The 946623-nt window shown below is 46.0% G+C and overlaps 1 protein-coding gene across 1 annotated transcript; it reads right to left on the bottom strand.

The window, feature by feature from the left end:
- Positions 1 to 72063: 72063 nt before the first annotated feature.
- Positions 72064 to 699400, bottom strand: USP8 (ubiquitin specific peptidase 8). Its single transcript, XM_078684757.1, has 19 exons — positions 698996 to 699400; positions 670798 to 670942; positions 626474 to 626547; positions 591878 to 592031; positions 557385 to 557433; positions 516695 to 516857; positions 490054 to 490216; positions 486021 to 486165; positions 440204 to 440421; positions 402170 to 402718; positions 359167 to 359244; positions 316655 to 316726; positions 315880 to 316142; positions 276630 to 276842; positions 212713 to 212923; positions 168923 to 169159; positions 98315 to 98457; positions 74627 to 74756; positions 72064 to 73292 (listed from the first exon to the last, which is right to left on the bottom strand). Exons 1-19 carry the CDS (start codon positions 699097 to 699099, stop codon positions 73107 to 73109), a joined length of 3297 nt encoding a protein of 1098 aa, XP_078540883.1. The 5' UTR covers positions 699100 to 699400; the 3' UTR covers positions 72064 to 73106.
- Positions 699401 to 946623: the final 247223 nt, after the last annotated feature.

Here is a 946623-nt window from a genome sequence, read left to right as displayed (position 1 = left end):
GCTGCCCCAGGTGGCTTGGAATATGATGCATGGCCGGTTGAAGGCTGAAGCAAGGATGGGTGGAAGGAGAAAGGGAAGAGGACTGCCTGGGTGGGTGAAACAGAAACTGTATGTGTGCGCAATATATCCTTTGGTTCAAATTCAAATGCAAGTCAAGCACGGATGCATGGCTGGCGGTTTCCAAAATAAAATAAAAAGGTTTTTCCGTGAGAAAAACTAAGGTTTGTCCAGTTGAGACATTAAGAAGAATGATTGACATTTACTTTGAATGGATGGATGCCTGGATCATGGTACTATCTTAGTCATAGATAGCATAGGTGTATGTAGACAGAGTAGACGATCACTGGATGAAGTAAGCGTTACTTTGAAGAGCATTTAAAACCGCACCCGCACATCCGTTCCAGTGTAGCAAAGTCGAGGAAAAGAAGATGTAATTTTTCAGAATACTACCATGACTAGTAACAGTAGTTTGCAAGCACAGGATATATCCTGCCATTACAGGGGCCACTCACTACCTCTGTTAATAATTTTATTACAACTCTGTCATTCATGTGTTTATTACAACTCTGTCATACATCTGTCATTCATGTATCAGTGTTCACTCAATAAAAAACAAAGCATCCCATATGTAAGCAAATATCCTGTGAAGGGATAGATAATCATTATTTATCTTCTTCATTTTACTTTTCTAGTAGTCCTTGGCACTGCAGGGTGAAAGTTAAATTAATTAAGCAGTAGCCTTTGTAACTGAGTATGGCCAGTGCCACCCGTAATAGAAAAGTAAGAGCTTCACCACCTGCATGTACTAGAGTGTTACTGTAACGCAAGTCTGTGTCATCATGGCTTGCGTCTGTTTTTCTCGGGTGCAAGTTGACTGCGCTGGCATTATGCCGGCTTCCAGAAGTTTACGTACCAGTTTCACTAAACAAGAGAGGAGAAGAAGAAGAAGAAGACTGGTGTACTGTCTGAGTCTAATGTAGTGAGTCCATATAGTGCTAGTAGAATTGATTCCTGAAACTCCCAGTAATGTTAGAGCAGAGGCTGACGAAGTGGGAGGTTAGATAGATACAGGCCACAAATGTTATGTACTGTGCTTGCTAGTGCTACTGTGACACAACTTTCTGCTGCCTCCAGCGGTACTCCCACAAATCTAGAACACCCCCAAACAGCCCCCCAAAAACATACAATACTGCTAAAAAACACCCATTTTCCACCATGGATTTTCTTCAAACCACTTGCAATCAAAATTAGACCTTCCCAGCAGTGCTTCCAGACCCCTCAACCCACTCCCAAAAATCTAGAACACCCCCAAACAGCCCCCCAAAAACATGCAATACTGCTATCCCCACAGAGGCCTGAGTTAAAACCGTGACAAAATCACTCTGAAAGTAGGCCCAAAACCCCCCTTTTCCACCATGGATTTTCTTCAAACCACTTGCAATCAAAATTAGACCTTCCCAGCAGTGCTTCTCAGACCCCTCAACCAACCCCAAAAATCTAGAACACCCCCAAACATCCCCCCAAAAACATGTAATACTGCTATCCCCAAAGAGGTCTAAGTTAAAATCGTGCCAAAAAGCACTTTGAAAGTAGGCCCAAAACACCCCTTTTCCACCATGGATTTTCTTCAAACCACTTGCAATCAAAATTAGACCTTCCCAGGAGTGCTCCCAGACCCCTCAACCCACTCCCAAAAATCTAGAACACCCCCAAACAGCCTCCCAAAAATATGCAATACTGCTAAAAATCACCCCTTTTCCACCATGGATTTTCTTCAAACCACTTGGAATCAAAATTAGACCTTCCCAGCAGTGCTCCCAGGCCCCTCAACCCACCCCCAAAAATCTAGAACACCCCCAAACAGCCCCCCAAAAACATGCAATACTGCTATCCCCAAAGAGGCCTAAGTTAAAATCGTGCCAAAACGCTCTCTGCAACTAGGCACAAACCCCCCTTTTCCACCATGGATTTTCTTCAAACCACTTGCAATCAGAATTAGACCTTCCCAGCAGTGCTCCCAGACCCCTCAACCCACTCCCACGAATCTAGAAAATACCCAAACAGCGCCCCAAAAACATGCAAGACTGCTATCCCCAAAGAGGCCTAAGTTAAAATCGTGCAAAAACGCTCTCTGTAACTAGGCCCAAACCCTCCTTTTCCACCATGGATTTTCTTCAAACCACTTGCAATCAAAATTAGGCCTTCCCAGCCGTGCTCCCAGACCCCTCAACCCACTCCCAAAAATCTACAACACCCCCAAACAGCTCCCCAAAAACATGTAATACTGCTATCCCCAAAGAGGCCTAAGTTAAAATCGTGCCAAAACGCACTCTGAATGTAGGCCCAAAACACCCCTTTTCCACCATGGATTTTCTTCAAACCACTTGCAATCAAAATTAGACCTTCCCAGCAGTGCTCCCAGACCCTCAACCCACTCCCAGAAATCTACAACACCCCCAAACAGCCCCCCAAAAACATGTAATACTGCTATCCCCAAAGAGGCCTAAGTAAAAATTGTGCCAAAACACACTCTGAAAGTAGGCCCAAAACACCCCTTTTCCACCATGGATTTTCTTCAAACCACTTGCAATCAAAATTAGACCTTCCCAGCAGTGCTCCCAGACCACTCAACCCACTCCTACAAATCTAGAACAGCCCACATTACCCTCCCAAAAACATGCAATACTGCTATCCCCAAACAGGCCTAAGTTAAAATCGTGCCAAAACGCTCTCTGCAACTAGGCCCAAACCCCCTTTTCCACCATGGATTTTCTTCAAACCACTTGCAATCAAAATTAGACCTTCCCAGCAGTGCTCCCTGACTCCTCAACCCACTCCCACATATCTAGAACACCCCACATTACCATCCCAAAAACATGCAATACTGCTATCCCCAAACAGGCCTAAGTTAAAATCGTGCCAAAACGCACTCTGAAAGTAGGCCCAAAACACCCCTTTTCCACCATGGATTTTCTTCAAACCACTTGCAATCAAAATTAGACCTTCCCAGCAGTGCTCCCATATCCCTCAACCCACTCCCACAAATCTAGAACACCCCCAAACAGCGCCCCAAAAACATGCAATACTGCTATCCCCAAAGATGCCTAAGTTAAAATCGTGCCAAAACGCTCTCTGCAACTAGGCCCAAACCCCCCTTTTCCACCATGGATTTTCTTCAAACCACTTGCAATCAAAATTAGGCCTTCCCAGCCGTGCTCCCAGACCCCTCAACCCACTCCCAAAAATCTACAACACCCCCAAACAGCCCCCCAAAAACATGTAATACTGCTATCCCCAAACAGGCCTAAGTTAAAATCGTGCCAAAACGCACTCTGAAAGTAGGCCCAAAACACCCCTTTTCCACCATGGATTTTCTTCAAACCACTTGCAATCAAAATTAGACCTTCCCAGCAGTGCTCCCAGACCCCTCAACCCACTCCCACAAATCTAGAACACCCCCAAACAGCGCCCCAAAAACATGCAATACTGCTATCCCCAAAGAGGCCTTAGTTAAATTCGTGCCAAAACGCTCTCTGCAACTAGGCCCAAACCCCCCTTTTCCACCATGAATTTTCTTCAAACCACTTGCAAGCAAAATTAGACTTTCCCAGCAGTGCTCCCAGAACCATCAACCCACTCCCAAAAATCTAGAACACCCCCAAACAGCCCCCCAAAAACATGCAATACTGCTAAAAAACACCCCTTTTCCACCATGGCTTTTCTTCAAACCACTTGCAATCCAAATTAGACCTTCCCAGCAGTGCTCCCTGACTCCTCAACCCACTCCCACATATCTAGAACACCCCACATTACCATCCCAAAAACATGCAATACTGCTATCCCCAAACAGGCCTAAGTTAAAATCGTGCCAAAACGCACTCTGAAAGTAGGCCCAAAACACCCCTTTTCCACCATGGATTTTCTTCAAACCACTTGCAATCAAAATTAGACCTTCCCAGCAGTGCTCCCATATCCCTCAACCCACTCCCACAAATCTAGAACACCCCCAAACAGCGCCCCAAAAACATGCAATACTGCTATCCCCAAAGATGCCTAAGTTAAAATCGTGCCAAAACGCTCTCTGCAACTAGGCCCAAACCCCCCTTTTCCACCATGGATTTTCTTCAAACCACTTGCAATCAAAATTAGGCCTTCCCAGCCGTGCTCCCAGACCCCTCAACCCACTCCCAAAAATCTACAACACCCCCAAACAGCCCCCCAAAAACATGTAATACTGCTATCCCCAAACAGGCCTAAGTTAAAATCGTGCCAAAACGCACTCTGAAAGTAGGCCCAAAACACCCCTTTTCCACCATGGATTTTCTTCAAACCACTTGCAATCAAAATTAGACCTTCCCAGCAGTGCTCCCAGACCCCTCAACCCACTCCCACAAATCTAGAACACCCCCAAACAGCGCCCCAAAAACATGCAATACTGCTATCCCCAAAGAGGCCTTAGTTAAATTCGTGCCAAAACGCTCTCTGCAACTAGGCCCAAACCCCCCTTTTCCACCATGAATTTTCTTCAAACCACTTGCAAGCAAAATTAGACTTTCCCAGCAGTGCTCCCAGAACCATCAACCCACTCCCAAAAATCTAGAACACCCCCAAACAGCCCCCCAAAAACATGCAATACTGCTAAAAAACACCCCTTTTCCACCATGGCTTTTCTTCAAACCACTTGCAATCCAAATTAGACCTTCCCAGTAGTGCTCCCAGACCCCTCAACCCACTCCCAAAAACCTACAACACCCCCAAACAGCCCCCTAAAAACATGTAATACTGCTATCCCCAAAGAGGCCTAAGTTAAAATCGTGCCAAAGCGCACTCTGAAACTAGGCCCAACCCCCTCTTTTCCACCATGGATTTTCTTCAAACCCCTTGCCATCAAAACTAGACCTTCCCAACTCTCACAATCCACTGGAAGGTGTACGACTTTTCACCCAAACACACGCGCCCGGCAAAACACCAAAAAAGGCCAAAATTCGAACAATTCGGGACCAAAAAACACCAAACACCCCCATAAACCTTGCCAAAATCATTATGAACGAGCCTGCATCGGGCCCCGAGCCCTCGACTCCGGGAACCCTACCAAATTAAACCCAAAAACCCTAGTAAACCGCACTGAACCCCCAAAACAGCCCTAAACCCTAGATATGCCTTGTCTGTCTGTGTCAAAGAGCCTAGGTATGCTACATCAGGTTGCTTCACTCAGTGGTGCCTGCCTTGACCGTCTGCATGGCCCTGCCGCAAGCATGGGCCAAAAATCTGTTACGCTCAAGAATTTGCGAATTTTCGGCAATTTTGCGAGAATCGCGGATTGCGAATTTGCTGCAGAAAATCCACAAATTTTGTGAGCGGAACGGATTTTTGGCCCATGCTTGCGGCAGGGCCATGCAGACGGTCAAGGCAGGCACCTCTGAGTGAAGCTACCTGATGTAGCATACCTAGGCTCTTTGTCACAGACAGACAAAGCATATCTAATTGTATGCAGCAAGCCACATAGCCCCAATTTTACATGCACTGCTGTCTGGACTCTGCCTGGCATAACAACACTACACTGCCTCGACCACTCCATACCATGACTAGACAGACATGTAGTTCTGCTGTAGTAGTTGTTGTAGACTGGTTTACCTGTTTGCCACTCACAAATTGGCCATAGTTCTTCCGTAAACCGACGCTGATGATCCATCCATCCCAGTGAGTGACTGTAAAGAAAAAAGATATATTATTTAATCAATCATCATGGTATATTGGCAAACAGTAAATCCAAGGACATTTTGCATATTGGAAAATGCAACGTAGTGGCCCTTGCAATTGAAGTACAATTTGAATTAAACAAGGTAAAAAAAACGGCAGAGTAGACTTGAATTACATTTAGTGTGTAAAAGATTAAATAATAACAGAAGACATATGATTCATTTCATGCACAACAAACAAACAGCAATTGCTTTCATCAGAGCCAGACAGCCATTGCTGTCCACTGCATGCCATCTTCTTCTCATTATTTATTACCTGTTCCACTTTTTGTCCACATCTTCTTCTGAAAGTGAGGGCCCACAGGGCAGCCTCTCCTGTCAATTTCAGAAGTAATTGTCAGCAATCAGCAAGCATGTAGTCAGTAATTCCAGTCCCACTTGAGGGGACTCGTCTATGAAGACAAAGTTTCTTTATTCTGTGTAATCCAGCCATCTGCCTTGAGGGAAATGGATAGGGGGAGTCTGGAGGAGGAGGATAGAGGAGCATGATTGAGTTGTGAACCTCAGGAATGCAGACTGCGGCACCTTCAAATCAATAAGGAAATAAGATGAAGACAGTGCTGCTGATGGACTTGTTGTGATTAGAGTTTTGCTGTGGTAAAAGTTGCAAAACAAAGAAAGACACACAGGAATAAAAGTGAATAAGGACGAGAAAAAAGGAAGTCATTTTCAGGCCTCGGTGTCAGGGAAGTAGAGCTCGTCCTCAAACTCTATGAATTGAGACGGGAGTAGGTCAGCTAACAGAGAAGAACTTCCGTCACCTAAGTCGGTGTCCTCTTCTTCCTGCGTGCATTCACATATTTTGTAATCTGGTGGTATGAAGCGCTGATTCATCTTGATCAGTGTTAACCTCTCCACATTTTTGGGCGAGAGGCGGGTCCTTTTTGAAGTTACAATGGCACCAGCAGCACTGAAAACATGTTCAGAAGACACGCTTGCGAGTGGGCAAGACAAATAATTTAGAGCCAGGTTGGTGATCAGTCGCCATAGAGGCCTTTTCCCATACCAATACAGCAATGGGTTCTGATTAACAAAGACCTCTGTTGGGTCATCCAGATAGGCATGCACCATCGACTCAAGGTTCTCCAGGGTTGCTCCACTTTGCGTACCATCTGTGGCCTTTGCATCACTGGAACGAGCAAACCCTTGATGAGTTAGCCAATCCGCTTCCGACAATATTATGGCTGGGCCTGGTGAAGGTGAGGATGATGATACGGTTGCTGGTGTCGTTAACGCCTGCGAGGGAAAGTGACTCCCTTCGGCCACAGCTTCAGAAGTGGAACTTGACGCCGGATGGCCTGCTGATTCAGTAGTACTTCTGCCGGCTCCTTCAATTTTCTGCAGCTCTTTTTCGAACCGAGTGGCTGACAGAGCTAGCCAATGTTTGTACTTTGAAACATCTGCTTCATTAAAAGGAATGAATGCTTTGTTGGCCACAGCCTTTTTGTACCGTGGATCCAGAATAGTGGCACAAATGTAATGTTGTTCTGTATGTATTTTTTTAAGCCTTTCATTGTCAACTAGGCGGCTTAATAACCTCTCCGCCAACTGATATGTGTCTTGCTTTTCAGCATCATCTCGGAACGTTGAAGACACCGCCTTCAGTTGGTGCTCTAGCATGCGCAACAATGGGATAGCTTTGCCCAAAGAACAGTCCTCCCTGCTGACTTCACGCGTGAAGACCTCAAAAGGACGAAGCATGTTTGTCAGGTTTGCAACTAGCTTCCATTCCTCCAACTCGAGCCTCATGTCTTTCATAGTAGAACCCAGTGCAAAGACATACTCATTGATTACCCCCCACTGCTTAGACAGACGCTCAAGCATGTAGAAGTTGAGTTCCAACGTGTTGCCACCTCCTGGAGGAGTCCTTTGACTGGCGGTCTACGTTCATGTTGCATGCTCCTCAGCTTCTTCCGGGCCTTAAAAGAATGGCTGAAATGTGTGCAGATTCTTCGGCAGGTGGTCAGTAACTTGCTGACTGATTTCTTTTTTCAAGAAATCTTGCACAACAATGTTAATACTGTGCGCCAAACTCGGCATTCTGAAATAGCCACCTTGCTGCATGGCCTTAACTATATTACTGCCATTATCTGTGGAAACATAACCAATCATGCGATTTCTTGGATGCAGCGATTCATAGACCTTCCTCTCAAACTCCTCCAAAAAGTTAGGTGCAGTATGAGATTTCTCCATGGCAAACATGGCTACAATTGCATGTTTCCGAGTAGCTTGAAAACTGTGTCCGTGTCAACACCGTCTTTTAACTTGTCTTTAACCCCTGCAAAAGAGACCCAGTGTGCAGTGATGCACATGTAATCAAGGGCTTGGCAACTGGTCCACATGTCTGTTGTCAGGTGGATAGTGTGAACAGCACTCTTCTGAATAGCTGCGCCAATCACCTCCAGCACATCTTGATGTAGTGCTGGAACAGCAACTCTGGTAAAATAGGACGGGCTAGGAACCTTCTATTTAGGGCAGACTGTTGCCACAAATTCTAGAAAACCCACCGCTTCCACGAAAGAAAAAGGGAGAAGGTCCAGCGCTTGCATTTTAGCCAGCTTTGCGTTATACAGACGTGCAGTTGGGTGGTTGCGTTCAAATGGCGCCTCGTTCCAAAACATGCTTCTAATGGTGGTCTGGACCGTTTTACGTGATGATGATGCAGACTTCTTCAAACCAGTTAGGCTCATTGATGTACTTTTTCGCATTGGTGTCTCTCCCAGACTCTTAGTGTGCCTCATACATGTTGCAGGGGTAGATGGTGTCGGTGCTACCACTGCAGTGCTGCTGCCAGTGGTACTGGGTGTACCAGAACAAATGTCGGTCGGTTCTTGACTTCCCCCCTGCACGATCAGCCCCTCGTCATCATCAGATGCAATGTGAATGGATACATTTGGATCAGTTCTACTTTTGGCTTCCCAGATCTTCCTTAGGTGCGCCTCCCACTGGATAGTGTGTTTTTTTTGGAGATTACCTCTCTGGCCTCCGGTAGCTTAGTTGGTACCATGCTTACCCCGACTAACTACTATTTTACAAATCGAACAAACAACCATGTTTTCCACTTTTTTGCTAACACTAAAGAAGTCCCAAACTGGGGAGTTGAGATTTCTAGTGGTGGTGGTGGAGGTGCTACTTTCAATGCCAGATGAAGTGGAGGATGGCCGTGGCCGAGTTTGACTCTGTTGTGCACCACTACTTGAGGTAACGGAGGTCGAGCTGGATGGAGGTCCCTGCCAGTCCTTCTGACGAGAAAATATGGAAGCTGTAGGTCATGTTGGTGTAGTAGTTAACTGCGTTGGTGGTGGTACCAGTGCCACGCCGCCCACATCCCGCTCAGCAGCATTTCGGAATAGGGTCAAAATGTCTTGCTGCATGCCCGCTGGGGCTTGAGTGACGACTGTGATGACTGGGTCGTCCTCAGACTGTTCATCAGCAGCAGAATACACCACTTCTTGTTCGTCGTCATCATCACCCATAATTGAAAGCCTTGCGGGAACCTTCCTTTTAGGCTTAGCTACCTTTGTCGGCTCATGGTGTGCCTCCCTCTCAGACTGCATTGGTGGGTTCCAATCAACATCAAGATCATCAGAAGGAAAGGGGCTTGAAGAAGAACTTGTAGTAGCCCTCCTTGACCTTTTTCTTGCTGGGGATCTGGAAGAAAATGGATCACCATCAGGAGGAGTGGCTTCCTCAGATGATACCTCCGCTTCAATCTCGATTTCCTGATGTGCCCCTACTTCTGGAGGAACAAGCATTGTCGGCAGTTGTGCCGCTCCATGGCCTCTCCATGCACCTCTCGATGCACCTCTCCATGCGCCTCTCCATGCGCCTCTCCTTGCACCTCTCCTTGCGCCTCTATTTGCGCCTCTACTTGCACCTCTCCTTGCCCATGTACTTGCGCTTGTACTAGTTGCACCTGTGGTTGTCGTTGCGGCTGTGGTTGTTGAACACTCGTCAGCTGAGTTACACCCGGCGTTGATTGGATGCTACTCTCTTGCGATGAGCCAACATCACTGGTCGATGGTGATTGAACAATGAAAGTGGCTGCCTCTGCAACACTCATGGGCTTGGACCTAACTCGGCGTGGTGGCACTGAGCCCAATGAAGCGGAGGTGCTGCTCCCAGCTTGGTCCCCGGTGGACACCGCTGCTGCTGGAGGCGTAGTTTTTCCCCCCAAAAAGGTGTCTGTGGGCACACCAGGCTCCTTGGTAGGTGGTGCCACTTGCTTCTTCTGCTCCTTCTTACTGGCAGTGGCACTGGCAACTTTTTTCGTAGAGGCGCTACGGCCACCTTTCTTTGGGCCCATCTTCTTCAGATGTCAGAACAGCAGGCCGCAGTTGCACGAGTTGCAGAGTTGTCTGTGGCCACACATGACGTCACGTGACGTTGTGCTGCACACACCGCTGCAGGACTTCTTCCTGGCAGTGGTGTTTCTCTTGTGCACCTAAAAGCAAAGGAAGCCAGAGGAACATCAGTTAAACACCCCAAAAAGTCGAAAAACACACAAAAATCACCACAATCCAATGCCATACATGCCCTCAATGATGTTTAAATTCAAGACACCCTACAGAAAGACTTGGTCCATGCACCACTCACTACCCCTGGGCATAATGGATGAAAGCAGGGCAGACTGGGTGCAGGCCTATGGCACAAAGCACACTGCCTGGCTTCAAAATGGCCCCTTGACCCCCACCCACATGGCCAGGCCCTGCCTGGACCAGGCCTCAAAATGGCCCCCACCCACATGGCCAGGCCCCAACACCACCCCAAAAAGTCGAAAAACACATAAATCACCACAATCCAATGCCACCCATGCCCTCAATGATGTTTAAATTCAAGACACCCCACAGAAAGACTTAGTCCATGCACCACGCACTACCACTGGGCATAATGGATGAAAGCAAGTCAAACTGGGTGCAGGCCTGAGCACACTGCCTGGCTTCAAAATGGCCCCTTGCCCCCACCACATGGCCAGGCCCTGCCTGGACCAGGCCTCAAAATGGCCCCCACCCACATGGTCAGGCCCCAACAGCACCCACAAAGTCGAAAAACACACACAAATCACCACAATCCAATGTTATCCATGCCCTTGATGTTTAAATTCAAGACGCCCCACAGAAAGACTTGGTCCATGGACCACTGAGTACCCCTGGGCATAATAGGTGAAAGCAAGGCAAACTGGGTGCAGGCCTGAGCACACTGCTTGGCTTCAAAATGGCCCCTTGACCCCCACCACATGGCCAGGCCCTGCCTGGACCAGGCCTCAAAATGGCCCCCACCCACCTGGCCAGGCCCCAACAACACCCCAAAAAGTCAAAAAACACACAAAAATCACCACAATCCAATGCCATCCATGCCCTCAATGATGTTTAAATTCAAGACACCCCACAGAAAGACTTGGTACATGCACCACTCACTACCCCTGGGCCTACTGGCTAGTGAGGCTTTACAGGCACCCCAAAATTTAAAAAACAAATCCACATATAACAGTGAGCTACGATTCCATGACATAAATGAGATTTAAGTTAAAAAAACCTCACAGAAACAGTTGTATCATGCACCCATGACTAACCCTGGGCCTACTGGATACTGTGGCTACACACAATATATTTATTTTAAAGTTGTGAAAAAGTTTAAAAATTGTAGTTGCAGCAACTGCAATGCCCCAAACAAACAACACCAACTTACTTGTAAAATCTCAAATCCAAAAGTGATCCAAACTCCAAAGTCCAAAATGTCCTCAAATACAAATATCCAGCAACAGCCACAAAAAGTCATTCTTCCAGCTCCAGATCCAAATCAAAAGTGACCAGGACATGGACAAAGCACTGGGAGGAGCCTGCTGGACAGGAACAGGACGTTGGAGACTCTGGGGCACTTCCTTCCTCCCCCCCCCAAAATGTACTCCTTGCACAAAAAAGTGCAGCCAAATGTTATTCTGATCAAAATCATCATTTTCAGAAGGTTTATGCTGCCTGTGGTGGATTTCTTGTACAGAATTGCAATTTTTGCAAGTTCGGGAAAGCGAGCTGTTCAAATCTCCCACCGGAAGTCAGCTGCGCGCCGCATCTACGTGTTCACAATTGTTTACTCTCGCGATGCGTGGTCGCGGGCCCTTAGGACGTACTCGCGTTGTCAAACTCTCGCTTTGCAAGATGGCGTGCCGCGATGACATAATCGCGGTCGAAAAACTCTTGCACGATCACGCAGCAAGATCCAAAATGGCGCAGCACACGCAAACCGGGAGAAAAAAAACTCGGCGAACACAGAATCACGGTAAGTCAACGCTACGCGCGCGATATTGTATTTTTCAAGCGCGACCAAGCAAAAAAATACGCCAGCTTGCGAATTTTTGGGCAAATTTGCCAAAAATCCGCAAATTCCGCGAACGGAACGGATTTTGCACCCACGGTTAGTGCAAGGATGTGGTTTTCACAGCAGGTGGCAATGATATTGACTCCATGCAGGAGTATGCAATACAATGGCACAATGAAGCATGAGATCTCTACGCTCAGATGTCACCAATTTCTAAGGGGAGCTCTGTCTGCATCCTCCTTCACTTCAGGTTCTCAGTCTCCGCACTTCAGTCAAAGAAATGCAGTCTGGAGTCTACTGTCTGTGGAAGCTGTACCCACCATCCATATTGAGCCATGTTAAGTCAGGGGTCATCCAAAATGAACCCCAATGGTCCCAGTACTCAGAAGCCCACTATAAGCAGAGTCCTACTACAATACATGTCACACACTCACAACATGTGCACAATACACAGCCAGACACACACACGCTTTTGATGCTTAAAATGCAATGGGATAAAAATATGTACTGGCTAGAGAACTGAAATATAGAAAATATTTCACGGTTCCCAGTGAAATATTGGTTTCATCATCATAATGACAACCCTCAAACCACTCTGCATAGCTTGACCGCTCTCAGGGCTACTAGACATGTGTCATAGAGGACCAAATTATGCAGCAAGGTGAAATAAAGTACAATGCAAAAAGGCAAATTAAACCAGAAGCTTCTCTGCCAGTATTATTTCCAGACATTTCAGCTAGCAATTATTTTTGTGAAATCTGCAAATTATGCAAATCATATGGTAAGAGCGATAACCCCATAGTAACGTAGTAAACACTGTAATCACAGACTCGTATAAAGCTGTTGCCCATCACCTTTGCCCATTGCTATATCAACCTTGTATTTATGAAACCTAAACAAAGCCGTAGCATTCAAATTCCCATCAGTGAACATTTTGAGCTACATTCTGAAGAAAACATTCAAGCTAAACACCGAAAAACCACATGTAATATAAAAATACATAATGGGTAATATGTAACATGGTCTTATATTGCCATCTCCAAGTTCTGGGGAGATTTGCAACTCATGGACTTTGCATCATGGTTTATGATGGCACCAGAACTCCTAAATGCAATCTTGGATCTTAATACAAAGTTACCCGTTATCGCTCTTTCTCTCTCAGTAAATGCAGAAATGCAAAGAGTAATGAACAAGTTACTCACCTTTGGTAGCGATATATCCGTAAGAGACATATATTAGTTATAGATTCCTTACCTTAGAATCACCCCCAGGTGTCCGACTAGATCCAGAGAAATATTTTCATAGCAGTACCCTTGCAAGTCGGTAGGTGGCGTCGGTCGACTCTGCGTTAGTCGTTAGCATCGTGATCGCCGGGATGACGTTGCGGTATCTACTTAGACGCCGCCCCTGCACGCTGACGTCAGTTCTTTTCACAACATTCTACGCCAGAAGTGCAGAGCCCTGCAAGACACTGACCACTGGTGCACAAAACTAGGGTCCTGAAAGGGAGTCCATTACACTAAAAGTCAGTTTGCAGAACGGGGAGGATGGGCGGGGCGGTAAGGAATCTATAACTAATATAGGTCTCTTACAGATATACTGTTACCGAAAGTAAGTAACTTTTTCATCTGAAAGAGACTATTAGTTATAGATTCCTTACCCTAGAATAGATACCCCAGCAATGCCAACCCCGGAGGTTGGTCAGCGAGCCAAGTTCACACCAGAAAGTCCTGGAGAACTGAACAGCCAAAGAAGCAGTCTCTCCGGACTTGGCTGTCTAGGCAGTAGTGTTTTGTGAATGTGTGCACGGATTCCCACGTGGCTGCCTGGCAGATGTCACTGAGGGTACTCCACATCCCAAAGCAGTAGTGGCTGCCATCACCCTGGTGGAGTGGGCGTGTAGTCCTACTGGAGGCTCCTTTCTTGCCAAGGAATAACATATTGTGATGCAATGGACAACTATGAATTGCTGATGTGCTTTGACTGAGTGTGCCCTGGGCTCCTGCCAACCAGGTGCCCAGGACCTCTATTCCTTCCCTAAAACTGCGTTGAAACAAAACTCAATAGGCCTCTCTGGACACCTGTCAGCCCCTAGTAAATGGTATTCTAGGTACCCAGGGCATGGTGGCCAGAAAAGACCCCTAAGGGCTTTAGCACTTATTGTGCCACCCTTGGGGCCCGGTACCCCGACACCCACACACTGCCTTTGCAGGTTGAGTGTCCAAGTAAGGAACTAAACACAGAGTCGACATGGCACACATCCCTGTGTGCCATGCTCACCAGCTAACTGCCCTGGCATCCATCAGTCACCCCACTAGCTGGGTGCCCTATGCCAGTGGTGTGGGCACGGGGGCATGAGCCCTGTGCCCCTACAGTACCCAGGGCCCTTCCTGGGCACTGTAAGTGCAGTGCTGCCATTAAGAGTATATGGTGCTGGGAGGTTGTCATTAAGAACTCCACAGCACCATAACGGCTTCACTGAAGACTGTGAAGTTTGGTATCAAACTTCTCAGCACATTAAACCTGCACTGATGCCAGTGTGGGATTTAATGTTAAATTCATGACAGAGGGCATCTTAGAGATGCCCCCTGAAACCTAACCAACTCCCAGTGTCCTGACTGTGTGGCTACTGAGGCTGCCACCACCAGACATGTTTCTGGACCCCTGGGTTGAGAGCCTGCCGCTCTCGGGGGCCTGGAATAATCGTCATCCTGGGACGAGGTGCCAAGCCTCCTCCCCCAGGATGGGCAGGGGAAGCTTCAAAGGCATACCGCCTTTGTGAGCTTCTCAAAGCCAAATGCTGTACTCAGCATCAGGCCCCCACCGGTTCTGACCCCCACTCTGGCGGGAAGAACGGCGGGAAACCCTAAGTGAGGAAAGGGGGTGTGCCAGCCTATGCGAACCCCACCCTCAGGTGGGAGAGGCGAGGTAAAGCACGACTCCAGGCTCCTGCCATCTTGAAGATGGGGAGCCCTGCCCAATCACAGCTAGGCTCCTGCCCCCCTCCCACAGGTGAGGAGCAGGCTAGGGATTGTACCCACCCCAGGACAGGGACTCATTGGTCCCTGCCCTTGCCCTAACTGTAACCTTCCTTCCTCACATCCAGATTGCAACAAGAAGAAGAACAAGAAACTAGAAGACCTGCCGTGTAGCTGCTAACAAAAGGATGACGCCCACTGACTTGGCCCCAGAACCCTACACGCCTGTTGATCCTTGAACCTGCTCCTGCGAAACTCCGGCGTCTCCAGAGGACAGCATCCTCGAAAACCCCGGAGGACTTGCCTGCCTTGAACCTTCCAAAAGACTGGGACTCCCACGAGCAGTGGTTCCGCTGAAACAGCAATACCCCTGGTGCCAGCCAGGAACTGCGAATCCAGCCCACTCTGCAATCGCCGAGCCCGGCCTGTGCCTGAGTGAACCAAGACCACGAGGACCTCTCCCCGGCGACTGGGACCCGAAGTCCAGTGCCCAAAGACCCTCCTTGACGAACCAGACGGCGCCTGCAGCCTTAGAACCAGGGACCCCTCAAACCGCAACCAGCTGAGGATAAGATTTCCCGACGCCAAAAGACACCCCTGCACCCGGTGCCCCACTGTGCCTTCCTTTGGGGTACCTACCTCTTCTCCAAGATCCCAACTTACCTCTCGAAGTGGTAGTCACACCTGAAGAAACTCAGTCACCGAGCCTGCAGCCTTTGTTCACTTATTAACTTTCCCATTGGATAACATTGAGCGCCCTACAGCTCAAAAGCACCCTGCACCCAGCCGCCGAGTGCCGCTGGAACTGCAACTACTACCCTACTCTACTTCCCCACTTGCCCTATGTAAGTGACCAGGGGCTCAGTTCCCACAGCCGCGTGGCCTGTTGCTTGCAGCCACCAACCAAAGGCCCCTTAACCTCCATTGGATTGCATTGGGCCTACTCTCTCTGCACCCGGCTGCCCCTGTGCAGCTGAGGGTGTAACTACTGTACCTTTCCGACCCTGGGAGACCCCGTAGTCTATGCCCAGAACCTTAACTCCACCAGTCGAGTACTTACCTAAAAGCAGATAACTCATTTTCGTTCCGAAGGTTAACATTGACTGGTTTCACTTGAAATTTCTTCTAAGTGTGGAGTTTTGAAACTTGAAAATATTCATCTAAAATCAGCCGAATAACGAATTCCGAATTACTCACCTGTGATCAGGAGAGAAGCCAGTAATGTACCTTTTAGCCCAGTACTGAACCGAAAAAGTAATCATAACCGTACTTACCAGTAAAATGAATTTTCTTCCATAGGAAACCTGTGAAATTCGATTTTTGCAAACTACAAATATTCTTTAAAAATCGCACCAACTACCAAAACGTAATTACTTACCAGTCTTAGGTAGAGGTCCCAGCACTGAACCTAGGAGTCCAGTACTGGATTACCAAAGTAACGGGAACCTACTTTACCTGTAACTTGAATTTCCTTCCATAGGATAACATTGCTTGGTTTTCACTGAAAAGTTTCTGTGTCAACTTTGAAAATACATTTATATTCGTTAAAAATCACAACTGTAATCAAAACGCTTTTACTTAACTGTTTACATCTTATGTCCCGGGACTGAATCCAGGATCCAGTCCTGTGGTTAGAAAAGTAATCTATAAAGTAATCTATTGCTTTATGTAAAAAAAACATTGAGCGCAATGTTAAATTGTGTTTGAAATTGTGTTGCCTATTGCACCCACTGTAGCTATTGTACTTACAAAGTCTATTATCTTTTTACAAAGTAATAACCTAAAGTCACTCATATTGAGAAAAGTATATTTTAATACCTGTTGGTTCTAAAAATAAAAAAACTATATCTTTGGATATAAAACAATTGGCCTAGAGTTCAGTTTTTAAGCGTTTGAGACCATTTGCTGACTGTGTACAACAAATGCTTTACACTGTCCTCTGATACTGCCTTACTGCTCGACCAAGCTACCACTTTAGAGAGTAAGGTTATATCTAACTTTAACCTCTGCCATACCTCTGGGGACTGGGTACTCTATACACACTATACCTTACTTTGGTCCAGTATATAGAGAGCCACGTTCTTACAACGACCCACCAAGAGATGATCTGTTTTTGCACGGCCCGACCTTTCTTGGCACCCACATAGCCAACAAAGAGTTGATCATCCACCCCGAATTGTTTTGTGCGATCCAGATAAAAAGATAGCGCACGTTTTGGATCCAGATGGAGGAGTCTCTCTTCCTCCTTGGACTGGAGCGGGGGCAGAAAGAAAATGGGGAAAGTCATGGTCTGTCCTATGTGGAAAGAGGTAACCACTTTGGGAAGTAAAGAAGGTCGAGTTCAAAGGACAACCTTGTCCAGATGAACAGCAAGGAAAGGAAGTTTAGAAAAAAGAGCCTGAAACTCACTCACCCTGCGAGCAGAGGTGATGGCAACCAGAAAATCAGTCTTGAAAGTCAAGAGTCTGAGAGGACAATTAAGTAATTGCTCGAAAGGAGCACACATAAGGTATGTTAGAACCAGATTCAAGTCCCACTGGGGTTTTACGAAGGGAATAGGAAGAAAGAGGTGAGTATAATGTCCTTAAGAAATCTATTTACAATAGGGCACTTGAAAAGAAAAGGCTGATCAGGAAGCCGAAGAAAGGTCGAAATGGCCGAAAGATAGCCTTTGAGGGTGCCCAGAGCAGAGCCCTGCTGGGCCAAAGAAAGAATCAAGAGGAGAACCTCTGATAGAGGAGCAGAGAGGGAATTCACTATGCTGTGCACCATGCCACAGATTTGTTCCATCTACAAGCATATACCGTTTTAGTGGAGGGACGCCTGGCTGCCAAAATTACATTACAGAGTTCGGGAGGAAGGTCGAAAGCTGACAACTGTCGCCGCTCAATCTCCAAACAAGGAAGTGGCAGCTGGACAGGTTCGGGTGGAGGACCGTCCCCTGCTGCTGCGACAGACGATCCTCCCGAAGAGGATATCAGACTCTTCGTGCCCAATCTGGAGCCACAATAATGACTTGGACCTGGTCTCATTTGTCCTTCTTCAGCACTCTGGGCAGAAGTGGTATAGGCGGAAAGGCATATAGAAGACCGCAACTCCACTCGCAACGAAAAGCTTCACCAAGTGAGTGCCGCCTTGGAAATTCCAATGTGCAGAACTGCTGACATTGCGCATTCTCTTCGGTAGTGAACAGATCTAACCAAGGCTCTCCCCACTGCTGCAAGAGATCTTACACCACCTCTGAGTGAAGACGCCATTTGTGATCCATCATGCAACTGCGGCTGAGTTTGTCCGCCCAGGCGTTCAGGGAACCTGCCAGGTATTGAACCATCAGGGACATGCCCTGATGTTCCAGCCATGTCCAAAGGCGGAGAGCCTCTTGACATAGGGTCCACGACACCACCCCGCCCGGTTGGTTGGAGTACCACATGGCGGTGGTGTAGTCCGTGAACACCTGCACTACTCTTCCCCGAACAGAAGCAAGGAATGTCTTCAGTGCAAGAAGAATCGCCCAGAGCTCCAGAAGGTTGATGTGGAGCCCAGACTCCGCCGGAGACCAGAGGCATCTGATCTCCGTCTCCCCCATGTGGCTGCCCCACCCCAGAATCGATGCAGCTGTCACGACTCTGAACTCTGGTTGGGAAAGGGAGAGGGATCTGCTGTTGAAGCAATCCTGGTTCGTTAGCCACCACTGCAATTGGTGTGTAGTGCCCCCAAGATCGGGACGCAATCGGAAAGATTCCCATGATGCTGTGCCCACTGTAATTTCAGGACTCACCGTAGAGTCCGCATTTGCCACCTGGCATGGTCTGCCAATAGGATGCAGGAGGCCATGAGGCCAAGCAGCCTCATGGTCATTCTGATTGAAACCCGGGATAGAGGCCGAAAGATCGGAATCATAGCATGAATATCCAGGACTAGCTGTTCGGGAGGATAAGCCCGAAACGGCGATGTATCCAGAACCGCCCTGATGAAAAGGAGCTTCTGAAAGAGTATCAGTTGTGACTTCGGCACGTTGATAATGAACCCCAGTGAATGCAGGAGATCTGCCGTAGTCTGGAGGTAGGAGACGACAGCCTGGGGCGAACCCGCCTTCAACAGCCAGTTGTCAAGATAGGGGAAGACTGGAACCCCTGATCTGCGCAGATGAGCTGCGACCACCGCCATCACTTTTGTGAACACCCGCGCTGGTAAGGCCAAAGGGGAGCATGGTAAACGGAAAATTCTTGTGGCCTACCGTGAAAATGCCGCTGGGCAGGCAGGACGGGGATGTGAAAATAGGCGTCCTGCTAGCCCAATGCTACCATCCAGTCTCCAGGGTCGAGGGCAGACAAGTCCTGAGCAAATGTCAACGTTTTGAACTTCTCCTTCCGGTGGAAGCGGTTGACGTCCCTGAGATCCAAGATAGGACGCAGGCCTTTGTCCTTCTTGGGTACCAGGAAGTAGTTGGAATAACAACCATGACCTACTTCTGGCACAGGGACTCACTTGATAGCTCCCCTGGCCAAGAGAGCCATAACGTCCTGACCGAGAAGGGCCACATGATCCTCCGACATGCAATGGCGTGTGGGTGGCATGGAGGGAGGGGTAGTCCAGAAGGGAAGGCAGTAGCCCCTTTGGACTATCTGCAAAACCCACCTGTCCGATGTGATGTTGTGCGAGTGGGGGCGGTGATCGGAAATCCTGCTGCCCACTGGCAACTGTTGGCCCTGAAAAGTCATACTAGTAAGGTTTGGAGGCTGTTGCAGAGGGAGCGCTGGTGGACTGGCGTGCCCGCTGGCCCCCAAACTCACGATGCTGGGTCCCACGTCCCCGGCCGTGCAGAGGCTGGGCAGCTTGCGTAGGCCTGTGGCTCTGGGTGAAACATGGTGGGGCACCCCTTCTGTAGCCAAGAAAGAGGCGAAAAGCAGACTGTGCGGGTGAAAGATGGTAGCGAGGCCCAAGGATCTGGCCGTAGCCCTAGAATCCCTAAAGCGCTCAAGCGCGTTATCTGCTTTGTCAGCAAACCAGCAACGGCCATCAAAGGGCATGTTCAAAAGAGTCGAATGGACATTGCCCGAAAAGCCAGTGAACCTCAGCCAGGCGTAGCATCTCAGGACTACTGAGGTTGAAATCATCCTGCCAAGCAAGTCGGCAGAATCCAGCCCACATCGTATGGCAAACTTCGCTGCATTTCTACTCTCAGCAACTGCACAGGAGAGAGCGGCCCGGGCCACCTCCAGACACTGTGGCAGCACCTCCACGACCGTGTCCCACACAGAAAGGGTGTAACAGCCCAAGAGACATGCGGTGTTTACCCACCGCAGTCCTAAGATGGCGGAAGAAAACATCTTCTTCCCGAGATGATCCAGCTTCTTGGATTTGCTGCCTGGGGTAGCAGTAGGAAACGCGCCTTTGGAAGTCGAGGCTTGGACCACCAAATTCTAAGGGGTAGGGTGTTGGGAGAGGAAAATGGGGTCACCCAAGGCCGGGCAGTGGCGTCGGGCAATCATCCTATCCCTGTGCTGGGCTTGGGTCAAGTGCCCAGAAGGATGTCCTTGAGGGCCTTATTGAACGGCAGCAGGGGCCCTGAAGAGGCTGCTGCAGGTTGAAGCACCTCAGTCAGGAGGCAGGTCCTGACTGTCACCGTTGGAAGCTCGAGGCCCAAGGCCTCAGCCACTCTACGCAACACTACAGCCTAGGAGGCTCCATCCTCTGTAGCCACGGTAGGGGGAGAAAGCATGCCAAGTTCTGGGGAGGTGTTCAGTCCAATGGCCTCACACAACTCCTCTCTCCAGTCCGGTTCATCCAACTGGTCTGCCAAGTGGGTCAACAGACCCCTCCCAGTCCTCCTCACCCTCCTCTGGTTGCCACTCAGGGCGATAAGGAACACCAGGGTAAAACCTTGGTACAAAAGTACTGTCGGTCGACACCAGTCCGGCTCCGGGTCCAAGTCGAGGAGGAGACATAACCGGCAGAGGGGGTGGAGGTGTCGTAAGGTCGACCGGTGCCGATACCTATCCAGGCCTGGATCCCGCGGGTGCTGCGGCGCTGAGTCCGGGGGGCATGAATACGCGCCGGCGGAGTCGGGCTGCCCAAAGATGGAGTGGAGGGCTTCGTAAAAACTACGAAGTTGGGCAGCGGTTGCTCCGGCTACCGGGATGGGGGGGAAGCTAGAAGCTAACCCAGTAGGCTCCGCAGACGGAGCTGAAGTACGACGACCTTACACATCCCGTGTTGCGTCGGCCAACGTACGGGTAGAACGCGAAGAGTGACAGTGCTTCTCCGCCTTCTTTTTGTGCTTCGACTTACCCGAAGCCTTCGAAGAAGACTGTTGGTGGTGACTCTGCGACTGGTCCCGCGACCTCAATCTCGACCAGGACCTTGAGTGGTGTGGAGATGACTGCCGAGATTCCAGAAGCTTTCGGGACCGCTCCCGCAAAGACTTCGGATTCATGGCTCGACAGACGGAGCACAAGTTCGGGTAGTAGTCGCGCTCCAGGCACCACAGGCACACAAGGTGCAGGTCCGTAACCGACATCCACAAGATGAGTCACAAGGTTTGAAGCCGGTCCGCCAATGTGACATCCCTGTGCACCTGGAGTCAAACGACTCAAAAAAGATGTTGACAAAAAGTCGAAAAATACTGGTCAAAAAGTGACTAAGGCACCCATCTCTCCGGATCTGCGCTGGCTGGCGTGGAAAAAGAAAGAATTGATGTCAGCGCCCAGGGGCGGCGTCCAAGTAGATACCACAACATCATCCCGGCGATGAAGACACCGCCGACGAACGCGGAGTCGAGCAACGCCACCTACCGATGTGCAAGTGTACTGCTACAAAAAAAATTCTCCGGATCCAGCCTCACGCCTGGGGGTAATTCTAATTAATAGTCTCTTTCAGATATGCTATTTACTACCAGTATTGAGTATTGTGAGGAGCAGTAATTCATGGGCATCCAACCTTGAGTGGGTCACGATGCGCTGCCCCACCTCAATAGGTTATACAATATTACCACTGGTGAGTGTGGTGACGGGGAAATGTATTCTGTCTACTTGGAAATGTATCTGAAGCTTTTTCTCAAACCTGACAAATTTGAGTACAGTGCTAGGGATGTCGCTTCTATAAAAGTCAGCATCCAAGCCCTGTTGGGACTGGAATGGTGATATGTAGATTTAGGACCATCATGAAATGTCCCTATGATGCCTGGGATTACGCATTACTCGAGATCATGTGACAAGTGTGGCTTCATGCACCCCAGGACCATAAAAGAGCACAAGCCATAATCTTTAAGAGACCGTGCCTGCGACAAGTGCAGATCGCAGCGCAGCTCGCACTCTAGGTCTAAGCCTGCTACCAAGTTTTCTCCTGTGTCAAAATCTTAAAAAGAAAAAGAAAGAAAGTGCAAAAAGAAGCAGAGGCATAGGGATTCCTCACCTAAGTGGTGTTCCTGATCTAAAGGCTACTTATCTTTACACACTCTGCCCTGTAGAATCGTCCTGGGAGCCAGTACTGGTGGAGATAATTCCTCCTGAGGAGTACCTTCCAGCGGAGCAGCTGGTGCCAGGGCTCATATTAGCCCCACAACTTTCAGCACCTTTCCCAATGTCGCCTCAGACCAATTCAGACTTCAAAGTGCTGGTAGCCAATCCAACATTCTTTATGCACTCCATGTTTGGGATATTTAAGCATGCAGCTGTCCGCTATGGGATGCCTATGGGGCCTATGGAACTTTTTGGGACTCCGCTTGGATTTCTGCCAGCAGGTCTTCCGTCTGCACCACTTGACCCCTCTATTACATACAGAACATCCTCAACATCATTATGAAGTTTCTGGGCAAAGATACCTTCACCCGTTAACCTTTCCTAGGCACTGATGCAGATGCCGCGGATGCAGACACAAAAGTCTGCTATCGAGCCCCTGTCAAAAACATCTACAAAAATCTAGGAAGCAGGCCCAATGAATTGTGGAAGAGGTAACATAGAGGGAGGAACAGCAGGACAAATCTTGCTACCATTACTGGCAAACAATATATGTTACAATGGGGTCTGATTCCAAACAAATTTAAATGCCTTATCCACCACAACATGATACGTATGCTATAAGCCGAAATAGCCAAAGTGGTTGCACCACATCGTGACACGGCAAACTACTGGAACTTACAACAGATTACATTGCTTTCTTGTCTATCAACCCATCTCTGGAAAGCTTGGTAGGGCAAGTGTCACAATGTACAAAACAAAACCTGGGCTCCTTCCATGTAGCCCTTCCCTGGACAGAGTCGAAGAATCTGGCGGTGCTTGGTAAGAGACCCTTCAGTCTGGCACACCTCATGCTCTCCTAATGTGGCTTGTTTATTTGGGAAGTATATGCACCCCTTTTGGGATACGGCGCAGATGATGGTACCAAACTTATCTGACCACTTAAAAGACCACCATGTTGACGTGAGTTGTTAGGAGCAAGATGCCTCCAGGCTGGGCTGATTATTAGAGCTGGCTGGGATATGACTGATTCTGTAGCCTAGGCAATGGGCTCTTCCGTGGCCCTAAGGACGCATGATTGATCAACCAGCTTTTCCCAGGAAAGCCCAAGCACCTTGAGGGTCATGCTCTTTAATGAGATAGGCTTTTTGGGGATAAGGCAAATATTGTGCTTGAGAGGTCAAAGGCAGGCACAATGATGACCCAATCTTTGGGCCTTCAATTCCTGGAAAAAGACGACTGTCAGGCTCAAATATTTCAGGGGGTCTTTAGAGGCTTTTACTTGCATTAGCTCTGTCAGTTCGCCAGCAACAAACCAGCTTTTCATGCGATACAGGGGCAGAGCTACGGGCATGGGCTGTCAGATCAAGCAAACCTCCTCCTCTCAGACGCCACTAGGGAAGCCGCTTTAGCTTTCTGTTGAAAGAGTATGCGCAACCCATGGCAGGAGTGGTATCCCCCTTTATACATGCCACGTCTTCAAACCAATGCACCCTTGAGATTGTAGAAAAGGGGTATATGCCTTACCCTTCTAACAGACCACTCCTATTATGCTACCCCACCTTCCACCCACAGTTCCTTCAGTCATGAGAACAATGAAAACAATTTTCCAATACTGCAGCATGAGGTTGCAGTAATGCTGCTGAAAGAAGCAGTGGAATGGGTGCTAGAGACAGAAACTAGACAGGAGTGTTATACTCTGTACCTCCTGGTTCCTAAGAAGGACTGCAGTCTTTGTCCAATCCTAGAACTCGGACTCTTGAATTTTTACCAATTCAAGATGCTATCCGTGTCTCAGGTTCCTCTGGCACTGGGAATGGAATACTGGATGGCGGCCCTCGACTTGCAAGATGCTATTTCCAAATACGGATCCTACAGTTGCAAAGGCGGTATTTGTGTTTTTTTGGAAGGGTCCACTTGTTTGGACTAACATTGGCGCCTTGAGTCTTCACAAAAATGATGGTGGTAGTTATAGCAAATCTCAGGAAACCAAGGATTTTGACATCTACCTGGACAACTGGCTATTCCAAACCAGTTCACTGCAGATGGTGTCACATCACTTGCTGGCAAAATTACCCCTGCTTTTCAACTTAAGATTTTCATCAATGTGCCCAAGTCACCTAGACCTCTCTCAGGCACTTCTAATAGGGGCAGTACTGGACAGAACATCGCTTAGAGTCTTACCTCCTTTGCAAAAGATCTGAGATATTCAGGATATGATTCCAGTGTTTCGGGAGGGAGGTCTGATTTCTATCCTGATGAATCTCTACCTGCTGGAAATGTGCTGTCTTATTGCATCCTCCTGATCACAAACACTGGCATACGAGGGCTCTTCTGTGGGTGGCTATGCAGGTTACAGCCTCGGAGAAATCTGTGGAGCATCACTGTGATCTTCTGGGATACTACAACAAACTTGATTTGGTGGTTGGAGGAGGAACACCTATCTCAGAGGATGACCTTGAACTCCCCGCCAGCTATCGCAATAGAGGTGACTGACTTGTCCTTGTATGTACAAACAAGGTGCCCCCTAAAAAGCACTTTGTAAGGTCTGGGACAAGGGGAAAAAAACAACAAGAATTACAATGTACTGTCCCACCCGACTTGCATTGTTTCCTATAGGGCCCTAATTAGCTCCCAAACTTGTCATATTGTGAACCGATCTATAAGATTAGGCCATTATTTCCTTGCACAAATTTCAATGTGATTTCTTTTATGATTGTTGTCGATTTCTCTTATTTTAATTTCTTTATATATTATACTTTGCTCAATAGAAGAAATGAAAAGTGAATAATAACAATATATACAGTGCTGTACAGTTCTACTTACAATGCTATACAATGTAGTACAATAGATCTATCAATTAATTTCATATAGAAATACCTTCTCAATCTTTGAGACACAAGAAACCATTTCCATATATACACATTTTTTCTTTGAAAAAAACTCCTTTCTGACAATATTACACCCCCACACTAACTGAACCACTCATTCTTTATACTCACACTCATTCATTCCTTCATTTCTACCATTCATGCTTGTTCTAACTCCTATTAACAATCACTGTCTAGGAACAACGGGAAAGTGACTATTTTCTCAGCAGCTGCTGTGTTATAAGTCAGAATCTTGTATAGTTCGGTTTACGATCGTTTTGGTGGACAATATGTAAAGACTCCACCTTCTTCAGGACCACCTGAGATAGTACCACGTGAAATCACGGATAAACAAAAGGGTGTCTTATAGAGCCTTGTCTAGTCTTTTATGAGCTGAAGCTCTCGATATGTCAAACCAGAATCTGATTTTGGTCCACATTCAGAAGACTACAACTCTGCTTTTATTATTTTATGTGCTTTGTGCACATTTAGCATATCCTGTGCAGGGCATGTTCTTTCTGTGTAGAAAACAAATTTAGACAACTTAGTTCCTAAACTCATCATCTTATTTAAGGATGGCATCCGTTCCTTACACAGCAAAGGTCTGGCTCTCCAAAGATTCAGTCTGTCGGATGGACCCTTATCCGAACAAAAAGGTGACTGATATATCCATCTTCATGTGGGGGTGTTCATCTCAAAGAGCTTGAGAGCAGAGTCCTTTGGTCTTCAGAAGAGCAGGTTCTGCACATGAAGCTGCTCAAACTAAGGGCAATTCAGCTGGAATTGAATACCTTCCTTCCTTTCATTTGCAATCAGTCTTTCAAAATCTTGACTAACATGACCACAATAGTGTATGTAAACAGTAAGGAAACAGGCGGTGCTAGAGAGCCCAGCAGCAAGTGGCCGCCTTCTGGTGAGGCTCTGCTGGCAGGGCAGAAAAAACATAATTTATCCGCCATTCAGCATCATCACCTGCAAGTATATCTGGGGAACCCCGCTGAGTCCGACTGCTCGATTGATGCCTGGTTCGAGGTCGGCATAGCCCCAACGACGTACCGCTACCTTGCTGGACGGCGGTGCGGCCTAGTTATGATGCATGGCGAAATGGTGCTCTTTCTCTGGGAGGAAGCGCCGCCCTGTATCCGTGCTGAGCACGGCCCTGTGGGCGAGCCTTACCTGCAGTGGCAACCCGCACCGTGAGGACAGCTGCCGGGCCACGAAAACGAAGAGCCACCCTGCTGGAGGTGTGAGAGTCAAGGAGGCAACTGCGGCCACAGCTGTGAGCAGTGGGAAGACCCCCCTGAAGGAGGTAGGCATGTGCTGGACGCTACTGCAGCGGGAGAGCGGAGAGCAACAGGTGGCCGCGCTCAGGCTCTGATCCACCCATCTACCTGGGCAAACTGCCTGTTGCAGCGACACCGATTTCATGACGCCTCTGGTGCGACGGGGGGACCAGCCTGTGGGATCGTACATTCCAGCCCGATGCAGGCCTTGGAAGCCATCTGTGTATGGGGCAGGGACCCCGTAGAACTGCGCCATCGGTTGCCTAGACCGAGGCTGCCCCTCTACCCCCATCCGGCCTTACAGAGGCGCAGTGGCTTCCTTCCACGGGAACATTGGGAGCCACCCTTGAACTGTCCTTGAGCAAACTGAGGGTAGAACTGGGAAGCAGCTCTCAGTATACTGTGGCCAGTGTACTAACACGCATATGACCAATAAGCAGAGAAGCAATTCCCTGGAGATAAGAGTCACATACGCTCAAGCCCTTTTTTCACATATTCAAATGGCTCTGTCCCATCCCTTTCAAGATACCCACTATTACTCATCCATAATCCCCTGTTAAGTGGCATAAAAATTAAACCCCAGGGATGCTCGGGGAAAAACTCCTCAGAATGGAGAAGGTACTAGAGGTCACAAAGAATAAAAGCAAAGATACCGCTGCAATAATCTGCGTATCGTAGGAGTCCACTGCAATGACATGAGTGGAGGATTATGTGGAGGAAAGGCTGCGTGCTCATTTTGGTGAATCACTCTTGCCGGTATGCATCGTGAAAAGAGCGCATAGATCGTTGGTCCCCCGGCCCACCCCAGGTGCGTCATCCAGGCCAATCATAGCGCGCCTTTTGAACTACCGGGACACGAACACGGGGCTACGACTGGCGAGAAACCAACAGAACGTTGTGTACCAGGGGACTCCATTGTCCTTCCACCAGGACTTCACCTTACCAGTACAGGCGGCCAGAAGAGAATTTCACTCGGTGAAATGCTCCCTGCAAAAACTGGACGGTAGATACTCCTTGTTGTACCCCGCAAAATTGCGAGTGTTCCACGCCGTAAAGACTACATTCTTTACTGATCAGAAAAGTGCAGCCAGGTTCGTGAAGGATCATTGTACCCTATCCAATCATTCGCCGGTGATACTCACGCTGGACATCCCTGAGTACTCTACCCGAGCATTCAGTTTGAGGCTACCTCCTGGGGCGTTACAGAATCAGGCGTTCCGGGAAACCATTAGACAGGCCATATATAAATACTTCGCACCCAACGTGCGATCTGTACGTTCCCCCCTCAACTCTATAAGAGGCATTTAAAACTCTCATACGCGGTGAATGCATCGCAGGGGTGCTCCGATCGGTGAGAGGGGACCATAAGGGCTTGGAAAAAGAGATACAAGCCCTAGAACATGAGTTTGCCAGTAAAAACAGTACCCTGTTGGGCTAGATTAGAGATAAATTGGACGATTTATATGAGGCCACCAAGCGCAAATCTCAACTCCTCAAAAAGGAGGTAAGAGCCGGTCAATATGGGGAGGGCGATTGCACCGGACGGACACTAACGGGACTCCTCAGGAAACCGTGGGCTAGTGAATACATTCCCGAGCTACGCACAGATGATGATAAATTGGTAGTGGGTCAATCAGCTGTTGAGTCCGGAATGATCTTTTACTCATCCCTCTATACAGCCCATCAGAGTAACCCCCCCCTGAGTTGCAATTGCTGTGGCTGGGGAGGGGAATAGAGCCTACCTTGACAAACCATTCACTGAGGAGGAGGTAATCAAAACTATACGATCTCTACCCGGGGATAAGACCCCCGGTATTGACGGCCTAACTGCAGATTTTTATAAAGAATATGCTACATTGTTGACCCCACACCTCATTGATATGCATGAGGACTCCCTGGAGTGTGCGGTGCTTCCCCCATCATTAGGAGAAGCCCTCATGATAACAATTCTTAAACCTGACAAAGATCACTTGAATTATGAATCATATCGGCTGCAGTCCATGATCAACATGGACAACAAGATACTCGCTAAGGTTATAGCAGCGCGACTCTTACACTTGCTGCCTCTGATGCTGCGGCCGGACCAATTCAGATTTGTTCCGCGCAGAGCTACGGCCCATAACCTGTGAACGCTCTTTGCCACAATGCAGGAAGTCGACCCACAGCTGCAGGCAGCTGCGATTTTCTTGGATGCCATAAAGGCAATCGAATCACTTGAGTGGCCATACTTGTTCGCCCTCCTTGCCCCTATTGGGCTCACCCCTAAGATTCTTAAGCTCATCGCCCTCTTATACACCCTCCCTACTGCACGGATCAGAGTTAACAGTGTGAAATTGTTGTATAGCATTTTAGGATACGAACAAAATTTACTGATTCATACCATTATATAGGTACAATTCACATTGCCTTAAATAGGCATAGAAATCATAACCATATTTAGACATAACCAATGCAGTCCAAATACAGGCATGGCTATTTCCACTCGTTCCAAAAAGCCACAACGATTTCTTGGAAAACTCGGCTTCAGCAGTCAGGGACATCCCCTTGCTTGAATATTGATTTTTCCAAGAATTCATGGAGTTTTCAAAGAACTACCATTGCCTTGGGGTTTTTAGATGACATTATTATGTCCGACTTTACGTCAAACTAGGCACCTTCCAGGTATAAATATGCCTACACTTGCCCTAGCAAACACACGGTGGTTCGAAGCAGTTCGACTATCTACTTGCCAGACGCAGCTCGCTACAGCAAGTGCCGAAGGAAGCCGACCCTCCAGCTGACGCACTGATCGAGGAGCTGTCCTTTCTCTCGCTGAGAATCCAGCTCCAGTGTTTCCAAGCTCCCCTTGCGGGGTGTTGGGAAATAGAGTCCCGAGACAGAGATACCAGCTCTCCTCCATTTTAAAACCAAGGTACGGAGCTAATTAGACCCTAAGAGAAATATTTGTTAGATTCTTGGCAAAGAAAAACTAAACCTATGCTACACCTCACTTACTTCTTCCCACGTACTAGACTTAGGTTAGGTAGATTGGGGTAGGCGTATTTTAGAAGCACCAGTTGAGTATTTTTAGCCTTTGTTATTTATGTTTGTATTTATCTATGGTTTAGAAACCATACAATGCTTTTACAGTATAATTTTATAATACTCTTCTTACTGTACGCATTATACTTTGCAACCAGTATTAAGATTGTAGCAGTTCACTTTACTTGCAAGAGAAAGATGACTGTTCAATAAATCCTTTTATTGAAAACGCCTGTCTCTCTATTTTCTCTGCACCTGTGATGAAACGAAGCATGCACGATTGACTGAGTAAAATATCTATCTATTGTTTCCACGACTCTAAAGATACGTTTATTTTTGGGGAAACAAAGTTGTCATGTTTATGCTGTTGGCAGAAACTAATCCCTTCTTGTGTATTCGAGAAAGTTTCTAGTGCCCTCTGAGCTAGCTGGCACTCACAATTAAGTCTAATATATTCGATAGAGATAGAGACCTAGTAGACATAAGTCCTACGTCAAATCTATAGGATATATTATTCCAATGCGCAGTGCCTATTGGGAATATAGGAACTACACTACATGGCACTAATTTAACGCTACATACTAGTCTGACTCAGTCGTGCTTTTCACAGAGACCCCTTTATCCCATAAAATACTCCAATAGACGTCTGCAGTGGGTAAAAGGATAAAATAACAACCATAACTGAGTAGGACGAAAATCCTATGTATTAGTTTTTGGTTTGTTCAACGTTGAAGTATACAGTGTTCCAAAATATTGTGCACCTTATCTCTGTTACCTTGAAACTTGCTCTGCAAAACTTTCAGCCAACAAAATGACTGAAAACGAGACCTGTGGAGCTGCAGGAACTGCAACTCATCCGGGTTTGGACGTTACAGGTTTCCAACAAAATGACCCGGATGCTATAATCACGGAATATTTAAGGAAAGCCATCACTATAAAGCTTATAACAAATGGCCTATCGCCAAGAGGTGGTAGGGTAGTTTTTGTCATACAGGCACACTAATATCGGCAGACAGAGGTATTCTATTCATGGATAATCTTCCCTGAAGCAAATGCAGTATTGCATGTGTTTCACTTCTACAAAGTAGAGGATAATCCAACGGAATACGTTCCTTTTGAGGACATTGAAATTCCACTAACTTACCAAGAGCATTAGCTCTGGTTTAAAGGCGCCCTACAACATCAAAATCACATTAACAGGCTCGGTCCACTAGGTAGACCAGGAGCAACATGGCCGGTACTAGCCAGCTATACACCACATCCTGACATTGAAGAAATGTCAAGTGAAGAATTATTAGTTCAACTAAAACAATTAATAAAAATACATAGACAATTGGTTCAATATGTCATGCGGACTCTAACAGTCCAACCTCCTATAAGGATTCCACAACAAACCCCTCACCAGGGGAACACAAATAAAATTACACCACAGACTATACAATCAGTCATTGGTAAATTACCCGCAAAAAGGGAACAAATTCCATTCTGGATAGCTCCAAAAATTACTCAAATAGAGGCAGTATTTCCTGACAGTACACCTCATGAGAAACACAGAATTTTTAAAATCTGTTTGCCAACGGGGATCGCACCACACCTGGAGGACTGCGACACTTTGGGTACAGTCTTTGCTGCAATCTACACAAAAACACATGGTGTTCCGTCTATGGCTGTGATACCAGACGTCCTGAAACAGATTCAAAATGAATACGGGGCAGAGCCTGCTTTGAATCTGGGTATGAAATTACTGAAAGATTTCAAACAGGTCTCAGCTATAATATTAGCTAATATTAAAGATGAAGCAGCATCCATGGCGATCCGCCAAAAAATAAGAGAAATAGACATTACTGAGCAACCATATGAACTGGCCAGAATAATTGAAAAATCCTATGAAGAATTAGGTAGAGATAGTTTGGGTGGGAAACCAGTCAAGCCCCAACTAACAGAAAGTCCTGAAAAGGTCTTTATTAAAAACACTCTCACTACTCCTAAAAAGAAGTGGGAAAATACTAAACAAACTTCTAATGAGAAGCGTTCTCAGTCCCGAGGAATGTCTCCTCAAAAGGAGCCCTCTGAAAGGAGGTATAACCTCAGGAATAGGGATAATTTGAGAAAACCTGATAGATATCAAGATACTGATACACGTTCCTCTCGTACCTTTCAGACTTCCTCACAGAAATCGGAAAGAAGAGGACGGTCAGAACACAAGGAAGAACGCGTGAAATCCAAAGACGATAAACACGTTCCAAAAAATAAGAAACCCAACTCACCAAAAAGAAGGTAGCAGGTCTAAAAATCAGACATGCCTAGGATCTTGAGGACACAACTCAAGAACGCGGAGTGGGCCTAGACAATGTTGGACAGCGCAGCAGAAGTCACCATAGCTCGCAAGATCTTGAAGGATCATCTGGAGACAGTGGACTTGAATGAGAACATTCAAGTTGAAACAGCTGATACCAGGGTTAGTGTACCCCATAAGTTATATAAAGTAACGCTCCGGATGGAGGGGGACATAACTAGGAAAATAAGAGCACTCTTTTGGGAGAAGCTCTCTAAGGGTTATGACATTCTTCTAGCTGAAAAAGACTGACCACTAAAATTGACATATCACTCCGTGTGTGGAATAAAAAAAATTTTGGAAATCAGTTGAACATAAAAGTTTACCATATGGATTACAAGGAAAATATTGAAAACATTGGAATAAACACATTGCGAAGAAGGCGCCTATAGCTGTGCGTTTTGTTGGGGTGATATTACGCCCCAGATCAGATATGTTATATAATTGATTATGACATCTATGGTCCTGCAGAGCTGTTGAAAATTCCATATCAATTTAAGGTTTCCTTGAGTGACTTTGTTTCACCCAGCACATTTTCTGATGATTGGGACTTTGAGACTGTTAATAACATGATGTCAGACTTAGATATGTCTGCAAAATGTACAAAACATGAATACTTAGAAGGTTCATCAGATTATGAACAAATGTACTATTATAATCACTTTGGTCATCATTATTTGCACAAATCTGCAAACCCTAAAAAAGTTTATACTTTTAATCAATGGGAACATTGTTCAACGCCACCAAAGGGTAGCTCAAAAACATTCTATGAAAAATGTCCATACTTCTCAGGTTTTAATGTCTCAAATGCAGAAACATTTTACTTTAAAATGTTAATAAGACAGGAATGAAAAGTATGTTGACTAACACAAAGCAAATTTATTCTGCAGCCTTTTATGCCCAGCTGTCCTCATTAGGTTTCGACTTTTGGCGTGACAACAAAGAAACGAAAACTGCCTGGGACTCAAAAAACTGGCAGGTGCAGGGAATAGAAGCTTTATTTCGAGCCTGCATAATCCCTGAACAAATAATGTTTTTGAAGGACACTATGCAACAGACATCCTGCCTTGGCCTAGCCAAGATAAAAGATTTAAACAAACCTACACCTGATAGTAAAAACACTTCAGAGGGAGGGGTCGACGTAAAAACAATTTTACTTAAAAACAGAACTGATCCTTGTTAGACCTGGCACCATTGGCGTGGGTCTCCCTTCCATTTTTGTTGTTGCCTCATGTATTTTTGCTGGTGTTAGATGCTTTGGGCACTATGCCACTGCTATTCAGTGCCACAGTGCAAGTGCTACCTATTGTAAATTGATGTACTAATCAGTGGTTCCATGTTTGGCTATTTGGTTTACTTGTCAGACCCTAGTCTAGTGCACTGAGTGTGCCAGGGCGTGTAATCCAAATACTGCTGGTGGGCGTGCAGCACTGGTTGTGCCACCCACAGAAGCAGCCTTGTAAAATGTCTAAGGTCTGCCATTGCAGAGCCTGCGTGCAGTCTGGTACTGTCACGCTGACTGGTCAAGTGCACCCACTTCTCAGTCCCTAAACCTTCCCTTTTCTTCATATCAGTAACCCTATGGTAGACCCAAGGGCAGGGTGCATTGTAAGTATAAGGTAGGACAAGCCCTGATATGTGTGGCATGTCCTAATAGTGAATTACAGCCATTTTCGTTTTTCACTATTGCAAGGCAACCTGTTCTCCATAGGCCAGAATGGGCTTTTAGAGTTATTACATTTTATAATCCCAACTGTCTCAGAGAACATGGTAGAAATTAGAGTTTAGTATGCCTGAACTCAGAATAATAAAATACATCTTTTAGTAACGTTAATTTTAATATTCTGTGTTTGCAAATACCACTTTTAGAAAGTAGGTATTTGCTTGTCTAACCATTCAAACCTGCCTCTGCTAGTTTGTGTATTCCTATGTCTGGTTTTGGGAGTGACAGGGCTGGGGAATTCCAGGAGACAGGCTGAGTCACCCAGTGGTGAATAGAGAGATCTGCATCTAGATGGGAGGGAGGAGTCGCACCTGAACCTTGAATAGGGCTGTGCCTGCCTTCCACAATGCTGGCTCCACCCACTGGGGAGCGGCTGATGTCTCAAACCTGCACACTGAAAGAAGAGGAGGAGTCCTTTAAACAAAGTGCTCCAGGACTGTACTCGCCTTCCACAATGCTGGCTCCACCTCCTGTGGGGCGTCTGATGTTTCTGCCCAGCACTGTGAAAGGAAAGGAGAAGTCTGGAAAACAGAGTGCTTCAGAACTGGTTTGGATTGGGCAAAGTCCCCTCTCCCCTCAGAGTACGAAGGATTTCTGGGTATAAATATTGGAAACCTGCTCCCATGAAATTAGATCACTTTGGACTACAAGAAGAAACCATTTACAGAGGGGAGGAACCTGAAGAAACTGAGTAGAGACTATTCCCAAGCTGAAGTGCTGCTTGGAGAAAGGAACTTTGTGTACTTTGCTTTCAACTTGTGTAGGATCTCCAAGGGCTTGGAAAAGAGCTTGCCTCCTGCTGAAGTCTCAGGGACAACAGACTTCACCCCCCCAGCTCCCCAGAGTTCTTGTGGAAGTGCCTGCTGCTGTTTTTGGCCTTCTGAGGAACTGCGTGTCACAAGGAGCTGGAAGCGAGACTCAACGAGAAGAAGCGTGTTGCTGTCGCTGTGTCTGCCACCGCAACTCCGAAGGAGGGTGTCGCCGCGGGAACTGTCGCACTGCACCGCATCGGAGAGAAGCGTGCCGCAACACAGAGGAAGCGTGTCGCCGTCGCTGCTGCTGCCATCGCAACTCCGAAGAAGGAGGGTCTCGCCGCTGGAGCTTTCGCACTGCACCGCATCAGGAGAAGAATCTTACAACGAGATCGGAGCGTGTCGCCGTCCCTGTGCTGCCGTCACAACTCCGAAGCCGGAGGGTGTGGCCACTGGAACTGTCGCATTGCACCGCATCGACCAAGAGCACCTCGCATCCCCGAGAAGCGAGCCACCGTCGAAGCTGCTGCCGTCGCATCTTGGATGTCGCCGCTGTAGTTGTCGCATCGAGCGGAAGCTTCACGCATCGTGGAGAAGAGCGTCGCCGCTGGAGCTGTTGCCGTCGCATCGTAAGGGTGTCGCCGCTGCAGTCCACGCATCGAACCGAGAGTTGCTCGTATCCCCAAGAAGCGCGCCGCATCTGGAATATCTTCACGTCTTTATTTCTTTGCACCTGACTTTGCCGCATTTCCCATCGCTGCGACATTGCTTGTCGTGGAAGCGCAACGCAACTTAAGGTACATTGATGCAGTGTCGCATCTAAGAACTGAACTGAACTAAGCTTAAATCTACCATCTTAAAGTAATCATAGTGTGTATTTTTGTCGTTTATGGTCTTGTGGTAATTCTATATAAAGTCTACTTATTTTTTATATAAAACATGTGTGGTGTCCATTTGTAGTGTTGTCACTGGGTTACTGTATGTGGTCACAACTGCTTAACTTACAACGCCTCTGAAATAAGCCTTGACTGCTCGCACCACGCAACCTAGAGGGTGAGCAGGGGTTATTTTAGGTGTGTAATCCCCTTGACCGGACTAGAGGAGAGGGTCCCTATTAGTCACAAGTACCTACCTGTGCCAACTAGAGACCCCCAAATCTAACAATCCTGATTGGAAAAAATGGCCCAAATTTGGCCCAAAGACACGAATAACTGTCAAGATAGATTCCTGAACAAGACACAAGGGTTTATATTTACTAGGCCAAATCCAAGATATGTCCAGAGACAACATCCAGGGATAGTAACAACATACAGTGTCGGAAAACTATGCCTTGAGTGGCTACAAAAATCCACACTTACAGAGGTTAAACAACACTTATCTTTACTTAAAGATGGCGTTGATTTAAGGGACTTCTGACAAGGTCCTGCGAAACGGCGTCATAAATGTTTTATATACGCTGGTATATATGCCATTTATAAAGAAGCTTGGAAAGCGACACAGGCAGAGACTGCAGAACGAATACGAGAAATTTATCGTAATAATTTAGAGAAAACTCTCTCTGTAGTTGACAATGGGTTAACAACTCTGTCATCCAGAATGTATTCTTTGGACAGCAAAGTATCCCCTGCCATAGACATAATGGAACAGGACTTGCTCATGCTACAGCATGGCCAGTCACAATTGCGTTATATAATGCTTTTAGGCTGGACGTTGCAAAATCTTCGTTCTGGATATGTGCCATGGCGTCTAATCAACACCACGTCAGTGTTTTCTGTATTTAACCTTACAGATAAACAAATCACTCTGACACAAAGAGGAGAAGACTATACGGTGCTGAGCATTTAAAAACTGGAAAGAATACCATTAACAGTTTCAGAAAAACCTGCAACAGAATGGCAACAGGATAATCACTCTGCTTGTCACAATTTTCAATACTGTTCGAAACATATACCAGCTGGTGTGTACGAAAGGTTGGGTAAAGAATACATTAAGTCAACCTGGGAATTACCATATACACACAGAAGTTGGAGTGGGGGAAAAGAAGTATTTCTTAGTGGTACAAACTGCAAAAGCACACTAAGCGGTTCATTTTTATGTCAGGGTATTAACTTACATGGAGCCTGTGACGGTTCTTCGACCAACTTATCCTGCCACCTGCAAGGTTCTCCAGCTGCAGTGATAGATCCAATTTTTAGGCATCTTTCTAACGGAAGCTATATTATGTTGAATAATCACAGCTGCTGTGGAATGTTGCCAGGAATATCATATCTCATAACTGTGTCAGCCAGGGTCACTTGTTGTATTCAAGTATTGTTTCCTAAAGCTAAGACAGACGGGGAGTCGCCATTATGGCCTTCACTGAACATCTCTTCTATTCGAATTGATACTTTAAGCAGAATGAAAGCCATTCTTTTACATAAAACTGTGCCACTGACCTCGTCCAAAGAGACGTATGAACTACAAGTTCTGTCCTCTGCAGAGATACATGCCCTATTATCGACAAACTGCCCTGTACATTTCGTAGAAATGTTAGGTCGTATCTTAAACATGTCTGATACCAGTGGTATTGTACATAAGACAGTTTTTTCAGGACTGTTAGCACCATTTGAAGCAGTCCTCTGCATTTTTCCAATCTTCGTGCACTCTGTGTTCGGCGGCCTGCCTCCCATTTTGGGACTCGTAGCAGGAATACTATTTTTGTTCCTTCTGCTCCGATATGGCAAGTCCGGTCAACAGCGACACCCAGATTACCATAGAGAACACTTTCCTGGCAATGAAGTGTCATGAGAGCATGATACAGATTCTGGTCCTGTCTCGTTTAAGAGACCTGAATACCACATGGTTTCCATCATTCCGACTAATCTGGCAAGATTGCATCTTACCTGTTCTACGATGCCTGCTATGTGGAGAAGAATGCGTGTTGGACATCTAACACTTCCATCAGCACTGCCAACGGATGTTGATACTTCACTTGGTTCAGTAACGGCCCATGCATTGTGTTGTCCCCAGTGGCTACCAATCCTGATGACGGCATTCGTTGAGGTCTCACAGACACAATCTGCTGACGGTGAGATACGTGGATCCACAGGCACACAGGTACCATCTCAATCGAACATTGCTAATGCGGCTAACGCTGACGGCGATGCTTCACATTTTTGTGCAATCGGTTTACTTAATGAAGTGGTCCAACTTTCACCTACTGTGGTAGACAAATTCTTTACCAGCTTAGAAGATTTGATGTTTTCTCCAAACAACAAGAATTACATTTGAAGTTACTGCACAGCGTTCTATGGGACTCTGTATTCGACCTTCACTTTTCAAAACAAAACTTCCAACTTTAAAACTCTATTTTTCTGCGATTTGACTTTTTCCAAAATTGAACTTTTTTTGGCACAAAGTAATCTGCTTAAAGTAGAACTATTCTTAGAGAACAAGAATTACTTGAAACACTTCCAAGAGACACTATTTGATCTTGTCCACAACCTAAACAGTTTATATATTCTGTCATGGAATGGTCTCGACCTTTCTTCTGTATTCAAGAGCCATTTCATACATGTTATTTCATGCCTCATTCTGAAAAGCATTTTTTCCAATATCACACTACATGCTTTGAATGAAAATATTGCTTTTTAAAATGCGTACAGCATAAAGGCTCATCTTTCGTGTACAGCCATTTCGAATGCATTTTATGTATTTTGGGAGGGATTTGTTACAGATCATGCTTTAGATATGTTTGAAATGCTTAGAATTTAGTAATATCGAACATAATAAAGTGGAGTGGGTGTTGTATAGCGTTTTAGAATCCGAGCTAAATTTACCGATTCATGCCCTTACATAGGTACAATTCACATTGCCCTTAAATAGGCACAGAAATCATAACCATATTTAGACATAACCTATGCAGTCCAAATACAGGCATGGCTACTTCCACTCGTTCCAAAAAGCCACAACGATTTCTTGGAAAACTCAGCTTCAGCAGTCAGGGACATCCTCTTGCTTGAATATTGATTTGTCCAAGAATTCATGGAGTTTTCAAAGAACTACCATTCCCTTGGGGTTCTTTGATGACGTTATTATGTCTGACTTTACGTCAAACTAGGCACCTTCCAGGTATAAATATGCCTACACTTGCCCTCGCAAACACACGGTGGTTCGGAGCAGCTCGACTATCTACTTGCCCGACGCAGCTTGCTACAGCAAGTGCCGAAGGAAGTCGACCCTCCTGCTGACGCACTGATCGAGAAGCTGTCCTTTCTCTCGCTGAGAATCCAGCTCCAGTGTTTCCAAGCTCCCCTCATGGGGTGTTGGGAAATCGAGTCCCGAGACAGAGATACCAGACCTCCTCCATTCTAAAATCAAGGTACGGAGCTGATTAGACCCGAAGAGAAATCTTGGTTAGATTCTTTGCAAAGAAAAAATAAAGCTATGCTACACCTCACTTACTTCTTCCCACGTACTAGACTTAGGTTAGGTACATTGGGGTAGGCGTATTTTAGTAGCACCAGTTGAGTATTTTTAGCCTTTGTTATTTATGTATGTATTTATCTATGGTTTAGAAACCATACAATGCTTTTACAGTATTATTTATAATACTCTTCTTAGTGTATGCCTTATACTTTGCAACCAGTATTACGATTGTAGCAGTTCACTTTACTTGCAAGAGAAAGATGACTGTTCAATAAATCCTGCACGATTGACTGAGTAAAATATCTATTATGTCCACGACTCTAAAGATACGTTTATTCTTGGGGAAAAAAGTTGTCATGCTTATGCGGTTGTCAGAAACGAATCCCTTCTTGTGTATTCGAGAAAGTTTCTAGTGATCTCTGAGCTAGCTGGCACTCACAATTAAGTCTAATATATTCGATAGAGACCTAGTAGACATAAGACCTACGTCAAATCTATAGGATATATTATTCCAATTCGCAGAGCCTATTGGGAATATAGGAACTACAATACAATATCATCTCCGTTCCCAGTCTCACGAGGCACCCTTACCTTTTGCAGTGGCCATGGAGCCTCTTGCGGCTTGACTAAGACAACATCACGCCCATAGAGAGTTAGCGTTCACCCCCCGGTGATCCTTGTCTCTATGTACGCTGGTGATGTTGCGCTATATGTGAAACATCCTGAAAACAACTTTGATCCCTTGATCAGAGAGTTTCTTAGGTTTGGTGGGTTCTCAGGGATATTCATAAACTGGGTTAAATCAATGATTTTTCCGCTGACAGAAGCCACAAACCAAATACGTTCCAAATTCCCGCTACAATGGTCCTGCGACCTGGTGAAGTACCTGGGCATTTGCATCAGCCGCAACCCTGAAGAGCTGCGGCGATCAAATTATGGATGCCTTATGAACTGGCTTGAGCAGCGCATAAAGAGCTGGACTGCCCTGCCTTTGTCCATGACCGGACGGTTAGCCAGCGCAAAAATGGTGGTTCTGCCCATATTCTTTCATCTTTTTACAAACCTCCCACTCCCTCTCACCACACACTTCAGGAGAAGACTGCGCTCTAAAATGATCACTCTGACATGGGCGGAGAAGCAACCCTGAATGTGGAGGAGTGTGGCTCTATGGTTAGAGCGGCAGACCCTGATGCAGAGTTCTGGCCAGGGACCAGGGTTCGATTCCCGCCTCGGCGGGGTCTCGGGCTCAATTTCCTCGGACCTGTTAATTCTCGCCTCGGTGCCTATTCTAATCCCGGGCCCCACGGTGCAACTCTGGGCAATAGCTTGCTTAGCCCCCACACCGGCCCCAACATCGCCAAGGATGCTTGGCTTCACCCTGGGGGTGCCCAGGAGTGGACACTTCACAGGGAAAGCCAGGAGGGGTTCCACAGCGGTATGAGTATCAGCGCCAGGAAGCCGAATAGGCGACACTGCAAGGTGACCGTCTGGTGACAGTGCGCTCTATAAGTACCATGACATTTACATTTACATTTGAATCTCCTGCAAAACCCTCACCCTTCCTTTCGAACAGGGCAGACTTGGGGCACCGGACTTCGATTTAGATTACTACTGAGGCCAAGCGCAGGTCAGCTTTCATTGGTATGTCCTACGCAATTCATGCCACACACTGCACCTGAATATGATCAAGTGGCCTGCTCCCTTTGCCTCTAGCTATGTACAGGACTCAGACTCGCCCTCGTGCTGGGGTGAACACGGTGGGCTGCACGGTGTGGGTGTGGCACGAGCTGCGTCACAGAGAGCGACTGGAAGTAATGCATGTTCCTTAAGTCACCCTAGTTAGACACCCCACGCTATCTTCACTGGCAGATGAGGGCCCCTGTGCTCGCTTAAGAAAACTCCAGCTCACCAAAATGGGTATGTGTTCCTGGAGGGTAACTTTATTGAGCCACGACAGGGGCGGGAGGGGGAGGATCTGACCATACTAGAACAGATGACTTACTACCAACTGCGAGCTTCCATGCACGCTTATCTCCCCACCTTCCCTGCCACGCCACCCACGTTCCAGACAGTAAAGCGCTTCTTGGTGAATCCTCCACCGTGGATGCGTTTATATACAGATATGCAGCGCACAGCACCTATAAGTACCCCCCGAGCCAGACAGGAGTGGGAGGCCGCAAGTTAAAATTAAAAGTGTTTTTTGAGAAACAACCACCATCAGAACCAACCCAACAGACCAACGAAACAGGACTGAGATTGAAGTCCTCCTTTCTCCCACCACCATCATGCATCCCAGTGGAGATCACCACCTTTGAACACGCAGTCTTATGCTAAATTGAGGAACTTAATCCACCCTAGCCCTTCAATACCTTGCCACGAAAGAAAGAGAAGCAATACGGAACCTTCAAGACAACCCCCATATCGTCATCAAACCAGCTGACAAAGGGGGGGGAAATAGTCATCCAGAACAGGACAGACTACACCACAGAATGCAGAAGACTATTGAGTGACAACCGGTACTAAAAACGCTTGAAAGAGGATCCTACCAACACTCTCCGGGCCACCATAGTCTCCCTGGTAGAAACCACCAACCAGATCTCCAAGCAAGAAGCAGACTACCTCTGCACCAAGAAGGCTAGGATACCGTATTTCTACACTGTCCTGAAAACCCACAAAGAGACCTGACCTCCACCCAGACGCCCCATAGTGTCGGGGATCAACTCCCTCCTTGATCCCTTTTCACGATTTTGTGACTTCTTTCTTAATCCCATGGTACAGGAGTCTTTGACCTATATAAAGGACACAAAGCACCAGTTGAACTTCATCAAGGATATAGAATTCAACCCCACCTCTCAACTCCTAGTGGGATTGGATATCGAGAGCTTGTACACAAGACTCCCACAGGACGACACCTTGCTGGTCCTCAGAAACATGCTCTCTGACACCACCTGGGAACACAACACCCCTAGGGAATTCATATTACAGTGCGCCACCTTAGCACTAAAACAAAACTACCTTGAATTAGAGGGTGAGTTCTATTTGCAGACAAACGGAATGTCTATGGGCAGCGTTTTTGCACCTTTTGTGGCTGGCCTCTATGTTTATCACTTCGAGAAGGAACACATCCTGCCTACCACCAACCCTTTCACAAACAACATCCAGTTTTGGCGTCATTACAGTGAGGCCATCCTGATGATATGGACAGGGTTGAGTGACTCCCTGAACACCTTTCTGGCATGGCTGAACCAACGGGATCCCTCACTACGTTTCACCAGCAACGCAAGTGCCTCCAAGATTGCATTTCTGGACCTCAACATTGAGGCCACGGAAGGGAAACTACAGACAATCACATACTACAAGCCTACATCCAGAAACTCCCTACTACAATTTGGAAGTTTCCACCCGAGACCACTCTGAGAGAACCTCCCTTACGGCCAATTTCTGCGTATACGCCGCAACTGCAGCCTAACAAAGGATTACAAACAACAGTCCTTTGATCTCGTCATCAAACTGAGAGAGCGTGGGTATCCAGAGAAAATAATCAGAACCACCAAGAAGCAGGTGCACAACCAACCAAGAAAAGCCCTCCTCGAAGACACCAGACGGGAAAACATGACGACACCATTGACATGTGTCACCACATACCTCCAACCATGTGACACAAAAAAAGAAAGTAAAAAAAGAACTGGACTTAATAGTGGTTTCCCTCAAATGGGAACAACCACTTTTTGCCCACAAAAAAGCAGGCAGCCTACGAGACAGACCAAACCAAGGACACCAACACGGTACTTAAACGCGTGGGGCCTCCCTGGCATCATGGGCCATTACCCTTGCAGAGACTGCAGCATCTGCCACCTCACCAAGGCCACCAAAACCCTAGATTTGAAAACAGGCAAAACATGGTGACAGCTCAAACATACTAACTGCAACTCCACCAACGTCATTTACCTAATCATGTGCACGTGCAGCCTACGATACGTGGGCATGACCAGCCGCAAATTAAGAACCTGCATTGTGGAACACCATAGCACAATACGCTTCAAAAAGAATATATGCAAGTTGACTGACCACATCATCCAAGCAGGTCATACGAGCATCAAACGATTTAAACTGGACGGTGATAGAACAAATTGACTGTTATAACACAACAAACAACAGGATCCTATTGCAAAAGGAACAACGCTGGATATATTGTCTTTCCACGAACATAACAGGACTGAACGATAATATCCCTTGGAATAGCCTGAACCAACCATGAGTATCCCCACCATGCCTAGCATGACATAACTCTGATGTCCCTGCCCACCAAAAATGGTCACCGACCCTGGCCCAAACCACATTAAAGAGCAACCTCTGTGCATATTCAATGAGCTCTCATCCCCCATGAGAGGCCCTACATGCTCTATGCTAATCCAGCATTGTCACAAGAACTCTACACACACGTGCCTATACATCATCACAGACATGCCCAGTCTGGTTTTGCACATTACCATGTGGCACTCTCAGGGTCTATGACATTAAAATATTTTTATGAGAGCTTCCACACACTCCCAGCATTCTTTAGCACTAACGCTGTTCTGAGAACCTAATACACTTGTCTCACTCTGCACATAAAACCATGACATGCCGCATACCACGAGTCTTCTCACGGAAGATTTTTTATTTTTATTCATTACCAAGCCTTGTCAAGAGACAATGGCAACCTGAATATATTTAGACAAACTCGATGCTGCAGGTAATCACAAGAGCTTCCACGCTCCCGCTCTGGGAACGTATAGTCTTTAGTCTTACTTCTTTCACCTGCGATATGTTTCTCCACACTTCAGCCCTCCCGCCAACCTTGTAAAACCACAGAGACAATTTGTTTTATTAATATCTTTTAATAAATCCCTTCCAAGACAAATTTGTCAACATAACTTTATATATAATAACCGTCCAGCATAGAGACACACGCGGGGGCGCTTTCCTTTCTGTTTACTTTTACAGACGCTACTGGCAGAGCGAAGCACGACTGCACCAGGAACCAATTTAGCATCAGCCGTGGCTCTCACTTAACGAGCCAGACCGCACTTGAATCCTCTGCAGGGTATTTAAACCCAACTCCGGCACCTGGCTCACAATGACGGAGCTCCATGACGGCCGCAGTAGGTACAAAGGTGGGTCCTCGACTTTGAAAAAGTTAGTGGGTGTATTATTGGGGGCAGGCTGAATCGCTGAAACGTTGACACGCTGGTAATAATTTCCACGTCACGCGAGTCCTATATGATTTCTTCCTACTTCATACAGTGTGGGAATACAGGTCGGACCCCCACATGAAACTCAGGGGGCATTTTCCAGATAATAGCGGAGTAAGAAACCATGTTTTTGTTTTAAAAAATCCTTTTGCAATTCTGGGCACCTCGCATACCATGCATTGACTACCACCTGGTAACTAGGCGTTTGTTTAAACCACTCACTGAACGCCACGCTCCATCCTCACTACGCCATTGCCCGCATAGAGCACGGACACCACGCTCCTTTAATCACCTGCCAGAATGTGCTATGTTAACATTTTTACATGGCTCTTTGTTTGCATGTTTGTTTGTCGTTTCTTTCCATACAGGAATGCACCACTAGAGGAAAACATCCTCTATCACATAACGCACCTTAGCGCGTGCGGCACATAGATGGTCTTTTTATACACAACTTGTTTAGACCACCACTTAACTTGCACACACTTAAGGTCCTGATGAAAGCCATCCCACTAATGAGAGTATGGCTGAAACATGTTGACTGATCAGGATATCGGAGTTACTTAAGACCTCCACGGATATCCGCCTCTCATTTTTAATCACTGCCAAGGGCCCACATATTAAAATAGTCCTTCTTTGTTTCTTGGGACCCGTTGGACAGTTTTTAACACTCACTCACTTTCACCGCACACTCACAGTGCAATAACCCGCTCCGCTGTATCCAGGCGTTGAAGCACACACAAGGCGCATTCGGTGTCTTGGGTGGGACCCGGTGATGAAGCATTTCACCAGCTAGGTTGGTGAGTGAGGGCCTTCTATAAAACACAAATGTGTTTTGGTCAGTTCAAACATACATTAGGAGCACCCATCTCATAGCCAGTTCTCTTTGATACATAGAGGCCTCACTGGGCGTCACAATCACTATAGAGCAATGGACCTTCTGCTGCGCGCAGTCACGGACACTCTCCCCGAACTATCGGCTTTGTCTCATTCACTTCAAATTTCTCAATAGACTATATAGGACCCCAATATGGCTTCATAAAGTGGGACAGATTGATGAGGCGAACTGCCAGAGATGCCGCTCTCCCGCGGCAACCTTCTTACACTTAGCCTGGGAATGCCCCAAAATCCAGTACTATTGGACGAGTATCTTTAATGCTATAGAGATGCTTGACACAAAACTTGAGAGATTCCCCCTCCTCGCGCTGTTTGGTTAGGTGAAAGACCTGCCATCGAATGGCAAAAAACTTGCGGCAATGCTAGTCTTGCTTGCAAAGCGGCGTATTGTGATGAACTGGGGAGATCGTGTTCCACATAGAGGAATGGCTCTGAGACGCAGGGTTCTGTCAGGAGCAACTGGCAGCCTACTGGAACCTCCTCTCCCCACAAATCAGACTCGGAGACATATGGGGACCGTTGCAGGTTTATATGCGGTTTGAAGCTGAGACTGATGCCCTCCTGGGCAAGCAGCACGGGGAACATTAACTGAATGACCCCATATTTGCTGTCTCACCCTGACCTATTATGAATTTCTTTTCCACTTCCTCTATAGCTCAACAGTCCTGTGGAGGTGATTGCTCCCCGCTCTGGCATTTGTCACCCCCAAAGCGATACCTTGGATTTGGTGAGTTTGCTGTTCCCGGCCCATAGTGGTGGACTATATGTAAGAAATTTTTCACGATTGTCCTTGCTATTGTCTTACATACAATGATCTATTGCTGTGCAGGATTTTCCCGAAATGTACTAACATTATGACATTGCTCTGCCTGGGAGGTGGGTGTGGGGTTGTAGGGTCTGTATGATCACATCACTCTGTACCAATTTGTATTACTTACTGTTTTTATCTCTTTGAAATCGATAAATAATTTTTTTTTTTTTAAACTGAATGACCCCATGAGACCTGTCTGCATCTAACAAGCATAAGATTAAGGATGGTCGCCCCTCTCCTCTTTCTATCTCTGCTCCTTTTTCTCTTTCCCTCCATAGTCTATTTTGACACACAATTGGTTTGGTTGTTTCTCATAATGTTACACTGCACCTTACTCTGATGATCTGTGTACTGCAATGGCGATGCACGCCCTTTGGACTTTGGCCCACGAGGAACTAAGTATGCATGATACATGGCAAGTCAGCAGACTTAATCTACAGGGACCAGATACGTTAGTTTCAGTCATAGTGCACTGCAAGGTGCTTGTATACCTTTACTCTTGAAAATGCATAATAATAAAAAAATACAGTAAGGAAATAGTAAGGATTGGGGTCTAACCTTTCCTGTAGAGAACCACAAGTTTCAGGAAATGGGAGCTATCGAATGGGAAACTTACTGGTTGCCAAACATCTGGACGGCTCTTTGACCATCATAGCCGATAGACTGAGCCAGCATTATCTTGCTAAATATGAGTGTCTTCTCTATCCGATGTCTGCACAGTACATCTTTTCCCAGTGGGGAATCCCTCAGCTGGACTTCGTTGTCACTCACAACAGTGCCCACTGCCATCAGTTCTGTGCCCTCTAGCACTGGGTGCCGGGAGCCCCTGGCAGATGCATTTAGATTAAGGTGGAACTTTCCACTTCCTTACATGCTTCCTCCCATACCCTTGGTTCTACAGGTGTTGAAGAAGATTCACGAGGGCCAAGCCATAGTCATTCTCATTATTCTGAACTGCCCAAGAAGGGTGTGGAGCACAGACCTTCTTCACCATTCCCTGTGCCCCACGCTCTCTTCCCATCAGTGCAAATTTCCGCTCACAGTCAGAGGTGCAGGTTCTGCACCCCAACCTCCAGAGTCTCCACATTCATGCCTAGAAATTGAGCAGGGGACACTTGTGAACCTTCTGAGTGCCACCAGAGACAGCTGGACTTGATCTGTTTTGATAGTCATTCCTCCACTAAATTGGTCTATTCATGGAAGGAAGAACCGATTTGTCGTATGAGGTGCAGAGCATGAGGTGGATGCCTTCAGGGCTTAAGTATCTGAGGCCTTCTAATTCACACTTGCGCTGGCTCACCACGGCTGTGCAGTTGGCACCTTTAAAGGTTACATTGCAGCTCTCCTGTTTTTCTCTGCCTTCCAGACCAGCCTTCCCTGTTCAAATTCCCAATAATGATGTGATTTTTTAAGGAATTGCCAAATCAGTTTACACCCGTTGCATCGGTCCCTTTTTAAATCCCCAGTAATTCTGAGGTTTTTGAAGGGGCTGACAAATTTGTATCCACCCACTCATCATGTTATTCCCCAATAGAACGTGAGCCTTATTTTGACTTTTCAGAGGAGTGCTCCTTTTGAGCACCCTCACACGTGTCATTCGAGGTAATGCACATTTAAAACCGAGTTGCTTGTGAATATTACTTTAGTGAGGCATGTCAGTGAACTGGAAGCACTGAGCGTCCACCGCTTAATACATATTCTACTTTCAGGGCAAACTGATCCTTTGAACTAAAGCGCCTTTCCTACCCAAGATACTGTTTCCTTTCTATCTGGGGCAATCCATTACCATCCCCACTTTATGCCATCCCACAGAGACTACATTGACTTGACCCAAGAAAAGGGGTCAGTTTTTACATCAACTGCACTTAAGATATCAGGTCTGACTGGTAGCTCTTTTGGGGAGTGCAAAAGCAGCAAGAAACTGTAAAACTGTCCAAAAGAGGACATTGTCTATAAAATCGATAATCTGAAGCATCAAGATGTGCTATACCCTTTCTAACCAGGAACTGCCAGAGGGAATCTAAGCCTATTCCACTAAGGCGAAAGCATCCCTTTCAGCACTGGCCAGGAGCATTCTAGTGCCTGCGATACATCAGGCACTGACATGAGCTTCCCTTCACACCTTCACCAAACCTTATAGCCAGGATTTTGGAGGTGAGGTGGGCTGACCATTTTGTACAGTTGGTACTTCAGGATTTCCTAGTTGGACCACTCCCTCAGGCCCTCCACCTAGTGAGGTAAAGCTTTGGAATCTTTTTATGGTTTAAATCTCTTCAAAAACACACAACGTTGCCCATGTAGGCATAGCTAGTAAACCACTCTTACTGTGTAGCATACACGTTAACCGATTAGGTTAGGGGTGCAAACAGAACAGTGGGCGCATCTCATAGCAGAAGCCGTACATAAAGGGAAAAATAACAAAGTTAAAGGAACAGTAAAAATCCCCCTCCCTCAACCCTACCCCCCCCACCCCCTGTGTTCCATGTCCACTACCAAGTTATCTAAAACTATACACGACTACAATCAGCATCCCGTCTACTGTATATCGGCGAGGCGCAGTAAGCGAAGATATCGGGGACAAGTGACCTCTCGGAATTCGGAGGCCAAGAGCAACAGGAAAGGTTGTCACAAATCCACATACCTGGACCCCTCCCCAGCCATTGTTAGTGTCAGCTTCTCCATTCCAAGGACATGCCACAGGCAATATAAACAACCTGTGAATGTGGGAATAGTGGAAGTGTGCCAATGTGTGAGTACACTTTGTATCGCGGACCCCAGCACAATTGCCATTTGCCAGCCTCTACGAGATCTCAATGGGTAAGTCAGAGGGTTTGGGAGACCCAGTAGGACATATGCTGGGAAGCGTGGAATTTCTGTGTTAAAATGTTTGTCCACTTCATCCAAAACCTGAGTCCAATAAGGCTGAACATGTTCGCACTCCCATAGCAAGTGTGTCAAGGTACCCACTTGTCTGCAACCCCGCCAGCATGTCGCTACCTGGGTATGGTCCATGGCATGAAGACGTGCCGGTGTATAGTACCAGTATGTTACTACCTTTGTGAGGGTTTCCGTAAGTCCCATGGGATACGCTGAATGCCGGGCCCTATAATATATCCCCTCCCATTCTTTGTGGCTGAGTGTTCTGCTCAGTTGGTCCTCCCATCTTGTCCTACCGGAATTATAAGTGTGAGCATGTCTGGTCTGCAGCATCTTGTACAAATCGGTGATCAACTTTTTATCTGATGTGCGTGTAATAAGCCACCGTTCATAAGTGGAAAGGCGTCTATCAGCTTTGGAACGGATCTGGTCCTGGAGCACCCAATGCCTAGCTTGAAGATATCGAAGTCTTTCCGTTTCGGGTAGCCCGTATTTCTGCTTAAAAGGATAGAACGGAATGACCCCTTCTGCGTCGTACATATGGCATAGAAATCGGCACCCAGCAGGTTTCCACCTCGCAAAGGCCACCGTGTCCGTACCTGGGGTGAAATCGGGGTTATCAATCAAGGGAGTGAGCGGGGACGGGTAGGTGGTGAGTTCATGCTTAATATTTGTGGCGTCCCATACTTGAAGTGGAACCCGTGTATATAGGAAGCTTATAAGTTGGGTGGCCTATGTCGCTTAAGTAGAAAGGGTATTTCATGCAATGGTCTCCCTGCTACAGTCTGGTCTTGAAACAACCAGTGATTCTCTGATTCCCAATGACTCCACTCCACTAGATGCCTCAACTGAGCCGCCTGGAAGGTGAGCCGGAGATCAGGGATTCCAAGTTTCCGCCCCCCCCTCCCCGGGAGGGAGCGTAGCCACTGCCCACCTCAGCAGTGGCTTCCGTCCCCTCCAGATGAACTGCGCAATATCTGATTGCAGCTGCTGTATCCAGCCTGAAGGGGGGTGGAGAGAGCTGGTGCGGAAGAGGTAGAGAATCTGGGGCAAAATGGTCATTTTGACCGCCGCTATTTTGCCAAGCTGCGGGAGAGGGTAATGCTTCGACTGACCAAGTTCCTGGCGGATCTTCTGCCGCAACTGTGCTTAATTGGTGGCCACTATGTGTAGGAAGGTGGATACCGGACTATGGTTACCCCAGATTTTTTGCCTTGTGTTTAGCTGGTTTTCGACTTAGTTGGCCTGGGATCCTGCTAATCAGGGCCCCAGGCTATCTGCTCTCTCTGTAAAATGGACTCCATGTACCTTAGGTACATAACTAATTGGATATTGGGTCACCTTGTGAGCCCCTGTATAGTGTCCTATAGGTACCCCGGGCATAGGTGCATCCAAGGTCTACCAGGGGCTGCAGCATATCTGGCTGGCCATCCAAACTGACACAACTGGCTGATCACTCAGCTGGGGCAAGGTCGTGTAATTACCCCTTGCTTAGATATAGTATTCCTATGTCTAACCTTATATCTGGACACATATGCACCTATAAGTCACTCCTATGGCAGGCCTTAACAATCCGGAAGGCAGAGTGCTTTTTTTATGTGAGATGGTGCTCTAGCATGAGCTGAGCCTGTCTGCAGCTTTCGGAACCATGTCCTTATAGCTGTTCTAGGATACTGCCATACCATATACTCTTAAGTGCATTATGTACCTCGCGGTCAGATGCTAACTTTGGTTTGGCTTTATCAAAACATGTTGTGTAAGGTGTCATACGCTTTGGAATACTACCCCCTCGCCAGTACTGGCGATGGGGGTAGCATTCCACCCTTCTAGAGGGAGAAGACATGTTACTTCCATTAATCCCGGTTAAAGTTAACCAGAGCCTCAGCATCACAAAATGGATGCTGCTGCCACAGACACAAGTCTGACCTCCTGCTGCTGGCAGTCCTTCCAGCGAGGGAGGCTTGGACAATAGGTTTCCTGTCACAGGGAGGTGCTAGCACCACCCCAGACAGGAGATAGTGGATTGGGGCAGGGAGGGCTGAATGAAACTAGACACTGCCTGGGGCACACAAGGTGTCCCATGCATAGGCCAGTTCAAACCGGTGCTGGGGCACTCCAGCCCCAGCTCTGGCGTGAAACTGGACAAAGGGAAAGGGGTGTAACCACCCCCTTCCTGGGTCCCACCCATAGGAGGGACCTAGCAGGTAATCCAGCCCCTAGATTTGGTATATAGGTAGGAGCTGAGTCCCAAGACTTTAGATAATCCTGACTGAAACTCTGATACGAAACTCTGGACCCTTCGACATCCTACTCGACGTAGAAGACTGAAGAATCTCCCTTGTGGTCAAGGAGTGACCACCCTGTGCAAGCAGGCACCATCAAGCGCTCAACTGTGTGCTTTGTCGTTGCTCCCGCTGGAGCTCGAACACAGAGCCTGACAAGAACCGGCCTTCCAGACATCCAACAGCCCGATCCACAGCCACAGCAAAGCTGAGACCTGTGGACGCGACGAGAGACGTGGGACCGGCCATCTTGGAAAGCCAGCGAATTGCTTTCCGTGCAACCTCTGAGGCACCCTCGAAGTTGTGCATTGGGGATTGAGAAGCCCCATCCCCCGAGCACCAACTGCACCGAAGATCACCTCTCCACACTCACCGAGTGCTGCGTGGGGCCCTTTTGCATTTTCCTGCTCGACGCGTCTGTCCGGTCACTTGCCCGTTGGCTAGTGGCCTCTATGACGACGAAACTTTGCATTTCCAACGCTGGTCTGGTTGCTCCAGACTGGCCCTTGCTCCCCTGAAAAGGAGCAGCCCATCAGACCTTGCTGGTCTGATCCAGAAGCCATCTTCGATTCCTGCGTGGGTTGCATTTGCCAAGGCCTGTTGACTCCGAATCGAGAACCAACACCGCTGACAGCGAGAGCCTTCGTGGGACAGTCCATATCCAGCTCCTGGTCGTCGTCGACACCTCCTGGTCCACGTGGCTGCAGAGACAAGCTTCGCGACATCACCTGATTGCTCCCCGACATCGCCTGGTTCCTTCCTGGTTCTATCCTGGTCACTGGCTAGTGACCCAGACTCGGTCCCCTCTGCTTTCAGGTACTCTTCATCATCGATCCACCCTTGGATCCAACCGGACTCTTCTCTCCTGGTCGCCTGCAGCATCTTTTCTCCAAGGCTCCATAGAACTCCACAACGAAACCCGACACACTTTGACACCTAAGCAACCGCTTCCTGTGGGTGAGGTAACGCGAGTACTACGGTGCTCCTGTAGAGGTTTACACTCCTGGGTGTCCTAGTTTCAAGTGGTTAGTTTCTAGTCCAGTCGGAAGACTCCTAAAACTTTAACTTTCTAACTTTACGCACCCATTGACTTCTATGTGTGCACACGTGTGCATTTAGACACTGCACCCGCATCCCGTGGGCCTCCTGCTCCATAACTACTGTTAGTCCAGTGTAGCCCCAGCGATTCCCAAGGCCCTAGGCCTTACCATTGTTCGTGACGTGGTTCTTATACCACTATTTTAGTATATGGTTTAGCAGGCCACCAGAGCTTATCCATATTTGTGCAACTTTTGTATGTTATATTAAGTTACTTGTTATGCGCTTGTGCTCCTGTGCTCATAAAGAGTTAAGGGGATTGATTTAGAAATAAATACATATATATTTTGAATATATAACCTGTGTGGTGTCCTTTCATTTGGTATTAAAAGGTTTGCATATGGTAAAACAGCTGGCTTCACATGCCCTCCTGAGTTTAGCCTAAGACTGCTTTTGTCCATGCTACCACTAGGATAGCTGGTCTATAAGGTTGACTTTACAACCATCACCATAAGGGTTGTTTGGACTGGTGAAAGGTGCTCACTAGAATAGTGAACATCATATACCAGGCCACCTTCTCACGCTATGGTCGGAAGAGAAGAGGCCAGCTGAAACCCCAAATACCGGATTGTGTCCGCCGCCCATTGAATGGGAAGTGTTAGGTTCCTTACCTTAGAATAGATACCCCAGCAATACCAACCCCGGTGGTGGGTCTGCGAACCAATATCACACCAGAAAGTCCTGGAGAACGGAACGGCCGAAAAAGCCATCTCTCTGGACTTGGCTGTCCAGTAGTGCCTAGCAAACGTGTGCAGCGAGGCCCACGTAGCTGCCTGATAGATGTCCTGCAAGGGGACTCCCCGACCCAGGGAAGTAGTAGCCGCCGTGGCCCAAGTGGAATTGGCATGTAGCTTCGCCAAGGAGTAGCAAACCTTGATGCACAAAACGACCCACCGAGATATGGTCCGCTTGTGCTCCGCCCGTCCCTTCTTAGCACCCACGTAACCAACAAAGAGCTGGTCGTCCACCCGGAACTGGCGTGTGCGGTCTAGATAAAAGGAGAGCGCACGATTTGGGTCCAGACGGTGGAGCCTCTCTTTCTCTTTTGAGGGATGCAGAGGCGGAAAGAAAGTGGGCAAGGTGATGGACTGCCTGATATTAAAGGCTGTAAACACCTTGGGCAGGAAAGAAGGACGAGTCCTCAGAACAACCTTATCCGGATGGACAGAGAGGAAAGGAGGTTTAGAAGATAGAGCCTGGAGCTTACTCACTCTCCTGGCAGAGGTGATGGCAACCTGGAATACAGTTTTAAGAGTCAGAAGACGTAGAGGACAGTTATGAAGTGGCTCAAAGGGAGCGCACATCAGATAAGTCAGTACAAGGTTCAAGTCCCACTGAGGCATCACGAAAGGAACAGGAGGAAACATGTGTGATGCCTTTCAAGAATCTATTTACAACAGGGGACTTGAAAAGAGAAGGCTGATCAGGAAGCCTCAAGAAGGCTGAAATGGCCGAGAGGTAGCCCTTGATAGTGCCCAGAGGAGAGCCCTGCTGGGCAAGAGAAAGAAGAAAGAAAACATCTGAAAGGGGGGCAGAGAGTGGATCCACAGCCTTTGCTGTGCACCATGCCACAAATTTGCTCCACCTGCAGGCGTATACCGATTTTGTGGAGGGACGCCTGGCTGCCAGAATCACATCATTGACTTCAGGAGGCAAGTCAAATGGCTTCAACTGTCGCCGCTCAATCTCCACGCATGTAGGTGGAGACTGGACAGGTTTGGGTGGTGGACCGTCCCCTGCTGCTGCGACAGAAGGTCCTCCTGAAGAGGCAGACAAATCTGGGGATCGACTGACATGCTGAGTAGCTCGGGATACGAGTATCTTCGTGCCCAGTCCGGAGCCACAAGGATGACTTGGGCCCGGTCTCGCCTGATGTTCTTCAGCACTCTGGGCAGAAGTGGTATAGGCGGAAAGGCGTACAACATACCGCAGCTCCACTCGCGACAAAAAGCGTCTCCGAGCGAGTGCCGCCTTGGAAATTCCAACGCGCAGAACTGATGACATTGCGCGTTCTCTTCGGTGGCGAATAGATCTAACCAAGGCTCTCTCCACTGCTGAAAGAGACCTTGCACCACTTCTGAGTTTAGATGCCATTCGTGATCCATCATGCACCGGCGGCTGAGTTCGTCCGCCCTGGCTTTCAGGGGACCGGCCGGGTGTTGAACCACCAGGGTGACGCCCTGGTGTTCCAGCCATGTCCAGAGGTGCAGAGCCTCCTGACAAAGGGTCCACGACCCCACCCGCCTTGTTTGTTGCAGTACCACTTAGCGGTGGTGTTGTCAGTGAACACCTGCACTACAATTCCCCGAACAGAAGGAAGGAATGCCTTCAGTGCCAGTCGGATCGCCCGGAGCTCCAGAAGGTTGATATGGAGCCGGGACTCCGCCGGAGACCAGAGGCCTCTGATCTCCGTCTCTCCCATGTGGCCCCCCATCCCGGGAGGGACGCATCCGTCACTACCACGTGCTCCGGTTGGGGTAGGGAGAGGGATCTGCAACTGACCCAAATGCGGTTCGTGAGCCACCACTGCAACTGACTCGCAGTGCCCTCCGAGATCAGGACATGGTCGACAGTTTGCCCTGATGCTGTGCCCACTGAAACTTCAGGTCCCACTGCAGAGCCCGCATCCGCAACCTGGCGTGATGCACCAGAAGGATGCAGGAGGCCATCAGCCCCAGGAGCCGCAGCGTCAACCTGACAGAAACTCTGGATAAAGGCCGAAAGATCAGAATCAGAGCCTGAATCTCCTGAACCCGCTGTTCGGGGGATAAACCCGAAACTGCGCAGAGTTCAGAACCGCTCCGAAGAAAAGGAGCTTCTGAGAGGGGGAAAGGTGTGACTTCGGCACGTTGATGGAGAACCCCAGCGAGTGCAGGAGGTCGGCCGTAGTCTGGAGGTGGGAAACGACTGTTTGGGGTAAGCCCGCCTTCAACAACCAGTCATCGAGATAGGGGAAGACTGGAACCCCTGATCTGCGCAGATGAGCTGCGACCACCGCCATCACCTTCCTGAACACCCGAGGGGCTCTGGCAAGGCCGAAGGGGAGCACGGTAAACTGAAAGTGTTCGTGGCCTACCGTGAACCGCAGGTGGTGCAGTAGAGCCGGCAGGACGGGGATGTGGAAATATGCGTCCTGCAAGTCCAATGCTACCATCCAGGCTCCAGGGTCTAGGGCAGCTAGGACCTGAGCTAAAGTCAGTATCTTGAACTTCTCCTTCCGGAGGAAGCCGTTGACGCTCCGGAGGTACAAGACAGGGTGTAGGCCTCCTTTGCCCTTCTTGGGTGCCCGAAAGTAGTGGAAGTAGCAACCATGTCCTACTTCTGGCCCAGGAACGCGCTCGATGGCCGCGTGGGCGTCGTCGAAGTACTTCAACGACGTCATCCCGGCGATCACGACGCCGACGACGGACGCGGAGCCGCAGATGATGCCTACCGACACGCAGGGGTACTGGTGACGAAAACTTTCCGGCTCCAACCTGATGTCTGGGGATATTCTAAGGTAAGGAATCTAACACTAACCTGTTTCTTTCAGATAGCGAGAGGTCGAGTGCTAGTAATTTATCTGTATTCACCTTGAACCCTGCGGCCTGTGCAAAGCCGTATAGGTCTGCGAGGCATGCCGGCAGCGCAGTCCCAGGGTTAGATAGTGATATTAAAACATTATCGGCGTATAAGCTAATCGTATGGACATAGCTGCCAAATTTAATCCCGGTGATCGATGGATTCTGTCGCATCCTCTGGGCCAGCGGTTCCATATAAACGGCAAAATGAAGGGGCGACATGGGGCACCCCTGTCTTGTGCCTCTCTCAATGGGAAATCGGGAGGACGTGTGTCCACTCATGAGGATTGAAGCCGGCAGGAATTTATAGCAGTTCAAAATGTAAGTGCGAAATTTCCCTCCTATCACCATGCGCTCTAAAACCTGCTCTAAATAGGGCCATGATGCTGGCTATTGACGCCTTTTCGGCGTCAATAGCCAGCATCATGTACTCTTCCTGCGAACGTGTGGCCTTCTCAATGAGATGGAGGGCGCGCTTCGTGTTATCAGATGTTTGGCATTCGGGTATAAAACCTGCCTGGTCCGGGTCAATAAGCCCAGGCATATGGGGTGCGAGGCGAGCGGCTAGAATCCCTGTATACAACTTCAGATCTATATTAAGCAGAGAAATGGGGTGATCCGCTCCACATTTCGTCTTGTCCTTGATTGGCTTGGGAATCACCACTATGGAAGCCTCTAGGAGCTTGTTGGGAATCGCACCGGGTTCGGCAAAGGAATTAAAAAGCTGGGTCAAGAGAGGGGCGCGCAAGGCGCAAAACATTTTATAAAAAATGGCAGAAAGGCCGTCCGGACCGGGGGCCTTTGCCGGTTTGAGGCGGGCAATGGCCGCTATGACCTCTTCCGTTTGGATGTTTCTATCAAGGTATTCAGCCTGGGCTTTAGTCAGGGCAGGCAGGGTGACGGAGTCAAGAAAGGCAGCCCCGTTAGAGCTCTTCAATGGTGAGCTAGTGAAGAGGTTAGCATAGAAATTGCGGAAGGCCTCGGCTATGTCCCCGTCTTCCGAGACGCGTCCACCATCCACAACAGATCTCTTGGACCCCTTGCCTGTGTCGAATCTCCCGCAACTCGTGGGCAAGGAGGCGCCCACATCTGTCACCCCCAGTATATTATGCATGTTTCAATCTCAAGGCTGCAAATTCAGCCCTATCCTGGTCGAGCGCTGCAAGTTGTTGGCGCACTGCCTTAAGCTGACGCCACACTCGGGGGGGGGGGGGGCTCCCGTCCTCTGGTGCATCTTCTCCAGTTCCTTGGTTTGTTGAGTGAGTTTGTCCCGTTTACGCCTGCGCTCCACATTATCCGCAGCAGAAGTGGCTATGAATTCTCCCCGGCAGACTGCCTTTAGCGCAGCCCACTGTGTCGCAAGTGTAGTGTCGGTCTTGGCGTTATGTGAGAGGAAGTCAGTGATGGAACGCTCTATACGCTTAACTACCGCCTCGCGATGTAGATGAGTGTCTCTGAGCCGCAAAACCCTGGAGAGCCGTGACATGGGGGGGAGGGCAAGAATGGCGAGCACTGGTGCATGGTCAGAGAGAGAGGCAGCACCTATCTCAGCCTCCGTCGCGAGCGCGCGCACTGGTGTGGATACGACAAAATTATTCAGCCTAGCGTATGTCTTATGAGCGTTGGAGTAATAAGAATATTCCTTGCTATGGGGGTGTAAGCATCCCCACAAGTCACATAACCCCAGACCGTGCAAATGGGTTGCCCCTTCCGCGGAGAGTGTGCCAGCTTGGTGGGTGCGTTGACACGACCTATCCTTAGTGTTATTCAAAATTAAATTCAAGTCCCCCCCAGAATGATGTTGCGGCCTGTTGTGGCTGTGGCTTCGGTGAGGGCGGAGTGTAGGAACTGTTCTTGGCCTTCGTTCGGGGCATATATGGAGCCAATAGTGAATATTAAACTACAGAGGGCAAATCTATAGACCAACAGTCTACCTCTAATTTCGGCCACCTTATATAGGACCTCCCCTCGAAACTGTTGGGCCACTAAAATCCCTACTCCAGCTGTTTTGGTAAGACCTGAAGAAAAGCATTGGGAGGGGAATTTCTGAGATCGGAGACAATGGAGTCCCTGGCCAAAAGGTGAGTTTCTTGGAGAAGGCATAAATCTGCATGGGGGTTTTCTAGGCATGACAGAAAAGCTGTGCGATTCACAGGGTTTTTAAGACCCCGCACATTTAGGGTAAGTATCTTAAGCGTGTTGTCAGGCATGTCTGGATTCTAAGAGGACCAAAGGTGCAGGTAAAGTGCCATATCTGGGGCTATTGAGGCGTGGAATGGGCCGACGACCCAAGGCATTACGACAGTGCAAAGCTGCCCGGTCCCCAGCCAGGGGAGTGGACATGGAACACCGACCCCCCCCCCCTTCAAAATCCTCAAATAAAGACAATGCTGTTCTACCTAGGCAGAAGGTGGACATGGAACACATGACCTCCCACAAAACCCCCCAAAAAGAGAACATAGGAATAAAGACAACAACATATTGTCCTTCGTCCGCTGATGAATGGAGATAAGACCGCTCGAGGCAGTCTACCAGGAATCGAAGCGTCCCCTGAAAAAAAGGTGGTAATACACTATCTATCATCAGTCGGTAAATGGAGATAAGGCAATCTGGGGTAGACTGCAAAGGTTCAAGATGCCCCACTCCCGCCAACGACCCAAGCGGGAAACAAATCAGTTGGTCGGCCCATTGCAACTGCAGTGTTGAGCCCGACTGGGATTTGGACAGCTCCGCAGAAACAGTCTCAAGCGCCGACTGCTGACCCTTCGTTATTTCTGCGGGAGGTGGTTTCCTGAGGCGGCCTCGCTGTCCCTGCATTTGCCATTTGGGTTTAGTCGTCAGTGTCCACCTTAGGGGCCTCGTCGCAGCTCTCCTCCGTTAGGGTCTCCACTCCCAGCAGCCGGAACGCCTCCGACAGAGAGCGTAGCTGGTACAGTTTATTGTCCATGCGAAAAACTAGGCAAAATGGATGACCCCCAGCTATAAGGAATGTTTCGTTGCTGCAGATGTGCTGTGACTGGCTTGAAGGTTCTGCATTTGACAAGTCTTGATATAAGACCGGCGCCTGGTCGCGAAACTTCAAGGGATGTATCTGGCGCGCCCTTTGGAGGATATCTTCCTTGGTGCGGTAATCTTGGACGCAGACCAGAATGTCCGACGGAGGGGTAGACGCGATTCGAGGGGGGCCCACTCTGTGCGCCCAGTCTAGGCGAAGTTCCGTCTCGGGCGGCCTGTCCAGTATGTGATTGAAAAGCTCCCTCGTGTATTTGAACAGATCCTTCGTGTCTTCCGACAGCTTCACTCTTTGGATCCGGATATTGTAGTGATGGGAGCGATTTTCTAGTTCCTCGAGGTGAGGCTGAAAATCCACCTGTTAGTCATGAACTCTGAGGACCTCCTGCTGCAGCGCAGCGAATTCCGTGTCTCTTGTTCTCTAATTCGGCGACCCTCTCACCAATGCCATCCATGTCTCTACGGACTTCCTTAATCTCCGCGGTGAACTCTCGCTTGAGTGTGTGGATGTCCTCCCTTAGTGCGACGAACATAGATTCTCGGAACGCCTTAATGATCGGCTCTGAACCCTCGCCCCTTTCCGCTGCTGGGCCATCCGCCGCCGCCATGTCGGTAGCCTGCTGGTGGGCTTGTGCTTTAGCAAATAGATCCTTTAGGGTCTTATCTTTGCGCCCTCTAGGACATGTGTCCAGACGTGTCCAGATGTGACCCCGAGACGACTGGGGTGTATCTCCTCCTTCTTCTAAAAAGGCCTCTGTGAAGAGCGGAGTAGCTGCTTGACTCTCCCCCCCCCCTCCCCCGAGGCTGGACTCCCGGGGGGAGGACAGGGTCCTCACCAAAACACTGCGTCCAGGGTCAATGAGGGCGCCTAGTCTGTGCCAACCAGGCCCCCTCCGGCCCCCGATAACACCGGGCCTCGCAGTGGAGAGTCCAGCAGGTCAGGCCGTCCCCGCAGCAGAACGGTCAACAGCGGGAACCTGCCCTCTCCCCCAGTAGCTCACATCAGCTCAGGTCTGCCCCTCTGCTCCGTGCCATTCATGCTCCCTGGCCCCCGGGCAACCCATTGCCGGCTCTGATGGTTCCCCTCGCCGTCTCCTCCCTTCTGGCAGTTACAAGTGTGAATGAAAGGCGAAAAAAAAAGGGGAAGGGGAGGAGAATACTTGCCTTAGGTAAGTCCACTGTCCGGGTGGGCCTCAAAGCTGTCTGCAAGCCTGGGACGTCAACTACCACCAGGCCCCACTGCCCACAGCCAGCACGTCCGAGGCCCTCCGACGCTGCAATTCCGGAGGGTGCAATGGCGTCGTAGGGGGAGGCTGCTCTCAGCCCGCAATTAGGGGGACCCCAGCGCATAGCTTGAACAAGTCCACAGGGCTCCCACCCTGCGCTGCTTCAAAGTCGTCCAAGTAGCGGTCGCGCTCCCAGGGACAGTGTGCCTAACAGATTAAGCCCAGACTAGGACCACTCTCGCCTCCAGGGCTGTCCGGCCTATTGGCTGCTCTAAATCCTCCTCTTCAGGCCGCAGCCGACATCGCCAGATCTTCTCCCCGTCGTATCACAGCAGGAGGTGCCACTCACACCGCCGGACCCTCGAGTCTCGCTCCACTGCAGCTGAGGCACCCCTCCTGCTTCCCTGCCAGCAATCCCAAAGTCATGCGCCGCACCAGACTCACCGGAGCAGTCCCGCCTCTGTGCACCCGCAGGGACTCATCCGCCCCGGACGGTTGGCCAGGCCTCAGTCTTCCCAAAGGGCCGCCACCTTGCTCAGGAGTCCGCAAAATGGCGGCCACGACTCCGGCTCAGCAAACGGGCCTCTGGCGGTCCCTCGAGACTCCAGCAACCCCGCTATTGCCACCGGCAGCCCTCCAGCCATAGCTCCGCCAGCGTTGCAGCGGGAGAGCCCTGGTACCACCACTGGGCCCTCGACCGCCTCTGTGCCTCGTAGTGTCTGTCCAAATTCCACAAAATGGCAGGCGGGCACAGTCCTCCTACGCGCACCTCCGCTGCTGAGTGCTGGTCACGTACCACTGAGGCTCGGCCGTCTGCCGTCTCCTCCACGGCAGCACAGGGTCATCTATGCCAGTCGGCGCTCTCGCCACAACTTTCGGGCCCCCTCCATCTGGGCACCCCTCTGAGCTGCCAATTGTCGTGGGACCCACCTCGCTGTCCCCCGGTGAGCAGTGTCACACTCTCAAGCTCAGGCTCTCTCGAACCTACTCAACCCTCCGAAAAGGCACCCCCAAAGGTCCGCGGCCAGGGCAGCCCAGATGCCGATCCCGGTTATTGCTAAAAAGGACGAAAAGCCAGTGCTATGGCGGGCCGTCAGCGGCAGCTCAGGAGCAACATGTCCACTCACGCCGCCATCTTGCCACGCCCCCGGAATCTTTTTAAAAGGGGTGGAATCTGCAGAAGTGTCCATCATAAGAAAAACTTACTAACCTTCAGTAACAACATTTCTGGTGGGACCTCTATCTACCTACTAATTTCACACTGATCCAACCCAACTCCCCTGCTCTCAAGGATAGTAATAGGCTGCAGTAAAAAAGATTACATTTTAGATTTATGCACTGAGCTCAACCCTTCAATATAATTCCTCACCTCAGGCTCTAATGATACAGAAAAAGCAGATGGGGAATGGACGTTGGTGCACTGGAGTGGGTCCCGTATGCCTCACCCCCCCCTCATCCTGGTGTCGCTTCCAGCACCATGCACCCACATCTGGCGTAGGAAATCTATGAAAGAGTCTGGATCCAGTCTGATGCCTGCAGATATTCACAGGGTGAGGAATCTGCAGGTAGGCAAAGAAACCAGAAGAAAGATTGTTAACTTCATCTTTTAGGCTGTCTTTGTTCCCCTTCTCTTCCTCCGTTATGCTAAAATCATTAGTCCAAGATAGCACTCCAAAGAACTATATTAGGCATTGCAGCTTTTTTTCCCTCCATCTCATCTTGCCTCCAAGTAATCTCACTTTGCGGCCACTTTGCTTCCCTGACATATTTAGAAACTATTGCAACAACTGATTATAACAACAATAACAATGATACGAATAATAATGATAATAATGCTTTTGTGGATTGCTTCTCGATCTGTAGAATTGATTTCATATACTATTCCTTTTTGGACAGTACTCTGATGAATTTTCTGACATTGTGCTTTCAAACACTAAAATAGATTAAACACATACAAACAATGCAATCTTCCTTTGAATTCTCGCTTCCAAGTAATGTTTTCCTCTTTCACAACGCGATGTGGATGTTGTTTATGTGAATCATCAGGAATACCTCCATTCATTAAATCCCTCATTTTAATGGCAGCAACCATTTGATGCACTCCATTTATCTTTGCAAGACTAGGATACACTTTTCTGACTAACAGAATTGCTCAAACATATCATTTTGATGAGAGGCAAATAACGAACAAGTTACTTACGTTAGGTAATGCATTATCTGATAGAAACAAGATCTAGCCGCAGATTCCTTACCTTTGAATTTCCCACGAGTCAGACTGGATCCATAGGATTTTGTGGGAGCAGTACCCCTGTGTGCTGGTAGGTTGTATAGGTCGGCTCCATACGCCGTCCATGCCGGAAGTGACGTCTGCATCACCTATAAAGGTGCCACCCCGGCACGCGGAGGTCAGTTATTTTTCACGACTTTCCATGTCAAGAGCGCACAGCCATGTAGTGCACTGACACTGGTGGGTCCTAACTAGGGCCCTGAAAAGGATCAGCCTGACCCTAGAAAGCTGTTCACAGAGCAGGGAGGATGATTGGGTCGGTAAGGGATCTGCGGCTAGATCTTTTCTCTGCCAGATAATGCATTACCGAAGGTAGGTAACTTGTTGATCTGATGAAGACATATAGCCACAGATCTCCTACCTTTGAATAGATACCCAAGCAATACCATCCATGGTGGTGGGCTGTGGTCAAATAATAAACTAAAAAGTCCTTCAGGACCGCACGGGTGAAGTGTCCATCCTTACGGATCTGACTGTCCAGGGAGTAGTGTTTGGTAAATGTGTGCAGGGACACCCATGTTGCCGCCTGGCAGATGCCCAGGACTGTGACTCCACATGCTAATGCAGTAGTAGTATCTTTATCCCTGGTGGAAGGAGCCATTTAGTCCTCAGGGGGCCGCATCTTGGCCACTGCATAGCAGATTTTTATACACAGAACAAACTAGCTCAAAGTGGTTTGTTTCTGTACCGCCCAATCCTTCCTTGCACCAACATACACCACAAAGAGTTGGTCATCCACCCGGTACTCTTGAGTGAGGTCAAGGTAAAACAACAACACTCTTTTTGGCTCTAGATGGTGGAGCTGTTACTCTTCTTTTGATGGATGCGGAGGAGCGTAGAAAGTGGTCAAGGTAACAGATTGGCCCACATGAAATGGTGTTTACCACTTTCAACCAGAAAGAGGCCCTAGTGTGAAGCAATAGTTTGTCTGGAAACACAGACAGGAATGGAGGCTTGGAAGATAAAGCCTGCAGCTCACTTACCCTCTAGGCAGATGTTATTGCCCCTAGCAAAGCAGTCTTGATGGTGAGCAGCCGGAGGGGACAATTATGAAGAGGCTCGAACGGAGCACTCATTAGAAATATGAGAACCAGATTAAGGCCCCGCTGAGGCATAATGAAGGGAGAGGAAGGGCAAATTTACGAGACCTTTAAGAAACCTATTCACAATAGGGGATGTAAATAAAGAGGGTTGTTCAGGTAGCCATAAAAAAGCAGACCGACCAGAAAAGTAACCCTTTAGAGTGCCCAAAGCAGAGCCCTGCTGGGCAAGAGTAAGAATAAAAAGGACACCAGAAAGAGGGTCAATAGTCTTTTCTGTACAATATAATACAACATTTGTTCCATCAGCAGGCGTACACCATCTTGGTGGAGGAACGCCTGACTGCCAGAATAAAATTGCAGACTTCGGGAGGAATGTCCAAATCTGTCAACTGCCGCCACTCAATCTCCAAGCACGGAGGCGTTGAGTTGACAGGTTCGGGAGGAGGACCCTCCCCTGCTGCTGTGACAGAAGATCCTCAGGAAGTGGCAGCCTGATCAGAGGATCGATAAAAATGCTGAGAAGCTTCGGATACCATACTCTACATGCTCAGTCTGGAGCCACAAGCATGGAGTTCACCCACTTGCCAGTCCCTAAACCTTCCTTTTTCTTCATATCAGACACCCATAAGGTAGGCCCAAGGGCAGGGTGAATTGTAAGTATAAGGCAGGACAAGCCCTGATGTGTGTAGCATGTCTTAACAGTGAATTACAGCCATTTTCGTTTTTCACTATTGTAAGGTTATCTGTTCCCCATAGGCCAGAATGGGCAGTTTGATTGTTACATCTTATAATCCTAACTGACTCAGGGAACTAGGTAGGAATTCGAGTTTAGTATGCCCGAACTCAGAATGATAAAATACATCTTTAGTGAAGTTGGTTTTAACATTCTGTGTTTGAAAATACCACTTTTAGAAAGTAGATATTTTCTTGTTTAACCATCCAAGCCTGCCTCTGCTAGGTTGTGTAGTCCTTGTCTGGAGTCAGGGAGACAGGGGCTGAGGGATTCCAGAAGACAGGGCGAGTCAGCACAGGGTTGAATAGAGAGATTTACATGCAGATGGGTGGGAGGAGTTGCACCTGGGACCTGAATAGGGCTGTACCTTCCCTCCACAATGCTGGTTCCACCTCCTGTGGTGTGTCTGATGTCCCTGCCCTGCACTGTGAAAGGAAAGGAGGAGTCATGCAAACAGAGTGCTCCAGGAATGACCAGAACTGGTTTGGACTAGGCAAAGGCCTCTCTGCCTTCAGAGAACAAAGAGAACCTGTGTATAAAAGAGGGGACCCATACCCCAGGATTTTAGATCACTACAGGGAAACAAGAAGAAACCTTTGCTGAGGAGAGGAACCAGAGAGACTGAGAAGAGACTATCCCTAAGCTGAAGTGCTGCTTGGGGGATTGGCCTGCAGTGGTTGCCTGACTGCCAAAGAGAGGAGAGAGGAACTTTGTGAGTACTTTCATCAACTTGTGAAGGACCTCCAAGGGCTTGAGAAAGAGCTTGCCTCTTGCTGAAGTCTCAGGGACAACAGACTTCAACCACCATCTGCCTAAGAGTTCTTTGGAAGTGCCTGTAGTTGTGTTGGACTTTCTGAAGGTCTGCGTGTCGCAAGGAGCTGGAAGCACGACTCACGAGGAAGAAGCGTGTCGCCGCCGCAGCATCAATGAACAAGGGTGTCGCCGCTGTAGCTGTTGCATCGCATCGCAGAAGCTTCTCGCATCACCGGAGAAGAGTGTCGCTGCCGCAGACGCTGCATCACTGAACAAGGATGATGCTGCTGTAGCTGTTGCATTGCATCGCAGAAGCGTCTCGCATCACCGGAGAAGAGTGCCACTGCCGCAGCCGCTGTCGTCGCATCACTGAACATGGGTGTCACCGCTGCAGTTTTCGCATCGCATCGCCTCAGCGTCCCGCATCACCGGAGAAGCGTGTTGCAGGGATTGTCGCGGGTTAGAAGAATCGTTGAGTCGCCGCACAGCCGTGCATGCATCGTATAGCATCAAGGAGAAGACGCCATCTTTGTGTTCATCGCACCGAATCTTCACGGCGTTGCGAGCCGCATCGCCACGGAAGAGCAGTAAGAAACTGACGCATCACCGTCACTGCGTGTAAGGTACCGACGCATCACCTTTTCTGCAACACTTTCGTTGTATAGGGTTACGCATCCAAAGGTACATTGAACTCAAAGTGTTGCATTTTCACATATAAAGAGAACTAAGCTAATTCTACCCTTTTAAGTACAGTATTTTGGATTTTTTTTTTTAAACGCAAGATTTTATTGACATTTTCGATAAATACAATAGCATGCCTACAACCCTGGGGCCAGCTACAACCAACACTTTTCTGCAAGGCAAGGATTACACAGCTATTCAGCCGACAACCATCGGTCTGGCAGCACAACTTCTAATATATATGACAATTGTATGCATTACTTATATATCCAAAATAAGTGTCATCTTGCTTTTGTATTTTCTAATAACATAACTCAACTTTTGACTCAATAGCCAGGCGAATGATCTCATCTGCTCTCCACCGTCTTTCTTGCCTTGTGGCAGTCACAGTTTCCTTCTTAGTTATCCCACACACCCCCCTCCCCGACCCGCTTCCGCGCTAATAATCTGGTCTACGACCCGGCATTCCCCCCCCCCTAACATCTTCATTAATCCGTACCCCCAAACACTTAATTGTCTTCCATCTCGTCCCCCGAACTATCAATATCCTCCTCCTCTAAAGGTTCACAGAGATCGCCCCTGTGGGTGTTCCAAGGCATCCATACTTAGTATTGTGGATTTTTGTTGTTTGTGGTATTGTGAAAAAGAATAAAGAATACTTATTTTTGATATAAAACTTGTGTGGTGTCCATCTGTAGTGTTGTCACTGGGTTACTGTATGTGTTCACAAATGCTTTACACACTGCCTCTGAGATTATTAGCCTGTCTGCCCGTGCCAAGCTACCAAGGGGTTAAACAGGGGTTATCGTAGGAGTGTACCCCCTTTCCCTGACTAGACGCAAGGGTCCCTATTTGTCACAGGCACCTACCATTGCCAACTAGAGACCCCCAAATCTAACATTGGTGAACACTCGAGAGGCGCTGGTAAGGTAAAAGGTGAGCACGATGAATTGAAAGTGCTCGTGACCTACCATAAACCACAGATGAGCCGGCAGGGCGGGAATATGAAAATAGATGTCATACCAGTCCAACGCTACCATCCAGACTCCTGGGTGCAGGAAAGACAATACCTGAGGCAAAGTGAGCACCTTGAACTTGTCCTTCGTGAGGAAGAAGCTGAGGGTTTTCAGATATAAAATAGGGTGAGGCCCCTTATTCTTTTTGGGAACCATAAAGTAGCAGAGTAGTTAAGTAGGATCTGCCTTCATGGTCACCACTACTTTTTGCCTGGTGTCATTACTTTTTGACTTAGTCTGCTGAGTTGCCGATAATCATGACCCCAGCATCTGTGCTTTCTCCCATGAATTGGCTTTGGTAAGAACTTTGGTGCATCCACACTTGGCTACTGGTGTATCTTTATAAGTTACTAGTATATGGTACTGAGGTACCCAGGGCAGAGGTACACCAGTGGTCTCCCATGGGCTGCAGCATGTATTGTGCCACCCATTGGAGTCCACTTGAACTGTGACTACAGGCCTGCCATTTCAGCCTATGTGAGTTGGTGCTTGCACCTCTCACAACAGATATATGTTTCCTTATATCTAAGGTCACTGCACTTAAAACCTGTAAGGCACCCCTATGGCAGGCTCTTCAGTCAAAACTGCAGGGTGTTTGACATAAGCAGGACACCCCTACAAACCCCGGAGTTGATTCTCCAGACTTGTGCGGTCAGCCATTTTAAGATATATAGTGGACATCAGTCATAACGAGCTGTTTAACTGTATAATGGCTGCACCTAACCTGGTCCGGTTTGGTAACAAACATGTTGTAATCATACCCCAACACCGATTCCTGTGCTGGACGTATAATCCCATCTACTGGGGGGCTCCTCCTTACTGGACCCCACCCCCCTGTACTCCCGGTAATAGCCTTTCAGTGTCTGCCAGCAAGTTAGTGGTTCCGCCGACCTTAGACAGTGCCCTGCTGCTGCTGAGCTGAGCTTAAGCAGGGGAAGGTAGGACAATAGGTTTCCTGTCACAGGGAGGTGTGACCACCTCCCAGACAGGACTTAGTGTATTGGGCTGGGGTGGGGATCTTTCCAGCACAACCAGACTGCTGTGAAGGGCACATTTGGTGCCCTCCTTGCATACTCCGGTTTGAGCCAATTCAGGAAACCTTGGTTTCTGTTCTGGTGCGAAACTGGACAAAGAACAGGAGACCTCTCCCCCCCCCATCCTCCCCCCTCCAAGTCATTCCAACCCCTTACCTATGGTACTTAAGGGCTCCTCTATGGGTGGGTACTTTTATTCAGCCTCAAACAAGACTCACCTCTGAAACCAAGACCCTCTCGACCATCTGGACACTGGACTTCGTTGGACGTCAACTGGAAAGGAGACTGCATCAAGGAAGACTCCTGCTGCTCCTGGTCTCACTGTTCTTCAACTCTTCTGCATTGTTTGTGTCTGTGCTTCTCTCCAGAATACCAGTGGGAATCAAGGGCATCAAAAGTAATCTCCCTTGGAGTGAAGGAGTCCCTCCCCTGCATCGGTAGGCACTGCAACGATGCTGGCCATGTTGCTGCTCCTGCTGTCCCAATGACTTCCAAGGCCCAGCAAAACAGGTGGTGAATCTGTAGCTCCCTTCTGGCCTGACTTGCCTTCTCATCCATTTTGAAGACAGTATCGCTCATCGGATCGCTGGGACCAAAACACTGTGCACAGCAGCACTTGCTGTTGCCAAGGCTTGTTGGCTCTGCACTCCAGAGATCTTCAGGCTACGAGAAGCTCCAGCACCTCATCTTCCAGGGATCAGAGTCCTCACTGCATCCTCTGCACCGTGGGCCTCCATCTTTGATGAGCTTCGTCCTCTTGCGAATCCTGTGCCTTCGGACTGTGGGTCCTCCTGAGGGTCTTCTCCTGCTTAAGGGGTCTCCCATGCTTTCTCAGGTTCTGCTCTGATGCACCGGAACTTGGTGAGTCTCTTGGACCTTGCTGGTGCCAACAACAGCATCTCTTCGCTGAACATGCCAGTTGCAGCTACCAAGGTTTGTGATGTTCCCGGCGGTCACCGACCACCTGGACACCTACAGCCGACGTGAAACAGCTCGTGCACGGCTCCTGGTCTTCCTCAGCGTCACCTAGTACTCACAGCTGCAGCGACAAGGTCAGCCTTTGTCTCTTCTGAACCTCTCAACATCTGTGGGCATTATGCTTCCGTGCCTCCTGGTCAACTCAAAGTGGCATAGACTCTGGCCCCTCTGCTTGCAGGTCCTCCACTTCCAGAATTCACCCTTGGATTCCACTGGACTCCTTTACAGTCTTCTCCAGAGGCATCTTCTTCGAAGTCTCCCATTGTCGTCTACGCAAGTTCCGATGTCACTTCACCCCTATGCACCCGACTTCCCTGGTGCAGGTAACCTGGGGCATCCACAAGTGGGGTGGTTCTCCAACCTTTTGTGTTCCAAAGGGTTTCTTCGGGGTCCTCCTGGAAGGGTCCTCCTTCTTTAAAACTGCAACCATGACTTCTCCATTGACATCCATTGGGAATGCAGCTGTGTTTCCACTCAGCACACAGCCTCCGTGGGGTGTCTGGGTGCTTATCTTTTGTGGGCCCTTATGTCCCCAGCTCCTCTGAGTCTTCTGTTCCAAGTCTCATCCTCCTTTGCCGATCGCATTCCACTTTCTTAGCTGAAGGCTGCTCTCCACAGCTACCACTTTGAGAGCTTTCTTTGGTAGTCAAAGACTGCTAAAATCACCATAAGTGTTGTCTGGATTAGTGCAAGGTGCACCACTTAAATAAGTGTGGACCAAATACGGAGCCAGCCTCCTACAAGCGGGAATAGCAACCACTGTCTACTTCTGACACCAGAGCTCTCTCTATGGCTCCCTTGGCCATGAGAGCCGTGACTTCCTCGGGGAGCAAGGACAAATGATCCGCCGTCAGCCGATCGTGAGATGGAGGCAGAGGGGGTAGGGGAGGATTCAAAAGGAAGTGAGTAGCCCGTTTGAATAATCTGTAAAACCCACCTATCTGATGTTATGGACTGCCAGTGGAGGAGATGATGGCTGATTCTCCCACCAACTAGTTGTCCATGATCTTGTAGGACAAGATTAGGAGGGCTTAGAGGCTGCGGCTGCAGGGGGATTAGTGATTGTGGTAGACCTCTAGTTACCTGACCCACGAGATCGGTATGAACCTCATCCTCGCCCCAGCATGAACAGGGAAGCTTGCATAGGGCGGTGGCTAGAGTAGGGCTGACGCGGTCGAAAATCCCCTCCTTAGCCACAAAAGGGGTGATAGGCAGGCTGGGGTTGACATGGGCAACTGAGAGGCCCAAGGACCAGGCCGTAGCCCGAGAGTGTCACAGCGCTCCAGAGTCTGCCTTATCTAGGAAGAGAGGATTGTCATCAAAGGGAATGTCCATCAGGGAAGCCTGGTCATTCCCTAATGAGCCAGATGTTATCAGCCAGGCATGGCGTCTAAGCGCCAACGTTGTCGAAACTGTTCTGCCCATCGAGTTGGACGTATCCAAACCATACCTAATGGTAAACTTTGCGGCATCCCTCACATCCTTGACCACTTGGGAGAACACAGCCCGGGCCTCCTCTGGGACCTGTGGCACCACTTGCGCAATTGTGTCCCACAAAGTGTGGCAGTAGCGGCCCAATAATCATGAAGTATTTACCGACTGCAATGCAAGGCTGGATGTAAAAAACATCTTCTTCCCCAAGCAGTCCAGTCTTTTGGATTCCCTGTCCAGGGGTGGGGCAGGGAAAGCGCCATGGGACTTAGAGGCTTGGGCTACCCAGCTCTCAAGAAGCTTGGGTCACTAGGTGTGGGGTGGCAGCGGCGGGCAATTGTCCTGTTCACAGGAGCCATTGTGCTGGGTTTGGAACAGGTTCCCAGTAGGACATCCGTAAGTGCTTTAGTAAGAGGGAGCAAGGGTTCTGAAGAGGAAGAACCCAGCTGTAGCACTTCTGTCAAGATGTTTGACTGCCACCGAGGGCAACACGAGATCCAGGGCCTCAGCAGTGCTCTTCACCACCACTGAATATGATGCTCCCTCCCCCGTAGCCACGGAAGGGGGAGAAAGCATATCAGTATCTGGGGATGTGTCCATATCACTGGCATGCCATAGTTCCTCACAGTAGTCCATTTCATGGCCTTTTAATTGGTATTCTAAGGGGTCCAGTGACTTTTCTCATTCCTCCCCGAAGTCTATTCTTTTAGAAAAGGCTCTGGCATCAACCTGGGACTCATGGGTCCTGCCGACATTGATTGACGGCATTCCGGTTCTGTGTCCAATTTGTTGATGTAAATGGGGCTGGCGCTGCCGAAGGGTACTAACACCCTAGGAAGCATCAGCGTTGGGCCGCTGTCGGGGGAGGTCGCTGTGGCATGACCAGTGCCAGTCTGAGATTGCATCAACAGGGGCCTGCAGAGGCCTGAGCCGTCGGCGCAGAACCCGATGGGACCCCCTCCAGCCGCCACGGGGCCGGAAGGCGTCCCGGCCCGCTCAAATATGTGGTGCACGGCCTTGTAAAATTCCATTATCTGAGCGGGGGTTGCTCTGGCTCCTGGAAAAGGACAAGGAGAAGGCGAAGCAATCTTCGACTTCTTGTGCTTCTTCCCCGAATGTCCGGATGACCTGGATTGGGAGGAAGAAACCCTGAGGCTCCTGGAGCAATTCTGCGGGTGCCCTCTCGACCGAGAGCTCCACTGCGTCACCTGCCAGGCCACAAGCAGCTTCAGGGACCGCTCCCTCAAAGCCTTCGGTGCCATGGCCCAGCAGTCAGAGCACGACTTGGAGTCGTAGTCGTGCTCGAGACACCACACACTAGATGTGGGTCTGTAACCGACATTGGGGGATGACAGGCGTCACATGATTTAAAACCCGTCTTCCTCGAAGACATCACCTTGACACCAGGAGGAAATATTCCTCAAAACAGAAATCGACAAAATGTAAAATAAAAAGTCTGTTAAAAAGCGACAGAGGGGTAAGCTCTTCTTCTGGATCGGCGCTAAAAGGTGTAGAAAGAAAAGGACTGACATCAGCGCACCGAGGTGGCACCGATATAGGAGATGCAAACATCACTTTCAGCACGGACAATGACGCGCACGGCCGACCGACACCACCTACTGGCACAAAGGGGTAATGCTCACGCAAAAATCTTTTGGATCCAGTCTGACAACAGGATAATTGAAAGGTAAGGAATCTGTGGCTGGATGTCTCTATCAGATATTGTATCTATGAATGAAAGAAATGAAACAAAATAAACCAACTTTCAGGACTTTTTTTGGGCCTTGGCTGTACAAGGCGGCTACAGATCCCAATTGCGGTCATTAGTTACAGTTGTAAGACGCCAGGACTAAAAGGTCTTTAAACAGTGGCTACAGATCCCAATTGCAGTCATTAGTTTCAGTGACAGTTGTAAGAACACCAGGACTAAAAGGTCAGTAAAATTAAACACATCCTACCATCACTGCTGTTCTTGAATTACGTGGCCATCCATTGTTCACAAAGGCTATATTCAGTTATGGTTCCTGCTTCCGAATGGAATAAGTTAATATGTAAGAAGTTACAGTGTGAGGAACTACAGAAGTGTTGCCTATGCCACCGCAAGAAATAACTTTACCTTATTGTGTTACTTTAATGAAATATCGCTGTATTATCTCTTGTAATGGCAGAAAATATCACACACACAACAATTTAAAAAGAGCCAAAGGCATATATGATTTGATATTCTGTTTACTGATAAATATTAAGGCAGCATAACCGACAGGCTGAGATGCCATATGAATGAGTTGTTATCTTCGAGAAGAAAGCAACATAAAAGGTGCGCTGCCCAGTTCTCAGATTCCTTAATATGACAAATGAAGATAACTGTATCACAAATTCAATCTGAAGAAAAGAAAGTGCATAAATAATAGCAGACAGAAAAATACAGCTTCTGGGGTGTTCTACAATTAGAAGTCAAACAGGTCTAAGCACATTAAAAATTCCATGGCATTTCTGAATCAGATGCATCCACAGAAAATGAGGTAACAGTGCAAACGGGGTTAAGAGTTTCAGATTATCCGAAGCAATGACATAAAGTGACATACAACGGGTAGACCGGTTTAGTCTTGTTGGCTTCTTTGCATATGTTATCAATACATGGACATTAAGTTGCTTTCACTCTCCTCTCTCAAAAAGGACTTAAATGGGTTCGCTGTTTCAAATAGGATAGTATTTTACAAAAAGAAAACACTTTTCTGATTATATACAGTTTTTAAGTGCAATATGCAATCAATATGTACTCATACATTCCAACACGTTTACATCATTCTAGCGTATTCACAGTAGACACAAGCATTAAGGTTATTAGCGTAAAAAGGCCTCGTATGTGGAAGGAATGTGTAAGTCAAATTACATTATGGTTTTAAGTTGAGAAGCTCAACATTCTAGAAATGAAATAGTTTAAATGGCCTACTCAATGAAATATTTGCCTTAGGGAGAATGGGTGTCTTACAACAAGAAGTGATAAATATTAGCTCTTTCACCTTAAACTGAAATATGGTACTGGATTACCATGACACCCATTTGACAGCATCAGTGTCACCTACTTGAAATAAAGAGGGGCAGCTAAGCTACGGCATCTGTTTGGCATCCATTCTAATAACAACAGTTTCTCCAGTATGGCCCATACACCTGAAACCATGTATAGTAAAGTTAAGTTCTTTTGTATTCCTCCACTGGTATGAATGAAATGGCTAGGTATTGGCCGTCAGTTTCTTTATGTGGCCAGTTCAGCAGGCTGTAGCTTTACAGACGAGTAAAAGAGAATATAAGCGGCAGAAGACTTCACAGATGATGTTGAAATTTCAGACACTTCATGGTCATCAAACTTGAACCAGTGATGCCTACTGGCGTTCTTGCTGTACGCGGTGTAGTGTCCACCATCCAACCCTCCATAATGATTCTGTATGAAACAAAAGATATCATCAATAAACACCTGACGCGCCTTCATACTTCTCCAGACACAACCTTACTATCCTGGCATTGACCACCTTTGGCAGAAGATGACTGAAGGTGAACATTAACATCTCACTAGTATTTAATGCCTTTTCAGCTTGCACAGAACTAGTCCAATGCCGTTGAACGCGGGTTAGAGACATGGGCAGACATTTCCAAAATCTAGTGGGATACTATAGACCACACTGACGGGGGACTGAATTTAATCAGAATACAGAGCGTGGTCAACTCAAATTCAGCTTCATCAGGAAGCAAGTCCTTTATCACTGTTGACTCAAGTGAAACATTTTAACATAGTCGTCTCAAATGTCAATGTTTTAGCACAGGTAGCTCGAGTTATGTTTTCTAAAGGAACAGGTGATTTAGCACAATTGGATCAAATGCAAATATGTCAGCAGAGCTGGGTCAAATAAAATGTCTACCTTCTACATGTTCCAACTGACACCTTTCTGTAAACGTGAAACATCAAAGCTTTTTAGCAATTTAAAGAAGATACTGCCACATTCATTAATTAGATGTCTTAACAGGAGAACACTTGCCACATCGAACACTATTTGTTTCTTTTCCTTTAAATCCTGAAGACTAACATGTTTGACAAAGGTTCCCTACATGTACTGTGCAGCTTTACAAATAATGGAATATTTCTCTGCATCAGAAAAGTCCTATACTTCAACGATTCTTGATGTACTTCATGAAGCCTATTAAAGTGGATGGAAACTCAAAGCAACTGACGCTACTCTCGCGATCTCACTTTTGTGAGTCAGTGCAGACCGTTGGACGTCAGACCATGGATTTTTCAAGAAAGCGCAGAATATTCTACATTTTCACCCTGAAGCAACCAAGTAGAACTGCTTTAGGTTCACAAGACTGCAACATTTATTCAATGTTGGAGAACAATTTTTCTATTTCTCTTCTCCCTTTAAGTGAGGGCGGTAGTTAAGACTTGAGCAATGCTTATTATCTGCGATCTTGTAGTTTGGCCAAAAGTGTTGAAATGCATAGCGCGTCTAGTCATGTTATCAAGAATTTGGATCATTCGTGACTGGAAACATGAATACACATAAGACATATGGATCAGCTGGGAATTCTAATGCAATCAAAGCTACGGCAGAGCTGGTCACATTCTGGTAGTGTGCTGAAGGCAATCATTGATAGGTTACTACTACTTCCTCATTTCTTACTGCAGCGCGCTTAAAGCAGAATGTGGCATGCGGATGATTTTGAATATTTTGTTGAAGCAATGCCTACTGAATTAGGAATTGTTTCGTAAATATTACTTACCGACACTGCAAATAAGTTGTATTTGAGGTTATTCTTTGGGCCAATTACATACTGTGATAGGTCAAGACATTCAAGTGGGAAATCAACAAAGGTTTGAAGCTTTTGTTTCCATCTTCCTTCATAAGAAAATCTAAAAAAAATGAGGCACACGTTTATATTTTCCAATTCCAATAGCAATCTAAAACAAAGACGGTCTATGGGCGAATTTAAAAAAGTTGCAATGCATACACACATCTCGGGTGTGGGGAGCTCTGTAAATATAATAATGCAAGGATGCATCTAGTCACCAGACCACTCCTTAGTAAGAATTAAAAAGCTTTTGGTATAAATATGATACAGTTTACACACCAATACAAAATATGCCATGGTTTGCAAGGAATGTTCATCGCAGATGCAAATAAAAATGAATTTTGGGTCAAAGTGGTCCAAAGGAAAGGAGAGCTGACATATAATTAAACCAAACCGAAATCTGTCCAGGAGTACCTTGTCCCAGGTAATAGGCACAATGTTGAGATACTGCTCCAGCTCTGGAAGGGTTTGGGTCAATAAGGACTCTTTGTTAGCAGGTTTCCTAATTCAACCCGCTCTTTCCCCTTCCCTGGCTTCATAAAGCTTATTAACCCAGTGTTTGTCCGTAATGGATAAGTTGTCAGGATTTGGAAACACTGAGGTTCTTTCTAACTTATTACAGACCTACTTACTATATCTTACTTATGAGATATAATGGCCCCTACCTCATGAGAGGCAGTCCATTATGATCTCTTTAATAAAAGTAGCCTCCGGGTTACACCAGATGGAACACCACAACATTAAACGGGCCACGTTAATACAATCCTCGACATAGGGTACCCACAGTTCTTAATGGACTACATACTTGGAGACCTAGGTGGAACACCAAGGAAATGCTTGAATTTTCTATTTAGCAGCCTTATAGCACCAAATCTTGAGCCATAGGTTAAAATAGGTTGGTACTTTCTTTTATACATTTCTACGAGGGGGGCAATAGGTTTATTCCACATTTTAAAACCAGGCTAAAAACATCAGTCTTCTCTGAGCCAGGCAGGGCACCCAGGATCCCAGAGAGTCAATCGTGACTCTCCAAAATAGGGAAATTCATGCACTCTTACAATAAGGGTACGCCGAAGCGCAATGCATCGTGACTTAAGATTCTTTGGACCACACACCATAACAAAGGTTTTAGTTAAATTAGTGGCCAGGCTCAAACCATCTATAAAAACAAACAAAGGCATCTAAAAGTGTTGGGAGCCCACTGGATGTTTTAGACATTAAAATGTCATCATGTGCATATGGGTTGGACTTTACAATTGATATATCCCTGCCCCTAATGCTTAAGGTTTAGTCTAGCCCTTTAATATATGATAAAAATAAGATACATCCCTGCCGGACTCCTCATCTCAAACCAAAATACTCTGTGATTTCGCTGCTAGGCCCGAATATCACAGGGCTTTAAGATTTAAGTGGAAGGTTCGTAAAAAAGCCACCAAACTGCTTTCAACCCCCAATAACTCTAACATTATTTGGATCTGACCCACACTGTCAAAGGCACGAGAGGTCCTTAAAGGGTAAATAAACAGGCCAGCTTTTGGCTATTGTGCACTTATTAAACGATGCAAATGAAGGCACTGCTCCAGCGTGTCCAGTCCAGCTCTAAATCCACACAGCACAACATAAATTATACGTTTATCAGTAACCCACAATGACTTTCACAGAGGAATCCAGGAGGGAGCTCGGCCTATAATAACTAGGGGATGTGCGATTTCCTTTATTTTTTAAAACAGAGATGATGATGGCTGTGAGCCAGGACGCAGGTATGCCATTCTTGCAGGACAAATTGGCATAGTTAGTGATGAAGGGTGTCTATAGATCCACCTCCAACTTGTATAGATTTATTGGCAACCATCAGGGCAGGCTTAAGTAGCTTCAGCTACTCGTCGAGAGAAAACTCAATAACAAGGGAAAGGGTTGGCACCACTAGTTCCATACCATCATTGACTAAGACAGCAGATTTTAGTAAAAAAAAAATAGGAGGATAGGACGTTCCCTCATGGATGTCACCACAAAGGACTACCTCTAAAATAGATTGCCTTTGATATTTAGAAGTCGCAGCGGTATATTTGTGGATATAAAAAACTTGGAAGAGAGATAGATCCTATTGGTATAGGGACACTGAATATATGTGTGCTATGCTACACTGTAATGGTTTATATTTTGTATTGTGAATAGATATGTGATTTGTTATATGTATTACACTGTTTTATGTACTCCTGCTAAGCTGTTTGGGGACTCGCTGTGTTAAAAGGAAAATAAATAATATTTTGTAAGTCTAGACCAGAGACATTTTTTTTTTGTTTGCAGAGTTTTATACTTGACCCGAGTCAGGTATCAGAGCGCTTTACATAGCACCAGTTACGTTACACTAGGACACATTCATTTTTAGGTCGAGCTGGAAAAAGCATGGGGTCCAAGCTCGACAACTAATGTTACTGACTTCTGGGAATGTGAGACACGACTAGGCCACGCGCTTTTTCTGCCTCGGATTTGTCCTTGTGAGCGCGCTTTGGCTGCTGTCTGCTTGCTGTGTGGGCGCACTTTCGCTTTCGGTTAGGCCACAATTCCCTTGCAATGCGCGCTTCATCGTGATCCTCCCGGGCCATGGTCGACCAGGGCAACAGCATGTACGGAGCCCCCCCCCCCCCCCAGCCCCCTTTTAAATTTACCGGGCCAATCTCGGGGGGCTCCACTCTCAGCACGCGGCAGGGACAGGCCCGGGGATGTGCCTCGTGCCCCCTCCGCAGAGTTCACGCTGCGGCTCTTGCCAGCTCCTTTCCCAGGGCTCCCTCTTGGTCAAGGGAGCCCCGCAACACTTGCGCAGACTCCTGCTGGCAGCCCCGGGGCTCTCCACCGCTCACAGGAGCCCCGGGCCGCGAAACGCATTCACTCTGCCTGCCTCCTTTTCCGGTCCGGACGCGGCCCGCCCCCGTCACAGGCGACCTTGCCTGACTTCCGGGGCAGCCGCGGCGGGATTCCGGGGGCATTTTCTGCCACACAAACCTTGTTTTGCAATTTCTTATTTCAGAGTAAAGGCACTTCTCAACAGAGCCTCGCCCGTTACGACCAGCGCCTCATCAGCCGGTGGATTTCAGGATCCTGATGAGAAATGCTGAGCTTTGACAGCTAGTGATGGGAGGACAGGTCTGCACCCACACGGCGAGGCACTGAGTGCGGCCGCCTTAGGGCTTGGAAAGATGTCTCACAGGTTAGAGACCATGGAAAGTGAGAGTGTCTTCCTCGGAGGCTGGGGGGGATCATCGCCAGTGAGGCCGAACGAGCTGTCAGTCTCCAGTGGCCTTCGAGGGCCGTAAAACACATGCAGGAATTTAGGAACTACAAGTTGTGTTTGCACATGAGTGGATTAGAATGAGTGCATGGATTGGAGTCTTTATTCATATAATTGCGCTGGATTCTGTATTGCCGTTTCTAAGCGCTGTAACTGGTACTAATATTAGCAACCTTAATAGTCCTCAGTATTAGAGCCTCGGAACGATAACAGGCTAAGCGCCCTTGCTGAGATTTCATCTAGTAATCTGAAAATTTAAATGAGAAGCGTTCATCTCGCTGAGCCATCCAGCCAGCCTCTGTGTTTGAATTGCCTATGTGTGTACCAGGGGACAAGTCCTAAAACAAGCATTTGCAATGCAATAGGTATCGCATTTACGCGAGTTTGACCTATTGGCATTGTAAATGACAATGTTTTAAAAACCAAAACATAAATAAAAGTCAATGTCATTTACAAGACCAATAGCTCAAATCCACGTTAATGCAAGACCTATTGCATTGCAAATGCTTGTTTTGGTTAGGCAAAGGGAGATTAAGTGATTTGCCCAGAATCACAGGATGTATAGCATCATTGTACAGACTCAAACCCAGTTCCCCAGATTTGAGGTCGACCTCCCTAGCAGTTAGGCCAACTCCTCTCCCCACTTATTAAGTCACTAGTATAGTTAGGCTTCTATCTATTCCCACAGGTGGCCAACTTCTCTGTTGAATAGATTCCTTGCCCAAGTTCTAGTGGGATTACAGTGCCAACCCCTATTGATACATATACATTTGAAAAAGTTAGTCAGCAAGTCCAGATGATGCACACAAAACTTGAGCTGAATTTCTCTCAAATTGTCTTCCTCCATGCTACGGCCATTGACCCCCGAATGAGCACGAGTACCCCCTACACCAATAGCCCGGGATTTAGACTTCCCCAGTAATGGTGGGTTATGATCACTATAAATACTAGGGCATACAGTCCCATCCACATTGTGATTTTAAACAATCCCTGGAGGAAAATATATAATCAATTGTTGATGTATGCGCTCCCCGGTAAAAATATCCATCAAGAGGCATCTAAGCACAACCAGTTTGAAAACATTACAGAGGTCAAACTTGAGCAGGTAGAGATATAACATCTTTCCTCTGCAGTCAGTAGGACAAACAGAACCATCTACGGGATGTACCTTAAATATTTGTCCTCTACTGATACGTCCCAGGTACCATGTTTTGCATTGAACGCATCCCACACCCTCCCCCAAGAATAATGTTCATGTCAATATCCTATTATTAGGGCTATGCTCTAATTCACCAATACATTCAGAAAGGGATACAAAATTAGGATGATCATTGGTAAAAAAGTTATCATTAAGAAAACACTGAAGGCTTTAGACCAAGTTAAATGAAATGCTGGGTGTAGCCAGCCCATTATTTATAGGGACAGGCAATACTGTACAGTCAAGAGTAGTTTTAAACCAGACAGTTAATCCTGTGTGAGCCCTCTTAGCCTCAGAAGGCATAGAAGGGCTTAAAAGCAAGTAAAGACATCACAGAATATGTCGCTTATAGTCCATGTCTTCTGAAGCATAAAAATATCAGAAGAGCTAATAAATCCCAACCAATTCTTCAATCGACGTATAGCAGCAAGCCCTGCAATATTCCAACTCAGCTACTTAACATCTTTGGTAGGGTAGTAGGTTGCAGATTAGCTAAGGGGCAACAACACATCCTGCCAACCACATCCGAGTCAAAAGGCCTCAAATTCACCTTATGAGTGGTGGAAACACAAATGGAGAATTCAGAATGGTAAGTGGAGTTGCTGCACTCCCGAGCCAGAACGGAAAAGCGATTTTTGGCAAGCACAGGAAAGGGCACAACATGGGACAGCACAGGAATGGACAGCTCTGTTAAGAATCCGGCCCTCTTAAATAACCTAATGGAGGTAACTTAACTCCACTTTGTCTGTGAAGGCTCGAGTAGGATGACTGAATCAGTTCCCCTGCAGTGAAATGGGTTAGCAAAATTGACAATAATAAGGTCCCCCACATATTACTTTTTCATGGTTCCCACTCAACCCACTTGCCGAACAAACAATATATCTGAAAGCAGTTGGACTTTACAATGGATATTAGGGTGTAGCCAATGCAAGACCTTGTTTGTTAATTGTTCAGTACTCTCGGTCACCCGAGGTGGCAGTCTAGGGACTGTTGTCCCAAAAAACAACAAAAGGGCATGCAGCTGGTGGTAGACTGCTTGTCGAAATTTCACCCTGAAGCCCTTAAGTCTGCCCAGGGCTGACATGCTGGAGTATATCAGCATGCATGTTGCTTGGGAGGGCTGGGATCACAGTGAGGCTCGGGTTACTGAGTTGGGTTGTGATTGGCAAAGATCCGTAGGGTAGTGTCTTTAGAAATTGAAGGGAGAGTCTATGTTGAGGTGGTAGTGGTGATTATATTAGGAACATCCTTGCAAAATGCCGCTGGCATATGCCCCTAACAACTCTTTCAATCTGCTTTTGATGGCCTCCAATTACTGGAATAACAGGCAGAAGCAGTCACACAAAATAGATTTAAATGCGTTACACATCGAGATAAGATTTTTGTTAGCATCGTTGTCCGTCAGGAGAGGATCAAGGGGTTGTATCGCAAATTTATCCGTAACAATGTCCACCCATTTTGACTGTTTCACAAATTTTTTATATTTTGCATGAGGTGATCTAGCAGCAGGGTAGGTACCATTGGTAGAAACAGTTTGGAGAATTTATGCTATTAGTAAGGGTAGGTTCTGAGCAACAACTTTAAACCTCTCCTGCTAGAGCAAGCAGATCAATAGGGCCAGAGAAAAAGGGCTATCCACAGCTGTCTAATATAAGGGAGAGAGCCCTTTCTTCTAGCCGTGTGCTTTTGTCTATGGCTCCCAATCCCACTCAATAAAACCAGCCAGGGTAGAGTTCTTAGCTTTATTTGGGTTGGAAAGGTCCAACGTTAGCTTACCCATGTTTGTAGTACCATGAGAGCTGGCAATTAAAAAAAAAACAATCATTTCAAGTCTCAATTAAAAATACCTCCTCAATAGCTGCAAAAAATACTATGTCTCAGGGGCACATACAAAACAATTACGGCCAAGCCTTACTGTATCAGAGTTGAGCCTGGAGGGTTGACCTGGCAGTGTACATGTAGGACATTGCTCCCTTCAGTGCAGATTGATGCCAAGCGGACAATCCTAATCCCATGAGCTACCGCATACAGAATTTTAATCGGCCCAACGGTTCATTCAACGCTGTCCGGAACAGCTCCAAGCCGGTAGAAGACGCACTCGCCCAATTCAGGCGGGTTGTTGCACAATCCCTCCCACCCCTTTTTACATGGGGGCACAGCCCAGGAGACAGGGCGGTTGTATCAAAATTGTGCCAGGCAGGCAAATGTTATTGTCAGTCCTGATGATGGTCCCACTAATATAGAGCATAAGGGATCGAAACGTCGACTTGTTACAGTGTTTTCACAACCCTACTATTATTTGTAATCTTGTTGTGTTTAGCACTTTTTTGGCAATACTTTAATTTGACACTGATTTAAAAGTGGCCAACAATGCTCGTGTTTTGCCTGTAACTCCCCTTTATGTTTTGTTTTTTCCCTCCAGTATGGTACAGGACTGTGCCTTACAATCACTTTGTTCTATCTTGTTTACATTGATTGAAAAATAAAAACCCTGTCCGGCTGGACAGTGGTCAAATATAGTTACCTACTATGGCCTATATTTCATTCTCTTCCTGATCTTACATAAGCTAAGGACCTTTGTTTCTGTATAATAGCTTTGATACCCACGGTCCTCAGCAAACTGTTTGGTTTCCCTTGTTTTATAAAGAAAACTGTTTAAACACGAAAGCACAGGTGCACCACAGCATATGGTTCAATAAAGACAAGTATAAAGTCCAAATCCAATAAGTAAAGAGGGAAGAGGTTCCTCAGTTAGATCTCTTTACTTCATCAGATAGACAAAGCACAGTACAGCCGACGCGTTTCGTCCCAGTGTGGGACTTTTTCAGGGCGCTAAAAAGAAACTTTAAAGTAACCCAAGGGTAAACGATGGTTTGAGAATATTACTGCGCACGAGGAAAATAATTGTCTGACTGGATAGGTCAAGGATAATATAGGGGCCTTCCCAATGCCAATCACGAATAGTTTCAAAGGGCGAAGACACCGGCCCACAGGTATGAGGTCAAAGCATGATTCCGTCTGAAGGCTACACAAAGTCAGATTTCAATAAGTCCACTAAGAGTCGGGCCGTCCAGGTGCTCAGGAACGGCGAATCCCAGAAAGTATAGCACTCGACCCGCAGATCCACTTGCTACGCTTCAATTTCCATTGCCACGGCGAGTCTGGATGTTTTGTCGCCGATTGTGATTATCAGACTGCGATCTTGGCACCATAGCTGTAACAGGCTTGGTCCGAGTAACTGCGTGCTGATGAAATGTACCCACTAATTGAATAGCTCGCAAAGAGGTTTCAAGTTTCCTGGTGCCCAGAACTCTGTTACTTGCTGCAGGAGCAGCTCATTTCCATACCTGCCGCTTTCCAGGACATTCCACCGACGCTAGGAGCAGCGCGAGAGTGAGGCCGCAGAGGAGGTGAGAGGTGCGGCCCCGGGACTGCGAGGACCAGCAAGCAACATCAACAGCTGGTCCTCTTCCCGAGGGAGCCGCGCCCTCTCCCAGTGCCACGCCCCCTGCATCGTCCATAACCTCTCGCGGCCCCCGCTTCGCGGGAGCCGCTCGCAAAGAGGTTTCAAGTTTCCTGGTGCCCAGAACTCTGTTACTTGCTGCAGGAGCAGCTTATTTCCATACCTGCCGCTTTCCAGGACATTCCACCGACGCTAGGAGCAGCGCGAGAGTGAGGCCGCAGAGGAGGTGAGAGGTGCGGCCCGGGACTGCGAGGACCAGCAAGCAACATCAACAGCTGGTCCTCTTCCCGAGGGAGCCGCGCCCCCTCCCAGTGCCACGCCCCCTGCATCGTCCATAACCTCTCGCGGCCCCCGCTTCGCGGGAGCCGCTCGCAAAGAGGTTTCAAGTTTCCTGGTGCCCAGAACTCTGTTACTTGCTGCAGGAGCAGCTCATTTCCATACCTGCCGCTTTCCAGGACATTCCACCGACGCTAGGAGCAGCGCGAGAGTGAGGCCGCAGAGGAGGTGAGAGGTGCGGCCCCGGGACTGCGAGGACCAGCAAGCAACATCAACAGCTGGTCCTCTTCCCGAGGGAGCCGCGCCCCCTCCCAGTGCCACGCCCCCTGCATCGTCCATAACCTCTCGCGGCCCCCGCTTCGCGGGAGCCGCTCGCAAAGAGGTTTCAAGTTTCCTGGTGCCCAGAACTCTGTTACTTGCTGCAGGAGCAGCTCATTTCCATACCTGCCGCTTTCCAGGACATTCCACCGACGCTAGGAGCAGCGCGAGAGTGAGGCCGCAGAGGAGGTGAGAGGTGCGGCCCCGGGACTGCGAGGACCAGCAAGCAACATCAACAGCTGGTCCTCTTCCCGAGGGAGCCGCGCCCCCTCCCAGTGCCACGCCCCCTGCATCGTCCATAACCTCTCGCGGCCCCCGCTTCGCGGGAGCCGCTCGCAAAGAGGTTTCAAGTTTCCTGGTGCCCAGAACTCTGTTACTTGCTGCAGGAGCAGCTCATTTCCATACCTGCCGCTTTCCAGGACATTCCACCGACGCTAGGAGCAGCGCGAGAGTGAGGCCGCAGAGGAGGTGAGAGGTGCGGCCCCGGGACTGCGAGGACCAGCAAGCAACATCAACAGCTGGTCCTCTTCCCGAGGGAGCCTCGCCCCCTCCCAGTGCCACGCCCCCTGCATCGTCCATAACCTCTCGCGGCCCCCGCTTCGCGGGAGCCGCTCGCAAAGAGGTTTCAAGTTTCCTGGTGCCCAGAACTCTGTTACTTGCTGCAGGAGCAGCTCATTTCCATACCTGCCGCTTTCCAGGACATTCCACCGACGCTAGGAGCAGCGCGAGAGTGAGGCCGCAGAGGAGGTGAGAGGTGCGGCCCCGGGACTGCGAGGACCAGCAAGCAACATCAACAGCTGGTCCTCTTCCCGAGGGAGCCGCGCCCCCTCCCAGTGCCACGCCCCCCTCAACCTCACAGCTATAAAAGAAAGATCGCCTTACGCAACGCGGGACGCGCGCGGGTCGCAGCCCGGGCGAAGCCCGGGCCAAGGGCGGGCCCGTTGTTGCCCGTTAGTGCCCGATAGAGACCGGACCGGGCTATCTCTTTTCCATCATTGAACCCGAAACCAGGTAACATCATGCCACCAAAAACAAGGAGCACCACTAAGCCAAAATCCAAACACGCACAGGAGGTAGCACAAGTAACAGGTCCAATCGACCTATTCATTTCGCGGGTCCATGAGACAATAAACCAGAGTATAGCCCTAATGGAAAAGAGAGTATCACTAGATCTCATGAGCGCTAATGCGAAGCGTTCCTCTCTGGGTGCTATAGCAAACGCTACTTCTCCCATTCATCTCAGCACACAGAACTGTTCTCTTCCAATGACTTTATTAGCACCAGATTCAAACACAGTACCGTCGGTAGTAAATCTCTCCGTCACACAGTCTGAGTCAGATCTCTCCATAACATTTGACGACCTGGAAACCACTCCTGACCTAGCCGGTTGCCATACTCAGGGGGCCGCCCAGCTAAATGAAAACTCGCTCCAACAAGATGAAAGGGAAGGAGCAATCCCAAATACACATCCACAAATCACTGAAGAATTAGGAACTAATATCTCGAGCTCAGAACACCTGATAACTCATTCAAATCTCACTACGTCACATAGCATACTACTTCTCCCAGTAACCGATCAACCACACAAGGCAATTTCAACCGACCATCTCGAAAACCAATGCAAAACTTGCAGAATTACCTTGCAAGTCCTTACCACAACGAAAGATCTATTATACCAATACCTAAAGCCTATCCAACTCAGCATTAGGAATCTTGAAGCTCAGTTATCCATAATCTCGGCGACCCTTCTAGATACAAACACCCGTATAGAAACAAAGGGTCAGCGGAATGCCCTAGAGCCACCTAAAAAACAACATCAAGAACACTTACAGAAAATAGTGAAACATGTAAACCCAACGCCCCTAGCACAGAAAAATCACAAACAAAGCACTTCACTCCCAAAGGCGGCAGTCAAAGCGCCCCAACTCCAGAGAGAGAAACCTTCTCCTATATCCATCCAGCAAACAGTAAATGTAGACCCAGACATGATAGATACCCCAGGTCCGTCGACAAATACAGGCACCAGTAGAGCCTGCCCAGAAAATAGGGCTGAAACGTTTCCTTCGAAACCACTGCCCTCTCAACCGACTCCTAAAGATACATCCAAAAAATCGGTAGCAGCTAGACGCCCTGCCCACTTGCCACCGGAAGCCACCCCATACACAATAGTTCTCACAGGTGTACCCGAGCTAACAGATGATACACCTGAAACGGCATGGTCACTTAAAAACAAGGCCATGCAGTGGTTAAGCATCAATAGACCTCTCGAATCCCACCTATCCGGAGGGGTCACTACAGCCCGCAGGGTAGCCTGGATAGGCAAAACTACAAAAACAATCCGCGGAGACTGCATCATTGTAACATGTAGAGATCCCTCAACAGTGGACTACATCTGTGCCTGGCCTCAGCTTGAAAAAAAAGGGGGGATTGACGCTTGTCATCTCTCCTTCTTCTATCCCCCAGCTAAACAACAACGCAACCCCCCACCTTGGTCATGGCACCAGTTCCCTAAAGAACCTTGGAACCAAGAGCCATGGTATCAAGTGCCATGGAAACAGAGGGAATACCCATATGATTATGAAGGTAGGGGTGGACCGAGAAATAGGCCTAGAGAACACCAGAGGCCCTACTGGCAAGAAAGACCCTATCAAACCTACGAAGGTTGGCAGGGCCTCCCAACCCGAAACCGTTTTGATTGTCTCGAAATGGTCGATTGACCATTCAGGGACAAAACGTGCCATCAGCAAGTCACAGCCATTGAAGTTACATCCGAATATTCCTGTGTTAAAACACGACAAACACCAGGCAGCACGACTACTAACAACCCGATAAGACCAGCACACACCATGACGGAACTCTCAACTTTGAGATTTGCCATCGCTTACTGGAATGTTGCAGGTCTAAACACAAAAATAACTTCTTCCTCATGGCTGGATACAGCAAAGAGTCACCAAATTCTGTGCCTACAAGAGACCTGGTGTACAACACCACTCCATTTAGCTGGCTACAAAACTTTCTTCACTCAAGCACTATCAGGTACCATGGGCAGACCCAAAGGTGGTCTCACGACCTACATTTCCAATACCCTTCCCCTTACTGTGAAACTGTTAGAGGAAACACCCATTTTTCAAATCATACAAATCACACAGTCAACAGCATTGAAAGGAAACCTTTATCTCCTTATAAACTACTACAATAACTCATGCCCTCTGGAATGTTGCTTACATCTAGACGAAATAGTCACATACTTATCTTCATTCCAAAAAATCAACAATAATCGCACAATCTACTTCATCTGGGGTGGAGACTTTAATCTCGCACTGTGCCCAAACCACAAAAATGGGAACTGCGGGCTTTACAACGAACTTGGAAATCCCATTGCACACTTTGTGCACACCCTAGGTGGTAACAAATTAAACGAAACTCTCTTTACTCTAGATCTTGACTTTGTAAACGAACTAGTGAACCCGGAACAGGCTTTTCTACCCACCTTTCATGGGCGAGGATGTTTGTCTACCATTGACTACATTTTAGCCTCAAACTCATATAAAGGGCAACTAAGCAACTACAAGATTGGGTCTAATCCAATCAGCGACCACTACCCACTTAGTGTGGAAATACATATGAAACAAGTCGAGATACTCCCCACAAAAGCTAGTTCCCTCGATCAACAGTCGCTGGCGTTGAAGAAGCTGAACGGGTATGCAATTAAATGGACCAAGATCGACCCGAAAGAGATGACTCAAAGGATTCTCGAAAAAACACACATCTGGCTAACCAATTGTTTGTCCCCCGAGACACCCCCAGAACTAATTGTCACCTCTTTTCAAAACATCCAGGTTGTAATAAGGGACGAGCTATTCATTAATCCAAAAAATAAGCCCAGACTTCACACCACGAGATGGTTTGATACCGCCTGTCGGAAGGCCCTTACATTTCTCAAAGAAGCCTCACACCAGCAACCGAGAGATCCTCAAAAAATTTCCCAATTGAGGAAAAAGTACAACACTGCTCGAAAAAACTGTAAAAAACAGATTAAGCAAGACCTATGGCTTCGATTACATGAGACTGCACTAAGGAAAGACAGTACTGCCTTCTGGCAGACCATAAGATCACCATTCTTGGCCAACATCAGCGATCTTGATCATCTCGACGTGGCAATAACCGAGAACGACTGGGTCTCCCATTTTTCAAAAATCTTTGAAATAGCATCAGATGTCGTACCAACAACCCATATGCATGAACCCGATCCGGTTAAGAGAAACATCTATCCAATCAACCTACGTTTTAGTCTAAATGAGGTTAGGAAGGCAATTAAGGCTTCAAAAACAGGCAAGGCCCCTGGTCCAGATGGGGTCCCCATGGACCTGTCTCTATATGACGTCGACTATTGGTCGAAAATAATTACACGGGTCATGGCTGCAGTAGTTTCAATCGGTCTCTTCCCCTCATGGTCAACATCAACACTACTGCCTATTTTCAAGAAAGGGGACCGAAATGACCCCGCGTGCTACAGGCCGATCTCCCTTCTGGACTCCACTGGCAAGATTGCAGGCCGAATACTCCTGGACCGACTACAATCTTGGGCCCGGGAGAATAACATCATCACCGACCTGCAATATGGTTTCCAGAAGGGGCTCGGAACGGTTGAGCAGGCCCTAAATCTAGTCCTCCTGGCTGGAAAGTACACGCGCGCTAAAGGAGGCAACATCTTCCTGGTCTATGTAGACTTAAGCGCGGCGTTCGACTGCGTACAACACGCTAAGCTCTGGCAGATCCTAGCACACCTCGGAGTGGACCCACCTCTATTAGCCTTCCTAAGAGAACTATACACCAATGCAGAAGGTCGAGTTCGATTTGGCACCGGCGGTGAACTTTCACGACCCTTCAAAATCTCGAGAGGAGTAAGGCAAGGATGTGTACTGGCTCCCTTCCTGTTCAACCTATATACAAATGGGCTCGAGCAGGCTATGCTGGAAGGGAGCCAGGACCTCCCGCAGATAGACCACCGCCCGATACCTATTCTCCTGTATGCCGACGATTCTGTAATTCTGGCACGGACTTCTAACCAACTCCAGCTGCAGCTTAATAAGTATGTGAGTTTCATGGATTCACTTGGCCTTAAAGTTAATATTAAAAAGACTTTTACAATGAACATTGGCCCAAGGCCAAGAGTCTCCAAGCCCATACTTATAAACAACACCAGATTAGAAAAAGCACCTGTGTACCCATACTTGGGCATCCTAGTGGACGACACAATGACCTGGCGCAAGGCAGTGGAAGCTAGAAATCTTAATTTTCGCCGCGCTACCTCAGCACTAACCGCTTTTTCAAGAAAACTAGGCAAACCAGCCCCAGCAGAATTGCTAACTATATACTATGCAAAATGCCACAGTGTGGCCACCTATGGAGCAGGTATCTGGGGCTATGGATGTATCGATCAATTCCAGGTCACCGAAAACGACTTTATTAAATACATCCTATCTCTCCCCCAAAGTTCCCCGATTTTAGCCTCGCATCGGGAGCTTGGGATGGAATATATAGTCGACACCATAAGAAGCCAGCCCATCTTATTGTGGCAGCGAATATGGTGTAATCCTGAAAGTCACATTACCCGTTCCCTTATTTCCGACTGTCTTGGCCTGGCGCACTGGCGGAAAATTCCGTGGCTGAACTATATCTATAAATTCTTTGTAGATCTTGACTGTGAGCATTACTTCCTTGAACCACCCTCAATTGAAGACATCTCGAAGAAGCAGTTGAAACAAATATGTATGGGCCATCTAAGGGAACTTCGCAACCAAGCAGGGATCACTAAAATACAAAACGAAAAAATCTGTAAACTACAGACAGGGAAACTCATTCAGCCCTATTTGACATATCTCTTATCGAACTATGAAAAGCTCCTAATCACAAGGCTCCGGTTTGACCTTTTTTACCGACTGGTCTCATTTCCGGAAACGAAGAACTGGTTCCGTAATCTGATGAGCTGTCCCTGCGATGGAGTTTCTGCACAATCCACGATCCATGTAGTCCTTTTTTGTAAATATTACAGATCAGCAAGAAAAACATGGATCATTCCTATTCTCCGATCCAATGGACTTAGACAATCGTATCCAGCACTTTCCCATTTACAATCCCCGAAATCCCCACAAGAAGCGAAACTGATAGCGACCTTTCTTAAAGTAGTTATATTAACACGTCGCAAAGTTTCTCACTAAACTTGTATTATTTTCAATTTAGAGAGACTATATTACCATCCCGAAACTCCATCTTTGTGATCTTATCTGCATACTGTTTTTATTCTCTGATTTAAGTTAAAAAAAAAAAATGTTCTCCTTTTCTTTAAAAAAAAAATGTACTTTTCTATAATCGAATAAAAGTTTATGAAACGAAACGAATAGCTGTTAGATTGGAATTAAATACATGCGTAGCAAGTGGTACAGTAGCGCTTTTGGACCTTATATCTGCGGGTCAAGTGCTATACTTTCTGGGATTCGCCGTTACTGAGCACCTGGACGCCCCGACTCTTAGTGGACTTATTGAAATCTGACTTCGTGTAGCTTTCAGATGGAATCATGATTTGACCTCATACCTGTGGGCCGATGTTTTCACCTTTTGAAACTATTCGTGATTGGCATTGGGACGGCCCCTATATTATCCTTGACCTATCCGGTCGGACGATTCTTTTCCTCGTGCGCGGTAATATTCTCAAACCATAGTTTACCCTTGGGGGTACTTTAAAGTTTCTTTTTAGTGCCCTGAGAAGTCCCACACTGGGACGAAACGCGTCGGATATACTGTGCTTTGTCTATCTGATGAAATAAAGAGATCTAACTGAGGAACCTACCCTCGTTACTTATTGGATTTGGACTTTCTAATTGTCTTTATTGCACCATATGCTGTGGTGCACCTGTGCTTTCCTGTTTAAATTGTTGAGTTCCTGAGGGAACGGTGGGTGCTGGTCGGTGTGCACACGGACCCCTGTGAAAATAGAAGGGGCAATATTTATTATTTGGAGCTATTTCAGGTTAGGTGCTGACTTTGAGAAGGTCCCACTGTTAGGTCGAGTTTTAAAGACATGCTTGTTTGTCTGCGACTAAGAGAGGACACATCCCAAAGTTCGGACTGGATTCTCTCTTTTGAGGCAGGGTCAAGAAAGTTTTCCCTATGATTGGTCCTGTGTGTAAAGCAACACTGAGGTTAAACAATGGAATGCGCCCCATCGCAATTAACAGGGTTAAAATTATTTCAAGCACGCTTACCACTAACTGAGTCGCCATAAATAACATGAGTTTGCCCAAATGTGGGGCCCTTGATTGTTATGCCGTAAGGTTTCAAGAACATATGTGAAACTGTATGGCTTGAATACTATATTATGTACCAAATATTAGATCGAGTTATATGAATATTGTTCTTACATTTAAAAACTACAATGGTAAGAATTTGTGGTAAAAGCAAAATTAGATTGTCTTAATGAGATTGCTGATTACTGTATACACATAAAAGTTTTAAAATTATTGCTACAGAAGTGTACCAGGCAGCCATGGTTTAACCCAAGTGCCCTCAACACGCTGTTTCTCCACATTCGTGCCCACGTGGCACCTTATGTGTGTATATACGTACGTGAGTGTGTATATACTTGATTTGAAGATATCATGTTTCCCACTCTTTCTGAAGCACAAGTTACTTACCTTCGGTAACGATATATCTGTGAGAAACAGTAGTTAGTGTTAGATTACTTACCTTAGAATATCCCCAGGCGTCAGACTGGATCCGGAAAGTTTTGCGTAGCAGTACCCCTGCGCGTCGGTAGGCGCCGTCTGTGGCTCCGCGCCCGTCATCGGCATCGGGATGACGTTGTCGGAGTACTTAGACGCCGCACTCGCGCGCTGACGTCAGTTCTTGTACGAAGTTTTCCGCGCCAGGACGCAGAGCCATGCCAGAGACCGACACTGGTGCCATAAAACTAGGGTCCTCAAAGGGAATACCTTAACCCTAGATGTCGGTTCGTAGAACGGGGAGGATGGGTGGTGCGGTAAGGAATCTAACACTAACTACTGTTTCTTACAGATATATCGTTACCAAAGGTAAGTAACTTGTGCATCTGAAAGAAACAGGTTAGTATTAGATTCCTTACCTTAGAATAGATACCCCAGCAATACCAACTCCGGTGGTGGGTCTGCGAACCAAGATCACACCAGAAAGTCCTGGAGAACGGAACGGTCGAAAAAGCCATCTCTCCGGACTTGGCTGTCCAGGCAGCAGTGTCTAGCAAACGTGTGCAGCGAGGCCCACGTAGCTGCCTGACAGATGTCCTGCAAGGGGACTCCCCGACCCAGGGCAGTAGTAGCCGCTGTGGCTCGAGTGGAATGGGCCATCAGCCCAACAGGGGCTCCTTTTTAGCCAAGGAGTAACAGACTTTGATGCACAACACGACCCACCGAGAGATGGTTCGTTTGTGCACCGCCCGTCCCTTCTTCGCGCCCATGTAACCAACAAAGAGCTGGTCATCCACCCGGAACTGGCGTGTGCGACCACGGTGGAAGGAGAGCGCACGTTTTGGGTCCAGACGGTGGAGCCTCTCTTCCTCTTTCGAGGGATGCAGAGGCGGAAAGATGGTGGGCAAGGTGATGGACTGCCCGATGTGAAAGGCTGTAACCACCTTGGGCAGGAAAGAAGGACGCGTTCTTAAAACAACTTTGTCCGGATGGACAAAAAGGAAAGGAGGCTTAGTAGATAGAGCCTGGAGCTCACTCACCCTCCTGGCAGAGGTGATGGCAACCAGGAATGCAGTCTTAAGAGTTAGAAGACGAAGAGGGCAATTGTGAAGTGGCTCGAAAGGAGCGCACATCAGATAGGTTAGAACAAGGTTCAAGTCCCACTGAGGCATCACGAAAGGAACAGGAGGAAACATGTGCGTGATGCCCTTCAAGAATCTATTTACAACAGGGGACTTGAAAAGAGAAGGCTGATCAGGAAGTCTCAAGAAGGCAGAAATGGCAGAGAGGTAGCCCTTAGGAGTGCTCAGAGCAGAGCCCTGCTGGGCAAGAGAAAGAAGGAAGAGGAGAACCTCTGAAAGGAGGGCAGAGAGAGGATCCACAGCCTTTGCTGTGCACCATGCCACAAATTTGTTCCGCCTGCAGGCGTATACCGATTTTGTGGAGGGATGCCTGGCTGCTAGAATCACATCACAGACTTCAGGAGGCAAGTGAAATGGCCTCAACTGCCGGCGCTCAATCTCCACGCATGGAGGTGGAGGCTGGACAGGTTCGGGTGGAGGACTGTTCCCTGCTGCTGCGACAGAAGGTCCTCCTGAAGAGGCAGATGAATCGGGGGATCGATTGACATGCTGAGTAGCTCGGGATACCAGTACCTTCGTGCCCAGTCCAGAGCCACAGGGATAACTTGGGCCCGGTCGCACCTGATCTTCTTCAGCTCTCTGGGCAGAAGTGGTATAGGCGGAAAGGCGTACAACAGACCGCAGCTCCACTCGCGACAAAAAGCGTCTCCGAGCGAGTGCCGCCTTGGAAATTCCAACGCGCAGAACTGATGACATTGCGCGTTCTCTTCGGTGGCGAATAGATCTAACCAAGTCTCTCCCCACTGCTGAAAGAGACCATGCGCCGCGTCCGAGTTCAGACGCCATTCGTGATCCATCATGCACCTGCGGCTGAGTTCGTCTGCCCTGTTGTTCAGAGAACTTGCCAGGTGTTGAACCACCAGAGTGACGTCCTGGCGTACCAGCCATTGCCAGAGGCGCAGAGCCTCCTGACAGAGTCCACGACCCCACCCCGCCCTGTTTGTTGGAGTACCACATGGCGTTGGTGTTGTCCATGAACACTTGCACTACACTCCCCCGGACAGAGCAAAGGAAGACTTCTGTGCAAGTCGGATCGTCCGTAGCTCCAAAAGGTTGCTATAGAGCCGGGACTCTACCGCAGACCAGAGGCCTCTGATTCCCCCTCTCTCCCAAGTGGCCACCCCATCCCAGGAGGGACGCATCCGTCAACACTGTGTGCTCCGGTTGGGGAAGGGAGAGGCATGTGCCTCTGACCCAATCTCGATTCGGGTGCCACCACTGCAATTGTTGAGCAGTGCCCTCCGAGATCTGGACATGATCGGACAGGATGCCCTGATGCTGCGCCCACTGGAACTTCAGGTTCCACTGCAGAGCCCGCCACCAGCAGTAGGGTCATCCTGACTGAAACCCAGGATAGAGGCTGAAAGATCGGAATCATAGCCTGAATATCCCGGTCTTGCTGCTCGGGAGGATAAACCCAAAACAGCATTGAATCCAGAACCGCTCCGATGAAGGGGAGCTTCTGAGAGGGACTCAGGTGCGACTTCGGCACATTGATGGAGAACCCAAGCAACTGCAGGAGGTGGGCTGTAGTCTGAAGGTGGTTGACGACTGCTTGGGGCGAGCCCGCCTTCAACAACCAATCTTCGAGGAAGGGGGAAGAATGATACCCCCGAATAAGCGTCCTGCAAGTCCAACGCTACCACCCAGTCTCCAGTGTCGAGGGCAGCCAGGACCAGAGTCAGCATTTTGAATTTTTCCTTCCGGAGGAGGCGATTGACGTCCCGGAGGTCCATGATGGCGCGCAGGCCCCCCTTGTCCTTCGTGAGGACCAGAAAGTAGTGGGAATAACAACCGCTCCCTTTTTCCTGGCCAGGAACAAATTCGATGGCCCCCTTGGCCAAGAGGGCCGTGACTTCCTGTTGGATTATGGCCAAATGATTCCCCCAACATGCGGTGGAACCGAGGTGACATGGCTGGAGGGGAGGACTGAAAGGGAAGGGAATAACCCTTGCAGATTATCTGCAGCACCCACTTGTCCGATGTAATTTTGCGCCAGTGGTGGCGGCCCCTGCCACCCACCGGCGTAGGGTGCTCCCTGAAGCTCGGATTAGGAAGGCTTGGAGGTGGAAACAGTGGGGTGGAGGTGGACTGACCCGCACGCTGGTTCCCAGACTCGCCCCTGCGGAAGCCACGGCCGCGGCCATGCTGAGGCTGGTTCTGCACAGGCTTGTTGGAGGAGCGTGCCTGGGTGTCTCTGCCCTGGCCACAAAAGGAACAAAACCCAGGAGTGTCAGGATGCTTCGCAGAAAGGACTTGACCGTAGCCAGTGAGTCTTTAAAACGCTTCAGTGCACTTTCTTCCTTATCGCCAAAGAGGCGTGAGCCATCAAAGGGCATGTCCATGAACGAGCCCTGGACATCGGGCGAGAACCCAGTCGAACGCAACCAGGCCTGGCGCCGCAACGCCACAGTCGTGGAAATTGCCCTACCCAACGAATCAGAGGTGTTCAAACCACACCTGATGGCAAACTTAGCCGCATCCTTACCCTCGGCAATAGCTTGGGAAAAGATAGCCTGAACCTCCTCAGAACACTGAGGCAAGACCTGAGCAACGGAATCCCACACTGTGTGGAAGTAACGACCCAACAAGCAGGCGGTGTTAACCGACTGCAGCCCCAAGCTGGCCGAGGAGAACAACATCCTACCAAATTGTTCCAGCCTTTTAGAGTCCTCAACTGGCGGAGCCGTGGGAAAGGCACTCTGCGACGTCGAGGTCTGAATGACCAGGCTCTCGGCCATAGGATGAGTGGTCAGGAAAGCGGGATCAGCAGGCGCCGGGCTGCGACGCCTGGCGACGTTTTTATCCACCGGCGCTCCCGTGGCCGGCCGCAACCAAGTGCCCAAGAGGACTTCGGTAAGGGCTCATTGAAAAGAAGCAGCGGCTCCGATGATGTAGTAATGAGGTTGAGATTGAAAGCCTCCGTAGCACAAAGGAGCACCATGGTGTAGGCAGCACCCCTCCTCCATAGTAGGCGGAGGAGAAGCAAACCCCGGGTCAGAAGAGACATCGAGTTCGCCTGCGTCTTCCAGGTCGTCCACCCAATCTTGCTCGCAATCACATTGCCGGGCAAGAGGGTCCTCTGACCCGTCCTAGTCGTCGTCTGCCTCTGGTGTAGAGGGAGCCGGTTGCGGCGGCAGAGCTGGTGCCGAGAACAGGCGCAGGCCGGGGCCGGGCTGGAGCCGCTTCGCAATGCGGATCCCAGGCCGGAACAAAACGGTCCTGGAACCAGGGCAGAGGTGGAATAAACGGCACCCAGGAAGGTGCCGAGGGCGGTGCCGGGACCGGAGCCAGAAGCGCTGCACCTTGTGGAGCCGGAGCCAATGGCGCAGGATCCTGTGGCGCCCGGGCTGGCGCCGGTGGCGGAGCCGCCTGGCCAACAGGATCTGGACACAGGACCGCGGAGCCCGAAGGCTCGCAGGCGGGAGCCCGAGGCCTGAAAAGGCAGTCCATGGCAGCAAGAAACTCTTGCACCTGTTAGGGAGTCGCGTACGAATCCAGGTATGGCGGGTAGGCCGCGGGACTCCCAGGCTTCAGAGGATCCACAGGGGCAGAACCCCTGTCCCCCTCGTCGCCTCCGAGGAGCGACGGGGGGACGTCGGAGAGCAAACATACTTCTTTGCCTTCTTTTTATGGCGTCGCTTACCGGAATCCGAAGGCGAAGACTTGGAGCCCGAGGAGCGACGGCTCCGGTCCCACGAACGACCCCTGGACCCAGAGCGGCGGTGTGACGAATGCCGAACTTCCAGCAATTTACGACGCCACTCCTGCAAGGCTTTCAGAGCCATGGCTCGACAGTCCCGGCAGGCCCGGGAGTCGTGGTCCATCTCCAGGCAGTAGAAGCACACATCGTGGGGGTCCGCCACCGACATACTACGGCGGCAGGCCACACAGGACTTAAAGCTGGGCATCCTACGTGCACCAGGAGAAAAAAGGGGAGACAAAAGTCTCAAAAGAGTAGTCAAAAAGTGACTAAGGTATGTGCTCACTCCGGATCTGCGCTTTCTGGCACGGAAAAAGAAAGGAATGACGTCAGTGTGCATGGATGGCACCTAAGTACTCTCCGTGACGTCATCTCGTCGCTTACGACGCCAGTGACGGACGCCGAGCCGCAGGACGCCACCTACTGACGCGCAGGGGTACTGCTAAGCAAAACTTTCCGGATCCAGTCTGACGCCTGGGGATATTCTAAGGTAAGGAATCTATCACTAAAGTGTCTCTTTCAGATACAGATTGTTGGAGCTTTAGATCCCATGGCTCTACTTTAGCCCACTTTTGACAATCCAGCCTAGGACATACCGATAGTAAACAAAAAAAAGAATAACTTCGCCATAAAACAGCTGATGCATTAACTTTAACAACTTGCACTACACTCCTTTAAGTGAGTGCTTTATCTATTTACATCATCTCAACACAAATTTAAATTTAAAATGTCTCCATAACCTGGTGGCTGGATTATTGTAACTTCATCTATTTAGGAGAGATCCACTTTCCAAGCCATTCCCTTCCCAGGTCTCGCTTTAAACTGTACTATCCTACCTTTACTACAAGGTCAGCTTTTCAGATGAACTTTGTAATCCCCAAATTTACATGCAAAACATTGGGTGGTAGGACCTGCTCGGTTACAGCTGCTCAAAAGTGGAATATGTTTTCAGACACACTCAAAAACATTACTCTAATCTTTAGAAGTTCATGAGGAGTCTTAAGATCTGGCTTTTTCCTCATATTTATTCTGGACAATTGATAGCAGCACTCCAAATGGGTTTAGATCTGTTATAGCTCCATGGAAACCTAATGGGGTGATCGATGAGCTTTATAAATCAAATGAACAAACATAAACAGGCTATAAGCCATACATCTTTAACAACTTACACTTAACAGTCAGATCCAGCCAGAGACTGCAGGGAATACGTTTTGTTTCTGGTGGGTTGCTAGTTTTCTTTCTCCCCAAAATATATGCACACACAAGAAAACCACAATGTTATTTTCAAAGGCTTTATTTCTCTTTTTAGTCCACAATATATGTAAACTCGTAATTGCAGGTATACCCATTTTGGGGATTACTATGAAGGCATAACAGGTATACAATATGTAGCGCCGGGACACGCCGGGATGGCGTCGCCATGCGCTCTATAAACTCCTTTAATAATAATAATAAATAATGAAACTGACAGCATAATAAAAATTAAGGCTTTCCAGATGGAACTGCAGAAGCACACATCCTCATCATTCATTTTTTTGAGTCTGTGGCATGAAAGTTTGAAAGGCAATGGTGGCTGCCTTGGGATGAGACTGGTGGTACTGGTGGTGGAACGTATCTTCTGCTTTTTCGCCGCTGCCGCACATCTCGACTATCTTTTTCTCTGCCGCACCAGAAGCACCCAGGCTCCCGGACATCCGTTTGGCCACTCAAGCAGTACCTGGGAGGCTGGGTATGTTCTCTACTGGGCTGTGCAACACAGTCCTGTGTAGAACATGCCAAATGCGCATGCCTGTTTGGCCGGACCCAGAGGGCCAGCAAAGCCATCATGTGCATTTAAGGAGGTAGTGCAAATCACTCCTGCTCCCTCTGATGGCGGGGAGCCCAACCTGGCCTGACCTGGCTGGAGTCGCAAAGAAAATAAAAATAATACTAACTTTGTTATTGTAAGTTAATTTTATTTTCCAGTGCTCAACGTGCAGTGGGGCAATGCTCCTCCACCTTAGCGGAGGAGCCACCACTGTTCAAAGGCAAAGACTGTTTGTTGCGTTTATGCAATCACCTGAGCAAGAACGAGCTAGTATGTGTGAGAAGAGACTATAGACTGTTTGTTGCAGATGCTCTTTCTTGAATGTATGAAACTTCTCTCTCGTGGAAAGATTTGTGAACACATTTTATATAATATCTTCAACTTTACTTTGGGAAAAACTAACCCTGTTATTCGCATGTATGAAGGGAATAATAATGTGTGAATTATTTTCCACCTTCGTTAAAATTCCCTATGCTTTTCCATAACTGTCAAATTTAATTAACATACAACATATTACCTAGAAATGCATGATAAAATATTGGTATATGTACTAAAGGACTTATACTGAAAATACATACAAATTAAATAGCAGTCATACATGATAAGATATATGTGAAGCGCCAGGCAACAATGGGTCAAACAAAAATGTTGCGAGAGGGGCTCAAATGCAGATAAAAGGCAAAGACTACAACACTTTCTTACCGTTTAAAATGCACCAAAAGAATAGGCGGCAGTTTCCAGATTTCTATTTTTTTAAGCGAATCCCTTCGAGTTTTGCAATGGCTGCAGTCAAATCTATTGTTGTCAGTAAGTTTTTCCTCTTTGGAGAATGATCTAAGGCAGTCCTACAAAAAGAGCATAGTTAAAATTAAACAGATTGTACCAATTAAAGGCATCTTAGAGAAGATTGATGCAATCGAAAAACAGTTGCCATATATGTAAATGTTTTAGATGAGAAAACGTTTTAGGATGTAAAGAGTATTTCATGTATTTTATTTTATATTTGTTCATAATATGATCAGGAACTGGTGAAGATAAACTTTACCAAATTGCAATTTAAGGACAAAATCAGACCTGGGGAAATTAGGCATACATATGAAAGTCAGTCCATGTGAAGGAAGATCACGAAACCCCAACAAAATACGAGGCATCAGATGCCGATTGACCCCCATAAAGTACCCTCTCCTCAAAAACACCTAACAACACATTGCCTCATTGGTTATCGGCCCACAGATATGACACTTCCTCCATGAACTGGCAGTAACTACTGACAAAAATAAACACACTGATACAAAGGAAAGGCAACTATTCTCGAACATAAGGTCTCGGCATCATACACATGCTAAGTGGTCAACCAAAGAGGAAGAGGCGCTGCTGGCGTCAGCCCACACATGGCTCAGCACCGAAGCTATGCCTTCAATAACACCGATCAAGCACCGCAAAAGCACATCCATATATACTACCTAAAACAATGATAAAACGGATACAAGTTTGATAAAAGTGTTAATGTGGGCTCCACTTTTCTACCAATGTTGCTCTGTACAATAAAAACAAGTTAAGGAAACGGCTCAACCTCATCTAACAACATTCAGTAATAACTTAACATTAATGACCATCGAGGCGTCCCCCGTGCGTTTCCAGTGGTCATGAGACCCCCCCAAAAAATCTACGATGACCCAGACTAATACTATGGACAACTACACTGTGGCGGCGGGTGGTGGAGCTGAGGCGCAGGCCGGCGCCCTGACGGGCACACGAGAGCCGTCCCTAACCTCAATCATGCAGGCCATTCAGACACTGGGCGCCACGCTAGAATCAAAGATCGATAAGGTCTCCATAGAAATGACCTTGTTACGAGCAGACTTGAATAAAACCTCAGAGAAAGCCACCTAGAATGCTGCGGACATTGCGGAACTCCAAAGTACAACAAAACAATTGCAGCAGCAAGTCCAGCGACTCACACACCAGCAGAAGGTTGCGGTGGCCAGGTTGGAGGATCAGGAAGGGAGGGCCCGCCGCAACAATATACGCGTGGTGGGGGTACCGGAGAAGTTGGAGGGGCCGGGCGTGGATTTATTCCTGGAAGATCTTGTCCTCAAGCACCTGCAGCCCGGGCGCCTGTCGAAGTTTTTTGCTGTTGAGCGGGCTCATAGGGCTCCGGTCCCCCCGCCGCGCCCAGGGGCCCCACCACGAACGATAATCGCGAGGATCCTCAATTATAGAGACCGCGACGCCATCTTGCAGGCGGGCCCGCCAGCGGGGAGATCTCCATCTGGATAATGCAGTCATCAGATTCTTCCCAGACTTCACGCTGAAGGTGCAGCAGGAGCGACGGTCATTCGACGGGGTGAAGAAAGTGCTTCGAGAAAAAGGCATCAAATACATGATGTTTTTCCCGGCAAAACTCAAGATCCTAGTCGATGGAAAATCCATGTTCTTCACCTCACCAGAAGAGGCACACTCCTGGTTGGAGGAGCGTGGGGGCGCAGCGGGCTCAGGACTGAGGGACAACTGGAGGAATACGGCGCCGCAGTCCCCAGCGTCGTCGGCTGGCTCTTCGGGGAGTGGACTTCTGCGCCAGGGGCATTCCTTGCACCCCCAGCAAGACTTGGGGCCGGAGTCTGTCGGCCTCGCCAGACATGGGGTGACGTGGCCAGGACTGTGGTGCAGTATGGAAGACGTCCTACGTGAACGTGATGTATTCTGACATTTTATGTTTTTGTCTTGGGCTGTCACTGGAGGTGGTCATGGAGAATGCCCTGGGGAACGGGATGCATCAGTGGAGGGGGAGAATGAAACGAACAACTGCCAAAAGTGGCCCGCTGAGGGGGGCAGTCCTGTATGATGGGAGTTGCCATGTATATTCATTTCACTTTGTCCTCATAGGTTGGGAGGCGGCCCGGGGGGAGGTGGGAGGCCTGGCATGGTCCTTTCCACAATTGTATTGTTCTGGGCTTTACTGGGCAGGCTGAGGCCAGTTACGAATTGTGCTGTGGGGCCGGCGGCAGTCCTCAAGTTGCAGGTTTGGGTAACAGCTCTCACACCCCCCTTGATTTTCGTGTTAAGGGCTACAGGCGCTCTGCTTGTTGAGGGATGCCTGACCACATTGGCGGGCATAGCAGGGTTGCAGGGAGGGTTCTGGGAGATGGGGGAAGTCGGATGAGGGACTGTTTATTTTGCTTTGTCCTGTTTATAATGTATTTGGTGTGGCTCCTTTGGCACAGGTAGTGGACAGGCGGGAGGAGGGGGGAGGGCTGAGCGGGCACCTGCCTTTACGGCTGATCGTGGTATCTACCCAGGATGCACACACCACACGCTAGGCACATTGGCATTCTATCGTGGAACGTTAATGGCCTACAAAATAAGATCATACGCACCATGGTACTTCAGTATCTACATAGATATGCGCCAGATATCATCCTCCTCCAGGAGACGCACCTTCTGGGGAACCACTGCAAGGCCCTCAATAAAGTAAAAAGTAAAGTCCACATTTATAAAGCGCACAATCACCCGTAAGGGTCTCTAGGCGCTGGGGGCCGTCGGGAAGATTAAGCGAGCTATTGCCCAGAGTCACATGGTGCTGGGCTAACCTGCCGCCGGAGCCGATAGATTCGGGTATACGATGCGGGCACATGCTGGCTTCACTACAGGCTCGAGAGGGGTGGGAATCCTCATTAGGAACACTCTACCTTTGGTGATCGGAAAACAATGGCTGGATCCCCTTGGGAGGTACGCGGCGCTCGCTGCTCAATGGGAGGGGAGGACTATTAATATTTGCTCCTTGTATATCCCGCCTAGGTTACACAGCGCTACTCTCCCCAACATCGGGAAGTTGTTGTCGGACATGCCACCAGGGATACTGGTCCTGGGGGGCGATATGAATGCCGTCATGGAGAGGGAGCTTGATAGGTCACAGACACTCCCTGTCGGGGGGAGACTTGCCACTTTCGAGATTTTGTAAGAGCCATGGGGTTGGTAGATTTATGGCGGGCACATAATCCCACGACTCGACAATATACCCACATTTCGGCTGCTCATGGATCAGGGTCCAGGATCGACCACATTTTCAAGCAGGTTGGAAGCATGGATCTGTTCCAGAGTGGGTGTCACAGAGCTAGGGGGATATCAGACCACTCCCCTGTCGAGGTGCACTTGCGCGGTCCGGGCCGGGCCGAGCCGGTCCTCCCCGGTTAGTTGCCTTCTTATTCAAGGACCAGGAGTTTCAGGATGTCTTTAGGGAACGAGCCGACCACTATTTTGTGGAGAATGTGGGATCTGTCAGTTCTCCTGGGGTTGTGTGGGAGGCCTATAAGACGGTGGCTAGGGACTTTGTACAGGCGGAGGTCGGGAAACGCCGTAAGGAGAGAACCGCAAAGATTGACCAACTGGAACGGGACCTTCGGGCCCTTGAGATTGCGACTAACGAATCCCCTGAGCAGGTTCGAGATAGGCTGCATCGGCAGCAGCTCCTCGAAAAGGAGATTAGAGATTTGCTTACTTATCAGGCAAAGTCCCATGCCCTAGCAATCCAGAGACGAGTATATGATCTGGGGGGCAAGGCCAGCAAGATGATAGCCTGGCTAGAGAGGCGGGACAGAGATCGTAACTGGATCCCGGGGATCCAACGGGCTGATGGATCTATGCGAGTCACGGGCGGGGAGATTGCGGCGGAATTCGCACGGTATTATGAGGCGGTTTATCAGGCTCACGCTGAGCGTCAGGACTGGGAATAGAGACTTTTTGGCCCCCCTGCAGCTCCCTACCCTGGAACAGGCAGATAAGGATATCCTAGATTCACCCATTACGGTCTAGGAGGTAGAGAGCGCCATGGGTGACCTGCAGGTGTGAAAGGCACCGGGACCCAACGGTTTCCCGGCGGAGGCGTTTGGCTGTGTGTCGAGCCGCCTAGCACCTCACATGCTAAGTATGTTTAATGAAGCCAAGCAGGTGGGGGTACTCCCCAGAGACTTGCGGTCAGCAACGATCGTCCTAATTCACAAACCCGGTAAACCGCAGGAGCTGTGCAGCTCCTACAGACCCATCTCCTTACTTAACTTTGAGACCAAGGTCCTCGGTAAAATTCTGGCCACAAGATTGGGGGCGGTCATACAGTCCCTCGTACACCCGGATCAGTCTGGCTTTATGCCCCACAGAAGCACCCGTCTCAATCTACGGCGCCTGTTTGGGGTCTTGCAAATGGTTTCCGCGAAGCCAGGGGTGCCGGCAGCCCTGCTATCTCTAGACGCCCATATGGCGTTTGATAGTATCGAGTGGCAGTACCTCTACGCAGTTCTGGAAAAATTGGGCTTCGGAGAACACTTCCGAGCATGGGTGCGGCTGTTATACACTGCACCACTGGCAAGAGTCCGGGCGAATGGAGTGCTATCAGGTGAGTTTTGCCTCGGACGGGGCACGCGTCAGGGCTGCCCCCTCTCGCCCACCCTGTTCGCACTAGCGTTGGAACCTCTGGCGCACTGGATCCGGACGGACCACTTGGTGTGGGGTATCGATCTGGGTGGGGGATGGGAGGAGCGTATCTCCCTGTACGCGGACGACATTCTCCTGTATGTCCAGAGACCGGCGGCCTCCATTCAGAGGCTGATGGAAATTATAGGAGAGTTCGGCACCTACTCTGGATATCGCATAAACTGGGGTAAGTCCCTGGGGCATGTATTAACGGGGCCGCAGCCCCGACTACCGGCAGAATGCGTAGACATCCCCTGGAGGGATGTTTTTAAGTATTTAGGGATCTGGATTACGCATTCTAAATCAGACTTCCTGCGTTTGAATGTCACGGCGCAGTTAGATCGGCTGCGCGGTGATGTGGAGCATTGGAGAACGCTCCCACTTTCTCTGATGGGGCGAGCCGTCCTATTTAAAATGATGGCCCTCCCGCGCTTGCTGTACGTTTTGCAATGTGCTCCCTTTCTGGTCCCGGACCGGATCTTTAGGACGATTGAGTCTGAACAGCGATCCTTGTTGTGGAGCAGTGGGTGTCCTAGGATAGCCCTCAGCAAACTGCAAAGGGGCCCCTATGAGGGTGGGCTTGCTGTACCAGATATCCGTCTCTATTATTGGGCGACACAACTAGTCAACGTGAATGGATGGGTGTTCTCGCCTCTGGAAGAACCAGCCTATAGGGTGGACAGACTAGCCTTTGGCAGCGACACATATCTAGCAGCTCTATATGCCAGAGGCAGGCGCGGCCTTCCTCTCCCTCCACAAATGGCGGCGGTGGCCGCGGTCTGGAGAAAAGCGACGAAGTTGCTCGGATGGGAGGCAAAACTTACGGAGCGGACTCCTTGTGGGCTGGATCCTTTTTACCAGCCGTGACGAAATTGAAAGACCTACGCCGATGGGGCCTGATAGGTATTGAGGTACTGGGGGCCATTTGGAAACAAGGAGAAATGGTGACCTTTGCAGGTCTACAGGCTGAATATCAGATGGCGGACGGAGAATTCCTCCACTACCACCAGCTTAAGTCTGCCTTGCGCAGGCATCTGGCCCCAGGGACGAAGCTGCCTGAGTATGCCCCGTTGGAGGACAGGTTGTTCTTAGACCCCATGATCGATAAAGCAATCTCGCTCACGTATAAAAAACTGACCTGGGGCTGCTGGAAGACGACTGGGGGGGAGGCCCTGCAGTGCCCAAGAGAGGTGGCGATTCGTGCAAGGTTCCGGCTGGTCCAACTTCGCATCCTGCACCGCTCATACACTCCACGTACAACACAGTACCGAATAGGGTATGCGACTTCCCGCTTCTACCTCCGGGGGTGCGGGGAGGAGGCACCTTCTTCCATATTCTATGGGACTGTGCAAAGATCAGGGCATTTTGGTCCAGGGCGACGGACCTCATGGCCGAAGTGGTGGGAGCGGAGGTGCCGCTCGAGGCTAGGTGGCATGTGTTGGGAGTAACCAGTGATATCGCCTGGCCTAAGTGGGACAAGGTATGGTTAGCCCTGGCGAGCATGGTAGCAAAAAGAAACGTAGCACGGTTGTGGGGCAGTGATCTAACACCGACGGTGGAAGAGTGGGAGCGAGACTTAGATTGGTGCCAGAGGGCAGAGAAGGTCATTTACAAAAGCCGAGGCTGCCCTAAGAAATGGGACAGGATATGGGCAGCGTGGAGGCGCTACAGAGGGGAGTGGTTGGATTCGCAGCCGAATGGAGAACCGATGTGAGAAGGGCGTAGGCTGGAGCCGATGGTTGATGGATGTGCAGTGCCTCCACTGTAGGCGTGTGACGCTACTCGCGCCCAGGTCCCCCGCAGTAGTGGTTGTCCTATGGGGTTATGGTGGTGCACTCAGGGTAGGGAGTAATGTGACGGGGGGAGGGGGGTTTTGTCCTTGAATCTGAGCTGGAGGGGTCCATGGGGGCGGTATAGTTGTAGGGTTCAAGTCCGGTAGGTGGGACATGATGGGTTGGATGATTCTACAGCCATGATTATGCTTGCTTTTATCAATATTTGTCAATGATTTGCTGCTGCTCACTGCTGTGCAATGTTATGGAGCTGGTTGAGAATTTTTCTTTCAATAAAAAGATTTTTAAAAAAACATTAATGACCATCTCAATCTCAGTAGCTGGAGTGAGACCGACTAAAACTGGCAATTGAAGAATAATTCCTTACAAAGTGACCGTGTTCGTATTTTGTGAAAGTCTGACATGGAGGACACAATATCTTATTGTGCTGTTTTGGCTATGAGATTTTATATGTTATACATTTTGTATACCATTGTATGATATTAATTTGGGTATTAAATACTTGTGTACTACATTTTACCTCTTATAAATGTTAGACCCGATCAATGCAAGATGGGTCTCCTTTCCCAAAATAAAATGGTACCCACATCTTTGTGACTTTCCAGGAATTCAAGTTTGCCTGCTTCAAAATGGATTTTAAAACTTTTTTTTGCAAATGTGATTTACAGAACAAGGTTTAAACTTGCAAAGTCAATCGACAGGATACACATAAAAATTAAATCTTCAACATACATCTAACACCTTTTTTCAAACTCAAATCTCAAAAGCTATAGTGAGGATTTACAGCAAGCCACAAAAAACATGCTTTCGGAGTAAAGATCTATTTTCGTGTCACATGTACAAATATTCACAGGTTTATACTGAAGCGGCAACCGAAATTTCCTGCGAGAGCTAAAATCCAAAACATTTCTGACCACTCCTTTCTCAACCATGTCACCTTTGAATGAATCTGCATTAACACGTGCATACCAAAACTTAGCTGGATGCACCAGTGTAGAACCAGAGGGCCATCCAGGAACTTTAACTAACATGTCTGACCAACTATGGAATGCCGATCTAAGATCCATAGTTGCCGCTGCTCTAGAATTATGCCATTAAAAAATCCAGCCTACTACAAACCCATATGAGATAACATATCTATATGAGATAACATATCCAAGACATTTCTGCACAGAATCAACACAAATGAACTGTCACACTTTGAAAGCAACTGGCTCTAGATGAGATCTCCAATGAAGAAGAGGCCCGCACCCAGCATGCCTATCAAACTGTATCACAACACCTCCACCGTACTCAGTTTGCACAGGCTGCACGTGCTAGTCCCATATAAAAGATAGTCTTCACCTTAGTATGTTACACACTACTGGATCTACCTTGCAAATGGGAATAAGAAGCCAGTGATTCAGCTATCTATTCTTTTAGGACGTTGACGGATGCCGCTATCTGGGTATTCACATTTGCCACCAAAACAAGAATATCCTTTGCATCAACTATGCAGGTCCTTCTATGGTGCTTTGCCGGAACAGTACCAATTTGAAAAAGGTTCCCTCTTTCCTTGATAGGCCATGTCTGACTAGTCAAAATGGTTATTCTCCTGCACCTCCTCCACATGTCTTAGAATGACTCAAGTCCTCGTTTGTGGCCTTGTGGTACATGATTATAGACCTGCTTTATGCAGGTTAGACCATTACATTATTTTTTATTTTATTTTCAAATGTTTTATATAGCGCTGGCTAGACCCGGAGGTATCAGAGCGCTTTACATGTGCATCAGATCATAGTTACAGGTTACATCATAACGAAGGTTACATAGTTCTTAGAGCATGGCCACATAGTTACTGGTAAGGCCAAGATAAACAATAAGCACAAATACGTAAGGGGAGAAGCAGGCAAGGTGAGCGATTCAGGGGAGGGGGGGTTGGAGCAGGGGAAGTAGACAGATAATGAAGGCGGGAAAGAGGAGGTTAGGGTGAGAGACACAGCATAGGAAGAGGAGGGGAAGGGTGACTGGTACACAAACCGGTAGACGAGTCAAGGCAAACGTCCAAAGTCCAGTAAGCTGTGATCCCAGGGGAAGTGGTATCACTTCCCTATCTCTGTTGCGAGAGGCTCCCTTTGCGCAGTGGACTCTCGCAGAGAGGTCTCTGAGACTCCAAGACCTACATACTGGATCCTTCCCCAGAAAGGGGACAGGGAGTGCTTTGGCAAGGGGTGCCATACCATACCTCAAGTGTGAGTGGCTCCCTTGGCGCAGTGGACTCACTCAGCGGGTTTGCTGAGACTCCAGAGTATAAATATTGGATCTTTCCCCAACAAGGGGAGAAGGAGTGCTTAGTCAAAGGGCACAAAGGACAGGGGGTAGGCAGAGTAGCAGGCAAGGGGAGAGAATTCGGGGGAGAGGGGATAGGAGCTAGGGACGAGACAATGAGGAGAGACGAAAAGAAGTCTGTCTAAAGACCGACTGGGTAGGTGACGACCAAGGAGGGAATCCACGGCCCATCTCCCCTATAGCTAAACTAAGTAGCTCCATCGGGCGTCAGACAAAATAGTTCAGTCTCAATACATTCAGAGAGGAGGGAAGGAGAGACATAAATGGAGGGCGGATGCGGTAGGAGACTGCAGGAGAGACGAAAGGAAGTGCAACAATGTGGTTCAACAATATATAGGAAAGATCAAAGAAGAAAACATTATATCAAACAGTCAGCAATACGTTAGGGGAGGAGAGAGAGGAGCGAGAAAGTAGTGGGGGGAGGGGGAAATGGGGAGAGGTAGTGGACAGGACGGGCCACACAGGCGCACACGGGTAGATGGAGGATCGCCATAAATCAGGAGGAAGAAGAGGGCAGGTCAGATGAACAGGGCTAAGGGAGGGGGAGGAGGGAAAGTGAGGTTGGCTAGACCCAAAGGTATCAGAGCACTATACATGAGGATCAACAATGTATCAGACAAGATCAACAATTACACAATACATCAAAAATAATAGGCAATACATTAGGAGAGGAGAGAAAGGAGAGAGAAAAGCATTGGAGGGGGCGGGGAGGTGGGAAAGGGAGGAAAGAGAGAAAAGACAACAAGGAGAGACAAGAGGAAGTCTGTCTAAAGACCGACTGGGTAGGTGACGACCAAGGAGGGAATCCACGGTCCATCTCCCCTATAGCTAAGCCATGTAGCTCCATCGGGCATCAGACAAAATAGTTCAGTCTCAATACTTAGAGAGAGGGGGGAAGGAGAGACATAAATGGAGGGAGGGTGTGGGAAGAGACGACAGGAAAGATGCAAGGAAGTCTGGCTAAAAACCGACTGGGTAGGTGACGTCCAAGGAGGGAAATCCCCGACCTGTCTCCCCTATAGCTAAACTAGGTAGCTCCATCGGGCATTAGAACAAAATAGCTAGATCTCAATTGACGAGGGAAAATTCGTAGATAAACAGGGTGGGGGCTAGGACAGGTGAGGGCAGAGGTCATTAGCAGGAAAGTGGAGAAGAGTAGAGCGGGTGGGGTAGCGGACAGGACGGGCCACACAGGCGCACACGGGTAGATGGAGGATCGCCATAAATCAGGAGGAAGAAGAGGGCAGGTCAGATGAACAGGGCTAAGGGAGGGGAGGAGGGAAAGTGAAGTTGGCTGGACCCAAAGGTATCAGAGCACTATACATGAGGATTAACACTGCTACTCCGGTCATTTGAAGAGGGACTTATGGTAACCTGGCAAATTGGGTCAAACTAGTTTTCTGCTGCACCTTTCCTATCAGTTCAGAATTAATAGAAAATCTACCACAAACGTGAAATAAGCCCATGGCATTGCCCTGTCTTCCACCTTAAGGTCCATCCCTATTGGTGAACTTGTCATGAGTACTCGTTTGAGTTGATGATCATGTGTACCGCTATCCTGCCTCACACCGAGTAGCAGCTTATCATCACTTGCAATCAGATTTCACAGCTATCCATTCTTTTAACTTTTTCCTTTTGCAGTCATTAATAGTGAGGTCACCAGCTTATATTTCAGATACTGTCATAAGGACCGATTACAATACAAACTATCCACCCAGCAGACATCAATATGTACTATTGCTAATTTTGCCCTCTAGCACTATATTTTTAAGTGAACACTTCGAGTGGGATCTTTCTCCTATACTATATTTTTATACTCTGGTATTCATTTCTGTTTCTCATAATAGTGAGGTGGTTAAAAGTCTTGTTCTATCAACTCCAATTCTTTCTCAAATTAAACTCTAACCCCCACTGTGGTCCCATGAGCACCACAACTGGAGACACCAACATAAAATAATGGCCTGCTACAAGCCCACTCCTTCCTTAGCACTCTCCGTCACCTGTATGACACTAAAGGTATAACAAGGTAAACAATATATTTTTCTTATTCAACCAGACTCACTTGTACCTTTTAGCGCTTCGTATGGTATGTGTCTCTTACAGCCTTGAAAAAGTCATAGTGGCAAAACACTTCTCAGCTTTATTGGTTGTTCTTCAGAAAGCTACAGTGACCTCACCTCAACTTATTACATCACTTAGTATGAGTAGCAACTCCTTCGTAGCACATCTATGGTATTTGTGCACACTTTGTAACAAATATATTATAAACTAGCAGCCCGTCCCGACCTTATCCGGGAGCAATCAGGCTTCAGGGCCCCTGCCCGCCCCGACATTGTCCGTGGGTCCCCGGGAGTAGCAGCCCGTCCCGACCTTGGCTTCAGGGCCCCCGCCCACCCCGACATTGTCCGTGGGTCCCCCGGAGCCTTACCTCATCCGCCGCACCTCCCTGCGCTCCTGAGTTCACCGGTCCGCCGCTTCTCCCCGCCTGTCCGCCGCTCCTCTCCGCTCCTCCCAGCCTGTCCGCAGCTCCTCACCGCTCCTCTGCGCCTGTCCGCCGCTCCTCCCCGCGCTCATGTCTGCTGCTCCTCCTCGCGCTCCTGGACGCCGCTCCTCCCCGTGCTCCTGATGTCAGCACGCACGTCGCGGCCGGCGCTACTTCCATAGGACTACTTTTTTTTCTCGTAAATTTTTTACATAACTTATATATTTTTAATTTATATAGCCTATGTCCATCTGCACACCCTGACAATTACAACGATGTATCGGGTGTGTGGATTGGCGCTTTGGTTCCCGAGTTTACCCGCCTCAAAGGTTCAAAGTTCTTCCTTTATAGTAGTGGTATAGATTAACTGTTTATTGCCATCAGGAGATAGACTGTAACAAATATATCTATTGCAATTATACAGAATAAATCACTATCCTTTGTTTAAACAAACAGGAAGTCAAATCATATTACTTCATAGACTGGACAGAGGCTAACCATGTTCTAGACACTCATTGTTTTGTTATATGGGGGGTGCTCTTGCAGTCATCGTTATTACGCGTTCTGCTATCAAACATGTCTGTTGAAGCAATAGCATAACTTGCTCTTCTTTCTTTTTTAGATACTTAACACTATTTAAATATTAGCCACTAACTAATAGGGAGGTATACTTAACTGAAACCACTGCTACCATTGCAATGACCTTATTGTTTGGGATTGAAACTCTTTGGGTCTTCCCAATGGATGTGGTTTCACCAAAATGCCAGTGGTAGTGGAAGTGACATCACACTCTCAGTGACCTTAATGGCATCCTAGGACCATAGGCTCTGTGCCTTCCCAGGAAGTGAGGTGATATGACTTTAACCTTGTTAACATCACAATAATTACCATCGCTGAAATTCCATTATAACTACATGGTTAACATAACACGAAAAATGGCTATTTAAGACATCATTTATATTAGGGTGCCAAGATGATATTCCAAGGTTAGCTTTACCTGAATTGTAGTGAGTAGTAAATTGTAGTGACCTCATCTAGGGAGAGATAAGTGAGAGGGGTGTCACCCCTGAAAACACTGTGTCTAGTAGTGCCTTTTAAGGGACAATTTCACATAAATTAGCTAAATAAAAACAGCCATAGGTTCAGAAAAATAACTCCTTAAATATTAAGGTCCTTTCATGGTGTGTCAAGCCAATGAAACTCGATGGTACCCATTAGTTGTCCACATTTTTAAAACAAATGTCCTATGTGTACCTCCATATGTCAAAAAGTACCTCCAGTATCTGGTTATGGGAGCCGATTTATTACAAACATTAAACACAACATGCCAGTGCCGGACTTTTGCCATTACTGCTGCCCATATACTATGGGTGACCCCTATGCCAACAGTTACCTCCACGTAGGAAGGTGGAGTAGCGTGCGACCTACGGACCTTTTACCTCCACGTATGTCACATTCAGCATTTTGCCTGGATGCCCCCCACCCATGTGCCGCCAGTATGTTTCTACAGGTGCCACAAGAAAAACTTGACCTCTAGGCGGCTTAGGGGCTCTGGATTTTAAACTATCCCCATACAGCGCACAGGCGCAATACCTTTATTTCTGGCAACATCCAACCCCATACTAGCCTCACGTGGCAATAGAAATAGATAGGGTGGCTCCAATCCTGATCAACACAGCGGTGTATCAGCCTTATAAGAGACCAAATTCGGAAATAGACACAGTGGAAACTACATGTTGGGCTTGGAGAGGGATTGCAAAGAGGGCTAAACAAGAAGAACTATAGGCTCCCTCAATGCCACTGGGAGGAAACCAGCTATTGACTCCGTTAAAGGACAAAGCGGCCACATTGCGAGCTAAGGCGCATGCACTGAAAAAAGGTGGAGATTTATACCCAGAAGGGACATTTTTGATGCTACAGCAGATGTGCAATTCACAGCAGCCTACAGCGTCAGACATGCTCTTGTATTACCAGATCAGATCTGCATGCGTGCTAGATATGAGAGCTTCCCCAGGAGCCTCCGACACTGCCAGCATTAGAAAATGTACTGTTCAACCCTTCTCCTCGTAAATTAATAACTTGCATTTATAGTATAACACAAAGGGATTCCCCAATTATCTCTCCTACATCTAAAGTGGAATGGGAGAAAGACATTGATATAGACATCACGGACAAACAGTGGCAGTTCTACTGCTTGCAACTAGAACAACTCTCACCAAACTATAGATTGCAGCTTATCCACTTCAACTTTTTACACAGAATATATCGCAGACCATGTCAATTGCACCGCATGGGTATTCATCCAGATACGAACTGTCGGAGGCGTGGAATACAGGGCGCCACGTTTGCACACTTGGCATGGGAGTGCGGCCAGATAGCAGGGTTTTGGGCGGATGTATTTAGACTGATTAGACAAATCACTAATCATCAGCCACCGGTAACTCCATTGATAGCATTGTTAGGTTTTGTTTTAGAAGTTCCGAAAAGCTCCCGCAGGCTCACGGCCACGTTGCTATTATTGGCTAAACGTCAAGTGGCGGTACATTGGAAGAAGCGAAAACCCCCTGTGATACCTGCATGGCTAAATACTGAAGTATACTGTAAGGACCAACTGTCCAACTACTGGGATCTAATGCCTAGTAGCTCAAGACCAATCGATATTTGGGGACCATTTGTGACTTGGTTGCAATCGGGTGGATCTGACCTTCGAGATGACACTAATATGGCATAACACGTAACAATACTCACTGGATGTTTTAACTTGCATAACTTGATACACGATCACATATACCTGTTTGCAGGAGATGACTAGTAACTAGTGGAGGGGGTATGGCAGCATGTTGGTTGACCGTAACATACAATGGCCTGTTGACTACACGACATGTCAAACAAGAAGAATCAGAGACTAAGTTCAGAAAACTCTTAAAAACTCACCTGTACAGTTAAATCTTTAAACACTCTGCTGGGCGGAGGAGCCTACCACAACCACTGTACTTATTTTATCTCCATAGCGCGGGGACACGCCGAGATGGCGTCGCCAGGCGCTTTATAAATTTCTTTATTATTATTATTATTATTATAAAGACAATTGTTGGTAAAATAGGTAGGCAGGAGGGGTGGGAGGGACGGTATTTGTTTCTGTAGTTGTGGTTAATATAAGGTAAACAATATAGCATCAGACCCAATCTGGAAAATGGCTGGACTCTAACACTGCGCGGCACAAGAAGTACGCATCGCTGCCGGCCCGTTGGATTGTAGGCGTAAGAGCGGTGTAAGATCTGAAAATTATACATATGATTACTGCTGCCGGCCTCAGGGTTGTAGACAAACAGATGTGTAAACTGTAGCCCACGCACTAAAAACTTTAAAAAAATAAAATGAAAAAAAAGCTTTGCCTCTAGTATGGCAATGCTAGTATTTTGCTCTGGGTATCCTATATATACGATTGCTTCCAGTATGCCGTATCAGCATTTTGCTATGAGTGCCTCTATACACCAAAACTTTCCTTGAGTCTGCAAGGCCCAACAGCATACTTGCAAGCATAAAAACACATGCTCACTTACATTCATTCTCGCTCATTTGTACTCATTGATTTTCAGTCACTCTTGCACTCACACTCTTATTTGCTAATTTACACTCACTCTAACGCACAAGTTACTTACCTTCGGTAACGATATATCTGTAAGAAACAGTAGTTAGTGTTAGATTCCTTACCTTAGAATATCCCCAGGCGTCAGACTGGATCCGGAAAGATTTGCATAGCAGTAACCCTGCGCGTCTGTAGGCGTCGTCTGGGGCTCCGCATCCGGCGTCGACGGGATTAAGTCGGAGTACTTAGACGCCGTCCTCATGCGCTAACGTCAGTTCTTGTACATAGCTTTCCGCACAAGGAACGCAGAGCCATGACAGAGACAGACACTGGTGCCATGAAACTAGGGCCCTGAAAGGGATGTCCTTAACCCTAGATATCGGTTCGCAGAATGGGGAGGATGGGTGGGGCGGTAAGGAATCTAACACTAACTACTGTTTCTTACAGATGGAAAATGCTACTTACCAGTATGCATCTGTTCTTGGCATGTAGAGCTGAAGAGTTGTACACTTAGCATTAGATCGCCACCTGGTGTTGGACTCGGATGATTGCATGTTGTTGTCGTCTTGGAAGAAGTCTTTATAGTCACGAGATAGGTGACTCCTACCTTGGACGATAGTGCGCATGGGCATCGGTTCCATCCTTAGATTGTTTTTCGCCATGATGGGAAATGAAGGAGGTAGTAGAAAGATAGAAAAAGGATGTCCATGTGTGTATATCTAATTAAGATAAAAACTGGAACAGATACAGGTCCCAGGGAGGCAGGAGGGCGTGTACAACTCTGCAGCTCTACATGCCAAGAACAGATGTATACTGGTAAGTAGCATTTTCCGTTCGAGGCATATGAGCTGCAGATTGTACACTTAGCATCGATTGTGCAGCAGTGTCTTCCCTAGCGGTGGTCACCTGTATCAGTTGCAGTAGTTTGAAACAGAATTTTGTGGACAGCTTGGCCTACTGCAGCTTGCTGTTTAGCTTGCACATCAACACAATAGTGTTTAGTGAAGGTGTGTGTTGTAGACCTTGTCCCTGCTTTGTAGATGTCTTCTATGGAAATGTTCCCTAAGAAAGCCATGATGGCTCCTAGTTTGCGTGTATAGTGTGCTCTAGGAGGAACTGTTAAAGTGCGTCTAGCTTTTTGGTAGCATATTTGTATACATTTAACAATCCACCTTGCAATTCCTGATTTGGAAATGGGGTTACCTTTATGTGGTGGAGAGAAAGCTACAAATAGTTGTTTTGTCTTTCGAAATGATTTTGTTCTATCAATGTAATATAGAAGGGCTCTTTTGACATCTAGTGTGTGTAGAGCTCTCTCTGCTACCAATCGGGATTCTGAAAAAACACAGGTAATTCTACCGATTTGTTTATATGAAAAGGAGTAATTACTTTAGGAAGGAATTTAAGATTAGTTCTTAGAACCACTTTGTTATGGTGTAATTGCAAGAATGGTTCTTGTATAGTAAAAGCTTGATTTTCACTAACTCTTCTAAGAGAGGTAATAGCAATGAGGAAGGCTGTTTTCCATGTGAGAAATTGTAATTCACATCTGTGTAAAGGCTCAAATGGGGGTCCCATGAGCCTAGTAAGAACAATGTTTAGGTTCCACACTGGAGACGGTGGTAACCTAGGAGGAATCATTCTTTTTAATCCTTCCATGAAAGCTTTAATAGCTGGTACCCTGAACAATGACATATGTTGTCTGTTTTGTAGGTATGCTGCAATGGCTGCAAGGTGTAATCGTATAGATGAATAAGCCAGATTACACCTTTGTAAATGAAGCAGGTAACAGATAATATTTTGGATGGAAGCATCCAATGGATCAATTGGATTATTATTACAGTAAATGGCAAATCTCTTCCATTTAGCTGCATAGCAAGCTCTAGTTGTAGGTCTTTTGGCTTCTTTAATAATATGCATACAGTCTGGTGGTAGATTAAGATATCCAAACTCTAAGACTTCAGGAGCCAGATCGCCAGATTCAGTTGGTTTGAATCTGGATGTCGGATGTCTCCATGGTTCTGCGTTAGCATCGATGGTGTTAGAGACAGCTTTTCGTGTGGAACTAGAGAAAGTTCCAACAGGGTGGTGAACCACGGTTGACGTGCCCACGTGGGAGCTACTAGTATTATCTTGAGAGACTGTTGTCTGAGCTTGCGTACTACTAGTGGTATTAGTGGGATTGGCGGAAAAGCGTACGCAAATCTGCCTGACCAATTCAACCATATCCCATTGCCCTTGGACAACGTGCGTGGAATCCTGGCGGCGAAGGCTGGGCATTTTACGTTTTCGTTTGTGGCAAACAGGTCTATGTCTGGATGACCCCATTTGTGAAAGAATGGTTGAAGAACTTGTGGATGTAGTTCCCATTCGTAAATTTGTTGTGTCTGTCGACTTAACAGATCTGCTATCTGATTGTGAACTCCTGGAAGGTGTTGTGCGTGCAGATGTATGTTTTGTGAAATGGCCCACCCCCAAATATTTTGTGTAAGTTGAGACAGTTGCAGGGAATGTGTGACTCCTTGTTTTTGTAAGTAGCACATGGCTGTCATGTTGTCCGTCCGGATTAAGACAGCTTTGTTTTGTATGTGTCCTTGAAAGGACTTTAGTGCTAGGAAAATTGCTAACAATTCTAGGTGACTGATGTGAAGCACCTTTTGTTGAGTAGTCCACCTTCCCTGAGTTGTGTGGTGGAGAAGATGTGCTCCCCATCCTGTTAGTGCGTCTGTTGTCAGTACTATCTGTGGAACTGGCTCTAGGAACGGCCGCCCCTTTGGATAGATTTTTGGTGTTCCACCATTGCAGAGAGCGATGTGTGCGGCTGTCCACCAACACCAGGTCTGTTAATTGTCCCTGAGCCTGGTTCCACTGTTGTGCTAGACATTCTTGTAGTGGACGCATCTGCAGTCTTGCATATGGCACAATAAAAATGCAAGATGCCATCATGCCTATTACTCTCATGGACACTTTGGCTGCGAGTGTGTTGGTGTTGAAATGTTGTAACTAAGTTTTGAATGCTCTGTATCCTTGCTGGACTGGGATACGCTAGAGCTGTAGACATGTTTATTGTAGCCCCTAGGTACTGATGTACATGAGAGGGCTGTAGATGCGACTTGGTGTATTTGATTGTGAATCCCAAGTCGTGCAGTGTTTGAATGGTCTGCGTCGTGTGTTGGACACACTGATTGAATGACCTGGCTTTTATGAGCCAATCGTCTAGATATGGGAAGACATGGATGTGTTGTCTTCTGAGATGTGCCGCTACTACTGATAGGCACTTTGTGAACACTCTTGGTGCAGTTGAGACACCGAATGAAAGGACTTTGAACTGATAGTGTTGTCCTTCCAGTACAAACCTGAGATACTTCCTGTGAGAAGGATGTATAGGAATGTGGAAGTAGGCATCCTTTAGATCTAGTGTTGTAAGGAAATCGGTATTTTTGCAGCAATGGGAGCACTTGTTGCAAAGTGATCATATGAAAATGATCTGAGTATATATATTGATTGAGGGGCCTGAGGTCGAGAATTGGTCTTAGTGTCCCGTCCTTTTTGGGTATTCGAAAGTACAGCGAGTAAACCCCTGTTCCTTGATGTTGTAAAGAGACTATTTCTATTGCGTTCTTTTGAAGAAGTGATAGTACTTCTTGTTTGAGCAGCGCGAGATATTCTGTGGACATTGGACGCTGTCTGGGTGGTATGTGTGGAGGGGTAAGTTCGAGGCAATAACCATTCTGGATAATTTGTCTTACCCACTTGTCTGTTGTTATAGCGTTCCAGACAGGTAGGAACTGTGTTAGTCTGCCCCCCACAGGAGTGGAATGCTGTTGGGGGAGCAGAGGCAAGTCACTTGTTTGTGGTGGAAGAGGTTTGACTGTGGTTATTCCCTCGACCTCTTCCCTTATTACTGTTGCCTCTATAGCCTCCTCTATAATAACCTTTACTAGAGGATGTTTGGGTGTTGGCTTTGAAGGAAGCTTAATTGTCTGCTCCAGCTTGTTTGGAGCCTCCTCTATAAAAGGAGCAAAGAAAGGAGCCTCTAGCTTGGGTGGATTGTAAAGCTCCCACAGACTTGGCTGTATCTGTGTCTTTTTTCATTTTTTCCAGTGCTGTGTCTTCCTCTGGACCAAACAATTGCTGTTGGTTGAATGGGGCATTTAAGATGGTAGTTTGCACTTCCCGCTTAAATCCTGAGATGTGTAGCCACGCATGACGTCTAAGTAGGACTCTAGTGTTTATAGCTCTAGATGCAGTGTCTGCTACATCAAGAGCACACTTAATTGAGGCATTAGAAATTTAATTTGCCTTCTTGTAAGAGGTCATTTACCTGCGCTCTGTATTGATCAGGAAGATGTTGTAGCAATGTTTCTTACTGATCATAATGAGCTCTATCATATCTTGCAAGGGGGGCTTGTGTATTAGCTATACGCCAGGTATTGCTAGCCTTGGCAGCTATCCTCTTGCCTGAAGCATCTATGACCTTAGACTCTTTATCAGGGGGTGGTGCCTCACCTGATGGCTGCGAGTTAGCTCTTTTCCTAGCATTTGACACTACTAGGGAATCTAAAGGTAGCTGTCCTTTAATATAGGCAGGATCTGCAGGAGGGGGTATGTATTTTTTCTCTATTCTAGGGTTTAAAATCCTAGCATGTACGGGATCTTTAAATACCTCAGGGGCATATTTAATAACACCTTTGATCATAGGTAGGATCTGAACAGATCTTTGGGTTTGTTCAAAGGTATCTAATAAGAAATCCTCTTCTGCCTCATCTGAATGCATTGTGACTTTATGATATGTGGCTGCCCTGTTTAATAGGTGCCCAAAACCAATATTGTCCTCTGGTGGAGAAGGTTTGGATGGGTATGTATGTGGGTCAGGAATATCTGGCACATCTTGTGGGTTTGGGTACTCCCAGTGTGGATCATCACTAGGGTAGGGGAAAGGCTCGTCTGGGTCTACCCCACCTCCTATGCTGTATTCATCATATTTTGAGGTGTATGTGAAGAATGATGAGGAGAATTATCTGGAGAATTTATAGGTGAGATATTGAGAGATGAAGGAGATGAAGGAGAGGGAAGTATAGGAGAAGAAGGGTGCATAGGGGATGTGGCACTATCCTTCTTGACAGGCACTGCAGGTGTAGGTGCTGTGTCTGACTTCCTCTTCCTTGTGGTGTAGTAGATACATTGTATATAGATAGGTTGCACACCGTAATTGCTCCGAATATATCTGTTAATCTTCACTGAATCAAGCGTGCTCAATGGTGACGTGCCCAGCCCCTATGGCACGTAAAAGCAATGGATCACAACATTGGGGCACAGGATAGTGCCCCAGACCATGGCACTGTAGCTGCTGCTGTTAGCAGAAATCATTATTTCACTTCATTAATCCTTGTTATATCTTTTTTTCATTTTTTCAAATGTCATCATTTTTCCATTTTCTTGTCATTTTTCCTCCACATGCAAGGAAATGCCAATTTCCTGTGTTTCTCATACTCCCAATGGGCCATCCGTACCTCTTCAATCAAGAATACGTACTGAAGCAAATTTCATCAGAAGCAGTTTATTTAAAACCCAATGCATTTCGGGCCGTCAGGGGTAACTGCTACACTGGCTCTGACTTTCTCCCCTCGTTCCAACAGAGAAATCTTTCCGTTCCCTGTTTAATAGGTGCCCAAAACCAATATTGTCCTCTGGTGGAGAAGGTTTGGATGGGTATGTATGTGGGTCAGGAATATCTGGCACATCTTGTGGGTTTGGGTACTCCCAGTGTAGATCATCACTAGGGTAGGGGAAAGGCTCGTCTAGGTCTACCCCACCTCCTATGCTGTATTCATCATAATTTTGAGGTGTATGTGAAGAATGATGAGAATTATCTGGAGAATTTATAGGTGAGATATTGAGAGGAATAGGAGATGAAGGAGATGAAGGAGAGGGAAGTATAGGAGAAGAAGGGTGCATAGGGGATGTGGCACTATCCTTCTTCTTGACAGGCACTGCAGGTGTGGGTGCTGTGTCTGACTTCCTCTTCCTTGTGGTGTAGTAGATACATGACCAGTCTTTGGAACAATGTAAATTTTCTTTTGTAGAGGATCAGGTTGGAAAAGCTCCTCTTCCTGTGGAACCGTTGCCGCCGCCGATTTATTCGGTTCCGGGCGTGATTTTTCCTTGTCTTTAGCCTTAGGAGCTGTAATAGGGTCCTTTGGCTTCGGTTTCGGCATCGAAGGTATTGTTTTCGGGGCTGAAGGCTGTTTCGAGGGCTTGATGGCGTCGGAAACAGGCTTTGTCGGTTTCGATACCGAAGGTATTGGCTTCGGAGTCGAAGCTGTTTTGGTCGGCTTCGAAGCTTCCGAAACGGGCTTCATGTTTTTGTCTTTTCAAGTCGATGGGGCGTCTTTCTGTCTTGGTGTCGAGGGGGCGGGTGGGATCGGCACGTGCTGTTTGCTCGGTAAGGAGCTACCGGAAGGCTTAATTATTTTCTTCGGGGCCAGGCTCGATGGCGGGGCTTTCGAAGTGTCTTTTCGGTCGCAACCGTGCCCCATGGGAGGAGCGTTGACCCTTGCCTTCGATTTTCATGGGGATGGGTCAGGGGCAGTAGTACTCACGCGTTGACCCGAAGGTATGGAGTCATCGGAGTCATCTGCCTCGGACACGATTTGTAGATCGTCAGAGTCTTCCTCTGGAACGAGCGGAACCTCTTTCACATCGAAGATATCCACCGGTTCCGGCGCTGATCTTTGCATGTCGTGTCAACGGGCTGTTCGATCTCGGATAGACTTCTTGGATCGAAAAGATGCACAGGCTGTGCAGCTTGACTCGTGTTCTGGTGATAAGCGCAGGTTACAGACCTTGTGGTGGTCACTGTGTGGATCTTTGCTCCACACTAGGGGCATTTTTTGAATGGCGTCCTTTCCATGAGGTGTAGGCCTCACGGCGTAGATAGGCCCAATGGCCCGCATCGACGACTGGAATCCAGTAGATGAGTCGAGTCGATGTTGTTGTTGATCTCGAAGTCGTTCATAAAGTTTTTTCGCATCGAACTACCGTTCAAGGTAGATTTTGAACCGGAGCGGAAAAATTACATCCAAACCCAGTGGCGGAAAAAAACAATCTAAGGATGGAGCCGATGCCCATGCACACTATCATCCAAGGGAGGAGTCACCTATCTCGTGACTACAAAGACTTCTTCCAAAATGACAACAACATGCAATCATCCGAGCCCAACACCAGTTGGTGATCTAATTCTAAGTGTAAAATCTGCAGCTCATATGCCTCGAACATATCGTTACCGAAGGTAAGTAACTTGTGCATCTGAAAGAAACAGGTTAGTGTTAGATTTCTTACCTTAGAATAAATACCCCAGGAATACCAACCCCAGTGGTGGGTCTGCGAAACAAGATCACACCAGAAAGTCCTGGAGAACGGAACGGCCGAAAAAGACATCTCTCCGGACTTGGCTGTCCAGGCAGTAGTGTCTAGCAAACGTGTGCAGCGAGGCTCACGTAGCTGCCTGACAGATGTCCTGCAAGGAGACTCCCCGACCCAGGGCAGTAGTAGCCGCCGTGACCCGAGTGGAATGGGTCCTCAGCCCAACAGGGGGCTCCTTTCTAGCCAAGGAGTAACAGACCTTGATGCACAACACGACCCACCTAGAGATGGTCCGTTTGTGCATCACCCGTCCCTTCTTCGCGCCCACGTAACCAACAAAGAGCTGGTCGTCCACCCGGAACTGGCGTGTGCGATCAAGGTAGAAGAAGAGCGCACGTTTTGGGTCCAGTCGGTGGAGCCTCTCTTCCTCTTTTGAAGGATGCGGTGGCGGAAAGAAAGTGAGCAAGGTGATGGACTGCCCGATGTGAAAGGCCGTAACCACCTTGGGGTGAAAAGAAGGACGCGATCTTAAAACAACTTTGTCCGGATGGACAGAAAGGAAAGGAGGCTTAGAAGATAGAGCCTGGAGCTCACTCACTCTCCTGGCAGAAGTGATGGCAACCAGGAATGCAGTCTTAAGAGTCAGAAGACGAAGAGGGCAATTGTGAAGTGGCTCGAAGGGAGCGTACAACAGATAGGTTAGAACAAGGTTCAAGTCCCACTGAGGCATCACGAAAGGAACAGGAGGAAACATGTGCGTGATGCCCTTCAAGAATCTATTTACAACAGGGGACATGAAAAGAGAAGGCTGATCAGGAAGCCTCAAGAAGGCAGAAATGGCAGAGAGGTAGCCCTTAAGAGTGCCCAGAGCAGAGCCATGATGGGCAAGAGAGAGAAGGAAGAGGAGAACCTCTGAAAGGGGGGCAGAAAGAGGATCCACAGCCTTTGCTGTGCACCATGCCACAAATGTATTCCACCTGCAGGCGTATACCATTTTTGTGGAGGGACGCCTGGCTGCCAGAATCACATCACAGACTTCAGGAGGCAAGTCAAATGGTCTCAACTTCCGCCGCTCAATCTCCACGCATGGAGGTGGAGGCTGGACAGGTTCGGGTTGAAGACCGTCCCCTGCTGCTGCGACAAAAGGTCCTCCTGAAGAGGCAGACGAATTGGGGGATCGATTGACATGCTGAGTAGCTCGGGATACCAGTATCTCCGTGCCCAGTCCGGAGCCACAAGGATGACTTGGGCCCGGTCGCGCTTGATCTTCTTCAGCACTCTGGGCAGAAGTGGCATAGGCGGAAAGGCGTACAATAGACTGCAGCTCCACTCGCGACGAAAAGCGTCTCCGAGCGAGTGCCACCTTGGAAATTCCAACGCGCAGAACTGAGGACATTGCGCGTTCTCTTCGGTGGCAAATAGATCTAACCAAGGCTCTCCCCACTGCTGAAAAAAGCCTTGAGCCACGTCCGAGTTCAGACGCCAGTCGTGATCCATCATGCACCGGTTGCTGAGTTCGTCCGCCAGGGGCGTTCAGGGATCCTGCCAGGTGTTTAACCACCAGGGTGACGCCCTTGTGTTCCAGCCATATCCAGAGGCGCAGAGCCTCCTGACAAAGGATCCACGACCCCACCCCGCCTTGTTTGTTGCAGTACCACATGGCGGTGTTGTTGTCCGTGAACACCTGCACTACACTTCCCCGGACAGAGGGAAGGAATGCCTTCAGCGCAAGCCGGATCGCCCGCAGCTCCAGAAGGTTGATGTGGAGCCAGGATTCCGCCGGAGACCAGAGGCCTCTGATCTCCCTCTCTCCCATGTGGCCCTCTCATCCCAGGAGGGACGCATCGTCATCACTACGTGCTCCGGTTGGAGTAGGGAGAGAGATCTGCCGCTGACCCAATCGTGGTTCGTGAGCCACCACTGCCCTCCGAGATCTGGAAGTGGTCGGACAGATTGCCCTGATGCTGTGCCCACTGAAACTTCAGGTCCCACTGCAGAGCCCGCATCCGCCACCTGGCGTGATGCACCAGAACGATGCAGGAGCCCAACAGCCCCAGGAGCCGCAGCGTCAATCTGTCAGAGACTCGGGATAAAGGCTGAAAGATCGGAATGAGAGCCTGAATATCCCGAACCCGCTGTTTAGGGGGAGTCCAGAACCGCTCCGATGAAAAGGAGCTTCTGAGAGGGGCACAGGTGTGACTTCGGCACGTTGATGGAGAACCCCAGCAAGTGCAGGAGGTCGGCCGTACTTTGAAGGTGGGAGATGACTGTCTGGGGCGAGCCCGCCTTCAACAACCAATTGTCGAGATAGGGGAAGACTGAAAGCTCTAATCTGCACAGATGAGCTGCGACCACCGCCATCACTTTTGTGAACACCCGTGGGGCGCTGGTAAGGCCGAAGGGGAGCACGGTAAACTGAAAGTGCTCGTGGCCTACCGTGAACCGCAGGTAACGCCGGTGGGCCGGCAGAACCGGGAAGTGGAAATACGCGTCCTGCAAGTCCAACGCTACCATTCAGTCTTCCGGGTCCAGGACAGCTAGGACCCGAGCCATAGTCGGCATCTTGAACTTCTCCTTGGACTGAACTTGCCGGTGACCCACGGCACCGCCACGGCGGTTACCATGTCCGCGACCGCGTTGAGGTTGGTTCTGCGGCCTGTGGCTAGCTGGACGTGAGGGGTGCCCCTTCCTTGGCCATGAAAGGGACGAAAGGCGGAAGGTTGCTGGCGATGGCCGAGGCCCAAGGACTTGGCCGTAGCCCTGGAGTCCTTGAAACGCTCCAGCCCACTGTCCGCCTTGTCGCCAAAGAGGCGACGGCCATCAAAGGGCATGTCCATATGGGAAGCTTGGACATCGCCCGAAAAGTTGGCGGACCTCAGCCAGGCGTGGCAGCGAACCTCCACAGTCGTTGCAATCGCCCTGCCCAGCGAGTCCGTGGTATCCAGTCCACATCGAATGAAATAGCGTGCTGCATCCCTTCCTCTCTGCAAGGGCTTGGGTAAGCTTTGCCTGGACCTCGGCCGGGCATTACGGCAGCACTTCCGCAACCATATCCCACAGAGAGTGGCAGTAACGGCCAAAAAGGCAGGCGGTGTTGACAGACCGCAGCCCCAAACTCAATGAGGAGAACAGTTTCTTGCCAAAGTGGCCATACGTTTTGAATTCTCGATCCGGAGGGGCGGTCGGGAATGTGGTCTGGGAGGTTGAGGCCTAGATCACCAGGCTCTCCGGGGTGGGGTGAACGGACAGGAAACTGGGGTCGCCCGTAGCCGGGCGGTGGTGTTCTGATCTACAGGGAGGCTTGTATCGGGCGTGGACCAGGTGCCCAACAGGACGTCAGAGAGGGCTTCGTTGAACGGCAGGAGAGGCTTTGAGGAGCTTGCCTGTGGTTTGAGCACCTCAGTGAGGAGGTTAGTCCTCACGGCCACGACTGGGATCTCAAGAGCCAAGGCCTTGGCCGCCTCAGTCAACACCATGCTGTAAGCAGCCCCCTCCTCCGTAGCCAATGTAGGAGGGGAGACAAATCCAGTGTCGGGCAAAGTGTCTAAACCACTGGCCTCCCCCAGTTCGTCTGCCCAGGCCTGGCTTAACTGGCACTGCAGTGCCAGAGGGTCCTCAGACCCTCCCAATACCCCTCGTCATCCATCTCCTGAAAGTCAGGAATAAATGATGGAGCCAGACCGTCGGTGAAGGGTTCACCAATCGGCGTCAAAGACGGCGCCAGTCCAACTCCGGATCCGGACCAGGGTGTGGAATCGGGGACGGCGTCGGGTGCGACACCCTTGGTGACGGCGCCGGCGGAGGGGTCGTAAGCTCGACCCGCATCGTCACGGATCCAGGCCTGGATCCTGAGGGGCCCTGCGGTGTCAGGACCAGAGTCGGCGGCGCCACCAGGGCCGGAGCCGCCGGCCAGCTTGGGCCCCCAGAGGGACCCGCGGGGCCCGAAGGCGCCTCGGCGGGACCTGACGGATGGAAGCGCGACTTCATGGCCGTGAGGAAGGCGCTGATCTCCTCCGGTGTCGCATTCAGCCCAGGGACCGGCGGGTATGGAGCTGAACGCGGCGCTTGCGGCTACGGCGGAGCCGCGTGGGTGGTGTCGCCCGAACCCTGGGCGGTGTCGCCCAACCCCAGGCCGCGTTGCGCGAGCGTCGGGGGGCAGGGGGGGTCAGAAGAGCGATGTCGCTTCTTTGACTTCTTGTGCCTCCACTTACCTAAGGACTTGGAGACCGACGAGTGGTGTCGACTCGCCGAGCTGTGATGACTGTGGCCCCGCGACGTGTCCCTCGACCTCCTCCTGGACCGGGACCTAGAGCGGAGCGGGGCCGACTGAGGGAGCTCGAGGCGCTTACAGGACCACTCCCGCCTAGCCTTCGACGTGAAGGCCTGGCAGTCGGGGCACGACTCGTCATCGTGGTCGGCCCGAGGCAGTAAAGGCTCGTCGCAGGGTTTGCACCCAGGCATCCCTATCGGCACCGGAGTCGAGGATCGACTCGAGAAGATCCAAAAGAGATCGAAAAGTTAGTCAAAAATTGACTAGGAGTACTGCTCTTCCCGGATCTGCGCTTGCTGGCGCGGAAAAAAGAAGAACTGACGTCAGCGCGCGAGGGCGGCGTCTAAGTACTCTGACGGCGTCATCCCGGCGACCACGACGACGGACGCAGAGCCGCAGACGACGCCTACCGAAGCGCTGGGGTACTGCAACACAAAACTTTCCGGATCCAGTCTGACGCCTGGGGATATTCTAAGGTAAGGAATTTAACACTAACCTGTTTTATTTCAGATAAACAAGTTACTTTCCTTCGGTAATGCTCTTTCTGGTGAATACTTTATCTAACTGCCTATTTCTCCCCTTGTAAATTCCCATAGCGCACCAGAAAGGATCACGAGATTTTTCACGAGTTGATAGGAGTTGTTGTGCGGCTCTGTGTTGAATCCGTACAGCCCTGGAAGTGATGTTGGTTGCAGGGCTCATAGTATTCTGATTGTGCAGGTTTTTTGATTGAAAACGTTTTAGTTCATTCCACAGAACAGGGAGGAGGTGATCCACCAGAAAGAGCATTGCCAAAGGTAAGCAGCTTGTTTTTCTGATGGATATGTTTAGCTGCATATTTCTCTCCTCGTCAAAAAATACCTAAGCAAAAGCTCCGAAGGTGGTTGATCTGTGGAATGGCTCATACCAGGAAATACTGCAGGGCTGAACGGGCAAAGTGCCTTTCCTATTGGACCTGGCTATCCAGGTAGTAGTCCTTCAGGAATGTGTGAACTGAAGTCCAATGTTGAAAGGCGTTGCAAGATCTGGGAGGGATGCGGCCTTAGTCCTTAGCACTAATTTGTCTGGGAAAATGGAAGTGTATGGTTGCTAGACAGAAAGTGCTTGTATTTCACTCACATGAATTCACAGCCATGAATCTGGTAGTGCCATCTCACAACCCCTTTCCTGAGGGAGCAGGAGCTTAATGCTCTGTACTGTTCGGAGCTGGAACTTGCTTCCCTTGGAAATAAAATCTGCTTCCTCAATCCTGAGCATTCGTAAGATTCTAAAAACCTGGCTGTTCACTAAATGCTAATGTGGTCTGATTGATCTCGGTTTCAGTGTATTTGTTTGCACTTTATAAAATGCAAATCGAACATGATAAGCAGATTTGATCACAATGAGGTACACATGTTAACACACGCAACCTTAGAGAAAAACGGTGCATTGTCCTGGAATGTGGTGCACATCAAGAATGTGAGCACCAGATTGAGGGCCCACTAGGGCATCAGAAATGGTTTTGATGGGAACGTTTAGGTCTACTCTTTCAAAAAACACATCACAACAGGTGATTTAAAAAGAGAAGGGATCAGGCAAACGGACAAAAGCTAAAACGGCTGAAAAATAACCTTTACCTGTTGTAAGAGCAAGACCTTGCAGAGCTAGAGACAGGGAGTAAAGTAGAAAATTCAACAATTGGGAAAAACACCTAGCAATAAAACTCCCAGCATCCCGCAGAGATGGACTTACCAGAGGAACCCCAACTGACGTTTTTTGAGGGGGGAGACTGGAAGCAATTAACTGTCGCCACTCAATCTCCAAGAATGGAGGTGCCACTTGTGCAGTTGTGGGTGCAAGACCCTGTTCTGCTGTTGGGACAGTCGGTCCTATCGAGAAGGAAGCCCAATAAGAGGACAGATGTTCATGGCCCAAGGTTCTGGGTAACATAATCCCCTGCCACTGTCTGGAGTCACTTGAATGACTTAGGTCTGGTCACTCCTATTCTTCATCAGAACTTTGAGTAGGAGAGGCAGGAAGGTGTACAGGTGTCCCGAATCTCAATCCAACCGAATTGCATCTTGGGAGAAATTATTTTGTACGATAGTGAAGTGTGTCGCTGCACACTAAGTCCTTCCACAAATATGAGTGCTCTACATACCTGGGTTATTTGCATTTGGCAGGCTGATAAAGGCCAGCTTAGAGAATCTGCAAACATTGTGCTCTTATTCGAGGAAGCAACATGGTGTGATGCAATGAGCAGCGTCTTGCCAGGGTGTTTATCTCCATGACCCACTAAAATGTTGGCTTTGTGGCTCTGCATGCCACTAACCTAAAAGGTGCATGAAAGTATGTTAAGTCCTGTATTAGGCTTCTTTTCAAAATTGAGGTTCCAGATCCAAAGTATACAAATATAGCAGCAATTAGAATGGAGTTGTGGATAATTAGCCTTCAATATCAAGCATAGAATATGAAAGTTCTCTTTTTGAGTAAGATATTGCAAGAGAACGATATATTGACTGGAAAACCTTTGAAGGAGAAATCGACAAGTGAAGTTGTCTTTCCACATGTCATCATATTTCCTTGATGCTATGACGGTCTAGAGTATCCCTGTGTCCGTCTTGTTTTTTGTGGTCTCCCCTGATCCCCGTGACCTAAAGTAACCTCTTCCTTTAGGGACACATGCTGTTGGATATTATAATCAAAAGCTATTAATGGACCAACCTTTAATGAAATCCTGGCACTAGATGTCTGAAAATGAGACAGGGAAATTTGTATTTGAGAAATGACATTCCTCATGTATGAGTACATGAGAACTGTTGGGTTTGATGTGTTTCATGTGGCCCTCAAGAAGTCCTTTCTGTTCATTGGGACGAAACACATTGGCTGTATCTTTCATCCTGTTACGAAATAAAATTAAAGATATTTTTAGAAACATATTGAGTGTTCTGGACTCCTGGACCTTTAGATATATGTTGCTGAATTTTTTGAATGGACTTTATTATTCTGTTATTAATTATGTGGTGTGACCTTTCCATTATTTTTCTTCGGAGAAATACCTTGGGAACTCAATGTGCAAAAGTCTGGACACTGTGCATTCCCGGCAGTGACAAAAAGATCGATACAGGGTTCTTATGAATGCTTAAAGTTGCCCTGTGCCACTTCTGTGTGTAGCAGCCATTCGTCATCCTCTAGGCAAGCCAGTTTAGTTTTTCAGCACTGGTGTTTAAAGATCCTGCCTGTTAACTGTTCCTAGCCTGAATGCGCTGATGACTTACACAGCTCCAGAGGCGATGAGAAGCTTGGCATAGGACCCACGACCCCAATCTGCTCTGCTTTTTGCAGAAGCACATGGCAGGGGCGTTGTCTGTAAGGATCTACACTTGTTCCCCGTGATGGACAGTAGGAAGGACTTTAGTGCCAAATAAATCACCTGCAACCTTGACAGGTTAATGCGGAAGAGGTATTCGGCTGGAGACCAGAGTTCTCTGATCCCCACCTCTCCCAGATAGTCTCCACAACACATCAATGATGCTTCCATCATGACTGTGAGTTCTCGGTGGGGTTAGGAGAAGGTTCTGCCACTGGTCCAATTGCAGTCCAGCAACCACCACTGCAGATCTTTTGTAGTCTCCTCTGAAACCTCAATGGAATTTGAGAGGTTCTCTTGGTGCTGAGCCCACTGAGTATCAGATCTCACTGCAGGGCCCTCATGTGTCACCTGGTGTGGTCTACTATCAGAATGCAGGAGGCCAAGAAGCTTTACAGCCCTTCTAAATGTGTCCAAGGCCAACTGTTAAAACATCAGGATCACAGCCTGAATGTCATGGACTTGTTGAGGCGGAAGAAAGGCTTGAAACAGCATCGTGTCCATAAGGGCTCCAATGAAAGGGAGCCTCTGCAAATGAGTTAGGTGTGACTTTGAAGCATTGATGGAGAATCCCAGCGATGTGAAGAGGTTAGCTGTTGTCTGGAGGTGGTCCATGACCGACTGTTTAAGGGGAGCTCCCCTTCAGCAACCAGTCTTCAAGGTAGAGGAAGACTGGTATGCCCAACCTTCAAAGATGGGAAATGACCACCATCATCATTGCTTTCATGAACACCAGAGCTGGTAAGGCCAAATGGGGCCACGAAGAACTGATAAAGTCATGGCCTACTTGGCACCGCAAGTAGTTTCTGTGGGACGACAGAACTGGAACTTGTAAATAGGCGCACCTTCAGATCCAATGCCACCATCCAGTTGCCTGGATCCAGGGCAGAAAGACCAAGAGCCAGAATGAGCATACTGAACTTATCCTTCTTTACAAAGATGTTCGGGTGGAGTTCTAAAACAGGATGAAGGCCTTTGTCCTTCTTTGGCATCAGAAAGTACAGGAGTAGCAACCACATTGACTTCTGATGCCGCAACCCTGTCTGTAGCTCCCTTTTCCATGAGAGATTGAACTTCTTGTTGGAGAAAGGACAAGTTGCACTCCAGAATCCATTGTGGTATACGTGATATATTTGGAGGGGAGAAAAGGAAGGGTAGGATGTAACCATGCTGTACAAGTGGAAGCACCCATCTGCCTGACATGTTGCACTGCCATTCGTGGAAGTAATAACTCATCAGATCTACAATGCGCTAGTGAGGGTAAACTAAAGGAATTTTTAAGTGATGTGTAGGAGAGTAGGGTCTGCTTCCTATGGTCACCCCCACTTTTTGCTTTTGCTTTACTGGTTTTCGACTTAGATGTGGCTGTGGGCCTACTAATCAGACCCACAGCCCAGATGCACTCTCTCTAAATTCACACCATGTACTCTAGGTACATCCACAATTGGGAATTGGTTCACCTTATCAGCCCCTGTCGAAGTGTACCCTAGGTACTCAGGGCACAGGCGTAACCAAGGCCTACCAGGGGCTGAAGCATGTATTAAGCCACCCCTGGCTGGCCACTCAAACTGACACAACTGGCTGATCACTCAGCTGGGGCAAGGTCGTGTAATCACCCCTTGCTTAGGTATAGTATTCCTAAATCTACACTTATATATAGACACATAGTAACCTATAAGTCACTCCTATGGCAGGCCTTGACAATCCTGGAGGCAGAGTGCTTGGTTATGTGTGAGATGGTGCTCTAGCATGAGCGGAGCCTGTCTACAGCTTTCGGAACCATGTCCTTATAGCTGTTCTCTGATATCGCCATACCATATACTCCTAAGTGCATTATAATCCTCGCGGTTGAATGCTAACTTTGGTTTGGTTTTATCTAAACATGTCGTGTAAGGTGTCATACGCTTTGGAATACTACCCCCTCGCCAATTCTGGCGACGGGGGTAGTATTCCACCCTTCTAGAGGGAGAAGACATGTTGTTGCTGACTATCCCGGGTAAAGTTAACCAGAGCCCCAGCATCGCAAAATGGACGCTGCTGCCACAGACACAAGTTTGACCTCCTGCTGCTGGGAGTCCTTCCAGTCACGGAGGTTTGGACAATAGGTTTCCTGCCTGGAGAGGTGCGAGCACCACCCCAGACAGGACTTTGTGTATTGGGACAGGGAGGGCTGAATAGATGGAGACACTGCCTGAGGCACACTAGGTGCTTCATGCATACCCCAGTTCAAACCGGTTGCTGGGGCACTCCAGCCCCAGCTCTGGCGCGAAACTGGACAAAGGAAAGGGGGTGTAACCACCCCCCTTCCTGGTCCCACCTATAGGAGGGACCTAGGAACTAATCCAGTCCCTTTTAGCTGTATAAAGGTAGGAGCTGTGTCCTTGGGATTTAGATTTGATCCTGAACTGAAACTTGAAACGAAACTCTGGACCTTCAACATTCTGCTGAAGCTGAAGACTGAAGAATCTCCCTTGTGGCCAAGGAGTGACCACTCTGGGCAACCAGGCACCATCCAGCAAATCAACGGCTTGCTTTGTCGACGCTCCCGCCGGGACCCGAGCACAGAGCCTGACAAGACCAAGACTTCCAGACCTCTCTGACCCTCTCTTCACGTCTGCAGCGTAGCTGAGATCCCTGGAGGCGACGAGACACGTGGGACCGGCCATCTTGAAAACTCCACGACTTGCTAACTGTACAGCTCCTGAGGTATCCTCGCAGCTGTGCACTGGGGATTGAGAAGCCCCGAATCCGAGCTCCACCTGCACCGAAGATCAGCCCTCCACACTCCACGAGTTCTGCGTGGGGCCCTTCTGCTTGTGTTCTGCTCGACGCGTTGTCCGGTTGCTGGCCCGTTGGCTAGAAGCCTCTGTGACGACAATCCTTTTGAATCAATTTGCTGGTCTGGTTGCTCCAGACTGGCCCTTGCCTCCCTGCAAAGATGAGGCACCCCAGACCTTGCTGGTCTGCATCAGAAGCCTTCTTTGAATCCTGCATGGGTTGCCTTTGCCAAGGCTTGTTGACTACAATCCGGCAGTCGACCCCTCCATCTGCGAGAACCTTCGTGGGACAGCTCCTCTCCAGCATCTGGTCGTCCTCGACGCCTCCTGGTCCGCGTGGCTGAAGAGACAAGCTTCACGACAGCACCTGATTGCTCCACGACGTCGTCTGGTTCCTTCCCGGTTCCACCCGGTCACTGACTAGTGACCCAGACTCTGTCCCCTCTGCTTTCAGGTCCTCTTCATCCTCGATCCACCCTTGGATCCACCCGGACATCTTCCTCCTGGTCGCCCGCAGCATCTTTCCTCCAGGTCTCCATAGGCTTCACCGGCGAAACCCGACACATCTTCACACCTATGCACCCGCTTCCTGTGGGTGAGGTAACGCGAGTACTTCGGTGCTCCCAAGGGTATTGACTATCCAAGTGTCTAGGTTTTTAGTTGTTTCCTCCTAGCTAGACCGGAAGTGTCCTGAATCCTTCTTTTTCTAAACTCTAAGTTCCCATTGACTTAACATTGACTCACACGTGTGTGTAAAGACACTGCACGCGCCGCCAGTGGGCCTCCTACTCCTAACCTAAGGTTCAGATAGTGTAGCCCCAGCGATTCTCTAGGCCCTAGGCCTTTCATTTTCTCGTGACGTGGTACTTATACCGCTTACTTAGTATATGGTTTGCTTCGCCCCTAGGGCCTAACCGTAAATTGTGCAACTTAACGTATACTGACTAAGTAACTTGTGATGTGCTTTAGCCTCTGTTCTCATAAAGAGTTCAGATGTGTGTTAGTAAATAAATACATATATATTTTATATATATCCTGTGTGGTGTCCTTTCATTTGATATTCAAGGGGTTACATATGGTAAAACAGCTGGCTTTACACGCCCTCAAGAGTCTTTTAGCCTAAGACTGTTCTGTCCACGCTACCACTAGGATAGCTGGTCTATAAGGTTGACTTACAACCATCACCATAAGGGTTGTTTGGACTGGTGTAAGGTGATCACTAGAATAGTGAACATCATATACCAGGCCAACTTCTCACATGGTGGCACCAGGAGTTTGGGTAGGTCATTTCCCCTGCGGGTCTGGTCGCTAACGGCCTGATCCCCAACCCCTGCTTCGAAAGTGTGGGAGGTGCTAGACTGAAGGAACAAGCGGTTGTTTTGCTCTCTTTGAAGTACTCCAATTCGGAGTCTGCTTTGTCTCCGAAGAGACAGGTGCTGTCAAGGGGCATGTCAATGTGTGATTTTTGGACATCACTCGAGAGTCCTGTAGAAGGTATCCAGACATGGTGCCAAAGCACGACACTGCTACCAACAGCCCTACCTAGACAGTTGGTAGTTGACCAGACCAGGCCTAATTATGCATTTTGCTGCACCTTCGCCATCTGGAATGATTGATTAAAATTTGGCATGAAAACCATCTGGGACCGCTGGCAAACTATCAGCCACCATGTACAAGAACGCGTGCAAATAGAACCCTAGAAGTCAGCTTAAAATGACGTATCGGAGTGCAATGCTGGTAGATGAGAAATGCATTTTGACTCTCAGACTGGCAGAGTGGTAGGGAACGCTATGTTCAGCCTACCGGTTGAGGCATGAACTTTGAGACTCTCTGGTGTTGGGTGCTGCAGGAGGAAAGATGGGTCTCATGGAGTTGGGCGGTGTCTCCTTGCTATTTTGCCTTGGTGCTCCTGAAAGTGTCCATAAAGGCCTCATTGAAGGCTGGGAGTGATAGGAACGTTGGTTTTCACCTCTACTTATGGCAACTGTAATTCAAAGACTTCTGCTGCCCTCCTGATGACCATGGCAAAAGAAGCAGATTCCTTCTAAGATGGGCTGGTCAGAGAGTTGAGGCCAATGTCAGGGCATTTGTCCAGGCCACTGGCATCCTACAAGTCCAAAAACAGGTCTTCGTTATCATAAAGCAGGGATTCATCACCCCCGTCATTGTTGAGATCAGGATTAAAAAACTTTCTGGTAAGGGAAGCGTTCTATCTGAATCTGTTCGAGGGGGGTGGAAGAGGGGGTGACTTCAGCCATGAGAATTCAGATAGAATGATTTGTTCCTCCTCCGCTGTTGGAGGCATCAGTGCTGGCATCGACACACAGTGAACTGGTGCGGTCTTCGCGCTGTGTGAGTAGTCCGGTATAGGCGTCAGCCCTGTAGTCGGGCACGGTCAGGAGGAACAGTTGGCATCAGGCACTGATCCGCTGGTTGAAATCCTAATGGAGGCCTTCTCGGATCAGTGAGTCCAGAGGTATACCAGACAGAGCTAGTACGGTACTAAAAATGCACAGCATGGCTTCTTGAAATGTCTAGATCAGCTGCTGCTATGCAGATGAGCCCGGAGATTCAAGCTGCTTTGGGACCACCTCAGGAACCGGGTCCATGGGGGGAGGGATCAGGACAGAGACCATGGAGTACACTAACGTCCGGGAAGAGGGGTAGTTACTTTTTTTTTGGTTAAAGACTTTTATTGAGCAATAAAATAAGAATTACAGAGATGGGCCCACAACCACACGGGCTGGCCGCTAATAGCAACGCACAACATAAGAAGCAAACGATCACTTCCGTGGCCAGGCACAAAGCATATACCAATTATTGCTCAAAGCATAGGACAGGACATAACAATTTTCTGTATTAGTCATAAAAACAACAAACTCTAAACAAGGCGAATGCACATTAATCAAGTCAGCCCAGAAGGCGGAGGGGAAAGCCACTAATCAGGAAGACAAAAGCAAATCAATGGGACTCGGCAAGGCCGGGGGGGGGGGGCCAGCGGGGAGGGCAGGAAAATCCTAAAACAACATGAAAAATTTTCGGGAACGTCGGCCTAGGGAGATAGGGTAACATCGGGAGTGTCAACCAAGGGAGGGGTACAAATATCTCCACGATATGCATTCCACTGACCCCAAATCTTCGTCCACGCCCTGGGTCTGCCCCTAGCCACATAAACGGTCTTCTCTCGGAACATGGACCAGTCCATGTTATCCTCCCACACCGAGACTTCGGGAGGTCTGGATGCGCCCCAGAGTTGCGCAATGTCCCGCTTCGCGACTATGTATCCCAAGGTCGCCCATCTGGTCTGGGACACAGAATAGTCGGTGGGTTCCCACACGTTCAACAGGCATCATCGGGCCTCAGGCCGCAGGGTAATACCAGTCACAACAGTCATCACCGCAAGCACATCAATCCAGTAGGCTGCTACCACCGGGCACTCCCAAAGAATATGCAAAAATGTAGCACTCATCCCACAACCACGCTTGCATAAGCCATCTGGGGAAAAACCCATCACAACCAGACGCGGACCAGTTACATACACCCGGTGGAGGATCTTAAGTTGAACCAAACGGAGACGGGCGGGGATGGCGACCTCTTTCGGAGAAGAGAGTGCCGACTGCCAAGCCTCGTCATCCAAGTCCAATCCGTCACCGACCCAAACCTCCCTAAGTCGGACCAATAAGTCAGCGCGATTATTAATCAGTTTCTTGTAAATAAGGGAGATAGTGCTATCGGGCAGGTGTCCATCCAGTATACGATCCTCAAGGGGGGAGGACTCGGGCAGGGTCACATCAGGAGTCAGAACTGAGGCCAGGGCATGCCGGACCTGCAAATACCGAAAAAAACTCTCTATCACTCAAGTCATATTCTGCCTTAAGGGCCTGGAAAGACTTCACTCTACCCTTCACACAGACATCACCCACTTTACATATCCCAATCATATCCCAGCGGTCAAAGCCCTTAGTAGACCAGAGACACCCCAAACGTTCAGAAGCATAAAGCGGAGTCGCCATTGTCAGTCAATTCTCCCATCCCAAACTCACATTCGCGGGGCGCCACACATTGACTGCGATCCTGGACGGGCCCGCAAGATGGCGCCCGGCCGATCTGGAATAAAGCGCTCTATTAAAATCCCCACCCGGCAGCTGGAGTCTATCCATCTCAAAGGCCGGATCTCGACCCGGGGAATACATTGCGTGGTTAATGGCAGACAGCTGGGCAGCCCAATAATATCTCTTGATATCGGGGAGCGCCATGCCCCCGTCATACCAAGGGATGGTAAGTTTCGCAAGGGCGATACGTGGACGCCCGTCCCAGATCAGTTGCCTTTGAAGACTCTCGATCTCCCGGAAATAGATAGCGGGAATGTCGTCATAAGAATTTTGAAGCGCGTATAGGAATCGCGGCAAAGACATCATTTTAAAAAGGGCCGCCCTGCCCAGAGGAGACAGGGGTAGCTTACGCCAACGGGCCACATCCAGTCGCAGTCTATGAAGCGGGGGGAGGAGGTTACTCTCGAACCGGAGTGAGGAGTCCAGCGTAATAAAGATCCCCAAATACTTGAAGCCAGATTGGACAACCTGGATAGGAAACCTGTCCGGTAATGGGGGCAAAACACCCGAGAGAACATACACACAGGACTTAGCCCAATTAATAACCAGACCCGAGTTAGCACCAAACGAAGTAAGAACGTCAAATAAGACATTTAAAGATTTACGCGGGGAAGTAAGATACAGAAGAATGTCATCCGCGTAAAGCGAGACGCGGTCTTCAAAATCCGGTGACCAACGGATCCCTTTGAGTGAAGGTTCCCATCGAAGCCACGCAGCCAACGGTTCCAGAGCAAGCGCGAAGAGCAACGGAGACAGGGGGCACCCCTGACGGGTCCCCCTACCAAGACAGAAGGGGACAGAAACCCGACCGTTTACCACTACCTGTGCCAAGGGTTCGGCGTATAACAACTTCACCCAACCAATAAACTCAGGTCCAAAACCAAATTTCTCAAGAGCTGCCCAAAGATAGGGCCACTCTACCGTGTCAAAGGCCATCGAGGCGTCTAGCGAAGCCAAAATGGCCGGCTCCGTCAGAAGCCCCGCCCTCGCAACAGCTCCGTGGAGACGACGTAGGTTAAGAGCCGTGTTGCGATGCGGGATAAATCCGGATTGATCCGGATGAACCAAGCCACTAATGACCGTCAAGAGGCGGGTAGCCAGGAGCTTAGCCAGGACCTTGGGTTCAACATTCAACAGGGAAATGGGCCTGTAAGACGAACAAAGGTCCCGAGGTTTACCTTCTTTGGGAATAACAACTATCGTAGCCAGACGCTGATCATATGGGAGAATACCCCGTTCGCGGGATTCCAAAAACATGGTACGAAGATAGGGCGCCACCCTGTCAGGACGTAGCTTGTACAATTCAATTGGCAATCCATTCGGGCCCAAAGCTTTGCCCGAACGGAGTGAGCGAATGGCCGTCGCTATCTCGTCCGTAGTAAAAGGGGACTCCAAAGAGACTCGGTCTAAATCGGAAACACTGGGCAGAGCTATATCACGCAACAAAAGGCGAAAGTCATCAACACCCCGTTCAGACACAGGGGTATAAACCACACGAAAATAATCCGCAAAACACTCAACTATTCCAACCGGGTCTGTCACTCCCACACCACTCGAAGTCTGAATCACAGGCACCACACGATTCGCCCTCTCCTTCTTATCCAACCATGCCAGTAATTTACCCGCTTTGTCCCCCACATCATACAAACGACCCTGTCGCTCCCGAAACATCAGTTTAGCCGCATCTGTGACCAAAGACTTATAAGCAAATTGTTTCAGACCCAGGGCGTGGAGTTTATCAGATGTAACATCCGATTCTAGGTCAGCCTCTATCTCAGCAATCTCCCTCTCAAGGTCCACCACCTCCCAATTCCTCGCCTTTTTGGATTCAGCAATAAGGGAAAGGGCCTGCCCGCGAATCACTGTCTTAAAGGCCTCCCACAGGGATACCGCAGAGGAGACGGAACCCTCGTTGTTTAAAAAATAATTGTCCAAAGACTTAATCAGGAGATTGCGGGTCTCGGGGGAGGTGAGGCACCATGGGTTGATAGGAGCCACCCGGCCCGCCGCCTCCACCCCCACCTCAAAACAAAGCCAGAGCGGAGAATGATCAGAGATGCCCCGGGGGAGGTGTCTAATCTCACGAACCGCCGGCGACTGCGCCGCAGGCATCAGGAAATAATCCAGTCTAGACAGACTCCCATGGGCCCCAGAGTGGAAAGTGTATTGAAGCTGAGTAGGATGCATAAGTCTCCAGCAATCCACCAAGCCGAACGTATCCAGAAACCCACCCAGCCACTGTTGGGCCAAAGGGGTGTCCCTAGGGGGGTGACGATCATGTAGACCGGAGAACACGGAATTAAAGTCACCTACTATGAAGAGAGTACTATCAGGGAGGTTCAACAACACACGGCCCAAATCGGAAAAGGTAGAGGTCTGTAGACCGGGGGGCACATAAACGGCAAACAAGGAAAGGGTCCGACCCTCATAGCGACCCACGAGGACGGCATAACGCCCCCGATCATCAAGAATCACATCATCAATAGCTAGGGGGAGGGAAGCCCAAACAAGGATACCCACCCCCCTGGAACCCGTGGTAAACCCCGAATGTGCGGCGAGGCGATAGCCCCACCTATTCATTGCACGACAGGTATTGCCCACCAAATGAGTCTCCTGTAGAAAAACAATATCTGGAGACAAACGTCGTATACATCGCAACACCACACCCCGCTTAATACGATCCCCCAGACCATTAACATTCCACGAAATAAACCTCAACCCGCTACCCCCCATCCCACACAGCAACGCCGCAACCCCCCTCCAATGAGCATGACATCAAAAACATCATTAGCAAGATAGAATCGCCTTGAGAACACAACACACAAACATCAAACTTCCCATCCACCCACCCCCCAACAATCAAGGAAACACCCCCCACCCTGCACCCCTGCAAGAAGCTAAAAAGCCACCCCAACATGCAGTGTGCCTGTCGCCCAAGAACCCCCATTCTACAAAAAGACCCCGGAGGAGGAAAGGCTCTGGCCCACCCGCCACCCCAACAAGACAAATAACAAGGAAAACAAACAGACAGTAGAGGCACTTAGGCATAGAATCCCAGAAGAAGTTACTTTACACGAGGACCCGGGCATAGACAATTAGTTCAGCTCTCTACACCACCCTCAGCACCACCCGGGTGGGTGGCGGACTCAGCCGCAGGAGGTCGGTCCGGCAGAGAGTCCAGCCAGTCATTCACAGAATCAGGCCGATCAAAGAAAAAGGTTCGGTCATTGTACTCAACTCGCAGCCTGGTCGGAAAAAGCATAGCGTAGTGCAATCCCATGTCCCGGAGACGCTTCTTGACTCCACGGAAGCCCATACGCTGTTTCTGCACCTGTTGAGAAAAGTCCGGATAAAAGTTCACCGTGGCATTCTCAAAGGCCACCGGGCCCTTCACACGTGATGCCTGCAGGATAGCGTCCCGATCCCTATAGTGGAAGAGTTTCGCAACAATAGGCCTCGGCGGGGCGCCAGGCTTACCCTGGCCTCCCGGAACACGATGGGCACGCTCCACTGCGAAGAATTTACTCAGCCCAGACGGAGAGAGGTAGTTCTGGATCAGGTCCTCGACCAGGAGATCAACAGAGTGCGGTTCTGGATTCTCCGGAACGCCAACCACACGCACATTACAGCGACGTGCCCTGTTCTCAAAGTCCTCCAAGCGCCGGGTCATGAAATCGTTCACCCTACGGAGATTGACAATCTCCGTCTGTATCTCCGAGACGTCTGCCGTGAGGCTGGATGACTTGAGATCCAATGACTTCACCTTCTCATTGGTTTTAGATAGGTCGGCCCGAATCAAGTTCACATCAATGGCCACGGTGTCGATTTTGTGGGCCAAAGCTTCATATTGTTGGCCTATCGTTTCCTTCATGCCAGAAATGGCGCCCATGATGTCCTGCAAGGACGGTTCCGTTGACGCGTCCACAATGTGGTCAACCGCACTTAGGCCAGGCAGGGCGGCTCCGGGGGACCCCTTCGCATGGGTGTAACGGTCCATAACGTTAGACTGGACCGGGCCCCCACGCAGGGGCGTCTTGGTCTTTCGTGTCTCTCGGTCCCCTCTGCCCGCCATGTCGGAAACCGCGTCACCAGGAGACTCACTCGACCCGATGGAAATGGCCACAGGAAAGTAGGGCGTCGGGACCAAAAGGCCGCTGCAAGGGTACCACTAGAAGAGGACCAGCCTGAAAGGAGAATAAGCCAGCCAAAGGCCCGACAGCCGTCCCGTGCGCCGGACCCAGCCCAGGCCAGACTCCCCTGCCAGATGTCTCAGTCTGAGGCAGAATCGAAACCGAAACTTAAGAGGGGGACCCACAAGTCCAATCCCCCTGCCGCTGTTGTTCAACTCCGAGACGGCCAGAGAGCCTCATCCAGTCCCGGGCGCACCTCAAGGGCGGACCCCGAAAGTTCGAATCGCCGTATCTTCGGCGCCCCGGGTCCGAATCAAATTCCAAAAATCCCAGGAAGATCAGCCCAGCGTCCTCTACATAAATCCTCGTGCAGAATCAGGATATGTTCAGGATATCATGCCGGGAGTGGCGGGGGTCCGGAGAGCGCTGTGCTCACGCGGCCATCACGGATGCCCGCCAAGCTCCTCCCCCCGGGTAGTTACTTTTTGACTTCTTGTGTTTCTTTTAGGATTTGGACTTACCTCATGTGGGATGACGACCTCTCTCATGATTGGCCTCGGTCGGAGCATGCAACTGTATCCTCAAATTCGACTAGGACTTCTGTCCTTTTCTATGATTCTCCATGACGCAGATTTTGGGGTCGAGGTCCTGGATGGCCTTTGGATTCATCTGAAAGCAGGCGTTGTATGACGTAGTCATGTGCAGAGCCCAGACACTAGAATCTGACCTTGTAGGGGGAGGTCAGCCACTGATGTCTGTTTACAGCAATCCCTGCAGGGTTTAAACCCTGTAGTCCTAGAAGAGGGGGCCGAGGGGAGGGGGGGGGGGGGAGGATGACGGGACGTACTGTAAACATTTTGGATAAAAGTTTTCTGTCAAGTGACAGAAGGCTGGGCGCGAGCTCTGGATCTGCGTCGGATGGTGCAGAGGGAAAGGAACTGATGTTAATGCTTGGAGATGGTTATATTGTTAGCTGAGGTCACATCCGGGGCGGGATGGATCTTCCAGCACCTGCATGACGCTACCTACCGGCGAGGGAATTTCTAAGAAAAATCTCATCCAGCCTGACAAATGGGAATATTCGCATGTGAGGACTCTGTGGTTACACAAGTATGCATCAGATTCACTCTTACTCTGATTCACTCACACTTACTTGCACTCACTCTTGGTCTCACTCATTCTCATTCACTCCGACTCTCTTTCTCACTCAGTTATACCGACACTTCCTCACACTCCTTAACACTGCCTTTCACTCATTATTATTCATGCTCGTTGGAATTGGATCATTTTTGGGGTGGGTGACTACCCACCTCAATGTATAGTCACAAACCTTGTCAGGGTAAACCCTCAAAGTCACTACATAAACCTCATCTCTACTCCCGGTAGCCGACACAGAGGAGACAGGCTAAACCTAGAGTAAAGTGTAAAGTATTTATGCAGTACTAAAACAGTAATAAAATCAAAATGCAAGACAATCATCCCAAACCGAATAAGAAATATAAAGCAACATTTAAGAAACAAACGGACACCAATATGACAAAAAAAATCAATAAAAAGGTCGAGAGAGATACATTTTCTAAATTAGAAGTAGAAAAAGCACGAAGCGTCAATAATAGACAAAGAGGGAGAGGTAAACCATGCATAGGTGAAATTTGAGGCTGACCGCAATGGAGCTCGGGCCAAATACACCAACCAGCAGTGCTTAATTTGTAAAATATCAAGTGCCAGGGCTCACCACCCATCGCCCTTGTCATCGCTGCCAAAACAACTGCTAACTAAACTCTCTCGCATGTCTGTTGCATGTAAATGCCCCGGTTACTTACCGGTAATCTTCATTACTCCGAGTATAGTCTTCCTTGCCACATGACTTTACAAAGTGAGCTTCAGCTCCACACCAGAACCCTCCAAAGCTAAAAGTCAGCCTCCCATCCCTTCCCAAGATGGCCGACCCATTACCGCCTGACCTCTATAAGAGGCAGGCCGGCCCAACCCATCAGCCTGAAACTACCAAGCACAAACATGAAGCCGATAGCCAGACAGGGAGGGAGGGATGGGAACTCATGTGGCGAGGAAGACTATACTCGGAGTAATGAAGATTACCGGTAAGTAACCGGGGCATTACCTCCTCGTTAGTCTTCCTCGCCACATGACTTTACAAAGTGAGCAAATACCAAAGCCAAGCGGCTTCATGGAAACTCACAAGAAACCAACGGACCAGGATGGGACACCCACGGAAGAGGGCAAAAACCAACAGGTCAGCGAGTGGAATAACCACCCCAGAGAGAGGCAAGCACGAGCAGGAAGACCAGCTCGGGACAGAAAAACAACATGAGGGTCGAAAAACCAGACCCCAAAAGACACGAAGCGCCCACAGAAAACGTGCCCCAACCAAAGAACAAAGGCGGCATGGTACCAGCCCACACGGAGCCAAAAAGCAACCGCAAACGGGGCCCACGAACAGAAAGCAGCCAGCAGGACCAAACACGCCAAGACCGCCCAAAGGACAGCCGAAAGCGAGAGGGGAGCAAAAACCCAAACAGACCATGAGCCACCGGGGCACCACAGGAACAAAAGAACAGAGGGCAACCCCACCACAGAGACCCAACGAAAAGGCCACAGCAGCAAGAGACACAGGGCGACCGAAGCCCACATCCCCACGGACGGTGGACCACCAAAAGCGAGAGAGCCGAACCACCCCCAAACCAAAAACCGGAGGGGAGGAGGAAACAAAACCACCAGATCATGCAGCAAACTGGGGCAGAAGCATAAGGAACCAGAGGGAACCCAGACCAGCAGGAGCCGCAAGAACGGACGGAGGAGCAGAAACCAGCACCCCACCCGAACAACAACAAAAAGAAGGGCACCCAAGCCCCACCAGCAGGGAGAGGCAGGGGGGACACGGAACACAGCTGCCCAAAGTATCCCAGGACGGGAGCCAGACCGAAATGAGAGAGCCCAGGCAGGTGCAAGCAAAACAGACCACGGAATCCGCAGGAAACCACAACAAAGCGAACCCGACAGCAAGGGCACTGTAGAGGACCAGGACCAAGGCCAAGCCCCCAACAGGAAAGCGAACACCCACTAGGGGACCCATGCACAAGAAAGCATAACAAAACCGGAAGGAAGGGGAATACAGAATGAACGAGCGAGACAGCCCAGCGCAGGGGACAAGTAACACTGCCCCGCAACATTCCACATGCAACAAAGGAGCCGCCGAGGCGAGCACCCAGGAGGCAAAAACCAACAAACCACGGGACACGACCCCATGACCGTAGGCGGAAGAGCCAGCCAACAGAAACACCAGGTCACAGTGGCACAAACCCACACCCAGGACCTACCAAGCCGAAAAACGGAGATCCGACAGGAACCGGAGGGAACACAGGGACAAGGCCACAGGCAGCAACCCACCAAAGGTGAGAAAGACAGCACAGCCGGGCAGAACGGTCCCCAGAAAGCCAACATCCCCAGGGAGAAAACCCGAGCCGGAAGGACCCAGCACCCCCACCAAAGGAAAAAGAAGAACAGGACCCAAACCGCACAAGGAGCGCCGGGCCCGACTGGGAAAACCAGCATCCCTGGACAATCACAAGCACAGCGTGAACCAAATGCCCCAAGGAGAAATAAAAAACCGGGGCTCGGATGCCAGCCCCACTGGGCTGACAGCGCAGGCCGCACAAAGGCCGGGGCGCACATGGGGGCGAGGCCGCAGAATCGGCCGCTCAACGCAGACCCACCACCTCAACAGGGCAGGAGTACACGTGCCCGGCACTCAAAGGCAAAAGCAGATACAGGGACAAGGGACGCGGCTGCGAGAATGGAGGCGCGCCGACGCCAGCATGCAAGGCAAAACACCCCAGGAGATGCCCGGGCTGCAAGCGAGCGTCTCGCCACAGGAGGGGCAAAAAGCCGCCGCAGACAGAGACGGGCCAAGGGACTGGAAAACCTGAAATGTAGAGAAGAGTCAGAGGCCAGATCCACAAGGCCTCAGAGACAACAAACGCCCAGCCAGAGAAGAAGCTGGCCATAAAAGGAAGCCTGCAGCCACACGGGACATGAAAGCACACCCCACCAGAGCCCGCCAGCCGTCCCACCCGGTGACCGCAGGGCCCAAACAAGAAAGCCCGCTAGAGCAGGGCAGAAAGCAGAAAAAGGAGGGGGCGCAGGGTAGAACGCCCAAGAGCCCGCACGCACCAGGAGCCTGCAAGAGCAGAGCCGTGAACCCAAAGGGACAGTGCGAGGGCCAGAAGGCAGGGGGAACCAGAGAGTGAGCCCGCTGGAGCAGGGTCTCCCCCCAGGGCACAGGGACCCGCTGGACACCACCAGGGTGGACAACCCAGACAAGAATAGCCAGAGGGCCACACAAAACCAGACGAGAGGGGACAGCCACCCAAGGCAGGAGATCAATCACAAGAAGGGAGGAGACCAAAGGAAGGACTCCAGCACGCCCATGCGACCAGCCAAGACCATGGCGACCAAGAAAAACCACCTCGAAGGTGAGGAACCATGGGTCCACCTACCGAAGAGGCCCAAAAGGGAGGACCCAGCAGAGCCCGCAGGACAGAGGGAAGAACCCAGTGAGGAGCCAGGCACACAGCCAGAGGCCCCCGCAGAGAACAGCTCCGCAGCAAGGAACCAGACCCAATAAGCCAGGAACGCCGCAAACCAGTGACAAAGGAGCGCATAGAAGATGGACAGAAAGCAGAACAACATCATGCAATAACCCCAGCACAAGAGAACTGCGCCCAAGCCACGGCACAAAAATGCCCACCATGCCAATCCAGCGAGGAACAGCAAAAAACACCACCAGGGAATACCAGCCAAAACACGCGCAGGGGAGCGTGTGGGGATTACCACATCGCACACCACTGGCAAACTGGCAACGCCAGAGCCCTCAGGAGGCAGCAGAAGCGAACACGCTGAGAACGTGAACCACACAGGAGGAAGAGGGCGCCAACAGCAGGGAGCAAGGGACGCCCGTCGAGCAACAGAGCAGGAGGAGGAGGAGAAACCACCGCCAAGGCCCATGGAAGAAAAACCAGACAGCAACAACAGGAGCCGAAGCCAAAATCCAACCCGGAGACCACAGAAGCAGCCCAAGAAGGAAGAACAGGAGCAAAAAACGAGGACCGCCCCAACAGACAAGCAGGCGCCTACAGCCCCCGGAAACCCCTAAGGCCACACCAACCAACAGCGCCCCCCAAACAGGAAAGCAAGCAACCACGGGAAACCAGGAAAGCACACGTGGGAGACGAGGGAGGACCACAGGGACCCACTGGCAGGGGCAACTTGGACGGAGGAACAGGAACAGCGAACAGCATGGACCGTCGGACAGACCCCAGCAAAAAAAGGGGGGGAGGGGGGAAAGAGGAGGATGCCCCCAACAACAGTGAAGCAGAGAGGAGCAGGGACCCAACAGGAACCCAGCACCAGCTCCGAGAAAAGAGAAGAAGACCCCCAGGAGCATAAACACCACAAATAGAGAAAGTGTGATAGAAAAAAAAACACAGCTCTACCAGGTGCATCCCGAACCCACAACCCCTGCAAGGCACAGCCGCAGCAAGGAATGCAAGCGCCGCAGTAAAGTACCGTGAGCCCGTAACAAAAAGGGCACAATTGCCAGAGACACAACGTGAAGCATACCAGAAAAACAGAGGATCGTGGAACAGACACAGGAACCAGGAATCCCAGTCCCATAGCCAGCCCATCAATCAAGAAGCCTGAAGACGGTAATAAAAGACAAAGAACCATGCCGCGATGGACCAAGACAAAAAGTGTAAAAAAAAAAAAAGGAAAAACACAGCTCACAGATCACAGGAAGACAGACCTCAAGAACCGCAGGAGCGAGGGGGAGACAGACAGACACTGACAGCGTGACCGGCTGCGGTAAAAAACTTCAAAAGTCACCAGACCCTACCTCCTAGACAGTTCAGAGAACCCTCAGAGCCGTGTAGCTGGACAAATCCACAGACACGTAACCATGGTGGATCAGTCAGTCCTGCAGGTCAGCTGTGGCCACGCCCCACCCCACGGAGGCGGAGACAGAGAAAACGCGAAGACAAGCGGCACCCCGTCCCCAAGAAGCCCGGACAGCCCAGCGAGAAGAAAATCCGCAGGAGAAAAGCAGCGTTGGGGAAAGCACCCGCCCAGGTAAGCGCCCCTAGAGCCACGGGGGCGAGGCAGCTCAGCAAAGCCCGGGACCAGCAGTGAAACATACAAAAGACAAAAAAGGGGCGCAGCCACGGAACGGATAACAGACCGTTAGGCCCCCATGTCCAACATTCACGCAAAAAATGCTAAGGAACGTCACAGCACATTACGCGCTCTAAAAACCACCTCCACCCCAGGGTATCGCAAAGTAGAGCTGGCAACCCCTTGCGGGGGAAAGAGGCAGAGGCGCGCCCGGGGAAAGCCCAAGGGACCGCCGGGCGCCCCACCCCCAACACACATACAAGCCCCAAGCTGCCCCAAGCAGAGGAAGACCGGGGACTGCAGAGCGCCACCAACAGAAGGAGCACACCCAGGGGGAGGAGCCGGGGGGAGAGAGGGGCAGGCAAGAGCGCAGAAAAATGCGCCCACGCGGACAAGGGGAGAGAAACAACAAGGCCCCTAGGAAGAGCCCCAGAACTCCCCGTCCTGCCTCCTGTATACCCTGGGCTCGCTAAAGCAGAGCCTAACCGGCCCATGACCAGACACCGGGGGAAGGAAGGAGGAAGGTCCCAGAGCCCTAGGGCTCGCTAGAGCAGAGCCACCAACCAGGGACCCCAGTTCCAGCTACAGCAGGAACAAACTTACCTGAAAGAAGCTCTGGAGAGAACTGCAGCGCAGAACGAAAAAAACAGGCTGATGGGTTGGGCCGGCCCGCCTCTTATAGAGGTCAGGTGGTAATGGGTCGGCCATCTTGGGAAGGGATGGGAGGCATGGGAGGCTGACTTTTTGCTTTGGAGGGTTCTGGTGTGGAGCTGAAGCTCACTTTGTAAAGTCATGTGGCGAGGAAGACTAACGAGGAGGTAATGCGACATTTCAGATTATTCCAGGTCTCCAAAGCTAAAGGAATGGCTGGGGCGGCAGGTATTACCCATTTTAGTGTGTATTGTATTCTTAAATAACCATTGTTCTGCTAATCTCTAAATTAGATGAGCAGCGCCACCATGTGGTAGACTGTTCTAAGTATGCTGTTGACAATTAGGTGCTGGTGCCGAGCACCGGAAGCCAATTAAGTGCCGGTGCTGGGCACCGGAAAGCAATGGCTCAAATTAAGTACTGCCAACCAGGCTCATCCAAGTGAAAGAGTTTACCTTTTGACTTACTCATTTAAGTTCAAAATCTCAATGGGAGCTAAGAGGGAAAAATGGGCTGGGTCGCCCTCCACTCAACTATAGACCAACAAAAAAGACCCAGTTCATCAGTGGCAGCATATAGTGCAGCCCTGATGAAACTGCCAAAATTGATGTGGCAGTGAAACATGTCGGCATTGGCAATAGGTAATGGTATGCATAAATAGCTACCAGCCTTTTTATATGTACAGCATACATTAATTTCCCTATGAATAAAGTTGGACAAGGGAACTGGATGGTGTGTTTTATACACTTATTTGTGTTGTGTGTTTGTCACTAGCAGATGCCTCTGCTTTCCACTGTTTGTTACACGTTTTTTGGTTGTTTGTTTTGGACACTCAATTTCTATTTTCTTTGAGAATCAGGTGACTACCGATGATGAGACAGGGGCTTGTCTGGAAATTACATACCAGTTACCCCGTTGGTGGTGTTTCCGTGAGGTGTCACTTGTTTCTCGCACATTTTTTCTAATTAGATATTTTGGCTCACACATTATTGAGATCCCTGGTATTGAGCTCGTTGGGTCAGACAATCTGTTGTTGTTCTGTATCTCTGTCAAGGAAGTAGGGCCAGTTTTAACGTAAACTTGGACGCAGTGCAGTGAATTGCCCCCTCATAAATTGTAGGGGCGTGGAATGGGTATCAGTACACATAGACTGTTCTATTCTCTCTAGTAACTGACATATGTTGACGTTCGTTGGACTGGGTCTTTTTTGTTGGTCTTACTCATTTAAGTCCCAATCCACCACAGAAGTACATTCCTAAAGCCTCCTAGACCTTAGGGTAGGAATGACTTCTGGCCATGCCCTAACCAATATAGTAAAAGTTCCTGCGTCAACCCTACCCATTTTGGGCATTTTGAAGATTGCAAAAGACTTCAGTCACACTAAACTTGAGCTCTGAGGGAGTGTACTACGGCAATCCTAGTATCCAACCATATGTAACACTAAAATTCAGTTTGAAGCATCCACTGCATCCAAAAACAAGCATTGGCATAGCCAATAGGTCTCGCTTTTGGGACCTTATAAATATTTAGTTATGCATCAGAATATCCTTGGTGCAACAACACCAACTGTTGCATGGCTAAACACTTATAAGGTCCAAAAGGCGATACCAATTGGCTATGCCAATGCTTGTTTACTTCTCTTCTGGCAACTGCACCTGATGCACAGAGGTGATTACTGCAGGTAATCTCGCATCAGGTGCCCACCAAAGTCATCTTGTCTCATGCAGTCACTATTGGACGAGAAGCTCGGGTGATTTTCATTGAACGGCTGTAGCTCCCGTTACAGAAAGGGTTGGAAACCCCACGTCTATGTAATGATCAAATAGTCGTTTACCAGGCAATAGCAGTCACATGTTCGAACGCATACCCTGCATGCAATGCAATGCTACAGCATGCCCTGCTCATAAAAGGGAATGGTTATTGGGGTAAAGTTTCATATGGCACAGACAGCATTCCCTGCTGTTCACTCGCTATTGTCCTTAGATGAAGCAAGTTAGACCTCTGTACGTGGAATTCACAATTTTAAAGCCAACGTGGTAATGCTACCTGAGCAGAATTAAAATGCAGGGATTTACGCAAGTCCACTGTGCAGATACTTTCCTTTAAGTAGGCCATGTAAATGGCAGACAGACAGACGCTTCAGTAAGAGCACAGTGGACAGGTGCGTGCCAGCTGAGAGGGAGGAGTAGTGATAAAGAGCACGTTTAGGGGACCGCTCGCACGACAACTATAGATTTACAGCAAAGAAAATGCTTTGGCTTGGCAGTCAGCTCCATATACTGTGCTTTGCACAACAGCAGCACCCGGACAAATACTCATACCTCAACCAGACACCCACCCGAAAAGGGCACACCATCATAGAAACAGAGACAGGCACGCAAACATAAAGATACAGGCAAAAACACATTCAAAACTTATTTAAAAAAGTTACCCAAATGGTGCCAGTCTCGAGCAGACACTTGGCATCTCAAGATACGAGGCTATTGAGATGCCAGCTTTTAGTAGGCAGCTCACTCAGTAGTTACCCAGTATACCAGGTCATGATTTACATGAAAACATTACCTTGGGGTTCTTGTAAATGAGAAAAGGATGTAGCATAATGCACAATGGGCTTAACTATAGCTGAAAGCAAAGTTATTTCACCTCGCCGAGGACGGCGTCTTTCCTTTCCTTTACCATCAGTTAAAAGTAGCCCCCCTCCCCCCCCACGTTAACATTTTAACCGAAAGGCAGAAATACATGCAGCATCCTGTGTTTCATGCGCCTACACAGTGAGCATTTTTTAATGTGCTGCGATAAAGGAAGGTGCGACTAAAAGATGCTGCGGTATGGAAAGCGTGCCCATGATTGGTTTTATGGTATGGAAGTGGTTTGATGGTAGTCTGGTACCACTAAGCATATATTCTAATCAAGACTGATCAAAGTACGCGATGCTCAGCAAATCCCTGTTTCGGCGTACTCTCAAACGGCTGAAATAGGATTAATTACAAACAAAAACCAGACATAAGCAAATAAAAACTTGTTTAACCTTCCGTCTCCCATCTTGTTCCTATTGCCCCTGCTGTTTCTCCCTCCTAATATTCATCTTCATCCAAAAAAAGCACACTGCATTCGGCACGGCACTTTAAATGCATTTCTGCTCCTCGCTATCGACCAACCATATTTTGCAAACAAAAAAGCAGTAGACCCGGAGTACTCCCCCCTCCCCTACCACCTTCTTTTGTGTAACCTGGAGAAGAAAGAATTGTTCTTTTGGCGCTACAAAGGTAACTTCACCATTGAATTGTTTATATTGTGAGACTGGTGGGAACGTTGGGTGGTAAGACATTTCTAAACAACCACAGGTTCTAGAACTGTCCCTCACAGAAATGTGTGATTTTAGTAAAGTTTGCAAGAGCTTGTAATATCCATACAAGTAAAACATTTGGAGATTGCGAAAGGGAGTTGAAGTGAGCCAGGGGTACAGATATCAATGGCACTGCTTAAATGGTGCAAACTGGAACAGTTGCACCAGGGCCTAGTCAGTGAGTTGAAAGTGTGAGCATTTGTAAGTGTGTTTGTAAGTGAAATTGATAAGCAGTGAGAATGTATATGTTGGTGTGTAACAGTGACAGTAAGTATGAGCGAGAATGATCGAATGATCGAGTGAGAGGTACAGTGAGTAAGAGGCAGGAGAGTGTATGTGAGAGAGAGTGCGAGATTGTGAGAGAGTTAGTAAGAATGTGCTTACTTTTGTGTTTTAGGACTGAGACTCTGCAGCTGGCCATGGCATATTCTATATAATTCTGGGCTTATGGCACACAAGGTTACATGTGGGCTCTGGCATATTGGAGATACTTCTTAGTAAAAGTAACAGCACCCATGGCAGAATGCAGGCCGCGACATACTACAAATAATTATTTGCATTATGAAAAAATAGTGATGCTTGCATATTGTAGGAAATTCTTGGTGAGGGGGCACCCATGACAAAATCATGGTGCTGGCATATTGGAGATAATTCTTGGCATAAGAAAGGGCATTCAAAGCAAAATATTAAAAGTAATACTTGATATAAGGCGACAGTGGTGAAATGCTGGTGTTGGCATACTTCCTAATTTTTTACCTCAAAGAGGGCAGCCATGGTGTATTGGGGAGTTGGGGTGGGTTGAAAGACGCAAACAATGATCGAATGCTGGCTCTCAAATACTGGAGATATTTCAAACATACAGGCCACCCACGGTACATGGTATTAGGACAGTTTCAATGGCAGAATTCTGCTATTAGAATATTGTATGTGATTCTTGGCAAAGGGGTATTAATAACAAAATGCTGACATGGACACAATGAAGATCATTCTTAATATATGGGGAACTCTCAAGTTATATTTTGGAGACAATGGGGTGCACTCATGGCAAGTATAATTCCCAACCACTTTCAAATGTCACCAGCCACCAATGAATAAAAATGCCAATAAGAATGGTTTATATTTTTTAAAAAAAGACGCAAAAAAAAAGTATAACACAAAATAACATTGGTTTGCTGATTCATAATATAGGCTCAAGCAATTCTAAATTACACAGTTGTCTCTCACAGACTCCAAGTGTAGTTGAAGCGCATGTCACCTGGTCTTTATTACTGTCAGTAGTCAGGGTTTTTGTAGGCCTTGCCATACATTTCAGATTTTTTCTAACCATTTTTGAAAAATGTACCATATTAAAAAACAATTTTCCTTTACGTAGGTTAGTGCCATTTTGTAATTTGAGAACCTGACAATATTTAGATTTACCAACCCTTTATAGGTTGAATGGGTAAAGCTGTCTCTAGACATACAGGAGTAGAAAGTCACTATTCATCCCATTATTTCATTCCTATTTTTCCCAGCTCGACTTTGAGAAGTTTTCCATTGCAGTCTTATTTTCTCCATATATCTTCAGCTTTCCAATTAACCAAGTTCAGTTCTGTTTAGTTCCTTTTCCTGCGGTTCCTGGACATTCACTCTCAGTGAGATCTACTGTTATCTCACCAGCCCAGTTACAGTAAGCAGTCTGGGCCTCCTTGTTCACAACCACTGGCAAGCTGAGCAGCCTTCAGCTGTATCTGTCCAGTGCCCCTGACAGGGTAGTTAGTTGAATGGGGATTAGAGAACTCTAGAATCTTCACTGAGACCTTCTTGTATGTAGGGCCTTTTTTGGTGGGCAACCCTTTTGCTTCCCTGTACAGAACAGTTGCAGTAATTTCTCGTACTTAATTGGCATCACAATCTGCATTTGTCTGGTCACTTAGGTGATAGGGAAAGGATTAACAAAGCACAGAAATAGAATGTATATTTACCTTTGCTAAACACAACAGAAGCTTGCATGGCTGTAGGATGTTAACATTATTTATGATCAGTCAGTTTGTCAAGAATGATCAAGCGTGCAGTGTGTGGAAAGCAAAAATTCACTTACTGCTTAAGCTATAAGGCCAATGATTGTGTCACAAGGTGGAATGGTGTATACATTTCTCAAAGCAAAGGATCATCTAGTAATTACAATGTTGTAATGTTGCTTTTAGAAAGCAAACAATACTGTTGCCAGCAAATAGATTTACCCACATCTTTCACAGCCTACACCACCCAACAGACATGAGGTCATTCTGCTTTTGCTGGCACTATCTAGTGGTTTCCAGAGATATTATCCATCGATGAGAACAAAAGTGGAGGGAATCTGCATTTTCCGTGTGGTACCCTGGATTTTTTGCCCTTTTGCTAGACCCTATATTTTTGCAGGATTTTCTACTTTGTGCACTTTACCCTGGCTAACCAGTGGTAAGGTGCTTGCGCCCCCCCCCCTTTAAACATGGTCGAATTGGCATACTAATTGGTAAAAAAAAAAAAAGAGTTACTTACCTGTAACTACTGTTCTCCAGTATTGGTATCTTTCATAGATTTACATGCCTGAATCACCCCCGTTGTCGCAGTGGGAGTCCCACAGTATACTTATAAAAGCAGTAGATAACACTACCATAGGCTAAAATGCAACGAACAGTCACAGCAACAGCTGATCTATTTTCTTTTGTAAAAAAAAAAAAAAAACTTAAGTAGCAGCCAATCTGGCGACAGCACCTTGTAGCACACCCCCACTTCCTCAAAAATTCCAAGCACAAGTGTGAAACTTTATACCATGAGGAAATAAGGAAGTCTCTCAGGGGAGAGAATGTGAATGTGAATGTGAAACTAGGAAAGATATCATTACTGAAGAACCGTAGTTACAGGTAAGTAACTCATTTTCTTTTCCAGGATTGGATCTTTCATAGATTCACATGCTTGAATCAGAGTAGCTAGCATTTGCATAGACAAATGTGTATTGAAACAATCCAATATATACATATCTATCCAGAGGATGGTGGGTAATAATATACATGCATATACTGAAACATATATTTTTCCTCCCCCCAATTAATTGACAGTTCACATAAGAATCTAACAAAAGGGGCCTTGTATGATTCTTATCGTAAAGAGAGAGAAAGGGGTGATTCTGTAAAACCATCTACAATAAGATATACTTCACTCATGGAGCCATGTGATAAGCCGCACGCCCTGCCCCAGAGTTATCTCCGCCTAAATTTAGGCAGGTGGAACAGGAGCTTGCTATTTCGGTATAAACCTACTCTGCTTCCCATTAGGCTATAACAAACATTTGGAAAATTTAAGCTGTCCCTGTAATCTTGGTGGAAAACAAAGCTTGCTCCATTTTACCTTTTTCTGTGGTTTTTATGCAACGCACACTAAGCACTTTTTAATACCATACTGCAGGAAAAATGCTTTGATGGATTTTAAATGAGCTTTTAATGACTTAATGAAGCTAAAAACGGACGAAGCAACTTTTAGAGTGAGTTGCTTTCTTAAAGGTGTTGTCCGGGGCCGCGCTTCCCTGTCTATTGAGTAAGGAAATTCGCACCATGCACTTTTTGCACATTTGCACATTGTATATTTGTACTACGCGGTTGCCTCCCGTTAGACATGAACAAGTTATTCGTTGCTATGAATTTGTAATTCTAAAGGTTGCGATTTGTATATTTTTGCTGTGCTATTAACTCTTTTACTGATTAACTTGCATTGCGTTATTTGCATATTTTGCACTAGCGGTCGCTCTTTTGCACATGATAAAGCCATGCTATTGTTATGAATTTTAAACTGTTTTGGAGTTAAATGTTTATACTTTATTTTGTACAATCATGCTTTGTCGTTGTGTTTGAATTGTACTTTTATGGATGTTCTACAATCCGAATAAAGATCTTTTGACTTGACTTGAAACATATATCAAATATAATGTAGCTATTTACCATCAGTATATCAATCAATCAATAAATCAGTGCATTTGTATAGCGCGCTACTCACCCGGAAGGGTCGCAAGGCGCTGGGGGGGAGTGGTCCGCTACTGCTCGAAGAGCCAGGTCTTGAGGAGCTTCCTGAAGGAGAGATGATCCTGGGTCAGCCAGAGGTGGATCGGGAGGGAGTTCCAAGTCTTGGCTGCTAGGTAGGAGAAGGATCTTCCCCCGGCGGTGGCCTTGCGGATGCGTGGTACGTCGGCGAGGGCGAGGCTGGTCGATAGTAGCTGGCGGGTGGGTGCATAGAAGGTCAGGCGGTTGTTGAGGTACTTGGGGCCCAGGTCGTGGAGTGCCTTGTGTGCGTGGGTGAGGAGCCTGAACGTGATCCTCTTGCTGACGGGGAGCCAGTGCAGGTCTCTCAGATGGCCGGAGATGTGGCTGTGTCGGGGGATGTCCAGGACGAGTCGTGCGGAAGCGTTCTGCATGCGCTGGAGTCTTTTCTGAAGTTTGGCTGTGGTTCCGGCGTAGAGTGTGTTTCCGTAGTCCAGTCGGCTGGTGACGAGTGCCTGGGTGACCGTCTTCCTGGTTTCGGTGGGGATCCATCGGAAGATTTTGCGGAGCATGCGCAGGGTGTTGAAGCATGATGACGAGACGGCGTTGACTTGTCTGGTCATCGAGAGGGAGTAGTCCAGGATGAAGCCCAGGTTGCGTGCATGGTCCATTGGTTTGGGGGTGGTGCCCAGGGCAGGGGGCCACCAGGAGTCGTCCCAGGCGGAGGGCGAGGATCCCAGTATGAGGACTTCCGTCTTGTCTGAGTTCAGTTTCAGGCGGCTGTTCATCATCCATTCGGCGACGTCTTTCATCCCTTCGTGTAGGCTGGTTCTGGCGGTGGCGGGGTCGTTGGTAAGGGAGAGGATCAGCTGGGTGTCGTCGGCGTAGGAGATGATGTTGAGGTTGTGTTTGCATGCGATGGCTGCGAGAGGGCTCATGTAGACGTTGAAGAGGGTTGGGCTGAGTGATGACCCTTGTGGTACGCCGCAGATGACTTCGGTGGCCTCGGATCTGAACGGGGGGAGGCGGACTCTCTGGGTTCTTCCGGCGAGGAACGAGATGATCCACTCCAGTGCCTTCTCTCGGATTCTGATGTTGCTGAGGCGCTGTACTAAGGTGCGGTGGCAGACAGTACCGAACGCTGCGGAGAGGTCCAGGAGGATGAGGGCCGCTGTTTCCCCGTTGTCGATCAGGGATCTGATGTCATCAGTGGCTGCGATGAGGGCGTTCTCGGTGCTGTGGTTGGCTTGGAAGCCGGACTGCGAGGGGTCGAGGGATCGAGGAAGGCGGCAAGCTGTCTGTTGACGGTCTTTTCGATGACTTTGGCATCTAAACCAAGTAACATGAAAAAAACAAAATAGCATACCATCATTTTAAACTGATAGTGCATAATGCCGAAGAAAAAAACACCTCTGAAAGTAGAGGCTTACCTTATTGAAACAGATGACATAGAACAGCCTGTCCTACTGCTGCTTCGCTGTAAGTTGCCATATTCAGACAATAATGCCATGTGAAAGTATGTGCACTCTTCCATGTAGTGGCACAGCAAATCTTGTCCAACGGGATTCCAGCAAAAAGAGCAGCAGAAGAGGAAACTGCTCTTGTAGAATGTGCCTTGGCCTTGATTGTAAGTGGTTTACCCACCTTATTATGACAGAGATGAATAGTAGCAGCAATCTTTGTGACAGCAGAACACTAATGGCCAATAAGAGACCAGCAGTTGATCTGTTTTGCGTAGCGGCCTAGTCCTTTGCAAATAGAATTTAAGGCACCGTTTAACATCCGAGGAGTGGAGAGATTTCTCCGTTGGATTAGAAGGAACTTTCGGGATGAATTTAGGATTTGTTCTTAGTAAAATGTAGTCCTCTGTAAATCGTAAATAGGGTTCTCTTATGGTGACAGCTTGAATTTCACTTACTCTCCTTGCGGAAGTAAGCGCGAGAAGCAATGCAACTTTCCAAGTGAGAAACTTGAGCTCAATTTTGTGAATTGGTTCAAACTGTGGTTTCATTAGTTGAGACAGGATCACATTGAGGCGCCATTCTGGCGGAGAAGGCCAAATGGATGTGAGAGGCACAAAGGGAAGAAGCGTCGGAAGTGCGTCTGTATCGGAAGATGGCTGTGAGGTGGACCCTCACTGACGCATACGCCTGTCCTGATTTTGCCAAAGAGAGCAGATAAAGCAAGATTTGTTCTGGAGATGACAGAAGACGGTGAATGTCGTTTCTAAGGCACCAAAAGAAAAAAACGTTTCCATTTTAGTTTGTACATCTTAGTGGTTGACTGAGTTCTACCCTTGGACAATATATCCCTACAGTCCTGGGAAATGACTACGTTTTTTAACTCATTGAATTCAGGTGCCAAGCATGCAACTGAAGAGAAGCTCTGTGCGGGTGCAGGATTTGTCCTTTGCTCATGGTCAGTAGAGTAGTTGTTACTGGCAGGCAATAAGACTTGAATTGCGATAGCAGGAGTAGCTCCGTGAACCAATGCTGGCCGGGCCAACGTAGAGCAATGAGGATTAGCTGGCACGGTTCCCTTTTCATTTTCAGTTGAACTCTGGAGATGAGAGGGTATGGGGGGAAAGCGTATGCAAAGATTCCTGACCAACTCAACGAAAATGCATTCCCCCATGACCCTTTCTGAGGTTCCCTGCTGGCGAAGAACCAGAATTTCTGGTTCTCTTGATGCAAATAGGTCTAAGTTGGGTGTTCCCCATTTCTGGAAGATGGAGTTGAGAATTAGCTGATCAAGTTCCCACTTGTGATTTGTTTGACCTAGTCTGCTCTAAGTGTCTGCCAGGTTGTTCCTTACACCTGGGAGATGTTCCACCTTGATTGTTATGTGATGCTGTGGTGCCCTTTCACAGATCGTTGGAGCTTCCAAAAATAGAACTGGAGACGTCGGTCCTCCATGCTTGTTGAGATGAACAAGTTCGGTAAAGCCTTTTCTGGTATATACAGTATTTGCCTCCGGATTCCTCACCTTTTGAATTACCCTTACGCCAGCATTCCACAGAAACTTTTCCTTAGATCTGCCACGTCGACCAGGACGTCACAATAGCACAACTCTGCTGGTGACTCCGTATGACCTCATCGGAGCCATAAGAAGACCTCATTGGCGTGCTGACGTCAGTTCTTCCCAGTTTTGCCTTGCCTTCGAGACGAAAGGGTGAACCGACAACATTCCGCAAATATACACAGTAAATAATATAAGCACCAATATACATAATATATCTTTGAAGTAAGAAAAGAGACTGAAAATGCTAGACATTTTATAGCTAGAAGCTACATAGGATTTCAAAAGACAAAGAAATACTAGTCATGATGTACTCAAAATTCTGTTCGGTATAGGAAGGCAGACAACAGGGAGGCGGGTGGGTTAGTGAGGAATCCACAGGCATCTACTCTATCCACCAGAAAAAGTGTTACAGAAGGTAAGTGACTTGTTCTTCTGATGCATACATCTGCTTGTGGATTCTTCCCCTTTTGAATTGAATCTCAAAACAGTCCCGCTCACGGAGGAGGGTGTCCACCTATCTATACCAAAAAATCTTGCAGCACAGAACAAGTAAAATTACCGTCCCTCCTCACCTCTGAATCGAAGCAATAATGCTTTGCGAAAGTGCGGTGGGAGGCCCTAGTTGCTGTCTTACAGATGTCTAACACAGGGACACCTCTAGCCAAAGCGGTAGAAGAAGACTTAGCTCTAGTAGAATGAGCTCTAATACCTTTAGGCGGCTCCTTCTTGGCTCAGACGTTACAGATCTTGATACACAAGATGATCCACCTGAAAGTGTTAGCTTGTGGACACCCTTGCCCTTCATTCTTCCCACATAAAACTGGATGATCAGCTCTTCGCTGGTTAATTCCTTGATTCTGTACAGGTAGAAGCTGACCGCCCTTTCAGGGTCAAAGAGGTGAAGTCTCTCCTCCTCCTTGGAAGGGTGAGGGGAGGATAGAAAGTAGGTACGTTGATTGACTGCCCTAAATGGAAAGGAGAAACCACCTCGGGCAGGAAAGCAGCTCTGGCCCCGAGAATCATCTTATCCGCATGAATGGTTATAAAAGGAGGTTGACAAGTAAGAGCCTGAAGCTCACTTACCCTCCTGTCAGAGGAAATAGCAACCAGAAAAGCCATCTTGAAAGTATGCGGTATCAAAGGACAACTATGAAGAGGCTCAAAAGGAGACCCCATCAGCAAAGTAAGAACCAAATTTAAATCCCACTGAGGCATAATAAAGGGAGTGGGAGCGAAAATACAAGTAAGGCCCTAATGAACCTCATGACTATGGGAGACCTAAATAATGAAGGTTGATCTGGCAAACAGAGGAAGGCTGATAAAGCCGACAACTAGCCCTTAACAGTCGCCACATCAAAACCTTGCTAGGTCAAAGAAAGGGAAAAACTAAGTACATCAGACAAATGGTCCTTCAAAGGATCAATTGAACTCCCTACACACCACTTAACAAATCTGGCCCATCAACAGGAATAGATAGATTTGGTGGAGTGTTTACTGGCTGATAATATAACATGGACCACATCCGGCGGGAGAGAGAAAAAGCTTAGGTTGCCTAGTTCAATCTCCGGGCATGAAGGTGCAGGCTCTGAAGGTGTAGGTGTAGAACCAGCCCCAGCGACTTCGAGAGGAGATCTGCCCTGATCCGGAGACGAAGCGGAGGATGCAGTAAGTCAGTGTACCACACCCTTCTTGGCCATTCCTGGGCGATCAATATAACTTGGGCCCGGTCTTGGCAAATCTTCCTCAGAACCTGAGGAATCATGGGTATGGGGGAAACATGTAAAGGAGCTCTGAGCCCCAATCCAACTGAAACGCGTCCCCCACCACTCCCTGCATCGGATACTGGAGATTGCAGAACAGCAGGCAGTGTGAGTTCTCATGAGTGGCAAATACTTCCAACAGAGGAAACCCGCAGAAGATGCGAACGACCTCCTCTGGATGAAGCAGCCACTCATGATCGGCCGAGAATTGCTGACTGAGACTATCTGCACGCACATTGAACACTTCCGCCACATGATTTGCAACCTTACAAATCTGATGGTCCAGGACCCGGGATGCAGAGGCTCTCTGCAGAGACAATACATCCCTACGCTTCCCTGCTTGTTTATGTACCACATCACAGTGGTGTCATCTGTAAGGACTGACCTTGTTGTTTCCGTCTGGGCTGTCTGGAGTAAGCAGCCTGAGGTGGTGCACAATAAGTTTGTTGTTGCTAGTAGGAAGGATGAAATGAGATGTAAGCCTAAGGTTGATATTTCTGGTAACCTCCTCGAAATGAATAAGCTATTCTACTAAGTGCTTCACTAAAGGGGGTCCTCCTGTATTGGAGCGTGCCCAAAGCTAGAGCGGTTTCGGTATCTACCTAAACGGTCTGCAAGGCATCATCTATGCGTTTGCCAAAAAGAGCATCGCCATCAAAAGGCATATCCAGTATTATGATTTGCACCTCAGGGCAAAATGTCGCTGCCTTCAGCCACCCTTGACGCCTAAGGACAGCAGCTTCAGCGAGCTTACGAAAGGCTAGAGAAGCCACATCCATAGAAGCATGTATTATCTCATATGCAGATTTCTCTCCTTGAAGAACAATTTTTCTTGCCTCAAGTTTTTGGTCCTCTGGGAGAAGGTCCACATACGGAGAGATTTCGGACCACATTTGGCTGTCATATCTTCCTAATATCGCTAGTGCGTAAGTCGCGCAAACAGTAGTGCCTGAGGTGGTGGTAAACCTAATGCCAATATTATCAAGGAGCCTTCCCTCTCGGTTAGGTGGTGCAGTGATAGGCACTGAAGGATTTCTTGATCTTCGTTGGGCAGCTTGTGAAATAACAGAATCCGGTTTCGGATGCCCTACCAGACAAGCTGGCGCATCATCAGGAGCTTAGTATTTTTTGCCAATCCTGGGCAAGACTGCAATAACAGTAGCGGGTGTTTTCATGCCTTTTTCACCTTCCTCCCTAATATAATCTAAAATGGGTACCGCTCTCACAGTCTTTCTAGATAAATCTTTAAAATCATAAAGAAAACAGTCTGACTGCTTGACAGTCATTGACAATTGAAAGTGAGAAGCTGCTCTTTTAGTGAGTAGAAGCCGTCAATGTCCTCCGGCGGAGAATCCGCTATCTGAGGAGATGGAGAAGCAGGTGTTGAAATAACAGTCTTCCCACACATTACAGGTTTGCGTTTTACCTTGAGGTTCACCCTCCTCAATGCCCCCATCATCAGAGGTAAGATGTTTTTGAAATTTTATTTAAAATTTTTATATAGTGCGAACTAGACCCGAGACATCGGGTATCACAGCACTTTACGTGAGCACCAGTTTCGTTACACAAGAACACATTCATTTTTTTTGTTAGGCACGGGGAGATTAAGTGATTTGCCCAGAATCACAGGATGTTGAGCGTCGCTGCAGAGACTTGAACCCGGTTCCCCAGCTTCGAGGTCGACCGCTCTAGCTGTAATGCTACATCATCTTTGTGATGGTAAAACAGTATCCGCCACAGGAGAAGGCTCAGACCTACATGGAGGAGATGCCAGTTCTGTAAGCATAGATGGTGGAGGAGGAGGAGCACTAGATAAAGGGAAACAAGTATGGTAGTCATGCAGCATGCCTTGCAGTTCTTGTACTAATACTACAGAAAGGGGGACCATGAGCTCACCAAGAGGCTCCATGTATCGTATTTTTGCATGTGGAGTATGAAAGTCCTGCTGACTGTAACTTTCATAGTCGTCCTCATCATCGTCCTGATATTTGATGCGAAGCTGAAAGGGACTATGAGCAGGATCAAACATTCCATCATCATCCGATTCCTCCAAAAATGTTAAAGGTGACAAAGGTGAAATCACTGAAGGATTCTGGAAAAAATGCCTCATTGACAGTGTCGTCGACGGGTGTAAAGGCGTTAGTTGCAACGTCGACGGTCGTTTACAGCCAGGTTTAGGATCCAGCATTGTCAGCTCCATCAATGGCAGCAGGGTCTGCGTCGTCGACGAGGACATGATAGGAGCACAAGGTGAAATCCTCGTCATTATTGTCGACAAAGTAGGAACGGTAGTCGTCGATGCGGACGTAGATGACGCAAAGGTTGTCGTTGTCCAAGTCTTCAACGACGAAGAAGTCGTTGGCAGAGATGGTATCTTGGTCGTCGCTGGAAGCGTCGGCGGCGGGGCTGCCATTGACCGCACAGTTGTATCAGTCGTCGGCGATGTAACTTTTGACGATGAGATTTTCGACGACGATGCAGGAGAAACATGTTTCGGTGGTGATTTATGTGTCAACGGGGACCCAGAGGATAGTGCTGTCAACGATGAACAAGTTACTTACCTTCGGTAACGATGTATCTGGTAGAGACATAGTCTAGCCGCAGGTTCCTTAACTTAGAATATCCTCAGGCGTCAGGCTGGATCCAGAAAATTTCGCGCAGCAGCACCTCTGTGCGCCGGGGGCGTCGCCGTACGGCTCCGTCCTGACGTCGTCCATGGACGTGACGTCAGCCGAGCCATATATGCCCGCCCCGGTGCGCTGACATCAGTTTTCGTCAGAAGACTTTTCCGCGTCAGAATGCAAAGCCACCACCAAAAACTGAAAATATGGGAACAATGTGCAGAAAAAGAAAAAAAACAAGGTACGGTGAAAAACATCACCATAGAAGGACAGTGCCAGGCACCGTATATTGTAAACTGAGGGTGGGAAAAGAACAGAGCACCACTGTGGGAGGGACCCCTGAAATTGTTAAGTCCAAAACCTCCCCCGGAGGCAGAAGAAGATGCAGAGCATAGGCAGGATTCGAACCCATAGCCTATGTGAGCCTGTGCCACCATTCAGGCATAGCTCCTTGGTGAACCATCACAGCAGCCGGCAGAAAGGCTGCAACCACAATATATTACAGTGAAAGACAACCAGTCCAGAACCCAGGAGTAAGGACAAACTACCATAAGGCGTCACCCAAAAGGAGATGCCAAATCCGAATAAGGGACCTTCCGGATGTAGCATTGTCAGAGGCTGCAACTGCTAGAGTGCAGGGAAGGCAAGAGACCTCAAGCGGTTGAAGAAGATAGAAGGGAAGGATGGGGGGGGGGGGGGGTAGAAGAAGTAGACCCACATCGGACAACCCAGGGTAAGGGTTGGAAAGGACACATGGCATATAAGCATACCGTCTAATCACAAGAATGGGTGGAGCAGAGCCACGAAACAGAATGTAGCCTCGTGAGTTGGAGCGAAGAGAAGACGTCACCCAGCATAGGAATAAAGCCACCTAAAGGGAGGCGAAGGCAAGAAGCCCAACCTGAAAAGGTTGTCGCAGGACGGGGAGGACGGGCGGTCATTAAGGAATTTTGGGCTAGACTATGTCTCTACCAGAGTGTGTGAGTAAACACCCTAGGCAGTCAATAACAGTGGCAAAACAAGTAGTATCAAATGACAGTAAAAACTAAGGAAATCATAAGAAATTTAAAAATAATCAATGCTTTAATATGGACAGTTAAAAATCATATAAATACATGACATAATCATAACCATAAGATGTAAACATAGGACTGAAACACATACATTTCATTAATACTTATACATTAAAAAAATACACTTAAATTATAAAAATCACACTGTGGCAAGTGCAACTCGACGCGCGTTTCGGCGTAAAGACGCCTTCTTCAGGAGCCACCAAAACGTGTTGATATTGTTGTCAGCAATTTATCCAAAACCATGTACACTAAGGAAGCGATCAGTTAATTGGATAGTCAACAGATGCACAGGTCACCAAAACGAAAATGTTCCTGTCGAATATGTCTTCTAAGGGCTACAGGACGCTTTAAAAATAGAGATGCCCGCAGTAATGGTAGGTATATGGATCGATAAAATCTTGGGTTAAAGCAATCTTGCCAAAGGATATTGAGGGTCGCAGAAGAGTGAGGATATCTCTTCAGGTGAACCGTCTGTCGATCGGCAACTTAGAAAGTCAAATGAAGTTGTTAAATAGCGCGGAAGGATGAAGATATCCCTTCAGGCGAGCCGTCTATCGATCGGCAACTTAAAAAATGGAATAAGAGCAGGGTAATGCCCTTAAAAGATACATTGTTACCGAAGGTAAGTAACTTGTTCATCTGATAGAGATGTCTAGCCGCAGATTCCTTAACTTAAAATAGATACCAAAGCCTTACCCATAGAGGAGGCGGGACTGCGACGGAACCCCACTAAGGTCCAGAGAGAACCTAGTTGTCAATTACATGACCAAAAGAGTGTTGTCAACCAAAGGACGAAACACAGTGGGGATAGAAATGACAGCGCAGCCAACCACCAGACCCTTATGCCCTGAAGAGAGGGGAAATCAAGGGGATGCTAGGGCACCACAGCCCATCCAGAATAGCACGAAAAACCCCATAAGTAGAGGGGATGAGAGAAGGAAAACACCAAGCCAGAACGTTTGTGCCCGATTGAAAAATGCCAAACTTTGAAAGAAGACGAGCATAGAGGCATGAAGGATCCATAGGATCCAGGGTGTAGACAAGAAGCCAGATCTAGCCCCAGCTAAACAACCCAAACAGCGTAAAACACTGTTGAACCTGCACCTGTAAAGATCCGAAGGCAGCAGCATACTGACCCCTGGTATGGGCCGACATGGAACAAAAACACACCAAGTAAATAATCTGGCGTGAAAAGGGAGTTCAGCACCTCGCAGGAAGTAGAACTGAACCTATGGCGTGAAAGAACCGCAGGATGCTGCAGTCGACAAAGCCAACCCAAAAGACTGGTAAGTGTTATGGTGGAGAGAACGCGGACCGCCCCCAGATGTACCACAGAGGAAGAGTACTGCTGAGACCCTCACCAGCCAGACATGTGTGAGAGCATTGAAAGAATGCCCATACACAGCCAGAAGGACGCTCATACGCTGCCAGAAGGAACACCAGGAAGCAAGACAGCAGGAACAGCTGACATGCACACAATAGCAGGAAGGCAACGGGCCACAAACACCAGAGAAAATCTGATGACGTAAGAGGACAGGGCCAATACCAAGGCAGTAAAGCCCGCACAAGCCATTAGGAAGAACATGGCGCAGAAACAGCCTCAAGAGGATGCCGAAACCCATCCAAACCTAGGGACTAGGGTACACTCAAAAGTACCCGCATTTATACAGAAAGTAATCCAGGCTATAAGCAGCGGCTGCCTCCGGTCCGGAAGAGAGAACAGTACCCTCACAGGACAATTAGAAGAAAAGACAAGCCTAACAAGGGAGCACTCAGGACCAACTCACGGGTCCTAGACGCCAGGAAGAGCGGAGTTCAAGGAGAACCGGCTCCACGAGTCCGCCACATTAAGAATGCCAGCATAACGTCGAAATTCCTGCGCGGGAGCGAGTGGAAATGTGGAGAAACCTGCTGGGGAATAAGCCATAACAATGTACAACAGAGAGGCCACAGCAACTCCCTACTGGCGAGAACAACCCAGAAGGGGCTGGTACCAAAAGACGGACCATATGACAAAAAGAAAGATGCCAGGCCATGCGAGGTAGATACCACACAGCATAGCCCTGGACCAGGAGTCGAAGCACCACAGACAATAGAGCGATGCAACCCTGCGCAACGCAGTAAAGGGGGGGCACATGAGTCCCAGGGGGATACCCACAATTCAAACTCCACAGGCACGTACGAAGGCAAATGCAGACACCTGCCACCAGCCAATACCCCATATAGGGCAAGGGTCAACCCCTGGCAAGAAGGGGGTCCTCTTGGCAAAACAGACAGTCAAATGACCGAAAACAAAAATAACCCGGCCATATGGCTATACAGACAATACAGAGACACCAACCTGCCTCAGATAAAAACTGGGCCGTAAAGGAAGACCCGCAACCAGGAAGAAAAGTCAGTCAGTGGCACGGCAGAATTACGGTAGCCCTGATAGAAGCCTGGATATCGCAGAGTCCGCATGGGACCCAAAAAGTGCTATTCCGTTAAATGGCATGTCCTGGAGGCTCTCCCGAATATTATCAGGGAAGCGACTGTCACGCATCCAGGCATGGTGGCGCAAAGCCACTGACCATGCAAGAGCACGGCCCACAGAGTCTGTGGTATCCAGGGAGGAGCGTATTGAAAAATGTGCCATCTCCTAGCCGAGAAGGCCAAGACGGAGAAACTCCGGGAGCAATTCCTCCGGAAGGGAAGGAAGAAGGTTAGCCACTTCTTAGCCACGGAGTCCCAGAGTGCAGAGGACGCACGTGCAAACATGCATGTAGTGTTTAAAGCACGGATGGCCTCACTAGAAGAAGCAAAAAGCTGTCTTCCACATGCATCCAGACACCGGGATTCCCGGGTGGGAGGAAACAAAGGCAAAGTGGAGGAGTCTTGTAACCCAAAAGCCGCCTGAATTACCAGGCCCTGAGCAGTAGGGTGGAGGGACAGGCAAATTGGAACCCCCGGGGCAGGACGGTGCCTAACAGCAATGGCCCGATCAACCAGGGCTCCGGAATAGGGGCGTGCCCATGTGTCACCCAGGACTTCTAATAAAGCACCCCCAAGGGGTAGCAAGGCCCCACGGTAATGGGCTCGAGATGAGGCAGATCCATTAAGGGATCGGGAATGAGGGGTACCACAGGAGGCTGAAAGCCTAGGATAGCAGCTGCCCTGTTGATAGTCCGCGCATAGGCGGCCCCTAGCTCAGTAGTCACCCTAGGAGGGGACAAGAGGCCGTCTGTAGGAGACTGTTGGAGACTAATCCTCCCAGTTGCCATAAAGAGTGGGCCTGGGGAACGACCCGAAGGCCATGCCACACTAGGGACCTGCACCAGTGGCCCCCGACCAGGGGAAGCAGCAGCTTCTATAAGGGCTGCAGCGTATACCGGTGTCGCCTGACACCGCAGAGGAGTCAGACGCGAGGAATCCGGAGGGAGGTCAACCTCAGGCATGGACGCCGGTGTCGATGAACGTATGGACACCGGCGGCGTTGGGGGGCGTCGTGTCTGAGTCGACTGGACGTCGACGGCCTCCACTGGGGATGCTACCTCAACCAGCGTTGGATCATGCGGTGCCCCAGACGTGGGATCACGCTTAGAGCCGGGTGTGGGTTTGGACGTCGAGCCCGGCTTCGTGTCCGACGCGGAGCTCGGCTGCGAGCCTGGCGTCGAGAACGCCACTTCCACCGCCCGTGCAGGAAGCCACACAGGGCTATGCGTTGACTGGCGGTGTGTGCTAGAGCGACCAGGACGGTCTGGGCCACGGCCCAACGTCGTCGCCTAGGCTCCGGAGTTGGTGCACATAGCCCTGGTCGGGAAAGGATCCGTCGACGAGGGCCAGGCCTGAGTACCCTCCGCCTCTGTGGGGCCCGAAGGCACGCCAGGGAGAGAGGGGGACTCGAAGTAGGTCTGAAGAGCCTGGGGGTAGGCCTCCATTTGGGTGCGCGTCGCTCCAACTCCTGGAAAACGAGGGTATGGAGGAGGTGACCTCCGGGCACCCTTAGCTGACCCCTTACGAGAGGAATGGGCGCCAGCGGCACGCCTACGGGAGGTGGACCTCAGTGGACGCTTGTGGCTCCGCTTACCTTTTTTAGGTGCCGGTCGCGGGAGCGGCATCGGGAACGAGCCCACTCTGGAGAGGGAGAGCGGCGACAAGAAGAGGCTGGGCCAAACACCCGTGCAGCCAACAGTTTCATATGGTATTCCCGTAGGGACTTCGGCTTCATCTGTTGACAGTCGCCGCATTCTTTGGAATCGTGGTGCACACCAAGGCACCACATGCAAATAAGGTGTGGGTCAGTGCCAGACTTCTGACGCGCACAGGCCTCACAGGCTTTGAACATGGAGGGCATTACACATTGTTCCGGTACGACACCAAAGGTGCAGAGAAGGCCCAAAACTAGGCCAGGAACTGTTGGTTTCCAGGATCCGCGTCGGGATGCGGAAAAGATGAAAATTGATGGCGCGCCGGGGCGGGGCATATATGGCTCCGCTGACGTCACGTCCATGGATGGTACAAAATGAATCCAGAGTCTAAAAATGAAATGCCACTAGTGGAATGCAGCATATATTGTAGCAAAGAATACACGGTAACAGTGCAAATATGCTTCAGCTTTACCACCGTAGCATGACCATAGCAGCATATAAACTGCAATTGAATCTGTAAAAAAAAAAAGCTTCTTGTCAGGTCAAAATCTCCCTTTTATATATTAATAAGTCACCCACAAGGTAGGGTGCTTTGTATTTAAAATGATGACATGTAGAAATGTAAAGTTAACGTCCATACACTGACTAGCACCAAAAAGGTATTTTCTCTGCAGGAAAGCTGGCTGGCCCACAGAGAAAACCAGAGGACAGATTAAAATACTAATGCTGTATCTGAAGAATGAGATTAGCTAGAAAGCTAATTAAACGACTATTGTTAATAGTCATTAAAATTCAATTCAATGGTAAAGTCTCATTTTTTACATAAAACTAAGAAAACATAACTTTTAGAAAAATTCCTGAAGGCTGATTTGCATTTGCTCTCTATTTTCTCCCAGCCAGTGATTAGCATTTGAATAGGTATGAAAAGGGTGTGAAAATTCTTCCAGGAGCAAACAATAAGTTGATCTGAATGGGCAGAGATGACATTGCTGAACCGCACAGAATATATAGATACAGGCCTGTGGGCCTTCTTTTGACAGTACAGAGTCAAATCCTGCTTGAGTCTGCTGAGGTACATATAGCACTTGCGGAACACTTGAAAAGAAGGGCACAGAATGCCAAGACAAATCTTCTGTATCCACCGCCTGATTGCTGATTAATCCTGCTTTACCATACCAAATGTTTGCTTCTGGGTTTGTAGTAGGTACAGTGGATGCCTTATACTGGATTTTAATGTTAGATGTGGGAGGACAATAGGATTACCGTGGTGCACTCCTCACACACACTGCCAGCCCCAAGAGCCCAAGTTTATAGTGGTTGAAGACTTTTGGCATCTTGAAAATGTCCAAAGTGGGTAGGGTTGATCCCCGAAGCTTATAATCTATTGGTTCGGATGTGTGTGCCCATGAGTCATTTCCACTCACTAGCTAATGCCAGCCATAGATGAGGCATCCCCAGGCAGCCACTTCAAAAGACTCTAAGACCTTAGGAAGAACAGACTTGGGCGACGTTCTGCCCTCTAAGAGGCCTGCTCCCTCTTGTACCCAAGGAATATAAATGGCCTCCAAGGGTCATAAGGTCGACACTCTGGTCAATCTACAGAGATACAAAAAGCTAGAAGATGCCTTTCCTGCAACAGCCCAGCTGACCAGTAGCAACTAGACCAAGACTGGACCTTGCTGTTGGCCTTTGCCGGACACCCTATGAGTTTTGAATTGCCTCCCTTGAAGTCTTAAGAGGCTTTAGAAGTGTACTCCTGTGATGGATTGGCACCTAAAAGATGGCCTCCAAGGGTCATAAGGCCGACACTCTGGTCAATCTACAGAGATAAAAAAACCTAGAAGATGCCTTTCCTGCAACAGCCCAGCTGACCAGTAGCAACTAGAACAAGACTGGACCTTGCTGTTGGGCTTTGCCTGACACCCTATGAGTCTTGAATTGCCTCCCTTGAAGTCTTAAGAGGCTTTAGAAGTGTACTCCTGTGATGGATTGGCACCTAAAAGACTACGGTCAGAAGGTAAAATCTTAGACCAGGATGAACCTGGTTGGTGTATCCAAACCATGCTCCATCGCAGTCAGTGTCAAATTGTGCCTAGGTCCCAGTTTAATGCGACCTTTGACCATCAATTACCTTTTGCGCCTCTTGGCACTATTCAGAACAAAACAATTAATCTAACTGGTTCCCCTTATTGGATTTCTTTTGTCATTTTTGGTGTCATTTTGTTTATTAAATTTTACTCTATTTTTATAATTTGGTTTGGGATTTTTATTATTGTACATTTTGACTTTATAATGTTATGGTATTGCATAAATAATTTAACCATTGCCCTAAGTTAAGCCTGTTTGCACTGTGCTTCAGCTACGAATGGGGCTGAGCGCAGGTTAATTTAGTGACTTTGAGCGCTCAATCTGACTAGGGTTGTGATTATTCCTTGAGGCTAGTAGTCACTGAGCACAAGTAATAATTACATTTCTTACAAGAAGAAACATAAGAATCCAGTATTTTGAGGAAGAGGCAGTTAGGCAAGCTTATCAGTCCAATGGGACAGTTTGCCCAACTTCAAAGGCTCCTTTCCTTAAACCAGTTTTCTCTGCAGCACAGGATGCCCCTACATGAAACGCAACACCACACTGTAACAATCAAGTTAATTTTGCTCAGCCGGGGGTAGTTCTGTATGGTTTAAATTCAGTGTCAGTTAGTATTACCTAAAAAATGTCAGGACCAACAAATTTCATCTTTTTTGACCGGATAACACAGACTATTAATGTCAACACTGCAAATGGTTCAACAGGCAATAAACAAGTAATCAACATTATGAACAAGATCATGCCATGTTATTGTTTTAAAATAGCATTGAAAAAGTACCTGCAGTGAGCATTTGTTTGTAGATGGAAGAGGTAAGGACAAATACATAAATGCCTCAAAAGTTCGAGACTTTTTACGACAAGAAAGACACTCTACTGTAGACTTGAACTGGCCTTGGAAAAGCTTCACTATAATGGACTCATTGAGCAGCATGTGCTTCATCCAGGCTAACTCTGCTGCTTTGGAATCATCAAGATGATCAATGTTTTCTTCTTTATATCTCTTTCTGTTGTTTGCCTAGAAATAAGCAAAACCATACTTGAATCTCTCAGACCATTAGATATACAGCTTATTTTATCGCTTAACAACACAAACATAAAGTGGTACACATTATATTAAATATTATTTTCCATCACTGATCTTCATAAATAAGTGCCTCAGTTCTAGCATAGATGTGCACAGTTATAAAACTCAGATACACACAGAACCTTACATTTCTAATGGCAAGGTGAGGCGAAGGTGGACCAATAGAGAGACTGATTTCATGAGCCCAACACTGACAATCTAGATAGAACCCACAGGGCAACAATAAATGTTTCATTATGAAAGACATTAATTGTTCCAGTTAAGGTCTACGAGTGGTCACGGTATAATTTTTACGCCTTGAAAAGGCCGACTTATTATTCAGGGGGCATACCTCTTCCAAGGCCTGCAGTATTCACTCTCCAATACCATAGGGATTTCTGCTGCATAACAGACTTTCTCAATGAAAGGCATATAAAATACCAAAAATAAAATACCAACCCCACTAGTCTCCCTAGATGTGAGAAGGCATTTGATTTGGCCTTTCTCGAAGCAGTACTAGCAAACCTACAGCACCCCTTCAGTCCAATAAAATAGTGAGTTCTCCTCACTCTTGCAGAAGCAAGGTCATTACTGGATATTTTCCCCATGATAAGGAACTCTACACCAACCTGAGGAATACCACCAAACACAGCTAAGTCGATGCCCGAAATCAGCAGATTTGCGAGCATGCAGCACTAAAAGACGGAGCCGATCCAAGGAAAGATCTCCAGCAGAAGCAAAAGCGGATATTATTTCACACCTACTTAAAATGAAGCAGGAAACTTCAGTGGCATCTGCCAGTGCAACTGTTAATGCGTTGGGTAGGAGCTAAACTCCCAACCTCACCAATCACAAACTCCTGTAACAATCTCCACCGGGGCTAGAACAAGTGACCTGAGAACTGGACACTACCACAATCTCTGGAACCTCTGTTCTACACACCTCCTTCTACTGAGATGTTGATAGCAAAACACCCCCTTCGGTAAGACTGTTCCATCTATCTCAGCCACACCTGAGGGCCACATCTCTAATGGGGAATGACCCTCACACCCACATCATCGATGGCTCTGGAATATTGGACTGGTCCAATAGGCCTAGTAATTGTGTTGGTGTTAAGTAATTCCTCTACCCTCTCTTCCTACCCCGCCGAAAACTGATCCACTTGGCCACATGGCAAAACTCATAGGCAGACAAAGATACACCATACCATCTGCGCATGCACAGTCCTCACCGCAGATTCTTTACATGGTACGCCCTCTGACATGAATCCACACAACCAAACTCCTTTCTCTCAACATTAGAGGCCTCAACTCGCCCAACAAAAGACAACAGATCTGACGATATCTCATTATCTCCTACAACAAGACACAGATACTATATTCCTGAAAGAGACCCACCTCCGTAGAGAGGACGAATAATCATTGTGCCACTTGTGCTATCCCAATCAATATTGTGCCTCTCCCTCCACGAAAACAGCAGCTGTAGTGATCCTATGCAAGCTCAACCTTGGACAGAAACTCTCCCATGTCATTTCGGACCCCCAAAACCGCAATCTCAAACAAGTGCTCCCTAAAGGGTGAACTTCGCTTACACTATTGAATCTCTATACCCCTAATGCAGGACAAGACACATTGATGCGACACACTCAATCCACCCAGCTTCAGGAATCCTGTAGACACATTGTAGTACGGGACAACTTCAATTTAGCTTGTGACCCAGACCACGATAGGAAAGCCAACATATACCAAGGTACAGGGGCAATGTTAACCCTCCTCAAAAAGGAGGTAGCGGAATTGGGCCTGGCGTCACTTACACCCAGACGACAATCACTACTACTATTTCTCCCTTGTTCACTCCTCATACTCTCGCATAGACTAAGTCCAGATCCCTACTGTCCACTTCAGAATTGGCCACAATATTGGGCATATCGATATCAGACCATGTTCAACTCGCTCTCATACAGTGACGCCCAGCCCTCCGGCAAAGGCCCCCCATGCTTGTGCCTTAATCCTTCAATATTGCAAGACCCAGTAAATAGACAAACCATAGCCCCAGCTATCTACGACTACTTCAGGCACAACACAGAGCACGCAACACCTAAAGATATACTATGGGACACCTTCAAGGCAACCATACAAGACACTATCATCACAATTGAGATAGACACAGCAAGGAAGGTGCGACTTGAGGAACAAAGACTTATGGCAGAGATAAAAGCTTTGGAACACAATAACTTCCAAATTCCCGACAAAGCCAGGCAGCCTAAAAACTGGCCATAGTAAAAGGCCAAGTGAAAGTGCACAGGACCAATCAGAAAAAAAGATCCCTTTTGGAGAAGGGTCAACAATTCTAAGACAATGGAGCCGAAGTGGGCTCGCTCAAAGCACACAAAATCAGGCTTCATAAAACCACAGCAGTGCAAGGCCAGATGTTAATGGACCAAAGCGGAACTAGATAAACAGGCCAATGGTACTTGACTCTGATACGATTTCACAACATTTTCCCTGCCATCTAAAACCTATGCTGTTGTTGTGGCAAGGAGGAGGGAACCTTCCTGCATGTACGGTGAACACAAGTTTATTCAGACTTTTTAGAAAGATGTCCTAGGTCACAATAAGGGGACAATGGGATATCCCGTCCCAGGTGACCTGCGTATAGTGCTCTTGGGCATGACATCATCAACTATGAGAGCCATGCCAGGCTCTGACAAAATTCTTAGAGCCTTATTATGACTTTGGTGGTGCAGCAGTGGGCTGCCATGCCAGCACCTCGCTGCCACACCAGCAAAGCTATATTGCGGCCGCTCGTCGGATCCCGACAGGAATCCGGGTCAGGCGGTCCTGTGGCAGCTGGCCCATGATGGTGCAGTGCTAAGGCTCATACGAAATGTGAACGTCATTGCACATTCCTGCAGGGCATGGACTTCGCAGTCCATGCCCTGCAGGAATTGGGGGTGCATGCATCCCCTGGTGCAGAGGCACCGGGCCCCCTTTGTTTCCTCGCCGCAACCATGAAAACTGTGGCGGTGAGGAAATTCATAATATGCTTGGCAGTGCCCCAGGGCAACCACCTGCATAGTAGGGGCATCAGACCGCTGCAAGACCGCCAGGGATCACAGATCCCTGGCAGCAGCAGTGGCGGTCCCATGGCAGTTCGACCGCCCAACTTGTTATAGGGCAGCAGCACCACCACCATGCCAAAGTCAAGATAAGGCCCTTATTCACCACATTATGGGAGGCAGCCCAATAACTAATATCTGAACTGGAAAAACAAGGAGGTTCCACACACAATACTTTGGTTTCAAAAGTTGTGTAAAGTACTGGCCATGGAACAGATTACACGCACCCTAACAAACGCAGACCATAAATTCTCCCACACTCAGAAACCTTTGATAGAATACATGTTAGGGCTAGCATACCAATACTTTACACCACAGAGCCTTCGATCACTGCACCTCTACAATTATCCTGCCGGACATAAGGGACACACTCAATGGTCGCATCCATCCTGGCATGATCTCTACATACATCAATGGGAAGCTCTATTTACATGGATGGGCCCACAAGCTTTTTCAGACCAGGGGAATATGCTTTTCAGACCTCGACAATCATTACTCTGCCAGAACAGCTGTTGCTGCATGCCGCCACCTGCCACTCAATATATACTTCAACACCCAAACTAGAGAGGCAGCATCAGCGGCCTGGATGGTTGGAGGCAGCCACTTCTGGCGCAGGGGGGCCGTGCCGGACTGGCAGACTTGCTCTAGTGCACAAAGGTCAGGAATTTCAGACACTAAGGGGACAATGGATGAAGGGTCTGAACCCACATAAACTTGAGAGATTATTGAAAGAGAGAGAGCTGCAGCCTGGACAATGAGGAGACTTAGTGTGCTTAGAAGTTATTTCTTGACATTGTACGCCAGAACTCAGGCCGCTATACAGCCTTTAAAAACAACAAATTGAGACTAGACCAGAACAACCTGTCTTCAGAACTATTCTGCAGGCATCAGATGACACTGAAGCACTACTGGACTAAACTCTGAGAGTTTACTCAGCTTTTCAGAAACAGAGGAATCTACGCCCAGACGTCCCAACACAAATCCACTTTTTCCGGCTTAAAGAGGAAATCTTTACAACACAGATAATCGGAAACAATACAGTTTGAAGGGGACAATAGTTCAATTTTTGCAAGATGTTTCCATCTACCCACTGAACTGACAATGTGACTTTAAAGAGGTCACCAACCCACCTCAGGAATGACAAAACCCTTATTGGTGGGTATTTCCCTTCAGACTATCTTTTCCCTGTAAAGGGTAACAACATTCAATTCCCACAAAACAGGAATCCTTTGAAATTCATGGCTTTTTAACCTCGGAAGGAGGACCAATTAGCATCACAACAGAGTGAAGGGACTCAGCAATGCACGAATAAGGACAAAAGCAAAGCCAGATATTTACGGAGGCTGCAATCTAAGGTAACACGAGAGGCATCTGCAGAAGATGACATATAATGCTGGTCACATCCCGATAATTGCTATGTGTACTCAAATACAAAACCATGATTAATCTATTGTTAGCTCTCAGTCTTCAAAGTTCCAGGGCGGAACTATCTGATTATTACAATAAACCTATGTCATTTTTACAATGAAACTACCACAAGCCTATAGATCATAATCAAGGTACAAAACTTGCCAGCTGGGCCATGCCTAACTACCTGGCTGCTGATTATTCTTGCTGGTTAGATACTGGCAATTGTGTTCTCTCCATGCCTTTTACCAAGCCAATTTATTGTTGGTTTGTTGACCAAATAGTTTTTTTTTGTATCATTTAAATGGATATGTTAGATCTGGGGTCTCTAGTTGGCAATGGTATTCACCTTTGTCCAAATAGGGCCCCTTACTTCTAAGTCAGGATAAGGGGATTACACTCATAAATAACCCCTGCTCACCCCCTTGGTAGCTTGGCGCGAGCAGACAGGCTTATCTCAGAGGCAGTGTGTTAAGCATTTGTGAATATACACAGTAATACAGTGAAAACACTACAGCTGGACAAAACACAGATTTTATAAAAGGAAAATGCTACTTACCAGTATGCATCTGTTCTTGGCATGTAGAGCTGCAGGTTTCTACACTATGCATTAGATCGCCAACTGGTGTTGGGCTCGGATGAATGCATAAGAAAACAACAATGCCCCTGCGCTATACAATATAGATATGTAATTTTTTTAGTGTTAAGAGTATCAGTACTATTGGTAGAAAAACATTAGAGCACCACCAAAATCAGTTGGACATTTAAACAGTTGGCGAACAGGCTTGACAAAATAGAAGTATCAATCAGTTCCGTTGTTGGTGTGATAGTTCTGTTTATTGTTCCTATATATGGGCCAACACGTGTTTCATCGCAGGGAAACAGACTGCGAATCGTCAGGGCTGAATAGAAACATAGAGAGTACATTCATGATCATGTTTGTAATGCAAGTGTATCAAAAGGTGACTTGATAGTGTCACCCATTGTGGAAAAAGCATGCCATTATGTGACTTCGTGGCAAAGTGCATCGAGATCATTAATTCGGTGACATTCGTGAACTTGAATGCTATCTTACTAATCAATATGATCTGTAGACAAAAGAACATTGGCCGCAGGAAGTTATAGTGATGAAGTGAAAAGAGTGTGGAGTGTGTAAAAAGATTTCGAAATCCCAAGTGACTGATACAGTGTATTTACGCAATTCTGATAACATCCTAAGGAAACCTTTAAGGAAACATTTGTAGGGTCTATATCTGTTCAAAATTATTTCTTCATTTGTTTTATTTGAATTTACTTATCTTGCCGGGGGTGTAGAAAGACAGTGATTAAGCTACTCTTTTCGATGCTTGTTCTATATTTGTTTGTTTCAAAATTAAATTCTCTATTTACACCATAATTTAATGTGGACTCAAGACGAGGGCTAGATTTATTATTCTCGGGTGTTTCCGATTTATTGTAGAGTACCAATCTCTGGATCGACTCTTTATTTTGTCTACAGTATAACAAGTACCCAATAAAAGAATATACAACCTACAAGGGGGAAAAAATTGCTACTAACAAGAGAGGTCCATGTTAATGATTGCTCCAAGGAAAGGGCAGCGTCGATATGTAAAACACACGCTCTGGGCATAGCAAAATAGCAAAAAGAAAAACAAAAAACAAACTCACCCTCATGGGTGAAGGGCGAAACCACATCGGTTTAGTGCGTAATGTGGAATCCTGTATCCGGAGTTTCCAAGAAATATGTGAACAAAAAGTTCCGCGAGACCTGATGAGTCTAAAAGGAGTGTAATGGTGTTTGTGCATAATTAATTGGCTGTTTGTCTGATAGTCTACACATAGAAAAAGGTACCCGAAAAAACTAGATTGACCTACCTCAATAGTTTCACATTAATATATGAACCGGGAGGAGAGAATAAACAGGTTCCTTTAAAATGGCAACGCGGTTTGTTACGAGAAAAGGCGGGTGCACCTGTAACGACAAGTAACAGGGAGAGAAACGGAAGGATGTGTTGGAGATAATCTGTTTGAATGCAGCGAACAGCGTCTGGTGTTAATCACCCAAAATGCGGAGGGCAAAGCTCGCTTACCTCTTCATTATTGTTCTCCCTCTTGTGTTTCCCGGTGCCGTTTTCCAAAGACGGTCATGTGACCGGAAGTCAGGCCGGAATATGTACCGGTGAGGCGCTTCCTAAGCAGAAAACGACTAGACCGTCAACTGATTTTGAGTCTGTTGATTTATTGGCCATTTAAAGAAAAAATACTATGTAGAAACACCCGCGTGCCGAGTGTTGGTAGACTATCATGTATTCTGTGACCTTATGTCGTTTGCCAATGATAATTTCTGGAATTCCCATCTTTAAAGTCGGAAAATTCAAATAGAACATATAGTAGATTATTCGGCTTCTCTGACATATATTATAAGGAATTTAGTTAGTAAAGTTCATATATATGATCGAGCATGTGCGAGAATGTGCTCGTAAGTGCCGTATATGTTTGGTTTGGAACATATACATGTATAATATTTTCTTTAAGATAAGAGACACCCGGATAAAATCAAAATATCTGGGGTCATGGATGTTAAGGTGGATTCGTGTGATTCCACCTTTTAGGATTTATGCCTCATAATACTATGTTTTATATCTCTGGGGAGTTACTGACATTAATCCGCGAGTATACTATTAAGCATAGAACACAAATGAATATACAATCTGTATATTAAAGATTCAAGACATAGTTTGAGAAGGAAACTTACAGTGATTTGATATATTTCGCTATACTCAAATATCTTTTCTGATCAAAGTTAAAAGTCGGATCTGGCTAACTGCAACAATGGGCCAAGAGAACACATTGGAAGATAGATCATAAAGCCACATGATTTAGAAAATTCTTAGTTCCCTAGAAAGAATTGCATCTCTGGGTCATAATTTAATCCGTGTTCGATACTTTGAAGACGCATAATCCAAGTCGCTTCTTTGCGTCTGAGTGCCAACTCTCTGTTGCCACCTCTTACATGCATAGGCACAGTCTCAATTCCAAAGAAAGATACTGAGAAATCTTCTGTGTCTGCCTGACATGTGGCCACATGTAGGGCCACTGGATATTTCGGATCTTGTTTTTGTATGGCCCTCATGTGCTCGGATATTCTCTCTTTCAATGCTCTGATAGTACTTCCGACGTATAGTTTGCCGCATCGGCATTCTATTATGTATACCACATATTTTGTGATACAGTTAATGTTTACTCTTATGTCATATGTCTCTTTGTTTGGTCCATTGAAGTGTTTAGTTTTGTGCTTCGCCCATTTGCACATGGTGCAAAAGCCACATTTGAAAAATCCGTTGCTGCGTTGCGTTAACCAGTTAGGGGTCATATCACTTTGTGGGACTGTAGGACTTAGTCTATTCCTCAAAGTTCTCCCTTTGCGGAAAGTGATTTGAGGAGTTATGGGTATTATTCCTTTCAGTGTTGAATCTTCTCTGAGCAGACCCCAGTGTTTGGTCATACTGTGTCTGAGTGATTGATGCAGTTCATTGTATTCAGTGATCATTCTCACTGTTGAGTCTTTCGCCAAAAGAGAGTCTCTGGGTTTCAGCGTGTCAGTTCTCTTTATTTTGGAGAGTTTCTTTTTCGCTTGAGAAAGGATGGCTTTTGGGTACCCCCGTTTCTCAAACCTCGTTTCCATGTCTTGTATAGTAGTTTCAAGATTCTTATCATCACTACAATTACGCCTGGCACGGAGGAATTCTCCAAAAGGTATTGACCTGATTTGGTGGAAGGGATGAAAGCTATCAGCTCTCAAAATGGCATTGCACGAGGTCGGCTTCCTGTACAGTTTGCTTTGTAATTTGTTATCCTTCACATAAAATTCAAGGTCTAGGAATTCTATGTGTGTTTTGCTTGATTTCATGGTGAAGTTTAATTCCCAGTCATTATGATTGAGATGATCAAAAAAGCTTTGTAGTAGTTCCTCTGTGCCTGTCCAAAGTAAAATGCAGTCGTCTATATAACGACCCCAAAATAAAATGGAGTCAGTATACATACTGCCTTGGTTGCCCCAAATATGGTCATCTTCGAAAGCACCCATAAAAAGATTGGCGAAAGAGGGGGAAAATTTTGAACCCATGGCTACGCAACGTTTTTGTTGGTACCATTGTTTGTGGAAGATGAAAAAATTGTTGGTTAAGATTAGGTTCATCATTGAGATTAGCATTTGTGTGTGTGCCCAGACAGACGCTGGTCGATTTGACAGAATACGAGTTATCGCTTTCACACCTAAAATTGGATTGATGCTAGTGTATAGTGCGACAACGTCCATAGTGACCAGGGTAGTGTTAGGTTGCCATTCTAAGTCGCCCAATACGCTGAGTATATGCTTCGAATCTTGTATGTAAGAGGGCAGGTTTTTTACAAGTGGGTTTAGGAACATATCCACATATTCTGCAAGTCTCTCGGTGGGACCTCCAATTCCAGAGACAATAGGCCTGCCTGGAGGAAAGGGGAGATCCTTATGAATTTTCGGAAGGGTGTAAAGCCATGGGTATGTGGGTTTGAGTACTTTGAGATACAAGTACTCGTCATCATTCAGGAGACCATCTTCTTTCCATTTGCGTAGATGGTCATTGATGGTGATTGTCAAAGCGCCCATTGGGTTGTTTGTGATAAGTTCATAACAAGAATGGTCTGCTAACTGATTCAGTATTTCATTGTTGTAATCATCTGTGTTCATAACCACAATATTGCCTCCTTTGTCTGCCTCACGAATAATGATGGTGGGAGTTTGGGTGAGTATGCTGAGGGCGTGACGCTCTCCTTTGGTCAGACTGTCTTTGAATGTAAAGGTTTCATTGTGTTTTTTTGTGTTGATTTTGTTAAGGTCTTCAAGAACCTGTCTATAAAAGGTATCGATGCTGTTACCACCCGGTAATGTTGGTGTCCATGTAGATTTATTTTTTAAACCACTTACAACATCTAAGTCTGTATCAATATTCATTTCTTCCAGAAGTTGCCCCATTTCCATAGGACTATCTTCCCGTTCAGTGATAGACAACAGTAAATGAATTGCTTGAACATCTTTTATTGTTAGTTCATCATTAATCAAGACATCAGGAATATTCTTTACATTTTTGTCACTAGGAGTTTTTCCTGCAAAGTACTTTTTAAGTTTAAGACTGCGGACAAATTTAAAGAAATCTATTTTGATTTGACAGATGTCTCCTGTAGAGTAAGGATTGAAGTTAAGGCCTTTAGAGAGAAGATTGGTCATATCGGGAGTTAATGGAAAAGAGGAAAGGTTTATTACTAGGACCTCTTTATTTTCATTTATTGTTTCTTTGTTGTTCCTGATCTTAGTTTTTTGCGATAATCCTCGTTGGCCACCCCTGCTGCCTCTGTGAGTCTTAGATTTTGTGTTCCTCTTTGGGGTTGAGCCCTGTATCCTTTTCGAATCCGCTCCATTTCTACTAAAAAAGGAATGCTATTGGCATCTAGGGTGTCACCCGTTTCTAGTTCTGGTTCACTTGTACCAGCAGTGTTAAGGGATGCATTGCTGGACGAGACAGAGCTGGGGGCAGATGCGTTATCGCCGGATCTTTTGGGGTTGGTTGGTCGAATCATTGCATCGTATTTGCGATCATAAGTGAAAATTCTACCATTGCGGTAGTCTCCATCGTCTCTCTTTATTTGTCTGGCTTTTCTTTCTTTTATTTCATCCTGATGTTTAGATAAGACCTCATCTAAGATGGTGTCGTTTTTCACCGTGGGTTCTGGTAAATTGAGGTCTTTTATTTCTTTTTCAAGGATCGCAATTTCTCCTAGTAATTTAATGGATTTGCGATCAGCGCTCTCTATTAAAATGTCCATGAGAGCAAAAGAATTGTTAGTTACAGAGTCTTCCCATTTTTTTAGGAGATCAACATCCAGATTGTCGTAGGTGGGAAAGATTTGAGAGCGTAAGCCTCTGGGTATCTGTTTTAGTCGCATGTACTGCTTGAGCGTGGTGGCATCCCACCATCGTGAGCTCTCTTGTTTTTTCAGTCTTTCCAATTTTTTAAATTTGTCTTTTAGACCCTCAATACGAGGGGGACCAGAAATGGCCGTGGCAGTATGCGTCGGCATGCCCTGGGCTAGATTTTCAAAGAGATCAGCAGCTATTTTGTCTCTGTTCATGATGAGGAAAATACAGTTGGAATGGTGTGCTCAAAGGTATGAATGCAGATAGGAATCAAGAGACTAGACGGGGGGCAGCCCTCTCTGGAAACAGTAAGTACAATATACAGCTAGGAGGTTTTTTTTGGTATTCCAGAATTTCAAGGCGCACAACCAGAGTATCCGCAAGGTAATGGTAAGAGTTATTGAATAGTTAGTATAGGCAATGAGGCGAACGGTAAATCCTCACAACCGTTCAGGGATGGACCAAGATTGATCCATACGAAACATAAGAAAACAACAATGCCCCTGCGCTATACAATATAGATATGTAATTTTTTAGTGTTAAGAGTATCAGTACTATTGGTAGAAAAACATTAGAGCACCACAAAAATCAGTTGGACATTTAAACAGTTGGCGAACAGGCTTGACAAAATAGAAGTATCAATCAGTTCCGTTGTTGGTGTGATAGTTCTGTTTATTGGTCCTATATATGGGCCAACACGTGTTTCATCGCAGGGAAACAGACTGCGAATCTTCAGGGCTGAATAGAAACATAGAGAGTACATTCATGATCATGTTTGTAATGCAAGTGTATCAAAAGGTGACTTGATAGTGTCACCCATTGTGGAAAAAGCATGCCATTATGTGACTTCGTGGCAAAGTGCATCGAGATCATTAATTCGGTGACATTCGTGAACTTGAATGGCACGCTTTTTCCACAATGGGTGACACTATCAAGTCACCTTTTGATACACTTGCATTACATGATCATGAATGTACTCTCTATGTTTCTATTCAGCCCTGAAGATTCGCAGTCTGTTTCCCTGCGATGAAACACGTGTTGGCCCATATATAGGAACAATAAACAGAACTATCACACCAACAACGGAACTGATTGATACTTCTATTTTGTCAAGCCTGTTCGCCAACTGTTTAAATGTCCAACTGATTTTGGTGGTGCTCTAATGTTTTTCTACCAATAGTACTGATACTCTTAACACTAAACAAGCATTGGAAATGCAATAGGTCTCGCAATAGAATAGTTAGACATTTTTCTTTTTGCAAATGGAAGAGTGGCGTTGCGTGGATGAGTGGCGTTGCGTGGATGAGTGGCGTTGCGTGGATGAGTGGCGTGTGTGAGTGGCGTTGCGTGTGTGAGTGGCGTTGCGTGTGTGAGTGGCGTTGCGTATGTGAGTGGCGTAGCGTGTGTGAGTGGCGTTGCGTGTGTGAGTGGCGTTGCGTGTGTGAGTGGCGTTGCGTGTGTGAAGGATTGGTAGTGCGGGCACTGCTGCTTGGGGTATCTGCGAGATTTGTGTAAGTAAATGGAGAGGGGGGAGAGAGTTGTAAGAGAGAGTGAAAGAGGCAGAATCGTTGAGAGGAAAAGAAAGTGCGAATCTGTAAGCTGAGAGATGTGGCATAACAGAAGGATTGGTAGTGCGGGCACTGCTGCTTGGGGTATCTGCGAGATTTGTGTAAGTAAATGGAGAGGGGGGAGAGAGTTGGAAGAGAGAGTGAAAGAGGCAGAAACGTGGAGAGTAAAAGAAAGAGCGAAGGAATATGTAAGCTGAGAGATGTGGCATAACAGAAGGATTGGTAGTGCGGGCACTGCTGCTTGGGGTATCTGCGAGATTTGTGTAAGTAAATGGAGAGGGGGGAGAGAGTTGGAAGAGAGTGAAAGAGGCAGAAACGTGGAGAGTAAAAGAAAGAGCGAAGGAATCTGTAAGCTGAGAGATGTGGCATAACAGAAGGATTGGTAGTGCGGGCACTGCTGCTTGGGGTATCTGCGAGATTTGTGTAAGTAAATGGAGAGGGGGGAGAGAGTTGGAAGAGAGAGTGAAAGAGGCAGAAACGTGGAGAGTAAAAGAAAGAGCGAAGGAATATGTAAGCTGAGAGATGTGGCATAACAGAAGGATTGGTAGTGCGGGCACTGCTGCTTAGGGTTTCTGCGAGATTTGTGTAAGTAAATGGAGAGGGGGGAGAGAGTTGGAAGAGAGAGTGAAAGAGGCAGAAACGTGGAGAGTAAAAGAAAGAGCGAAGGAATATGTAAGCTGAGAGATGTGGCATAACAGAAGGATTGGTAGTGCGGGCACTGCTGCTTGGGGTATCTGCGAGATTTGTGTAAGTAAATGGAGAGGGGGGAGAGAGTTGGAAGAGAGAGTGAAAGAGGCAGAAACGTGGAGAGTAAAAGAAAGAGCGAAGGAATATGTAAGCTGAGAGATGTGGCATAACAGAAGGATTGGTAGTGCGGGCACTGCTGCTTAGGGTTTCTGCGAGATTTGTGTAAGTAAATGGAGAGGGGGGAGAGAGTTGGAAGAGAGAGTGAAAGAGGCAGAAACGTGGAGAGTAAAAGAAATAGCGAAGGAATATGTAAGCTGAGAGATGTGGCATAACAGAAGGATTGGTAGTGCGGGCACTGCTGCTTGGGGTATCTGCGAGATTTGTGTAAGTAAATGGAGAGGGGGAGAGATTTGGAAGAGAGAGTGAAAGAGGCAGAAACGTGGAGAGTAAAAGAAAGAGCGAAGGAATCTGTAAGCTAAGAGATGTGGCATAACAGAAGGATTGGTAGTGCGGGCACTGCTGCTTGGGGTATCTGCGAGATTTGTGTAAGTAAATGGAGAGGGGGGAGAGAGTTGGAAGAGAGAGTGAAAGAGGCAGAAACGTGGAGAGTAAAAGAAAGAGCGAAGGAATCTGTATGCTGAGAGATGTGGCATAACAGAAGGATTGGTAGTGCGGGCACTGCTGCTTGGGGTATCTGCGAGATTTGTGTAAGTAAATGGAGAGGGGGGAGAGAGTTGGAAGAGAGAGTGAAAGAGGCAGAAACGTGGAGAGTAAAAGAAAGAGCGAAGGAATATGTAAGCTGAGAGATGTGGCATAACAGAAGGATTGGTAGTGCGGGCACTGCTGCTTAGGGTTTCTGCGAGATTTGTGTAAGTAAATGGAGAGGGGGGAGAGAGTTGGAAGAGAGAGTGAAAGAGGCTGGGACTGGCTGTATGTGGTATATAGGGGAATTGTGGTGTGTAAGGGAATTGTGTTGTGGAGTGCAATGATCTGGTCACTTGTGGTCAATGCGATAATAACTGTATAAAAGACAGCTGCAGCGTGGGAGAAAGGCAGCATTTCACAGATGCCTGTGTGTATTATATACATCTGGGCAACAGGGAAAAACAAGGCTGAATCACCACTCAATCAATAATGCAATAGCTCTGCCGCTGCATTGTCCCCTTCAGACTCCTGAGGAAATCCTGGGGCAGGTTGAATCCCCGGTAGGGCTCTGGGCATCAGCCACATCACGCAGCCTAGTGTGGATTTCCCCCACAGGATTCTGGTATTGGGGCTGGGGGACTGCAAAACTGGTTGTCCATCTGCTGAGAGAACTACAATGTCCAAGGACAGACGGCACAGTCAGGGAAGGAATGCAAAGAATTCACAGGAAGAGGAACAAGGAAAGGCGGTGGGAGAGAGAAAAGGAAGATGGGGGGGAGGAAGAGGACAAGAGAGAAAGGAGCAGAAGAGGCGAAGAGGAGAAGCATTAGGGAGAGGAAGGTGGGCAAGAGGAGGAAGAGGAAAGGAGAGAAAGGAAGAGAAGAGGGGAGCAGCGAAAGTGAAATGGGGGAAGGAAGAATTAGAGCAGGAATGGGGAGAGGGGGTGAGTGAGTGCTGGAGCATAGACAGAATGAGAACAGAAGTAGATATTACTAGAGTGGGGGGTGAAAGGCGGTGGAGAGCAAGAGATCACGGTAGTAACGAATGAGTAAAGAAAGGACGGGCGGAGAGAGCTGCAATAAATGCAAGCAAGAAAGAAAGTGGGGCAGATGCAGGGTACGGATCTGGGACAGGCAGGAGACTGCAAAGTCTGAGAAGAAAAGAGAAGTGTGGAGAGAAAAAAATTGTACACGCCAACGTGATGTGTAATTGTAAAGCACATGTCCCCCCTTTGTGGTATCTTGGTGCTTAAAATATAGGTGTTCAATGAAACATAAGGTTGATTAAAAAAAAGGAACATTGAGGTATAAGAATTAAAGAGTCAGCGATCTGACTAAGACGTGAATCTGTGGCACTGGGAAAAACATTCCTGAGTTTGAAAATTAGGCCACTGAGCCATCAGACATCGGGAAAGATATACACAGAAGCGAGACAGGAAGAAGAGACCATCAAACGCATGTCACTGAGAGACTACCATCACAAAACTCCTCAAGCAAGGACACATGAGGTCACTTACGAGCGCCGAGATGGACTGCGGAGACTGGCACTCAGTGAAAATTGTCCTGCTTTCTGCTGCATGACCACTAGTCACAATCTCACACCGTGTAGACTCCACAGCAACGAAAACAAGCCAGAAACTAGAAAGATATTTGTAAAGACAATGTGTGCATTGCAAACATGTAATTTGCATAAAGCACACCCCACAGTAGTTTTTTTTCTGAGCACTGTGTACTGCAGACCCCTTGAAGAAAGCCCCGGCATTGAAGAACGCACAGGGCAAATGTGCCCTGTCAAGCGCAAGCCTTTAACTCTGCCCTGGCTAAGCAGAGTCGGGTAGGTACCGCAGAGAGGGAGCACCGTCAATGAATGGCGAGTGTCGCCCTGCTCGGATGCCACCAGCAGTGAACCGGGTGCAAGCAGCGGTAAACCGGTAGCTTACAGTGGCTTACTTATCTTATCTTCGTCTATGCTGGGGTGAGACCTTAAAAGCAGAGGTAATTAAAGAGCGAAAGATGGGTAGCTGCAAGCAGGAACGGCGTGAAGAGAAGTTGTGTGATGATGCAACATGCACAAGGCGCGCAGGGGAGGGGGTGGGTAGCTGCAAGCAGGAACGGCGTGAAGAGAAGTTGTGTGATGATGCAACATGCACAAGGCGGGCAGGGGAGGGGGCGGAGCGGGGAGAGCGGCATGTGGGTGTTAAGAAGTTAACTAAGCTAAGCTTCACTTCAAAAGGTGTCGGAGGAATGCGGCTGAGGGAACAGACGGCGATTGCGGCTGTGCACGCGCTTTTAAGCTCAATGCACATGCGCATTGAGCTTAAAAGTCACGGGCACTGCAAGGAATCGCCACGATTCCTTGCTTCTTAGTTAAAGGTTGTTTAAGCCGCAATAGGCTCGCAAGCTCGATGCGCATGCGCATCGACAGGCGAGACCTAAAAATTACATATCTATATTGTATAGCGCAGGGGCATTGTTGTTTTCTTATGTTTCGTATGGATCAATCTTGGTCCATCTCTGAACGGTTGTGAGGATTTACCGTTCGCCTCATTGCCTATACTAACTATTCAATAACTCTTACCATTACCTTGCGGATACTCTGGTTGTGCGCCTTGAAATTCTGGAATACCAAAAAAAACCTCCTAGCTGTATATTAAACTCGGATGAATGCATGTTGTTGTCGTCTTGGAAGAAGTCTTTGTAGTCACGAGATAGGGGACTCCTCCCTTGGACGATAGTGCGCATGGGCATCGGCTCCATCCTTAGATTGTTTTGTGCCATGATGGGAAATGATGGAGTTAGTGGAAAGAAAGAAAAGTTGTCCATGCGTGTATATCTAATTAAGATAAAACTGGAACAGATAGAGGTCCCGGGGAGGCAGGTGGGCGTGTAGAAATCTGCAGCTCTACATGCCAAGAACAGATGCATACTGGTAAGTAGCATTTTCGGTACGAGGCATATGAGCTGCAGATTGTACACTTTGCATCGATTGTGCAGCAGTGTCTCCCCTAGCAGTGGTCACCTGTATCTGTTGCAGTAGTTTGAAAGAGAGTTTTGAGGACAGCTTGGCCTACTGCAGCTTGCTGCTTGGCTTGCAACTCAACACAATAGTGTTTAGTGAAGGTGTGTGTTGTAGACCATGTTGCTGCCTTGCAGATGTCTTCTAGGGGAATGTTTCCTAAGAAAGCCATGGAGGCTTCTACTTTGCGTGTGGAGTGCGCTCTAGGAGGAACTTTTAATGTGAGTTTTGCCTTGTGATAGCATATTTGTATACATTTAACAATCCACCTTGCAATTCCTGATTTAGAAATGTGGTTGTCCTTATATAGTGGAGAGAAAGCAACAAATAGTTGCTTTGTTTTGCGAAAGGATTTAGTCCTATCGATGTAATAGAGAAGAGCTCTTTTGACATCTAGTATGTGTAGAGCTCTCTCTGCTACCGAGTCTGGGTTTTGAAAAAACACTGGTAACTCTACAGATTGGTTTAGCTGAGAAGAAGTAATTACTTTAGGAAGGAATTTAGGATTAGTCCTTAGAACCACTTTGTTACGGTGTAATTGTAAGAATGGTTCTTGTATAGTGAACGCTTGAATCTCACTAACTCTTCTAAGAGAGGTAATAGCAATGAGGAAAGCTGTTTTCCATGTGAGAAATTGTAGTTCACATTTGTGTAAAGGTTCAAAAAGGGGTTCCATGAGCCTGGTAAGAACAATGTTTAGGTTCCACATTGGAGAGGGTGGTAACCTAGGAGGAATAATTCTATTTAGTCCTTTCTTAAAAGCTTTTTATTGCTGGTACTCTAAACAACGACATATGTTGTCTGTTTTGTAGATATGCCGCAATGGCTGCAAGATGTAAGCGTATAGATGAGCATGCTAGATTACATCTCTGTAAATGGAGAAGGTAACGGATAATATTTTGGATGGAAGCATCCAAAGGATCAATTTGATGATTAGTGCAGTAAATGGCAAATCTTTTCCATTTAGCAGCATAGCAAGCTCTAGTTGTAGGTCTTCTGGCTTCTTTAATGATATTCATACAGTCTGGTGGTAGGTTAGGGTAACCAAACTCTAAGACTTCAGGAGCCAGAATGCCAGATTCAGTTGACTTGGATCTGGATGCCTGATGTCTCCATGGTTCTGCGTCAGCATGGATGGTGTTAGAGACAGTTTTTGGTGTGGAACTACAGAGAGTTCTCGCAGTGTGGTGAACCACGGTTGGCGTGCCCATGTGGGAGCTACCAGGATCAGTTTGAGAGACTGTTGTCTGAGCTTGCGTACTACTAGTGGTATTAGTTGGATTGGCGGAAAAGCGTACGCAAATCTGCCTGACCAGTTCATCCATATCGCATTGTCCTTGGACAACGGGTGTGGAAACCTGGCGGCGAAGGTTGGGCATTTTGCGTTTTCGTGCGTGGCAAACAGGTCTATGTCTGGATGACCCCATTTGTGAAAGAATGGTTGAAGAACTTGCAGATGTAGTTCCCATTCGTGTATCTGTTGTGTATGTCGACGTAATCAATCAATCAATCAAAGCATTTGTATAGCGCGCTACTCACCCGGAGGGTCTCAAGGCGCTTGGGGAGGGGGGGGTCGGCTACTGCTCGAACAGCCAGGTCGTGAGCTGCTTCCTGAAGGCGAGGTGGTCCTGGGTCAGGCGGAGGTGGGTCGGGAGGGAGTTCCAGGTCTTGGAGGCGAGGTAGGAGAAGGACCTTCCCCCTGTGGTGGCTCTTCGGATGCGGGGGACGGCGGCGAGGGCGTGGCCGGTTGACCGAAGCTGTCGATTGGGAGCGTAGAAATTGAGGCGGCTGTTGAGGTATCCTGGGCCTTGGTTGTGCAAGGCTTTGTGTGCGTGGGTGAGGAGACGGAAGGTGATTCTCTTGTTGACCGGGAGCCAGTGCAGGTCTCTCAGGTGTCCAGAGATGTGGTTGCGACGGGGGATGTCCAGGATGAGTCTTGCTGAGGCGTTCTGGATCCGCTGGAGTCTCTTCTGGAGTTTGGCGGTGGTTTCGGCGTCGAGGGAGTTGCCGTAGTCCAGTCGGCTGGTGACGAGGGCCTGGGTGACCGTCTTCCTGGTCTCGGTGGGGATCCATCGGAAGATCTTGCATAGCATGCGTAGGATGTTGAAGCACGACGAGGAGACGGCGTTGACTTGTCTGGTCATGGAGAGGGAGGAGTCCAGGATGAAGCCCAGGTTGCGTGCGTGGTCTGTTGGTTTGGGTGCGCTGCCCAGGGCAGGGGGCCACCAGGAGTCGTCCCAGGTGGAGGGTGAGGATCCCAGGATGAGGACTTCCGTCTTGTCCGAGTTCAGTTTCAGGCGGCTGTTCTTCATCCATTCGGCTACCTCTTTCATCCCTTCGTGTAGGTTGGCTCTGGCTGTGGCGGGGTCGTTGGTGAGGGAGAGGATCAGCTGAGTGTCGTCGGCGTAGGAGATGATGTTGAGGTTGTGCTGGCGTGCGATGGCTGCGAGGGGACTCATGTAGACGTTGAAGAGGGTTGGGCTGAGCGAGGAGCCTTGAGGAACGCCGCAGATGACTTCAGTGGCTTCTGATCTGAACGGGGGGAGGCGGACTCTCTCTGTCCTTCCGGCGAGGAAGGAGGTGATCCACTCCAGTGCTTTCTCCTGGATTCCGACGTTGCTGAGGCGCTGTACTAGGGTACGGTGGCAGACAGTGTCGAAAGCCGCGGAGAGATCTAGGAGGATGAGGGCCGCTGTTTCTCCGTTGTCGAGCAGAGCTCGGATGTCATCGGTGGCTGCGATCAGAGCGGTCTCGGTGCTGTGGTTGGCCCGGAAGCCAGACTGCGAGAGGTCGAGGGATCCGTTCGTCTCGAGGAAAGCGGCCAGCTGCTTGTTGACGGTCTTCTCGATGACTTTAGCGGGGAACGGGAGCAGCGAGATGGGTCGGTAGTTTTTGAGTTCGGTGGGGTCCGCTGATGGCTTCTTCAGTAGGGCGCTGAGTTCGGCGTGCTTCCAGCTCTCCGGGAAGGTGGCGGTGTTGAAGGAGGTGTTGATGATGTCCCGCAGGTGGGGTGCGATGACAGCGTCGGCCTTGTTGAAGACGTGGTGAGGGCAAGGGTCGGTCGGAGATCCGGAGTGGATGGAGTTCATCGTGCGGACAATGTCTTCGGTGCTGATCGGGGTCCAGGCGCGGAGGGTGGGGGTGGGGGGCGGTGGTTCGGTCGTGGCGTGCGTCGGTTGAGTGCTGAAGCTGTTGTGGATGTGGACGTAACAGATCGGCTATCTGATTGTGAACTCCTGGAAGGTGTTCTGCGAGCAGATATATGTTTTGTAGAATGGCCTATCTCCAAATGTTTTGTGCGAGGTAGGACAGCTGCAGGGAATGTGTGCCTCCTTGTTTTTGTATGTAGTACATGGCTGTCATGTTGTCCGCCCGGATTAAGAGAGCTTTGTTCTGTATGTGCATTTGGAAGGACTTCAGTGCTAGGAAATTTGCCAGCAACTCTAGGTGATTGATGTGAAGCACCTTTTGTTGAGCGGTCCATCTTCCCTGAGTTGTGTGGTGGAGCAGACGTGCTCCCCATCCTATCAGGGATGTGTCTGTTGTCAGTACTATCTGTGGAACTGGCTGTAGGAACGGCCGCCCTTTGGCCTTTGGACACGTTTTTGGTGTTCCACCACTGCAGAGAACGATGTGTGCGGCTGTCCACCAACACCAGGTCTGTTAGTTGTCCTTGTGCCTGATTCCACTGATATGCTAGACATTCCTGCAATGGGCGCATTTGCAGTCTTGCTAGTATGGCACAATAAAAATGTAAGATGCCATCATGCCTATTAGTTACATGAACGCTCTGGCTGGGAGAGAGTGTTGGTTTTGAAACCTTGTAACTAAGGCTTGAATGCTCTGTATCCTGGCTGGACTGGGATACGCTAGAGCTGTATTGGTGTTTATGGTAGCCCCTAGGTATTGATGTACATGAGAGGGCTGGAGATGTGACTTGGTGTAGTTGATTGTAAACCCCAAGTCGTGCAGTGTTTGAATTGTTTGAGATGTGTGTTGGACACACTGATTGAATGACTTGGCGTTTATGAGCCAATCGTCTAAGTATGGGAAGACGTGGATATGTTGTCTTCTGAGATGTGCTGCTACTACTGCTAGGCACTTTGTAAACACATCGTGGTGCAGTTGTGACCCCGAATGGAAGGATTTTGAACTCATAGTGTTAACCTTCTAGTACAAATCTGAGATACTTCCTGTGAGAAGGATGTATGGGAATGTGGAAGTAGGCGTCCTTGAGGTCTTGTGTGGCTAGGAAATCGCCTTGTTGCAACAATGGGAGCACTTGTTGTAAAGTGATCATGTGAAAATGATCTGATTGTATATACAGATTGAGAGGCCTTAGGTCTAGAATTGGTCTTAGTGTTCCATCCTTTTTGGGTATTGGGAAATAGAGTGAGTAAACCCCTGTTCCTTGATGTTTTAACGCAACTAGCTCTATTGCATCTTTTTGCAGCAATGAGAGAACCTCTTGTTGGAGCAGCGTTAGATGTTCTGTGGACATTGGACGCTGTCTGGGTGGTATATGTGGAGGGGTAGCTGTAAACTCTAGGCAGTAACCATACTGGATAATTTGTCTTACCCACTTGTCTGTTGTGATGGAATTCCAGACAGGTAGGAACTGTGTTAATCTCCCCCTACAGGAGTGGTATGCTGTTGGGGGAGCTGAAGGAAGTCACTGTTTAGTGGTGGAAGAGGATCGATTGTTGTTATTACTTCGACCTCTTCCCTTATTATTATTACCTCTGTAACCTCCTTAAAAATACCCTCTATTGGAGGATGTTTGCGTATTGTTTTTAAAGGAAGTTAAATTGTCTGCTCCAGTTTGTTTGGAGCCTCCTCTGTAAAAGGAGCGACGAAAGGAGCCTCTTGGTTGAGTGGACTGCAGAGCTCCCATTGATTTAGCAGTATCAGTGTCTTTTTTCATTTTTTCAAGTGCTACGTCTACCTCTGGACCAAACAATTGTCGTTGGTTGAATGGTAGATTTAAGATGGTTGTTTGCACTTCTTGCTTAAACCCTGAAATGCGCTAGTGTTTATTGCTCTGGATGCAGTGTCTGCTACATCAAGAGCGCACTTGATTGAGGCATTTGAAATAAGCTTACCCTCTTGTATAAGGTCATTTGCCTGTGCCTTATATTGGTCAGGTAGATGTTGTAAAAGGGTTTCTAACTGGTCATAATGAGCCCTGTCGTATCTTGCGAGGGGGGCTTGTGTGTTAGCTATACACAATGTATTGTTAGCCTGTGCAGCTATCCTTTTGCCTGAAGCATCTATTATTTTTGATTCCTTATCAGGAGGTGGTGCCTCACCTGATGTCTGTGAATTTTCTCTTTTTCTAGCGTTTGAAACGACTAGGGAATATAAGGGTAGCTGTCCTTTAATGTAAGCAGGATCCCCAGAAGCGGACCTGTACTTTTTTTCTATTCTTGGATTTATGATCCTAGCTTGTACAGGATCTTTAAACACTTCTGTGGCATGCTTAATGACCCCTTTAATCATGGGTAATATTTTAACAGTTTTTTGTGAGTGTTCAAAAGTGTCCAACAAAAAATCTTCCTCTGCTTCATCTGAGTGCATTTCTACATTATGATAGATGGCAGCCCTATTAAGTAGATGTCCAAACACAATATTATCTTCAGGTGGAGATGGTTTGGATGGATATGTATGTGGGTCAGTGATATCTGGTACATCATGTGGGTTTGGAATATTCCCAGTCTGGTACATCACTAGGGTATGGAAAGGGCTCATCTGGGTCTCCCCATCCCTATGTTACACTCATCTTCATTCTGAGGAGATGTCTGTGGAGGTGAAGATTGAGGTGGAGAATTTTGTGGTGAATGAGCAGGTGAACTTTGAGCTGAAATGTTAAAAGGAATAGAAGGTGAAAGAGGAAGTACAGGAGAAGAAAGGTGCATAGGTGATGTGGCAGAATCCTTCTTGACAGGCACTGGAGTTGAATGTGCTGCATCCATTTTCCTCTTTCTATGTGGCATAGTGGAAACATGTCCTGTTTCTGGATCTATGTATATCCTTTTTTGCAAAGGATCAGGTAGAAAAAGCTCTTCTTCTTGAGAAATCGCTTTCGGCGCTGATTTTTTCGGCTCCTGGCCTGGTTTATGCTCGTCTTTAGCCTTAGCAGTTGTTGTATAGTACTTTGGCGTAGTTTTCGGCACCGAAGGAATTGTTTTCGGAGTCGAGGGCTTGGAGGCATCGGAAGCAGGCTTTGTAGGTTTCGGCACAGAAGATTTTGGGGTGGAAGCTGTTTTGGTCGGCTTGGAAGCGTCGGAAACAGGCTTCATTGGTTTCGGTGCTGTCTTGTCTTTAGGAGTCGACAGTTTGAGTGCTTTTCGGAACCGGTTTTGGTGCCGAGGAAGCTGGTAGTATCGGCACGTGCGGTATGGAGGTACCGGAAGGCTTTCATATTTTTTTCGGAGCCAGGCTCGATGGCAGGGCTTTCGAAGCAATGTCTCGGTCTCGACTGGGTCCCGAAGGCGGAGTTTTGACCTTAGCCTTTGGTTTAGGTGTTGGGGCTGGGGCTGGGGTAGGGGCAGTCGTACTCAACTGACCTGATGGTATGGAGTCATCAGAGTCGTCTGCCTCATCGGAATCTTCCTTGGGGACACATGGACCTTCGTCGAAGATATCCACCGGTTCCAGAGCTGATCTCTGCATGTCGCGTCGATGGGCCCTCCGATCTCAAATGGCCTTCTTGGATCGAAAGGACGCACAAGCTGTTCAGCTCGACTTGTCGTGTTCAGGTGATAAACACAGGTTACACACCTCATGATGGTTGCTGCGTGGAAATTTTGCTCCACACACAGGGCATTTTTTGAATGGTGTCCTTTCCATGAGTTGTAGGCCTCACCATGTGGGTAGGCCTAACGGCCCGCGTTAACGTCCGGAATCGTTGGAAAATAGATTTCGAACCGGAGCGGAAAAGTTGCATCCAAACTCAGTGGCGGAAAAAAACAATCTAAGGATGGAGCCGATGCCCATGCGCACTATTGTCCCAGGGAGGAGTCACCTATCTCGTGACTACAAAGACTTCTTCCAAGAAGGCAACAACATGCAATCATCCGAGCCCAACACCAGGTGGCGATCTAATGCAAAGTGTAGAATCTGAAGCTCATATGCCTCGAACATTTGTTTTTCTAAGAGATCCTTAAAATATGCATATTAAACATCTTACTAAAGGTTTGTGTCAATGGTGAAGTCCATAAACTAAAGAAGTATAGCACTATCTTAAACCAGAAAGTTCTGAAGAACTGGCCACACAAAATAACAATTTTCTCCTGCAGCTGTATCTAGGCACCAATACAGAGTCATGATATGGGATAAGCTAGTGATTTGGAGAGCAGCAGTTGTAGAAACAGATACGGAGATCGTTGGGAGCCTCTTTACAGTTAACTGACAAACCCAACTTGATACACGTCACAATCCACAATGGTAAAGTCTTTTTGGAGCCCTCTTTGGACCCAAACAATGGTATTGGCTACTGCATCTGCATTAGACAAATATGGTGGAGTTAAAAGCACTAGTAGCTATCCTAGAAAGTATTACTGTTCAACCATCCTTAGTACTCACAGTTATGTTTTGTTTGGTAAAAGCTTGAAAAATTACAAAGATACTGCTTATTCCCTAGAAAAGAAAATATGATCACTAGGAAATGATTAAATTGACAGTCAAAATCCATAAAGAAGCGGCTGAACATGGCGGCTGCCTAGAGGACCAGCTCCGATCACGAAGCGGCCTCTCCGACCATCCGCACAATGATCCGTAACTAAACCCGACCTCAGGCGGAGGTATCAAAGGCCCGGGGCCGGGCGCTACAGGCGGCAGCAAACCGGAGGACAATCGGGTGCTGGGGAGCCGAGTTTCGATCGAGTGGCGGTGAGCCCGGAGCACAGGCTGGAACCCCGGGACCCCAGTGGACAACGCAGCCGACCGGAAGTGGGTTCGGCCCGGCGGCAGTAGACCGGAAGTGACCGGGGCTGGAGGAGACCTCCGTGGCGGACCCGACGAACCACACTGTCGGCGCCGGCTGTGTAGGCGCGCCGCGCCGAGGACTCTGTGCTACTAAGGAGGCTGGGGTGGCGGACGGACAACAGGGGGCTGAGGCGCCTTACAGTGCCGCCTGGCAAGGATCACTGCGGAATCCTCCGAATCAGCCGCCGGGGAGAACGAGACCAGCGGGGGCTGCTGAACACCTGCGGAACTTGCCCCCCCTCCCCTCCCCGCCTATCACACTCAGTGCGCTACGGAGCGGCGCTGGTCGCCCGGTTTGCGTCGCTTGGGCGCGAACATTGGAACTTTGCCTGGCCACCCCCTTGGTGTGTCGGGGGCCCGCTGCGGAACCTAGGGCCCGAGGATTGGAGACGCTGACGTTTGATGGTGGAACCCTGGTCTATGCACGGCGGAGACCCTGTGACACACACATGGTGCGCGGCGGTCAGTAGGGGCACCGCACCTGCCAGAACCAGTATACTGCGGCCGAGTCGCCGCTGCTGACCGGGACGTGGTCCCCGCCCACATTAGGCTGAGTGCCCCGTCTGCAGTGGGGACGGACTAGTGCCCGGGGTTGCCTCTTCCTATCGGACTCATCCATCCGGCTGGCTTGTAGTGCTGTGCGGCGGACGCTATGGCAGGCAAAGGCGTCAAGGGCGGCACGACCCAGACTCGCATAGAAAGTTACACCAGTGACAAGCAGGCCTCCCCTTTGGCGGACGGGCGACATCCTTCCACGAGGTCGTTGGACAATGCGGGGCCAAAAAAGGCGACCCTGGATGACGTGATGCGAGCGCTCACGCAGGTACAGACTACGGTGGGTTCCATCTCCACTGAAATCACCCTCATTCGGGCGGACCTCCACAAAATGGCCGAGAAAGTGGGGTCTCTGGAACTGGTTACAAAATCCCTGGTGGAGGATGTCTCGGAGCTACAGACGGCGATGGAGGCGGTCACGGCTGAGAATAAAAGGCTGAAGGAGAAGTTGGATGACCAGGAAGGGTGCTCCAGGCGGAACAACGTTCGAATTCTTGGGGTTCCAGAGTCGGAAGGAGTTAGAGCGACGGACCTCTTTGTAGAGGAGCTCATCAAAACGCAGCTCAAACCAAAGGGACTATCGACGTTTTTCTCGATCGAAAGGGCGCACAGAGTGCCTGGTGGCCAGCCTAAGCCGGGGGCCTCCCCTAGACCGATCTTGGCGAGGCTCTTCAACTTCCGAGATAGGGACGCCATCTTACAAGCGGCGCGGGTGTCTCCACCCGTTAAGATTCAGAACTCCACCGTGGCATTCTTCCCGGACTATACAGCGGAGGTGGCGAGGCGGAGGAAGACGTTTGTGGATATCAAAAAAGAGCTCAGAAGAAGGGAGATCCAATACTCCATGATATTCCCGACGAGACTGCGTGTGGCAGCAGAAAACAGGACGTGGTTCTTTGATAATCCAGAGGTTGCCCGGGACTGGTTGGACGGCTGGCGCCCAGCCTCCCAGCCCCGACGTCGGGGACGGGGTGCCAAGGACAAACATCTGGTGGATCATGGCGATGTTCGTGACGACGACCTGGAGACCGGTCGAGGCTCCCCACTCAGAGACATTACTGATGCTGAACTGGAGGTCGATTCTTAGCGACCCGGCAGATTCGAGACTCACCTTACACTAAGGCTGCTGCCTGGGCTGCCATGGCCCCTGGGCTGAGGGCCTCTGCGGAGGGTAAGAGGGGTCGCTGACTTTGGAGTATTCCTCACCCCCAACGAGCAAGTAACTTTATACCTTTTCATGGGTGGGTTTAAGCACTCTGCTAAATTGGGGCGGCGGGCAGTTCTAAGTCCGTGTGGCAGGGAAGCAGGGAGGGGGGGAGTTATGGGTAGGGGAGGTTTATTCCGAATTGTTGGTTTATATTGTTTGACTCTGCTGATTATATTGACATCCATTTTAGTCGTACTGTGCCTGGCTGCGCGCACCGGCCGGCCTGGTACTGCCTCGCTGCCACTGGGCCAGCCACTGATTACACATGCGAGACATCCTGGGGTTGGGTACACTCCGGTTGCGACGCTGTCGAGCCCTACGGGTCAGCGATTCCCATCTACAACTACACGATGGCAGGACTGTCACACTCCAATGACGTGATCGATGGTCCCGGAGCGGGACCTGTGCCACCGCTGCAGATCATGTCATGGAATGTCAGGGGTCTGGGGGATAAGGTGAAGAGGGGGCTGGTTCTTCAACACATTCGACAGCTCCGCTGTGACCTGATCCTCCTCCAAGAGACACATTTGGTGGGTGACGCGAACAAGGCTCTGGATAGACGGGGATACCGTATGGTCGCACACTCGGACTTCACTACGGGGTCTCGTGGGAATGGCATTTTACTTAATAAAACATCTCGATTTATTCTGCAGACTACTAAGATTGATAGTTATGGTCGCTTTGCAGCAGCCAGTGGACAGTGGGAGGGAGTCTCCGTCAATGTGGTATCAGTGTATGTTCCGCCGGCGTTGCATGCGGCGGCGCTTCCGGATCTGGGAAAATTCCTCCTGGAACTCCCCGACGGAGACTTAGTGGTGGGGGGTGATTTCAACGCGCTGGCCCATGGTTCACATGATAGATTCCCGACACGGACACAGGCACCTGGCCTGTCCAGGTTTAGTGAGTTTGTTGAGGCACAGGGACTGGTGGACATATGGCGACACTTACACCCCGAAGACCGGCAATACTCTTATTACTCTGCCACACACGACTGTCTGTCCCGTATCGACTACTTCCTTACACTGGCAGGCGGCCGACTTACGGTACAGGATGTGCGGATACGACCCCGGGGTATATCAGACCACTCCCCCTTGACTATGTCCATGTCCTGTGCAGCGATATCCCGTAGGAGAGTGTACCCAGTCTACCCCGGCTATCTCAAGATTCCCCACGTCCGCAGAGACCTGAAGAAAGCCACCAAGCTCTATTTCGCGGAAAACTCGGGCTCAGTGCCCTCCCCCACGACCTTATGGGAAGCATATAAAACAGTATTTCGGGGTCAAGCAATTGCAGCGATAACGCGACACAAACGCGAGCAAAAATCCGAACTGCTAGCTCTGGAGCTTCAACTGGAGCGAGCTAACGAGGCCCATATGGCGCACCCGTCGGACGATACACGTCACTCACTCCACCTCAGCCAACAACTACATGACGATCTCCTCAGGGGACGGACAGTAGAAAACATTACATCGACCGCGCAAAGAATCTATGATGTGGGAGACAAAGCCAACAAGCTGCTGGCTTGGCTTGATAAAAAAAGTGTGGGTAGCAGACATATTCTACAATTGCAGGATCCGGAGGGGTCGTACCATACCCGCCCCTCCGAAATTGTTGAGATCCTGGCCGACCACTATCAGTCGGTCTACACCCCACTCGCAGTGGTTACCACTGAGGCGGCGACGGCAGCGCTGCGGACCGTGCCGGTCACCACTTTAACGCCAGAGGCGGTGGCTGAACTAGAGGCAGACCTGTCCGAGGATGAGCTCGGAACGGCGATTAATGCATTATGCACGGGTAAGGCACTTGGCCCTAATGGCATTCCAGCTGAGTGGTTCCAAGCGGCATCGAGCACCTTATGCTCACCGCTGCTGGCCATGTTTGAGGAGTGCCGGGAAGCGGGGATTCTGCCCCGGGATCAGCGGATAGCGACCATAGTAACTATCCCGAAACCGGGTAAATCGCCCACGGACTGCGCGTCCTATCGCCCAATCTCACTGCTCAATGTGGAAGCCAAAATACTGGATCAGACTGCTGTACACAGAGCCGGTGGCGCACGTGGCGGCCAACGGCCACATCTCGCGAGAGATCCCATTGGCCAGAGGGACGCATCAGGGGTGCCCGTTGTCCCCCTTACTATTCGCCCTGGTGTTGGAGCCGTTGGCTACAGTCATTAGGACTACTCCACTACTGAAAGGGCTGACGTGGGGTGGCGCTTGGGAGGACAGGATATCCCTGTATGCCGACGATATGCTGGTTTATCTGTCACAACCAGAGATGGGCATTCCTCATTTACTGGCAATTTGTGACGCGCACGGCCTGCACTCCGGATACCTGATCAACTGGACGAAGTCAGTGGTTTATATACTGAAAGGCCCAGCACCGCTCCTCCCTAGTAGCTGCCCGCTGGTTGTAGCCCACACCTCCTTTAAGTACTTGGGCATCCAGGTCACTGGTGACGCTAATGCGTTCCACGACCTAAACTTAACACCACCCCTTACCCGTCTAAGGGCGGATGTACGACACTGAAAGACCTTGCCCCTCACACTGCTGGGGCACGCGGCGCTGTTCAAAATGATGGCGCTGCCGCGCTTCCTGTATGTAATGGAAAACACCCCAGTCCTGATCCCGCCATCATATTTCCGGAAAGTGACAGCTTTGGTGACCGAATTGCTATGGGGCGAACGTCCGCCCAGAATAGCACACGTCAAACTCAACCGTGGGTGGTACGATGGGGGTATTGCCTTACCGAATGTGGAGCTCTACTACTGGGCCTCACAGCTCAAAGTTATTAATTCTTGGATACATGCCCCTCAGAATGACCCGGCGTACTTCTCAGACAGAACACAACTGGGAACACACAGCTTACTGGCCCCGCTTTACACACCTAGCCTCATGAAGACACTACTTGGTCCGACTAAGCACAAAGTCGTCATATGGCACAGGGCGCTGGCACGGCTTAAATGGAAGGGCGTCATAACCAAACTCACTCCACTGTGGGACACTAAACAACTTGGTTGCCTCAGGTCAAGTAAGGGCTTTACCCAATGGGACACTATTGGCATCTCGACGGTGGGAGACCTTTGGACTTCTACTGGCATGATCCCTTTTCAACACCTGCAACAACAGTATGCACTGAGCCCTACTGAAACTTACAGATATATACAAATACGTCACGCACTTATGGCGGTCATTGAGCCGGGATCTATAGTCCCGGAGTCCTCGCCTCTGGAGGACAGACTTCTCACAGACTACATGCTAACACGCGCAACATCACTCACATACCGTAAGTTATTGAACAATTTACCCGATCCCCTGCAGCGACTGAAGGAGAGGTGGGAATCTGAATTAGGCTCCCTGGATGAGACTGACTGGAATACCGCCTTAGCGTCGCCACGAGAGGCGGGTGTATCAGCCCGGTTCAGGTTGATACAGCTTAAAGTACTGCATAGGGTCTACTACACCAGGACCGCACTGCACAAAATGCACAGGGCGGAGACCCCGTTTTGCCTTAGAGGGTGTGGGGAGGAAGGTACCTTGCTACACACTCTCTGGGACTGTCCAAATATCTCGCCCTACTGGCAGCAGGTCATGCGCACCATTTCCCAGGCCCTTGACACATCACTAACCCCAGACCCTCGTTTGTGTCTTCTGCACATATGGGAGGGGACGGATCTGACACGTCGGAAACAGCAGTGGGTCACGATCGGAACTATGGTGGCCAAGCGCGACATCGCGCAAAGGTGGGGAGTAGCCGAATCACCTACGTTGGCTTTGTGGTGTAGGACTATGGACAGGCTGATGATGCTTGAACGTGCTGTGTACAAAATGAGGGCTAACCCACGCAAATGGAATGTACTTTGGATGGCGTGGAATAAATATAGAGGGGACCTGTGCGAACCACTATCAGAGGATGAGGGCGACAGCTCGGACGATGACGAAGAGCTGGAGGGTTAGGCTTGTGGGAGGAGGGCGGTTGGCCAGTGGGACTGAGGGGCTTTTGTGTCTTGGTTCCGTTAGAGCATTCCTGGGGCGGGGGTGGGTTTGCATCGTGGGTAACTGGGCATAGGATACGACATTGGGGATGTTTAATCTGACAATCTATATCTATCCTTCTCAGCAGGAGTCTAATGTTTGAGTTGTGTTTTTTTTTATGGTGTAAGAAAAAAAAAATATATAAGACAATGTGCTACTTGCTGATGTATTTTGACTGCCTGATGTCACACTCCAAACGTTTGCTGCCGGACCGGAAGGTTGTCGGCTGAATAGCTGTGTTATATTACGTCACTGTGACTGCTTATAAGTTCATTCTTTTTGTAATGCTTTCAGAATGTTGTGGATCTGGCAACTGTCAATAAAGTCTTACCCAAAAAAAAAAAAATCCATAAAGAAAAAGTTACCAGCTGTACTAAAGAACATGTTGAAAGTAAGCGAATCCCACTGATTGGGCTTTCAATGCTGGCACAGAGGCCTGCAAGGGACAGCATACCTCCACCACCCCTGCATTCACAGAATGCCTATTTTCGTTTTCAATAATCCAGGAGCTGTTGCTTAAGGAGATAAGGGGCTGCTGTAAAAAATTAATAAAACAGGCATTCTGCTTTAAATGCAGGCACAGGGGCCTGCAAGGGACTGCACCACCTCCATTCCTGACTTTGCTGAATGCCTAATTATTTTTATTAATCCTGCCCCTTTACATTAAGGAGACAAGGGTTGCAGTCATCATCATCATTATCATCATTATCACCACAAAAGCTTTATTCAATTAGTATATATGACAATCATAAAAGCAACCCAAGTATTACACAAACGGGAACAAAAATTAAAAAAACAATCAGACAGATTTAATTTTCTGCTTAAAAACAACACAATGCTAAAACAGACCTGGATATTAGGCAAGGATCGTAGAAAGAACAAGGCTGACTTGAATTGCCTTAGACTATACATACTTAAAATCAGTTTTTGAAAACGATTGGGTGAATGGGGCTTATTATTTACAAAAGAAAAAGTGCTCAAGCGATTGGACTGCAGATTCATTACATGGGCAGTCTAAAACAGAGCTAGTATCATAATGGCCTAAGGAGAAGCAGAGTAAAGATCTTTTAGTCCTTAGTCAGAATCTGGTCAAAAGTGCTAGCTCCCAAAGACTTAGGACCCAGCACAGATAAGGCTCAAGACTTGGTGTACTCTGGATGACCGCATTCTCTTGCAGGCAAGGTTTGCTAAGCTCTTCCCTTCCCAAAGAAGCCCGTACAAAGCTAAACAAGCATTTGCAATGCAATAGGTCTCGCATTAATTAAGTTTGAGCTATTGGCATTGCTAAATTTTGCAACACCAATTGCAACAAAAGTCTATAAATTGTAGGCCAAAAAAAGTGTATTTATTTTTGTAGCAATGGTGGCATGCTGCGCTTTAGATGAATATGTTTAAAAGTAATAGTGCCTCATACTGCGATTGCTACAATAGTTATTGTGGATGCGTTAACAATTGATGTGTGCACTGATGGCTGGTGGTGTATGTGCCTGTAGAAATTGTGGCCTGATGGCTGGTAGTGTGTGCGCCTGGTGGAAGTGTGCACTGACGGCTGATGCTGTGTGTGTGCCTGGTGAAAGCGTGCACTGACTGCGGACGCTGTGTGTGTGCCTGGTGAAAGCGTGCACTGACGGCTGAAGGTGTGTGTGTGCCTGGTGAAAGCATGCACTGACTGCTAGTGGTGTGTGTGTGTGCCTGGCAAAAGCGTGCACGGATGGCTGGTGGTGTGTGTGTGTTGCGGTGGAATGCATGCACTGATGGCTGGTGGTGTTTGTGCCCGGTGGAAGCGTGCACTGACGGTGGTGGTGTTTGTGGCAGGTGAAAGTGTACACTAACTGTGGGGTTGTGTGTGGGGTTGTGTGTAGTTGTGTGTGAGTGTGGTTGTGTGTGTAGATGTGGTTGTGTATGTAGTTGTGTGTGTTTGTGGTTGTGTGTTTGTGTGTTTGGTTGTGTGTGTGGATGTGTGTGGTTGTGTGTGTGATTGTGTGTGTGATTGTGTCTGTGGTTGTGTGTGTGGTTCTGTGTGTGGTTGTGTGTGTGGTTGTGTGTGTGGTTGTGTGTGTGGTTGTGTGTGTGGTTGCGTGTGTGGTTGGGTGTGTGGCTGGGTGTGTGGTTGTGTGTGTGTGGTTGTGTGTGTGTGGTTGTATATGTGTGGTTGGGTGTGTGGTTGTGTGTGTGTGTGTGGTTGTGTGTGTGGTTGCTCATATGACAGCGGAGTTACATAATATAGCCACCTATGAAAAATGTAATAAATGCGCAGGCCCATTGTCCCCTGTTGCAGTACTTGCTTGGACCCGGCCCACTTAAAGCAGTAAGTAGAGTGTAATGCTAACAACAATTAAGCATATAGAAAGCATACGCAAATAATAGTAGCTGTTTCCACATAAATAATTAACAGCAAAATAAAGCGTTACTAAAATTAATAATAACGGGCTACTGATTAGGGGCACATTTCTAGCATAGGGCAAACGTTTCCGACTTTAAAGTTTACAGAAAGCTAGTTCTAGTCACAGCGCTACAAGTAAGCTCGAAATCAGTCTTTAGCATAGTGTACCGTTCAGAGCCACCGTGATCAAAAGAAAGCAATAATTACGCAGTAAAAAGTCCTCCGCGACAGTGTTGTAATCCCCCAAAAATGCCGGGGCACACATTACATTTCAGAGCCAGCGTGCTCAAAACACCAATGCCAAGGTAATTTAAAAATACAGAAAGCCTTTCAGTGGCTCTGCGTCGCTGCAGCTCATATGACAGCCGAGTCACGTAATATGGCCAACCAATGACAAAGGTAATAAATGCGCAGGCCCATTTGCCCCTTTTGAGGTACCTGCTTGGACCCGGCCCACTTAAAGCTGTAGAAAAGTGTAATGTTAACAACAATTAAGCATATAGAAAGCCTTCGTACATAATAGTAGCTGATACAAATAGGGGTGAAATAATTAAACATTTACTCTACAAATTGTCAAAACGGTTTCGTTCTTAAGGCCAAATATGTAGCATAAAAAAAAAATGAACCCAGATTTGAAGTTTGCGAGAAGCAGGCTCGAGTCAGAGCATGAGCTCATGATCACTTATTGGTGTACAATGTTGTAATCACTGTGGCTACCAAAACAAGCTCTTGGCATTGCTGAGGGGGGGAGGGGAGGAGAAATGCGGGACACGGCCTGGCGGCCGTGAAGTGTGAAGCAGTGGGCGGGGGAGCGCAACGCTTTGAAGTGGGAGGCAGGCGGCTCGGGAAGCTCTTGGAATAAAAGCAAATAATAGTAGCTGTTTCCACATAAATAATTAACAGCAAAATAAATCGTTACTAAAATTAATAATAATAAAGGGCTACTGATTAGGGGCACATTTCTAGCATAGGGCAAACGTTTCTGACTTTAAAGTTTACAGAAAGCTAGTTCTAGTCACACCGCTACACGTAAGCTCGAAATCAGTCTTTAGCATAGTGTACCGTTCAGAGCCACCGTGATCAAAAGAAAGCAATAATAACGCAGTAAAAAGTCCTCCGCGACAGTGTTGTAATCCCCCAAAAATGCCGGGGCACACATTACATTTCAGTGCAGCGTGCTCAAAACAACCAATGCCAAGGTAATTTAAAAATACAGAAAGCCTTTCGGCGGCTCTGCATCGCTGCAGCTCATATGACAGCCGAGTCACGTAATATGGCCACCAATGACAAGGGTAATAAATGCGCAGGGCCATTGGCCCCTTTTGAGGTACCTGCTTGGACCCGGCCCACTTAAAGCTGTAGAAAAGTGTAATGTTAACAACAATTAAGCATATAGAAAGCCTACGTACATAATAGTAGCTGTTCTCACATAAATATTTCACTGCAAAATAAAGCGTTACTGTGTTACTACTGAAAACGGTCTAGTCGTTATGGGCAAATTGGTAGGATTAGGCGAACGTTTCCAGATTTAAAGTTTGCAGAAGCTCGTTTTAGTCACAGCGCTACACGTAAACTCAAAATCGAACGTGGTTTTGGGTGGCCAAAAGCAGACTGAAAGTCTGCGATAATGTGCTGTTTAGGAGTGAACATCTACACTTTAGAAAGGAAACACGGGCAGGCTAATGAAGCGCTCACAAGCAGAGGAAGACAGATTGAAATCTATTCGTAGGCAGCATCTGTGGGATGCAAATCAAGCACAGCAAGCTGCTAAAGTTGTGTTCACACCGAGGCACGCCAACAACTATTTTAAATAAACTCATTTGATGTACAGCTCGCAAATGCTATTAATCACAATAACTCTTTAGCCAAATTTAGTTATACATTTCATCCTAACTTACTGGGTAAATATTTTTAATTAAAAAAAAACTGTATCTCTTTAGCACAAATTAAGCAGCACAATATCATTCAATGATTAAAATCACCACCGCCCCCAGCATCACCAGCTTGTGATGAAGTAGACTGTTAAATATACATAGCGAGCCTTATTGCCAGATATCTTGCTAGCAACAGCCCCTGTATGCACCAAAATAAAGCACTACGGTTTAAACATGTCGGAGGCATATGGCATAAAAAAACAACACTAATTACAACGCTTACGCTAAAATGCAATGTTCACTATAGTATACCACCTACCTAGCATTTTGCTACTTCTATTAGTGCACAGAAGCAGATTTAAGTCATAGCCTGGCTTTTATAAAAAAAAGTTCACGTTTACTTAGTATAATGTAACGAGTGGATGTGTAAAACAGTGCAAACGTGTAGGGCTAAGTTAACGCTAGATACTATGGGCCAAATAGAAATAACAAGCTGCCTGTGGGAGGGAGGCTGATGATGTGATGACGGGCAGAAATGAGAAGCGGCCGTGAAGCATGGGGCGGGGCAGCGGAACCCTTTGATGTAGCTCACGGCCTGGCGGCCGTGAAAGTGCAAGCAATTAGGGGGGAGGAGAAGTGAGGCCAGCGCGCACTGCTTACGCTGGGGAAGCCTGTGGGAGGGAGGCTGATGGCTTTGATGAGGGGAAATGCGCGTGCTTGTGTTCACGTGATTTCACGTGTACTGTTTGAAATCCGCCCAATGGTTTGAGAACTTATTTTGCCCACTAAAATTCTCCCCTATCCATTCCTGCGGAATGTGATAGGCTTGACCTACAAAGAGTTACTTGGTTTTAGAGATGTCAGACTTGGCAAGGGAGGAGGGGGATGAGAACATGCCTTCCCACTCAATGCCCTTGGACAAAGACTTCACATAACTCAACTACGGAAATTGGACACATTTGTCTCACCCCAGGCAGTCAAGTATTATCATCCTATTCAGGCAAGTAGATCTGTTCACCCAAACAGAAACCCAAAGGGCGACCAGGCTACCCTGATCAAATCTGAGACATAAGTTAAGGCCCAGATCCTCATGGAGAAAAAAGTGTGGGGTCAATAGCGGAAGGCAGAGGAGCTGGTGACAAAAACAGTTCTCTTCAGCATGAATGGAAGCAACCTCTCTGTATCCCCACACCCCTGCACCATACATTAGAGTGAGAAGGCATCTACGTTGAACAATCTCCAAGAGTGGCTGAACAGGTTTGTTGCCCAACTCTCTGAGCAAAAGTAGACAGGACTCTCACTGCTCGATTAAACTGGAGCCACCAGTTTGCAACACAAGGCTGCCAAGAGGATTTCTGATCGAATACAATCCCTAAGAAGGGGAAATCTGAGACCCTTTCAATATACCTACCCTTAACCGGGAAAGATCCCTCCTTACTAGGCCTAGAGATACAGGCCATGTACTTAATTTTAGCAATGTTAATGTCCAGGTCTAACTCGTCCATAGAAGTGACAAAACTATTATCTAATAAGTTCGTCAGTCCATTGGGATTACGGGGCTGCAATCAACAATGTAACTGGAATCCTGCATATGGCACTAAATAGAGCAGTCGGCTCCCCCCATGGCCAACAGCAACATTAACAAGTGGAAGTCGAAACGTGCTAAGACTTTTCAGATTCCTGATATGCCATTAGATATGAAAAACATTAACTGTGTTGTAGCATCCTCTGGAAAGTAAAAAGGAAATCCAAGTAACCTTTATTACTATTCACATTAAGGTGAAAACAACACAGAGGCAGTCAAAATTCCAGAAAAGCTTTCAGGCATGACAACCAACATGTGAATCATTTCACCAGGTTAAGTAAACAAGTTTGCGGACATCCTCCATGAAGATCCACTCCAGATGCCTCAGCCTCTCAGAAGCTACATATGAAGGTTAAGGCTATCCAGGCTCTGGCAGAACTTAATTTTACAAATATTTTATTATTTTTTTAAATTTGAATTTTATATTAAAAATGCATGTTTACATTTTTTCTTTTAAAGATTGGTTTTATCTAATGTTTCATTTTATGATTCTTAATTTTGGATTATGATTTTTTTATTTCATGGTTTAAAATTTAGGAACGGTAGCAAATGTTTTTAAAATTATATTATTAACAGTAATATACATTTTTTAAATGTTGATGTTTAATTTTGAAAATATGTGTTTGTATTTTTGGTTGGTGTGTTTTTGCTCACATTTTTGTTTATTGGTATCTAACCTCCGGTAGGAGTGTTTTCTTAAAAAGGGTATTCCACTCCCATCTGAGTATCTAATCACTCGGACAGGAGTGCCTTAAACTATTTAAGTTTATTGTAGCACTTAATGCAGGGAGGTGCCTGCCTCCCTTCTATTCTGTTTCAATTTTGCTTTACTTGTAGCACCTCAGTGCAGGAGTTGCCAGACTACGCTTTTCTGACCTCTTTTAAATTTAACTGCTGCTGTTTTGCACATTACTTCAATGCGAATGATCTTGCCTGCTGAACCACCGACTGCAGGGTGTGGTGAGTGTACCAACTCTCCACCCTACTGCCTCTGGTTTGGCTGAAACTGGCCACGCCCCTGGAGGCGGACTGTTTCAGGATGGACGCCTCCGCCCGTCCGGGGCCAGGACCCCTGCCAACCTATAAAACTGTCAACCTATAAAATACTCTGCTGACCAACTCAGAGACTTAGTTCCTAAGATATCTGATGCATGCTGACACAATTGTAGATTCCTTTTCACTTACTGCCCTCAATGTAACTATTACCCGGAACCAAAAAAGCAGACGCCCAATAGAAAGCGCAAATTGCAGTCGTTGCTAATTAACTGCAGGTCATTGATTAAACACAGAAGCAAAATCTTTAAAATTCTCAGGGAGAAACAGCCTGATGCCTTGTTTCTGACAGAAACCTGGCTTAATGAGTCCTCACTGTAACCTGAATAGCGTGAGCAGCATCTAAATAAATGGGTGCAGCCATCATTAAAGTGCTCTCGCATTTGTGAGATTTTTAGCTCAAAAATAACAATGCCTTTTATATGTGTGTTTGGTTTAAAACACATAAATAAAAGTCTTTGTCATTTACAATGCCAATCGATCAAACACTCGCAAATGCGAGACCTATTGCATTGAAAATGCTTGTTTAGACTGCAGAGGGTTAAGAAATGAAGCAGGAGAAGGGACAGAAACAGAAACCCAGTGCAAATACTTACCCAATTGGGTGCTCTGGGTCATAGTAGCCTCCCATGTTTTCGCTCACTGGGGTGACAGTTTAGCGAACTGGAGGAATTGTCCCCACCACTGCAAATGTCTCTCATGCCTCCTCAACGGTAAGGAATGATTCCCCTGGGTAAAGATCACCCAGCGTTTCACACCCTCCCTCCCTTCATCCATCTCGCTACTGACATGTCTTCCCCAATATGTCTAAAATGGAGCAGAGTCCATATAACTAGTTCCCTAGTGAAGGTTGGTCTTTTGAACACCCTTGTGACCACTTGTTCCCACACTTCTGCCACTTGTCTAACCAGATAAGGGGTATCAGTCTGCATATGTGATCCTCGCATGAGAAGGTCCATCAAGCAGTATGCGCCATAGGTACAGCGCAGTAGCCTTGTCTCCCAGTTGTCATCCCCAGACATCCATTGAACAGCAAGTTCCAGCTTGAATGCATTAAAAATAAAGTTCTAGATCTTGAAGGCCTATTCCCACCTCAACATGTGATGTTTGAGCTGCAGTAGTGCAAACCGGTTTTTCTTCCCAGCCCACACAAGGGGGAAAATCAAGCTGTCCAGCTTCTTGAACAAAATGCACGGTACATTATAAAGAGCATTCTGGATTATGTATAAGCTGGGGAGGAACACCATTTAAGTCACGAGACCCTCTCTATCGTGGAAAGCGGCAACGCATTTCAGAAGCCAACAGACTTTTTTAGTGTGCCCACTAGTGGTTCAGTACAGTACTGTCGCTGGTTCTTTATTGTGTGTCCCACCTAGATACCAACGTACCTGAAGGACGTATTCTCCCAGCACAGCCCCAATGAGGCCAGATCTATCTCAAGAACCCCCTTCAGGGCCCCCTGGGGAAACAGCAGCTACTTACACCCTATTAATGCGCAGACCTGCCACCACCCAAAACTTTCCCAAGTGTGTCAGAAGCTGCAGTACCATCTCCTTAGGGTGCTGTAGATAAACCAATAGATCAACTGCATATAGAGAAATCAGATGTATAACATCCCCCACCACTATACCAGCATCTCCCATGTCTTTACGGAACTTTGCCGCCAATGGTTCCATTACTAAGGCGAAGAGGAGTTGTGAGAGTGGGCAGCCCTGTTGTGAGCTTCTCAGCACAACCCACTCATCAGACATCATTTCCCCACTGCGTACCCTAGCACTGGGTGCCATGTATAATATGGTCACCCACTTACAGAAGCAGGGTCCAAGTCTAATCTTTTGGACCGCAAGCTGCAGATATTGCCACTCCACTGTGTCGAATGCCTTAGTTATATCCACTGACATCAGTCCAAACTCTCTGCTGCTTCCCTGCACATCATGTAGCATGTATGCAAGCCTTCTCAGATTAAGGGCCGTGGTGCGCCCGACATAATATCACAGTGGTCTCATGTACCTGTGTTTCTACTACGCCAGTCAACCTGTCCGCCGGGACCTTACATAGTACCCTTGTGCCTACATTGAGCATTTTGAGGTGCCTATAGGAAGACGGGTCAGTCGCATCAACCCTCGGTTTGGGCACCATACATATTCCTCTCTCCCTGAGAATGAGGGGCAGCGTACCACTCTCTCGTGCCTCACAGAATACCTCCAGTTGCATACCCAACTGCGCCTGCGCCGCACAAGCCTTGTAGAACTCCACCACAAAAGCCCCTGTGACTTCCCTCTAATCATGTTGCCCATAGCTTCCTTGACCTGACCCTGATCATCTGTCCATCTCACATTAAGAGTGGCAACGCAGGCCGGTCCATGCCTCCGAGATATCCTGACACTATTAGGGCATCAGCCAACACCCCCACCACCTCCATATAGGTCCGGCAAGGGATCCCCCATGGTGTCATTAATAAGACATTGGGTGTTGGCCATGGACCCATCCCGTTGGCGAAGCATGTCTGTGGGAGTTCTTTCCATTTCCCACTTAAGCAGCCAAGCCAGCAACCTACTAGGCTTCTAAGCCTCCCAGTGCAACCGTTGACTATATTCTCAGCATGTGATCCTGTCCCGCCTATACCATATACATCTCTTAATAACCAGCACTGATCCACCCTCGTCTCGTTCTCCAGCATCCCCTCTTTGGGCCTGTGCTAACTCATTCTCCAAGTCCCCGAACTCATTCTGCAACTGCCGGCGTAGACCACGCATCTTACCCAGACATTCCCCTGGATGTCTGCTTTTAACGCCTCCCACTCAGTATCACTACTATTTCTTGAGTCCCAATTACCCTTCAGGTATTCAGTCAGCTTTTCACCTAGGGCCTGCATGAACGGTGCATCCAGTAGGGAATCCATCTGCATTCGCCAATACCTCCTGCCATCCTAAACCTATTCTCTGCACCATTACAGCAATAGAGGGGAATGATCGCAAGAATCTACCCAGCTAGGCAACTAACAGAATGTCCGCTCTAACGTTAGCTGTTTCTACAGCCCTGCCCAGCTGTCAATTTGTACTGCGAGCGGCCGAATAACAGGAGTACTCCTTTCCCCTGGTATCTTTCCCACCACAGGTCTATGTGCCCAGACTATGCATGGCTTCAGTCAGCAGGTCTCCCTTTCTAGGTTTAGTTGTACCCTGGGGTGGGGGTGGGTCCCAGCACATGTCAGTTGGCTACATCAACCAGTCTGTGATTTGGCAGTTCCTGGAGGAGTCAGGATTGCACCCTCCTCCCAACTACTGTGAGTGTTAGTTAGGCCTCCACAGTCCATCTGCACCTTTGCAAACAAGCCACCCTCATGCACTTCAACCTGAGATCCGGTATCTCCTATTGGCGCAGACTGGCCCTGTGATATGCTCCATGGGCAGCCCCCCTCAAATCAGTCTATCCCAACTAGATCTCAAAGTACTTCGCTCTGCATGCTGCACTTTGTCCCATTGTTCAAGCTAGGCCCAAATATCCTCAGCGTGATCAAAGACGTTGGTTTTGCCCTGTGTGATCACGAGAAACCTAGCGGAGAGCAGCAACATGTATGACAGCCTCCACCCTTCCAAGTTTCTGCTTGACTTCAACAAACAACTTTTTCTTGGACTGAACTTTACGAGTATGGTCTGGGAAGATAAAAGTATTGTGATTCTCGAACCTTAGTGTGCCCGCTTCTCGGGCCGCTTCCCTGTTGCAGTAGTTGAAGATCATTGCAATCAGGGCTCTCAGTGGGGCCCTCCCGTTGAGGGCACACTGCTCTATGTGCTCTCTCCACCACAAACATGTGGCAGAGGCCCTCTGGCTTGAGGTTGTTATGGATCCAGTTCTCTTGGAAGGAATCCGCTGAGTTCCCCTCCGCTCTTTCCGGAAATCCCTCTAGCCATAGGTTGTTACGACCGGATCGGCCTTCGGCATCCTCTTTGCAATTTTTTCTTAAGTGTGGCAACATTCTGGACCATGTTGCCCATCGTGTAGGCACCGTAGGGACTCCACACCTCCACTCTTCCTGAACAACACATCAGTTTCCCAATGATTATTGTGCTCGGGTTTGATGTATGATCCTAGATCCCCCAGCAGGATGCTGTGTTAGTGCCGTTATGGGCCCAGAGCAAGCCCAATCTGCTCAAGGCCAAGTAGTAGGATGACTTCAGTTGTATCCCCTCAGCTCACCGTTCATGCCAGAGTGTCATCCTCCAGCCACCAGGCCCCCGGTCAACACAAGTGACCCACCAACCCACATGCAGCCTGGCCTCACAGCAGGCTCTCCCTGACCTCAGGATCCTCCACTACTTCATCGAGGACCCACTATACCACCAGCAGGCCCCTCCATGACGCCATCCGCACTCCTCCCTTTGAGGGTGTCCGGCCTTATTTCTAGCAGCGGTGATGCCAGGCCTGCAAGACGCCACAGGAGCCTCGCTTACCTCGTTTAAGGACCCCGCTATGATATGCAACAGTCACGGAGCACCAAGCAGCCACCCCCATGGATATGGCCGAGCGATCTGTTAGGGAGAAAACAGCAACATTAGATGTTCAAACCCTTATCTAGAGGTATCAGGACATTCCACAGGTTCATGAATGTGTGCGATTCAGATGGGGTATATTTTGTCGTTCCTACGGGGAGGATGCTGTAGGATAATTCACTGGGGTGACAGCACTCCGGATCAGAGCGGCAATCTTGCCAGGTCACGCAACGCACAGTGGAAGAGTTAAGTGACTTAGAGGCACATGCATCAAAGATAGGAATTGCTAGTCCTTAATAGCGAATAGAACATTGGAATGTTGGGAGCTCCATTGCAGACAATGGAGTGCTCCCTGCTTCTACGGGCCGGTAAAGGCCCGCAGAGCAACATTCCGATGTTCTACAAAGGCTTCTCGAAGTTCGAGGGGATTTATATCCCCTCGAGCTTCGAGACACCTTTGTTTAATTTGTTAGAACATTCTGCCCTCTAGTGGCAGAATGTTCCAATAGCCTTATAGCCCTTCGTAGCAGGGCTATACTGGCTATTAAAGTCCCGCTGTTTTGTTAAAGTCCCTCGCCTTCGGCTCAGGCCTTTAACGATTCAGTGGGCCTTTAATAGCCGGTATAGCCCGCTACGGCAGGCTATAAGGCTATATTATTAAGGAATCGCTATTAAGGAGTCGCAATTAAATATGCATGTAAGTTTCGCAAAATGAATTGCAATTCCTACATATTCCTTAATAGCAAATCACAACTTGCGATTCGCTATTAAGGAATGGATTCCCATTCATTCCTGTGGGCCTAAACTGTGCCTACAATTTCAAGGGTGCAAGGGGGCCAATAAGCCACCCTGATGGACCCCCCAAAAAATGTGGGTATATAGCAAACATAGTGTGATATAAGACTATCTTTTTCATATGCTAACAGTCTAACATAACTGATGTACTGGTTAGCGATAGTCAAAGCATTATTACATGCAAGTCCATTATAACAAAGAACAAACTAAGAAAACAAGTTAACAGAGTGGTGGTTCAGCATTATTAGTGGTGATGTGTCGAAATATATATCCGAGTTGACAGTGTCAACAAGTGTGAAAATGACAGAATAATGATGTAATACAATCACTAAATGTGCCACATTACGCTGCATAATTTTCTTTTTTCTACTGCATAATTTAGTCCACCCTGCCGCATAATTTTGCCTCCTCCCCTACAGCATAATTCTGGTGCCCTGGGCACTATGCTTCAAATTAGTCCTAAGCCTGTTGGAGTGCACAGGCTCTCTTGAGATGTCCTGTAAATGTGCCCTGGAACTTCTGTTCTGTTATTACATTACAGCAACAATTCATTTACTCTGTAAACAGAGACTGTAAACAAAGGCAGAAATACATGACATTCATGGTGCTATAAACTGTCTGCTTTTTTGCCTTAGTTTGTCATGGTCACCTCGCCAACTCATAAGGTTCTAAACCTAATAATTAAAATAAAAGACATTCAGACAACACAATCCCAAAAATTCCAAAGACTTACCTCACGTGGGTGGACTGAAAGTTCTATCCATCTTTAACAAGCATTGGCAAAGCTATGCAGATTTTGTTTGCCCTGCTGTACAGCAGTATGGCTGCTGTGCTGTGCAGCATTACTTTGCGTGCCTAACACAAACATATACAAAATAACATCTACACACCAATGGTAAAAACAATAAAATATGCTAACAGCGGACTTACAATTTCCAAGGTAGACTGGATATTTCAAGTCAGTGACATGTTCACACTCTCAGACTACTGCTAGGGAACATTTGCTTTTCATAACTAACATTTTGATAACCTTTGCCTTGTGTACATGCCTTTTAGATATCTCTCCCCAAGCCTGCAGAGAACAATGTAAAAAACAATGCAATTTTAGATTAGATATTGTGGTGAACTTTTTTGCCATAATGTGCTCACCTTATTAAGATCTTCATGAAGCCCATCCATTAAAAACAAGAGCAATTCTTGGGAATCCTGTTGACTATTTCCAGCAAACTGATCATTGATCCTCCCAATTGTGAATTTAAAATCTCTTGGACTAATATATCTGTATTGTCCTGTCCATAGAGCTTTCATTATTACGGCAAATTCCTCAGCCACATCACCTTTATGTCCCAACACATTAGACCTAAAATATAAAATGTGTTATATACTTGAAAATTAATTAAAATGTTACAATGGCAACACCTATCTCTCGATTGCTAGATAATGCAATAGCCATTCTAGTTAATACACATCCTACCAAAGATAGAAAACTCCAAAGTAGAAACAAAGTAAATAAGAAAATGTTACCTACGTCTTTTTTTAAAGGTTAATTCCTTAAAACATTGAAACACAAAACAGAGACATTAAATTGTAACACTTTAAATCTGTCAGTACTAATTGCCTCCCTTCTGAGCAGTGCTTCCATATCTGAACACTGTAGTTCCAATGTGAGAGGGTCTAAAATGGTAGCAAGTTGTTTGAACTCCTTGCTCATTACTCTTGCCTGCCAGTGGCGCCCCACCCCGGGAGTCGGACGTACACATTACAAACCTGGATGATGAAGGAGTCTGCCAAGGTTAACCACACTTCATACAAGGCTGTATGGCTGACCCATACCTACTACTGGTAGGGGAGAGACCTATAAATCATGATAAGTAACCCAAGTGCTGCAATGTCAGAAGCATGAAGCCGACAGGATGCCTGGGAAGGGTGAACATGGCTTTTCTGTGACGGGCATACAAAGAAGGAATTTGGAAATGTGTCAAGGGAGTACAAGCTTACTAGGGCAATCTTCATTTCACAAAATGGCGGCACAATAGGGGATGGGAAATGAAGGAACCACATCAACATACCTGAGGAACAAAATCAACAGATACTTACCCACAAGGACCGTCCATTCTAATAACATCAAACCTTCAATTGTCCAAAACAGAAGGCTCGTAAACTAATGGCAGTGAAGGCCAGCTTAATGCCATTTTGTCTAATAAAGCAGAATTGTATTTTACAGTATTGTAAAAGGGGAAATAGGCCTGATAAACTGTTCACCTTCAAACCAAATAACGGAATTATGCATTGAATGACTCATAAAACTGAAAGTAACTCAGGAGATTAGTTGTTCAAAGAAAAGGACACGGTTAAGGCCTTTCATCAATTCTGTAGAAAATCGTACAGTTCAGAGAAAGTAAATGGGATAAATAAAGCCCTATCTTGATGATGCTACTTTACCAAAGATGTTCATATGCTGCAGGGAGCATATTGAAAAGTAAATAAGCACTTGCAATACAATTTGGTCTCACATTTGTGAGCGTTAGAGGTATTGGGGCTGTAAATGATAACGTATTTTACCTACCAATGGATTAAAAGAGGAAAGAGGAAAGATAATGGAAACAGAAAGGATGCTAGAAAAAGGAGGAAAATGAAACGGAGATGGAACTGAAGAACTTGGAGGAAGTCTACATGACGAAGGCAAATGAAACAAAAGTTGGACCAGTTTGCCTAATGGCTGCTTTCTGTAACGATCAAAGTCAAACTTGGTGGCCATTACAGAATGGTAACTTCCTTGTTAACCTTAAAACTCCTGAGCAAGTTACACAAGCAGAGAGTCTAGTATATTTTTTTTATTTCTTTTTATTTATTTTTCTCAAAACTTGTACAACAATTACTTTAATTGCAGTGTAATACGTATCATTGAGTCCACTGTTCCGTGCAAAATACAGTACTTTGCCCATAATCCGAGCACGCCGCCACATCATTCGGATCAAAAAGCAAAGGAAAAAGAGATAGAGAAAAAAGAAGCAAATTCCCAATTCAACTACATTAATTAGTACTGTACATCTATACGCATTTCAAAAACAACTTCTTCATCACCATATTGGGGGATCTCCTTGTCATCTACATACATTACATTTTGCTACTTCACGGATCATACGCAGCCACGGAGTTAAGCCAATTTACAAAGGGATTCCTTATATCTCTTGGACGTGACCTGCTTGGTAAAAGCTCCCAATAATGTGTTCAATTGTGCCCTACAGTGTGCTACATTATTAATCCACTCTTGCCTCATTGGAGGTTGGATTGCTCCCCGGTGTACGGGCAACTGTCTTTTAGCCATTAAAAGTAGCATTTCAGGTAATTTACGGATTTTGGTGGCACTGTCTCTATTATTCCCAACAGGGATACTAATGGTGTGCACGGCAGGTCCAGACCAGTAATCGCTTTTATGTGACTCATTACGCCAATCCAGAAGTTTGCTACTGGTCTGCAATGCCATGCTAAATGTAAAAAGATCGCCCGAGGGGCACCGCAGTACCAACAGCCGTCATCCGCTCGTAGCCCCATCTTAAGTAGCTGTATAATAGTTCGATATAGGCGATGGAGACGGTAATTGGGCGACAGCCTCTCTAACTGCCTACAGCTGAGGTCCCATTGCGTATCTGTTATGGCTTACCCCAACTTCTCCTCCCAGGCCCTACGAGAGATTGGAACAATTATGGGAAATTCCTTTTGAGTGATGTTGTAAAAAAGTGAAATAAGTTTACGCCCCGATTCCACCACTAATAGGTTTTCAAGTGCCGGCAGCGTTGGAGGCGGGTCCAGGAATGTTGGGAATTGTCTCTTGCAGGATGTCCGGAGCTGATAGTATAATAGCAGGTCGAGCGCTGAGGGTGGTGTGGGCTCTAACAATTGCTGCAGTGTGAGGAAGGTGTCCTTTGGATAGAGATCGCCACCTGTCAGTATTATGCATGGATATGCGCTCTCGTGTCTTGGGTTCCTTGAGCAGGGGGCTCAAGGGATTGCCTGAGAGTGGCATGGACGGGGCGTATAGTACATTGGAGTGTGCCCTTTTACGAAGGCCCTCCCATGCCCACCTGGTGACTTGTACTATGTCTATTTCATTGCAGGAACGCTTATATGGGTGAAAGAGCGCTGTTGACAATGGTAGTGATGCTTCCCTATCTATTTCAATAGCAACATGTGGCTGAAAAGTGTGGGGTGTACCCAGAAATGTAAGAATTGTGCCTGTGCACTGTAGGCGTAGAGGACAAAGTCCGGGGCTGCCATTCCACCATGTGCTTGTGGTAGCGTAAAAACTTCCCAGGATATCCTAGGCTGTCCCCGGCCGACACCAGCTCGATCATAAGCAATCTGAGGCGGTTATAAAAATGCACCGTGAGTGGCAAAGGGATGTTGACAAAGAGATATAGTAGCTTGGGCAGAATGAGCATCTTGGTCACAGCTATGCGGCCGGCCAAGGAGAGGGGGAGAATCTGCCATCTTTTAACTCGGTCTTCAATCCAGGCCACGGTTTTACCATAGTCGGCCGTCCACAGTTCCTGCAGTTCATTACTGAACCGTACGCCCAGGTAGCAAAACGGTCCAGATGCCCAGACCAATGGGTAGTCAGTCACGACAGCCTTAGTTCCAGATGTGAGCGGGAGGATGACAGATTTGCTCCAATTGATGAACCAGAGAGTCCCCCATATCGCACAACCTCCCATGTCATAGGTGACAAATTTTCCTCAGGGTTCACCATGTACAGAGTTATATTGTCCGCATACATCGACACGGTTAAGGCGCTCGTGGTGAAACCAATCCCTCTGTTGGTGTGGTGCTGTGGCAGGCGAGCCGCCAGGGGTTCTGTCGCAATTGCTAACAATAACGGCGACAGTGGGCAGCCCCGCCTGGTTCCCCATCGTGATAGCTATTGGTTCCGAGATCAATCCATTGACCCTTAACCTCACAGTGGGTCGTGTATAAAGAAGCTGGACTTGCTGAATAAATAGAAGACTTATTCCTAGTCTTCTGAGAAGCGGGAAAAAAAATCCTCACTCCATCTAATCGAACGCCTTAGTGGCGTCTAGGAGCACCGCGGAGACATGTGGGGCAAGATAGTGGAACAGCCCAAATAGCGTTGGCAGATTATGTAAGGTGAGCGACCCGGCACAAAGTCGGATTGGTCCGGCCAGACTATTAATGGTAACAATGGCTGAAGCCTTGTGGATAATAATTTTGCGTATATCATGGCATCTAGATTGATTAGTGAGAGTGGGCGATATGAGTTACTCTGTTGGGGGTCTTTGTCTGGTTTTAAAAGGGCAATCATAATAGCCTCCCGCATCGATCCAGAAAGGATCCCCTCCTGCAAGGCCTCCTGGTATGCAACTCCAAATCGAGCCTACCCAAACTGCCATGTATGTCTCGGAGTACCCTGTTCTGTGCCGATATGCAGTGCCCCCTGATAACCACCTTAAAGGCCTCCCATAGCACTCCTGCAGACTCTACGGAACCCACGATATGTTCAAAGTAGCTTGTGATTTGCTCGTGAATCTCTTCCCTAAAAGCCGCATCCAGCAGAGCGTTTTGTGGTAGGCGGCATGTGAAAGGTTGTATGTAGGGTGTGGGTATCTGAAGAGTCAGTGTGACTGGTGAGTGATCCAATAGGGTGCCGGCATAAAGGGCCACCTCCGAGACCCAGGAAAGTAGGTTTTTTGACCCCGGATCAGCAGTTGGGTCCCGGATATTTGTCAGATGTCTAGCTTGGCCGGCAAAGCCACACTAGCGAGCGGCCATCTTGCAGCTCAGCCACGCCCCGACAGGGGGAAGAAACATACCACAACAGAACTCGATGCAACATGATAAGGGCCATGGGGGGGAAATGCATATTGACGAATGCCAGCGCTCACTATGTCATGTGACACAGAGGACACCCAAGGGAGTGCGAGTATGTTCCGTGATGTGAGGTGCCTCGCACAAAAGTAACCGAGGGACGACCAGCATAAACAATGAGTGAATACGCCATGGGAGAACACCAAGCACACCAAGGCGGGAGAATTCTTACCAATACTGTACAAAGCAATCCTACTGATTGTAATGAAAAGATCCTCGGGAGAAAATGTAACAGCCACTTCCTAAACCAGAAAACAATGCCTCTGTTAAAAAGCAGAAACACAAAACTGCTCCCAACTGTGCGGCTGTTAATGTACATGGCAGTTATGCTTATTATAATTAAAAGGTCCTCGGGGTAAAAAAAAAAAGAGTAAAAAGCAACGGTCTGTAAGATAGCATGATTACATTCAGTGAAGTTTCTACAACGAAAGGTGCTTTTATGTTCTAGCATACGAAGCCTCACCTTTCGGGTTGTCATACACACATACGGGTACCCACAAAGACATTTAATCAGGTAGACAAGATTCTCACTATTACATTTTGTAAAACTGATTTGTCTCCATGGTCTCAGTGTGCCAATGTCCACAGTTTTGGACTGTTGGGTTTGTGGTCAAACAGCGCAGGCTTGCACTGAATGAAATCATGCTCTAGACACTTTCCTTTGGACAGTGCTAGAAAAACCATTTATACCACCTCATGTGGCAAAATTAAATTAAATTAAAGCAAAATTATTTTTCAACAAATAACAAAAATGGGTGTTTAGATTAAGAAGTGATACCAAAGGGCTGAATGACACGATACCGTGGACCTTATTGTGATATTGGTTCAACAAGCCTCAATCATTGATAACCCTTTATCAGCAATTTTGTATATCATATCTATGTGGGCTGACACTGTATAGAGAGGGAGCAGACTGAACAATAGATAGTACATTGGAAGGTCCCTCACTGAATGAAGGGCCGCCACACAAGATATGCCTCACACAGACAACAGGAAAGATGGTGGTCTATCTCCAGGAGTTGTCTGAAAAGATAGAAGCAGGTATCGTTATGTCTTTATTCACCTTTGACATCCAGTCGGGTTTTGCTTAGATTCAAGGTCGACAACTATTACCTTTCCTTTCCTTTATTATAAAGTCTTTCGCAATCTGGCAATCAAATGCTTCATACTCCTTAAACATCGAGGGGTTTGGGCATATATTCTGATATCTTTTTTTCACCATGACAATATAATTTTATTGTTTGAAGTAGTGGGATGTTCATTACTGGTTGTGGGTATCTGTTGATACACTGGCAGGTTATTTGCAATTCTGCCACGGAGGTTTGTGTGATTTACCCGCTTACTGGTATCATATTACCCCCTTTTTTCCTTGTGTTCAACAAATCTTTATTAATCACAGTGAAGGATGACAAGAGTCAATCAAATGCGCACTAATTTTACAAAGTGTGGTTGATGTAATTAATTTCATCTGATGCATTAGGCCACACTGGGCCGAATAAGAATTCCCAATAATATAATGGAAACTGAATCATTTTGGTTTGAAATGAACACAATGCAAGATAACATAATACATGAATACAGAAGAACTACAGGGTCGCCGTTAGTGACGTTATCTTGTAGTCCTAAGACGCTACGCGATGTGCTCACACGAATACAGAAGAACTACAGGGTCGCCGTCAGTGACGTCATCTTTTAGTCCTAAGACGCGACGCAACGTGCTCACAGCGTCTGTCTAGCTAAAATGGAGCATGGACGGTGCTTCTGCACCTCCCACGAACTTGGGTCAAGCCCGGGACACCGACGGAGAGGTGAGGTAGCCTGGTGCATTCAGTATGTTTGAACGCTTAAGTCATTAGAACTATGCGCGAGTTTGCAAGGTGAGTACGCTAAATACAACTGCGGTTTTGGCAAGATAGTAACGAAATGTAGTGTGGGTTACAAGCGCGCATCATACCGGATAGCACAATCAAGTACCAACTCCTGGGAATGAGTGTAGTTGGGTCACACTCGATATAAACAGAGCAAGCGATGGAGACTTTTTTTTGTTGTTACTGAATGGGTTAAGAGTGCGACTGAGTATCAGCCCCTGGCGTTAAATTCATTTTGGTTACACTCGATAAGAATAGAACATGCTAAGGAGACATTGTTATGTAGTTATTGAGAAGGCGGAGAGACGCACTATCATTTCTTTTAAAAAAATTAAAAAACTACTGATGATGGCAGATGCGAAATTCTTATGTGTTTTATAAAGAGTATACCAAATATGGAAACATCGCGCGATGAGGACAATACTGATTGTTTAAGGTGGGGCAGTTTCAATAAAATGTTTGGTTATCAGAGATGTGATTTCTGTACAAGCTAAGCAATTTCCTAATAAAGGTCTTTTATAACAGTATTACAAAATGAGCATATAACAAATGAATAACAGATGCCCTGTATCATTGAGCTAATGACAGAGTTAAGCAGAATAGAGAGAGTCGGAGTGGCTGATGTGTCCTTCTTTCCAATGATTTTGATTTTAACCCCTTGGCCGCGGCGGTAATTCCGCCACGGCGCTGGGGGGCAGGGAGGGCCGCGCAGCGCCACCATGCTCGTGATGGAACCACTCCGTCACGAGCTACGGGCGCGCTGTGCTTGTGACGGAGTGGTTTTGTCACAGCCCTGCCCGCTCAATAGAACGCTCCGCGCAGGCGCGAAATCACTGCAGCGCAGGCGCGGCGGCCGGGCCATGACGGAACCACTCCGTCAACAGCACAGCGCGTCCGTGGCTGTTGACGGAGTGGTTCTGTCTCCAGCATGGATGTGGTTAATGGTGCACTGTTTCTTAGACAACAGTCCACCTGCGAATGGTTCCCTATGAATGCCCCCTTCTAAAAAACTTGTTCACAACAATTGTTTACAGGGCGGGGTCTCATCGCCCTGAGTGGTTACCGGGTGAGGTGAGGTTTCGCAGGGTTCCTGTTGTCACACAGAACTGTGCACAGAGGAGTGGAACCTCGGCGAATTAGGGTGACCCAAAACTCACCTTAGTACCCAACTCACCCCTTACCGAGCTAGCTACAGTGTCTCATTGGACATATCAAACTCCCAATGTTTAGACAAACCAGAACATGAACTTACTGTACCTCAGGGTACGTGGAACTCATGAACACTCTTTCGTTATATTATCATTACAAACCAGAACATGGAGTAAAGAAGACACATGTGCATTTGAAATGTTTATTTACTAATGCCGTCTTCTCAGGCGCAGTATCTTAGATAATACAAGTATACTTATTATCAGTAGCAAAATTACCAGCATAGTTACTAAGACATAAAAAGCGAATGGTGACAGCATGTTAACATACTGTAATGAATAAGAGTTAACAACACTTATATCTCACCCTCCCTAACACATATATTATATTATTAGCTAAGAAGGTCTCTTTGGGTTGTTTTAGGGCGGGCCCATACCTTAGTGTCCTAGCATGAAGGAATCACATCAGCATACACCAGCTCTCTCTGCATGTGCACCGCATCAAGTGTGTTCTATGTGCCTCATGCAAAGCAATATCAATCCCGCCTGAAGCCAGAGTTGGCAAAGGCTGCACTTGTGTTATGACTATGAAGGCGTGGAGATCAGACCTCATAACAATTCCATATCGTGTTGTTCCTGAAACTTCAGCACTCTTCGTGCAGACATAGTTTATTAAGCAAAGCTGATATCAGAGCAATACCATATTATTCTCACATAAACCACGGCAAACTACTAGGTTGAAAGCTAAGTCAACAATTAAGTGTCGTGTGCAGAAGTTGCAAGAATTGAAAATGGCGTTTAAACCTCAAATGTACCTATGCTAACTTAACACGATATAAGGATATTCAGGAGCTACATGACACCCCCCCTTGATCCGAGAACGGACTAAATATGATAACAGAAGTGCCATCTCATGAGAGCAGAACTCAACATTAAACGAGCATGATCTGAAACTAAACATTAAAAATTAATGCTAAAAAACAGCCCAAAAATATAACGTGGCTCAAGCCAATAGGCAAGGAAATAATAAAAAATTTGACAAATAAGTCAATAAAATCAATGAAATGCTATTGATCAGCATGTCAATCCGAGGCAGTGTCTATGACAAAACTGTATATGCAAAGTAAGTAGCAACAGCCTCCAATAGGAAATCACTGTCCTCATCCGAAAACAGTTCAGCCATCCAATTTAAAAGATGAAAAGAACATACGTGTTCTCCCAGCACCGGATTCTCTATAACCATCAGAGGACAGCTCGGTGGGTTTTCAAGAAAACTTAGTTCCAAGAAATTCTGTGCTGCCGACAATATATCCCAGGGACCAATTAGTCCATGCGCCACTGCTAAGGCCATAATCCTCTCGTCAGAACAAACCAACTCGTGAGCAATGATAGGACTCATCAGCTGATTAAAATCGACGTCAGGAGAAACCGGTCCGCAGAGACACAAATCAATGGCCCAATGGAAATCACAGGTCAGGCAGTGAAATACAGGCTGGACACAGGTGAAATAGGAGAATCGAAAAGATAATCCATATGCCGCGCTCAATGTCGCCAACGGCAGTGTGCCATAATATTCAAGCATGCGGTTGCGAAACTGCGTCAGTAGCTGTTGCGCGGGGTCTTGCACAGGAAGGACATCTATATTTAAAAAGACAGAAAACCACTAGAGCGCCAGCTGCTAATGCAAGTAAAAATGGGAATCCTCCAAACAAGGCTGAAAAAATAGAATGGAAGAAAGCAGGGATGACTCCAAAAATCTTTTCAAAGGAAGTCACAAGACCACTGCTAACAACTTTAAAAAAATGCGCTAGGCCTTTTGTGGAGGATGCGTTAAAGATAGTACGAACCATCGCTCCGAAATGCAAAGGCAAATCAGTATTCAAAAGAGCCTGAACCTCTGTACGGGTGTTTGCAATGTGAAGCACGAAAGTTTCACGGGCCGAGCTCAAGGCCACCTCTTTCTGGGACAAAAGAGCCCTTATTCTTGCCATGCCGCTGAATTCTGCTCCCAAGGTTGGTATCTGTGGCCAGATGGAAGACTCCCTATGTTCATGTGTGGGAGGATAAAGCACATTTCTGCAGCAAATAACCCGCTCACTTACTGTTACGAAGAAAGCTATACCTTTAATTAACCCACAACAGTCTTCATTATTGAGCATTAAATAACTACCATTTTCTAATAATTTAAACGTGGGGATGATAGCAGGAACTGGCGTGCCTTGTAAAACGCAAGCCATATTCGGTCGGTCCTTGTTGCATGAACCGTGTAACTGTATGTGTCTACACATTAAAGAATGATCTGGCGTCTCAGTACACTCCTCCCCAGTCAGATAAACTTCTTGGTCATCCTTAAAACATCTGTATGTGTATGGAAGCGACCAGACTTCATGAAGGAAACCGCTACCTAAAGGTTCATAACGACCTATGGGTACATATTTCATACAATTTGAAAACTTATATAAAGCAAAAGGCAGCGTTATCAAACCGTGGATAAGCCACGTTGCAGCAGTGGCTTCTGCCACGGAAAAAGGTAAAGATTCCAACCTTTCAATATGTAACATAGAAAAAGAAGCATCGCGCATTGAAAGCAAGCGTTGTTTGTCAGTCAAATTAAACGGTGCAAATAAAGAAGAAACGTTCATGTACCCCCAGGGAACTTTACCATTCTTCAGAGTTTGAAGGGTCCATGCAAACTGCATGATTGATCGTAATTGATTCTGACTATGGTATAATACTGACACTTCATCATGCACAATATCGACAACTGACGACACAATATTATCCAATGTGTAAATTCTAGAGGAAAGCACGTTAATACTATTGTCAACAACTGCAAGCACTTTCTCAAGATTCGCCTGATCAATAGCCCTAAGGCGTGTAGCAGCCTCAATCTGCGATAGTTTCCAAATTTCATTGTAAACCCCATATAACCACCTTTTTGACCTGCCACTAGCCGGGCCTTTAATGAAATCATTCAAATCCACGTCTGCATTCAGTTTAGATAGGTGACTCTTAACCGCAGGTAAAGTTGAGTGTTTCAGCCAATTTTGACACAATTTGCCTACAGAATAAGAGGTGACAGTATGAACCAAGTCAAACCGGGGATCAGATCTAACAGTTTTAAAACCGTCAGTTAAATTCAAAAATCTATTTTGGCAAGAATCAGCACTACGGTGCCAAAGCAGCCAACCCTTAGGATTCATACTGGAAATGTTAAAGGAGGAATTAAGGAGTAGAGCCTGTAATTCTCTAATGGACAACTGAGTAAAATTACTCCAACCATCATATTCCTCCAACTCCGGGAAAGAAGGAGTGTTTAACTTTTTAGAAGTAGCCAATCCAAAGCATGTAGTCTGGGAAATTGTTTCATTTAAAAACAACATATGATTCGGGATGAGACATGCACGGTGCAAAGCCTCAGTGCCTTGTACCTGCCAGGCCCTTGAACCCCAAACTGATTTAAGGTCTATTGTTTCCTTCCATAGCTCATAGCCTCCAGTAACTAATTGATCTAGGAAGGCCTTTGAATACAACAATTTAGTATCGGTAAGTCTAACCTTGGACATTGGCTTATTATGAAATTTAAAATAAAAGGACTCGGGATTGGACTGGTTAAAGTCAGTGAAATAAGTATACTTTTTCAGAAACGTTTCTGAACTCCCTTGTTTAGGTGCTGGGCAATGTTCCCACTGAGTAAAATTAACAGTATCCCTTCGGGATGATGTTTTGTGTAAGAAGTGATTGCCATAATGTTGGTAGCAGAATAATTCACCATAATTAGCAGATTCTAAATATAAATCCTCAGCATCAAAGGCAGCATAGTATTGTAAATCAGAAAACAAACTTTCTACAGCATTAACATCCCAGTCATCAGAACGAATGTTCTGTTTCACCACATCCCCCATATTCACTCTAAGAACATTAGGAACATTAACGACTTCCGTTGGGCCATGAATCTGAAACCGAACTGCATCCCACACGATTCCATCAAGGACAGGCCATGCTGTGATGTTAACCAAAGTCAAGTCTCTTTTAAATCTGTGTGTAGAATGTGAAGAGGAAAGTGGGGCCAAAGTTCCATTTAAATGAGTAATGCATGTTCTTTCCTCGACATAGTGTCCATTCATGATTCGAAAAAAATAAAACACAAAACCAATTGACATAAAAAGGTAAACTGAAAAAAGGACCAGCCAAATGTATGTCCAAGGGGAAATCAAAAAATGTTTTTTAAACAGGCTAGCATAAACTGCTAAACGAGAGGGTTTCTTTGAGGCAAGGGAAACAGAGTCAAATGAAAATCTGGATTCCGTAGCTAAACGTGCTTGCAGGTCAGGTATGGACAAATCAGTGGGGTAGGCATAGTCTATCTCATCAATGTTAGTTCCGGGTAAATTATTTAATAAAGGACAGGAAAGAGCAGGTAAGTCGATGGCCACCTCAGGTTCAACATTAGAAGTAGTGGGCATAACTGAATTTCTCACAATGGAAGGACAGGAAACCGCCGGTGTCATGCTAAGAAGAATCGGCCACTCTGTGTATCTTGACATTGTCAATTGAAATAAACCTGTTTTCCTTACGACCAGGAAGCGGAGGTAAAATGACTGTTCTTGTGCCCTTCACTCCAAGGACTGGAACCGGAGCTCGATAGGAAGGACCAAATTCTTTCTTGTTATCAATCTTCTCTCGAACCAGTTCGCCAACTTGGGGTAGCCAGCCAACTACCGGGATCTGCAACGCATCATCCGATGTGGAGGGCAAATGTTCCTTTGCAAGACTGTCTCTGGTCTTTTGTAGATTCTGTAAAACATTGCAATGTTCATCTGCGTCAAAGGAAGTGGCGCGAACCACACAGTCTAGACCGTCAAGATCAGGGACGTACATCTTGATGCCAAAGAGCATTTCGTATGGGGTCCGCCCACCCAGAGACCTTCTAGGGAGATTATTAAGAGCACGCTGCACGCCATAGAGGTGAGCAAGCCAGTTTCTGCCAGTGCCTATAACTCGGGCTGTCAAAGATTGCTTTAAATCACGGTTCATTCGCTCAACTACACTGTTACCCTCAGGTCTGTAGGGAGACGAAAACTTGACTTGGACCCCCATCGAAGTCATGGCATCCTTATACGCCTTAGAGGCGAAAGCCGGACCCTGATCCGAATGGAAGGTACCACAGGCAAAAATCCCTATAAAGACACGCAAATCTCTAATGACAGTCCGTGAATCAGCGCTGCGATGTGGCCATACCCACACAAAGCGTGTGCATGAGTCAACTGCTACTAAGATGTACTTTTACGCAGTATCAGATGAAAAAGGACCGCAGTGATCTAAATAAACACAACCTAGCGGTTTATTAGAAATATACAACTGAGTCTGTGGCGGACGCGTAGCAGTCGAAGGTTTAATCTGCTGGCATATGTCACAAAGAAGGACATAATCACGCGTCTGTTTGTACAGTCCCCGCCACCAGAAACGTTGTTGTAATTGACTTACAGTGGCCGAGACGCCCGCATGCGCAGACGCCACACCTTCATGAGCCGCTGTAATCAGGTCTGCTCTGCGATCCGAGTTGGGAATCAGCCGTTCCCCAACATCAGGAATTGTCACAAAAGGAACCTTTTCGGGACTTAAGTGGTATTTGTACTTCGAAGGGAATCCCGCAGGATGCTTACTTCCCTTCTCAGAGGCAGCAACCGCTGCCAAGATGTCGCTATCAATCTTGGTTTTTGACCTAGTAACCGCTGCAACTAAGTATGTAGATACTGCTGATTTCGCTGCCTCATCAGCAAGCGAGTTGCCAACAGCGTGAACTCCTACGCGCTGATGACCGAGAGTATGAATTACATAAACAAGCGGCAACAAAGCTTTAAGCTCTGCCACTCGAACCCAGATCATTTTATGTTTTATTGTGCTACCCTTGGAATCATGAAAATCATTTGGAATCCAAAAGAACAAGTTTTCGTTGTAAGACTGGACACAGTAGTAAGAATCACTTACAATCAGAGTAGAAACACTCGGATCCGCGTACTCCAACGCTAGTAAGAGAGCACGAAGCTCTGCTAATTGTGCGGTGCAATCGCCCAGGGGCAAAGTGTGCACTTCCCTGGAAATGAACTCATCATTCAACATAGCACCGACCACAATGGCGCATGCGGAAACGTAGGCATGTTTAGAGCCATGAGCAACCTGAGCCGACCCATCAGTGTAAATGATGCAATGGAAGTCCTCCAAAGGTCGCATAGCCAGAGGAGCAGGATGAACGAATTCATACTGCAAGTACTCTTGCGAACGTAAGGAGGCGTCAAAAATAAACGTGACATCCGTGGATGACAATGACGCAGCCCACTGAATCCACCGAGGGTGCAAAGCTTTAGAATTAGGTACACTCGCTTTCGTGACTGCCTCCAAATGAGGACAAGGTGTTACCACTAACATGCGTTTCCCCTGCGACAGTGCTCGTTCCTTAAGAATCGCCATCTGTACAGCAGTTAAAACCTTTTCAACAGTGGGAAACCGCAATTCAGCCGAAGTGTACAAGTGTGACTTGTATGCAATAGGGACCGTGTCTCCCTCATTAAAAGTGAGGTACGTGAAACCCACCGTCCCAGGAATTATTCTTATCACCAGGTTGGTGTGGTTATCACGAGTCAGTAAATATTTAGAAGCGAGCAGATCAGCCTGCAAGGATTGCAAGATGGCTGAATGCTCAGGCAGCCAGCATGATTTTGAGAAAGTTGGTTGTATCAAAACATACAAAGGCTTGATACGCTGGGCATATTCCGGAATGTAAGTCCTGCCGAAATTCAAGAAGCCCAGCAAAGACTGTAATTTTTTCAGTGTTGTTGGAGCGCGCAACTGTGCGCATTTCTCGAAGAAGTGAGGAGCCAAACCTCTACCTTCGTTGTTCAGCTCATAGCCGAGGAACAACACTGTGTGTTCTGCCATGTGCGACTTTGCAAAATTAAATTTATAACCCATATCTGCAAAGACGCAAATGATGGAATTCACTCGACACAGATGCATCCAAATTTCGTCGTCTGTGAGATAAATGTCATCCACATAATAACATGCATCTGGATCGATACTCTCCAATAGAGTGACTATTCTGGAGGTGAAGACCCCAGGACTATTTTTATAGCCCATCGGGAGCCGCCGGAAGCGTTTTTGCACTCCAGCGGACGTAAAACTTGTCCATTGGGAGCTAAAGCTATCCAGTCTGTGGGCATAAAAACCGTTGGAAATGTCAAGCGTTGTCTTGAAACGCTTACGCACTAGACTATCCACTAGGGCAGAGCCGTGAGTATTCTGTACTGCACAGTTACGGCAATGCGAGTTCAAATGCCGGTAATCCAATACCAAACGATATGATCCGTCAGGCTTGGTCACAGTAAAAAGGGGATTATTCATTGGTGACACACACGTTTCAATAACTCCCTTGTCGTGTATTCCTATAGGTTCTGAATCGATCCCCCTATTCCTGACCCTATTCTGGTTAAACTAACTATCAAGTTAACTAGCAGTCAGCCCATGAGGCAAGAACAGCCCCCATGATGCAGATACCGTTATCTGACGCAGTCACACTACGGCACAGGAACGTGTTATCTGATTAGGTCATAACGCTTGAGATCTAATTAGACAAGCGACATTCCTCCAGCCCCTGATAAGGCATACAACGTTCTCATAACAAATCAAACCTATGACAACCTGGAAAATCCGTGCGGCCATTGTTTTGATTTCACAGAGAACTTTAGTAAAGAATGTGCTAACGAGCAAGTCGTATGACATCTTTATTGACGTATCTATGTCCATCCTTACGTCAATCTCGGCACCTTTAAGGTATAAATATTGCCGATCTTGCCCTATGCAAACACACGCGTGGTGACAAGACGGAGCAGCCATACTTGCCGAAGCCGAGAGCAGAAGCAGACCCCGCTGGCAGCAGCCCCGCCTTCCTGACGCGCTGAGAGACGCGCTGCTATCTCAAGCCGAGAGACCCAGCACCGGCGCTTCTGGGCAGCCCTCGCAGGCAGCCTGGAATATCGAGAGCAGAGAAAGAGATACCATTCCTCATTCATCCTAACTTCCAGGTACAGAACTGAATAACTCCTCACAGAGAATTCTTTAGTTATTCACTTGGCAAAAACAAACTTAACTTAAACTGTAACTTTCTATTCCCGCCCACGCATTAGACTTAGGTCAGGTACACGGGGTAGGCGTATTTAGAAACACCAGTTGAGTACGTTTAGTCAAATGTATATGTGTATGTAAATATATTTTAATCATTTGAAACATCATATGGCTCAGAAACCATATCAATGTTTTTACAGTATTATTTTATACTATTGCTTTTAATGTATGCACTTTACTTAACTATAAGTATTGCAATAATATCGATCCATTTCTCATGTATGAGAAAAGAGACTGATCAATAAATAACACCTTTTTATTGAACACGCCCGTCTCTTCCTTTTCTCTACATTCTGATGAGACTAAGAATGCACGTACTGACTGAGTAAAATAATTGCCTTGTGCTCACACGACTCTGGAGATTGACTCTTGATTAGGGGAGAGCAAAGTTGTCATGTTCTATGGTTGTCAGAAACTAAATCCCTTCTTGTCTAATCAGGGAAGGTAATTCTCTCCTGAACATTCGAGAAAGTTTCTAGCGAACTCTGAGCTTAGCTGGCAAACCCAAAAATTAAGTCTAGTATCGACAGTAGTAGACCTAGTTAACGTCTGGTCTAGGCCTTTACTGCTGTAGGTATTATTCCAATGCGCAGAGCCTATTGGGAAGATAGGAGCTACACTACATGGCGCCCAACGTGTTTGGAAAGGGCGATAAAACGAACGTAAGACATTTAGAGTAACTCAGTCGTGCTTTCTCACTCAGACCCCTTTTCCCATTTTACTCCAAAGACGTCTGGAGTGGGTGAAAGGTAATATCCTCCAAAACCTCGCAGGAGGGAACTCCTATGTATGGTTCTTGGTCTAGTCAACGTTGAAGGATAAACAGTTCCAAAATATTGTGCATCTAATCTCTGTTTCCAAAAGAAACCTGATCTGCAAACAACAAAATAAACATAATACCATCCTGTCGGTAAAATGGGAGACAGTGATGAAGAAAGAGAAGCAGTTAGATTAGCAGCTGATAATACAGCACTCGATGCAGACCCGGATATAATACTCATCCCGGTCGCCAAAAGGAGATCTATAACTCTAAAACTTATAGAAAATGGACTGACACCTAGAGGTGGAACAGTCATATTCGTAATTGAGGCACACGAATATCGGCAGACAGAGGTATACTATACATGGATACATTTTCCAGCAGCAAATGCTGTAACAAAGTACTTCCACTATTACAAAATAGAGGTTCCACCAGAAATGTACACTCCTTTCGAGGAGGTGGAAGTACCACTCAAATTCCAAGAGCATTTGCTCTTATTTGATGGCGCCCTAAAACATAATAATCACATAACCAGGCTCGGTCCTTTAGGTAGACCAGGAGCAACGTGGCCGGTCCTAGCCGGATACACACCACATCCAGACATCGACGAGATGCCTGCACCACAGCTGTTAATACAGCTAAAACAATTACTAAAAATTCACAGACAATTAGTACAGTATGTGATGCGGACTTCTACAATTCAGCCAGCGATTAAACTACCACAGCTTACCCCTCACCAGGGGAACACAAACAAAATTACACCACAGAACATCCAATCCTGCCTAGGGAAAGTTCCGGCTAAACGGGAACAAATACCATTCTGGTTGGCACAGAAAATCACCCAAATAGAGGCGGTGTTTCCTGACACCACCCCGCTAGAAAAACACAGGATTCTGACTATATGTCTCCCAATGGGAATCGCACCACACATTGAGGACTGTGACACTTGGGGTACAGTCTTTGCTTCCATCTACACAAAAACGCACGGTGTTCCATCCATTTCGGTAATACCAGATGTGCTAAAACAAATTCAAGATGAATACGGTCCAGAACCTGCTTTAACTCTTGGTATGAAATTACTAAAAGACTTCAAGCAGGTCTCGGCTATATTATTAGCCAACATAAAAGGTGAAGCAGCAAACGTGGCGATCCGCCAAAGGTTAAAAGAGACAGATATCGCAGACCAACCAGCTGAAAAAGCCAGAATCATAGAAAAATCCTATGAGGAACTAGGCAGAGATAGTTTAGGTGGAATACCAGTAAAACCGCAACTGACTGAAAGTCCAGAAAAAATATTTTTTAATAATAATTCACCAAAAAAGAACTGGGATGGAAACAAACAATCCAATCCTAAAGAAAAGAAATTCCAGTCCAGAGGAAGGTCTCCTAGGCGAAGAGAAAAATCTCCAAACAGAAGACAGAGGTCACCGCAGAGTGACCCCTCTGGGAATAGATATAACCTTAGAAATAGGGATAATATTAAAAAACCTGATAGATATCAAGACATTGATACACGTCCCTCTCAATCTTTTCAGACTTCCTCGCAGAAATCGGAAAGAAGAGGACGATCAGAACAAAGAGAAGAGCACGCCAAGTCCAAAGACAAGGAACCTGCTCAACAAAAAAAGAAATTACAATTTCCAAAAAAGAAGGTAGCCAGTATCAAGGTAGTTAACAATGCCGAGAATACTGAGGACACAACTGAAAAACGGAGAGTGGGCTCAGACAATGCTAGACAGCGCAGCAGAGGTGAGCATAGCTCGCAAAGTCCTTATGAATCATCTGGAGACAGTGGACACGAATGAATATCTTCAAGTGGAAACTGCAGATACCAGAGTTAGCAAGCCCCACAAGATATACGAGATAACATTACGTATAGAGGGAGATAAAACTAGGAAAATAAGGGGACTATTTTGGGATAACCTCTCCAAGGGCTATGACATCCTTCTAGCTGAAAAAGACTGGCCACCAGAGTTTGTCAGGGAGTGCCCTCATGGCGAAGAAGTAATTATGCCTGCCTTCTCGAATCAAATCCCGATTCATAAAAAATACACACTTGCTAGAAAGTGGGCAGTGGCCTTAGCACCTGCTTTATATAAAAATCATGTAGGATGGGATGAGGATTCTCCTCCTCACAAAATCCAGTTAAAATCACAACCAACTGCACAAAGGCAGTACCCAATTAAGCAAGAAGCTAAAAAACAGGTAAATGAAATACTAGATCAGCTAGAATACCAGGGGGTGATTGAAACTTGCACCTCACAAATGAACAATCCTTTGTTTCCGGTCTCCAAACCACACAATTCATATCGTCTAGTTTTGGATTACCGACACCTTAACACATGTTGCAAAACTTTTGCAGTGCAAAACTCACACAGTGCTGCACTAATGAATAACATAGTGCGCAAAAAATACAAAACAACCTTGGACATCTCCAATGGATTCTTTTGTCAAAACATAGCACCAGAGAGCAGATATTTAACTGCATTCTCAGTAAATGGCACTCAAAAACAATTCTGTCGGTTAGCCCAGGGGTACAAGAACAGCCCGGGGGTATTCTCAGCGAGAGTAACAGAATTACTACAACTATATGATGATGAAGCACTATCTTATGTCGATGACATTTACTTAACAGATGATGACTTGGAGACTCACTTGAAAAGGGTGAACACCATAATACTTGGGTTCGCTGCAGAGGGTTACAAATTCAACTTCAAAAAATCCAGAATTGCCCATCTGACGGTCCTATTCTTAGGATATGAGTTATCAAGTGAAGGCAAAAGCCTGGCAGACAATTTCCTAGAGAAATGTGCCGTAATCCAAGCTCCTAAAACACTAAAAAACCTACAGTCAATTCTAGGCTTCCTAAATTTCGGAAGAACATACATTGCAAATTATGCAGAAAGGGTCAAACCCCTTTATGATCTAATCAAACCAGACTTTAAAAGATCCAGTTGGACTCAAACCCACACACAGAAATTTTGAGATCCTTACAAACAGACATGCTAATTAAAACAAAATTAGAAACACGTGATAACACACGCAATCTTGTGATTCGAGTCATCCCAGGGTTATGCGGATTCACATACCTGACCTCTAATGAGGGAGAAAAGGTACCAATTGCATTCAAATCACACTTGTATACAGAAGCTGAACAGAAATTCAGTAATACAGAAAAAATCATTCGTGCAGTTCAAACCGCAATAGCTAGAGAAAAAGACATAGCTGACGGTAGACATATCACAGTCAGAACAGCAGAATCAGCCTTTGAGGCACTAACAACACCGTGTAATTTACCAACAACAACATTGAATCCGGAATGGATACAATGGGTGAATTCAATCACAACCAACAAAGTATACTACTACTTTGATCCAGAACTAGAAGAATTAAAAAATCTGAAATATGAAAAGACGTATCCTCTGCCAATCGACATTCTGCCTCTACGACATTACGCCTGTGTAATCTACACAGACGGACATGCTCAACCGTCCGTTTGGGGAGAACAAGCATACAACCCCACATGTGAGATTACAAAAGAAGTGTGGCGCGGAGGTATATTAAAACCTCTATTAACAAAATCACACTCAGTAGAAACTAATTCAGTAATTCAAATTGAAATAATAGCATTGAAAATGGCGCTAGATAATGCGGATCGCGAATTCCCGACACTTATAGTGTCAGATTCATATTACTGCGTCAAATCATATAACAGCGATTTGCAGACATGGATCCAGAACGGTTACAAAGATGACACAGATGCAACAATAAAGCAGAAACTGCTCTGGGAACAAATAGCTCTTTTACAAAAAGAACTACCAAAGACTCACGTGACTCACTCACTGAGTCATCAACGTGATGGCGTTCACGTTGTAGGGAATTCATTGGCTGAAACAGCCGCAGCGGCAGCCACTAAATCGGCTCCCGTAGTTCGAAAAAAGCGTACATTAAAATATATTGACGGTGAAACATTGCTGGCGGTGAAAACGTCATCAAAAGGCGACTGCTCAGCGTTACCGATCAACTATCCACTCAATTACACATACATCATAGATGCAAACTCCGTTCCTTTTGCTCGAATCCCTGGAGTGGGGGATAGAGTGATTCCAAACATGGACAGGAGAAGCTTGTTAATCGCAGACGCACATATGGGTGAGGGTCTTGGACACCTCAAACTAAAAGATTCTCTGGAAGATTTACAATCACGGTACTGGTGGCCAGGCATGAGCTTGCATCATACCATGTTTGTAAAACGATGCCCAAACTGCAATAGAGATCGCAGTGGGGAGAGAAAGAGTTTGATACCTCGTCGTATTACGGCAGATAATATCAGCAGTAAAAATCAGGGCTTGCGATTAACATATACAGGCTAGTTACCACTTATAATGTAGATCACCAGCGCTCGGCTGACGTCCGGACTGTTATACAAGATTTGCGAGTCTAAATGGCATATACGCTAAGAGCATGCTACGTTTGACCATGGTTTTCACTCTAGCCCTCCGGCGGGGGGGGAACATGGCCAAATGAGCACAGCCCAGCGGGAATCTTCTCACTTCCTTCCTGAGGGTATGGGATGGTGTAAAGAAAAAACCAAGGCAGAAAGCAATCTATAATGGAAAGGATATTAGGTTCGGGAGCTGGGTGGGTCAAACATCTAATAAGTGTCCAACGTAGTCTAAATAACTTGCCAAGAAATTCTCTGAAGGGATTCAGTCCGTACGAATTATTATTTGGAACTAGAATGATTATCTCTGACCTTGATAGTCAGACTTCAGTGGTGAAAGAAAAAAGCTTTGATGTCAAAGACCGTTTGGCTATTTTGCAGGACTTAAACAAAACAAGAAAAGACCTGAGCAACATATAGTTGAAACAACAGCCAACAACCACTGAAGAATCACCACCTGTCCCAGCAAGACCTGTCTGGATTCCAAAAGTCGGGGATCTAGTCAGGGAGAAGATCGCGGTAAAGAAGGAATTTGGGCCTTCTTACAGAAAAGCAGTTCCTGTCTTGTCTGTCAACGGGACAAGATCAGTTGTACTACCGCCACTTGCTGGAAAAAAGGAGAACCGAGTTGTATCCATCGACCTGGTAAAACCACAACATGTGGCCGATAACAAACAGTAGGCCAAGTGGACTCCCAATAAGTAGCAGAACACCAAGGTTTGCTACCAGTACAGAGGTCCTAACAAAGAGGCTCATCACATTCGAAACGCCTACAGAAGAACAGCAAGGACTATGCAACAATGCAATAGAACTCAGACCTCTGAAAACCCAAATAAAAACATTTAGCAGAGACACACCAATCTATACTGAAGTACCAAGTGACAATGCAAGAAACAAAAATCCTGAACCAATTGGAACAATTGACAGAACTGCATCCGGTTACTTCATCAACTTCAATGATTCCTCTGAAGGCTTCAGTGAACCAAAGACACAGCCATCATCAAAATCCTTTAAAGACAAAGCGAAGGAACTTTTGAAAGAACTGAAAGAAACATATCTGATTTCACCATGGATTGAATTTTGGGTGGGTTTTGGTGCATTTATCCTCATACTTTGGCTCATCATGGTATTAACTTTGGGACGCTTCATTGAGGGAAAATATGCTAAAATGGACACAGCAAGTCAGAACATCAACTTGGTCCTCAAACCACACACATCTTCACACGTCGAGAAAAGAGAACTTTCTCCAGAACTTTCTTCAGCCAACTTCACAGCCAATCCGATACCTGGTGGGGTAGCCTGGGACAACACTGACTATGAAATTTATGGTCCGGTCGAGATCCTGAAATATCCACACCAAATCAAGATCTCCTTGAGTGACTTTGCAAAACCAAACTCATTTACTGATGATTGGGACTTCGAAAGCATTAATAACATGATGTCTGACTTAGTAATGTCTGCTAAATTTACAAAACATGATTATTTGCAAGGTTCAACAAATTATGATAGTATGTACTGCTATAACCATTATGGTAACCATTTTTTACATAAATCTGCACAACCTAGAAATGTTTTAAATTATAATCAATGGGAACATTGTGCTACACCTCCAAAAGGGAGCTCAAGAACCGTTTATGACAAATATTCATATTTTTCAGGTTTTAACACAAGTAATGCTGAAACATTTTATTTTAAATTGTCAAACAAGACAGGGATGAAAACCATGATAACCAACACAAAATTAATTTATTCTGACTCGTTCTTGGAAAACATGAATACTTTTGGATTTGATTATTGGGACAAAAATGTTGATTTGAAAAGTGTTTGGGGTACAAAAGAATGGCAAGTACAGGGTTTAGAAGCTTTGTTTAGAGCCTGCATGATCCCAGAACAAATGATATTTTTAAATGACTCTGTTCAACAAACCACCTGTCTTGGCTTAGCCAAAATCAAAGATTTAAATAAACCGTCTATTCCAAAGCCAACAATGTTTAGCAATAGCTCTGATACAGATGAGGAGATAGACGTAAACCATATATTAAACCAAAACAGAACACATCCTGATTGGAAACAGTGGTTGATCTGGCCAACAGATACTAATAACTGTCAAGACAGATTCCTGAATAAAACACAGGGGTTCAAAATGACCAGGCCAGACCCTAGATATCCCCAAAGACATCACCCAGGGATAATAACCACCTACAGTGTGGGTAAATTATGCCTTCAATGGCTACAAACTTCCACACTGCCTGAAATTAAGCAACACCTAACTTTACTTACTGATGGTGCTGACTTGCGTGATTTCATTCTGGGACCACGCAAACAGCGTCAAAAGCGTTTCATAGCAGCCTCTGTATATGCAGCATACAATGAGGCCTGGAAGGTTACTCAAATTGAAACAGCAGAGAGAATACGGGAAATTGACCGTATTAATTTGGAAAAATCACTTTCTGTAGTGGACAATGGGTTAATGACTCTGTCCTCCAGAATTTTTTCATTGGACAGCATTGTGTCTTCAGCAATCGATATATTATCGCAAGACTTACTGTTATTACAACATGGTCAGTCACAATTGCGTTCTATTGTACAGCTTGGCTGGACGTTACAAAATCTGCGTTCAGGCTATGTGCCTTGGCGTTTAATCAACACAACGTCACTATTCCAAATCTTTAACCTTACTGATAGACAAATCGGTATGGCGCAAAAGGGTGCTGATTATACAATCTTGAGCATTGAAAAACTAGAAAGATTACCAATGACAATGTCAGAACGACCGGTCAGTGAATGGATAATCCACGGAATCATAAATATTCCAATCTCAACCTTCAGGTTTCAATATTGCCAAAAATATATACAGGCTGGCATGTACGAGAAATTGGGAAAGGGGTACCTTAAAACAACATGGAACCTGCCCTATTCACATGCATGTGTCAGTAATAAAGGACAGAAAGTGTTTCTTAGTGGCAACAATTGTGCTATGTCACTAAGCGGCACGCTTCTGTGTAACGGTATTAGTTTGCACGGAGCCTGTGAAGGGAATTCATACAACCTTTCATGTCACCAGCAAGGCGCACCTGCAACTGAAATAGAACCATTCTTTCAAAGACTCTATAATGGGAGTTACATTCTTATTGTAGACCGCAGATGTTGTAGTCTTATGCCCGGGACTCCTTATCTAGTCACTACGACGGCGAAGGTCAAGTGCTGTGGACGTTCTTTGTTCCCCAGCTCCTTTCCAGACAGGGAGGCAAGGGCATGGCCCAATTTGAAAATTACTTCTATTCGAATAGATACTTTAAGCAGAATGAAAACAGTGCTTCTTCAGACGCCTACAAGGCTCACGTCATCAAAAGAAACGTATGATCTACAAGTCGCAAGGACGACTGCAGAGATACATACATTATTATCAACTAATTCCCCCGTACATTTTGCGGAAATCCTGAGCGAAATCTTAAATATTTCTGATACCAATGGGATCTCAGGGGTATTTAAGACAGTATTTTCGATGGCATTAACACCATTCAAAGCCATACTGGGTATTTTTCCAGATTTCGTCCATTCGATTTTTGGCGGACTTCCCTTGATCCTGGGACTAATTGCAGGAATCCTATTCCTAGTCCTTATTTTTCGTTATGGCAACCCATGTCACAGATCAAACTCTCGCGACAATGGAAGATACGATCCTAGCCATTGGATACCGGGACCGGATATCAAAAATCCTGGGACTCTCCCGGCTTAGAGACCTGAACATGACTTGGTTTCTATCATTTCGACCAATGTGGCAAAGGTGTGTTTTACCTGTACTAAGGTGTCTGCTATGCGGAGAAGAATGCGTGTTAGACACCTGTCTGACGCTACAATCGGATGCGCCAGTGGATGCAGATACACTGTTGGTTCCTACCAAGGTTCACGCATTGTGCTGCCCTCAAAGGCTGCCAATCCTGATGACGGCATTCCTGGAATCTTCACCACTACGATTGAAGAGTAGTGAAGTTCAAGATGAAAGCAGCATCGAACAGGTACGACCTTCTGTCAGTGATGCAAATCAGAATGTCAATGGAGACAATCATGCGCATGAATGCATGGTTACACCTATTTCCGACCTAGTGGAACTTTCCCATGAAGCTGTTGACAGTTTTTTCGAAAGCCTGAATGTTATGATGTTCTCTCCAGAACAGAAATAGAGACTTTTGAGTAAACTCGCACACGGCGTTCCCTGAATTCGGCCTTCAACTTTAAAAATAAAGTCACATGAACAATTACAATCCAGTTCACGGACAGCAATTGTTTCAGCAAGCCCCTAAAATATTTTTCTTCCTATATTTTTCCCGGGACACTGATCTTCTGCTTAAAGTAAGAAACTATTCCTAGAGAACTAAGATTTCTATTTTTAGATACTTTATATAGACTTTAGCTGCCCGCTGGTATGTTCACAAATATTTTATTATGTGATGAAATGGTCTCGACCTTCCTTTCTGTATAGCCATATTAAGAGCCATTTCATGTGTATTTCTCATATACCAATAAGCAATAATGCATAAAAATGCGTGTTTACTTTTGCATTTAATTCATAGCTTAAGTGCATACAATATATATGACTGCAATTTTTCAGTATATTTGAAAATCTCGAAATGCATTTATGTATTTTGGGGTGGTAAGGTATACACTATACTCTATAGTATGTTGTACTATGTTATACTATGCATAGATTAGTAGATTATGACCATAGTTAGGGTGGAGTGGGTGTCGTGTATTCCTATAGGTTCTGAATCGATCCCCCTATTCCTGACCCTATTCTGGTTAAACTAACTATCAAGTTAACTAGCAGTCAGCCCATGAGGCAAGAACAGCCCCCATGATGCAGATACCGTTATCTGACGCAGTCACACTACGGCACAGGAACGTGTTATCTGATTAGGTCATAACGCTTGAGATCTAATTAGACAAGCGACATTCCTCCAGCCCCTGATAAGGCATACGACGTTCTCATAACAAATCAAACCTATGACAACCTGGAAAATCCGTGCGGCCATTGTTTTGATTTCACAGAGAACTTTAGTAAAGAATGTGCTAACGAGCAAGTCGTATGACATCTTTATTGACGTATCTATGTCCATCCTTACGTCAATCTCGGCACCTTTAAGGTATAAATATTGCCGATCTTGCCCTATGCAAACACACGCGTGGTGACAAGACGGAGCAGCCATACTTGCCGAAGCCGAGAGCAGAAGCAGACCCCGCTGGCAGCAGCCCCGCCTTCCTGACGCGCTGAGAGACGCGCTGCTATATCAAGCCGAGAGACCCAGCACCCGCGCTTCTGGGCAGCCCTCGCAGTCAGCCTGGAATATCGAGAGCAGAGAAAGAGATACCATTCCTCATTCATCCTAACTTCCAGGTACAGAACTGAATAACCCCTCACAGAGAATTCTTTAGTTATTCACTTGGCAAAAACAAACTTAACTTAAACTGTAACTTTGTATTCCCGCCCACGCATTAGACTTAGGTCAGGTACACGGGGTAGGCGTATTTAGAAACACCAGTTGAGTACGTTTAGTCAAATGTATATGTGTATGTAAATATATTTTAATCATTTGAAACATCATATGGCTCAGAAACCATATCAATGTTTTTACAGTATTATTTTATACTATTGCTTTTAATGTATGCACTTTACTTAACTATAAGTATTGCAATAATATCGATCCATTTCTCATGTATGAGAAAAGAGACTGATCAATAAATAACACCTTTTTATTGAACACGCCCGTCTCTTCCTTTTCTCTACATTCTGATGAGACTAAGAATGCACGTACTGACTGAGTAAAATAATTGCCTTGTGCTCACACGACTCTGGAGATTGACTCTTGATTAGGGGAGAGCAAAGTTGTCATGTTCTATGGTTGTCAGAAACTAAATCCCTTCTTGTCTAATCAGGGAAGGTAATTCTCTCCTGAACATTCGAGAAAGTTTCTAGCGAACTCTGAGCTTAGCTGGCAAACCCAAAAATTAAGTCTAGTATCGACAGTAGTAGACCTAGTTAACGTCTGGTCTAGGCCTTTACTGCTGTAGGTATTATTCCAATGCGCAGAGCCTATTGGGAAGATAGGAGCTACACTACACTGATATTCCAATTGTTCAAGGATTTCTGCGACGGCAGCTTTAGCTTCCCGCCGTATGGGATATTGAGGCTGAGGCTGCGGCTCAGACCGCAAAGGAATTTCGTGGCAAGGGGACAATTTGTCCCAACCACATTGGTTGCGGTACAGAGCCGGCGCAAGAGCCCGAGCCCACTCTTCTGCAAAATGCTGCGCATGCTCAGTTGAGACAGTGTGCGCGAAACTGGGAAGGATCACCTCCTCCCCTCGCGGCGCCGCGAGCACAAAAGGTGGGGGCCAGTCAGCCTCGGAAAGTAAAATGTCGTACGTAGACGATAGGTTCTCCCAAAATACCCCTCTTACAGTACGCTGTATGTCACCTTCAATTAACAGGACAATTTCAAAAAGTCTTTCAGGGGGAGCTAGTCTCGTATCGGCTGTTTCAATTACAACGAACACTTCAGTCGCTGTCACCCTCAGTAGTGGACGGAGCGCCTCTCTGACTATGGTAATCTCCGCCGCGCTGTCCAGCAAGGTCAGAGCCCACGTCAGATTCCGAAGCCGCGTTCTCACTATCTGTGGCATATCTATGCGCTGTCAAGGCTGCGACCTTCTTTTTCGCAAACTGCGGTCGCTTAGGCGTAGAATCCTCCTGCTTCACTGCGCCGTCCGTCTGGCGGGACTGACCACGTCCTTGTTGGCCACCACGTCCACGTCCACCCCCTCCTCCACCGGTCTTCGGGGCCGATGTTTCCTGAAAGGAACGAGGAGAGCGTTGATCAGAACCCTGAAATCGATCAGTTGATTTAATCATCGCGCGATCGCGCAAATCATAAACTTTTTCTGCCGGCGCAGGAGCTTGTATTGCAGGAAAAGAATCCAGAGTCTGTTTATTCTGCTTCCCCTGTGTCTGTTTTTTAGGCCAATTTTGTTTTTTGGACTTGGGCTGGACATCTGTCACTGCAGATTGTCCCTGAGGTTGTTTTTTCTCCTTTACTGAAAAATATTTCAGACTTCTACTTGTGCGGCCAATTGTCTTATAAGCGGCCACAACTATCTTTGCTAACTGACGGGGTTTATCGGCATCGGGCAGAGCAGCCAAAGCATTAGACACTTGAAAGTTCACCGCATCTCCTTTAACATTGGAGAGTATGAGATCACTTACAATCTCAAAAGAACCACACAAGCGCATACCCAATTCAACCGCTGCCTCAGGACCGTGATCATTCTGAACACGCTTAATGATGTCAGGCAGGGCATTCATAGACGGGGTGCCGAAGCACCTCGTATAAACTGCCGCAAATGTTTTCCCCCAGCTTTCACAGTCAACAAGTTCAGGAGTTAAATCCTTCGGTAAAGTAATCGTCAACATTCAATGCTTATCAGCAGGAGTAGAATTCGGAAAAACCGCCTCCAGTTGATCAAACTTCTCTGCTAGCCAGAACGGGAAGTCATCGTTGTCAACTGGACGTGCACCAAAAACCGAATTTACCATCACGGGATTGAGACGCATACCGCCTCGATCCATGGGAACGGCTGCACCCCCCTGGGGACCACCAGGAAGATGTCCACCGATGTATTGCACTAAGGCTCGAATCACGGAAATAGATACAACATGTAGCCTGCGAATTTCCTGAAGGGTACAAGCGCCGTGATTCGGGTGCGGGGTAAAACCACCCAACGCAGGCCAGTTTGCACCTGGAATTGAGAGTGGACCTAACCTCGCAGCGGACAAAGAGTGGGGGAGGGCGCCATCAAACCAAACTCTATGCTGCCAATGATCAATAGGAATTTCCAGTGCCCTGTACGGTGTATATTCAGCTGGGACAGCTGAGGCGGTGTAGGAGTGGAACAAACCAGAAGTAGCGTCCACAGCCGGAAACGTAACCCAAGAGTAAAATAACTCGAAAGGGAAAGCCGGATCTGCACCCACCACCAAAATTACAGCCATCCCATCCACCGGTACTTGGTACGTCTGGAGATGCGTGCGCACCGCTACGCGACTATGCTGCGCAATGGCCACCGCCGCCATGACAACACTGGAAACTAGATTAGACAAAGAATACTTTGTAGCACAACTGGGTAGTAAATCAAAGAAACCGTTTAAGAAAGAATCAAGCTTGAAAAAGACCTATTCCAAAAAATAGGTAGGTTTCACCGACACCTCGTTATCCGGAAACGGAGGTGAAGGGGTTAAGGTATGAACGATATACTACTCGAGTGTCATGATATAAGACCACCGAAACCGTTGGGCGCCATGTCGCAGGGTTTCTGTTGTCACACAGAACTGTGCACAGAGGAGTGGAACCTCGGCGAATTAGGGTGACCCAAAACTCACCTTAGTACCCAACTCACCCCTTACCGAGCTAGCTACAGTGTCTCATTGGACATATCAAACTCCCAATGTTTAGACAAACCAGAACATGAACTTACTGTACCTCAGGGTACGTGGAACTCATGAACACTCTTTCGTTATATTATCATTATAAACCAGAACATGGAGTAAAGAAGACACATGTGCATTTGAAATGTTTATTTACTAATGCCGTCTTCTCAGGCGCAGTATCTTAGATAATACAAGTATACTTATTATCAGTAGCAAAATTACCAGCATAGTTACTAAGACATAAAAAGCGAATGGTGACAGCATGTTAACATACTGTAATGAATAAGAGTTAACAACACTTATATCTCACCCTCCCTAACACATATATTATATTATTAGCTAAGAAGGTCTCTTTGGGTTGTTTTAGGGCGGGCCCATACCTTAGTGTCCTAGCATGAAGGAATCACATCAGCATACACCAGCTCTCTCTGCATGTGCACCGCATCAAGTGTGTTCTATGTGCCTCATGCAAAGCAATATCAATCCCGCCTGAAGCCAGAGTTGGCAAAGGCTGCACTTGTGTTATGACTGTGAAGGCGTGGAGATCAGACCTCATAACAATTCCATATCGTGTTGTTCCTGAAACTTCAGCACTCTTCGTGCAGACATAGTTTATTAAGCAAAGCTGATATCAGAGCAATAACATATTATTCTCACATAAACCACGGCAAACTACTAGGTTGAAAGCTAAGTCAACAATTAAGTGTCGTGTGCAGAAGTTGCAAGAATGGAAAATGGCGTTTAAACCTCAAATGTACCTATGCTAACTTAACACGATATAAGGATATTCAGGAGCTACATGACAATACCTTGTACAGGACAGGTGAGTCGCTTTGTTTTTGTTACATGGTTGATGCCACTGAGATGGGCACAGATAGACAAGATAATGACGTGTTTACTGGTATATGTCCTTTCAACAACTGTTTTGTGTTCTTTTTGTCATTATTTCCTTCAGGTATAAAAATCACTCTGCCTGTGTTGAGGTAATATGATTGTATACAAATGTATGTCTTCCACGAATACAGTAGCTCTTAAAGCATAGGTCCTGAAGAAAGCCTGGGCAAGTAGCCCGATTGGCTGAAACTAGTCGACCATTTTGTGATCAGCAGTATATTTGGTACACGCCGCTTCTGTACTCTTTTTATTAGGTTTGGGAGGAATATCATAATTAAAAAAATGTTTCTTCCATATTCTTTTTATATTCTCACTCACTTGCACTGCACTTATCTTTTTCCATCACTATGGATTTCTATTGCTAACGTCATGTAAATACTGTCTGAAAGAGTCAACTTTTCTATGGTGGTTACAGTGACTACTACGAAACCAGAACCACATGATCTTTCTCTGTGTTTAAGAGATCAAGTGGAAGCAAGTGATATCGAAATGATGACACTGGCCGTTCTTGGCCCTTGATGGAAATCTGACTGTTTCGTAAGAGTTTCGTAAGAGTCTTTGTCTTAGATATGAGCTTTACCTAATTGGTTTACTTTATTCTGGGATGCAACACAGTGGGAAAGGGGCATTTTGCCAGTCATTGGGGTTTGTCTTTTCTTTCTTTCTCTTTTTTGACCGCCAGATTGTTTTTGTATTTTATGCTTTTTCTGGCACAGACTATGTGTAACTGCAGATCCCTCGCCTTAGAATATTTCCAAGGTAGGTGTCAGACTGGTTCTAAAAAATCTTGAGTAGTATCTCTGCGCGCAGGTGGGTGGCATGGTGGTAGCTATATAGGCTCTAACCTGGTGCACGGACATCAGTTTCTTTCGTGAAAAACACAGGGCCACGTCAGACTGACTTGACCAATGTGCAGAGTCTAATGGAACTGTTTGGGTGAAAACCCCATTTCACTGAACGAGGAAAATGGGAGGATCAGTAAGGATCTTTGGTTAGATGGAGTCTCTATCAGAAAAGATGCTACCGAAGGTAAGTAACTTGTTCTTCTGATACAGACTTCTTACTGCAGATTCCTCACCTTAGAATAGACACCAAAGCAATACCTCCCGGGAGGGTGGTCTGTAAACTGGCTTAAACCAAAAGTCCTAGACGAATTTGACAATCCAGGCAGTAATGTTTCGTGAATGTGTAGAGTGAAGGCCATGTAGCAGCCTAACATGCCCAGGACAGGCACTCCGGGAGCTAACACAGTAGGAGAAGCCTTATCTCTGATGTAATGAGTTTGCAATCCCTCAGGAGGCTGCTTCTGTGCTTGTACATAGCAGGTTTTGATACATAGTACAATCCATTGAGAGATGGTACGTTTCTGCACCACCTTCCCTCTTTTCGCTTCAGCAATCCCAATGAAGATTTGATCATCCACCCAGTGTTTTGTGGTGCGATCGATGTAAAAGGAGAGGGCTCTTTTTGGGTCCAAATGAAGAAGTCGCTCCTCTTCTTTGGAAGGTTGAGGTGGCGTGAAAAATGGCGGCAGCGTGATGCTTAGGCCCACAGGTAAGGGGACAGCACCTTCGGCAGAAAGGACGCATGAGTCAAAGAACCAGTTTATCTGGGAAGAATCTGCTGTACAGTGGTTAATAGAGAGACCATGAAGCTCACTCACTCTCTTGGCTGATGTAATTGCCACTAAAAAGACTGTCTTGAGTGTCAGAAGTCTCAGAGTCAGCTATACATGGGTTTGAATGGAGAACATACAAGCTGTTAAGATCCAATTAAAGTCCCACTGGGGCATTAGAAAAGGGGAAGATGGTAACAGATGTTGTAAACCCTTAAGAAAATGTGTCACAACCGATGGCTTAAACAGAGAGGGGTGTTCTGGCAACCACAGAAAAGCTGAAATGTCAGAAAAATAACCTTTAACAGTGTCCAGGGCAAGGCTCTGCTGGGCTAAAGACAACACAAACAATGTCACCTCGGACAGAGAGGCAGAAAGTGGATCAACTTGTCATGAGGAGCACCAAGCCACAAACCTGTCCCAATGGCAGGCGCATAGTCTTCACTGAGGGACGCTTGGCTGCCAGAGTAACATTGCAGATATCATAAGGAAGACTGAAAACACCCAGCAGTCGCGGCTCAATCTCTAAGCATAAGGTTGGAGAGTGTGCAGGTTCGGGTGCAAGACCCTGCCCTGCTGCTGCATCAGGAAGAGGACGACAACATATGCTCATGCCCAAGATTTCTGAGTGCCACAAAATACGGGCCCAGTCCAAAGCCACTAGGATGACTCTGGCATGGTCAGGTGTGTCCTTTTTGAGAACACGGGAAAGGAGAATATATTGGCGGAAAGGCGTACAGGAGTCTATAGTTCTATTCTAACTGAAATACATTTCCAAGTGAGAGCCATTTTGTAAGCTCCAACGAGCAGATGTGCTGATATTGCGCGTTCTCTGCAGTGGCAAATAGTTCAAGCCAAGTTTCTCCCCACTGTCGTAAGAGTCCGCCTGGCATTGAGAGTTGTTTTACAACCAGGCAAATGTCCTAGTGTTCCAGCCATGTCCAGAGTCACAGGTCACCCTGGCAAAGGATCCTATACAGAGTTGGGAGAGATACAGTCGTAGTGACGGGCTCACCTTGATGAATGTGTGACTACAAGGAGCCGTCCATGCTCCCTTGCCTTTTCGAGCATGAACTACAGTGAAACTCGATTTTAAATTTTAATCAGAGTCTGATTACACGACCTACGTATTCATACAGGCCCAAACTTTGATCTACATATTAAGGTATGATAGAAGGGTATAAATACTGGGATCCAGTAGTCCTTATGAAAGCCTGGGAAGACACTAGGTCCAGCTGAAACATGTCGACAATTTTGCAGAGTGGAGGGGTAAATGGTTCATAACTCACCAGTTTACCATCAACCACATGTTTAGCAAAACCTTTTTTAACCCTTGCCTGGGAATGCGCAAATAAAATAGGCATTTGGAATTCCTTGAGTTAGTTTTAACTTTGTTTGTCTGCACCTAATTCTTACTTGATCCCTACTCTTCTATGTGTTTGTATTATCTCCCCCTCCCTATTTCTCCACCTCGAGCGTTGGCTTGCACAGAGGTGTGTTTAGCAGCCCTATGATGTAGGATGCCACAAACTTTTGTGGGTGAGGGCAGTTTTTCTAACATTTCATTTTTGTCTATCAACCTCTACAAATAGCGACCTTTCACCCTCCTACTTCTCTTTGTGTGTTGTGTCTACTATAAGGCAGGTTGAAGTAGGAGTTCCCCTCCTTCCCCTTAGTTTTGTGTGTGGCACAGGGTCCATAATCCCACTTCACCCTGCTTGTAGCAGCACTCTCCCATTTTCACCATGTAGGTTGCATGCAGCCTGCATGGAGAAAATGGCCTCCCTATAGACGCCTGTGTGGTTGGCAACCCCGCCAATTACAACGCTGCCATTACAGCGTTGTGATTGGCTTAGGGGAAGAGAGGGAGGCGGTCTGTTTTGTTTTGAGGAGCAGAGAGAGGAGATGCGACGTGAGACCGGAGGCAAAAGTACGTTCATATGTTCTTTTTTTTCTTTAACCCCCTCCTCGCGCGACCCTGCCCCTACCCGCGTGTCATGCTGCCCGCAACTGAATTCGGGAGGATTTGCGTAGTCTGACGGTGGCCTTTAGGAGCCAGTCGTTGAGATAGGGCAAAACAGGAACCTCTGACCTCCAAAGATAAACTGCAACCACCATCATCACTTTCATGACCATCTCAGGGGCACTTGTAATGCCACAGGGGAACACAGCAAACTGAAAATGCTCGTGGCCTACCATAAACCGCAAACAAAGCCTTATGGGAATGTGTTAATACGTGAACTTGGGATCCAACCCTACCATCCAGTGTTCAGGATCCAGGTTAGACAAGACCTGGGCAAGGGTGAACATTTTGAAATACGCCTTTCTCAGAAAGGCATTGAGAGAGCAAAGATCTAGGATAAGGCGGAAGCCTCAGTCCTTTTTGGTACCAAAAAGTCGTGGGAATAGCAACCATGTGCTACTTCCGGTGCTGGTGCCCTGTTGATGGCTCCTTTGGCCAAAAGGGCCTGCACCTCCTGGCGTAGCAAGGAGAGGTTGTCATCCGTCAGCAGATCTGAGGATGGTGGCAACGGTGGCGGGATTTCCAGAAACGTCAGGGAGTAACCCCATTGAACAATATGAAGCACCCACTTTTCTTATGTTATAGTTTGCCATTGGGGCAGGTGGTGCCTGATACAACCGGCACGTTAAATAGGCTTGGAGGCTGCGGCAGCCAGAGCGGTGAGGGATTGGAAGTACGCTGGCTCTGAATTCACAATCCTCTGTGGGAACTGCATCCACAGACACAAAAAGGATGGGAAGTCTGGTGGCCTTGAGGCTACGCTTGGAATTGCGGACGCAGCTAGGATTCCGCTACTGCAGTCACGTGGCGGACGAAAGGAGTACAGTGGTTGGCAAGGAACCAGGGAGGTTCCAATGACCTTGCAGTGACCGGACTTTCCTCAAAGACCTGAATCAGCCTTGTCGCCGAACAGGTGGGAGCCATTGAAGAGTGGCCTGGGCCTCCTCTGGGACCACTCTATATAAATAGTATGCAAAATGTGATCAAGGGAATGCTTGAATTAATCTCAGCACTGGTTATCACACGGGCAGCATCTCAGTCCATTGTTATTTTGCACACCGTGCCACCTCAGTTTGTACTAGGCTATATACAAATCAGTCTTGATCCTGCTCCAATGGGAACAGTCTAGTCCGAACTGTCAAGCCAGATCCTCCCTGAACCAGACCACAACCAACCCAGGACCGGTTTTGCCCTAGTTAGGGCTAATCAGCAAGCTATAGCTTGGTTCCAGTGACACAGTGTGCACGGGACCCTCGTCTGGGCCTGCCCATTCCACTTAGGCTGGCACAATAAAGTAAACAAGAAGTGGTGAATGGACTGCTTTTCTTTTCCTCAGCCAATGACCTTGCAGTGACCCGGGTCAACCTAACTATACCTGGCTGATGAGCCTCAAGTAGGGCAAAATCGGTGATACTGGGTTGCTTCTGTTCAGGTTCATTGAGAACCTGGCTGTGCAATATGAGAGTTGTCTTGCTCTAAATTACTATGTTAATAAGTGGACTCTCCATGTCTAGAAGGGCTTCATAGAGTATTCCTACAAAGTGTTGCCTTAATGACTGCAAATTATCTAAGAGTTAATTATACTGCTATATGTTTGGAGTTTTATGTATAAAGGATGACATGTTCAGCAAATCAAAAGAACGTTACTGAGGGGAGGAGGAGGAGTAAAGGTTTTTTTGAGTGAGTACTGCTAGTTTTTGGTGCTTATAATGTCTGTGAAACACAATTGTATGCAGGACACAATCCACCTCGAGATGGACTGTTTAGAGGTAGCAAGACCCGTCCTGACTGAACCATAATTGATAAACAATTGGTCTGACCTACGAATATCTTTGGTTTTATCCAGATAAAATTTCAACACCCTCCGAACATCCAGGGAATGTAAAGACCTTTCCGCTGGAGATGAAGGATTCTGTAAAAACGTAGGCACAGTTATAGTCTGGTTGACATGAAAATCAGAAATAACCTTGGGAAGAAATTTAGGGTGAGTACGCATAACAACCTTAGCAGCATGAAATACAGTATAAGGTTCTTGGCAACACAACGCCTGAATTTCACTCACCCTGCGGGCCGATGTAATGGCCACGAGGAACGCCGCCTTCCAGGACAGGTGCTGCAACGAAGCCTTATGAATAGGTTCAAAAGGCTCCTTCATCAATCTGGACAGCACCACATTCAATTCCCATGAAGGCGAAGGAAGACTGACAGGAGGGAATACTTTCTTTAAGCCTTCCAAAAAATCTTTGATCACAGGGATCTGGAAGAAGGAAGTCTGTGAAGGGCATTTCCTGTAGGCAGTCAATGCAGCCAGATGAACCTTAATGGAATGGACATTAAGGCCAGACTGCGTCAGATGTAGCAGATATGGAAGGATGACATCTTCCTTGCATGTCGTAGGGTCATAGTTCTTGGACTTGCACCAGATGCAAAACCTCTTCCACTTGTAAGCATAAGACGTTCTAGTGGAAGGTCGCTTAGCCTCCTTCAGTATGTCCATGCAATCTTCAGGGAGATTCAGATGGCCATATTGCACTATCTCAGGAGCCATGCCGCCAAACTCAAAGACGAGAGGTTGGGGTGCAACATCCGCCCCCCGAACTTCGTGAGAAGGTCCGGCCTGCACGGCAGCCGTATGTGAGGAAGGAGAGACCGGTGAAGCAGGTCCGTGAACCACCACTGTCTGGGCCATTCCGGGGAAATCAGTATCATCCGCGCCCTGGACCGGGACAGCTTGATGAGAACCGTCGGAATCAGGGGAATGGGTGGAAAAGCGTACAGAAAGCTGGTCGACCAGTTGATCCATAACGCATTCCCCAGCGTCCCTGGCTGGTAGTACCTGGAGGCGAAGTCTCGGCATTTGCTGTTTTCTGCGGTGGCGAACAGATCTACGTCTGGAGTTCCCCACCTTGCGAAGACTTCTCCTAGTACTTCGTCGTTTATGACCCATTCGTGGTTTTCCTGAATCAGCCTGCTCAGTGCGTCTGCCTGAACATTCTGCACACCTGGCAGATGGGTGGCCGTTATCGTCAGTCCTCGGGCCAGAAGCCAGTGCCAGATCGCTGCGCCTCCTGCGACAGGGTGCGTGATCTCGAGCCCCCCTGCTTGTTGAGGTAATACATCGTGGTCGTATTGTCCGTCTGTATAAGCAGAGAGTTGGTCTGGAAGGACGGGTGAAAAGCCTTCAGTGCCAAGTGAACAGCCCTGAGTTCCAGGAAATTGATGTGGTACGTGGACTCCGTTGGGGACCACGTCCCTTGAATCTGTAAGTCTCCGGAGTGCGCTCCCCATCCCTGGAGAGAAGCATCCGTCACGATAGTCTGAGTGGGAATGTCCTTGTGGAAGGGAACCCCTCCGAGGAGATTCTCCGCTGAACACCACCACTTCAGAGACTGAAGAGCATGCAGAGACAGTCGTATCTTGTCGTCCCAAGATCCTCTCCTCTGGTCCCATTGATCCTCCAAGCACTCCTGCAGCGGTCTCATGTGCAGCCGCGCATGGGGCGTCAGGAAGATACAAGAGGCCATCAATCCCAGTAGAGAAGACACCGTCCTCACTGTCGTAGATGGAGTGGTCATAAGAGCCTGAGCCTTCCGAAGGAGTGATAATCGTCGCTCCTCCGAAGGAGACACGCTTGCTGACATCGTATCGATGGTGGCTCCCAAGTACTGAATGCACTGGACCGGAGTCGGGACAGACTTGGACATGTTGATGTGCAACTCCAGCTTGTTCAATAGAACGCACGTCTTCTGGAAGTGCATTTGAGCTTCCAAGAAGGAGGAGGCCTTGATCAACCAATCGTCCAGGTACGGGTAGACAAACACCTTGTTCTTCCTCAGGTGTGCCGCTACCACAGCCATGCACTTCGAGAAAGTCCTGGGCGCAGACTTCAGCCCGAATGGAAGTACCGTGTACTGATAGTGATTGGTGCCGACTTGAAATCGCAGGAACTTCCTGTGTTTGTGTGCAATGGGCACATGGAAGTACGCATCCTGTAGGTCTATTGCACATAGCCAGTCTCCCTGTTGCAACTGAGGATAAATCTGATGCAACGACAGCATACGAAACTTTTCTCTGCGAATCCACTTGTTTGCCTGTCGCAAGTCCAGAATGGGCCTGAACTCCTTCTTGTCCTTCTTGCGGACCAGAAAGAACCGTTAGTACAGACCTCTTCCTCTTTGAGACAGAGGTACGCCTTCTATCGCCCTTTTCCTTAACAGGATATCGGCCTCCGCCTGGAGCTCGCGCAGCTGATACTGCGAGCTGACCGGAGGAATCGATGGAGGAGGGCTGGTGAACCGAAGACTGTATCCATTGCAAACAATATTCAGCACCCACTTGTCCCGAGTAATTTTTCTCCACTCTGCCAGAAAAAATTGAACGCTTCCCCCCCACCGGAGCGGGTAACGGATGAAGGGGAAGTAACCGCTCAGGGTCGAGACCAGGCCGGGCCTTTGTTCACAGTAGAGGACTGTTGTCCACCTCTACCCCTCTGGCGCTTCTGGAAGGGCCTCCGAAACTGCTGCTGTTGTTGTTGCTGCTGCTGTCCCGAAGACTGCCCTCGTCCTTTTCCCTGTGCACCGAACCGTCTCTGGAACGGGCGGTAGGACTTCTTTTCTTTGGGCTTTTCCAAGCCCACAGCTGTCAGGGTTTCCGCCTCCGCCTTCATGCGGGCCATCTCATCATCGGCATGTTTTCCGAACAGTGTTTCTCCGGAAAAGGGCAGATTGGCCACCCGCTGCTGGGCCTCCGGCTTGAGTGACGTGAGCCTGAGCCAAGCATGGCGGCGCTGGTTGATCCAGTGACAGTAACCATGGGCCGCCAACAGCGAGATATCCGCAGCCGCGCTGATGACCTGGTTTGAAACCAGCATCCCTTCCTTAAGTATTTCTAGGAAGTCCTCCCTCTTGTCTCGTGGCACAAGGTCCGTGAACTGTTCTAGGGAGTCCCACAGGGCACGGCCGTACCACCCCAGCAATGCCGAATCGCTGGAGGCTTTCATGGTCGTGGAAGAAGTTCCACAAGCCTTACTTCCAGCCGAATCAATCCATCGGCTTTCTTTATCAGGCGGCACGGTGGAGGACGGGGAGGTAGAGTGTAACTTCCTGGCCGCCGTCACTATCACGGAGTCGGGTACTGGGTCCATCCGCAGGAAGGCCGGGTCCGAGTCCGGTGCCCTGTACTTCTTCAGAAGTTGGGAGGGAGCGGCCTTCACCACCGCAGGCGTAAGGAACAGCTCCTCCGCAGGTTCGACCAGTCCTGGCACCAATGGCAGCAGAGGGCGAGACAGATGCTTCTTGTGAAGTGTCTCGAATATCACGGACGTCGTAGGTGTAGGAGCCGTCACCGTGATGCCCAATTTCGTAGCCCCCCTCAGGAGAACCTCCTGAAATGTGCTGATGTCATCCACCGGAGACACCCGTGTCTCCGGAGAGTCCGATAAGGTCGGCGAATAGGAGCGAGTCCTAGAAGAGTCCGTACGGGACCTGGATCCTCGCCTCCTATGGCGATGCTTAGATCTAGTAGAGGACCTGTGCCGACTCCTCGATCTTCCTCTCCGTCCGGAGCGTGACCGCGATTTCCTAGGTCTGGGACGCTCTGCCGGTTTGCCCGGGGCGGGCGTCCTGGGTTTGGACGGGACCTGCGGCTTAGGAGTCCCTTTGGGAGGGGTCGGAAGCCTGGGCAACGAGACCGACCTCGGAGGAACCGGGGGCGGCCTATCTGGCACCTGAGGCCGAGGCACCGGTGGAGGCGGTGGAGGCAGAGGAGGCAACCGAGGAGGGGTCGGAGCCCTCGGAGGGAGACCCCTCGGCAACGGAGGCGGAGGCGTAACATGCTTCTGCGATGGAGTATACACCTCGGAGTACACCGATCCCGGTGATCCACCTTCCTTTCCAGATCTGGACTGTGGAGAGCCTCCCACAGCATCAGGCTTCTCACCACGCTTCCTCGACGTCGAAGAACGGTGACCAGACGGCGAGCGCAGGCCCCTCGACGTCGAGCGCCCCTTCCTCGGCGTTGACAGTCTTCCATGCCTCTACGACGACCTCTTGTGCCTCGACGGCGACCTCTTGTGCCTCGACGGCGACCTCTTCCGCCTCTACGACGACCTCTTGTGCCTCGACGGCGACCTCTTGTGCCTCGACGGCGACCTCTTCCGCCTCGACGGCGACCTCTTCCGCCTCGGCGGGGACCTCGACAACGAGGATCCCCTCGACGACGATCGTTTCCTCTTCGCCGACGGCGAACGGCGGTGTCGCTTCGACGGCGAGCGCCGACGCCGGGCCCTTCGACGTCGATCGCTCGACGTCGACGCCGACGATGATGACGACGAAATCATCAAAGGAGACTTCGACGGCGGCCTGTGTATTTCCCTCGACGTCGACCGTCGACGTCGCTTCGACCCAGAGCCCTGGGGAGACAGGGAACAGACCGTAGTCATCCCTCTCGACGTCGTAGGCAGTGCAACCGACCCAGACGGAGAATGGGAACGTTTGCTGGACTTCCTGCCCCTGGGGAGCCCCCCAGAGGCCTCAGCATGGGCAGAATAAGCCCCTCCAGACCCACCTTGCGCCTTCCACCTTCTTTCCTCGAGGCCCTGAAGCCTGATCTTCTGTCTTTCCTTCAGGGTCCTGCCAGAGAAGCCTTGACAAATCTCACACTCCTCTGGGATGTGGGAAGAGGGAAGGCAGAGGATACACATCTCATGGGAATCTGATTTTGCCTTCTTCCTGGAGCACTCCGGGCATTTGTCAAATAATGCAGGCATATTTGACATCAAAAAGGAGCAAAAACCAAGAACAGCACTAAAGTACTTTAGAAGCACTCAAAATCGAAATAATAGTGAAAAATCCCCAATAAACCCTTGAAAAGGAAGAGCTCAATGCTCCAGGGTCCTGCATGCAGGAGCCGGAAAAAAGAACTGAAACTAAATGGGACCTGCAGTGCATTCTGGGATACTGTGAAGTTCTGGAAGGTTCTCTTAAAGGCACAGTATCCTGTTCTGAGCCACATAATGGCAGCCTATGGGGCTTGTCTGTCCAGGTTCTCCTCTCTATCGTTCCAGAGGGTGTTTGCTGTTAAAGCAAGGGAAAATCTGTACAGGCTTTGCTGTTTTGTGGATTTTGTGGTGGAATTTCTAGTTGAAGTACTGGACAGTGTAGCCTTTTATAGGCTGCATTATCTGTCTTTAAATTCTCTCTTAAGTGTCTGTGCAGTTCTGCATTGTTTCGACACTTTAAGAGATTATTTTTGATTGCTCCGGGGTCCACGCACATGGGCGGGACTATTCACTAGATTATGACTATACACAGAGATCCCCTACTACAGAAGGGAAGATCCTAAAAACCTTACTGTCTTTACCAAGCTCTGCTATGATCCAGGCTGTAAGAATGGACACAGGAACAACAGCCTGGAACATGCAGATCCAAATGTCACTGTTAAGATTTTGGAAACGCCAGGACCCCGGGGGTGTGAAGAAGGTCTCACAATGGTGTAGGGAGGAGATCCGAAGTAATAGCTTAAAGTGGGCAAGAGAGGTAAAAAAAGAAGATCTTAACCACAGCGAAGACATAAAATGTGAGTTTAAATCCACACACTCTGGAGATAGAATTTACCAAGGCCTCACTTAGATCCCAAGGTCAGGAACAGTCTATGAAAAATTACTTGGTATACCTGAGCACGAAAAAATCTGTGAAAGGGAGAAGACATTCTTGGGTAAAAGAATCATGGTATCCGTACCTGGACACCTTGCCAAACTATGCGCTTAGGTGTGAACTACTAAGAGTACGAATCGGAATTAACCTGCGGCTATTGGAGGAAAAAGCTAAGGCTGAAATGTCATATGCTGATGGAATTTGTAAATGTGACCTAGGAACTAAAAATTATATTCTGCATATATTGGTTGATTGCCTTGCGGTTTTAGCATTGAGGAAACATTTTTTACGTCAGATAAGCTCAAGAGCCCAAGCTATAGATATACTATCAGAAATGACAAATCTTGATATAGCCATTGCTTTGGGGAACTATATGAAAAGCATAAAAACTTTCCTGAGGGGCAGTTCGAAGGGGGTTTAATACATTCTATCCCTCCTCCTCTTTTAGTTTTCCCCATACAGCTTCGGCAAAACATTTTAGACAATGATATATTTCATTGAACGGAGTGAAATGTAATAATTGCTGCTATTGGGGTATGAATTTGGTTTTTGTACCTTTTTTATGAGTTTTATTGCAATGAATTTTTAATGCATTGATGTTTTTATTGTGTTTCTTGCAGTGTTTATAGACCATGGTCTAAATAAACAAAGTGTTTCAGTTTCAGTTTAATGCATTTCCCTTTATATCATATTATATGATGCAAAATGAGGTTAAAGATGTGCTTGCATTTGCAAAACGAAACACTGTGTTTCACACATCCTTTAAAATGGCAAATTCAGGGCCATATAGAGGTAATCTACATTTACCGATTCTAAAATACCGAATTTTACAGATTCGGTATTTTAGAATCGGTAAATGGTATGTAGGAAAAAAATCTGTCAATTTTACCGAATCGGTAAGATTCAGTATATAAGTATCGGTATTTACCGATTCTGTAATTCCCATTCATTCCTATGGGCCTGGAGGCCCATAGGAATGAATGGGAAGCCATTCACTATTACCGATTCAGTAAATACCTAATCGGTAAAAGGGGCACATATCCAAGGGTGGCAGGGTGTCACATTGACACCCTGTTGCACCCCTGAATCGTGCATGTGTGCACATGTGGCACACATACATGCCCTAATGCCACATGGCACTGTTACAAAAGCACAAAATTGCTTTTGTATATGTTTTCGATATTTACCACCAACTTGTAGTTGGTGATAAATAACGAATCCTTAAAGCACATAAGCACTCTTAAATGTGCTTCCTACATACCATTTACCGATTCGGTAAATACCGAATCGGTAAATAATGATTTGGTAAATACAGAATCGGTAAATACCGATTCTGTATTTACCGAATATTCACCTACATCGAAAATGGCTCAATACCGGTCGGTAAGCCTGAAATTTACGAATTTCGGGTTTGCCGACCGGTAATTAGCCACCTACATCGGGCCCTCAATTCTTGAGCAGCTCAAAGGATAACATATCACCTGAGAGTGATATTCCGAGAAGAGGTAGTGTGAGTTATTGGTAGAAAAGTAGGTATGGTGAGGGAGGTAAGCAGTGCACACAACCTACAATGCTTCATCATCCACCATTTGCGCCTTACCTTGCATAATGTAACCCTTCATCAATCTTTTGCTCTTTTTCTGTGCAGGAAGGTGGAATATGGGACTTTCCCTTACTGTTTGGAATGAAAGCATGACGTGACTGTTTTGCATATGCTTCCAAAATCCTCCTCAATAATAAAACATGTGTTCCCTTTTGTCTGGTAAACAATTATCTCGGAAGCATCAGATGTTGTAAATGGAATCAGATGTATAAAAATGCATTTCTTGTTGCTATCACTGGAAACCATCATCACAGACACTCCTTAGCCCCCAACCTCTTAGGAGACAGGCACCTTGGTACAATCCAATGTAGTGAGGTGGCTCCATTGGATTTCTGTACAACTGAGTTAAATGGCAGAGGTTTTCTTTGACAGGAAGGCTGGCAAGGCAATTCACGGGGGTCTGTCAAAGATGATCTGATAGTCAGCAAGGACTATGGTGACGCACACAGCACCACTCTTAACTACAAACACCAAAAGGTTTAATTAATTTGGCTAGTGTTAATGTGTGTTGTGTTTTGTGAATATTAAATATTTCTTTGCATGAACGATAGGCCTTATTAAAATGGCTCTTTAAAAACTCTACAAAGGCAAGTGCAAGATGATCTTTGTTATCTTAGGTAGGGTCTGGAAGTGTGGTTTCTGGAATAGAGAGCTTTACCTCAGTAAATATTCTCCAAATGTTGAGAGAAAAAATAGTGCTATTAATATTATACTGGAGTTAAAAGGTGCCTTTTAGCTCAATAAGGATTATGTTACTTACCCTGTAAGCATCTGTTCATGGGATTTAGTGCTGTAGATTCACATGCGCTGCATATTCCTGCCGTCTAGTGTTGGGTTCGGAGTTGTGCAAGTTGTTTTTCTTCAAAGCAGTCTTTCGAGGCCCAACATCAAGTGACTCCTCCTCTCTGTGATATTTCGCAAGGGCATTCATCGATTACTTTGTTAGATTGTTTTCCACCAGGCGGATGAGAAAGGAGTGTAAAATCTGTGTTAAAAAGCGATGTCCAGGCTAAATGTAAGTATATCACATCAATATATAATGTAACAACAACGACAACAGGCACCCGGAGAGGAGGGAGGGCTGTATGTGTATCTACTTGTAAAAAACTACAGGAGTATAACCCTTAAACCACGTTGAGATTAGGGTAGGTACATGAGAACCAAAAAACAATATCTCAACCGGTATTATTCGGAAAGGCAATTAAATGCTTGATGCATACATGTTCAATTGCCTTTCCGAATAATACCGGTTGAGATATTGTTTGTTGATTCTCATTTGTATGTGTATCTACAGCACTACATGCCATGAACAGAAACATACAGGGTAAGTAACATAATCCATTCAATGGCATGTGTGGCTGTAGATACACATGTTCCGCATAGACTGTAAAGCAGTCCCTCCTATGAAGAAGTGGCTAGCCTGTGGGAGTTCAAGTAGTTTGAAAAAGGGTATGTAGCACTGCCTGACCTACACTGGCTTGTTGGCGTGCTAAAACAACCAAGCAGTAGTGTTTTCGGTTGGTTTATAGTAAGGCCTAATTTGCGGAACAGATCTATGCAATCTCTTGTAGCTGCAGCAGCTAGACGAGCTGTTGGAGCTTTCAGGAGCCAATCTTCCAAATATAGAAATACTTGGTGACCGTGGTTCCGCAAGGCGGCTGCCACTGGGGCCTGAAAATTGGTGAAAATCCACACAGCAGATTTGAGGCCGAAAGGTAGGACTCGGAATTGATAAGGGGTACCAGCCACTGTAAATCGGAGGGAGTTTCTGTGTTTGGGGTGTATAGGAACATGGAAATAAGCATCATCTAAATCCAGCAATGTCATGTAGTCTCTGCTGTTGAGGCGCTGAAGGATGTCTGAGAGTGTAACCGTTCTGAAAGTCTGATTCTTGAGAAATTTGTTTAGTTGTCTGAGGTCCAAAATAGGAAGCCACTCTCCCAATTTCTTGCGTATCAGGAAGAAACAGGAGTAAAAACCTTTTCTTCTTTGTGCTACTTGAACTCTCTCTATTGCCCCTTTCAATAGCATACTGTTCGATTCCTGTATGAGTAAGTGAAGACGAGGGGTGTGCAATCCCATGGGTGGTGTTTGGTGGGCTCTGAGTAACTTCTAGAATATGACCATAAGATATCAAGTCCAAGACCCAGCTGTCTGTAGTAATATTGCACCATTGATGGATATGACTGGAAACGTTCGCACCGGTTGGAGGGAGAAAAGTAGTAGCTGGTACCCTGATGTGGTCACTGCTTGCAACCTGAGTCGTGTGCCTGCGATGTTGGTTTCCTGCGTAAGCCTTGCCTGGAGAAACCAGCTGTTGTTGGCTGTCGATAGGTTTGCTGTTGGTAACCCTGATGATATTGCGGTTGAAAGAACTGATCATTTTGAGAGCGCTGGAAAGTACCTTTATAGCCTGAAAGTCCACGTACTCGTGCATCCCAAAAGGGCACCTTATGATACTGAAGAGTACCCAATGCTTTGGCTGTATCTGTATCAGTTTTGATGGCTAGTAGAGCTTCATCTATATGATTTCCAAATAAACGGTCTCCATCGTATGCCATGTCCAGGATCTTTGATTGCACTTCGGGGATAAAAGATGATGCCTTAAGCCTTCCCTTGTGTCTTAAAACAGCTGCATTAGCTAGATGTCGAAAACCTGTTGTGGCTATGTCCATGACGCAGTTTATAATTTCGCCCGCTGTGCACTCTCCCTCAGCCAGGACTTTACAAAACTCATGTTACTCTCATCAGGTATAAACTCCAGCATGGCCACGATATCGGACCACATTTGCTGATCATAACCGCCCAGAATGGCTAGAGCATTAGCAGCCCTGACAGAGATTGTAGGCATGGATGAGAATCTCTTCCCAATGGAATCCAAAATGGCGACCTTCCTTGTCCAGTTGAGACGTGATGGAAGTGGAAGGTTTTTTTGATCTCTGAGCCGCTTGGGAAATCACTGAGTCTGGTCTGGGATGACCAGTAAGGCATGCGGGAGAATCCTCAGGAGCCCTGTATTTTTTGTCTGATCTTGGCAGTACCCGCACTACAGTGGCAGGTGATTTCATTACGTTTTGGCCTTCTTCTCAGATATGGTCTGTAATGGGTATAGATCTTACAGACTTTCTTGAATGCTCTTTAAAGTCATAAAGGAAATAATCTGATTGCTTGACTATTGTGGGTAGATTAAATTTGGACGTAGCCCTGTCCATCAGATTATGAAAAACCCCAACGTCCTCTGAAGGTGAGTCAGAAGAACGACAAGGAGGAGGGGATGGTGTGGGTATGATATAGTTATTCCATTCATAAGTGGGTGAAGGAGGATTGTGAATGTATCCCTCTTCAGCCTCTTCTTCAGAAGAGGATGGATCTTCCCCGGGAGGAACAGGGATGATGGGTTGTGGTGTCATCCTAGACGTAGAAGGAGGAGGCAGTATTGGTGTAAGTGGCATCACAGGGGATGCTGGTGAAGGCGGAAGCACAATAATTTGTTCCTCTTGGGGCGGGAATCGTTTTCTGTAGTCCGTGAGCATGGCCAGTAAATCTTGTATTAAGGAGGAAGGTAATTGAGCAGGTTGCTGCCTTGGTGGATCAACATAATATCTGGATTGTAGATATTTATTTATTAAAGTTTTGTATAGCGCTAGCTGGACCCGAGGGTATCGGAGCGCTTCACAACAAGTACAGAGGCATCAGACAGACATTGAGGACGGAAAACATGGCAAGGGGCACATGGGCGAGTACAGTCTGTACAATAGCAGCCAGAGCGCAAAACAGGGCGGAAAGTCATAAGCAAGTCAACCAGCTCTGGGGTCGCATAGATAACGGAACTTCAAAGTCAAAAGTGGAGTTCTAGTATGCTCCAGAACGCTCGAGGAAGAGGACTTTGAGTAACATCTTGAATTTCGGGAAGGATACGGTCATTCTGATGTGTGGGGGGATGGAGTTCCAAATCTTGGGAGCATTACCCGCAAAGGATTTGCTAGATGTTTTGGGTTTCTGGGATTTCAGAGGAATGAGTAGGAGCGTGTTGGAGCTTCTGAGGTTTCTAGACTGACCGGCCCTTTTGAGCTTGTTGGTCAGGTATTCAGGTTTGTCTGTATGCAGGGCTTTGTGTGTGAGGCAGGCTGTACGGAAGCTGGCTCGTTGGTCAATAGGGAGCCACTTCAGATCCTTAAGAGCTGGGGAGATGTGCTCATATTTCTTTGTTCCCGTGACCATTCTTGCTGCGGCGTTTAGGGTAGAGGTAGAGGTCCCAGGTGCGATTTGCTGTTCCAGTCAGAGTAGCAATGCCGTAGTCAATTCTGGAGAGTACCAGAGCCTGCGTGGCCTGTTTCAGGTCTTTCGTGGGGAGGAATGGTTTTAATTTGTAGAGAAGTTTCAGGTTCAGGAAAGCACTTTTGGCAGTTTTTGAGATGTATTCTTTCATGTCCAGCTTGGGGTCAAAGGTGATCCCTAGGGATTTTATGGAGTTCGATGGAACAAGAGGAACATTCAGGCCGTTTAAGGCTTTGAGCCATTCTAGAATTTGGGGGTTTTCATCTTTGTTTGAGATGAGGAGCACTTCTGTTTTTTCTTCATTGAGTTTGAGGTGGTTGGATGAGAGCCAGAGTTGAACTTCAGTAAGTGTGCGGTTCAGTCTGTGGATGTCTGTGATCGACGTGGTTTCCAGATAGAGTTGTGTGTCGTACGCATAGAGGTGGAAGGGGATGTTGGCTTTCCTTAGAATTGAGGTGAGGGGCTCCATGTAGATGTTGAAGAGTTGTGGAGAGAGTACTGACCCTTGTGGGACTCCTCTACTGATGGGAAGGATGTCCGATTCGCAGCTTTTAATTTTTATTCTTTGTGTGCGGTTGTTGAGAAAGGAGGAGAACCATTTTAGGACAGTCTTTTCCAGACCCGCTCTCTCTTGGAGGACATTGAGTAGCAGGGCATGATCAACTGTGTCAAATGCAGCCGATAGGTCTAAGAGGTTGAGAAGGCTGCATTGGTTGGAGTCGAGCGACATGTGTAGATCGTCCAGGACATTAAGGATTGCAGTTTCTGTACTGCAGCCTTTTCTGAACCCTGATTGGTGTGGGTTGAGAAGATTTGTGTTCTCTAAGTGCTGGGATAGCTGAGACAGCACACATCTTTCCAGAATTTTAGATAAGAGTGAAAGGTTCGAAACTGGTCTGAAGTTGTTCATATCCTGGAGGTCAAGGCCCGTTTTTTTTAGTAGTGGCGTGACTTGACCTACTTTAAGGCAGTCAGGGATGGAGCCCTCGCTCAGAGAGCTGTTGATGATCTTGGCCCAGATAGGGGCTAGAGTGAGCTTCAGGTCTTTGGTCAATCTCGGGGGAAGCTGATCGAGGGAGTGGGATGAGGGTTTGGCGGTGGCTATGAGATTGCTTATCAGTTCAACCTGGATAGGTTGGAAGGAGGACCAGCGAGTGGTTGTGGTTGCTGGTCTGAAGTGGGAAGTTGCAGAGGGGTGGGAGGAGGGCATAGCGCAGAATGATCGATCAATTTTGGCAATTTTTTCGTTGAAGCTGGCGAAAGTCGTTACATTGGGATTTGGACGCCACCATGTTGTCTGTCACAGGAATGGAGATTTGGTTCCTGATGATGTTAAAGAGTTCTTTGGGGCGGTTTTTAGCATTGTCTAGAGCCGAACAGAAGAAGGACGACTTTTTGTTCTTGATATGGTTATAGTAGATTGTGCGGGCTGCCTTGAGTTGGTCCCGTTTGGGGGAGGAGGGGTTGGACCTCCAGGTTCTTTCCAGGGATCTTAGGTGTCTTCTTTCTTCGTTAATGTCAGTGGAGAGCCAAGATCTGGAGGGGATGCTTCTTTGTTTTTTTTGTTTCCGCGGTGCAAGCTGATCTAGGACGAGCTCCAGGTTAGAGTGGTAAAGCGAGGTGAGTTCCGTGGTTGAGAGGAGTTCCGTCGAGTTCGGAAGGAGTGAGCTAAGACCCTTTTCTAGCTTGTCAGGGGGGACTCTCGATAAGTTTCTGATCCACTTGGGGGAGGTTTGAGTGGGAGGGAGGGAAAGCGCCGAATGATTGATATGAAAGAGAATGGCGTGATGGTCTGACCAGTCCACTGGGATGATGTGGTCAATTGAAATTGTCTTTCTATCCGCGATGATTGCATCCAGGATTGCTCCTCTGTGGTGGGTTTCCGCTGTGCAGTGCTGGGTCATGTCATGGTCTTGTAGAAGGGTGGTGAGAGATTGGATGAGCGGGTTTTTTGTTGCATTCCATCTAAGGTTGAGGTCGCCCAGAATTATTCTGAAGTCGCTATTGAGAGGGGTTTGAGTGATCAGATCCGTCAGCTGAGCGCCAAATTCTGAGGAGTTGCCCGGATGATGGTAGAGGAGAAGGCATTGAAGTGGAGGGTGGTGAGGTAAATTGAGGTTGACCGAAAGGCATTCAAAGGAGTTGTATATGACGGAGGGAGATTCAGTGATGGATAATAGCTATTACGCCACCTTTGTGTACGGGCCTGTCTTTGTGTATAATTGAGAAACCGGGCGGCACCAGCGTGTCCATGATGGGGATGGATAGAGTGTTTAGCCATGTTTCAGTGATGAAGTCTACATCCAGGTCGTGGGAGAGAATGGTTTCGGCTATTTCTGTTGCATGTTTGACGGCGGATCGGCAATTGATGAGCATACAATTGATTGGGGGGTCAGCATTCGAGATAGGGTTGACAGAAGTAGCTCTGGGTAAGGAGGAGAGATAGGATGGTGGTCTGGCAGCTTTTCGGAGGGGCGGGTCCCTCCCCACTCCAGTGATGACTTGAATTGAGGAGAAGGGTGAGTGGTAAGGGGGAATTGCTTGGGCTTGCTGATTAGGAGGGGTTTCATAGGAGGCGATGCGGGAGCTCACTTCCTGGGGCGAAAGGTAGGGAACAATTCTACTAGGACTGTCAACTCGTGACTCAGTCCTGGGTTTGGTGAGAAGAGGCCGGGAGCCTGTGGGGGGCATGTACCCAATGTGAGGAAGAGAGTCAATCCTAGTGGGAGGTGGCTGGAGGTGGAACGTGAGGGGAGGGAAGCTGGAGTTTCTCTAGGGAGGATAGGGTTTCCTTCAGGCCAAAAATCAGAGTAGCGATCTGGGCTTCTAGAAAGTCCAGGCGTTGCGTCAATTTAAGTGCTGGGGAGGAGGGGGGCGGGTGGGTGAAGTTGGGCTTGGCGTGGGAGGGGTAATGGGGCAGGACATTGGATGGGGGGGGGGGGTAGGGGACGGGGGGGCCCGGGTCCAAGTTAGAGTTCGATTGTGGGAGGACTAGAGAGGGAGAGGGGGTTTGGGGCGAGTTACTGTTGAGTGGTATAACAGGGGAGGGAGGCACGGAATTGGCTTTCGGGTACCCCTGAGCGAGGGCAAGGTGGGGGGAGGGGCTTCGGGACGAGTTACAATTAGGGGGATAGTCGGGGTGGGAGGATCTGATTTGAGTGTCGAGTTCGGATGGGCGAGGGATAGGGAGGGAAGGGGGTTGCGGTCCCTTTGGAGGAGGTGGTTGTCTTCACTAAGGGGGACGGTGTGAGCAGGAGGAGTGAGGGTTCGCGCAGGGGGCTGTGACTCGTGGACGAAGGGTGGACTGGGATCTCTATGGGAAGGAGACTGAGAACCTGTAGTGTTGTGGGAGACGTGGGGAGGAGGGAAGGAAGTCGGAAGGGTAGGGGGGTGGGGGAATTCTGGAAGTTTGGGAGAAGGGGGAGGAGGCCTGGGGATGTAGGAGAGAGGGGCGTGGGGCTGGGTGAGACGGATGACTGGAGACGTGATTAAGCGAGAGGGGAAGGGATTGTTGAGGTGAATGAAGCATGCTCTGCGGGTTAGAAGTTTGGCAAGAGCCATTGGGGGTGGCGGGGCGCGGCTGTTGAGGGTAGTGAGCCGTGGCCGTCTTAAGAGTGTGGAAGAGGGAGTCGAAGAACTCTAGGTTGTCGTCTTTCGCCTGGATTAGAATGGTGCCATTCACGAAGATGGTGATGGAGATGTCTCCGGTCAGGGACTGTTGGTTCAGGGGGGAGATAGTTAGTTTCCGGTTGTGTTCTGAGAAGGTGGTTCTGGAGACAGGGAGGAGTGAATTAAAGGTGGTGACCCAAACGTCTGGTCTGGTGGTGTGGAAAATGAAGTCCATTTTTCTCAGCCCTCTCGTTGATCAGTGGTAGGTGTCCACGATTAGAGTTTCTGGGTGTTGCCTAATTAAATTCTGTTTGAAGCGTTTTTTGGCTTTGAAGGAGAGGCTGTGTGGGAAGGTAATGGCGTAGGTGTTCTGTCCAAGAGGAGATAAGTGGTTAAGTGACGGGCCGGGGTGCATGTCTAAACGCAAGGACGGAGGCATTGTGGTGAAACTATGGGGAGTGGGGCCGCTAGGTGACTGAGGAGAGCGGCGTTAACAGTGGTGGGAGGATTTTGTTGTAGAATCGGAAGAGAGGGAGTTCAGCCTGGGGCCATCATTACACCTTCCTTTGGGGAGACTCGTTGAGATTGGTCAAAGAAGTTTGTTTAAACAAGATTGTGAGATGTTCGAGGTGGCGGCCGTGTTGAGGCCAGGCAGCCCTTGGCAGGGGCGGAGAGAACTGGAGCTTGCGTGAGGGGCAGAGTCAGGTGCTCCTGTAGATCGGCGTATGTCTCCTCTGGTCGCGGCGTCGGGCTAGCACACTGGGGACCCAGGTGGGGTAATTAGGTTGGGAAACTCCTTATTTGCACAGTACAAGAATATGAGATGTCTGAGGTGGAGGCCATGATGGGGCCAGGCAGCCCTAGGCAGGGGCGGGAGAGCTGGAGCTAGCGTGGGGGGCAGGGGATGGTGCCCCTGAAGATCTGCATTTCTCTCCTCAGGTTGTGGCGTCGTGCTAGCACAACGGGGTCCCAAATGGAGTAATTGGAGAAAGGAAACTCCTTATTCGCCTTTGCAGGTTTAAGAGAAGTCCGAGGTGGCGGCCATATTGGGGCCAGGCAGCCCTAGGTAGGGGTGGACAGAACTGGAGCTTAAGTGGGGGGCAGAGTAGGGTGTCCCTGTAGATCGGCAATGGTCTCTTCTGGTCAGGTCGACAGGCTCGCGCAGCGGGGTCCCAGCTGGAGTAGTTAGGTGGGGAATCTCCTTGTTCGTCTTCTGTAGATTTGTGGGGTGTCCGAGGGGGCGGCCATATTGGGGCCAGGCAGCCCTGGGCAGAGAAGGAAAGATCTTTAGCAGGCGGTGGGGGGGCAGAGTATGGTGCCCTAGAAGATTGGCGCATGTATTGATTGTAGCACGGCGCGGCGGAGGCCTAAATGGAGCAGTAGAATTCGGGGATCACCTTTTTTGTCTTTAGTTTTGAAGGCGGGCCGCTATCTTGGAAGCAGGCAGCCCGGGTTGGACGTCGCGTCTCTTAGGACCGGGGCGGCGGCCACGACCTCACCGATACGGGCCTTTCTCGCGTCTCTGATGCACGGAGCAGAGTCACTGCAGCAGTTCCTGGCACCTTGCTCCTCTCGGCGTGGTACCTCGCTGCTTCTTCGGAGCCGTGAACCTGGCCTCGCCGCAACCGGTAAGTGCGGACAGATTACCAGAGGGTAATGTAGGGTAAAGCTGCGGGTGAGGGGTGGGGCGCGAGCGACGGCGCTGGCCCGGGAAGGGCGGGGGTAGCGGTCGCGTACCTCCTCTCGTGGCAGTCTCCTCACTCCGTGTTCATCCCGTGGACGATTTCAGGGGCACAGGGCGGCAGCCGGTTCTGAGGTGGATTGCCGGGAGCGTTGTTATGCAGTCCTTCCAGTGAGGGGGGATTCGGTAGGGTCGCTCCGGTCGGGATTAGCATTAAAAGTGATCCCTTGACCGGAGCTCATCCCAGTTACTCCCTCCTTGCGGCCATCTTGCCTTCAAGACATTGCCTTCAAGATATTGTTTTGGAGGAGCTGGATAGTAGTGTTGTTAGTACTACTCCTTGTCATAATAGTCCTCATCCTCTTCCTGACACTTAACATTGAGTTCAGAAGGACTATGAGCTGCCCCAAAGGGACCATCATCATTTGCTTCCTCTGTATCAAGAAGGTGGCTCGGGAGTAAAGGCGAAATCCTGCCTGGCAATTGTAAATCAGGCCACAGAGATGTTTTGGACAATCTGGATGGAGTAGACTGTATTTGCGGTGGGACCGTCGGTGACCCTGATTTTCTCATCGACTGCAAAATCGTCGTTGATACCCTCAACGGTGTGCTGGTCGACGGTGGAGCCGCCGTCGTCGTCGACGACGATGATGGGGTTGTCGTCCCTGCAGGCGTCAACAGTGGCAACCTCGTCACTGAAGTCTTCCCAGACTGTAAAGATAGTGTAGACGGTATTGGGGCGTAGATGGCCGCTGTCGATATCATAGGTGCCGTCGACAGTCTCGACGACGAGAGCAGTCGCCGTCGGGAAGAATCAGGCTTCGTCGGGGAAACTGATGCTGAGCAGGATCTGTGACTGGATTTATGCCTCGAAGGACCTAAACAGGTGGCAGACTCCAATTTAGCTTTAGAAGTCCCAGAATGATGTGGCAAGACTAGCTCTGAGGAGACTTCAGGTTCTTTCTCCTTTTTTGAAGCTTCTTTGGTCTGATGAGACATTTTAAGGTGTTTCTTGACCTCTTCGGACTGACCCTCAGGCGACCTGGGACTCTTTTGGGATTTAGAGTAGGTGTCGGTCTCCTCGTCAGAAGACGCTACCTGTGTCTTCTTCAGCCACAACAAAAGTCTGATCTCTCTATCTCGAAGAATCTTAGAAGAAAAAGTGTGACAGATTTTGAATTGTTTTGCCTCATGATGAGGATAGAGGCAATAGATACAATCCTTGCGGGCATCATTAATATGAACCCTCTTCTTCCCACAAGATTTACAAGGGCAAAACAGTCCTTTCCTGTCAGACATTATAATATCCAGAAGAAAATGAGACTTAGCTGAGAAAAATCTTGAAGAACTGAGGAGAGCTCAGGGAGACTCTTTTCAAACATGGCCTTCGGTGAAATTTTGAGGGATTCAGCCTCTCTTGGGAAGGTTCTAGAGGGTGCTGGTTACTGATTGGTTGTATTTAAGTATGGTCCTTTTTTAGAAACGGAGGAAGATAGGCTATTAAAGGCATGGTTGCCTCCATTATCGCCTATGGACACTTTATTTACAGCTTTATTTATGATATTGTGGGACTCCCACTTCGACGACGGGGAATGATTCAAGCATGTGAATATATGAAAGATATCCCAATACTGTATAAATTGTACTGTCAAGTCTTGAAGATTGGCACCCGATCCCGTGTTTGATGTGTCTGTGGTGAGAGTGATGTGAACAGGGTTCAGAAAAGGCCACCCCTTTAACAGACTGTTGGTGTACCGCCATTACAGATGAAAGTGAATTTGCCTGTCTATCAACAGTAGATTTTCGAGATGACCCTGTGATTCAGACAACTGGTGACAAGACATTACTCTAGAGAGTGCATGTGTAACCTTGGATGGCGAACTATGGCAATGCAAGAAGCAATCATTCCTAGCAGACGCATGACAGTCCTTACTGTGAGTGTTTTGCATGGTTGGAACTGGGGTAGAGTTACCTGAAAGTTCTGAATTTGAGTGGGATTGGAGTAGGCTAATCCTAACTGTGAGTTTAGGATTGCTCCCAAGTAAGACTGAACTTGTAGATGTTGAATGTGAGACTTGGGGATATTGATAGAAACCCCTAGGTTGTGAAGTAGATTCACTGTCAACTGAGTGTGCTGTTGGCATGTTTTGTGAGAGATGACCTCGATGAGCCAAATATCCAGGAATGAAAATACATGGATAATTTGTTTTCACAGATGTGCTGCGAACACTAGCAAGCATATGGTGAAAACCTGAGGTTCGGTAGTCACTTTGAACGGATGGACTTTGAATTGGTAGTGCTTGACTACTATAGCAAATCTGAGGTATTTGCAGTGAGCAGGGTGTCTTGGCATTTGAAAGTAGGTGTCCTTTAGGTCCAGAGTAGCCATAAAGTCAACCTGTTGAATAACACCTTATAGAGAGACCATATGGAAGTATTTCGATAGGATGTAGTGGTTTAGACGTCCGAGACCTAAGATTGGTCTTAGCGATCAGTCTTTATTTGGGGATCAGAAAGTATAGAGAATATACCCTGGAGGTTTTTGAAGAGGGACAGGTTCTATGGGTCCCTTGAGAAGAAGGGCTTGGACCTCTTGTTTGAGAAGTGTTGGATGTTTGTGTGATAACCAGTGAGAAAGAGGTGGAATGTTGGGTGGTGTCGTAATGAGCTCCAGACAATAGACATGTTGGATGGTGGCTAGTACCTACTTTCCTGTGGTAATGGAATCCCAGACTAGATAGATGAACTGTAGCCTGCCCCTGACAGGTGTTGTACGGTTGGTGGGAGGATTAGGTAGTCACTGCTTTGCAGTGGGTGTTGCTCTGCGTGCGGTGGCAACCCTGGCCCTTCCCTTGTTGTTCTCTTCTCTAAAGGAACCTTTGAAATAACCCTTACTGTAGGTGGACTGGGTTTGTTTTTGTTAGAAAGTGAAAGCGTCTGCGGAGGAGGATTCATATGCACCGTGTAGCTTGAGCAACAAAAAAAGCCTATAGGAGTGGCAGTTTGTAACACCCCCATGGCCTTAGCTGTGTCAGCGTTCTTTTTCATTTAGTCAAGGGTAGGATCTTCCTGTGGTCCAAAAAGATACTCTTTATCACAGGGGATGTTTAAGACTGCCTCCTGGACCTCTGGTTTAAATCCAAAATATCTAAGCCATGCATGTCTTCTAAGAATGCTGGCATTAATACCTGTAGCCACTGTATGTGCAGCGTCTAGGGTGCAGCGGGTGGAATTGTTGATAATTGCCTGCCCTTCTGTGACAATCTGTTGGCCTGTTTTGCGGTATCCCTCAAGGAGGTACTGCAATAGTTCTTCCATTTCATACCAATGGGCTCCAACATAGCGGGCTAGAAGGGTTCGTGAATTGGCAATATACCAATGATTGGCTACTTGTGCTTCTACCCATTTGCCAGCCGCATCTAGGCGCTTGCTTCCTTTCTCAGGAGTGTTCCCAGTAGCCTGTTTCCCCTTATATGAGCAGTAGTTGCAACAATAGAGTTCGGTGGAATATGAGTCTGGATAAAGAGGGGCTCAGAGGGAGCAGCTTTGTATTTTTTGTTCATCCTTTGGGTGAAGACCCAGGCATGGACTGGCTCTTTGGAAATGTTCCCAGCATGTCTCATCATGCCAGGAATCATGGGCAAATACTGGGTGTCCTTGTGAATGTTAGAGGGGGGTTGCAAATAAAAAAATCCTGCTCTAATGGTTCTAGAAGAAGAGGATGGTGGGAAGGACTGGTGGCTTTACCCGTTGTCCCCTTTTTAGGAGTAACAGGAATGTCTAGAGCTTTCTCAAATGTTAATTTCCTCTTTAGTGGCGGAGAGGCAAGAATCCGACCAGTTCCTTCTTGAATTTGAATCTTTCTCTGAGGAATGTCCATCGTTTCCAGAATGGGTTCAACAGGAGAGATGGAAGCCAATGAAGGTTTGAAGTCTTTTGGCTCAGAAGGTTTCAGTACTGATGGTTTTGACTTGAACTGTGTTGCTTACCCGGCACCGAGGTTGATGGGTTCACTTACTGGGTCGGTCCGAAGGATGGGTCGATATTGAAGCATGACCCCGGTCCGAAGAGGTTGATGCAAAAGGTTTAACCCGGAAATCAAATTTTGGTGCCAGGCTCAAGGGCAGGCCATACGAAACAGATTTTCAAATCGACCATGACCCGAAGGCAGTGGTAGTCCGGCCACCTCTGATAGCACGAGAGGGGAATATTTTGTGGCCGACTTGGATGGAGGAGCACAGGCTGGGGTCACAGTACTCACTTGTTGGCAGGATGGGAGTTCGTGCATCTCACGATCTAGCTTTACATCGGAACCGGATCTTTCATCAATAGAGACAGGCCTCCTCTTCTTCTGTGGTTGGCTCTTCCTGTGCGTGTTCTTCGCCAAAAAGGTCGGGGGTGTCATCGCTGCTCCTTCAAGACATTTCCAACTGACAGGCCTTTCGAACCCAAAGGGTTTTCTTGGACCAAAACGATTTATATGCGTCGCAGTTGTAGAGGCGGAAGGACCACCTAAGAAGAAGTGGAGGCATCGTGCAGGTAAAGTATTTATTAAGTTAAGGAGTCAGAGCGCCGGGAGCCGCGTCCGCTATATTCGCGGGCTCCGCGCTAACAAACGAAATGGCAGTCACTCTCTGAGTCGTTACGTTACAGCGTAACGACTACAGCGCAACACTACATATCTCCCTCCTTTAACAACGGAACACAAAGAGGAAAGGTAATGTCCCAAGGCCTATCTGCTACCCAGCGCGTTCACCTCTCCCATCTCAAAGTCTCTGTACCTTGCTGGTCTCACCACTGTTCTGCCTGCGCGGGCACATCTCACTGGGGTGCTGAAAGCATTCCTTGTATCTTCTCTGGGAGTCCTCAGCCCTGGTGCATCTACACCAATCATTCTCCCCTTCGGTGTCGCGTCTCTTGGGCCTTCTAGGCTTCCCTGTGTGTCTGGCTCATCCTCTTCCACCGACTCCTTCTCTCCCAGGGCGTCTCCTGAGGTAGCCCTCTCTTCCCTCGAAGTGAGGAGCCAGATGAATTTTCTTTGAGGTGTTCCGACTGTGACCTCTCTGCCTTCGTCCACTGCAGTATCTTCTTGCACTTGGACATACGATCCTGGGACCAAATCCTACCGTCACTCAGCAAGGCCGCTCTGTTGTAAACCTCTTTCACTTGCATGGATGCACTAAACTTGCTGTCCCCTTTTCTTCTCATCTGAGCCAATTTGACTGGGACCCACTCTCCTCTCTCTAACGTCGTCTCCTCCACATTGCGTCGCTTGTTGAAGTGTTCCATGTATACTCTTTGTGCTCTCTCCAGATTGTGATGGACCACTGCTGGTGACCACTTGCTCACGATGGTACGTTCCTTCCATGCCACATTGTCCTTGGTAAAGGGGTCCTGTCCTCTGAGGATTTTGAAAAGGCCTGTATCTCGTGCTGGTTGGGGTGATCCGGTATGCCCACAGGGTGCTCCTCAACTCCATTTCCCAGTTCTTTCCTGCTCAGATTGCCGATTGTACCGACCCCATGATGACTCTTTTAAATCTTTCAGCTAAGCCATTTCCGGACGGATGGTATAACAACGTGTGCTTGATCTTGATCCCGGTCCTTCCCTTGTAGGCTTTCCACTTCTCGGACGTGAACTGGGGTCCATTGTCACTTAGGATGGAACGAGGGATAACTTCCCTTAGGAAGGTGGCTGTGAGAAACTTCAACACCTTCTCCGTGTCCTTGTCCTCTTGTATGTCAATCTCGGGCCATTTGGAATATCTGTCCATGAGCACCACTACATATTTCTGAACTCCTTGTGCGTCTTGCACCGGACCTAGGATATCTATCGACAACTCCTCCCTCGGGTTCGCTGGATTGTTGAAACTACCTATGGACGGTCGCATCAAGCTTTGGGATTTGTCGGCATTTGGCATTGCGTGCATTCTCTGACGTGTCTTTCCACCTGGCTGTTCATCGCTGGCACCAGTACGTTTGTTTCGCCCGAAGTTTTATCTTCACTATACCTAAGTGTCCTTCATGCAGGATGGAGAGCAGGTGCGGCACCAAGGAAGTGGGAGGAACTACTTTATCTCCCCTTAGCAGGAAGGTGCCTTGGTCCCCAATGGATAATTCTTCTCACACTTCAAAGAACTTCCAGTGCTCCGCACTCAAGCGTTTTTCTGGCCACCCTTGTAGGATGAAGTGCCTAACTGCCTTGATGTCTCCGTCACTCTCCAAGGCCTCTTTCCATTCCTGCGCGCTAATCACTTTTTCGTGGTCCTCCATGAATGCCACGTGGACGTCCTCTCCCTCTGCACAGTGAGGAGCTTCTTCCATAGCTGATGCTCTGCTGATATAATCAACAACCTTGTTTTTCTGACCTGGTGTATACTCGACGTCATACCGGTAGTCCAGCAATTTTAGCGTCATCTTTGCTATGCGAGGAGTTGCGTTCGCATGGCTGCTTGACGTGAGCACCTTCACCAGTGGCTTGTGATCCGTCCTGAGCCGGAATCTAGAGCCCCATATGAACTGGTGGAACTTCTCCATGGCCCAACTGCCGCCAGCATCTCCTTTTCCACTACACTGAATTTCTGCTCCGTGGGCGACAGGGACCTGGACGCAAAGCTGATGGTGGTTACTTCACCTTCTTTTGTTTCTTGCATCAGGACAGCTCCCAGTCCCCTCTCACTTGCATCCGTGGTTAGTTTGGACATCCCTTGTTGGTCGAACCCATGAAGGGGAACGGCCGTGCTGATGTCAGCTTTGATGCTTTGAAATTCTTCTTGCGTCTCCTCCGTCCACACGAAGGATGTTTTGTCTTTGAGGAGTTGGAGCAAGTGGTGCGTCTTTGGGGCTAAGTGTGGCACGAATTTACTAGAGAACTCGGCCATGCCCAAAAAGGAGCGAACATCTTCCATGTTTTTCGGTGGGGGCGCATCGCGTATGGCTTTAGCATTGGCTTGTTTGGGCGTAATCCCTTGGCCACTGATCTCGTGGCCTAGGTAGGTAACAGATGACATTCCAAAACAACATTTCTCCCATTCGGCAGTGAGTCCATTTCATGCCAGAATGTGCAGCACAGTGGACAGTTTCGCATCATGGTCTGTCCGGTCCTTACCCATTATCTGGATGTCATCTTGAAAGTACTGTACCCCTTCTGTGTCCTTGAACAGCCTATGCATTAGCTTTTGAAAGACGGCAGCCGCCGATGCTAGTCCAAATGGCATCCTACGAAATTGGTAGCACCCGAAGGCGATTAGAATTGAGGTCAGCTTGCATGATGTAAGGCTATTTGATGGTACGCCGAGGTAAGGTCGATGGTGGAAAACCATTTCACATCCTTGGTCTTGGCAAGCGTCTTTGTCTTGGTAGCGGGAACTTTTCAACTACTATGTTTTTATTCAGTTCTCTCAAGTCCACGCGTAGGCGTACCTTGCCATTGGGCTTCCTGGCCATTAACAGAGGTGCCAACCATTCTGCGCTGTTTATCGGCTCGATGATGCCGTTGTCTTCCAGCCGCTGCAACTCCAGCTGTACTGTCTCTCTTATTGCCAACGGGATGTTCCTCGCTTTGTGGCACACCTGCTTGGCGTCTGCTTTAAGGTCTATTTTGTGCGTGAATTTTGTCAATTTTCCTAATTTTTCTCCAAACACTGTGGGAAACTCCTTCCATTTGGTGGCATCAGGCTGTCGCTCCGGGTTGGTCATCAGCACCTGTGTGATGCCTCCTGGGTTCAGTTGTATGCCCAACTCGCCCTGGTCAACCCATCCTAAGACTGAGGGCCCTTTTTCGGCTAAGTACAGCTTGCAGTTCGCTCTCCGTTCCTTTAACTCAAATTGCAGGATTCGGTACTCCACCATGCGGATGGGCTCGCCTGTAAACGTGACTGGTCGTATGTCCGGAGGTTCCAGGTGTGGCCCTAGGTGTTGCTTGAAGTGGTCGTCCCACACCTTGCGTTGTATTATGGTGTATTTTTGTTTGTACACCCCCCTATTGACAGTTCACATTGCGGTTTCTCGGAGCGAGTGCAGTGGATGCCCAGTATGTTTTCTACTATGCACAATACATTGTCATCTTCCTCGTCCCCGTCTCCTTCATTGTCTGACTCTGATGCGACGTACTTGACCGCTGGTCTTCTTTGTTTACAGCGACACACTTTCTCAACGTGCCCCATGATTCCACAGAACATACATTTGGTGCGGAACGCTGGGCAACGTTTGTCAAGGGCTGCATGGGCATGGCTCCCACACCTGTAGCACGTGTTCCTGTCTTCACTAGTGGATTTCTTTACTGGTGATGGTCTGGGGACATGTCTATTCTGGGGACATGTCTGGTCTGCGTCCTTGTGTTTCCTGTATCTCCCTTATCCCTGTCTGGTGGGCCAGCTTCTGTAACTTTGTTGACCATGGTCCTCTTGGTGTTCTCTCCTTTTGCAGCCTCAGCACATCTTTTAGCTACTTCTGCTTTTTTCACCAATGCGATGACTTCCTTCAGGGACGCATCTCTGTTGACCCATAGTTTTTCTTGGATCGAAGTTTTCGTGGTGTGTATGACTATTTGGTCCTTAATGAACTCGTTGTGTAGAGTGCCAAACTTACATGTGACTGCCAGTTTCTTTAGTGCTGCTCCATTTTCATCTATGGACTCTCCTGCTTCCTGTTTTCTCTGCTGGAAGTTGCATCTGTCCATGGACGTGCACACCACCGGTCTATAGAGGTTGTCAAGGTCTTCGATCGCGTGTTGGAACACATCGTCGTCATCAGCTAGTCGCGTTTTAGGCACTAGATTTCGGAAAACTCTGATGCCTTCGGGACCCAGATTGTGGAGCAGTATCCTCTTCTTTCTTTTGCTGGGGAACGCCCCTCCGCTTTCATCTTCTAGCGCTTCCAAATAGTTCATGAAGTATTCCCTCCAGTCTTCCCACTTCATTGAGGGTTCCCCTGGTCTGGGCAGGAAGGGGACCAGCGTGGTGAGTGAGGAGGCTTGGGCGCTCATCTCTGCTTGTCTCCTCGGGAGTTCCTCTTCCCCTCTGGGACTCCCTGGTGCACTATGCCTGTGCTGGCGCGGTGGGCTCTCTTGAGGCGCAGGTTCGCTACCCGTGCTGTGCCTTGCTTGCTCCGCAAGGGCCTCGGGCTGAGTTGCCAGCTGCCGAGAGCATGGTGCCTGGTACTGTTGTGCCAATATGAGTGTCTTGCTGCTACGCTTTACTATCCTCCTCTCGGGCTGCTGAACTCACTTTGGACGCTGGTACCGCTGCACAGGTCCGCCCGTGTTTGGCGCATCTCCGTGGCTGGTATTCATGCACGCCTTCACGTGTACCTCTGGTCGCGCTGACCCACCCTCTGGTCACGGGGCGGTCCTTGCGTGCGGTGGGCCGGGGTGGTGGCTGCGGCCGGTCTCCTCTGCTGCGCTCTATATACTACGCTGTACCTGCTGTGTACCTCCTTTGCTGCCTCAAGGTCGTGGCTCTCTTCGGTTCTCTCTCGGGACGCGATGGTCCCCGGCAGCCTCCGGATCCCGTCCTTGTTGCCAAGTTGTAGAAGCGGAAGGACCACCTACGAAGAAGCGGAGGCGTTGTGCAGGTAAAGTATTTATTAAGTTAAGGGGTCAAAGAGCGCCGGGAGCCGCGTCCGCTATATTCGCGGGCTCCGCGCTAAATACCGTAATGGCGGTCACGCTCTGCGTCGTTACATCACGGCGTAAAGACTAGAGCGCGACACTACATCAGTCAGCTTCTTTATGGTCGGGCAAAATGCACAGGTTGCACACGAGTTGGTGATTGGTGAAAGGGTATTTTGCGTGGCAACTCGGGCAAAATCTTAACGGTGTACTTTCCACTAGAAACCCATTTTTGATGGAGGCGGTGACACGCGGAAGATAGGCCCAAGACAGGCGGTTGGTCGATGTTCGAACTGAAAAAATTTGAGTGCAGAGGTAAAAAAAAAAACACGATCGAAAACAATACAGCCGGAGACAGAAAAGAAACCGAAGAATCATACTGAAGAGTTGAAACAAAGATCAGAGGTACACATGACCGAACCAGACGGCAGAGACAAAATAATCTAACAAAAGAGCCGATTTCCATGCGCAATATCACCGAGAGAAGTAGTCACTCGTTCCCATGACTTGAAAGACTTCTTGGAAGAAAAACAACTTGCACAACTCCAGACCCAACACTAGATGGCAGGAGTATGCAGTGCATGTTCATCTACAGCCACACATGCCATCGAGCATATTGCTTCTAAATGATAAATCCCCAAATATTTTAAAGTAATGATCCTCTGGTCACATGAGTTGCAGTTTCAAAATCTGTGCTTGCATGATGAAACAAAAGCTGCAAGCACAGACGGAAAATTACAGTGAGTTCAGCTGCTAAAAAAACGAAACCACCTATAACAGTGACTGAATTTGGGAAAATGGATTTACGGAGAACACAATTATTTTCTCAAACATCTGTTTTAAAACTCAAGCAACTGCTTCTGAAACAAGATGATAAAATGTGTGCAAGAAAGGGTGTAAAGGTTCCTTACAAATCCAGCGCCTACTTCACAAACGGTACAAGGGAGTGATACATTGCTAATCTGAAAATAGGAATTTGAAGTTATTGAGGATTATCAATAAAATCTATGCCAAAAAATCTGAATGTTCAACAATCTACTGTACACTGAGTTAATTTATCTGACTCTACTGAGATGTACACGAGGACATGAAAAAAAGGTTACTTTACACATGAGGGTTTGTGTCTCTAACTTTGTGGCAATCAAACAGAAGTAATGTAAAAAATATCAAGTAGCCAGGACAACATTTGTTCCTCTAAAGGCACACTGTGTTTTATAGAGCACTATTATCGCTGAATATTGATATTCTATTACCTTCACATAGCAAATCTACGCTCATTTTTACAAAAATATTTAAAGAGATACGCTACAGTGGGCTCCATGAGACTTAGTTCATACCTGTTAATATCACTCTGATAACAGTTATTCTGAAAATATTCATTAAGAAATGGTGTGTTACATAGACACTGTAATATAGAATTCATATAGCATGTGTTTCCCAAGTTACGTAGTCCGGTCAGTGCTGGCCCTACACCGCCAAACACAGGGTTCAAATTGTGAATCCGATTTGCAGAAAGCCTGGAGATTTCAGTTTTATGTTGAATTGCAGGCCTGAAAGAAAAATGATATGGCAGTTGAGTTTTTACTGTCAACAAGATTTCTCATTTGCAAATCTGTTCAGTGATTTGATGGCAGACTGATGAATATTGTATTAAGGCACTAGAAGACTGGATAATTACAGCTGGGAAAGTAACGTTGGAAACCACAGCAGACAAATAAAACATTTTCAGAGTCAGTGCTACGGTGGCAAACTATGGCTATCCAAGAGAATGCAAATTTACAAAGGAAAAGTTGCCCATGTGTTGTTTACCTTTTTTAAGTACTGATCCAGTTTGATCTATTTTCCGTTGCAGCTACCTGAAGAACTTAAATATCTCCATTTGTCAGGTTGGATCTGTGAAAACATATTCCAAAAGCAGCAGGAAGCATTGTCCTACAATGAGATGGGCCACCTTCCTTATGTGACTACACGCACAATACATCTAATGATGTTAAACTCAGAATGTCAATTCTTCAGCTGCTTACCTCGGCAAAATACGAGGACATTTTTGAGGAAAAGACAGGGAAGACAGAGACTAATAATAATTTGCTGCAGCGTTTTTCGAACATGATGAAACAGAAAAATATGTTCTACTCTCAGATGTGCTAGACCAAAGATTCTAAAAACGGGCATTTTATCCACTGTCCAATCTAAATATAAGTGCTTAAGCCTCTCCTGGCCAGAGATGAGGCTGCATCATGCTCTGCTCATACAATCCAAGCTTTGAAATAACTGTCATATATCTCCCCTGTTCCAGGGTCTTTACCGACTCCCACTTACACCACCTAGACAATTTACCTCACACATATCTTTCTATACGAACCACTCTCTGGGACAACAAATGAATGACCAACGTAATTGAAAGGGTTTAAAGCAAATGACTTTATTTTTTCCAACACAACAGTTCTCAAATAACTGGACTATTCCTAAGTTGTAAGATAACATTCATTTTGGAATTTTAGAGCTTTGTTACACAGAAGGAAAATGAAAATCGGATATTCATTCAAGTAACCTCCAATGTTTACTTAAGCCACCATATAAGCCTGCCTTTACCCAAGATTAATCTTCATTATCAAAATGTATACATGAGGAGTGTTTTTATCCGAAGTAGAACTCTTGTTTAAAACAGTTTCGGTAGAAGTGTCTGTAGCACTAGCATCTTGAACACAGTGTACTGTATTCACAACAATCTTCCATTCAGAAGACAGTATGTCTTTATATTATATGGCCCAATTTACCTGATAGCATATCTCCCATTTCCATAAGTCATAAGGCATCTAATCATCTGATGATTAACCATACGTATGTAGGCCATACCTGTAATCTCCTTTGACATTAGAGCTCAGAACATGGTTGTAGTGAAGACGTCTCTAACAGACTCTGCTTCCTATCTGACAGACAATGAGTTGCAGCTAAAGGCTTTGGTAATTACAAATAGCTAGTGGCTCCCAGTTCCTACGGTCTCCCTCTATTTTGGAACATTTTTTTCACTCTGCTCAGAAGTCCAAGAAAGAAGAGGTCACCCTAAGTTTGTAGGGATCAATGCGACTACACAAAATAATATTTTTTGTCTTTACATTTATAAATAGGTTAATAGAAGGCCTCTTTTGTTAAATCAACGGGGCGAGATGGATTACTTTGCTTACGTTGCTAGAGAAGTTAACATCAAGTGTGATGTGGTTTCAATGGTTACTAAACTGAACGGGTATTTGTATCAAACCACACTGGACACAAAACATTTTATTAACGTAAACGGGCATATGTTTTGGTGGACCTATTTACAGGGAGAACAATGTATTGTTAAAGTGGGATTTGGGCATGCTTGCCCAACGTGTGGCAAAATAATCGTCCGTAGGGACTTAGGAATTTAGGCTTAATGTTCGCAGATAACATGCTTTTAACTTTGACTGCTGTAAAAAAGAAACTTAACTGAACGTTAACGGGAGGCATCAAGTTAATCTTTATACCAGGGCAAAAAGAATGTCCTAAAAAGTTATATTTTAAGGAGAAGCCTGGATTTTCTCCCAAATGTTTGAACGTCAGGGAAAAATACTGGTTTGGTACAACTTGGAATGTAATGTTACAGGGTATCTGTTTTGCCAAAAGACATTATTTCACCTCTTTGAATAGAGTAACGATTCCGTTTAAAGCTAGTGCACAGGGAGAGGCAAGTAATTAAAGGCCTCTGATTCATCATTTCTCTTTAGTGGTTTAAGTCTTGGACTCCTGGTGCACGAGGGATGTCCCATCGACGGAGCAGCTTCAAGACTTGTGAGGCCGGTCACAAGCTGATGTTTGTAATGGACATGCACCTCGTGTGCCTCTGGTGTCTGGATCCCGACCATGACCCGAAGTCGCGCTCCGACCTTCGGGCCATGAATTGCAAGTCTTTGCGGGAGTGGTCCCGAACACTTTTGGTGGTCCAGCAGTTGGCTTCGCCTCGTTCCCGGTCTCGCTCGAGAGGTAGGTCCCGAGACCGGTCGCAGAGACCCCACACCTCGTTGCACTCGAAGTCATCTAGGTCGTTGGGTAGTCCGAGCACAAGAAGGCAGCAAGGAAGCACAGTTTTCCTCACCCAACACCCTTGCCCAGAGAGTTTGGTGGTTCAAACCTCTTCATCTAAGGGCGCATTTCCTTCTGCTCCCCCAGATATGTAAACAAGAGGCTTGATCATCTTGCGTAGCATATTGTTCTCTTCCTCCAGCCTAGCACTGCAGTCCGTGAATACTGCATGCCTCTAGGGCCGATACTCCCATACCTTCTGGGATTCGGTTGTGCTGTGCTGCCACAGTGCCCGGAGTAGGCCCGGGCTGTTCTCTCCCAAGCAGTGGCAGACAGGAGAGACGCAGCCAAATTCACAATTTGCTGTGGCCACCTCCAAACCTTCCTAGTCCGACCTTCCAGGGCCATCAGAAGCCACTGGGCGGCAGGATTCACCATCACCTCTCCCACTGGCAGACAATCACGTCGGACAGGTGGGTTTTGCATTTAGTCCAAAGTCACTAGCCCTCCCTCCATGCCACAGTCTGTCGATCGCATGTCGGAGGATCATTTGGCACTTCTCCGGCAGGAAGTTTTGGCTCTCTTGGCCAAGAGAGCCTTCAAGAGGGTTCCTACGCCAGAAGTAGGTTGTGGTTGTTATTCCCGCTACTTTCTGGTGCCCAAGAAGGACAAAGGCTGGTGTCCTATTCTAGACCTCAGGGCCCTCAACCGTTTCCCCCGGAGGAAGTTCAAAATGCTAACCATGGCTCAGGCCCTGTCTGCCCTCGACCCTGGAAACTGGATGGTGGCGTTGAACTTGCAGGCCGCTTATTTTCACATCTCCTTTCTGCCAGACCACAGACCCACCTGAAACCATTCTGAAAAATACTGAAAGGCCATGCGGAGGAGGCAAAAGGTGCATCAAGAAGGAATCTATGGCTCTTTCCTATTTTCTGCAGGCATAGAAGAAACCGGTATAGAATCTTTTTTTTGACCGCTGACAAAAATGGATTATACCACAGTGGAGCGGATCTCTTGGTGATTGGTCCTCTCAAAAGCCATTACCTGGATCCCTGCATCAAACCCCTGAATGCATGCATTTTGAACTACAAAAATAGAGATGAGATCCTCAAAGTGATACAAGGTCTAGAGTTGATCCAATATAAAATTCCACCGCATTACGGTAAGACCAGACTACACAAAACTGGTACAACAATCACAGAAGTCATTCAAATGGGTCAAGCGGTAGCTACAGGCCATGGGCATTCATTTTATGCTACTACACCTGCTGGACTGAAAGTCATCTTGCAGTCAAAAACCTTCTTTGATACATCTGAAGCGTAGGGGGAGTGGAAAGAGTAAAGACCAGACAAAAGCCACGCAACTAAAGACACAAATCAATTCCCCTCATGAACCAGTGACACAGGGACTCACTCTAGAGAGGTCAGCAAGACACCACAGAAGAGAAACCCTTCACTCCAGAGAAGACCCTCAGAACATCATTACGTACTCCAATTGTGAATCAGCTCTGCATTAAGGGTCAGGACCGATCACCTAAAAGCAATGGCCAGTGCACCAACTCAGCACTAAATTTCATTCGGGTAGCAATTTGATACACAAGGGACCCAAGAAGAATTATCAAGAAATATGCAATCAAACAATTAATGCCTTCATTCACCTTTTCCATAGACATCATGATGGACCACCAACCAACTGCCTGAATCATTAACAGTATTGAGGGTGTACATCAGCAGAAGTATGAAATATGCAACACAAGCATGTTATCCTTTTGCAAAAATATCATGTGAGCATAGTATGCATGATAAAAGCAACAAGGGGAGCATGCTCTCCAACGCAATATTAGATTTTATTGTTGAATTGTTTGATAGAGAAGGTTTGGGTCCCCGCAGAGAAAATGGAATGAGCTATTCTGTAGGCTAGGAGATGGTTTTGCCACCTACAGTTTTCCAACAGATGCTTAAGAGAATTATAGGATGGAAGTAGGCATAGTAGGAAAATTGCTAAAATATTGTTGTACTTCACATATGACAAGTGGTACATTCTGCACAGTGTTTCCCAGCATCTACATAACATGAATGGCAGAGGTGTTACAGGAGTTTAACCATTAACACTCTTTAAACGTCAACTGCCTCTTACATAAAATAGAAAGAGGTGCTGTGATTAAATTGACCAAACAGTATAGCACAGATATACTGAAGTTGGAACTTGGCCCAGAAGACTTAGAAGAGCTGGGGACACAAGGAACCACCTGAGGAAAGTACCCAGGAACCCCAGAGTGGCTGTGTGCAGAGTGGAAAAACAGCCACGTACTCAATGCAAGCCAATGGGAAAGTCGCGGTTGCAGTTTTCAAGAAGGACCCTTCCCAGCAGACACCTAAGAAACCCCGTAGAAGACAGAAGGTTCGAGAGTCACCCCACCCATGGATACCCCAGGAACCAGGATACATACACCAGGGAAGCCAGGTGCGAAGTGAAGATGGAAACTGCCATAGACCACAGTCTAGAACCAGGGAGTTGGTGTCCGGAGGGAGCACCAACAAGCCTTGACAGCAGCAACAGATGCGGTAAACGAAAAAGGTGAAACTTTGGGAGCAGCAAGCATGGGAGCCCACTGAGGCCAAAGAGAGCGGTCAAGGGGACCCACAGGCCAAAGGCACAGGAGTCGCAAGAGGACCTTGAGAAGCTCACCAAAGATACAGGCCCATGGTGCAGGCCACCACCTGTGTTGCTGAGTCTTTCGGAGTCTGTAGGACGTCAGGAGCAGCAGCCCGGTCAGTTTTGTTGCGGTGCCTGCAGATGCAGGCGAGTGGCTCCTTCACTCCAAGGGAGATTTCTTCGGGTTTCTTTAATGCCCACAGGCCTGAAGAGGAACCTGGATGAAGCACAGGCAGATGACAGAGAAGACTTGCAGAACAGTGAGACCAGGAGCAGCAGGAGTCTTCCTTGATGCAGTCTCAGTTCCAGGCAAAGTCCAAGGTGCCCAGACGGTCGAAGTTGAAGTGGTTTCTGGTTTAAATCTTGTCCCACGACGAATCTCCAGAGCCACCCACAGGTAAGCACTTTAGTACTAGGGAAAAGGTTGGGACGATTCAAGGATCCTCGACTCCACCCTCTCCATGACTAAGCAGGTCAACGCTGTCTCTTCCTCCTGCTTCAACACCCTCCGCAGGATCTACAAGTGGATCCCCACCGAAACTAGAAGTACGATCACCCAGGCCCTTGTCAGCAGCAGGTTGGACTACGGAAACGCCCTCTACGCAGGAGCCTCGGCCAAACTCCTGAAACTGCTTTGCACATCCAGAACGCCTCTGCATGCCTGGTCCTCCACATCCCTCGCCGCAGCCACATCACACCCCACCTGAGAGACCTGCACAGGCTCCCCGTCAACAAGAGGATAACCTTCAAGCTCCTCACCCACGCACACAAGGCACTCCACAACACCGGACCAGAGTACCTCAACAACAGTCTTAGCTTCTACACCCCCACCCGCCAGCTTCGCTCCGCCGACCTCGCCCTCGTCACAGTCCCCCGTATCCAAAGAGGGACCTCCGGTGACAAATCATTCTCCCACCTCGCCGCCAAGACCTGGAACACCCTCCCCATCCACCTACGGCAGACCCAAGACCTGCTGACCTTCAGAAGACTCCTCAAGACCTGGCTTTTCAAGCAGTAGCAGCATTCCCCACCCCCCAGCGCCTTGAGACCCTCACGGGTAAGTAGTGCGCTTTACAAATGCTTTGATTGATTGATTGATTGAAGGGGCCCTCCTAGAGGAGGGGCTGGACATAGGGGAGGATACTCCCATGTCCTTTGCCAGTGTCGCGCCAGAGCAGGAGCCAAATGCTCCCTGAACTGACTCAAACTGGAGTATGCGGGGAGGGCACCAAGTGGGTGCTTCAAAGAAGTCTGATGGTGATGGCAAGTGCCCCCACCCCAGCCCAATATACGAAGTCCTGTCTGGGAGGGGGTTACACCTCCCTGCAACAGGAAGGAAAGTGCTACTTACCAGTATGCATCTGTTCCTGGCATGTAGAGCTGTAGAGTTGTATACTTTAGCACAGATCGCCATCTGGTGTTGGGCTTGGATGTTTGCAGTTTATTTTTGCCAAAGAAGTCTTTGTTAGTCACGAGATAGGTGACTCCTGGGGACAGTGTGCATGGGCATCGACTCCATCCCCCAATTGATTTTTGCCATGAAGGGTAATGATGGAGTTAGTAGGAAAATAGGAAAGGATGTCCATGTGTAATGTATCTAAGTAAGATAATACTGCAACAGATAAAGGTATCCGGGGAGGTGGGTGGGCGTATACAACTCTACAGCTCTACATGCCAAGAACAGATGCATACTGGTAAGTAGCATTTTAAGTTGGAGGCATATGAGCTGTAGATTGTATACTTTAGCCTAGACTATTTAGCAGTTTTCCTCCTTAGCGGTGGCAACCTGTATCCGTTGCAGTGGTCTGAAAAATTGTTCTCCATACAGCCTGGCCCGCACTCGCTTGTTGCTTTGCTTGCACATCTACGCAATAGTGTTTAGTGAAAGTGTGTGGTGTAGACTAAGTTGCTGCTTTGCAGATGTCATCTATGGGGAACTTTCCCTGAGAAAGACATAGAAGCCCCTAGTTTGCGTGTGGAATGAGCTCCAGGGGGAATGGTTAGCATGCGTTTAGCTTTGAGAGATCATATTTGGATGCACTTAACAATCCATCTTGCAATTCCTGTTTCTGAAATGGGATTGCCCTTGTGAGGTGGGGAGAAAGGTACAAAGAGTTGTTTAGTCTTTCTAAAAGGTTTAGTTCTTTCTATGTAGCATTGTTATGCCCTTTGATAGGGCTGGCTCTAAAACCAACACACCAGAGCACCCATCCTCTTCCTACAAAAGCGTCTAGTGTGTGAAGAGCACGTTCTGCCACCGAGTCTGGTTGAGGGAAAAACACTGGGAGTTCAACAGACTGATTAAGGTGGAAGGTAGAAACTACCTTCGGTAGAAATTTTGGGTTAGGTCTAAGACCCACTTTACTATGATGCATTTGCAAAAATGGTTCTTGTATGGTTAATGCCTGGATTTCACTAACTCTTCTAAAGGGATGTGCTAGCTACCAGGAAGGCTACCTTCCAAGTGAGGAACTGTAACTCACATTTGTGTAGATGTTCAAATGGGGGACCCAAGAGCCTTGTAAGGACAATATCGAGGTTCCAGGCTGGGGAAGTTGGAACGCTAGGTGGAATTATTCTTTTAAGTAAGTCCTTCCATAAACGCTTTGATAGCAGGAACTCGAAATGAAGAAAAGTGTTGTCTGTTTTGGAGGTAGGTAGATAAATAAAATAAACAGTATCCCAACAGGTAATAGTATAAGACAAATAAGCATGTATGCAGCAAGCATTACAATAACAGAAATAAGGAGGCCACTATTCAATTGATTTTAAGATTGTTAATCATCTTATATTTCTTCAGAAAGGATTTTTCATGGTCGGGCATATACAGTTATAGCAGCACTGTATAGAACAAATTGTGTGACAACCATAATGCACTTGGTGCTCAAAAACGTGTAAGTGAAGAACGTGGCGACGCAAGTGATAAGGTGAACAGCGTGGCCGGCGCACAGTGAACAGTAGTGAAAATAATATACAGTGGGTGGCTCAAGTATGGTGACAAAATGACATCACTGTATTAGGTAATTTGCAATTTATATTGAGCCACAATGGAAGGTGCGCCTAGTATTGCGCTGCAGAGTCGACGGCGCTTCGATCCTCTTGATTTGGGATCATCATCAGGACATGGTTGTTTTGCTTGTGAAGTGCTGGATTGCGAGCGGATATAAGGGGGTTCTCCGTCTTCAGCAAAGGGCAATGTGTCTGCAAGGAGGCAGGGTTTCCGATGTGCAAGAGGCCGTCTTAGTCTCGGCCATGCCGCTGACAACCACAAGCACCCGGATTTATTCCACCGCAGGATCCCTGATTGACACAGGACCTGTGCCCCTCGCATTGCCGAGACTAAGACATTACACTAATACATTGCTGTCATGTTTTCTGCAAGGTATTAGGACAGCTTTACCTAGTAGCAAAAGTTAGAAAGACTTCAGTGCTAAAAAGATTGCTAGTAACTCCAGGTGATTTATGTGGAGTTGTTTCTGTTGAGGAGGGCCATAAGCCCTGAACAGTTTGACATTGTAGATGAGCTCCCCAGCCTGTGAGCGATGCGTTTTTATTGTTAGTACTATCTGTGGAACCGGGTCGAGGAACGGCCGCCCTTTGGAAAGGTTTTGTGCATTCCAACACTGCAGAGAGCGGTGTGTGCAGCAGTCCACCAACACCGATCTATGAGCTGACCTTGAACCTGGTTCCACTGATGTGCTAAGCATTCCTGCAAGGGACGCATTTGGAGTCTTGCATAAGGGACGATGAGGATGCAAGAAGCCATCGTCCCTATTAACTGCATAAACAATTGAGCTGGCAACGAGTTTTGAGGTCGAAATTGTAATATTAGAGCCTGCATGGAAGGAATCCTGCCCAGATTGGGGTATGCTAGAGCTTTGGAGGTGTCTAGAGTAGCCCCTAGATACTGCTGTATGTTGGATGGTTGAAGGTGAGAGTTGTCGAGGTTTAATGTGAAACCTAAGTCGTAAAGTAGATGGATAGTTTTTTTGTTTGTTTTTAAAAATATTTTTGTATTGCTTTTTCATTTTTTAATATACAGCACAGCATATATCAATTACTTACAATTACAAAGGGATAAATAATCACGATACATTTTACAAAACAACAATACATTGAAGATATTTGTCAGATGGTGAAACCTAATGGAAGAAACCTTCTAGGATAAAAGGATGTAAACCTAAAATAGAAAAAAAGGGTGATACTCATATGTCAGCCAACTATATCGTGGCTTACATTCTTTGTGCAGAATTTTTTTATTTATAATCTAGAGTCCATTTTGAACCAACGATTCCTTCCAACTATACATAGGAGCCCATATCCGTTTACCTAAGATTTTCCCTCTCTCACCCTGTCTTTCATATATACCCCTTTCCAAATTAAATATAGAAAAAAGCAGAGCTAACCATAATTGAAATGTTGGTGTGGCTTGATCTAGCCAGACAAAGGCAACAGTTATTCGTAAAACAGCCATAGCAAGAAAAAGAAAATAATCCAACGACGATTGCCCCTGGTTGTTTTCCATCCCAAGAAGCATTAAGGCTGGGGTTAACTTAACTTTAGAACCCAGCGTGGATTCAAAATATACCGTAATGGATGATTTAATCCTATCAAGGCGTGGACAAGTGGAAAACATATGAGCTAAATCCGCGTTAGATAAATTACACTGTGGACATGTAATACCCTCTTGTCCCCCAATTGTACAATCTTAGCCGGTGTGTAGTATAAAGAAAACACTGTTTTGTAGTGCTGGGCCTGAAGCCCAGCAGAACTTAGTACTGTCCGTGCTAACTCTAAGGACTGAATAAAATTGTGCCCAACCGGTCTTCCAATTTCTTGCCATGTTGTACAAGATCATCCAATTTTGTTGCAGTTAATTCATTATGGATTCTTTTAATGGTGCAACCCTCACTACTTTTTATTGCCTCGATAGTTTCAACCTTGCCAAATCCATTAAACCCACCCGCCTTTTTGCTAAGAAAGCTTTTAAGTTGGAGATATTTAAAAAAATTGTTGCATCAGTTCCAAATTTATCCTGAATGTCCTGGAATTGATAAAAAAATCTGAACCCATTAAATCCGCAACTTTCATGAGGCCATGCTCTGCCCACACCGCCATAATTTGATCCGAAAAAAATTGTGGGAGCGTAGGGTTACCAAACAATTGAGTATAAAAGTTCATTCTCCCTAAGCCCAACATTTTCTTTAGGGCGGCACAGATTTTAAAAGCTGCTTGCAAAGTTTTCAATTTAGTTCTCTAAAAATAACTGGGCTCGCTGAATTTCAAAAAGCAGTTTACTGCATCTGCCCCTACCAATAACCTATATACATCTGGTATTTTATCAACATCTGAGTGTTTTTTATTTCCACCGCTAATGATCCCACACATGTACATTAGTGCAGCGGCCCAATAATGAAGCTTAAAATCTGGGACTGCCCAACCTCCTCTATCCAAAGGCAAAGTCATATATCGAAGAGCCCTTCTTGTTTTGCCATGGGTCCATATAAACCAATTAATCATATTGTGTAATGTGGTGAATGGAAAATACAACTTACCAGTATGCATCTGTTCTTGGCATGTAGAGCTGCAGATTTCTACACTTTGCATTAGATCGCCACCCGGTGTTGGGCTCCGTTGATTGCATGTTGTTGTCATCTTGGAAGACGTCTTTTGTAGTCACGAGGTAGGTGACTCCTCCTTTGGACGATAGTGCGCATGGGCATCGGCTCCATCCTTAGATTGTTTTTCGCCATGATGGGAAATGATGGAGTTAGTAGAAATAAAGAAGGGATGTCCATGTGTATATCTAATTAAGATGAAACTGGAATGGATACAGGTCCCGGGGAGGCAGGAGGGCGTGTAGAAATCTGCAGCTCTACATGCCAAGAACAGATGCATACTGATAAGTAGCATTTTCCGTTTGAGGCATATGAGCTGCAGATTCTACACTTTGCATCGATTGTGCAGCAGTGTCTCCCCTAGCAGTGGTCACCTGTATACGTTACAGTAGTTTGAAAGAGAGTTTTAGGACAGCTTGGCCTACTGCAGCTCGCTGCTTGGCTTGCACATCAACACAGTAGAGTTTAGTGAAGGTGTGTGTTGTACATTATGTTGCTGCCTTGCAGATGTCTTCTAGGGGAATGTTCCCTAAGAAAGCCACGGAGGCTCCTAGTTTGCGTGTGGAGTGCGCTCTAGGAGGAACTGTTAATGAACGTTTTGCTTTTTGATAGCATATTTGTATACATTTTACAATCCACCTTGCAATTCCAGCTTTAGAGATGGGGTTGCCCTTATGTGGTGGAGAGAAAGTTACAAGCAGTTGCTTTGTTTTGCGAAAGGATTTGGTCCTATCTATATAATATAGAAGAGCTCTTTTAACATCTAGGGTGTGTAGAGCTCTTTCTGCTACAGAGTCTGGGTTTTGGAAAAACATTGGTAACTCTACAGATTGGTTTAAATGAAAAGGAGTAATGACTTTTGGAAGGAAGTTAGGATTTGTTCTGAGAACCACTTTATTACGGTGTAATTGTAAAAATGATTCTTGTATAGTGAAAGCTTGAATCTCACTAACTCTCTTAAGAGAGGTAATAGCTACTAGAAAAGATGTTTTCCATGTGAGGAATTGCAGTTCACATTTGTGTAGAGGTTCAAAAGGTGGTCCCATGAGCCTTGTAAGAACAATGTTTAGGTTCCACACTGGAGAGGGTGGTAACCTGGGAGGAATGATTCTTTCTAATCCTTCCATAAATGCTTTAATAGCAGGCACTTTAAATAATTACCGATGTTGTCTATTTTGTAAATATGCTGCAATTGCTGCTAGATGTAGGCGTATAGATGAATATGCCAAGTTACATCTTTGTAAATGTAGAAGGTAGCAAATGATAGTTTGGATGGAAGCATCTAGGGGATCAATTTGGTTATTGTTGCAGTAAATGGCAAATCTTTTCCATTTAGCAGCATAGCAAGCTATAGTAGTAGGTCTCCTGGCTTCTTTATTGATGTTTATACAGTCTGGTGGTAGGTTAAGATAACCAAACTCTAAGACCTCAGGAGCCAGATCACCAGATTCAGTTGGCTTGGGTCTGGATGTCTGATGTCTCCATGGTTCTGCATTAGCAGGGATGGTATCAGACGTAGTTTTGGTGTGGAACTAGGGAGGGATAGTTCTAGCAGTGTTGTATACCACGGTTGGCGTGCCCATGTGGGAGCTTTTAAAATCAGTTTGAGCGACTATTGTCGTAGCTTGCGCACTATTAGTGGTATTAGTGGTAGTGGCGGAAAAGCGTACGCAAATCTGCCTGACCAGTTCATCCATATCGCATTGCCCTTGGACAGCGGGTGTGGAAACCTGGCGGCGAAGGTTGGGCATTATGCGTTTTTGTGTGTGGCGAACAGATCTATGTCTGGATGACCCCACTGGTGAAAGAATTGTAGAAGATGTAGTTCCCATTCGTGAATTTGTTGTGTCTGTTGACTTAACAGATATGCGATCTGATTGTGAACTCCTGGAAAGTGTTCTACTAACAGATATATGTTATCTGGGATGGCCCATCTCCAAATGTTCTGTGCAAGCTGGGACAGCTGTAGAGAGTGTGACCCCCCCAGTTTTTGTATATAGTACATGGCTGTCATGTTGTTCGTCTGGATTAAGACAGCTTTGTTTTGTACTTGGAAAGTTTTGAGCGCTAAGAATTTTGCTAGCCGCTCTAGGTGGCTGATATGGAACGATCTTTGCTGAATGGTCCATTGCCCTTGAGTTGTATGATGAAGGAGATGGGCTCCCCATCCTGTGAGAGATGCGTCTGCTATAAGTACTATTTGTGGAACAGGTTTGAGGAACGGCCACCCTTTTGTCAAGTTTTTGGTGTTCCACCACTGCAAACAGCGATGTGTGCGGCTGTCCACCAACACCAGGTCGGTTAGTTGTCCTTGAGCCTGATTCCACTGTTGTGCTAGACATTCCTGTAACGGACGAATTTGCAGTCTTGCATATGGTACAATAAAGATGCAAGATGCCATCATGCTTATTAGTCTCATGAACACTCTGGCTGGGAGAGAGTGTTGATGTTGAAACCTTGGGACTAAGGCTTGAATGCGCTGTATCCTTGCTGGACTGGGATACACTAGAGCTGTAGATGTGTTTATTGCCCCTAAATATTGATGTACATGAGAGTGCTGTAGGTGCAACTTGGTGAACCCTCAGTCGTGCAATGTTTGAATTGTCTGAGATGTGTGTTGGACACACCGATTGAATGACTTGGCTTTTATGAGCACTTTTGTGAACACTCTTGGTGCAGTTGTTACCCCGAATGGAAGGACTTTTAATTGATAATGCTGTCCTTCCAGTACAAACCTCAGATACTTCCTGTGAGAAGGATGTATAGGAATGTGGAAGTAGGCGTCCTTTAGATCTAGTGTTGTAAGCAAGTGGCCTTGTTGCAGCAACGGGAACACTTGTTGTAAAGTGATCATATGAAAATGATCAGAGTGTATATAGTGATTGAGGGGCCTGAGGTCGAGAATGGGTCTTAGTGTCCTGTCCTTTTTGGGTATTAGAAAATACAGCGAGTAAACCCCTGTTCCTTGATGTTGTAAAGGAACTATTTATATTGCGTCCTTTTGAAGAAGTGATAGTACTTCTTGTTTAAGCAGTGTAAAATGTTCTGCAGACATTGGACGCTGCCTGGGTGGTATGTGTGGAGGGGTAGCTGTAAGTTCGAGGCAGTAGCCATACTGGATAATTTGTCTTACCCACCTGTCTGTTGTGATGGAATTCCAGACAGGTAGGAACTACGTTAGTCTGCCCACCACAGGAGTGGAGTGCTGTTGGGGGAGCAGAGGGAAGTCACTGTTTTGTGGTGGAAGAGGTTCGATTATTATTGTTACCGCGACCTCTTCCTTTATTGTTGTTGCCTCTATAGCCTCCTCTAAAATATCCTTTACTGAAGGATGTCTGTGTATTGGACTTGAAGGAAGCTGTATTGTCTGCTCCAGTCTGTTTGGAGCCTCCTCTATAGAAGGAGCGACGAAAGGAGCCTCTAGCTTGTGTGGATTGCAAAGCTCCCATAGATTTGGCTGTATCGGTGTCTTTCTTCATTTTCTCAAGTGCTGTGTCTACCTCTGGTCCAAACAATTGATGTTGGTTAAATGGCTGATTTAAGATGGTAGTTTGCACTTCCTGCTTAAATCCTGAAATGCGTAGCCACGCATGACGTCTAAGTAGGAAACTAGTGTTTACAGCTCTAGATGCAGTGTCTGCTACATCAAGTGCGCACTTGATTGAAGCATTTGAAATTAACTTGCCTTCTTGTATAAGGTCGTTTGCCTGCGCCTTATATTGGTCAGGTAGATGTTGTAGTAGTGTCTCTAACTGATCATAGTGAGCCCTGTCATATCTTGCAAGGAGGGCTTGTGTGTTAGCTATACACCATGTATTGCTAGCTTGTTCAGCTATCCTTTTGCCTGAAGCATCTATCACCTTAGATTCTTTATCAGGGGGTGGTGCTTCAACTGATGAGTTTGCTCTTTTTCTAGCATTTGACACGACTAGGGAATCTAAGGGTAGCTGTCCTTTAATGTAGGCAGGATCCCCAGGAGCAGGCCTGTACTTTTTCTCAATTCTAGGGTTTAGAATCCTAGCACGTACAGGTTCTTTAAATACATCTGGAGCATGTTTGATGACCCCTTTAATCATAGGCAGAATTTGTACAGACTTTTGTGATTGTTCAAACGTATCTAATAAAAAGTCTTCCTCTGCCTCATCTGAATGCATGGTGACCCCATGATAGATTGCAGCCCTATTCAGTAGGTGCCCAAAACCAATATTGTCTTCTGGGGAAGAAGGTTTTGATGGATATGAATGTGGGTCAGGAATATGTGGCACATCTTGTGGGTTTGGGTACTCCCAATCTGGATCATCAATAGGGTAGGGAAAAGGCTCATCTGGGTCGACCCCTCCCCCTATGCTATACTCATCATCATTTGGAGGTGTATGTGGTGAAGAATGAGGAGGAGAGTTTTCAGGAGAGTTTTGAGGTGAAATGTTAAGAGGAACAGGAGATGAAGGAGAAGGAAGTTTAGGAGAAGAATGGTGGAGAGGAGATGTGGCAGAGTCCTTCTTGACAGGCACTGCAGATGTAGGTGCTGTGTCTGACTTCCTCTTCCTATGTGGTGTAGTGGATACATGAACAATGAAATAAGTCCCTCTAACAACTTTAGTGAATCACTAATACATTACTCTTACCTGCCACAGTTGAACTGTGGGAGGTGAAGAGCTACCTTAGTTCAAGACACAATGTTCTGTTAGGAACAAATAATACAACAATCCACTTTAAATCAAAAAGATAACAATATAAAGCACAAGATGCTTTATATTGTTATCTTTTTGATTTAAAGTGGATTGTTGTATTATTTGTTCCTAACAGAACATTGTGTCTTGAACTAAGGTAGCTCTTCACCTCCCACAGTTCAACTGTGGCAGGTAAGAGTAATGTATTAGTGATTCACTAAAGTTGTTAGAGGGACTTATTTCATTTTTCATTAACTACACACCCTGTCCCTTATCGGATTTGAGGGTACCTCCCTTTTGAGTTTAAGAGTAGTGGATACTTGACCTGTCTTTGGGTCAATGTAGATCTTCTTTTGTAGAGGATCAGGTTGGAAAAGATCTTCTCCTTGTGGAACTTTTGCAGGCGCCGATTTTTTTGGTTTCGGGCGTAGTTGCTGCTTGTCTTCAGCCTTAGGAGTTGTTACTGTGTCCTTTGGTGTAGATTTCGGCACCGAAGGTCTTGTTTTCGGAGTCGTAGGCTGTTTTGAGGGCTTGAGCGCATTGGAATCAGGCCTTGTAGGTTTCGGTGCCGAAGATATTGGCTTCGGAGTAGAAGCTGGTCTTGTCGGCCTCGAGGCATCAGACGCTGGCTTCATAGTTTTGTCTTTAGAAGTTGGCGGTTTCGGAGCCGGGACTTCTTTCGGTTTCGGTGCCGAGGGAGCTGGTGGGATCGACAAGTGCGGCTTGCTTGGTAAGGAGCTACCAGAAGGCTTGAGTATTTTCTACGGAGCCGGGCTCGATGGCGGGGTTTCAAAGTATTTTTTCGGGTCGCGACTGGGCCCTGGAGGCGGAGTGTTGACCTTTGCCTTCGATTTGGGTGCTGGGTATGGGGCAGGGGTAGTAGTACTCACGCGCTGACCCGATGGTATGGAGTCACCGGAGTCGTCTGCCCCGGATACGATTTGGAGATCGTCTGAGTCTTCTTTGGAGACGAGCGGAACTTCTTCGTCGAAGATATCCACTGGTTCCAGAGCCTATCTCTGCATGTCGTGTCAACGGGCCCTCCGATCTCGAATGGTCTTCTTGGATCGAAAGGATGCACAGGCTGCACAGCTGGATTCGTCGTGTTCTGGCGATAAGCACAGGTTACAGACCTAGTGATGGTCACTGTGTGGAAACTTTACTCCACACTCTAGCATCTTTTGAATGGCGTCCTTTCCATGAGGTGTAGCCCTCACGGCATGGATAGGCCCACCGGCCCGCGTCGATGACCGGAATCGAGTTGACGGAGCGGAAAAGGTTCATCCGAACCCAGTGGCGGAAAAAACCAATCTAAGGATGGAGCCGATGCCCATGCGCACTATCGTCCAAGGCAGAAGTCACCTATCTCGTGACTACAAAAAGCTTCTTCTAAGACGACAATAACATGCAATCATTCGAGCCCAACACCAGGTGGCGTTCTAATGCAAAGTGTAGAATCTGCAGCTCATATGCCTCGAACCATTTTTTCTCAAATACCAAGGGGATTGCCCTAAACAAATATAAATTTTTGGGCAGAAAAATCATTTTGATCACGTTACAACGGCCAACCAGTGACTGATGCAGGTTGTGAAATTTGACAAAATCTGTATTGGCCTTTCGTATTATCGGATCAATTTTTACAGGCACTAATTTATTCAGATCTGAGGTTATGGTAATCCCAAGATACACCGCTGAGTCTATCATTCGTGGATCAGAACGGACAATCTCCTAATTCACTACAATTTGGGTATTTTGTTTCTTTTGGGCATATCCCGAGATCTCTCCAAAAGCTAAGGCTATGTCCTCAACTGCCTTTATTGCTGCTAAGGGATTGGGGGTTACCAGGGCAACGACTTCCGCGTATGCGAGGACCTTTGTAGGTATCTCATGGTATATAATGTGCTTGATTTCCCGACTAGATTCAAGTTGCCGTAATATGGGGTCTACATAAATTGCAAATAAAAGGAGTAAGCAGGGGCCTAGCTCCCCTTTTATCCTAAGAGGTGCAGTATATTTCCCACTGATTCTGAGGCGGGCTGGTGGTGCTTTCTATAAGTTGCAAATGGCCTTGATGAACCCCTGTCCTAGACATAACCATCTCATTGCCTCCCATAAGTAATCCCAGGAGACCCTATTGAAGGCTTTCTCTGCGTCTAAAAGCAGCATAGCCATAGGGTCCCGTGAGACTTCTGCTGCATCGAATAAGGTTATTTCCCGCCGAATGTGTTGGGTGGTCCCCCTACCTGGAATAAACCCAAGCTGGTATGGGTATATTACCTTCCCGATAATGAGATTTAGCCTAGTAGCGAGAGCTTTAGATAATATCTTTACATCGCTATTTATTAAAGTAATTGGCCAATATGACCCGGGTTCCTGGGGTGGTTTCCCTTTTTTAAAATTATTATAATATCCGCCCCTGACCACGAGTCAGGGATTGAACCCCAAAATTTGCCAAGCATATTATTTCGACCAGATCGGGTCCTACTTCTGCCCAACAAGTTTTATAAAACTCCAGGGGGATCTGGTCAGGTCCAACGGCCTTCACAGAAGGGAGATTCTTTAAGGCACAAAAGATCTCATCTTGTGTTAGGGCAGCCTCGAGTTTCAAACTATCCTCGCTTTCAATGCTCTGCAGTGGTATATTATTAAGAGTGCCCTCGATTAAACTCTGCTGTATCGGGGGTTGTGCATCATATAGATGTTGGTAGAATTGCCGCAACACTTCTTAAATCCCCGGTGGGTCCGTAATTAAGCTTCCATGTTCATCTATAATTTCATTTATTTCACATCCAACGCTCCTTTGCCTAATTCTGACTGCCAGCGTGTGGCCCACCCGTTCGCTAAACTCATGACAGTGTTCTCTTTTAGCTAAGAAGAGCTCTGCTGCCTTTGAGGCAGCGCGGTCTCCGATTTCTGCCTTGGCCCAGGCAAGCCTGAGTATAATATCTTCTAGAGCTAAACCGGCCTTCACTGCGGTTGCCAGTTCCTCCTCGATTTTGGCTAGGTTTTTATACAGCAATGCCTCCCGTTGCTTCTCCCTTTTCTGTCACAAAAGACTATAACTAAATGTCTCCCCTCTGATCCCGGCTTTAAAAGGCGCCCCACACAACCCCGGCATGGGCACTATATCTATTTATTTACCAGTATCTCTTAATCCATTTCTTCATATGGGTAACGTATTCGGGGTCTAACAAGAGCCTTCTTTCGAACGTCCAGGTCTGTTCTCCCTGTACTGCATTAGTGAACGCCAGTATAAGGACAAGCGGGTTGTGATCAGATAATATCCTAGGGTGCTCCTCAATTTTAACCCAGTGCGCTAAAGAATGAGAAACAAAGACATAGTCCAGCCTAAAAACTGACTCATGCGGGGCGGAGAAAAAAGTACTGCTATGGTCTTAGCTGTTTAAATGGTGCCATGAGTCTATTAGACCATGATGATTAACTATGTTTTTGAGAGCCTTAAAAACTCTCTTTTTAGGTCCAGAATAAGTGTCTCCATTACTGCCCTAAAACCCACCAAGACCATCAATATTAAAATTACCACATATTAGTAGTGAGAATAGGCCAGTTTGCTAGCTCAGCATCTAGATACTCCAGTGCCTCAGGATCGTTGGCCGTGGAGCAATACAACGATCACAAAGTAAATGGCTCCCCAGCAAATACACAGTTCAATACAACCCACCGACCCCACCTGTCGGAAAGTTTCTTCTTAACAACTATGTCTTTCCTTCGAGTCAAAATCACAACCCCTCTTGTCTTAGTACCATGTTTAGTAGCCATAAGTAAACGAAACCCCAATTGTTTGAGGATTCCTCCTCAGCTACCCTCTATATGGGTCTCTTGGAGAAAGAAAATATCAGCTTGCATAGATTTTCGAATAGCAGCCCTCTGTCGCTTGCTTGATCATTAAGCCCACAGATATTGATCGTAACAACTCTAAGATTAACTGGATTCATAATTTTGATTTTGGTGCCTTTCCTTAAACCTAATGTCATTGGTCTTCCTCTCTCTTAATGCAGCCCTGCGCTCAATAACTTCTCTCAACCATATTTCCGCTATATGCTTCCTATACCTTTTACGAGTATTCCACATTTGAAAAACTATGCTGTGCTGTGTCCTACCCCTCCCCCCCCCGAATCCCAAACCTCACCCCTGGAGAGTATCTCCCCCCTAACCTCACTCCCAAAATAGGCAAATAGGTCAATCAGACCTATGTGTGGCAGTCTGAATCCCCGACTCAAGTTGCCGCAAGCCCTCCACCCCACACCCACATGCTCCGCCACCTTACAAGCATTTCATAAAAACCCTCTCCGTATCTTACTTCAAACATTATTAAACCAATAATTAAATATTACCTATTGGAATACCCCTTGAACTGCCCACCTTATCTTTGTAGTAAGCAATTGGATAATTAGGGGGGTAGCAAGAACGGACATCGTCAACATCAGCATCAACATCATACAGCTCCCCCCCTTCCTTTGGGAGCTTTTAATTCTACCATAAATTCCCGAGCTATGATCCTAAGGTGGGCAGGATAAAGGAGATAGGCTTCACAGCCCAACCCCTGAAAACCAGAGATCATTTGTCGAAGCCTCCACCTACGCTCTACTGTGGCGTGGCAGAAATCAGGTTGTGTAAAAAATGTATGAGATATTTTTGGAGCATTAATACCTTCAATTGGAGTTATTCTGAAGTCACACAAAATTAGGATTTTGTTCACAGTGGTTGTTCGTTTATCAACAGTCACTGCTGGTGGGTTATTAATGATTGATACTGAGATGGTTGTGATTAGATCTATGGTTTTACAAAATTGACTTGCCCTGGATGTGTTATTGGCTAAAGAGGGTGGAGTCTGTAATATGTTAAAAATACAACAATGTTGCACTTATATCCCTGATAAGAGTAAGAGCCTTGAGGGGTATATTAAGAATATTACAAATCTTCATCAGGATTTGGCTGAATTGAAGCTTAACTGTGTTTGGGAGAAACTTGGTAAGGGTTTTTCCTCTGTGGGTAATGGTTTTCTACCTTTGGAAATAATGTATTAGGGAGAACACTAACACCTATCATTGCAGTGGTTATAGTGATACTAATGATTTATCTGTTCTACACGTGTAGATGCAAGAGAGATTCGTCTGATAATAAAAGAAGGGCAAAAAAAGAGAGAGATGAGATAGAATTGGAGAATATGAAAGGAAATCATTATTAGGAAATTATTAATAAGTCATGAAAGACTAAGAGAACAACTGCTTTTTAAAGTGATCATTTGTATTGATGGGTATTTTGATGAATGGCTCAAAACACCATCAAAAGGGGGATTGATGGAGCAGGGTTTTTGTGAAATAAAACCTGCTCAAATTGAACCCTCAGTAACATTTATTGAAAGTGTGCAGTGAAAAATAAAGCAGTAAAGGGGACTAATGAGAGGGAAAATGCTATTGCGCAAGCGCGTACTAAAGCACTGGACTAGGCTGCAAATGCTTTTTGACAAAACGAAAATAAAAAGACTAATGCTGCTTTTGTGCATGTTATTAACGTTTGCTAGGAAACTAATATTTAAAATGGGTTGCGCATGGATAGATGCAGTATTGGGTTGGTGCGTAGTGAAAAAGCATTACAAGTGAATAATAATGCCAGTGTTTATTTTCCAGAGAAGCATGGTTTTATCTCTGCGCGGAGTTATGAGGTTAATGGAATAAAAGAATAAGTGCTTGAAAAATTTAAATTCGAAAGCGATGGGGAAGGTGGACAATGATTGTCCTTCAAGAATCCTGCGAGCCTGCCAAGAAGTTTGCATGAAAAGATGATTTGATTAATCAAGCAATGGAAATGCTTCCTCTGGAAAGGTACGAGAGGCACATATGATATACAAAGTTTGCTACATAACCGGGGTAGAAGCTGAAGTGATGAATAAATGAAACAGTGGAACATTTAGTGAGATGGGCATGCAGAGAGTGGTGTGACAATACACCCCCTTCCTTAACCAATCAAATGTAGAATAACACTTTGTTTAGACACAAGTGTGTGTTGGAGATTTGAGTTGTTTTAGGGTATAATTGAGGTGCCTGGTGGGAGGAGTTTGGTGAGACTCGTTGGAGTGTTCAGACTGTTGGGTAGACTGTTTGGGAGATCGTTGCTGTCGTCGGTTTGCTGTCTTGTTTCCTGTCTGCTGATCCTGACTTAATCTTTGACGCTTCAAATTCTTCTTGAGGGGCCTTGCTGCTCTTGTGGCCAGAGAGTAGATTTCCTATGTCTATTTGGGTTTGTATAGACTGAAATCTGAATTTACATAATCATTTGCAAATGTATTTTGTCTCTTAAACTTTTGCCTCTTCACCTTTCCACTCCTTCATGTATTGTCATTGATATGAATTTGACATTTTCTTTTCTAATGTTGTTTGCCTTGTAACAATCAATTTGTGCTGTATGTTTGGTACTGATGCACATTATTTCACATTATTTTGACAAACGTTATAAATATACAAATGAGTCCGTCTATTATTAGAGGTGTTTATTTAGTTCATGAGTATTTTCGAAACAAAAATTAGTTTGCCAAACACTGTCAACTATAAAAAGATTTCATCGCCATATGTGGCATACTAGAATGAAAATTACAAATTGGAAATTGGTAAATTTGGTATCGTTTTGGAAAGTCACTAACCTAGTGTGAAGGACTTCGTGGGTAATGAAATTGGGCCTTGTGTGTAGAAATGTATTAGTCCTAGATCGCTGGATCAAAGACAGTGAAACTGTGGTGTCTGTAGAAGCCAATGTTTACTGTATTGGGATGGTGTTGTAGCCGCCAATGTTTATTAGTGTTCAACAAATTGTAGTGACCAATGCTTATTCTAACCTAATTGTGGTGACCAATGCTTCTTTGTAATCCTGCACGATGTATGTAGTACACGTGGCATTGTTGCTGTGTTTCTATGACAACCACACGTTGTGGGAAACTCCTGAGTCATGTGCAGCTGTCACTGGCTTCGTATCATTCCCTTTGCAGGTTCCTGGGTCACGTGTATAGCGACACATTCTGCAACGGCTTTTCGGTTGGCTTATGAAAAGCATGTCCCCCTGCACTCTCCGCTTGCCTTTTTCTTCAGGATTCGGCGCAATGTCATCGTTGCTGATTGGCCTTCCTACAAGCCAGCTCCAACACTTCCTCTTCGAAACAATGACAAGGCATCAGATTCAACTGATAACCTCAGCTAAGTGCTCCCATTATCGGGACTTTCACTTTTCTCTGTGACTGACTATTTGTTTTATGTAACTTTTTGCTGAGAACTTTTCTTCGTTTGCTTCCATATTCGTGCATGGCTGACTAAGTGTAACCGCAAGCAAAGGGCACAGTTAAAAGCACATAAAAAACACAGTTTATATTTGTTTAACCCCTTCGGTCCTCATGACGAGCTCAGCTCGTCATGAGGTACACCTTTTGTGTGCTAATGACGAGCTGAACTCGTCATGACCACACCCATTTCTATTATGACCCAGCACAGCAGAGGAACATCTCAAGCAGCCAAGGTGTTAAAGAACGCTGATGTTATTGTTGTCAATTAAAGTGAGACATGTCTGTGTATTGTGCAAGTAGCACAATCATCTGAAGACAATACAATTGAGCATCTTGGATGTGTTGCTAGTGAGAGAACCAGTTCCATGATTACTGGCAGATACTCGTTGCCTGCAGAACCACATGTGTGATCCTTATTTATCAATGGTGACAGTTTTAAAGCTTGCATTTGGTGTATGTTTCTTGTGTGACTGTTTTATCAGGAGAGTATCTCTGTGATACGACCTTTCTTCCATCATACTAAAGGTTTGCAGAACAGGCGAAGCTGTCCTGCTGTCTGAAGAATTGGAAACCGGGCTGGACCAAGTGCAGGGGCAGCTGTGTTTCTTTTCTCATCCAATTCCCCTCTCACCTGAAGTGCTCCCATAAACTTTATGCACATTTTAATGGTCCAGTAGTTGATTGCTACTTAACTTGGATAAGAGATCCGCAGCACAGATTTTATCTAACAAGGTTAAGACTAAATTTGATTGATCATTTAGTTGCCTTTCCTTTGGCCGGCTCTAGGGTCGCCTTGGGCACGAAATGTCCATGCGATGCGGTCTCCACTCAGTCCACTGCATACTTTATGCTGTTTTGCACATTGTACGGCCCGATAAGAACTCGATTTTTTCCGTCCAGCGCTTTTGCACAGTCACTTACCTCATATAAAGACTGTTTATGGTTTTTACTATCCCTTGCCTCCTCAGAAATTTGCTAGGCAACACATAGCTTTATAATTGCTGCTATAAAACTCAGGAAATTCTATCCCATGTAAACCAGTCTGTTTTAATTGTGATATCCATGTTGTTGTGATTTTAGGGTTTCAACAATTGAATTTGGTATAATTTGAATATGAACTTTGTATTTATTCTGTGGCTTTTATGACCAGTTGATGGTCGAATGGAGATCTTTTGACTGACTCATCCAATTCCCCATCCCTTTTGGGACACCTGCTGGGACTTCTGTTCTCGTTAGTAGTGACAAGAGGTTCTCTAGGAGATTAGAGGACCTATTCCTTCGCCCCTGCAGACAGCCTTATCTTCAGGTGAAACAGGACACTGAACAAAACTGAAGCAAGCCAGAAGCCCCAAGTGAACCCAAATCGAGATCTGATACACACACTTAAATGGGATAAAAGGGTGCAAATCTGCAAAGCCAGAGAATGCCCGCCACCCCAAATATGGGGGAGTTCAATGCAGTACAAAGGTCTCATAGAGAAAGGATGGATCTACACAGAATACTAGCGCTTGAAAGACACAGGCAGAATTTATCTCTTTGATATCTTTGTATGCCTCGCAATAAATGCTGGATTAACCACTATCCGTGGCCTCCAGGGTAGTTTGCTGCCAAGACAAATAGCTTCAACGCCTCTACAGCGGTAGTAAGAGATATATAAATGCAATTAAAATTACAACTGATGAGCAAATACAGAAGTGGAGCTAGTTATTAGCTTGTTTGTACTGACTGACAGTTTATTTTTATAAAATATTTTATTAGCATTTATAATAAACTGCCTGCAGGGATTGCAAATAGGAATTATATCTACCAGGGCAAAGGGAGATGCCCCCTACAAATGATGGCCTAGATGCCTAGGGTTATTTACACTTTTAGTTGATGATCACCCCACAGCACCAGTCAACAAATAATGACAAATCAAAGTGGATGCCCAAACCCCGAGGGTCATCTGGCAGAAAAACAAGTATTTGCAATGCAATAGGTCTCACATTTCGAAAATTTTAGCTATTGCCATTATAAATGAGAAGGTCTTTTATTTATGTGTTTGGAAAACCTGCCAGCGGTGCCTAAACACGCACTTTGTGCTTATAGTCCTTGCTTATGAACAGCAAGCCAGGCAGTAAAAGAGGCACAGTTACTGCCTGTCTTGCTTCTCATAAGCAACGACTATAAGTACAAAGTAAAAATACAATTAGTCGCTTTGAAATGTGACAAAATAATTATTATATTAATTCCAGATTAGGTTGTACTCTATGTGGAGCTGATGAAGGTAAATTTACAGAAGGTATAATTTAAATGAGATGTGGTAGGTGCAGTACAGCAAGCTGCGCCTAGATATCCCTAGTGAGAAAGGCACCAGCACTGCTTGTCTAGGTGCAGTAACACAAGCTGTGCCTAGAGGTCCCTAGTGAGCATCATAAACTTTGAAGATCTGGGAAATCTACCCTACCCATAATGCATTGCATGCAAGACAGTACCACAAGTACATTCAAATAGCTATGTCCATGTATACAATTACTACCTTTGAAATGTGACAAAATAATTATTATAATAAATCCAGATTAGGTTGTACTCTATGTGGAGCTGATGAATGGAAATTTATAGAATGGCTAATATAAATGTGAGATGGGCTAGTGAGTAAAGTAATCACTGCCAATCTAGTGTAGGACTAAGTGAGTGTCCTGTCTCAGAGGCCTTTAAGAAGGTAGTGCCTCGAGGCTGTAAGTAAAACCTAGGGCGTAACAACACATGTAACATGGGGTGTCCTCATGGGAGGTTACAAGAAGGGACAAGGCGGTACTAAGGAGAGACTACAAAGCCTAAAGACTAATGAAAAGCCACCATTTACAAAGAACAGGGACAGGAGCCATTTAAAAAGAAGGGTGGAAAGTAAGTGGAGCTTTATCCACATATCCTGAATACAGCATGTCTCGAAGAGACAGCGCAAGCGCTGCCTAGGAAAGACCTAAAAACCTCAATAGTTCATCATAATAAACACACCAAAGCGAGACACTCCAAAATATAAAGTAGTCCAAAGTTCTTTAATCATTCAGAAGTAATATTGTCGTCCGAGATTCAGAAGAGGTATTATCTTTTCCAATGTCTGTGGTGTTATAATGGCTACACAATTTTAGGTCTGGCCTACGCAGTGCGCATGCACTGCATAGGAGACCTTTAGCCGCCGTTCAGCTCTTTTCCAAAGCACACACTCGAGCTTGTGGCGGAATACAGCTTGCGGGAGTGCGCAGCGGCGCGCCACAAGTGCGAGTGTGTGCTTTTAAAAAGAGCCATCCCAGCGCGGGCGCACCACTCGCGGGTGCACCCCTCCACCTCTCTCACTCCCGCTGCAGCCTGCGCATTTCAAACAGCCCTGCTCTCCGCTCGTTTATTGACTCTGAGAGGGACTGAAGTGTTTTTGCGCAGAGAGACTGGCAGCTCTCTGCCTTTAATTTGCTAACCAAGCTGAATGCCCCCTCTCTCTCTTTAGCACTTGGGAGTCTTGGATCCGTGGAACTGATGTTTTCAGTCAGCACAAACAAATACTTTGGTTTTGCAGAACTCAGGGACCGTATCCCTGATGTTTTAAATCCGAAACCTAACATCAGATACCTAACAGCCCATCAATCAGCCGAGCACATTCTTTCACAGGCTTGTGTATTCGAAAACGTAGTGCAACATTCTGGCGATGTTTCTCCTTATTAGTTTCGCCTTCTCCATCAAGGTTTAAAAAAGTTGCAACATTCCTCAGCAGCAGATTGTTTCACGGCTATTTTCCTCTCTAGCCTGCCTGTACATATTTTTTTAAAAAGTGTGTTCTATTTTCAAATAAGCTATGCCTAATGGCTGCGCCATTGTGGCAACCTCATGTTCTCGTAAGCAGGTTGTGCCAGCCCCTTTCACAAACACCCCCCCACCCACATGGCACCCGAATGAAAGTAAGAGAGGTGGTCAGATGCACTCCAACCAGCATAAGAGTAGGTGCCGACTGCAGAACATGTTTGTCGAAATGTGTAGACTTTTAATAAGGATATTTTCAATTGCTCACTGAAGTACTTCATGCGGAGTCAAAACATATGCCACTTAGGAGCGCTTTGTTCTTCACATACGGACTAAGACTTTTTTTTTAATTGTATTTATTGGCATTTATGCAATGAACCATAGCAAGGTAAGTAATCACAGAAGAGAACACGCGCTGGCATAGCAAATAGGTCTCGTCTTTGGGACCTTATAAGTGTTATGTTGTTGCACCAAGGATATTGTGCTGCATAACTAAACACGTATAAGGTCCCAAAGGTGAGACCTATTGGCTATGCCAATGCTTATCTTTGAATCCATCAAGTAGCCTTCAACACAGTTGGTTAGGAAAGATAAAATCTGTGTTTATTCTCAAATTTCCTCAACAAGAAACACACCATGTCAGCGCAGCCAACCCGTTTCGTCCCCACAGTGGACTTCCTCAGGGAATGTTTCTGGATGAAGAATAATAAAGTTTATCCCCAGCATTAAATCTTCACAGTATTCCATTTCAGGTAACCAGTTATGCAAGAAGCTCGTAAAATCCATCCATTCACTATTCCAAATGGAAGCATTGCCATCCAGAAACTTTCCCTAGCACGACTTCAGAATCTTAGAAGAGAATATTACTTCTTAATGATAACAGAACGTTGGACTACTTAAAATTTTGGAGTGCCTCCTCTTTTTGTGTTTATTTTAGTTGAGGATATCTACACTTATTAACAAAAAACAAACAATACTGGGAAAGTGAGCCTGAATGCATGCATCATAAGAGGTTACTAACCTAATTGTCAAGTTTAAAGAACTAAGTATTTCTGCTGCTTCTGTATATAAAGGTGATGAGGATTTGGTTGTTGGATGATGAGAAATGCTGGAGCTTTAACATATACCAAGCTGGACCGCTCCTGAAGTATATCATAATCTTGGATTGATGATGGGAAGAGGACAACAAAGGAGACACTTGGTATAGTTCTGATATGTCATCAATCAATACATTTATGCACCCGAACTGGTGGAAGGAAAAAGGATAAGAAATTAGTTACTTACCCGTAACTCCAGTTCACATGCCTGAATCAATATACATCATTTGCATAAGAATTCCCAGTACTTCTAAAATCTCAATACCAATAAACAGTGGTCCACAGTGGTCCAACAACAGTGTTTGAATAGTAGCATATCTACATTGTTTGAAACAACCCAAACTTCAGCCAAATGAGGAAGTAGTGCTGAACTCTCTATTCCCATTAGTGGTCACCACAGCTCAAATTTCGTAGCACGCGTGAAATGGATACTCACTATAGTTAATGAGCCTCTAACCACGGAGGAAGGAAGGTCCCATGTGAATTTATGAAAGATAGCATTGGAGAACTGGAGTTCCAGATTAAGTAGCACATTTGTTCTCCAGCATTAAATGTTTCATAGGTTCATTTGCTTGAATCAGAATAGCTAGTCGTATTTAAAGAAAGCAGGAATTAGGATCACCTTAACAAACAGCTTGCGTCAAACTGGTTGGCCAATGAAGAGTTGACGGCTGCATTAACATCCAGGCAACAAGGCTTGGTGAAAGTGTGTCTGCTTTTCCACACAACTGCAGCACAGATATCCAAGTAAGGTACTCCTCCACAAAGCTCAGCTGTCACTGCCATAATATTCAAGAAAATAACTATCCCACTACTCTGAAGCGGATGCTTAGCTTTACTGTGGCAAAAAAGTGATGAAGGTTGTCAGCCTGAAGTAACATCCTGTTTGGATAGGCAATGGCTGGTCTGAAGTGCACATTTTTTTTTAGTTCTGACTGTATAAAACCCGATGCACTCACTTACATCCAACAAATGTAAGGAACTGTCAGACAACATAGTTCTGGAAAAAGGAATGGAGAATCACAATTTTAAATTGTTTAAACGAGTACAATCAAAAAAGGGGGATGGGGGCACTGGTAAGTTTCACCCTCCAATGCAAATGCAGTTCACAAAAAATCTGTAAATGTCAGATTCTAAAAACCTAACCCACGGAATGGGGATTCCACTGTATGCGCGAAAAAACAAGACCCCTGCCTAAAGAAAAGAAAAAAATGTTCTTGAGTCCCTTCACTCACCCAGGTTTGCGCCTAGGTGACATGCTTCATCATTGGGGCCAACCCAAACAGCTGCTGCTTGGAGCGTGCTGCGACTTGCGGAACTACTTAGGAGCACTTTTCTGTGAAGAAATGTGTAGTGCAGTGTTCCTGGAGTGGTGACAGTGATGTTAAAAATACCTAGCTAGTGAGCTAATATTTTATTCTCGCTCCTAGTTGGCAAGGATAAAAAGGGGTTAAATAGTAGGTAAAAGATATAACTTATGTGTATACAGTCCCTAATATTCGGTCGACATGTTACGAGGTATCCCCTAAACCTCTTATTCAGGACCACATGAGCTTTAAACCTTTCTCTCAAAAATTATCCAGAATAGGGATGGATTTCAACATCTTTCTGGCTTGTGCTTTTAAGTTGCACAAAAAACACTAAAACACACCCTCGAGATCCTGGCTCAATAAAGACCTCAACACTAAAAGACGACAGCTTAGTGCAACAGAGACTCTGGTGAACTAATCCATCCACAGCCCACCTAGATCAGCTCAGCTTAGGAAGGAATGTAGAAATTACAAAAAACACATTACGAAAGAAAAAGGCATTTTCTTCCCAAGCGCTCTAGATAAAACCAAAAAAGAATCACCCTAAAGAGCTTTTCAATTTCATCAAACAACAAACATCCAAGACATCCCGAAAAGACCCTCAGATCCCTAAAGAATGACGTGACAACTTTGCCCATTTCTTCCATGAGAAAATCAGAAAAATAGAGCTCTCCCTTGAAGATCCCAATTCCCCCCATCCATCAATCATAAGCTTTATTCAATTTGGCAAACAAATCCTAAAAGTACATAATTGACAATACATTCAATATAAAATGTGTCATGAAGTAAAAAGAATCCAGCTTGAACCCTCCTCCCAAGAAGGTACATATTAACCCACCTTCTCGCTCCACGTCCAACTTATCAATGATCACTACACAGGAAAACAATGGATGCGATCGAATCAGCTGGAAGGTATTCAATCTGTTCTGTGGGCAAAGTTCAAACCCGCCTCCAGCCTTGCAGATCCCCTCCCATTATCCCTGGCAAAAAAATTTAACCAAACCCTAACCCTCCCCCCGGACTAAGATTATAAACAGCTCCCTGATGACTGGAGTGATGACAGTCTGTCTGATACTCTGTCAAGTCACACCACTGCAAAAAAAAAAAAAAGAACGGGAGTAGACCCAAATGACCTCATAAACTTCAGACCTGCCCAAAACCTTAGAAAGAGGTGTTCTCTCACAACTATCTCAAACATATCGACAAATACAATCTCCTGGACCCTCATCAATTAGGCTTTAGAAAAGGCTGCAGTACATAAAAAGGAGTTTCTGTACATAATACATGACCTTCACAAATCCCTGGATACAGACTGATGCTACCAGCTAACACTCTTAGATCTATCGGCGGCCTTCGAAACAGTCGACCACAACCTTCTTTTGGATTCACTCCAAAAGAGGATCAGCGTGGAAGGGGTGGTCCTACGCTGGTTCACATCGTTTCTACAAAAACGTTCTGAACAACAAAAAAAAGTAAGCAATCTGACTTCTGACAAAATGACAATTACTTGGGGTGTCCCCCTAGGCGCTGCCGTCTTGCCTACACTATTTAATATCTACCTGGAGCCCCTCACCTTCATTCTCAACCAAACAAACATCCACTTCCCGCTATACGCAGATGACACCCAGCTCTACTTGGAAATCTCCTCACCAGAGGATGTGCACCAACTAAACAACACCCTCAAAGTGGCTATCTAAAACTACCTACAACTCAACCAAGATAATTCTGCTAATGTCATACACAGAGCAGTCCCCCCCAGATGCAATAATGGCGAAACTCCATAGACGCTCTTATCTCACCCTACCAGACTCCGCTACATCTCTAGGATTCATACTGAACTCTAAATTGAGCATGAAAGACCATATAACGAACAGTGCCTTCTACAACCTGAAACTTCTTAACAAAAACAAACTCTACCTACAGCCGAACAACCCCAACTCTACCACTCAAGCGCTGGTGTTGTCTAGATTAGACTACGGGTCCCACCTTGTACAGACTTTTCTGCCACACTTCGGTGCCTCAATTTCTCACCTCACGTCTTGGTCCCTACCCACACCCACGGTCATATCCTGGACCAAATCTGGTCCTTACGCTGTAACCTTTCGGCCACCTCCATCCTCCCCTGTGTCTGGTCGGATCACTCCATGATCTCCTTCTCTATTCACTTGGGCCAAGCCGAGAAAGCCTCCCTGCCAAAAAACATCTTGGCCCGGAGTTGGAACAAGACTGATCTCAACGATCTTTCTTCCCTATTGTCCTCATCGGCTCCTATCCTGACTGATCTGTCTGTGGAAAGTCAGGCGGATGCCATTAACATCTGGTTCTCTTCCGCTTGTGACCAGGTCGCCCCACTTAAAAAGATCAAGTCAGCTCGCCTACACGACGCCCACAAGTGGTTTTCTAGCGACCTCAAATCCCTGAAATTAGAACTCAGGCGCTCGGAGCGCCGTTGGCGCCGCAACTATTGCCCTACCCTCCGCCTTAAATATAAAGCCCTCCTCAACAACTATAAAAAAGCCATCTTAGCGGCTAAATCTAAATATTTTACTGAGCGAGTGGCCCTTTCGGCCAACAAATCTCGCGAGATCTTCTCACTGGTCCATAGCCTTGCCACCTCTGACCGCGCATGCCTTTCCCCTGCCCCTTCTCAATCTCTCTGTCACTATTTGAAAGATTATTTCATCAACAAAATTATTACCATTAAGGCCAATATTCCTATCGTGCCTCAACCTGATCTGCCTGATCACTTTCACCCGTCCCCCTCTGCTTTGGATCATTTCGAACCAATTACACCTGATCTCTTCCTTGACCTGCTTGTCAAGGTCAAGTCTGGTTCCCCTGCGGACTGTGCTCCTGCACGGATCCTCAGAACTCTCTACACCAGTTCTCCCATCCCTCCTCTTACTTTTCTCAACTCTTCCCTGGCTCTGGGCTGTGTCCCCTCCTCCTTTAAATCTGCTATTGTTTTTCCTATCCTGAAGAAAGCTGGTCTGGACCCCTCTCTCCCATCGAACTTCAGGCCGATCTCCCTTCTTCCCTACCTAGGGAAGATTCTCGAAAGCTACGTGACATCCTGCCTTTCCACCTACATTGAGGAGAACAATCTCCTGGCCTCCCATCAGGCGGGTTTTCGTCCCGGCCACTCCACTGAGGGGGTGGTCCTCGCGGTCCTGGATGAACTTAAGGGGAAGGCCGACAGCAACCTCCCCCAGGCCTTGGTCCTTTTGGATCTGTCCGCTGCGTTTGATACGGTCGACCATGCCATCCTTCTCGACCGGGTCAGCGCAGCGGGCATCCAAGACACTGCCTTCTCCTGGATCGCGTCCTTTCTTCAAGGAAGATCACAGGCAGTTCACCTTTCTGATTTTTCTGCCCCTTCCCTTCCTGTCACCTGTGGGGTCCCTCAAGGCTCTTCCCTTTCCCCCCTTCTCTTTAACCTTTATATCCGCCCCCTCATCTCCTCCCTTCTCGAGCTGGGGGTCTCTGTGTATAACTACGCAGATGACCTCCAGCTCGTCTTTGACCTCTCCTCCCCTACTGACTCCCTCCCCAAGTTTTGCACCACTCTTGTTTTCATTTCCCAGTGGATGAGCTTCAATCATTTGAAGCTCAATCCTGACAAGACAGAGCTTGTCCTCACTGGTGGTCCCTCTAATCCTTGGTCCTCAGCTCACTGGCCCCTTTCTTTTGGCCCTCCCCCCTCCCCAGTTTCCTCTGTCCGGACTTTGGGGATCAAGATCAGTAATGATCTATCTATGCATGCCCAAATTAGTTCCGTTGTGTCCTCCTGTTTTCTTTCCCTCCGTCTTATTCGCAAAATCTCCCGGTTCTTTTCTGTTGACGCTCTCAAAATCATTATCACGGCCCTCATTACATCCCGCCTGGATTATGGAAACGGCTTGTACGAAGGCATTCCTGCCTACGAAACTCGCCGTCTCCTGGCCAACCAGAACCAGGCGGCCCGTCTTATCCTCCGTCTTCCCAAATCCTCCCACATCACCCCGGCCCTCAAAACCCTTCACTGGCTTCCTGTTCACTTTAGGTCCCAGTTCAAACTAGCCTTTTTGGCTTTCCGGGCGCACGCTCGCTCTGCCCCGCTTTTCATTAACTCTTTAATCTCTTCTCATGCCCCCACTCGTTCTCTCCGTTCTTCCTCTCTTTCTCTCCTTCACGTCCCCCGCTTCGCACCGGGGGCACCCGTTTCTCTGTACGGGCCCCCCAGATTTGGAATAATCTCCCTCTTTCCATTCGCTCTATCCCCATCTTCTCCCACTTTCGTAAAGCCCTCAAAATTTTTCTTTTTCTTCAGGCTTTCCCCGGTTAATCTCCTAGGGACCCTTTGCAGATACTGATGTGCTCCTCAGCGCCAGGAAGCCGCTTGGCCACAGTGCGCTTTAGAAATTTCTTTTTCATTTCATTCATTTCATTTCATTTCATTTCATTTCATTGTACCCCTTACAATCTCTTATAACTCATCTCAACGCAGCAGCCAGGATGGTCACTGTAATTAAAAACTATGACCACATCGCCCTTGCCATGAAAGAACTGAAATGGCTCCCAATTGAAGCTTGCTGCAGCTTCAGAATTGTGCATCCCACTCATAAAGCCCTTCATACTGAGAAACCAGTTTACCTTGCCTCAAAGTTCAAAAATACAGGACAGTCAATAAACCCAAGAAGCTCAAATACCCTACTCCTCATTCTACCTACAGCCCACAAACAAAAAACCCTGGCACACTCCTTTTCGGGCAGTGACCCTAAAATCTGGAACTCCATCCCAACATATATCAGGACAAACCCTCCTTCTTGACTTGCAAGAGACAGCTAAGGATTTCCTCCTCAACCACCATCTCAGCTAAACAGAAGATCAAGTGTCCGTCAAGACATACATGTAACCTTTAGTTCTCCCTGTATCCCCCCTCCATTTCCTCCCTCATGCACAACCATAGACTTATTTTGATCTTATCTCAGGTGTGTGATTATACTCACAATTTGAAAAATGCAATGCTGTAAAGCACTCTGAAACCCTCGGGTCCTGCCAGTTGTATATAAAACTCCTCAATAAATAAGTAATAATACATACTTATGCTCCACAGAAGACATTGGAAGATTGAACCTCTCGGCCGTTCGTTATAACACAGCAAGAAACATGGCTGCGTTGTGCGATGGAGAGTCTAGATGAGGGGGATTTTTGTCTCTTTTAGGTAGAATGAAACCCTCCACGCTTCCTTGTCCTTGCAGTCACCAAAATCCTTCTGCTCCATTGCCACAATATCCTCTTTCTCCTGATCATGGTCTGTGTCTAATATCAGGAGTGTCTTCATCTCCCAGGCACTGTGAGAACTGGCCAAGAGGGCATCGGTGGACTTGACGGAGTTAGAAGCTGTGGTAATGGTGGATTATGTTGCAGCAGTGGTTCTGTTGGAGGATTCTATGGGGGCATAATGATGTTGTGGTTGAGGAACCATTCTTTCCTCATGCTGTAGAGTGGTCATGAAAGACATTGGCACCAGCTTCACAGAGTGGTCAACTATAAGGATATCTGGCCACAAACAAATCGAAAATACCCACAGACAAATGTACTTCCGCTAATGAGGTAGCCAGTGGTATTATCAATGGCACCATTCTAAATGCTGTATAAGCAGGCATAGTTCCAGGGAATGTGGTTGTCATCAAAGTGGTTAGTAAGAGTAATGCTGCAGGACTAATCGTTGACATAGATGCTGTTAATGAAGTTCATGGGGTCATAGTCAATAGGATTTTCTTCGGTACCAAAGCGATGTACTACACCAACCAGGTAGTCGTCAACAGAAAGGTCATCAACTATGGCTGCTTCTTGGGCTTTGGTTGCAATAGAGCCTTCGTCATTGGTTTATAAAGGAATGCTAACAGGGCCACTACAGACCTGGATTTTCAGGCTATTTTCTGCGCAGGCTGGTCCTCTGGCTTATCTGATTAAGGTTTGGGTTTGCCTTTTATGGAGGTAAATTCCAGGATGAGGAAGAACAACATGCTTCCTTTTTTGTGCTGCCTTCAAGGAAGTGGAAGTCACTGGAGGAACACTTTTGTTAGAATCAACCCCAGACAAGGGAACATCCCCACTAAAGGGGTATATCACCTCTCAAGAAGATAAAAACACCAGTCTCCTTTCCCTGTCCTTAATTGTTTTTGAGGATGAGGTTTTGCAAATGTCACAGCAAGGTCTGAGAAATACGATAAATGCACTGGATGCGTGCATCAACTGCACAAATCTTTCCCTGTCTGCAATCTGAGTAGGAGTGATAGGGAGTATGGAGGGGCCCTTGGGCCAGAAGGTCTAAGATAAAAAAAAAACTAGAAAAAAGGAGGGAGGAGCTACGCCAGCTGCCAAGATGGCCGCATAAGCTCCCGGCTCCGCCGACCTCCGCCTGCAGCTCGTGTATCCTGTTCTTAATCCTGCATTCGCACCAGACTCCCGGGTTCATGAAGTATTGCTGCTTCTAAAGGTGTAATCCCGAGGTTTTTATCTCATCGGACTCCGAAGATACGCCGTGTTTCCATTCTCGGCCTAACATCGTGTGGAAGCCGGGGCCTCGATTTCTAGACTATCCGGGTTGGAGTTGATCAACAATGGCCGCTGGACCTGGACGGAGCCCGGTCCCCCCAAGTGTCTCGTAACCTGTTGGTTTTCAGATGGTGGCATTGTGACCGGTCTACACCGTGAACACAAAAGCGGATCGCGCCGGCTGCCGTGTCTGGGGGTCCGACGCCCGGAGACCCTGCTGACCTCCCGGGGTTGATGGGCTGGGCCCTCGCTATCGGCGACGGTGTCGATTTTACAAGACGGGGAGCGCCCACTGTGATCACTGGATTTGCGTGGCCTGTTGCCCCGGAGAAGCCGGCCTCCGGGGTACGAATCCAGCTCTGCCTCTTCGCGAGAGGAGATGGGGCGGACGGAAGGTACGCCATCGCTACAGGCCGTCATGGCCGCCATTGAGGCGCTCCATTCACAGTTCACGGTCGTATTCCGGACACTGAGCGTGCAAGTTGACGGTATCCTGGGACCGGTCTCTGACTCTCCATTAAGCTCTCACCCACCTGCGATACCAGCGATGCAATGTACATCTGAGTTCGAGGTCCCCGGACATAACCTGGATTTACTGTGCTTTTCCGATTCTCAATTCACAGTCGGCGAACCCGTGTTTGTCGCTAGCGTTCCCTGCTCGATCCTGCTGCCGCTTCATTCAGCTATGGACGATCTTCTGTGCTGTTACAAATCCCTCAGTGACTGTTGGACAGATGTGACATCTCTGGACACTTTCCTTCGCTCGTTTTGTGGAACTCGTGACTTTCTCTCCATTTGCCGATCCTGCAACACCGCAGTGAACTTTGACGATCGTCCTGCATTTTCGATTGAGATGGTGGTTCCACTGGAAAAGACTTTTATGAAGTACCGTACTGGCCAGGGATGATCTTGAGGGCTTGGGTTCGGTGAAATAGCTTGACTTAATGTCGGGATTGTACCTATAACGTGAATGGAGTTGGGTGGTGCCTTGCTATACCCCCCTGATTGGTTTGTAAATTTGCTTTATGTCGGTTTGATTCTATCTCGGGGTGATGGCTTCTGGCGGGGGGGGGGGGTACGGGAGACCGGGGGTGTATTTGCTTTTTACGATTCTTCTCCTCCTCCATCTTTTCCCTTCCCTGGGGTTAGTTTAGAGGGCGACAGGCACGCTGCTAGTGGGGTTAGGTCGTAGCCATCCGCAGGGGTGCAGGGTGGGGGGTTGAGGGGGGGGGGTTATTTTTCCTTTATTTTGTTCTATGACCTTTCTGTTTCCCTTTTCCCTTCTTCACAAGAAATGTGGCACGTTCTCCTGATCATTTCATCCTCATATCTGGGTGTCTAGGGTTGAAGTCTCATATTCAGTATTCTGGACGGACAGGATCCGATTATGTTTGCCCAAGGCTATCTGTACCGTGTTGCTTTATCTCAGCTCCAATTTGTATCGATGTTTTTCAGATGCCTATAACTGTTGTGTATCCTCAGACTGTTCTTCCCGTTCAATGTTATGATATGTTCCGCCAAATGATGCCTGATATCTGTATTTCTATTCTTGTGTTGTAATTAATAAAAATATATATAAAAAAAAAAACTAGAAAAAACTCAGTTTGCCAAAGCTGAATCTGTTGCTGACTAAAGACTAGCTAAGACCAAGTTGAAGGCAACGTCTTGTAATTGTACGTTTTGACGTGATGTGTGGTAGAAATCCGATCTCTATGGCATCTAAGGGAAGTGGGAACTCAGCACTGCCACCTCAGTCGCTGATGTTTTGGTTGTTTCAAATGAGGTGGCAGTGTTGCTATACAAACACTGTTGTTGGGCCCATGACCATTTAACACGATTTAGTACTATTTTAAAAGTACTGGGGATTCCCAGCCTGACAATGGGTAATGATTCAAGTGTGTGAACCTTTGAAAGAACTAATGCTGGAGAATAAAGGATACTTTGATATGGGACTCAATTTCACCAACCAATTTACTTATGTTTAAAGATCTCAAGAACTTGTTGATTTAAAAACTGGCAACATCTGACAACAAGGGATGTTGTTGGTCAAGAACATCTTTCTGAAGTACCCACAGTTGACATATGGATAATGGGCACAAATACAAAAGATCCTCAAAATGTCTTTATCTGAATAAAATGTAAACACTGGTGACTTAACATCTAGCAACTTCCTCATTCGGTATTAAATCCTCCATCATGCCCTTTGTTTTTTAAGTGCCATGACTTTTATTTTGTAAGTACCATTTAAGGTTATCTAGTTTTGCTTTATTTACACTGTATGTTCAAAAGGAGTTAGTTCTTACAGAAGTCAGATTAACAAATATTTAAAACCATTCTCACATTATTATTAAACTAGTATCTGCAAATTACTGTGAACACAATCTATGTACACTTGTCACTACTTACAATCATACTGTGCTGTAGTGTTATGTAACATATATAATTTTTCTACACTTAATAAAATGTTTAATCGTCAAAAAATTTGTTTTAACATGAAGAGGATTTTAAATAAGGCAATCTTGTTTGGGTAAACACTGCAGATTGAGAACATTTTCATGCGGTAATGACGTCAGAGAGCTCAATCAAATATTCACTGACCAGGTAGCTGTGCTGTGATTGTAGAGAACAAATTTAATGTCATCAAATGTCTATGGTCCCTTATTGAAACCTAGATACACATCCCTAGCTCATGTGTACACATCTGAAAATCCCACAGGCTTTGGTCCATTAATAACATAACATGTGTATTTGTAAAGCGCACGTTCATCCGGAGGTATCTTGGCGCTGAATAACAGATGTTACCCAACTCAATGGTACTCATTTTATCGACCTCAGATGGATGAGAGGCTGACTGGACCCACCGGGATTTGAACCTGTGACCATGAGGTCTAACACAGGCCCCTGCAGTGGAAGCATTAGTCCACTGAGCCACCAGACCCGGCAGTAGAAATTGGGGAAATCATTAATTTAATTTTTTTCCTTGTATTTGATGATCAGCACACTCGAGCTCATATCTTCACTTGCATTTCCAGATCTATCTGTAATAAAGAACTCGGAAGGAGATCCTGCCCTTGCATTAAGTCAATTTGCTCACATTGAAAAAGTCTCATACTGCTCTAAAGACAGGATATATCTGTTAAACGAGGTGAACTATACTCAAAGGCTTATGGTCTTGGATGTCATACTTCACCAAGCATTGCAAATGTAAACAATTGTGTTACGTTCTTATACACCATGTGGTGATTCAAAACCGAATTGAAGCTTGCACTTTGAGTGTGTTTGCTAAATAACATTTCAAATTAGCTTTAGTATATAACTCACATATCTGGTTCTGGAGACCTGTAGCCACTAACATGTAGAAGCAATTTAAAAAGGGGTAGGTTAGCACCAAATACAGTCTCTTGTGCTGAGACGTCCAATAGCACCATATACTGTGTGCAGGACAGACTGTAAAATGTGTGTTATTACCCAGCACCAAAGAAACATGAAAAATATCTACATAAGAAAATCTGCACAGGAAATGGTACTCATTAGAAAGTTTCACTGTGAAATATTAAAACAATCAAAAAAAATGCATAAGGTACTTACTTATTTTCACGATTAATAGTAGGTGTTGGCAGTATTTTTTTCCTTTCTTCCTCTTTTAAAGCTTGAGTTATATCGGGGGATGAGTAGGAGCGCTTCAATTTGGAAACATCTCTGTCCATATCAGTAGCAGCCGGTGGCTTTACTTTATGAGTCGGGGGTGTAGAGGGAGGTGTGGTTGTAGAGGTCACCTCAGGAATATACATATGGACGGTGTGGGTTGGCGAGTGGTAGTACCGATATGTGCCAGTTACTGGATCAAGGAACTAAATAGAAATAGAAAAACATTTCTTAAAAAACGTAACTATACTGCAGTGCACTATTATACAAAAATACACTTCTATGCAGGACTTGTTATTTTAGTTCGAATGTCATGAGTTCACAAAGGAAAGCACAGGAAAAAGCAGAATACTGTTCTGAACTTAACTAAAATTACTATGAAGGCACATCTGGTTGAAATATCGTTATGCAACAAAGCTTTTGCCACTGTTTAGAAAATGATTTTTAAACATGGAACCTGGCACTCACTGAAGCTCCTGTTTCATGAATACGCAATAAAGTATTCTAAATGCACAAGACCTCAGTCTTGCAATGTATGATGTTATATATATATTTAATATCACATTGCCTTCCACATCACCAACAATATTGCTTTTTCCCATTTATTTTGACATCTGTCTACAATTAAAAAAGTGAATACTGTTTAACTATATAGTTTCTAGGAAATACCACCAAACCTTCCAACAGTAATTTTAAATTCATAAAGACAGTAGCTTACCTTAACCCAACCAGGCATTCCTGGCACCATCCTTCCAGTTTCCTCACTTCGTGCTCTCATCAAAGTCTCTCTCTGGAGGAGAACAAGCAATCATCAAAAACGTTTTATGTTATTGTTTTAACTCTGAACTTTGTTAGCATGACACTTTTACATACAAAAGGCATTAGAACTGGTGTCATCAACACTTCTCTTTATGCAGCGCACCACATAAGCATGGCCCTTAACCTAGAGTCAATCAAGTATACTTTATTTTGTGTGCTAAGCTAATGATAGCCCAACTGCTGTACTTTGTGATCTCTGTAAGCGATTGTACAGGCAGTTACAATAATTCAGTCTTGAATTGATAATGGTATCGCTTACTAAAAAAAAGAAAAACCAAAGGTGATGATGGACGGAGCGTTGACAATACAAACACTCACCCCCAGTCAACTGATCTGGGTTTAATCCATCACCGTTCTTTCGCTCCCTCCGCCACCCCAGTTCAGACATGGCCATATGCAAATCAGCCTGACCCTGTGCCTCATGGGAACAGTCCAGCCCGAACTGTCAAACCATGTCTTCCCTGAACCGGAATCAAGCTTCCCAGGACCGGTTTCTGGCATTACAGCCGTCTTCAGCCGGGCTTGCTTGACTCCAGTGGCAAAGTGAGCAAGGGACTCACGTCTGAGCATACCCTGCCAACTTAGGGCGAACAAAGAAAAACCAAAGGTGGTGATGGACGGAGCGTTGACAATACAAACACTCCCCCCCAGTCAACTGATCTGGGTTTAATCCATCACCGTTCTTTAGCTCACTCCGCCACCCCAGTTCAGACATGGCCATATGCAAATCAGTCTGACCCTGTGCCTCATGGGAACAGTCCAGCCCGAACTGCCAAGCCATGTCTTCCCTGGACCGGAATCAAGCTTCCCAGGACCGGTTTCTGTCATTACAGCCGTCTTCAGCCGGGCTTGCTTGACTCCAGTGGCAAAGTGAGCAAGGGACTCACGTCTGAGCATACCCTGCCAACTTAGGGCGAACAAAGAAAAACCAAAGGTGATGATGGACGGAGCGTTGACAATACAAACACTCACCCCCAGTCAACTGATCTGGGTTTAATCCATCACCGTTCTTTAGCTCACTTCGTCACCCCAGTTCAGACATGGCCATATGCAAATCATTCTGACCCTGTGCCTCATGGGATCACTCACCCCCAGATCAGTTGACTGGGGGTGAGTGTTTGTATTGTCAACGCTCCGCCCATCATCACCTTTGGTTTTTCTTTGATCGCTTACTATAGACATGTGGGTACTGGAAAAAAGTGGGGCCAGTGGCCTCACATTGACCAATTGAAGAAATAACGGCTTAATACCGATTTCACCTGGTAAGCTAGCATTTATCCAAGTCTTAACATTACCCACGGTTTGTTAAAGAGGTTCAACAAGTGATGAATTCCACAGAATCTTTTAAAAACAAAGGAAACCTCGAAGTAAGATCAGAGGGCTATATAAATGTGAAAACCAGTAGGTGAATGAGAAAGCCCTTCCGGATGCTACAAGATGAGGAGACCTCTTAGGATAGAAGGTTCTCGGGAGAAGGGTACAGGGGGGTGGGGGTTCCTACTTTTGATATAGAATTGTTGTTAGTAGTAAACACACGAGTTTCTTCATTTTTCCCTTATTTCTATCATATTTGATTGTTTGCCTATGTAATTGATACGAATATTTTACAATTTCCCTATTCGCTTTTCTTAATCCATAGACATTATAATATCTGAGACTTATGTATATGTGCACTTATCTGGCCACCAATTATTTGGTGGAAAGTTACTCTAATAGGACTGTTACCTTATTTGTTCATGTCGCATTAATGGCATACGCAGTGTCATATGTATAACTATGTTCAAAAACCTCAATAGAATTGTGTTAAAAAAAAAAAGGAAAAAAGGATAGAGGTGCTCAGAGACCTTTTGGCTGCACTGAGAAAGAAATGAAATGAATAACTGAATGGCATTTTGGTCTGCATTTGTGACCTTTGAAAGTCTGTTTAGCAAGGTAAAATAAGTAACTAACTATGGGACTAACTCTTATGTGCCTTACCGAAAGAAACTGCACAGCGAGGTACGTATTATAAAGGTCTCTAGTATTCATTCCACAGTTCCAGCATTAAAAGAAGACATAGAACCCAGTCATCATTAATCAAATGTCATTGTCCCAAAAACCCAAGAGACGGCTTCTGGTGCCATGTTTCAATCGGAAAGCAGACTACAGGAGATGACAGGAAACCATTATTCTAATAGGAGTGGAGTTGCTTAACCACAATTATCATCAGGTTCTTAGGTAACGAGGGCAGGTTGGAATCCGACCTAAAATTGGAGAGCACGGTGGAGTCAACATTAATTTTATAAAGAAAGGCATGACAAGGGTTTTGTAAGCTATCAGCTGTGGTACTCGTGCTAAGAGAGGTGATAATAAGCAACAAACTAGGGGAGAAAATAGAGGCTTGTTCTTGGAGGAGCCACGCTGGAACTGAATTAAAGGTGTTATTGAGTAGATTACAAAATATCAAAAAGGACAGACTGCATGAGGGGTAACCTATGTAACCACCTGGCCTACATTTATGAAAGAAACACACTGGAATAATCTAAATGGTGACATCCTTGATCATCAGTGCAAAGTGTTGATGTGTAGAGCAAAAGACATTTCACATGCAACTTTTAGCATCAGCCGCAGAATGGATACAAAAGAGTCATCTTTTTGTCATTGCTCAGTTTTGAGGCGCCTTAACTCCATCACTTAGCACTGTCCAGATATAAACGAAGAGAAGACAAGTGTTGTGCAATACTTGCTCAGCCAAGAAAGAGTGCTGGTACTGTAAAGAACAAGTTACTTACGTTCGGTAATGCGCTTTCTGGTAGAGACTCTAGCCACAGATTCCTCACCTTCTGAATATTCCCCAGGCTGCCAACTGAATTTGGAAACTTTTCAGCAGCTCCTCTGTGCGCAGGCAGGTGGCACCTTTCAGCATCGCACTGACGCCGTTCCACTCTGAAAATTATATGTGGAGCCTATATAGGCGCCACCACTGTGCGACGTCGTCAGTAGCTTTTGAGAGCACCGGTGCCTCCGGACACAGAGTCCCAAAAGTAAATTAGTGTGGCCAGTGTGCAGATCCCCAGACGTAGGCCCTTATTAACATGTAGAGTACAATCACACAGCACAGAGGATGATAGGGCCAGTGGGGAATCTGCAACTAGATGGAGTCTCTACAATAAACAGCGTTAGCTAAGCAACTTTTACTTCTAATAGAGACTTTTAGCTGCAGATTCCTCACCTTTTGCCAGAGCAGTACCCATTTGGAGGTGGAAATGTCAATGTACTCGCACCATAAAATCCTGCAGGACCGAGCGGGAAAATGTCCTTCTCAGCAAACCGGTCTAGACAATAGTGCTTCATGTACTTGTGGAGGGACGCCCTTGTAGCTGCCTAGGACAGAGACAAATGAGCACGCAGTCCTTCCGGAAGATTCTTTTTGGCCAGTGCCTAGCAGATCCTAATGCTGAGCACAATCCAGCACTTCTGCAAAGACTTGCCTTTTTCTGCTCCAGCGAATTCTACAAAGAGTTGAACATCCACCCGGTGTTCATTGGTACGATTTATGTATAATCGGGTCCAATTAATACAGCCTCCTTCTTAGAGGGGTGAGGCGGAGCATAAATAGCATGTAGGGTGATGGTTTGACCGGTGTGGACCAGTGTCACAACCTTTGGCAGAAAGACTGCCCAACTCTGCAGAACTCTGCAGAACTAGCTAGTTTGGAAAGGTGGTGGTGTATGATGGGTTGACACAGAGCCTGAAGCTCTCTCACATACTGCGTCAATGTTATGACAATGAGGAAGACCGTCTTAAGTGTGGGAAGCAATAATGGACATCTGTGAGGCAGGTCAAATGAAGAGCACATCAGAAAGGTGAGGATTGAGTTAAGGTCCCACTGTGGCATGATCAAGGGAGTGGGAATGCTGTAGCCATTCTAATATCACATCATAACTGGTGACTTTAACAAGGAGGGCTGATCAGGCAACTGTAAGACGGCTGAAAGGGCTGAAAGATAACCCTTAATCATGTCCAAGGCAAGACATTGCAGGGCAAGAGACAAAACAGACAGTCAGATAATGTGGCTTGGAGGTGGTCATTCTGGGGACTGCCACACCCAGATCTATACAATTTTCGTTGTGGGACACCTGACTGCCAAGATGACTCAACCATCTCCAGGGGAAGACCAAAGGTGTGTAGCTGTCGCTGCTCTATCTTCAAGCATGAAGGTGGAGATTGCGAAGGCCCAGGTGCAAAACACTGCCCTGTTGCTTCGACAGCAGATTCTCCCAGAGAGGCAGGCTTATTGGATGAAAAATGCTCACGCCCAGGAGTTCTGGTGCCCAATGTGGAGTCACCAGGATGACTTGAGCCCTGTCGGTCCTGATATTGTTGAGAATTCGAGGAAAGAGTGGTATTGGCGTTAAGGCATACAAGAGTCCAGAGTTTCACCTGAGGCAGAATGTATCTGTGAGCAAGAGTTACATTGAAAATGCCAACTCACAGAAATGCTGACACAGAGCATTCTCTGCAGTGGCAAATAGATCGAGCCAAGGTTGCCCCCACTCGCAGAAAAAACTTGTGCCACTGCTGAATGTAACTGCCACTTGTGGTCCACTAAACATCGACAAGCCTGTCCACCCTTGTATTCAGTGAGCCTGCCAGGTGTGTCACCACTAGGAAGATTCCTTGGTGGTCCAGGCATTTTCAGAGATAGAGTGCTTCTTGGCAAAAAGTCCATGACCCCATCCGCCTTTTTTGTTGCAGTACCACACAGTGGTGCTGTCCGTGACCACCTGTACCAGCCTCCCCTTGATGGACAGTAGAAAGGCCCTCAGCTCCGGAAGGTTGTTATGGGGCCGGGACTCTGGCAGAGACTAGAAGCCTTTGAACTCCACCTCTACCAGAAGGCCACCCCAACACAGAAGTGATGCAGCAGTCACCACTGTCAGCTTTGAGTGAGGTAGGGAGAGACCCAATAGTGCTTCAGTAGCCAACAGTATAGATCTTTTGTAGATCTTTTGTAGTCTCCTCTGAAATCTGAACATAGTTGGAAAGGTCCATTGATGTCGGCCTCTGAGCCTGCATTGCCACATGGCGAGCTCGACCGGCAGGATGCAGGAGGACATCAGTCCCAGCAGCATCATAGCGGACCTTACTGAAATCCAGGAACAAGGCTGATAGATAAGGATTATAACATGAAGATCCTGGACTCTCTTTTCCGGGAAAAAAGCACAAAACTGATCCGTGTCCAGATGGCTCCGATGAAGTGGAGCATATGAGAAGGAGTCAGGTGTGACTTCAGCACGTTGATAGTGAACCCCAAATGTAACGAGCTTGTCATAGTCTGGAGGGAGTTGACGACTGCCTGGGGTGAACCCTCCTTCAACAAACAGTCAGTCGCCGAGATAGCAGAATTCTGGCACCTCTGAAAGTGTGCTCCCACCACCGCCACCACTTTTGTGAACACCTGAGGGCCACTGGTGAGATTAAAAGGGAGCAGAGTGACCTGAATACGCTCCTGTTCCACCATGGCCTGCAGATAGCGATAAGGTGTCGGTGGGACATGTATATGGAAATAGGTGTCCTGCACATCCAATGCCACCATCCAGTCTCCAGAGTCAAAGGCAGACAAGACCTGGGCTAGGGTGAGCATTTTACATTTCTCATTCCAAAGGAAGGCATTGAGAGGACACAGACCTAAAACTGTAATGGTTACAACTACAACCTACCTCTGGCATAGGTTGGCATGTGAGGATGTACATTTAAGGGTGAACTAAGTGGACCCTATGAACTAGGCAGCAGAGGGATTGGGTGCCATATCCTGAGCCGCAAAACTGCTGGGTTCCCTGTGGGGCTGGATAGGCTGGGGGCACAGTGTGCCTCTGTCAAAAAGGGGAGACGTCAATTGATTCTGTTGGCGAGGCAGGCAGACAAGCCCAGAGAGTGAGCTATTGACCTGCTCTCTCTGAAGAGCTCCAGAACAGGGGTGTCCCGTTGAATGGCATGTTCATTAGTGACGACTGGACATTGCTGGAGAACCCATGCATGGCGGTGAGCGGCAATAGTGGTGCAGATGGCCTGCTAAATTAAATCAGACATGTCCAAGTTACAACGAATTGTGAACTTGGCCCCATCACAGCCATCTTGTATTGCCTAAGCAAGAACAGGGCGAAAATTGCTAGGTACACCAGGTAGAACTTGTACCACAGAGTCCTAAACGGCGTGTGAATAGCCTCCCAACAAGCAGCTGGCATTAACAGATTGGAGTGCCATAATGGTGGAAGAAAAGAGTCACTTCTCAAATGTGTCCATCCGCTTAGATTCTCTATCCAGGGGAGTGGTTAGCCTGATTTGTGAAGGCTTGTACCACTGTACTTTTAGAAGAAGGGTGCTGTGCCAATATGTCACGATTGCCCAGAGAAGAGCGATGGCGCCTAGCAATTTGTCAATTGACCAGGGGCCAGAACAAGGTTTGGCTCATGCCGCCAATAAGGTATCCGTCAGTGCCTCATTAAATGAAGGAGGAGCTCCGAAGATGCCTGCCCCAGCCACAGGACCTCTTTTACCTTCAGGGTGGGAAACCGGAGATCAAGCACTTCGGAAACCCTATGCATGACCATGGGAATGGGATAGAAAGCGGATTCTTCTGTGACTGGTGTATGTGGTGAGAGGAGACCTGTTTATGAGGCCGTATCAAGACCACTAGCATCCTTCATACTAATTATCATCCTGGTAGGGGTGTGCAATGTCATTATCCAAGTCAAAGTAATGATCAGAGTAAGTTCTGAAAAGGTAATGCAAAGTTAACTGCTTTCCCTGAGAAGGTAGCAACGGAGGTGTAGTAAGTGTAGTAAGTGGCACCTCATTGGCATCGGGCATCAAAGTTTAAGTTTTCAAAGTTCAAAGTTTATTTATTTATGTTTTGGCTCTCATAGAGGGCCACATAAAAGATAAAAGAAAGCACTTATAACATAATTAGAAATAAAATATAAAAGAAGCACATGCAACATGTTCAAGGGTAACTACAAATTCAAACAGAATATTCCACAAACATATGATATAGAAGTCCATGATTCATCCATTAGCAAGAGTACCACCAAAAGGCCGATAAGATTTTTATAACATATTAATAAATATCTAAAAATCCTTTAAAAAATTTAAAAATGTAGAAGCAGAACATTTCATTTATAGGTGAGTACAAAAATTGTAGGAAGATATTTACATTGGAAATACCCAAGCGAATGCAAATTGGTTTTAGCCATTTAAGGCGCAAAGTACGAAGTGCCGGGCAAATTAATAGAACATGCATACGATCCTGTATACTTAGGTTACAAAAATTACACATTTTCGATGTTCCATACCATTTGGACAAGAGGATATTCAAAGGCAATAAATCATGACGAATAAGGAACCACAACCTTCTAATGCCATGAGGTATATTCCATAATACGTAGGCTTGGGCTTTCTTGGCAACATATGAGTTAATAAGGAGATCACAACCACCTTTTCTTTGTATCTCGTTCTTGTCTAGTTGAAAGCCTAGTTCCCAAGATGCATGTTTTAGCAAAATTTTTAGTTGTGCTCGAGAGTGGAGGAACAGAGTACTTTCATCCAGTTTCAAGAGAGTCACCGCTTTTCTGAAGTTCTTTATAAGTTGTGAAAACTCTTTAAAGTTGCCTAATAATTCACTTTTAAGTAGAGCTCTCATCGTCCCCGGTTCTGCTCTGGCAAGTGAGGCCACCCAACGTACCAGGGCACATAATCCCTGCACCCAACTGCTCCTTAGGCCGAACTCAAGTCTGCACGCTGCCAAGGAGCAGTTGGTATTTAGTGAAGTCAAGGATCTTAGTAGTTTCCCTTCAGTTTTATGGCAGAAATCCCAGAGTTTTAACTCAACGAGTTCAATACCATAAATAAGGGTAGCGGGGATCTTAGCTCTGTAAACCTCAAGCATACAAGAGAAATGTCTTTTCCCAGTTGCTACGTATAGTGATTTTATGCCTTTACCATGCGCAAGGGCTTTTCGAGAACAGTGATCAATATGAGGCCTCTCGCTCAGGTTGGCAGCAATAATCTTTCCCAAGAAGGTATAAGTTTTAACTACCTCCAACTTCTGACCACCAATCGACCACCCAAAATTTTCTGAGCGGCACAATTTTTTCCCCCTTATGCACATGATTTTGCTTTTAGATATATTAATCCTCATAGAGTGGGCAACTGCAAAGGCATGAAGTGCTTGCAACCTATTTGCTAACCCTTTGGGTGTTAGATCCAAAACGAGAATATCGTCAGCATACATCAAGCAGGAGATGGGGGCCCCCCCTAGCACTGGAGCAATGCCCTCACAAACAGATACGGCTGCAGGTAAATCCTGGGTATATAAAGAAAATAACAGAGGCGCCAAAAGGCAACCCTGTTTCAAGCCGTTTAGAGAGGGTATACGATCAGAGAGACCCCTTTCACCCCCCTGCAACACCCTACACCAAGTTTCCGTATGTAATGTACGAACAAGTTCCAGCAAGTATGGGGGTACTCCAATAGTTGCTAATTTTCTCCACAGCGTTCTGCGATCCACTCTATCGAACGCCGTGGAGAAATCGATAAAAGCTGCGTACACAACTCCCCCTCTCACCTGCGTATACTTGTCCGATATCACATGAAGGGCGGTCAGATTGTCTAGAGTGCCGTGCTCCCTACGAAATCCTGTTTGTTCACGTGGTAAAATATTGTTCGCATCGACCCAGTCCGAAAGTAAATTTAAAAGACACTTCGCAAAGATCTTACCGACTGCGTCGAGGAGAGCAATTAAACGGTAATTGCTGGGGGTATCCCTCGAGCCCTTCTTAAAGATAGGGACCAGGATACTACCCCTCCAAGATGCTGGAACCTTCTTAGAATCAAAACAGGATTTAAATAAGGGATAGAGTGTTTTACTCCAGAGGGAGGGTTCCTGCTTCAGGACCGTCATAGGTAATTCGTCCGGCCCCATTGCACCGGACGAGCGCATGTTCTTTATGGCCATAGCAATTATTTCCTCTGATGGAAACATAATTTCTCCATCAGTGAATACATCGGGGGGGCTAGAATCTGCTAAGGTACCATACCCCCCGTAAAGATCCCTGATATAGGCAGACCAAACCTCTTCGGTAATAGGGATTGGGCAGGGGGTTAATCTATTGCCGCATCCCATCCCGATTATGGACCAAAATTTGCGGATCTTACCATGCGCTACTGCTTCCCTTAGATTTATCCAAACCAGATCTTCCTTTTCCTTTTGTAATTTCACTTTTAGTCTAACTCTCTTTCTTTTTAACCTCAAAAGTTCTTTTCCCCGTTCCCCAGATCTACTTACAAATTGGGCACGGACTAATTTATTTATTTCTTTATTCAGTATGTACAGGGCATTGGGCACATATGCCCGCTTCGGGGGCCGTCTAGCCTTTTTCACATCAGAAGTGATGTTCAACATAAGGTTCTCAAAACTAGCAATTTCCGAACCGTACCAAGCATTCAGATCTGCTATGGTTTTACGTAAAATAACATGCACCCCGGAAATTAAAGATGGATTCCAAAAGCATCTACCGGAGGATGCATGGAAGGCTGTGTCTTTGCTGTTAATCGCCCATGAAGCCGTACTAGGAGGTTTTGAAGAGATAGTCAAGAGTATTACATTATGGTCACTCAATATCGTGGGGACTATCATCAGATCCAAGATACAAGGAAATATATTAAAGTCCGAAATCGCATAATCAATTATAGAAGATTTACTGTGCGATTTATGCGTAAATTTTGCAGGTACGTCCGAGGGGAATCTTCCATTTAGGATAAGACCCTCGACTGCCGAAAGTTCCTCCAACAGTATCTTCCCTCTTTTATTGGTTGTTATTTTATCGGGAAAAAGGGATTGGGGAATGAAATGCGCCTCTTCTTTGGCTTTATTTCTAAAGAGGTTCATACTGGAGTTAGATATTTTACAATTTAAATCACCCACAAGGATCACTTCTGAAAGGGGTGATATTTTTTTAACCTGGTCAATATATTGGAAGATCTGCTTCAACACAACGTTAAAACCCTTTTCCGGAGGGATATAAGCGTTAATAATTATAAGAGACGCCGTCTTAGAGAGGGTGGGGAGATTGGCTAAAGTTATGGCTTGGAAGAGGTTACTTGGGTCAATATACTGAGAGAATTTCCAATTCCATTCATTTGATAGCAAGCACGCAATACCCCCCTTAGCATGCCCTTTCCTAGAAGCAACCGCCGGGACCTCCAACACAAAATAATCCTTTATAACATCCATTCTATTAATACACCATGTTTCTTGAATGCAAATCACATTTGCACCCAAGGAAAAAAGAAACTCAAATTTCTCCGGACTACTGTGTATCCCGGCAGCGTTCCATGAAATAATTTTCAATTGATTGTTAAAGGTGCTGAAACAGTTTAGGGTTGTCGGTGGGTTTAGAAGACAAAGCGTTGTGCAACCAATTCCACTGATTAGAATCCTCTAATTGCGAGGGTTTTTGAATCAGTGGTGGAGGTTTCACCTGGGAAACCACACGTTTTCCTTTTGAAACCCAGATCTTTATATCTTTAGGTAATAAGGTAGCCCCACTTTGACTATCATCCTTTTGGGACAACCCATGGGAAACGTCTTTGTAATCAAAATTCACAATAGGTAAAACATCGATGCCTGTGCGTTGGAAACTCTCTGCTTGTTGCAAAACCAAATTTACAATTATTTTAGAGTAGAATTTGACCCTTATACTAGTAACATTATTTCCCCCTAGCAAAGAGACTAACTCAATATCGCTTGTTTGAATACGATGTAACTTATCCATTTCACTAAAGCGTTTGAGTAGCCATGATCTATTTAATAATAAGTCAACCTCAAATAGTGGAAGAAAGTCCAACACATGAGTGTCCACATAAGGTATAACCTCTTTTTGTTCCACAGTGGGACGAAGCGATTCCCCTGTCCCACCTGTGAAAGGGAAAGGAGCAGCCAAGGGATTAAGTAGCTCAGAAATAGCTGGATTGGGACTCTTTAAATTTGATTCAAAGGAAGAGTTAGAGCCCAAGCCATCCTCTTGTATTAGAGCCTCCCTGATCCTAAGTGGAGAATTTCCAAAGATCTCTGGAACACAATAGGAAGGATTGGGTTCCGGAGTCACCGTAACGGTGGATCGAATAACTTCAGTGGCTTTATCTTCCTGATCAGTTAGAATTATAGAGTCAAGAAACCTTATCCGCCTCTGTCTTTTCTTCTTATGTTTACGCACCAGTTTCCTTTTGTTGCCTTTATGTTTTATACATTTTCCATTTTTTCCCCCTCCTTCTTGATTAACCTCGGAAGTGACTTTTTTATTTTCCGAACAGAAGATCGGAAAAAGTTCTTGTGGTACTTGACAGTCAGGGGTAGGCATGATTTCTTCCGTTATCCCCAAATCCGCCTTCAAGATACAGTTCGGTGCAGCAGATACACATGAACCTTTAACAATGCTGCAATAAGGTTCTGCTGACACTGGTTCGGGGACCTTTATCTTGGAGTTTTCTATATGCTGCTCGGCTTCCCCCTTATTTAATTTCGTACCCTGTGGAAAAAGGGGGGTATTCTTCATTGCCGGTGCTTTTTGCAGTAAATTTTCCAAGATTTGAGTAACCGAATCCAGAATACAGTCCGAGCTGCCTACAAATTTTCCCAGTAGGAACAGAATAGAGGCTAACAGATGTTCCAGTGCAATCAAGGATTCTGATAAAGGTTTATCACCAGCCCCGACTGTAGGACAATTGCCGGATAGATTGAAAAATGGATTCCTGGAATCATTTAATGCATCAGATAAACATTGACTGTTCACAGACGGGGTACTACTAAAAAGTAGCAACCCAGACGGAGTCGCCCCTCCTATAAGATTGTCCGTTTCTGGAGCAGCCGGACTGATCGGCTTCACATACCGGCCACAGAGTTCCAGATCAATAGAGAGAGGTGGTGAGGCTTGAGCCTCCAAGCTGTTCAAGGAAGACTCCAGGGGAGGCATGGAATTATTCACTAGCGAATCATTCAGTGAGAGGGCAGGAAGAATATTAACCTTGCCCTCCTCCGAATGCACAATGCAGGAGGTGTCCATACATGACACCATTGGTGTCTCAAGAGGCACAGAAGAGGCATTAGCATCTGCAATGTGGTTATCATTCACTTGAATGCCAGAAACAGTGTTACCTTTTAGAGCGACCATTGGGGAATTTTCCACCGGTTTTTCCCACAGTTCAAAGAGCTGACACTGGCCTTTTAACAGCTGTTGATTCACGACCATATTTCTCAAGGGATTTGATTTAGTTTTGGCACAGGTTCTTCCACCTACCATTCTCCCCGAGCGAAGTTTTTTTGTCATCTTTTACTATAAACTTCGCCCACTCCGGCTTAGCGAGATGGTGGTATATAAAAAATAATACGTAAAGGTGAGTAATCGCGATTTAAAATAATAAGTTAAGTCAATGCGGTCAGTGGTCAGGTACTCTGGATAATGGAATAGTGCAGTCCCTCTCAACTCGAGACCTTACATCATCCGGACCAAACAACATAAGAATAGAACAACAAAAAATAAAGAGACGGGGCCCAGCCCGGCCACTGAGGGCCACAGAGGGCCCGCCCTTTGCCCGGGCTTAGCTCCGGGCGTCCCGCTCGCGTCCCGCGAGACGGGGGTGTCGCCGTATTTCTGCGCCTCCTGGCGCGAAAGTGACGCGGCAAATGCTGCTAGGGCCGCTGGGATTTGTAGTTCTTTGCCCCTGCTCCGCTCTCAGCGCTCCGCTCGGTCTTGCACACAGGACAGGTCAGGAGAGCAGGAGGCGGGCGGGCAGGCAAATGCGCTGGTTCAATATCCCCTGCAGCAGCGTTATAAAGTAAAGGCGACTCTGCGGATGTTTTCCTCAAGTGGCACTATATTAAGTACCCTTATACTAATGCCACTGGCCAAAGTATGTTAGATATTTAAATTGTAGCGGTGCCAGATAGCAGTCAATCGCAATATCAGTCAGATTCACAGTAACGGCAAATTTCTTAAGGCTTTCTTGCAAACTGTTTACTGCTATTCAGAAATGTCCTGAACAATCATGCCTTCAATGAAAAAAATGGGATCAAGCCTGCTCGGCTAAAGCGAAAGCCTGGATGTTTGCAACAATATATCCACTCACGGCCTTTCGTCTCGTATCTGCCGGGATGAAGACTTTCCACGACCCCGCTACAGCCTTGCAGCCTTACAGCTCTCCGAGCCAAACGCCGACAGTCCAACGTCTTCCGCCCTCTGCACGCCTCAGCTCTCCCCGCCCTCCGCCTTCCGCCTTCCGCCACGGACCGAGGCTCCGCACAACTTTCACCAACTCTCCGCAGCTCTGGACGCAGGTGAATTGACCAGGGAGAGCACACCGTCCCTGAAGCACGGCACCAAACGGAACCAAACGGCCCGGAACGAAATGTCACAGGAACAAGGCGGCAATGAAACGAGAAGATTCCCACTCGGAAAGGGGCACCAAAAGACAGCAACGTCAAGCAGCATCGGGCATCATTTTGGCTGAGGTTGATCCAGCGCCGCCTTGGTGTTGGCGAGGACTAATGGGGCCTTATCCTCCAGATTCGATGGGTTCAGCATAGACATTGTAGAGCCCGGGCCTGGCATCAGTGGTGACACCAAATGAACAGCTGTGTAGTGGCGCCAGAGGTGAAAGTGGGTTGGAGGGTCCAACTGGCGCACATGGCTAAATTTCCAGCAGAATCCCAGATGGAGGGACTCTTGGCTCGTTAGGGCCCGAAGGCTCACTAGAGTGAATCAGAAGGGAGCATAGTTGCGCGGAGTGGAGTAGATGGGAGTAGAATGTAGTAGAATGTCATAAAGTGTGGTAGACTTTTTTAGAGTGGCGTTATACAGAGTGGAGTAGTGGAGCGTGGAGTGGCGTACACTGTAGTGGCACAGAAAGAATTACTGTAAAGTGGAGTAAGGTACGGTGGATTAGCATAGAGTAGGGTGGTGGACATTGGAGTAGAGTTGAGGAACCTGTTACAAATCGCAGTGGCGTCTCATACAGTAGAGTGGAGTGCTGCGTCATACAGCGTAGAAACTGTCAGAGTGGAGTAGAGTTTGTGCAATAGAGTGTACGGGCATAAAGATGAGTGCAAATTAGTACAGGGAAGTGTACGGAGATGACAGTAGTACAGTCTAGTAGAGTGGCATAAAGTGTAGTAGAGTGGAGCTATATAGAATGGCAGAGAGTACACTTGAGTGGAGTAGAGTGAAGCAGAGTACAGTGGAGTTGTACAAAGTGGAATAGTGGTGAGTGGAGTCGCATACAGTGGAACGGCATACAGTGGAACGGCATACAGTGGAGTAGTGTACAGTGGAGTAGTTTACATTGAATTAGAGTACAGTGGGGTGGATTGTAGTACAGTGGAGATGCATAGACTAGAGTAGCATACAGCGTAGTGGCGTATAGTGTAATAGCATATAGTGTAGTAGATATGTGGTGTAGATAGGAGGGGTGGATTGTGAGGTGGGGTAGAGTGTAACAGCAAACAAAGGAGTGGAGTACAGTTGAGTGGGTTAGAGTGGAATACCATACAGTAAAGTGGCAAATATTAAAGCTGTGTGTAAAGTAATAGTGTAGAGTGGAGTGGCGTACAGTGGAATAGAGTGGAGTATATTGGAGTGGCATAGAATAGCGTAGAGTGCAACAGCGAAAAGTGGAATAGCATAATGTGGAGTGGCATAGAGTAGAGTGGCATTCAACAGAGTGGCGTAGAGTGGAATAGAGTACTGTGCAGTAGCATACAACGCAGTGGCGTACAGTAAAGTGGTGTATATTGGAGTAGCATACACTGGAATGGGGTAGAGTGTCATTGCACAGTGGAGTGGATTCCAAAGGAATAGCGTAGAATGGAGGGGCATAGAATGGAGCTGCATACACTGGAGTGGCATAGGGTGGTGGAGGATACAGTGTAGTGGCATACAGTGAAATAGCATACAGTGGTGTTGTACAGTGGAGTGGCGTACACTGAAGTGGCAATAGAGTGTAGAGTATAATAGCGTAGAGTGGACTGGCATAGAGTGGTGTTGTGCACAGTGTAATAGCGTGGAGTGGTGAAAAGAGGAGTGTTGTACAGTGGAGTGGCATAAAGTGTAATAGTGTATGGTGGAGTAGCATACTGTGGAGTGGTGTAGATTGGAGTGACATACAGTAGAGTAGGGTAGAGTGTAATAGCATACAGTAGTGTAGCGTACATGGGAGTGGCGTCCAATGAAATAGCGTAGAATGGAGTGGCGTAGAATGGCATAGTTTACAGTAGAGTGGCATACAATGGACTAATGTGCAGTGCAGTGTTGTGGAGTGGCATACAGCGAAAGAGAGTCGAATAAAGACAAACAGTGGGATGGTGCACAGTGAAATAGCGTATAGAGGAGTAGAGTCCAGTGGTGCGGCGAACAGTGGAGTGATGTAGACTGGAATGGCATAGAGAGGAGGTATGTACTGTGTAAAAGCGTACAGTGTAGTGGCGTACAGTGGAGTAGGCAACAATGTAATTGCGTAGACTGAAGTGGTGTAGAGGGGAGTCTTTTACAATGGAGAGATGCAGAGTGGAGTGGCGTACAGTGGCATGGTGTATGAATGTATGTGAAATTTAAGAGCAATGTAGATTATGGTGTGCAGAGTAACTCAACACAGCATATTGAGCTGCCTTGCGTTTCTTCAGATTTACCAATCAATGCAGGGAAACGCATGGTAGCCTTGTGTTGCTTTGAAAATCTGACTTAAGTATCGTGTTGCCCATTCGACACCATGTGTGATACAAGGGTACCACACAATTCAATAATACAGCTAGGCCTTAGTTACATCTTGGGCTGCGGTATACCGCTGTAACCTTGCAGTATACCGTGGTATATGGTGATGACAAACCAGTATATAATTGGGTAATGGCTGTTTTTAGAGACTGAAAAGGCAGCCATATTGTTTTTAATAAACGTTGGCTGTGTTATGGCCTCAGATACAGGTAAATAGTAGGTCCCTAAAGTGGTAATAGGTAGGGATATGTATTTATATTTGTTTTTTACATATCTTTAAATACGTTTACGGCCACGTACAGCGAAACGTACCGCAGTGACAGAAACACAGAGTATAAATGCCTTTGAACTTAAAAGATACTTAACCTACTTAACTGCAGTACCCAAAAAGCATCATCTGTGGACCATAATATATAATCCGGCCAAATTTCATGTAAACCCATTCAGTCATTCTCATGCTACGTCTATTACAATATTCTATGGAAAAACGCATTTTGGGACCCCCTTTTATATTTGCACCCCCTTACCGGTTTCTCCATAAACGTTTACATCCTCTCAAAATGTAGAAAATTCCATAGGTATGGAAAGTCTTGTGGTGTTTCGTCAAACAGGTGGAAAGATATTATGAAACTGATTGGAGGAATTTCAATCTCTGGAAATCTTAACTATACACACAGAGCGGCCAATACATTAATGACATTTCTTTCTTTTTATCTATTGCATTTGTTATGTATTTGTTTAGAAGTTTACACCTTCATGTGAACATACATGTCTTTTAGTTGTTCATGTAATAATTCTGAAACTTTACTTATGAGGTCTAGTTTATTTTTTGGGCTTCCTTGCTACAATTAGTAGGATTGTTCTACATATGAAGCCCGAAGTGAATGAGTGGGCGATTATCATGATCTCCAAATAGTAGCTTATGTAGCTCACGTATTGATTTTTTTGCACTGGGGTGCATCAGGAAGATCGTTCTTATGTCAATTAATCAATTAGAGTTTTGTAGAGCGCACTACTCACCCGTGAGGGTCTCAAGGCGCTGTTAAGCACAGTTTTATTTTGAGAGCCAGAGAATATGCTAAGAAAACCTATTTAGATTAAGATGTATTCGATTCGTTCTACATTTGTTTATAGGATTCCATTAGCCTATGGCCATAAATGGGTCTTTCAGTTGTTCATGTAGTAAATCTGAAACTTTACATAAGCAGTCTAGTTTAGTTTTTGGAGCTTCTGTGTTACTTTCAGTAGTATTGTGCTACACAAATATCACTAAGTTGTTGGCCCTTATATCTTCATAACCACTTCATAAATCCATTTGCAATAGCATAAAGAATCATCTATGTAGTCTAATGTACATTGCAGTGAAATGTCATTACAATCCGTTCCACTGTTTTGTCGCTATGTGAAATATAAAAGTCTAGGTAAATGCATTTAAGTGCAAGTGTGTTTTGGGAACTATTTTTTCTTTGCAACCTAATTGACCAAACGCCTTCAAACTTTCAATGCTTCACCAATGTAATGGGTGCGATAGGTTGGCAGAGCTTTGCGAAAATTCGTCAAACGGGTACAAGTTAAGAGAAAAAAATCTGAGGAATTCTTATTTCTGGCAACCCTAGCTACAGAGTGGCTACTGCCACGCGGCAATATATATACACACACATATTTATTTCCGTCACTTGTATTGCACAAACAAGATCATGATATATATACTAGTTGCTGAGACAGAGATCTATTGAAGCTAAACACACTTCAATGACCCAATGCATATCTGTCAACCTAGACCACGAGATAGATATATATATATATATATATTAGCTCTCAAGTGGTAGCTGTAAATCCCATTTGATCAGAAGAGGAAGCTCAAGAGTGGGATATTTCAAGGATCACCTTTGAGTCATAGATCTATATATGTATATATCTCTATACATATATAAATAATGTATAGAGATATCTAGATATATCACTCAAAGCTGATCCTTAAGGGAACTAACTCTTGAGCTTCCTCTCCTTTGATCAAAAGGGCTTTACAGGTACCACTTGAGAGCTATCTGCCAGGTACATATAACATTTTTAGTGCCTGATCACAGACTACTATCTCTGCCAGTCTATCAAATTTCTTAAAAGCTTTGGTCATCTTTGTCATGTACATTTTGTAGGGGCTTATGGTAAAAGAAACAGCTGGTCGTATGACTATTGGCCTGTTTCAACCTACCAAACAGTGTGCAGGAATTATGAATTATACCCAAGTCTAACACGTGTGATTGACCTATCTCTTTTCCGTAATTAGTGTGTGACTTCAAAGGACACCACACCCTCCTTGACCAGATAACTGGTATCCCCTAAAACATAGGGTAAGGAGTAGTTGCTTAGCATTCATTTGTGATAACTTAATGAGTTGATATGAAAGATGACAACAGTAATACTGCTTACTTAACGTTGCATGTGATTTCAAGAGGCATAACTAGCCTTTCACCAATCACGCATGACATTTGGTAGTGTTTTACAGTGACATTCACCTGCTTGCTCACACATGGATTCTTAATTATCCACATTAGGCTAGTGTTCCAAAGCTGTCTGTCCAGTTTTTTAAAAAAAAATACGTTGCTTCTCTTGAAAAAATAAATCTGTACATTCATTTGGAATGTGTCCAATATTATGCTGTTTGTTATGATCTTTCCCGAATAGGTTCACCTACTAAGACAGTTCGAGACTCAGGCAGAATCACATGAGTGTTTGAAAAATCTGGTGTGGTGCCACATAAGGCGAATTGAGCCGGTATTCTATATGTAGGGATCCTAGAGCCCTGATTAATGTCCCAGAGCAGATAGGCTAGTTATTGTGTGCAGAAACAAGTTGGCTAGTATAGGAAGGGTTTGAGCCATTGTTCTCTGTTTACCCGCCCGGTATGGTGTTTTTAACCCCTTGCGTGCTGCCGTCGGCCAGCAGAGCCCCACCCACTCTTCAGAACGCCTGCACTGCGGCGGAAAATCCGCCACGGTTAAGGAGTTAAATATACCTAGAGTCCTCACTAATAGAGGTGACAACTGAGGAACTTTAAGATATTCTGTATCCCGCTTTTGTCCAGTAGTTTTATTCAAGAACTCCCACCTACTGCTAAGTCTTCAAAGAGGTTGAGTCTGCCCTGAATGGCATTATCCTACCAGGGTGGGGAGCGGATCCAGATGATGAAGCATGACACTATTAGGTTGTGTGAGGCATCCTCTTCCATAAAGGATGTCTTTCCGACTCAGCTTGACAGAAGTCCTGTTATGTCTGTTTGGTACAAGTGCAGAACACTTTCCTGAAATTTAGCAAGTTGTGTTCCTTGTGACCTTCTACTTTCTTGTACCTTGGTGAATCCCGTGCCTTTTTGTGATGTGCTGAATTTCCAGCATGCTTCACATGCTAAATGCCGCTTACTCACTTTTATACACGGTTCTTAACAGATATATCATGAGTGGCATGTACTGATCGCTATCTTATAATGCTTTAGATTTAAGCTCTGTTTAAGCACCAGCTTATCAGAAAACCTGCAGCTGATCCTGTTTGGGCATTGTTCAAAACCAATGTATCAGAAACATCAAAATCATGAAGTGATCTAACGAGAGAAGGCACTGTTAAATCTGCTCATCTGAGAAGTCAAAACGTCTAACACATTTGGTTGTCAGAAGCATTTAAAAAAAAACTTTAGAGTAGCTTGAAAGGAGGTAGCATAGAACCTATACTGGTGAAGATGAAAATCTGTACAAGAAACAGTTGTGCTCTTATAAGACTAAACTTACCACACACACATATTAAGGCAGCAGATAATACTTCCCATCAAATCTCCCGGATCATAAATATTTTAGAATTCCAAACATGAAAGCACGAAAGTGGAACATTCAAAACATTTTTCTGATTACCCTGCACTGTTTTTCATGTAAAAAATCCTAGATTCATATCAAGGTATAGGAAGCACACAAACATTCATTAGCCTAACTCCTATGACTTCCTTCTCCAAAGGCTCTTGGAAGTAATTATTATCTCAGCTATCTGCTGACAAGTTCTCAAGTGTCTTTAAAGAACTAAGTCAGGCTCTCCAAATTACACATACTTTATCACGTTTGAAAGCTCTAGCACAAAGTAATCATCAAAAGAACTGAAATTGTCAATCTCTTCACTATCCACCAGATGGAGTTCATCTTATTGGAAAGTTCAAGTTATCTCTCACCCACCCTTAAGTAAGATAATTTGAGCAGCACAATAGGTGATAAGTACCACCCCATTAGTTTTGGTATTGGGGACAATCTTAAAATAGCAGCCTAATCACTGCTCTTTTACCTGAAGTATGAAGGGATACTAGCAGTAGGGTTTTTCCCCAAGCAGAGGCACTGAGAGGGCTTTAATAATCGCTGTGGTTAAAATGACAATGAGAATTAATGCCGGAACATTAAAGGCCTGATTTACTTAGATCGTTCTGTTGGGGCTCGAAACTGTGAGCCATACTACTTTAATAAGGACACTTGGCAAGGCAGGTTTCTCGGAAATTATGGCAAATTGGCTATCAGCCTCTTTGTCAAATTGAAGACAATCTTTATTTATGTAATATCGTTCCCAGAGTTTTGACGTGCCGTGTGGGCTGCCCACAAGAGTGTTCACTTTGAGTATTACTGTTCAATGTTTAAGTGAGGTCTTGCTGCAGCTGATCAAATGTTAAGAATGCATTTCATTAATATTTGCAGACGCCCAGCTCTTTATTCAGTTAAATAAAGATGATTCAAAATTGGGATGTCATCTCAGTAATTTCCTTATGGACTTCCACAGTGGTCTATCGGCCAACCTCTTGAAACTTAACAGAAGCAAAATCAAACTGTTACTAGTGGGGTGGAAAAACACCATTGTCTGGAATCCATCTGGCTCTCTCTCCTTGTGTAGTCTACCTAACTGAGCCTCCATAGTCAATTCATGTGAAGTTTTGATTGAAGAAAAACTGGCCCAGGAATATCAAAGTAATGTGGTGGCCTTGTTCTTTTCTATTAGTATTGGCAGTTTGGTACACTTCTGCCTTTTACCACTAACGCCTATCGTCCCAGATGATGGATGTCAGCCATAGGGATAAACATATCCAAGAGTTATCTCTCTCGACGCCCTATCGCAGATTGATTATTGTAATGGTCTCTGCCGTGGGAAACCTGACTGAGCAAGTGCCAAACTTAAAGACAGTTGTTACACGCACACATTCTCAGGTCCAGCCATACTGAAGCAGTTGCAATGTTTTCACTTAAACCACATGAGTGGGCATTCTCTGCGACACACTGGTCAAATCAGCACAACCATCTTTCCTTTAGAAACACTTTTACATTTTCTGTTTCTGCAGAATCTTCTAGCTTGAGTGACTAAGACCTTTACAAGCACTAAATAAAATAAATAGAAAAATTATCTGGGAAATGGCCAATTTTCAGAGTACCACGAGTACTAGGGAAAACACCATCACTTCAAAAGGTTTATGTGGATGAATGCCTCAGATCTGCCCCATAAAGCACTTCTTGATGATCCCCCACATTGGTATCCAACTGTACCCGGATGAGTTTGTTATGACTAAGATCTGTGGGCATGTTAGGCAGAAAGGACATTGCGTCAACAGACATGGGCTAGGGCACATAACCTCAGAGATAGCACAAGAGTTGACTGCACCAACAAGGCATGGGCTAGCTCAATAATAAATAACCGATTCCAGTGCTCAGCAAAGTGAAGTTGCAGGTGGCGCTTCTGCCGAAGCCTCTGGAATTACCAGGTTGGCAAGACACTCCACTCTGGGAATAAGACCACTGTTTCTTTGACATATGTGACATTTTTTATAGGAGACAATTGTCAGAACTCAGATAGAGGCCATGGGGCAAGTGGGAGTTACTTTGCCCAACCGTGGATTTTGAGACCTTTAGCTCCTGAAGTTCCATGGCCCAACCTACTATGGATACTGAGCAACTAGGCTACAGAGCAAACAAAACACCAGTAATCTTCATGGCGGCCCAACCTGGTATATATGGGGTCGCCGACTTCCCTTTGCACACAGGCTACAACCAGATTGGATCTCTAAAGCAAGGTGTCAGGAAAAGTTTTTTGCACAATCGCCAGTATCTCCCACTGGACCTTGCTCTCTCCACCGCCCTCCTCTTACTCACGTGGTACACCAGTCCTGGCAAATTAGCAGGCAATGGTGGTTCTGGGTGGTCTTGGGTTTCCTGGGTGATGTTCAGGCAATGGTGGTTCTGGGTGGTCTTGGGTTCCCTGGGTGATGTTCTATCCGCCATATGGGATACTGGCAGGCATTAGCTTCCAGTTCTGGTCACACGCAGAAGTCTTGAAAAGCTTCTTCTCCTTCTACAGCTCGACTGGGTGCTTCACGTCGGACCATTTTGGGGACCTCGAGCTCCCCTTCTAATAATCCATTTCCAGACACCAAATGTGATTTAGGGACTGAGTCTTTGAAGTTCATGTTGGGGGGTCTACCTCCTTTTGAAGTGCCCCCTCCTCTGTCCTACCCTTCTTTCAGAAAGCATTCTGCAACAGTAGGAGTGACTCTGATAGCCCACAACACAGGCCATGGGAGTGGCTAGAGGTTCACACCCGGATGTGAGCCACAGTGATATGTGTATCAAAAGGTTAGCTCGGGCCTCAAACCAACTGTTTATGATTCTCTTATCAGCTCTATTTCCTTCCTCAGATGTGCATAGTTCCCTTTTCAGTGGCCTCTCTCTGAATAAAGAGCACCCTTTGAAGTCCCACTGAGCTAACAGGAATGCAGCAATCAACAAATCTTTCTAGGGGGTTCATCTACCTACTCATACTACTCCAATCAGCCCTTGGTCTCCAGAAAATGGAACCCAGAATCATCGATGTGTTGTATCATTCATAGGGCGCACACACACATTACCAATACATAGTGCACAGCACTACATATTCCAAATATTGTACCACTGACAGGTATACATACACCCAGCACATGCATTTAACACACATGCACTGTACAGCACTACATAATAACCTGATGTAGGCACAGGGTGAATTAAGCACACAGCAGCAGAACTTTACATTAGTGAGCCTGTAGGCCTCACTTCAGTGACATAGGTAAAAAGGCACGTTCACTTGAATGGATCGCACTGCTTAACTCCTGGCAAAGGCAGTAGCCTTTCATCCCTATGAGGGTAGAGCTTTGGGTGCCCCTCCCAGTCCAAAAAGACCAAAATCCAGGAGGCAGGCTCATGTCATGGCACACATGCATGATCCATCTTCACACATGACCACAAAAAACAGCACCGGGTTCCCAAATGATATTGCAGTTCAGGCACTCAGGGTGTGATGTATTTCCTATGGGAACTGTATCGATATTCCTGCTTCTGACCCTTGTCCGGTTAATAAATCAATAGTGGCCATACAACGGCACAGAAACCCGCTTTCTGATTAGGTCATAGCGCATGCTATCACATTAGGCAAGCACTATTCCCCCAGCCCCCATAGAAAGCATACCGAGTTCTCAAAACAAATCAAACCTCCAGCAACCTGGGAAATCCCCCGCAGCTATTGTTTTGATTTAGCCAAGAACTCCAGTAAAGAATGTAAGAACGACCAGTTCTTATGACATCCTTATTGACGTATTTATGTCCATCCTTACGTCAATCTCGGCACCTTTCAGGTATAAATATTACCGACATTGCCCTAAGCAACACACGGTGGTGACGAGATTGGAGCAGCGCGACTTGCCGAGGAGCCCAGCTGATCGAGAAAGCCCAGGGACGCTGCCCCTCCCTTTTGACGCGCTGAGAGAGAGACGCTGCCTTTTCTCCTGCCGAGAAATCCAGCCTCCGGCGTTTCCAGCCGCCCTCGCAGGCAGCTGGGATATCAAGTCCTGAGATAGAGATACCAGCCCTCCAGCCTTCTAAATCCCAGGTACGGAACTGAATAACCCCTTACAGAGAATTCTTGAGTCAGACCCTTGGCAAAGCAAACTTAACTTAAACTGCTACTTATCTACTCCCGCCCACGTATTAGGCTTAGGTCAGGTACACCGGGGTAGGCGTAGTTAGAAGCACCAGTTGAGTACGATTAGTCAATGTATATATGTATGTATCTATTTTATCCATTTTAAAGTATCATATGGCTAAGAAACCATATCAATGCTTTTACAGTATTATTTTATAATTCTGCTTTTACTGTATGCACTGTACTTAACTATAAGTATTGCAATAATAGCGATTCATTTCTCTTGTACGAGAAAAGAGACTGATCAATAAATAACACCTTTTTATTGAACACGCCCGTCTCTTCCTTTCTCTACAATCTGGTGAAACTAAGAATGCACGTACTGACTGAGTAAAATAAGTTGTCTTTTGTTTTCACACGACTCTAGAGATATACTCTTGATTAGGGGAGAGCAAAGTTGTCATGTTCTATGGTTGTCAGAAACTAAATCCCTTCTTGTCTATCCAGGGAGGTTAAACTCCTCCTTGCCTATTCGAGAAAGTTTCTAGTGAACTCTGAGCTAGCTGGCACACATAAACTTTAAGTCTAATATCGTCAGTAGAAGACCTAGTTAACCACAGTCCTACGTCTATACTATTGAAGATATTATTCCAATGCGCAGAGCCTATTGGGAAAATAGGAACTACACTACATGGCGCCCAACTGTTTGGATAGGCGATAAATCTAACGCAAGGCATTAGAGTAACTCAGTCGTGCTTTTTCACTCAGACCCTTTTTTCCCATAATACTCCAAAGACATCTGGAGTGGGTGAAAGGTTAAATCCGCCAAACTTAGTAGGAGGAGACTCCTATGTATGGTTCTTGGTTTATTCAACGTTGAAGGATACACTGTTCCAAAATATTGTGCATCTAATCTTTGTTTCCGTAGAAACCTGACCTGCAAATAAACAAAATAACCTTCCTGTCAGTAAAATGTCAGACAGTGAAGTAGAAAGGGAGACAGCTAGAGTAGCAGCTCAACTCCTAGCAGATGACAATAGTCTCCTACAGCAAGACCCGGACGCAATACTCATCCCGGTCAACATAAGGAAAACTATAACTTTAAAACTTATAGAAAATGGGCTTACACCGAGAGGTGGTACAGTAATATTCGTAATTGAGGCACACGAATATCGGCAGACAGAGGTATTCTATTCATGGATAAACTTTCCAGCAGCAAACGCTGTAACAAAGGACTTCCACTATTACAAAATAGAGGAACCTCCGAATGAGTATACTCCTTTCGAGGAGGTGGAAATACCACTCAAATACCAAGAGCACCTGCTCTTGTTTAATGGCGCCCTAAAACATAATAATCACATCACCAGGCTCGGTCCACTAGGTAGACCAGGAGCAACGTGGCCGGTCCTAGCCGGATACACACCACATCCAGACATTGAAGAAATGTCTGCACCAGCTCTTTTAGCACAGCTAAAACAACTAATTAAAATACATAGACAATTAGTCCAATATGTAATGCGGACTTCAACAGTCCAACCAGCTATTAAAATTCCACAGCTGACCCCTACTCAGGGGAACACAAATAAAATTACACCACAGAACATACAGTCCTGTCTAGGAAAAGTACCCGCAAAACGGGAACAAATTCCATTCTGGTTAGCACAAAAAATCACTCAAATAGAGGCGGTATTTCCGGATACCACCCCTGTTGAGAAACACAGGATTCTGACTATCTGTCTCCCAATGGGAATCGCACCACATGTGGAGGACTGTGACACTTGGGGTACAGTCTTTGCTTCCATTTACACAAAAACACATGGTGTTCCATCCATGTCAGTAATACCAGATGTGCTAAAACAAATTCAAGATGAATACGGTCCAGAACCGGCCCTAACTCTGGGTATGAAATTACTAAAAGACTTCAAACAGGTCTCGGCAATATTACTAGCCAATATAAAGGGAGAAGCAGCAAATGTGGCGATCCGCCAGAGGTTGAAAGAGACAAATATAGCAGACCAACCATTTGAAATTGCCAGAATCATAGAAAAATCCTATGAAGAACTAGGAAGAGATAGTTTAGGTGGGAAACCAGTGAAACCCCAACTAATTGAAAATCCTGAAAAGGTATTTATTAAAAATAATCTAAACACTCAAAAAAAGAGCTGGGATGGAAATAAACAATCCACTCCGAAGGAAAAAAGATTCCAAACCAGAGGAAGGTCTCCTCGGCGGAGAGAAAGATCTCCGGACCAAGGACGCAAGTCTCCCCAAAGGGAGCCCTCTGTGAAAAAATTCAACCTTAGAAATAGGGATAATATAAAAAAAACCTGACAGATATCAAGATATTGATACACGTCCCTCTCAATCTTTTCAGACTTCCTCGCAGAAATCGGAAAGAAGAGGACGATCAGAACACAGGGAAGAGCACGTCAAGTCCAAAGACAAGGAACCTGCTCATCAAAATAAAAAGTTACAATTTCCGAAGAAGAAGGTAGCCAGTATTAAAGTAATCAAACATGCCGAGGATACTGAGGACACAGCTGAAAAACGGAGAATGGGCTCAGACAATGCTAGACAGCGCAGCAGAAGTGAGCATAGCTCGCAAGATCCTGATGAATCATCTGGAGACAGTGGACACGAATGAATACATTCAGGTGGAAACTGCAGATACCAGAGTTAGCAAACCTCATAAAATATATGAAATAACATTACGTATAGAAGGGGATAAGACTAGGAAAATAAGGGGTCTATTTTGGGATAATCTCTCCAAGGGCTATGACATCCTTCTAGCTGAAAAAGACTGGCCACCAGAGTTTGTCAGGGAGTGCCCTCATGGCGAAGAAATAATTATGCCTGCCTTCTCAAATCATATTCCAATACATAAAAAATATACACTTGCAAGAAAGTGGGCAGTAGCCCAAGCTCCTGCATTATATAAAAACCATGTGGGATGGGATGAGGACTCTCCTCCTCACAAAATCCAGTTAAAATCACAACCTACTGCACAGAGGCAGTACCCAATTAAGCAAGAAGCTAAAAAACAGGTAAAAGAGATCTTAGATCAACTTGAATACCAGGGGGTGATTGAAACTTGCACCTCACAAATGAACAATCCTTTGTTTCCTGTCTCCAAACCAGATAATTCATATTGTCTTGTTTTGGACTACAGACACTTGAACTCATGTTGCAAAACTTTTGCAGTGCAAAACTCACACAGTGCAGCACTAATGAATAACATAGTGCGCAAAAAATACAAAACAACATTAGACATCTCTAATGGATTTTTTTGTCAAAATATAGCACCAGAAAGCAGATATTTGACCGCGTTTTCAATAAATGGCGCACAAAAAAAATTCTGTCGTTTACCACAGGGGTTCAAGAATAACCCAGGATTATTCTCAGCGAGAGTAACAGAGCTAATACAAATATATGATGATGAGGCATTATCTTATGTCGATGACATCTATCTAACAGATGATGACTTGGATACTCACTTGAAAAGAGTGAACACCATAATACTTGGGTTCGCAGCAGAGGGTTACTAATTCAACTTTAAAAAGTCAAGAATTGCCCATCTAACTGTCCTGTTTTTAGGATATGAATTATCAAGTGAAGGCAAAAGCCTGGCTGACAATTTCCTAGAGAAATGTGCTGTGATCCAAGCACCCAGAACATTAAAAAACCTACAATCAATTCTAGGTTTCCTAAATTTCGGAAGAACTTACATTATAAATTATGCAGAGAGGGTCAAACCCCTCTATGATCTAATAAAACCAGATTTTAAAAGAATCAACTGGACTCAAAAACACACAGAAATTTTGAGATCTTTACAAACAGACATGTTAGTTAAAACAAAACTACAAACACGTGACAACACACGCAATCTTGTGATTCGAGTCATCCCAGGAAGATGCGGATTCACATACCTGACCTCTAATGAGGGAGAAAAGGTACCAATTGCATGCAAATCACACTTGTACACAGAAGCTGGAAAAACATTCAGCATTAAGGAAAACATTGTTCATGCGGTTCAAACGGCTGTAGCAAGAGAAAAATACCAAGCTGACGGTAGACGTATTACAGTCAGAACAGCAGAATCAGCTTTTGAGGCATTAACAACCCCATGTAATTTACCGACAACGGCATTGAATCCAGAATGGATACAATGGGTAAATTCTATTGCTACAGACAAAGTAAAATACTATTTTGATCCGGAATTGAAGGAATTAAAATATCTAGAATATGAAAGAGAATACCCTCTGCCAATCGACATTCTGCCCTTACAACAATACGCCTGTGTAATCTATACAGCCGGATATGCTCAACCCTCAGTTTGGGGAGAGCAAGCATACAACGCCACATGCGAGATTTTAAAAGACGTGTGGCGCGGAGGTAAACTGAGACCTCTATTTACGAAAACACACTCAGTGGAAAATAATTCAGAACAACAAACTGAAATAATAGCGTTAAAAATGGCGCTAGATAATGCCGATCGTAAATTCCCGACACTTATAGTGTGCGATTCGTATTACTGCGTCAAATCATACAATAACGATTTACAGAAATGGATTCAAAACGGTTACAAAGATGACACAGGTGCCACAATAAAGCAGAAAGCGCTTTGGGAACAAGTAGTTCTTTTACAGAAAGAACTACCAAAGACTCACGTGATACACTCACTGAGTGATCAGCGTGATGGCGTTCACGTTCCAGGGAATTCCTTGGCTGAGACAGCCACAGCGGTAGCAACTAAATCGGCTTCCGTAGCTAGAAAAAAGCGTTCAGTAAAATACATTGACGGTGAAACTGTGCTGGCGGTGAAAACGTCATCAAAAGGCGACTGCTCAGCGCTACCGATCAACTATCCACTCAATTATACATACTTAATCGATGCAAACTCCGTTCCTTTTGCTCGAATCCCTGGAGTGGGGGATAGAGTAATTCCAAACATGAACAGGAGAGACTTGTAGCAGACGCACATATGGGTGAGGGTCTTAGACACCTTAAGCTTAAAGATTCTCTGGAAGAATTACAATCAGTGTACTGGTGGCCAGGCATGAGCCTGCATCATCACACCTTTGTAAAAAACTGCCCAGACTGCAACAGAGATCGCAGTGGCGACCGAGACGGTGTATTACCATGGCGTTTCGCTCTAGATTGGATCAACAATAAAAAATAAAACCCAGTATGAATAATGCGTCAAATTAACATGTAAAGGCTATTTTCACTTAAAATGTAGACCACCAACTCTCGGCTGACGTCTGAACTATTATACAAAGATGTGCGAGTCTATAATGGCATATACGCTAGAAGCATGCTACGTTCTGACCAAAATCTTTCCTTTAGCTCTCGAGCTTAGGGGGGGTGCCTGGCCAGAATGAGCATTGCATTGCAGGACTCTTCTCACTTCCTTCCTGAGGGAAACGGGATGGTGTAAAGAAAAAACCAAGGCATAGAGCAATCTGTAATGGAGAAGGTATTAGGTTCGGGAGCTGGGTGGGTCAAACATTTAATAAGTGTCCAACGTAGTCTTAATAATCTGCCAAGAAATTCTCTGAGAGGTCTCAGTCCGTACAAACTATTGTTTGGGACTAGAATGTTAGTCCAGGACCTTGATAGTCAGACTTCAGTGGTTAAAGAAAAATGCTTTGATATCAAAGATCGCTTGGCTATTTTACAGGACTTAAATGAAACAAGAAAAGACCTGAGCAACATAAAGTTGAAACAACAGCCAACAACCACTGAAGAGAAACCACCTGTCCCAGCAAGGCCTGTCTGGATTCCAAAGATCGGGGATCTGGTCAGAGAGAAGATCGCGGTAAAGAAGGAATTTGGGCCTTCTTACAGAAAAGCAGTTCCTGTCTTGTCTGTCAACGGGACAAGATCAGTAGTACTACCGCCCCTTGCTGGTAAAAAGGAGAACCGAGTTGTATCCATCGACCTGGTTAAACCACAATCATGTGGCCGATAACAAGTAGTAGGCCAAGTAGGCTCCCAAGAAGTAGCAGAATACCAAAGTTTGCTACATCCACAGAGGTTCAAACTGAAAGACTAATCACATTTGAAAAATCTACAGTGAATCAACAAGGACTATGCAACAAAGCAATAGAACTTGAACCTCTTAAAACCCAAATCAAAACTTTTCATCAAGAAACACCAACCTACAATGAAGTAACAAATGACTATGCAGATGAAACAAAACAAATTCCAAAAGCAAAAAGAAATCCAGAAGCAATTAGAACAATTGACAGAACGGCATCAGGCTACTTCATCAACTTCGATGATTTTTCTGAAGATCCAAGTGAACCAGAAGTACAACCGACAACCAAAACTTTTAAAGACAAAGCAAAGGAACTTTTTCATCAACTACAAGAAACCTATCTGATTTCTCCATGGGTTGAAATTTGGGTGGCATTTGGTGCATTTATCCTCATACTTTGGCTCATCATGGTACTGTGCTTGGGACATTTCATTGAGGGAAAATATGCTACAATGGACACAGCAAGCCAGAATATCAACTTGGTCCTTAAACCACACACATCTTCACACGTCGAGAAAAGAGAACTTTCTTCAGTAAACTTCACAGCCAATCCTATACCCGGCGGGGTAGCATGGGACAAAACTGAATACGAAATATATGGCCCGGTTGAACTCCTGAAGTATCCACACCAATTTAAGATTTCATTGAGTGACTTTGTAAAACCCAGCACATTTGCTGATGATTGGGACTTTGAAAGTATTAATGATATGATGTCTGATCTTGTGATGTCTGCTAAATTTACAGAACATGATTATTTGCAAGGTTCTTCTAATTATGATCAAATGTTTTGCTACAACCACTATGGTAACCATTATCTGCATAAATCTACTCAGCCTAGAAATGTTTTAAATTTTAACCAATGGGAACATTGTGCAACTCCACCAAAAGGCAGTTCAAAAACGTTTTATGATAAATATTCATACTTTTCAGGGTTTAACACAAGTAATACAGAAACATTCTATTTCAAATTGTTAAATAAGACAGGAGTGAAAACCACCATGCTTACAAACACAAAATTGATATACTCACTCATTTTTTGAAAAAATGAATACGTTTGGTTTTGATTTCTGGAACAATAACATTGAAACGAAAACGATCTGGGGCACAAAAGATTGGCAAGTGCAGGGTATAGAATCATTGTTTAGAGCCTGCATGATCCCAGAACAAATTATATTCTTGAATGACACAATTCAACAGACTACCTGTCTTGGCCTAGCCAAAATCAAAGACTTAAACAAACCGTCTATTCCAAAGCCAACAACGGACAGTAATAGCACTACGGATGATGAGATAGACGTAACCCATATTTTAAACCAAAACAGAACGCATCCTGATTGGAAACAATGGTTGATCTGGCCCACAGACACAAATAACTGTCAAGACAGATTCCTGAACAAAATACAGGGGTTCACATTGTCCAGGCCAGACCCTAGATACTCCCAAAGACAACATCCAGGGATTGTAACTACTTACAGTGTGGGAAAACTCTGCCTTCAATGGCTACATACATCCACACTGGCAGAAATTAAGCAACACTTAACTTTACTTAAAGAAGGTGCTGACTTGCGTGATTTCATTACGGGACCACGCAAACAGCGTCAAAAACGTTTCATAGCGGCCTCTATATATGCAGCTTATAACGAAGCTTGGAAAGAAACTCAAATTGAGACAGCAGAAAAAATACGGGAAATTGACCGTGTTAATTTGGAAAAATCACTTTCTGTTGTGGACAATGGGTTAATGACTGTCTTCCAGAATATATTCACTGGACAGTATTGTGTCTTCAGCATTCGATATATTAGAGCAAGACTTACTGATATTACAACACGGTCAGTCTCAATTACGTTCTATTGTACAGCTTGGCTGGACGTTACAAAATCTGCGTTCAGGCTATGTGCCTTGGCGTTTAATCAACACAACGTCATTATTTAATATCTTTAACCTTACTGATAAACAAATCAGTTTGGCACAGAAGGGTGCTGACTATACAATTATGAGCATTGAAAAACTTGAGAGATTACCATTGACAATGTCAGAACGACCTGTCATTGAACGGATAATACATGGGATAATAAATATTCCGATAACGACTTTCCAGTTTCAATACTGGCAAAAATATATACAGGCAGGCCAGTATGAAAGGTTGGGTAAAGGATACATTAAGTCAACATGGAACTTGCCCTATACACACACACGTGTCAGTAATAAAGGACAGAGTGTATTTCTTAGTGGCAATAATTGTGCAAAATCACTAAGCGGTATACTTCTGTGTCAGGGTATAAATTTGCATGGGGCCTGTGAAGGGACTTCAAATAACCTTTCATGTCACCAGCTAGGCGCACCTGCAACACAAATAGAACCATTCTTTATGAGACTCTCGAACGGGAGTTACATTCTAATTGTAGATCACAAGTATTGTGGCTTAATGCCCGGAAAACCTTATCTCGTAAGCGTGACTACCAGGGTCATGTGCTGTGAAAGAGTATTGTTCCCGAATGATACTCCAGACAGGGAGGCAAGGTTATGGCCCAGTTTTAATTTCTCTTTTATTCGAATTGATACTTTAAGCAGAATGAAGACTGTGCTCCTACAGACGCCGACCCAGTTGACGTCATCAAAAGAAACGTATGATCTCCAAGTTGCAAGGACAACGGCAGAGATTCATTCAATGTTATCAACAAATAGCCCCCTACACTTCGCAGAAATACTAAACGAAATCTTAAATATTTCTGATACAAATGGTATCGCAAGTGTATTTAAGACAGTTTTTTCGGGAGCTTTGACCCCATTCAAAGCCATCCTGGGTATTTTTCCTAACTTCGTCCATTCCATCTTTGGCGGACTTCCTCTCCTGTTGGGACTAGTAGCAGGCGTCCTATTTTTGCTACTTTTGCTTCGCTATGGCAAACCATGTCACAGACATGACTCCAGCAACAATTGAAGAAACGATCCTAGCTATCCGCTACCGGGACCGCATAACTAAAGTCCTTGGACTAGCACGGCTACGAGATTTAAATATGACTTGGTTTCTTTCATTCAGACCCTTGTGGCAGTCTTGTGTTATGCCTGTTTTAAGGTGCTTGCTATGCGGCGAGAAATGCGTGTTGGACACCTGTCTCACACTACAATCAGAAGTGCCATTGGATGTAGAGACTTTGTTGAGTCCAGTTAAGGCTCATGCATTGTGCTGTCCCCAGCGGCTACCAATCCTGATGACGGCATTCGTGGAGACTTCACCACTGCGATTGAAGGGTAGTGAAGTACAAGATGAAAGCAGCATCGATCAGGTACGACCATCTGTCAGCAATGCTGGTCAAACCATCACTGAAAGCAATCATGCTCATGACTGCATGGTAGCGTCATTTTCCAACCTAGTCGAACTATCACCAGAAGCTGTTGACAGTTTTTTCGAACATCTAAATGATATGATGTTTTCACCAGAACAGAATGAATGACTTTGAGCAAACATGCACACAGCGTTCCCTGAACTCTGAATTTGGCCTTCAATTTTAAAAAACAAAGCCACTGAGAATTTTTTCGAGTCTGCTCCCGCAAACAGCAACTTTTTCTCCAACATCCAAAATATTTACCTTTCAGGCACTTATCTTCTGCTTAAAGTAAACTATTCTTGGAGAACAGAAACTTCTATTTTTAGGTACCTCTAGAAGACATTACCTCGACCTCTAGGTTGTTTTCAAGTAGAATTACATTTCTATGTGATGAAATGGTCTCGCACTTTTTCTTCTGTATTAAGAGCCATTTCATGTGTTATTTTCGCAAATCATTCGTGCTGATATAAAAATGCATCCTCTTTTGAATGATTACACTGCTTGAATGCATACAGTAACTATATTCAAATTTTTCATGTGTTACGTTAATCCAATTAATGCAAATTAATGTATTTTGGGGCGGTTTAAATACACATTCATTATTAGTTATGTTTAATATGCTTAGGTTAGTAAATATGGACATAGATTCCGTGGAGTGGGTGTGATGTATTTCCTATGGGAACTGTATCGATATTCCTGCTTCTGACCCTTGTCCGGTTAATAAATCAATAGTGGCCATACAACGGCACAGAAGAACAAGTTACTTACCTTCGGTAACGATATATCTGTAGGAAACAGTAGTTAGTATTAGATTCCTTACCTTAGAATATCCCCAGGCGTCAGTCTGGATCCGGAAACTTTTGCGTAGCAGTACCCCTGCGCGCCGGTAGGCGTCGTCTGCAGGCGTCCCCTGCGGCTCCGCGTCCGTCGTCGGCGTAGTGCGCCGTGATGACGTCGCTGGAGTATATAGACGCCGCCTCCGCGCGCTGACGTCAGTTCTTTGCACACAGCTTTTCCGCGCCAGAACACGCAGAGCCATGTGAGAACTAACACTGGTGCCATTTGAAACTAGGGCCCTGAAAGGGATGTCCTTAACCCTAGGTATCAGTTCGCAGAACGGGGAGGACGGGTGGGGCGGTAAGGAATCTAATACTAACTACTGTTTCTTACAGATATATCGTTACCGAAGGTAAGTAACTTGTTCATCTGAAAGAAACAGGTTAGTATTAGATTCCTTACCTTAGAATAGATACCCCAGCAATACCAACCCCGGTGGTGGGTCTGCGAACCAATACAACCTACACCAGAAAGTCCTGGACGACCGAACGGCCAAAGAAGCCATCCCTCCGGACTTGACTGTCCAGGCAGTAGTGCCTCGCAAAGGTGTGCAGCGAGGCCCACGTAGCCGCCTGGCAAATGTCCTGCAAAGGGACTCCCCGGCCCAGGGCAGTAGTAGCCGCCGTGGCCCGAGTGGAATGGGCCCTCAGCCCAACAGGAGGCTCCTTCCGAGCCAAAGAGTAGCATGCTTTGATGCACAGGACGACCCACCGAGAGATGGTCCGTTTCTGTACCGCCCTTCCCTTCTTCTCACCCACATAGCCAACAAACAGTTGGTCATCCACCCGGAACTGGCGTGTGCGATCCATATAAAATGAAAGCGCACGTTTTGGGTCCAGACGATGGAGCCGCTCTTCATCTTTTGAAGGATGCGGAGGCGGGAAGAAGGAGGGTAAGGTGATGGACTGCCCGATGTGAAAAGCAGAAACTACTTTGGGCAGGAAAGAAGGCCTAGTCCTAAGAACCACCTTGTCAGGATGGACGGACATGAAAGGAGGTTTGACAGAAAGAGCCTGGAGCTCACTCACTCTCCTGGCAGAGGTGATGGCAACCAGGAAGGCCGTCTTAAGAGTGAGAAGACGGAGAGGACAGGAATGAAGCGGCTCAAAGGGAGCACACATCAAGAATGTCAGAACCAGATTCAAGTCCCACTGAGGCATCACGAACGGAACAGGTGGATACATGTGCGTGATGCCTTTCAAGAACCTCAGTACAATAGGGGACTTGAATAAAGATGGCTGATCAGGTAGCCTTAAGAAGGCGGAAAGGGCAGAAAGGTAGCCCTTGATAGTGCCCAGAGCAGAGCCCTGCTGGGCAAGAGAAAGAAGGAAGAGGAGAACCTCGGAAAGAGGGGCAGAAAGGGGATCCACAGCCTTTGCTGTGCACCATGCCACAAATCTGTTCCACCGGCAGGCGTATACCGACTTTGTGGAGGGACGCCTGGCTGCCAGAATCACATCACAGACTTCAGGAGGCAAGTCGAATGGCCTCAACTGTCGCCGCTCAATCTCCACGCATGGAGGTGGAGGCTGGACAGGTTCGGGTGGAGGACCGTCCCCTGCTGCTGCGACAGAAGGTCCTCCTGAAGGGGCAGGCGGATCGAGGGACCGACTGACATGCTGAGTAGCTCGGGATACCAATATCTTCGAGCCCAGTCCGGAGCCACAAGGATAACTTGGGCCCGGTCGCGCCTGATCTTCTTCAGCACTCTGGGCAGAAGTGGTATTGGCGGAAAGGCGTACAACAGACCGCAACTCCACTCGCGCCGAAAGGCGTCGCCGAGCGAGTGCCGTCTTGGAAACTCCAACGCGCAGAACTGATGACATTGCGCGTTCTCTTCTGTGGCGAATAGATCTAACCAAGGCTCTCCCCATTGCTGAAAGAGGCCGTTCGCCACGTCCGAGTTCAGACGCCATTCGTGATCCACCGAGCACCGACGGCTGAGTTCGTCCGCCCTGGCGTTCAGAGAACCTGCCAGGTGTTGAACCGTCAGAGTCACGCCCTGACGTTCCAGCCATTGCCAGAGGCGCAGAGCCTCCTGGCAAAGGGTCCACGACCCCACACCGCCCTGTTTGTTGCAGTACCACATGGCGGTGGTGTTGTCCGTGAACACCTGCACTACACTCCCGTTGACAAAGGCGAGGAATGCCTTCAGTGCTAGGCGAATCGCCCGCAGCTCCAACAGGTTGATATGGAGCCGGGACTCCGCCGGAGACCAGATGCCTCTGATCTCCGCCTCTCCCAAGTGGCCACCCCAGCCCTGGAGGGACGCGTCCGTCACAACCACGTGCTCCGGTTGGGGAAGGGAGAGGGATCTGCCTCTGACCCAATCGCGGTCCGTAAGCCACCACTGCAACTGTCTCGCAGTGCCCTCCGAGATCAGGACATGGTCGGATAGGTTGCCTTGATGCTGGGCCCACTGAAACTTCAGGTCCCACTGCAGAGCCCGCATCCGCCACCTGGCGTGATGCACCAGTAGGATGCAGGAGGCCATCAGCCCCAGAAGCCGCAGCGTCAACCTGACCGAAACCCGGGATAACGGCTGAAAGATGGGAATCAGAGCCTGAATATCCCGGACCCGCCGTTCCGGAGGATAAACCCGAAACTGCGCCGAGTCGAGAACCGCTCCGATGAAAAGGAGCTTTTGAGAGGGACACAGGTGTGATTTCGGCACATTGATGGAAAACCCCAGCTCGTGCAGGAGTTCTGCCGTCATCTGAAGGTGGTGGAGGACTGTTTGGGGCGAGCCCGCCTTCAACAACCAGTCGTCGAGGTAGGGGAAGACTGAAACCCCTAACCGGCGCAGATGAGCTGCGACCACCGCCATCACTTTCGTGAACACCCGTGGGGCGCTGGTAAGGCCGAATGGGAGCACGATAAACTGAAAGTGCTCCTGGCCTACCGTGAACCGCAGGTAACGCCGGTGGGCCGGCAGGACGGGGATGTGAAAATACGCATCCTGCAAGTCCAACGCTACCATCCAGTCTTGTGGGTCTAGAGCAGCCAAGACCTGAGCCAAAGTCAACATCTTGAACTTCTCCTTCCGGAGGAAGCCGTTGACGTTCCTTAGGTCCAAGACAGGACGGAGGCCTCCTTTGTCCTTCTTGGGCACCAGAAAGTAGTGGGAGTAGCAACCACACCCTACTTCTGGCCCAGGAACGCGCTCGATGGCCCCCTTGGCCAAGAGGGCCGTAACTTCCTCCTGCAGAAGTGTCAAGTGGTCCCCCGACACACGGTGGGTCTGCGGTGGCATGGCTGGAGGAGTGGACTCGAAGGGGAGGGAGTAGCCCCTTCGGACGAGCTGCAGCACCCACCTGTCCGATGTAATCGCGCGCCAGCGGGAGTGGTGATGGCGAACCCTGCCACCCACTGGCGTCACGTGAGCCCGAAAGCTCGGACTAGGAAGATTTGGAAGCTGCACCGGGGGGAGGTGTGGACTGACCTCGCCGCTGCCCTCTACCGCCACCACGGCGGAATCCACGGCCGCCACCGCGCTGGGGAGCGTTCTGCGGCGCGTGGCTGGCAGCACGTGTGGGACCGCCCCTTCCTTGGCCACGAAAGGGGCGAAACGAACCCGTCTGCTGGCGCTGGGTCGAAAGACCCAAGGACTTGGCCGTGACCCTGGAGTCCTTGAAGCGCTCCAGCGCGTTGTCCGCCTTGTCACCGAACAGGCGACTGCCATCAAATGGCATGTCCATGAGGGCATTCTGGACGTCTGGCGAGAAGTTGGCAGATTTCAGCCAAGCATGGCGACGAATCGCCACCGTCGTGGACATAGCCCGTCCCAGCGAGTCGGTAGTGTCAAGACCACACCTGATCGAGTACCTCGCCGCGTCCCGGCCTTCAACCAAGGCCTGGTTGAGCTTGTCCCGCACTTCCTGCGGGCATTGCGGCAAACACTCCGCGACCGTATCCCACAGGGAGTGGGTGTAGCGGCCCAAGAGGCACGCGGTATTACAAGACCGCAGTCCAGCGCTCAAAGAGGAAAAGACCTTTTTGCCAAATTGGTCATACCGCTTCGATTCCCGATCGGGCGGGGCCGACGGGAATGCGGACTGTGAAGTGGAGGCCTGGATCACCAGACTCTCCGGGGAGGGATGGGTGGAGAGGAAGGCAGGGTCGTCCGAGCACGGACGGTGACGCCTGGCAACGTTCCGGTCAACCGGTGCACCGGAAGCAGGCCCGGACCAGGTGCCCAAAAGGACATCCGTCAGGGCCTCATTAAACGGCAGCAGAGGCTCCTGAGGGCATGACTGCGGTTTAAACACTTCTGTCAGAATGTTAGGTTTGACCTTAGCGACGGGGAGCTCAAGGCGCAAGGCCTTGGCAGCCCTCATCAGGACCACCGAATAGGCAGCCCCCGCCTCTGACGCCACAGGGGAAGGCGAGACAAACCCAGGGTTGGGCGACTCGTCCAGACCACTGGCATCACCCAAGTCACCTATCCAGTCCACGTCATACTGGCAGGCACGGGATAAAGGGTCTTCAGACCCCTCCCAACCCTCTCCATACTCGTCCTCATCGCCGTAGTCTGGGTCGACGACATAGACTGGCTCCTCGGAGCCAACGGGCTCCAACGGCGCCGGACTCGGCGTCGGACGATGCCGGTCCGACTCCGCGTCAGGAGTCAGAGAGGGAATGGGGGTGGCGCCGCCCAGCGCCGGGGACCCGACGCCGGGCGGAGCCGACGGCGGAGCCACGGCGTCGCGCGGAGGCGGCACCACGGGTTGGCCCAATGGAATCGGCGCCGGAGAGGCCGGTAGACCAGCCGGCGACGAACCTGAGGGACCCAGCGGCGCCGGGGCCGGAGCCGCCGGCGGCGTCGGGGCAGGAGCACCCGAACCGCTCGGGCCCCCAGACGGGACCGACGGGCCCGCAGGCGCCGTAGGCCCCGCCGGAGGAGACCTCGCCCTCGCAGCCATGAGGAACGCCTCAATCTCCTCGCGCGACGCGCCTTCCCCAGGGACCGACGGGTATGGGGCAGACGGCGTCGGCGACCCACGCGGGGCCGCGGGGGTGGGGCCACCCGAACCCCCGGCCGCATCACGCGGGCGTCGGGGGGAGTCGGGGGTACGATGACGACGCCCCGACTTCTTGCGCTTACCTGATGAACCGGAGGAATGGTGGCGACTCCCGGAGCGCTCATGGCGGCTCCGCGATCGCTCCCTCGACCGCTCCCTCGACCTCCGACCGGACCGGGACCGCTCTCGACGCGGGGCCGACACTCGGAGCTCGAGCAGCTTGCGGGACCGCTCCCGTCTAGCTTTACTAGTCAAGGCCCGGCAGTCGACGCAGGACTCCACGTCGTGGTCCGCGCCCAGACACCGGAGGCAGAGTCGATGGTGGTCGGTGACCGACATCAGGCGGTCGCACCCGTCGCAACTCTTGAAACCGGGCATCCTACCGGCACCGTAGAAGAATTAGGAATTATCAAAAACTTGGTCAAAAGACCGGAGTACTGCTCTTCGGATCTGCGCTAACTGGCGCGGAAAAAAGAAGAACTGACGTCAGCGCGCGGAGGCGGCGTCTATATACTCCAGCGACGTCATCACGGCGCACGACGCCGACGACGGACGCGGAGCCGCAGGGGACGCCTGCAGACGACGCCTACCGGCGCGCAGGGGTACTGCTACGCAAAAGTTTCCGGATCCAGACTGACGCCTGGGGATATTCTAAGGTAAGGAATCTAATACTAACCTGTTTCTTTCAGATACCCGCTTTCTGATTAGGTCATAGCGCATGCTATCACATTAGGCAAGCACTATTCCCCCAGCCCCCATAGAAAGCATACGAGTTCTCAAAACAAATCAAACCTCCAGCAACCTGGGAAATCCCCCGCAGCTATTGTTTTGATTTAGCCAAGAACTCCAGTAAAGAATGTAAGAACGACCAGTTCTTATGACATCCTTATTGACGTATTTATGTCCATCCTTACGTCAATCTCGGCACCTTTCAGGTATAAATATTACCGACATTGCCCTAAGCAACACACGGTGGTGACGAGATTGGAGCAGCGCGACTTGCCGAGGAGCCCAGCTGATCGAGAAAGCCCACGGACGCTGCCCCTCCCTTTTGACGCGCTGAGAGAGAGACGCTGCCTTTTCTCCTGCTGAGAAATCCAGCCTCCGGCGTTTCCAGCCGCCCTCGCAGGCAGCTGGGATATCAAGTCCAGAGATAGAGATACCAGCCCTCCAGCCTTCTAAATCCCAGGTACGGAACTGAATAACCCCTTACAGAGAATTCTTGAGTCAGACCCTTGGCAAAGCAAACTTAACTTAAACTGCTACTTATCTACTCCCGCCCACGTATTAGGCTTAGGTCAGGTACACCGGGGTAGGCGTAGTTAGAAGCACCAGTTGAGTACGATTAGTCAATGTATATGTGTATGTATCTATTTTATCCATTTTAAAGTATCATATGGCTAAGAAACCATATCAATGCTTTTACAGTATTATTTTATAATTCTGCTTTTACTGTATGCACTGTACTTAACTATAAGTATTGCAATAATAGCGATTCATTTCTCTTGTACGAGAAAAGAGACTGATCAATAAATAACACCTTTTTATTGAACACGCCCGTCTCTTCCTTTTCTCTACAATCTGGTGAAACTAAGAATGCACGTACTGACTGAGTAAAATAAGTTGTCTTTTGTTTTCACACGACTCTAGAGATATACTCTTGATTAGGGGAGAGCAAAGTTGTCATGTTCTATGGTTGTCAGAAACTAAATCCCTTCTTGTCTATCCAGGGAGGTTAAACTCCTCCTTGCCTATTCGAGAAAGTTTCTAGTGAACTCTGAGCTAGCTGGCACACATAAACTTTAAGTCTAATATCGTCAGTAGAAGACCTAGTTAACCACAGTCTTACGTCTATACTATTGAAGATATTATTCCAATGCGCAGAGCCTATTGGGAAAATAGGAACTACACTACAAGGGAAAGGGTACAAGTCCATAACCATGCAAGGAACTTTTTCGTCCCAAAAGTAATAGTCTCACTAGTTGAAATCCACATTACAATTTATTAACTTAATCTTTCTTGTTCGAATTGGAGAAGATTTTGGGAAGTTTATTTAGTACCTTTTATGTTAAAGGGTCTATTAGCCTACAGCCAGACTTGACGCAGCAAATGTTTTAGAGAATGCAATTACTGTGCACTCATCCTGGCAGAGGTAGCAACGATATTTTGCATTAGCAGAAATGCTCATATTGGACTCACAGTACAGCATTGATGCCGAATGCTATACCTTGAACTAATAATGCCAGTCTGAGCAAATGGTACATAAAAGTAGGTACCTCCAGAGCATAACCAGTCATTGTGCTGAACCACGTGCAGAACAGAAGCTCAGATAAGCATCTTGAACATCTGTAGAATGAGAGAGAACCTACATTACATCACGTAAAATCAGTACGGAGTGGAGCGAAACTCTCAAGTACTGGGAGTGTTAGCCCTACCACTTCGTGAAGAGTGGGACAGACTCTACAAACACAAACAGCGGCTCACAAGTTTACCCACATATGTTTGACTGAGCCAAAGTGAATTTAAAGGGGGCAAAGGGAAACTGCTGCTTATTTTCTTTATTAAACAGACAGGAGCCATTTGCGAATCTAGGTCCAGATAAATGAGAAGGGAAAGTCTATTCACTGTAGGGCCATACATTCCCACTGGAGAAACCCACATCCCTACAGTTGTGGGGAGAGAACCAGGGGAAAGTTAACTGATCATATTTACAATAGGGTCCTTGAAAATCAGCTTCTTCTGATCACTGGCCTCCTTTCCAAGGTGAGTACAGACTTCTTTTTATCCTGACAATGTATGGGGAAAAGGGCAACAGAGTGGGCAATCTGGAGCAAGAGATGTAAACAGCAGCTCACTTTAGAGGAAGTGGTGTTAGCATATCTAAGGTAGAGATAACCAGAATGGTACATTTTCTACCATAGTCTGAAAAATGTCTCTTAGTTAATGTAGGAAGCCTTTCTCATCAGTGAGGCAACCAGGAACACCAGCGTCTCATATGGGAAATTACCCATAACAAAGGGGATGTTAGTGACGAGATTTTGAGATGCAAGCCTTGGAAGTTTGAGCTAGGTCTGCTCAAGAACCAGGGACTCAAAAGCAAGAAAAGGCTTTGACAGGAGAGCAGAGGCAGACAGGAGAGCAGAGGCAGTCACAACAGCACAGACACTCTCTTTATGCAATAGAGATACCGGTGTTTCAATGGACAGAACTCATGATTTTTTTTTTAAACTGTTATCATTGATCAAAATAGTGATCATTTTAAAATAAAGTATATTCTCTGTTAACTCCTTATAACAGTGACAAGAAGGCTCTCAACTTCACACTTCGTCTGGATTTTCCTATCAGGAATACATTTTGCAGAAGTTTACAGTTACGCCTGAGACGACCAGACACTAGATTGGAACTCAAATAAAGTGCAACTTTACTTTGGGTCGTTCAGTATCATCTTCCTTGATGTCCATCTTTCCAGTCTTATTTTCTTGAAATCCTTTAGCTCCAATACCCTGCAAAACCAATAATTGCACATATTATCTGGGAAACAGAAAACTATGCAATATATTAAACCATTCAACCTTTGGCCACATGGGTAATTATTTCACCAGACCTACTAATTGTCAATACTGGACCATATTACACAGTAATTGAACAAAATACAGTGATAAACAAGCCCATATTTCACAGAGAACAGTCAAATATTGGAAATATTTCCCAGTTCATTGTGTGATATGGATTTGAACTTTATAATGACAGTCCCCAAACCACTCTGCAGAGCAATTAGTATTATGTAACCTGGAGGGCCAGATTATGTAGAAATATGGCAATTATGTAGCATTTGAAGAAAACAGCTTTTTTAAGCGAAGTACCCTAAAATAAACATGCAATATAAAAATACATAATGGGTAACCTATAATATGCTCATATATTACCTTCTTGGGGTTCTGGTGACACTTAAAAACCACTTGACCTTCAGCCTGATGGTTTATGAGGTCCCCGAAATCCCTTGATTGCAATATTGGATCATACACACACACACATTTATTACACTTATGCATCATAGCAGAGAAAATAAATGTGATTCAGTACAATACATTATTTAATGTAACTCTAAAATAGATTACTAGTGTGCAATATTACCACAGTACAGTGAAACTGACAAGAACAAGTTACTTACATAACTGCAGATTCCTCAACTTTTGAATATCCACAGATCAGATTGGATCTGGAAATTTCCATAGCAATTTTCCTCCAGCATTGGCAGGTGGCGCCGTGCAACGGGTTGCTACCTTGTGCCACTCCATTTCATATGGAGATCAGTTCATGACCAATATATATACATGTCACCTGCTCGTGATGGCATCACTTTTTTTCTGGACTCTGTTCCTGCCAATAGACTTGAAGGCCACAGAAACCAATACCAGAACGGGAAGGAATGAAGGCAGGTGAGGGATCTGCGGTTAGACAGAGTCTCTACCAGAAAAGGTGTTATTGAAGGTAAGTAACTTCTGATAAACCCTTCTAACCGGAGATTCCTTACTGTTTGCCTAGCCGCCGAGGGTGAGAGGGAGCAACCACCATCACCTGTGCTCATCCCCTGCAGCCTTCATTACCGCTCGCGGCCCCCGCTTTGCGGGGGCCACTTGCAGCGGTTCTTGTGTGCCTCATCGGGACCCTTACTGTTTGCCTGGCTGCCAAGGGTGAGAGGGAGCAACCACCATCACTTGTGCTCCTCCCATCTTTGGCCACGCTTTGCCGCAACGCGGGAAGCGCGCCGGGCGAAGCCCGGGCCAAGGGAGGGTCCATTTGAGCCCGTTCTAGGCCAGAGCAGGCTGGGCTGGGCCCATTCTCCAACGTTTGGTTCCGGACACTGCCGCTTAATATTGTTTGGTAAGATCTGCAGCACTGGCCCAAGTCTGTTAATTGGGGGGCTAAAACTGCATGAGCTGCCCATCGACTTGTGATGGCGTCAGGTGCCATCAAGGAAAAGACGGGCCTGAAAGATGGGGGTATGATGGGAACACTGGATTATTTCATCACGAGAGCTTCAAACGTGCTCGCACAAGAGATAGTAGTAACAGAACGACGGCTATCACTTGATGCGCTCCCAAACATTTGCCAGCCCGTGGGAGGGCATACGTCGGTTCACTCTCCTGTACAGGACGTGTCTATTGGCAACACCCATAAATGTTCCGATAGACTCTCTAACAGAGAAAAGGGCACCAGATCAGCCACCCTGCCCTACAACAAGGTCAATGACTGCCCCTCTCACGAAAAGAAAGGAACACCCAAGAGAGATGCAAGGAGCCATCAAAAAGAAACGGGATATGGGCCATACCAAGAAAAAATGTACTAGTAAATCAAAGCCAAAAAGATTGGGAGAGGACGAGCGGAAATCCTTGGAACTTTATGAAGAGACGGAGCTAGCGACATCTTTACCAGAACCTACGCCTCCCGATACACTAATGGTCCAAGTGCCCATGGAGAACAATGCCTTTTGGGACAAAGTGGGGCCCTATTTGCTGACTATCTATTACCCCCTCACTCATAGATTGGCTGCTATTGAAGCTAATCTACTAACTCTTTCCAATGCTTCCAACCGGATCTCAGGGGCTTTAGCTAAACTAACCAATGCCGATGATAAGCACCCACCCCCAATTACATCTGATTTAAATACTGTGGGTGTAGCTATGCCAGTTGTACCAGATTTAACTGTGCAGGGGGCTGGGAGCACGGAAATGGACATAATAGGGCGAATAGCGGATGTCGCTAACTGTGGCCGGGATCTGAATTCCCAAAACAAATTTACATCACCACATGACCCTAATGTGTCCGCAAAGCGACAGCGCTTCAGGAATCCACGGCCCTTAAAAATTGACCTACCACCCGAATCTAGCCCATATGTGGTGGTTTTAGCCGGGGTACCCGAGCTGAAGGACGCTGGCGAGGAATCCTATATGTCACTTAAGAACAAAGTCACAGACTGGCTAAATAAAAACAGACCACTCCCGCCATCTGTAACTAGTGAAATCCTGCTTGTTCGCAGGGTGCCATGGGTGGGCCAAAGTGTAAAGGACTTAATGGGAGATTGTGTCTTGATACATTTTAGAGACACACGGATGGTGCCTCACATATGTGATTGGAGCCAGCCTTCTTCTGTGTCAGCCATTCACTCGCTTCCCCTGTCGTACTTTTATCCCCTGGCCCACTACGTATCACCCCAGGTCCTGAACAACCCTGGAACTTGGTAGGAGTGTCCAATAGTGGGTGGAAACAGTCAGGGTAGGTTTAGAGAATCTCCAGTTTCCATGGCTGTCTGTCTACAAAACAGATATAGTGGACTGGACATGGTGGATCGACTGTGGCCCACTCCGGGGGGGGGGGGGTATAAATGGGGCAGTCACTGATATAGATGGGGTAGATTGGGAAGAGGGTGGGAGAAAAAAAGATAGGAAAACTGAAAGCTCTATAGGGGCTAGGATTGTGGAAAGAAACAGGGAGAACACACGGGCTGCAGCCATGCTGAGCAATAGCCTACTCCCTACAGGTAAAAGCAAAGAGCTTCGAGCCACTACTACTGTGGTTTACTGGCCGCTTATCATGCACAGTGATCCTGACCGAAGTGGGAAGCGTGGAGCTATCTAAGATTAAGGACTTGGGCCTAGGCCAGATTCATTTAAAATATTGTCTTGGAATCTGGCAGCGTTGCCTAACAAATTGACCTGTCCTGAATAGGGTTCCTTCGTGGACGAAAGTGACGTGTGCCTCTTTCAAGAGACGTGGGCGCGAACGGAGCAACATCGGTTAGGTTTTGCTTCATTCTATGTCGCCGCAGTCTGGGGAGGGAGAGGCCGCCTGTCAGGGGGTCTCACTATCTGGGTCGGCTCCCACCTGGGTTGCACTGCCAAGACATTAAATACCCATTCTAAAGACATTCAATGTGTAGTCCTTACCTTGCCCAATGCTTTCAAACTCGTGTTGATTAAGGTCTATTCTCGTCCTGTAAGTATAGCTAGCGAGTCCAGCACCATTGAGGACCTTTCCCTCTTTATTTTAACAATCTCGAGTGACACTCATTTTCTGGTGGGGGGTGACCTGAACTGCCATTTTGAACCTCTAGAGGGCCTAAATGACGAAGTCCAAATGGCAGAGGATGAACATTGGTCCATCCCTTTGACCCAGGCTCCATCTCCTAGGGCATGGTCGCCGTTAGCTATACAGATTATGGCACTCACCCTAAACCACTCCTTACGAGCTTGCAATGGCCGCACCCCTTCCGACACCTCAGCCAAATATACTTACAACAAACCAGGACAAATTTTACATTTTGGCTGAGACAAGGCTATGGCCAAAGGTCATTGATTTTAATGCAGCCGTTAGAGAGGACAGCGATCATAATGCTCTAATTTTAGAACTGGGCCAACCTTATAACAGTAGGAATGGTGCCTCAGTTCTTGGCGTTAACGATGGTAATCTTACCTTCCCGAACGACAGGTGCAGAATAAGTTGGCACAAAGTAGTGGAACACCCGGAACAACTAGGAAAAATATATAGTTCGGTAATCCCTTTGTTTACAGAGGTTGCAGAGTTAATTAATCAACCACCACCCCCTGACTATCTAACCAAGCTGGAGGCTCTTCATGAGGGCTTGTTATCCAACCTGGCAGAGCTACTTAATCCTCGGGTCTCTAAAAGGGTAAAAAGGGCACCCCAATGCTCATGGTTTAATCCAGCGTGTAGGAAGGCCAAAACTGAGCTATTGCAGGCTATAAAAGATAATGACAGGTCTGCAATCAAAGTAAGAAGAGCACACTATAAATGGGTGACCAAGTGTGCTAAGGAAGAGTGGGACCACGACAAGTGGACTAGCTTATCTCAGGCGCTTGCCACCAAAGACTCACGCAAATTTCGGTCTATAATCAACAATGGCAGCAGTGAGCTGAAATCAGCCATTTAATCCAACATAGCACCAGAAGCCTGGGAAGGCCATTACCCGGCCTTGTATTCCATTGAGGGACTTTCTGATGACCCCGAGGACTTAGCCACCCAGTCTGCACTTATTTTGCACCCAGAGGTGATTGAGTTTACGGTACCAGAGGTCTGTAATGCTATCTCCAAACTTGCCACAGGTAAAGCACCTGGTTTGGACAAACTTCCGGGGGATCTTTTTAAGCAGGAGCTGAAAATCTGGGGCCCATATTTTCAGATTCTGTTTAACGCGGTCCTGAGAGGCATGATGGTTCCCTGTACTTGGTTGGGGGCAGAGATAGTCCCTATATTTAAAAAGGGCTCTCCTCTGCTCCCATCCAACTACAGACCCATTAGCCTCATTGATGTCCCCCAGAAGATCTTTGCGAGACTCATCTTGGACCGGTTGCAGGACTGGATAGAGGAGTCTGCAATCCTCAGCCCCTACCAGGCGGGGTTTAGGAAGAATACCTCCACCGTGGACCAAATTTTTAGTTTACAACTCTTGTATTGGAAAACAGTGAGACTAGATGGTGGCAGCCTCTATATGGTATTCGTTGACCTTCGCGGTCATTATCTTGATTCCCCGGTGGCAGGGGGGTAAGGCTGGGCTGTGTGCTTGCACCGACCCTGTTTTGCCTCTATGTCAACGGGGTAATCGCGCACCTTAATGGAGTAAAGAACAACGACGCTCCAAAGTTGGCCGGCAACAGGGTCCCTGCAATTATGTTCGCCAACTATACCCTTTTGCTTTCCAAATCTCCAATGGGTATACAGTGTATACTGGATGGTTTTCAGGAATTCTGTACAGCTCGGGGATTGGAGATCAATTCTCTTAAAACAAAATTCATGATCTTCAACCCCCCCGAAATCCACACGACCAAATCCAAGTCTAGGGACAATGAGACTTGAAAGGGTAACTACCTTTGACTATCTGGGGGTCACCATTAATGAGAACTTGACGTGGGGCCCCCAGCAGATCAAGAAGCAACTAAAACTGGCCCAACTTTCGGGCGGAATTCTTAAACTATCCAACAAGTCCACTATGAAACCTGTTGGACCACCGTTGGAGGTTTACAAATCACAAGCCAGGGGTGCCATTATGTATGGGGGTGAACTCTGGGGCCACTGTAACAGGACCGAAATCATTAGGTCTGAAAATAAATGTTTAAGACAGCTGTTAGCATAACCGTCTAGTACCCCACTCCTTCCCTTAAGGTTTGATCTGGGAATCAGACCAATTGACGAAGAGCTAGAGCTAAAACCGCTCAGATTCTGGCGCCGGCTATGGGTAACACCGGAGCTGATAAATTACAGACAGGAACTCAAGGAAATATTGACATTTCCGGGTGCAGGGAATATTCCCTGACTTATCTATATAAAAAAAGAATTTACAAGGTTAGAAGTTCCTGCCTTATGGTCTGACCCAGAGAGGGGTTGTAAAATGTTTTCACGCACCCGGCTTACGAATACAATTCGTGTTGATAGAGTCAATGCCGCACTATGCAACCATCAAATTGGCTCCATAACTGTCTCTTTCCTGCTGGTCAAAGATTGTTATTTATTTGAACGATTTCTTGATGACATATATCCTCTTTTAGCAGAAAAACTCTATGTCCAGTGGAGGCATGGCGTTCTACCTCTGCGAGCCTTCACTAGCATGTGGTCATCCTCTGCCCCGAAAAATTGCCCAGCATGCAAATGTCATACTGGAACTGAGCTTCACGTTTTATTTTTTTGTCCGAAGTATCGCAAGGCTAGGAAGTACTGGCTTGTTTCTTCATGTAACAATTTGGGCTTCCGACAATGCATGCAGGCATTCAGACTATTAAAATCAGACACAACTTATCCTATCGTATTTGCCGTTTCGCAATTTTTGGCAGCCATGTGGCACAAACGTAGGTTCTTAATTGCTCGAACTTAAGCCTGCATTGGCAGCCCATGGCTACACATTGTGTTTTTTATACATTTTTAAACTATTTTTAGAAAATTATTTATTAAAAAAAAACCCTGTGTTTTTATACCTATGAACTTTGACCAAATGTGCCTTTTTGAAAAGTGAGCTTGAAATTATTTTGCTATAAGTAATTATTATTGTCATCTATCTGCCCTGTTTTTTTATATGCTATTGATTCTTTTATGGTAAATTGCCGAAATAAAGATTTCTTGAAATGAAAGGAAAAGTTGCCAAAGCAGTAAGTCCCCGGGTGGTGAGTCTGTGGAATGACTCAGACCAAAAAATCATGACAGATAGGGTGAAGTGTCCATCCCACCGGACCTGGCTGCCGAGGCAGCTGTGGTTCGTGAACATGTGGGGGGACACTCACATAGAAGCTTGGCAAATGTCCAAAACTGGTACACTGCATGCTAGTTCAGCGATAGCAGCCTTTGATCTGGTAGTGTGAGCAGGTAAACCCTCTTTGGAAGGCTTTTTGGCCAGCCCTTAGCAGATCTAAATACATAAGATAGTTGATCTAGAGATGATTCTTTTGTGTAGCAGAAAACCTTTTGTGTACTTTTGTTCCAGAAGACCAGACAAACAGTTGGTCATCCTTTCAAAATTCCTTGGTCCTATCGATGTAAAAACGAAGGGCCCTTAGGATCAAGACAGTGTAGTTGTTCCTCTTCCTTTGAAGGATGAGGTGTTGCATAAAATGTGTACACCTTAATCGATTACCCCACATGAAAGGAGGTGACTATGCTGCCTTTGTTGGAAGGACTACTTTGTCCAGAAAAAACGAATAAATGGAGGAAGAGATGACAAGGTCTGATATTCACTCATGTGCCTGGTAGATGTAGCGATGAATAACACTGGTTTGAGAACAAGTGAGCATAAATGACAATTGTGCATAGGCTCAAAGGGTAAGCACCTTAGGTAGGTCAAGATCAGATTTAGATCCTACTGCAGCATTATAAAAGGAGTAGGCGGGAAAATATGACTCAGCCCCCTCACAAAATGCATCACAACGGGTGACCTAAAGGGGGATGGCTTAAGCAGTAAATGTAAAAAGGCCAAAACGGCCAATAAGAAGCCTGTAGGGTTTCAATGTGGCAAGAAGAAGACCCAACAACAAACTTGTTCCAGCATCCAACATAAATAGTTTTTTGGGGGGGAGGACGCCCGCTGCCAGAATAACATCTAATACTTCGTGAGAAAGATCAAATGCCATCAACTATCATCGCTCAATTTCCAAGCACGGAGGTGTACGTTGTGCATGCTTAGGTATAGGACTCTGCCCTGTTGCTGCTACAGGAAATCCTCCCAAAGAGATAGCCAGATTGGAGGACAGATGCTCATGGCCATAAATTTTGTGTACCACATTCTACTCGCCCAGTCCGGAGTTATAAGCATTACTTGGGCTCCAGGCTTTCTTGATCTTTTTGAGCACACTGTGTAGGAGAGGTAGGGGTGAAAAAGGCTTACAAGAGTCTTATGACCTCGTGCAGGGTCATCTCCTAAGGAAGACTGTCTTGGGAACTCCAATGTGCAAAAGTTGTGCGACTGCGCATTCTCTGCGGTGGCAAATAGATTGAACTAGGGTTCTCTCCATTCCTGGAAGATTTCCTGCGCCACCTATAAGTAATTGCCATTTATGATCCACTAGGGCATATCTGCCCAATTTGTATGCCCTGGCTTTTAAAGATTTGCTGGGTGATCATAGATATGCTCAGAACATTCAGCCACTTCGAGAGACGAAGAGCCTCCTGGCACAGGGCCCCGAAGCCCATTTCACCCTGCTTGCTAAAATACCACTTGACGGTCTGTGAGAATCTGCACCAGTTCCCCTATGATAGTTTGGTGGAATGGCCTTAGTGCCAAGCGAATCACTCATAATTCTAGTAGCTTGATGTGAAGGCAAGCTTTTGCCGGAGACCAGAGTTTTCTTATCTCCACCTCTACCAGATGACTTCCCCAACACAGTAATGATGCATCAGTCATGATTTTTTAACTCTGGGTGGGGTAGGAAGAGGGGTTTCCCCACAGTCAAATGCAGTCGAGCAACCACCACAGCTGATCTTTCGCAGTCTCCTGCTACACCCGAATAGAACCTGACAGATTTCCTTGGTGCTGAGCCCACTGAAACTTCAGATCCTACTGTAGAGCCCGCATGTGCCACCTGGAGTGGTTCATAAGCAGGATGCAGGTGGCAAAGAGGCCCAGAAGCCTCAGAGTTGCCCTCATGGAAACCTAGATCAAAGGTTGAAAAATCTGGATCATAGCTCGGAAGAGCACCGTATCTAGGATGGTTCCAATGAAGGTGGCCACTCTGAAAGAGTCAGGACATTGATGGAGAAACCCAACAGTGTCAACAGGTTGTCTGGAGATGGTTTGTGAAAATTTCAGGTGAGCCCACCTTCACTGGCTAGTTGTCAAGAAATAGGAAGTATGGTATTTCCAAACTCCAAAGCTGTGCGGCGATCACAGTCATCACCTTTGTGAACAACCGAGGTGCACTGGTCATGCCATAGGGGAGCACGATGAACTGAAAGTGCTCCTTGCTCACCTGAAACCGCAGGTAGTGCCTGAGGACTGAAGAATGGGAATGTAGAAGTATGCATCCTGCAAGTGCAATGTTATTATCCAATATCCCGGATCCAGTGCAGAGAGAACTTGGGCCAGGGTGAGCATCTTGAACTTGTGCTTACTTAATAAGAAATTCAGAGTTTGAGGATCTAGAATGAGGCGAAGGCCTCCATCCTTTTTCAGTATCAGAAAGTAACAACCAGTCCCAATTTCAGAAACCAGCACCCTCTCTATTACTGTCTTGGCTAAGTGAGCTATAACTTCACCTTGGAGTATAGACAAGTGATCATCCGGCGAAAGTTGTGGTGTATGTAGGTGGTATGCCGGAAGTATAAGTGATAAAGGGTAAGTGAGGAAGGGTAGAACGTAATCTTGTTCCACAATCTGGAGCACCTATTGAATTGAGGTAATAATCCTACAACTGGAGAGGTAAAGGCAATTTGAGCTCCAGCCAGGTGATCGTGGGATGCCAATGTCGAACAAAATGGGATTTGATGTGGTTGGAGAAGGGGAGCTTGGCAGATTGTTACCTTTGAGTATCTGAACGCTGCCTTCCTGCTCCCCAACCAAGGCCTCTAAAGGACTGGGTGGTCTGCTTCAATTGAGATGAACACTGCCTCTGTCTCAGAAGGTGGCCCTTCCAAAGCCATAAAAAGGCTTTTGACGAGCTGATGGAAGGCTGAATCCGCTTTTGCCTGGAATAGCCTAGTACCGTTAAAGGGCAGATTCATAAGTGACACCTGAGGAAAAGCCTGTAGAGCGAAATCAAGCGTGGTGCCTAAACACCACGCTGGTACCAATTAGTCTTCCTAGACAGTCAGTTGTGTCCAGCTCCGTATAATGGAAATTTTAGCTGCATCCTGGCAATCAACCACTAACCATTGTAAGATAAGGCAAGCCTCATCCGGAACAGCAGGTAACATCAGTAGGCCACCTGGTTTTAGGTTTAAACCTATAATAACGGTTAAAACCCCACCGAGAGGAATATAGCCATCACGGGTATAAACATATAAACACTGAAAAAACACCTTTGCAACCACAATCTAAGTGCCATTCATAGAAATGAAAAGATGAGTGAAAGAGAAATGTTTATGTCATCCTGAAGGGGCCAATGCAATTTTACGTTGTTATGCAAGGTAGCATCAAGAAAGACTGGGCTAACATTACTCTGCTTGAGTTTTGTTGTCTATGGATATCACTAAAACGTGGTCTCTTCTTCCTTCTGCTTTTTTCAGTTTTGTGGTCTTCGGTCTAAAGATGCAGTGTTTACATGCATGTTTTAGGTCTTATTTAGTTATTTTACAGGGACACTCTAGAAAAAACAATCTAGGGTTCGTGGGGTTCCAGAAGGGGCAGTATAAAGAAAATTGTCTGGAGGACTGGATCACTTCAGTCCTACTGCCCAAGAGACTCTCAAAGTTTGTGGATTGGGCACACAGAGCCATGGCCCCTCCTCCAAGGCTTGACCCCCTGCAGAGTAATTATTACCCATTTGTTTAACTTCAGCCACCAAGAACTCATCCTTCAAAGCACTCGCACACTAGGTCTGCTGTTATGCAAATGGAATCTTATCTCAGAGTGCAGGACCAGGGGAAAATCTTTCTTTCGGTTAAGAAGATGCTCTGGGATGTCATTCTGAAGTGCAGTTTGAAGTTCCAGGCAAAATAGAGGTTAGCATGAGGGAAAGGTCTTGTTCTTCTTCACTCCGGTAGACACTAGCGACTGGGTAGACACACTGGCTTGCTCATCTGGCCAGGACTCCAGTCGACAGAATGAAGCTGGACCTGACACACAATGACAATCGGCACGTCTCCGTCAACAGGGGGCCACTGGAAGAGCTTGGTAGATGACTGCAAGATAGAGTGGATCGTAGTCTGCCCAGACGTCCCTCTACAAACTGTGGAGGTGATCCCAGACTAGAGGGAAGACTTACTGGGGCTGAGAATAGATCATGGCTCGACAACTTAACCTGCAACTGAACCACAGGAAGCCTGTGACTCATTGAGCAGGTGGAAGAACCCGTGTGACTAGTTGCCCCTGTGGAGGTGGTCACTTCTGTTCTAGAGCCCTGGGCATGATTGGGGCGCCTTGCCACATGGGTGGGGTGCTTCTTGGAGATTGACAGAGAAGAAGAAGGAAAATGCTACTTACCAGTATCCATCTCTTCTTGGCATGTAGAGCTGCAGAGTTGCACACTGTGCATAGATCGCCACCTAGTGTTGGGCCCGGATGTTTGCAGTTTGTTGTTGTCCTTAAAAGTTCTTTGGAAGTCACGAGATAGGTGACTCCTCCTTTGGACCACATTGCGCATGGGCATTGGCTCCATCCCCAGATTGTTTTTCGCCATTAGGGAAATGATGGAGCTTTGCAAGAAAAGGAAGGAGGCCCATGTAATTTGCATCTAATTAAGATAATACTGGAACGGACAAGGGGAGGCGGGTGGGCGTGTGCAACTCTGCAGCTCTACATGCCAAGAACAGATGCATACTGGTAAGTAGCATTTTCCGTTCGAGGCATATGAGCTGCAGATTGCACACTGTGCATAGATTGTATAGCAGTGCCCATCCCTAGTGGTGACCACCCCTATCGGTTGCAGTAGTTTGGAATAATGTTTTGAGAACAGCCTGGCCCACATTAGCTTGTTGCTTGGTTTGCACATCTACACAATAGTGTTTTGTGAATGTGTGCGGTGTAGACCATGTAGCTGCTCTGCAGATGTCATCTAGGGGAATGTTCCCTACAAATGCCATTGAAGCCCCTATTTTTCTTGTAGAGTGGGCTTTAGGAGGAACAGATAACTGACGTTTAGCTTTATGGTAACACGTCTGTATGCATTTGACAATCCATCTAGCTATCCCAGATTTTGAAATGGGATTACCTTTGTGTGGTGGTGAGAAAGACACAAAAAGTTGTTTTGTCTTTCGAAAGGGTTGTGTCCTCTTTATGTAGTATAGCAATGCTCTTTTGACATCTAATGTGTGAAGAGCTCTTTCTGGTACTGTCTGTGGGTGCGAGAAGAAAACGGGCAGTTCCACAGATTGATTGAGATGGAAGGGAGAAATGACTTTGGGTAAGAATTTTGGATTGGTACGCAGAACTAACTTATTGTGATGCATTTGCAAAAAGTGTTCTTGAATGGTTAGTGCTTGTAGTTCACTAACTCTCCGCAGAGAGGTAATAGCTACTAGGAACGCAACTTTCCACGTTAAAAATTGTAGTTCACATTTGTGTAAGGGTTCAAAGGGAGGCCTCATTAACCGTGTGAGAACAACGTTTAAATTCCACACAGGTGAAGGTGGTACTCTGGGAGGAATTATTCTTTTAAGGCCTTCCATAAAGGCTTTAATGGCAGGCACTATGAATAGAGATAGATGGTGTCTGTTTTGCAGATATGCTGCTATTGCAGCAAGATGTAGTCTAATAGACGTATAGGCTAAGTTCCATCTTTGGAGATGCAGTAAGTATTCTATGATGTGTGGAATAGACACATCTAGAGGATTAATATTGTTGTTGTGACAATATATTACAAATCGTTTCCACTTGGCTGCATAACATGCCCTAGTGGTTGGACGTCTAGCTTCTTTTATGACATTCATGCAGTCTGGAGGAAGGTTCAAATATCCAAATTCTAGGATTTCAGGAGGCATATTGCAAGGTTTAGCTGAGCTGCGTCCGGGTGTCTGATCTCTCCACGGTTCTGCGTTAAGAGGTGTGGAGACAGGTCTAATTTTTGGTGCGGTACTACCGACAGTTGTAGCAATGTGGTGTACCACGGCTGTCTGGCCCACGTTGGAGCAACTAGGATGAGGGTCAGAGAATGCTGCTGTAGTTTGCGTACTACTAGTGGCATGAGTGGTAGAGGTGAAAAAGCGTACGCAAATCTGTTTGACCAGTTCATCCATATCGCATTGCCTTTGGACAGTGGGTGTGGATATCTGGCGGCGAAGCTTGGGCATTTGGTGTTTTCGTGGGTGGCAAATAGGTCTATCTGAGGTTGTCCCCACATCTGAAAGAATGGCTGAAGAACTTGCATATGAAGTTCCCACTCGTGGGTTGTATTTGTCGACTTAACAGATCCGCTATGGTATTTTGTACTCCTGGAACATGCTGGGCTAGAAGGAATATGTTTTGAGGTATAGCCCACCGCCATATGTCCTGTGCTAGTTGAGATAGTTGCAGGGAGTGTGTGCCTCCCTGCTTCTGTATGTAATACATGGCTGTCATGTTGTCTGTGCAGACTAACACAGCTTTGTTTGATACCTGCTTTTGAAAAGCTTTTAGTGCTAGGAATATTGCTAGTAACTCCAGATGATTGATGTGGAGTAACTTTTGTTGTGGTGTCCACCTGCCTTGCATGGTGTGATGCAGTAGGTGGGCTCCCCAGCCAGAGAGCGATGCGTCCGCAGTTAAGATTATGTGAGGAACTGGCTCTAGGATCGGTCGTCCCTTGGAAAGGTTTTTGGTGTTCCACCACTGCAGAGAGCGATGAGTCCGACCGTCTACCAACACTAGGTCTGTCAATTGACCTGGAGCCTGGTTCCACTGACGTGATAAGCATTCTTGTAGCGGGCGCATTTGAAGTCTTGCATGGGGCACTATGAAAATGCAAGAGACCATCATCCCTATGAGTTGCATGAACACTCTTGCTGGGAGGGAGTGTTGTAGCTGAAACCTTGTTAGAAGAGTTTGTATGCTGGATATCCTTGCTGGAGTGGGATAGGCAAGCGCTTTTGAGGTGTTTATTGTGGCACTGAGGTACTGTTGTACCTTGGATGGTTGTAGATGGGACTTGTCGTGGTTTATTGTGAACCCCAAGTCGTGAAGCAGTTGTATTGTGGCATGAGTGTGTTCCACGCATTGGTTGTATGAGCTGGCTTTTATGAGCCAGTCGTCGAAGTACGGGAAGACATGGATGTGTTGTCTTCGTAAATGCGCTGCCACCAATGCTAAGCACTTGGTGAATACTCTTGGTGCTGTTGTGACTCCGAATGGGAATACTTTGAATTGATAGTGCTGTCCGTCTATTACAAATCTGAGATATTTCCTGTGAGCCTTGTAAATGGGAATGTGGAAGTATGCGTCCTTAAGATCTAAAGTAGCAAGGAAGCCGTTTTGCGACAGAAGCGGAAGGACTTGTTGCAGTGTGACCATGTGAAAATGGTCTGACTATGTATATGTTTAGCGGTCTGAGGTCTAGAATAGGGCTTAGAGAGCAGTCCTTTTTTGGAATCAGAAAATATAGAGAGTAAACCCCTTTGTTTTGTTGGTGCAGAGGAACTGGTTCTATTGAACTTATTTGTATCAGGGATTGTACTTCTTGCTTTAACAGTGCTAGATGTTCTTGTGACATTGGACTCTGTTTGAGTGGTATGTATGGGGGGATGTTAGTTCTAGACAGTAACCTGATTGAATAATTTGTCGCACTAACCGGTCTGATGTGATGTTGGTACAGGCAGGAAGGAATTGTTGCAGTCTTGCGCCCACAGGAGTGGAATGTTGGGGGGGAAGGGGAGGAAAGTCATTGGGTAGGGGTAGAGGCAGAGCGGGAGTTGTTGGTTTTGCCTCTGCCTTTGTTGTTGTTACCCCTGTAACTTCCTCTTTGGTAGCCTTTAGTAAATGTGGATTTGCTAGGGGTTTTGTAAGAGGTGGAGGGACATTCGGAGGAGTAGCCTCTAGTGTTGCCTCTGTATGATGAGCAACAAAAAGAACGTCTGGGAGCTTGCTGTTGCAAGGCTCCCATAGATTTTGCTGTATCGGTGTCTTTTTTAATCTTTTCTAAAGACACGTCAACATTTGGGCCGAATAAATGTGTCTCATCAAATGGCCGATTAAGGAGTTATGTACCTCAGGTTTAAAATCTGAGATACTTAGCCAAGCATGTCTACGTAGGAGGGTGCTGGTATTAATTGCTCTTGAGGCGGTATCTGCCACATCTAGGGAACAGCGAATGGAAGTGTTGGTAATATTTGTACCTTCCTGTATCAGTTCATTGGCCCTATTTTTGTATTTGTCAGGTAGATGCTGCATTATGGACTCTAGTTCATCATAATGAGCTCTGTCATATCTGGCCAGCAACGCTTGGGTGTTGGCGATGCCCCAGATATTAGCTGCTTGAGACGCTGTTCTTTTGGCGTCAAGTAGCTTGGATTCCTTGTCTGGTGGTGAGGCCTCACCTGATGTCTGAGAATTAGCACGTTTACGTGCATTAGACACTACTAAAGAGTCTAATGGTGCTGGACCTTTAATATAGGCTGGATCTGTAGGTGCAGCTTTATTTATTTTCTCAATTCGAGGATTGAGGACCCTAGCCCTGACGGGGTCTTGAAAAACCTCTGTTGCATGTTTGATTACACCCTTAAGCATTGGTAAAATGGCAGTAGACCTCTGTGTGTTATCCAAAGTGTCTAGTAGGAAATCTTCCTCCACTGCATCTGTGCGCAAGTCCACCCCATAATATTGGGCAGCTCTTTGGACTAGTAGGTTAAAACCTATAGTGTCCTCTGGTGGGGATAGTCTAGAAGGGTATATGTCGTCTTGTGGGACATAAGGCACATCAGGGGTGTTGTAATCATCCCATGGATTAGGTGACTGAGGGGGACTATTGGTCCCTGCTGGGTCATGTGTACCTCCATCTGTGTCATCAGAGTCTGTGTCTACATCATCTTGTGGATCAGGGGATGGTGTAGGTGAATGGTGAGGTGGAGTAGGTGTAGGATGGGGAAAAGTATGCGGAGGTGGAGGAGAAGGCACCCTTAATGGAGTGGTTGCAATGTCTCTCTTCTTTGGAGGAGGAGGAGGTGCTGGCGCATCAAATGGTCTCTTTTTGGAACTCCGAGTCAATTGACCAGTCTAAGGATCCTTGACAAGAGTTTTTTTGGTTAGGAACAGGTGTGAAAAGTTCCTCTGAACAGGTCAGATCCTTCGGTGTCGAGGTTTTCGGCTCCGTAGGTTTTTTCGGCACCGAGTCGGTAGCTGATTTCGGTTTAGAAGTGTGCCCTTTTGAAGTGTCCTTTACCGGAACCGGTTTCTTCGGTTTCGGGTGTTTTTTCGGTTCCGAAGCGTGTGAATGTGGAGCTTTCGGCGATTTTTTAGTTGGCTCCGAATGCGGTTTCGGCATCTATGAGCCACTGCTAGTCTTCGGTGCTGTGTGCTTCGGTGTCGGAGCAACAGTCGGCATGGTTGACGAAGATGGCTTTTTCGTCAGTGTAGGATCGGCACCTTGGATAGGCTGGCTCGAGCCCGTGCTGCCTGAAGGCTTAATGGGCTTCTTTGCCTGGCCCAAAGGCGGGCGTGGGAAGCAGTCTCTCAGTGTGCACCCGGGCCCGAAGGTGAGGGTGTGCCGAAGCCTTTTTAGAGGGTGTCGAGGTAGGGTTGGGGTCGACGATCTTACTTATGACCCGTTGAGCTGTGACTTCTTTGACGTCGGAGTCTTCGGTGCTGAGGAGCTGGTACTCTCGTCGGCATGCTGGTGTTCTGGCACATCGACGCCCTCTTCGAAGATGGCGTCGGGGATTGAAGCTGACGAGCGGGCCATTGTTCTTCGAGCTTGTCGGTCCCAGATTGTCTTCTTGGATCGGAAGGAGGCACAAGCGGAACAGTCTTTAGCCTCGTGCTCCGGTGAGAGGCAAAGGTTGCATACCTCATGTAGGTCTGTGTGGGGAAACTTCAACCCACATCGAGGACACTTCTTGAATGGCGTCCTTTCCATGAGCCAGAAGTAAGGCCTAGGTAAGCCCGAAGGCCTTTGTCGACGACCGGAATCGAAGACTTAGAAGGTGAAGAATCGCGTAGATGTGGAGCGCGATCAAAACAATACCGTCGAACTGGGTGAGGATTGCGCGCCGAAGGAAATTTAGTTCCTAACCGGAGCGCAGGAAACACATCCGAGCCCGATGGCGGAAAAAAACAATCTGGGGATGGAGCCGATGCCATTGCGCAATGTGGTCCAAAGGAGGAGTCACCTATCTCGTGACTTCCAAAGAACTTTTCAGGACAACAACAAACTGCAAACATTCGGGCCCAACACTAGATGACGTTCATACAGTTACGAGGAAAGTTAAGATAACCGAACTCTAGGACTTCAGGAGCTAGATGGCTAGGTTGAGCTGCGCTGGGTCCGGGTGTCTCATCTCTCCGTGGTTCTGGGTTAGGAAGCGTAACTTTTGGTGCGGTACCACAGACAGTTGCAGCAGTGTGGTGTGCCACGGTTGTCTGGCCCAAGTTGGAGCAACTAGAATGAGAGTGAGGGAATATTGCTGAAGTTTGCGCACCACTAGTGGAAGCACTGGGAGAGGTGGAAAAGCGTACGCAAATTTGCCGGACCAGTTCATCCATATCGCATTGCCTTTGGACAGCGGGTGTGGATACTTGGCGGCTAAGCTTGGGCATTTGGCATTTTCGTGGGTGACGAAGAGGTCTATCTGAGGTTGTCCCCACATCTGAAAGAACGGGTGAAGAACTTGTGGATGAAGGGCTAAAAGGAAGATTTTCAGAGGGATAGCCCATCTCCGTATCTGCTGCGCTAACTGAGAGAGTTGCAGAGAGTGTGTCCCTCCTTGTTTGTTTATGTAGTACATGGCTGTCATATTGTCTGTGCGGACAGCTTTGCCCGATATGTGCTTTTGTAATGCTGAACCCGCTTGCGGTACGGGCAGCGCTCTAGTTGTTGTAAGGGCCTTCCCATAAATCCAGCATGACTCGGCGGCTGCGCAGCGGATAGAAGGGCAGTGGCAGTGTCCCTGAACCCGCTTGCGGTACGGCTGAAAGCAGTTGCAATTTTAACAGTGGCTAACATTGGGCTTTTTTCATATGCGCGGGGAGCATCGTGTGTGATTTTTGACTTGCGGGGTGCTTTGAGAGAGGTTTCCTGCCTACATGTGCTCGATTAAGGGTCCTCCTGTCTTGGTCCGACACGGTGTTCTACCGTTGCGCGGAGGGCTGGGAAGACAGAGCCAGGCACTTCCGGTGAGGTCGGGCAGCGCTCTAGTTGTTGTAAGAGCCTTCCTATAAAGCCAGCATGACTCGGCGGCCGCGCCAAAGGCAAGCCCGTCCTGTGCCTGTCCACGGCCGACCAGGGCTAGAGGCCAAAACCCCTACTGGATTAATAACTAGACGCCGCTATGATTCCCAGATGCTGCGTGCACCTTGCCCGACGGCGAATGAACAATGTAAACAGAGCATAAAGACTGAGGGTAAGAGTTGGTAAGGCAGCCACTGTTCGTATATGACGGATGTATTAGTAGAGGATAAGGAGGTAGGCCTTTCACTCAGGCTCTCCTTAATCAATTGTAGGTCACTGAGGAAGCATAAAATCGAGATCTACGACCATCTGACTGAGGGTCAAGAGGATGTATTATTCCTTACTGAAACCTGGTTGGATGATGTAGATTCTGCACCAGAAATTCTGGAGGCACTCCCTAGTGGATATGGGATTATGAGAATGGACAGACCATCTGGCAGAGGAGGGGGCATCACTATCATTTTTAAACGTGAGATTCAATGCTCTCTTGTGCTAGTTGACGTAGCAGTAATGCAGGCTCTTTTATGATTAAAATAGGCTTTAACTATGACATCAAAGGTCTGTTGGTCTATAGACCCCCGGGACCCCATATAAGATTTTCATATAGTCTGATTGACTACCTTATCCAACCTGCACTCAAGTATGAAAAGCTACTGGTGTTGGGTGACCTTAATCTGCATTTTGATGATGCACTCAACTCAGGGGCACAAGAGCTTCGCCAGGAACTGGCAGTGCTACAACTATTGTTAAAATGTGAACTTCCTACACATAAGTTAGGCCACTTACTTGACCCTATCTTTGCCAACAGGGGCGCACTGGAAGTGGAGCGCCCGCTCCGGTGTGGTGGTCTGATTATTTCCTGATTTCTTTCACGCTAAAGCTGCCCTTGCCAAAAACGCAGGAAAAAGCTATGATTGATATTAAATTCAGTAAATGGGCTGGCTTTTCTCAGGTGAATTTTAATCATGCGTTTTTGAGGGATGGACCACCGTGCGGCTGGGACGCAAACTTGGTTTGCGCAGCCCTTGAGAGTCATATTGTCGGTGCACTTGACTGCACCGCACCCTGGACACAAAAAATGTCTAAGAAAAGACTCAAATCAGCTCCCTGGTTTAGTGAGGAGTTAAGAAGCGCTAAGTCAGCTTGTAAGCGCCTCAAAAGCCACTGGAGGAAAGCTTTCTCAGTGCACCTGGAAAAGGAATATTAAATCTGCCTAAAGAACTACCATGCGCTTATTAGAAAGGGGAAGGCAGCCTATTTCAAGGAGAGGATCGAAACAGCGGCGAACTCAACCAGAGAGCTGTTTAAGGTGTTCAAAGAAATGTCTTCCCTGGCATGCATTGCAGCACCCATGGCTTGCTCTGAGGAATCCTGCAATCGTGTAGCCGAATATTTTGCGAATAAGGTGGAAGATATATACTCCTCCTTTCTGTATTTCGCTTGTGATGGCAATATGGTGGAGGTGATACCTGCTGTTGTTTTGGAAACACAGGGTCTTCGTGAATTCTCTGTGGGCTCCCCTGACACTCTTAAACAGATAGCCGTCAGTATCAAATTGGGCTCACCAAGGGACCCAGCTACCCCTAAGGTGTTTAGAGGGAGTATTGACATACTCAAGCCTTTTATGCGACATCTGTTAGAGCTGTCTTTTAGTTCAGGAGTGGTCCCAAAAACATGGAAGGAGGCATTTGTTCTCCCTCTTCAAAAGAAACCCCACATTAGCTCAGATCAGCTTGACAATCTACGACCTATCTACCTGCTCCCCTATTTTGCGAAGGTTGCGGAGAAGGCTGTTGATTTACAACTTACTGAACATATCTGTAAAAACAACCTTCTCCACCCAACTCAGTCAGAATTCAGGGCCCTGCATTCCACCGAATCTGCCCTATTGTTTTCGATCTAGACCATTTGTGAATATGTGGATTAAGGCCAGACGGCGGCCTTAATTCTTTAGGATTTTAGTGCCGCCTTCGACACTGTTGCCAATCATACCCTGCTGCAGGACCTCAAGAGAGGAGGTGTAACAGGTGGCACCCTGAAGTGGACGGAATCCTTTCTATCTGAGTGCGGCTTTCAAGTCATGCAGGGTACGCACTACTCCAGGAACGTCAAGCTGTCACAGGGGGTGCCTCAGGGATCTACCCTGAGCCCGACATTGTTTAATCTTTTTTTCGCCCCCTTGGCCAAAATCTCGGATAGTTTTGGGATTAAAATTCTGTCCTATGCCGATGACACCCAGTTGATGGTCTCCCTCACCCAAGCACAGCCTGGAGTTGCTGTCAATTTTGTATCCTGCCTTCAAGAATTGGCTGTGTGGATGGCAAACAATTGCCTAAAACTAAATGGCAGCAAGACCAGGTGCTGGTGATAGAGAGGGCACCTTCTGTGTGGTCATCGGCATGGTGGCCCCAGTCTCTGGGTCCCACTCCTACACCTTATGAACAAGCTAAGAATCTGGGGGTATGGGTGGACAACAAGCTGTCTTTTGACTATCACACCAGGCGGGTGGCAGGTGCCTGCTTTGGAATTTTAAGGGGTCTACGAAAAACTCTAGACACCCTGCCCACTGCGACCAGAAGGCTCCCATAGATTTAGCTGTGTCGGTATCTTTTTTCATTTTTTCAAGAGATACGTCCACATTAGGCCCAAATAAGTGTTGCTCATCAAAGGGTTGTTTGAGGATGGCACTTTGTACTTCAGGTTTAAAACCTGAAATGCGTAACCAAGCATGTCTGCGCGACAGGACACTGGTATTAATTGCCCTTGAAGCAGTATCTGCTGCATCTAGTGCACAACGAATAGAGGTATTTGTGATGTTTTTACCCTCTTGTATAAGCTCATGTGCCCTGTTTTTGTATTTATCTGGAAGGTGCTGCATTATTGATTCTAATTCATCATAATGTGCTCTGTCGTATCTTGCCAGTAATACTTTAGTATTGGCAATACGCCAAATGTTTGCTGCCTGTGTCGCTGTTCTTTTACCTGATGCGTCAAGGAGCTTAGATTCTTTATCTGGTGGGGGAGCTTCGCCTGATGATTGCTCTTTTGCCTGCATTAGAGACTACAATGGAGTCTAATGGTGCAGGCCCTTTAATGTAGGCAGGATCTGAAGGGGCAGCCTTATATTTTTTCTCAAATCGGGGATTGATGATTTGGAGCCCTAGCTGGGTCTTTAAAGACTTCTGGCACATGCTTAATAACACCTTTAAGCATGGGTAAAATGGAAGTGGACCTTTGTGCGTTGTCAAAGGTATTGAGGAGGAAGTCTTCTTCTACTGGGTCAGTATGTAGGTCAACCCCATGGTATTGGGCAGCCCTATGTACTAGTTGGTTAAATCCCATAGTGTCCTCCGGTGGGGAAGGCCTGGAGGGATATATGTAATCTTGTGGGACGTTAGGGACATCTGGGGTGCTATAATCATCCCAAGGGTCAGGTAAGCTAGGAGGACTGGAATGATCTGGTGGCTCAATGTCTGCCTCACCTCCTGTGTCATCAGAGGTATCATCTCTGTTATCATCGTCTGCTAATGGAGTAGGAGAAGGTGTAGGGGAGTGATGTGGTAGGAGGAGGAGTTGGTGAAGGGATATGAGGTGGAGAAGGAGGAGGAGGAGGAGGAGGAGGAGAAGGTATCCTTAAAGGAGAGGTTGCAATGTCCTTTTTCTTTGGATGAGGTGCAGGCGTGTCCAATGGTCATTTTTTAGAACTAAGAGTTAGTCGACCAGTTTTTGGATCTTTAACAAGAGTCTTTTGTGTAGGGTCTGGATGGAATAAGTTCTCTGTGGGAGGTAGATCTTTTGGTGCAGAGGGCTTTTTCGGCGCCGAGCTTTGAGGATCTTTCGGCTTTGAAACATGTTCTCTAGCAGTGTCTTTAGCCGGTGGAACATTTGTCTTTTTCGGCTCCGATGGTTTCCTCGGTTCCAATGGGTTTTTGGCTCCGATGGTTTGTGGGCTCCGAAGGTTTTTTCGGCTCTGAAGCTTGGGAGTCGGGTGTCAATTTCTTGCTCTGCTCCGAGTGTGTTTTTGGTGCCGAGGAGCCGGTGCTAGTCTTCGGCGCCGAGTGCTTAGATGTGGAAGCAGCTGGCGTGGAGGAAGATGATGCTTTCTTTTTCGGTGCCGGTAGGTGAGTGCCGGATCAGGGGTAGGCTGACTCGAGCCAGATTCGCCTAAAGGCTTATCAGGCTTCTTTGCTGAGCTCAAAGGCGGGGCATGGGAAGCAGTGTCTCGGTGTGTACCCGGGCCCGAGGGCGTGACCGTAGCCTTTTTAGAAGGTGTCGCGGAAGGGTCGGGGTCGATGTTCTTACTTACGACCCTCTGTGCCGGAGTGATGTCCTCAACGTCTGAATCTTGGCCTCGGAGTTACTGTCGACGCCATGTTCTTGCTGTTGCTCTGGGATGGCGACGCCCTCCTCGTAGATATCGCCTGGGATCGAAGCTGACGAGCGAGCTATTGTTCTTCGAGCTTGTCGGTCCCGGATCGTCTTCTTGGAGCGGAGAGAGGCACAAGCGAACAGTCTCTGGCCTCGTGCTCCGGTGAGAGGCAAAGGTTGCACACCTCATGGAGATCGGTGTGGGGAAACTTTGACGCACAGAGGACACTTTTTAAATGGCGTCCTTCCCATGAGCTGGAAGATTAGGCCCGAAGCCCTTCGCCGACGACCGGAATCAAAGACTTCAGATTTGAAGAGTAGTGTCGATTGGAGACGCGTTCGAACAATACCGTCGAAGCTGGTGAGGATTGCACGCCGAAGGAAAATTGGTTCCAACACGGAGTGCAGGAAACTCATCCAAGCCCGGTGGCGGAAAAAAAACATTATAGGGATGGTGCCGATGCCCATGCGCACTATTGTCCAAAGGAGGAGTCACCAGGACAAAACAACTGCAGACATCCGGGCCCAACACTAGATGGCGATCTATGCACAGTGTGTAATCTGCAGCTCATATGCCTCGAACATCACTTTTTATCACAACTGTAAAAAACTAAAAAACAGACAGTCTACCTCCGGGTGGAAAAAGGATATCACTCGGAGAACCCAGTGTTCAAGTGATAAAAGACTTGATGATGAGGCTATTCATATAGCTGACAAGGGGGAGAACCAAAATATACCGCACCACTTGTTGCATGTGAATGTGGGTCTTCGATAAACCAGAACCCCAGACCCTGGTAATAACAGATTCTGTGATTCATTCACCTCTGATTTCTTCTATACCTAAAGGAAGCCACATTAATCTCTGCTTCTCCCTCCTCCTTTGATTAAACAAGACGAGCTTAGAGATTGGCAGCATGAGGTACTGTAGCCTATTTGACCCTAGATGAACCTAATTCTGGGCACACACTGGTCATTATTGCTACAGACATTTCAACAATTATGGCAAGAGTGTACGCAATTCAGAGGCTAGTAGCCACAGAGGGGGAGGTAACCTCCAGAAAAGCACCAAGTTTGGGGTGGAGATGTTGCTTCCGCTCTTGTGCATGTGGGTCCTAATTGCTGGTAAGCTAATATCCTGGCGTGAGTGGTGTGTATGTGGGACTGTGCCAACTCCATGGCGGAATATGTGGTGTTTATGACATATGGCTGCACCCGCAATGAAACTTATTACCAGGAATGTTAGGGGTATTGCCTCATTTGAGAAACGCAGAAGTGTGCATGCTATAAGCTATAAAGTGTTGATTGCATTTCTGCAAGAAACACACGTGTGGGGGGACTGTATAAATGTTGGAGAGGGCAGATATACACTACTTCATATTCACCACAACTGTGGTGTACTTTTCTGGGTGGCTCCAGGAGTTCTGTTCTGCTACAGAAGTCAAGTTGTTGACTCTGAGGGATGGTATGTCATCCTGCTTGGGACCCTAGACGACCAGGAGATATGTTTCATGAATGTCTACACTCCAAATACCGACTGCTCTGATTTTTACACTGGGTTTACAATCTGGATGCGGCTGTGGTGCTAGCAGGGGGCTGTAATCATGCTTTGGACAGTATGCTAGATCAGGAGCCCCCAGGAGATCACACCAAACTACTCCTCAAGGAAGCGGTCTGTGATGCGGTACAGGATTTGCACTTGCGTGATGTCTGGAGAAACAGACACCCGACCGAAAGCGTGTTCTCCTGTTACATCCCTGAGACTGATACAAACAGTCGGCCTGATCACCGTTTCGTCTCTGCGGATCTGGCACCCACTGTTACAGAGGTCTTCTACTTGGCCCGATACCTTTCACACCATTCTCCGGTACTAATGTGTTTTGGCGGTCAGACCAGTCATCCCCCGATCCCTCTCTGGCGCCTCCACACGTAGGCATTGACTGACCCCATTTTGCAGAGTGGATTACTTTGCCAAAAACGAGGGCGCTGTGAACACTATGACCATGGACTGGGATGCGATGAAGGCTGCACTTCGAGGGGCCTGTATCAAAACATCTTATGGGGTTTGTTGTCAGCTGGACAGCGACATTAATAAACAAGAAAAGCGATTAGAAAAATTGGAGGTGTTACTTACTACTCATCCACAGCATATGCCTGCATGCCGTGAGGCCAAAATAGAGGCGGTGGAGGATTGGCGCAGGCTGGAACCACCTAACGTCAGAGATGCTATACTAAGAAAAATACTATATACACAACAGTCTCATCCTGTTGTTTGGTACATGAGTTATAACCACACACAATATAAATAAAACAGCACTAATGTATGTTGCTACCAGCAAGAATATTATGAATCGGTCTAACATAATTGAAATGCTTTTTGCAGCCTAACACCCTAAGGACTACTTCTATGCACTACACTATGAGAGCACAGAGTAGCTAACTTGTCTCTAGAGAGTCTTGGGACCCAGGACACTGCATATCTGTTCACAGAAGATCAGCAGTGATAATTAGACTTTAGCCAGGAGAGTCTGTTACCTCGGAAGGAAAAACACATCGGCTGGGCTCAGCCTGTCTCCTCTCTGTATCGACGTTCAGCATAAGAGTGGATGTTGCAGCAGTCTGGCAGGAACTCTTGTGATAACCTGGTGCAAAGGTTACTCTAATTCAGATATCAATTAATGTTATTTATATAAGGTTGCAACTAACTTTTATCCTACGTTGGAGGGACTTTCAATTAATCTGAGACAAAATCAGTATGATAAAAATACATCAACTCGGACTACATGTTTATTTTACACATTCACTGTTAGATCTTGAAATGTAGGTATAATGTAGCTTAAAGCAGACTTGTGTCACCTTATGTGTTAGCAAAGTCATTGCTTGGATAAATTGATACTTTCACGAGTTCTGGGCAGGACAGTGAAGTGCTAAATATGGACCAAAATGGGTATAAATAGAGGCCCATCACACTTGGTATTGTCAAAGAAAAAAGCCCCATTCAAATTCCAAAATATTCCAGTTCATCTTTTTATTTTCACTTGTATTAAAACTTGAAACATAACAGCAAAGACAGCCAACGCATTTCGTCCACAAAAATGGACTTCTTCAAGGCGTGTTCATTTGTAATTTAATAATCCTCAAAGACCTATGGCTATTCAGCATCCAAACATCACCATGTGGATTCCCTTGCATAGGTGGGTGAAATAATATCCAGGCTAGAACTTAAGATCTCGTGTAGTTTGGGCCAATCAGCCCCTGTATGTTGGCACCTTGATAAGCACCAGCAAGCGGCACACATCTTTCCTCATATCGCATAGAGTGCAATGAATTGTTTACATTAATTTGCATTGAGGACAAGGAGTAGTTGTGGTTACTTTTGGGCCACTGCCCTGTTTGTTAAAATGGACCAAAATGGAGCCTGGCTTTAGCAGTTTTCGACAGTGCGACTACAGCTCGGTGACACAAAACCCCAGCGATGTTAGGAGATTCACCGTCTGGAGGTACTCCATGACTGAGCAAGCCATCCTTTAACAGTCTGTCACGGAATTAGGTGAAAACTGGTAATCCACCTCCAAAGGTGCGCCTTAACCACCGCAATCACTTTTGTGAACACCCATGGGGCACTGGTTAAGACCAAAGGGGAACATAGTAAACTGAAAATGCTCCTGGCCTACCTTGAACTGTAGGTAGCTCTGTTGGACTGCAGGATGGGCACATGATAGGCATCCTGAAGGTCCAATGCACTATCAAGTTTCACGGTTCCAAGGCAGGCAGAACGTGGACCAAACTGAACATTTTGAATATATCCTCCGGAGGAAGGTATTCAAAGGGTGCACATCTAAAATAGACAAAGACTTCCGTCCTTCTTCAGCACGAGTGGTAGCAGGAGTACCAACACATCCTTACTTCCAATATAGGGAGCGTCTCAATGACCCCTTTGGCCAAGAGAGCCACCATCTTTAGTGGCAAGATAGACAGCTGCTTCTCCGAAAGCTGCTCTTGTGTGGGAGGAAGTTGAGGTGGGGCAGAAAGGAATGGTAAGGCATAAATTGTTGGATAATCTGAGCATTCATCTGCCAGATGTGGTGGTCCGCCCCTAGTAGAAAATGCCTGAACTTTCCTCCCAGAGGGTGGTTGTGTGCAACAAAAGGCAAGTTAAAGCAGCTTGGAGAACTGAGTGGAGCAGTGTCCCTGGTGGCCTGCACAATTTCTGCTCAATCCCAGCCACAGCCAGAAAGAGCCATGTATTGTTACTGAATCTGCTCGTGGGTGTCCAATAAGGCAGGCCACAGTATTGTCAGGTGCTTTTTACTTTTGTACAATCTTGGAGAAACAACTGCTAATTCAGCTGCTTCCTCATGGTTTTTAAACCCTCCTGCCATATGTGGACCATTAGGGGGGCTGAAATGACAGATTTTCTGGTTGGCTTTTTGAAATCATATAAAAACCATCTGTTACTTTGGTTGGTCTGGGGAGATCCAGTCTTTTAGAGGCTGTTTATATAAGGGTGTGACAATGTTCACTGTCCTCTTAAGGAAAGCTGATGGAGTTAGCACACCGTTCTCTTCAACCAGAGTGATATATTGGCCCAAGGAGTACTAGGAGGGGAAATGGATGGAGGTTCCCCTTTCTCTTGTGCATCATCTATACAGCCATCATCGGGTTGACTTGGTTGGAGAACTTAGAATCTTAGATGCTGCCTGTGTGACCAATCTGAATGGTACTCCCGAAGGTGTTCTCAGAGTAGCGGGTTGAGTAATGCAGCTGGTGGTGAAGCTGGAGGAGGTACTTGTTTCCCCTGAAGTAGCGATGTTGGTTCAGGTAATCAAGAGTGGTAGTCAGCTAACATTAAATGTAAGTCCATAAGAAGATTTAATGAAACCTGTATCATGGGTTGATGTGTGACCTGTGCACTACTCTCAGAAAGTTCTTTGGGATGCCATTCTTGTTCTTAATTTTCCCGGAAAGTTTAGTAAGGAACTGTGAGTTTTGGAGTGTCTCTCTGTCATTAAGATATTGAGAATGACCATCGTTGTAACTGGCAGCCTCCCGATTTTGATACATAATATTAAGTTGAGTGGTGAGATAAACTGACCCAAGCACACTATCATCTTCAGAACCTTCAGGTTCAAAAATGCGCTGTGGAGGGTTTAGCAATACCTGCTGGGACACGGAGTTCTGGAATTATAGCAGATGTAGTCTCCTGGAGCAAAGTAGATATGGTGCCTTTTTCAGATATATGCAAAATCTTTGGTGTAGTTTGTGGTTTTATTTTAGATTACAGTATAGTTATCATTGACAGTGGGATCATCTAAGGTGGAATAAGTTTCAATGGCGTTCTCAATGATTTTGACGACGGTGGTAACGCTGACGGTATGGCTGTAGGTAGTGGGACCATCGGCAACAGTGTAGTAGAAAAGGGCTGTCTAGATGAAGCTGCAGTAGACTTCTTGGTGGTCATTGACATCATTGACACTAGTCTTTTCCTTCCTCATGATGATGATAACTCTGTCAAAGACAACTTCATCAATAGTATCGCTGTTGTTCCAGACAACTATGGTCTTGTCATCAATGAGTTTTTTGTTTCCTGTCAGTGGTTCAGACTGTGGCTTAGGTCGATAATCTTCTCAGAGAAAAGACTTTCATTCCTAAGGCTCTTTTGGGGTAAATATTTCTGACCATGAAGCTTCAGGTTGCTTCTTAGAATGACCACATTTTTGTTTATTTTAGGCTTTTTTGAAGTGCTATTACAATATTTCCCAGAAGATGGTGCTTCTGCAGACAAATTTAAGGTTTTCCTTCTCTATCTTTTACGATCTTAGTTGAGAAAGTGCAGTATATTTTTCAGTCTTTAGCTCCATGGCTACAGTAAAGGCAATAAATACACTTATTATACAGATCCTCAGAATGTAATCTTTTCTTGCCTCAAATCCCATAAGATCTGAAGAGACAATTTTTGTGGAGGTAGCAGACATTTTCAGCACGAAGTTAGTAATGCCAGAAAGATGTGAAGAGATCTTCACTCCTAGTAATAGTTGATGTTGAAATATCTAACCTAACTGAGGAAATGAGTAAGCTCAGAGGATTTCCTTTGCACACAATATGCAGGAGAAATCTGAAGTATCGTGGCCTCTCAGCATGTGATCTTCAGGCTGATTATCTCTGATTGGTTTAAGTTTGGTTCTTTTCAAATTATGTGACTAGGCTACTAAAATGTGTGTGTTTAGCTTTAGCAAATCATTAGTAAGGAACTGCTATTGAGGGGTTACTGTTGGACTCCCGGCTCAACAATGAAAATGATTCAAGCTTATGATTCTATGAAAGATCCAATTCTGGAGAAATATATTTTAAATATGTTTCCAATATGGCTTCTAGAGTAAATGCTTACCATAGAAGTATCATAATCCTAGCCTCTAGTCCTGAAATAGAATAGAAATTCTAGCTATCTGTAAGCTTAGATTCAATTAAAGCCATGGAAGTGAGGAATATTGACATAAGGTATAGCCTTGTTCGAAAATGTTGAATGTTCATAATAACCGTCTATGCAGACTCTATTTATTGCATTGTTAACTTATTTAATTGCAAAACATGATTTAAAGGTGTTTATAATGCGTGGCATGTTTGTTTTGAAATACTTTCTTAGGGAACTAACAATCAACAATAGAGCTAAGCCATTTACAGAAGAAGCAAAGAGAAGTCTCCAAACAAAGAAAGTACAAATGGACCTGCTGCTTGAAGATATTGTTGTTGCGGTCATGTGATATATAGTTTCACTCTAAAAGCTTGATGAGCTTTGAAGTTTTTATTGTTAATGAAGTTTTGAAGCTGCTGTTCTACAGCAAAGGGAGATGCAAGGGTAATTAATACTCACCTCCTTGTCCTAAACCTTTCTGCCAGAAAGGCAAAGATATTTCATAATCCCACCGGTCATTTAATCTTGGAGTCAGTAGATCACCGAAAATGCACCAAACCACCAAATAAATGAGCACATACTTTTATAATACTTGCAGAGAAGAGAAAGCTGCTCACGCTGACAAAAGATAGATGGCAGATAATTCATAAGATATTAGATTTGGGAGAACTTCTTATAAGGAATTAATCCTGTAGAAGAAGAGTGACAGTGAAATAATTTGATGACATTATTGACATTCTTGATAGCGAGAATTTTCGGCATACAGCAATGGCTCTTGAAAATTAACGCTCTTTATGGATATGGATATTCGGTATGGTGAAATGATGATTACAAATATGAGGTGTCAACGTCTTGCTTACTGGTCCTTGTAAAGGAGGTGAAAATATTTAGCATCACATATTGCTCACTGTGTGGAATTTGCTATTTAACAGGTGGGATCTTCTGGTATAATGCTTTTATTGCTCGTACCAGAAAGGTTACCAATCTGAATCATATATGTGAGGCTTACACCACACAGGAAAATGAACCAACTACAAAACTATAGATAAGACAATGCTATGTCTGACATTCTTGCTGACTTTAGGTCTGGCTGGAAGACAGGCACTTAATCTCCATTGGTTTTAGAAGAGGAGGGAAGTTTCAAAATCAAAAAGCTGTATGTGGCATCTATGAACTTCCATAACTAAGTGGACCAGAATTCAAGCTAATGGATTCAATTGAAGTGTCTATGGTAACACGCACAGCATGCATCCTAATATTTCTCATGTTTACTTCATATTTTAATACTGTTCTGCACAAACTGCTGGAACTGAATGCGTATTGCCCTATGTTCAGGGTTGACATGTATTCTTTCTCATATTTGTAGAGAAAATGGCGATACTGATCACTTTAAAAAAGCTTAGCCTACATTTATGATATCATGCATTGCTTAATTATTGCTCAGTCTAGGATTTTATTCAGAATCCAACCAAACTAATTATGATAAGAGCCAATATCATCCAAAGGACTTTGTTCAGGTTCAAGTAGACAAATTACAAGGTATTAGCTCCTATGATTATCTGAGATTGCACTGCATTTGTCATCACAATTAACCTGATCTCATTAGGTCTTAAATGAAATTAGTACTCAATATGTGATGGTCAGTGGTAGATATGTAATGCTAAAGTAGTACTTTAGGTCAATATGCTTAAGTTATGTTGCATTTCAGTTAAGCTATTCATCCAGGTGGCGAAAGGATTATGTTACTTACCCAGTAAACTTCTGTTCTTGGCATGTAGATTTGTAGATTCACATGCTTTGCATACTCCAGATATCCAGTGTTGGGTCCGGATGTTCGCAAGTTGTTTTTCTTTGAAGAAATCTATCCAGTCACAAGGTAAGTTGGCCCCTTCCTTCGGTGATAGTGCGCATGGGCATAGACTCCATTGCTAGATTGTTTTCCCGCAAGAGGGTGAGAATGGAGTAAGTGAGTGTGGTAAAGAGATGTCCATGCGTATATAATGTAAATAAGAAGAACTGCAACAATCACAGGTGACCGGCGAGGAGGGAGGGCGCATGTGAATCTACAGCTCTACATGCCAGGATTAGATGATTACAGGGTAAGTAACATCATCCCGAGGCATATGTGATGTAGATACACGTGCTTTTCTTAGACTATTTAGCAGTATTCTCCCAAAGCGGTGACTAACCGGTAGATGTTGCAGTTGTCTGAAAAAGAGTCTTTAGCTCTACTTGCCCTACATTGGCTTGTTGGCGTGCTAATGCATCCGCACAATAGTGCTTGGTAAATGTGTGTGGTGTAGACCATGTTGCTGCCTTACATATGTCCGCTATAGGAATGTTACCTAAAAAGGCCAAAGATGCCCCTATGTTGCGAGTGGAATGCTTCTAAGGGGTATACATAAAGTTCTTTTAGCTTTTATATAGCAAGTTTGAATGCATTTAATAATCCGTCTTGCCAGATTTAGAGCTAGGATTCCCCTTGAGAGGTGGTGCAAATGTGACAAACAGTTGCTTTGTTTTACGAAAATCTTTTGTCCTTTGGATGTAATACAATAATGCTCTTCTGACATCAAGTGTGAGAAGAGCTTGTTCTGCTACAGAATCAGGTTGGGGGAAGAACACAGGTAACTCAACTGATTGATTAAGATGAAAAGCTGAGACTAATTTAGGGATGTATTTTGGGTTGGTGCGAAGAACTACCCTATCTTTATGAAGCTGAAAGAAGGTTTCTTCTAAGGTTAGTTTCTAAAGCGCACCAAATCTCCTTAGTGAAGAATTCGCAATGAGGAAGGCAATCTTCCATGAAAGGAACAGTAAAGGACAATTGTGTAATGGTTTAAAGGGTGAACCCAGGACTCTTGTAAGTACAATGTTGAGATTCCATACTGGTGTCGTAGGTATTCTGGGTGGTATCACTCTTTTTAAGTCATTCCATAAAGGCTTTAATCACAGGGACTTTGAAAAAAAATTATGTCTATTTTGCAGGTATGCAGCCATTGCTGCAAGGTGCAATCTAATAGATGTGTAAGCTAAATTAGATTGCAGTAGGTGCAGATTCTAAAAATGTTTTAAACAGAAGCATCCAAATGATTAATTTTGCTATTACAATAAATAACAAATCGTTTCCATTTAGCTGCATAACAAGCTCTGGTAGTTGGCTTTCTCGCTTCTTTTCGAATAGTCATACACTTTGGTGGCAAATTTAAGTATCCAAACTCTATGACTTCAGGAACAAGATCACGAAGTTGAGCTCCTTGGGGTTTGGGTGTCTGATTTCTCCATGGTTCTAAGTGAGAAGGCTGGAACTGAGGAGTAATTTTTTATATGAAACTACTGAGAATTCCAGAAGAGTGGTGTACCATGGTTGACGGGCCCATGTGTGAACTTCCAAAATCAGTGTATGCGATGCTTGCCTGAGCTTTAGAATGAATATGCTACTTACCAGTATGCATCTGTTCTTGGCATGTAGGGCTGCGAACATTCATATCTTTAGCATAGATCGCCGCCTAGTGTTGGGTCCGGATGATTGCACATTGTTGTCCTGGAAGAGTCTTCGAAGTATCACGAGATAGGTGGCTCCTCCCCTGGACTACAGTGCGCATGGGCATCGACTCCATCCCCAGATTGTTTTTAGCCATTGTGGCAGAGATGGAGTGAAATAGTGTAAAGGATGTCCATGCGAATGATTGAATGCAAGAGAGTATCTGCAGCCGCTACGGGCACCGGGGAGGAGGGTGGGCGATATGAATGTTAGCAGCCCTACATGCCAAGAACAGATGCATACTGGTAAGTAGCATATTCAGTTCGAGGCATGTGGGCTGCTAAATTCATATCTTTAGCATAGAATACATAGCAGTCCCTCCATTAACGGCGGCTGCCCGTGCCAGCTGCAGAAGTCTGAAAGAGTGTCTTGAGAACAGCCTGTCCTACAGCTGCCTGCTGCTTGGAATGTACATCGACACAGTAGTGTTTGGTAAATGTGTGCGGTGTAGTCCACGTGGCTGCTCTACAAATGTCTTCCAAAGGAATGCTTCCCAGGAAAGCCATGGAGGCCCCCATCTTGCATGTGGAGTGCGCCCTTGGGGGTATTGTTAAAGTACGTTTAGCTTTTTGATAACATATTTGAATGCACTTAACAATCCATCTGGCTATTCCTGCTTTGGAGATAGGGTTGCCTTTGTGCTGTGCAGAGAAGGCAACAAAAAGTTGTTGTGTTTTCCTAAAGGGTTGTGTTCTATCAATGTAGTACATCAACGCCCTTCGAACGTCTAATGTATGGAGCATTCTTTCCGCTACGGTTTGTGGGTTTTGAAAGAATGCGGGCAGGTCAATAGTTTGGTTGATATGAAACTGTGACACCACTTTTGGAAGGAATTTGGGGTTAGTACGCAGCACTACCCTGTTTGAATGAATTTGTATGAATGGCTCCTGAATCGTGAGCGCTTGCAGCTCACTAACACGTCTGAGCGATGTAATAGCAATGAGAAAAACCACTTTCCATGTTAGAAACTGAATTTCGCAGGAGTGCAGTGGCTCAAAAGGTGGGCCCATCAGCCTAGTGAGGACCACATTGAGGTTCCACACAGGAGCTGGCGGTGTTCTTGGAGGAATGACTCGTTTCAGTCCGTCTAGGAAGGCTTTATTGGCAGGCACCCTGAAAACAGAGAGATGCTGCCTGTTTTGAAGATAAGCCGCTATGGCGGATAAGTGTATCCGAATGGAAGCGTACGCTAGATTGCATTTGTAAAGATGTAACAAATAGCAGATAATGTTAGGGATTGAAGCATCTAGCGGGTCAATGTGATGTTCTGTACAGTAAATGACAAAACGCTTCCATTTTGCTGCATAGCAAGCTCTGGTAGTGGGCTTCCTTGCCTCTCTGATGATGTCCATGCATTCAGGGAGAAGGTTGAGGTAGCCAAACTCTAGGACCTCAGGAGCCAGATCGCCAGATTGAGCTGTTGCGGATCTGGATGCTGAATGTCGCCATGGTTCTGCGTCAAGAGGCTCGGAGCGAGATGCAGCCTTTGATGCGGTACCACGGAGAGTTCTAGAAACGTGGTGTACCATGGTTGGCGAGCCCACGTTGGAGCAACCAGGATGAGCGTCATCGAGTGTTGCCTTAGCTTTCTTGCCACCAGCGGTATGAGAGGTGCTGGGGGAAAAGCGTACGCAAATTTGCCTGACCAGTTCATCCATATCGCATTGCCCTGCGATTGTGGGTGAGGGAACCTGGCGGCAAAGTGTTGGCATTTTGCGTTTTCCCTTGTGGCAAACAGGTCTATCTCTGGATGACCCCACTGCTGGAAGTACGGGCGGAGTACTGATGGATGTATCTCCCACTCGTGCATCTGATGGCTGTATGTGCTGAGCAGATCCGCCATCTGATTGTCCTTGCCCGGGAGGTGTTCCGCCATGAGGAAAATGTTCCTCTGAATGGCCCACTTCCACATGCTCTGAGCCAGATGAGACAGCTGTGGCGAGTGAGTACCTCCCTGCTTCTGGATGTAGTACATGGCTGTCATGTTGACCGTCCGGATCAACACGACCTTGTTGCACAGATGTACTTTGAAGGACTTGAGCGCCATGAAGATTGCCATCAATTCCAGGTAGTTGATGTGCAATGTCCGTTGTTGAGTCGTCCACAGTCCCTGCACCGTGTAGTGGAGCACATGGGCTCCCCACCCTTGGAGAGATGCGTCCGTAGTCAGGATAATCTGTGGCACAGGCTCTTGGAACGGTCGTCCCTTGCAAAGGTTGTGTGGATTCCACCAATGCAGAGAGTTGTATGCCCGACCGGTCACCAACACTAGGTCTGTCAGTTGTCCCTGAGCTTGTGTCCACTGATTTGCTAAGCATTCCTGGAGCGGACGCATATGCAACCGTGCGTGTGGGACTATGAAGATGCAGGAGGCCATCATGCCTATCAACTGCATGAACACTCTCGCTGGTAGTGAGAGTTGCGGTCTGAACCTTTGGATCAGCGACTGAATGTTGTCGATCCTGACCGGGTTTGGCTGAACCATAGCAGTCAGGGTATTTATTGTAGCGCCCAGATACTGCCGCACGTGTGCTGGCTGAAGGTGCGACTTTGGGTAGTTTAGTGAGAACCCCAGACTGTGAAGAAGGTGAATGGTGTGGGACATGTCCGCGGCGCACTTCCGTTCTGACTTTGCCTGAACGAGCCAGTCATCTAGGTAAGGGTAGACATGTATGTTCTGTCTCCTGAGGTGCGCCGCAACTGTCGCCAGACACTTTGTAAACACTCTGGGGGCAGTGGTTACTCCGAAGGGTAGGACTTTGAACTGATAATGCCTGTTGTGGATTGTGAACCTGAGGTATTTTCTGTGGGATGGGTGGAGTGGTATGTGGAAATAAGCATCCTTGAGGTCCAAGGTTGCTAGGAAGTCCCCTTGGTTTAGCAGGGGAAGAATTTGTTGCAGTGTAAGCATGTGAAAATGTTCTGACAGTATATACAGGTTGAGGGGGCGTAGATCCAGGATGGGCCTGAGGGATCCGTCCTTCTTTGGGATAAGGAAGTACAGGGAATAGACCCCTGTGCCTTCCTCCTCCACTGGTACGAGCTCGATTGCGCCTTTTTGCAGCATCACTACTACTTCTTGCTGCAATAAGTGCAAGTGCTCTGCCGACATAGGACGTTGCCTTGGGGGAATGTTGGGTGGAGTGGAGGTTAACTCCAGACAATAACCGTACTGGATAAGCTGTCTTACCCACCTGTCTGTGGTGATGGACGTCCAGACTGGCAGGAACTGCTGGAGTCTCCCCCCGACAGGTGTTGGATGGTCGGGGGGCAGTGACAGAGAGTCACTGTTTGTTGGCGGCAGAGGAACGGGGGTTGTTGTTCCCTCTGCCTCTGCATTGGAACCATTACCTCTGTAACCCCGTCTATTTTGTTTGGGGTACGAGGATTGTGCGCCACCTTTCGTGAACTGTGTTTGTTGACCCAAGTGTCCTCTGGTAACACCTGGTGCACCTGAGCGACGAAAAGTGCTCCCCCTGAACTGTTGAGACTGAAGCGCCCCCATGGACTTAGCTGTCTCATTGTCCTTTTTAATTTTCTCGAGGGTGGTGTCCACATCTGGGCCAAACAGTCTGTCAGCATTAACGGGCTGGTTGAGTATTGTTGTTTGAATGTCAGGCTTAAAGCCTGATATGCGAAGCCATGCTTGGCGCCTTAACATGACGCTAGTGTTAATCGCCCTAGCCGCTGTATCAGCCACATCAAGTGCACACTTTATTGCTGCGTTTGAAATGAGCTTTCCCTCTTGTATGAGCATTTCTGCTCCCTCCTGAAACTGGTCGGGTAGGTGTTGAAGGAGCTGTTCTAGGGTGTCGTAATGCGCCCTATCATAACGCGCCAATAGTGCCTGAGTGTTTGATATACGCCAGATATTGGCAGCCTGCGCAGCCACCCTTTTGCCCCCTGCCTCAAGCACTTTCGACTCCTTGTCTGGGGGAGGAGCTTCACCCGTTGTCTGGGAGTTCGCCCTTTTGCGGGCATTGGCGACGACCAGAGAGTCCAGAGGCAACTGTCCCCGAATATATGCAGGGTCCCCAGGTGCCGGCCTGTATTTCTTTTCGATACGTGGGTTCACCACTCTCGCCCTGGTAGGTTCTTTAAAGATCTCTGGGGCATGCTTAAGGACACCTTTTAGCATAGGAAGGGTTTTAACCGTTCTTTCTGAGACAGAAAAAGTGTCAAACAAGAAATCTTCTTCCACTGGGTCAGCATGCATGTCTACATTATGATTTGCAGCTGCCCGCTCTATTAAGGCATTGAATGCCGCGGAATCCTCAGTTGGGGATGTACGTGCACCAAAAACCTGTGGGTCCTGTACCACCTGATGGCCTCCCTGGTCACCAGTGTCGTCATATGAGTCCTGATGGACATCAGGGTCATTATTGTCCGGGAAAGTGTACTGGTCATTTTGGTCATCCTCCTCTCCCCCTGACTGGTTTGGAGAAGGTGATGGACTCCTCCTTGGTGGAGGCTGAATAGGTTCCACAAGTGCAGGAATGTCCTGTACTGGCCTTTTCTTTTTTAGAGGAATGACATATGATTGTAGTGGTTGGGAAGTGATCTTTCTTTTATAGAGAGTCAATTTCCCTGTTTCGGCATCGATGTAACGCTCAGATTCTTCTTCTGAGGCTTGATGTCGATCCGGCCGGCCACTTTGCGTCGAAGGTTCCAACGTTTCCGTGATCTTTGGCACCGATTTGGGTGCAAACGCCTTCGGTGCCACCTTCGGCGGCAGGGTGTAGAGAAGCTTGCTCGAAGGCTTCGCAGGCACGTCCACTGGTTTCGGAGCCGACGGCGTGTGGGACGTCGACGACGAAGACTTCTCCTGAATACGTTTGAGGGAGTCAGCGACTGGCTTTGTGAAGGAAGGCGAGGGTTTGGCAACCGACGCCGTATGTCCGGTACCATCGGAGGCCTTCGGCGTTGAAGCGGTGGCCGCCGATGCATCGTCAGTTGGGACGGTCCTTGCCTCCGTTACAGGCTTAGTCGCCGGTGCCGTTTTAGTGGATTTAACCGGCGCAACCGTGACCGACACCTGATGGACGACCTTCTTCGAGGACGGGTCCTTGGGCACCTTCTGCGGCGCTGTCGACTCGACAGCCTTCTTCGACTTCGGAGGGCCGGAGGGCGACGGAGTCAATGAGGTAGCAGGCTTCGTCAGTTTTGACGGGACGTCGGCCATTTTAGGTGTTGTCGAAGCCGTAGGTTTCGGTTTCGTTTTTGATGGGACGTCGGCCATCTTAGGTGCCGTCGAATCCGATGCTTTCGGTTTCGGTTTCGATACGCGCAATGGCGTCTCCGCTGTTGTGTCCGTGGCCGGGCCAGAAGGCGGGGCCGGGGAGAGCGGTGCAGGGTCGTGGGTAAGGCCGAGTGGCGATCCCGTGACCTGAGCCTGAATTATGTAACTTTCAGGGCATAGCTCCTCCTCCGAGCTATCTTCCGCGGCCCCATAGACTTCTTCGTCGTCCCCTACCTCCTCGACGTATTCAAGGTCTTGGCTTTGTTCCTCGACTTGTTCCTCGGGATCGGGATCGGCCTCAACCTCCGTCGACGGGGGTGAAATCTGAAGATGATGGCTTCGGCCTTCTTCTGCGGGGTCGTCGAATATGTCGTCGGGTGCCGGAGCCGCTCGCCGGGCCTCGAGGCGCGCCGCGCGCCGAAGCTTGAGCGTTTTCTTTGACCTGAACTTTGAGCAGGCCATGCAGTTGTCCTCGTTGTGGTCCGTCGAGAGGCATTTGTTACAGACTGGATGCACGTCGATATGTGGATATTTAGATCCACAGACAGGGCAGAACTTGAACGGGCTCCGCTCCATGTTAAGGTCGTCGGGGTCTTGCTGCGACGAGAGGGCCTCGATGACCGAAGAGTTACTTGACTCCGCAGAAATCCGACTCAAAGAGTGAGACGATGCTCGAGACCGCACGCTAACAATACCGACGCAGGTAACTAAGGCCTTTTGGCCTTAAGTAGTAAGTTTTTTTCGATTCCGACAAGGAGTCGTCGAAATCACATCCGAACCCAATGGCGGAAAAAAACAATCTGGGGATGGAGTCGATGCCCATGCGCACTGTAGTCCAGGGGAGGAGCCACCTATCTCGTGATACATCGAAGACTCTTCCAGGACAACCATGTGCAATCATCCGGACCCAACACTAGGCGGCGATCTATGCTAAAGATATGAATTTAGCAGCCCACATGCCTCGAACCCAGAAACGGAAGGAGTGGGAGAGGCAGAAAAGCATAGGCAAATATCTTTGACCAATTGATCCATAGGGTATTGCCTTTGGAGATAGGATGTGGGAACCTGGAGGTGAAGTTTGGGCATTTTGCGTTATCCACTGGGGCAAACAGATCTATTTCTGTGAATCCCCATTTTTGAAAGTATGGAGGGAGAACTTGGGGATGATGTTCCCACTCGTGTATCTGCTGTCTCCTTCTGCTGAGGAGATCTGCAATTTGATTGTGGACTCTTGGAAGTGTTCTGCCAGAAAACAAATTTTGGGATGAATTGCCCAGTTCCAGATGGTCTGAGAGAGGCATGACAGCTTCAGAGAGTGTCCTTCCCTTGTTTTTGTATATAGTACATAGCTGTCATGTTGTCCGTGCAGACTAGGACAACTTTTACTATGAGATGAGACTGAAAAGCTTTGAGTTCTAGAAATACTGCTAGAAGCTCTAGATAGTTGATATGGAGATGTTTGTGCTTGTTGTCCCAGAGACCCTGAATTTTGTAATTGTGGAGATGAGTACCCCAACCTGTGAGAGATGCATCTGCTGTTAGCATGATCGGTGGAATAGGGTCGTTGAAAAGCTGCCCTTTTGATAAGGTTCTGGGTTCCACCACTGTAGAGAGAAATTGGTGCGTCTGTCTACCAGCACTAGATCTGTTAGTTGACCCTGTGACTGATTCCACCAACGTGCTAAGCATTCTTGTAGCGGGTGCATGTGTAGTCTTGTATGAGACAATATTGCAATGCATGAGGCCATCATGCCTAGCAGTTGCATAAAGGTTTTGGCTGGCAAGGTTTGATTGGCTTGAAACTGTAGTAACAGTTTGAATGTTGCGAATTCTGGTTGTACAGGGAGAAGCTAGAGCCATGTGAGTGTTGAGAGTCTCTCCCAGATAAGATTGTATTTGTAAAGGCTGTTGATATGACTTTTGTATGTTGACAGTGAAGCCCAATTGATGCAGTAGGTTTAGCATGGTCTGAGTGTGTTTTAAACACTTTCGATGTGTGTTGGCTTTGATGAGCCAGTCATCTAAGTAGAGGAATACGTGGATTTGTTGACTTCCGAGATGAGCTGTCACTACTGCTAGACATTTGATAAACACTCTGGGAGCTGCAGTTACTCTGAATGGGAGTACTTAGAACTGATAGTGTTTGCCTGCTATCAGAAAACTGAAATATTTCTGATGAGCTGGATGGGTTGGAATGTGGAAGTATCCATCTTTTAAGTCCAGTGTGGACATAAAATCAAGTTGCTGTAGAAGTGGAAGCACTTGTTGAAGCGTTACCCTATGGAAATGTTCTGACAGTATGTACTGGTTTAACTGTCTGAGACTCAAAATTGGGCTCAAGGAGCCGTCCTTCTTGGGTATTAGAAAGTAGAGAAAGTAAACCCCTGAACCTTGGTACTGTAAAGGATCTGGTTCTATGGCTCCTGTTTCTAAGAGAGATTGCACCTCTTATTTGAGTAACTGTAAGTGGTCTGACGACAGTTTGTGACTGCGAAGTGGAATATTTGGAGGATTGGTGGTAAGCTCCAGCCAATAACCATGTTGGATAAGATCTATCACCCATTTGTCAGATGGTATGGATTTCCAACTGGGAAGAAACTGTTGAAGGTTTCCCCCGACAGGTTTTAAATAATCAGGGGGGGTGTGGGCAAGTCAGTGTTTGGAATTGTTTCCTCTATAAAAAAATCTAGAGGGTTAGAGGATTGGTTGTTGCCTTTGCAAAAGGAAGCATTTAGGTCTGAGGATGCGGTTTTGGACCCTCAGTGAAAGGATCGACAAAAGGAGCCTCTATATGATGGGGATTAGAGCGCTCCCATGAACTTTGCTACTTCTGTGTCCTTTTTCATTTTTTCGAAAGCCTGATCAACTTGAGGACCAAACAAGTGTTGTTTATCAAAAGGGGTGTTTAAAATGACCTCCTGAACTTCAGGTTTAAACCCTGAAATCTTGAGCCATTGATGCCTTCTGAAGAGAATGTTAGTATTTATCTCCCTAGCAGCAGCATCTAGAGCACATCCGATGGGAGAGTTAGAAATGAATTTGCCCTCCTGAACTAACTCTTGTGCTTTGCTTTTGTGTTCCTCTGGGAGATATTGGAGCAATTGCTCCATCTCATCATAGTGTGCCCTGCCGTACCTAGCTAGCTAGTAGGCCCTGCGTGCTTGCAATGAGCCAGTGGTTAGCAGCTTGAGTGGCTACTCTCTTCCCCGAGGCATCTATAAGTTTAGATTCCATGTCCTTGTCTGGGGGAGGTGCATCACTAGAGATTTGTGAATACGCTTTTTTGCGAGCATTGGACACTACTAGGGAGTCAAGAGGTAATTGTCCTTTGATAAACACAGGATCAGATGGGGAAGGTTTATATTTTTTATTGACTCTGGGGGTTAAAATAAATGCTTGCACAGAGTCTTTGAAGATGTCATCTGCATGCCTCATCATGCCCTTTAGCATAGTGAGTGTTTGACTTGACCTGTATGTAGCCCCAAGTGTTTCAAATAAAAAGTCTTCTTCTTAGGACTCTATGTAAGGCCACCCCATGATACTCTGCTGCTCTAGCAATAAGTTCTTGATAAGCCACATTAACATCTAGTGGTGATGGCTTTATGGGGTAAAGGTCTGGGTCAGTATCCCCTGGAGGGTCAATGGTGTGTAATCATTCAATGGGTCCAGAGGCAAATGAGTGTCTTCTTCATCAATATCATCCCCTGTAGGCTGTGTATGTGGCGATCCCTAAAGTGTTATGTGTAAGGGACTTTGAATTGGTAAATCTGGAGACTATGGTGGGGGAGGGGATTGCAGGGTAGGATAAACCAGGCTGGTAGCCATGTCCTTTTTCTTTTTTCAGAGGGATTATTTCTGCAGGGTCCTCTGAAAGAAGTTTGTGTTTGACTGATGTTTTGGCAGAAATCTGTCCTGTATCAGGATGGATATAAATCTTCTTCTGTTTAGGATCTAAATTTGCTTGGAAAGGCTGTCCTTTGATTTCGGTGCTGAAATAGGTTTGCTTTTGGAGCGGAAGGTCTCAACTCCGAAGCATGTTTTTGTTTCGAAGCAGAGGGTTTCGGCTCCAAACCAGATTTGTAATAGGAAGCAAAGTGTTTCGGCTCCAAACCAGATCTGTCCTTCGAACCGGAGGGTTTCGGATCCGAAGGTGATTTTGGCCGATTTGATCATGAGCCGGAAGGCTTGACGATTTGTTTCAGTGACAAGCCAGAAGGCAGGGCGTCGGCAACTTTGTCTCGGTGCCGACCTTGCCAGAAGGCAGAGGTGATGCTGTAGCCTTAGTTTTTTTGGAAAAGGTTTTTGGGGGCAAGGGGTCTTTAATACTCATGGCACCATGTCACAAAGTCTGAATCCGACTCTGGGACAGAGAAAGCCTCTTCTTTTTCTGCCGCTTCAACCTCTTCATGCTCAGATTCTTCACTGAAAATATCCGGAGTGTGTTGAATGCTTTGGTGTTTCATTTTTCTTTGTCGAGCCTGACGATCACGCAGAGTTTTCTTCAACCGAAACAACTTACAGGCGTCGCAGTCGTCTTCCTTGTGCTCCGGTGAGAGGCACAAGTTACAAACTTGATGTAGGTCGGTGTGAGGGTTCTTGGCAAGGCACAGAGGACAGAATTGGAATGGAGTTCGTTCCATCCACGGAAGGCTGGACCAGCATAGCTAGGCCCGAGGGCTGCCCTGATATTTCAGACTGAAGTTAGGGTAGATAGAGCACCAAGGGGAACCCATAGAATGGTTTCGAACTGGGGCACAGCAATGCATGTCCAAACTCGATGGCAGAAAAAAACAACCTAACAATGGAGTGAATGCCCATGTGCACTATCACCGAAAGGAGTCACCTTACCTCGTGACTGGAAAGACTTTTTCTAAGAAAAACAACTTGCAAACATCAGGACCCAACACTAGATGCCTGGAGTATGCAAAGCATGTGTACCTACAGCACACGTGCCTTGAACATATATTTCGTGAACACCTGTTCAGGTTCATAATTCAACTAACAACGAGATAACTAATTGAGAACTGGACCTTTCACCATTTATTTACAAAATCACACCATGTTTATTTTTTAAACATGGTGAAGCTGGACCTGAAATAAAAATTCGCTATGAATGCATGCCCTATCAGCTTAAAATAATTACTAATTTGGATTGCAGTCATTGTTTCAATAGCGTGTAAGAGAATACATTATGATAATTAATTGCCACTATACAAGAAACCCACGACAAGCAAAACCGATTTGATTTTAAAAAGCCCCTCAGCTGTATCTTGACTTTTGCCTTTAGCAAAATATTCTGACTGAACACTTTATTTGTTGGAAAATATTTAAACATTACAAGTTTGAACATGGTATCACAAACCTTGCTGCAACTGAGATCTCCATTGGCTCCGGTGTGTGATACATCTCTAAAAGTCTTCATATTGATATCTGGTAATGGAGATCCAGTTTCTGTCTCGGATTTAGGATGTAAGCTTCGGTTTTCATTTTTGTCTTGTTCTTTGTTTTCTTTTTCTATAACGTCATTTTGCTTTCTCTCTGCTTCCTCCTGTTCCCTTCTAGCTTGTTCTTTTTTTGCTTCCTCTTCTATTGCTAGAACTTGCATTTTCTTAATTTCCCTTTCTCTCATTTCAAGTTCCTCCTTTGCATTTTGTTCTGCATGTTCTCTCTTGAGCTTTTCTTTCTGTTCTTCTTGAATTTTATCCATGCGTTCTTTATCCAGGTTACCTTTTTCTTGCAATTTCCCAGATTTTTCATCCTCCCTCACATGAACCTTTGGGTCAAATGGTGGCTTTTTTGCTCGATCAGGAATAACTCTTCCATTCTGCATAGACTGTTTGTCAGTGTCTTTGGGTTCACCTTTTATTTCATTACCGGCAACCTTCATTGAAGGCTTCTTAGTACGATCAACCTGGAACGGACAAATAATGAATTAGGAATGTCAGATTTTGAGATGTAAAGACAACATAAGGGTCCCTAAAGAATGAATGGGAAAAGGATAACATCCAAAGGTTGTAGAGAAACTCAAGTACATTTTAAAAGCTAAGAGAGAAGGGGAACCATACACATTAAATACTCTGAAATCACCAAGAAAGGCTACAGGTTGTTTTGATTTCTTATTTACACAAAGATGTATCTTCCAGCTTACGGGGTACAAACCATGGCGGCTGTGGGCCATTAACACTTAGCCATTCTGTTGTCAGAGGTAAAAGGACATTATGTATAATGGGTGAATTATTTAGCATGCAATGGTTACCCTGGGATTTAGATAGTATTGTACTGCAATTAGAAGACAAAATGAATCTATTTGACTACACCAAAGGCATCAAGTAGAACAGTTACAGTTTATTCACGTGTCTGGACCACAGGTAAATACACTTAATAAACTAAATTTACAGTAAGATTTATTATAATGGCTATTCTTTACCTACAGGCAAAGGAAGGGCTATGGGAATACAATTAAAGATGTACATATAAATCCTGAAAAATAAGTTGCTCATGTTTCGTAACAATAATTTTAGTGTTTACTATATCTTCAATCAGATTCTTCAAGGTTTAAGATACTCTAGGTTTTCAACAATACCTTCAGCCACCTGTAAACGGAAAATGCTATAAATCCATCATCTCATAAGTAACATAGGGCTGTTCAATAACTGTTTCACCCTTGTCTTGTGTACAGTCTTTTCGGGTGAGGAAAACTAATGAAAGTAGGTAAATGTGTAGGAAAGTGCCCCTTTTTTTGACATGGTCACCCGCAGGCTTTGCCTGATATTTTATGCACTTTTGACTGAAGTGCACTGGGTTCCTGCTAACTAGGTCCCCAGTGCAAGTGCGTGTTTTTTTCCATAAGACAAGGTAACTGCTCAATTGCTCACCAATTAGCACCTCTGTAAGTCCCTGGTTCCCCTGGTACCTAGTGCTTGGCTACTAAAGAGGGTCCCTAAGGGCTGCAGCACGTAACAAGCCACTCTCAGGAACCTACCACCAAACTCATGCAGACTGCCATGGCAGGCTGCCTAAAATGGTGCAAATAAATATGAAAACACAACAATGGCACAGTGTGCCATGTCCACAGACACCGCAGGCAATATATGAAGTTCAGCCCTACAGCAGGCCTTATAGCCCTAAGGCAGGGTGGATTATATTACATGTGAGGACATATCTGCATGAGCAAATATGTCCCTGTTCTGTCTAGTTCAATTACTAGAGAGTACAAGTGAAAAGGGAAGCCATCTTAAGTATATGTACTAGGCACAGGTCATTACGAATTCCCCAACTACATTGTGACTTCACTGAAACCTATGGTGCTTGGTATCAAATACTTTGTCCTAATACATTCATACTGATGTCAGTAGTGGATTTATTAAGATATGCACCCAGACTCTTAGTGTGCTGGCTGACTGGTATCATCTAGCCTGTCACCACAGACAATTGTCTGACCCCTTGGAGGTCAGAGCCAACGTTCTCAGAGGTCAGAAACAATGCCTGCTTGGGCAGGAGGTGTTTACTCCTCCAGCTGAATGGCTAGTGAATCTGCATACCAAGGCCAGAGGCTTCAAAGCATCTGCCGCCTTCAATTTGCCCTGGCTTTCCAGAGGCCTGGGAGATGCTAACCCCTGCCCTGTAGTAGCTCAACTGGCGCCAGGACAGGCAAAAACATTGAATTGCAAGTAGGCATGTTACACCACCATGCTAATGTCCCCCCTAAGGTGGGCTGCTTGATGTGCTCCACAACGGAAGGATTCCACCATCTCATTTGTTGACCCTGTGTTCAAATGTCTAACACTACCCTATGATAAGTCTAAACTGTTCGCCCACACCACCACAAAAGAGAGCTTTGGGGATTATTTATTTAAGCCCAGTAAACGAATAAAGGTTGTCTTGACTTTCTACATAGTCTACCTTATTTTGGTACACAACATAAAAAAACAGCTTCTTACAATATGTTCTTCTACGTTGTACTTATTTCTGCAGATTATCATCCCTGACAGATTGATACCAATATGGTCGCATAAGCAGGCTAGCCAGAGAAATGCAACGGGTGTGTTCTAGACATAGACATTTTTTAACTCCATCTTGCCAAGTGTTAATTTCTTGCATCATACTGTAGGCCTTTAGTGAACTTATGGAGCAAAATATGGCTGGCACTCCCACTGAGACTGCAGACATCTCTGTTTTGCCTCTTGTGAGACGGTTTCCAGTGCCATCACGAGGATCCTCATTGGATATTGCAATGTAAAGTTTAATAAAGAGCCTAACCCCTCTGAATGTTGTTCATCTCGGTTTACTATTTTAGTCTCAACAAATCCAACGTGTTAATCTTCGAAGGTTTTAATGACAGAGGACGTGCAGTTGCTCTGTACCATGACAGGTGAACAAGTGGAAAAAATATAACTAGTAATATCAGATGAATTGGTGAACCCACTTTAAGAAGAACCAATGGTCACACTCCAAGAATGGCTTTGTTTGACAAAAAATGTTTATATGGTAGCTCTCCCCCATCCTCCTCGCCAACAGTACGCGTTGGCAGGTGGAAACCAGAATTCAAGCTGTCGGAAATGAGAAAACACTGTGCATGGATGTGTGCAATACACTCAGACTTACTGGACTAGCACATCCCACAAAAGTATACCTCCATGGGCCACACTGCAGAACATGTATATCCCTCATAGGACGTGGTGGCTATAACAAAGTCCTTGCTTGTTTGTGGCAAACTCCAGCACTTTCTAACCCTTACCAAAGCCACATGGCCACATCGCACATATATGTGACAGTGCTGCACAATGGAGGAACCTAAGGGACAGATGGCAATAGGGAAAGGCTGACCGAAAGAAAATGAGTGAGCTTTCTTTAATGATCTAGATCCAGCCTGCCCATTATGGAATTTAGATTGAGAGGTGGTCCAATTTGTACTGAACAATTTTGTCATCCAATATAGTAAAGAGGGTTGGAAGAAGGAGAGGAGATTAAGAGGGGGGAGGGGGGTTTCATGTGTAAAGGAGACACACCTGGTGAGTTATGGGTTTAAATAGACATAGTGAATAAAAAGAAATCTATAGCGTCTGGACTATAGTTCTATGCTCTAGTGAAGGTCTGAACTTAAGTGGCACTGTGGAATTAATTAAATCTATCCCTAATCCCCAATGAGTTGTTAGACCCTACTCAATCGGGCTCTAGAGCCACCGAATCTGCACTTCTCCTATCGGAAGAAATATTGAAACAGAATGCAGACAAGGGTCAGACTTCGGCTCTGATATTACTTGACCTGAGTGCAGCCTTTGACACGATGTCACATGACCTACTAATCCATAGGCTTCAGGAGGCCGGAATCAGACGCAATGCCCTAAAATGGTACAGCTCCTTCCTAGAGGACAGATCGTTTCAAGTTACACTTAAATCCTTTGTGTCGGAACAGTTCCATTCTACAAAAGAGGTCCTCTCAGGGCTCTATTCTGAGCCCCACTGTATTTAATATATACATGAAACCCCTGGCTGACATCATTATAAGGCATACGATTCAATTGATGTCAGATGCTGACCAGACCCTCCAGGATATCGCGATTTCGCGATTTGCAAAAAAATCGCGAAATCGGCCTAATGCCGCAAATCCCGCGATATTTGCCCAAACGCCCGCGAAATCCGCCGTTTTGCCAGCCATTCCAGGATTTCGCGGGAGAACAGGAGAAGAGAAGCGGCAGTGGAGCAGCGGACACCCAGCAGGAAGACCAAGGAAACCAACCAGGGGGAGAGATAAGCCAGCGGACACGACGAACGCCTCTTCTCAAGCCCCCAGCCCAGCCCGGGAAGGAACACGGCAGCGCGACGACTCGGAGACCAGGGGAGGGAGCGGCACTGGCAAGCAGGAGACAGCCGGCAACAGGTACAGTCCTTCCTTCCTTCACGCTATGGGGGCCCGCTGCACACGGGGCACGCGGCGGGCCCCGGGGGCCATAAATCTTTTTTTTTGTATATTCCTGTGGGGGCCCGCCGCACACGGGGCACGCGGCGGGCCCCGGGGGCCATAAATCTTTTTTTGTATATTCCTGTGGGGGCCCGCCGCACACGGGGCACGCGGCGGGCCCCGGGGGCCATAAATCTTTTTTTTGTATATTCCTGTGGGGGCCTGCCGCACACGGGGCACGCAGCGGGCCCCGGGGGGCATAAATCTTTTTTTGTATATTTCTGTGGGGGCCGGCCGCACACGGGGCACGCGGCGGGCCCCGGGGGCCATAAATCTTTTTTTTGTATATTCCTGTGGGGGCCTGCCGCACACGGGGCACGCGGCGGGCCCCGGGGGCCATAAATCTTTTTTTGTATATTCCTGTGGAGGCCCACCGCACACGGGGCACGCGGTTTGGATGATCGACAATCGCTTAAAACTGAACGCTAACAAAACTGAGATCTTACTGGTTATAAGAACTCCCTCTATTTGGAAATCAGCCTGGTGGTCACTGTGTCTAGGAGAACCCCGAGCTCCAAAACTCAAGGCAAAGGACTTGGGAATAATCTTCGATTCAAAATTAATTTTTGAAGACCAAATCAGGAAAACGGCAGGGCAATCCTTTGGCACCCTTGAGATTGTGAGAAAAATCCTTGATCTAATTCCCACCAGATCGCGCAAAACCATAGTTCATGCACTTATCACCTCCCAACTGGACTAAGGGAATGTACTTTACCTAGGCGTCCCGAAAAGGAGTCTCACACTGCTACAATAAGATCAGAATGCAGCCGCTAGACTAATTCTTAGAATCTCCTGAATAGATTGTCAGCTTCCAGAGCCCTTAACTTGTTATTGGCTTCCAGTTACGAAAATAATCCGCTTCAAGCGTTATGCATATGTTGCAGCAGTTTAAATAAACCGGGCCCCAGCTACCTTCACTCCTTAGTTCAAAAATAGGTTCCTACTCACAATCTCAGATCCTCTGATGCCAATCTAGCAATTATGCCTAAGGTCAGGAGGGCTAGAATGGGAGCTGAATCTTTTGCCTATATAGCGCCCAAACTTTGGAACTCTCTTCCTATGGTTCTCAGAGACTCCCACTCGGAAACTGACTTTAGGACGAAATTGAAAACATGGATCTTTGGCAACGACTTTAAAATTTCATTAATTCTGTTTAGGGCATTCCCTTTTGATATTGAAGAATCTTTACTATTTTCTTCTCCAATGAGAATTTAGAGTCCAGAGCGGCGACACCGTCTGGTGTAATCATACGCTTTATAAATTCTCTTATTATTAGTAATTACCAAAATTAATTTACTCAAATCGGACGGTCTACTCAACACAATTTTTTTGCTTTAGTCCCCATCTCAAGACAACAGTATATGGAAATAAGCCTGCATTCAATAAAACCATTTTTTGTGCAGATATGAAAAAGTGCAGCCTTGCAATAAAATCTTAATTAAAAAAATCTTTTAAAACTTTTTAAGAATGTACATATATACAATAACACAATCTTTAATTTTTAGGAGATAGAAGCAAGGATAAAATGTCACTCGCTTAAAATACATTATAATGCCTAAAACAGGAATCTAAATATGCTGCACATTACTGTCCAAGACAGGTACATGTAAAAATAATAAGATTTAAATCCTGCATTCCTTTGTTACAGAGTGGACATGTGTGTTGATCATAGGGGATACCACTTCAAGCTCCTAGTACTGCCATAATTGATCATCTTTCTGCTATCAGTAAAAAGATAGTTCTTTTAATGTGATGATCAGAGACCATCAGTAAATTTGATTGTACTTTCCCTACTATGGCCATTAGTCAGTATATTGTTGCAACTTTTCAAAGTAATAATAATTCTTTCTTTATTCAGAAACGTAAGTGACCATAAAAGATACAAGCAAACATTACAAACTAGAAAAGACACGTCATAGTTTAAAATAATAATTAGATCTATTGCACAACCCGTTTTTAAAAAGTTGAGAGTGAATCAAGCAACCTCACAGATTCATAAACAGTACACAATGTAAATCTAAAAGGTACTGCATAGGCCACGCCAAACACAATTCAATTGGGTCCAGAAATCCTAGATCTGTTAGCGGCCCGCAGAAAGCTTGTCACTGCACCTAGGGTAAAAGCATTTGGCAACAGCTGTAAATACAAGAGTGCCACTTTGGCCAAAACTTCAGATTCTTTAAAAGGGGACAGAGGCATTGCCTTCTTGGCAAGGAAAATAATTTACACAATCGTACAAAGTGTAACCTGTCCTGTGGATATCTAGTATCGCAACCACAGAGTGCTCTTTGATTTGGAGGTAAAAAACCTTCTGGGGATGCTAAAATAAAATACAGATAATTAAATCTAAAACGAGTGAGGGAGAAAAGAGAATGTTGCATACCCAGGACTGACTTTAACATATGATAAGCCATCACTGAAGGTTCTCTTAGCTCAATAGTTTCGCGATGAGCAGAAGAATCTTTACGATACAAGTCATTTATAATGTTAACATCCCAGGGGCTTATAGTATCATGTGCAAGAACAATATCTGGCCTCCCTAGAGCATGAAAAGACTCCTTTACATGACGTACCCAGTGGATTTTGTTACCATGCTCCAGAGAAAGGCAGTCTGAGAGAATCAAACAATTTAGATCAGGGACCTCCTCAACACCCTCTCTTCTTTACAGAAACCTGGACAAACGCCTCCTCCACCCCGACATCGCCACCGCCATCCCCAATGGATACAAGATCCAAAGGAAGGACCGTCCAGGAGGAGGACTCGTCCTCGTGCACAAGAGCTCCCTCCGATTCTCCACCTTCACCACGAATGACTCTTTTCCCATCACAAACACCTTCACTTCCAGAACCAGACCAGCCCTAGAACCACACTCCGCTGCACCCTTGCCTTCAGACCCCCTGGACACTGCGCTTCGTTTACCACTACCGTCGCTGACCTCATCGCACCCCACGCCATCGCCTCCATGGACTACATACTCGAAGACCTGAACTTCCACCTCAACAACCCCAGCGACCCCAACTCCACCACCCTTCTGAATAACCTCGCCAACATCGGACTGAAACAGCTCGTCACCATGCCCACCCACAGGGCAAGACACACCCTCGACCCCATCTTCGCAGGAGGTAACAACATCCACTGCAGCTACACCACGCCTCCAGGAGAAATGGTACTTTATTTTATCAAAAATATAATCATAAAAGCAGGACATGCATACCATACATATACAAGATTGAGAGATTAAAATGACCAAAAAGTGATAAGACTGCGAATTTTAAAACCACATTGTCTTTCAGCGTGTCAGAAGAGGTTTTAAAAAAGGCTTACAACAAACCAAACAACATCCCCCTTTAAAAGGATAGAAAGCAAAAAGCTATTCTATGCTGAATAAGATTATATCTTTTCAATGTCTTTGCGTTCAAACGGAGTAAGAACTTACGAGATGAACTAGTACATGCGAAAGACCCGACCACAATGAGGGATGACCAGATCACCCTTTGGAACACCCAGAGACCTACAGGACACTATGCCTATGGAAACTGTGTCGCTTGCCCCTTCACTTTAACAACAAAAGAAGTTGATATTGGCACTAAACCTCCATGGAAGCTGAACATTTTTTCTAACTGTAATACGGAAAACGTGGTATATCTCTTGATATGCCCATGTAACCTGAAATATGTAGGCATGCCCACCCGTAAAATAAAGACCCGAATAAATGAACATTACAGCACAATAAGGTGTAAAAAAAACAATACTAAGCTTACCAAACACTTCCTGGAATGCAATCATGAAGACACTGATCTCAAGTGGGTAGTCCTTGAAGTAATAAAGAAACAAAAGATGGACTTGACAAAACCACTACACATCAGAGAACAGAGGTGGGCAAATTGCCTCCGCACATGGAGCAAAGGACTCAATTATGAAATACCGTGGCTACAACTTGCACTGTGAACTAGACTACATAAGCCTTTACCACTAAATAACAAATATAAATTCCACCTTTCCACTCACATACATAGATATATAATTGGCACCTACATATTCTTAGGGTTTACCAGCAGCCCATGTCACTATAAGAGTGGGCCTGTTATTTGACCTAAACCTCAGTGCCCCTGCAGCGCACTATGAGGTACCCAGTGGACCTGGCTTAGTAAAACTTGGAAAAATCTGGGTTTTATATGTCCCAGTATAAGAGCACCCCAGATGCACTAATACTTGTTTACATGAGTTACATACTCAGAAAACCGGGCATTAGGTAACATCCAACTACGGGATTCCTTAAATTATACACATATCCCCATTTGCTTAGCTGCCGACCTCAATCCAGAAAAAATTCCTCGGGGATGACTAAAAAGTATTTTAATTACTGCCCCGTATTACGTTATTATCACCGGTAAACGAATAATTTCGTCACTTAGCGCATGCGCGTATCAGTGCATGCTATTGTTTTTCACGACTTTGCCCGTGCACATGCTTCACTCTGTGACTCTTTTCGCGCATGAGCAAGTCACAAAAATACGTCCTCCCATTAACACGGGTCGAGAGCACAGACAGCGCCTTTGGAAACGCACGCTGCGTAATCGCACAGGTAGTAATGGTCGGAAGTATATGACCGGAAAGACCTTGTAAGGAGAGTCAGGCAACAAGGCAGGTCTTTACATAGCGGTTCGCTAGACACCGGATGGCCCACACCAGCTCCCAATTAGTATCATTAGGCACCAATTAAATCAAATTAACTCACGCTGGCTCACTATAAAATCGCCTGGTAAAACCACTCAGTCCACATCGAGGAAGCGGACGCATACAGGTGGAGCAGTGGAGAGCAGATCACCAAGAGTATGAACGCGGGAGAGAGTGGAACGCGGGAGAGAGAGGGAATCATTTTTAGGTACTGGCTTATGAAATAGAAAGAACTTTAAGTTCTTCTGAAATGGCAACATCATGTAAATACATAGCATGTTTTTCTTTTCTCTTCTCCGCATTTTGAATTTCAGTCTAGCTCTGGACCAAAGGGGTCTCTAGTTCCTTTTCTAGGGTAAGCAAAGACAAATATAATGTCCTATTAATAGTGCGCAGATGTATGAGAAAAACGTTTCTTTGCACGTATAGCCTATCACATAGAGTGCTTTGTGTATAAGGTTATGTTTTCTTTTATCTTTGTGCAATGTTTTCGCTACACATTTTAATATCTCATTTCAGGCTTTAGAAACCAAGGCCATCTTGCAGTGGAGTGTGTTTTTACTTCACCCCACACAGTGGATTTCCTTCTACCATAGTTTGGTGAGAGTGGAGCCCTTAATTACTTCCACCTAGGTCCTGAGGAATGCCACGGACCCAACTGGGCCACCAGGCAGAAACATGTTGACCCTTTGATATCGGTGGGGGACTGTTATATACCCAACACACCGACCACATTTTTAAAACACCATACAGATGCCAGCAATATTAAAATTAATGTGACATCTGTAATGGATTTTTAACTAACTATTTCTTTATGTGGGCCCCCACTTAGTTTAGAAGTGCATCCCTGTCGGCAGGTGTATGCCCGCCCTCTACCAAACCAAGTTTTTAGAGGGCGAGGACTGGTCAACGATGAAGCATGACACCAGGTGGTATGTGAGACCAGTCCTTCACTTTCTGTGAGATGCCTGCACTCACGAACTGAAAAATAATTGCACTTAGACCCTTTGCACTAGGAACAGCTCTGTTGTGTTTAAACATCGAATAACACTCCCATGTAGGGGAAAACCAGGACCTTTGCTAGTGTATGCCGGCCAGCTTTAAAGAATTTCTACCTAAGACCCCGGGGACCTGCAATTTGGACATAAGACTTAGTAAAATTAACTGACAAATCCAACCTGTCCATAAAAGCAACAAACCCATCTATTAAAACCTGCATGCCCGGAGCCGTATGGGTCATGAGCACCGCTTTGTCTGCATAAAGTAAAACTGGCAAAGATCTCCTGCCCACTCATGGGGAATCCAACTGGAGAGCTAAAAGGGCAGCTTCTAGACCATTGATATACGTCATGAATAAAAAAGGGGATAAGATACAGCCTTGATGTACTTCCCCGAGTGCAGTTAAGATGCCTGGTGAGGCCCCACTCCTGAGAAAATCTAACTGCTTCCGTCTTATGAGCATGAAGAGACATGAGTAGTGACACAATGGGGGGTCTACTCCCAAGGAAATCAATATGTTCCACAGCTTGCTTTAATTAACTTAATCAAAAGCGGACGTAAGGTCCATAAAAGCTAAAAACAAAGCACTCTGTAGAGTCCCTGTATATTTGTTTATTTTAAGATTAAGTAGTTGACATGCCTGGACGAAAGCCAAATTGGACATCCTATAAGATCTGATTATCATTAACCCACAAAGAGAGTCTAGATAAAAGAACCCGACCCAACACCTGGACTACGGCACCAATAAGGGAAATCGAGCGGTAAGATTGCAGATTATTTTTGTCCTCCTTTTTGAAAATTAGTATGATAGCAGCAGTGGACCAGTAGGGTAATGTCCCTTTCTGGGCTGCCGCATTTAATACTTGGGTCAAAATTGGGACCCACACATCAATTTCACGAAAAAGATTTGGTGGGATCCCATCTGGCCGGTGCCTTATTCTGCAACAACTACTCAATGCTCGAGTATACCTCGTCCAGTGAAAAGCTAACTGTTGTAACAATGCAGCTGGGGAGTAAATCTGTCCGGGGCTCATCCGGAAGTCCTGCATTATAAACAGTTTCAAAATGGGAAGCCCGCTGATCTGGGGTGAAATGAAGACAAACAATAGGTCTAACTGGCTCCGCAAAGCAGGGGCTATTAATAGTCTTCCAAAAGAGTGTTGAATCCCTTAAAAAGCCTGCTTTAATTAAATCCTCCCATGCCGGTTTCTGTAGTTGGATCCTACAAACTTTCAGGGCCCCTTTATAGAGCGCCGGAAAGGAGACACCATGGCCTTGTCCCGGAGCTCCTGTTTCAAAGCTTCCTTCAGCAACCTTAGGGCCCATGAACACTTGGAATCAAACCATGAAGGGGAAGTCGGGCCGCGTCCCGCTGCCTGTGCAGATTAAAGGCCAGAAACTCCCTGGGAGATGGAGGCAAACGAGCTTAAGACTTCCTCGTTGGGGATTAAGGGATCCAAGCATATACACATCTCCTGCTGGCAGGTGGAAAAGAGGCTGTGATTAAAGGCCTTGACATCTATTAGAGACCATCGTAGATGCCTACTCTGGTCCGTGGGGATTAAAAGTGCCTGGGACTCTCGGGGCCCATCAGGTGATTCCCCACCCCTATCATAGAAAGTGTCTAGGGATTGTGATTGCTAAAGGGGCTATGTTCTATGTTAAAAGAAGCAGATAACCCACCCAAGGGAGATGTCACAAAGATAAAATCTATAATAGTGGCAGAACCTCGCCCTTTGTATATCGGCGGCATTGGAAGACTAGACCTGGTAAAATCTAAAGTGAATACCAGGTTATGAATATGCAAAAAAGTATTTAACTACTCCCCTTCCGTGGTGTGCTGCATGTGCAGATCATCTGATACCAGACAGGGCTGTGCCTTAGACAGACCATTTTAAAAGTATGGGCAGAAGTGGCAATTAAAATCCCCCACCATCATGAGGTTCACATGCTCAAAACCCTCCCCCTTTAGGGAGTCTAAGACATAATTTAAAGCGTCACCCTGTTTGCATTATACAAATGTATTATTACCAGTGGGAACGCTCACCCTATGCACAATTCTATGCTCTGAAACACCTGGGAATCCCACTTCATAAATTTCACATAGACGGGAACGTAGGGCTTTTGGGGAGGTCCAGCATACATGCCCCAAGTATACAACCAACAAAAAAGAGCATGCTGTTCCTCAAAGGTGAACATCCCGTCGGGATGGGTAGGTTTTAAGCATATGGACGCCAGCTACTGGACACTGAGCCTGCTGGTGTTTTAGCCCGCCGGGTACTGTTGAGGCGTGGCGATATTAAGCAAATAGAATTTCTTCATAGGCTGATGGGTACCTAACCTTCAGTGATTTCAACACGTGGTAGGTAGATGATTCACGTAGACCACGGTGTGTAGGGAGTTTTTTGATAATTTTTGGTCCTGATGAATTGCCATAGACCCTGTGGGGCTGTCGAGGCAAGAAACCTGTTGACCCAATTGAGCAGAGCGCTACATTTTTCCAATTCATTAAGTTAGACAAGGCCACCTCATTTTGTTTTTAATCCGTAGGAGCCAAATGAATTAAATTATTTTTGGTTCACCTAACCCGTTTTAACTCTCGCCTGATCCCACACTTTTCACTCACACCTACACATTTCTAGGCCCCTCACCCACACCACAACAAACAGCAAGGAACAAAAGATCTCCGCCAAAGAGCCCCTCATTGGGTGCCTGTTGGGTATTGCAGCGACAACCCAACGAGGAGCAGGCCCAATGATGAAGCCTGACACCTAGCTGGCTGTGTGAGGGCCCTAGTTCCGAAGGAAGGACATCACCCTTTCCCACTTCCACCCCCCCCCCCCCCCCACGGACTCATACCTTGGATTCTGGGTGTTGTGGAGTGTTATTTTTTCCTACTTGCATTCATATACCTCTCTCATACCTCTCTCTTCTTTTTTTAATTCCATTTAATTTTGTTCACCTTTGAGGAACAGCAATCCCACTTCATAATCATAAGGAGTTACAAAACTCAAGATCTACAAAAATGATGAGGCCCCCACTTGCTCTGCCCATATTCGATTCTGCCGCAGGGCAGAAAACGGTTTTATACCGTTCCAAGAAGAATTTATTCTTTGACTCCCACATCTCTTGTAAACAAATAATATTAAATGACCTGATTAACAATAACCAGCTCCCATCAGTGAACTTGGATGACAAACCCGACACATTCCATGAGATCAATCTTAATTCGGTTCCAGGCTTAGGATTAGACCTCGGAAGAGGTAAAAAGAAAAAAGGGGCGAGTGAAGAGTACCCCGAAAATGGGAACTGCCTAAAGAGGTCTCACAAGAAGGACTATCTGGCAAAAACTCAATTGGGCTTGTAGCCGGTAAAACACCGGCCACCTCTGGGCACTGACGATAAGGACCCAAGTGATGAGGCGACAGGGTAAGTGTCACCTTTACCTTGTGAAGTCAATTCAAATCATTAAGGTTCGCTAGGGGAGCATATGGATTTGTGAATGGCTGAAGCAGCCCTACTCTACCTTCATCATACCCGCCATCATTTGATGCTCCACCCTTAGATTCCTCAGCGTGTGTCTATAAAAAAAAAAACACAGCTGGAGTAATTAGATGCATGAGCCTGGGAAAAATAATTTGGAAGCTCCATGAAAATATTCCGTGCCAACTCTGGGTTTCAAACTGAGATAATAATGCAATCTCCACCAAAGAGTTTCCTTGCGGGCTTTATCCAGGCAACCCTTCAGGATATCTTGATGGGTCCTAACAATGTAACCAGAGTATAGGGCTAACCGTTGTGTAACTTTATTGATCGATTGATCAGTGTATTCCCCCTTGTAAATAGACAATCCTGGTACCCCACACAATAAAACAGTGTTGGGGAACATGCCGGGGGAGATCAATCACTAGGAGCTGGGAGGCCTTATGTATTTGCTCGCCTGCACGGGGGGTCTACCATATGTGGGGCCAAAGTGGACCAATCAGCATGGGCAATACCATCTACACTATTACGAGGTATCCTGGGTCCTAAAGGGGTAGTCAGAGCCAAAACCACCTTGGACTTTGAGAAGTTGTTTGCATGCAAATTACTACCACTGCTCATGGAATTATCTATGGACACAGCCTCAGCTGTGGGTAGGAGCTATGGAGGTGAATACTGAGGGGACTTGACCAGAGAAGTAAAAAAAACTGTCTATTTTACTTAACAAGACCCTAGAGGCTGTCTCCAAATTGTCCAGGCTGATCCAAAGAGGGGATAAGTCAGTAAAAGTCATCGTAATTGTGAGAAACTGGCTCTATATATACACTGGACCAGAATAAGGTACAGTGAGTATAGAGTCCACCAACCCCAGAGGTATAACAGAGGTTAAAGCCTGGTATGACCTTTCTCTCCAAAGTGGTAGCTTGGTCGAGCAGTAAGGCAGTACCAGAGGACAGTGTAAAGCATGTGTTGTACACACTCAGTCAGCAAAAGGTTTCACACACTCAAAGACTGAACTCCAGGCCAATTGTTTTTATATCAAAGATATAGTTGTTTTATTTCTAGAACCAACAGGTATCAAAATATACTGTTCTCAATATGAGAGGTCTCAGGTAAGTACTTTGCAGAAAGGCAATAAACTTCGTAAACACAATAGGTACAGGGGTTGCAGTAGGCAACACAATTCTACACACAATTTAGCATTGGGTTCAATGGATTGTCTTGTATAAACACAGTTGATTACTTTGTAGATTACTTTGGTATTTCCAGGACTGGCTCCTAGATTCAGTCCTGGGGTCTAAGCTGAAAACAGTTTAGCAAAAACGTTTTAGGTATTGCAGTGATTTTTCAGGAATAAAAAGCTATTTTAAAAGTACACACTTAGAAACTTTTCAACAGAAATCTGGCAATGTTATCCAATTGGAGAAAATTCAGGTTGCAGGTAAAGTGCGTTCTCATTACTTTTGTAATACAGTACAGGGCTCCTGGGGCCAGCACTGGGGTCTCAACTCAAAACAGGTAAGTAATTACGTTTCAGTATTTCGTATGATTTTTAAAGAATATTTCTAGTTTTCAAAAATAGACATAGAAGTTATTTCATAGAAAAGCAGACAATGGATTCCTATGGAGAAAATGCAAGTCACTAGTAAACCCGCAAGGGATTACTTTTGCGGTTCAGCACTTGGCTACAAGGTACAGTACTGGCTCCTCTCCTGATCACAGGTGAGTATTTCAGAATTCGGATGATTTTATATGAATGTTTTAAGTTTTCAAAAGTAGACAGAAGATTTTTCGAGTCAAAACAGTCAATGTTATTCAATGGCAGGTAAGTGAGTTATCGGTTTCCTGGTGAGTACTTGACTAGTGAAGTTGTGATTCTGGGCATTGACTCAGGGGTCCCCCAGGGTCAGGTAGGTACAGTTGGTTCACCATCAGCGGCGCTGGGGCGGCCGGGTGCAGAGGTAGTTAGACCTAATGTTATCCAATGGGGGAAAGGGGACCGCCGGTTGGTGGCTGCTGGCTAGCAGGCCAGGCGGCTGTGGGAGCTGGGATCGTGGTCACTTGCTCAGGGCAAAGGGGGAAGCAGGATAGGACAAAGGTGGCTCAGCCCGGGGTACTCGGGCGGCTGGGTGCATGGTGTTTTTGAGCCGTAGGGCGCTCAATGTTATGCAATAGAAAAGGTAAAAAGGGAACAAAGGCTGCAGGCTCGGGGGCGGAGACTCTCCAGGGGCGACCAGCACGTCAAGAGGTAAGTTGGGATCTTGAAGCACAGGTAGGTACCCCAAAGGGAGGCACAGGGGGCTGTAGGGCGCCATGTGCAGGGGTGACTTTGGGTGTCGGAAAAGCTTACCCTCAGCTGGTCGCGGTTAGGGGGGGGGGGGCCTGGTTCTGAGTCTGCAGGCGTCGTCTGGTTCGTCGAGGAGGGTCTTTGGGCACTGGACTTCGGGTCCCAGTTGCCGGGGGCACGTCCTCGTGGCCTTGGATCACTCGGGCATGGGCCGGGCTCGGCGGGTGCAGAGTGGGCTTGTCCGGAGCTTCCTGGCTGGCAACAGGGGGGTTGTTGCAGCAGAGCCTATGCTGATGGGAGTCCCAGTGTTTAGGAGGGTCAAGGCAGGCAGGTTCTCTGGGTGTCCCAAGGTTGCTGTCCGCTGGAGTCGCCGGGATTCAGGCAGGAGTAGGTTCCAGGATCGACAGGCCGGTAGGGCTGGGGCCAAGTCAGTTTTTGTCGTCCTGTTGTTAGCAGCTGCGCGGCGGGTCTGCTTCTTCTTGATCTTCGTTCTTCTTTTGGTATCGGGATCTGAGGAAGGAAGGTTCAGGGAGCCCCTAAATACTGAATTTAGGGGATTAACAGGTAGGGCAAGGGCAGGGACCAATAGGTTCCTGTCCTGGGGTGGGTACATCCCCTAGCCTGCTCCTCTCCTGTGGGAGGGGGGCAGGATCCTAGCTGTGATTGGGCAGGGCTCCCCATCTTCAAGATGGCCGGAGCCCGGGGTAGTGCTACACCTCGTCTCCCCTTCCTGAGGGGTGGGGTTGGCACAGGCTGGCACACCCCCCTTCCTGACATAGTTTTTCCCACCAGTCTTCCCGCCAGAGTGGGGGTCAGGACTGGTGGGGGCCAGTTGCTGGGTACAGCAAATGGTCTGGAGAAGCTCACAGAGGCGGCATGCCTTTAAAGCTTCCCCCTGCCCATCCTGAGGGAGGAGACCTAGCACCTCGCCCAGGATGTGCATTGTTGCAGGCCCAGGAGTGCGGGGGCTCTCCACCCAGGGGTTCAGTAACATATCTGCTGTGTGGCAGCCTCTGCAGCCACTCAGCCCAGACGTGGATTGTAGGTTAGGTTTTCAGGGGGCATCTCTAAGATGCCCTCTGGTGCATTTTACATTAAATCCCACAGTGGCATCATTGCGGGTTTAATGTGCTAAGAAGTTTGGTACCAAACCTGTCAGTCTTCAGTGTAGCCATTATGGTGCTGTGGAGTTCATAATGACAACCTCCCAGCATCATATACTATTAATGGCATCACTGCACTTACAGTGCCCAGGAATGGCCCTGGGTACTGTAGGGGCACAGGGCCCATGCACCTGTGCACACAAATCTGGCATAGGGCACCCAGCTACAGGGGTGACTGAAGTATGCCAGGGCAGTGGGTTCTGTGGGCATGGCACACAGGGATGTGTGCCATGTCGACCCTTTGTTTAGTTCTGTACTTAGACACTCAGCCTGCAAAGGCAGTGTGTGGGTGTCAGGGTACAGGGCCCCTGAGGGTGGCACAATAAGTGCTGCAGTCCTCAGGGGTCTTCTCTGATCACCATGCCCTGGGAACCTAGGGTACCATTTACTAGGGGCTGACAGGTGGCCAGAGATGCCAATTGGGTTTTAGTTTCAACACAGCTTTTAGGGAAGGAACACAGGCCCTGGGTACCTGGTTGGCAGGAACCCAGGGCACACTCACTCAAAGCACATCAGCAGTTCAGAAACAAGTGGGGGCATACCAGTGCAAGAAAGATGGGACTTTCTCACAGTAATTTTATATAAAACTGGAGCCAGGTGGGTCAACATCTCTTCTGGGCTATTCCTAGTCTGTATACTCGCCTGTCCCTGGCATGTGACCACTGGAACCTCGACCACGTTCTTTACCCTCCGTTTCCATTTGGGTGAAGGAGAACTTGCCACTTCTGTAGTTGGAGAAGAAGGTGGAGGGGGCCTGGGGGATGATAGCTCAGGCGGAAGTGTCACTGGTACAGCAGGATTTGGTAGCGAAGTGATTAAATTAGAGGAGGATGCAGCCAAACCCTGGTCATTGGGGATTGATGATAATATATCAGTTGAAAGCCAAGAGCTCATGTTTCCTGTGTCAACCTCTTGCCTCCAGTGTTGGATTCCGTCCACTCAGCCCGCACACTGCAGGAATGAAGTATGAACCAATCCACTTCCCCTGCCCATATGCCACTCACAAAGTTATAACTATGAGTGTGCCGATGGACCAGGAAAGAGGGTGGAATATAATATGAGGAGACACCAAGCCTTCCACCCTTGTAAGAACGATGTAATCACTGCTCCCTCCTCCACGCTTCTGCACCTAAACAAAAAAATACACTTCATGTATCTTTTCAAGTGCTCCAGAAACAATGACCATGTCCTATCAAAACAATCCCGTTTCTCTTACCAGTCAAGAATGCAGGCTTTGCTTCGTGGAGACTTCGGGCAGCAGACAAAACTGATCCAAGATAACCTCTCTCGGATTCAGGAATGAACTAAGCACTCAACAGTGCGTCTAAAAGTGTCTCTCGGGTCATTAGGGCATTAGGGGAAAAAATATGCCTCGCTACCGGCATAAAAAAAAACCCTAGTAGTTTTCGTTACCCAAAGGGAAAGGGACAGGACCAGCATCACCAGGAAAGCCGGCTATCCCAGCACTCGGATCCAAAACAAACTCGCGGAATGACCTAAAACGTCATTTCCGCACATAACGACATTGAGCGGTACAGGAAAACTACGCGAAAAAGGAAACTAATCAAGTCGTTTCGATCAACACTACGTCTCCTAAGCATCACTCTACTCCGAGGCGATATACCAATAACACAAGGGCTTTCCAAGGGGGGGAAACAGGAGCCCCTACAAACCCCCAATTACAGTAAGTGACGGGAACTGGCAAAAAACGGGAAAGAAATAGGCAAAGGGGATCTAACTAGCTAACTACACCAGGAAGTAAGGAATAGGGAGGGAAGGATTTAAAGGAACAGAGGGAATAAACTCTAAAGGGGGTCCAAGATTCCTCACGAGCCCGTGAGAAAAACGGAATCGAATCCCAATGATCACAGGAACCAACAACCAGGAACCCACACAATAGCAATATCAAGCAGGGATGAAAGGTAGGACTGACCTATATACCTGTCCTGGTAGGTCATATGATGACATGGTCACTGAAAGGGGACTTGACCCAAATCCTAACAGTACCCCAGCCCCCCCCCCCCCAAAAACAATCCTCCCCACCGGGCGGGTTTCAAGGGATGCTGTCTATGGAACAACCTGACCAAACGAGGTGCATGCACCTCCACCAGCCGGCTCCCACGTCCTATCCTCAGGGGCATAACCCTTCCAATCCACCAGATAATATAGATGGCCCCTCCTACGCCTGGAATCAAGAATAGCCTGGTTCACATACTCATCCTGTCCATCGACTAACAAAGGAGGGGGCAGCACCTGGGCAGAGGGTACATAGGGCTTCAACAATAACGTGTGGAACACAGGATGGACCTTATACTCATAGCCACCGGATTGATCACCTGAACAACCGGAAAAGGGCCCACCAACCTAGGTTGCAATTTGCGGGACCCCTGCATTCTCAGATTACGAGAAGCCAACCAAACCTGATCTCCCACCAGATAAGAGGGGGCAGGGGCCCGATGCCTGTCTGCCTGTACTTTCATTGCAGCCTTAGCTTCCTGCAGCCGCTCCCTTGCCACACCCCAGATGTCACTCAACCTCTTACACACGTCATCTATGGCTGGCACATGCCCAGTGGGTTGGATCGCTAACACTCTAGGGTGGTACTGATAAAGATCAATTCAAAAATGGTCAGGCGATCTCAGTAGATGTTTCCTAAGTTAAATTTGCCCGGCGTAAAAACGCCTCTAATACCATTCGAAGTTATTCAATAGAGAGGCAGGCGCTGGAGACAGGAAACAAGTTTATTCCGACGGAGTAGAACACATCAGATCAGACAACAAGGTATCGTCTCGAGGTGCTCTCCTAGCTTCTTTGAGACCTGGTCTTTTATACACTGGTTTAAGACATGTGAACGTTCTTTATTACAACAAGGACATCGTGAAGTATGAGAACGACACCCCCCAGTTCCGGCCCCTTCCAACACATGACAACAGTAGAGGCCCTTTCCCCTCATATGATTGGGAGGGGGCTATCACGCAGCTGAGTGTTCTGCCGATTCCTTTGGAATGTGTGCGCCTGATCGAATCTCAGGGGGTGGGGAGGTCATGATCAATAGTGGCTCCTTTCAGGAAAAGCGAGTGCATACAGTAGTGGGCAATAAACTGTATCCTCGGGCTAAAGGATGACCAGCGGTTCGTACAGGCAGTCGGGCTCAGAGGAAGGGGTCATCAAAGGAGGGGTATTCATGGACGGAAAGGAGGTGTTGGTCAGGCGCGGGGTGTGATTCCCTGAGACAGAGTCATGGGAGGGTTCATGACTTGTGCATGCGAGTGCGGGGGCAGCCAGGGTGCGCGGGGAAGGCTTGCAAGGTTCAGGGAAGTGTGCTGACGGGCGATCGTGAACAGGGAGACCATGGTACCTAAAATGGCTGTCGTGTATGCTCATACGTGAGTCTGCAAGATGGCGTAGACGATGTTCAGTACACGAACTAAAATTCCACAGTCCTCCCTTTAACATGTCTCGCCAGCTTGTCAGTTCGGATCAATCCCCATGAGACCACGCACCTCTATCTCGTATAAGGGGCTCATGTGCTCAGTTTTAAAGTTCAAAGTCTTTGGGCACATACAGTTGGAAATGAGTGCACATAAAGGTGGTAAACATTGAATACCTAAGCAAAACCCACACAGTATCATGATTGGTATCAATAAAAACGTGAACAATCTCCATCCCCAGTTCTTCAAAGTGTCCCAGAACCAGCCTCCAAGCGACCATCCTTCCTGCTCCTGGTGAACCTCCGAGGACAGTCTGTGGAGGTGTTCGATTGCTTTGTAGACTGAAGGTGAGTTATCTGGCACGTAGGTGCAACAGCTGGAGCCGATGATGCGGCATGCACCTCCACGGTCGGCCAGAACTTCATCTAGAACAAGGCGGTTTTGAAGAGCCACCAGGCGGACTGCCTGAAGCTCAGCCGTGTTGTTAGCAAGGATGCCAGCGGTGATGTTAATGGTTGTTTCTACTGCCTGAGTCAGGTGTCGTATAGCGCGGCTATTTGCCATTGGTCCCCACAGAGGAACAAGTCCCTTTGCTGCATCCAGGAACTGTGCTCCGGTGGAGTCGGCTTGTTCAACATCTCCGGCGCGCTTTTGCCGGTGGTGGTAGGCTGAAGCCACATACATGGGAGGAAGAATGAAGGCGATGTAGCACGTACCCCTCCAGCCTTTTGGGAGCCAAGTGTAAGCTTTGGTGACACAAACAAAGTACATATTCGGGGAAGCAACAAAGGAAGGGGGGTCAGCTGAGACCAATGTTTTGGTGATGCGACAAGAACTGTGACCCACCAGCTGCGTTCCTTGTCCTTCGAGGCATACGAGTCCTGTGACATTGATGACAGACAGGGCCACGGTCAGGGTGGCAGCCGTTTGTTTCCGCAGGTGGGAGAAGGTGGGTCTGGCTGGATTGTGGAGCACTTGCATTTCGACCCTTTCTTTGGCAGGGATGTTCGTAAGGAAGGTTGAACCTGAAATTGCAGGACAAAAGGGAGCAGACGTCTTTCCTGTTTTGTTCAGCCAGAACCCATAGTGGAAGTGTGACACTGTTTGACCAGAAGCGGCGTTGTCCTTGTGGCTTTCCTGCATGAGGATCAACCAGGCGAGGCAGGAGCCGTGAACTGAGAAAGGAGAAGGGATGAAAGGGATGGAGTGTCCGGTAGCATGTGGGAGCAACCCACAGATCCAGCAGTTCGTGGAATTTGCAGCAAGGTTGTGCTGGTGCAACAGTTGTACGAAGGAATTGTTCCAGAACTCCTTACGCCTTTCTCGGAGCTGAGGTGAAAGGGTGATCAGGTGGTGCTCTTTCATGGTGGTTGGCTGGACAGTGGTTGGCAACATCTGGTGAGCGGGTGTGCTTTCCTCCAAGATCCAGAAGGAAGTCATGAGGAGGAGGCAAAAGAGGAAGACAATGAAGAAAGCGATTGTCTTTGATTTATGCAAATTATCAGTCTTTGGGTTCCTGTAGTGGGTATTTCCTGTTGCTTCCGACGTCTTCTAATCTGGCGCTTCCATCATCTTCTTATCTGGCGCTTCCATCATCTTCATCTTCAAGGTGCTTGGTAGTGGGCAGAACCACAGACTTTGTTTAGCTTCTCTCCGGGTAACCCTTGGTTGCTTTGGGTCACCGTTCTGAGATTTTTAACTTAGTCAGTGGCCTACTTAGCCGAAGCTCCCTCCTTTCGACGCAGGAAATACCCTTCTCGGGAAGGCACAGTGGGATCAGAGTGTTTTGCAAGTTCAAGTGCCTCGGTATCAGGATAGCAGTTCAGTGATGGTCGGTCTTTGTTCAGGAGCTCTTCTTGGGTGCTGACGTTGTCTGTCGTGGCCAGGGTCGAAGAAACCTTCTTGCAGTGGTGTGCGTGCAGCCAGTTCTTCTTCCCCTCCACTCGAAGAGCCGTCCGAGTGGTGATCAGTACTTGCCAGGGGCCCGTCCACCGGGGTTCCAGACTCTTTGCTCGTTGAAAGTTCCGGACTAGGACGTAGTCTCCCGGTTGGATATCGTGACCGGGACCCCTGGAAGCATCGGGGATGGCCTGTTGATGAATGACAGACAACGTTTTAGTTAATTTGTATAAATAATCTGACAGCTGGACGTCGGGGACGTCGTGAATGGAGGTCGGTTTGGGGGCAGTCCAGAGGTTCATAGGCCGCCCAAACACAACTTCGTAGGAGGTCAAGTGGTGCTTAGTGGGAGTGGAGCGCATCGATAGTAATGCCAGTGGAAGGGCATCTGGCCACTTAAGTCCTGTGGTGGCCACTATTTTTGACAGTTTCAGTTTCAGTGTAGCGTTGTGTCGTTCAACCAGGCCAGCAGATTGGGGGTGGAAGACTGCGTGGAACCTCTGTTTTACCCCCAACCCCTTCAGGATTAGTTGGATAACTTCAGCTATGAAGTGGGGGCCATTGTCGCTCCATAAAATTCGACAAAGGCCGTAGCGAGGGAAAAACTCTTTCAGTAGTACTTTGGCAGTAGTCATGGCAGTGTTATCACAGGCCGGATAGGCTTCCACCCATTTGCTGAAGGCACATACAATGACCAATACGTACTTCAAGCCTTGGGCACCTCTCCAGTTGGATGTAATCCATCTGGAGGACCTCAAAGGGGTGGTCGGGGATCCCAAACCCTCCCCGGGGTACCACAGTTCCTTTCCCGGGGTTGTGTTGTAGGCAGATAAGGCACTGCTGGACTAGGCGTTTGGCCGAGTCGGGGATCTTGTTGTTGTGCCAGACTTTGGAAATGAGTTCAATCATAGGGGCAGAGCCTATGTGTGCAGGGGAGTGTGCCATTGTCAGTATGGGGATCAAATATGCATCAGGCAGCAACCATTTGTTCGTGTCTTTTGTCCGCCAGCAGCCTTCATCGTCCCTTAGACCCACCCGCACCCACTCAGTCAATTCGTGTGGTATGCTGGCCGATTGGATGTCCCTGATCGTTTCCCTAGCGTCGGTCCATTTTTCTGCTTGTGACCTGGTCACATACATGCGTGTCGTTGTCCTATTCTCAGCTGTGGTTTGGGCAGTGATGTCGGCTAGTGCGTTTCCCTGTCCAACTAAATCTGTCACCTTCTTGTGTGCCTGGCATTTGATCACTGCTAATCGTTTGGGGAGAAGAACTGCTTCAATCTGGGCGGAGACTAAATCTCCGTGAAGGACGTCAGGAATCCCCTTTCCCTCCACAGGAGCCCAAAATGATGAACCACCCCGAAGGCGTACTGGCTGTCCGTGTAAATGTTTGTCGTGGTTCCTGCTGCTATGATACATGCTCGTGTGAGGGCAATTAGTTCTGCTGCCTGTGCGGATCGTTGTGTGATGCGAGCTGTTTCAACTACTGTTCGAGCTGTCGTCACCGCATAGGCAGCAGAAGTGGTGCCGTCTGGGAGTTTGATACAAGAGCCGTCTACCCATAGTTCTCCATCAGGATCTGTAAAAGCAATGTCTCGGAGGTCAATTCTACTCCTAGTCTGTTTGTCCGTGAGGGTCACACAGTCATGTATAGGGGGCACATCGGGGTCATTTTCGGGCAAGGGTAACAGTGTAGCAGGATTCAATGTCGTGCATCTCTTCAGGGTGATGTGGGGTGCAAGTAGAGTCAATTCGTACCCTGTCAGTCGTGCACTAGTCAGGTGTTGGGTCTTGGTCTGGTTCAAAAGGGTGTCAACTGCATGGGGCACTAATACCGTGAGAGAGTTCGAAAGCACAATTCCCTCACTCTGGCGGATAGAGACAGCAGCAGCGGCTACTGCTCGAAGGCAGGCAGGTAGAGCTCTGGCGACTGGATCAAGAGTGGCAGAGAAGTAGGCACAAGGGCGTTGTTTGGCGCCGATGGGCTGAGTTAGAACAGACAATGCGCATCCCTCCCTTTCGTGAGTGAAGAGAGAGAAGGGCTTGGAGTAATCTGGTGTTCCTAGAACGGGTGCTGAGCAAAGGGCATCCCGCAACTCCTTAAAGGATGCTTGGCATTCGGGAGTCCAAGGGAGTGGGAACGGAACATCTTGGCCAACAGGGAAAGTAGGGGTTTTATAATAAGACTGAAATTTGGTAACCATTGTCGGCAGAAAGAAGTAAGGCCCACTAATGAACGGACTTGCTTCTGTGTTTTTGGAATGGGGGTGTCTAGGATGGTTTGGATTCGGTCGGGCGTAAGTTTCCTCCCTTCTTTGGACAAGAGATGGCCTAGGTATGTTACTTGGGGCTGGCAGAACTGCAGTTTCTTTTTGGAGACTTTGTGGCCATTCTCCGCAAGAAAGTGCAAGAGTTGGATAGTGACTGTGATTGCAAGTGGAGTGGTGTCGGCCGCCAAAAGGATATCATCGACATATTGGATCAACACCACTCCATCTGGTAGCTGGACGGCGTCCAGCTGTCTTTTGAGGGCCTGGCTGTAAATGCTGGGACTTTCAGTGTAGCCCTGGGGAGCTCTACAAAATCGGTATGAACGGTTTTTTAAAGTGAAGCCGAAGAGATAACGGCTGTCTGGATGGATGGGGATAGAGAAAAATGCATTTTTAAGATCAATAACGGTGAAGGTGGTGGCAGTGGACGGGATGAGAGTCAGAATGGTGGCGATGTCTGAGACTACGGGGTACTGTGGCACCACCACTCTGTTGACTTCTCGCAGGTCGATGATGAAGCGGTACGCTTTCTCATCTCCCTCACCTTGCTTCTTAACAATGGGTAGGATAGGGCTATTGCAGACATTACTAACCACTTCCTCTACCACTCCTGCATCTACCAAGGACTGAATAATCGCTACCAATGCCTTCTCGCCTTCGGGCGATATCCGGTACTGTGGGAGTTTCGGGAGTATTGCATCTGGTCGAACAGTTATGTGTACAGGATCGATCATCATTCGTCCTACATCCGAGTCGTTTCTGGCCCATAGGTACAGGGGTAGGGTATCGAGCAAGGATAGGTCAGCATCTGCTATGGTGTACATATGTCGTGCGGGTAGGGTCTGGACATGCTCGGGTTGTCGTACAGGATGACTCGGACTCCATCCGGGGAACACCTAATAGTAGCGTGGAAATGTTTCAGTAAATCAATACCCATAATGGCGTCAGGGGAGTTGGAGGAGAGCAGAAACGTGGTGTCAGTGGGATTGTTTCCTAGGTCAAAGGAGATAGGTACAGACAGGGGATTAGTGGAGGGCGTTCCATCGAAACCTATCGAGGTAATGTGTGAGCCAGACAAGGGTGCCCTTGGAATCAGTCGTTTTGATAATACACTACGTGTCGCTCCAGTGTCTACCAAAAATGGAGACTTTGTACCCAGGACCTTAGCAGTGACGTAAGGACCTTGCTGGTCAACACAGAGCTCGACTGGATCCCTCCCTTGCCCCTGGCAGTCCTATGCAGAGTTGTGAGCATTGTTGCAGTCGGACTGTTGGCACTGATTCTGTCGGGGGCGGTCAAATGTGTTTGGTCTGCCAGGTCGGTCATTGGTGGTGTCGCGGGTCTGCCCTCGTCCCTGCCCTCCAGTTTTTGGGCCAGTTGTCATGTCCCTTGTCTCTTTATTTTTAATCATTTCCCGAAGGGCCAGGCATTGAGACTTCCAATGTCCAAATTCTTTGCAAAATGCACACTGGTTCTCATCGAGGTCGGTTCATGGAGCGCCAGGTGTGGGGTTGCGGTCTCTAGGGGGCGAATTCCTAGGGGCATTCGACTGGTAGTTTCCCCTATACCGTTCCCTTTCTGTAGTCACTTCATGTAATTGAGCAATCGTCACTCGTTCCTTTAAGTCCTTTTTCTTTTTCTCATTCGCCCTCTCGTTCTCGTTCTTTTGGTGTTCATAATACTGAGCCATCTGAAGGATAGCTGCAGGTTTGGAGGCTCCCCAACTACTCTCACTCGTCTGTAACTTTTGGGAGACCTCTTGCGATAGCCCCTTTACGTAGTTTTGCACGAATAGGTGTTGTCCGGTGGCGGTGGTCATGTCTTGGCCACTGTAGTCGGAGAAAACCGTCTCAAATCGGGAGAAGTATTCTGATACATCCTCCTGAGGTTTCTGGCGGCAAGCCGTGACTACCGACCAGTCTACCTTCTTTTCTGGGACCAACGTCTTTAGCTTCTGCACTATTTTGTCGGGGAGATCCAGTATGTCTTTTACAGGTTTCTTTCCGGGCTCTCGCTGCCCATCTAGTTCAGTGAGTTGTTTCCAGGTGTGTCCGAACAGATCTGTGTGGTCGGCTTTCCGGATTTGCTTCCACACATCAGCCGGCAGACACAACCCGAAAAACAAATCAATGTCCGATAGAGTCATTATGGTTGAGCCCAAGGCTGTGCCTAGTTCGGTATAAAATGCTGTAGGGTTCTTTCTTAAATCGGGCAGGGTTTGCCTAAAAGTTAAAATATCTTGCCGATCCAATGGTTGGTAAACCAAGTTGTACACAACCCTCCCTTTTGCATCTGCGTGGTTGATATCATCGTTTGTTCCCTGACCTCTTGGGGGAACCCAGTAGGGGGCGGCTTCTCTGATAGGCATCATAGTGGTGGCTGCTTCTAATGAGGGCTCAATCGTCTCAGGGACTGTGATCTTGACCTCTGGTTTCTGTTCCGCGAGGTGGCGGAAGACCTCAAGCGTTTGCATGAAGAGGTCCGTCACATCGCTCTCAGTCCCATCTCCAACATCGACCCTTCTATATAGAGTCGTCAGTTTTGCAGGACCCTTATTCTGGTACCTATCCTCATATGCGTTCAGGGTGTGGTAGCTGAACCGTAAAATGAAATGCCGTCTGTGACTACCGGCATGTGAATTATGCATATTCATCGTATATTCTTCGCTCTCCTTCCGTTCTACCAGGGTCTTTGCTATCTGGTCGATTCCATCCCGCTCATCTTTGCTCAACCTATTTGGTCTGGCTGTTAGCTGTTTGCCAGTCTCGAGTTCATCTGGTGTTGTTACCAACGCGGCCGGTGCGAAGGCCGTAAGAGCCGGGGCACTAGCGCTATGGTCACCCACGCCTACACTTTGAACTGGTGAGTGCTCTGCTAGAGGTTGGCAGGGAGCATATGGAGGAGGCATGTAGATAATTGGAGGACCGAGCAGTAACTCGTCATTTGCCCGCTGTTTGGAGGGCATCTCCGGGTAGAGCGTAGGGGGTGTCCTGACAGGGCGGTGGCCTGTCAGCCCTGATTCTTGTGTTTGTTTAACTTCCTCTTTTCTTCTTATTTCTTCATCTAGTTCTTTTGCGGCCAGATGGGCTGCTTTTCGTAACTCTTTCACTATTTTTGCTTCTTCTCTTTTCCTTCGCTGTTCTGCTTCTTTGCGCCACATGCCAATACTATGGAGCATAGTGGGCGTTGCCTTATTTATTTTTACAGCTGCTTCTAACGTTTTTATTTTATTTTCATCAAAAGAACCTATCAGTGGCCACTGACTTTCAGGATTCTTTTTTGTATATTTATGCCATAACTTACTATAAGCTATAGCGACTAGTCCTTGTTTAGTAAACATGTCCTTATTAGGGGTGCCTTCCAGTGGAGCTGGATGGTTCATCTCTAATAAGCGGTCCGGGTTGACCCAACTACTAACCAATGGGGAGAAGATAGGCATGACGGGTTACAATGGGGGCAAAAGCCTGCACTACCTATCTTTTCACTACTTGCAAAAACTGGACAGAATATTCTATTCTACGCTGTTTGCAAACAGAGAATACCTCCAAAAAGAACCAATTCCCAAACAGTCAATGTTCGGGCAAACAATCAATCAATGAGGAACGAAATAGGCACGACGTGTTAAAGGTTTGCGTTACCTACCCTTCACTATCTGCAATGGGAGAGAGAATATTCCTATTCTTCCCCGTTTGCAGGCAGAGAGGATCCTTAAGAGAACCAACTTCGAACAATTCAATGCTCGATTCAAACAATCAATCAATGGGGAGAAAAATAGGTACGGCAGATTACAATGGGGGACAAAAGTCCGCGTTACCTATCCTTCACTATCTGCAAAGACTAAACAGAGTATGGCGACTCTGTGCTTGTTTGCAAATAGAGAATCTCTCAGAAACAGTCAATAAGTAATACTAGTATTTTCAAACAATCAATCAATCAATTTCGCAATTTGTCGTGTGTCACGACCTTACCCGGACCGCATGGACAGTTTCTCGTCTTCCGCTTCCAGCGCTTGATCGTCCTCTACTCTCTGTTGCTATCGCGGCACTCCTGGTGGTTCCCAGTCAGGACCGTAGATCACTCGGGAGAGGTCTGCTCGGAATCAGTGAAGTTCAGATGATCGGCTGTCAGACGAGGGTCTATCGGACAGGAGCTCTCCCGATCGTTGCAGTCGTTCACTCTGTCGTCGGGACCTCTCCCACTGGACCCACGTGTCGCTGATGGGCCCCGCGTTTGGGACGCCAATTGATAAAGATCAATTCAAAAATGGTCAGGCGATCTCAGTAGATGTTTCCTAAGTTAAATTTGCCCGGCGTAAAAACGCCTCTAATACCATTCGAAGTTATTCAATAGAGAGGCAGGCGCTGGAGACAGGAAGACAGGAAACAAGTTTATTCCGACGGAGTAGAACACATCAGATCAGACAACAAGGTATCGTCTCGAGGTGCTCTCCTAGCTTCTTTGAGACCTGGTCTTTTATACACTGGTTTAAGACATGTGAACGTTCTTTATTACAACAAGGACATTGTGAATTATGAGAACGACATCCCCGACACCCCCCAGTTCCGGCCCCTTCCAACACATGACAACAGTAGAGGCCCTTTCCCCTCATATGATTGGGAGGGGGCTATCACGCAGCTGAGTGTTCTGCCGATTCCTTTGGAATGTGTGCGCCTGATCGAATCTCAGGGGGTGGGGAGGTCATGATCAATAGTGGCTCCTTTCAGGAAAAGCGAGTGCATACAGTAGTGGGCAATAAACTGTATCCTCGGGCTAAAGGATGACCAGCGGTTCGTACAGGCAGTCGGGCTCAGAGGAAGGGGTCATCAAAGGAGGGGTATTCATGGACGGAAAGGAGGTGTTGGTCAGGCGCGGGGTGTGATTCCCTGAGACAGAGTCATGGGAGGGGAGGGTTCATGACTTGTGCATGTGAGTGCGGGGGCAGCCAGGGTGCGCGGGGAAGGCTTGCAAGGTTCAGGGAAGTGTGCTGACGGGCGATCGTGAACAGGGAGACCATGGTACCTAAAATGGCTGTCGTGTATGCTCATACGTGAGTCTGCAAGATGGCGTAGACGATGTTCAGTACACGAACTAAAATCCCACAGTACCCCAATGAACAATAAAAAGGAGTCATACCCAAGGCGGAGTGCAGACTATTATTATAGGCATATTCCGCTATAGGAAGAGGCGTCACCCAATCACACGACAAAGACGAAACAAGACACCTCAGGTACTGTTGGTGCGCTCCGTCTGACCATCGGACTGCGGATGATTCGCTGATGACAACCGTATTTCCATCTTGAGCACCAAGCAAAGCTCCGTCCAGAAATGGGACACGAACTGAGCTCCCCTATCAGATATGATTGCTGACGGTAATCCATGTATCCTCACAACCGAGGTCATAAACACCAAGGCCATCTCCTTAGCCGTAGGGATCTTGGATAGCGGGATGAAATGCGCCATTTTTGTAAATAAATCTACCACTACAAGAATGGCGGTAAATCCAGAAACAGATGGAAGGTCAGTCACAAAATCCATACTGATGGTATGCCAAGGAGAAGGTGGGACCTCTATGGGCTGTAAAAGACCAGAGGGCTTACAGTGAGAAGGCTTACTAATGGCACATACAGGGCAAGCGGTCACATAATTTTGGATGTCTGCTGCCAAAGTCTTCCACCAGAACCATCTCAAACACAACTCCTTCGTCTTCCGCATCCCAGGATGTGCCACCAATGCAGAAGAATGACACCACTGCAGAACCATCTCTCTCAAGACCGGGGGAACGAAAAACCGACTCTCATGGTACAATAACCGATCCTGAGGCAGTGCTAACCAAGGAGCCAAATCCATCTGACGTAACCGCTCTTTCACCAGAGAAGGAAAGTCATCAGCTGTTGTAACTCCTATGATCCTCTCACCATCAATCATAGGCCTATCTTCTTTCAAGGGACTCACTTCCCTGAGATCCACATGAATCCGGGAAAGAGCGTCAGATTTGATCTGCTGTGCTGCGGGTCTATAAGTTATAACAAAGTCATATTCATTGAAGAATAGGACCCACCGCATTTGACGCGGAGTCAAAGCACGAGCAGACCGGAAAAACTCCAGGTTTTTATGGTCGGTATAGATCGTGATTGTATGCCGGGCGCCCCATAAATAATGGCGCCATTCCTCGAAGGACAACTTCACTGCCAATAATTCCCTCTCCGCCACAGTGTAGTTGTGTTCTGCCGGCAACAAGGTCTTGGAGAAAAAGGCGATGGGGTGCATATGGCCGGTCTCCTCCTCCCGTTGGGATAACACCCCACCCACAGCACACAACGAAGCATCCGTTTCCACGAAGAACGGCAGGGCAGGATCGGGATGCACAAACACAGGTGCTGATGTAAACTTCCTGAGTAACAGTTGGGAAGTGTCCTGAGCCTCAGTAGACCACACAAACGGAACCCCCTTCCTCAACAGTCGGGTCATGGGTGCCACTATATCGGAGAAATGAGAAATAAAACAACGATAAAAATTGGCAAACCCCAAAAGCACCTGAATGTGCTTCATTGTAGATTGTATGGGCTAGGTCACAATAGCCTGTATCTTTTTTGGGTCCATCCGGATACCTTCCGCGGAGATGATGAATCCCAAGAACTCCACCTCAGAGGTGCTGAACTGACACTTTTCTAATTTGGCATACAGATGATGTTCTTGTAATTTCTGTAGCACTTGTGTCACGTGTTCTTGATGTTCAGCACCGGTCTCCGAGAAGATGAGAATGTCATCCAGATAGACGATGACAGTTCTATCCAAATACTCACTAAGGACCTCATTGATGAAGAATCGAAATGCCGCTGGCGCATTACATAAGCCAAACGGCATTACACAGTACTCAAACAAGCCATGTTTGGTCTTAAAGGCCGTCTTCCATTCATCCCCGGGGCGAACACGTATAAGATGATAAGCGCCCCGCAAATCCAATTTGGTAAACACCGTGGCTTTGCGGAGCTGGTCCAACAACACGGGGATGAGTGGAAGAGGGTACTTGTTCTTCACCGTGGCCTTATTCAAGGCCCTATAGTCCACACAGGCCCTCAACGACCCCTCCTTCTTCGGTATGAAGAAAATCGCTGATGACACAGGCGAACAGGAGGGACGGATGAAACCCAACTGTAGCATCTCATCTAGATATTCTTTAAGATGCAACTCCTCGGGTTCTGATAGTGCATATATGCGGCTACATGGTAAAGGGATACCCGGCACCAAATCAATCTTACAGTCATAAGACCGGTGCGGAGGAAGACCCTGGGCTTGACCCTTATCAAAGACATCCTTGAAAGCAGAATACTGCAATGGAACAGAGCCCACCTCAGCCACCGCACAAGACAAAGGGGGGATCCGTTCGCTAGCCACATTATAACAATGTTTAAGACAATAAGTGGAATCCAATGTCACCAAACGTTGAACCCAATCAATCTTAGGATTGTGTTCCTGCAGCCAAGGAACCCCCAACACCAAACCGAAGGAAGGGGCATCTATTAAATCAAAAACCACTGTTTTGGAATGTCCATTCTCGCACAGTAACCGTAAAGGAACAGTCTGACGGGTGATAAAACCCGATGTCAGTTCTGTCCCATCTATGGCTCTCACGGTCTCCGGCTGTTCTTTGTAGCGACAGGGAATCCGCAGTTTATCCGCCAAAGAGATATCGATAAAGTTTCCGGTTGCACCGGAATCCAGCAGGACTGACACAGGTGCACGATTGTGCACAGAAAGCAAAAGATGGGCGGTAATAATGAAATGCCTAGGTACCTGATCTGTTACCCCCAATACATCATACTTTCCCTTCAATTCCTCCTTCTTAGCTAAGCGTCCATCCACCTGGATAAACGCGACCTTCTTACCATACCCAACACCTGAAGGCTTCACAGGGCATTCCCTGGCGAAATGGCCTCCCCGACCACAATACAAACAAATTCAACCCTCTCCTCCTTTTCTTCTCTTCCGGAGTCAATGGCCCTCTTACCCCACCTATTTCCATAGGTTCAGGCGCTGTCTTATGCTCCCCAATGGGCTTTACTTCAGGTTTAACATAACTTCCACGGGATACCTGGAAACGGTTGCGTTCCCCACGCCTCTCTGACAATCGATGGTTCAGTTTTACTGCGAGGTCGATAAACGCAGCACAGTCATCTCAGTTTTACTACAAGGTCGATAAACGTAGCACAGTCATCTGGTGGATCCACCACCTGAGAAACCACATCCTTGAGTTCCTCACAAAGACCCTGGTAGAACAAGGAAGTCCTCTTGTCCATCGGCCAATGAGTCTCGGACACCAACCGGTTAAAAGAGGCTATATATGTTAATAAATCCTGCCTGCCCTGCCGTAGCTTCAGGAGCTCCGCATCGCTCGCTTGCATAAAAGCATGCTTAGCGAATAGTCCCCGCATCAACTCCTTAAAAGCCGGATAGTTGTACAACACGCGATCATCGCTGTCTACTAAGGGAATAGACCACTGAGCAGCGGTGCCAGCCAAATATCATATAGTGAAAGCTACTTTGGCAGAGTCGTCGGGAAAGGCACTAGGTTTGCACATAAAGTGCAACTGGCACTGGTTCATAAACGTACCAAACTTATCACTGTCCCCAGTAAACCTCTCAGGGGGAGCCAATGGTACAGCAACAGGAGACGTAACGGTAACCGCTATAGGAACCCCGCCTCCACCGGTGCTCTGTCCCGACCCACCTTCATACTGGAATGTTGCAGACTGTATAACAGGTCCTTGGCCCCTATGTTGTGACTGTCCCCTAGCCCTCACAGCCCCTAGTTCTTGTTTTAGGCCCGCATTCTCCTGTCGTAGGTCCTGCACCTGAGCTTGTAAAGCCGTTAGAGCTTCCATTACATCTTGCATGGTAGGAACACTAGTGGCCCCACCCGAGGGATCCCTTAAGTCCTCCTCCATACTCGCTCGGGCAGTGTGATAAATCGTGGGCTTGATATTCTGTTGGATTCCGTCCACTCAGCCCGCACACTGCAGGAACGAAGTATGAACCAATCCACTTCCCCTGCCCATATGCCACTCACAAAGTTATAACTATGAGTGTGCCGATGGACCAGGAAAGAGGGTGGAATATAATATGAGGAGACACCAAGCCTTCCACCCTTGTAAGAACGATGTAATCATTGCTCCCTCCTCCACGCCTCTGCACCTAAACAAAAAAATACACTTCATGTATCTTTTCAAGTGCTCCAGAAACAATGACCATGTCCTATCAAAACAATCCCGTTTCTCTTACCAGTCAAGAATGCAGGCTTTGCTTCGTGGAGACTTCGGGTAGCAGACAAAACTGATCCAAGATAACCTCTCTCGGATTCAGGAATGAACTAAGCACTCAACAGTGCGTCTAAAAGTGTCTCTCGGGTCATTAGGGCATTAGGGGAAAAAATATGCCTCGCTACCGGCATAAAAAGAAAACCCTAGTAGTTTTCGTTACCCAAAGGGAAAGGGACAGGACCAGCATCACCAGGAAAGCCGGCTATCCCAGCACTCGGATCCAAAACAAACTCGCGGAATGACCTAAAACGTCATTTCCGCACATAACGACAGGGAGCGGTACAGGAAAACGACGCAAAAAAGGAAACAAATCAAGTCGTTTCGATCAACACTACGTCTCCTAAGCATCACTCTACTCCGAGGCGATATACCAATAACACAAGGGCTTTCTAAGGGGGGGAAACAGGAGCCCCTACAAACCCCCAATTACAGTAAGTGACGGGAACTGGCAAAAAACGGGAAAGAAATAGGCAAAGGCGATCTAACTAGCTAACTACACCAGGAAGTAAGGAATAGGGAGGGAAGGATTTGAAGGAACAGAGGGAATAAACTCTAAAGGGGGTCCAAGATTCCTCACGAGCCCGTGAGAAAAACGGAATCGAACCCCAATGATCACAGGAACCAACAACCAGGAACCCACACAATAGCAATATCAAGCAGGGATTAAAGGTAGGACTGACCTATATACCTGTCCAGGTAGGTCATATGATGACAGTCCATGGTCACTGAAAGGGGACTTGACCCAAATCCTAACATCCAGCCCGATCTATTTCCTTGGAGATGACCCCCACAGCATAAGCCAAGATCGAGTCAATGGTTAAACAAGGCTGACGAGAGGGTGTCGAGGGTTGTGCCTTCCTTTTTCCCATGATGGTAAATATATCACAGACTATAAAACAAATTTCTAATAACCGCCAAGGACAAGAGGGTTTATGGCAGATCCCTCAAGTTCACATCAAGTAAACGGAGATAAAACACAAAATCAATAGGAAATTACTCACTGCAGGTCCTGAGTCCACTCTGCAAATAAGCTGGCATTGGGGATGACTGTCCGAAGGCAAAGATGATAGACTGTGCCCTAAATCAACCAGCCAAGAGGGTAGGCCCAGCACAGCCTCGGCTAAACGCGGATGGGCCTGCTCTTAGTCCGTTTTCAGGCGCGTCCCGCGTTGCGGAGCCCTACTGGGCTTTTTACCTATGCCTCCTGGCATGCAAGCAGCGCTGGCAGCTTCCTGCCGCAGCGTCAGCTGGGGCCTACAGTCCACCCCCTCCTTGGTAAGAACAACGGCTTTTCAAAGCAGTGCAGTGCAATGTATCCAATTTAAAACTAATGGTGGAAAATAGTCTATTTAGTGCAAAATACATGTGGCTATATTTCCAGGTGTTTAAAAAATCAAGTGGAATTTCCAAAGTGGATAGTATTCTACCTTACATTAGAAATTAATAAATATCTCAGCAATATTAGCTCATGATTGTTTAAAACAGCTAAATCGATAAATTAATCCACTTCTCACAGGAAAATGTAACTGCCTTGTTTTACAAGTAAACAGTACAATCAGCTAATACATTAGCAGCAATCTTATTCTCAGATATTTATTTTGATAACCTTAATGCTCAATTTAGCTCGTATGCACTCTTCAAGTCTACCAACTAATTTCAGAATAGCATAAGGTCACGTCAGGGGGCGACCAAACCTTGAATAGTCGGAATGATCAGCCCTTTGGAATATCATAACAGAATGTAGCATGTCAAAATGCATTTATTGACTTACCCCTGCATACCAATCTTTTTGAATTCTAATCTTTTTTTTAGAATTTGTACAACACCTGATTGCCAGAAACAACTTTCTAGACGATAAATAGCCAAATCACGCCCGTTTGTAGAGCTAGAATCAAGACCTATATTTCCTAATAATTCTACATTTTATAATTTACAATTGAAATTGGTGCGAAGGAGCCCCCACATTGCCATCAAGAACACCAGATTGAATGACATCAGACTTTATTTTTGCCGACATTATCCTTAGGAAATCTATGCAAATAAAAAAAACAAATTATATTACCTTGTGATTCAATTAGTGAATAATACTGACAGATTACCAATTTGGAAGCATTTAAATATAATGTTATGAACATAATGAATGAAGTGAGATTTACACATGCGCAACTTAGCCCCATGGGCGTCAAGGCGCCTACCAATAATCTAGCTGAGTCGACGGATGTAAAGAGCTTACTGATATGCATCAACAAAAAACCAAGTTTTTAGAGCCTTCCTAAAGAGATCCAATGAGGGTTGTGACTTAATCTCAAAGGGAAGTGAGTTCCATACTTGGGGTGCCAAGATGGAAAAGGCCTTGCTCCCCCATCTAACCCTCATAGAACGAGGAACTACCAGGTGATTAAGCTCAGAAGAGCGTAGGCACCTACTCGGAACATATCGAGTGAGCCGAGATCCCAGAGCATCAGTAGGACCAGCCATGAGAGAACGATATGTAAGGCACAGAAGTTTAAAGGATACTCTCGAGGTGATAGGGAGCCAATGAAGACTCTTCCTTGCCATGGTCACAGACGACATCCAGGGCAAGGCCAAAACAAACCGTGCCGCCGCATTCTGTACGACCTGTAGGCGGCCCTTGTTAGCTCCGGCATAGAGGGAGTTACAGTACTCAAGCCTTGAGCCAACAAGGGCAACCACAACCTGCTTACGTGCCTGTAGGGGGAGATAGTGAAGGATCCTCTTCAGAGTCCTAATAACACCCCAACAGGTGGCCACAGTTTTGTTGACCTGGGCTTCCATAGAAAGCCGAGTATCAAAGATGACCCCAAGGTTCCTCGCCGATTGAGTGGGAGTTGGGCAATTGCCTAAAGATGGAGGCCACCAGGCACCAGACCATATGTCCTGGTCTTTACCAAAGACCAGGACCTCTGTTTTGTCACCGTTCAACTTTAGGGAGTTGAGAATCATCCACTCTGCAACAAGTTGCATACAGGACCTAAAGTTAGAAGCGGTGACAGTCACAGAGTGGGTCAGGGAGACCATGATCTGCGTGTCATCAGCGTACGATACTACCTCCATCCCCTGAGATCTTACAAGTCTAGCAAGGGGGGCCACGTAGATATTAAACAGGGTCGGACTCAATGCCGACCCCTGTGGCACCCCACATTGCAAGAGCTTAGCAGGGGAGAGGAGATCACCCAGCATCACACGCTGCTCTCTTTGCAGTAAGAAGGAGCTCAGGATACTAAGGGCAGGTCCTGTTACTCCTGCCTCCCTTAACCTAGATGTTAATATAATGGGAGACAGGGTATCGAAAGCTGCTGTTAGATCTAACAATACTAGCACGGTGGTATGGCCCAAGTCTACTTTCCTACGTATGTTGTCCGTAACCATAGTCAGGGCAGACTCAGTGCTATGCAGCTTTCTAAAACCATGCTGAGACCCATCCAAGAATCCCGAGCCATCCAAAAAGCGAGAGAGATGTCGATTTAGGTGGGCTTCAAGCATCTTAGCAGGAGCCGGCAGAAGAGATATGGGTCTAAAATTCTGTAACACTCCTGGGTCCAGGGTAGGATTCTTGAGCAGGGGTTTTACTATGGCTTTCTTCCAAGCTGCGGGGAAAATGCCATGTTCCATCGCATTATTCATGATTTTCAACATGGGAGGAAGAATAGTATCCCTGCAGGCCTTAAGCACTTTCAGAGGGACCGGATCTAAGGGAGAGGCAGATTTAATTCCATCCAGCAGGCAGTTCATAATGAGAGTATTTGCTTTGAAACACATTTCATGAACACAACGAACAAAGAACAAAAAGTAGTCAAAAACGAACAAGAAAAAAAAGATTGAAGAACATGTGAGCGACTGTCGAGCTTAATATTATTGTTACAAAAGTTGACAAAGAGAAAACATACCTGTGGAGTAACTTTAACAGATACATTTTGCTGAACTTCAGCAGGACTGCCACCTGCAGCCATTGGTACACTCTGAGGCGGTATGTTTGGCAAGTTTACTCTGTCATCCACTTTCATCGTTACTTCTTCGGATCTATTTGCTTCCACTTGAATCTGTTGTTCCTGGGGTGGGACTGGAGATGGGGAGGGTTCGTCCAACGAAGGGTAACTGAAATTCACTAAAAATTCACAGATAGAAGAGTTGATCAACAGCAAAAACGCCTTTCACATAGTTAAATTTTTTAATAAATGAAACGTATACAAATACCATTTATTTTGAACATTCCCGTTATTTCCCATACAGTAGTATAATGATGTAGCCACATTTACAGTTATAGGATCAACAAAAAGTAAACATATAGGGAGCTTTAAAAAAAAGCTCTTTCAGACACCAACATGCCCATAATCTTAAAGTGCTCGGTGGATAAATATGGAACACACACCAAAACACAACTAAACATCTAAAATACAACAGTATGTAGGATATTGAATCCCCAAATGTGCACTATAAGGATATTGCAAGTCACCCAGGAGTTTCATGACCATATACATGTACGAGGCCAAGGGCCCAGTGTCTTAATAGGGGCATGGAACTCCGAAGCAGCTTGCTATTTCCTTGGAATTCATCCATTTGGTAGCAGTTATTCCCTGATCCGGGGCCAACATGCTAGAGGTGGCTGGGCCAATATGTACTTCCTTTAACTGTAGCATGGCTGCACTGGGTACCCTGGCTCTGATGAGCAGGACTTCTCCGGAGGCAGCTGGCACCCCATGTGCAGCCTCTCCCGTGTGTGAACAGGATTGGTATATGTGCCTCTCCCTACTGAGCGGTTGCAGCTTGGCCGGGCCACTATGCACCACCGTTTCCATCAAGCAGAAACAACATCTGTGTTTGGATGGGCTTCCCACTCCCACTGGTCATGGTCATGATGTGGAGGAGATCAAATCATCAGTGGCACTAGACATGCTAGCGCCGTTACACAGCACTAGCATGTCTCACTATTAGTAACACAACAAAACCAGCTCAAACTAATCACTATCAAAAATATAGTAAAACCAAGTAGTTATGTTACACAGGCTCTGTAGTATCCTGCATATGTATTGTAATGTATTTTCCACCACATGCTCAGCCAGTGCCTGTGCTCTGAACACATTAGAATGTAGGAGTCTGATCAGCCTCGGAATGTTGGGACACAGAGATGTGAAATGACAGTTGGACATGGGTTGAGTAGCAGCCAGGCTGCTCCTGGTGGGGCTCCCCTTCAGAACAGAACTACCTGGTGTACTACTTGTTACCTGCTTGAATAAAACATCTTAAATTACTACTTCCTGCATGGACCTCCTCACTACATTTAGTTGGCGACGAGCTGGCGATGTGATACATGCGGATTTCAGGAACCTGGAGAAAAAAGGACCTGGAGATGGCGCAATCTACAAAGACTTCTATAGCTACAACCACAATGCACACAAGAGGAGACATCCACAGGAAAAGAAAAACTACGTACAACAACGACTCACCAAGGAATAAGTAAGTTCCTTACAGAAAACCAAGAAGGCAACAAGAAGTGTAAAAAAAAATGATGCACTACGCCTTTCAGCCCCACCAGTGTCCTCACCATCGGACACCCCTAGTCGAGGCGTGCTGTGCTTCTACTATATTACTTATCATGGACTTTGTTAAACCCAGTTTTGCTTGTGTCACCAAGCCTACCAACATTCAGCTTAAAATGTCATCATGGTCACATATGTGCTGTTCCAACCTCATTCTGTATGCACCTAAAGACAAACAGAAATGAAAAAAGAAATAACTTGTGGAATTTGCTACACATTCATGTCTACATGAGTAGTTGTGCCTTTGAAAGAAAAGTTCTATCACCATTTGGTTTCTTCAGACTTGAGCTGTGGTGCCTTTGAAATAATAGAAGCAGTCATTTTGTCATCAAGCCTACTACCTACAGCTTGAAAATTCGTTTTCCATGGAAAAATTCACATTTTTCATCTAGCCTGGCATCATTCTATATTACACGGCTTGTTTATACCACCTGTTTGCCTGACGGCGTGTGGATTACATTTCTGTGAGGATCTGGCTTAATTTTACATCGCACATGCAATTGTATTTCGTGAACCTTTGTGCTCAATTAAATTCCAATCAGCCTCTTCTTGACAAAATAAAAGGGTTTATTGGTATCCAGTTCTTTTCGTACTGCTCTTACAAGCTGCACCATTATCAATGGTTCGTACGTTTGGAATGTAACTGTTAACTGTAGTGTTTTTTTCAGTCAGATTGCTTGTGGAGTCTGTTTACCCTCATCAGGCATTCTACTTTCTCCACTTTCTTTGCGTTAGTGATGCATTGGCGGTCGGAGGGGACAACCTTTCTGCATGTTTTTACACAAACTGTGGTTAGTTTTACTTCCCAATATTCGCTGCGCACTGCCATTATATCGGCAGTTTCAACTGTCATTTTTATGTTTAAAATTACAGCGCGCAGCTCACCTCATCTTCTTTGCCACCCAGATCTCCTCAGGAATACTGTGTGGCGTCACTCGCTGAAATCTCGGCTGATCGGCTGTATGACACTTTTTGGCACTCGAGCGTGCAGTGAGCCACCCGGCATAGCGCACTGTACGTGCTGCCATGTTTTGGTCATCATTTTTATCAATAGTAAAACCGATGTTCGAAATCATTGGCGCTGACATATGGCTCAGTCCCGTTTTTAGGTCTCGGCTAGCATAGGCTGCGCATGCGTAGTCTCGCTGGCGAGATCTTGTCTCAGAGTAGGGAGGCTTGAACCCGCCCCTCTTCTCCATTGGCTGGCGGTCAGCCATTGGAGAAGAGGGTTCTGTGACATAATTTTAGGTAACTAAGCCCCGTCTGTTTCGGATTGAGGGGCATGTTTTTTTCGTTTCTTTTTCTCCTCGAAAAATACGCCCCCCAGTCTGCAAAGGACGGGGCTTAGCTACCAAAAATGTTCCAAAATTCTAGAGGCCGTGAGTTCGAATGGTGGCAAAGCGGACTCAGCCAATCGCCAATACCATCAATTGGGTAATAATAACGTCTATTATTTACAATGTCTAGAAATAGAGTTACGGCATTTGCGCTATATGAAAACAAACTTTTATCATTCAATATCTGGGTCCTATTGACATTCTAGTCACAAGGACAGTCTGCTCCTGAAGCGGGATTACATCCTGGGTCAAAGTGCGCACCCTGGTGCTTGTGTCGCCTGGTGAAAATTGTGTCAAAAGTTTTTTTTAAAACGCACATTTCTAAAGGGGATAAAAACAGCCCAATTTTCGCCATATCAGATGCATATTGTGCAATTGGAATTTGCCGAGTGTCAAATATATCCAAGATTGAGACCTAATTGCAATTGGTGCCTTCCATTACGTCACTGGCAGACAGAATGCCACCAGAGAGCAGAATCTCCCCTATTAGCGCCGGAAAACCTTCGGGTAGCTGTCGCGCTGTACAAATGCAATAAATAAATAAATGTGCTCACCAGAGGTCTTAGAGCACCCGATGTCAGGCGCTCTAGTGTCGCCTAGTCCCGAGTTTTGTAACAACATTAATTGTCCCCCCCTCCAAAGGCAATAATTTATCAGCCGGACTATCTGAAAAAAAGTAAGGCAACAGCGAGCGGGAATTTGAAGCTGAGACCACATTGCAGCAGACGCTTCTGATCGTGTTTTTCTTGCCTCAACAATGCTTGTGCTTGATTTTCTTGCCTCTGTTCCCTACTGATCGTGTTTGTCTTGCCTCTGCTCCCTGCTGCTGTATTTTTTTCTTGCCTCTGTTCCCTGCTTCTGACCGTTCCCTGCTTATCATCGTTTTTTTCTTGCCTCTGTTCCCTGGGGTGTTACTGGGAAGAGATGGGTGTGTGGCTGACCTAGACTGAGGGATGTCTGTGTGTGTTGGGCTCTGTGTGTCTGTGTTTGTTGGGCTCTGTGTGTCTGTGTGTGTTGGGCTCCGTGTGTCTGTGTGTGTTGGGCTCTGTGTGTCTGTGTGCGTCTGTGTGTGTTGGGCTCCGTGTGTCTGTGTGTGTTGGGCTCCGTGTGTCTGTGTGTGTTGGGCTCCGTGTGTGTTGGGCTCCGTGTGTCTGTGTGTGTTGGGCTCCGTGTGTCTGTGTGTGTTGGGCTCTGTGTGTGTTGGGCTCCGTGTGTCTGTGTGTGTTGGGCTCTGTGTGTGTTGGGCTCTGTGTGTCTGTGTGTGTTGAGCTATGTGTGTGTGGGGCTCTGTGTGTGGCGGTGGGGCTCTGTGTGTGGCGGTGGGGCTCTGTGTGTGTGTGGCGGTGGGGCTCTGTGTGTGTGTGGCGGTGGGGCTCTGTGTGTGTGTGGGGCTCTGTGTGTGTGTGGGGCTCTGTGTGAGTGTGTGTGGGGCTCTGTGTGTGTGTGTGGGACTGTGTGTGTGTGTGTGACTGTGTGTGTGTGTGTGTGTGGGACTCTGTGTGTGGGACTCAGCGTGTGTGTGTGGGACTCTGTGTGTGTGTGGGACTCTGTGTGTGTGTGTGGGACTCTGTGTGTGTGTGGGGCTCTTTGTGTGTGTGTGTGTGGGGCTCTTTGTGTGTGTGTGTGGGGCTCTGTGTGTGTGTGGGGCTCTGTGTGTGTGGGGCTGTGTGTGTGTGTGGGGCTCGCTGTGTGTGTGGCTCGCTGTGTGTTTGAATCTGTGTGTGGGTGTGTGGCTCTCGGTGTGTGGCTCTCTGTGTGTGTGTGGCTCTGTGTGTGTGTGTGGCTCTGTGTGTGTGTGTGTGGCTCTGTGTGTGGCTCTCTGTGTGTGTGGCTCTGTGTGTGTGTGGCTCTCTGTGTGTGGCTCTCTGTGTGTGTGTGGCTCGCTGTGTGTGTGGCTCTCTGTGTGTGGGTGTGTGGCTCTGTGTGTGTGGCTCTGTGTGGCTCTCTGTGTGTGTGTGTGTGTGGCTCTCTGTGTGTATGGCTCTCTGTGTGTGGCTGTGTGTGGCTGTGTGTGTGTGTGTGTGTGGCTGGCTCTGTGTGTGTGGCTCTGTGTGGCTCTCTGTGTGTGTGTGTGTGTGGCTCTCTGTGTGTGTGTGTGGCTCTGTGTCCGCTAATACTCTCTACTACTCTCTAATGCTCACCTATTGCTATTGTAAATGACAAAACCATTTATTTATGTTTAAAAAAAAAAGAAAAATAATGCCATTTGCAATGCCAATAGCTCTAACTTTAACAAAGCCGAGGCCATTGCATTGTAAATGCTTGTTACAGAATGCCTTGTGGTTAAATGGAATAGGGTAGAACGTTTTGGTCTTGTCTCTTTTGCCTTTTTTATTCCAGTGGCACGTACTCCTCAAAAGAAGGACTAATTAATCCCTCAGTGCACACTGTATGCTGCAGAGATGGTCCCTAATGGCATATTCCTCTATTTGATGGGTTTTCATTTTTGCAATCGGGACGAGGCAAGCTTCTCTACTTACGTACTCTGGAGTTTTGACACACATTTTCGTTGGCAAGCTCACCCTAAATATTGTCAGACACCTTGGACTTTCATCGTTCTACAGCAGTCTGGAGTACACTTACTAAAACTTTCTGGAATCTGTTTACATTCAATATAATACTGTGATATGTAGCTGTTTATGCTCACATCCTCCATGAGATTGTTTTATGGTCTCATTTCACATGTATGTACATTACACTTTACTCTCCCATACATGTGGGATGGGAATGGGTACTAGTCCCATTCTTCCACAGTATGTTTGCCTCTTACGGGGTTCTCTCCCATTTACCCTGCATCTAGTTGCTTACTCTCACACAGAGTACCTCCTTATGGGTTTTTGTCCTATCTGCTCAGAAAACGCTTGCCTAGATGGGCCACACGCGGTTCTTACCCTCACATAGGGCATCGTTGCATGGGTTATTCCCATTTACTTTTACACAGGTAGCCTCACACAGGGCACCATCTTATGGGTCACAGTTCCATTTACTTTTACACAGGTACCCCTACACAGGGCACCGTCTTTTAGGTCACAGTCCCATTCACATTTACACCGTCACCCTCAAACAGGGAGTCTTATGGGCTTTAGTCCCATCTTTACAGGGCAGTACTGTTTTCATCTACTTGGGGGTTTACTTTAAACGGCCTACTTTGTCATGGGCTTTTGACCCATTCACAGTGCTCCTCACTCTTTAACATTGGTCATGGGTTTTAGTCCCATTGACTGTTATTTACTTTCATTGTAATTTTCTGTGATTTCACATTGCTGGTTTATGTACGCAATGCTACACTTTTTTTTAAATCTTATTTGAATTGTCCATTTGGAAATGGAGAGGAGTATATAGATACAGTTTGCTTTCTCTCTATTTCCATGGTTGAGATTTCCTATTGATGATCTTTTCATCTTTGGAATCCGCACTATACAAATTCAAAGATGCTTTATTCGGTTTGTAAAATATTACAACCATATAGCAACAGACATAAAATTTGCACAATACTGAAACAAGCTATGGAGAAAAGAAGGAACATGTAGCAGGATGGCGTTTAAAAATATAGACATTTAGCAACATTATAGTACAAAATCATTAGGTCATTTGGAAAAATACTTTTAACTGTAATATTAATAATTATACGACCTTTGATAATGTGCAAATATGCAGTTAAAGTGCTAAGTATCATCTCTATGTTAATATATGTACAAATTAACAATTTCTAAAAGAGAATTCAGCAACATCCTTCCTAAAGTGCAATATGCAGATAACAGCACCTAGTCAGGCTGTTCACAGAGAATAACTATGACAAAAGTGCAAGTGCTGGGTCATTCCAACAATGGATATTATACCATAGCAGCAATTACTCCAACAAACATATATGTGCAAATTAGCATTATAATACATGATGTCAACAACATCCTGTTATAAAGTGCATAATACATTTAGCAGCTTGTATAGTTCATGTAATTGATTTTCTTGCAAAAATACATTTTAAAATATAAGTGGCCACGTAGAAGCATACATCTGGGGACTCTAGATTAAACACTAGTTTCATTGCTGTTTGTAAATGATGCGTTTCATATTTTAAAAAGATGGGTTTCAAATAATATTTCCTAAAAGAAGTATAAAAATTGCAAAATAGCATAAAGTGACACGTGCTCTGTTTAGATTTGCCATCACATGGGCACAGACAGGTTCCAGGTTGTTTAGGCACAGGGAAAGCCACAAGGTGATGCACAATTCCTAAGCGGAGACGGGTTAACACAAATCGATGGGAGGGAATATTAACTATTACAAGATAAAATTGGAAACCTACATTGGTGTTATATTGTTGGTAGAGATTGAATGTACTTTGTTTGTTATATTTTTCCAATCTAGTCTCTACTGTATATTTCAAAAAAGAGACCTTCAACTCCCGTTTTGATAATATAGGATCCATTTTAAAATCATTATACATGTCCAGACCATACAATGTTTTATACCAATAGTGTATATGGTTCAGCCAAGGAATATTTGATCGATGATCAAGATTAATGCAATCAGTTATTACATCCTGTGTAAACTTTGTCTCCTCCTTTGCCCATATTGAGCGCCATAAGGACAAGGGACGGAGAGCAATTAGATCATTAACATAATGCAGGTCTAATTCCTTGTGTAATAACTCAGTTGAAGCCGTAGCTGGGGCACTGATTAATCTTTTTAAAAACACGTTTTCCTTCCCCTGAACAGTTTTAGCACTCTGTGCATCGTACCCCCAAACTCCAGCCCCGTATATGGCTGACGAAATGCATCTGGCGTTAAAAAGGGTCAACATTTCATAAATTCTGCGGTCCCCTAATTTCGCAGCAAATCTAAAAATACAGTTAGTATTCCTGGCCATTTTAAAAAGAACACTTTTTTGTTCATTAATCCATTTCCCATCTCCCGAGAAGGTAATACCTAAATAACAGAAACTATTAACAGATTCTAATCTCCCCCCTTCTAAGAAAAAAGGCTTGTGTTTTCTTTGTTTCTTACCACACACCATGGTAACCGTCTTCCCTTTATTGATTTTTAATTTCCTGTTTTCTATAAATACGTGGAATTGATTAATTAGATGTTGCAGTCCATTATGAGTCCTAGAGAGGAGGACCGCGTCACATTTCGCTGTTATTTCTTCTTTGTGTTTCAGTCTTTCCCTTACTCTAATGTTCTTCCTGTTCTTCCTTGTTCAGGAGGATTCTCCCCCTTTTCTTCTCCCGTTGCTTGGGTGTTCTTCTGTTCTGTTCCCGTCTTGCCTCGTCCTTCTTTCCTTGCTTGCCTGCCTGGCCAGTGGGTGTGCGTGGGGGTTGTCTTTGGTACGTCTGTCTCTCTATTTCGTTTTTTCTCTTGCGCCTCACTGTCCCCTTCTTTGCTTTTCATTGTTGTAGAGGTTGGGTTTTCCTTTTGCTTACTTACACTTTACCTTCTCCTCCTTGTCTTCTCACTCATATTTCCTCGCTCTGCTTTGTTTGCTCTTTTCCTGGACGGTCTCTCTGTTATCTCCGTTGTTCTTTCCTTAGGTTCTCTCCCTTGTTCACATTCGTTTTATTTTATCATATTGTTGCTCTTGTTCTTCTGTTGGAAGGAAAAGGGATATGTAGTATTCTGCATATGTATTGCAAAGTATTTCCACCAACTGCTCAGCCAGTGTCTGGGCTCTGAACACAATAGAATGTTGGAGTCTGACGAGCCTCGGAATGTTGGCACACACAGATGTGAAATGACAGTTGGACATGGGTTGAGCAGCAGTCAGACTGCTCCTGGTGGGGCTCTCCTTCAGAACATAACTACCTGTTATACTACTTGTTACCTTCTTGAATAAAACATCTTAAATTACTACTTCCTGCGTGGACCTCCTCACTACAGGCTCCTTTTTGTGTCAGAACTCAAATTATATACAGTTGCAACATTCAGTATGTTGGAAAGGCGACCCCAGGGGAGACAGAAGGTGTCTGACTGTCCGCCCCGAGACCCACCTCTCTTTTTGGAATAGGCCGAGCGCCGTAGGGAGGCCTCCTTGGCGAGGCTTCTCTCCTACAATCGTAACAGCAGAGCAATCACACTACTTACAGATAGACACCACACAGGAAGGATATTCACAAGAATCTTTATATAAGTAATCAAAGCAAGTTCTTGGCAGGATAGCGGGCAAGGATCGAGGGATCCGTAAAGTCGTGGTCTCGGGGAAAGGGGGTAGCGGGACAGTCTTGGCACCCACTGGTGCGTGGATAGTTCAAGGGGTCAGGCCGCGACAGCGTCAGCAGGGCCTCGAAGGTGGTTCCGCTTGGTCAGGCCGCGACAGCGTCAGCAGGGCCTCGAAGATAGTTCAGCTTGGTCAGGCCGCGACAGCAGGGCCTCGAAGATAGTTCAGCTTGGTCAGGCCGCGACAGCAGGGCCTCGAAGATAGTTCAGCTTGGTCAGGCCGCGACAGCGTCAGCAGGGCCTCGAAGGTTCCAGGTGCAAGAGTTCGGATCAGGATCAGCCGCGACGAGGTCAGCAGGGCTTCGACTCCAGATACAACTGCCGTCCTAATCCAGGGCTGGCCCAGATATAGGACAGGAGGGCTTTGATGTCCGGACCCTCGCGCCTGGGGGTCAGAGGGGCCGGGATGAAGGTGTCCAGACACCCAGCAGGGGGGCGGAGCCAGCGCCCAGGGAGTCTGGAGAGCGATCGATACCAGGCGTCCGGGGGCGGCTGGAGGCCCATCGAAACTCTCCTCCTCCGGGATCTTGTCGAGTGGCCACTTTACCACCTAGGAAGATCTTGGTGCCTCAATGTCGGGGCTTCGCTGGGGCCGGGGCCCGGGATGGCTGCGGCCACGTGTTCGGGTCGTGATGGCCCCAAGATGGAGTCGGGCTGGAAAGGGTGGCCTGGTCAGGTTGCCAGGCTGGCAGCGTTGGCGAGCAGGTTCCGCCGGGGTACCAGGGAGGGGGAGAGTTGTAGGTGGCCGGGGAGGCTGCTCTCGCCGATGGTTCGTGAATGTGCGTGTCAGGGGGGTCGATAGTAGGTAAATGGAGGGCCGATGTCGTCCTGGGCCCTCCATGCGGAAGCGGTCGGACCACGCCACGAGGCCGTGTCCAACACACGTCCCCTCCAGCTGAAGGCGGGGAGAGTCACCCATCTTCCTGGGGGCTCTCTTCGTCGAGGCGGAAAAACCGGGACAGGCCATCAGCGTTGGCGTGGTCGCTGCCAGGGCGATGCTCCACAGTGAAATCCATGCCTTGGAGGGAGATGGACCATCGCAACAGTTTCGGATTTTCGCCACGCATGTGCATCAGCCACCTTAGGGGCCGGTGGTCAGTCTGCACCCGGAAGTGGGTGCCGAAGAGGTAGGGCCTGAGTTTCTTGAGGGCCCACACGACAGCGAAGGCCTCTCTCTCGATGGTGCTCCATCGCTGTTCTCGGGCCAGCAGCCGCTGGCTGATGAAGGCCACAGGATGGTCAGTTCCCTCGGAGTCAATTTGCGACAGGACCGCCCCGATGCCGTGTTCCGAGGCGTCGGTCTGGACCACAAACTCTCGGCTGTAGTCGGCGGCCTGGAGCACAGGGGCGGTACACATGGCTGCTTTCAAGGTCTCGAAGGCCACCTGACACGCGGGTGTCCACTGCACTTTCTGTGGCCGATTCTTCGAGGTCAGTTCCGTGAGGGGCCCCACAATGCTCCCATAGTTCTTGATAAAACACCGATAGTACCCAGTGAGCCCCAGGAAGGCTCGGACGGCGGTCTGGTTGACCGGGGGCTCCCAGGCTACGATGGCGTCGATCTTGGGTTGGAGGGGAGCCACTTGGCCGCTCCCCACTTGGTGTCCCAGATAGGTCACGGACCATTGGCCTATTTCTGGCATTTGCTGGCCTTCACAGTTAGCCCGGCCCGGCGGAGGGCTGTCAGGACTTCCCAGAGGTGTTTCAGGTGCTCGGCCCAGTGGAGGCTGTAGACCGCAATGTCGTCTAGGTAGGCGGCACTGAATTCTTCTAGCCGCGCCAGTACTTTGTTTACTAGTCTCTGGAAGGTGGCCGGGGCGTTTTACATGCCGAAGGGCATCACTTTGAACTGGAAGTGGCCGTCGGGTGTGGAGAAGGCTGATCGCTCCTGGGCGCCAGGGTTGAGGCCGATCTGCCAATACCCGGCGGTGAGGTCGAAGGTACTGAGGTACTTGGCGACCCCCAGGCGGTCGATCAGTTCATCGGCCCGGGGGATGGGATGTGCGTCGGTTCTTGTAACAGCATTCAGTCCCCGGTAGTCGACGCAAAACCGGAGTTCTGGCGGGGTGCCAGGTGCGGCGGCCTTGGGGACCAGGACAACTGGGCTGGCCCAGGGACTGTCGGAGGGTTCGACCACCCCCAGGGCCAGCATCTTGGTAACTTCCGTCTGGATGCAGGCCCGAACTCGGTCGGGGACCCGGTAGGCCCGGTGTCGTACTGGCTGACTGTCCCCGGTGTCGACATCGGGGACACACCATTGAGTAACCCCGGGGGTGAGGGAGAACAGATCTGTGAATTGTCCCAACAGTTCTTGGCAGTCTCGGCGCTGTGCGGGGGTAGGTCGGGGGAGAGAGAGATCCCTTCGACGGAGCCGTCCTTCTCAGTGCACTTTAGGAGGTCGGGCAAGGGCTCGGAGTCGTCTTCGGTCCCATCGTCGGTAGCTAGCAGCAGGCTCAGTTCTGTGCGGGCGAAATGAGGTTTGAGCCGGTTGGCGTGCAGAACCCGGAGGGGGTTCCGAGGAGACTCCATGTCCACGAGGTAAGTGACGGGGCTCTTGCGCTCGATCACCTTGAAGGGCCCCGACCATTTGTCCTGGAGGGCACATGGTTCGACCGGGGACATGACCCAGACCCGCTGGCACGGCTCGAACTCGATGGAGGAGGAGTTCTGGTCATACCAGCGTTTCATGTCCTCCTGACTGGCCTCCAGGTTGGCCTCCGCAAGGGCCCGGAACTTCCGAGTCTGGTTTTGGAGGGTCAGGAGGTACCGGTAGACATCCGGTGGTGCGTCTTGGACTGTAGTTTCCCAGCCTTCTTTGACCAGGCTGAGCGGACCTCGGACAGGGTGTCCGTACAAGAGTTCAAAGGGGCTGAACCCCAGGGATTTCTGTGGTACCTCCCGATAGGCAAACAGGAGGCAGGGCAGCAGGACATCCCATTTGCGTCGTAGTGGCTCTTCTAGGCCCTGGATCATCCCCTTGAGTGTCCGGTTGAACCGCTCCACAAGTCCATTCCCTTGGGGATGATACGGGGTGGTGAACTTATATGTGACCCCGCACTGTTGCCACAGGGACCGCATATACTTCGATATAAAGTTTGTGCCCCGATCGCTCACGACCTCTCGGGGGAATCCTACTCGGGAGAAGATCCCCATCAGGGCTCGCCCCACCACGGGAGCGGTGATGGTTCTGAGGGGGATGGCGTCAGGATAGCGGGTGGCGTGGTCCACCAGGACAAGTATGAAGCGATGCCCTTGCGAGGTTTGAGGGTCCAAGGGCCCCACAATGTCTATTCCCACTCGCTCGAAGGGGGTGGTCACTACTGGAAAAGGTTGGAGCCTTCACCTTCACCTTCCCCCCGCTCTTTCCACTGGCTTGGCATGTCGGGCAGGTGCGGCAGTGGTTATGTACATCGTTGCGCATTTTGGGCCAGTAAAAATGGGTCACCAGGCGGCTGTAAGTTTTGTCCTGCCCCAGGTGCCCGGCGAGGGGCACATCGTGCGCCAGGTTCAAAAGGAAGTCTCTGAATCGCAGGGGAACCACTAGCACTCGGCTGACCCCCAGCTCGGAAATTTCCTGTTCACTGTATAGGAGGTCGTGGTCCCAGTAGACCCAGTGGGACCCTGAGGTATCCCCGGTAGCTTGGGCAGCGGCTTGTTGTCGGGTCCCGTAGAGGGAAGGGCAGGTCTTCTGTTCCTGCCGAAACTGTTCTCGGGTGGGACCACCCTCTTGGCGCCATTGGGCGAGTTCGGGGATGTCGCTGAGCTCGTGGTGGTTTCCGGGCTCTGATGGCCTGGTCTCGGAGTCGCATTCTTCATGGATGGCAGGGGGTGGTGGCTCGGGCCACTCTGGCTCTTCGGTCGGGGCGGCCTTGGTCGCTGCCGGGGCTCGGGCCGCCATAGATCGGGTCGTCGCACAGACCCACTCTGGTAGTCCCATCATTCCTAGGTGCTCTCTCCGCTCGACTTGGGCCCAGGGAGAGCTCTCGAGGTCGTTCCCAAGGAGGCAGTCCACGGGGGCGTCGTCCCGGACGGTCACCTTGAGGGTGCCCGACACTCCCCCCCCCATTCGAAGGGAATTCGGGCCATCTGGCATAGAGTTTCGGAGTTGTCGGCGGCCCTCACAGGGCATCGTACGTTCGGGATGATCTGTTCGGGGGTCACCAAGTGGCAGCGGACGGCCGTCACACTGGCTCCCGTGTCTCGGAGGGCTTCGGTCCGTCGTCCATTGATGTGTACCCACTGACGGTATTTTCGAGTGTTGCTCGGTAGCGGGGCCTGGGGGACCACGTCTCTATTGCCCAGGCAGGCCAGGGCCATGGCGGCCGGTTCATACTCGGTTTGATCTTCCTCGTAGACCTCTACGTCTTCTTCTCCCTCCTCTCCCAGGGCTGCAGCAGCGAACTGGCGGGTCGGAGGCCCAGTGGTGCCGGGACGCTGGTTCATGGGGCGGAGGGGGTCACTGGCATAGTGACCGGTCCGCTGGCATCTGTGGCAAGTAATGTTCGGGTGGGGCCCCGGCCGTGCTGGGGGGTCCCTCCTCTGATCAGGGACGGCGAAGTGTTATTTGGGGGGGACCCCTGAGGGGGGCCCCGGCCCGGGGCCGGCGGGAAGCTTCGGCTCTGGTTCTGTCCTCCTACGCCTCCACGCTGGCGGGGGTGCCCCCGGCCGCCCTGTCCTGTTTCTCCTATCGGTGTTCGGGGGACCCGGGTGCTCACACATCGATCCGCCTCGACGGCGAGTTTCCGGGGCTCGGTTAGCTTGCTGTCGAGTAGATGCTGTCTGAGCTCGACAAAGCAGTTGTTGGAGAGGTGCTCCCAAACGATGAGGTCGAACAGCTGCTCGTAGGTGGACACTTTGCTGCCCTTTATCCATCCTTCCAGGGCCCTGCTATAAAAGTTCACGTACTCGACCCACGTGGTACCGGGGATTTTCTTGCAGTCTCTGAATCTCTGCCGGTACATCTCAGGGGTGAGGCCATACCGGACGAGCAGGGCGTCCTTCATGTGGTCATAGGAGGACATTACGTCGTCGGCCAGCTCCAGCAGGGTGTCTCTTCCTTCGCTGACGAATCTCCCCCATAAGCCGGCACCCCAGTCTTTTCGCGGAATGCGGTGCGCGGTCATGGCAACTTCGTACGCCTTGAACCATTGCTGGATATCGTCATTCTTGTAGTACTCCTTGACGATATCCTTCGGGATGTGGACCTTTGGGTCGGCAGGAGGTGGAGGGTTCCGGGCTACCGCGGCGCCAGCCTCTTCGATTTTGGCTTTGATCTCTAGTTCTTTGAGGCCACGCTCGTATGCGAGTTTTTTTTCTTCCAATTCTCTTTGCCTCCGCCTTTCTTCCAGATCTCCCTCTAATCGCAGTTGTTCAAGGGCCATTTTCTTTTCTGCTAATTGGAGTTCTCCGTCCAGCCGGAGTCGGGCGAGCTCTAGTTCATGGAGCCGACTCCTCTCTCGCTCCCGGGCGTCTTCGTGGGAGAGGCCCGGGTCCCTGTTGGCGGTTATTTCCTCTATGGGGGCTATGACGGTACTCACGGGTACTTCTCGGACAATGTCATCGTTCGTTTGGGGTGGGGTCTCTCTGGTCTCCACCCAGGTTTGCAGCGCTTCTTTGAAATCGTCCTTTGTGCTTAGTCCGGTGGTAGCGATACTCAAGTCTTTGCAAAATTGTTTAAGTTCTTTATGGGTATACTCCTCTAACAGGTCTTTCTGGAATTCTGCAGTCGTTCCGGCTTCCTTACTAGTCATCGTGGCTGTGGGTCTCTGTCAGTAGTGACGTGTTACTCGCTGTACGATTTGCGCGGACTCGGATCCCGTCGCTTGCCACCAATGTTGGAAAGGCGACCCCAGGGGAGACAGAAGGTGTCTGACTGTCCGCCCCGAGACCCACCTCTCTTTTTGGAATAGGCCGAGCGCCGTAGGGAGGCCTCCTTGGCGAGGCTTCTCTCCTACAATCGTAACAGCAGAGCAATCACACTACTTACAGATAGACACCACACAGGAAGGATATTCACAAGAATCTTTATATAAGTAATCAAACCAAGTTCTTGGCAGGATAGCGGGCAAGGATCGAGGGATCCGTAAAGTCGTGGTCTCGGGGAAAGGGGGTAGCAGGACAGTCTTGGCACCCACTGGTGCGTGGATAGTTCAAGGGGTCAGGCCGCGACAGCAGGGCCTCAAAGGTGGTTCCGCTTGGTCAGGCCGCGACAGCGTCAGCAGGGCCTCGAAGATAGTTCAGCTTGGTCAGGCCGCGACAGCGTCAGCAGGGCCTCGAAGATAGTTCAGCTTGGTCAGGCCGCGACAGCGTCAGCAGGGCCTCGAAGATAGTTCAGCTTGGTCAGGCCGCGACAGCGTCAGCAGGGCCTCGAAGGTGGTTCAGCTTGGTCAGGCCGCGACAGCGTCAGCAGGGCCTCGAAGGGGGTTCAGCTTGGTCAGGCCGCGACAGCGTCAGCAGGGCCTCGAAGATAGTTCAGCTTGGTCAGGCCGCGACAGCGTCAGCAGGGCCTCGAAGGTTCCAGGTGCAAGAGTTCGGATCAGGATCAGCCGCGACGAGGTCAGCAGGGCTTCGACTCCAGATACAACTGCCGTCCTAATCCAGGGCTGGCCCAGATATAGGACTGGAGGGCTTTGATGTCCGGACCCTCGCGCCTGGGGGTCAGAGGGGCCGGGATGAAGGTGTCCAGACACCCAGCAGGGGGGCGGAGCCAGCGCCCAGGGAGTCTGGAGAGCGATCGATACCAGGCGTCCGGGGGCGGCTGGAGGCCCATCAAAACTCTCCTCCTCCGGGATCTTGTCGAGTGGCCACTTTACCACCTAGGAGGATCTTGGTGCCTCAATGTCGGGGCTTCGCTGGGGCCGGGGCCCGGGATGGCTGCGGCCACGTGTTCGGGTCGTGATGGCCCCAAGATGGAGTCGGGCCGTGTTGGAAATGGGATCCCTGGCTGGCCAGGGCTTTCGCCAAAGTCAGTCAGAGACCACCACTCCCAAGTCAGGGCAAGGGAGTTACACGCCAAGATAACCCCTACTCACCCTCTAGGTAACGTGGCGCGAGCAGCAAGGCTAAACTTGGAGGCGATGTAGGCTAAGTATTTGCGCACGCACCCCAGCAACAACAACCAAAGGCCCACCACAAAGGAAACTCCACACAAGGTTATATAAAAATAACCTTTGTATTATCATAAATATACATCAGATAAAACACACATCTTGTTACACTGTGCCAACAGGCACGGGCGGAATTTACAAGGGATATTGCACAGGACAGGGCCACTTGGACCACTGTCAGGGGTATCAGCACTTTTAGAACTTTGTAAAAAGTAAAATCAGTGTAGCACACAATATACAAATAGAGCACACAACCAGTAATCACTGGTAACAGGACCTCACTAGCACCACCTGTACTAGGGAGAAAACAACCACCCACATGTCACAATACCTGTAGGGGTGTAAAGACAAAACACATGATGCATTAACATTCAGAGGTGTAGCAATAACATTGCGCAAAACTTAGATCAGTCACCACCTGTGACAGTCCCTGTGTCCCAATGTCAGGGCCTAAACGTAGCAGTTGCCCACAAAGTGCTGGGCAACTGGTGCAGGGAAAGTTAGGGCAACGTTGGAGCCTCTCTGGGCTCAAGAACCACCACTGTGGCACTGTGGGGCCTCTCTGGGCTCCTGGAAAAGAAATGGTGCCCTGAGCCTCTCTCAGGCTCTTCACAAGAATGGGCAATGAGCCTCTCTGGGCTCACAAAGCAAGACTGCCGCCTACTGGGCAGTGGGGTCCCTCACGGGGGACCCGGAGCAAGGACAAATGCCCTGCAAGAGCCTCGCAGGCTCACGAAGGAAATGGCCCCTCAGAGCCTCTCTGGGCTCGTAGCAAATGCAGGCTGGAGCCTCTCTCAGGCTCGTCAAGCAAAGAATGCCCCCGGAGCCCTCTCTGGGCTCGCAAAATCACTGTGGTGCCTCTCGCACCTACGGGGCGACGTCGGAGCGGCCCTCTGCAAACCGGGGCCGGTCGGAAAACAAAGATATGCCACCTTGAAGCCCTCGTGGCTTCACCCTAGCAATGGGCGCGAGAGCGCGCTACCTAAGGGGGGGGGGGGGGGGGGGGGGGGGGAGGGGAGGGACACCGACAATGTGTCCCGGCGCCCCTCCCTTTTGCCTCACTCACCGAGTCTCTCGTGGCGGCTCTGCTCCTTCTCCCGGGGCTCTCCTCTCCATTCGGGGAGCCTCGGGGACCCGGCCGGCAGCTTCTCCCTTCCCGGCTCGGCTTCGGAGGCGGGACTTCCAGTCGGCCTTTCCTGGGCCGCGCTGTGATTGGCCGGCCTCCTCACCACTTCCGGGTCGCAGCGGGCAGCGCGGCGGCTCGCTTCTTAGGCAGGCAGGCGGGCTCCCAGGATCCGAGGAGTGGGCTCCCTCGTGAATCCAATAAATCACGGGCAAAACAAAGCGGCAATGAGCGGGGTGGCACCCGCGCCGCCAAATCGCCACACGGGGCAGTCAGATGCCGGGTGGGCACCGGCTGTGCACACCCAGCGCTAGCAGCGCTAGAAACGAAGGGCAGGCGCTCCCAAGCGCCTCCAGGACAAAACACAGCGCTCACAGCGCTATGGCCAAAATCCAGCGCTTTCAAGCGCTAGGCAGGCGATTTCAGCGCTCCCCAGCGCTGAAGGGCAGAGAGCAGCGCTCTCAGAGCTGCAGGCAAAGAATCCTCAGTGCTCCCCAGCACTGGAGGACAGGACAAGGCTCCAGCAGGGGCTGGAGGCAGGCAGGGGGGGCAAGGCTGGGCCAGAGCCAGCACACTGGGTCTCCAGGCAGGGAGACACCCCAAGTGGCGGTCCTCCTGGCCCCAGCAGCAGCAACAGCCCCCTCTGGCAGGATCCAAAAGCAGAACATTTTCTAAGGGGACACAGCCCCTTCTTATACCAACAAATCCTTTGTTTCAAGGTGCAGGGTGGGGGGAAAACCAGTTGCAGCTGGCTCTGGAGCACTCTTGATGGCCCAACCACCCATTTCTTTCACTGGGGAGGCTAGGGTCGTTAGACACACCACAGGGGGGCGGAGCCAGCATTTTGTGGGGAAAACCCAGCCCATCCAGGACACAGGTACACTCCTCCCACACATCACTCATGCTAATCTCCCACTCACCACCGGGCAGACCCATCCAGACTTCCTGGAGCCTGGCATGCCAGCCAGCTCCAGCCAATCACGCTCCAGCACCCTCACAGCACACGCACACATATCTCAATGTCCAGAAGTAGCACTTCCCTTCTAGACACATACATGCCGCAGACACCATCTCGCAGCATTCACTCTCACGAGTTTACACATACTAAACTCGAGCCTGCACTCCCCACGCATCAGGAACTACCAGGGACACACACATTCCCCATGCATTCCTATGGGAGGGCAGGCCAGCCATGCTACACGCACGCACTTTCACTCTGGGACCCAGGGGAAAGTGCGCAGAGACCCAAAAATCACTGACACAGGGTCACACATAAGGCAAAAAGTTCAGGGGTGAACCAGCCACAAGGCCCGGGTCCAACAGGCCGGAAAGGGTGGCCTGGTCAGGTTGCCAGGCTGGCAGCGTTGGCGAGCAGGTTCCGCCGGGGTACCAAGGAGGGGGAGAGTTGTAGGTGGCCGGGGAGGCTGCTCTCGCCGATGGTTCGTGAATGTGCGTGTCAGGGGGGTCGATAGTAGGTAAATGGAGGGCCGATGTCGTCCTGGGCCCTCCATGCGGAAGGGGTCGGACCACGCCACGAGGCCGTGTCCAACACAGTAGTACAGTCACTGATTTGAATCAACAGATATTTTGATATTAAAGAGAAAAAGAAAATTAAACTCAATATTGGAATTCCTAGTCTCCACCACATTGATGTTATTCATGAATCACCTTCTGTGACTTGTAAATGCTGGATTTGACTCCCCTAGGTGCACATCCAGGCAGGCAACTTTCACTATATATTTTGAGTCGTGTAGGTCCTCTTGAGAAGGCGAGTGTCTGCAACAGTTCCTTCGGGTCTCTCGAATATGAGCTCTTCTCATTTGCAGTGACTCCTGCTCTGTAAAGGGGGTGTGCTTGTTGGGATGGGGGCGGGGGCTCCGGAGTCTATCTGCTGGTTGTGTATCATCAGCTTCACTGCTGCCTTTCCCTTCTTTGTGCAACTGTACAGTGCTGAAGCTCAGGTCCCAGATGACAGCAGCCATTCCAGGGCCCAATCTGCTCAGTCCCTGGCCTAAAGACTAATGTAGAAAAACCTCTAGAAATAGATGAAACTCCACCTGTTTTTGAGTAATAATAAATGTTGCCACGGTTAAGTCAGAAAAGAGTTTAAAGCCTAACCTACAAGCTGAAGGAAACAAAGGCTTTCAAATAACGAAACAAAATGAACCTGCTAAAATGCCCTTTGAACACGGTGCACTTTCTTTAAAAACCATTAATTATGGTAAAGTTAAAAAGGATTAACCTAGGGGGTGAAAAACTTCCACTGTCTTGGAGGCTCACGTGTCTTAGCCTTCAGGATTTCAAAACGTTATTTTTTTACGAATAGATTATTCTGAATAGAGAAGAAATTTGAAATTTCATGGGCAAAAGCTAGAAAAGTATAAGCAGTAATACAGTAAAAGCCCATGGATACACACCATCCAAGCGAATCATGAACCAAAGTAATAGAATATTACTGGTGAATATTAGTCTGGATTCATTAGACAAACTGACGGATCCCTGGCAGGCTGATGATGTGTGGATAGTTGACTGAGAACGAATGGAAGGATGCTAAATGCTGTAGCAGGAGATTGGATTAAATGAAGTGATGCAGAAAAAGCAATCTAAATCTATACGAAACACACTACACACGGGTTAGATGGTGACACATAGATACAATTCGTCCCATAACTGCCTATAGTGCGCCTCAGAACAAGACCTCCTTCATTTAGTGTCAGGATATGAAATTCTCTGGTCTTTGAGCATAGGGATGATGAGATTACATCCTCTGTTGTGGACGGACGTCTGGAACTTAATGCTAAAATAACCATTCTTGGTAAGGTGAAGGGCCTAGACGCAACCCGCTGCATAAACATTTCAAGACATCTGAGCTTGTTGATTGTTGGGACCCTGGCAGGCCTGCATATGCAAACACACATACATGTGCTTCACATTTATATCAAATTCATGTTGCTGAAGTGATGGGACATATTGTTTTACTAGAATTTCTATCATTTTCACTGATCTTTAAAGTTTTAGACTACAGTGACAATGTACATGCTGCAATGCCACAATGGCTCTAGCAATAATTCAAATGTTTTTGTTTTAATATTTCAATAACAATTCATTCATTGCTGCTCACCCCACCAGTTTAGAGTGCCCACGTCTCTTTAGCCTGATGTCTTGCCACGGCCAACCTGACAAGCGCACTTTAAACCACTCCACCCAACTGTCCTAGGCAGCAGGGTGGAGAGCAGGCACAGGCCCCCATGACAGGAAAACTTGAGTAGTGATGCAACTCCGCTGCCGTTGTGTAGGTGTTCCCAAAAGAGGGATAGCAGGTGCCTATGGAACTGTGGCTCTAGTGAGGAAAAGGCACCTACGAAAGCATTTGTGTGCTACAGTGAGAAGGAAAATGTCTGGAGGCCTAAATGTGGAGCAGGGATGGAAAATCTGAAGTAGTATTTGTAGCAGTAGCGGGGGTTGCAGAGAGGCCGCGTCTGAGAGATAGCGAGAGGACATCCACCTGGCAACTCACTGCAGCTGAGAGGCCAGGTAGTAATGCTCAAAATTAGGCACCGCCAGTCTGCCAAGTCTGCAGGCAGATAAAGTTTTACCATGGACACTCTGTGGCGTGAAGTCCCCCATATGAAATCTCAGACTACCCTTTCCCACTGCTTAAAGAAGGTGGGGGGGAGACAATGAAGGGTAGCGTGGCAAAATAATAAAGGAGGTGGGGAAGGACCACCATTTTAACCAGCGCGACCCTACCAGAGATTGCCAACGGGAGAGTCTTCCAGAAACTCATCTGATATCGAATCAACGTGGTAGCTCGGACCACATTGCCGTCAAAGAGGTTGGCCTTGGCTCGATAAACCTGAACCCCTAGGTAATGAAAAGGGTCGGTGCACCAGGTCACTGGTGTCCCTCTGAGTGTGAAGCCTGGATCCGGTGTATCCCCCAGGAACGGGGAGAGTATGGACTTTGCCAGATTGACTCTCAGCCCGGAGGCTCGCGCAAAGTGGCTAAGGGCTTGATCGAGGGAGGGGGGAATATCATGAAGATCCCTGGCGTATATTAACAAATCATCAGCATAAAGCGAAATGGTGTGAATGCCATCGCCCAGTTCTATTCCCATATCAACATGCGCACGCATTTGGGCCGCCGGCGGCTCCACCGCCAGTGCAAACAGTAGCGGGGACAGCGGGCATCCCGGGTCCCACGCTGCACTCGAATCAGGTCGGAAATATATGGGCCCATACGAACCCGAACCGACGGTTCACAGTATAGCAATCGGACCAATCTGAGGAAATAGGGGCCAATTCCAAAGCGAACCAGAGCAGCAAAGAGAAAGTTCCAGGCTAAGGAGTCGAATGTCTTCTAGAGGTCTAATACCATACAACCGGAACGCGGCCAGGTGGTTGGGGCATATTCCACCACACAAAAGTAGCGGTGCAGGTTCAGGGCCGTGTTGCGCTGTGGAACAAAGCCATTCTGATCAGAGTGTACCAGATCAGGGACTAACGGAGCTAGCCGATTGACGAGGAGCTTTGCCAGAATCTTATAGTCCGAATTTAATATGGCAATCGCTCAGTATGAACCAGGCGACGTGGGGTCTTCGTCAGGTTTCAGCAAAGACACCACATTAGCGGTACGCATGGTGGGGGGCAAGATCCCCTCTCAGATTGCCTCCAGAAACATCGAGTGCAGCTGCGGCACTAGATGTTCCGCGTAGGCCTTAAAGAATTCCGTCGGAAGACCGTCCGGCCCTGGAGTTTTGAACATGGACTTCATTGTTAATGAATATTTTGGAGCATTTTCTCCAGTTCGACATTAGATATGGTTACTTTAAAACTCATACTCAAATGTATTCCTACAGAAATCTGTGCGCTGTGACGAAGAGAAATGGCACTTGGTTCCCGAGAAGAACAAAGCATGGAACTGCAGATAAAATACTATATTACATTACTCAACCTACTGTCCCTGAGAATATATTTTACTAGGAATGTCCAATATTAACAGGAATCCCTAGACACTGAGCGCAGATAAGCAAAGGAGGGAGGGGTCTGCTATGATTGTTCCTCTGCTGTACCGTGCCTATATATACACATAAATGGAGAGAGAGATAGTGCTTCATGTTTCATTTCTTCCGGTTCCAGGCGCTGTAATTGATAAGATTATTGGCGAATAAAACAGGGTGAGTAGTTGTACCGTTTTGAAACTTACAAAAACATTGCTCCCACCTTGGCCCGCCCCCATCATTGGTGGTCAGTGGTTGCCCCACCAAGTATTTTGGGAACCAGCCATCAATACTAAGACGGCATGCCTGCAAAGTTTAGAATTGGGGACCCACAAACTATAATTCAAGGTAAGTTGGGAGAGGATGTAGCCTTGCGTCCAGAGCGAAGCTGGGGAACTGGGTTCCAATCTCTGCAACAACGCTCAACATCCTGTGATTCTGGGTAAATCACTTAATCTTCCTGTGCCTAACAAAAATGAATGTCTCCATCAGTAACAAAACAGGTGCTCATGTAAAGCGCTCTGATACCTGATATCTTCGAGACTAGTTTGCGCTATATAAAACTCTTAAAAAAATAAATAAAAGTTGAGGTATGTTTTGGAGAGATCTTGTTCTAAAATTCATTTAAGTATCTAGCCAGTACAGGCAACACGAAAAAAGATCCTTGATCGAAGAAAATATATAATCCAAAATGTTGCCAAATAGCATTTCACCATGTCTGCAATAAGGCCTCCCTCTACCTAGTAAATTACAAATTGGAAATATCTGTACTCTCTGAGCATGCAAACGGTCAATTAACCAAGTTGAACAGAAGGAGATCTGCTCCAAGAGGGTCCACCAGAGCAACTTCCCGAGAACAGAATAGATGGCACAACATGCTCTACCATGTGACAAAAACGCCCACCTATGGTATTTGAAAAAAAACTCGGACAAGCAACATGTGGTTAAATATTCCATTTGTGGTTCATCAAGGAAAACCTACTCCAAAACTCAGCTGGTGAGCTGCTAACAGACACATTTCTGAGTTGGCTGCCAATAGCCAAAGCTGTAGAGCTTCCTTATGCATAAAGTGAGATCATCCCCCGTCTACTTAGATATCACCTTGTACCAGCATGATCTGTTTCAATTTGGACTGGTCTGCCCTTCAGCAGTTGAGGAAATAGTGAGACCCTGGACCACTGAAATAGAGGGCTAGTGAATGCACATGAGAGCCAAGAAGAGAGACTTCTGATATCACAATCAACTTCATCCACATTGGTTGAAGACTCTTTTCTTCCAGCAGATTTTCCCGACAGTTTCAGTATTGCAGGTCTTGAATCAATTGATTGTGGATTGGGAAAAGTTTCGATTTTCAGGTTGCTATAGAACTTGTTATACTGAAAGTCAAAAGTACATGAGGACATCTTATTAGCAATTGAAACTGGTGCAGAAGATGATAATCATTCGGATCCTTCTCAGCTGTACAAACTTTGTAAAAAGGTTTTATTTCAAATAAACTTGGATATGTGTGCCATCAGGACAAAGGCCGTTCAACCCAAGGTATTAATCTGTACATGGGTTGGAAAGCGATCATTGTATCCTGCAGCACGACGAATAAGGTTGTGGTATATGTAGTTATTCTGAGCACAAATTGATATTAATCCATTGTGAGATCTACACAAAGCCCCCTGACGTAGGGCTTCTACCTCGAAATTAAGTGGGGCATTGTGTAAAATCACATCATGGATTAACATCGTTTTTTTTTTTACAGTGCATCACTACACATAAAAAGGATGGATTATGAACAAATGGGATTTAGTCCTGCACTGATGACCTTATGATGAATTTGACAACGATGGAGACAACATTCAGCATCCTCGCAAGCCCAGTCACTGTGCAAGACACAGATCGATATCTGACCAATGCTATACAGTATAAGTAAGATAAACAAAGTCATCAAATCCCAAAGACTTAATGCTATGGGATCTAGCTAATCTGAGTTTTCCTTGACCTTCACCATATACTGAATACTGAAGCTCTCACAAAATAAGAATCTAGAATACTTCAATGTAGGCAATAGACTGAGTCAACGTCAAGCTGGTGTCTTTACAAATGACAGGAAAACTTGAGTAGTGTAAAGGTCTGGTTGTTTTAGGCTGGCTCCTGGACGTAAGATCTGGTGGGGTTGCTCTGGCCAGCCAACCATATAGACATGGATTTACTGAATAGCAGCTCTCTATAAATGAGCCAGCACGAATGCCTTGACCTCCATGAATACTTTTAGGGCTAAAGAGGAGCAAAAGGGCAGAACCTTGAATTGAAAATGCAGGGCCTTCACAGTAAACTTCAGAAGTTTTCTGTGAGACTGAACTATAGATATATGGAGACCCGGTGACACTGATGTGCATCAGAAGAGTTAACAGTATTTGCCACAATGTTAAGATTTTGAAATTGTCCTTTTTCAGGAATATGTTCAGTAAGAAAGGTACAAGATAGTCCAAAGACCCCACCATTCTCTGAAATCTCAAAATAGCAAGCTTTCCCATTCTGAAAGAATAGAACCACCTCCATTGCACCCTTCTCCCTTAGGACTGCAATTTCCATTATCAAGGTGTTGCGGGGGAGAGGAGAGTTCAGAGGAAGGTAGGTGAGGGTGTCTGGGAATGGTAGGTTATTACCTTCTCCTTTTACCAAGACACATTTGTCTGAAGTACACTACCTGCCATTTCTGAAGAATAGGTGCCACCTAACCCCTAACGGGTATAGATGCTTCGATGTTCTGAAGAATTCAGAATGGTTTTGTGGTGGGGTGGGGTGGAAGAGAAGGAATAGGAGGCCTGCTTCTACTCACTGTCATCCTTCGTGGGGTCGAAAAACCTGCTGTGATGGGAAATGAGGATCCTGCTGAGGCCGTTGCTTACCAACAGTTAACTGAATTCTCAAAAACTGCAACACTGCCTATTGCACTTATGTGAAGGTGATGGCTACTGTCTGTGCCTTGCAGTAGCACCACTGTGCTTCAAATGATTTACATATGAATCAGCTTTTTCATTGAACAGCTTCTGGCAATCAAAGAGATATAGATTATCTGTTTATCTTTATTTGAGAACACAGTTGTTCTCATCTATGCACACACATGGACAGTGACAGTGTCCATTGCCTACATATCATGGAGTTGATCGGGAAATTTGGAAACTGGCAGGGCTTCTGATCCCACAGGGAGCACATATTTCTGACGAGGATACAAGTAGCATTTGAAGATCTAAGAGCAAGAGTTCCAGAAGAAAACAAAATCCAGGGAAGCAAATTTGGTCTCAGCAAGATGTCAACACCTATAAGCCAAGCTGTAATAGAATCTATCGGAAACAAACTTTCAACACCAGTCTTCATTAATAGCCAATACCAAATCAGAAAGGACAAAGCATTCAAGCGCGACAAGAACATAACTTTAATTATTTTCAAAGACTCATTTCTAGAGATCTTTAGTAGTTGAGCAACCTTTCCTGCAAGCAAGTCTTTATTTTTGTCTGTAAATTGAAATGTCTCGAAAGAAACCGAAGAGAAGAGCCACAAAAACCCTGTTCAAGTAACCTGCTTTGCGTCCCAAACAAAAACATTGGTGCTTTCAGGTTTGATTTTGCTTCAATCAAAAGGCACAAAGTAATTGCTAACTGACCAAAGCTATGACTTTTCAATAAATAGCTGAGCCTTATGAAAATAGGAGGCAGCAAATATATATTCAAAAATATTATATTTCTCCAAACTGATAAAGGTGCTACATGGTGTGGTGACGCTTTAATGTTAAAGTGTATAAAACATGCAATTATAGGTAAGATAAAAACACAAGAAGTATAATACAAATGGTTGTCTATTGCCAGGAGACCAGGAAAGACTTTGGATCTGATTCTCGAGATAGGTCCTAAAACAACGGTGCTTGAAAATCTAGTCTATAAGTAATGTTGATGTTTTGATCCCAAAAAGAATGTTAAGTCATCATTTTGAGGTCTAAGGTTTAGGTGCAGCAACCTGTAATAATGAATAGTGAACATGACAAATTGCTTGAATCAAATAGCATGCGGGAACCTCCTACTGATAAGTCACAAAGAATACTAAAGTTTAAAATCCAAAAATGACGAGAAAGTAAAAAAATAGTCCAAGTTAACTCTTGTATGAAATAGTAACTAGCACCAGCTTGAGATTAGGCTTTAGCGCAGACTTGAGACCTTGGGAAGCAAAACACGTGCCAGAGTTGAGACCTAGTTCTGGATCTAGAAAAGAGTCTTACATTTTTATTTTACTAAAGGCATTAAAAAGTTTGGCCTACTCTTTCCTCCTAGCCTTCAGATGCATCAGGTTGCTGAGGCCACATGATGCAGGGTTATAATCAGTCCCCAGAAAAAAAATAAGTGGCATGAGGGTCTGCGGGAAACAAGTCACTTACCTTCAGTAACATTCTTTCTGAGAGGGATTCTAACCGTTGATTCCTCACCTTTTAATTACTTCCTCAGGCATCATACTAGATCAGGATTTTTTTTTATTGTGCCCCTGTGCCCCAACGGCTAAACTTTGACAATGCTCTGCACCGGATGGGACATGCGCAAGCCTATAATAGGTGGAACTCATGAGTGCCGACATAAGTTGCTTTCTTGACTTTTACGCACTCGCAGACACAGAGTCAAACAGATTGGTCAGGACCAGTGTGCAGATTCCTAATATGGTATCTTTTTTAAGCAACATGTTCTTCTGATAGACATTGCTCACCTTTTAACTAGCAATACATCCTAGTTGGTGGATCCATAAACTGGCTCAAACAAAAAAGTCCTGAAGGAGTAAAATGTTTGTCTCAGTGGATTTGGCTGTCCAGTACCTAACAAACATATGGAGTGACACCCATGTAGCAGCCTGACGTTTGTTTAGGATAGCTCCCTTCCCCAACCCTCCCCCTCCCCCTATCCCCCCCGCCAATTCAGAAGTAGCAGCCTTGGCTCTGGTCCAATGAGCCAGAAAAACCTCAGGAGCTGCTATGTGGCCAATAAGTAGAGTACAATCCAGAGTAAAATGGACTTACCCAAAGTAAGGTCTTTCTGGGATAAGGACAAGAAAAACAACAATACTTCAGACAGCTTGGCCAGGAGTGGGTGAATCTGTTAAGATGCTCACCTGGTCACAAACTTTTCACAACGGCAAGAATATACCAATTTAGTTGAGGGACGACCAGATGACATCAACCACTTCTGGAGGAAAGTCGAAAGCACTCAACTGCTGTCGCCCAACCTGCAAGCATGGAGGTATAGGTTGCAAAAGCCCGGGTGCCTGAGCCTTCCCTGTTACTGCAAAAGGAGATTGCCCCAAAAGAGCAGCCTGATCGGAAGACAGATGATCATGTCCAGGTGTTGAGGATATCATACTCTTTGTGCCCCATCTGGACCCACTAGGATGACTTTGGTCCGGTTGGTCCTGCTCTTCAGAACTCGGGGCAGGGGAGGTAATGGCAGAAAGGCATACAGCAGTCCTGCAATACACTCAACGTGGAACGCTTCTTGGCAACTCTGATATGCAAAAGTGCTGACATTGCGTGTTCTTAGTGGTGGCGAAAAGATTGAGCTAAGGTACTTCCCATTCGAGGAAAATGTCATGCACCACTACAGATATGACTGCTCTTCGTGATCTCCAATGCATTAATAGTTTAATTAGTCCACTCTGGTGTTCAAGGTACCTGCCAGGTGGTGTGTCACCAGGAAAATTCTTTGGCGGTCTAGCCACATCCAGAAACGCAAAGCCTCCTGGCACAGAATCCACGACCCCAGCACCCTGGTTGCTGCACCAGTTTCCCTTAGATGAAGTGCAGGAAGGCTTTCAATGCCAAGACCAAGGTCGGTATGGACCTACGTTTCCACCAGAGACCAGACGCCTCTGATCTCCACCTCCAAATGGCCTCAAAAACAGAAACACAATGCATCGGTCACCACTGTGAGCTGTGGGTGGGGTAAGGAGAGGGGTCTTCCAGTGACCCAGTGTCGGTCCCACTGCCACCACTGCTGATCTTTTGCAGTCTACTCTGAAATCTGGACCAGACAGCAACAAGCCTTCTGGTGCTGTGCCCACAGGGATGTCGGAGCCCACATATGCTTTCTGGCATGCTTGACCAGCAGGATGCAGGAGGCAATCAGTCCCACTAGCCTCTGAGTCATCCTCACTGAGATCCTGGACAGAGGATAAAACAGGAGGTACACAACGTGAATATCCTGAACTACCTTCCACTGTGAGTAGTCGCAAAACTGGCCTATTTCCAGAATGGCTCAGATGAAGGGGAGCATCTGAGGGAGTGTGTTGTGACTACGGCTCCCTGATAATGAACCGCAAAGACGTTAGGTGGTTTGCTGTATTCTGGGGGAGGGAGATGGCTACCTGGGGTGAGCCGGCTTTCGGCAGCCAGTTGTTGGGGTAGGTGAAGACTTGGACCCTCAACCTCTGAAGATGTGCTGCAACCGCCTCCCCCTAATCACTTTCGTGAACACCCCAGGTGCACTGGTAAAGTCAAAGAGAGGCACATAGAACTGAAAATGCTCATGGCCTATCGTAAACCACAGGTAACACCTTTGGGCATGCAAGATAGGATGTGAAAATAAGCATTTTGGAGGGCCAGCACTACCATTCAGTCTCAATGGTCAAGAGCTGGGAAGATCTGGGCCAGGGTGATCACTTAGAGGGAAAAAAGTCTAACACAGGACAGAGGCCCCTGTCCTTTTTTACCACCAGAAAGTGTACTATGTATAACAACCACAACCATCTTCTAGTGCCGGGACCCTCTCTTTGCTCCCTTGGCCAAAAGAGCTTGCACTTCCTGCTGCAACAGAGAGATATTCCTCAGTCAACCATTCAAAGGAAGGTGGTAGGTGCGGCGGGGTTTCGAGAAATTGTAAAGCGTAACCTGCTGAACAATTTTTCAGGACCCATCTGCCCATAGTGACTGTCTGCCACCCTGGCAGACTGTTTCAGATCCTGGCCCTGACAAAGTGGCTGTGTGCTGGAAAGGCCACACTACAGAGAAATAGAAGTAACGACAGCCAGGGTTGTAGTGTTAGAATCCAAAAGCGCATTAGAAATGAAGAGTTTATGCTAATTCAAATTTACTTCTTTAGTAGTACTTTAAGCTACTATAATTTGTTTTCAAAGTATGCCTGAATTTCTTGGAATATTTCTCTATATCCGGCTTCGACTCTCAAAAGCAAAAATCAATTTTCAAGGTTTTAACAAATGACTGGGGCAGGGGGTCATGGCTGCCTTAAAGGTACGGTGCCAGTGTTTTCATTTTCTATTCTGTAATGTGGGTTCCAATGCAGCCCATGGGGTAACAATGCCTTACTATTCCATTGCAGTTTGTACAGTTCAATAAAGAGAGCATGAGTGTCTTTGCTTTCCTGTTTTTACTTCCTATAAGTGTATGTAAGAAGATTAAAAACAGATATATGTGTATTTATACAAATGCAATTTATGGAAGCATTATCTAGCCTTGTTTGTTTAAGACTGCATTTTTCTTATTTATGGAAAATATATTCACTGCTTATGACTTTCATGAGGACACCCTTTGAACTAGGATTACAGGTAAGTAACTTATCCATCTTCGAGATGGCCATGACATTTTTTCAAACACCTTAAGAGCTCTGTGCCCTCACTGGAAATAGTTTCTAATAGATGCATAGTGTATCTTTCAAAGAATTTTATAATTAGTCAAGTTGCAGCAATGTTCCAAGAGTATCACCATTATTTCCTGCCCAGGAATAAGTTACAGCACAATACAGTGCACGGCAGATGAGTGAGTATGGGAAAGCGAGTATTTTCCACAGATCATGAGAGTTCCAGAAAAGTATGGCACCCGCTCCCCCCACTCGCAAAAAACAATCATAGGGCCCTGCTTTTATCCTCCAGCTCAAATTTATTTTGACTAGCTTGAACAGTTTTGCATGCAATGATATATCATCGTTCTTAAACAAAGCAATAGTCACTCTCTTTTATAATTAAGTGTAAAAGCCCCGTTTGATACTTTCAACAACAGCAGCATTGAAGAGACTCTGACATTCTAGTGGCTTACTTTAGTGGAGCAACGCCCGCTACTTTTAACATCAACATCAACAAGATACTTACACTCTAGTAATCTACTTTAGTGGGGCATTAACATTCTTAAAATCTATCAAAGGAGTCTATCCACTAGTGCAGCAAATTCATTGTAATCTTGAATCCGAGCTGTGACGTAGCCCAGGATTTGCGATGTCAAACAGGTGTGGTAGGGAACTGTGGCATCCATGTAATGCTTTTTCAGACATCCCATTGTGATTTTCTAAAAACTGACATAGGGGAAAAACTGGCTTCTCTGAATGTTAATGAGGGTTGAGAACCCCTAAATGAACAAGTAACATACCTTTGGTAACTATGTATCTGTAGGAGACATAGATTAGTTATAGATTCCTTACCTTCGAATTAACCCCAGGCATCAGACTGGAGCCGGAGAATTGTTCCGTAGTAGTACCCCTTTGAGTCGGTGGGTGGCGTCGGTTGACTCCCCGTATGTCGTCGCCGGGATGACGTCGCATTGTCTACTTAGACACCACCCCTGAGTGCTGACGTCAGTTCTGACCCAACCATCCACGCCAGAAGCACAGAGACATGGGACACACTGATTACTGGTGCACAAAACTAGGAACCTATCCCTAGAAGTCAGTTCGCAGAACGGGAACAATGGGTGAGGTGGTAAGGAATCTATAACTAATGTATGTCTCTTACAGATACATCGTTACCAAAGGTAAGTAACTTGTTCATCTGAAAGAGACCATTTGTTACAGGTTCCTTTCCTTAGAATAGAGAACCTAGCAATGCCAACCCCGGAGGTGGGTCTACGAACTAAGTTCACGCCAGAAAGTCTTGGAGAACAGAACGTCCGAAAAAGCTGTCTCTGCGGACTTGGCTATCCAAGCAGTAATATTTTGTGAACGTGTGCAGAGCTGCCCACGTGGCTGCCTGGCAGATGTCAATCAATGGAACTCCACGTCCCAAAGCAGTAGTGGCTGCGGCCGGCCAGGTAGAGTGGGCGCTCAGTCCCACTGGAGGTTCCTTCTGTGCCAAAGAATAGCAGATTTTGATGCTTAGGATAACTCATTGAGAGATGGTACGTTTGTGCACAGCCCAACCTTTCTTGGCGCCCACATAACCCACGAAGAGTTATCATCCACCCGGAAATCTTTAGTGCGGTCAAGGTAGAAAGACAGAGCACGTTTTGTGTCCAGGCGGTGGAGTCTCTCCTCCTCTTTGGAAGGGTGCGAAGGCGGGAAGAAGGTGGACAATGTGATGGTCTGACCTACGTAGAAAGATGTAACCACTTTCGGCAGAAAAGAGGGCCTAGTGTGAAGGACCACTTTATCTGGATGAACAGCAAGAAAGGGAGGCTTGGAGGACAGAGCTTGAAGCTCACTCACCCTGAGAGCAGAGGTGATGGCAAGCAAGAAAGCGGTCTTCAAAGTAAGACGACGAAGAGGACTATTATGCAGTGGCTTGATGGAGCACACATAAGATAAGTAAGGACTATATTCAAGTCCCATTGGGGCATTCGAAAGGAGAAGGAGGAAAGAGATGAGTAATGCCCTTTAGAAATCTTTTTACAATTGGGGACTTGAAAAGAGAAGGCTGATTAGGAAGGCGAAGAAAGGCCAACATGGCTGAAAGATAGCCTTTAAGACGGCCCAGAGCAGAGCCCTGCTTGGCCAAAGATAGAATGAAGAGGACAACCTCTAAAAGAGGGGTTGAATGGTTATCCACAGCCTGTGCTGTGCACCATGCCACAAATTTGTTCCATCTGCAGGTGTAGGGATATGCCCTGATGTTCCAGCCATGTCCAAAGGCGACGAGTCTCTTGACATAGTCACCATCACCCCACCCTGCACTGTTTGTTGCAGTACCACATGGCGGTGGTGTTGTCTGTGAACACCTGCACTACTCTTCCGTTGGCAGAAGGAAGGAATGCCTTCATTGCAGACGGATCGCCCGGAGTTCCAAAAGGTTGATGTGGTGCCCGGACTCAGCCGGAGACCAGAGACCCCTGATCTTCGCTTCTCCCATGGGGCCGCCCCATCCCAGGAGTGACGCATCTGTCACCACTGTGAACTCTGGTTGGGGAAGGGATAGGGATCTGCCATTGATCCAACCCTGGTTCGTGAGCCACCACTGCAATTGACGTGCAGTCCCCTCCGAGATCTGGACGACATCAGAAAAATTCCACTGATGCTGCGCCCACTGAAACTTCAGGTCCCACTGCAGAGCCTGCATATGCCATCTGGCATGAACTACCTGCAGGATGAAGGAGGCCATGAGATCCAGCAGCCTCAGGGTCATTCTCAACTAAATCCTGGATAGAGGCTGAAACATCGATATCATGCCCGAATATCCCAGACTGCGCTGTATCCAGAATTGCTTCGATGAAAAGGAGCTTCTGAAAGGGAATCAGGTGTGACTTCGGTACGTTGATGGTGAACCCCAGAGAATGCAGGAGGTCCGCTGTAGTCTGGAGGTGGGAGTCAACAGCCTGGTGTAAGCCCACGTTCAACAACCAGTCGTTCGAGGTAGGGGAAGACTTGAACCCCTGATCTGCGCAGATAAGCTGCGACCGCCACCATCCCTTTCGTGAACACCTGAGGGGCACTGGTAAGGCCAAAGGGGAGCAGGGTAAACTGAAAATGCTTGTGGCCTACCGTGCACAGTAGGTAATGCCTGAATGTTGGCAGCACAGGGATGTGGAAATAGGAGTCCCGCAAGTCCAACGCTACCATCCAGACTATAGGATTGAGGGCAGACAGGACCTGAGCCAACGTGAGCATTTTGAACTTCTCTTTCCGGAGGAAGCGGTTGAGGGCAATGAGGTCTAAGATAGGAATCAGGCCTTGGAGTAACAACCAAAACCTACTTCTGGCATAGGGACCCTTTCTATAGCTCCCTTGGCCAAGAGAGCTGCAACTTCCTGGCGGAGAAAGGCCAAGTAATAATACTCCGCCATGCGATGGAGTGCTGGTGGCATGGAGGGAGTAATAGTCTCGAAGGGAGGGAGAAGCCCCTTCGGACTACCTGCAAAACCCACCTGTCCGACGTGATGTTCTGCCAATGGGGGAGGTGACTGGCTTCTGGTGGCCCTGAATGGTTGGACTAGGAGGCAGCTGCAGGGGGGGTATGGGTGGACTGGCCCACCCGCTGGGCCCCAGACCCGCGACGCTGGGTCACACTCCGCAGCCACACATAGTCCGGTTAACTTGCGTTGTCCTGTGGCTCGATTGAGTGGAATGCGGTGAGGCACCCCTTAGTAGCCACAAAAGGGGCAAAAAGGTGGACTGCGTGGGGCGAGAGGTCGCTGCAAGGCCAAAGGATCTGGCCATAGCCCTAGAATCCTTGAAGCGCTCGAGCACCAAGTCCGCCTTGTCTCCGAACAAGCGAAAGCCATCAAAGGGCATGTCTAAAAGGGTGGATTGGACATCCTGAGAAACAAGACGTCCTCTACTAGGCGTAGCGCCTCAAGGCAACTGACTTGGACACCGTTCTGCCCAGCAAGTCAAGTGAACTTAGCTGCGTATCGACCCTCTGCAACTGCGCCGTTGAGAACGGACCAGGCTGCCTCCGGGCACTGTGGCAGCACTTGTACAACCGTATTTCACACCATATGGGTATAACGGCCCAAGAGGCATGCGGTGTCCACCGACTGCTGCGCTAAGCTTGGGCCAAGTGCTTGGAAGGACGTCAGTGAAGGCTTCATTAAAGGGCAGCAGGGGCTCCAAAGAGGCTGCTGCCGGTTGAAGTACCTCTGTCAGGAGTTTAGTCCCGACTGCCACTGTTGGAAGCTCCAGGCCCAAGGTCTAAGCAGCCCTACGCAACACCACTGCGTACAAAGCTCCCTCTTGCGTAGCCACAGTAGGAGGGGAGAGCATGCCAAGGTCTGGGGAGGTATCCAAACCGTTGGCATCACCCAGTTCCTCTTACCAGTTCGGTTCTGCAAGCTGGTCAGCTAAAGGGTTCACAGACCCCTCTTAGTCCCCTTCACCCTCCTCTGGCTGCCACTCAGGGCGGTAGGGAACGTCAGGGATGAACAGCATTACAAAAGTACCATCCAGCACCGGTACCGACATCGGTCCGGCACCATGTCCAAGTCGGAGGTGAGGCTGGGGTCGACGCCGGCTGGGGGCACAAACGACATAGGGGCATTCAGCTAGATTCATCAAAGACCCGGTTTGCGAGTCTTTAGTAGCGATTCATAAGGAATCGCTATTAAGGACTTGCAAAACGGGATTCATGTAGGAATTGCAAAAAATATTGCGATTCCTACATGTTCCTTATTTGCGATTAGCAAATTGCTAATCTCAAATAAGGATGCGATTTCAAGGGTGCAGGGGTATCCAAAGGACACCCTGTAGCACCCCTGAAAGGTGAATTTACACTGATGTTGTGCACACACATGTCCAAAGGACATGTGTGTGTGTAACATGCAACTTAGAAAAATGCATTAAAATGCATTTTTCTAAGTTTTCGCTATTTACCACGAGGTTTGACTTCGTGGTAAATAGCGGTCCTAAATTGCGAATTCACAATTTTTAAATGTTTCATGAATGGCATTTAAGGAATCTCTAATAGAGATTCCTTAAATGCTAATCCTCGCAAATTTGCAAATTCTTTATTAGCGATTTTTGTATTTGGGATGATGAATCCCAAATGCAAAAATTTTAGAGATTCCTTAAATGCTAATCCTCGCAAATTTGCAAATTCTTTATTAGCGATTTTTGTATTTGGGATGATGAATCCCAAATGCAAAAATTGCACTCGCAAAGGGCCAGATTCTCAGAATCTGGCCCTTTTGCGAGTGCATTTCGCTTGATGAATCTGGCTGCTAGTCACTAGAATCAGTGTCAGGGAAGGTACCGTAAGGTCGACTGGCGCAGATCCTGATCCAGGCCTGGATCTTCAGGGGCTCTCTGGCGCCGGAGCCACCGACATCGAAGGCTCAGGCCCCCTAGCCGAGTCTGCGAGGCCCGAAGGCACGCCAACGGAGTCGGGCTGCCAAAAGATGCTATGAAGTGTTTCGTAAAAAGCTCGTAGCTGGCAGGGGATGCTCTGGGTCCAGGGAACGGAGGGAAGTGCGGAGTCGTCCCGGAAGCAGGCTTCAAAGACTGAGTTGGAGAGCAAAGGTGCTCCGGGTCCCGCATCACGTCGGCCAACGGACGGGAAGAAGGTGAAGAATGGTGATGCTTCCTTGCCTGCTTTTTGTGCTTCGCCTTCCTAGATGAGTGTGAAGATTTCGATGACGAGTGGTGGCGGCTCTGCGACAGGTCCCGAGACCTTCCTCTCGAGCAAAACCTCAAACAATGCAGAGTGGAATATCGGGCCACGAAGAGCTTTTGGGACTGCTACTGCAAAAACTTCGGATTCATGGCCTGGCAGTCGGAGCACTACTTCGGGTCATGGTCGCGCTCCAGGCACCAGAGACACACGAGGTGTGGATCCGTGGCGGACATGAATTTGTGACAGGAGTCACAAGGCTTGAAGCCAGTCCGAAGATGGGACATCCCTCGTACAACCAGGAGTCAAAGAGTCAAAAAAAGAGGTCGGAAAAAGTTTAGTCAAAAAATGAGTAAGGTGCAAGCTCTCTCAAGATCTTTGCTGTCGGCACGGAAAAAGAAAACTGAAGTCAGCGCGCAACGGTGGCGTCTAAGTAGACACTGCAACGTTATCCCGGCGACCACAACAGACGAGGAGTCGACCGACGCCACCAACCGATGCCGATCGCCCTCAAGTCTGGTTAGGCTCATCGAGGGTAACCTGTGCGCTCACATGCAGACTGCCCCCGAATTTGTTACCCCAAGAATCTTCTTTTCAACTCCAATACGGGCTGTTGTGGCTTCCATCACTGAGGTTAAAATGACTTGTGCAAATATTTCATTGGGCACTTTTTTTAATTTCAAATCTTTTTTATTTAAGAGTTGAAAGAGTACAAAAGAAGCAAAAAGAGTAAAAAGAATAAAGCATGGGCGAGCACATATGTTACATATATGAGGACCATATAACCCAGATACATGTCACGGGAGAAATAAGCGTAACGAATCACAAACAGAAATTTCACAGTCAATAAGCATTAAGCATGATATCCATGCCTAAGATATTGAATCTAGAGAGCAAAAGTGATGGAGGATAGTGAGAAAAGGAGGAAGAGAGCGAAAGGAAGAAAAAGGAAGAAAGCTGGATAGCAGCAGTGTAACCTGTGACACTAAGCTTAGACAGCGCCGATGTACATGCCCATTTAAGGTGACAAAACGAGGTATGGATCAAAGGTGTAACAACCAAACTGGCCTACGGCGGGTCGTAGCATAGCTCCAGTGAGTCAAGTAAGCTCCAGAGTTTGGTGAGAGGTTTTCGCCAAGGTGATGAATGAAGAACGTCATTATCTGCTCCCCTTAATGCAGCCAGCCATTCCTGCCTAATTTTGAAAGAAACATCGGAAGCACTCTTCCACTTACTCAAGACGACTTTGCATGCTAGTGTTAACATGAGATCCAGTAGGTGTCTGTCATGCTCCTTTGTTATTCTCGGGTCAGTTATCCCCAGTAAGACATATACGAAGTCCCTGGGCGGTCGATAGTGGAAGATTCGTTGAATATAATTATAAATCTTATCCCAGAATGTTTGGAGTAATGGGCAATAAAAGAGCATGTGAGCCAAGTCACCAACTTGGGATTTACAGCTCCAACAGAGGGGGCTAACAAGGAGTTTGAGTTTAAAAAGTTTTTCTGGGGTCCAGTACGAACTGTTTATCAACATGAATTTGGTCTGAGAGAGTATCGGAGATATTTTGTTAGAAAAAGGGGGGAGGTGAATCTTGTCCCGATCGAATACCATATTAGAGGAGTTAGTTTATTTTTCCCAGTCTCGCTCCACTTCCTGTGTGCTTTCTGAGGCATAGGGGAAAGAATTTAGTATATTTTCGAAACCATGTGGCCCAGTGACATGAGCTGAAGTAATTTATTGCAAAGTGTAGGTTCGTGTGGTAAAATGGCTCTGGTAGAGACAAGGGCTTTGAGGCGTAGGAACCTATAAAAATCCATTGGCTGGAGATCAAACCGTGTCTGTAAGGTGGTAAAAGCTAGGGGTATTGAACCTTCGTAAATATCTTTCAAGAGGTTCAACTCCTTATTTGACCAATTGTCCCAAAAGAGATATTTGCCTTCATCTTTTAAGGCCGGATTAAACCAAAACGAGGTTAAGTTGGATTTGGTGAATTTGATTTTAACTTTACAGTGAGAAGAGCCCTTTTAGTGTTAGTGAATATATACTTTGAGTGAGGGAATACTGTGACATCCATTGACATTATGGCGGAAAACGGTAAGTTGTTGATAATAGACTTCTCTACATGAGCCCATACAGGAGTGTAGTCCTGGTGTGTTTGGAACCAATGCGCTCCTTGCTTGCAGAGGTAAGCAGTCTGGTAGCATCTGAAATTTGGTAACCCTATTCCCCCTTTGTCTTTTGGAAGTTGGAGTTTCTGCATGGAGATTCTTGGCTTCGTCCCCTGCCACAGGAATACATTAAAAAGCTTATATATCTTGGTGAGGAAATCATCAGAGAGTAACATAGGCAGCATACTTATTAAATAATTGACAAGGGGTGTGATCATCATTTTCAGAGTTTCCGCTCTACCCCACCAAGACAAAAATTTCGGGGACCAGCCATCTAATAGGGAGGAAATCTTTTTATGGAGGGAAAGCTCATTAAGTTTAAGAGTACTAATTAAATCTTTCTCAAACTCTATACCTAAGTATTTAAAGCTCTTCTGTTGCCAATACAAGCACAAGCCCCCTAGGATGCTCTTGTCACCTATATTATTAAGCAACTTTACCTCTGTCTTATCTTTATTGAGTTTATACCCTGACACTTCTGCAAAATCTGCAATAGAGGAAATTAGAGCCGGGATTGCCAACTCCGCATTCTCGGAAACCACCAAAACGTCATCAGCATAAGCCGAAATTTTGACTCTGAAACCTTCAAAGCAGATTCCTTGTATGAGGTCGTTATTCCTGAGAGAATAAAGAAAGGGTTTGATTGCTAGTAAAAAGAGGGAAGGAGAAAGGGGACAGCCCTGTCTTGTGCCTTGTTTCAGATCGAATGAGTCCGACAGGCACCCACCTGCTCTTACTCTCGCGGACGGGTTGGAGTATAAGGCCATCACCATATGGATGAAATCGGATCCCAGGTTCAATTTATGTAGAGTGGCTTCCAAGTAAGACCAGTCGACCTTGTCAAAGGCCTTCTCTGCATCTAAGGTCACGGCCACCGTGGGGGAGGTAGTCAATTGCGCTCTTTCTAGAATGTGTGCCAGGGTTCGTGTGTTGTCTGTGGACAGTCGGTTTTTGAGAAACCCTACATGTGACGGGTGAACGAGCTGGGGCAAAACCTTTTGAATCCGTTTGGCCAGTATCATGGCGTAAATTTTACAATCGAGGCTGATCAATGATATCGGCCTGTAATTTTTGGGAGATGTCGGGTCTTTCCCATCTTTCGGGAGAACCGCAATAATGGCCTCTGCAGGGGTACCATGGACTTGACCACTTATGGTAAAGTGTTCGTATAAGTCTTTGAGTGGCTCCGTCAGGGCAGTGGAAAATCTCTTATAGAACATAGCACTGAACACGTCAGGGCCCGGAGCTTTCCCAGTTTTGAGGGATTTAATGGCCTGGTCAATGTCATCAGAGGATATGGGATGGTTGAGTTCGGTCTGATCTTGCGTCGAGAGAGAAGGGAGTTTACAGTTGTCTAGATACTTCCCTAATTTTGAGCCATCGATCTCCAGGTTTTTGCTGTAGAAGTCTTTCAAGATGTCAGCAATTTTGGTGTGGTCTGAGTGCGGAGTTCCTCGTGTATCAACAATGCTTTTGATAGCCGTTTGTTGCAACTTGAATTTCAAGTAAGAAGCAAGGCTCTTGCCCGCCTTATTGGTATGACACAACCTGAAATTTTTGTGGTGTTGAAGCCAAATTCCTGCTCTTTCGCTGACTATTTTGTTATATTCGTATTTTTTGTTCATCGCTTCGTTTAGGATCAGGGGGTCTTTAGAAGCTATGTGTTTTTTTCTAGCACTGAAATCTCCTCTTCTAATTTTGCTAGAGTGGAATTGGCGTCCTTATTCATGGCTGCGCCCCTCTGACTGTCGTTTTAAGAGCCTCTCATCTTGTCAGAGTAGTAGTATCCCCCTTTTTATTATGAGTAAGATATTCAGTTATGGCTGATTCTATGGCCACCCTATTTGTTTCTTTCTTCAAGACCGCATTATTGAATCTCCATAAATTCGACCTTTTAACCACATTGTGCACCGCCAGAGTCATCGTGATGCATGAGTGATCAGAAATGACACGCGGTTCAATGGAGATGTCCTCAATGTCGGCAATGGAGTGACCCGATGTGAGTAAGTAGTCTATGCGCGAGTATGAGTAATGGGGTGTAGAATAAAAGGTATAATCTCTACCTATTGGATTCATCGCGGGAGCACTCTTATGGCTATGTGTGGTGTATAGTGAGGGTTATTTTATCATATAGTGAGTGAGTGTAGTGGTGGGGTCGGGATAGTGAGTGGAAATTAAAAAGGACCTGACTCGTGGGTAGGCTCAAAAAACTTTAGTGGTTCCCCGAGTTGGTACTATTAAAAGGTATAAGAGGAAGAGCGTAGTATTATGTGCGCTGCCTCTGGGTGTGTGTGTAATACTACGCTCTTCCTCTTATACCTTTTAATAGTACCAACTCGGGGAACCACTAAAGTTTTTTGAGCCTACCCACGAGTCAGGTCCTTTTTAATTTCCACTCACTATCCCGACCCCACCACTACACTCACTCACTATATGATAAAATAACCCTCACTACACACCACACATAGCCATAAGAGTGCTCCCGCGTACTCGCTGGTCGCAGCACGCCGTATCCCGTAGAGGGATACGATAACCCCGATGATCAAGCATGACACCAAGGGGCCTGTTGGTGTGTGAGGGGTACCTAAAAACACCAGACGTGCTCCCAACCACAGTAGGGACACCGTCAACCCATAACTTTATGGATTCCTCTTGTTTTGTAAACGTTACCTAGGGAGAACGAATCCATATATTCTCTCTCTCTCCTTCCTTTGTTAAAAATTTTCACACGAACTAGGTGCCATCACCAGTACCATTCGACGCAGCAGTGTCCATTGATGTGTCATCCGGGCCGTCGTGAAATTTCTTTAGGTGTGATGGATCAGTGAATATTTGCGGCACCCCTTGAATCAGTACTCGAAAACGTGCAAGGCCTACAAAGCCATATTGGTAGTCAAGCGTGCGAAGCCGTGGACGGAGGGCTAGGAAGTTTTTTCTCAAGTTGACAGTCTCTTTGCAATAATCCTGGGAAATGTATACTTTGTTGGTCTTCCACAAGATGTGATTATGCGTGAGCATAAACGCTAAAATTAGCTTCACATGCTGATACCTAAGAGGTTTACAGACAATCGGTCTAGGGCCCCTTTGACCAGGTGTAATAGGGGCAGGAACCCTGTGGGCTCGATCAAACTCCACCAGTGTGCTGAAGGAGAGGTTGATAGCCTGCGGGAACCAGGATTCCAAGAAAGGTATACACGATCCATCTTCCTCTTCTGCCCCCTCAGGAATACCAAAAATATGCAGGTTCCCTCTGCGATTTCTATCTTCTAATTCAGAGAGGGGCCGTGACATGGACGTTGTGGTTAGTGAGAGTTCTTTGAGAGATTTGGTTACCTTTACTTCTGAATCCTCAAGTTGACTGATCCTGCATTCAGTCTTTGAAAGCCTGACATTTGTATCTTTAATATCTTGACGAACCGCCGCAATCTCTTCTCTGGTGGACTTCGTGATCTCATGAACTTCAGCAAGTTTGAGGAGTATCTTGTCCAGTGTCGCATTGATGTCACACGTGCCTTTGGTCGGTGAGACTGGGTTCGGCGGCTCAGCCTTCAGCCGTTTGAGATTCTTGGCTTCCTTTTCCCCCATGGTTAGGGGTTGAAATCAACCTTAGCAACCTGTGTCCAGTCGTGGCGCAACGCAGCGGAAACACAGTGGTAGGCCTTGGATCGACGCTTGATTGTTGGACTCCGATGCCTAGAGGCCAGCATAGACTGTGGAGTGCCCGCAAATTGAAATGAGTATGTGAGAGGAGGGTGATGTTGAGGTGCACAGCGGGAGCTTGAGTTTCGCCCTTCCGTACAGAAGCTCAAACAGAATCAGCCACAAAGCCAGCAGCATTCAGTTATCCTTGAAGATGTCCCAGGCGACGGCCATTTTAGAGTCAGGCAAGGCCGAAAGTGGAATGGAACCTTCCCTTTATCCCTGCGTGAGGTAAGTAACAGGACACAACATGGGCACCACTTGGATGAGGCAGCATTAGTTATGGCACAGTCCAAAGGCACGTGTGATCGTATTTAGGGGCGAAGAGGTATAAAGACTGCAGAGACCCTCCTGAGCCAATAGCATGACAGACCATATCGAGGCAGACTGGGGTAGAAGCACCAATCAAGTGGCAACCAGGTGCCTGGAGATGTGTAGAGTTGTGAAGGGCCGGTCGCCTTACTGGTGCATAGGCTTTTTAGACCACCCAGGGGAGCAAACATTAGCCCCACGTGGGGACGGGCTGATGGAGGATCGGGCGGCCGCCATTTTGCGTGCTGCTGCGCGCGATACCTTAAAGGAGATGCCGGTCAGGACAGAATCGTAGCGCTCTCCGAGGTTGCAGTCATTGGCAGGATTGGCAGCATCGGTCGGGTCCGACTGATTGGGCCGGTGCGAGGAGCTTCGGAAGCTGTGCGATCACTCATCCGGTGAGTACAGCTGCCCGGTGCAGGAAAATGGCTGGCCGGGGTCCGTGAAGGTTCGCATGCGGCAGCAGCATTGGAACTCAGGGCAGTGGGAAGACACGTTTCCTGATAATCGGGATATCTCCGTTAGATTCCTGATATATTCCGCCGCTCCGCCTCACATTAGGTAGAGTCTGTAAGAGCAGGGAAGTACTGGAAATCTGCACAGACTCGGCACCACGGGAGGAGAAAAGGGCTCAGGACGCCATCCTCTCCAGCGTCCAAACCACGCCCCCTTCATTGGGAACTTTTAACTGCAGTTTCTCATGGCGTACGGTTAGTTATAATTTTTGGAGCCCAATGCACTCAGTGCATTTTACACCACATGGGTGCTACTTGAGGACTCAGGAGTACTTCGTGGTATCTCTTTTAGTGAGTTTCATGTGGCTGCAAGATCCCATTCGGAGCACAGTATCATCAGAACGTCGTGCTTTTCTAACCTGCCCGCAGCTAGGCAATAATGTTTTAAGCCAGACTGCATGTGTGATTTGAGGCAGATGAAATATTGTGCGCCAGGTGTCCGGCACTAGCCTGGATGTACCTAGAACACCTTTGGAATGCTGGGCTGGTTTAAGTGTAGACCTTCACAATGGTTAGACAGCCAGGAAACCCCGATTGGGTGTTTTCCTGCCCCGCCACAACATAAAATCACCCAACATCATTGATCCTTCTAACACCACAGGTTCTTCCCCTAGATACTTATCTATGAGGAAGGCTCCCTTTCTGAAATTCAGATCCGGTATTACATCTGACTTTTAGAGCGGCCAGTTGAAGATGTGAGTGGAGCTAATAGAGTAAGTGGGTGGTGTCAGTGGAGGAAGTGGGTGGAGCCAGAGAAAAGTATGAGCACCTGCACTTCATATTTTACAAATTAAGCACTGCTACCGTTCTACAAGGTAATGACACATCAGGCAAAAAACACTGATATCCCATAAGGTCACAAATGCACAACTGTAAAGGATGTTATACACTAGGTCTGGGCGGTAAATTTCGTTCCGCTCATGGAATTTGGGTTATTTTGCGTTCCACGAAGAACGCAAAATTGCCCAAAATTCTGTGTTCCGCAACTCTGCGGAATTTTTTGCTTGTTCGCATTCTCAAAATATATTTCCCCACGAGCAGGCAAACCGCAATTGCGAACAGGAAAAAAGCTCCATATATAAATCAATAAATGCTTATTGAGGATATTGTTCAGATTGGGTTGGGTGGAGCTCAATCCTACTAAAATAAAATGCCTGTAATTTGTCAAGAACAATGAACAAGATATACTACAAACCGTAGTTAGATGATATGAAGCTTAACTGCTTTGTATTCCAACTTTCACCGATAGCCAAGTCACTTGGATTCACTCGTAACACCAACCTCACAATCAAGGAATACATTATATTAGAGACTGGTTCTGCCACTATGAGACGCAAAGAACACTGTGATTGTCAGATGCTTATCTGACATCAACCTTTTGCGGGCTTCCGTCATTTACACTCAAACCTTAGGGAGGCAAATGCTTCATGGTGCTGGGGTCCAAAGTTTGAAGCCTATTTCCTACCTCTCTCAGCTTCATTTAAACGGATGCAACATTTTTAAAATGGCTTAAAGCCTGGCTCTTTCTTGTACCTGACGCACTATATTCTGCTCGCATATAATTCCTTCACCCTTTCTATTTTAGATTCATATACTGTTACTTACGGATCAGTGTTTTGCCTAGCATAGCACCAGAATGCTCAACTGCGAGTGACAGCTGCGCTCTGCAAGTATCAAATTCATTCATTCACTCATAAAACAACAAAGACGGCCTGGTATCAGCTCTCTCTTCTAAAGAAAGTCAAACTATTTCTTCTAGAAAGTGACCTGATAAGAGCTGGGCAAGCCTTAGTCACATCTGGATGGTGGTAATGCTACTACTAATGGCCTCCCAGACTCCACACTGACATCCCTTAAGGGCATCCTACATGCCGAAGCATATGTCAGACACGGCCTGAAGTAGTATGATCACATACATCACCCCATCCTGATGGAACTCCATTGGCTTTTCTTGCCGGCCTGCACCATCTTCTAAACCAGCTGTATCATTTACAAAGCTCTCACAACTAGCACACCTGCTTATCTTGCAGACAAGTTTACCATCTGTGATGGATATTGGCGCAGCCGCATCGGGACACCATCATACTACAGACTAAGAAAGTTGAACAAGAAAAAAACAAGAGAACAGGCCTTTTCAATATATACAACTAGGATGAGGAACAATCTTTGCTCTTGTTGACTTTATGCTTGTCATTGATCAACAGCTCTCCACTGCTTTTTCGCTAGCCTTGTGCTATAAAATATCATGTACACTCATACATGCTTACTGGAGCTAAGAATACTTCTTTAGCCAGATCTCTTCTGATTTAGAGAATGCCATGTTCATGTACACTAGGAATTATTATTTTTTTTAGTTTGAGTGGAACTAGACTTTCACAGTAGAAACTAGTGCTGTGACAGAGGTGAGTTGCAAACTATCGCAGACATGACCTCGGAATCTCTAGGTGGACTAAGTTATAAAAAATTAACCAAGAATAATAATATCAATGACAAAAAGGAACATGTGTGCCCTTTGTGAATGTGATCATCATAAAAACATTTAAAACTGTTGTATGAAATAAGTGGCACAAAACAGAATAAAGGACCCTATGAAAAGATCCAGACTATCGGTAGATGCACATGATTAAAAAATAAATGTCAGTGTCAGTGCCAGAAATACTAAACTTTTGGGTGTAATTTTGGCTGTATGCTGACATTCAAAAGTTTGATTAGAAAAATACCTAAACTGCGGTAAGTACTTTAAACAGGATAAAGAGTTAAACAAACAAGTTGAACATCTTGGGAAAAAGGAATCAAAGAAGATGACATTTACTTATTTATTTAGATGGACGTTTGGTATCGCCCACAACTCACTCCCGGAGGAGTATATCAGACATGCAAGGCTCAAACGAGCATATAACATTGTAAAATAGCCAAGTCTCCAAACCTTCTAAAAGGAGGTGAAGTCTGAGTAAGAACGAAAACTAAGAGGGAGTTTGTTCCAGTGGTACGGGGTTGTGTAAGAGAAAATCTGCCCCATATCTGAAGGTACGGATGCGTGGGATCAGCATAAGTGCCGTATCTGAAGATCTTAGACATCTAGGAGGCAGGTAGGGATATAGTCGAGTGGACTGATAGGAAGGAGAAGCATTTTGGAGTGCCTTATGTGTCAGACAAGCATAGTTTGAAAATGACACACTTTTTAATCAGCAGATAGTGACGCTTCTGAGTATCAGGGAGGAGGGTGAGCGATTGGGAAGATTAGATAATAGCCGTGCAGCGGTATTCTGGACCACCTGCAGTTTGGACATATTACATTTAGTTTTTTAATTCTTACAAAAATGAAACCTAAATTATTGCATTAAATATAGTAAACGTTTCTGTATAACAATCCAACACAACATGCGATAAAGATATTGAAATTGAACTTACATGAGATGGGCATCGCTTCACTACTTCCTCTCTGAGGTGGAATTACTTTAGCATGTGTTGTGTACATTGGATAACAAAGCAGCCAGCTCTCATAACCACCTTCTAAAACTAAGGGTTCACTCTGCAGTATTGTTTTACTTTCCCACTGTAAAAAAGAAAATACTTGTTTGATTATAACACACATACATATATACACACACAATTACCTTGACTGATTTATTAATTACCTTGTATCTCTTAAACAGACCATTTTGAATGAACATTTCACATTTTGTGGGAGAATGCACCCCAAGAACTTGCAACCATTCTGAACATTCTCCCATTTGAGTTCCCCATGTTGGAGATTGTGACTAGGAGAGCAAACCCCCAAAGCATTCTGAGTATTAGCAACCTGAGGTGTTCACACCACAATAGCAAGCCTTTTCCTGAGACTTTTACCGTCACCCATGTGCCATATTGAAGTCTGCTTTACTCGAAGCTAGTCTTATTTTTCATTGGACTCAAATAGATCATGTAGCATTTAATTTCAAGTGGCCAAAAAACATCCTCCGGTTTATGTGGCAGTATTGCCTAATGAGGCAATTGGAGCATGACCACATCTTGGACTGGGGTAAGACCTCCGATACACTGACTGATGAACTTGCTGGATTGGACCACTGATTTATGGTGCAACTTGAGCAGATATTGGGGGCGAGACTGTAGCCTGCCATGCAGACCTATGAGATCTGGGAGAATGCTGGAAGACACTTCTGAACACAACAAATTTGGAGGCCAAGATATACCACTCCAACAACAAAATACATGGCGAATACCAGATGTATGCCCTGATAAAGGCAGCGAGTGAAGGTTGGGCCCACTGCGTAGAGGTTGGGTCCTTTGAGGAAAGCTTTGGTATATATGAACAACAGTCAATAGGTAAACCAATTAGCTATAGGTGGCCTTTTTAGGTCAAATAACTAGCCTGGTGACTGGATCGATATAGAATGCCTTGGTTATGTTACAGTTTAGTTAACATTTGAAGGAGAAGTGGGGTTCTTGGATTAGCCCAGTTATTGGCAGGAGTATTCACATTAATTTCCAATGGCATGAGGCAGGGAGTTTGTTTGCATTGTAGAATAAATATTAGAATATTCTTTGTGGTTGGTGGTTAAATGGGGCTTTATGGATGTTAACTGATATCGATAATGGTTCACTTTGGGGTGTTAATTTAAAGCATGTATGTTCATCTATCTCTGGGTCTGATCCTTTGGAGTTGGTGGGTACGCAAGTGGTAGAAGGAGTCTTTAGATTGGTCCTTTTTAAAAAAAAAAAAAATGGATTCCTTTGTATTTTTGTTCATAATGGTTCATTGTGTTTTGTAGGAAATTTGGCCACCTCACTAGTCACCTGCACTTGTTCTTATGGTGAGCGCTGATGTTTCTGTGCCTGGAGAAAGGTGTATGGCGTTTTCTGGGTTGCACTGAAAAGCACCTCAGCACAAGTTTGAAGTAGTTATAGGATCATTAGAGGACAACGGCACATGGTACATAAGGTCCAACATCATGTGTGAAGGACTAGGGAACATTGAAATACACGAATACAGTTGATGGGAGTTAATTGTAAGGAGCTAAAATTAGAAATTGTATTTCTATATAATACATGGTAAGGTTGATTTTGATATGAGGTTTTCCCTTTTTTGAACGAAAGAATATATTGACAATTATTGTACACGGCTGAGGTACAGACATTTTATGTCAATATGTGTATGTGAGGTATGAATGAGAATGTGCATTTTTTTAGGGTGATGGTTGTGTGTGATGTGAGGAGCTCATGAATGTGGAGTTTGAAACCATAACGATGTGTGTAAGAAATTAACATATGTGATTAAAGTAGCATGTTTAAGAAAGATGTGCTCTTTTCAAATTATGACCAAATAAGGGAAGTGGAATCATGTTTTTGATACCTATAGTGAACTACACATGAGTTGTGTTTATCGAGCATTTTGATAATGTTGAGTGACTATATAGCGATTTTCCATTAATAAGGGGAGGCTGTGTATTTTCTGGTTGGCCTACTGAGTAACTGACTGCCTAACTTGCACTTGGAACCTATTCACACAGCCTCTACAGCTGATTGGAGGAACGCAGCACTGACACCCTGAGAGGAACTTTGCAGCCTGAATATTTGCTATATGCTTTCTTAGCCAAACTTAAGGTCACCTTTCAGCCTCAAACCCACTTTTTTTGAGACGCCTGAAGAGGTCTTTCAGTAGGCAGAGGTCGCAGCTCCACATCCACACTCTCAGGGGATGTCCAGAACACGATAATCATGCTGTGGTAGGCCTAGGGCACGTAGGGCCAGAAGGAAGGCCATTGGAGTGAGAAAGATGACAGGGAGATGTTGGTAGAGCAGCAGAATGAGACCCAAAACTGTTAACTTTTTGTCATCATGAATCAGAAATCCTCCCTTTTGTTCAGATTGGTGTTGTCCTCCTTTCTCTACTTCTCCCCTCCTAAATAGAAAAAAGTATGTATGCTGGTATGCCAAATGAAGTGGCTAGAAGGAAGAAGTACAGGGAGTTGAATAATGGAGGAGCAGGCTAATGAGAAGTCTGCGTCAGAGGCTCGCCCCCAGTGTTTGCTTCCTTTCCCTTTTCTCTCCTTATGGGCGGGTTTATTCGGTTTAACACTCGCCCAGGCTGGGCATCATGCAATAAAAAAAATTGGATCTGGTCTGCCACTTGGGGAGTATTTTATGGTAAGGAATCTGCATTTAATGCATTTACAAGTATTTATCAGAACGTAACTGCTCAAATGATTATCCAAATCCTAGAAAGAGGTCTGCAATACAACTAAAAGGTTCGAAGAGGTGCAAACTATCTTATGAAAAGGCTCTTTATCGCATGGATAACTAGAATAAAGCCAACTGATGACCAAGATGCCTGGATGCGTATGATGTGGTTATGTTCCACTTTGGAACAATATTGGCAATCAGTAATTTCTTATTTTAGCAACTGTTCAGGACTTAAAATAAGACCCTTAGTCTTAATGTTGGATAGTGATACACATATTAGATTTCTCCCAACCGAAGTATACAAGTTGTGGTTTGCAGCCATGGTGACAGATCAATAAACACTGATTTATACAATGCTAGAGAGCCACTAGATTTTGAAACATAGATGCAAAAAAAGAAAAATATGTTTTTGAAAATAAAAAGTACAGAACAAAAGTGTTATATGGTACTTGTGTGGCTTACAAAATTGATAAACTATTGCCCAAAAGATATTTCAAATGGTAAAGTGTGCCGCATATCAGCCACTAGCCAGAGACATGCGGAATTGAAGACACAATGTATGATGTACCTGGGACAAATTTATTTTTGTGAAAAGTTTTATTTTTTACCATTGAAGAACTCTTTTCTGAAAAAGAAAAAATTAAAAAGTAAACATAACAAAAAAACACCAGATCACACCAAACCATACAAACCACAGATAAAGCCAGCACATCATGCCCATGAACACACATCAGAATATAATGGAAAGCCCTCTATCAACAAACATACACCCCTCAGGCACCATCATACACATTGAGAGGAAGGCCTGCTCATTTGCAGCCTCTGTTATTAATGTTATGTATATGTGAGAGAATTCTGCCAATCTGCTGCACCACATGGGGTAGTAATGCTATAATACAATACCTGGGCTATCTGTATGGATATGTGCTGGTACTACCTGTGCTGTACATTGTGTGTTTGAGTTAAAGAATCTTTCAATGCCACTGCAGCCACACACACGCAACATGTTCCTCATGGTACAGAAGCTTGTACCTTTGCTGCCAACACTGTAACCGCATTGTAAAAACGTTTCACTATGCCAAAACAAATTGTTTTGCCAATGCTTGCTTGAATTACATTTCAGTTAACCGCAAAGCTCCAGTATGATTTGTTCGTAAAGATCAATATATTCATCAGTCTATATCACATACAACAGTACCATAATGTCACGTGATTCCACTGCAGAGTCTACAAATTAAATAAGAATTTTCCTCTTACTAACCTTGAACAGAGCATCTTTTAGACTTTGAAGAGTTGTTCCAACCTTTAAATCAGTTATGGTACTGAACCAATCAAACAAGATAATATAGTCCACATGTCCTCTTGTACGCCACACTTCTTTGGACTCCTCTGGCAGTTTATCTTCAATCCATCTTGCAGTGACTCTAAAAATATATATGTACAGTTACATTGATGCATTACAAAAATGTCCATAACACTCAATGAAAACAATAAAACCATTCAATAAACTTAAAAAAATAAAAGCAATACAACTTCAAGTATATAAAATATATATATGTATATACATATATACACACACACACACACAGACACACACACATATATTTGGAAGTGGTGTGGTGCCGCAACCAGGGCGACTGACACTGGAATCTGGGGCTCACGGTTCGTTCTAATAACAAACTGGGATACTATTGGTCAAATGGTATGTGGCTAAGAAAGAAACCGAAGTGGCGTAAACGGTGTCATATGTGTGTGTCAGCCCACCCAATGGCGGAGTGTCATCATCTGGGATTTTGTAGAAACAAACTGGTATCTCTTCTAGGTGTCTCACTAGTTGTTATCGTGAGACATCCATATCAGGATCCACCAGTGAGGTGAAACAGCCAAAATGAGGATGCAGTGGTACTGGAAAACAAATTGCAGTGTTGAAAATTGTGTGAGAACGAAAAATGTGAAGCTAAAATTAACTATTATGATGCCAGAGGACAAGTTTATTGAGGGGTCATCATATAATGTCAAGATTAAAAATAGTGTTAGATAGTATGAATTAATGGTAACTATCTTGTGATGATTAAGAAGGTCGACATGCTTCAGCCATTCATGGACGGTAGGTAGATCAGTGGCTTTCTTCAGGACCAATAATATAACACTACTGCAACATCAGGTGCGAAAAAGAAAATAATCAGAGAAACACCCTACCATTTGTGGAGTTCCAGGTTCTGGAAATGATGTCTCTGTAATATGATTCTTTTCCCAGAAAACTCTTGGGATCAGACCTCACCTCTCCTGGCACTCGCTCAGGCAATGAGGCCCGCTCTGTCCGTCGGTACCTCGGGCTTAGTCCTAAGGTTCATTGCCCAGTACCGGTGGCAGGTCAGCCCAGCAAAATGTGTCTTGTTCCAGGACTGCAGAAACTACATACCGACATTCTAGAGAATCATGAATTCTACCTACCCCAACAACTGATATTTGCCTTGAAAAAGCCCACGGACCACAGGCTATAGGGGCGAAACACGTGTCGGCTGTCCTCTTTTTTCACAAATATAACATGAAATAAAAATCACGCACGTAAAACTTTCAAAGAACGTTTAAATTTTCTTTTTGGGCTACTGTTGACAAATCGTGAGGGCACAATCCTCCATTTTCCTCTATACCAGCCCAGCACCATGTGACTCTGGGCAATAGCTTGCTTAATCTTCCCGATGGCGCCCAGCGCCGGGATGCCTTCGTGTAACTGTTCGAGCTTTACAAATACTGGCGAGATATATATATATATATAGCAGGTTGTCGCTGAGATGGCGGAATTCAACAGCGTGGCCCTCTGGCTGTGCTATATTGATGATATTTCTTCATCTGGTGTGGTGATGAGGAATCAGCTAGAGCTTTCATTGACAAACTGAATGTTAACAGGCTCTATCTTAAGTTTACTGAACATATTAGTAGAAATTCTATGGAATTCCTTGATGTCCTTTTGGAAGTCAAAGATAACAACTTGACGACAGAATTGTTTCGAAAGAAAACTGCAGGGAATAGTATTCTCAGTGCCAGTAGTAGTCACCCACGCAATTTGGTGCACAGCATCCCTTATGGGGAGTTGTTACGTGCAAAGAGAAATTGCAGCACTGATATTGCCTATAAATGTGAGGAAACAATCATGTGTCAGAGATTTAACCCCTTGGCTGCGGGGCCGATTCCCCCCCGCTGTGCTGGGGGGAGGGGGGCGCGCACAGCACCCGTCATGAGCCACATTTCTCGTGTGCTCATGACGAGCTGAGCTCGTCATGACCACACCCGTTCGTTAGGACGCCCAGCACAGGAGGGGAATTAGCCCCGCACCTGAGCGTGTTAACGGTTATGACGAGCTCAGCTCATCATGAGCACACGAGAACCGTGGCTCATGACGAGCTGAGCTTGTCATGAGCATGGGAGGGGTTAAGGACAGGGGTTACAGCAAGAAGACCATCTGTGAGGCCGTTTCTAGAGTAGAGAAGAAGTCTAGAAATTAAATATTATACTCTAAGAAAGAGGAAAAGAGCAGTGAATGCATCAGATTTATCACTACATTCTCAGGACAGGCGAGTGAGGTACGCAAAATTTTCAAAAAACATTTGCATGTATTACTCACCGATGATCATCTCAAGAAAGATTTGGGAAGCAATTAACAGATCACCTTTAGAAAAGGTCGATCATTGAGAGATGAACTGAGCCCTAATCATGTAACAGAGCAGGATATAGGCAAATTCACTGGCGCACCTAGTTTTAGATGTTGCCGGTATTGCAAAGCATGTAAAGGGAGTATTGACTGTGATAAATTGTTGGTACCCAACACTAAGAGGGAGTTTTTGATCAAGAAGAAGCTTACATGCAATATTACTCACTGTGTATATGTTCTGATTTGTCCTTGCGACAAATGGTACATGAGTAGCACCAACCACCAAGCAAAGAAGCGAGTGTTGGAGCACCTTCGTGCCATAAGAAATAACGGGCAGTACGCTATAGCTCTCCACTTTCACGAGAACCATATGCAGGATGAAACACTAGTCCGAATGGTGGTTATTGACACTGTGAATTTGGGTGTGAGAGGTGGCAACAGAGTTGTCCTTGAGGAAATTGGAATCACGATATATTATCGATTTGGAAAGTCTGGCACCCAAGGGGTTAAATTTAAGCAAAGAACTGGCAATCCATTTGCTTGATTGAATATATTGAGGATTTTGTCTGTACAACAGTTTGTTTCATCAATTTTAACTAATGTTGGAATATTTGTAAACTAAGAAGAAATGTTGGATGGATGGAAAGCACCGCAAGGATTTTGCTTGGATGCTCATGTTTATTGGGACTTTGTCTTGTTCTATAGTAATGGTGATATCAGGTCATAAACCTGGGTTGTGATTTTTCCTGTTTGTGTAGAAGGCTTGTGGTACACTATAGCGCCGTGTCAGTTAGCCCACTTGGGCAGAATTGATATAGAATTGCCAGTAATAATCCTTTGTTTCAACCACGGTTGTTGGGTTAATATGCCCACTTAGGTTTAAACTGATGTAGAACAATGCCCACTTGGGCATAATTGGCATATGTAGGAATTTGAGTGTAATATCTTTATTGACTATGGGTGACCAACACAAACCTACGTCACCAGATTACAATAACCTAGGTGTTTGTCAGCACGCACTGAGGGGCGGGGTGCTAGGCTCGCATTGTGTACAACACGAGCTTCCAGCAATTTGAATGGAGCACGGGTACAGAGAATGATATAATAGATTTATTTTGGTCTATGAGTTTAAGACATGAATTATTAAGTGTTCCATGACCATTGAATTGAGTGATCACGATGGCTGCAAATAGGCTAAATACTTGCATCAATTTTGTATTTATCGAATATTATGTATGAATTCACATAATGAGGCCTGAAACTATTTATCCAACAGAACTTTTTTTTTTCTTTATTAAACAACCGTCAGCATAGTACAATCGGTTTGATCAGCAGGTACAGTAAAGCACATTGGTATCATAAGCAATAACAGCAAATGAGGAGCTACGACAGCCAAAATGCAGAGACATCGAAAAATGACATGAACCATCATAGGCCATTATTGTTACATGAATCGAAACATCACAGGCGTTTGATAACAACAAGACGACTGATAATATAACACTCCGTATACATTGGCATGGGGAGTCTGACAGGGCCGGGTTTCACACCATGGGACCACGCCCCAATTGTGTGGGCTTAGGAGTCAGCAGCAATAGGATGCTCTAGCAAATATGTCTGTAGGGGGCCCCATATGTCTCGGGGGCGTGAAGAGCGAGGGAGCAAGTCAGCATATGTACAGATTTGTTCTTGCCAAGGGATCATAACGCCTAACCACTCCTTAAATTTAGGTGCGCGACCGCGGCCTCATTTGCAGGCCACACGGCGTTTCGCCAGGATCTAGCTGAAGAAAACAAACCTCCTATATGTAGCAGGGATATGAGCAGTATAGCCAAGAAGCGAAGTGAGTGGAGATCTAAGAATGGATATAGCAGTCCTCAAGTCAAGGGCCCCAAATACTTGTTGTCAATAGTCACAAATCCCAGGGCACACCCAGGCAAGGTGAAGGAAGTCTGCCTGTCCCACCTAGCACAGTTATCAGATTTGCGCCGGCCATACTTGTATAGCCGCACAGGAGTATAGTAATAGCGTTGGAGATATCTGTAGTGAATTATACGCAGCCTACTGTTTGATGAGACCCCCTCAGTCTGTTTACAACAATAGGACCATTGTTCATCGGTCAACTCCTGGCCCAGATCTAACCCCCACTTAGCGCGGGAAGTGCATGGCAAGTATTCACGATCAACGTACAGTGTATGGTAAAGTGTAGAGACTAGGTGTCCAGCAGTATATGCCTGGAGCACACGATGTAGAGGTATCAGGGTGAGCGGCTCAGAGGGGAACGTGGGATGGCACGCTCTCACCCAGTTTCTTAAGCGAGTGTAAAGAAATGTGTCCATGGTAGAAGGTGGGGGATCATGACAACTGCTGGAGTGTGCGGAATTTACCATTAACAAAGAGATTTCCCCAGGTTGGAATGTTTCGCGCTCGCGCCATGTTTTGAAAAATACCTTCCTTGCAACAGTGCCACGTCAGGGTGATAGGTTAACGGAAGGAGAGGAAAGTAAACAGTGGACGCCGCCATGTATACCAAAATACGGGCCCAGGCCATGTTTGTGCAGTCTACTGATATAGGCTCTCTACACAGGGCACCACTCTGGAAAGTATTGCGTCATCCAATGGGATTGGGTCTGTTAGCCAATGTTCAGTGGCGACATGGGGGGTGTAACGGGTAGGGTGAAATCAGTAGTGAGCGAAATGGGCCTGTGCACTTAGGTAATATAGCTCAAAGTTTGAAATATCCAAACCCCCTTGCTCATATGGTCGTGTCAGCATGTCCCATTGGATACGAGGTTGCTTACCACCCCATAAAATCTAATCAATTCTGAGCGGAGAGTGCGAAAGAAGTGGCGCCCAGGATCGTAAGGGATATTGAGGAATAAATAAAGGAATTTTGGCAATATAACCATTTTAATAAGGGATATACGTCCCGCCATACTTAAGGGCAATACTATCCAGCGAGTAATGCAGCTAGCAATGTGTTCAATGGAAAATCCATAATTAAGACGCATGAGTTCGTCGCGATCCGTCATGACCGTGATCTCCAGATACTGGACCTCATCCTCGCACCAAACAATAGGGTAGTCCATCTCAAAGGAAGTAGCAGCACTAGTCAATGGAAAGCTTTGTGATTTGGACCAATTAATATTAATTCCGGAAAGGCCTCCAAATTTCACAAATTCAGCATTAGTGGGTTCAAAGTTTGGCAAGGTTCTTTTACATAGAGGGTAACGTCATCCGTGTAAAGGGATACAAGGACAGGACGTAGTAGGCAATGGAGGCCTACATGCTAGTAGTGCTGTCTAATCCTTGCAGCCAGTGGCTCCATTACAAGTGCATCAAGCATTAGCAATGCAATAGGTCTCGCATTAATTAAGTTTGAGCAATTGGCATTGCTAAATATTGCAACACCAATTGCAACAAAAGTCTATAAATTGCAGGCCAAAAAAAGTGTATTAATTTTTGTAGCTTCCCTTTAGATGAATATGTTTAAAAGTAAAGCGCGCCATACTGCGATTGCTACAATAGCTAATTGTGGATGTGTTAACAATTGATGTGTGCACTGATGGCTGGTGGTGTGTGTGCCTGTAGAAATTGTGCACTGATGGCTGGTGGTGTGTGTGCCTGGTGGAAGTGTGCACTGCCCGCTGGTAGTGTGTGTGCCTGGTGGAAGCGTGCACTGGCGGCTGGTGGTGTGTGTGCCTGGGGAAAGCATGCACTGACGGCTGGTGGTGTGTGCCTGGTGAAAGCGAGCACTGACGGCTGGTGGTGGGTGTGTGCCAGGTGAAAGCGTGCACTGACGGCTGGTGGCGTGTGTGTCCCTGGTGAAAGCGTGCACTGACGTCTGGTGGTGTGTGCCTGGTGGAAGCATGCACGGACGGCTGGTGGTGTTTGTGCCCGGTGAAAGTGTGCACTGACAACTTATGGTGTCTGTGTCTGGTAAAAGTGTGCCCTGACGGTGTGGTTGTGTGTGGTTGTTTGTGTGGTTGTGGTTGTGTGCGTGGTTGTGGTTCTGTGCGTGTGTGATTGTGTGTGTTTGTGTGGTTGTGTGTGGTTGGTTGTGTGTGTGTGTGTGTGGCTGTGTGTGTGTGTGTGTGTGTGTGTGTGTGGTTGTGTGAGTATGGTTGTGTGAGTATGGTTGTGTGAGTGTGTGGTTGTGAGTGTGTGGTTGTGAGTGTGTGGTTGTGAGTGTGTGGTTGTGAGTGTATGGTTGTGAGTGTATGGTTGTGAGTGTATGGTTGTGAGTGTGTGGTTGTGAGTGTGTGGTTGTGGTTGTGAGTGTGGTTGTGAGTGTGGTTGTGGTTGTGAGTGTGGTTGTCGTTGTGAGTGTGGTTGTGGTTGTGAGTGTGGTTGTGGTTGTGAGTGTGGTTGTGGTTGTGAGTGTGGTTGTGAGTGTGGTTGTGAGTGTGGTTGTGAGTGTGGTGGTATGGTTGTGAGTGTGGTGGTGTGGTTGTGAGTGTGGTGGTGTGGTTGTGAGGGTGTGGTGTGTATGTGTGTGGTATTGTGTAGAACAGGGTGCTGGTGAGAGGTCTCGCTCATGGTACAGTAAGCACTTGTGAATGGCCTCTAGGCGCCTGCATGAACAGGATGCTGGTGAGAAGTAGTGATTTATTTGCAGTGCAGTCTCAATGCACCGTAGGCACTTGTATGGTAAGCGTATGATGTTGAGAATTACCGAATGAATAGCACTGCATTTCGAAAGGCCTCTTGGCGCTTGAGTGAAATGCGTGCTACGAGAGTCACCGATTAATTAGCCCTGAAATGGAAGGTCCTCTACAGGTAGGGACGAATTCTGTGTTGGTGATAGGGAGAGAAGTTTAATATTTTTACTGAGTTTTATATAGCTCGAACTGGACCCGAAGCACCAAGGTCGAGAGTGAGCTCATGGAACAGCGGGACGTGGATGGAGTAAATTACAGTGGTAGGGGCGAATATATTTAACGTGATGTGGCACATGGAGGTTTTAACTATAACATTGAGGTTTAAACAGCACACTGAGGGCCTCTCATAGGCACATACGAGGTGCGCCAAAACTAAAAAGAGTTTCTATACCTGCCCACTAGTAAGCAAAGTAACTTCTCTATTAAAGTTATGATTATTAAAAAACATTTTCTTTACATGCACACGGATTGCACATTTGGGTTGTGGCATGTTTTTTATTTCCCTTTTTTACTGTTGTGACATATGAAATAAATAAAATACATAAATCTATAAATAGTACTTTGCATAGCTCAAAACTATTTCCTTTGCTAGAGTCTGTTTCGAAGCGCTGCACAGTCAAATGAAACTTTGGCGCGTTGCAGTCACAAATGACTAATCCGGATAGGCAGATTTTTATAGGAGTGGAAGACCATTGCTAAAGCAGAATGGTCAAAAGTTTGGATTTGTGCAGTTGCACGTGAGAACTAGAACATCAAAGCAGCCGCTTTTGTGGTGCCTGCTGTCTGTATGAAGGTGAGAAAAAAAAAGAAAAGAGCGGAAGTAAAAGCAGAGCGAGGCCAACAAAGGGAGGGGCAGGGCTCCTTTGGAGCAGGGAGGGGATGGGGTGCTCTTAGTGCTTAATGAAGTGTGTCAACAGCAGCACTGTGTGTGGGCAGTGCTTAATTTGAGCAGGTGCTTTCAGGTGCTCAGCACCGGCACTTCTTTCAGAGGGCCGGGGCTACAATTTCTGACCCTGCAGATGGTAGTCTCAATATTAATTGTTCAAATTCAAAATAAAAAGAATAACATACATTGCATGGTGACTGGCTGGTAAATGTTCATTGACAGACCAGCATATGCCTGTCCAGGCAGGCATGATTGTGTATCACCACGTTAGTGATGATGTCATTACGCCGATCACAAATCCGAGAAGTCATCGACAAACATTGGCTTGCATTCTATTCCCAGAGTCTGCTGCACCCTGCCACTGCCTGAGCCTAAGCCTCCAATTGGATAATTGAAGCTGTGAGCTGGCTCATGACGGAGTTGAGGCAAGGAAGCTGTGAGAGCGCATTTGGAACTTGGGAATGAGGGCTCTTGAGGAAGAATATACGAAAGTGTGGACTTCCCACTTGCTGTGTAGACAGAGGAGCATAACTTTCAGCCCTGCATTGCTGTTATCCTCAACCTGCTCGATGCGGCTGTGGCCCAACACAACTATTTGTGCGCCATGGCGTCACCTGTAGATTCTGTGCGCTGCACCCCAGCATGGTAAATTCTGAGTGACATCAACTGCTGTGCTCGAGCAGCCATCTGTTACGCAATAAACCCCGTCATACTGCACTGATTAATATATGCAAAAAAAGCATTTTCATTTGGTGTACATTTTGATTTTGCACTCGGTGTAGGTAAGAAAGTAAAACACGCCATCTTCCACTTCTTTAGGAATGACAACAGGAAAACACAGAGTTCAAAATAGCAGGGACATATACAGGCTGGCGACAGGGGTCACAGGCAGCAGCAGAATATATAGTTGAGACAGAGAGCAGGAGTAAAGAGGAGAAAGAAACAACAGGACAGGAGATAGATAAGACGGAGCTAAGTAGAAGAAAAGAAGAGCAAATCAGATACAAAGAGAAAGCAGCCATGACATGAAAAAGAGAGCATTAAGAAGAGAGAAGTTAGAATGAAAGAACATAGAGAACCGGACAGAGGGAAAAAAAAGCAGACATGATAAAACGGAGACACAGCTAATCACTGCTAGAAGAGTGATAGTAAAGAGCCAAGATCGAGGGGAGAGAGAGCAGAGCATGGATAAAAGTGAAGAGGAAAAAGGGCAGGGCTACAATGAATAGAGGGCAAATCAGAAACACAGGGAATAAGGTAACACACCAGGTGTGACAAAGATGATAGAAAACAATTGGGGAGGTGAGAGGATTGACTCTTAGAGCAAAGACTTAGGGGACAGACAACAGATCAAGGTTAGAAGATAGAGACTGAGGCAGTGAGAGTGTTGAAAGTAGGGTCACCGGAGGAAGAAGTGGGTTGTGGCCTCCATGGCAACATTTTCAGCACCTGCACTTCATTTTTTACAAATTAAGCACTGTGTGTGAGGGAATGCAACGTGTGCTCTAGTGAAGTGAATCCAAGCACAGGGTTTGCATGTAAACAGCGCCTGTGATTAGCAATAAACACAAGTCCTTTTAGATCTATCTCACACTCTAAAACAAGCATTTGCAATGCAATAGGTCTCGCAGTTGTTAGAGTTTGAGCCATTGGCATTGTAAATGGCAACGTCTTTTATTTATGTGTTGGTTTTTAAAACGTTAAATAAAAGGCATGCCTTTTATTTACGTTTTAAAAACCAACACATAAATAAAAGGTAGTGCCATTTACAATGCCAATGGCTCAAACTCTAACAACTGCGAGACCTATTGCATTGCAAATGCTTGTGATGATTCTGTGTTTGTTCTGTAACGCTCAGGGCCTAGTGCGTTGGGCCAGGACTTTCTTCAGACAAGAGGCACAATGTTTAATTGCAGTGGCTGTCTGCAGCCACTGCGTACACGGGCCCGGTCACTTTATTGAAAAATACCATATTTGCGCAGGTATGATGTCTTTATTTTAAGGTTCCCCATGTCGCCACGCCCATACGCGAAAACAAATGAGAAACGTGCAGCGAGTGCCGCTCCCTAAGAGGGCCCTTCTGCTCGCACAAAATGCAATGCATATTTATTGTGCTGAAATGTCTTTACACATCAGGATGCCAAAATATTTATACAGACAGATGTGATTACTGATGCCAACATTGGTAAACCAAAATCAGCTGGAGGGGTAGGAAGGACGCCCCTGGGGACAGCAAACTAATTCCTTTCAGTGACAGCGCTGATGAGCAATCCAGCAGCCGAGAGGAGGAAAATCTTCGGGGATGTAAATGAACCCCTCCTGGTGGCGGAGAGCGCAGCTCGCCACGGCAACGCGGCAGCAGACCTCGGAGACACGGTGGCCACCGCGAGCCCCGGAGGAGTGGCCCCTTCCGTCAGCACGCGAGCAGCTCCGAGCCACCGAGGAATACAGCTGAGGCAGTCAGGAAGCAGCTGGTGCTGCCAGACATTTGAAGGAAAAAAACACAGCCCGGGGGCTCGGGAGAGACAGGAGGGATACTCCCTCGGAGAGCTTTTCATTACGCAGGGCCATAGCCGAGGAAACTGGTATGTGACAATCAGGGCAGCCACAATTGACAGACAGATGCAATTAGCTGCCTCTCTGATGTGAAACTGCATTAGCACGGCGCTCTTTAAACCGTGATAGCTCTTGTTGGTTTTAATGCATTGTATTCAATAGAAGGGGCGAATCCTGCGCAGATAAGTATACCTGAGCGTAGGGTTTTGCTGCTATATGTACCAGCCGAGGAGAGAAATGCTAACTGATTGAAACAAGAATTACCTTTCAAGTTATATTTGCAAACAACTCTAATGCAGGTTGTGTCCCCAAATAAATTATCACCGCCGACGGGCCCGGGATTCCAGAGGAAACGCTGTGCCCGCCTCCCTGCTCGGGGCCGCGCTGCCATTGGCGGACCCCTGAGGCAGGAAGCCAGGCAACGGGAGAGAAGACGTGGGCCGGGCCAGAAGAAAGAAGGAAGTCCCGCCTGCTGCTGGGCTATGATCGGCTGCCCACCGGGATGGAGCAAAGAAGCCGAGTCCTCCCACGGCCCGGGGCTCCCGTGAGCTAGGGCGAGCCCCGGGGCCGCCCCAGAGAAGAGAAATCCTGCGTAGCCGGTGAGTGGGGTCCGGTGCTGGTGTGTGTGTGTGTGTGTGTACGTGTATGTGTGCGATGGCGGCGGGGGGTGTTTGTGTGCGTGCGTGCGTGTGTGTGTGTAGGTGCGCTGGTGTGTGTGTGGGGGGTCTCTGTGTGTGCGTGTAGGTGTGCTAGTGTGTGTGTAGGTGCGGCGGCGACGGGGGGGTGTGTGTGTGTGCCTGTGTATGCGTGTGGCTGTGTATGCGTGTGGCTGTGATGTGCGCATGCGTGAGTGTGGGTGCGCGTGCACGCAGTGAAATCCAGGACAAGAGAAGCGCGTGGCACCCTCTTGTCCTTCCTTCCCCCGAGACAGGCAACATTAGGTCTCCAGCTGGACGCATCCTTTGGATGCTAACTCCAGCTCGACCTTATCAGCATGGGGGAGGCATATAAGTGGTGCTTTATAGACTCAACATAACACCATTGCACTCCACTGACAGACAAGAGCCACAACATACATCGCCATCATGTTGGAATGGAAAAAGGATAGGAGCAAACCTGGGGTCGGGTCTGTGGTGGTGACCGGGGCGCCCGAGAGACTGAGCTAAGTGGAAGAACAAGCAGCCATTAAGAATTTATGGTCAGCGTCACGATGTGTGAACTTGGGAACACATAGATATAAGAGGTGTTAAATGTAAAACGTGCCACTATTAAAAGTCAAAAACTTCTGCAAAAAGTAGCGAAGGAAGGGAAGGCAAAAAAGGAGAGGTTAGATAAGGCGTAACGGCCAAAGCTGCAGACTGAGTCCTTGTGTAATATAACAGGTCTTCGTGCAAAGCGCTCCAATGCCTCCCGGTCGAGTTTGTGCTACATAAAGCTGCAAGAAAAGACGGAGCAGGGTATGAGTAATGATGGGAGATCGGGGAAGAGGGATTGAAATGGTATTGGGTGGAAAGAAGAGGAGAAATGGCGAGAAGAGTGACAGGAACACGGGTGGGGGAGAGAAGAAAGAAAGGTAAGATATGAAAGAAGGCGAAAGAGAGAGCAAAGTGGCTACAACCGAGATGGAAAAGGGGGAGAAGAGTGAGGGTGGTGAGGCTGAGAGAGAAGAGAGATGGCGCGGAGAGGCCACAGAGAAGAGGTTAGGAAAAAGACGTAGAAAAGAAGAGAGGTAAAATCGTTTTACTCTCAACTTGTACATACTGGCCGTTGAATACTCTCTGCTGTAAGCTTTATTAAAAGGTTGGAGAGTAATAGAGAGGGGAGAGAAGAGCAAAGGTTGAGAAGGAGGGGAAAGCGAATAAGGAGAGGTTAGATAAGGCATAACGGACAGAGCTGCAGACTAAGTCCTTGTGTAATGTAAGTGGTCCTTGTGTAAAGTGCTCCAATGCCTCCCGGTCGAGTTTGTGCTACATAAAATTGCAAGAAAACTCAGAGCAGGGTATGAGCAGTGCTTAATTTGAGCAGGTGCTTTCAGATGCTCAGCACCGGCACTTCTTTCAGAGGGCCGGGGCTACAATTTCTGACCCTGCAGATGGTAGTCTCAATATTAATTGTTCAAATTCAAAATAAAAAGAATAACATACCTTGCATGGTGACTGGCTGGTAAGTGTTCATTGACAGACCAGCATATGCCTGTCCAGGCAGGCATGATTGTGTATCACCACGTTAGTGATGATGTCATTACGCCGATCACAAATCCAAGAAGTCATCGACAAACATTGGCTTGCATTCTATTTTCAGAGTCTGCTGCACCCTGCCACTGTCTGAGCCTAAGCCTCCCATTGGATAATTGTAGCTGTGAGCTGGCTCATGACGGAGTTGAGGCAAGGAAGCTGTGAGAGCGCATTTGGAACTTGGGAATGAGGGTTCTTGAGGAAGAATATACGAAAGTAAGTGTGGACTTCCCACTTGCTGTGTAGACAGAGGAGCATATCTTTGCAGCCCTGCATTGCTGTAATCCTCAACATGCTCGATGCGGCTGTGGCCCAACACAACTATTTGTGCGCCATGGCGTCACCTGTAGATTCTGTGCGCTGCACCCCAGCATGGTAATTGCTGAGCGTGTGTGAGTCCAGTAGCCCCCACAGCCATACTTACCGGCATAGCAGCATTACGGCTGGGGACAATGCCTGTGCTGTAGCAGGCAGTGTCACAGCAAGCTGAGTAGTAGATGCCGATGCTGTTGCCATCCCTGTACCTGCTAATTACAGGCAGCACTAGCAGTGACATCACCTGCTGTGCTCGAGCAGCCACCTGTTCGGCAATAAACCCCGTCATACTGCACTGATTAATATATGCAAAAAAAAGCATTTTCATTTGGTGTACATTTTGATTTTGCACTCGGTGTAGGTAATAAAGAAAAACACACCATCTTCCACTTCTTTAGGAATGACAACGGAAAACACAGAGTTCAAAATAGCAGGCACATATACAGGCTGGCGACAGGGGTCACAGACAGCAGCAGAATATATAGTTGAGACAGAGAGCAGGAGTAAAGAGGAGAAAGAAACAACCGGACAGGAGATAGATAAGACAGAGCTAAGTAGAAAAAAAGAAGAGCAAATCAGATACAAAGAGAAAGCAGCCATGACATGAAGAAGAGAGCATTAAGAAGAGAGCAGATAGAATGAAAGGACATAGAGAACCGGACAGAGGGAAAAAAAAGCAGACATGATAAAAAGGAGACACAGCTAATCACTGCTAGAAGAGTGATAGTAAAGAGCCAAGATCGAGGGGAGAGAGAGCAGAGCATGGATAAAAGTGAAGAGGAAAAAGGGCAGTGCTACAATGAATAGAGGGCAAATCAGAAACACAGGGAATAAGGTAACACACCAGGTGTGACAAAGATGATAGAAAACAATTAGGGAGGTGAGAGGATAGACTCTTAGAGCAAAGACTTAGGGGACAGACAACAGATCAAGGTTAGAAGATAGAGACTGATGCAGTGAGAGTGTTGAAAGTAGGGTCACCGGAGGAAGAAGTGGGTTGTGGCCTCCTTGGCAACATTTTCAGCACCTGCACTTCATTTTTTACAAATTAAGCACTGGGTAGGAGTGATGGTGGGAGATCGGGGGTGGGAGATCGGGGAATAAAAGTGCAAGAAAAAAACGGAGCAAGGAAATAAGGAGCGTGGTAGGAGTGATGGTGGGAGATCGGGGAATAAAACTGCAAGAAAAAGTGGACAGAGCTGCAAAAAAAGACAGAGCAGAGCAAGAAAAGATGGAGCGGGGTAGGAGTGATGGTGGGAGATTGGGACTAAAACTGCAAGAAAAAACGGAGCAAGAAAAACAAGAAAAAACAGAGCAAGAAAAAAAAGGAGCTTTTGGGGAATAAAACTGCAAGAAAAAGCAGACAGCTGCAAAAAAAGACATGGCGGGGTAGGATGATGGTAAAGTGAGTTCATAAACAGAATGAGTAAACAAACCAAGACAGCTGTGATTTAGATGTGCTTTGCATTCTAAACCAAGTTCTAAAAACACCGGAATACAAATAGAAAACAAGACGTGCACGCACAGAGACTAAACAGACAAGAACAAGACGTCAGCGTTTAGTTGATTTGGCCGTGAAATGGATCAAACAAGCTCTCGGCATTGCTGTGGCGGGGGAGGCATTCCTTTGAAGTCTGATGGGGGGAGCCTTTGAAGAGATGCGAGGCACAAATGGTGGAATGGTGGTGTGCGAGCGTCGGATGGGGGGGAGCAAATGGCGAGTGCGCGCACGGAGCACATGCACTGTGGATAATACGCATTGAAAAGCCCATTGGTAAGCTTTCGTGGAGCAGCTCTCTATATCTCTCGCAGAGCGATTGCTACGCAATACACTAGGCGAGACCTAAAAAGGAGAGGGGAGAGGGGACACTCCTGACGAGTACCGCGAGATAGGGAAAAAGATGGAGAGGCGTGCCTGTTATTCAGTACTCTTGCTGTTGGCGACGTATACAGCAAACGGATCCAGGAAATGAAACCGATAGGGAGTCCCATACATTAAAGCACAGTAAAAAGGTAATCCCATTCCACTGAGTCAAAAGCCTTGGAGGCGTCTAAAAAGACCGCCACCAGTGCCAGCTTGGGACCAACTGTTTGTAAGATGGAAAAAAGGGTACGGAGGTTATGGGATGTCGCCCTACCTGGTATAAAACCAGCCTGGTCAGGAAGGACTAATTTGTCTAACAGAAGACCCAGTCGATACGCCAATAATTTGGCAAGAATCTTGGTGTCGGTATTCAGTAAAGACAGCAGGCGATAAGATTCGCATCTGTCAGATGCTTTACCCGGCTTTAACAAAGATGTGATTAGAGCTTCTCTCATTGACGGTGGAAGGACTTGAGACTCAGGAGCTTCAAGCAAGAAAGACTGCCTTCAACACAGGGAGTAATTGATCAATGTATGACTTGTAAAAATCAACAGGCAGAACGTCAGATCCAGGGCTTTGCCCAATCTCATCTGCATAATAGCTTCTCTTAGCTCATCGTCTTCAAACGGCGCAGCCAGGAATTCACGTTGCGTGTCACCGAGCCAACCCAAGGTAATGTCACCAAAAAAGAGTGTAAAGTCACGTTGTGTTTTGTATAGCTTTTTGTAGAACGAGGTAAAAGTGTTCAGTATGTCTTGGCTATCCCTGTGTCGCATGCCTTCATCATCGACTACTTCCAACACAAAACTAGAGAATTGAGGCAGTTTGATATCGTTAGCTAAGGCCCGGCCAGGTCGCTCTCCCTCCCCACATCGGCGAGCAGTGAAGTATTAGCCGCGGAACTTCACTTTGTGGTCAGCAGTGGTTGCATAGTCAGCCATTTTTTCCCGTAGCAAGGCCCTGTGTGTGCCAGACCTATCCCTCCACATGTCAGCCTCAAGTTGCCGTATCTCAACCTCAAGGCGTTGTAGATTACGTCTAATGTCCCGGAGAACCCCAAAACTCTTGGACATGCCCACACCACGGATAGTGACTTTAAAAACTTCGCACAGTGTGGCCAGCAGGTCCACCGAGTCTATGTTTCTATCAAGAAAGTCTTGGATTTCTTCCCCAAGTTCAGCCTGGAAGACCGTATCTAAAAGTGACTCTGGTAGCAGCCACCAAAAACGGGGGAAGCTATTGCATTGGGAGGGGCTATCTCAAGGCATACAGGGGTGTGGTCAGATTATGTGCGGGCAAAGTGAGTGACAGACTGGATCCAAGGTGCCGTGCCCCTCGAACAGAGCCAGTAGTCAATGCGAGACCATGTGGAATGTCTCGAGGTGTAATGTGTACCTTCTCTCATAGTGGGGTGTGCATATCTCCAGGCATCTATCAGCCCGTGTTCTTCCGATATCCCCATTATTGCCTCGTGTGCCTTAGTGTAATGATGACGTTGAGGGTTGGAAAGGTCCACCGCTGGGTGCAAGCCTATGTTGAAATCGCCACCCATAGCACGTGTGAAGCCTATATCTAATATGCGTCCCCATATTGTGGAGAAGTAGTTTGGGTCATCATGATTAGGGCCATAACTACTCGCTAGGGTGATCGACTGGGTACCCAGGGTGCCCCACATTGAACAACTACGGCCAGAATAGTCACTGTATGTACCTCCCAATATAAATGGTGTATTCTTTTTTATCAGAATAAGAGTGCCCCTAGAATAAGTGGAGTAAGAGGAGAATGCATGTGCGGAGGCCCACCTGTTGACAAAACTTGGGGGCGAGCGAGGATCCATGTGCCTTTCTTGAAGCAGTGCAACTTGCACCTGACGTTCCATGTGAGCAGTTTTACATTGAGGGCTTTAGGGTGTGTTGTCATGAGAAATAATAAGGAGAGGAATTGTCACGTGTGCATTTGTATGACAGTGTAGCAATTACATATTTCCTGATCAACAAAACGAGAGAAGTGTACTTTACGCATGACGGAACAGAAAGCAAAAAACCACCCCACCCACCTAACCCACAACTTCCCCTACCATCAACAACAAGCATTTACAATGCAATGGTTTCGCCTTTGGAAAAGTTAGAGTTATTGGCATTGTAAATGACAACATTTTTATTTATGTGTTGGTTTTGAAAACAGATAAATAAATGGCATTGTCATTTACATTGCCATTAGCTTAATCTCTGCAGTCACTCTGCACTCCCTAGAACTCCCTACTCACTCTGCACTAACTAGCACTCCCTATGCACTATGCACTCCCTATGCACCATGCACTCTGCGCTCCCCATGCACTCTGCGCTCCCCATGCACTCTGCGCTCCCTATGCACTCCCTATGCACTATGCACTCTGCGCTCCCCATGCACTCTGCGCTCCCCATGCACTCTGCGCTCCCCATGCACTCCCTATGCACTATGCACTCTGCGCTCCCCATGCACTCTGCGCTCCCCATGCACTCTGCGCTCCCCATGCACTCCCTATGCACTATGCACTCTGCGCTCCCCATGCACTCTGCGCTCCCCATGCACTCTGCGCTCCCCATGCACTCTGCGCTCCCCATGCACTCTGCGCTCCCCATGCACTCTGCGCTCCCCATGCACTCTGCGCTCCCCATGCACTCTGGGCTCCCCATGCACTCTGGGCTCCCCATGCACTCTGGGCTCCCCATGCACTCTGGGCTCCCCATGCACTCTGCGCTCCCCATGCACTCTGCGCTCCCCATGCACTCTGCGCTCCCCATGCACTCTGCGCTCCCCATGCACTCTGCGCTCCCCATGCACTCTGCGCTCCCCATGCACTCTGCGCTCCCCATGCACTCTGCGCTCCCCATGCACTCTGCGCTCCCCATGCACTCTGCGCTCCCCATGCACTCTGCGCTCCCCATGCACTCTGCGCTCCCCATGCACTCTGCGCTCCCCATGCACTCTGCGCTCCCCATGCACTCTGCGCTCCCCATGCACTCTGCGCTCCCCATGCACTCTGCACTCCCCATGCACTCTGCACTCCCCATGCACTCTGCACTCCCCATGCACTCTGCACTCCCCATGCACTCTGCACTCCCCATGCACTCTGCACTCCCTATGCACTCTGCACTCTTCACTCCCTATGCACTCTGCACTATGCACTCCCTATGCACTCTGCACTCCCCATGCACTCTGCACTCCCTATGCACTCTGCACTCCCTATGCACTCTGCACTCCCTATGCACTCTGCACTCTTCACTCCCTATGCACTCTTCACTCCCTATGCACTCTGCACTATGCACTCCCTATGCACTCTGCACTCCCTATGCATTCTGCACTATGCACTCCCGATGCACTCTTCACTCTGCACTCCCTATGCACTCTGCACTCCCTATGCACTCTGCACTCCCTATGCACTCTGCACTCCCTATGCACTCTGCACTCCCTATGCACTCTGCACTCTTCACTCCCTATGCACTCTGCACTCCCTATGCACTCTGCACTCCCTATGCACTCTGCACTCCCTATGCACTCTGCACTCTTCACTCCCTATGCACTCTGCACTCCCTATGCACTCTGCACTCTGCACTCCCTATGCACTCTGCACTCCCTATGCACTCTGCACTCTGCACTCCCTATGCACTCTGTCTGCACTCCCTATGCACTCTGCACTCCCTATGCACTCTGCACTCCCTATGCACTCTGCACTCCCTATGCACTCTGCACTATGCACTCCCTATGCATTCTGCACTATGCACTCCCGATGCACTCTGCACTCCCTATGCACTCTGCACTCCCTATGCACTCTGCACTCCCTATGCACTCTGCACTCCCTATGCACTCTGCACTCCCTATGCACTCTGCACTCCCTATGCACTCTGCACTCCCTATGCACTCTGCACTCCCTATGCAGACTCTCCCGAGGCTTCTCCGGGAACGCAGTCATCTTCGAATCCCTGCCTGCTTTTTAAAAAATACCTGTGCCCACTTCATTGTTTTAACCCTTGATTCCTCACCTTCTTTTGGGTCTCCTGCTCGCCTCCCTGTTCCCCGCGCAGCCGAGGTGAGCGCTGCTGCGGGACGGGCTCTCCCTACTCGCCGCCATCAGCGAGCCTCCCCGCAGGCCACGCCCACCTGCCCGAGGCCACGCCCACTTTGCTTTCATTAGGAGCTGAATGCGGGCTCAGTCCCTCCTCAGACTCTCCCGAGGCTTCTCCGGGAACGCAGCCATCTTCGAATCCCTGCCTGCTTTTTAAAAAATACCTGTGCCCACTTCATTGTTTTAACCCTTGATTCCTCACCTTCTTTTGGGTCTCCTGCTCGCCTCCCTGTTCCCCGCGCAGCCGAGGTGAGCGCTGCTGCGGGACAGGCTCTCCCTACTCGCCGCCATCAGCGAGCCTCCCCGCAGGCCACGCCCACCTGCCCGAGGCCACGCCCCAAACGTCGCTATAAAACATGTGCTTCCCACGTACGCGCAGCGGACGGGCGCACCGTTTGCGCGCCGAAGGCGCGCCTAAGGCAAGCCCGTCTGCGCCCGTCCGCGACCGACCGACCGGGACCAGGGGCCATAGACCCTGCCTGTCCCCTGATCTGCTCTTCAGCCCAACTTGCTGCACACCTGGCTCCCCTCCCTCTCCCCTCCCCCCTGTTACACGTCTTGACTCTTTCGGTATTCTTGCCCCCCACCCACCTTGTCCGCTTCCTCTCACTCTCTGCCCAATCTCTCCCTCTTCCGCCCTCCCGCCTGTTTCTTGCCCCCCATCCACTCCTCTTGCTGCTACTGCTTGCCTGCTCAACACTCGTTCGGCAGTCAGGCATCAGATCGAACTCTTTAACCTCCTGAGCACCGATTCCCCTGATTACTTATTTCTCACCGAAACCTGGTTTTCTACTGATTACCTCCCGGATCTCCTGGCTATTCTCCCCGACACCTATTATGCCCTTCGTGCGGATCGCCCGGCTGGGAAGGCTGGGGGTGGCGTGGCGATGATTATTCGCTCCACCCTGAAATTTCAGCTCCTTGACCACCCACCAATACCCAATGTGGATTACCTGGTGGCCCGTTCCCTTAATCTCCCTGATCCCCTCACTGTCGTCCTCATGTACCGTCCTCCCCAATCCATGCCCCTATTTGTTTCCACCTTGCAGGACCTCTTGGCCACTCTGGCGGTCAATCACTCATCGGTCATCTTACTTGGCGATTTCAACTGCTGGCCAGGTGACCCTAGAGAAGATTCTTTCTCCAAAGACTTTTCTGCCACCCTCCAGTGTCTGAATTTTTTACCTCGCATTTTGGTTCCAACCCACGTCAAGGGTCATACCCTTGACCAGATTTGGTCACTGAGCCGCGATATTTCACCCCCTTTTTTACTTCCCTGTATTTGGTCCGATCATTTCACTATTTCTTTTTCCATTTTTTCTGCACTTGCGGTCAAATTACCCTTACCTAAAAATTTACTAGCTCGTAGCTGGAACCAAACGGATCTTAACATACTCTCATCTTCCCTGGCCTCTTCAATGCCAGACCTTACTGGTCTCTCCTTAGATTCGCAGACAGAAGCCATTAGCACCTGGCTTTCCTCCTCCTGCGATCAGGTTGCCCCTCTCAAAAAGGTTAAATCTGTCCGTCCTTACGACGCACACAAATGGTTCACCAAGGAGCTTAAAGATCTTAAACTTGATCTCAGGCGTTCAGAACGTCACTGGAGACGTAACTACTGCCCCATCCTCCGTGCTAAGTATAAACTCCTTCTTACTGATTACAAAAAAGCGATCTTGACGGCCAAAACTAACTATTTCACTGAGAGAGTTGCTCTCTCTGCCAATAAACCTCGAGAAATGTTCTCCCTGGTTCATCATCTCGCCACCTCTGATCGCACCAGCACCAGTCTTGTCCCTACTCAGACCCTCTGCCTCTCACTTAATGATTATTTTATTGACAAGATCGCCAACATAAAGGCTAATATTCCCTTGGCACAGCATACCGGTGTTCCCTGTTCCCTCCCTCTGCCCCTCTCGTCATTGGACCATTTTTCTCCCATTTCTATAGATTGCTTTCTTAACCTGCTTTCCAAAGTCAAATCCGGCTCGCCAGCGGACTGTGCCCCGGCACGGATCCTTAAAGCTCTTTTCACCAGCTGTCCCGCTCCTCCTCTTGCCCTTCTTAATGCCTCCTTGACCTTGGGGTCTGTTCCTTCTTCTTTTAAAACCGCAAGGGTTCTTCCCATTCTAAAGAAACCCGGACTAGATCCTTCTCTCCCCTCTAATTTCCGGCCTATTTCTCTTCTCCCCTACTTGGGGAAGATCCTCGAAAGCCATGTTACTTCTTGCCTGTCCTTATGTCGAGGAGAACCACCTCCTGGCCTCCCATCAGGCAGGCTTTCGACCAGGACACTCTATGGAGACAGTTATCATCGCCGTCCTGGACGAACTCAAGGGGAAAGCGGACATCAATCTTCCCCAAGCCCTGGTTCTCCTCGACCTGTCCGCTGCGTTTGACACGGTCGACCATGCCACCCTTCTCGACCGTGTCAGCACAGCGGGCATTTGTGGCGTAGCCTTTTCCTGGCTGGCGTCCTTTCTTTCGGGCAGGTCTCAAGCGGTTCACCTCTCTGGTTTCTCCGCTCCCCCTCGTCCAGTCACCTGTGGGGTCCCTCAAGGCTCTTCCCTCTCCCCTCTTCTTTTCAACCTTTATATCCACCCTCTCATTATTTCCCTTCGCGAGCTGGGGGTCTCTGTGTACAATTACGCGGATGACCTCCAGCTCGTCTTTGATCTTTCTTCTCCTTTGATCTCTCTTCCCAAATTCTGCTCCACTTTAGTCTTTATTTCTGATTGGATGAGCACCAATCATTTAAAGCTCAATCCCGACAAAACGGAGCTTGTCCTCACAGGTGGTCCCTCCAACCCTTGGTCCTCGATTCACTGGCCCCCCTCCTTCGGCTCCCCCCCTTCTCCGGTCCCCTCTGTTCGGACCTTGGGCATCAAGGTCAGCCATGACCTTACCATGCATGCCCAAGTCAGTTCCGTTGTATCCTCTTGTTTTTTGTCCCTTCGTCTCATCCGGAAGATCTCTCGGTACTTCTTAGCCATAGTCTTGGCCCTTATCACCTCTCGCCTTGACTATGGGAATGGTCTGTATGTAGGCATTCCTGCTTATGAAACCCGACGCCTACAGGCCATCCAAAACCAGGCTGCCCGTCTCATCCTCCGCCTCCCCAAATCATCTCATATCACGCCTGCACTTAAGTCCCTCCATTGGCTTCCTGTGCACTTCAGATCATTTTTCAAATTGGCCTGTTTGGCCTTTCGGGCCTACACACACTCAGCCCCCCTCTTCATCAGTTCTTTGATCACCCCTTACACCCCCACCCGCACTCTTCGTTCCTCTTCTCTCTCCCTCCTGCATGTCCCCCGCTTTCGTAAATCCAGAACGGGGGGCACCCGCTTTTCGGTTCTGGCCCCTCGGTTCTGGAACACTCTCCCTCTCTCTATCCGTTCTATTCCCACCTATGCTCACTTTCGTAAAGCTTTGAAAACATTTCTGTTCTCCCAGGCATTCCCCTGTTACCTCCGTAGAGTCTAGTTTGGTCTCAGCGCCAGGAAGCCGCTTGGCCGCAGTGCGCTTCATTAAGTTTCTTTTTCATTTCATTTCATTTCATGCACTCTGCTGTCTCCCTATACACTCTGCACTCCCTATACGCTCTGCACTCCCTATGCGCTCTGCACTCCCCATGCGCTCTGCACTCCCCATGCGCTCTGCACTCCCCATGCGCTCTGCACTCCCTATGCGCTCTGCACTCCCTATGCCCTCTGCACTCCCTATGCCCTCTGCACTCCCTATGCCCTCTGCACTCCCTATGCGCTCTGCACTCCCTATGCGCTCTGCACTCCCTATGCGCTCTGCACTCCCTATGCGCTCTGCACTCCCTATGCACTCTGCACTCCCTATGCACTCTGCACTCCCTATGCACTCCCTATGCACTCTGCACTCCCTATGCACTCTGCACTCCCTATGCACTCTGCACTCCCTATGCACTCTGCACTCCCTATGCACTCTGCACTCCCTATGCACTCTGCACTCCCTATGCACTCTGCACTCCCTATGCACTCTGCACTCCCTATGCACTCTGCACTCCCTATGCACTCTGCACTCCCTATGCACTCTTCACTCCCTACGCACTCTGCACTCCCTATGCACTCTGCACTCCCTATGCACTCTGCCCTCCCTATGCACTCTGCCCTCCCTATGCACTCTGCCCTCCCTATGCACTCTGTACTCCCTATGCACTCTGCACTCCCTATGCACTCTGCACTCCCTATGCACTCTGCACTCCCTATGCACTCTGCACTCCCTATGCACTCTGCACTCCCTATGCACTCTGCACTCCCTATGCACTCTGCACTCTTCACTCCCTACGCACTTTGCACTCCCTATGCACTCTTCACTCCCTATGCACTCTGCACTCTTCACTCCCTATGCACTCTTCACTCCCTATGCTCTCTGCACTCTTCACTCCCTATGCACTCTGCACTCCCTATGCACTCTGCACTCTTCACTCCCTATGCACTCTGCACTCTTCACTTCCTATGCACTCTTCACTCCCTATGCACTCTGCACTCTTCACTCCCTATGCACTCTGCACTCTTCACTCCCTATGCACTCTGCACTCTTCACTCCCTATGCACTCTGCACTCCCTATGCATTCTGCACTATGCACTCCCTATGCACTATGCACTCCCTATGCACTCCCTATGCACTCTGCACTCCCTATGCACTCTGCACTCCCTATGCACTCTGCACTCCCTATGCACTCTGCACTCCCTACGCACTTTGCACTCCCTATGCACTCTGCACTCTTCACTCCCTATGCACTCTGCACTCTTCACTCCCTATGCACTCTTCACTGCCTATGCACTCTGCACTCTTCACTCCCTATGCACTCTGCACTCCCTATGCACTCTGCACTCTTCACTCCCTATGCACTCTGCACTCTTCACTTCCTATGCACTCTTCACTCCCTATGCACTCTGCACTCTTCACTCCCTATGCACTCTTCACTCCCTATGCACTCTGCACTCTTCACTCCCTATGCACTCTGCACTCTTCACTCCCTATGCACTCTGCACTCCCTATGCATTCTGCACTATGCACTCCCTATGCACTCTGCACTGCCTATGCACTCCGCACTCTGCACTCCCTATGCACTCTGCACTCCCTATGCACTCTGCACTCCCTATGCACTCTGCACTCTGCACTCCCTATGCACTCTGCACTCCCTATGCACTCTGCACTCTTCACTCCCTACGCACTCTGCACTCCCTATGCACTCTGCACTCCCTACGCACTCTGCACTCCCTACGCACTCTGCACTCCCTATGCACTCTGCACTCCCTATGCACTCTGCAATCTGCACTCCCTATGCACTCTGCACTCCCTATGCACTCTGCACTCCCTATGCACTCTGCACTCTTCACTCCCTACGCACTTTGCACTCCCTATGCACTCTGCACTCTTCACTCCCTACGCACTTTGCACTCCCTATGCACTCTGCACTCTTCACTCCCTATGCACTCTGCACTCTTCACTCCCTATGCACTCTTCACTCCCTATGCACTCTGCACTCCCTATGCACTCTGCACTCCCTATGCACTCTGCACTCCCTATGCACTCTGCACTCCCTATGCACTCTGCACTCTTCACTCCCTATGCACTCTGCACTCTTCACTTCCTATGCACTCTTCACTCCCTATGCACTCTGCACTCTTCACTCCCTATGCACTCTGCACTCCCTATGCACTCCCTATGCACTCTGCACTCCCTATGCACTCCCTATGCACTCTGCACTGCCTATGCACTCTGCACTATGCACTCCCTATGCACTCTGCACTCCCTATGCGCTCTGCACTCCCTATGCGCTCTGCACTCCCTATGCGCTTTGCACTCCCTATGCGCTCTGCACTCCCTATGCGCTCTGCACTCCCTATGCGCTCTGCACTCCCTATGCGCTCTGCACTCCCTATGCGCTCTGCACTCCCTATGCGCTCTGCACTCCCTATGCGCTCTGCACTCCCTATGCGCTCTGCACTCCCTATGCGCTCTGCACTCCCTATGCGCTCTGCACTCCCTATGCGCTCTGCACTCCCTATGCGCTCTGCACTCCCTATGCGCTCTGCACTCCCTATGCACTCTGCACTCCCTATGCACTCTGCACTCCCTAGCACTCTGCAGTCCCTAGCACTCTGCAGTCCCTAGCACTCTGCACTCCCTAGCACTCCGCACTCCCTAGCACTCTGCACTCCCTAGCACTCTGCACTCCCTAGCACTCTGCACTCCCTAGCACTCCCTAGCACTCTGTACTCCCTAGCACGCCCTAGCACTCTGTACTCCCTAGCACTCTGCACTCCCTAGCACTCGGCACTCCCTAGCACTCCCTAGCACTCTGCACTCGAAAACGGCCACGAGCCAGCCACGAGCCAAACACGAGCCAAATCTGAAATAAAAAAAATAAACGTGTCAGAAACATACTCTGAAAAAAAAAAACGTGTTAGGAGCATACTGTGCAAAAGTAAACATTCACAACACGAGGCATTTCAGAACAAAAGACAACATGAGACGGGGCATTGGAAATAACAACAACTTCAAACTCGCCAACCACTTCGGCCAAAGGCTTTTTCAAAATGACGAAAACATCACGGGACAAAAAAAAAAAATACAGGCCCACAGCCACATGACGTCAGAAAAGAGGCAGGATGAGAAAAACATCGCCGAAACGCCCACGAATCGCCTCGAACGATGACAGGCAGATCTCACTTCCAATGGCTAGCCTCCATTTATGGAGGTAGCCAATGGAAGTGAGAGGCGTGACAAAGCACCATACTCTTTACAAAAGATTTCGCCTGCGCGAACAGCTGCTTGCGCAGCTTTTCGCCAGGTCGAAACCTAAAAATGACTGTGTAAAGGCAATGATAAACCAGTCATCAAGGTTCAGAACCCAACCCACCCACAACAGCACCCCAAACGTGACGGTATGTCCCCTCCCACCCGGTGAAACCCCAAAAAAGGGAAATGTCCGCTTTCCCAGACAAACTGATGTAGGATGCTGTAATAGTAGTACGTAGCAATAAAGAAATCTAACATGCAGAGGGGAGCTCCCATAAAGAGGGGCGCCCGGTGGGCACAAACCCGCTCCCATGACCAACACTGCACTTCCATGCACCCAGGGGGAAAGAAGAGAAGCGTATCCTCTCTCCAAAGGGAGAGACAAGCGGCGTGTGGGGGGGGAGGGGTGCAACGTGAGATGGTAAGTGCACCTGTCCAATATACAAAAGGTGGGCTACAGAATATGCAACAGTGAGAGTCACGCTAATTAAAACCACATAGAGCACTTATCTGAACAGGAACAGCTGGCAAGTACAGAATAGTGTCCAACAGTCCACGAACAGCGAAGCTATGGGAGACAATAAGGAACCTTGTGTGGAATGTATGTGTTCATAGATCTCGTCAAAGACTGCAAAGGACCAGGTGCTTCTGAAAATTCCAAAAATGAGGCTCTGCAGGTGTTCTTATCTCGGTCCACAGCTCTATTAACTTTTAGAATACAGTCAAACCACTTCGGTTCAATAATTAAGCTTCTGTGGGCACATCAGTAATGAAACACTGCAATTGGCACAAATTACTACTTAAGTGTTGCTATGCAATGTATGTTTGTAAAAATTAAAGCAGTACCCAGGAATGATGGCCTCTTCTGGAATGCTGATAGAATTGGAGATATGAGACTCTCGGAAGTCTTTCGATTTTCGGGCATCCATCATAATCATACGAATGTTCTCATCATTCAACATTGAAAACAGCTTTTCAGCAGTAATTGATTTTTCTGATGTGGAAGAGACTGTATGAAAAAAGTGACGATACAAAGCTAGTGAAATACACACCAGAGATAGCACGAAAAGTGACATTTAGAGTGAGTTAAAGTTATTAAATAAGTCCTAGTAGTAGACTGAAAAATGCATGGCAGCAATTCAGTGAAATTAACCATTCTCAACGAAATTTCACAGGGAAGTCACTAGTGTAGGGTCCTTTGCAGTTCAAGTGTGCCAGTTCATTTCTGCATGCCAAATGTGGTGCACTAGGTGCAGTCATTTTACATATCTATGAGATCTGACTATCTGCAAAGGTGTAACATGGAAACAGTTTGTTTAACACACATCACAAATCAAAGGTAACAATGCAAAGTGAAGCACAACTGTATTTTGTTGAACTGGTATGAAAAGGGGCCCATACTAACAAAACAAGCATTATATTGCAGATATTCATATGTGTACAATAGTGTTTACATTATTAAAATGTATACATGCCTGATTCATAAAACTGCGATGCACATTAATACAAGTGAAAAACATGAATATATATATATATATATATATATATATATATATATATATATATATATATATATATATATATATATATATACACACACAAACACTGAAGAAAAAAAATGTTGCAGGACATTATAGTTAGATTCACGTTTTACCCACACAAAACCATAGAAATTCAACAGATGTAGTTACTATATCTAGACGCCTAACGTCAGTTGTAGTTACTATATCTAGTTACTTAACGACGTGCGTGGCAAGGGGTTAACTCTAAAACTACTGAACAGATTTACAGCAAATTAGAAAAAGCACTCTGGACTATGATCTAGCTTTCGGTCAAATTTGGCATAATTCCGTTCCGCAGTTCGGTCTGAAGTCTTGTTAAAAAAATGCAAAATACCCAAGGACACTACACTACATGGGGAAAAAGCATTTAGTTACCCCCATTTTCTTGCCCCCCCCCTTTTAAAAATCACCCAAAACGTTCCACTCAGCACCTAAAGTGAGAGGCAAACTAGTGTGGAAAATTTCGTGAAGATTTATCAAATGGTGCCAAAGCTATTAGCAAAACCCAAAACACTTTGTCTATGTGAAAGGTTGTTTCTACATGTAACTACCTACTGCCAGTGGGAAGGTTGTGTGTGTATATACATATTTGTGAATGAACTGTGAAAACAAATGTAAATGCACAGGTGTCCAGGAAGTAGTGTGGGTGCATGTGAATCTACATCCAAACCCCGGAAGAAGTTTTAATTTTGCCCTGGGCAGGAGTACATTTCTAACCTCAATATGGGAAAAGATCAGTGAAGAGCTGGTGAAACTCCCCTAAAACATGCAAGTTAGTAGGTTTGTACAGACTCAAAAGGGCATTCCTACCCGGGAACTATTGCTTATCGCTACCTCCAGACACCATGCGTAGATCTGCGCAAAGGTTGCAAAATAAGGGAACTGCTAATATTTAAACCCTACTACAGTATCAGCCTTGGCATAATCAGAGAGGCTATTGTCAGAGCTCTTATATAATAAGACTGTTGCCATAAATTGAGGCTACACTACCAGTATCACAAGGGACAAGTGTTTTTTTACAGGGCAAGCTGATTTATGAGGCAGCCTGTCCCATGGACAAGCAGATATTTGATTAAATTCCACACCCCTGAAAAAAATCTTTATATGGAAGCCATGTTATCATGCCTTGCCCTTTGGCTTGGGCGTCCCTTATGTCTTCATGAAAGGGTAGAAAGGATAGGTCATAGGAATACTCCTGTTTCAGCGTATCTTACTTTACATCTGTAAATGTGAGAGTTCAATAGTGATTTTCTACTATTACTTTCTTAAAAATAATAACTCATCCATTAAAAATATGCTCTTTTTTCAGGAGGACTGGACTGAAGCATTGGTGGCCCCTCGCGGAGCCCGCGTTTTCTTTTGCCTCCGATTTATTCAATTTAAATACCTGCACAAGGCATATTACCAAAGACAAGATCTGTGGCGGATGGGTGTTATTGCTTCAACCAGTGTGTCTTCAATGTGGTGTTGCAGAAGGAACTCTTCTCCATACTGTGTGGGTGGAGTTGTGAATCGCTACAGGGTTTTTTGTGAGGGTGACTTCCTATCTTGTACGGGTTCTCTCTTGGGAGATCTTGTTTGACCCTACGTTCCTCCTTTTGAACAGCACTGAGGCGATTGGGAGAAACCACTATAAGCAACATTTTCTATTTTTGTGGCTTACGCTGGACAAAGGGGACATTGCCCAAAAGTAGAAAGCAGATAAGCCACCATTGGTAGGGGTATGGAAGAAAGCAATGTATCACAGGAATGGATTGGAGATTGCCACCTTCCATGCAAGGGGCTGTTCCCAAAAACATTAAAAGATATGGCAGTGAGATCATCAGGGTATAATCCTGGCACCAGTATTCACTGCCACTGCCCGAACTGACATTGAAATACAATCATACAGGGCTGGGCCTTAGGGACGTGAACTCAGATCTACTAATATATTTGATAGGGAGCTTGTTGACTACATGTGGGCTCTTGGGGGCGGTATGGAAATGACTGTGCCTGTTTTCTTTCTTTTTTCCTAATTACTGCTATTATCGAGACATGAGTTGACTATTATTTTGCCTTTATATGCGAGCCGGTCAGGCCTCGATGTGTTCTTCAATGCAAGAAAATCTGATTATATATATATATTCACTGAAAAAAACATAGGTTTCACACATGTTATAGTTAGCTAGGCATTTCGCTCATACAAAACCATTGAAATTCCCCTGTTATAGTTAGTTCAGCTAACTATAACTCGCGCCCCCGCAATGCACTGCTGATGACGTCACATATTACATCACTCAAGACATGGTCAGTGACATCACTCATGACATCTCAAATGACATCACTGATGACATCACTGATGACATCATCCAGTGAATGTCTGTCTTTCTTAAAAATTAAATATTTGTTATATATGTATTTCTAAAGGATGATGGAAGAATAAATGGGTAAATAAGTGTCTAAATGTTTTTTTTGTAAAATTGATTGTATAACTGACTTATTAAATGTGAGTATTGATGTCTATAAGTAAGGAAATATGACAGTGAGAGATTGGAAGAGTTCCTGTACAAATAAGTATGTGTTTCTATAACTAATTGTTTAAGAGAGTAAGTATGTGTACATTTCTGTAGAAATAAATGTAGTGGTGTGTATAGAGCTGTATATGCAAGTAAATGGATGTTTGGTTTATTTGCATGTGTGAGTATATGTGTGAATAACTATGTTTAAGTGTAGGTGTGTAACAGGATGTATAGGTGTATGAGTACATATGATGAGTGAGTACATGTATGAGTGACTATATAGAACTATTTGTGAATGAGTAGATGTGTATGTAGATTTTGGAATTACTGAATAGGTTGTTCTAACTGGTATTGGTATCTCTATTTTTTTGAAAATGTTAGGTTCCATTTTGGAATGTGTGTATCAAAGGTTATATTAGGGTGAGAGGAGGTCTGCCACTCTTTCACAAGGATGTCATCATCAGTGATGTCATCAGCGATGTCATGAGTGATGTCACTGACCATGTCATGAGTGATGTAATATGTGACGTCATCAGCGGTGCATTGCGGGCGCGCAAGTTATAGTTAGCTGAACTAACTATAACGGGGGAATTTCAATGGTTTTGTACGAGTGAAATGCTCAGCTAACTATAACATGTGTGAAACCTATGGTTTTTTCTGTGAATTTCTAAGGTTTTTTCAATACTAATTCCTAACTATAACGAGGCTATAACCTAAGGTTTTTTCAGTGAATTTGCAAGGTTTTTAAATACTAATTCCTAACTGTAAGATACCCAAGTTTTTTTTCAGTGAATATATATATATATATATATATATATATATATATATATATATATATATATATATATATACATACACACACACAGGAAAACTAAACACCCACTTCCCATACAAAGAAATGGAAAGTTTGCATCTCTGCAGCCTCTCTTATTTTTCATCTTATTCATTTTCCGCTCAATCAACACATCATTCACACATACACACAACTACTTGCTGCATACATTAGCTGTGATTATGAACTATTCTTCTATTTCATATACCTATTCAAAGTGCAGGACTTTATCGAACATTTTTATTGTAACAAGTACCCCAGCCGAAGACATTGTAAATTTGCACACTTGCTCCCTTTCTTGGCTGAGATTATCAATTATTCTTCAATCTCATATCCTGATTCAAACTCAAGGCCCTTTATCGAGCCTTTTTGTTGCAACTACTGTTGCAGGAATTCTGCTCCTACACAGAACTGTGCATAAAGACTTAGGACCTCAGTGAATTACAGTGTACCAAAACCCACCTTAGTACCCAAACCCCCTACCAGACTAGCAATCAGTGACTCATTGGTTCTTCGTCCTATAGCAAAAACACCAATGACTAGTCAACCCAGAACATGCGACTTAGATTACCTCAAGTAAGGTAGATAAAAAGACCACTCTTTCGTTATAATCTTACACCAGTCCAAAACAAGGAGTAAATAAAGACATGTGCAAGTTTGAAATGTTTATTTCAATGCCGTAGGTTTAAAATATACCTACATTTCCCCCTCCCTACCTACCAGGTTAGTTTATAACTACAGAAGGTCTCATAGGATTACATAGACGGTCCCATACCTCTGTACTGGGCAGTAGTGGATTACATTGAGTTCTGCACAAATTGTCAGGATACCAATGTTCTCCAACTGTCTCTAATTATGCCTCCACAATGCATTATTAAACACGCCAGTATCAGACGTGGCCACACCTGCATATGTGTTATAGGTCGAAAGTGCGACGATCATTCCAAATAACAGACACAGTATCCAAAATAACCATGATATTCCATGCTCTCACTATACACACTAAACTAGCGAGGCAGTCCAGAAATGTAGCATGACAAATTATTCTCATGTGAAACGAAATACTCAGCCTTTTCTAAACAATATCAAAATTGCGTGTCGTGTGCAAAGCAGAGCAGGAAAGCAAAAATGGCGTTTAAGCTTCTAATGAACCCAAGCTAACTTAACACGGTGTGAGTGCAAGGCTCAGCCCACGACACCCTCCCTAGATAGAACCACGTGATATATAAGTGGGCGAACTAGGAACGCAGAGTCCAAGCCTGAAAAGCAAAGTCAAGTTCCAATTTACATAAAAAATTATTCGCTGTTTGATATAAAACAGTAACTAAATAATAAAGAATAGGTAGAAAAATCAAAGAGTCTTAATCCAACAGCGTATAAGCACAGTATGTAGCAACAGCCTCCTAGAGGAAGTCATTGTTCTCATCTGAAAACATTTCAGCCATCCAATTCAATAGTGAGAATGAACATACATGTTCCTCAACGACTGGAGCCTCTATCTCCATCGGAGGAAAACTCGAGTCATCTTCAAAATAACTGCGTGCCAAGAAGTCATGTGCTGCTGAAAAAACATTCCAACGTCCCATTATTCCATGTATCACTGCTAAGGCCATATTCCCGCCCCCAGAACAGAGCAAGTCATGAACCACTAAGGGGCTCATCAGCTGGTCATAATCCGCGTTGGGAGACACCGTACTGCAGAGACACATATCCAGAGCCCAGTCGAAATCGCAGCTCAGGCAATGGAAGACAGGCTGAATGCATGTGAAAAAGGAGAATCGAAACGATAATCCATAAACTGCACTCAATGTAGCCAGAGGCAGCGCTTCGTAATAACTAAGCATTCGGTTCCGCAGCAGCAACAGCCGGGACATATTGTCGGGTGCTGGAGGATGTGCATCCACATTTAAATAAACAAATTAATAGAAGCACACCGGCAACTAATGCAACTATTAAGGTGAATCCACCAAAGATGCTGGAAAACATCGAATGAAAAAAACACAGAAAAGACAACAATTCTAGTTTGAAAAGAACTCACAAGACCACTGTGAGAAGTTGGCCTGGTATATGATGTTCACTATTCTAGTGAACACCTTGCACCAGTCCAAACAACCCTTAAGGTGATGGTTGTAAGTCAACCTTATAGATCAGCTTTCCTAGTGGTAGCGTGGACAGAACAGTCTTAGGCTAAAAGACTCTTGAGGGCGTGTAAAGCCAGCTGTTTTACCATATGTAAACCCTTGAATATCAAATGAAAGGACACCACAGGATATATATAAAATATATATGTATTTATTTACTAACACACTCCTCTGAACTCTTTATGAGGTCAGAGGCAAAAGCACACAACAAGTTAAACTTAGAAATACTTTAAATAGCAGAATTTACAGTTAGGCCCAAGTGGCGCTTAAAACTATATACTAAGTAAGTGGTATAAGAACCACGACTCGGGGAAAAGGAAAGGTCTAGGGCCTAGAGGATCGCTGAGGCTACCCTATCTGACCCTTAGGTTAGGAGTAGGAGGACCACAGGCGGCGCGTGCAGAGTAAGTACTCTCACACGAGAGGCAATAGAAAGTCAATAGGAACGTAAAAAGGTAAGTAATGAAGTTTTAGGACACTTCCGGTCTAACTAGGATTACACAACTAGCAAAACTGGACACAAGGATAGTCAATCCCTACAGGAACACCGAAGTACTCGCGTTACCTCACCCACGGGCTCCGGGTGCATTGGTGTCAAAGTGTGTCGGGTTTTCTCGTCGTTTCCTATGGAGCGTTGGAAGAAGATGCTGCAGGCGGCCAGGAGGAAGATGTCCGGGTGGATCCAAGGATGGATCGGAGTTGAAGAAGACCTGAAAGCAGAGGGGACAGAGTCTGGGTCACTAGCCAGGGACCGGGTGGAACCAGGAAGGAACCAGATGTCATCGAGGAGCAATCAGGTGCAGATGTGAAGCTTGTCGTTGCAGCCACGCGGACCAGGAGGCATCGAGGACAACCAGGTGCTGGAGAGGAGCGGTCCCACGAAAGTTCTCGCAGATGGAGGGGTCGGCTTCAAGATCGGGGCCAACAAGCCTAAGCAAAGGCAACCCACGCAGGATACACAAAAGGCTTCTGGTGCAGACTAGGAGGGTCTGAGGTACTTCGCCTTTTCAGGGAAGCGAGGGCCAGTCTGGAGCAACCAGACCAGCGATGGATTTTCTCAAGGATCGTCGTTAGAGAGCTACTAGCCAACGGGCCAGCAACCGGACAACGCATCGAGCAGAACACAAGCAGAAGGGCCCCACGCAGATCTCGTGGAGTGTGGAGGGTTGGTCTTGGGTGCAGGTGGAGCTCGGTGTCGGGGTGTCTCAGTCCCCAGGACACAGCTTCGAGGATGCCTCAGGAGCTGCGCTGTTAGCAAGTTGAAGACTTTCCAAGTTGCCTGCTTCCACGAATTCCGACGCCTTCCACGGAGCTCAGCTGTGCTGGAGTCGTGCAGTGGGGTCAGAGGAGTCCAGGAATCGAGGTCTTGTCAGGCTCTGTGCTCGGGTTCCGGCGGGAACGGGGACAAAGCAAGCCGTCGAGTTGCTGGATGGTGCCTGGTTGCCCAGGGTGGTCACTCCTTGGCCACAAGGGAGATTCTTCAGTCTTCAGCTTCAGTTGAACGTCGAAGGGTCCAGAGTTTCGTCTTCAGTTCGATTCCAGGATTAATCTAAAGTCTCCTGGGTCAGCTCCTACCTTTATACAACTAAAGGGGGCTGGTTTACTCACTAGGTCCCTCCTATGGGTGAGGCCAGGAAGGGGGGTGGTTACACCCCCTTTCCTTTGTGCAGTTTCGCGCCAGAACTGGGGCTGGAGTGCCCCAGCAACCGGTTTGAACTGGGGTATGCATGGAGCACCTAGTGTGCCCCAGGCATGTCTCATTCTATTCAGCCCTCCCTGTCCCAATACACAAAATCCTGTCTGGGGTGGTGCTCGCACCTCTCCAGGCAGGAAACCTACTGTCCAGGCCTCCCTCGCTGGAAGGACTCCCAGCAGCAGGAGGTCAGACTTGTGTCTGTGGCAGCAACATCCATTTTGTGATGCTGGGGCTCTGGTTAACTTCAACCGGGTTAGTCAGCAACAACATGTCTTCTCCCTCTAGAAGGGTGGAATGCTACCCCCGTCGCCAGAATTGGCGAGGGGGTAGTATTCCAAAGCGTATGACACCTTACACGACATGTTTAGATAAAGCCAAACCAAAGTTAGCATTCAACCGCGAGGATTATAATGCACTTAAGAGTATATGGTATGGCAATATCATAGAACAGCTATAAGGACATGGTTCCGAAAGCTGCAGACAGGCTCAGCTCATGCTAGAGCACCATCTCACACATAACCAAGCACTCTGCCTCCAGGATTGTTAAGGCCTGTCATAGGAGTGGTCATAGGAGAGACTTATAGGTTACTGTGTGTCTATTTATAAGGGTAGATATAGGAATACTATACCTAAGCAAGGGGTGATTACACGACCTTGGCCCAGCTGAGTGATCAGCCAGTTGTGTCAGTTTGAGTGGCCAGCCAGGGGTGGCATAATACATGCTGCAGCCCCTGTTAGGCCTTGGTTACAGCTATGCCCCGAGTACCTAGGGTACATTTCTACAGGGGCTGATAAGGTGAACCAATTCCCAATTGTGGTTGTACCTAGAGTACATGGTGAATTTAGAGAGAGTCCATCTGGGCTGTGGGTCTGATTAGCAGGCCCACAGCCACATCTAAGTCGAAAACCAGTAAAGCACAAGCAAAAAGTGGGGGTGACCATAGGAAGCAGACCCTACTCTCCTACACAACCCCCCCCCCCACCCAAACTTAGGGACGTTAAACTAACCTTGACCAGTTGAGTCTTCATGTTCTTAGTGGAAATATCTGGAGAGTCCATCTGCATTGGCATGGTCAGTCCCAGGTCTATGTTCAACTGTAAAGTCCATCTCCTGTAGGGAAATGGACCACCTAAGAAGTTTGGGATTTTCACCCTTCTGATCATCTCATCTGATTTAACCATAGGAGGGGATTGTGGTCTGTCTGAATCTTGAAGTGAGTGCCAAACAAGTATGGCCTCAGCTTTTTCAGGGCCCAAACCACAGCAAAGGCCTCCCTCTCTATAGCTGACCAACGTTTCTCTCTAGGGGTCAGCCTTCTGCTTATGAAAGCAATGGGCTGGTCTTGACCATCTATATTCAGTTGTAAAAGTACAGCTCCCACACCCAACTCAGAAGCATCTGTTTTGACTATGAACTCTTTGGAGTAATCTGGACTTTTCAGAATAGGTGCAGTACACATGGCATGCTTCAGGTCATCAAATGCCTTTTGACAGCTAACTGTCCACTGAACTTTCTTTGGCATCTTTTTGGAAGTTAAATCATTCAGTGGTGTCACAATGGACCCATAGTTTTTTCACAAACTTCCTGTAGCACCCAGACAGGCCCAAGAAAGCTCTGACCTGTGTGACAGAGTGACAGACCTCCTTTCACTGTAATGTAACCTTTGAAACACATATTCAAAAATAAAAACTAACATTTTCAAAAAAATGGAGATACCCATACCAGTTACAACAACCAATTCAGTAATTCTACCATCTATATACACATCCACTCATTCACCAACAGTTCTATATAGTCACTCATACATATACTCACTCATCATATGTAGTGATACACCTATACATCCTGTTACACGCCGACAGTTATCCAAAAGTTACTCACACACATACTCACACATGCAAATAAACTATTGAACATCCATTTATTTGTATATACAGCTATACACACACTACCACTTTACTTCTAAGGAAACTTATACATACTTACTCTCTTAAACAATCACTTATAGAAACACATACTAATTTAAACAGGAACTCTTACAATCCCTCACTCTCACATATACTCACTTATATACATCAATATTCACATATACTACATTAAAACATATGTATTTACTGATAAAGACACTAGTGAGACAGTCATTCACTCACTAACACACACATATACACACTCATCCACCCATACAGTCCTGCACATATGCTGTCTTAATAACACATACAAAGAGAGAGTCAGTCATTCATGCATGTATGTGCTAAGTAATACCCCCACCAAACCATACAAAGACTCATACTGATACTAAGAAAAACATCTAATAACCCATATACATACACATGTAGCTACTCACTGACCCATGCAGCCACTTATACACAAAGTGAAACACTAATACATACATTTAAATATTTAAACATTACTCTCTAATATATGTATTCACTAAGATACACTTAATAAACCAGTTAACAAATCAATTTTTTTTTTAAAAACATCCATGTAAACACTTATTTAAACATTTATTCTTCCATCAACTTTTACATATACATATATAACACATATTCATTTTTCAGAAAGACACACATTCACTGGATGGTGTCATCAGTGATGTCATGAGTGATGTCACTGACCATGTCATGAGTGATGTAATAGTGAGTCCAACTAACTATAACGTGGGAATTTCAATGGTTTTATGCGAGTAAAACTTCCAGCTAACTATAACTGGTGTAAAACCTATGGTTTTTTCAGTGAATTTAATAGGTTTTTTTAATGCTAATTCCTAACTATAACTGGTGTGAAACCTATGGTTTTTCAGTGAATTTCATAGGTTTTTTAATAGCAAATCTTTATAGGTATAAAAATAATAGATTTTAAAACGAATTTTATATTGTATGATTATGTCAATTTTTTGTATTTTTTTTATTTTTAACCTCGGGGCGCTCCCGGGGCGCGTACCGGTGAACGCACGGGTAAGCGCAATGTTACGGCGCGTACGGGGGAGCGTCCCGTTAGCGCTTTTCTCGCGAACGAAAACAACATCGTGACGTTTCGCGTAGCCGCGTGATTCGTCATATGACGCACTGTGTAAGCGCACCCGGAAGTACGCGAGCGCATACGATCGCGCAACGTCCTGACGCGCTTTCGATTCGCGCCCCGGGGCGCGTAGCGTAAGCGCGTCGGGTCATGTGATCTGAAAATAACACTTTTCATTGGTGCAGATCAGTTTTGGTTTCCAAATGATGAAAGCCCGGATCATGTGACTTGAAAATAACACTTTTCATTGGTTCCTAACTTTTTTTTTTTTTACAAAGACTGAAATCCCCACCCATTTCCTTCACTTCTTGTTTCACTTATGTAAGTGCAAGACCTGCTCTTGGCACCTGTGTCATATTTACTTCTATTATCATGGCTGCAAGAGCATCAGCAGCAGTGATGAGACTGAGGATTTCATTGATGAGGAGGTTCCTAAACGAACTGTGAAGGAACATTTCATTTGGAAATTTTTCAAAATTCCAGAGGGGGAGAAGAAGGTAAATGCTCCAAAGGTGGAGTGTCAAATATGCCACACCATCTTATCGAGAGGAAATCCCAGAAAAAAATACAGCTTCGGGAACTGGACGATGATACGCCACGTGTCAAGGAAACATCCCCAGAACTATGCACGGGAGAGTGTCAGGGCTCTGGCACTAGAGGCTCCCAGGGATGGTGGCTCTACTTCTACCGGTGGAGCAACACCTTCTGTGCGTCGGCGTGAGCAGGAGATGATACCAAATATTCAGCCTGCTTTTAATCAGGCTATATTAAAATGCCGAAAATGTGACCATCTTCTTTGCTATGGGGAGCAAAGTGTCACACTCATGGTTCGAGCTCTCGAGAACCACCGCTGCTATCCCCAGGCCTAATTTTGTTTGTTTTTTTGGCTCCTGTTGAGCGGTTTCCAGTTCCCTGTTTTTGTTTTTGATTAAAAAAAAGAAGAAAAACAAAAGTTCTTTTCAGAGCTACCTCCAATTCTCATCAAAGAGCTGTGTTCTTAAAAAAATTAAAAAGAACTCCCTCCAATGTATTAAAAAATGCTACATTTGTAAAGAAGTCTGTCATTATTTTTTCTCCAGGGTACGCTCCCCGGTGCGCGTACCGGGCGCTCCCCCCGCGGAAATCGAAAAAAAAGTAAAAAATGTTTTTTACCCGAGGGACCCTTTTATGGCCCCCACATCAAACCTAGGGGTCAGGGGGGGGTCTACCCTGCCCCCTTTTGATTATTTCCCCCTTTGTTTTTACCACCTCTTGTGTCTCGATCCTACCGAGACACAAGATGGCGGCCGCTCCGGACTGTTTCGAATGTTTACAGACACCCGAGAGCCAATCAGCTTTCCTTGCGCAAGTCGCGTGGCGCGCCCGGAACGCTCCCCGGGGCGCGGCTATAGATATATACATTTTTTTGAACCTAAATTACTCAAAATCCTCTGGAGCACATATCTTGAGACATAGCAAAGGCACATCGGGCTACCAGTCCCTACAATTTTGCCAAGTTTGGTGAAAATCCATTCAGCCGTTCGGGCTAAAAGTGAGTCCAACCGCCCTACGGAAATTAACATGGGGAAAACACGTTTTGGGACCCCTCTTTTATCTCGGCCCCCGCTTGACGGATCCCCCCCATACTTTCAGGGAAGGACCGGAGCGCCGCGAGGCAAAGTTAAGGAAAATTTCAGGCAGATTCCTCAACCGGCGCCAAAGTTATTCCCAATAGAATGTTGCGATTTCCCTATGGAAAACAATCCTAACTATAACTACCTACTGGCGACTGCCAGTAGGTATATAGGTGTGTGTGTATATATAGGTGTGTGTGTATATATATATATATATATATATATATATATATATATATATATATATATATATATATATATATATATATATATATATATATATATATATATATATATATATATATATATATATATACCTTATATATTTATATAGATATATGCTCCATAGTCCACCTTAAGGCGCATGTGCACTCTTCACAACGGGTTGCATGCACGCACGGAGGTGGATCCATGCCAAATATCAACGCTCCAGTTTCAAAGAAACTTGCTGCACTGATTTCATTGGTCCCTGCACAGAAACAGGAGAGAGGATTAGACCAATGAAGATCCAGGTATGAAATTAAAAGCACAATCATGCCAGTGACGTTTTATTTATAAAGCAAGCAGAAAAAGGCATACAGCCAAAACGCGTCCTTGCAAATAAAATTAATTTAAAAGGGACCCCATGAGTGCAGCAAGTTTCTTTGAAACCGGAGCGCTGATATATATACATATAAGATATATATATAAAAGATATATATATTCACTGAAAAAAACATAGGTTTTACAGACGTTATAGTTAGGAATTACCATTTAAAAAACCTTTGAAATGCACCAAAAAAAACATAGGTTTCAGGGACGTTATAGTTAGTTGGGCATTTGACTCTCATAAAACCAGAGAAATGTGCCTGTTATAGTTAGTTGAGCTAACTATAACTTGCACGCCTGCAATGCACTGCAGATGATGTCACATATTACATCACTCATGACATGGTCAGTGACATCACTGATGACATCTCAAATGACATCACTAATGACATCACACATGACATCATCCAATGAATGTGTGTTTCTGTAAAGTTTAAATATTTTTCATATATATCTATGCTAAGGTGAATTGAAGAATGAATGCATTTACAAGTGCCTAAAGGGATTATTTAGTAGGTGCCTGACGGACTGTATAAGTGAGTGATTGAACGTGTCTTACAGAATGCATGGGTTAGTGGCTAAACTGTTTGAAAGTCTGTATTAGTCTCTCAGATGGTGTGTAAGCAACTGCATGGGTTGCTGAATAGCTACACGAGTGTCTATATGGGTTATTGATTTGTTGTCTGAGTATCTGTATGGGTCCCTGAGTGTCTGTGTGGGTGGGTGGGGGTGCATGAGTCTGTGCATAGATGTCTGAGTGGGTGATTCACTGGTTGTATGGATTAAAAAGTGCATCTGGGAAAGGCTGTATGGGTGGGTTAGTGTGTGTATGCGTGTAGTGGTGAGTGAATGAATGTCTCAGTGGTATATCTGTAACTAACTACATATGTTTTAAGGCACTATATGTGAGTGTTGGAGTACATAAATTAGTATACGTGAGAATAAGTTATTTGAAGAGTGGGTGTATAAATGTCTGCTTCTATCAGTGATTGTATAACACAGTAAATATGTCTTAGTATCTGTATACTGTATACCAAGTGATGTGGTATGTCTGTAAATAACGGAGTTGGTGTATATAACTGTATACATGAGCAAATGGGTAATGGATGGTTCTTTGCATTATGATATGCTATGATATGATAAAAAGTATTTATACAGCGCACGTACACCAACGGTTTCTTGGCGCTTCAAGGACGGGCTGGGGACATGCAGGAAAGTGTGAGACAATCAACTGTAGGCTTGGGAAAAGAGCAGGGTCATCAGAGCCCTCCTGAATTGAGGATAGGAGGATATTGAACGAAGAGTTGGGGGAAGGGAGTTCCAGAAGAGTGGGGCCTGGGAAGAAAATCGCAGGCCACCGTGTTTCCTGCATCTGAAGGTGCATGTAGACAATAGGTTAGAACCCGAGGATCGAAGGACACGGGAAGGAACACAACGGTGGATCCGAGAGGCAATGAAGGCAGGACCTTGCAGGGAGAGTGCCTTGTGGATCAGGCAGCCTAGTTTGAAAAAACTGCGCTGGGCCACCGGGAGCCAGTGGAGGTTCCTAAGAAGGTGTGGTGTGACTAGACGTGGGCTGGCCTAAAACAAGTCTAGCAGCTTGGTTCTGGATAAGTTGGAGTTGGTGCATTTGGTACCTAGGTATTCCTACATACGGTGCATTCGCGTAGTCAACCCGAGAGATGACCAATCCTAGAATGACCTGAACAAGAGCATCATGGGAAAGAAATCTGCTGATTTTCCTGATGCGACGTAAGTGGAATATGCAGACCGATACCACTGATTTGATTTGGGCCCTCATGGAAAGGTCACTGCTAATAGTTACTCCGAGACTTTTTACAGAGTTGACGGGGGATGGAGGACAGCCCAGGGAATGTGGCCAGAAGTTGGTATTCCAAGGGTTTCCTGGGGGCTGGGGGTTGACTAGGTGTGTGAGTCACTCTATGGATGAGTGGCAGAGTGTGACTGCATGTATAGATGTATGAGAGTATAGTCCTATATTGATGAGTAACTACATGTATAAGTGACTGGATGTGTGTGTAGACCTAGGAGATAGGAAATGGTATGTAGCATTTGGCATTCTAGTGTGTATGGTTTAAAAAATAGTAGTCTGCATTTTAGAATGGGTGTATCAAAGTTTATCAGTATGTGCATCAGATTATCACGTGGATAATGTCATGAGTGATGTCATGAGTGATGTCATCAGTGATGTCCCTGACCATGTCATGAGTGATGTAATATGTGACATCATCAGCAGTGCATTGCGGGCGCGCGAGTTATAGTTAGCTCAACTAACTATACAGGCAAATTTCTCTGGTTTTATACGAGTCAAATGTCCAACTAACTATAACGTCCCTGAAACCTATGGTTTTTTGCTCCCGCTCCCGGCGAAGGTCATCGAAAAGGCCGTCAACAAACAACTGACCAGCTTCCTTGAAGAGAACAACATCCTGGACCCATCCCAGTCAGGGTTCCGCAGCAACCACAGCACTGAAACTGCCCTTATCGCCGCCACTGACGGCATCGGGATCATGCTCGACAACGGAGAAACTGCAGCCTTCTTCCGCCTGGATCTGTCAGCCGCTTTTGACACAGTCTGCCACAGCACACTAAGAGCATGCCTCCACGACACCGGAATCCAAGAGAAGGTCCTGGACTGGACTACCTCCTTCCTCACTGGGCGAACCCAGAGCATTCGCCTCCCCCCTGTCGCTCCCAAGCCACTGATATCATCTCAGCCCAACGTTGTTCAATCCCACGTCGTCTGACAGCACGACCTAAACATCATCTCCTACGCCGACGACACCCAGCTGATCTTCTCGCTCACCAAGGACCCCCACACCGCCAAAACCAACCTCCTCGAAGGAATAAAGGCCGTCGCCGACTGGATGAAGAACAGCTGACTGAAGCTGAACTCGGACAAGACGGAGGTCCTTATCCTCGGCTCCACCCCCTAGGCCTGGGACGACTCCTGGTGGCTGACGGCACTAGGAGCACACCCACACCCACCAACTACGCACGAAACCTAGGGGTCATGCTCGACTCCACACTCTCCATGACAAAGCAGGTCAACGCCGTCTCCTCCTCCTGCTTCAACACCCTCCGCATGCTTTGCAGAATATTCAAGTGGATCCCCACCGAAACTAGAAGGACGGTCACCCAGGCCCTCGTCCGCAGCAGACTGGACTACGGCAAAGCACTCTACGCAGGAGCCCCGGCCAAACTCTTGAAACGACTCCAATGCATCCAGAACGCCTCTGCCTGCCTGATCCTGGACATCCGCCGCCGCAGCCATTTCACACCCCACCTGAAAGACCTGCACTGGCTCCCCATCAACAAGAGGATAACCTTCAAACTCCTCACCCACGCACACAAGGCACTCCACGACACCCGACCAGCGTACCTCAACAGACGACTCAGCCTCTACATCCCCCGCCCGCCAGCTCCGCTCTGTAGACCACGCCCTCGCCACCATCTCCCGCATCCGAAGAGTGACCGCCGGCGGCAGATCATTCTCCCGCCTCGCCGCCAAGACATGGAACATCCTACCCATCCACCTACGGCTGACTGAAGACCTTCTAACCTTTAGGAGACTCCTCAAGACCTGGCTCTTCAAACAGTAGCAACATCCCCCCCTAGCGCCTTGAAACCCTCACTGGTGTATAGTGCGCTTTACAAATGCTATGATTGATTGATTGATTGATTTTAGTGAATTTCAAAGGTCTTTTAAATGCTAATTCCTAACTGTAATGTCTGTAAAACCTATGGTTTTTTTCAGTGAATTTCGAAGGTTTTTTAAAAGTTAATTTCATATTTTAATGTTTATAAAACCTTTATTTTTTCTAAAATGTTTGTAATATTTTGGAACTCTATTATCCTTCTTTTTTTAACTTTAAAATTATGTAATGTTTTATATCTTCCCCCAAAAATATGTCTATATATTTTTTTTTTTAGAAAACTGCAGTCCCATACCGGTATGGTGTTGTGCCGGGTACGGCATTCCCTCATTTTTTTTTGTCTCAAAACTAGATCTAAATAACTTTAAACTGTATGAGAGCAAGAGATAATCAAAAATATTTTAAACATTTATAGATTTCTAACTGTAATAAACTTCTGTTATGATAAGGAAAATGCTACTTACCAGTATGCATCTGTTCTTGGCATGTAGAGTTGTAGAGTTACAAACTGTGCATAGATCGCCACCTAGTGTTGGGCCCGGATGTTTGCAGTTTGTTGTTGTCCTGAAAAGTTTTTGGGAAGTCACGAGATAGGGGACTCCTCCTTTGGACCACATTGCGCATGGGCATCGGCTCCATCCTCAGATAGTTTATCGCCATTAGGGAAATGACGGAGCTTTGCAAGAAAAGGAAGGATGCCCATGTAATCAGTATCTAATTAAGATAATACTGGAATAGACAAGGGTAGCCGGGGAGGCGGGTGGGCGTGTGTAACTCTGCAGCTCTACATGCAAAGAACAGATGCATACTGGTAAGTAGCATTTTCCGTTCGAGGCATATGAGCTGCAGATTACACACTGTGCATAGTTTGTATAGCAGTACTCACTCTTAGCAGCGACCAGCCCTATCTGTTGCAGTAGTTTGAAATAATGTTTTGAGAACAGCCTGGCCCACATTAGCTTGTTGTTTGGTTTGCACATGGTCTTTAGGAGGAACAGATAACGTACGTTTTGCTTTGTGGTAACAAATTTGTATGCATTTCACAATCCATCTAACTATCCCAGACTTTGAAATGGGATTACCCTTGTGCGGTGGTGAGAAAGACACAAACAGTTGTTTTGTCTTACGAAAGGGTTGTGTTCTCTCGATGTAGTATAGCAATGCTCTTTTGACATCTAGGGTATGAAGAGCTCTTTTGGCTACTGTCTGTGGCTGTGAAAAGAATACGGGCAGTTCCACAGATTGATTGAGGTGGAAGGGGGAAATGACTTTAGGCAGGAATTTTGGATTAGTACGTAGAACAACCTTATTATGATGCATTTGCAAAAAGGGTTCTTGAATGGTTAGTGCTTGTAGTTCACTAACTCTGCGCAGAGAAGTAATAGCTACTAGGAACGCAACCTCCCATGTTAAAAATTGTAGTTCACATTTATGTAATGGTTCGAAGAGAGGTCCCAGTAGCCGTGGGAGAACAATGTTTTAATTCCACACAGGTGAAGGTGGCACTTTTGGAGGAATTATTCTATGAAGACCTTCCATAAAGGCTTTAATAGCAGGTACTCTCAACAGAGATAGATGCTTTCTGTTTTGTAGATATGCTGCTATTGCAGCAAGATGCAGTCTAATAGACGTGTAGACTAAGTTACATCTTTGGAGGTGCAGTAAGTATCCTATGATGTGTTGAATAAACACGTCTAGAAGATTAATATTATTGTTGTGACAATATATTACAAAGCGTGTCTACTTGACTGCATAACATGCTCTAGTGGTTGGGCGTCTAGCTTCTTTTATGACATTCATGCAGTCTGGAGGAAGGTTCAGATATCCAATTCTAAGACCTCAGGAGCCAGATCGCTAGGTTGAGCTGAGCTGGGTCCGGGTTCCTGATCGCTCCATTGTTCTGTGTTAAAAGATGTGGAGACAGGTATAATATTTGGTGTGGTACCACAGACAGTTGTAGCAGTGTTGTGTACCACGGCTGTCTGGCCCACGTTGGAGCAACTAGGATGAGGGTTAGAGAATGCTGCTGTAGTTTGCGTACTACTAGTGGCATGAGTGGTAGAGGTGGAAAAGCGTACGCAAACCTGTTTGACCAGTTCATCCATATCGCATTGCCTTTGGACAGTGGGTGTGGATATGTGGCGGGGAAGCTTGGGCATTTGGCGTTTTCGTGAGTGGCAAAGAGGTCTATCTGAAATTGTCCCCACATCTGAAAGAATGGTTAAAGAACTTGCCCATGAAGTTCCCACTTATGGGTCTGTTGTGTCGGACGACTCAACAGATCTGCTATGGTGTTTTGTACTCCTGGAACATTTTGGGCTAGAAGGAATATGTTTTGAGGTATAGCCCAGCGCCATAAGCCCTGAGCTAGTCGAGAAAGTTGAAAGGAGTGTGTTCTGCCCGGTTTCTGAATGTAGTACATGGCTGTTATGTTGTCCGCGCAGACTAACACAGCTATGTTTGATACTTGTTTTTGGAAAGCTTTCAGCGCTAGGAATATAGCTAGTAACTCCAGGTGATTGATATGAAGTAACTTTTGTTGTGGTGTCCACCTGCCTTGCATGGTGTGTTGCAGCAGGTGGGATTCCCAGCCGGAGAGCGGTGCGTCCGCTGTCAAGACTATTTGGGGAACTGGCTCTAGGAACGGTCCCCCCTTGGAAAGGTTTTTGGTGTTCCACCACTGCAGAGAGCGATGAGTCCGACCGACTACCAACACTAGGTCTGTTAATTGACCTTGAGCCTGGTTCCATTGACGTGATAGGCACTCTTGTAGACGACGCTTTTGAAGTCTTGCATGGGGCACTATGAAAATGCAAGAGACCATCTTCCCTACGAGTTGCATGAACACTCTTGCTGGGAGGGAGTGTTGTAGCTGAAACCTTGTTAGAAGAGTTTGCATGCTGGTTATCCTTACTGGAGTGGGATAAGCTAGCGCTGTTAAGGTGTTTATTGTAGCACCGAGGTACTGTTGCACTTTGGATGGTTGCAGATGAGACTTGGCGTGGTTTATTGTGAACCCCAAGTTGTGGAGCATTTGGATCATGGCGCGAGTGTGTTCCACACACTGGTTGTATGACCTGGCTTTTATGAGCCAGTCGTCGAGGTACGGGAAGACGTGGATGTGCTGTCTTGGTAAATGTGCTGCCACTACTGCTAGGCATTTAGTGAATACTCTTGGTGCTGCTGTGACTCCAAATGGGAGTACTTTGAATTGATAGTGCTGCCCGTCTATTACAAATCTGAGATACTTCCTGTGAGCCTTGTGAATGGGAATGTGGAAGTATGCGTCCTTGACATCTAGAGTAGCAAGGCGGTCGTTTTGTAACAGGAGAGGAAGGACTTGTTGGAGTGTGACCATGTGAAAATAGTCTGACTGTATGTATATGTTTAGCGGTCTGAGGTCCAGAATAGGCCTTAGAGAGCCGTCCTTTTTTGGAAAAAGAAAATATAGGGAGTAAACCCCCTTGTTTTGTTGGTGCAGAGCAACTGGTTCTATTGCATTTTTTCTAGCAGAGACATTACTTCTTGCTTTAACAGTGACAGATGTTCTTGTGACGTTGGACGCTGTTTGGGTGGTATGTTTGGGGGGTAGATCTTAGTTCTAGACAGTAACCTGACTGAATAATTTGTCGCACCCACCTGTCTGATGTGATGTTGATCCACGCAGGAAGGAATTGCTGCAGTCTTCCCCCCACAGGAGTGGAATGTTGGGGGGGAAGGGGAGGAAAGTCATTGGGTAGGGATTGAGGCAGAGCGGGAGGTATTGGTTTTGCCTCTGCGTTTGTTGTTGTTACCCCTGTAACCCCTTCTCTGGTAGCCCATAGTGTATGTGGATTGACTAGGGGTTCTGTAGGAAGTGAAGTGGCTTTCGGAGGAGTAGCCTCTTATCTTGCCTCTGTATGATGAGTGACGAAAAGAATGGCTGGGAGCTTGCAGCTGCAAGGCTCCCATAGATTTTGCTGTGTCGGTGTCTTTTTTAATTTTTTCTAAAGACACATCAACATTAGGGCCAAATAAATGTGTCTCATCAAATGGCTGATTGAGGATGGAATTTTGTACCTCAGGTTTAAAACCTGAAATAAGTAGCCAGGCATGTCTCCGCAAAAGGGTACTGGTATTGATTGCCCTTGAGGCAGTAACTGCAGCATCTAGAGCACAACGAATGGAAGTATTAGTAGTATTTTTAGCTTCCTGTATGAGTTCATTGGCCCTATTTTTAGATTGGTCTAGTAGATGCTGCATTATGGACTCTCGCTCATCGTAATGTGCCCGGTCATATCTTGCCAACAACACTTGGGCATTGGCAATGCGCCAAATGTTAGCTGCCTGCGACGCTGTTCATTTACCAGAGGCGTTAAGGAGCTTAAATTCTTTATCTGGTGGTGAGGCCTCATCTGATGTTTGTCAATTAGCACGTTTACGTGCATTAGACACTACTAAAGAATATAGTGGTGCTGGACCTTTGATGTAAACAGGGTCTGTAGGGGCAGCTTTATATTTCTTTTCAATGCGAGGGTTGAGGACCAGAGCCCTGACAGGATCTTTAAAAACCTCTGTTGCGTGCTTAATGACGCCTTTAAGCATTGGCAAAATGGCAGTAGACCTTTGTGTGTTATCAAAAGTGTCTAAAAGGAAATCTTCCTCCACAGCATCAGTGTGCCTGTCAACCCCATGGTACTGGGCAGCTCTTTGGACTAGTAGGTTAAAACCTATAGTGTCCTCTGGTGGGGAAAGTCTGGAAGGGTATACATCATCTTGTGGGACGTAAGGTACATCAGGGGTGTTATAATCATCCCAAGGATTAGGTGACTGAGGGGGACTATTGGTCCCTGCTGGGTCGTGTGCACCCCCACCAGTTTCATCAGAGTTTGTATCCACATCATCATCTAGATTAGTGGAGGGTGTAGGAGGTGTAGGAGGAGGAACAGTATGGGGTGGTGGTGGAGAAGGGACCCTTAATGGAGAGGTTGCAATGTCTCTCTTCTTTGGAGGAGGAGGTGCAGGCGCCTCTAGTGGTCTCTTCTTGGAGCTAAGAGCTAGTTGGCCAGTCTTAGGATCTTTAACATGAGTTTTTTGGTGAGGATCTGGTGTAAAAAGTTCTTCTGTATAGGGCAGATCCTTCGGCGTCGAAGTTTTCGGTTCCGGGGGTTTTTTCTGCACCAAGTCGGTAGATGGTCTAGGCTTTTTGGTTTAGGAATGTGACCTTTTGAAATGTCTTTTACCGGAACATGTTTTTTCGGTTCTGGGTGTTTCTTCAGCTCCGAAGCATGTGAATCGGGGCCTTTAGGTGGTTTTTTTTACTTAGCTCCGAGTGCGGTTTCGGCACCGATGACCCGCTGCCAGTTTTCGGCGCGGTGTGCTTGGGTGTCGGAGCGGCGGTCTGCATGGTTGAGGAAGATGGCTTCTTCTTCAGTGTCGGTATGGGATCGGCACCGGGAATAGGCTGACTCGAGCCCGAGCCGCCTGAAGGCTTAGTAGGCTTCCTTGCCGGGCCCGAAGGCGGGGCGTGGGAAGCAGTCTCTCGGTGTGCACCCAGGGCCGAAGGTTCCTTTGTATGTGAACGTTGGCATAACATATTATTTAACCTTGTGTATTCTCGTGTACTCCTACTCCTCTTTGAACCCCGATTACCACTAAAAGTTGGTAGATCGTACTTCAAGAAGGAAGGATGCACTCAACTGGTATTCTCTATTAAGCTTCAAATAAATCTACATTTATCTCCAGACGTTTCCACCATTATATTATTACTATGTTTTCAGACACTGATTTTGTTGTGCCAAAAGGTGCTCACCCCGTGATAATGCCCTGGGTATTCTGACGCCTTCCATCGTGGTATTAAGACACCGTGCCCGACCAGAGAACTGCTGTGCCACCATAGAGAGGCACCCCGGAGTCGGAGCTTGCACCGGCACGTCGCTGGACACACCGGTGGTGGCAGGTGAGCAGTGAAGCCTAGGTGCGCAGGAGCTGCAATTGACCACAGTGTGAGGGAAGGGGCTGGTGTGCAGCAGCCTGGATGCACAGTTGCAGGCAAGCGATGTTGCCGTAGATAATAATGTAATCTCTGGCCTCATTCATATCCGTTTCATTTTAAGGACTTGCTGGACTGTACTCTTTCTCGTGGACCCCAGCTTCCTAGACACACGGGTGACGGGAGGTAAACAGAGTTCTTTTGACTCTCCCTCCTCTTCTGCCTTCCACCCACTCCCTCTCTGTCCCATTCTCACCATCAGGTGGCGATCCCCTAGCCTGCGAAACGCTTTCTGCCCTCCTGCGCCTAATTTACATGTGAGATTAAGGTCCCCAGTCCTGCAGAGACCCCGCAATATAATAATAGGATTGGCCACGGAACATTACCCACCAGGGGACTCATTTAAATGACAGGTGCGACCCGATTTATTTTTTCCCATTTTTACCATACTGATCCGCTCTATTAAAGCGATACAAGGTTTTCCCCCTCGCGCTTCAAGGAGGCAAACAAGGATTTGCTATCACAGGGTGGAAGCCATGCACCCGCCCTGTAATAGCAAATTGAATATGCTACTTACCAGTATGCATCTGTTCTTGGCATGTAGGGCTGCTGACATTCATATCTATAGCATAGATCGCCGCCTAGTGTTGGGTCCGGATGATTGCACATTGGTGTCCTGGAAGAGTCTTCGAAGTATCACGAGATTGGTGGCTCCTCCCCTGGACTACAGTGCGCATGGGCATCGACTCCATCCTTAGATTGTTTTTAGCCATTGTGGCAAAGATGGAGTGTAATAGTGTAAGCGATGGCCATGCCTAAGAGTAAATGTAAGAAAAAGTCTGCAACCGCTACGGGCGCCGGGGAGGAGGGTGGGCGATATGAATGTCAGCAGCCCTACATGCCAAGAACAGATGCATACTGGTAAGTAGCATATTCAGTTCGAGGCATGTGGGCTGCTGAATTCATATCTATAGCATAGAATACATAGCAGTCCCCCCATTAACGGCGGCCGCCCGTGCCAGTTGCAGAAGTCTGAAAAAGTGTTTTAAGAACAGCCTGTCCTACAGCTGCCTGCTGCTTGGAGTGCACATCCACACAGTAGTGTTAAGTAAACGTATGTGGTGTAGACCATGTGGCCGCTCTACAAATGTCTTCCAAAGGAATATTACCTAGGAACGCCATGGAGGCCCCCAACTTGCGTGTGGAGTGGGCCCTAGGGGGGACCGTTAAAGTGCGCTTAGCCTTGTGATAGCAACTCTGAATACACTTAACGATCCACCTGGCTATTCCTGCTTTGGAAATGGGGTTGCCTTTGTGCTGGGGCGAGAAGGCAACAAAGAGCTGTTGTGTTTTTCTAAAATCTTTCGTTCTGTCAATGTAGTACATTAACGCTCTTTTGACATCAAGCGTGTGGAGCATTCTTTCTGCTACCGTTTCAGGGTGTGGATAGAATGCGGGCAGTTCGATGGTTTGATTAACAGGAAACTGCGACACCACCTTAGGAAGAAACTTAGGGTTAGTGCGCAGCACCACCCTGTTAGAATGAATTTGTATAAATGGCTCTTGTACTGTGAGCGCCTGTAGCTCACTAACGCATCGTAGAGACGTGATGGCAATGAGAAAAGCCACTTTCCATGTCAAGAACTGAAGCTCACATGAATGTAGAGGCTCAAACAGGGGACCCATCAATCTGGTGAGGACCACATTGAGGTTCCACACAGGAGCTGGCGGGGTTCTAGGAGGGATGACCCGCTTCAGCCCTTCTAGGAATGCTTTAATGGCAGGCACTCTGAAGACAGAGAGATGCTGCCTGTTCTGAAGATAAGCCGCTATGGCGGATAAGTGTATCCGAATGGAAGCATATGCCAGATTGCATTTGTAAAGATGTAACAAATAGCAGATGATATTAGGAATGGATGCATCTAGCGGGTTGATATCGTGTTCTGTACAGTAAATGACAAACCGCTTCCATTTTGCTGCATAGCAAGCTCGGGTAGTGGGCTTTCTTGCCTCCCGGATGATGTCCATGCATTCAGGAGGCAGATTAAGGTAGCCAAACTCTAAGACCTCAGGAGCCAGATCGCCAGATTGAGCTGTTGCGGATCTGGATGCTGAATGTCGCCATGGTTCTGCGTCAAGACCCTGGGTGTGAGGCGCAGCCTTTGATGCGGCACCACGGAGAGTTCTAGAAACGTGGTGTACCATGGTTGGCGTGCCCACGTTGGAGCAACCAGGATGAGCGTCATCGAGTGTTGCTTGAGCTTTCTTGCCACCAGCGGAATGAGAGGCGCTGGGGGAAAAGCGTACGCAAATCTGCCTGACCAGTTCATCCATATCGCATTGCCTTGCGACTGTGGTTGAGGGAACCTGGCGGCAAAGCTTGGGCATTTTGCGTTTTCCCTCGTGGCAAACAGGTCCATCTCTGGATGACCCCACTGCTGGAAGTACGGGTGGAGTATTGAGGGATGTAACTCCCACTCGTGCATCTGGTGGCTGTACCTGCTGAGCAGATCCGCCATCTGATTGTCCTTGCCCGGGAGGTGTTCCGCCATGAGGAAGATGTTCCTCTGAATGGCCCACTTCCACATGCTCTGAGCCAGATGAGACAACTGTGGAGAGTGTGTACCCCCCTGCTTTTGGATGTAGTACATGGCTGTCATGTTGTCCATCCGGATCAACACGACTTTGTTGCACAGATGTACTTTGAAGGACTTGAGTGCCATGAAGATTGCCATCAGTTCTAGGTAGTTGATGTGCATCTTCCTTTGCTGCGTTGTCCATAGTCCCTGCACCGTGTAGTGGAGCACATGAGCTCCCCACCCCTGGAGAGATGCGTCCGTCGTCAGGATAATCTGTGGCACAGGCTCTTGGAACGGTCGGCCCTTGCAAAGGTTGTGTGGAGTCCACCAATGCAGAGAGCTGTATGCCCGACCGGTCACCAACACTAGGTCTTTCAACTGTCCTTGAGCCGGAGTCCACTGATGTGCCAAGCATTCCTGGAGCGGACGCATATGCAACCGTGCGTGCGGGACTATGAAGATGCAGGAGGCCATCATGCCTATCAACTGCATGAACACTCTCGCAGGAAGTGAGTGTTGTGGTCTGAACTTTTGGATTAGCGACTGGATGTTGCCTATCCTCACTGCGTTTGGCTGAGCCGTGGCCGCCAGGGTGTCTATCGTCGCGCCCAAATACTGCCGCACATGGGCTGGCTGAAGGTGCGACTTTGGATAGTTTAGTGAAAACCCCAGACTGTGAAGAAGGTGAATGGTGTGGGACATGTCGGCTGCGCACTGCTGGGCTGACTTTGCTTGAACTAGCCAGTCGTCCAGATAAGGGTAGACATGGACGTTCTGTCTCCTGAGGTGCGCCGCCACTGTCGCCAGACATTTCGTGAATACTCTGGGGGCTGTGGTCACTCCGAAAGGAAGGACCTTGAATTGGTAATGCCTGTTTTGGATGGTGAACCGGAGGTATTTCCTGTGGGAAGGATGGAGTGGGATGTGAGAGTAAGCATCCTTGAGGTCTAAGGTTGCGAGGAAGTCTCCCTGGTTTAGCAATGGAAGAACCTGCTGTAGTGTTAGCATGTGGAAGTGTTCTGAGAGAATGTACTGGTTCAGGGGCCGTAGGTCCAGAATAGGTTGGAGTGACCCGTCCTTCTTTGGGATTAAGAAGTACAGGGAATACACCCCTGTGCCTTCTTCCCCCACTGGCACGAGCTCTATTGCGCCTTTTTGCAGCATCGCAAGAACCTCCTGCTGCAATAAGTGCAAATGCTCTGCTGACATAGGACGGTGTTTTGGGGGTATGTTGGTTGGAGTGGATGTTAGCTCCAAACAATAGCCGAACTGGATAAGTTTCCTGACCCACCTGTCTGTGGTGACGGACTTCCATACTGGCAGGAACTGCTAGAGTCTCCCCCCGACAGGTGTTGGATGGTCGGGGGGCAGTGACAGGGAGTCACTGTTTGTTGGTGGCAGAGGAACGGGAACTGTTGTTGCCTCTGCCTCTGCCCTTGGAGCGGTTTCCCCAGTATCCTCCTCTACTTTGCTTGGTGTACGAGGATTGCGCCCCACCTTTAGTGAACTGTGTCTGCTGTGACATTTGGCCTCCGTTAACACCTCGATTGCCTGAGCGACGAAAAGTGTTCCCTCAAAACTGTTGGGACTGGAGAGCCCCCATGGACTTGGCAGTCTCAGTATATTTTTTAATTTTTTCCAGGGTGGTATCCACCTCTGGACCAAATAACCTGTCTGGGTTCACTGGCTGGTTGAGGATGGTAGTCTGTATCTCTGGCTTGAACCCGGAGATTCGGCGCAATGCCTGACGCCTCAACATCACGCTAGTGTTGATTGCCCTTGCTGCTGTGTCCGCAACGTCTAGCGCACACTTTATAGCAGCGTTGGAAATGAGCTTTCCCTCCTGGACAAGCATCTCAGCTCCCTCCTTAAACTGATCTGGTAGGTGTTGCAACAGGGTCTCTAGGGTGTCATAGTGTGCCCTGTCGTATCTGGCCAATAGTGCCTGCGTGTTTGAGATATGCCAGATGTTGGCCGCCTGAGCTGCTACTCTCTTCCCTGATGCCTCCAGCACTTTTGACTCTTTGTCTGGGGGAGGAGCTTCACCCGTGGTTTGCGAGTTCGCCCGTTTGCGGGCATTAGAGACCACCAAAGAGTCCAATGGCAACTGGCCCTTTATGTAGGTTGGATCGCCAGGCGCCGGTCTGTATTTCTTTTCAATTCTAGAGTTAACAACCCTTGACCTTGTGGGTTCTTTAAAAATGTCCGCAGCATGCCTAAGGACCCCTTTTAGCATGGGAAGAGTCTTGACAGTTTTTTCTGCAGTGGAGAAAGTGTCAAAAAGGAAGTCAGCCTCCACAGGGGCAGCATGCATTTCAACATCATGGTTGTTAGCTGCCCTCTCAATCAAAGCATGAAAAGCCGCAGAATCCTCAGTGGGAGACGGCTTGACGTTGTACACCTGAGGGTCAAGGACTGCATGCTGATCCCCTTGATCACCTGCTTCCACCCACGAGTCCTGCTGCTCATCAGGCTCTGTGTTGGTAGGAAAATTGTAATCCTCATCCTGCTCCCCTCCATCCTCTCCATCAGAATAAGTGGGTGAGGGTGTTGCACCTCTTAGAGTCTGTGGAACTATTGGCTCAACCAAGACTGGTGTTTCTGGTGCAGGCTTCTTGCGCTTTAGAGGAATTGTGAATGACTCCAAAGGCTGCGATGCTGTAATCTTCCTTTTGTAAAGCGTAAGCTTTCCGGTGTCGGCATCGATGAAATGCTCCGACTGCTCCTCCAAAGAGGGTGGTCGATGCTTCAAACTCCCAGCCAGGTGAGTTGACTTCGACACCACTGAGTCTTTGGGCACCGACCGTGGTGCAAAGGCCTTCGGCGCCACCTTAGGAGGTAACGTGAAGAGGATCGGCGTTGAAGTTTTTTATGTCGAGACAGGTTGCTTCGGGGCGGAAGGTGTCTTCGGTTCCGACGCAGAAGCCTTGTCCTTAATTCGCTTGAGGGAGTCCGAGACCTGCTTCGTAAAGGAAGCGGATGGTTTCGTCGACCCGACCGATGACCTCGGTCCGCCCCTAGGGGAAGACCCGAGCGTCGGTGCCTTCTGTTTCCCTGATCGAGGGGCAGGAGCATCCTTCACCGGTGCGCCATGATCTTCATCCGCGGCCGCAGACGTCGACGCCCACGGCTTCGGATCGGCAGCCTTGACTTTCAGCGTTGGGATCCCAGACTTCGGCTCTGCGCCCTTGGCCGACTTTGCCTCGACAGGCCTTCTGGCTTTCCGCTCGCTGGCCCTGTCCGATGCAGTCTCGACAGCCTTCTTGGATTTTGGCTCGACTGTCTTGCTCGACACCGAGTCGGCGGCCTTTTTTGAGCTTGGCTCCTTGACCACTTTCGGCACCTTGGCTGGGTCGATAGCTTTCTTCAGCTGTGAGGTCTCCGAAGACGACGGCATTGTTGGGGGAGCAGACGCCTTCGGTTTCGATGGCGTCTCGGCCATCTTTGTCTTTGTCGACACCGTTTGTTTCAGTTTCAGGCTCGATTTCGACAATGGCGGCTCCGCTGAAGTGTCCGTAGCCGGGCCGGAAGGCGGGCCGTGGATCTTGGTGTAAGGTCTTGGGTAAGGCCATGTGGCGATCCCTCGACCTGAGCCTTTGTAAGAGTACGAACAGGGTATAGCTCTTCCTCCGAGCTATCTTCCATGGCCCCAGAGGCCTCGTCGTCGTCCCCTACCTCGTCGACGACTTCCTCTACATCTTGGCCGCCTGCGTCCGCCTCGTAGTCGGACTCGACGACCACCGATGGAGGTGAAATTTGCAGTTGAACCTCTTGCTCGTCCGCTTCTGCGTCGTCGAAGATGTCCACCGGTGCTGGAGCCGATCGCCAGGCCTCGAGTCGCGCCGCGTGCCGAAGCTTGATCGTTTTCTTCGAACGAAACCTGGAACAGGCCATACAGTTGGCCTCGTCGTGGTCCGGCGACAGGCATTTGTTGCAGACTGGGTGGACATCGATGTGTGGGTACTTGGATCCACACATGGGACAGTGCTTGAACGGACTCCGTTCCATGCCGTCGAAAGTCTTGCTGCGTCGACTGGGCCTTGATCCCCGAAGAGTCACACGACCCCCCGGATATCCGACTCGATGTGTGGGAGCAAGTCGGGCACCGAACGCAAACAATACCGACGGTTCGAAGAAGGCCTTTTGGCCTCGACAAAGTTTTATATCGATTCCGAACAGGAGTTAACGAAATCACATCTGAACCCAATGGCGGAAAAAAACAATCTAAGGATGGAGTCGATGCCCATGCGCACTGTAGTCCAGGGGAGGAGCCACCTATCTCGTGATACTTCGAAGACTCTTCCAGGACAACAATGTGCAATCATCCGGACCCAACACTAGGCGGCGATCTATGCTATAGATATGAATTCAGCAGCCCACATGCCTCGAACATAAATGTCCCGCAGATGCACACCCCGGGACATTGTATGAGCTGCGCCTGGGAGGTGGCGCTCCCAAGGACCATGATGCATTGGTTACTGCATAACTACAGAATTAGTATAAACGCGTACTAGCACTAATTGCACATGTGTAGTACAGCGACGAGTGTGTAGTGAAGAGGCAGAGGAAGCCCAAAATAAAAAATATAAATCCTACCAGAGGTCGGATGACATAGTTCAATGAGCCGATGACCCTGGGATGAGTAGAAAAAGCTTCACGAAGAAAAAGGGTCTTCAGCACAACGCAAGCAACCTCGAAATATTGGTGAGTGCTGCCTTCTTTTTGCCTTCTCCCGCTCGTCGCCAATTGTATGTAGTGAAGAGGCAGACAGCAGTGGATCCGATAAGTAGATTTATTGCAGGAAAACAAGACAGCTTAAACAGCCACTAACAGGAGCAGACAGCAACGCAACAGTCTTCTCCAGCACCGTGTACAAACTCCCAAAGGTTCCCCTCACGACAGCCCTACATTCTAACATTACATACTTACATTCTAGTAGAATGACATACTAACATTCTACTATGACTTACATTGGAATACTACACAGAGCACATCACCTTACAGCAATGAGCTCATGGTTTCATCTACGAGTCTTGAGACCGGTAGGGGTGAGTAGTTTACTTCCCACTCCCTGTATTGTATAAACGCAAACTAACACTACTTCCACAGGTATGCTACACCGCCCAGAGAACATCACTTTACAGCAACGGGCTAACGATTTAGGCTCACGGTTTAATCCCCGAGTCTTCAGACCAGTAGGGGTGAGTAGTTCACTTCCCACTCCCTGTATAGTATTAACGCATACTAACACTACTTACACAGGTATACTACAGCGGTCAGTATGCTACAGCACCCAGAGCCCATTACTTTACAGCAATCAGCACGGTTTGATCCCGGAATCTTCACACCGGTAGGCATGAGTACTTCGCTTCCCACTTCCGGTATAGTATAAACGCACGGTAGCAGTCAGTAGTTCGCTTCTCACTCCCTGTATGGTATAAACGCCTACTAACACTACTTGCACACATATGCTACAAAGACCAGAGCACATCACTTTACAGCAATGAGCTCACGGTTTAGGCTCTCGGTTTCATACCAGAGTGTAGCAGCATCTCATCTCAGCACCATTTAACTCTGACCTACACCGCACTTTCAGACCGGTAAGAGTGGCTACTTCGCCTCGCACTCCCCCACAGAGGTTACAGTGTTCCTATCCTTCTCTGCTACAGCACCCAGAGCCCATCACTTTACAGCAATCAGCTCGGTTTGATCCCCGAGTCTTCACACCGGTAGGCGTGAATACTTCGCTTCCCACTTCCGTTATAGTACAAACGCATGGTAGCGGTCAGTAGTTCGCTTCCCACTCCCTGTATGGTATAAACGCCTACTAACACTACTTGCACACGTATGCTACAAAGACCAGAGCACATCACTTTACAGCAATGAGCTCACGGTTTAGGCTCTCGGTTTCATACCAGAGTGTAGCAGCATCTCATCTCAGCACCATTTCACTCTAACCAACACCACACTTTCAGACCGGTAGAAGCGACTACTTCGCTTCGCCCTCCCCCACAGAGGTTACAGTGCTCCTATCCTCCTCTTTCCTACTCTTTTCGCCCTTTTGTCCCCTTACTGGTTTCAACGAAATCACAAAATGGTGGGCAACACCTCCTAGTTGCAAACGCTTGCAGCGCTCGCAAACAATAAGCAGCAAGCTTGTGCTCGTAACGCCCCAGCCAATCAGATGGCAGAATTCCCAAATATCGATAAATTTCTATGTTTCTCCAAAACTACTGAACGGATTTACACCAAATAAACAAAAGCGCTTTCTAGACCAAGACACTTCTCCCTGCCAAATTTGGGGTAATTCCATTCACCCGTTCGACCTGTGGCCTTATCTGAAGTTTCCTATGGAAATTGCATGGAGAAAACACGTTTTGGGATCCCCCTTTTATCTGGGCCCCCACTTGACGAATCACCCCCAAACTTTCAACATAGGAGCTGATATGAACAAAGAAGTGGTTTGGAAAATTTCATGAAGATTCATCAAACAACCCGAAAGTTATAAGCAAATCCAAAAAAGCTGTTCCTATGGAAACTTGGTCTTAACTATAACTCCCCACTTATGACCGCCAGTAGGTAATATAAAGATATATGTATATAAAGATATGAATATAAATAAATATAAATTAAATAATGCCCCCCGGGTATCTACTATGTCATTTCTGTATCTGTTTGTGAATAGTCATTTATCTGAGCAGCGGCCTGCAGTACGTGGGTGCAGTCAGGATTGGATTTTATTCGGTTTTGTTTGTACTCTATTACTTGTGGTCCATATATTGAGAACGTTTTTAACATATTTTAGGATTTTTTATGGTTAGAAGACTTATGGCATTGGCACTTTACTATTATTACTGATTTGCACCTTAATATGCACTTGACACTTTGGTTGCATCTAAGGCTCTTTTGGATGGATGATACTGTGGTGTCCTTTATTGATGAGGAGGAGGGTTGGAGTAGGTTCTAGGAGTGGTCGTAAATAATACAGCATTTAAGCAGAAATGAGAAACAATTATAGAAGATCAATACTTGTCACTTTGCATTAAGTGGGGAGTTTTAAACCAAAATTCATTTTATGGAGGATGTGCATATTCATAGATTTTGGTAGATTACACAATTTATTGGCAATATTTTGCACAAACTATAATTAATTGATCAATATATTTTAATATATTTATATACTTATCTGTGTATTTATATTATATTTATACTATCCGGTATCCTAGATGACAATTGAATTATTGAGTGAAACAATGTATTGGAACGGCCCAAAATAATTTATTGGGACCTATCACCTAAGCATGGACTAAGAAATATATGAGGATCACAGTATATATATTATATGGACACAACCGTGACAAAGAAAGAAAAGTTGAAAAGAAAAAGAAATACCAGAAAAAAAAGACAGAAAAGACAAAAAAGAAAGACTGTTTGTTCCTCAATACATGTGTATATATTTTTTCTATCGATAGTGTTCTATCATGTGGTGAAATTAACCAACCAAACAGCCAGTACTGTAGTCTCTATTTATGCAAGATCGCCTGCGCGCTCAGAATTAAACTAAGTGCGGGACAGTGACCAAGTTCACAGTTTAAATCAATTTGATTCAAATTATGAAGGGAATCAACAATTTAAAGGTTTGTTCAAAAATTCACCAAGATTCAAATACAAAGACAATACAGAGACAATTCTTCATAAAAATGACATTCTCATAAAACAAAAACTAGCAAGTTGATCAACATTTCACATTCATTCTCTCACACACAGCACACACACACACTTGTATTTACAGTTTCCAATGTCACAAAACAAATTATATGTACACAAAGAATTAGAAATTCAAAAAGAACACCATAGATTACTGTATCAAGAAAACAAATCAAGTTGTTTTTTAAATTTTTGCAAGAATTATGTAAAAATTAAATGGTCTTATGGTGCAGTAGATTGGTCTACGCGTTTCGAACCCTTTCTTATAATTCAAGGGGTTCTCATCAGGACCTCATGGCTGGAAAGGCGAGAAAAGATAAGAACTGGGTCAGGAATTATAATTAAATTGGGGATCTGTTTAATGCTTCTAGCCACCTACGCACGCCTTCGCTTCCTACCTTGTGCGATCTCATGCTTGGATTTGGGAGCCCAGACGTTGATCGACTAAAAAACAAATGTTTGGAATCATAAGCCTACAGCCACATGTTGGAGCCATGCCTAGTCTAAATATCAATAAACCAACAACACCATGGTACTTACATACTCGACGCTGGGGACCTCACAGATTTGCTATTTGGGCAAAAAAGGAAAGCAAATGAGTGCTCAGGTGCGGGGAGGAAAAAGGATTGCGTTTTAACAGAATAACAGCATGTAGGCTTACTTGTCAGTGGCGTGATCGCCTGACTTCATGTTGTAAATGGCGGTGCTCGAATTAATCGATTTTTGGCCTATAGGTGGGGAAATGAAGCGTCCCATTAGTCCGTTGTATGCCGATGTTTAAGTTTGTTCTATCGAATAGGGTGTTGTCTCGTTAAAGAACGGACTTGCACATACCTTTGCTCCACGCTTTCCCTGCTCCTCTGTATTGCACACGGGTCGTCAGTATCCGTGTACGTTTGTGAACCGGTTCCACTGTTATGTCAGTTTCACTTCCGCATCTGCCGGGTCGCTGGGAATTGTAGTCTTGCCGCCCGTCGAAAAACGCTGCAATGTTTGCGTGTTTCGTCTGTGGTCCTGCGGAGCCTCCATCTATTCATGTAGCTTATTGGTACCAATGTGTTTGTTCTACCCATTCTGGGTGACAGATATCTTGTATCTCCGTGGGAATATTAGTGAACAAACTGATTGGAATAGTTCGGCAATTATGGTATTTTGCGGTTCCTATTATGACATGTGACCACTGTCAGAGGCAGTGGGTCGTGATCTTATTGGGATTATCTTCACACACCACAGAATATTTAAAGATATATTGGGCATGTACCCCTCGTCAAGTGTTTAGCATAGAGGGCAGTTATTCAACTAATTCATCCAAAGAATGGTGGAGTAGTCGAGCATCAGGACCTGTTCTCTCGGTGTGAGAAATGTCATGGCATTTCTGGTTCAGTTCAGTTTATGTAGTTCAGACATTTCGTTCAAACCTTTGGTAACTGTGTTAAATTTCAAGATCAGCATCGCTTCTTTTTGCAGTAATTTTAAGTCTAAATCACCACCTCTTAAGTCCTTATCCACTTTCAGGATCACGGTCCATTTCAAATCTGTTTCTTTGTGTTCCATTGTTAGCCAATGGTTGACTAATGGTGCTGTTAGTACCTTCATTCCGATCCTTGACTTGTGCTGCGTTATGCGTGACCTTACTTCCTGGTTTGTTTTGCCAATGTATAGTAAGTCGCACGGACACTTGATCCCATATACTACATTGCGTGACTTACAATTTGTGAAGGCGTTGTGTTTCCAGAAGATATTATTGTACATAAACACAGAGCCTTCTTCTGTCGATGAACAACAAACGCATGTGCCGCACTTTTTGTGGCCTGTGATTGGAGGAAGTCCAACATAGCTTCTGATTGTCAACACATCTTTTTGTGGGAGTGCTGCCCGTACTAGCTGGTTACCAATGGAACAATTTTTCTTAAATGCAAATAACGGTCTTGCATTGAACGTGGGGTGTAAATTCTTTATCAAATGCCAGTTTTTTGCAACCGCTTTTTTTAAAAGATTCGAATTGGGACAATAAGTGGAAACAAAAACTATTCTGTCTGTTTCTCTTTTTTTCTTTCTTTCCAATAACGTTTCCCGTGGTGTCCACCAGGCACGTTTAAGTGATCTCTTGAGAAGTTTTTTGGGGTAGCCTCTCTCCAGAAGGTTGTCTGACAGTTTAGCTGTATTGTTCATAAACTCCTCTTTGGAATGGCAATTACGTCTTATACGTAAGTACTGTCCGTACAGTAGATTGTTCTTCAGGCTTTTCGGATGATTACTTTTGTAGTCGAGTGATGTATTTCGATCTGTCTCCTTTTTATATAAGGTAGTTATTAGACCTCCATCAGCTGGGTACACTTCCACATCCAGAAAAGGTATTCGTTCTTTGGAATAATTCAGACTAAATTGGATCTCTGCTATCCGGTTGTTAAGCCATAGATGAAATTCCTAAAGTGTTTCCTCCTGTCTTGTCCACATGAAGAAAACGTCGTCTATATATCTGTACCAATGCCCAATGTATTGGGAGAAAGGATTGTTTTTGTATATGAAGGTCTCTTCATAAACTGACATGAACAATACTGCCAGTTCCGGGGCGAACGGGCATCCCATCGCCACTCCGCTTATTTGATAATAGAAATCATCCTCAAACTTGAAATAGTTTTTTTTAAGTGCAAACATTGCTAGTTTTAGGATGAAGTCCGTGGGGATTTTATGTGGTCTGGGTCTTGAGTCTAGAAATAGTTTAAGGACATGTATGCCTTCATCTTGGGGTATTTTGGTGTATAATGACACCACGTCCATAGTCACTAGCAAGTGACTATTTGCCTCAAAATCTATCTGACTGATCTTATTAATGAAATCCGTGGTATCTTTGAGAAATGATTGGACCTCAACTATAAAGGGTTTCAAGAAGAAATCAACAAATTTGGATGCTGGCTCCATCAGGGATTCGCACCCCGACACAATCGGTCTTCCGGGGGGTTCTTTTTCATTCTTATGTACTTTAGGCAGTACATAAAAAAGGGGGGTTCTTGGATTTTTTATTTTCAAGTAGTTCATCTCTTTTTTGCCCAAGAAACCTTGGGCGTAGCCTTCGTCCACAATCTCATGTAGAACATTTTTAAGTTCATTAGTGGGGTCACAGTTAATTTTCCTATAGCAGCGCTTGTCATCCAATTGGCGTTTGACTTCTGTGACATATAATGCCCTGTCCCAAAGGACAATCGCTCCTCCTTTGTCCGCCTGCTTGTAAATGACTGACGTGTCCTTTTTTAAATCAATCAATGCCATAGATTCCTTTTTAGTGATGTTGAATTTGGTCCATTTCTTTTTTTGTTCCATCTCCGAAATGGATGATAGTAAGGTCCTCTCGAAAGTGATAATTTCCTTTGGAATTTTATTATTTGCTGGGACAAATGTTGATTTGTTTTTTAATCCTGAGTTCTCCATTGTAGTATCGAAAGAATTTTCTAGAAAGAAGGCTTTGAGCCGCACATTTCTACAGAATTCGAGAGTTTCCATTTTTAATTTCACAAAGTCTGTAAACCTGGATGGGACAAATGATAGACCTTTTTTAAGAATTCTGGTTTCATCTTGTGTGAGAATTTTATTGGACAAATTTACAATTGGAGATTGTTTTAATTCTTGTAATTTTGTCTCCTGGTGGACATCTCCCATGGCTGCTGATTGAAACGGACTTTTCCTCTTGGTTTTGTCTGGCCTCTTCCTAAAAAAGGCGTTTGATGGTTTTGCTGAGATCCTCTCCTGTTATTGAACCTTCGGGGTTCCGGAGTGTCACTTTCACTGCTGCTACCTGAAGAAGATGTTTCTGAGAATGTTATATAATTGTTAGATGACCTCCCCTGAAATTCCTGTAAATGCCTTCGTGCCTTCGTGATTCAGGTCGCGAGTAGAAGTCCGTTTGTAAATACGGATAGACTTTATCTATGTTGAAATTCCGTTTATCTTTCTCAAATTGAGAGCTCTTTTGGTTGAAGGTAAAATCTTTGAATTCTCCTATTTCTTTTTCGACTTTTTCCAATAGACTTTTGGCATCCGTGATAAGTTGATTTGTGTGAAACTGACATAACAGTGGAACCGGTCCACAAACGTACACGGATACTGACGACCCGTGTGCAATACAGAGGAGCAGGGAAAGCGTGGAGCAAAGGTATGTGCAAGTCCGTTCTTTAACGAGACAACACCCTATTCGATAGAACAAACTTAAACATCGGCATACAACGGACTAATGGGACGCTTCATTTCCCCACCTATAGGCCAAAAATCGATTAATTCGAGCACCGCCATTTACAACATGAAGTCAGGCGATCACGCCACTGACAAGTAAGCCTACATGCTGTTATTCTGTTAAAACGCAATCCTTTTTCCTCCCCCCACCGGAGCACTCATTTGCTTTCCTTTTTTGCCCAAATAGAAAATCTGTGAGGTCCCCAGCGTCGAGTATGTAAGTACCATGGTGTTGTTGGTTTATTGATATTTAGACTAGGCATGGCTCCAACATGTGGCTGTAGGCTTATGATTCCAAACATTTGTTTTTTAGTCGATCAACGTCTGGGCTCCCAAATCCAAGCATGAGATCGCACAAGGTAGGAAGCGAAGGCGTGCATAGGTGGCTAGAAGCATTAAACAGATCCCCAATTTAATTATAATTCCTGACCCAGTTCTTATCTTTTCTCTCCTTTCCAGCCATGAGGTCCTGATGAGAACCCCTTGAATTATAAGAAAGGGTTCGAAACGCGTAGACCAATCTACTGCACCATAAGACCATTTAATTTTTACATAATTCTTGCAAAACATTTTAAAAAAACTTGATTTGTTTTCTTGATACAGTAATCTATGGTGTTCTTTTTGAATTTCTAATCCTTTGTGTACATATAATTTGTTTTGTGACATTGGAAACTGTAAATACAAGTGTGTGTGTGTGCTGTGTGTGAGAGAATGAATGTGAAATGTTGATCAACTTGCTAGTTTTTGTTTTACGAGAATGTCATTTTTATGAAGAATTGTCTCTGTATTGTCTTTGTATTTGAATCTTGGTGAATTTTTGAACAAACCTTTAAATTGTTGATTCCCTTCATAATTTGAATAAAATTGATTTAAACTGTGAACTTGGTCACTGTCCCGCACTTAGTTTAATTCTGAGCGCGCAGGCGATCTTGCATAAATAGAGACTACAGTACTGGCTTTTTGGTTGGTTAATTGTATTAGAGAGGCTTGGCCTTACTGTGGGAAGCCCACACCCAGTGTGGTGGTTTCTATCATGTGGTGAAAGCATTATAAATAATGGCGCTTCTTACTCTCTGTTTATGTTTATGTTTATGTGAACAAAGGCAAGTGGTTCCCGAAACGCGTAATCAGGAAACAGCAATAAAAATTTGACTTGCCTGCAGTTTTGGTGGTTCGTGAATCCTTTGTGGCGGAAGGAGCGATAACGCTGCGAGCAGATGAAGGACCCTTGGTGATTTTTATAAATATATATATATATATATATATCTATATGCGGCAGTCCAGCCGCAGAGTATGCACCACCCCGTTAACGTGGGGGTCACGGCAGTGAAGTAGCAGCCGTACATGGAATCGAGGACGGGCCCACTTGTGGAGTCCATACAGGACTTGATTGTGTGCTTTCCGTACTACACTTCCCAGAAGTCTCACTGGAGCCTCCCATCGACGGGCGAGTTATATAATTGGAGAAGTGTAGCGGGTGCGCACACCGCTTCCGTTAAAGCCCCTGAAGAGAAGCAGATGGAGCTTCGAAACGCGTCGGGCAGATCCATTACGGAGCGGCGTCTACAAGCGGATCCCCGTCCTCACCTACACATAAATAAAGCTGCTGCTCGCGTGCTACTCACATGGTGGACAACCTTGGAGCGTGAATATATATATATATATAACAGTTTTGAGAGTTGCTACTCCTCCATTTAGTTTGTGAAAGATAAGTAAAAAGACAAGGATTCAAATCCTCTATTTGAAAACAGCTTTGTGTGTTTATTTTCAAAGAAACTTCTTGACAAAATTCAAATGATTAAATATCGTATTGAACAAAGGATGTCAGCCCTAACAGGATAGTGCCCGTCATGACGTGTTTCGCTCACCAAAAACGAGCTTGAGATATATATATATATATATATATCTCTCAGCAAAATCGTTTCAATAAAGAAACACGCCGCACACTACTCCATAGGTTAAATTCTTGGGTTTATTTTCTGTAGGATCCCCACCTACGCGTTTCGGACAACAATCTGTCCCTGGTCACGGTACAAACATTAGTCCATCATCACTTTCCACCTTTTATACCTGTAGTCACCACTTGGCAATTAAGGTGCATTGTGGGCACAGTAGTTTTATGGATTGGTTTCATTCCAAATCATGCACCGCAAAGGCCGGATCCCAGCATTTTCACGACACAAATAATGCTCAAATAATTGAATTAAATGATGAAAGACCATGACGCTGGGTGCAGTCCTTACGGACTGTTGATGATGTGGCTGAGTATGCTCACATCTTAAAGCGCCAATTTCATCTATATTTATAATATTAGTAGTGGACTGAGTGTCCTTATTATCAATGAGGGCTAAGTGCCTGTGAGTATACATTGAGTCGCTGATGATGGACTAATGTTTGTACCGTGACCAGGGACAGATTGTTGTCCGAAACGCGTAGGTGGGGATCCTACAGAAAATAAACCCAAGAATTTAACCTATGGAGTAGTGTGCGGCGTGTTTCTTTATTGAAACGATTTTGCTGAGAGGTATTTTGCGAGGGTGTCCTGAACCTCGCCGCCGGCACCAGCTACAGAGCTCCTCTCACTATTGGGACATTTGCTTATACATATATATATATATATATATTTATTTTTTTTTTAATTATAGATATATATATATATTTATTTCTACAACTCCATTCAGGATGGTGAACACACAGCAGGTGCTTCCGTGAACGGGGTTGAGACCCGTTTAGTTGCACAACAAATTGAAAATCAGGTAGGCAATTCAATAGATTTAATTATGCAGACACGTTTCGGCGTAGTGTCTTCCTGAATGCAATTAAATCACGGTAACACATCGCGTGATTGATTTAAAATGTCCAGCTGTTGCTCCTATTGGTGTAACTCCAGCGTCTGCATAATTAAATCTATTGAATTGCCCAGAGAGTGCTCCTACCCGTTTTTCTCACACATATATATATATATATATATATATACACACTCTTTTGCAAATGTAGGTGAAAAAAGAAAAAAAAATGTTACCTGTCTGATAACTTGTAGCATCCAATGTGGTTAAAATCACTTGAATCACATACATTTGCTTGAGCATTGAATTCACTGTATATTTTACATAAGTAACAGAGGAACATTCTTTAGTAAATCAGACAAAGGCTTAAGTATGACTAGAGTGTGGATGAAGTTTCTAAATTTCTCTGCAATATTGTGAACCTACCAATAGGTAAACATTTTTACATTTAGATGCATTGATTGGTCGGAAGAAGTGGGTAGGATAAGTAGAAGGGCAGCAAGCATTTTGTTAATTTTCCAATCGAACACATTGCTTACTTCTGCAACTCTTACAACTACATTACAAAACTAAACAACATTTTCTAACACTAACTCATTCAAAATAAAGAGGAAATATATACTTTAACATAACTTACCAATAAGTTTCTCATTTTTCTCCATAACATCCTTCTTCTCTCCATTTATCTATAATAATATGGAAATAGGTATCAGGCATTTAGAGTAAAGAAAATACGCTAGTATCCCAAACGGAGTTTGAAAATATATGTGAAGAACTCGAACAACCATGTAGCACTATAAAACTTTTTTTTTGGTAACCAACTTTATTACACAGCAAGTACATTCCACATCATAGATAATAAGGGTTGTGCATTGAGAAACATACAAAGGAAATGTCAATATCAGAAAGTGGAATTAAATACATTACATTGACAAACCATATAAAGAACACCAATTCCGCCACACCTTTTCATGTTTACAAGGGCAGCCACGGGCACTGTGGACAGGCTCTTGTTGTGCACACCAATCTACCCCCCTGCACCAGCATTTGAGCGAGGGGGGTGTTGGCCACTTTCAAACACGAGCTACATCTCTTTTGGCCACTAGGCAGGTCATTCCAATGAGAATTTGTTCGCCACAGGGTCTCCCAGTTCCTCCATCGGTCCCATGGAGGAACATGGAGTCAGTTCGAGAGGGTGCCCAAGGCCCGCCAAAAGCATTTTTTGTTTTGCTAATAACTTTGCCGCCATTTGACAAATTTTCAAGAAAATTTCAAAACTAGGTTGCCACTCACTTCAGCTGCTGTTTGGAAAGTTTCGGGGTGATTCGTCAAATGGGGCCAAGATAAAGGAGGAGGGTCCCAAAAAGCGAATTTCGTATGCAATTTGATAGGGATTTTGAACATGACTACAGCCGGAACCACTTAACAGAATTACACCTAATTTGGCAAAAAGATCGATCTTGCTCGAGAAAGATCTCTTTTCGCAATTTGGTACAAATCCGTTATGTAGTTTTGGAGTGATTAAGGAAAAAAGATTTATGTATATCTGCCTACAATAATCCTCAGCGGATCTGACACATCTCATGGTGAGATCTGAATGGCTGTCAGCACTTCAACTAAGAAGTGTTGGCAGCCATCTTGGGACTCAGGACTCGGCCTCAGTCCCCAAAAACAAACCACAAGGGAACAAGGTGGGAATATCCCGACGCCCTATGCCTGGTAGTGTGGACAAAGACCCCACCAGGTGCCAAACATTTTAAAACAATATATATTATCCAACGGATCCACGGGACAATTAAAAACCAAAAACAAACAAGGGCGGTTTCCTGCACCTGTTTTCAATAGCCCTCCAGCTGGGCCAGGTCCTATAATATTATGTAATTGAGGTCGGAGGGACGCGCAGCTCACTGCCCCCTCCGTGGACTGCTTTTGGCCCTGGGCATAGGCTTCAAAATCAAAAGTGGAGGGGGGCCACAGAGTCCGATTTTGACCCCAGGGATCCCATCCCCCACAACCCAGCCTATGTACAACATGGAGAAGCCGGCCGCGAGGCACTACTCCCGGGTCAATTCCAACCCCGGAGGTCCCACCACCCGAGGCCAGAAATTGCTATAAATTGTGACCACTTTAAATAAAGACCATGGTTTAAGTTGGTTTCCCTGCCTGCTCGAAAGTGGGCAGAGAAACAGATAACAATATAGTTCGCGGCAGGCGGGAACAATGCCGTCTCCCGTTGCAAGCGGGAGCCGGGCTGTGGCTGCAGGGCTTTCCCGAGGCGCTCAAGGATGGAGTGGGTGCCTTGGGTGGGCTCCAGGGCACCCACGTAAATGTATGTGTATATATAGTATATATAATATAGTAATTTATACATATATCAGGGTAGGGTCGTTTAGGATTTAGGGGTGTATTAGGTGGCAAGGGTATTTTTAGGGTTTAGGGTGGGTAAAGGTATTTGGGTGCCAAGGATATTTTTAGGGTATAGGACGGGTAAAGGTATTTGGGTGGCAAGGGTGTTTTAGGGTTTAGTATGGGTAGGGGTATTTCGGTGGCAAGGGTGATTTTAGCGTTAGGGTGGGTTAGGGCATTTGGGTGACAAGGATGTTTTTAGGGTATAGGGTGGGTAATGCTATTTGGATGGCAAGGATATTTTTAGGGTGGGTGATGGTATTTGGGTTGAAGGGTATTTTTAGGGTTTAGGATGGGTAAGGTTATTAGTGTGGCAAGGGTGTGTTAAGGGTGGGTAGGGGCATTGGGGGTAAGGGTATATTTAGGGTTTAGTGGTAGTTGAGTTTAAAAGTGTGGGGGCGATAAGGTAAAATATATATAGATATATGTATTTATAAATATATGAAAAGGCTTCCCACTATGAAATACTTACATTTGCGTTGTAAAGGCATGCGCGGTAATGGACGTCCAGTAAAGGCATGTGTGGTTCCGATATATATACATACTTACAAATATACATACATGCGCAAGGGAGCTGTGTTGCAGAGAGGTGTTCAGAGGGCACGCCCCCTTTTTATAACACGCTGCAAGGCAGCTCCGTGGCGCTTAATGGAGGTACCTGTTGGACTAGTTGGCCCCTAGGGAACCTCATGATTGAAGAGGAATTATTTCCCCAACTTAAAACGCGCCACAGGTCATGTTTGCACACATATCACCTCAAGCCCCGCCCCCTACCTTCACCACTGTGGAAACACGCCCCGTAGCGCGTTCTAAGTTGGGGGATTAAGTCTCCTTGCATAATGGGGGTCCCTGGAGGCCAACTAGCCCACCAGGAACCTCCAGTATGTGCCAGGAGGCTGCGTTGCAGAGAGGTGTAAAAAGGGGCGTGGCCTCTTTACACGTCTCTGCAAGGCAGCCCCCTGGCTCATTTGCAGAGGGAGAACGAATTCCCCTTGAATACTGGGGGTCAACTAGCCCACTAGGAACCTCCAGTATGCGCCGGGGGCTGCGTTGCACAGAGGTGTAATGAGGCCCTCCCCTTTTTACACCTCTCTGCAACGCAGCCCCCTGGCGCGTTTAGAGAGGGGGAACTAATTCCCCTTGCATATTGGGGGTCCCTGGGGGCCAACTAGCCCATCAGGAACCTCCAGTATGCGCCAGGGAGCTGCATTGCAGAGAGGTGTAATGAGGCCATGTCCCTTTTTACAACACTCTGCAAAGCAGCTCCATGGCCTTACTGGAGGTATCTGGTGAGCTAGTTGGTCCCCAGGGACCCCCAGTATTCAAGGGAAATTACTTCCCCCTCTGCAAATGCGCCAGGGGGCGCGTTTGCAGAGTGGTTCAGGGAGGGGGCAGGGCTTGAGGTGACAGATTGCACCACTCTGCAACACAACTCCTGGCGCATTTGCAGAGGGGGAACTAATTCCCCTTGAATACTGGGGGTCCCTGGAGGCCAACTAGCCCACCAGGAACCTACAGTTTGTACCAGGGTGCTGTGTTGCAGAGAGGTGTAAAAAGGGGCGTGGCTTTTTTACACGTCTCTTCAAGGCAGCGCCCTAGCGCATACTGGAGGTTCCTGGTGGGCTACTTGGCCCCCAGGGACCCCCAGTATTCAAGGGGAATTATTTGCCCCTCTGCAAACATGCCAGGGGGCGCATTTGCAGAGTGGTGCCGTTATGGTTTTTTTGGGGATCGGCAGTGTACGCGTACCCTGCACGTATCCCGGGATTTAAAAAATAAAATAATACTTTTTGGGGCCTTGGTGGTCCTTGTGGGACCCCCTGAGCAGGCCTAGGGGGTCAGGAACCTCCAGTATGCGCCAGGGGGCTGCCTTGCAGAGAGGTGTAAAAAGGGGCGGGGCCTCTTTACACGTCTCTGCAAGGCAGCCCCTTTGTGCGTTTGCAGAGGGGGAACTAATTCCCCTTGAATCCTGGGGGTCCCTGGGGGCCAACTAGCCCACCAGGAACCTCCAGTATGCGCCAGAGGGCTGCATTGCTCAGAGGTGTAAAAAGGGGCGTGGCCTCAATACACCTCTCTGCAATGCAGCCCCCTGGCGCGTTTGCAGAGGGGGAACTAATTCCTCTTGCATACTGGGGGTCCCTGGGGGCCAACTATCCCACCAGGAACCTCCAGTATGCGCCAGGGGGCTGCGTTGCACAGAGGTGTAATGAGGCCCCGCCCCTTTTTACACCTCTCTGCAACGCAGCCCCCTGGCGCGTTTACAGAAGGGGAACTAATTCCCCTTGCATATTGGGGGTCCCTGGGGGCCAACTAGCCCACCAGGAACCTCCAGTATGCGCCAGGAAGCTGCATTGCAGAGAGGTGTAATGAGGCCACTCCCCTTTTTACAAGTCTCTGCAACGCACCCCCTGGCCCGTTTACAGAGGGGGAACTAATTCCCCTTGCATATTGGGGGTCCCTGGGGGCCAACTAGCCCACCAGGAACCTCCAGTATGCACCAGGGAGCTGCATTGCAGAGAGGTGTAATGAGGCCACGCCCCTTTTTACAACACTCTGCAAAGCAGCTCCATGGCACTTACTGGAGGTACCTGGTGAGCTAATTGGCCCCCAGGGACCCCCAGTATTCAAGGGAAATTACTTCCCCCCTCTGCAAACACGCCAGGGGGCGCATTTGCAGAGTGGTGGAGGGAGGGGGCAGGGCTTGAGGTGACAGATTGCACCACTCTGCAAACGCGCCCCCTGATCAAGTTATCTGAAGATAACGAAACGCGTTGGTATTTCCTTTGAAGACTGGAAGCTGCTGATTAATTAAAAGAATCTTTGGGCAACACTGATTCCTGTGAGTGCGGACTATTATTTTCTCGTGAAGGAAACCATTGGTGCATGTGTGTGTGTGTGTGTGTGTGTATATATATATATATATCTATATATATATATATATAAGAATCTGTTGGAAGCAGTTGGTGTGGCCTGTTTTACGCTGCTGGAAGAGCGCGTGTGTTCTGTTTGTGTTTATATATATATACACACCTCCACAGCGGTAAAATATAACAGCAAAAAGGCGCACTCATGGGTCAATAACGGCCAAGTTCTTTATTGTACGGTCTCCCCCCCCCCCCCACCTTGCTGACAGACGCGTTTCGGCGTAAAACGCCTTTCTCAATGTCAGTTTAATAAAGTTAGAATCAAACTTAAGTACATCCTATTGGTGCATGTGATCTAAACATTTCCAACAAAGTGCTAACAGTCAAGGAAGTGACAACACCTAGAAATCTCTGGCGGCCATCTTTGAAAGTGCAAAAAAGTGAATAAAGTAACAGTGAAAAAAACTAAAGTATTGCAAAATTGCAGTTTGTCGGGTAATTCCATCTGTGGAGTTACAAATGGTTTAGAATTCACTGTAAATTAAACATTTCATAAAGAATAGCTAAACAACCATGTGTAACATTATTTCGTATCCATTTACACTTTTTAACAATTGTGCATGGGCCAACTTAATGTTACATTGTGGCAGAATTTTATGTGATTTTCCTGGTCTTTAGAAATAATTGGTGTTTTAAGTTTATTCTCTCTCTCTTTATGGTAGATTGGAGAGCCTTCCATGAAAGTATATGTTGTTTACATTAAAATACAAAATTATAAGCTATATGTCATAAATGAGCGTCAATATTCAGTATAATTACTATAATCTATTCTACGAAAGAGCTGACTTGACGGCGGGGAATTTTCTTTATTCTTTTAAAGAAAATTGCAGCAGAACAGAGATACAGGGAAGGTAGCATTGCATTGATGGTTACTAACCGAGGTGTACCCACATTTCTTCATCCCCATTGTGGCCCCCTGGTGTCATGGTTTGGAGCTTGATAATGTAATTGGATTCTAGTATCCGCAATTGTCTCATTCTATCCCCTCCCCTTTCATTTTTGGGGACCTGATCCAGACTGTAGTGATGCAGATGACGGTGACCGTCCTGTATCCTGCAGACGCGGTCGCTCCCCCACGCTGCTCCCCGCCCTGCCTGCCCTGCAGCCTGGTATCGTAGCACATCGCTGCGGCGCTTGAGGAATCAATTTGCTCTTTATATTTGCTAGATTGCCTTAATTGCCTGTTTGTCTTTCATAGCGATATCGTAGCGCTAGAATACCTTAATTGCCTGCCTCTCATCTCATACACGGTTACATTGCAGCACTTGACCGCCTTGACTGCTTGATTAATTGTTTGTATTCAGACATCGTGTGGCTAAATTGTGAAAGCGCGCTGCTATTACAAGTTAATTTGCCTGCCCGTAAATTTAAAGGTGCCACTGCCATATGCTTCGCATTGGCTTCTAGCTCGTTTCTGGCTGCCCGCCATTTTATTTTTTGTTGTTGTTATTGTGTGACCCCCTGCCCGGGTCTCCGCCCCGCTCCCGCCTCCCAGCTGACCCTCCCTCGCCCCTCCCCCTCCACTATCCGCTTATGTCAAATGTAGCTGCGCGCAGCGTTCACGCGCAGCGGTCGCGCCCCATGCGCGCCGAAGGTGCGCCAAAGGTAAGCCCGTCTACGCCCATCCGCGCCTGGACCGCGCCCAGCGCCAGACCCCCTGGTCCTCGCAAACCCATCTCCTCCCGCATCACATACGAGGCCGCCACCCTCCTAGCCCTTAACCCCGGACGCACACCACAATGCTACGAGGCTGCCCCAGGACATACCCACGGCCCATTCGCCTGCCACTCCTGCAAGTTCGCCTGCACCAAGACCCCCACCAAATACACTAACCCCACACACAGACCCGACCCTAACCACCTGAAGTGCTTCTTGCTTAACACCCGCTCGATCCACAGACACGCCACTGAACTCTGGGACCTACTCGACACTGCTTCACCGGACGTCGCCTTCCTTACAGAAACCTGGATGAACGCATCTTCAGCGCCCGACATCGCCATAGCCATCCCAGACGGCTACAAGATCATCCGAAAAGACCGCAACAACCAAACAGGAGGAGGCATCGCCATCGTCCATAACAACACCATCAGAATCACGACCAGCTCCGACGATAACCTTACAACCGCCGAACACCTCCACTTTCAGATCCACACCGACCCTAGAACCACACTTAGAGGCACCCTCATCTACAGACCACCAGGAACCCGTAAACAATTCAGCGAAGACATCACTGACTTCATCAGCCCACATGCCCTCGCATCCGATAACTACATGCTACTGGGAGACCTCAACTTCCACCTGGAAAAGAAAAACGACAGCAACACCACCACCCTTCTGGACAACCTGGCCAATCTTGGTCTCAAGCAACTTGTCGACACCCCCACCCATCTAGCCGGACATACGCTCGACCCAATCTTCACCTCCAGCAAGCACATCTCCTTCGATCACACCACAGCTCTCCATTGGACGGACCACAGCTGTGTTCACTTCAGCTACAGAACTACCTCGTCCCACAACCCCCCACAACCTATTCCACGAAGAAACTGGAACAAAATCACCACCGACCAACTCCTCACATCGCTCAATCAAAACCCTCCCGCCCTCCCATCAGACCCAAACCAAGCGGCCACCAAACTCAAACAATGGATCACTCACAGCGCTAACGAACTAGCACCCTTGGAAAACCACCAAACCAAACAGGGCAGCCAAAAAGCCCCCTGGTTCAACGAAGACCTTAAGAAATCAAAGAAACTATGCCGTACTCTCGAGAAAACATGGAGAAAAAACCCAACCACTGACAACCTGACCACCCTCAAGAAAGCCACCCGCAAACACCACCAACTGATCCGATCCACCAAGAAGTCAGCATTCAAGGATCGACTCGACAACAAGGCCCAAAACAGCAAGGAACTATTCAACATCGTCAAAGAATTTACCAACCGCACCACAGCCTCAAACGACATCACTCCCTCCCAAGAACTCTGCGACTCCTTATCCTCTTTCTTCTATAACAAAATCGCCGACATACATAACAGCTTTGAGAACACTTCCAAAGAACAATCCACTCCACCCACCTCCGAACCTAAACCGCCCTCTAACATCCTTAACACCTGGAACCCAATCACCACTGAAGACACCATCCGCCTAATGAACTCCATCCATTCAGGCTCGCCAACCGACCCCTGTCCCCACCACATCTTCAACAAAGCAGACTCCATCATCGCACCCCATCTCCGTGATATCATCAACTGCTCCTTCAAATCCGCTACCTTCCCAGAAAGCTGGAAACACGCTGAACTCAGCGCACTCTTGAAGAAACCCACAGCGGACCCCTCTGAACTCAAGAACTACCGCCCCATTTCCCTCCTCCCTTTCCCTGCCAAAGTCATTGAGAAAGCCGTCAACAGACAGCTCGCCGCCTTCCTTGAATCCAACAACTCCCTCGACCCCTCACAGTCCAGCTTTCGTGCCAAACACAGCACCAAAACAGCCCTTATTGCAGCGACAGACGACATCCGAACACTACTGGACAACGAAGAAACAGTTGCCCTCATCCTACTTGACCTCTCCGCCGCCTTCGACACGGTCTGTCATAGCACCCTCATACAACGCCTCAGCAACATCGGCATACAAGAAAAAGCCTTAGACTGGATCATCTCGTTCCTCGCCGGGAGGACCCAGAGAGTCCGACCTCCCCACATTCAAATCAGAGGCCACCGAAGTCATCTGCGGAGTACCACAAGGATCATCACTCAGTCCCACCCTCTTCAACGTCTACATGAGTCCCCTCGCTTCCATCGCGCGACAACACAACCTCAACATCATCTCCTACGCTGACGACACCCAACTGATCCTTTCTCTTACCAAAGACCCTAACACCGCCAAAACCAATCTCCATGAAGGCATGAAAGAAGTAGCCGAATGGATGAAAAACAGCCGCCTAAAACTTAACTCAGACAAAACGGAAGTCCTCATCCTAGGATCATCCCCCTCTGCCTGGGATGATTCATGGTGGCCATCGGCCCTGGGCACAGCACCCATACCCACAGACCACGCACGTAACCTGGGCTTCATCCTAGACTCCTCCCTCTCGATGTCCAGACAAGTCAACGCCGTCTCATCCTCTTGCTTTAACGTACTTCGTATGTTCAAAAAAACCTTTTGTTGGATCCCCACCGAAACAAGAAAGACTGTCACCCACGCTCTGGTCACTAGCCGTCTGGACTATGGAAACACCCTCTACGCCGGAATCACTTCCAAATTACAGAAAAAACTCCAACACATCCAAAACGCATCAGCCAGACTCTCATTGGACATCCCGCGCCAAGCTCACATTACCGGTCACCTGAAAGACCTCCACTGGCTTCCAGTCAACAAGAGAATAACGTTCCGTCTCCTCACCCACGCACACAAGGCCCTCTACAATCTAGGACCCGAATGCCTCAACACACGACTGTCCCTCTACACACCGACCCGCCAACTTAGATCCTCCAATCAAGCCCTCGCTGCAGTTCCACGCATCCAAAGATCCACCATGGGAGGAAGATCCTTCTCCTACTTGGCAGCCAAAACCTGGAATTCTCTCCCCACACACCTCCGCCTCACCCAGAACCACATTTCCTTCCGGAAGGAACTTAAAACCTCGCTATTCGATAAATAATGCACCCCCTTCCCCCAAGCGCCTTGAGACCCTCTGGGTGAGTAGTGCGCTATACAAATTCCTGAACTTGAACTTGAACTTGACTGAAAAAGCTCAATAGATCCCTATTGCTTTTGTGACATCCCTCTAAATAATGGGCGATGGGATAATTAACATCCTTATTATTAATTAATTGCCCGCATATGTTCGAGGATTCGCTTTTTCACGGGGTGTATGGTGCTACCAATATATCGTTTATTGCGTGGACAAACCAAGCAGTAGACGGTATATTCAGAATTACAATTAAGTAGCAAATTGATCTTCCAGAGACTCTTGGGGACATTGACATTAGTTCTATATGCGGAAACTTTTTTGCTAAACTTGCAGGCTTTGCAGCGCATGCAAGGATAGAACCCAAGAACAGGATCCTTCTTAGGCGGTGTCATCTGAAAGTGGCTGTGCACTAGATGGTCACCCATAGATTTCCCACATCTGTAGGTGATCATGGGTCTTGCCGGTAAACTACCCCGCAGGACTTGATCGGTCTGTAAGATTCTCCAATTCTTCCGAAAAATGTGCATGATCTGAGTAGATGTGCAGTTAAACTGCGTAATCATTCTCACTGGTTCTCTCTCCTTGTTACATGGTCTTTCCTCTGTGGCTTCCCTCACTTTCTTATTCACTAGTAAATCATTCCTCTGTATTTTTTCTACTTTGCTTTCCACAGTTCTGAGGCTATTCAAAGAGTAGCCCCTAGCTGTGAAACGTTCCAGTGCACTTTTTTTGCCTGATGATATTCCCTATCCAGGGTACAGTTGCGTTTAATGCTCAATAGCTCTATGTAAGATATATTGGAGATCAGACTTTTGGGGTGGTGGCGCTCAGCATGAAGGATCGTATTCCCTGAGGTTGGTTTATGATAATGTTTTGTGAGTAATCTGCCACTGTCGACATATACCGTAAGGTCTAAGTAGCAGACAGTCTCCCTGCTGATGTTAGCTGTGAAAAACAAATTGAGTTCATTGTCATTCAGGCGACTAACATACTCCTCAACAGAGGAGCGGTCACCTCGCCAGATGACAAAGAGGTCGTCTATATACCTTGCCCAAAGTATTATCCTGTCTACCCGTTGCTCATTGGTCCCTGCCCAGGCCACTTGCTTCTCCCACCAGCCGACGAAAAGATTTGCGTAGCTGAGGGCGAAGCACGTGCCCATCGCAGCCCCCCTTTGCTGCCTGTACAGTTGCCCTGCAAAGATAAAGATGTTATGTTCCAAGCAGAACTTAATCATGCTGACAAGCATTTCATTGTGGTGTCTATACTTGAGGGGTCTTTTTCCTAGGAACCATTTTATGGCATGTAGCCCCTGTGTATGGAGAATAGACGTATAAAGACTCGTGATGTCCAATGTCATCAACATCATGTCCGGTTCCATAGTGATGCCCTCTATGAGCCGTAAAAAATCTTGCAAGTCTTGAACGTACGAGGCTAGATCCCTCACCACAGGAGACAAAAACAACTCCATATAGATAGAACAATTTTCTAAAAGACTTTGAATCGATGCCACTATAGGTCTCCCTGGGGGATTGGCAAGGTGTTTGTGTACTTTCGGCAAGTGATAAAAAGTGGGAAGAACAGGATTTTCACAATGCAAAAAGAGAAATTCTTTGTGATCAATCATGCCCGCAGTCTCCCATTCCTTGAGAAGTGAGTGAAAATATATATATATATATATATATATATATATATATATATATATATATATATATATATATATATATATATATATATATATATATATATATATATATATATATATATACTAGCAGCCCGTCCCGAATTTGTCCGGGAGCAATTAGGCTTCAGGGCCCCCGAGCGCCCCGATGCTGTCCGTGGGTCCCCCGGAGGCTTCCTCCATATATTGCAGTATTATACCTCTATGTTTACTTTGTACGCTTTTGTAACCTGCACACGTAACTTTCCTCCTGTAATGCATCGTTTGGCTCACTTTTTTACTGCTCCGTTTGCTTCCTCTTGCTACCTGCACACGTCACTTTTTCCTCCTATACCTCTATGTTTACTTTGTACGCTTTTGTAACCTGCACACGTAACTTTTTCCTCCTGTAATGCACCGTTTGGCTCACTTTTGTAATGCTCTGTTTGCTTCCTCTTGCTCACGATGTACGCTTTTGTAACTTGCACACGTAACTTTTTCCTCCAGTAATGCACCGGTTGGCTCACTTTTGTAATGCTCCGTTTGTTTCCTCTTGCTCACAATTTTCATTTTTGCTTCATTTTTCCGCCGCTCACCGCTCCTAAATAAATAAATAAATAACCTACCGCATCCGCCGCTCACTGCTCCTCCCCGCCTGTCCGCCGCTCCTCACCACCTGTCTGCCGCTCCTCACCGCTCCTCCCCGTGCCATGTCCGCCAGTCCTCCTCGCGCTCCTGGACGCCGCTCCTCCCCGCGCTCCTCACGTCGGGCACGCACGTCGCGGCCGGCGCTTCTTCCAAGGGACTACTTTTTTTTCGGTAATTTTTTTAAATAACGTATATTTATTAAGTTTATATAGCCTATGTCCATCTGCACACCCTGACGATCACAACGATGTATTGGGTGTGTGGATCGGCGCTGTGGTTCCCGAGTGTACCCGCCTCTAAGGTTCAAAGTTCTTCCTTTATAATAGTAGTATAGATAATGCCCCTTAATTATTCATTGTTATGTTTGTCAGCAGGGCGAAGTGTGATTTGGTGAGTATACTTAATGGTACTTTAGATGTGAAATGGTTAACTTTCTTGCAGAAGGCAGTATTCACTTCTCAGTGTGAAAGTGGAAGTCGATGTGCAAGATTGATGTATTTGAAAGTCTGAAAGTGTTCTTGAATTGTACTGTTGGCCCCTATGTATCTGTGAAAAAGTGCGAGTGTAATTAATGGTCCTGGCACGTTCTAAATTTGGATTGTGAAATTTATTTCTTGTGGCAACAGAAGTTTGCGATAGAGAAAAGCAGCATGAAGTACCATACAGCAGCTGTTATTGGGAAAGTGGAGTTTGATTTAGTGAAATTGCGCTGTGTCTTTTGATGTTATCCCCCTGTGACAACCTTTGATGTAGGGTTAAGTGTGAAAGGGTGTTTGTCTTCCTGCTGCAATTAGACTGATCACTGCGAGAAGGCTTTAGTGTTGACTCCTGAAGTATTGTTGGGACTTGGCAAAGCAATGATTGTGGTTTTAGAAGCACGTTTTTGGCTTGTGGCGAAAGAACAGTGCGATTACGGAATGCGCCGTCAATTAGCATATATCACCTCTCTTTCAGCAAGTTAAATAAGCCTTCTTCAAATCTGCATGTTTTCTTTGAATGGCAGCCCCCTGTGCGAAGGTTTGATGTAGTGCAAAGTGTGAAATACAGTCCGCTTTGGTGCAGTAATGTCAGTGAGCCCTCCGAGAACGCCCTATACTTTCACTTAATGTAGCGTCATTGGTTGTTTGTGCAACAGGTTTACTTACACATGGCCACGCTCCTCAGTAATAGGCAAGAAACGCTGTTTATGTCACCAGCGGCACCTGTATAAAGGCTTGAAGTTTTCTTCCTGAACTCTTTGTGTTTTCTGTGTGCTTGAAGCTCGCAGCCCCTGTAAGCGAGTGAAATTTGATGCATTTTGGGACATGCCCCTCTGCCAATGTTGCCGCCCACAGGTTTAGTTTGACACGCCCATGCTACTCCCTAACAGCAGAACAACGCCCACAGGCAACTACTTTACCCCTAATGTTGATTGCCCTTTGTAATGTATATGTTGGAGAAATGTATAGCCTATGTCCATCTCCCAGAACTCCCTTTTCCAACACTGTATTGGGTGTCGTGATTGGTGGTGTACTTCTGGAGTTTACCCGCCTCAAAGGTTCCCAGTTCTCTCTTTATATATATATATATATATATATATATACCGCAATCTCCGCCCGATGAGACCACTGTCCCACCACTGTCAGTTTCCTGAACAGACCCATTTGTTTCGTGCACTTAGTGGTTTATTTCAAAAAATAGACCCAGCAAGTCCGCATGACGCGTTTCGCCTCCGACACGAGGCTTGGTCACATGATCATATATATACGTATATACATACATACATACATACATACGTATGTATGTATGTATGTATGTATGTATATATATATATATATATATATATATATATATATATATATATATATATATATATATATATATATATATATATATATATGTATATATATATATATATATACATACATACATACACATTCCACTCCACTGTCACAAAAGACCGGACCAGCACTCAAGTTAGATCAAACCTTGCTTAGGTTTATTGCGCAAAGTAACAAGACGCGTTTCAGCCTTAGCCTTCGTCAGTGTCAGCTGGCGTCGGCGAGGCGGAAGTAAATATCGGCATTTCATGCACAAACATAAACAAAGGACTTAGAGTGGCTAAACAACGAAAGTATATACAAAACATTCATTAGCAGAGAACTGCTTTCAAAATTCATTTTCTACATCTCGTGATTATGCAGAGGTGATTTAAAGAAACTCCATTACGTTTTTGCATGATTATTAGAACCTGTATGGGTATAGTTAGAGAAACAATACATAACCGTTATAAATTACATTAACATTATACCATGTTTCACAGTGACATTATTATGGATACTATGAAGTATTTTCTTTATGTTTATTACGTGATCATGTGATTCACTAGTGAGGTGGAGCATCACTTTAAATGAGTATATATTCAGTCAGCTGACCGGGTGTACGGTGTGTGAACAAGAGCATTCGTTGCTCGAAACGCGTCGCCCGTTGAGAGGTCCTTAATAAATCTACCTTGCCGACAAGCCTGGGGTCCGTGTCTTCATTTCGTCGTTTGTTCGGAGGTGGTGAAGATTGCTGGTGTTTATGTAACGGAAGTTCGTTGTCTCCGTTCACGGTACCCGCTTCTCCAAAAGTGGTCTCGCTCTACAACTACCCACGAAGTTTCCGTTCCGAGGAGGAACACAAGCGGGACCCCCTGGACTGGACAATAAACCGCGGAAGCCGTTGGAACATACTATCAGCGGGTCCGAGAGGCTAGCTGGGAGTGTGCTTGTCCAATGGCTAGCGGCGTTACTCGAAAAGAATCCAGGTGAGAAGCTCAAGGCTTAAAGGGCAAGAAGACCGTCAGCGGTGAGCGGCCAACGGTTGCTATTTCAAAATCCTCTCATTAGCACCATGTCAGCTAGTTTGGAAAGGGAGCGTGAGGATGCGGCAGAAGCTCTGTTCAACAATATTCGACAGAGCAGTAACAGCACCGTCACGCAAAACAGCCGTCCCAGTGATGCACAACATGACGCCAAGCAACTGCTCAGAACACTTGAGAAAAAAACCAAAGCCGAGATAACGAAGTGGTGGGAACACAAATCGCTCACCAAATATGTGGAAGCTGGAAGAGTGCCGCGAGGCTTAAGGATAATGCTGGCACCTAGCTTCGAGGATCCCAACCCCGCGATGTTGAAAGAATGGGGGGAGTGCAATCTCCTGGCCTCAATGAACCTGGTTAAAATGTTAATAAGGTATGCCGTAATCGACCGCGAAAAGTTGTTGGAAGAAATAAAAAAAATAGATGAGGAGTTAGACAACATAACTGACCCCGAAATAAAATCGTTTATAACAGCTACACGTAAAGAGATCAGTGAACGACTTCGCAAACACGAAGAAAGAATTAAAGTTAGAAAGATACATACGTTTGCGAGACACCTCAAAGATTACGAATTGGGCCAAATTTACACTTTTTCCCACAAATTCGACAAAGCTAAACAGTCGAAACTAATCAGCAGTAATACCAAAGCGGGAGAACCAGCAGCAAAAAAAATATTTTGGCAGTCAACAATGCTGATTCAGATGCTGACTCAATTTCAGTAACCAGTGCCTCCAGCACGTCGTTTTCAGAAACAAGCAGCACAGATGGAAGATCGGGAGGCAAGATACTGGATCTCGGCGAGGAGATGGATTTTTTAGTGGAGGACCGTCTGCAAACTTTGCGCCCAAGACTACGGAAGAATTACAACGCAAAAGGCGCAACGCAAAACGCCATGCCAGACGAAAATAACGCAGAGCCACAGAAACAGCAAACGCAGAAAAGGAAAAAACAATGGTTCAACAAGAGAAAGTAATGCAGGATTGCACCATTACCAATCTATCTGACGTTATACTGACTGCGGCGGAGAAGCAATTGTTAGCCCTCGTGTTGAACTATTGCCCGCAGAGCACTTTCAACTATACTACTACGAGGGCGGACATATTTTGCTTTATTCGTAAATTAAAACTCAAGAAGTTTTTTCCCTCCAAGCCATTATCTAAAGCAACTGAGCGCAGTAACAGCCAGGAGCCAGCAAAAAGCTGCACCACCACAATTCCAGCTGCACGAGATGCAAGATTGTTATTAACACTTTGTGACTTAGGGGAATCTGGAAATCCCATAAGAAATCCAACCACTACTGAAATTCCAAATACACAGCGGGAGTTACAGGATGTTGACATTCGACAGAAGGGAGCCGGTGACAGCCCATTCAAGCCGGTAAGCACTTTTCTGCCTGTTATGCCTAAAGACGCGGTAGACATTTATCATGAATGTGTAGTTGAAGATTTAAAAAAACTTCACCGCAAGGTACAGGGACAAGATCAGAAGCTTAATGCCAAATTTAATCAATACACTAGGCTAATGAAGAAACTTAGCCTAAATCAGGAAGTAGTAATCAACAAGTCTGATAAAGGCGGAAATATTGTCTTGTGGCAAAAAAAGACTATATTATAGAGGCCATGAGACAATTAAATGATACCAATTGCTATGTAAGAACTAATGACCTGGGCTATAAAAAAGCTAAAGAGGAACTCAAAAAAATGCTATCATCTTACAAGAGACAGAAACTCATTTCATCAACAGAATTTGATTTTTTGCACGTTGAGCATCCGGTTATACCGATATTATATCTAATTCCCAAGGTGCATAAGATGAAAGTTCCAACACCAGGCCGACCAATTATATCGGCCATCAATAGCATTGGAGAAAATATTTCCCGTTACATTGACTTTTTTCTTCAAGACTTTGTTAAAAACTTAACGAGCTATTTGAAAGACACTGGTGACTTTTTGAATAAGTTGAATTCAATTCAGTGGCAAGAGAATTGGTGTCTAGTGACTCTCGACATCGAGTCGTTGTGTACTTGCATTGATCACTCCAAAGGCATTGAAGCAGTACAACACTATTTGAATCTAAAAACATGCGAATATTATAGTCACAACAAGATGCTGTGTGAGTTAGTACATTGGTGCCTACACAACAACTACTTCATGTTTGGGAAGGAAGTTTGGAGACAGGTCAGGAGTGTGGCGATGGGATCATGCTTCTCCCCCAGCTATGCGTGTTTACACGTGGGCAGGTGGGAGGAGCGTGATCTCAGCACCACACCTGGCTTCAATGGAGTTGAGCAATGGATGCGATTTATAGATGATGTGTTCTGTATATGGGAAGGTGACGAACAAAGTGCTGTAGAGTTCGTCAAAGCCTTAATTTGCAACACAGAAAATCTTTTTTTCACGTCGAACATTAATAAATTGCAGGCAGACTTCCTGGTTGTTCACATTACAATAAATAACAACAATATAGAAACATCACTTTTTCGCAAACCCACAGCTGGCAACAGCATATTGCGATACAAAAGGGGATACAAAAGGGGATGATGGACGGAGCGTTTGAGCAAATCAAACACTCACCCCCAGTCAACTGATCTGGGTTTAATCCATCACCATTCTTTAGCTCACTCGGCCACCCCAGTTCAGACATGGCTATATGCAAATCAGTCTGACCCTGTGCCTCATGGGAACAGTCCAGCCCGAACTGCCAAGCCATGTCTTCCCTGGACCGGAAACAAGCATCCTGGGACCGGTTTCGGATTCTTAATCCTCATCAGCCAGGCTATCTTGAATCCAGTGGCCAAGTGAGCAAGGGACTCACGTCTGAGCATACCCTGCCACACTTAGGGCGAACAAAGCGATACAAAAGGGGATGATGGACGGAGCGTTTGAGCAAATTAAAAACTCACCCCCAGTCAACTGATCTGGGTTTAATCCATCACCATTCTTTCGCTCACTCGGCCACCCCAGTTCAGACAAGGTTATATGCAAATCAGTCTGACCCTGTGCCTCATGGGAACAGTCCAGCCCGAACTGCCAAGCCATGCCTTCCCTGGACCGGAAACAAGCTTCCTGGGACCGGTTTCGGATTCATAATCCTCATCAGCCAGGCTATCTTGAATCCAGTGGCCAAGTGAGCAAGGGACTCACGTCTCAGCATACCCTGCCACACTTAGGGCGAACAAAGCGATACAAAAGGGGATGATGGACGGAGCGTTTGAGCAAATCAAACACTCACCCCCAGTCAACTTATCTGGGTTTAATCCATCACCATTCTTTAGCTCACTCGGCCACCCCAGTTCAGACATGGCTATATGCAAATCAGTCTGACCCTGTGCCTCATGGGAACAGTCCAGCCCGAACTGCCAAGCCATGTCTTCCCTGGACCGGAAACAAGCATCCTGGGACCGGTTTCGGATTCATAATCCTCATCAGCCAGGCTATCTTGAATCCAGTGGCCAAGTGAGCAAGGGACTCACGTCTGAGCATACCCTGCCACACTTAGGGAGAACAAAGCGCTACAAAAGGGGATGATGGACGGAGCGTTTGAGAAAATCAAACACTCACCCCCAGTCAACTGATCTGGATTTAATCCATCACCATTCTTTAGCTCACTCGGCCACCCCAGTTCAGACATGGCTATATGCAAATCAGACTGACCCTGTGCCTCATGGGAACAGTCCAGCCCGAACTGCCAAGCCATGATTTCCCTGGACCGGAAACAAGCATCCTGGGACCGGTTTCGGATTCATAATCCTCATCAGCCAGGCTATCTTGAATCCAGTGGCCAAGTGAGCAAGGGACTCATGTCTGAGCATACCCTGCCACAGTTAGGGCGAACAAAGCGATACAAAAGGGGATGCCATGTCTGAACTGGGGTGGCAGAGTGGGCTAAAGAACGGTGATGGATTAAACCCAGATCTTTTGACTGGGTGTGAGTGTTTGATTGTTTCAGATGCTCCGTCCATCACCACCCCCTTTTGCACTGCTTTTAGCCGCCATAAGTGTGGCAGGGTATGCTCAGACGTGAGTCCCTTGCTCACTTTGGCACTGGATTCAAGCAAGCCGGGCTGAAGACGGCTGGAATGCCAGAAACCGGTCCTCGGAAGCTTGTTTCCGGTCCAGGGAAGACATGGCTTGGCAGTTCGGGCTGGACTGTTCCCATGAGGCACAGGGTCAGACTGATTTGCATATAGCCATGTCTGAACTGGGGTGGCAGAGTGGGCTAAAGAACGGTGATGGATTAAACCCAGATCTTTTGACTGGGTGTGAGTGTTTGATTGATTCAGATGCTCCGTCCATCACCACCCCCTTTTGTACCGCTTTTAGCCGCCATAAGTGTGGCAGGGTATGCTCAGACGTGAGTCCCTTGCTCACTTTGCCACTGGATTCAAGCAAGCCGGGCTGAAGACGGCTGGAATGCCAGGAACCGGTCCTCGGAAGCTTGTTTCTGGTCCAGGGAAGACATGGCTTGGCAGTTCGGGCTGGACTGTTCCCATGAGGCACAGGGTCAGACTGATTTGCATATAGCCATGTCTGAAGTGGGGTGGCAGGGTGGGCTAAAGAACGGTGATGGATTAAACCCAGATCTTTTGACTGGGTGTGAGTGTTTGATTGATTCAGATGCTCCGTCCATCACCACCCCCTTTTGAACAGCATATTGCATGCCAGCAGCAAACATCCCAAGCATGTTGTTGAAAATATTCCATATGGAGAGCTGTTGCGTTTAAAAAGAATTAGCAGCACTCCGGAAATATTTGAGGAGGAAGCCAAAGTAATGATAACCAGACTCAGAGCTAGAGGATATAGCAATACAACACTGCAAAGGGCTCTGGTTCAGAGCCGGGAAAGATCTAGAGAATCTCTATTAAAATCTAGGGACCAAGAGATTACAAATGATAATGCTACTCCTCGCTTAATTCTTGCATACAATAAACAAGAAAGACAAATTAAATCGATTATCAAGAGACACTGTCCTATTCTTATGACTGATGGGTTTCTTAATGACACTCTTCCAGCAATGCCAACAATAACATACAGAAAAGCAAGAAGTATGCACAGCAGCTTAGTTAAAACAAGTCCAGAGCTAGGTAGTGGCAGTATCTGGCTCAAACAGAAAGATGGTTTTTTTAAATGCTCATCCTGTCGAGCCTGCAAATTGGGTATCAATACCACGCATTACAACACCCCTTCAGTAAAGTCAGCCGAGCTATTAGAGGTAACTACAACTGTCACAACGACTTTGCCATATATGTTCTGACGTGCACCTGTGGCCTACGATACATAGGCAGTACAAAATTACAGGTGCACGTCAGAATCTTACAACATCTTCGAGCAATAGTTAATAAGGACAAGACATACCCAGTAGCTCGCCACTTTAGATCCACCCACAATAATGATCTGAGCAATCTGACATATTTTGTCATTGACGCAGTGGCCCCCCTCAAACGAGGGGGTGATAGAGAAAAACTGTTAAGAAAGAAGGAGACACAATCCATTGTAGAGCTAGACAGTAAATATCCCAATGGGCTCAATACCACTGAGGATCTACATCACTTTCTGTAAAACATATTGCTATACAGTTAAACACATAATAGTAGCATACCCATTACTGAACCAAGTATTCAACTTATGTTTTCAACTATAGGGATCGCCAGTCCCAATAATAAGAATGTGTATCTGTGGGAGGACTGTTTGGCGAACAAGAGCAACACTGGTGAACAGGTCGGATTTGATACGACCAAGAAAGAAAATAGAGCTGAATCGATTCACCCGACATGAGTTCAATCCAAACTGTATGATGTAAATATTGTTCATATTTGATTAGTATATTTTTTCTCTTCACTTTTGTATATTGTATCTATACACTTCAATTTTCATGGACATTTATGTTCTGTTATTTAATGATTAATCAGTTGGATTAGCAGCACTGCACAGGGTGTAATTGATCAATTCAATGACATTCATTGTTTCTTTGACAATGTGTTTCAAGAGGATTTGTGTTTTTGTAATCACGATATTCTTTTGGACAAAAATCACTAAATATACTTTCTTGGAATGGTCACGTTTGATTGTAAACATATTGCATATTCTAATTTGTTTGTGGTACAATTAGATTTGGTCATTCACAAGGGGCCATTTTTTAGTTACCCCATTTATTTATTTGCGAGTTTATACCGCGCTTGAATCAACTCCCGAGGGAGTATCTCTGCGCCCAAGAAACATAGCAAACACAGTTAGAGAAGGGACCGGATGGAACTAGTTTTGGAATAGGAAGGTTTTGAGTTTCTTCCTGAACATCAGGTGTTCTGAACAATGTCTGAGATCTAGAGGGAGCTTATTCCATAGCGATGGGCCGGCCACGGAAAGAGCTCTACCTCCGTGCCTTGCCTTTCTTGCGCGGGGCACAACTAATAGGGATTGGTTGCTTGACCTAAGGGAACGTGAAGGGGTGTAGGCTATAAATTTATTTTTCAGGTATGCAGGACCTAGTCCGTTTAAGCTTTTGTGGATTAGACAACAGGTCTTAAACTTCGTCCTCTGCCGGACTGATAGCCAGTGCAGTCTGTCTAAAAGAGGCTTGGATGCAGACCGGGGGGGGGCGTTTAAGACCAAGCGGGCAGCAGTATTTTGCACCACTTGGAGTTTTGCCAGTACTCCCTCATTTACGGATAGTAACAGGCCGTTACAGTAATCAATGCGGCTAAGAACCAGAGCCTGCACCAGCGTTTTCCTGACGGAATCTGGGAGAATAGGGAATATTTTCCGTAGCATACTGATTACGTGGAAGCATGATCCCACGATGTAGTTGCTGTGCTGTTTTAACGAGAGTTCCTGATCTAATCGGATTCCTAAGTTCTTTACAATTTGTTTGGGTTCGGGGACTGGACCCAGATCATGTGGCCACCAGTCTGGGGTCCAGAGAATCTTAGCCTCCCCGAACAGCATAACTTCGGTCTTGCTCACGTTACACTGCAAACAGTTAGATGACATCCACTGTGCCACAGCTCTCATGCCTTGTGAGAAGGAATCCTTTACCTCGGTGGTCATAGATTTAAAGGGAAAAAGGAGCTGTGTGTCGTCCGCGTAGGATACAGGGACGAATCCATATGCTCGCATAATTCCAGCCAGGGGTGCCACATAGACGTTAAAAAGGGTTGGGCTCAGACAGGAGCCCTGTGGTACCCCTTTGGAAATCTCCACCTCCGCCGAGCGGTAGGCACCCATGGTGACAGTTTGGGTGCGGTTGGATAGGAAGCTTCTTAGCCATGTCAGGGCTTTGTCTTTTAGACCGATGTTTTCCATTCGGCTAGTCAAGCTGTTGTGTGACACCGTATCAAACGCCGCCGACAGGTCCAACAGCACCATGATGACAGAAAGGCCCCTATCTTGATACATGTGCAGGTCGTCCATGACTGATATCAGGGCCGACTCCGTACTATGTTTAGGCCTAAAGCCGGATTGTGAATGATCCAGTCCTCCTGTTTGTTCGATGTACATGGATAGATGGTGATTCACATGTTTTTCAAGGAGTTTTCCCAGGAATGGAAGCAGGGATATAGGCCTAAGATTGGACAAATCTGTCCAGGGGATTGTTGTATTTTTTCTAATTGGTCTGACCAGAGCCCTTTTCCACCCTCTGGGGACCACACCGGTATTCAGGGAAAGATTCACCAATGTCTGAATCGCAGGCCCTAATTCGGAAGCAATCATAGGCATGATTCTTGCTGGGATGGTGTCATCTGGGCAACCACTCTTGATTTGGGATATGATAGATGTTACCTCCTCAAGAGTGATAGCGGGAAATATGACCAAGGGGTGTGTGGTGGAGATCGGGTATTCCTTGCTTAGTGGAGGAGAGTTGTTTCCACCGAAGGACAGGTTTGCGCTAGTGATTTTTTCATAGATGTTATCTATTTTTTTAGTAAAAAACTGTGAGATATCGTCACACAGTTGCTGAGATGCACACTCTGAGCTCTCGCAGGCCACTGGTTTGACAAAAGATTGTAAGATTTGGTATAATACCCTTGGAGTACTTCCCGCAGCTTCAATTTGGGATGCAATATGAGTTTTGCGAGCCCTACGAATGGCTTTGTGGTATATGGAGAGGGATTCCCAGAAGCGACTTTTGTCATCATTCTGGTGGGACGATCTCCATTTCTTTTCAAGTTTCCTGGCCGTTCTTTTTAGGGATCTTAAATGTTCTGAAAACCAGACTTCTTGTTTGTGTGCCTGACGCGGTTTGAACAGTTTAAGGGGGGCAATATCATTCACTGCGGTCACCAGCGCACCTTCAAATTTAGTTAGGGCCTCCTCAATGTCCTCTGTGGGCCTAGGGGAAGGTTCCACAAATCTATTTTTAAAAGAATTTTGGGTGATTTTATGCCATTGTCTACGTTTGCTTGGCAATGCTATAACGCTTGAGGAGGGAGTGCAAAGGTAGGGGGTATAAAATTCTATAATAAAATGATCTGTCCATTTTACTTGCGTTGGAGGGAGACATTTGATTTCTGCTAGATTGGACAAGATTAGATCCAGAGTGTGTCCTGCCTGATGTGTAGGACCACTGTTGGCTTGTTTTAGGCCCAGTAGAGACAAATCTGTCAATAGGGTTTGTGCTTCGGTACACTCTTTTAGTTCGCTATGGATGTTGAAATCTCCCACGAGCAAAAAATAGCTTTCTTCACTTACGTGGGGAGCTAGAGCTTCTAATAGTGTGGTGGAAAAATTGGCACAGGGTCCCGGAGGGCGATAGACCAGTGCTCCTTTTTGACTGCATTTGGGTGAGGTGCTAGTTTTAAAGATTAGCAGTTCCAGTTCTGGGGTGCATAGTTCATCTAGGATGGAAATATTTATTTCTTGTTTGTGGACTATTGCAATCCCGCCCCCTATTTTAATAGGGCGGTCTAGTCTGACCATTTTGTATCCTATTGGGATTCCTAGGGTTATGGCCGGGACCGAGTGGGGTTTCAGCCATGTTTCCGTCAGGAAACATAGGTCGGGTTCTGTTGATGAAATTAGATCCCATACTTCGGTGGAGTGTTTAGATAATGATCGAATATTACATAAGAGGTTCTTATTCCCAGGTGATGCATTAGTACCCGCCCTTTCAGCAATAGTGGGGCTGTTCTCAACAAGGTGGCTTGACTTAATAATCACAGATCGTGACTCAACTGCAGGGTATGCATTAATTTTGTCCTCCAATGCCGTATGGAACTGGGATTTGCAGTGCCGGCATGTGAAGGGCCCCTCCAAGCTGGTGTAAACCCCCATGGTGCATGAGTCTGGAAATGTGCAGCGTAGGGCCGAGAGAGTCTGAGGGGAGTATGAGATACGGGAAACGGACCGGTGATCTGCATTGGTCGGATTTGGTGCCATTGCCCATGGCCCCGTCCAGTCGCGGACGGGCACAGACGGGCTGGTCTTAGGCGCGTCCTGAGGTGCTCCGCTGCGCGCAACCGCTGCACGTTTGACCGACGAGGGGGCTAAATAGCCCTGTGGTCAAATGATCTAGAGCGCTAACCGCTCGACTTGCAGAAAGTGTCTGGCTCTTCCTGTCCCGCCCTCCGCTCTACGGTATTGGCTACCGAGTCGGACCGGGGCGGGCAGGCTGGAATACCGAGCTCAGACCGTAACAATACAATTGGGGCCCTTAGCAGCGCCGGGAAATATCGTAGGTATGTGAGGTTAGTTTAAAATTAGTCATTCAATTTAAACTTTGTGGCAAACATACAGTGCGTAAATTTTTAAAATTCGTATTCAATTTTAAAATCACAAGGTGAATGCGTTGCGTTACAAGTGACAGGTTAAAACATTTCTCATGCCGAGCTTCCGCTCTGAGGGTGCTTACTGATGTCAAGCGGGGTCGGGAGACACTGCCACCGTCGTCCCTTACCGCAGTGTGCTCGTACCGCCTCGCTGCCTAAATAGCCCTGTGGTCAAATGATCTAGAGCAGCGTTTCCCAAAGTGTGGTCCGCGGACCCCCAGGGGTCCGTGACACATTCCCAGGGGGTCCGCAGGACTTGAGTGCCTAAGGTCATATAAAAACGAAACGCTCATGAGGTGTGAATGTACTTGGCGCCTGGGCGGCAAGACTGCAATACAATCTGGCCCCCAGGCGCACAGTACAGGAGAGGTGTTAATGTTGCTGGCGCCTGGGGCCTGGGCAGCAAGACTGCAGTGAAATCTGGACAATCACCCTTCAGCTATAGGTGCAAGCTGAAGGGTGATTGCCCTTAAATTGTGTTCTTTACCTCTGCCCATCACCCAACGTCGAGCTCGCACAGCAGTGCGTGCGTTTCCTGTTCTGTTTGTTATCAGGCCCAGGGCATTTTGCTAACTGCTGCATGGCGAGATTGAAGAGCATTGAAGGCTGGAACTGCATGTAAGTGTTTGATTTGTGTGTGCGTGTTTGCATGTGTATATTTGAAAGCAGTCCAAAATCTGTGAGGCATCCACTCAGGACTACAGCATACCAGATGAGTAATTATATGTGTAAATAAGTGCGCTTGTCACAACTGCACTGAAGTTAAAATGATTCACTGATTTTAATCTTTTTCTTTCGCTGACTGCAAAAGCTTCTTAAACCATACCCAGTAGTGACTGTATATTTCCAGGTACAATCTTATTTACTGATGACCCTTCCCCTTTACTTCTTGTCTTTTCATCTGCTGCACACTTGACTATAAATTAATATAACGAAGGCCTAGGATTTCATGGCTTCAGGATTGATGCACTGTAGCAGTTTCCACAGACAACCACTTTCTTCACATTCAGGCCTTCCTCAGTTTGATCCAGCTGAGAGTCAGAGGTTAAGAATAGCACTTTTGTAAACGTTGTGGTGGGGACTTCCCTGTGCCCTAATTTTATTTTAATTTTAAAAGTGTTATATAGTGCTAGCTTTACCCCTAGGTATCGGAGCGCTTTACATACCTTTTCTCTCCCTTTAAAAAGTGCAACAGTCAGTAATAGGACTGCGAGCAAGCCTGTGGAACAAGATGCTCACACCACACGTGGGAAAACGTGACATCTCCCAAGTGTCCCCGGTGTTAATGATCATTATTGAACATTTACACGTGGGTTTATCATGAAGAAAATACACGAGCGCGGTGAGAAGCATCAAGTCTACATTGAGAGCTCATTATAGCAAGCGCTCTAAAGCCAGCAGACACTTATTGTAAATCTGCCCCTTAATGCTTAGCCTGCACAATAAGGCCTATATTTATGAAGTATCTGAGTGGTCCTTGGGTCACGCAAGGCCAGGGCAATGCAAAGGTTTCATAAAAATTTGCAAAGCCACACAAGGTCTGATTTGGGTGAAAATGCGTGGCTTTGTAAAGAAATGTGATGCAAGACAGCTGCTTGCTCTGCGTTATGTTACATTTCCATACATGGCATTTTCTGTGCATCCACCAAGAGATTTGAGTGTTTCCAGATTTACAAAGGTTTGTAAACCTGGGGATGGGCCAAAATGCTGCAACAAGGAGGGATATCTATATTTCTCCTCGTTATTTCTCAAATGCTTCTAAGGATTGTGTTGTGCAGGAAGCAAAGGTGGCTACTCCATCTGGGCAGAGGAGCGTCGCCACCTCCCTGGTGCGGGCACAGCAAAAGTGAAATATAAAATGTTAATAAAGTGGCTTTATTACTTTTTTATTTTCTGCTCTGCCAGCTGCCTCAGTCCCACACCCCCCCACCCGCAAACCAAAACCCCTTTCCACGCTCCTCGCTGTCCGATACCGCACTCATGAGGCGTTTCTCCAGCCGCTGTTCCGTGGCCCCTTCACGGTATATTCACAGCCCTCACACCCCACTTACCCGGGAGCGTGTATGCGACCCATGATGGCGGGAGGAGTAATACCTCTTACTCACCGAACCCAAACTGGCCAGATGAATCCAAGTCATAACAGCAGAGCACCCCATATCAACAATCTGCAAAACGTTGGTGCTGTTCAGAAAATGGTAAACAGCACAGCAGCGTCGTAATGCAAAACAATGCCCCTGTACTGCACTGAGCGGAATGTGATAGGAGCAGAGGAGTCTCCCGTGTGATGCCCAGATATGAACTGGCCATAGCTGCCAAGGTTTCAAATTGCTTATTTGTGACATTTTCATAATTTCGCTGTAATTAGGAGTGACATTCAACAACTATGAGCACAGTTCTGTCTCTCTATCTGCGGGTTTCCCTACAGGCCAGTCTGACAAACACAGCATAACAATCATTTAAAAGACGCAAAGGCGCTTCAGAACTACTGGCATTCACACTCGCATTCGGGTGCCCAATATGAAATCACTGCCACCCATTTTTTTAAAACAAATACATTGGCAGTCAGTTTATATGCATGAAGTTGGGGATTATCTTGCCCAAAGAGCACTGAAGAGAGTGCAAAACCAATGTGGCGATGGTCAGATCTTCGCATTACCAAATTAACACACACTGTACACACTTGGCTGGCTGCATCTCTCACTTGCGAGATACGTCTGATGCGTGATGCTTGGCTGCTGTTCCTGGCATTGAGCAGGGGGGCAGGGGATGCATGGATCTTTGGAAGGTTTGGGACTTTAAAAAGTTAGTAGCCGAGATGCAGCACCATCCTTCCCATTAAAATGTTTTGATTTTTGCATATTTTTCAATATAAAATAATAAAAGCTTTAGTAATGCAAGTATTTGTTTGGTGCGTACTTGTTTGTGTATTTTTTGCGAATTACTTTTTAAATTTTTTTTTATTGAAAATTGCTTGGGGGTCCCCGGCTTCCAGTAGTGATTCAGTGGGGGTCCTCAGGAGTCAAAAGTTTGGGAACCACTGATCTAGAGCGCTAACCGCTCGACTTGCAGAAAGTGTCTGGCTCTTCCTGTCCCGCCCTCCGCTCTACGGTATTGGCTACCGAGTCGGACCGGGGCGGGCAGGCTGGAATACCGAGCTCAGACCGTAACAATACAATTGGGGCCCTTAGCAGCGCCGGGAAATATCGTAGGTATGTGAGGTTAGTTTAAAATTAGTCATTCAATTTAAACTTTGTGGCAAACATACAGTGCGTAAATTTTTAAAATTCGTATTCAATTTTAAAATCACAAGGTGAATGCGTTGCGTTACAAGTGACAGGTTAAAACATTTCTCATGCCGAGCTTCCGCTCTGAGGGTGCTTACTGATGTCAAGCGGGGTCGGGAGACACTGCCACCGTCGTCCCTTACCGCAGTGTGCTCGTACCGCCTCGCTGCCTAAATAGCCCTGTGGTCAAATGATCTAGAGCGCTAACCGCTCGACTTGCAGAAAGTGTCTGGCTCTTCCTGTCCCGCCCTCCGCTCTACGGTATTGGCTACCGAGTCGGACCGGGGCGGGCAGGCTGGAATACCGAGCTCAGACCGTAACAATACAATTGGGGCCCTTAGCAGCGCCGGGAAATATCGTAGGTATGTGAGGTTAGTTTAAAATTAGTCATTCAATTTAAACTTTGTGGCAAACATACAGTGCGTAAATTTTTAAAATTCGTATTCAATTTTAAAATCACAAGGTGAATGCGTTGCGTTACAAGTGACAGGTTAAAACATTTCTCATGCCGAGCTTCCGCTCTGAGGGTGCTTACTGATGTCAAGCGGGGTCGGGAGACACTGCCACCGTCGTCCCTTACCGCAGTGTGCTCGTACCGCCTCGCTGCCTAAATAGCCCTGTGGTCAAATGATCTAGAGCGCTAACCGCTCGACTTGCAGAAAGTGTCTGGCTCTTCCTGTCCCGCCCTCCGCTCTACGGTATTGGCTACCGAGTCGGACCGGGGCGGGCAGGCTGGAATACCGAGCTCAGACCGTAACAATACAATTGGGGCCCTTAGCAGCGCCGGGAAATATCGTAGGTATGTGAGGTTAGTTTAAAATTAGTCATTCAATTTAAACTTTGTGGCAAACATACAGTGCGTACATTTTTAAAATTCGTATTCAATTTTAAAATCACAAGGTGAATGCGTTGCGTTACAAGTGACAGGTTAAAACATTTCTCATGCCGAGCTTCCGCTCTGAGGGTGCTTACTGATGTCAAGCGGGGTCGGGAGACACTGCCACCGTCGTCCCTTACCTTCCAATAGGGAACTAAGTTTTGAATACAGGATTAGGGACTACTTCATTAAACCTCGACAATATTGATAAGTATTTGTACAGTAATAGGACCAATTACGGTAAAGAAAATGTACATTATTTTGTATATAGATGAATTGTTATGTAGATAGTATAGATAAATGTGTATATTTATATTTATGTGTATATATCATTATTAACTATTCTAAGTAAAATCAATATATTTTCCTGCAAAGCAAATTATTTTTGGCCCAACTATTTATTCAATATTGATTTATTGTATAGTTCTTGTGTAAACCAAGCATTTATGCTGTTATATCTTTGTACCATGTTTCACAGTGACATTATTATGGATACTATTAAGTATTTTCTTTATGTTTATTACGTGATCATGTGATCCACTAGTGAGGTGGAGCATCACTTTAAATGAGTATATATTCAGTCAGCTGACCGGGTGTATGGTGTGTGAACAAGAGCATTCGTTGCTCGAAACGCGTCGCCCGTTGAGAGGTCCTTAATAAATCTACCTTTCCGACAGCCTGGGGTCCGTGTCTTCATTTCGCCGTTTGTTCGGAGGTGGTGAGGATTGCTGGTGTGTATGTATATATATATATTTTCTTTGATTGGATGAAATGTTCCAATTTATTCTTTGTTTGGAACTCTCTTCTTGTAGCGACAGTTTTTGAAGTTCTTGGATCACTGTTTCAGAAAAGATGTTAATGGCATCAATCGGGGACTGGGGGCAGAAACGAGATGGGGGTTTAAAGTTACTTTGTTCCCCAATTTGGGTAATACCCATTGCCAGAGCTCTGCTAGTGTTATTCACTGGAAGTGGCTGTTGGGTACTGCTTTCACCTTGGAGTTCTTCCAATATTGCCAATGTTTCCAGATTGCGAATGCTATCTAGCGGTTCCAATGGGTCGATGCCTCTCCCAATAGCGTTCTGAGGCCTTTGTTCTCTTTGGGCTTTCTGTTTTAAGAATTTCCACAGTTTCAGTTTTCAAATAAATAGGAAAAGTTCGATGCGTGTTTGTGTGTATTCGTAACAGCTTGTAGGGCAGAACGTTAGCCCTAATTTAAGGACATTCTGTTCATCGCAAGTCAAAACTCTTTTCGAGAGGTTGATGATGGTTAAGGCTTCTGTTGGTTCGCACCTTCCGATTCCTCAGCTGTCTGGTTCCATTTCCTGTGTTTTCTCCCCCCTCTCCTTGTGATATGTTTATGCTTGTCGATGGCTCTGGTGGACAACCTTTCCCTCCCCTCAGCCATGTTTGGCGGATGAGGTCGAATTCCTTGCGAAATGAAGGTTGAGCTCTTGCCCGTTGTCTAGTGCCTGTATTCTCTTCTTCCGACTGTTCCGCACTAGTAGGATCTGATTCCGGGGTATCTCGAGTTTCAATGCTCCTCTGAGTTTTCGATCTCAGATTGCGTCGGGTGCATCATATTTCCTCGCAAACGTCAGTATCCTTCCTTGCTCGAACAGGATTTTCACAATGCAAAAAGAGAAATTCTTTGTGATCAATCATGCCCGCAGTCTCCCATTCCTTGAGAAGTGAGTGAATATATATATATATATATATATATATATATATATATATATATATATATATATATATATATATATATATATATATATATATATATATATACACACACACACACACACACACACACACACACACACACACACACACACACACACACACAACTAGCCGGTTTCCTCACATCACCTTTTGTGGCATTCGTATGCGGTGCTTTGCTCCCGCGGTTGAAACCAATACCGCTATTAATTCCACAAGCATCCTGGTTTCCCGGAAAGAACGGGCCACACTCCTCACAAGTCGTTTTCACGATTTTTATTTTGCAACTTGCATCCAAAAAGTTTCTTTAGGCATTTACAGACATTAAGTTCCTACGCATTTCGGCATTTCAAATGCCTTGATCTCGGTATACTTTCTGCGCTCAATTCTAATTTTATTAAAGTTTTGAAAAAACAGTTACATCATTTCCTTCCAGTTCGTAATTCATACCCCACAGCTTTTTGGGCAATGTAGTTCCTAACAATTTTCTTTCTACCTTACAACTAGGCTTGGAAAGACACGGACTGGAGTGTAATTTACTAAATAGAGGAAATCGCTATTTTATACATAGTATTGAACCAATAATCGTTAAAGAAACTTGCGAAATATTTATCACGCTCGTTATGGTACAGCATTTAAAATTTGGAAGGACCCATTAATGTTGAAAGAAAAAATGTAAAAGTAAAGTTCAGGGTTTATAACTGTTTGTCCAGGGTGACCAATCCTGTCTGCAAAGGGATCGTTGTTGGAAACCATAGCAAACTACATTGATTATTTTTTTTAACCATTTGTGGAGTAACTCAGTTCCTACTTAAAAAACACCAGTCATGTATTGAGAATATTGCAAAAATAGAGTGGAAAGATACATACCAAATGATGCCTTGATCTCTGTATACTTTTTGCGCTCAATTCTCGTTTTTTTTTTAAGTTTTGAAGAAACAGTTGCATCATTTCCTTCCAGTTCTTAATTCATACCCCACAGCTTTTTGGGCAATGTAGTTCCTAACAATTTTCTTTCTACCTTACAACTAGGCTTGGAAAGACGTGGACTGGAGTGTAATTTACTAAATAGAGGAAATCGCTATTTTATACATAGTATTGAATCAATAATCGTTAAAGAAACTTGCAAAATATTTATCACGCTATGGTACAGCATTTAAAATTTGGAAGGACCCATCAATTTTGAAAGAAAAAATGTAAAAGTAATGGTCAAGGTTTATAACTGTTTGTCCAGGGTAACCAATCCTGTCTGCAAAGGGATCGTTGTTGGAAACCATAGCAAACTACATTGATTATTTTATTCAACCATTTCCTACATAAAAGACACCAGTCATGTATTGAGAATATTGCAAAAAATAGAGTGGAAAGATACATACCAAATGATAACAATGAATGTTATCTTACTTTATTCTATCATAGGCAATGATTTGGGCCTATCGGCAAGTAATTATTTCCGGCGTAAAAGGAGTATTCATCTAAAAAAAATCACAATGTAATGCTAGCAGAAATTATGCAATTCTGTCTAACGAAAAACATCTTCCTTTTTGGATTTTCTTTTAGTCAAAATTACGCATGCTTTCTAATGGGATGGTGGAAACAAGAAGTGGCCTGGAATACCCAACATAAAAGATTTGTGAGGAAAATCGTAAATTGGACGAGATTCATAGATGATTGCTAATTATCTGGGATGGAACATGTGTGGAGTTCCAAGAACACTTCAACATTCTGAATGAAAGCACAAACAATCTCAAATTTATCTTTCAATTGAGTAATCAGAGGGTAGTATTCTTGGACACAGAGATATATGTAAATGAAAGCAAAATACACACCACACTCCACCGAAAGAGCACAGTCACAAATGCCATATTACAAGCAAACAGCTTCCACCAACCCTCACTTAAAACAAGCATACCCTATGGAGAATTCCTCTGAATTCGGAGGATCTGTGTGAAGAACCAGAATGGTTAAAACACAGCAGGATTGCTAAGGGGAGATTTAAGAACAGAAAGTACAATACAAACATCATCAATAGAGGGTGGAATCGTGCTAATGATAAATCCAGAGAAGAATGTCTGGTACCAAGAGCACATCCGAAGGAAGAAAATGATGATCAGAGAAAAATCAGATTAATTACTGATTTCACGCAGGACTCAAAAGCAATTATGACAATATTCAGAAAGAATTGGAAGATCTTGCAATTGGATAGTACGATAGGCAAAATCATGGAGAATCATCCTATCGTAACCTATCGCAGGGCCAAAAACCTAAAGGACCACCTCATACATAGCCATTTCAAAGGAAAAGATCAGAAAGAATCTTGGCTACAAACAAAAGGCTTTGTAAAATGTTTTAACTGCAAGGTGTGCCAAATTGCAAAACCTATGACGGAATTTCAAATGGCAAATGAAAAGATTTGGAAGATTCAGGAACTAATGACGTGCAGGAGCAAATACACAATTTATGTGACATAGGGCCAGATGTATCAAAGGGTTTTACCCATTCAGTGTCTACGGGGAAATGTGTTCATACATATGGCCCTGAGTGCCCTTGTGCACTCAAGTATGTTAGGAGCACCACATGTGAATTAAAGAAAAGAATCCTGGAGCATGTACGTGCAACAACAAATAAAGACAGATGTAACGTGATGGCTAAACATATGGAGACTGTCCATAAAAGTGATTGGAAAACTCAAGTTTTATGGAATTGAAACCGTACCATTTAACACAAGAGGAGGAAATAGGGAGAAAATCCTCCATCAAAAAGAGTCAAGACACATCCTAAACATGAGATGTATGATGCCTTTTGGTCTGAATCAATCGGAGGAGCTATATATACATCTGTAAAAACGGCAAATATTTGTTGCTAAAGTGGACACACAAATATGAAGGAAGAAAAGTGGGCCCCAACCTGAGAGATCTCCATTAATGGACGCTGAAAATAAAATAAAAAGAAAGTAATTAAAATGAACTGAATATAATAAGCTAATCCAGAATGGACAAACAGTGATAAATCTTGAACTTTTCTTTTAAAACTAATGGGTCCTTTGAAATTTTAAATGCTGTACCATAGCGGGATAAATATTTTCCAAGTTTCTATAACGATTATTGGTTAAATACTATGTATAAAATAGCGATTTCTTTCTGAACCAAGAGCTACCTTTTTGCCAAACTTGGTGTAATTCCGTTCAGGAGTTCGGGCTGTAGTCGTGTATAAAGTTTCCAATGGGAAATAACATGGAGAATACACGTTTTGAGACCCCCCTTTTTTCACGGCCCCCGCTTAGCCAATCGCCCCGGAACTTGCAGGATAGGAGCGGACCAAAGCGGGTCATGAGTTTTGAAAATTTTGCGAAGATTCGTCAACCAGTGCCAACGTTATTGGGAAAACAAAAAACGAGTTTCCTATTGACACTAGGTCCTAACTATAACTATCTACTGGCGACCTCTTCATCTAGTGGTCTGTTGATCCGTCACTTGTATTTTACTTAGACCCATTACAGCCTACAGCATTGAGTAAGGGGTCAGATCACTTCAGGCATAGACTCTTTTGCACTGTGAGCAAAGCAATTATCTCTGATCACAAGTGCAAATCCTGTTAAGAAGTGCCCTCAGTACCAGGGTTGGTGGGTGGTGATTTGGCCAATTTTGTTTCTATTATTTTTTAACCTTTGTTTTGTTTATTTCTTTACTCATCCATGTGTGTTTAAATGTGCCTTGAGGTTGCAGTATTTTCAAGTCAATAGTACTTTTCCTTTGAACCAGTATGAATCACATGTTCCTGAAGTCTGCATTAAAACGAAAAAGGATTTCTAAAACTGTTCTATGTTTATATGCCAGCTGGTAAGGACGCACATATACTGTTTTATTAAAATTGGCTAATTTATTTTTATAATTTTAAAATGTAATTGCAAGCTTATGACTGAAACGTTTAGGTAGTGGCAATGAGCTTTTTATTTTGTGACATATGCTTGCAATAAAAAAAGCACTCATCATTTTACCAGATTGCCAAGACCAGACCTATTGTCTTTGCAATGCTTGTTTCTATAGTTGTGCACTCCTTGTCCTTCCCAGAGCCCACAGCATCAAATAAAAGAATCTTGTGAGGTGAAGTATGAGATAACGCATTCTATATGATGTCATAGGCATTCACTTTCATTTTGGGAAAATGGCGATCATTATTCCAACTAGGTCTCAAACGTTTGATCAGATGCAAAGTTTAATACAGCACAATAGCTAAAGACTGAGCTGGTTCTGATTTTAAAATCCTTTATCAGAACAAATATGTAAAGTGCAGGAAATAATTATGAATCAACCATACCTTCAGGGTCTTAGCCTTAGAATTTGGGCCTTCGTCTACACGTTTAATGGCCAAGACACTTGCATCACGCTTGGCTGCTTCTTGCTTTTTCTGGAGCTCTTCCTCCTGTCTTTCTCTTTCTTCCAGCTTTTTACGAACCTCAGCTTCTTCATATCTAGTTTAAAATTAATTTTTCTAGTTTTAATCAAATGACTTCGCTAAGAAGAGCTTAAATTTCCCTTCATCGAATTAGATAGAAATATGCATTATTACCAAATACTGAAACAACTTACTGACAAATTTATAACAAACTCTTAACTGCTATCAAGATTAAAATATTTTAAGGATTGGAATCCCTGTGGCAATAGCTGTTTCATACTGCAAATACTTTAGGATACATGTGTAATACAATAAAAAGATGGTTACATACTCATGGTAACTATGGTAGAAGAACTGAACAAAAACTGCAACCTTTATCTACTTAGCGCAAAGGTTTCAAAGAAAAGAATCTCTTGAGGACCTAAATATATAAGTAAGAAAAGAGTATGTTTTAATGTAAAAAAAAATGGCATATTTAGTGTTTTTGATACAGTATTATCATTAAACATGTAGTTACGGGGGGGCAAGATGGCGGCCGTCATTGTGGCCGTGTGAGGTGCTGCGCCGTTCCTCGGTCGGGTTGTCAGTCTGCTGGGGGCTTTCTCCTACCTTCGCCTTCACTAATCTCCAGCGTGAGGTTGCTGTGCCGATCTGCCGTGTTGGACGTGGCTCAGGGACCAGAGTACCTCCGGTGCAGCAGCAGGGCGGAGCTGCAGAGCTGCAGCAGAACGGTTCCCGCGTTTGGTTGCTCCGGGTTCGGAGTTGAGAGATTCAGCTGTGCCGCGTTTGAGAGTGGAGCTGAGCTGGCGGAGCTGGGAGCTAGGAGCCGGCGTCCGCTCCAGAGGTCCCTCGCAGTTTGCAGTTTGCTTTGCTTTACTGACATAAACGGCACCTGGAGGATTGAAGCGCTTGGTGAGCCTGCTGAGCTGGGCAACTTGATCGCTGGGAGGAAAGAGGAAACATTGTTGCAAGTACCGGGCATTTAATTATATTTCCCTGAGGCAAACTATATATAGATACTGCAAAGACAATGCTAATGCCAAGTCAGCTATAAATTAAGTTGAATCTTAAAGTGACAAGTCTAAAGCCTAAAAAGGAGAGAAAAAAAAAGGAAAAAAAGGGAAAAAAATATTTTCGAACATTAAAAAGAGGCTTTTTTTTTTTTTTTTTTTGTTACTTGGACTCAACAATGGCGCCGAAGGGAAAGGGAAACGTGAAAAATAAAGGTGGAGTAGTGTTTGAAACTCCGGTTGGGACTCCTGTAAGGAATGGGCAGGCTGAGGGGAATGGTGGAGGAGTAAAATCGAGAGGAGTTACCTGTAAATCCAAGGCTGCGGAGGCAGAAAATCGATTGAATTTGATAGGTACAGATGATGTAACAGGTGGAAAGACTAACGTAAGAAATATAAAATCTCATTCTACTGTGCAGCAATCTGTACAAAATGGACAAGGAGCCTTAGGGGATCTACAGGCAAACTACAGAGACTCGGCAGCCCATCAGTCACAGTTGCAAGGTACACCTGTTAAACAAAAAGCTACCGCTGTTGCAGCAATCTTTGATAAAAGGCGGGGGGGTCGCCCAAAACAAACCGTCGATATAGATATAGAGCCTACTAGTGAGAAGAATACTAGTAAGGCTGCAGCTGAGGACGGGATTGAGGTAGATACTTTTGATTCTGCCAGGAGTCGTGATGCAACAATGGTGGGAGGTGTGATCACTCAGATTAGTACAAAAATTGTATCGGACAAAGATATCGAATCTGAGGTAGAGGGGAAATTTTATTCAATGTCAGACCTAACCAACTTCTCTGATAAAGAGCAAGAAATGGATAGCACCAGTAATCTTGGCGATTGGGCAGATCTACCTGAATACGAGGATGGAGAAGACCCAGAGTCATTTCAGACCCAGGTTACAGTAAGAAAGGGGAAAGATATTGGAGAATCATCACAATTAGCCCAAGAACAACTATTTGCCCAGATTAACTTGGATGAAGAGTTGGAAGATGAGGCGGTTACACTTGGGCTCATATACAAGACCATTATGACTCATCGTAATGAGACAAAAACTGAGGGTCTGAGAACGCAAGGTGCTGTGAAGAAATTACAGAATAACGTTCGGCGGTTAATAAAAACCTGTGCATCTCGTGTGGTGGAAGTGGAGGAGAGAGTCTCCTCTGTAGAAGATACTTTGGGGAAGCAACAAGGAGTTGTTGAAACCTTACAAAATGCTAAAACTGACATGGACTGGAAGCTCACAGATTTAGAAAATCACTCAAGACGCAATAATCTGCGAATTTTGGGTGTGGCGGAAACAAGCGAGGGTACAGACCCTCGCAAGTTTGTTGTGAAGTTGTTTAAAGAGGCTTTTCCTGAACTGGCTAGTTGGGATTTTGAAAGAGAGGTGATTAGGGCGCACAGATTTCCATTCGTGGCACGACAGCGTGCGAGGGATGCCCAAAATATATATCCGAGGGCTGTATTAATTTGCTTGAATAATTATTTGTTGCGTGAAGCCCTTTATGATCTTGCCCGTCCTGGGAAAAAGCGCAATGCTATGGGCTGTGAGTTTTTTGTACGCCCGGATTTTTGTCCCTCAACGGTAAATGAAAGATGGCATATGCAGAAGTTATTTACCCCCCTTCAAGCTGCAGGTGCCCAGGTTTTTTTGCTTAATCCCTCCAAATTAAAGGTCATCTTTTAATGGGCAAACAAAGTATTTTATGTCTAGTCGATTAGCACAGGATTACTTATCAAGCATCAAAAAAAAGGAAGGATGAATTAGATTCATTAATAGGAGAAGGCGATTCAATCAGATATGATGTTTTTAATAATCTGAGTTAGAACCGTTATCTGGTAATTAAGTATTTTGCATTATGTAGTTTGGAGGTTGGGGCGATTGGTAGGATTAATGTTCCCTGTCGTTTTTTTTTTTTCTCAAGTTGAAAGTCATAAGGTACCTCTCTTTATACAAATAGATGGGTTTGAAGAGACTAGTTTTTTTTTCTCAGCAAAGGGTGATTTAATATTGATATGGATATTCAACGACTAAAAGTTGTTAATATTTGAGAATAACCTGGAGAGAGTACTACATATTTTTGGGCTGGGAACTCGACTAGTGGGGAAACGGTTGACGCATCTCAGCATCACAGAGGAATATGTCCTTAAGCCTCTTTTTTGGGTGGTGGGGGAGGGGTTGGGGGGTTGTTGGTGGCAGGTTGGCACTGGAAGGGGTGGGAAGGGATGGGGGGGCTAGGATAGGGTTGGGGGTAAAAATAAAAATTGAGACCTATCATGTAGAATTGGCTGTACAAATTCTTTTGTATCTTTTTTCATGTTTAGATGAGGGAGGATAAAATAATTATTGGCACTTGGAACATATGTGGCTTGAATGATGCTAAAAAGAGGGCTCTTTTCCGTAGAATTGTTGATTTTATGCATGTTGATATCCTATGCATACAGGAGACACACATTCCGTGGGGGAAGAGGGATTGTTTGAAAGTCCCTGGTTTTGATCTAATAGTCTGCTCCAAACAGACATTTATGGTCAGAGGGGTCGCAATATATGTAAGGTGTGGTATGTGGTATGTCTAAATGCAAAAGGTCATTAGCTGATAAAATGGGTAGATGGGCCATAGCTGAACTGTGCATTGGTGGGAGGCCGTTGACAATTTGTAATGTATATGGATCGAATTTAGATGATCCCGAAGTGTTTCAATTTTTAGATGTTGAGTTGGCAGCATGGCCTAATCCGTTATTCATGTGTGGTGATATGAATATAAATATCCCAAGCGATATGGATTTTCCTAATACTAATATGTATGCTGGGAGAAAACCAAAAGTTTTCAGGGCTCTTCAGTCTCTTCTTCAAGAGCATGGTCTTGTAGATTTATGGTACTTACATAAGAGAACCGAAGATGGATATACGTTTTATTCTATGCCCCATAAGAAAAACTTTAGGCTAGATTTTGTTTTCGTATCTAAACAAGCAGCAGCGAGTAGTAATGTATCATGTTTACCACGTTTTCTTTCAGACCACAATCCATTAATTGCTCAATGTCTGTGGTCCTGTGCCCGAAAACCGCCAAGAGACTGGACCTTTAATAGGAAGCTTTTATCTGATGAGGGGTATCGTACACATATTAGAAATTGGCTAGCTCAATTTTTGAGTATAAATAGAGGATCTTCTACAGATCAAGTGGTTTGGGACACCTTGAAGGCTGCATTACGTGGGGAAACCAAAAGCTGGTCTTCATTTAGGTGGAAACGAGAGCAAGAACGGATGCGTAAGGGAGTCAATGGGCTTAGAGATGCGGAAATAGAATTGGCAGGGAATGTTAGGAACGGGAAAGACACAGCTCCGTGCTTACAAAAGATAGCAATCCTTAGGGCAGCTTTGATAGAGCCATTGGGGGAGGATCTTGCGCTAAAATTTCTACAATATCGAACAGAAATGTTCGAATTTGGGGAGAATTCTGGTAGGGTCCTTGCTAAGAGGCTTCGCCAGCAGAACATTCAGAGTCAGGTACTGAAAATTCAGGATGAATATGGAGTAATACAGGAGTCACAGGAAAAGGTTAATGAGGTCTTTTTAAAATTCTATTCCTCGTTATATAGCGAGGATATTACTAGGCTTAATATTGAGAGAGCTGCCGAAGCGTATTTGTTAGACCTGCGGACTGTTGCTATCTCCTCTGAACAGGCAGAATCTCTGGCCCTACCTATTCAATTGGAGGAGGTTGAGATGGCGTTAAAGTCATTGGCTAACGGCAAGGCCTGTGGACCAGATGCTGTACCCCTTGAGTTTTAGAAGTCTTTTTTTCCTGAAATCTGTCAGTTTTTTTTGGAGGTTTTAAGAGCAGCCCAGAGGGGTATGATACCAGAATCATGGCAAAACACAATTATAGTTTTGTTCAGAAAAAAAGGCAAACCTGAGCTATTACCATCATCTTTCCGACCTATTTCTTTAATTAATAGCGATTCAAAAATGTATTCAAAAATTATGGCCAGTAGACTTGTACAGGTGATTATCCCTCTGGTATCGGTATTTCAGCATGGATTCATACCTGGCCGAGATACTGCTGATCATGTTAAACGTTGTATTGCATTACTTGATTGGGCTCAGGTTACTAGATCTCCTCTTGGGCTGATCCTGCTGGACGCCGAAAAGGCGTTCGACAGGGTCTCCTGGGGGTTCCTGTGGTCGGTCTTGAAATGGAAAGGCTTTCCTAAAGAATTCATACAGGCAATTGATGCAATGTATAGGTCTCCTAGGGCCCAACTTCGTATATCTGGTCAGCAGACCCGTTCCTTTTCTATCTTTAGAGGTACGCGACAGGGGTGCCCATGCTCCCCCTTATTATTTGCTCTTTATAGAGAACCCTTTCTTTCTAAAATTATGGTCAATCTACGTATTAAGCCGATAAATGTTAATAATATGTCATATAGCTTATTAGCATACGCAGATGACATAGTAGTTATAACTTCGGAAGTGTCTTCAGCTTTTAGGGAAATTAAGCAACTGGCAGAGCAGTTTGGGGAGGTATCGGGCTACAAGCTTAATGTCTCAAAGACACAGGTGATTCAGACATCTAGCATGGCTATTTCTGACGCCCCGGTGGTTACGGAAGCCTTATATTTAGGGGTGCGTATTACCTCTGCAGTGGAGAACATAGCGGATCTAAACATCATGCCCGTTATTGATGAAGTCAATAAAAAACTGGAAAGATTGGATAGTCTACACCTTTCCTTATATGGGCGGTGTAGTGTTATCAAAATGTTAATACTACCTAAGTTTTTATATTTATTTAGGACCATTCCTCTTTTGTTCTCTCAAATTTCTTTGGCAAAAGCGGATAGAGTCTGCTATAGATTTCTTTGGGGTTATCGACGATCACGAAGGGCAGCCAAATGGATGTATCTTCCTAGGGATCGTGGGGGTTGGGCGGTCCCTAATATTATTTTGTATTATTGGGCTGCAATGCTACAGGGAATGGGCCTATTGTTATGTGGTGACAAAGCAACTATACCAATATGTAACTCTCCCACTATATATGAGATAGGGTTAGGTTCAGCTGCAAAAGGCATATTACTTGAAGTACTGGAGCCTAGTTATTTTAAGAGGACCCGATTTAAGGTTTTGTTAGCAGCATATTCCGTTTGGCGGAAGATTAGGCGGAAACTAAACATCCCAAACGTGAATGTTTACACATCTTTTAGTGCCACACGAATATTTCCTAGTCTATTTCAAGACAATGTTATGTACCGATGGCAAAATAAGGGGATTTATGTGCTCGGCGATATTACGGAGAACGGCACTGTACTATCATATAGGGAAATAAGAGATAAATTTCAGTTATCGCAACATGATTTTTTTAAATATCTCCAAATTCAAAGCTTTGTTCAAAAAATTCTCAGGACAAACTCATGTATTTTGGAGGAAGTGCCCATAATTGAGCATATAAGGAAGAGATCGAGAATTGGTATCCTATATCAATATGTTCTATCAATATTTCCTGATGATTTAATTATTCAAAATACCAAGTGGGAGGCGAAATTAGGCATAACAGGTATTGATTTAAGTTTGGTGATAGAACTTGCTAATAAGGTTATAGTATCTGGCTCCTTAAAAACTCAGAGCTATATGGCAATGTTGGACTTATATTATACGCCTGCTAAGATAGCAAAATGGGGGGCCACAAGAAGTAATACATGCCCGCGATGTGGTTTGTATGCAGCGGATTCAATTCATATGTTTTATTCTTGTTTATCACTCTGGTCCTTTTTAGATGACATCGAGCAGTTTATTAACACTACGCTTAAGATTCAGTGTGTAATAACACCAGCTTTGGTGATGTTTGGTTTAGATGTAGGAAATAGTTCACTAAGCGGAAATGCTTACAACGAATTAGCCCTAATATTTATTGCCATGTCACAGGTCCGGTTGTGTATTACCTCACAGTGGCTATCCCCGGATGCACCGACATTTGTACAGTGGCGGGCAAGATTACTTGCCATACATTGCCTAGAATTTTCTGTATTTACCTGTAGAGGGGGGAGACGCAGGCAACTGGCAACCCAAGTTTGGGCACCTATCGCTGAATGGATTGGCTAAGCTGTCCTTGATAGCAGGATAATATATCTGTATTTCTTTTTATTCATATGTTTCTAAAAAGTGCCTTTTTGTTTGTATGTTTTTTAATGTACTATCCCTCTCATTTTCGGTGATACAATGTATATTATGTCTATATGATTTTTCTACGTATACTGTCTTATTTAAGTATGTTGTATAGTCGATTCGGTAGTTCAATTGCTTATTTGTATTGTTTAAATATCCGGTCTCTATAATAAAAAAATAAATAAATAAATAAAAATAAAAAATTAAACATGTAGTTACTTTTCATGTACTAGTAGTTTCTTTCAAATAACAAAAGACAAGGACTACATTTTTCTTAAAATTGTAAAACAAATCATAATTTTCAAATTTGCAACTTTTATGTAGGAAACATTTCCAACAAATGTCTTTAGAACTAAACAACCAAACATATATTTTTATAATATTAATATCTCATTTTCTTATGGCACCTAATAATACTCTTCTGAAATTGTTTATTAGAGCTACTGTTGCTAAAAAGTTGCTACTATTATACTATTCATGTTACTAAATTTATAGACCTCAGAAAGATTAGTCCTTCCCTGTATTCAAACTAGAGACGTGAAAATATAAGTCAGGTTATAGCGTTTGAACTCACTGGCCCTTCTGCCAAATTTTAAAGCAATTCACTTTAACCTAGTAATACACATCTATTCGATCAGTTAAAGTACAGCACCAAAAGGTCATTTCCTGCACAGAAACCTTGTTATGATTTCTTATTTCCAAGCTCATCCTCTGCTGGAAGCATTTTTGACTGTTTGGTGCACGAGAAAAAGCCTCACCAACCTCTATTACAGGAGGCTTTGAGTTGGAGTACCAACATCTATTACAGGATACTTTGAGTTGGAGGCGGCAAGCATGTGAGAGATAGAAGGGCTTAACAGGAACTATTGTTCATAATAGGCCAATCGGTCAAAGAGATATTAAATTAACTTCAAATGAACATCAATCTTATATCCTGTGTCATATGGCAAAAGAAATTTACAAATTAAATGGGAGGGCAAATATGGGGCGGGACACATATGAACATTGCAAGTCAATTAACTTATTTTACAATATTCAAAAATATATATATTCAAAAATATTTAAAAACTATAAAGATAAGGTGCTCACAGATAAGTGAAAAGGAAGCGTGTTTTGATAAGTGAAGGAGGGATTTATAAAAACATACATCGCATGGACAACATGAGAAAACTCCTTATACACAATTTACACAAATTAGGAGTTTTGTTGTAAGGTGTTCAACGGCGTTTCGATCTCGATTATTCAAGATTATAAGGCAAGAAGAGATGGGTGATTCACTCACCTTTACTCACCTTATAATAATTCACTGTAATTACTTCTTTAGGAATCTTATGCATCGTGCGTTTTGTCTAATTTCTTTTTCTACTCTTTCACTCCTTAATTAATTCTTACAATTCGCTGTGCTTGTAATACGTTATCTTCTGCTGATTCATCCATCCAGAATTTTAGACTCTCTCAACCTTCCCCTTGTGTCAGAGTTCTATGGCTTGCCTCAAATCAGTCCACACCTTAAATGTATTCATTACTCTGTCACGCTGCGACATGGCAATCACTCTGGGGACCTAAGTTTGAATCCTGCGTTATCCTTACTATTCAGATGATGATGATCTCGAATAATTGAGATCGATACGCCGCTGACCACTCCTAATTATTTGGTAGCAATTTGCGCGTGCTTTTGCAATGTACTTTGAGCAGGAAAGCTCTGAAGCAGCCGGTCCTGAATGCTGGAGACACTTGTAGCCTCATTGGGTGAAGTGGTGGTCACTCTGGCAGCGGCCTTGGGGGGTGAAGGACTAAGTATCTCCGGAGCCAAAATAGGGAAGGCTGACAAAACACAATCTAGGTTGCAATTTGAACAATGCAAATCAATCCGAAACAGAGAAGAAGATGCTGAAAATTAGACAGACGTGCGAGAGGCTTCGAGGTCAGAACTGGGGGACGACCTGCGCAAAATACTTGAATCAATGCAACAAAGCCTCTCAACCATTGATGGATAAATCGATTCACTCTCGTACCGCATGGATCGCATGACAGAACGAAGAGACAAGCATGTGGAGAGCAGGGGGATGGGAGCACACTTCTTCACCTCCCGGCACAGTTCGCCCATTAGCATCCTGGTAAATGCAGTTCAGTTTAAATGCTTACTTGGATTTTTTGTTGAATTGTTTCACAAAAGTTGGTGCAGGAAAGTGCTGTCAATCTCCAGACAAATGTGTTTCTGGATATTGGGGGCGCTAGAGGGCGCACACGCAGAATGGCCGCACTCGTGTGAGGCTCCTGCAGCCTGGACAGGAAATCCTGTATTTATCCTTCTTAACCAACTCCAAACCCAATCAAAACCAAGCACGAGTGTAGGAGACGCTACAATACGAACTCGGTGAAAGTTTGAGTGCTCTCCGACCTGGCAGGCCAAAGTTAGAGGCGACGGATTGTTTGACCAGGGAGCTGCGCCTGAGCCTGGCTGAGCGAGCAGCGGGAAGTCGAGAACTACGCTACACCGCGGCATCCCACGAGGCGCGCAGACCTCGAGGGAAAGGTCGCCAGGGACGTCCCTGGCTATCGTCGCTGCCGCAGCGTGACGAGTGGTGAGGCACCGGGACAGAACTAATCGGTCCTGGAATCATCTGTAGCACCCGGCAGAACCCCTGTATAACGGACGGCTGTGGAGCAAAACACTAGATGAGGGGGCCAATGGCGTTGCGGTGAGACGCGCTGACTGCGGATGGGCTGTGGTGCAGCTATTTTTAACGGCGTGAGGTGCGGCACCAATATGGACAGAGTGGAGACACCGGAGTGAAAGAGCAAGGCATAGAACCCCCGCCCCGCTGCCCGTACCGAGCTGATTTTATTGTGACGAGCTGCACGGGCCTTCCTGAGCACGGCGCGGTTCCCTGCTGAGCCGCCCTAATAGGACGCTGGTGTTCGGGTGTGATTCCTGACGGAGGCCAAGTACTCGTCTGAAGCAGAAGGTGACATCGGAGGAACCGGGCAGTGCAAAGTGCAAAGGCCTGCGTACCGGGCGTGCTACGGTGCTTTACCTCACGCTGGGACACGGCTGGCGGCAGAAACTGTGGGCCGAGAAAGACGCGGCCCCGGTGCGCAGCGGGAGAGGCGATTGGGAACCGCGAGATGACGACCGGAGAGGCCTAAAACACGCACACAGAGTCAATTTGTGGCACTTAGCAGGCAGATGATACTGTGGTAAGGTGATCGCACCAGAATAAAAGCGGTGGAGGCGTACGTGGGAGGATACAGAAGGGTAACTCCTACGCTGAACCTTGCGGGAGCACTTTAGAGGCATAAAAGGCCGGGCCGAGCCAAGGGGGCGAGAAACTGCACGAGAAATGGACACTAAGCAGCAGCATACTCAAGCCGCACTATGCCGTACATGCCTATGAATGCATCCAATGCCTAACACATAGCCACGGCTACGCAAACGGGCTCTGGAGGCAGCTGGGATAGGCTGCGGCGCGCCTCAATACCACTTACAGGCAGCAGTGGTACACCCTCCATTGTAATGTGAAACTCTATCACTGATAAATCCCTGTGCTGCAACGTGCGACCATATTGGAGCACAGGGCTAAGAGCTCTGGCTGCCATTTGTCGCTCCGAGGCCGGGTGATCTACGCCACTGCCCAGTTTGGTCGGACCGGGGAGTGCTACCGACGGTGCCACGTTGACACAGCTAAGTTACTGTCGAAGATTACGATCTGTTGCACACAGCGCAAAGCCCGTCGACAACTGGAGCGAGCTCTAGCTCTTCCACGTCTGAAATACAACAGCTGATGCAGGAAATGAGGCAGGGGTTTGCCACAATAGTAGATAAAGTCGACCGAATATCATCTAGGATGGACGCTATTGCGCAAAAGATAGATGAGGAGCGAATCACCGAAACCGAAAGGCGAATATCTGATAACAATGACACTACGGCCTCGCATACCACGCAACTTTAGAGAATGGATAATGTCCTTAGAGTAATTGCTGCGAAAAATGAGGAATTGGAATTCGCAGCCGGCGTAATAATATCCGCGTAATAGGCGTGCCGGAGTCCACCAACACGGGGCGTATGGAGGAATACGTGGAGAAGATACTCCTTGCTGCGATAGGGCCTGAAGCGTTCTCCAAACAGTTCATCGTTGAAAGAGCACATCGCTCGCTTGGACCGCGGCCTAAACCTGGGGTGCCGCCAAGACCCATCATTGCACGACTCCTAAATTACCGGGATACCGCGTTGCGAGCAGCACGTACCAACCAGAACCTAGCGAGTGATGGTGTCAGCTTTTCCATCTACCCAGACTTTACGCCTATAGTACAAGAGCAACAACGTAAATTCCTTGAAGTCAAGAAAAAACTCCGTGCACTACAGATAGACTATGCACTCTTGTATCCAGCGAAGCTGAGAGTGACCCACCAAGCAAAGCAACACTTCTTCACGAATCCGCAGCAGGTGGACGATTTTTTGAAAGCTGTGCGAAGGGCACAACCTGGGCGCCGAAACGACGACGACGAAGGACTGGAAGATGAACAATCGATGAACGGGGACAATTGACTTAGAGATCTGAGTATTAAGCTGCTGTATTGGCCCATTGACATTCTTTAAGAGGCCCACAGGAGGGCTTCTATCGAGTGAGGACAACGCTGCTGGTGGAGAATACCATGGACGGGTATTGGACTGTTGGTGGTAATGTATGCCAGGCACCACCCACTTCCCTAGACTGTGCCCGATCGAGGCTGGACAGGACGAAGGGCGAGGTGTAGGGGGTGGATATGTGTATACCTCAGATGACCCCTGTTTGGAATACCCCGATGAACATGTTTGTTACACTGCAACTGTTGTGCTGTTTAATTAGGATATGGGGAGGAGGGTGGGTTGGAGATTCTGGCAAGTTGGGGATGCTTCAGTGGGTGGGGGAAGGGAGAAGGTTTTTTGAGACTTACTCGGCACTACATGCTATCATAGATGGTACTATTGTCTTTCTAAAAGTCATGCATGGTTCTGAATGGTTGCGGAACAGGGCACGTAACCTGCTTGCAAGAGAGAAGAAGATTTTGTGTGGTTGGGGTTCGACTGCTGGGGTGGCCTGGGTTGAGAAGGGAGGAGGGACATGGTTGGGGGTACCTCAGTGGGGAGAAAGTAAGACTCGGGACCTTGAACTGGTTTGGATGAGAGTTATTGCTAATGGCAAGTTGGGGTAGCTTCAGTTGGGGGAGGGAGGGGTATGGGTACTTGAAAAGTCTGTTACAGGTTTGGGCGAAATATCTATCAAAGAGATGCTACATCTAGATCCGATAGGATTGCAAGATGGCGAAAAGCGGGAGATTGCTCTCGCAGTGCATATTGTACACACATGCATTCACTCACGATACTGCACTGGCATGTACGGTACTAAGGGGCCCGGATTGACTGGCTGTTGTCCTAATGGAGAGGTACAAATCCCAAGTGTCACTATTATTGGAAGCTGGCCCTTGTTGCCCTCCCCAACACACTGCATAGTCCCACGAGACCAGCCTGATCATGGGGGACACTGATTTAAACATATTGACATGGAACAGGAGGGGCCTAGGAGACCCGAGGAAAAGACGACAAATTCTATCTTACCTGGACCGCCACTCAATACACATAGCCTTTCTCCAAGAAACTCATTTCAAAGCACAGGCTGTTCACACCTTTGCCAGCAGGTGGGCGATGCACACTGCCTTCTCCTCCTACTCGACATATGCTAGAGGTACAGCGATACTAGTAAAGAGGGGCACGCCCTTTGTCATAGCAGGCACCAAAGTGGATGCTCAGGGAAGGTATTGTATGATGTGGGGCAGACTAGGACATATTGCGGTCACTTTGGTATGCTGCTATGGCCCCATCATCGATGACCCTCAGTTCTTCACGGACTTATGGGCAGCCATTGTAGGTACAGGCCCACAGCACCTCCTCTGGGGGGAAATTTCAACACTACACTAGACCCGGCTGTGGACAGGTCGCACCCGGCCCCTCATCATTACACTAGGGCTAGGACAACACTACTCGCGTCACTCAAAGATCACAATTTGATAGACACCTGGAGACATCAACACATGGACACTCGGGAGGGTACACATTTTACGACACAAGCACGTTCATGGGCGAGGCTCGATTATATATTTATCTCACCTCAGTTCTACGCTACGCTTGTAAAGGCGCAACACCTCCCTAGAACATACTCTGATCACTCGCCTGTAAAAATTACGTTGAGGTTTGCGGACCTCGGCCCCCCTACAACTGCCTGGCGATAGCAACCCACGATGTTACTTGATACTGTATTTCAGGAGGAACTGCGAGAAGAATGTTTAGATTTTTTCAAGCGAAATAAAGATTCTGTGAATGACGTAGAAACTATTTGGGATGCGTTCAAGGTGACTTTGAGGGGGATCTGCATTGCTAAGGGGTCGGGAGTTTTGAAGAGTATAATGGTACGACTGACAAAACTAGAGGCTGAGCTAAAAAACCTTGAAGCATCGTTGGCTAATTGTCCTGATGATGCCACCCTCTCAGACATACGTGAAAAATTGACTGAATATACCGACGAAGCCGCTAGAGAGTCCAAATTTAGGGGCAAACATTGGATAGCTCGCCGATTTGGCGAAGGCGAAAGGCCAGGGAAGGCTCTGGCTGCGACGATGAAACTAGCGCGACCCCCTAATATTATATTAGAACTTGAAAGCCCAGAGGGTGAGGTGTATAGAGACACCACGCAAATTCTCAACACTTATGTGGCACATTACAGCGCATTGTACACGTCCACTAGGACTGGTGATCTCCACCTACAGGACTACCTTGACGATGTATCCCTGGGTTGGTTGAGTGACGCACAGAGGGCATTTCTGAGTGCCCCTTTTGAATTGGATGAGGTGCGTGATGCTATTATGCACATGCAGTCGGGTAAGGCTACGGGGCTCGATGGGATCCCAATAGAGTTTTATAAAAACGTACATTGACTTTATGGCACCGGTGTTACGGGAGGTCTACGAAGACGCACTCGAGGTAGGCCACTTACCCCCATCTATGCGTGCAGCACTCATCACATCACTCTTAAAACCCAGGAAACCGGCGAATAGATGCGATTCCTACCGGCCCCTTTCATTGCTTAACTGCGACGTGAAAATACTAGCAAAACTGATCGCTACTCGTATCAGTCTCCTGCTTCCTAATTTGATTTTACCTGATCAATCGGGCTTCGTTCCTGGCAGAGCGACGTCACATAACTTACGCACCTGCTTTTCAGTCCTAAACACAGTACACGAAGACCAACCGATGGCTGCCATTTTCCTTGATGCCACTAAGGCATTTGACTCATTGGAATGGGATTATGTGTTCCAGGTAATGGAGCGCATGGGTTTCCCAGCTATATTTATCTCATGGATCAGGCTGTTATACGAAGTTCCAGTGGCCAGAGTGCTTATCAATGGCAGGCTTTCCTCTGAATTTTCTATCACTAGAGGCACCAGGCAAGGGTGCCCCCTGTCACCGCTGCTGTTTGCTATAGCTACAGAACAACTTGCGGCAAAGTTGAGGCAGCATCATAGGGAAAAACGCTGAGATGTTTCCAGAGACAAATACGGATATCCATGTACGCAGATGATATTACTTTATATGTGTGAGATCCCAGTGAGAACTTAAATCCAATTCTCAGAGAATGTATTCGCTTTGGTAGACTCTCAGGAGTCCAGATCAACTGGGGCAAGTCTTGTATTTTTCCACTCACGGCATCCACAGGACGATTTGTGCTGGATTACCCCATTGCTTGGCGCGAGGGAGATTTTCGATACTTGGGTATCCACATAGAAAAAGATCGGGATGAACTATTGAGGGCCAATTATGGCACAACAATGACTCGCATTATAGATAATATTACACGATGGATCACCCTGCCTCTCTCCATGGCGGGTAGAACGTCTCTGATTAAAATGGTGATCCTGCCAAAATTACTATATCTATTTTTAAACATTTTCTTCTATCCAGGCAGGTTTTTTTTTCAACAACTCCGAACGGAACTCATCAGATTAGTATGGGGCGGAAAATCGCCTCGGCTCAAATGGGACATCCTCACTAGGCCATACAACCAGGGTGGGTTTGGCGTTCCAGATTTTGAGCTGTATTATCAAGCTGCCCAGGCTCACTATGCCTTTTTCTGGGTGCGTCAGCCTAGGTACATGCCCCAACTGGCGGCGGAACATTGGTTGGCTCATCCAATCCCCATAGAAGGCGCACTATATGCCTTAGTCCCAGGAAGAGATAAGACACCCACGACAGTGATGAGCACGGTGACCGCATGGACCCGACTGGCTGCTAAATTGGAGACTAGCATGCTCTACGCACCGCTATTGCCCCTCGTTTATCATCCAAGCATGCCCCTACTACAGGAGGCAGGTTTTCGTAAACTGCTCCACAGTATCCACGACATGGGGCGACCTGTATCATGCTGGCACATTCCGATCTATGGAGCATTTATATGAAGGCATACAGCCATCTCCACTTGACGTCTTTCTGTACATTAGGCTACGACAGGGACTTAAAGCGCTTACACCTGACTTCCCTCATGAGCCTCAGATTTTTGCACCGCTGCAACGCTTTCTTCAAGATGATACGCCCAACAAACTGGTATCGACGATATACAGATCGGTCCACTCACTACTAGACGCCTCACCATTACCGGCTAGAGCAAAATGGGATCAGAAGCTGGGGGTGCCACTAACGGACAAACAATGGGAATTTTGTCTACAGCAGACAGAACGCATTTCCTCTAGCAGCAGATTCAGAATTATACATTATAAATTTGTCCATAGACTGTATTACACTCCAGCCCGAATGTGTAGATTTCAATTACGCGCCACCGACAATTGTGACAGGTGTCACGCCCCAGGGGCTGATTTTCTGCACCTGGCATGGGTGTGTGATGCAGTGCAGATATACTGGCGCCAGGTGTTTACAGCTCTGTCCAAAATGATTAATACTGAATTGGAACACTCCCCTATTCTGGCTCTCCTGGGATACGTAGAGCCCATATAGGCGGCACACCGCAAATTCACCGCACTAGCCTTTCTAGTTGCTAAAAGAAGAGTTGCATGTAGATGGGGCAGGGTCCCGAAATTTAAGAATTGGCTGTGCGACTTACCTATTGCCAAGAACAGATCACTACATGTTCTGAGTTATTGCCGATAGCCTCTCGACCCACCGATATTTGGGCTCCGTTGAAATGTTACCTATTAGGAGGGGACGAAGCTGCTGAGGAAGGGATGCCCTCCTAGGTGGACGCTGGGAGATCCTTTATAAGTTACTCTTAGACACACATCTGAGAACACTACATTGAGAATTTGGGGTCGGGGTGCTGGAGAGGAATGTGGGATGGATGATTTTGGGGAACGGTGTGGTATTATTGTGCAGTAATACACTAGCTGGATCGCCCTCACGCTGCTTGGAGGCAGGTATTAGGTACTTGTTGCATCTCCTTGATGAATGCTATACTGCAGAGACTTTTATTTGTAAATGTGTGCGGATACTACCGGCAACTTGAGATGCAAATTGAAATTGGGATGGGTAAAGTGCGAGACCACCTGATTATTGCACAGTGCTGTTGCAATGAGTCTACATGTGTTCAGTTGCCCTGATTCTGTACATGCCTTGTTGATTATGGCCTAAAATGTGTACACCTGAATGCACCTTTTTTGATGTATTGTCACTCAAAATTTCAAAAATAAAGTTAAAAAAAAAAATGTGTTTCTGGATATTATCCTTCGTCGGTAGAGATAAAAAGAAAAATGATTAATCTGGGGTTGCTGAGAAAGCTACCACAATCCTCTCAGGTCTCTGGCACATCATACATCTCCAAGAGCTCGTCAGCTCAGTGGCTCAAGGGAGCCTTTTTAAACAGAAGGGGAATGGATCACACTGCCTCTCCTCCCTGCACAGCTCCCCCTTAGTATGCTGGTAAATGCAGTTTAAATGCTACCTTGAATTTTTGTTGAAGTGTTTCACCAAAGATGGTGCAGGCCAGTGCTGTCAATCTCCAGACACATGTGTTTCTGGATATTATCCTACATCAGCAGAGATAAAAAGAAAAATTATTTTTCTTTGCTCTCTAATACTGCTGCTCTCTAATGATGACGACTCAACCCAGAAACACATGTCTAGAGAGACACAGCAATGTCTGCACCAACTTTGGTGAAAAACTCCAGCTAATTTTGAAGTAAGTTTGAACTGTGTACTGCATTTACTAGGATGCAAAGGGGCGAACTGTGCTGGGACTGTGAGGCAGTGTGCTCCCAACACCCAAGCATGTGGAGAGAATCGACATGGTGGAGCACAGGGTCTGAAAAATTGAGGACATACAGATGGAATCCACAAATGAAGCTAATGGATACTCTACAGTAATAACTTGTGTATAGTTGGCTAGCCAGAGTCCACCCCCACAGGCAACATGAAGCTATTTGTGGAGAAATTGCTTAGAACACTACTGGGCTGACACCTTCTCCAACATCTTTGTTCTAGAGCAGGCGCATCATTCTTTGGCACCTAAGCTGTATAGTTGGCTAGCCAGAGTCCACCCCCACAGGCAACATGAAGCTATTTGTGGAGAAATTGCTTGGGACACTACTGGGCTGACACCTTCTCCAACATCTTTGTTCTAGAGCAGGCGAATCATTCTTTGGCACCTAAGCTGCCACTTGAGGCTCCCCCGCGTCGGCTCATTGCTAGAATATTAAACTACTGAGACAGGGACTCAGCACTATGAAAGGCAAGAGAGTTGAAGGCTCTTAGCTATGAGGGATCCAAAATATCACTTTATCCGTATTTCACTATAAAAGTACAAGAAGTAATGCAAAGATTCACCGCAGTGAAGAGGAAGCTAAGAGACTTAAACATTGAATACGCAATGCTTTATCAGGGTCATCTGAAGGTCACAATCGATGGCAAAATGAAGATAAATGCAGACCCTAACAACCTACAGCAGGCTCACAAACATATAACAAAGCCCAAACACGGGGGAGAGACGCCCGTAGTTGACAAAACCAAGGAGCTGAGCACTAACTCACTGGATCAAAACGACTAACTGAGTAGAGCCTTCTACCCGGACCACACTAATGGTGCTAGAACTGAAATACAGAAGTCAACCTGCGGAATATCGTGGTATGTGTACAACCTCGAAAGTGAGGAGGAGCCCAAGTCCCTCCAAGTTTAAGACAAAAATATATTATGATTAAGTGTCGAGGGCATCGAAGTATCTAGACACATACTGATCTGAGGCACCGAATATAGAACTGGAGGAGATATACATGTACATGTGATGTTAAAGTATGCTTAATGTATTGATTAAGTCAAAGTTAAGGTAACAGTCTAGATACAAGTAACTTGACGGGTGAATGCACTTGGGCTTTAATAAGCGGTCGGGCACTTTCTTCTCCGTTGTGTATCACACAGTTAAATGGAACGTTAAGAGGTGTTGGTTCACAGGAGGGATAAGGGCGGGCACAACCAAAGTATGTCAAAGTTCGGGGCAAGCCGTGGGGGGGTATAGAAGATGTAATAGTATGTGCTATAAGTAGCCCAGGAAGTATCATCAGGAAAGAATTCAATAAACAGCAAAGGTACTGTGAAAATGGTTACACACTATGAGCGGATACAAAGAAAGAGACCTGCCTAGCGATGGACGAGGGACATCGCACATTTTTTTTAGCATGGAATGTTAGAGGGTTGAATGATACATGCAAAATGCGTAAGGAGGTATCCTAGTTACATAGACACCAAATTGATGTAGCAATACTGCAGGAAATCCACCTCCCACGGGGCTGCTTACGCAGAAAAGAATGAAGGAGATTGTGTAGCAGCTGGTTTCATGTCACACACACGAGGAGTGTTATTATGTGTTAAACAGGGCTTCAATATTAAACTACAGACATTAGACGGGCAAACCAAGTGCTCCAACCCTTCAATCTTCATTATGCGAGAGTCCAGATCGGAACGGGGGTCCTTGCCCGCCACCCCACCGAAAGTCGCAGAATAAAGCTTCCTCGATCTCGATCGTCCATTCGCTCAAAGGTACGGCCGATCCTGAACAGCCGCCCCCGATAACCTTACAAAAAGACAAAGGAAAAGAGCAAGGAAAGCTAGGTCCAAATTAAAAGGTAAACAAGGGATCACCATCGACAACTTCTTTTCAAAAACTTCGATCAATCAGCCAAGAGCAAATGGATCAGCAAACACCTCTTCCAACACTGTCACTATTTTATCAGAAGGACAATCCCTCATCCAGGCAAAAACTTCAACGAAAACTTCCAAACCGTGGACACAGTCATGCGGCACAGGTCAACCCTCCTCAGAAGGACTGAGCAAGACTCAGAAAGCACTGACTGCTCGTACCGACATAAAATCACCCTCGCAACTCGCCTCGGAAACAACATCATTGGTGAAAACCTTTACTCCGACTCCAAATGCTAATCAGACTCCCGTACAAGGAAATAGACCAATAGCTGGGAGTGACCCGCTCGAAAAAACATGTCCCTCGGAGCAACTAACAATCAACCTAAAAGGAGCCACAACATCATGTAGGACCCAACGAGGAATTGGCCAAACCCACACCCACTCAGTACACGATTTGACCCCGATCAAAATAACCAAAATCGGGAATGACAGGCAGTGTACCAAACAAAAAACAATGGCCCAACCGGGAATAATGCAACACAAACCAGGAACCCGTGTCCGACAAAGGAACATCACCCTGATTTTAATAACCAAAAACGGGCAAAACCGCAATCGTATAGTGCAATCACATCCGGTTATTGAACCCAAAAACAACCATAAGCCACCATTAACCCTTTCTCCCGCAAGGGGTTCCAGCGACAAGGGTTCAACACAAAACGTGACCAAAAAAACAAAAAAGCATCCAGTGAGTAACCCCAATCACTATCACACGCTCTCAAGAATTATTGAAAAACTTGATACCAGATCTAGAACCAATGCTAACATTTATCCCCGAATATGAGTCAAAGGGCTTGCATGACATTCTAAACAGAGGAAACTTACTGAAATTATTTGGACTTGTTCCCGAGCTTAGAGGTATAACCTCTCAAGACCTTGTCTAAGATGTGTTCGGCCAAAAAACAGATCATACAAACATCGAAGTTTCGGTTACAACCTGGGCTACCAAGGAGATAGCCGCAAGAATCTTTGAAAACAAAGGATCATTCGAACACTGGGGAATTATCATTACACAACATACACGCAAGAGATATCCCTTCCCGCTTGTAAAACGTTTGCAGAATACAAGCAGTGAGGACAGAACTAACCATAAGCAAACCTCGTGTCTTCATGGTGCCCTCTCGGCTACACTAGCCCAAGAGAACTGTGGTAATGATATATTCCAAATGCAATCTTGTTCAGACGGGTCCCAAACCCAGGACTGGTCATGGATCCCGTAAACCTTAAATCAAAAGTATACCTAAGAAAAATGAACTTTTAAATCAAAGTACACGGCCAAATCTTGTATTCAAGGACGGGGTCAAAATGCCTAAAATAGGCATCTGCAGTTGGAATATTCATGGATTTAGTAGTATGGATCAAGACAGTGATACTCAATTATTTTTTAACAAACATGACATTCTACTACTACAAGAGACCTGGAATCTGGTATACCCCGCCATTCCTGGCTTCACCGAATATCACATCCTTGCCGAGAGAACATCCAAGTTTGGGCACCCCAGTGGTGGGTTATCCACTTACATCTCGCAGAAATACAGTTGGGAGCCGGAAAAACAGGACGTGGGACTAAACTGGGTGCAGGTAACCAAGATCTCTATAAAACCCCGCCACCAATTGTTATTAATAAACATTTACATTCACCCTGATCGAATGAAAAAGAAAGAGAAACTGGCCGTGCTTGCTGAACTTATAAAAACACTCCAGAAATCAAATTCCCAAAGTTTGCTGATTCTATCAGGCGACTTTAATTTAAACCTAAATGAGGACGATTTACATACTCACATCTTTAGACAAAACACCCGGGCTGTGCCCAACTCATCAATCTCAAAACAACTGACTACGTTGGGATTAACTATCTTAAAGTCTGAAACAGTAGGCGGATTGACAACATCTCCCGCATACATGAGTGGCAAGGTTTTGTCAACGATCGACTTTACCTTAATCAGTAACAAACTGATCGACTTAATGGAGGGCTATGAAATAGTAATGCGATCTGAAAGTGACCACTTTCCTCAAATTATTTGGATCAACTTAGGGGTGCCGGAGTCTGCCCAACTAACTGCTCTCTCTGCTCATACATAGAAATTCAATTTACGAAGACTGCGTTGGAGGGGTAGCGGAACCAAAGCCATCCACGAAACCGCAAGCGCCTTCTTTGCTCTACACGAAAATGAACAAAAAGAAGATCCGGTTTCAACTTGGGAAAATCTGTTAGAGAACCTGTCCATTCAACACTCGGTACCCCTTGCTTCGCATCAAGTCCCACTAGTTTTACGGGAACCATGGTTTAATAATAAACTAAGACAGGAAAAGAGAAAATTAGCCCAGGTGCAACGGAAGGCAATAAGGAGTAACATTGAGCGCTCCTCACTAACCTACTCCCTTGTTAGGAGTATGAGAAAAAAGTATCGTAAAATGGTGTGGAAAGCCAAGAATAAACAGAAGGAAGAAATGTGGTCGAAATTGCTAGTAGCCAGTAAGAAGCGCAACACAAGGGACTTCTGGGGTATTATTAACAAATTAAACAACGCAGAAGTAATATCCCAGGATCCCGGCATTAGCAAACAAAGCTGGGAAGACCATGTCAAAAAGCTCTATTTCAAAATAGACGAATCTCTTTCTGAAAATAATTGTTGCTCTAATCCCACCACGAATTCAATCCACCTGAAAGGAGCAGTAGAAAACTCAACAAATAACCGAGATATAGGAAGGCTCAATGACCTGCCGATACAGTCTGACTCATTTTATGGGGAGAGGTGTGGCGCCGCGGCCAGGGCGACTGACGCTGGAATCTGGGGATCAGGGTTCGATCCCCGGCTCCGGCGGCAGGTTAGCCCAGCACCATGTGACTCTGGGCAATAGCTCGCTTAATCTTCCCGACGGCCCCCCCAGCGCCTAGAGACCCTTACGGGTGATTGTGCGCTTTACAAATGTGGATTATTATTATTATTATTATTATTTTCCAGGGACAGAGTCAAAAGGTTTATTAACAAACTTAAAACAGAAGGGGCACCAGGACCCAACGGTCTTCCTAATGCAGTATTTAAATATAACGCTGATTTTTGGGCCCTCCAGCTGTCTGCCCTGTTTAACCAAGTTTTTGCCCGTAAGCAGCAGCCTCCATCATGGAATGGTAATATCATCCACCCCATTTTCAAAAAGGGGGACAGGAGACTGCCACAGAACTATCGTCTAATATCTTTGATAGACGTGGAAGCCAAACTATACGCATCCTGCATTCTGGAGGAAATACAGGAATGGGTGGATAATAACAATCTAATCCCCAGTTATCAAACAGGTTTTTGAAAAGGGACAGGGACAACAACAAATCTCACAGCCCTAGCACTCCTGATAGAAAGAGCCAAAACGAAGAACAGCCGGTTATACGGCTGCTTTATCGACATTAGAGCCGCCTTTGACCGAGTTAGTAGGGGGAGACTTTGGGCAAAACTCAAGAAGTGGGGGCTGTCAACAAACCTTCTCAACTCTCTAATGCTCCTCTACACGGACACTTGGGCAATGGCCAAACAAGGACAGGGCACAAGTCTCACGTAAAAAATTCCAACTGAAGACGGACTGAAACAGGGCTGTGTCCTGGCTCCTTGCTTATTTAATCTATACCTCGCCGATCTAGGGAAAAAACTTGGTCAAGTTGTAAGTCATGCTCCGAATCTTTGCAACACCCCAATGCCAATTATTCAGTTTGCAGACGACATTGTCCTTTTAAGCCAAACTCCAATCGGGCTGCAAAAGCTGATAAATGCTCTACAACTCTACTTAGACGAAGAAAATCTGGAACTTAATAGAGACAAGACAAAAGTAATACGTCTTGTAGAGCGAAAATCAATTAAATACAATTGGACATGTAACCACCTTGCAATAGGGGAACAGCCGCACTATCGGTATCTGGGGGTCACCATCGGCAAAGATAATTCACAAAAACAACACTCTGCGGTGTTAAAAGCTAAGTCCCAGACGTTAATCTATGGATACAGGCGTCTCTTGAAAAACTGGATGGTCCAAATGATACCCATCTTTTAAAAGTAATGGCCGCTCAGGTTTTACCCACATTATCGTATGGGCTGGTAACATGGCTTGGAGGGGAGATTGGTCTACTAAATACTCTACAAAACAAAATTTATAAAGAAGTATTCAAACTGCCTAAATGCTCCTCACCAGCGCAGGTGAGATTAGAATTCGGGCTTCAGAATCAAATCTTCAGGGCCAAGTCAACATTTGTTAAATTTTGCCACAAACTTCGTGCCGCCAACCCAGACACTCTAAATAATCTTTGTTGGCAAGCAATTAATACAGATCCCACTCAGCCCTGGGCCATTCATTTGGAGAAATGCCTTGTGGACTTTGATCTGCAAGTAACATGGAATAAAAAAGTTGATCAAGCCAGTTTCTGCAAAATAGTAAATTCTATTGCTAGAAGGAAGTCTGTTCTAGAAGACAAACAAACATTGTCCCATCGACGTCATGCCTGGTCAGTAATTTCTTCTTACTCACTCCAACAACCTCAGGCCTATTTGGCAACCCATTTTAGCCACTATTTAAAAAAATACCTTATCAACCTCCGTATGGGCCTTCACGAATCTAAGGATTTACTACCTTCCTGGAAACCCCAAGATGATTGCCCAAAATGTCGACTCTGCGGATATCATACTGAATCTCTAGTTCATTTGTTTTGTGTATGTCCATCCCTTATGGTATCTAGAAGACGCTTTATACGGGACATATTGAACAACCTGAAAATAAGAACATGTCGCCAGGCCGTTATTTTCTGGCTGGGAGGTTCATCTCCAATCCTGACCTGCCGGGGTCTCAAATTTATGATGGAAATTAGAAAGCAGCTACAGGCCTCCCAATGATCATTTTACATATTGCCTTGCCCCTACCCTCTTTGCTAGTAAACCCCTGCCCACTCTATAAATCCTTATCCTGTAAGAGGGGGCGGGTTTCGAGTAGAGCTCTAGTTTTAACTCTTTTTTAAACTGTTATCTTCTTGTTTTTTATAATGTAACCTGCGTTGCAAACACTGGTTAATCTTACCTTTCTTATTTTAAGGATTTTTATTAATTCAACAATAAACATATTTTGTATTTGTATTATACAGACATTAGACGTGGACCCGGGAGGTAGATATGTAGTGGCACACAGCCGCAGGTGCCCCTTCTGTGTGAGGCTGGTGATAATATATGGACCTAATTATGATGAGCCACAATTCTATTGAAATCTGCATAACAAAATTGCTACGTACACTGATGCCCACACTCGGGGGGGGGGATGGGCGATTTCAATTGTGTGCAATCCCCTGAGCTAGATAGGTCAAGAGGGCCAGCCCGTCAATGTTCAGCTAAGGCCATGGCAGATGATCTACAAGATGTATGGCGGCAATGTCACCCCCAGGGGAGAGAGTATACTCATTACTCCTGTCTACGATATCCATACGCGTATTGACTATTGATATGCCTCACGAGAACTGATCCCACACATAGCAGATTGCAAGCACCTGGCCTGTGCATTTTCAGATCCCTTCTCAGTGGGAATACAGATAAAAATAGATTAAATATTATGCAGGGTCCGGATGTAGTGCTTCCCACAGTACTCGCTGATGGATACGGCGTTTAGGGAAGAGCTCTCAAAGGAAATAGAGCACTATTTCAATAGCAACCTTGGCAGCGTCCCTAAGAAGGCAACTATCTGGGAAGCATTTAAGAGCTATATTTGCGGGGTGGTCATATCGAAACACTCTGGGGTGCTACGTTCCATTAGGGGAAGACTACAAAAATTAGAAGCGGGAATAGCAAAGCTAGATAAGGAAACTCCGAGAATCTTCCCTCCGGAGGTGCTGGGCCTCACTAATGAGGAGCAAGATAGACCAATACAACAAAGAGGCGCTAGCAGAGGTGAACCACCTGGACAAGTATGCAAATGCTAGGGTATAAGGGAAGGCGAAAGATCCAGCACCACCCTGGCAGCACTGACCCGGCCACAAAAGGTGCAAATGAAGAATAAAAATAATGGACGGCCAATGAGTGTCGATACACGACGTGACAAAAATAGCAGATAGAGTTTGTGAGTATTATACAGAACTATATACATCCCGTCCCCAGAGTGCGGAGGAAACGGCAGAAGAATACTTAGCATACATTAAAATGAGCTGGTTAACAAACGCACACAGGGAGAGGCTTCTGGCCCCCCTACTCCAGACTGAGATTATTACCGCGCTAAAAAATATGCCAAGCAAAAAAGCACCGGGCTCGGATGGGCTCACTGTTGCCTTTTACAAGGAGTATCAGGACCAGCTAATACCGCACCTAGTAAACCTATTTGAAGAAATGGCCAGGGACAGTGTTTTGCCCCCAACAATGACGGAAGCAATATTAATGACATTGCTAAAGCCAGGTAAACCTACTGAACAGTGTTCATCGTATAGGCCTTTGTCTTTGCTGAACACTGACACGAAATTATGCGCAAAGGTGCTGGCAAACAGACTTGCTCCTCTGCTCCCCTCAGTCGCAGCCCTTGAACCTAGTCGTAGCCCCTGAACAATAAGGATTCGACCCGGGTCGGTCGCTTACTAGTTATTTGCTAATTATATTTTGCACAATTTATCGCCTTGATCCAACAATCAGAGCTGCTCCAGTATTTTTGGGTGCCGAAAAAGCTATCAATTCAGTGGAGTGGGGGTTCTTGATGGCAGTGTTTAGACGAATAGGGGCTGGGGAGGTGTTCATTCAACTTGTCCAGGTGCTATATGCAGAGCCTACGGCGGGGATATAACTGAATGGACTGTTTTCTCGCTCCATAAAGATTACCAGAGGTACCAGACAGGGATGCCCCCTCTGCCCCCTTTTGTATGCTCTAACAGTAGAACCACTGAGATGGGTCCTTTGGGAGGACCATGCCCACCGTTGTTTAAGGTTCCCTCTATACACACTAATAATATCAGCATACACAGACGAAACGGTATTATATGTGCGTAATCGTGAACGGACCCCAACACCTATTCTACAGGAGGTGGAGCGATTCGAGCAACAATCAGGCCTTGGAATAAACTGGAATAAGTCACTAGTGTATCCACTAACTGTAAATATCACCCCACACCAGGAGGATTATCCAATAGCATGGACTACAGATGCCATGCGATACCTGGGAGTGCAGATCCATACAGACCCGGAAGTGGTGGTTCATGAGAACTATGGCTGGGCCATACAGAAACTCGTTGATGTCATCGAGAGGTGGATTAGGCTACCGTTGTCCATATTGGGGCGCATATTGCTCATAAAAATGATCGTTCTCCCAAGACGGTTGTTTTACTTTGTAAATATCCCAATGCCATTACCAAAAAAAATTCCGCACGTTGCTCACCCTAATGATCAGGCTGGCTTGAGCTGGAAAGCAACCGCGAGTGCAATGGGAGACACTGACGAAATGATACGCAACTGGGGGGCTAAATGCGCCAGATTTTGATATATACTACTGTGCAGCGCAACGGTTGTTCCTGATCTTCTTGAGAACTATGGGCAGGAGTTGCATGGGTGGTAAGGAAGTCTGAGCTCCACTCGAGACAAAAATCATCTGAGTGAAAGCCGCCTTGGAAACTCCATCGCACAAAACTCATGGCATTGCGCATTCTCTGCGGAGGCGAACAGATTTAACCAAGGCTCTCCCCACTGCTCAAAGAGACCTTGTGCCACCTCCAGGTGGAGATGCCATTTGTGATCCCCTAGGCATCGACGGCTGAGTTTGTCCCCCCTGGTGTTCAGGGAACCTGCCAGGTGTTGAACCACCAGGGATATGCCCTGCTATCTCAACCATGTCCAGAGACGAAGGGCCTCCTGGTAAAGGGTCCATGATCACACCCTGCCCTGTTTGATGCAGTACCATATGGCGGTGGCGTTGTCCATGAACACCTGCGCTAGCCTTCCCTTGATGGAGGGTAGAAAGGCTTTCAGTGCTAGTCGGATCACATGGAGCTCCAGCATGTTGATGTAGAGTCTGACTTCTGATCTCCCCCTCTCCCAGGTGGTCGGCCCATCCCAGGAATGATGCATATGCCACTAGTGTGAGATCTGATTGGGGAAGGGAGAGGAGTCCACCTCAGACCCAATTGCGGTATGTTAGCCTCCACTGCAGGACGTTTGCAGTTCCCCCTGAGATCTGGACCATGTTGGAGAGATTCTGCTAATGCTGTGTCCACTGGAACTTCAGGTCCCCCAGCAGAGCCCGCATAGGACATCTGGTATGTGTCATAGAAATCACTTTAAGGTAACTGTTCCCATAGAGGATACAGAACGCCTGTATTATTGAGTTTTAGTCTTGTGACATGCTCACTTTTTATTTTAGAGAATATGGATTGCCAGTCGATTTTTGATTGAATCGATTCTGAAGTCATAACAGGATTGTTTGAAAAAGTGTGCTGATTTCTAAAAAAGAATAAAATTGTTGAGATATAACTGTTCCAATGTATAATATTGTCAGTTTTGCCTATTTCAGCATGAATTTGTATTCATTGTTCAGATTAGGTCTATGTTAAAATGATTCTATTGCACACAAATGGCTGCTTGCAACACACGGGTTATCTGTTATGATTCTTAGGGGGTCACTGCCATATGCTCATGCTTGTTGTCCTGAGGAAGGTCTTAAGGAGTCACACAACGAAAAGACCGAAACGTCGACTACTCTGTCCATTTCCCCATCTGCTATTAATTATACAAGTGACCTTTAGTTTAGGAAAAATAAGAGTCACTTGTTTTTTGATTGATTAGATTGGATTGGACTTTATGTACAGATGAATTATAGGAATAATGTGTGATTTCTTTTTCATTTGTAAGCATCATGATCAGTTTTTAACTGTTTAATGTACCCTTAAAAAACATATATAAAAGAAATATTTTTTGATAAAAAAGATTTCCCGTGCTGTTTTCTTCATTCAATATTGTCTAATTGACAGACCGACAAATCCAATTGAGATCAGATATCAATTTTACTTGAACAGACTAATGTTTAGAATTAAGATCGAAGTCTGGAATATGCTAATTACTTTTTCAAATAAATTCCCTTGCTGGCACCATTAAAATTGACATTATTTGCCCAAGCCCGCAGGGGTATATTGGGTTTCCCACCCTTCTATAGCTTTTCATTTACATTAGAACATCTTTTCTCCTGCTCCTTAATCACCAGCTCCCGCAACAACTTCCCGTGCCAAGTCCTCGCATACACTCCTTACATGAAATGATCTATCCAACTTATGCCACCGCCAACCAGTTCCACCTGTTATTCGTGAAGCTGGTAGCCTGCATTCCTTTATGTGAAACGCTGTTGCGTGACATGACTAGAGCAAGCCAGGCGCTTGAGAAATATTTCCCATTTCTTTGGAGCGATGCTTGAGTACTGCGAGACCTTCACAAACATATTATTTTTGATTACGTACTGCTGCCATTGGAATTTCGTGTCTTTAAGAGATGCCTTTGTGGTGGTGTGCTTTTTGCTTCTGAGGCGAGCACTGTTGGATGTAACTGAAACAGTTACATTACCTACAGAAAATGTTCTATTCTTTCCGTTCGCTGGAGGGTTATACCTCCCTTTAGCTGGCAAGCATGCCTTTCATTGAATGGTAATAGCAGAGGCATTCAAGTTGGTTAAGCAGCGAGCCTCAGGGGAAGCATAGCAGATGCTGGAGAGAGGGAATTGGAAGGCAGCCTCTGCTTGCACAAAATGTGGTTTTCAGCACAGGGTGTTTGTACGGTTGTCAGAGAATAAACTTGGTCCCTTCACTCCATGTTTCACGAATTCCTCTCTGGCCCCCTCTACTAACCCTCGCCACCTCCCCAGTTCTGCATTCCTAGCTAATGAGTGAATGAAATTGAACTAAGGAAACCCTGTGTTCAAAAAGGAGGGAGAGAATGATCCAGAGGGATCAATAGGGGCGTAATTACCACTCACGTGGAGCGGAAGGTCCAGCCGCGGTATGTGCCCTCAGTCAGTATTATTAACAAAAAAATAGGACAATGCTGTTCCTCGGGAAGAAAGGATAGTGTGATGCACTGGTCAAAGGAAAGAGTGGTGGTTAAAAGGTATTAGCCTCCCACTGGGTATCCATTGTGTTGGATATGTTTGCCTCACACACCCTTGCAGGTGTCATGCTTCATCATAGGCGTTGCTCATCGTTGGGTAGGCGGTGCAATTCCCGACGGGCTCACCTCAAAGAGGGGCTCTTTAGCGGAGATCTTTTGAATCCAACTGCCTATGGGTGAAGTGTGGGTATGGGGCCAGAGGGGTTGTAGACTTGTATGTGGGTTAAAATGTAACGTGGGGTACCAGAGACTACTTTATTCGGGTGGTCCCTCGTTACAATTAAAAGGTGAAGCTAGACTAGGCTTACTGGAAAATAATGTTTCCTTGTTCTAGACTAGGCTAGGAAGTATAAAAACAGTTGACATGTTTCTCGCTATGTAACAATGACTTGCGATTCGTCAGGACCTATATGGTATAGTCTACAAAACAATATGTTCTTGTGTCTATATCAAACTGTGTTGCTCATTATCAATGTATGGGAAGAATTTTTTTTACCTCAATGGTGCTGTTCCTTGCCTAAAGGTCAAGAATTATTCGCCCCATCAATACTCGGCGGGTTGTACAGCAGGAAAGGTGCCTCTGAATTATAGGCTACAACTTTCCGTGTAGTAGGCCAGTGTCCTACCCCTCATTCCGCCGAGATCGGGCCCCATACCCACACTTCACCCATAGGCAGTTGGATTCAAAAGATCTCCGCTAAAGAGCCACTCTTTGAGGTGAGCCCGTTGGGAATTGCACCGCCTACCCAACGAGGAGCAACGCCTATGATGAAGCATGACACCTGCAAGGGTGTGTGAGGCAAACATATCCAACACAATGGATACCCAGTGGGAGGCTAATACCTTTTAACCACCACTCTTTCCTTTGACCAGTGCATCACACTAAGGAAACCCTCCCACAGGAAGTATAACATCCAGAGATGGCGTTCATGTTTAAAAGATGGGTGAAGGAATCATTTTTTCTGTTTAAAACGTGGCTAACAGGGTTTTAAAAATAAATAAATAAAACCACGTTAAAATGATTTGACATTTCCACATGTGTTTTCGCATAACTGTTTATAAACAAGCTCTCGGCTTTGGCAAAGGCAGTCGCTTGTTTATAACTGCATCGCGCTTTCACTTTAAGTGAAAGCGCGATGCAAAAATAAAAACACGCCTGCCTTTGCCAAAGCCGTATGATAACAAAAAAGTGCGTAGCGGCTAATTAGGAGACACTGTCTCCCGCCACTAGTTAAAGATGCAATCTAGTGGGTGGAGCCAAAAGTAGACAGTGTGGTAACCAGGAGGGACTAAAAACCCTCTTGGACAATCAGAACACCTAGTTTTGCATAATTGGTGACGCAAAATGACGCGCACCAATGCAAAACACGGGCAGAGCAGAAAGCAAGCTTCTGGAATTGTATAGATTCCAAGAAGCCCTCGTATGACGAGAGCAGCGCATGCGCTGCTTTCGTCAGGCAGAGACGTAAAAACAGGGGTCAAAAAGAGATAATACACCCTGTTATATAAAACTGAGTCAGGTAAGTGGTTGGTGCTTTCTCTGAACAGTCGTTTAGAACCACTCCTACATGTTAACCCAACCTGTAATAGTAAATAAAAAGACTTGCGGTAAAGGGGTGGTGATGGGTGGTATCATTAGACATGATTCACATTTAGTTAGAAACCTAAATCATATGAAGAACTGTACATAAATTGAGATATAGTGCGTACATGCAAAAGCATAGCATGATGGTGCTTTCAAGTATCATAGTAAAGCGTTATAGAGATGCGTTGCAAAGAATTTACCAGAACTACCCCATGACTTAAGGGTGCCGTGGATCATACATGATGGTAGTGAAAAATGCTCAGCGCTTACCCTAAACAGTACACAGGGAAGTCTCATCGGGGAAAGCAGGCGTCTGAATAGGTTACCTAGGTTGAGCAAGCAAACTGAAAATGTATTGCGGTGTAAGGGGCCACATATCTTTTGTGGTCTCACTAGTAGCTAGCGGTGAGTGGAGTAAAGGTTCTAGTACTCACATTGACCTTCTGCAGTATTGCATTCAAACCTGCCCTCATTTGCTCACCGCAGGAGTGGGAGTGGCAGGAGGGGCCGGTTTAAAAGGAGGAAAGAAGTAAAGTAAACGGACGAAGTCCCCGCAACGGGATGAGTGGCGGAAGTGACGTGACCTGGAGGAGTCACAGGGCCGCTCACTGTTGATTTTGGCGGCCATCTTGGAAAAGGCTAGAATCGCCAGTATGATAACATCGTGAATGGCTGGTTATAAAAAAAGGGGGCTGTTAATATAAGACAAGTTGAGATCTTTCCACATGGAGTTTTCAAAACTCCGTTTCTACGTGGAACAAAACCGCATTTGCCATGCGGTTGACACCGGCATGATAACATAGTGAATGGTTGGATTACATTTAAAAAAAGGGGGTTGGTGAAAATAGATGATATCCCCGCCTGAATGTTTGGCACAATGGGTAATTATTGTTAGTGCTCGCGGCCATCTTGGAAAGGCTCATATTATAACGGTGTCACATAAATATGTATTCCCATACCGTAAGAAGGGGGGATAAAGTCTCTGTGGGGTTTTTGAGAGACTGTGTGTCACACTTCTAGTAATTGTATTCATGTGCCCTCTCTTGCATATTAAAGTGCGGAGGTTGAAGTGCCTGAGTTAGCATTCCGATGGATTTGAGGTTTTCGTAATAAATTCGCCCCATGATATATCATTGTTGAGACCTTGCGTGTGTGACCTCAATCGAAGCACCCACCGTGGTTCATATGCAAAGAGGGGGATGGCTGCCCACTGCCGATTGCTTTCAATGATGGTCAAACGTAGGCTGTTGGGCGTGTGGTTGAGCTCTGAGAAATGCGAACACATCTTGGTATTGTTATTTTTGTAGCGTATCATGCTGCGGTGTTCACTGATTCGTGCCTTTATAAGTCTTGTAGTCATGCTCACATAGTGGAGATGGCATGGGCATGTAATCAAGTAAACACAGTTTCTGGTTTTGTAATTAGTGTGTTGTCTCTGCTCCCATGGGTTTTGAAGGCCCAGGTCTATACTCTTCATGGTTTCTGTGAATGAACATACTGGGCATGAGCCGCACTGGCGCCTAAGCAGCCCCCAACTAACAGCACCCTAGCCCCATTGGCTAACATTGGGCCTCATTACCCACCCGCCCTAGTGTCGCTGGTGGTGCGATTTGAGTGCCTAACTGAACCTTGTTTCTAAATCCCAAAAGCTATCCTTGCAGGTCGTTTACTTACCTGCAAACCGATACCCTTCTTTTCTTCCATAGGAGCCCATGTTATGATTTTCCTCCAAAAGTATTTTAAGAGTTATACTGGCTTTTGTATTTTAACCAAAGTATTTTGCTATAAACCTAAAACTGTTGTACTTACCTGCATTTTGTAAGACCCATTGTGTGATTTCAAGGCATATTACCCCAAGTAGTCAAAGTAAGTGAATAATAAGTAGTTAACAGTACTTTCTATGTATTCTAAACAGTCTTGAAAGTCAATACAAACCAGTAACGATTCCAATTCCATTCACAATTGCATTTCCTTGTAAGGTTTTGAATTTAAAAGTGTATTCTACCTGCTGGTGCAAAGTCCTGCTTGGTTCTAGAAAAACCTTTTTTGTACTTACCAAATTGGTCTGGATTCTGTCTCGGAGTGTGTGCCATCAGTATTAATTGAGTGAATGCAATAAATGCTTAACACACCCTCCTGATAAGCCTATCTACTCGACCAGACTATCACAAATAGAGCTGTTAGTGTTTATCTAATTTAGCCTCAGTTATTCCTCTGGGATCCACTTGACTCTGCACAGTGTACCTTACTTTGGTATAGGATGTACAGAGCCAGCTTCCTACAATGAACCTAACAGACAAGCAGGGGCGATGTGTACTCTATATCTGGGCTATATTTTTATTTTAAATGGAGCAACGTTTAGTCTATTAAACTAAACAATTTTTTTTAATTAACAGACTCATATTTAAAGGTGCTCTCAAATGTGATAATGAAGACAAAGGCGAGTCAGTGAAATAAAATGTTTGCCTAGGATCACACAATTTGAGACAAATGTATCGCTCAAGCACATTATACTTAGGTTGAGTAGATTACTCAAGTCATTAGACCTGCAGGTCTGGTAATATGTTTCTGATTGTTTTAGGCCCATTACAGCACCACAAGAAGAATTGTTTATGCCGGGGCAAACGTCTCGCAAGCTTCACAAACTTTTAAATTTTCTGGCTAATGTTCCCAAGGACCACACTCAATCAGTAAGTAGTGGCATTTCTCAGTATGGAAAAGGCCTTTGATAATATTGAGAGCAACCATTTCTCTTCTGTTCTGAAGGGCACCGGTTTCAGGGTCTAGATCATTGTTTGGATTAAGTTGCTTTATCAAGACCCAACTGCACAAGGCTGCACAGATCAAGTGATGTTGGAGGTTTGGTCGATGGGAAAAGGCACTACACACAACTGCACCTCCCCCCCATATGGTTTGCTTTGGGGATGGAACCACTGTCCCGCAGAGTGATGGTGGAAGGACTACACAGGATAGTCAAACTGGTTGGTACCGACATTAACTCACGACATGCAGATGATGTGCAGCTATATCATAGAGATGTGGATAGAAGTTTGCAGCCCATTATGGGAATAGTTGACCAATTTAATGTTAGGTCTGGCGGTCAATAAGATTAAGTCCTACTTGTTCCCCTTCACACCCATGGGATGAGAGACCCTGCTGAAATCCCAGAAATTCCCTCTTTAATGAGAGACAACTAACATAAAGCCCTCACAAACTTTCAGATCCGTAAAATCACAATATATACAACAGCAAAACAGCCTTTTGGAATGTATGAAACCCAATTTGCGATCCATTTCTAAAAGCAATTAGCTGGGGATGTGAATGGGGTATCTCCTTTATTGCAAGCCGCAATTGTATCTGTCAATTGGTTACGTCCCACTAACCGGTTATGCATTTAATCTTGACAACAACAAAAAATCAGTTCATGTTCATATTCTCTGCATACCTATTCTTAAGGCTTGAAGATAGTTTTTCCGCTTCTTCAAGAGCTTTTTTCACAGTAGATGGGCCAAAGAATTCCTGTTGATAAAACACATACAGGTTAACAACAGCATTTAAACAAAACAGTAGAAACAGCATCACAATAAACTACATACTGATGCAGATCGAACACCAACTACTCATGACTCTCACAGCCATAAAGCTAGTGTTAGGAATTTACCATTATACCAACAGACGCACTGCCCTGATTCTGCCTTCATTACTGTAAAATGCTTGTTTTCTCCCTCAAAGGCTTTCTGCACAATTTCCAACCAAATACTTTCCATGTTCCTTTACAAAGTTTAGCTTTTTCCTTTGCTGAATTCTCACATGTGCGAGTCCACACTTCTCAAAACATTTCAGAGCCGTTTACAACATTGGAGGTCGAGAGGCTACATTAAGGACAGATTCCACACTGCTTAACACACCCCTCTGTGAGAGCTGGACCACCAGAGTCAAGACTCCACTCGAACTCCAGCTTATCAAACTCATTGCTCGCGGGGGCACTACTTTACGAACTTCTCAAAGCCCACGAGCCCCCACTAACCTGGCGACAGAACACGGAATGGAAGAGTGCTCTGGGTATCCAGGTGCATCTAACGATAGTAAGACACTGGGGACGTTCTCGAGTGAGGCCTTCTCTAATAGGTTGATGGCAGTCTGGATGTTGATGTGGGATGGCCGTCTGGGAATGAGCCCACTCTGGTCTGGTTGTTCCAGCGTACGAAGCACGTCACTGAGGCGAGTGGCCAGGATGTTCCTGCAAAGCTTGGCATCAATGTTTACTTAGGTGATTGGAGGCACATCTTTTAACGGCTTCATTAGGGTTGGGTAGAACAGCGACCATGGCTGCGCCAATTGTTGGCGATACTTCATCTTCGGTAGCACAGAAAATGAATAAGGAAATGAGTTTTGGGACAAAGTGGAGAGCACATATTTTGTAGAATTGGGCTCTGAGGCCATCGGACCCAGGGTTTTTTTGGCTTTAGAGCTTTGATGGCTAATCTGACCTCTTCTAAGAGCACTGGGCTTTCCAGGAAGTCTCTATGAGCCTGTGCGAGGTTTGTGAGCCGAGCTTTCTGTAGGTATACTTTCCCACCTATTAGACTGTAGTAGAAGTTTTGGTAAAAGTTGGGAAATTCCTCCACTTTCTCCGTGTCCCAACTATCAGAGCTCTGTAGTCATCTACCAAACAATACTTTTACATACTCTCTCTCTCTCTTTTGCCTCTCAGGGTTCAATCGAGAAGAGTAGCTATTTTGGTGCCTGCCATGTATTTTCGGTTTTTAGGATGAAGTGAATAGAGCTCCGCTTTGTCAGTGTAGTGCGTGCTTAACTGGCCTCGGGCCATCGTGAGGGCGCATGATGCGGCTGAGGGGTTGCCGTTCCCGCTCCTCTTCTAGATGTCTGATATCTTTCTCCAGTTTCTGCACCTCTGACTTGTGGATCCATGTGTGTTCTGCGGCGGCCGCTAGAAAATGCCCTCGCATAACCGCTTTAAACGCATCTCAGGCCCCTGCTACTGACACCTCCCCATCTCCATTGTGTTCACATTATTCATCTATGTGTTGCCCTATTTCATCCTTCATGACTGGATCCCTGAGCAGCGATGGGTGGAGTGGGTGCAGGGTATGTGCGAGTAGAGGGCAAAAGCTTAGGCTGCAGTGTTCATTTCCTGCTGAGCATCCCTTAGACCCAACTCCTCAAAGGTCTTTCATAGTTTCTATGGGAAAGCTCCTGCACAGGTTGCCTGTACTCCCTCCCGGTCTTTGTGTGATGTCCCATATAGTGTTAAGGCCTTCAGTTACGATTATCTTGCCACAGGCCACTACAGCCAACCTGTCCAGAAAGCCAACAAGAAATGCATCTAGGGCAGTATTGGGTGCATACAGTGTGGCTTTTGTGAGCGGGGACCCTCTAGAGGCCCCACTAGGATGAGAAATTCACCCTCTGTCAGTATGCAACTGGGAGACCGCTAGAGGAAGGCTGCTCCACAGATATAAAGTCACTCCCCCTTGCTAAGTGTTTGACGCAGAGGGGTATGACATTGGGTATATGGCATGCTTGCATTTCCCCTGATCAGTGCATAAAAGAGATGGGTTCCTTGAAGGCATATAATGTCTGCCTTTCGATTCTCTAAGTGTACGCCAGACTCCACTGAGTTTTTGGGGGGGATTTCAGTCCCTGTGTCTTTAGTGAGATCATCTGTATCATTGTCGTGTTCAGGGTGGCAGTCGAAAAATGAGATAGGGTTTTAAGATAGTTGAGAAGAAATGTTGTGGTGGACAGAATATTAGTCCCTCCCCCAGACTGAAATGCACTCATTAACAAACCAAAACATAGAAATAAACAAACAACATAAGAAGATAAACTCTGCTAGATAACTGAATGGTGGGAAAAAGAAACTCCTCATTTTCGGTGGAAACAATACTCTTTGGGGCCCCCGACACTGGCCACCTCAAATGAGTGATCTCCCCCTCCCTTCACAATCGGCTCGCAACCTTGGCATTATCATTGACGACCAGCTGTCTATGAAGCCACAAGTGGTTAAGGTCTCCTCTATCTGTTTTACTATTTTAAATTGGCTCAGAAAAATTCTCTGGATGTTTCCGCCTTCCACACAAAAAACCATCATCCAGGCCCTGGTCGTGTCCAGACTGGACTACGGAAACATGCTATATCTGGGCGCAAGTATGGAAGTGCTTCGTAAGCCTCAAGTGGTTCAAAATTCGGCAGCCAGACTACTGTGCCAGCTACCCAGAATGGCCTCCACCATCGGTCCCCTCCGTGAACTTCACTGGTTGAGGATTGACAATTGTGCTAAATTGAAAGCCCTCTGCTACATGCATAGGATAAATATGGGCTTAGCTATGGGGCCGCGGTTCCTCAAGCTCTCCCCGAGGTCACTACAGAGTATTCCTGGCTTGGCATGCATCACTACGTCATACTCAATGGGCAGGCAGGCTGACTCGCTACACTCCCTTGTGGTGTGGCACCAGGCTCTGTGAAGTTGCTTCCCTGTCAGGGTTCCGGCAATGGGATCTCATCGGGGTAACCTTGTTGGGTGACGTCTGGAGCGGTACTCCTATCCGATCCTTTCAAGACTTACAGGCTAGACACTCCCTCCATCCCCCTCAATTCTTTCGATATGTGCAGTTGCGCCACACCCTTCACTACCACATTCCAGATGGCACGTCGCTGCCCGAATATAGCCCGCCCAAGGCACAAGTTCTGACCGGGGATTTGGGAAAGGGTGGAGTCTCTTGGATCTACCGTTCAGTCACCAACAATACCCCTGACTCCCTTTCCCTACTCTGAGAGAAGTGGGAGGGCTGGCTTGGGGCTCTGGAGGGTGAGGATTGGAGGGACACCCTGATGGCCCCTAGGACGATTGCGGTATCGGCGAGGCTCTGCCTGGTCCAAGTCTATTTTCTGCACGTCGCCTATCTTACACCCCTACGTCTCCACTGCGCTGTGCTTCGGCCTGACGCCCACTGACCCCGCTGTTCCCACCCCCACGCTGATTTCTACCATATGGTGTAGTTGTGTACTGCGATACAGGGGTATTGGGAATCTTTAATACAAGACCTGACAGGGGTCCTGGGCTGGGAAGTGCCTCTTGATCCCATACGTGTTCTGCTGGGCATCACCGACGGATTGGATGGCTCCAGGACTGAGAAGCTCTTCCTCAATACAGCGTTGGTGGTTGCCAAGAGGGACATTGCTGCTAACTGGCTGGACACTGCCTACCCACTCTAGGAGCTGGCGCTGGGGGGTGGATTGGTGCGCTGCGCAGGAGCGGCCTCTATATGTAGCCAGGGGGTGTCCTGAGAAATTTCGCCGCATGTGGGGCAAATGGGTCGGGGTAATCGACGACTGAGATGGAATGGTCCGCTCTTCAGATACACGTGGATACGCTATTATTGATTTCCTTATGCAGCCTTGATGTCACTGTAATGTGTTTTTCTCCCTATTCTGACAATGTACAATGTAGCTCTGAATGGTGCCGTTTGTTCTTACATTCAAAACTCAATAACATGGATTGTCAAAAAAATATGGGCTTAGAACCCCGCTATCTAGGTGCCTTGGTGTATCCCTACCTCCCCTCACGCCTTTTAAGATCCTCCTACCAGTTGAAGTTCCAAGTTCCCAGGATTAAACGAGCTAGAAAGGGCGGCCGCTCTTTTGCCTACTTAGCTCCTTCCCTGTGGAACTCACTCCCGCTCCAATTACGTTACGAAACGAGTTATCTTAAATTCCGGAAAGATTTTAAAATATGGCTATTTAATCATTAGAGCTTGGCCCTTCTCTTCTTAATGCGTGTTTGTAGGCACCGGGAAACCTCCGGGTAGCTCTGCAACATATAAATTAAAAATAATAATAATAATACTAGATGCATAACCAGGGGTGATATTCATCCACCCCTGTAGTTGGGTGGGAAGGAGCCTTAATTGCCACCCCCAACAGGCGTTGTGGGGAAAGGAGGCCTTTGTCTCCAACCTGGTCGGAGCTCTGCAGACTGGGACAGTATAAGTAGGGTAAAGCCAGTCTACCAGAGATAATTCTATGGGTCTATCTCCTGCTCTTGATGGGACATGTTCAAGGACAATTTCTCATGGTATCTGTGTTCAGGGAGTTTATGGCGCCAGGGTCTGATCAGTAAATGTGGGTCTCATTTTTCAAATGGGGGTCTCCGTCATGTTTTTCTCAAGTTGCTCAGTGTCACAAATCCCTACCTTGGGCCCTGCCCTGGTTCTCAAGCCCACCTCCAAACCCTGCCTTTAGGGGACCTATGAGACGTTAGAGTTTGGGGCAAGTAAGGTGTCATGACTATTCCATTTCCCAGGGATGGGTCATGACGGGGGCGGAGCCGTTCTTGATATCCTAGGGCGTGTTTCTGCATTGCTCCTGAGCCCTTCTTCAGGCGGCCCGAGCCCCGGGTGCCACATGTACATGTCCTAGTTGGTACTTCATGGGAGCAACGGACAAACACGTCCTATGGGATCAAGAACGGAGCCGCCCAAATCAAGGCCTGTGACTTGCTCATGGAATAACCGTAATCCACAAGCCTAGTAGGGTACATCTTAACCAGAAGGGGACTGTGGGGAGTCCATGAATTACCAACTCCGACATGCACATGTGGTGCGTACTGTGGGCTGGAATGGCTCTGTGCAGAACCCCACCACAGATCCAATAACATTACTGTATCTGTTGTTGATTGAGTTGATAGACCTGGGTGCTACATGCATCCCAGGTGGGCGGAGGCAGGGTCATCACTAATCTGTGAGCCATCTGTCTCCTAGCTCCAAGGAAAGCCCAAAGGGATATGTCCACCAGTATCGTATGCCATCAACATGCAGATTCCTAGTTAATGGCCGGAATGTCTTGCGACGCTAAAGAGTCAGTTGAGAGACATTTTGAAAGACTTTGCATAAATAGTCCTGAAAGCTCAACTCCCCTGCTGTTGTGGCAGATTGTAGGACTTTGTCTTTTTGGAGAAATAGTGAAATTTAGTAGGTTCATCTCTGGGTCGTTGCTGCTGTGACTTTCTCCTGGTCCTATCCTATATACCCTGTTGATCCATACCACCTGCAGTGCCCAGGAGGGAGGCGAACATTCTGACCATGAAGTGTTCCAGACTGGCATCTTGAGTCTCCTTACTCAGTCTTCTAAGGCATAGATTTGCCCTCCTTGGTCATTTTTATCGGTCTTCTAGTTTGTTGACGGCAGCTCCAATGACACGCATTTCTCTGCTGTAGATGTCTGATCTGTTGCAACTTTCTCCAAACGAAACACGCCTCCAGTATTCATTGTCCCACTGTGTCCACATTGGATCAGAGATTGTTTAGATCAGAGTCCTGCAAGGCCACTGGCGAGGTCTTGCCATAGATTATCACAAAGTTCAGACTTGAAGGTGAGGAGACTACCCAGCAGATTGGATTTAATGAGTGCCATGGCTGCACCTAATGTGCTGTTCTCTGGGGTTGGTGGGCTAGCTCTAGCTCTAAAGAAATAGGCGAGGAGTGTGCCACAAGCAGGTTTTTTTTGTGGGAGGTAAGGAGGGACTCGTCCCCGCCCCGCCCCGCCCCCCACGCTCAATGTCCCACTTGGGATCTGCACCGGGATCTTTACACCTAATGCCTCTATTAGGTGTAAAGATCCGGGTGGTGATCACGGATGTAGTAACCTGGGTCAGGGATTAGTCCTTTCCCCAATGGCGGATCTCCCAGCACTTTTCTGGGGTGGGAACTTTTTATTCCCTTTAGAGCTTCCTAGTTGCAATCTTGCCACCCCCAACCCCAAAGGTGCTGCTCTTGAGATTTGTGGGGTCTTCATGGTCAATTCAACATCAGCTCTCACCTGGATGCGTTCCAGTGCCCCGGTAGCCATTATTGTAGTGGGGGACTCCCCTGTGCTTCATTTACTGCTTCCCCTGTCCCCTACTGTGGGTTGGAATGTTTTCCTCACAGTGCACGCCCCCCCCCCCCACAGATCTGACAATATTACTGCACCTGCTGTCGGTGGAGTAGATAGGCCTGGGTCCTTCGTGCAGTCCCATGTAGGCAGAGGCTGGGCCATCAGCTCTCATCTCAGGGCAGTCTTTCTAGTGTGCCACAAAGGTTAGCCACCATCCATGCTGGCCAGGGCTCTCTGCGGCACTAGTTGGACCAGGGAGCAGCGGTCTTTATAGACTCCAGCCGTCAGGCTCCACTCCCCTCTTTTGGCCTGAGCCCAGCTATTATCTCGGCTGGGCCCATCTGCAAGGCTCCAGAATGGTGAGAAAGCACCCCGCACCCCACTACTAAAGTACACCGCCAGGGCCAACTCTCATCATTGCCACAACAGCTAAACCCACCGTCTCCCAAGTGCCACTGCGCGCCGTTGATCCGGAGGCCACGGCACTGCACAGTCACTGCCCAGCGTCCAGTTCGGTCCCTAGGGGCACACCTCCAGAACCCTGAATCATAGGCGCGTGAATGCGTGGTTCCTGTCATCTGGATGGTCACTGTAAAGGCTGGTTGAGCAGTTGGCCCTCGGGAGCGACAGCTACGGGCATCTCACTGTTGCACCATCTTGGTCACACTCCCCTATGCTTATTTATATGCAAAGGAGGGTTGGGGGTGGCAAGATTGCATCTAGGAAGCTCTAAAGGGAATAAAAAGTTCCCACCCCTGAAAAGTAAGATAATGCCAGAAGGAGAAGTGCACTTTCATGCAGACCGTGGGCAAGAGATGCTGGTGGCCTTTTGTCCCTTTTTTGGTGTGGATGGGAGTCTGTCAATGATGGGTGTTCGCTTCCAGCTCCTTGGCGTTCCTGGCAGGATCCTGCACCTTTAGCAGGGGCAGCTGGTACGGAAGTGAGCCACACAATTCCTAGTGGACCCCTCATAGATCTTAGGCGAGCCATGGACATGCATTAGAGGGCAGTAAGCATCCTTAGGACAATTATCCACTGAAGCCTAAAGAGCAGTACAGCCATAAGAGAGGTTACATATTTTACATATTTGCTTGGAGTAATTGGAGGCTGTGTGAAGCAGGTATCTCTTACTTACCTGCAGCCCTTCCTGCTACGTTTTTTCATTGTGGTCGAGTGATGAAGGATAAGAGAAACAGTAAGTCCCCTGGACACACTGATGGTTTTTTCAGGTCTAAGGCACCCTTGTGGCTAGAAAGTGTTGGAGGAAATCTCCTCAAAGGGCTCCTGCAAGTCCTGCCATGCTGGGTCTCCTCATATGCTCGTATAACACAACTAAGCAAGGGTTCCATTAATGAGAATTAAATGTGAAAGGAGAGTGTCCAATATTGATGCAATTCGGGCATTAAATGGCTTAAGAAACCCAACGGATGCTTTAATAATAATAATAAATTCTTTATTCGGTTAATCACAAAGATAACCATAAAAGACAACAATTTCAGCAATTTATAAAATACAATTAATACAATATACGTATATTAAAAAAGTCATTGTTTTTACTTGTACATAAAGCTACAGGTTTTTCCTGTGGTTCACGATGGACTTTAAAAAGTTTGTGACTAGATAGCAAAGTTCTTCGGACTCTAGTGATTGTAGGCGATAGAAGGCCGGTCGACACTGTCTCAGACCCCACCTCTTGCATATCGGGAGGATCCAACTTTTTCTGTGAGGATGGTAAAATTTACAGAACATGATCACATGGATGTTCGATTGAGTAAATATCCCGTCGCAAGGACATGGGGGCAGACTATGTTCCCAGGCCTTATTTGTAGGAAACACGACCAATCTGAAAAAAAGGTTCAGTCTGAACCTAGTCAACAACATCCTCTCATATAGCTTAGTCTGTAGAGTAAGATATTGTTGGATACCGAGAGAATGTTGGACTATGTTCGCTTGGATGACTGATGGTTTTGCAGCGTCACTGGACAGTCTTAGTGTTTCCAGATGTCGTAGAGCAAGTTCTTTGAGCTCTTTTTTGGGAAGGGATGCAATCGCCTCTGGTTGGAGGTAATATTTCTCGAGCCCAAGGTCAGTGAAGAAAGATCTAACATAGCGTAGCCATTTCAGTCTAGGAGAGTGATCAAGTGAGATTATGTCGGTCACGATCAGTTTAGTTAATATGTTTGTATCCGATACCCAGATGCGTCTCCAGAGCAACAAAGGTTGGATTTTGATAAGATCCTGGAGGTAAGGAATTCCGAGTTCCAAGTGCATGGCGTAGATCGATGTGCCCTTTGGTGTGGCGAGAAGAAATCTGATGAATTTATTTTCGATTTTCTGTAAGGCGCCAACCTCCGTATGGCCCCAGATTCCTGCTCCATAGAGAGCGATAGCCTGACACTTGGCTTTGTAAATTCTCAGAAGTTCTGCTGGGCGTCTCCTACCTAGTTTCTGTGAAAAGGATTGTAGGGCCGCTATCGAGCGATTAAAAAGATGACATCTGTTTTCCACGGCTGGTTTCCATGTTAGCTTGTGGTCCATCATGATCCCAAGATATGGGTATTGGGTAGCTGTCTCTAAAGGTTGGTTATCCAGAAAGATGTTTTTAGTGTCTTTCTTCGCACCCCCAGTGATCATAACAAAAGGTTTTTTTTTTTTGGTTTTTTTTTTATATTAACCTTTAGATCCAGTGAGCTCATGAATGAAGTATACCTGTTGAGCGAGGACTGGAGTTCACGAGGGGTTCGGGCCAGGATGACAGCGTCATCCGCGTAGAGGAGCGCAGGAATTGGTCTCTGTTTCATTTTTGGGATGTCCTGAGCCCCCCTCAACATCTCTTCTTCCAGCCCATTTGTATAGAGAGAGAAGAGAAAGGGGGCCAGGACGCAGCCCTGCCTGACTCCCCGCTCCACCCGGAACGAGTCCGTCAGCTCACCGCTCTTTCCGAAGCGAACTCTCGCCGAGGCCCCAGAGTATAGCTCTCTCAGGAGATCCAGCAAGGAAAGCTCCACACCCATTTCTCTTAAAACTGCCCATAGTTTGGAATGTGAAACACAGTCAAAGGCGGCAGATAAGTCTACATAAACCATGTAGACCGTAGCTTTCTTGACCTGCATGTATTTAGCCATTATGAGACTAAGATTCAGTGCCTGCTCTACTGTCCCGAGGCCTTCTCTGAAGCCAAATTGAAGATCAGAAATGATGGCTTTTTCCTCACTCCACTGTTGGAATCTCTCCAAAATGACCCTCCCCATCACTTTACCAAGGGAGTCCAAAAGCGAGATAGGACGATAGCACTTTGGATCCTGGCGATCCCCCTTTTTGAAAATGGGGACCATGACTGATGTTGTCCAGGAATCCAGAATGCCTTCGCTAGCTGCGGCTGTACATACTCTTGTGAGGATGGGTGCCCACAAGTCTTGATTGCTCTTAAAAAGATCGACTGGGACGCCATCAGGGCCCGGAGCTTTGCCTGTCTTGCTTCTTTCCAGGGCGACCAGGATTTCCGAGATGTCAAAGGCTACTGGGATTGGGTATTGAACCTCGTAGTTTTGGCTTAGTCGATGGTCTGAGGTTTCGTGTGTTTTAAATATACTCTCAAAATGGGCTACCCAAGTTCCTTCATCGATAGCCACCTCTATCTTCGGTAAGTTGTTATCTGTTAAGTATGGGGATCTAACCGTTCTCCAGAAGTCCTTGCCATTTTTTGATAAGGAACTCCTATCTAATTCTTTCCAGAGGTTGTCTTTCATTTCCTGTAGTCTTGTCCTGCGGTCATTTTTATATTCCCTTCTCAAACGTTGGATGAGACCTACGTCTCTTGGCTTTTTGTGGAGGGCAGATTTCAAGTCAGTTAAGGCCCTCGTGCAATTATGATCGAACCAGCCTATTCTTTTGTGGTGTTTATTTGTTACTTTCCCTGTGAGTAGGTCCTTGGCCACGGCCAGAATTTCTCCGAAGTTTGAGAGAACCTCTGCATGGCTCATCGCTGGGTCCAGGCAGTTAATGATCTTCGAGTATGCCTGGCTCACTAATTTCTTCGTGAGCTTTTGCGGGTCAATCTTCTCCCACTTTATGGAGTATCCATTGTATTTCCCCAGTTGCAAGCTTTCTTGTGCAAGAGCTTTCGCTATGTAAGGGGTTTTGGATTTATGGTCTGGAAGAAGGAGCTCTATCCTGAGAGCGTAGTGATCGCTTAATGTGTTTACCAGTACTTTATGGTCCGTGACCATAGTGATCGATCTTTGAGAAAGCAGGATATAGTCCACTGTTGTCTGGTGGCCTCTACCCACATAGGTTGGGTCGAATTGGTGTTCCTTCGCCTTTAAGGAGTTGGTAATCACTAAGTCAAACTCTGACAAAATGGTGTTCATAGCTTTGCCGGGTTTGTTATGGGCGAAATGAGCTAGTGGGGTTTCTTGCTCGTCCACGAATCCACATTGTTGGGAGGCTGCCGCTCTGCATGGATGGAGATTGAAGTCACCTCCCCAAATGAGGTGAATCGGTTTGGAGGAGGTCTCCCGCTGTAATAGAGATACTAATCTCTCCTGCATATTTTCGACGAAACTCAGGAAATCATTGTCCGAAAGATTGTTATAGGTGTTAACGAGGATGATGGTAGTGTCTTCTTTTGGGAAGGAGAGAGAGAGAATCTGGCAGTTGGGATCAGTGAGAAGGTTAGTGACTTTTAGGCGGGATAGGGTGTTGGCGATGTAAGTCGTTAATCCACCTTTGGGTCTGCCTATTGTGCTACTAATCGCTAGGGAGGAGTAGGTTTTATACCCTAACAGATGGGCCTCCGAAGTTAGCCAAGTCTCTTGGAGACAGATGATTTCGCCTTGTTCAAGGAAATTGACAGCCACCGGGTCTTTGGTCTTGGATCGTAGACCCGCTACGTTCCAGAATAGAAATGATAATGTGTGAAGGTTGGTATTTAAAACTGGGGTTGGTGGGATCATCACAATGTTATTTATTACCAAAGGGGAAACTGGGAGGGTAGGGTTAGTGTGCTGTATGTCTGTTAGTGGTCAGTCCACCATTTCCAGAGAGCTATATCTATTTGCTACAGGGATATTGTACCAGGATTCCCATCTTGGCGGTTCTCTCCGAGGCATTCTCTGCTGGTGGTATCCCCGTTCTCCCCAATTTGGTCCATGATGTCGTGGGGTAATTGTAACCCAGGGATTTTCCTGCTCTCGGGGGCGAGGGGGGGCGTAATGCCTGGCCTCATACACTGTGGGTTGGCGCTGGGGTCGTTCTATCCAAGGGGGGACTGAGTCCTCAAAGAAGTTACTGTTTATGGTTTGTATAAAAGGATAAAAAAAGGAAAGTGGCTTGATTCTAATTCCTCCGATTTCATTGGATTGGTCCCAGGAACTAATGTAATCTGCCGCCCAGGGGTCTTCAAAGGTGATAATAATGCAATCCCCTGAGAACTGCTTGATACCTTTACCCACCCATGAGGTCCTACGCAAGGAAGAGATTCTTCCGTGGCAGTTTGGTGGCATAGGGCGATTTGTTTGTAGCCAGTGATGTACTTTGTTTTTTAGTGACCATGGAGGTTCCACCGTATTAAGAGGTAATTCGGGGACACCAATCATCACTGCTACGTAAGGGGCAGCCTCAGGGGGAAGATCAAGATGAGTTTTGCTTTCTCCAGCTCCTCTTGAAGTATTTCTTTGAGTCGGTTGGGAAAAGGGGTTAAATGTCTGAGTCTTGGGAGGTACGTTTTTTTTTGGGACTGATTGTGACACGGTACTTGCGGGTACCTGATGGTGATGATTATCTTTTTTTGGCAAAGTTGACACTGCACAATTAGAGTTTGTAATGATTGAAGTCGACGTAGCTGTCGATATGGGGGTGGGAAGTGAGGCTATCGTTATGACTGATTGTGGTGTGATAGTTTGAGGATTGGAAGGTTTAGGATTTGTGTTCGGGGGATTTGGAAGAGTAGTGTGAAAAGGATTTGTACCCCCTGTCTTTTGTTGGGGGAGTCCCTGTTTGAGGTCTGGCATGGAGATAAGCTTCGCGATGTTAGTTTCGATCCTTGCTAATTTTTGTTCTAAAGGCTGAATAAGTTGTTTAAAAAGTGCGGTCAGCTTATTTACAAGGATAGAGTTATCGTGTTGCTCTGAGCTCTTCTCTGCAGGCAATTGGGTTTGTGAGACCAATAAAATCGGAGTAGGACTTTCCTGGTGGTCATGGTGCACTGTTGCAGTGCAGAGTTGTTTCTGGGGTAGGGGTAGTGGGATAGGGATAGAAGCTGTTAAAGAGGTAGTAAGGATTGTTTTCGTAGAGGTATTTTTACTGATTGCTCCTTCCCTCCTGCCTCTGGCATGAGTGTCCTCCCTTGATGGTATTGGAGTAGGAGATTGGGGAGGTAGCTCGGGGGTCTTCTCTAGTTCTGAGCCCAAGGGAGAGTCAATGAGCTCTGACACTGAAAGGTCGACGTTGTTGGGAAGGCTACGTCTGCCTTCGCATGCGATCCCCGGTGCCTTTGTATTAGTCTTTGACACAGGGGTTCTAGCTTGTGCTAAATTACCCAACGAGGATCTTTTGGCGAATTCTAGGTCTAGTGAGACTCTGTTTTCCATGAGGGAAATACTTTGATCAATGAACGTGTTTGCTTTGGTGATAAAGTCGTCCATTGGGCCCACTAGACTTCCAACGCTCCCAGGGGCTAAAGTCTTTTTCCCCCTCGTGACTACCATTGTATAGGATAAGAGGTCTTGGATAGGGTAATGTTCTGAGCAGTCTAATAAATAATGTAAAAAAACCAGTGTTCAGGAGATTATATGAGGCAAGTAACTACTTACAAGAAATGAGGCCCAGCCCAGTCCCTCCGGTCCTCGAACGGCCTCAAACGGCCCGCTCTTTGCCCGGTCTTCGCCCCGGGCTGCGGCCCGCGCGCGTCCCGCGAGGCGCGTTCCCTGGGTTGGAATAAGAAGGGTGGCTGAGAGTAGAGGCGTGGCACTGGGAGGGGGCGCGGCTGCACACGGGAAGAGGACCAGCTGGAGTTGGTGTATGCTGGTCCTCGCAGTCCCGGGGCCGGCGCCTCTCCCTCCTCTGCGGCCACGAGGTCTTTTCAGGCTCCCAGCCGGTTCAGCAGGTCAAGGCGGGGTGGTCAGCGACTCCAGTCGCGCTAGCAGCACACGCCGGGGAACAACAGCAGGCAATGAGTACACGAGTGGCACCCGCGAAGCGGGTGCCGCGAGAAGTTGAAGGGCTCGGCTGGAGGCGTGGCACTGGGAGGGGGCGCGGCTGCACACGGGAAGAGGACCAGCTGGAGTTGGTGTATGCTGGTCCTCGCAGTCCCGGGCCGGCGCCTCTCCCTCCTCTGCGGCCACGAGGTCTTTTCAGGCTCCCAGCCGGTTCAGCAGGTCAAGGCGGGGTGGTCAGCGACTCCAGTCGCGCTAGCAGCACACGCCGGGGAACAACAGCAGGCAATGAGTACACGAGTGGCACCCGCGAAGCGGGTGCCGCGAGAAGTTGAAGGGCTCGGCTGGAGGCGTGGCACTGGGAGGGGGCGCGGCTGCACACGGGAAGAGGACCAGCTGGAGTTGGTGTATGCTGGTCCTCGCAGTCCCGGGGCCGGCGCCTCTCCCTCCTCTGCGGCCACGAGGTCTTTTCAGGCTCCCAGCCGGTTCAGCAGGTCAAGGCGGGGTGGTCAGCGACTCCAGTCGCGCTAGCAGCACACGCCGGGGAACAACAGCAGGCAATGTGTACACGAGGGTCACACTCCCCTATGCTTATTTATATGCAAAGGAGGGTTGGGGGTGGCAAGATTGCATCTAGGAAGCTCTAAAGGGAATAAAAAGTTCCCACCCCTGAAAAGTAAGATAATGCCAGAAGGAGAAGTGCACTTTCATGCAGACCGTGGGCAAGAGATGCTGGTGGCCTTTTGTCCCTTTTTTGGTGTGGATGGGAGTCTGTCAATGATGGGTGTTAGCTTCCAGCTCCTTGGCGTTCCTGGCAGGATCCTGCACCTTTAGCAGGGGCAGCTGGTACGGAAGTGAGCCACACAATTCCTAGTGGACCGCTCATAGATCTTAGGCGAGCCATGGACATGCATTAGAGGGCAGTAAGCATCCTTAGGACAATTATCCACTGAAGCCTAAAGAGCAGTACAGCCATAAGAGAGGTTACATATTTTACATATTTGCTTGGAGTAATTGGAGGCTGTGTGAAGCAGGTATCTCTTACTTACCTGCAGCCCTTCCTGCTATGTTTTTTCATTGTGGTCGAGTGATGAAGGATAAGAGAAACAGTAAGTCCCCTGGACACACTGATGGTTTTTTCAGGTCTAAGGCACCCTTGTGGCTAGAAAGTGTTGGAGGAAATCTCCTCAAAGGGCTCCTGCAAGTCCTGCCATGCTGGGTCTCCTCATATGCTCGTATAACACAACTAAGCAAGGGTTCCATTAATGAGAATTAAATGTGAAAGGAGAGTGTCCAATATTGATGCAATTCGGGCATTAAATGGCTTAAGAAACCCAACGGATGCTTTAAATTATACTTATCATAGAGAACTACATTCCTTCAAGATGCAGCGAGAATCAAGAGAAATACAATCCTACATGGACATGGTAATAATAGCCTAGACAGAACGTTTGTAAATGTGAATTATAGGCAGGGTGTACATTTAAGTTTCTGCTTGGTACACTGTTTTTGCTGTCACAAATGTGTCAGAGGGTAAACACAATGGTAGGTTGCAACATAATTAGATTGCCATGAAACAGAGACAGTTTTGTCTTTTAAAAGTTGTTTTTGCAGATTCACAAAATGTAACGATATCCTTTGGCACACTGAACAGTGCCAATGAAGAAAGAGAGTAGATATTTAGTAGAATCTCTGAGATTTCTCAAGATAGATGATCAGCGATATTCTACCAAGGCTATTTATAAATAGATCCAAAACACGGAGAACGATTGGATGACAAGTATAAAGCAGGTGAGGGATGACAAACTATTGTCTGAGACCCACAGAAAGCACCTGAAGAGGATATACTTTTTATTTATTTATTTATTTATTTATAACAGTTTTCTATAGCGCGAAATAGACCCTTGGGTATCAGAGCGCTTAACATCACATGGTCTATAATAAGAACAGCATTGTGAATAACACACATATAGGTAGCCTGTAACAATATAGTATATATCGGAACAAACATATAAAGGGCAGATGCAAGACTGCCGTCAGTGTCTTCTTGCTGTGGGTCATTATCTATATGATTCCCAGTATGTTATCCCAATGATCCTCACTGTGAGTCGCCGATGGCAAAATGCCTACCTACTGGTGGAATTTGTTCATGAGAAACGTTCTAGTTTCCTTCTTGAATGTTGCAGTGTTCGAGATCTTTCTGATGTTCGCAGGAAGGGAGTTGCATAATCTAGGGGTTGCACCAGAGAATGATCTCTCATAAGTTTTTTTCTTCCTGAAGATAGGTGGTCTCAGCAGATTGGCACTCCGGACAGGTCTGTTTCCTCCTGCAATTTTTATTTTCTGGGCAAGATATCTGGGTGTGTTGTGATGAATCGCTTTATGGGCGATACATGCCATTTTTTTTTGTATTCTGGCTTCATAGGGTAGCTTTCAGGTGAGGGGAGATGTGGTCAAATTTCCTCAATCCTGTGATAAGTCTAGCCGCAGCATTGAGGCATGCTTTTAAGGGAGCTGTGGAGATTTTTGGAAGGCCTGCAAGTGTTGTGCATCCATATTCAATTCTTGAGATCACCAGTGATTGCACTGCTAGTTTTAGGTCGTTCTCTGATAGAAATGACTTCATTTTTCTTAAGTAGTTCAGATGAAAGCGTGCGTTTTTTGCCATTACTTTGATGTGGGTTTTCATATCAAGGTGTTCATCCAGTGTGATTCCGAGAGACTTAGCTGATTCAACTAGCGTCGGGGTGCAGTTCAATGCTGTGATCATTTTAGACCATTCTTTCACTTCTGCTTGATTCTTTTGAGGTGCGATGAGTAAGAATTCAGTTTTATTAGCGTTTAGCTTGAGGTGATTGCAAGATAGCCATTTTAGCGACATTTTGAGGGCCTCATTCATAATGGCAGTGTCTTCCAGCGACGCGATCTTGATGTAAAGTTGCGTGTCGTCCGCGTACATATAGTAAGATATTTTAGAATTTCGTAGGATTTCTGTTAGTGGTTCGATGTATAAGTTAAACAGTGAAGGAGATAGAGTTGATCCTTGGGGTACTCCAATTGTATTTGGGCAAGAAGGGGAAAGAGATTGGTTTACAAGGAATCTCTGAGTTCTATTCTGTAAGAATGATTTAAACCAATCCAATACAGTGCCTGAAATTCCCATCCTGTTGTGAAGTCTGATTAGAAGTTTTTCGTGGTTAACTGTGTCAAACGCAGATTACAAGTCTAGGAGGATGAGTAGACAAGATTGGTTGCGGTCTAGTGCTTGAAGTGCATCATCGACTATGTAAAGGATTGCTGTTTCCCTGCTGTGGCCAGTTCTGAATCCCGATTGGCAGTCATCCAATAGAGAGAAGTTGTCTAAATATGTCTGCTTAACTGATTTTGGACACATCTCTCTATTAATTTGGCAAGAAGAGGGATGTTGGTCACTGGGCAATAGTTATTTGGATCAGCCGGGTCTGCTGTGGGTTTTTTGATGATCGGGACTACTTGTCCTGTTTTGAGACAATCAGGGAGGACCCCTTGGGAAAGTGAGGCGTTAATAATTTCAGTTCAGATTGGAATCATTATATGGCTGATTTCTTTCAGGCATTTTGATGGTAGCGGGTTGTTGAAGTGATTGTTTGGTTTAGTGGCAGCGAGCGTTTTGGTAACCTCATTCTGGTCTAGTAATGTGATCGTGTCCCAGTATGCCTTGTTTTTTGTCTCATTGTTCACAGCGTGCTGTACAGGTGGTGATGATGTTGTATTGTGGTTGGGGTTATCTGCAGTGATCCCGAGTTATTTTTCCAGTTCGTTGGCTTTGTTGTTGAAAAAGGTTGAGAATTCTTCGCAGCTTAGTTGTGTTTTAGTGACTTCTTGGGCAGATTTTGCCAGTTTAATAGATTGTAGCTTTATAATCTCAAACAGTTTCCGTGGTCTGTTTTTGGCATTATCCAGTTCCGATCTGATAAATTCCTTTTTTGAATTGATGATCTTTTTATTATATTCCTTTCTGATCCTTCTGAGGGATTTCAGCTCCGGGGAGGACGGGTGTTGTCTCCATTTTCTTTCTGCATGTCTCAATTTTCGCCTATCTTCGTTCAATATTCCGTTGAACCAAGGGTTTTTAGTCTTCTCTGAGACTCTTTTCAATTTGAGTGGTAAGGTGGAGTTGACTATTTGCGATATTGTGGTCGTGTAGTGGTTCGTTAGATCCGTCACAGTCTGTACGTTGTCAAGTAGGATGAGGTCTTTTTTGCAACTTTCCCTTAGCATGTCCATGTTTGAATCTCTGGTTTCACGTATCCATGTTTTTATTTTGCTAGGATGAGTGGTTTTTATCTTCTCCCTTGATGGTATTAAGAATGTTATGGCGTGGTGATCTGACCAGTCGCATGATACTATTGAGAGGATTGATATGTCATTATTCTTTGAAATAATCCAGTCAAGTCAAGTCAAGTCAAAAGATCTTTATTCGGATTGTAGAACATCCATACAAGTACATGTCAAACACAACAACAAAGCGTAATTGTACAAATTAAAATTTAAACATTTAACTCCTATACAGTTTAAAATTCATAACAATAGCATGGCTTTATCATGTGCAAAAGAGCAACCGCTAGTGCAAAATATGCAATGTGCAAATAACGCAATGCAAGTTAATCAGTAGAAGAGTTAATAGCACAGCAAAGATATACAAATAGCGACCTTAGAATTACAAAATCATAGCAACGAATAACTGGTTCATGTCTAACGGGGGGCAGCCGCACAGTACAGATATACAATGTGCAAATATGCAAAAAGTGCATGGTGCGAGTTTCCTTACTCAATAGACAGGGAAGCGCGGGTCCGGACAACAGCTTTAAGGAAGCAACTCACTCTAAAAGTTACTTCGTCCGTCTTTAGCTTCATTAGGTCTTTAAAAGCTGATTTAAAATCCATTAAAGCATTTTTCCTGCAGTATGGTATTAAAAAGTGCTTAGTGTGCATTGCATAAAAACCACAGAAAAAGGTAAAATGGAGCAGGCTTTGTTTTCCACCAAGATTACAGGGACAGCTTAAATTTTCCAAATGTTTGTTATAGCCTAATGGGAAGCAGAGTAGGTTTATAATGCTTCCATCTCTAAACCGAAATAGCAGGCTCCTGTTCCACCTGCCTAACTTTAGGCGGAGATAACTCTGGGGCAGGGCGTGCGACTTGTCACATGGCTCCATGAGTGAGGTATATCTTATTGTAGATGGTTTTACAGAGTCACCCCTTTCCCTCTCTTTACGATAAGAGTCGTAAAAGGTCCTTTTTATTAGATTCTTATGAGAACAGTCAATTAATTGGGGGGAGGAAAAAAGATGCCTCTGCCCCACACTTATAAGACTTTTTTCCACGGCCCTAAACCATGGTATTTGGTCAGCCCTCTCACATTTTAGGCAATCTGTGACAATGTCCCGGGAGAGAGAGGCGGCAGGATTTCTCCATATTTTTAACCAGAAAAGGGCAGGTCTGGATCTTATGAAATCCTCTATGTAGTGAAGGTTTAATTCCCTGTGGCACACATATGTTGGGGCTGTTATGACCCCCCCCCCAGAATCTTCCGACGAAATCTGTTTTCTTCGAACTGTAATTGGTTACAATTCGAATAACCCCACACCTCGGCGCCGTAGGTACCTACGGGTAGACACTGTGTTTTATATATTTGCAACAGTGATAAAATCACGTCTGCCTGGATGGGTTGGCGGAGGGAGATTAGAGAGTTTATGGCTTTACTCATTTTATTCCTTCCGTGGGCAACATGAGGCTGCCAGGATCCAGTATTAGAAAATAGCAAGCCAAGGTAGGGGAAAGTGCAAGTGCTTTTTAAAATATTGTCCCCTGACAAGATCTGTGTTATTTTATAGCTTTTTGGGCCACATGTCATTATAAAAGATTTTTTAAAATTAGTACATAGGCCCAAGTCTGCCATATAAGTGACAAAGCAAAAAATTAAAATACGCAGTGCTTTGGGGGTGCGGGCCATAAGGACCGCATCATCCGCGTAAAGAAGTGCGGGAATGGGTTTGCCATTTACTTGTGGAACATCTTTAGTAAGGTTGCTCAGAGAACTAGTTAATTCGTTTATGTACAAAATAAAAAGCAGGAGGGCTAGGACACAACCCTGTCTGACCCCCCTGCCAATTAAAATGTCATTGGAAACTTCGCCATCATTATTAATTCGAACGCGGGCTTTCAAATTGCTATGAAGATGGGCCAAAAAATAAACCAAAGATTCATCCAAACCATAATTCAACAGTATAGGTGGGAACGATTTACAAAATCAAAGGCCGAACTTAAGTCCATAAACCCAAAATATATAGGGGATTTTTTTGGCGATTGTATATTTGGCCATAAGGAGGTTTAGGTTTAGACATTGCTCCACCGTGCCCAATTTACTTCTGAAACCTAACTGGCACGGGTGTAAGATGGTATTTTCTTCCGCCCAGATTCTGATTCTATTAAAAAGGACCCTGCCTAGAACCTTTAATGTGTTATCAATTAATGATATCGGGCGATTACACCCAGGATCAAGTCTCTCTCCTTTTTTGAAAATTGGCACGATGGTGCTATTTGACCATGTGTCCGGGAGAGAAGTGTAAGATAAGTTATTAAAAACATTGCATAGCAGGGGTGCCCAAAAGTCAGGTTCAGATTTAATTTGGTCGATGGATAAGCCATTGGGTCCGGGGGCCTTATTCCCAGCACTTTCAATGATAGCATCCTCCACCTCTGATAGTGTAATGTGCAAGGGCCTAACTGCAAAAACAGTTTCTGGGGGGTCGCCAGACGCATCATAGATCTTTGAAAAATGATCGACCCACGCATCCCCTGTTATATTACAGTTTATAGGCGTGATGTTAGAGCCCAGTGATCTCAAATCTCTTACCGCCCTCCAGAACCCGGCTACATCCTTTAAAGCTGCTGTGCGTACAAGAGAATCCCAGTGGTCTTTTAGTAACTCTTCAGATCTAATTTTTAAGGTGTATTTATAAGTAGATCTCAGAGTCCTTACCAGGACTGGATCACGAGGTTCAGCTGAGAGGGCGGCCCTAAGTTCCCGGTTGGCTTTGGAGCAAGAGGTGTCAAACCAAATGTTAATGTTATTGTTGGTTGGGACAGGTTTGGAAATTTCCTTTTTTATGGCCTTACAAAGTTCACAGAATGAATTAACAGGGCTATCAGTAGAAAGGCAACCAGGGGCTAATATGGGGTGTTTTTTGATGACACGGGCTAAAACGCCCTGATTATCTATCCCCTTCCAAATCACCCTTAACCTGTCTGTTAATGCCGTTAGGTTTTTTGCCCCGATTTCTCTTATCTTCCCATGTTTTTTGATGGATATGAAGCAGACTAAAATTGGATAATGGTCACTGTATGTAGTTCTAACAACCTTTGATTTTAATAAAAGATCCCCAAGAAGAGAAGAGGTGAATACATAATCAATGGTGGTTGAGCTCCCACGACCAATGTAGGTGGGAACTGGTACGTTATCTGTCTCAAGTACATTAGCTGTTAGGACTCGATAGCATTGAAATGCGAGGTTATGAAGCTCTGCTCTTTTAACCCGGCCCCTATTTCCCACCAACAGACTCTTTAGAGACGCTCCCTAACCAGTGAAAAGAGGCACGGCAGAACGTAGCCTTTGCTTGGCTTACTGTTCCGGTACCACGCCCCCACCTTTTCACTTCCTGATTCCTGGCGCAAGGTTTGGCGGCGTCTTGCTGAGTCTCCGTGTGCCTGTGGACCTTACTCAGCTCCTGCACCTTCATTCCTTGGTCCCTTCTATTCCTGGATGGGTGTTCGTGAGTGAGAGTGTTCTTTGCCGAACTACGGCATTTCCTGTTATTATACGCGAGAGTTGCTCGCGACCTCCCTTGCTTTACTCACGCATTTAGCGGGCGTTCTTTTGCTCGTATCTTGTTTCTGGCTTCGATTGTATGATTGAAATACCTGGCGAGTTTCTTTGTTTGTTGAAACCCTTCCTGAGAGTGTGAGCGCTCCGCCCTTGTTTTCCCTTGAGGGCCGGGTGTCTCACCTCGTGTGTGTGTGCACTGCTCCGCTGTTTCAGCCCTCAGCAGCCGGCCGGTGCTCCTCACATTCCCCATTTCTTTTTTGTATTTTTTACATTGGTCTGGTGTGTATGTCCCTCGAGAGGTTTATGCCCCACTACTCGTGGCTCCTCATATTGGCTACTATTCCTTGACTTCCTCGAGAGAGCCTGCCTAAACTACAATTGGGGTAAGCACACTTGTATGATCACGCATGTCAATGATTCCTGCTTAAAGGTTAGTGAAGGAATGATCTATGTGTACTGCATATTTTGTTTTCTAGCCTGGACATCCACCTACGACTATTCCTGCTGTACCCTGCCTAGCCCCCCCTCGTATGAGGAGAGTGGTGGACACTCCTAGGGTAAATTCCCTCATACTTTTAGGGAACAGTAGACAAGAGTGTGTGTCTCATTTCACGTTCTTGCTTCTGTGGAATATTGGTTACCAACTTGACATTAGCTAGATCACGAGTAGCTAACAGGTTTACCAATTCCTCTCCTCTTTTGCAGGGTGGCGTTCTAGGGTGGATATGTGCGTTAAAATCACCTCCTATACAAATGCCATCAAACCTGCCATATTTTTGTCCCTCCACAACTTCGTCAATAAATTCAAACAATTTTTTGTAATTGGGATTAGGATGGGTTAGGAAATCATTGTTGTAGAAATTAACAAAACATACCTTTAATCTACCAATGTATATCAGCGCCATGAAGTTACTGTTATTTATCTGCAGTAATTCAGTTTTAGCAGCGGCACTAATTTTAACCCAGATGGATAGGCCCCCACTAGGGCGACCCATAGGCGGAGAAGGTACGATAAGGTTATGGCAACTATATCCTTCAAGGAGCGAAGAGCTTGTACACCAGGTTTCCTGCATCATTAAAACATCAAAGTTGGATACCCAATCAGTCCAGGCCTTAATTTTCATTTTTGCGTTGAGGCCAGCAATATTCCAACTCAAGATAGTAAGCTCATCCAACAATAGGGGAGAAATGTGGCCCTGAGCATTAGTTGTAGTATCAAATATCGCACAGGGCCTACTAGGAGAATTGGGCGCTGTAGCAATGGAACATATTGACAAATCCCTTGCAGTGGCATGCATCTCTGTATGATCAATGGTTGTGATGTCAGTTGCGATGGCTGATGGTCAGTCAAGGCTGCCTGTATCGGCTAATACAAAAAATCAATTATGGAGTAGAAAAGGCGGTGGGGTTTGACGGAATGTTCTTGGTATGGGCCTATAAAAGTAGCTCAAGGGTAATGAAGTAACAACAGTAGATGGCCCCGGGTAAATATTGTTATTGTTAAGAATACATTTTGCAGTACCGGGATATCTCAAATTAATTACAATACAATCCCCGTCAAAGTTCTTACATAGCGGACCCACCCAACTAACTCTGCGTGCAGACAAAATTTCTTTTCAAATATCATGGCCTACCCCCTTGTGTTTTGTCAGCCAGTCAATGCACTTATTGTGCAACTGGACCCATGATTCACTTTGTCCATCCCTAAGTGATGGGACGCCTGCCAGTACTAAAACATATGGGCAGGCGTCAGGAGGAAGATGGAGGGCAGGTTCCTGGTGTCTTATGGGTGGGTTGACAGCCAATTGTCCCCTGCCACCATTACTACAACTAGAGGCCACCGTTTTCGCAGTGGTGTTTTTAGAGGTAGGACCCTCTTTTCGTGTATTGCTGGCAATAGTAGTAGTAATATGGGAAGGGCCAGCAGCAGTAGGAGGAGTGGGCTTAGCATTTGGAGCGAACTTAAATGTTGAACTACTGCTAGTGGTAGGTCCACCACACAAGATAGCCTTACTGGCAGACTCTAAATCTTTCAGTAGACGATCGCCCCTCATTTGATCAAGGCTAATCACCCCTTTCCTTTTAACATCCTCCTTTTTTTAAAAGATTTTCTAATTTATCAAGTCTTTTAAAAACAGTATTAAATTGTTTGATCAGTTGACTTTCCAATTGTTTAAAAATAGTATCGACGATAGTCTCAATAAAATTCCCATTGGGCTTAAGTTGAATAATGCTTTCAGTTAAAAACTCAGTCTGTGTGCCCACTGTGTTGGGCTCGCCGTTGGAAATGGTTAAGGGAACGGCCTCCTCAGCAGATTGCAGACTTTCTTTATTAGCTGGATCGCCCCCCAATTGTTGTTGCTTCCCTCTAGTCCACATGCTCTGGGGAGTTGGTTGATTCTTCTTGCGAATAGGTGGCTTCCTCTTATTAGCTGCGGATTTTGAGGGACCCCGTTTCCTTTTCCCATCAACAGTCTTGTTACTTGGGGAGGGAGTGACGATGACAGACTGTGCAATAGAGTCAGGCTGGGAGTCAGTGATTACAACAGGACTATTTCCCCCAGATATCACTTCCAGCGGGATGCCCTCAGTAGCAGGTTTCCGAATAGTAATTACAGGCGAAAGCGGTGGTATGTTAGTAGGGCTTACTTGTAATGACAGCGGGTAGCTGGTACTGCAGCCCAGCGACATTCTCCTTTCTGTATTAGCTATTTCGTTGGTAACCAAGTTGAGGGCATTCTCCAGTAAGCTATCAAAAGAGGGCTGCGAGGCAGAGTGGTCTACAGGGCTAGGCATTATAGGATTAATGTTACGTTTCCCCATGGTGAAGATCTCCAGCTCACCTGATATAACACTTCTTAGGGGGGTGGCCCGCCCGGCCTCTATTGTCCTCTGAGGGCCACAGAGGGCCCGCCCTTTGCCCGGGCTTCGCCCGGCGCGTGTCCCGCGGGACTGGCGCTGCCTTTATGCGCCTCCTGGCGCTGTTGGTACGTCACTGGTGGTGGTGGGAGGAGCCCGGCGGAGCCAAGCCCGGCCGGGAAGCAGGCGGAGCAAGGCCCGGCCCTTTGCTGCTGGGGCTGCGGCGTTGCGGCGGAGCGAAGCCCGGCCGTGCAGAGACAGGTAACAATCACCCCCCAGTCTAGTGTTGCTCCTTTTTCGTGTGTAGGTTCCAGACAGGCTTGTGATAATTTTAGCTCTGTTAGAAAATCTGTAAAGGCGTTGACCCGTTTGTCGTTGTTGTCGTTCCAGTGTAGATTAAAATCACCTAGAAATAAGTTATTGATGTCTTTGCTAGAGTTGGCAGGGATGATCACCATTAGTTGGTCTATGAAGTTCATATTATTCTATGAAGTTCATATTATTTCCTGGTGGGTGGTATATGGCATGTAGGTTGCAGATCTGTTTGTTAGCCGATCTTATATGGAGCCCAAGGTATTCGCATGATTCGAGAGGGTCTGATTGAAATTGGCCAATTTCTAAATTAGATTTGAAGATACAGGCAATACCACCTCCTGACTTTTTTTGTCTGTCAAGTCTCATTATGTTATAGTGCGGGGGCACCAGCAGGTCTAAGACTGGGGACGAGCATTCAGATAGCCAAGTTTCGGTAAGGATAGTAACGTCTATTCCCTGATTGATAATGATATCGGCTATGTCAGACGCATGTTTAGTTGCCGATCGGCAGTTGAGCAATAGGCATTTTAAAGATTTTTCTGTATCATCTGTGATCCTATTAGACGTATCGGTGGTTAGTTGGATTTGTTGTAGGTTGTTGAGATTGGGTTTCCTTCCATTTCTCGTGGATGTTCTATTTGCGTCAATCGGTACTCTTTTAATTGCCTGCCCCCTAATGGGGTCCGTCTGTTCATATTCCCTGAGTAGTGCTAGTATTTCTGTTTCTGATAGAGAGTTTTGATTCCTTTCTGGTCTGTTTTGTGTGGTTGACAGTGGCATCGCTCTCTTCTTGCTTTTGATTTCTGATGTGTTTAATAGCTGTTTGATGTGTTCTATTTCCGTGTGAGTGTTTTCTGTGATATCACGTGGTTTTTCTATCCCTTTTAAGGCGTTTAATAGATCCGGTGAAAGGATACTGATTTGTGTTTGGATCTCTTGAATTTTTCTCATGATCTTAGGTGACGTGATGTGATTCTTAGTCCGTAAGTTTCGGTCATCACGTTTACCGTTCCTGAATTTCCATTCTGGTCCAAGTCTCGTTATCTTCTTAATTCGTTTCTTAGATCGGTTTTCTCCTCGTGCTATTTTTGCTGGGATGGACGTTCGGTCTAAGCTTGGTGATCTAGCTTTGTTGTTGATGTTATATGTGTTTCGTGTTCTCTCGATTTCATTCCTTGTCAACTTACTTTCAGTTCCGCATGATGTTCCTGTTTGAGTAACCAGTTCCTGGAGGTCTCTGGATGTAGTACTAATTTGTTCAGATCTCCGTCGGTTACTGGTGGAATTTCTAATAGTGGAGATATTGTCGGAAGAGATTGCTGGGATGGGCGTTCTGTCTAATCTTGGTGATCCTGTGTTGTTGTTGATGTTGTATGCGTTACGTGTTTTCTCAGCTTCATTCCTTGCCAACGTACTTACTGTTCCGCATGATGCTCCTGGTTGAGAAACCTGTTCCTGGAGGTTTCTGGATGGGGTGCTAAATAGTTCCGATCTCCGTCGGTTACTGGTGGAGTTCCTAATTGTGGAGATATTGTCGGATGAGATTAAATTGTCTTCTGACGGGTTCTGAGAATGTAAAGGTCTAGTGACTCTTAATTGCAATGATTGATCTGGTTTCTGGCGTACACTTGTTGTTGTGTCTACTCTACTGGTGTTGTTGGGTGTGTCTGGGTTGTCTTCTATGTTTCTCATGTGTATTAGTGGCTTCGTGGACTCTACGTTTCTTTTTAGGAATGAGAAAGAGTTGTTGAACTCTTCCAGGTTGTTGTTAGAGGCTTGGATCAACACTATCCCATTCTTAAAGATAGTAATGCAGAGGTCGGCTCTCAGGTTGGGTGATCCCCTGGTCATATATTTTGTACCATGAGGGATGTTAGTAGTGGATTTTATATAGATTAACGTTGTGAGGGCATTGCGCCATTTCACCTTTCTTCTGGTGAAGAATATCATATCTTTCGTGATGACTCCTTTAGCCATACACACGGAAATGTCAGAGATCAGTGTGTCAGGGTTTTTTCTCATAATGTTATGCTTACATTTTTTGGCTGCATTTTTAGAAAGATAGGTTGGGTATTTTATGATGTAGGCGTTCCCACTTGTCTGTTCCAGGTAGTTTTCCTCCATTTCTGTGATATGTGGTGAGTACTAAAATACGTTTCCCTTATCTAGTAGGTAAGAGTTTTCTCATAGATTAAAAGCAAGGTTATAATTATAGAAGTACCTGGATGAGTAAAGATCTCTCTCGCCTGTGCTGCTTAATTTCCGTTATCTATATTAATTTCTCTTCCAGGGATATACATCTTCATATTTAATTGAATTTAATTTAATTGTGCTGACTTTTCAAAAGACCGACGTGATTTTTATTTATTGCGTTTTATATTTAATTTAGAGGGCTTTTCAAGATGTCCGACGTGATTGTTATAACTTCTGTGCTGATGCCTTTCTCTATTTCTGATGTTTTAGTCTTCTTTTACTTTCCATGAATTCAACCCATGGGATAGCTCCTTTCTTCTTGTCATTGTTAGAAGTCCTCTTTTTTCTTTCACCTGTTGTAGCTGGCTTTCTAGCTTTATTGTCCTTTTTCACTTTCCCAGATTCGGTCCTTGGGATAACTCCTCTCTCCTTTGTCAGCTGTTTGGAAGCCCTCTTTTTCTTGCTTCTGTTATGGAATGGCTTTCTCTATGAGTAAGTCCGCTTTCGCTATCCAGGAGATTAATTCCGCCATTTTGGGGTAATTTTTCTAATTAGTTCTGCACGAAGGTTATGCACTTCGGTTAAATGTCTGCTGCGGCCGCCATCTTAAGGTCAGGCGTGCCGCTTCGTGGTTTCCTTTCGTTTCAGTGCTTGTAAATAAACCCCGGTGCTTCCTCAATGTTTTTGGGTCCAAGTGCATGTTATGCTACTCGACTCAGGCTGTTCCAGGCAGGCGCCCCCCCCCGTTTCAGCCGCGCTCTCTCACCTCCTCCCAATGATCACGGGACGCGTCGACATTCGTCAGAGATTCCCAGACTCACCGTAGCCCGAGTATATTACTCCGCTCCGGTTCCTTTCCCCTCCCGCCTCTCCGCGTCCACGACATCCTGGCTCCCAGACTGGCGCTCGTTCCTGCCGTCCCCTGAGTCGCGAGGCTGGTCTGGCTCCACTTCGCTTCTCAGACTCTGGGGTCGCGTCTCGGCGCGCCTCGGGTGACTCTGGCTCCTCGTCTCTTCACCCGGTAAGCCGCCTCATCTTAGTGACAAGCCGCCTCACCTTTGTGACAACGCCTGATCGCTTTGGTAGTCGTGGTCATGGTTTTGAAAACTTATCTTCAGATATGAATCTACACTTTTAGCATCATAGAATATTGCTACGTATATTTTGGACACCTTTTAAGATGTTGAATCCAGGAATCCGTAAGGATAACCTGAATTGGAATAGTGGACAGGAAATAGGCAATATGAAAGACATGCTCTGCAGCGGAGACATGCTTTTCTATTTTGGAAAGAAGCTAAAAAAAATACACTTTTGCGGATGCCTATTCACAACTCGGCAGGTAAGGATCTCAACTAGTGAGCTCCGGGGGCTAGGGATCGAAACTTTTTTTAAATATTCCTGTTTAGCCCATACGAGATCCACCATCTGAACCTACCGCAAAGCACAGGATCACGTTGGCTGAGTCGATGTAGCGGATCACCGGAGGAGCAAAGACATCGGGTGCACAGGACGGCAGAAGTCTGATCCGATGTGGAAGTGCTATCAGGCGGATCCTAGAGCCGTGGTTGACCCCGATCGCTGGAGTGCCTAGCGTCAGCACCCGGAGCACCAGGACGACCCCCTCCGGCTTCGAGGATCGCTGGAGCAGTCCCAATCTACGCCTATGATCCCCGAGCTGCAGCCGTCCTCGGAGCTGCGCCCAAGACCCTCACGCTCATGGGGGGGGGGGGAACGGAGAATCTCTGAAGAGCCACACTGTGCTGAGGTGAGCCTGCTCCCACTGCCTGACCCCGCGCTTATCTCTGCCCCTGCAATTTGAGCCATCTAGTGGAGATTCTACTACTGTGCTCGCGCTGCATGCTGGGGCCAGCACACTGAGGGACTGTTACAGAGGAGCTTACAGCATTTGGTAGATTCGGCGCTACGCTCTGCTGTCTAGCAACTGGGCACTTATTTGGTCCTTACTCTTGAACCTTCTCCGGCGACCGTGCTTTCATGCGGAGGGGCATTTGGAGCAGCGCACAGAGATGGACCGAGGAAGAGGCACACACCAGTGATTTAGGTGGTCACACCCCGATGAACAACACATGCCTCACCATCTGGAACACACATGCCCCACCATCTTGTGCCTAAACTATGCCTTAAATTGAGTAATTAGCTGTATTGGAAACATAAAGATAGGACTACTCACCTCATGCCACCGCAGAAACATAGGACCTACAGCAGTCAACACACTATTAAACAGCAAGAAAGGACCTTGCAGGCTGATCTGCTACCATATAAACAGACAGAGGACAGTACCCTGGAAGGGTTTTTGTTGCATGGAAAGAGCAATAGGACTAACCCTCAGATCTTCTACATCACTTGATAAAGAAGCAGCCATCTTGGAACGATTAATATATTATGCAACCTCCACAGAGCGTGCCCTTTGTCCCCATGACCTAACACTCTAACCCACATATCGATTGATATTATTTCTCTCTGCCTCACCCCCGTTTTGGCAACACATGTTGGAACTGCAGACGCAGACGGCTCTCGGGACACTAGCAGATGCAACAGAAAGAGGACTGCACAAACACTCCAAACTAGGGCAGCCATCTTGAAGTGGCACCGACCGACTGTATTAACCTACAAAGAAAGCTGTTTCTTAGGGACTCTCCCACAACCCCGCAAATCCGCTATCTCCTATAAAGTTCCACCAGCCCAATGACTATGCTCATAATAATTGCTGCTTACTGATCCAGGTCTCCCTGAGTGTGCCCAACCCTAGCCAACATGGTTGGTCCTGGTCTGACTGCCTCTGGGTCAAACTCTTACTCCCTGGTGTACCCCCTAAACTCTCAAAAACCGCTACAAAAGCCTTCAAACACCTCACCATGAAAAATTAACCCGAGTCACTGATCTCGGACCATCGCTTCTGTGCGGACAAAGGCACTGTCATCAACGACCTCGTTTTCTATTCCAGAAGAATCCCCTCCTGGTGCAATACCTTTTCGCTACTCCTCAATGTACGCTCATCCAGGAACATTCCCTACGGAACTAAGCTCACAATAGTGACCTCAGCAACCCTGCGAGCTGACCTCACCATCACCCTGTACAAAAGCGGCATCGTATTGGTCCAACCTTCAACAAAAAACCTTGATAAGTTTGCAGATCTCTTTACAATTCTCCGAAACTACGTGCATGACACTGGCAAGACGACCAACACCCGGCCTGACTTTAATCCGACCCCCCTGCCCAACATGACTAACTTCCCCAAAGCCACTTCTCCTGGAGTCTCCAACACCGTTCCTCCCAACCCCCCCCAACTCATCTACTGGCCTGGTCGCAGGGAAGACGACCAACACCCGTCCTGACGTTCCTCCGACCCTCTTGCCCTACATGACTAACTTCCCACAAGTCACCCCTCTAAGAGCCTCCAACCATGTCCCTCCTAATCCCCCTTGCTCATCCACCAGCCTTGCAAACACTTACACTACAAGACCACGGGTCTCCTTCCCTCTATCTACCCCCACTGTCCACACTGTTTCCAACACCGTACACCCTAAGCCCCTCAGTCCTCCTACCAGTCTTCCCAACGCAATGGACCTGAGACCCTTGATCCCCTCCCTTTATGCTCCTCACTCGGAATCCACGGTTTCCATCACAGCACTCCCTAACCCCCTCAGTCCTCCTACTACCCCCCCGAATGAAATTGACCCGGGACCCGTGGTCTCTTCCCTTCATGCCCCCCACTTGGACTCTAAGACCAGTACGTCTTCAACGATTTTTGCTGATGCTAGTCAAGCTAGCCCCGCTAACACTCAATCCACCCCTTCTATGACCCCTAATACAGTCCATCCTAACCCTTCCACTCCCACTGCACCGATATCCACCATCTGCACTCCAGAGCCACCAAAATAATTCAGCGCATCCACTCATCCATACTGGATCTAACAAACCTCCTTCACCTCGCTGAACTCTCCTTCGTTAGCCTCATGCCTCAGCAGAATTCCTCTTCGCATCCCATCCCAGAGCTCCCCAAACGCCCATTACCGATATCCTTGAGGCATTTTCGGCCTCGTAAGCACCCTAGCTGCCTATCGGAGGAGGAAACACTTGACCTCGCCCTCTCCTACAACCTTTCCCTCATCACAACAAATACGCTGGACCTCACTGAAAAGGAAATACATGACATTCTCCTCGACGATAATGCAGCCCCTATCACTCCTTGTCTATCAGACGTGAGTGCTGCACACCCCATCTGCACGATTGCTATTAACCCCTGCAGATCAGCCTCCCTCTGTAACAGAAGGGTGATCAGATGTAATCTAGCGCCTGTACACCTGTCTGCCCCGACTCCCGACACCACCTCCCTCCCCTCTCTGACTGGTCTCTTAGTCAACTGCAGATCGGCAGTAAAGCATGCCGCCGACGTCGCTGCTCTCATTCTGAACAATAACACCGACTTAGCTATTCTAACAGAATCATGGCTTAATGATTCCTCATCCCCTTGCCTTGACCTCTTAGCCCCCCCAACTTTAATATTACTAGGCTAGACAGACCACATAACAAGAAAGGTGGCGGCATCGCCTGCATCCATCGCTCTAACCTCCTTGTCACAGAGCTTCTGGCGGATACTACAGATTCCTGCGAATATCTAGCCCTCTCAATCTGCAGTAACACCACTCTACTATGCAACCTGCACATCTTTTACCACCCCCCAGGCTTGAACGACCCCTTTACTGACTACCTCATGGAAATCATCACAGGTAAGAGCGCCCCCAACACCAAAGACATTTTCCTCGGAGATTTCAACCTGCATTGGAACGATCTTAAGGATCCTCATGTCATTGCCATTAAAGACCTCCTGGCCAGTCAAGCCATGACCCAAGCCTGCTCACTCCCACCCCATTCGAAAGGGGCCACTCTTGACTGGATAATCTCTAAGGAGGCAACCGTCAACCTTATCTCTATAGACCCCTGTGACTGGTCTGACCACCACGCCATCGCCTTCCTTCTACCTGGCACCCGCAAGACAAGGACACCACAACCGGTGCTTCCTAAACGCTGGGTCAGAGACACCAAAAACATAGACTAAAATGAACTTGAGATCCGCTGCAAATCCAACCTCCCCCCCCACATATCACATTGGTTAGTGACCTCAATGATCACTACTCTGCAACGATGTCGAACATTCTGGATGACCTAGCCGCTCTTAAACTAAAAAGAACTCAAGTCAAAGATAGAAAACCGTGGTTCACTGGTTCCCTCAACGACGAGAGGAGATCCCTCTTGACAAGCCGAAAGAATCTGGAGACAGCACCCCTCGGCCGATCACCTAAAACTTGTCTGCCGGGCCAGAAATACATAAAAGAAGAACGTCCTCAACTCAAAAAAAGAGTTCTTCAGAGCGGAACTAGGAAATGCCCAGAACAAACCATGCAAACTCTTTGAGCTGGTCAAACACCAATTGAACAAATTGTCTAAAACAGCGAAAGAAAACCCCAAGTCTCATCTCATCTGAGGAATTCTCCTCTTTTTTCACAAACAAAATCAAAACCTTAGGTAACAAACTTAGTGCTGCCTTACTCCCTCTACCGAACCCTGACTTTCTGCCTCCTCCCCCCCTGCCTCCATAGTCCGCACCTAAGAATCTAGCACACTGGACCGATTTCTCACTCTACGATGAAGACTCTGTCACCAAAATCCTTTCCACCTTAAACCCGAACAACCACTTCAACGACCCGCTCCCCTCTAACTGTCTTGCGACCGCTGCCCAATCCATTATTCCCAGCTGGACTGCGATAATCAACGCCTCCCTCCGGCAGGGATCAATCCCGAACTCTCTGAAAGCGGGCCAAGTCCTCCCCATTCTGAAAAAGCCGTCGTTGGACCCAGCCTCCCCTGACAATTTTAGACCGATTTCCAACATTCCTCTCTTGGCTAAAGTGCTGGAGAAGTGCGTGCAACTACAGCTAAGTCACCACATCAACAACTTCCATCTACTCGATGACTGCCAATCTGGCTTCCGACCTGGACACAGCACTGAAACCACCATGCTCCACATCGTCGATGATGCCCTACAAGTCCTTGACCAAGACAAAACCTGTCTCCTAATCCTCCTAGATCTATCCTCGGCCTTCGACACGGTCAACCACGAGATGCTACTTGAACGCCTCAAACTTAGGATGGGATTAGATGGCACAGTCCTCGACTGGTTTAGTTCCTACCTCCAAAACCAATCTCAGAGATTGCTAATCAACGGCAACCTGTCCGCTCCTTCCTTGGTCACGGTGGGAGTCCCTCAAGCATCAACTTTGTCCCGACCCTCTTCAACCTCCACTTAGAACCCCTTGCCGAAGTCCTTCGCAATGCAAATATCTCCTATCATATGTACGCCGACGACACTCAGATCTACATAAAAATCTCATCTCTTGAGGAGATCCTCACCTTGAATGAGGCCCTGAAGCTGACTGTCCAATGGCTCTCCTTCAACCAACAACACAACACTAGTATATTCCCTCATAGCCTACATACTTTACATATTGAGACATAGTTCATGTTTTTTTCTAAGACCTTCAAAGCATAACAATTACACTTTACGTGGTTATATTTTTTAATTCTTTATTTCTTTTTTCATCATATTTCATCTTTTTCTTTTTTTTTTAAATTGTTCAACTTTTTCATTTTTAGTGAGTGCAACATATAGAAAATCTTTTCTTTTTTTAAAAATTGAAAATTATCACCATTCTATACAGTACATAGGATTATCCACAATACTTTTTATATAGCACAAAGAAAGTTTTTTTGATTTTCAAAGAAACCACAAAAAAGGGAAAACGTATGATACCCTGGTTACACAACACCAAAATAACTAACATACAACACTCACACAAAATCATACACTTTCACACCAACCAATCACAACCGAATCTTCACATAGCAAGGTATGCTGTTAGGTAGAGGGAAACTCTACTATGATGGAAACCACAGAGTATTTAGTAGGGTTCCACGGCAGGTCCTTCAACCAACTCAAACTCAACACTAAGAAAAATGAGTTCCTCCTAATCTCCCCGCCCAAATGCAACTCTGAGATCCAGACATGGATTAAAGCTATCACAGCCTTAAACTGTCCCCCGACCATTGTGGACTCGGGCAAAAGTATGGAAATTACCTTGGACTATAACCTAAACATGCAAGACCACATCAACTCAATGGCCAAATCTGCCAGATTCCACCTGAGCTACCTATGGAAACTGAAACCCTTTCTTGACGCTCCTGACCTAAAACTTGCAGTCCAATCGTTAGTTATTTCTAGGCTGGAATATGGTTGCTCCACCCTCTCTGGTTTACCCAAGATCTCCCTAGCACCCTTAAAAGCCTGCCTCAATGCAGCCGCCAGACTACTTACCGGCACAAGGAAATTTGATCACATCACTACTCATCTGAAAGCGTTGAACTGGCTTCCTCTCGAGGCCAGGATTCATCTCAAACTGGCATGCATCACGCACAAGGCCCTACACTCAAACTCCCCTGTGTATATTGCACAGAAAATTGTGATATCCGGAGGAAGCAGAAATTCACGATCTGCTAGTACCCTCCCACTCCAGCCTGACGCCTTTGGGAAAAAAAAACCTATAATCGAGCGTTCGCTGGGGCTGCACCTAGAATATGGAACTCCTTCCCACCCGCCATCAGAAGAATGCCGTCTCTGGCACGTTTCAAAAAGGAGGCTAAATCCTTGCTCATGGGTAAATTCCTAGGCTAAACCCGTTCCACAACCACCTCAGAGACTATTGCCCTCATCCTGCGACCTCGTCCCACCAAGAAACCGGGGGTCTGTCTTCAGTAATTGTAATTGTAATGTTATCCTTGTATTCCTCCATCCCTCTGGTACCCAGGACCCCCTACCCCCGTAATGTACAGTACTCTTGTGATATCCTGCCTATTGTATGACTCCCCGACTTTGTAAAGCGCTCTGATGTACAGTATTCTTGTGATTTCCTCCCTATTGTATAACTCTCTGACTCTGTAAAGCGCTCTGATACCCTAACGGGTCAAGTTCGCGCTCTATAAAACGTTAAAATAAATAAATAAATAAAAAGCTATTGCTGGCAATGTTGTGAGCCCAAATACTTCCTAGTGAGAAACGGTTCGTTCTAAAATGAATGTATATTGCCTGGAAATCAAACTTATGGGTCTACAATACTTCATCCAAATTCAACAGTGAACTATGGACTGCAGATATAAGGAGACAAGCTGCAATCATTATGCATAAAGCACAGATACAAATTTCAGCTCAACTGCTCAATCAAATGTAAATGGTTTTAAAGAATGGTTCCTCGAGGCATGTAAAATGTTATGATTTTTGTAGGGGTTGTGTGGTTAAGTATAACATGATGATGTGCTATGCATGGTTTTGTTGCACTGGCACCGTAAGTCTTGTTGTCCAAGACTTGAACCCAAGCATCCAATTTCAGCACTCTCCACAACACATCACTAGGACTCTTTAAAAACTTTCAGCAAAAATAAGTCTCTGCCTAACTTTGTTTCAGAGCATTCAGCAGAGTATATGGACCCTCCCCTCAAAAAGTGGCTAGACAAATGTTGTCACTCTTCCTGTCAAGCCCCAAACTTGGTCTCCTCAGCATGGACAACTGAGAATATATATACAGTTTTGGAAATCATATCTTTGTGGAGCCAGGGGTCGGGAACGCTTATCACCTGACAGCGAGGACAAGTCGTATGGGGTCAAGGAGAAGAAATGTTAATGTTTCTTTGTCCACTGACCAAGCATGCCCAATGTCCTCTAGCTCAAATGCCATTGGCTGCCAGGTAACAGTCCCACGAAAAAACACAATAACTCCCATTAGCTCTAAATTCATGAGCAAATTATTATTACTAACAGGGATTTTATTTAATCTGCTACTGCGTTTGGGACCTATTTTGCATAATCTTTCAACATTAGCGCCTACATAAGGGGCCAGAAAAGTTTGCAGCTGATCCAGCACCACAGGGCAGAGAGCCGAAGGGGAACCAATCAGCAGACATTTCTGAGGACTTTTAGGTCAGATGAAGGGGAATTTACCCATTCACCAACGAACCTGTCCTATGATTGAACCTCTCTCATATCAGGACAAGATGAACTGCAGAATCTGTTATTGCAGTCTCTAGAAGTGAAAGAACATCTCTCCGGGCCATGGTTGGAAGCAGACCTGAAGATGTATGCACAATCAAAACCCCAAGAGCAGTAGAAGGCCCAGAGAGGACGTTCAAGAGAGGACAGACCAACATATTTTACTGCCTGACCTCCTTATTAGGGACACTGCCCTGAAAGCAGTGCAAAGCACGGTTTGTGAACTAATTTCAACAAGGATCAACAGCGGAGCCATGTCAAACAGCATGAAAAAAAGGAAATGGCATGAGAGCTCTGGGGTAACATCATATATGTGTCCTCCTCAAGTCACATATGTGAAGGCACTGGGGCCGAGTTGGGGCCATGGCATCACATACAAGTGCAGGAGAACTATTATAACTTTTCTGGATTCCGTCTGACATAAGTTTCATGAGGAGAGGAACCTGGAGGAAGAGTTAGCCATCCGAAAATTGGAGATTAATGGTGTAATAGAAGATATAGTTCAGGCAATCCTGCATTGAAGCTTTAACTGAAAATATCAATGAATATTACTTTTTTTATATGTGCTGGACCTCCACTTTCATAGCGCTCTCAATGTGATCTCTTTTGTAAACAGAGGCTGCAGGATCACACTTTATGAGCTCCATAAAACTTCCCGAACCCCATTATTTATTGCGTGTTTGCAGTGACATCAATAAGAATTATAAGCTTAAAGCACACAACAGATGAATATTCATGCCTCAATTTACAAGTAAAACATTGATTGGATGGGTGCACAGCTGGTATATTTATTGTTTTGTTTGTTATTTAGTAGGTTCACCTCGGGTGGCGTAATTATCCCTAATACGCCTCAGTAAATGATTAGAACGTGATTCCAGTGGGTCACTGGAACCATCCCTGAGAGAACACACAATTCTCCTCTTAGTACATGAGAGGATTCCACACAAGTTTTTCAATGTTGTTGAAACGATTTATTTATTCTTTATGTTTTTTTCCCCCAAAAAAGTTCATTTTGAATTGGCTCTTATTTCATAAATGAGGCATCATTATATTGTTATCATATCCAATGCATTTCGGGCTTATGTATAGCCCTTCATCAGGGAATAATATTGAATGACTAAAAAACTTCCTGGTGGGGTCTGAGAGGGAGGGAATTCGTTCTGAAGGTGTCTAAGTTTTGGCGCCTCTTGTTTTTACATTGAAATGTCAACTGTCACCTTCCTGCAACGGTCGCCGGCGCGAGCCCTGCCTTCGCCTCGCCTTCGCCTCTGCTGCTTCCGTGCTTTGCTGCACGCGCGTGCCTGGAGCCACCCGGCGTGCTCTTGGTGTGCGTGCCGTCAGCGTGATGTCGTCTCCGTCGCGTGCTCGAGCCGTGTATTAGTGTGCTGAGCTACCTGTGGCTGTTAGATCACAATGGCTAGTTATCGTGTATAACTAAAAACAGTGTTATAACCTTCATGGCAATCACAGTGGTACCAAGTGGCACTTATGGAGTAACTTTACAAGTAACATGAAAATTCTATTCTGTCATTAAGTCCGTTAGGTTTTTGGGTACAAAGTCTGTATTTCCAGAAATTCTCTCTCTGTAGGAGATATTTGGTGTTGTCTCTTCCTTCTGTTTTCTTCACACTTTCCAAAATCAAAAATTTGAGCTGTGCAATGTTGTGTTTTTCTTCCTTGAAGTGTACTGCTACAGATGACTTGATGTTGTTGAGTCGAATGTTAGATTTGTGTTCTGATATTCTGACTTTTATCCGACGCTCAGTCTTACCAATATACAATTTGCCGCATGGGCATTATAATGCATATATGACATTGGATGTGTCACATGTTGCGTTCACCTTTAGTTTAATACCTTGTCCTTTCATTGGATGATTAATTTTGTTGCCCTTCAAGATATTGTTACAATGGCCACAGTTGAGGCATGCCTTTGTACCCTTGAACGTTTCTGTTATCAGAACTTGAGGTTGGATCATTTCACCAAGATTCCTAGCTCTGGTATAAGCAAATAGAGGAGGGTCTTTGAAACAGTTATTAAAATCTGGTTCAAGTGTTAGCATTCTCCAATGTTTTTGTATGATTTTCTTAAATTTCTCACTGGATGTCGAGAACCTTGATACGGCCACTATTCTTGTTTGCTCTTTCTTGGTGCTTGGTTGTAACAGTGTTCTTCTGTTGATCTGTGTTATTTTGGATTTAGATTCCTCTATGATATGTGTAGGGTACCCTCTTTCTCTGAATTTGTTTCCTACTTCCAGAGTTCTTTGTTCCATTGTATTTTGTTCGGATGTGATTCTTTTTATTCTTGCCATTTGGGAGAACGGTAAACATTTCTTGAGATTATGTTCGTGGAAACTGGTATAGTGCAACATGTTGTTTCTGTCAGTGCTTTTAATATATAGATCAGTTTCAAGTCCGTTGGTTGTAAGATTGACTCTGACCTCTAGAAATGTAAGGATTGAGTTTGACATTTCCCACGTTAGTTGGATTCTATCGTCAATGTTGTTAAATTCGGTTAGTGCTGTTTGTAGATCTTCTTTTGAGCTCTTCCAAATGATGAATATATCATCAATATATCTGATGAACAATTTTAGGTTATCGCGCCATTTGGTTTTGGAAAGTATGTGCATTTCTTCATAGAATTTCATAAACAAATTAGCATATACCGGCGCTGCCGAATTGCCCATGGCGGTGCCCACGAGTTGCGGATACCAGGTCTCATTATGCTTGAAATAACTTTGATACAAGGAGAAGATCATTAGTTCCATTAAAAATGTTTAAAAGGTGACATCCAGATCTGTGTCAACTACAGCTGCCTCTATTGCCTCTATGCCCAGTGAATGTGGTATTGTTGTATATAGAGAACACACGTCTGCAGTGCATAGTATCAGCTCTTCCTCTGGTTCTATAGTGATGGTTTCCAGTTTGAGTATGAAATCTGTGGTATCCTTTATGTAGGTTTTCATGTTCATGACCGAAGGTTGTAGATATTTGTCCAATAGTTGAGCTACCCCTGGTAGATACTATTGGCCGTAGTGGTGGGTCAAATAGGTTCTTGTGGATCTTAGGGACCATGTGTAATGTTGGACTTTTTGGGTTATCCTTTAACAGAAATGTCTTTGCTTTATCATTGATAATACCCATGTCATATGCCCTTCCAATGATGGTTTTCAAAGTCTGCATGAATTCATTTGTGGGGTTCTGGTCTAGTCTCATGTATGTGTTACTGTCCATAACGTGTGCAGATACCTTTTGTTCGTACATGGTGCGATTCATTATCACTATCGCCCCTCCTTTATCCGCTTTGGTGCAGATGATTTCTTCATTGGTGGATAATTTCCTTAAGGTGTCCCTATCTTTTTGTGTGATGTTCTTGGTACCATGTTGGTAAGGTTTGATTTTGTTAAGATCCTGTTTCAATTTACAAGTAAACATAAGTTTCAGAAGACCTTAAAGGGTCTAAACAGAGTAGATAGTGTTCAGCTGTAAGGAGAGAAATGGGAAAATGGGTGGTGTTGATAAGTAGCATACGTTCACCAGAAAAAGCTTTTATCGCATACGTTCACCAGAAAAAGCTTGAAGTCAAATGAGGTCCGGCTCAATATTATTATTGAAATTTATAAAGGGCACTGCCAACCCTCGGAGTATCATGGCGCTGACTATGCAGCCACTGATGGAAAAAACAGCCCAAAAATATAAATATGAACTCTTCTTCCTGCAAAAAGCAATATGTTTTGTGTGGCGGATAAAATCAATAACATGAAATTCAGCTTTCTTTCAGTGAATCAAGTTTCTAGTTTTCAGAGACCGCATACATTTATTTATCTAAAGCCATCTTTTAATTAACTCTGAAGCAACATTTGCTGTGTGTGCCAATTTATGGACTATTTACTCTCCAATGCATATTGTGATCAGATCAAATGAATAAAGCATTATATTATTTAAATCCCACATCAAAAGACTTCAACTCAAGCATATGCTTTTTGTGACCAGCTAGAAAGCACTCCAAAAAAAACACATTAAAAATCGGTTTTTTATCAGTTGTTCCAATGTGGTAGCTACTTTAGTTTTTCTCTTCAAATTATGTGAAATTACTCCCTTATGAAATGACTAACTATTTACTTCCATCTTCTTTTCAATTTACTTTAGAGGCAAACCACGATGACTATGTAGCTAGAGCAACTAGTGCACAGAGCTGTACATAAGTGTTTGTGTGTTGCGCTATGTGAGTGTCACTATAGCTCAAGTCTGTTCTTCCTTCGATCTGAATCTACCCCCACAGGAGAAATCCGTGATCAAAAATACCCTTAGCTCTTTCAAACTTCTTCATTCATAATATGCATCGGGGGAGTTCTTTTTCCCCGCAGGTTGCAACCTTCTCCAAATCTTTTCGTGCATCACTTTCATGCACGAGAGATGATACAAGCCAAGTTCGAGACACTAGAGGGCACCTAAGAATCCCCAGTGCAGCAACCAACATTGCACACTTTGCTACACAATAAACTCACACCCAACCATGAATAATCTGAATAGATACTCAAGTATCCATAGAAAAAGCTTAGGGGCTTTTTATGGACACCGCAATACAAAACCATCATTAGTATGCACCAGTGTCCTAGAATGGGTGCAGGTAGAAATGTATCAACCAAAGAATTGAGGCAATGTGCGAATCTAATATAAGCTAATGAAAAGTGGATGTTTCGGAGTGTGACATGGAATTAACCACATCCTCACCCGAGTATCTCCAACAAGCGGGCAGGGAGGTTTTGATGCACGTTTACCTCTACAATCTACAACCTTCATCCAAATGTGTTTTTTGTGTGACTGCCATCGATATTTTTATTTTACTTTTTCTTCTTTCTCGTTTGTATCTGTAACGTGTAAATATGTACAATTCTCCTCAGGTAATGTACTTGGTTCCATTGTGAACCGCTCTGACACCTTTGGGTCCGCGCTATATAAAAATGCACTAATTAAATAAATAAATGAACAATGATAGAGAAACTTCTTTCTATCAGGGGCCGAGAATACAGGCAGAGTGAAAATGTACAGTAAAATATGTAACATCGTATATGTAGTGCTCACAGCTTTTCCTTAGAAAAATGTATGTAAAAGTCTGTCTAAAGTATTGAATAGTTAGGAGGCTTGTACCAGGGGATGTGGGATCTCATTTCACTGCCAGCTCTGAACGCGCGTGACCCTGCCACGAGAAGGCAAGGCCATTCCCGCCGGCAGGCACACGGACAGCGGGAGGGGGGCGGGCAGGCTCACGGACAGCGGGAGGGGGGCGGGCAGGCTCACGGACAGCGGGAGGGGGGGCGGGCAGGCTCACGGACAGCGGGGGGGGGGCGGGCAGGCACACGGACAGCGGGAGGGGGGGCGGGCAGGCTCACGGACAGCGGGAGGGGGGCGGGCAGGCTCACGGACAGCGGGAGGGGGGCGGGCAGGCTCACGGACAGCGGGAGGGTGATCAGGAAACAGCCAGCGGGACAGGGACAAGACGGACAATGAACAGAAACATCGGTGGTAAAAAAAAAAAAGTACACGTCTTCATGACGTTGTGGAGAGGGAAAGAATCGGCGGGAACGCCCACCAATCGCCTCGGGAAATGACGGACAGTTCTCTCTTCCAATGGCTAGCCTCCATTTATGGAGCTAGCCAATGGAAGAGAGAGGCTGAACTAAAGCACACAGTGTAAGACATAAGATTTCGCCCTGGGCGGAGCACTGCTTTGCAGTGCTCTCGCCAGGTCGAAACCTAAAAACAATTAAAAACACACATGCAGACATAAAATCTCATTATCACAAATATGACATTTAGATTCGACAAATCTTCAATGTCCGTAAATATATTATACAGAACTGTCCTTAACCTTGTTAGTACAAACAAATGATTCTTCCAAACCCTATAAAATGCAATTTATGCCATCCCTTATTATGGTACAGTATTTCATTATCTGGAAACCCGTTTCATACTGATTTCGCCACAGGTTTAATGTTAATTTAATGATTTCATTCTCCTCATAAATTGTGACTTGACAATGCATTTTGACCTCTGTTGTAGGGGACAATATTCAATTTAGGTCTTGCTCATGGAAAGTCCCAGTTACCTTTCAGGACACTATGTACAATACAAGATTTAGAACTATAGTGAAGACATATGCCAATGAGTGAGAATTGAGAACGGTGATCAAAATGGTATATAATCCTACAGATGACAGCTAGAACTCCGGAATTAAGGAGTCAAGAGAGCACTGCAAGCAGTGCTAATCAGGAACAAGGTATAGCTGCAGCTCAGGAACAAGGAATAACTACAGGTCAGGAACTCAGGATAATAAGACTAGCAATAGCTCAGGAACAAGAGTCAGTCTCACAGTAACACAGCTACAATGCCCAACACTTGACTGAAGGGGGCTGGGTCTTAAAAGAGCTCACAGTAACCACATGTATCAGGTGTGAGCAGGCTTGCAGCTACCAGCCACAGGGGTGCTGAATTCCTCCACCCATCCTTGGCCTGCCGCGGTAGAGACTTATCAGTTATCAGGGAATTATAGGTAATGGAGTATCAAGTATGAGCAGACTGGCTTCCAAAAACACAAGGTATGGAATGGGAATGGATGACAATTTATAAATAGTGTCCAAATAGCTGGAAGCCAGGATATGCATGCAGAGGAGTGTCCGAAATCTTTTTTGAACACTGGAAAGTACCACAATTCGCCCCCCAGGTGGAGGGTTTGAGAGCGCAGGAATCAAATTGCAACAAGGAATATCGTTTTAGTCTAGAGTAAATTCAGGGGGTTAAAACTTCCAGAGCGAATTTTTTCTATCCCAATCCTTGCCTCTGCTTAAAAGAGAGGCTCAGCTTGAAGAAAGAGTTTCCAGTGGCTGCAAACAATCTGGATCTAGATAGTGCCATTAAATTGAATGTATCAATAATAATATTGTATCCATTTCTCCTGCTGAACGAGTTCGGGCAACGAAGATGTTACAGTTAAGAACGCTATGAGATGCTGTTTAGAGAGGTGGCCTAAAAGGAAGAATCTAGTTGGAGTTGTTGGATCATTCTGCAAAGCTCCACAAGATCTTTGTATTTCTGGTGTGTACAATAAGCTCATGTTTTGTCTTCAAGGATTTCCACATGGCGTTACTTTCGAATATAATGTAGCTGGTGCAGAGCCTATGAAGGACTTAAATGCCTTTGGACCTCTTCCAAGAACATCACCACAGACTTCATTATAGCTAATGCTATCATCACTTACATTAAACCTGATTTTATATGAAAAATGTTAATTGAAATCTTCAGCACCAGAATTAGACAATTTTCATTTGTTAGCATTTTCAGTAAGGACTGTAAAAAACAGTAATGATCATCTCCGCTTGTGTAATAGTTCACTGTTTGATGGGGGTTGTGCTTTCATATTGTGCCCAATGGCGTGCTCAAGCACTTGCTTTTAACCTAGATGCCACCACTACACGCAGTGGCCCAGCTAGGCTTTAAGGTGAAAGTACCCCTTTGCAGCCTCTTTCCATCTATACAGTACAGTTTTGGCCTACTTTAGCGACATAACAGCTACTGGAACACAGAGAAAGTGGTACACCAGCAAATCCCACCTTGCAACATTGTACCCTCTTGTTTTGCATACTGGAAGGCAGAATTAACTTTTTCTGGATATTTAGGCACAGTTATGGGATTGGTAGATATATTCATACTCACACTTGCTCCCCCTATCTTATGAAATTGCACACCTATCTTATGAAACTGCACACATAATTCTCAGGTTCGCAATTGCAGTAGGATGTCATAAAAATGGGCAGGTGCTATAGCACGTGAGAAAAGTGGCCATCTAAATGCAAGACAGACCTCGCAAACTTGTTTTAGGATTTAAGACTGGATTTTCAGAATAAACAAATGCAACTATCAAACTTCTTCATAATAAAGGAATATTTTAAGACAAATACTAACATTTTTTAACATGTCATACGGTATTTTATTATTATGTGCGTTATTACTACAATGCACACCTTTCATTCCCATCTGTCACTCTATAGATATGTAAAGTCATTTAAGAATTGCAAAAAAACAATGTAATTAAATGTGTATCATTAAACAAAGAAACCATACAATTCGAAAGATCTTGTGACATATGGAAATACTACAGAATAATGATGAAGAAACAATGTTGTTATCAACCAAGATTTGTTTACGCCTTTAAGTCGCTAACAAGGTCAAAACTATTTGTATTGTTCTCTATGAGTTTATTTAATAAGGTAAATATTGATTTCATAGTCAATTGTAAATAAATACCTAATGGTACATCAAAATGTAACTGTTGAAATTGCACTTTCAAGTATAAGCACATTTGTACCTGGTAATGTTTGAAATCCGGTCTTGATTTGATTAGTTCTAAAACAGACAAGTACTTCATATAGAAGATATACGCCTTTTCTTCATCTCTGTCCAACCTGCATTCCTCAGCCTTCTTAAAAATCTTAGAAGCACTATTTGCATAGCTGATAAGGAAGAAAGAATGGAAAACTAAATAATTAAGTCACTTGGCAAGTACACATGGCATAAGATGCAGATAAACAACATTAGCAAAATAAAGTTATATATGCTTCTTGAAAAGCTCATTCAAACTCTCGAAGAAAAAAATCCACAATTATGTGTCAACATCTGTTAGGTTATCAAGGCAGTGTTACAGACTAAGATATTTCTGGGTCACAGAGCACTGCTAGAGATGATGGTCTCAGACTAAAATGGCACCCACACCCAGCCCAAAGATCCTTCCAAAGGCAAGAAAGGGACCTCATATGCAATCGTTGTTAAGGATTTCTTACAAGACAAGATGACCTTTCAATCTGCACTAAATCAAAAATCCATCCCAAGCCAAAACGTCTGCTCCATATACATTCATCCCACAGACTTATCCCAAGCCAAGATGGCCACCCGATTTGTAGAAAGTTTAATCTTGCAAACTTAAGATACTAGAGGAAGCTTATTATGCATCACTCAAACAACGGTCTGACATCACCCTAATTCTTAAACCTAACATGTATATAGTTTTGTTTCAATATTGGCTCTGAACAGGAACTTAAAAGGTTTTGGCTCCTCCTAGACCTAGTACAGTCGAAGGACCTGGGAGCTACAGATTAATTCAATTGGCATTTAGCCCTTTTCTGTCCATTCACTTCTTTTATCTTCTAAGTTGCTGTGCCTTCTAGTGCTTCTACACATCCCCCAGAGCTCCTTGTCCCCATTGTATTCGCCCTTTTCCTCCTTATTCCTCTGATTTTCTCCTACACCGTTTTTTATGCACTTTTTAACCTATTTTTACCATTTATCAGTATCACATACATATGGGTCACATCAGGATTAAGATTCATGCACATTAATGACAAGTCTGTCTTGGGGGCGTGGCCTGCCGTGCTGCGAAATGGCCGCTCTGTGAGTGAGCTCCGCCGGCCATGTAATTATCCTGCTTTTATCCTGCCATTTGGGGAGCTAATGCCATGTAACACATTCATCCACTGACAGCCGAATCCGTGAGGCATCGATCACTGTGTCCTACGTCCCTGAACTCTGCTTTGGAGCCGCGCTGGAGGAGAGCCGGTGACGCATGCTCACCCTGCTGCTGCACGGGCTGGCGGACCTTGCAATCAAGCCCGCGGTGCCTGGTGCGGTGTGGGCCTCGGCTGGAGTGGTTGCGGAAAGAACCCTTCTGCTCCGAGGTCCTAAAGCTGGGACCCGATCCTGCCACAGAGCGTGCCTGGGGGATTGGATCCGCGCTGCCTGTGCACAGACGATGAGGCGGTGCGGCGGAGTGGCGGTGCGGCGTAGCAGGGGCTGGTGGCGCCATCTTGCAGCCCGATGAGGCCTGAGTCACATGAAGAGCTGTGTGTGTGATCCTCAGCGTTCTACCTCCCAGTGATCAGTTCCTTTATCTGAAGATATTATTCAGATCGCCTTTCTCCTCTAACAGACATTCCTCAGCCCTGGACTATAGTGTAACAGCAAGTTTAAAACTACAAGTCCCAGAGTGCATAGCGCTGGGTGACACTGCCAGGCTCTAGTCTGGACCCGAAAGGGGCAGCAGCTTGTCCTGCTGTTCCCATATCCGTGAGCATGTGGATGGGACCCGCTGTGCGCCCTACCAGTCTTAAGTGGAATGTGTAATGGGCAGTCTACTTTCAGTGGTTGAGTTAGCGTTTTTTGAATATTTTAACTTGCTGTTATGTTCACAGTCCTTCTGATGTAGCACTTAAATAAAAATAATAATAATACACAATTTATGCGTGTAACACAATTATCTTGGCACAAATTAACATATATATTGTTAATCAACTGAAAGTTCTCATTTTACTGACTTGAGAGAGATGAAGCCTGGGAGTGGATGTGGTGTAGAGCTGCCGATTCTGGAACTGGGGAGTCAGGGTTCAAATCTCGGCGTCAGCTCAACACCCTGTGAAACTGGGCAAATCCCTTAATCTCCTCATGCCTAAAAAACTAAACAAGTGAATGTCCTTTTGTAATATAAGCGGTGCATATGTAGAGCTCTCCAATACCTTCGGGTCGAGTTCGAACAATATAAAGCCTATTAAAACAAGCGTGCGCGCCTCCGCTGAAAGTTTTAAAAACAAGTATCAAAGAAAGGAGTGGGCGGGAGGGTTGTGAGAGAGAGGGGGAGTAACAGCAGCTGTTTTCAAGCACACTTGTCCTTGTGGCACAATCCGCCTTGGGGGAGCGAGCAACAGCCAATTACTATGCGCGCCGCTGCTTGCTCACGCAAGGTGGATGCCGCCACAAACACGAGTATGTGCTTCGAAAAAGAGCAGAGCAACGGCTAAAGGTCCTCCTATCCAGCGCATGCACGCTGCGTAGGCGAGACCTAAAAACCTTCTTTAGGGTCACTGAGCTGCATGATAACTAAAATGGGGCTGCAGCGCTGACGCACATCACAAAAGCAACCCTCATGAAGAGCTGCTAGGACCCTTCAGTCCTCCTCACAATACAGAGGTAGGATCTACGACACCAGCACAGTGTCTGCGTTCTGAACCTCACTCTCAACAATGAGTCTTACATGTGAATCGTTATATAATTGGCCGCACCAGGCCAATGAACTCCAGGCGCACCATTAAAACAAGCATTTGCAATGCAACAGGTCTCGCATTTACGAGAGTTTGCGCTATTGGCATTGTAAATGTCAATGCCTTTTATTTATGGCTTGTTTTTAAAACCCCAAAAACAACAAGTGATGGACTGAATGTGGATCAATGTCACACACTCCCCCAGTCAAAAGATCTGGGCCCAAATCCATCGTTTTTTTGCACTCCACACCACCCTGGGTTAGACAATGGCGATATGCAAATCAGCTCTGACCCTGTTGCCCCATGGGAACAGTCCAGTCCGAACTACTAAAGCCATGTCTTTCCCAGAACGGAATCAAGCATCCGAGGACCGGACCGGTTTCGAGGTAACACCTCTCTTCAGCCCGGCTAGCTTGACTCCAAGTGGTGTGGAGTGCCTGGGACCCACGTCTGGGCATCCCCAGCGCACTTAGGGCGGCAATTGCAAAAACAACAAGTGATGGACTGAATGTGGATCAATGTCACACACTCCCCCAGTCAAAAGATCTGGGCCCAAATCCATCGTTTTTTTGCACTCCACACCACCCTGGGTTAGACAATGGCGATATGCAAATCAGCTCTGACCCTGTTGCCCCATGGGAACAGTCCAGTCCGAACTACTAAAGCCATGTCTTTCCCAGAACGGAATCAAGCATCCGAGGACCGGACCGGTTTCGAGGTAACACCTCTCTTCAGCCCGGCTAGCTTGACTCCAAGTGGTGTGGAGTGCCTGGGACCCACGTCTGGGCATCCCCAGCGCACTTAGGGCGGCAATTGCAAAAACAACAAGTGATGGACTGAATGTGGATCAATGTCACACACTCCCCCAGTCAAAAGATCTGGGCCCAAATCCATCGTTTTTTTGCACTCCACACCACCCTGGGTTAGACAATGGCGATATGCAAATCAGCTCTGACCCTGTTGCCCCATGGGAACAGTCCAGTCCGAACTACTAAAGCCATGTCTTTCCCAGAACGGAATCAAGCATCCGAGGACCGGACCGGTTTCGAGGTAACACCTCTCTTCAGCCCGGCTAGCTTGACTCCAAGTGGTGTGGAGTGCCTGGGACCCACGTCTGGGCATCCCCAGCGCACTTAGGGCGGCAATTGCAAAAACAACAAGTGATGGACTGAATGTGGATCAATGTCACACACTCCCCCAGTCAAAAGATCTGGGCCCAAATCCATCGTTTTTTTGCACTCCACACCACCCTGGGTTAGACAATGGCGATATGCAAATCAGCTCTGACCCTGTTGCCCCATGGGAACAGTCCAGTCCGAACTACTAAAGCCATGTCTTTCCCAGAACGGAATCAAGCATCCGAGGACCGGACCGGTTTCGAGGTAACACCTCTCTTCAGCCCGGCTAGCTTGACTCCAAGTGGTGTGGAGTGCCTGGGACCCACGTCTGGGCATCCCCAGCGCACTTAGGGCGGCAATTGCAAAAACAACAAGTGATGGACTGAATGTGGATCAATGTCACACACTCCCCCAGTCAAAAGATCTGGGCCCAAATCCATCGTTTTTTTGCACTCCACACCACCCTGGGTTAGACAATGGCGATATGCAAATCAGCTCTGACCCTGTTGCCCCATGGGAACAGTCCAGTCCGAACTACTAAAGCCATGTCTTTCCCAGAACGGAATCAAACATCCGAGGACCGGACCGGTTTCGAGGTAACACCTCTCTTCAGCCCGGCTAGCTTGACTCCAAGTGGTGTGGAGTGCCTGGGACCCACGTCTGGGCATCCCCAGCGCACTTAGGGCGGCAATTGCAATAACAACAAGTGATGGACTGAATGTGGATCAATGTCACACACTCCCCCAGTCAAAAGATCTGGGCCCAAATCCATCGTTTTTTTGCACTCCACACCACCCTGGGTTAGACAATGGCGATATGCAAATCAGCTCTGACCCTGTTGCCCCATGGGAACAGTCCAGTCCGAACTACTAAAGCCATGTCTTTCCCAGAACGGAATCAAGCATCCGAGGACCGGACCGGTTTCGAGGTAACACCTCTCTTCAGCCCGGCTAGCTTGACTCCAAGTGGTGTGGAGTGCCTGGGACCCACGTCTGGGCATCCCCAGCGCACTTAGGGCGGCAATTGCAAAAACAACAAGTGATGGACTGAATGTGGATCAATGTCACACACTCCCCCAGTCAAAAGATCTGGGCCCAAATCCATCGTTTTTTTGCACTCCACACCACCCTGGGTTAGACAATGGCGATATGCAAATCAGCTCTGACCCTGTTGCCCCATGGGAACAGTCCAGTCCGAACTACTAAAGCCATGTCTTTCCCAGAACGGAATCAAGCATCCGAGGACCGGACCGGTTTCGAGGTAACACCTCTCTTCAGCCCGGCTAGCTTGACTCCAAGTGGTGTGGAGTGCCTGGGACCCACGTCTGGGCATCCCCAGCGCACTTAGGGCGGCAATTGCAACATAAAAGGCATTGTCTTTTACAATGCCAATAGCTTAAACTCTCGCAAATGTGAGACCTAATGCATTCTAAATGCGTTTGGTGCCCGTGCTATAAAGATAAGTGTTAGGAGGGAGCGTGCAGTGGTAAGACTATCAATAGTGCGGCAGGTACAGTGGTGCCAAGTCCCAATCTAAGCCCCTTGGGTGCAATATGCAGGGTTTAGCCTAGACTTGTGCAGCCCCAGCGCTCCCACATGAGCGCATCATTAACGCCATAATGGCTTTATTCACGTCCCCATCTCGGGGGCCTCAATTTCCGCCACTTAATCCCGTGCTGTCCTAGGACAGACAAGGCGGTGTGCTAAAGAGGAGCGTTTCGTATTTATTTCTGTACCGCTGAATGGGCCTCCACCCCGCCCTTGCTTTTTGTGAGCGCCTCTCACGGCCAAAGTGGTTATTGAAGAAAGAGTGTGAGCTGCCCGGGGGCAAGCGGGGCTGTAACAAACGCTGCTATTTTTGGGGCTCGCTAATACGCAATGGCAGGGAACGGCCACTAGGTGGTGCTGTGTTAAGCAGTAACGGGGTGTGTTTTGAATGAGAAAACGACAATCTTGTAAACAATGGTTTTTTGGTTTTTTTCAGTGACACATTTATCATAACTGAAGTGAATGTCCTTTTGTAATGTAAGCGGTGCATTTGTAGAGCTCTCCAATACCTTTGGGTTGAGTTTGAACAATATAAATCCTATTAAAACAAGCACGTGCGCGCCTCGCGCTGAAAGTAAAAAAAAAGTATCAAAGAAAGGAGTGGGCGGCAGGGTTGTGAGAGAGAGGGGGAGTAACAGCAGCTGTTTTCAAGCACGCTTGTCCTTGTGGCGCAATCCGCCTTGGGGGAGCGAGCAACAGCCAATTAGCATGCGCGCCACTGCTCACTCACGCAAGGTGGATGCCGCCACAAACACGAGTATGTGCTTCGAAAAAGAGCAGAGCAACGGCTAAAGGTCCTCCTATCCAGCGCATGCACGCTGCGTAGGCGAAACCTAAAAACCTACTTTAGGGTCACTGAGCTGCATGCAAACTAAAATGGGGCCGCAGCGCTGACACACATCACAAAATGAACCCTCATGAAGAGCTGTAAGGATCCTTCAGGCCTCCTCACAATACAGAGGAAAGATCTACGACACCAGCACAGTGTTTGCGTGCTGAACCTCACTCCCAACAGGGAGTCTTACATGTGAACCGTTATATTCGGCCGCGATAGGCCAATAAACTCCAAGCGAACCATAAAAACAAGCATTTGCGGGGCGTGGCCAAGATGGCGACCTGAACAGTCGCAGGTCTGCGTGGCTCCCTGCCCTAATTCCCCTTCAGCACCCATAAACATAGCGAATTGCCCCCGAACATCGACCTTCAAGAGGCCCTGCTCCCCACAACCGCCGCAAGTACCCCCGACTGAGAGGCCAGCGGCGTCCCCTGAAACACCGGGAAGCCGGAGACTGGTCCCGCCCGGGGGAGACCCCGACCGAGAGAAGCGAGAGGTGCGGAAGGCGCCAAATCGAGACCCCGGGCTGGGCCTAAGCGGACTGACCGAGGAGGTGCTGGGCGGCCGGGGACCCTATCGGGGGACGCCGCGCACCCCCCCAACCTCCAGAGGCGCCGAGTGAGCAAGGGGCTGGCCTGGCGCACTGAGCTCCCGGCGGCTGAAATCTGATACGCCGGGAGCGCGAAAATTGAGGGCCCGGTCTGGGCCTATGCGACTGGGCAACGGCGGAGCACTGGAGGAGTTGGCCCACGCAATATAAGCACCTGGCCCCTGAGGCAACTGGCAGGGAGAGAAGAGACTCGAGCGGCCCGTGGAGCTCCCGGCAGTGAGTAACAAGGTGGGCCGGGAGCTTATAAATCGAGGGCCCGGTCGGGGCCTGGCGGGATAGCGTGGGCCGAGCGGGTGCAGAGTCGGGACCCTGGGAGATTGGAGCATTGGCCGGGAGTCGCCTCGCCCGCCCGCCTTGGCCCCTGGTGGGCGGATGGTCCTGTGTTCAGACCTGGAGTACCTGGCTCCCGACGGCGACCGGTGAGCTCCACAGAACAGTCGAGAGGGGGGCCCAACCCAGGCCGTGGTCCCCGGTGGCTAGTGAGGCGGCGAGTTCGCCGTCGGCGGCAAGTGGAGCGGCAGGCGTAGCCACAGCACAGGATTGCCGGTGAGGGAGCCGCGGAGAAGCGGCGGGGCCCGCGGCAGCCTTGGTCCCGGCTGAGCGGCCCCGGGAGCGGTTGACACCGGCGCCCAAATCGAGGCCCCGGCTTGGGCCTGAGCAGGCTTGAAAGGGGAGCGCCGGGTGGCTGGCGGCCGAGCTGAGTGTTGTTGCGCCTCCTCGCTCGGGGCCCGGTCGCCACTGACTGGCACGCTGAGAGTCCCCGAGGTGTGCCACCCTGCGACGTAGGAGGCCGGCAGTGCTGGCATCAAAGGCCCGGTCGGGGCCTACTCACCGGCCGGGAAAAGGCCCGGCTGCGGACAGGACCTCACCTGCGCCACTGGGAGGAGCGCACAGATTCGGGAGCAGCGAGTGAGGGCTGTGATCGGGGCTCCCGGAGGCGGCTGGGAGGCGATAGTGACACCTGCGGCCCTGATCACCGTAGGATCTACCCACGAGCGCGCACCCTGACCGGCAGCCGGGCGGGAGGCGGCCATCGCCAGAATAGAGGGCCCGGTCTGGGACTAGGCGGACCAGCGGAGAGGAGCCAGGAGGTTGGAGACGTCTGCAATCTCGGAAGGAGCGGTGTCCCCCGGAGGAGCCCTGAGCATTACGGGCGGTGAGTGGGGGCACGACTAGCGTCGGACGGACTAGGCCGCGACGACCGCGGACGCCCGGGGAGCACTCACGGGACAACAGGGGCATTGGGCCATTGGCGAGTGGCGATCTGTCAGACCCGGCGGCCCCCCAGAGACACTGCATAATCCCTGAACCCCGGGGTCACAGCGATCCCCCGGGGGGTAGTGACTGTCCTGCCGGAGCGTCAGCCCGAGAACGTGAATGTAGAGAAAGGGCTCGGCGAACCACACCAAGATGGCAAATGCCAATCGAAGAGGAGGCCGCTCTATCGCCGACCTGCTGGGGAAACAATCCCAGAAAGGGGACAAGGCTCAACCGGCGTCGTTGTCGCCCATACCCGCGTCCAGTAAGAGTGGGAACCAGGAGGAGGCCCCGGTCACGAGATCCTTCCTCGAGGCCCTCTTCGGATCGCTGAGAGAGGACTTCCAGACTCTTAAGCAGGAGTTGGTGAGCGAACAAAAGGAACTACGCAGAGACATGGACGGCTTGGGGGAAAGGGTGGCCGCGATGGAGGAATCGAACCAGGTCCGCTGCGAGGAGATGGTGCATCTTCAGCAAGAAGTCCTGCGGCTCCATGAACAGCAGATAGGTCTACAGGCACACGCCGAGGACCTGGAGAACCGCTCCAGGCGGAACAACATCAGGGTCCGGGGCGTGCCATCGAAGACGGAGGGGAATAGTGTCACCCTATATCTCCAGGAGCTGTTCCGGGAAATCCTCAAGGAGCCGGCGGACTTCCCCATCCGCATTGACCGTGCACACCGAGTGGGCCTGCCCCGCCGGGCTCCTGCACCTCCCCCGGACATACTGGCGTTCCTCCCTGACTTCCCCCTGAAGGAGAGAATCCTTAGAGAGGCGCGCCAGTCTCGACGCCTCCGCTTCCGAGATGCAGCAGTGGAGCTCTTTCAGGACCTCTCGGCGATCACACTCCAAAAGAGACGGGAATTCAATATTGTCACCTCTTTCTTGAGAGACAAGGAGGTGCCCTACTCCTGGGGCCATCCGTTTCGACTAATCTTCCGTTGGGATGGCTCTCTCCACCAGATGCGCTCTCTCCAGGACGTCTGCACCTTGCTGGGGATCGAGCTCCCGGAGCAGGATGTCGGCGACGACACTAATACGGAGTCGTCACAGGAACGCTCATCAAGACCCCGTCGCAACGGCTGGCAGAAGGTCCGCAGACGGAGACAGCCCAAGCGGCGGGCCCGACCGGACCCATTGACAATTGCCAAGGAGCAGGCTGACGCTGTTCAGGAAGTAGCAAAGGACACCTCTGGACCTCCATGAGTCACTCCTTGCGGGGGCATGCAGAGACGGTAGCATCATGAGGGGTGGCGGGGTGGGGAGCCACGACGGTCGCTACCACCACGTACCCTATCTGTACTTTGACTCCGACTGGCTTGGGTCACTTTGGACACTGACTACTCCACAGGTCCTTCCTTCACTAGGTTGACCTGGGACTATGATGTTCATTCTGGTTTCTTTGGTTGGGTTTTGGGGATTGGGGTGGGGGGGGAAGCGAGGGTGGGGGCGCAGGGGACAGTTCATTTTTGGGGCTAGAGAGGGGGGGGGAGTGGGGGAAGGGTCAGTTGGGGGGAGGGGGAGGGGGAGAGGGTGGGTAGGGGGTGTTCTGCAAGAGGGAGTTGGAAGGGTGTTGGTTGAAGGGAGGGAGGGGGGAGGGCACTCTCCTTGTCCAGGGCCTGTGGGCTCTTTACTGGGGGTCACGAACTGGGGTGGCGCTGACCAGGGGACTGCCCCGCGCCATGCCGCCACATCGCGAGCACCAGACATAACGATAGCTTACCACTCACTACGCCCACCATGACACGCCCACTGAGGATACTTTCCCTTAATGTGCGAGGCCTCAACAACCCGGTCAAACGCAGAGCAGTCCTGTCCTTCCTAGACCACTCGAAGGCAGATATCTGCCTCCTACAGGAGACACACTTGGTGCCCAAGGACCACCTTAGGCTGCGGTCGCGCGCCTTCCCGTGGCAAATTTTCTCCTCCTCACACAAAAAGGTTGCTGGGGTGGCTATACTGGTTGCTAGGTCCTTCCAGGGGCGGGTCATGCAGAAAGAGGCCGAGATCAAGGGGCGGCTTCTCCTCCACAGCTTCCAGGTGGCGGGGCAGACGTTGCTGGTGGGCTCGGTGTACGCACCTAATGAGGGGCAGGAAAAGTTCCTTCTCACGGCACTTGAAGCTGCCACAGCCACTACACATCCACACCTACTGCTTGGGGGAGACCTGAACCTGGTGTTTCACAACACGGCTGACCGCACCGGCCAGAGGTTTGGACAGGTGGGGGCACTCTCAGTATCGGGGCATGCACATCTCTCTGACCTGGCCATCACTGACTTATGGCGACATTTCCACCCACATTCGGCGGCTTACACCTACTACTCAGCGGCACATAAGACCTACGCGCGACTGGACTACTTCTTGTGTTCCGCACAGCTGATGGCGCAGGCCGAGGACGTAGAGATACTCCCAGCCTCGCTGTCTGATCATTCCCCGGTGGTGGCGACTCTCCGGATGGCGCCTACGCCGACACCACGGCGCCACTGGCGGCTTCGGGACGGACTCCTGTTGTCTCCCGCAACACAGGATAGGCTCAAGACCGCGCTCGCGCAATTCTTGGCCCACAATGCCAACGACGACACGTCCAAGGCCACTCAATGGGCGGCCCTCAAGGCGGTCCTGCGAGGAGAGATCATTTCTATCGCCTCCGCTGATAACAAGGACAGAGCACTGAAAAGAGCCGAACTCACTCAACGGGTGGCTGAATTGGAACAGATGCACCAACGCACTGGGGCCGCGCGGGCGTGGCGCCAGTTATGCACGGAGCGGAAGATGCTCGCGGCACTAGACCAGGATGTGGCAGAATACGCCGCCATTCGTCTCAAGCACGTGTACTACACCGGTGGTGACCGCTGCGGGAAGCTTTTAGCGAGTAGGCTGCGGGCACAGGAGCAGAGACGCCAAGTGGGCGCCCTCAACTCCACGCGCGGGACGCAGGTTACGTAAGATGCAGATATAGCGGCAGCTTTTGGCGACTTCTACGCCGGCCTCTACGACGCGGATCGCCTTGACCCCCAGGTGGGCCTGGACTATCTGCACGGCGCGACGCTCCCCACCCTCACGCAAGCACAAGCGGACTTCCTAGACCGGCCCATTGGCCTGGAGGAGGTCATATCAGCGATATCCCGCCTCAAGGTGGGGAAGTCGCCGGGACCGGATGGCTATACGGCGGCCTTCTATAAGACATTCTGCCAGCAGGTCGCCCCCATTCTGCGCGACCTGTTTAACACCTTTGATCGACCCGGTGCCATTCCCCCTGAATTGCTGGAGGCGGCCATATCAGTGATCCCTAAGGCTGGTCGTGACCCGACGGAATGCGGCTCCTATCGGCCCATTTCCCTGCTAAATGTGGATTTGAAACTTTACACCGGCATCATTGCGAGCCGCTTGGCGCCGTATATGCAGCAGCTGGTAGACCCTGACCAGTCGGGATTCATCCCCCAGAGGCAGACCAGCGACAATACTCGGCGAGTCCTCCATCTCATCGAGGCTGGCTCGCGCACGAGACCGGGTTGCATGCTTCTCACCATCGACGCAGAAAAAGCGTTCGACAGGGTGCATTGGCCCTATCTGGAACAGGTGTTGCAGCGCTTCGGGTTTGGGGAAACTCTCTGTCACCGCATATTCAACTGTTATCGGCGTCCCAATGCCGCAGTGCGGGTCAATGGCCATACCTCCCCGAGGTTCGAAATCGGCAGGGGTACTCGACAGGGCTGCCCGCTCTCTCCCCTCCTGTTCGCCCTCTATATGGAGCCGATGGCGCAGAGAGTGAGACAACACGATCGCATCTCGGGTGTCCGCTTTGGTGGTGACACTCACAAAATTAGTTTGTATGCGGACGACATACTGCTATCCCTCACTGACCCGATGCAATCACTGCGAGCGCTTTTCGTGGAACTCCACACCTTCGCGCAAGCCTCGGGCTTTAAAATCAATGAGGCGAAATCGGAGGCCCTGAATATCTCACTGGCCCCCGACGTCCTGACGGAGGTCAAGGCGGAGTTTCAGGTGCAATGGTCGGCCTCCTCCATCTCCTACTTAGGAGTCCACTTGGCGCCGACAGTGCAGGCCACTGCAGAGGCCAATTACGCGACTCTGACGGGAAAGATCCGTGACCAGCTGCGGCGTTGGAGGCCTCTCACGCTGTCGTGGCTTGGCCGAATCGCGGCGGTCAAGATGACCTTGCTCCCACAGATTTTGTACCTGTTCCAGACACTCCCCCTGCGACCACCACGTGAGTGGCTCAAGAACACACAGTCGGACTTGTCGAGATTTATCTGGAATGGGCGACGTCCGCGTTTCAAGCATACTATAGCGACTCTGCCACCGGAACATGGGGGAGTGGGGATACCCGACCTCGCGCTATACTTTCAGGCGGCACAACTACGCACGTTGGTGGAGTGGCATCAACTAGAATCGGGCAAGCACTGGCTCTTTCAAGACCAGGCAGTGGCCGGTCGTCCACTACAGGGGGTCCCATTTCTCCCACAGTGCCACAGACCCCCCAACTTATACGCCTCCGACATCACGAGCACCGTCCTTGGGGTTTGGGACAAGGTTGCTGTGAAGAAGGGGTTGACTTCTTTTCCGTCGCCGATGACGCCGATCTTTGATAACCCAGATTTCACACCGGGACTGGACACGAAGGCTTTTGAGGCATGGCGGGCAACCCCCTGCAGAGCGGTGGGCCACATGTTTGACCTCGAAGGGATACTTCCGTTTCACCAGGTGCAGCAGGACTATGGTGTTGCTGAGGCAGACCGACTGCGATACCTACAGGTGCGGCACTGGGTCCTTCACCCTTCCATCTCACCGGGCGCCCAACGACATCTCACACACTATGAGAAGTGGCTATGGACCCGCACATCAGATAAGAGAATCATTTCGGATCTATACCAGCAGCTTCTCCTCACCAATACTCACTCATACAACGCAGGTCAGATTAGGTGGGAAAGGGACCTGGGGCGCCAACTCACGAGGAAGGAATGGGAGGGTGTCTACTACAGGGCCAGACATTCGGCCCACCACACAGGCCTCACTGAGATGATGACCAAAATTGCCACATACTGGTATCACACCCCCGAGAGGTTGCATCAGTGGGACCCCCGAGTGAGCGATCGCTGTTGGAGGGGGTGTGGGGAATTGGGGACACTGGAGCATTTGCTGTGGGGATGCGATAAGCTCCGTCCGTACTGGACCCCCATCCTGGACCTCATTGACTCCCACCTAGATACACAACTGCCCCGTTTCCCTGCCTACATCATACTTGGTCTCCCTAACGCCCTCATGTACCCTCTGAAGTCCTGGAGGGGTAGACTGATTGCACTGGCATTGGGGGCGGCGGTACAGAACATTGTGGCTCACTGGAGGGCGGCGCAGGCTCCACTGCAACTGGGCTGGTTACATAGGCTTTGGGCAATACTGGGTATGGAAAAGCTCTCACTAACCGCGACAGGGAGGGGGGTGGATTTTGCAGCTTTGTGGCAGCCCTTCCTCTCCCTGCTGACCGGGGAATTCCGGGAGGTAAGCTGTCCCCGGTATCTCCGACTGCTACGCCTCGCAGATACCCCATTGCCGGAGCCTGAGGCGCGTACACCCAAACGCAAGGGCCCGGTGACGGCGGCTCCACTGGGTTCGTAGATGAGATGGCGTAGATGTGATACCCTGTGCTTGACTACTGGACAAGGAGGGGGGGGCGGGGGATGCAGGGAGTTTGGGGTTAGTTTTGTTTCATTTTGCAGACTCTTGTTTCTTCGCATTGTCATTAGCTCCACTTGCATCCTCCGAGCACCTCTTTAGACGCGGCCGGCCCGGATGGGTTGTAGGCGGCTTGCTGTGTTAACTATGACCGTCTGGTATCACTATGTTGGGCGTGTACTATGCCACTGGCCCAGACAGCCGCCCCTCGGCGTCGATGCTAATTCTCTTTGTGAGGTGCAGTGTGATTATTCTTTCTGCTTAATAAACAGATTTAATACTAAAAACAAGCATTTGCAATGCAATAGGTCTCGCATTTATGAGAGTTTGCGCTATTGGCATTGTAAATGACAATGCCTTTAATTTTTGGCTTGTTTTTAAAACCAACATAAAAGGCATTGTCTTTTACAATGCAAATAGCTTAAACTCTCGCAAATGTGAGACCTATTGCATTCTAAATGTGTATGGCGCCCGTGCTTTAAAGATAAGCGTTAGGAGGGAGCGTGCAGTGGCAAGACTATCAATAGTGCGGCAGGTGCAGTGGTGACAAGTCCCAATCTAAGCCCCGTGGGTGCACTGTGCAGGGTTTAGCCTAGACTTGTGCATCCCCAGCGCTCCCACATGAGCGCATCATTAACGCCATAATGGCCTCATTCACGTCCCCATCTCGGGGGCCTCAGTTTCAGCCACTTAATCCCGAGCTGTCCTAGGACAGACAAGGCGGTGTGCTAAAGAGGAGCGCTTCGTATTCATTTCTGTACCGCTGAATGGGCCTCCACCCAGTCCTTGCTTTTTGTGAGCGCCTCTCTCGGCCAAAGTGGTTATTGAAGAAAGAGTGTGAGCCGCCCGGGGCAAGCGGGGCTGTAACAAACGCTGCCATTTATGGGGCTCGCTAATCCGCGATGGCGGGGAACGGCCACTAGGTGCTGCTGTGTTAGGCAGTAACGGGGTGTGTTTTGAATGACAAAACGACAATCTTGTAAACAATGTTTTTTTGGTTTTTTCAGTGATACATTTATCATAACTGAAGCGGTGTCTATTTAACGGATATGGGGCTCACGTCATGGAGGCTTGGGTGGGCCAATGCTACAAGGACTGGCCGAAAAGACCTCTGCAACTGTTTGTTAAGGCTCGCATGAGCTGGTTTTGTGTCTACATCAGGGCAGGAGTGGTGTCTTAAAATTCAACATTTACCACAGCATCGCTTTAGCGGCTAAACTCCACAACAAACTGTAATAACGTCTGAAAAGCCTATCCAGCAATGTTACTCGCCCAATGTGCTTTAAAATGCACAACTTTCAGTGTCTTTTCCACACAAAAATGTGCCCTCAAATGCGGGTATATCCATTTCCTTGCGAATTTGGTGGGTTATCTTTTTAGTGCGTGTGTAGGTCTATTTTTTTATTTCAATCCGATGCTGCCGTTTGGATTCCCCTGGATGCGTGTTATGTGCATCAACAACAAGAGGCATTCTTTTTTAGCAATCGTACAAAAAAAGTTAATTTTGTGATGTTCTTATTGGCCTGGGCAGATTGAAGATATGTTGGTACAATACCCTTGCAGAGTTTTGCTTTCACAGTTGGGGGGTATTCCTGGATAAGGTGGATTTCCGGTGTCAAGTATAGTATAATGAGTGTATTAAGTCAGCCTGCGGTGCTATCACTGAACAAATAAAAGGGCCGAAGCCGACCAGACGCGAGTTAGGCGCGGTCTGCTGACACCATGTGAGACATGCAGGTCACGAGCTTGAATGACCAACCAGGACAGCTTGACCTCCCGTCCTTACGAGTGATATAAATGGAGCTCAGTTAAACTTGGTAGTGGTAGTAAAACTCATCTGTAGCGCTTCAAAACTGTAATAATATGGTATGAAGCGCTTTGTAAAATAAATTATTATTCTAGCTGCTTTGGCATAACAAAACATCCAGGATGCAGTCCTGCCTCTGCAGACTCCACTGCCAAATGGAGACAAATGCTTTCATTCCCTGGTGAACCGCTTTGAAAACTGAAGATTGCGTTTGCCTGTTTGCCAGTTTATTTGTGTTGTGCCCTCTGGTCCACATCAACATTGACAGCACTCAGAAAGGCGCACTTTACAATTCATACGAAGTCGTATCAGAAGGTGTGTTTGTCAAACAGTCTCAAAAAGCCCACAGCTCGAGGGGCTGTAGTGGGCAAAGAACCACCTCTCAGATCCGACGTTCAGGAAATTGCCTTTAAAACAAGCAATGGCTGTGCAGCCGTGAAAGTGACACAGACGTGCGGCGCAAAAGTGAAAGGAAAGCAGTGGTGCGCGCGCACGACAGAGGAGCGGGGGAGAGGGAGCGCGGCAGCGCCAGAGAGGCGAACGCGCGCTGCTGCATGTGCTAGCCACAGATGGGAATGGGCGGAGCACAGGCGGGACATGCGACCGCCTTTGCCCAATCGCATGCCTTAAAAAATCTTTTTTTTTTTTTAAACACACGAAACCCAATGGCTACCGGCGAAAGCCTGATCACATGCACAAGCGTGTGGTCACTTTCAAAACCCCCTTACAAGAGGTCTCGCGCTGTGCGAGCAATGCTGAGCACTGCAACGCTAGGGGCAAGACCTAAAAAGATGTCTTGCAATACAAGCAATGCAGACAACATCTTAATGCACATATTACTAAACCAGCAATAAGACAGTGCGGCAATGCCCTATCAACAGGAATTGAACCACCGGTACACACACAAAACGCAACCAGACACAAAGGGGCATTTATGTGTAGAATGGAACGGCCACGTGGAGAAAATTGTGTTGCAGACAATACAGGTCCATCAGAGTTGTAATAAAGGAATTTATGCAACACCAATGCAAATCAACTATCCATCACACGGTGAACAGTGAACTTCAACGTACAGAAGTGAGCACAGTTGCACAGACTTCTCCCGCTGTATCTACACAATGACTATACATTATCCAGAAAAGCATACAAATCGATCTGACAAGCTGATAGTGACACTACAGGCAATCCAAGAGCAAGCAAAAGTCGTAGCAGAACAAATGTTGACTTCAGCAGATCCTCTCAACTGCACCCTACTAACTCCTGCAAATTCAGTAAAACACTCAAAGATCTACAAAAAATAGTGCAGGTGGCTTAATAGTCCGTGACACTGGGAGCCTACACTTCAGACACTAAGGTCTGCACTCCTTCTACAGCACAGATACTGTATGATTAACTGTGAGACTAACCCCAATGCAGGGCCTCCTCACTACATGAATCTATAGCCATGCAACTAACAATACAGCTGAATCAAGGAACTGAAAACTTGCTATAATGGGCCGACTCAAGTATCACAGAGTCTAACACCTGGATACCACGGTCATCTTATTTGTGCTGGTACGTACAGGCAGAATGGACAGGCCTTAGACCGCACTTGACCATTATCTCAAGATTACATTCTAGCACTATTTCTCTGAGCAACTAAAGGAACAACTGAGAAACATCATAAGCCTAAAATCAAGCAAGAAATAAGAACTAAAACGGGGTCATGAAAAAAATTTTTTTTAAAGGAGCGAGAGAGAGAGAAGGGTTGCATTACCCTTGATAGTTTCAATTATTCCCAGGTCATTTACAGAACATTTGAGGCCAGGACAACCAACAAGAAGAAACACCATGGCTGAAGAAAAAGCTACACCATCACACAAGAGACCCAAGGCTGACCCGCTTAACCCAGAGTCCCCAATAATAGGGAAAACAGAGATCAATGAGATAATGTTATGTTTATGGATTTGGACAGCGCTTGGCTGCCCGAAGGCTTCCCAGCGCTAGGAGAAAGGGAGCATAGGAGATCAAGGGAAGAGCCAAGTCTTGATTTTTTTCCAAAATATACATTCGTCAGTCAGCATGCACATATCCCTAGGCCGGGAGTTCCAAAGGCTAGGAGCAAGATGCGAGCAGGATCTACCATCTCATCTGGCTCTCTTTATCCTAGTCTGTTTCATAAGTAGATCCGTAGAGGATCTCAAGTGTCTGTCTGGGATACGGTGTGTAACAAGCTTTTGATGAAGGCTGGTCCTTTATCATTCATAGCTCTGTGGGCGATACATAGTAACTTGAACTTGATCCTGGCCTGGTAAGAGAACCAGTGCAGTGTCTTCAAGGCTGCCTTGGCAGACTTTTGTCTGGGAATGCACAGCAGAATCCTGGCTGCTGCATCTGAACCACTTGTAGTCTGTGTATAACGTATTTGGATGCACTAAGATACAATGAGTTACGGTAATCTAGCTGCGCCATCACTAGGGCCTGGACCACGGTTCTGCGAGTGTGTTCAGGAATTATAGGGAGGATCTTCCGTAGCATTCGCAGTGCTCCAAAGCATGCTCTTGATAGTTTTCTAGCTTGGGTTTCCATGGACAGACTTTCGTCTAGCCATATTCTCATATTTTGTATCGCTCTCTTTGGGACAGGGGGTTCTCCCAGTTCTGGAGGCCAGCTGATCATATTTCTTGGAATTGCCTTTTTACACAGGAACATGAGCTCCGTTTTTCCTCCATTTAGATTTAGGCTGCCACTCTGCCATTCTGCTACTTGCATTATGCATGGTCCCAATTTGCAGTGCATGGATTGGGGGCCCTCCGTCACTGATAGTATCAGCTGGGTATCGTCCACGTAAGACACTATGGATAGTCCGAATTGTTGCACTATCTCTGCCAGTGGCTGCATATACAGATTAAATAGTGTTGAGCTTAGTGCAGAACCCTGTGATACACCACATGAAATTTAGAGGCTGTCAGACAGGTGCTCACCTGCTCTTAATTGGATGGTTCTACCTTCTAGAAATGAGATTATCCACCTTAGCGCAGAGCCTGTAATGCCAGCTTCCTTTAGCCTGCGGATCATGGTCTTATGATCCACCGTATCGAAAGCGGCGCAATGGTCCAGGAGCAGAATATTGAGAGTTTTAATTACCTGGGTATTATGTTGGACAGTGCCCTTTCGTGGAAGGAGCATCTTGTAAAAAGTAGATTGTCCTTTAAACAAAATTCGATGCCTATACTAAAAGTACACGGCGCAAGTCATTCCAAAGCAGTCACGCCGGCACTTGAAGTATTTAAGGCAAAGGCCCAATCAGCTGCACTTTATGGTGCTGAGGTCTGGGGCCATTGTTGCAAAAGCAATTTTGAACGGGAAGAGAATCACTTCATACGCAGGTTGTTAAAAATTCCAACTAGAACTCCTTTAGTTCCAGTGTTTCTGGATATTGACCTTAAACGGACAGATTATCATGCTATCTTAAGGCCTTTGTTGTACTGGGTAAGGCTTTGGATTACTCCGGAGCTGAGTAATTACAAAAGTGGCCTGTTAGAAGTCATTCAGATTGATGAGTACAAGAAAATTGCATGGTTAAAACATATTTCTCTTTGGTGCACTAGGTTGGGGCTATCCCATTATTGGGAAGAGCCTCAAAATATGACACCCCCATGCAAAAAACTTCTAAAGTCCGCTTTTTGGTCTTATGTGAATGGTGAGCTACTTCATAGTTCATCCATTGGTACACTAACTCAGAAATTCCTGAATGTAAAGGACAATGCCGAATTTGAACCTTTTATGGACGAGATAGGACCACCATTAGCGAAAACACTATATTTACAATTCAGATATGGGGTGCTCCAGACGAATGCAAATACTCGTGGGTGGGGGGGCAAAAATGATAGTGGCTTTTGTACTCTCTGCTCTCAAAATGCAAAAGAAGATGATGTCCATCTAATGTTCTTTTGCCCGGTCTATAAGTTACCCAGAGACCGTTGGATCAGACCTCTCTGTAAAAACATGGGGGTTAGATCCTATAAAGAAGCAGAACGTATCATTAAGTCTAACACCTCTTAACTGATAGTGTTTTGCATAAGTAGGTTTCTATTCAATGTGTATTTAACTAGAAAACGGCTTGGTTACAAGCTGTAATGTAACATTGGGAACCATAGCTTCCTCTACTCTACACAATTCATCATAGATAGGACTGGTTTTATATATTTTTAATGTGTTTTAAGGTTTTAAATCTGGCTTTTAGTATAAATAATATTTGTTTTATATAAATTATGAAATGAGATCGTGATTTTAATATGGTATTGTAAAATCTTGTTATGAATTAATTGTTGACTGCCCCCCTTTTTTATCTATTGTAATCTGAACCTGTGACTAATTGCTGCTACTAATTGCTGCTATAATACATTGTAGATAATTATTGCAAATGGTTTTTTTTCGTACTCCCTGCTTTTATGGCTGTATTAGCCGAAATAAATTTGATACAACTTAGCGCAGAGCCTGTAATGCCAGCTTCCTTTAGCCTACGGATCATGGTCTTATGATCCACCGTATTGAAAGCGGCGCAATGGTCCAGGAGCAGAATAGCTGCTGTACCTCCCTGGTCTAGGATTTCCTTTAGTTCCTCTGTGACCACCAACAGGGCTGATTCGGTACTGTGTTGGGATCGGAAACATATTTAAGTGGCATGCAGTATCCGATTCTCCTCTAGATATTGGAACAGGGTCGGATTGACATGCTTTTCGGTTATTTTTCCTAATAGTGGTAGAAGTGATATTGGTCGGTAGTTCCCAGGGTCTGATGGATCTAGCTGGGGCTTTTTCAGTACTGGTCGAATTATAGCATGTTTCCAGGTTTTGGGGATAGTCCTTTGTGTAAGTGAGAGTGATATGAGTGCTGCAGTTGTAGACCTGTTATTTTTACCTCCCTGCATCAAGATGTCTGGAGGAATCGGGTCTCGTGGGGAACCAGATTTAATCTTTGCAGGATAGAGGTCCTTGCTTCTTCACTAAGGCCTGTGAAGTGGTCTAGTCTTATTGGTACATCAAAATTTGCCTCGATCTCGGCGCAGATTAAAAAACTCCACTGGTTGCCGATTAGAAAGAGGATACAGATTAAGGCCCTCTGCCTGGTTCACAAAGTCCTACGAGGAACCGGCCCGAAGTTCCTGGAAAAGAAATTCCTATGGTATATACCAAAAAGAGTGCTACGGTCATCTGAAGCAAAACTAATATCAGTACCCAGAGTGTGTAAAGCCAGTTGGGGAGGTAGACATTTTGTAACATGTGCAGCGAAGGCCTGGAACGAACTGCCACTGCAGCTTAGGTCTAGGACTAACCTTCTTTCGTTTAGAAAGGCTTTAAATACTGGCTTTGCTCCTCCTAAATTTCTGTGTTCAATCCTTTCCTCTCAGACCTCAAAAGAACTTCACAGTGCCAGGACACCTTTGGGTAACAGTGCGCTCTACAATTAGCAATAACATAACCTAACCAGTATCAACAAGATTATGGGAGACACGAAAATATACAATCATAGGTTTGACGTTGGTGATCAACTTTTCAGTAGTGTCAATGCATGTCTTGTTTTTACATCGTTTTTGTACAAATGTAAGGTTGTGAAACTGCCGAGCCCTCACTATTATAACAAAAACATTGGCAAAGCAAAACAATATTTTGATCTCAAAAACACATCAATTACCACAGTAGTCATTAGCATTCAAAGAAACTTTTTTGTGGCCATATACTCCTGTTAAAGAGCAGAAAGAATACTGCGATTAGAGAGACCGATTTAATTAAAACAGAAAGGTCTTGGTTACTGCCAGACCTAATTTGGGGCCCAATTCTTTAAGAAAGTTGCAAAAGGCCACCCGCTTTATATGTCTAACCTTAGTGCAGATTTACAGCTTTCATGAATTGACAAGAATTTACATAAGTAGGCCAGGAAATTGTACTCCAAGAAAATATTATAAACTGCATTTTAGCACCAACAGATATGCATGTGTAGAATTACTCATGCGAAAAATTGCTGAGTGTTTCCAAGTTCACTTTCCCTCCAACCTCTTTTTCCCCATTGCGGGGAAGACATTTAACTTCCGTCTTTGTCAGGATTAAATTTCAAACCTTTCAAAGTATGAGAAAAGTTTAGAGAAGAACTGGTGAAAACTTCTAAACCATATACATTTGTAGGTTGGTGCAGACTCAAAAGGGCATTCCAACCCTTGAACTATTGCTTACCTGTACCTCCAGGCACAATATGTAGATCTGAGGAAAGGTGGCATGAGAAGGGAATTACAAGTATTAAAATCCTGCTATATGGTACGAGCCCTGGCACATAGCTCTTACATAACGAGATTGCTGCCATAATTTGTCACCACATTGAATAACAATAAAGAGAAAGGGTTTTTTACTGGACAAATAGGTATATGAAGCATTCTGTCCCATGAAAAAATTGAATTCACCACCCCTGAAAGATTTATCAAGAATTTGTGCCCAAAGAAAAGTCACGCAGAGTGACACAAACTTGCACAAAGACTTTATGAACTATTTACTTTCCTGTGAAAAGAATTTACACTGAATACTAGCCCTAAAGTAATGGGGGCAAGTCCACGCTACAACCCAAGGTTTTTTACTCAAAGTCCTAGCTACTAGAAACTTCAGCAAGGGTTTTGAAACAAAGAGTAACACATTCTTGAGGCAGGTGTTAAATTGGAGAAATGTTTTCATTTCTTCTAACTTTCTACACTTTGCATGTGTGCTGCTACATACAACACTTGCTGTGTGAAAAGTTTGAAAGTTTGTCTAGCCTTAGTATTTTGTACTTGAAGACTACCATTCAAGTACAAAACCTATGCTATATATCATGCATGCACCTTTGCACCATGGAGCAAAGAAATGTGTGGGAGGGGCTAGGCAGCTTGTTTGTGCAACAGCGCTGGGGAAGAGAGCAGTAGGGTCATATCTTAGGATATATAAATCCGCAATGCTCTCTTCCCTTAGTAAAACCAGCTTAACAACTTTCGTTGATGCGCTACATGGTGCTATTTTTATTAGGTCGAGCATTCGAGACAACCTATATGTGTATGTACTTTTGGGGTGCTGGAGATCAGCCCTAGGACGTGTCTGCTTCCGCTTAGGGACTTTTTTTCTGTTCAACTTCCTCTTTTTAACTGTCTTGATAGAAAACGACCAGTAGAGGTCACTAAAATACCAGAATTGCTTTCTGCTGAGGGACTTCCTTTTTTTTTTTTTTTGGGCAACTGCCTCTATTTAACTTTCTTGAAAGAAAACGGCCAGCAGAAGTCAATAAAATACCAGAATTACTTTAGCACTCTCTAGATTCCAGTCCTTAGAAATAGTCTTTCACTAGCACTCGAAGACAATAAACAAAATGTAAATCTTGTATTTTCAGTGATATGACCACCGAAGGCCCTGATTTTTTATTAAAAACAGATCTTTGGACTATACCATTTCCCGCTGAAAGGCAATATTTCTCTCCATGTGTTCCCATACCTGGCGTGTCACGCAGTTTGGTGCTTACTTTCCCTCCATGTTAAAGAATAGTAGATGTTTCAGCACCCAGGCTAATGTGCTGCATAGCTAACCATACATGTAAGGTCACAAAGGCGAGACCGATTGCATTGGAAATGCTTGTTTTTAATAACTATGCCCCTAAGTGGCACAGAGTATGAGTGAGAATAAGTGAGAGAAAGAGTGGCTGCAAAAGGTTAGAGTATTTGGATGACAATGAATGAGTGTGAAGTGGTGTGAGCAGAATGAATGAGAGGGAGTGGCAATGAGTGACTTAACTGAGAGTGAAAATGAAAGAGTGAATGCAAGGGAGTGTGAATGAATGAATGAGAATGTGAGTGTGAATGAGTGAATATAAGTGAGCATGAGTGAGACTGGCGGCAGTTATCACAAGACAGTCATCTGTGAAAAAAATGCTAGCAAACGAAAGCACATTAGATGTTATAGTTGGTATATGGTGGGAATATCCATGACAAAATGCTGTCACTGGTATACTGGATATAAATCTTAGTAAAGGGACACGTGTGGAAAACTGCTGGAGCAAGCGTTCTGGAGGTACTTATTGGCATGGGGTAACAGTGGTAAAAATCTGGTTCTGGCACAAGTAAGGTAATTTGTGGCAAAATGTGTCCGTTCTTCATATATAGGAGGGGTAATAGTGACAATATGGTGGCAAGAACATACTAGGGAGTTTTGCCATAAGGGTCACCTATAGTTTATGAATGACACTAATGGCAAAATAAAATCTGCCAGTACCATACTGTAAGTAATTTATTAACTTAAGGTACACCCATGGCATATGGGGAGCACCCATGACAATTTACTGGACCTGGCACAAAGGAGGCCATTTTTGACAAATAGGGACACCGCTAGCATATTGTGGAAAAAATAGGGTTAACTCTTGGGGAGTGTAAGGTTAAAATGCCCTGTCACACGGTGAAAGACTTGAATATTTAATGATTTCTTTTTTCAGAGCATGTGGAATTTTAGCACATTTATGTGAAAACTGGGCTTCAAAACGCACTTCCAAATGTTATTGTGCAAGACCACCCTCCTGGCCCCAGTCCCCACACATACCTTTACCTAGAAAATTTCAAGCTCAATCGCTTTGACATTATGTTAGGTTTTGTAGAGTGAATAAAAAATGCACTCTTCTGATTAAATAAACGAATCAACTAAAACATTTTTCTTACGTTTTCGCCACGTTTCAATATTGTGATACATGAACAATTAAGTATCTGAATACAACCTTCACCTCTGTGCTTCAAAACGAGTGATGGAGCCTAGCACATCATCTTAAATCAACATATATTAACAGTAAGGAATAATGTAAGTCAATAATATAGTTCCGAATATATGGTCTACATCTATTAAAACATAATTACTATTATTTTATTTAAGTCTCTTATTTTCCCCGACTGATTTATTCAATATATTTCTCATTGCAGTATACAGTAGGCGAACTAATATATTGTAACACTTTGTGGCATAAAAAAAGTATGTACCCAGTGTTGCTGTGTGTTTTGTAGCAGCGTAGTCTCAGCACCCTAATAAATGTAGTATCTAAAAAAGACATTAGTCCATTTTCTTCTATTAGTGGTACATTTAATATGAAACTTCATAAGTTTATTATGAAACTTCAACTATGTGATGTCATAAGGGTTACGGTCAAGTGACATTACTTCATAGGACAGTACTTCCCAAACTTTTAAGACACACAACCCACTTTATAGAACGACAACATTTCGCAACCCACCTAGCTTTAATGGACATGAGGCAAGCGATTATTCGTGTAACTAAAGAATCGTGTGCTAGTACACGGTCATTTACAGACATCACATTTTCCCTTGAAATGGACACAAAATCATCACAGACATACTTTTTTACTGATAAAACTGTATCGGACAGAAATGATAATGTGTGGAAATCGCGTTTCAGTGAATGTTTATATTTGTGCACTACCAAGTAAAGTGTCTTGATTTGTTTTGAGCCAATTAAAATCTTTGTTTCTATCGCATTACAGATTTACAAAAAAGTGCTTTTTTTGCTATTCCAACTGCTGAACGTGTATAGTTAATTTAGACATATTTACATTTTGATGTGGATTAAAACATGACATCCTGCAGCCTTTCCCTTTAATACTCCCTGTACCCAGAAAGATTGTTACAAATTCACTGAACTTTTTTTTCACTGACTGTAAAGTGAGAGGTGTGTGTAAACAACTCGTGTGTAAACACCTCTTGTTTAAAAAACATAAGCAGCAATTTGTCAGAAGATATAGCCTGACATCTGACCTCTGTCTTTAAAGCGCAGCACATGAGGAGATAAATATAGATTTTAAAGGCACTTTTATTCATTGCGTGGACTTTCGTGAGCTACCAAAAATCGGCTTAAGACTAGGGTGACCAACCGTCCGTAAATTTCATGAACAGTCCGCAATTTCGTCCGTCTGTCCGTTGTCCGTGAAGGATTCTTTAACGGACGCCATTTGTCCGTAATTTTAACTGGTCGCACAACCGGCACAGCTGGCCCCCACCTCCCTTCTTGACTCCAATGCTGTTGAGGTCGGGTGTAACAGACTCAGATGCTCAACGAAAGCTCAGATACCCAGCAGCATTGGAGAGGCACCGCGGGATGGCAACCCTCACACCTTCAGCCCTTGATGAGCTGTTAAGAGGTGCTTGAAGGTGACTGAGAGGGAGGGGCTGCAGCTTCAGGAGCGAGCAGGGGCATCTATTTAGATACAAACAGCACCGAAAGCGACATTCCCTTTCTGCCCAGGGCCCCAAACATCGTAGAACCGGCCCTGATTACACTGAGGCAGCACGTGGTTCTTTTCAGAGCTCAATTACTGTCACTAAATTGTAAACAAACCTCGATTCTTCAAACATGCAGTCTATATTGTAATAAAATTAAGAAATGGCACAATCGCACCCACACTGATTAACAAAGTATGGAGGACAATCAGTTAAATCAGTTCTCTTGGAGTATCTCCTTTCAGTACTGTACATCAGTGAGGAGAGGGGGGCAAAACTTACATTTTGGAAACAGAGTCTGTCTTCTCATTGTCTTGACCAGGAGGGGGTGAGGAGCCCTCCCCCACCCTGGAAGAGACCAAGATGATACTAGAATACTGCATACGCCGCCTGTGCCCACCCTGGTGGGTCCTGTTACCCCCATGTGGTGGCTCCTGCCTCGCCCCCCCCCGCTTGTGATGGCTCCTGTCTCCCCCTGTGGTGGCTCCTGCCCCGCCCCCAGTGGCTCCTGTCCCGCCCCCCCCCCCCCCCCGCCGCCTGTGATGGTTCCTGTCCCCCCCTGTGGTGAATCCTGTCTCTGCCCTGGGAGGCTTCTGCCCCAGTCCTGGAATGGCTCCTGCAGCAAGGGTGAAGTTCTTGATGGGCCTCTTCTCAAAAAGGCTCAGCTCAAAATGAATATGAAAAGGTGGGCAAGTAAGTGAAGGGATGGCTGGATGAATTAGTGAAAGGGTGAATGGATGAATGAAAGATTGAATAGATGGATAATGGGAGAGGATGGAAGGATTGATGAGTGAGTGGAAGGATGGAAGAGAGAAAAGGGAAATAGCTGGATGTATGGGTGGAAGGGTAGCTGGATGGGTAAAAGGGTGGATGGATGAGTGAAAGGAGGGATGAGTGAAAAGGTGGATGATGAGTGAGTGGGTGGGTGGCTGGATGAGTGAAATGATGGATAGATTGATGAATTGATAAGTGCACGGGTGAATGGATGGACGGATGAGTGAAAGGGTGGATGTAAGGATGGATGAGAGTGAAAGGGAAGGTAGATGGACAAAATGATGAATAGATGAGTGAAAGAGTGAAAGAGTGAAAGGATAAATGGATGAGTGATAGGGTCAATGGATGGATTCATGAGCGGATGAGTAGATGGATGGATGGGTGGGTGGATGGATGGATGGAAGGAAGGATTGCTAAGTGAGTCGATGGAGAGAGAAAGGGAGGATGATGGATGACTGAAAGGGTGGATGGGTGGAAGGATGAGTGACTGGTTGGATAAGTAAGTGAAAGGATGGCTGGATGGGTGAAAGGGTAAATGGCTGGATGGATGAGTGAATGAGTAGAAGAGTGGATGGATAAGTGTACAGATGGATAGGGTGAAAGGGCGGATGGAAGGATGATGGATGAGTGAAAGGATGGATGAAGGGATGGATGAGTGAAATGATAGATGGAAGGATACATGATGGATGGGTTTGGAAATGGCTGAATATGTCTAGATATGGCTGGGCTTACTTATATACAATTGCGCGACCTCTGATGTGTCTGTAAAACTTATCTAATTGTCCTGAAGTTTTGTCCTGAATTTTGACCTCCTGTACTGAATTTTGACCCTTTGTCCTGAATTTTTACACTCACCGTCCTGAATTTGCACCAATGCCAGGTGGTCACCCTACTTAGGACCCACAGTGTGGGAAACACTGTCCTAGGAAGATTGAGGGTTAAAGGTCATTAAGTCCTGTCCTGTGATGTCTTTAAGGTCAAGGATGTGTGATGTCACTTTTGCTACCCCTGGTATTTTGGTGAATCAGTGTCCATGAGGACAGCCCGAGTAGGCTGCTAGCTTTGACTGCAAATCTTGCCCATGACTCCGTTAGCCAGTTAGGGAATTCCCGAGGCTTCATTCTTGTACGTTACTCGCTTTTCTTTTCTTCTGTTTTTCAAAGGTGGGCTCAGCTCAAGGTACCTAAAAGCCCATGCAACTGCAGGTTGCTGGCTGGTCTCATGTCTGTGGCAAGGGTGGGACTTGAAGTCAACTTAACGTTACTGTTGTGGGATGTTTATGGGAAGGAGGAGGGCATGAGGTACGTGGATGACGTCTTTTGATTTTATTGAAAGGATTGGGATTACGATCTTTAAATGGCCAAAATATTTTTCTAGTTAGCTGTAAAGATTTATCACAATGGGCACTTAGAGGTGTTCCCTATGTTTTGGTTTGAAGATTGCATTACGAAAGAATAACAAGAAGCCAGCTGTTAAAACACTTACACGTGTATTCACGAACCAATACGGAATAGATTATTTCATTTTATACAACGGTCACACAAACGTTAGAGTAATAAAGAAAAGGGCGTACTTTTTGGTGCTTGGTTTGTCAAGCTTCACTTCTGCCTTCTTGTTTAGATCTCCCAACGAGTTGGATACATAGAGATCCTTAGGTGTTGGAAGTACAGCAGGCATGTCGACCTCCAAGAGACAGCTCTTCAAGCAAACGCTCGATCGTCACATCAGCCGGTGGCGTAAACGTCTGACTGTCAGCAAAATAGTCCCCATCAACACGAAATAATATACAGACTAAGAAAATAATTGCTAAACAAGTGGGCACTTGATAAACACGTCGCGAGTTTCCCGGACACAGGGCTTGCTTCCTGTCTGTTAAGGAGACCTATAAAAATCCGATTGCCTCTGTTTTACTTCCGACTCTAAAACCACAGCAGGAAAAACAGAAGGCAGGGAGACCTGATCGTAACGCTAGCCTATAGTGATCAGCCTGGGAGAGGTAGAAGGCGGTGCCGTATCAGCAGTTGAGGCCTGCGATTGGTTAGAAAGAGAAAGGACAGCCTCGAGAACAGCCTCCTCAGTCACGCCGGAAGTGTTCAACTCAAGCCTCCCAGAAGAGACAACCCCTAGAGCCCCGGAAATGATAGTGACCAGTTCCTATAACACCGAAGCTTAAGGCTTGAGTTCGAGGTGCGCGCGTTGTAGAAGATTCTGTACCAGCGTTTTGCTGTGTGTGATAGAAGGGTAACGAGGTGTATTTATGTATTTTATTTTTGCCACAATGACCCAGAGCGCTTCAAAATAAAGCCAGAGCATAGCAATAACAAATATAAAAATATACATGCACGTTATGGGTGAATTGAATTCGGGTTTATTTAATGCATTTTTATTTAGCGCGGACTTTAACCAAAGGTGTCAGAGCGCTTCACAATAACATTAACTGAGAATTTTAAATTTTTACATGCAGTGGTCGAAGTGCGGTAAAATAAGTAGGGTAACTGGGAGCGAAGACTGGGGAGGGGGGAGGGGGAATAAATAGATCATTGGATTAATAGGCGTAGTCAGAGGTGTGTCTAGAAATAGCAAAACATACCATTTTGTAGTACATTTGGCATTTCACTGACCAGTTACAGCTTATAACGTTATTTAATTCAAACAATCGATAAACATGTTTATTTGAGGTTTAATATATGTTGTTTATATTTAATTCATTTACAATGTGGGACATGTTTCCAATCACAGAATATTCAAAATACACTTCTAAGTGGAATCATAAGCCATTTGTCTCCGAGCCATGCAGTTTCTTTCATCTGCACGGCTCCCTTTTCTAACCATTTCTGAACATAATATTCAGGTTTAAATTCTATGACCGGAGGCCCCATGATTTTTATGAACATTATGGAAGACAGGCGATTGATCGATATTCTGTTCTACAGTGGTGTGAGCACATCATTCATTAAACTAAAGCCCCATTCACATTAAGCAGTGAAGGTACAAAAGGTGTTTATAATGTGCTCTAATGGTTTCAGGCTTTCAGGGATGCAATTTTTATTTTGTTCATACTCTCTGAAACCACGGATGTACTCTCAAGTATCAAATACATGCAACCTGCTACAAAGGTTTTGTAATTTTCCCTCACCATATAAGATGTCTACTGTATCTGGCCAATAAATTGGTTTTAGGAGTTTCATTCTATGTATTAACTCTTTGTATTCTATTTCGTCATTGTTTGTGGTTGTGCATCTAGAAACATTTGATGCATTAGACATTGTCTGCCTTTTTCGCAGGTTATTTGCTAAGCTCCTAAAGAACTGTGCCCTATTGATGCTAACACAGCCTTTGTTCTGTTGCAGTCCTACATCCTGCATCCGTTCAGCAGCATTTAATGCAGTTGTAGCAAAGCGCCCAGGTGAATCAGCCATTGATTCAAACACTAAAATCTGCATCTGTATTGAACGATCGGCCTCATGATGGTCATATCACGCCGCTGAAGCCTTCTGCATAGGTCACCCAATTCTGTGAGAGCATCATATAATATGCCCACATTTTCAACAAACACCAGAGAGGTTAATAAACGGTTTAAACCAGCATATTTCCTCTGCTCAATGTCACTCCTCGTTGAGTCTTTGGAAGATTCCATGAAATGTTTATTAAGTGCTTTGTAGTTATTCCAAACAACTTTCACAGATCTTCCACTTGAGGACACCCAACGTACATCTAGCACCTTTCCAATTGCCAGAAGTCTTACTTCTACCTCCAGAGCACATTCCCCAAGCTCTCTCAGATTTTTCAGAGAGGCATGGTAGGTGGTATATAGTCTATCAAAAAAAACTTTGAGCTGATTAATGCCTGTGACTTCTTTACAAACATCACCCACGGCAAGCTCCAGCTTGTGGTTAGCACAGTGCCAAACACTAAACTGTGGATATTTCAGTATCAGAAGAGTTGCCACACTGGATTTCCTACCTATCATATTGGAAGCACCATCTGTTACAAGCTGAACCAAATGCCTTTTTAAATACTCATCAGTCAAATCGTGTCTCTGTAAGCATGCAAGTAAGGTATCTACGATTATATCTGCTGCTGTGCTTGGCAACTCAACAAGGTCTAAGAAAAAGGTCAGTGGCTCATCGTGTTTATCAATACATGCTCTTACACAGATAATTAGTGTGGTCAATTTACTAACTGTGGTAGATTCATCTATCATGATGCTTATTTTATGATTCATTCTGCAAGATACAATCAATCAGCCTTGACCTCATTGAAGCAGCAATATGGTCTATTATGTCAGCGCACCTGTGATCTGAATGCAAGACTCTGCCCAAGTCTGCACTGTTAATCTTTTGAACATCAATATCCAACGGCATATCAGACGAGCATTGGCATAGCCAATAGGTCTCGCTTTTGGGGCCTTATACGTATTTCGTTTTGCAACACATTATCCTTGGTGCAACAACATCAGCTGTTGCATGGCTAAACCTTGTACCTTATAAGTGTTTATCCATGCAACAGTTGATGTTGTTGCACCAACGATATTGTTCTGCATAACTAAATCCTTATAAGGTCCCAAAAGCGAGACCTATTGGCAATGCCAATGCTTGTTTTTTTTTTTTTGCAAGAGCCTATGTACAGACAGGGGAATCGAAGAGTGCTGCAATGAAACAACTCCTTGGCTTCTGAAGGAGGGGGGGGCGGAGAGAAAACAAGAGTAGCCTGCTACATTTTGGATATAACAATTTAAGCGCAGTATCGGTGAAACGTGTGCAGCAGAGATTTGAAAGTGAAAGTGCAGCATCCACATGAAAGGCTCTGCAGCAGGGAGAGAGAGGTGGGACGAACAGTTGGACTGTCCTGTGGCAAGAGGGAATCTGTTCACTGCACCAGGCTGCCCCCTCATTCCCCACAACAGTTTCTAGGAAAGCAGCATGGAGGAGGGGCGGGGGAGTTCACGTTAAACACCTCCACAACGCTTCTCATCAAAGCCTGCTTCGAAGTACTAATTAACACCACCTCATTCAGAGCCAGGGCTCCTAATGCCACTGGACTCTGAAAAAGTACACAATTATTATTTTGCACCAAGGGTTAGGAAGACAGCTTTTGCCCTTGGTGCGAGTGTCTGAGAACAGGAAACGCGTGTTCCGAGGCTGGGGGTGGGGGGCTGAAGCAAGGAGAGGCACCGGTCCCAAGGGGCTATTAGGAGTCTGCTGATAATCAGAGTCGACAAAGCACCAGCGGGACCTGTTGAGGCGGGTGTCCCTCGAGGTTAGCAATTACAAAGTGCATGGTGTACATTTGTGGCACGTTGAGCGGGGAGACCTCCAGGAGTTAGGTCGGAGGTTAAACAGAGAAGCGAATGCCGCTAGGAGTGTGTTGTGGGGCTTTATTTTACGCTAATAATAATTTTTGTACAAGAAGTCACGGCTGCTGGATTACAGATGAATGACCTGCAAAACTAAACGCCATCACTTGTTTACAGAAGGACTACATATGGTTGTCATTTTACATTAACAACACAGGCGCAGAGCGGCCGCAGTGCCCTCCAGCTGCGCTTTAATTCAAGTCTAAAAAGGAACTGTGCGTCCGTGTTGTTGATCTAAAAGTAGGGTGACCAGATTCTCAAAAAACTAAAAGCAGACATGGAGGAGAGAGAATTTATAAAGCGCTCCAATACCTTCTGATTAACTTTGCTCTATATAATCTCCAATGGCAATTAAATAAAAGCTTACCTATATACAACAAAAACAAGCTTAAAGCAAGCAAGACACGCGGCCGTGCTCTGTGATGGGGGTGGGGGGGGAGCATTGAAGCGCGCCCGTGGGACTGCAAGCAAGGGGAAAGCCAGATGGCGCCCCATCCAGCGATGCGAGGAATGTGCGTTACTGTGAGCGTAACCGCACGCTCTAGGCCACACAAAAAGCTGTGGTCGGATTTTTAAAGCCCACTCAAGGCTCAGGCGAGACCAAAAAAAGGGTGCTCATGTTTGCCTATTTTATATGCAGTTCTGAATACACGGCATGTCTCTTCCTGTACTTTCATTTGCATTTTCAAATTGTACTGTGGAATACTTTCACGGGCTTTCTGTTCTAAAATAGCTAGTGCCTTAACATGACAGGAGCTATGCCGAAATATTTTTTTCCGCAGAGAAATTTGTTGCTACTCTTTAGAAGAGCCATATGGGATGACCAAGCAATCTACCCATTCCATGGAAAAATGCACACCTTGACTAGTTTCTGTTTTAAGATTTACCTTCCTGCACACTTTACATCCAAGCTTGCCTTTGGAAAATAAGAGCTATGGATACTCTGTACGTTTCATTTCAAGTTGTTCCCCAGTCCAGCAGGCTGGGTGATCAATTTGATCCACACTCTCCACCACATTTCCTTGGAGGAGTATGTGACTGTCGTTAGTGCCACAGCCACTTAACAATACTTCGTCTTCAGAATCAACTCTTCTCGCTTGTTCACCTTTAACTTACGAAAGAGTCCATGTCATTTTTTAATCCCACGGTAAACACTATATTGAATATTAGCCGTTTGAGAATGAAAACTAAGGTGTAAATGAAAATGTGTCAGCCCACACTTAAGGCATTCACTTGAAAAATATTTTACATGCATTTATGCAATGGAATAATGGGGGAATTAAATGCTACATTATTTGTATCAATGAGCAGGTCCCAATAAATGTGAGGGAATACATTGGATAGTCTCAGAACCTGGCTGAGGCTCTTTACCACTTTAAAACTTGATGTTGAATTGAAGAAATTCTAATACTGCGAAGCTTCTGGGTAAGCAGCAATTTATGTGGCAGGCGGAAGAGATTTAGGAAGCACCCCTACTTCCGAGATTCTGTGACAACTGTGCTTTGCGGCCTATGCAGTGACAATGATTTGCCTCGGATCTAGCAGTAAACCTGATCCCTCTAGCCTTGCAGTGCCGTGGTTTAATGATGACCCATCTTTATGGTTTGAGGACAGAAACACCCTCCTCCAGTTTCTGGTGAGTGTCTGCAACAGCACGATCTGAGAAATCTTTCAAATAAAGAAGGGAATGTTAAATACAAGTTAACATGAATTTGATAGAAAATACTGAACATTTTTCACTGGTATCTACAGAATGGGAACTTTTCAATTTTAAATTGTTCCGTAACTAAGTACAGGGACACAAAAAACTGCAAGACACCAGTAAATCCTGGTTTAAAGACCACTGTTCTAACTATTGAGCTCTGCTACCCATTCCTGCACCTTCTAATAAAGTAGGGACTACTTGAATGGCCAAGTCAACCCCCAGATGTCTTACTGCAGTACACATCTTATAGCAGCTGATAAACCAGACATGGAACATAAGTTGATAAGTTCTGGCGTAACGCATTTTAGTTAGCTGAGGCAGTGTGTGCATAATAGTTACATTTAATTAACACTTGTACCTCACTGTCAGTGTTTTCTGTGTTGGGAGCACTGTTGACTATGTCATTCTGTGACACTCGAGCAAAGCAAAGTTGTAGTCCTATGTTTTTTTATGTATTTCACGCAGCATGCACGAGGCCAGCATTAAAAGTTCAAACATGAATGGTAAAATATCCTAGTTTGCAGATGTCTTCCACATAATTATAGCTCTGCCGTATTTTTCCACATGATACATCTGCCGCATAATCTGATGGTTTTAACAAAAAAATTGTAGCTCAAATGAATCAAAAGTTACTGAACAACATGACTTGTGTTACGGTGAAGTGGAAGACCATGTGCAAAGGTTGACTGGTCACCTTTCTCACTGCTGCATTTGTATTATACACTGGAATTAATGAGCCGAAAGCTTTGCAAAGACTGTTAGTATGTGTAAAAATGTCAAAATAATAACGTATCAGAAAATGTACTACATAAACCTGCAGTCTTTTTTGCTACATAATTTAGTCAACACTGCTACATAATGTGGTCCTCCATTGCTGCATAATTGCAGTGGACCCAAAGCAGGCAGCACATGCTAAAAGTGATTGTGTATGAAGCAGAGAGACAATGAAGTTTGTGAGCTTAGGACATATTTATGAGGATGGTGGTGCAGGGCAGCACAGCAAGTTACTTTGCTGCACTGCCCTGTATCAGAGGGAAAGGGCAAGAATGCACGGTAGTTATCCAATATGGGCATTCCTGTATTTTTCCCCTAGGCTGGCGCCATTTCGACAGCCTAGCGTCAACGCAGGCACACTTGCCACATGGTGCAAGGGTGCCTCCTTTGCATGCAGGATTGTTTTTGTGCAGGAAGGGGCACCTTCCTGTACAAAAACAATCTTGAGAGGCTTTTTCATCTTTCTATGTGTACTGCAGAATAAAGCACACTTTGAAAGAGGAAAAACCAAGGAAAAATAAAGATATTTCTCCTAGTTATGCCTCCCCTGGGAAGGCGCAAGATTTTGATGCATTCCCAGGCTTACAAGTCCTTGTCAATCTCTGAATGCGTCAAAAACCATGGGAGTTGTGTGGGAGACTTTTATTGTTGCAGGAAAACTACTGGGTTTACTAGGAACTCTACAGTGATGTATGCGTTTGTAAGAGTGAGTCATTATGCTGCACAGATCTGCTGGTTTTGTTACTAGGGGCCAATTTTGCAGCATTGCTGCAAAATCAGTCCCCAGTTACAAAACCATATTCCCATGCAACACCTTCCGCAACACCTCCCTTGCACACAGTAAGGCAATGCAGCAGTTTGTGCTACGTTGCACTACTCCATATCTATGAAGCCGTTCAAAGACATGCAAAGTGGCTTTACGTGGCTTTTAAAATTGATTTGGAGCTTTGCATTGTGCATGTACCACGTTGCAAGGTGCAAGCATGACGCAAGGCCCTTGAAAACATGCCCCATAGTCTGGTATGCGTGCATATCCTGCATTGCCAATCCCTGGTGAGTTGCATTAGTACTACTGGAACAAGGCCAATGGAGGCACCAATGGGAGAGGTGGACCGGATTCAAGGGTCCTGTGACCTCTGTGACAAATTCACTGCTGCTCTAGGGTGTGCTTGCTTTGTAGGCCTTCCCTCAAGACTGGAGGTGAACTTCAGAATGGATTGTGGTGGACAGGGCTTCAAGGGTAGCCAACACTGGCCACCGGTAGGATTCACCTGCTGGTGCTAAGAGATCAGGGCTTCTAAGGTCTAGTAGGGCCTTTTAAGGTCTATCATGGGAATGTGCTCCCTCAGGAGTGTCTGATGGACTAGACATGAAGGCTGAACCAGGTTTCCCAGTTCCAAATTCAGTAGCCCTGGCCATTGTAGTGTAGCTCCTATTTTCCCAATAGGCTCTGCGCATTGGAATAGTACCTACAGCAGTAAAGGCCTAGACCAGACGTTAACTAGGTCTACTACTGTCGATACTAGACTTAATTTTTGGGTTTGCCAGCTAAGCTCAGAGTTCGCTAGAAACTTTCTCGAATGTTCAAGGAAGGATTAACTCCCCTGATTAGACAAGAAGGGATTTAGTTTCTGACAACCATAGAACATGACAACTTTGCTCTCCCCTAATCAAGAGTCAATCTCAAGAGTCGTGTGAGCACAAGGCAATTATTTTACTCAGTCAGTACGTGCATTCTTAGTCTCATCAGAATGTAGAGAAAAGGAAGAGACGGGCGTGTTCAATAAAAGGTGTTATTTATTGATCAGTCTCTTTTCTCGTACAAGAGAAATGGATCGATATTATTGCAATACTTATTGTTAAGTAAAGTGCATACATTAGAAGCAATAGTATAAAATAATACTGTAAAAACATTGATATGGTTTCTGAGCCATATGATGTTTAAAATGATTAAAATATATTTACATACACATATACATTTGACTAAACGTACTCAACTGGTGTTTCTAAATACGCCTACCCCGTGTACCTGACCTAAGTCTAATGCGTGGGCGGGAATAGAAAGTTACAGTTTAAGTTAAGTTTGTTTTTGCCAAGTGAATAACTAAAGAATTCTCTGTGAGGGGTTATTCAGTTCTGTACCTGGAATTTAGGATGAATGAGGAATGGTATCTCTTTCTCTGCTCTCGATATTCCAGGCTGCCTGCGAGGGCTGCCCAGAAGCGCCGGTGCTGGGTCTCTCGGTTTGAGATAGCAGCGCGTCTCTCAGCGCGTCAGGAAGGCGGGGCTGTTGCCTGCGGGGTCTGCTTCTGCTCTCGGCTTCGGCAAGTATGGCTGCTCCGTCTTGTCACCACGCGTGTGTTTGCATAGGGCAAGGTCGGCAATATTTATACCTTAAAGGTGCCGGGATTGACGTAAGGATGGACATAGGTACGTCAATAAAGATGTCATACGACTTGCTCGTTAGCACATTCTTTACTAAAGTTCTCTGTGAAATCAAAACAATGGCCGCGCGGATTATCCAGGTTGTCATAGGTTTGATTTGTTATGAGAACGTCGTATGCCTTATCAGGGGCTGGAGGAATGTCGCTTGTCTAATTAGATCTCAAGCGTTATGACCTAATCAGATAACACGTTCCTGTGCCGTAGTGTGACTGCGTCAGATAACGGTATCTGCATCATGGGGGTTTTCATGCCTCATGGGCTGACTGTTAGTTAACTAGCTAGGTAGTTTAACCAGAATAGGGTCAGGAATAGGGGGATCGATTCAGAACCTATAGAAATACACGACACCCACTCCACGCTAACTATGGTCATATCTACTAATCTATGCATAGTATAACATAGTACAACATACTATAGAGTATAGTGTATACCTTACCACCCCAAAATACATAAATGCATTTTGAAATTTTCAAATATACTGAAAAATTGCAGTCATATATTGTATGCACTTAAGCTATGAATTAAATGCAAAAGTAAGCACGCATTTTATGCATTATTGCTTGTTGGTATATGAGAAATACACATGAAATGGCTCTTAATATGGCTATACAGAAAGAAAAGTCGAAACCATTTCATCACATAATATATTTTGTGAACATACCAGCGGGCAGCTAAAGTCTATATAAAGTATCTAAAAATAGAAATCTTAGTTCTCTAGGAATAGTTTCTTACTTTAAGCAGAAGATCAGTGTCCCGGGGAAAAAATATATAGAAAAATATTTTAAGGGCTTGCTGAAAAAGGTTGCTGTCCGTGAACTGGATTGTAATTGTTCATGTGACTTTATTTTTAAAGTTGAAGGCCGAATTCAGGGAACGCCGTGTGCGAGTTTACTCAAAAGTCTCTATTTCTGTTCCGGAGAGAACATCATATCATTCAGGCTTTCGAAAAAACTGTCAACAGCTTCATGGGAAAGTTCCTCTAAGTCGGAAATAGGGGTAACCATGCATTCGTGCGCATGATTGTCTCCATTGACATTCTGATTTACATTGCTGACAGAAGGTCGTACCTGTTCGATGCTGCTTTCATCTTGAACTTCACTACTCTTCAATCGCAGTGGTGAAGATTCCAGGAATGCCGTCATCAGAATTGGCAGCCTTTGAGGGCAGCACAGTGCGTGAACCTTGGTAGGAACCAACAGTGTATCTGCATCCACCGGCGCATCCGATTGTAGCGTCAGACAGGTGTCTAACACGCATTCCTCTCCGCATAGCAGACACCTTAGTACAGGTAAAACACACCTTTGCCACATTGGTCGAAATGATAGAAACCAAGTCATGTTTAGGTCTCTAAGCCGGGAGAGTCCCAGGATTTTTGATATCCGGTCCCGGTATCCAATGGCTAGGATCGTATCTTCCATTGTCGCGAGAGTTTGATCTGTGACATGGGTTGCCATAACAAAAAATAAGGACTAGGAATAGGATTCCTGCAATTAGTCCTAGGATCAGGGGAAGTCCGCCAAAAATCGAATGGACGAAATCTGGAAAAATACCCAGTATGGCTTTGAATGGTGTTAATGCCATCGAAAATACTGTCTTAAATACCTTTGAGACCCCAGTGGTATCAGAAATATTTAAGATTTCGCTCAGGATTTCCGCGAAATGTACGGGGGAATTAGTTGATAATAATGTATGTATCTCTGCAGTCGTCCTTGCGACTTGTAGATCATACGTTTCTTTAGATGACGTGAGCCTTGTAGGCGTCTGAAGAAGCACTGTTTTCATTCTGCTTAAAGTATCTATTCGAATAGAAGTAATTTTCAAACCGGGCCATGCCCTTGCCTCCCTGTCTGGAAAGGAGCTGGGGAACAAAGAACGTCCACAGCACTTGACCTTCGCCGTCGTAGTGACGAGATAAGGAGTCCCGGGCATAAGACTACAACATCTGCGGTCTACAATAAGAATGTAACTCCCATTATAGAGTCTTTGAAAGAATGGTTCTATTTCAGTTGCAGGTGCGCCTTGCTGGTGACATGAAAGGTTGTATGAATTCCCTTCACAGGCTCCGTGCAAACTAATACCGTTACACAGAAGTGTGCCGCTTAGTGACATAGCACAATTGTTGCCACTAAGAAACACTTTCTGTCCTTTGTTACTGACACATGCATGTGAATAGGGCAGGTTCCAAGTTGTTTTAAGGTACCCCTTTCCCAATTTCTCGTACATGCCAGCCTGTATATATTTTTGGCAGTATTGAAACCTGAAGGTTGAGATTGGAATATTTATGATTCCGTGGATTATCCATTCACTGACAGGTCGTTCTGACATTGTCATTGGTAATCTTTCTAGTTTTTCAATGCTCAAGATTGTATAATCAGCACCCTTCTGCGCCATACCGATTTGTCTATCAGTAAGGTTAAAGATTTGGAATAGTGACGTTGTGTTGATTAAACGCCAAGGCACGTAGCCTGAACGCAGATTTTGTAACGTCCAGCCAAGCTGTACAATAGAACGCAATTGTGACTGTCCATGTTGTAATAACAGTAAGTCTTGCGATAATATATCGATTGCTGAAGACACAATGCTGTCCAATGAAAAAATTCTGGAGGACAGAGTCATTAACCCATTGTCCACTACAGAAAGTGATTTTTCCAAATTAATACGATCAATTTCACGTATTCTCTCTGCTGTCTCAATTTGAGTAACCTTCCAGGCCTCATTGTATGCTGCATATACAGAGGCTGCTATGAAACGCTTATGACGCTGTTTGCGTGGTCCCAGTATGAAATCACGCAAGTCAGCACCATCAGTAAGTAAAGTTAGGTGTTGCTTAATTTCAGGCAGTGTGGAAGTTTGTAGCCATTGAAGGCATAATTTGCCCACACTGTAGGTTGTTATTATCCCTGGGTGATGTCTTTGGGGATATCTAGGGTCTGGCCTGGTCATTTTGAAACCCTGTGTTTTATTCAGGAATCTATCTTGACAGTTATTTGTATCTGTGGGCCAGATCAACCATTGTTTCCAATCAGGATGTGTTCTGTTTTGGTTAAGTATATGGTTTATGTCTATTTCTTCATCTGTTTCAGAGCTATTGCTAAACATTGTTGGCTTTGGAATAGACAGGTTATTTAAATCTTTGATTTTGGCTAAGCCAAGACAGGTGGTTTGTTGAACAGTGTCATTTAAAAATATCATTTGTTCTGGGATCATGCAGGCTCTAAACAAAGCTTCTAAACCCTGTACTTGCCATTCTTTTGTACCCCAAACACTTTTCAAATCAACATTTTTGTCCCAATAATCAAATCCAAAAGTATTCATTTTTTCAAAGAACGAATCAGAATAAATCAATTTTGTGTTGGTTATCATGGTTTTCATCCCTGTCTTGTTTGACAATTTGTAATAAAATGTTTCAGCATTAGTTATGTTAAAACCTGAAAAATATGAATATTTGTCATAAACGGTTCTAGAGCTCACTTTTGGAGGTGTAGCACAATGTTCCCATTGATTATAATTTAAAACATTTCTAGGTTGTGCAGATTTATGCAAGAAATGGTTACCATAATGGTTATAGCAATACATACTATCATAATTTGTAGAACCCTGCAAATAATCATGTTTTGTAAATTTAGCAGACATTACTAAGTCAGACATCATATTATTTATACTTTCAAAGTCCCAATCATCAGCAAATGAGTTTGGTTTTGCAAAATCACTCAAGGAGATCTTGATTTGGTGTGGATATTTCAGGATCTCGACCGGACCATAAATTTCATAGTTAGTGTTGTCCCAGGCTACCCCACCAGGTATTGGAATTGCTGTGAAGTTGGCTGAAGAAAGTTCTGAAGAAAGTTCTCGTTTCTTGACGTGTGAAGATGTGTGTGGTTTGAGGACCAAGTTGATGTTCTGACTTGCTGTGTCCATTTTAGCATATTTTCCCTCAATGAAGCGTCCCAAGGTAAATACCATGATGAGCCAAAGTATGAGGATAAATGCACCAAAACCCACCCAAAATTCAATCCATGGAGAAATCAGATATGTTTCTTTTAGTTGTTTCAAAAGTTCCTTTGCTTTGTCTTTAAAGGATTTTGATGATGGCTGTGTCTTTTGTTCACTGAAGCCGTCAGAGGAATCATCGAAGTTGATGAAGTAACCAGATGCAGTTCTATCAATTGTTCCAATTGGTTCAGGATTTTTGTTTTTTGCATTTTCACTTGGTACTTCAGTATAGATTGGTGTCTCTCTGCTAAATGTCTTTATTTGGGTTTTCAGAGGTCTTAGTTCTATTGCAGTGTTGCATAGTCCTTGTTGTTCTTCTGTAGGCGTTTCGAATGTGATGAGCCTCTTTGATAGGACCTCTGTACTGGTAGCAAACCTTGGTGTTCTGCTACTTATTGGGAGTCCACTTGGCCTACTGTTTGTTATCGGCCACATGTTGTGGTTTTACCAGGTCGATGGATACAACTCGGTTCTCCTTTTTTCCAGCAAGTGGCGGTAGTACAACTGATCTTGTCCCGTTGACAGACAAGACAGGAACTGCTTTTCTGTAAGAAGGCCCAAATTCCTTCTTTACCGCGATCTTCTCCCTGACTAGATCCCCGACTTTTGGAATCCAGACAGGTCTTGCTGGGACAGGTGGTGAATCTTCAGTGGTCGTTGGCTGTTGTTTCAACTGTATGTTGCTCAGGTCTTTTCTTGTTTTGTTTAAGTCCTGCAAAATAGCCAAACGGTCTTTGACATCAAAGGTTTTTTCTATTACCACTGAAGTCTGACTATCAAGGTCAGAGATCAACATCCTAGTTCCGAATAATAATTCGTACGGACTGAATCCCTTCAGAGAATTTCTTGGCAAGTTATTTAGACTACGTTGGACACTTATTAGATGTTTGACCCACCCAGCTCCCGAACCTAATACCTTTCTATTATAGATTGCTTTCTGCCTTGGTTTTTTCTTTACACCGTCCCATACCCTCAGGAAGGAAGTGAGAAGATTCCCGCTGGGCTGTGCTCATTTGGCCATGTTTCCCCCCCAGGCTGGTTTGCTTGAGTGAAAGAAATGGTCGAACGTAGCATGCTCTTAGCGTATATGCCATTTAGACTCGCAAATCTTGTATAATAGTCCGGACGTCAGCCAAGTGCTGGTGATCTACATTATAAGTGGAAACTAGCCTGTATATGTTAATCGCAAGCCATTCTTTTTGCTGGTAATATTATCTGCCTTGATACGACGAGGTATTAAACTGCTTCTCTCCCCACTGCGATCTCTGTTGCAGTTTGGGCAGTTTTTTACAAACATGGTGTAGTGCAGGCTCATGCCTGGCCACCAGTACCGTGATTGTAATTCTTCCAGAGAATCTTTTAATTTAAGGTGTCTGTGACCCTCGCCCATGTGTGCGTCTGCGATTAACAAGTTTCTCATGTCCATGTTTGGAATCACTCTATCCCCCACTCCAGGGATTCGAGCAAAAGGGACGGAGTTTGCATCGATTATGTATGTATAATTGAGTGGATAATTGATCGGTAACGCTGAGCAGTCGCCTTTTGATGACGTTTTCACCGCCAGCAATGTTTCGCCGTCAATGTATTTTAATGTACGCTTTTTTCGATCTACGGGAGCCGGTTTACTGGCTGCCGCTGCGGCTGTTTCAGCCAATGAATTCCCTACAACGTGAACGCCATCACGCTGGTGACTCAGTGAGTGTGTCACGTGAGTCTTTGGTAGTTCTTTTTTAAAAAGAGCTACTTGTTCCCAGAGCAGTCTCTGCTTTATTGGTGCATCTGTGTCATCTTTGTAACCGTTCTGAATCCATGTCTGCAAATCCTTGTTATATGCTTTGACGCAGTAATATGAATCTGACACTATAAGTGTCGGGAATTCGCGATCCGCATTATCTAGCGCCATTTTCAAAGCTAATATTTCAGTTTGTTGTTCTGAATTGGTTTCTACTGAGTGTGTCTTTGTTAATAGAGGTCTTAGTTTACCTCCGCGCCACACTTCTTTTGTAATCTCACATGTGGGATTGTATGCATGTTCTCCCCAAGCTGAGGGTTGAGCATGTCCGTCTGTATATATTACACAGGCGTAATGTCGTAGAGGCAGAATGTCGATTGGCAGAGGATACGTCTTTTCATATTTTAGATTTTTCAATTCTTCTAGTTCTGGATCAAAGAAGTAATATACTTTGTCCATTGTGATTGAATTTACCCATTGTAACCATTCTGGATCCAATGTTGTTGTTGGTAAATTACACGGTGTTGTTAATGCCTCAAAGGCTGATTCAGCTGTTCTGACTGTGATATGTCTACCGTCAGCTATGTCTTTTTCTCTAGCTATTGCGGTTTGAGCTGCTTGAACAATTTTTCCTTTGTTGTTGAATCTCTGTTCAGCTTTTGTGTACAAATGTGATTTGAATGCAATTGTTACCTTTTCTCCCTCATTAGAGGTTAGGTATGTGAATCCGCATCTCCCTGGGATGACTCGGATCACAAGGTTGCGTGTATTATCACGGGTTTCTAATTTTGTTTTAATTAGCATGTCTGTTTGTAAGGATCTCAAAATTTCTGTGTGTGCTTGAGTCCAACTGGATCTTTTAAAGTCTGGTTTAATTAGATCATAAAGGGGTTTGACCCTTTCTGCGTAATTTGCAATATATGTTCTTCCGAAATTTAGGAAGCCTAGAATTGACTGTAGGTTTTTTAGTGTTTTAGGAGCTTGGATTACGGCACATTTCTCTAGGAAATTGTCTGCCAGGCTTTTGCCTTCACTTGATAACTCATATCCTAAGAATAGGACCGTCAGATGGGCAATTCTGGACTTTTTGAAGTTGAATTTGTAACCCTCTGCAGCGAAACCAAGTATTATGGTGTTCACTCTTTTCAAGTGAGTCTCCAAGTCATCATCTGTTAAGTAAATGTCATCGACATAAGATAATGCTTCATCATCATATAGTTGTAGTAATTCTGTTACTCTCGCTGAGAATACCCCCGGGCTGTTCTTGTACCCCTGGGCTAACCGACAGAATTGTTTTTGAGTGCCATTTACTGAGAAAGCTGTTAAATATCTGCTCTCTGGTGCTATGTTTTGACAAAAGAATCCATTGGAGATGTCCAAGGTTGTTTTGTATTTTTTGCGCACTATGTTATTCATTAGTGCAGCACTGTGTGAGTTTTGCACTGCAAAGGTTTTGCAACATGTGTTAAGGTGTCGGTAATCCAAAACTAGACGATATGAATTGTCTGGTTTGGAGACCGGAAACAAAGGATTGTTCATTTGTGAGGTGCAAGTTTCAATCACCCCCTGGTATTCTAGCTGATCTAGTATTTCATTTACTTGTTTTTTAGCTTCTTGCTTAATTGGGTACTGCCTTTGTGCAGTTGGTTGTGATTTTAACTGGACTTTGTGAGGAGGAGAATCCTCATCCCATCCTACATGATTTTTATATAAAGCAGGTGCTAAGGCCACTGCCCACTTTCTAGCAAGTGTATATTTTTTATGAATCGGTATTTGATTCGAGAAGGCAGGCATAATTACTTCTTCGCCATGAGGGCACTCCCTGACAAACTCTGGTGGGCCAGTCTTTTTCAGCTAGAAGGATGTCATAGCCTTTGGAGAGGTTATCCCAAAATAGTCCCCTAATTTTCCTAGTCTTATCTCCCTCTATACGTAATGTTATCTCGTATATTTTGTGGGGCTTGCTAACTCTGGTATCTGCAGTTTCCACTTGAAGGTATTCATTCGTGTCCACTGTCTCCAGATGATTCATAAGGACTTTGCGAGCTATGCTCACCTCTGCTGCGCTGTCTAGCATTGTCTGAGCCCACTCTCCGTTTTTCAGTTGTGTCCTCAGTATTCTCGGCATTTTTAACTACCTTGATACTGGCTACCTTCTTTTTTGGAAATTGTGATTTCTTTTTCAGTTGAGCAGGTTCCTTGTCTTTGGACTTGGCGTGCTCTTCTGATCGTCCTCTTCTTTCCGATTTCTGCGAGGAATTCTGAAAAGATTGAGAGGGACGTGTATCAATGTCTTGATATCTATCAGGTTTTTTAATATTATCCCTATTTCTAAGGTTATATCTATTCCCAGAGGGGTCACTCTGGGGTGACCTTTGTCTCGGGTTTGGAGATTTCTCTCTTCGCCTAGGAGACCTTCCTCTGGACTGGAATTTCTTTTCTTTAGGATTGGATTGTTTATTTCCATCCCAGTTCTTTTTTGGTGAATTATTATTATTATTAAAAAACATTTTTTCTGGACTTGTAGTCAGTTGCGGTTTTACTGGTATTCCACCTAGACTATCTCTGCCTAGTTCTTCATAGGATTTTTCTATGATTCTGGCAATTTCAGCTGGTTGGTCTGCTATATCTGTCTCTTTTAACCTCTGGCGGATCGCCACGTTTGCTGCTTCACCTTTTATGTTGGCTAATAATATAGCCGAGACCTGCTTGAAGTCTTTCAGTAATTTCATACCAAGAGTTAAAGCAGGTTCTGGACCGTATTCATCTTGAATTTGTTTTAGCACATCTGGTATTACCGAAATGGATGGAACACCGTGCGTTTTTGTATAGATGGAAGCAAAGACTGTACCCCAAGTGTCACAGTCCTCAATGTGTGGTGCGATTCCCATTGGGAGACATATAGTCAGAATCCTGTGTTTTTCCAGCGGGGTGGTGTCAGGAAACACCGCCTCTATTTGGGTAATTTTCTGTGCCAACCAGAATGGTATCTGTTCCCGTTTAGCCTGAACTTTACCTAGGCAGGATTGGATGTTCTGTGGTGTAATTTTATTTGTGTTCCCCTGGTGAGGGGTCAGCTGTGGAAGTTTAATCGCTGGCTGAATTGTTGAAGTCCGCATTACATACTGAACTAATTGTCTGTGAATTTTTAGTAGTTGTTTTAGCTGTATTAACAGCTCTGCTGCAGGCATTCTTTCGATGTCTGGATGTGGTGTGTATCCGGCTAAGACCGGCCACGTTGCTCCTGGTCTTCCTAAAGGACCGAGCCTTGTAATGTGATTGTTATGTATTAGGGCGCCATCAAATAAGAGCAATTGCTCTTGGAATTTGAGTGGTACTTCCACCTCCTCGAAAGGAGTGTACGTTTCAGGAGGTTCCTCTACTTTGTAATAGTGGAAGTACTTTGTTACAGCATTTGCTGCTGGAAAATGTATCCATGTATAGTATACCTCTGTCTGCCGATATTCGTGTGCCTCAATTACGAATATGACTGTGCCACCTCTAGGTGTCAGTCCATTTTCTATAAGTTTTAAGGTTATAGATCTCCTTTTAATGACCGGAATGAGTATTATATCCGCGTCTGCTGCTTGCATGGTAGCATCAGCATCTGCTATTTCAGTAGCTAATCTAATTGCCTCTCTTTCTCCATCACTGTCTCCCATTTTACTGACAGGATGGTATTATTTTTGTTTGCAGATCAGGTTTCTTATGGAAACAGAGATTAGATGCACAATATTCTGGAACTGTTTTATCCTTCAACGTTGACTAGACCAAGAACCTTACATAGGAGTTCCCTCCTGCGAGGTTTTGGAGGATATGTTAACCTTTCACCCACTCCAGACGTCTTTGGAGTATTTGGGAAAAGGGGTCTGAGTGAGAAAGCACGACTGAGTTACTCTAAATGTCTTACGTTAGTTTTATCGCCCTTTCCAAACACGTTGGGCGCCATGTAGTGTAGCTCCTATTTTCCCAATAGGCTCTGCGCATTGGAATAGTACCTACAGCAGTAAAGGCCTAGACCAGACGTTAACTAGGTCTACTACTGTCGATACTAGACTTAATTTTTGGGTTTGCCAGCTAAGCTCAGAGTTCGCTAGAAACTTTCTCGAATGTTCAAGGAAGGATTAACTCCCCTGATTAGACAAGAAGGGATTTAGTTTCTGACAACCATAGAACATGACAACTTTGCTCTCCCCTAATCAAGAGTCAATCTCAAGAGTCGTGTGAGCACAAGGCAATTATTTTACTCAGTCAGTACGTGCATTCTTAGTCTCATCAGAATGTAGAGAAAAGGAAGAGACAGGCGTGTTCAATAAAAGGTGTTATTTATTGATCAGTCTCTTTTCTCGTACAAGAGAAATGGATCGATATTATTGCAATACTTATTGTTAAGTAAAGTGCATACATTAGAAGCAATAGTATAAAATAATACTGTAAAAACATTGATATGGTTTCTGAGCCATATGATGTTTAAAATGATTAAAATATATTTACATACACATATACATTTGACTAAACGTACTCAACTGGTGTTTCTAAATACGCCTACCCCGTGTACCTGACCTAAGTCTAATGCGTGGGCGGGAATAGAAAGTTACAGTTTAAGTTAAGTTTGTTTTTGCCAAGTGAATAACTAAAGAATTCTCTGTGAGGGGTTATTCAGTTCTGTACCTGGAATTTAGGATGAATGAGGAATGGTATCTCTTTCTCTGCTCTCGATATTCCAGGCTGCCTGCGAGGGCTGCCCAGAAGCGCCGGTGCTGGGTCTCTCGGTTTGAGATAGCAGCGCGTCTCTCAGCGCGTCAGGAAGGCGGGGCTGTTGCCTGCGGGGTCTGCTTCTGCTCTCGGCTTCGGCAAGTATGGCTGCTCCGTCTTGTCACCACGCGTGTGTTTGCATAGGGCAAGGTCGGCAATATTTATACCTTAAAGGTGCCGGGATTGACGTAAGGATGGACATAGGTACGTCAATAAAGATGTCATACGACTTGCTCGTTAGCACATTCTTTACTAAAGTTCTCTGTGAAATCAAAACAATGGCCGCACGGATTATCCAGGTTGTCATAGGTTTGATTTGTTATGAGAACGTCGTATGCCTTATCAGGGGCTGGAGGAATGTCGCTTGTCTAATTAGATCTCAAGCGTTATGACCTAATCAGATAACACGTTCCTGTGCCGTAGTGTGACTGCGTCAGATAACGGTATCTGCATCATGGGGGTTTTCATGCCTCATGGGCTGACTGTTAGTTAACTAGCTAGGTAGTTTAACCAGAATAGGGTCAGGAATAGGGGGATCGATTCAGAACCTATAGAAATACACGACACCATAGTGCCACATCCTAACCCCACCGAACACCCTACTGCCCCACTGAGTGAAACTCGCAATGTCTCCAGCTATAACCTAATGCTGCTCCATTATAAACACCTGGATGTGACTCATTTCAAATTGTGCACTGCCTGAAAAAAAGTAACAACATTCTGGAATAAGCAAAAACTCATAGGAAATGCAGGATTATGTGAAGCATGCAAAATGTAAGCAGGAACAACATGTTACCTTAACACTTTTACTCTCATTGTTCAGAGATCAATGAGTAGTTCTTGTCTCAAACATTGAGGACATGAATATAGTACTCCTCCTGTTCACGTGTTAAGCAGGGCTCCGAAGAAAAAGGAACTCTTCAAGAGAATCTGACCTTAATCACGGAAACCCACAAGGGCTCCTTCTTTTTCATGTCAGCCAGCTAGCTGCTCAAACATAGTACAGCACATATGTATTCAAGTGTCCTGCAAAGAAGAATGAATGTAAGTAAATGTGGATTCGAATGATTGAGTGCCTGAATGTAACTGAGCATGAGTGAAAGAGTGTATGTGGATGAAAGTGAGTGAGAATGAGTCATTTAGAGTACGTGAAACTGTAAGTTAGAATGAGGTAATCAGAGTAGGAAAAAGTGAGAGTGAGAATGTGATACCAAATGTTTAAGAGTGAGTGCAAGTGAGCAATTTTGAGTAAAAGTGAATGAGAATGAATAATGGGGGTTGTGAGCCCTAGTGAGATAATGTGAGCAAGCATGAAAAAACACAGGCCATGGCATAGTGGAGGTAAATATTTACTTATGGGAGGAACATGTTGTTCATCTTGAAAAATAAATGTTGTCAACTCCTGGGGAGCATCAGGCTATGTTGGCTTGGCACAGTAATGGCTTTTAGGAGAATTTGTGTAAAAATGGGGTGTTGAAAATAAAATGCAGTATTTGACCCTATAGTTTTTTCTCAAAATTATCATGGGAGTTGCAATACCAAGACTGCAAATCCTCCTAAAACAAGCATTGGCATAGCCAATAGGTCTCGTTTGTGGGACCTTATAAGTATTTAGTTTTGCAGCACAATATCCTTGGTGCAACAACATCAGCTGTTGCACGGCTAAACCTTGTACCTTATAAGTGTTTAGGCATGCAACAGTTGATGTTGTTGCACTAAGGATATTGTGCTGCATAACTAAATACTTATAAGGTCCCACAAGCGAGACCTATTGGCAAATGTTAGTTGTGGGCGTTGCTTGGTCATCATTTGCTGTCGGTGGTTAGTCGACAGGTTTAGTATTGAAGCCTCACGAGCATGTGCTGGGCATCGAGCGGGCTGTGGGGTGGGGCCACGCCCCTCCCTTGGTAAATGAGTGATATACTTGCGCAGTGTAATCTCCAGTGCCTTAGCTAATGTCATCGACTTTCACTTAAAATAGACCCCCTCAGTGAGAGACTGCCAGAATCCGCGTGCGTCAAGAGGGTATGCCAGCTGACTTCACAGACACAGGTTTTGTAGGGCTGAAGGGGGTGGGGGAAGTAAGAGCAGGGAGGGAGGGCCGGATGTGGGAGAGCGAGAGCAGGGGAAGAGAGAGACCGGGGAAAAGGCTAGTGAGATAGTGGTATTGAGAGACCCTGAGACCGGATAAAGAGGCCGCAGAATGGAGTGGTAGGGGGTACTTAGAGGGAGAGAGTAGAGAAAAACAAGCGCCGCCGCCGTGTAGGTTTGCATGAAAGTACAACGGGTTTGGTCTTAGGTTGTGTAGCGCTTAGTATTGAAGTGCCACGAGCCTGTCCCTGTTCCATAATAAAGTGTAGCAAAGTTTGAGAAGTCACTAAATAAAGAAATGTTTACAAGCGGAAATCTTTGTTGGGATCGAAACCCAACACCATGTGCAGATTTTGAATGGCGCACGAGCGGCCGGAGGGCTGAAGGGGGTGGGGGAAGTAAGAGCAGGGAGGGAGGGCCGGATGTGGAAGAGCGAGAGATGGGGAAGAGAGAGATCGGGGAAAAGGATAGTAAGATAGTGGTATTGAGAGACCCTGAGACTGGATAAAGAGGCCGCAGAATGGAGTGGTAGGGGGTACTTAGAGGGAGAGAGTAGAGAAAAACAAGCGCCACCGCCGTGTAGGTTTGCATGAAAGTACAACGGGTTTGGTCTTAGGTTGTGTAGCGCTTAGTATTGAAGTGCCACAAGCCTGTCCCTGTTCCATAATAAAGTGTAGCAAAGTTTGAGAAGTCAGTAAAGCAAAGTAAAACAACACGTACCTGATAATGCAGAGCGGCCGGGAAACTGAAAGTACGGCCGGCCTGCGGCCGGCCATGAATAATTAGGGGAGGAGAAGCCGCACAGCGCACGCTGGGAGAAGCCCTTTGATGTGCTGTGCGGCCGTGAATGCGCGTGCTTGTTTGGTCACGTGATTCACGTGAACTTAATGAAAACCGCAGCGCAAGAAGTCCTTGGTTTCACGAGGATTTTCAGGACATGAATTCTCGCTCCGCTCAATGCGCTTGCGCGCATTGATAGGTCGCGAGACCTAAAAACTGCACGCTTACTCACTTTGTACGCTCTAGTTCAGCTCTAGCATTAGAGTACACTACTCTCAAGCATCACCAGCCGTGGTGAGAAAGGGTATTGTGCAAAACCGACACAGTTAAATAGTTTATACATTTTACTGTTCCATTGGCATAACACTCAGATAAAAACAAGCATTTACAATGCAACGGTTTTCCTTTGCCAAAGTTTGAGCTATTGGAATTGTAAATGACAAACTTTTTATTTTTGTGTTGGTTTTGAAAACAGATAAATAAATGGCATTGTCATTTACAATGGCAATAGCTTAATCTCTCGCAAATGCGAGACCTATTGCATTTTCAATGCAATAGGTCACGTATTTACGCAAGTTTGTGCTATTGACATTGCAAATAATTCGTTTTATTTATGTTTCAAAAACCAAAACATAAATAAAAGGTCTCACACTGCTGTCTCTCTCACACTGATGCCTTTCTTACACACTGTCTCTAATACACACTGTCTCTCACCTCTTAACGGGTAAAACCTCCAGGTTCCCCAAAGCCCTGGGAAAGTTCTCAGACTAGGATGTAGTTATGCAGAAAACCGCCTACATTAGAAGGGTTGCTAGTAACTTATAACACTAGTAATTTTTGACAGTGTGTCTGCATCCTTATAGATATCACAAAATAAATTTCAATTGGCTATACGTCGGGTGAACACCTTCTCCTTCTTTAGGTTTGTGGCCTGTAAGTAGACCCCAAAAGTTGGCTTCTGTTCAATGGATTTGCTCATATGTTTCATTATGACAAATGTGAAAGCCTGACTTTGCTAAGTTGTCTGTATTTGGTACTTGCTTCAGATGAATACATCTCAGCTGACTCTGTATCTCTCATCTGGGTGGGCATTATCAGGGAATCTGAGGCCAGAGGAAGTGTCAGCTGACCGTCTCCCTGTTAATCTGGATAAGAAAACATGTGGTTTGTGGACTAAATAATTTTCTGTTGTACTTGATATCTCACTTTTGACAGCCCTATTTATGGGATTTCTCATCTAGGTAAAAGACACCTGGGTGCAACGGATATGCGATCTTTAGACAGACTCCTTAAAAAAAATCTACAACCGGCATATGGAAGAACACCGAAAAAAGTGCATGGACGAAAAAAAGCGCATAACATTTTTTTTAACATGCTACATGGAAACCAGTGCCAATTGTAAAGAATAAGAGGAAAACAAGCACTGGCGTTGCCAATAGGTCTCGCAGTAGGAAAGTTGGAGCTATTGGTTTTCTAAATTACATTTTATATTTTTGTTTTGTGATTTACAATGCCAATACTTTAGCATATGTGACACTTTTAGTATTTGTAATGTCACATGTTTTGTATTGACTTGACTTGGATGTATTGATATTACAATTAACATTGCCTTTTATTTTTTATAAATAATTGATACTTAAATAAAAGTGATTGTAATTCTTAATGGCAATAGCTTAAACTTTTGATGAATGAGGTGAGAGGATCAAGCAGGTGAGAGGATCATGTGAGCGGGGCAGCCGGACGCGGTCTCACATGGAGAAGACGCTGGACCAATGCCGGGTAAAAAGCAAAAAAAAAAAAAAAGCACATCCAGTTGACGTGAGGACGTAAGGGTAAATTCCATCAGAAACTGTGCCTATAACGGCGGACATGATGTAATGTATAAATAAGCGTATGAAGAGAAGCAACATGTAAAGTGGCATAACGTGTAACATTGGGGTTATGCAAATTGTGATAAGGACTTTGAGAAGGCATTGCAATGAATACAGAAAAGGGGCTGTTGGAGCATATTTAAACATGCACAAAGAGAAAAGCCCCAGAGATTGGACAGTAGGGAAAAGATATAACGTAAGCCAGGCATTGGAATGATAGAATGCTATAAAGAAAGAATAAGGAGAAACAAGCGCGCGCTGGAGAAGCGTGAGCCTGGGGGGGGGGGGGGGGGGCGCGTTGCGAGCGAGTGGGAGGGAAAGGGCCAAGCGCGCGCAAAGCGGCCACGAAATGAAATTAAAAGCTGCCGGGAAATGTTCTCGGCAAAGTGTGAAGCAGGGGGGAGCGGATCCCTTTAAAGTGAAGCCTCTCTGCATTTGTGCTGGCGGGTCCGATGCAATGATGCGAGGCAGGCGGCTCGTTCCGTTCAGATGCCTGCAGGATAAAGACTTTCAGGTGGGGGCGTTAAATTTTAGACTGCAGAAAATAAATTCCAACTAAATGTTCGTGCCCTTATGAAGATGAAATGCGTGGAATCCTTGAGACACTCTCCTAAGTGTTACGTTCAAACAATGAGCCGTTACTCCTTATCTGGGACGTAACTGGAGAATGTGAAGTGACTCAATACCGTGAAGCCCACCTCTGAGAATAAATTAGCATACGGGTGGTATTGAGTAGCGCCTTCAATGTCTTGCATGAATCTACAATAATAATGCGTTGAAAAATACTTTCTTCAATTGCATTCTTGCATTCAACTAAAACATATGTTAGCCGGAGGCACAGTGCTGGTTGGCAGACAAACTGCTTTTCTACAGAGATGACCACATGCGGGATGTAATCCGTAGACGAGACTGATTTGGAGACGTCCCTGGAGCGCCTACTTGATGCAAACTCCAAGAGCACACATGGCGACGGCAGATAGTATCTGAAATCCGTGCGGAAAAGGCCCGGGAAACAGGCACAGGGACATCTGTGGGTCTGCCAGGCCAAGAATCGCAACAGGGCCAGACAGGCAGCATTTTCACAGCATTTGAACGAAGTGTGAATTGTCACAGAGAGAATGTGAAATGGAGTGGTTTGCGAGCAGTGGTGTGCGCCTGGGAGGCTATGGTGGGGGAAGAGGCTGGGCAGGCAGCAGGAAAGTGAAGGAAGATGGGAAGAGAGGGCGGTAGAGAGAAGAAATACAGGACGAAGCAGAGAAGGTGGAGGGGGTAAATGGAGAGGCAAAGAGTGCAGCAAGGGACGAGTGGTGGAGAAAAGGAGAACAGACAGGGAGACGTGGGAGGGAGACAGTCTGCCCAGGAGCGAGACAGATAGAGAGAGGGAGGGAAGATACATTTAACGGAGCCGATGGCGCTCACCAGGAAAGAAAGCAGAACACCAGGTGTCGACAGACTTTAACACAATGATTGAGACCAAAAGGCGGCCAGGCTGTACAATGCTGTCACGTTTTGAAGGCATGAGTTTGGCCTGGGCTGGAAGCAAGGAGCACGGCGAGCAGGGAGCGGTCGTGAACAGGGATGTAATTAGAGGGGGGAGGAGAAGTGGAGAACTGAGGCCGAGCAACAGATGGCTTTAACGGCGGGCAGGGGAGGGGGCGGAGCGGGGAGAGCGAGAGCGGCATGTGGGTGTGAAGAAGCCGGGCCTTTGAAGTGAAGCTAAGCTTCCCTTCAAAGGTGTCGGAGGAATGCGGGCGGCTGTGCACGCGCTTTTAAGCTCAATGCACATGCGCATTGAGCTTAAAAGTCACGGGCACTGCAAGGAATCGCCACGATTCCTTGCTTGTTAGTTAAAGCGTGGTTAGGCCGCAATAGGCTCGCAAGCTCGATGCGCATGCGCATCGACAGGCGAGACCTAAAAAGCAATGTGTATATAGCATGTACCAATCCCACATGCGAAGGGAGAATTCACATATACTACTCAGTCGCATACCCATAGTTAAAGATGCGAAAAAAGCAGCTGGTTTTTCTAAGACTAGGAGCAGCTTTCGGCCCAACAGGATGGCACTTCCCAACTAATTTCAATAGAAAATAATAAATAAACCAAAATATACATTGTAACTAGACAAGGAGATGTCCTGCCAATGAGGAGGTATTTAATAGGCTTAATGCACACCCCTCAAGAATAATAGGGTATTAAAGTGCCTAGCAGATGGATTCCTGGAGGGTCCTTCTCCACAGCGTACGAGTACCTCCCTCCGAGAGGCCATGGGAGGAAGCAGGGGATATCACTCCTCACAGGGCTAATAGGGTGAAAAATGCTTCACAATCACAAAGGACCGGTCATCCGGATAGCGGATTCATTGCCTGGTCACACAAAAAGTACAAGAGGCAGTGTAAGGCTCAAAAGGCCTGATGGATTCGCCTATCTGCAGAAAAACAGGAAGTCCCAGCACGTTCAACCATACCGCAATAAGAGGAATGAAATGGTGTGTGAAAAGATGCGAGCTGCAGGTAATTAGAGACGATCTGCGGGGGCCTACTTCAGCGTGAGAGGCCGGGGCCTGAGGAACGTGGGCTAAATTCAACGAGAGTGCGCGCCAACCATGGAGGAGCACTACACCCACCCATGCGCAATGTAGGGGGTATGAAGCATAACTTATACAGCGCCAAGAAACCGTCCGGTGTAAGTCACGCTTTACAAGAATTTTTTACATTACATTACATTACAACTTATACATAATGGCAAGTTCCTGCCGAACAAGTGGCCATCCGTTCGGGAGAGGGGAGCTGAACACATAGCCGTGCTTAATGCGCCTGTCAGAATCAAAAATGGGGACTTACCCCTTTAAGGCGTGAGGTTCCCAAAATTAGGCCTAGCAACCACAGGCCAATCAAGATTTAAGGGTACCCTCGTGTACTATTAAAACCCCGTCAGGTAGCCCGCTGTCCAGCTCGAGGATAGTCACCACCACCCTTCAAGATACAAGCTAGTGTCCCAAGCCGGATTCCCGCTTACCATAGAACGGGACGGCGAAGCCACCGATCAATACTTCATGACAGTTCAAGAACGGCCGGACGTCCAAGGATAATGGAGTCATGCCTACATAGCGTAATTTCACAGTTTTATGCGCAATCACGTCAGCCTGGAAACGTCAAGACGTCTGCAGAATAGACATACCTGAAACTTTCACGGCGGCCATCTTAACAAGGAAACACACATCAAATAAATCTTGAAAACTGGTAATTGTTTGAAAAAACTCGAGCTGATACACGAAATGCGAGATTAAAACAAGCGAAGCGGGTCACCCCCCAGGGAGGCTTCTCAATCACATAAAAGGGAGCTTTTAGGAGGAAAGAACAGAGATCGCCCAAAAGAACAAGTCAGGTCCCGGGCCGGCAGCCAATCACAGCGCGGCCCGTGGAATGACGTCACGGGGGGTGTCCCGGGCCGGCAGCCAATCACAGCGCGGCCCAGGACAAAGGGGCGGGACTTAAAAAAAGACCGAGAAACGCCCCCGAATCGCGTTTTCACGGGGAAAGCGTGATTGACAGCCTCTGTCTCCCAATGGCTAGCCTCCATTTATGGAGCTAGCCAATGGGAGACAGAGGCGGGACCAAAGCCCCATATCTAGGACATAAGATTTCGCCCTGGGCGGAGCAACTGCTATGCAGTTGCAACGGCCAGGGCGAAACCTAAAAAACGTTGCAGTTTTTTATTGATCCTTCACTTTAAAGTGGATCCGAGAAACTACTAATCTCTCCTTACAGGACTACCAATAATGTGATAATATATCATTTGGGCTCTCGCTACCGGCTTTCTTATTCTATCTGCTTTTTTTGTTGTCATATTTGAATACGAATAAGACTTTCATCAACTGAAACAGCTCCACCATTACTTGGGCGCTGAGAGAAACATGTGACTGACTAGCAGAATTTTCTGCTTGCGCTTTCATGCTCCTCTGTCTTGGATGACAGGCCAAGTTTAAAAGAGGTCATATTTTACTGTCATGCTTTCTGAGTTTATATTTCAGTGATAGCAGTAACTGGCACATACCTTTCAGCATTATAATGACGGCCTCTTAGAATGTAATGGGACTGAAGACAGTTTGATTGCTTTCACTGACATCATTAAAGCATGTGAATAATTTGCAAGAAATAATGAAAGTCGATAAAGCCAGCAGCAGTGTTACGCCATTTCTGTTAACGTTTAACCTCTGTGTTTAGATAGAAAAAGGGATGCTCGGGACAAGAGAATAATGCACAAACAAAAGATTAGCATTGGCATTCTTTCACAGAACGTCCTGCTGTACTAGCAGCATAGCAGGAGTTCCTTATGCTAAATGTTCCCCTTGTTTTACGGTGTTCCAGACGAGGAAAATGCAAGACAATCCAAGAACAGACAAGACATATTCCACGTTTACGATTTTCATACGTGGCTCGTTGGTCTTGAAAAATAGACCATTGCGGTTTCCTAGTCTTCTTATTTAAAATAAGCAGGTTCTGGTCTGGAAGGAGGCATCCTTTGATTCCGGGCAAATCACTTAGTCTTCTCCTGTCTAAAAAATAAAGTATTTGCAATGCAATAGGCCTCCCATTACTGAAAGTTTGAGCTTTTGGTGTTGCATTATTAGGTCAAACTTTCAGTAATGCAAGACCTATTGCATTGCAAATGCTTGTTTTAAAGACCACATCCCTAAACACAGACAAAGCAGTAGTACACGTTAACAAAAATAACATAAAAAAAACAGCAGATAAGACATTCACATTTTCCAGTCATTTTAAAAAAAAATGCACCAGGTATTATATTTTCCCAACTTACTTGATGTTTGTGGAGTTCAGAGGCAGTCCAGGCTCCTCTTGCAGACCCCGGTACAGAGAAAAGAGCAGAGCTGTAAAGGAGGGGCCGAGGACCTCTGGGTAGGCATGGAAAACAATTTCCAGGAGAGGCTGGTTGGGCTGGGTCAGCTGAGGGCCTCTTCTACCTATTTTTCAGTTCTGGCTGGCTGGAGAGCAGATTTACAGCAAGTCACAAAGTCCTAAGTGAAGCCCTTTTCTTCTTTCTCAGGTGGTGTCTGTCAGTCTGCGTGAGCCTGGAAATAAAGGGCAGAGGAGGTCAAGGGCGGGGACACCAAAGTATCCTGATGTGACCATTGTATTGGTCACAATGGGGGCAGGCAGGCAGCGTCCTCACTAAATGAGGTGTGAATCACGGGCTCACGGCAGCAGCAGAGGTAGCTGTTTCCATGCTATGCTAAGACTGATGGCACTTTCAGTGTCACTTTGCAGGCCCCTAGACACACAGGGGAAGGGGAGGAGGTCGGGCGCACTGCAGAGGCCTTCCTTGATGTGCACGGTGCTCCACACAGGCTGAAAAATAAAGTTGTAATTTTAAATTAGGGCTATTCCTGCAGTCCTGGTACGCTTTTATAAAACAGAGAAGTAGGGGAACGGAGTAACATACTTTTTAAAAGTAGGGGCACGCCGTGCCCTTCCGAGCCATCCCACTTCTCAGTTCAATAACTTTTATTCGATTATCAATTGTATAATCATAAAAAGTAGATAGAAAAACCTTTCATCACAAACATAGGTTTAAAAAAAGACAGGATTAAAAGAAACACACTAGGGATAAGTTTACAATTTAAATGTTTCTGATTAGTTTAAAACTTTTTGGCGTAATGTGATGATTGATTTAAGAAAAGTCACTATGAATTTAGCTTCGTGTGGTGTATTCAAGGACTGCAAAAAAAGGAACGCAGGATAGCACTGTCTGTGGCCACTAGATCGAAGAAGTGGAATAATCCATGTTTTACGTGGAGATTTGTAATATTTGCAAAATAGAACGACGTGGATCGTTGTCTGCGGGGAAATTCCATCGCATGGACAGTTCATCAGCTTGCGGGACCAGTTTTGAGTTTCCGGAAAAGAAACTAGACGAAAGAAAGTATTAAAACGAAATCTTGTTAATAAGAATTTCTCGTGGTTTGATAAAAAGTAGGACAGGTATGGTTGCATGCCTTTGAGAGATTGTAATGCACAGATTTTTTCGTTAGAGGGTTTTATGATCTCAGCTTGGTTTCGGAGCTCTCTCAGGTGTGCCAAGCACAATGATTTTACGTGTTTCCTGGAGATATTTTCGATCGTAGCAGGATCTTCAAAATAGGACTTGCGGCCAAGGTCATTGAAAAAGTTCCATACATACGTCAACCATGGGATCTTATGCCAATTGGACAAAGCTAAACAGTCTATGATGAGGGAACGGGTTAAATGGCATTCAGGTTTGGTCCATATACGCTGCCACTGTAAAATGGGTTGAGAGCGAATAGTGTCGGCAATATATTCCATACCGAGCTCACAGTGCGAAGCAAGGATCGGGGAACTTTGAGGGAGGGCTAGGACGTATTTAATAAAGCCATTTTCCGTTACTTGTAGTTGGTCTATGTGACCGTATCCCCATACGCCTGCTCCGTAAGTAGCCACACTATGGCACTTGGCGTAATATATTTTCAGAAGTTCGGATGGCGCGGGTTTCCCCAATTTCCTCGAAAAAGAGATCAAGGCCGATGTTACGCGTCGAAAATGAAGGTTTCTGGCGGCAATGGCTTGACGCCAGTTTAACGCGTCGTCCACCAGAATTCCCAGGTAGGGGTAAACTGAGGTTTTTTCCAGCTGCGTCTTATCCACCATTATCGGTTTAGGGTTTTTAACCCTGGGGCCAATGTGCATTGTGAAGGTTTTCTTTATATTTATTTTGAGGCCAAGTGAGTCCATGAATCTACCGTATTTGTTAATTTGATTCTGAAGTTGGTTCAAAGTGCGGGCTAAGATGACTGAATCATCGGCGTATAGCAGTGTAGGTATCGGACGGTGGCTTATCTGGGGTAAATCCTGGCTCCCTTCCAGCATGGCCTGCTCAAGTCCATTGGTGTAAAGGTTGAACAGGAAGGGAGCCAGTACGCAACCCTGTCTTACTCCCTTTGTAATTGGAAATGCGCGGGACAGCTCACCGTTGGTACCAAATCTTACTCGCCCTGAGGCATTAGAATAAAGTTCACGTAAGAAGACTATTAATGGGGGGTCCACTCCAAGGTCGCTGAGTATTTCCCAGAGTTTCACATGTTGGGCGCAGTCAAATGCCGCACTAAGGTCGACATAGACGAGGAAGATGTTACCTCCTTTGGCGCCAACATATTTCCCTGTCTGGAGGGCAAGGTTGAGAGCCTGTTCCACAGTCCCAAGCCCCTTCTGGAAACCATATTGCAGGTCGGTTATGATGTTATTTTCCTGGGCCCAAGATTGTAAACGGTCCAGGAGCACTCGACCCGCAATTTTGCCCATGGAGTCCAGAAGGGAGATTGGCCTGTAGCAGGCTGGGTCGTTGCGGTCGCCTTTTTTAAAGATGGGTAAAAGGGTTGATGTCGACCATGACTGAAAAAGCCCAACCGAGGTTACTGCTGACATAACCCGCTTCCCACTTCTAACACAGTTTACATGTTACAGTAACGAACGAGAAAGAAGAAAAGGTAGAATAAAACAATAGATGGCAGTCACACAAAAAGCACATTAGGATGAAGATCGCACAGGCATAGATGACAAATTTACAATATTTAAGGAACTTCCTTGAGGGACATGAAAAGGGATGTATTAGTTCTGGAAGTTTCTTTGGAGGAGAAGAGATTTGAGGTTAGTTTTGAAAGTCCGGAAAGAGGTAGTGGTACGGAGTAGTGGAGGAAGTGAGTTTCAGGTTCTAACCGCATTGCCTGAGAAGGATTGAGCTATTGATCTTTCTTATTTGAAGGTGGGGGGGCTCAAGCAGTAGATTTTCCGTATTACGAGAAGGTCTAGAGCCTCCAGAGATTTTAAGTTTAATTGCCCGATATTGAGGGGAGGAAGTGTGCAAGACTTTGTGGGTGATATAGGCAGTCTTGTAGATTGATCTTGCCTCGATGGGAAGCCACCGAAGAGAAGACAAAATGGTTGTGATGTGGTCACTTCTTTTGGCCCCAAAGACAAAACCAGCCGCTGAATAGAGAACGGATTTAAGAGGGGAAAGGTTAGATTTGGGGAGGCCAGCAAGAAGAGAATTACAATAATCCAATCTAGAGAGAACTAGAGATTGTACCAAGGTTTTTAGGTCTTGCTCTGGAAAGAAACGTCAAACCCCCCAGAGAAGGCGCAGTTGGTATCTTGCATTCTTTGCAATGCAATTGATGTGGGAGAGTAGATTGAGCCTTTTGTCAAGTATGACACCAAGGGATTTTGCGCTGTCGACAATGATAGGTTTATTGTTGAGTAAATTCAGCTGATCCATCCAAGATTGAACAGGAGAAGAGTGTGAGGTAGAGAGGAGGGGGAATTCAGTTTTGGAAGTATTCAGAATGAGTTGATAAGCTAACATCCAGTTTTGAATAGAGTTGAGTAGAATTGAGTGTCATCCGAATAGAGATGGTAATGGATCCCAGATTTACTTAGGAGATTTCCTGATGGTTGCAAATAAAGACTGAACAAAGTGGGTGCAAGGATAGAACCTTGAGGGACGCCTTGACCTACCGCCAATGAAGACGAAATTCTGTTCACTATTTTGATCACTTGGGATCTGTCCGAGAGGAATGAGGCAAACCATTTAAGCACTGTGCCTTCCAAGCCCATTCTCTGTTGAAGAGTGTTAAGGAGAGTGTTGTGATTAACAGTGTCAAGGGCTGCAGAGAGGTCTAGAATAATCAGAAGATAAACCGAGAACATGCAGCACATCATCAATCACTTGCAGCAGGGCTGTTTCGGTGCTGCAGTTTTGAGTGAAACCAGACTGGACATTGTCAAGAAGGGTTAGCCTCTCCTGGAAGGTGGAGCACTTCACACACATTACTAGCAAAACATATCAATGAAAGTCAAGTGGTACGGTACTACATGTGGATCATCAATAGTTTGTGCAGCGTGAGGTTGGCTTGAAAGGAAAGAAAGACAGCTCCAGAACAGTTTGGTATTTTTCAGTTTTTATTCGTAGTTAATGACACCCACGACCGAGGGCTCCCCATGTGTGCGAAGGTCTCTGCCAACTGACTTAACGTCCACAGTCTTCCCACACCTCGTTCCACGGTTGGTCGTGGAACAGTAGTTAAATGATACAATCAGTGCGTGGCACGAAGCACATATGCGCCACGGTGGACCGCAGGATGCCTTCATACCCAGCCCTCATTCCCAAGGAGTGCTGAGCCTTTGCTTACATTTGTCACTTGAACTGGAGAGGGAAATGTTGACAAACCTTTAGAAATGTTTTTAGGATCTTTGAGAAGGACCAATCATTTATACCCAATTCCATATTTTTTAATTTTTTGCCATCATCCAGACTCAACTTCATGGCCTGCTGTTTCTGCATCACCTGAGACGCAAGACCTTTACTTTTACTACATGCACTCTCAACACAATGTTTGTGCTGCAACCATTTAGGGCCTAGATCCGTGTGTATTTTTTTCATCTTAAGAGAGTAAAAGGTGGCACCCCTGTAGTGCAAAGAGGTGAAACGTTATACTACCCCATCCTGGCATCAACAAATTCTTGAACATCCTGGCATGACGACAGAGCTGCCTGTATCTCTTCCTTCAATAATCTGTTTGCCCTCTCAAACAACCCATTGGAAGATGGGGAATACAAGGCAACTATGAAGTGTCTTACGTCGTTACCTTCCACATCTTGTGAGACACAAAGTGTGTGCCGTTGTCTGTCACAATAATGGAGGGTGAACCCTCAGTAGCAAAAACCCTTGTTGTATAGTTCCTATATATCCATATTTCGTGTTAAGTTAGCATAGGTACATTTCAGATTTAAACGCCATTTTTCCTTTCTTGCAACTTCTGCACACGACCCTTAATTGTTGACTTAGCTTTCAACCTAGTGGTTTGCCGTGGTGAATGTGAGAATAATATGTTATTGCTCTGATATCTGCTTTGTTTAATAAAACATGTCTGCACGGAGAGTGCTGAAGTTTCAGGAGCAACACGATATGGAATTGTTATGAGGTCTGATCTCCACGCCTTCATAGTCATAACACAAGTGCAGCCTTTGCCAACTTGGGCTTAAGGCGGGATTGATATTGCTTTGCACGAGAATTGTTAACACACTTGATGCGGTGCACATGCAGAGAGAGCTGGTGTATGCTGATGTGATTCCTTCATGCTAGGACACTAAGGTATGGGCCCGCCCTAAAACAACCCAAAGAGACCTTCTTAGATAATAATATAATATATGTGTTAGGGAGGGTGAGATATAAGTGTTGTTAACTCTTATTCATTACAGCATGTTAACATGCTGTCACCATTCGCTTTTTATGTCTTAGTAACTATGCTGGTAATTTTGCTACTGATAATAAGTATACTTGTATTATCAAAGATACTGCGCCTGAGAAGACGGCATTAGTAAATAAACATTTCAAATGCACATGTGTCTTCTTTACTCCATGTTCTGGTTTGTAATGATAATATAACGAAAGAGTGTTCATGAGTCCCACGTACCCTGAGGTACTGTAAGTTCATGTTCTGGTTTGTCTAAACATTGGGTGTTTGATATGTCCAATGAGACACTGTAGCTAGCTCGGTAAGGGGTGAGTTGGTTGCTAAGGTAAGTTTTGGGACATCCTAATTTGCCGAGGTTCCACTCCTCTGTGCACAGTTCTGTGTGAGTACAGAAACCCTGCAACATGGCGCCCAACGGTTTCGGTGGTCTTATATCATGACACTCGAGTAGTTTATCATTCATGCCTTAACCCCTTCACATCCGTTTCCGGAAAACGGGGTGTTGGTGAAACCTACCTGTTTTTTGTAATAGGTCTTTATTCAAGCTTGATTCTTACTTAAACGGTTTCTTTGAATTACTACCCAGTTGTGCTACAAAGTATTCTTTGTGTTTTCTTGTTTCCAATTCTGTGATGGCGGCAGCGGTGGCTATTGCGCAGCATAGTCGCGTAGCGATACGCAACCATCTTCAGACGTACCAGGTCCCAGTAGATGGGATGGCTGTGATTTTCGTGGTGAGTGCGGATCCGGCGTTTCCTTACGAGTTGTTTTACTCTTGGGTTACGTTTCCGGCTGTGGACGCTAATTCTGGTTTGTACCACTCCTACACCGCCTCGGATGTCCCGGCTGAATATACGCCATACAGGGCATTGGAAATACCTATTGATCATTGGCAGCATCGAGTTTGGTTTGATGGCGCCCTCCCCCACTCTTTGTCCCGTGCGAGGTTAGGTCCACTCTCAATTCCAGGTACTAATTGGCCTGCGTTGGGTGGCTTTACCCCGCACCCGAATCACGGGGCTTGTACCCTGGCAGAAATTCGCAGGCTACATGTAGTTTCCATTTCCGTGATTCGTGCTTTAGTGCAATACATCGGTCGACATCTTCCTGGTGGTCCCCAGGGGGGTGCGGCCGCTCCCTTGGAACGAGGCGGAATGCGTCTCAATCCAGTGATGGTAAATTCGGTTTTTGGTGCGCGTCCTGTTGACAATGATGACTTCCCATTCTGGCTAGCAGAGAAGTTTGATCAACTGGAGGCGGTTTTTCCGAATTCTACTCCTGCTGATAAACATAGAATGTTGACGATTACTCTACCGAAGGATATTACTCCTGAACTTGCTGACTGTGACAGCTGGGGAAAAACATTTGCGGCAGTTTATACAAGGTGCTTCGGCACCCCGTCTATGACTGCCCTGCCTGAAATCGTTCGACGGGTTCAGAATGATCACGGTCCAGAGGCAGCGGTTGAATTGGGTATGCGCCTGTGTGGTTCTTTTGAGATTGTAAGTGATCTCATTCTCTCCAATGTTAAAGGAGATGCAGTTAACTTTCAGGTGTCGAATGCTTTGGCTGCTCTGCCCGATGCCGACAAACCCCGCCAGTTAGCAAAGATTGTGGTGGCCGCTTATAAAACGATTGGCCGCACCAGTAGAGGTCTGAAATATTTTCCAGTGAAGGAGAAAAAACAACCACAGGGGCAGTCTGCAGTGACAGATGCCCAGCCAAAGTCCAAGAAACAAAATTGGCCTAAAAAACAGACACAGGGGAAGCAGACAATGCAGACTCAGGGTTCTTTTCCTGCAATAGAAGCTCCTGCACCATCCGACAAAGTTTATGATTTGCGCGACCGCGCGATGATTAAATCACCTGATCGTTTTCAGGTTTCTGATCAACGCTCTCCTCGTTCCTTTCAGGACGCATCGGCCCAGAAAACCGGTGGAGGAGGAGGGGGTGGACGTGGACGTGGTGGCCAACAAGGACGTGGTCAGTCCCGCCAGACGGACGGCGCAGTGAAGCAGGAGGATTCTACGCCTAGGCGTCCGCAGTTTGCGAAAAAGAAAGTCGCAGCCTTGACAGCGCATCGATATGCCACAGATAGTGAGAACGCGGCTTCGGAATCTGACGTGGGCTCTGACCTTGCTGGACAGCGCGGCGGAGATAACAATAGTCAGAGAGGCGCTGCGTCCACTACTGAGGGTGACAGCGACTGATGTCTACGTTGTGATAGAAACAGCGGATACAAGACTTGCTCCCCCTGAAAGACTATATGAAATCGTCCTGTTAATTGAAGGTGACATACAGCGTACCGTTAAAGGTGTATTTTGGGAGAATCTGTCTTCCACATATGATATTTTACTTTCGGAGGCTGACTGGCCCCCACCTTTTGTGCTCGCGGCGCCGCGAGGGGAGGAGGTAATCCTACCCAGTTTCGCGAACACTGTCTCGAAAGAGCATGCGCAGCATTTTGCAGAAGAGTGGGCTCGGGCTCTCGCGCCGGCTCTGTACCGTAACCAATGTGGTTGGGATAAATTGTCGCCTTGCCACGAAATTCCGTTGCGGTCTCAGCCGCAGCCTCAACCTCAATATCCCATTCGGCGTGAAGCAAAATCTTCCGTCGCGGAAATCCTTGAACAATTGGAATATCAGGGAGTTATTGAAACGTGTGTGTCACCGATGAATAATCCCCTTTTTACTGTGAATAAACCTGACGGATCATATCGTTTGGTTTTGGATTACCGGCATTTGAACTCGCATTGCCGTAACTGTGCAGTACAGAATACCCACGGCTCTGCCCTAGTGGATAGTCTCGTGCGTAAGCGTTTCAAGACAACGCTTGACATATCCAATGGTTTTTATGCCCACAGATTGGACAGCTTTAGCTCCCAATGGACCAGTTTTACAAGCGCTGGAGTCCAAAAGCAATTCCGGCGTCTTCCAATGGGCTACAAGAATAGTCCTGGTGTATTTACCGCTCGAATTGTCTCTATTCTGGAGGCACTCGACCCTGATGCTTTTTCGTATGTGGATGACATATATCTCACAGACGACGATATTTGGGAGCATCTGTGTCGTGTAAATTCTCTTGTTTGCAACTTCGCAGACATGGGTTACAAATTCAACTTTGCAAAATCGCACATAGCTGAACACACAGTGTTGTTTTTGGGCTATGAGCTCAACAATGAAGGTAGAGGTTTGGCTCCTCACTTCTTGGAGAAGTGCGCACAATTGCGCGCACCAACAACACTGAAGAAATTACAATCCTTACTGGGCTTTTTGAATTTCGGCAGAACTTACATTCCTGAATATGCCCAGCGTGTCAAGCCTCTGTATGCTTTGATACAACCAACTTTCTCAAAATCATGCTGGCTGCCTGAGCATTCAGCCATTTTGCAATCCTTGCAGGCTGATCTGCTCGCTTCTAAATATTTACTGACTCGTGATAACCACACCAACCTGGTAATAAGAATAATTCCTGGGACGGTGGGTTTCACCTACCTCACTTTTAATGAAGGTGACACAGTACCTATTGCTTACAAGTCACACTTGTACACCTCGGCTGAGATGCGGTTTCCCACCATAGAAAAGGTTTTAACTGCTGTACAGATGGCAATTCTAAAAGAACGTGCTCTGTCACAGGGGAAACGCATGCTAGTGGTAACACCCTGTCCTCATTTGGAGGCAGTCACGAAAGCCAGTGTACCAAATTCAAAGGCTTTGCACCCTCGGTGGATTCAGTGGGCTGCGTCATTGTCATCCGCAGATGTCATGTTTATTTTTGACGCCTCCTTACGGTCACAAGAGTACTTGCAGTATGAATTCGTTCATCCTGCTCCTCTGGCGATGCGACCTTTGGAGGACTTCCATTGCATCATTTACACTGATGGGTCGGCGCAGGTTGCGCATGGCTCTAAACATGCCTACGTTTCCGCATGCGCCATTGTGGTCGGTGCTATGTTGAATGACGAGTTCATTTCCAGGGAGGTACACACGTTGCCCCTGGGCGATTGCACTGCACAATTAGCAGAGCTTCGTGCTCTATTACTAGCTTTGGAGTACGCAGATCCAAGTGTTACTACTCTAATTGTAAGTGATTCTTACTACTGTGTCCAGTCTTACAATGAAAACTTGTTCTTTTGGATTCAAAATGACTTTCGTGATTCCAAGGGTAGCACAATAAAACATAAAATGATCTGGGTTCGAGTGGCAGAGCTTAAGGCTATGTTGCCACTCGTTTATGTGATTCATACTCTCGGTCATCAGCGCGTGGGAGTACACGCTCTTGGCAACTCGCTTGCTGATGAAGCGGCGAAATCAGCAGTATCTACATACTTAGTTGCAGCAGTTACTAGGTCTAAAACCAAGATTGATAGCGACATCTTGGCAGCGGTTGCTGCCTCTGAGAAGGGAAGTAAACATCCTTCGGGATTCCCTTCGAAGTATAAATACCACTTAAGTCCCGAAAAGGTTCCTTTTGTGACAATTCCTGATGTTGGGGAACGGCTGATTCCCAACTCGGATCGCAGAACAGACTTGATTACAGCGGCTCATGAAGGTGTGGCGTCTGCGCATGCGGGCGTCTCAGCCACTGTAACGCAACTACAACAACGTTTCTGGTGGCGGGGACTGTACAAACAGACGCGTGATTATGTCCTTCTTTGTGACATATGCCAGCAGATTAAACCTTCAACTGCTACGCGTCCGCCTCAGACTCAGTTGTACATTTCTAATAAACCACTAGGCTGTGTTTATTTAGATCACTGCGGTCCATTTTCATCTGATACTGCGTATAAATACATCTTAGTAGCAGTTGACTCATGCACACGCTTTGTGTGGTTATGGCCACATCGCAGCGCTGATTCCCGGACTGTCATCAGAGATTTGCGTATCTTTATAGGGATTTTTGCCTGTGGTACCTTCCATTCGGATCATGGTCCGGCTTTCGCCTCTAAGGCGTATAAGGATGCCATGACTTCGATGGGGGTCCAAGTCAAGTTTTCGTCACCCTACAGACCCGAGGGTAATAGTGTAGTTGAACGAATGAACCGTGATTTAAAGCAATCTTTGACAGCCCGAGTTATAGGCACTGGCAGAAACTGGCTGGCCCACCTCTATGGCGTGCAGCGTGCTCTTAATAATCTCCCTAGAAGGTCTCTGGGTGGGCGGACCCCATACGAAATGCTCTTTGGCATCAAGATGTTCGTCCCTGACCTTGACGGTCTAGACTCGGTGGTTCGCGCCACTTCCTTTGACGCAGATGAACATTGCGCTGTTTTACAGAATCTACAAAAGACGAGAGACACTCTTGCAAAAGAACATTTGCCCTCCACATCGGATGATGCGTTGCAGATCCCGGTAGTTGGCTGGCTACCCCAGGTTGGAGAACTGGTTCGAGAGAAGATCGACAACAAGAAAGAGTTTGGTCCCTCCTATCGAGCTCCGGTCCCAGTGCTTGGAGTGAAGGGCACGAGAACAGTCATTTTACCACCACTTCCAGGTCGTAAGGAAAACAGGTTTATTTCTATTGACAATGTCAAGATACACAGAGTGGCCGATTCTTCTTAGCATGACACCGGCTGTTTCCTGTCCTTCCATTGTGAGAAATTCTATTATGCCCACTGCTTCTAATATTGAACCTGAAGTGGCCATCGAATTACCTGCTGTTTCCAGTCCATTATTGAATAATTTATCAGTAACTAACCTTGATGAGACAGACTATACATACCCCACTGATTTGTCCTTGCCTGACCTACAAGCTCGTTTAGCCACGGAATCCAGATTTTCATTTGACTCTGCTTCCCTTGCCTCGAAAAAACCCTCTAAAATTGCAGTATATGCCAGCCTGTTTAAAAAACATTTTTTGATACCTCCTTGGATATACATTTGGCTGGTCCTTTTTTCAGTTTACCTTTTTATGTCAATTGGTTTTGTGTTTTATTTTTTCCGGATTATGAATGGACACTATGTCGAGGAGAGAACTTGCATTACTCATTTAAATGGAACTTTGGCCCCACTTTCCTCTTCACATTCTACACACAGATTAAAAAGAGACTTGACTTTGGTTAACATCACAGCATGGCCTGTTCTGGATGGAATCGCGTGGGATGCAGTTCGTTTTCAGATTCATGGCCCAACGGAAGTCGTTAATGTTCCTAATGTACTAAGAGTTAATATGGGGGATGTGGTGAAACAAAACATTCGCTCTGATGATTGGGATGTTAATGCTGTGGAAAGTTTGTTTTCTGATTTGAAATATTATGCTGCTTTTGATGCTGAGGATTTATATTTAGAATCTGCTAATTATGGTGAATTGTTCTGTTACCAACATTATGGCAATCACTTCTTACACAAGACATCTTCCCGTAGGGATGCGGTTAATTTTACTCAGTGGGAACATTGCCCAGCACCAAAACAAGGAAGTTCAGAAACGTTTCTTAAAAAGTATACTTATTTCACTGACTTTAATCAGTCCAATCCCGAGTCATTTTATTTTAAATTTAACAAACAGCCACTGTCCAAGGTTCGACTTACAAATACAAAATTGTTGTATTCAAAGGCCTTCCTGGATAAATTAGTTGCTGGAGGGTATGAGTTATGGAAGGATACCATAGACCTTAAATCAGTTTGGGGCTCAAGGGCCTGGCAGGTACAAGGCACTGAGGCTTTGCACCGTGCATGTCTCATCCCAAATCATATGTGGTTTTTGAATGAAACCATTTCCCAGACCACGTGCTTTGGATTGGCTACATCTAAAAGGTTAAACACCCCGTCTTTCCCGGAGTTGGAGGAATATGAGGATTGGAGTAATTTTACTAAATTGTCCATTAGAGAAATACAGGCTCTGCTTCTGAATTCCTCCTTTAACATTTCCAGTATGAATCCCAAGGGTTGGCTGCTTTGGCACCGTAGTGCTGATGCTTGCCAAAAAAGATTTTTAAATATAACTGACGGTTTTAAGACTGTTAGATCTGATCCCCGTTTTGATTTGAGTCATACTGTCACCTCTTACTCTGTTGGCAAGTTGTGTCAAGCTTGGCTGAAACATTCAACTTTACCTGCGGTTAAGTATCACCTTTCCAAACTGAATGCAGACGTGGATTTGAATGATTTCATTAAGGGCCCAGCTAGTGGCAGGTCGAAACGCTGGTTATATGGTGTTTACAATGAAATTTGGAAACTCTCACAAATTGAGGCTGCTTCACGCCTTAGGGCTATTGATCAGGCAAATCTTGAGAAAGTTCTTGCAGTTGTTGACAATAGCATTAACGTGCTTTCCTCAAGAATTTACACATTGGATAATATTGTGTCGTCTGTTGTTGATATTGTACATGATGAAGTATCTGTATTATACCATGGTCAAAATCAATTACGTTCTATCATGCACTTTGCGTGGACACTTCAGACTCTGAAAATGGGTAAAGTTCCCTGGGGATACATGAACGTTTCTTCTTTATTTGCACCGTTTAATTTGACAGACAAACAACGCTTGCTTTCAATGCGTGATGCTTCCTTTTCCATGCTACATATTGAAAGGTTGGAATCTTTACCTTTTTCTGTGGCAGAATCCACCGCTGCTACGTGGCTTATCCACGGTTTAATAACACTGCCTTTTGCTTTATATAAGTTTTCAAATTGTATGAAATATGTGCCAATAGGTCGTTTTGAACCCTTAGGTAGCGGTTTTCTTCATGAGGTCTGGTCACTCCCATACACATACAGATGTTTCAAGGATGACCAAGAGGTTTATCTAACAGGGGATGAGTGCACTGAGACGCCAGATCATTCTTTAATGTGCAGACACATACAGTTACACGGTTCATGTAATAAGGACCGCCCGAATATGGCTTGCGTTTTACAGGGCACGCCAGTTCCTGCTATCATCCCCACGTTTAAGTTGTTAGAGAATGGTAGTTATTTAATGCTCAATAATGAAAACTGTTGTGGTTTAATTAAAGGTATAGCTTTCATAGTAACAGTTAGTGAGCGAGTTATTTGCTGCAGAAATGTTCTTTATCCTCCCACACGTGAACATAGGGAGTCTTCCATTTGGCCACAGATACCGACCTTGGGAGCAGAATTCAGCGGCATGGCTAGAATAAGAGCTCTATTGTCCCAGAAAGAGGTGGCCTTGAGCTCGGCCCGTGAAACTTTCGTGCTTCACATTGCTAACACCCGCACGGAGGTTCAGGCTCTTTTAAACACTGATTTGCCCTTGCATTTCGGAGCCATGGTCCGTTCTATCTTTAACGCATCCTCCACAACGGGCCTAGCACATTTTTTTAAAGTTGTTAGCGGTGGTCTCGTGACTTCCTTGGAGAAGATTTTTGGAGTCATCCCTGCTTTCTTCCATTCTATTTTTTCTTCCTTATTTGGAGGGTTCCCGTTTTTACTTGCTTTAGCGGCAGCCGCATTGGTGGTTTTCTGCCTTTTTAAATATGGATGCCCTTCCTGTGCAAGACCACGCACAGCTACTACTGACGCGGTTTCGCAACCGCATGCTTGATTATTATGGCACACTGCCGTTGGCGACTCTAAGCACGGCGTTTGGATTATCTTTTCGGTTCTCCTATTTCACCTGTGTCCAGCCTGTATTTCGCTGCCTGACCTGTGATTTCCTTTGGGCCATTGATTTGTGTCTCTGCGGACCAGCATCTTCTGACGTCGATTTTGATCAACTGATGAGTCCTATCATTGCTCACGAGTTGGTTTGTTCTGACGAAAGGATTATGGCCTTGGCGGTGGCACATGGACTAATGGGTCCCTGGGATGTGTTGTCGGCAGCGCGAAATTTCTTGGAACAAAGTTTTCTTGAAAACCCACCGAGCTGTCCTCTGATGGTTATAGAGGATCCGGTGCTGGAAGATCACGTATGTTCCTTTCATCTTTTAAACTGGATGGCTGAACTGTTTTCGGATGAGGACAGTGACTTCCTCCTTGAGGCTGTTGCAGCTTACTTTTCATATACGGTCTTATCATAGACACTGCCTCAGATTGGCATGCTGATTGATAGCATTTCCTTGATTTTATTGACTTTTGGTCAAGACATTTTTATTTTTGCTTGCCTATTGGCTTGAGCCACATTATATTTGTGGGCTATTTTTCAGCATTAGTTTTTTTTTTTTCTCTTTAATTGAATTTTTATTCATGCTCGTTTTTAAATGGATTCTGCTCTCATGTGATGGCACTTCTGTTACCTTATTTAGTCCGTTCTCGGATCATGGGGGGGTGTTGTATAGTTCCTATATATCCATATTTCGTGTTAAGTTAGCATAGGTACATTTCAGATTTAAACGCCATTTTTCCTTTCTTGCAACTTCTGCACACGACCCTTAATTGTTGACTTAGCTTTCAACCTAGTGGTTTGCCGTGGTGAATGTGAGAATAATATGTTATTGCTCTGATATCTGCTTTGTTTAATAAAACATGTCTGCACGGAGAGTGCTGAAGTTTCAGGAGCAACACGATATGGAATTGTTATGAGGTCTGATCTCCACGCCTTCATAGTCATAACACAAGTGCAGCCTTTGCCAACTTGGGCTTAAGGCGGGATTGATATTGCTTTGCACGAGAATTGTTAACACACTTGATGCGGTGCACATGCAGAGAGAGCTGGTGTATGCTGATGTGATTCCTTCATGCTAGGACACTAAGGTATGGGCCCGCCCTAAAACAACCCAAAGAGACCTTCTTAGATAATAATATAATATATGTGTTAGGGAGGGTGAGATATAAGTGTTGTTAACTCTTATTCATTACAGCATGTTAACATGCTGTCACCATTCGCTTTTTATGTCTTAGTAACTATGCTGGTAATTTTGCTACTGATAATAAGTATACTTGTATTATCAAAGATACTGCGCCTGAGAAGACGGCATTAGTAAATAAACATTTCAAATGCACATGTGTCTTCTTTACTCCATGTTCTGGTTTGTAATGATAATATAACGAAAGAGTGTTCATGAGTCCCACGTACCCTGAGGTACTGTAAGTTCATGTTCTGGTTTGTCTAAACATTGGGTGTTTGATATGTCCAATGAGACACTGTAGCTAGCTCGGTAAGGGGTGAGTTGGTTGCTAAGGTAAGTTTTGGGACATCCTAATTTGCCGAGGTTCCACTCCTCTGTGCACAGTTCTGTGTGAGTACAGAAACCCTGCAACACCCTCTTCAAGAACATAATCGCATTGTTAGTTCTAGGTGCATCACAAACCATATGGTATATCCATTTTGAATGATAATCGATCAGCAAAATGAAAACTTGATGTTATCAGGTAAAATATCATATGGACCTGATCTTGAGCCAAGGTTTGTCCGGAAAGGGAACAGGGTGTAAGGGAGTATCCATTAACTTCCACCTTTTGTCAGACACAAGACATTCAGCATAAGAGTCAACCCAAAACGTAACCTGAGCTTTTAAAGAAGGCCACCAATAGTACAACTTAAAAATGTGAGAGGTCTTAGAAATACCTAAGTGGCTGTGATGCGTTGTCTTGATAATGTCTCCTCTGAGACTTCCTGGAGGGGCAAACAAATCATGACTCATAACCATTTCATTGACCAGGGACAACTCACGAGCTACCTTCGAAAAAGCGTTTATTTCACCAGCTAACTTTCTACTCTCCGGCCACCCCTTTACAATGAACTCTTTGACCTGCCTGAGATTGGTGTCCTTGTCATAAGCTGCCAACCAAAATTGCTCCGTTACAGGAGCACACTCTTTGACCGCATCCATGGCTGCCACTACGCATTTGTTGACCTCAACATCCCCTGCATCACACTCATCAGATAAGCAGTCTGCCCTGAAATTTTTCCCTCCAGATATGTGCTTAATAAAAAAGTGAAACTCTTGTAGTTTAGACAACAACCTCACAAAATAGCTGAGCTGACACCTTTCCTAAACCAGTTCCATTCAGTATGTGCATTAGGGGTTTGTGGTCAGTAAAAACTTCAAACTCTCGACCCCAAATGTAGCACCAAAATTTGTCAATCGCCCACACAAAAGCCAGAGCCTCGCGCTTGATTGTGCTATAATGTGTTTCGGACTGTCTAAGCCTCCTGGAGACAAAGGCTATGGTGTGTTCCTTACCGGCAACCCATTGTCCTAGAATTGCACCTAATCCGGGGAGACTTGCATCCACCATGAGGAAGCATTTGCAGGTATCCTGGAGAGCATGCAAAGCAGGTGCTTCAATAGTAATTTCTTGACTTGGTCAAAGGTCTGAAAAATTTAATCAGACCAACCAAACTTTGAACCCTTCCGCAGCAGGGACCGCAAGGGCTCAACAGTCTGAGCATAACCCTTTACGAACCGTGCGTAGTACTCTGCTAATCCCCAAAAAGATCAAAGGGCATCCTTATCCTTATCCTTAGGACATGCAGCATCTTTAATCGCTTTAATCAAGGATAATTTAGGTTTGATGCCCTCTGAGGGTACAGTGTGCCCCAACAGTCCAATTGCTCAGTACCAAACTTGCACTTATACATCCTAGGGGGGGGGGGGAGACTGTGCTGATTTTTGGGAGGGTTGGGGAACTATAATGCCCGTTTAGGCTAGCCTTACCCCTATGTTTTCATAATAAAAGAATCCTTGGTTTCTAGTGGGCTTCCATCTGGCTCAAGGGGGGGGGCAAATACTGTCCTTTTTGTGCTGGGGTGGGGGCATTGGCATTCCCAATGTGGGCAACCCCACCCCTCTTTTATGGCTGGTGCCATTGCAGCGTTGTGATTGGCTATGGGGAGGAGAGGGAGGCTACCTACTTGCTTCTGCGGCTGCGAGGAGCAGACGACGCAGGACCAAATTGAGCGGCTAACGTACGTTTTTGTTAAAATTATTAAATATAATTAAAATTAACCCCTCCAGCCCCCTTGTGACCGCCCTCGTCATGCCGGCAGTGACTGCAACAGTGCAGCATAATTACCACTCACCACGCCAGGAAGCAGATCTTTAGCACTCTGGACTCCAAGCATTTGTTTGTGGCAATAAAAGCCTTTATTTGCTTGCCTTTCGTGCATTACGTTTCACGGAAATCTCCTTCGGAGATGTTTTGTGATTGTGCAATGTCGCCCTAATTAGCAATCATTGAGGAATCCTTGCCACAGCATTATCTCGATTACAACTTTTTTTGCTCACTGATCGGTTGGATATGACGCCTACTGTACCATATAGTACCATATAGCGGTAGGATAAGAACTCATGCAGGAACCCCCATCCTTAAGTAATGCAAGTGTGTGATAGGTGTAGGAGGGGAATGCGATATGGCGGGAAGCGAAACAAATTAAATTCAAACAGGGTCCACATTTCTTTGGCACGCTCCGCAAATAAAACAAGAAACATTAGCAAATACAGAACACTAACGCTCTGTAGGGAAGGCGTCTGTCGTACATTCAGGTATTTCTACCCAAATGATTGGTTCATTACTTTCACTGAGGCGCAGGAACAATTCTTGCAATATTATATACCAAGTTAGAGCAAAGCGGATGCACGAATGCTCCCGCCGCCACTGTGAGAGCACGTGCTCTGGAAATGGGAACAGGTGTAGATTGATCATGCATGTGTACGGGGGCACTAAAAAAGAGTAGAAAGTTCAGACTCCTATGAAGGCGGGATTTGAAGATTGGGGGGGGGCTGTTTAATCATTGTGTATGAAGTTGTTTGTGGATGAAGGTATGGTGAGCATAAAGGATAAAAGCAAATCAACAGGTTGTGAACAGGCCACGTCCGTCACAGCGTTTCCTGGGTTTGCTTTGTTCTGCAACATTTCACCCTTACGAGTAATGTAAGAGAATAGCTTGTTTATTGCCATTTGGCACGGACAGCATATTTCTCAAAAACAAGAAAATTTGCGTCACATTTTAAAAGTAGAAGAATGACATGGAGGGCATTGGAAAATACAGGTTGTCTGCAATTATGCAATGGCTTTCCTTCCGTTACAGCTAAATTATGAAGAACTTGAATGTAGTAATGATCATGGCACTGGCAAAAACTGTATATGGCATGGCTGCTTTATTATACAGCCATGCGTAGAGGAAGAGCGGCCAACATTGTAGTTGGAGAATCAGTGTTCGAGTCTAAGTAGGAGGCTCAACATCCTGTGATCCTGGGCAAATCAGCATGGACAGATTTAAGTGATTTGGAATCACTTGAATCTGTCTGTACCTAAAAATGAATGTGCCCGTCTGCAATACTGTGCAACTGGGAAGCATTCGCTGTACATTCGGGTCCAATGTTCGATTTTGGGGCCTCTAGTTGGCAGAGGTAGGTACCTTTGACCAAATAGTAACCCTTGCGTCTAGTCAGGGTAAGGTGGTACGCTCCTAAAATAACCCCTGCTAACCGCCTTGATAGCTTGGCACGAGCAGACAGGCTTATCTCAGAGGCAGTGTGTAAAGCATTTGTGAACACATACAGTAACCCAGTGACAACACTACAGATGGACACCTCACACGTTGTAGCATAAAAATAAGTATTTTTATATAGACTTAACACAAGACCACAAACTACAAAAATCCACAATACTGTACTTTAAAAATGGTAGAAATAGCTTAGTTCTCTTAAGATGTAAAATGCGACACTTTGAGTCAATGTACCTTAGGATGCGTAATGCTCTACAACGAAAGTGTTGCAGGGACGGTGATGCCTCGGTTCCTCTGTCATCCTTCGGGTCCCTAATGATGCGTAGGGGATGCGTCGGTTCTTCTTGGCGTGGGGAGGTGATGCGTCGTTTTCTTACTGCTCTTTCGTGGGGATGCGGCTCGCAACACCGTGATGCGATGAAGATCCGGTAAGACAGCCGTGCGGTGACTTAACGATTCTTCTGAGCCAGTACAGGCCCTGCTACACGCTTCCCGATGATGCGGCGGCGCCTGATGCGACGTCGATCCTCTTCTCCGGCGATGCAAATTGCTTCAGCAATGACGCAACAGCTGCAGCAGCGACATGCTTTCCCAGCGATGCGATGACTGCGGCTGCGACATGCTTCTCCGATGATGCAGCGGCGTCTAGTGCAACGTCGATCCTCTTCTCCGGCGATGCCAGCGCTTTTGCGTTGTGAAGCGATTCCGGCAGTTCGGCAACACGCTTCTGCTTTGTGAGTCGCGCTTCCAGCTCCTTGCGACACATAGTCCCTCAGAAAGCCCATCACAACTGAAGGCACTTCCAAAGAACTCTTGGGGAGCTGGTGGTTGAAGTCTGTTGTCCCTGAGACTTCGGTACAAAAGGGGGTGGTGATGGACGGAGCATCTGAATCAATCAAACACTCACACCCAGTCAAAAGATCTGGGTTTAATCCATCACCGTTCTTTAGCCCACTCTGCCACCCCAGTTCAGACATGGCAATATGCAAATCAGTCTGACCCTGTGCCTCATGGGAACAGTCCAGCCCGAACTGCCAAGCCATGTCTTCCCTGGACCGGAAACAAGCTTCCGAGGACCGGTTTCTGGCATTCCAGCCGTCTTCAGCCCGGCTTGCTTGAATCCAGTGGCAAAGTGAGCAAGGTACTCACGTCTGAGCATACCTTGCCACACCTATGGCGGCCAAAAGCGGTACAAAAGGGGGTGGTGATGGACGGAGCATCTGAATCAATCTAACACTCACACCCAGTCAAAAGATCTGGGTTTAATCCATCACCGTTCTTTAGCCCACTCTGCCACCCCAGTTCAGACATGGCTATATGCAAATCAGTCTGACCCTGTGCCTCATGGGAACAGTCCAGCCCGAATTGCCAAGCCATGTCTTCCCTGGACCGGAAACAAGCTTCCGAGGACCGGTTTCTGGCATTCCAGCCGTCTTCAGCCCGGCTTGCTTGAATCCAGTGGCAAAGTGAGCAAGGGACTCACGTCTGAGCATACCTTGCCACACTTATGGCGGCCAAAAGCGGTACAAAAGGGGGTGCTGATGGACGGAGCATCTGAATCAATCAAACACTGTGAGCTACGGGAGGAAATGAACACAAATAATGTTCTAGCAGCTGATGTAATAAAGTATACCTCTCGTCATCATGTGGCGCGTAGACTGGGGGAGGGTGACAGGTCAGGCAGAGTGCTAGCGTACAAAGTTTGCACTGAGCATAAACAACAAACAGTTATTAAAGTGGAAGACGACAGTGGATGCATACACTATGATACCCAAGGCATACTCAATACGTTTGTAGAGACATACAGTGATTTTTATAAATCAAAGCACACTGCTCCTGAAGCTGAAACTCTAAAATTCATTGAAGCCATAACCTTGGTATGGCTATCTGACATACATTGTGAATACCTCACTCAACCCATAACGGAGGAGGAGGTGTTGACAGCAATTAAATCGCTACCTAACGGTAAATCACCTGGTCCGGATAGATATACTGCAGAATATACAAAGCATATCCGGGTCTATTAATCCCACCCTTGCTAGAGATGTATGATGATGTCTATCACAACGGTATTCTCCCCCCAACATTACGCGAAGTGCATATAGTGGCTCTCTTAAAACCAGACAAAAGACCGGACAAAGCAGACTCATATAGGCCTTTGTCCCTGTTAAACACCGATGCTAAGATATTAGCCACAATACTAGCCACAAGACTACAGCCACTCCTGTCCATAATAGTGTTACCAGACCAGTCTGGCTTTATCCCTGAGCGCTCGACAGCACATAATTTGCGCACCATTTTCGCACTCCTGCATCAACTGAACCCGGATCTACAGGCTGTTGTGGCACTCTTAGATGCGGCCAAGGCCTTCGACTCTGTTGAATGGCCCTAGCTGTTTATGATACTACGGGTAATGGGCCTGCCACCCATGTTCCTCGGTTGGATTGCCCTTTTATACAATAAACCCATCGCCTGCATCAAGGTAAATAGGCATGTTTCGGGCACAGTGGAAATACAACGCGGCACCAGACAGGGCTGCCCGCTGTCTCCATTATTATTTGCTATAGCACTGGAACCACTGGCCTGTAAAATTTGCCAGAAATATGCATATGCAGCATTGCAATTCAGTCAAAGACCTATTATTATATCGCTATACGCGGATGACATGGTATTATATTTACGAGACCCGGAGGAGAATCTCTCCCCAGTACTGTGTGAATACATAAAGTATGGGCATATCTCACGGCTACACATAAATTGGAGTAAGTTGGCACACTAAGGCGCCACATATGGAATTTCCACTTGTCTGGCAAGAAGATCCAATTAAATATCTAGGTATACAGAGATGAGAACTAAAATAGACCGCATAGAAATGCAGATAGCTAGATGGATCACGCTGCCTTTGTCATTAGCGGATAGAGTATCATTAATAAAGATGGTGCTGTTGCCCAACTGTTATATCTCTGTAAATATACCAATAAAACCACCAACCCAATTTTTAAACGAATATGTTCAAATTTCAGTAGGCTCATGTGGGCTGGGAAGCAAGCTCGAATAAGCCTCCTAACTATGTCACTCCCGTAAGCATCAGGAGGCTTCACGGTCCCAGATACCCACTTATATTATCTATTCGCACAGGCGCAATATGCATACTATTGGTACCACCCAGTGCGGTACCTACCACATCTGGCAGTGGAAGATGATGATGTTGATCCGATACCGCTCTCTAGTGTACTCACACACACTGAACATCACCTATCCTCCAGAGAAATAAACACGGTTACAATGACTTGGCAAGCATGGCACAGCATTAGTCTAAAAGCAAACAAGATCCCAATCTATGCCCCAAGTCTACCATTGGCTTGTCATCCCGCATTATCAGTCATGCACGAAAGAAACAGCGTGAAGATCCTAGAACAAATAGGCATAACACAGATGAGTGATTTATATCCAGATGGCACATTCATCACATTAGATGACCTGTCCTATGTCACCAACCAGTCATTACTATTCAGGTTTATTTACCACAGATTACGGGCGGCTATTAGGGAATTATACCCCACGTTCCCAGCGGAACCCCCAACGTTACAGCCCTTACAGACATTCATCACAACACCTACTCATACTAGCATAATTTCAAAGCTTTATAAACTAGTTCAGATGGAAATTGGAACACAAACCTATAAGGCCCGTGACATTTTGAATTATCTCCTAGACACTCCACTGTCAGATGATAATTGGTCAGCGTGCTGTGCACTTATTACATTACTAACGCCTAACGGCTATCTTCGTATTATTCATTATAAATATTTACACCAAGCATACCACACCCCAGCCAAGTTATATAAATATGGATTGCGTGATAGTGCGCGTTATAGAATATGTGGAAATGATCAGGCAGACTTCGCTCACTTAGCATGGAATTGCAACAGGATAAAAAGTTTTTGCGAAATTGTGACTCATCACCTGGGTGTGATGCTTTCAACTACACTAGTATGTATGCCGCATTTATGTCTATTGGGCCTAAATATACCCGTGAAATCGAAGTAAAAGAAACTCATTGCCATTCTGCTACTCTTGGAAAAACGCAGGGTGGCGATGCATTGGGACAGTAAACGAACACCAACTCTAGTGAACTAAATACAAGACACTGTGTACTGTAGAGACAACTTTTTAATTTACGTGGAAGAATTGTCCACCGCATCCAAGCCATCAGATATATGAGATCCCCTCACCACATATCTGTGAGACCACCTTAATTTACTTCAAACTAGCCATTAACTCAACTTTTATTTTTGTAAACATGCTATAGCAGTGTTGAAGAGATGCTCACTTGTGTGCTATTGGAAGATGTCATTTACAGACTGTGTATTGTAGTGTCCTTACTGAGATTGTCTTGGAAATTGTGACTGTTATGTATGATCTTCAGAAAACTTTAATAAACAAAATTAAAAATAATAATAATAATCATTCGAATAATCTGTGATGCATTTAACATTGAACAGAAACTGCACAGTGCATACCGCCCAGAGGCTTCTGGAGTGGTAGAACAATTGAATGGCACAATCAAATCGAGACTGGCCAAGGTGTCGGAATACTTGATTGTATGCCAAGATTCCACAGGAGCGAAGATGAAAGCCCCCCGAACTTCCAGAAAGCAGCACTCAGGAGGCACTAGAAAGCACTCACAGAGGGCTGTTCTCTAAAAGTATGGGGGAATATTCCAAGGAGTGTCCACCACTCTCCCCATACATAGGAGGCTGTGCTGCTGGTCTTGATCTGGTAGTATAACAGGTACGGTCTTGATCTGGTAATATAACAGGCACTGTAAACAAGACAATCCATATATTGAGCAAGAATGTTTTATAAACAATGATAAGTAACCTTGGAGTATACCCAGCTTCTGCGCTTCACTTACCCCAAAGATAAGGTGCCAGGTCTTTGAAACCGGAAACTCCAAAAGTAACTTCAACAATGGTAGAGTCCTTGACTGAAAAACGTTTCTCCCAAAAAAAAGGGGCAGGGGTTGTTAGGGTACAATCAAAAGGTAGTTCTACCAGAGAAGCACCATCAATGGAAAAGGGGTAAAAAAAAGGTAGAAAGATAAGGTAAAGAAAAAGGAACTCAGAGAAGCTCTGGCCGGCTCCTGTGTAAAATACTGCAGAAGCTGAGCAGAGAGTCACTCTGGAGGTGTGTAGTCCGGCCTCATGGACAAGGTAGAGGCGGAACAACAACACACTCACAAGGTTAAAATATACAAAAGGAAATGCCTTCCAGCTCCAGGGGAGACAATGAGCAGAAGGGCTTCAGGGGCGGAGAGCCCAGGGATAACAGTGCCGTCCGATTCAGACAGGAGGCAAGGAGCGGGACAAGTACTGCTACGGGAAAAGGAGGAAAGAGCAACACCGTCCGGCTCCTAAAGCAGCGTGGAATGGAACAGCGGCTGACTCTCAGGGGCAGGTAACGAGCAGCGCCGTCCAGCTCCCAAGGGAGAGAGGAGCGGAACAGCGGCTGACTCCGGGGCGGGGCGGGTACTGAGCAGTGCCGTCCGGCTCCCAAGGGAGAGAGGAGCGGAACAGCGGCTGACGCCTCAGAAGGAGAAATAAACAAAGTGCCGTCCGACTCCGAGTAAGATTGGGGCAGTAACTTACTTAGAATGGAGTCAAAGGAAATCACCAAACCCTAACGGGAGAATATGAGCAGGACGGCCACGGGAAAAGTAGCAGGAACAAACAGCTTTTGAAGAGAGAAGCCAGAAACCAAGAGGGGAGGGCGTGGTCACCACGTAGTCAGTAAGCCAAGCACCAACTTACGTGGAGGACGTCCCTTAAGGAGATTAGGGACCGTCTCAAAAGTTTCACCCACCGGAAGCCTTTAAAACTAAGGGATGTCAATAAAGTATTTCCCCGTAATGGAGTCACAAAAGCTGGGTACATAACTAGGTTGTCTAACCTGATTAGTCATTCCTAACACAAGGTGTGTGCATCCACCCCGATGAGTTGGCCAGATGCATTGCCTCTTGTACTGATGGGGCTCAGAAGTATTCCTGACAAAAACACAGGATTGAGTCCCCATGAGATTATCATGGGAAGAGCAATGAGACAAGCATATATACCAGGACATAAATTGCTGAATATATCGGATGATCTGGTATTGGATCATTGCAAAAGATTGGCTGACCTAGTGTATTCTGTCTTTCACCAGATTGGAGAAGACGGAGTGACCAGGCAGCCGGATCAAGCATATGATTTGAATCCAGGAGATTGGGTGGTAGTAAAGAATCACACCCGAGAGTCGTGCCTAGCACCAAGGTGGGATGAACCATGACAAGTCATATTAGTCACCACCACAGCAGTGAAGTGTGCAGGTTTACCAAACTGGATTCATACCAAAAGGGTGCCAGCCCCTGATGAAGAAGGACCACAACTGACTCAAACAGTTAGGGAAGCTGAAGGCTGTGCAGTCGAATAATCTATAGCACAAGATTCAAGGGAGACTGACAGAGAACAACCGAGCACAAGTCAGGAGGACTGGATACCAGTGGTTGACATACCAGAAGTGTTTATCAAAACATAGAGTAGAACCAAATTAGAAGAGCAGGAGAATAGAGAGGACTAGATAGGTATAGAAGAACACGCTCAGAATAAAGAGAACCAAGAAAATAATGAACCTGAGATTGGGACAGAAGAACATACTCCTGTACTCCTGTACAACAAACAAATAAAGAACTTCAGCAGGGACAATCAGGCATAGAAGAACACGTTCAGGCGACAGGAGATCAAATTGTAATAAGACCTGAACAGGACCAGTTAGGAAAAGAAGAAAAAGTTCGGGAACAGAATAAGAAAGTACCAGAACAGTAACAGTTAGAAGAAGGAGAACGAGTTCAGGCAGAAAAAGTGACGCAGGCAAGACCTGAACAAGGAAAGGTAGAGAGAAACTCAGAAAACGAAGAAAACCAGGTTGTGCCACAACATAACGAGAATAAGAGAGCTTGTGAAAGAGACGAAGAAGGTTAAAGTGCAGTGCAATTTAAACGGGTCAGAAAAGGTGATAATTGGCCAGGGGGAGTCAAAAGATTGTATATCACCTGAGAAAAAGAAATGAAAATCCAGAGTAAGTAAATGAGGTTACTAGCCAAACTCAGACTGAGCAGTCAGTTACTAGAAATTTTCGAAGAAGTCCAAGATTAAAGGTTTTGAATAGCAAATTCAAAGGACTTGAATGGACTTATATGATTCTTGAAGAATTTGAGAATCTAGATTTAAATGAAGAATCTGACGGAGAAATAAATGCTGAACAAATTGACGAAAAGAAAGTGAGGCCTCCTTGAAGTACTTAAAAATTCTAATTCGTAACTAAAGAAAGAGGAGAAATCTTCTTGAGTCAAAATGGCTGTGAACAGAGTTGCCGAAAGACCAAAACGAAGTTGTATAAATAAATGTTGTAGAGCTTGCATCTGTAGTATATAATCAGTGATTTTAGTATGGCTATTCTTAACAATAGCAGTTCCTTATCTTATGATAATGGATAAGAAGAATGATACAAACACTAATGAAAATATTGCTAACCAAAAAGGAGATAGAGTAGAATTAGAAGCATCAGATGAGACAGATTTACATCACACCATAACAGATAATGACACTTCATTAAATGTATTTACAAAGTTATTGTTTCAGTATTTAGACATAATGGGGATTGGTCCTCCAGGCAAGATGGTGGCTGCGTGATCTGTGCGGGTGTCGCTCCCCGACCACTGTGCTCATCGAGCGGTATTCATGGAGCTAGTGCCTTGCTAAGCCGGACCCTTTGCAGCCCACAGGTTTATACATCCCCCAGATGATTTTCTCCCCAGGATTGAACGCGATTTGGCAGCGTTTGACGGAAGTCCGCATCCGGGTTGCGCGAAGTCAGACGTACCTGTGGCTCTGGCGGGCGCTGGCAAGCTGCTGGGAGAGTACGCTACTCAGAGCGGGATTCCGCCACGCAGAGTGGCTCCAAAGAAGGGAGTGACCAGCGCGAAAGCGCATATGGCGCCCAAGAAATTGCCGGCCACGAAAGAACATGAAGCTGCCCCCACCTCCGCACAGGGAGACGCGGAGAAGGGCGAGACTCCCGACACTGAACGGCTTCCTCTTGACGGGGGTGCAAGAAGAAAGACCCAGACGATCCCAGGGATGTTCTCTGGCAAGCCGGTAAGTGGAAAACCGAGTAACCTGCCTAAGCCACCGTTAGAGAGAACCCCAATCCAATTAAGAAGCACAGGCTCTGTCTCTGCCACTGCAACGCCTGCTACTGTTACTGCTACTTCTGGTAAATCACCTACCAGTAAATCTGGCAACACTGTATCTGAGCTGAATGGAGCTGTTACACAAGACACTTTAGGTATAATTGAAACGGACAGTGTGTTTAATATCCCAGAAGATGCTGATACTCAAGCGGAGAAGTCACCAGGATCTCTGGTAAGAAGAGAACAGGAGGGGGTTCAGGTGAAAGTCTCACTCCCAATAATGTGCTTAGTGAACCATTAGAACTGGGGGATACAGTGCCTGGTACTCCGGCCAGAGAGAACTTTTTTTCAATGGCTGAAGATTTAAATATTGCCAGTGAACCGGATAATACAGACACAGATGCTTCTGGCGATGACAGTGACACGGAAAGCCCCCCTACGACTGCAGATACTTTTAGAAGGGCTACAAATTGTATTAGGAATAAAAATCATACCGGCTCACACCACGCGAGTTCGCACTCTGACTCCAGTGTTCACCTCCAATGGGACTACTCCACCACCAACCTGGGAACTGAGGGGGGGGCAGGTGCTGGATTTCAGGAGGAAAATCTCTTTGTCTCTGAAAGAAAGAACAAGCTGGTTCCCTCAATCTCCCTAATCTACACAACTCTTAAGGCAATGCAAGTCGAGGCTCGTCAGGAGCATAAAAGAGCATGACTAAGAAAATCCAGGGTGCTATCTGTAAGACAACTAAAGCTTGCACGGAGGTAGTGGCAAGAACTATGGCTCTGGAGGAACGGGTAGTGGGATTGGAGGCTGGGCTGGAGAGCACTGAGCAAACAACATCAGATAACGATGCCAGATTGATAGATATTTTGTGGAAGCTTGAAGAGTCTAAAAACAGACAGCGGAGGAACAACTTGCGTCTGCTGGGTATTGAAGAGAAAGCTGAAGGTGGAGATATACGTGGTTTTGTGCTTAAACTCTTCAAATCCGCTTTCCCAGAACTTTCACACTGGAATTGGGAGGCAGAAATCCAACGTGTGCACAGATTCCCACTAATGGCAAAAAGCAATCCTGGTCCCAGTCCAAAACCCTGAGCAATCCTGATATTCTTTGGGAACTTTTTATTGCGGCAGGCGATATTTGAAAAGGCCCGGCCGGACGCCAGGAAAACAGCAGAAGGACAGACATTTTTCGTGCGCCCTGACTTTTGTCACACAACCGTTGAGAAAAGATGGCGACTTAGGCAGCTGATCAGCCCCTTCCAAAAACATGGATGTGTAGTATACCTGATGAACCCTGCTCGGCTAAAAGTCATACATCTGGGGTGGGTTCGGGTACTCACCTCTGAGATTCAGGCTGAGAACTATCTAAAGGATCTGAAACCATTCTGCTTAGGGCCCTGATATATTATTTCTGGGTGATTAGATACCGCACAACTGAGATTGATATTAAATTGCCCACACAGTATAACCGGCGCTGGCCAGCCCACCAATTTTACTCTCAGCCAATTATACAGTTCAGGGCCGTCTAACTCCGGTCCATATACAGAGCAAAGTGTAAACAGGCTAATATCAATTGAGCATTGCGTGATTGCCCATCTGCCATATTTATCATAAATGGAACGAGAAAAGCTTGCCAAACCGCGATGAGCAAATATAGCCACCCCCTTTGTCTTGGCCTCCTGCTTAGTCCATAAAATTAATTGAAACCCACCCAGCTCCATAATTTTACTTCTGCTGGCTTCAATGTGCATCTCCTGGAGGCAGATAATATCTGCCTTCAGGATTCGGATATCTTCCTTTATCCTGCGTCGTTTAGCAGGGTCATTCAATCCACAAATATTAACAGTGGCTATCCTAACACAACCCATTGTATACAGTACACAAACCTAAGTAACCAATATCCCCTAATATCAAAAAGAAAACACATTTCTAAACACCCCAGAGAAAATACCAAATGAGATCCCCTTACCCTGAATGGAATCCAGCCAGCCCCCCCCGCCAACCAACCCCGCTCCCCTCACTAAGGCAAAAAAGGTCCTCAGACCCTTGTGATGCCTCCCGCATTTGTGCGCCCCCTGTCGCTCCCCAACCTAAATAAGGGGAAACCCTGAACAGACAGAAACAAGAAGCCAAGCCCTACCCCGCCCCCCCACCCACCATATTTACAGATGGTAATTCTTACACATTCATCCCCCAAAAATCCTTACTTTTACCTAACCTACAACCCCACCCCCTACCTAACACAACCATCTGGACTTTCCACAGGGCGCTGTTGAATGATAATTTATATATAGAATATATGGCTATGTGGATCGACAGATTTTTGAATGAAAACTTGGGTATTACTAGTATCCAGAATGTCTGGGACACCCTGAAAGCGGGTTTCAGGGGTGAGACCACGCAGTTTGGATGGGAGGCCCAGAAGAAAGAGAGCAATAAGCTAAAGGAATTGTATGAAGTGCTGACGAAAGCTGAGATAAATCTGGTTAAGGTATTATCAGAGATCTCATTTGCTAAATCCGCAGGCAGATATCCAGCCTGGCGGACTAAGTTGTACCAGAGCAATGAAAGGGTGGGACACATGCTAGCCGTGCGAACCAGGGAAAAAGAAGCTAAAACCTGGATTACGGGTGTTATCGATCCAGACATTGGCTTAGTGACTGACTCAGGCGCAATTCTTGAAGACATTTTATCAGAAGCTATATTCAGAAGATGTCTGTGACATTTCTGGGTTGCAAGGCGAAATTAAGAGGATCAATTGGCTTTTGAAGATCGGGATATGCTGGATGCTCCGATCAATTTAGGAGAGATTCTCTGTGCGCTAGACTCACTGCCATCTGGCAAAGCAGTTGGGCCGGACTTCCTCCCAGGCGAATTTTATAAGATTTTCCAAACTCAGCTGGCACCAATAATTCTGGAAATTTTTCGCATAGTACAGAGTGGGGATACTCCTCCTGTGTCCTGGAGGCACGCAAAGATTGTCATATTTTGAAAGAAAGGGAAAGTGCCTACTGACCTGGGGGCGTACTGGACCATTACATTGATAAATAGCAATAGCAAGATCTATTCCAAAATCTTTGCAAATAGATTGGCGTCGGTCATTAAAAAAATGCTTTCCCCTCAACAACATGGCTATGTCCCTGGTCGGGAAACCATCGATCATATACGTCGGACAATAACATTGTTTGACTACACTAAGGTTACAGGAGAACATATGGCCTTAATTTTATTAGGTGCAGAAAAAGTATTTGATAAGGTCTCCTGGCCTTTTTTATGGGCGCCTATGAAGCATTATGGGATAGGGGATGGATTCCTTAGAGCAATTCAAAGTATGTACAAAGACCCAATTGCTAAAATTGCTCTGATGGGAACAGAGTCTGGAGAGATTAACATAATGCGAGGCACGAGACAAGGGTGCCCTTATTCGCAATTTATATCGATCCTTTAATTAGAATGATCCAGGAGAACCAAATAATCCAACCTATCCATGCCCGTGGGGGAGATGTTAAAATTTTAGGCTATGCAGACGATTTAGCTATTACAACTGCTGCTCCTCGTCAGGCATTAGAGGAAATAACTAGTTCAACCTCACAATTCAGTAGGATTTCTAGCTACCATTTGAATGATAGTAAAACACAAATAGGTGTCGAGATAAGCTCTAAACCCCAAGCTATTATAGAGTTGAATTTTCAACCTCTATTACAAAATATTAAATAAGACTCCCGCAGAATGAATAACTTACACTTGACATTAACCAGGAGATGCAATGTCGTCAAAATGATCTTCCTCCCCAAAATATTATATTATTTCAGAGCTATTCCATTAGATATTAATATGATTTGGTTTCAGAGGCGTGATCAGCTAGTCCCATGGTTCTTATGGGCTGGGCAGCGCCCAAGAAGGGCTCTTAGATATATGACTTTACCTGGAGACCGGGGAGGCTGGTCCGTCCCTAACGTTCAAATATACAATTGGGTAATTATGTTGAAGCAAATGGGGGAGCTGTTGAATGGGGGGAATCTTGGAGGTTCTGAAATTTCAATTTATCAACTAATTCATGGTAGAGAAGCCAGGGGTCTTCTCATGTGGCAGATAGATTTTGCATATTACAAGAGGGTTAAATTTAAGGTTTTGTTTTTGTTAGGTGCCTACAGGGTTTGGACTGCCGTTAGGAGAAAGTTTGGGATTGGGCGGCTTCATTTGTACTCTCCTTTAGTAAATAATTCTCTTCTCCCCGGAAATCTTCCAAGATGCATATTTTAGAAATTGGGCTGGGAAAGGATTCAGCATATAGGGGATCTTATATTGAGTGCCGAATTGCTTACCTTTGACGCTATTAAAGAGAGATTTGGCATTGAAAATAAATATTTCTTCAAATATTTACAGATACGGGATTTCGTGGCTAAAAGATGTTTCAACCGGAACCGAATCCCGTTATTAGATTTGGTTAATGGTAGCCAACCCACAACATCTGCTTTATATAAATGAGTTAATGAAAGAATAGGCGACGATTTGGCCAAGCACTTTGATAGATGGCAAACAAGTTTACAAGCCGGACAGGGGGAGTGCGAGGACTCCCTACTGTTCAGTCAAACAACTTGTATCTCAGCTAATTTGCAGGTGCAATGTTTTAAGACCTGGTGCAATCTTTATGTAACCCCGGAGCTTATCCATCGATGGGGTGGCACCCCGGGGAGACGCTGGGTGGTTGGCTGCGGATAGTACACACATGTTTGCTACGTGCTCTGGTCTTTCTCAAGTGCTGGCCAAAATCGAACAGCATTTGGAATCTATATTGGGATATTCAGTTTCATTGACTCCCCAGGTTATTATGTTAGGGATTTCTAATCAAGAAATGAAAGAAGCAGACAGGAAAATGGTGTTTATAGCAATGGCGGTATTCCGACTGTGTCTGGCTACGGTCTGGCTTGATCCAGACCCCCCTTCGGAATATGTCTGGTTCAGAAAATTACTATCTACTTATAATTGGGAGATCTCTGTGTTTAGAAGAAGGGGTAGGCGGGCAAGGGCAAAAGGGGAAAAAATGTGGGATTCCCTAACCAAATGGTTAAGTAAGGATTTGCTGATAGTATGTGTCAGGATCCCAGAAGAACAGAATATTTCAGTCTGCACAATACACCGAAAACAACAGCATTTAAAGCGCAGAAAGTCAGGGCCATTACCTGGAGAGAAGCGTGGAGATTAAATCACTCCAAGATGGCCGACGAGGCAAGAAACTTACAGCACTAGTCTTTTTCGTTTCTGGGAGGTTCGATTTGAAGCGCTCACGATAGAACGTGATGCACTTCACCTGCGAATTTCCAACGAGACGCTCGCGTTTTTGATCTGTTAGAGAATTAGTTAGATAGTGAGGGTATTTTCGACGTTGGCAACTACGGAGAGGAAGTTGTCATCCACAGTTCTTTTCCCGCTCGTTGAGAAGGTGTTTTTCCTGAGGCATGCGCAGACAGAATTCACGGAGCGTTAGCCTCGTCAGACCTGCGCATTGAATGGTTCTCATAGCTCGTCGAGGGAAAAGTGTCTTTCTTCGAGTCTGCGCAGAGACAGTGAAGCAGCATTCTCGTCGGGAAGGATGCTTGTGTAGTGTTTCCAGGGGATACTTGAGAACTCCAGAACAGAGACTCTTCGAACCAGCGACAAATAAGCTAAGTACTATTTAATAGATGAAAAACAGAATGCTTGAATTCAAAATCTGTTAGTTAAAGCGGTTAAGAAGAAAGAGTTGAACATACTTACCAAAATAAGAAGTTGGCATCTCATCCTAAGAAAAATAAAAGATAAGAAGTTAATAATATACAGTCAGCAAAAGAAAGTAAGTATTAGGTCAAATTAAAGATAAGAGATAATTCATAAAGAATCACAACCTGTATTTGATGTATCCTATTTTCTCCTCCCATTACATGTACAAAACGTAAGAGAAATAGAATAGAATCAGAAAAAGGCTGAATAACTCGAAGACATAAGAAGAGAGGCAAAGGTCTTAGGTTATCATGGTATGTAGAGTAGATATATGTAAGATAACTTGAGAGCAATTAGAGACTAAATGTTTAGTGTTGTTTTCTTTGTTAGTTTCCAGAATCATCTGCTAGACGCTCACACCAGAGGAAGCCAAGCAGGAAATTGGAGACAGATAATCATCGACAGTCTCTTTGTCTTCTTTATTATTTTATCCACTCCCCCTTCCCCCTTTGGGAGTTCTTCCAGATGCAGTTGTAATTGCACTTGGGGGCTCTTGGACGGGTTTTTGGGAAAAGGCATCAATGCTCCTGCGCAAGTGAAACACACCACTGACAGAGTGAAGTGCCCAAGTACTGAAACTTGCGCCTGAGCGGAGATGGCAGAAGGTTTAGATTGAAAGAACTTGGGAGAAGTGCTGGGTTTAATTCAGAAAGAGTTAACAGCAGTCAGGGAAGAGAATAGAGGGTTAAGACAAGAGGTGATGGATGCTAGAAGAGAAACCGTTGAGTTGGCAGCTAGATTAACCCCTTCAGCGCTAATGACAAGGGTAACTCGTCATGGAGTTTCCATTGATTTCAATGGAAAGTCAATGGGAATGATCGGGATGCCTTAGCAGCCAAGTGGTTAACCAATATGTCCCAAACTCCTAGTCAGAGATTTTCCGAGACAGAAGGGGAAACATTGGGGTCCACTTCCAGATTAGCCACCCATGTGGTGCATTCCTTGTCCCCAGTGATACCTTTAGCACCACCAGAACGATTTAGTGGAGATCCTCAGAAGGCCCAAATATTTCTGACACAATGTTCTATGCATTTTATGTGTCGCCCTTTGATTTTTCCGGACGCACAGTCTCGCGTAGCCTTTGTTTTGTCCTACCTCAGTGGAGACGCTGCAAACTGGTCTATGCCGTTGGTTACCAGAGATGATGCCTTACTATACAATTTTGAAGACTTTAAAAAAGAATTTCTATGGATATTTGATCGAAGGAAAATCTCACAGGCCACAGACAATGAATTACTGGAACTGAAAAGGGGCAGTAAGGACCTAGTAGCATATTTGGCCCAGTTTAATAAACTGGTGGTATAAACTGATTGGCCAGAGAGCAAGAGGGCTGCGGTCTTTTATCGAGGACTCAAGGATGAGTTGAAAGACATCCTGGCCCAAATTCCCAATCGTCCCACTGATATTTCAGCCTTGGCCTTGATTCAGTTTTGGAGATTGATTTTAGACAAAGCGAAAGGAGAGGTGAAAAAAGAAAAGAATTCAGATTCAACCCTCCAAGATTTGATAGAGTCAAAATCGAAATTACAAAATCAGCAGAAGGTCAATCAGGAGTGGAACCAATGCAAATTGGAGCAATTCGAGGTCCTTTAACTAAAGAAGAGAAAGAAAAAAGACGACAGAATAATTTATGTATGTATTGTGGAAATAGTGGACATTTCGTGAGAATGTGTCCAAAGAAACCCAAAACTTTTCCTAAAGAGAAGGAAAACTTCAAGCACCACCAGTAAGCGGAGTTGGACTGGTGGTTGCGGATAACAAAACAACTCCAGCTGAACACCTTTTGGCCAATACCTTGCAGTCTTCTTCTCCCCATTTGGTGATATCGATGACATTGAAGTTCAGGAGTACAACTCTGACTAAAGTATCTGTCATGTTAGATTCTGGAGCCACCGGAAACTTTTGTGATCTTAAATACGCTAAGAAGGTTGGCCTGAGAGCAATACTAAAGTCTAGAAGGGAACCAGTAAGAGCGGTAGATGGTACAAATTTATCCTCCGGTCCCATCACTAGTCACACGGAACAAGTAGAATTGATCTTGCAGGAAAATCATCGAGAGATAATACAGTTTAATTTAATTGACGCTCCACAGTTCCAGATTATACTTGGTTTGTCATGGCTCACGGAGCACAATCCGAGCATTAACTGGGAGTTGAGAACAGTTTAAATGGATTCTGATTTTTGCAAGGAAAATTGTTTGGGCTCAAAAACCAAATCTAGGGCATAGGGACCAGCTACTCTCTTAAGTAATCAAGATGTGCCAGTTTGCGTGATCCACTCGCATGAAATTCCAGCGGAATACCAAGAGTTTGAGGATGTATTTGATGAAGTAGAAGCAGAGAAGTTGCCACCTCATCGATCTTTCGATTGCAGAATTGAACTAGAGCCGGGAGCTAATCTACCATGTAGTAGAGTCTACGCTCTAACTGAAAAAGAAAATAAACACCTCAAGGAATACATTGAGAAGTATTTGGCCAATGGATTTATACGTCCCTATCAATCCCCAGTTTCTTCGCCACTCTTCTTCGTCCCAAAGAAAGGAGGTGAACTTAGAATGTGTATTGATTTTCGCGCAATAAATAAGGTCACAATAAAGAACAGATATCCTTTACCACTTATTTCAGTGCTTTTAGATCAAGTAAAGGAAGCCCTGATATACACTAAGTTAGATTTTCGTGGTGCTTACCATCTGATTCGAATCAAAGAAGGCGATAAATGGAAACCGGCTTTCAGGACGAAATTGGGATTGTATGAATACCAAGTAATGCCTTACGGACTATGTAATGCTCCAGCTGCTTTTCAGCACTTTATAAACAGTGTGCTAAGGGAGTACATAGACCAGTCAGTTATCGTCTATATTGACGATATATTAATCTACTCGAAGTCAGAAGAAGAACACCCGGATCAAGTTAAAAAGATATTACAAAGATTGAGAGAAAACAATCTCTATTTAAAATTGAAAAAATGTGTATTCAATACCAAGGAAGTTGAATTTCTCGGATTTGTTATTACACCATCCGGAATAACTATGGATCCAAAGAAAGTCATGGCCGTACTAGATTGGAAATCTCCCAAGAACGTAAGGGAATTGCAAAGTTTCATTGGCTTTGCTAACTTCTATAGGAGATTTGTAAATGAATTCTCACATAAGCTCATTCCACTTACTCGACTCTTTAAGAAAGGTGTATCATTTAACTGGACGGAAGAAGCTTTAAAGAGCCTTCCGACTATTAAAACAAGAATTCACCACAGCACCAGTTTTGTTGCATGCTGACACCACAGAACCTTTTTATGTAGAAACAGATGCCTCAGATCTGGCAATAGGTGGAGTTCTCTCTCAAAGACATCAAAGAACAGGACAACTCCACCCAGTGGCCTATAGATCCAGAAAATTAACCCTGGCTGAGGTTAACTACACCATCACATAAAAAGAGCTACTAGCAATAAAAGATGCATTCAAAGAGTGGAGACACTACTTCATGGGGGCGAGACACACAGTAACAGTACTCACTGACCATAGAAACTTAAAGTTTTTAAAATCTGCCAAAACTCTTACCCCACGTCAGCTTAGGTGGTTGTTATATTTTGCAGACTATGATTTTGTAATGACATACCGACCAGGAACAAAGAATGGGAAGGCTGATGCTCTGTCAAGATTAGATACAGAAAGAGTGGAAAAAATCCAAGAACAACAAACTATTGTTCTCAAAGAAAAGATTGTGGCAGTGGTAAATCAAGAAACCATTGAGGAAAAAATTGTAAAGGCTATGACCTCTGAAGAAATGATCGAATGGACAAAACAAGACAGTGGAAGAGAGATTCAATGTGGTGTACATTTCATGCAGGGAAGTTGTATCTGCCAAATCAGGAGTTACGAAGATTGGTTCTTGAGGAAACACATGACAACAAATTGGCTGGCCACAAAGGGATCTTGAAAACAGAAGACTTAGTTAAGAGTAAGTACTGGTGGCCAAAAATGTCTAAGGATGTCGATTCCTATGTGAGGACATGCGAGATCTGTGCTCGGGGACAATCGGAGAGGCAATCCCCTAAGGGGCTACTCCAACCCATGCCGATGATGAAGATCAATACAAAATGGTCAGGCGATTTAGTCGATGTGTCTTAAGTTAATTTTGCCCATCGTTAAACGCCTCTAATACCTTACAAAGTTTATCAATAAAGAGGCAGGCGCTGGAGACAGGAAGACAGGAAACAAGTTTTATTCCGACGGAGCAGAACACGTCAGATCGGACAACAAGGCATCGTCTCGAGGTGCTCTCCCAGCCTCTCTGAGGCCTGGTCTTTTATACCCTGGTTTAAGACATGTGAATGCTCTTTATTACAACAAAGACATTGTGAAGTATGAGGATGAAATCCCCGGTACCCCCCCCCCCCAGTTCCGGCCCATTCCAACATATGACAACAGTAGAGGCCCTTACCCCTCATACAATAGGCGGGGGCTATCATGCAGCTGAGTGTTCTGCCGATTCCTTTGGAATGTGTGCGCCTGATCGAATCTCATGGGGTGGGGAGGTCATGATCAATATTAGCTCCGTTGAAGAGGGGCGAGTGCATACAGTAGTGGGCAATAAACTGTATCCTCAGGCTGAGGGATGACCAGCGGTCCGTGCAGACAATCAGGCTCAGAGGACGGGGTCATCAAAGGAGGGGTATTCATGGAAGGAAAGGAGGTTTTGGTCAGGCGCGGGGTGTGATTCTCAGAGACGGAGTCATGCGGGAGGGGAGGGCTCATGACTTGTGCATGTGAGAGCGGGGGCAGCCAGGGTGCGTGGGGGATGCTTGCAGGGTCAGGGAAGTGCGCCAACGATCGATCGTGAACAGGGAGACCATGATACCTAGAATGGCTGTTGTGTATGTTCATACGTGAGTCTGCAAGATGGCGCAGATGATGTTCAGTACACGAACTAAAATTCCACAGTCCTCCCTTTTAACATGTCTCGCCAGCTTGTCAGTTCGGATCGATCCCCATGAGACCACGTACCTCTATCTCGTAGAGGGGACTCATGTGCTCAGGTTTAAAGTCCAAAGTCTTAGGGCACATACAGTTGGAAATGAGTGAACACAAAGGTGGTAAGCATTGAATACCTAAGCAACACCCACACAGTATCATGATTGGTATCAATATAAATGTAAACAATCTCCATCCCCAGTCCTTCAAAGTGTCCCAGAACCAGCCTCCAAGCGACCATCCTTCCTGCTCCTGGTGAACCTCTGAGGACAGTCTGTGAAGGTGTTCGATTGCCTTGTAGACTGAAGGCGAGTTATCTGCCACGTAGGTGCAACAGCTGGAGCCGATGATGCAGCATGCACCTCCACGGTCGGCCAGAACCACATCTAGAACAAGGCGGTTTTGAAGAGCCACCAGGCGGACTGCCTGAAGCTCAGCCGTGTTGTTAGCAAGGATGCCAGCCGTTATGTTAATGGTTGTTTCACTGCCTGAGTCAGGTGTCGGATAGCGCGGCTATTTGCCATTGGGCCCCACAGAGGAACAAGTCCCTTCGCCGCATCCAGGAACTGTGCTTCGGTGGAGTCGGCTTGTCCAATGTCTCCGGCGCGCTTTTGCCGGTGATGGTAGGCTGGAGCCACATACGTGGGAGGAAGAATGAAGGTGATGTAGCACGTACCCCTCCAGCCTTTCGGGAGCCAAGTGTAAGCTTTGGTGCCACAAACAAAGTACATATTCGGAGAAGCAACAAAGGAGACCAATGTTCTGGTGATGCGGCAGGAACTGTGACCCACCAGCTGTGTTCCCTGGCCTTCGAGGCATGCAAGACCTGTGACATTGATGACAGACAGGGCCACAGTCAGAGTGGCAGCCGTTCGTTTCCGCAGGTTGGAGAAGGCGGATCTAGCTGGATTGTGGAGCACTTGCATTTCAACTCGTTCTTTGGCAGGGATGTTCATAAGGAAGGCTGAACCTGAAATCACAGGGCAAAAGGGGGCAGACGTTCTTCCTGTTTTGTTCAGCCAGAACCCATAGTAGAAGTGCGACACTGTTTGACCAGAAGTGGCGTTGTCCTTGTGGCTTTCCTGCAAGAGGATCAACCAGGCGAGGCAGGAGCCGTGAACTGAGAAAGGAGAAGGGATGAAGGGGATGGAGTGTCCGGTGGCATGCGGGAGCAACCCGCATATCCAGCAGTTCGTGGCATTTGCAGCAAGGTTGTGCTGGTGCAACAGTTGCACGAAGGAATTGTTCCAGAACTCCTTACGCCTTTCTCGGAGCTGAGGTGAAAGGGTGATCAGGTGGTGCTCTTTCATGGTGGTTGGCTGTGCAGTGGTCGGCAACATCTGATGAGCGGGTGTGCTTTCCTCCAAGATCCAGAAGGAAGTCATGAGGAGGAGGCAAAGGAGGAAGACAATGAAGAAAGCGATTGTCTTTGATTTGTGCAAATTATCAGTCTTTGGGTTCCTGTAGTGGGTATTTCCTGGTGCTTCCGACGTCTTCTTATCTGGCGCTTCCATCATCTTCTTATCTGGCGCTTCCATCATCTTCATCTTCAAGGTGCTCGGTAGTGGGCAGAACCACAGACTTTGTTTAGCTTCTCTCCGGGTAACCCTTGGTTGCTTTGGGCCACCGTTCTGAGATTTTCAACTTAGTCAGTGGCCTACTTAGCCGAAGCTCCCTCCTTTCGACGCAGGAAATACCCTTCCCGGGATGGCACAGTGGGATCAGAGTGCTTTGCAAGTTCAAGTGCCTCGGTATCGGGATAGCAGTTCAGTGATGGTCGGTCTTTGTCCAGGAGCTCTTCTTGGGTGCTGACGTTGTCTGTCGTGGCCAGGGTCGAGGAGACCTTTTTGCAGTGGTGTGCGTGCAGCCAGTGCTTCTTCCCCTCTAATCGAAGAGCCGTCCGAGTGGTGATCAGTACTTGCCAGGGGCCCGTCCACCGGGGTTCCAGACTCTTTGCCCGTTGGAAATTTCGGATTAAAACATAATCTCCCGGTTGGATATCGTGACCGGGACCCCTGGAAGCATCGGGGATAGCCTGCTGCACCTGTTGATGAATGACAGACAACGTTTTAGTTAACTTGTATAAATAATCTGACAGTAGGACGTCGGGGACGTCGTGAATGGAGGTCGGTTTGGGAGCAGTCCAGAGGTTCATTGGTCGCCCAAACACAACCTCGTAGGGGGTCAAGTGGTGCTTAGTGGGAGTGGAGCGCATCGATAGTAATGCCAGTGGGAGGGCATCTGGCCACTTAAGTCCTGTGGTGGCCACTATCTTCGACAGTTTCAGTTTCAGTGTAGCATTGTGTCGCTCAACCAGGCCAGCGGATTGGGGGTGGAAGACTGCATGGAACCTCTGTTTTACCCCCAACCCTTCAGGATTAGTTGGATAACTTCAGCTATGAAGTGGGGGCCATTGTCGCTCCATAAAATTCGACAAAGGCCGTAGCGAGGGAAAAACTCTTTCAGTAGTACTTTGGCAGTAGTCATGGCAGTGTTATCACGGGTCGGATAGGCTTCCACCCATTTGCTGAAGGCACATACAATGACTAATACGTACTTCAAGCCTTGGCACCTCTCCAGCTGGATGTAATCCATCTTGAGGACCTCAAAGGGGTGGTCGGGGATCCCAAACCCTCCCCGGGGTACCACAGTTCCTTTCCCGGGGTTGTGTTGTAGGCAGATAAGGCACTGCTGGACTAGGCGTTTGGCTGAGTCGGGGATCTTGTTGTTGTGCCAGACTTTGGAAATGAGTTCAATCATGGGGGGAGAACCTATGTGTGCAGGGGAGTGTGCCATTGTCAGTATGGGGATCAAGTATGAGTTGGGCAGAAACCATTTGTTTGTGTCTTTTGTCCGCCAGCAGCCTTCATCGTCCCTTAGACCCACCCGTGCCCATTCAGTCAGTTCGTGGGGTGTGCTGGCCGATTGGATGTCCCTAATCGTTTCCCTAGCGTCGGTCCATTTTTCTGCTTGCGACCTGGTCACATACATGCGTGTCGTCGTCCTATTCTCAGCTGTGGTTCGGGCAGTGATGTCGGCTAGTGCGTTTCCCTGTCCGACTAAGTCTGTCACCTTCTTGTGTGCCTGGCATTTGATTACTGCTAATCGTTTGGGGAGGAGAACTGCTTCAATCAGGGCGGAGACTAGATCTCCGTGAAGGATGGGCGTGCCGTGGGACGTCAGGAATCCCCTTTCCCTCCACAGGAGCCCAAAATGATGAACCACCCCGAAGGCATACTGGCTGTCCGTGTAAATGTTCGCCGTGGTTCCTGCTGCTATGATACATGCTCGTGTGAGGGCAATTAGCTCTGCCGCCTGTGCGGATCGTTGCGGGATGCGGGCTGTTTCAACTACGGTTCGGGCTGTCGTCACCGCATAGGCAGCTGAAGTGGTGCCATCTGGGAGTTTGATACAAGAGCCATCTACCCATAGTTCTCCATTAGGGTCTGTAAAAGCAATGTCTCGGAGGTCAATTCTACTCCTAGTCTGTTCGTCCGTGAGGGTCACGCAGTCGTGTGTGGGGGGCACATCGGGGTCATTTTCAGGCAAGGGCAACAGTGTAGCAGGATTCAATGTCGTGCATCTCTTCAACGTGATGTGGGGGGCAAGTAGAGTCAATTCGTACCCTGTCAGTCGTGCACTAGTCAGGTGTTGAGTCTTGGTCTGGTTCAAGAGGGTGTCAACTGCGTGGGGTACTAATACCGTGAGAGAGTTCGAAAGTACAATTCCCTCACTCTGGCGGATAGAGACAGCAGCAGCGGCTACCGCTCGAAGGCAGGCAGGTAAAGCTCTGGCAACTGGGTCAAGAGTGGCAGAGAAGTAGGCACAAGGGCGTCGTTTGGCGCCGATGGGCTGAGTTAGAACAGACAATGCGCATCCCTCCCTTTCGTGAGTGAAGAGGGAGAAGGGCTTGGAGTAATCTGGCGTTCCTAGGACGGGTGCCGAGCAAAGGGCATCCCGCAGCTCCTTAAAGGACGCTTGGCATTCGGGGGTCCAAGGGAGTGGGAAAGGGACATCTTTGGCCAACAGGGAAAGTAGGGGTTTTATAATGAGACTGAAATTTGGTAACCATTGTCGGCAAAAAGAGGTAAGGCCCACCAATGAACGGACTTGCTTCTGTGTTTTTGGGATGGGGGTGTCTAGGATGGTTTGGATTCGGTCGGGCGTAAGTTTCCTCCCTTCTTTGGACAGGAGATAGCCTAGGTATGTCACTTGGGGCTGGCAAAACTGTAGTTTCTTTTTGGAGACTTTGTGGCCATTCTCCGCAAGAAAGTGCAAGAGCTGGATAGTGGCCGTGATTGCAAGTGGAGTGGTGTCGGCCGCCAAAAGGATATCATCGACATATTGGATCAACACCACTCCATCCGGTAGCTGGACAGCGTCTTTTGAGGGCCTGGCTATAAATGCTGGGACTTTCAGTATAGCCCTGGGGAGCTCTACAAAATCGGTACGAGCGGTTTTTTAAAGTGAAGCCGAAGAGATAACGGCTGTCTGGATGGATGGGGATAGAGAAAATGCGTTCTTGAGATCAATAACGGTGAAGGTGGTGGCAGTGGACGGGATGAGGGTCAGAATGGTGGTGATGTCTGAGACCACGGGGTACTGTGGCACCACTATTTTGTTGACTTCTCGTAGGTCGATGGTGAAGCGGTACGCTTTCTCATCTCCCTCACCTTGCTTCTTAATAATGGGTAGGATAGGGCTATTGCAGACATTCCTAACCACTTCCTCTACCACTCCTGCATCTACCAAGGACTGAATAATCGCTACCAATGCCTTCTCGCCTTCGGGCGATATCCGGTACTGTGGGAGTTTCGGGAGTATTGCATCTGGTCGAACAGTTATGTGTACAGGATCGATCATCATTCGTCCTACATCCGAGTCGTTTCTGGCCCATAGGTACAGGGGTAGGGTGTCAAGCAAGGATAGGTCAGCGTCTGTTATAGAGTACATATGTCGTGCGGGGCGGGATCTGGACATGCTCGGGTTGTCGTACAGGATGACTCGTACTCCATCTGGGGAACACCTAATAGTAGCTCGGAAATGTTTCAGTAAATCAATACCCATAATGGCGTCAGAGGAGTTGGAGGAGAGCAGAAATGTTGTGTCAGTGGGATTGTTTCCTAGGTCAAAGGGGATAGGTACAGACAGGGGATTAGTGGAGGGCGTTCCATCGAAACCTATCGATGTAATGTGTGAGCCAGACAAGGGTGCCCTTGGAATCAGTCGCTTTGATAATACACTACGTGTCGCTCCAGTGTCTACCAAGAATGGAGACTTTGTACCCAGGACCTTAGCAGTGACGTAAGGACCTGGTCAACACAGAGCTCGACTGGATCCCTCCCTTGCCCCTGGCAGTCCTATGCAGAGTCGTGAGCATTGTTGCAGTCGGACTGTTGGCACTGATTCTGTCGGGGGCGGTCAAATGTGTTTGGTCTGCCAGGTCGGTCATTGGTGGTGTCGTGGGTCTGCCCTCGCCCCTGCCCTCCAGTTTTGGGGCCATTTGTCATGTCCCTTGTCTCTCTATTTTTAATCATTTCCCGAAGGGCCAGGCATTGAGACTTCCAATGTCCAAATTCTTTACAAAATGCACACTGGTTCTCATCGAGGTCAGTTCGTGGAGCACCGGGTGTGGGGTTGCGGTCTCTAGGGGGCGGATTCCTAGGGGCATTCGACTGGTAGTTTCCCCTATACCGTTCCCTTCCTGTATTCACGCCCTGCAATTGAGCAATCATCACTCGTTCCTTTAAGTCCTTTTTCTTTCTCTCAGTCGCCCTCTCGTTCTCGTTCTTTTGGTGTTCGTAATACTGAGCCATCTGAAGGATAGCTGCTGGTTTGGAGGCTCCCCAACTACTCTCGCTCGTCTGTAACTTTTGGGAGACCTCTTGTGATAGCCCCTTTACGTAGTTTTGCACGAATAGGTGTTGTCCGGTTGCGGTGATCATGTCTTGGCCACTGTAGTCGGAGAACACCGTTTCAAATCGGGAGAAATATTCTGATACGTCTTCCTGGGGTTTCTGACGGCAAGCCGTGACTACCGACCAGTCTACCTTCTTCTCTGGGATCAACGTCTTTAGCTTCTGCACTATTTTGTCGGGGAGTTCCAGTATGTCTTTTACAGGTTTCTTTCCGGGCTCTCACTGCCTATCTAGTTCAATGAGTTGCTTCCAGGTGTGTCCGAACAGATCTGTGTGGTCGGCTTTCCGGATTTGCTTCCACACATCGGCCGGTAGACACAACCCGAAAAACAAATCAATGTCCGAGTCATTATGGTTGAGCCCAAGGCTGTGCCTAGTTCGGTATAAAATGCTGTCGGGTTCTTTCTCAAATCGGGCAGGGTCTGCCTAAAAGTTAAAATATCTTGCCGATCCCATGGTTGGTAAACCCAATTGTACACAACCCTCCCTTTTGCATCTGCGTGGCTGATATCATCGTATGTTCCCTGACCTCTTGGGGGAACCCAGTAGGGGGCGGCTTCTCTGATAGGCATCATAGTGTTGGCTGCTTCTAATGGGGGCTCAACCCTCTCAGGGACTGGGATCTTGACCTCTAGTTTCTGTTCCACGAGGTGGCGGAAGACTTCAAGGGTTTGCATGAAGAGGTCCGTCACATCTCTCTCAGTCCCATCTCCAACATCGACCCTTCTATATAGAGCCGTCAGCTTAGCAGGACCCTTATTCTGATACCTATCCTCATATTCGTTCAGGGTGTGGTAGCTGAACCGTAAAATGAAATGCCGTCTGTGACTACCGGCATGTGAATTGTGCATATTCATCGTATATTCTCCTTCCGTTCTACCAGTGTCTTTGCTATCTTGTCAATCCCATCCCGCTCATCTTTGCTCAACCTATTTGATCTGGCCGTTAGCTGCTTGCCAGTCTCGAGTTCATCCGATGTTGTTACCACTGTGGCTGGTGCGAAGGCCGTAAGAGCCGGGGCACTAGCGCTAGGGTCACCCTTGGCCGCACTCAGAGCTGGCAGGTGCTGTGCCAGAGGCTGGCAGGGGGCATAAGGAGGGGGCATGTAGATAATCGGAGGGCCTAGCAGTAATTCGTCGTTTGCCCGTTGTTTGGAGGGCACCTCCGGGTAGAGCGTAGAGGGGGTCCTGACAGGGCATTGGCCTGCCAGTCCTGACTCTTGTGTTTGTTTAACTTCCTCTTTTCTTCTTATTTCTTCATCTAGTTCTTTTGCGGCCAGATGGGCTGCTTTTCGTAACTCTTTCACTATTTTTGCTTCTTCTCTTTTCCTTCGCTGTTCTGCTTCTTTGCGCCACATGCCAATACTATCGAGCATAGTGGGTGTTGCCTTATTTATTTTTACAGCTGCTTCTAACGTTTTTATTTTATTTTCATCAAAAGAACCTATCAGTGTCCACTGACTTTCGGGGTCCTTTTTGGTATATTTATGCCATAACTTACTATAAGCTATAGCGACTAGTCCTTGTTTAGTGACCATGTCCTTATTAGGGGTGCCTTCCAATGGAGCTGGATGGTTCATCTCTAATAAGCGGTCCGGCTTGACCCAACTACTAACCCATGGGGAGAAGATAGGCATGAAGGATTACAATGGGGGCAAAAGCCTGCACTACCTGTCTTTTCACTACTTGCAAAGACTGGACAGAATATTCTATTCTACGCTGTTTGCAAACAGAGAATACCTCCAAAAAGAACCAATTCCAAACAGTCAATGTTTGGACAAACAATCAATCAATGAGGAATGAAATAGGCACGACGGGTTACAATGGGGGCAAAAGCCTGCGTTACCTACCCTTCACTTTCTACAAAGGGAGAGAGAATATTCCTATTCTTCCCCGTTTGTAGGCAGAGAAGATCCTTAAGAGAACCAACTTCGAACAATTCAATGCTCGATCAAACAATCAATCAATGGGGAGAAAAATAGGCACGGCAGATTACAATGGGGGACAAAAGTCTGCGTTACCTACCCTTCACTATCCGCAAAGGGAGATAGAATATTCCTATTCCTCCCCGTTTGCAGGCAGCGAATATCTCAGAGAGCGACAAAGCAAATACTAGTATTTCAATCAATAAAAACAATCAATCAATTTCGCAATTCGTCGTGTGTCACGACCTTACCCGGACCGCATGGACAGTTTCTCGTCTTCCGCTTCCAGCGCCCGATCGTCCTCTACTCTCTGTTGCTACCGCGGCACTCCTGGTGGTTCCCAGTCAGGACCGTAGATCACTCGGGAGAGGTCTGCTCGGAATCAGTGAAGTTCAGATGATCGGCTGTCAGACGAGGGTCTATCAGACAGGAGCTCTCCCGATCGTTGCAGTCGTTCACTCTGTCGTCGGGACCTCTCCCACTGGATCCACGTGTCGCTGATGGGCCCCACGTTGGGCGCCAATTGATGAAGATCAATACAAAATGGTCAGGCGATTTAGTCGATGTGTCTTAAGTTAATTTTGCCCGGCGTTAAACGCCTCTAATACCTTACAAATTTTATCAATAAAGAGGCAGGCGCTGGAGACAGGAAGACAGGAAACAAGTTTTATTCCGACGGAGCAGAACACGTCAGATCGGACAACAAGGCATCGTCTCGAGGTGCTCTCCCAGCGGCGGGGGCTATCACGCAGCTGAGTGTTCTGCCGATTCCTTTGGAATGTGTGTGCCTGATCGAATCTCATGGGGTGGGGAGGTCATGATCAATAGTAGCTCCGTTGAAGAGGGGCGAGTGCATACAGTAGTGGGCAATAAACTGTATCCTCAGGCTGAGGGATGACCAGCGGTCCGTGTAGACAATCAGGCTCAGAGGACGGGGTCATCAAAGGAGGGGTATTCATGGAAGGAAAGGAGGTGTTAGTCAGGCGCGGGGTGTGATTCTCAGAGACGGAGTCATGCGGGAGGGGAGGGCTCATGACTTGTGCATGTGAGAGCGGGGGCAGCCAGGGTGCGTGGGGGATGCTTGCAGGGTCAGGGAAGTGCGCCAACGATCGATCGTGAACAGGGAGACCATGATACCTAGAATGGCTGTCGTGTATGTTCATACGTGAGTCTGCAAGATGGCGCAGATGATGTTCAGTACACGAACTAAAATTCCACACCGACACCTCCCCATCCTTGGCATACTGTCACCATGGATCTAATTGTGGATTTACCTTCTGGTCAAGGTTTCAACACTGTATTGGTATTTGTTGATGCCTTCACTAAGATGGCCCATTTTGTAGCCCTAAAGAAAATACCCACCGCCAAAGAATTAGCTATCCTTTTTAGTACTCACATAGTGCGAACACATGGCATTCCTAGGGCGGTAATCTCAGACAGGGGTTCACAATTCCTATCTCACTTCTGGAAGGCATTTATGAAAGGTCTAGGTGTAGAAACTCGGTGTTCCACTAGTTTCCATCCAGAAACTGACGGACAGACAGAAAGGGTGAACCAAAAATTAGAACAATATCTAAGATTGTACTTACTTGATCAAGAAGGGGATTGGCCAGAATATATTTGGGCAGCAGAATTTGCATACAACAACGCAAAAAATGTCTCCACAGGCTTCTCACCTTTCTACTTGAATTATGTAGACCCCCTAATTCTTCTATCAGTAGTAAAGAAATCTCAGTCCCAGCAGTCCAAGACTTAGTTAGAGATTTAACGGCTATTCATCAGAAAGCTACTGAAAATCTAGTTAAGGCTAAGGAGAATTACAAAAAATATGCAGATAAAAAAGAAAGGAAGGTCCACCCTTACAGATTGGTGACAAGGTGTGGATAAATGCCAAAAATCTTAGGTTAAGAGGAATCCGTAAATTCCAGCCAAAATTTGTAGGGCCTCATCAGATAGAAAAGGTAGTAAATCCAGTAACATATCGACTAAGATTACCTAAAAGAATGAAGATCCATCCAGTTTTTCATGTTTCCCTGTTGAAGAAAACCTCACCAGACTTAAGAGTAACTCTTCCTCCAAAAACAGTACAACTTGAATCTGGAGAGGAATTTGAGGTTAAAAGAATCTTAGACTCTACTAAACGTAAAGGAAAAGTCTATTACTTAGTTGACTGGAAAGGCTACGGTCTAGAAGAGAGATCCTGGGAATTAAGTTCTGATGTACATGCTCCTAGGTTAGTAAAAGCCTTTCATCAAAGATTCCCACGAAAACCCCGACCGGAAGAGCCTCCTTTGCGAGGGGTTACTGTCAGGATCCCAGAAGAACAGAATATTTCAGTCTGCACAATACACCGAAAACAAACAGTATTTAAAGCGCAGAAAGTCAGGGCCATTACCTGGAGAGAAGCGTGGAGATTAAATCGCTCCAAGATGGCCGACGAGTCAAGAAACTTACAGCACTAGTCTTTTTCGTTTCTGGGAGGTTCGATTTGAAGCGCTCACGATAGAACGTTGATTCACTTCACCTGCGAATTTCCAACGAGACGCTCGCGTTTTCGATCTGTTAGAGAATGAATTAGATAGTGAGGGTATTTTCGACGTTGTTCGTCGGTGTAGAAATTCGGAATTTTCAATCGGCAACTACAGAGAGGAAGTTGTCATCCACAGTTCTTTTCCCGGCTCGTTGAGAAGGTGTTATTTCCTGAGGCATGCGCAGACAGAATTCCCGGACCGTTCTCCTCGTCAGACCTGCGCATTGAATGGTTCTCATAGCTCGTCGAGGGAAAAGTGTCTTTCTTCGAGTCTGCGCAGAGACAGTGAAGCGGCATTCTCGTCGGGAAGGCTGCACCGGCTTGTGCAGTGTTTCCAGGGGATACTTGAGAACTCCAGAACAGAAACTCTTCGAACCAGCGACAAATAAGCTAAGTACTATTTAATAGATGAAAAACGGAATGCTTGAATTCAAAATCTGTTGTACATAGTTAAAGCGGTTAAGAAGAAAGTGTTGAACATACTTACCAAAATAAGAAGTTGGCATCTCATCCTAAGAAAAATAAAAGATAAGAAGTTAATAATATACAGTTAGCAAAAGAAAGTAAGTATTAGGTCAAATTAAAGATAAGAGATCATTCATAAAGAATCACAACCTGTATTTGATGTATCCTATTTTCTCCTCCCGTTACATCTACAAAACGTAAGAGAAATAGAATAGAATCAGAAAAAGGCTGAATAACTCAAAGAGAGGCAAAGGTCTTAGGTTATCATGGTATGTAGAGTAGATATATGTAAGATAACTTGAGAGCAATTAGAGACTAAATGTTTAGTGTTGTTTTCTTTGTTAGTTTCCAGAATCATCTGCTAGACGCTCACACCAGAGGAAGGCAAGCAGGAAATTGGAGACAGATAATCATCAACAGTCTCTTTGCCTTCTTTATTATTTTATCCACTCCCCCTTCCCCCTTTGGGAGTTCTTCCAGATGCAGTTGTAATTGCACTGGGGGGCCTCTTGGATGGGGCATTGGGAAAAGGCATCTCTGCTCCTGCGCAAGTGAAACACGCCACTGACAGTATGATTGGAAATATCCTCATGATAGTGTCCATTGTAGTGTTAGAAAATGTTTGCGTTTAGCTTTGCTTTTCTTTCCCAAAGGGGGGATCCACCTGGGGTGGGGGGAGGTGGGCCAAAAATACCATGTAAAATCGGGGCATCAGACATAGTTTTTCTTTTGTGTTTTGAGGTCCTAACAAAAATAAAAAAAATTAAAAAAGACATAATGGAGATTAGTGATTGTTATGTTTGTATGAAATTACCTACTTCAGTAGCTGAGGGGGTTACATACCACCATTTACCTTTAACATATGGTATTTCATGTAGTATATTATCAAGTTTATTTTAAAGAACAGGAAAACTGCAATATTATTATGCTAATATAGATGTAGTATTTACAGAAATTCCTATTCAAAAGACTATGAATTCAGTACGCAGTAGTTTAGATGCACAGTTTATGGGTGAATTTTTCCTAACTATTAGCTATAGAAAAGGCACATAAAAACAATCTAACATGCTCATTACGTGAAGAAGAGAACGTGTTTTTAAATTTAGTTAAAGTAAGGAGACAGGATTTACAAAGAAAAGCTGCTGAACAGAAACACCATATACCACCATGGGCTGAGAAAGAGGGAACTTATACAGCTGTCAAGGCTCATGCTGCGATGTCCCAAGATTTTGTGAAAACAGGAAAAACATGTCTCCATAGATTAAAGACAGATTATAGTAAAGTATTTATTGGTTACAGTGAATGTGAACATAACTTCCTAATTTCGGGAGGTTGGGGAACTGATCCAGTCTTTCCTGAAGTTTACTACGTGTGTGGGAATAAAGCTTATTATAAGCTGCCTGCACTGTGGTACGTCAGTTGCTATTTCGGAATAATATTTCCGAAAATCTATCATGTAAAAAGAATCAATGGAAACAATGAAAACACTAATGAACTAACACGAAGAAATAGAGCTAGTTTTTCAAAAATAATAGGTGATATATTTAGTGCATTGATACCTACAGTGGGAGTTGTTCTAAATTCACATAGAGTATGTCAGCTGTCAACAGTAGTTGATTGTCTTTTGATTGATACTGCTGGAGGTTTCAGACATGGTTGCAATTAGATCTATGGTTTTGCAGAATCGACTTGGCTAAAGAGGGCGGAGTCTGTAAAATATTGAAAGTGCAAAATTGTTGCACTTACATACCGGATAAAAGTACAGAAATTAAAGCATATATAAAGAATATCACAAAAATGCATGAAGAATTAAAACCACTGGAGGTTGACAGAGTATGGGAAAGACTAACAAAAAGAATTACTTCAGTAGGGACTTGGTTTACTAATATAGGAAAAAGTTTCCTTAGGCAAGTAGTATTTCCTTTAGTAGGTATAGCAATAATAGTTTTGTCGATAATAAGATGGTGTAAGTGTTGCATTAATAAGTTGAGAAGAAGGAGATATTAAATAAATGGAAAGGGAACCAAAAGAAAGAATGAAAAGATACAATTGGAGGAAATGAAGGAAAAGCTATATGACAGGATGAGGGAAATAAAGAATAAAGAAGGAAAAGAAAGGGTAAAATGCTAAAGTTGGCATTGGATTAGGGATGGGTAATTTTGTTATGGTTTTAGAATGCCATCAGAGAGGGAATTGAGGGAGCGAGGACTCGTAGAAAAGAGACTTGCTCGGACGCAATCATCTCGCGTAACTTTTAACCCCATATTAACCTTGTATTCTGTAAATTAATATGCGCAAGAGACTACACTACAGAAGAAGAAGCTTGCCTGTGTGTTTTACTAACGAGTAACTCGAGTGACATTCTAAAATGGCCGTTAACGGAAAATCTTTAGTATGTATGCGTCTACTGCATCTAGGAGAATGACGTACTTTTGCTTGGAGGGAATTTCTTGCGCTTGCACAGTTGCTAACAAGATTGCTGCTTTGAAACTCATGCTTGGCATCTGCTTTTTGGAAAACTAAAATGAGTTAATATTCTAATGCTAACGCGGGGAAAGTATTAATAAGTAAATGGGGTTAGAATAGACATAGGTGGTATACAGTGAAACCATTTATTCTTGACTTCATAACTAGCGCATTTTTGGGCCCCTCGAGTATGACATAAGTAAGCTGAGCCATGTGACTGGAATGTTCACCCGCGCGTGCCCATTGAGAGTGAATCCGGAACGATGACTACAAACTTTAATACAAGCCAAGGCCACTGAGTGTCCTGGCCTGGGAACCAAGTGTTGAAGAGTTCACCAGGAAGGTACAATCTGTGGAAGCTTTTATAAAATGTTGTAAAATAATGTGAATGCGGGTGGGAAATAAAGTATGAATAAAGAATTAAGGGGATGAGTTTATTAACAAAGAGCTAATTAAAAAGAGTGATATGTAAGCATGGTATGATGATCGCCTCACCTGTCCAATCGGAGTTAGGAGTTTCATGATATTGAAACAATTTTGGGAGGTACACGAATATTGTAGGGTATAATTGAGGTAGTTCTTAGTTAGTTAAATAGCATGAGACCGGGATGCTGCCCGAGAGAGACGACGTTGATGCTTAATGCTGCAGAGGTCGGGATGCTGTTGGAGTGACGAGAAAAGCTGAAGTAGAATCGAATGCAGAGCCACTTTAACCTAAAATAATTTACTTAGAAGAAGATTGCGGAAGAATCTCGAGGAGGAAGAGAGTGTCAGAGAGGGGGTGCTAGGCAAGCATCAGTGGTAGAGAGGTCATCTATCTTGTCCTGATTCCTGTCCTGAAGCCTTTGTTGCCTGACCTTTCCCGGGGGACCCTTCCGGGCTCCTTAACCAGGGGGTTGGTTTTCACACCATACTTGGTGAATATAATTATATGTCTCTATCCTCTCCTTTCCATGCATAGTCTTTGAGTTGTATACCTGAATGCATTTGATAATTGATTTATTGAATTTCCTTCCTATGAGGAGCCAGAGTCTGATCTGTACCTTGTAAGTGGTTCACATGAAATTATTTTTTAGATAAAGTTTTAAAACACTTTTCGACTCTGTTCATTTAATATTTGCAAGTAGGTTGATTTATGTCATTTCACCATCAACTAGTTCAACTAATGGTCCTTCGACCAGAGGAAAGAACTTTTTCATAAGTGAAAGATTAGTTCAGAACCAGAGGTAACTAATCTTGATATTGGTAAGTAATTCATAAAAACATGACCCCATCGGTTTTAGTCAGGTTGTTGTGAAATGTGTATGGGCCCAGGTGAGTATATGGATTACCTGTTGCTGGTAAGCCGCTGGATCACCGGCATCACCACCAAACTCACACTAAGGCTCCAGACAGTCCATAATGCAGCAGCCAGACTGATCCTCAGCATGCTGAAGAAGGTACACATCACCCTACACCTAAGAACCTCCACTGGCTTCCCATCCAGAAAAGATGCCAGTTCAAGCTCCTGACTCACGCCTACAAAAACTCCATAATCAAGGACCACACTACATGAACCATCGCCTGATCTTCCACAGGCAGTCCAGAAACCTCCACTCAGCACACCTCGATCAGGCTCCACGCATCCACCGCAGCGGTGCCTGGGGATGCTCCATCTCCGACCTCACTGCCAAAGCCTGGACCACCCTCTCCCTCCACCTCACAACCTCACACTTGCTGAACCACTGCAGGAAGGGACTCAAGACCTGGCTCTTCAACTGATACCTGCAGCAGAACACCTGGATACCCCCTAGGGAGATTAGCCACGCTATACAAATACTACTGGATTGATTGATTGATTGATTGATTGATAAATACAATTACAATTTGCGACTGTAACACTTTGGTGACTTTGATTTGCTCTTGGGTTTGATTTTCTTCTTGTACATGAGCTTGAATGCTGGCAGAACTTTGAATGTGGACATCAATTCTTATACTTCTATGTTTAAAAGTTTAATTTTCTTGATTTTGATTTTCTTGTCCTTCTGTTTTAACACTTTGCTCTGGATCCACGTAGCGAATTCGAGCTTAACTCTGTGATTCAGCATGTTATATATCTGCTTCTTCACCTGCAATTTGTACTCCTTTTGTGTGAGGTACCTGGATTCAATAGGCAAAACTCCATTTTGCACAGCAGTGGTCATCACTAATATGACTTCATAAGACCCCCTCTAACTTCACTTCAGGCAGGTCTTTCAAATGTGTTTCTTCACCACAACCCAATCTCTATTTTCTACGTCATGGGAGTGTTCATTGTGTGTTGAAGATGTACATAGCTTCACCTACTAAGAGATGTGGGATATAGTCACAAAAGGAGAGTAAGAGGATCTAACATCAAGCACGACCTCCTATAACAACATCACATTACAAAAGGTACTTGAATCTGTAAAGTCACTCTAAATGACTAAAGCTAAATGTATTTATAATACTCACTGTAGACTCCAGGTATTCAAAGGATATTGGAGAAGAAACCAAGATAAGCTTTCCACTTCTTTTTCCGAATTTTCATCCAGATTTTGATTTTATGTACTCTAGAGCACAGCATTTTGCAACTTCATCCGCAAAGTTATTATCCAATGAAACCATGTCACCTCCACTCTTATATGTGGCACATTGCCCAACAAAAATCTTCTTTTGAAATTGTAAATCCAAAATATATTTTTGGGAGTTCAAATGGATGTCATAAAACCCTGTTGTGACCTCACTTGGGCATGTCAAAACCATACTGGCTATCTGTGTAAATACTAACACTAAATTAATTGGCTATGCATCATGATATTGTAATGGCAACCCATTCTGTTACTTATGTTGAAGTTACCTGCCACAAGTGTGATGCCTCCACAACATGTTGCAATGTGCAAACTGCATATGCTGCTAGGAAGAATTCCAAGACAAGAACTATCTACAAAGAAAATAAAGTCAGCCAACTTGAGTGGTACATCATGAATGGCTGGTCTTGGCTTGGTACATAATTCAGTCACATCAATACAATCATGTTCGCAATCATTAATTTCATCATTAACTTATTTTGCTTCCTTCTTTGGCAAAGGTAAACGAGTGTGGCAGGATTCAGGGTACTGCAACATATAATTGAAATGCTCTCTTCCACCAATATGATCTGTTTATTCTTAGTCAAGTGGCTATTTGTGAGATGCTGAGTGTGCATGTGAGTTAGGTATGTCTCAAATGAATGTGGAACCAACACAATAAGTGTATGCACCATTATCATTGTCTCAATCTGTACTATTGCTTAGGCAGTAACTGCAAATTCAGTCAAACAGGCAGAGCATTGGCTCTGACTGGTCTTGCAGAAAAGTATGCAGTTTGTCTCTTCCCAGATCCATGCTGCTGAGTAAGAACAGAAAGGGTGCACCCTCCCTTTTGATGACAAAATAAAGAGTTGCAGAAAAGTATGCAATGTGTCTCTTCCTAGATCCATGCTGCTGAGTAAGAACAGAAAGTGTGCACCCTCCCTATCAATGACAAAATAAATAAAAGTCCTTCTTATAACTAAACATTTCTAGAACAAGATTAATTTACAAACAAGTGTCTGAGCCCAGGAAGGCTTTCATACATTCATTGATCCAAGGCACCAAATCACCAAAATCATTGTGCATCAGCCTCTGGAGGGGCTTCACAATCACTGAAAAGTTTGGACTTCAGTGATGACATGCATTCTTTGGACACTTCCTCCCTCCTTTTTCAATTTGGTGGCCTATGGAAATGACTTCTTTTTGGCAATACTGCATTTTATTAGAGGACACGTTATTAAATCATTTGGTTGGAAATGGGCATAAAGCAATTGTATCCAATTAGAGCCTTAGAGCCTTCTTTTGTTTTTGGCAGCAATAATAATCATACTACACCAGTACTGATTCATAAGGCAAATTGAAACTTTTCAACTCTTTATTGAGTAATTGTGAAAAGACTGTAGGACTATTTTTGTTGCCCTGTGGAATTATACAACAAATGAGGACTTTTTCTTTAAATCAGAATGCAAAAAGATACTGTCTAGCCTCATAAAGAGAGAAAAAGAAAAATGCTTGAAACAAATCAATTACTGTGAACCATTCTGGATTGGCTGGAATCTGAAAACAAAAATTACTGCTCAATTTGGTACCTCAGGACAACATGGAATTTCTATATCAATAATTTTTTCCAAATCCTGGAATATTCTCCATTTGCCACTTGGTTTCCTCAAGCTCCTTACAGGTGAATTATATGGTCATCCAAGCACTTCCTCCCCTGCTCAATCATTTTATCAACGAAAAATGCAATCCTCTCCTCTGCTTCACAAGTAAGCCTATATTGAGGAGTTCAGCGATACACTACATTCAGAATTACACCAATGTTTACAGGCTCTGCACTTTTGATCAACCTAATTTATTTTCTTGTAAGAAACATCCTTTTTCACACTGTGCCTTAAATACGGAAGGAAATCCTCTGTTGTGAGACATTTAGAATAATTTATCCTTTTTCTCTTGTAATTTTATTTTAAAGTCCATGTTTCATCTTTTGTTTGAAAAATATTGGGTGTACAGTACATCACGTAATTTAACAGATCACAACCCAAATTTACTGGACTTGCCTCACTAAATATGAACTCATGATTATTACCATTTGAATTAATTTTAACTGTGAAATTTGCTGACAACTTATTTGGCACTTGTTTATTTGAATTGCCTAAACTTGAACTTCTTTTCCTGAGCGGGATAGGTTGGGAACCTCCACAGGGCTTATTGTCGATTTGGAAGCACCTGTATCCATTAAAAATGATACTGCATAGCCATTTACTTCTCCTTTAACAAAAGGGACATGTTGGTCTAGCTCTAGGTAGGCATTGAGCATACAATACTCCTCTTAGATACCATCACTGTGTCTGATTCGGTCAAGTAGGACCTCTGAGTGCAGCTGCATATTGTGGAGAAGCATAATTAAATATTTTTTGACAACAATTTTTATTGCAATTTCTAAGAATTAACAACTTGTTAGACTTAATTCAGCAGTACAGTAAACCAAGAGCGGTAAGTTAAAACGCAGCTTTCTCACAAGTACTTGGCTAGGACGAAAGCGTTTGCACATACAAATGTCCTCTAAAACAGTTAGTTCAACAAACCATCACCATAATACTGCATTCTTCTGGGCTACATTTACATGAGTTTACAGTTTAATAAAAAAAACTAAGGGCCAGATGTAGGTAATCCAGATTTACCGATTCTAAAATACCGAATTTTACCGATTCGGTATTTTGGAATCGGAAAATGGGAAGTAGGTAAAAATTTGTTAATTTTTACTGAATCGGTAAAATTCGGAATCAGTCATTCGGTATTTACCGATTCGGTTTTTACCGAATCGGTAATTCCCATAAATGGGAATTACCAATTCGGTAAATACCGAATCGGTAAATTACCGATTCGTATTTACCGATTCGTTCTTTTTTGGTGTCCTACATCTCAATTGCCCAATAAATGTCGGTAACGGCCAAAAATACCGAATTTCGGCCGTTACCGACCGGTATTGTGCTACCTACATCTGACCCTAAATAACCAGACAAAGCAAAACAAACCCGTGACGTGTATCTCATGTGGACTGAAAATCAGAGAGATCCAATGAATATGCAGAGGTGGACCGAGCAAGGAGAGGGAGGCAATGTGCCAACATCCAACACACCCCTGGTTTGGGCAGGTGAAAACGCCAGAATAGAGGATCTAGGTATCTCAAAGGTACCAGGGCCAACAGCATATAGCATTGGGACTTAGGTTTGGAAAAGATGCAGTGCACGCAGTCTGGGACTACCGGCAAAAAGAGGCAAACCCCCTGACAAGTAAGCCACCAACGGGCTCCAAATGTAGTTAAATCCTGTCTGGGCATCAGCCGTTATATCAGCCATGCGCTCAAGCGCCAACGCATGCCACAATCGAGCATGCCAATTTGAAAGTGAGGGGGGCTCAGCTTTCTTCCATGCCACTGTCACCACCATTTTGGCCGCCCTTAAGCATAGACATAAGATGGAGCGGTCCCCCCGTTGGTGCTTCAGACAGGGATTGTGCCCCCCAACAGGACATGTTCCAGGGAATCCGAGATTGGGTAACACAGGATCTTTCTGATCTGGGCAGAATTTCTTTCCAAAAGGGATGAATGGCAAGGCAATCCCACCAGATATGGCGGAAGTACCCCAGTAATCCACAGCCCCTCCAGCACCCATCTGAAGCATCCAGGTAGAGAGTATGAAGCTTCTGGGGATATAAGCACCAATCATACATTAATTTGTAAATGGCTTCTCAAAGAAACATGGATCAGTAAAATTCCCAATATCTTTATAACGCAAAACCCATTGTTTCTCTGTCAGTGGTGTCTCTAGCATAGAGTCCCAAAAAGCAGTGTGTCTTGGGGGCAGCATTGGACCTGATGTATGTAAGAGCGTATAGAGAAATGAGATACACTGCCTTGAAGTGCCCACTGATTTCACAAAGCTCTCTATAGGTAACAGGTCTCACGTGGCAGCCAGTTGCATCTGAGGCTGTAGCAGTCAGTGCTTCAGTTGGAGATAATGGTACTTTTCTGTCCCTGGGAGATTAAACGCTGTTACGCAACCATCGAAAGAGCGTAATTCGCCCCTCACAAACATGTCTGATATCATCAAACAGCCTCCCTCCCTCCATTTATCAAAGGGACCCTCTAATTAAGCAGGGGGGAACCCCGAGCTAAAGTGGATGGGAGAATAAGGGGATGGAAATGTTGTTAAGGGTAACGTCTTTGTGACCACAACCCACGCATGGAGCATGGTAGCCGGATGTGTGCTATGATAAGTATTCTTTGATCTGTCCTATTTTGACTGCCACAAGAGGTTCCAGATGGTTCTACCCACCACCATCTGGTCAATATGGAGCGAGTGCCTGTCAGAGGACCTAAGGGACCACTCCGATATGACTTGGAGTTGGACCGCCTTGTAGTAGAGAAGAAAATCCGGCAGGGTCAAACCCCCTGCATGTCGAGGTTTGGTTAGTATTCAGTGAGCAAGCTGGGCCCTCTGCCCCTGCCAATTGAATTTTGTCTTCATCGACTTCAGTTCCATAAATAATTCCCTACCTACCGGTATTGGGAGGCCCTGAAAAAGATAGAGAAGCCGCAGGAGCGCATTCATCTTGACCACATTGATTCTACCTAGCCAGTTGACGAATGTGGAGTCCCACCTCTTAAAGTCTGCCTTAAGCTGTCGCAGCAGTGGTGGGAAATTGGCTTTATATAAGTCTGATGGGTTAGGGGTGATTTTGATGCCCAGGTAGGTTATGTTCCTGTGGACACATTTAAATTGTGAGGACGTTGCTATGGCCGCCATTTCCCTCTGAGGAACCGTTATTTTAAGTAAAAAGGATTTTAACAGGTTAATTTTGAAGCCCGCTACTTTCTCAAGGGCACTAAGTTCAGACTGGATTTCCGGAAGAGAAGAACAGGGTTCTGTGACGGGTAAAAGGACATCATCCGTAAATAAGGATATCTTATGGTCATCTTAACCTAATTTAATCCTGTATATCTCCGGGTTGGCCCTATTACGCGCTGCAAGAGGTTCTAAGCATAGTGCAAAAAGCATAGGCGATAAGGGGCAACCCTGACGCGTGCTCTGCAAGAGATTAAAAAAAGTCTAAGGCCACCCCATTTACTAGGACCCGGGATCTTGGACAATGATAGTTCACCTGCAACATGCCCAGAAAAGTGTCCCCAAACCATTGCAGAGCACACCTCAAGAAGGACCAATAGACCCGGTCAAAGTTCTTCTCTGTGTCTAATGATAATAAGGATGCCGGGACAGGTTTTTTATGTGCTTTCTCGATCAGGTGTACTTCTGTACAGGTTATCGTGTGCCTGGTGCCCCTTAATAAACCCAGACTGATCTGGGTGGATCAAGTTTGGGAGCAGCTCCTCAAGTCTGCTGGCCAAAATGTTTTAATAGAGTTTAGTATCTAAGTTGAGAAGTGCTATATGTCTGTAAGAGGTGCGTAGTTGTAGATTTTTCCCTGCCTTAGGGATGAGCGTGATCAACGCTTCCCCCATTGAAGGGGAGACCTGATGAAGGTTCGTAATTGCATTAAAAAGTTCTTCCAGGTGGGCACCAACTCCGCCCCAAATGTTCTATAAAAACACTGCTCTAATGCCATCAGGCCCTGGGACAGTTGAAGTTTTAAGGCATCTATTGCCGTCTGAACCTCCTCATGCGTTATGGGTTGGCTGAGAGAGTCGTTGGCTTCTGCAGAGACCTGAGGTAGTTCAAGCGGGTTCAGATAGTGGAGCTGGTCTCCCTCACTAAGGTGGTCCGCCCTATAAAGTATTTTATAGAATTCCCGAAAGGTTCCCGCCTTCCTCTTGTCCCCGTAAAGCAGCGCGCCCGAGTCATCAACTATTGCACTAATATATTCCTTCTCTTGCTTGGCTCGTAGCTACCTCACCAGCCGCGAGCCAATTTTGTCATTTCCCTCGTACCCTTTGGCCTGAAGGCACAAAAGAGTCTTTTCCGCTCTATTAGTGTAGATTGCCTGCAGTTTACCTCTAACTACCGTGACCTTGCTTTGGGTGGCTAATTATTGGGCCTCCTTATGCAATTTTCCCATTTTCTGCAGTTCCAGCTCCAATACCAACCTCTCTGAGGTTTGTTGTCGCCGAAGAGTGGGGACCAGAGATACATTTACCTCGAATGACAGTCAGGGGAGAAGTGTCCCTGGGGTCATTATTGAGAAAAAAGTCCCTAATAGCTTGAGGCAGTTGATCTCGTAACAGTTGATCCCTACAAGAATGTCAGAAAAATACCATATTTTTAGTGCGGAACGGGGTGCTGGCCAGTCCATCCCTATGTCTAGCGGTGCGTGGTTTCACAGGCATATCGGGTAAAGTTGGGTTGTCAGGGTAGCGGCGCGATTGGCTAAGAAATATGTGGGCAATCCTCAAGTATACTTTGTGTGCATGTGAGAAAAACTAGAAGTTACGTGTAGAAGGATGCAATATTCTCCAAATATCTAATAACCCCATCTTCGTAAGGGTGTATTTAAGTGTCTGTGTGGGTGGGTGGAATCTAGAGAGGGGTCCCAGATCAGGTTGAAGTCCCCAGTAAAACAATGTCCCCCAGGGCGAAACTCTCAAGGGTTGTGAGGAACGTGCAGAGAAAGTCCACTTGGCCTGAATTCGGTACATAGAGCAAGCTTCCCCCTAGCCATAAGGTGTCTCCCCTCCCTGTCCGATTTTGTATCCGATGGCTGAAAGGCCACCAAGGCGTGATACAGGATTGCACCTCCTTTTTGTTTAGAGGTATTAGATGAGCGAAGAATCAGAAGGTAGGACCTATGTCGTAGGCGTGACTCATTCCCTTTCTTCAAGTGAGTTTCCAGGAGGGCAACTATTTGTGCCTGCTTGTCCCCCAAGAACTTCCAGATACGTTGCCTTTTGTTGGGGAAGGTGAACCCCCTATCGTTCCAGGTCATGCACTTCAGGAACATCAATTCGTGTGGGGAACACACCGAACACCCCCAGGGTCAACACCACATCTGCCCACTGCCCCCAGCCCCACCTCAGCACTCCCTTTGATAGAATAAATGAGATTCATTACGGACATTACTTGATAACATGAAAACAAACCAACAGAAGAACACAGATTCTCCAGAAAAAGCTATACAGTCTCACTGTTGGTGACTCCTGGGGCATATCCATGACTGCACCCAGGCACCTCGCGTTGCTAATCGTTAGGCACTCAATATCCCTCAACCACTTGACCTCTGGGCCCCAGAGGGTACCCGAGTCTGGATTGTCTGTGCGAAAGAGAACTTCATCAGACATTTTGCTATGAATCCTACCCCTGGGTGGAGGGCTCTTGCTGTATGCTCACCCCAAAGAGACAGGCACCCCCGACAATCCGTGTGACGAGGGCTCATCAACGGGGCAAACAATAGAGCAGTGTCATGGGTCCAGCTCCTGTTGCCGAGACGACGACTTGCCAGCCTTCTTGGGAGTTTGCCAGGGCCTCGGTCCCCGCTGCTCCAATGAATGCTCTGCAGCAGCTAGTGTTGTATTTTTCTCCAGTGGCACTGTACCCAGCCCCAGGAGGGCGGCCGCCCCAGACAGTTCAGTGAAGTGACATTGCTTGTGGTTGAACAAGAAAGCGATACCAAAGGGGTAAGTTTATCTGTATTTAATTTGATGCTCTCTTAATGCCATAGCTAACGGTCAAAACTGCTGCAGATGAGCCAGTGTGGCCTGGGCCACATCTTGAATAACAAACCCTTGGAAGAGTCGAAGTTCTGGATTTTCATAGAACGAGTTCCTTAGTCTTGAAGGAGCTGAAGTTAGCCAGAACATCCCTGGAGTGCTTGCTTCCCTCTTCTGCTCTCCGGCCAACTCTGCGTACCCGCTACAGCCTGACCTCCAAGGTGTCCTCTCACAGGACACTGGGAAAAAAGCCCACAAAGAAGACCTCCAGTGCTGGGCCTTTACATCCCTCCTTAAAGTCATGTACTCTGATGTTGTCCCTACTGGAGCGGTTTTCAAGGTCTTCGCACTTGTGGAGGGCGGCGTGCAGTTGGTCAGCAGCTTTGGCAGAATACATTTCCAGCGGCACCAAGTGCGCCTCAAGCTCCTGACATTCTGATTCCAAGTCCCAACCGAGTCCACATCAGCCTGCAGCGTCGTCAGTTTGGAGCCCATCTCTGACCGAAATGCTTTAAAGTTGGAGCTTATATCGGCTTTGATGTCTTCTCTGAGCTCCTTCTTGAACTCTCTTATTGTGTCTAAGAGATCCTCTCTGGTAAGCGTCATGTCATCATCCGTTTGCGCCGTCCTCCCACTTGTCTGCCAGGGTTTCCGCAGGAGCAAAGTAACTGGAGATGCGGTTATTCTGCATCTTTTTGGGAGGCATATGGGCACTGGCCACAGATCTTACTCGTCCACTCCCTGCCCCCACCTCCACCAAGGTAGCACGAGTATCAGAAAGGAGGAGAAGGCGCACCACACAGGGATCCCTCAGGACACTTGGCAGTGACTATACGTGGAACCACACTCAAGGCTGGCTGCTTCCACCGCCCATGGGAGTCCCCTGACTTGTACCCTTTCACCTCTGCCAGGTATTTCATCAGGCGGGCCACTTGACACTTTATACCCATTGCATCAGGGACAGCTCCTGTATCTGACCGTTCCTCTCTCCCATCGATGATTTAACGGAGCCTAGATGGCCACACTCGGTCTTCCGGTGCCATCTTAAGGTCAGGCTGACTACCTGACTCGCACCACATGGACTCCAGCAGTGCTCGGGAAAGTACCCGCAGCAGGGCTCCAAGTCTCTCTCAGTCACCAGGCACGGTTCCCACATTCGCAGGGGTCCGGGCTGGGAGGCCGGCCACAACACCTCGGCACCCCCAAGACTGAGCCCCACGTCCAGGTACCTGCTGCATCGCAGCCCGCAGACCCAGCCGGCCCATCTCAGACCTCAGCCGACCAGAGCCTGGGAAAGCTTGCTAACTCAGAGGTTCACCCAGTCCGGGGGCTCTGCATCTCTCTAGCCGCATTCAGGGGCTGGCAGAGCCCGCTGTCATCTTGTCTGGCTTCCATCAACACCGCCGCGGCCAAGCTCTCGCTGTTTCTTCGCTCCGGACATCAAATCTGGCGGAGGGCAATGTGACCGCCAACAGTTACACCGGTCTCGCCATCAATCCCCCTTATTTGGGGCTCAGAGGCGAGACGTGCAGCTCCAAGATACGAGGCGAGGCGCGGAGCCTACTCGGAACGCGTCCTCGTGCCCATGATGGTTTGCCACAGCCCCCTATAATTAATTATTGAATGCGTTTGCTGAAATAAAGAATTTGGCTGAAATACTGTTGTATTAGTCTGCATAGGTAGCTGTATGATTGGAGCTGAAGGCATGATTGGACCTAAAGGCATGTTCCCAATGAATTGCCTTGCATGCTGCTTGATCTGCAAAGACATTGGTAGGGCTGGGTTCATTGACTACTCTGTGCCATTCTATGCGACTTGATTCATATTCTGCTCATTGGAGGAACCATTTGCAACTCATTTTAAAATCTATTTGTGTTAAATCTGAAAGTTTGTTTCCAGGGAACGTCTTTACCACAAATATGACATAGCCTATTTCTCACTTGTGCACCGTTATTTATGTTATTGAGTTGAATTTGTTATTAAACCCTCTGCCGCTATCACGAGAAACCACTATTTCTACCTACTACAAACTGCACACCGTCTGGTGATGGTGGTTTAAAAACTCAGTTTTTGTGGGGGGGTTTTGCATCACAACAATTACTATGATACTTTGTAGAGGCAAGGATCTCATCTAACGATTTTTTTTGACAGCACATTTGACTGTGATGTATATACGCACTGATCTCTGCTGGACCAAAAACCAACATATAAGCCAAAACAAATCCTGACAGACCTTCTTTTGCTGGATCCTCAATTCCACTATGCTGCCCGTATATCTGTATCAATCTCTCATAACATGCATGAAATAACTCCTTTAGAACTTTCAGAGGTACCTTTCCTTTCAGTTGTTCAATAAACCCTTTATAATTCTCCATGATAATTGGAGAAGACATATTACTCGGACCTTCTTCCGAAGGCCACTGAACTACAGTCTTAATCTCGGTCCACAACACTTTAGGTACTAAAATTGAAAACAACACATCTGATTCATCCCAAAGCACCTTTGAAATAATCAAAATATGGATAATTGGAGGTAAGTAAACAATTTAATTAATAAAACGAATTTCGTAGTGCGCAGAAATTTGTTTTATTTATTAAATTGTTTACTTACCTCCAATTATCCATATTCCGTTTTTTAGCACCCCCCACCCTGCCCCTCCCCCGGCCCGCCTTCCTGCCCCACCGTAACTCCCTCCCCGGCCCACGGCTGAGTGCAGGTCTGCAGTGTCTAAAACCCAGTAGCTTTAAAATTGGTAAAATCCATCTCTTTCTTTGTTCAAAGTAAAATTTACAAAAAAGCACCACGTGACTTGTAGATCGGACTGACACATCATCACATGGGGCCAGATGTATGACCCTAAATTGCATGCGCAAACGGGTTTGCGACCCGTTTCCACATGCAAAATGTTACAGGGCCATGTACTAATTCCTAATTAGCGAGTCACAAATTATTTACGACACGCTAATTAGGAAAATATCATCTTTTGTAGGTTTTTAACAAAAAAGTCGCATAGTCAGTATCATGAGACTTGACAAATTTGGGCTGGATTAACAGAGAAACATTCACATAAATCAATAATTATTCTAATATACATGATAGATCAAATACGACAGATCTAGTAAACACCAACTTTGCTGCATATTTATGAATGACCTGTGCTGTGCATAGGAAATAACATGACATTTATATAATAGAGAACTCCAATAGACAGTTCAGCTAATGAATGGACCGAGAAAAGACTTGAGCAAAGGACCTTGAATGTTACAAAAACAGGAGTATCCTGAGCATGACTTCCTCATGGGGAACACACATTAATGCAATTGATTTTTTATGAAATATACATCACCACAAATGAGGCTTTTATTTTAATGACTGTCTGAAATGGAAAAGCACTCAAAGAAAACATACACACAGAGAATGCTCATTCACATCATATAAAAGTGCACTTTCTGCAAATGTGAATGAATGTCCTCCAGAATCTGGAGCTTAATTAACAGTACTTTTTTAAATCATGAGGTAGGAAGTGCAGTAGGTGAAAATATCACAGAGGAGGAGGGGGTGCTCCATTTCGAAACCATGTTTCGAGAGCCCCCCTGAGCTAAACTGTCTGCTGGTCCTGAGGCTGACAACCCTGATTTGGTCTTCAACATAGAGGAGATCAAGGAGTGTCTTTTCGGGCTGACAAGTAACAAAGCCCCAGGACCCGATGGTATCCTGTCGGATCTCTTTAAATCAGATCCAACCTTTTGGACTCCGGTTCTTGCTGCAGTAATTAACGCTGCAGTAAAAACCGGTTGTCCTGAATCTTGGGCTACCTCGACTATAGTGCCTGTATTTAGAAAAGGTGATTGTGATAGCACACATTGCTATAGACCGATCTCCTTGTTGGGCTCGGTGGTTAAGGTGATGGGTCGAGCACTTTTAAATAGACTGACAAGCTGGGCGGCGGAACATACCATCTTATCAGACGCTCAGTACGGGTTCCGCCCAGGGCGTTTCACAGTGGCCCAGTGCCTTTATCTATCCATGATCCTTCACAAATATACGGTTGCCCGCTCTGGCACTATATACTTAGCATGCATGGATCTGTCTTCCGCGTTTGATCGCGCGAATAGGGCTAAACTTTGGCAGACCATGCTAGACATTGGGGTAGATGGCAACATTGTTTATTTTTTAGAAGACCTTCACCGTGCAACCAAGTCTCATGTTAGATTCTCACAGGATTTAAGAGTCTCACGTAATTTCGACATAAGGAGAGGTGTACGCCAAGGGTGTATCCTAGCCCCCTTCTTGTTTGACCTATACATAAACTATCCGGGTAAAGCCCTATTGATGATGGGGGTAGATTATCGTCGGGTAGGTCGACGTGGTCTGCCAGTCTTATTATAGGCGGATGACGTGGTCCTTATATCTAGGACCGCTAGCGGGTTCCAAATCAATCAATCAATCAATCAACAATTTATATAGCGCGCTACTCACCCGGTAGGGTCTCAAGGCGCTGGGGGGGAGGGGTCCGTTACTGCTTGAAAAGCCAGGTCTTGAGTTGCTTCCTGAAGGAGAGATGGTCCTGGGTCAGCCGTAGGTGGATGGGGAGGGAGTTCCATGTCTTGGCCGCCAGGAAGGAGAAGGATCTTCCTCCGGCGGGGGCTCTGCGAATGCGTGGTACGGTGGCGAGGGCGAGGCTGGTCGATCGCAGCTGGCGGGTGGGCGTGTAGAAGGTGAGGCGGTTGTTTAGGTACTTGGGGCCCAGGTCGTGGAGAGCCTTGTGTGCGTGGGTGAGGAGTCTGAACGTGATCCTTTTTGCTGACGGGGAGCCAGTGCAGGTCTCTCAGGTGGGCGGAGATGTTGTTGTGGCGGGGGATGTCCAGGACGAGTCGTGCGGAGGCGTTCTGTATGCGCTGGAGTCTTTTCTGCAGTTTGGCAGTGGTTCACTGCTTGATTCCTTATCTGCCTTTATGTCGGATAAGCACCTTTCAATAAATGACTCCAAATCTTATGTTATGCAGGTGGGTCTTCGCCCCAAAAAATCTTTTCAATTTAAGGTAGGATCTGCTCAGGTTCCCCGCACTGATGTTTTCTTGTATCTGGGGGTCATAATGGACGAGCAGATGAAATGGGGCCCCCTAAACAGAGAAAGAGGGGACACCTGGTGCGGCTGAATATGGCCATCTTTAATTACGCTTCGAAATTAGGTAAGAGACCGATCACTGCATTTTTAAAGATCTATTAGACCAAGGGTGTCGCGACAGTCTCATATGGAAGTGAAATATGGGGCATGTTACCATAGACGATGTACAAGTAGCTGAGAATGCATTCCTGAAGCGCTTATTGGGCGTCCCCCGCGGAATGTCTAACATGGTGGTACAAGAAGAATTGGGGGTGCCTTATCTAAGTGAGATATTGACCCTCCGCACTCTAACTTTTGGTTGAAAACTTGGTTGAGTGAAGGATCATTGTTGAGTCAACTGATATTGAATGAGTGTATGACCCTTGACTACACTCTCCACATACCTTGGCTCAGATACATTAAGAGTAGCTTTGCAAGTTTAGGAAGAACTGATCTGTATACCAATTGCGAATCGGTAACCAAAAAAGATTTGGGTTGGATAAGGGAGTCTTTTAGCAGTCTAAGGATACTAGAGAGGAAGCTGAGGAAACCCAGTGTCCGAAAATGTTTAATATAGAAAACAACACTATCGACCGAGCCATACCTCTTGGGGTCTTTTAGTGCTTATTAGTGTTTTTTATTGACCAGGTTTTGCCTGGACTTTTAAAAATTTTTGCTGGCGATAAGACTGGGGAGTAGCAGAGGACAGTTGTTAGCACCCTATTGGCTGCGACAGTGAGACAGTGTGACAGGATCTGCTACACTTCCTATTATTTTGTAACTTTTAAGATGTCCCCCGAAAACCTTTAGTGCCCCTATTTTAAAGAGGTTGCATTTTAAACAGGCTCATCCAGCTCTTATCTATTTACATAATAGTTGCATGAAGAATGTATTCTTTTTGTTCTTAGTTTCCTGAAATCTGTGGTGAAGGCTAGGGCCTGTCTCTATTAAATGTTGGTAGCGGTTAGGGTTTACCTTTACTTTGATGATATACATATATACATTAGACACGGCCTTGGGACCCATCCCGTCAATTTTTTTTATTTTTTTATTGAGGGTTAAGGGCATATGTATTTAACTTTGTACTTCAGGCTTTGGATTATTACAGACTCTTACGGAACTTAGATTATTGTGGAATGAATTGTGCAACTATTTTATGAATCTTTTTATGTACTGATAACTTATGGTTTTACATGCTGAAACCGATTGATTGATTAATTGAATGAATGTCATTGCAAACTGTTTCAGACCTAGTCAGGCTAACTTAAACATGTCTAAATTAAACATTATTTATTAATTCTTTGAAACATGCTTACAGGATCATTGGCAGTGATATAAATAAAAAGCAGTTTGTAGACTTTTTCCTTATTTCTTGCCCTCCAACTGTAAGTTGTACATTCTTTTGGAGACAAAAAAAACTTTATTTAGCATCTTGGTACGAAAAGTGTAACATTTTAGTCAGAGCAGACCATATTTACCACCCTCACAACTGGTCTTGCTTTTCTGCTGAACATTTTTCATTAAGGGTGCAGCCTGGTTGCTCCTCTAACACAGCTTTATGAATAGCATGACAATTACAGGCTTATGAGGCAAGTTGAGGAAATGTGGATATGCATTTCAAATGCAGATGCTCTCATGCCACTGCTAATGGCCACAGATTGGCACTCCCCTAAAAGGGAGATGTTAAAAACCCTTAATGCTTAGAATGTCCGTCCCTCACCAGATTACCAGAGCCAGCCTCAAAGTAAAAATATCTCTCAGATTCCCTTGGGCTTCGGTTAATGGGGAAGGATCCCGCTCTCTAATAGTAGGGCTGCTTCTTCTTGTATCCTCCTCGACTTGCATCCCGGCCAAGGTCATCTCCAGTCACACCTCTTTTATTGATAGTGAAATGCAATAAACAATGAAATAACTACAGATGACAGCTGTACACTTCCTCATCCTGCGGTGATTACATATTTCAAGTTAAAGACCTGATTGGTGGTATCAAAGATCAAGTTGTGAAAGGCTTGGAAGCTAAGATTGAGGGAACAGGATGTGGCATTCTAAAATGAAGGAGGAGAATAACAGTGAGGAAAGTAAAAACCTCGAGCTCCAACTTCAGTAGATGAGTGGGGAATACCGGGGACATCAGAACAAGGAAAAGGTGATGCACTGTAGAGCTTTTGGGGAGTTTCTACAATGTTGGATCCATGTACCCTGTTGTGGCATTCCTTTTTTTCTGCATTGCTCCTGGCTGTGATCATGGTGCCTGTGACAGTTGTTACATTCTTGGGTCTGGGTTTAAATCGGAACCAAAACTTGCTCCTTGATTCAATCATTTCTTTAAAAAAAAATTAGTTTCTTGAACATAAATCGGCCCCCGGATTTACATCACCAACATGATATGATACATTATGCTTTGGAATAGTCTACAGATTTTCACAGATCACAAAGAGAAATAGTCCCATATCAAACTAGGGTGTGGGAGATTTAACAGGGTAGTGGAGAGAGCACAATGAAAAGTGGCAGTCCCAAAGCATGAGGGTATCTGTGGGACGCTGAGGGCAAAAAACACATAACTGGTTGCTACAGTGGGATGGGGGGAGGGCTAAGGAAGAGGGTGGTGGAAAGTGGAGGAGGGGCCGGCTGAAATTGATGGATGATATATGCATCGGAGGGGCGTCAAACATGAGGGGAGGCGTCATTGTGCACTTAATGGCCAGTAGAGGTGGGCCCGGCCAGACATTAATTACCGAGTTCCTCATGGAAAAGAGAAGAGGGGAACTTCACAAAGTGGGAGAGGAGGGACAGCGCTAAGGAATCTTGACAACAGTTCATCCTCGAGTGGGGCTACGTGGTGGTGGCAGAGACCCCTCGCATCCTCCCTATGAAGCACCGTTGCCTCTGTCCAAAGCGCAACCGTGGCTCTTCAGTGCACACCACTTGGGGGCATCGCACTCTTCCAGCACATAGTTAATACGTGTTTCACCAAGACCAGGGCTAGGTCAGTAAAACGGGTTGCCATCCTGTATTTCTTCTGCTGCATGTAGTTACCCAATGCCCCCACCTCCCAGGTGTCTATGAGAGGACAGCCCGTGGTGGAGGAGATAAAAGAAAGGCCCTCTTGCCAGTCAGGGGTGAGAGTTGGGCAGTCCCATAGAACAGGATTAAGGTCTGCCGCAGGGGTCAGGCACCGGGTGCATTTGTCTGGTGCTGAAGGGACAATGCTGTGGTTTCTCTGAGACGAGAGAAATGCCCTGTGAAAAATGTAAAATTGAATGAGTTGTAATCTGGCATTACAAGAGATCTTATGTGGGTATGCTAGAGCTCTCAACTATTGCTAATCATGTAGGGCCTGATCAAATTCTGCCTCCCAAGTGTCACAGAGGGGCCTTGGGTGTGTGTAACCAGGACCTTCGCGAACCAAGTATTGCTCCTTGATTTAATCATAATCCTCTGGCGAGCGTGGATGTCCGCAAAACATCTCTTCCACATAGTGACAAGAGACCTAACTTTACAAATTTATCAGAAAAAGAGATTCTTTAAGTGCTGAAATTAAATGAGTGTTCAATCATAACTCTTACTGTGAGTAATTATCCAGAGTGGTTTGAGGCATGGCTGAACTGTTCTAGAATGAAAGAGCCTTTGTCTCGCTGAGAGATCCTTATTCCAGGAGTTTCTTGAGAAAACTGCATATGGAAGTGAAAGTCCATCACTCATGAGATTGTCTCTTTGTGTCCACTGCCCAGCCTGCATCTTTATCATTGCAAATAAGGGGTACCCAGCTTTGGGGAGTACTCTCTTTCTACCCTTTCACGGCACACTTCAAATGCTGCATATACGACCCCTTTGGTGGATGTTACAAAGCTCTGACCTGCCTCATCCTATATCAAAGGACACATTTAAACACCATTAAGTGGAAAATATGAAGCAGATTTTCTGTACTGTCTCTATTGATTTTCATGCCGCACCACCCCTCCGGGTGACACTGAACTTAGTGTCAAACCCATTTCCTGGCTTTTCATGTTTGCACAGTTTATGAATACTTTGATTTTTCAATATGTGTTTACCTTCCACATCATGGAGATGTCTTCAGCTAATGCTAACAGGGCTATCTGGGGAAATCAAAAATAATCGGCGTTAGCATGAGCTGAAGCCATCTTGTTTGTGGCATCCATTTTGTCAGCTTTGTATATCTTCCGCCGTCACTGTTGCTTGCCTTTCTATTCTGCTTTTGTCAACAGCTTTAGTTAACTCCTTCTGTACTGAGCTAAAGCAATGTATGAGAAAAGGCCTGTAGCTGCTAGAATGCGCCTGGCTAAAGATGTAACTGTCAATCACTCTTTGCTGCTGTAAGCAGTTCTGTCCCCCCTCCCACTTTGCCAACTAAGTGATCTCCATCTGTTTGTCTGTAGTTATGCCTGTTTGTGCTTGTACCTTCTATTTGTAACTACATGCCCTGAGTGCAGAAAAATTTGTATATAAGGGCTGTGTTCTGACTTCAGTGTACTAACTCAGGCAGCACTCAAGGGTGCTGTGTGGAGGTAGTCCCACTCATGAGTGATTAATAAACTTTTTCTTTGAATTCCAGCTGCAGTACCAATCTCTATTTTGAAAAAGGCACATTTCCACAGTTTGGCACCCAAAGACAGAAGAATGGAATTTTACTGAGGAGACGGCCTGCATGAGGAGGCCCTTTTATTTGCTGCCGAAGTGATTTTTCTGGTTTTCTTGATCTGACCCTCCAGGTGGTGACCGGTCCCAGTATTTGCAGTGATCATTAGGTCGACCAAGAGATAGGCAGTTGGAGGTTGGAGACTTTTGTTTGGTAAGATCACTGAAGAGGCACTCTTGATTTGCTTGGCCAAGATTCTGGTTTTGTTGGTTTGATTTATTTTTTTGCAAAAAAATAAAGGCAGGTAATGTGGAGATTTTTCTCTACTTTTGAATAGTTTAAAAACGTAATATTTTACAAATATTTGTTAACATGCCTGTTCCCAGCACACTTTGTAGGCTGTGTTGCTATGTACATTAAATACGGTATTTCTTCCATAATGTATAGCACACTGTGGAACAAATATACGAAAAAGGATCATGATTTACGATGGCCTGTGAATGGGTAATTTGACTTTAAAAAGATTCAGTATGTAGAGCAGTGTTTGTTTAAAAGTAAGAGTCGACAAGATTTGTTTGATTGTGTACGAATGTGGGAGAAAGAAGTACAAGAGAGAGTGAGGAAAGAAGAAGCTATAGCAGAAAAAGAGCAGCGTAAAACAATATATCAAAAAGCATTGGAATTGTAAGATAAGGAAATGAAGGAAATAAAAGACAAAGAGGAAAGAGAGTGTCCTTTTAGGTGCCCTATTTATCCCATACTTAATAAACCTCCAGATGATTCCATCTTGTTAGATAGACCTTCACCCCATATAAATTCCCTAGTGCCCCTGAGAATGAGGTTTCTGACGAGGAGCATTTGTCTTCAGATGAAAAAGATAAAGATAAGCAAGGTGGGCGGCAAACTCGCTCTACTTTGATCGGACATTGCCAGAGAGGAAGCGCGTCGGACTACTACAGCGACGGTCCTCACAGTTACAGTTCAGACTTGGGAAAACGCCAGTTATATTTTTTAGAAAAATTCTCTTGGGAGGTAATATATGGTTGACTGCATAATTCTAATGAAACAGAGCCAGATGATATAAGTATTGATTATTAACAGTTAGTAGATAGGACTTTCCTTTTTTCAAACTTACCTGATATGATTAGGCGAGTGGTCAAATTACGAGATGAAACATTACGTTTCCGAAAAGCAAAAGAGTTAGCTAGAAAAAATAACTTTGTACAAATAGCTCCATCTCAGACAAAGGAGGTAGATGCTTCAGTAGATGTGAACAAACTTAATAGTAGTGAAGTTGTTATGAAACCAAGGCGTGAAGCAGCACCTCTGTATGTTCTCCCAAAGGGAGCAGGAACGAATGAGGATAAAACCTCAGATGATGCAAAGTGATATTTTATTTATAATTGGGTCTATACCCCTTGGAGTAGAGCATAAGTTATGGCTCTTAAAGCTGCTTTGCCTGATCTGTGGAAAAATCCGTCCGCTTTTTATGAAGTGGAAGGAGCTATTAGCTCCTGCACTATGACCCTGCCCGAAATTGATATGTTTTTTGGACTTATTTTACCCCCTGATATGTGGAGAATAATTCAGAAGGTAGGCGATATTGCAGCTTCTGGTGATACTTGGGTGTATTTAGAGGAAATAGATGTGGCTAGAGAGCCTGCGCAGAAGCCTCAACAGGTGATATTAGATCTTCTCAAGCTATTGTAACTAACTTGAAAATTGTTATACCCCATAGAAAATAGATTGGACAACGTTAGCATTTTGTAATAAGAAAGTGGATGAGTCAGTTTCTGATTTCTTTACATGATTTGAAGAGACATTCCATGACTTTAGTGGGCAATCATTGAGAGATGACACGGGTAAGCATCTGTTCGTTGACAAATTTGTCGCTAACATGTTGCCAGAAATAGCTAGTTGCCTAAAGGCCAGCGAGAGTTCATGGACTACTTCTTCCCCAGTCTCCCTTTTGACTATGGCCCAATATTATGAGCGTCAGGAATTGGAAGCAAAAGGCAAAGAGGACAAGAAGGCTAAGGATTTAAAGATGATAGTTATGTTGGCTCAAGTATTCAGAGGTGGTGGTAGAGGCGGGCGTGCAGTATATACCCCTGGTGTACCCCCTTTCTCTTGAGCAACTTTGTCTTCTGATGAGTGTGCATATTGTAAAGAGATTGGACATTAGTGTTCTCAGTGCCCCCTTTTGCAAGGTCAGCAGTATCAACTGGGTAAAGGAAGCATGAGAGGACTCCCAAGGAATTCAGGACAAAGGTGAGGAATAGGAAACCATACCAGATTTGAGGCAGTTGAACATGGACCAAACTATTCTAATACTTTTGACAGACGGAATCAATATCAAATGACAGATTATTCGACTGATGGTCTTGGGGATTCTTTTTTTTATTTTTTATTTTTATTTTGTTAATTTTCCTTTTGTTAATAATAAAATACAAACATTCCTGTTGCACAGTGTAGGATCGTAACAAAATCGTATACAGTTAGTTGAGGTCAGCTAGTTACAGAGATATCAAAAACCAAGCACGACATCAACAAATAAAATACACACAAAGGCGACAGACCCGTGTTTGAAACTGAAAATCTGAAGTCCACACTCCCACCTCTGTTCTAGAATGTTGTACGTATAGCAGTGGGTACCGTGGCCACCCAACGCCCAGACCTGCTGCTGGTGATGAAAACCCAAAAGCTGGTTAATTGAGAAGGGGAGGGATAGTATTATCTGGAGTGGTGTTAACCCTTTCATTCGTGTCAGTTGCTTTGGTAGCTTGGTATGTCGTGTAAAGTTCCCAGAAATTCTTGGGGTGAGTCCGCGTAACTCGCTATAATTTTCGAATTACATACTGCAATAAAGCATGTCGCGTGACCATTGTACCATAGTAGGCGTAGGACCCCTAGACCAGCTGATCGCTACCCTCCGTTTGGCCATGAGGCACCCCATATCAACCAGTCGCCGTATGTTCCTGGGAACCTACTTGGAGTATCCCAAAAGGGCCTGTGCAGGGTCCGGAGTCAAAGTCAAATCCGTGATGTTCCCCAGCTCACTGAAGACTAAGCCCCAAAACGTTTGTACCCCCAGGCACGACCAGGCCAGGTGTATAAAGTCAGCCAGGTGAGCGTGGAACCGTTCGCACGCAGGGGAGTCTCTCAGCCCGTACCTAGGTAGCCTCTCTGGGGTATAGTATACCCTATTTAAGAACTTGAAGTGAATAAGCCTATGCCTGCCATTCAAGGAGACATGTCGCGTGTTGGCGCAACAGTAAGTCCACATGTCGTCCTCTATGGCGCGCTGCAAGTCCCGTTGCCAGGCCAACCTGGTTTTGGTGTCTTGGGGATTCTAATTATGCATAGGAATGCCTAGGATGGGGTAAGGAACCGGTTGAGATCCCAGTAGATCAGAAGGGTCCCTATGTTGATGCAAACGTCTTAGATTCTCCTGATCAGTTCCTGGTTGATACAGGAGCTACTTGTAGTGGTCTGTCTATAAAATTAGTTCCTAGGGCTTCCCTGTCTGGCGCAATGATAACATCGATAGGATTCGATGGCACACCTACACTTAGCCCACTGTCACAGCCACTTGCATTTAGTCTTGATAAATTCACTGCAGCATGTCCATTTTTGCTTTCACCTAACACGCCGGATAACATTGTGGGTATCAATATGCTTAAACATTTCTGTGCTACAATAAGTTGTTCCCCAGAAGGTGTGCGTGTTATTTTAAATGATAACTATCCCATGGTTGAGAGGTCTTGTCTCATTAAAGAGTATGTTGCTGGGGGCGCTAGAGGGCGCCGAGCAAGATGGCCGCACTTACGCGAGGCTCCGCCGAGACCAGCTAACATTTGCCTAATTATCCTTTAATTGTACCCCCTGAGCCCCGTAACTGAGTCCAGCTGACTCTGCTGCTGCCGGAGAGATACTGGTGCGGTTTCCGGCTGGGCAGCCGCTGCGGTGAGCGTCCCTTGAGCTGTTCGGCCTTTCCCCGGATTGCAGCCGACGGACCCCCGGCCTGAGAGGGATATTAGCACGCTACGGACCGAGCTGGGTGACCGCCTACTCCCGGCGTGTGGAGCCTGGGTGCCGCTCGGCTTGGCGCATGAGGTGGCGCTGCCGGGCGTGGAAGCCTCTGGAGGAACCAGAAACGAGGGCGGTCGGGTCCCGGCTCTACTGGCTGCGGTGAGTGGGGCGGGGCGCTACGCGAGCCCGGGGCTGCGGAGGTGGTGTTGGGCCGCGTGGGGCCGCGCTGTGTGAACCGCGGCTGGTGGGGTGTGAGCGGAGACGGCCTGCGGAGAGGTGAAGGCCCGGGCGGCGCTGCTGGAATGCGCTGAGCGGTGGCGGGAGGCTTGCTGCACGGAGTGGGCTGGCTGGGTGCTGCTGCGAGGAGGAACAGCGTTCTGTGCCCGCCATTCACCATACTCTTGGCTGCATCAGCGGCAGTGGCGAGGGCGCCACCGGGTGTATACTGGCTGAGGTGCAGATGGTTCAAGGTGGACTGCACATCGACTGAGGCCCAGGGATTATAAACAACCGGGTGCTTGTGGAAGCTGCTGGGCTGCCTGCTATGTGGTGAACAGACGTCCTGTGCCCGCCATTTTGTGCACTGTTGCCTGCTTTGGTGGCAGAGTTGAGGGTGTCACCGGGAGAACATTCGCTGCGGTGCGGGCGTAGCTGGGTGGACTGCATGCACACTAAGGCCCAGGGACTAGAATAGAGAGGTTGATTGTGGGCGCTGTTGGCCTGACCTACACTGAAAGCGCTGAGTGCTAGATAGTGGGACACTTTGGCTGCGCACGGACTGTGGCTGGGCCTGGATCACGCAGAGCGCCACCATGGGTAGGACGGAGAGGAACCAGCCGAAGATCACCTTTGAGGCCAAAAAGACGACGCACATGTCTTCACAGGAGCCAACTAACAACGACCCGGGGGGCGCGACGGGGGGGGCTCCGAATTTGGAATCCACGCTGCTGGCTATGCAAAAGACCCTCCAATCGATCGAGGGTACTATGGAGTCTGTCAATCACCGACTGGACCACATGGCGACGCAATTTGATCGCCAAAATGAACGGATGGGAGAGGTGGAACAGAGAGTGTCAGCTACCGAAGACGGCCTTGCGACGGTCTCGACTAAGGTCTTCAACATGGAAAGGGTTCTGGCGGTCATTCAAACAAAGAATGAGGAGTTGGAAGGGAGATCCAGAAGGAGCAATATCCGCGTCACGGGCCTGCCAGAGTCCACGAATGTTGGTCGCATGGAGGACTTTATGGAACGTATGCTTATAGACATCTTTGGAGCGGACCAGCTATCTAGCGTCTTCATAGTGGAGCGTGCTCATCGCTCCCTGGCTAAACGACCACCACCTGGGGCCACACCGCGTCCGATAGTAGCCAAGATTTTGAACTATAGGGACCGAGACACCATTCTGCGCCTTGCAAGGGAGAAAGGCTCCATTGAATATCAGGGTAACAAGCTTCAGTTTTATCCGGATTTTACCGTGGCGGTGCAGACGGCGCGCAAAGAATTTGCCACAGTGAAACAACTTCTGCGTGACGAAGGCGTTCCTTATGCCATGCTATATCCTGCTCGCCTACGGATAGGACCACCGGCGGATAACAAGATTTTTTCCTCTCCTAAGGCGGCTATGGACTACGCCAAAAAACAGAAGAAACGCAAAAGGGCGTCTGAAGGGCTTCAGGAAGACGATGACGGACAGCGAGATGAAGTTGCCTAATTTTTTGTGAACGTTTCCCGACGGGGGTGCACAGTAGAGCGATGCTGCATTGCGCCTCTTATGGATTTGCGACGGGGGCGGCTGAGCCCGATCCTACAGCCAAAGGGAATTGGGCTTGTCCAGACCTGTAACTGTGGCTACTGCCGAGGGGCGGAAGGACTGTGCCGCGGCCCAGCTGCCTAACTGCACCATTTGAACTGTGGTATTGAACAGGTGCACAGTTGATGCTGAGAGTGGGCAGGCTGGATGCAGGGCTGTGGGGCGGCTCGGGAGCCTATTATGTGGACGGCTTATGCACTGTGCACCCCTGTTGTCATCTCTGTTGATATATGATGAGCTTCCTGAATGTTATGCAATGATGTGTTCACGTTTCACTGCTGCATTGCTTGCATTAAACTTTTGACGGATGGGGGTTATGGAAAGGGGGGGGGGGTTTGTACATCGAGTCTGGTCTTGCTCTCGTCAGTGTTCTGGCGGGAGTTGTGCGCCGCTGCGCCCCTGGCTATGGGAGATCCCCACGCACAGTTGATTGCATGGTTGGGGGTTGCAATGGGGGGGGCACTGGATGGCTTTGGCAAATTGGGGCTGCTGAAGTGGGTGGGGGGTTGGGGGATGAGTTCCTGGAGTTTGTTGGGGTAATGTTTCATGTCCTGGTCGGAGTCTGGGGTTCTGAATTGCCTATGTACTGTATTGCTTCCTGTTGGCATTTGTTTGCGGCAACCTGCTGGAGTGCTAATGAACATGCTGGGTCGCTGGGTGGTGATGGTTGGGTTGACGATAGGGTGGTGGTGGGGGCATATGAAGTGTTGGGCTGTTTAACTGATTTGCGATATGGATCGAGGGGGTAATCTCACATGTATCACGTGGAATGTGCGGGGACTTAATCGGCCGCAAAAGACGCGGCAGATGCTTGCTTTTCTGAATAGGCACGGTGCTCAGGTTGTGTTTCTTCAAGAGACTCATCTTCGGGGGAGGGCGGCTGAAATGGTGGGTAAGCAATGGGCCGGAGTCCGGCTGGCCACGTCCTATTCCTCATATGCCCGGGGAGTGATGATTTTGGTTAAAAAAAATGTCCCGTTTGAAATACATCATGAGGAAGTTGATCGGGAGGGTAGATATATTCTTGTGCAGGGTAAATTGTGTGGTTTGCAGGTCGTCCTGCTTAATGTGTACGGACCCAATGTAGATGACCCAGAATTTTATGTAACTCTCTGGAACAAACTTTATGCGCTTCCCCCGTCGGCTATCGTCTGCGGTGGTGACTTGAATGTCACGTTGGATACTGAATTAGACAGAAAGCAGGACAGGCCGTGTGGGCGTAAGAAGGCAACGGCTGCAGTATGTGAGGGCATGCATGGCTTGGGACTATTGGATGTCTGGAGAATGAGGAACCCGATTAGGCGAGAGGGCACGTGTTACACATCGGCGCATGATACGTGGTCACGGTTGGATTACTGGCTGGTAACTCGGGATGTACATGGATGGGTGACGGATGTTGACCACCTTCCTCGCACTCTCTCCGATCATGCGCCTGTGAAGTTGGTGATGAAACTGCCTATGTTTGCCCCCGCTCCTTTCACGTGGCGTTTCTCCCCTGGTGTGTTGTCTGATCAAGTATTGCGTGAGAGTCTGCGTCAGATTATTGAGGAGTTCTTTGTGCAAAATGTGGGATCTGTCGACACTATGAGTGTTGTGTGGGAGGCATTCAAAGTGACGATAAGGGGAGCATGCATTGGCCTGAGATCTGGTGTGCTGACGTCCCTGCGGGGTTCTATGGCCAGACTGGAAAAGGAGTTGGCGGTTCTGGAGCGTCGCCTGGAGCTCGGTGCCGAGGCCGCTGTATTGGCTGCGATCAGGACGAAAGTCACTGAATATAATGATTTGGCGGAGCAAGAGGTGAAATTCCTATCCAAGCGTTCCACGGCCAGATACTATGGGGAGGGTGGCAGGCCGGGGAAGGGCCTAGCGGACAGGATCAGGGAACCCTGGGCGCGGTACTGTTCTGTGCAGGAGCTTGATGATCATGGGGATGTGGTGACGAGTTCGGAGGGCATTCTGAATTGCTTCGCGACACATTATGCAAAACTTTATGAGCACAGGGACACGGCAGATGAGGAGGAAGTGAATGAGTACTTTGAGGACATAGCTCTGGTATGGTTGTCCAGAGGGCAACAGGAATTTCTGACGCATCCCATCACTGAGGCTGAGTTTAGAGAGGCGATTGCTGCTTTACCGAACGAGAAGGCGCCGGGCACTGATGGCCTAACCTCCGAATTCTATAAGGAATATGCGGAGTTGTTGATCCCACAGCTAGCAAGGGTCTTGGAGGAGGCGAAGGAATGTGGCCGGCTCCCAGAGACTATGAGAGAGGCGTTGCTGGTGGCGTTGCCTAAGCCGGGGAAGCCCCTGAATAAATGTGAATCGTATCGCCCCCTGTCGCTCATGAACACCGACGTGAAAATTATTGCCAAAGTCTTAGCCACAAGACTACAATTGATTCTCCCCGTTATGGTATTACCGGATCAGTCAGGATTTGTCCCTCTTAGGTCGACTACACATAATCTAAGGGCGCTTTTTGCTGTGCTCCATCTCCTCAAACCGGAATTGGCTGCGGTGGCGGTCATGCTTGACGCCGCCAAGGCCTTTGACTCAGTGGCATGGAAGTATATGCTGGCGGTGTTACACCGGATGGGGGTACCATTCTTTTTCACTTCACTAATTGCACTCTTATATACTGAGCCCACGGCTAGGGTGAGGGTTAATGGTCATGTTTCTTCCTCTTTTCTGATACAACGGGGGACGAGGCAGGGCTGCCCGCTCTCGCCCCTACTTTTTGCCATCATGATGGAACCACTAGCCTGTATTCTGCGGCAGAAATATGCGGAGGCGGCGTTGAAGTTTCCTCTACGCTCTCTGGCAGTGTCAATGTATGCTGACGATATGGTTCTCTATGTTCGTGAACCGGCGACATACCTCGAAAACATACTCCGGGAATTCATCAAGTTTGGTCGCCACTCTGGACTGACCATCAATTGGGACAAATCCTTTGTGCTGCCTCTTACGGATGTTACGTGTCGGGTCCCGTTGGAATTCCCCTTGGAATGGGCGACTGAGTCGGTTCGTTATCTTGGTGTCTGGGTTCACAGGGATCCTCAAGAAATTATTAGGGCTAATTATGGTGTGGCTGTCTCCAAGCTGGAGGATCAGGTGGCACGCTGGACGCGGCTCCCTCTGACGCGGGCAGATAGAGTGTCCTTAATAAAAATGGTAGTTCTGCCGAAGTTTCTTTATCTTTTTGTAAATGTTCCCGTTCCCCTGAAATCACCCTTCTTTGCCAGACTGCGGTCACTGCTAATAACTCTCACCTGGGCGGGTAAGAAGCCTCGGGTGTCATGGGAGGTACTGACCAAACCGTATGAATTAGGGGGGTTCACCGTGCCGGACATGAAGCTTTATTATCTCTGCGCGCAGGCTCATTTTGCGATTTACTGGCTGTGTGCCCCTCCGTACATGCCGCATGTGGCTCTAGAAGCCAGTGCAGTTTTACCATATCCACTGAGGGCCAAAATTGTTAATGACCATTCGGTGTTTGGAAAGGGGGAGGTCGACACTGTAGGAATCACGGCGAAGGCCTGGGAGGAACTGGGCAGGCGGGCAGACAGGCTGCCATTGTATGCGCCGGCCATGCCGCTGCTCTATCATTCGGGCATTTCGGTGTCTAATGAGACGGGGGGACTGCAGGTTCTGAGGGACGCTGGGCTTCAAACCATGGGGGACCTGTTCCCTGGCGCATCGTTTATTCCCCTGCAGGTCATGACGGGCCGCTCCAATAACGCCACTATGGCTACCTTCATATATGTTAGGCTTCGGGCTGCGGTGCACACTCTGTATCCGACATACCCGGGAGAACCGCAGACACTTGGGGCTTTACAGTTGCTATACACCACCACGGATAGATCTAAGTTGTTATCTAGATTATACCGGGCGGCGCAGGAAGATGAGGGGGGGGTGCGATCCAGGCTAGAGCCAGATGGGATAGAAGTCTTCCTGAACCTTTGAGTGATGTTGACTGGACTGAGTGCTGTACGTTGACAGGAGGGTACATGATCAATGGTAATTTTAGGCTTCTGCATTTTAAGTACATACATCAGTGGTACTACACGCCGGTCCAACTGGCTAGGTTTGGACTTCGTGAATCTGCCTGCTGTGTTAGATGCGGTGAGGATGGCGCTGATTTTGTGCACCTGGCCTGGGGATGTTCGCGAGTGTATGACTTCTGGAAAGCGGTGACTGAGATGCTTACGGCTATGACATCGACTGCGGTTGCGTTAGATGTGCGCATTTGCCTGTTGGGCATTGTCTCCGGTGTGTCGGTTAAGTTTAGACGATTTGTGGTGTTGGCGCTCCAGTTGGCCAAGCGAAGAGTGGCGCTTTGTTGGGGGGGGAGGAGAGCGCCTGAAGCACGGCTGTGGCTGAATGATCTAGCCTACTGTAGAGATCAGCTTAATTGTTACTATGAGGGGCTCCCTGAGGCGGCAAGACCACGGGATATATGGACTCCATTTACGCTCTATATGCTATCCCTGGATGATTCTGACAGTGAGAGCAATGCGAGGGCTGCCTCTCCTGAAGGAGGTGCTGAATCCGAATGAGTTGTGACTGAGGGAGCGTGTATCGGCTGTCCTGCACAATGTCCTTGAGTACCGGAAGCCATTGGGGTCTTCATGACGTCGTAGCTGGACAATGGATCTAATGCTTGTATTGTTCCTTACAACTGCTCTTTGACTCACTGTGTGTAGGTCTTTCTGCAACTGCCGGCCTGGGTTGCTACTTGCCTGTTGTCAGCAGGGAGAATTACCTTAACGACGATCTATTTTACAGGTTGGGACTACTCACGAGGACCAGGGTTGGGGGGTGGGGGGAAGTTTAGGTTTTAAGGGATTGTTGAGTTTGGTTCTTCACTATATTGAAAGAGACCGAGATCCCCTCAGGGCGTTACGGCCACAGCCTTCTGGTGAACTATGTACATTTTTAATGCAATCGTCTGTTGTGCCTTCCTGAGTCGAGTATTCATAATATGCACTCTAACGCTAGTGCCGATTCTTACTGGTTTTACTTGTTTTACCTGGTACACTGATTGCAGCCGGCCCTGGCAGAGGGTTGTAGGCACAAAGCTGTGTATATGTAACTTGAACAATAAAGGTCTTTCAAAAAAAAAAAAAAAAAGAGTATGTTGCTCTGGCATCGTTACCTAGTACTTTGTGGGTTATATTAGATACTGATGTGGGACAAATGGTTATCCTACCAGTACATATTAAAGTGAAGGAAGGTACTTCGTTGCCTCGACTGCCCCAATATAAGATATCTCGGGAAGGCGAAGAAGCATTAATACACATTGTTCAGGATTTGATCAGAGTGGGGGTTGGCGAAGAAGTCCCTTATAACATTTGTAATAACCCTATTCTTCCTATTTGAAAAAAGACACTGACACAAAAATGTACAGATTCATTATTGATTTACGAGAAGTTAACAAAACCGTAGTGCCCCAATACCCGGTAGTCTCTGACATCACGACGCTACTTATTATTAGGGTTCTCCAACTGCCACTACATTTAATGTCAATGATTTAAAGAATGCATTTTTCTTGATACCTATTCACCCTGACAGCTGCTATTTGTTCGGCTTCACTTTGAATAATCGATCCTTCAGATTCTGTAGAGCTCGACAAGGGTATACAGAGAGTCCTAGCATTTATAGCCTGGCATTGAAAAGGCAGCTTGATTCTTTTCCTGTACTGCAAGGGGTGGCTCTTATTCAATATATCGATGACATCTTGTTGGCTGCCTATACCCCTGAACAGTGTGAAGAAGGAACACTGTCCCTATTATCATTCCTTGCCTCTCATCATCACAAAGTCTCTAGGAAGAAATTACAATATTGTAGACAGCAGGTTAACTACGTAGGTCACCTCCTGTCTAAGGAGGAACGTGCACTCACACCAGATCATATTCAAACTATTTTGGATATGCCTGTGCCCCGTACTGGATGTTCGTGCATTGATTGGCCTTACTTTTTTCTGTAGGCAGTGGATCCCTAGTTTTTCTCACATGATTAAACCTTTGTTGGCCTTTTTCACTAAAGACACTCCGATGCCTCTTCTATGGACCACTGAATGCCAGAATGCTTTTCAACAGTTACATCACGCTCTTTCTTCTGCACCAGTATTAGGAACTCCAGACTACATTAAGGCCTTCACACTCTATGTACACGAGAGGGACGGTTGCGCTCTCTCAGTTTTAACACAGACATACGGTGATAAGCAAGGTCCTTGTGCATATTTCTCAGCTGTCCTTGATCCAGTTGCTTGTGTGTTGCCTGGGTGTTTTAGAGCGGAGGCAGCGACGGCTGTGTCCATACGTCAGAGTGAGGGAATAGCCTTGTCACATAGATTGCTTGTGCCAGTAACCTATTCAGTTGATGCTTTGTTAAACCAAACGAAAACACAACATTTGACTAGTGCCGGCTTGACAGGCTATGAATTGACACTTTTGGCTTCTCATATCACACTGAAAAGATGTTTGACTCTGAGTCCTGCTACATTATTGCCATTCCCAGTTACTCAGTCTCAGTCACAAGAGCTACATGACTGTATATCCCTTCCTGAATAACAAACAAAGGGTTGTGTTGACCTACAAAATACACCTCTTTATAATGTTGATGGGAAATTGTGGGTTGATTGATCTTGCCTGAAGTTGCCTGATGGTACTACATCTGCTGCTTATGCAATTACAACACTTCAGACAGTAGTTGAGACAGCTCGTATCCCACAGAAGTCAGCTCAAGCTGCCAAGTTGATAGCACTGACAAGAGCATGTGAGCTTAGTACAGATTTGCTTTTTAATATTTACACTGAAAGCCAATACGCCCTAGGCGTAGTATATAGCTTTGCCCAACTCTGGAAAGAAAGAGGCTTTCTCTTTTCACATGGGACACAAATTGTGCATGGGGAATTAGTACATAATCTCCTCACTGCCTTGACATATCCTAAGAAAGTGGCAGTTGTTAAGTGTAGTGCACACAAGAAAGTGACTGATAAAATAGAAGCAGGCAATGCCTTTGCAGACTACACAGCTCGTGAGACTGCAATGCAACGAAGTACTACATCTATGTATGTAGTTAAATCACAGGCTGAATGATGGCAAGATGCCAGTCAAGAAGTGCTGGACATGCAACAATCTGCCTCTGTCGATGAATTAGACCAACGGTCCAAGGAGGGAGCATTGGACGATTAGGGCTGTTGGAAGAATAAAGAAATGACAAAATGGAAGTTAACTGCAGTCTATTTACATCCTATGATCCACATAGCACATGGGCCGGCACATGTTGGAGCATCCTCAATAGCAAAGCAACTTATGCAAGTTTGGGATCATCCAGAGACTGTCGATACAGCTAAGTCCAGTCCAGTCTGATTTGTCTTCAGTATAATCCTGGAAAGGGAACACAAATTCCAACAGGAGGGTTTATAATACCTACTGCACCTTTTGAGGTTCTGCAAATGTATTATATCCAGCTTGACCACTGTAATAATCTGAAGTATGTTCTGGTAGTGGTGTGTGGCTTTAGTAAATTGGTGAAGGCATATGCCACGAAGGATAATATAGCTCTTACCCAGATTTGGAATTTGTCGAGTTTTGTGGAGTGACAACGGACCCCATTTAATTGGCAAGTTGTTGAGTATCTCATGAAAGGGTTAGGAATTAAGCAGAAGTTTCATGCTGCTTTTCACCCACAATCAGCAGGACTAGTAGAACGTTACAACTCTTAAATTAAAACTGGCTAAAATACAGGCTTCCACATCTTTGAAATGGCCTGATGCACCTCCCTTGGCATTGCTATCTATTTGATCGATAACACATACACGATCTGGCCGCACACCATATGAGGTGGTTTTTGGAAGGCCAATGAGTATTTGGGGGATTCCTAAGCCACGCCCTATGCATGATGTACCTTATGTACTATTTGTCTGATTTGACTGACAGTTTGTCTTCTATTTATCAACAGGTTCGGGAAACTGTTCCAGACAGGTCGCAAGGCGAGGGCCACTGATTGCGCCCTGGAGATTTCGTAGTGACAACATCCTTCCAGAGAGCCAGTTCCCTAGCACCCAGATGGCGAGGCCCTGAGCAGTGCTCTTGGCTACCAGGATTGCGGTTCGAGTGACCAACCGGAAGAACTGAGTCCTTGCGACACATTGCCGTAAAGTGTTGCAAGACCTAGTGAACCCAGCTGCATTGGCAGATCACCGCGACATCCTGGCTACAGAGAAAGGACAAGCTAGGTCACCTGAAGGACCTGAGAAAGACTTCCCGGACCACACGATCCCTGGTACATCTTTTTTTTTATTGAAAATTTTTATACAAAACAGCAAGGCAAGAGGAGACATCATTTACAGTACTGATTCCAAGACGGGGAAGAAAAAACAACACATTATAGTCCATAATCAATGTAGTTGAGGAAAAGAGGGGGGGGGAGAAGGGAGAAATCCACGGCAGAACATATGTAAAACGATAGTGGAATGTAGGCTCAGGGAGATAGCAGGACATCAGGGACATCTAGCACAGGTGGTGTACATATATGTCCGCGGTACTCATTCCAGGGACCCCACACTCTACTCCATTTTTGGGGTTTACCTCGAGCTAGATATACCGTCTTTTCCCTGAACATGCACCAGTCTATGTTTTCCTTCCGTGCCGCAATCGTGTGCGCCCTCGGGGACCCCCACAACTGGGCAATATCCCTCTTAGCAATCATGGCCCCCAGGGTTACCCATAGCGTCTGAGTTACATTATGATCAGTTGGTTCCCATACATTCAGTAGACAACGCCTGGCCTCCGGCCGAAGGGTAATCCCCATGACCTCATCCATCACATCATGCACCTCACTCCAGTAGGCAGAGACTTCACAACATTCCCAAATAATGTGAAGGAATGTCCCCACCTGCCCGCAACCACGTTTACACAGACCATCTTCAGAAAAACCCATACGAATCAGACGAGGGCCCGTGACGTAAATCCTATGTAGAATCTTAAGCTGGACCAACCGGAGTTGAGCTGGGATCGCGACCTCCTTTGGGGAGGAGATCGTAGATTGCCAGTCTTCGTCATCCAGTTCAAGGCCGTCACGGGTCCACTGCTCTCGGAGATATGTGAGGAGGTCTGTTCTATCGTTAATCAGTTTTTTATAAACTAGGGAGATGGTACTATCAGCCACATAACCATCCAACAACCTGTCCTCGAGCGGAGATGACTCCGGAACCACCTCCCCGACCTGGAAGACCGAGCGCAAGGCATGTCGAACCTGTACATAACGGAAATATTCAGTGCTATTCAGTTCGAACTCCTCCTGTAGCGACTCAAACGATTTAACCTGCCCCTTAACCCAGAGGTCGCCCACCTTGCTAATACCGATGAGGTCCCATTTGTCAAACCCCTTGGTATTCCAGAGTTTACCAAGCTTATCTGAACAAAAAAGCGGGGTTGCCCGAGTCAGACGATCAGTCCACCCCGTCGCGTTGGTCGCGTCTCGCCATAAGCGTACCGCTATCTTCGTGGGGCCGGACAGCACCCAGATGACAGACTTGGAATACAGCGCCCTATAATAATCGCCACCAGGCAGTAGCCATCTATCCATGGCGAAAGCGGGGTGTGGTTCGGGACCATATATGCCATGGTTAATGGCTCCCAGATGGGACGCCCAGTAGTAACGCTTTACATCCGGGAGGGCTATGCCCCCGTCGTACCATGGGAGCGTCAGCTTAGCAAGAGAAATACGCGGTCTGCCGTCCCAGATCAGCTTTCTTTGAAGGTCCTCGATCGCCCGAAAATAGCTAGCGGGGATGATATCATAGGCATTCTGAAGAGCGTAGAGAAAACGAGGCAAAGACATCATCTTAAAGAGTGCAGCACGACCTAAAGGTGAAAGTGGAAGCCTTCGCCAGCCCGCGACATCTTGTTTTAATCGCAACAAGGGCGGAAGGAGATTTTGCTGATAACGAATTGCCGGGTCCAGGGAAATGTAAATACCCAGGTATTTAACCCTGTGTGAGCTATCTGAATGGGACAGTTACGCGGGAGAGAGGGAACATCGCCTGAGAGGACATACAAATAGGATTTCGTCCAATTGATAATGAGGCCCGAGTTCCTACCGAACGAGGCCAAGACATCACACAGTACCATCAGAGATTTCCACGGTGAGGTCAAATACAATAAAATGTCGTCCTCGTAAAGCGAGATACGATCTTCAAAGGTAGAAGACCACCGAATACCCTTCATCGAAGGCTCCCATCTAATCCATGCGGCAAGTGGCTCAAATGCCAGGGCGAACAGGAGTGGCGATAAAGGACAACCCTGACGAGTCCCCCTCTCAAGAGAAAAAGGAGCCGATACACGGCCATTGACAACAGTTTACGCAAGGGGGGCCTCGTAGAGCAGCCTGACCCAACCAATAAAACCCGGTCCGAATCCGAACTTAGCCAACGCGGCCCACAAGTAAGACCATTCAACAGTTTCGAAGGCCATCGTGGCATCCAAAGACGCCAAGATGGCCGGCTCACGCAACGTCGATGCTCTCGCGAGAACACCATGTAAACGCCTAAGATTAAGAGCGGTGTTTCTGTGCGGAATGAAACCGGACTGATCCGGGTGGATCAAGTCTCCGATAACAGTGATCAATCTGTTCGCCAGGATCTTTGCCAGAATCTTAGGTTCAGCGTTCAAGAGGGATATGGGACGGTACGATGCACACTTGTCTCTGGGCTTTCCCTCCTTGTGAATCACCACAATGGTCGCTAAACGCTGATCACGAGGGAGAGAGCCACACTCCCGGGACTCCATAAACATATCTCGCAGATAGGGAGCAACTCTATCAGGCTTTAACTTGTAAAGTTCAATAGGTAGGCCATTAGGACCCATCGCCTTCCCCGAACGCAGCGAACGAATCGCAAGAGCCACCTCGTCAGCTGTTAACGCAGTGTCAATCAGCTCTCTATCCTCGTCAGAGAGATGCGGCAAAGAGATATCCCGTAGCAAGAGATGCGAATCCTCCTCAGGTCTATCAGACACTGAGGAGTATACCATCTGGAAATGATCCGCAAACTGCTGAGCAATCTCTATAGGGTCTGAAACCCGAGCACCACCAGCCGTCTCAATCACGGGTACCACTCTACTGGCCCTATCCCTCTTGTCTAGCCACGCGATTAATTTACCGGCCTTATCGCCGACATCGTATAGGCGTCCCTGCTGCTCCCTACTCATGGCTTTAGCTGCGTCAGTGACCAATGTCCTGAATTCAAGCTGTTTTAACCGTAGTACATGTGTCACAGCACCAGTGACCCCACGCTCAAGCTCAAGTTCCAAATCAGAAATCTCCGCCTCAATTTTAACCACCTCTTCATCTCTCTGTTTCTTGACACTCGCTATCAATGACAGGGCCTGGCCTCTGAGAACCGTCTTAAAGGCCTCCCAAAGAGATACAGCCGAGGAAACCAAACCCTCATTTTCCAAGAAGTACTGATCGATAGATTTCACCAAAGCTGTGCGAGTTTTGGGGTTCCGAAAGTACCAGGGGTTAATCGGAGCCACCCGGCCCTCCGTCTCAGAGCCCAGCTCCATCCTAAGCCATAACGGGGAGTGATCGGAGATACCACGGGCCAGATGTTTAACCTCAGTGACAGAGAGGGTCTGCCCCGGCGGTACCAAGAAATAATCAATCCTGGAGAGGCTGCCGTGTGCACCAGAAAGGAAGGTATATTGGCACTGCGTTGGGTGTAACAATCTCCAACAATCGACCAGACCCAGGGTGTCTAGGAAATCAAACAGACAATTTTGCGTACCTCCAAGGTCCCTGGGTGGGTGCCGATCTATAAGACCGGAGACAACCGCATTGAAATCACCACCTACAAGCAATGATCCCTCAGGAAGAGCCAGAAGAACCGGACCCAGGTCTGCAAATGTAGTTGATTGAAGGCCAGGCGGAATATACACAGAGACCAGGGAAATGGTCCGGCCCTCCCACCTACCCGTGAGGGCAGCATAACGCCCTCTGTCATCGAGTACAGTGGCGTCAATTTCAAGTGGGAGAGAAGTCTTAATCAGGATACCCACCCCCCTGGAGCCAGAGGAGAACCCAGCATGTGCAAACAGACGGTATCCCCTCCTGTTCATAGCACGGCAGGTGTTACCAACCAGGTGCGTCTCCTGAAGGAGAACTATATCTGGAGAGAGACGTTTCAACAGCTGTAACACAACACTACGTTTTATCCGATCCCCCAAACCGTTCACATTCCAACTCATCAATTTCAGCTCCCTACCCCCCATGCCGGAAAGGAAAGAAGATCCAACCCCTGGTAGAATACAGCACTTCGTTCAGAAAGGATAGATATACGTTGCCTTGCAAAAAGAAACAAACTGTACCCAACAAAACCCCCCAACCCCCACAGCAACAACCCGTTACAATACCCTACACCCTGCACCCCTGCGTAACACTAGCAAACCACCCAAACTTGCAGTGTGCCTGTCGCCCCCCCATCAAACTAAGCTACAAGAAAAAACACAGAGGAGGAAAAAGGACCCGCTACTGACCCCGCAACCCCCGAAATATAATGATCAAGTCAATTGTCAGAGTTATCGAACCACAGTTCGAGGTCAGTAAGAGACCTCAGGACACCATCCGCCAGCACCTATTCTTGTTCTGTCTATCCTCCCTCCGCTCCACCAGGTTGGCTCTCCGGAGAAGATTGATTCGGTAGAGTATCAAGCCAGTCAGCCACAACATCTGGACGATCGAAAAAATAGGTCCGCTCTGCATGCTCAATTCTTAACTTGGCTGGAAACAGCATGGCGTACTTGAGACCCATGTCTCGCAATCGGTTTTTCACACCCATGAAGCCAAGTCTTTGTCTCTGGACTGATTGAGTGAAGTCCGGATAAAAACTGACCGTGGTATTTTCAAACCGCGTAGGGCCATTAGTTCGTAAAGCCTGCAGCACAGCGTCCCTGTCTCGAAAGTTGAGGATTCTGGCTATTATAGGACGTGGAGGAGCTCCCTGCTTCAGATGGCCACCCGGGACCCTGTGGGCACGTGCAATAGTAAAGAATTTACTCAGTCCCTTGGGTGCAAGATGGCGAATGATTAAGTCCTCCACGAAGAGGTCAGCAGCCGGGTCCTCCGCTTTTTCCGGAACCCCTATGATGCGGACGTTATTCCGGCGAGCCCTCCCTTCATAGTCTTCGAGACGGCGTACAATGAGATCGCTGCTGGTCTTCAAGCGATTGACCTCTGTCTGCAGTGCAGTAACATCACTCGTTAGACTGGACGTCTGAATGTCCAAAGATTTGACTTTTTCATTGGTTTTGCCCAAATCCGCACGGATCAGATTCACATCAATCGCCACGGTATCGAGTTTATGTGCAAGGGCCTCAAATTGGTGTCCCAATGAGGATTTGATGCCATCTATGGCGGCCATGACGTCTTGTAGAGTCGGTTCGGTCGACGATGTAGGTTGCTCCTTCGTGCCGGCTCCCCCGGGAGAACCCTTCATCTGGGTATAGCGGTCCATATTATTAGATTGCGTGGAGCCACCTCGATGAGTGGTCTTAGATTTCAGCTTGTCCCCGTTAGGTTTCCCCGCCATTGATGGAGACGGGTCACCGTGGCTCTGTGGAGCCGGACAGGAAAATGGCGACCCCCGGTCTCGTCGGGCGACAACAACCCAGGACTGTGGGCACGGGTCAAAAGTTCCCAGTATCTGGCGAGAACAGGCGGTATCACAGTCGCGGGTGGCCCAATCGTTATCTGCGAACTCAGGGGTAAGCTTATTCACAGTCATCAGTCACTTTGGAATCAAAACCGAAAGTGAAACCAATCAGACCAGTCGCACCCGTCTCCTGTAAGCCGCTGTTGTTCAATTACAGATCGGGCAGCATGGCAACTCCACAGCCGGGCACCATAGGGGGATAGGCCGCAATCTTCAAGGCGCCATAACTCCGGATCCCGAGGTCCGATTTAGAATCCAATTGCAGATTTTGCCTCACGCGTGGTTCGTCTTCACGAAGACAGCAGTGAAAAGCAGGATATAAGACAGGATAATTGCGGGAGGTTGCGAGGGTCTCGGGAGCCCTAAGCTCACGCGGCCATCTTGGTTGCGCGCGAAGCTCCTCCTCCCTCTGGTATATCAGTTGCGACCCCGGAAGAAAGACACTTTGTTGCTGAAAAAGACTGTTTGAGCCCCTGTCCTGGGTGGTTAAAGACTGACTACAAAGGTGGGTTGCTTTTTAGTGACTGCTCCTCTCAACCTCAGTGAAGAAAACAACATCTGCCCAGGAGCTTAGGGCACCATCTGTTTTATTGTTCTACGACAAGATGAACGTGTCTAAGGAGAAGAAGCAAACTGCAGCAAGAGTCTGTGATAGAACAGAGTATTTTCATTATTGGACTCACTGATTGTTGTTATTATTGCTACAATAACATGGGTGGTAGAGGGAGTAGCTCCTGCTCGAAATCTGATGACTGCTACAATTCCTGTTCCCATTGAACACCATTGCTTTACTCTTCCTTATCATGAACAGAAGCACAGATTGTTCTACCTCAATAACACTTTTATTCAGATGGTGCACCATACACACAATGCTAGAAATGTTATCAACTGCTGGGTATGTGGAATGATGCCAGCACATCAGAAAAAGGGAGAGAACGCATTTTATTCCCTTGCCGTTTTCACATAATGGCTCCTGCAGAGCCTGGTTTGCATTGTTGTGGGCTTCTGAAGTTGCTAAAATTACTTATGCTGATATAGGAAGACTAAACTTTCAGTTGAATAAAATGTGTTACTCTGATGAGGAAGGAGATTCGCAAGCTAAAGGAACTGTATGGGAAATGGAGGAGTATCGTCGAGGAAACTCCTCTGGGCTCTATGTTTTCCCTAACACGCGAACAACAAAGGGGAATGGGCCTTCTGCTATCGCTGTTACTAGAGCTCGAGAGGATATCTGTGTGAGTAGTATTGGCAGTATTCCTGTGGGAAAAAGTGATTGTACTTTAGTATTGAACATTACTGGACTAAACAATAGTAGTTTTTGGTCCTCCCACAACACCTATTTCAGTTGTGGAAGTAAAGGTTATTACCATCTACCTATTGGGTGCTCTGGAAGCTGCTATGTGTCCTTTTTGCTCCCACCTGTGTTTTTGGCACCTGCATCCATCAGACAGCCATGGCAGTTCGAAATATCACAGAAGAACTACAAATTGTGAGAATTGTGGCACTCCAAAACAGGATTGCCCTCGATGTCATCCTGGCCGACCGTGGTGGAGCATGTCGCATCATTGGGAGCAGCTGCTGCGTATACATCCCTGACCACGCCCCTTCAGTTTTTGAAGCAATTTCCAAGATGCACTAAATAGCCACTGAAATCCTCCAGGATTCAGGGATATGGACTTTGACTGGATGGCTATGGAATATTTTTACTGTATGGGGCTAGACATTACTGTCAGCTCTATGTATATTTGCTGTGATTCTTTTCATTTCTTGCCTATGCATTCAACATGGTCCGATGCGCTGTTCCCTTTGTATTTCTACCTGTACCTCGTGTATACCGACTAAACAAAATGCTAAGAATGTAAATGCCCGCCTAGCAATGGACCAGGCAATTAAGGAACTCATGAGAAAAGATGTAAATTATATCTTCCATGTACCTTCCAAATCATGGAGATGTCTTCAGCTAATGCTAAAAGGGCCGTCTGTGAAAATCAAAAATAATTGTCGTTAGCATGAGCTGAAGCCATCTTGTTTGTGGCATACATGTTGTCAGCTATGTAATTCTTCCGTCTTCACTGTTGCTTGCCTTTCTATTCTGCTTGTGTCATCAGCTTTAATTAACTCCTTCTGTACTGAGCCAAAGCAATGTATGAGAAAAGGCCTGTAGCTGCTAGAATGCACCTGGCTAAAGATGTCGATCACTCTTTGCTACTGTAAGCAGTTCTGTTCCCCCTCCCACTTTGCTGACTAAGTGATCTCCATATGCCCATGTTTGTCGGTAGTTATTCCTGTGTATGCGTGTATCTTCTATTTGTAACTACATGCCTATAGTGCAGAAAAAGTTGTACATAAGGGCTGTGTTCTGTGACTTCAGTGTACTACCTCAGGCAGCACTCGAGAGTGCTGTGTGGGGTTTACAACCATTACAACGCAACTATTACAACACAATTCTTTTACAACGCAACTTTTACAACGCAGAATCTTTGACAACGCATGTCATTACCACGCATACCATTACAATGCAGATGTCATTACAACGCATACTTATACAACACATTTTTGGGTAAGTATAAAAATATTTAAAATAATTATTCATATATTATATTATTGTATTATTTTGTTTATTAAAAAAATTATTACTCTAGTTAAAAAAATTAATACTGTAGTATAAATACTCTAGTATTCTTTCTACTATGACACCTTACTGTATAAAAATATTTAAAATAATTATTAATATATTATATTATTGTATTATTTTGTTTATTAAAAAAATTATTACTCTAGTTTAAAATGTTTATACTGTAGTATAAAAAAGAATACTCTAGTATTGTTTCTACTATGACACCTTACTTGATTTATTAATTTTAATCTGTACACTATCCAGCATTTACCCTAGTTTTACACCCTACTGGAGTTAGAATAGTCATTTTAACCTGTACAGTATCCGGCACTTACCCTAGTATTACACCCCCCGGAGTTTGAATAGTAATTTTAACCTGTACAGTATCCGGTATTTACCCTAGTATTACACCCTCCTGGAGTTAGAATAGTAATTTTAACCTGTACAGTATCCGGCACTTACCCTAGTATTACACCTCCCTGGAGTTAGAATAGTAATTTTAACCTGTACAGTATCCGGCATTTACCCTAGTATTACACCCCCCTGGAGTTAGAATAGTAATTTTAACCTGTACACTATCCGGCACTTACCCTAGTATTACACCCCCCTGGAGTTAAAATAGTAATTTTAACCTGTACACTATCCGGCACTTTCCCTAGTATTACACCCCCTTGGAGTGAAAATAGTAATTTTAACCTGTACACTATCCGGCACTTACCCTAGTTTTACACCCTCCTGGATTTAGAATAGTAATTTTAACCTGAACACTATCTAGCACTTACCCTAGTATTACACACCCCTGGAGTTAGAATAGTAATTTTAACCAGTACACTATCCGACACTTACCCTAGTATTACACCCTCCTGGAGTTAGAATAGTAATTTTAACCTGTACACTATCCGGCACTTACCCTAGTATTACACACTCCTGGTGTTAGAATAGTAATTTTAACCTGTACAGTATCCGGCACTTACCCTAGTATTACACCCCCCTGGAGTTAGAATAGTAATTTTAACCAGTACACTATCCGGCACTTACCCTAGTATTACACACTCCTGGTGTTAGAATAGTCATTTTAATCTGTACACTATCCGGCACTTACCCTAGTATTACACCCCCCTGGAGTTAGAATAGTAATTTTAACCTGTACAGTATCCGGCACTTACCCTAGTATTACACACTCCTGGAGTTAGAATAGTAATTTTAACCTGAACACTATCCAGCACTTACCCTAGTATTACATACTCCTGGAGTTAGAATAGTAATTTTAATCTGAACACTATCCGGCACTTACCCTAGTATTACACCCCCCTGGAGTTAGAATAGTAATTTAAACCTGAACACTATCCAGCACTTACCCTAGTTTTACACCCTCCTGGAGTTAGAATAGTAATTTTAACCAGTACACTATCCTGCATTAACCCCAGTATTACACACCCTTGGAGTTAGAATAGTAATTTAAACCTGTACACTATCCAGCACTTACCCAAGTATTGTATCTCATTGGAGTTAGTATAGTAATTTTAACTGAAGTTACAATAGTATTATAAACTCCTACACTAAGAAGTTGGAAATATTAAATTAAATCTTTTTATTACTATTTGTAATTTGTAAAATTAAGAAATATTACATCTTAATATTACATTATTTTTTATAATTTTATTTTTAATTTAATGAAATAAAAATGATTTAATAAAAAAAGATAAAGTATGTTACATCTATTTTTTAACCCTTTCACCGCGGCGGAAATTCCGCCGCGGTGCGGGTGATTTATAGCCTGGGCGTGGTTCGGACGGCCCCCGGCCGTCGTCCGCACACGCCCACCATGACGTCGGACGGCCGCCGGCCGTCCGACGCACGCAAGGGGTTAAAAAAGTTCACGCGCTTTATTATTGATTGCAATGAAAGGAATTGTCCTACATTTATTTCTATAGCTCTCTTTGTTGACATCGCGTACCTTGAATGTGAAGCAGGCTGAAGAGTGACTGGGTTCGTAAAACTTTGAATGGAGTGTATGGATAAAGTAAGAGTAATATATTATTTTTGTATACATTCAATAGAATGAATTACAAAATGTTTAGGTTTAAAATAAATAAGACAAAATTATGTAAACGACAATTTATTTTTTGAAAAAATAAACATATATTTATTTTGAGATAGAGTAAATTTAAAGACATTTTTTCACATTTTTTAAACTTTATTACAAGGAAGTAATGTAATAAAAAAATACTGTTTATTATTAAATGAAGTTAAATAAAAAAATAGTCCTTTTTCTTTTTTTGCAGCTTTTGATGACGTATACGCGTGAACGTCAAACGCGTAGGTAGCCATATTGTGGAGCGTCGCTGGAGAGAGCTGATGCATGGAGATCTGCGCTCAGGTAGGAAACTTTTTAAAGAATTTATTTACATTTTATAATGTAGCGGATTATATTTATTGCAAGGAAAGAATAGGGAGGTGTAGAATATTTAAAAAAGATGTTTAGGTTATATTCAGCATGTTCAAGATCGTTTTGAAAGAGTACGTCTATGTCGGGTCACGTGTGTGTTTAACTTTTTTGCAATGTATGCTGTAAAAATTAAATAAAGTAGTTAAACAAAGTATATAACTGTATTTTTGTGATTTTTTTGGTTTGAGATTCCGTCGGAAGAAGATCGATTTACGAAGTTTGGATTTCCAGTGGAGAAAATGGATCGATAATCGCGTGGGATTTAAGGAGTTATGGTACACATCCTTGGATTGGTTTTTTTTGGGTTTGAATTTCGATGGATATACATTTTCTGGAAATGGGTTTTGAAGGAGTGCCTATTTGGAGAAAAGCAAGAAGATGGATCTATCTTTGGGCTTTTGAAGAGTTTGGATTTGAAGAACGGAAAGAAGATGGATATATTTTCGATTGTTTTGGCGTTGGAGATTTATTTTAATTGGAGAAGACAACGTTTTGAAATTGACAACTGTGTTGTAAATCGATCTTGAAAATTGGAATAACTTTTCTAAGGAATAGCATTTTGTTTTTAGAAAAAAAGCAACAAGATTGTTTATTTACTTGTTGTTTCATTATGGTTTTGGAAAAATGGAATAAAAAACAAGCATGGCTTTGGATTATATTGGATTGCATTAAAGACAAAGAAAAAAGAAAAAAGAAGACTTCAAAGGTAAGGTGACCCGACTTTAAATTTGTTACAATTTTTTTTTAAAAAAAAGCCAATTAAAATGTCAAAGCAGGTCGTGTAGCAGTTCCACCACTCCACATGGAAACGTGGCTTCCTCCTGCGACCCGACCTGCTTAGATGACCAATCCATGTGTCTTCAAAATAATTTAGCAGGGGTGCCAATTTGTCTTTATTTGTAGTAAAAAATTCAGATTCGGTAATTGCAGTGTAGTATTCGTCTACACTTGTAGGAGGGACAAAGCAAAGTGCAGTTAGTTTTTTTAGTTCAAATTGCAGTTTGCTGTCTGATATGTAATCCACAACTAGGGATGATTTTTGTATTTTACGCCAAAATGCCTGGGAGAAATGAAAAAAACATCCCTGAATTTGGGTATCCGTGTACATTTTGGAAATAACATTTATCATGGCAAATTCAAAATCAATTATTATCTTCCTAGGACTTTTATTGGATGTTTTAGATTTAACCACTGTTAACAATTCAGTGTATGTTGTGGATTGTTTATCAGGCAGCAAACTGTATACTAAGAGTACTACTGTTTGATTAATTTTAGCATGTATAGTGTATATTTGGGTGAAAGGATGGGGCGTGCTTTTAAACGTTCCATCCATCATCCAAATATCACTATTTTCTAACTTAACAAGGTTACGGGGTGTGCTAAAAATAATTATTCGTTATTGAGGGTTTTGGTTATCATGCAGGATAAATGTTTCATTAGAAATAGAAAGAGAGAGTTCAACAGGAATTACAATGTCACTGAATGTCTGGGGTGTAACTCTTTGAGGGTTACTTGCCTGTTTTTTACGTTGAATTATACGTCTCAAATTAGGTATTATAGGCATACTACTAGCGATGTGATCTGGAACATGTTGAGCTACCTCCCTTAAAATTGAACCAGAGGAGTCATTGGAGGTGCTTGCAATATTTTTTAATTCATTGATGGTTTCTCTTACTTCAATCTCCATTGCAGAGGCAGAGTGATTATGCTCAGTTGTTTTTTCAATGGTGTCTCCAAGAGTAACCGCTCTGCCTTTGCAATGGGATGAGTAATATTCCACGCACCTCCAATGTCTCCTTGGTTCACTTATTCTTTCCTTGCAGTAAATATAACCTGAATATAGTAGTAAACAGTTTCCTTTTCTGCTTTGAATATATTTTGCTGCTTTATCTTGAGACATGGTCTGAAACGAAAAAAATTTAAAGAAAAATTGTTGTAAATGTTTGTGGTTTATGCTTATTTCCTAGCTCTTTTTTGCGTACATTTAGCATATGAAAAAACTTTTGAAGAAATTTACCTTGTTTGTGGTTAGTTGTGTTTTTGAAGTGTGTTGTTTTCGGATTGTCTTCGTCTGGTTTGGCTTTTTATTTTTTAAAAATTGTTCTGTAGAATGAAATCCAAAAATATAGGTTGTTTAAAATTTGATTTACAATACCCTATTTTAATGGGATTGAAATATCAATTAAAAATAGGTTATTTGCCATGAAATTTTTAAATAAAACTATTTAGCTAGTCCAGGAATTCATTTTGATGAATGTATGACATTACAACCTATAGTTCGATAAATATATACAATGATTTAATTGAACAATTTAAAAAATATATGGTTTTATGTGGTCACTTACCGTTTGTGTGGTAATAATTTTTCTTTGACTTTTGTCGAAAATGAGATATTCTTCTTTAGGTGTTCTGTTTGAAGATTAGAGCTGTTTTCTTTTTCTGAGTAAAAAAAATAGATGTTTATTTCAACATTTTAGTTCCCCTATGTATTTTGAGCATAAACATGTTCGAATAGTTAGTTTGCTTTATTGTTTTCATTTAATACAGATTTTTCACTATACTGCAACACAAATACTTTCATATTATTTAAAATACACATTTCGAAGATAATAGTTATCTCTGTGAAAAAATCAGTTTAATTAAAAATTTACAAATAATTTAAATTGGACTTACCGACTAATTTAATTTATTGATGTTTTTCAGTAGTTTGTGATTTTTTAGGAAGCAGTTCTTTAAGTCTTCTTTTGATGCTTTAGGTTTGGACCTATAATTTATATGTGAAATAATACATCTATTACTTGTAAATTACTACACATTATTTAAAAATAAATTACTGTATGACAGTTTTTTTAACACACAATATTTTAATTGGAAATGTTGGCTTCATATTAATATAAATATTAATTATTGAACACATTTCATTTCTATCACATTTTAATACGGTATTTTTGCACATTATTACTATTTAGAAGACATCTAAATAATATTTCCTGCTTACTGGTTTTAATGGTTTGATGTATACTCCTTTTTCTTCCAAGTAATTCGTTTAGATGACAATTTCAAACTGTAAAAATTATACCTTTATAATAATATATTTTCTAGGCAGATTTTAATACCTTATACTTTAAATATATAATATCTTACTTACTTTAAATTGTAATGTAAGTGCTCTGATAGAACTTCTGTGTTAGTCACGTTAGCAGTGGCGTAAAATGTGTCTGCTCTCGCTCGTAGTCATCCGACCACTGAGTTCAAAAGGGTGGGTCACCTGTATTTATAGTTTTTAGTGTGTCTCATTATAAAATGTTATAAAATAATCGTTTTTATGACAATTTTCATAAGTTTTATTTGATGTGTGGATGTATATTTTAATTTATTGTTTTAAAATATGTGTTTATTCTGTTTTGGTTCGACACTTCGCCTCCATTTTGTTTGCTTTGCGTTCCATGTAGTGTCATTGAAACTGTTGTAGGACTGTGGTATTTGTAAGTTTCTGAAATGGCGGCTCCCTTTATTCATGTTTGTTTACTCTGAATGGAATTGTTTTGTTCATTTTTTTGTGATTATCGAAATGTTCGGAAATTTTTGATTAGTTTTAATAATAAAATAATATATATATATATATACCCGAGTATTAATTTTAATACTCGAGTATTAATTCGAGTACTCGAGTATTTATTTTATTTAAATAGATTAGTTATATTACAAAAAAACGTTGAAATTGTTTTACCGTTTTAATACACTTCCCCACCCAAAGCCCCTATTTTCCCTGCATCCCGTGCCAGGTTTTAGGTAACAAAATAATTATATTTATATAATTTAATATATATATATGCGTTGTAATGGTATGCGGAGTATTGTAATGCGCTGTAATAGCACTTTCTTATAATGTAATACACTTGCGCTATAATGGTGTGCGTTGTAATGGTACTTGCGTTGTAAAAAATGCGTTGTAAAAGTATGCGTTGTAATAGTATGCGTTGTAACGTCATACATTCCTGTGTGGATGTAGACCCACTCATGAGTGATTAATAAACTTGTTCTTTGAATTCTAGCTTCAGTGCCAATCTCTATTTTGTTGGTTTATGGACCCGTGGACAAGATATGGGTGAACCCTTGAAAGGGCACATTTCCACATATCTTTGATGATTCTTACGTTTGTTTGCAATTTTGGTGTTTGACTGCTTCCCATATACAAATTGCCACCCAGCAATGAAGAACATCTTGTCCCGGGGCATGAATGCTCTCATTGTAAATATTTTGGACGTGACTTCAAATTACTAAAAACATCTCTTAAAATCACATTTTCTGGGGGCCTGTGATTTATTAATGTAAAACAGTAATGACCTGTGTATGGTAATGTTCTTGTAAGGAAGCACTCTAAATCATTTTTGCCAGAAACAACTTGATAGAAATCTTTTGGGAAAATGTACTCTTCATTTTCCATGTTCTTTTATTTATTTGTTTTGTTGAAAACTATTTTTTTAAATACGCAAATCTATTCTTAGACAATATTATGGGTCTAGATAATAAACAAGTCTAAAGTTGGTTTTAGAATATTTGGGGCAAGGGCTTATAACAGTACAACATAATACACTTTTACTGAATCATCCTCCTATGATGCTTTTAGGATAGATTTGGCAATGTTTAACTTAATGTGAGTAAAGTTTCTTCATCAAAGGTTTTTTGTTCTTTTTCTATCAATAGGTTTCAACCATATCTCCTAATGTTGCGTTAGCAGCATATCTGTTCTAATCTTTGTGCACATTTGATTAACTTGTTCGTCAAGCTTAGTATTACCTCTCAAAAACGTGCCGCCCTATCAGAACATTTTTTTTACCTGCTTTGTTTTTCCTCTTGTAGACTCAGGGACCAGTGAACCTTCTGAAATTCTGCACTTAGTAACCACAGAGCCTAGCCCATTTGAGAATAGGTATACCCAAAGTGTATCACAAACTATAAATGAAGGTGGTTATTGCCCCTTCGTAACAAGGCTACAAGGTGACTGGCAGTAGTTGCAGTGAAGATAGTTCAGGAGTATATAACATTTACCCTGCTTTCTAGAGGAGATATACTACTGACCCTACTATAAAGGTATGTCTAGTACCCCTGTCATACTTTAGAAATTAGAGTTGAAACGTTCTGTGATGTACTGTTGGGAAGTAAATTGCACAGAGGAATTTAAATAATAAACTGCCTACCAATTTCTGATACCTATAGTTCAATTAACAAAACAAGCCGAATTACTTTGCATAACTAAAGGATCAACAGACTTTGTATAATGTGCTGAAATCAAAGTGAGAAGGCCACTTGATGGACAACTACCATTAAGAGGTTAGGCTGTCTTGCCTACTTCAGTGAAATCATGCAACAAGGAGCTACCAAACATCCACATCTCCTGAGCAGAAGGAGAGTATATTTGGACCATTTCAATAGAACCATTGACAGATCAATGTGTTCAATGATGACATGCGTCTAACATTCAGAGAGCCAGATAATTCACTGGAAGCATGGCTTGCTGATTTAGAACACTTGAAATGAGTGCCTGGCTTAAGATCAACAGAGAAAATCAGAGTCGTTCACTGATTGCAGACAAAATTTGCATTTTAATAAGCTGAGGGCTTCATCTGATACCTGTGTGTCAGCCTGACAGATTACCTGCCTACTTTAATTTAAAGCAAACTAGACTGCCTTCAAGGCTGCTATGAAGCATTATTTAACTAAATAAAGGAGACTGGAATGTGCAAGGTGACATCTGTTCTGGAGATACCACTACATGACTCAGAATGAAGTCTTTAGTGCGATATTTATTAAAGGCAGCACGACAAATGTAGGCAGTGATTGACGCAGATGGAATGGTATCATAAACTGAACCAGGCTTGCATTGGAAAGATATTATGTAATTTTAGTGGAAAGAGCGGGCCCTTAGGAGGATTTGACAACCTCTAATTGACCACTTGCAAGGCATTGATATGGCAATGACAACATGCGGTCACACTTGGGGTCCTTGATCTGTATTACTAGTGGTGCAGAACAAAGATTGCCCACCCTTTAGATGTCACAGACACTTAACAAACTACGATATGAAAGTGCACTTGGCACATGAATCATGCATGATTTAAAGAATGAATGTAAGTGTTGCACTTGACACAACAAAACCTGAAAGTTGGGCAGCGGACTTAGAAAGTTACCAAAGCACCCTCATCGCTAATCACCCTTATTGTATTATTTTCTTGCTGGATAATATTTCACTTATCCTTGAGTGCACTTTTCTGTGTGCAAATCCTGACCGAAGATGCCTTCCTCCAGGAAGATATAATACACATAAAACAGAAACAGAACTGCACCACATATAGAATGAATAAACAATGCTATGCAATGGAATTTAGTCAACTCCTGGCAAAATCCAGTTGTATTTCTTTACTTTATTGTAGATTCATTTCAGATTCATAAAAACATCAGCCAACGCATTTCGTTGAGTAAAAATTTGGACTTTTTCAGGGCGTGGTAAATGGATGCATTAATAGTCAATGACAAAAGATAAAAGGTCCCTAGGAAAATAACATCAAGGATCGATATCTTTTGTATGAATAACAAAGGTCATTGATATTTTCACAAATTCCAGGTCAGGCAGAAGCCTCTACTTCAATTTCAGAGATGTATGAGTCCCTGCAGAAAATAAGCCACCTGGCCGGCTTTGCAACCCTGTGGACACCCATTACAATGCCCATGGTAGAGTGGTCAATTTACCCCACCTTTTTCCAATGCTACCACGCTTTGGAATAATATACGAAGCATGTTTGTTTCATGCCAGGAGCATATTTCCTGCAGGGACTGCGTGCATTTTTAAACTGCCAATTCTACTTGGCAAAATACCTATTTTGCGTAGCCTAAAACTCCCTTTTTAATACATGAAAGTCACCCCTCGACTAAACAGCCCATAGGGCAGGGTGCATTATTTTAAAAAGTTGGACATATACCTTTAGGTTTTACATGTCCTGGAAGTAAAAACACTCCCAGATTCGTTTTTCACTACTGTGTGGCCTACCTTTCCCATAGGAAAACATTGGTTACCTTATTACATTTAATATGTGATAACTTTGTATGGGGGCAGGTAGAAATGTCAAGCTTGGTGTCTAAAGAGTTGTAATTTAAAATATTCTTTAATGGTAAAGTCAGATTTTAAGTAACAATACTCAAAATGCCACTTTTAGAAAGTTGATATATTCTTGTCCTAACCATTTGGTGCCTGTAGCCAGTTTCCCGGGTTATATGACTAGCTGCAGTTGGCTTTTGGCCTTTGTGTAGTCCTCCTGGACAGTCACACAATAGGGGGACTGGGTGTTGGCTTGATGGTACATCCTGATAGGATGGGAGGGGTGAAACTGTCCACAGCCCCACAAGAACTTCAAAAAAGCTGCCCCAGCCCGTACACAAAGATCTTCATACTAGCATTGTGTGCCTAGACATCCTGGGACAATTACAGCGATACATGAAATTCCAGACACATCTGTGGGGGGTAAACTCCAGCAGTTGCTCCCACTTTGAAGCTGGCAAAAGGTATGAAATTCAGACCCTCAAACTCACTCTTCAATACATTCCTGGACATGTGGATACTACAAAAGAAGGACAGGCCTGCTGGCAGAGGATTGCGGTGCTGCCTGAGGCTTGCCCTGCCATCTGGGAAGGAAAACTGACCCTGCTATCTTCTTCCCAGGCTACCTGAAGTGACTCCAAATGTGAGCTGACTGACCCCCTATTGAGTGCTACAGGGACATAACAAGCTCAAGAAGCCTCCCTGCACTGCCCAGCTAGCCTGCTGCACTGGACATCTATGGACCTGCAACTGGATCTGCCTTAGTCCTTTGGCTTCTGCTGCAGGGAGTTCCTGGTCCACAAGAGGTGCCTCCAGGTCCTGGACACTTGGTGTGGCATCAGTTGAGCTCCTCTTGGAAGAAAAGGAGAAATCCTGCAGTTTTGGGCTCTTGGATCTTGCCGCCTGCAACGACTGCCAACGTGAAAACCTGGTGTACCCGACTCTTTGTACTACAGCAACCGCCAGCGGTGAGTGGCAACATAAGATATGGATTTGTGCTACAGCATCAACAGCTCATGGTAACTGCTGATGTTAAGCTCCAGCATCGACCATCAGCCACGCCCAAGAAGCTCATCGTGCTATAGGCATGACCATTTACATCTCCCAGCAACGACCATCTGCACTCCCTGCTCCTCGCGGCCACCTTCACTGTAAACTGGACTCTTCTTGTTCGATTTTGAGAAGGTAACTTTTTCAGTGGGACTAACCTGGTACCTGTATCTGGCCCACACTCCACTGTGGACCATTCTGAACTCGTGACTTTCCCCCGGTCTAGCATGACCAGATAACCACGAGTGGCGCTTTTTGCTTTCAGGCACTATACTTTCTTAAAACATGGTCAAGAGGATGAGGGAATGGATAACTCAGCAGAGAAAATCATCGATAACCTGCCCTGGTATATGATGGGTGGTGTCTGCCCCAATGCTGAGTCTCCCTCTATTCCTTACAGTGCGGCAATTGAAAGTGGGACAGCCGGAAACCCTGGCGGGATACAGAACTGGAAGGAGGTCTAGACGTACTATGCGGGACGTGCTCCCTTTAAATGGGAGCCAAACTTGGGACACGTGGCAAGCACCGAGGAGGAGGCAGCAAGGCCAACGTGGCTGGGGACAGATCGTGTTGAGGGAGAAGCAGTGCTGACCAACTTTACTGGACTTGTGGAGCAGGAGACTTCGAAAGGCCACGAGGCGAAAGCTGAGCTACAGGGACTGAGGCCGGGCGCAGGATGATCACTGGAGGTAGAGAAGTTGTCGATTAGCCAAGAGGCCACTGTTAGGACTACTGCCCGGCCCCTTTCCTGGAGAAGTGTGGTTCTTGCAGGTACTTTATCTCCTAGGAAGTTCGAGAGGCAGGAAGAGGCTGGGGCAAGTCGGGAGGGGACTGAACAGCTTGCCCAGTCTACCACCAGGCCGTCTCTTAATTTTTTTAAACCTAATAACTCACTTTTTCTTGTTTCACTATACCCAGCGGTGTTTTACTTAGCCTACTGTGCTTTAGGCATTGGGGGGTTACCTAGTGATGCTAACTAGGCCACACCCCGAATCCCTCCACTCACCGAAAGACGGGGTAGGAAAATGGAGGAGAGAAAAGTAGTGCATGACTGCTCACTGTGTAAAGGCATAAACAAGTGATATCCCTTCACACCACCATCCCTCCAGAGCTGCTGCTTTCAGGACAGCTTAGACCTGGATAGCCTTTCACAAAGCACTCCTCCATTTTCTGTTTACATACACAAACAGGGAAGCCAAAACGGATTTCCTAATGCCAAATATGCACACAGTTTCCATCCTCATCCTGCCCACCACACATACAGTAAGATACATTTCATTGATAACTGACAGAGATAGGAGTAAAAGGCCAGGATTAAGGGAGACTGGTAGAACCTTTTAAATAGGGAAGGCCTACAGGAATCTCCTGCTGAAATCCGATAAGACCGCCTGTCGCCTTTACCATTTCCACACGCGCCCACCTAAGATTACAGTCCTTTAGTCTCCATCCATGCAAAGGGAAAGCCTGACAGTGAGCTTGAATGATAACTGTGCTTACTGAGGTAAACATAAAAAAATCTTAATACAACTTACTACAAACATCAAGGAAAACCTTACTACAACTATACTGGGGAAAACAACACAGGGCAGAAGACTACGCTCTCTAGATACACTCGAAGGAATTTCCATCACAAAAGACACCCCACACAGATCAGACTTACAAATCCTACTACACCATTGGAGATATTCAATCATCGAATGGGTTAAATTGATTTCATGGGGTCTTTCTGGACAGCAATTTCTAGATCACCAACCTTCAAGCTCATCTGAAATCTCTAAGAGGTCTCCTCTGAGGTGGGACACTTTCTGATGGACATAAGACTTCCAGAGGATCTGAAGGCGGATTCTCCATGCTTAGCAGAGGACTCTCTTTTCTGTGGATGTATTCTGCACCCTAAGAGAGTTTGCGCCCTTAAATTCTTCCAACAGAGCTTGTGAAGGTTTATCCTCCCCTAAACTTTCAGGCGCTGAGTGTTCCCCACCCAACTCATGTTCCTCCTTTTCCAGGCACCGGGCATGGCTTGAATAATTGTCATGTGGTGGTCGCCACAAGCTGAAGACTCTGGTAGCTATCAAAGGAAGACCAACGTCAAGAAAATCCGTTGTTCTTCTGGTACCATACCCCTTTGGTGTCACAGGATCCCTCTCTCTTTGTTTTGAGCTATCAAAGGAACCCAGATTCTTGCACATGGTCTGCCTCAGCCAAGGCAGTCTTTTATGGAACAAAAGCTTTGCAAACTATGATTTTAGCATATTATACACTTACATCAATGACTCTTGTTTATTGAATAAGAACATACTTCCTATTTAATTATCCACTCAGAACTCGGTTTATGATATGTTACAGAGCGAGTGTAGTTGGCCCCTCTCTTGCTATGGGTTGCGATAAGGGCAACTAAAGAGTGAAGTCTGAACAGGAACACCGTACGGGATTGCTTTAGTTTGAACAAGGTTTTGGCAGTCCCACGGCTGCGCTTCGTCCAACGTACTTTAACAGCACTTGGTCTTTCTGATATGTTGGAGTTATCATCCACCCTTGTGAAAGGTGAAAAACGAGTGGTTAAGTCTCAGTTCCTCAAATTTAGCCAATCACAGAGGTTGCAAGTAGAACTGACAAAAAGCTCCCTACGGGGGTACATTATGTTTTTAGCTCCGGTTGAACCTATATTGTATTTAGCCTTAGAATTTCCCAGTGGGAGAGATCAGGCACGGTGTGGAGACTTTTGTGTTTTTGGAAGGGTCAGAGTGCATTTGGGGCAAGTGCACCATCTTGCCCATGTGACAAGCTGTCTGCACAATCTGTGACCCATTATGTTTTTTGTCATTTAAAAAAAAGTGTCCGCTCTTTTTAAAGCCTATCCTCAAGCCCCTGTTGTTTCGGAAGTGCAGGGATGCGCTATGTTACTTTCAGCTTCTAGTGGTTTCTGATGTCTGCTCAATGGTATGTTCCTTTTTTTAAATGCGGTTGTAAGCTTGAGGACTATGGAGGGATGATTGTTTGGTATTTTATAGTTATAGGGCAGGGGCGTAACAAACGCCCTCGCAGACCCCGAGGTGCGGGGGGCCCCCCCAGGCTTCAGTAAATGAAGGGTCCCCCTGGCCTCAGCTCTTCAGTGAGAGCTGTGAGAGAGCCTTACGCTGAAGCCAGCCTCTCTCCCTCTAAAGCAGGTGCTGCAGCCTGCTCCGAGCTCCTCGCCCCTCCCTCTGACTGAAGAGAAACAATGTTTCAACTGACATTGTTTTTCTTCAGTCAGAGCCAGAGCCAGGCCTGGAACAAGGGTGGGGTGGGGGCCCCAGAGACAGCATTCCCTACAGGGCTCTGCTCCTCTGCGAAGTATCAGCTACTCCCACTTCCCACCAGTGCCAGTCTCTCACTCTGCCACCAGTACCAGCCGCTCACCCTGCCACCAGTGCCAGCCTCTCACACTGCTACCAGTGCCAGCTGCTCACTCTGCCACCAGTGCCAGCCTCTCACTCTGCCACCAGTGCCAGCCTCTCACACTGCCACCAGTGCCAGCCTCTCACTCTGCCACCAGTGCCAGCCTCTCACACTGCCACCAGTGTCAGCCTCTCACACTACCACCAGTGTCAGCCCCTCCCACTCCCCACCAGTGCCAACCCCTCACTCTGCCACCAGTGCCAGCTGCTCACACTGCCACCAGTTCCAGCCGCTCACTCTGCCACCAGTGCCAGCCGCTCACTCTGCTACCAGTGCCAGCCGATCACTCTGCCACCAGTGCCAGCCGCTCACTCTGCCACCAGTGCCAGCCTCTCACACTGCCACCAGTGTCAGCCCCTCCCACTTCCCACCAGTGCCAACCCCTCACTATGCCACCAGTGTTAGCCTCTCACACGGCCACCAGTGCCAGCCGCTCACTCTGCCACCAGTGCCAGCCTCTCACACTACCACCAGTGTCAGCCCCTCCCACTTCCCACCAGTGCCAACCACTCACTCTTCCACCACTGCCAGCCTCTCACACTGCCACCAGTGCCAGCCTCTCACATTCCCACCATTGGCAGTCTCTCACTCTACCACCAGTGCCAACCTCTCACTCTACCACCAGTGCCAACCTCTCACTCTACCACCAGTGCCAAACTCTCACACTGCCACCAGTGCCAACCTCTCACTCTGCCACCAGTGCCAGCCTCTCACTCTGCCACCAGCGCCAGCCTCTCACACTGCCACCAGTGCCTGCTCACTCTGCCACCAGTGCCAGCCTCTCACTCTGTCACCAGTGCCAGCCTCTCACTCTGCCACCAGTGCCTACCTCACTCTGCCACCAGTGCCTGCCGCTCACTCTGCCACCAGTGCCAGCCTGTCACTCTGCCACCAGTGCCAGCCTCTCACACAACCACCAGTGCCAGCCTCTCACTCTGCCACCAGTGCCAGCCTCTCACTCTGCCACCAGTGCCAGCCTCTCACTCTGCCACCAGTGCCAGCTTCAGCCACTACCCACTAGTGGCAGCCTCTCACTCTGCCACCAGTGCCAGCTTCAGCCACTACCCACCAGTGCCAGCCGCTCACACTGCCACCTGTGGCAGCTGAGCTCTTCGACTACCCACCAGTGCCAGCTTCAGTCACTACCCACTTGTGCCAGCCTTACACTCTGCAACCAGTGACAGCCTCTTACACCACCAGTGCCAGCTGCCCACACTGCCCATGTTTGCTACACTCCTGCCCAGTGCCAGTTCCTGTACAGTGATGCCACCTATACCACACTGTGCACCAATGCCCAGCAGTTCCAGCTCCGTGCACTGCCCTCATGTGTACGTCAGTCCCCCTCAGGTAGTTGATGGAAAGGTTTAGACTCCTTGGCCAGCACTAATATTTGTTCACTGTCTCGCAGCTTATCTTTTTTAGCCTACGTTTTCACATGAAATCCCCTTAACTCCGTGCCCAGAATGCATTTGAAAAGGTACAGTTAAAGCGCTATAACTTAAGATGCCTACTTCATTCCATAAACGTCTCACTACACAAAAGCCAAAGCAATTATCTACATTAAGTAGGCACAATTAGGCACACAGCTGTGAAATTCATTGGGGCCTCTTCGCAAAGGTAAGTTTACACATGTACATTTACTCAGGGCACAAGTCCTAAAAAAAGTAGTGGGGGGGGTCCTGTCGCCACAACAAGAAGTGACGTCACGAAAGGTGGCTTGCACCATCAGACTCATTGCCTCCCTTCGCTCACCCCTTAGGTGCGATTGCATCAGAGAAGCCAGGACGTGAGCAGCGTTCTGAATGAGCTCCGATCCCGCCCCAGAGAGGCCAAAAAGTGAATATGTGGCTCCATTGCTCCAGTTATCGAGATCCCAAGAAAATAAGTGGGGGTACACCGTCCACCCGCGTGGTACCCCGACTCGAGCCCTGCATTTACTCCTGTAAATCCCTGCACCCACGTGTAAATCTAAACCTTTTTGCCGTCCAGCATTTCCTACTGTAGATTTACACTTAAGTGTAAACTTACATGTTTCCACCCACTGGTGGACTTTCCTTCAATAGGATTTATGAGTCTAAAATAACTACTAGTAACTTTTCACTCGTAGGTAGTGATTTCAACCACTGTAGTGGAGATCTCCCTATGAGGAAGTATAGGGAAATTATTAAAGCTTATTTTTAATTTTAAAAAAAAGAAAATATTGAAATATAAAACATAAATGTAAATTCATTTAGGATATTTATAATAAATCTACATGTAATAAAATAAAATGTTGCAGCTGGAGAGACAGTGGAGAGAGAGTGGAGAGAGACAGTGGAGAGACAGTGGAGAGAGAGTGGAGAGAGAGTGGAGTGAGTGGAGAGGGAGAGAGTGGAGAGAGAGAGAGTGGGGAGAGAGAGAGTAGAGAGAGAGTGGAGAGAGAGCGTGGAGAGAGAGAGAGTGGAGAGAGAGAGTGGAGAGAGACAGTGGAGAGAGAGCGTCAGTGGAGAGAGAGAGAGACAGTGGAGAGAGAGAAAGTGGAGAGAGAAGAGAGAGTGTAGATAGACAGTAGAGAGAGAGAGAGTGGAGAGAGCGTGGAGAGACAGTGGAGAGAGTGAGCATGAGAGAATGGAGAGAGAGCGAGAGTAGAGAGAGAGTGGAGAGAGAATGGAGAGAGAGAGTGGAGAGAGAGAGAGTGGAGAGAGAGAGTGTGGAGAGAGAGAGAGGAGGGAGAGTGGAGAGAGAGTGGAGAGAGAGTGGAGAGAGATTGGAGAGAGAGACTAGAGAGAGAGTGGAGAGAGAGTGGAGAGAGACAGCGGAGAGAGAGAGAGAGAGAGAGAGAGGAGAGAGAGAGAGAGAGAGAGTGGAGAGAGAGTAGAGAGAGAGAGAGTGGAGAGAGCGGAGGGGGATGGTGGAGGAAGACAGTGGAGAGAGAGTGGAGAGTGAGAGAGTGGAGAGAGAGTAGAGAGAGAGAAAGTGGAGAGAGAGACAGTGGAGAGAGAGTGGAGAGAGAGTGGAGAGAGAGACAGTGGAGATAGAGTGGACAGAGTTTAGAGAGAGAATGGAGAGAGAGTAGGGACTGACTGACTGACTCAGAGACTGAATACTGACTGACTGGGAGACTGACTGGCTGAGAAACTGACTGAGAGAGAGAGAGACTGACTGACTGAGAGAGTGACTTACAGACTGACAGAGAGAGAGAGACTGATTGAGAGTGAGACTGACTGACAGAGAGACAGACTGACTGACTGACAGAGACTGACTGACTGAGGTAGAGAGATACTAACTGACAGAGAGAGAGATTGACTGACAGAGAAAGAGACTGAGAGAGAGAGGCAGAGAATGACTGAGAGAGATAGACTGATTGACTGCGAGAGAGACTGACTGACAGAGAGAGAGACTGACAGAGAGAGAGAGACTGACAGAGAGAGAGACTGACAGTGAGAGCGAGAGAGACTGATTGATGTAGAGAGAGACTGACTGACTGAGAGAGAGACTGACTGACAGAGAGAGAGACTAAGAGAGAGAGAAAGACTGAGAGACTGACTGGCTGGGAGAGAGACTGACAGAGAGAGAGAGACTGACAGAGAGAGAGAGACTGACTGAGAGAGAGACTGGCTGACAGAGACTGACCGAGAGAGAGAGAGACTGAGAGACTGACAGAGAAAGAGAGACTGACAGAGAGAGAGACTGACTGACAGAGAGAGACTGACAGAGAGAGAGACTCACAGAGAGAGACTGACTGACAGAGAGAGAGACTGACTGACAGAGCGAGACTGACAGAGAGAGTCACTGACTGAGATAGAGAGAGACTGACTGAGAGAGACTGGCTGACTGCGAGAGAGAGAGAATGACTGACTGAGAGAGACTAAGAGAGAGAGACTAAGAGTGACTGATTGAGAGAGAGAGACTGACTGAGAGAGAGAGACTGACTGACAGAGAGACTGACAGAGAGAGAGACTGACTGACAGAGAGAGACTGAGTGATAGAGAGAGAGAGAGACTGACTGATAGAGAGAGAGAGAGAGAAAGAGACTAGCTGACTAAGAGTGACTGATTGAGAGAGAGAGACTGAGAGAGAGACTGACAGAGAGAGAGACTGACTGACAGAGAGAGACTGAGTGATAGAGAGAGAGAGAGACTGACTGATAGAGAGAGAGAGAGAGAGAGAAAGAGACTAGCTGACTGAGAGAGAGAGACTTGCTGACTGAGAGAGAGAGACTGGCTGACTGAGAGAGAGAGTCTGACTTACTGAGAGAAACTGACAGAGAGACTGTGAGAGACTGACTGACAGAAAGGGAGAGACTGACTGGCAGAAAGAGAGAGACTGACTGAGAGAGAGACTGACTGACTGAGAGAGACTGACAGAAAGATAGAGAGACTGACAGAGAGAGAGAGACTGACAGACAGAGGGACTGACAGGGAGAGAGACTGACAGAGAGAGGGACTGACTGAGAGAGACTGACAGAGAGAGAGAGACCGACCGACCGACCGACTGACTGACAGACTGACAGAGAGAGACTGACTGACTGAGAGAGACTGAATGACAGAGAGAGACTGAATGACAGTAAGAGAGAGAGACTGACTGACTGACAGAAAGAGAGAGATAGAGAGACTGACAACGAGAGAGAGGCCGACTGACTGAGAGACTGACAGAGAGAGAGAGAGAGAGAGAGACTAGCTGACTGACTGACAGACTGACTGACTAAGAGAGACTGACTGACTGAGAGAGACTGAATGACAGAGAGAGATAGACTGACTGACTGAGAGAGAGAGACTGACTGACGGAAAGAGAGAGAGAGAGAGACTGTAATGGAATTGGGGTCAAAGTGTGTATGAAGCTATGCAATGCCTCTTAAGATTGCTATTATCTACTAATAAAAATGTACCATCAAAATGTGCTCTTTGTAGTTACATCTGAAATACTGCATTGTCGCTTTGTCTAATGTTGTAAAACGAAACGAGAAGGAGCAGTGGATGCACTTTTGTCAAAACTAAACGATGAGTGGGCCTGATGTTGTATATCATGACAGGAGTCTGCTTCAGGAAACCCACCTACAATTGGGCAAACTTCCCTGGTGTACTGATGGCAGGGACCCTGTAATGAATGGACCACCACCTATGATAGCCTGCTGGCAGATTAAGCCCAACCTTTACCTCCACCATCCAGTGTTACTTATAACGGCTGGATTGGTGACAGTGGCGTAACAATAGCCCCGCATCCCCTGCAGTATGGCGGGTCACTGGCCTGAGAGCTCTAGACTGGCACGGAGGATGGGAGGGGGGCCCCTCCACGTAGTTTGCAGGGGGGCCCCCTCAAGTTTCGTTACGCCACTGTTATAGGGGCAAGTTTTTAAGTATATCCTTAAGTACTCTGGAGGGCTTTGATTCCCATACAGCCTTTTCCCTATCAGAATATAGCAGGGAATGTTTAATTAACTTTTTTGTATTATATATATTTAGCATTTTGGACTAACTGTATATATTCCTAAAAGTTTTTTTCTCTTAAACATAGTGTGGTAGGTCCAACATATTTTATGTATGTGATGAATTGTTTTCTTTTATGATTTATTTGAAATCGAATAAAGATTGATTGAATTGAATTAAATCTCAATAAACCAAAATCATGCAAGGACTATAAATCATTGGATTGAGACCAGTCTTGATCAGATGGAACAATCATCTCATATTTCAAACCCTTATCAACAAATCAATTTCCTCCCTCCACATGCAATCAATCCCATGGATAAATTACATTACAAGCTAGAACAATTGTAATTTTGCAGCCAACAATGCATGCCAGTTCATTATATAGGTAACACATCCACCAATGGGTTGCGATCAGTCCTCAGAATGAATTGTCGCTTAAATAATTCTACTATAACACACAACCACTTGGGTGCTTGCTCACATTTTATACTTAACTAATGAGGAGTACCTGTCCGCTAGTCTCCATGGTAGATAAGCCAAAAGACACCCCACTATCTTCCTGCAATAAGACCACCAACATAAAATATTCCAACTTCAACTAAGTTAATTTTTATCTTTTTATTCATAAAATCAAATGATTTTCTCCATGTGTCCTTACCAGAATAATAAAGCTCAGCTGGACTAAAAATAATTCAATTGTTTTTATATCAATAGGTTTTTGAACCCATTATATGTTTTCTTGTATGATTGTATTCCATTGTTGAAATAATATGATCAACTCAACCACAGTCTGGAAAAATGCATATGTGTTCCCCATCAAGGCCAGCTTGTATTTCTCCAAAATGGTAAGCATATGATCAAGAACTCTTTCATAAACACCCATATCTTTTCCAACAATTAATATGTTGCCTTGAAAGTCCACATTTGCTTGTGTACCTTTAAAAATATTTCACACAATCTGTTAAAACACAGGGAGGGCACTTGCCAATCCAAATGAATTTGTATTGGAACGTATTTTAGAGTGTGACACAATGAATCAACTGTTTAAACTGTTCATACAATACTATGTGATGATAAGGACTCACCAAGTCTATGGTCATTTACACTTTTGCCATATCCAAGGAGAACATTCTGTTGATTTTAGCAAAATGGTGACAATATGCAAAACCTTAGTTGTTGAAGCTTCATAAATTAATAGAAAGACATATCACCATTAGGCTTTTTGGAAACCATCACTGAAGATAATCAATGTGTTATCATTGTCAATATTCAAGGAGACATTTTGTACTTTGTTCAATACTAGAACTGCATCCTCTTTCATACAATTTGATGAATAAACTCTTCAAACAATCATGGGGAGCCCCATATACCCTGAGATGTCTCTACTTAATTTGGTACTCGCAGCACCCAAATTCCACCTCACCGCCCATATCTATTTTTTATAAGAGTGGATTAACAGTCAAAACAAATTTGATCCCTTTCCCAGCATGCATGACCAACATGCTATACATATTTTGCCTCTAGTTGTCCTTTTCTCAAACTGCAGATAAGTCAATAAAAACTGAAAATGGATGTGTTTTTTCGTCCTTTGTAACTAACTGGCCTATCATACGTTGAATTATTTTTTTTCACTTGAAATTCCCTTCAAGTACCTCTACAAAGGTCTCCGGCATACCTATCTGAGGTGTGCAAAGAGGGTTTCAACCAAGGCCCCAGACCATCTAGTGTGTAGCACAGAACACTTAAAGGCGTCCCATAGTAGGTCTGTGGATCACTGTTGAGAGAGTAAAAATATACTACACACAGTATCAATATAGCCAGATTATTAATATGGTTGTGGCTATTAATATCGTAGGACTGAAACGTCCCCTCCATAATATATTAGTGTATATCCCTGCCCTGAATGCCTGACTGCATGTGAAACTAGTATCCTTTTTGTTTGGTCCTAGTGTCACATTATTCTGATGAACACTTTTAATTACACATTCCTCACCTTTAGAATATCCCGAGGGGGCAGACTGGATGTGGAAGATATTTTAGAATAGCCCCTGGTCACCGATAAGTAGTGTCAACTCCAATCCATCCTGCAGTGACAACTGAAGCCGTATATAGGCACCACCAAAGCGTGCTCTTGCAGGCTCTTTCTATTCTCGCCTTTGTTGCTGGATCTGGAGCTAGCATCTACTTTTTCTTATCAGTTAACCAGCTTTTTTCTTCCACAATTTTCCAGGGTGCAATGGAATATGGCCCCTCCTAAAACTAAAAGTGTCAAACCTTGTAGGGACTGTTACAATCAAATGTCAGTGACTGGTCCCCACGAGTTGTGCATATGGTGTTTGGGGTGTCCATCAGAATAATGTGACACTAGGACCAAACAAAAAGGATACTAGTTTCACATTTCAGAATATATCAGAATTACGAAAACACAAATTAAGCAAATATTTTTGTATTTCATAAGTGTGGTGGAAAGAAATATTTTAATACAATCAAGACAAATCAGTACCTTAGGTAATGCCAGTTCCACACATTATCATTTGTGCGCTGTGTAGTTTTATCAATAAAACTGTATGTGCGAATGTAATTGGCATTTCAGTTGAAAATGTAATGTCTGTAATGGCAGTGTGCTACCACATCATGTATAATCCACAGAACTTCACTCCACTCTACCACACTCTTGTTGAAGGGTTGTTTATTGTAGGTGCAGGTAGGTACCTACAGCTAGTAATAACACCACAATTGCCAAGGGTTGAGCAAGGGCCCTTGCAAAACCCTTGGTAGCTTGGCTCATGAGCTGTCAGGCTTAACTTAGGAGACAGGTGTGTAAATCATTTAATACCACTCAAAACAGTGAATAAATAATACACAACACGAAATACAAATACAACACCAATTTGTTTTAAAAAGGGAATATTTTTATCTTCAAAATGACACCAAAACGACAAACATTAAATGTAGGGAACCGAATATATGAATTTTGAAAGATCAATTGTAAAAATGTGCTTTCTAGCGCCATAAAGTGAAACCCGTCAACCGTGGCTATCTGGTTTCACTTGCCCTATAACAAGTCAACGTTTTAGGCTAATTGTGATGGAGCGTGGGTCAGATATGTTGAGTGTTCAAAATTCAAAATGTTATCTTCGAACGTAGTCACTTTTTTGTTTCTTTTTTTCCTCGGCATAGTCTCCTCAGCAAGCCAGGTTGCAGTTCGACAACAGCAGCTTTCTTCAGCACAATGCCTCAGTGCCTCCTCGATGTCTTGGTTCTCCTCGGTGAAGAGTTCCAGAGCTTTCAGTGGGGCAAACCACAATTTCAGGCTGAGTTGTGGTTCAACGTCGCCGTCTTGACTCTCCTCATTGGGGTCGGTCAACTTATGGAGCTGTTGATCTTAGACATTTGCTTATACTTCTACATGCTTGGAGGTAAGACTGCCAAGGCTGTAACTTCAAGCTCACCCATGGACACTAAGGTTACCTCTGTGTACATTCTCCTCATTCTTTGACCAACTTCCACCCCCATACCTACAGTAGCAATCCCCAGGGACTGCCCACATATGAGGGGCTTCTTGCTGCAGGCAGCATCTCCTCACTTGTGTCTTGGCTGAAAACAGTCATAAACCTTCTCTGCCTTTGCAGTGTCAAAGGACTTTGCCTGATACCCCTCCTCTTTGAAGTGGAATGGCTCAGGGACCCCCCTCCTTGTTCAGGTATTTGTGGATCTTTGGAGGACTATTTTACTTTTTTATCTTGGTTATGCAGGGCCTCCTTTCTTTTGATCACTGCTCTGGTGTTTCTTGGAAACCCTGGTATGAACCCACTCTTCAGCTGTTTACACTAGTTCCCTGGGACCAAACAACTTAGAGTCAACCAGACACTGGTACAACTTCGCTGAGGAGTTCACGATAATTATGAGGGTCAATTTCAGGGACCCCCGACCGCAAAGAGGGAGAGGTAGAGATTACCAACAATATCATCAGACACCATCCCCTTTTTAGGGAGAGGTCGAGGACAGAACAGAACTCGTTTTGCCAAACCGGACAGAAGAGGGTACCAACAGATGGACCTCCTCAAATGTATATGAGGACCAGGAACAATCAGTACTGGAGGACCTAAAGAATGAATTCAAAACTGATACCATACCTATCTTTAACTTGTCTACACATAATATGAGTCATGATGAAATAACCATTTTAAGCAGAGGGCTGTCCTTCGTACCTAACACCTTTTGCAACAAATTGAAGCTTACCCAAGACATCTTTTCCTTCTTCAGGAAAATCCGTTAAAAAAAATTATTTTTATCAAGTGAAGCAACGGATGAAGAAGAGAATCTCTCAGGGTGTAAGCCTAAGTCAAATTTATGCCCAACCTGGAGATGGTAGGCCCCGAAGTGGCCATATTTGAAAAATCTGTCTTAAATGAAATAACAAGGTAACTAAATATACTTTCAACAGTAGACCCAATTTGTCGGTCGCTGAAAGAAGAGCTCTCCAGAAACTTCAAAATACCCCTAACTTGACTATAAAACCCTGTGATAAGGGAGGGGGGGACAGTTCTGATGAACACTGAGCAATATGATGACAAAGTGAAAGAAATGCTGGCAGTAGTGGAACATTACAAACCTATAAGATCGGGGTGGTTACTAAATTACAGGATCAAATAGATAGGGTCACAAGAAAGGTGTATGATGAGCTCATCATCTGTGAGAAGGAATAAAGACAACACAGTCATATGGTGTGCCTAAAACGTACACAAATATTCATGACCCACCTCTACGACCCCTAGTATCCTCGATTAACTCCTCTACCGAACCTTTGTCGAAATATATTGACACATTCCTATGCCCTCTAACTACTAAGTACAAATCATACATTAGAGACACAGGAGAAATCATTAATAAATTGGAACATGCCCCATATGACCACAACTGTGAAATCCTGGTGACATTGGATATCGAAGCATTATATACAAACATACCACAACAACAGGCAAAAGAAGCAGTGAGAACACTTCTAGATAGAACACCTAGAGAAAGGCCAGATGCATTTATAGTGGAATGTTTGGAAATTGTACTAAAAAACAATTACTTCGATTTTAAAGGGAATTTATATCACCAAGTCAAAGGGACCAGTTTGGGGGCATCTTGTGCCCCCAGTTTGGCTAATATATATATGGGGGAGTATGAACTGAAACATATTTTCAACATAATGGCCCCATTTTATGAGAATGTCCAGGATTGGCATAGATTTATTGACAATATCTGTTTATCTGGAGTGGAGACGAGAACACTTGATGTTCATTGACTGGCTTAATGCCAGTGATGAGAATCTAAAATGTACATGCCATAGTAGTGCCACATCTGTGGAGTTCCTAGACATAATCATAAAAGGAGAAATGGGAGAAATTTCTGTGATTTTTTTCAGAAAGCCCACAGCTAAGAACACTATTTTGTCTCATGATAGTTACCATCCTAATTGCCAAAAAGATTCTATTCCCCTTGGAGAGTTTTTAATGATTAGACGGAATTGTTCAAATCTTAAGGACTATGACACTTTTGGCAAAGAATTGAAACAAAGATTATTACAGTGAGGATACCCTGAATGCCTGATTAGGACAGCCTACAAAAGGGCATGGTACTATAACCATGATGCCCTTCTGACAGGTAGAACTTGAAAGTGGCCTAGCCCCCTATTGGCTGCTAGGGCTCTAGCATGCAACAACAAAAAGCGGTGTTCCTATTACAACATTTTAATTCATGTTTTTCAGGAATATGAACAATCTAACATGTGAATCATTTGCGTGCATTACATTTCACAATACATTACATTAACATTGTAAATATTATGCATACAACCAATTCCAATTCAATTATAATTGAATAACCCAATGCATTTCGGGGCAAATTGCCCCTTCGTCAGGGGTTCTGTTGAGAAAAAAAATAAAATAAAGGAAACGTGTTAAAACGGTGCCATTATCTTTTAGTCATTTGTGCATTTCTTATAACAAATCCATGTATCCGTTATTGATTATTGCTTGTTGTACTTGTATTGTTAAGTGACAGCGATCAACAAGATGATGTTATAAGGCGAGCTTATTTGTTTCTGAGGTACCTGGCTGTTATTAGAGCTCTTGTATTAATAACCTAATTTATGCGATTGTCTTACCTATTTGAAAGGATTTGGTTCTCGAAGGTACATGATGTACCAAACAATGTGTCCAGCCGAGGTGGTTTTATCTGAGTACAAGTAAACATATGTAAGAGTTTTAATTTAGGAATTAGGGTGAATTCGCTTGATATCGTGTTGATAAGATCAAGCTTACCTGTCCTGAGTAGTTATTAGGATTGCAGATTTGCGAGGGCAACCTGGGAATTGAAATAAAATTTTTTTCAAAAATACCGGATTTTCAAAGTACGCTGTTGCACGAATGAGCAGCAGTGGAATAGTATGCTTGTCTCACCTGCGAGCGGTTTATGACAGATCGTAGCGTTCGTTTACGTCACTCTGGGCGGTGTGGAAGCTGGAGATGAGAAACTGCGATTTTAATTTCTAATAATATTTTAACGGGGCGATCGTCTATGTAAAAATGAAGCTTGCAAGCTTACCGACGGGTGTGCCGGTCTTCACTGGAAGGCGATTCTCCTTCGTGTTGATAACACGTTGACGAAGTCCTATTTTCCGGTCGATTTTTACCTCTAGAGTGTCGGTGGACACTGAAGAAGGACTTACTTATTTCAATGAGGTAGCAAACATAGTTATGGGAACGAGACTAAAAGTGCCGAGATTAAAAGCGGACTAGTTTTAGTGTTTAGGAGAATTTCATTTGCTGTAGTCACTAACAAAGGACTACGAGATAGAATTTCGTTTTGCTGTGAGTAGTAACTTTGAAACTTTATTATTCACGCATGTGTTATTGCGAAAAAAAGGTGTTTTTATATATACGCTGTGGATTTAGTTAAATTGATGATTGGGTTTAATATTTTCCTCACAGTGTTTAACATTTCAGAAAACTTCATTACAATGATATTCAGACAGTCAAAAACGATCTTAGCCGTTATACATGAAGATACATATAAGTTGGTACACAATATACTATTGTGTGTTGTGCCCAATGTTTTAATGTAAGATGTCTAGTGAATGCTTAGGTTATTAATACTTGATATTGGGTGTAATTTCTAGTGAAGGTACTTATGTGATGGTGAGGTGAAGTTGCGCGTTGGATCTTCAGTGTTTCAGAGGCTTCAAGTATTGACATTGTTCAGAGAAAGCATATCATTTCTAATTTGTCATGTAATCCAAATGGTGTTAGGGTTTGCAGTTTTTTCATCCAGAAAACTTCTCTTTGGAGGAGGATTTTAGAATTATCCATTCCCAGTCTTTGTGGTATCAATTCAATTATTTGGAACTTTAGTTGCGCGATGAATGGCGATGTTCTATCCAGTGCATTGCTAACGGTGATGTTGTACTTTTGTTGCGAATCCTGCTTTTGTGTTCTGAGAGTCTTATTTTCATTTTCCTCTCCGTCTTTCCCACATATAGAAGTCCATAGGGACATTTTATCATGTACACTAGGTGCTCTGAATCACAATTTGCCGAATGCCTTAATTGTATCTTTTCTCCAGTTCTTGGATGTAGAAGGATATATCCAGTGATTGCGTTGTTGCAGTTCTTACAGTTCCAGCATTTGGTTGTGCCCTTGTGATTGGTTTGATTTCCAAAATCTGGTTGCTTGATGCGTTTATTGAGTAACTCTTTGAGGTTTTGTGCCTGTTTGTAGGCAAAAAGTGCTTTTTCTTTAAATAGAGATCCAAAATCACTCTCTGTTTCAAGTATTTCCCAACATTTCAGAATAATTTTCTTGATATCTCATGATGCAGATGAAAACTTTGAAACAAAAACCATTCTTTTGCTCGGTTTCTTTGTTTTTTTCTCTCGAAGTTTAGATCTTGGCATTGCATTGACCTTTGTTATTTGTGCATCTAGTTGTTCTTGAGGGTCCCCTCATGCTATGTATCTTTGCTTCTGGTCTTCAAGTGTTTTGGTGCACGTTGTTTGCTCTGAGGAAATTCGTTTGATTCGCATAAATTGAGAAATGGGCAAGTTATTGATCAGGGTTGTGGGGTGGAAACTTTCATGAAGCAGTGCAGTGTTCTTGTCTGTCGGTTTCTTGAACACACTAGTGTGTATTTGTTTTCCTTTGAGTTCAACCATAACATCCAAGAAAGGTAAAGCGTATTTGTCAATATGATGAGTGAATTGAATTCTGGGATCAACTTGATTTAGACTCTTGATGTTGTTGGTTAATGATATTTGGGTGTTTTTCCAGATTAAGAATATATCATCAATGTATCTTTTGTAATAGATCAATCCGTTTTGCCATGTTTGATCTTCCATAATGTAATCGTTTTCAAATTTAGCCATGAATATATTGGCATATGCACAAGCTCCTGGAAAACCCATTGCGGTGCCGTTGAGTTGCAGATAATATTCATCTTTCCACATGAAATAGTTGTTTTCTAAACCAAATTCAAGAAGTTGGATGATGAAGCATTTCAGAGTTTCAGGTTTGTCTTCTTGCAATAAGGCCCACTCAATTGCTTCTAATCCTAAGGCATGTGGAATCGATGTGTATAGCGCTACAACATCTATGGAACATAGAGTCAAGTTCGCGCATGACTCTAGGTTAATGGTCATCAAACTTCTTAGAAAGTCCGATGTGTCCTCTATGTAGCTTGGCCATCGCTGAATGAATGATTGAAGATGGTTGTCTATGAATCTCCCTGGGTTTTCGAAGATCGATTCGCATCCAGATACTATTGGCCTGAAGGGGTTTTTGAGATTTTTATGTATTTTAGGTAAAAAATACATTTTGGGTCTCCTCGGGTGAGTTTGCCATAAATATCGTTTGGTGTTTGTGTTGATCCAATTGAGTTTCTCAGCTTGATCCAGAATTGTACTTAGTGTGTTAGCTAGATCTGTTGTTGGGTCTTCGTTTAGTTTTGCATACGTGTTTAAATCCATTACATGTTCTGTAACTTTTGTGAGGTAGAAATCTGTGTCCATCATGACTAATCCTCCTCCTTTGTCCGCTCTCTGGATTGTGATTGCATCATTCTTAGCCAGTGTTTGTAGGGCACTGTATTCTGTACAATTCTGGATCAATTGGATCAACACAAACACCAAACGATATTTATGGCAAACTCACCCGAGGAGACCCAAAAGGTATTTTTTACCTAAAATACATAAAAATCTAAAAAAAAACGCCCTTCAGGTCAATAGTATCTGGATGCGAATCGATCTTCGAAAACCCAGGGGAATTCATAGACAACCATTTTCAATCATTCATTCAGCGATGGCCAAGCTACATAGAGGACACATCGGACTTTCTAAGAAGTTTGATGACCATTAACCTAGAGTCATGCGCGAACTTGACTCTATGTTCCATAGATGTTGTAGCGCTATACACATCGATTCCACATGCCTTAGGATTAGAAGCAATTGAGTGGGCCTTATCGCAAGAAGACAAACCTGAAACTCTGAAATGCTTCATCATCCAACTTCTTGAATTTTGTTTAGAAAACAACTATTTCATGTGGAAAGATTAATATTATCTGCAACTCAACGGCACCGCAATGGGTTTTCCAGGAGCTTGTGTATATGCCAATATATTCATGGCTAAATTTGAAAACGATTACATTATGGAAGATCAAACATGGCAAAACGGATTGATCTATTACAAAAGATACATTGATGATATATTCTTAATCTGGAAAAACACCCAAATATCATTAACCAACAACATCAAGAGTCTAAATCAAGTCGATCCCAGAATTCAATTCACTCATCATATTGACAAATACGCTTTACCTTGCTTGGATGTTATGGTTGAACTCAAAGGAAAACAAATACACACTAGTGTGTTCAAGAAACCGACAGACAAGAACACTGCACTGCTTCATGAAAGTTTCCACCCCACAACCCTGATCAATAACTTGCCCATTTCTCAATTTATGCGAATCAAACGAATTTCCTCAGAGCAAACAACATGCACCAAAACACTTGAAGACCAGAAGCAAAGATACATAGCACGAGGGTACCCTCCAGAACAACTAGATGCACAAATAACAAAGGTCAATGCAATGCCAAGATCTAAACTTCTCGAGAAAAAAACAAAGAAACAGAGCAAAAGAATGGTTTTTGTTTCAAAGTTTTCATCTGCATTGTGAGATATCAAGAAAATTATTCTGAAAAGATGGGAAATACTTGAAACAGAGAGTGATTTTGGATCTCTATTTAAAGAAAAAACACTTTTTGCCTACAAACGGGCACAAAACCTCAAAGAGTTACTCACTAAACGCATCAAGCAACCAGTCTCAAGGGCACAACCAAATGCTGGAACTGTAAGAACTGCAACAACGCAATCACTGGAAATATCCTTCTACATCCAAGAACTGGAGAAAAGATACAATTAAGGCATTCAGCAAAGTGTGATTCAGAGCACCTAGTGTACATGATAAAATGTCCCTGTGGACTTCTATATGTGGGCAAGAAGGAGAGGAAAATGAAAATAAGACTCTCAGAACACAAAAGCAGGATTTGCAACAAAAGTACAACATCACCGTTGGCAATGCACTGGATAGAACATCGCCATTCAATTGCGCAACTAAAGTTCCAAATAATTGAATTGATACCACAAAGACTGGGAATGAATAATTCTAAAATCCTCCTCCAAAGAGAAGTTTTCTGGATGACAAAAAACTGCAAACCCTAACACCATTTGGATTAAATGACAAATTAGAAATGATATGCTTTCTCTGAACAATGTCAATACTGGAAGCCTGAGAAACACTGAACATCCAACACGCAACTTCACCTCACCATCACATAAGTACCTTCACTAGAAATTACACCCAATATGAAGTATTAATAACCTAAGCATTCACTAGACACCTTACATTAAAACATTGGGCACAACACACAATAGTATATTGTGTACCAACTTATATGTATCTTCATGTATAACGACTAAGATCGTTTTTGACTGTCTGAATATCATTGTAATGAAGTTTTCTGAAATGTTAAACACTGTCAGGAAAATATAAAACCCAATCATCAATTTAACTAAATACACAGCGTATATATAAAAACACCTTTTTTTCGCAATAACACATGCGTAAATAATAAAGTTTCAAAGTTACTACTCGCAGCAAAACGAAATTCTATCTCGTAGCCCTTTGTTAGTGACTACCGCAAATGACATTCTCCTAAACACTAAAACTAGTCCGCTTTTAATCTCGGCGCTTTTAGTCTCGTTCCCATAACTATGTTCGCTACCTCATTGAAATAAGTTAGTCCTTCTTCAGTGTCCACCGACACTCTAGAGGTAAAAATCGACAAGAAAATAGGACTTCATCAAAGTGTTATCAACACGAAGGAGAATTGCCTTCCAGTGAAGACCGGCACACCCGTCGGTAAGCTTGCAAGCTTCATTTTTACATAGACGATTGCCCCGTTAAAAGTATTATTAGAAATTAAAATCGCCGTTTCTCATCTCCAGCTTCCACACCGCCCAGAGTGACATAAATGAACGCTACGATCTGTCATAAACCGCTCGCAGGTGAGACAAGCATACTATTCCACTGCTGCTCATTCGTGCAACAGCGTACTTTGAAAATCCGGTATTTTTGAATATTTTATTATTTCAATTCCCAGGTTGCCCTCGCAAATCTGCAATCCTAATAACTACTCAGGGCAGGTAAGCTTGATCTTATCAACACGATATCAAGCGAATTCACCCTAATTCCTAAATTAAAACTCTTACATATGTTTACTTGTACACAGATAAAACCACCTCCGCTGGACACATTGTTTGGTACATCATGTACCTTCGAGAACCAAATCCTTTCAAATAGGTAAGACAATCGCATAAATTAGGTTATTAATACAAGAGCTCTTATAACAGCCAGGTACCTCAGAATCAAATAAGCTCGCCTTATAACATCAATCTGTTGATCGCTGTAGCTTAACAATACCAGTACAACAAGCAATATTCAATAACGGATACATGGATTTGTTATAAGAAATGCACAAATGACTAAAAGATAATGGCACCGTTTTAACACGTTTCCTTTATTTTATTTTTTTTCTCAACAGAACCCCTGACGAAGGGGCAATTTGCCCCGAAATGCATTGGGTTTTTCAATTATAATTGAATTGGAATTGGTTATATGCATAATATTTACAATGTTAATGTAATGTATTGTGAAATGTAATGCACGCAAATGATTCACATGTTAGATTGTTCATATACCTGAAAAACATGAATTAAAATGTTGTAATAGGAACACCGCTTTATGTTGTTGCATGCTAGAGCCCTAGCAGCCAATAGGGGGCTAGGCCACTTTCATGTTCATATGCAAATGCTAGCAGGCATTAATCTAGCATAGCACACGTACCACAATAGTTGTAGTAGCTTGAGAAATACTGAGTGCGATTTCCACACACATCCATTGATTCAATTCTGACAGGTAGTACACATCCTAAAAATGAGAGAATGTTTTGTGTCATAAATCATTCAACATTGAATTTTAAAATCAAAAAGGTTCTAGACAAGAATTGGCACATCTTGAATATGAATGAAGAGCAGGATACTATTCAGAAACCTATCATCGCGTATCGCAGAAATTGGAACCTCAAAAGACAGCCTAGTTCACACTAGGACTAGACAGCACATATCTAGCAAGCAAACCACTATTGCAGGACCCCCCATTCTGGGGAACCACAGATGTGGGACACGCATAGCATGTGACAGTGCTAGAGATTGTTGTAAAGCCGGTATCTTTAAAGATTAATGCTAATATTAGTAGAAGCGTGATGATGACATGCTCCCATTTGGGTGACAAACCCAAGATAGTGTAGCAATAGCTGTTTTATGACAACGTGTCAAATAATGCCAACTATTAACATCGCTGTTTCCAGATGGTGGCGGGAGGGGCGATCCTCCTCAGAGACCATATGTAAAGCAATGTCACGTAAAGTATCACCTATTATGCAATCAGCAATTAGGTATTGACAGTCCTAGCATTCTGGTTTTATAAATTAATGAATAGATGCCTAGGATACTATTGGGCACCGATAATAAGACAGCCACGCTATGCAATAATATTGAGAGATGCTGCGCTTGATATAATATAGACGAGATGATGCATTGTTCTAAATGTAACCGTATTGTGATGATGAGTTGTCCCCTATTTTTGGTGAGAAACGCATGACTCTGTAGTAATAGCGGCTCTCGGAGACTGGGCTAAGCAGTGTTAACTATTATTTATAGTGCTTTTAGATGGTGCTAGGAGATGCAAGTCTCCCTAGACAACAAATATCAGAGTACTGGCGCGTAAAACATTATGCTAGCTCTAATTGTGGCTGCTCCGAATTACAGAGGACCTATTAGAATTATGCAAATAAAATTGTCGCTAGATGATGTTAGAATACTCTCAATATCATTGCACACCGTGGATATTAAGTAAGCATATGGAGTGGAGACATTTTGAGACCGAGTGAAATAACTGCATTGAGTATCATAAACACGGTCCTAAACTGACATGCTGACCTATTGTAGACAGGAGGTAAGAACAACGTAGCTCTCGGACGAAAAGAAGGTAGCGTAGGAAGTATTTATATAAGTAACCTTAGCGCTAAGCAATATAGCCAGACGGTAGAGATCAGTCTATCACCTAAACATTTGGACTCGTTAGACCAGCGGCGTAACGAAACTTGAGGGGGCCCCCCTGCAAACTACGTGGAGGGGGCCCCCCTCCCATCCTCCGTGCCAACCTAGAGCTCTCAGGCCCGTGACCCGCCATACTGCAGGGGATGCGGGGCTATTGTTACGCCACTGTCACCAATCCAGCCGTTATAAGTAACACTGGATGGTGGAGGTAAAGGTTGGGCTTAATCTGCCAGCAGGCTATCATAGGTGGTGGTCCATTCATTACAGGGTCCCTGCCATCAGTACGCCAGGGAAGTTTGCCCAATTTTAGGTGGGTTTCCTGATGCAGACTCCTGTCATGATATACAACATCAGGCCCACTCATCGTTCAGTTTTGATAAAAGTGCATCCACTGCTCCTTCTCGTTTCAGTTTTAAAACATTAGACAAAGCGACAATGCAGTATTTCAGATGTAACTACAAAGAGCACATTTTGATAATACATTTTTATTAGTAGACAATAGCAATCTTCAGAGGCATTGCATAGCTTCATACACACTTTGACCCCAATTCCATTACAGTCTCTCTCTCTCTTTCCGTCAGTCAGTCTCTCTCTCTCAGTCAGTCTATCTCTCTCTGTCATTCAGTCTCTCCCAGACAGTCAGTCTCTCTCAGTCAGTCAGTCTGTCAGTCAGCCAGTCTCTCTCTCTCTCTCAGTCAGTCTCTCAGTCAGTCGGCCTCTCTCTCGCTGTCAGTCTCTCTATCTGTCAGTCAGTCAGTCTCTCTCTCTTACTGTCATTCAGTCTCTCTCTGTCATTCAGTCTCTCTCAGTCAGTCAGTCTCTCGCAGTCAGTCAGTCAGTCTCTCTGTCAGTCTGTCATTCAGTCGGTCGGTCGGTCTCTCTCTCTGTCAGTCTCTCTCAGTCAGTCCCTCTCTCTGTCAGTCTCTCTCCCTGTCAGTCCCTCTGTCTGTCAGTCTCTCTCTCTCTGTCAGTCTCTCTATCTTTCTGTCAGTTTCTCTCAGTCAGTCTCTCTCTCAATCAGTCTCTCTCTTTCTACCAGCCAGTCTCTCCCTTTCTGTCAGTCAGTCTCTCACAGTCTCTCTGTCAGTTTCTCTCAGTAAGTCAGACTCTCTCTCTCTCTCAGTCAGCCAATCTCTCTCTCTCTCTCAGTCAGCTAGTCTCTTTCTCTCTCTCTCTCTATCAGTCAGTCTCTCTCTCTCTCTATCAGTCAGTCTCTCTCTCTCTGTCAGTCAGTCTCTCTCTCTGTCAGTCTCTCTCTCTCAGTCAGTCTCTCTCTCTCAATCAGTCACTCTCAGTCAGTCAGTCTCTCTCTCTTAGTCTCTCTCTTAGTCAGTCTCTCCCTCTGTCAGTCTCTCTCAGTCAGTCATTCTCTCTCTCTCGCAGTCAGCCAGTCTCTCTCAGTCAGTCTCTCTCTATCTCAGTCAGTGACTCTCTCTGTCAGTCTCGCTCTGTCAGTCAGTCTCTCTCTCTGTCAGTCAGTCTCTCTCTGTGAGTCTCTCTCTCTGTCAGTCTCTCTCTGTCAGTCAGTCTCTCTCTCTGTCAGTCTCTCTTTCTCTGTCAGTCTCTCTCTCTCTCTCTGTCAGCCAGTCTCTCTCTCAGTCAGTCTCTCTCTCTCTCTCTGTCAGTCTCTCTCCCAGCCAGTCAGTCTCTCAGTCTCTCTCTTAGTCTCTCTCTCTGTCAGTCAGTCTCTCTCTGTCTCAGTCAGTCAGTCTCTCTCTACATCAATCAGTCTCTCTCGCTCTTACTGGCAGTCTCTCTCTGTCAGTCTCTCTCTCTGTCAGTCTCTCTCTCAGTCAGTCTCTCTGTCAGCCAGTCTCTCTCGTAGTCAATCAGTCTATCTCTCTCAGTCAGTCAGTGTCTGCCTCTCTCTCTCAGTCTCTTTCTCTGTCAGTCTCTCTCTGTGAGTCTCTCTCTCTGTCAGTCTCTCTCTGTCAGTCAGTCTCTCTTTCTCTGTCAGTCTCTCAGTCTCTCTCTCTCTGTCAGTCTCTGTCAGCCAGTCTCTCTCTCAGTCAGTCTCTCTCTCTCTCTGTCAGTCTCTCTCTCTCTGTCAGTCTCTCTCCCAGCCAGTCAGTCTCTCAGTCTCTCTCTTAGTCTCTCTCTCTGTCAGTCAGTCTCTTTCTGTCTCAGACAGTTAGTCTCTCTCTACATCAATCAGTCTCTCTCGCTCTCACTGTCAGTCTCTCTCTGTCAGTCTCTCTCTCTGTCAGTCTCTCTCTCAGTCAGTCTCTCTGTCAGTCAGTCTCTCTCGCAGTCAATCAGTCTATCTCTCTCAGTCAGTCAGTCTCTGCCTCTCTCTCTCAGTCTCTTTCTCTGTCAGTCAATCTCTCTCTCTGTCAGTTAGTGTTTCTCTACCTCAGTCAGTCAGTCTCTGTCAGTCAGTCAGTCTCTCTCTCTGTCAGTCAGTCCCACTCTCAATCAGTCTCTCTCTCTCTCTCTCTCTCTCTCTGTCAGTCAGTAAGTCACTCTCTCAGTCAGTCAGTCTCTCTCTCTCTCAGTCAGTTTCTCAGCCGGTCAGTCAGTATTCAGTCTCTGAGTCAGTCAGTCAGTCTCTACTCTCTCTCCATTCTCTCTCTCAACTCTGTCCACTCTATCTCCACTGTCTCTCTCTCCACTGTCTCTCTCCACTTTCTCTCTCTCTACTCTCTCTCCACTCTCTCACTCTCTCTCACTCTCTACTCTCTCTCCACTGTCTCCCTCCACCGCCCCCTCCGCTCTCTCCACTCTCTCTCTCTCCTCTCTCTCACTCTCTCTCTCTCTCTCTCTCTCCTCTCTCTCTCCTCTCTCTCTCTCTCTCTCTCTCCACTGTCTCTCTCCACTCTCTCTCTAGTCTCTCTCCACTCTCTCTCTCTCCAATCTCTCCCCACTCTCTCCCCACTCTCTCTCCACTCTCCCTACACTATCCCTACACTCTCCCTCCACTCTCTCTCTCCACTCTCTCTCTCCACTCTCTCTCTCTCTCCACTCTCTCTCTACTCTCGCTCTCTCTTGCTCACTCTCTCCACTGTCTCGCCACGCTCTCTCCACTGTCTCTCTCTCCACTGTCTATCTACACTCTCTCTCTCTCTTCTCTCTCCACTTTCTCTCTCTCCACTGTCTCTCTCTCTCTCTCCACTGTCTCTCTCTCTCCACTGTCTCTCTCTCTCCCCTGTCTCTCCACTCTCTCTCTCTCCACTCTCTCTCTCTCTCCACTCTCTCTCTCTACTCTCTCTCCACTCTCTCACTCCACTCTCTCTCCACTGTCTCTCTCCACTCTCTCTCTTCTCTCTCTCTACTCTCTCTCTCTCCACTCTCTCTCTCTCTCCACTCTCTCTCTCTACTCTCTCTCCACTCTCTCACTCCACTCTCTCTCCACACTCCCTCTCTTCTCTCTCTCTACTCTCTCTCTCTCCACTCTCTCCCTCTCTTCTCACTCCACTCTCTCTCCACTGTCTCTCTCCACTGTCTCTCCAGCTGCAACATTTTATTTTATTACATCTAGATTTATTATAAGTATCCTAAATTAATTTACATTTATATTTCAATATTTTCTTTTTTTTAAATTAAAAATAAGCTTTAATAATTTCCCTATACTTCCTCATAGGGAGATCTCCACTACAGTGGTTGAAATCACTACCTACGAGTGAAAAGTTACTAGTAGTTATTTTAGACTCATAAATTCTATTGAAGGAAAGTCCACCAGTGGGTGGAAACATGCAAGTTTACACTTAAGTGTAAATCTACAGTAGGAAATGCTGGACGGCAAAAAGGTTTAGATTTACACCTGGGTGCAGGGATTTACAGGAGTAAATGCAGGGCTCGAGTCGGGGTACCACGCGGGTGGACGGCGTCCCCCCACTTATTTTACTGGGATCTCGATAACTGGAGCAAATGGAGACACACATTCACTTTTTGGCCTCTCTGGGGCGAGATCGGAGCTCATTCAGAACGCTGCTCACGTCCTGGCTTCTCTGATGCAATCGCACCTAAGGGGTGAGCGAGGGGAGGCAATGAGTCTGTTGGTGCAAGCCACCTTTCGTGACGTCACTTCCTGTCGTGACGACAGGACACCCCCCACTACTGTTTTCAGGACTTGTGCCCTGAGTAAATTTACATGTGTAAACTTACCTTTGCAAAGAGGCCCCAATGAATTTCACAGCTGTGTGCCTAATTGTGCCTACTTAATGGAAATGTTTGCTTTGGCTTTTGTGTAGTGAGACGTTTATAGAATGAAGTAGGTATCTTAAGTTATAGCGCTTTGACTGTACCTTTTCAAATGCATTCTGGGCACGGAGTTAAGGGGATTTCATGTTAAAACGTAGGCTAACAAAGATAAGCTGCGAGACAGTGAACAAATATTAGTGCTGGCCAAGGAGTCTAAACCTTTCCATCAACTACCTGAGGGGGACTGACGTACACATGAGGGCAGTGCACGGAGCTGGCACTGCTGGGTATTGGTGCACAGTGTGCTATAGGTGGCATCACTGTACAGGAACTGGCACTGGGCAGGAGTGTAGCAAACATGGGCAGTGTGAGCAGCTGGCACTGGTGGTGTAAGAGGCTGTCACTGGTGGCAGACTGTAAGGCTGGCACAAGTGGGTAGTGACTGAAGCTGGCACTGGTGGGTAGTCGAAGAGCTCAGCTGCCACAGGTGGCAGTGTGAGCAGCTGGCACTGGTGGGTAGTGGCTGAAGCTGGCACTGGTGGCAGAGTGAGAGGATGGCACTGGTGGGTAGAGGCTGAAGCTGGCACCGGTGGCAGAGTGAGAGGCTGGCACTGGTGGCAGAGTGAGAGGCTGGCACTGGTGGTTGTGTGAGAGGCTGGCACTGGTGGCAGAGTGAGGGGCTGGCACTGGTGGCAGAGTGCTGAAACAAGAGTGGTGGTAGTGTTTCCCTAGCTAGAGGGAAAGCGTCCGCACCTATAGTAATATTCTTCACAAAAATAAATATTGAGACGTATAGTATACAAGGAAATAATTATTATATTGCCTACACATGGGTGCTCTTGTGGCCTGCTGTACATCCACCACCAGGGATGTCAATAAGGCACCAATGCCTATAGAACATGAAAAGAACAAAACAAGCCACTTTTAGAACTCCATCAAATGTCCCATTAGTATATAACATAGGAATTCATAAGACTATACTCAAAGTCCGTTGTACAGTCTACCATTACTCAATAGTCATGGTTCAACAGTATCCAGTATTTTTACTCATATGATTCCAAATTCAGAAATCCAAGTCAGATATATTTTCCAAAAGTTTTCTTTTATTGTATTTCAATACTTTAATCACAACTTCACAGCACAACCGCCGACATGTGTTTCGTCTCTAACTGAGACTTTTTCAAGGCCTAGAGAATATAAGGATCTATGTGGTGTCCAGCGTCCAAAGTGTTAGGGAGCTGTTAAATTCACTCAAGTGTGTTTCTTTAATGGTCATAGGGAGTGGATGGAAAATCCGTAATACCTCTCAACACACATGCAGCTGTACATCAGGTCTTCTAGTGTTCATTAGAAGTTATTTATCACGAAGCAACCAATGTTATAATGTACTAGGAAAGGTTATTTAAGAAACCTAGTCGCCAATGTCACCAAAAATTGTATGTGCCAGTATTTATTATACAAACAGAACAGTCCTAGGCGGAAGGTCCATCTACTGAGAGTGAGAGGCTGGCACTGGTGGCAGAGTGAGAGGCTGGCACTGGTGGCAGAGTGAGCGGCAGGCACTGGTGGCAGTGTGAGAGGCTGGCACTGGTGGCAGAGTGAGAAGCTGGCACTGGTGGCAGAGTGAGAGGTTGGCACTGGTGGCAGAGTGAGTGGTTGGCACTGGTGGGAAGTGGGAGGGGCTGACACTGGTGGTAGTGTGAGAGGCTGGCACTGGTGGCAGAGTGAGCGGCTGGCACTGGTGGCAGTGTGAGAGGCTGGCACTGGTGGCATAGTGAGGGGTTGGCACTGGTGGGAAGTGGGAGGGGCTGACACTGGTGGCAGTGTGAGAGGCTGGCACTGGTGGCAGAGTGAGCGCATGGCACTGGTGGCAGAGTGAGCGGCTGGCACTGGTGGCAGAGTGAGTGGCTGGCACTGGTGGCAGTGTGAGCAGCTGGCACTGGTGGCAGAGTGTGGGGTTGGCACTGGTGGGAAGTGGGAGGGGCTGACACTGGTGGTAGTGTGAGAGGCTGACACTGGTGGCAGTGTGAGAGGCTGGCACTGGTGGCAGAGTGAGCGGCTGGCACTGGTGGCAGTGTGAGAGGCTGGCACTGGTGGCAGTGTGAGAGGCTGGCACTGGTGGCAGAGTGAGTGGCTGGCACTGGTGGCAGAGTGAGTGGCTGGCACTTGTGGCAGAGTGAGCGGCTGGCACTGGTGGCAGTGTGAGCAGCTGGCACTGGTGGCAGAGTGAGGGGTTGGCACTGGTGGGAAGTGGGAGGGGCTGACACTGGTGGTAGTGTGAGAGGCTGACACTGGTGGCAGTTTGAGAGGCTGGCACTGGTGGCAGACTTAGCGGCTGGCACTGGTGGCAGTGTGAGAGGCTGGCACTGGTGGCAGTGTGAGAGGCTGGCACTGGTGGCAGTGTGAGAGGCTGGCACTGGTGGCAGAGTGAGCGGCTGGCACTGGTGGCAGAGTGAGTGGCTGGCACTTGTGGCAGAGTGAGCGGCTGGCACTGGTGGCAGTGTGAGCAGCTGGCACTGGTGGCAGAGTGAGGGGTTGGCACTGGTGGGAAGTGGGAGGGGCTGACACTGGTGGTAGTGTGAGAGGCTGACACTGGTGGCAGTTTGAGAGGCTGGCACTGGTGGCAGACTTAGCGGCTGGCACTGGTGGCAGTGTGAGAGGCTGGCACTGGTGGCAGAGTGAGAGGCTGGCACTGGTGGCATAGTGAGCGGCTGGCACTGGTAGCATAGTGAGCGGCTGGCACTGGTAGCAGTGTGAGAGGCTGGCACTGGTGGCAGAGTGAGCGGCTGGTACTGGTGGCCGAGTGAGAGACTGGCACTGGTGGGAAGTGGGAGTAGCTGATACTTCTCAGAGGAGCAGAGCCCTGTAGGGAATGCTGTCTCTGGGGCCCCCACCCCACCCTTGTTCCAGGCCTGGCTCTTGCTCTGACTGAAGAAAAACAATGTCAGTTGAAACATTGTTTCTCTTCAGTCAGAGGGAGGGGCGAGGAGCTCGGAGCAGGCTGCAGCACCTGCTTTAGAGGGAGAGAGGCTGGCTTCAGCGTAAGCCTCTCTCACAGCTCTCACTGAAGAGCTGAGGCCAGGGGGCCCCCTTCATTTACTGAAGCCTGGGGGGCCCCCCCGCACCGCGGGGCCTGCGGGGGCATTTGTTATGCCCCTGCGTTAGACCAAGGGGTAACGCAGAGCGGAATGTTACTCACCTCAGGATGAGGTGCAGAGCCTACATTCTTATAAACTCGGCGCAGCCTGCTCCTCATTTGAGAATGGTTTGGGGCCTATAGGTTTAGATGTGGTCCAGCCATGAGTGACGCCTTGTAAAGTGGGATTATGATAGTTGCGGTGGGCGGCTGTATTCGTTCTGTGCCACAGGACTCATGTCATCTTAAAATCTCTTGGCAGCGCCGCTAAGCAGATAGAAATAAACTGAATATCCCCGAGGTTGGCCGTTCTAACACCTACAAACTTGACATATTAAAAAGAGAAGGATACAAAATAGTCCGAGAGAGAAATCCTAGCGACACTGCAACGGCTAGGTAGACTCTTTGATTGTTTTCTAAATGTGCCAGTGCTGTCATTAGTATCAGTGAATATAATAGATGAGAGCTGTACTGATGTCACTTCTATTATATGTTTTTTTAAATCGAAAGGAAGTGCCAAATATTATGCCTATACGACGCAGTACACCATTGGAAGAGCCATTTGGAAAGTGAATGCCAAAGATTGCAGAACACTTTCCAATTACTATCGGTAAACTTGTCATGACATTAGTTTGCAATGATACCTTACTAGTCTGTAAACGTGTGAAAGAACATAATTTGATGGATATGCGTTCCCCTTTTTCTCTTTCCCTATGCACTTTGGTTTATAGGGTATAAATGATAATTGGATAACTGACGGTGATAGCACACCAACAAGCATTGCTAACACACCTGCTCCTTTTTTGAAAAGGAGAAGGTAACTAATTAGAATAGTGTCACCTTTGTCTATCTCTAGAAGCATGTCCCACCCTCTGATTTATTGGGGTCAGACTGAATGTGCACGAGACAGCTAATCCCATCTTTAGGCATGAGGATGTATTAAGAGACTGACTGAACAGTATGACTGATATATCTGAAACCCTAATTTGCATTTGGTAAGAGGTATGTGACCTATTTTTGAATTTTAAAGAGGGTAAGTATATGTCTCACTTTTGTCTTAATTTTTCCACCTATTTTCTATGCTTATCACGGGTGGTGGTGTATTAAACTTATGAGAACATTTGGTAATGGCGCATTTGTGTAAATGTATATATATATAGATTCAGGAGATAATGTAAGATAACTCCTGTGGGGCTGACCGTAAGCAGATAAATAACGCTCTGCATTATTGTTTCAGAATTTTTGCTCTCCCCCTCCATCCAGCCCGTTATAAACCTTCAAAGCAATAGGTCCTGAAGAAGATGGCAAGAAATGCTAAATAAGCCATCGAAACGTGCTTTGACCAGTCTGCGTGTTATACCCCAGCTCTCAGCACAGCATTAGAGGGTTGAGTGCTTCACCATTATGGTTCCATCTGTGTATGTAGTTGGGTTTTGGGGTGTATAGTATGTATGAAGTGAGTGCAAGTGATGTGTATGTAGAATGATTAGAGGTATGAATGAGTACGGGGGACTGGGAGTTTGGATTTCCTAATTAGGTGTGAATTCTAAAGACATTGTGTACTACTTATGTATAGACTGTGTTATTTTATTTTATTTTTTTTATTCATCATCGTCAGACATAAGGCATTTCATTATTCAATTATTTCCGCCAATTTATGGATCACAGTCTTATATAAATGGAAAAGAGAATACATATGAGAAAATTATACAGTATATCTCCTCATACTAAAACAACATACTGAACATATTATCCATTTACATTTGAACTACACAAAAGAAAAGAGGGAGAGAGAAGAGTCAAAGAGAAACAAAAGGAAAGAAGAGCAGGGAATAATTATAGATTTCTAGCCATTTTCTAGCCTTTGTTTCCAATCAGTTATAGGGGCCCATATCCTTTTCCCCAGTTGTTTTGCCGTCCGACCCTTTTTATCATACATTGCTTTTTCTAATACATATATAGCTAGCAACCGTGATAGCCATTGTTGGAATGTTGGCGGGTTTTGATCTTTCCACATTGTTGCGACACATAACCGACTTAGAGTCATTGCTAGGTATACAAATTCATAATGAGATATTTCTACGTCATCCCTGGTAACCCCTAGAACCATAACTTCATTCGTTATACTAATGTTGATCCCTAATTCTCTATCAAGGAATTTCTCTATTGAGCTTTTAAATGGGTCCATGGCTGGGCAGGCCGCAAACATGTGTATGGTGTCTGCCTGTGTTGCTTGGCATCTAGGGAAGACAACCCCCGTTGTTCCGCCCCATTGAGCAATTCTGTGTGGTGTATAATAGAGCTCAGATAGGGTCTTGTATTGCTGAGCTTGTAAATTGGTTACTCTTAGCACTGAGTTTAACAGCTGGAGCGATTTTTTAACCTCATTACCAGATACATTTAACTAAGAATTCCATTTTTGTACGGCCCTTCCACAATCATCCTCCTTAAGCTGGATCAATTCCCCATAGATCTGGGATATCGAACAGCCCTTCTGATCTCTTAAAAATTCCATGATTTCCTCTCTCTTATAGTTGATATCCCCTCCCTGTTTTTTTGCCAACGCTGATCTTATTTGTAGATACTTAAAGAAGTCTCTACGATCTATATTATGTAGCTGCTGTAGATGCTCGAATGTCATGAAGCCTGTCATGTCTATGAGGTCCCCAATGATTTTCACTCCCAATGTATCCCACCTCTTCATTACTTGGTCGTGAAATATCACCGGTAAAAGTTGATTCTTATATAGAGGTGTATAATAATTCATTCTCCCCATGAATAAAAGATAGCACAATAAGATAGCACACTAGAAATGTATGTAGAAGGGCGTGGGGCAGAAGGGGACAGGTAGTCAGACACCATCACAGAGACTTTAGGTCTGCTTGCCTCAGCAGGAGCGGGGGGACAGGGGACAGTGGGGGGGGGGGCGGGACGGGGGAGGGAATTCGAAGGGAGAAAAACGGGGGGAAAAAATCATCATCAAGAAGACATATAGACGAAGGGCGAAGAGGGAAGGGAAAAAAGAAAATGGGGTTAAAAATGTATTTTTTTTATGCGGATAGTTACAATTAACATATATGGACTGAATGATGCCAAAAAGCGAAGAGAGCTGAAGGAATATTTAAGGTCAATACATGCAGATATCGTATGTATACAAGAGACCCATGTCGAGATATCCCGCAAAATTCTGCTAGAACAGCTTGGGTACCAGTTATTATCATGTACATCGCAAGGGTGTAGGACGCGTGGGGTGGCAATATTGGCACGGGGCAGGATGGTGATAGTAAAAATACAAAAGGCAGACCCATATGGCCGATGGGCTATGATTGAATGTAATGTATTTGGACTCAGCTTTACTCTTTGTTCTATTTATGCTCCCACAGTAGATGACCCAGAGACCCTAGACCATGTCAATGTAGAATTGACAAACTGGCCCATGCCCATCATAGTTTGTGGTGACTTGAATATTAATGGGCTTAATGGACTGTGGAAAAATGACCCGTCCAGGTTTCTGGGCCGAAAAAAGAGAAGTCATAGGGCTTTAATACAAATGATGCAGGACAACGGACTTATTGATGTATGGGAGCAGCAAAATGCTGGTGGAGGGGGGAGTAAATATTATTCAATGCCACATAAATCACTAGCCAGACTGGACTGTTTCCTGACCTCACCTGCATTGATACCTATTATCAAAATTAGAAAGTTACCGCGGGTGATGTCAGATCACAATCCTTTGGTCCTAGATATCTCTATTGCAAATCTTCAAAAAGAAAAATTTAATTGGACCTTTGAGAGAGCCCTGCTACACGATCCTAAGTATGTGGCTCAGATGGGCTCCTGGCTAAAAGAATTTTTAAGAATAAATAGAGGCTCCGCCTCTCCTGCAATAATCTGGGACACTATGAAGGCTGGTATAAGAGGGGAAACCATTAGCTTTTCGATAAAGGGAAATAAGACAGAGAAGGAGGAAATAGAGAGAAAGTTAAGAACAATAGCTGTCATCGAAGAGGAACTAACGGAAGCAATCAGGGTTAAGCATGATGTAACAGGGATACTACAAAAATTGAGCCTAGCAAAAGCAGCAGTAGGTGAGGTACTTGCAGTTAAAGCTGCCGGAGAGTATACGGCATGGAAGCAGGACCAATACGAGTTCAGCGAGCAGATTGCCGTATATTAGCTATCAGAACGCGCCAGGCGGCTACTAAAGGGGAAATTTCACAAATTGTCTATGAGGCAGGGCTCTCAGCTATAACACCAAGGGGGATCTGTTCAATCTTTCAAGATTTTTATCAGAATCTATATAATTCTGACAATAATGCCGATGTTGGGGAGATAGAAAGCTACTTAGAAGCGCACAAGTTGAGAAGTTTACAGCAGCGGACAAAGCAGGGTTGGAAATGGTTTCCACGATGGAGGAAATACAAACAGCAATCAAAGATCTACCTGCTGGAAAAGCTGTGGGCCCTGATCTCATCCCGTTGGAATTTTATAAAATTTTCCTACCAAATCTTGCAGAGGATATTTATCAGCTTATGGTGTTAACACAGAAAGGAGCAGCAACTCCAGAGTCTTGGGGGGAGGCTACTATGGTGGTATTCCTGAAAAAGAACAAACCTCCAACAGATCCCGGGTCCTATAGGCCCATAAGCTTGATGAACAGCGATACGAAGATCTTCTCTAAGATTCTAGCCAATAGAGTAAGCTCAATCATAGGCAAAATTATATCTCCTAGACAACATAGGTTCATCCCGGGCAGGGGCACGGCAGATCACATCAGAAGAGTGTGTACTATGTTTGATGGGACGGCAGCCTCACGAGACCCTATGGCTGTAATATTGCTAGATGCTGAGAAAGCATTTGATAGGGTCTCGTGGGGCTTCCTTTGGGCGGCATTAGCAAAGGTAAATATCGGCGATGTTTGCATCAAGGCTCTAAGTGTCTTATATGTGAACCCGACGATAAGACTCAGGATAATGGGAGAACAGAGCGGGACCATAAATATTGGACGAGGAACCAGGCAAGGATGCCCCTGCTCCCCGCTGCTTTTCGCCTTTTATATAGATGCCTTTATCAGAAAGATAGAGCTAAATAAGAACATCATACCAATTGTGCTGAATGGATTCGAAACAAAAATTTTAGGCTATGCCGACGATCTAGCTATAACATCTGCGGATCCGTTTAGGGCGCTTTCGGAAATAGAAAGAGAAGCTAATTTATACGGGGCACTGTCGGGCTATAAATTAAATCAAAGTAAAACTCAAATTGTAATTAATAAAAAGATAACGATGGTAGATAAAAGAATAACGGATTCTGCAGTGTATTTAGGTGTAATAATAACCTCAGATCTTTCTAAGGTAGTCGAAATGAACCTGGGACCGCTGATTAAAAAGACCAAGAAGGATCTGGACAGATTAAATAATTTGCACTTAACAATAATTGGTCGGTGCAACTTAATAAAAATGACATTTTTGCCTAAGGTATTATACTTGTTTCAAACTATTCCGTTGAAATTTAATAATAAATGGCTTCGGGGAAATAGAGGGAGTTACAAATCGCTTTATCTGGGCCAAGGGCAGAACACGGCGAGCTCTAAAATTCCTGTCACTGCCAAGGGAAAGAGGAGGCCTTGCAGCTCCCGATTTCAAGGCCTATTATTGGGCAACTGTTCTGCAATGTATTAGAGGGCTAGTGGGAGGGAGTATGGAGGACCAGTGGAGAGGGGGGGAAAGTGTCCCTAACACATATGAGTTATTAATTAAGGGCTCCAGCAAGTGGCTTCTTACATTTAATGAAGCCAGTTATTACAAAAAAGTCAAGTTCAAGACCCTCGGACCAGTAGTATCAATCTGGTCCGCCCTCAGGAAGAAAATAAAAATGGGGAGAATGAATTATTAGACTGTGTTATTTTAAAGAGATTGTTATATATCTTCCTTTGGAAAGTTGTTTATACAAACATTCTTTTTGAATATTGTATCTAATGAAATTGTAGATTAACTCATAAAAGATAACTATGTAATAATATAAGAAAAAATACAATAGATGAATGTTTCTTTAAAAAAAAGGTAAAAAAATGAAATAAAATGAGAATCAATGAAACATCAGTTCTATGTGTAGCAGAGCATTTTTTGTGTGCCCCAGGTATGAGCTTACAATAAGCATTCTGTAAAGCAATAAAGGTCAAGAGGGATACTATCTTTGTGTAGTTTGACAGCTTCACTGAGGGACAATTACTCAAATTTGTTCCTTCATTAACAAATGATAGAGCCTTCAAAGGCACATACCTGGTTATCCTGAATCCAGCCCTCTGGTGCCTGTAATGAGATGTCAACAAAGTCCACCCAAAATTGGATGCTGACTGTCTGTGTGTCCCTGAACTTCATTCTGTACTGCTCTGAGTTGAGACCAAACTTTCTGATCAGACACTGTTTAATGTGGGAGTAAGAATCTGCTTCCTCCCCCTCTAGGATCAGGGGCTTATTCCTCACTATTGCTGGGATCAACTCCCACAGGAGTGAACTCCAGTATTGAGAGCTAACCCTCCGCATTCTAAGGGCCCTCTCAAATGCTGACAGCCATTTATCAATATCATCTCCCTCCTGGTACTTAGGAATAAACTCCTCGGGTCAAACCCACCACCCCTTGGTATGTTATGTTATGGAATGTGTAGAGTGTATTACTGCCTCAGCAACAAGTGTCCCAGTGCTAGGGTAGAAAGAGAACCAACTGTAAGGAGAGACGCAGAGGAAAGAGAAAAAACCCACAGAGTACTTAGATGGAGAATAACCAGTTCAGGGATTTCCCAGAGGACCAGTGGTTTTGAATGCACTTTAAAGGTAAAGGAAGAAAGTTTTAAAGGGCACGGGCTTTAGCACGGAGAGACTGGCCACCTGCCCTTACTCTTCTAACATGTGGCATGCAGGCCAAGTTAAGATTAGCTGAGCGCAAGGACAGTGAGAGGAAGTATGGCATTAGCAAATTGGAAAAATGGGGGCCCCCCTGGGAAAGAAAGATCTTATGGGCCATGCACAAAGCCTTAAACTGAATATGCTTGTCCACCTGGGGCCAGTGCAATTTGCGTATAGTGCCCACAGCCGAGCAGTACTTTGGGAGAGAAAACAGCAACTTTGCTGCTGCATTTTGAGCCATCTGAAGTATTCTAATCATAGCCTTGTTAGCTCCCAGGTTTAGGATGTTACAGTTGTACAGCCTGGAAAGGATAAGGTCCTGAACATTGACTTGCGAGAGGGGGAGGGGGTAGAATCAAACAAGCCCAGAATGGGTTTGAGCCCACGTAGAAGCTCAAAAGAGGTGCCTACCACTGATGTTGGCTGTGCTTCAAAGGTTAAGGCACTATCCACCCTGACACCTAGATTCATGACCACCAGCTTGGGACAAGGGTGAGTCCCAAGGGAAGAGGACCACCAGCGTTCACCCCAGGCATGGACTTCCTTACCTACGTGCAGGATGACATCTCAAACTCTTCTTCACTGCCACAATATCTTCTTTCCTCCTTCCTTGCCCACTTCTTGTTGGCCAGGGCTACCATTGTTTTCTCCACAGCCATGTAGACTAACTGGGCCTCAAGTTTTTTCAACTTTGAAGGCCAGTTCTGCTTCATCTTTGGCTGATCCCACAGATCCTCCCCTCCCACTAGCGGCAGGCCTGGTCCTGGTTTGTAAAATAGTGGACAGGCGTTCATCATCCGCCTCCTGGAGGTTGGAGGGGTCAATCTCCTCCTGCCTTTCCATCGCTGGAGCTTCCTCGGTTTCTTCTCGCAGGGCCCCTGCCCAAGCTTCAAGGGACTTCACCAGCTCTCCTTCCTAGCGGTGGTAGAATCTGGTAAACTCGTAGCCCTATACAACCCCCCTAAGCTCTACTACAGTGCGTATGGTACAGTCTGATTAAGCTCCATGGTATCCCTAGTTTTGGGCCACAAAAATTTAGCAAAAATGTAATTAGAACAATTTAGAAACACATTTAAATGAATTAATTGAACATTAGTCCAAATTTTTAAAAATTCAAAAAAGTTTTGCTCTAGTTCAGTATAGAGGATTTTTAAAGATCTTGACTTAAATGCTGTATGGTGATACTAAGCTCAAGTACTGGACCCTACCACTGTGCACTAAATGTTGGGAGGTGGTTTATTAGTAGGTGTAGGTAGTTACCGACAGCTAGTAATAAGACCACAATCACAAATAAAGTCTAGTCACATTTAAATAAATTAATCCTTTCTCATCCCTTGGTAGCTTGTCTCACTAGCTGTCAGGTTTAACTTAGGAGACAAGTGTGTAAATCACATTTAATATCACTCAAAACAGTAAATAAGTAAGAAACGATACAAATCCAACACCAATTTACAAAAATGGGTCATATTTTTATATTTAAAATGACCTCAAAATGACAAACATCCAATGTAGGAAACTGGAGATATGATATTTGAAAGATTAAATGTAGAAATGTGCTTTCTAGTGCCAAAAAGTGAAAAGTGCCAACCACAGCTATCTGGTCACACTTGACCTATACCAAGTTAAAGTTGGCATCGGCTGCGATGGAGCGCCAGTCAAATACGCTGGAAAAATGTTACCTTTACACTTAGTCACTTTTTTTGTTCTTTTTCTCTCTAAGTCTCGTCAGCAAGCATGGTTGCAGTTTGACGACGGCAGCTTGCTTCAGGGCGAGGCCTCCGGAGGTCTTGGTTCTCTTCAGCAACATCAAAGAGCTCCAGACCTTTCAGTGAGGCAAACCTGAATTTCAGGCCATGTCTCAAATCAACATCGCCAGCTTGACTCTCGTCGTCAAGGCCGGTCAACTTATGGAGCTTTTTGACAAAAATTGTCCAAATGGCTCCAAAAATCTGGAACTTCATCTAGAAAGTCTACTTTCAGTCTTTGAGAGTCCACTAACCAGCCAAGGGTCCATAGGCTCTGAGTTGCTCATGGAAGATTGGGACTACAATTTCAGAGTGCACCTGGACAAATCCTTTAAAATCCAGGTGAAGCTGGTCAACTGGGCTTGTCATGGTGGAGTTGATGCAAGTGCCTTTTTGAAGCTCTATTCTACTTGATGATTTAGGGAGTCCACTCCCTAAACTTCTGAAGCAAGGCAAAATCCTCTTTTGTGAAGCCCAGAGTGTGCATCAGATGCAGTCCTTCAGGGTGAAGTCCTCTCTTGGTGTAGACCGGGGGTTCAGCAGGGTAGTCGTTCTCTTGATGTTTCCAGGAAGGGATCTCCATTACTGGGCAGCTCTCCCATATTTATTCCAGTTTCTAGGCTGGCAAGAGGGGGGGCACTCCGACCAATGGGGTGCAGGGTGCCATCCTTTATGATGACAACTTCCTTAGAAGTGTGGTATATTTTTGTCCGAGAAAGCACTTCACAACAAAAATACAAATTGAGAAAATATCTACTGGAGGTGCAGGTCTGGCTAACCAAATAGACAGGTGTGGCTTGGATACCTTCTCCATTCCAGCCCCTCTCCTAATTCAACTACAGGGGTTCCCATTTGGCTGTGGGTGCAGGAAGTAGGGGTGGGCTGGGTTCCTGCCCTCACTGTCTTTCTCCCTTTGAAGGCCAGTTTGGCTACCCAGCCCCCTTCCTGTCCTGGCATCTGCAGCATCAGATCTCTCACCAGAGGGTCTCTTTGTCTCTGCCCAGGTTACTTCACACCTAATCAAGGGCACTTGGTTCAGCCTGTTAAAGGCTGTCCAATCAGAAGAGACTGCTACAGGTAACTTTAGGAAGCAGTTCTGCAACTTCTTTCCTACTATAGTTATAATAAATCTAATCTTGGCAAGTTGTTGGATTTATTTTAACTATTATTCTGATACTTTGAATTATTGTCCTAGCGCTCTCCTGTGAAAATGGGGAAAAACGAAATTGGAGGTTTTTCCCTCACCACGGCATATAAAACATATTTTGTAATGTCCCTGCTTTTCATAATGAGGCCCCCTACTCTTGGGTGCCTAGGGCAGACTAGAGGAGTGAATTATGTAATACAAAGGTAGTGTTAGACTTTGGTAGTACTTTTAATTCTAAAGTCGAATTTGGACGCAGTTTTATTTTAAAAGTAGCCTGCAAAGCAGGGCTGCCTTTAAAATGACAGCAGACACCACAGCAGTGCACACTTGAGTGCATTAAATCCACTGGGGTCTCTAAACCAACATGTTCTACCATAGACTAGAGACTTACAGGTAGGATGTCAGAACTAATTACACCTAATTACCATATATCTTTTAAACAGAGTTCCAACCCTGGGCCTGGTTAGCAGAGCCCAGGGCACAATCAGAGCCAGTAACCACCAGTATCAGTCATACAATTAGGGTGAAAAGGGCCAAAAGGATGACTTTCTCACAACTCTACTCTATTCCCATCCACTCTATGCCCTTGCACTCTAAGCCACTCCAGTCTTCAACACTCTATGACATGACATACCACTCTATGACACAACACTCTGCTCCACAACACTGTATGACACTATGCTCCACACCACGCCACTCCATGCCTCTTCACACTATGCTACTCTAGTACAATCTAAGCTACTCCACTCTATGACACTTTATTCCACTCTACGCTATGCCACTCCACGACACTCCATACCACTTTATTCCACCCTACGGCACTCCACTCAACACCCCTCCACCCTATCACACTCTACTTTACTCCTCCACTCATGACACTCTACTACACGACACTCTACCCCACCCCCCACCACTACACTCTATGCCACTCCTCCACTCTATGCCACTACTCAACTCTATGCCACTACTGAACTCTACACTACTATTCCGCTCTATGCCACTCCTCCACGCTACCACTCTATGCCAGTACTCTACTCTATACTACTACTCAACTCTACATCACTCCACTCTACTACACTCTACTCCATTCCACTGTATGACACTCTACTCTATGCCACTCTACTCTACAACACGATATTCCACACTACTCTACTCTACAACACTTTTTTGCCACTCCACTCAATGCCACTCCACTCTCCTCTATGCCACTAATGTTTAGCAATGCTGAACAGCAACCAAGCTGGTGTACAGCATGGCAAAAACACACTGGCAAAGCCAATAGCTCTGGCATAGGCGAGAATTACTGGCTTTTCCAATGCTTGTTAAGGCTCTGCTCTATTCCTATGAACGGCACCTGGCATTGTAACTATACAGAAAGCCTATTGATTAAAACTCCCTACTACTATATGATCATTTCCATTCACAGGGCCTAGAGAATAATCTTTAGGATAGTTTCTGAACATCTGATACAATTGCTCTGAAACACAATTTCCAAGAAACAAGCAGATACTGTAAGTACCAAACTAACACATAGACATTATTCCAGAAAACAAAACAGTAAACAAACAGTAACAAAAACAGCCTGAAACAAAAACGGCCGGTTTATTAGAAAAATATTCTCCACCATCCTCTAACAGACTGGTCTGTGTTAATACACTCCGCGATATGACACAGATTGTTAAGAAATACATTCATAAACATTATCACATTTTAAACATAGGTTCCTTATTGTTAGATAAACCCCTCTTTGCTTTCTAATGTAGCCACATTCTTAAAGATATACTAATGCATACTAAACCCAGGACCATATCTCATGGTCCTCAAGCCACATTATGGTCGCTTCCCGTCAAGGGACATTACCAATGAGGAATTCCTCCTCATGAGACTCACATAGACCTGGGCCTCAATACTCCTTGGGAACAACACCAGTATATGAATTGTAGTAGTGAAGGGGTTATTTACCTCATCACATGCTACGCAGGCATGATCACCAGGAACTATAAGGGCCTGATTTAGATCTTGGCAAATGGGAAACTCCATCACAAACCTGAAGGATAGTCAGTCTGCTGTATTACAAGTGCCATAGTATATAATGCACTTGTAATACAGCGACAGGATAGCCATCACGTTTGTGTCGGAGTATGCCATCCACCAAGATCTAAATCAGGCCCTATGACTTGTATCAATAAACATTGTAGCAACAGATGTTTTCATCGACCTGCCACCTAACTAACAACACGTTTTTTGGAACAGGCCACAATGAAGATACAATGTGCTGGAAAGTTTTGATAAACATGTCATAATTCGTCTCATCAAGACTCATGTGACTGGACTTAATGATAAGATCTCCTGGGTGGCGCTATCACAAACATAACAGACATACCCCCTATAATTTCATATATTTGGAATAATGTTTTCCTTCACATATGCCTCATATAGTGACAACCTATGTTGTAAACGGTGATACAGTCCCAGTTGGCAATATTGACAAATAGTCTGGTCTTAAAAATAATCACACAATTGCAATTTATGTTGCCACGGTTTCATCCACAACTGACATTTCATGTTTGACAGGATTCTGTTGGCTCACTTCTACATAGGTTTCTATTAGTGAGCAGCTGTATTAGCAAACATCCACACTTTCCCTTTTGGCAGTATCAATATCTGATCTGGTTCTTAAATTGATTACACAATTTCCTTTCATCACAAATGATCAATTATTTTTTGGGACCCCTTTCATGTTCTTTTGAGAAAAAAAAAGTATATTTTGTCCATTCGGAAACAAATTATATTTTACTGCGTACGTCTTGATTCTTTTTTTAACCAGGCACACCATTTTACTTGTACATGGGGCTACATTTCCTATTAGTCTCCTAAACTGACGCGCATGTTACGTCATCCGCATGGGAAGCCAAATGTTAAATACAATTCGGGAAAGAGCTCCAGCATTTCCTCGACCTGCTGGGGCACCTACTAACTAGTACAGTGGCCCTTATTTTCTTGCGCTTTTTTGACAAAGTAATTTGTCTTACAATGCTTTTTATCTAGAGTCTACCCCATGAAAATGAACCTAACATATTGATGCTCTTTGATAATGACATTGATTTTGGCTTTGTGTGCAAACCTGAACATAGATATGCCATTATATAGAGTACTATATACCCTCGGCATTAAGTCTAAAGAGGATTTCTAGACACATTTATTTTAGGTGGGTAGAATACAATGTATATAACAAGTTAAATAAGTTATCTCATATTATCACGTTTATGTTCATACTACATTGGTTTTGCTTTTCTTCTCAACCACGCAGATGTGACGTAGCACGTTTCTATTTTTCTAACATTTTCTTACCTTGTGCTGTTTTTTTAATGACCTCAGCCCCAGCCCTGTCTCTTACTCGGACCTGACGGTTCGAATTGAGGCACATGACCCAACGTTTGTAGGCAAGTATATGCTCTGGCCGGTATCAGTCCAGCACTGGCGACGTTTGCTCTGCAGTAATCACCTTGTGCAACTACACTGAGTGTCTGTTGTTGACTTAACACATGATGCTTAGATTCCACAAACCATTACATGTATGTTTATTGCCTTCTTATACCATTGTATCTCTTATATATGTTACAGGTCCTGATACTGGTGGATACTTATCAGTTCAAGTACCGCTGGTTTTATTTAATTCCTTTTTAATTTTGCACAACCATATTAGTTGGCAGTGACAAAAAATGGTCCTGATGAATGCCTCTCATCTTCTTTAAGGAGACAAGATAGGCAGAAACATGTCAATCTTTTATTAATAATTGGGATGAATTATTACTCTCTTGAATACAATATATTAGATCTATAAAGAAGTAGTTACAATGCACTAAACTGCACCCGACTCCCACACCTTGCTGTTCACATAGGACCTTCATCTATATCATCCCAAAAAGAACTCCTCTCTACTGCATGCAGTCGTAGCCTACACCACAGGCTTTTGCACGTGGTGTGAGGACAAGCCCTATAATGAACCATGCCTCCAATGGTGAGTGAGGGTTTTCCTCCAAAAAATTGTTATTTTGTCCTGGACGTTGAGACTGTACTGGGTCCTTACAATGAGGATGACCCAATATTTCTCTCCAGACCATAAGTATTCTTTGTGCAACTTTTAATAATAGGAGAGTATGCTCGTTGACCTTCATAACTCCTATTCTACCCTCTTTGTGAATTGGTGTATGTACCCTTTGCGATATAGGTTGTCAGTTCAAGTTTGGGAGGCCATAGGTAAAGCAGTGGCTACTGGGCCTCAGCTGTGGAGGCGGGCGTCATTTGTCTCTGATGTCACAGGCATGTCCTCACATGGCTCTGCAAACGGCGTCAAGTACACCCCCTTCAGGACTTGACTCTCAGTGCTAACGATGATGAGCAGTCCCAAGCTTCCCAGGGAGGTTAGCGTGGGAGTACAGCATACTCCCACCCAATTTTCTTTTGTTTAAATTTGTTTATTGGGTTTTTGTTTGTTTGCATTTTACAACCAGCATGACAGTGATTATGCGGTACAGTAGTGCATGACCATAAGTACACAGTATCAGGAAACGCCGAGTAGCCTTCCCCATACAATATTCATGTGTTGATCGACAATACCAAGCTGTTCGGTCCATTAATGTTTACCATATAGTCCCCTGCAGAGCCAGTAGCTTACCCCTGAGAAGAGCAAAGACTGTCCGTGGTGAGCGGTCTACCATTCTGAACGTGGTGGTGACCTTATGGTAAGTTGATCGTTACTCATTCGTCTCAAATAGTGCAGACGAGGTCGGCATGATCCGTGCCTGCGTGTGTCGTCCTGACGTCTTTGTCTATAGGTCTTTCCAATAAACCATTGGTAGGGGGGGGATACCCCCTCCAGTCCAAACTTTCTAACTTTTTCAACCTTTGGGGTGAACCTGGTGGGGTGGGTGGAGTCTAGGGGGGGAGCGGGGGGTTATATTCTGCGCCGGCGTGGGGCGTCAGTGTTCCTAGGTTGTATAGTACGACAGCGTGCGGGGAGTGCAGGGTGCAGCCTCTTGCGATGTTCGGGTAGTTTTGTGGCTGTGTCATTGAGGTGCAGGGGCTGGTGTGGCTGTTCGAGTCTGGGACTGCGAGGCCGTTGGTGACTCTTGGGGACATGTTGCCTGTGTAAATCCGTACATTAACTGGGCCCAGTCTAGGGATATAGGGTGTTTGCGGTTCCCCCTCACTTCCTCCTCCCGGAGTATCTCCTCCTCCGCTTTACCCCATTTAAGCATGGCGCCTATCCAGGCCGCTTCCGGTGGTCCCGTGGGGGTCCTCCAATGCATAGCTATTCCCCGTTTTGCCAAGAGAATGGCCAGTGAGAGGAAACAATACTGCACTTTCTCGGTTTTCCGCCTGTGGAAGATCCCGAGCGCGCATGCTTCCCATGTGGACATGGTTGTGATGACAGTAACCTCTTCGAGGGTCCGATGGACTTTACCCCAGAATCCTTGGAGTGTGGGGCAATCCCAGAACATGTGCTTAAAATCTGCCTCCGGGGTTTGACATCGGGGACAAGCAAAGTGTGTATCCGGAAAGAAGCGAAGCAGTCGGCGTGGTGTGAGATAGGCTCTATGGAGGATGTTGAATTGTATGTTACGGAATCTTGTATTTCTGGATACTTTTTTGGGGTATTTCAGGGCTATGTTCCATTCTTTGTCGTGGACCACTCTGCCTATGTCCGTCTCCCACTTCTGACCTAGGGGTTGAAGGGATGGGAGGAGGAGTGTGCGTACTGCCTTGTAAAGCCAAGTGACCAGATGTCGCCCCACTCCCATGTGTAAGATTGTGTGTATCACTGGGTTTGTTGTGGGCTCCCCTGTCAGGATTCTAGTATTTACGACTGATATCTATTAATTGCCTGTGGAGTAAGAATTGCCCATCATCTTGTGGAAAAGTAAATTTTGCCATGTTATATGTGCCTACGTGTTCCCCATCTTATGTTATACGTGCATGATTAATATGCATATGTATTCCTCTCTGATCGATTAAAGACGCAATTACAGTTGTGTCCAACTCCAGTATGTCAGTTTCCAGTCTTCGTGAAAGCTACGAGTATCAGGCCTATGTAAACCTACGTTGCCACGTTTTTCAGTGTGCACGTTAATTTATTGAAAAGTCCCCGTTTCTAGGCCTCAAAAGGGCCCGGACCCAGATTCAGCTCCTGTCTCCTGAACCCTCTCCGAGGAGCGATACAGCCCCCACCTGTATCCCTGACCCTTCGCTTACTTCATGCCTCGCAGTGCCCGGCCCGGCCTGGCTCTGCCTCCCAGTCTGCCAAGAGTATGTTATGTTTCTAGTTATCAGTCCAGCCCTCCTTCTCTGCATTCCTAAGCTACTGAATCGCATCAATAGTTTCTGTCATGGTCTAGCCTTTATGTCTCCATGTAAGAGAAATACTGTATTATATTCATAGAATATTCCTCGCACCCGCACTACATGTAGAATAATGCATGCACCAGTCTTAGAGTCTGTTAGCCTTTACCCTGATAACTTTTGGATTCTATCAACATGTTCTCTAAACACCAGATACTAGATAGGCTTTAGGTACATGTCGCTCTGACACTCCAGACTTTAGTCTCCTCTTCTAGTGCAGAAGTCATAGCCCCCAGTTCCTCCTAGTAACACGTCATTGCCAGTTTGCGCGCACCACTAGGTTAAAGGTCCCAGCTCCTCAGGTAGCCCCCTCCATGTTTCCGCCCCGTTTATGACATATTCTGTTACGTTTACACCACATGTCTATGTATATGCCCTGTACACGCCTCTTGTTACACCCACTTTATGCCTTATCTTTCGCGACTGCTACGAACCCCGCCTACTGCTACGCCTACTGTATTGAATGTAATGTATTTTGTTTAAAGTATATATATTGTGCACCGATATTAAAGTTTGCTAGTCATCCCAGATCCTGCCCCCGGCAGCTGCCATCCTATTCCCGTACAGGCTGTCCTGTTCCTGTCCTTTATGCCTGATTAAAGCCTGTAAACCTCAGCTACCTCGAATCTTGACTCTTATTTATTGAGCTACCTGTTTATTGATTATTCTGAAAAATAGAACCGGTAATTAATTATTTATTTACCACATAATGGCGCCCGAATAGGGACTTGCCCTTTCCCCACGCGCCGGAGAAGCCACGCAGGCCCCCTGATCCTCTGCAGCCGTGACGGAACCATACCGTGCACGTGCAGATATTTCTGCTTCAAGTATCCCTCAGGCCCACGGAGGAGACGGAGGTTGCGGTCCTGCGTCCAGACGAGGCGGTGGAGGAACGCGGCGAGTCCCGACCAGAGCCCAAGCCGAGAGTCCAAGGTCCGAGGTACCCGGAGGCCCACCTGTAACTGAAGTCCGAAGTTCATAGTCCGTCGTCGTAGCAGTCCAGTCCAGTCCGAGGCCTTCCGTTCTTGCTGCCCGGTGAGTACCGTTGCTGGGGTAGTATCTAGACAGGGTCAATTAATTTGTCTCTGGTCCGTGGGTTTGGGTACACAGATCCAACACGAAGTGTCCACCTAGGTGGATGCGGGTCCTGACGTGTCTCTTTATGGGACCGGTATGTTTCGTACTGTTTCAGCAGTGCATCTAGTAATTCTAGTAAGTTCTGTTCTCGAGAAATTCATGTGTTCTGTTCTCAAGTATTCCAGGTAATATTCTGTTCGAACTGTTATTTTAATGTTATTTCAATGTGTTTTTAATGTCGTGGTATGAGTGATCTGTTTTTCAAGTTATTATTGTGTCTATTGTGTATTGTATTGTGTCTAGATTCCAGTCTAAATCATGCCTCTGTTCTCTAAGTTACGTCAGTTAAAAACCAGGAAAGGTCTGCTCGAGGAAGCAGTTCCTGTCCCGCCTAGGGACAGTCCAGTATATTGTAAAATTGGGGTTGAACCCATACAGTCAGTAGGACCTGGGTAATTGCTCGATATAGAAAGAAGGGGTCCCAGACAATACACAACAAATTAACACAATTCAAGGTTTGATACGTTGAATTATTTCACAGAAGATCGAATCAAGGTGCAAAGTGTTTTAATTTTCACCACACCTATGCTAAACGTTCATTAGCTCATTACTCAGAACATGAATATACACACATTACACACAATTTCAATAAGCCCAGAAGGGGAGGGGGAAGGGGAAGGAACAGGGGAAAGGAATAAGCATTTCTTGATAGTTCAACATCACTATTCAATAAATTCAGATGCGTGTGACCCTATTTGAGAATCACAGAAGACAAATTACACAGATCCCCAAATGGGGGGTCAAAAGCAGTGCTTAACAATCAACATCATATTTTTGCACAGAATCTCCTATTCAGCTATACACATTCAACTGTTCTGTAGGAGTTCAAATATGTAGAGAAGTCTACGTTTCGACCCATAGAATGTAGGACAGTATATCCTTACTACGCGGGTCTTCGTCAGGACGTGAGGGAGGGAAGGAGTGTGGGGCTGTTCCTAAAGGTAATAAGAAGAGACTTTTAAAAGGTCTCCAAGCGGAGTCCCTACACAATAAATAGAAATAGAAATAAAAATAAAGAAAAATTAAGTACACAAATTAATAAAATTGGTGATTGACAAAGAGGTATGAAGCCAGGTTACCGGCTCAGGAGTCAGGTAAAGGTTCTAGCCGTATCCGAGCGAAATGGTAGAATTAGTTGTACCTGGGGGCCAATTAATGAAAGGACCAATCAATGAAAAGTGCTCGCCACCCACGTTTGTATTAAAATTAAAAAATTAAAAAAGCGCACTCAACCAATATTCCTACCTCTACAGCGTTGCTGTGTAGGATCACGGATAGGGTGTTAGTGCAGTTGGTAAATTCGGTCCATACGAGTCAAAGTTCATCAGTGAATCTGTGAATTATTAGGGGCCAGGTTAGTAATGGCGTTTAGAAAAAACGGGTTCTTATTACTACTCCGTTATCTGCACCACAGGCGTCTAAACACAAAGGGCACAAATTAGTCAACTCACCCGTGGTACGATTCTAAGGATAAACAGCAGGCCAGCGTCTGTCACGGTAAAAGCACAGAGTGCTGATAAATAGGAGGTAGCGGTGCCGTATCTGAGAAATAATGGAAGCGGCAATCAGTGAATCTGCTCGCCTGGACATATCGTATTGTAACTCAATTGTACTTCAAAGGATATCAAACCCGACATCATACCTCTGATTTGATAGAAATCCTTCAACACGCTGTCATTGCGGTCGGGCGGTTTTGTTTAAAACGTAAACGTGGGTCCGAGCTCCACCATTGGATCTGTGGATTAATATGGACCTAAATTAGTGAAAGCGTTACATTGCGGCGAGAGATGAAGCCTACATACGAAGTTATACGATTCGCAACAGGCACCGTGCGCAACTAGACTCACCCGAAGTATTTTTCTGTAGACGCGCGTACGAGGCAGCGTCTGGCCCAGCCTGGAAGAATCAGGAAGTGGTGCCTTGGAGACAGAGGCCAATTTGTAACCTCGCAAAGAGCGAGACTGGTGTTACCAGGGTAACCCAGGACGCCGGCCAGCGTCATGATGACACGGAACCGAGGTGCAAAACAAATAAACGAAGGGTTATATTATTGACATTATTAATGGGGCACTGAGTTGATTACAGTGGAGAAACCTTCCCTAGTTTATAACATTGCTTCACATTAATAATGCGCGGACCTGCCAATTATGACACGGAACCGAGGTGCCAAACAGTTAAACGAAGGGTTATATTATTGACATTATTAATGGGACACTGAGTTGTTACAGTGGAGAAAAATTCCCTAATTTATAACATTGCTTAACATTAATAACGCGCGGACCTGCCATTAACACGGTAGTCAAGGCGCAGCATTGAAGCACTGAAAGGGGGTAGTGACCACAATATTTATACCAATCATAGAATCACAACAGTGGACTAGACCCTCGTCAAAACAGTTTTAAAACATGTGTTTACACACTATTCCACGGGCAGAGACCTCCATAGTGGATCAGGGCATTTTGTTGTGCGGACCTACCTTGCAAGGTGGTCAAGGCACCATTACTCGATGTATTAAAATGGTTAATAGGGCACAGTTTCATAACACAATGATTAATAAAGATATCGCATAACGGGGCACAGTATCTTCACACATTGACCAATACAGACAGTACTGTGCGTGAACCTACCTCATGGTGGTTAAGACGCACGATTGATTTATAGGGTAGCCATCTGAGAAAAACTGCTTTCTGATTCATTCAGGCCCAAGCGTACTGAATCAAAAAACCTGATCCATTTTATCTCTCTAATGTTGAGAATTGGCTCAAGATTACCACCCCTGGGGCCCAGTCTCACTTGTTCCAAAATGGTCCACTTAAGACTTTCAGGGGAGTGAGCAAGGCTTTTGCAGTGATCTACCAAAGGCGCTCCCTCAACCTTACATCTTACACGGCTGCAGTGTTGCAAGAAACGTACTTTTGCTCGTTGCTGAGTCTGGCCAATGTATATTAGATTACAAGGGCACACTATGCAGTAAACTACATTGGATGAGTTACAGTTAGTATGTGACTTTAAGGTTACTTGATGTTGTCCATGGGTAAAAACTTTTGTCTGGATTGTAGCCGGGCAAGCTTTACAGGATCCACAGCGGTAGTGACCCACGATGGGAGGAAGATTCCACATTGATGTTAGGGATTGTTCCTTTGCGGTATTCAAGAAAGAGCAAACCACGTGATCTCGAATATTCTTTGCTTTTTTGAAAGCGTGAAGCGGTGGGTGGCTACAGTTAAGGTCCTCGGCGATCAAGTGCCAGTATTTATTTATAGTTTTCTTTATCGAATTACTTTTTGTGGAGAAAGTGGTCACACATACGATGCGTTGATCATCGTTGTCCTGTTGGGGTCCTTGTTGCAGTAGAACTTCCCTTGGGTTATGCCAAGCTCTCTTTTTGGCTTTTTTTACCAAACGTCTCGGGTACCCACGTTCAAACAAACGTTCCATCAGGATGGCTGCTTGCTCATCATAATCATCCTTTTTGCTGCAGTTACGGCGAATCCGTAAAAATTGCCCAAAGGGCAGATTGTCCCGGAGTCCCCGTGGGTGATGGCTCGAATACAGAAGCAGGGAGTTCCTCTCTGCAGGTTTTCTGAAGAGGGTGGTTTGCAAGGTCTCATTCTCCACAAAAATGGTTAAATCCAGAAAGTCTATGGATTTCTTATCATATTGAATAGTAAACTGAATGTCAGACGTACGCCCATTTAGCCAAATGAAAAATGTTTCGATATCCTGTTCATTCCCAGCCCAGATACAGATGATATCATCTATGTATCTCATCCACATGTTTATCTTTGGTCTGAAGGGATTGGCATCGTTGAGTATGAACACCTCTTCATACATGGACATGAAGATAATTGCCAGATCCGGAGCAAACGCCGCCCCCATCGCCACGCCCTTGGTCTGAAGGTAAAAAGAGTTGCAGAAAATGAAGAAATTCCTCATCATTGCAATTTTTAACAGCAAGATGATAAAGGATGTGGGCACACGGGTTGGTGCCTCCCGTTTGTCAAGCGCAATAGTCATAGCTTGCAGGGCCTCATCTTGGGGTATGCTAGTATAAAGTGACACGATGTCACAAGTTACCAAGATTTCTTCATGTGAATTATATGGACGTCCGTCAATCAGATTAATGACCTGTGTGGTATCTCGCAGGTAAGTTGTAGTCGCTTCCGCTAAAGGCTTCAGGAAGAAATCGATGTACCTACAAAGTGGTTCCAACAGAGAGCCGCAGCCCGATACTATTGGTCGGCCAGGGGGTCGGTGTAGATCCTTGTGTACCTTCGGTAGTGTGTAGATGGTAGGAAGGCGTGGGTTCTTTTGGTTTAGATACTGAAATTCATGGTCCGACAAGAAACCTTGTTGAAGGCCGTCCTGGGTCACTCTCAGGATTTCCGCTTGTAGTTCTCTGGATGGGTCCCCATCCAGTCGTTTGTAACTCACCCCATCATTCAGTTGTCTCATTATCTCACTGGTGTAGCTGTCCAGGTCCTGTACGACAATTGCACCACCCTTATCGGCAGGTTTTACTACCACATCAATGTTGTCTTTCAAAGATTTGAGCGCCAATTTCTCTGCTCTGCTGGTATTGAACTTAACGAATTGTTGTTCTCCCAAGATTTTGTTCACGTCCCGTAGGACGAGGCTCTCATACGCCAGGATACATTGAGTCATGGCATGAGTTGAAGGTACGAAGGTAGATGGTGGCCTGAAATGGGTCGCCGACAACGGCTGCCCCCGAGGTTTATCCTTGAAAAAGTATCGCAATCGTACTTTACGAAAAAACTTGTGGAGTTCTACTATGGTGTTGAAAGTGTCAGGTTTGGCGGTTGGAACAAAAGATAAGCCTCGACTGAGTACCTTGATTTCGTCATCACGCAGAGCGTATTTAGAGATGTTGATCACAGGGGAAATCCTTTCTACCACCTGTAGTTCTTCCTGCGGGTGGACCGTTCCCCGTGCTCCTCCTGGGGGAAGCTCACTTGTTTCGTGCCCCTCCCTCTCCCGGAGTCCCACTCTTGACCAGCATTGGATTGGCCCCTGCTGTTGCCTCTGTTCCAGTTGTTTGATCTGCCACGTGGAGGTCTCCATCCGCCCTGGCCTAAAAAAGGAGTAGGTTGGTATGCAGGTCCGTAGGGGTCTTGGTAACCGTATGTACCACTTGGACCGGCTCGTTCAGAGTCTTCTCCAGAACTGTACGACGAATCAGAGAAGGTGGTATAGTTTCGTCTACCTCTAAAGGAACCGCGGCCGCGGTTAGTGAATCTTCCCAGGCTATCTTGCCTGTAATATTCGTCTTGAAGGTAAGGGTATGTTCTTTTTTTATCATACAATTTCACATCACGTGCCAGTTTCTCAAGTTTCCTTTTTATCGTGTTGGTTTCAAAGTCTTGTAGGGTGGCCACAAGTTTAGTCAAGGCTTCTTTAGAATTTGTGAGAGTAGCGTCACCAGTTATTTCTGCCTTCAGGTCCGCTATCTGCTTGGTTAAGATGGCAATTTGCTCATTAGCAGTTTCAATTCCTAGGACCATCCAGTGTCGCGAACAATTGTTCGCGACAAAACTGAAGCCTTCACGGAATTTGGGCACGTCTATAAAGATTGCGGGTTCTACCTTAACCTGTAAGCCCACAGGGATAATGTTCGATTGCAAACACTGTGCCAAGAAATGACCATGGAGTTTGGTTCTAATCAACTTCTTTTCCAGACGTTCAAGATTGTTTACTTTGTCATTAAGTGAGAAATCAATGACAGGTGTGGTTGGTGACAAAAAATTATTGGCAGGGTCTAGGAGAAGTTGCTTAATATAGTCATCGGTATAGGAAAGAACCTCCTTGTCAACCATACTGGTTGGGTAAACTAACAAAATTACAAAAAATTATAAAAAAGTATAAAAAGGAATTCAAAGGAGAAAAAACCTCGCAGACCAGCGTCTGCACGAAGTATATTGTAAAATTGGGGTTGAACCCATACAGTCAGTAGGACCTGGGTAATTGCTCGATATAGAAAGAAGGGGTCCCAGACAATACACAACAAATTAACACAATTCAAGGTTTGATACGTTGAATTATTTCACAGAAGATCGAATCAAGGTGCAAAGTGTTTTAATTTTCACCACACCTATGCTAAACGTTCATTAGCTCATTACTCAGAACATGAATATACACACATTACACACAATTTCAATAAGCCCAGAAGGGGAGGGGGAAGGGGAAGGAACAGGGGAAAGGAATAAGCATTTCTTGATAGTTCAACATCACTATTCAATAAATTCAGATGCGTGTGACCCTATTTGAGAATCACAGAAGACAAATTACACAGATCCCCAAATGGGGGGTCAAAAGCAGTGCTTAACAATCAACATCATATTTTTGCACAGAATCTCCTATTCAGCTATACACATTCAACTGTTCTGTAGGAGTTCAAATATGTAGAGAAGTCTACGTTTCGACCCATAGAATGTAGGACAGTATATCCTTACTACGCGGGTCTTCGTCAGGACGTGAGGGAGGGAAGGAGTGTGGGGCTGTTCCTAAAGGTAATAAGAAGAGACTTTTAAAAGGTCTCCAAGCGGAGTCCCTACACAATAAATAGAAATAGAAATAAAAATAAAGAAAAATTAAGTACACAAATTAATAAAATTGGTGATTGACAAAGAGGTATGAAGCCAGGTTACCTGCTCAGGAGTCAGGTAAAGGTTCTAGCCGTATCCGAGCGAAATGGTAGAATTAGTTGTACCTGGGGGCCAATTAATGAAAGGACCAATCAATGAAAAGTGCTCGCCACCCACGTTTGTATTAAAATTAAAAAATTAAAAAAGCGCACTCAACCAATATTCCTACCTCTACAGCGTTGCTGTGTAGGATCACGGATAGGGTGTTAGTGCAGTTGGTAAATTCGGTCCATACGAGTCAAAGTTCATCAGTGAATCTGTGAATTATTAGGGGCCAGGTTAGTAATGGCGTTTAGAAAAAACGGGTTCTTATTACTACTCCGTTATCTGCACCACAGGCGTCTAAACACAAAGGGCACAAATTAGTCAACTCACCCGTGGTACGATTCTAAGGATAAACAGCAGGCCAGCGTCTGTCACGGTAAAAGCACAGAGTGCTGATAAATAGGAGGTAGCGGTGCCGTATCTGAGAAATAATGGAAGCGGCAATCAGTGAATCTGCTCGCCTGGACATATCGTATTGTAACTCAATTGTACTTCAAAGGATATCAAACCCGACATCATACCTCTGATTTGATAGAAATCCTTCAACACGCTGTCATTGCGGTCGGGCGGTTTTGTTTAAAACGTAAACGTGGGTCCGAGCTCCACCATTGGATCTGTGGATTAATATGGACCTAAATTAGTGAAAGCGTTACATTGCGGCGAGAGATGAAGCCTACATACGAAGTTATACGATTCGCAACAGGCACCGTGCGCAACTAGACTCACCCGAAGTATTTTTCTGTAGACGCGCGTACGAGGCAGCGTCTGGCCCAGCCTGGAAGAATCAGGAAGTGGTGCCTTGGAGACAGAGGCCAATTTGTAACCTCGCAAAGAGCGAGACTGGTGTTACCAGGGTAACCCAGGACGCCGGCCAGCGTCATGATGACACGGAACCGAGGTGCAAAACAAATAAACGAAGGGTTATATTATTGACATTATTAATGGGGCACTGAGTTGATTACAGTGGAGAAACCTTCCCTAGTTTATAACATTGCTTCACATTAATAATGCGCGGACCTGCCAATTATGACACGGAACCGAGGTGCCAAACAGTTAAACGAAGGGTTATATTATTGACATTATTAATGGGACACTGAGTTGTTACAGTGGAGAAAAATTCCCTAATTTATAACATTGCTTAACATTAATAACGCGCGGACCTGCCATTAACACGGTAGTCAAGGCGCAGCATTGAAGCACTGAAAGGGGGTAGTGACCACAATATTTATACCAATCATAGAATCACAACAGTGGACTAGACCCTCGTCAAAACAGTTTTAAAACATGTGTTTACACACTATTCCACGGGCAGAGACCTCCATAGTGGATCAGGGCATTTTGTTGTGCGGACCTACCTTGCAAGGTGGTCAAGGCACCATTACTCGATGTATTAAAATGGTTAATAGGGCACAGTTTCATAACACAATGATTAATAAAGATATCGCATAACGGGGCACAGTATCTTCACACATTGACCAATACAGACAGTACTGTGCGTGAACCTACCTCATGGTGGTTAAGACGCACGATTGATTTATAGGGTAGCCATCTGAGAAAAACTGCTTTCTGATTCATTCAGGCCCAAGCGTACTGAATCAAAAAACCTGATCCATTTTATCTCTCTAATGTTGAGAATTGGCTCAAGATTACCACCCCTGGGGCCCAGTCTCACTTGTTCCAAAATGGTCCACTTAAGACTTTCAGGGGAGTGAGCAAGGCTTTTGCAGTGATCTACCAAAGGCGCTCCCTCAACCTTACATCTTACACGGCTGCAGTGTTGCAAGAAACGTACTTTTGCTCGTTGCTGAGTCTGGCCAATGTATATTAGATTACAAGGGCACACTATGCAGTAAACTACATTGGATGAGTTACAGTTAGTATGTGACTTTAAGGTTACTTGATGTTGTCCATGGGTAAAAACTTTTGTCTGGATTGTAGCCGGGCAAGCTTTACAGGATCCACAGCGGTAGTGACCCACGATGGGAGGAAGATTCCACATTGATGTTAGGGATTGTTCCTTTGCGGTATTCAAGAAAGAGCAAACCACGTGATCTCGAATATTCTTTGCTTTTTTGAAAGCGTGAAGCGGTGGGTGGCTACAGTTAAGGTCCTCGGCGATCAAGTGCCAGTATTTATTTATAGTTTTCTTTATCGAATTACTTTTTGTGGAGAAAGTGGTCACACATACGATGCGTTGATCATCGTTGTCCTGTTGGGGTCCTTGTTGCAGTAGAACTTCCCTTGGGTTATGCCAAGCTCTCTTTTTGGCTTTTTTTACCAAACGTCTCGGGTACCCACGTTCAAACAAACGTTCCATCAGGATGGCTGCTTGCTCATCATAATCATCCTTTTTGCTGCAGTTACGGCGAATCCGTAAAAATTGCCCAAAGGGCAGATTGTCCCGGAGTCCCCGTGGGTGATGGCTCGAATACAGAAGCAGGGAGTTCCTCTCTGCAGGTTTTCTGAAGAGGGTGGTTTGCAAGGTCTCATTCTCCACAAAAATGGTTAAATCCAGAAAGTCTATGGATTTCTTATCATATTGAATAGTAAACTGAATGTCAGACGTACGCCCATTTAGCCAAATGAAAAATGTTTCGATATCCTGTTCATTCCCAGCCCAGATACAGATGATATCATCTATGTATCTCATCCACATGTTTATCTTTGGTCTGAAGGGATTGGCATCGTTGAGTATGAACACCTCTTCATACATGGACATGAAGATAATTGCCAGATCCGGAGCAAACGCCGCCCCCATCGCCACGCCCTTGGTCTGAAGGTAAAAAGAGTTGCAGAAAATGAAGAAATTCCTCATCATTGCAATTTTTAACAGCAGATGATAAAGGATGTGGGCACACGGGTTGGAGCCTCCCGTTTGTCAAGCGCAATAGTCATAGCTTGCAGGGCCTCATCTTGGGGTATGCTAGTATAAAGTGACACGATGTCACAAGTTACCAAGATTTCTTCATGTGAATTATATGGACGTCCGTCAATCAGATTAATGACCTGTGTGGTATCTCGCAGGTAAGTTGTAGTCGCTTCCGCTAAAGGCTTCAGGAAGAAATCGACGTACCTACATAGTGGTTCCAACAGAGAGCCGCAGCCCGATACTATTGGTCGGCCAGGGGGTCGGTGTAGATCCTTGTGTACCTTCGGTAGTGTGTAGATGGTAGGAAGGCGTGGGTTCTTTTGGTTTAGATACTGAAATTCATGGTCCGACAAGAAACCTTGTTGAAGGCCGTCCTGGGTCACTCTCAGGATTTCCGCTTGTAGTTCTCTGGATGGGTCCCCATCCAGTCGTTTGTAACTCACCCCATCATTCAGTTGTCTCATTATCTCACTGGTGTAGCTGTCCAGGACATTTTATGTATCATAAGCATGGCTTAAGTACTTAGACTTATGGGTCGAGTATACTAAAGATCTCGAAGAGAAATATAGATGGCCTGTATCAGGTACATGGGATGCCGAGTGCATCATGCGAGTAGAAGTAGCATTATGGAAAAAGAAATCCAGACAGTCCCAGAAAGATGCCATCGAGTTATGGCGCAAAGAATCCCATAAAAGAACCGAAAAAGAAATCAGAAAAGCAGAATTAAGTAGGGAATCCTCAGAAAGAGCCCAAGAAAGGGAATTAATCGAAATAGGTGAACGAGTTAAAGCCGAACAGTCAGACAGACAGAGAAATGCCCTTATTAAGGGTATGTATCCTCTTCTTGCCGAGGGCTTGCCAAAAGCAACCCCGGAGGCATCCAGTAATTTTCCGCCGTCACTAGTTCCGATTAAGCTACGTCACAAACAGACCGCAGCTGATATTTTTCTCTCGTCCTATTTGGACGACACAGTCCCAGAATACGCCAATCCTGTCTCGCCAGCTCCCGTAAATAATGTAATTCCTGTACCTCCAGCTACCGGGGCACCCGTTGCAGCACCTGCTACGGTACCCCCGGTCCAGCCTATAGTACATGTACCCGCTACATCGGTCACTCTCCCAGCCCGTACAATACCCGTCGACGATTCTAGTCAAGGGGCCTCGGGGGGAAGTCCTCCTGGAACCCCGCCTCAGCACAGACGTGTGACATTAATCGAGCTACATGCCCGAGCGTTACAGCGTTCGCCCAAGCATCAGTCAGTTGCAGATATCAAGCGAGCTCTTACCGAATGCCGTTATGATCCAGTCCCAGGTGATGATAATATGGTCATATATTCACTGCGTGTAAGACGGGTGACCGAATATTTGGACACCCTGCCCAATATGAAAGGTTATCTAGACAGAATATATCGTTTCATCCGTACAGGAGCAGACCCAGGAAGTATTGGCGACGCCATGGCTCAACGAAAAGTCGAGACCCAGCTCATGCTTTTAAAGTTTTTAATTAATTGTTTAATAAGAGAACAAGATTATCCAGAAAAAGATCCGGAAGAAATGAAAGTCCTGACCAAATGGAGTGACCATATAGCCGAGGGAAGACACAAGACCCAGAACTGTATAGAGAGTATGTACAAGAAAATCCGTAAAGAAATAATAAAGTTACACGAGAAACGAGAAGCATTACAAGCAACCGAGAAAGAAGACGCCTCTGATACTGAAGAGGTAGACAGCGAGAATCCCTCCAGAATAGCGTATGTAGGTAGAACTAGACTTCCCGACCGACATTCACGCCCGGAACACAAGAAAGTGTTCCCTCCTCCAGCACCAGAACAAGGTTCTCTCGAACAAGTATTTCAAGCTACCGATCACATTCTGAAATCACGAATCGGTTATAACGAACTCAGTACCATGCATGAACAAGAACTAGCCCGATCAGCAGTCCGATGGACTACTGATTCTACCACTTTTCCAGACGAAATAGTGGCACAAATGTTTCTGAAACTGCCCCCAGCCGAGCAGCGACTGGTGGGTATGTATATGATCCAGCACCTCATTACACTGTATGAGGGACAACATTCTGATCCAGGTCCGTTACATGATGTTCTGAACGAGTTACTCCAGTATAGATGGAGAGGCCTAGGTACCGATTTAATTAGTATCATTCTAGAGCAGCGCCACAAATATAGAACGTTTCTGAATCCGCATTTTGTTCATGTCTCACCTCCAGAAAATAAACTATTATATATAGACAGACAGCATCCGTTATGAGAAGTACACCCAGTTAGGATAACGGGTGGTGATCTAGAACGAGTATTTGTTTACACCCCTATCACCAAGATGGAACTCTTAGAGATGAAGAAGTTAATTCCCTGTCACGATAAAGATCCAGCAGGGTTCCATCGAGAATTAAAAGACATGCTCCGTATGGGAGAATACACGTATCCTGATATCATTAAAATGTTAAACGTCCTGTTGCCCGCGGGCATATATGAAAAACTCAAGGAAAAAGAATGGGAGGTGGGAGAGAAAAAGATAGATTGGACAGCTCTAGAAGCTGAAGATAATATACGAGTACCAGGTACCGGTCTTGGGGACAAATGTAAAGAATTGCCCGAGTTATTGATACAAGTTTTGCCAAGGTTACTAGCCACGAAAAAGGAAGATTGGGATGCAATCTCAGCATGTAAACAGAAACAGGATGAAGACACTAGTGATTTTTATTCTAGATTTGAGAAATGTTTTATTATTAACAGTGGTTTGAAAACAAGTAGCGAGTCATACCCTCATCTTTTTGTTACTAAACTAGTCGAGAATTCAAGTCCACAAGTTAAAAATCGAGTTTTGAAAGTCGAAAGTACCTGGCAAGCTAATACTCCGTCCCAAATGTTACAGATGCTCCAGTATCACCAGAACAGAATCAGGGAAGAACAAGAACACGAAAGGAGACGTAATGAAAGACACGAAAATGAAAGTATTAGTTGCACAATCTGTTCCACAAGACAGTCAGAAGAGGAGTCCGAATCAAGCCAGTCATCCTGCAGCTCCCGTTAAAGGGACTTGCAATTACTGTAAACAGCCAGGTCATTTTATAAACGAGTGTGCAGTTCTGAAACACAATATAGCTACTGGTAAGACTAAAGAAAGACCACGTCCGCCTAGACAAGAACAAGTTTCACAGACTTCTCAGTCACCACAGAATGCACAACAGACAGTTACAGTACCGCAGCCTATCGCTGCAACACAGCATGTTACACAGCAGATGTACCAGTATGCCCAGGCAGAGTATCCAGAGTATCAACAGTATTCATGAAACAGCCTAGAGAGGGAGTTAGGCTTGCCTCTCATCGAGATACCTGTAGATCAAGAGGGTCCCTACGTACACAGTCAAGTATTAGGGAAAGACAGAAAGTTTCTGATTGATACAGGGGCAAGTAGGACTACTATCAGTCATGACGAGGTTCCAGGGGCTCCGCTCTCAGGCTCAAGAAATGTTTCCCTTGGATTTTCAGGAAAGCCAATTGTTAACGAAATTTCAAAACCAGTTTCTCTAGAAGTTGGTCCATTGTCCCGAACTACTGATTTGTTACTTACAAAAGCATGTCCAGAAAATTTGTTAGGCATTAAAACATTGAAAGAATTAGGTGCAGTTATATGTTGCTCCCCAGAAGGAGTCCGTTTGTTTTTGCGTGACTTTAAAGGTCACTATGTATTACGTGATTTTGATCCAAGATTACTGAATGTCCCACAGCATCTATGGGCACAAGGTCCAACTGATGTTGGTTGTATGAACATCACACCCCATCGTGTGACTCTCAAGCAAGGTATAGTTTTGCCACGAATCAGACAGTACAGATTGCCACCTGAGGCTGTAGCAGCCTTATCCAAAATTATTGATGAGCTTATTGCTCAAGGAGTGGTTGTAGAAACTGACTCCAATGTATGTAATTCTCCTATCATTCCAGTCATGAAACGTACTGATCCAAACGCACCTCCAGTATATCGATTAGTGATTGACCTTCGAGAACTTAATAAATGTATCATTCCCCAGTACCCAGTTGTTCCAGATATTTCTTCCCTATTGACAGCCATTGATTCTGAGGCCACGTTCTTCACTGTTATCGACCTCAAGAACGCATTTTTCAGTGTCCCCATTCATCCAGACAGCCAGTACCTTTTCGGTTTCTGTTTAAATGGAAGGAGCTATAAATTCACACGAGCTCCTCAAGGTTTCACAGAAAGTCCTAGTATTTACAGTCAAGCACTCAAGAGACAACTAGACAATATTCACATGCCAACTGACACTGCCCTGCTCCAGTATGTCGATGATCTATTGATCACCGCCCGTTCTGAACGTGACTGCGAGCGAGCGTCACTTACAGTCCTGTATTTTCTAGCCGAGATGGGGCACAAGGTGTCCCCTTCGAAGCTTCAATTCTGTGTCCAGCAAGTGATCTACTTAGGCCACTTACTGTCCAAGTGGGGTAGGCAGTTGACACCAGACCGTATCCAGTTAATAGCGAGTCTTCCACAGCCCAAGACACAGAAGGAGGTACGAGCTTTTATTGGCCTCACTTCTTACTGCAGACAATGGATTCCTCAGTATGCATTTCTAGCCAAGCCACTGATACAGTTAACGACACAGGAGGCAGCCGTATCGACTGTCCTCCCTTGGACATCTGAACATACACTTGCTTTTAATGAATTAAAGAAAGCTTTATGCCAAGCACCTGTTCTGGCTACACCGAACTACAGTAAGCCTTTTACACTTTTTGTCACAGAACGTGATGGTACAGCATTATCTGTTCTCACACAAGATCAAGCAGGACAATACAAGCCCTGTGCTTATTTTTCGAGCACATTAGATCCAGTAGCCCAGGCTCTGCCTGCGTGCCTCAAGTCAGTTGCAGCCACAGCACTAGCTATCAGACAAAGTGATTCCATAGTGTTAGGACACTCCCTGACAGTACAAGTTCCACACTCCGTGGAAGTTCTTTTAAACCGAACACAGACTCAGCACTTGACAATTGCACGTTTAACAGGTTATGAATTGACACTGTTCCAGCCACACATAGAAATCAGACGCTGCAACGTTCTGAATCCTGCTACACTGTTACCGTCAGTTACTTCAAATCCTGCCACACATGACTGTGTGGAAGTAGTTAACACTATGACAAAGCCAAGACAAGACTTGACAGATATTCCATTACCTGATCCCGACCTGACACTTTATGTGGATGGTTCATGTATGAGAACAAGTACAGGAGAACTAGTAGCCGCGTATGCAGTGACTACTGAGACTGAAGTTATAGAGACACACCGTATTGACACCTTGTCTGCTCAAGCAGCAGAGCTAGTCGCTCTGACCCAAGCCTGCATGCGTGCCAAGAACCTGAAAGTAAATATATACACAGATTCACGTTATGCATTCGGAGTCGTACACGACTTTGGAGTGCTCTGGCAAGAAAGAGGTTTTATGACTTCTCATGGAACCAAGATTCAGCATGGTCTTCTTATTCAAGCTCTGTTAGATGCAATACATTTACCGACAGCTATCGCTATCATGAAGTGCAAAGCACATACGAAAGTCACTGATATTATTTCCCAAGGTAACGATCTAGCAGATCGAACAGCCAAGCTTACAGCTCAGACACCAGACATTCCAGTTAACACGACACTGACACACACTCCAGATCCGACTACATGTATGACAGTTAAGGACCCTACACAAGATGTCATAGACATACAGTTACATGCTACTCCCGATGAAATAAAGAAATGGTCCGAACAAGGAGGGGTCCAGACAGACCAAGGATGGTTGACGAAGGGAAAAGCCACATGGTTTCTCCCCGACTCAATGGTTCAAGTCATTATCAATACCGCACATAGTCCTGCACATTTAGGAGAAAAAGCTATGTTAGACAGTATCCAGAACCTTTGGTTCAACAAGCATTTACGAGCTGCAGCCAAGCAGAAAGTCCGTACCTGTATGATATGTTGTCAGTTCAATCCAGGTAAAAGTGTCCCGGTGGAACAAGGGGGATTCCAACCTCCTGACCACCCTTTTGAAGTCCTCCAGATGGATTACATTCAGATGGAGCGATGTCGAGGTTTCAAGTATGTCCTCGTAGTAGTATGTGCTTTGTCCAGGTGGACAGAAGCATATCCAGTTCCGGATTACACAGCCGCGACCACTGCCAGGCAGTTGGTTCGTGAATTCTTTCCCCGCTATGGACTCCCTAGGGTCGTGTATTCAGATAACGGCCAGCCATTCTCATCAGAACTTATGAAACATGTTTCCCTTCTGTTGGGGTACCAGTGGAAGTTCCATTGTGTGCGCCATCCTGAAGCAGCCGGTCTCGTAGAGAGACATAATCAAACTCTGAAAATCCGACTTGCCAAAATATGTAAAGAGAAAGGTGTAGACTGGCTAGTTGCCCTGCCAGTTGCTTTATTTTTTATGAGGATGGTTGCACATTCTAGATCCCCGTATGAGGTCGTATTCGGCCGCCCCCCAAACATGTGGGGTACACCTAGACCCCGCAGTATTACAGACGTTTCCAGTAATATGTTGACAGATTACCTAGCTTCCTTGATGTCTGCCCTACACTCTTGTCGTTCACAGGTTGCCGCCGCATTTCCAGACAACACCGAGGTTAAACCGCATGAAGTCATTCCAGGAAACCTCGTGTTGGTGCGGAATTTTGATCGTTCAAGTCCACTGGAGCCTCGTTGGAAGGAGCCACGACTAGTTCTTCTGACCACCCGCACGGCCGTGAAGTTGGAAGGCCGCAAGGGTTGGGTCCATCTGTCCCACATCAAGAAGTTCCATGGAATTCGTGAAAAAACATTTGCCAAGGACATTTCTAAGGACTGCCTAAAAATTGACTCTGAATTCAAGCCTTCCCTGTTAGAGGAAACTCCGCAGCAGGAGTATAAAAAGAAACTCAGGTCTAGTAAAATAAGTCAGCCAGTTTAATTGTCTAAGTCCCTCTCGGGTGAAACGGTTAGACAGGTTTCTGACATGTATGAGATAGACCCCCCTAGTGAGAGAGTTAGTCAAAACTCTATCAAGTGTATCATTGTTCTAAGTTTTCTAGTATATGTGAGTCTTATGGTTACCTGCACAAGTTATGCATTACATTTATGTTTTCCAATTTCTCATGTAAATAAGTTTTCTAATACTACAGTAGAGCACACATTTAGTGATCTGCCTCCTCACGAGCTATCCTATCGTCTTGCTATGCGAAATAACACGTTTATTAGAATGTTACACTATTCACACCAGACCAGCAATGCCACTAATTGTTGGGTGTGTGGTCGACTCCCCCCTTTCCAGACACCGAAGGGAGTTCTGCCACTCTTTCCTTATCCATTTTCACATAATGGTTCGTGTGGAGCATGGTCCACGTTAACGTCATCCTCAACTGATATGTCCCTTCTGAATAGTACATGTTTCCCAGACAAGCAAGGTCTCCCCCATAGAACAGGGTTAGATCTAGAAAATGAAGTATATGATTTAGGTAATTATTCTTCGAATTTTATGGTCCTGAATGTTCAGTCCGATACTACTCCAGATTTGCCTGCTATTTCAGTACTACCAGTCAAAGGCGAATTATGTGTCAGAAAGAATGGTTCAGTACATGTAGGACACAGTGATTGTACTACTATTGTCGAGTATAGTGACAGTGGGAAATCTATCTTTAAAGCCTCACGTCATTCTTATTTTGTTTGTGGTCAGACCGCATATGTTCGTCTGCCCCTCGATTGGGATGGAACATGTTACATTGCCTTCCTACTGCCACCAGTTTTTCTAGCCCCATCTGATTATCACAGAAACACACATTTAGTACACGTCAGACATAAAAGGGAGATCGAGTCCCCGATTGTCGATCAAACTGAAACTACTCTAGAACAATATCAAGACTTCAATAAAGGTTTCTTCTTCTTTATAGGACCTATCCAGAATAGTAAGCTAATACGTAGGTTAACCAGAACCCTTGAAGCAGTAGTGAATGAGACTACTTCTGCTCTAGGTAACTTGACTGAAGAGCAATCTGCTATGAGATTTGTCGTGCTCCAAAATCGTCTCGTTCTTGACGTCATACTGGCCGATAGAGGAGGAGCATGTAGAGTCATCGGATCTAGTTGCTGCATTTTCATTCCTAATAACGCACCGTCTGTTTATTCAGCTATAACCAGACTTCATAAAATTGCCCATCAGATACACCAGAATCCAGGCACCTGGACATGGTCCGGTTGGCTCTGGAGTATTATATCTGCCTGGGGATGGAAAATATTGTCATTCCTAGGTATTGCAGTAATGATCATATTCAGTTGCTGCCTCTGTATACAATGTGGCCCTGCGATTTGCGGCATTTGTGCTACATCTTGTATTCCTAGTCCTAAATCCCGTTCCAAGACAATTCGAGACGAGCAAATGATGCTATATGAAATGATAGATGGTATCATGAATATTGATGTTTCCTGATGGAAACTTAGGGCACAAGGAGGGAATGTGGAAAAGTAAATTTTGCCATGTTATATGTGCCTACGTGTTCCCCATCTTATGTTATACGTGCATGATTAATATGCATATGTATTCCTCTCTGATCGATTAAAGACGCAATTACAGTTGTGTCCAACTCCAGTATGTCAGTTTCCAGTCTTCGTGAAAGCTACGAGTATCAGGCCTATGTAAACCTACGTTGCCACGTTTTTCAGTGTGCACGTTAATTTATTGAAAAGTCCCCGTTTCTAGGCCTCAAAAGGGCCCGGACCCAGATTCAGCTCCTGTCTCCTGAACCCTCTCCGAGGAGCGATACAGCCCCCACCTGTATCCCTGACCCTTCGCTTACTTCATGCCTCGCAGTGCCCGGCCCGGCCTGGCTCTGCCTCCCAGTCTGCCAAGAGTATGTTATGTGTCTAGTTATCAGTCCAGCCCTCCTTCTCTGCATTCCTAAGCTACTGAATCGCATCAATAGTTTCTGTCATGGTCTAGCCTTTATGTCTCCATGTAAGAGAAATACTGTATTATATTCATAGAATATTCCTCGCACCCGCACTACATGTAGAATAATGCATGCACCAGTCTTAGAGTCTGTTAGCCTTTACCCTGATAACTTTTGGATTCTATCAACATGTTCTCTAAACACCAGATACTAGATAGGCTTTAGGTACATGTCGCTCTGACACTCCAGACTTTAGTCTCCTCTTCTAGTGCAGAAGTCATAGCCCCCAGTTCCTCCTAGTAACACGTCATTGCCAGTTTGCGCGCACCACTAGGTTAAAGGTCCCAGCTCCTCAGGTAGCCCCCTCCATGTTTCCGCCCCGTTTATGACATATTCTGTTACGTTTACACCACATGTCTATGTATACGCCCTGTACACGCCTCTTGTTACACCCACTTTATGCCTTATCTTTCACGACTGCTACGAACCCCGCCTACTGCTACGCCTACTGTATTGAATGTAATGTATTTTGTTTAAAGTATATATATTGTGCACCGATATTAAAGTTTGCTAGTCATCCCAGATCCTGCCCCCGGCAGCTGCCATCCTATTCCCGTACAGGCTGTCCTGTTCCTGTCCTTTATGCCTGATTAAAGCCTGTAAACCTCTGCTACCTCGAATCTTGACTCTTATTTATTGAGCTACCTGTTTATTGATTATTCTGAAAAATAGAACCGGTAATTAATTATTTATTTACCACATAATGGCGCCCGAATAGGGACTTGCCCTTTCCCCACGCGCCGGAGAAGCCACGCAGGCCCCCTGATCCTCTGCAGCCGTGACGGAACCATACAGTGCACGTGCAGATATTTCTGCTTCAAGTATCCCTCAGGCCCACGGAGGAGACGGAGGTTGCGGTCCTGCGTCCAGACGAGGCGGTGGAGGAACGCGGCGAGTCCCGACCAGAGCCCAAGCCGAGAGTCCAAGGTCCGAGGTACCCGGAGGCCCACCTGTAACTGAAGTCCGAAGTTCATAGTCCGTCGTCGTAGCAGTCCAGTCCAGTCCGAGGCCTTCCGTTCTTGCTGCCCGGTGAGTACCGTTGCTGGGGTAGTATCTAGACAGGGTCAATTAATTTGTCTCTGGTCCGTGGGTTTGGGTACACAGATCCAACACGAAGTGTCCACCTAGGTGGATGCGGGTCCTGACGTGTCTCTTTATGGGACCGGTATGTTTCGTACTGTTTCAGCAGTGCATCTAGTAATTCTAGTAAGTTCTGTTCTCGAGAAATTCATGTGTTCTGTTCTCAAGTATTCCAGGTAATATTCTGTTCAAACTGTTATTTTAATGTTATTTCAATGTGTTTTTAATGTCGTGGTATGAGTGATCTGTTTTTCAAGTTATTATTGTGTCTATTGTGTATTGTATTGTGTCTAGATTCCAGTCTAAATCATGCCTCTGTTCTCCACAATCTGAACGTATGTTTTCAACTGCCCCTCTTCGAAGAATGATTCTACCTCCGTGACTGACAATTCTGTCCAGACTCGAAGTGTTCCCTGTGTGTAGTATGTGTCTCCTCGTGGGAAGCCCACCAGTGGCAGCAGGGGTGAGTACGGCGGCTGTGTTTTGGACATGCGGTGAATACGCATCATGCAGGTGCGGGCTATGGACAGCTGTAGGGGCCGAGTACTTATAGGTTTAGTACCTGGCAGCAGCATCTGATGGATTGCTGGTTGTGGCGTGGGGCCGTCTGCAGTGATGGTCTCCCCTATGTGACGCCCTGCCGTCCATTATGACAGCCATTGGAGCTGGGCCGCCAAGAAGTACGCCTCGAAGGACGGTGCTCCCAATCCTCCCTCCGTGAAAGGCAGGTAAAGTGTGGATAGCGCTACTCGTCGCCATCCCCCACCCCACACTAATTCCGTTAGGAGACTGTTCAGTTCTTTAAAGAACGATCGTGGCGGAACCACTGGGAGGTTTACGAAATGATACAGTAGCCTGGGGACCATGATCATTTTTGCCAGGGCCACACGGCCTATAGGTGCTAGCGGTAGCGTTTTCCAAAAGCTCACTGCTGACCGTAGCCCAGCTAGGGTTTTACAATGATTTCCCTCGTATAGGTCCTCTGGGGTGTGATACAACCGCACTCCCAGGTAACGGGAGGCCTCTGCATTCCACGCAAGTGACCGGGCGCCTATTCGGGCCTCGAATGGGGACATACGGGGGCTTAGCGGGTACAACGAGGACTTCCCCCAGTTGACCTTGAGGCCCGAGATGTCCGCAAAGTCCCCCAGAATTTTCCAGATGCGGGTCAGGTCGCTGGTAGCGTCCCGAACATAGATTAAGAGGTCGTCCGCGTATAAGGACACACAGTGCCATGTGTGCGCTAGGGTAATTCCCCATTCCTCGCCTCCTTGTCGTAGGCGTGTTGCTAGGGGCTCGACCGCTAAGGCGAATAGGAGGGGTCACAGCGGGCACCTCTGCCTAGTCCCTCTCTCCACCGCGAACTCTGACGAGATGTAGCTGCCCAACCGGACTCGGGACGTGAGGCGCGTGTATAGGAGCCTTGTGTATGCTGCCAGGCGTGGGCCAATGTTGTTCTTTCTGAGGACCTCGAATAAGTACGGCCATAAGAGAGTGTCGAATGCCTTTTTGAGATCTAATATGAGGCAGGCTGCGTTAGGGAACCGTTCCCGTGTCGCATCCTGGATATGAAATAGTCTACGGAGGTTGTGGGACGTGTTGCGGTTTAGAACAAACCCACACTGGTCTGGGTGGACTAACTGGGTTAGGACCTGGGCATATCTCTCCGCTAGCATTTTCCCTAAGATTTTGCGGTCCGTATTAAGCAGCGTGATCGGTCTATAGGATGACAGGAGAATGGGGTCCCTGTGTGGTTTCAGGAATGTAACTATTATCGACTCCCTGAGGGATCTCGGCAAGATCCCCGCCTCAAGCGCGTCATCGAACATGGTATACTATATGCAACGGTAACCAGGTATAAGCTTGGGCGCACAACAAGAAATATAGGCAAAATTATTGAAAGACAAACAATACAATGAGATGAGTGCTTCCAAGGAAGAGGGATTGGTTACCACTTAATCCCACAAAAGGGACATGAACTATACTGGGAGATACGGCTCTTTATAGTATTTGTCCCGATTTAATCTTTCAGAATTATGGACGTTTTTGAATGGGACTAACAAAGACAATATATACAGGACTATTTGGAATGATTCCTATCTAGGAGGTGAGATTCACAGTGCTGTTGGTTTACAGCAAGTTAAGACCAAAATTACAATGATATTAAAAGGACTTAAGTATGATTACTATTTACGTTTTAGGTATTCAGAAATTTAACGGATTGGGCAGAATTTTGTGTTGAAAATCAGTAGAAAGAAGATAATGAATGATAAGAGGAATGAATAAAGATTAGTAAGAATACATGAATGAAGAGCATAATTATAAAGTGAGTATACAGTAGTATACGAGGAATAATTCAATTTATAGATTTGTGTAGACTCAAGGAAGTTACTTTGACGACTATATAGGATTATTTAGCTATTAATGGACCAGTTATTCAAACCAGCATTCTTGTGTTGCAGACTCAGACATGCTTTCTGACTCAGAAATTTTATTTTATTTGCTCAGAGAGCTTAATGAGCATAATTGAAGGTAACTTCTCTTCCCTAATAAACTGCATTTTTTGGTTCTAAAGCACAACGATGGTGCGATTTCTTTTTTAAATTTGCACTAACATCATAGCACCTATTTCAAACTTTGTTTACTAATACCACTGAGGGTGACTTTGGTTGCTATTAAGAACTTTTCCCACTTACCTATAATCTCTTGTAGGACGTGGTAGTGGATAAGGTCTCAGATGATGAAAATAATAGGAGATTGAAGTGACATTTTGTATTTATATTTTTCTGGGTTGCAGCCCTGACGAAGTCATTGATGCATATATACAGTGCAAGACGAAACACGTGTTGGCTGTGAAGAAAATTCCTCTGAATAAATTACTTTTGGATGAAGAATTGGATACTTGTGCTCTGATGTTTTAGGAGTGTTAGCGTGAGAAAAGAAATTGTCTTTGAAGAAAGAATACTGGACTGCTTGGCACTTACATATACTTTTGAACTTTATTTTCACATATAGATGTACTCATATTAATGTAACAATTGATGTACTCAGGGAGAATCCAATTTTCATCGAACATGGTGACCATCCGTGGGATTAAGTGAGTCGAGAAGGTACTGTAGTACTCAAGGGGGAAGCCGTCCATCCCTGGGGCTTTGTTTCTGGCTAATGCTCCTATCGCTTTTTTCACCTCGGTCGGTCTTAGCTTTTGTTCTAGGTCTTTCTTAACTTCCGGCGAGATTTGGGGGATTGGCAGAGTGTGGAAGAATCTGTCCATTGCTTGGGGGTCTCCCTGTCTTGGGGCTTGGTATATGTGGGAGTAATATGTGTAGAAAACTTGCAGAGTTGCAAGTTGGGAGGTTTGGAGCCGACCAGTCCGATCTTTAATTTCTGTGATGGGTTTCAAATCGGGGTCCTGTCTAGCTAACCAGGCCAGAAGTGTTCCTCCCCTATTGCCCTCCCGGTGTACCTTGGCTGCATAGGCTCTGAAATTATATTTGCGCAGATCGCTTATTGTTTCTGCGTACTTTGTTTTGGCATCGGCCACGCATTCCGGGGTGGCCTCGCCGCAGTCCTCCACTTTTAGTAGGGTTGCTAAAGTTCATTCTGCGTCCTGTAGTGTGCGCTCTAGGAGCCTACGCACACTCACCACTTGCTGTATACAATGACCCCTCACCGCCACTTTGTGTGTGTCCTATTCTATGAGCCTAGAGGATGCCGTCCCTGCATTGAGTGTGAAGTGTTCCTGTAGGTGTTCCCTGTGATCATGCGTGAATACCTGATCCGTGAGACACTCCCAAGGGAGTTTCCATGTAGGCACTGGGGTGTGTGGTGGTTTCCATCTAATGGTCAGTAAGTGGGCATCGTGGTCTGAAAGTACCCTTCCCAGATAGTCCGTGTGTTGTACCTTAGTGTGCAGAGCTACCGAACAAAGAAATCTATCTAGGCGCACTCGGAGGTCATGTGGAATGGAATGAAATGAGTACAGTTTTGTAGTGGGGTGTAGCGCCCTCCACGTGTCAATCAATGCCCAGTGTTGCACCCATATATTAAAGAGTTCCGTTTGTTTGTAAAGTGGTGAGTGTGCCGGTGGAGGGTGGGAGCGGTCAAGGGCTGTATCTAGGACGCAGTTGTAATCCCCTCCCAATATCCAGGGGGCATGGGTGTGGTGCGCCAGCGTTTTCGTGAGGTGGCTCCAAAACACGTTCTGCTCTATGTTAGGGGCGTAGATACTGCCTATTAGAATTGATTGCCCGTCCAGTAGTCCCTCCAGTAACACAAAGCGCCCCTCCTTATCCACCACCCTGGTCTGCTCTCTGAATGGGACGCCTGGCCTGACCCATATCAATGTCCCCCTGGCAAATGCAGAGTACCCAGTAGCGCAGACAATGCCTCTCCATTTTCTCTGTAGTCGTCCAACCTCTGTGGTCGTCAAGTGGGTCTCTTGCAAAAGGGCTATATGTGCCTGCTGTGTTTTCACGTAAGCATAGACTGCGTAGCGCTTACTCGTCGTGTGTAGCCCCCTGACATTTATTGTGATGAATGTGATGTCTGTGTTGGGGATTTTCGTCATGTCTGACAACTAGTCACACAGGTCGGTACTCCATCCTCCCCCGGCACATGACCGAAGCCACCCCCGCCCGTATAATCATTCCACACATGCCCATTCGTAGGCTAGCTGCCCGTTGCCGTAGGGGTATTAGGAATGGATGGGAAAGGGGGAAACTTAAGAACAATGTCTGGGAAACTGTCCCAACTAAAGGGGCCTATTGCTTGGCACAATAAGTCCAAACCGTACATTTCGAACTGTCTCTAGTTCATTTGGTGTGGGGGGTGAGTTGGCGTCGCTGCCGCGGGCTCAAGGCCTGGCTGCCCACTGCGTGGTGTCTCTGTAAGTGGATTCGCAACTGCCATTACCTTCGTTGGTGATTCGCGATGCCTTCCGGTGTCCATCTTGCTGGAGTGCCCTGGTCTTACCGCATTCTTTGCTTGTTGTCATTCAGATTAGCGTGTCTGCCGTTTGCGGGGTTACCAGTGGCTGGGAGACTGAGCCCTCTCTGGAGGTGCGGGTGTCACTATGGTCTTCGTCTTCAGACGTGAAGAGGTGCGGGCCCTGATCCTCTCCCGATTCGACCTCTGCCTGCCGGGCCTCCGCCGACGCCCGTAGGGCCTTCCGTCGATCTGCTATTATCTGATCCAGGTCTGGGGTGTTTCTGGTGTTGGGAACTGACGGGCGGTTCATCTGTGTGAGGGTAACCTTTTTGGAATGCAGCCTCCGTTTGTTGGATAGGGAGCGCGATGGTGCGGTCCTTCGCTCCGGTAGGCCATAGTTGTGGTGGTCCAACCATCGCCGCGCCTCCGCTGGATCCGTGAAGAAGTGTGTTGAGTCTCCATAGATAATTTTTAGGCGGGCCGGGAAGAGGAGTGCGTACTGTATCTTGTGTTGTCGCAGGGTTTGTTGTACCGCCTGGAATGTGGCGCGCTGGCGTTGCACTGCCTGAGAGTAGTCCGGGAACAGCATCACGTGCTTGTCTTCCACTCTGAGTGTTCTCGCTTGCCTGGCCGCCCGTAAGATCGTGTCCCTATCTTGGTAGTGCAGTAGTTTGAGCAAAAACGGTCTGGCTGGGGAGCCTGCAGGCGGCCGTCGAGCTGGAACCCTATGCGCTCTCTCCACTGGGAAGAAGGGTGTGAGGTCCTGGGCCCGGGTGAAAGTTTTTATCCAAGTTTCAATATATTGTATGGGGTCTGCCCCTTCCACCCCTTCCGGCAGGTTGAGTAGATGTATGTTGCTCCGGCGGGAGCGGCCCACCAAATCGTCAGCCTTGTGTTCCAGGAATTTGACTTTATTCTGTAGTTCTTTGATGGCCTCTTGGTGTAGTTGGACCTGCGGTTTCAGTTCTTGTAGTGTTTTTTCCTCTTGGCTCACCTAGTCTGCTAGTTTCCTGTGGTCATCTCGCAGGAGGGTAATGTCTGAGGCGAGTTCTCCGAATTTGCTCTCCATGGACATCCGGGAGTGCTCGATGGCTGATAGCACTTTGTCTAGCTTGGTCGACATATCTTCTTCCTGTGGCGGCCCTCCGGTTTTCGGCTTATCCGAGGGGCCCGAGGAGGGTGAGCGCCTCTCGGCCGGCGCTGGCGTCGTGGTCAATGTCCGCTGTTGTCTCCCCATTGTTGGCGCTGGTGGCCTACTGGCTCGGTGGCGATTTCGGCACTGCTAGGGATCTTGGGGGGTCTTCCAGAGATGCTGTGTCCTGTCTCCGCCTTTCCTATGGGACCGCGTGTTCCTGATTCCGTGTGCTAGAGGGGCCCCACGCGGCAGTTCAGGGACTGGTGGCTCTGTTCATCCCCCTCCGACTGGGTAGTACTCGGAGGTGGCGTGCCCTTGGAGGAGGCTCCCATTGCGTCAGGGTTCTCCAGATGCACCCGGGGCCCGTTGTATTTGTCACGCTGGTATGGCACTTCAGCACGTGCCCTCCGTGACGGTGTCGCTAGGGGAATCGCCTGGCTCAGGCCGAATGCCGCTGCACGGCGATCAGGAGCAGCTCGTGTCCACCACCATTTTGTGAAGGCTGCTATGGCGGCGCGCCTCAGACTGCCCCCCCCCGAACTGTCACTGCGGTGGGGGGTCCCGGGGAGGGCCGAGCCCGGACGTCAGCCCAGCAGAGAATGTTGTGGTGGCCTCCTGCGCTCTGCCGCGGGTCAGCACCGTCGTTACCTTCTGCGTGGGGGAGACGGGACCCTTTCCCTCTTGGAGCGCTGTGGTGATCCTTCTGCGGGCTCTTATCAGCTCGCTGGCGGTTGCTGTGGGTATGGTGGGACTTGTTGGCGATCTTTGCCCCCACCACCCGTAGGGGTCCAGCTCATGAGAGTGATCGCACGGGCCCGCGTCTGGTGGTGATCATCAACGGCCGTTAGCACCGCCGTTTATTGCAAGCCCAGGCGGGCTGTCGTGGGGCCGACCGGGCTGTTAGGCGCCTTCCTGTTTTTCCCCGGGGCCTCCCTCACTGGCGCGTGCCTCAGTATGGCATCCCCAGGCTCCCCTCTGGAAGTTTGTGAGAGGGGGATTGTTCATCCGGGGGGGGGGGTCCCGGTGCATGCGTATCCGGGGGGGGGTCCCGGTGCATGCGTTGCGTTGCTGTACACATTGTTGTATTATCCCCTGCAGTATCTCTTAGGGGTGAACTCCATGGCAGTCTGTGCGGTGATAGGCGGCAGGTATGCGGGCAGCCGACCGGAGCACTAGGGAAGTGCGTCCACCATCTTGGCTGGCTCGGCCACGCCCGTCTACTCCCACCCAATAGTGTAATAACCGAACATCAATCCCTCTACTTTTCTTGACATAAGAGAAGTAATACACTTTAAAACATAATTGTACAGTGTGTATGTACTTAAGAGTCTCTGGGGCAGGCCACTACACCACAGGCTGGGGTACCACCAATGCTTGCCCTCTACCTCCCCCTTTCAGTCTCTACATTTGTGCAAATCTGGTGTGGGTCTGGGGCACAGATGGAAGGCCCCCCTCTCAGGTAGAGTTGTGCAATCAGTCTCAGTTCCCATTAATTGCGAGCTCTTGTGGTAGGCACCAGGTAGACCACAGAAAACATCAGTCTGTGTCTTCTCTGCTCGGGGAAGATGCAGAGCCAGAGGGCCTGCAAGCCCCCTACTCCACCCCATGTTGTAGATGTGGGCCACACAGGAAAGTCAAGAGGTGGCTGCAAGCAGGAGGGCAGGCAGTCTTTGCATCTATGACCCTCTGTATACATGATGAGTCGGCCTAAAATTGGAGCCCATGTATCTTGGCAGGATGCTTCCTCCATTTGGCAAGTCTGTGGCTCAGCTGAGCAGAACTCCCTAGAGTTGAGAGAGTTGCAACCCAGACAAGACCTTCGGGTCTTGTCTGGGTGGCAACAGTTGGGCTGCTTCTAGCCACCTCACAGTCCGATCGGATGCACTTCCTGTCAACACATTAGGCAGCTGCACTAAGGGTTGTGATTACACAGCTTGGTCGGGCACACAATGGGCAAGTGCCCCTAGGTAGCAGCTTCAGTTAAAGTAGTGTAGTCTGCTCAGGGAACCGTTGGGCAAGTACCACAGGCTAACTGGGAAGTCCGTTTGTGCACACTTGGACAATTGCCACGGGCTTGGCAACGGTCAAATTTTTTGTGACACTGACTGCTTGAGCACATTAGCTGGGAACTGTCACAGCAGTGGTCCATTGAAGGTGACATTTCCTCACAAACATAGGCATACGCCAAAGTGGTTTAAACCCCTGAAATGATAGCTTTTGTTCTGTCCCAATGTCGACAAGGCTTTGAACTGGGTGCAATCCTGCATCCAGGGGCGGCCTTAGGCATGTGCAAGCTGTGCACCTGCACAGGGCCGCCAAACCCCAGGGGCCGCCATGCCACTATATATCCTTAATATAATAATCCTCTGAGGATGGATACATATTTGCATGGCGGCCTCCGGCTCTGTTCCAGTTCCAAACACCCTGATCCCCCCCTCTTCACTGGCCTCCGCGCCTGCGTTCCTCCGGGGGCCCCCTACCTACGCTCCCTGCCCAGGGCCGCCATGAGCCTAGAGCCGCCCCTGCTGCATCACAGCCACACTCTCATGCAGATGCGTTAACCAATGTGTGATTTGAACATGAATCCTCTCACCTTCATCCAACCCAAACAGAACTGACAGATCCCAGTTCTATTAGAACAGTTAAAACCTATGATTGAATTTACTTCAATAACTCTGAGATATATGGCTATTGAAAGGAGTAATGCCTGTGACAGAAAGAACGCTGCCCCCATATGTACTGTAGTTGAAGATGTCTTCTGAACTAAAATTGTATTAGAAGAGCAATCTTTTTAATGTTGTGTACCTCTTTTTCAATTCAGGAATAAAAGATAACAAAACAACTAGATCACTGGAATACAGACATGGAATTACTATTACAAATTAATGTTATTTGCAGAAAATATTTTATGCCTTCTGGAGGTCCCTAAATTCTAACAGTCATAGTTGAAGAACAGGGTGACTTTGTGGCTATATCAGGGTTCAAATTTAATTACTCCGACTCGCTTGGGCTAGCAGTACCAGACCTTACTGATACCTGCAAAACTCTACTAATTAACAATGGTCTAGACTGCTCTGAGAGTTTTATTAAGTATTTGGGGATTCACCACAATAAACCAATAAGCTTATATAATGAACCCAATTAGACACATATAAATATAATGTCCCGTCTTTACTAAACATTATATATATATATGTATATATATATATATATCCCCAAGTAGTTGGGGCAGGGAAAGAAAGGTAGGACTTCCTTCCTGCTTCTTCTCTTTTGGGGCGGCCATTTTGGAATAGCCTTGCTGCAAGAAGTCTCATTGTACTGTTTCTAAATATGACTCTCTGTTTGCCACTGTAGTGCGCTCCTGCGTGGTCTTAGCACCCCAGCTCTCATCAACACATCTGTCCGTGCTATGGCCTTCATGGAACGTTATAGTAATTTTGTCTGTTTTATACCTTAAGTTGATGCCTCTCACTACCCTCTGTTGCCATCTTCTTTAATGAGTGTTGTTGATCTCATACGAAGATGCAATTTCGCATTATCCTTGAATGTCATCTCAACAAATAGCAAGTACTTCCTGGAGCACTGGTCAGCCGCACTTGGGACCCAAGATCGGAATACTTCTCCCCTAATGTTGGACTACCACACGTCCCTTCTATTGGTCTTAACAATATCAAGCTGTGATCTTTTCTCACCACCTTTAATCTGCTCGCCATCCTCGCCATGGCTCAACCTGCTACTAGCTCCTCTGACTTACTTGCTCAAGTAGGACTGAAAGCTTTTAAGATTGTCTACCCCCCAACCTCTCGAAGAACACAGAAAAAGACCGTCAAACACAATCTTCTCAAACGATGTCCGATTGTGTCATCTCTGACACCTATTTTTCCACGTCACAGTGTATTGTGGTTACAGATCTCATTATTTGCATTACCCGAAGAGCCCAATGGAGAAGACCCTTAACTTCTTTGCTTCGTTCCAAATCACTGAGGAAACCCCCTACAGTTTCCGCATTATCATATTACCCTCTCCAGACCTCAATACTGATCAGGCCATTTCCCTCTACAATAATGGTAACGTCCTCATTCAAGTCTCTGACCTGAATCTCAAGCACTTTGACAGAATATTTATGAAGATTAAAAATTCACTTAATAACTCGAATCCTGCTGGGCATTATCATATCAGCCTCCCCACAATGGCTGAACCTTCTGTTCCCTCCGGCTTTCTTTCCTCCCATTCCACTTCCCCCTCATCCCCTATGAACCGGTCTGTTACTTCCCCCTACACGGACGGTGAGTGTAATACCCACATGCCTAACCCTGATAACCTAGATAATCTAACCCCTGGCTCCTATATTACCAACTTGAGGTCCCTGCTCCCAGCTTCTTGCCCAGTACTTCTCCTATTTACCCATACCTTCCTATCTCCTCCCTAGTGCGTCCCCGTCTCACTGGATAAAATCATCTTGCCCGTCACCAATCCTACTCAAGGACTCTCGCTGTATCCGCTTACGCCGAGTCCTAATGCCATCTATGCTAATCCTCCCCCCAAAGTGGATATCAAGACCTATCTCCCCCTGCAACCTTTGTGAGGGATATACTTTGCCATCCAACACCCCTCTTCCTAAGAGTTTCCCATTATCTTATTCTTGGCTGGCCGCGGATTGCGATAGTCTACCTTACAGTGATGAAAAGATGGCTGACCTCAAGCAGGATCTCCTTACTGTCAAAGATATCCTGCAGACCCCCTTACAGTTCTCCCTGAAGATAGAGAAGCCTTGGAAACTTTATCACTCCCTGGGGACCGATCAACCCAGTCCTCCACCAAGGGTTTAACACGGCGGGATGAAATGTCTTCTCTCATTTATCCACCCAGTTCTCTCTGGAGAACCCGGCCTCTTCCAAACCACCAGTCCAGGCCCATTAGGTTTTTGCCTCAGTTGTCGGAATACGACACCCTCGCTCTTCTTCTATCGTACAAGGACTCTGGTTGTGTCACCTTTGATCAACAATCAACATCCCAACTATAACTTCTAATCCTGGTAGAGAACCTAGTGTTGACCTTAGATCTGTGAATAGGAATAACCTACTTCATTTCATCACATATCACCTTGAAGTGGTCACTACCAACTCTCACATCAAATCAATGCTTCTCAACCGCAGATCAGTATTGAACCATACTGAAGATATTTCTGAACTTATCAACTCGCAAAATTTGGACCTCCTGATTCTTACTGAAACTTGGCTCAATGACTCCTCCTCCCCAGTTCTCAACATTTGAATCCCTCCTGATTATGACATTATTAGATGCGATCGACCTGTCAAAACTAGGGGGGCATTGCTCGCATCCATCGCTCCAGCCTCATGCAGAAACATATCCAAAAACCTGGACGACCTTACTGGTCATTACATTAACTCTATGACTAGTAATTTTGACACTATTGCTCCAAAGCAACTCAAAAGGATTCCGATCAAGCAATACAAACCCTGGTTTAATGGCTCCCTAAATTAGGAACGTCGCAAACTTAATCTTTCAGAGAGACTTTGGAGAAACTCTCCCTCCACTTCAAACAGTTAAGGAAGATGAGAAGCGCATACAACAAACATATTCGCAATGCTAAAACAGTCATTTCAGGGCACAGTTTGGCAGTGCTAAAAACAGACACAAGAAACTGTTAAAATCATAAAGCAACAAGCTAACCACTCTACCAACAATATCTCGGCACCCTTGACCTCCTGTCCTAATTGAGAGGACTGCTCAGCAAACTTCACTGAAACGGCCAGGAAATTGAACTGGAGTTGCAAACTGCCACTCCAAACTCACGGCCTTTGAACTCCCTTGCTTCATCAGAGAAACCAGCGGAACCTTCGGTAGCAAGGGCACTGTCTTACCACACAATTTGCAGTCCCAAAAACAACGCATCTTGAGTTCTTTTCTTCTTCCTGATGACACAGAGCTGCTCCAAGCTATGACGTCCTTAAAACCTTCAAATCCCTACAGCGATTCACTACCATCCAAGTTTTTTAAAGATCTCAATTCTGCCATTCTCCCTCTTTGGTCCTGGATCATTCAAGAATCTCTCCTACATGAGAGGATTCCAGATTGCCTCAATGCGGGTCAAGTCATTCCCATCCCAAAGAAGCCCAATACCGACTTAGGTGATCTTTACAACTTCTGTTCAATCACCCATGACTCTCGCTAAATTGCTCGACAAATGCGGCCACACACAGCTTTGCAACCACATAGAGAAATTTCAGCTTTTTGACCTATACCAATCGGGCTTCAGAGCGGGGCACAGTACTGAAACAGCACTAACTCACATTGTAGATGATGCCTTGAGATACCTTGATCAAAATGTCCCTCGTCTTCTGATCCTTCTTGACCTGTTCTCAGCATTTGACACCACCAAACATGAAAACCTGATTGCTCTTGTTCAATATCGGGCCCTGTCTTAAATTGATTTGCCTCTTTCTTACAGAACTGCAACCAAAGAATCAAATTTAACTGATCCCTTGCAACCAGTACCCGGGTCACTAATAGAGAACCTCAAGGCTCCGCTCTTTCACCCACACTTTTCAACCTGTTCATGGTACCGCACTCCGATTTTCTCAACTGCTCTAACATTCATTTTCCTATGTATGCTGATAACACACAACTATATTTGAATATCTCCTCTCAAGATGACATACAAATCTAAATGATACACTTCTAAAAACTCAACAATGGCTAACTCATAACCATCTACTGTTAAATACTCTCAAAACATAATTCCTTCTGATTGCCCCCCGCAACCCTTCTGCTCCAACCCTTGACTGGCTCAAACAACTTACTGCTCTTAACTGCACCCCTCATGTTGTTGACTCTGCTAAATCTTTAGGTATAGCCTTGGAAAAATACCTAAATATGCAAGATCACATTAGTGCAACCATTAGGGGAGGCAATTTTCAGCTCAACACCCTTAGGAAAATCAAGCCATTCCTTCCGCCCAAGGACATCCAGCCAGTAGTTCAAACCCTATCCATCCTCTCATGCTTGGAATATGGGTTTGTGACCCTTGCTGGGCTACCTAAAGCTAGTTTGGCTTCGCTTAGAGCCATTCTGAACTCTTCGGCCAGACTTATCACAGGCTCCAGAAAACATGACCACATTTCACCAGGTCTAATTCAACTAAACTGGCTGATGATTGAAGCTAGGATCCTGTTCAAGATAGCTTGCCTGACACACAAAGCTATTCATTACAACACCCCCGTTTACCTGGCAAAAAAACGTGAGGTATCTGGCTCGAGTCGGAACTTAAGAAGCTCTAACACCTTACTATTGAAACCTACCAAATTCAATAAGAAAAGAACTTACAATCGTGCTTTCTCTGGTCTTGGTCCAAAAATATGAAACGCTCTTCCTCCTGAGATCAGATCCAACCCAATTACTGCCTCTTTCATATATATATATATATATATATATATATATATATATATATCCAACTATCCAGTCTCGTCAGCTACCACGTCATCATTCACGCGCTGCCGCCGATAAAACAGGACACAAACCCAGTATTGGTTCAACAGTTTTCTATCCACTGTAACGGGACGCATCCATTACAAGCATTTGATGTATGTATTTTTACGATCAATTTTTATGCATTGTTTGGTTTCCCGAACACATCTCTCCATGCACACAATCATTACTCATTGTAATTTTGATTATTATTTTTTGTAAATAATGTCTACTATACCTAAGTACAGACTAAGTGCAAATGTTGATACAGGTTGAACTGTCTGTAGCCAGGGATACTGCCTGATGTTAAAATGGCGGCCTGGCGAGACTATCCCCGTGAGATTTGGTGAGATAATGTATCTATATGTTGCAGCGTGATGGCGGCCGCCTGTAACTGACGAAGGCGTACCGCCGAAACGCGTCTTTTTTGTGTGCAATAAATCCTTTCTGGATTTGACCCCCGCGAGTGCAGTTTTCTGTTCGTGTGCATTTAATATATATATATATATATATAACAATCCAGTCTCGTCAGCTACCACGTCTTCATTCACGCGCTGCCGCCGATAAAACAGGACACGAACCCAGTATTGGTGCTCCAATTTTTTATTTCCCAAAGGTCAGAGACGCGTTTCGCAGCTTGACACCGCTTGTTCACTTGAACACAATCGTTTTCCAAACATCAAAGAAACGATGCCATGGCCACAAAAGTCCTTTACAGCGTGATTTTTATTCTTCAAGCCAAGTCACTCTACGCGTTTCTGAGAAACACCTCCTTGCTCATGAGTACGAGTGAAATGCAAACCATGGTGTTTTAAACATATCATGTGACACACCTTAAAGTCATAGACAGTGAAAACAGATTCAGTGGTGGTTAAACATTCACGATAAAAATGTGCGTTTCATCAATTATTAAAGGGACATTGACTAAATATAAACAACAGCGCTAAAAATTCCTCAGTCACCCTGTAGCTGTAATACCAGCACTTTTATGCCGCTAATGTAAACCTCTCAGCTCCTAGTACTGTTAGCACGCTTATGCGTTATATGTAACTATTGATCTGTTGCCCATAACAACAAGACCTATGCGACCAATACATCCCCTGTGGGCGTAAGGCTCTCCCAAAAGAGGTACCCTGATCTCATAAAATATAACCAAAGTTCATGTTCCGTTTCACTTTAACACCAAATTGAGGCAAAACAAAATAACTTGTATACGTGCTTGCATTTCCTTTCTCTTCCTTGCCCAGTCCATAAATGCCACAAAGGGCCATTCAGATCAAACCCAAGTGGGTAAGTGTGACTACCCCCAGTCTTAATAAGTCGCTTTATTTGTAACATTCGTATCTCCAATTCACATTCCCAGATATTCTCATTCGTTATGCTTTCAATTTGTCGTTAGTAACACACCCAGAACCTGTGAAAAATAATAAATATAACAATAAGTGAGTGACCATACAACATATACATCTTCTTTTACATTCACTAAAATTCTTATGTACAAGAGAAGTAAGGAAACATACGTAAAAACACTTGTTTTTAACAGCAACGCAGTTCAAGATAATGTAGGAAAAGAGAGAACAAGCAAACAGACTGTGGTGTCTTGGGTGTAGTGCATTCTCCTGGTACCATGGTGATGGAAGATGCACTACAGCTAGACTCTAGAATGGGGGAACTGTAGTCAGTTATTGAGTACAGCTGGACAGGATAAGGTGTACCTGCTTGTCTTCCAATAAAGATACTTGGAAATACTTATTTTGGATCAATCCTTCTTTACATTTTGGTGACGGAGGTCGGGATTGAACTGCGGCAAGCAGGAAGATTGAAGAACCTGCGCAAGGATTTTTTTTATTCGCTTATTACATTATTGGACTAAATATTTTGATATTAACGCCTTTCCTGGTTTTGAAAAGAAGTTTATTATTTAACATTACTGGAAGAACCTCTCTGCACGACACAGATTTCGTGAGTAAAAGAGGAATACTTTTCCTTTCATTCGTTCCTTATTAACGGTTGTGAGAAGCATTGATAGGATGTGAAGTGCGTGAATTTGACAAGTCTACTCGGAGGAATAATTACGAGACTGTTGCAGTGAATATGAGATTGTTCAAGGGAATAGTGTGCATCTACTAACTTCAAGGCTGAGGCATTGGAAGGAGTCGAAGATCTGAATAAGAGATCAAAATAAGCAATTTAAATACTGGAAATTGTGCATACAGCACAAAGGAAATGTATTTACCGGTTTGAGAACTTAACGATTTCGAAAAAGGTTTGACTCATTTTCCTTGAATCTCATGTGTACTTAATCAACAGTACCTGCACTGTATACGGTAATTTTCTCCGCATCATTTGAACGCGGTGAGCGTTCCTTCATGGGGATTCACACGTGTCTTAACATTTAAAGCTTGTTGGTGACTTAATACCGGACTACCACTCGTTTTCCTTTTTAAAAAAAAGGAAGAAGGCGGCATATTTTGGATGAGTATACCGATGATTAATATCTGTATATTCTTATATATATATTTTTTTTTGGGAAGCATGCTGCGCAATGTTTAACCGTCTGTATGCAGCTCGAGTGGTCAAGCTTATTGTTTCCAATTTGAATGACTTTCACCTTCTGGATTATTAGTGGAAATTGCAGTACTCGTTCTATGCAAATTTGGAAACCTTCGGATGGTAACAGTTGTTTGGAGTTGAAGCGTAATACTATCGTCTTCATTACAGTTCGTTAACATAACGGTTACCTTTGTTGATCTTTCAACTTTCTCCATCATTCTTTCTTCGAGTCCTGAGTTGCGGTGAGTTGTCATCTTCCGTGTTCCTTGGGTTGTGGCGTCATTCAAGAGGAAGACGTCTTCTAGAACTTAGTCTGTGGATCCACGAACTTCTCTGCGGAAGTGACGTCAAGCGTAAGGTTACTTGAACGTCATCACGGGGGTCACGCAACGTGCCTCCATTTTGTTTTTTGATTGAGGAAGACTTACAGCTACGGAGAGCATTGCCGATCACCGTTAAGGTACTTAAAGTATAAAAAAACATCGCGGAGCAGCGTTTTTTTCTCTCACTTGTTTCAAAATATCGTTTTATCACAAGTTGTTGGTGATGTGCACACCATATTTTGCACATCTTGACATTTATTATCACATGTTCGTCGGTGGTGTGCACACCATTTGTAGCACATCGTGACATTTACTTATCAAAAGATCATCGGTGATGTGCACACCATAATTCTACACATCTTTGACATTTGTTTGGAAGCATCAATTGTGATAATGTTGATCCACGGTGACGTTAGACTACTTTATTGATGTTTATATTTAAGTGTAATACATTATTTAAAAGCATTATTTTATTGTCCTGACTTTGCGTAAGTATACCACGCACTAGGGGTACATTCTTGAATAAGTACTTATCATGGCATTACAAGGAGGGTTAATTTTGACAATGTATTGAGTTATTTCACAATTTAAAGTATGCAATATAACCTTATCCTTAGCCTTGTTCTGTTCAACATTAGAATTATCAAGGTGACGTGCACTCTGTAACTGATTTGCACATCAATTCTTGTTTATATTGTATTGTACTCATGGTAGCAGCAATCTGGTGATATTGTAGAACACAGAGCAGAAATATGACCGGATTGTTCTTCAGACTTTTAAACGGCATTAGTTATATTCGTATTATTCTTTCATGACGACAACGGTGTCTACTTCTTTTGTGTTAGTTCGTTGTTTTAACAACTATTGAACTGTTTACAACAGTGATGTGCACACTTAAAAAAATTACAGGTCGTTATTATTTTAGATAAGTTTAATACGGTGATGCGGATGAAATTTTTTCATTTTAACGCATACTTTAAAAATTGCTGGTTGTTATTATATTTTATAATAGTTTAACAAGGTAAGCTGGATAAGATTTATCCATTTGTCCTTAGCACAGTGATGTGCACACTTTAAAAATTACAGGTTGTTATTACTTTAGATAAGTTTAACACGGTGATGCGGATGAAATTTATTCATTTAATGAATTTTAACACAGTGATATGCACACTTTAAAAATTGCTGGTTGCTATTATATTTTATAATAGTGTAACAAGGTGAGCTCGATAAATATTATCCATTTTAACGCATTTTAGCACAGTGATGTGTACACCTCAAAACTGGAAGTCGTTATTATATTTTAAATAGTTTAACACGGTGATGCGGATAAAATTCATCCATTTTAACGCATTTTGAAACAGTGATTTGCATACTTTAGAAATTGCAGGTGAATATTGATTGCTCATTATATTTGTATGATTTGCTAGATGTTACATCTAGGAATCGCGTGGTACTGTGCTTAATTATTCCTTGAGTAGTTCATTTAAGATTATTATATTTTAAATAGTTAACACTGTGATGTGGATGGAATTTCCACAGTCTAATGCATTTTTACATGGGATGTGCACACTTTGTAAATTGCAGGTGGTGGTTATGTTTTAAATAGTTTAATACGGTGACGTGGATAAAATTCATCCATTTCAGTGCATTTTAACACGGTGATGTGCACACTTTAAAAATTGCAGGTCGTTGTTATCTTAGATAAGTTTGACACAGTGATGTGAATGGAATTCATTCATTTTAATACATTTTAATACAGTGATGGGCACACCTTAAAAATTGAAGGTCGTTGTTATATTTTAAATAGTTTGACATGGTGATGCGGATAAAATTCATCCATTTTCATGCATTGTAACACGGTGATGTACACACTTTAAAATTGGAAGTCGTTATTATTTTAGATAAGTTTGACACGGTGATGCGGATGAAGTTCATTCATTTTAATGCATTTTAACACAGTGAGGTGCGCACTTTAAAATTGCAAGTCATTATTATATTTTAAATAGTTTAACACGATGATGTGGATGGAATTTTTCCATTTTAATGCATTTTAACACGGTGATGTGCACACTTTAAAATTGAAAGCTGTTATTATTTTAGATAAGTTTGACACGGTGATGCGGATGAAGTTCATTCATTTTAACGCATTTTAACACAGTGAGGTGCACACTTTAAAATTGCAAGTCGTTATTATATTTTGAATAGTTTAACACGGTGATGTGGATGGAATTCTTCCATTTTAATGCATTTTAACACAGTGATGTGCACACTTTAAAAATTGCAGGTGAATATCAAGGGTACTCACATCATCCTTTCTACACATCATCTTTACTGCATACTTAGGATTTTATTATATTTATATTTGATGAATTTTAAAACAGTGATGTTCATACCTCAACTGTAGCTCTTCAAGCTTGGTGGATATTTTATTTACAGTGAATAAGTGATTTGAGAGTAATGCTGTGATATTTATCAGAAAATTCTTGCTGGAGTCCTCTATAAATATGTCTGATAAGATTTCTATCTGTAATAGATGTGGGCACAGTGGGCATAATGCGAATTATAGAAAATGGCCATCCTTAAAATCTAAATGCAATTACTGCAGTAAAGTTGGCCATTTTACCAAGGCTTGTAAGGTTAAGTCTAACAATGGGGTAGAGTCTGTTAAATGTATTGAAGGATCTAATGATGCTAACGTTAATAACTCTGATTCTTCCAGTGATGATCATTTTGACACGAATAATTTGGTGTTGAATGTAAATCCTAGATCAAAGATGGGGCCCACTTGTAACATTGTTATAAGGGGAGTTAAGCTTAACATTATACTCGATTCAGGCACACCCTACTGGACAACAACGCACACAACAGCAAGGAACTCTTCAACATCGTTAAAGAGCTCTCCAACCCCAACGCCGGAAACAATGACATCACCCCTTCGCAAGACCTCTGCAACTCCCTCGCCTCCTACTTCCACAACAAGATCACGGACATACACAACAGCTTCAGCACTCAACCAACGCACGCCACGACTGAACCACCGCCCCCCACCACCACCCTCCGCGCCTGGACCCCGATCAGCACCGAAGATACCATCCGCACGATGAACTCCATCCACTCCGGATCTCCAACCGACCCCTGCCCTCACCACGTCTTCAACAAGGCCGACGCTGTCATCGCACCCCACCTGCGAGACATCATCAACACCTCCTTCGACACCGCTACCTTCCCGGAGAGCTGGAAGCACGCCGAACTCAGCGCTCTACTTAAGAAGCCATCAGCCGACCCCACCGACCTCGAGAACTACCGCCCCATCTCGCTGCTCCAGTTTCCGGCAAAAGTCATCGAGAAGACCGTCAACAAGCAGCTGGCCGTCTTCCTCGAGACGAACGGATCCCTCGACCTCTCGCAGTCTGGCTTCCGGGCCAACCACAGCACCGAGACCGCCCTGATCACAGCCACCGATGACATCCGAGCCCTGCTCGACAACGGAGAAACAGCGGCCCTCATCCTCCTAGACCTCTCCGCGGCCTTCGACACTGTCTGCCACCGTACCCTAGTGCGGCGCCTCAGCAACGTCGGAATCCAGGAGAAGGCACTGGAATGGGTCATCTCGTTCCTCGCCGGAAGAACACAGAGAGTCCGCCTCCCCCCGTTCAGATCAGAAGCCACCGGAGTCATCTGCGGCGTTCCTCAAGGCTCCTCGCTCAGCCCAACCCTCTTCAACGTCTACATGAGACCTCTTGCAGCCATCGCACGCCAACACAACCTCAACATCATCTCCTATGCCGACGACACCCAGCTGATCCTCTCCCTCACCAAAGACCCCACCACCAAAGTTCTGGCGGTGGGGGTGGCATGTAGTTACTGGTTTACCCGGTTAAAGTTAAACAGAGCCTCAGCATCACAAAATGGATGCTGCTGCCACAGACACGAGTCTGCCCTCCTGCTGCTGGACGAAACTCTGGCAGGGGAGGCCTGGACAATAGGTTTCCTGTCCAGGGAGGTGCTGGCACCTCCCCAGACAGGCTTTAGTGTATTGGGGCAGGGAGGGCTGCATTCAGTAAATGCTTTCCAGACACTGCCTGGGGCACACAAGGTGCTCGGTGCATTTCCCAACTCAAACCGGTTGCTGGGGCACTTTGCCCCAGCTCTGGCGCAAAACTGGACAAAGGGAAAGGTGTGTAACCACCCCCTTCCCAGGTCCACCCATAGGAGGGACCTTAAAGGTAGTCCAGTCCCTAAACTTAGTATAAGTATAGGAACCCAGTCCCTAGGACTTTAGATTACCCTGGACGAAACTCTGAAACATATATCCTGGACCTTCGACATTCCCCGACACCAAAAGAGACCTATGCACCCGGCTTCCGTGGGTGAGGTAACATGAGTACTCTGGTAGTCTCGAGGGTATTGGCCCTCCTAGTGTCTAAGTCCAAAAGGGTTCGATCGTACTTTATTAAGAAGTGTCCTTAAATTGTAAATTTGCAACTTGTTTGTTTCCCATAGAAAGTCAATGGTAACCCGCAGCTGTGTTTAGTCACTGCACGCGGCTCCCGTGGGCCTCCTACATCCTGACCTTTGGTTGTTTAGAGTAGCCCCAGCGATTCCACAGGCCCCAGGCCTGCTTTCTAATTCTTACGTGGTTCTTATACCACTATTTTAGTATATGGTTTGTGAGGCCACTAGGGCAAAACGTATACTGTGCAACTTATCGTATGCTAATTAAGTAACTTGTATTGTACTATTACCTCTTACCTCATAAAAAGTGCAGAGGGGTTGTGTTTAGAATAAATACATATATATTTGATATATACCTTGTGTGGTGTGCTTTCATTTGGTACTCAAGGGATTATAATTGGTAAAACAACTAGCTTAATTCGCTCTCTGAAGTCTTAGCTTGAAGACTGCTCGCCACTGCTACCCCTAGGATAGCTTTCTATAAGGTTGACTTTACAACCACCATCAGGGTCGATTAGACTGGTGCAAGGTGCCCACTAGAAGTAGTGGACATCATATGCCAGGCTAACTTCTCACATTGGTGTGCAGCGGATGGGGTAAGAGCTTGCATTGTTTTACCAAATAATCTTGAGAATATCATTTGAAAAATCACATCAAGGTACCTGTAGGTTCATATGAATCAAGTCTTATAATACATAAGTTCCGCTCGCAGCAGTTGCTGTTGTTTTTAGAAGCTGAGTTGGAGCTTTTAATCCTCGGGACCTGTTTGCCCTGCTTGCCTTTCAAGGAACTTGGAAAGGAACACTGCCTTATTGTTGGAGACTGGGCATAATTAACTGGACTGCGAGGACCAACGCCCGTAGCGCCCTTTGATCGGCCGCAGCTGGTACTCTTCCCGCCATTTCCCTGCCTCCTTTTTAGCTCGGCATTTACCGCGCACCACAGGCGCGCGCCGGGCGAAGCCCGGGCCAAGGGCGGGCCTGTTGTAGCCCGTTCGAGCCCGATTGAGACCGGATCGGGCCCACCCTCTGACATTTGCTGTGGATTTAGGTACAAAAATTTGGTTTAACAGCTTCTTGTTTATAGATCGATATATTAACTAAAATGTCTATTAATATCCCTGCACGTGAAAATAGAAGCCACTCAGTTAATGCAGGGAAAACACTAACGGCACCCTGGATAATGTTATTGTTAGAGCAAATTCGGTAATTGATCAAGGAATAATCCTTATGGAACGGCGGGTGTCGCAAGATTTGGCATTAGCAAAGAGATCATCCATGGGCCATTTCGCGACAGCTCGCACGCCTGAACGTGCCTTAAAAAATAATTCACCGGACATTCAAGCCCTTATACACTGCCCTCCCACTGCTAATGAAATTATGAATAATATGTCCAGAAACAGCTCACAAACATCTGAAACATTAGAGTTTGTCCATATTTCTATGGCCAATAACTCTCCCGAGATTCAAAACACCAGAAAACTAAGGGAGAGACGGGAGGGCGCAATACCTAAGAGAAAGAGAGCTAATACGACAAATACTGGAGGTAGGCAGCCAAAGGTAGCTAAAGGCACAGGCAAGAGTGACATTTCCTCTAAGTCAAAGGTGGAAATTAACAAGAAGATCCCGATTAGGCACGTTAATCATTCTCCGATTAATTTAAATCAAAACTCGTGCAACGGAGGCGATGATGATATCGTTGACAGAATTGAGGTGGAAGACAATCCCTTATTACAAAAACTGGGAGCCCTGTTAAAACTTTCCCTCGAACCCCTAGAATCTAGACTGTTACAGATCGAGAAACAACTCTCCCAGTTAGAGCAGACCACTAGGGGTTTGTCAGATGTGATAAAAGTAAAAAGCAGTTGCTTGGGTACCTTTCAGGGAAATAAATCTTCAGAAATGCAAGTTCTTCTTAATCCTCCTCCATTGGTCCAGTTATCGACCTCAAATACCTCTAGTGTCTCATTGTTAACAACTCAGGTAGAACCTGCGAAAATTAGTCTGCATCCTACGGTAGGACCTATTCCACCCAAAACGCCTCATAGAGAGCCCCGCGGGGTTCCAATAGGAGGGAAACAGCAGATGGGCCCTAGTTTCAATTTATCACCAGAAACTAGCCGGTACCTTATAGTACTGACTGGTGTCCCCGCATTAGATAATTCCACCCATGAACCATATATGTCTCCGAAAAACAAGGTGACATATTGGCTTAATGCTAACCGTACACTCCCTCCACATGTAACAAGTGAGATACTGATGGTACGGAGAATTCCCTGGGTGGGTAATAGCCCAAAAACAATTCCGGGGGATTGTGTAAATTTTAGGGGCCCCCGTATAGTTGATTACATCTGCACTTGGGGCAACCAAAACACCAGATCAACTATAGAAGCCCGACCACTCGCGTACTTCTACTCACAAACCTACTTATCTGACCCTGGCGGCGACTGGACCAGGGTCCTGAAATCTGCTCGCAATAGAGGGGAAAATAGAGAGTGTATACTAGCATCGGACTGGAGAGAGATATCAACCCAAAATAGGTTTAGTGGTCTCAACTTGGTAGACTGACTACCCTTAAACAGCGAAAACAGAATAACTAGGGTGGTGCTAGACCATCAAGGCCACCAAAACCTTGTAAAAGGAAATAATATAAGCGAGAACTCTGATAAAATGGTTATCATCCAGGAGGATTCACAAGATATACACGTGATATCGGCGGAAGGGAGACCTGGGCAAGCACCCGAAAATGATAATTATATGACAATTAATCCTTTTAACTTGATTCTCCCGCATTTAACTGTTGATCATGAACACGCCATTACACACCAATATCAGGACGCAGAAGTTAGTCTCGTTCATACCATCTGTGATAATACTCTGGCTCCCCCTAAGAGGGATAAAATCACAAGCAATTGCGTGGACAAGGGTGATTTTCTAACATTACTATCCTGGAATATAGCAGGCTTATCTAGCAAATTTAACGATCCATCGTTTATGCCCTTTATAAATAAATTTTCCATTATCTGCCTCTAGGAGTGTTGGGGGCGGGAAGCAATTCATATAAATGGTTTTCGCACCTTTTATACCCCTGCCGTGCAAACAACGAGGGGCAGAAACTCTGGGGGACTTTGTACTTATATATCTAATACTGTTAACATCATGGTTAAAAAAGATATTAGGGAGTCTAATTATTATCAGTTCATGTCACTTAATATGGGAGGAAATCAATATATTAATTTGATTAATTTTTATAATAATATTACAAGGAGTGAAGTAACAAATGTACTAGATGATATCACAAGTTGTATGTATAATCTCTGTGATGTGCCTTTGAAGGGCTCCTGTGTGATTTGGGCAGGGGATTTTAATTGCTACTTGTGTGTAAATAGCCACTCTGGCGCATGTGGAGTGAATAATTTAGAAGGGGATCCCTGTACTCATTTTGTACATACTACTGTAGGGAAACTCTTTAACAATTTACTTTCTGCACTGAATTTAGGATTTGCCAATGAAATATGTAATCCTCGAGTGCCATTTAATCCTACTTTTAATGGCACAGGGTGTAACACACTGATTGATTTTATACTTGAATCAAACAATTATTATTGTACTATTTTTTATTTTGAAACAAGTGATATCGCTTTAAGTGATCACTTTCTGATCAGCCTGTGTTTGGATTTTTCCTCTAACAATAATAAGAATAAAGATGTTGTAGATAATCTTTATAGTCATAGGTTAACCCTAGCTAAACTAAATGGTTACTCTGTAAAATGGAATAGAGTAGACCCTGTAGATTTTCTTGAAGTCGTGGTAAAAAATTATTATAAAGACTTCATGACCTATTTAGCGGAAGTTAGAGATTGCAGTGCAGTTATCTCTGCCTTTCGTAGTATCTCTGAAGAAATTAGCAAGGCCCTCTCCGGTACTCTGAAGAAGAACTCTGAAAATAAGGTTAAGGGCTGTTTCAATTTAAACTGCAGAAGAGCGCATGCAGTTCTGATGCAAATACTTACAAGTGAACCGAAAAATCCCCCTGAAATAAGAAAGGTCAGAGCAATTTATTATGAAGCCATAAAAAAAATGGAAGCAGGCAATTAAACAGGAAGTGTGGCAAGCTCTCCATCAAGCCTGCATCTTGAGAGATACCACTGGGTTCTGGAAGGCGGTAAACGCACCTTTTTTCGTGGACAGAAACACGGATACTATAGAGATGGCCATTGATGAAGCTTCCTGGGTAACCCATTTCATTGAACTTTATGAAAGAGATGCTTTAATAGGGGCCGATGAAGTAGTATCAGCTCAAACGCCTGAGAAGAATTTAGAGGGTCTATTTCCATTAGATATAAATTTTTCGTTATCTGAAGTGGAAACAGCCATCACAGAAAGTGCAGCAGGCAAGGCCCCTGGGCCAGACGGGGTACCCGTGGATATATACAAGACAAATGTGGACCTATGGGCCCCTTCTGACCAATGTCTTAAACAGTAGTAATAAAGAAGGCTTTTTATATTGATGGCAGGAGGCAATTGTGGTCCCCATCTTTAAGAAGGGTGACCGAAATGATCCCAAATGTTATAGGCCCATTTCATTGCTAGACTCCCTGATGAAAATAGCAGGGAGAGTCATTTTAAATAGACTACAGATATGGGCGGAAGACACGGGAGCTCTTTCAAAGTTTCAATACGGCTTTAAAGCAGGGCTGGGCACCGTGGAACAAGGGTTGAATCTGGCAATAATTATTGGTAAACATGTGGCAGTAAAAAAAGGCAACATTTTTTAAACTTTCGTCAATCTAAGCTCAGCGTTTGATTGCCTGAGCCATGAAATATTGTGGGATACCCTGTTACAGTTAGGTATTGATCTTAATATTCAGAATTTTATTAAAGAATTATACCGGGGAACAGGTGCAAAATTACGATTTGGTAAAGAGGAACCGAAAAATCCCCCTGAAATAAGAAAGGCCAGAGCAATTTATTATGAAGCCATAAAAAAACGGAAGCAGGCAATTAAACAGGACGCGTGGCAAGCTCTCCATCAAGCCTGCATCTTGAGAGATACCACTGGGTTCTGGAAGGCTGTAAACGCACCTTTTTTTGTGGACAGAAACACGGATACTATAGAGATGGCCATTGATGAAGCTTCCTGGGTAACCCATTTCATTGAACTTTATGAAAGAGATGCTTTAATAGGGGCCGATGAAGTAGTATCAGCTCAAACGCCTGAGAAGAATTTAGAGGGTCTATTTCCATTAGATATACATTTTTCGTTATCTGAAGTGGAAACAGCCATCACAGAAAGTGCAGCAGGCAAGGCCCCCGGGACAGACGGGGTACCCGTGGATATATACAAGACAAATGTGGACCTATGGGCCCCCCCTTCTGACCAATGTCTTAAACAGTAGTAATAAAGAAGGCTTTTTATATTCATGGCAGGAGGCAATTGTGGTCCCCATCTTTAAGAAGGGTGACCGAAATGATCCCAAATGTTATAGGCCCATTTCATTGCTAGACTCCCTGATGAAAATAGCAGGGAGAGTCATTTTAAATAGACTACAGATATCGGCGGAAGACACGGGAGCTCTTTCAAAGTTTCAATACGGATTTAAAGCAGGGCTGGGCACCGTGGAACAAGGGTTGAATCTGGCAATAATTATTGGTAAACATGTGGCAGTAAAAAAAGGCAATATTTTTTTAACTTTCGTCGATCTAAGCTCGGCGTTTGATTGCCTGAGCCATGAAATATTGTGGGATACCCTGTTACAATTAGGTATTGATCCTAATATTCTGAATTTTATTAAAGAATTATACCGGGGAGCAGGTGCAAAAGTACGATTTGGTAAAGAGGGCCAATGCTCCAGAAAATTTCCAATAAAAAAAGGAGTACGCCAAGGTTGCATTTTAGCACCTTTTTTATTCAATCTCTATATAAATACCGTGGCAACCCATCTAATGGATGAAAAGCAGGACTTCCCTCAAATAGGTGGCAATCCTGCCCCCATATTACTTTGCGCCGATGACGCGGTAATAATGGCTAGGACCCAGATTGGACTACAAAAAGCGCTTAGTTCCTTCTCAGATTATATGAGTAAGAGGGGGCTAAAAATCAATATTGGGAAAACTTTCACTATGTGTTGTACGCACAAAAGAAACATCCAATGTAAGATTTCCTTAGCGAAGTCCAAGATAGAACAAACCAAAACTTTCTCCTATCTGGGGATCATATTTGATAGGAATGGGTCATGGTCTGCAGCCGCTTACACGAGAAAATTAGCATTTTCTCGTGCGATTGGGGCAGTTCAACACTTTGCTAACAAACATGGGGACATACCTGTACACATTTTGTTGGAGATTTATAAATCTAAATGTGTTTCAACCGCAATATATGGTGCAGGAGTTTGGGGGATTTTAGATACCAGAGAGATTCAACTATGCGAAAATTCTTTTTTCAGATATCTGTTAGCTGTACCTAAGTCCACTTCCACATATATTTGTCACAAGGAACTAGGACTTGTGTATGTCACAGATCTTATTAAAGTGAGTCCTGCGTTGCTGTGGCACAAGGTATGGACCTCAAATGAGACTGTACTAAATAGGAGTATAATACAGGACTGTCTTAAGTTACATGGGGCTTTAAATATATATTGGTTTACTTATGTTAAGGATTTTTTGAAGGAGATCGGACACCCTGAATACTTTGATTCCCCGGCCCTACTAGCAACAATATCAAGAAAAAAACTGAAAGAGATTTGCCTCATTCTACTAGAGACTAAACGATGGCAGCTAGAGGGAAAAAAGGTGTCAGTGATGGAGAACTTTATAGTTTCACAGAAACCTGAGATCCAGAACTATTTAGTATTCACCCAGAGTTGTTATACTAGGATGTTACTGACATGTTTTAGAGGGGGGAATTTCTTTAGATTAATTACGTTTCCAGAACAGAACATATGGTCAAAAGATTTGATACTTTGCCCCTGTGGCGATATTTCTCAGCAGTCACTTATACACTGTACTTTGTTCTGTGAATTTTATACATTGCCTAGGAACAAATATTTAAAACTTCTATTGAAACGATGGGGTCTGAGACAATGCAGACCGGCATCACTAAAATAGCGAATGCTTGAAGATGAGATGTCCATGTACCTAGTTGCCATGTTTTTAAAAAGTGTAATTAGATGTAGATCTACTATGAATTGAAACTCTTGCTGTTTACTATCCGGTATTTTCTTAGTTCTATATGAATTTTGTAATCAATGTTAAGTATGAATTTTTATCTGTGCTTTTGTGATTTCTCTAACTAAATCGAATAAAGCTACTTTTTCACTTTTGACTTTTGATACATAAGTTCTACTGAACTTAGCAGTTGAAGGTGGTAAGGGCTTAGCCCACCCTGACTACAACTTCTAGAGAGGTTCTAGTAGGAAATCAAGTAGTGTAGGTAGTGCACACCCCACACCTCACTAGTCATTTTCTTAAGAGCAGGAGCTAATGGCTCTCTGCAAGATGTCAGCCAAGTGCAGACATCTAAGTATGACACCTTCTCATTCCTAGATTTGAGAGGATTATGTGTCACAAGAAAATTAAGGCAAGGACAGAGTCCAACCACCCAGCACCTCATAGATATACTGGTGGCAGATGACTTAGCAAAAGCATCAGATCCATATACCCTAGGTAATAGGGAGGGGGGCCCTCCATCCTCAAAGGAGGATCCTAGTGGGGCTCCCCACCAGGACTCTGAAGAGGATGAGGATGAGGACCAGGCACTGGGTGGTGACCCAGACCTGGGAGAAACAGGACTAACTGGGCATGGAGGTAGGCCTACTGGTGGACCCAGAAGACAGAGCTCTAACTCAGGTGAATCTCACCATTCTGGTTCATCAATAGGGTCAACTGCCTCATCTCACAGGAGGAGAGTGAGAACATCCCCTCAGAGAAGAGAGCATGAAGCAAGAATGACAGATGTCAATCTTAGGATCAGAAGGCAAGAAGTTGCCCTGGCCAAAGAGACCCTAGCTCTTGAAAGAGAGAAAATATGGTGGGGGCTAGAGCCCACTGGTGGCAGCAATATCCCTAGTGGTAGGGAAAGGTCTCATGACCATAGAAACCTGAACAAGATTGTCCCTCCCTATCAGATTGGGGATGACATCCACAAGTGGATAACTGCTTTGGAGAGGGCCTGCAAAGTACAGCAGGTACTCCAAAGTCAGTGGGCAGCAATCTTGTGGCTCTCCTTTGTAGACAAAGGAAGAGACAAGCTCCTCACTGTTAGAGAAGAGGATGCTGACAACTAAACTGTCCTGAAGAGTGCTCTAATAGATCGGTTTGGCCTAACCACTGAACAGTATAGGTTGCTATTCAGAGACACCCAGAAAACACAGACTCAGGACTGGACAGATTTTGTAGATTGTGCTGCTAAGGATCTGGAAGGTTGGTTACTGGGCAGTAAAGTAAGTGACTATACAGGATTGTTTAACCTTATAATGAGAGAACAGATTCTTAATAACTGTCAGAACCAGCTATTGTATCAACACCTGGTGGAGTCTGATTTGAGCTCTCCACAAGAATTGGGTAAGAGGGCAGACAAATGGGTGAGAACGCGGGAAAAGCAGAAGGTACAGAACCAAGGTGGTGACCAGAGGAAGCCAGACCAAAAGGGTGGGGAGAAAGCAAAAGACCAGAAGTCTTCTCAAGGTCCCCAACAAGCTTCTAATGGGGGGGAGGGGGGATCCCAACAATCTAAAAAGAAAGAAGGCCAAAAGAAACCATGGTGCAAAGTTTGTAAAAGTAATACTCACTGGACCAGTGATTGCACCAAAAAGGAGACAGCTCCAGCCACCATTGCCCCATAGGCAACTGTTCTCCCTAGTTCAGCTCCAAGTGGTGGTTCTCAACAGAAGGCTGTAGTAGGGTTAACCCTGGGAACTGAGATGGACTCTGGCCTAGTCAGAGTACCAACTCAAGCTGTTTTGATCTGTGATGGGGACATAGCCATGTCCTGTACTGTGAGTCCCAATAACTTGGGCAAGTACAGACAAACTCCTTTGATTAATGACAAAGTGGCTCAGACCTACAGGGACACATGTGCTAGTGTCACAATGGTGACACCCAGCTTTGTGGACCGTGGACAGATCATACTAGGTGAAAATTACCTAGTGACCAACGCTAGCAATGTCACTACCACACATGAGATGGCAGTTGTTAATTTCTCCTGGGGAGGGGTAACTGGCCTTAAGAAGGTTGTTGTTAGCTCAGGCCTCCCTGTAAAATGTTTGCTTGGCAATGACCTAGAGACTTCAGCCTGGTCTGAAGTGGAGCATAGGACACATGCAGAAATGCTAGGCATCTCAGCACATGTGCTTGCTGTGACTAGGTCACAGGTCAAAGAACTGCAACACTGAATAGGCACTGGATTCTGGAATAATGGACCACTTGCCTACCAGGAAAAGGAGCAGTACGGTTAAGGCTGTGCCTTCCCCCCTGCCTCAGGATGAGGATCAGCATTCTGAGGATGCTGATTGTGAGCCTGAAGAAGGAACTGTCCTAGAAGAGCTTGAGCCCGATCAGGTTGAGTTTCTTGGGACAGGGGGACCTTCCAGGGCACATCTGAGGTAGGCGCAGTTGGACTGCCCGTCTCTTGAACCCCTCAGACAGCAAGCTGCCGCTGAGGCTGCAGGGAATGCTAGTGGAACCCATAAGGTTTACTGGGATGAAGGGCTCCTGTATTCAGAGGCTAGAGACCCCAGGCCTGGTGCTTCCAGGAGGTTGGTCATAGCTTTGGCATTCAGGGGCTTCCTTTTGACACTAGCCCATGATATTCCCCTTGCAGGACATCTTGGCCAGAAAAAGACTTGGGACAGGCTTGCCCTCACTTTCACTGGCCCACACACCAAGGAGTTTTTTCTCTCCTGTGTCACCTACCAGGCCAGTGGCAAATCAGGTGGTACTACAAAGGCCCCCCTTATACCACTACCTGTGGTGGGGGTTCACTTTGAAAGAGTAGGGATTGACATTGTTGGACCAATGAATCCCCAAACAGCCTCTGGGCACAGGTTTATTCTGGTGGTAGTGGATCATGCCACCAGATACCTAGAAGCTATTCCCCATAGGACCACTACAGCACCCGTTGTGGCAAGAGCCCTCCTGGGAGTTTTCTCAAGAGTGGGTTTCCCTAAGGAGGTTGTATTAGATAGAGGTACAAACTTCATGTCTAGTTACTTGGCTGCAATGTGGAAGGAGTGTGGAGTGAATTACCACACCCTATCACCCACAATGCAATGGTCTAGTTGAAAGGTTCAACAAGACCTTAAAGGGCATGATTAAAGGTCTCCCTGAAAAGCTCAGGCGGAGATGGGACATCCTACTGCCCTGCCTTTTGTTTGCTTATAGAGAGGTCCCACAGAAGGGGGTTGGCTACAGCCCTTTTGAACTTCTGTTTGGGTATCTTGTAAGAGGACCCTTTTGTCTAGTGAAGGAAGGATGGGAGTTACCTCTCAAACTTCCCAAACGAGGCATTGTGGACTATGTACTTGCTCTCCGCTCCCGGATAGCAGAGTACATGAAAAAGGCATCCAAAAACCTTGAGGCAAGTCAGGAATGGCAAAAGGCCTGGCATGACCAAAAGGCTGTATTGACTGTTTACCAGCCAGGACAGAAAGTGTGGGTGTTGGAGCCTGTGGCCCCAGCAACTCTCCACGACAAGGGGAGTGGACACCACACTATTGTTGAACAGAAGGGAGAAGTCACCTATTAGGTTGATCTTGGAACTCCCAGGAGCCCCCACAGGGTGCTTCGTGTCAACAGACTGAAACCATATGTTGACAGGGCAGACATGGGCGTACTCATGGCTACTGATGAGGAACAGGAGGAAGAGAGTGACCCTCTCCCAGACCTGCTCTATCAGAACCCTGATGATGTGTTGATTGTGCAGCCTTGGCAGGCCGCCTCACTGACCAACAGCAGAATGACTGCAGACAAGTTCTGCAGGCCTACAGACATATGTTTTCACTGACTCCAAGTCAGACTACCTGGTGCACTCATGAAGTGGACACTGGGGACAGTTTGCCTGTTAAAAGTAAGATTTACAGGCAACCTGATCATGTCAGGGACTGTATCAGGACAGAAGTCCAGAAGATGTTGGAATTGGGAGTCATTGAACCCTCAGAGAGCACTTGGGCCAGTCCAGTAGTCCTTGTGCCTAAACATCACACCCTGGGTGGTAAGAGAGAGATGAGGTTTTGTGTGGACTACAGAGGTCTCAATGCTGTCACTAGGACAGATGTCCATCCAATCCTCAGGGCAGATGAGCTCATAGACAGATTGGCATCTGCCAAGTTTCTGAGCACATTTGACCTGACAGCTGGCTACTGGCAGATCAGACTAGCTGATGATGCAAAGCCAAAGACAGCATTTTCATCCCCTGGTGGACATTATCACTTTGTGGTAATGCCCTTTGGTCTGAAAAATGCACCTGCCACATTTCAAAGGTTGGTGAACCAAGTCCTCTCAGGCCTGGATGACTACTGTGCAGCTTATCTAGATGATATTGCTGTCTTTAGCTCCACCTGGGAAGATCACCTGATCCACCTGAAAAATGTTTTGGAGGCCCTGCAAAAGGCAGGCCTAATTATCAAGGCTACCAAGTGCCAGATAGGGCAGAGTCAGGTTGTATACCTGGGCCACCTTGTAGGTGGAGGCCAGGTTCAACCATTGCAGAGCAAAATCCAGACCATAATGGACTGGACTGCTCCAACCACCCAGACTCAGTTCAGAGCTTTCTTGGGCCTGACAGGGTATTACAGGAAATTTGTCAAGGGGTATGGTTCCATTGTGACCCACTTGTGGGACACCCCCGCGCCGCACGGCCGCCAGCTGCTGCGTGTGCCCCCCTAACTGTTCCCAGCTGCCTCGCTGCCTCGCTGCCGACTGACCCTGCTGCCGTCAGTTTGCCTTCCTTTGCCACGCGCTTGTGCCCCCGTGTTCAGCCTGTTTTTGTCAATCTCTTGTGCCTGTATTTTTCTCTTAGGCTTTTTTCTCCGTGTTCAGCTGTTTTGTCCATCACTTGTGCCTGTTTTTAAGCGTTTTTCCCCGTATTAGCCTGTTTGACATTCCTCGCTCGCTTTCCCGCCTCCCTCGCCGCCCCCGCTTCCCGCCACTACCACCGACCCCGCCCCTTTTCCCTTCTGTTCCCTCCCCGCTCCCGCCTCCCAGCTGCTCCGCCCACCCGCGCACTTGGCCTTATATGGCGACCGTGCGACACAGGTGAGTGTGACCCACTTGTGGGACACCCCCGCGCCGCACGGCCGCCAGCTGCTGCGTGTGCCCCCCTAACTGTTCCTAGCTGCCTCGCTGCCTCGCTGCCGACTGACCCTGCTGCCGTCAGTTTGCCTTCCTTTGCCACGCGCTTGTGCTTGTTTTTATTTTTCAAATCCCTCCCCCGTGTTCAGCCTGTTTTTGTCAATCTCTTGTGCCTGTATTTTTCTCTTAGGCTTTTTCCTCCGTGTTTAGCTATTTTGTCAATCACTTGTGCCTGTACTTTTCTCTTAGGCTTTTTTCTCCGTGTTCAGCTGTTTTGTCCATCACTTGTGCCTGTTTTTAAGCGTTTTTCCCCGTATTAGCCTGTTTGACATTCCTCGCTCGCTTTCCCGCCTCCCTCGCCGCCCCCGCTTCCCGCCACTACCACCGACCCCGCCCCTTTTCCCTTCTGTTCCCTCCCCGCTCCCGCCTCCCAGCTGCTCCGCCCACCCGCGCACTTCGCCTTATATGGCGACCGTGCGAACGCGCAGCGTTGACGCGCAGCGGGCGCGCCGATTGTGCGCCGAAGGCGCGCCAAAGGTAAGCCCGTCTGCGCCCGTCCGCGACCGGACCGCGACCAGCGCCAGGACCCCTGGCCCCCACCGACGGAAGCCGACCCGACGAACCTACAGCGCCGCCGACCTCATCGCACTCAACACCGGCCACATCCCAGGATGTCACCGAGCCGCCCCGAAGCACACCCACGGACCCTTCAGCTGCCTCGCCTGCAAGTTCACCTGCATCCGGACCTTCCCTGCACCCGCCAAGCCGAACTCCAGCAGCACCCACCTCAAGTGTATCCTGCTCAACACCCGCTCCGTCCACAGACACGCCGTAGAACTCTGGAACCTGCTCGACACCACCGCCCCCGACGTTGCCTTCATCACCGAGACCTGGATGAACGCCCCCTCAGCCCCGGACATCGCCATCGCCATCCCAGAGGGCTACAAGATCACCCGGAGAGACCGCGACAACCAGACCGGAGGAGGCATCGCCATCATCCACAGAGACACCATCCGCATCAGTACCAACACCGATGACACCCTCACCACCGCTGAACACCTGCACTTCCAGATCCACACCGACCCGAAGACCACCCTCAGAGGCACCCTGATCTACCGACCCCCGGGACCGCGCACACGATTCAGCGAGGACATCGCCGACTTCGTCAGCCCGCACGCTCTCCCCTCCGCCGACTACATCCTCCTGGGGGACCTCAACTTCCACCTGGAGAACAACAACGACCGCAACACCATCACCCTGCTCGACAACCTCGACAACCTCGGACTCAAGCAACTGGTGACCACCCCCACCCACCTCGCCGGACACACACTCGACGCCGTCTTCTCATCCAGCAAAGACGTCACCTTCAGCCACGCAACAGGACTCCACTGGACGGACCACAGCTGCGTCCACTTCACCTTCAGAAGAACGACGATCCACCACCTCCAGCAACAGGTTGCTCGCAGAAGCTGGAACAAGATCACAGCCGACCAGCTCACCGCCTCCCTGAGCCAGCACCCTCCCGCCAACTCAGCGAACCCCAGCCAGGCCGCCGACAACTTCACGAAGTGGATCAGCAACTGCGCGGACGAACTCGCCCCTCTGAGGACCCCGCCCAGCAGATCCTGCAGCAGAAAAACACCATGGTTCACCGACGAACTCAAGTGCTCCAAGAAGAACTGTCGAGCCCTCGAGAAAGCCTGGAGAAGGGAACCAACGACGGACAACATGACCACCCTCAAGCTCGCCACCCGGAAACACCACCAACTGATCCGCGCCACCAAGAAAAATGAATACAAGGACCGGCTGGACAACAACGCACACAACTGCAAGGAACTCTTCAACATCGTGAAAGAGCTCTCCAACCCCAGCGCCGGAAACAACGACATCACCCCGTCGCAAGACCTCTGCAACTCCCTCGCGTCCTACTTCCACAACAAGATCACGGACATACACAACAGCTTCAGCAACCAACCAACGCAAGCCACAACCGCAACGACGCCACCCACCACCACCCTCCGCACCTGGACCCCGATCAGCACCGAAGACACCATCCGCACCATGAACTCCATCCATTCCGGATCTCCGACTGACCCCTGCCCTCACCACGTCTTCAGCAAAGCCGACGCTGTCCTCGCACCCCACCTGCGGGACATCATCAACACCTCCTTCGACTCCGCCACCTTCCCTGAGAGCTGGAAGCACGCCGAACTCAGCGCTCTCCTCAAGAAACCCACAGCAGACCCCACCGACCTCAAGAACTACCGTCCCATCTCGCTCCTCCCGTTCCCGGCCAAAGTCATCGAGAAGACCGTCAACAAACAGCTAGCCGCCTTCCTCGAGACGAATGGATCCCTCGACCCATCACAGTCCGGCTTCCGGGCGAACCACAGCACCGAGACCGCCCTCATCGCCGCCACCGACGACCTTCGAACTCTGATGGACAACGGAGAAACAGCGGCCCTCATCCTCCTGGACCTCTCCGCGGCTTTCGACACTGTCTGCCACCGCACCCTAGTACAGCGCCTCAGCAACATCGGAATCCAGGAGAAGGCACTGGACTGGATCACCTCCTTCCTCGACGGAAGAACACAAAGAGTCCGCCTACCACCGTACAAGTCAGAGGCCACCAAAGTCATCTGCGGCGTACCCCAAGGATCCTCGCTGAGCCCAACCCTCTTCAACATCTACATGAGCCCCCTCGCGGCCATCGCACGCCAACACAACCTGAACATCATCTCCTACGCCGACGACACCCAGCTGATCCTCTCCCTGACCAACGACCCCGCCACCGCCAGAGCCAACCTGCACGAAGGGATGAGAGACGTAGCCGAATGGATGACGACCAGCCGCCTGAAACTAAACTCAGACAAGACGGAGGTCCTCATCCTGGGCTCCACGCCCTCCGCCTGGGACGACTCCTGGTGGCCCCCCGCCCTGGGCACCGCACCCAAACCGACAGACCACGCACGCAACCTGGGCTTCATCCTGGACTCCTCCCTCTCCATGACCAGACAAGTCAACGCCGTCTCCTCGTCATGCTTCAACATCCTGCGCATGCTACGTAAGATCTTCCGGTGGATCCCCACCGAGACGAGGAAGACGGTCACCCAAGCCCTCGTCACCAGCCGACTGGACTACGGCAACGCCCTCTACGCCGGAACCACTGCCAAACTCCAGAAGAGACTCCAGCGGATCCAGAACGCCTCGGCGAGACTCATCCTCGACATCCCCCGACGCAGCCACATCTCCGGACACCTGAGAGACCTGCACTGGCTCCCGGTCAACAAGAGAATCACCTTCCGGCTCCTCACCCACGCGCACAAAGCCCTACACGACCAAGGCCCGAGCTACCTCAACAACCGGATCAACTTCTACACTCCCAAGCGCCTCCTCAGATCAACCAACCACGCCCTCGCCGCCGTCCCCCGCATCCGAAGAGCGACAACAGGAGGAAGATCCTTCTCCTACCTGGCCGCCAAGACCTGGAACTCACTTCCGACCAATCTGCGCCTGACCCAAGACCACCTCTCCTTCAGGAAGAAGCTCAAGACCTGGCTGTTCGAGCAGTAGCAGCACCCCCCCCCCCTCCTCCCAGCGCCTTGAGACCCTACGGGTGAGTAGTGCGCTCTACAAATGACCTGATTGATTGATTGATTGATTGTGACACCCCTTAATGACTTAACTTCCAAGAAAAGGCCTAAGAAAGTTCAGTGGACAGTCCGCTGTCAAGAGGCATTTGATGACCTGAAGCAGGCCATGTGCACTGCACCAATTCTGCAAAGTTCAAACTACTCCAAAGAAGTCATTGTTCAAACAGATGCTTCTGAGTTGGGGGTAGGGGCTGTGCAATCACAACTGAATAGAGATGGTCAAGACCAGCCAGTAGCTTTTATTAGCAGAAGGCTGACCCCTAGAGAGAAACGTTGGTCAGCTATTAAGAGGGAGGCCTTTGCTGTGGTTTGGGCCCTGAAGAAGCTGAGGCCATACATGTTTGGTACTCACTTCAAAGTTCAGACAGACCATAAGCCTCTCTTGTGGCTAAAACAGAAGAAGGGTGAAAATCCCAAACTGCTCAGGTGGTCCATTTCCATACAGGGGATGGACTTTACAGTGGAACACAGACCTGGGAGTAACCATACCAATGCAGATGGACTCTCCAGATATTTCCACTTAGAACATGAAGACTCAACTGGTCAAGGTTAGTTTAATGTCCCTGCATTTTGGGGGGGGTGTGTAGGAGAGTAGGGTCTGCTTCCTATGGTTACCCCCACTTTTTGCTGTGATTCTCTGGTTTTTCGACTTTAGTGTGGCTGTGGACCTGCTAATCAGGCCCACAGCCCAGCTGTTCTCTCTATAAATTGATACCATGAACTTTAGGTACATACCAGATTGGTTACTTGGTCACCCTTGTGAGCCCCTGTATAGTGTACCCTAGGTACCCAGGGCATAGGTGCACCCTAGGCCTACCAGGGGCTGCAGCATGTATTATGCACTCCTGGTTTGCCTTCCAAACTGACACCACAGGTCTGTTCACACAGGCTGGGTAAGGTGGTGTAATCACCCCTTACTTAGATATAGTATACCTATATATATATACATATTGACACATATACATCTATCGGTCACTCCTATGGCAGACCTTACCAATCCTGGAGGCAGAGTGCTTGGTTTTATGTGAGAGGGTGCCCTAGCATGAGCTGAGCCCCTCGGCAGCTTTCGGAACCATCTCCTTATAGCTGTTCTATGATATAGCCATACCATATACTCTTAAGTGTATTATAATCCTCGCGATTAATGCTAACTTTGGTTTGGCTTTATCAAAACATGTCGTGTAAGGTGTCAAACACTTTGGAATACTACCCCTACCCCCCTGCCCGCGGTGGTAGCATTCCACCCTTCTAGAGGGAGAAGACATGTAGTTACTGGTTTACCTGGTTAAAGTTAAACAGAGCCTCAGCATCACAAAATGGACGCTGCTGCCACAGACATGAGTCTGCCCTCCTGCTGCTGCCCGAAACTCCGGCAGGAGAGGCCTGGACAATAGGTTTCCTGTCCAGGGAGGTGCTGGCACCTCCCCAGACAGGCTTTAGTGTATTGGGGCAGGGAGAGCTGCATTCAGTGAATGCTTTCCAGACACTGCCTGGGGCACACAAGATGCTCCATGCATTTCCCAGTACAAACCGGTTGCTGGGGCACTCTGCCCCAGCTCTGGCGCGAAACTGGACAAAGGGAAAGGGGTGTAACCATCCCCTTCCCAAGTCCACCCATAGGAGGGACCTTAAAGGTAGTCCAGTATAAGTATAGGAACCCAGTCCCTAGGACTTTAGATTACCCTGGACGAAACTCTGAAACATATATCCTGGACCTTCGACATTCCATTTTGACGGGAAGACGGAAGATATCTCCCTTGTGGTCAAGGATTGATCACCCTGTTCAAACAGGAACCAACAGCAACTTTGCCGGTCTGCATTTTCGAGGCTCCTGCCGGATCCCGAAGAATCTGCGACACAGGACACAAACTGCCAGACATCTCTGACCCGACCTTCGCTCACAGCAAGCTGAGACCCGTGGCGGACACGAGAGACGTGGGACTGGTACTCCTGGACATCCTGCATTTTGCAATCTGCACCTACTTCACGAGGTATCTCGAAGTTGTGCATTGGTGTGCTTGAAGGTCCAGACCAGAGTACCATTTGCACTGAAGCTCAGAGGCCCCCACTCCACGAGTGTCCTGTGGACCCCGCTTTTGTATTTCAGCTTGACGCGTCTTTGTGGTTCCTTGCCCGTTGGCTAGTGAGCCCCCTGAAGACTTTTCTTTGAATCTAACTTGCTTTCCTGGTTGCTCCAGGCTTGTTCCAACTTCCCTGAAACGGAGAAGTTCCTCAGACCTTGCTGGTCTGCACCAAATCCAATCTTGACTTCCTGCGTGGGTTGCGTTTGCCAAGGCTTGTTCGGTCCAATCCAGATACCGACACCGCAGTCAACTAGGTCCTTTGTGGGACAGCTCGAATCCAGCTCCTGATCATCGTCGTTGCCTCCTGGTCCTCGTGGCTGAAGAGACAAGCTTCACCTCCTCACCTGAAATCACCCGACATCTGGTGGCATCTTCCTATCGCCGCCTTGGTCACTGGCAAGTGACCCAGACTCTGTCCCTTCTGCTTTCAGGTTCTACAGATCTTCGATCCATCCTTGGATCCACCCGGACACTTTTCCTCTGGTCGCCTGCAGCACTTCTTTGCAGATCTCCATTGAAATAGACGACAAAACCCGACACCAAAAGAGACCTATGCACCTGGCTTCCGTGGGGGAGGTAACACGAGTACTCTGGTAGTCTCAAGGGTATTGGCCCTCCTAGTGTCTAAGTGCAAAAGGGTCCCATCGTAGTATATTTAGAAGTGTCCTTAAATTGTAAATTTGCAACTTGTTCGTTTCCCATAGAAAGTCAATGGTAACCCGGCTGTGGCTGTGGCTGCGGCTGTGTTTAGTCACTGCACGCAGCTCCCGTGGGCCTCCTACATCCTGACCTTTGGTTGTTTAGAGTAGCCCCAGCGATTCCACAGGCCCCAGGCCTGCTTTCTAATTCTCACGTGGTTCTTAAACCACTATTTTACTATATGGTTTGTGAGTCCCCTAGGGCAAAACATATACTGTGCAACTTATCGTATGCTAATTAAGTACCTTGTATTGCACTTTTACCTCTGACCTCATAAAGAGTGCAGAGGGGTTGTGTTTAGAATAAATACATATATATTTGATATATACCTCGTGTGGTGTGCTTTCATTTGATACTCAAGGGATTATAATTGGTAAAACAACTAGCTTAATTCGCTCTCTGAAGTCTTAGCCTGAAGACTGCTCGTCACTGCTACCCCTAGGATAGCTTTCTATAAGGTTGAATTTACAACCACCATCAATAAGGGTCGATTAGACTGGTGCAAGGTGCCCACTAGAACTAGTGGACATCATATGCCAGGGTAACTTCTCACTGTATATATATATATATATATATATATATATATATATATATATCCAAACAAATTACCGTCTTTGCTTCACAGACAGAGAGTCGAGGCCCAGATTAGCTTTTCAAGTGTTTTTATTCCGCAACACTAGCACTCAACGCGTTTCGCAGCCTCCGCCGCTTTCTCACGAGTGAATAGCAGTGTAATACAATAAAGTTTTATACAATAACAAAAAGGCTCATCATGTGACTTTTCAAGTGAAAGTGAAAACATACTCTTTTTTCTCGTTTTAAACTTTTTGCATATTAAGTCACGAGTTGATTAAATTAACTAAACATAAACGTAAAACATATTTAGTAATTTAGCAGTACATTTCGGGAAATTCAGTCCGTTTACCATTCACGGACTACTGTTCCCACAAGTCAGTGTTTCTAGAGGTTTGCTCGCCTCACAAAGTGATTATTCCTGAATTTCCTCATTCAGAATTAAAACTGTAAATTTGCTGAGTATTGTGCATTTATTTACGCAGTACCTCAAATGTTCGCATTGGCGGATAAACGGTATAGCTTTTCATTTACTCATGAACGCATGGTACCCGTTTCTTCGCGTGGGACTAGATTGAGTTCTACCACCCATTCTGCACACACTGTAACTACACTGATATTTCGTCTCAGTGGGTTAACTTTCTAGTGGTGTTGGCTTCTTGCATAAAGCCCCAGTGGGCGTATTCTGCTAGATGCTGCTGCTGCGCGCACATAATTCTCACTAATGATTACCAGTTCATAATCACACCATCATAGGGTAGTGTCCTCTTGCATAAAGCCCAAGTGGGCTTGATCCATCGGTATACTGCTATTACATTTAATGCTTGAATCATTCCATGTTGTGCTTGTAACTTTCATTACATTCATGCCATTTGCTCACCCCTCGTGACCTGCAAAATAAGAGAGCAAATTCATTAAAATCATAACCTCGGTTATCATACGTGCATTAAAACAAACATATGTCATAGAATACTCTGTTGGCTTAAAGATTAGATTCAACATCAGTTTCAACTAGACGCTTCTTAATGTCCTAAGTGAGATGCCAGTCCTTCATCAATATTGTGCCCTAAAGGAGACAATGTCTGGAATCCAATTATAAATCTGGATTCAAGTCTACGTAATTCTTTCATCCTGTCTCCCCCTCTCTCTCTTTTGGGAACACAATCCAACACCATAAATGACAGGAGGTTCGTATTTTGGTTGTGCTCACTAAAAAAGTGACGGGCAATGGGGTATTGTTGGTCATGGTGGTTAATGGCCCTCAGGTGTTCAAGTACTCTTTTCTTTGCTTTGTGAATCGTACTCCCTATGTAAAACAATTCACACGGGCATTTGAGGGCATACACTGCGTATTCTGTCTCGCATGATAAATGTTTCTGAATCCTGAAAGGCTTAGTGTTCTTGGATAACCTGACACTTTTGCAATTCTTGCTGTTTTTACAAGCTTTGCACTTGCCACAAATAAAAAACCCCTGAACTGGATTCATTTTTTTGGGTACAAGTTTGGGCAGGTTGGCTGGGCTTACTAGGTCCCTGATCGATTTACCCTTTCTGAAAGTGATTTGAGGATAATCTCTAACTGACTTCCCAATCTCAAGGTCTGTTTGTAAAATGCTCCAATGTTTTTCAAGGCATTTCCTAACTTCATGGGACTTATTGCTGTATGTGGTAACAAATCTGATTGTTTCCTCACTGGATATGCTGCCTACTGCTGATTCTTTTGTTAGTAAATCATTTCTGGTTCTTAATTCCACTTTGGAACAGGCTGTTGATATATTTTGGTCACTGTATCCCCTTTCCTTAAACCTTTTGGTCATCACTCTGCACTCTTCTTCATATCCCTCTATCGTGCTACAATTGCGTTTAGCACGCAGCAACTCTCCATATGGGATACTTTCTATAAGGCTTTTAGGGTGGCAGCTCCACGCATGCAACATACTGTTGCCAGCCGTGGCTTTGCGATGTAGTACAGTCTCAATATTGCCATTCTGTATTTTCAACAATACATCTAAAAATTCCATCTGGGTTGGGTGCACCTGATGTGTGAATGATAGATTCAATTGGTTATCATTCAAATTTTTCACAAAGGTGTCTGCTTCATCTGCTGTGCCTTCCCACACACAGAACACGTCATCAATAAATCGTGCCCATTTTTTGACATGTTTTTTGTATAAGGTCTGGGGTCTCACAAATTGTTCCTCCCACCATCCCAAGAAGAGGCAGGCAAAACTCGGGGCAAAACAAGTGCCCATCGAGGTCCCCATCAATTGCCTATACACCTGATTGTCAAACAGAAAATAATTTTCCGTTAAGCATGTGCTAATCATGCTTAACAGAACTTCTGTGTGCCTCAGGTAGGAGATGGATCTTTCATTCAAATAATGTCTGCAGGCCTGCAATCCTAAATCATGAGGGATGCTAGTGTAGAGACTAGTAACGTCTAAACTTAACATCAAATAATTGTCATTCCACACAAACTCATTCATCATTCTCAAGAAATCGCCTGTGTCCTTAATATATGAGGGTAATTCTTTCATATATTGTTGCAAAAAATAATCTGCATACCTAGATGTGTTTTCAAGGCTGGACCCTCTGGATGACACTATAGGTCTCCCTGGTGGATTATCCTTATCTTTGTGGACTTTTGGTAACAAATACAATACCGGCAGTTTCGGATATTTACAAAATAAATAATCATATTCATTCTGCTCAAGTAAGCCCTTTTGTTTCCATTCAAATAATTCATCAAAATATTTTTTGTTAGACTCTTCAAAACATTTCTTGGAACTTTTTTCATATTGCCTAACATTGCTCAATTGTCTCAAACCTTCCATCACATACCTGTCTCTTCCCCATACCACCACATTACCCCCCTTATCAGATTTTTTTATCACAATGTTAAGGTCATTCTGTAATGTCTCGATGGCTGAGGTCTGTTCCTTGGTCAGGTTTCTCCTTGCTTTGGAGGTCATGCCGCTTATGACCTCCAAAGCAAGGAGAAACCTGACCAAGGAACAGACCTCAGCCATCGAGACATTACAGAATGACCTTAACATTGTGATAAAAAAATCTGATAAGGGGGTAATGTGGTGGTATGGGGAAGAGACAGGTATGTGATGGAAGGTTTGAGACAATTGAGCAATGTTAGGCAATATGAAAAAAGTTCCAAGAAATGTTTTGAAGAGTCTAACAAAAAATATTTTGATGAATTATTTGAATGGAAACAAAAGGGCTTACTTGAGCAGAATGAATATGATTATTTATTTTGTAAATATCCGAAACTGCCGGTATTGTATTTGTTACCAAAAGTCCACAAAGATAAGGATAATCCACCAGGGAGACCTATAGTGTCATCCAGAGGGTCCAGCCTTGAAAACACATCTAGGTATGCAGATTATTTTTTGCAACAATATATGAAAGAATTACCCTCATATATTAAGGACACAGGCGATTTCTTGAGAATGATGAATGAGTTTGTGTGGAATGACAATTATTTGATGTTAAGTTTAGACGTTACTAGTCTCTACACTAGCATCCCTCATGATTTAGGATTGCAGGCCTGCAGACATTATTTGAATGAAAGATCCATCTCCTACCTGAGGCACACAGAAGTTCTGTTAAGCATGATTAGCACATGCTTAACGGAAAATTATTTTCTGTTTGACAATCAGGTGTATAGGCAATTGATGGGGACCTCGATGGGCACTTGTTTTGCCCCGAGTTTTGCCTGCCTCTTCTTGGGATGGTGGGAGGAACAATTTGTGAGACCCCAGACCTTATACAAAAAACATGTCAAAAAATGGGCACGATTTATTGATGACGTGTTCTGTGTGTGGGAAGGCACAGCAGATGAAGCAGACACCTTTGTGAAAAATTTGAATGATAACCAATTGAATCTATCATTCACACATCAGGTGCACCCAACCCAGATGGAATTTTTAGATGTATTGTTGAAAATACAGAATGGCAATATTGAGACTGTACTACATCGCAAAGCCACGGCTGGCAACAGTATGTTGCATGCGTGGAGCTGCCACCCTAAAAGCCTTATAGAAAGTATCCCATATGGAGAGTTGCTGCGTGCTAAACGCAATTGTAGCACGATAGAGGGATATGAAGAAGAGTGCAGAGTGATGACCAAAAGGTTTAAGGAAAGGGGATACAGTGACCAAAATATATCAACAGCCTGTTCCAAAGTGGAATTAAGAACCAGAAATGATTTACTAACAAAAGAATCAGCAGTAGGCAGCATATCCAGTGAGGAAACAATCAGATTTGTTACCACATACAGCAATAAGTCCCATGAAGTTAGGAAATGCCTTGAAAAACATTGGAGCATTTTACAAACAGACCTTGAGATTGGGAAGTCAGTTAGAGATTATCCTCAAATCACTTTCAGAAAGGGTAAATCGATCAGGGACCTAGTAAGCCCAGCCAACCTGCCCAAACTTGTACCCAAAAAAATGAATCCAGTTCAGGGGTTTTTTATTTGTGGCAAGTGCAAAGCTTGTAAAAACAGCAAGAATTGCAAAAGTGTCAGGTTATCCAAGAACACTAAGCCTTTCAGGATTCAGAAACATTTATCATGCGAGACAGAATACGCAGTGTATGCCCTCAAATGCCCGTGTGAATTGTTTTACATAGGGAGTACGATTCACAAAGCAAAGAAAAGAGTACTTGAACACCTGAGGGCCATTAACCACCATGACCAACAATACCCCATTGCCCGTCACTTTTTTAGTGAGCACAACCAAAATACGAACCTCCTGTCATTTATGGTGTTGGATTGTGTTCCCAAAAGAGAGAGAGGGGGAGACAGGATGAAAGAATTACGTAGACTTGAATCCAGATTTATAATTGGATTCCAGACATTGTCTCCTTTAGGGCACAATATTGATGAAGGACTGGCATCTCACTTAGGACATTAAGAAGCGTCTAGTTGAAACTGATGTTGAATCTAATCTTTAAGCCTACAGAGTATTCTATGACATATGTTTGTTTTAATGCACGTATGATAACCGAGGTTATGATTTTAATGAATATGCTCTCTTATTTTGCAGGTCACGAGGGGTGAGCAAATGGCATGAATGTAATGAAAGTTACAAGCACAACATGGAATGATTCAAGCATTAAATGTAATAGCAGTATACCGATGGATCAAGCCCACTTGGGCTTTATGCAAGAGGACACTACCCTATGATGGTGTGATTATGAACTGGTAATCATTAGTGAGAATTATGTGCGCGCAGCAGCAGCATCTAGCAGAATACGCCCACTGGGGCTTTATGCAAGAAGCCAACACCACTAGAAAGTTAACCCACTGAGACGAAATATCAGTGTAGTTACAGTGTGTGCAGAATGGGTGGTAGAACTCAATCTAGTCCCACGCGAAGAAATGGGTACCATGCGTTCATGAGTAAATGAAAAGCTATACCGTTTATCCGCCAATGCGAACATTTGAGGTACTGCGTAAATAAATGCACAATACTCAGCAAATTTACAGTTTTAATTCTGAATGAGGAAATTCAGGAATAATCACTTTGTGAGGCGAGCAAACCTCTAGAAACACTGACTTGTGGGAACAGTAGTCCGTGAATGGTAAACGGACTGAATTTCCCGAAATGTACTGCTAAATTACTAAATATGTTTTACGTTTATGTTTAGTTAATTTAATCAACTCGTGACTTAATATGCAAAAAGTTTAAAACGAGAAAAAAGAGTATGTTTTCACTTTCACTTGAAAAGTCACATGATGAGCCTTTTTGTTATTGTATAAAACTTTATTGTATTACACTGCTATTCACTCGTGAGAAAGCGGCGGAGGCTGCGAAACGAGTTGAGTGCTAGTGTTGCGGAATAAAAACACTTGAAAAGCTAATCTGGGCCTCGACTCTCTGTCTGTGAAGCAAAGACGGTAATTTGTTTGGATTGAAAGGGGTGTGGCGAAACCCCGTCGAGGCCCGCCACAAACGAAGAGGCGCCGGCATGATTTTCGCTAAGCTGTTTGGAATATATATATATATATATATATATATATATATATATATATATATATATATATATATATATATATACACACACAAAAAATAAGGAGAGAGCTCTGGGTAGTTCTCAAGTTTAGGTGGAAAGCAGCTCCTGTTAGAGCACTCTCAATACCAGCGACACTCTAGATCTGCTCACCTCAAATGTCTGTTTTTCTATCAAAGTTTTTAAGCATAGGATTAGCACAGTGCTATCCATGCCGAGATAGAAAAGGACAAAGTCTTTTGCCATTTATACAGCAAAGTCTTTAAGCATAGGACTAGCACAGTGCTGTCCTTGCCGAGCTGTCGCTGGTGTTGAGAGCTGCTTTCCACCTAAACTTGAGAACTACCCAGAGTTCTCTCCTTCTTTTTTGCCTAATTTATGCGTCACTCTATGCCTGAAAGGGTTTTGTTTTGATCGCACATGCAATGTGACCCCTCAGACCTTGTTTTGCGCTCGGCTACTGGTGCTCTGCATAGGGGTCGGATCATGACCCAAACAATAATTTTACTCCAAAGATGCGGCACTGCAGACTTGGGTTATGTTCAGCTTGATTTATTCAGCAACAACTCAACCAACACGTCAGCCTAACCTCTGCTTTGTTCACGGTAATATATATATATATTTTATTCACCAAAAGTGGTGTGTTGCTTACTTATTGTACTGTTCCTTTAATCTTACACATTCTAGTTATGTCATTGCTGAATGTAGAATGTTATACATGTCACCTTGATGTGCATCCTTTGTAAAGGACAGTTATTCCTTGATGCTGATCTTGCTGGATTACTTGTACTGTGCTCTTCGATTGAATAAAGGATTTACCTCAATATCCTTGAATTTATCTTCATTTCACTGGCGACGGGATTCGAAGAGCAGAACCTACGTGGACTATTAACTTAAACCATATGTGGATATTTTTTTTTGGTTCTATCTCAAGTGGACTGGAAAGGACATTGACAACTATCTACTTTGGTAAATATACTATTATTTCATTAGCGATTTTATTTTTGAATCAACTTAAGAGTGCTTGAGCCTATTTGAACTATTTTTAGCGCTGTCTTTTTCACAAAATTGTAAGCGTTTTGAATACCAAACTGAACTTTAATCGTAATTGTTCAAGGGATTTTGGAATGACTTTTACCCCTGTGGAGTTAAACTGTTATTGCTAACCTTGAAATCAATTTTCGAGTTGAATTGGATTGCTGGCGTGCCTATTCAAGGAAACGAAGCTCTTTACCGTTTTCACGTTTGCCATTAGCGCGTTACAGCTCGCACCACAGCTCGCACCACGGCTCGCACTACATTCAAAAATAATCGCATTACCAACTCCTCGTGACTGCAGACATACTTCTTGAAGCTTTGTACTTTTCCGTTCCATCTTCGAAGGATTAGATTCGGCGCTACAACGCTCTGCTTCTACAACATTACACGCATTGGTTCGGAGGTCGGAGTCTTCCTGATGAATTGTGGGTAATCACGTGTGACGTAACACGTATTTGGCGGCCATCTTAAGTAAACCTGAAGCTATAGAGAAACAGTTACAGAGACCTTCGTGAAGACTTCGAGAGACAGCTTAAACGATCGAAAGGAAGTTTGTGTATATTTCTTTCATCACAATCTCCGCGCGTTACCATCAACGGTGATACGCACACCTTTCTCCATTTTGTCTATTATTTTTTTGTTATTTATTATAATATTGATTCTAATTTAGTGTGAATGCACTTTTGAACTGCTACAAGTGTATTATATGTTTACTTACTTGCACTGGCATTCTTACTGTTTAATATTTAAAGTACTTAATCCAGCATTACTTAACATTTTTTTAAAAATTATTGTTGTATTAGGTTTATTGTATAATGACTCAACCTAATTACAACATCAGTCCTCCTCAGGCATTCTGGGTTTCTGGCAGTGAACCTCCACTCAAGTGGTTGGAATGGAAGCCTTATTTCTGTAACTATATAGATGCATTAGATGAGGATGGAAAAATGTCTCATGCTCAAAAAAAGAGACTTCTTCTTCATTCTTTAGGTCCTGTTGGGCTA

Source organism: Lissotriton helveticus, chromosome 3_2 (genome assembly GCF_964261635.1).
Source record: "Lissotriton helveticus chromosome 3_2, aLisHel1.1, whole genome shotgun sequence".
Lineage (NCBI taxonomy): Eukaryota > Metazoa > Chordata > Amphibia > Caudata > Salamandridae > Lissotriton > Lissotriton helveticus.
Note: the sequence above shows the minus strand (reverse complement) of the source record. Positions and strands in the feature narration are given on the sequence as shown.

Coding starts and splice junctions, on each gene's coding strand:
- USP8 (XM_078684757.1), bottom strand. CDS start 699,099: ATGCCTGCTGTACTTCCAACACCTAAGGATCTCTATGTATCCAACTCG. Junction 486,166..490,053: donor TAAAAGATGCTCTGTTCAAG/GTTAGTAAGAGG, acceptor TCTTTTTTACAG/TGGGAAAGTAAAACAATACT. Junction 169,160..212,712: donor TTCATGAAGATCTTAATAAG/GTGAGCACATTA, acceptor GCTTATTTCTAG/GCAAACAACAGAAAGAGATA.